Source organism: Hyperolius riggenbachi, chromosome 1, assembly GCF_040937935.1.
Source record: "Hyperolius riggenbachi isolate aHypRig1 chromosome 1, aHypRig1.pri, whole genome shotgun sequence".
In the NCBI taxonomy this organism is placed as follows: domain Eukaryota; kingdom Metazoa; phylum Chordata; class Amphibia; order Anura; family Hyperoliidae; genus Hyperolius; species Hyperolius riggenbachi.
Window position 1 is genome coordinate 575,409,065 of NC_090646.1, and position 1,060,861 is coordinate 576,469,925.

The 1,060,861-nt window shown below is 43.2% G+C and overlaps 3 protein-coding genes across 5 annotated transcripts; 1 reads left to right on the forward strand and 2 right to left on the reverse strand.

The window, feature by feature from the left end:
* Positions 1-53,989: 53,989 nt before the first annotated feature.
* Positions 53,990-210,214, reverse strand: VCAN (versican). Of its 2 annotated transcripts, XM_068247930.1 has the most exons (15): positions 209,930-210,214; positions 194,304-194,379; positions 173,553-173,930; positions 169,208-169,382; positions 167,135-167,262; positions 148,374-148,661; positions 135,140-137,065; positions 105,971-111,427; positions 101,813-101,929; positions 99,901-100,014; positions 92,131-92,289; positions 91,935-92,017; positions 61,326-61,470; positions 59,715-59,897; positions 53,990-56,571 (listed from the first exon to the last, which is right to left on the reverse strand). In XM_068247930.1, the coding sequence occupies exons 1-15, from the start codon at positions 209,933-209,935 to the stop codon at positions 56,441-56,443; spliced, it is 9,366 nt and encodes a 3,121-aa protein (XP_068104031.1). In that variant the 5' UTR covers positions 209,936-210,214; the 3' UTR covers positions 53,990-56,440. The 2 variants fall into 2 exon arrangements, with proteins under 2 accessions (XP_068104031.1, XP_068104035.1); XM_068247934.1 differs by lacking the exon at positions 105,971-111,427 and having other exon boundaries at positions 209,930-210,212.
* Positions 210,215-439,688: 229,474 nt separating this feature from the next.
* XRCC4 (X-ray repair cross complementing 4) lies at positions 439,689-928,309 on the reverse strand. 2 transcript variants are annotated; one of them, XM_068247936.1, is made up of 9 exons: positions 928,084-928,309; positions 859,238-859,297; positions 835,602-835,762; positions 829,974-830,164; positions 657,501-657,667; positions 653,569-653,730; positions 648,124-648,233; positions 582,047-582,197; positions 439,689-440,020 (listed from the first exon to the last, which is right to left on the reverse strand). In XM_068247936.1, exons 3-9 carry the CDS (start codon positions 835,738-835,740, stop codon positions 439,909-439,911), a joined length of 1,032 nt encoding a protein of 343 aa, XP_068104037.1. In that variant the 5' UTR covers positions 835,741-835,762; positions 859,238-859,297; positions 928,084-928,309; the 3' UTR covers positions 439,689-439,908. The 2 variants fall into 2 exon arrangements, with proteins under 2 accessions (XP_068104037.1, XP_068104038.1); XM_068247937.1 differs by lacking the exon at positions 859,238-859,297.
* On the forward strand, positions 928,247-968,226 carry TMEM167A (transmembrane protein 167A). The gene is made up of 4 exons (XM_068247938.1): positions 928,247-928,427; positions 951,264-951,373; positions 961,385-961,419; positions 967,836-968,226. Exons 1-4 carry the CDS (start codon positions 928,425-928,427, stop codon positions 967,904-967,906), a joined length of 219 nt encoding a protein of 72 aa, XP_068104039.1. The 5' UTR covers positions 928,247-928,424; the 3' UTR covers positions 967,907-968,226.
* The last annotated feature ends 92,635 nt before the right edge of the window (positions 968,227-1,060,861 follow it).

Below are 1,060,861 nucleotides of genomic sequence, written 5' to 3' on the forward strand. Positions count from 1 at the left end.
AGCTTGGGTGCAATGCACCTGTAGAGTGAGATTCCCACCGGCAGATGGAGCTGTGGAGTGCAGATGACCACAGCCTCTGCACGGCCACAGATGCCAGAGGAAATTGTACGAGTTGAAGAAATGCAGGGCAAGATAGCCCTTAAAGAGAGAGAAAGCACAGAGACAGAATGTATGTGTGTCCACCAATCTAGTCGCCACCCAGCGACGGTGAACACACAACAACTGAAACTAAGTGGGAACGCAATCGCAAGAGTGGCGATTGCTAACAGTGACACAAGACTGAAAGAGCACAGATATAGAATGTATGTATGTCCACCAATCTAGTCGCCACCCGGCGACGGTGAAACACACAACAGCAGAAACCAAGTATGAATGCAATCGCAAGTGTAGCGATTGCCAACAGTGACACAAGACCAAACTAGACAGAGCACAAGTGTAGAGAAGGAGCACAAAGACAGAATGTATGTGCGTCCACCAATCTAGTCGCCACCCAGCGACAGCGAACACACACCAACGGAAACGAAGTGGGAACGCAATCGCAAGTGTAGCGATTGCCAAGAGTGACACAAGACTGAATCAAACAAAATGCAACAAGAAAGACATGCACAAAACAACGATCAGAACAACAAGGAAAATAACAAACGCTAGCTAAACGCGAACACTGCACTCATTCGCAACAGCAAACGCGTTAAAGACACGATCACCGCGCGTTAGGCACCCAGTGATAAGCGTGCCACCCTAACTAACCAATGAAACACAAACATGAAATAGAGAACGCAAACGCTTGCTAAACGGTTACCTCATCGAGCCTACAGCAAGCGTTCGTACCAGACAAGACAGAGAGATGGGGCTACCAGTAGCAACCGCTGCTCTGGCTAGCACCCCTAAGGCAGAATACAGAAGGATCCACCGCTTCTACCGCTAGAGCAGATGCGATCCAGACGGACAAACAGATGGGGCTACCAGTAGCAACTGCTGCTCTGGTTAGTACCCCTAAAACAGAATACAGAAGGAAGCACTGCCACTACCACTAGGGCCAATGCAATCCAGACAGATGGAGCAGCCAGTAGCAACTGCAGCTCTGGCCTACACTCCCAGACAGACAGAACGATTTCCTGTCGACCGCCGCTGGCGACAAGACAATTGAGACAGACAGACAGAACAAGGCAATACAGATAATAAAACCTGACTACACTAGAAGGGATGCCTAGTGCAGTCCCAAGGAATTACTCTAAGATAATCTAGCAAACAATAGCATGGCTGATACTCCAAGAGAGTTTAGCAGGAACAAACCATCATGACCAGCAAGGAATTCTGGGAGCAAAAGATATTTATACTGCAAGCCATCAAAGGAGGCAGCTAAACAATTTGCATGACAAGTATATGAAAATTCCTCACCAGCAGAGCAACTCTGAAAGTTGCAAAGCGAAGATAGGTCTCTTTTCCAGAGACCTGCAACACTCAGACCTAAAGAATGGTCAAACAGCTGTCTGCCTGTGCAGACAGCTAAGCGGATCATTACAGTATAAAACATTTTTATACCCTCTTCTCACTTCGGTTCACTTTAAATTAACTTGCTTATTTTAGAAATGGCTATGCTAGAGACCATTCTCCTCATTCTCCTGCTGTGTAACTCCATACTCTGCCTATTTGTCTTAAAGTAAACCAGAGCCAAAGCTTAGGTGAAAAAGGAAATACTTAGGAAGCCTCTGGATCCTGTACAGGCTTCCAGGGTCCTACTTGCTCCTGTCTTCACCCCTCGGGACTCTCCAAAAGATTGGAGCTGTGTTTGCATGAGTGCAGCATGGCTGTGGTTGTGCTTGAAGAAAAGCGCGGCCCTGATCAGATTTCCAACAAGCAGGGTCGGACTGGGACACTAAGGGCCCACCAAGGAAGTTTCAGCCTGGGGCCCGCCCCCTTTCCTCCTCCTCCCTCTTCCCCCGATCCCCTCTCCTCCTCCCCCCTCCCCATTTTGGGCTCACATACACATGTACTCTACAAATTTTGCATGATTTTATGGTAGGGAATAGATTGTGAGCACTCCTGAGGACAGTATCCAATAGGGATATGTCTACATGCGGCACCGCAGCAAAAATAAATGAGTGTCACCACACACTGGAAAATGGGAGTGGTCATGATGGGTCATGGGCAGACTTAAAAAAAAAAAACACAAAATAAGTAGCGGTGTTATTCACAGACAGTGGGTCCGACCAGATACATTTTAGACAAAATAATCAAGTAGTTACATGCCTCATGATAATTCATCAAGTAGTCAAATGGCAGCAGATTTCCCCACAAAATGCAATCAAATTGGCGGCAGATATCCCCACAAAATGCAATCAGATTGGCAGCAGATACCCCCACAAAATGCAATCAGATTGGCAGCAGATACCCCCACAAAATGCAATCAGATTGGTGGCAGATATCCCCACAAAATGCAATCAGATTGGTGACAGATATCCCCACAAAACGCAATCAGATTGGTGGCAGATTTCCCCACAAAATGCAAACAGATTGGCGGCAGATTTCCCCACAAAATGCAATTAGATTGGCAGCAGATATCCCCACAAAATGCAATCAGATTGGCAGCAGATACCCCCACAAAATGCAATCAGATTGGTGGCAGATATCCCCACAAAATCCAAATAGATTGGCGGCAGATTTCTCCACAAAATGCAATCAGATTGGAGGCAGATATCCCCACAAAATGCAATCAGATTGGTGACAGATATCCCCACAAAACGCAATCAGATTGGTGGCAGATTTCCCCACAAAATGCAAACAGATTGGCGGCAGATTTCCCCACAAAATGCAATTAGATTGGCAGCAGATATCCCAACAAAATGCAATTAGATTGGCAGCAGATATCCCCACAAAATGCAATCAGATTGGCAGCAGATACCCCCACAAAATGCAATCAGATTGGTGGCAGATTTCCCCACAAAATGCAAACAGATTGGCGGCAGATTTCCCCACAAAATGCAATTAGATTGGCAGCAGATATCCCAACAAAATGCAATTAGATTGGCAGCAGATATCCCCACAAAATGCAATCAGATTGGCAGCAGATACCCCCACAAAATGCAATCAGATTGGTGGCAGATATCCCCACAAAATGCAAATAGATTGGCGGCAGATTTCTCCACAAAATGCAATCAGATTGGCGGCAGATATCCCTACAAAATGCAATCAGATTGGCGGCAGATATCCCCACAAAGGCAGGTCCCCAGTTAGTGGGTGCCCCAATGCTGGAAGGGGGGGGGGCAGTGGGCACAGAGCGGTGGGGAGGGGGGAAGCCTCCCCCCCTCCCTCACCTAGGGCCCCCCCTTCCGCGCTCCCCCCTTCAAAATTGCAGCCAGCAGCGGCAGCAAGCAGGAATCACTTATCGGAATCAGAGAGCTCTGCGTGCCCTTGCTGGTCTGGTCTCCTGCACTGCACTGTCCAATCACGCTTTCACAGGAAGTACTGCGAGAGCGTGATTGGACAGTGCAGTGCAGAATACCATACCAGCGGCACGCAGAGCTATCGATTTGACTCAGTAAGCTATTCTCCGCTGCTGCCGCTGGCTGGCTGCAATTCTGGAGAGGGGAGCATGGAAGTGGGGGCCCTAGGTGAGGGAGGGGGGGAGGCTTCCCACCTCCCCAGCGCTCTGTGCCCAATGTCCACTACCTGCACTGTGCCCCCCTCCTTCTCAGCACTGGGACCCCCAGGAGGCGGGGCGGCCGGGGCCTACCGATGGAAAAATCAGCAGTTTGGTGGCTCAGTCTGAGCCTGCCAATAAGCCCTTGTATGAAATTTTTGGGCGGTCCACATTGTTCCAGAGTACACCGTGGGATGCCTCTATAGGATGCAGGCGCTTCCTTCTTCTTAGATGAGTATCACCTTTTTGACCCAAGCTTCGGCTTGGGTAGACTTTAAAGTGAAACTAAAGGGAATAAAGAGACAAAAATAGATACTTACCTAAGTAGTCGGAAGAACTTATTTGTGCATGCCCAGTCCAGACGTGCTCATACACGGTCATGAGCATGGCCAAGAAAAGAAGAGGTGTGACTCTTGGAAATGGTGGACTCAAAGAGGATCTGGGAAACCTCTGATGCATTCAGAGGCTTCCCACTATTAAGGTAAGTATCCAAATTTTAAGCCTCCCCAACCACAAGTTTGCTTTAACTAGGGGTAAATATTTCCAGCACATTCAATTGCTAAAATAGAATCAGTGATCTATCACCCCGCCAATATATCCAGTTGGTTAGATAACAGCAGTCTAACGTGTATATATAGCTTAAGTGTGTGCCAAATCTTCTAAAGCAGCCTTTCAGTGCAACTGGCTACTGCAGACAGTCAGACATATGAAATGTTGTGCACAGCTTAAAGGATACCTGAGGGGACATGTGACATGATGAGATAGACATGGGTATGTACACTGCAAAGCACACAAATATCAGGTATTTAAGTGGCAGGAAGTGACTACAGTGTCACCCTCACTAACAAGAAATTCCAACTATAAAACACTCTCCTAGCAGAAAATTGCTTCTGAGAGCAGGAAAGAGATAAAAAGGGTCAATAGTTCATAGATTTTAGCTCTGGCATACTTCAATGAATGTGTCATTGAGCAAAAACTATAAAATCATTAAAACTTAAAAAGTAGATTTAAACATAAAATAAAACTGTGGAGTATCTTAAAAAGTTATCTTTGGGAGAAGGAAGATAGATACAATCGTTTATTTCATTTGTTTATTTTTGTCTCGGGTGTTCTTTAATGAGCTATGATAGTGGCCATTGGCCACTTTCTGCTCCAGTGAGTAAGCTGCAAGCTGCAATGTTCTCAAACAGCCTCAGTCTGAGCAAACCCCCTTCCAGTCTGAAAGACCCGGTGTAGTCACACTCAGACAGCCTGAAATGTAACTCTCTCTAAAGGCAGGTTCTGGTCATGTGATCATCATTTCAAGACATTATAATTAGCAGCATAGAGAAGTTCTCAGAACAAACAGTAACACCACAGTGCTTTGCTTGCCAAGGAATTAGAATGTTGTTTTAGATTTTTGCATGGAGATGGGCTTTATAGTATAGGAAGTGATGTTACCTTTAACAAGGGAAAAAGAAAAAAACTAACCCTGCTTCAACATTGGGGGAAAAAGATGACACAGCACCTCCCAAAAAAGCGCAGAGACAACAGGAGCCCAAATGGTATGGTAAATGAAGATGTTTTGTCGAGTAGGTAAAATAGAAATGTGCTCACAAAATGAGGTTGCTCATAAGGGCAGCTAAAAGGGCAGGCAGGGCCAGATTCCCGGGAAAGGCCACAAAGGCCCGGGCCATGGGTGGATGAAGCATAAGGAGGCACCTGGACATAAAAGAGGGGTTACTACATATGAAAGAGGAGGCTGAACATAAGGATCAATGCATTAAAAAGGGAAACTGATGCCCAATGGAGCTGTTCCTGAAAGAAAAGGACTGCAGTACATGGATGATACACATGGAAGAGGGTGCTGCATATTAAATGGTGGGCTCTGCAGCACAAGAAAGAGGAGTCACAACATACTTGGTCTAGGGGGAAAAAGTATGAATCTGGTCTTGAGGTTAGGTGGATATTTTGACCCCTCTACATTCCCGAGATCTTCTTTAGGTGGTCGTTCTCTTGTAAAAAAAATTGATGACACCAGCTCAGAGAGTTGAGACTGGGGGCCACACCCTCACAGGGAGAGAAAACCAAATAATGGGGGAGTAGAGCTACCCAGGTTGATATAAAATTAGGATTAAAACAATAAGATCGATAGTGTTTAGGTGGCTTACCTTAAAACATGACAATAAATGTGAAAAAAAGGGGTTTTAATTTATCTGACGATGGCTATGAATGAATTTTTTTTTTTTTTTTTTACATTTAGTGTCGTCTCTCCCTTTACTTGCACCTAAATGTCTGAAGATGACTAACCAATCAATTTCTTCTTCCTGAGGTAAAGGTCCTGCCCCTTCCTCCCTCCGTATTTCCACTGGCTGCTCAGTCAGTCATGCAAGAGTCACTTAGTTTTCCTCACAGAAAAGGCTGATGTAGGGTTCGATTTACAGCTAAGATGAATGTGAGTCCTTTTGTTTGTACTGATGAATGTTTGTACTTTTAAGGATGAATTTAAAAAAAAAGTCTGAGCTTAGCCATATATAGGAAAACCATTCACAGGAACATTTATTCCATTTATTGCTGAAATGTATCTGATTCAAGCGTACAATATAGAAAGCACTGCGCTCGTGTTTCCTGTGAACTATTGTTCTCTGTAAGTTATAACGTTTGTTTGTGTATTGTATCTGCAACTCAGTTATGTTGCAGGAATAAATTGAATAAGCTTTCTCGTACATGGTTGAGCTCCCAAATGTTTTTTTGATTGTTGGATGCATTCAAAAGTTCAGTAGGTGAATCCCTCATTTATATTGTACACAAAGCTCTTTCCTCTGTACTTAAAGGGAACCTAAATCGGCATAAAAAAAAGTCCTCCTGCTGTCATCATTTTATTGAATTCATTAATATCACATGGTACAGGAACATAGAAAAGTTGATTATTAAACATGGAAAAGTTAAAGTTGATAATTAATAATCAAACAGTTGTTTCATATTCTAGACTTGAATCCCATGCAGAATTAAGGCCATGTGGCACACGAGTACCTAAATGCCATATCCAAAAATCCTCTTGCTTGAGAAGTAGTTTGCGTTTACCTTTACCCACATCCCCCCCCTCCCCCACCCATTGACTCTTGATGATCGTGTGACCCTTTCCAATCCCTGAAACCGAAAGGCTGACATGTCTCCCTTATGAGTTAGCAGGAAATGTCTGAACACACCAGAAAGATCTGATTTGGTCATGGGTAATGCGTTACTATTGGGATTGATTTTATTTAATTAATGCTGTGGACCCACTGCCAGGTTCCACAGCCTGTTCTGCTATCACAACTTCCTTCTGCTACTGCTGTCATAATTTAATGAAGGCTGCAGTCCCACCAGCCACCACCAGGTTCCACTGCCTATTCTGCTACTACGTGATCAAGAAGCGGGTGCCCTGAGCCACTTGTCTTGGGGTGCTCCTGCCAAACTTACATGCAAAAGAGAAGAAGAAGAAGAGATTGTCACGATCAAGAAGTTGGTCCACTCCTGCCAACATTACATGCCAAAGAAAGGAAGAGTTTGTTGCAATCAAGAAGCGGGTGGATTACTGCACTCCTGCCAACATTACATACCAAAAAGAAAAAGAAGAATGGTGATCACGAGCCAGGAGGCTATAGGAAGCCTCTGAAGGATCCAGAGGTTTCCTTCTTCTTAGATAAGTATCTAGTTTTTTGCCTCAGGTTTACTTTCAGACTGTCTTCAGCTCTTCTTCTTTAATTATTAAATTTCTCCCTTGGAGGCACCATAAAAAGTTTCTGCCAACCCTAATGTATTCGTGTTCCTCTACTTCCATACACAGCAGTCCCTCCTCCACTAGTGCTGTCACTGTACTTCCTCTGTACATGAAAATAACTAGCTGTCGTTCCTACCTTAGGCACAGCTTTGTCTATGTGGCATGTGATATAATGGGTTTTGTATGCTGCAGCTCTCTTGTTTCATGTAGTCAAATTAATATTTCTTTTGAAGACTTTGCATTCATCATCCAGTAATGTACTAAATGAAAACAGATATACTAAAGCAGTTATTACAGGTAATAAGACATTGATATTCAATATGTTTGATCATTAGAGTTGGGCCGAACCTCCGATTTTAGGTTCGCGAACCGGGTTCGCGAACTTTCGCGGAACGTTCGGTTTGCGTTAAAGTTCGCGAACCGCAATAGACTTCAATGGGGATGCGAACTTTGAAAAAAAAAAATAATTATGCTGGCCACAAAAGTGATGGAAAAGATGTTTCAAGGGGTCTAACACCTGGAGGGGGGCATGGCGGAGTGGGATACACGCCAAAAGTCCCCGGGAAAAATCTGGATTTGACGCAAAGCAGCGTTTTAAGGGCAGAAATCACATTGAATGCTAAATGACAGGCCTAAAGTGCTTTAAAACATCTTGCATGTGTATACATCAATCAGGTAGTGTAATTAAGGTACTGCTTCGCACTGACACACCAAACTCACCGTGTAACGCACCGCAAACAGCTGTTTGTGTAGTGACGGCAGTGGCGGGTTCACTGAACAGAACAGGTATACAGTGGCGGGTCCACTGAACAGAACAGGTATACAGTGGCGGGTCCACTGAACAGAACAGGTATACAGTGGCGGGTCCACTGAACAGAACAGGTATACAGTGGCGGGTCCACTGAACAGAACAGGTATACAGTGGCGGGTCCACTGAACAGAACAGGTATACAGTGGCGGGTCCACTGAACAGAACAGGTATACAGTGGCGGGTCCATTGAACAGAACAGGTATACAGTGGCGGGTCCACTGAACAGAACAGGTATACAGTGGCGGGTTCACAGAACAGGTATACAGTGGCGGGTCCACTGAACAGAACAGGTATACAGTGGCGGGTTCACTGAACAGGTATACAGTGGCGGGTCCACTGAACAGAACAGGTATACAGTGGCGGGTTCACAGAACAGGTATGCAGTGGCAGGTTCACTGAACACAACAGGTATGCAGTGGCAGGTTCACTGAACACAACAGGTATGCAGTGGCGGGTTCACTGAACAGGTATACAGTGGCGGGTCCACTGAACAGAACAGGTATACAGTGGCGGGTCCACTGAACAGAACAGGTATACAGTGGCGGGTCCACTGAACAGAACAGGTATACAGTGGCGGGTTCACAGAACAGGTATACAGTGGCGGGTCCACTGAACAGAACAGGTATACAGTGGCGGGTTCACAGAACAGGTATGCAGTGGCAGGATCACTGAACAGGTATGCAGTGGCAGGATCACTGAACAGGTATGGAGTGGCAGGATCACAGTACAGGTATGCAGTGGGCTGAGGGCTCACTGAACAGAACAGGTATGCAGTGGCAGGATCACTGAACAGGTATGGAGTGGCAGGATCACAGTACAGGTATGCAGTGGGCTGAGGGCTCACTGAACAGAACAGGTATGCAGTGGCAGGATCACTGAACAGGTATGCAGTGGCAGGATCACTGAACAGGTATGCAGTGGCAGGATCACAGTACAGGTATGCAGTGGGCTGAGGGCTCACTGAACAGAACAGGTATGCAGCCAGGAAGAAGTTAAGCCTAACTAATCTTTCCCTATATGAGAGACTGCAGCAGCTCGCCCTACTCTCACTAATGCAGGCACACGAGTGGCCGTAATGGCCGCCGCTGCCTGCCTTATATAAGGGGGGTGGGGCTCCAGGGGCTAGTGTAGCCTAATTGGCTACACTGGGCCTGCTGACTGTGATGTAGAGGGTCAAAGTTGACCCTCAGTGCATTATGGGGCGAACCGAACTTCTTCCGCAAAAGGTTCGCGTGCAGTACCCGCACGCGAACCACCTACGTTCGCGCGAACCACGTTCGCCGGCGAACCGTTCGGCCCAACTCTATTGATCATACCTTCAATGTTACTTTGAAATGTCTCAACAAAAAGATTATTCAATAAATAAAAAAAGATGTTGCAACAATAAACAGTCTGTTCATGGTAATGGAGAATTATTTCCTACGGCAAATGTACAAAGAGAGACTGCTTTAACCTCCTTGCCGGTTATCCCGAGCTGAGCTCGGGGTAATTCGCGCAGGAGGATTGCTCTGGCCCTGCTGGGCCGAGTTTTGCAATTTTTTTCCTGCACGCAGCTAGCACTTTGCTAGCTGCGTGTGGTACGCGATCGCCACCGCTACCCGCCGTTTCGCCGCTACCCGCCGCGCCAAGCCGCCCCCCCTAGACCCCTGCGCAGAATGGCCAATCAGTGCCAGGCAGCGCTGAGGGGTGGATCGGGATTCCCTCTGACGTCCTGACATCCATGATGTTGGTGACGTCATCCCGCCCCGTCGCCAAGTGCTGCGCTGCCCCCTTGCCGCAGGAATTGGACCGGCAAGGGGGTTAAAGGGAACCCGAGGTGAGAGGCATATGGAGGCTGCCATATTTATTTCCTTGTAAACAATGCCAGTTGCTTGGCAGCCCTGTTGATCTTCTGGCATAAGTATTGTCTGAGTCAAAACCCTAGAACAAGCATATGGTTAATCCAGCAAAACCTCTGTCAGCTGAGTTAGGGTACCTGATCTTCTGCATGGTTGTTCAAGGTCTATTGCTGAATGTATTAGACACACAGGATCAGCAGGACAGCCAGGCAACTGGTATTGTTTAAGGGGAAATAAATACAGCAGCCTCCAATTCCCTCTCACCTCATGTTCCCTTTAAAGGCATCCTGAGGTGAGAGACATATGTAGTGCAATGCTGGGAGGCCTACTCTGAGTCAGCGTGTGTGCTCCAGACTATGTAGCTGGGTAATGGAAGAGGCTCCACAGATGGACACAGGAGTAATGCACAAGGGAGCAAGATTGCTCAGAGCAACTGCAGCTCTGGGCCGCTTATCAGGCTAGATGCTATGTGATACAATACACAACAGACGTAGTCGGTAACAGGCTTGGGTAATACACGATAGATCAGATGGCAGTAATACAGAAGGGCTAGGCAAATTCGTAGTCAAGAGGCAGGCCAGGATCGGAACACAAAACAATATACAATATTACAATAATACAAAACTGACTGACTAGAGCACATATATATCATGCTGATGCACAATATATGAAATGTAGCTCTCAAATAACTCACTAGCTAAAGCACAAGTAATGACAATTAACAAGACAGACAACAGACAGACAGACGGAATGCTCAGCCAATATAGTCGCTGTTTCAGCGACGGCAACATTCACACTGAGATAGACAAGACTAACAGGTAGGAGCATAACTAATGGCAACCGCTGTTATAGTTCGTCCTCAAGAACAAGGCTAGAAGGAATACTACCAGTCACCAACGTGGTGCTGGCAGAATCCAAACTATCAGGATCAGAAGGACTTTATTGACCCCCGCAGGTCAGCAAACGCCCAGCAGACATGAAAATACAGAGCAAGGCATTATACATTTTTACAATAACAACTTTCACAGCATATATAAAAAGGAGAACCGAGAGCCCAATATAGTGTAGTAAGTCAAGGCAATTGGTATGATGAGAAAGAGTAAAATCTATACTCACAAACCAGGGTTACCTCCAGGTAACCACTGTATAAGCAGGTGAGGAGATTAACCTGTCCTCACTCAGGATTAAGAAGTCGCTCTTTATACACGTGAAGAAAAAAGGGGTATCCCCGTCCACCAAGGGTGGATGTATATTGTATTATGAACTGAACAGAGGCGCCAAAAAGAATAAAAACAATATTTAAAATATTTAAAATTGATTAAGAGGCAGTGGTGGACTTACCTCCTTCAAGCAGACACAAGAAAGCTGTGTAATTCAACAAAGGTATATTTATTGGTACACTCCAGGGGTTTAACACAATGCATTTCGCAGGTTTATACCCGCTTCATCAGGCAGTAAGGGTAGGAGTACACAGCAGCAGAATGTCAGAGTCACACCTGGCGCCTTTGTGTGACTCTGACATTCTGCTGCTGTGTACTCCTACCCTTACTGCCTGATGAAGCGGGTATAGACTTGTGCAACGCGTTGTGTTAAACCCCTGGAGTGTACCAATAAATATACCTTTGTTGAATTACACAGCTTTCTTGTGTCTGCTTGAAGGAGGTAAGTCCACCACTGCCTCCTAAGCAATTTTAAATATTTTAAATATTGTTTTTATCCTTTTGGCGCCTCTGTTCAGTTCATAACTTTCACAGCATAGACCCAACGACAACTCAGAGAGCTGAACGCTATGTCGGGCGGGGTCTGAAATGGGAGGCAGACTTTTATGCCAGCATCAGCCAATGGATGCAGGTATGCAAATTCCCACACAGCTGAATGGTAATCATTCAATCCTGAGCTGGCTTGATTACCATTTGCTGAACTGCAGAGTGATTGCAAATGACAATAAGACTCACTGCGAATGCGCAACCGAATGCAAGCAGACAAGTCAGAACTGCCCAGTTGCAGCTCCACTGCAAGTGACAGAACATGCTACAGGAGAGATCCTGACATGTAGCCTGACAAGAATAGCTGCATGTTTGTTTCAGGTGTGTGATTCAGACACTACTTACCAGAAAGATCAGCTGGACTGCCAGGCAACCGGTATTGTTTAAAAATAAATAAATATGGCAGGCTCTATATATTTCTCACCTCAGGTTCCTTTTAAGACAGAAAACAATTGTGTTAATTTGGTGAATCTAAAGCTAGACATATATCACACAACATTTCTTCAATTGATGTTAGTTTTGACGCAGACACTTAGTAAAATGAAAATCAATTACAAAACAGTGTATTCCTAATGCATGGTTGATTAAAAATATTGATTGGGCATGGATTAGGAATGTCCATTGTTGTATGGGCAATCCCTATAGGTGCATGATGGTGGTGATAAAGAAGATGGTGTGAAGGGCTGAAGTAGAAACTGACAGCTTGACATGCAGTAAGTGACATTCACATGGCTCTGAATTGCAGCAGTCAGTACTTAGCTAGTACCAGTAGTGCCACAATCAATATAAGACAAGATTTCTGCTGTAATCTTGCCAGTATCAAATGTTGCAAGTCTTGCTAGGTAAAAGGACAAGCTGATGATCAACATCAGAAAGATATTAATAATTTACTTGATCTGGAATAGAATGATTACTTTTATTACTTTTATTTAGTATTTACATAGCACTGAAATCTTCCTCCATGCTTTATATAGTCTTGTCACTAGCTGTTCAAATCATAGACACCCACCCCCTGTAAAACTTTGATAGGCCCCCCCCCCCCCCCCACTTTTCATAACCCTCCCCTTGCCTTTCCCTGGAGGTCCATCCTACAAAGTTCATAACACAAGTGTGGCCATCAGGAACTTCACCCCCATAACAAGTGTAACCACAAAAACATCTGGAGTATCAGAGAAAGGGAAGGTTAATAGTTGGGGACCTCCCACACGTCTGGGCCCCCTGCAGTTGCAGAGACTGCTCCCCCTAGTTATGCCCCTGTCCATTACGATCTATGGCCAATTTAGGGGAGAACCAATTAACGTATCTGGAATGTGGGAGGAAACCAGAGTGCACAGAAGAAACCCAGGCAGATACGGGGAGAACATACAAACTCCGTGCAGATAGTGCCCTGGCTGGGATGTGAACCAGGAACCTAGGGCTGCAAGGCAAAAGTGCTATACATTTGTATTGTTCCAGTAAAAATTCAGTACAAGAGGTCATACTTCTTTTCAAGGGCTGCAGAGAGTTGGTCAACTGCTGTTTCCTGTTTTTCTAGAAAATCCTCATGACAAATGACTCCTGAACAATATCTGAAATTCTGAAAGTTCTGAAATTTGTCACAGGTGCGACGTCTTTAGTGCAGTCAGCTGCATCACTGCAGAATGTTTATGTTCCCTATGTTCTGAAGCCAGTGAAAAAAATATCTGGCTTCCCAGAATGCTCTGGGAGGAGAATTCCACATCTCTAAATAGCCTAGGTCATGATAGCCCTGCAAGGGCAGGACTGAATACCAATATACAGCAATGTATAGATACAGGAAATGTTCCTGATGTTGAAACCAGGATAATAAACGGAAAAGTTTGTATCCTATAAAATGTACTGCATTCTAATATGTGCCACTATGGTGCCTCTTTAAATGTAGTGGACAGCACGTCTATGGAGTCACAATGTAGGAAACCCCTCCCACTAAGGAGGAGAGGGGACCCCAACGACGAACAGTGGAAGTTTCTTATAATGAGAGGGCCGCATTGTGTGGCGAGCTTAGTTTTTCATTGGTCAATAAGGTCCCATGTGACCCATTCAAGCCAAAGCGAAGCAGGCAACAGGAAAAAGAGCTTCTCAACGCAATGATGTTCCAAGAAAATATACTGTGCATTGGTCTATTGTACATAGACAATTGTTTTATTGAGCTATATGATCACCATTTTTATCCTGTGTAAGTTGATTCTGAACTGCCAGCCAGAAAAGTACAAACCAATCAATCGCCTCTAAAATTGATCATGAGTCTCTTTGTGAACTTTCCTGGCAGAAAAATATCCTGGAGAACTTCTGATCTCCAACCAGCAGTTTAGTATGGTTGTGATCATTCTCAGAGATACATGTGTTGTAAGAAGACCTTTAGGTTATTTTTGGTTGGGATCTAATGACACAAGCTTGGAGCGCTCTGTGCTAGCGTAATTCAGAAAGAATCTGAATAGCGCAAGCGCAGAGCACTCCCGGCGACAGGAGCGTGACCACGAGAGGCGTCCGCGCAGAAGATCCTGACCCGGTCGCGATCTTCTGGAGAGAAGAGCTGAGCCCTGGCTCGGAGCAGAACCACAGCGTGGGACCTAAAAGACTTCTAGGGGCTGGGAGTAAAACATATTGGGTTTTTTTTTTAAATACTGTATGTATCCTTTAAGTAAATCCCCCCAAAACACAAAATAAAGGCATTTAAATTAGTTTTTCTAATCGTTTATCAACTACTAACTTTAAGTTTCCATATAAATTCTCTTATAATCTGCAATCTAAAATAAAACACATTCCAACAGCTGCCCATCACTGACATCTAGTGGTTGATCATCAGAACAGCACATGCAGACTCTGCAGGCTCTGCTCTTAATTTACAAGGTAGATTTTTATGCAGGCATAATTCTGTTGGTCGGATGGCTTAGATATGAAATGGTAGCTATTAGACCTGAAAAGCCATTTTCAGCAAGAATGAGCTAAGGTGATAAAACCCGCTTTTTTGTATTTTTGGAAATCCATTCCACTTTATGACTTTGCATATTTCCCCATAAAAGATACTTTGAAGCATTTCCGTAGCAATGCATATAAATAAAAATACTAATTTTGTATGGGAAAAATGCTTTTATCCCGAGATATTACAATCTTCTTAAACTTCAATTAACACAGTTATGGCGTTCTATATTTTGGGTTCCTCGGATTGTTGAAAGTACTTCTGGAAGGGATAATAGCTCACACTTTCCTTAACAGATTAGCCAAACGTTGTTTTCTGCTGACTGTGCCCAGCTCCAGCCAAAACTTTTTCTAGGTTTGAACTTAGCAGACAAAGGTAAGATCTGCTGTCTGATTTTCTTTCCTTCCTGCTTCTAGTTGCCACAAAAGGGAGTAAACAGAGGCTATCACATCAGCAGGGACACAGACAACAATAAATACTGTTTTTCTAGGATTAAGAAGGGGTACCACATTCAACTCATTTTTATTATTATTTATTTTAAATGATTACAATAATCATTGTTTTATGACTGTATTTTGTTATTTGGATTCACTTTATGGCAAGGAAAAATCCTCATCAGATCACAGCCAATTGTAAGCCAAAGATCTATGACCCTGGTGGGTGCATTTTACTCATGTCCAAGGTACCCGGTAAAAATGGCACCAGAGAAAGCCCCACTAGTGGAATATCAGTAAAATTATTTATATTCTACTACTTAATTACAATAGTTAATTATCGGTTATCCGTACTGATATTTTACTACGGCCTAACCCTTCCTCTACCAATGCCTAGCCCCTGGTGTTGCCTGACATTAAACCTTAATCCTCAAGGAAGGGGGCTCCCATTTTTTAAATTTTAAAAGGGGCACCAACCAATTGTGAAAAATTGTGTATGTAATAATTTGTCCCCAGAAAGCAGTATTAGGTAGTCTTTGACAATCCCCTCCCACACACACACATACTTTGTTTAATAGTATCAGGCAGACTCTATATCCCCTCCTAATCTCCTAGATAGCAGATTTGCTCCACCACCCACAAATCAGCGGTGATAGGTGTCCCCTATTACAATGAATGCAGTGGAGCCTGATGGGCCCGGACTCACCTTTCATGATACAATGAATATGGTGGAGCCTGATAAAGGCCTGGACTCACCTTTCATGACTAGGACCTCTGTTCCTCTTGATCAGCACCAAGGTTTCTTTTCAGGCAAAGAAAAAGTGGTTGCCAATATGCAGTGGGCCCTAAGCATCAGTATGTGCAAACTTGCAGTAAGTGTTAAGGTGCTGTGGGTGCTGCAGTGTAGTGGGTGCTAAGATGCGAAGGTCCAGTTTGTGCTAAGTAGTGCTGAGTGCTGAAGTGCCAAAGTACAGTCTGTGCCAGTTGCAGTGGGTTCCAATGTCTGGTTTGTGCTGAGCTGTAGTGGTGGTGGTGGATGCTAAGTAGTGTTTGGGGTTAATTTGCAGTGAGGGCTAAGCAGTATTGGGTGCTGACTGAGCAGCAGATGGTGCTAAACAGAAGTGAGTGCTAATTGGCAAAGGGTGCCATGTGAGTGCTGAGTACAGGTGAGGAGTGGGTACTGGGTGCATATAGGTGCTGTGGGTAGAACATGAGTAGGTGGTGAGTGCCATGTGGGTTCTGGATGTGCACCATGGGTGGGTACTGGATGCCATATGTGTTCGCATCATGGGTGGGTACTGGGTGCTATGTGGATGCAGGTCATGAAAGGGTATTATGTGCATAATGTCTAGGTACTGGGTACAGACTACGGTTGGGTACTGGGTGTGGGCCATGAAGGTCATTTGGTGCCATGTGAGTTCTGGCTGCTAGGTGCTATATGGGAGCTAGTTGCTAGGCATGAGTTACTAAATCCCATGTGGGGGGTGAGTGCTGGCTATAGGGGGAACTTGGTGACATGTAAGTACTGGGTGCCATTTGTGTACTGGTTATGGGGGTACAATGGGTGTTATTGGTTGTCATGTCAGTGTTGAGTGAAGATTCTTGATGCCATATGGGTTCTGGGTGTGGGTACAGGATGTCATGTGGGTACTACCTATAGGTGGGTATTGGTTGTCATGTGGGTGTTGAGTGCAAGTATTCCATGAGGATTCTGGTTGCAGGTGATAGATGTCATGTGGGTGCTAGGTGTGGGTACTGGGTGCCAAGTGGAGGCTGGGTGCAGAGAAAACCACCTGGTGCCATTTGGGTGCTTGATGCAAGTACTGGGTGCCAGGTACTGAGTGCCACATGGGTGCAAATACTGGCTATGGGTGGGAAATGGGTGTTTGGGTGTCATGTGGGTGTTGAGTGCAAGTATTTAAGTATTCAGTGCCATGATGGGTGTGGGTACTGGTTATCATGTTAGTGCTGGGTGCAGATAGAAGGTGCCATGTGGAGGCTGAGTGCAGGTGTATGTACTGGATGCCACATCAGGGCTAGGTGCGGGTACTGGTTATCAAGGGAAAGGTCATTGTTGATGCTGGGGAGGGAGAGCTAAGTGTTTGTGCTGGAGGAGGCGAGAGATGTCACAGTCCTAAAGGGGTGCTCACAAGCTGGGCCATAGTAGGATTCCTTCTGAGGCTGCCTCTCAACACCAAAGTGTCCTGCTGGTGGGCAGAGCTTCCCGTGATAAGTGGGTATGGCTTATCATGACTGGGGCAAAGCTTCTTTTGTGTGGCTGAAGGGGCACGTTAATTGGAAATTTAAAAAAGGGCCATGCCTGGGCACCCAGAGCCCCCTCTCTGGATGTGTCTGCAGAGCAGGAGCCCTTATTACTTGGTTCCAGCACCGTGATCTAAACTAATTCGGCAGACTTTGCCAATCCCTGCTGACATTCACCTCTTACTCTGCCCACCAGAAGCCACTCTGTTGTGTGATGTGCATTATCCCTTCTCCCCTTGCAGGCAGGTGGCGCGTCTATACAGCATAAGGCCCCAAATTGTCACGCAAGGGGTTGAGGGACAGATCCTCTTTAAGATAAACTTGTACTTAATGCATAGTTCTCATAAGGGTGACACTATGGGCTTGATTCACAAAGCCGTGCAAACTGTTTAGCACGGGTGTGCTAAACAGTTAGCACACGAAGTGCCGTTTGCGGACTTTTGCACGCGCAAAGTGCCAAGATTCGCGCAATCGTGGAAATTTTCATGCGCAATTTGCCGCAAATTGCATGTGCAATAATCCGCAACCTCGCGCAAAAGTCCGCGAGCGGTACTTCACGTGCTAACTGTTTAGCACACCCGTGCTAAACAGTTTGCACGGCTTTGTGAATCAAGCCCTATGAGGCACACTGTTAAACTGTACTATCGCCCACTTGAGCCATAGGGAAACATGGACATTACCTTGCACATTCAGTTGTAACTGACAGCAGCTGATATATAGCTGACAGCAACTGGTATGTTTCAGTTCTGATAAAATACTATCAGAACTGGAAGGGATCACTGTAAGAAAATGGTGAGCTTCTGAGAGGAACTAACGGTGGGGTTAGTATGTAATATTCATTTGCAGCTATGTCATGTGTTTATTTTAAATAATTTTACTCAGTTCAGGTTCCCTTTAAGGTATCCTGAGTAGGGTTGATGTTCAAACTCGGGTCACCATTAACTTCTGGGCTTTTCCTACCCCAAAAATGGTGATATTCGCCGAGATTATTCTGCTTTTTTTCTGATTTAGAGATGGCCCGAACGGTTCGCCGGCGAACGGTTCCAGGCGAACTTCCAGGGGAACACAATCGTGGAGAACCGCAAACTTTACCGGAAGTTCGATTCGCCACCATAGTGCACCATTAGGGTAAACTTTGACCTTCTACATCACAGTCAGCAGGCACATTGTAGCCAATCAGGCTACACTCCCTCCTGGAGCCACTCCCTCCCTTATAAAAGGCAGGCAGCGCTGGACATTTTACTCACTCGTGTGCCTGCAGTAAATAGAGAAGGGACAGCTGCTGCAGACTCTAGCACCCCACAACAGCTCTTTTGAGAGCTAATCTTGTTCTTGTGATCTATTTTTTTTTCTGTGTGTCCCACTGACACTTGTGTTGCATAGACAGCCTTGATAATCCATACTTTGTGTGCTACTGCCAGGCCCAGCACATTCAGTGACTACCTGTGTGTGTGATAGGTGCACATTACCATCACTGCATATACCTACCTGTTGTTCACTGTGCACCCACCCACCCACCTACGTGAGCTGAGCGCACGCAGTGTCACTGTGCCTGTCCGCTACCTGTCTGTGTGTGACAGGTGCACATTGTAATACCCATTACTGCATATACCTGCCTACCTACCTGTGGTTCACAGTGCACCTACTTACCTACGTGAGTTGAGCACATGCAGTGTCACTGTGCCTGTCCGCTACCTGTCTGTGTGGGACAGGTGCACATTGTAATACCCATCACTGCATATACCTACCTGTTGTGTTCAGTGCACCCACCTCATCACTGCATATACCTACCTGTTGTGTTCAGTGCACCCACCTCATCACTGCATATACCTACCTGTTGTGTTCAGTGCACCCACATACCTACGTGAGTGCACGCAGTGTGATATACCACTCCGTGCATATCTGTTAACTGCACCTGTGTGACTGCACATTGTATTAGTCAAGTCAGTGCATACCTTTCACTTCATCCCCCCCGATATGGAAAAAAATTGACAAAACAGGTAGAGGTAGAGGCAGAGCCAGAGGAAGGCCACCTGGCAGGTATGTGCGAGGTCATGGTGATGTGATTTCGTGCGGCCCTTTACCAAAGTACAGTGCTCAGAAGAAGGCACATCCCATCAACTCCCAAGATTGTCAGGACGTTGTTGACTAACACAGACCACCTCATCTTCCGCAGCCACCAGCGCAACTCCAAGTACCACATCCAATACATTTGACAGTTTGCAGGAGTTATTTGGTGGGAAAATCACTGATGCACAGCTATTATTGTTACAACCAGATGAAGGCGCTAAGCAAGTTACACCACCTTATATGTCTAAGTTAAGCGACAATATGGATGTAATGAGTGCGGAGGGGGATGATGAAGTACCTGCTGTTGGTGCAGTTTTGGAGCTGTCTGAGGCAATCAAAGCTGGGCAGGATGATTATGATGATGACGATGATACGGATCCCTCGTATGTTCCCAATAGAGGAGATGAACTGGGGGACAGTTCAGGGGGGAGTCAGAGAGGAGTTGGAGGAGATGAGTTCCTGAAAGAAGCAGGGGGAGCTCGTCATCAGAAACAGCTGGTGGTAGTGTCCGGCGGCATATATCGCCACCTATGGACAGCCAGTCAACATGTCCTTCAACGTCAGCTGCTGATGCCACCATAGTGCCATCACCCCAGGGGAGCTCAGCGGTTTGGACATTTTTTAGTGTGTCTGCCTCAGATCGGAGCAATGCCAGTTGTTTTCTCTGCCTTCAAAAATTGAGCCATGGAAAGGCCAACACCCACATACGGACAAGAGCCTTACGAAGGCAAATGGAGAAAAGGCACAAACTGCAATGGGAAGAGCACCTGAGCAAAAGCAGCACACAAAAGAAAAGCCACCCTCCTTCTCCTCTTCCTCCTTCAGGTGCAGCATCTTCAGCCGCTTTCTCCCTTGCACCTTCACAATCACAGCCACCCTCCTCCACTCCGCCTCTGCCCTTGAGCAGTTCCTGCTCCTCTGCCCACAGCAGCCAGATGTCTGTGAAAAAAATCTTTGAGTGGAAGAAGCCAATTTCTGCCAGTCACTCCCTTGCCCGGGGTCTGACAGCTGGCTTGGTGGAAGTGTTACCATACCAGCTGGTGGACTCTGAGGCCTTCCATAAATTTCTGGCCATTGGGACACCACAGTGGAAGATACCAGGCCGCAATTATTTCTCTAAAAAGGCGATACCCAAACTTTACCGTGAAGTGGAGAGGCAAGTGGTGTCATCTCTGGCACACAGCATTGGGTCAAGGCTCCACCTGACTACTGATGCCTGGTCTGCCAAGCACGGTCAGGGCCGCTACATTACACAGCCCATTGAGTCAAGCTGGTGACCGATGGCAAGCAGGGAGTACGTGGCTGTGCAGCGGACCAACTTGTGACACCTCCACGGCTTGCAGGCAAGCCTCCTGCAACCTCCTCTCCTTCTCCTCCTGCTACATCCTTTTTGCTATCATCCTCCTCCTCCTAGGCTGAATGGCAGTTCAACTCTACTGGTGCTACGATCTCCTCTCCAGCTACACAGCTCCATCTCCCCAGGGCCTATTCTGCATGCCAGGTGTCACGCCATCTTAGACATGTCTTGCCTCAAAGCGGAGAGTCACACTGGACCAGCTCTCCTGGCTGCTCTTATCAGTGGCTGACCCCGCACCAGCTGGAGATCGGCAACGTGGTGTGTGACACCGGCAGCAATCTCATTTCTGCGTTGAATTTGGGAAAGCTGACACATGTACCCTGCATGGCACATGTGCTGAATCTAGGCATTCAAAGATTTGTGTCAAAGTACCCAGGCTTAGAGGATGTCCTGAAGCAGGCCAGGAAGTTGTGTGGGCATTTCAGGTGGTCTTACATGGCCATGGCACGCTTTTTGGACATTCAGAGGAGAAACAACTTGCCAGTGAGACGCTTGATATGTGATAGCCTGACTCGCTGCAATTCGACCCTGGTCATGTTCTCTCGCCTGCTAGAACAGGAGAAAGCCATCACCCAGTACCTGTACAATTACAGTAAAAGGACACAATCTGGGGAGATGGGGATGTTCTGGCCCAACAACTGGACACTGATGCGAAATGCATGCAGGCTCATGTGGCTGTTTGAGGAGGTGACCAACCTGTTAAAGAGAACCCGAGGTGGCTTTGTATAACGTTAGTGGGGCACAGAGGCTGGTTGGGCACACTAACACCAGCCTCTGTTGCCCCATGGTGTGTGTCAAAGACCCCCCTGCTCGCCGCTATACCCCCGCAATGCTGGCGACACGCAGCGTGTCGCCAGCACAATGTTTACCCTAGCGCTGTCTGTCAGCGCCGCTCCGCCGCCTCCTCCGCATCGCCGCTACCCGCCCTCGTCCCTTCCCTCACGCTGATTGGAGGGAAGGGACGAGGGCGGGTAGCGGCGATGCGGAGGAGGCGGGGGAGCGGCGCTGACAGACAGCGCTAGGGTAAACATTGTGCTGGCGACGCTCTGCGTGTCGCCAGCACTGCGGGGGTATAGCGGCGAGCAGGGGGGTCTTTGACACACACCATGGGGCAACAGAGGCTGGTGTTAGTGTGCCCAACCAGCCTCTGTGCCCCACTAACGTTATACAAAGCCACCTCGGGTTCTCTTTAAGTCGCAGTGAAGGCATCATCAGCGACTTGATCCCGTATGCTTACTTCCTGAAGCGTGCCATGCGTAGAGTGGTGGATCAAGCTGTGGAGAAGCGTGAAGAGGAACAGTTATGGGAGGAACAGTTGTGGGAGCAATTTTCAACAGAACCAGATGTTTCCTCAACACCTGTGGCAGCACAGAGGGGGGAGGAGGAGGAAGAGTCATGTGGGGAAAAGGAGTCAGACTCGGATGATGAGGAAGGTGTTTCTTTGGAGGAGAAGGAGGCAGCGGCAGAAGAACAACCGCAGCATGTGTCTCAGGGGGCTTGTGCTGCTCAACATTCCCGTGGTATTGTTCATGGCTGGGGGGAGGAGGAGGACTTACCTGATGTCATTGAGGAAGAGCAAGAGGAGATGGATAGTATGTCTAGATCCAACTTTGTGCAGATGGCATCTTTCATGCTGTCCAGCCTGTTGAGGGACCCCCGTATAAAAAAACTCAAGGGTAATGTGCTGTACTGGGTGGCCACGCTACTAGACCCTCAGTATAGGCACAAAGTGGCGGACATGTTACCAACTCACCTGAAGGCAGAAAGGATGCAGCACTTGCAGAACAAGCTGGCAACTATGCTTTACAAAGCGTTTAAGGGTGATGTCACAGCACAACGCAATAAAGGTACCACTGCCAGTAATCCTTCTACCATGTCCACGCATTCAAGGACAGGGCGCTCCAGCGATCTCATGGTGATGTCGGACATGCGGACATTCTTTAGTCCAACACCTCTACTTAGCGCTTCTGGATCCACCCTCCACCAACGCCTGGACTGGTAGTTAGCCGACTGTCATTCGGCTACCTCAGCCTAGTGACCATATGGGCTGGAAAGCCACCATCACCTGCACTCTCGTCATGGTGCGCACCAGTCCAGCATGGCCGTCACTACACAAACAGCTGTTTGCAGTCACTGCATACCTTTCACTGCATCTTTGACTGCACATTGTATTATACCTGGCAGTCAGTACATACCTTTCACTTGAATGAATGGCAGACTTGCCCTCCATAACAGATTCTCGTTAATGGATTTAAAGTTGATTCATCTCATATACAGCAGAGCCTCGAAAGTGCTCCTGTATTGTTATTTTTGGTCACTACTTCGGGACGTGCATGCCATGCCTGCTGCCTTCCTTGGATGTGTGGTAGCCGTTCCTGCTCCTTTGCCCACAGTGTGCCTGCTGCCTTCCTTGGATGTGTGGTGGTAACCGGGTCTTAGGCTCCCACTCTGGACCGGAATCGAACCAGGATTCCCCGGCCATTACCAGTAATAACTCAAAATGGCAAACTTGCCCTCCATAAAAGATTCTCTTTGCAGGTACTGAACAGCAAGCAAAACAAATATTTAAAAAAATAGATGTAAGCTTTAACAATGGTAGAGAAAGAACCATCGAAAGTTGATAAGGCAGTCAGACATTACCTAATACCACTGAGAAAGAGCAATCTCGCCATGGTGCGCACCAGTCCAGCACGGCCGTCACTATGCAAACAGCTGTTTGCGGAGTGTTACACAGTGTGTTTGGTGTGTCAGTGTGAAGCAGTACTCTAATTACACTACCTGATTGATGTATACACATGCAAGATGTTTTAAAGCACTTTAGGCCTGCATTTTAGCATTCAATGTGATTTCTGCCCTTAAAACGCTGCTTTGCGTCACATCCAGATTTTTCCCGGGGACTTTTGGCATCTATCTCACTCCACCATGCCCCCCTCCAGGTGTTAGACCTCTTGAAACATCTTTTCCATCACTTTTGTGGCCAGCATAAATGTTTCTAGTTTTCAAAGTTCACCTCCCCATTGAAGTCTTCGCGAAAGCGAATCGAACTTTTGGCGAAGGTTCAAAATTCGAAGGCTTGGGCCATCTCTAATAACAATAGCATAAAATAACAATGGAAATAACTCTTAAAGGCAGGCGATACTTCACAGTAATAATATTTCCAAATATTAAAATTCTAAACTGGTCACTGAAAAAAATGTGTTGGAAACACATTGCTTTCTAAAACTGGTGAACTACTATGCCCTTAGTATCCTGCTGCTACTCTCTTTAAATGATCAGTTTCTGCTTTTTCGTTTTCCATTCTGTGGTAATTATTGGTACTTTTTTGTTTGGCCATGTGTTTTGTTTTCCTTACATGGCATTAAGATAAATGAACTTGGAGCGGGTGAAAGAGCCCCAGACTTGAGTGTAATGTAGGCATTTTGTTATCATTTTTATGCAGCCGTATTGTAGGCAGGCAGACACTGTAATCTCATAAATCAGAGCTTCATAGACTCCTTTATGTATTCATCTGTGCGGCTTTTAGAATACAGCATACAGACAGCTACAGCAATTACATATCAATCAGCTCTGAGCTGGCTGCACTCATCTCTGATGAAATATGTAAATACACTTCAATACCTATTATAACTAAAACTTAACCAGAACTTCCAACAAAAAATGCAGAAGTTAGCTGGCACAAAATATGTAATAAAGACTGAAAAATAATAAGTCAATTCAGGGAAAAAATATATAATGACAAGTAGCAAATTGTCATGATAAACAGTGAAGATACCAACTGTTCATAAGGTTTCTCTATAGTCTGAATAGCTAAAATTGAGAACTGATTGGAGAGCTGCAAAACGCTGATCTCTGTATTGGGATGTATAGATATATAGATCAGAGCTGTTTTTAAGCACAGGCTGATTAGCTCTGTGGCTAAAGTGACAACCAAAAGGCGAGGATGCTCTTAAAAACTGACGCCACAGTTGACTAAGCTCATCTCCTGTCTTTAGTAATGATTCAGTGCGTTTTTTACTGGTATCACCATGGTGATGAGGCATTTACTATTAACTAAGCAATTTACCTCTGGCAAATCATAAAATAAGCATTCTGTCCTTCAGTTAAGGAGTGATTTCTAAAGTTAAGGTTGATGTATGGTGATAAGTTTTCACCTGCCTTCTTATCACTTGAATGATCTTAGTGAATTGTTGCCTTGAACCTTGTCTCCTGTGGCATGTCGTCTTTTAGCTGTAAAAGGCGGAGCTCAGTAGGCTGGGTGTCCTGTGGCACTGCAAGCCAAGCTAATCAGCAGCAGCCTGAGGTAGCTGATGTCATCCATACAGTAGAGATTAGAACTGTGGAACAAGTAGAATACTGTGAGACTTAAGGCCCCCTTTACACTTAATCAGTTAGTACGCATTTTTTTTTCTTCTCCATAGCAGTGCATTGTAAAAAATATTTCAATTGAAATGCATTAAGGGCCTGATTCACAAAGCGGTGCAAACACTTTGCACGCCTGTGAAAAGCCCTTTATCACGCCTAAACTTAGCTTAGGCGTGATCTGAAGCAACTCGCGCAAAGTTTTGCGCGCGCAATCGCACAGAGCCCATTAAGCCCTATGGGACTTTGCGCGGGCGCCTTCGCGCGATCAGCAGCACAAAGTGGTGATACCTCTGCTAGTGCAAAGGTTATCACGCCTAAACTCTTTTAGGCGTGATAACTGAGTTATCACCGCTTTGTGAATCAGGCCCTAAGTGTGAAAGGTGCCATAGGAAAACATGGGCATTACTTTGAAAATCAGTTGTTCTTTCAGTTATAACTGAGAACAACTGATAAAGTGTAAACGGGGCCTTACTGCTCGTTCCCCATTCTCAAACTCTTTAAAGGGGCACTATAGAGAAAAATTGTAAAATTTAAAATATGTGCAAACCTAGACGTATGTTTTTTCCAGAGTAAAATGAGCCATACATTACTTTTCTCCTTTGTTGCTGTCACTTACAGTAGGTAGTAGAAATCTGACAGAAGCAACAGATTTTGGGCTAGTCCATCTCTTAATGCCATGACCCGAACGAACCAGCAAGAGAAAACAGGCCTGGCCTTACCGCCAAGAGGGCAAGATGGCGCCGGCTCATCAGCTACGCAGCCTTTGAAGCACGATGCTAAAGCCTCTACAGTGGCGGCTAAGCTGGAGAAATACGCTCATAAAGATTGAAGGTAGGAGGGGGAGAGTGTGGAGAAGGGGGCACCTGCCAGGGAGTGGAATACTCCTATAGCGGAGGAGAATGATAAAGGCATTGTTAACAAAGCCTGGGAGTCAGATGCAGACTCTGAGACGCTATGTACACAGTCAGGGCCTGCTATGGGCATTGACTCTCAGATGTTCACAGTGCAAGCTGAACCCTCGCTTAGTGAAATCCTTACGGCCGTACAATCCTGTAATACCGCTATCTCTTTACTAGCACAGCAAACAGTTAAGACAAGATATGTCAAAAATGAGTTAAAGAACCTCTGCCTTGGAGAAGCGAGTGAGTGAAGCAGAAGATACGCTAGGCCCTGCTGTAAGAGACTTGAAAAGAGTTATTGTGCACTCCATTTCCAATACAGATAAATCTGATGATATTGAGAATCACTTGCGGAGAAATAATGTACGTATAGTGGGCCTTCCTGAAAAACTGAAAAAGCTGATGTTGCATGCTTTATGGAAACTTGGCTCGTAGAAGTGTTTGGGCCAGATATTTTTTGAAAGCTTTTTGCAGTGGAGCGTGCCCACCGTGTTCCCACTCGTCCCCCTCCCCCTGGTGCTACACCTAGACCGATGTTGTTAAACTACTGCACTACAGGAATAGAGAAATTATCCTGCGTCAGGCCAGACTAAAGGGAAATATCACTGTTGGCAACTACAAAATATCGTTTTGTCCGGATTTTTCCACAGAGGTCCAGAAGCGACGTGCTAAATTCTATGAGGTCAAGAAACAACTGCAAGCTCTTAAAATAGCATATGCAATGATGTACCCGGCAAAATTGAAAATTATAGTGAATGATGAATCCCACTTTTTCTCCACTCCTAAAGAAGCCGTGTCTTGTCTGGATGATAATGAGAAAGCAGCAAAACTCTATGAAGGACTGAACTTTACTAGGCCATTGAGTAGGACTACTGTGGTCATGTCAGGTTCCTGAACTTAGTATGATCCCAACTTCTACTGTTTTGGATGTCACGGATGCTTGTTCCTCTACATGTTAAGGTCCCACTCTGGGACCTGATCTGTTGGCCCAGCCGCCTGGTGACGACTGGTCTGGGAGCAGTGATTACAGCTTTACCTTCTTTACTTATTGCACTACTTCATACCAGTTCTTGTGATTTGCCTTCTGGCTGTCAGAGGGCAAGGTGTTCTGGTTTAGAGCTAAAGCTCATTAAACTCAAAACTTATTTGGGACTTGCTGGGATAGGTGGGAAGATTGGGGAGAGGGAAATTTATGTTGATACTGTTTGGTTCATGCAGTTATGTACAAATCTATGTGTGCAGTGCACCTCATTTCAAGTGTATAGCAGTCTTTTTCAGGATTTTCAGATGTCATATTACTCTGTTATTGCCATTTTCTATAAATATTATATATGTCGAATAATCATTTATGTGTATTAGGATGGAATGTGAGAGGGCTTTCAGATAAGATTAAGCATCAGTCGGTACTAGACTTCTTGCGGAAGCAAGGTACTGCAGTGTATTGTCTTCAGGAAAACCATCTTACTACTCAAACTCTGCATTTGCTTAATAGGAAGTGGCTCCCTCATGCATTTAATTCTACACATACAGTACCTCTTACTCCAGAGGGGTGTCCCTTCTAATTCATGCAAAAGTCTTATTTAAAGAGACACTGAAGCGGAAAAAAAATTATGATATAATGAATTGGTTGTGTAGTAGAGCTAAGAAATAAAGCATTAGGAGCAGAGACATAAGTCTAATATTTGTTTCCAGTACAGGAAGAGTTAAGAAACTCCAGTTGTTATCTATGCAAATAGCTATTGAGCTCTGTGAGTTTGAAAGTCGCAGAGAGCTCTGTCTTCTGATTAGGTTATCTCAGCTGTATTGTGCTTTTCTTTTGCAGAATAGTTCAGGACAGGTCAAAAATATACTGCCTATTCAGCAAAAACTTTTATAATGCTGAGTAGTGTGTAAACTGCAAGTATTAGAGAATGATGCAATGTTATAAAAAAAAAAAGCTGTATAACTGAAAAAAAAAATATGATAATATTTTTTTTGCTACCAATGCTCTAGTAATTACCCCTACTACATAACCAATTCATTATATCATAATTTTTTTTTTCGCTTCAGTGTCTCTTTAAACTTATAACATTGATAAAGGATGTAGATGGTAGATTTGTTATTGTTCATGGATTGTTTAATGCCTTGGAATATATTATTGCTGCGGTGTATCTTCCTCCCTCCTCTCCTTCTAATCTGAAACCTCTAATAGAATATCTTCATGACAAAATGCATATTCCTATGATGTGGATAGGAGATTTTAATATGTTATTAGATCCTCTTTTATATAGATTTCTTGAGCGGGGGCAAATGTGTCATATGGATACTATTTTTACAAGACTGGGTGCTTCTAAGACTCCATTAATGTGTTATCAATACTCTCAATTGGTTCATGCTATAAATCGTCAGAGAGCCGATGTGGATCTCAGTTTATCTCCTTCTCCTATATTCAATATGATTAGTCAAACTACGTCTAGAAGTGGATTTATCTCTTATAGTTATGCCTTTTTATTAGCACTTTTTCTTAAAAAATATGCATTGAAATGCTTAGAGGGGTGACAACAAGATTTGAGTGATATGACAGGGGAGGAATGGGAGAATATATTTCAGACTGTACCTTTAATCTCTACCAATGCTGCACAAAAATTATCTCAACTTTCTATAATTCATAGGAGCTGCTTAACTCCCAAAAAATTACACAGTATGGGCTTGAGGGAAGATCCCTTATGTGCTACCTGCATGGAGACCATGGGGACCTTCTGCACATGTTATAGAAATGTCCAAAATTGCATAGGTACATTGGGGAAGTATTTGACACTTTAGACACTGTCACTTGCTCTGCCATTCCAAGAACAACTAAAACATGTGGTTTTGGTCTATTGGCTGGTCTGAATATGGAAGAACATATGCAATTAATGGTACAACGGGCGTTGTTCCAAGCTAAAAAGTTAATACTTCTGATGTGGAAACAACCACTCCCTCCCAAGGCTACTGATTGGTTATTACATATGAATAATTATCTGAAAATGGAAAAATTAATATATGTTAATTATAAATTAAATCATATAAATTAATATATGTTTACAGAGGTGCTCTTCAAAAATTTGAGAAAGTATGGGCTCCATGGTTAGATACCCCTGGTCTTGCTGATTATGATCTGGTAAAAGATAGAATATTTGGAAATTTAAATTCAATCTGAGCTCTATATAGTTTGTGACTATTACTATATTGTCTTTAACAATACCTCTCATCTTCCACAGTGATAATTGAAGCTGAAGCTATATACTTTGTTGGATTTAATAATTGATGTTAGAATATCTTACAGACTGTTGGAAAAGTTAGGAGGCGCACTGCTACACTGCATATTTTGTCATATGTTCCTTTTTGTTGAATAAACACTGATTTAAAAGGAAAAAAAAGACAAATTATGGTCTGATTTCATGCAATGCTACCTGACTCTACCTGACTTTCTTTAGCTATCAGAAACTATATAATTTTCTTAGGCCACTTGATATGTGCCAAAGTCAGGAAGGAACATTCCTATCATAAAAACTCCACAGAGATAGTATCAGATTTGAACAGGAGATGCAAGTGCTGAAAGGTGGGAATGCCATTCACTATTCCACTATGCTATCCACTACGCCTGTTATCTCTGGATACAGACTGTAGCTAATGTGACAACATTTACATTTTGACAGTTAACATGTCAATCAATTAGGCACAGTTTAAACATTAGAACATAACTCTGTTATGTCAGTACAAAGAGTACTTCACAGGTCCCGGGCTATTTTGTTTCTCACGCTGCGGCATCAACCTTCACAGAGGCAAAGGACATGCTGTGACTTGTGAGGCAGAAAAGGCAGCTGGGCTTTGCCACTTCTCCTTCCTCACAGGTGATATATATATATATATATATATATAGAGAGAGAGAGAGAGAGAGAGAGAGAGAGAGAGAGAGAGAGAGAGAGAGAGAGAGAGAGAGAGAGATTCACACACACATACAAAATAAGACATCCTATATCTGAATGTATTAAATAATGAAATTTTCTTACTAAATACTTGGCTCTTTACTAGGGGTGCTCATTCGGATTTTGTGGAGTTGAAATTTCCGGATTTCTTTCGGATCGAAAATCCAAATTTCGATCGGAAATCGGAAAACGAAACTCGGAAATTGGATTTCTGCAGATATACTGCATTAATGCAATTTAGTAATTTTAGCCCAATCACTGAAGTCGGAAGCAATGGACCAATCAAAGAATGCAGAAACAACTCAGAAGTATGTGGCCAATCAGAGAATGCAAAAAAATGACCAAAAACACTACTCGGAAATCGGAAATCCAAACTCGGAAATCCGATTTCTGTGAAAATACTGCATAACCACAACTCAGTAATTTTAGCCCAATCACTGAAGTCGGAAGCATTGGCCCAATTAGAGAATGCAGAGTCAACTCGGAAGTATTTGGCCAATCAGAGAGTGCAAAATATAACTAAATAACCAGTACTCAGAAATCTGAACTCGGAAATCAGAAACGGATCAGAAATCCGCAGAATCAGTAATTGGCATTAGCGTAAATCAAAATATTTGCTGAATCGAAAATCAACATTTCCGACCATACCTACTCTTTACATAGTTGAATGTACTGACAAAAAAATCACATGAGATTAATCAATGGAAATCAAATTTGTCAACCCATGGAAGTCTGGATTTGGAGTCACACTCAAAATGAAAGTAGAAAAAAACACTACAGACTGATCCAACTTTGATGTAATGTCCTAAAACAAGTCAAATGAGGCTCAGTAGTATGCGTGGCCTCCACGTGCCTGTATGATCTCCCTACAATGCCTCGGCATGCTCCTGATGAGGTTTGCGGATGGTCTCCTGAGGGATCTCCTCCCAGAACTGGACTAAAGCATCCAACAACTCCTGGTCAGTATGTGGTGCAACATGGCATTGGTGGATGGAGAGAGACATGATATACCAGATGTGCTCAATTGGATTCAGGTCTGGTGTTTGGGCGGGCCAGTCCATAGCATCAGTGCCTTCATTTTGCAGGAACTGCTGACACATTCTAGCCACATGAGGTCTAACATTGTCATGCATTAGGAGGAACCGAGGACCAACCACACCTGCATATGGTCTCACAAGGGGTCTGGGAATCTCATCTCGGTAACTAATGGCAGTCAGGCTACCTCTTGCGAGCACATGGAGGGCTGTGCAGACCCCCAAAGAAATGCCACTCCACACCATTACTGATCCACTGCAAAACTGGTCATGCTGCAGGATGTTGCAGACAACAGAACGTCCTGTCTGTAAAATATAAGCTCTAGTTTATTGGCTAATTTAAAAGAAGAATAGTAAGCTTTCAGCTTGTAAGCCTTCTTCAGACTCTATTCATGTTGACTGACAATGTTAGAACATACAATCAGGAGGTAGAGAGTTTCTTTTGCAAATATAAGTGTCAACCAGATAAATTAATTACAAGGGATCTTGCAAGGATTGTGAGGTATTTATGGCAATTAGATAAGATTAACCTTAACCACATCTCTCCCCCCCCCCCCAAGCTGATTTTTAAATCCCCACAGACACCTAACCTTAACTGCCTGCCGACTGCGTCACGTAGATGGGCATGGCCCATGGACCGCCTAACGCTGATCGGCGTAGGGTCCTTGGGGCTCGCAGTGCAGGATATTGCGCGCAGGCTGCGCACGCATCTCCTGTTCATGGGTGGAGCTGAGCTCTGCCTTCAGTCTCCGAGCGACAATCGACGCTCGGGAGACTGTTAGACCGCGAAACCGCCATCTAACTACATTGTACAGCGCTGCGATCTGCAGCAGCGCTGTACTGGGGATAGCCGTGTGACACGGCTGTCCACCTGGGTCACTAGAGAGCAATTGGCTCTCATATGTAGAAGCCTATGACAGCCGATCACCATGATTGGCCGGCTGCCGGGTGGGAGGGAGGGAAAAGAAATTATACAAAAATGTCAATATTTATTAAAAAAGAAATAAGAAAAATATTTACAAAAAAATAAAAATAAACACAGGTGGAGCGATCAGACCCCACCAACAAAGAGCTCTGTTGGTGGGGAGCAAAGGAGGGGGGGAATCACTTGTGTGCTTTGTTGTGCTTGGCACTGCAGTGGCCAATTAAAAAAAATGGCCTGGTCACTAGGGGGGTTTAACACCGCGGTCCTCAAGAGGTTAATAGCACCAGCACCACTACCACTAACTTGCTGCAAAAATGGTAAATATCAGGCACCTCAAAAATGGTAAATATTGGATGCGTGGAAAATGGTAAATATCAGGTGCCACCAAAGAGTCCATACAAATATTGTTTATAGCAGGTACCCAAATTTCCTAATATAAACTATATTTGTATGGGCGCCTATAGCAGCACCCAAACTTCTGAGGCTGTCCAGAACCCAAATGCTAAAAGGCTGTCGACAAGGCCTTATTTTGATGTCTAATGCATGCGCAGCCCGAGTAGGTCCGTACTAGTGTTGGGCGAACAGTGTTCGCCACTGTTCGGGTTCTGCAGAACATCACCCTGTTCGGGTGATGTTCGAGTTCGGCCGAACACCTGATGGTGCTCGGCCAAACCGTTCGGCCGCACGGCCGAACTAAGAGCGCATGGCCGAACGTTCCCTGAACGTTCGGCTAGCGCTGTGATTGGCCGAACGGGTCACGTGGTTCGGACCCGAACGCACTCTGATTGGCCGAACGGTCACGTGGTTCGGGTAAATAAATACCCGAACCACGTCATATCTCCGCCATTTGTCTGTGGGTTTAGCTTTGGGTATGCAGGCAGGGTAGTTCGCTCTCCAGCCACGCTAGCCAGAGTCCCCCCCAGTCATTGTGTGTCGCTGCTGGGAACAGTAGTACACCGCTCGCTCAGCCACACTATATATAGCATTGTTTACTGCCACTGTGTACCTCGCTCAGCCACACTATATATAGCATTGTGTTTACTGCCACTCTGTGTACACGGCTCAGCCAGACTATATAGCATTGTGTGTACTGCCACTGTGTACCTCGCTCAGCCACGCTATATATAGCATTGTGTTTACTGCCACTCTGTGTACACGGCTCAGCCACACTATATAGCATTGTGTGTACTGCCACTGTGTACCTCGCTCAGCCACGCTATATATAGCATTGTGTTTACTGCCACTCTGTGTACACCTCTCAGCCAGACTATATAGCATTGTGTGTACTGCCACTCTGTGTACACGGCTCAGCCAGACTATATAGCATTGTGTGTACTGCCACTCTGTGTACACCGCTCAGCCAGACTATATAGCATTGTGTGTACTGCCACTCTGTGTACACGGCTCAGCCAGACTATATAGCATTGTGTGTACTGCCACTCTGTGTACACCGCTCAGCCAGACTATATAGCATTGTTTACTGCCACTCTGTGTACACGGCTCAGCCAGACTATATAGCATTGTTTACTGCCACTCTGTGTACACCGCTCAGCCAGACTATATAGCATTGTGTGTACTGCCACTCTGTGTACACCGCTCAGCCAGACTATATAGCATTGCGTACTCTGCCAGTCAGTGTGTATATTGCTGGGATCAGTAATACTCCACTCACCGCCAACCACTATATGAGCTCACCATGAGTTCCTCAGAGACCTCCGCTGTGAGCAGCACTCCCAACAACAGCAACAGCCAACGCCCCACGCAAGCTATAACATCCACCCCAGCAGCCAGTGGTCAGCAGCAGCCCTCCCCGGAGGAGAACGTTGTGTCCATCGGTCCGTCGCCAGAGCGATTAATGAGGGCTGCCATTGAGGAGATGATGGGGCCTGATGTGGAGGAGGAGGTCTGGCTCAGGCCAGCATCCCAAGTTAATGTTGAGGACGATGAGGGGTCTGTGTCTGGGGATGTTGGGGTGGCAGAGGTGGTGGGTGGGTCAGACTCAGGAGAAGAGTTGTATGATGAGAATGATGATCGGGACCATCTGTATGTGCCTCAGAGTCCGACCCCGGAAAACATGTTGTATCGTGTGTTTAGGTACTAAAATCTGCGTTCCCACTTCCCAGTACTGCCCGCAGTGCCCGGGTCCACAGATCCATATAATTTTTTGGGCAGCACTATCAAACTGTGGTACTATGAGTGAGTTGCCATGGTCCTTCTGTGCTGCCTGTCACACTCACCGTCTGTCTGCAGATGGATTGTTCAACACAGCTACGCCATCTGACATGTAGTCCTGGACCTTGACCATCTTCTCCAGGCGATTGGTGTTGGAGGACGTGGAACTGCCCGATTGCTGTTCTGTGGGCTGCTGCATGGGTGTCAGAAAATGTTCCCACTCCAAGGACACTGCCAATACCATTCCCTTTTCGGCACTAGCAGCAGCTTGTGTTCTTTGCTGCCCTCCTGGTCCTCCTGGGTTTGCTGAAGTCAGTCTGTCGGCGTACAACTGGCTAGAGAAGGAGGAGGATGTCAATCTCCTCTCTAAAGTCTCCATCCTCAAGGGCCTGCTGGAATTGTTCCATTTTTGACCTGTCTGACACTTTCTTCAATCAGTTTTTTAACATTGTGTTTGTATAAACTGTTGTCCAGATTCCAGAATAATGAATAATAATGAATAGTGAATAATGCGCGGGCCGCGTTCAATGCAGTCTAGCATGAATTGAGCCATGTGTACCAGAGAGTCCTGCCAGACTCCTCTGTCTTCATGTTCTTCTGAGCGTTGTGATTGTTGTGATGCACCATATTCGTCACCAGCATCACTTTCTTCCTCTTCTGCTGTCCATTCCCGCTAAATTGTGGAAGTCCAACGTGCACCGCTCTGTCCCTCGGCAGTGGGGGCATCCAATTCCTGCTCCAACTCCAGCTGTTCCTCGTCCTGTTCTTTGTCATAGCTGGGATGGGACCAGCGTTTCCTGAGGCAGGTTGCCTGATGTTGGTTGGTATCATCACGCTGATCGTTTTCATCTTCAGAATCCCCCACTTGCATCATGCCAGCGGTTTCCATCTTCAACATTGATTTCTTCAGTAAACACAGCAGTGGTATTGTAATGCTGACTGTAGAGTTGTCACTGCTCAGTCACGCAACGTGGATTGCTCAAAATTTTGGAGGACTTGGCAGAGATCCAACATGGTGGCCCAATCAGATCCACAGAAGCTTGGTAGCTAGCTGCTGGAATGCGCCTCGGCACTGCGCAAAAGCGTGCTAGCATGTGCAGCGTAGAGTTCCAGCGCGTAGGGAGGGACATCACCCAGCGAGCGATGGTGCGCTAGATTAAAGTGCTCCTGCATCTCTTGGTGAGTCCTTCAGAAGCGGTACTGGACTTTTAACAATGTTTTTTTTTTTTTCCTTCAACAGAAGATCTGCCACGTTGGAGTGAGGAGGACGCCGCCGACCCCGACACCAAGCTGAACCCCGGCGAACTCCAAGCAGAGGATCTTCAGGAACCCTCAAGGCTTTGAGCAAGCTGAGGAGGATCAGCAGTCCCGACGAGACCTCTCCTCATATGCGACTGAGTGCAGTGGAGCTCCCCAGAACAACCTCTCAGTTGTCACTTTGTCACTGGTCACTTTGTCATTTTGTCACTTGTCACTTTGTCACTTGTCACTTTGTCATTTTGTCACTTTGTCACTTGTCACTTTGTCACTTGTCACTTGTCACTTTGTCATTTTGTCACTTTGTCACTTTTTCACTTTGTCACTTTGTCACTGGTCACTTTGTCACTTTTCACTTGGTCACTTGTCACTTGGTCATGATCTCGGTACACCTCCTGCGATTCAAATTCCTGCACACATTGCTCTGGGATTTGGGTGTGATGAATGATGCATCTAACTGATCTCTTTTAATTGTACCTTGGCTACTACAAGTCCCAGAACCCTAAGAGGCAGGATAGGGAAGTGATGCAGCGCTGTTCAGCGCTGCTGAGGCTTCCCCGTTGTGCGCGGCCGCGCACACTATGAACTGTTAGGTACACCCATTCACCCGCCCATTTAGGTTCCTTTATTTAATCTGCCGAGGACGCCATTTGATCCTTAAGCCCTGTGGAAGCCGCTGTATTCGGATAGCGGCGAATCGCGACGGCGGTGTTTGGACGCCATGTCCCTCCTTCTCCACTAACCTTCTTTGTGGTAAGCTCCAGCGGTACATCCTTGGTTGGAGAGTTTCATCCCTCTGCACCACACACTTTATATTCCGCACTGTTTCACTGGCGGTTTGTACGCCAGCCTTTTTTGCACATTGCACTTTATTTCTATTCCAGTTTCACACACTTTCTATACTCTACGACCAGTCCTTCTTGCACACTGCACTTACGTTCATTCTGTTTTCACACATTGTCTGTATCTGACCTTGGTTCACCTATATCTATTGCACTTTAGCACTTTTGTACAACATGTATTGCTGGTTGATACTACTTATGTACAGATCTTGGTTTGATTTGTCACAATTGTCATTTTTGTGAGGCAGGGGAAGCGTAAAATGTTTATTGTTTCCCACTGCTCATTCAATATTGTTTTGTGGAGTTATTTATTGGAGACTAATATATAATTGTAACATATGTACATGGCGTTTAATATGTGTTTTTAGGTGTTTTTAATTCATTTGTGAATAAAGATCATTATTATTGATACACGGTTTGGAGTGGTGCGGTGATTTAGGGAACTACTGTTCTTGTTTATTGTTGATGCATCTAACTGGCCACCGGAGGCAATTAAGGCCTTCAAAACATTGAAAGCAGCTTTCTGTTCCGCCCCCATTTTGCGTCATGTTGAGTTGTTGACGTCATGTTCATCCTCGGCCTCGCCTTGCATTTCAGTGCGAGGTGCATTTTCCACAGGAAAAGGTTGTGAATCCGGGCACAACATTTGTGGCTGTTCCATTGACCTTTCACAGGTAGAAGATTGTGGGGGTGGGAATAGCTCCTCCGAATAGCCCATTGTGTCCTGAAAACTACTCATTGCATTGCTTTGCGCACACATTTTTTTGTCCTCATGCAAGGCCTGAGTTGCACCTGAAAGCGTGGCCTTCTCCTCCTGCGCCTCCTCCTGTTCCATCACGTTTGCTGCTGCTGGGTTAGCATTGACGCCCGGTCCCTGTTTATTGAACCTCTTATCTTTATTACATTTATGACTGCATGGCGGTAAAAAGCATGCTATCCGCACGCTTCTTGTCCTCATGCAAGGCCTGGGTTGTTGTGTCTCAAAAAGCATGGCCTTCTCCTCCTGCGCCTGCTCCTGTTCCATCACGTGTGCTGCTGCTGCTGGGTTAGCGTTACCGGTCCCTTTTCCTGGAACCTCTTCTCTGTATTACATTTATGACTGCATGGCGACAAAAAGCATGTTACCTGTGCAAAGAAACATGACATTTTCCACATTTAAAAGACAGTTTTTCCTTTGAAACTTTACAATCAATTTTCTCAAAAACTATAAGCTCTTTTTCAAATATTATTTTTCCTCTTGTACCCACTCCCAAGGTGCACATACCCTGCTAATTTGGGGTATGTAGCATGTAAGGAAGCTTTACAAAGCACGAAAGTTCGGGTCCCCATTGACTTCCATTATGTTCGGAGTTTGGCGCGAACACCCGAACATCGCGGCGATGTTCGGCGAACGTTCGCGAACCCGAACATCTAGCTGTTCGCCCAACACTAGTCCATACTACTGCGCTTGTGTGAGCCGGGTCTTAGCACTGAATCAGCCTGATGAAGGAGAACAGGGGAGGCATCTGGAGGAGCCAGAGGCTTCAATCTCCTTCGGTAAGGATCATACTTTTTTTTTTCTAAAAGGACAACTGAAGCGAGAGTAATATGGAGACTGCTATATTTATTTCCTTTTAAGCAATACCAGTTGCCTGGCTGTCCTGCTGTTCCTCTTCCTCTAAAACTTTCAACCATAGACCCTGAACAAGCATGTGCAGATCAGGTTTTTCTGACATTATTGTCAGATCTGACAATAATTTCGTAATTAATTTTGTATGTTTAGCGTAATTGTGTGCCGAATTTAGCAGTTAATAGCAAAGCCCCCATATATGCTATTGCTACCAAAATTGCAACATAAGTTAAGGAGAAGGGTATAAGTCAAAAAATAGTTTTTCAAAAAGAAAATCGATTTGAAAAAATTCAACGAAAAATGTTTTTTTAAACTGTAATTTTTCTGAGTTTAAAAAACATGTTTCCTTTGCATGTTTAAATTTACGTGAAATTACAAATGGCTTTAAAAAATGAATTGAATTTACAAATCGTAATTAAGTATAGGCATAATTGCAATAATCGTAATTAGCTGATTAGGATCATCACTGCTAAATACTAATCAATTCCGCTGAAGCTAGGCTGTTTCAGAGCAGGCATGCCCCAGTATGGGATTTTTAGCTCAGAGTCCCGAGCATGAGAAAAATTAGCAAATTCTGAACATTGTTATCATAACCATAAATGAGGAGCAGGCAATTGCAAGATCACATCATGTATCTTCCCCTTTTTCATTTTTCTCTCCTCAGTTATCCGTATTTATTTTTTATCCTTCTTCTGCTTAAAAAAAATATTGCATGGTTTTGTCGATTTTCCATTCAGTATCAATGATAAAGGTACTCTTGTTAAAGTCTCCTGATTATAAATTTTAAATATCTGATTTTCATAAAATGTTACTACTTCCCTTTTTTACAACATAAAATTTCTTATCTGCGTTTCTTCACCCCGGCAAATAAAACACTGTAAAAGTATGACATATTAAACACATTTTGTCCTCGGGGCCTGGGCATCCAAGTGTTTAGCAATGGAGAACAAAACAATATTTTATCCCATTTCAGTCGCATCTCTTCAGCACGGTTATAAATGCCGAGCTCTTTCAAGGTTGCTGAGCAACAGTCCATTGGCATTTAAGCATATTTATATGACTGGAGGATCACACGCTAATAAATTGAAGAGGGCCCCAAATCATTTTGTGCAAAATTTCATTGCCGTTCCATTTGTCATTGCACATTAACAACTTGTTACGCACACCAATGGCAATATCTACAGCCTTGCTATTTCACAGTGGAATGAAATTAAATAAAATAGACTGCATTTTACCATAATTAATTAAGTTATTTATTGTGCTTCACACTAAGAAAAATGTTTAAAGTCCAAGTATATTTTTTTTTCCAGCTTTGCCCACAAGTGCATAATTTCTCCTTCAAAAGACCCTTGTTTAAACTCACAAGATCCCTGAAGTCCAGTGATGATGTGGGACACAAGTCCTGGTCCCTGTTGTCTCCAACTTGTGGTCTTCAAGTTAACGCAGAATAGATGGGAGAGGGCAGAGAAACAAACTTCCACAGCCTTACTTTACAAAAATGAATGTGAAGAGACCCCATCCAGTGGGAAATTACCCCCCCCCCTCCCCCCGTAAGTTGTGGAAAATTGTTTCCCACTGGATTGGGTCCCCCCATATCCATTTATTAATAAAGACTGTGGCAGTTTTCTCCTGTGGCCACCGTCACCTCTTTTTCTTGTACATGTTCTGTAGCAATAAGTGGATGCATGGACGAAACACTGTCTTTCAATTTCCCTGTGGGCAGTTGATGATGAGTGCTGGTTTGCAATTCTTGTGAAGTATGAAAAGGCCAATGCGTCATAGCCATGGCCGCATTTAGGCCAAGGCCACCTAGGCCATGGCCTAGGGCACCACAGAAGCAAGGGCACCAAAGTAGCAGGCTGAACTCATGCAGCATTTGCAAACTTGCAAATGCTGCAATGCAGGGAGATCAGGCGAGCGCCTGACGGTGGTACTCTGCTGCTAGCTACCTCTGCAGCAGCTACCTTGCTCTCTGTGCACGTTTGCATTGTGGCCAGCAGCTATGGACTTGGGCAGCATTGGAGATGGAAAGGAATAGGAAGCTTCTGCACTGGAGTCAAGTGGAGAAATGAGTGACAAGAATGGCTGCTGTAGTGTGAAGGTGAGCCGGCTACCTATACTGAAGGGGGGTGGGAAAAGGAGGGATTAAAGAGGAACTCCAGTGAAAATAATGTAATAAAAAAAGTGCTTAATTTTTACTATAATTATGTATAAATGATTTAGGCAGTGTTTGCTCATTGTAAAATCTTTCCTCTCCCAGATTCACATTCTGACATGTATTACATGGTGACATTTTTACTGTGGGCAGGTTATGTAGCTGTTTCTAGCTGTTCTGGCCTAGCAGACAGTTGTAAACAGCCATTTCCTGTCTGTGAACATTGTTACATTGTGGCAGTTTGCCCAGAGTACCGTACGGTACCAGAGCCTCTTGTGGGAGGGGTTTCAGCACAAAATCAGTCATACAGCGCCCCCTGATGGTCTGTTTGTGAAAATCATTATATTTCTCATGTAAAAGGGGGTATCAGCTACTGATTGGGATAAAGTTAAATTCTTGGTCGGAGTTTCTCTTTAAGGGAGTCATCTGGCTACCTATACTGAAGGGGGGCAGCTGGTGACAGCGGCCTTGGGCAGTGAAGAGTACAAATCCGGCCCTGGTCATGGCAGCAACCAATCCTTTTCACAGTGACCTCTGGGAGGGAGTACGCTGGTCTCACCACAACCCCTCTTTTTGTTGCTTATTAAAGGAGATACACTGCTGTTAGAAGTATGAGGTGGGGGGACTGTGGGAGGAGGCAATGGGAAAACACCAATTGTGCCTGAAGTGGGTTCTATGTGTTTCAGGCTCCAAGGCTGTCTTGCCAGATGGAGAGGTTACGAGAGTTAAAAAACAAAAATATAAAAAGTCCTGGAAATGGTCTTTAGGTAGAAACATGACATTTTTTTTATCTTTTTAGGTAGCTTTACTTGCACATGTTTCTGGTATAAGCAGAAGAGAGTGACACTATTGTGGCAGCAAATAATGGCTCATATGCAATTCACTTTTCCAGTTTTCTCCAAGTTGATATTTTAACACCTTGTCAATGAAATGACTTTTAAACCCCCAGCAATCAACAAAATGCATAACATAATTTTTACAGTAACTTTTCTACTACTTTCGGTACTTTTTTCAATTGTGAACTGCTGAAAAAGTTACTTTAAATAGAAGATGAACATTTATCACCTGGGAGAAAACACAGGTGAAAAAGTGAATTGCATATGGGCCGATGGCCCATATGCAATTCACTTTTTCACCTGAGTTATCTCCTAGGAGATCATTTTCATCTTCTTTTCAAACTACATTTTCTGCTTTTTACAATTGAAAAAGTACCTAAACGTTGATGAAAAAGTGTTATCAAATTTATTTTGCATATTTTCTTGCTTGCTGGTGGCATAAAAGGCATTTTATGACAAGGTGTGAAAATACCACCTAGGAGAAAACTCAGGAGAAAAAGTGAATTGCATATGGACCAATATCTCTAAAGTAACATCAATTGTTTCTTGGCTGAAAATCCAGTCTCCCAGGGTCTGGCTGAGCATCATGTTAGCATTGTGGTATGCCAATGTCAGCTGCCGAGGAAAGAAGAAACTCCACTTTGCACTGGCAAAACAACATGTTTCATCTGTGCCATTTGTGTAGACTCTGTTCTGTATTGTCTATGGGCTCATTGGCCAATGGCTGGCCAACTAGTGCTTCACGGGTTACCAGCTGAAGTTGTGTGTCATTCTTACAAAGATTGCTTTTCAACCCAGCACCTGAAGGACTAAACAAATGAAACACTAGAATATGGGATATTCAAAATATTCCTAATTTGTGTTCCCATAAAAACTTTTTTTAGTAAACTAATTACTCAAACTAATGAAAAAAATCAAAACAATCATGAAATCCTGAAAAATAACTAATGTATATTACTTTACATACAGTATAATATTAATCTTTTAGATCCCTGTATACACATGTAAAGGCATCGGTTTGTTATTGCAAAACGCGTGTGTTAATAGTGACAGTGAAGCATACTTTCATTGACTGTATGGTTACAGCAGTTATACAAAAAGAATGCTGACCGGAAGACACCTACTCTTAGTTCTGACATCTCATCCTACTTCCAATCAATAAATATTGTCTCCTATATTTTAGAATTAGCAAAAATTAATTTCACAGTGTAGATCATAGATGCTTACTAGACTTCCCTACTTCCATGGAGCTCCAACAATCAATCATCCTTGAGCTGTTGAAGTTTATACAGTACGTAAGGTTCTTAAATATTTTGACAGATAGGGGTATTCTGGGGTCCAACTAATGCGTGTGGGATGCACGGGAACTAGACTTAAGCATTACTATTTAAGTAAGTTAGCTTTCAGTTAAATTAGTGTTTTCCTTTTTTTGGTGCTGTTGACAACTACATTACTACAACAAGTGCTTAGTTACTTTTACCAAATGCTATGTTCTTATATAATTATACATACAGCGTTTTGATTGTATTTTTCCTCCTAGCAAGATCTTGGTTGAGGTGAAGCAACGTCTTGTATTGGCTTGGCCAGAAGAGCATGTAATTTGAGTTATGATAAGATCTTGATGTCATTGGGAAGCAGGAAAAAAGGGCGCCGGCGGCTAGTGGATGAAAATGGTGCCGCCATAAACTCTAATGCAATTATCGTTAATACAGCGGAAAAAAAGCAGAAAACAGTGTGCCTAATAAATATCGTTAACAGCATTAGAACATTAAAGTTTTTTGAAGTATGTTATCATTTTAGAAGCTTGCAACATTTTAGTTTTTGTCATATTATTTTGTTTGTATGTACAGATGTTACGTTATCAAAGATATTATCATTTCTATGTGTAAAAGGGTGTTTCTACAGGGGGAGTGGTTAGGGTTAGACACCACGCAGGGGGCAGTTAGGGTTAGGCAACACTGGGGGGGCGGGTAGTTATGGTTAGGCACCACCAGAGGGGTGGTTAGGGTTAGGCACCACTGGGGGGTTAGGGTTAGGCACCATCGGGGGGGTGGTTAGGGTTAGGCACCATCGGGGGTGGTTAGGGTTAGGCACCATAGGGGGTTGGTTAGGGTTAGGCACCACCAAAGGAGTGGTTAGTTTTAGGCAACACCAGGGGAGGGTTCTGTGAGAGAATAGGGTTGGGTAAGCTGTATTGTTGAATTACGTTATGATTTTTAATGTTAATATATTTTCTCCCGTCTGTTTTAAATCTGTATTTATAGTTAACCAATTTCGTTACCGATGTTTATTGTTATTGAGATTTCGTTATCCACCGGCGCCATTTTTTTAACCAGCCGGCCCAATTTTTCCTGGTGCCCTTTTTTCATGCACACTGTCATTGACCCTTATTTGACTGGTGTCATTCCTGTACACAGTTTTGTATAAGACATGTTGTACCACTCATTGCTGTACTCTTCATTGTTCCTAATATAAATAAAAACTTCAAGTTAAAAAAAGAAAGAAAGAAATGCTGACTGCATTGCCTGCCGATAGCTCCAGAAAGGAGTTACAAAAAAATCTATAAGAGCTACAATATGTAACTGTGGAAAATAGCAATCTGATCTTCCCAGTACAGTACAAATAATTATTAGCAACACGCGCTAGACACTTTAATTAGGAAGAAATTTTAAGTTTCTTTCCTGCACTTTAGATAGTTATGTACCTTAAATTGTTCCTCGTTGTGTCAGACTTTTTATGCATATAGTTAAAATAAATGAGGCACTCATCTGACACTTTCATGCTGTAATATGCTTTTATAATAGTTCTTGAAAATGCCTGCAGTTGTTTTAACTTAAATATCTCAAACTTTTCCAACACTGCAGAAACTAAAACAGTTAAAAAGTTTTGGTGCTTCCAAAAGTGAACCAGTCGCATCAGAAACATGACTGAACTGTCAGTTCCTCTGAGCCAAAAGGACTCTGGGGTTCTCAGTAATAAACATCAAGATAGTTTTTAGGCACCTGTAGAAGACCTGGATGAAAGCAGTTAATTGGGGTGCTCGTTTTTTAATCACTATGTAATTAAGAGGACTTAGGGATCAGGTTTCTCCATCCCGATGGGTAAGTAGAATGGGAGTTAGAAAGGTCAGGAGAGGCTAGGGCTGTTGGAGATAAGGGTAATATATGGACAGCATTAGGGTGAGGGTAGGGTTGAGGTGTGTATATACCTTAAATAAATGTTGCCCATAAGAATCAAACTTGATCCTTAGGGGGACACTGTAGGCATCAATCACTATACAGACCAATCATTAAGGTATATCCAAGTGGCATTTACTGTTTCTATAGAGAAGTGATGACAAGGCAGTGTACGATGGAGAAGCTTCTGGTGGATGGGGTAAGAGTGAGAACAATGGCTTGCTCGTCAGTGTGACGTGACCTCATGCAACACCTGTACACACACTAGATTCTCAGCTGAGACAGACACATACAGTCAATTTCCACATAGCTTATCTATGAGACTTTTGGCCAAGATTATAATTTAGGGTTAACAACACTTTGGTAAATAGTGCACTGCTAAGCAACATTGTAAAGGTGAGGCTTAAGGTTAGACTCTGATGAAGATGTTTCAGCAGGTTAAGGTTAGGAGCAAGGGTCAGATTAGGGCTATCAGAAAAGAAGAAGTAGCACCCAGCATATATGTATGCATGAGCTGCTGACAGAAAGATAAGTGTACTACTGCCAGCTGTTTGTGTGACAGAGCCATAAGAATGGGAGCTGTGAAACGTAGGTTAGGCAGACAATAGAATAATTATTTTTTCAATAATTACAGAAAATATTAAGGTAATATAAATGCAGAGGTGGCCTCAAAGAGTGCACTGGGAGGAGATGGGCTGAGTCAGGAGACCTGCTTCGTGCTGGGGAAGGAACTCCAATTCTGCTGGCATTAAGGAGCTGCTAAATGCAGCCTGTCAGAGGTCACATACAGTACGTACCGGTACATTTAATATATTTATTGCAAAAAGCACTGCTATGCAATGTGGACAACTTTGTGCATTCAACTGCTAATTAAGGAAAATGTATCATAAAATGCACTAATAATAGCAGGATAAACCAGGGAATTAATCTGTTTTATATTTTATGAGGTTGCTTTATGAGGATGATTAAAATAACTTTTATATCTGCGAACTCGACTATCCATTCAACCATGGAATGCTCCCCATTTCTGGTAACTTTGCTTACAACATTCTAATTTTACAGTTACAATTCGAGGTAAGCAATCCAAGTTTAATACGTTTGTAAACACAGCCTGCTAATTTAGGTGTGGCGTTAATGAAAAATAAAAAAAACCAGATAATTTACTATTTAATTGCAGTAGAAGAATATCCGTAAATTTGCCGATATGCTACAACCTGATTGGTATAGTGAAATATCAGCAATATTTGCCGATATTTTACTATAACATAAACTTCCCCCCAGGCAACTAATAATCTCGCTTCTGGTCAACTAATAACCCTGCCGCAACTAATAATAACCCTCCTCCCGGGCAACTAATAACCCTCCCTCCAGGCAACTAATAACCTCCCCCAGTCAAATAATAACCCCCCACAGCTAATAACCCTCCCCCAAGGCAACTAATAACTCTCCCTCCAGGCAACTAATAACCTTTCACATCTGAGGAAGTCTGTGACAAAACGTGTCAAGTGATTGGGTGTGTACGCTTGTGTGCGCAACCACACCCACCGTGCTTGCCTCTGCTCTCCCCCTCTCCCTCAATTGCTGATGCGCTCAAGGATTGTCCCTGCCACAAGCAGTAACCACCTACAGCTCACCCAAAGCCAGGAGAGGTTGCTGCTTGAACTTTGACAGGCAAAACGAGGCAACTGAGTCACTGCTAACTTCTTGCCGTCTTCTGATTATAGGCCCATCTGGCTTGGGAACACATGAGTGGATGTGCAATTATGCACTATTGGGATAAAGGTTACTTCATATGTCAGTAATGAGGGCGTAACAGTGTTTCACCGAGAGGCGTGCTATTTTGTGACACAAACACATGCCGGACTAATTGGTTCTGCAGGACTAGTTTTGGGCCTAAAGAATATTCATATTTATGTTGAATACACCAGTTCTTATATATTGAAGTGCACTCCTAAGGACAAGGACTGTTTACGGAAATGGCTATTCTTCATCTTGCTGCTGATTAGCATTGTTTTAAGTGGTTTTATGGAAGTTTTTCATAGAGTGGAATTTTGTTATATGCTAATAAAAATTGTATTTCCTTTGATGACCCTAGTCTCCCTAGTTTTTTAGCTATACTGGCCCATATGCAACTCATTTTTTTACCTAGGTGATATTTTTAAATTTGTCAATAAAATGCATTTTAAGCCATCAGAAAGCATGAAAATGCTCAAAATCATTTTGATAGTACTTTTTCATTTACTTTTTGGTATTTTTTTAGTTGAAAAGTGCTGGAAAGTTATTTTAATTTGAAGATTAACTCCTAGGAGAAAAGTCAGATGAAAAAGTGAATTGCATATGGCAATGTATTGTATTTGATGTAATATAACCTCCCCAGGTCAACTAATAGCCCCCCACAACTAATAACCCCCCACAACTAATATCCCTCCCCCAGGCGACTAATACCCTCGCCGCAACTAATAAGCCTCTCCCCAGGAAACTAATAATCCGTTTAACAACTAATAACCCCCCACGGCCAAACATACATGGCCATATGCTAAATAGCAGACGTCCATTTGTCGCTGTGCTATTATTAGCTGCTCTGATCCAAGTGCACTTTTAGACAGGTTTGCTATTTCTATCAGTCCCTTTGGTGTTGACCTTTCCTGTTTTCTCTGTTCAGTCTTTGGTTGAACACCGCATCAATTGCTGTTTACATCCTGGTTGTTCTCACTGTATTTGGTCTACAGTATCTATTCAGGAATTTCACAAAGATATATAACAATGTTATACTTAGAAACGATACAGGAATTGAAGGCGGGTAAAGCATCGAAATGCGTAGTGCAGGGCCTCAGCATGGAGAGTGACAGCACAAAGCATACAGATGACAACTGCTTACACATTTCACTCACCCACCATTCTGGCCTCTCAAAGATACTGAGGAAGTTTCTAATTCCAAAGACACCGATCATGTAAATGTTTGCTGTTCAGGTCCGTATGATTAAACCAGCTGTAGGTTGGGGACGCTGGGTTAGAGATATTAGGATAGGGTAAAACATCTTTTCATTATGCACCAGCATGGCTCTTTAAATAGTTTTTTTCTTAGAAGAAACATTCTTCTCCTTCAAGCAGACAAGCCGGGAACCTGCAGTTCATGTCACTGGCACAGCAATTAGATATGTTGCCATGGAAACGTTTGATAGCTAGTGAGTAGTATTAGAAAACTTGGAAATTTGAGAACTAATAATGTGTTTTCTTTTTTGCCTTTTGGAGACAGATTGCAAGCTATTCACAGAGTTATTTATAGGAGCTTGAGAGTTTATGTTGTTGGCAGTGCATTGCATAGAGACAGCAAGACTTATCTTCCAATACATCATGCATGTCAAACTAATGCACACACTATACACATGCCTTACTAAGTATGTAAGAAGGTGAAATCCTCATAATCAAGGCAGCATATGTGGCAGCCTGGTAAGTGGTCTATGGGATAGCGTCCCTGAATTGATTAGTAGCGGAGATATATGGTGCTGGGGCGATCTAGAGCAGAGGCACAAGGGGAGGGGAAAAAGGGAGGAGTTTGGCAGAGATGGTCAAAAAACTCAAATAATCTAAACTTGCATTCAAATTTCAGGAACATTTTATGCAGTGTGAAACTGGACCAATCAAAATCAACAGGAAGCTATTTTGATCGGTCCAATTTCATCCTGTATCCAATTTATTATTATTATTTAGTATGTTTATAGCGCCAACGTCTTCTGCAGCGCTGTACAGAGTATATTGCTGCACACATTTTTGTGTTGTTTAATTGTATCAGAAATTGCTTCTGTATTTCCATTAGCAGATGGCTATGAATTAAAAAAAAAAAAGACCAAGATGGAATCTTGCACTTGTTTTCTTCCTCTTACTGTATGAACAGTTAGCTGCAATTGTTGCTCTATTTCCACACCTGCACAAACTGTTCCAGTCTTTGTGGACAGTGGAGTAGCTGTTTTTTTCAAGTTAAATATGCAAGGTAAGCAATCTGACATCCCATGCACCATTAATCCTAGCTATTTGTAGAATGGAGTTAAAAGGATTATGTTTTTCTTAACAAAAGTTTCCCCTCAGCTATGTTCCATTCTTTTATGATGCTTAAAATAACAAATATTTAAGAGCAGGTAATTCTGGTGTTTCTTAAAATATAACTACACTGACATTTGTTTGATTTTAGACACTATAATATATAATAAGAGTGTTTTTATAAATAAAACAAGTGGCAATACATCTGCTGTTTCACAATGTCCTTTCACAATTGTTAAACTTAATTTTATGCAGTCCCCACATTGTAACATATTCAGATTTTGTTTTATTCTAAATCCTTTTCTACAGTGTTTTTATTCTTTAAATGGTTTGGTCCAGACGAGGTCTAGATTTTCCATGGGAAAAAAAACAGGGAAGACAATGCCTGACAGAGTAATGACAATAAGGAGAAAGAAAGCAGATTTTTGCCAGTCTTTTTTGGTTAATACATAGAAGTAGATTAGTTTACATTTAGGAGGTGCACAACCCCCATCCTGCAAGACCCCCCCTCCTCGCCCCAACCCTATCCCCCATGGCTAAACCCCTGACTGCAGCCAGTAATGATTGGTCATTCTATAAGCAATCTTCACTGTGGTCTTATGTGGCAATTATTGCCCTCCAAAGGCTGAGAATTATAAAGAAAGCCAGGCTAGCTTATCATAAAGTCTGATAATGACAGACTTAAGTAAATTAGTAATTAATAATCATTGGTTTTCCTGCTGGTAAATCATTATTTTAAAAAAATCAAATTCGATTCATAATATTTTGAGATGTTACACATGCAAAAGAAATGCAAGTTTGAGGCCTTTCTACTTCTACTATAACTCTAGAAATATACAGTATTTACAGGTGAGGAGAAAATAGGGGAAAAATGAATTCCTAAAATAGCATTCCTAATCACATTTATTTTAATTGCCTTGTACAATTTTATGCTGTAATTTATTTTCTTAAAGATATTTGAAGTGAAATAAAAAAATAAACAGAAACTTATCAAAGTAGAGGGAAGACTCTGGGTCCTAATGAGCCTTCCCGTTCCTCTCCTTGTCCCCTCGTTCCAGCACTGGCTCCACCATTCAAATCTCCGACTGCGGCAGGCTTCGGAAGTCTTCAGGAACCCGAGTACTCCTGAAGACTGGCGGCTCCGTAGTGCGCATGCGGGAGTGCATGAGAGAGTGTGCTTGCAAACGCGCAGTAAAGATTGGCCCATCTTCAGGAGCACTCGGGCTCCCAAAGACTTCTGAAGCCTCCAGAGAGCAGTCTCCAACCCATTAGTTGGAGAATGCTAAAAGGGGAGACAGCACTGGAACCAGAGACTTCCCTCTCCTTAGGTATGTATCTGTTTGTTTTCAAAATATAATTAATTTATTTAAAGAGAAACCATAACAAAGGATTGAACTTCATCCCAATCAGTAGCTGATACCCCCTTTCCCATGAAAAATATTTTCCTTTTCTCAAATGGATCATCAGGGGGCTTTGTATGGCTGATATTGTGGTGAAACTGACATCACACTGTGGGAGCCTTGTTGCATTGTGGGAAATGACAGCTGTTTCCAACTGCCAAAACTGCATCATCTCTTTCCACAGACATCACCTGACAGCAGTAAAAATGTCGCCATGTGATAAATGTCAGAATGTAAATCAGGGAAAGGAAAGATTTTACAATGGGCTTTGCCACATTGACTACATCATTTATAAATAATTATTGTAAAAATTAAGCACTTTTTTCATTATGTTTATTTTCACTGGAGATCCAAGTCTGAAGTAAATTAGAAAACAAACAAACAGATATTTACCTTAATGCTGAATACACACCATGCGTTTCCGCGTCGAATGCGTCCGTCGATACGCGTCGATTCAATTATTTCCAAGCATTTCCGAACGCATTTCGATGATTTTTAGGTCGATTGCCATGTAAAGTATGGCAAATCGACCTAACGATCCATCGAAGCTTGAATCGGACATGTCGGAAATAATCGAATCGATGCGTATCGACGGACGCATCGAACGCGGAAACGCATGGTGTGTATCCAGCATAAGAGAGTGAAGGCTCTGGTTTTCAGCACTGGCTACCCCTTAAAGAAAACCTGAACTGAAAATTAAAAGTCAAAATAAGCGTATACAAGTCATACTTACCTTCCATGTAGTCTAGTACTAAAGTAGATGAAAGCGGCTGGGCACATCCAGTAAAAAAAGACCTTTATTGCAAATGATTAAAAACTGATATGAGGCTTCAAAGGCTGCAGGTGCCAGGAGAGAGAGGGACAAGCAGAAAAGAACAGTCGACAGCTGTTTCGCACTCAGACAAAAGAGCGCTTCCTCAGGACATGTGAGCCCCCCAAGAGTCACCCCTTAAATACTATACTCACGGTAAGCAGCAGCCGAGGGAGGAGGACGCCATATCGGACACACCTACCATCACCGCAAGGAGTCCTTCCTGAACGCCACCTGCGTTCCAGAGAGCGGAAGAGGCGGAGCAGAAGTGGTTTAATACCCAACCTAAAGGACCAATAGCGAGCGCATACAATGCGCTCTGTACGCTATGGCTGCACGGGCTGGAAGACCCCGCCCCTACCCCCGACGTAATGCAGGCAAAAGTTGGAGGTATGCCCCCTGCCTGCTCTCAAGTGTGGGGAGAGCGGACCTCGGAGGTCCGCCTCCCCACATCAAAAAGAGAGCCACGGCATCCCCCGCAGCCAAATAGACTCAGATACAAAAACTGACAGCGATGGCTGTCTATGGGCAAAAAAGCAGTGGGGGCAAAAAAATGCACAAGGACACAATAGTGCGGGAGAATGGCAAAACAGACCCCAACGGGCTTAGCCCGCACAAACAATACCTGGCCCCAGGAAAGGTACCACAGATAGGTGATGCTGCAGACGGCCTCCCCCTCCTCAGCGCCGACCCTAAACGTAAAAATAGGGGATAAGAAAGAGGAGATAAATAAAGTATATAACAATACAAAGTGAAATTATTTAAAAAAGAGAATAAACAACCATAGCAGCTACAAGAATACTGATAAATCATTGCGTTCATTTAATCCCATAGGGCCAGTTGCCTCAAAGTAAGAGATCCAGAAGCTTTCCCTGCGTAGCAACTTTTTAACCCAATCACCACCCCTAGTGTCTTTTTCCACTACCTCCAATCCAAAATCCCAGTCGCTTTCATCTACTTTAGTACTTGGCTTGTTGAACCTACTCTGGGTCTGGAGCACTCCGGAGTGACCAAGTGTGGTGGCCCAGTGCACCTCTTTTCTTCATACTGTGGACCTTCCATGTAGTCTACTCCTCAGTGTCTTTCTCCTGTTCCGCGTCCTGTTTGTTCACTGTGATCAAGGGAATTTTTCGTCCTCCATTTTGAAAATGGCCGTTACCCATAACAGCTTTCTGGTAAGCACACAGTTAAACTGTAACATCGCCCACTTGACCCATAGGAAAACATGGACATTACCTGGTACATCAGTTTTCCTCTCAGCTATAACTGACAGCAACTGATATTTTACTGACAGCAACTGATATATTTCAGATCTGACAAAATATTGTCAGAACTGGAAGGGATTATTGTCAGAAGAAAATGGTGAGCTTCTGAGAGGAACTGATGGCAAGGTAACTATGTAATGTTCATTTTAAGTTACCTCATGTGTTTATTTTAAATATTTTTACTCAGTACAGGTTCTCTTTAAGCATTCTCCAACCGATGGGTTAGAGACTGCTCTTTGCCACAGGCTTCAGAAGACATCAGAAGCCTGTGTGCTCCTTAAGACGGGCCGCATGTGTGAGCACACTCTCTTGCATACTCGCACATGTGCAGTACGGAGCCTCCAGTTTTTGGGAGCATTTGGGCTCCCAAAGGTAAAGGTAAATTTAAAATGGAAGATTGAACTCAATTGTACAAAATTGTGATTATTTCCTATTTACTTTACCAATTTGTCATTGATTCTATAATAGATCTTGAGAAAGGGATGTGCAATGTAGTCCACTCTGTTCTTGTCAATTAGTGTAAAGAGAAAATAAAAAGGTGCTAACTGTTTTTTACATAGGAACTCTAGAGACAAAACAACAGTATAAACTACAAAACAAAAATGAGTAAAAGGCGGTGTATAATGTAGCTTCTATGGTGCTCCTCCCACACAACCCCACAACAGCTGTGTGACCAGAACATCTATTACTGCGCAAACAACTACCATACTTTGGGCAAGTACTGCTGTCCAACAAATGCCCCCCCCCTTCTTTTTTCACATACTCTTTACTGTTTTGGGGGTGGGGGGTTGTTTTGCTTTTTTCAAAGATGGGATAGCTGAGAACGCCGTGTGCAAATACTGTTGTGGGAACCAACATACACAGTGGAAAAATAAAATGTTTTATATACAGTACATGCACTATGGAAAGGCAGCAGTTTGGACCCGGTGCAGCTTTGCAGCCTTGAGTGTCTAGAAGGGAAAGAACTAGGAAGGATGTCAGTTACCGCTCCAAAAAGCATACTATGTACTGCCAGTTAGTAAAAAAAAAATTGATTCTAAAATGTATGTTTACTTTTAAATACATTTACATGAAAATAAACCAGCAGTGTTACTAATTTATTCTTGTGATTATCAAAAAATAACCTCTCTAACCCCTGCAGAATCTTCGATGCATGTCCCTGATTGCAGCAAGAAAGAGGTGTGGCTAAGCAGGTGAATGCGTTTTATACTTATATAATTTTATATATATGTATATATATATATATATATATATATATATATATATATATATATATTATTATTATTTTTTTTTTTAACAAAGCATGCTATAACCATATTGTATTATATACATTTTACACCGTTGTTTGACAGTTACTTGGTGCATGAAGGCAGCCAAGAATGTAGCCTTCAGGTTTGCTGTAAGGTATTTCATAGATTTCATAGACACTGAAGTGAAAATCAAGTGATGAAAATCAAGTGATGAAATAACCCCATAGTGCTACATAGGACTTTCCTGGAATCCCACTGTTTTATTTTGTATTTAAAGATCTATCTTTAAACCATCTTTGACTCAGGCATACAAGGGTCATTGTTTAATGTTATTCAACTTTCATACAGAAAAATCTTGAACTTTTCAACTTATTTTTTGTTCCCTGCTGCTCTCTAAATACTTATCGGGGACAGTTACACTATATTCCAACTGCATAGAAACTGTCATTTAGAACCTTGAATTCTTGACCCTTAAAGTGAGGAAAAAAAGGAACACAACCTTGTTCCAAGTAGGATGGGATCGTGTAAAAGAGCTGTGGATGGGCACACCTCTGTTAGGATCGTGTGTCTGATATTGTCTGATATTGTGACCTAGGCAGGTATCACTTCACAAAGTATTCCTCCAACAAATCAGCACACCTTATTCGTTGGGAACACGCTCTTTATTGAGCCATCAGTATCCACAAGAAAGTAGCCGACAATTGTTTCGGGGGCCTTGCATAGTCCCCCTTTATCAAGGCGTCAACCACACGCCTTGATAAAGGTGGACCCTGCGAGGACCCCCAAAACAATTGTCAGCTACTTTCTTGTGGATACAGATGGCTCAATAAAGAGCGTATTCCCATTAAATTTGGTGTGCTGATATATTGGAGGAATATTAAGTAGGATAAGGACTGTACCTTTTCGTATTATGTCACTTTAGTTACCCTTTAAGTACTGAGGAGCTTAGATGCCTCCCTCTACCAAGCAGCTGCAGGACACTTGTGCATTTTAGAGTTTATTTGTTTTTCCTACAATTACACATTTTTCTATTTAGAAAAATTCCAAAAATTTAGAATAAATAAAAACACTATAAACCATACACTAGCAAACAAAACAAAGTTTCTTTGGTGAAAGAAAAGCAGATATAAAAGTTACAAAGATTTAGACTTTCATTCACAAATACCCAAAAGTTCACATTATATACTATACATGTAATAATATAAATACAGAAAAAAAGTTATTATGTGCATTGTAATAGTAGAAAAACATACAGGTCAACACTGTGGTGCATTGCTGTCAAGTACAAAGAATGATAACACAAGGTGCAGCAGTCATAGGAATGCATCAGTCACACAAGAGCTTTATATAATAACGTGATGAAAAATATGGATGTGCAGTTGTCCATAACACCCAAATTAGTCTAGATGTGATTAGTTTGGTATGCCCAGGTTCAAGGCAGGTGCTTTGTGATTGGTTGTTACTGCACTCTTCCCATTCTGTTATTAAATAAGGCCCAATAAGTTTTTCAGACTGTTGGTTGAGAAGCCATATTACATATATTTCACTTTTTTTTGGAATGGCTTTCTTCCAGCCACGATCACACTAAACCGTATTTAACTCAGTTGCCTAATTACAACAAGTTATTTGGTCTTCTGAACAGGAGCAGCTTTGAGATGTTCACAGTGCCCACTAGCAGTGAAAAAGAGTATTACAATATTTCACTGCAAACTGTATTGGTTAAATAATACACTTGCAAGACATCGTATACATTTGACTTAAAATCGGAACTGTAACTTTGAAGCATACACACAAATTTATGTTTTATAGAAATGTTTATTTATTTATTTTTATCTGTTACATTCGTTCATTTGCTCAATAATTTCCACATTATTTTTCTTGGATGAAATCATGTGAACATTACAGACATGATATTTGAGGCAATAAATGTGTTGCCTGGTTCTCCTCTTTTCAAGCTTAAAACGTGCCTAAACACAAAAAGGGCAGCCTTTTAATGGAAAAAAAATGTCTGGCTGTGCCATAGGTTCCTTTTAAATCTATAGCTTAAATTCATATGGGAATTGGTTCAAATTAAAAATGGCTGTCCAATTTGTGGTATACTTTTAAATTAGAAAGGAGATACGTTAAACTGGAAAACATTGAAGAATTTTTTGTTAGGTCACCGAATAACGATTAGGATTAAATTATTATATATGCGATAGTTTTTTAATGGTACTACCCAGATATAAAAAAAAATGGTTACTCCACATTTGTTTGAACAACTATCCTGAATCTCTTTTACTTGTAAACTTTAAAATTTAAAATGAATCCCCCACTTGTTCCTAAAACAAGAGATGACATACTGATGTTTTAAATTGTGGTCGCCAAGGAAACACACAACATGGTGTAGGTATGGCTTCCTACATTTATCTCTGTATGCTTCACAGCTGCCGCATATATCAATAAACATTCATTTTATTTTAAAAAAAAACCTAGAAAATGATTATATACAAAATTATTTTCTTTTTTATTTTATTTTATTTTTTTACAAAAAAAAATTGTAAAATGCACCTTCAAGATACACCAACTAGTGTGCTGAATACACAGAAGAAGGCTCCTCTACTTGTGAAAGCTGGTAGGAGACCTTGTAGAAGACCTTTTTCATAACGCAAAATCAAAACTGACTCAGTTTGTGTTCCCAACATTGCATCTATTTGTGCAGCAGTAATGACAGAATTTTAAAAACTTGCATCAAAAAAATGATGCAACTTTATACATATTATGATGCAAAAATGGTGCATCTATGTCAGGTCTGACTTTGCATCAATGACCTTTTTTTTAAAAAAAAATTTCTCCATGGATTAGATTAGCAGTAATAAAGTCTAAAAAACAAAACAAAACAAAAAAAAGCTACAGACTTACACAATGAAAATTCATCCGGCAAGTTCTTTGTATTAAAGTGGTCATGGATGAATATTAACATTATTTTATTGCAGTCAACAAAGAATTCTTGATCCCGTAAGTGTGGAATTTTTTTTCTCCCTTAGAACCTATAATTTTCTTTTTCCACAACTCAAAAAATTAGATTATATGGCACAGATGTCTTCATGATGTACCTCTCACAAATCTCATCATCTGGCACTAATTTTTTTTTCGCCATGTTTTCAATTTTCTCCAGCCTTAGTGAAGTATTATTTGCATAATTAGTTATTTAGCCTTTGCGCCATAGAGCAGTTATTATTAAATATGCCTGACTTTAGTTTGACTACTTAAATTTTATATACATGATTAGAAAACATATTTAAATCATCTTATTTACAAATATCTCCCAAGCTAGGATCAAGCTGTTTAAATATTAATGTAAGCTTGCATTAATACAAAAATTTGTTCGCATTGATGACACAAACTAACTGTTCTAGTTGGCTGGAAATTATTTTATATGCAGGTTTATTTCCCTCTAATTAACACTTGAAAATTCGTTCTTGTTTTTCTTGGTTGTCTTTAGCCATTGTCCAGTCCCAGATCAGATCAGACAGATAATATTTCTTAGAAGTCTAGTGAAAGGCACTGTATTGTAGTAGGACTTTGGCAGTTATGATGTCCATTAATGATAAAGCTGGGGCATTCAGCGTGGTGACTCTTGCCAGCTCCTCCTCCAGTTATGGTGATGTTTGGGTACATGCAGTGGAGCCCTCATCTCAGGTGGGCTAAATTTGTAGTAATATTTTTTGGAATAAGTCCTTTGGTAGGCAGAAGCTGAAAGTATAAAATAAATGAATATTAACTGTCATACAATATATACTGTGCAGAATTAGCAACATTTATTTCAGAGATTACATGTAAACGTGTGATTAAATATTATGTTGATAAACATTGATAATAAAAACAATCTTGGTGTAAAAGTTAAAGCCAAATACCACATTTGTTACTTTTGAATACAATACAGTAATTTTTGAAATACAACAACGTTGATCAGATGGTTAATCTTGCACCTGGACTTCAAAGCCTCGTACACACGTACAAGGACTGTTGCCTGGAAGGAACAAGGACTTGACCCTTCAAACACCAGTGCAAGGCCACAGATGTACAGATGTGTTATTAGCCTCTAGGCTATCCAGGAATGATTTTACTATGAAGAGTTGAGGTACGCCAACAGAGTGGCACAGAGCAGGCGGATGAGTAAAAGAACAATGCCATTGTCCCGCACTTGGCAAAATCAATCCCGTATGGGGCTCACTGGTCACTGGCCAACACAACAAGGGAAATCAGGTGCAACTGTACAAATGTTACACGCATCCCTAGGTGGTCTTTATTGGCTCTCTCAGCTGAATTTAATGTTGTATGTGTCTGTAGCTTTATTTGAACCTAGTACGTCAAAAGGTTAAGAAGTGTGGAACAGCAATATCATGACAGATATAAATATTCTTTTAGTTGTACTGAAAAGTAAATTGTATTCCTTTTTCAGTATTCTGTATAAGAAATGAGAAAAAGCTAATAAAAGTAAGGCAGACACCAATAAAATCTAAAAGAAGCTGTCAAAGTGGCTCCAAACAGGACATTTTTGTTGCTCAAACAGGAAAATTTCAGCCTGTTTTGTAAAACTTTGGGAACCGTAGATCATCAAATGATCAATGACTTACAAAAATTAAAGTGGCCACGTTGGATGTTTTCTCACAAATATATTGTAACCACTGCATTTTTAAGGAAATGCTAGACAATTCTAAACTGAGTCGCACAATTAATTGCTGCATTATTGCAAAATAACCTGGTATAGATTTGCTTAAACAGTGACAGTATTCATTGTTTCAGCACTATATAGTCTGAGCTTTTGATAACATCTTTTCTATGATAGTTCAGGCCAGCAGGCTGCTGGCTTACAGTCCGCGGAATAAAGTAAGCTGGTCATCTTAACGCCAGTCCATACTGACAAAAATGTCTTGCCTGAGATTCGGTTGTATTTATCATGATATAACATTTAGGGTTGTCTCTAGCCTTTTTTTCACCTCAGACAGGAAGTCCTGTGCCACCACACTACCCCCCCCCCCCCAAAAAAAACCAGACACTTACCACACACTCTGCCTTTACACACTGTTCTGGGGGAGCGCAGGTGGGGGATGAGGACAGATAGTGGCACAATGGGAAACAGGGAGGCACAAATGGGGACAGAAGGAGGCAAAGTGGGACAGAGGGAGGCACGGGTGACAGATTAGGCACAAAGGGGGACATAAAGAGGCACAAAAGGGGACAGAAGGAGGCCAAAAGGGGGACAGAGTGATGCACAGAGGGGAAAGGCAGCACAAGGAGACAGAAAGAGGCACAAGGGCCAGAAAGAGTTGCAAAGGGGGACTGAAGGATGAAGAAACGGTGACAGAAGGAGGCATAGACAGAGACAGAAAGAGACACAGAGGGGGACAGAAGGAGGCACAAAGAAGGACAAAAGGAAGCACAAAGTAGGGCAAAATGAGGCACAAAGGGGGACAAAAAGAGGCACAGGGGGACAAAAGGAGGTGCAAAGGAGAGCAGAAGGAGGCACAAAGGGGACAGAAAGGGCACATGGAGACTGAAGGAAGCACAAAGGGAAACAGAAGGAGGCACCAAGGGAGACAGAAGGAGGCACAAAGGGGGACAGAAGGAGGCACAAAAGGGGGGGTAGAGGGATGCTTGGGGGAAGAGGCAGCACAAGGTGACAGAAAGAGGCACAGGGGGACAAAAAGAGTCACAGGGGCCAGTAGGAGTTGCAAAGTGGGACAGAAGGAGGCACAGGGGGGCTGAAGTAAGCACAAAAGGAGACAGAAGGATGAACCGGGGGACAAAAGGAGGCACAATGGGGGACAGAAGGAGGCACAGAGGGGGTGCAGCAGGAGGCACAAAGGGGGACAGAAGGATGCACAGGAGGAAGAGGCAGCACAAAAGGACAGAAAATGGCACAGGAGAGGAAAGGAGGACAAAAAGGAGGAACAAAGAGGGGCGAAGGGGGCACAAATGGGAATAGAAGGAAGAGCTGGGGGACAAAAGGAGGCACAATGGAGGGCAGAAGGAAGCACAGGAGGACAGAAGGAGGCACAAAGGGGGGCAGAAGGAGGCACAAAGGGGGACAGAACGATACACAGGGGGGAAGAGGCATCAAAAAAGGACAGAAAGAGGCACAGGGGGGCAAAAGGAGGCACATGGGGGACAGAAGGAGGCACCGCCACCTGCTATTTATTGGGCACCTCAGGCACCTATGGCAGAAGTCCAACTTTGGCAGCACCTCAGGCGCCCAAATTTCTTGCCTTGATAAGGCGAAGATGAAGATTATAATAATTTAACCACAAACTTTTTTTTTTGCATAAAAAGATACAGTTGAAACTCAAAAAATTGAATATCATGCAAAAGTCCATTTATTTTAGTAATTCAACTTAAAAGGAGAAACTAATTTATGAAATAGGAACTCTTCGCAGGTGTTTTTGAGTAATTAGCTGATTAGAGTCTTGACCCTGGAATATTGAACGGATTCACAATGTTCTAATGGGCTAAGGTTTTGATTTTGTGGTTCTTATAAGCTGTAAGCCATAATCATCACAATTATAACAAATAAAGGCTTGAAATATCTTACTTTGCATGCAACGAATGAGTCTATTTATATACCGGTATTAGTTTCACCTTTTAAGTTGAATTACTGAAATGACGTTTGCACAATATTCAAATTTTTCTAGTTTCACCTGTATTCTCTGAAAAAAAAAATCAAAAAGATGGCTATGAAATAACATAATGGAAATGGTTACAAGTTTTGTTGTCATTTTTCAGTAAATTGATTCTGCTTTTTGGACAGATCCTTACGCTAGGATTTTTTTTATTTATTTAAGCACATTTCTAATGAAGGTTTCCTAGGTTCAATTTGAAAAGAGGGTGATACTTACATTGCATGCATGTGACCTTAGGAATGTCCCACCTTCCATCACCTCGGCATCGTATAGTTGGCATATGTCGCTGGATGAAGCCGTCTTTGCAGTGATAACGGACCATGGTATTGACTTCATACCGTGGTTTTGACTTGCCAAATGTTCTTGCATTTTCTACCGAAGGTGGCTGACCACAGGCAACTTAAAAAGGCAGAAAATAATATATCATATGTTAATAATTCAACAATCATTTTTGAAGAGTAAACTACAATCATGCAAAATTGATTTAGCTGTCATCTCTCTAATGTTGAGCACGGGCTAATAAATATGTCTTTATTTATGTTTTACTGTATGACTTTTATGCACAGGAAAAAAAAAATGGATTCTTTAACCTCCTGAGCGGTATGCCCGACACTGTTTTGGGCACGCCGCTTGCTGACCTCAGGAGTCCCCCAGTATAAATCTAATACATTGCATGCCTGCAAAAGGTTTAGCTAGCACTAGGCTAAGCCCCCCCCCCCCCGATCATCCGTGATCCTGCCACCTATACATTACCCAGATCGGCGCAGCCTCCCCGCACAGCTCCGGTCTTCTCTATGGGGAGGATTGTGGCTGCACATGGTGACGATCGGTGATGTCATGACGTCATGTACGATCCTCCCCATAGAGAAGACCAGAGCTGTACGATCGCTGGATCCAGGCTGGGTAATGTATAGGCGGCTGGATCGGGGGTGTTCGGGGGTGCTGGCCACCTATACTAACTAGCCCAGTGCTAGCTAAACCTTTTGCAGGTATGCAATTATTCGACTTACGCGGGGGAACTCTGAGGCTGCAGAACCTCCTGAGCGGCGTAACGCTTAGGAGGTTAAGCAATTCCACCTGCCCCTACCCTATGGATATACTATCATGCACTATACATTATCATGCAATCAAAACTACAAATAGTTTATGGGCACCGATAAAAAAGTCAGAGGGTGGAGAAACACAAAAAAGTTAATGGTGAATACACAAGTACCCACTGGGCCCTTTCTGCTCCAGGACACCATAGCAGCTGCTATTGACCCTTACTACTACTTATGCCTGGTACATACCATGCAATTTCCCATCAGATAGAAGGGTTGAATATCTGTTTTCCACTGGTTTTTCTGATTGATTTTGTATAGAAGTGATTGGAAAATGGATCAGAAAAATGTTCGGAAATCAGTTCAGACCTGTTGGAAGTTATCTAATCAATCCATCTATCTGACGGGAAATCGCATGGTGTGTACAAGGCATAACACAGTCTAGGAGGTAGGAGGAACTCCACTTTTACTAAATATCTCATCTGGCTGTGTTTACATCCTCCTTTTGTAAATAAAGCTGTGTTTTCCGCCACCAGTGTGATCTAATGAGAAAAAGTTACAGAGCTTCAATGATAAAGTAGCACTTAAAGCTGGGCAACTCTCAGTGTTTTCACTAGTTTTGGAAACACTGGGTACGGATCACACAATCACTATTTTACAGTACAAAACCAAAATACAATGTTGTGGTGGGAATGGAGAAAAGATTCTAGTGCAAAAATAATGTTGAAAACTATCCATACACTTAAAGTGTTTTCTTGAAGTTTAAAAGCAATCAGTAAGCACATACCTGTTCCTTTCTTGCAGGTGTATGTGAGATGATAATTGCATGGGACGTCATTCCACTGGCCATTCTCATGCCAAATGATGACAACACAGTCTTCACCAGCAGAAAAGAAGCTGTCCGGTTGGTTTGGTCTCCAGTTTTCATATTGCTAAAACAAGAACAAAAACATGTAGTTTACTAATTATTTATATTATAATATATTATTATATATTATATTTACTGATTAGTTATATTATATTATTATATGAACTTACTTAACGCACACCTTAACTGAGAGGGATATGGAGGCTGACATATTTATTTCCTTTTAAGCAATGCTGATTGCCTCACTGTCCTGCTGAGCCTCTAACACTACTATTTTTAGCCATAGACCCTGAACAAGCATGCAGATCAGGTGTTTCTGCCTGAAGTCTGACTGGATAAGCTGCATGCTTGTTTAAGGTGTGTGATTCAGACACTGTTGCAGCCAAAGAGATCAGCAGAACTGCCAAGCTACTAGTATTGTTTAAAAGGAAATAAATATGGCAGCCTCCATATCACTCTCAGTTCAGGTGTTCTTTAAAGAGACGCTGAAGCAAATACAAATTATGATATCATGAATTGGTTGTGTAATACGGATAATTACTAGAACATTAGAAGCAAAGAAAATATTTTTATATTTTTATTTTCAGTTATATAGTGTTTTTTATAACATTGCATCATTCTTTAATATTTGCAGTTTACACACTACTCAACATTCTAAATGATGTTGCAGAGCAGGCAAATGAACTTTTGACCTTTCCTCTGGAGAAGAAAAAAACAATACAATGCCTGACAGTTGAGATAACAAGCTTCAGAAGACAGAACTCTCTGCGACTTTGAAAGTCATGGAGCTCAATGGCTTTTTTGCATCGATAACCACTGGAGTTTCTTAACTCGTCCTGTACTGGAAACAATATTAGACTCATATATCTGCTGCTAATGTTTTATTTCTTAGCTGTAGTACACATACAAATCATTATATCATAATTTTTTTTTCGCTTCAGTGTCTTTAACCTACCTGGCGGTACGCAGTTTCATAGGCTGCATCCACGGGAGGATTTTTTTTAAATAAAATGTAATTTAAATGCTTTAGCTAGCACTTTGCTAGCTAACTATGCCTCCCAAGCCCCGCCGCACCTCTCTGATCCCCCGATCGCTGCCGGCAATATTTACCCCTCCGCGATCCCGCAAGAGCCGCAGCTTCACTCATCACCATGGCATCGACATCATGACGTCATGCGCAGTCCTGATCCTCCCCATAGCGAAGCCTGGAACTGATTGGGAGGCTGCGCTATCACAGGGGTACGTATAATGGCGGCGATCGGGGGGATCGGGGGAGAGCGAAGGCACTTGGAGGGCATGGTTAGCTAGCGAAGTGCTAGCTTAACCATATAATTCACATTTTATTTTAAAAAATCCTCCGGGGGCCATGTGATCCTCTCCGGCGCCTAGCCCGAACGTAGGTCGGGCTTACCGCCAGGGAGGTTAAGAAAGAGCAAAGTTTAATACAATAAGCAAATGCAAACCAGTAAAATCTGATGTAATTTCCCATTGCTTGCTAATATGTATAACATTTTTAAAGTACATTTTACATATTTATGATTACAATATTCTTAGATGTTGCCCCTTACTTAAAATTTCGATGGCAACGTTTATTTGAGTATGTGAACTGTGCAAAAGGTCCATTGGTATTCATCATTATTAAGTAAAAATACTTTATATTTACTTTCCAGCTCAGGTTTTACTTATATGGTTAAGAATTAGCAAGCTCTGAACTCTTCATGTTTTTCCAGCATGTCTGTGAGTGACATTTTATTACCTCACATGTAATTACATCATCAAACACCTTTATCTTGACTTAACGGCTTTGGTTTTTCTCAAGGTTAATGCCAAAAAGCTTTAAGAACAAGTTTGGTTTCTATTCTGTATTTTTTATCTTCTCTTAGCAGCTTGGCAGAATCCCAAATGTGATACTTAGCCACGATCTCCAAGATAATTACACAAGAACTGTATATGATTTAACTTTTTTTCCTTTTTTTTTAGTCTCAAGACTTAATGATGCACACATTCAGAAATACAGTTTACATGACAAAAATAAATACGCAATAATGTTAAAAAATATTAAAGAAAAACAAATAGTTTATTTTGGGTTATTCCAACGGTCAAAAAAAGGCAGGCATTCACCCTACAAGCGCTGATTTCATAATAAAATAAAACCTTGAGTTTTCTAAAAAAAAATGTTTTAGAAATTATCCATATTTTTTTCAAGTTATGTCCATTGCATCTTGTCAAGACAGTGTGCTTTTGAGCTCTCTATCCTTTAAGTCCTCATGTCTAGGGGAAGACAGCCGCTGATTTCCTAGGCTATATATTCTATTCAAAAACACTAGGGATCCAAATGCAATAGCATGATTATGATATGGGAATCTCTTGTGAAAAAAAAAAGTTAATCATCTATCAGGTTAATGAAGAAAATGCTGTGCAATTGACATATAAATGATAATAATAATAGTTCATAAAGCGACAGCATTTTCCACGGCACTCTACAGAGTAAGAAACTAACACAGGGTACATAATAATACATACAGACAATGGTATACACAATATGCAATAAAATGTCACACTCTCAGTCAGCTTTTTGAGACAACAAAAAACCCCTCCCCCCTTCATTTTTTTTCCTTGCTGTGATGCAGCTTGTGACTTACGACTTAGTAAATAGATGAATATAGGATAGTCTTAGGACTATTTTGGAAGGAACAAAATATGCTGTGGGCAGGAACCCATACAAGCACAGGTGGGACAAAAAGTGCCAAGCAAATACTGTCCTGGGGCAGATTTGACCTGGGTACCACAGCTCTGTACGTCTAAAGCTATGTACTCACATCATGATTTTCATGATGATTTTCCTGACAGCCGATGATTTTGTGAGTGCTGAGCGGTTGTTTCGCGAGCGTCATGCCGCAAAAACAACCGTCATGATGGATCAGATCGATAAGATCCCTGACAACTCCCGTGCAACGTACCGCAATCGCCTTAAGTCTGGTTCACTCCTGGTGTGTAGCGTCACGTGACGGCGTGCATACCCGGTGGCATGAAGAGGCGTGACTGACGACCGTCATCAAGGGGACATCGCAGGACTCATCGGGTGGTGAGTATGCAGCTTTAGAGTGCTATCCATTATGCCAACACATAAACTGCACTGATATGGGTGTGGCTACTGGAATTAGGAGGAGTGGCTTAAACTGACATTATTTTTTCCTATTTGAAAAAGTTGACAAACATCCACTGCAGATCTCCTAGAATCACTTCTGCCCATTGCAGTGTTAAGTGTTTTGTGTTTTAGGAAATTACTAACTCCAACAGTATTGTAAAATCAGCCAAAAATGTTCTTCAAAAGAGCACCATTTATCATAATAAATTCTCTAGCTCAGAACTGTGGCTTAGGGAAATCTTCTTGACGCAGCATTTTTGGTTTGAGGCATGAAGTTATTTGCGTTTCTTAAATGTCAAGGCAGTCACTCCGTTCCAAAAAAAAAAAGGGCAAAAAAAGTATATTTCATCAAATAGCAGAAAATGTAATATTGAGCTGTGCAGCTCTATTCTTTTTTTATCCAGTGTGTTCAAGATTAAATGGAAGCCTTTGCATTTATTGTTAGAGATTAGATGTCAGGTGGCTAAAGGCATTGATCGGAATTCTGGGTGAGCTCCAGAAATGGTTACATTTGATCATGTTTGCCCTTGAAACTACTTTACAGTATTGGACACAGTGGTATATGCGCTCCTTATCGGGCAAACAATAAACAATATCAAATGTGCATAGGTTTCCAATGATACTATAAAAATCACAAATGCTAGCTGGATGGATCGCTATACAACTGGGTGAGTATTGACACCCTAAATAAATGTAATTGAAAGGTACAGCGCTCTCACACCAGCCACATATAGTCCAAAATAGCCTTCCCAGTTCCTTATGGCAGTTCTCAACAGTTCACTATAATGTCCAATGGCCTTAGCCTTCCTTCACAGTAGTAGGTATCACGCTCACCAGATGTAATGGCTGACAAGCTACAATCAGCATAAACAGCATGTATCAGATGTCATCTGACGCTCCCCTCTCAGAATTCCTCTTATGCGTACCTCAGAGCAAACAAACACATGGCATAGCGTAATACTGTTTAGATGGTAAATAGGCACACCTCCACCTGTGACAGTGATCACCCGTGTATTAAAGCAAGTCACCATACACCCAGTGTGTATGAATGATATAGTTGCGGGCTCACCAGATTCGAATGCTGATCATGTGTAGGACCAGCTAACAGCGCTTTAGTGAACAATCAGCCTCCCAAGTCCTGCAGAGTCTTCTTCCTTAAAAGACTCAAAGCGGAATCGCAATAGTGTAATATCATTTATTAAAAGATTAAAAGACAAGTAGTGCACTCACATTTTATAATCCAATCATGCGCATGTAATAAAAGTTCCTGTGGATGTCCTCCTAGATGCCAGACTCGTGTCTCCACACAGCGTCACGAGGCCACGCCCTACCGGTTTCGTCATATGACTCATCAGGGACTCAGCCCCTGATGAGTCAAAATCCATTTAAAAAAAATCCTTTAAATAGAAGCATTTTATTGATGTGCTTAAAACAAACATTTTGTACTGGGGGATTTACCATTTAAAGAAAAATTCCAAATACATTAAAAAATACACTCTTTAGTTAATGTTTGTGTTCATTTAAATGTCATGAAGTACTAGTTGCTATTGGTCCGCCTCAGATGCAATTGAAATCAGGCTTACAAAGGGTGTGGCTATTATCTGAGATGACTGGTGCTAAAGGGAAGCCACTTAGGCAACGCTTACAAGTAACCAAAAGCAGAAATAGGGTGTGTTAAAAAATTCTAACTTTGAAATGTTTTCCTACAAATGTTATGTGCATGAGTTAAGATATACAATTCAGGGGGCAATTGATCCACCGATCTACTGTGCTTTGTCCAGATGTCAACCAGGCAGCATAAAAAAATGTGAAAACAGATAACCAAGACAGCCCGCAGGTCTTCTCTTTCAGAAAACCTATTTTATTAATCTAAATTGGTCAAAAATATAAATGGTCATGATGTCTGTCCCCTGTGTGCGGAGACATGGCAGCCAAGCATAAGGCTTCCTAAAACAGGACCAAGTTATTTTACTGTACAAGGTCTTGGCTAGAGATAGGTGCAGGTGTTCAATAACGTTATTTAGTGATCCAGCATGCAGTATTTCTAAACAAGCAATGAACAAGCACATTTATTTTTGCATTTTCCCCACCCAGTTGTGCACTATCCTTTCATCGTTCTTCCCCTCCTCTTTCAACAGTTCACTCAACTTGCTACAACCAAAAAGTACATCTGTACAACACTTATGCCCAAACTGTCACCCTAACAATCCTTGATTGTTGAAAGCAAGCATTATGGTGTGCGTGCTGCACTTTTTGAAGAGCAGAGTACTATACACAGGAGAGCAGACAGCATGACTGATCAGAAGAGAGGAGCTTAGGTAGACGTTGGTAGTAAGGGGCACAAGCTGCAGGTCAGACCATGCTGCAGTCAGATATTAGCACAGTTTTCAGCTGGCTGGATGAGAAAGAGGACAACTTTCACAGTGTCAGAAATAGCAAATGCACTTTTACTAATAAATATTAACAGATTTGTTGAAAAAATACATAATTCCATCAAGTTCAACCAGAAAAAAACAAACAAACAAGTAAACACTTCAATTTCAGTAGTAGTAGTAGTAGTAGTGGTATACTTGTTTCCACTACATCATCCCTTTAAGCTGCTAGGTAAGCAGGCATTCTCTCAACTGGCATTTGCAATTGTAATTCCAGGGTAATTAATATTAAAATGATTTACCCCAGGAACTAATATGAGCAGGGGCATAACTACAGAGGAGCAGCCCTGCGACCGCAGAAGGGCCCAGAGCTGTAACTGGACCCCAACAACTTCTTTGTGCCCTCTGATTGGCATGTCCATCCTTCAGGTCAGGTGTTTTTGTGGCTTGTGAGTGTAAAGATTATGATGCTCACACTTGTTTTATGATCCTTGCAAGATGGGCACCCATGATTTATATGACCCTGAATGTGAGGAACGAGTCAGATAATATCTGCTTCCATTACATCCTACGTCACATCGGATTCTCTTCTGTGAAAATACTGCCATTTTTGGAGTACAAAATACTGTAATTACTTCGAGTGGTGCCGACCCATCTACAGTTATCAGAATGGAATACCCCTTTGGACACTGGGGATGGGGTCTAGGCACGCCGTCTGTCTATACGGAGGGCTCCTTCTACTACTGCTTGTGGAGTACAAAGCAGGACTGGAAACCTTTCACAAGCTTTTTTTTCTTGAATATAAAATTAAATGTATGTTAAAGGTAAAGTTAGAAAAAATATGTTCTAGCTCATTATCCAATCTCATTGGCATTCCCTGCTAATGTATGTAGAATATAACTGCCACTTGTAGCAGAGACAAAAGCCAATTCATCTAATTATATTGTATATTAAAGTGGTAATCAAGTGGGTTTAAAACCCGACAATCTTTAATGCAAACTGTTGCTGAAGCTTTTAATGTCTTGATAAAAGCCTGTTACATTTTAAAGGCTGGAATGAATTGCATGCTATCACTAATATAATGGACTTAAAAAAGTAATGAAAATTTTTGTTTGATGTTTGAATGTAAGCAGTGCAGAAACTCCAGTAGCATTTCTTTACATGCAAAAAAATAAATAGACAAAATGATCCTAAAGCACTCTCTTTGTAATGAATGCTGCCACCTTGTGGTCATAATGCTGAAGTTCTGAATATTACAAACACCAACTACGGCAGCAGTGCAGCAGAGAGGCAGCGCTGACACTGTTGAACCAGAACTATTTTTGTTTGATCTTTTTATCATGTTACTCAACATTTATCACTTGTCAGCTATTTTTCATGTTGGTAATATGCAAAGGGAAGCAAAAGGGTAATGGGCTTATTGAACAGAATGTTTTTAAATTATGGATGGGGATCAGATAATGAGAGTGTTTTACAGCAGTCCTGGGAACCTGTCATTTAAAATATACAGTCAAAAAGTGGGGACATTTATTTTAAATGAATTCAATTACTGTACATCCTTCCTGTAGCCAATAAACGGACGCAAGCACTTATGCTTTACAGTAAAGGTTGCAATGGATGCATAAAGCGCAAAGGTGTAGCAAGGCAAGCACTCTGGAGATGCTGAAGTCATTGATTATAGAGGAATGGATTATAGACGTCCTACACACTTAATGAAGCAGAGAAAACTGTGCAAATGGATTACACTGAAAATTACCATAAAGGACAGCTAAAGCATACATTTTTTACATTCTGCTATCACTATAACCTTTACTAAAATAGCAGTAGAATAAAATTCTTCAAGTAAAACTCCAATATTGCTGAAAGAAGGCACTCTCTTCATTTCAGCTCTGTACAAAACTTTATCAGAATCAGAATTCATTTTGTGGGCCAAATAAGTTTGCAGTTAAAAGTGCAGTTGTCTATGTGATTGTCATGCTTCAGCCCATACACTCACTCCATGCACATTCATTCTTACACGTTATACAACTGTTAGAAATTGATCAGAAGTTTAATGTTGTGACTTGTGGGGCTCAAAAGATCCCAGCAGTGTGACTTTAAGGGTGACAATGTGTCACTAAGGGCCCTTTTACACTTATTGCGTTGGTATGCGTTAGTACACGTTGATACACACAGTTTTTTTTTTCTCCATAGCAGTGCAGTATGAAAAACTTTCAGTTAAAACATGTATAGAGGGAACTAAGCTATAGGAAAACATGGACATTATTTTGAAAATCAGTTGTCTTTCAGTTATAACTGAGAGCAACTAATAAAGTTTAAAAGGGCTCCTATTACTCTCAGTTATAACTAAAAGACAACTGATTTTTTAAAGTAATGTCCATGTTTCCCTATGGCTTAGCTCACACTATACGCGTTTCAACTGAAACACATACTAATGCATTAAAGGGGCACTGCAGCGAAAGACTAGTCCAAAACCTGTCACTTCCATCAGATTTCCACTACCTACTGTAAGTGACAGCAACATAGGAGAAAAGTAATTTATGGCTCATTTTACTCTGGAAAAAAATGTACTTCTTATTTGTATATGTTTGCACATATTTTAATTTTTACAGTTTTTCGCTGTAGTGCCCCTTTAAGTGGGAAAGGGTCCTAAGAGTAAGAATATGTTGTATACAGCCTTACCATCCTCCCTGCATTGCTTGTTTTTGAAAAATGAGGCTGTAAGAATTTGTTCATCTCTTTTTTATTCTCCTCCTGCACTTCTGGTGCAGGAGGAGAATCCTCCTGGTGCAGGACTATAGCTACAGCCCCGCCTATGCACATAACCCTAGTCTAGCTCTACACTGGAGGATTGGCTAGCTTATAACCAATCATGTGAGTGGAAAGATGAAGACCTACCTCATCCGCTTTACATACATAAAACCAGAGTTGGATGGTGGACAAGTGTGGCTTCATGGGACACTGCCATGCCACCTTCCCATCCACATGATTATAAGCCAACCTGTGCTCTAATGCAGAGCTGTGTATAGTTGTATTTGCAGTCAAACTCCGCTACCTGAAAGTCCTCACTGCAAGGGGCCCCCGGACCTCTCCATGGTGCTTGTTTTAACAAATGAGCACAGTAGCAAGATTAATAAGGCTGTGTATATTACAGCTTTTCCCTTAGTGACTGCTGTGTCAGGTTTAATGCAGGAGCCCATATGCAATTACCTTTTTTTCCTGAGTTTTCTCCTAGGCGATAGTTTCAAAGTTGTCAATACAATCCCATTTAAACCATCAGCAAGCAAAAAAAATACTAAAAATAATTTTGATAGTACTTTTTCACCTAATTTTTGGTACTTTTTCTATTGTAAAGTCCTGAAAAGTTATTCTAAATCAAAGATGAAAAATAATCGCCAAGGACAAAACTCAGGAGAAAAAGTCAATTTTATATGGACCAGAGTCTCTTTAAGAAATAAAATCTCCCCCAATAAACAGTGCTGTTTGTAGCTCCAAATATAACAATTAATAATTTGGTCTCACTCTCTAGAGCTGAAATGGCTGTAAATGTGCAAATGAGCTGCTCTTCTGAACCAATCACAAAGAATCCTTTGTTCTGCACAGTCTGCACAGCCACCCACAGAAATCACAGCTTTGTGACTAAAAATAGCACACCTGGATACCACATCACCGCACACAAACAACTTGTTAGTTCTCCTGTTTAACAAGATCAGCCGAATCTGTAAACATCTAACTAATGTGACAGTCGGGGTGACAGGTGAGGACAGCTGCTATGCAGTGCGACATTACTCGAGGTAAACTCCAAGTTGTCAGGGAAATGAGCAACTGGCTTCTTTGCCAGTCACCAATAAAAGTGTTCAAACCAGAGAAGAGACACCATTTATGAGGATTTTCCTTTTGTGTACACAACTCTCTTGTGGGCATTGAGATCATTTAGAGGGTTATATAAATAGTCCGCTGGCCTTGGTTATATTTGAGAAGCCATATAAGGTAAATGCTGTTCAGTAAGAGACGCGAGTCTATAAACATCTGTTTTACACATTCAAAAGGAACAAAAATGCTGGCTAAAGCAAAAATAAAATATTATAAAACTTGCGTGAAAACATGGAGTTAAATTTGACTAGTTGCATTGAAGGAAATGTGGTTAAAAAAAAAAAAAAGTATTTTTACATTTATTTTAAACCTACAGCAGATGACTTTTTCCCTTCCACAGCCACATATATTTGGAAAAAGTCTCTTCCGCTCTCAGACTCACTCCTTATAAATTAGTTTCACCTTTTCTTGATTTGCTGAGAAGGTGTAACATTACTATGAGCAGGACCTGCTTTTTCCAGGAGGATTTTATACAAATACCGGCAGCGTTCCAAAGGTACTGAAATGCACAGTTACCATGTGATGCCACGCAAGCCATCCAAGGGTCACACAACTGATTATTATTATTATTAAGTATTTATATAGCGCCGACATATTACGCAGCGCTGTACAGTCTATATATATATTGTCACTAACTGTCCCACAAAGGAGCTCACAATCTAATCCCTACCATTGCCATATGTCTATATTATGTAGTGTAAGTACTGTAGTCTAGGGTAAATTTTTAGGGGGAGCCAATTAACTTATCCGTATGTTTTTGGAATGTGGGAGGAAACCGGAGTGCCCGGAGGAAACCCACACAGACACGGAGAGAACATACAAACTCTTTGCAGATAGTGCCCTGGCTGGGATTCGAACCAGGGACCCAGTGCTGCAAGGCGAGAGAGCTAACCACTACGCCACCGTGCTGCCCACCTAAAATGCACCTAAAGACTGGAGGACACTGGAGAAACTGTCATCCAGCAAAACTGAACTTCAATTAAAAAAAAAAATTCTGCTGTTAGGTAGCAAATGTTTATATCTTCCTCGTCTTGGAAATGGCAGACTATAGTGAGAATTGCTTAACCTCCTTGCCGGTTATCCCGAACTCAGTTCGGGGTAACCTGCGCAGGAGGATTGCTCAGGCCCCGCTGGGCCGATTTGCATATTTTATTTTTGTTACAAGCAGCTAGCACTTTGCTAGCTGCTTGTAACTTCCGATCGCCGCCGCTCGCCGCCGATCCGCCGCGCCCAGCCCCCCCCCCGCCCCAGACCCCTGCGCTGCCTGGCCAATCAGTGCCAGGCAGCGTTGAGGGGCGGATCGGGATTCCCTATGACGTCCCGACGTCCATGACGTCGGTGACGTCATCCCGCCCCGTCGCCATGGCGACCGGGGAAGCCCTGCAGGAAATCCCGTTCTGAACGGGATTTCCTGCTTACTCTGATCGCCGAAGGCGATCGGAGTGGGTGGGGGGATGCCGCCGCTCAGCGGTTATCATGTAGCGAGCCCTCGGCTTGCTACATGATTTAAAAAAAAAAAGTCTGAAATTCCAGAAGTGAACCGGAGGCGGGGCCAGAGCATCGGTGAGTGGCTGCGTGGGCACAGGATGCCTGCGGGGGACCATTAGAAGCCCCGGGTAACTTCAACTCATTTTACCCTGACCCCCCTACAGTATCCCTGTAACCTCTTGAGGACTGCAGGGCTAAACCCCCCTAGTGACCAGGCCATTTTTAGTAAAATTGGCCACTGCAGCTTTAAGGCCAAGCTGCAGGGCCGCACAACACAGCACACAAGGGGTTTTCCCCTCCCTCCTTTTCTCCCCACCAACAGAGCTCTCTGTCGGTGGGGTCTGATCGCTCCCCCCATGTTTATTTTTTTTATAATAAATATTTTTGTTTGTGTTTTCAAAAAAAAAAACCTGTTTCTTTAAAACCCTTCCCTCCCTCCCTCCCCACAGCCAGCCAATTATGGCGATCGGCTGTCATAGGCTTCTGCCTATGAGAGGCGATCGCTCTCTTCTCTTGTCCCCCGTGTGACACGGCTGTCCCCAGTGCAGCGCTGCTGCTGATCGCAGCACTGCACAGTGTAAATAGACTGCGATCACGCCGTCTAACATTCTCCCGAGCGGCAACAGCCGCTCGGAGACTGAAGGCAGGGCGGAGCTCCGCCCCCCCCAAGCAGGAGGCGCGATCTCCTGCACTAGCTGGCCCCAGGACTTTACGCCAATCGGCGTTAGGCGGTCCTGGGGCTGCCGCCGTGGCCACACCCATCGGCGTGACACGGTCAGAAAGAGGTTAAAGAGGAACTGTCACCAAAAATTTAAAACACATTCAAATAAGAAGTACATTTCTCCCAGAGTAAAATGAGCCATCAATGACTTTTCTCCTATGTTGCTGTCACTTACAGTAGGCAGTTGAAATCTGACATTACCGACAGGTTTTGAGTTAGTCCATCTCTTCATAGGGGATTTTCAGCATGGACTTAATTCTTTATAAATACATTCCCTGAAAAAGATTTATACAATGATGCTGGCCAGCCTCCCTGCTCACCGTACACTTTTTTGACAGTTGGACGGAGCAACTGCCATTCACTAAGTGCTTTTAAAAATAAAGAAAACCCTAAGAACCCCCGATGAGAAGATGGGCTAGTCCAAAATCTGTCAGTAATGTCAGATTTCTACTACTTACTGTAAGTGACAGCAACATAGGAGAAAAGTAATTTATGGCTCATTTAACTCCGGAAGAAATGTACTTCTTATTTGTATATGTTAACATGTATTTTACATACTAAGATTTTCGCGACAGAGGTCCTTTAAAGAGGAACTGTAACCAAGGACTGAACGTCATCCCATTCAGTAGCTGTCTGATACCCGTTTTCCCATGAGAAATCTTTAATTTTCTCAAACAGATCATCTGGGGGCTCGTATGGCTTATATTGTGGTGAAACCCCTCCCACAGTGTGATGTCAGCGAAAAAAAGTAAGTAGTTAAAATCTGACAGCACTGACAGATTTTAGACCAATCCATCTCTTCATGGGGGATTCTCAGTGTTTTCTTTGATTTCAAAAGCATTTCCTGAATGGAAGTTGCTAAGTCTAACTGCCATAATAGTGTGCAAGTAATTAGGGAGGCTGGCTGGTGTCTTACCATTTTGGCAATTAAACTGCCATTCATGAAATGCTTTTGGAAACAAAGGAAACCCTGAGAATCCCCCATGAGGAGATGGACTTGTCCAAAACCTGTCAGTTCTGTTACATTTTAACGGCTTACTTTTTTTCGCTGGAGTGGTCCTTTGAAGGACCACCACAGCATTAACAGTAAGCAGTTATAATCCAGCAGAACCGACAGGTTTTGGACTAATCCATCTCCTCATGGGGGATTTTTTTTTCCAAAGCATTACCTGAAGTGCAGATTATTGCCAAGATAGTAAGATACCAGCCAGCCTCCCTACTCACTTGCACACTATTTTGGCAGTTAGACTTAGTAACTGATGTACAGAAATGCTTTTAAAAACAAAGAAAACCCTGAGAGCCTCCATGAGGAGATGGACTAGTCCAAAACCGGTTGGCTCTGCCAGATTTTAACTGCTTATGTTTTCACTGTAGTGGTACTTTAATTGAAAAGCCAAATAATATAATATTTGTGCCTGTGGTATGGCTTAAAGGAATACTATCGATGTATGCATTTATTTTTAAATGCTGTATGTTGTAGCACACATTAGGGCAAGTACTAGGAGCAATTTGATTCCTCACACAGCTGTTCCTCTCAGCTGTAAAAATCCTCCATCAGTTTTGGCGTCAGTGTTGAATACAAAATGTATCTAATACTGACTGCTCACAGAGGGCTAGACCATGTCTCTGCAAAGGGGAGATGCTATCAACTCCTCAGTTTATAGTTTAATTATCACCTTGCTGAAAGAATCTTGTTGATATGGTGGTAAGGGGTTAAAGATTCTAGCAATGTGTGTTTATTATCTTTGCTTCTCTTTACTGATAAAGATACTAATAATGCTAATTGTAGACAGTGGTCTGCCCCTCTCAGCAGCTTGTAAAGTGGATGCAGCCTGGAGTAAATCGCCTCAAGCAGGCAGCCAGTCTGAGTGTAAACACAGACTCCTGGTATAGCTAGTTATATTCCAGCAATATTCCAGCTCATTTAGTTACCTGTTACCACCTCAGATCAGCCTATTTTCCTCATGTCTGCTGCATGCTGTGAGTGACACAGTGAAATATATTTGTGAGCTGTGTGACAGAGTAACCAAGCAGCTCAGGGTGACCCAAACTACTATGAGCTGTGTGAGAAATTAATTTTTAAGCAGGGATAGTGAGAGAGACCTGGGTGAATAAATAAAGTGCCCCTAGCACTAGTGGTAATGTGTACACTAATATAGAGTATTAAAAAAAAAAGTTGTTTCAATCGATAGTACTCCTTTAAGTAATGGTCAGAAATCTCCATGCTGAAGCAAATGCTTCACCAGCATTATACTATAATTATATTGTATTACAATTGCATGAAATGACATTATAATACAATAGCTATACTAGCATTCAGCATTCGGTGTCCTAAAGTTACTGGCTGTGTTTCAGTATTCATTCTCACTATGAATTTTTCATCTTTATTCGTATTAGAAGTTCTTTCTTTGACACTTCGGTGTTTTGCTACTGTCAGAACGATGTGCTTGTTTCCAGTGGCGTAGCTAAGGAGCGGTGGGCCCCGATGCAAGTTTTACAATGGGGCCCCGTCCCAAGCACTCTATACGCAACAATTGATACGGCGCACCACAACCTGCCAAGGGCAACTACAGTGTCAGAGGTGCAAGAAAAGGATGGGAAACAGTTTGTTAAGGATTACCACTATTCAAAGTATCTATTGAAGTTATTATTATGAGCACAGGACCAATAGAGAGCTAATACTGTAGTTGAGGGAGGGCCCTTCGGGGCCCCTCTGGCCCAAGGGCCCCGATGCGGTCGCTACCTCTGCAACCCCTATTGCTACGCCCCTGCTTGTTTCTAAAATTATAAGCGATGCTGATTTTTTACCAGTTTTCATAGTGAACTGATTAGAAGGCGCCTTTTTATTTTGCTGTGACAAAAATCTAGCATCTTCAGGATTATCAGTGCTAATATTTCTATTTGTTGGTTTTGAAGTTTCTACTTTATGTATTCTTCCTGTTAGGGCCTGTTCAGACTATCTGCGTATGAAGAATGCGTTTAAAATCAAAGAAACGCAAGTTGAAAAACGCATGCGTCTTTCTTGCATTCGAATGCGTATTCTATTGCGTTTTGCACACACACGTGACCCAGGGGAAAAAAAAGAATTATGAGAACCGCAGAGGAAAACAGACGCTAAAAACGCAATAGTACGCGTTTTTGATACGCGTCCATAGACTTTCATTGCGTCCGTTTGTATGCGTGACGCACAGAACTGCGTGCAGCAATGCGGATGAGAAACTTATGCGTCTCATACGCATACATGTGAACTAGCCCATTCAAAAGCATTAGGAGCCGTTTCTATGCGTTTTTGGTACCCAGACAAGTTCCCTGAAAACGTCTAGGAACGCGCATAGTCTGAACAGGCCCTAAATCCTTACTTTCAAAGCTTCCTTCAAATAAAAAAACAGAATGTAACTAGGTAGTGGTGGTACAAGCATGCCAATTAGTGATTACACTTGTTCTGTCACTTGTAACACCGCCAGAGTGTTAAAAACTGAATACGTAAGGTGCCACCAAATCTATCTATAGTGCTCTGCAGACAGTGCTTAGGAAAACAGAGGGGTCGCATAAACTACTGCATTTACTATACTCATTTATTTTATCTTTTAGGCTTCTCTCCACCTGGTTATTTTGGCATGGAGACAAAAATGGATGTTCAGAGGAATCACAAGCCTCTTTATTGATGAAATGTTTATGTGAAGAACAAATAATCCCCCTGACATACACATTTGCTCTAACCAGGGAAATTTGTCAAATTTAAAGTGAAACCGTAACCAAGAATTGAACTTCATCCCAATCAGTAGCTGATACCCCCTTTCCCATGAGAAATGTTTTCATTTTCACAAATGGATCATAAGGGGGCTCTGTATGGTTATATTGTGGTGAAACCCCTCCCACAGTGTGATGTCAGGACCATAGTTCTGACATCACACTGTGGGAGCCTTGGTACATTGTGGGAAATAACAGCTGTTTACAGCTCTGTTTACAACTGCCAAAAAATGCAAGCAGCATCTCCTTCCACTGACATCACCTGCCAGCAGTAAAAATGTCACCATGTGATAAATGTCAGAATGTAAATCAGGGAGAGGAAAGATTTTACAATGGGCAAACACTGACTAAACCATCTATTCGTAATTATTGTAAAAATGAAGCACTTTCTTTTACTAAATTTTTACACTGGCGTTTCTTTTTAATGACAAATGGTTTTACAGGCTTTGGTTGGCTTGATTTCTTTCTCTTTCTGGGTGGGGAAGGAATTTGCAGCAGCATGTGTTTGCCAGTGACAAACTTCCATCCCAGAATGCCGAGTATGACCTCTGACCTGAATTCAGCTGGCCAATAGAGGTGGAATTCACTGTGGCTACCATGTTTGCAAAGCCATGTTCCCGTCAAGTCACTTGGGTCAGAGGTCATGTTGGGCATTATGGGATTAAAGTTCACCACTGGCTAAAAGGCAAATTCTATCTCTGTTGCTGGGTCAGTATAAATTTGCAAGTTAGAAGAATTTCTTGTTAATCACTGCTAGACTGTATATTGCAATGACAGCTGTACATATAAATAAAGTAATTATAATAATAGAATACTTCTTCCAGTGATGTACATTTACTCACATCTAGGTTATTCTATAATGTTTTTTATATCTTGAAATTGCAATGCAGATGATGCTACAAGGAAAGCATCATCGTTTTTTTCATAGTAAATATAAGATAAAATAAATGCAAAGTATAAACAGTGCTTTTCTATATTTTACATTGAATTATTTGCTGTTAGCAATCAGCATTTATTTTCCTTGTCCTGGATTACGCAGAGCTTTTATAGTGGAATAATCTAATTTCACCACATGGTGGCACTGTTTCATAATGTCCTATTATATTTATAACTAGACAGCCTATTATTCGGAATTTATTTTTGAATGCTCGGGTACTTTTTTTAGATGTTTATTTTCTGCAATATCTGATCCTAAAATAACAGGTCGCTGACTGAGCTCCAACAACCATCCAAACAAAATCATCCTAAACTGGTGAAAAGCACCCAGCTTTTGAATATTATATTTTTGAGCTTATTAATTAACATGAATGTTTGCCTAAAACAATAATGAATGTAATTTGAGTAGTTTCTTTCAGCACTTTATATATGGACTAGACATCAGCCCCGTCACGATAACGGGCACTAGCACAATCCCATGCTGTCAGTCGTAGGGCCACATCCATATGCATGTGGCCCCAGCCAAGTTCGGGTCCATACGTGTGCGTGGTAACAGTGTCCAAATCTGAGACACACTACTGCAGGGAGTTTGCATGTTCTCTCTGTGTTTACATGCGTTTCCTGTAAACGTGCCATTAGACAAGAGATTAGTGGATATGGAATGAAATATGAGCTCAACTTATTAGTTAAGGCGGTACAAAATGAAAAAGAATATGTTGTATCCATGCACTGGATAATGGGTAAAGTTAAATAAAAATGTTGTTGTACCATTGGTTATCTGCTATTCCCTGTATTTTCCTGCACAAATTACTGAAAAATAATCAGTAAAGCTATTATTCCTGTGTTTGTATGAAAACAGCTGTTTGTTGCAGTGATTCTACTCCTCCCATTGTCATTTGATTGCAATGGAAACAGAGGTGCCAGCAGAGTAAAAATTGATCATAGGTAAAAACAGATAAAAGTTGGGGGCAAGGGTGGACTTACCGCCCCAAAACCAAACACAACCACTATGTATGGTTTAAACAAGATTTAATTTGTACTCCAGAACAAATGCAACGCGTTTCGCGGGTCTCTAGCCTGCTTCCTCAAGCAATAATACAGGTGGGAGTAACTCAGAAGTTGTGTAGCCATGTACAGGGCCTCTGTGTCCATTGCAATTATTGTTATCCACCTGGTGGATGGGTGAACACCCCTTCTTTCCTTTTACAGAGAGCAACTTTTTAGCCTGAGTGGGGACAGGCCTAATATCCCCGTAAGTGTTTTAAGTTGTTTCCTAAACCCGGCAACCCATTCTTGTGAGTATATTTCTATTTGCTACTACCTTGGCATTGCTTTATCATCAATAATACACTATTGGGGGCTCTCAATTGTGTTTTTCCTTTCTTTTACATTGTCATTTGATAGCCGTGTGAACCAAAAATTGGCATCTTCCATAAGGATTCAGCATAGTCAGCAGCAGGACTGTGCCGAGGCAGAGGCGAGAGAGGCTCCAGCCTCAGGGAGCAGTGTAGGAGGGGGCACACAACTAACTCAGCTATCATTCCTCTATTGTGTTTGAAGCAGAGAGAAATAAGAAAATGGGATATGTGGCAGAGCAAGCCAGATAACTAGAGATTAAGGTATTGGGGACCCTGGGACACCTCTTAGGCCCGGTTCACATTAGCGGTTTTGTAAAAACCGCACCGGATGTCCGGACCGCACCGTATCCGGACCGGACCTGATCCGTACGGTTCCTATCCGGATCCGGTCCGGATCCGGTCCGGTTGCATCTGGTTTCCGTGCGGTGTGAACACGGTTGCGGTCCGGATCCGGTTTCTTAAGGGGATAACAACCTGTAAATACCTGGGGTCTGGGAGGTCAGCAGAAGGGTCTGGGGTCATTGTTGGAGACAGGTGGACGTCTGGAGACCATCCGTGGATACAGAGACTGCAGTTGGGACCATGGATCCAGGCATTTTTTACTCGTAAACCTGGGAATTCTCTCTGTTGTTCGCCTCCTTCAGACATATCAGACATGTTGCTGGCAAAAAGAGCTCCAGCATGAAATCGCTGCTGCCCCACTCTTCGCTGGGCCCATGTGGTCCCCATCCAAAATGCATAGGAAGTGGGGTAGAACGTCCGGTTTTTGTAGCCAGTGTGTTGTGCGCTCTCCGGCTCTCATTGCTTTGTATTGGCCGGATGGTGCAGTCCGGCTCCGCTCCGGATACGGCTGCCGGAGGAGCCGGACCAAAAAATAGCGCATGTTGGAACGGACGCCGGAGTCCGGATCCGGCCCGGATCCGGTCCGGCTCCGGTCCGGCAGAACGGACGCATGTGAACGGACGCATAGGCTTTCATTGCCATGCCGTGCGTCCGTTCCGTCCGTTCTGAAAGCGGTCCGGCTCCGGCACGGCGATTCCGGATGGCCACCGCTAATGGGAACCGGGCCTAAGTCTGATAGCAATCAGTGTGTGATGGCTGGGGTGGGTGGGATGGAAGGGCCGACTTTGGTGTCTCAGCCTTGGGTGCTGGAGGACCTTGTTCAGTCTCTGGCCAGCAGGGCATTAGTAGTTAAAGTAAACCCAAGGCAACCCTAAGGTGAAAAAACTAGATACTAAATACTGGCTGCCCATGACCTCATGGAGACGAGCCTGACTACCTAGGAGTCTCCGGCACATCATGGCAGCGCTCCTCTCCATGCATGAGCGCAGCAGTGCTGTACATGCATGAGCAGCTTGCTGGGTAGGCTTGGCCGTACTCTCACAGGCGCACTACAGTCATGCTTGTGTATAAAGAGGAGTGTGTTCAGGATCAGAAATCTGATTAACTCTAGTTGGATTTCTTTTGTGGGTCCCCCAGCAGCAATGTTGAGGGCCAGGAAGACATGGGAAGCCTCTGCAGGATCTAGAGGCTTCCCCTTTCTTAGGTAAGTATCTATTTTTTATATATATATATTTTGTTTGTCTCGGGAAAACTTTAACAGTCATTTTTAGTAATCATGGGAAATGTTGTACTGTGTCCAAAATGGACGGATGGTGTAAACGACAGCATCAATCCCTCCCAATAGTCGTGCTTCTAGGATAGTGCAGCAGAGCTATAATGATTGAATTATTGGCAGCACGGTGGCATAGTGGTTAGCACTCTCGCCTTGCAGTGCTGGCTCCCCAGTTAAAATCCCAGGTCAACATCTGCAAGGAGTTTGTATGTTCTCCCCATGTCTGTGCGGATTTCCTCTGAGCACTCCGGTTTCCTCCCACATCCCAAAACCATACAGATACGTTTATTGGCTTCCCCCTAAATTGTCCCTAGACTATGCACTGCACGATACATACATAGACATAGGACTATGCTAGGGACTAGATTGTGAGCCCCTCTGAGGGACAGTTAGTGACAAGACAATATATATTCTGTACAGAGCAGTATGCAGGAACTATATAAATAATAAATAAATAAATTATTGGGAGATTCAAAAGTATTTAAAGGTGTATGTGATCTTCATTTTTTTAAAGTTTAAAGTAAAACTAGTTAGGAATGTGTATGGAGAATTTTCTAGGACACTAGAGTTCCTCTTTAAGACCTACTGGAATAAGAGTCACCGGGAGAATTGAATATTTTCTCTAGTTGTAATGAGCTGGGTTTGTTTCGGTAAATTGTGATGAGGTTGCCATGAGCAGCTAATCATCGCCCTCCACACTTCCTTCCTATAGGAATTCTTTGAGCTACAGACAATGTGGTATGGGACAGAAACCAGCCACTCTGATAGGAGGCTAATCTCACGCTATGGCAGTGACTTCACAGCTGTACAAAGTGGCAATTATCAGATACATTCTTCCAAGTAATGTGAATAGTACTTTGTGTGACCTCCGAATGATATATATACAGTATGTATTATATTGACAATGTGGATGGAGCAAACTCCCATGAACAAGGGACCAGACCAGTGTCACCAGGTACCAAGTAGACACAAAAATTCAAGAAGTAGCTTTCCTTGATCAAAAAACTAAGAAGCTTCCCAGGATCTCCAGCAGTGCCCTATGGCTTAACAGCTTAATGAAAGGCTCCATCGCCGGAAACTGTGTGCTGTCCCTGGACACAGCCACAATTTTTAATATGTTTCAATAAACAGCATTTTAATTACTCTTGGTGGTGGATACCTACGCTGCTTCATATATATTATATTGGTTCAATTGTATTGAAGGGGAACATCAGCCTAAACAAACATACTGTCATTAAGTTGAATTAGTTATGTTAATTAAAATAGATAGGTAATATAATATCTTACCCACCCTGTTTTAAAAGAACAGGCAAATCTTTGTGATTTCAAGGGGGCAGCCATCTTTTTGGTTGAAAGGGGGTGACAGGGAGCATGAGACACAGTTCCAACTGTTCGGTGTCCTGATCACCCCTCCCAGCTGCGTGCACTAGGCTTCAAATCTCAAATTCAAAATTAAACAACAAAAAAAATTGCACCAAAACAGCAGAACGAGAACAACATCAGAAATCTCATTATGCTTTGCACAGCATCAGGGGAAAAAAGTGCCCAGGCAGTTTTCTTCTGTGCAGCTAAAAATTAGGCTTGGGTAAGAAAAACAAAGTTCTGATGCTGTGAAACTGTTAAAGAAACACCAAGCCTTTTCAGCGCTGCTGAGTAGATTTTTAGTCTGGAGGTTCGCTTTAAGCAAGCACATGTACGTGTGTACCACTTTCGGACCACGATAATCGAAATCGACGCCCTGTTTGTGGCTGCATATTCCTGCCAGGGCGTCGATTTCAATTACCCCGCCGAGTGGCCCCGCCTCTTTCACAGCTCCCATTGAACTCTCCCTCATCGCAGGTCTCTTGCTCTGCCGTCGCTATGACAGCAAAGCTCTAAGAGATGGTCAGGAGCCGATTTCATTGGCTCCTAACCCCATGATCACTGTGAGCCAATCCCATTGGCTCACGTTGATGACATGGTCAGGAGCCAATGAAATCAGCTCTTGACTGGCTCACAGAGCTCTGCAGCCATAGAGATGGAAGAGCAAGGGGCATGCGGCGATAGGTGAGCTGCGTGCCCAGCGAGAGTGGTGGGTCAGTGCGGCGATTCGTCGGTAAGTCCCGTTTTTTGTACCAGCAGTTTCTGGTCCTCAGGGGGCCAGAGACTGCTGGTACGCAAGTGGTTAAAAAGTGCACATGGTCCCAAAACTAACCAAAGAGGAGTGAAAGCTGTGCCATGGTATTCCTGAAAGTTTATTTAAAAAAAAAATTCTGCCTAACATTCTATACTGAATTGTTGTGTGCAGTGTGATATCTTCAATGTATCACTACTTCCTTTTGTTGATTTCCTTATTAGCCAATGCTAAATGCTTTTGTGCTACCAAGCAGAAAAGCTTTTGACATTGATACCCATTGTTCCGATGTCACATCGGATTTTGAACACTTAGGGGGATAGAGAACCGAGAACACAAACTAAGCTCAAAGGTACATGCAGCATCTTGAAAAAAAACAATTCTACGTATCGCTCACAAAATTGCAGGCAATCACTGGTAAGTGCATTGAAATGAACAATTCTATTCATCTCAATGCAAGATGCAGTGCAATTATGTGCATCTGAAACGGCCTTAAAAGTAGTCCTGAAGCATTATAAAATAAAGTTAGATACATACCTCAGTAAAGAGAAGCTCTGCATAGTCCAGAGGTTTTCTGTATCCGTACACTCCACCGTCCAGCAAAGGGGCCCTAAATGTCCTCTGGTCACACACCCAGCCATGAATGAGTACATCTCGATGGGATAAGACAGATAAGGCACGTAAGGCATGCCCATTAGGAGGTAGAGCTCAAGCATGGAGGAAAAATATGTGCACGAGCGACTTTATTCTACCAAGGTAGGAGGAGGATGGAGGAAACCTCTTGAGGATCCAAGGTAGATTTGCATTTATGCCTGAGCAAACCTCACAGAATTCACCAGATGAGAAAAAACCATGTCGTTTTACTTACCTGGGGCTTCCTCCAGCCACTACAAGTCACATCTGTCCCTTGCCTCAGTTCCGGTCTTTTCCAGTCTTCGCTGGTAGCCTCTAAAGATCGCCGACCCCCGCATGGGTCGGCTTATACTGTGCATGTGGGAGCATGTGGGAGCACCCACGTGTGAACGTGCCCACATCATAGGGAGCATGGGCAGAAGATGCTGACCCATCAGGGGGTTGTTATCTTTAGAGGCTTCAGAGCCTTTAAAGTGAACCTCCAGGCTAAAAATCTACTCAGCAGCACTGAAAAGGCTTGGTGTTTCTTTAACAGTTTCACAGCATCAGAAGAACTTTGTTTTTCTTACCAAAGCCTAATTTTTAGCTGCACAGAAGCTCAGCTCCGACCTATCGAAGAACACTGCCCGGGCATTTTTCCCCTGATGCTGTGCAAAGCATGATGGGATTTCTGATGTTTTTGTTCTCGTTGCCTAGCAGCTGGGAGAAGTGATCAGGACATAGGACAGTTGGAACTGTGACTCGTGCTGCCTGAAACCTCTTTTCAACCAAAAAGATGGCTGTCAAGGGGCATCACAATCACAAACATTTGCCTGTTATTTTCAAACAGGGCGGGTAAGAGATTATATTAACTCTATTTTAATTAACATAACTAATGTAACTTAATGACAGTATGTTTGTTTAGGCTGAAGTTCCTCTTTAAGTATTTATTAGAGACTATTGAAGCAAACTAAATTAGAGTAAAATGAACATGCTTCATGTCATCTGACCTTAGAACAGTTCACTGCAGCCCTCTATGGCCTAAATTCACAGGTTATTTACACAGGGATTAGACTTAATATAGTCAATCAGATATAACAAATTTAGAGTTTTAGAAAAAGTTAAACAAGATCAAGTAATCCAAATTCCATTCAGCTTCAGTTGCAGGCTGGGAAATGGGACTGGCTGCCAGGGACATAAAAGAATAATTACCATATTCAATAGTGGTGCATCATGGAAGTTTTTCCTTGCTCACATAATACTTGAATACTTGCAAATACCTTCTGTTTTAATAAGGCAAATGCATAGTTACTATAGCTGTTTTGATAAGGGGGCACTTAGGTTGCTTACTTTTTGTCTCTTACAAAATCCTAGTAGTTCTAGCTCAGCTTGAACTTACAGAATACGCTGAAAAGGGGAATGAATGAGTTAACAACTCGTGTTCTGCTAAATGTGCCGAGCGACTAGTTTCATTTGCTGCGGACCCTTGCGGATTTGAGGGCAGGCAGATGTCACGCCACTTACAATTCTCAGAGACGCAACATCCTATCTATGAACTTTCATCAGCCTGTAATGCTGATGGTACTAGCATAATGTTCTGATTAGCTTTTCCTTCTCAGCGTAGATGGAGTCGAAGAAAAATGACAAAATGTAATGCGATCCCAGTCAGCCACTAACAAGGTCTATTATTTACAATATATACAAACATTTCCCTTAGAGCTTTGACGACATAGCCAGTGCTGTTGAGGCAAATATGGGGTCTCATGGAAATGGCCTTTATGTTCCAGTATGGAAAACCTTCAGAAATAATGATGTCATGTAGCTGAGCTCAGCCTGCATGTTGAGTACATACAAGCTGACAGATGCTTCAGCCAAGGAAAAGAGGCGGTTCCTGCTTTCTGGCAAAACACGCAGAAAAAAAACTTTAAAGAACCTGTTCCATTAAATGAGATGCAGTCGAAACATTTAACCCTACTGAATACAACAAAAGAGAAACAACCACCTTTGTTGTAAAGTAGTCAAGAAAGTCTCCAAATGTACCATTTTGCAACGTAAGTTCGATTTTTGTTCAACAATAAAATAAAACAATACAAACAAAACAACTAAGTCTAGGGGAGGATTTTGATTGGCCCAATTCCAAGCTGCATACACGTTGCATTAAATTTGCATACAAGCCAGCAATACTAGCATATCGCCAAGCTACCCAGCTGTCACTCAAATAGCTACCATCAGATTCTGGAGTCAAAGACAGTAGGTTTAACATTGCATCATGCAGGCGTGGAGCTAGGGGGGGTCGGGGTAGGACAAGTGCCCCGGGGCGCCTGGTCCCCGAGGGCGCCCTCAGCCTGGCTGAGCTGCGGGGTTTTTTTTTTTTTTGCGGCGGAGGGGAGGGGAGCAGCGCAGAGAAGAGGGAGAGCTGTGCGGACGGTGGGGAAGGGGGGCCATATCCCCCCTCCTTCCCTCACCTTAGGTGCTCTCTCTCTCCCTCGCTGTCCCCTCCAATGTCCGGGTGGCTGGCCTGGCAGCGGCAGGCGGAACTCACCTCCGTCTCGCTCCAGCGCCGGCCAGAAGTTCGAGTGCGCAGCCGCTGCTCTGGTCTGGACCAGACCAGAGTAGTGGCAGATCCATCCGGCGCTGCGACGAGACGGAGGTAAGTTCCGCCCGCCGCTGCCAGCCTGAGCCACCCGGACATTGGAGGGGACAGCGAGGAAGGGAGAGCAGCTCTTCTCTGCGCTGCTCCCCTCCTGCTAGGGAGGGGGACACCTGACCTGGCTACCTACTCTGGGCACATATACCCCTGGCTACATATACTGGACATATATCCCTGGCTACCTACTCTGGGCACATATACCCCTGGCTACCTACTCTGGGCACATATACCCCTGCCTACATATACTGGGCATATACCCCTGGCTACCTACTCTGGGCACATATACCCCTGGCTACCTACTCTGGGCACATATACCCCTGGCTACCTACTCTGGGCACATATACCCCTGGCTACCTACTCTGGGCACATATACCCCTGGCTACCTACTCTGGGCACATATACCCCTGCCTACATATACTGGGCATATACCCCTGGCTACCTACTCTGGGCACATATACCCCTGGCTACCTACTCTGGGCACATATACCCCTGGCTACCTACTCTGGGCACATATACCCCTGGCTACCTACTCTTGGCACATATACCCCTGCCTACATATACTGGGCATATACCCCTGGCTACCTACTCTGGGCACATATACCCCTGGCTACCTACTCTGGGCACATATACCCCTGGCTACCTACTCTGGGCACATATACCCCTGGCTACCTACTCTGGGCACATATACCCCTGCCTACATATACTGGGCATATACTCCTGGCTACCTACTCTGGGCACATATACCCCTGGCTACCTACTCTGGGCACATATACCCCTGGCTACCTACTCTGGGCACATATACCCCTGCCTACATATACTGGGCACATATACCCCTAACTACATATACTGGGTACATATACCCCTGGCTACATATACTGGGCATTTATACCCCTGGCTACATATACTGGGCACATATACCTCTGGCTACATATACTGGGGACACATACCCCTGCCTACATATACTGGGCACATATACCCCTGGCTACCTGTTCTGTGGACATCTCTACCCCTGGCTACCTGTTCTGGGGACATCTATACTGCTGGCCACCTATTCTGGGGACACCTATAGACCTGGGGCTACCTATTTTTGGGCAAGCATTGCTGTCAGATTGAGTGTATTTTGGGGAACTGCTGCCAGGTGAGAGGTGTCTACCATATTAAGGGGACATTCTGCCTATTTATGTGAAATGCTGTCTATTTATGTGCCTCATGACTGCTGAATTTGTCTTGCTGGGGGCCTCATGATTACTGAATTTGTCTTGTTGGGGGCCTCATGATTTGTTGGGGGCCTCAAGATCGCTGAATTTGTCTTGTTAGGGGCCTCATGATTGCTGAATTTGTCTTGTTAGGGGCCTCATGATTGCTGAATTTGTCTTGTTGGGGGCCTCAGGATTGCTAAATTTGTCTTTTTGGGGGCCTCATGTTTGCTCATGATTGCGGAATTTGTCTTGATGGGGGTGGGGGGCTCATGATTGCTGAATTTGTCTTGGAACATGCTGGAAGGTACATACTGAGGGAGGGTGGGTGAGCGTGAGCCTGCTAACCTCCATGTACAGTTGAAGGGGCGTGACCAAATGTGGAGTACCCATAACCACGCCCACATTTGGTCACGACCCTTCACCTTAGGGGGCGCATTAATAGTCTTTGTCCCCGGGCGCTGAAAACCCTAGCTACGCCTCTGGCATCATGGGAAATAAAGCAAAAGGTGGCCTGTTTGCTTTAAAGTGTATCTGAACACACACACACAACAATGCCAAGCATATAATTCAAATGTGCTTCAGCCTACATTTTGTTATTTTAAATAACTTAGAATTAAAACTGTTTCATTCCACTTGTTTAAATCAAACATCCAGCATTAATTATGATAATAAAACACTAAATGGTAAAAGTAGCTATAGTAATAATAATAATAATCATATTAAAAAAGACCAGCTACCTCTTAATGTTCTTAGCAGCCACCATCTCAGGTATCTCGCTATGGCTGGAAAGAGTCATCTGTTATGTAGCGTTGTTGAGTAAACTCAGCTCTAGCTAGGCAAGTAATTAAACTGAACTATTTCCAAACCTCAGAGTTTGGTTTCTAAGTGAGCCTGACACAATGGCATCTTGCCTTTGCATAGTGTATGGAGAAAATGCTGAGCTGTGAGGAGGCCCTCAGATGCTGCAATGCCTTTCCTTCAGCCAGATAGTGTACCCTGGCACAGCCTCCTCTCCATTCCTGTAAAATTTATGGACGATTAAATACGGGGATCTGCTGTTTATGGAAAAGTGGCACTTGGCTCGGAGAGGATGTAACCTTGCAGGAGATTAAGTGATCTCACTGACCAATTTTATGACAGGCCTCTTGGGGATATCCAGCTGAGACATTGTCTGTTACTGTAGAGCTGTTATTTACCCATATTAAGCAATGTGCCTTGGAAGTAAAAAGTTGTTTGATAAATGCAGTGAATTATAAGTTGAGAAAACTCTGGCCATGTATATAAAGTTGCCTGACACAAGTACTGTATGTATTATCCTTAGTAACCAATTATCCTCAAATATAAGTTGACCTCCTGTTTTAGTTGACTCCAAAATTTGACCCTCTTAAGCTAGAATTTTTTATTGACTCAAGTATAAGTCTAACCAGCAAAGTTAGTGACTGCACTTGGGGACTAGGAGAAATTAACAGCTGCGCTTGGGGATCAGGAGGGGTTAATGGCTGCACTGCATACAGTATTGCAGCCATTAACTTTTCCTGTCCCTTAAGTGCAGCCAATAATGCCTCCAGGCCCATAAGTGCAGCAATTATTCAATTGCCTTCCTTTATCAACAAAGTATCACTTACCACAGGGTAAATTGCTGCAAATGGAAGTTTCAACATTAGTACACACATTACTCAGTGTGCTCAGTGTTTCCTGTGACTCGTGTATAAGTCGACCCCTATACTTTTATTCAGTGAGTCAGACCTACATTTCTAGACTATATAGACACATATATATATATATATATATATATATATATATATATATATATATATATACATATATACTTATAGTACATCTGTACTTTGCTTTTCTAACTTGAACAAACAATATGAAATGAATATTCTGACTCCTGGTTTCATACTATGGAATCGATCAAAAACAGATTTATTGCTTCTGTCCATTGTTCACAGTTATTAGAACAGAAGCCCATGACAAGTCTTCCTATTAGGACCAGGCAATGGGCAGGTCACACTGAATAGTAATACACTAGTTGGCATACAAATGCTTGTTGTGAAATTAGGCTTGAAAGATGACCAACACACAATACAATTTTATCATAGGTTCCCGTAAAACTACCCTGATTTTTTAAAAACCTTGATGGTTATTTTAACCTGTACACTACAAGAACCAAGATTCTTAACACTGACCTTTTACATAAAATAACTGTTCCCCACTAGCTCTAAGTCCCACTCACACTATATATTAGCCTACTCACCTTAGGCCATACTCTTGCTATACACTCTAAAATTATTCCCCCATTCCCCATTCCCTTCCCTGCAAGGTCCACCAATTCTGTATACACCTCCAAGGTTCCAATTCACAAAGCTTGGCAAGTTGTGGTTGTCCATTCGCCGGGACTGCTTACAGATGGTGTGTAGCTCCTGGTGCCTCTGCTCACCTTCATTCTCCTGATCTGCCCTATTGTCCAACCAGAACAACTCTAGTATCAGTACCTGATCCCCTACTGTGTCCCTTATACTGAGAGCTCACGTGTTTCTCCAGGAGAGCAGATCGTCTCTGGGGGACTCAGTGGGTGAGAGGGGGATCAGGAACTAAAACGATGGATGCTTGAATAGGGGGCTGGATATGAAATAGGGAAGGAGGGAGGATATGCAAGGGCCACCAGAAACTGTACAATCTCTGCAAGTGGAGCTGGAGAATATACTCTCTCTAAGATATAATACATTGTTCTCAGTGACCTGGTGGCATGAGTGTACTTATGCACATATCACCGAGTCACTCAGAACAGGCGGCCAACAGGGATAAAAATAAAAGCACACAGACTGATGTGCACTGGACAGGTGCATTTGCTCTCCTGCCAGATATGCTGAAAGAATTTGCCAGTTAAAGTGAACCTCCAGACTAAAAATCTACTCAGCAGCACTGAAAAGGCTTAGTATTTTTCTAACAGTTTCACAGCATCAGAACTTTGTTTTTCTTACCCAAACCTCAGTTTTAGCTGCACAGAAGAAAACTGCCTGGGCACTTATTTCCCCTGATGCTGTGCAAAGCATGATGGGATTTCTGATGTTGTTGTCCTCGTTCTGCTGTTTTGGCGCACTTTTTTTTATTTTTTATTTTGAATTTGAGATTTGAAGCCTGTCGCGCAGAGCTGGGAGGGGTGATCAGGACACATGACAGTTGGAACTGTGTCTCATGCTCCCTATCACCTCCTTTCAACCCAAAAATTGTTTGCGCTCTATGAAAAAGATGGCTGCCCCCATGAAATCACAAACATTTGCCTGTTCTTTTAAAACAGGGTGGGTAAGAGATTATATTACCTATCTATTTTCATTAACATAACTAATGTAACTTAATGACAGTATGTTTGTTTAGGCTGAAGTTCCTCTTTAAAGAGGACCCGAGGCGGGGTTCTAACAACGAAATCCCCATACAGAGGCTGGGTCTGCCTATAGAGCCCAGCCTCTGTTGCTAGTCAGATTCCCCCTAAGTCACCCCCCGCGCTCAGCTAGACCCCATTAATCACAGCCGCGCTGTGCGGCTGTGTTTACCTCTCCTCTGTCAGTCTCGGCTGCTCCCCCACCTCCTGCATCGCTCTGGTCCCCGCCCGCGTCCCTTCCCTCCAATCAGTGGCAAGGGAAGGGACGTGGGCAGGGACCGGAGCGATGCAGGAGGTGGGGGAGCGGCGAGACTGGCATTAGAGAGGTAAACACAGCCCGCTGCGACACGCTGCGTGTCGACATCGCGGCTGTGAATAATGGGGTCTCGCTGAGCGCAGGGGGGGCTTAGGGGGAATCTGACTAGCAACAGAGGCTGGGCTCTATAGGCAGAACCAGTCTCTGTATGGGGATTACGTTCTCAGAACCCCACCTCGGGTTCTCTTTAGGGTAAGTATTTAACTTGAAAGCCTCATCTACATGGTACAATTTTCCATCAGATCGACCAGTGATCTTTTAAGAAATTGCATCAAGTGTAGACGTCCATATTGTTTCTGATAAATTTAGCGATAGAGTTTGCATTGACAAGTACCCAAAATCTATTGAAAAACCGGTTGGAAATTATCTAATAGATCTGTCGATCTGATGGAAAATTGTACCGTGTAGATGAGGCTTTAGACCCCCCTGTCCTGTATCATTGAGACATAGCCTGGCATGATAGCCTCTGTCTTTTACACTTTACTTAAAGGGATACTGTAGGGGGGTCAGGGGAAAATTAGTTGAAGTTACCCGGAGCTTCTAATGTTCCCCCACAGACATCCTGTGCCCGCGCAGCCACTCCCCAATGCTCCAGCCCCACCTCTGGTTCACTTCTGGAATTTCAGACTTTAAAGTCTGAAAACCACTGCGCCTGCGTTGCCGTGTCTTCACTCCCGCTGATGGCACCAGGAGTGTACTGCGCGGGCCCAGTATGGTCTGTGCCTGCACCGTGCGCTCCCGGTGACATCAGGGGAAGCGAGGACACGGCAACGCAGGCGCAGTGGTTTTCAGACTTTAAAGTCTGAAATTCCAGAAGTGAGCCGGAGGCGGGGCCGGAGTATCGGTGAGTTGCTGCACCGGCACAGGATGCCTGCGGGGGACCATTAGAAGCCCTGGGTAACTTCAACTCATTTTCGCCCGACCCCCCTACAGTATCCCTTTAAAATCACAACACTAATCCCTAATTGATGTAATTAATTATGTTGGCTTACCAGTGTGCTCCCATCAGTCCAGCGGAAATCATGTTCAAACATCTTATCATTCAGACCAATCCACTGGTAATCGTGACCCAGGCCTTTTCAGAGAGAGAGAAACAGGACTTTAACACAGTTTTAAAATGATCATGCAAGACCAAAAATAGCATGAAACATCATGGAGACATAGTAGAGAAAGTAAATGGAAACTCACGGTTGACGAAGCCCTGTTCTTCCTGTGACAAGATGCTGGTGAGGTGACCTCCCTGCACACGGCACTCCCTCTCAGCTGCATCCCAAGTGCGTCGGTGGGCAAAGTATTTGTAGCAGTGTCCTTGGAATTTGTGCCAGCCGTAATCACAGATCTCTGTGTCTGCATGGAGATTAGATTAATTATATGGAGCACCAGATTTATTTTTTTCAGCGAATAAAGAGGCTATAGTCTTCATTAGCACCATAAATGGTTGCATCTGCCTCATGATTTATGTGTTAATTCGTCAAAGGACTGTAGCAGATGCATGACAATTAGCTTTGACTTCTAAATGAGTCTTCACAGTTTTGTTTCTCAGAACTCCAACTCTAGCTACAGTGAAAGCACCAGGCGTATAATTCAATGCCGCATTCTATGCATACACAAGTTCATTCTAATTTAAGAACCAGATATTGATAAGAGTGTCCCCTAATCTGGTTTATATATTATCTCACATCCAAGCTGTCAAAAAGCTTGTTGGCAGCGCAAGGCAGTCTATTTAAGAGCAATGACTTATATCTTTTATACTCACACGCAAGCAATACGCAAAAAACACAGCTTCTTGTACCCGCCAACGGCTCAGAATAAAGTATTTTCTGCCTATGTGCATTTCCCTTCTTAATCTTAAATTAATTGAGGCCTAAGCAGTACAGTTTTGCCATGGAAGCACATAAATATGCAGTGCCCATCTGCCTTAAAGGGATACTGTAGGGGGGTCAGGGGAAAATGAGTTGAACTTACCCGGGGCTTCTAACGGTCCCCCGCAGACATCCTGTGTTGGCGCAGCCACTCACCGATGCTCCGGCCCCGCCTCCGGTTCACTTCTGGAATTTCAGACTTTAAAGTCTGAAAACCACTGCGCCTGCGTTGCCATGTCCTCGATCCCGCTGATGTCATCAAGATCGCACAGCGCAGGCCTAGTATGGTCTGTGTCTGCGCAGTACACTCCTGGTGACAGCAGCGGGAGTGAGGACATGGCAACGCAGGCGCAGTGGTTTTCTGACTTTAAAGTCAGAAATTCCAGAAGTGAACTGGAGGCGGGGCCGGAGCATCGGTGAGTGGCTGCGCGGGCACAGGATGTCTGCGGGGGACCATTAGAAGCCCCGGGTAAGTTCAGCTCATTTTCCCCCAACCTCCCTACAGTATCCCTTTAATATGCTCAGATGGTAGAGTGTGAAAAATTATGCACCACTGCACGTTTTTTATTTAATAAATAATAACACTAGATTAACCTTGTTGTGACCATGACTGGTTGTGGCTCATTGACAAAGGGTTACATTTCATAACTCTAAATTGTCACAGTAGCTTTCTACACCACCATAGGAACGGCTCCATAACCAAGAAAAATATTAATGAACAGCATTTGGAAAATGCACATGAGAAAATAATATTGATTTTGGAATGAGTTGCTAGATAAATGCTTTATATAAAAAAACACAGGGAATGCATAAAAGGTATAAAATGAACATTATGGATTTAGCTTTAAGAGAAGTAATATAAAAGTAGTTAAGTTTTACCCTCCTGGCACAGACAAGTACCAAAAGCAGTAAAGTTTACCCTCCTGGCACGGATAATACCCAAAAGCAGTGAAGTTTAACCCTCCTGGCTAGTATTAATAACAAAAACGGTAATGTTTTACCCTCCGGGCACAGATGAATACCCTATTATTTAACTGCATTACTTTACATATCTCAGCTACATGTGAAACTGGACCACACATGGGTAGCTTATCATAGATCTTATTTCTTCAGATTCGCCTCTGCTAATAACTGACACATGACAAACCCTTTCATTTTCCTTTTTCGTGTATTCCTGGCAATTAACTAACTTAAAGTTTTTTTGGCCCCAGAAAAAAAAGATAGTCAGATAAACAATCAAACAGTTGTGTCAGAATGCAAAAAAGTAAAACCTTTAATGTGACATGATAACAATGGCGTACAAGATTCAATTCTTATGTCAGCCCCTTCTTGTAGAGTCTAAACAGGGAAGAGGGAATTATTGTCAGAGTGTCTAAGTGGAAACTGTATCAGTGTATATGACATTTTATTTAAAAATGTTTTTGGATTATTTATAGAATTTCAGATTCTCATCTCTTTTATGAATTTATTATTTTTGAAAAATTTAAATTTTAAATGTTCAGTACAAGGTTGAGCCCTGATGCTCAAATGAAAGGTACATGGGTTTTCAATAATGAGGTAAAGCTACAATTTCTTGCTTAGGGGCGGTTCTTAACCAGACAGAGCCACAAGGACCAGCATTCTAGTCTTTGAACCTAATGGACCAGTAAGTCCATGCTGTTAACTAACCAATAGTGATGAACAAACATTCTCCAAACATGCAAACTTCCACCAGCCAGGAAGGAAAATAATGGAGCATCATGCCAGCGGCTGCCAATCATTCATCCGACACCTGGTTAATTAATCAACCTGGGCTTGTGGAAGTATGAGTTTGCCAGTCTCTTTTGCAGGGAGTTCCATCTGCTGATTTAGATGCTAAATTAGCTGTATTATTTTGTAAAATTTATTTATTTTCCAGCTTCAAATATACTACTATATTGCTACTATATTGCTTCCTACGCCAGATTCTTAATAACTCCACATTTCGGGGTAACTTATAAAAACTGAGGAAAAGTGGCGATGAGTTTTTAAACAACCAATTAAAAGCATTGTTTTCATCATTTGCCAATCTTCCATCTTCAGGTATTGCCTTTTGCTGTTTAAGGGCTCTTTTCCACTAGTAATCACCTAATGCAAACCCAAACGCAAGCATTTGCAATTGTTTCATCAATTGTGATTGTGATTGCGATTATGCTTTAACGTTTAAACATTAAGGCACAATCGTACTTAAAATCGCAACTAAAGGCGATTGCACTTCACAAAAAAAGGTATTGGCGAAAAATGGAAAAAACTTTCCGTGATTCCTATTTTAAAGTAGTAACCCTAGCGGTTCCAAAATCGCTAGCTTTTTGGGATTTGAGTCAAATCGCTCAGAGGATAAGAAGAGCCCTAACTGATGATTGCCCTGTGGCATTGCTAGAATCTACAGTAACACAACACTAAAGAAAATATGACATTTGTGTAAATACAAAGAGATGTTTAATATTTTACCTATTAGATCATGAGAGAAGGTTATGGGCGTGAGCGTCTTGTAGTGTCTTAAAGCACATATTGTTATATGTGAAAGACAGAGCTCGACAAACTGCAAGTAATAAAACTTAATCTGAGCATTAACCCACACCCATCCTGTGGTACGACATGGTACATGATCAATCTGCTTGGCAGTTCTTTAAGTCCAACAACTTTAGGACTGATGCGGCAAAATGTAGTCTCCTGCCAGACGAGTGTGTCTACATTGCTAATACGGTTTTATTTTGTCTGGCAGAATGGAAATTTGGCTAGGGTTCATTTTCTCAGTTCCCAAACCACTGCAGAGCCCTAAGCTAAGGGAAAAATAAAATCCAGACGCAAGGAACCAAAAATCTGTTACTGACTGATAAAATGGGAAACCTTTAACCAGTTATGGAAGCAGTTCCAGTGGTATTTGCTGTCTTGTTTTACTAAGAGCCCTGGAAAAGTGCATGTATTATTTTGTTCTCCATTATATTTTGGTGGTATTGTCTGAACTATACATATAATGTTCAGTAAGGTTCTGCTACGGAGAAAGTGAAATCATTTGTATTTTTTCTGCCAGCCTCTTGAAAGAATAATTCATCTCAAACTCCACTTAATCAGTTATGAAAGATTTATGATCCCGCAATCTCATTCATTCATGTACCATTATTTTGGGGTGCCAAAGACTGAAGCAGGAGGGGTACAGTACACAGAAGAGGCCGACCTCAGCTGACCCTTACTGAAATCATTAGAGTGGAGATCTCCAGGGCTGGATTTCTGCAAAGACCAAAAAGGCCCGGGCCTTGGACAGCAGCTGGCCAAGGGCGGCTGGACATGAAAGAGGGATTGCTTGCTGCATATGGAAGATAAGGCTGCTAATAGAATATGGAAGTTCCAAATAAGTAGCAACATATGGACAGAGGAAGCTTCTGCTCAAGGGATCTGTATATAACTAAGGGGCTGCTGTACATGAAGGTTCAACAGAAGAAGGAGCTGCACAAGGTTTATGAGGAGGGTGATGCACATGGAAGGGAAGCCACAAGAAAGTTGGTCTAGGGGCAGGGAAACTATAACTACTGGCCTTGGAAACCTCTGTGGAATTAAGTTGCTTTGCTTAATCCTCCCCCCCCCCCCCCCCAAAAAAAGGACATAAATAAATAAAAGAAATGAATGCTAAAACCAAGAAGAAATTTTACTCTGAAAGACTCTACATTGGTATTAGTACTACTAAGCAATGGATAGATAGTAAGAAGCCAGAAGCATTTCTGAGTGGTGACTAAGTGGTTGTCACTATCCTCTTTCTGCACTAGAGTCCAACATTTGACACTGTATGGAGTTTGTATGTCCTCCCTTTGTTAGTTTTCTGGGCACTCTGGTTTCCTCCCAAACTACATAAACATACTGGTAAATTAATTGTCCTGCCCTCCCTCTACTGGCCTAAGATTATAATAGAAAAATGTGACTACAAGCCAAGTACTAGTCCTCAAACCATGGCATCTAACCAAATGCAGCTTTTCATGTATCTTGTGGCCGAGCACTAGCGTCCTACTACCACCTTAAGTGAAGCGCTATGTGGACAGCCATATTACCAAGTGCTATGTACCCATATTAACCACATCCTCTCTAACTGCTTTGGCCTTGAGCAGCAGGTCATTGAATTAGCTGAACTTTATGGCCTGGAAGACAAGTCTTCACCTAGGCATGTCATACTCTGGCCTCTGACCATTGCAAAATCCTAGAATTAGTCACATAAGGTAGAGCCAGCCTTCCATTTGCTTTGAAATTGCATTTCATCTGACTCAAAGAGGCTAAGGAGAGCCCCAGTTTACAGTAAGTGACTGTGGACCAGTAGAAAGGCTGCATAGTTTGCAGCATTACCACCAGTTTACCAGTCAACAATCCACTACAAGAAAAAGAAAGTACTTGAAGTGAAATAAAGAAGTTTGTTCTTTACAGAAAAGCTGCTTAGCTGAACACTGAACAGGACTGCACACTAGGGATGGTCGGAAATGCTGATTTTTGATTCACACAAAATTCCTACGTCCACAAATGCCAATTACCAATACTGCAACATTCCAATGGCTTTCCGATTCTGATTTCCGCAGAGTTCGATTTTTGCCATTTTTGTTAATAATGTTAGGTAATTTAAATTAAATTAATTTAAAGTAAAATCTGTTATATTGGCCAAATACTTCAGAGTTGGAAGTATTGGGCCAGTCAGAGAATGCAGAATTTTTCCATGGAAATCGGATTTCTGCAGTAATTTTAGACCAATCACAAGATTCCGATACTACCAAGTTTTCTGAGTCTTATGATTAGTTTAAAATGTCTGTGGTTTTCCGATTTCAGAGGTAAAGTTTTGCACTCTCTGATTGGTCCAATGCTACCGAGTATTTCAGAGTCAAATCTGATTTCCATGGAAAATGTCTACATTCTCTGATTGGTCCAGTGCTTCTGAGTTCTGTGATTGGCCAAAAATGTCCAAGTTGCAGTAATGCTGCATTCTGACGGATTTTCGATGTCCAAGTGTTAATTTCCAATTACTGCTGCTTGGAACACTCTGAATTCCGACTGAATTTTCCATCCATCCCTACTGCACAGAGATAGCAAGGCACAAGAACTGCATTATGAAATGCGCTACGGAATGGACACAGGGTTAAGCACCAGACTCTCCTGGGTACAAGCGCTGAAGTCATGTAACAGAGGGAGAGAAAAGCAGATGTTATGCAGAAAACAATCTCTGAATGCAAGCTTTAACACTAAAAGGAATTCTGCAGCACAAAGTGGCGTTAATAAACGGATGAAATAGATATTTGTGATAGATATACAAAGGATAATCCTTTGCGAGCCAAAACAGATGTGGCACTTCTCTGGAAGCAAAGATTGCTCACTGCGGCCTGAAATTTAGATCCTTGTATTTCACCTTTAGGCTGCTATTGGCCAAGCTAATTACACCATGGGCTTGATTCACAAAGCCGTGCTAACTGTTAGCACGCTGGTGAAAAGCCCATTATTACACCTAAACTCAGTTCAGGCGTGATAAAATAAACTCGTGCGCAAAGTTTTGCGCATAAAGGTTTACGCGCGCAAAGTTTACACGCGCAATGCCAATAAACCCTATGCGATGTTTCGCGTGCACCCATCACCACCACGACCATCACACACCCACACACACACCCATGCACAGAGAGGAAGAATGGAGGACAAGTGGGTTACACCCTACTGTGGGAACTACAAAAGTATTGGCTAAGGAATACGCTACAGGGGACACTGAAACACTGGAACACAATACAAAAGACCATGGGAGGCTGGAATACCTTATGGGGTCATTGGAATAAGCTGTACTGCACATTTCACGCTGCCTGAAACAGAATTTTATTCATTCAGAGGGTGCTATATTGGTGCTAAATAATGGCAGAATGCCAGCGGTGCTAATGTACACGTGTACAATGGCTCTGGTGCCTGATCTTAATCCAGTTGTTGACTTGGAGGGATTATTATTTTGAATTTACTACTAACTCTTATTCTAGGGTAGTTTCTTAAGAGGGAGACAGTTATCGTACGGTATCGGTATCTCGTATCGGTATCTCATATGATCGGTATGCTTTTGGGATGTTTAGGGAAAACAGAGTGCCCAGAGGAATCCTATGCAAACATGGTAAGAACATACAAACTACATAAGGTACTGTCCGGAGGTCCCAGGAATCAAACCTGGGACCCCAACACTGTAAGCCAAAAGTGCAAACGACTTAGCTACTGTGCTGCAATGTCTAATATTACTAATACTTGTCTTCTTCCTGCTGTTATCTGCAATTTATTAAAAGTCATTACGAGCATTCTATGTACCTACAATAAGACACCTGCTTGCCTGAGTTTACATACATCTGCTACAGAGAGCACAGTAGAGCTATGTCATATGCCCACTCATAGAAAATAGCCTGATTAATTGAGAAGCAAAGCACCATAAACACAACACCATAATGAGTGAAGGACAGCCAAAGGACTTTAGAAGAACACAGCAATCAATTATTCTGGGATAGATTAACACACCACAAGTAAGTCCCATCACCACCAAACCAGCAAGTGTCTATTATTCTCACTATTGCATGAAGGTCCCGTTGGCTGTCCCCCTTGCTGCTGTTTGGTTTTATCTGTATAAGGTATAACAAAATGCTGACTTATAATAGATGCTCACAAATTAACTATAAGTAAATATCTATCAATACTATAATGTCTGATGGACTATATTTTACTAGGGATGGCAATGCTTAGGACAACTCATGTGATCAGTTTGATCAGCTGATCGATTTGTAAGGCTCTGATTTGCTGGTCATGATCATGCGTTAAACCAGGAAGTCATCACAGTAAATCAGAACCTTCAAAATCAAAATCTATCAGCTGATCAAACTGATCACATGCTTCTCCATGAGTTCTCCTAAGCATTGCCATCACTATATTTTACATCATCTGGTGATTCCACTGCAGCCCAGAGCCCACTTCTATCAAATATAAGTAACACATAAGCTCTCTGTAGTTGAGTTGGTCACTAGATGAGAAAGGACACAGTACTGGTTTATCGCATTTATTTATTTGTGTTCTTTATGTTTTACAGTTTGTCCCTTACCTTGTTCACAGAGTGCCCCGCCGTAGCTGGGTAGACACATACACATGAACGAGTCTATGCCGTCCACACATGCAGCTCCATTGCGACAAGGATTGGATTGGCATTCATCAATATCTATTCAAAAGAAGATGAGCTAGGATTACAGTAGTGAAAAGAAAACAGGCAATGCCCTTGCTTCTCTATGTGATTTGTTTGTACACTATTTATCTCCACATTACCGTGGAGTATTCAATATGGCATTTTCTAAAGGCGCAGTTAGGAGACGTTCAAAGTCTTATCATTCACAATAATGAATCAGAATTAATCTATGAACTCTTGAGGCCTGAATAAACTGTGCAACTTGTAATCATAATTGGTGCATATGAAACTCACTGGGGTAAATGGAATTGCCAGATCCAATAGTGAACAGGAAGATATATACCAAAATAGTTGAGAACATTTTCAGTTGCTCTATGATTTAATGTTTTCATCTAGTTGAGGCCTATTTAAATGGACCACTGTCACAAAAATGCAGTATAAATTAATTTTATCCTATGTTTTTGTCTCTTACAGTAAGTAGTAAATAGTCTGACAGGATTTGAACTAGTCCATCTCCTTATGGGGGATTCTCAGAGTTTTCCTTATTTATTTAGTTGTAAACTGAAGTTCAAGCTGTTGGAGGATGAAGATGGATCCGTGTGTTGCCTGGCACACTGATCTTCCACAAGGACCCGCACACTCAAAAAATCTTCTGAAATTACAAACTTCCTTTATCAGAAAAATATTTCTTCAGAATCCAATATATTAAAATCATGACAGATGTGCACATTTCTTGGCTTGAAGATGGGCTTCGCACCCGAAACAACTCTAGGCCTCTGGTCTAATTGCTTGGTCTAGGCTGGTGTCTGTCGCCATAAATTTGGGAACATATAATGTTGTGATTTTGTGTCTACCCACAAGCTACAGCATTTGATGGTTATCTGATTGCTGGAATGTTCCTTGGATTTGTCACGATTTTAATATATTGTATTCTGAAGATTTTTTTTATTATAAAGAGAAAATTTGTAATTTCAGAAGAATTTTTGAGTGTGCTGGTCCTTGTGGAAATATTTAAGGTGTGTCCGGCGTGGTGCTCTGGCGGACTAACCTTGCATCTCATTAAACTGTGGGGGAATGTGGCCTGGAAACCACATTCCATTATATCAATTGCTTGGCACACTGATTCCATTTATTAGAGCTACTTGAGAATACTGCAGTCTGCAGCTGTGACAGTTTGGTGTCAGATGTCCTCACCAGGTACTTTAATCGTGATTTATCTAAGACTACTACTTCAGTTCCTATATTGGACTTTGGAAACATTTGAACTCAGGGTTTAAATAGAATGGCTACAATAAAATGTTGTCTTCAATGGAACTCCCTACCTCCACCCATTAGGGCAACCCCCTCCTTCAACACCTTCAAGAAGGCCCTCAAAACTCACCTTTTCACTCTGGCCTACTATCCCTCACAAGTGCTCTAAACCCACAGCTGAACTCAGGTCCCCTACCTCTTGTGTCCCTACCTCTCCCTCTAGATTGTAAGCCTTTGGGCAGGGTCCTACTCCTTTTGTGTCCTACCTGATCATGCACCTCCATTACTGTGCATTCATGCTATGCATTTGAGTGAACCTAAATTGCCTAATCTCCATGCTCCATCCAAAGACTGACTAAGCATTACCTTGTACTCATACTGTGCTGCATGATCTGGTCTTTCTTGTATTCCTGTATTGTCATATTGCTGTATGTAACCCCTAAATTAATGTCCAGCGCTGCGTAATATGTTGGCGCTTTATAAATACAATAAATAATAATAATAATGGCTTTCTGCATTTTGAACATCTCCATTGGTTCTTGCACTTGTAATTTATTAGGACTGTAGGAGCACTCCAACGTACCAATTTCGCATAGTTCCCCACTGAAGCCCGGCAGACATGTGCACACGTATGAAGAAGTACCACGAGCATAACATGTTCCTCCTTGTTGACATGGATTTACCCTACAGGGATCTTGAGCTGCAACAAACAATAAAAAAGTTGAACAATATGTATATTAAAAAAAAATCAAGAATGCGTGCATGTAGTAAGTTACAAAGGCAATGTTTTCTAAGCAAAGGGGTTAATTCATAAAACTCCATAAACAAAACACGCATTGCACACATAGCGCAACTCAACTTATGTACACAATGTGCACTGGTTGTACATCGCATTATGCTTTTTGCACTAGCTGCGCTATGTGCAAAATGCGTGTTATGTTGCTGGCATTAATACCAGTAAAATTGCCACGGTCTGCACATGACAATATTATTGGGATTTTGTGAATCAACACCAAAGGTTCCAGTTTACAGGTTTACTTTCTAACAAATATTTATTTGGCCACATTACAAGCTGCAAAGTGCAATTTGGCTTAAAAAAAACAACAACACATAAAACAAAAAAACAGGTAAGTGTATAGAATTGCTTTTCCCAAAAGGAACACTATAGGACAGCAGGTAGATATATGCAAATCAATGTTTTGCCTCGCTGAGCCAAGAAATATGTCAAGAGCAAAATTATAGGTCCTTAACTTTTTCTCCTGAGTTTTCTCCACTAGATACTTTTTAATCTTTCTAAAAAAAAAAAACCTTTCAGCACTTGTAAAAGAACTAAAAAGTAGGTAGAAAAGAATGATCAAACTTATGTTGAGTATTTTCTTGCAGGCTGAGAGCTTTAAAGGTAATTTATCAGTAAAGTTTGAAAATATCTTGTTGGAGAAATGTTAATAGGCCATAGGACCATATCCCCTATTAGCTTTTCTCCAAGGAGATCATTTTTCATCTTATCTAAAACATTACATTTCAGCACTTTACAATTAAAAAAGTACTAAAAAAGTAGGTTAAAAGGTAATATCTAACTTATTTTGAGTAATTTCTTGGTGAGAGCTTTAAAAGTATTTTATTGATAAAGTTTGAAAAAATCTCCTCGGAGAAAGCTCAGGAGAAACGTTAAGGGCCTGTTTTCACTGGAACGGTTCCCGCTCCGAATCCGCAGAGTTTCCCCGCACACAAATCGCACGGGGAAACTCTGCCATAGGAAACTATGGTGCCGCCGGCCGCAGGGCCGGCCCGCCCATGAGGCGGGGTGAAACGTTTGCCTCAGGCGGCACTTCTGGGGGGGCGGCACCCGCCCGTCCATGTGTGTGGGGGGCCGCCCGAGCTGGAGGGGATAGCGGGCAGGAAGGGGGTATTGGGCCTAGCGGCGGGGAGGGGGGTCGGACCCCCCCTCCCTCGCCTGGGTCCCCCGTCCTACGCTCCCCTTCAGCTTTAAAAAGTTCCGTGCTGGCTGCACCTATTTGTAAGAGGCCACGGGCGGGAATTACTCACCTCTTCCTCGTTCCAGGCCAGCGTGCGCTCCACTGACGTCACTTCCTGCTACGCCGCAGGAAGTGACGTCAGTGGAGCGCACGCTGGCCTGGAACGAGGAAGAGGTGAGTAATTGCTGCCCGTTGCCTCTTACACATAGCTGCAGCCAGCGACGTCACTTTTAAAGCTTTTGGGGAGCGGAGGATGGGGGACCCAGGCGAGGGAGGGGGGGGTCCGACCCCCCTCCCTGCCGCTAGGCCCAATACCCCCTTCCTGCCCGCTATCCCCTCCAGCTTGGGCGGCCCCCCACACCCACGGCTTGGGGGGGGGGGGCGGCGGCGAAAATTGCCTCAGGCGGCAAAAAGTCTAGGGCCGGGCCTGGCCGGCCGAATTGCTTGCGCTAGCGATTCAGCTGACACTGCCCACAGTTTTCGCGCGGGAGGCTGCAAATCCCATAGCCTTGCATGGCACGGCTTCTGGGATTCGCCTGCGATCCCGCACACCCGGAAGTGCCACTGCGCGTCTCATTCACACGTGTGGCACAAGTGGAAACCGGCCCTAACAGTTTACTACTTTTTCAGCAGTGCTGAGAAGTTATTTTTTAGATAAATTGAAAATTATCTCCTGGGAGAAAACTCAAGAGAAAAAGTTAATTGGATAAGGGCCATTAAGTCTAGTGTGTAATACATTTCAACATTGGGTAATGCCTTTCAATCAGGCAAGGGAAGCATAGCCTCCTCCCCTTGCACCTTTCTCCCAGTGTTGCGGAAAAGTTATCTTTTCCTAACCTCCATGTATTCCTCAAGAAAGACGTGAGGAAAATCGTATGGACAGAAACTGTGATGGAGTCTGGAATTGTAAAAACACCCTCTTTCAAGGGATGCATTTGTATCACTTATTTCTTCACACAAAACGCCACAAGTGAAAAACAAAAACAAAAAAAATCCTTTGTGGCTGGGTAGTGTACCGGTGTGGCTGGATACTGCACTGGGCTCTGCCTCTGAAACAGGAGACCAGGGTTGGACTCTCGACTCTTCCTGTTCTATAAGCCAGCACCTATTCTGTAGGAGACCTTGGGCAAGACTTTTTAACACTAATACTGCCTATAGAGCATGCCCTGGTGGCTGCAGCTCTGGCAATTTCAGTCCACTAGGAGAAAAGCTCAATATAAATGTGCTGTGTCTTGTCTTGTCTTTGTGAAAAGAACACATGATAGGAAAAAAAAGTCCTGATTTGCATATTTCCACCCAACTATCCTGAATCGATTTTTATTACAGGGGTAAACAATTCTACACAATTATCTTCTTCTTTAGAGAGGCAAAATTGTACTTTGAAATGTCTGAGGTGATGATAGGACACTGACCAATCCACCTTTCACACATAAGCACACCAAGGGCTTCCACATCTTGTAGCAAAATGCAAATGGTTATAGAACCCATACAAGACAAACACTCCTTGTGTTATTCCTTATTCATCTTCAATGCTGAAAGCAGCATCTAAATCATCTATTTCTGTCTACAGGACTCAGGGCAGTAAAATGTAATGTTATATTTAAATTCTAGTAAGCATTTTAAATATTGCAGGGATGTCAAACTGGTCCTTCAAGGGCCGAGGTCCTCACACATTTTTGACACAGATCAAATTAATTGATGGGTCTGAATCAGGAAAGGTGTGGTACATCAGATAGAACACATTCCTCTCTTTCTCAGTCCATTCTAAACACTGGCATGGATCTGGCCCTCCAGGCCTGGAGTTCGACACCTTTGAAATATTGTCTGTAGAAGATGGAAGCCTTGACACAAATAAGAAAATGTAGCCTAACGAGGGAAGATGATGTGTCTATCTACTATAAATTGTTCATATATCTAGAATTCCAATATACATGGGCCCATATGCAATTAACTTTTTCTCCTGATTTTTCTTCTAGGAGCTAATTTTTCATCTTCAATTTAGTATAACTTAATTCAGCAATTTGCTATTAAAAAACTACCAAAAATTAGGTGGAAACGTACAAATCAAAACTATTTGAAGTATTTTCTTACTTGCTGGTGATTTAAAAATAATTTTATTGATATGTTTAAAAATATCAGTGATCACATTTGAGAAAACTCATGAAAAAAAGTTGATTGCATATGGGCCATGAAGAGAAAGAACATCAGTTGCTCCATTTTACCTCAATATTTTTCATAAGTTAAAAAATATATTTGCCACATTCAAACATCAGTTAAAGAAGCCAGGACACAAATGCACACAAAAAAAATCTCTCAGATTAATGTATTGCAGATGCATATACATATCATGTAACGAGCAGGCATGAATAACACTAACAGTGATAAATTAGAAAAAGAAAACAGATCTGGACTACAGTAATCAACAACATCTTCAAGAGCATAACAATAAAAAACAAACAAACAAACAGGAGAAAAAAAACATAAAAATCAACATACACATGCATATCATGCAAATGGATATATATATATATATATATATATATATATATATATATATATATATATATATATATATATATATATATATATATATATATATATATACATATATATATATACACATATATATATATATATATATATATATATATATATATATATATATATATATATATATATATATATATATATATATATATTTCACACACACACATATACACACATGTAGTCATACAGTGATCGTGGCATGCAGACTTGTGTCTTACTTGTTATTTGCAGTTCATCAACGTTATTACTAGTGGAGATCTGGATATCAAGGTCTGGCAGTGGTGTTATGCCCCTGGCATACTTTTCTTCTTCATCCATTGTTGTCTCAACAGCATAGGATGGAATACTTGCTGCCTCTTGTAAAGATGGCTGTGGTTCTACATGATCTTCAACTGGCTCTTCTGGTATTTCAGGCTGAGAAGCATCTGTAACGTCTGGTTCTTCTGGCATTTTCTCCACACTCGGACTGTCCGTAGCAATAATGAGCTGTGAAGGAATCTCTGTAGCAATTTCCTCAGAGTCTTTCTCAGTTGCCACATCTTCAGTACTCAATGGAGTTTGTTCAGTAACAGAAACGTCTTTATCTGTGTGGTCCAATCGACTGTCCGTTGCATCAGTGCTTGTTGGCTTGTAAGTGGCAGTAACACCAGCAACAACTTCCATTCCTGAAACATGGTCAGTCTCAGAGCCAGCAGAAGGTAAAGTACTTGGAATAATCTTTCCTGTGTAGTCAGATGCACCATTGACAAGAATAACAGTTACAGGAGCTTTAGGCTCTTCTGTGACTGCTGTAGGATCCACATGCTCTTCTGGTTCAAAACCTGTCTCAGAACCTTCTGGTGTCAATGTTTGTGGCAGGATTGATGAGTCAATAATAGTTTCTGTTTCTTCAGGTGAAGGTTTTTCTGTGAATATATCAGCTGGAGGCTTCTCAGTAGATGGTAACAGAGACTCAGTCTTCTCTGTGACAAGCTTTTCCTGTGATGTTGCAGTTTCAAAAGGTGTAAGACTGGAGTCTTCCTTAGTAGGAAAACTTCCAGTAGGTGAAAGCTTATCTTCCACATCAGCTACTATAACTGTTGATGTAAGATACAGTTCTGTTTTTTTTACTTCTTGACCTACAATAGACTCATCTACACCTAAACTTCTTGGTGTATATGGTATACTAACAACTTCAGGCAATTCACTTGCTGTTGAGTCAGTAGCCACTACATCACCTGAATCTTTGCTATCAGTTACAGGAATACGTGCTGATGCTGTCTGGTCAGTTATCTTTTCTTCATCATCTCTTGGAGTACTTGCAATGGGTTGGCTGGTTGACACAATATCTTCTTGTGTAACAGAAGAACTTGTTTGAAATTCTAGCAATGAAGGTTCTTTGCTGGTCTTAGGAAAAGCATCTACTCCAGAATCATCTCCTGATGCTTCAAGTATTTCAAGAAAAGCTGTTGTAAGACCTGTAGTGGTTTCAGTAATTCCAAGGGGTGAGATAGTAGTTAAGAGAGTAGTTACTTCTGCTGATACTTTACTAGAAATGTCCTTTTCAGTAACAATTTTTTCATCATCAAGGCTTTTGGGAGTTGGTTCTGTAAAAACTTCACTTTGCTGTGATGTTTCCTCTCCAACAACAAGAAAGGGTTCTTGTGTCTTTGGAATAATTGTGGAAAATTCAGCATCTGTTTTAACTAACACTGTTTCTGGAAGTTTAGTAATAAGGGTGTCATCATCGTCCCCAGAACTCTCCCCTGAAAATAAATCTTTAGTATCAAGGGTGTCGTCTCCCCCAGAACTTTCCCCTGAAAATATATCTGTAGTATCTTGAACTACTGTGACTTGAGATGTACTTGTAGTTTCAATGAGAGGGCTGTCTTGTTCTCCAAGGCTTGGCTTTCCAGTGGAGATTTGTTGATGTGCTTGTGAAATAATGTGTGCCGCTTGTGTTGTTAATACAGCATCTGCACTTACTGTTTTGATACTCTCTGTAGTGTGTATATAAATCTCAGCAGTATCTTCTTCCTTGGTAGGAACAGGAAAAAATAAATCCCCATATCCTTCCTCTGTTGTCAAACCTTTTTCAGTCTCAGGGGTTGATTTGAGTTCCAATGCTGCTTCTGGTGTCAATGGTGCAGGCTTTTCTGTAATTTCTGTGCTTAATTTATCATCCAGACTGAATTCCGTAGGTATGATCATAGGAATAATGACTTCACTTATGGTATCGTTAGGTTGAACCCAGATGCTACTTATAGTGCTTTCTTCCAGAACTTCTAAACTAGGTGTTTTACTCGTACCAATGATGTAGTCATGTTCATCTACGATACTTATGGGTAAAGCTGTTACCACCTTTGTTTCCAAAGCTTGTTCTTTAACCGTTGTTACTTCATCTATCAACAACTGAGATGTACTAATGTTGAATCTAACTTCGGTCTGCAGAGTTACAGATACTACAACAGATTCTGTGATTGGCTTATCTTCCTCCCCAGAACCTTGATCAGTAAATGGCAAATCTGAGCTGATCAGTCGATGTGCTTCTATTTCAGGTAGGGTTGTTATGTTTTCATCAGTTTGTAAAATTTGTTCAGAATCTCCAGTGACAATCTGGCTTAACTCTGTTGTGCCAGCACTTGAAGCATAACTAACTGTTGTGATTTCATCAGATTTCGTACCTGATGGCAATGCAGATGAAATACTTTCCTCATCTCCAGAGCCTGGTTCAGCAAACAGTAATTCACTCTCTGTGAGTTTTTGAGGCACAGGCTCTGTGGTGAACTGATAGAAGATACCTGGTTCCTTCGATGTGACATCATCTACTTTAATATCTAAGTTTGATGTTTGTTCTTGTACTGTGCCTGGAGACTCTGTGACAGTGTCTTCAGATTCTTTTGTTTCGGTGCTAAGAATAGGAGTAGTCAGCAAAAATTCATTGTCTCCCTTGTCACCAGAGCCTTCATCAACCAGTGATTGCAGAGTACTTTTATCCTTTTTTAAATCCAGTGCAGTTGTTTGAGTCTCCACACTTTGAAGAGGTTCTTTATCTGAAGACACTGTGATGGTGTATACTCCTGATGGTACCACAATTTTTCTCAGAGAAGGTGTAAAAAGTTCTTCCTGCTCACCAGAACCTTGTTCGCTTAATGGAGAACTAGTGCTGACTTTCAATTCTTCTTTTACTGTTTCTGTTTCCAAGTGCAGTGCTGGTTCTTCAGTTGGTAAGATTCCTCCAACACTTTCAGTGGTTTCTACAAATGTCATCTCAGTTTCAAGTTTTGTTGAAGGTGTTGCAAATAATTCATCCTGATCTCCTGAACCTTGCTCTGTAAAAAGAGTATCACTAAGAGTTGATGGTTGAGGAATAATCTTTGTTACTGGTGTTTCTTTTGTATCCAGGACTTCAGGGCTAGATGTTTTAGGCTCACCCGTGCTTCCAGGTATAAGATTTTCTGTGTCAGGCTCTAGTTCAACATCTGATGTTTTTTCCAAGTCTGGCAAAACTGTAGTAGCATATAAATATTTCTTGTCAGTGAAGGATTCTGGAGTACTAAGATCAAGTGCTGTGGACAAATCGTCCTGATCACCTGAGCCTATCTCAGCAATTGGAAATATAGTGCTTACTTTAGATTTTACAGTTGCAGTGGATGCTGGCAGTGGTGGACTAGTAGCTTCATCAATCTTGGAAGCATCTGTTTCAAACAGGAGACTCTTAGCAGTGCTTGTACCAGCTTCAGTTACAGACTTGCTGATACTGGAAATATCTTCTTTTTCCTCTGGTGAAAGTACTGGAGAAGGTGTTGTAAATAAATGGGGTATAACTGACTCACTCTTAACTAGTTCGGATGTAACCACCATGTCATCTCCAGAACCCTCATCTAGGGATTGGGAAGTGCTAATTTGCTCAGTTTCCGGTAAGGAAGAAGTTCTTTGGTCAACAGATGAAACATCTGCTGCAGATGTGCTAAATACTGCAATATCTTCTGAACTTTTTGAAGTAAGTTGGTCATCACCTGATCCAAAGAAGAGATATGCTTTATCTTTTTCAGTTGGTGTTGGTGATGTATATTCAGAAGGTACAGAAACTGGTGAAGATGGTGTTACTGAAACACTTGGTTCATGTATAGATTCTTGCTTTGTTTCTTCTTTAGGCAACTCAGATCTAATGCCTGATGGTGGTATACGAGTTGTAATAAAAGAATCAGTGACAGTGCCTTCCTGATCACCGGAACCTAGATCGTCAGCACTTGGTTCAACTATGGTACTTTTTTGGACATAAGATTCTGTAACAGATTCTGTACTCAAGATGTGTACTTGTTCTGTGGCGTCTTTTTCTTCCTTTGTGCTAAATGCGGTAAGAGTTGTTGGCTTTATTGTAGCAGCAGCCTTGATGGACTCAGTTTGGATCTCTGCTAGTTTGTCTTTAGATGTTGGTTCTGATGCTGGTTCTCCCAAATCACCTGAACCTTCTTCTGGATGCTGAGGAATTACAGAAACTGGAAGTTTTGTTGAAACTTCAGGTAATAATTGTGCCTTGGAGCTTGTTTCTTCCACTTTCAATGATTCTGTTACCAAATCAGTCGGCACTGTAGACGTCTTAAGGGTGGATAGTACTTCAACACTATCATCTATAGCTGAGCCTTCTGCCTCAACATCCAGTTGCAGCTTTCCCGGTTCTTCGGTTGATTCACTAAAAGTAGTGCTTTCTACATCTTCTTCGAGGACTGAAGTACTAGATGGAGAAGGCAAGTCTTTTGTTTCTGGACTCTCTGTAGATACAATAGCAGAAACATCAACAACAGTTGGGATTAAAGGTGTACTGCTTTCTTTAAAAACTTGTGCAGTAGATATTATGCTAATAATGGGCTCAGTTTCTGACTCAGCAGAACCTTCCTCAGGCAAATATGAGATTGAGGTTTCCAGAAGCTTCAGAGGACCTGCGGTGGTAATTCCACCCTCCACTTTGGATGTGGACTCTAATGAAATATCCTCTGTTAGGGGTATTTTTGTTGTGGGTACAATTGGTAATCTGCTTGCATCTTGTGTAACTGAGTCATGTGTGACTTCGGCAGGAACTGATGCTAGAGCATCTGTTATTACTGCATCTGTTTTTGAACTCTCAGTGGTTTGTACTTCACTAACTTCACTACTTGTTACTGCAACTTCAGATTCTGTGTCACCAGAAGCTTCCACTGTAAATAAAGGAACATCATCTTTCAATGGTGCAGAACTGGACTGAGATAGGATTTCAGGCTCTTGTGTTGTGAACTCTTCTGTCAGTAAAGATGCTTGTGGAGTAGATAGTTCTTTTGCTGGTTGCTCGGTGTCACCACTCGCTTCGGGTTCTTGTGATTCTACTGGAGTATGATCTGGAGCAACTGTTGACGGCACACTTGGTTCAAGAGCCTCACTGGTCTCAGCAACTGATGCATTCATTGATGGTGTGGCACTTTCAATTAAGCCCCTTTGTGCCTCTTCAGCTCTGGAATCTTTTGGCTCTGGAGTAATTTCTTGTTTTCCATTAACAAATTTTAGAGATGGAGAAGTGGGAGTAGCGGTACTGTTGTCGCATTCAGTTTCCTCCTCCGACGAAGAGAATGGAATATCGGGCAAAACTTCTATCAGTAAACTTTGGTCGTCTATAGAGGCATTGCTTAAACGCAATATTTGCAGCAGTGGGTCCACAGGGCCTGATGAAAAACAGATAATGATGTTTAGCTTGTGATGTGTTAATGTTTCATTGTGCATGATTGCAATATAGACAATGAAGTATAATTTTAGTTCATGTAGTTAATAAACAATTTTTTTGACATGATATGATTATGAAGGACAAACACAATGGAGAAAAGCAGACAGAAGTATCAAATGACAGTGAGAAGTTTCCTGCAACCAATAAGACAAATGGTTTAAAGGCTAGTGTTAGGGTTGATGCACACATCCTATTCTGATTGGTCAATGATTGGCCAATTTGACCACTTTCTTCCATAATGATGGCCAACAGATTTTGAATGTTACGAACAGACTGTGTAGATAAAGATCCCATACTACATATAGGTGGTAAAATGCATCAGTCATTGGCCAATCTAAATTGGATGTGTGTACCAGGATTTACATTCATCCACTTCCTGTTTATCGTCAAAGACAACTGAAGCGAGAGCGATATTCAGACACACATACATTTTGTTACTTTTAAATAATACCTGTTGCCTGGCAACCCTGCTGATCTATTTGGCTGCAGAAGTGATGGTTAATACCAGAAACAAGCATGCAGCTAATGTTGTCAGATCTGACAATAATGTCAGAAACACTTGATATAGCATATTCTTGTTCAGGGTCTAGGGCTAAAAGTATTAGAGGCATAGGATCTGCATGACAACCAGGCAACTGGTATTGTTTCAAAAGAAATAACTAGCCTCCATATCCCTCTCTCATCAGTTGACCTTTAAATGGAATTATCAGGAGTGTTCTTCTCGATGATAAAATAGTATACTGAACATTATTTCACTATAAAGCTACATTAAGTTGATTTTATTTATTTATTAATTGCTGTAGTGCATGTAAAAATATGTGGCACATCAATACCAACCTGCACATAACCTTCCTCACACTCAGATTTACAGGACTACTCATGAGCTTCTTCCCTCCTCTGAACTCTCTCCCACAGCACATTTGCCACTCTCTGATTCTTAAAACTTTAAGTACACCTTTAAAACTCATTTCTTTGAAGAGACACTGAAGCGAAAAAAAAAATTACGATATAATGATTTGTATGTGTAGTACAGCTAAGAAATAAAACATTAGGAGCAGAGACATACGTCTAATATTGTTTCCAGTACAGGAAGAATTAAGAAACTCCAGTTGTTATCTATGCAAAAGAGCCATTGAGCTCCACGACTTTCAAAGTCGCAGAGAGCTCTGTCTTCTGAAGCTTATTATCTCAAGTGTCTTGGTTTGTTTTTTTCTGCAGAGGACAGGTCAAAAGTTCACTAGCCTGCTCTGTAAAATCATTTAGAATGCTGAGTAGTGTGTAAACTGAAAATATTAGAGAATGATGCAATGTTATTTAAAAAAAACTATATAACTGAAAGTAAAAATATGAGAATATTTTTTTTTTTTTTGCTACTAACGTTCTAGTAATTATCCGTACTACACAACCAATTCATTATATCATAATTTTTTTCACTTCAGTGTCTCATTAAAGCAAGGATATCATTTAGCCAAAGGTAATCCTTTCAGCCAGTGACTAAGCTATGAGCTGCTACAGAATGTAACTCAAGAACTCACTGCACCACAATATACAGTTTACTCAGTACCTTACCTTTTGTTTCCACCCTAACTTTGTAGACTGAAAGTTTGCAAGGACAGAGCCTTCTTTCCATTTGTTTCTTGTAAGCACTACATATTTTGTTAAGGTACCTATCATAGTTACTGTCACTTTTGTGTTGTACACCACCTTTGTACATTGCACCCATGTTTCCTATTTCTTTTGTACAGCAATATGGAAGATGATGGCACCTTATAAATCATTTATAATATTTAACAAAACTGTATGGCAATACTTGCATGGACAGCCAGCTTTGTAGTCAGGCCCGGATTTACATCACAGGAGCCTATAGGCACAGATGTCTTGGCATCCTAGACTTCGCCTTCCATGAACCTAAAAACACCCGCAGAACTGGACCGCAAGTGTGCTGGCTGGCCCACCTGTCATTCCAATCTTACTTCCCCTGCCTGTCATAGGTAGCTACAGCTGTCTCTTAGTATTAGGTAGTAAGAGCTAGCCTCAGTATTAAGTAGCTAGAGGTGTTCCTAAGTATTATATAGCTAGAAGTGCCACTAAATGAAGGGAGATATGGTCAGTGGAATACCGAGACCCAGATAAGTAACATGCTCTGTTCGTGACTCTGCATGGGTAAGGCAGGAGGTAGGCACTTGGGGAGGGGAGTGAGCCATCTTTCTATCATCAGGCGCCTGTAGGCACGTGCCTACAGTGCCTTTTGGTAAATCCAGCCCTGTTTGTAGTGTTGATTATTGCTAATATTACTTTTTATTATTACTGATTTTTTTTTTAATCACTGTAGCATCTCTTAAAATTTTTACTTTCTTAACTGCTTATTTTTTTATGTTTACACTAAAGCTTCGTACAGATTCTAGATGGTTCGGGCCTTCCTCTGCAGAGAATCTAGCATGTGTACAGTGGCCCCGATGTGTCAGTAAGAGATCTGGCCTACCAGATCATCTTGTCCAAGCGCATCCCGAGAATAAAACGCTCCTCCTTACCCCTCCCATTCCATACCGCTCAGTCACAATCCACATTGACTCCTCCCCCCTTAGAAATGCAGACTAGTGATGAATCTCTACAGCACTTAACCTTGAATTGTTACTCGAGGGACTGAGTCCAGATACCTGTAGGCGACTATCCTTATACATGTAGATGAGGCACCATCCATGTCTCAACCTGCAATTAGCTTGAGAAAGTCACTTCTCTATCATGTCCTTACTTTAAGCCCCATCTACACGATACGATTCTTTGTGCATTCGATTATGATTCTATTTACGATCCGATTAAATCAGACATGTCCGATCGGGATTCCATTCGATTCAATTCGACTTGCCATTGTTTTGGAATGGCAAATCGAATTGAATCGAATAGAATCACGATCGGACATGTCGGATTTAATCGGATCGTAAATAGAATCGTAATCGATCGCACAAAGAATCGTATCGCGTAGATTGGGCTTTATACCAGTACTTTTTAGCACAAAAATAGGTCCAGAATAGTTGCAAAAGACCTCCCTAACTCATAGGGGAAAATTCAAACCCAGTGCACCCCTAAAAGCACTTAAAATGCCCCTAATCTCACCCTCCACGTTGAATGGTTTTTACTATGCTGTCGTTTTATATTTTTGCTAAAGCTTTTTTTATTTTTTTCAAAGATTTTGGCATAAAAACGCCATCAATCTGCTTGACCATATTGAAGAGGGTAAATGTAACAGAATAAGATTTATTAACCCAAAACATGAACAAGAATAAGTACATCCTTTTTTCCCTTAACAGCTTACTTAGGAAAAATAATCAGTAGAATATAACTTAGTGGGTGGGCAGCCGGGTAATTGTTTTTTAGTTTTTTTAAACTAATCCACTAGAATTACTAGTCACTAACAAGGCACCCCATTTTCAGGATGTTTCTCAGCTATAATCTTCCCACGTAAGCATACGCAACTCTCAGCAGTTTACTGGCTTGGAGAAGAAGAAAAAAACACCTGTGTCAGTAGATATAACACGTTCAGACATCTGTTTTCCATAGGGGTTTTATAACCTAGGAAGCAGCTTATTTAATAGATGTTTAAATGACCAGCAGAGGCTAGACCTATCTTATGTAATGGGAATTCACATTCAAAGGATCATCTTACCAACTGTTAAGAGGCTTCTCATTTGAACCTACGGAATATCTAATTATACAACACACAACTGTCAGTCTTCTCAAGGAGATGGCTTTAGGACAATAGGACCTGATGCTTCATGGCACGTATGCTGTATGCAACTCCTTTCATGACACTGTAATTAGTACTCAGCCCTACCTAAGAGGAAACTAAAGTGGAATCCCAACAACATCACAAGTAGGTAAATCCACATAACATCAAAAGTTAATTAAACCCCAGGAACAAGCATAAAGACCGCTAATGAAGACTAAAGGTGGCAGTTGATCGATCATCCAATTCGATAATTATTATACAATCAGCAGGGCCAGATTTACCAGGAGGCACTGTAGGCACAAGCCTACAGGCGTCTGATGATGGAAAGGCAGCTCATTCTCCTCCCCTAGTGCCTCCCTCCCTCCTTCACTATGCAGAGTCCTGTGCCCAGTGTGAATGAGAGTTTACTCACCCTGCTCTCCACATTCCACTGACCAGATCTCCCTCTGGTCGGGGGCACCTCTAGATACTTAATAATAAGGGTACCTCTTGCTACCTAATCCTAAGCGGCACCTGTAGCTACCTATGACAGGTGTGTAAGAGAGAAGTGACAGCTGGGACAGCCAGCACACTTGCAGTGCAGTTTGGTGGGGTTTGTAGGTTCATTGAGGGCAAAGTCTATGGTGCCAGGAAATCTGTGCCTATAGGCTCCTGTGATATAAATCCGGGCCTGACAATCAGATGAAAATTGGTGCTGCCACAAATATGCCCGATCAATGATGCAACCAATATCCCGAGTGACGAAACCCTCAGCCACTGTCCCTCCCAAATGTTATATGTACCCCCCCCCCCCCCCCCCCCGATGCTCATGTATTAAAATACTTTATACTTAACTCGTCACACTGCCCGCTAGTGTTTGCTTTACTTCCACATTCGGATTCAATGTGACTACCAGCATATAGCATGTGGCAGTGGCGAAACGAAGGAGCTATGGGCCCCGATGCGAGTTTTACATGACCCCTCCCCCCAGCACTTTATACAAAACAATTGATATGGCGTACCAAAACCTGCCAAGGACAACCACAGTGTCAGAGGTGCAAGAAATGGATGGGGAATACTGTAGCTTGTTAATGATTATCATCCAAAGCATTTATAGAAATGATCATTACAAGTACAGGACCAATAAAGAGCTAATACTGCAGTTGAGGGATGGCCCTACTGACCCAAGGGCCCCGGTGCAGTCTAGGCCTCTGCTTCCCTTACTGCTACACCACTGGCATGTGGGGCGCATCTCTTTAGAGTCAGTGGTGTGACAATATGGGATACAGAGGCTGTGACTGCACTGTGGCTCATAAACAAGAGAGGACCCACATAGAGCCCTTTGAAGTCTATCTGTCCTGCCTTCAATTCAACTAGAAAAAAAAATTGATTGTAGTAAAAAAAAAAAAATGGATGATGGCCTTCTGGTTAAAAATAAGTTCTCCTAAAACAAAACAATTAAACCAGCACTAATGCATAGATCAATATTCACCAAGCTATTCACCAAGTACAAGGAGCAGAAGTGTTTCTGAGCTGTTTATCCATTAACCTGTAGACCAGAGGCATAACAAGTAGCAGAAGTAATTGCATTCAGTGCCTTGCAGCCAGTCCAAAAACTTGGGAGGTGTCTGGAAAATACAAAGAACAGGAGAACTGGCACCACAATTTAATGTGTGGCTGTGTGTGCATCTTGGTTTAGGTCCTTCTGTTTAAAAGTGTATTCATTTATGATATGCTACTAAAATACACTTTAAAGAGGAACTGTAGTGAAAATGACATAATGAATAAAACTGCTTATTTTTATAATTTTCGTTTATAGATTATTTTAGTCAGTGTTTGTCCATTGTAAAATCTTTCCTCTCCCTGATTTACATTCTGAAACTGCTTGATTGGCAGTTGGAAAAAGCTGTTATTTCCCACAATGCAATGAGGTTTACAGACAGCAAACTGTCAAGACCATGGTCATGACATCACACTGTGGGAGGAGTTTCACCACAATTTCAGCCATACAGACCCCCCGATGATCTATTCAAGAAAAGGTAAAGATTTCTCATGGGAGAGGAGGTATCAGCTACTGATTGGGATAAAGTTCAATTTTGGGTGAAAGTTCCTCTTTAAAGAGAACCTGTACTGAGTAAAAATATTTAAAATAAACACATGAGGTAACTTCAAATGAACATTACAGAGTTACCTTGCCATCAGTTCCTCTCAGAAGCTCAGTATTTTCTTCTGACAATAATCCCATCCAGTTCTGACAATATTTTGTCAGATCTGAAATATATCAGTTGCTGTCAGTAAAATATCAGTTGCTGTCAGTTATAGCTGAGAGGAAAACGGATGTACCAGGTAATGTTCATGTTTCCCTATGGCTCAAGTGGGCGATGTTACAGTTTAACTGTGTGCTGACCAGAAAGCTGTTATGGGGTAATGGCTATTTTCAAAATGGAGGACGGAAAATTCCCTTGATCATAGTGAACAAATAGGACGCGGGACAGGAGAAAGACACTGAGGAGTAGACTACACAGGAAGTAAGTATGACTTGTGTATGCTTATTTTGACTTTTATTTTCAGTACAGGTTTTCTTTAAGGATGTTGCTGGTATACCTGTTTTTTGTATGTGCCAGATAAATAATCTGACTGCAAACAAGAAAATCAAGGACAACCATTCCGACTTCTCTACAATAAGTATGATTTTCTTTTTCTTTTTTTCTATACATAAATACAAATTTACACTAAGCTGCAAAACTAAAAATTCTACCCTTGAGCAGAAACGAGCCCAAGACTGACATTCCCATTCAGAACATTACACAGCATGGAACAGCCAACAGCTTCACTATACTAGTTTTGCCTGAAAAGAGATTACCCAAAACAGCTTATACTATTACCCAACATACTCCGTAAATCAGCATAATAGTCAGTGCTCAAGTCCAACATAAAAGTTTGTACTTGAGAATCTCCACTCTCCAGCTTTTTGTAAGACAGCAATCTCGAATGTATACAAGGACCAGAACAAAAAAGATCTCATTAAAGCATCTGCAGTGTGTGATGAAGTCCTTGGTGGATAAATAGGTAGTTATATCAGATAAATTACAATTGTGGATGACACCAAGGGCCGAATTCAGTTGCAATTACTGCTAATATTAGGGGGCTACCAACAGTCTAACTCATGCTAATGGTTATTCATACAAGTCCATTGTAAAAAAAAATAATCCCAATGTGAAAGGTATTTTGTGAGCCTAAAGCCAGAACACATTTGTTTCTGATAAATGAAGGTCTTTTTTATTAGTCTGGTTTTCTGCTTGAGTCAATTAGTATATTTACAGTCCTTCTTAATCATGTAAAATCAGGTAAAATCAGGAAAACGTTTTTCACCTGTTCCCTATAGATGAAAAAGACAGTTTACTCATATCACGGTTGGGATTTTGTTAATTAATTCTATTTAAATTATTTTTTAATAAAAAAAAACAACAAAACATTTTATTACACAGTAAATGCCCGTGTCCCGCAAGGCTTTTTAACCCCTTCTAGGACATGCAAGCTGGTATTGTCCAGGACAGTTGAGCAAGCAAATTTGAGGTATGGGAGGATGTGTCTAGGAGGAGTTAGGAGTGATACTTTGTGAGGGAGCTTATGGTGGAATCTGAAAGACATGCCAATAAGGAGCCCCCCTAATATCCTCACCCTGCCAGGCAAATGGGTATACATGCTTATTAGTAGCTCTTACCCACTGTCATTAATAGCTAACAGTGAAAAACACAACATGGGCACTTTATTAAGGAAAAAATAATAATTTGTGTGCACAATCACAATCAATATCTCATAGCCTATCCTAGCTATTCCAATTGTTGTTATCTTCAGGGCCCTCCTTAATTGAAGGCCACTAGGTGTTTGTCTCATCTGGTGCATACCACTGCAGCACTAAAATGATGTGGATCACTTGCAATGCATCTCTGAGCCTCTAACTAGGGCTTCCTGTTGTTTCTCCAATCTGATTGTCCATACAAATAATAATAAATAGGATCTGATAAGGCCTGCAAACACTACAATGAAATGCTTAGTTTTGTGATTCGTGTTTTGTACTATTCCAGTTCTGTCCAATCTTCAGCTATGTATATTGTTTGGTTGATTTCAAATACACATGACATGTTATGTGTTGATGGTCACCACCACATCTAATGGTTATACAACCAACAAAGCAGTTTTTTTATTATTATCGGGAAGCGTGGTGGCGTAGTGGTTAGCGCTCTTGCCTTGCAGCACTGGGTCCATGGTTTGAACCCCAGCCAGGGCACTATCTGCAAGGTGTTTGTATGTTCTCCCCCTGTCTGTGTGGGTTTCCTCCAGGCACTCCAGTTCCCTCTAATATTCCAAAAAAATTCAGATAAGTTAATTGGTTTCCCCTAAATTAGCCCTAGACTACAATACATACACTAAACTATACATAAAGACATATGACTATGGTAGGGACTAGATTGTAAGCCCCTCCGAGGAACAAGACAATATGCTCTGTACAGTGCTGTGGAAGATGTCGGTGCAATATAAATACTAAATAATAATAATAATTTCTTGGTCATATCTGATCAGTCTGTAAAACTCACTCTGATCCCTGGCTAATTCCATCAGTTTGATCAGATCATTTGTTGATCAGGAGTAAATACCGCTTTGCGTGTGCTGGTCCTTGCAGTTTATACTCCCCCACATTGTTCCCATGAGGCAGACTGTAAAATGTCCACCATGATCAAGTCTTATGAGAAACTTTATAGTAATAGAACATACTGAAAGACTATACTGTCATATATTTGATGCAATGGAACATCTGCACTTGGTCTCTCGCTGACAGAAAAATATCATCTGTTCAGAAAAGATCGGGTTCCAATTTCGGCACTACCACAGATTTGGGTGTGGTACAACACCACTGAGATAAAACAGAAGGTAATAGGTATAATCCACCCTTCCGTTTTAGGTAGCTGACTCATTGGTGGCTTCTTGGTTGGCTTTAACTCATCATGTGGCTCCTATTATCAAGGCCAAAGGTGACCACAACATGCATTTCAGAAAACGTGCTCTAATTTTCTGGCCTCTGAGCACATATATATACAAATAAACAGTTAAGAACCTCATCAAAGTGAGTTTTCTGGAAGGACACTAGTAAATATACTGTATTGTTTCAACAGTACTAGCTCTACAACAATCAAAAAGTATGTCTTCTTCCACTAAAATCTCTTGCTTCTAGCACACATAGGCCATGATGATGACTACACAGTTGATGAGAAGTATAAACAGAACCGACAATGACTTGTAAATAGTCAGTGTCTTTCTATAAACCATTTAACTCAAAGCAAACAGCAGTCAATCCTTTTGGAGTACAGCTCCTGATTTCAAAGAAACATTCACATCTGTATTTCCCATCCTCCAGGCTATAGACTGGGACGTGTACTAATTGCCTTTGTGATGCTCATCACAGAGTCCTCACCTGGGCTTAAATATTAGACAAGGCATCTCAAGCATGAAATCCACTAGCAAAGCCATGGGAAAGTAAGATGAAATGCCACAAGGTTTACTCACGCAGAGACCTGACCCTGGTGTGATTTTCTGTACGCCTCTGTCTATTATTATTATTATTACCGTATTTAGTATTTATAGAAACCAACGTATTCTGCAGCGTTGTACAGAGTATATTGGCTGTCACTTAACTGTCCCTCAGAGGGGCTCAAAATATAATCTCTACCACAGTCATATGTCTATGTATATATCATGTAGTTTACGTATCGTAATCTAGGGCCAATTTTTGTGGGGAAACCAAAAAACTTCTCTGTATGTTTTTGGGATATGGAAGGAAATTGGAGTTCCCAGAGGAAACCTACGCAGACACGGAGAGAACATACAAACTTCTTACAGATAATGTCTTGGTTGGGACGGCAAGGCGAGAGTGCTAACCACTACCCCACCATACTGCCCATGTACTTTACATCATTGAGATCTATAGTAGACCATATCTCCCTAATATTGATTGTCTGCCCCCTTCTATTAAATTACACTACTGCATATTCGATCAGATTTCAGCAGACATATGATCTAATATTGATTGTATCCATGCCACAACTAGCTCAACACAGCACAAGGTTGTGAGAAGTGAATAGGGTCATTATTGTTTCCCCAAAGTTTCTGTAAAAAAATCACATTTTTGTACAGATGATGATTTTTTAAAAAGATGTGGGCATGAGAAAACACATTTTGGCCAAATGTATTGAAGTTGATGTGCAAGAGGAATCTCTTTCTACTATCTTTTTTGATGCTTATAGCCAGGAGAAAACACAACTACAAGAAAATTCTCATTTTTATATTTCAAGTACTCAAAAATTAATAGTACAAGGCAGAAACAGCAGTGAGACTGGCACTAAAGGAGACTGGAGAACAGCAGCTGGACCCTGGTTTGTAGCAGTACGTGCTCTAGGTCTCATACACGATAGTATCTCCCATAGAACAAACAGCAGACCTGGCACCGATTTGCAAATAATCCAAGAGTTCCTTTTAATCCAGCAGATACATGCAAAATATTAGGAGCATTAGGCCGACCACTTTTCTGCTCCTAATGTTTTGCATGTATCTGCTGGATTAAAAGGAACTCTTGGATTATTTGCAAATCGGTGCCAGGTCTGCTGTTTGTTCTATGGGAGACTCAAAAATGAAGATTTATATGCAAACGTTACTTGGCAAAAATTTAACCTTATTACTTGCTACAAGGCCACTGATCACCATACCAGCTTAGGACCCAATCCATATGCTCCAAACACATGTATCGTATTTTTCGGACCATAAGACGCCTTTGTCTCCTCCAAAAGTGGTGGGAAATCAGTGCTTTTTATGGTCTGAATACTACTTTTGGACTGGCGCAAGAGTGTCCCCCCAGATCGCTATTGCAGCTGCAAAATCCTCCCCACCACCTCCTAATCTCCACATCACCAGATGTCATGTGTTCCAATCCAGGCCAGGAGGAGGACTCCTGGATTGGCATCCTGGCCCTGCATTTGATGGCAATTGGCGGAGATGGCGGGACTTCTAGGTCCCAGCCGCTGAGCTATCGCAGCCAGCAGTAATTAAAACATTAAATAAATATGTCCATTCCCTTTAAGGAGGAAATTGCCATACTTAGAAACTCAATCAGAGAAAGCTCCTGAACTCCTCTTAAAAAGAGGTCCTCAAACATGTCCTTGAGCCCTACCAACAGTGCATTCTGTGGATTTACTCTCCAGAACAAGTGTGGGCAGTGGTGGCTCCAGATTCAATTTTTGGAGGGGCACAAAGGGGGTACAATGGCTGGCTAGTAGGGTCCATTTGGGTGATCAAAATCAATGTTTGTATGAAGAGCTTTAGATATTTTTTTTTTGCCTAACTCAGGTGATAAAATTAAGACTAACAAGCTCAGCAATGATACAATGATAGAAACCAAATGTTACCATTACAAGCAGAACTCAAAGGCTTTTGCGCAAAGCAGGTTGTCCAAGTGATAGTGCTATTATTAAAGAGAACCTGAACTGAAAATAAAAAGTCAAAATAACCATACACCGGTCATATTTACCTCCCATATAGTCTACTCCTCCATCTCTTTCTCCTCTCCTGCATCCCATTTGTCCACTGTGATCAATGAAATTCTCCATCCTCCATTTTAAAAATGGCCCTTACCCCATAACAGCTTCCTGGTCAGCACACTGTTAAACTGTGATATCACCCACTTGAGCCATAGGGAAACATGGACATTACCGTGCACATTCAGTTGTAACTGACAGCTGCTGATATATAACTGACAGCTACTTATATATTTCAGTTCTGACAAAATAAAACAGAAAGCTTTCAGGTTGTGTAAGTCTTCTTCAGACTATATTCCTGTTTACTGACAATGTTAGAACATACAATCAGGAGGTAAAGATAATTTTTTTGCAAACATAAGTATCATCCAGATACATTAATTACAAGAGTACTTGTAAAGATTGTGTGTATGGGGGGGGGAGGGGCAGTGCCCCAGCGTGCCCCAGTGTAGCACCGCCCACGAGAGTGGGTCAAACATTGATTCTAGATGGTGCCTTAAAACATGGTCTATCTGGAGTAGTTGAGGACCAGAGCTAACAACACTGCCAAGCAGTATTTTACTCTGTCAATACCTCAGCAAGATGTCGCTCACAGTGATGTTTGAAGGGAACCTGAACCAAATAAAATTATTTAACATAAACACATGATGTACTTGAAAATGAATATTACATACTTACCTCGCCATCAGTTCCTCTCAGAAGCTCACCATTATTTTCTTACATCAATCCCTTTCAGTTCTGACAATATTTTGTCAGAACTGAAATATATCAGTTGCTGTCAGTTATATATCAGCTGCTGTCAGTTATTACTAAAAGGACAACCAATGTGCAAGGTAATGTCCATGTTTCCATATGGTTCAAGGGGGAGATGTTACAGTTTAACAGTGTGCTGACCAGGAAGCAGTTATTGGGTAATGGACATTTTCAGAATGGAGGACAGAGAATTCCATTGATCACAGTGGACAAACAGGACGCAGGAGAGGAGAAGGAGATAGAGTAGTAGACCAAACGAAAGGTAAGTATGACCCACGTATGTTTATTTTGACTTTTAATTTTCAGTTCAGGTTTGCTTTAACAAACTCACCTATAGCACCTTGGGCCTTGGAACCAGTTCAGGTATATTGAACAACCATTGCATTTTACAGGGTTAAAGTTGCCTGAATAACAAATCTCAGCAGTATTCACACGTGTTCCGAACTAAGGGGACGGCAGACGCCTGTTATGTAACACAGCGCTGTGCACTACGTTGCTTTGCTGTTAAACTGACAGTTTCACTGAAATCTTCACGAATGTAAGCCATGCATTAATCTCTAGAGGTCAGCAGTTTAGGAACACAGATACTTAACACTGTAATTTATAGAAGAGCCCAAAATTTATTGCAAATCGTTAGTGCAATAGTGACTCTAAAGTCTAAATGACTTCTGCAGGGTGTACAAGGAACTAAAGAATACTTCAAGTGTGTAATCATAGTGTCAAACACTGAGCTATCTCCTTGGTAACAAACAAAAGACTGGAAGAACTGTGTATGTTTCCTAAGAACTGTAAGCTATATAGCAGCAACGCATCTTTGTATCTAAGGAAGCCTACAAAGGAAGTTAAAATATGGGAACCCGTCTAAATGAAACCCCTAAATTGTGAATAGCTGTAGCTGAGCTCATAAAAAGAAGGATTCAGTTTGTTAAGCAATCTAAGTACTGCAGAAGGGGAGAACAGAAAAAGAGACTATTCAGTCCAAACAGTTTTATGAAAGTTTTCTTCTAAGCCGTAAATCCAATGCAGTGTCCTTGTGAAAACTATTCTTTTGTAACTCTGTAAAATCAAGCGGTGACAAGTTGCTAAATACCCATTAAATGCCAGGAATATGTGAAGTATGCCTTTAACAACACTTCTCTTTATGAAAAAAAATCCTCTTGTATACCTTAACACTTGTTTAGCAGATTTACTTGCTGCATGGTTAGTAAAAGTAACAACAAAGAGACATCCCAAGAGATTATTCGAGAGTTGAGGCTAGAAAGGGTTCTGCTGCAAGACTTGCTTTGGTTGACTAAAATTGATTGCAACTGTCTTCTGTCTTGGTTGACTATATCTGGTGTGTCACATTTGCTCTTTTTGAGTTCTTCCACTCAAGTGAGGTAACCCTGTCAGCTAGGCATATATTTATACATGCGGCTGGACGATGTGGTTGGGTTACATCACATAAGTCTGGAATTTCAAGTAAGCCCTAGAAAAGCATATTTGTATTTCCTTCCACCACTGATGTCAGGGTTGGTTCACATGAAATCCACTGCAAGACTGCTTTCCAAAGTGGGTGGCAGCAAAGCAACGGACATGGTTTCTTAAGGTCCTGTCCACAAAGTCCATTCTCAAAGAATCTGGGATTGTCTGTTGCGCTGATGCCACAGACGATTTTGACTGCAGGATTTTTATGGACTGTCTATATGTTACCATAAATCTGATATGTGACAAACATCCATTGAAAATGGCTTGTAGATCATCTTAAAGAGGAACTCCAGTGAAAACATTGTAATAAAAAAGTTCTTCATTTTTACAATAATTATGTATAAATGATTTAGTCAGTGTTTGTACATTGTAAAATCTTTTAAATCCCTGATTTACATTCTGAAATTTATTACATGGTGACATTTTTACTGTTGGCAGGTGATGTAGCTGCTGCATGCTTTTTTTGGCAGTTGGAAACAGCTGTAAACAGCTATTTCCCACAATGCAACAAGGTTCACAGACAGGAAACTGCCAGAAGTACCACGGTACTCAGAGCTTCTTGTGGGAGGGGTTTCACCACAATATCAGCCATACAGCGCCCGCTGATGGTCTGTTTGTGAAAAGGAATAGATTTCTCATGTAAAAGGGGTATCAGCTACTGATTGGGATGAAGTTCAATTCTTGGTCGGAGTTTCTCTTTAAGGGACCACCAGAGCAGATTCAAAATATCAATACTAGACTAGTATCAGCTAAAGTATGAATCCACCCTAACCCGGCATCATCCTACAGATTAGATAAACTGACCTCCCACCCTGCTTGCAAGCCCCTCCACTGCCTATGCAGACAGAAATAAGGTTGTGAGAACCCACTCACTCACCAGGTCTCTTCTTGGTCACTAACAGCTCCTATGCTGTGGTCATGGCTGGCATAACTCCATCAAGGAATGGTGTTTTTACTTATTTTCTCAGACCTGAAGTAGTCAGCCCTTTAAAAGCAGGATGTCACATGTGGGTTTGATATGGCTGTGTAAAATTTAAAGTTATAGGCTTGCTATACACCAGTGGTTCAGGATACTTGCTTGGCTCACCAAGGGGGAAAAGGAGTAATTGGCATATTTACTAGCAGTGCATTGTGGGTGACTACAAATGTTCACTTATAGCTGAATAATTGCAGATTTCCTTTTGTTTTAAAAAAGCAAATTATACCAATACAGTGGGCGGCATTGCAGGAAGTGACAACAGTGGAACGCACGCTGGAACACGGAAGAGGTGAGGCATCCCTGCCCGCTGCCTCTTACTAATAGTGATGGTGGCTGCTACTGTGCTTAAGCAGGAGGGGGAGCGCACATGGGGGACCCAGGTGACGGAGGGAGGGGGGGTTCCTGCTGAGCTTAAGCTGGAGGGGAGTGCACATGGGGGACCCAGGTGAGGGGGGTTCCTGCTGAGCTTAAGCTGGAGGGGGAGCACACATGGGGACCCAGTTGAGGGGGGGTCCGACCCCCCTCCCCACCCCTGTGCCCAATACCCCCTTCCTGCCCTCTACCCCTTATGCGGCGTATGCTACGCCGCCGGTCGGCTAGTTACCAATATTCTACTATCTGTATTATCCAGCACCCAAATTCTTGTGCATCTCTTTAGGATATACGCAGCTGAAGATAAATACCTAATTCAGTGGATAAGAGAGATCTTGTAGTTTTTGTACTCTGATGAAGCGAGTATAGCCCATGAAACAACTGTTGGACCGCACGCACCACAGTGTCTATCTTTTGTGAGGATGCAATAAACATGCTTATGGTTTATCCCTTGTTCTGGTGCCCAAAATCGTTCAAGCTTATCTTTTGATATTCCATACCTAATGCTGCTATCTGAGAGCATTCGTTTTAATGTTGCTGAGAGGAATCTACCTATACTATCTGAGTGGGGGCTACTTAAATGCTACTATCTGGGGACAATCACGGGTGGCTACCAAATACTGTTATTTGAATTTCATAAATGGCTATCTAATGCTGGGCATACACGGGTCGATCCGGCGGGATCGACTCCCGCCGCGTGCCCGCTCGTCTGCGCGGATCGATTCCTGCTCCTCGTCCCCGCCGGCGGGATCGAGCGGGGAATCTATCCATCAGGTCATGTGACATGTCGGATATTATCAATCGAGCCATCAGGCTCGATTGATAAGCCTGCGTTAACTGCCGTGTATGCCCAGCATAATACTTACATTTAGGGAAATAATAGCTTATATTGATATCTGAGGACCCACATGCCTATCTGGAGTGCATAGCTACTTAACCAGTGTATCTGGGGGCACCTAGCTTCCTAATTCTGTTATATTCTTTTAGCTGGGAGAATATGACTACTTAATTAATTTATTGGGGGACACATGGCCATGTTATTATATATAAAGCGGATTATTGAGCTGCTGTATCCTTTAATGTTGTTATTATGCAGCTTAAAGGATGTCCGAGCTAAAAAAAAAAAAGAGTTGTATTGAGTACATACATCATATCCTCCCCGCACAGAGTTTCTATGTTCTCCCAGTGTATGTGTGGGTTTCCTCCATGCATTCCTCCCACATCCCAAAAACATAAAGATAAGTTAATTTGCTTTTCCCTAAATTGGCCTTAGACTATGATACTTACATAAGACGTGACTATGACTATGGTAGGGATTAGATTGTGAGCACCTCTGAGGGACAATTAAGTGTTAAGACAATATACCGTACTCAGTACAGCATTTATTTTTCCGTTTTCTCCCTACAAGCTTAGCTAAAGTCAGACTTTGAACACATAACTCATACTTATCAGTAGGTGACTCAGTCATTAGCTTTAGCTTTCCCAGACTATAAGCAGATGTTTCCTTGATAGTATAAGCAACCTACTTGGAGCTTCCCAGCTGGTTGGAGGTACAAGATCTAACATGCTTGGTGACTGTTGCAGTCTCAGTACTACGGGGAGCTGGAGAATTAACAATTCTTACATTACACATTAGAAATGGCATCTCAGGATTTGTGTTGCCTACACAGAAAGATGGAACTTGGGAATTATAGGTGACTTCAGAAACTAAGCTAAATATACATTAGAGATATGGTATATATCAAATGTCTTATTAACCAAAGATTGTATAATATTCCATAGCCACTCCTGTAATTCAGGCAGCCTAGTACTACAGAAAAGGCAATGTAAGTAGCTCTATGCCCTGCAGCTGCGCAGCATTACATAGGCATTGGCAATAACCAACTGACAAGCTCATCATTCTGCTCTCCTCTCCTGTAAGTTCACACTGTTAGATTTGTGGTATTATAAAATGCTAAACCAATGCAGGTATATGTGTGTATGTTTGTGTGTATAACTCCACAAAGGATTAAATAAAACTTATATAGAGAAAGAATCCATGGTTAAGGGCTTCACCTACAATGTAGGAGCTGGCATCCAGCCAGTATGGAGTCCTTGGAAAAAATTGGAATCACATGCAGTGTGCAGGGGGCCTTAATGAGACCATGTGATTTAAAATAAAAATAAAAACACTGTAGGCCAGAGTTGCCCCCAGTCTATATTTTTAAAACAGGCATACGTTGTAGGACATCCAGGAAAGGGAAGTCTGCGCTCATTCCAAGCCCAACCCTCCTTTTAAGGTGTATATGCAAAAAGGGCGCCTGGAAATTTGGGCACCCAGAAATAGCTCATAGTAGAATATCGGTAAATTTGCAGTAAAATTACGATAGTAAAATATTTATAAACAAAACAGCATGGCACACAATGCACTCTATTCTACATATAGTTGCTGAAGAAATTCACTACTCTGAGTTCTGTGTTTATTCAAGCAGATCAAAGTGCCTTATTAGTTCTAATCAGCAACTATGAATATACTGTAGTAGAGCTCTGCCTTGGCAGCTCTCCATAAAGTAAACACTGAGGCTTAACCCTTTCCGTACTCCCTTAAAAAGTGAAATGAAGTAAAACTTTAAGGTTTTTTAGGATTTCCATAAATTGTAATGAAGTTTTTTTCCATAAAGGTTATCATTCTGAGGCTAATAGTTTACATCAGAGAGGAAGTTCTGAGTTTAGTTCCACTTTAAATCCCAGCTCCAGGCACAAATGTTTCCCTAGTTCTCTCCCGTAAATCAGTATCAAAGCTTATAGTTACTTGTGAATAATCTACTTGCTTTGCCACTTCCTGCCCCACAGACATCCACAGCTGTAAGCTGCAGACTACTTGCCACCCCACAGACATCCACAGCTGCAGGCTGCAGACTACTTGCCACTTCCTGCCCCACAGACATCCACAGCTGTAGGCTGCAGACTACTTGCCACTTCCTGCCCCACAGACATCCACAGCTGTAGGCTGCAGACTTCTTGCCACTTCCTGCCCCACAGACATACACAGCTGTAGGCTGCAGACTACTTGCCACTTCCTGTCCCACAGACATCCACAGCTGAAGGCTGCAGACTACATGCCACATTCTGCCCCACAAACATACACAGCTGTAGTCTGAAGACTTCTTGCCACTTCCTGCCCCACAGACATCCACAGCTGTAGGCTGCAGACTACATGCTACTTTCTGCCCCACAAACATCCACAGCTGTAGGCTGCAGACTACTTGCCACTTCCTGTCCCACAGACATCCACAGCTGTAGGCTGCAGACTTCTTGCCACTTCCTGCCCCACAGACATCCACAGCTGTAGGCTGCAGACTACTTGCCACTTCCTGCCCCACAGACATCCACAGCTGTAGGCTGCAGACTTCTTGCCACTTCCTGCCCCACAGACATCCACAGCTGTAGGCTGCAGACTACTTGCCACTTCCTGTCCCACAGACATCCACAGCTGTAGGCTGCAGACTACTTGCCACTTCCTGCCCCACAGACATCCAAAAGCTGTAGGCTGCAGACTTCTTGCCACTTCCTGCCCCACAGACATCCACAGCTGTAGGCTGCAGACTACTTGCCACTTCCTGCCCCACAGACATCCACAGCTGTAGGCTGCAGACTTCTTGCCACTTCCTGCCCCACAGACATCCACAGTTGTAGGCTGCAGACTACTTGCCACTTCCTGCCCCACAGACATCCACAGCTGCAGGCTGCAGACTTCTTGCCACTTCCTGCCCCACAGACATCCACAGCTGTAGGCTGCAGACTTCTTGAGAGTTCAGTCTGTGCCACATCCATTTGTAGTTTTAACAGTTGAATAATGCAAGTCAAGTAGCAGTCTTACCCAGAGCCTGCTGTTAACCCCTACAGCGCTACTGCTTCTGTACACATGATCACATTTTTAAAAAAAAACAGTATTTTTAGCTGCAGGAGCCCTTGTGGGCTCAGAAAGGTTAACATTTGATCAAGCTTCTCATTATGCTGTCAGGTGGTGTATTTAGAAATGGGGCTAGAGTTAGGCTTCATATTCTCAATACACCTTTTATGATACTTTCTCACTTAATTCACTATAAATGTCTGATTAATTTGTACTGTAATCTGTAAAACTACTTTTGCAACAGCAGAGAACGTTGTAGTAGGCAGTTTCTTTTTATAATGAGTTTCTACACCTGTGCTTAAACTGTTCCTGCCACCCTGGAAAAAGTGTGTCATTTATTTTGCTTCTTATTAATGCACCTGCACCCACAGCCGATCCCCTTCCCCCAAACTTGTATGTTCTGGCTGTAAATGTACACATCAAAAAAACGTCATTAATAAGGACCAGAAGCAGCGGGCAGGCACTCGCTTTGTTCAGAAGTGTTCTCTCCCACTTGCTTAAGAAACTGTTGGCCTTTTACATTAATAAACATGAATAACATCTGATCTCAACTAATGCTGAAGCCACACAACCACATAAGATGAATCTGTCTAATTAATACAAGAGGAAATTGTTAAATTAAAGGGATACTGTAGGAGGGTCAGGGGAAAATGAGTTGAACTTACCCGGGGCTTCTAACGGTCCCCCGCAGACATCCTGTGTTGGCGCAGCCACTCACCGATGCTCCGGCCCCGCCTCCGGTTCAATTCTGGAATTTCAGACTTTAAAGTCTGAAAACCACTGCGACTGCGTTATCGTGTCCTCGATCCTGCTGATGTCATCAAGAGAGCACAGCGCAGGCCCAGTATGGTCTGTGTCTGCACAGTACACTCCTGGTGACATCAGCGGGAGCGAGGACACGGGCGTGCAGGCGCAGTGGTTTTCTGACGTTAAAGTCAGAAATTCCAGAAGTGAACTGGAGGCGGGGCCGGAGCATCGGTGAGTGGCTGCGCGGGCACAGGATGTCTGCGGGGGACCATTAGAAGCACCGGGTAAGTTCAGCTCATTTTCCCCCGACCCCCTTGCAGTATCCCTTTAAGTGCTCTCGGAATTACTAAATAAAACCATTTTAGTGCTTGAAGTCTCTTGCAAAGGCAGAGTCAATTGTTATTATTATTATTATTATTTATCCATCATCTTCTGTGGCACTGTACAATATAAGAAACAAATATGGGTGCATATTAATACTGATGTGGTAATGGTAATAAACAACATAATTGTTACAATGCCTAAACCTACGAACACACCCTGGATTAAACTGGGCCGTGGGGTCTGGTAAAGACTAGAGATGGTTGGAAATGATGATTTCCGATTTCGAGGAAATTCCAATTTCTGATAATGCTGATTACCAATTCTGCAGATTTCCAATTTTTTGAGTTCCGATTTCTGAGGAGTCTTTTTTTTGTCAGTTTTTGCATCCTCTGATTGGCCAAATACTTCCGAGCTGCCTCAAAAGCATTGGACCAATCAGGGAATGCAGAATTTTAACGTGGTAATCAGAATACCACGGATATTTTAGGCAAATCGCAAGACTCGGGAATACTTAGTAGTATCCGAGTTTTGTGTGAATCTAAAATTACCACAGAATTCAGATTTTTACATAACTATTCTGCAATCTTTGATTGGTCCAATGCTTCAGAGTTCTGCAACTGGGCTAAAATCATGGAGTTGGGTTACATTGGATTTCCGGGAAAATCCGTCTCAGTTTCCAAACGGAAATGCGGAAATTTCAATTCCGCAGAATCCGAATGAGCATCCCTAGTCAAGACCGCCTCGTCCAGCAATCTAGACTGAATCCAGCGTGTGAACAGCAGCCGCCCGATGTCTCCTAAATATCGCATCTGACGATGTGTCTGTACAGCATCAGGTCCGAAACTGTCACCCATTGGAAAGAGCTCTGATGAGCCAAAGCATCTATTCGTCTGTATTAAGTTGTGTACACACTATGGGCCATATCCTATTCAAGGTGATAAGTAGCTTGCAGATGCGAGCTACTTATCACCTTGCCATCGCGCGAGGATTACCGGCAAATCCTATTGCCCATTTCCTTCGCGCGATGGCCGATCGTTAGGGAGCATTACTCAGGCGAAAGCCTGAGCGATGCTCCCTGTTACCGAGCGATGGGGAGTGAGGTTTACGCTGTGGTGCTGTCCATCAGCACCACGGCCTCACTCCCCACACATGCGCACTCGTCCGCCGAACATCGCCGACATCTTCCGCCGCAGCATCTGGGGGTCTCCTTTAATAAGGAGACCCCCAGAGCTCCCCGTCGGGTCGCCGCACAGTTTAGAAGCCAGCGCGCAGCTCTGCCGGGCTCCTCTGTCATACGTACCGCCGCCGATCACCCGCCGCCTCTCGCCGCAAAATCCGTCACGTAATTACAGTGTATCTAACACTGTAATTACTGTGCGCATAGAAGGAGCCCGGGCAAAGCATCTTTGAATCTGCAGCCGGGCTCCCCATTGGTCTGCTGTCTGAACCAATAAAATGGCTCACACAGCGGACCAATGGGGAGCCCGGCTGCAGATTCAAAGATGCTTTGCCCGGGCTCCTTCTATGCGCACAGTAATTACAGTGTTAGATACACTGTAAATACATGACGGATTTTGCGGCGAGAGGCGGCGGGTGATCGGCGGCGGTACGTATGACAGAGGAGCCCGGCAGAGCTGCGCGCTGGCTTCTAAACTGTGCGGCGACCCGACGGGGAGCTCTGGGGGTCTCCTTATTAAAGGAGACCCCCAGATGCTGCGGCGACGACGTGCGTTAGCTAGTTTAGACCTGCTTTTTGCAGGTCTAAGCTAACGCTCATGTCTGCCGGGAAGCATCGCTTCCCGGAGACATGATAAGGGTAATTGGATTCCGTGTTAAGAACTCGCTGGGCGATTATATCGCCCAAGCGAGTTCTTTTCCGCCTGGGGGGGTCTAAAGTTTAATTAGATTAGGCGATGCCCCCATCGCCTAAGTTAAGAACTCGCCAGTGCTTAGCGCTGGCGAGTTCAGCAATAGAATATGGCCCTATGGCCCATATCAAATTAACTTTTTCTCCTGAGTTATCTCCTAGGATATCATTTTCATATTCTCTTTAAAATAGCTTTTAAGCATTTTACAATTGAAAAAAGTACCTAAAAGTAGGTAGAAAGAGTACTATCAAAATTATTTTAAGTATTTTCTTGCTTGTTGGTGGCTTAAAAGGCATTTTATAACAAGGTGTGGAGCTTGGAAAAAACTCAGGAGAAAAAGTGAATTGCATATGGGACTATGGGCTTGATTCATTAAGCTGCACTGTTAAGCAGCACACCTTAATGTGAAGGAGTGGCCGCTAATGTATGCCTTACATAGCAGCGCTTCTTTAGGCGCGTGCCTTCCTTAGATAGGAGCGTGCCTTCCTTAGGAGCGTGCCTTACTTAGGGCTTACTAAACATACTCACATAATTTACTTAACATAGTTACTATATATTGAAAGGCACGCTCCTATCTAAGGAAGGCACGCTCCTATTTAAGTAAGGCACACTCCTAAGGAAGGCACACTCCTAAGGAAGGCACGCTCCATACATAGCAGCGAGCACTGCTATGTAAGGCATGCATTAGCGGCCGCTCCTTCACATTAAGGTGCACTGCTTTAGCAGTGCAGCTTAATGAATCAAGCCCTATGTCTAAAAAAAACCATACAGCAATCACAGGAAACCACAGGAGAAAGGGTACTAACTTTTTTTTAAATAGTTCAGTACCAGACAGCTTTACAAACTATCAAGAAAGGTACACAGTAAGTTATGGTTCTTTGCTCATCTATCTTTAAACACATATTTGGCCGCTATTCAAGTTTTCTCCTAGGTGATATTTTTCCACATTGGCTATCATACATAAAGCATTTCCGCATGCGGAAATGCTTAATACCGGTGACTTTACCGACCACTCTGCAAAATCCCCATTCATAAAGGCTATTTCCGCATGAAAAGCTGACAGAGCGATACATTTCCGCCTTGTGCGGAGTTTTTCTAGATTTATCTAGAAAAAGTTACAAACACGTCCATTCATAAAGATTAGAGCAAGCGGTATGCAGAAGGAAAATACCGCTTGCTCGACAGTAGCGATAGGCGGGTGGAATACGTGTAAATGAATGGGACGGACCTCCCAAGCAGCATCAGACAGAGGAGCGCACGGAGGGAATCGGGCAGCTTTTATCTTTCCGCATGTCTTCCGCCACGCTACCGCCAGCTTCCTCCAGAAAACCTCCGCACTTCTACCGCAACAGGCAACTTCTTTATGAATGACCACCCAGAAGTCTTAAGTACCGGTTGCGGAGAAGAACGGTGTTTTCCCGCACTACCGATTGCACCTTTGTGAATGATAGCCATTGTCCATAAAATCCCTTGAAAGCCAAGCAAGAAAATACTCAAAATACTTTTGATAGTATCTAAAAATAAGACATACCAAACTTATTTTGAATGTTTTCTTCCAAGATGGGTGCTTGAAAGGTATTTTACTAAAAAGGTTTGAAAGTATCTCTTTGGAGAAGACTCAAGACAAAAGTGAATAGGATACTGGCTAATGTGAGGGAAGATCTATTGCACGATGCACGTCAGCTAGTGGAAACTGGTCCTAAAAGCGGACACCAATAAAAGCCTGTTTTAACAATTTTCCAATTTTCATATATGTGAACATTTGGTTGGAAGAGCTGTGAATATGGATTCTTTGCCTATAAACTTAACCATGTAACAACATAGTATAAATCTCATTCCTCTAATATAATGGATGCTGAACGACTCGTGCTCATCTTGCCTTTTACAATACAAAAAAAAATCCTACATATTTTCATAAAAATATACTGTAGATAATAACGAAAGAATGGAACAATGTACCTGTTTCATTGTCTGGAAGGTGGACAAGGATGACATTGATATGTTGAGGTATTTGACTGCTCTCATCAGATGACTGTATTGGAGATGAACCAGTGGAGTCACATGGGGGCTCCTTTGTTTGCTCTGCACTCCCACTTGTTAAATATTCTGAATCAATGTCCGCTTCTGTCTTCTTACTCGTTAGATCAGTTTCAGTTGTAGCTCTCACTGTAGCAGTAGATTCGCCAATCACTATTGTATCTTTAGTTGCCTCCTCATCAGGCTCTCTGTCAATCAAAACTGGTTTTTGAGTGCTAGATGGCATAGGCAATGTTGTAGGGACTGCTGCAGTCTCTTTTAGTACAACAGTTACATCAGTTGCCTCAATGCTTGGAAGTTTCTCGGTCACCACAGATGATACAACGTCTTCTGCAGATCCTTCAGCAGTATCATCAGGTTGAGTTGGGACTTCAGCAGGAATTTCTGCTGAAGGAAGAGGAGGTGTGTCTTCAGTCTCTGTTGGTCTTTCAGTTTCTGGTTGTACATCTATGATATCCTTTTCAGTTTCAGTGTCCACTACTGCGGAAGTCAAGTGGATGGGTGTAGTTTCCTCTTTAGAGGTTTCAATTTCATCAGGGGTCTTGGTGGGAATTTCACTAATTGGCCTGTGTGAGCTTACTGTAGTTGCAATATCCTCAGGAACTGTAGTTTCACCTTCTGGGGATTTTTCAAAAGGTGTTTGTGTAATTGGTTTCTCTGGTTCCGACACTTTAGTCTGAATGTCTTCTTCAACCATTCCTGAACCTTCGGTTTTCTCATCTGGGTAAAGAGTGCTTGTCAAAGCCGCTTCAGTCACAGAATCTATCAGTTGCAAGGGTGGTTTTTCTGTTTCATCCTCAACATCAACTGATGTTTCTGGCTCATCTGGCTTGGAAGTAGAAGTTGCCGCAATTAATAATGGAGATTCTGTTTCTGCAGGGAGGCTAGTTATCGGGTCTTGCTTCTGGACAGACACAACTGTTTCAGTTTCTCTTTCAGATGTCAATGGTGATTCTTGTTCAGGTTTGCTGGTAGTATCTAAAGGTTCCTTTGGCAATATGACCTCTTCATCAGTGTCTTCCTTCTCTTTGTGAGCAGAGGTAGCTGTTTCAAATGCTGCTGTGGTTTCATCAAGGGCAGGAGGTGTGCTGGTGTCTAACTCTTTGAACACCGTAAACACATCAAGCTTGGACTGTACACTTGAAGCTTCTGGTTCTTGTGGGGTCAGAGATTCCCTAGTTGTTGCACTAGCCTGCTCATAGCTTATTCCTGCAACACTGTCAACATCAGAGCTGTCAGGAACCTCTGGCGCTAACGTAGAACTAACAAAGTCTGTAACTTGAGCAATATGATGTGGAATAATAACCGTTGGGATACTTTCTGCACTTTTGGCTTCCATAGTTTCTTGTAAAGGCGGAGAGCTTAGATCTTTTGCTACGGGAGAATGTGTCGATATTTCTGGTGTTTCTCCATGGACAGTATGATCAGGTGCTTCTTGACTATCTTTCTCATCAGTTGCTTCTGGGATCTGAGAAGGTGCTAGTGTGTCTGGAGGAAGAGAAACGTCTCCTTCAGTAGTCTTTGAAGTTGAAGCTGCAACTTCTTCTTGCTGATATGCAGCCTGCTCTGTTTTGGTAGCCTGAGGGATGACCGTGGTTTGTATTTCTACTAATAATGCTGGAGGTCTTTCAGTAGACACGGATGGCTGGCTTTGAACATCCTCCACAGCACTGGTTTGTACGGTAGGTTGCATCTCAGTTTTCTTTGTATCTGGTGATGCTGTAGGTACAATTGGCTTGGGAGTCACCCTCACTGGCTGTACCTCTATTTTTCTTAGTATGCTTTGCGTAATGGCTTCTGTAGGTAATATCAGCTTGACAGAAACAGATTCAGTAATATTCTTTTTATCTGTAAAGGCAAAACATAAAATTTAATTAAAATTAGGCTAAATTGTGCTGTTTATTGTGCATTATTTTCCAGTCCATTTAAATATACAGTACTCCTAACCTATTACAATAAATGTGAAATAAAGTTGGTTTTTATTATGTAGTCTCGCTAGCTTGTAAAGGCTTCATGCCAAAATATTACTTAAAAATATACAATATTCAATGGTTTCCTTATTCTCAAGACGTATTGCCAAACAGTTATACTTTTATACTGCATTTCTTAGTTTTAAATAGTAATTTCCTGTTCTTGTAAACTGTCTCGAATCATGTGGTAAATACCTGTGGCCCTTATAGATAGATTTATTTTGCTTTTACATTTATCTATGCTGGGTTGTTTTCACAACATATCATAAATTAGTTGTACCATAAATGTTGTGGATGTTATTTCAGGTTCCAGCTTAACATACAAGTCACTAGAAGCATGTTACGCAAGAAAATACTTATCTGGTATACAGACAACCAAAACGCAATAATATTTTATAAAAGAAGCTTTGAAAAGACATTGAAACAGAAGCAACATATATGTATTGGTTATGAAATATATCAAAATTCTTGTCAGGACTCAACAGCAGACCAACAGTGACAAAATAGGTCAAGGTAAGTAAATAGGTAAGTAAAGGTGTGTACACGTGCACTATAACTGTTGCTGATGGGGATCAAGACTCAATCCATAGGGTCAACAGTTCTAGGCATAAACTCATACAGACGCATCCCTTGGCCGCAGCCAAGCAATGTATATTGTTACTATGTGAAGGAAGGACGGCGATGCAGGGCACAATGGAGCAGCAACCAATGTACTCAACCACCGCTGTCGCCAAAAGTTCCAGCATGTTGGATCTTTAGGCGACCTCACACCTTAGATTCTCACATGAAATGGCCCCAATAGCTAGCATGTTTAAAAATCTTTAGTTCTCTCTACACAGGCAGATAATATGGTCATACAGTGTACACACTGTAGTCAATAAAAGATTTTAACCACTTTATCCACCACTACAGTATAGCTATGAGGACGTAGATATACTTCTTGTAGCTGAAGCACAGCTGTGCACAGTTGGGCATTGCTCCTTTGCACGCCTCCAGCATTATCTCATGCAGCACTAATTGATGAAAGGAAATAAATGTTCCCTGAGCCAATAAGCGATTTTTACCAGTGAAAATATTTCTATTTTCTTAGTTCAAAATGAAAAATACACACTGTGGCATTATTTCAGGATCAAATATCCTCACCATAAATTTTGACAGGAAAATAATCTAAGTTTTGTGATAAATGGTAGAAATAGCCAAACAAAATTTGTGTTTTTTATCCAAAGTAGTGCTTCTTATTTTTAAACTGGAATTGATAATATGAGAAATAATGTGTTTTTTTTCTATTTTTCCTCCATCTTTTTCCCATTAAAATGCACAAAATAGTTTGTGAGAAAAAATGCCATACAATCAAAGCATATATATATATATATATATATATATATATATATATATATATATATATATATATATATATATATGTATGTATATATAATTTAATTTAGGTGTCATAAGTATGGATAAAGTTACTGCTTATTAGATAAGGACATAGCTAAAATGTCAAAACTGCTCTGGTTCATAAAGAAATAAGGTCTGGATGTGAAGTGATTAAAGGAAATGTAAGGGGAAAATTAAAATGTCATTACATTTCTGAGCATTCAAAGAAAGAGATTTCTCCAACAGCTCCCCCTGTTGGAGAAATCTCAGTTCTCCCATCTCCTATGTTGTTTAGATGTGCCTCTCAGAAACAAAGAAGTACTGCACCCTTACCACACACACACATTGAGACTTTGTTCACATCTAAAATTGAAATCGCTGATGGCTGCGTTAGCAATTTTGAGAGTGTTTTTTTTCCCCACCCGGCGCTTACCTGCGTGCTATGATTTTGTGTAAGGCACTTTTGCAGAGCGATTTCTTTTTTCACTTTCTGACGCAAATCAGGAAGTGAACTCCTTGACCCGGAAAAGAATGAATACAATTTATTTATTCTTAAAAGCGTGAACACAATCGCCACACAAATCAATTTTGTGAGCGTTTTGCAGTTTACCAAAACTTTCCATTGTAGCAAAATCGCCCTAATGGTGCCCATACACAATACAATAAAAACGTTCAATTTTCCTGTTTATTCGATCCTAATGGTCGAATCGAATGAAAGTTGAATTTTTTTTTTCGATCAAGAAATTCGAACGATTACCCCGTTTTTCCGAGAAAAATCTGATCGGACAAGCTGGAAAAATCTTTATATTCGATCTAACTGAATAATCGAACTAAATTATCTAAAATGAAAAATTGTACCATGTATGGCCACCATGAAAATGGTACAGGCAGCACTTTGCTGAGCGGTCAGAAACAAACCGCTCAGATGCGAACATTCTCATAGGGAATCATTGCACAAGCGCTTTTAGGACGATTTTAAAAATCGTCGGCGCTTAAAAAAAAACGCAAAATGCCTTAGGTGTGAACAAGCCCTTAAACCCATTTTGGCTGGCAAAATCATCATTATTATTTTTGGTTTTATACCTGCAAGCACACAAGTGCATGTAAATAAACTGTGGAAGACTGAGAGATGATTCCAGCATGCAGCCAATATATTGTTATAGCTTGCTTAAACCTGCACTGCTTATCATTCTGCACCTTCTCAGTCAGAACGTTCCTGCTGACATCCAGATGTTTGTGATGTCATTCCAAGATTACAAAACTGTAAACTATGAGGGCGCGCCACCATCCATAAATGTTCCAAGAAGAAACCTCCTTCAATTTATCACAGCGAAAGGTCAGCTATAAGGAAAACCCAACATTTCAATGTCGGATCTTCTACAATAACAACACGTTTCGATAATTCAGATCAGGAATGACACCTGCTTCAATAATTCAAGTAAAAACAGAAAGTTTAGAGGCTGCCCAGCAGTAATTTATTTTCCAATGATCTTGGTTGGGATAGATACTTTAATACTGGGAGGGACACTTAGAAGATTTGGTTCAAATTATATTCAGGTGTCTAAAGAAGAGTAGATCATTGAGTAGATCATTGGCCATATGCTACTTGTAGGCATACCTCATAGGTTGCAGATAAGTGACCACCACATGTTATTTGTAGGCATACCTCATAGGCTGCAGATAAGTGGCCATATGTTACTTGTAGGCATACCTCATAGGTTACAGATAAGTGGCCATATGTTACTTGTAGGCACATCTCATAGGCCGCAGATAAGTGGCCATATGTTACTTGTAGGCATACCTCATAGGCTGCAGATAAGTGTCCATATGTTACTTGTAGTTATACCTCATAGGCTGCACATAAGTGGCCATATGTTACTTGTAGGTAGTGTTGGGCGAACAGTGTTCGCCACTGTTCGGGTTCTGCAGAACATCACCCTGTTCGGGTGATGTTTTCGGCCGAACACCTGACGGTGCTCGGCCAAATCGTTCGGCCACATGGCCGAACTAAGAGCGCATGGCCGAACGTTCCCCGAACGTTCGGCTAGCGCTGTGATTGGCCGAACGGGTCACGTGGTTCGGGCCCGAACGCGCTCTGATTGGCCGAACGGTCACGTGGTTCGGGTAAATAAATATCCGAACCACGTCATATCTCCTCCATTTGTCTGTGGGTTTAGCTTTGGGTAGGCAGGCAGCGTAGTTCGCTCTCCAGCCACGCTAGCCAGGGCCCCCCCAGTCATTGTGTGTCGCTGCTGGGAACAGTAGTACACCGCTCGCTCAGCCACACTATATATAGCATTGTTTACTACCACTGTGTACCTCGCTCAGCCACGCTATATATAGCATTGTGTTTTCTGACACTCTGTGTACACGGCTTAGCCTGGCTATATAGCATTGTGTGTACTGCCACTGTGCACCTCGCTCAGCCACGCTATATATAGCATTGTGTTTTCTGACACTCTGTGTACACGGCTTAGCCTGACTATATAGCATTGTGTGTACTGCCACTGTGTACCTCGCTCAGCCACGCTATATATAGCATTGTGTTTACTGCCACTCTGTGTACACGGCTCAGCCAGACTATATAGCATTGTGTGTACTGCCACTGTGCACCTCGCTCAGCCACGCTATATATAGCATTGTGTTTTCTGACACTCTGTGTACACGGCTTAGCCTGACTATATAGCATTGTGTGTACTGCCACTGTGCACCTCGCTCAGCCACGCTATATATAGCATTGTGTTTACTGCCACTCTGTGTACACCGCTCAGCCAGACTATATACCATTGTTTACTGACACTCTGTGTACACCGCTCAGCCAGACTATATACCATTGTTTACTGACACTCTGTGTACACGGCTCAGCCTGACTATATAGCATTGTGTGTACTGCCACTGTGTACCTCGCTCAGCCACGCTATATATAGCATTGTGTTTACTGCCACTCTGTGTACACGGCTCAGCCAGACTATATAGCATTGTGTGTACTGCCACTGTGCACCTCGCTCAGCCACGCTATATATAGCATTGTGTTTTCTGACACTCTGTGTACACGGCTTAGCCTGACTATATAGCATTGTGTGTACTGCCACTGTGCACCTCGCTCAGCCACGCTATATATAGCATTGTGTTTACTGCCACTCTGTGTACACCGCTCAGCCAGACTATATACCATTGTTTACTGACACTCTGTGTACACCGCTCAGCCAGACTATATACCATTGTTTACTGACACTCTGTGTACACGGCTCAGCCTGACTATATAGCATTGTGTGTACTGCCACTGTGTACCTCGCTCAGCCACGCTATATATAGCATTGTTTACTGACACTCTGTGTACACGGCTCAGCCAGACTATATAGCATTGTGTGTACTTCCACTCTGTGTACACCGCTCAGCCAGACTATATAGCATTGTGTGTACTGCCACTGTGTACCTCGCTCAGCCACGCTATATATAGCATTGTTTACTGACACTCTGTGTACACGGCTCAGCCAGACTATATAGCATTCTGTGTACTGCCACTCTGTGTACACGGCTCAGCCAGACTATATAGCATTGTGTGTACTGCCACTCTGTGTACACCGCTCAGCCAGACTATATAGCATTGTGTGTACTGCCACTCTGTGTACACGGCTCAGCCAGACTATATAGCATTGTGTGTACTGCCACTCTGTGTACACCGCTCAGCCAGACTATATAGCATTGCGTACTCTGCCAGTCAGTGTGTATATTGCTGGGATCAGTAATACTCCACTCACCGCCAACCACTATATGAGCTCACCATGAGTTCCTCAGAGACCTCCGCTGTGAGCAGCACTCCCAACAACAGCAACAGCCAACGCCCCACGCAAGCTATAACATCCACCCCAGCAGCCAGTGGTCAGCAGCAGCCCTCTCCGGAGGAGAATGTTGTGTCCATCGGTCCGTCGCCAGAACGATTAATGAGGGCTGCCATTGAGGAGATGATGGGGCCTGATGTGGAGGAGGAGGTCGGGCTCAGGCCAGCATCCCAAGTTAATGTTGAGGACGATGAGGGGTCTGTGTCTGGGGATGTTGGGGTGGCAGAGGTGGTGGGTGGGTCAGACTCAGGAGAAGAGTTGTATGATGAGGATGATGATCGGGACCATCTGTATGTGCCTCAGAGTCCGACCCCGGAAAACATGTTGTATCGTGTGTTTAGGTACTAAAATCTGCGTTCTCACTTCCCAGTACTGCCCGCAGTGCCCGGGTCCACGGATCCATATAATTTTTTGGGCAGCACTATCAAACTGTGGTACTATGAGTGAGTTGCCATGGTCCTTCTGTGCTGCCTGTCACACTCACCGTCTGTCTGCAGATGGATTGTTCAACACAGCTACGCCATCTGACATGTAGTCCTGGACCTTGACCATCTTCTCTAGGTGATTGGTGTTGGAGGACGTGGAACTGCCCGATTGCTGTTCTGTGGGCTGCTGCATGGGTGTCAGAAAATGTTCCCACTCCAAGGACACTGCCAATACCATTCCCTTTTGGGCACTAGCAGCAGCTTGTGTTCTTTGCTGCCCTCCTGGTCCTCCTGGGTTTGCTGAAGTCAGTCTGTCGGCGTACAACTGGCTAGAGAAGGAGGAGGATGTCAATCTCCTCTCTAAAGTCTCCATCCTCAAGGGCCTGCTGGAATTGTTCCATTTTTGACCTGTCTGACACTTTCTTCAATCAGTTTTTTAACATTGTGTTTGTATAAACTGGGTATAAACCCAGTAATTGGTGTTGTCCAGATTCCAGAATAATGAATAATAATGAATAGTGAATAATGCGCGGGCCGCGTTCAATGCAGTCTAGCATGAATTGAGCCATGTGTGCCAGAGAGTCCTGCCAGACTCCTCTATCTTCATGTTCTTGTAAGCGTTGTGATTGTTGTGATGCACCATATTCGTCACCAGCATCACTTTCTTCCTCTTCTGCTGTCCTTTCCCGCTAAATTGTGGAAGTCCAACGTGCACCGCTCTGTCCCTCGGCAGTGGGGGCATCCAATTCCTGCTCCAACTCCAGCTGTTCCTCGTCCTGTTCTTTGTCATAGCTGGGACCAGCGTTTCCTGAGGCAGGTTGCCTGATGTTGGTATCATCACGCTGATCGTTTTCATCTTCAGAATCCCCCACTTGCATCATGCCAGCGGTTTCCATCTTCAACATTGATTTCTTCAGTAAACACAGCAGTGGTATTGTAATGCTGACTGTAGAGTTGTCACTGCTCAGTCACGCAACGTGGATTGCTCAAAATTTTGGAGGACTTGGCAGAGATCCAACATGGTGGCCCAATCAGATCCACAGAAGCTTGGTAGCTACTAGCTGCTGGAATGCGCCTCGGCACTGCGCAAAAGCGTGCTAGCATGTGCAGCGTAGAATTCCAGCGCGTAGGCAGGGACATCACCCAGCGAGCGATGGTGCGCTAGATTGAAGCGCTCCTGCATCTCTTGGTGAGTCCTTCAGAAGCGGTACTGGACTTTTAACAATGTTTTTTTTTTTTCCTTCAACAGAAGATCTGCCACGTTGGAGTGAGGAGGACGCCGCCGACCCCGACACCAAGCTGAACCCCGGCGAACTCCAAGCAGAGGATCTTCAGGAACCCTCAAGGCTTTGAGCAAGCTGAGGAGGATCAGCAGTCCCGACGAGACCTCTCCTCATATGCGACTGAGTGCAGTGGAGCTCCCCAGAACAACCTCTCAGTTGTCACTTTGTCACTGGTCACTTTGTCACTTTGTCACTTTGTCATTTTGTCACTTTGTCAGTTGTCACTTTGTCACTGGTCACTTTGTCACTTGTCACTTTGTCATTTTGTCACTTGTCACTTTGTCACTTGTCACTTCTCACTTTGTCACTTGTCACTTTGTCATTTTGTCACTTGTCACTTTGTCACTTGTCACTTCTCACTTTGTCACTTGTCACTTTGTCATTTTGTCACTTGTCACTTTGTCACTTGTCACTTTGTCATTTTGTCACTTTGTCATTTTGTCACTGGTCACTTTGTCACCTGTCACTTGGTCACTTGTCCAGATGATCTCGGTACACCTCCTGAGATTCAAATTCCTGCACACATTGCTCTGGGATTTGGGTGTGATGAATGATGCATCTAACTGGCCACCGGAGGCAATTAAGGCCTTCAAAACATTGAAAGCAGCTTTCTGTTCCGCCCCCATTTTGCGTCATGTTGAGTTGTTGACGTCATGTTCATCCTCGGCCTGGCCTTGCATTTCAGTGCGAGGTGCATTTTCCACAGAAAAAGGTTGTGAATCCGGGCACAACATTTGTGGCTGTTCCATTGACCTTTCACAGGTAGAAGATTGTGGGGGTGGGAATAGCTCCTCCGAATAGCCCATTGTGTCCTGAAAACTACTCATTGCATTGCTTTGCGCACACATTTTTTTGTCCTCATGCAAGGCCTGAGTTGCACCTGAAAGCGTGGCCTTCTCCTCCTGCGCCTCCTCCTGTTCCATCACGTCTGCTGCTGCTGGGTTAGCGTTGACGCCCGGTCCCTGTTTATTGAACCTCTTATCTTTATTACATTTATGACTGCATGGCGGTAAAAAGCATGCTATCCGCACGCTTCTTGTCCTCATGCAAGGCCTGGGTTGTTGTGTCTCAAAAAGCATGGCCTTCTCCTCCTGCGCCTGCTCCTGTTCCATCACGTGTGCTGCTGCTGCTGGGTTACCGTTACCGGTCCCTTTTCCTGGAACCTCTTCTCTGTATTACATTTATGACTGCATGGCGACAAAAAGCATGTTACCTGTGCAAAGAAACATGACATTTTCCACATTTAAAAGACAGTTTTTCCTTTGAAACTTTACAATCAATTTTCTCAAAAACTATAAGCTCTTTTTCAAATATTTTTTTTCCTCTTGTACCCACTCCCAAGGTGCACATACCCTGCTAATTTGGGGTATGTAGCATGTAAGGAAGCTTTACAAAGCACGAAAGTTCAGGTGCCCATTGACTTCCATTATGTTCGGAGTTCGGCGCGAACACCCGAACATCGCGGCGATGTTCGGCGAACGTTCGCGAACCCGAACATCTAGGTGTTCGCCCAACACTACTTGTAGGCATACCTCATAGGCTGCAGATAAGTGGCCATATGTTACTTGTAGGCATACCTCATAGGTTACAGATAAGTGGCCATATGTTACTTGTAGGCATACCTCATAGGCTGCACATAAGTGGCCATATGTTACTTGTAGGCATACCTCATAGGTTACAGATAAGTGGCCATATGTTACTTGTAGGCACATCTAATAGGCCGCAGATAAGTGGCCATATGTTACTTGTAGTCATACCTAGGCATTATAAAATAAATTCTTAGGCCACTTTAATTTAGATATTTTGAATTATTCCTTGTTGAAGAATTGATGAAGTATATTATATTTAAATATATATTCACAATAGAATATGGGTATGCAAATTTAAGGTCATAATTTCACTGATAGTCAAGAGATGATTTAAAGGCTTAACATTATGAATAGGCAAGGAAAAAAGTTGCTATTAGAGATAGGATATTATCAGTAAAAAAGCATTGTGAACTGTGGTTTCAAACTGTATTGGCAGGGATTTGGGGAGGGGCGGAATTATGATGAGTATCAAGCAGGGCCGTGCCGAGGCAGGAGCGAGAGAGGCTCCAGCTTCAGAGCGCAGTGTAGGAGGGGCACACAACTCACTTAGCTATCATTCCCTTTTATGTTTGAAGCAGAGAGAAATAAGAAATGGGATACATGGCAGTGCCTGCAAACCAGATAGCTAAAGATTAAGTTATTGGGGGGTTTGGGGGCTTTGGGGTGCCTCTTAGGCTAATAGCAATCAGTGTGTGAGGGCTGGGCAGGGAGGGATGGAGGGGCGCACTTTGGTGTCTCCACCTTGGGTTCTGGAGGATCTTGTCCCGGCTCTGGTATCAAGCACGAGAATGGATAATAATGATGTGTAGTCAGGGTGGTTTACCAAGGAACATTACCGAAAGATAATAGTAGGGGAAAAAAATCTATAAAGTTAGGAGAGTCCATAAAACTTCTAATTTCCATTAAAAATAAAACCCCTTCCACTTCCTGTTAATCCCTGTTTTAGCGTAAATGCTAGTTTAGGCATAAGTGTTATTTCTGCTAAAAGGATGACCAGATGGAAATCTACCAATCATCCCTACTCAACACTAGTTCTCACACTTCCAGTGTAACATAACAAAAAGGTACATAGTTTCCCTACAGGTTCATCATTTTCAGGATGCTTTTCTATTCAGATTTCTGAAACCATAAGGACTGCTCTAACTACAGGACTTAGCAAATGAACAAAAATCAAGAAGTTCCATAAAAAGGGCATGCATTTGTTACTAGTCTAATATTATAGCTGAACCAAATTTCAAACGTAAATATTAAAGGCATTTATTTAGTCGTCAAGGGAGGAGTGGAAGGCTTTTACTGTTAAACAGCTGCAGAAGGTGACATCATTCCTCTTTGTTAACATCTGGTTCACAGGCCTTAACTAAACCTAGTGTAAATGATAGCACAATAGCACTTTTTTTCCAGATAGTGAACTCTTAACATTAAAATACAGAGATCATATTAGTTTTGAAGTAGGTTATTTTTAAATGCTGATTATTTACACGTTTTGTAAATCAATGTGCTCAGTAACAACATTCAGACTTACAAGATGGTTGAGGATCAAAGAATATCCAATCAAGGGTGAAGAGATACAAGGTCAGGATTAGAACCACAACCAGTGCAAATAAGGATACAGGCTTTGATCCTACATGTTGCCAACATGTGCTCTGCTTTCATACTGACCAACATTAAAAGATCTAACATCTAATTCTTCATTTTACCACAATAGGGAAGGACTGGCATACACCTCTACAGGTGGCTGGATATGCAGGTGTGGCCACAATCTGGGCAATGCAGCAGTCCAAATTTGGACTCACCAGGGAAAGTGCCCTGGAGACAGTTTCAATGGGTAAAATAATAGAGGTTGGTTAAGGAATATAACTCACCAGCCCGCTTTTGTTTGAGCAGAGGGTGACCATCAGACCATCAGATGCAACTGACCTTCAGAATCCTGATTTAAAAGTCTAACAAGATTCTTGGGTTTAGGAGTTGTGCTTCCCCACTCTAACTTAAAATAAAAGTGTACTATGCCAGGGAAATGCCTAATAAGGAAAAAGGGGGAATTATTTTAAAGCAGAGAGGCCATAGGGGCAGATAATGTCTTCTGATGATCATACAACAATTAAACACAATCAAACAGAGTTTCCAAATAAGTGGATAAGTCAAGAGCATCTTTCCAATAATGAATCAGTGACCCATGGCAAACATAGGCTAGGCACTAGTCTGCCCCATCTGGGTCAAATGCAGATGTAAGTAAATTGATTTATTACCTCTCATTAAAGCTTATGTGATATTTAAAATTGGGGTAATTTCTTAAGTCAAAAATGCCTTTGACCAACCCCCCCCCCCCCCCCTCCCTCCCCAGCACCACCACCACTAGATTATCCATGGATTTCTGTAATGGTGCCCATACATGGTACACTTTTTCATTTTGTTTTAATTAGATACTTTAGTTCGATTATTCCGTTAGATCGAATATACAGATTTTTCCAACATTGCCGATCAGAGTTTCATTGAAAAAACGGGATAATTGTTTGTTTTCCTTGATAGAAAAAATGATTGTTTTTGACTTTCATTCGATTCGATCATTTTGGTCAAATGAACAGGAAAATCATGTATGGGCACCATAAGGTTTCCAAGAAATGGGTTATAAGTGCAAATAAAAACAAAAACAGATTAGATATATGTACTTACTTTGAATACAGTAGGCAGTATACTTCTCCTTTTGCTGAGGAAAGTACGTCTGATTGCTGAAGCGATATTTAGTCCTCACCCCAAGAAGTCCCCCGCCACACTGGGGTCGTGCCAAGGACACAGGATAGCGCACACTACCGTCTGAGAGCCATCCATAGTCACACTGGTCAAAGCCCTGTCTCCAAGCAGAATACAAGTCTCCTACGGTCGCCAAGGCAGAATTCTTTTTCTCGCATTCTACTTTGGCTTCCTCAAATGTCACCTTTTTGGGAAGATGGAATAGGTCACCTGAAAAAGGAGAGCTTGAGAATTAGTGGGTCTGGAACAAGAATGCAGAAAAAAAAAACACAGGTAGGGTAACCATAATAATAAAATACACCGCTGCAGGTGTCATGTCATATCATAGTGAGGATTGCTAAAAGGCCATCATCACGCATAAGCCTGTGATACAGTGATGACAGTTACATGACTGTTATGTCAGTAACCTTATTGCAATCCTCACTGTGGTATGCCATGGCACAGCTGAGAGTTGGAAACTGCTGCCACCAAATATCATAATCTGAGAAGGGGCTTACCCCATAATGTTACATAATATTAAAAGTGATCCAAACTAAAACTAACCACATACATTATGCTGTACATATTCTATGGTACAAGCAAATTACTATGTCTTATAATACAAATGTATGAGAAACTGTAAAATTCACGTGTGGTTTGCGAATTTTCAAAATCAGGTTCACCACACATCCAATGAAAGTCAACGGAGAATCACACTATTTCTAAAATTGACATTTTTCCTGTTTGCGTTTTCGAATGCTTGAAAAAAGCTTACTTCTTGCAGCATACATTTGCACATGGCATACAAATTCCCCATGATTTTCATTAGCCATTCTGAAAATACGCATGTGAAAATATGTATACGAGTGCACATTTTAATGTGAAAAAATGTCCACAATGATATGTTTAAACCCTGCCTAGGCAGTGCGGTCTATTAACAGTCTGCACAGATTTTAATGTAAAAAATATTCCAAGTTAGTTATGGAATCACTGGTGCAATATTATAATATGTACATTGCACTTAAAAGTGCTCAACAAGCAAGACAAAATCTAACAAATGTTTTTGTATAGTTTTTTCCCTTTTACTTGCTATGTTGCACATGAGTCACAGGAGTTTTAATCACTGACTAAGCTATTGCTCTAAAACATGTCTGAAACCCCTGGCCAACCACATCAACACCAACAAAGACATGTTGTATATCTGAGGCATTCTCTAAATTAAGTGCTGGTAGTTGAGAGTGGTGCACTGATCTGTGAACATCGGCTACACCTTCATATTGTGGACTGACAAAAGGGAGCAATGTTTGAAGCAAGCACTGCGGTGATCAAAAAAGCTGTTCCAACTATTCTCCAGACTTATTTTATTAACAGAAAGCAATGTGGCTTGGCATACTAAAAAGCCATCCTATATGCTGTCTTCTAGCCATTTTGTCACTCCAGGCGAGAAAATCTCTGTAGACTCCCCACCCCTGTGGCCCCCCCACCCATGAAAATAATCGTAATGCAGCAGCATTTCACCAGAAAATAATTGTAATGCGGCAATATTTCCACAGAAAATAATCGTAATGCGGCAGTGTTTCACCGGAAAATACATGTAAATGCGGCAGCGTTTCAACAGAAAATACTCAATGTGGGCAGCGTGTCACCAGTAAATACACATAATGTAAGGCTGCAGAAGTGAGCTTACGGGCTGCAGTGAGTGAACTGGCGCGGCATCTATTAGACGCCGCAAGCCTGTTCACCACCAGGGAACACATCATCTGGTGGGGGGTGACTGCGGTCCTCCCTCGCACAGCACTGGCACAAGGTCAGAAGGAGGCACAAAGGGGGACAGAAAGAGGCACAGGGAGACAGAAGGAGGCAGATGGGGACAGAAAAAGCCACTGGGAGAGAGCAGAAGGCACAAAAGGCCTCAATGGGACAGAAGAAGGCGTGGGGACAGAGGTGGAACATGGAGACAGAAGGAGGCACGCAGGGAGACAGAATGAGGCATAGGGGGACAGAAGGAGGCAGAGTGGGATTGAAGGAGGAACAGGGGTGCAGAGGACAAATAAAGGCAAAGGGGACATAAGGAGGCAGAGGGGAACTGAAGGAGGCACATGAAGACAGAAGATCAAAGGAGGCACAAAGGGAGACTGAAGGTCAAACATGGGGTCAGACATGGCACAAGGGACTGAAGGAGGCACAAGGAAACAGAAAGAGGCACAAAAGAGACAGAAGAGGGCACAAAGGGGGAAAGAAGGATGCACAAGGCACAGAGGTGGCAGCTGCTTGCAACTTACACTAAGTAGATGCAGCAGAAGCAAGTAATAGAACATCCACAGGGACGAGGATTAGTCCAGGATGGGGCTTAATTTGGGGAGGGGCTTAATTTTGCAACATGGTTCCCCCCAGAACCAATGGTACTCCAGGCAATAGCCTGTATTGCCTATGCCTAGAGGTGCCCCTGGCTGTCCTACTTGTAAAGAATACTTTACATCACTCTCGTTTGTCTATTCCTGGCTTTTCTAAGGGCTGTTGTACACCAAGAGTGCTTTAAAAAAAAAAAAAACACACTTTGAAAAGTGCTTTGCTAATGTGTCTGTATGGGATGGATCGCACCAGAGTGATGTGATTTTTTTCCCAAACGCAAACTCAGGTCCTGAAGCATTTCCGAGGCTCTCTGTCCTCAGGAGTGCCCCAGGATGAATTAATTTGCTGCAATGGCTGCAAAACCTTTAGCTAGCACCAAGCTAGCTAGTGCAAGTGTCTGGCACCCCCCGCCTTCCCCCCCGATCTCCCCGTTTATACATTACCCAGCTTGGATCCAGCGATCGTGCAGCCTCCCTGCACAGCTCTGGTCTCTATGGGGAGGATCGGGTTTGCGTATGACGTCATGATGTCGGCGATGGCATGACATCATATGCGAATCTCCCCATATTGAAGACCGGAGCTGTCCGTGGAGGCTGCACCGATCACTGGAGCCAGGCTGGGTAATGTATAAACTGGCTGGATCAGGGGATCGGGTGGTGCCAGACACTTGTACTAGCTAGCCTAGTGCTAGCTAAAGGTTTTGCAACCATTACAGCAAATTAATTCATCATGGGGCACAAAGTAACAAAACCTCCTGAGCGGCGTAACGCTCCGGAGGTTAATGTTTAGGAAAGTGAAAAATCGCTCTAAAAAGCGCCAGAACAGAGCGATTTTCCAAGCTTTTTTTTTTTTTTTTACAAAAGCTGTTTACTTCCAGATCTACTGTACAAAAATTTAAAATTGCTACACCAAAACGTTCCAAAAATCACTAGGCATAACTAGTCGCTAGGAGCATGCCTAGAATCCCTTAGTAAAATCTCTTCTAGAAAAACGCTTAGCGTTTGCGATTACGCCAGCACCTTTAGGTGTGCACCAGCCCTAAGAAGCATATTGGACCCAATCCAATTCACCTATTCTCCTGAGTTTTTTCCAAGGTGATATGTTCACACCTTATTAATAAAATCATTTTGACAGCACTTTTTCACCTACTTTTTGGTACTTTTTAAGTTGCAGAGTGCTGAAAGGTCACTTTAAACTCAGGGTGAATAATATCACCTAAGAGAAAACTTAGGAGAAAAAGTTAGTTGGATCGGGTCGCTTAACAGTGTTTCAGATTAAATTAAAGAACTTATTGAGATCAAATATTTGCTAAGGATACCCAGCGCCTATCACTGAACTGGTGGAAGCTCAAGTTCATTTTTATATTGATGTCATCACCATCTTCCCACCACCACCAGCTGCCATTCAGTAATGAAGATTGACCTATCCATGAGTTGCTTTTAAACAAGAATATGGAGAATCCTTTACAACTGTGGCCCTATTATAATTGTATGGTTACACCACTGCAATGTGCCATAATGCCATCAGCTCCCATTTTGTAATTTCTCCATATGATGGGATATCATTTCATTGCTGTAACAATGCAATATGTGACATGATGAGATAAATATGTGTATGTACAGTACAAAACATATTAATAACCAGGCTGTTTTACTTGCTTTATTTTGCTGCCTGAAAGAGTTAATTTTTAGACATGGAAGTGACAGCTTCTGTCTTGTTGGTACCTTGTTGGGAATATAGTAAACATCACTGATAAGCAAATTACAGCCATAAAAGCTTTCCTGGCAGAATACAACTTCTCAGGGCAGGGAGAGATACAATACATGAACTATTGACTATTTCCTAACTCTGGGACACTTAATAGGCTGCCACCGATTAGAGACAGTAAAACATTCAACCTAATTTGTAAATGTTTAAATATAAAAGAAAACCCTGGGATAGTTAAAAAAAATATCATGTTTAGTAATAGGAGGATAAATATAATTGTTTATTTCATCAGTTTATTTTCACCTCAGGTTCACATTATAGTTCCTCTTTAAAGGACTACTGTAGGGGGCTAGGGGGGAAAAGAAGTTGAACTTACCTCGGGCTTCTAATGGTCCCCCGCAGACGTCCTGTGCCTGTGCAGCCAGTTTCCGCTGCCCCGGTCTCCGCTGCTGGTTCACTTCCAGAATTTGCAACTTTAAAATCATAAACCCATTGCACGTCAACGCTCCCACTGATGTCACCGGGAGCAGCCTGCGCAGTCGCTCCTGGTAACGTCAGCGGGAGCCAGGACGCAGGAGCAGTGGGTTTTTTACTAGTTGCAAATTCCTAAAGTGAACGGGCGGTGGGTACCTGAGCATTGTTGACTGGCTGCGGGAGCACAGGACATCTGAAGGACCATTAGAAGCCTGAGGTAATTTCAACTCTTTTCCCCCCAGCTCCCTACAGTAGTCCTTTAGGTGTCTTTTAATAGCATAATTTGGGGATCCACACTCGTCAGAGAACAGTGGGTGGGCAGGGGGAGTCTGTTCTCTGAGACGGACTCACTTGGCAGGTCAGGAAAATCCCATTTAAAGGATATTAAACCATTATACACTCCACACCTCTGCTTTAGCAATGATTTTTTTAAGTGACCCTCCTAACTGTAATAAATTGACAGTTAGAGCTAACTGTCATCACGTCTACACTTGTGGTTAAATAGACAAGGAAAATATGACATCAAAATGTGCTTTTAGGAAGCAGAGCTGCAGCCCCGATTTCCTCATATGAACCACATACACATGTGTTGTGGTTACACTTCTGTGTGGAACTGAAGCATGCCATGACTATGATCTCATCTCATGCCTCAAGAGAAGACTATAGCAGCTTGTACTTAAGTCCTGTCTTGTCATATTATATAGCACTGCTCTTTGGAAACACCCAGGGGCCAAGAATACAAACTTACGTCTCTAAGTTACTCTAACGCAAGCATGTAAAAAAAAAAAGTGATATTGGTAAATTATGACTTCCTGAGAAGTCATAGTTTACCCTAGGAGAAGGGGAGGAGCAAATCTTCAAATGTTTTTCTAGCTGGATCGCTGAGTAACTCAGCAAAATCAGCAAGGCACAATAAAGCTTAGAACACATATGCGATGCAACCTCACATTGTAACTCTGTCATTCCAGTGCGGAGAATGGAAACCATGACAGTGTTTATGTTACAGACAATAATGCAGTGTGTGTTAAACTTGGCAGCCTTCTCCATCCAGGCTGAAGTCAGCAGAGAGAGAGAGTGCCCAAAGAATTGACAGGATTTTCCTGTGCTGCCTATATGCATGTTAGTATTGAAAGAAAAACACCTGACTATTTAAGGTTTGGGTTTTTTATGGCTGTTAAATACCACAGACTAGACTTATGAGCCAGGTTCTCGGCTCCAGACAAAGGCTGATTCAAAATCATCTCTGGAAAGCACTAGACGCTGTCTTATTAGCCTGTTCTTCAAAAGTCTGTCAAACCTTAAGCTTCTGGCGTTAAACCCCCGCTTTCATGTCTCCTTATTAAAATTATCCCACCTGTTTAGGTTGCCTTTCTGTTTATCCCAAAGCATATAGGCACGGATTGTGTGGTGCCAGGAGAGTATTAGCTAGACAGTTTGCAAATTGAAGTCATGTTAAATGCCCTGCAGTTTATAGATTCGCTATATGTTTTAGGCAGCATACATTTTCCGTTACTGAAATTCACAGGCAAGGTTTTCGAGGCCAGTAGGAGAGGTTACAGCTTTCAGTGCTGAAAAATTGTAATATGTCCCTCTACTATTTATGTTAAAGTGGACCTGAACTCTTGCACAGAACAGAAGGAAAGGAAAGAGAAATTGTTTATATTTAGAGAGTTCTCTAGTTCTCTCGAATTCCCCCTCATTCGTGACTAATCGCAAGCTGTAATTTGATCTCTTAGCTGTGTCAGCTGGCTGCCATGGCAGAACAGCTAACTGGTAAACACAGGATGTTAACAATATGTCTTCTTCCATGAAAGCAGGAGGTAGACACACTGCAGATTTATTGCAGGATTTGTCTCAGCTATAAGCGCTTTTCTGAGCGCTTTTTAGCCATCAGCGTTTTCTGAGAACTTTTTTAAAAAAAACGCTCCCATTGACTTACAATAAAATTGACTTACATTAAAATCGGTATTTGAGTTGAGGAGAACGTTTGTGGGGTTTCTCTCGGCATATTACAACCTCCTACAGCCAGAAGGCAAGGCTGTTATATCGCTGGAGCCGCCAGTATAGCGCATTGGTTATGGTGAATTAGGTAATTTATGCACAGATTATGCATATTTGTCAATTTACACATATGTGTACCAAAGGGGACATGTGACATGATGAGATAGACATGTGTTCCATTTTTTCTTTTTCACATTCAGGTGTGCAATTGACAGTTTCTCCTCATTTGAGACTTGGTTGGACTACAGTGTAACCCTCGCGGATAAGAAATTACAGCAATAACACTCTTGCCTGGAAGGGAACAGCTTCAGAGTGCAGGGGGGATAGATTAAAAAAGGTCAATAGTTCATATATTTTAACTCTGGAACGCAAGTCTGAGTCACTGAGCATAGACAGTAAGGCCTAGTGCACACCAGAGCGGTTCTGCTGCGATTTGCGATCCGCTTGCGGGTGCGGATCCGCTAGGGTAATGTATTTCAATGGGCTGGTGCACACCAGAGCGGAAGGCGTTTTGCAGAAACGCATACTCCCGGGCTGCTGCAGATTTTGGATTGCGGATGCGTTTCTGCCTCAATGTTAAGTATAGGAAAAACGCAAACCGCTCTGAAAAACGGCACTCCAGAGCGGTTTGCCAGGCGTTTTTTTGTTGCAGTAGCTGTTCAGTAACAGCTTTACTGTAACAATACATGAAATCTACTACACCAAAAACGCTTCACAAAACCGCAAAATGCTAGCTGAAACGCTGCAGAAAAAGAAGAAAAAGCGTTTCAAAATCTGCTAGCATTTTGCGGATCTGCTAGCGGTTTTTGGTGTGCATCAGGCCATAAACATGAAATCTTAAATAAAATTTTTGAATATAAAATAAAAACGTTAGATTCTAAAAAAAGTGGTACCGTAATTTTTAGAAGTAGGAAAATAGGTACAATTGTTTATCTCAGTTTATTTTCACCTCTGGATCACTTTAAAGCAAACTTGTAATTTTCCAGAGGCTTCCCATGTCCTGCTGCAGATCTCCACCACTGCCCAAGACCCTCTGAAAGTTCATGATCACACTGCGCAGGCGCACTGAAGGCCCATTCCTGCTAGTGCCCAGTGGAAAAAGCCATACACTAACAGCTACATGCTACTGCACGGGCATGGGCGTCATGTGCCTGTGCAGTGTGGTTACGCTCGTAAACAGACAGCAACACAACCTCTCCGAGAACCTCTTGTCAAAAGAGGTGCGGGCAGAGGAGTTCTAGTGCTGGAACAGAGAGCTGGAGGGGGATGCAGGAAGCCACTGGATTATCCTAAGGAAAGTACCTGCCTTGGGCACTTTTTTCCATACAGGCAATTTTTTCTCATTACGATTACATCTTTTTGAATTCTGAGATAAAACAGGTGTTAATGGCACCAAAGAGGTTTAAAAGGAACCAGAGACGAAGCACCCTCATGTATTTTACCATATATATGTATGTATGTATGTATGTATGCAGATGACACCCAGATCTACCTCCACACCCCTGACATATCCACCACTACCATGGACAAGGTCTCCTCCTGCCTATCCGCCATCTCCTCCTGGATGTCCGCTAGGTTCCTGAAACTAAATCTAGACAAAACGGAATTTATGATCTTCCCACCCCGGCCATCCACGAACCTCCCAGATGTGCATGTCACTGTTAACCACACTACCATTCGCCCTACCTCTCAAGCCCGCTGTCTGGGTGTCACCCTGGACTCCGCACTCTTCTTCACTTCCCACATCCAAAACCTCACAAAGTCCTGCAACTTCCACCTTCGTAACATCTGTAAGATTCGCCCTTTCCTGACCTCTGCCACCACCAAACTCCTCATCCATGCCCTCATAATTTCCCGCCTTGACTATTGCAATGCCCTGCTGTCTGGTCTCCCTATGACCCGAACAGCCCCACTGCAGTCCATCATGAATGCGGCAGCCAGAATTATCCACTGCTCCCATCGCTCCACCACGGCAGATCCCCTCCTAGAATCCCTCCAATGGCTTCCTATCCAGTCCAGAATCAGATTCAAGATACTGTGTCTGACCTACAGATCTGTCCACAAAACCTGTCCAACCTACATTTCCGATCTTACTCAGAGGTACACACCTAGCCGCTCACTCCGCTCTTCCAATGAACTTCGCCTAACCGCCCCCCCCCCCGCATCACCCAGTCCCATGCACGCCTCCAGGACTTCTCAAGAGCTGCTCCAACACTATGGAACTCCCTACCTCCACCCATTAGGGCAGCCCCCTCCTTCAACATCTTCAAGAAAGCCCTCAAAACTCACCTTTTCACTCTGGCCTACTACCCCTCACAAGTGCTCTAAACCTACAGCTGAACTCTGGTCCCCTACCATTCGTGTCCTTACCTCTCCCTCTAGATTGTAAGCCTTTGGGCAGGGTCCTCCTCCTTTTGTGTCCTACCTGATCTGGCACCTCCATTACTGTGAACCCATGCTATGCATCTGAGTGAACATAACTTGCCTAATCTCCATGCTTCATCCAGTGACTGACTAAGCATTACCTTGTACTAATACTGTGCTGTGTGATCTGGTTTTCTTGTATTCCTGTATTGTCATATTGCTGTATGTCACCCCTAAATATTGTCTGTAACCTAAATTAATGTTCAGCGCTGCGTAATATGTTGGCGCTTTATAAATACAATAAATAAATAAATATATCAGCGGGAACATTATAGAAAACACCTACCTTGTTATCTGTTTCATTCTGCACTGCACAGCTTGTTTCTAATCAGCTCTGATAAAATCCCCGACTGAGCATTCCGTCTGGCTTTGCTCAGGAATATTTATAGCTGAGTCTGTGTTCTCTCATGCCTTTTCAAGCCCAAGCCTGCCCCCTGCTGGCTCTGCTCAGGAATCATTATAGCTGAGTCATTATAGCAAAGCCAGACTGAATGCTCAGTCAGGGATTTTATCAGGTCTGATAAGAAATAAGCTGTGCAGTGCAGAATGAAACAGAAAGCATGGTAGGTGTTTTCTCTAATGTTACCACTGATCTATATGGTAAAATACATGAGGGTGCTTCGTCTCGGGTTCACTTTAAGCTCCATAGCATTAGGACCATCATATTATCTCCAAGAAAAAAACTAACTCTAGGAAGCTACTAAAGGGCTTTTATACTTAAGTGTTATAATTTACTAGTAGCATCAGCAGCTCACTGAACACTAGTGATGATCATAATCTTCTAATTACGATTACACTAAATTGTGCATTCATTTTTGCAATCATGGCCATATGTCATTACGATTTGGATATTCAATTGATTTCCTGTAATCCATTTGAAATTCAGAGGCGTATCTAGAGGGGTGCAGGCATGGCTTGTGCCATGGGCGCCACAGCACCATGGGCGCCATGGCTGCCTCCTCCTCCCTCATGCTTCACCACCTACTACTGCGGGATGTCTCTCAGGCATTTGTACCTGCTCTTATACTGGAGGACATCACTCACTACCTATACTGGGGGGGTCTACTTCTACTGGGAGACACCTGCCAAATCTATACTGAGGGAGTTACCTATACTGTGGGGAACCTCTATTTACCTATACTGAGGGACTACTTATACTGGGTGGATACCTCTTACCATGTATGCTAAAGAAGGCTACTTATACTGGGGGAGACATCTCTAACTATGTATTCTGGGAGGGCAACGTAAACATGGGTCTACTTATACTGGGTGAACTACCTTTGGCTACCTATACTAGGGTGCTACCTCTGGTGGTTACTTTTACTTGGGAGTTAACTCTAGCAACCTATACTGGGGAGACTTGTATCATTGCAAGAAGAGAAGCTGTTATTATGGGACAAGGTGGTCTGATGGGTGGAGGGGGGCGCAATTTCAGTGTTTGCCATAGGCGCTATGTCACCCAGATACGCCCCTGTTGAAATTTCACATAATTTTCACCTAATTTTGGGCCAGTTTTAGCGGTTAATATCAAAGCCCCCATACATGCTGTCATCACCAAAATTCCTAGCTATGTTAAGGGGAATAGTGGTAACAAGTCAAAAAATGTTAGTAGCAGTTTTAGTGACGATAGCATGTATGTGAGCTTTGCTATTAAGGCCCGGTTCACATCATTTTTTGTGGAGCCAGCTATACGGATTCACCATCAGGATCATTTAAAAACTGTCTGTTTTCTATTCGTTCCTATGTAGCTGCAAAACCCTTTCGTTTCCATTCCGCTAAGCTAAAAGGTCTGGAAAATTGGTTCCTGCAGCATTTCTTTTGTCCGTTCAGTGGAACGGATCACGGAACCGGATGACCGGACGACCGGTTCCATTGGCAAATGCAGATGTGAACCAGACCTTACCCCTAAAATCGGTGCAAAATTAAGAAAAAGTGCAAAGTTACAGTTCCTGATTACAGTTTCAAACAAAATTAATTAGGATTTTCCCAAAATTTTGCATTTTGATTTTGCATCATGATTGTGAAATATGATAATGTGAAATCTGTGCTCATCTTTATCGAACACCCTTAGCCATTCCCAGCAGTGTTCATCCATCTGGGAGGTACAGGTTGTATTCCAGTATAATGGGGAAGGCCCAGAATTTTTTCTTGCAAAGCCACCCTAGAATGAACCTGAAGTGTACCTTATATGGGGCCTACATATTTTTACAATAAACATACGGTAATAAATAATAGATTCTGGTGGCCGTTGCAGATGAGTTTTATTTTGTGCAGTGGAGATTAGCCACAGGCAGCACTATCAGTACTAAGCATTTTAGATTCCAAATTAATGCTGCCCTTATCCTCATCATTATTATGAAAATCCTCAAATGTGAAAAAAACTGTCACCGTCTTTGAAAACAGGGACATGTGACAGCCCGAGATTACTTCCATGAGAAAAGCAGATTTATTTTTACATGAGGAACCTTTCAGTAAGAGCTATTAAAAAACCATATAACATATCCAGCTTTTAAGTGTCAAATGTAATATAAACTTTCATTTTTCCCTGCTAGGCTTTCCAGGCGTCGGTTATTTGTATTGTGGATTTCAGTTGGAGTTCAGTTCTAAAACCTTACTTGACCCCCATTTAAGTTTAAAAATACCTACATGTAGAAAAAGTGCATTGGCAATTTGTGCCAAATGTCCATTTATCTTCCATGAAATTACTGAAATCTCTCCATCCTGCTCAACAGGTTAGGATAAACACTGTAGCATTACCCCCCACGCTTCTTCACTCCAAAAGCACCTACAAGGTCATTACACAATGGAGTGTAAATATTACACTTGCATTTATAGTTCCGTGTATGGTGGAGAATGGAGGCGCACCATGGTCTGTGGTCTGTGGTTTGCCTTCTGCAATGGAGCAATAAATACTAGCATTGGGCACTAGGGATGATCAATGAGATGCAAATATTTCCGAGTTTATGCAAATTTTTATCCTAATGTATGCAGTTTGAAAATGGACCAATCAATATAAACCCAGGTTGAAACTTATTGGTCCATTTTGAAGCTGCATATATTAGCATAAAAATTTGCATCAACTCGGAAATATTTGCACCTCAACACGAATTTCGCATAACTGTCATTTTGCACCCTAATTCTCAACTGTGATGCAAAATCGTAGTGCATAATTTGGAGAAAAATCGTAATTAATTTTGCATAATTGTGTGCCAACTAGCAAAGCAAATTGCTAATTTATAAATAAATTTAAATTTATAAATAGCAACAACAAATTTTTTGCGGGTACTAGCAAACCAAACTCTGCATATATGATAAGGGAAACTAGTCAAAACAAGAATTTTTCAAAAAGACCTTGTAGTTTTTGAGAAAAATTATGCTTAGCCTAGACTCTTTATTTTGCAGAATTCTCCCCCCTCCCCCCAGAGCATTCTGGGAAACCAGACATTATTTTAACAGGCTTTAGAGCTCTCAGTAAATGCACATTCAATTTTTGTATTTTATTTTTTTAGTTTTTGGTTAGAGTTGTCAAATTTATTTACAAACCAGATTATTTATGTTTTATGACCATTTTATTATAAATAAGGCAAAACTTTTTTTTACTGTGGATAAAATGGGTAAGGATTAAAACATCTGTTTTGTGCTACTGCCTGTGTACCAGGACATTTTCTGATAAATTCCTTCCCCATAGAGTCAAGAAGGATGCAATTATTATAATTTATAGAGCGCCAACATATTCTGTGGCGCTGTACAAAGTAAGAAATGAACATGAGGTACATAATAATCCAGACAAATGGTATACACCAATATACAATTACATATGTGTAATGGGAACTCCAAGTTGTAACCTGAAAAGGCAACCAGTTATAAAATTAATTTATACTAGCTGGATGCCCAGCGTTGCCCAGGTATGTATTTGGCTAGTGTTAGCTCTGCCCACTTTTCCTAAACCTAACACACAATTACTTAATGACCATGTATGTGAGCTTTGCGGTCTTTGGCATCAATAATTTGCAATGAAATAAAATTAATCTGATTGGATGTGGCTCCATCCCTTTTCTGAATTTGAACCCCAATCACCCAATGGCCAACTGTACCAGGTACAGGTGATTAACAGTGCAAGAAAGGCAGCAATTAAATATTCCCCTTAAAAACCAAGAGGTGGATTTTGGTTGGCTTTTATAGGCTCCACCCACTTTTCTGAATATTAATCCCAGTCACCCAGTGACCAACTGTGCAAAGTTTGAGAACCCTACCATTAACAGTGTAAGAATGGCTGCAGTTTACATTTGCGCAATGGAATTTGTATTTTTCTCCACCCACTTATTTCCTAACATTGTTCAGATATGTATTTGGCTGGTGTTGGCTCCGCCTACTACTTCTAACCCTAACACACAATTACTCAATAACCAAGTTTGTGAGCTTTGCGGTCTTTGGCATCAATAATTTGCATTGAGATTAAACAAATCTGATTGGCTGTTTGTGGCTCCACCCCTTTGTCTGAATTTGAACTCCAGTCACCCAATGACCAACTGTACCAGGTTTAAGGCTTGTGCCATTAACAGTGCAAGAATGGCAGCAATTACATATTCCCCTTGAAAATCAATAGGTGAATTTTGATTGGCTTTTGTAGGCTCCACCCACTTCTCTGAATATTAATCCCAGTCACCCAGTGACCTATTGTGCAAAGTTTGAGAACCCTACCATTAAAAGTGTAAGAATTGCTGCAGTTTACATTTTTTCAGTGAAATTTGCATTTGTCTCCGCCTACTGATGACCCGGCATTGCCCGATTATGTATTTTGCAGGTGCTGGCTGCGCCCACTTTTCCTAACCCTAACACCCAATTAATCAATTACTCAATGACCAAGTTTGTGAGCATATTGGCTGTGTGTGGCTCCACCCTGTTTTATGAATGTAAACCCCTGTCACGCAATGATCAACTGTGCCAGGTTTGAGGCTTGTGCCATTAACAGTGCAAGAATGGCAGCAATGAAATATTCCCCTGAAAAATCAATAGGTAATTTTTGATTGCCTTTTGTAGGCTCCACCCACTTTTCTGAATATTAACCCCAGTTACCCAGTAACCAACTGTGCAAAGTTTGAGAACCCTACCATTAACAGTGTAAGAATGGCTGCAGTTTACATTTTCCCAGTAAAATTTGTATTTGTCTCCGCCCACTTATGACTCTGCATTGCCCGCTTTTGTATTTGGCTGGTGTTGGCTGTGCCCACTTTTCTAACCCTAACGCACAATTAATCAATTACTCAATTACCAAGTTTGTGAGCTTTGCAGTGTTTGGCATCAATAATTTGCATTGGAATGAAACAAATCAAATTGGCTGTTTGTGGCTCCACCCCCTTTCTGAAATTGAACCCCAGTCACCCAATGATCAACTGTACCAGGTTTGAGGCTTGTGCCATTAACAGTGCAAGAATGGCAGCAATGTAAATTTTCCCCTTGAAAATCAATAGGTTAATTTTGATTGGCTTTTGTAGACTCCACCCACTTTTCTGAATATATGTCCCAGTCACCTAGTAACCAAAAGTTTGAGAACCCTACCATTAACAGTGTAAGAATGGCTGCTGTTTTCATTTTTCCAGTAAAATTTTTATTTGTCTTCGCCCACTTATTACCCGGCGTTGCCCGCTTATGTATTTGGCTGGTGTTGGCTGTGCCTACTTTTCTAACCCTAACACACAATTAATCAATTACCAAGTTTGTGATCTTTGCGGTGTTTGGCATCAATAATTTGTATTGAGATGAAACAAATCTAATTGGCTGTTTGTGGCTCCACCCCCTTTCTGAAATTGAACCCTAGTCACCCAATGATCAACTGTACCAGGTTTGAGGCTTGTGCCATTAACAGTGCAAGAATGGCAGCAATGTAAATATTCCCCTTGAAAATCAATAGGTGAATTTTGATTGGCTTTTATAGACTCCACCCACCTTTCTGAATATTAATCCCAGTCACCCAATGACCAACTGTGCGAAGTTTGAGAACCCTACCATTAACAGTGTAAGAATGGCTGCAGTTTACATTTTCCAGTGAAATTTGTATTTGTCTCCGCCCCCTTTTTGGTTATGGGAATAAAAAGTATCCTATACTTTATTCCAGGTAATGTACTATGTGTGTGCCAAATTTCATTCAAATCCGTTCAGCCATTTTTGCGTGATCGAGTAACAAACATGCAAACATCCGAACTTTCCCAATTATTATATTAGTAGGATGATATAATATAATAAAATGAAATTCTTTCTCCTGTTGGACTCAAAGCTCTTCAGTAGCTAAGGAGAGCTGCAGACCAAACTGGATTACCCAAAAGCATATTAGATAGATGCCTAGGGCCTGGCAGGAGACTAAGGGCCTGGTTGACACTCGCCCTCAACAAATCTTACAAAAAAAAAACTAGGTGGCCCTTGAGGGTGAGCCCAAAGTTGATAATTGCATTTTATCATAATCCATTTCTGGCTGCAGGCCCTTAGGGCATTGCTTAGTAGGCCACCTTGGTAGGCATTTTAAGCATTAGGAAGTCTTTCCCAAGAGCTCGGTACTGGTTGTGTATTGATAAGGCAAGTTATTCTCTGGGGAACCATTGCAATTTTCATTATTTCTACTACAGTCTCAACTGTCACACTACAGTAAGGAAATTAAATTTCCCCAACAAAGACACCAACAGCGAAAAAAAAAAAAAACAACAACATACCCTAGGTTTTAACAAGACCTGCTCAATGAGATGCTAATTTTCAATATTGATGCTAATTTTGTTGCAGTCGGTATGCGGCCTGGTACAGGGCCATCAGCAATTGCATTTGGTTGGCTCACACAGCAATATTTGCATGAGTTCACAACATTGGCTTCTCAATGATGAGCTCCGGTTCTAGCCTTCCCTGCAGTATTCAAAACATTTTTTAAATTGTTTTGGTATCTGAAACCACAACTCAACTTACGTCTACCAAAAGGGCCATTTTATAGAGGCAAATAAAAAAAACTACAGCTACGGCAGCAGGTTTGTTTTCAAGGTGTTTCTTCCATAATTCCTGGGTTTTATCAAGAGCAGGAACTGTATTTATGTATTCCAGCAGCAGCACAAGCTGCTGGCACATGAAATGCAAGAGAACCTTATAAATTACAGTGGTGCTCTATGTGTGAGTGGCTAGACTTCAATCCACTGAGCACTGTAAACACCAGTGAGACCCTTGGCACCACATGGAGAGGTTCTGTACAAACAGGGAACTACCACTTAAAATGCTCACTAAATCCATACATGTGCCTGAGAGCTCCCTGATCCCTTTCCAAGCATGACATAGCTAAAGCAGGAAATTCCCTGAAAAAAATCGCTAAACGTAAAGGATAAGCCACCCCAAATAAAGAAATAACAACTTAAAGAAATACGTACGTTAAGTTGTTATCGTTTGATAAAACAATACCATTAGATTAGGAGTGAGGAAATGCTTTTTGTACAGAGTAAACTAATTTGTTTCATGGAAGCAGAACCATTCTCATTCCCAGAAATATCAATATTGCAACAGGCATATGACAAACTTCTCATCACATCTATAGGATTGCAGAGCTGGAAGTGACACAATGCCTAGGCAGTTGCACAGGAAGCAAAGAATTGTGCCTACCAGGAATACTTAAGGTGGCCATACAGCACTCGATGTGCCACCAGATCGACCATTAGATAGATTCCTCCCTGATTGAATATGATCAGACAGGGATCTATTGCCTGGCCACACAACAAAGACAGATTTCCAATAGATTTTAGCACGTCCTAACGCTGCGACCTGCTGGATTACTCCCCCCCCCAATGGTACTTCCCCCCCCCCCCCTGTGTCCATGCTCAGTATTAAAGGCTCATGTGTCCACCGGCGCCACTCCTGGCATCCTCTAGTGCCCTCGCGAGTGCCTGTACCATGTGACTTTGCGCATGTAGTGACACCAGACACTGGAGGAGGCCAGGACACTGAGCACAGGCATAGAGAGGGACTTAGACAATATCGGGTGGCGATATTGAACGCTGTTACTGTCACGCAATCAGTTGAGCCCTTGCGACCAAGATTTTCTACCATTCCCAATAGATCCATTTGAAAAAAATCCCAATTCTAAATTATTTAACAAATGAAATCTGATTGGCTGCTCTAAGCAATCAATTTAACTTTGCTCCAGTTTTCACTACATCTGTCTTCATAAATGGATCTCTTTGGCCTAGTTCCCAGTGCTCAGTTGCGTTGCAGAATAATACTGCATGTTAACTCAATGCCCATACAATTCTATGGGGCTGTTCAGAGTACCGCATTGTAACTAATCACGTTATTATAACTTGCTGCACGCAAACTTTGCATTTAAGTCTATATCCAGTCTCCACTGCAGTTCACACACATTTTAACAATGGGCAGGTTATGGAACCCGTAAGTAAATGCAAAAGTTAAAGAGCAGTGGTGTAGTGATCACCAAAGCAGTCATAGAGACTGCTATGGGGCCCATAGCCACGGGGGCCTGGTGTGCAGTGATGTTATTGGGTGCCACACAGTGGCATAGCTAAGGAGCTCTGGGCCCCAGTGCAAGTTTTACATGCCCCCCCCCCCCCAAGCACTCTATACATAACAATTAATATGGCCCACTAAAACCTGCCAAGGACAACCACAGTGTCAGAGGTGCAAGAAGGGGATGGAGAACAGTGTGTTAATGATTACTACCATTGAAAACATCTATAGAAGTGATTATTATAAGCACAGTACCGATAAAGAGCTAAAATTGCAGTTAAGGGAGGGTCCTACAAGGTCCCTCTGGCCCAAGGGCCCTGATGCGGTCGCGACCTCTGCAACTCCTATTGCTACGCCACTGGGTCCACAGTATGCCTTGTGGAGTCCTCTCCATGGAATGCAGAGCAGTGGCAGTGGGAATGCTATAGAGGGCACTGTGCACATAGAGATGGCATGCATGGAGAATGTACAGTATATTGTCAGTGGAGCTGAGTAACTTGTCTATAATGTTACCGCTAGTATGCATCCCAGTGGAGAGGGAGGGGGTACATATGTCTACCTACACTAGGGCCCTCCTTTTTTGGGGGGGAGGGAGGCAACTAAAAATTTGTTATGGGGCCCCATGATCTCTAAGCTAGGCACCTGGTACAGAGGTTCCACACACTGTTGCTGAATCTCTCCAGATGTGACACAATCAGACAACGATGACACTACAAAAAAAAAACAACAACCTGATGGAGCGTCTAAACACTATGCTACTAAAACTAAATGAAATATAAATAAGTTCTGCATTGAGTTCCATTTTAAAACTCCAAGGAGCAAAGTTAGAAACCACTATTTATGACTTATATAGCACAGGGGAAGGCACTGGTTCTTTCATTGTACGTGTTCATTATATTACCAAAACCACATCAGCTGGCAGCAGAAGAGATCTAATTATCTGGAGAGGAAACAGTGGCAACATCTACCTACAGTAAATACTATTAGTTAATACGTTCTTAAATGAAGCTATCAGATCTAACAGCTAACCCCTCTCCCCATCACACAGATCTTCTATATAAAGCAGCAAACCTAAATAGTCTTTTCTAACCTTTCTACCTCCACACAGTCAGTTTTCATAGAAACCTCACTGACCACATAACTATAGGGTTGGGTCAGCTGTTGTTTTCTGCTTAACATAAGTGTAAAGCAGTTGGAGCAGTGTTTCTTGACCTTCATGCTACTTTAGTCGGAATATAAGGCACACAGCTTTGGATTCTCACCGTTCAGTTCATCCACGAAACAATATACGTCATATTTCTCGTCTTCTGGGCGTCTCCCGTATGTTCTGATTCCTTCTTTGCCCTTCTTGTCACCGTAACAGGCAGCTCTTGGATTGCGGATTGGGTATCTAAAAACACAACAACAGTTAGTCCATCAAAACCAATTACTGAACAAGGCAAATTCTAATACCAATCAGGTTACAAACAGTGTATAAAGGCACAGTGGTGGACTCGATACCCCCTTCAGAAAAGGATTACTGTGTTATCTCGGGCCTGAGGCGAGATAACACTTTTTGCCCTCCACTGATGGTCACCTTGCTTATTTAGTTAGATTTTGTGGGGGCTTGCATCCACCAGGCCCCTAGATTCTCTCCAAGCCCTAGGCAGCTGCCTAGGTTAGCCTTGTGGATGATTCAGCTTTGATCCCCTTCAACAGACAAAGGTTCTCGGAAGATGCACTATAGCTCTTGTCCTCTATTCTCCGGATTCAGCCAGTGGGCAAATCTATTAGGTGTGACCATATGACCCAAAAAATATGAACAACTATAGATGCTGGACTACATTTCCCAGCACCCTTACAGTTACAGTAGGGTCCATATGGGCTGTATGTGAGAAGGGGAGTGGCTTGTTTTGCTAGCACATAGTCCAAGCGCATGGTGAGCTGTGGATGAATCTTGTGCATTTAGTGTATCATTTTCATGCATATTCTTATTGCATATGATAGCATAATTTACATATACAAAGGCATATTTAGAGGTTAAAAATAGATTATGCAAAGACTGCGACCACATGGAGGCTCCTGGCCGAGAGGTGCCTACCAGAGCCCTCCTTCAACCACTGAAAACTCCTCGTTGGTGCTATTCTGAGACTGATAACCTCTTTATATGCTTTGAATAGTGGTAATCATTCACAAACTGTAGCAGTCCCATCGCTTAAACTTCTCTGGCACTGAGGCTGTCCTTGGCAGGTTTCATGTGTTATATATAAAGTACTAAAGTACTGTTATATATAAAGTACTTGAGGGCAAAGCAGGTGATTAGGGTATGTGGCAAGGCAGACGTCTGATTGACGCTAATGGCAAATATCAGTAATCAGGCATCCTAGCAGTGAGTTTGGTGCCTGATTCTGGAGTAGTAACCAATCGGCTACATAACTAGCCGATCGGTTACTACATAGGTTTGTATTAGAGTAGCCTTGTTTTAGGCACTCGGAGGAGGAATTTGTTTCATGCATTAGGTAGAAGGACTAGTTGTTAGAAGCTGGGGTAGGATTTAATTGAGAATGAGCGCTGGTTTGTCTGTAGTGGGGGGCTCATTTTAGGCACTAGGAGGAGGAAATTATTTCAGGCATTGGGTAGGGGGGTTCGTTGTAGGCACTAGGGGGAGGGTTTAAAGTGGATCCAAGATAAACTTTTACTCATTGCATAATTGTGTTCCTTTCATATAGTTTATAGGGCATTTCTCAAGCTAAACACTTTTTTTGTTTTGTTTTAATACTCTATAAACTAACCAAGCCTCGCCCACAGCTCCTTTTATGCCTTGGCACTGTAGCAAGTGCTTATAGGAGCTCAGTCTGGGCAGGAGGAGGAGGAGGTTACTAGCCATTGATTTCAGAGGCAGAGGGGAGGAGGGAGGAGGAGAGGGGACTGAATTTACACACAGGCAAGCTGATAGCATCTCCAGCCCTCAGCCTGTGACAATGTGACAAACAGAACATGGCTGCCCTCATTGTATCACAGGAATAAATAATCATAAACCTTTGAAGCTGTTTGCAGCTAGATATGCTGTGTAAACTATCTAAACTTTAGATAAGATATATAGACAAGTTACTTGTTATAGTTAGTTTTTCATCTCGGATCCGCTTTAAGTGAGAATGGGTGCCAAGTTTGTATATAGTAAACTATTAGTAATTAAAATTACTGATGTTCTTACTATCGTCAACTCTTGTGTGCCCAACCCATGCAGTGGCAGAGCTGTATGTACAACCTGCGGGGGCATGGGAGGGGGGCATTAAAACTCCCATTGGGACCTGTAACTCCACAGTATATTTATTGATGAATGCTAGGATATTTACCTAACAGTTTGGTCTGCAAGCCATCCAGCATCACACTGCTCAAATCCATCCTCATAGGCAGCTCTGAGCTGCGCTGGGCTGGCAATGAGAGCGCCATTCTCTATGCAGGCCTTCTGAGCATCTTCAAAGTTCAGGATGTACTTGTCTACAGAGGCACGATAGTGGAAGACAACACCTACAACATAAGAAAAACGACATTAATACAGAGATATATCGGTCACATTTGGGCAGAGTGACAACTTCTATTAGAAAGACAGCTATTCAAGCCATTGAGGTCTATTATCAGTTGACATTTACATAAAGAAGTCATCATAGATTAAGTAGGGCATACATGCATCAATTTTCTGGATAGATTCCCAGCAGATTCGATTCTGTGTGTGGTAGGAATTGATCACAATCAGAGTCTGTTTAGAAAGTGATTAGTGGGTTTGCCGCATCAGGGTAAATTGATGCGTGTATGGGCACTTTAAGTTTTAAAGAACCTTGGCCTTTATATGGGGGGGGGGGGGGTCTAGAGGAGAATCTCACACTATAAAATATATTAAGCCATACTAAACCAGCTAAGTACACATTTCAGATGGTTGTTAATGATGCAAAACACAATTGAGCAACAATCCAAGGTGATTAACCTATAAGCATTCTGCAGGATAAGCATGCATCATTTTTCCAAGAAAGATGGGGGGGGGGGGGGGCTAATGATGGTTAGTAAGTTAGACCACCAACTGTGGAAAATTCAATAGCAGCGCACTTCAAAAATATTTCTTTATGATTACTATAGCCCAGGCAGGGTCTATTTCAGATGTTACAGGGACATATGATCATTGCCTTATTTACTCAGTTACACTCTAACAGTTAAAATAAATGTGCTCCATCTGTTTACATTACTCAGACATTCATCAATGTAAATATTTACCAGACAGGTTATAACATTTGTTCTATAGACGGCTGTAGTTTACTTAGATATGGTTAAGAGTGAATAATTGTACAAATAGGTACACAGGTGGTTTAGATATTAATTAAAGACTAATTTAAGGTACAATTTTAATACATTTTAAAAAAGCTTTATTTTAAATTATTTATGTATTAAACTTTATGGTAAACAAAAAATGCAGTTTTAAAAAACAGACAAAAAAAATCCCTAGTGTATAGCAAGCACCCAAGGAGGGGATGTGGGATGTGCTATGACTCCTAGTGTCTCTGCACACTCAGACACTCCAGAACGTCTTCCACAGTTGAGTCAGCACCATCCGAAGTGTATATAAAGCTCTTTTATTGGTTTAAAAGCAGCATGATCATCATCTGTCCAGCAGCTTCTTTATATACACTTCTGATGGTGCTGACTCAACTGTGGGAAAAAAAAAGTCCTCGCTGCACCAATTCTTAGCTCCCCACTTTCTACTCAGCGTTCACCAGCTGCCTGTTCACTTGCAACAACTGTCCCACACCACTCAGTCTGAAACCATCCTTCGTGATAGGCTGCCAGTCAGCAGGAGGTGTGTCTTCAGCTGAGCTCATAAAGCAATCACTCTCCTCCTTGCATGTCCATTTGACTGCACCAGAAGTGGTTCAGATTAACTAGGTTAACTAAGTTGACAGTCAGCTGTTGGTCTCTGACGCAATCAATTGGTGACGCACATATTTTTTTTATTTTTTTTAAAAACACAATTTTTTTAAACAAAACATTGTATCCATATTTACTTTAAAATGTGTTCTTTTAACTGAATGAGAAGAAAAAAAGGGCCTTAATTGAGACTTTAATGAAACACAGAAGTCAATTTCTGAATTAATACTCTTAGGCCACATACACACATCAGACCATAGTCTTTTGAAAATGAAAGATCACAGACCAATTTTACCCCCTTCCATGTAGTATGAGAGCCATACCTTCACAGTCTTTTCTATGGAGCTGAACTCCCATCAGAAAAAAATCTTTGCAAGATGCTGCACACACAGATGCTGTACAGACACAAAAGATCAGTATCTGCAAAAGATACAGTGGTGTGAAAAACTATTTGCCCCCTCCCTGAATTCTTATTCTTTTGCATGTTTGTCACACTTAAATGTTTCTGCTCATCAAAAAACGTTAACTATTAGTCAAAGAAACATAATTGAACACAAAATGCAGTTTTAAATTATGTTTTTTATTATTTAGTGAGAAAAAAAACTCCAAATCTACATGGCCCTGTGTGAAAAAGAAATTGCCCCCTGAACCTAATAACTGGTTGGGCCACCCTTAGCAGCAGTAATTGCAATCAAGCGTTTGCGATAACTTGCAAGGAGCCTTTTACAGCGCTCTGGAGGAATTTTGGCCCACTCATCTTTGCAGAATTGTTGTAATTCAGCTTTATCTGAGGGTTTTCTAGCATGAACCGCCTTTTTAAGGTCATGCCACAACATCTCAATAGGATTCAGGTCAGGACTTTGACTAGGCCACTCCAAAGTCTTCATTTTGTTTTTCTTCAGCCATTCAGAGGTGGATTTGCTGGTGTGTTTTGGGTCATTGTCCCTCTGCAGCACCCAAGATTGCTTCAGCTTGAGTTGACGAACAGATGGCCGGACATTCTCCTTCAGGATTTTTTGGTAGACAGTAGAATTCATGGTTCCATCTATCACAGCAAGCCTTCCAGGTCCTGAAGCAGCAAAACAACCCCAGACCATCACACTACCGCCACCATATTTTACTGTTGGTATGATGTTCTTTTGCTGAAATGCTGTGTTACTTCTACGCCAGATGTAACGGGACTCGCACCTTCCAAAAAGTTCAACTTATGTCTCGTCGGTCCATAAGGTATTTTCCCAAAAGTCTTGGCAATCATTGAGATGTTTTTTAGCAAAATTGAGACGAGCCTTACTGTTCTTTTTGCTTAAAAGTGGTTTGAGCCTTGGATATCTGCCATGCAGGCCGTTTTTGCCCAGTGTCTTTCTTATGGTGGAGTCGTGAACACTGACCTTAATTGAGGCAAGTGAGGCCTGCAGTTCTTTAGATGTTGTCCTGGGGTCTTTTGTGGCCTCTCGGATGAGTTTTCTCTGCGCTCTTGGGGTAATTTTGGTCGGCCAGCCACTCCTGGGGAGGTTCATCACTGTTCCATGTTTTTGCCATTTGTGGATAATGGCTCTCACTGTGGTTCGCTGGAGTCCCAAAGCTTTAGAATTGGCTTTATAACCTTTACCATACTGATAGATCTCAATTACAGTACTTTTGTTCTCATTTGTTCCTGAATTTCTTTGGATCTTGGCATGATGTCTAGCTTTTGAGGTGCTTTTGGTCTACTTCTCTGTGTCAGATAGCTCCTATTTAAGTGATTTCTTGATTGAAACAGGTGTGGCAGTAATCAGGCCTGGGGGTGACTACAGAAATTGAACTCAGGTGTGATAAACCACAGTTAAGTTATTTTTTAACAAGGGGGGCAATCACTTTTTCACACAGGGCCATGTAGATTTGGAGGTTTTTTTCTCACTAAATAATAAAAACCATCATTTAAAACTGCATTTTGTGTTCAATTATGTTATCTTTGACTAATAGTTAATGGTGTTTGATGAGCAGAAACATTTAAGTGTGACAAACATGCAAAAGAATAAGAAATCAGGAAGGGGGCAAATAGTTTTTCACACCACTGTATGTTCCTGCCAAAGATCCGTTCCTGAAAATTGCATTCATAGTCTATATAGATCTGCAGATCATCATACACACCTTGTTTAATTGACATTTATCTGCAGATCAGACAATCATCTGCAGATCTGAAAATCCATCCTGGTGGATCTGATCTGCAGATGAATGTCTGTTAAACAAGGTGTGTATGATGATCTGCAGATCTCAGACTATCATTGCAATTTGCAGGAATGGATTTTTGGCAGGAACAGATCTTTTACAGATACTGATCTTTTGTGTCTGTACAGCATCTTTGTGTGCAGCATCTTGCAAAGGTTTCTGTCTGATGGGGAGTTCAGCTCCATAGAATAGACTGTGTAGGTATGGCTCTCATACTCCATGGAAGGGGGCAAAACTGGTCTGTGATCTTTCATTTTCCAAAGACTATGGTCTGATGTGTGTATGAGCCTTTAGGGCCTGATCCAATTAAATGTTTCGCCTATGTTTTCTCCTAGGAGATAATTTTTCTTCTTCTGTTTAATATAACTTTTTAGCACTCTGTAATTGAAAAACTGCGAAAAGGTACCGTAGGTGAAAAAGTACTGTCAAAATTACTGTTAAAAGGCATTTTATTGATAAGATGTGAAAATATCACCTAGGAGAAAACTTGGATAAAAAGTCAGTTGGAATCGGGCTGAGCTATCCATGCAAATATTCAATAAATGGAGAAGTTTTATATATGGTAGGAAATCTCACCTGAAACATCCAGAGAAATAGTGTCCTGAGTATCTTCAATGCCAAAGAGGACTTCACATCTGTAAACACCAGCATCACTGGCACGGAGCTTGACCATTGTAAGGGATGCATCACCAATGTCTTCTGGGTGGCTGGGCACAGACACTCTGCCCCTGTAGTTCTGGCCAATTTTGATGCCACCGCTTTGGGCAACTAGAACTGTAGTTTCCTTAGGATCCTTTCCATCTCGGCCTTTCTCAATTTTTGTCCATTTTATCCTCAGAAATTCGTTGGTAATGTTGTAGCTTGGCGGTAACGTAGGTATTGTGGAGAAGAAGCATGGTAGCGTCACTCTTCCTGACAAGCTTCCCTTGACTGGTGGGCTCTTTTCTAATTTAACTAAAGAAAACAAAAGGAAAATGAATATATGAATATCGTACTTGTTACAGCACACTTTTAGAGCACTTAGCAGAACTCACGGAGAAGCCTGTGATCCCTTTGATGGTCACTTCATGGTTATGCCCATGAGCGTAAGCAGCCAATCAAAGCCTAACAAATCTATTCAATGTAACATACACCTTGCGTACACCTTGCGTTCTGCCACATACAAACAGCATTACTCTTCACATAAACATGTTCTGAAGGTTTAAAATGATTGAATTTCGCATAAATTATCCAGCATCTGATCACACCATGCAAACAACTGCATGACAGGAACGATGATAACCAATCAGCCACCATAACATTCTATTTATGGTTATAGCTAAGCAACATGTACAAAAAAGGCAAGAATTTGAGGCAATATAAAGCAACAAATAGTAAGAAACTAGTTTTCTGTCTGATGTATTAGGGGAAGAATATAAATGGGAGCCATGTGCTGCAATCTAAAGAAATCAGATATCAGAATTTAGCATCTGATCATAGTCAGAACATTGCCAACTCCAGTCTGAGAAGTTGCTATGGCTTATAACACACCATTACCCTTTGCACTGTGTAATTAAGGAATTCCTTACAAATCTGTCAGTTTTTAGGCCGTAGGGAGTGCATACGAAAGCCAAAATTGTCATGTCTGGGCTCTCCGTCCCTGGAAAAAATTGTGATTTTAGAACGTTCAAATGGCCAACACATACAGAGGCAACCCATCCAAGTTTTCTTAGTCAATTCCCTTACTAGCCTGTAAAATTATCAGACTGACATAACTGTTTCCCACCTTTGTACCGCTTCTGAAAAACGAGCCCTACCAACCACACATAGTCACCCGGTGGACAAACACGAAGTAGCAGACACAGAAACCATATTTGGCTTCATACTAAGCGTCTTAAATTACCGCTGGTATGTACACATATAAAAACCCTTTATGCTGTGTTTATATAAAGTACGCGCTTCTATTTTTTTTACAACCTAGCTTCAACAAATTACATCACATCACATTTGTCTGGAATGTATAGGAAGTAAGGAAGCGCTGCCAAGTGATTTGGATAATGGTTTAACTACTCTGCTCTGTGTAAATGCCTGAGACAATAATCCTTATTGTCATCTCCCGAAATCTTTTTTTAAATGATTTCCTATGTAGCCCCGGGACCTGGATAAGTCCTCAAGGAGAACAAGCAAATATTCTATCCTCCTCCAGCTTAAACTTGTGTCTACAAGGCTCACTATTAGGATCTGCAACTGGATCCAGATGCAAAGCTGCTATCCTTAGGCGAACTCTGCACAGAATTTATGTCATATTTCCATACTTCAGACAGACTATGGTCTCGGCAGTGATGGGCTCTTTGCTGCACTTCTTGATGGATATGAAAACTACAGAATGTCTGAGACGATTCTGTTCCATGGTCCTTAGAGAAACATGAAAGCTTCCATTTGTGAGGTCTTCCTGATAAAGATAAGAGTCATGTGGGATTGATACCTACATAGATTATTATTAAATGTAGTAGTGTTAGCAGTGGCAGTGGAGTATTTGGGATTAGCTCAAATACCTATTTGGTGGTCAAATGTAGAAGACAAGACACATGATCAGTAATGATTGTCTCCCTGATTTACGACAAATTAAATAGTGTATGACCTGCTTATCTTTGTGCTCAACCTCAATACTTTCTCCCATTACCTATTCCTGTCTTAACTGACAGTCTGACCTACCATTAAATAAATCCAGCCTTGTAACTTTCCTTAATAAACCTACCATAGTCTTAAACTATTCCAATACTAACCTAGGTCATAACACTAGCCCCCTTCCTCCCTCTCCCATTCCCTACCTTTCCCCTTCCACAGCTGTAATGTGTAACTTTTTTGAGCTCCTGAACCTAGCAAGCTGTTGATTGGAGCTTGCATCACTTACTTGATCAGTGCCATAAATGAATATATTTATTTATGTTGTGTTTGTAGAAGTTGAACGACTCTACATTCTTAAAACGCCATAGCGCATGACGAAAAGTCTTTATTCCCCAAATAGTTGCTGAGGAAATTCACTGCTCTGTGTTTTGTGTTTGATTAGCCAGATCAAAGGATTTAATTAGTTCTTATCAGGTGTGCATGAAAAAAAGTTGGAGCATGGCAATCTGGGTGCCCAATTTTAGCTAGTAGAATCTTGGTAAAATTTACCATTATACTATGTTTTTAAAGTGTAAATTACTGTAGTAAAATCTTGGTGAATGATACTGATATTTTACTACTTAAACTAACTTAACCTAACACTATTCTCACACAAACCCTGCCTTATTGATGCCTACGACCGTGTAGCGAGTACAGTGGCGTAGCAATGGAACAAGTTTTACACTGCCCCCCAAGCGCTCTATACATAACAATTAATATGGCGCACCAAAACCTGCCAGGGACGACCACAGTGTCAGAGGTGCAAGAAGGGGATGGGGTACAGTTTGTAAATGATAATTACTAATCAAAGCATCTATAGAAGTGATTATTACCGGCATAGGACAATAAAGAGCTAATACTGTGGTTGAGGCTGGGCCCTTCGGGGCTCCTCTGGCCCAAGGGCCCCGATGCGGTTGCTACCTCTGCACCCCCTATTGCTATGCCACTAAGCAAGTGCCAAAATTTCCTACTTCCTTTATCAGTAGCTGTGAAAATAGACTGCAGAGAAGCTCTGCTGCTAGTGTCTCCCCATACAGTAAACACTTAGGCTTAAAAAGACACTGAAGTCTATTTTTTAACTTATTTTCTCGAAGTCCTCTTCAGCATTAAATTCGAGACAGAATGATTATAGCCCTGGGACTAAAGCACGTGAACAAGTGCCACACCGGCGCGAAACGGCTGTTGCGCCGTCCCTACACCCTCTGGTCACACCCCCGCATCCGTCCTGAATCGGATTCTGGAACAGGTCACATCCATCCACAATGCATTATCCTTGTTGTTAAGTTGGACTATGTGTATATACGCTTGCTGAAGAAATAAATGTTCATGTGAGTTGAGAAGCTGTGCACGGGCTGTCCAGTTTGTACTGTATAGCAAAGAAATAGCCCAGCAAAGTTCCTAGGCTTGCAGATCTACCTTCCGGGTAGAGGCAGAGCTGTACGCAGTAGCTCTGCCTCCTCTCCAGTCAATCTCTGCTGATCTACGCCTCTCCCCACCCCTCTCAGTCTTCTTTCACTGGGAGGGGTGGGGATGGGCGGCGATCAATGGAGAATGCCTGGATAAGAGGCAGAGCAAAGTTCTGCCTTCCCCAAGCAGCAAAATCTGCGACCTGCAAAGTCGTGGAACTTTGCAGGTCTATTTCTGGGCCATAATAACTTGTTCTGCCTGGGGAATGTGGCAGATCTGCTTAGAATGTAATACTGAACAGGACTTCAGAAGAAAATAAGGTAAAAAATGAGACTTCAAAGTCTCTTTAACTCTTTCAGTGTTCCTAAGAAAGTGAAAACAAGTTAAAAACTTCAGTTTTGTTTTTTTTAGGATTTCCATAAATTGTAATGAAGAAATTTATTTTCCATAAAAGTTGTCATGCTGTAGCTAATCTTTTAGAGCATAGAAGTTCTGAGTTTAGCTCCAGTGCTCTTCCTAGCTGTCATTTCAGCCCGTGTCATCTGACTTATGTTTGTAAATGTTTGTAAATGACAAAGACAAATGACTAAACACTGAACCCACAGAATCCAAAGCTTTGTACTGCCCAGAAGGTTCAGAACTGTGTCAAAACCTAAACGGAACCATCTGATTTTCATTCTGCAATGCAATTAATGATGTAACATCTTTCATAAAAAAAAAAAAAAAACAAGACAAGGCGGAGAGATTCACTAGCAAAACCCACAATTTTATGTTCATATTACAACTCTGTTCTGCCATGGCTTCAGCCTCAAAGAGGATAAAACAATAACGTTTCCACAACAAACGCTACACATATTTCATGTGATGACTATAATGACTATTCTTATTCCTTAATAATTAAGTCAGTCTCCTGGTTTCCTAGCCTTTAAAGAAAGCACCAATCTCAGCAGATGTATAAACAGAACACTGATGTAGACCACAAGCATTAATAATGCCCTGAACTATGATATTTAAATACAATTGGTTATTTCTGCAGCATGTTTTATTCAGCTGTTATCTATATACCAGTGTGAGGCAGCCAAAGCATGCTAATTTTCTCTCCTAATTAGATTCCCACTGTGGCATTTTGTTTACACCATTCATATTTTCCATATTTGCAAGAAGCAGTGATGAGAAAAAAGTGTTTAGCCTTTATTTATATTCATTATTTCTATAGCACTGACGTGATTTCGCACTTTATGCAGAAGTATTGCGTCTGCACAGAACACTCCAGGCCAGTGAGCACAATTGTGAGTGGTGCGGCCGCGTACTTGCGCAGGAGCAGAAAATGCTGACCTGGCGAGGTCGGCATCTGACACGGAAGGGATCCAAAAGCACCAGAGCTGTGATGAGGTTGAAGGAAGCCCCAGGTAAGTAGATCCTGTTTTTTTTTTTTACCTCACACCTGTCCTGTAAATCAGTCCCAAGACCCAAAGGAGCTTACACTCTAATGTCCCATAAGGTACCAATAGATATGACAGAAAGCGACCTATTTTGGAGTATGTCAATACATTTACCTCAACTGAGTCCACCCCTGGTAGAGGGGTGATAACTCCCTTTTTTCCGATCTACAGAGAGTGACATCTTAATCCTTAATCCTGGAGGTAACCCCGGCTTGTGAATATAATTCTACTTACTTACAATAATCCATTTGCCAGAACTTGCTACACTATATTGGACTCGGTATCCCTTCTGTACATCGCTCTACAATAGACATGACAGTTTGGTTTGCAAAGATGTGCCATTTTAGGGATGAGCTTGACATGGAAGAGATAGAGGCGCTAAAAGAGGGGGGTAAGATGATAGGGTTAAGAGCTATTTGGAGAGACCGGTCATTTGCAGGTGAAGAATTAAAAGAAAGATGAAAGCAAGGGGGGGAAATGGAATCTTAGTGGGCTGTTGTAAAAATGAAGTTGAATGGGAATGAAGGAAGCCCGACTATCGGGGAGAAAGGCATCCTGGTAAGCATGTGTCATTGTTTGCGTGACAATGAATGGAAGTTGGAGTTGGATGTATTAGTATTATGCTTATTACTAATAAGCATTTTTCTTTCCTGAAATAAAGATTGACTTCAATAAAGGCAAATGTCTGTTTCCATAGCATTTTAGTAAGGAGTCTTTTCGTCTATTTCAGCCCCTTACACAGTCCTAGGAGTTCTAGTCCATCATGGGCAATATGTAATGCTTTATTTTTCAATGAATGGATATAAAGTATGAATGAACGTTGTGGATAACAGCGCAGAATCACTTCCAGTGTCTGTGGCTGCAGTTTTGTAGATTGCCCTCTGTCTATAGGCACATATATGATATACATCAGTATGGTGCAGCTTTACACAGCTGGACTTGTATTTAATCCACTCTCCCTCTAATTCCAGTAAGTGCTGTAATTATGAAAGCATACTCTTACATGCTAAGAAAGGAAAAGCCTTCATCCTATTCTTTATTCTACCTTGACTTTCTGACATCGTCTAAGCGTGTATTAACAGCAGGAAAGGAAGGCCATAGTACTGGTCACTTCATTTAATCAGATCCAATCTGTTATTAATCATTTCAGCCTGCAGGGATTTTTCACCTTATGCATCAGAGCAATTTTCACCTCCCATTCGCTAATAACTTTATCACTACTTATCACAATTTATTGATCTATATATTGATTTATTGATCTGTGTCTTGCACCGGATTTCACGGCTGGAAGGGGCAGAGCATCAATATCCTGGTTTCAGGGGTGGAGCCAAGCACAAACAAAAGGTGGTCCTGCTAGAGGAGGGGGCCTGACACAAAAAATAGTCCGGGCAAGTGAGTGCAGCCTGGGTGCCACATCCGGCCTGCGAGTCGCCAGTTGGACAGTCCTGAATATGATCATTGAGTTACATGTACTCTATGGGATTTGGGTCATTCAAGCTCTCCATTTAACTGGTAATTAAGCTGAATACAAATTAATAGCAGAGCATTGCTCCACTCACTGTGCTGAAGTGATGCATTGCTTTCCAGCTACATGGATGTTATCATCTAACATGGCAGAAGGCAATGCTATTGGAGTTTTAGGTTCCTTTTGACCCGTTATGAAAAAATAGAAGGAAGCTAAACTGATTGTTGGCTTTGGCTGTCAATATTTTGCACTGATGTGCTAACAGTCCTATAAAAATCATCACCGATTTCTACCACCGTCTTTAATTTGTGTGGTTCACATAAAATACTGCCCCGTCCCCTGTTAAAGTGTCCTTAGTACGCCATATTGTATCACACGTAGGCAAGCCCATTTCTGATATCTTGACACAACAGTGACATGACACAGGTAATAAAATCACTGATATTGATGGATGCTATTATATAGGCAGGGCATCTCGGTGCACATTGTGTGCCATGTAGCGGCTGAGTTTGGCGTTGCTATAGCAGCCATGATATAGTTTGTGGTCCATGCACGGGTAATTCGGGGATCCAGCGAATTACTCCTCCCTCTGAGTTGTTACGATTCGTGGTAGGAATAGTAATTAATGCTGCCCGGAATTTCACCGGCGGCATTTGGCTCACCCTGTGCCAAAGTGACCGGGCGGCAAAGTGCCATGTACGCGTTATTATGACTCACAGATTATTAATAGAATGTAAATTCCCTTGGTTTACTCATTATTACAATTAATAAACATTTATATAGCACTCATGTCTTCCACAGTGCTTTGATTATATAATCATGTCTCTAACTGTCCCTCAGAGGAGCTCCCATTCCCCGCCATAATCATACATCCTTATCATTAACTAAGACCAATTTTGGGTGAACCTAATGACCTTACCTATATGTTTTTGGGATGTGAAAGGAAACACTTGTGCCCAGAGGAAACCCACACAGACACAGCGAGAACATACCAACCCCATGAAGATGTTATCCTGACCCAGATTTGAACCTGCACTGCGAGAAATCCATCCACTCCACCAACATGCATTCGCAATTACGGTAACCGATGGTGTAATGATTGAGCATTCAGATTTTAGCTTTTTCGCTCAATACTTTGTAATCAAACTCAGACATTAACCTTGAAAATCCCAACTTTCAGCACAGAGGAGAAACCACAAAAAGAGGCATTTGTTTTCTATTATTATCATTAGCAATCTGCAGAGCCGGCCCCTGTAATTTAACTATCCACACTGATTACTTAAGCAAAACGAAACAGGTTTAAGGCAACAGAAACAAGTTTTAGGTCTCGTTTTTATGTTAGAAGCACTCTGGCAACAAAAGCCTGCTATTGTTAGATAAAGCTGATGAAATACTAAATTCTTTTTAAATGAGAGGGTTGGGTTATTTTTCCCCTTACAAACCCAGCTTATAAATCACTTTTCAGTCTGTTAGGGAGCCTGTTAGAATTTCCCAGGCATTAATGGCTCTAACTGGCAAAGCAGAGGTCTTAATAGAACTTCCCTAGAGACGGCAAATAGCTGTTGTTAGGGGCTTGCCATAGCTGGAGTTATTTCCATAAAAAGCCACATATGGCTCTGTGATATCTACGTGGAGTGGATCAAGTAAGCACAAAAGGCTTCATTAAGTGCTTAATGGTGTCATTCCATAATCACAGTATCGCACATTGACAACAGGGAAATAGCTGTCAAACTGTCACTTCATTGAATAACATTAACCCAGTCAAAACACTCCAGCACAATCAACATCTAGCATGTTAACAGCAACACATGCTGCACTGTAGCATAGGAGGTATCGCTTTACTGAGGGCGGATAAAACAATTATGTTGTCATTGCCAAGGGACACTTTACCCTGATGTTATTGCTATGAACGTTTCCTTACAGTAACTGACAGATATTTTTAATGCGGTTGCAAACAAACACATTCCGGTAACCATTAATAATGTAGTCTATTTGACAGAAATGTCCAAAGGTAAACTAAGAATTAACCCCGTAACCTGCAGGGTTTTCCGGATCACTCCATTATAGAGTAAACCAAGGTGGGTAAAGTTCAAGCTTTAACAACCTAGGTCCTAGCCTAATTCCTGCCACAAGTTATATTTTATTCCAGTCCTGAAGGAAAATGAAATAGGATAGAAGGTGTTGGGGTTGTTACTGCTGTCTGTGTCTTCAGTGTGGAAAATATTCCTAACTTCCTCCACTTTGATGTTATTTTACAGAAGTCTAGGAAGAGTCCTTGGGTTGGGTGTTGAATAAAAATGGCAATTCAGTTCATACCTCTTCTTTTTTTTACTTATTTTCAAATTATATCTGCTGAAAATGTTCTAAAGGTTACATTAGGTGACTTGGCGGGTGATCGACAATCCGATTTGATGATTATAATTGAGTCGGATGAAAATCGGTGCCACCAAGAGCATGCCTGAACAACTCATTTCAGGCCAGAATTGGTCGCATGTATTGATCGACATGCTGCAAAATCTCAGCCATTGCCACAAAAACACTAAAAGGCTGGTTTTCAAAATGTTCAAAGCAGATGAAAAGTTGGCATAATAGTAATACTTAACAATGAGTCTTACTAACTGATATAGAAAACACATGCAAATTTGATTGCCTATCACTGCCCAATTTTACCACCAGTCCTACCATAATTGCCCCAGGTCTCCACGTGACTTGTGCTCCCTGGGCAGTTTTCAGCAGCATAGCAACTCACCTGTCCCAGTGGGGACACTGCTCCATTAGTCCATGCGCTCTCATCTTCATCCTTGCCTGGCTTCATCATCTCAGTGACCTGCCACATATCATTGCATAGTAACATGCGCAGGGTCGCTGAGAAGAGGTGCCCCTGGAAGCGAGGATGACGATGAGAGCGCACAGACAAATGGGGCAGCACGCCCGCAGGAGCAGGTGAGTTGCTATGTTAAAGTGGGGGGGAGATCTGGGGAGGCAGGCTCAGGGGCCCTGGTGGTTGAAATTGCTGCGGTAGGAGGGGGAGAATCAGGAGATGTAGACTACAATGGGCATATGACTATGGTAGGAACAGATTGTGAGCCCCTCCGAGGGACAGTTAAGTGTCAAGACAATATGCTCTGTACAGCGCTGCAGAAGATGTCAGCGCTATGTGAATACTAAATAATGATATTAACAATAATAAAATATATAATAAATCTAAGTGGAACTTGAAGCTGAACATATGTACGATTCGATGGTGAATGTATTAAAAGTATCAGTGAAACTTGGAGTTGCAGATCCAGGCTCTCACATATGAGCGGCATATTAAAGATGCTGATTGCTAATTATCAGACATAGTCTTTCCTGACAACCAACAAAATGATCGATTAGCCACAATGAAATAGCGCCATGTTGAATAATCAAATGCAAAGTATAAGGTGAATGTTTCTTGAACAAATTCACATCACTGATATCAAAAGCATTACATACAAAGCAATGTATTGCACTATAGATATGGAAAGTTAGAATGCACATAAACATGGATCCTTTCAAAATATAATAGATAATAATGTTTTTCATGTAATAAAGGCCACTCCAGGGTAAAAATAACTTAGCCCAGCCAGTCCTGTGATGTGCACAGCCCACCTACTTAGCCGAGCCAAGTCAGTGACATCACTATGGTCCACTGCAGCAGAGTAACACTGTTCAGCCTGCTGATTTAACAATAACTGAACACTGAAAATAATTCTAATAACAATTCTAACATTTGTATAGGACTTTCTCTTGTCGGACTCAAATCTCTTGGGTGGTGCAGTCACTCAGTAGGCCACCCTGCAGTGTTAGGGAGTCTTGCCCAAGAACTCCTAACTGTATAGGTAATGGCTGACTGAATAGGAAGAGCCAGGATTCCTATGTCAGAGGCAGTGCCCTTAAAGAGGAACTTTAACCCAGGATTGAACTTCATTCCAATCAGTAGCTGATACCCCCTTTCCCATGAGAAATCTTCTGTATATCTTCTTGAAAAGAACTTATGTAAGTATGTATCATGTATGTATGTATGTATGTATGGCTGATATAGTGGTGAAACCCCTCCCGCAGTGTGATGTCATGACCATGGCCCTGACAGTTTGCTGTCTGTGAACCTTGTTGCATTGTGGGAAATAATTTTTCCAACTGCCAAGTTAGCAATATCTCACTCTGTGCATAGCACGCTTTAAGGTAGCAACGGTCACGCTACTGGAGTACTGCGAGTCATGCTGCTAGCGTATCTCGCAGTAGCCGTAATATTTCCTATGCTTCATGAATCAACCCCAAGGAGAGATAAATCATGAATTAAAGGTGACATCATTTATGTGATATGTTTTGTAAATCAATCCCAATAACTGGTGATGCCCATGGCAACCCATCAATATCTAGTATTCACTTTCCTTTAGCAGCAAAGCCAATGCAACCAAAGATCTGCCTGTGAGCTCAGAGTAAGACTCCCACCTTTTTTATTTCCTCCGGCTGCCTCTATAAATTAGCCTCTGTATTTCTCCAGACTAGCAACCGGCAGCGCCGGCCTGCGATGCCTCATGCCTGCCTGTAAATTCTGCTTCACTCTACTGCGGTCATGGCTAACATGTCCAGCTAATCTCTGCTCCTTTTAATCAAAAAAATCTTTTTCATGCTCATATTTATAGCTCCGTGAAAATAAGAAACAACTCCAGTAATGTGTTCTTTCTGGAAATCATTCAATTTCCCCAGCTAAACACACAGCAGTTCACTATTTTGGAATAATTGAGAATTGAATTTTCACACTTCGGAATGTAACAATTTGTCATTTGCAGTTTGGGAGAGAGAGTACATCCAACAGGAACAGCACTGGGCTTTGCCTATGGAGGCAATAAATAGTGGCGAAACAAAAGCCCCACTGTTTTCACCAGATGGATTGTGGCGAAAGCTACGATACTGTAAGGAGGAGGATGTTAAACAGGCATTAGGTGCTGAGGGATCAATTACTTGATGTAGACTCCATATAAATCACTGAAAAGCAAGCTAATTGAAATTCCATCTACGCACTTCGTCTTAACTTTATGGCCATTAACTAGGCCCAAAAAAGACACAGCCTAAAATGCTACTGTGAGGATTAACCGGGCCGCTACTTATATTCCACTATTAAAGTTCAGAGCCATTTGAAACCTTTAGGTTAAAGTAAGGAAAGATGTTGGCTGGGACGATGTATTTATTCGTTTGATTACTTTGCAAAACTTAACAGTTTAGGCAAAGCCTGGCTGCATTGAGACTCCAACTAACTTTGCCAAACTTTTGGGTGTGGGTGGTCTGTTAATGGTACAATCGGTTCCATAGCTAACGCAGCCGAGGAAATATATATATATATTATTCCTGTCTGCCCAGAAGTGACAGAAAGTCTTGTTGGTTAATTATTGCTCAATTTACTTTGATTATTATTAATGTCTTTTATAGCACTGTCATCTCCTTTAGAATAGTGCTGTACAAATGATATACAGTACAAACACCGCTGCATAATACATAGAGATTAATAACTAGCTCAGATGCTTGTTTAATAATACAACAAGAGGAAACAACAGGGAGGGAGATCTGCCCTTACTGTTCGTAGTTAAAATAGATAAGGGAATGACAACCAATAAAGATGCATACACAAGCACTATGAGTGATGAATTATTCCCTCTGGCTGCAGTTCAGGGATAAGTGCTATACAGAGCCTTGCAACGTATCCTGTTACTATGGAGGGGGAGGAGGGATGAAAGCGGGTTGCACTATGGAGAAGCTTCTGTTGGGTGGGAAAACGGCAAGGAGGAGACACTGGATCTCTTTGTGACCCATCAGGGGTCAAAAAGGGGTACTCACACTTAGTGTTGAGCCGAAATTTTCGAAATTTCGCGTTATTATAATTACGCATGCGAAATTTGTTATTACGATGCGAAATTATGGTAGCGTAATTGCCATTAAAATCGTAATTGAAAATACCGTAAGCGTAATCTTCAATGCGTAATTTCGCGTTTCGTTCATAACGTAATTTTGCGTTAAACCATAACGTAATTTCGCGTTAAACCATAACGTAATACCGCATTTCTTCGTAATTTCACAAATTTCGTAATTACTTGTTAGCTATAAAAAATTATTTGTTCGCATTAGCCAATCAGAAGCGAATCAGCGGTAGTCAGACGAACGCTAACAAATGTTCGCATATGAACGCTTTTTCGCGTTAAATAATGTAAAAACTAAGCATGCGCAGTTCAAGGGTGTAAACTACGCTTGCAAACGTTTGCATGCAAGGCAAACGTAATTTCGCGATACCCACCGTAACGCGAAAACTACGCAAAAATTAATGCTTACAGTAATATGAACTATCGCGAAATTACGTTATGTAACTACGCTTACAAACGGTTGCATGCAAGGCAAACGTAATTTCGCGATACCCACTGTAATGCGAAAATTCCGCGAAAATTCCGCTTATGCGGAATTTCGCGATATCCTTCTTCATTACGATTATGTACTTACGCCCATAATCGTAATTACACTAATTACGCGAAATTTCGCGAAATCGTAATTAAGTCATTACGCTCATCTCTACTCACACTAGGTTCCTCACAGAGACTGCCCCAACCGGCCACCTCCGCTAATAACACTTTACTGTGTGCACCTGCCGTAAAGTGAACCACGCACCATTTTATAGCACTCATTGCATCTCAATAGCACATTAAAAATGCATGCTGACAATATGGTTCATCAGTAAAAAAAAACTTACATTTTATCTCTTCTTTTTACATTTAGAAGTTTAGCAGAGGCTTTTATTACCCTACTTCTGAGGCCTGCCCGACTGCAGAAATTTCAGGCAAATAAGGACTGATGTAATTATTTTATTGCACACATTAGCAGGGTGCATCAAAAGCTTTCATCAGCAGGGGGCATGGAGAGATAGTACACTGTGCTTTAAACAGTTTAGAGAAGTCACATATGCTATCTTCACAACTTCCCCTGGATGAATAAATGCAGTTAGAAGGGGAGGGAGGGGACATGGCAGCTCCTATAGCTATTAGAAACCAGGGGAAACTGAAGAGAAACTTTATGGCAGGGGGCAGATTTTATATGAGGTATCCATGAGCTCTTTTGATGGGGGACTGGTAAGGGACTGAAGGGAATTTACTGCAAGAAGTGTTTTTTTTAATCGGGTGTTTGGTGGTTTCAAGAAGTAGCAAATGTGATATGGAAGAGAACTTTAGAGAAGGAGAGCTCATCTTATTGTCTACATGAGTATCAGGGCAACATTTCCACTATCGCGAATTCGCATGCGTTTTTCGCATGCAAATTCGCATAGCAATACAAGTGAATGGGACTGTTTCCACTTGTCAGGATTCCTTTGCGTTTTTCTGTGCAGAAAAAATTCGCATGACAGAGCCATCAGAATTTGCATACTGCATACCGCTATGCGAATCGCATACAATGTATTTAATAGGAAATTCGCATGAGGTTTGGGTATGCGAATTTTCATGCGAATTCGCGTAGAAACAATGGAAAAGCACACCAGCACTGCCATGGTTAAATTCGCATACATCGTCATCCATGCGAATTTCGCATCCGCATGCGAATTTTTACCGCGGCGATTCGCACCGCACATGTGGAAATGCAGCCTCAGACATGCTCATTCCAGTGAAGAACAAGAGAAGATCATGTACAGAGCTGAGGCTGCAGTAAAGATGGAACTTGTAAATAAGTAAGGAAATGTAAAAAAAAAAAAAAAAAGAACAACAACGGAGAAAGCTACTGAGAGTTCCCTGGATTGCTAGAAGATCTAACCAGTCAATACGTAAAGCAAATGTGTAAGAAAAAGAAAACCCTCTGGGGGATACTTACCTCGGGAGAAGGAAATCTCTGGATGCTAATAAGGCTGCCCCCATCCTCCTCCTTCCTGGAAATCCAGTGATTGACCAAAAACTCCGGAACAGCGGTGCAGCGATAGTTACCTACCTCGATCCAGCAAAGGCGCAGTAGCAGCTTCCCGTTCAAGCTTCAGCGGAAATAGCCAAGCGCGATCGGGTCCTCTGTACTGTGTAGTAAAGCAGACCTGATCGGGCTTGGCTATTTCCGCCTGAGCCGATCGGAAAGCCACTACTGCTGACCACTGGAGCCGGGGAAGGTAAATATTACCACACCTGTGCAGTGCTTGTTGGCGCTTGTTGGGGGAATCTGCAGGGGAGCCAGCGCTGGATCACCCAGGCTAAAGAGGATGGGGGAATCCTTACTGTGATCCTGAGGCTACCCCCTCCCAAGGTAAGTACCCCATAGGGGCTGTTTTTTTTCACGTTAAAGAAATAAGGGCAGAGTGTTCACTAGAAGGACTGATACCACTATTAAAGGACAACCGAAGTGACATGTGACATGATGGGAGAGACGTGGGTATGTACAGTGCCAAGCACACAAATAACTGTGCTGTATTCCTTTTTTTCTTTCTCTGCCTGAAAGAGTTAAATATCAGGTATGTAAGTGGCTGACTCAGTCCTGACTCAGACAGGAAGTGACTACAGTGTGACCCTCACTGATAAAAAAATTTCCCTTTTTATCTCTTTCTTGCTCTCAGAAGCCATTCTCTGCTAGTAAAGTGTTTTATAGTTGGAATTTCTTATCAGTAAGGGTCACACTGTACATACACATGTCTATCTCATCATGTTACATGTCACTTTGGGTATCAAAATACTTTGATCACATAATGAGAAGACCGAATTGTTTGGAGAAATCCTTGATGCTTGGAAAAACTGAGGGTAAAAGAAGGAGAGGACAACATGTGTATCCAACCTGCCTCAAAGAAAAGATTAGTAACCTCGATCTGTGCTTCATTGTCCTTTGCTACCTCTCTTGGCAACTTGGCAAGTGTGATACAAGGCTCACACTTGTGATACAAGGCTCAAACTCTTATTTTGAAAAGTCAACAAATAAGTAATTAGCATGCAGGAAAGGCACCTTTTAAAATGAGATGTGCTCCAATGACCCAAGCACGTTCATACACTAGCACTGCTTTCGTGTCAAAATTACCTATCTGTGATTTCTTCTTTGTCCGAATTGAGTGAACAAAGGAAGACATTCATGATCAGAGTGTGAGGATGAAAACCATCCTTCACTAATGACTGTTGGGATAATGACACCTGCCACAAATGAAGTGGACTAGGAAATCCAGGGCCATAAAACAGCTGCATTGTTTTCAACTGATAACAACTGAGAGATAAGACCCTCTTGATAGAAAACAGGCAGATCTTGCTTGACAAACTCAAGGAGGGGTGACTGTTAGCACAGCTTAGATCCACATATTTACAGTCACTACAGTGTCTTCGGACAAGGACTAATCCTAATGCTATGAAAACCAATAATCTCTGTGCTCTGTATTTAATACTGAAAAGTTCACTAAATAGACCAAACAAGGTTTATCACGTCACATTGCTTAATTGAAGCCATACTAAACTAAAATTACACTAAAATCCAAAGAATATGCCTCTTGGGGACAGTTAATCAGGCTAGATGTCAAAGTTCAGACACATCTGTCATGAGATCAGTTGTTTTGATTGACAGGTTGAGTGAAGATTAGTAGACGCCCTCAAGGACTAGATATGTTTAAGTTACAGCCTAGACATTTGCTCAATTTCCTTTATTATTACTAAAATAGTGCCCTTTTTTGTGACACTGAACAAAGTAAGTGTTATACAGATAACACTAAAACTAAAAGGTTTCAGTGATGAAGGCATATGGGCTCGATTCACAAAGCGGTGCTAACTCAGTTAGAGACTTTAGGCGTGATAACCATTGCACCACGCTGGTGAAAAGCCAGTTTAGGTATGATAAGTTTAGGCGTGATAAGTTTAGATAAGTTTAGATCACACGCAAAGTCCCGCACGCAAAGCAGCGCCATTAAACTCTATGCAAATTGCACCAGACTTTGCTAGCGCAAAACTTTTGATCAGCTGTGCACTGCGGTGCTAACCCAGTTGGTGCTTAAACTTATCACGCCTAAACCTATCACACCTAAACTTATCACGCCTAAACTTATCACACAAAGGTGTTCTGTAGGTGATATGGTGAATAGCTACCAACAGGATCTGTTATGAGCTCTGACTGGGGCAATGACGATGGGGGGTTTTATTGTACATTTGTAAATATGTGATTTAGGTTGTCATAGGACTACTGTAGATATGTATAGCACACTTTCTGAGGAAGCTACTTAGGTGAAACATGAGCATGTAAACGTTTGTACAGCACCTGCACTATTTTGTTTGTCCTGAACCCACCAGTCCTTTTTGTGATTGTGTAAGGTGATAGCTTACCCCAGGTGATGTGCCAGCTTTGATCTCATAACAAATCCTGTTGGTAGCTATTCACCATATCACCTACAGAACACCTTTGTGTATATTGTTAGTGTGGGATAGCTACACCTCTTTCCAGTTTAACATTCTGGAATAGAGGGGGATCAGCAAAGACCCTCACACTACCAACAATTCTCTCACTTGAGATATACACAAGAGAACCTTCCAGACCTGTGGAGGTGTTTCTCTCTTCTTATAGATTATTTATCAATAAAAATTATCATGTTTTTATAAATGTACTGATAGGGCCATGTCCTTCTGGACCCTAGTGATGATTAAGTTTCCCTGGTACACTTTTTCTTTCGGCTAGTGCTTGCTAAACTTATCACACCTAAACTTATCACACCTAAACTTATCATGCCTAAACTGAGTTTAGGCGTGATAAAGGGCTTTTCACCAGCGTGCTAACTGTTAGCACCGCTTTGTGAATCAGGCCCAATGTGTGACGCACAAATGTATGACAAAAAAAATTTCAGTGATTTATGTAATCATACTAAAGTTAATGTATGTAGTGTAACTATGAGCCTGCAAGACATATTCAAGAACACTAACCAACTATCAATGTTTACTAGGAGCAAGATCACCTGGAAGAACGCACATGGCATGGGGGGTTGATGGTTGATCCCCCCTTTGGTCAAACCACCATAGCGGTGGTTTTACAAGGGGATGACAGCCCAACCACCAGCTCTATTGTTGTGTCCCACCCCCAGCTCTGTGGCTGCAGCCTAGTTGAGCAAGATTCCTCCTCTCCTCAAGAAAAAAAATGAGGTACTGCTAATGTTGTGTCATAGCTATTTATTTATTTATTTAACAAAAACAGTTAACAAACAAAACAAGTTATGAACTACAAAAGTTGCTATTGGTAGTCCCAGAAATGACCATAAGACAGCAACAGGATATACATCATTAAGGAGGAACTCCACAAAGCTGTATATTGAATGCTTTGACTTCCCCACGTTGCCCTAGATTAGAAGCTACAAAAAATGGCCCCTCCACTCCACTGTAAAAATGTCCCTCTTTTTTTTTTTTTTACAGCATATTTCTTTAACATTTAATGTCCTTTCAAATTATTTTTTTTCCATTTGGCAGCTTTAGTTGCTCTCTAGAGACCAGAACACTCTACCAGATTTTTTTTCTTATCACTTCAATAGTGTTTGGACTCTCTATCTTCCAAATCCTGGATATTTTGACCTGTTCAGCTAAACTGTAGTCTAACTGAACAGAGGCCTTTTCAAGCTATGCTAGAATTGGACAAATAACCAACATAAACACTCTCTGTATTTCCCGAGAAACTGATACAGCGCTTTCTCTCTTTCATTCTCTCTCTTATGGTTAATTAAGATTTAATTCCTAACCACATTCCCATTATCCCAATCTCTGTTGCCTTTTATAAAACGTGTGTTTTGTTTCTCTTGAACTGAACTACAGACACTTTTTTGGAACAACCATCCCATTAATATCCTCTGTGAACTGTTTTTTTCTAACCTATTTCTCTGTTATTCTCCAGTTATTGAACAGATTTGAATTCTGCTTTTGGCACGCTGAATAGCGGTCACCATCCAATAATGGATACATTACTGTAGTTCTTTCAACAGATGTGGTTAAAGTGCTGTGTTAAGTCTCTTTAATGGGACCTTTGCATATTATTAAATTACAGAATTGGTTCCGTCATGCATAAGTGAATTAGAGTTACAAATAAGAGAGTGATTGTTATTTCTTACCTACTTTTATGTATAATAAATAATGTTATTTTTTCTGAACTAATATAAACATAGCAAGGAAAATAAAACAAGAAATGGGTATATGTTACGTATAATATTTTTAAACTGATAACTCGTCATACCCGGTACCTCATACCTTTGTGTGCTCCTCCCCCTTGCCCACCTCATCCACTCATCTTAAGAGGAGGAAATAGGAGGGTGATAGAAGGGAGCAACACAGAAAGCCTGCCTCTTCCTGTCTGAAAATTTGTCTTTACCCATAGTCGACTATTTCAAGGCGTGATTATCGGGACTGGGAGAACGAGGAGAGAAACGGACAATGCACGTAAGTATGTGGACTCAGCATGAACATTACTCCGTGCTTACCTTAGGTAGCTTTACCAAGGGTCAGGCATCCTTAAATTTACCAAAAATATGATTATACATATAAAAAACAAAAACCTCTAATAGGAGCTATGCTTAATCCCGTGACCTGCTGTGTGTTTAATGAAGGGTAATAAAATATGAAGCCCTTAACATTAGAATTACATTTCTGCTACCTTTTACTCAATCAGTTTGTTCCCTCAGATGATAACTAGCCACCTGGCAGGAACTTGAAACATTTCTGTAATTGGCAGCTTCCAGCCTTGGAATAGTTTACTAATTGTACCTTTTTTATAGAATAATAATTCTTTAATCTTGTTCCAATTGTCACACTGGATCATAATTACTGTATAAGCCATACTAAAAGTACAAAGGATTCTGGGAGAACATGTTTAAAATCCAGAAGCCCGGTGGTGACCTATGTGTTTTTCAACTATAACCTAAAGATTCTACAGCTATTCATCATTTGATATATCCTAGAAACAAGGGATCAGAAAAGTTGTGGGCTGTAGTGCCAGTATGTTTATATCTGGAGAAAAACACAAATAAGCACATTTAAAAGGTAAAAGGCTGTGCTTCAATAAGGAACATGATACCAACTTTCAGACATGAGTAGGAAAGTCGAAAATTAGGTATTCAAACAAGCCATTCTCTAAGCTTAATTAATGTATATATTGAGTGATAAGCTGTGGGCTGAACTTCCTGCTTCTCCTTCACATTAATCTGAGGGGAAGACGTGACCGTGTTATTGACAGGAATGGGTAGATCTTAAGAGAAAAAAATGTCTTGCAGGAAGGGAAAAGGGTTACATGGTAAAAATGCTATACCAAAATGACGTGAATGCCGTCCCTCTCTGTCTACACTTGTCTGACTGCTGTCCCTCTCCACCTACACTTACTGTGAATGCTGCCTCTCTCTTCCTACCACTAGTGTGAATATTGTTATTGTTCACCTATCACTCATGGGAATGCTGTTACTCTCCACCTATAACTTATGGGAATGCTGTTCCTCTCCACCTTTCACATACATGAATGCTGTTCCCTCCACAAAACACTTGTGTAAATGCTGTCTCTCCGCCTACCACTTCCCCATCGCAATGTCCTCCCTCAATTTTTTCCCTGTCTATTCACTATGTCCTACACTGGAGACCTCAGACTTAAAGTGTACCCGAGGCGACATGTGACTTCATGAGATAAACAGGTGTATGTAGAGGGCAAAACATATTAATATCCAAGCTGTCTTACTTGTCTTATTTTGCTGCCTGAAAGAGTTAATTTTCGAGCATGGAAGCGACTGCTTCTGTGTTGTCGGTACCTTGTCAGGAATATAGTAAACCTCACTGATAACCAAATTACAGCCATGTCACCAAATTATTTTCACCTCAGGCTCACGTTAATGTATTATTCAAATATGAAATGGGTGGTCCAATCAGCTGTCCGGGGTGTATCTAACAATAGAAGGCAATGTAGGTGGCACTGGCCCTGTTATACTCATTGGTCCAACAATTAATAACTACAGGGAGATTTCTGCAAAAAAAAACTAAAAACGAAAGCACCGTATGTATTTGTGAATAAAATACATGTACAGGCATTTTGGCCTCCTCTGTACTATTTATGTGAGAGGTGTAAGTATTCTATATTATAGTGTTCTTTTAGAGTGGCTTAAAGTTCTAATCTCCTGAAGAAGGTTAATGATTTCATTATGAGGCCCCCATCGCACTTAGTTACAGCCCTGTTACATGAAATGTGATCATGGAAATCTGGCATAGTCACTATGCAAAATGTCAAAAAATGACAAAAATCCTATGAGGTAAGCTGCAAAATAACAAAAAGTGAATAATAACAAACAGCATAATAGTTTCCATTTAAAATGCATCACAGCGTAATTGTTTATATTATCATTTCAATGAATAGAACTCTTACCTGCACGGAATGCGTTTGAAAGGTGGAATGCTGAGCATATCCAAAATATATATTTTATATCTAACAACATATTGACCTAAGGGAAAAAAAAGAAAAACAAAATACGGGTTAGCAAGTAAAAAGCTCATCATAGCATCAAGCTACAAACAGTTATGTTGTTGGATTAAAGTTGGCATTTTCTTGCCCAATGACTGGTCAGCGGGAGTCTCAGGGTTCTCTGACAGTCAGCTGCTCTGGCCAACTCCCTGTGATGATGTCAGAGAGATGGGAATGAGCTCAGCGAGAGGGAGGACGCCTGGGAACCTGCTGTTCTGTACACTGACAGTAAACAGATGTCAGGAAGGGAAACACCTTGAAGAAATCCATGCTTTAAGTATAAGTCTGAGCAACAAGCTGGCTTTTATTAAAAGGTCTGGACGGTGGTCACGACAGGTTTACTCACGTCACAGACTGAAATAATTACATGAATCATGGGGGCTCAGTCTTATCACATAAAGGTAAAGCTGAACCGAAGGCGAGCATGAAAACTCACACTATATAATAAGAGTTACAGATTACCCAGCAAGCTCATGGTGAACCAGAATTCCCAGGAGTGTGTAAGGGGCTACAAAGGACCAAAAAGCCCTCTTACTAAAATGCTATGTAAAACAAAAGTTCTTAAAACAGAAGGTATTTGTGATCATTTAGTTTGGAGTGAATATATGATGTCTCCCACAATGCTTCACTGCTGAATAGGCAAATCATCCTTTGTTGCCCATGTAAGCTAAACACACCTCCGATCTGCTGAAATGCAATTATGTGTCAGCTTGGGTATAGGTAATCTGTAACTTTGGGTCCTTCAAGTCCTACCCCATAAAGCCATTTAATCCATGCCATGCACTGATGAGTATCAACCAGTGCGAAACAGTCTGTATGCACGTTGTATTATTGTGGCTTTCTACAATTAACAAGCTGACACATCATTGCATTCCAGTGGGTCTGGAGGTGTGGCTAGCTTTCATGGACAACAAAGGATGATTTGCATATTCAGCAGTAAAGCATGATGGGAGACATCATATGCTCACTACATAATAAAGAACAGTTCAATAAAGAGTATTCAAATGTATTTAACTCTGGCTTTATCAGAACAACATTTTTTAAATAAGTTAGCAGACTGATTACACGGATGTTCAGCTTTCAGTAGACTTGTTCTCCTCCCAAAGGATGGTATTTTGACTCCTTTTTGCAAATACTAAACTGATAAGATAGCATTTCTCCGACTTAAAGGGAATCTGCAATATGTGTGTGTAGTACAGCTAATAAATAAAACATTAGCAGCAGAGATCTGATATTGTTTCCAGTACAGGAAGAGTTAAGAAACTCTAGTTGTTATCTAAGCAAAAGAGCTTATCTGAGCTCCATGACTTTCAAAGTCGCAGAGAGCTCTGTCTTCTGAAGCTTATTATCTCAAGTGTCTGTCACTGTATTTTGTTTTCTTCACAGCTCAAAAGTTCACTGGCCTGCTCTGTGAAATCTTTTAGAATGCTGAGTGTATTGTGTAAACTGCAAGTATCAGAGTATGATGCAATGTTATAAAAAAAACTATATAACTTAAAATAAAAAAGGAGACTATTTTCTTTGCTACTAATGTTCTAGTAATTAACCGTACTACACAACCAGTTCAATATATCATAATATTTTTTTCGCTTCAGTGTCACTTTAAAGTGTACCTGAAATGAACTACATCTCAGGTTTTATACTTACCTGGGGCTTCCTCCAGTCCCCTTAAGGCCGCTTGGTCCCTCACTGTCTCCCTGGGCCGCTTCTGTCCCCCGCAAGATGGCCCAGTACTGTTGCCAAATTGAGCTTCGTCATGCACCCGTGGCCAAGAGCATGCACAGGCGCAGAACAAACACACAGCAGGCCACGGGAGCATGATGAGGAAGAGCACGAAGGCCTGCTACACATGTACAAGGCACGTCGCCCCGTGGAGATCGGGACTCAATCCCTTGCACAACATTGCAGGGAGGAAGCTGTACAGAGGCGCTGTAAGCGACATGACATGCTCTGCTGCTATGTGTGTGAGTGTGTGCGTGGGGGGGGGGGGGGTTGGGCCGAAAGAGCAGCAGCCAAGGTGAGTGGGGAGTACAATGCCCTCGGCCGAATCAATCTGCCGGGCTGATTGTTGGCCATTGGCCAATGCGTTGGGTGGCATTGGGGGCTGGTGTAGTCATGCTGGATTCTCAGTAGGGGCGGTCATTATGATCTGCCCTGGCCGTGCTTCATCTATCGTATGTATCTGACCTTCATGTAAATCACATAACTGAGAAATACCTCCTGCTTACAATGGTAAAAGCATGCCATTCTTATTAAAGAGAAACCGCAACCAGTAGCTGATCCCCCCTTTCCCATGCTAAATCTTTTCCTTTTCTCAAACGGATCATCAGAGGGCTCTGTATGGCTGATATTGTGGTGAAACCCCTCCCACAGTGTGATCTCAGGACAATGGTGCTGACATCACACTGTGGGAGCCTTGTTGCATTGTGGGAAATAACAGCTGTTTCCAACTGCCAAAAAAGAAAGCAGCATCTCCTTCCACTGACATCACCTACCAGCAGTAAAAATGTCACCATGTGATAAATATCAGAATGTCAATCAGGGAGAGGAAAGATTTTACAATGGGCAAACACTCACTAAATCATTTATACATAATTATTGTAAAAATGAAACACTTTTTTATTACATTATTTTCACTGAAGTTCCTTATTAAAAGATGTACCCCATGCAGTCTACCTGGAATAAACATTCAACAGGTATAAGAGTTGCCTTTTAAAGGTTATTAGCTGAAGAAGTTTTAAAGGGAACCTGAAGTGAAAGTCATATGGAGGCTGACATATTTATTTCCTTTCAAACACGGCCTGGCTGTCCTGGTGACCTTCTTCAATCAATGCTTTTAGCCATAGACACCGAACAAGCTCTGACTCAAGTCTGACGACATTTGCTGCATGCATGTTTCAGGTGTGTAATACTGACACTACTGCAGCCAGAAACATCAGCAGGACTGCCACGCAACTGGTATTGTTTAAAATGAAAAAAAACATGGCAGCCTCCATAGGTCTCTCGCCTTGGGTTCCTTTTAAATACACTTTCTAGTGTTCTGACTTTATGAATTCATTTGAATGAGTTGAAGCCAATACACGTTAGAACTTACTTGTATCCCACTGTGCTTAACTTGCTTTTACTTGCTTTACTTCTACACATTTCTCCCATCGCCAACCTCCCACACTTTGTTTTAGACTATAGTTTGATATATGATCTAAGTTCCAAATCCATAATCTGCATAAACAGTTGTGGGTGGAGGCATGCATTGTTTTGAACTATTTACAGAAAACATCCAGCACACAGATCTAAGGATTTTTCTCATTTTTCTGTATTTAAGTCACTTTCAGCTCCAACTGAAATGTATAACTGCAAACAGACTAAAAGGGCACGCTGTCAAGACATCATAAATTGTGCCACACACTCTGCCCATTTAAGGAAAAATAATTCCTAACTTAGAAAAACAAAAGTCAACAAAGGGTATTGTGCTTGAATTTTCATATGTGAGCAATACACTAAAGCACATTCAAATCTACCCTGATCAATGTAGCACAATTCACCATAAACCTACCAGATACAGAGCAAAGAAAAAAGCAGCTGTGGTGTAGATTGTAGAGGAGAACTGGCAGATTGCCTTAAATCACTTTCTAGCTGTGGCTTACAATACTGTACAGTGCATATCCATTTCATTGCATTAAACAAGCACTTCATCTCCAGAGCCATCCTAGTTATTATCCATTTTATAGCGACCCAGACACTAGACAGAGCACACAGAAGAGTAGGCTGTTTGCACATGGACTTTATGTGTATAAGTATGATGAGCGCAGTATGTTCATTACCGATGATCACACTTGCAAGAACAATGCATTATAAAAATCAGAGGTTAATGCTAGCAGGGGATGTCAATATGCAGTCATAATACCACAAGATGTACACTAAGCTTATGGAGATGCTTATGTTACATTCAGCCATCATGGATGGGCCATTGTTCCTTTCAGTAATGCTCTGAATGGAGACCAAACCAGTGTTTTATGATATCTTGAATAACTCTAAATGCAGACATTGATTAGATGTGTTCAATTGATTAGACAGATATTTGATAAAATTGTACAACAGAAAAGGCATACATTTTAACAGAGGCAGTTGGTACCGTAATTTGGGGTACCGGATCAGGCCGATAGTCAACATATTGGTTATGTTACCAATATTCTACTACTATCTTCCCTAACCTATGCCTCACACTAATCCTTCACCACACTAACCCTTCCCTACCTGCACCTAACACTAAGCCCCCCCATGCCTAACACTAACTGATAACAAGCGCCATTCTGCAGGCAGGAGGTTTAACTAGCCTGTACCTGAACCCATGTTGGCAGATTACTCACCCCCACCACTACTTCCAATGGTATCTGGAGTTCTGCTATATGATGGCTGAACCCCTTGCCAGGGCCGTTTCTTGGGCAGGGCGGGCAGGGTGACCGCCCTGGGCACAGACCAGCAAGTAGAAGGGGGCACAGGCAGAAGTAGATAACCGCTAGGGAGCTGGTGACGCACAGTGCAGCCAAATGAAAGAGAAAAGAAGATTACCAGCGCAATCACCTTTGTTGACTCCTCCTGCACGTGATGACACCTGATGTCCTGTAGTGGTACTGCAGGCTGTCAGTGTGCGGCGTCGATGGAGGAGTCGGCTTTCCGGGCTCTCTTTGCCTATGTGTATTCCTGGTCCCTGCTTTCTCCTGGATGAGCGGCTGGTCACTAGTAAGTAGGCAGATCTACTTGTGACCTGTGGCTGTGTGACTGTCCCTAAAGATTATGGGTTCGCGAGACCATGGGGATGGGGGGAAGGGAGAGCAATTTTTACACCCTCGCCCTGGGTGCAATTTAGCCTAGAAACTGCCCTGCCCCTTGCACTACTTGGATGGCGGAAATCATTTGTGTAGAACCTCTTCCTTTTCACCTGCCTTTCCAATATCCTCAGGCAATCAAAGGGCAGTGTACCCTTCTGAAGCACATCTGAGCATAGGTCAATGAACCCTGAAAGAATGTGGGTATATGGTCCATTCCAAATCCAACTGTTACTGGCAGAAGCTGAAGGAGCTCAGGCTAGATACCCATAGTCACAGTCATATTAAACCACTGCTTATACTGGCCTAGGAATGGTGTATGGATATGCCTCTGCTTGAAACTGAGCATTGCACTAGCTTGTTCCCTCAACAAATAATACCCATTCATCCTTTTGTTTAAAAACTAGCTCTAATAAAAGTGGGTCATTAACGCTGTTAGAGATGCCAGAGGAAAGCCTAGCACAGGTGTGACAATCTATTAGAAGAGAAAAAGTTACTGTGTTCTTCTGCTAGTAGATCCTCTATCAGCATTTGACGTCACCCCTGTGTTGGCAATGGAGGAAAATCACCTCACCAGAGTTCCAGAGCGTCTATCCCACTCCACCCAAAATAAGGAAAGTTGTTTTGGCTGTTATTGCTCGATGCTTGAAAAGGGCAGCTAACAATAACAAACAACAATTAGAACAAGAATTAATCATGTGGGAGAGGCACCTGATTTTTTTTTTTTTCAGATTTTAGCGCAGGTTACAAAGTTCTAACCTAGGCTAGAGGACTGGGCATAGGTACAAATCTATCCAAATCAATCCCAAAGTTGATTAAGGGAGTTTCTTATAGCAATCAGGTTGATACACGAACAAAACAGTGTATAAAAGCAAAGTTGTGGAGAAAACACCTGCTCACAGGGCCGGTGCTACCATAGGGGCAAACTGGGAATTGACCCAGAACCCCTGAGTGCTGCCATCCCCCTCCACTCCCCCCAGCTCCAGCACAATCTGGAGGCCCACACTGATTACTATTCCCCTTCCGAGTTGTAGCAACTTGTGGGGACACATAATTCGGGCACCGGCTATTGCCTGGCGGCTCAATTACTCTTTTTTGTTACTAATTTGTGCAGCATCCGGCTGATACGCCAGGCGCCCAAATCAGACACGCAGCGTTACCACCGAAACGGTCGGCACAGCGCTGCACCAAGCTGGTTTGCATCCCATATCTCCCCATATCTCCCCCTGACTTGTGCTCCCCAGGACCTCTAGCAACTCACCTGTCCCCGCGAGCCCGCTGCTCCATTAGTCCATGCACTCTCGTCTTCATCGTCACCTGGCCACATCTTCTCAGTGACCTGGCACATGTCATTGTGTAGTAACATGTACCGGTTCACTGAGAAAAGGCCCCTGCGAAGATCAAGATGAGAGCACATGGACTAATGGAGCAGCGTACCTGCCGAGACAAGTGAGTTGCCACACTAATGAAAATTTTGCAGGGGCCCCAGGGAGCACAAGAGATTTGGGGGTGGATCTGGGAGCTGCCACCTTATCGGGGGCCCCGGAGGTGAAGTTGCAGCAGGGTGGGAAGTATCGGTGTACCTAGAAGTGGCCCTGCCTGTCCATGACTGGAATGCACTTGACCAGTGGCGTAGCTAAGGAGCAGTGGGCCCCGATGCAAGTTTTACAATGGGGCCCCCCAAGCACTCTATACATAACAATTGATCCGGCGCACCAAAACCTGCCAATGGCAACTACAGTGTCAGAGGTGCAAGAAGGGGATGGGGAACAGTTTGTTAAGGATTACCACTATTCAAAGTATCTATAGAAGTGATTATTATCAGTACAGGACCAATAGAGAGCTAATGCTGTGGTTGAGGGAGGGCCCTTCGGGGCCCCTCTGGCCCAAGGGCCCCGATGCGGTCGCTACCTCTGCACCCCCTATTGCTACGCCCCTGCACTTGACAGGGCATTGCAGCTTGCTTCCTGTAACCTGTATATCTAACTGGGAGAGGGTCAATTACGAGTGACCATGTCACGTCCAAAGTAGAAAAATGAATATAGGCCACACTGTATTTCCCAGCATTTCAGTAGACAACATGTGATGAAGGTAGTGGCAGAGGGCAGTAACAGAAACAGTGACAAGGGTGGAACATGGAAACTGTATGCACATTTGTTTCTTTAGCTGTACAGTTCACCTTCCACCTCACCCATATTCAGTTTTATGTGCCATATATTGTGTCAATCACAACGCTGGCGTAGCTTGTTACAGACTTGTAATTTGCCGAAAGTGAAGTTTCAAGACCCCAGTTTCTGAATACAAGCCTGCATCAGTATCAGTATGGATAGGTGTAGAGCTGCAGGCAAAGACAGCTATAAAACAGACTTTTACATTTTAAAATATGTTTTAAAATGCAGTGCAATGCAACAGTAATACTTATAATTTACTTACAGCATATGATCTGACGGTTTAATAACCAACATTTTTAGTTTAGTTGGAAGATATTAAAAGTTGTGTTACTTTACATTGCTTAAAGGGAACCTTAACTGAACGGGGGGTAAAGAGTTTCACTTACCTGGGGCTATAACCAGCCCCCTGCAGCAGTCCTGTGCCCTCGGCGCCGCTCTGGAATCCTCTGGTCCCCCGCTGTCACTTAGTTTCGTTTTTGACGACTCACCAGTCGCCGGCCGCCATGCGTATTATTGGACGCATTCACCAACGCAATTAGCGCTATTGCGGACCGCAACGCATCCAAAAGTACGCGTTGCCGCATATCTACGCGTGCGGAATGCGGAAACTAAGTGACAGCGGGGGACCAGAGGATTCCAGAGCGGCGCCGAGGGCACAGGACTGCTGCAGGGGGCTGGTAATAGCCCCAGGTAAGTGAAACTCTTTACCCCCCGTTCAGTTAAGGTTCCCTTTAAGTACCCATGTTGGTGAGATTCCCACACTTCCTTTTCTCCAGCCTAGGTTGGAACCAAGTAACCACTATTGGAATTCCAAACAATAAGATAGGAGATGATGTTTACTTTATTGGGCCATGCTTTTTCTTATGGTGGCATAGTGAAGCAGCACTGGGTCCTAAGTTTATATCTGATCCAGAACACTATCTCCATGGGGTTTGTATGTTCTCCTTGTGGTTGCATCTGATTTCCTCCCACATCCCAAAACAAACAGATAAGATATCTGACTATCCGCAAATTTTCATTTGAATGGAAAACAGTGTTGTGGCGCCGGTGGGGAGACCTCAGGAAGCTGGATCAGTCACCTGGCGGAAGCGCCCTGGCAAAACAGGATGATCAGGGATGGATTTCTGCAAAGGCCACAAAGGCTTGTGTCTTGGGCGGCAGCTGGTCAAGGGGCGGCTGCTGCATATGAAATAAGAGGATGCAAATGGAATACAGAGGTTGCAAATATGAAGCAACACATAGAAATAGGGACCTTCTACCCAAGGGATCAGCATATTACTGAAGGGGGCTGCTGTATATGAAGATTAGACATGGAAGAAGGGGTTGCACATGGATTAGAAAGGGGCTGCACGTGGATTAGGAATGGGCTGCACATGGAAGGGGAGCCACACAAAAATTGTGTGTCAAATTAATAAAAATCTATTACAAACTAGAACTGGAATGATTTTTGAGTGCTATATCCACTGGTATTATCTATTATTTTATTAAGTATTGGAGTGGGAGAGTGGGGGATGATAGGGGCCAGGCCCAGTCTGCCCATGATGCCAAGTGAGGCAACTTCCTCAGGCGGTAGAAGTCTGGGGGCAGCACCAGGCAGAAACAGGAAGTGAAGAGAGTGCCTGGCTATCCTATACTGGGGGCAACTTTACCTGGCTAACCTATACTGGGAGCAACTGTAACTGACTACCTACCTATACTGAGGGTGGTTTTTTTTTTTGGGGGGGGGGGGCTCACCTCAGCTAAAACGTGCTAATTGTGGGGTGCTGTGCAATCATTCCAATTCGGGGGGGGGGGGGGGGATTGTCGCTACCTCAAAAGTTTGCCTCAGGCAACAAAAAGTCTTGAAACAGCCCTCATAGGGGCCAATGAACACATAACATTCACGTGGCTTTTTACCGCATCGCGTGGTACAAGGATAGTGGTGGCCGCAAGCTGATCAATTTTGTTTTATCACTTTTCTGAATAAAATTGATCTGTATTGATTGCTGAAATACAGTACTACTATTGATACTTTTCCTGTAGGGAAATATTGATCAAGTACCCAATCAAGTCTAACTTGACAAGCTGCATTACTCATTTTCACCTGCAGGGGGCAATGCAGGTGGAAACATAAATTGCCTTTTCTTACTTGGTACCGTACATAGAAAGAGCAATGACTTTCTTGCTGACACTCTGAAATTCTCACTAGAGCTCCCATTTACTAAAAGTCTAAAATAATATATCTTTTAAATGGAAAACACGCCATAAAATAATAAAGAAAATGGTGCCTTGTGCACAGTTCACCAATTTGTCCCTAGGGCAAATAAAGTCCTCGGTATACACCCCATAAATAATTTAAACACCACTGACCCCGATGTATCGCTGACCCTTCCAGCCCAGTGGAAGAATACATTGTAACTCTTTGAAGTCAGAATAAATTTAGTGTTTTTTTTAAACACAGTGTCCTGTGAAGAAACTTTAATTGACAGCTATGTGATTGTGGGGAGCATGACATCACTAGGCCTATGGTGCTGCTTCAGTGACCCAGTCTAATCCTTACCTCTCCATGCACTGCTCTGATCTCGGCCTCTGTGAAGTTACCATACACCCCTCCCCTCTCCTACACTAACAATATGCAGTTGTCAAGTAATGCCATTTCCTGGAAGTGGGTGGTGTTAGCTTTGAATTGTGCAGGCATTTCTTTTTATTATCATGATTTCCATCTTGCATCCAGTGACTGGGAATGCACAAAGGTAGCAGTCTGCAAAGGAGTTATGGGCTTAGTAGAGTCAATTATAACATCTCAACTGGAAAATGTAAAGAACTATCATGCTTGGAAGAGTGGTAAAGCGGTGCTTCCTGAAGGCCTCAGCAGAGTCCTAATGTAAATCTACAAAACTCTGGTCTTCCCAACCCAATCAACTGTAACTTGTTTACTCTGGCCTTGTCCTTTGAACAAAATGTTATGTTTAGACAGAGAATGTGTTGTTTCATAAGTCATTAGAATACCCAAGCAGCTCGGGGTGACTATAAACTAGTAGTTTTGGGTCACCCCGAGCTGCTTGGGTATTCTGTTGATCTGGTCCAAGCCTTGTCCCAAAGAGCCATATCAATCCTTCCATGCACTGAGAAGGACCAACAAAAATCAGTGTGATGAGAAGTATGTAATAAAAGAGGCGTGTTCCTGGATCCATGAATATGGATTGGTTAAAAGGGATGTTTACCCAGTGAGCACTTCAAACGACACGGCAAACATAGCTTAATGGCTGCTCAATCAAATGAATGGGCACCAGCAGTACTGTTTACCACTGTTTACGCAATTGATGTGTTTTGATCCCTACTCTTTTTGATGTTTGAGGCGACCCTGAAAGTTTACGTCCCCGCTCCTGTGTCTGAAAAACTATGATCATTGCTAAAAGCCGCTGAAAGCCACTAAATGCTTTTCTGCATGTTTGCTGAGTAGCATTTAACCAAGATGAAGCCAAAACCTTGGGTAAACAGGTCTGTTCAGTTTGACAGCTGACAGTGGTTGTCCTGGTTGTTGACCGCTAGGGATCCACATAACTGAGATGAATGGGAGAAAGGGGCGTAGCAATAGGGGGTGCAGCGGTACCCATCGCATCGGGGCCCTTGGGCCAGAGGGGCCCCGGAGGGCCCTTCTTCAACTACAGTATTAGCTCTTTATTGGTCCTGAACTGGTAATAATCACTTCTATAGATACTTTGAATAGTAGTGATTACTAACAAACAGTTCCCTATCCCCTTCTTGCTCCTCTGACACTGTGGTTGTCCTTGGCAGGTTTTGGTGTGCCGTATCAATTGTTATGTATAGAGTGCTTGGGGGACCCCATTGTAAAACTTGCATCGGGGCCCACAGCTCCTTAGCTACGTCACTGAGGGGAGAGTCGATCTTTCGTCGTTTACCATCGATTGCTCAAGCGCCGTGGTAGATCAGGTTTTCCTGGATGCTGCATGCATCTTCTGGAGTTTGTGGCATTCTGGGCTACACTATATCCTCCTAGGGCGCTAAACGTGACAACCAACCATGTCAGGCTCTGTTCCCATTTGAGCTGATAATGGACATTTTTTGTCCATTCTACTCTCATTGCAAAGTCATTCATACTTGTCACTGTGCAACTGATCCGTTTGATCCATTGCAGTAAGAGGGCCGCACTTCTGTGCAGTCCGCGATAATCCTGGGCAGGCGGATGCGTTCACCAGATAGCCTATGGGGGTAACGCATCTGTCCCGGGCTCCAGCTGGGCCACAGCGGACCATTGGAGCGAACACTACACTGTCCGCTCCTGCTGGCAGCGCGTGGTCCGGCATGAGTGGTAACCGAGCCTTAAACGATTTTCTGTGTCATAGTAGAAATGCATTTGGCTGTGACAAATGAGGTGCCAGGAGCAGTCCGTGTGAACCGTCCCTTACAATACGCGTGAGAGGCATAGGGCGCCACGGAGTCAACGTAAATGCAGCACCCCCTTGTACATGATGACCAAGATGGCACCCACGTAGGTTGGCTCGGTCACATGGCTCCCTATGCCATGTGTACCACAAATAATTCTGATTACAGCTCTTGCTGTACATGGCGAAATAAAACTGATTCTGATACATGTCCCTGCATATCCATTGCATTTACACACATTAGTCCAGTTACCTGAAAATGCCACCAAATGCAGAAGAAACGCTTGCAAACCACCCGGGCAAAGCTACAGAAATGTGCACAAGCCCTGTATGCATTTCCCTAGGAGCTATACAACCCATAGAGGCCAGCAGGTTTGTGCAGGGAAATAAACATGATCAGTATATATACAGTATATCCCTGCAGTCCACGTGGCGAGCGATAGAATGGGTATTCCCTGGACATTGTGCAGCCCCCTCCCTCCTCTCTGTGCAGTCACCGCCCTAGCTTCATGCAGACAGCTGGCTTTTGTTATGTGAGACTCATCTGGGACTGAATCTTTCTCGGAGGTGAAATCAGATCCAAGCCCCTCCATTCACAGGACTCCTCCGCTCTGTCGCCTTACCATTCATCCCTCCACACTGCACACTTCGGTGACTCTCTCTCTATAGCAGCACCCCCGTTTCTTGCCTAGCGCCAACTAAACAAGTTGCTGTCAATCCAAACTGTACTACAATCATCCCATCCCAGTGATAATCTGCAACCAGATGCTGGCTGACAATACATCGTTTCAGCATCCCCTATGGACTTTTTGACAGCCATACCTATGCCAATGCCAGACACAATGTGCCCCTGCTGAATGCAGCTGGCACAGGCATAACAGGTAAATGCAATCCATTAGCCCAGATGCAGTTCCAACAATGACCACATTTATAATCTACAATCACATGCAAGCGAACACACCACAGGTTAACTCTTGATAGAAAATCTTTTGTGTTGCTTTTGCATGGCATACCTATGCCAGCCCAGACACGATATGCCCTTGCAGGCTACAGCTGGGAGAGATAAACAGGTAAAGGTCATGAATCCTATCCAAGATGTCATTAATTATCTCAGCATGTTTTCTGTTTTCCTCTCTCTAGCCTTTTTAGACCATGACTGGCAGCAGCAGCTGAAGTGGTAATAGGTGTCAGTCAATCAGTAAAACAAACTGTTTATTGCCAGCGTGCTATTTAAAAAAAGATGTTGTGTCTAGCTAGTTAGCCAAATCTGTTTCCACCATGTATGATTAAAGGGAAATCCTGCTCTTTTCACCAATCAATAACCGAGCTGGTAGACTTTGCACAGAGAGGATTAGCTAGGAGGTGACTGATGCTCTGCAAGCAGCAGAATGACACAAAAGGGGGTGTGTGAAAACCTCGTGGACGAGAAGCTTTGCAGTAAAGATGCTGCAGGAAGCAATGCCTCAAACCTCCAGCAGATGGCGCCGGCGCCCGCTCCAGAATACAGCGCATTCCTAGACATCCCAGCAGAAGCAGCAGCATCCGAAGCACCAGCAGGAACAATACCAGCCTGCGACCCCCATAAAACACATCAGCCCCGCTATAGCTGTATGATTATCCGCAGAGTGGACACAGTAGCTTCAAGGCTGACCTATCCATGCCACAAACTAAGCTTCTGACTTTCTTTGTTACAGATTTTTTAGGAGCTTGCCTGCTGGAGTCCATTTCCAACCACATAAAGTCGCTACTCTGTGTAGCTGGTACCCCAGAATGGACGGACGTGACTTTACACACAGCCATCAAAATGCAACAATACAGTGTCACATCTGAGAGGTCAATATTGCCTCTAAGGATAGAAATAGTTCCCACAGCATGGCCAGCCTGAGAGGGGGAGCAACAGGAGACATGCACTCATTAACTTGTAACAAGAGCTGAGCCTGTACTACGTGCCATTTACACAGCAGCCCGGGAGCCAAGGGTTAACTAGGAAACCTGAGCCTAGCATGTAATACAGAGCACCGCTGCTGCTAATTCATTTCTGTGTGTGCCCATTCTCTCCTTCTCTGTGCCCAGCTGCCCATTCTCTCCTTCTCTGTGCTCATTCTCTCCTTCTCTGTGCCCATTCCCTCCTTCTCTGTGCCCAGCTGCCCATTCTCTCCTTCTCTGTGCCCATTCTCTCCTTCTCTGTGCCCAGCTGCCCATTCTCTCCTTCTCTGTGCCCTCTCTCTCAGTCTCTCTGCCCATTCTCTTTCTCTGTGCCCATTCTCTCCTTCTCTGTGCCCTCTTTGTCCTTCCCTGTGCCCATTCTCTCTTTCTCTGAACCCAGCTGCCCATTCTCTCCTTCTCTGTGCCCATTCTCTGTGCACTCTCTCTCAGTCTCTGTACCCATTCTCTGTGCACTCTCTCTCAGTCTCTCTGCCCATTCTCTTTCTCTGTACCCATTCTTTCCTTCTCTGTGCCCATTCTCTGTGCACTCTCTCTCAGTCTCTGTACCCATTCTCTCCTTCTCTGTCCCCATTCTCTGTGCACTCTCTCTCAGTCTCTGTACCCATTCTCTGTGCACTCTCTCTCAGTCTCTCTGCCCATTCTCTTTCTCTGTACCCATTCTTTCCTTCTCTGTGCCCATTCTCTGTGCACTCTCTCTCAGTCTCTGTACCCATTCTCTCCTTCTCTGTCCCCATTCTCTGTGCACTCTCTCTCAGTCTCTGTACCCATTCTCTGTGCACTCTCTCTCAGTCTCTCTGCCCATTCTCTTTCTCTGTACCCATTCTTTCCTTCTCTGTGCCCATTCTCTGTGCACTCTCTCTCAGTCTCTGTACCCATTCTCTCCTTCTCTGTGCCCATTCTCTGTGCACTCTCTCACTCAGTCTCTGTACCCATTCTCTCCTTCTCTGTGCCCATTCTCTGTGCACTCTCTCTCAGTCTCTGTGCCCATTCTCTGTGCACTCTCTCTCAGTCTCTGTACCCATTCTCTCCTTCTCTGTGCCCATTCTCTGTGCACTCTCTCACTCAGTCTCTGTACCCATTCTCTCCTTCTCTGTGCCCATTCTCTCATTCTCTGTATCCATTCGCTGTGCCCTCTCTCTCCTTCTCTGTGCACTCTCTCTTCTTCTCTGTGCCCATTCTCTGTGCAAATTATCTCTTTTTCTGTGCTCATTTTCTCATTCTCTGTGCCCATACTACTCTCCCCCCCCCCCCCCCCCTTCTCTCTCTCTCTCTCTCTCTCTCCCCATTCTCTCATTCTCTGTGCCCATGCTCTCTCTGTGCCCATTTTCTCATGCTCTGTGCCCATCCTCTCTTTCTTTGTGCCCATTGTCTACCTATAGAAAAACTAAGTTCATTGAATGGGAAATATGTTGGCAGTATATGTAAAAAATTATTGTATTTTGCTGTGGGCGGGGGTGTTTTGGTTGGAGTAACAAGTATTATAAACTGTTTAATATTTTCTTTTTTACTGCATTTAGTAGTACACGTTTACGTGTATTATAAACTTTAGATAGTAAGCTGCCAAGAGCAGGGCTCTCTCCGCCCTTTGTGTTTTGGAATTTGTTATACAGTTTGTTCATCTCGTTACATTTGTCACTGTGTAATTACCATTGTACCAATTGTATAGCATGTGCCAGTGTCTATATTTTATGTGTGTGACATCTGTATTATTATGTTGGCACACTATCAGTGATAATAATAAACTGGTAGAGTGTAGATTCGATCTGAAGGTCCATGTGCTGTGCTTTGCTGAAACCCCCCAGCCCGAGACCCCCTCCGTGCTTCTCAGCGTTGCCTTGGACAAAAGCAATCTCTCTGCAGCTCTGCAGAGTGGGGCACACGCTTTCTAGGAATAGTAGAGCTCTGCTGCTGCTGCTGCTGCTATGAGATGTCACCAGGCTGCCCTGCCAGTCAGTGGGCATCTCTCATCATCACACCTATCAAGTGATCTCTCTGCACATCTTTTCCCTTTGTGCTGCAGAACAATACGCCTCTGCTCAGAGCAAAAGTTCAGCCACCAGGTGATACACACTCTTTCTAGGAATTAGGTTAAACAAAAAACCCTCCCAAACAGTTACTGATCATCTTAGAGGAATAAACTGAATGAATCTGTGGGTCTCCCTTGTGACAAAAGAGACAAAGGACACAGTAAAACGTGTTACCTGCATAGGTGACTTATTAGATTCTTAGCTGCATCAAGTCCAGTGTTACACAGTGATGTATTCCAGGGGTGCCTCTATGGAAGGATGTTGGAATAAGTATATCCTGAGGTCAGATGTGGAGAAAGATGTTCTTTAGATGTTCTTCTTCTTATCAGCCTATAGGTTTTCCCGTTGGACAAGGGCAGCTGATAGACCTCTCTCTCTCCAGCGTGTGTCTGTAATGAGTCCTTGTGAAAGAAGAACCAGAGTCTGTTTGGCTGCAAGTTCAAATGCGGGATATGACACCCCTCATGATTATATCATTATACCGTCAGCAAAGTGAGAAGGAGGGGCGGCCAATGCAAGAGGAGGGCTAACTCACCCTCCCTCACTCACTCCAAGGAGTCACAGATCCCAACTACAGCCCCAGCCTCCCACCTTATGCATGCAGCCCATCCTACAGCATGTTACACTTCTCTCACTGCATCCAGCCAGACAGGACAGTGCAGACTCTGCTACATCCCAACACTGCTCTCACTGCATCCAGCCAGGGAGGACAGTGCAGACTCTGCTACATCCCTACACTGCTCTCACTGCACCTAGCCAGACAGGACAGTGCAGACTCTGCTACATCCCAATTACAGCCCCAGCCTCCCACCTTATGCATGCAACCCATTCTACAGCATGTTACACTTCTCTCACTGCATCCAGCCAGGGAGGACAGTGCAGACTCTGCTACATCCCTACACTGCTCTCACTGCATCCAGCCAGGGAGGACAGTGCAGACTCTGCTACATCCCTGCACTGCTCTCACTGCATCCAGCCAGGGAGGACAGTGCAGACTCTCTGCTACATCCCAGCTCTGCTATCACTGCATCCAGCCAGAGAGGACAGTGCAGGCTCTGCTACATCCCAACACTGCTCTCACTGCATCAAACGGGGCTGCCTAATACACAGGGAGGACAGTGCAGACTGCTACATCCCAACACTCCTCTCACTGCATCCAGCCAGAGAGGACAGTGCAGACTCTGCTACATCCCAACACTCCTCTCACTGAATCCAGCCAGAGAGGACAGTGCAGGCTGCTAAATCCCAATGCTCCTCTCACTGCATCCAGCCAAAGAGGACAGTGCAGACTCTGCTACATCCCAACAACAGCCCCAGCCTCCCACCTTATGCATGCAGCCCACCCTACAGCATGGTCTTTCGCTGCTAGAAAGAACAGAGCAGACTGCTGCATCCCAACACTGCTCTCACTGCATCCAACTGGAATGCCTTGCCTAATACTCAGGAAGGACAGTGCAGACTGCTGTATCCAGCCAGAGACGACACTGCAGAATGGACTGCTACATACCAACACTTCCCTCACTGCATTCAGCCAGAGAGGACAGTACAGACTGCTAAAGTACATCCCAACTCTCATGTCACTGCATCCAACTGGGCTGCCTAATGCACAGGGAGGATAGTGCAGACTCTGCAACACCCCAACACTGCTCTCACTGCATCTATCTGGGATGTTTAATATACAGAGAGGACAGTGCAGACTGCTACATCCCAACACTGCTCTCACTGCATCCAACTAGGCTGCCTAATACTCAGGGAGGACCGTGCAGATTGTAACATCCCAATTACAACCCCAGCCTCCCACTCATAATACAGCATGTTACACTTCTCTTACAGTATCCAACTGGGCTGGCTATTGGCTAACCACAGGGAGGACGGTGCAGACTGGAACTGGCAGCACTGTCATCAGTACACAGTGTTGTGTAACTTCTCTGAAGCACATATTCCGATTTAGATATAAGAAACATGGTATATGCCCTGTTTTTCTTTCTTTTTTTAATTAACATTTTTTTTAATGAATAATATACTCTAATGTGATGCAGGGATTGTTTAAAGGCAAGTAAACAATATACTTGCCTTTAAACAATTCCCACATCACATTAGAGTAACTTTCTCTTTCAAAGTAACTTAGAATGCCCCCCATTCTTTCTTAACTGTCTATCTTACCCATATAATCTATCTGTGTAGTCAGTATCTGTCTCTGTACATGCCAGGCACAGTTTATATGTACAGCCCAGTTTGTGACTGTTCTGTCTGTCTATGAGATACACCTAAACCGGTGTTGCCAACGCATCCCTTTAAATATGGACACTTATGAATTATATGTAAAGAGAAGAATAGAGAGCCAAAATATAGTGTAGTAGGTTTGGGAAAATTAAAGAAGAGTACAATGATATACTCACAAACATGTGTTACCTCCAGGTAACCCCTATATAAGCAGGTGAGGAGATTAGCCTGTCCTCACTCAGGAATAAGAAGTCGCTCTCTGTGGATAGGAAAAAGATGGGGTATCCCCCTCCACCAAGGGTGGATATTCAATATGACGAGAACAGAGGCGCCAAAAGAATAAAAACAGTACTTAAAAGGTTTAAAAAATGCTTAGGAGGCAGTGGTGGACTTACCTCCTGCAAGCAGGCACAACAAGCTGTGTATTTGGAACAAAATAAATTTATTGGTACACTCCGGGGGGTAGTCTCACTTATGAATTATACATGTCTTGTAGCTAGTTAGAGACAGTTCAGGCACTGATTATATATGAGAAGCCCCAGAATCTGTATAACTTAGATGTGTCAGTATTTAAAGGGATGAGTTGGCAACCCTGACCTAAACTCATTTTCCCCCAGTGAGCCTCTACACAAGAGCAGCCCTTTAATCAGTACAGGTTCTTGTTTCTATGTTATTCTATAATGTAGCGTGGTGAAAGCGCAGGCAGATGTGTGTAACACTACTACTAGCTGGCTTATCAGTGTCTGCTGTCTGTGTTTCCCAATACACATCCCATTTTTTTTTTCCTTTCTTTTTTGGGAGATCACTCAGACTGCTGCTGAAATCCATGTACGCCTATTGCCCTATTTGGGAGAGCCTCTCTATCATCTTGTGTTGGATGGTCCAAGAATACGCCCAAGACACTGCGGTGTGTGGCCAACACACTACGTCCCCCCACATCCCTTTTGGCCTAGATTTTTTTCCTTGTATTCTGCAATGGACATTGCTGTACATCTGGTGATTAGAGGTCCTGGCAGGGATCCTTTCTTAGCAGTTACATATTGGCTGAATGGGAGAAGATCACAAGCAGGCTTCCTATTGGAAGATAGTGCTGGGGAACGAATGGCCTCCCATGATGTCACCATTGTCTTAGCTGGCTTTGGTGGCTGGCTGCATGGCACCTCCTGCTAGAAACACCAAGGAATCAGGATGGCTTTCCCTGTGCTGCACCTAATGTGTTTTTAATGAAATATGAGTCTTTTCAGCTGTCACCTAGATAAGTCCATGCGCCTGTAGTAAGAGAAAAGAGGAGTTTTGTGTGTCCACAAAGAGAAGACTGGGAAGGGAGCCAGACTTGTCCTGTAATCTCCTTGGATTCATTCATGAGAGACAGTCAGGCTCTGCTAGATGAAGCCAGGGGAACTGACTGCAGAGGATGTCTCTCCTGTGATTGGCTGCAAACTTTTCTTTTTTTTCTTTTTTTTTTTTTTTTTTTGCATATTGTCTCTTTTTCCTTCCCATAGCATGTGCCTTTGGTTAAGGCTGGAATCACTCGTGGGGAAATCACAGGCGTTTTGTCGCAATGTGAAAATGCAAGTAATGCTTTCCTAAGGGACTCCTGCGTTTTTAAGAGCCATCTGCAATTCAGCATAGCATTTAAAGTGAACCCGAGGTGAGAGTAATATAGAGCCTGCCATATTCATTTCCTTTTAATCAATAGCAGTGGCCTGTCTGATCTGTTTGGCTGCAGTAGTGGCTGAATAACACCAGAAACAAGCATGCATCTAATCTTGTCAGATCTGACAATATTGTCAGAAACACCTGATCTGCTGTATGCTTGTTCAGGGGCTATGGCTGAAAGTATTAGAGGCAGAGGATCAGGAGGACAGCAAGGCAACTGGTATTGCTTAAAAGGAAATAAATATGGCAGCCTCCATATAACTCTCACCTCAGGTTCACTTTAAAGAAAGATACAACCTGCATTATTTTTCTGCACAAGATGTGTAATTCCTCATTGACATTCTCTGGCTACCATTAGGGCCCGTTTCCACTTGAGCAAAATACGCAGCGTTTCCCCGCATCCAAGTTGCACGGGGAAACGCTGCCTATTCCGGCAATAGCTTGCTGTCAGAATTACATGCCGGTGTGATTATGGATGGCTTGGGCCAGTTTTTCATTTCATGCATTCGAATCCCTTTAGCCGATAGCGATTCGGCCGAGGCCTTAGCCGCGTGCCACATCCGATTTGGAAATGGACGCGACTCCCTAGTGGAAATAAGCCTTAAAGGAAGCATCAAGGTAATTGTGCCTCCCCATTAAATATACTTACCTGGGGCTTCCTCCAGCCCCTTGCAGCTGACATGTCCCACGCTGCAGCTGCCGGACCTGGGTCCCCGCCCGTGCAGAGGTCGACCTCAAGGTCGTCCTTACTACACCTACATGAAGAGCCGCTGTCAATCAAGCCCACATTGTCCGCAGTGTACTGCACAGGTGCAGAACTACTGCAGTATGCCACGGACAACATGTACTTGATTGACAGCGGTGCTCGTGCAGGCGCAGTAGAGAAGGTCGTCCTCTGCACCGGTGGGGACTCCGGGCCAACGGCTGCAGGCAGAGCTGTCAACGAGGGACATGTCAGCTGCAAGGGGCTGGAGGAAGCCCCGGGTAAGTATATCATGGGGAGGCACGATTTCCCTGATGCTTCCTTTAAAACAAACCACCTGCCTTCAGCCACAGACAAACACACATATGCGAAAAAACGCTGGCATGGAATCATCTGCGGACCCAGCAGATACAAATGTGATCCTTACTTAACTCCCTTCACACTTCGCTTTAAATATCCCCCAGAGCTAGTTGTGTATTCACACCTGTTGGAGTGAAAACACTGTAAACAAATGCAATGAATTTAGTGGGGCTTGTTAACAGGCAGGCTTGCACAGGCTAATGCTCATCCCAAGCCATAAAACGCTCAGTGCCTTGTCACAGCCCTGTACAAGGATGATTCAGGTACAAAAGGTTAAACAAGCAATGCTAGTCACATATACATGGAGGTAAACAGGCCTGGAATGCCTTGTGGTCTTTTCTCCCCTTCATGGCAATCAATGCGGTGGACACACAGAGTGGGCCTGAGTCACATATAGGCTAGCCAGATGTTCACCTACAGATTCTTAATATGGCTATACACTACCAGCCTTACATGAGGCAGAAGCAGCCATCAGTCTTCTAGCTGGCATATGCTGTCAGATGGATGCTAGAATATTTCCCTGGCAGCAAAACAAATGAGGAATGTGGATCATTTTACCACCTTACATCACTCTAGTTCAATCAGATTCAGAACTGATACTTTCTTCTTAAAGGGATCCTGAGCAGTACAAAAAAAAGGAAATTGGGACTTAACTGGGGCTTCCTCCAGCCCCCCCCCCCCCCCCCCAATAGCCCGGGAGGTCGCCCAGCATCCTCCTTGTCTCCCTGGTCCCGCTGGCTGCTCCGGTAATCCGGCAACTCTGGCTGATGTTGTACATGCGCTCCCCCAGCGTGGACTCGTCGTCTCATCACGCTGGTCGCTGTAAGTGTCCTGCACATGCGTGGTTCTCTAAAGATTGAACCGCGCATGTGCAAGACGCATAAGGCGACCGGCGGGATGACGCGATGGGGGCACGCATAGGTGACTTCAGCCAAAGTTGCCGGCTTACCGGAGCGGCCAGCGGGACCAGGAAAGGGACAAGGAGGATGCTGGGGGACCTCCCGGGCTATGGGGAGCTGGAGGAAGCCCCAGGTAAGTCCCGATTTCCCTTTTTTTTTATTAGGGACAATAAAGGGATGATTTGCATATTCAGCAGTGATGCATTGTGGAAGACCTCAGAGCTCACTCCAACCTGAATAACCGCAAATACCTTCTGTTTTAAGAAGGCAGATTACTGTTTTCCATAGCATTTTAGTAAGGAGGCTTTTTGGTCCTTTTTAACCCCTTACACATGCCTAGGAGTTCTGGTTGACCATGAGCTTGCTGGGCAATCTGTAGCTCTATGTAAGGTTGTAATTAGCACTTAAATAAAACCAGAGATGTCGCTTTACAAAGATTTTTTGCGCCACTCGCCGTCCTCACTTTGTCCTCTGTTCGTCCGCCATCAGCCCCGGTAACTGGCTCGGTCGGCTCCAGTCTGCGCATGTGCAGAAGACCCCGGCTGACATCACTGTGTCAGATACCACGGCTGATTGCAGCTAAATGGAGGACCACAGGAGAACAGCGAGGGACTAGTTCGTGCTTATGGGGCCGGAGGAAGCACCGGGTAAGTAAAGTAACTTTGTTATGCGACCAGGGCAGGATTTAAGGCAAGGCCACTGGCCACATAGGCCATGGCCTAGGGCACCACAGGATCAAGGGAGGGTGGGTAGGAAGCTACATTAGGGGGGAAGAGTCACTTGGCTACCTATACTGGAGGGAGGTCATCAGGCTATCTATACGGAAGGGGGGGGGGTCATCTGGCTTCTTATACTAGCTGGAATGGGTCATCAGGCTACCTGTACTGGAGGGGTCATCTGGCTACTCAAGGGGGCGGAAGCCTCTACCTAGGTAAGAATCAGTTTTTTGTTTTTTATTTCACCTTTGGTTCACTTTAACTCAACTGCCCATAGTTGTCTCTGACTGTATTAACATGACATTATTATTACAATTTACATAGTAGCAGCATCCTCAGTGGCACAGTACAGGGTACAATACAGACAATGATGAGGACCATGAAAATACACACAGTAGTTCATGCACACACTGTACAAACATCCAGTAAAGTACAAAAACATATAGATAGGTAAAAGTTTGGTATCATAATATCCAGCAATACAGGTACATGTTCATTTAAGGGGAATCTGAAGTGAGAATTATACTTATGATATGATTTGTATATACAGTGCTGCTGGGAAATAGAACATTAGCAGCACAGATATCGTTTCCAGTACAGGAAGAGTTAAGAAACTTCAGATGTTATCTATGCAAAAGCGCTTATCTGAGTTCCACTACCAATTTGATCACCTGTTTTCTGGAGCACTTATACATGAGAGAAACAGCCAGAGACAGATTTACATAACATTTTTACTCCTGGGAAGTTGAAAGGGTCATTAGCTTAGTTGAAAGATTGTGGCTTGTAATTGCAAATATTAGAGAATTATGCAATGTTATAAAAAAAAAGCTATATATCTAAAAATTTAAATATGAGACTATTTTCTTAGCTACTAATGTTCTTTTAATTATCAGTACTACACATACAAATAATTACATCATAAGTTTTTTTTTTTCACTTTAGTGTTATTTTAAGAGATAAGTACCACAGAGAGGAGAAACACTGAGGGTAGGAACACAATAGGCAGAATCACATATGCGATTCTGCCTAGTGCATTCCTACCCTCAGGGTAATATTACAGCTTGTCAGTAATGGAACTCATTCATATGGGATGTTATCTTACATCATATCAGATTAGATCCCTGCCCAGTGCAATGTAGTCCTTTCCTGGGTGTGTCCACATCCTTCAAATAGGTGCATACACTAGATTTTAATCAGCTTGACCCCATTGAAGGTGTTGTTAGTGATCTATGATGTTGTTCCTGTTGTAGTACCTTGAGGGGACATCACATTCATCCATCCCCTCTCCCCTCAGAACAAGTTACTAAGCAGGTTATTACCATCTGAAGAATGACTGTAGAACATTGTCCAGGCATTGATTACTAAAAGCACATGTGTAGCTTTCATCAGGACAAATGTGCAGATAAAGAGTATATGATCTGATTCACATAAATGAATCTAATACTTTTACAAACAGCTTGGGCAGCAGTGGATGGTCTGTAGGAAGCAAGGAAATTCTAAAGAACTAGCTAACCTAAGCCCATTTAAAAACGGGCTCTAGGTCTGTCACCGCATGACACTGCACCCGCACCCCACCACGTGCGCACCCATCGCGCGCGCATGCGCCCCCCCCCCCATTGGCCCCGTCCGCCCCGTGAAGCCGCACGTCCCTCCCCCTCAGTGTCTCTGCGCACATGCACAGTTCGTTATGAGCAGGGACACACACACAGGGATACACACGGACGCAGAGACACTTGGATTTTATTATATAGAATAGTAAAGAATTCATGTACCAACCAGCATGGGGTAAATCTACAAACTAATTATAAGAGAGAAGCGCTTTTAAACTCGTACTCACCTTTCGACTACCATTGTGTGAAACAAATGATGAACGATGGATCGGCTGAGAATCGTAAAAAAAAAAACATTCCAACAATAATAAAAGCCTGTGATTATCGTCTATGTAGATTGATGCAGATTGATTCAGATGATTATAGATGTTAGGGCTGTGCCAAGTCACCGAGCACTTTTCGATCCGTTTTTCATTTTTTTTTAAATGTTCCCATTGACTTGTATTAAAATTGCAGGCAAAATTGCAGAGATCACAAATTTTTCAAAAATTAGCAACGCCGGCTATTTTGTCACGATTTTACTGCAATTTTAATGCAAGTCAATGGGATCATTTTTTTTAAAAAAGGAAAGTGGATTAAAACGTGCTTCCCTCAGTCATTCATACTGAACCATAAGGGCTTGTTTCCACTATTGCGGTGCGGAATCGCCTGGATTCCACCGCTGATGAAATCGCATGCGGATGCGATTCCGCATGCGTTTTTTGCCACGAATTCGCATAGGTGAGGGTATATTTAACCATGTCACTGCCTGTGTGAATTTACATTGGTACCTATGTGAAATCGCATGCGAATTCACGGCAAAAAACGCATGGGGAAAACGCATGCGATTTCCCTATTAAATACATTGTGTGCGATTCGCCTGCATTCCACACGCAGGCGAATTCTGAGGGCTCTCCCGTGCAGAAAAATCCCGCACAGAACAACGCACAGCAAAACTGACAAGTGGAAACAGGCCCATCCATTTGTATTGGCTGTGCGAATCTGCATGCGGACAACGCATGCGGATTGGCGATTGTGGAAACGGGCCCTCCCAAATGATTACTCCATTCAAACTATTCACATTTGGCAAATTTTGTACCTCCAGGTCTTCGTTTTCACGTTTCATCTAATGATACGATCCGCGGACCATTGTTGTGCCGTCGTTGAATTCACCCATGTTCCAGCGTCGTTCATTCATCACAAACTGTTGGGGATCGCTCATTTTTTAACAATAGTTATCAAGCATGTGTCCAGAGCTTAAAGCCACAGGTAGTGTGGGGGCTGTCAGACTATATGTGTGGTGGATCAGTATTTCCAACAGTAATAGGGATTGATTTGGTGACTACTGCGCATAATTATGTGGTATGTATGTACCCTAGTCCTCTTAATGTGGCTCAAATTAGTGGAAACAGTTTGGCTCTGCTCTAAATAGTAATGAGCAGAGCTACTGATCCCCAATAATGTAAAGACACTTTCTCTGATGCTGAACTGTTTTTTATTTTCAGTTTCATTCCTCAAAACTGAGCTGAAGTAATACAGACTAATCCCATATGAGTATTTAATCACAGAGAGATCAGCTTGTTCTTCTATTAGAGCAGTGTTTCCCAACCCATGTCACGCGACACATTTATGCGTCACGGCAGCATCGGGTATGTATCGCCGCTCGCTGCCCTGCTCTGTCTCCCCTCCTGCTTTTCTGCCTCCGCTCCGCCTGTTTCTGCCTCAGTCCGCCGCCGATGTAGACAGATGCAGACATCGATGGCTATTTTTTCGTAGCCTTGATCTAACTATTAGTGAAGAGGAGGCAGAATGGAGCGCTGAAGAGTTAAGTCAGCGCTGGAACCGGGAAGCTGGTGAGTGAGCCGCTGCCAGCACATGCTCTTATAGCTGGCTACCTATACGGGGGGGCACCTACACCTGGCTGCCTATACTGAGGACACCTACACAGGACTACCTATACTGAAAGCCCCTACTAACTACCTATACTGGAGGCACCAATGCTTGGCTACCTATACTGAGGGCACCTACACCTGACTTCCTATACTGGGGGCACCTATGCCTGGCTACCTATGGGGGAGACCTACACCTGACTTCCTATACTGGGGGCACCTATGCCTGGCTACCTATGGGGGAGACCTACACCTGACTTCCTATACTGGGGCACCTATGCTTGGCTACCTATACTGAGGGCACCTACACCTGACTTCCTATACTGGGGGCACCTATGCCTGGCTACCTATGGGGGAGACCTACACCTGACTTCCTATACTGGGGGCACCTATGCTTGGCTACCTATACTGAGGGCACCTACACCTGACTTCCTATACCGGAGGCAACTATACCTGGCTTCCTACCTACCTATACTGAGTCTGAGGGAGTTTTTTTGGGGCGGGCGGCGCACCATGGCTATAACGTGGGCTGCAAATTGTCAATGCTGTGCGATCATTCAAAATTGTGGGGGAGCCCTAACTGTCCCACTGAGTTTGTTGTACTTAAAAAAAAGCATTCCTAGGGAGATCCTGTGCCTTATTAATAAGGTTGCTTTATATAAAATAATGCACACACTATTGCTTTCAAGTGCCACTCTAGAAGCCTCATTGTGGACATGACTAGATACTGTAAGTGGTCCACCATCCGGCCATGGTTGAGCCGCTGTTGTGATGCCTTGTGGTTCAGGGCCCGTTTCCACTGGTGCGGTTTCCGCGCCGAATCCGCAGAGTTTCCCCGCAGGCAAATCGCACAGGGAAACTCTGCCATAGGGATCAATAGCGCCGCCGGACAAATTGCGTGCGCTAGTGATTCGGCGGGCATCTCCATCCGAAATGGTGCCGGAGGCTGCGAATCCCATAGCCGTGCATGGCATGGCTGATGGGATTCGTCTACGTCCCCGCAGACCCGGAAGTGCAGATGCGTGTGGCTCAAGTGGAAACGGGCCCTTACACCTCATTCACCCTAAATAAATTGGTTTACATTTTACCATGATGCAGAAATGCATTAGAACTGACAGCCCATGTTAATCACTGGACTTCTTCATATTACTATTATTATGCATTTATATGGCACTGCCATCTTCACCAGCGCATCACAGAGTGTATATAGTCTAGTCATTAACTGTTCCTCAGAAGAGCTCACATTCTAATCCATACCATAGTCACAGTCTAATGCAGTCCACCATAGTCTACAGCCAATTTCTACGTAAATTTGTCTGAGGACTGACGACATTTTGAGCCATGAGTGATTGTTTCCATGATCTAGGGGTGTGGGTTTGATTACGCAAACGACATTTGGCGACACGCGGCGATAACGACCGTCACAGCGTATCCGATCTTCAAGATCCCTGATAACTCCACGCAAAGTACCACAATCGCTTAACTTCCCATTCGCACCAGTCATGTGCATCGCATGGCGTCACAGATGGATCGGGGAATGCTCGTCGTCGGGGGATGTCACTGGGATCCATATTCCTGGGTTGTCAGGTATGTATTCAGCTTAAAGGAAACTGGAGTTGATATACAGAAAACGTTTTATACAGCCCCATGCGCACAAATCGATCCCACGCCGCAGTCCTCATTCTTCCCGCAGTTCCGATAACGGGTCCCGTCACTTCAGCCAGTTGGGGCCAGTCTACGCAAGAGAAGTGCGCCCTCTACGTATCCCTCCAGTGGCTGCTGGAGAGATATGCAAAGAGTGCACTTCTCTTACATCAGACTGGCTCCGACTGATGGAAGTGACGGGACCGGCCGGGTATCGGAGCTGCGGGAAGACTGAGGATGGCGGTGTGGGATCGATCCGTGCGTATGGGGCTGGAGGAAGCCCAAGGTATGTATAAAACGTTTTCTTTATATCAGTTCTGGTACACTTTAAGACTTTGAAATGTCGGAGGAAACTAGACAAGATCCATATGAAAATCGGTTCGATTTAATTAATCTGATCGGATTGGCTAGAAGATTTTTGTCCATTAATGGTCCCAAACGATCATTTCTGATCGTTCATACAAAGAATCATTCGTAAAGGATTATTCGCCAAATTGTATCGTTAGTGGCCACCTTTATACATACAGTGTCCAATATAGCAGAATTTGTAGAGGTGTAAGACCTATACTTACAAATTTGTGTATATATTTATAGCTTTTTTTTTTTCTTAAGAACTTTTCTCTGGTAGGTTTACTGCTACTCCTTAAGTAATGGAGCGCATCATATGGGAAAGCTACCATTTCCTTTCCATTAATTCAGGAAGAGAAAGCAGGTAAAATGCCACAGTGAGTGGAGCCAGCCTCTATTATTCTGCTTTACGGGTCCCCAAATGAAACTTTTCTTCTGCTTGACTTTAAAAGGCTGTAAAGATGTCAGCCCTGATGCCATTGACAGATGTCAGATACTGGACAAGTGGGTCTTATAAAAACAGCTACCTCCCATGTGGAGCCCTAGTGACCAACTGGTTTCCCACAGCCCTCTTGTTTGGGAATACAAGCCAGACCACCAGCTTCACTGGGTCTCCCACTCTCTCCTCTGGACAACAATGGAAAATGCCTGCCCCAAAAATAGCCAGTCGCACCAGTGAGAGGCGATGCTAAAATTAGAGGTGATGACGTCACAGGCTATGTGCTGCCTGATGCACAGTATAGCCTTGTACTCCATCACAGTATAGGTCTGCGACATGTCCCTAGCATAGTATAATAGATTCTGTAGATCAGTGTTCCCCAACCCTGTCCTCAAGTCATGTTTTGTATAAATCCACAGAGGTAGATAATCAGCTCTGCTGAGACACTAATTACCCCACCTGTGCATATTTGTGGTTTTCTGCAAAACATGCATTGTTGGTGGGCCTTGAGGACAGGGTTGGGGAACTCTGCGTAGATTGTAAGCTCGCAAGGGCAGGGCGCTCTCGCCTTTTGTGTCTTGGAATATGTTATACATTTTATTCATCATGTTACTTTTGTCACTGTAATTATCATGTCTGTATTTTGTATCGATTCTGTATTTTGTACCAACTGTGTATTTTGTATATTGGTGTATATCATTGTCTGTATCATTATGTACCCCATGTTTGTTTCTTACTTTGTGCAGCGCCATGGAATATGTAGGCGCTTTATAAATTATTAATATTTCGTATTTATATAGCGCCAACATCTATATTGTCTTGTTACTAACTGTCCCTCGGAGGCGCTCACAACCTAATCCCTACCATAGCCATATGTCTATGTATGTATCGTGTAGTGTATGTATCGTAGTCTAGGGCCAATTTAGGGCAAAGTCAATTAACTTATTTGTCTGTTCTTGGGATGTGGGAGGAAACCACGGGGCCGGAGGAAACCCACACAGACACATGGAGAACATACAAACTCCTTGCAGATGTTGGCCTGGCTGGGATTCGAACTGTGGACGCATCGCTGCAAGGCGAGAGTGCTAAACACTATGCTACAGTGTTGCCCCATCAATAAATAATAATAGAAATAATACAGGTCTGATCAGGAATATCATTTCCTAAAAAGAACAATGTGAATGTTGCTTGCATTGCTGAGTATCCAGGCATCCTACATCTAGCTGCTGCACACACGGTTTATTTGCTGCTGTACTCACCCTTTATTTCCCACAGGGGGATGACTTTGGCTGTCTTATCTTTGATTTCCACCGATCGATGCGGTACAAGGCTTCAATCAATGTTTTTTGTGCTGCAGGGTAATAGGATACAATAGCAGGGAAGGAAGCATGCACACACCTATGCCCCTGAATTCTGCCTCATCACCAATATCCCTGTGTGACAACAAGGGCACAAGAAGCACAAAGAAAGCACAGACACAGCACATACAGGCGTTTTATAAATGGCACACTGTTTATTTAAACCCCTAGCACAGCAAGTTATCTACACTTCACTTCCAAAGGCATTCTTATGTCCCTCTCTGCTGCTGTTACACACAGCAGATCAGGTAGTGGTGGCGCAGCTAGATATTGCAGCATACAGTGCTTGTGTGTCAATATAGTTTGAATTAACATACTTCCATGCCTATTCCTCAGTAGTACATTTCTGCCCTGGAGAAAAAAATGCTTAGGTGTGCTGAAATGAATGGGAGGACAAAAGATTTGCTGTAGGTTAGATGAAACAGCAGAATGTTATTAAAAGTGGTATTCATTTTCTGTTGAGAAGTGCCTGTGTGGCTCTTGATAATCAGCATAGTAGTAGATATTCAATGACACATCTGTGAGGCCGGCTCTTGTATGCAGCATGTGAACACAAGGAAGCAGTAGAGATCTAGGAAGAGGAACAGAGAACTTCTGCTCCATTGTGAAACAGCTGAGAGGCTACTTGGCTCTCACTTCACTGTACATTGCAATTAACTGTACATATCCCGCTGTCTGCTGAGTCTCATGTACAAAATCTGACTGTGCTGGATGGCACGTCCCTCTGTTTCACAGCAAGAGAGCAAGGACGACTCTTGCAAAATAATAGTTAAAATTTAAAATACAAGTGTGCACATACTTATCACAAGTGGATTTCTCCCTGTGTAACAGGCAATATAAATTACTTTCCTCCTATTTTGCTGTCACTTACGGTAGGTAGCAGCAATCTGGCATATTTTGGACTAGTCAACTCCTCATGGGTGAATTTCAGTATAGTATTACCTTTTTTGGCACTCTGTGAAAAGGATCTATACAATGATGCTAACCATCTTCCCTACTCGCTTGCGTACTGTTTTGGCAGTTGGACTGAGCAACTGTCACTCAGTAAGTGCTTTTGAAAATAAAGAAAACTCTGAGAATCCCTCATGAGGAGTTGGACTAGTCCAAAACCTGTCAGATTTTTACATGTCTACTGTAAGTGAAAGCAACACAGGAAAAGAGTAATTTATAGTGCATTTTGCTTGTGAACAAATCTACCTTTTATACATATGCATTTTAGAGTATAGAAGTCTAACTTATACTCTAGAGCAGTGTTTCTCAACATTTTATTGGTATGTACACTTTTTAAAACCCTGTACTCACCAAGTACCCCCTAGCATAGTAAACATTATAACAAGTTCCCCTTGACAAATGTATATTTAATTGTAGTACATGATAATTAGTTCTAAACAATTTCCATGCATGTAGTATTGCTTTTAATTAGCTAAAACACTAAGTTGGTGTTGTTTAAATAAGATAAATAATTTTCCAAAACTCTAAATTAGTTATTCTTTGTTAAAGTGACTCCGAGCTCATCAAAAAAATGAAAGTTGTACTCACCTGGGGCTTTCTCCAGCCCAGTGCTGGTCGGGAGGTCCCACGCTCCTCTCCTGGCTCCTCTCCTTCTCCCCGCTCCGGAATGGCTGACAGGCCGCAGCCCGGCCGACACTCTCCCGAGTGTCGGGCTGCTCCTTCCGCATATGACGCGGATTACGTCACACGCCGGCTGCCTCGCGTCATCACGGCGGCCGGCGCGAAAGTACTGCGCATGCGCGCTTTAATCGCGCATGCGCAGTACTTTCACGCCGGCCGCCGTGATGATGCGAGGCGGCCGGCGTGTGACGTAATCCGCATCATATGCGGAAGGAGCAGCCCGACACTCGGGAGAGTGTCGCCCGGGCTGCGACCTGTCAGCCATTCCGGAGCGGGGAGAAGGAGAGGAGCCAGGACGCCGGCATGGGACCTCCCGACCAGCACTGGGCTGGAGAAAGCCCCTGGTGAGTACAACTTTTATTTTTTAGATGAGCTCGGAGTCCCTTTAAGTATATCAAGCCCGAGTACCCCCTGGAACCACCAGAAGTACCCCCTGGTGTATGCGTACCACACGTTGAGAAACTAGGCTCTAGAATACCCAAGCAGCTCAGGGTGACCCAGAACCACAAGGAGAGTATAGGGGACTAAAAGAGACCAAAAAGCCCTCCTACTAAAAAGAAACGCGCAGTGTAATTTGCCTTCTTAAAACAGTAGTAGTATTCAATAATTCAGCTGTTAGGGCTTGTTCACACTATGGGCTTGATTCACTAGACTGTGATAACTCAAATATCACACCTTATCAAAGATATCCCACCTTATCAAGCCGCTGCGGGTTCGTAGCGTTTGCTATGCTACTCTAATAAGGCGTCTTAACTTTGAGAAGTTGTGTACCATTTTCTCAGCGCTTTGGCTCAATGGAAGGTATGAGGAAACTGCTAAGCCCTTGGGTCAAAGATTTCACTTCTTGACTGACGTCAGGAAGTGAAAATCTCAATCGCTCTTCAAAAGCACTTACAAAAGCGCTTACACAAAATCGCCCAACGCTCAGAAAACTCTGGGAATCGCTTGAAAAAAATTACGCACAAAAAAACACTCAGCGCTTGTAATCGCGCTTGCGATTTATAATGTGAACATAGCCCAAGTGTTGCTTAGCTTACTTAAAGCTGAATTATCGCACATACCTCCCGTTCTGTACTCTGATGTGGCAAGGCATTCAGCTGGAGTCTTGAAGGGTTAATGTGTAAAAATGTCTATTCCTGCCCATTTCCCTCTCTTCCTCCACTCATCCTTTGTTGTCTGTTAATCTCCCAGTTCCACTATTCCCCACACACCCTTAGCTGAGGGTTTTGTCCTCCCTGCCTCCCCTGTTACATCAAGTCATCCATTCACATCAATCACACAACTGTTGTATCTCCTCGGAGCGAATTGCTTTCTATTAGCTGCTGCTACCACTGCAAATGACAATGGCAGTCCAGAGGAGAAAGGTCGGCCATCATCTATGCCTTTAATTGTTAAAACTTGATCATTTTACTATGAGAACAACATATGACATTTAGGAAAAGCCAGTTCTGAAAAGGAGCTGTCATTGTGACATATAAGGATGATCATTGTTTATGTGTGAGGTAACATTATGCATTATTCTCTCTCTCTCTCTCTCTCCTGTTTTTGTGTGGCAATAGACAACGATCTGTATTACCTGTTTGTTGCACAAAATACAACTCTGACAACACCATCTTCACTATAGAATTTGGATCAATAGGTTCAGTATAATCTTTTTTGATCTATCTTTGAGTATATGTTTATATAGTGCTGAGGAGTTTTACAGAGAATGGGACAATACAAGTCACAACCTGCCCCTCAGTGGGGTGGACAATCTAATGACCATACCACAGCTGGGTCAATCTGGGGGCAATCCAATTAACTTAGCAGCATGCTTTAGGGAAAAATCTACACAAACCCAGGGAGAACTTTTAAGCAACACACAGAGAGTGTCCTGGATTCAATTTAAACCTGAGCTAAGTGGAATCGTCAATGAGGTGCAAATCGAGTTCATGCAGTATTATGCAAACGTATGCAGAATGAAAATGGACCAATCATATCACGTCAAGGTGGACCCAGAGGCATAGCTATAGGGGATGCAGAGGCAGCGACTGAATTGGAAGTCCTGGACCACAGAGGCCCAGTGGAGGCCCACCTTCAACAGCTTTTTTTAGCTTTTTATTAGTGCTACTGCTAAGCTGGCAATGATCACCTTTATTTGTGCTTTGATTAGTTGTAACCATTAATAGACGGCTCTCCTTCCCAGCCTACACCTTTCTGACAGTCAGGCTTGCTCCATATCAATTGTTATGTATAGAGAGCTTGGGGGGGGCCCAATGTAAAACTCACACTGGGGCTCAGAACTCCTAACCTACGCTACTGGGTGGACCCGAAGCAAAAATGGGAATAAAAAATAGTCCAGAGGCTTCCCCGATCGACTTACACTTCACCCTTTCAGCGCTGGGTCCCCCTAAGCATAGTCAACAAAACTTGTTGAATATGCTTTTTGTGGCTGCGCTCCTATTTGTGTACAAGCTTTGCTACATGCTCAGTAGAACGAAGCAGCTCATGCATGACTTTTTCCCTCCGTGTACACGCGTCATTCTGCTGGACATGCTTGGAACCTACTTGCGGATTTCAAGTATAGAGAAGTTTGTACTCAGATGGGAACATGACCATAAGAAGAAGAGGATTCTGAGCAGCAACAGCGGGCCAGAGGTGGATCTGTAAAGCTTCTCTAGACCATCCTATTAAGTATCCAATTTTTAACCCTTTCCCCACTAGGGAACTACATGGGGGTTAACTTAACCATGTCGTCACCTATAGCCAATGGGCTCCACATCACATTCACTTCCGATCCACATCACTCCCATGCTTCCTCCTTCAAACCCGGAAGGATGAAACATGAGAGTGACATAGCATGCAAGTAAACCTGGCATGGAGCACATGGGGTATAGGAGGAGACATGGGCAAGATAATCCCCCTCTATCATGGCCAGCAAGTTGTACTTGTAATTTTAATTATGAGCGGTGGAGCTACTTGTAGCTCAACTCTTTCCCCACTACAGGTTTGTTTTTCTAAAGTGTACAGATACTTGACTAAGAACAAGGAAGCCTCTGGATCCTGGCCCCCACCATTTCCCCGCTTGGACCCATGAAAGAAATCCAACAAGAACTTGTTGGATTTCTGATCATGACCCTGCTCCTCTCCATGCACAAAAGCAGCTGTGCTGCATGGCTCCACAGTGAAGCATGGCCATGATCATGTATGAAGAGGAGCGCAGTTGCGATCTTCAGAAGTGTCCCAGGCAGGTGGTCTGGAGGAGGACGTGGGGAGCCTCTTCTTAGGTAAGTTTCTTTTTTTTTACCGTAGGATTGCCTCGGGTTCACTTAGTTCCCCATATTACTGTTACCAGTATTTCAAGCTGTCATTAATAAAAGAAGTAAATATTATTCCTAACTTGTTGACATTAAACAATGGAAGACACCCAACGGAGTGTGCGTCTTCTTCAGAACTTGCTGGGTAGACTGTGGCAATGATCAGCTAAGTCTAATCTCTGCATGATTATTAAGTCTAGGGAAGGCACAGCAGTGCCAGAGCACCAGTGAGATCTAAGGAACTAGCATGATTCAGCTTGCTTGCAGTCAAGCGTATCTGCCACATTCGTTTCAGCTACAGTTCATATTTAAGTCATTAGAGATTTTTAACCATTTTATCATGTTTTCAAGTTATATAACTATTTTTCTGGATTTTTATATTGAATCCTCCACATGCCTCATCTTCACTTGCTGGCATTATCTTTGCTCACTGAGTGGCCATATCCTTTGCTACCCCAGCTGCACCAAACACAAAGGAAAGTCCCCAACTAGTAACTAGCAATTAAAGACACCTCCTGCTTGGAGAGGAGAATGCTTGGAGAAGTACAGGGATATTTACCATATTGGCCTGCTGCCCATTCCTTTATCTTCTACTCAGGGGTAATTACACAATGCTTTTCAGTTGTATACAGGTGGTCTAAAGATGGCCACAGGTCTCAGAATGCAGTCAGATGTGTAACACAATAAAACTGCCCTCAGGCTACACTATTTTCTGTTAATGCATATGAAGAGAGAAGAAGGATCAGTGCACAGACACCTCTTAATGCCAGCTAATGTCACTGGAGATAGCAGAGATTAATGGAGATATGGCCAGTATTTCTTCTCCTAAATTAGTGTTGGTCTTCATCTACCCATGTACTAAAGATTGTCTTTTAGCACAAAGATGCAACTGTTATCTTAAGGTGTACCCGAGGCAATATGTAACATAATGAGATAAACGTGTGTGTACAGTACAAAACATATTAATAATCATTAATCAAGGCTGTTTTACTGGTTTTATTTTGCTGCCTGAAAGAGTTCATTTCTAGGCAAGGAAGCGACTGCTTCTGTCTTGTCAGTAGCTTGTCAGGATTTAGTAAACATCACTGATAAGCAAATTACAGCCATAAAAGGTTTCCTGACAGAATACAACTTCTGAGAGCAGTGGGCTCTAGCAAAAGGTCAATAGTTCATGTATTTTAACTCTGGGACACATGCTACATACACACTTGAGATAAAAGTCTTTAGAAAAGGCAAGATCACAGACCAATTTTACCCCCTTCCATGTAGTATGAGAGCCATACTCTACACAGTCTATTCTATTGAGCTGGAACTCCCCATCAGATAAAAATCTTTGCAAGCTGCTGCACACAAAGATGCTGTACACACGCAACAGATCAGTATCTGCAAAAGATCAGTTCCTGCAAAAGATCAGTTCCTGCAAAATGCATTCATAGTCTATGATTCATGCAGCTCTCATACACACCTTGTTTAACGGACAATCATCTGCAGATCAGATAAACCAGTATAGATCTTCAAATCTGCAGATGATTGTCTGATCTGTAGAGGTTTGTCCGTTAAACAAGGTGTGTATGAGATCTGCAGATATCATAAGACTATGAATGCATTTTGCAGGAACAGATCTTTTACAGATACTGATCCATTGCATGTGTACAGCATCTTTGTGTGCAGCGTCTAGAAATGATTTCTGTCTGATGGGGAGTTCAGCTCCATAGAATAGCCTGTGTAGAGTATGGCTCTCATACTACATGGTAGGGGGTAAAATTGGTCTGTGATCTTGCCTTTTCTAAAGACCTTTATCTCAAGTGTGTACGTAGCATTAATAGGCTGCACTGATTAGAGACAGGAAAGCTTTTAAATTACTTTGTAAATGTTTAAATATAAAAGAAAACCCTGGGATACTTTAAAAAGTCATAATTAGAAGTAGGATGATAAATACAATTGTTTATCTCATCAGTTTATTCTCAGCTCGGGTTCACTTTAAGTTTACAATCACAGTGGGCGTTGTGTTGCTTTCCCTGTAAAGGTGACCATACCTCTGTTAGATTTGTTGTGTGATCCATCGTCCAATAATTCGAATCAAATGAAAATTGGTTCCGCTAAAACCATTCCCGATCAACGATGTGACCAATTTTGGTGGCCCGTATCGATCAGACATGCTGTAAAATCTCGGGCCAACATGCTCGATCGGGTGCGTGGTAGAAACAGTGAGTAAAAATTGCGAACGAAGAACTTAACGGGAACACCCGGCCGCTGTCCCTCCTAATGAACATGTACCCCACGTGCTCCTGCATCAATACTGTACCTGTCCCGGGTCCGCAGCTGTGTGAGGAGTCCAGACACAGTGGTGGGCTCTGGGTAGGTAAAGTATTAGTGCAGGGGCACCGAGGGGGGGGGGGGAGTGTTACATGTACATTGGGGGGACATCGGTCGGGGGCAACCAGGCAGCGTCACATGGTCGATTGCCAAAAGATTTCATGCTGAAATTATTCTCGAATCGGCCTGCGGTTTTCACGGCCAACAGATCTCACTCCAATCAGATTCCATCAGATAGGGATCTGTCTATTGGTTAATCTGTCGAATAAAATCGCTAGATGTATGGTTACCCAAAGAGCAGGAATGCAATGGAATGCAAAAGTCACACCACACATTGTACAAGTGTTGCGTTGCATACAGTGAAGCATACAGTCAATGAAAAGCATGCTTCACCGTCAGGCACGTTTTGCATGTAGTGCATTGGGAAGCCGCATGACTTTAGCTCGCACTGCATCAGTGTCGCATAGATCATTCCTCACTGTGTACCTACCCCTAAATCCTTTTCTACCTTAATGCCCTGTACAAACCTGCAGCACTGATCATGCAAAATAATCATTCTGGATAGCTTCTGGCAGGCTTTTTCTGTACAAACATGCTGCTTGGCTATGTTCTGTCCTACGGGGAGAGAGGGGGGACAATGAGTGGGAGCAAGTACAGCTTAAAGTAACTGTCAGGCTCAGGACTTTACGGCTGCGCTCGTGCATGAAGAGGGATATGGTCATGATCAGAAATCTGAGACGCTTTTGTTGGATTTTTTTAGGGGGTCTGCATGCAGCAACGGTGGGGGCCACCAGGAGGCTTTCCTCTGCTTAGGTAAGTATACAGTTTTTTTCAATTTATTGGCCTTGGGTGCACTTTAAATATGTAAATCATTATTAGATGTTGTTTCTATACTGCGCATTATTAATACATACATTAGCTACCTGCATCACTGCATGTTCCTGCTGTACTGGTCTACACCATTCTATCTACTATGGCATACTGTAAATCATACTGTTTACATTGCTGCAATAAATATACAGTTAGGCCCGGTTCACATTAGCGGCTGCTATCCGGAATCGCCGTGCCGGAGCCGTGCCGGAGCCGGACCGCATGCGGACCGGACGAAACGGACGCACGGCATAGCAATGAAAGTCTATGCGACCGTTCACATGCGTCCGTTTCGTCCGGACCGGAGCCGGACCGGATCCGGACTCCGGCGTCCGTTCCAACATGCGCTATTTTTTGGTCCGGCTGGTCCGGCTGACGTATCCGGACCGGAGCCGGAATGTTGCATCCGGCCAATGGAAACCAATGAGAACCGGAGAGCGCACAACACACTGGCTATAAAAACCGGATGTTGTACCACACTTCCTATGCTGACTCTATGGTATGGTGGCCATTTTGGATGAGAACCACATGGCACCAGCGTTCACAGAGTGGAGCAGCAGTGACTTCAGTTCATGCTGGAGCTCTTTGGCAGCAATATGGAGCAGGATCTGTCTGATAGCGAGGGGGTGAGGCCCTACACATCAGAAGACCTCATCCTACAGGTGCAGCAGGTACCAGCCCTGTGGGACAAGGGGGATGCGGACCACAGCAACATCAAAAAATGCAGAGGCCTGTGGAAAAAAATTGCCAAGCTGTATGTGGAGGACTTTGAGCACTTGAGCAAGAGACAGCAAGGCACAGAGGGTATGTTGACTAGAAGTTTTTGGGGGGGGCTTGTGGTTTAAGCTTGTGATGTATTCCACTTTTGCTATGGATTTGTGTCACCCACGTGTTGCCCACCCACCCGTGGCCCACCCACCTGTTCCCCACCCACCTGTACCCCACCTGTGATGTATCCCACCCACCTGTACCCCACCTGTGATGTACCCCACCTGTGCTGTATCCCACCCACCTGTGATGTATCCCACCCACCTGTACCCCACCTGTGATGTATCCCACCCACCTGTACCCCACCTGTGATGTATCCCACCCACCTGTACCCCACCTGTGATGTATCCCACCTGTGATGTATCCCACCCACCAGTACCCCACCTGTGATGTATCCCACCCACCTGTACCCCACCTGTGATGTATCCCACCTGTGATGTATCCCACCCACCTGTGATGTATCCCACCCACCTGCGATGTACCCCACCTGTGCACATAAAACATACACAATGACCAATTATTATACATCAATTTATTGTAAAAAATTAATACATTTAAAATCACTCAAAAACTTGAAACTCCAAAATAAACACATTTCAACAAAACATATTAAAAACCAAACATTCACCCTCGTCCTGGTGGTGTGGTAAAATAAAGTCTCAGTTGGTCCCTGTTCCGCAGTGACACTACCCTTGGCCTGGTTGCATACCTCCGCAGGGGCATTAGTGGAAGCACATTCGGGGGTTCCGGAGTCTCTCTTTCCTCCTGCCGCACAAAGTTGTGGAGGATGCATGCTGCCTTCACCACGACAACTGCGTTGCCCGGTTTCAGCAGCATGGGCGTGTGGAACACCCTCCACTTTGACACCAGGATCCCAAATGTGCACTCCACCATTCTCCTTGCACGGCTCAACCGAGCATTGAAGTGTAGCTGGCTGGCATCAAGTCCCCTGTCTAGGTACGGACGCATTACATGGTCGGACAGGGCGAAGGCCTCGTCCCCCACAAACACATAGGGGTAGGCCGGTGCCCTTGTCCCAGGCCAGGGTCTGTCACGGGGGAGACGCAGTCTGCCTTCCTCCATCAGCCGGCAAAGGGTCGTACGCTGGAAAATTCCAGAGTCATTGGAACTACCGTACGACCCCACATCCACGTACACAAACTTGTAGTCCGCATCTGCCACTGCCATTAGAACAATGCTGAAGTATTTTTTATAGTTGAAATAATGGCTGCCACTCCCCACGGGTTTCTGAATCCGGATGTGTTTCCCATCCAGTGCGCCAACACAATTAGGAAACTTGCACTCGGTCCAGAAGCCCTGGGCGATCTCCTCCCATTTCGTGGTGTCCGGCACAGGCATGTATCTGGCCCTCAGTCGCGTCCAAAGGATCCTCGAAGTCCTCACGACGATGCCTGCCACCGTGCTCTTCCCAATACGAAATGTGACATGTAGCGATGTATATGTTTGTCCAGTTGCGATGTACCTACAAGAGAAATAATCGAAATCAATTTTTCATGTCGTTACAGGAGAAAGGTTCAAGACAAGGTGGCGCAATATACGGGATGCATACGTGAAATGGCTACGGAAGAAAAAACTTGCCGAACGAAGTGGCAGTGGCGGGGGAAGGCGACAAAAAGACTACCAATTTGCCAAGCAATTGTCTTTCATCAATGCAAGCCTGGAACCTAGACTGTAAGTACCACTACTGTGGGCAGGAACTGAGAGCTCATTTACCATGACTTCGGCCATGTATTGCTATGGCCTCAATTCCCATGGCTAGCGAACTTTTCTCACAAGCTTTATCAAATGTTGGGTAGAAACGGTTGATAAAGTGATTGCTAGTGTTTGCTAGCTCTGTGAATTGACGCCACATGCTGTTTGGCACACCAATAAATATTGTTTTTATCTACAGGACTGAAGACAATTTGGAGCAAGAGGAACCGACCCAGGAGGCACGGTTCAGCAGTGAGGAGAGCTTGGTGGATGATGACGTCGCCGATGTAACCTATTGCCCCGAGGAGAGGAGTAGGAGGAGGGAGTCCTTAATCCCAACTCTCTCCTTTGATGATGACTTGGCAGAAGAGAGCTTGGATGTTGAGGTTGCAGGACCGAGTGTGGAAGAAGCTGAACCTCCACAATCGACCGCTATGGAAGCTCCAGGGGAACAAGAACAAAGTGAGGAGCACCGAGAGACTGCAGCACAACCAGCGCGCAGGGCAACCCCGACACAGGCCAGAGGACGGGAAGATGCTGCCACACCACCAGTGAGGACCACCACACCAGTGAGGCATCGAGGTACCCTCCCCCCAACAAGGAGAGAGACAGAGTCCGAGATGTCCGGGGCTGTCTCCGGACTTCTCGGGATTCTTCAGAGCCACCAAACTCTCATAACCCGGCAGTTGCAAGATGAGGACAGGGGCCATATCATGGAGCAGTACAAGTCCCACATCACTTCACTGCAATGTGAGCTCGACGCTGTACATGGGCACTACAGGGACGAGCTTAAAATGATGCATGAGATGCACAGAGGAGAAATCGACCAACTGCGTGCGCAGCATCATCAGTCGGTGGGCCAGCTGCAGAACATGATGCAGCAAATGCATCAACAAAGCAAGGAACTACTGAAATTGCAGGCACACCCGTGTTTTCACACTGTGATGTCTCTAATACCATATCTGGAAAAGGTGCCTTCCCAAAACCTGATGGCGTGCCATTCCAATTTGCTGGAGGTGATTAAACAGCACATGGACATGCCATTATTGCAACCACCAATTTTTAGACCCCCACAACCAACAGCGGTGCCCACCTGGCAATCATCACAGATGTACACCGGCTACAGAGGCAGTCAATATGGGCCACCGCTGTCAGGGTCCAGCTCATCCACGACCAGCACCCAAGAGAGTCCAGATTTCCAGGCAGCAACTCCCACCTTTTCGAGTAGTGGTGCCGATACAATTTGAAAAAAAAAGTCAAATTGTTCCTGGACATGCTCCTCTGAATACCTCCGATCCTCGGAGGAAGGATACCATCACAGGGCTTTTTAACTTTTGGTTTTGCTGGACTTGAACTTTAGGGCCTGGTGTCCCCGAAAGACACTACCTGGGTCACAACCTTGTGCCTGTTGCACTGCACCTGTAGTCCTGCACCTGTGCCTTTGATTCCTCTTGTTCCTTACTTTGTTGATCCTAATCACTTGCACAAGACCCTTGGAGCCATGGGTGAAGGACACCTTCACTGGTCGGTGAGAGGCCTAGCCTTTTCACTGACCTGTGTCCTTCATCCATGGCTCAGAGGGTCCTGTGCCAGTGGTTAGGTTTTAGAAGCACTAATAATTTAGGGCCTGGTGTCCCCGAAAGACACTACCTGGGTCACAACCTTGTGCCTGTTGCACTGCACCTGTAGTCCTGCTCCTCTGCCATCGGTTCCTCTTGCTCCTCACTTTGTTCTTGTTCCTAACCACTTGCACAAGACCCTTTGAACCATGGATGAAGGACACCTTGACTGGTCGGTGAGAGGCCTAGCCTTTTCACTGACCTGTGTCCTTCATCCATGGCTCAGAGGGTCCTGTGCCAGTGGTTAGGTTTTTAAAGCACTTCAATTTTAGGGCCTGGTGTCCCCGAAAGACACTACCTGGGTCACAACCTTGTGCCTGTTGCACTGCACCTGTAGTCCTGCTCCTCTGCCATCGGTTCCTCTTGCTCCTCACTTTGTTCTTGTTCCTAACCACTTGCACAAGACCCTTGGAGCCATGGATGAAGGACACCTTGACTGGTCGGTGAGAGGCCTAGCCTTTTCACTGACCTGTGTCCTTCATCCATGGCTCAGAGGGTCATGTGCCAGTGGTTAGGTTTTTGAAGCACTTCAATTTTAGGGCCTGGTGTCCCCGAAAGACACTACCTTGGTCACAACCTTGTGCCTGTTGCACTGCACCTGTAGTCATGCACCTCTGCCATCGGTTCCTCTTGCTCCTCACTTTTTTCTTGTTCCTAACCACTTGCACAAGACCCTTGAAACCATGGATGAAGGACACCTACACTGGTCGGTGAGAGGCCTAGCCTTTTCACTGACCTGTGTCCTTCATCCATGGCTCAGAGGGTCATGTGCCAGTGGTTAGGTTTTTAAAGCACTTCAATTTTAGGGCCTGGTGTCCCCGAAAGACACTACCTGGGTCACAACCTTGTGCCTGTTGCACTGCACCTGTAGTCATGCACCTCTGCCATCGGTTCCTCTTGCTCCTCACTTTGTTCTTGTTCCTAACCACTTGCACAAGACCCTTTGAACCATGGATGAAGGACACCTTGACTGGTCGGTGAGAGGCCTAGCCTTTTCACTGACCTGTGTCCTTCACCCATGGCTCAGAGGGTCCTGTGCCAGTGGTTAGGTTTTTAAAGCACTTCAATTTTAGGGCCTGGTGTCCCCGAAAGACACTACCTGGGTCACAACCTTGTGCCTGTTGCACTGCACCTGTAGTCATGCTCCTCTGCCATCGGTTCCTCTTGCTCCTCACTTTGTTCTTGTTCCTAACCACTTGCACAAGACCCTTGGAGCCATGGATGAAGGACACCTTGACTGGTCGGTGAGAGGCCTAGCCTTTTCACTGACCTGTGTCCTTCATCCATGGCTCAGAGGGTCATGTGCCAGTGGTTAGGTTTTTGAAGCACTTCAATTTTAGGGCCTGGTGTCCCCGAAAGACACTACCTGGGTCACAACCTTGTGCCTGTTGCACTGCACCTGTAGTCATGCACCTCTGCCATCGGTTCCTCTTGCTCCTCACTTTTTTCTTGTTCCTAACCACTTGCACAAGACCCTTGAAACCATGGATGAAGGACACCTACACTGGTCGGTGAGAGGCCTAGCCTTTTCACTGACCTGTGTCCTTCATCCATGGCTCAGAGGGTCCTGTGCCAGTGGTTAGGTTTTTGAAGCACTTCAATTTATTAGGGCCTGGTGTCCCCGAAAGACACTTGGGCAGCTATGCCCTACAACTCTTCCAGCACAAAGTTGGTGGTTGGTGTTCCTTAAAACTGACCGGGCTATACCATAGATATGTTATTTTTTTGTCTTCCATGTTGGAAGAATGTTTCCATGTTGGAAAGTGGTTGTTTTTGCAATAAAAAAATTTGTTTTTACATACCTCAGTGTGATGAGTAGTTGTTCTTGTGGTGTGACTGCTCTCCTGAACGTGGTATCCTTCTTCCTAAGGTCATCCTTCACCATCTCCAAAAGGGTATCAAACCTGTCAGGAGATGGAAAGGAAGAAGCTGTAAAGTATGTTGTGGGACAAGGTGTTGGGTGGAGGATGGGGGAGGTGTGTTTACAGAGGTTTGGGAGTGTTGTGGAGGGTGGGGGTGTACTGTATAGCTAGGTATACAGGGGTGTGGGGGTCAGGGTGGTGTGTTTAGCTAGGTATACAGGGATGAGGTGTTGTGGGGGTGAGGGTGGGGTGTTTAGGAATGGTGGGGGTTGGTGTATTTAGGCCTATATACTTACAGGGGAATAGACATCCGAGTGTAGCTGTAGAACTTCTGTGGGTGTCGTCTGAGGTCCCGGTAGAGGGCCTGGAACTCTCCCTTCCTCTGCCTCCTGGCTAGTAGAGGGTGCACCCACCATCTCCTGCGAGGAGCACGCCTTCTCCCCACATAGTAGTAGGTAAACAACAGGAAGGAGAGAATTCCCAGGTAATAAGCGTAAAAAATGACTGGATCCATGGTCCCAACTGCTGTCTCTGTATCCAAGGATGGTCTCCACACGTCCAGCTGTCTCCAACAATGACCCCAGAGCTTCTGCTGACCTCCCAGAACCCCAGGTATTTATACAGGTTGTTATCTCTTTAAGAATCCGGACCGGAACCGTGTTCATACCGCACGGAAACCGTATGCAACCGGACCGGATCCGGACCGGATCCGGACAGGAACCGTACGGTTCAGGTCCGATCCGGCTCCGGTGCGGTCCGGACATCCGGTGCGGTTTTTGCAAAACCGCAAGTGTGAACGGGGCCTTAGGCTGTAGACACACTATGGGCTCTTTTCCACTGGGAGCGATTTGCTTCAAATCGCAAAATGCGAGCGATTTTTAAATTGCTACGGTTGCTACTTTAACATAGAGATTGTGAAAAGTATTTTCCGCTATCACGATTCGATTTTCTGTAAATTGCAATCGCTTTTTAGAGCGATTTTAACTGGGACTGTGCTTTACGTTAAAAAATAAATGCAAAATCGCAATCGCATAACTAAATCGCTGAAAAATCGCAATTCCTTGCGTTTGTATTTTCCTTTTGCGATTGCTAGTGGAAAAGAGCCCTAAGATCGCTTTATGAGAGCGTTTCTGACCCTCAGCACTTTCTGAGCATTTTAAAAAAAAAACATTCCCAATGACTTACATTAAAATCGCAGTAAAATTGCAGCAATCAACATTTTTTACAAAATCACGATCGCAGGAATTTTACGGCAAATTTTACACAATTTTAGTGCAAGTCAATGCGAGCAGTTTTTAAAAAATGCTCAGAAATCGCTGAGGGTCAGAAAAGCTTCAGAAAGCGCTCATAGTGTGTCTAAAGCCTAATCATAACCTTTTTTTAACAAATATAAGTGGACTTGGTCACTAGGGGCGCTGTTTCATAAGAAATCTGCTAGTAGGTGTGTAGTAGGTTTCCCCTGAAAACTGTTACATTCACTAATTATAGTCCACTGGACTGTTCCGACTGACTCATTTGATTAGTTACAATTCTCCACAGAACAAAGCCAGAATCGTAATGATAGGAAGGGTTTTTCCGCTGAAATATCTGACATGAGTCATCCCTTCCAGAAAAGAAGAGTGTGTAGGGTCAGACTTTCATTTTTTCTCAGCATTGAGAAGCGCTCCACAATGCAATGCTTATTTCACAATCAGTCACATTCCTGTGAGCTTTCTCTTGTCTCTTTCCAGATCTATTGAAGCGGCTCAGAAATGACATATTGATACAAAGTCCAGATTTTTGAATTGGGTTGTAACTTTGTAGTTCCATGTTTTGCATTAATCATTAGTCTGTCCATAGACAGGCAGATATTTTGCAGAGGACAATGGGTGGAGCGGAAACATCTGCACATACTCATTGTATCCCGTACTGCCTATCTTCTCACTCATTCATGCATTAGCTAAATACTCACCACCCAACAGAGGAAGATGGATCCAGCGACGTCCCCATGACGATGGCCATTCCACGATCCATCTTCCGGCCGGCGGGTACCCACGACGTCACAGGACAGGGGCGAATGGTAAGTCAAGTGATCACGGAAATGATCGCTTGACACTCAAAAAGTCGTCGGTCATCGGAAAAATCTTCAGGAAAAGCACATGGTGGGTACAGGCCTTTATCTATATATATAAAATCGGATGTATGTGTGTGTGTATGTATGTGTGTGTATGTATGTATGTGCCGCGATCACGCGAAAACGCCTTGACCGATTTGAACGAAACTTGGTATACAGATCTCTTACTACCTGGGATGAAATGTTTTGGGGGTCTTGCGTCCCCCCTGCACACCTGGGCGGAGCTAAAAACAGCCAATCAGATTCCACCCAATCAAGTGAATGGAAAAAATGGAAAAGGCTTTCATTCTCACAGTAATTGAGCCAGAGTCCCCACACTTGGCACAGTTGGTCACTTGGTGACAGAGGTTGCAAATCCAGGAAAAGTGGGCGGAGCATAAAACAGCCAATGAAATTTCAGACATTAATTTTAAATGGAAAAAATGTAAACTGTAGCCATTCTTAAACTGTTAATCGCAGGGTTCTCAAACTTGCCATAGTTGGTCACTGGGTGAATGAGATTATTATTTAGGGAAGTGGGTGGAGCCTACAACAGCCAATCAAAAGTCACCTATTGATTTTCAAGGGGAATATTTTAATTGCTGCTATTCTTACACTTTGAATGGCAGAGGCTTCAAACCTGCTACATTTGGGTGACTGGGGTCCAAATTCACTAAAGGGGCGGGGCCACAAACAGCCAATCAGACTTTCTTGGTGGATAAACTGCTTCCATTCACGCATTTTTGATGCCAGGAACCTGAAACCTCACTAATTTGGTCATTGAGTGACTGTGGGTCAAGGTTACAAAACGTGGGTGGAGCCAAAAATAAAGTTCACTAGGAAAATATAAACTGCAGCCATTCTTACACTGTTACTTGCCGGGTTCTCAAACTTTGCACAGTTGGTCACTGGGTGAATGGGATGAATAGTCAAGAGAGTGGGTGGAGCCTGCAACAGCCAATTAAAATTCACCTGTTGATTTTCAAAGGGAATATTTACATTGCTGCCATTCTTACACTGTTAATAGCAGATGCTTCAAACCTGGTACTGTTAGTCACTGGGTGACTGGGGTTCAAATTCGGAAAAGGCCACAAACAGCCAATCAGATTTGTTTAATTTCAATAGGAATATACAAATAATTGATACCAAAAGCCCAAAGCTCATAAACTTGGTCCTTGAGTGACTGTATGTTAAGGTTAGAAAAAGTGGGCGGAGCCAACAACTACATTTTATTCCAGGGCAAAATATAAATTGCAGCCATTCTTATACTGTTAATGGCAGGGTTTCCAAACTAGACACAGTGGGCCACTGGGTGACTGGGATTAATATTCAGAAATGTCGGTGGAGCCGACAACAGCCAATCAAATTTCACCTATTGATTTTCAAGAGGAATATTTACATTGCTACCATTCTTACACTGTTAATGGCAGAGGCCTCTTAGTTGATAGGTGACTGGGGTCCAAATTCACTAAAGAGGGCGGAGCCACAAACAGCTAATCAGATTTGTTAGATTGATTTCAGCCATTCTGCTATTGGCAGGGTTCTCAAATTTGACACAGTTGGTCAACGGATGAATGGGATTAATATTCAGGAAAGTGGGTGGAACCTACAACAGCCAATCAAAATTCACCTATTGATTTTTAAGGGAAATATTGAAACTGCTGCCACTCTTACACTAATAATGGCAGAAGCCTCAAACCAGCTACAGTCGGTCATGAAGTGGCTGGGGTTCAAATCCACTAAAGGGGTGGAGCCACAAACAGCCAATCAGATTACTTTACTGGATAAACTGCTTCCATTCACACAATTTTGATGGCAGAAACCCAAAAGCTTAAAACTTGGTCACTGGGATTTTCTGGGATTAATATTCAAAAAAGTGGGTGGAGCCTAAAAAGAAAATCAAAATTCACCTGTTGATTTTCAAGGGTAATATTTAAATTGCTGCCATTCTTGCACTGTTAATGGCACAAGCCTCAAACCTGGTACAGTTGGTCATTGGGTCACTGGGGTTTAAATTCAGAAAAGGGGTGGAGCTACAAACAGCCAATCAGATGTTTTTCATCTCACTGGTAAATTACAAATTATTGATGCCAAGGACCCCAGAGCTCACAAACGTGGTCATTGAGTGACTGTGTGTCAAGGTTACAAAAAGTGGGCAGAGCCAAAAACAAATTTCACTAGGAAAATATAAACTGCAGCCATTCTTACACTGTTAATGGCAAGGGTTCTCAAACTTTGCCCAGATGGTCACTGGGTGACTGAGATTAATATTATGGGAAGTGGGTGGAGCCTATAATAGCCAATCAAAATTCATCTGTTGATTTTCAAGGGGAATATTTAAATTACTTCCATTTTTGCTCTATTAATAGCAGATGCCTCAAACCTGCTACAGTTGGTCATTGGGTGACTGGGGTTCAAATGCCGGAGAGGGGCAGAGCCACAAACAGCCAATCTGATTTGTTTAATTTCTATGGGAATATACAAATTAGTGATGACAAAGACACACAAACTTGGTCATTGAGTATTTGTGTGTTAGAAAAGGTGTCCGGAGCTAACACCAGCAAAATACATACCCGGGCAACGCTGATTCATCAGCTATTATTCATAAAAGTGGATAGAGACTACAAAAGCCAATCAAAATTAATCTATTGATTTTCAAGGGAAGTAGTTCATTACTGCCATTCTTGCACTGTTAATAGCACAAGCCCCAAACTGGGTACAGTTATTTATTGGGTGACTGGGGTTCAAATGCAGAAAAGGGGTGGAGACACAAACAGACCATCAGATTTGTTTCATTTCAATGCAAATTATTGATGCCAAAGACCGCAAAGCTCACAAATTTGGTCACTGAGTAATTAAGTAATTGTCTGTAACTATTATAAAAAGTGGGCATAGCCAACACCAGCCAAATACATACCCAGGCAATGCTGGGTCATCAGTGGGCGGAGACAAATAGAAATTTCACTGGGAAAATGTAAACTACAGCCATTCTTACACTGTTAACAGTAGGGTTCTCAAACTTTGCACAGTTGGTCACTGGGTGACTGGGATTAATATTCATAAAAGAGGGTGGAGCCTACAAAAGCCAATCCAAATTCATGTATTGCTTTTCAAGGGGAATATTCAATTGCTGCCATTATTGCACTGTTAAGGACACAAGTTTAAAACCTGGTACAGTTGGTCATTTGGTGACTGGGGTTCAAAATCAGAAAAGAGGGTGGAGCCATAGCCAAAAGATTTTTTTCATTTCAATGCAAATTATTGATGCCAAACAATGCAAAGCTCAGAAACTAGGTCATTGAGTCATTGTGTGTTAGGGTTAGAAAAGTGGGCGGAGCCAACACCAGTCAAATACATACCCGGGCAACGCCGGGCAATCAGCTAGTTACAAATAATATTGGAACAATCCCTATGTGATAATATCCCAGATGCACAAAACATATTAGTTATCCCACATGATCTGTTTCTCAACTAAATTAAATTACAATCAATCATCAATAAAGTCGCTAAAACACGCTTGGCGATCCTTTTCATCACTTCATTTACATTAGGGTTCTTTGTGTACATATAATAATGGCTCCTGTCAAAAAGGGGACCAGGTAGAAACAACATTCAACTCATCGTTGAGTAAAATAAGTTCCAGGATATGCCATGCCATTGTGGAGCGATGGGAGGAGTGGATAATTCTGGCTGCTGCATTCGGGATGGACTGCAGTAGGGCAATTCGGGTCTTGGAGAAACCAGACAGAAGGGCCTTGCAATAGTCAAGGCAGGAAATTATGAGGGCATGGATGAGAAGTTTGGTGGTGGTAGAGGTCAGGAATCGTGCAGATGTTACGGAGGTGGAAGTTACAGGACTTTGTGAGGTTTTGAATGTGGGGAGTGAAGGAGAGTGCGGAGTCCAGGGTGACACCTAGACAGCGGGCTTGAGAGGTAGGGCGAAAATTTAACTTTTTATATATATATATAAGATAAAAGGAACCCAGAGCTCAGGCTAAAACCGCAATTTGGACTTACCTAGGGCTTCTTCCAACCCCCCGTGCCCTGCAAGATCCCCTGGCATCCTCCTTGCTCCTCTCCCAGTCCCACTGTTGGCTCCATTAATCTGCGACTTAGGAAGAGAAGTTGAAGACGCGCTGGCCGGCATGAGAGCCCTGCATATGTGTGGTTCAGTCTTAAGAACCCGCGCATGCACAGGACTCTCACACTGGCTGACGTGATGACACGTAGCGTGCGCGGCGGGGGCACACGGGTGACTTCAGGCTGAAGACCGTTACATGGAGTTACCAGCAGAACTGGAAGAGGAGCCAGGAGGATGCCGAGGGACCTCGCAGGCTACAGGGGGTTGGAGGAAGCCCCAGGTAAGTCAAAATTGCGGTTTTACCCTGAGCTCAAGGTACCTTTAAGTGAGCTTTATGAAAAATGATCATTTGTAACATGGGGAGAATCGCAAAAGCTGCTTCTTGTGGTGCAAAAAATAGAAATGTAAATGATTTTTTTCTGAGAAAGCACAGGGAACAGTCTTAGAAACAATTATACAGCGTTAGGAATGATTATTTGTTAAATAATGGTTTTTGCAATCGATAAAGTTGGTATGGAAATGAAAGGTAATTTTAAGTGATATAGCTGTTTCATATTTCGGTATCATCCTCTTTATAGAGTTTGCGCCAAGAAAAAAAATTGGATTGATGTGAATGGGGCACCCTTTTTATAGGCGCCATTTTTAGTTTACACATGGTTGAATTTGACCTGATCTCTTGGTTGGTGTTTGTTTTACAATAGATTGTGCCGTGGAAAGGCCCTCATACCAGAAATCATTGTTTGGCTGCACTGTCCAGGCCAGGAAGAGTGGCGTTTTTTTTATTCCAGTGAAAACCTCCATCCAGTGAAAGATTTTAATGAACCTGAAAGAAAAAGAGTTCCCCCAATGAGTACTTACCTCAGTAGAGGAAAGCCTGTGGATAATCTTCAGGGTTCACGCTCACCTCCACCAATCCAGTGCTGGGACCCTCAGAACCTCTTTGACAGGCCCTAGGCTTTTACCACCAAGGATTCCATGCTACTGCGCAGGCTACAGTCGTCCTGGGCCTGCACAGTGCGGCCGCTCTAGTTCACAGGTAGAAGTGCAGCTGGATCCCAGCGCTTGATCAGTGGTCAGAAGGAGGATGCAAGAAGCCTATGGAGGATCCACAGGCTTGCCTCTACTGTGGTAATGATCTATTTTTTGTGCTTTTATTAATTACAGATTTACTTTAATCAAACTAATGTCACCTTCTAGTCATTAAAGTGTATCTGTAACTGTAAATTTGCATTTATTAGCAATGCACAAAACATTGCACATCTGTACTTTTCACAACAAATACTCAATTTCCTGTTGAGATGACAGTGCAATCTAACTGGAGAGTCAACTGTCCAAGCTCTTCCCCTTCCCATCATCACACACAGACGATATTCAGAAAAGAGCTGGAATGGGCAAAAGTCAGTCATTCCCTGTGAATACAAATCACCTAACCACACATACATTTGAGATAAAGGCACCCCTGTACACCAAGAAGGCAGAAATGTGCAGCCATATGAGATGTAAAAAACAGACAATCACCACAGCAACCATTTCTTTGATTATAATTGAACAGGCAGGTACTTCGCAAAACAATTAGGCAGCATGTTACCCCAAAACACAGAATTCCCCCAAAAACATAATCAGGTAGAGTTGTGCATGCAATCAACATAACTAGGCAGCATTTCCACCTGTAAAACAATTATGCAAAGTTTTCCCCCTACAAAAAAACAAAAAAGATAGAAAAAAAGAAAAAAAAAAACAATTAAAAAGCCTATTGCCTCAAACATAATTAGGCAGCATCTCACATAAATAAACAGAGTAACCCCTAAACATAATTACTCAGGGTCCCCCCAAAATCATAATTAAGCAGATTGTGAACTTACCAAACATGAATAGGCATAACCCCTAAATCCTCAAACATAATGAGGTGGATTTTATCCCAAAAACTCCTAAAATAAATAAGCAGTGTTGTATCCTCCCTCCTGCAAAATCCTCCAGAACATAGAGTTTTTCCCCTTGCTTAAATCCCAAAAACAATTAGTCAGCGTTTTGCCTAAATAATCAAACAAAGGCAGTGTGCCCCAAAAATTCCTGGTGTCACTGGGCACCTGTAAATAGGGATGGAAAGAATACTCATGTGCAGCCTGGCTCCTTACTGTAGTCTTGAGCCAAGTGATGATGATAGTTACAATGCTGGAAATGTGCTGCTGCCAACACTCTTTTAGCTTTGCCTTGGTACCTTGATTTGGGGCTTTGATACTATTCCTCATCGATCAGCTATTCCTAAATGATGTCATTCTCCATCTTAATGCATAACCCCGACCTTCCTCAATGTAAACTATTTCCTTAATTTTAATTCCTTCCAAATGCCTAACCATGATGACATGACTCCCAACTTACCTCCTTTCCTAACACCTAACCTTAATTTTCCCTCCTAATCTACAGTGTTTGCAAACGACTAACCCTAAGTATTGAACCTGACTTTCCCCTTCCCTATCCCCTAGCACTAACCCTCCCTAAATAATGCCTAGCCTTAAACTTTATCCATTGATGATACGTACCCTCTGACATCTTTCTACTGTATAGCCCACTACTGACTATTCAGTTTTGGTGATTAAATGAGGCGCCTGTGCTCAGCCATAGCAGCTATTAGATATCAAAGTACAAGTGACTCATTCAGTTAGTAAAACCAACATCCAACACGTAAGTGGTGATGCCCAAAACGAGTCCCTCAACACCTGCAAGCTGCAGTTTTGCATTGGTCTCTATGTTGGGTCTAAATTTTAAAGGGGCACTATGGTGAAAAATGTATTATTCTGATCTCCCTGCTAACATATAGATACTAGGGAAGACATAAGTTTTCAAGCAGAGCTTTCTATATTAAAGCCTCCTGAAAGTGCTAATTTACATCATGTAACAGCCTTTTCCCTGTCAGTAACCAGCATTGCCAATGTGGTAGTCCCCTACCAACTGTTTGCTCTAACTGCCAAGGTTCTCCTCTCTCTCACATACCTTTGGTGATGGAACAATAAAGCACAGATCCTGAATTGCAGTGTGTAGACCTTTCCTATGAATATTTGATTTCCCTCTATAAGCTGTACATCAGAAAAGGGCTGATCACAACTTCTGTTCTGATGCATTTTTTCAGTGTTTACAAAAACATTGGGAAGCAAATTGGCAAAGTTTATTTAACCACTTCTGTACCAGCAAGCAAGCAAAGAATGGCGCCTCCTGACGAATCACCGCTCATACCCACCAGCATGCAGTGGGAATTATTGAAATCTATGCCCTGTCAGTAATAACAACATCAAAACAGGGCATAGATTTCAATCATCAAGGTCCAGAAGTGGTTAATGCAGAATTGCTGACCACCTCTATAGTTCTAATGGCTTTCTCTGGCCGGACAGGAAAAAGAAATATGTATCCTCACATGCTTGCTTGCTGTTCTCTTCTGTATCCAAATCTAAAAGATGCAACAGTTTTGGCTGTACTTATTCTCTCCCAGAATTCCACAGTACAGCATCATTGGCACACATGTGTCGGTCTGTATTTCCCCTAAACTCCCTGACAGAATGTTGCATAATGCAGGCCTTGAGAAGAATTATTTGGAAATACATAATTTACATGGAAATCCCTAAGAGTTTAAATAGTCTATGAGAAAAATATTTGTACTCAGAATTTTTGCAATACTAAACAGTACTACAAAACTGAACAACTGACTATTCTGTGACAGGTAACTATAGAACACGCGAATGCTACGGGCTAGTAAAAAAGGGCGCACAGAGATAGTGGACAAAAAGGGCGCCGCCATAGACTGCAATGCAAAATATCGGCTATTCGGCGCCCGACAGGAAAAAAGGGCGGCCGAGAAATAGCGGTTACAGGGATCGTGTTAACAAAAGTTTTTGTTTACAAAATAAGGTTTATAACAACTATCGTTTACAAGTTCGTTTTGAGTTTGTGTTATACTTATTTTTTCGGTTTTAAATTTCGCTTATATCAGTTTTAACTTATTTTTTAGTTTTAAAATTTCGCTTACAAAAGTATAACAACTACATTTTCTTTTACACTTCTTTGATCATTTAAAAATTTGTTTTCATATGTATAATGCTTAAATACCGTTTTCAACCTTATTGTATTAGAAATACATCGCTTTTGGTATTAACTTTGTTTTTACACTTATAATGCGTTGATTATAGTTACTAAAATATCGCTTTTAATATTACTGTTATTTTAAGATTTCTAATGCGTACATGATTGTAGGGCTATCTGTTGTATATATATATACTTTTCTCTATTTATAATATTAATGTATACATGATTTTAAGGCTATTTTAAGGCTATTTATTCTATTACAAATATATAAATTATTTTATTCAAGTTATTTGTAGAGAAGATAAATTATTTTATTCATGTTATTTGTAGAGAAGTATTTTAAGGATTAAATATATTATTGTTTATATGTGTTTAGGGTGTTTGTGCGGTGGGGATGGTTAGGTGTAGGCATTACCAGGGGAGTCTAGGGGTTAGGGATAGGTACAGGGAGGGTTAGGTATAGTTACAGTATAATATACGCAACCAGGGGGTGGTTAGGGTTAGGCACCACTAGGGGGGTGCTTAGGTTTAGGCACCACCAGGGGGGTTTTAGGGTTAGGCACCCCCAGGGGGGTCTTAGGGTTAGGCACTACCAGGGGGGTGGTTAGGGTTAGGCACCACCAGGGGGGTCTTAGGGTTAGGCACCACCATGGGGGTCTTAGGGTTAGGCACCACCAGGGGGGTCTTAGGGTTAGGCCCCACCAGCGGGGGGTCTTAGGGTTAGGCACCACCAGGGGGGGTCTTAGGGTTAGGCACCACCAGGGGAGTCTTAGGGTTAGGCACCACCAGGGGGGGTCTTAGGGTTAGGCACCACCAGGGGGGTCTTAGGGTTAGGCACCACCAGGGGGGTCTTAGGGTTAGGCACCACCAGGGGGGTCTAGGGGTTAGGGATAGGTACAGGGAGGGCTCTGTGTGAGAGTAAGGTTAAGTATAGTTACAGCACAATATATGTAATATATACAATTTATTAAATTATGTATATTTAAACAAAGAGGGGGTCTAGGGGTTAGGGATAGGGAGAGATCTGTGTGAGCCTACAGTTAGGTATAATTACAGTAAAATATCTACCATTGCATTGCTATGCTTAATACAAGTGTAAATATCGTTTTTGTTATAGACGCAATTTGACGTTTTTTTCAGAATTCGTTTGTTGTTATAGACGGTATTTTGCCATTTCATTTCCGTTTATTTAACCTATTTAGCACTAAATTTTCGTTTACAACCTCTTAAAAGAAAAATATGGTTTTGCATTAAAACTTACAATTTCGGCTATACCCTGCGCCCTTTTTTCCAGGCGCCCTTTTTTGATACACGCCTAATGCTACCTTGCTTTGCTCTGCATGGGCAGTTAGGCTCAATTCACACTATACCAAGACCCGGCCAGAGCAGATTTATACTGCACAGATGTGCTGTACTGCTCTGAGATCTGTTGTAGGGTACCCTGTTACTCCAGAGAGCAGATGAGTACCATTCATCAGATGCAGTACCCTGTTCAGTAAACTTGGACCACTTGGGTTTTCCCAACAAACAAAAAACATACATGTCACAAAGGAAATTATGTCAACCAGCCATTTTCCACCCATCCCTCTAGAGTCCACTGTCCATTCTGTCCTAGTACCGACCAGTAGTAAATGGCATAGCAATAGGGGTTGCAGAGGTCTCGACCACATCGGGGCTAGAGGGCCCTTCCTCAACTGCAGTGCTAGCACTTTATTGGTCATGTGCTTGTAATAATCACTTCTATAGATGCTTTGCCTTTGAATAGTAGTAATCATTAACAAATTGTTCCCCATCCCCTTTTTGCACCTCTGACCCTGTTGTTGTCATTGGCAAGTTTAGGTGTGCCGCATCAATTGTATGTGTACAGTCCTTGGGATGAGGGGGCAATGTAAAATTCGCACTGGGTCCCATAGCTCCTTAGCTACACCATTGCCAGTAGACTTAGTGTGAATCAAGCCAAATAGTTAGACTGTAGACAATGCTTGTAAAAGAATATGGTCATGCTGCAAGTATTTTACTAAACTGGGGGCAATAGTTTGTGGACATTCCAGTCCTGGGGGCAATACTTAAAGACATAACAAGACCAGGGGCTAAATTGAGGGATGCATGGCAATACTCAGAGGACATCGCAATAGTTCGGGCAATACCTGTGTCAAATGGCAATGCCAAGGGCATTGTTTAGGGGCATGGAAAAACTAGAGCAAAACTGGAGCCATACTTGGTGGTATGGCAATACTGGGCAGACATGGCATGACTAGTGGTGAGAGTTGGCACTTACTTGCTTTGGCGGAACACAATAATAGTTATAGGGAGAATATAATACTTGGTTCATAGGTAGGCTAATATTTGAGACCACAAATTTTGCAAAAGCTCAAAAGTTAGGGCTTTGACTTATACTTGAGGTCATTTTTATTTTGCGTATATATGAGAGAGATGAGTATGTCTCTGTCATATATAATCAAAATAACGTTACATTGGACTGCATACATGTCATGTTATAAAACAGTAATGCCCTCGTGAGTGTTAAACGGGGTGCTTTGTACAGGCCTATATTGCCAAAAAAACAGAGCAATCCCCAAGTATCGAAATGGAACCTAAATGCTTGCAGGTGTTGCACGCAGTCAGTCTGACGTTCGCACCTGGCTTTGTGTATAATAAATTCTGTTAGAATACTTAGTACACAGAATACATATGAATAATGTAGAATCACGCCATCTTTTTTCTATACACACTGTGTGAGCTCCTATTGCAATTACCTTGAGATTTGTGATGTTGGTGAATATCCCAAATTTAATTTGGCGACAAGCAGAGATAAATCATTTAAAATAAAACTCACACAAGGAGTAAAATGCAAATATAATGCTTGCATCTTGAATCTCAGAGAAGAATTGTTTCCAGCTGATGTGTGTGACATGCATCTGAATGAAACATTTGTCTGCAAATTTGTTTCCTGTGTACATATAATAAATGTGAAACAAGAAGAGAAAAGGCTGGCATTTTCCTCAGAGGTTCCGAAAGTACAAAGATGGGAACTGAAATCAGGTACTCATTAAACAGATGGTCAAGTCTTTCCATTGTGGAGATGACAATGAGTTACAAGGAACTTTCAAAAGTTCAAACAGGGGGTGGGGATGCACTAAGTTACTAAAGGGCAAGTGAAGTGAAATGTAGTGATCAATTAAGTGAATTTGTGTTCCAGTCATCCACCTAGGAGAAGTAAAAAAAAAATATGCATGTTAAATTATATACAAGATTATGGCATATAAATCATATCATTCGATGTAGAGTTGTTTTCTGATAGGAAGGGATTGTCCAGCCAGGATGACAAATCAGTTTCCATTATGAGTAACTAGGGTTGTTTAGAAATGGGAGAGGCTGGAGCTCAGTGCACATGAGAGCTCCTAGGTAAGGGGTGTGTGGCTCCGACCTTGGAAAAAAGGTTGCAGGAGCCCTTTCAGAAAAAGCATATTGCAGGTTTTTTTGCGGCAGAAGGGAGTTAAAGAGAACCTGAAGGGAGTTTTTTAAATCTTTATAGGACACAGAGGCATGTTCTGTGCATAATGACATACCTCTGCTCTGTGTCCTGCTGCTGCTGCCGCCAGTCCTCCTCCTCCCCATCTGTTGTCCCCTGTGATAAATATCTACTTGTCGCTAGCCTTCTGTCTTCTAGCTCTCCCCACCGCACCCCGCCTTACTCCAATCGGAAGCTAAGCCGCGACCCAGGAAGTACTGGAACTTGGAGGAAGCTAGCAGTGGCGGGGAGAGCGGCATGTAATGGGGAAGGCGGAGGAGGACACTGATTGACATTTGCAGGTAAACAGAAGGCTAGCGACAAGCAGATTATCGTTAGCCTTGCTCTATTTATCAGGGGGGACAGCAGAGTGAGGGGGACATGCGGCAGCAGCAGTAAGACACAGAGGCATGTCATTGTGCACAGAAAATGCCTCTGTTTTCTATTAAGATTATTTTTAAAAAATGCCTCAGGTGCTCTTTAAGATTTGGGGGTAGGTTTAGGCACCCCTGGGGGTTAGGAACCAAGGAGAGTCTTAGGGTTAGGCACCACCAAGGGGGGGTGGGGGGGGTCTTAGGGTTAGGCACCCCTGGGGGTTAAGGTTAGGCACCAAGGAGAGTCTTAGGGTTAGGCACCACCAAGGGGGGGGGGGGGGAGTTAGGGTTAGGCATCAGTAGATGGAGGGTTTTGTGTGAGAATGGGAATTATGGGAATCCGGCAGTAGAATATCGCTAATTGTTGTGATATTCTGCTAGCGGCAATCCCCTGTGCCCTTTTTTGCATGCGCCTTTTTTCATGTATGCGTATGGCTTTGATCTTTTGAAATGCTGTATGCTGTAATAAATCAGAGCTACCTCTTGTAACTTAAAGGACAACTGAGGTGAGGAGAATATGGAGGCTGCCTTTTAAACAATATCAGTTGCCTGGCAGCCCAGTGTCAGTTGCCTGCAGTAGTGTCTGAATCACACCAGAAACAAGCATGCAGTTAATCTGGTCAATACTGTCAGATACACCTGATCTGCTGCATGCTTTTTCAGGGACTATGGCTAAAAGTATTAGAGGCAGAGGATCAGCAGGGTTGCCAAGCAACTGGTATTGCTTCAAATGAAATAAATGTGTCAGCCTCCATAGCCCTCTTGCTACAGTTGTCCTTTATAGGACCATTATCTTGAAAAATTATAAATTTGAAAATACATAAACACAGGGGCGTCGCTAGCCCTATTTTGGGGGGGCACGTGCCCCCAATCTATCCTGGGGTGCCACGGATCTCCGCCCGGCCCCCTCTGGCAGCGGCTCCCTCCAGCCGCCGCCGCGTCACTCAGACCTCAGGATCAGGCGGCGAGCTGGCGACCAATCGTGCGGGCGCTAGGACCCAGCGCCCGCACTGATATGCGGAAGTGACATCACTTCCGCATATCGAGCGGGTGCGTCCGGCACCCGCTCTTACTGGTCGGGTCGCCGCTGATCCTGAGGTCTGCTACGAGGTAAGGGGGGCGGCGGCTGGAGGGGGCCTGTCACTCACTCACTCCCTAAAGGGGCTCCCTGGCACTCACGCACTTCCTAAAGGGGCTCCCTGGCACTCGCTCACTCCCTAGGGGGCCTCCCTGTCACTCACTCACTCACTCCCTAAAGGGGCTCCCTGGCACTCACTCACTTCCTAAAGGGGCTCCCTGGCACTCACTCACTCCCTAGGGGGCCTCCCTGTCACTCACTCCCTAAAGGGGCTCCCTGGCACTCACTCACTTCCTAAAGGGGCTCCCTGGCACTCACTCACTCCCTAGGGGGCCTCCCTGTCACTCACTCACTCCCTAAAGGGGCTCCCTGGCACTCACTCCCTAAAGGGGCTCGCTGGCACTCACTCACTCCCTAAAGGGGCTCCCTGGCACTCACTCACTCCCTAAAGGGGCTCCCTGGCACTCACTCACTCACTCCCTAAAGGGGCTCCCTGGCACTCACTCACTCCCTAAAGGGGCTCCCTGGCACTCACTCACTTCCTAAAGGGGCTCCCTGGCACTCACTCACTCCCTAAAGGGGCTCCCTGGCACTCACTCACTCCCTAAAGGGGCTCCCTGGCACTCACTCACTGCCTGAAGGGGCTCCCTGGCACTCACTCACTCCCTAAAGGGGCTTCCTGGCACTCACTCACTCCCTAAAGGGGCTCCCTGGCACTCACTCACTCTCTAAAGGGGCTCCCTGGCACTCACTCACTCCCTAAAGGGCCTCCCTGTCACTCACTCACTCCCTAAAGGGCCTCCCTGTCACTCACTCCCTAAAGGGGCTCCCTGGCACTCACTCACTCCCTAAAGGGGCTCCCTGGCACTCACTCCCTAAAGGGGCTCCCTGGCACTCACTCACTCCCTAAAGGGCCTCCCTGTCACTCACTCACTCACTCACTCACTCCCTAAAGGGGCTCCTTGGCACTCACTCACTGCCTAAAGGGGCTCCCTGTCACTCACTCACTGCCTAAAGGGCTCCCTGTCACTCACTCACTGCCTGAAGGGGCTCCCTGGCACTCACTCACTACCTAAAGGCCTCCCTGTCACTCACTCACTGCCTGAAGGGACTCCCTGGCACTCACTCACTGCCTGAAGGGGCTCCCTGGCACTCACTCACTGCCTGAAGGGGCTCCCTGGCACTCACTCACTGCCTGAAGGGGCTCCCTGGCACTCACTTACTGCCTGAAGGGGCTCCCTGGCACTCACTCACTGCCTGAAGGGGCTCCCTGGCACTCACTCACTGCCTGAAGGGGCTCCCTGGCACTCACTGCCTGAAGGGGCTCCCTGGCACTCACTCACTGCCTAAAGGGGCTCCCTGGCACTCACTCACTGCCTAAAGGGGCTCCCTGGCACTCACTCACTGCCTAAAGGGGCTCCCTGGCACTCACTAACTGCCTAAAGGGGCTCCCTGGCACTCACTCACTGCCTGAAGGGGCTCACTGGCACTCACTCACTGCCTGAAGGGGCTCCCTGGCACTCACTCACTACCTAAAGGGGCTCCCTGGCACTCACTCACTGCCTGAAGGGGCTCCCTGGCACTCACTCACTGCCTGAAGGGGCTCCCTGGCACTCACTCACTGCCTAAAGGGGCTCCCTGGCACTCACTCACTGCCTGAAGGGGCTCCCTGGCACTCAGTCACTGCCTAAAGGGGCTCCCTGGCACTCACTCACTGCCTGAAGAGGCTCCCTGGCACTCACTCACTGCCTGAAGGGGCTCCCTAGCACTCACTCACTGCCTGAAGGGGCTCCCTGGCACTCACTCACTACCTAAAGGGGCTCCCTGGCACTCACTCACTACCTAAAGGGGCTCCCTGTCACTCACTATCGGGGTCCCTGTCACTCACTACCTAACTGGAGGCGTCTGTCACTCACTAGCTAACCTGGGGGTCCCTGTCACTCACTACCTAACTTGGGGGGCTACCATATTAAGGGGGCATTCTGCCTATTTATGTGAAATGTTGTCTATTTATGTGCCTCATGACTGCTAAATTTGTCTTGTTGGGGGCCTCATGATTTGTTGGGGGCCTCATGATTGCTGAATTTGTCTTGTTGGGGGCCTCATGATTTGTTGGGGGCCTCATGATTGCTGAATTTGTCTTGTTGGGGGTCACATGATTGCTAACTGCGAGACTATGGGAAAAGCTGAATCCTTATCATATGAGACAATAGCATTAAACCTACTTTTTTAGCTTTTAAAACAGAAAATAAAACTGGGAGGTTCTAAAAAATTGAATACATTTTTCAGGAGTAGGATGGATGAAATTGTTTATCTTCACAGTTTATTTTCAACTTGGATTTTCCATAATGTTCATGTATGAGTTAAAACGTTTGTACAGTATTTAGTTTAAATTGCGGTTGCCACTTTGCGATAGATAAGTGACTTTTGGGTTGCAGTTTGGGCACTCGGCCTCCAAAAGGTTCGCCACCACTGTCATAATCTAATGTCCCACCATTGCTAGGTTCATGTAAATTTGTCTCCACCCGGCCGTTACCACACCTATATTCTGGTCCATGGCCCACCCATTTTTCGGTGCGGCACGATAAGCACGCCACACAACGTGATCCTCATATTTTTGGCACGCTAGCTGCAGTGTGCTGAATTCTGCTGCCTACAGTATGTACAGTATACGCTGTTCTCTAGTGCCTGCACTGTGTGCTGATTTACCTCCAGTGTGTACAGTGTAAGGTGTTACTCTGTGCCTTTACTGATTGTAAACCAGCTATATTGTATGCTGATCCCTGCTACTTTCAGTATGTACAGTATTAGCTGTAAAGCCTGGTACACACATACAATTTTGATTAGCCAATTTTAGCTCTGTTCATAAAATTCATTGTCTGTTGGCCCACTTACTGCACGGGGGTGGTAAAATTGGGGGTCAGTGATTGACCAATCAAAATTGTATGTGCGTATACATCTTTGATCTATGCCTATACTGATTGTAAATTATCCAAATAAAGGACAGGGGGCTCCATCCAATATTTCGATGGGCAGGCCCGTTATCTGTAGCTTACACCGCTGCTAAGTTCATGTACATTTGGCCCCACCCATGGCCACGCCCACTCACCGCATGGCCACGCACATTGCGCGCGCCGCATATACCTCCCCGCCTGGTGCCCACAGGTGCCCCCGATCTCCAAGGACCCTAGAAACGCCCCTGCATAAACACATGAAGTACAACTCTCTCAGATTAAGATGCACTATAAATTACTTTTCTACCACGTTCCTAATCAGTAAATTATCATGCATTGTGCTGCGAGCAACCATGTAGAATGGCTGTAGAAGAAGCTAAAGTAAGGTACCTGAAACAAAGCAGTTAGTTACAGTGTTATGACCATTGCATCTGGGCAATACCATTGACTGCAATGTTAATTCTCGGCTATGGGGCACTGGGGTGATCAGCAAACGGTGACAGGTCAATGTGCCGGTATCGGAGGAGATCCTGAGTGTTAGGTGTAGCAGTATGAAGGCTAGTGTTAGGAATACCAGTAGTAAATGTAGTATTAGGTAGAGAATAGGAGGATGAGAAATAGGAGTATTAGTGTTAAAGGATAGCATAGGTTAGGTTAGATTAGGTTAGGGTAAGGCCACAGTTGGAGTTTGCCACAGGCTATATGTGCTAGATCAGGGGTAGGGAACCTTGCCTCTCCAACTGTGATAAAACTACAAATCCCAGCATGCATTGCAATTAATCATGGCTGTGGCTGTCAGACTCCTGCAATGCATTGTGGGACTTGTAGTTCCTTAACAGCTGGAGAGCTAAGGTTCCCTACCCCTGTGCTAGATGGTATAATATCGAGAAAGTAATATTATTGGTATAAGTACTACTGGGATTAGCTCACGCCAACCTAATTTGCGTACATAATAAAGGCTTGCATCTAAAATTAAGTTTTGCAAAAATGACTGCAATGTATAGATCTGGACTAAGGGGTCTATTTGTTATTACAAATTTGTAAGCTCACTCTTTGGATTCCTTGTAAAAGTAACCATGCACTATTCAACTGCATTTGTGCGTGAAATGTACAGTATAAGCTCATCTACATTAAGAAAAAAATACTTGCCTTTAAGCTCTGTACATTGTCACAATTAATAACAATCCTCATTTCAGCTTGTTTACCTTATTGTTCTTTTCTTTATGTGCATATGGCACACAGAGTTCCTAACAGATACTGTCAGATGGGTGTGTGACAGCCTTTTTCTAATGGCCCATACTCACGAGGGACTTTTGTCGCCTCAACACGCGGCGCGCGCGTGTTGCGGCGACAGGTCGCCCGTGAGTATGGGCCGTCGCACACGCGCGCACCCCGAACTGTCGCCCGCCGCTCTTGTCGCCATGCGATTGAAAGTTTCAATCGCATGGCAACAGTCGCCGCCGCACCTCCGCCGCAACTGTCGCTAGTCCGCGTGAGTACGCGGACTAGCGACAGCAACCTCCATTGAGGTGAATGAAGCTTCCGGCGGGGGGAGGAGGAACGTCGGCGACAGCTTCCGTCTCGCCGCTGGTCCCTCTTCCGCGTGTGTACGCGGAGGGACCTGGAGAGAAGCTGTCGCCGGCCTGTCGCTAGCACGCTCACGTGTGCTGGCGACAGGCCACTTCTGCAGCCCGTGAGTACGGGCCATTACTCTGGTTTAAAAATGCGTGAAGCTAATAATGTATGCACCAAGAATAGAATTACTAGTTTGTACACCAAACAGTGTATCCTCCTCCTCATTTGTTTAGCCGACTCTGACTCTTCGTTATCACATGTACTTTTGTCAGTCACAGCTTCTTTCAGCTGTTTCATTGGCATGTTCATAGCTTCATATATGCTCTCTATCCATTTTAGCCTCTGTCATCCTCTTCTTCCTTTGCCCCCAATTTTTCCAAGCATCAAGGATTTCTCCAAAGAAATGGGTCTTCTCAATATGTGACCAAAGTATTTAAGTTTTATTCACTAGCTGACTGCTCCACGCCAATTGGCGTGAATGTGGCGGCAACCCCAGGACCGCTCCACGCCGATTGGCGTGAACAGCCTTCTATGGGGCTAGCAGGAGATCTGGCGTGCATCTCGGCTTAGAAGGCGGAGCGGAGACTGTTAGACGCCATCTAATTAGGCTGTACAGCGCTGCAATCTAAGGCAGCGCTGTACTGGGGACAGCTGTGTGACACGGCTGTCCCCCTGGGACACAGGCAAGCGATTGGCTGTCATAGGCTTCAGCTGGTTGGCTGGGGGGTGGGAGGTATTTAAAAAAAATAATAATAAATAAGTACTAGAATTTATTAAAACATAAAGCACATAAATATTTATTTTAAAAAAAATAAACACTGGCAGAGCGATCAGACCCCACCAACAGAGCACCAACAGAAAGCTCTGTTGGTGGGGAGAAAGGGGGGGGTTCATTTGTGTGCTGAGTTTTGCGGCCCTGCAGCGAGGCCTTAAAGCTGCAGTGGCCAATTTGACAAAAAATGGCTTGATATTTAGGGGGGTTTAACACTGCGGTCCTCAAGTGGTTAATAGCAATATCAACCCTTCTAGTGAACACTCTGGCCTTATTTCTATAAGTATTGACTGGTTAGATCTTCTGGCAGTCCAGGGAACTCTCAGTAGCTGTTTCCAAAACCACAATTCATACATTTTTCTATGCATGGCCCTTCTTATACTCCAACTTTCACAACCATATGTTACACTATCCTGAACTTTGTTGGTAAAGTGACAATCTCTATCCATTAGTATCTTGTCCAAATTGGTCATAGCTTTCCCTCCCAAGTATAAGGTGTCCTCTTAGGCCCCGTTCACACTTGCAGTTCGAGTCCGCAAGTGTCCGGGGGTCCGGGTCCGGGGGCCGCAAAGAGACCGTACGGGGTCTCTGCGGTGGCTACAAGATGCCATCTGCGGTGGCTACAAGATGCCACCAGTTGCGGATCTGGAATGTATCAGTTCCGGCTACAATAAAGTAGCCAGAACTAGATACATTGCAGTGCCAGAAAGGCACCGCAAGCATGGGGGATACCGGCGTATAGTCCGGGGCCCCCAAGTGGCATAGGACCGGGGCTGGAAGCATCCGGTCCTATTGCCAGTGTGATGAGAAACATCCGTTTCCCATTGCACAGCATGGCCGCATGTTCGGGTCAGGATCCGGCCCGGGGTCCGCAGCCGCACCGGGACAGACTGAAAAAATGGAGCAATGAAGCATGTTGGAAACAAGCCGGATCGTCCCGGAGCTGCGTTCCCGGATCGGATCCGGACGGTCGCACGAGTGTGAATGGATAACAATGTATCCATTCACCATCCGCTGTGTACGGAGCGTTCCGAGGCCGGGAAAGCCTGGACCTGGAACGCTAATGTGAACCGGGCCTTCATCTAATGGCTGCAGTCACCATTTACATCTTCAATCCCAGGAAGATTAAATCTGTTACAACTTATACTTTTTCCCCATCTATTTGTAGATTTATTGAAGCAAATGATATGGGGGGAGCGATCAGACCCCACCAACAGAGAGCTCTGTTGATGGGGAGAAAAGGGGGGGGGGAATCACTTGTGTGCAGAGTTGTGTGGCCCTGCAGCTTGGCCTTAAAGCTGCAGTGGCCAATTAAACTGAAATTAGCCTAGTCACTAGGGGGGGGGTTTAACACCATGGTCCTCAAGAGGTTAAGGACAGAGGAGTTGTACTTTAATGCCACTGCCTATTGCCTTTATCTGCTTCAGGACCATAGGCTTACACCCCCCTAGTGACCAGGCTATTTTTTACAATTCAGGCCACTGCTGCTTTAAGGGCTCGCTGCAGGGCCATACAACTCAGCACACAAGGGATCCCCCCCCCCCCCTCTCCTTTTCTGCCCACCAAAAGAGCTTTCTGTTGCTGGGCTCTGATCACTGCTGCCCTGTTTGTTTATTTATTTTTGTATTTCTTTGTTTTTATAAATTTGTCTATTATTCCCTAGCCCTCCCCTCCCCCCACCAGCCAATCACCGGTCGCTCCTGATCCTCTGTAGGGGACAGCCGAGAGACACGGCTGTCCCCAGTACAGCGCTACCGTAGATCACAGCGCTGTACACTGTAAATAGAAGGCCATCTAGCAATGTGTCCTAGCGGCGATCACTGCTGGGAGACTGCGCGCATCGGCGCGCGATACCCTGCAGTCTCCGCCCCCAGGTCTTTACACCAATTGGCGTTAAGTGGTCCGAAGTTAAGGCGGGCAAAGAAGAATTGAACATGTGACATTATACTGGTCAATCTCATCTCTAGAGATGTGCCATGATATGCTACTTATTTCAACCGTATTTTATTTAAAGGTATGCAGCTTGAAATTTGACTAATCAGAGTCATAAGCTACTGCATTTGATTTGTTCCATTCCAAATGGCATACATTTGCATATTTAACATAACATTTGCATCAACTCGTTTAGCACATAGTTTGATCATCTCTAATTCACAAAGCTCTTTCTACTTATAGTACCAGACAAAATTCTAAAATTACAGCTACTGTACAAGTAAAAGACTCCTGTATTATAAATCTAAAAAAAAAAAATACAGACGTACCACATACACATTCCCCCTTTATTTACTGTAACATTGTACTTATAAAAGCACTAATGTGCACATAATTGGCAAATATCACAAACCACACTGGAAAATCTTAAATCATATTTCAAACCTCTGTGCAGCTTGTCGCTGTGTACGCTGTGTAGGATGAAAGATGGAGATATAACATTTTACAGAATGAATGGCAGAGCGGGATATGGTAAACTATTTCTGTGTAACTATGGTGATAAAACAATGAAGCATTGATACCATGCGAGTTATTAATAGAGGATATTAAGGAAAGTTACTTAAGCCTCAATTGCACTTGCAACAAACAGGGCTTTTATGTGAGCTCAGCAAACTAAGCCCAAATAAATACTGCAGCATTATTTAGATCAATATAATACACAAGGGACTTAAACTAAAGCTTTGTAAGAATCATAACACATCAGAGCAGCAACTGCAGATGCAGTTTAGATATAAGACCAGTCCTGTTGGAGCTGATTTTGGCTGTTGCAGGGCAGTGAAGTGATGTGCTTGCCTAATGCATACAAGCATACATTGAATTTTAAAACCCCACTTTCATAGAGAAATGCAAAGAAAAGAGTCTCATATTTTTAATTTCAATTATATAGCTTTTTTTTTTATAACATTGCATCTTTGCAGTTTACAAACCACACTATGCATTTTAAACTATAAAACAGAACAGAGCTAATGACCTTTTGAATTTTCCTGCAGTAATACCTTATCTCAACCTGTTTCTCATTATTTCTTTGATGGATAAGTGCTTCGGGAAACAGGACTGTCTTTGACCCAAGTTGGGGTGGAAGAGGTCAGAGAAGCTCATTTGCATAGATAACAACTGAAGTTTAACTCTTCCTGTACTGGAAAACAATATGAAACTCTTTTCTTTGTTACTAATGTTCTATTTCTTAGCTGTACTCCACATACAATTTCATTATTTCATACATTTATTTTTGTTTCAGGTTTGCCTCAAAAATATTTTTACCTGCTTACCTTGTTTAAGTGCATAAAAATGCACAGCGACTCTACAGTAAACGAAGCAAAGGTGCCCATTAACGGTACAATTTTTTCATCACATATGATCTTTCAACACAATTTTTATGATCAAAGTAATCGGATGGTAATTTCGATTGTTCCCATAATTTGGTTGATTGAGGCATTCTCTTTTTTGATTTGATCGGAAAATTCAACATTTTAATCAATACAATTTTCTGATCCAATTGGCTATAGAACCATTTTACCATTTTGCCACACATTGTGCATTTTCTTGTACAATGCAATCGAAAAAATTATGTTTAAAGATTGCATCTGATGAAAAAACCTGTACTATTAATGGGCACCTTAACAGAGACTGTAAAGGTTCATACACATGTACAACTTCACACCACCGTGCTGCCCAATATGGCTATGATAGGCATTCGTTTATGAGGGTCAGCCAGTGACATGACTTTATACTCTGTAGAAGCAGTGCAGAAGATGTCACGTCTATATAAATACTCAATAATAATAATAATAGAAACAGTCAATGAAATGCATCAGCAGAAGTTACGGGACACTATTGTACTCAGGGGTGCTGCTAAGGTTTTGTGTCCCCCCCCCACCAGTCTAGGCCCTTTTCTCCCGTCATAACAAGTCAAAGGTAGCCAAAGGTGTCCCCCCAACAACAAACAAACTGCAAACCTACCCCCCCCCCCCCCCCAGTGTAGGTAGTAAAAGTGTCCCCCAGTATAGACAGTCAAGGTGTTCCCCCAGTATACCCCCCGAGTATAGGTAGCCAGAGGTGTCCTCCGCATAGGGTATTGGTGTCAGTGGGGGTGTGTAGCTTCCTGCTGCCTCCCTATCCCCAACAGATCAGTGGCAACTGGAAGAGAGGACAGCCCACAGTACCTGTGCGGCACACTTGTAATGCAAGAAGCAATTACTGTATTTTTTGGACTATAAGACTCACTTTTCCTCTCCCAAAAGAGGAGAACAAAAGTCACTGCGTCTTATAGTCCAAATGCAAGGAGTTCCTGACTTGTAAATGCCTGCCAATACAAACCTGCAGAAAAAGTGGGATCAGCGCATCACCAGGCCGCCTCTGAATGGCCTCAGCTCAGAGATGCGCTGAGCCCCCCCCAGGAACTGCAAACGCACCTTGAACCCAAACAGAGGCTCTGCATATACACCAAAGAAAAACTAACAAGTGGGAGCAGCTGACCAGAATTAAATCAAACATAGCAAAGAAATGAACAGCGCTACTTAAAAACAGATGAATGCTTACCTGCAAAAAAGTGCAGACCCCACTCATGGGATACAAATACACAATGAGCACACATACAACCTGTCTACCACTTGGAGGATGTTAGTTTCCACTAACAGCTTGCAATGCAATTTGTTAGGTACTCGTCCCTCCCACTGTCGAAGAAGTCTTTCCTCCATGGGAGGGGACCTAACACTAACTAAAACCTACCTATGCATATGCATAGCCTGGGCGCGCTACCAGTAAAATTAAGAATTGCGCAGAAAAAGTGGGATCAGCGCATCACCAGGCCGCCTCTGAATGGCCTCAGCTCAGAGATGCGCTGAGCCCCCCCAGGAACTGCAAACGCACCTTGAACCCAAACAGAGGCTCTGCATATACACCAAAGAAAAACTAACAAGTGGGAGCAGCTGACCAGAATTAATTCAAACATAGCAAAGAAATGAACAGCGCTACTTAAAAACAGATGAATGCTTACCTGCAAAAAAGTGCAGACCCCACTCATGGGATACAAATACACAATGAGCACACATACAACCTGTCTACCACTTGGAGGATGTTAGTTTCCACTAACAGCTTGCAATGCATCTGTTTTTAAGTAGCGCTGTTCATTTCTTTGCTATGTTTGATTTAATTCTGGTCAGCTGCTCCCACTTGTTAGTTTTTCTTTGGTGTATATGCAGAGCCTCTGTTTGGGTTCAAGGTGCGTTTTGCAGTTCCTGGGGGGGGCTCAGCGCATCTCTGAGCTGAGGCCATTCAGAGGCGGCCTGGTGATGTGCTGATCCCACTTTTTCTGCGCAATTCTTAATTTTACTGGTAGCGTGCCCAGGCTATGCATATGCATAGGTAGGTTTTAGTTAGTGTTTAGGTCCCCTCCCATGGAGGAAAGACTTCTTCGACAGTGGGAGGGACGAGTACCTAACAAATTGCATTGCAAGCTGTTAGTGGAAACTAACATCCTCCAAGTGGTAGACAGGTTGTATGTGTGCTCATTGTGTATTTGTATCCCATGAGTGGGGTCTGCACTTTTTTGCAGGTAAGCATTCATCTGTTTTTAAGTAGCGCTGTTCATTTCTTTGCTAAATACAAACCTCCAGCCCGTTGTGATGTCGGGGACTCCCTGTACTGGGCCCATGCAGAGGAGGACACAAGGGGAGAAACGGAGGACACAGGGGAACACAAAGGGACATAGAGGAGGACAGAGGCGGACACATAGGGGACAGACGAGGACACAAGGTAGACAGAAGAAGACACGGAAACACAAGAGATGCAAGGTGTCATGAGGTACAAAGGGGGCCTAATCCACAAGATGTCCCTTCACCATAGATGCACCAGGTTTAGTATATATTTTTCCCCTGGTTTTTGTCCTTTAAACCTAGGTGCGTCTTATGGTCAGGAGCGTCTTATAGTCCGAAAAATACGGTACCTCATTCCCTCATCGGAAGTGTACTCTGTAGTCACTGCGCTGCTCCCGCCTTTGTGCATGTTGCCACTGATCTGAGCTCTGTGTGTGAGTGACGGGAGAGGCAGCAGTGGTCATACAAGTCACTGACAGAGCGGCTCTGGCAGCATGAGAGGCCCCTGTTGTGTGTGAGGCCCCAAGCTGCTCTTTGCTTTCCCTGGGCCTAGCTGTACCCCTGATTGTGCTGACATATACTGTCATACTTCTTCTACAATGCTGAGTAAAACCATTCGCTGGTTTGTAGGAAGGGCAAATAATGGAAAGTATAACAATGTGTTCTGCAGTGTTATAGGAGTATAAGCCCTCAGCTGCGTAGATCACTGTTTCTCATAGGCAATGGGTGTGGTGGTTTCACAGAGACGGCTCTCAGGGCTGGAGAATGTCAGGTGATAGTAGCCTGCAGAGAGTCTGTGCTGTACGGTGCACAATGACAGGTCATCACCCTGTCTGCTCACAGTTTACTGAGACTGACAGACAAGAGCTTATTTTATTTCCTAATCTGTTTTTACTGTATTACTGCAATCTTTAAACAATACAGCTTGTGGTCTGTAAAACCTATGTCCTAATTCCAATCCTGAGGAACAGTCGCTGTGAGCTCACCTTCTCTCATAATGATGACAGCATGCTGCCATGTGTTTCCTCACAGCAGTTTATTTTTATGATTATATTTCGGCAAAAATGAGAGTATTGCTTCCGAAATAAGAATTTCCAACATCAGCTGCAAAAGCACAGTGGAGCTTAGGCTTATGTGGGTTTTCAGATGAAGCAGGTAAAAAGGGCACAAGCTACGGCTATTGCAGCTCCCAGTGTGGAATTTTTTACTCCAATTACTACCGTTTTCCCCCCCTTCTGTTGCAAATCACAATTGCAAATGTGCCGCAATCGTGCCATATAGCAGTCGCATCTCACAAAAATTCCAGTGGAATCACCATAGCGGAAAAAGAGAGAAAAGCGATCACGTAGAAGCATGATTACGGTTATGCTTCTTAATGGGAAAGGGATTTTACACACCTTCAATTTTGGTTGACCAATCACTGACCAATTCTACTACCTCCATGTACTGTAGTATGAGGGTTTACCTACACATCTGCTCATAGCATTCAATATCTGTTGACCGTCATACTACATGAAGGTGGTAAAACTGATCAGTGATTGGCCAATCAGCTTGAAAGTGTGTACCAAGCTTTTCTCTGCAGATCATAAAGCAGAGAATCAGACAAGATAAGAGACAAGGCACAAAACATTTATATCATGCTTTTCTTCAGGCGGACCCAAAGCGCTTCAAGGCTGCAGCCACCTGCTTTGGTCCTGGTGCATAATCCAGCTCTGTATCCTTCGTCATTTTCATCATGGCATGCTGGTACATTTCAGCTAGCATTGCACAAGTCACACTGCATAAATGTGAAGTCAACCGATCAAAATACAGAATATATTAAAATTAAATGTTTAAAAACTGAGAAATGAGCAGCAAAAAACACATGGGTGTGCCTTGTTTTTTGCTTTTATAACCAACCAATTACATTTGTAGAAAGCTTGCCCACCTATCCCTTATCTGATACAGCATTAGAGAAAGTGGAGTTACATTTTAATATTTCAGGCATGATTTCCCCAGAGATTTTGACATTTATTATAAATTAATTTGCTGTAAGCAAAAAGTGTTAGAACTCTCCCAGATGATCATCAGTATGTCCACCTCTCGGAGAGGCTTGGTACACATGTTGTGGGAGAATAGAATTCTGTGATAGGCAAACATTGCTAGTACAATAAAATGAACGTCTGGCCTCAGACATAACTGAATCCAGACAATTTTAACAGCTTACTCATTCCTGTTATACGCAGTCCACTTCATTAAGTGAGATTTTCCTGCCAAGCATCACTCAGTTGTGCCTTGATCTGGTATAGGTGGGGTTTTGGAACAGCGGAGATATAGTGTTAACCTTTGTGGAACTGCTGGCTGTACTGAGAACTCAGCAATCAATGAACTGTATGAGTAAATGAACACTTAATTATAACTAGGACTCTGTTTATAAAAAAGGCACTTGTTCATTTAAATTTTGGCAGGCATATTAGAAAAATAAAAAAAAATGTGCACATCATTTATGTAAGGAGCAGTGGGGTTGTCGATATATCAATCATTAGTAGAGACAACGTAACACCTTGGTCAAACTTCAAAGAAATTGATGAAGAAGTCACATCAAGCATCCTCCTTCACGTCCGCCTAACTACCTGTGACCTGGATCCTGGCCCAACACAGTTCATGTTGAACTGCCCCGACCTGTTCGTACCGGTATTCCTCAAAATTGTTAACTGTTCCTTACAATCAGGGATATTTCCTGCTTTACTGAAGGAAGCAATCATCAGGCCTCTCCTCAAAAAACCCTCCCTGGACCCAGATGCAATGACCAGCTACAGACCTGTCTCTAACCTCCCCTTTCTGGGCAAGCTAATTGAAAAAGCTGTATACCTCCAGCTAGAAGCCAGAATCCTACAAAATAACAGTTATGACCCATTCCAGTCTGGCTTCAGGAAACACCACAGCACTGAAACTGCCCTCATCCAAATATGCAACCACCTGCTCATGGCAAGAGACAGAGGAGAGTGCTTGATCCTCATACTGCTAGACCTTTCTGCAGCCTTTGACACAGTTGACCATGACATCTTGATAAACAGGCTACAGGAATACTGCGGCATTGATGGCATAGTACTTCAGTGGTGCCAATCCTTCTTGAGTGGCAGAACCCACAAAGTGTCTATGGGGCCCTTCCTGTCCACCCCTGTAACACTTAAGTATGGGGTGCCCCAGGGCTCAATCCTCTCTCCCCTGCTTTTCACGATTTACATGCTACCGTTGGGAAAACTAATCCAAAAACATGGCCTGACATACCACTGCTATGCAGACGACACCCAACTATATCTTTCCTTCAAGCCTGGTGTGACAGACCCAACTCTAACTATAAACGCCTGCTTACGTGAACTACAGCAATGGATGAATGACAACTGGCTGAAACTAAATGCAGACAAAACTGAAGTCCTTCTGATTGGAGGGCAGGGCATGATAACAAAACAACTTAACTTGCAGTCTTCACCACTGGGAATAGGAGGCACGGATCTACGCAGCTCTGATCATGTGCGTAGCCTGGGAGTTCTAATTGATGGGGATTTAAACTTCAGAACTCAAATCTCTGCTGTGGTGAAATCATCCTATTTTCACCTGAAGAACATTGCAAAAATCAAGCACCTCATACCCCCAGAAGATCTGCCAACCTTAGTCCACGCCTTCATCACATCCCGACTGGACTACTGCAATGCTCTCTACACTGGCCTTCCAAAAAAGGTCTTGTACCGCCTACAGCTGATACAGAATACTGCTGCCAGACTGCTAACCAACCAACCCCGTCACTGCCACATAACGCCAGTCCTGCATTCCCTTCACTGGCTACCTATAGAATGGAGGGTCCTATTCAAGATCGGCCTACTGACATTTAAATACCTGAATAATCTAGGCCCTGGATACATGAAAGATATGTTACAGCTGCGTAGCAATCCCCGCATTCTCAGATCCACAGGTTCTAATAATCTAGTCATACCCAGAGTCCACTTGGAAACTTTTGGTCCCAGAGCCTTCTGTCATGCTGCCCCAACGTTTTGGAACTCTTTACCTCAACAGATCAGGACAGCCCCATCCCTGGACATGTTTAAATCCAGACTGAAAACCCACCTGTTCAGTCTGGCATTTGCAGAAATATAACTTTTGTTGTGTGAATACTTCATCCTACTAATTACTGAATCTGAGAGAGCCTAAGCGCTTTGAGTCCTGTGGGAGAAAAGCGCTATAGAAATGTTATTGTATTGTATTGTATAAGTAATCAATATCACTGACTTGCACTTAAAGGGATACTTAAAGGAGTTATCAGAGAAATTACTTAAAATGAGGTTTACTCACCTGGGGCTTTCTGCAGCCCCTTGCAGCAGACTGTCCCACGCTGACCACTCTGCTCCCTGCCACTGTCCCAGTGTCACCGCTCGGTATTAAGGCAACTTTATCGATTAAAAATTTTTTTAATATGCATGTCATGAGGGCATATTATTATAAACTAGCTGGTCGCCCGGCGTTGCCCGGGTATGTAATTGGCTAGTGTTAGCTCTGTCCACTTTTTCTTATCCTAACACACAATTACTCAATGATGACCTAGTTTGTGAGCTTTGCGGTCTTTGGCGTCAATAATGGGCATTGAAATGAAATAATTCTAATTGGCTGTGGCTCCACTCCTTTGAAAATCAATAGGTGAATTTTGATTAACTTTTGTAGGCTCCACCCACTTTTCTGAATATTAATCCCAGTCACTCAGTGACCAACTGTGCAAAGTTTAAGAACCTTGCCATTGACAGACAGTGTTAGAATGGATGCAGTTTACATTCTGGCAGTTATATTTGTATTTTTCTCCACCCACTGATGTCTTAATGTTTCCCGGGTATGTATTTGGCTGCTGTTGGCTGTGGCCACTTTTTCTAACCCTAACACACAATTGTCAATAGTCAATGACCAAGTTTGTGAGATTTGTGGTCTTTGGCATGAATCATTTTCATTGAAATGAAACACATCTGATTCGCTGTTTGTGGCCCCACCCCTTTTCTAAATATTTAACCCCAGTCACCCAATGATCAACTGTACCAGGTTTGAGGTTTGTGCCATTAACAGTGCAAAAATGGCAGCAATTAAATATTTGCCTTGAAAATCAATAGGTGAATTGTGATTGGTTTTTGTAGGCTCCACCCACTTTTCTGAATATTAACCAGTTCGCATTCAGTCGTTTTTCGCTTCATGCATCCGAACAATGTTCACCTCCCATTCATTAGCCTATAACTTTATTACTACTTATCACAATGAACTGATCTATATCTTGTTTTTTCCGCCACCAATTAGGCTTTCTTTGGGGGGTACATTTTACTAAGAGCCACTTTACTGTAAATGCATTTTAAAAGGAAGAATAAGAAGAAAACGGAAACAAATCATTATTTCTCACTTTTCGGCAATTATAGTTTTAAAATAATACATGCCTCCATAATTAAAACCCACGTATTGTATATGCCCATTTGTCCCGTTTATTACACCATTTAAATTATGTCCCTATCACAATGTATGGCGACAATATTTTATTTGGAAATAAAAGTGCATTTTTTCCGTTTTGCATTCATCACTATTTACAAGCTTATAATAAAAAAAAAAAAAGAAATATTTCAATCTGACATAGATATTTAAAAAGTTTAGACCCTTAGGTAAATATTTGTGTTTTTTGTTTTTTTTAATTGTAATGTTTTTTTTTTTTTTTAATTAAACATTTTATGTGGGTATTTTTGGGAGGGTGGGATTGAAATTGTATTTTTTTTGTAAATATATGTGTATTTTTATTTTTATTTAACCTTAAGATGTAGTTTACTTTTTGGCCACAAGATGGCAGCCATGAGTTGTTTACAGTGACGTCACTCTAAGCGTACCACGTACGCTTAGAGCGACATAGGAAGCAGAAAAAGCGTAGCTTCCGAGAGAAGCTGTCGCTTTTTCTGCGGGGGAGAGGAATCAGTGATCGGGCACCGTTGCCCGATTCACTGATTCACTGGCTAACAAACCGCCGGCCGGGAGCGCGCGTGCACGCGCGCGATCGGCCGCGTGGACGCGCAGGAGCGCACATGGCTTCCTGGACGTGAGTTTCACGTCCAGGAATGTCAAATAGTTAATCCCAGTCACCCAGTGACCAACTGTGCAAAGTTTTAGAACCCTACAATTAATAGTGTAAGAATGGCTGCAGTTTACATTTTCCCAGTGAAATTTGTGTTTGTCTCTGCCCACTGAAGACTCAGCATTGCCCAGGTATGTATTTGCCTAGCCATACACAAATCAGTTGATCAACTTCCAATTAGATCAACTTGTTTAATAAACACTATTGTCAATGGATCCAAAAGAAATGGACTGCAATACCATACCTTGCAATTGATATGTGTGATTCTATAATGAAGGAATGAGAAAAGCATAGGGCTGGAAATGGATGTGCATAAGCATATGCAATGCTCTATAAATGCAATCAAAAAGGAACCAGATGAAAAATCTAAACAATCCATCAGATGCTTGTGTAATAGTGTGTGTAAGAGAAATGTTTGGACCTGACCAGTGATGCTCGGATACCCCTTTTTATCATTCGAGTTTGGTCGAATTCGAATAGTAAATTATTCGAATTCGGTCGAATATTCGAGTCGAATATTTTTTACTATTCGATTCGACATCATTATTCATTATTCGAGCTGACTATTCGAATTGGCCTTAAATAGCTTCCAACACTTGTTTTGAGGGTGAATGATGCAAGAAACATCTTTTTTTCCAAGTAACAACAGCAAGTGATTATGTGGGGATGTTCCTTTAAAAAAAAAAAAAGGTGGAAAGAGAAGAGAAGTTGTGTCCAAAATTCTGTTCAGTAGTGTATATACTTCTTCTTCTTCTTCTTCTTCTTCTTCTTCTTCTTTATCTTCTATATCTTCTTCTTCTTCTTCTTCTATATCTTCTTCTTCTTCTTCTTCTTCTATATCTTCTTCTTCTTCTTCTTCTTCTTCTTCTTCTTCTTCTTCTTCTTCTTCTTCTTCTTCTTCTTCTTCTTCTTCTTCTTCTTCATCTTCTTCTTCTTCATCATCTTCTTCATCTTCATCTTCTTCATCATCTTCTTCTTCATCATCTTCTTCTTCTTCTTCTTCTTCATCTTCTTCATCATCTTCTTCTTCATCATCTTCTTCTTCTTCTTCATCTTCTTCTTCTATATTTTCTTTTTCTATATCTTCTTTTTCTATATCCTCTTCTTATTATTATTATTTTTCTATTTCGTCTTCTTCTTTTTTTATATCTTCTTCTTCTTCTCCTTCTTCTTCTTCTTTTTCTATATCTTCTTCTTCTTCTATATCGTCTTCTTCTTCTTCACTTATTTCTCTTTTATATATTTTTTTTTTAAAGAAATGCAGCTATTTTTGAGCGTAATAAATAGCTGGTGGCGCACGCATGTTGGAAGCGCCATTGTATGTGCTCCCTGGCAGTGGAAACACACAGACAGCAGGAGGTAAATTCAGCAGCAGCAGCAGGAGGAGGAGGATGATTGTGTGGCAGCAGGCAGTCAATGAGGCAGGCAGCGAGACATAATAGGCTGTGTGGTACCTAGCGATGGTACCAGGCCGTAAATACACAGCATGAGGTTCCAGACAGCGGTCGTGAAGCCCACATCATGTCCAATACACAACTGGGACAACACAGTTTTCAACCCGGACACCTCTAAAAATAATATCACAAAGTATTAATAAAAAGTATATATATATTTTTTTGTTTTTTTAAAGAAATGCAGCTATTTTTGAGCATAACAAATAGCTGGTGGCGCATGGTGGAAGCGCCATTGTATGTGCTCCCTGGCAGTGGAAACACACAGACAGCAGGAGGTAAATTCAGCAGCAGGAGGAGGAGGATGAGTGTGTGGCAGCAGGCAGTCAATGAGGCAGGCAGCGTGACATAATAGCCCTGGTACCTAGCGGTGATACCAGGGCTGTAAATAAACACAACAGGAGGTCCCAGACAGCGGTCGTGCAGCCCACATCGTGTCCAATACACAACTGGGACAACACAGTTTTCAACCCGGGCACCTCAGAAAAATTAAACCTTTTTTTTTTTTTTAAATGGTTTTTTTGTTTTGTTTTCACAGTAAATTACACAGATATAGCTATTGTTTGACGTAATAGCTGGTGGCAGAGTGGCAGCAGAAGGTAATTCTGTGTACCCTGGCAGTGGGAAACACAGACAGACAGCAGCAGCAGCAGGAGGAATGGAGGAGTAATGAGAGTAGCTATTGTTGGACGTAATAGCTGGTGGCAGAGTGGCAGCAGAAGGTAATTCTGTGTACCCTGGCAGTGGGAAACACAGACAGACAGCAGCAGCAGCAGGAGGAATGGAGGAGTAATGAGAGTAGCTATTGTTTGACGTAATAGCTGGTGGCAGAGTGGCAGCAGAAGGTAAATCTGTGTACCCTGGCAGTGGGAAACACAGACAGGCAGCAGCAGCAGCAGGAGGAATGGAGGAGTAGTGTGAGTGTGGCAGCAGGTAGGTAGGCAGCGTGACATAATAGCACTGGTACCTAGCGTTGATACCAGGGCTTTAAATAAATACAACAGGAGGTCCCAGACAGCGGTCGTGCAGCCCACATCGTGTCCAATACACAACTGGGACAACACAGTTTTCAACCCGGGCACCTCAGAAAAATTAAAAAAAATTTTTTTTTAATGGTTTACTTTTTTTTTACAGCAAATTACACAGATATAGCTATTGTTTGACGTAATAGCTGGTGGCAGAGTGGCAGCAGAAGGTAAAATCTGTGTACCCTGGCAGTGGGAAACACAGACAGGCAGCAGCAGCAGCAGGAGGAATGGAGGAGTAGTGTGAGTGTGGCAGCAGGTAGGTAGGCAGCGTGACATAATAGCCCTGGTACCTAGCGTTGATACCAGGGCTTTAAATAAATACAACAGGAGGTCCCAGACAGCGGTCGTGCAGCCCACATCGTGTCCAATACACAACTGGGACAACACAGTTTTCAACCCGGGCACCTCAAAAAAATTAAAAATTGTTTTGTTTTTTTTTAATGGTTTACTTTTTTTTTTTTACAGCAAATTACACAGATATAGCTATTGTTTGATGTAATAGCTGGTGGCAGAGTGGCAGCAGAAGGTAAATCTGTGTACCCTGGCAGTGGGAAACACAGACAGACAGCAGAAGGGCAGTACACAGCAGCCCACTGTAGATGTAAAATGTGTGGCTGCAGGCGACGGAATAGTCAAAGTGAACCAGGCTGGCTTAGTGAGCAGGAGCCAGGAGGTGGTAAAGGGTGGTAAGGCACATTAACGATGGTTCTTCCGGCAGCCAGTTTATGTCCCCCTCTCGCCGACAACATGGGCCAGGAACTCGCCTTCCACCCACGCCTGGTTCATCTTGAGAAACGTCAGTCTGTCCACAGACTTGTGAGACAGACGTGAGCGTTTCTCGGTGACCACGCCACCAGCTGCACTGAAGCAGCGCTCGGACAGCACGCTGGAAGGGGGGCAGGACAGCACTTCCAGGGCGTACTGCGCCAGCTCGCTCCAGATCTCCAGGCGCTTGACCCAATACTGCATGGGATCAACAGGGGCATCGCTGTCAAGCCCGCTGTAGGACCCCATGTAGTCAGCCACCATGCGGGTCAGGCGCTGGCTGTGACCGGAGGAGGATGCTGCTGCATGCACCTCCTCTCTAGTCACTGCTGCCGGAGCCTCTACAGTCCTGTAGAGCTCGTTGCTGAGAGACAGCAGGTCTGTGGGGCGCTTGCTGCTGGATGCAGGCACCTGCTGCTGCCTCTGTGCTGGCTGGACAGTGGGGGTGGAAGGCTGGGGGAAGGCTTCCTCCAAGCGCTCAACAAGGGCCTGCTGCAAGCTCCTTATTTGTTGTGCTGGGTCTCCTCCTGCAGGCGGCAGGAACTGGCTCAACTTCCCCTTGAGGCGTGGGTCCAACATCATGCTGATCCAGATGTCCTCCCTCTGCTTCATCTGGATCACCCTGGGGTCCTTGCGCAGGCACGTCAGCATGTGCGCTGCCATTGGGAAGAGGCGGGCCACGTGTGCTGGCACATCGACGGCAGTGCTGTCCTCATCCTCCTCCTCTGCCGCCTCATCCTCTCTCCACCCCCGCACCAATTTAGCTGCGCTGTGCTGATCCCCCTCATCAGCAGCAAGGTCAGGGACCTCCACCAAGTCCTCCTCCTCCTCCCCCTCAGAGGTGGACTGTGCAGCTGCTTGCCGCTCCTGCTGGTCCAAGGCTGCCGCTCCCTGTCCCAGCAAAGCATCGAGGGCCCTGTTCAGCAGACAAACCAGGGGCACCCACTCGCAGACCATAGCATGGTCCCTGCTCACCATGTTAGTGGCCTGCAGAAAGGGAGCCAGCACTAAGTACACCTGCTGCATGTGCCTCCAGTCATCATCGGGGACGATGGACGGGATGTTGCTGGTCTTGTCCCTTCTCTGAGCGGCGGAAACAGTGGCCAGGACAAGGTACTGGTTGACAGCGTGCTTCTGTTCAACCAGACGCTCCAACATCGTCAGGGTGGAGTTCCAGCGAGTTGGAACGTCAAGGATCAGCCGATGGCGTGGCAGCTCCAGCTCCTTTTGCACGTCTTCCAGGCTCGCACAGGCTGCAGCCGAGCGCCGGAAGTGACGCACAACGTTCCTTGCCGTTTCCAGCAGTTCGCCCATCCCCTGGTAGGTGCGCAAGAACTTCTGCACCACCAGGTTCAGCACGTGGGCAAGACAGGGGATGTGGGTCAGGTTTCCCCTGTCAATTGCGGCAACCAGATTGGCCCCATTGTCGGCCACCACCTCTCCGACTCTGAGGCCTCTGGGGGTCAGCCAAATCCTCTCCTGCTCCTGGAGTTTGGCCAACACATGGGTTGCCGTCAGTTTGGTCTTCCCAAGGCTGACCAACTGCAGCAGCGCTTGGCAGTGGCGGGCCTTCACGCTGCTGCTGAGGCGGGGGGTTTGGCCAGGTGTGCCGGAGGATGGCAGAGGATCGGAGGAACCTGCTGCAGTTCCCCTGACCCTGCGGGGTGGCACCACCCACTGTGTTGCTGCTGCTGCTGTGCCCGCTGCTGCTCTCCCATCCTCACCCCCTTCCACCAAGCTGACCCAGTGGACAGTGAAGGACAGGTAGCGGCCTGTCCCGAAGCGGCTACTCCAGGAGTCCATGGTGACGTGGACCCTTTCACCAACCGCGTGCTCCAGCCCTCGCTCCACATTGACCATCACAAAGCGGTGCAGTGCAGGAATGGCCTTGCGGGCAAAGTAGTGTCTGCTGGGGAGCTGCCAGTCTGGGGCTGCACAAGCAAGCAGCGCACGCATGTCGCTCCCCTCCTGCACGAGCGTGTACGGCAGGAGTTGGGAGCACATGGCCCGTGCCAGCAAGCCGTTCAGCTGACGCACGCGACGGCTGCTGGGAGGCAGAGCCCTAACCACCCCCTGGAAGGACTCGCTCAAAAGGCTCTGGCGTGGCCTTTTGCTAGCACGGGAATCAGCGGACACAGCAGAAGAGGCCACTGAGGACTGGCTGCCAGAACAGGCCTCAGTGTCGGCGGCAGGAGTTGCAGAGGGGGGAGGAGCAGTGCGTTTCCGCACTCCTGCTGGTGCTGCTGGAGGAGCAGGAGGGCGGGTGGCTGCTGTTGCTGCTGCTGCTGCTGAAGGCTGTGCAGTGATGGGTGTGGTGCCACTGCCAGCACCAGATGCCTTCAGCCTCTGGAACTCCTCATGCTGGTGGAAATGTTTAGCAGCAAGGTGGTTGATGAGCGAGCTGGTGCTGAACTTTAAGGGGTCTGCACCTCGGCTCAACTTCCGCTGACAGTGGTTGCAAGTGGCGTACTTGCTGTACACTGTGGGCATTGTGAAAAATTGCCAGATTGGTGACAAGAACAACCCCCTACGGCCTGGAGCCGCTGCTGCCTGTCTCCCTGTGGTGGTTGGGGGGGGGGGGGGGGGCTTGGGTGCGGCTGGTGGTGGTACTGGCAGATGCTGCTGCTGCTGCTGCTGCTGAGCCTGAGACACCAGCAGGCTGTGGGACCTGCCTACTGCTGCCAATGCTTGCAATGATGCGCCTCCTTGCAAGGCCCACAAGCGCATCCTCCTCCTCAGAGCTGCTGACGACGACATCCCCAGGAGCTGGTGGCACCCAGTCTTTGTCTGTCACCGTGTCATTATCATCCTCCCCCTCCTGAAACATGTCCTGCTGGGATGATGACCCCCCAAACTCCTCTCCTGATGCATGGATGGGCTGCTTGACTGTCACCACAGTCTTGCTGTCCAATCCCTCCTCCCCCAAAGTGCCCATCAGCATCTCCTCCTCAAAATCGCCAACAACAGCAGACAATTTTCTCATGATGCCTGGGGTCAAAAGACTGCTGAATGACAGATTGCCAAGTGACGGTGAACTGGCCTCCTCCCCAGGCCCTGCTAGGCGGCTGCTGCGAACAGGGGTGGTGGTGGTGGTGAGGGTGGAGGCCTCGGATGCAGAGCTGATGGCAGGCTGCTCTTCCTCCGTCATCAGTTGCACCACAGTGGCTGCATCCTTTTCCTCAATGGGACGTTTCCGACCCGGCTGGAGGAAAATAGGAGCAGGTACTACACGCTGCTGCTGCTGCTGTGTCTCTGCAGCGTGAGTTGCAGATGCTCCTGCTGGGCGGCGCCCAAGGCGTCCACGGCCAGTGGCTAGAGGCGGAATGTTAGCCACTGACGCAGCTGCTGCTGCTGTGGAACTGTGCATGGTGGCGCGGCCGTGGCTTGCCACAATGCTGCTCCCTCTCCTCCTGATTCCCTTGCTGCCCTTCCCCTTGCCCAAACCGCGCTGGCTGCCACTTCCAGACATCTTTGATGTTTTGGGCGTAAACAAAAACGTTTTTTAAAAGGGCGGGTGAAAAAGTGGGGTACTTTAATGGAGTGGGTTGGTGGGTGAGGTGACACTAATCACTAAGTGATTAGATCGCTAAGTGATTACTAGTACAGTACTAATACAAGTGAGTGTGTCCCCTAGTACACTAACTAGAAAATACAATAATCAGTAGTAATCAGATTCAGTAGAAGGAAATAGAGTGTGTGTAGTACACTACAGACAGTGCACGCACACACACACGCAGGAGCTAGCCTATGAACAGTGACTGAGTGTCCCTAGTACAGTAAGTAGTAACAGTAAGTACAACTAGAAATTACAATAATAAGTAGTAATCAGAAGGAAATAGAGTGTGTGTACTGTACAGACAGTGCACGCACGCACACACGCAGGAGCTAGCCTATGAACAGTGACTAAGTGTCCCTAGTACAGTAAGTAGTAACAGTAAGTACAACTAAAAATTACAATAATCAGTAGTAATCAGAAGGAAATAGAGTGTGTGTACTGTACAGACAGTGCACGCACACACGCAGGAGCTATGAACGAACAAACAGTGACAGTGAGTGTCCTAGTACAGTTACAGTATACTACAAAATACAATCACTCAGTAGTAAAGGACAGCAGAAACACTAGTATAGATGAGAAATAAACTAACAGAGGACAGGAGGACAGCTGTGCCCACACAGGCAAGGCCCTGAGGCCTAAAGCTGTGTAAGCTTGCCTGCAGCAGCTGGCTGTCTCTATGTAACACACAAGCTACTAACTAAAATACAATGTCTATCTAACTAACAACAATATAGGTGTATATAGGAGGTGTATGTGAGCAAAAACGCTAGGTGATTGACCACAATAAAGCTCTTGCTAAGCCAAAGCACAAAGGAGCAGATCTCTCTCTGTACAAAGTCAGGCAAGGACGGAAAAACTTAAAATGGCGGCCGCTATTTATAGGGTAGGGGCTGGCCAGGGTCCCCCTCTGTGATTGGATGCCGTCAGAGGGCCTGGGAGCCCTCTGATTGGCTCTAAGGACATCAATCTGGGCTATGACGCTATTCGAGCTCGGTATTCGAGCTCGAATAGCGCTGTTTGCTCGAATAGCGCGAATAGTGAATGGGCTATTCGAATTAACTCGAATAGCCCATTCGAATAGCTGCAGCTATTCAAGCTCGGTATTCGAGCTCGAATAGCTGAAAAAGAGCTCGAATATTCGAGCTACTCGAATATTCGAGCTCTGCTGAGCACCACTGGACCTGACCAATTAAGGTTCTTTTTTTTATATTCTATAATTGCTATTGATCACGTTTGGTTGATGCGGTACAAAGATTTAGGACTGATTTGTAGACAATTGTGAGGGTAGGATCGGGAATGGCAGGCAGAGGTGGGACAAGGTCCTCCAGCACCCAAGGCTGAGACACCAAAGTGCGCCCCTCCATCCCTCCACCCCAGCCGTCACACACTGATTGCTATTAAACTAAGAGGTGCCACAGGGCCCACAACCTCCCCAACACCTTAATATCTAGTTATCTGGCTTGCAGTCACTGCCATGTATCCCCTTTTCTTATTTCTTTCTGCTTCAAACACAATTATGAATGACAGCTGAATGAATTGTGCGCCCCCTCCTACACTGCGCCCTGAGGCTGGAGCCTCTCCAGCCTATGCCTCGGCCCGGCCCTGATGGCAGGCACTTGGTAGTCAGTGCACTGACTGGGTGTAGACAGGGCCAGATTTACTATAAGACACTGTAGGCACGTGCCTACAGGTGCCTGATGATGGAAAGGCAGCTCACACCCCTTCCCCAGTGCCTCTCTTCTTCCTGCCCTATGGAGAGCGTAAATGAGAGGTTACACACCCTGCTCTCAGCATTCCTTTTAGGGCCACCACTAGCTACACTAAAGCGAAAAAAAATATATGATATAATGAATTGGTTGTGTACTATGAATAATTACTAGAAGTTTAGCAGCAAAGAAAATATTCTCATATTTTTATTTTCAGGTATATAGTGTTTTTTCTAACATTGCATCATTCTATAATATGTGCAGATTACACAACACTCAGCATTCAAAATTATTCTTTCAGAGCAGTCTGTGAACTAATGACCTCTCCTCTGGAAGAGAAAAAGTAAATAGTTCAATAACACTTGAGATAATAAAAGTCAGATAACAGCCCTCTCCAGGACTTTGAAAGTTGCAGAGCTTAATTGCTTTTTTTGCATAGAGATAACAACTGGAGTTTCTTAACTCTTCCTATACTGGAAACAGTTAGACTGATGTATCTGATCTTAATGTTTTATTTCTTAGCTGTACTACTCATACAAATCATAATATCATAATTTTTTTTCGCTTCAGTGTCTCTTTAATACTGAGGGTACCTCTGGCTACCTAATGCTAAAGGACACCTGTATCTATGATAAGCAAGGGAGGTAAGGGAGAAGTGACAGTTGGGCCAGCCAGTGCATTTGTTCTGGTGCAATTCAGTGCGGGTTTGTAGGTTGATGAAGTGTGAAGTATAGAGTGTCGGGGCATCTGTGCCTATAGGCTCCTGTGATTTAAATCTGGGCCTGGGTGTAGGAGAGTGGTAGTAGTACTGATACCTAACATGGACATCTATTAGACATCTGCTGATCCCCGGCCCAAATGACCTGATCCAACTTATGGACATCAGACAATCTCAGCTTCAGTCCCTGATGGCAACCCCTCACTGGGCAATTGCATTTTATATTGTAAAAGCTTGGAATATTAAATCAGTATGAACACCTTGTGTTATGGGACAGTGTTATTCCGTCTGACCTAGTCTTCCATAGCAGGGACATAAGTGACTGAGGACTGAAGATAATTTTGTTTGGCTGTTCTCTGCTGTGACTGTTCTGCAAGAAACAGCTCCATTGTTTTTCACATTCTAACAAACTTAAGCCATTTTTTAATTGTATTCTTGCAAGGCTAGGATCATCCACCTTGTTTTGGTTAGATATGTGAAGAATCCACCAATACTCAGACTCTGTGATAATTGTATTTGAATGTGACTATTGTCCTAGTTGGGCCATAGTGAAGGTGTCTACAATGAGCCAGTACAGGGATATAAAACCTAATCAGTTTTGGTCTGAATCTCAACACAATACTTAATTTGTTACAGAGTTTCTATTTTCTTGTGTGGGTTTTCTCTGTGTGGTCTGGTTTCCTCCCACACCCCCAAAGCATTTGGCAAGGCCATATATTGGGCTTAGAGCTTAGACTGTGGTTGGGACATTAGATTACAGCACAGTGAGTGATGTGAATTGTTCAGTGTACTTTCTAAACTGCTGCCTAAAATGCTGGTACCAAATAAGTAGATTAAATAATAACCCGCTGTTTCTGAGCTGCCAATTAGTATCTAAACTGATACAGATACAGTACATGACAGAATTTGAAAAAAGGTAGGATGTGTGGGGGGTGAAGCAGATCTAAACCAGTGAAAAAAAGCAAAAACAGAAGGATCTTATACATTACTCGATTTTCCATCAAGATATTGAGCAATCGACTTTATTGGTCAATCGAAAATGAATCAACTGCAAGATTCTAGTGATTAATCTTCACTAGTCGAACTGAACAATGTTGTGCCTTCATATTCTGAAACCGCAAATCGTACGCAGTAGCCAATCCTTTTCAATCAACGATATTTTCCATCCTGCGCAATCGAGTAAATTTGTTGATTTGGCCAAATATGGGGCATTTTCCTTAGATAGAGCAAAAATTTAACATAATCAGTTCTCTGCCGAGCTGATAAAATAATCAGATCAAATGGTCGATTGAACAAGAAAATCTAGCAATCTATGGGTGGGCACCTTCAAGTGAACCTGAACCGGTTATAATGATTTAAAATAAACATATGATGTACTTGCAAATGAATATTACATACTTACCACGTTTTCAGTTCCTCTCAGAAGCTCACTACTTTCTTCTTTCAACAATTCATTCCATTTCAGACAAGATTTTTTCAGAACTGAAATTCTGCTGTCAGTTATAACTGAAAGGACAACTGATGAGCAAGGTAATGTCCATGTTTCCCTATGTCTCAATATTACAGTTTAACAGTGTGCTGACTAGGAAGCTGTTATGGGGTAATTGCCATTTTCACAATGGAGGATGGAGAATTCCATTGATCACAGTGGACAAACAGGTCGCAGGAGAGGAGAAAGAGATAATTGAGTAGACTGCACAGGAGGTAAGATAGCAAGTAATGGGTAGTGCTTACAGGCTGCAAGTGAAGTGAAATCTACATAGAGGTGCACAGCCCCTTGAGGCTAAAAACACACTTTAAATACAAATCAAATGCAAATTATGTGCTGAACACTATTCTAAGGATTTTAATGCAAACTGAAGCCCATGGAGGCAGCTACGGTAGCCTAAAGTATACTTACATTGTTTGTACAGCAGAATGAACTGGCAGCGCTTCCAAATAGACGCTGCACCTTTGCTGCACAGGAGGTAAGTATGACGTCCGTATGTTTATTTTGACTTTTAATTTTCATTTCTTGTTTGCTTTAACTCTGTCCTGTGTAAATGTTACCACCCAGCTCTATGAAATGAGCAGGAATTGAATATAGACATGAGGTGTTCCAAACTGTCAGTTACAGCGCTGCTAACTGCTTTCTTTCCCACTTAAAGGGATGCGGTAAATGTGGTAATTGATTTTTGAAGAGATTTGAACAGTTCCTCCTTCTACAACAATATTTAGGTTTTCAGTCAGGCCGCAGCAATAGTAACAATCGAGGTAATAGCTGGTATGGGCCGGACTCTCTTGGCATAGATCGTTTAGAGAAAAGACTATGGGACGGTATATTCCCAGCCTCTATGTTACTGAGGCACTAAGTATCTCATAACAGACCAGAGTAGGTGGTCCCGCCTATTTATTTTTATTTCTGGTCTACAATATAGGAAGAAAAAATGATGAAGGAAAATAGTAAAGTGCTCTTTGTTACATGATACAGGGAACTACAGTCATTAAGAAAAGATATAATAGGTGGAGGAAGGAGGGAGAGGCCATTATGAAAACATTATTTGCTGCATATAGGCAGATAGAATGCTTGAGGAGGCCTGAGAAACGGGCAGAGAAGTGGCTGTTGGCAGGACTGGGGAAAGGGCAGGAAATGAGAACAAGTTTTGTTAAAACATTATCATATAAAGCAAAGTTCCAGCATGGGATATTGACACTGCTCGTTCCTCCTGGGAATATAATTTTTACACTGGATCTTTCCTATCTAGCATCCAGGGCAATTTATAAGTGTTTATTAAACTTAAAGAGACACTGAAGCAAAAAAAAAAAAATTATGATATAATGATTTGGTTGTGTAGTACAGATAATTCCTAGAACATTAGTAGCAAAGAAAATATTCTCATATTTTTATTTTCAGTTATATAGTGTTTTTTATAACATTGCATTCACTAATATTTGCAGTTTACACACTACTCAGTATTCTAAATGATTTTACAGAGGAGGCAAGTGAACTATTGACCTGTCCTCTGCAGAAGAAAAAACAATACAGTGACTGACAGTTGAGATAACAAGCTTCAGAAGACAGAGCTCTCTGCGATTTTGAAAGTCGTGGCGCTCAGTGGCTCTTTTGCATAGATAACAACTGGAGTTTCTTAACGCTTCCTGTACAGGAAACAATATTAGACTTATGTCTCTGCTCCTAATGTTTTATTTCTTAGCTGCACTACACATGCAAATCATCATATCATAATTTTCTATTTCGCTTCAGTGTCCCTTTAAAGAGGAACTGTAACAAAGGATTGAACTTCATTCCAATCAGTAGCTGATCCCCTCTTTCCCAAAATAAATCTTTACCTTTTCTCAAATAGTTCATCGGGGGGGGGTGGGGGGGGCGGAATAGCTAATATTGTGGTGAAACCCATCCCACAGTGTGAAGTCATGGCCAAGGTCCTGACAGTTTGCTGTCTGTGAACCTTGTTGCACTGTGGGAAATAACGGCTTTTTCCATCTGCCAACCAATAAATATCTCCCTCCAGTGTGGAGAGCACTTAGAGGACCCCAGAAGAGTGTGAACACTGTTTAGAGGACCCCTGGAGGACCCCAGTGTCGACATTGCGAATCCAGATGCTGACAGCCCCCTGGCTCCCTACTTCCGCAAGTATCAAGGAGAGATTTTAAAGGGCTTCACTTTTAAGGGGATCCTCTATGTTCGAAGACCAAGGAAGGGAGGTGACTGGGATAAAATCTGCTGCAAAAATGAAACATGTTGGATTTTCCCCTTGGGCACTGTGGCACACAGAGGCATCAATGTGGAATGCAGTTTTGCTCCCTTTCTGGAATAGTGAAGTTATCCTGCAAATCTATGCGTTCTGCCATGATGGGGATTTGCTTCTCCCATATGATTCTGCTGCATCTGTTTTATGCTATGTACCTGTCATGAGCATCACAATATTATGTTGCATATGCAGTTACATGTGGAAGGAGGAATATGATGAAACAGAACTCCTCCAATAAAACTGTATGATGATCCTGTAATGTAATTGCACGCTGTGGTTGGGTCATGAGCAGGGTTATCACAGGGCGAGTTCTTGTGTAGGCAACCTTGTAACACTCCAGTGTTTTGCTGTTTGGACTTGCCTCTGCATAGGCCTGCATGGAGGATTTCCTTCTGGCGCTGAAGGGTTAAGCTGCCTTTGTGGCGAGTATAAGAGGCGTGTGGCCGCACCTCCCTGATTATGCACACTGATACACGCAGGCCTTGAAAAAGCCTGGCGTACTCCAGGCGAAACATGTGAGCAGAAGCTTGATGGGGCCCACCACATGGTACCCTAAGAGGTGGGGTTGAGCACTCCGACCACAGTTTGAAATACTCAGGAGTGGAGCTCTGGGGTGTCCTTGTGCCTCCTATTGCTCAAAGGCTGTTGATGGCGATTGTGAGTACCTGAAGATTGCTGTGACCAATGGACAGATGATTAATTGCTATGTAGAGTGGTGAGATCGATCCATGGTTTACAACAACCTCCCTGTCCTGTTTATTGTCAAGCTGGTCCACCTTTTTGCCACAGGATAGGGACCACAATATCCTCAGTCATGCCAGATCTGGTTAGTATGATGAGAGTGTGGTGTGGCTGGTGTTGTATGTGCATGGCCGGTCCCATTTCCTCATGTGCAATTAGTGGTGTTTGGTAGTAGCTCACACTATGTGTACCATTAGTGGCCTTTGCTTATAATCAGGTGGGAGGCACTATTCCAATTACTAGTGAGCGCAACCCTTCTTTTTTGCCTATGAGTTACATATGACTTGTTTGGTTTGCAGTTCGGAACATTTCCTTGATCTTTTAAGTATACTGTGAAGTACTCTGTGACCACCAGACTTTTTTGCCAGTGGTGACCTAGCCAGGTCTTAAAGTAGTTGTGGGTCAGCAGAGATGATTCACGCTCAGCGCGGTAGCGTAAGCAACACCAAATTTGAAAAATAAAACCTCGTTGGGGACTTTATTGCTCTGTGGTGAGGTGACAGAGCCCTAGGGTGCTGTGAAATACAGCATTGGAGCTCAGAAATTGCTCCACAAGGCACCCAGAAGCAGCAGCAGAAGTCTGTGAATCCAGCTAGGGATTTGTGTCGGTTAGCTAAGACTGACGGTTGGCTGAGTTCCGAATAACTGGGGCACTGCTGTATGAGTGCTAAGTTTAGAGAAAGGGGTCATTTTTGTATAAAAAAGAAAACAGCCAGGGGCCTCCCCTTAACGCCTGTCAAAGAAGAGTCCCTTCCCCCATATTGGTGTACATGGTCCCACTAGTTCTAGTTGCAGATAGGGCTATGATTAGCTATGGCCCGAATGGTGTTCGCCAGTGAATTTCAGTGGTTCTTTATGGCGGTTCGATTCGCCTCCTATATATTAGGGTCAACTTTGACCCTCTACATCACAGTCAGCAGGCACATTGTAGCCAATCAGGCTACACTCACTCCTGGAGCCACTCCCCCCTTATAAAAGGCAGGCAGCGTCAGGCATTGGACTCACTCGTGTGCCACTGCCTGCATTAATTAGAGAAGGGAAAGCTGCTGCAGACTCTCATAGGGAAAGCTTAGTTATTCTCTTGTAGGCTTGTTAGCGTGCTCCTTGCTGATTCTTATTGCTAAAAAAGCACTTGCCCTCCATAACAGATTCTCGTTACAGGTACTGAACAGCCAGCAGAAAATGTAAAAAAAAAATAGTAAGCTTTAACAATGGTAGAGAAAGAACCATCGAAAGTTGATAAGGCAGTCAGACATTACCTGATATCACTGAGGAAGAGCAATCTCGCCATGGTGCGCACCAGTCCAGCACGGCTGTCACAACACAAACAGCTGTTTGCGGTGCGTTTCACAGTGAGTTTGGTGTGTCAGTGTGAAGCAGTACTCTAATTACACTCCATGAGTGATGTATACACACGCAAGATGTTTTAAAGCACTTTAGGCCTGCAATTTAGCATTCAATGTGATTTCTGCCCTTAAAACGCTGCTTTGCGCCCAATTCAGATTTTTCCCTGGGACTTTTGGCTTCTATCCCACTCCTCCATGCAAAAACTCAGATGTTAGACCCCTTGAAACATCTTTTCCATCACATTTGTGGCCAGCATACAGTAAGTGTTTCTATTTTTCAAAGTTCGCCTCCCTATTGAAGTCTATTGCAGTTCACGGAAGTTCGTGCGAACCAAACTTTTGCGGACGTTCGCGCGCGAACCGAAAATCGGAGGCTCGGGCCATCTCTAATTACCAGTAGGGCAACACCCACCACTTCTGTGCTGCTTCTCAGAGATGAACTCTTTGTAGTAAGCACTGGAGCAGAATCTGCAGAATCTCATCACCAGTTCCTGTCTTGTCCATCCCTGCTCTGTGTGTAATAAAGTATTTACCCTTCTCACACCTTACAAAGTGTTATAAACAAAAAAAATAAAAATAAAAGAGCTGCAAGGAATAATTTGTAATCCCAAGCAAAGCAAGTTGATGACTTGTGACTTGTGTACGTGTGACTTCTACAAATACACTGGGATGATGTGAGATGAGCTAAATACAGTGCTGAGTCTGACCATTGATCTTTCTTAGAAGGGGGTAGACTGTGTCAGCTGTAGAGATGGAACCAACATTTCGTCTGACCCTCTGATGAACTGTTCGTTGTCTGCAGCTACTTCCAGGTCGGCGAGGTCTTTAAGTAATGTGCAGACGATGGCCGGCAGTGCATATCCTTGATCATGCACTTACAGCCGGGAGCACTCTGCGCAAGCACACGACGTTGTCGTACGTACGTCAACGTTGTGCGCATGCACAGTGCTCACCCTAATGGCGGCGCACGATCAAGCATGCATTATTCATTCAATCTGTAGTCGGCTGATCTGTTTCATACTGGGTAAAGAACCTCCATTGTACTGGCAATAAGATGCTACTGGATGCAGCCTGTCAGAATCCAGACAGTTACTTTCAACCTTTCAACCTACTTACTTCAAAAAGTACAGACATGCAATTTACATAACTTTGTGCTAATTAATGCACATTTACTGTCACGCTCATTAAAAAATGGGAGGCTGAAGCTGGCCTTTTAATTGTGAACAGACCTCTGCAGCACTGATCTCTGTTTATAGCAGTTTCATTACAAAATTGGAATTTCCCTTGGACTTCTACTTTTCCGATGTACCCGGCCTAGATTGCCAAGGAAGAAAGTTTTAAAGGCCTGAAACGCTCTTTAGCAGAGTCAGATTCAATTTAAATGATCTATTGTCCTTTAATTTCAAACCTAAATGTGAGCACCTCTGGTTCACTGGCAACATTAAATGTCCCTGCTGTCCATGTGTCATCAGCATGCAGGGCAACACATATTTTTCTCATTTCCATATCTCGGTTTACAATACACAACATTTCCAATGGCTTGCTTTAATAAGAAGCAGACAGCAGCAGTGACGTACTGTATCGCCATTCGGATAATAAAACAGCTCCAGGCCGCTCAGGGTCCTGAAGAGGTGATGGTGAGATAACTGCTCAGCTGGTCTGCAAATGCAAAATGGGTGCAGACAGCTGGATGACAGGCATGTCCTTTCACTACGCTAAATGAAACAACAGCTATCTGGATCACTCTTTAATTTTCAACTTCCTCGTACGATGCGGATCATTACCGTAATGTCTCTGCTGTGTGCGGTGACCCAGCAAAGCACTTATTTTATGATGTCAGAGTGCAACCTAGAGAACTAAATATACCAAAATAATAAACAACAAAAAATGCCCAAGTCATCTGTAAAGATATGGCAAGGGCTTTAGCAGGCTTTTTCCATTTCTGCATTGATCTGTAGATGCTGAGCCTGATTTACTAAGCTGGACACATGCAGAGTGTTGCAATCCTTTGGTGTAATGTGTAGCTATATCCACAATAGCTGGGCAGGATGCCACGTACATTACAGGACACCCGAAGCGAAAATAAACGAATAAAATAAACGGTTGTATCTATCTTCCTTCTCCTAAAAATGACTTTTTAAGATATTCCACAGTTTCATTTTATGTTTAAATCTACTTTTTAAGTTTTAACTGTTTTACTGATTTTTCTCAATGACACATTCATTGAAGTATGCCAGAGCTAACATTTATGAACTATTGTCCCTTTTTATCTCTTTCCTGATAATGACATCTTGCCTCTAAAGTTATTTAATGTTTTAGAAATGTCCTAAAATGTTAAATAACCTTAGAAACAAGATGGTATCAACAGGGCCGGATTTAAGCTAAGGCCACCTAGGCCATGGCCTAGGACACCACAGGAGCAAGGGCACCAAAGCAGCAGGCTAAACTTATGCAACATTTGCAAGCTTGCAAATGCTGCAATGCAGGGAGATCAGGCAGGCAAGCGCCTGACTACGGTACTTTGCTGCCAGCGGCCTGTGCAGCGGCCGCCTTGCTCTCTGTGCACGTTTGCATTGTGGCGGATGCTATGGACTTGGGCAGCATTGGAGACAGAGGGGAAGAGGAAGCTTAGGCACTGGAGACAAGCCGAGAATTGAGTGACACTGATGGCTGCTGCGGTGTGAAGGCGAGCTGGCTACCTATACTGAAAGGGGGGAGGAGTCATCTGGCTACCTATACTGGAGGGGGGGGAGTCAACAGGTTACCTATACTAGAGGGAAGGGGGGAGGGCCACCTATACTGAAGGAGGGCAGCTGTTGACAGCAGCCTTGGGGCGGTAAAGAGTACAAATCCATCCCTGGTTATCAACTGTATCTGCATTAAGGATGGAAAAGCCCATTTCCAATTCCGCGGAGATTCCATTTTCAGCTAATGCTATTTTCTAATTTTCCATTTTTCCAATTTACGATTTTCCAATTTTACGATTTTCAAACAGTATTTTATTAGTAATTTTTTCACCAGAGAATGCAAAAAAAAAATTAAATCGGAAAAACGTAAAGTCTTGTGATTGGTCTAAAATTATCCCAGTGATCCAATTCTTGCTGAAAAATTCTGCATTCGCTGATTGGTTCAATGCTTCCTAGTTCTTTGACTGGGCTTAAATTACCAGCGGTAAATCGGATTTCCATTGAATTCTAATTTCCGTTTTCCAAATTCAGATTGAAAATTCATATTTCTGATCAGAAATGTGGAAATTTTAATTCTGCAGAATCCGAATGAGCATCCATAATCTGCATACATTGCCTGGTCCTGGCGATCACATCTCCTCAACTTCCTGGTTAGTTTGCTGGAATCCTGCAGCCAGCCAATCACCATGGGAGGACTCCTGCAAACTAACTAGGAAGTGGAGGAGATGCAATAGCCCGGGGCCATGTAATGTATCACTTCACCCCTGCCTGCTCTCATACTGAATCCTCACTCTACCTATGCCTAACCCTAAGACCCCCCCGGAGCCTAACCATAACCATTCCACCCCAGCTGCCGAACCCTAACCAGTCCACCCCCGCTGCTTAACCCTAACCATTGCACCCCATGCCTAACCCTAACCCCCTGCCTAACTGAACATACTCCCTGCCACCATAGGCGGAAATATTAAAAAGACACAATTAGCGGCATAGAGGTTAAATTATGGTGCCCGATAAATAGGGGGCTCGTGGTGTCTTGGTTTCCTCTCCCCTCCTCTCCAACCCATGGTCTGTCCAGACAGGTGACCAGCACAACTCTGCCTCTATTGTCATGAGAGGTACTGCGTTACTGCCCTGTCCCCAGCATAGTGGGACGCAAACCTACAAGTTTATGCAACAATATTGGATAACCAGAAGCACTTGCAGGTGAGATCTTTCTACTGCTGGCCAGCCCCTGGATACTTCACATGCACTGAGTGCACTCTCTCTCCTATTTGTCTCCCTTTCTACCACAGCCACACATACGGAACTGGAGATGCACCATTACACAAACGTACATCCCTGATCACTCAATCTTACCCATAGGGGTGCCTTTTTCTACAACGCAGTACAAGGCCGGGCACACCCAGTTTTAGAAAGCATTGTGAGCATGCACGCAACCCACAGCACAAAAGTAAATGGTTCTGTGTCCTGACATAGTACCATAGGCAAATTTATCAACACACAATGGGGACATTTTAACATATTCCCGTTAAAAAAAAAAAAATCTCATAATAGTGCAATATAACTTGTATGAGACTGAAGAGAGAGAAAGGGAATAAAAAAGAGGAACAAAAGGAAACTAGATGTAACCACATCTTATGATCATTTTTGGAATTTGAATCCCAATCACCCAATGACTGACTGTCTGTATGTTTGAGGCCTATGCCATTAACAGTAAAAGAATGGCATTTAAATATTCCCCTTTAAAATCAATAGTTGAATTTTGAATGCCTGTTGCAGGCTCCACCCATTTTGCTGAATATTAATCCCAGTCATCCAGCGACCAACTGTGCCAAGTTTGAGAACTGCCATTAACAGTGTAAGAATGGCTGCAATGTAAATTTTCCTATTTAAAAATTTGGTTGTTGTTGGCTCTGCCCACTTTTTGTAACCTTGACACACAGTCACTCAATGAACAAGTTTGTGAGCTTTGGGATCAATAATGTGAGAATGGGAGCAGTTTATCAACCTACAAAGTCTGATAGGGTGTTTGTGGCTCCACCCCCTTTTCTGACTTTGAACCCCAGTCACCCAATGACCGACTGTAGCAAGTTTGAGTCCTTTGCCACTAGCAGTGTAAGAATGCCTGCAGTTTACATTTGCCTGCAGTTTACATTTTCCCATTGAAAATGAATTGCTGAAATTTCATTGGCTGTTTAATTCTCCACCCACTTTCCCACAAAGTGACCAACTGTGCCAACTTTGGGGACTCTGGCTTTATTACTGTGAGAATGGCAGTCTTTTACATTTTTTCCATCTACATGAATTGGTAAAATTGGATTGGCTGTTCGTGGTTCTGCCAAGGTATGTGGGGGAGAAGACCCAGGAAATACTCCTGGGTCGCGGATTGGCTTCCTATTGCAGGAAGCAAACAGAGGCGGAAAGCGGCGGGGGGCGTTAACAAGGGGGCGATGCTGCAAGGCTGGCTGACAGCCTCAAATAAATAAAGCCAGCTAGCGACAAGCAGATTGTCGCTAGGCTGGCGATCTTTTAAGGGGGTGCAGCGCGGCGCAGGGGGGCTGGCAGCAGTGATACAATGACCCGGAGGAATGTCATTGTGCACACCACATGCCTCTGGGTCCTATTAGGATTATAATATGCCACCTCGGGTTCTCTTTAAAGAGAATCTGTATTGTTAAAATCGCACAAAAGTAAACATACCAGTGCGTTAGGGGACATCTCCTATTACCCTCTGTCACAATTTCGCCGCTCCTCGCCGCATTAAAAGTGGTTAAAAACTGTTTTAAAAAGTTTGTTTATAAACAAACAAAATGGCCACCAAAACAGGAAGTAGGTTGATGTACAGTATGTCCACACATAGAAAATACATTCATACCCTTCCTTTTGAATCTCAAGAGATCATTTGTGTGTTTCTTTCCCCCTGCAGCTATCTTCCACTGAAGTGTCAGGCTGTTTCTTCCTGCAGAGTGCAGACAGCTCTGCCTGTATGTAATTCCTCAGTATGTGAAAGCCCAGCCAGCTCAGAGGAGGATTTATCCAGCTTGTAAAAGATAAGAGAGAAGAGAGAAGCTGCACTAATCTAAATAATACACAGGCAGTGTGCAGAGAGGGGCCTGGAGGGGGGAGATGCATCACAGAACCACAACACTGAAGAACTTGGCAGCCTTCCAGACACAGGCTGACAAGTCTGACAAGAGAGAGATAAGTTGATTTATTACAGAGATGGTGATAGTAGAACGTGCTGCAGTAAGCCAGAACACATTAGAATAGCTTTTGGAACTTGTAGGATGATAAAAAACAGGATGCAATTTTTGTTACGGAGTCTCTTTAATGCAGTTTAGTGCATACACCCCCATATGTGAGAGATATATTAGCAGCAACCATGTTATGTGGTGAATGGTGGCAGCACATTTTGAAGGGTACACTATGATTGTAGCTGATATAAGAGGCATATTGTTTGCACTATTATACGGACAAACAGTAATTGCTGCACCTGATGCAGAGTGGGTAAGAGGACTATCTTGTTATATAGGTGCACACAATAGGGGCCATGATCTCAGCACACATACACTGTCACAGGCACAGGGAGAGATTAATACTACACCTGAAATAATTTTCTTAGGAAGGGGTAGCATGGCTACATCAAAAGCATTGCAGGTTGGGAAACATCTGTATTGGTTTTTTTTTTTTTTTTTGGATAATCAAAAAGCGTGTGTGCAGCCTATCCTGTGTGTGCCTCTGTTTCCCCCATTCCTGTCACTCTTCCCCTCTCCTTTCTCTTTCTTTCCCCCACTCTGTTCTTTCCCTCAGACCCACTGACACTCACTCATGTCTCTTCCCCTTTACTGTCGCTTGCTTTCCTCTCTCTACCCCTCCCATTCTCTTCTATCTCTTTCTTCCACTCTCCTGTCTTTGTCTCACCATCTCTCCCACTTTTCTGCCCCCAAAAAAATACAAAATTCAATTCATTCTAAAGACTATTACTGTATGTATTTATATAGCTCTTACAACTTCCGCAGCACTTTACAGAGTACATAGTCATTTCACTGACTGTCCTCAGAGGAGCTCACACTCTAATCCTACCATAGTCATAGTGTAATGTCCTACCATATTATTATGTATTTATATAGCACTGACACCTTCTGCAGTGCTTTACAAGGTTAGGCCTATAACCCACTAAGAGCTCTTTTCTGAACCCTTTGTGATTTGAAAAGCTTTTGCTAATGTAACACTATGCGTGTAATCCCACTGGAGTGATGTGAATTTATAAAAATCCCCCATAGCATTGCATTAGCAAGAGGTCTTTCAAATCACTAGTGCTTAGAAAAGGATTCTAGTGGGTTTGAGCCCTTCTAGTCATGTCACTAACTGTCCTCAGAGGAGCTCACAATCTAATCCTTTCATAGTCTAATGTCCGACCTACCATATTATATAGTGTGTGGCTGAGAAAGACCTTTCAGGAATTCAACCCCCCCTCCCCTTGAAAATCCTGGGTTTTGCCCTGGAGAAAGAAACTATTATATGTATTACAAGGAATTTTAATTTTATGTTTTGTGATCCTAATGGAAGTGGATCAATCAAATCCTGCAAAGCTGGATACATTTGCATTCAGAGTTTGCATAATCCTGCATCAATTCGGAATTATTTGCATCTCGATGACCATCCCTAGTGTCTTGTCATACACTAGCAGATATCTGTCAGATCCATACAACTGACCAGCTGTATAGATGATTACTGGAGTAAATATACAGTGAAGAGAAGTGGAGGTTTGCTGTGATAGTTTCAGGTTGCCATGGCCGGCCTTTGACCTGAGTGACCGGAGCGGTCGCTCAGGAGGCCGGCTTCCAGGGGGCGCACGTAATGTGCATTCAACTGGCCCTGGCCACATTTCTACCTGCTGGCTGCGGGCTCCGGGTCAGTCTGTGGCTGCTGCGAGTGGTTTCTCTGTCCCCTGGTGCCGCTGGGGGTGATGGGGGCGAAAGCTCCAGGAACCTGCTGCTGCCTCTTGCTGAGTCTGTGTGAGCCATGGGTGCCAGTAGCACCGCCCCTCGCTCACAGCGATGTCTGCGCTGCGCACTAATCAGAGAGAGACCTGCTTGTCACTCCTGGCCATCTTCTGTCCCCAGCTACAAGCAGTAAAGTAAGGTTCTCCAACTGCCTCCCGGTTGGGGAAGTTGGGTTGTATATACGCTAAAGGGGGATCTGCTTGTATACTATACACTATTTATCTGCCTAGCTGTATACACTAAAAGGGGGCATCTGTTTATATTTACTAAAAGGGAGGGATCTGCCTATATACACTAAAGGGGGGATCTGCCTATATACACTAAAGGGGCGATCTGCCTATATACACTAAAAGCGGGGGATCTGCCTATATACACTAAAAGGTGCCTATATACACTAAGGGGGGGGGGGCTGCCTATATACACTAAAAGGGGGGGAGGAATCTGCCTATATCTACTAAGGGGGGATCTGCCTATATACACTAAAAGGTGTGGGGGGGGGGGGAATCTGCCTATATACACTAAAGGGGATCTTGCACATGGGCGTGTGTGTGTTTGTACGCGCACGGAGAGGATGAATGGGGGGCACCAAAATCTGGTTATGCTCAGGAGCTGTGAAACCTAAGGCCGGCCCAGCAAGTCGCACTCACAATGGGACGTTATGGTCGCACTTTATAAAGTCTTATAACGCAGCTTAATGCACTGCAATGCTAATCCTATGGGCTGTTCACAGTGTGACATTAAAGTTGCATTAGAAATGTCGCGTTGTGGTAACTCACTGCTTGCAGTGCGTTACCTCTTAACGCAGACATGTTGCGACTTTAACGTCGCATTCGAATGTAACGTCCCACTGTGAATACAACTGAAACAACAGGGATATGGAGGCTGCCATATGTATTTCCTTCTAAACAAAAGCAGTTGCCTGGCTGTGCTGCTGATCCTCTGCCTCTTATAGTTTCAGCCACAGACCCTGTAAAGCATTTGCACATCAGGTATTTCTGACAGTATTTTCAGATCTGACAAGATCAGCTGCATACTTGTTTCTGGCATAGTTCAGACAATACTGCATCCAAACAAGCTACAGGTATTGTTTAAACTGAAATAAATATGGCAGCCTCCATATCACTCTCACCTCGAGTTCACTTTAATCAAGCTGTCATGTCCAGATATTTCCTCTAATGGACAGTTTTGTACTATTACCATTTATTGCACAGCACTTTGGAAGAAGTGTACGCTATATAAATAAACAAATAAATAATAATAATAATAAAAAAGGATTTCAGTGAAAACAGACCAAACACAGTACAGAAAGATAATGGTAAAAAATTATACTTATAGATTTACAAATTATACTTATAGATCATCACATTCAACTGCTCATGTTCGCTACTGCCAAACACAACACTACATAACCTCATGATATCTTAACATCGGACTCACTATGACAGCTGACATCACTCTAAATTCACAATAAACTGTTTATAGTAGTACTTATCTGACAGTGACGACATCTACTGTCCTATTAATCACCTCTTTATCCTCCCCTCTTTTCCCTCCAGGTATCAAGAAATTGTCTCATCACAATACAATGACCTGTAGACATATCATTCCGACCAGCTGTTACCATTAGCTGTGAGTCACACCGCACTCGCCAAACATCACAGCATTTGTCAGGAGAAGAGAAAACTTTGAATAACGTAAAGATACATCTTGTTACATATGGTGTTTCTTAAAGCCACATAATATGTCAAAAGTAAAAATTAACATTTCCTTGAAATGTGTTCACTGCAAAGGAAAATCAGCATCTTTTTCTGCTTCTGGTTTCATCGCTAATCAACGTTCCAGGGTAGCCTCTGAAAGTCTAGAGCTGAAAGTGACAACTTGTGACAAGGTGGCCACTACAGTAGCACTACCTGTCCATACCAATCCTAACTCTCTTGTGGATGATGGTGCTATATCCTAGGGGCTGTGTTTAAGGAGGTCAGACAGTATCATCTGAAATGCAAATATAATGTATAGTACGGATATACCTCAGGTCTGCACCACCTTCCCACGGCTCATTCTATCAGCGTATCATTCTGTCTGTAGTGAAGAAAAAAAAATCCATGTGCCATAATTATAAAGCTGAAACCGCCATGTAATTATTCTCTATGGGGCTCTAAAATTACCATGCGCAAATGTGTGCGGTTGTCCCTCATATTACATAAGGTGTAGAGATGGCTCGAACCTCCGATTTTAGGTTCGCGAACCTCGAATGCGAACTTCTGCAAAAGTTCGGTTCGCACAAACTTTCGTGAACCGCAATAGACTTCCATGGGGAGGCGAACTTTGAAAACTAGAAACATTTATGCTGGCCACAAAAGTGATGGAAAAGATGTTTCAAGGGGTCTAACACCTGGAGGGGGGCATGGCGGAGTGGGATACATGCCAAAAGTCCCAGGGAAAAATCAGGATTTGATGCACAACAGCGTTTTAAGGGCAGAAATCACATTGCATGTTAAATTGGAGGCCTAAAGTGCTTTAAAACATTTTGCATGTGTATACATCAATCAGGGAGTGCAATTAGTGTACTGCTTCACACTGACAGACCAAACTCACTGTGTAACGCACCGCAAACAGCTGTTTCTGTAGTGACGGCCGTGCTGGACTGATGCGCACCATGGCCAGAGTGCAGGCCGTGGCGGTTTTCAAGCCCATATGGTCACTGGACTGAGGTAGCTGAATGACAGAACAACAGTGACTGTCCAGCTGATCAAATTTGGTCTGTCCACAATGAAGCAACGACTATATTATCTTGGGCGTGCCCCCCCCCCCCCCAAACACTCATATAGCCGGCGGTCATTGCTTCATTGTGATACGCAAGCCCCTTCATTACGGCAAGGTAACGATCACAAAGGGGAATTGGCACATGTACATGCCTTTTGTTTTGTTGTTGCAGCTGCAGTGCAGCCAGAAAAATTAGGCAGGCATGTACACGCACCAGAAAAATTATTATAGCGGCCGATGCTAGCAGCGGCCTTAAAAGTTCAGGAATCCGCCTGGAGTCCTGGACCCTGTTGGTGGTGGCGGAGAAGGCAGTCAAGCAGCCTGCAGGCAGAGATGCTGGGGAGCGACTTAGTCTTGGGGCAGGAAGTCACACGGCATGCAGGCAGAGATGCTGTGTGTGGGGACTGACTTCGTCTTCGGGCAGAGAGTAGCCCTCCGAGATCCATACCTCATTCATTTTAATAAAAGTGAGATACTGGACACTTTTTAACTAGATCGATTCAAAGAGAAAAAGGTTGCCGGCACTACAAAGTCTGAAACCGTATCACTGGGAATAAAGAAGGAGATATGTTCTAAAGGCCACCTTGTTATTGTAATAATTACTGCGTGCTCATGACAAATGAATGGAATACACACATTGGATCAGCATCAATAGGAAAAAACAGTTGAGTCAGGCACTGCAGTGATTGCTGTTTTAATGGTGTTTCAGGTTGGAGTAAATCACCATAGTTGTATCAAAAATAGTGACATTTAAAAGGTAGGTACAAAACATCATCATCAATGAAAAATTCGTCAAGTGCAAAATTCGTCAAGTGCAAACATCTTGTGCATTCAAACAGTTGCAAGAGGAGGATGTCCTACCATGTCAAGAGGTGGCGGTGGTGGGTGCAGGGCAAAAACGGTAGCCTAACGGCCGTTTCGCACTGCGGTGTTTCTTCCGAGGCTGATCCACGTTGGATCAGCCTCGGAAGAAGCACCTACCTTTTTTGTACCTACCTTTTAAATGTCACTATTTTTGATACAACTATGGTGATTTACTCCAACCTGAAACACCATTAAAACAGCAATCACTGCAGTGCCTGACTCAACTGTTTTTTCATATTGATGCTGACACTTTTTAACTAAGTGACTTTTCTTCTCAGTGACAATGCCTCCAGCTGCACTGAAGGTCCTTTCTGACAGGACGCTTGATGCAGGGCAAGCCAGAAGTTGGATGGCAAATTGTGACAGCTCTGGCCACAGGTCAAGCCTGCGCACCCAGTAGTCCAGGGGTTCATCGCTGCTCATAGTGTCTACATCCAGATAAGGCCAGGTAGTCAGCAACCTGCTGGTCGAGGCATTGGTGGAAGGTGGATCCAGTAGGGCTAAGACGAGGCGTTGGACTAAAGAATGTCCGCATGTCCAATATCACCATGAGATCGCTGGAGCGTCCTGTCCTTGCCTGAGTGGACATGGGAGAAGGATTACTGGCAGTGGTACCTTTATTCTGTTGTGCTGTGACATCACCCTTAAACGCACTGTAAAGCATAGTTGCCAGCTTGTTCTGCAAGTTCTGCATCCTTTCTGCCTTCAGGTGAGTTGGTAACATCTCCGCCACTTTGTGCTTATACCGGGGGTCTAGTAGCGTGGCCACCCAGTACAGCTCATTCCCCTTGAGAATGGACAGCATGAAAGACGCCATTTGCATAAATTTAGATGCAGGTGTACTATCCATCTCCTCTTGCTCTTCCTCAGTTATGTCAGGTAAGTTCTCCTCCTCCCCCCAGCCACGAAGAATACCACGGGAAAGTTGAGCAGCACAAGCCCCCTGCGACGCCTGCTGCGGTTTTTCTTCTGCCTCCTCCTCAAAAAAAATCCTTCCTCATCATCTGACTCCTCTTCCCCACACGACTCTTCCTCCTCCTCCCCCCTCTGTGCTGCCGCAGGTGTTGAGGAAACATCTGGTTCTGCTAAAAATTGATCCCACAACTCTTCCTCCTGTTCCTGTAACTGCTCCTGTTCATGCTCCTCCACAGCTTGATCCACCACTCTACGCACGGCACGCTCCAGGAAGAAAGCATATGGGATCAAGCCTTCATTGCGACTCACCATGTTTGTGTCACCTCCTCAAACGGCCGCATGAGCCTGCAGGCATTTCGCATTTGTGTTCAGTACTTCGGCCAGAACATCCCCGTTTCCCCAGAACATGTCCTTTCACTGTAGTTGAAGAGATACTGGTTGACGGCTTTCTCCTGTTGTAGCAGGCATTTAAACATCAGGAGTGTTGAATTCCAGCGAGTCGGGCTATCGCAAATCAAGCACCTCACTGGCAAGTTTTTTCTGTGTAACACTGCCTGAAATGCCCACACACCTTTCTAGACTGCTTCAGGACATCCTGTAAGCCTGGGTACTTACACATAAATCTCTGAATTATTAGATTCAGCACATGTGCCATGCAGGGTACATGTGTCAACTTTCCCAAATTCAAAGCCGAAATGAGATTGCTGCCGTTGTCACACACCACGTTGCCAATCTCCAGTTGGTGCGGGGTAAGCCACTGATCCACCTGTTTGTTAAGAGCAGCCAGGAGAGCTGCTCCAGTGTGACATGTCTAAGTTGGCGCAACACCGTCGTACCTGGCATGCAGCATAGGCCCTGGGGAGCTGGGGCTGTGTAGCTGGAGAGGACATTGCAGCACCACTAGAGTTGTATTGCCACTCAGCCAAGGAGGAAGAGGATGTAGCAGGAGGAGTAGGAGGAGAAGGAGAGGAGATGGCAGAAGGCCTGCCTGCAAGCCATGGAGGTGTCAAAACTAGGTCCGCTGCACAGCCACGTACTCCCTGCTTGCCAGCGGTCACCAGGTTGACCCAATGGGCTGTGTAAGTAATGTACCTGCCCTGACCGTGCTTGGCAGACCAGGCATCCGTGGTCAGATGGACCGTTGACCCAACGCTGTGTGCCAGAGATGACACCGCTTGCCTTTCAACTTCACGGTATAGTTTGGGTATCGCCTTTTTTGAGAAATAATTGCGGCCTGGTATCTTCCACTGCGGTGTCCCAATGGCCACAAATGTTTGGAGGCCTCAGAGTCCACCAGCTGGTATGGTAACAGCTGGCGAGCTAACAGTTCTGCCAAGCCAGCTGTGAGACGCCGGGCAAGAGGGTGACTGGCAGACATTGGCTTCTTCCGCTCAAAGATTTCCCTCACGGACACCTGGCTGCTGCTGTGGGCAGAGGAGCAGGAGCCGGTCAAGGTGAGAGGCAGAGTAAGGGAGGTTGGCTGTGATTGTGAAGGTGCAAGGGAGAAAGCGGCTGAAGATGATGCACCTGAAGGAGGAAGAGGAAAAGGAGAGTGGCTTTGCTTTTGTGTGCTGCTTTTGCTCAGGTGGTCTTCCCATTGCAGTTTGTGCCTTTTCTCCATGTGCCTTTGTAAGGAAGTTGTCCCTACGTGGGTGTTGGCCTTTCCACGGCTCAATTTTTGGTGGCAGAGAATACAGATGGCATTGCTCTGATCTTTGGCATACACACTAAAAAATGTCCACACCGCTGAGCCACCCTGGGGTGTGGGCACTATGGTGGCGTCAGCATCTGACGTTGAAGGGCATGTTGGCTGGCTTTCCATAGGTGGCGATACATGGTGCCGGACACTGCCACCAGCTGTTTCTGACAACGAGCTCCCCCTGCTTCTTTCAGGAACTCATCTCCTCCTACTCCTCTCTGACTCCCCCTCTGAACTGTCCCCCTGTTCATCTTCTCTATTGGGAACCCACGTGAGATCCGTATCATCATAATCATCATCATCATAATCATCCTCTCCAGCTTCGCTTGCATCAAACACCTCCAAAACTGCACCAACAGCAGGTACTTCATCATCACCCATCCATGCAGAGTAAAGGCTCGTACACACGTGTGACGGAAGGCTACGACCGGTCCGTCGTCACCTCCCTGTTTGTAATATGAGGGGCATCATTTTTTGTTTGTTAAATCCTGAAGAGGAGAAGCTTCAATGGTTAAATTAGTGCGCAAAAGAAAATCTAGAAAAGTGCAAGATTTGATCTAGTGCAGCTGTATCTCATTCCCTTGCTGGTGTATAGGCTCGTACACACGTGTGACGGAAGGCAACGGCGGGTCCGTCGTCACCTCCCGCTGGGCGGGTTTTCAGCAGACAGTACAGCGTGTGTACAGTCTGTCGGTGGACTGATAAGGCTGTTTCTGAGCGATCTGCCGGGCGGAGGTCCTTTCTCTATCACATGCAATTCATTTAGAGTAAACTTCAGAAAATGGGACATCGGTGCAGCTGATTGATGATGGGGGGAAGGGGGGAATCATCTCCCTTGAATCTCGTTCACACCTTGGATGTTCTTGACCTAGGCAGCTGTTCATGACCACCTCTGCCAAAAATCTAGTATGTGTACAGTGGCCCCCTACCCTCCCGATGCATTCGTGAGAGATCCGGCCTGATGGATCATCTTGGTGGAGTGCAGCCCAACACTATTGTTCTAACCCCCTCACTCCACGTGTCATCCATCTGCCCCCTTCTTTAATAATATAAAGCGTTACTACCCTGTACAGCATCAGCCCTTGAAAGGTCGCCCAAGGGATCAAGAGTACACTACACTAGTACTAAGCTTAGGCTTGGTTCACACTGGCCGTGAAAACCTACCATTCTTTGGAATGGATCTGCAGACAAATGGAATGTGATAATTACCGATCTGGATCACCAACAAAGTGTATGTTGATGGAACCAGTAGAAGCCACTAGGCTGGTGGTCAAATACATTTCGCAAATGTACTCACCTGTCTTCTATCACATTTGGTTCCACCGCCACTCGGACCACAGTGGGGAAAAAGCCCCGGTATTCAGATTGGGGTTCCAGCAGAAGAATATAAGGCTCCCCATTGGATTGCAACAGGCCACTTAGAATGCTCCCTCCCTAGGGAGGATTCTCATTGGTGACTAATTGACCAATGAGAATCCTCCCTGGTGCAGGGAGTATTCCCATTACTCTATTGCAATCCAATGGGGAGCCTTATATGCCTCTGCTGGGGGTCTGATCTGTATATTGGAGAATCCTCCCTGCAGTGCACCCAAGCAACAGTGCCTACAGCAGTGGTGAAACCAAACGTGACAGCAGCAGAATAACCAGATGGGTGGTGACGCGAGCGGAGCAGATGCACAACAGAAGTTAATGTGAACCACGTGAATGGATATGCAACAGATATATTGACGTATCCTCAGCAGATATGTGAATGCACTGTTGCGCATCCAGTACAGTGTGAACCAAAACTTAAAATAAAATGCACAGCCAAACACAAAGCTGGTGACCAAATAAATAGGGACTGAACCAAACTAAGGGTAATCGCAAAGCGTAATCGCAAACGCTCAGCGCTTTTTGAATTGATTTGTTTTAGGCGATTCTAGCCATGTGCCTAGCAATTTTCTGATCATGCCTAGCCGTTTTTGGAGCGTTTTTGGTGTAGCGTTTTTTATTTTTCGTTACAGTAGAGCTGTAACTGAACAGCTTCTGTAACAAAAACGCTTGGAAAACCGCTCTGATCTAGCGCTTTTCAGAGCGATTTTCCACTTTCCAATACTTAAAGGGAACCTAACCTGAGGAGGATATGGATTTTTCCTTTTATAATAATACCAGTTGCCTGACTCTCTTGCTGATCCTTTGTCTCTAATACTTATAGCCACAGCCCCTCAACAGGCATGCAGATCAGGTGCTCTGACTGGAGTCAGACTGGATTAGCTGCATGCTTGTTTCAGGTGTGTGATTCAGCCACTACTGCAGCCAAAGAGGTCAGCAGGACTGACAGACAACTGGTATTGTTTAAAAAGAAACATCCATTTCCCTCTCAGTTCAAGTTCCCTTTAACATTGAGGCTGAATCACCTCAGAAATCAGCAAAAATGTTGCAGGATCCTCGTTTGTGTTTGGGAAAAAGACACATTGCTCTGTTATGCACCATCCCATTCAAAGACATTAGCCAAACACTTTTTAAAGCGCAAATGTTTTTAAAAATGCTCAGAACCACTCTTGGTGTGCACCAGCCCTTAGTGAGACATGCTTCAGTTTTTAAAGCACGGGGTTAAAAAAATGAGACCATCATCTCAAGGTGCTTGCAAAGATAAGTTGGAGTTTAATGCTTAATGCAAATACGTTAAACCTTCTCTATATGTGTTTAATTACTGCTTTAATTACCAAAATATTTGAACTAGTAAACTCCTTTGGTGCTTTACAGCTAAAATAGTCATATTTAAGATTTCCCTATAAAATCTAAAGTAATTATAATTTCGCTATGTATAAACATTCAGAAAAGTCACCATTTTCCAAATCTGTCACAGGTGGGGAGCTCTTGCCGCGAAGGTATTGGAAATATAAAACTGATTAAAGCTAGTGACACCTTCAGAAACGTGAAATGTCACATCTGTGAGTTGTCTGGTCCTTCAGAAAATGAAAGGAGACTGCCTGCCACTAGGGATCATAACCTTACCAAAAACTAAACATTGGGCCACATTAAGGGCTGGTTCACATGGGCAGTAAACGAGAAGTTTTCGCCGGCTGACGAAAGCACTATTTAACCAACTCACCACTGAGAGTTATTTCCCTTTATGGACCAGATCAATTTTCACCTTTCAGCGCTCCTCCCTTTCATTCACCAATAACTTTAGCACTGCTTATCACAACTAAATGAAGATTTCCATCCCTGGAAGCATTTAAGTCCAAACTAAAAAGCCACCCGTTTAGCTTGGCATTTATGATCACCTGACTACTTCCTCTGTAACACAGTCCAGCCTGCAACCCTGTATTGATCTTAGACATATCTCTGCGCTTTGAGTCCTATGGGAGAAAAGTGCTTCACAAATGTTATTGTATTATTATATTGTACCTTAATGTAATTTTTTTATACACTTAGGCCTTAATTCACTAACCGGCGCTAACCCGCTATGCTGTAAATGGTGCCTCGAAAACGGCGCATCGGGTGCATCCTGGAACGGCACATCAATGCGCCGCTTATCGTCACACCGCGCACTATTATCGGCGCTCCGCTGTGCGCGTTTCTGTGCGGGATGTAGCTTTGCGCAGCTGTTAGTGTGCGCAAAGCTACTTATAGGGCACTAAGTGGCTTTTCACTCCGGCGCTATCACTTAGCGCCGGTTAGTGAATCAAGCCCTTAGGCCCCGTTCACACTTGCGGTTTTGTCAAAACCGCACCGGATGTCCGGACCGCACCGTATCCGGACCGGACCTGATCCGTACGGTTCCTATCCGGATCCGGTCCGGATCCGGTCCGTTTGCATCCGGTTTCCGTGCGGTGTGAACACGGTTGCGGTCCGGATCCGGTTTCTTAAGGAGATAACAACCTGTTATTACCTGGGGTCTGGGAGGTCAGCAGAAGGGTCTGGGGTCATTGTTGGAGACAGGTGGACGTGTGGAGACCATCCGTGGATACAGAGACTGCAGTTGGGACCATGGATCCAGGCATTTTTTACTCGTATACCTGGGAATTCTCTGTTGTTCGCCTCCTCGTTATCAGACTAATCAGACATGTTGCTGCCTAGAGCTCCAGCATGAAATCGCTGCTGCCCCACCTGAACGCTGGGCCCATGTGGTCCCCATCCAAAATGCATAGGAAGTGGGGTAGAACGTCCGGTTTTTGTAGCCAGTGTGTTGTGCGCTCTCCGGTTCTCATTGGTTTCCATTGGCCGGATGGTGCAGTCCGGCTCCGCCCCGGATACGGCTGCCGGAGGAGCCGGACCAAAAAATAGCGCATGTTGGAACGGACGCCGGAGTCCGGATCCGGTCCGGATCCGGTCCGGCTCCGGTCCGGCAGAACGGACGCATGTGAACGGACGCATAGGCTTTCATTGCTATTGCCGTGCGTCCGTTCCGTCCGTTCTGCAAGCGATCCGGCTCCGGCACGGCGATTCCGGACGGCCACCGCTAATGTGAACCGGGCCTAAATGTCAAAAACTTTTATATACTTGCAGTAATTTCTTCCTGCATTTGAACGATGTAATCAATAAAATACGACTTAAAAAAAGTGGAAGGTCATGTATATTTGGTGAACGTATCCTTTTACCATGTGGCAGCAAATTACACGTGGCCTATTACACAAACCTATTGATTGCCATCTGAGCGACATATTTTCACTGTTAGTTAAACTGCACAAAACTCTAGTTTATGATATCTAGAGTAGGTGTATTCGTTGTGTTCATTAATGAAACATCTAACCAAATTTATAAAAAAATTCAATATATCAACTCAAACCAACATTTCATGGAAAATGATGACTAAAAATCCATTACAGACTCAGGACGTTTGTCATTGTATGAGGAGCGGAGTCTGCAAATTTGGTGACGTCTTGTGTGAGAAAAGGGCGGATTTGAAAAATGTTTATTAGGGGAGGGGCATTACCAGTCCTTTCATTTAGCTGCAAAAATACCAATAGGCACTTTAGTCAGAAAAGCCTCAGTGGAGTTCTGGGAGGGGTGTCCAAACAGTGTTTTATTTAACAGGAAATTATGGCATATTATGAGGTTTTACGCTACTTGAATAAATTAAAAAAAAAATACTTAAGAAAAATGTGAAATGTTTAAGTCCCTTTCATTGAACTCCAAGTAGGAAGCTGTGTTTTTACTGTTTTAACATAAAGCACAGTGATGTAGCAAATGCACCAGGATCAGAGGGCCCAACAAGAAGCCCTCCTCAAAGGTGTACCAGCTGACCCCACGACTCCTGCGATCAAGAGGGGGCCCAGGGGCTGTGGTAGCCCATTTCCTCTTCTTTCTCCTCACCCACAAGCAGAGTAGTACAGTGGAGTGCTGCGTAAATATATTTAGCTGCTCTTGTAATGTCTCCTCCTTCTCCCATCAGCCATTTGTTCTATGCTGCCCCCTCTAGCTCCCAATTACATGAGTTGCATCATGACCTGGGCATGCAGCAGAGGAGACCTGATGGAAGGGGGAGGAGCTAGCCCTCAGCCTCTAGGGTGCTCCAGGGAGCCTCGTGATGATGCTGGAGGGCCTGGAGGGGTGTTATTATGTCCCTGGCCCTCCTTCAGCCTCTGTATTATTCAGTGGTGATGGGGTAGTAGTAATGATCACCTTTACATGTGTTTTGAACAGTGGTAAAATATCCACTTCCACTGCTTACACCTTTCTGACACTGTAGCTGTCCTTGGTAGGTTTTGGGGCTCCATGTCAATTGCTATGTATAGAGTGCTTGAGGAGGCACAGTGTGAAACTTATAAATTGTATTATATATAAGTATTCAGAGTATTCAGACCTTCCTTATGTCAAAAACTGCTTCCTTGTACTCCTTTTATTTTACCCCCAAAGCTTCACTACAGTGTATACTTCCCCTGCATGGGTGAAAACCAGGCTGTTGCCCCCCAAAACACATTAGTCTATTGGGTAGGTGGTTTCGCGTACGTTAAAAAAGGGCGCCGGGAAAAAAGGGCGCAGGGTTTTAAAAGATAATCATGAATAACGTTTAAAAAAAATTTGTGTTATATTTCGTTTAAAAATAATGTTTTATAAAGTTATAAATCATTAAATAATGTGTATAAAATCGGCAATTTTAAAAACGTTAATCTTCCCTGTTTAAAAATTGAAATTTATAATAACGTTTTATAAAACATTAATAAGAATTTTACTAAAGCTATACCTAACCCTACTCTCACACAGAACCCTCCCTGTACCTATCCCTAACCCCTAGACCCCCCTGTTGGTGCCTAACCCTAAGACCCCCCTGTTGGTGCCTAAACCTAAGACCCCCCTGTTGGTGCCTAAACCTAAGACCCCCCTGTTGGTGCCTAAACCTAAGACCCCCCTGTTGGTGCCTAACCCTAAGACCCCCCTGGTGGTGCCTAACCCTAAGACCCCCCTGTTGGTGCCTAAACCTAAGACCCCCCTGTTGGTGCCTAAACCTAAGACCTCCCTGTTGGTGCCTAAACCTAAGACCCCCCTGTGATAAGCATTAATAACGTTTAAAAAAAATATGGTGCGGTTTTTCGTTTAAAAATGTGAAAAAAAAAATGTAAGTACGGTTTTTCGTTTAAAAGTAATGTTTTAAAAAATATTGTACTGTTTTTCGTTTAAAAATAATGTTTAAAAAATTATAAATCATTAAATAATGTGTAATCATGAGAAACAGTTATAAAACATTAAAAGTCTCCGGGCGCCACTTTTAAAACGTTATTTTTCTCCGGCGCCCTTTTTTCCTGTTGGGCGCCGATTAAACGATATTTATTATGGGAGTGAATGGCGGCGCCCTTTTTGTCCATCTGCCTCATGCGCCCAAATTTCCTGCTTCCGGTGGTTTCACACAGCTAAGGACCAGTAGTTTTCTGAGGTTAGGGGCCCTTCTGTAGATGACTCTAGGTTTCACTGGTAGAATCCTGCCGAGGGTATGATCCTCCAACAGCATTCCTAAGTGTCTGCTTATTACTCTCTCCACCTGCCTCCTTTGACTATTGCATCTGATTATAATTTATAAATGCCATTGATGTTCTTGCATTGTAGGGTCCCCCTTATAATCTCTCAACAAGAGATCCCTATCTATCCTACCTACCTCAATCACTGTTTGCTGAAACCTATCTTCCATGTATCCTTCTTCTAAGTTAGCCAATAAATGGTATCATCCTGATTCAAAACTTCTTGCTTCTTCTATAAAGCGCTTGATTATTGTCTGTGACTGTTAGGCCAAATGCCTAATACAGGAACAAAATGAAAGTTCACAAACGCTCAAACCCCCTTAACCATACCAGTCGGTGCAGGATCTGGTAAGTCAGACCAATCCACAAGTGCAAGCAAGGAAGGATCCGCAGACCAGGCAAGGTCGGTGCAAAAAAGCTGGTTTTCTTTATTAGAAACTCCACATGACAAGGTACAATAAAACTACAGGTGGTTTTATTGTGCCTTGTCATGTGGAGTTTCCAATAAAGAAAACCAGCTTTTTTCACTGACCTTGTTTGGTCTGCGGATCCTTCCTTCCTAATACAGGAAGTTGTGAAGAGGAGAGTAGCTTGGAGTGAAGGAGCCAATACGAGATGTGGCACTAACGACGGTCAGCTCAGGAGACCTGCAGGGTGGAGCCCACTTCCTTGGACTCCAAATGCACTTGTCTTTCAAGCAACACTTTGTAAGTGCAAAATGTTAATTAAAATTCAACCCTCATACTTATGTTGCGCAATGAGAGTGTTTATTGTCACTGACCTGACAAGGGTTAAGATTGCCTTATACAGTAAGTGAAGCATTTTATGAGAGATGTGCAGAAGCAGGAACGTGGATTTGCAGCTGTGTTTACCACAAAGTGATTGAAGTTTGGTAATTGTGTAGTGGAACACAAGCTATTGTCCAACAATTGTGTCTTGTAGTCTGGCATACTCAGTGAGTCCTTTTTCATCAGGGTGTTTTCTGGTGGAGGGTTTTAACATAAGGAAAAGCGCTGTCTGAATACCATATTTCATTTATAAGAAACGCTCAGCTCAGCTCCAGAGGCGCCCCTTATATGGACATTATTTAATCTTCAATTTTAGTGTCTAGGAATTTTGTATGATGTTTTAAATTTATCATTACTGTTTTTAAAGATTTTTATCAGTCTAAAGGTGGCCACTAATAGTCCAATTTCTAGCAAAAAAAATAGTTCGAGCAATCAGAAACTCTGATCGGATTAGTTGTAAATAATCTCCGTTGGTGGACACAATCGATTATGAACGAGTGAAAAAAATGTCGTCCGAATGAATTTTTGTCGAACCAAAATTTGGATTTTCTTTTTGGTTGCGATAGATAGTAAGCAAAGATTGGTTCATTGATGGTGTAGTGAACGATGTATTACAATATTTCACTTCCGATCAGAATTTCTGATCGCTTGAACAATTTTTTTTTGCTAGAAAATCGATCGTTAATGGCCACCTTTATGGTGCCCATACATGGTACCATTTTTTTCATCCAATCTTACCATTTCTATGTAATATAAGGGAACTGCCTAAATTATCCCTTCAGTATATTCACTTAATTTTCTCTTATACTACATAGAAATGGTAAGATTGGATGAAAAACATTGTACCATGTATGGGCACCATTAGACTGGATACTAAGTGTTTGTGACACACATTTCTGTTGTGCTGCATGACCTTAAACCTTTTTGTGTATATTTGATCTCAATATAAGGCTTGCATTGGTGCACCTAGCTTTTTAGCTTTGCCACCAGTAAAACAATCTACAGTATTGTTCAGTGGAAACTACTCTTGTGGGAAGGTCCCTTTCTGGGCATTTTGGTGACCCAGACTAGACCCTTTTTACAACCGTCCATTCGCCATCTTCGGGAAGACCGTACTCTACATTTGTTAGTTTTGTCGACACTAATAACAAAATGATAAGTTATATAGGTTATATACAGACATTCTTTCTCAAAATAAGTCTATACAAGATTCACAAATTATTACCAGATCAGATACACCTCACCAACCCAAACTCACTGAATACACATGTAAAACACCTTCTATAATTGTTATGAGAGTCATGTAGCTGTGTACCAAATAAAAAATACTAGTCATGTACAGCCTGGGTCTTTACATATCCAAATGTTGTCCTGTAGATCTAGAAGAGCTGCAACAATTAATACAGATAACATTCTGAAACAATTACAACTTAATTGGCACATTAATAGCACATTCCACATCATTGTTATCCTGGCCAGGCTCTCCTTTGTTTTGTTAATCAGCATGCCCATTTAGGTGTTACAATGACCTTTATTTAACAAAAAAATAAACCTCCTGGTGGATACTTATCTCAGGAGGGGGAAGCCTCTGGATCCTAACAAGGCTTCCTCCAACCCTCTGTTGCATTGCTTGAAGCCCCAGAACACAGGGAGGGGTGGGGGGATGGGGTAAACATTTTCCTGCCGCAAACCAGCTCATGTGAAGCAGCAGCTTTCCAATTGGAATGCTGCTACTGCACCTGCGCTGGAGCCAGGGAAGGTAAATATTGCAGCCAGCATTCTTGTTGGCAGTGGTTTCAGGGGCTTCCAACACTGGATCCCCGGGGGCTTCCCACGTTCTCCTCTGCTGGAGGCTTTCCAGTCCTGGATTGCTGGAGCTGCCTCCCCACGTCCTCCTCTGTTGCCAGAACGGAGGACGACGTTGGAAGCCTCATTAGGGTACAGAGGCTTCTACCTACTGAGATAAGTATCTCCTGGGGGAGGGGGTAGTTTTTACAGTTTCCATTTAATGGAATTACCAGTTGTCTATAATTATACAATGTACTAATCTCTGTGGTTGCTCCTCTTGCGGTTGTCACCACAGGCACCTGCCTGATTTGTCTATGCCCAAAAAAAACTCTGATTTGGTAAAAAAAAAAATACTGCTTAAAGTGAACCAGAGACGAAGCCCCTTTATGTATTTTAAAAATATATATCAGTGGGAACATTAGAGAAAACACCTACCCTGCTCTCTGTTTCATTCTTCACTGCTCAGCCTGCTTGTTATCAGCCCTGATAAAATCCCTGACTGGACATTCAGTCTGGCTTTGCTCAGGAATCATTATAGCTGAGTCTGTCTTCTCTGATGTCTTTTCAAGCCCAAGCCTGCCCCCTTCTGGCTCTGCTATAATGACTCTGCTATAATGATTCCTGAGCAAAGCCAGACTGAATGCTCAGTCAGGGATTTTATCAGGGCTGATAACAAGCAGGCTGAGCAGTGAAGAATGAAACAGAGAGCAGGGTAGGTGTTTTCTCTAATGTTCCCACTGATATATATAGTAAAATACATGAGGTTGCTTCGTCTCTGGTTCACTTTAAGGGCCTAGGCTTACTGTCACATTGTTAGTGGGCTTCAGCAGCATGCAATCAGACAGCACTGTCTGAGAACACATTTGTACAAGAATAAATCTTGTGCAGAGTGTTCTGCTACATATTAGCTGTGTGTTACCTCATCCCCCGGCATTCTCTCTGGGTTCACACAATATCTGGGTCTTTGGCAACATCTCCCGTGTGCAATATAAAAGAAATAGCTTTAACAACTACACTCTTTGTTCTCTTCAACAACTGACCGTCTGCTTGGAGACCTCATTCCTTCTATAGACCTATTTTTATCATTATAACATCTAAAATCCAGGAACATGGCCAACCAGTTCTTAATCATGAAAAGTACCATTCAAGGAAACCACAACATTTACTCATGTCATGATTCAGCGGAGTCCCACCTAGATATATGGCTGGATACAGAGTGTCTAACTCCCTTATATCGCTGGATCGACCCCAGATTCCCAGACCATGAAGTTATCATGTTGGAATCGGATAAATCCCACCAAAACACTGTGTGATGCTAATGCCTGCCCGATATAATCAGCTGACTCGCTCCTAGGCTTCTAAATCATGGCTAAGGATCACCCAGGAGCTGCTTTGCTGCAATGCTAATGCAGTCTGCCGGTATCACAGTTTTATTTGCTAGTGATGCATAAAATCCTCTGTATGCTCACTCAAACAAGGAAAGAATTTAACAAATGTTTTATGCCTTTTTCCAGCTGTTTAAAATGACCAAACCAATTTTACAATGTGACAGAACTTGTTACATGGGCGCTCCCATCTAAGCTGGAAAAAGCCTGATGACGTGTACTATTTTAGTTTTATACAGCCTTTTTAAAGCAAAAAAAAGTAGATTTGGTTGATTTGTGCTATGCGTTATCCTTTCATTTAAAGGGTTTGCAAAGTTTTGTGCATCTCAAACAACCACCACCAACACCTTAACAAGTCAACCACTCTGCGACCGTCTAACGCAGGATGGCGGCCACAGAGTGGCTCCCTCATTCCTCGATCACGCCAGGGGGTTTGATCTCGCAATTGGTGAGATTTGCAGGGAATGAGCGCTCGCTCTAGTGCGCATACTCTACTGTCAACACAGCGGGGCTCCGTGATCAGCCTGCCGGCCGCGATCAGAGCTGGCAGGCTGAATTTAGCAAAAAAAAAAACATGTGTACAACGCTGCTTTCTAGAGCAGCGCTGTACAGAGGACATCCCTGTCACTTAACTGTCCCTCCCAACAGCTCCCAATCTAATCCCTATCATAGGCTGATGCCTATGTAAGTTTAGTGTAGTGTATGTATCATGGTCTAGGGATAATTTAGGGGGGGGGGGGGATAAAAGAAATAGGGTTTAAAAAAAGATCATCTTTTATAAATAATAATAAAAAAATATATAAAGATTGCAGAAGCAATCAGAGACCACCAAAACAAAGCTATTAGTGGGAAGAAAAGGAGGGAAAATACATTTGGGTGCTAAGTTGTTTGACTGAGCAATAAACTATTAAAGCTGTGAAATGCTGAATTGTAAAAAATTGCCTGGTCACTGGGTGGGTATAAACCGGTGGTCCTCTCAAGAAGTTAAGGAACAATTATTACGAAAAAATTGTAAAAATACATGTAAACACATACAAATAAGAAGTATGTTTCTACCCGAGTACAATGCACTATTAGGCCCTGTTCAAACTGTCAGCGTTTACAGAACGCATAGAAATTCAAAGAAACGCAAGTTGAAAAATGCATGCATTTGTATGCGTTTTTCTTGCGTTCAAATGTGTTTTCTATTGTGTTTTGCACACGCAGGTCACACAGGAAACAGAAAAGAATTATGGGAAACGCAGAGGGAAACGTACGCTAAAAACACAATAGTACGTGTTTTTGATACGCATCTATAGACTTTTATTGCATCCGTTTCTGTGCGCGACGCACAGAACTGCGTGCAGCAATGCGGATGAGAAACGTATGCGTCTCATACGCATACATGTGAACGAGGCTATTAGAAAACATTATTAGCCGTTTCAATGCGCAAAGTCTGCCCATATGTGTTCTGTAAAAAACGGCTAGGAACGCACAGTCTGAACCGGGCCTAAATCACTTTTCTCCTATGTTGCTGTCACTTGCAGTAGTTATTAGAAATCTGATTGACCTGACAGGTTTGTCCATCTCCTAATGGGGCAGTCTCAATATTTCATTTATTCTTTACAAAAGCATTCCCTGGAGAGGATCTATACAAAGATGCAGGCCGTACCACCGAGTACGTATGAAATTGCCGCCGGGAGACTTGGGCGCAGGATACAGCCGATATATGGCTTAACATGCTCCTGCACAAGTCCAGGCGGCGTTAATTACTGTTCCCCCTCCAGGTCCATGTGGTGTAGGGAATTCCCCATGGTAGGGAATTATGCAATTCAGCTTCCAGCTATTGCTGGGGGCCAAATGAAGGTGTTTTAAAAGTAACGTGCATTTTTAAAAGTAACGTGCTAAGCAGTTAGCACGTGAAGTGCCGTTCGCGGACTTTTGCGCGCACAAAGTGCCGCGATTCGCGCGATCGCGGACGGACTTCACGTGCTAACTGTTTAGCACACCCATGCTAAACAGTGTGCACCGCTTTGTGAATCAGGCCCAATGTGTTTTCTCCCTCCCCCTGCCAAACGGACTGAGCAACTGCCGTTCACTAAGTGCTTTTGAAAACCCTGACAATCCCCCTTGAGGAGATGCACTAGTTCAAAACCTGTCGGTTCTGTCAGATTTCTACTACCTACTGTGTGTGACAACAACATAAGAGAAAAGTAATTTATAGCAATTTTTACTCTGGGAGAAATGTATGTTTTATTTATTTGTTTGCATGTATATTAAATTTTTCAAGATAGTGGTCCTTTAAAGTGAACCCGTAAGGAGAAGAAACGTAAAAGTTAGATATTTACCACAGTAGTGGGAAGCCTCTGGGCAGTCCAGATGCTTCCCCCATCCTCTTCAAGCCCCCCATGATCCAGTGCTGGCTGGGATCCTATAATCAATCCAACAAGGGCTTGTTGGATATAGTCTCATGCCACGCACCTGTCCATGCACAAGCATGGCTGCACTGGGCATGCATGAGTACGTTCTGCATCTGCGTAGTAGCCTGAATCTGCTTCTGCACAGCACTTCATCTGTGCATGAGCAGCTTTGTGTTACTGCACAGCTGTGGTCCGTAGTCATGCAGGAACAGTATGGCTGTGCTGCTCATACATGGACAGGAGTACAGCTGTGAAGAGGAAGAGGGTTCCAACCAGCAGCGGTGGGGTCGAGGAGGACATGGGAAGTCTTTAGACTACACAAAAGGGTTTCCTCTACTGAGGTAAGTATCTAGCTTATCCCTTCACTGGCTCCCAATCCCACCTAGATACATGGCTGGATATATCTAGGTGGGAATTAGCTTCAAGATCCTATATTTGACCTACAAAACTATACACAAGATCTGCCCGACCTACATCTCTGACCTGTTCCGCAGATACACACCGGTCCACCCCACTTCAGTCCTTCAACAACCTTCTCCTAACCAATCCAAGAAGCAAAAGAGGTAGTGTGTGACACTTCCCAAAAAATACAATGAAGCTGTGAAGTGAGTATACAACACAGAACAAACCCCAATCGTAGCCCTGCAAAGCTCTGCCTTACTAATGGCAATTGCCACTTAGACGTGTGCTCCGCTTGAAATGGAGGACAAATACACCAGTATGTTTGTTAGAACAAGAAACAAGTCATCACTGTGGTGTAAGACACCTCTTACGTGTCCGTCAGGTGCAGTGTCTGCTATGTTGGAGGTAGGTGTAGGCACGGAACAGTGGAGCGACGCGAAACGGCCGTCACTCCGCCATTCAGTGTCTACACCCACCTCCAGCGTCGCAGACCCTGCACCTGACGGACACTTAAGAGGTGTCTTACACCACAGTGATGTTGTATCAGGAATTGGTTTGAAGTGTCACTGATGCCTGCTGTTACGAAATTTTGGCTGTCACTCTGAGCTATTAAATTTGCAAGACGGAAGGTGCACGCCTAAGACTTGCTTCTTCACTAGAGCTGCCCTCATCTTATGGGATTCTCTCCCACTGCCCATCAGGCTTGCCTTTAACACCTTCAAACAAGCCCTCAAAATTCACCTCTTCAAGGAGGCCTACCCCACCACACCGCTGCCCTTACTCTCTCTGCCAAGAACCTCTTGATGCAGCCCTCTCTTTTCGTGTCCTCCCCCCCCCCCCCCCCCTAGATTGTAAGCCTTTGGCAAGGCCCTCTCTCTACCACTCCAGTATTTGATCTGGCATTGTGTACCTTATTGCTTATTACCTGTATTGTGTTGACAGTCATCCCTGTTATCATTGTCTGTAATCTTATTTATTGTACAGTGCTGCGTAGTTTCTTGGTGCTATATAAATCCAATATATAACAATAACTTTTACTTTTTTACTTCTTACAGGTTTGTTTTAAACAGCTACATCTGCAAAAATAAAAATGTCCAAATCCCTTTCTGCAGACTCCAAAAATGCTGGTTACGTGACCAGTGCCTCCACAGAGGTAAATTGGGTAATTGCCAAGGTCACATTCTCCTTACAGGCCCTCGAGTTAGGAGTTGCAGAGGTCACAGCATCTCTACTGTAAGTACAGTGGTGAAATCTAAGGGCTCTAATCAGTTTAACAAAGCATTTCTTTTTTTTCAGCAAATTTTATGACAGTATTTACAGATTCATTACAATAACAAAGGCAATTATGGAAATCCTGAAGTGCTCCTTTAATGTGGACCTTTCTTTTTTTTTTGCATGGAAGTGTATTTTCTCTACAAAGTATACCATGAAGATCAGGAGAGTCAGAGGGAAGCAGGAAAAAAGGGGTGTCGGCAGCTAGTGGACAAAAAGGGGCACCGCCATTCACTCCCATAATAAATATCGTTTGATTGGTGCCGAACAGGAAAAAAGGTCGCCGGACATTATTAACGTTTACAAACGGCGCCCGGAGATTTTTAATGTTTTATAACTGCGCTTGTGATGATTTATGTTTACAAAATGTGCCAGTAATGAATAACGTTTACAAAAATGCTAAACATATTTATCATATTTAACTAAAACATTGTTTAAAATGTTATCCCTTACTGTTTGTAAAACATTATTATTCACAAAATAAAGCGATCAGTAGTAACATAAATTGCAATATATTTTTTACAGTCACTATTTGTAAAACATTATTATCCACACAACAAAGCGATCAGTAAGGGGGGGTTAGGGTTAGGCACCACCAGGGGGGTCTTAGGGTTAGGAATCACAAGGGGGGGTCTTAGGGTTAGGCACCACCAGGGGAGATTTAGGGTTAGGCACTACCAGGGGGGGGGTCTTAGGGTTAGACACCACCAGGGGAGATTTAGGGTTAGGTACCCCCAGGGGGGTCTTAGGGTTAGGGATAGGTGCAGGGAGGGTTCTGTGTGTGAGTAGGGTTAGGTTTAGTTCTAGTAAAATTCTACTAATACTTACTAATGTTTTACAACAGTTATTACGAACGTAGTTATATTTTTTTATCATCGTTATAAACAATATTTTCAGATTTTATTATAGGAAGAAGCGATAAATGAAGGTTATTCACAATAATATACAATTATAACGATTAAACATATATTATAGTTTTTTAATTAAACGTAATTATAAGTTTCACTTTTGAAACATGGAAGATTATCGTTTTCACAATTTGTGATTTCATACACATTATTTAATGTTTTTTACATTTGTAAAACATTATTTGTAAACGAAATACAACACAATATTTTTATAAACGTTATTACCGCTTATCGTTTACACCCGCGCCCTTTTTTTCCCGACGCCCTTTTTGCATGTACGCAGTCAGATGAAGGTCTAGTATGTGATTTGCATGGTAGGCTGGAAACTAGAACGTGTAGAAGAAAGTTAAGCCTTGTACCTTGGTGAATGAGGCAAGAGTCCCAAAGAGAAGAAAAGGACACAATGCATTTGTTTGATGTTCATTTATCATTTATCAATCCGCCCTGATAGATCACTAAACAGCATACATTGTGCAGCTGTACACACATGCTACAATCAGGGCTGGTTCTAGTAACAGTGGGGGCCCGGCCAAAATTAACCCACAGGCCCCTCCGACACCCCCTGACCCAAAAGCAGTATTAGAGGCCCTTTGTTTCAGCTACATTTCCCCCCATTGCCCCTGAGCCAGCTGCCAGGCCCCTCTGAGGTCAAACCTCCTCCCCAACTTACCTGTCCTCCCAGTGGGCCCTGCAATGTCTTCGGCAGAGTAGCGCCTCACCTCTCCCAGTGGGCGCGCTTCTCTGCCGGTCCGTGGCTCCATGCACTCACTGACTTTATCCACCGTTTGGCTGCATCTTCTCTGTGACCCAAGGCATGTTATTATGTTAAGTTGAATTGCCTGGGTTGCCCATATGGAAGTACCACCCCTGGTTACAATAGAATATTGCGCAGAATGTGCGGAGAAAAGCAGAAGCAATCTTCTTTTTTTCCTTGGAGAAAAATACAAAATGGTACGTGGAAGAACCCAAGAAAAATCCAGATTTTCGTTGGCCCATTGACTTTAATCACATGTGTGGTGGGCATGTTTCCCATATGGGTATAATGGTGGCATGTTCTATGGGTAGTTTTCCGGGGCTGATATACTCAAAGAAGAATAAATATCCACCTTGTGCATCAAGCCATATATCTGACTTTTACTTTTCATTGTGTGCATGCACCTTTAGCTAGGTGATAGTGTAACCACATATATCAAACTAAATTAACCTTCTGCACACCACTACCTTTTAATTAACATATATATATAACATGTATAAAAATGGACCCAAAGACAAGGACAATCGGAGTTACATCTGTTTTGTTTTTATAGCAGAAGTGATCGTACAGTCCATGTCTATTAGGGCACTGTGAAATTTTTATCTATAAAAAGACATGGGCCCATTTGCAATTAACTTTTTTCTCCTGGGTTTTCTCCTAGGTGTTTTTTTCTAAATTGTCAATAAAATGCCTTTTAAGCAACCAGCAAGCAGGGAAATACTCAAAATAATTTTGATAGTACTTTTTCACTTCCTTTTCAGTATTATTTGAATTGCAAAGTGTTGAAAGGTTATTTTAAATAAAACATGTAAAATTATCTCCTAGGTTGAAAAAGTTAATTGCATATGGGCCATGAGATCTGTCATCATCCATAACTTACATTCACAACCTTAGCTCAGCTTTAAAGTGGGATACAACTCTGACATCTATAATAGTGTATAATAAGATGTATGTGTGTGTATGTGTCACGATCACTCCAAAACGGCTTGACCGATTTAAACGAAACTTGGTATACAGATTCCTTACTACCTGGGATGATATGTTCTGGGGGTCTCGCATCCCCCCTGTCCACCTGGGCGCAGCTACAAACAGCAAATCAGATTTCACCCATTCATGTCAATGGAAAAAATGTAAAAAACTGCAATTTTCACAGTAATCAAGCCAGAGTCCCCACACTTGGCACAGTTGGTCACTTGGTGACCGAGGTTACAAATCCAGGAAAAGTGGGCAGAGCATAAAACAGCCAATCAAATTTCAGCCATTTATGGGAAAATGTAAACTACAGCCATTCTTAGACTGTTAATCGCAGGGTTTTCAAACTTGCCACACTTGGTCACTGGGTGAATGAGATTAAGATTCAGGAAAGTGGGTGGAGCCTACAACAGCCAATCAAAATGCACCTATTGATTTTCCAGGGGAATATTTAAACTGCTGCCATTCTTACACTGTTTATAGAAGAAGCTTCAAACAGTCGGTCATTGGGTGACTGGGGTCCAAATTCACTAAAGGGGCGGGGCCAAAAACAGCCAATCAGATTTCTTTGCTTGATAAACTGCTTCCATTCACACATGTTTGATGCCAGGAACCTCAAAGCTCACAAACTTGGTCATTGAGCGACTGTGTGTCAATGTTACAAAAAGTGGGTGGAGCCAAATACCAATTTCACTGGCCAAATATAAACTGCAGCCATTCCTACACTGTTAATGGCAGATTTCTCAAACTTTGCACATGTGGTCACTGGGTGACTGGGATCAATATTCAGGAAAATGGGTGGAGCCTACAACAGCCAAAATCAAAATTCACCTGTTGATTTTCTAGGGGAATATTTAAATTGCTGCCATTCTTACACTGTTAATAGCAGATGCCTCACACCTGGTACAGTTGGTCACTGGGTGACTGGGGTTCAAATTCAGAAAGGGGGTGGAGCGACAAAGAGCCAATCAGATTTGATTAATTTCAATGGGAATATACAAATTATTGATACCAAGGACCTCAAAGCTCGTAAACTTGGTAATTGAGTGACTGTATGTCAAGGTTAGAAAAGTTGGCGGTGCCAACAACTTCATTTTTTACATAGAAAAATATAAACTGCAACCATTCTTACACTGTTAATGGCAGGGTTCTCAAACTTGACACAGTTGGTCACTGGATGACTGGGATTTATATTCAGGAATGTGGGTGGAGCCTACAACAGCCAATCAAAATTCACCTATTGATTTTTCAAGGAGAATATTTACATTGCTGCCATTCTTACACTCAATGACAGATGTATCAAATCTGGTAGTCAGTCACTGGGAGACTGGGGTTTAAATTTTGAAAAGGGGATGGACTACAAACAGCCAATCATATTTGTTTAATTTCAATAGAAAAATGCAAATTATTTATGCCAAGGACCCCAAAGCTCATAAACTTGGTCATTGATTGACTGTATGTCAAGGTTATAAACAGCGAAAAACAACTAACTTTTTACATAGGAAAATATAAACTGCAGCCATTCTTACATTGTTAATGGCAGGGTTCTCAAACTTGACACAGTTAGCCACTGGGTGACTGGGATTAATATTCAGAAAAGTAGGTGGAGCTTACAACAGCCAATCAAAATTCACCGATTGATTTTCAAGGGGAATATTGAAAATGCTGTCATTCTTACACTGTTAATGGCAGAGGCCTCAAACCTGCTACAGTCAGTCATTAAGTGACTGAGGTTCAAATTCACTAAATGGGCGGAGCCACAAACAGCCAGACAGACTTTTTTGCTGGATAAACTGCTTCCATTCACACAATTTTGATGCCAGGAACTCGAAAGCTCACAAACTTGGTCATTCAGTGACTGTGTGTCAAGGTTACAAAAACCGCTTGGAGTCAAAAACAGATTACCCTGAGAAGATGTAAACTGCAGTCCCTCTTCACTGTTAATGGCAGGGTTCTCAAACTTTGCATAGTTGGTTACTGGGTGATTGGGATTTATATTCAGAAAAGTGGGTGGAGCCTAAAAAAGCCAATCAATATTCACCTGTTGATTTTCCCTGGGAATATTAAAATTGCTGCCATTCTTGCACTGTTAATGGCACAAGCCTCAAACCTGGTACAGTTGGTCATTGGATCAATGGGGTTCAAATTCAGTAAAGAGGGCAGAGCCTAAAACAGCCAATCAGATTTGTTTTTATTGACTGTGTGTCCAGGCTTCAAAAAGTGGGCAGAGTCAAAAACAAATTTCAGTGGGAAAATATAAACTGCAGGTCTACTTACACTGTTAATAGCTGGGTTCTCAAACTTTGCCCAGATGGTCACTGGGTGACTGAGATAAATATTCAGGGAGGTGTGTGGAGCCTGTAATAGCCAATAAAAATGCACCTGTTGATTTTCAAGCGGAATTGCTGCCATTTTTACACTGTTAATAGCAGATGCCTCAATCCTGCAATAGTTGGTCATTGGGTGACTTGGGTCCAAACGCTGGAGAGGGGCGGAGTCACAAACCGCCAATCTGATTTATTTAATTTCTATGGTAATATACAAATTATTGATGCCAAAGCTCACAAACTTGGTCATTGAGTGTTTGTATGTTAGGGTTAGAAAAAGTGGGTGGAGCTAACACCAGCCAAATACATACCCGGGCAATGCCGGGTCATCAGCTAGTAACATTCAATAAAAATGTGTTTTCCTACTTTGTATTACTCATGCAGTTATAATATTAGCTATTGTGCACAAGTGATATTGTCTGTCTGACAGTGGCAGGATAGTGTACTGATTAAGGGCTCTGCTTCTGACACAGGAGCCCATGGTTTAAATCTTGGCTGTTCCTGTTCTCATTTAGTCTGTACCTATTCAGTGAGGAGACCTTGGGCAAGACTCCCTAACACTGTTACTGAGTGCACCCTAGTGGCTGCAGCTCTGGTGCTTTGAGTTCACCAGGTGAAAAGCACAATATAAATGTTTTGAGACGTGTCTGTTCTGTCTTGACAAATTACAAAGTCCCAAAGTACAGTTTATCTGCTCTGAAAGCTGCCATTGCATTTTACTGCATAGCTGCTGTATTTATATTTCAATATCTATCTAGTGATCACTTCTCAGCTCTTTCTGCTTCTCAGCTCATTACAGCTCAGTTTCAGCAGCTTGCTAATGCTTACTAAATGTATCTGACAAAGGAATGTAAACAAAAGATAATGATCACCTCTTTGGATGTGGCCAGAAGCTGCCTACTGAAGCAAGAAGCTTTCCCAAGGAAAATCAAAGTGCTGTGTTTATTTGTTTGAATGCTATTCTGCTACAATCTTTTGTTTTTGTAGTAGATTATACGTTGTAAATAATCTTTAACCACTTTACCCCCCCAGTGCTAAATTTCTCCGTCCCTCTGCGCACTGCTTCACCCCCAGGGACGGAGAAAGGCGTACTTGTTTGTTTACTGGCTGGGAGTGGGCGGGGACCTCGCGCGCACACTCCAGCCAGCCAGCACAGCAGGTGACTAATTGGATGTTAGGAACAAGCATTCCTAAATCCAATTAGACGCGCCGATTGCGGACACAATGGGAGACTGCTTCAAACAGAAGCAGTCTCCATTGATAACAATTAAATGTAAACAAATGTGCAGCGCGCGATCGCGCGCCCCCGCGACCCGCGCGCGCACACACCCCCGCTCTGCAGTGCAATGATTGGTTATGGGGACCCCAGTCCCCAATAACCAATCATATCACTGAAAACAATCAATGGAAGCAGCGCTGCAAGGCACAAATAGCGCTGGTGCTTCAGGGGTAAAACCCCTCCGTTGTGAAGTGGTTAATAGCAAAGGGAAATGCAGATGCCCCCGGGCTTGTAGGGGCCCCCAAGGTGTCTCTTCCCCCCGCAGAGTCTTTCGGCAGAGTAGCATCTCACCTGCCCTAGCGGGTGCACTCCTCTTTCGGTCTGTGGCCCCTTTCACTCCTGTCTATATCCACTGATGGCTGCATCTGACCTGCGGCATGTTATTGCGTTATAACTTGTGCCAGATCCCAGAGAGGCCCCCTTGTGAGCATGAAGTTGGGGAGCGCATGGAGCCGTAGATTGACAGAGGAGGGAGCCCACCAGCACAGATAATATGCCCCAGGGAGCACAGTTAAGCTAGGGGATGATTGGGGGGGGGGGGCATGCATCAAAGGGCCACTACTGATGCTTTATTAGTTGGGGGTGTCTATTGGGGGGGCTAATTTTGCCCGTGGGCGCCAATTTTTACTAGAACCAGCCCTGCTCTAAAATATTATACATTCCCTACACAATACATATATAGACATGTGACTATGGGAGGAATTAGATTGTGTGAGCCTCTCTGAGGGACTATATAAATACTAATTAATAAGAATAATATAAAAGAATGTAGCAGTACTTGCAAGCATAAAAATTTAAATATAGTAGTGGGTCAAGTTTTGTCTCCATATCTGCGCTGTTTGGAAACAGGGGGGGCTCTCTCTACGTCTTTACTGTAAAAAAAAAATTGTGAAATCAAATTATTACAATGATATTTTCCACGACTGTGTTTCCTGTACTTATGTTGCAATGCAGTGATTCATTATTGTTTTTCCTTTTACTATAGTATGCATACACTTTTTCTATGACTACATTGACCACATAGCACGGTATCCAAGAGCTACAGTACAAATCATTGACAAATCCTCCAGTGAACAATCCTTGCCACTCCCAGCTGTATGTGATAGGGAGAGACAGTTATAGGTTATTTTTGTCCGGGTATTTTTAAGTGATTTTAATTGACTTTACTTTTTGATATTTTATTTTATATTAATTATGCAGCAAGATACAAAATCTTGTCAAAAGCATATTTACAGTATATTTATTGTTTGGATAGAATTTTAGACAGTATTCTTCGCTTTATCTTTAAAGGGAACCTGAACCGAGTAAAATTATTTAAAATAAACACATGATTTACCTGCAAATCAATATACATACCGTATTTTTCGCCGTATAAGACGCACTTTTTTTTCCCCAAAATGTTGGGGGAAAAGTGGGTGCGTCTTATGCGGCGAAGGTACGGATTTCGGGATGCAGAGGTGCGCAGGGAAGCACTATATACATTACCTGCTCCTGCCGCCGCGCTCCTGGCTCCAATCCTGGCTCCCCGATCCTCTTCTTCCATCTACCGCTGCCCGCTGCTGCCCCCGCCGAACATCGCTGGCCGGTCTTAATTAGCCGCAGGGATACGCTATCAGCACACCACGTGCCGGGGTCACGCATGCCGCCGAACGCTGGCCGGTCCTAATTAGCCGCGCAGGGATACACTATCAGCACACCACGTGCGCCGAGGTCACGCATACGCATGTGTGACCCAGCGCACGCTGATAGCGTATCCCTGCGCGGATAATTAGGACCGGCCAGCGTTGTTCGGCGGCATGCGTGACCCCGGCACGTGGTGTGCTGATAGCGTATCCATGCGGCTAAGACCGGCCAGCGATGTTCGGCGGGGGCAGCAGCGGGCAGCGGTAGATGGAAGAAGAGGATCGGGGAGCCAGGAGCGCGGCGCCAGGAGCAGGTAATGTATGTGTACTCACACTACCTGCACAGGGGGACACCGGCACTTGAGGACACACGGACAACGGGGCCACAGGCACAGGGGACGCTACCACAGGGGGACACTGCCACAACAGGGGGACACTGGCACAACAGGGGGACACTGGCACAACAGGGGGACACTGCCACAACAGGGGGACACTGCCACAGGGGACACTGGCACAATAGGGGACACTGCCACAGGGGACACTGGCACAATAGGGGACACTGCCACAACAGGGGGACACTGCCACAACAGGGGGACACTGCCACAACAGGGGGACACTGCCACAACAGGGGGACGGGGGACACTGGCACAGGGGGCTGCAGGCAGAACAGGGGGACACGGCAGGCAGAACAGGGGGACACAGCAGGCACAGGGGGACACAGCAGGCAGAACAGGGGGACACAGCAGGCACAGGGGGACACAGCAGGCACAGGGGGACACAGCAGGCACAGGGAGACACAGCACAGGGGGACACAGCAGGCACAGGGGGACACAGCACATAACACTGTCCCCATATGTGGTGTAATAGTATGTAATGTAACTGGAAAGGGGGAGGTAAAAAGTCCTTAAGACACCCCTGCATCATAGACACACCTAGGTTTAGTTTTTTCTTTTTTTTCCTGATTTTTGCCCTCTAAATCTGGGTGCGTCTTATATGCCGGAGCGTCTTATACGGCGAAAAATACGGGTACTTACCTCGCTGCCAGTTCCTCTCAGAAGCTCACCATTTTCTTCTTACAATGATTCCTTCCAGTTCTGACAAGATTTTGTCAGGACTGAAATATAGCAGTAGAGTTGGGCCGAACGGTTCGCCTGCGAACGGTTCCATGCGAACTTCAGTGGTTCGCGTTCGCGTCCCGCAGGCGAACCTTTGCGGAAGTTCGGTTCGCTACATAATGCACATGGAGGGTCAACTTTGACCCTCTACATCACAGTCAGCAGGCCCAGTGTAGCCAATTAGGCTACACTAGCCCCTGGAGCCCCACCCCCCCTTATATAAGGCAGGCAGCGGCGGCCATTACGGTCACTCGTGTGCTGCCTGCGTTAGTGAGAGTAGGGCGAGCTGCTGCAGACTGTCTCTCAGGGAAAGATTAGTTAGGCTTAACTTGTTCCTGTCTGGCTGCATACCTGTTCTGTGAACCCACCACTGCATACCTGTGCTGTGAACCCACCACTGCATACCTGTGCTGTGAACCCACCACTGCATACCTGTGCTGTGAACCCACCACTGCATACCTGTGCTGTGAACCCACCACTGCATACCTGTTCAGTGAACCTGCCACTGCATACCTGTTCTGTTCAGTGGACCCGCCACTGTATACCTGTTCATTGAACCCACCACTGCATACCTGTGCTGTGAACCCACCACTGCATACCTGTTCTGTGAACCCACCACTGCATACCTGTGCTGTGAACCCACCACTGCATACCTGTTCAGTGAACCTGCCACTGCATACCTGTTCTGTTCAGTGGACCCGCCACTGTATACCTGTTCATTGAACCCACCACTGCATACCTGTGCTGTGAACCCACCACTGCATACCTGTTCTGTGAACCCACCACTGCATACCTGTGCTGTGAACCCACCACTGCATACCTGTTCAGTGAACCTGCCACTGCATACCTGTTCTGTTCAGTGGACCCGCCACTGTATACCTGTTCATTGAACCCACCACTGCATACCTGTGCTGTGAACCCACCACTGCATACCTGTTCTGTGAACCCACCACTGCATACCTGTTCAGTGAACCCGCCACTGCATACCTGTTCTGTTCAGTGGACCCGCCACTGTATACCTGTTCAGTGAACCCGCCACTGCATACCTGTTCTGTTCAGTGGACCCGCCACTGTATACCTGTTCAGTGAACCCGCCACTGCATATCTGTTGTGTTCAGTGAACCTGCCACTGCATACCTGTTCTGTGAACCCGCCACTGTATACCTGTTCTGTTTAGTGAACCCGCCACTGTATACCTGTTCTGTTTAGTGAACCCGCCACTGCATACCTGTTCTGTTCAGTGGACCCGCCACTGTATACCTGTTCAGTGAACCCGACACTGCATACCTGTTGTGTTCAGTGAACCTGCCACTGCATACCTGTTCTGTGAACCCACCACTGTATACCTGTTCTGTTTAGTGAACCCGCCACTGTATACCTGTTCTGTTTAGTGAACCCGCCACTGCATACCTGTTCTGTTCAGTGGACCCGCCACTGTATACCTGTTCAGTGAACCCGCCACTGCATACCTGTTCTGTTCAGTGGACGTTGCCGTTCAGTGGTCGTTGCCTCATTGTGGTCAGACCAAATTTGATCAGCTGGACAGTCACTGTTCTGTCATTCAGCTACATCAGCCAGGCGACCATATGGGCTGTAAAGCCACCAAAACCTGCACTCTCGCCATGGTGCGCACCAGTCCAGCACGGCCGTCACTACACAAACAGCTGTTTGCGGTGCGTTACACGGTGAGTTTGGTGTGTCAGTGTGAAGCAGTACCTTAATTACACTACCTGATTGATGTATACACATGCAAGATGTTTGAAAGCACTTTAGGCCTGTCATTTAGCATTCAATGTGATTTCTGCCCTTAAAACGCTGCTTTGCGTCAAATCCAGATTTTTCCCCGGGACTTTTGGCATGTATCCCACTCCGCCATGCCCCCCTCCAGGTGTTAGACCCCTTGAAACATCTTTTCCATCACTTTTGTGGCCAGCATAATTATTTTTTTTTTTCAAAGTTCGCATCCCCATTGAAGTCTATTGCGGTTCGCGAACTTTAACGCGAACCGAACCTTCCGCGGAAGTTCGCGAACCAGGTTCGCGAACCTAAAATCGGAGGTTCGGCCCAACTCTATATAGCAGTTGCTGTCAGTTATATATCAGTAACTGTCAGTTATATTCATGTTTCCCTATGGATCACGTGGGCGATATTAGAGTTTAACAGTGTGCTGACCAGGAAGCTGTTATGGGGTAATGGCCATTTTTAAAATAGAGGGCAGAGAATTCCATTGATCACAGTGGACAAGCAGGACGCAGGAGAGGAGAAAGAGATTGATGAGGGGACTCCACAGGAGGTAAGTATGACCTGTGTATGTTTGTTTTCACTTTTAATTTTCAGTTCAGGTTTTACATATTATAAATATCACAGGTTTTTTTTCATTTGAAAATTTTACTTTGGTTTGAACTCTCATTTTGACAGCTTAGCACTCTTGTCCTCTGCTCAAAATATGAATAAAAGAAAGCTGATGCTTAGTGACAAGGTAATGCTCCCATATACTGCCTTGTCACATGGCCATTAACGCTTGGTATTTATGAATTGACTCTGACAATGGGCTCTATTCACAAAACATCTCATAAATGACTTATCATCTATTTGATAAAAAAATAACCTTTCAGCACATTTACAAGCAAAATAATCACTCAAAGTAAATTGTTTCTGATTAACTTCATTTCAATAATGTGTTTCTTTCCTTAATTATATAATATTTTTACTCTTTGGAAGCTCAAAAATGCAACATAGATAAGCTGAAAACAGGTGAAAAAGCTTTGTGGATCATGTTCATCAAGTCCTGAAAATCCGATAGGCATATCCCATAATCCTTTGCAGCAGCAACCTTCTCCAGTAAATCAGAGCAAAGATCTATGTGTGGTTGCAATAATGCACAATGAAGTTTGGCAAGCGTCTATCAGTGTTGCCAACCTTTCACGTTATTTTTTACTGACAAATACCTTAAAATTTACGCGCCAAAAAAATGGGCGTGACCATGCAACAGAATGTGGGCGTGGTCATGGGTGGGGCCAAATATACATGATTTTAATATTGCTGTGAAAGGTCTGCCAGGGAAGTTTGAGCTCTGCCATAGGGTTCCCCCCCTCCTTCCCCCAAAATACATGTTATCTTACAGCATTTCACCAAAAATCCACGTAATCTGTCAGAGGTTCTTCCAAAATACAGATAATATGGCAGTGGTTCCTAAAAATAGATGTAATCTGGCAGCAGTGAAGCGATTCCACCAACATACACATAATCTGGCAGCAGTTCCCCAAAATACATTTAATCTGACAGCAGTGGTTCCCCAAAAATAGGTAGCCCCAGGTCTATATGTGTCCCCAGAATAGGTGGCCAGGGGTATAGATGTCCTCAGAACAGGTAGCCGGGGGGAGAGATGTCCCCAGAACAGGTAGCCAGGGGTATATGTGCCCGGGAAATGTAGGCAGGGGTACAGGGCTGGTTCTAGACTGGCACATATGAGGGAGCAGTCAAATGGGTAGGGGGCAACATGTTCGAGGAAATTTGCGGCGACTAAAGTGGGCATGGCAAGTAAATGCACATAATGAGAGACAGAGTTTCACCAGTAAATGCACATAAGAGACAGCCTTTCACCAGTAAATGCACGTAATGACAGACAGCTTTTCACCAGTAAATGCACATAAGAGACCGCCTTTCACCAGTAAATGCACGTAATGACAGACCGCCTTTCACCAGTAAATGCACGTAATGAGAGACAGCTTTTCACCAGTAAATGCACGTAATGAGACAGCTTTTCACCAGTAAATGCACGTAATGAGAGACAGCTTTTCACCAGTAAATGAACATAAGAGACAACTTTTCACCAGTAAATGCACATAATAAGAGACAGCTTTTCACCAGTAAATGCACATAATAAGAGACAGCTTTGCACCAGTAAATGCACATAATAAGAGACAGCTTTGCACCAGTAAATGCACATAATAAGAGACAGCTTTTCACCAGTAAATGCACATAAGAGACAGCTTTTCACCAGTAAATGCACATAAGAGACAGCTTTTCACCAGTAAATGCACATAATGGCAAACAGCCAGTGTCCTCAGTATATGTAGCCAGCAGATATATGTGCCCAGTATATGTAGCCAGAGGTATATGTCCCCAGTATATGTAGGCAGGGTTATATGTGCCCAGTATATGTAGGCAGGGTTATATGTGCCCAGTATATGTAGCCAAGGTTATATGTGCCCAGTATATGTAGCCAGGGTTATATGTCCCCAGTAGATGTAGCCAGAGGTATATGTGCCCATGGGTAGCCAGGGTTATATGTGCCCAGTAGATGTAGCCAGATGTATATGTGCCCAGTAGATGTAGCCAGGGTTATATGTCCCCAGTAGATGTAGCCAGAGGTATATGTGCCCATGGGTAGCCAGGGTTATATGTGCCCAGTAGATGTAGCCAGGGTTATATGTGCCCAGTAGATGTAGCCAGAGGTATATGTGCCCAGTAGATGTAGCCAGAGGTATATGTGTCCAGTAGATGTAGCCAGGGTTATATGTGCCCAGTAGATGTAGCCAGGGTTATATGTGCCCAGAGATGTAGCCAGGGTTATATGTGCCCAGTAGATGTAGCCAGAGGTATATGTGCCCAGTAGATGTAGCCAGGGTTATATGTGCCCAGTAGATGTAGCCAGGGTTATATGTGCCCAGTAGATGTAGCCAGAGTTATATGTGCCCAGTAGATGTAGCCAGAGGTATATGTGCCCAGTAGATGTAGCCAGGGTTATATGTGCCCAGTAGATGTAGCCAGGGTTATATGTGCCCAGTAGATGTAGCCAGGGTTATATATATGTGCCCAGTAGATGTAGCCAGGGTTATATGTGCGCAATAGATGTAGCCAGGGTTATATGTGCCCAGTAGATGTAGCCAGGGTTATATGTGCCCAGTAGGTGTAGCCAGGGTTATATGTGCCCAGTAGATGTAGCCAGAATGTATATGTGCCCAGTAGATGTAGCCAGATGTATATGTGCCCAGTAGATGTAGCCAGATGTATATGTGCCCAGTAGATGTAGCCAGAGGTATATGTGCCCAGTAGATGTAGCCAGAGGTATATGTGCCCAGTAGATGTAGCCAGAGGTATATATGTGCCCAGTAGATGTAGCCAGAGGTATATGAGCCCAGTAGATGTAGCCAGGGTTATATGTGCCCAGTAGATGTAGCCAGAGGTATATGTGCCCAGTAGATGTAGCCAGGGTTATATGTGCCCAGTAGATGTAGCCAGATGTATATGTGCCCAGTAGATGTAGCCAGATGTATATGTGCCCAGTAGATGTAGCCAGAGGTATATATGTGCCCAGTAGCTGTAGCCAGATGTATATGTGCCCAGTAGATGTAGCCAGATGTATATGTGCCCAGTAGATGTAGCCAGAGGTATATATGTGCCCAGTAGATGTAGCCAGATGTATATGTGCCCAGTAGATGTAGCCAGAGGTATATATGTGCCCAGTAGATGTAGCCAGATGTATATGTGCCCAGTAGATGTAGCCAGGGTTATATGTATGTGAGTGAATGAGTGGCTGGCAGTGGCAGGCGGCAGCGAGCGGAACTTACCTGCGTCTTCTCTCGTCGCCGGCGCGGGATGATCTGCCGCTACTCTGGTCTGGTCCAGACCAGAGCAGCAGAACTTCCGGCGCAGGAGCGAGACGGAAGGTAAGTCCCGCCCGCTGCCAAACGCCACTGCCAGACAGATCAGGAGGGGACAGTCAGCGAGGGAGGGAGAGCACGAAGGTGAGAGAAGGGGGGGGAGATTTCCCCCCTTCTCCACCGCTGCCCACAGCTCTCCCTCCACTGCGCTGCTGTCCTCCTGCAACAGAGCGGGCGGCCAATAGGCCGCCCTTTTACGGACGCTGCTGAATTCCTTACGGAATTCACGGGCAGCGTAATTTGTATAAAAAATTACGGGCTGCCCGTAAATTTACGGGCGGTTGGCAACACTGGCGTCTATAGGCTCATACACACATCTGATTTTCGCAAGCGACCCGCTTGGCGGATCGCTCAAGTCCAGTCTTATCAGCTGAATGACAGACTGTACACACGCCTGATTTGACGTCCGAACAACCGGTCGTTTGGACGTCCAAACGACGAGTCATTTGCGAAAATCAGATGTGTGTATGGGCCTTATGTCCTGTAATCATTAAGAGGTTAAAGATAAAAAGAGGACAAATATATTAACAATAGAGAAGGCTCGAGCCTCCGATTTTAGGTTCGCTAACCTCGAACGCGAACTTCCGCAAAAGTTCGGGTTCGCGCGAACTTCACGAACCGCAATAGACTTCAATGGGGAGGCGAACTTTGAAAATTACAAACATTTATGCTGGCCACAAAAGTGATGGAAAAGATGTTTCAAGGGGTCTAACACCTAAAGGGGGGCATGGCGGAGTGGGATACATGCCAAAAGTCCCGGGGAAAAATCTGGATTTTACACACAGCAGGATTTAAGGGCAGAAATAACATTTTATTGCTAAATTGGAGGCCTAAAGTGCTTTAAAACATCTTGCATGAGTATACATCAATCAGGTAGTGTAATTAGTGTACTGCTTTACACTGACAGAGTAAACTCACTGTGTAACACACCGTAAACAGCTATTTGTGTAGTGACAGCTGTGCTGGACTGGTGCACACCATGGCGAGAGTGCAGGCGATAGCGGTTTTCAAGCCCATATGGTCGGGCTGAGGTAGCTGAATGACAGAACAACAGTGACTGAGTGTCCAGCTGATCGAATTTGGTTTGTCCACAATGAAGCAACGACCTTATTATCTATCTTCGTGGGTCAGGTGTGCCCCCCAACCCCAACACACTCATTTAGCCGGTCATTGCTTCATTGTGACACACAAGCCCCTTCACCACAGCAAGGTAGCGATCACGAAAGGGAATTGACACATGTACATGCCTTTTGGTTTGTTGTTGCAGCCGCAGTGCAGCCAGAAAAATTAGGCAAGCATGTACATGCACCAGAAAAATTATTATAGCAGCCACTGCTAGCAGCCGCCTTAAAAATTCAGGAAGCCACCTGGAGTCCTGGACCCTGTTGATGGTGGCGGAGAAGGCAGTCAAGTGGCCTGCAGGCAGAGATGCTGTGTGGGGACTGACTTAGTCTTGGGGCAGGCAGTCACACAGCGTGCAGGCAGAGATGCTGTGTGTGGGGACTGACTTTGTCTTCAGGCAGGCCTGACCATGCTTTGCAGACCAGGCATCCGTGGTCAGATGGACCCCTGACCCAACGCTGTGTGCCAGAGATGACAGCACTTGCCTTTCACCACACGGTACAGTTTGGCCTTTTTTGAGAAATAATTGCGTGATGGTATCTTACACTGCGGTGTGAGGCTTTGCTTTTGTGTGCTGCTTTTCCTCAGGTGGTCATCCCATTGCAGTTTGTGCTTTGTAATCATGTGCCTTCATAAGGTAGTTTTCCCTACGCGGGTGTTGGTCTTTCCGCAGCTCAATTTTCGGTGGCAGAGAGTACAGATGGCTTTGCTCTCATCTGAGGCAGACACACAAAAAATGTCCACACTGCTGAGCCCTGGGATGATGGCACTTTAGTGATGGCTGCCGACGAAGTGTTAAGTGGGGTGCCAGAATCAGAGCAGGAGGAGGAAGATATGTCATGCTTCCGTGCGGAAGCTGAGGAAGATGAGGTGTTCTGTGTTAAATAGTCAACTACGTCCTGACAATATTGTGGGTTGACGGCACGTGCCTTCTTCTGAACACTGTACTTTGGTCAAGGGCCACACAAAATAATGACAGCGTGACCTCAAACAGACCTGCCAGGTGGCCTGCCTCTGCCTCTTGTTTTGTCCATGTTGGGGGGGATGAAGTGAAAGGTATGCACTGACTTGACTAATACAATGTGCGGTTACACAGATGCAGTGAACAGGTTGCAGTGACTGCTGGTACAACAATGTGCGGTTACACAGGTGCAGTTAAGAGGTATGCACGGACTGGTATATAAAACAGCGTGTGGTCACACAGGTGCCCTGAACAGGTATGCAGTGACTGGTATATAATATAAAACTGCGTGCAGTCATGTAGGTGCACTGAACAGGTATGCAGTGACTGGTATCAATACAATGTGCAGCTGTCACACACACAGGTACCGTGAACAGGTGCAGTGACTGGTATATAACACTATGTGCTTCTGTCACGCAGGTGTAGTAAACATGAACAGGTATGCAGTGATTGGTATTACAAATGTGCAGCTGTCACACACACAGGTACCGTGAACAGATGCAGTGACTGGTATATAACACTGCGTGCTTCTGTCACGCAGGTGCAGTAAACATGAACAGGTATGCAGTGATTGGCATTACAAATGAGCAGCTGCCTGTCACACACCTGCAGTGAAAAGGTAGGCACTGAATGTGCTGGGCCTGGCAGTGGCACAGTAGAAATTAGCAAGGGGCCAAGGGCCAGCTACGACTGACTAACAGGGCTGTATATGCAAGTGTCAGTGGGACACACAAAAAAAAGTAGATCACAAGAACAACATTAGCTCTCAAAAGAGCTGTTGAGGAGTGTTTTTTAGCAATAAGTATCAGCAAGGAGCAAGCTAACAAGCCTAACAAGAGCCTAACTAAGCTTTCCTATGTCTACAGGAGGTTCCTCTCCCTTCTCTAATTACTGCAGCCACATGAGTAAGGGAAATGGCCAACGCTGCCTGCCTTTTATGGTGGGGGGGGGCTCCAGGAGGGAATGTAGCCTAATTGGCTACCATGTGTCTGCTGATTGTGATGTAGAGGGTCAAAGTTGAGCCTAATGATGTAGTATAGGGGGCGGGTCGAACTTGCATACAGTTCGCGGTTGGACGAGAAACACCAAAGTTCACGCATATCGGCTTGCAGTCGAACCATTCGGGCCATCTCTAATTAACAATACTGATGACTACAAAATGGAGGCATATTTCATTTTTAAAGAGGGCTGCTTCATTATATCACACTAGAGCTGAATACTATAAATGTTTCTAATTTACAGTACAGTAAATCTATTAAAAATGTTTGCATCTTCAACAAAATAAACTCTCTAATTAGTACTGTAACTAATGCCTGGACATTTGTTGGAGAGACAACAAAAAAAAGAGATTGCTTAATTATCAGATGTAGGCTTTAATTTACATTTTCTCCTGTTTTCTACTAGGTGATATGTTCACACTTTGTCATTAAAAAGCCTTTTAAGCTACCAGAAAGTAAGAAAATACTTACAATGATTTTGACAGTATTTTTCTATCTACTTTTTGGATCTTTTTGCAATTTGATAGTGCTGAAAAGTTATTTTAAACAGATTAAAAAATTATCTCCCAGGAGAAAACTTAGAAGAAAAAGTAAATTGAATAAATGTCACAATGTCTTGTATTCATGCCTGATGGTCTCAGCTGAAGTGTCCAGTTGGGGCTGCCATACACTTGCATTGCTGCATAGTCCATGCAGTAGTAGTCACGAATCATGCGTCAACGCACTGCAGATTTTGTGGTGGCCTAGCATCTATTTAGTTCCACTGCATTGTGTCGCACCACAGACAATGAGAATAGTCTCACTGAGACTAATGGCCATTGCGATGGGTGAACGGCGGAGGAGCGGACCACAGCACAGATCGAGGCGGTGACTGTGAAAGGAGCCTCAAGGTAAAATTAGAGAGCATGACTGTGGGAGTAATCCTGAAGATGAGGTATTGGTAGAGAGAGGTCAGGCACTAAGGTTGCCCATGTTTCTAAAAAGAAACATTTTGATGATGTATTTGGCATTGCGAAATGTTCATCTTACGTTATATGACAGGGCGTACCAAAAAAACAGGAAGCTGACAAGAGAAGTCCTCTTGATGTCAGCGCATGACTGAGCACTGCTGACTGAAGTTCATGAATGGAATGTCATTTTTTTTACTACTACTACTGGAAAAAAGCCCTATCAGTACAGAAATAATATTATTATTTATTTCCCAGTAGAAGTGTGTTTAAAGTGTGTTTAAAGGACCACTATTGCGAAAAAAAAAGTAAGCAGTTAAAATCTGACAGAACCAACAGGTTTTGGGCCAGTCCATCACCTCATGGGGGATACTCATGGTTTTCTTTGTTTTCAACAGCATTTTCTGAACAGCAGTTGCAAAGTCTAACTGACAAAATAGTGTGCAAGTGAGTAGGGAGGCTGGCTGGTATTGCTGAAAGAAAAAGCAGACTTTGGCACTCCACCGTAGATCTTCTTTTATTAGAACCACACAGCACAGGTACAGAAGAAAGCCCCTCTCTCAGGAAATGCTGTTGAAAACAAAGAAAACCCTGAGAATCCACCATGAAGAGATGGACTGGCCCAAAACCTGTCGGTTCGGTCAGATTTTACCTGCCTTCTTTTTTCATGATAGTGGTCCTTCAATATGTTTCCCCTACTACACACTTCGGAGTGTTTATGTAACTTTTTAAAAAATCTTGAATCCTCTTTGCAGGTAGGTGTTTGTGTGTGTTAACTGATAACCCATGCTAATACTTACTGTTTTTGTGGCTTCACCACCAAACACAAAGCATCCAAGCATTGAGAGCTAAGTGCACTTAGGCTATATGATGGTCATTGGCCAGCAACCAAATTAAGAACCCTCTTGTGGCTGATATATGCCAGTACCAGCTCCCATACCATCGCATTATCACTGCATTGATTGTAGGCACAATGAACAGAGATTCAGAGCAAGAACAATGATTTTCTTGCAGCTAACCAGCCCATCCATAGCAAGCTGTGATGTACCATCTGTTCTACCACCTTTCCCTCATGGCCATTTATGTTTTTCAGCTGTTTGTGCTACAATAGCTCTAGCCACTGCGTCCCAGGTGACACTCCAAAGGCGTGCCATTTTGGTGATGCTCTGCCTCTGACCCAGTCATCCAGCTGTCACATGTCCGCAGAAGTAGATCCCAATGTCCCACCCAATATCAATTCAAAATTCAAATACAAAATTAAACATGTCACTATGGTAATTGTGTTACTATTACATGCAACTAGATCTCCAACATCCCCCTAAAATACAAATAGAAAGGGACTTTCAAGGTGAAACGCCTATGAAGAAGTAATTAACAAACATATAACAATAATTGTCTATTTAATCCAAAGGTTTGTATACATGTTTAATAACTTGCTGGTCAATCATTAGGCCAATAAATCAGGGAAGGGGCTGCAGCAGCGATCATGACAGTACCCCCCCCCCCCCCCCCCCTTAAAAGCGGATTCCAGACGCTTTTCAAAACTGAAATATCCAACAAAACAGTCTGACTGATAATTCATGATGACCAGGACAGCCCGGCAAGACCAAATTCCAGAATCAGTCCCCACAAGACTGGACCTATCAGAACCAGAACCTACAGAACCTTGCCCATCAGTACTACAAGCCCCAGTGTGACACCCATCAGAACCATGATTTCCAGAAGAAAGCCCTCCGAAACTCCCTGAGCGATACCCACCGCCTTCCAGGAACCGTTCAAAAACGCCAAAGCCTTTGCAATGCCCACCGGGACTGTCTTTACCAATACAAAACCCACTGTTGAACCAGTCCAAGGCACCAGGACAAGTTTCCTCAGAGATTTCCCAGAACACCTTGAAGCTCCAAAGAGATCCCCATAGGTCAGAACGCCCCTTAGGCTCACATGGAGAACTATCAAGAACCCCTATGGAACCTAGGGCAATTCCCGAGTCAGGGCCACAAGGACAAACATCAAGATCAGGGCTTTCAGGGACCAGAACCATCTCTGGGCATGCAGGCAGACTGGCAACATCAGAACATGTTCCCACTAAGGAAGCATCAGAGCACGCTAACACCTTAGACACACTTGGGCATTCTGGCACACAAAGAACATCTGGGCACACTGGCACAAGAGAAACCTCTGGGCACGTCAAGGAACTGTGAGCCTCAGGGTCAGCCAAGACAGGACCAAAACCAGGACCGGCCAAAAAAAAATCATCATGACTAGACTTCGCAACTACTGGACTTTCACACAAGAATGCAGGATCAGACTTAGATGTCGCTGATTCCAGCAAAGTCAGTAACAAATCAGATTCAGGGGCACTAACAAGACAGGACAAATCTTCTGATGTATGCACTGAACCAGATAGGGACTCCACAACTACCTCTGGACTGGACAGAGACTCATCTAATACACTGGATTGGAGCTCATGAGGGGCTGCAGAACAAGTCAGTATTGCAGCAGCCCCCACTGGACTAGGCAAAACTGAGGAATTCCCTGGACAGGAAGGGGACTCTGGAACCTCTGCCACAGCGGCCAGAGAACCAGAATCTTTCAGGATACAGGGCTGGGTTTCAGGAACACTCATCAGACCGGACTGAAATTCTGATATTTCTATTATTTTGACCAGAGAATCAGAATTATCCATGTTACAGGGCAAGACTTCTGAAACATTCAGAGGACAGGGCTGGAGTTCCTCGGCTGTTACAACACTGGAGAGGGACTCAACAATATTGGTTAAATCAGACTGTGTACAGGGCAAGGTATCTAACACACTTGCTGACGAGGACAATATTTCAATGGCTTCTGCTTCGCTGGGCAGAAATTCATCAAGTTTTATTAGAGCAGACTGTAATTCCAAAACAGCTGCTAAACAAGTGAATATTACTGCAACACCAACTGAGGTAAGCAGTGCCTCAGACTCCTCTGCTAGAGGGTTTGAAGTATCCAAAGTACTGGGTGAAGCATAAGACTCTGCGACCACAGCTTCACTGGACAGGATCACTGAACAGTCCATATTGCAGGGCAAAACCATGGAAGCACCTGCTGGACAGCATAATGATTCTGTGACCTGAGTTTCATTGGAGAGATCTACTGCACAATTCATGGTACAGGGCAAATTTACTGGAACATTTTCTGAACACGGTAATAATTCTGCGATTTCGGATTTACATAGCAGACGCTCTGAGTTATTCACGAAACTAGAGTGAGGTGTAGAAACAGGAAGATCAAAACACAATGTTTGCGCATCTGAATCAACATTCAATTGGAAAATTGGAAAATTCAGATGCTGGGGTTCTGAGGTTTCTGGACAGGATTGCTGGGACTCGGAAACTGATGTAGTGCATCTATTGGCATCTGCTGGATCAGACAGGAGTTGAACTTTATCAACACAGGTAATTTCTGCAGAAGTGTTTGCAGAGACAGGCAAGATTTTTCTGGTGTCTGTTTCACTGAACAAAGACTCATGAGTACTGGCTAGGCTGGACTCAGAAGTCAACAGGACCTCTGGATTCTCTGCTGAGAAATGTGTGCAGGGCAAAGTTAAGAAAGTATCAGTGGCTTCTGTTTTACTGGGAAGTAACACTGAGTTATCCATGGTACAGGGTGGAGATACAGGAACATTCACAAGACATGGCAGGGACTCAGTAACTGGAGAAGTGGGACAGTCTCCAATTGACAGTGTGTCTTCCCTGGTATCAACTGATTGAATCGCATAAAAATCGTCCAAAATCATTTTCCACACATCGATCAATGGAGCCACAAAGTCATACCCACACACACCAGTTTTTATTAGGTTATAGGCAGACTTAATGCATGCATTCAATACTAATTCACTTTTTGCACTGTAAAATTGACAAAATGAACTTGAATCATTCTTCCATTCATAGACCAGGGTTCCATCTCTCCTTTCTTAAATGGAGGATTCCATGCATACTTAACAGGCTGATCACAGTTTGCAAATGTGGTTGTGGCAGAAACATGTATTGGGTTATTTAGCAGGCGATTGGCAGATTTCTTATTCCTAAGAATCTCCAATACCTGTAGCAAGTGTTGGACTGTAGTGTATGCAAATTTTCCTTGCTGCACGAATAGATTGATTTGTTCAATACTCTGTAATATATCCTCATAATCATACTCAGATAATTCTTTTAAACAAAAATCTTTATTTTCCCTAGCCAGTGATGAAAGTTCATTAGTAGTTTCATAAGTCCATTTAACTCCCCTGAAAGACAATTGCATTTCATTATCTGTTAATGGCAGAATCTCATTGCAGGTCTGATGCGCAGTTGCTAAAGATAACGATTCTGCAGATTGGACACGTTTCTTAGAACGTTTGCGTTTTGCCTTAGACCCTGCTGTTTTTGGTGATTTATTCAAAGCTGCAGGAAAATTATCAGTAACACTCTCTGCTTGCTGATCATTTTTGCAAGCAATTGAAGGAGCAGCTGATTGGCCTGCTGCCAGGAGTTCATTAAGAGGAAAAGGCAATGGATCTATGCGCAACCAATTGTGAATTACAAAAGCTATAAATTGCAAAGGACTTTGTCTAAACTGAGTGTGATCTAAGACATCGATTGCCCAATCAAAAAGTTTGCCCTTAAAAAGAGCACAAACGATCCAATCAGACCAGGTAGAAATTGCAGAAGCCCGAAAGTCGGGATTGGCCAGAACTTTAACCAATTCTGATATAAATTTGTCTGTAACTTCAGGACCAAGCTTTTCAAATTTTTTAAAGGAGCAGGACCCCTGACAAACAGTGTCATAATTTCTGGAAATCCCCCCCACAATAGGGATTGGTAATGGGGCTATCATAATGTTAGGCTTGGAGGTGTATTCTCCACGGTCAGCACGTGATGCATAAGCTGACGTGAAGGAGGTACACACACCAGCACAAGGAATCAGGATATCCCCAGTTTAGTGGAGGAGAGGACTGACTCCAATAGGAGATTGTGGCGCACAGAGCCGGTGCAGATCCGAACAGCCACAAACAATACTTTCGTGATAATGTCTCAGCGCAAAGTAGCGCTGAGCGCATAAACCAGAACTGAGGAGATCAGGGCAGGTAGACAGAATGAACGCTTGCTAAACTAGCCACTACTTAGTGACAGCAAGCGTCCACAACAAGACAGACTGGAATGAGGCAGCCAATGCGTTTGCAGCGATGGCGTGCCTCACAAAGACAGGACAGGATAGTCAGGAAATAGCAGGATCAAGGTAGATGAACGTAACACAGACAAAAATACAATAAGTATGTTTTCCTAGCGTATTACAATTACAGCTATCAATGAAACTATTTGTAACGTCTGACTAACATATGTATATATCGGCAAGGAACCGATATATGACATAAGCAGGAACACTGACTAGCACTGGAGCAATACAGGGAACAGGACTCAGAAGGATTCGCTATCTCTTCGCAGAGATGAACGCAATCCACAAACGGTAACAGGACAGGATTCAGAAGGATTCGTTATCTCCTCGCAGAGATGAACGCAATCCACAAACAGGACCAGGAGCAGGATACTAACTCAGCACGGGTGATCACGATACGCGCAAACTACCAAAACGTGCTGGAAAACTGACTAACTGAACACAGGATATAAACAGTTCGTGTACGTATATATCAGCGTCACTGATGTATCAACGTAACACGAATACAAGGAAAATAATAAACGTGCTGGTATGCATATACATTGGCAATGAACCAATATATGATGCAAGACCAGCAAAGTATCTTTAGAACAAGAACACAGTCTGGGGTTGAAGCAACAGCAAGACTAGCTACACTGAAACTATGATAGCCCGAGGAAACCCTGCAGGAAGCAGATCTTTATACTGAGGTCATCCAATGGGAGCAGACATGCAGATTCCCACACAGGTGAATGATAATCAGTCACAAGCTGACAGCAGGGAAAGGCAGACAAAGCTATGCAGCTTGCATGGATCAGAACTGCCTGAGCAGCAGCACTACTACTGCCAGCAATACCTGCTGCAGCAGCGATCATGACACCGCACGCACGCACGCGCAGACGTGCGGGGACGCGGCGGGGGTCGATCCTGCGGCTAATCGGCCGCCGGATCGACCCGTGTATTCCCAGCATAACAGTTAGTCTTTTATTCATGTGTTAAAGCTAATCTGTAGTGATAAAAAAGTGAGATACTTACCTATAGAGAGGGAAGGCTCGGGATCCTATTGAGCCTTCTTTGTCCCCTCTCAGTGTTCTTGTACCCCTGATGTCCCCCTGGGAAATTACGCCACCTCTGGGAGCACTCAGGGACATGAGTGCTCCCGAAAACGGGCAGCTCCATGCTATGCAGGCGCTACCACTCGCACAGTACAGAGCTGCCCATCTTCAGGAGCACTTGGGGACACGAGTACTTCCGAAGCCTTCTGAGGGTCTCTGAGGGCATAATAGACCTGTTGGTCAAATACATGCAATGGGGGTGACAGTGCTGGAATGAGGGGACCGAGAGGGGCCAGGGAAGGCTCAATACTACTTGTTCTCATGATATAAAGTCTGTCATTTTAACCACTTCCCCTGCCCCGGAATGAGTATCTACATCACTGCACAATCCCTCTACAGCTCTCAGGGATGTAGATACTCGTCCCTTGAGGCCTGGGCAGTCCCGCTCGCTCCCACACTTGCTCTCATGCTCGTTCTCAACATTGATCGTTAGAGGGGAGATCAATGCATTCCCATTCATTGATTGAAGTCATTCACAAAAACTGAAAGTAACACGTCCAAGTAGTACTTCCTGTTCGCATACTAATAGTATGCACAGGAAAGTAATGCACAAGGACATCTTGTGGCCAAATAGTAAAATTACACCTGCATACATTTTTTTTTTATAAAAAGACCTATACATACATTTAAAATTAAGCCCCCACATCCTTACCTCCCACACTCTTCCATAGTTACCCAAATAAAACTTTTGTATAAAAAAAAAATCACAGTTACTTTAGGGACTGAACATTTTTCATATGTATGTCAAGAGGGTATATAACTGTTATTTTTTAAATAATGGGCTTGTATTTAGTGATGGACGTATAACTGAAAAAAATGCACCTTTATTTCCAAATAAAATATTGGCGCCATACATTATACTAAGAAAATATTTTAAATGTTGCAATAACTGGGACAAATGGGCAAATACAATTTTAAAACTATAATGGGCAAAAACTAAGAAATAATGATTTTTTTCCATTTTTTTCTTATATATGAAAATGCAGTTAGAATAAAATAATTACGAACAAAAAGTACCACCCAAAGAAAGCCTAATTGTTGCCAAAAAACAATGTATAGATAATTTCAGTGTGATAAGTACTGATAAAGTTATTGTCAGATAAATGGAAACAGCACTGAAAGGTGAAAATTGCTCTGGTATTTAATGGGAAAACTCCTTGGAGGTGAAGTGGTTAACCTCCTTGGCGGTTATCCCGAGCTAGGGTCGGGGCGGAAAACCGCAGCTAAGAGAGGTGATCCTGACCTCTGCTTGGAGTGGCCGCCGGAGGCTGAATGCAGAGCAATGCGCGCAGCGGGAGCGTTTCTACATACCTCCCGGGGATCCCGATGACGGCTGGCATTCTTCTTTCTCTCCTCCGGGGCTCTGCTTCCTGCTGGTGAGATCGCCGTCTGTCGTCATGTTTTAAATTTTTTCCAGGTTTTAGGGTTTGAAAGGGTGCAAAAAATTGCACCGCTTTTAGACCCTAAAATCTGGAAAGAATCAGGACGCCAAGGGGGTTAATCCAAGATTAAATGCATTGTATGTTTATATACAGGCTGATTATGTCTTGATATATTTACCCGTTTAAAGTCCCATTTTCAGTGACCTCGTTTTGTATCACTTTAAAAAAAAAAGTCTTTGCATCCCTTACACTGTCCTTTGGAATGACAATCAAATGATCTCCAGGGACTGATAATAAATACTATGTACAGCTCCTATGAGGAACATAAAATAATCCTGACATCTTAAATGACTATCTACACATACTTTGAATAATATATGTGCCTGACGTTCAGCCATAAATATGTAAATAGACAACAGTTGTGAGAGACAAGCACATTATGCAAATATACTAAACAATCAAGTGTCATTTTGCCTATATAGAAGAAAGATGATCTTACATCCCCTTTCTAAATGTCCCTTAGCTTGACACAGATTAGATGACAGTTTGCAAAGGTGGCACAATGTCAACATGCTAACATCATCTTAGCGGTATTTAGTGCATAACATTGCATATTCCTATAAATAAGAGGGAGGATAGCATAGCAATCTTCCGCTGTGTTACTGCAAATTTGTTTCACCTGAAGTATCATCACAGACAGCATGTGTAGTCTGTGCGCAAATTGTGTTTTCAAACAAACAAACAAAAAAATATAGATATAGATATATACAGTATATATACATTATATATATATATATATATATATATATATATATATATATATATATATATATATATATATATATGACTTTATGTTCATACAGCAATGTAGTGATATTACAAATCGATAAACATAGACAATAGTGATTGACTTACCATTTTTCCGCCAAATGCAAATTATGTAATGCTTAAAGCCGGGTTACCTTGCCATCAGTTCCTCTCAGAAGCTCACCATTTTCTTGTATTAACAATTGCCTCTAGTTTTGACTAGATTTAGTCAGACTTGTCTCTCAGTAAATTGAAAGCCTTAAAAAGACACTAAAGTGATTTTTTTTATGATATAATGATGTGTATGTGTAGTACAGCTAAGAAATAAAACATTAGGAGCAGAGATATAAGTTTATTATTGTTTCCAGTACAGGAAGAGTTAAGAAACTCCAGTTGTTATCTATGCAAATAAGCCATTGAACTCCACCACTTTCAAAGTGGCAGAGAGCTCTGTGTTCTGCAGGTTGTTATCTCAACTGTCAGTCACTACATTTTCTTCCGCACAGGACAGGTCAAAAGTTCACAGCCTGCTCTGTAAAAAACATTTAGAATGCTAAGTAGTGTGTAAACTGCAAATATTGGAGAATTATGCATTGTTATTAAAAACACTATATAACTAAAAATAAAAATATGAGAATATTTTCTTTGCTTCTAATATTCTAGTAATTATCTGTACTACACAACTAATTCATTATATCATAATTGTTTTTTCGCTTCAGTGTCTCTTTAAGACCCTTTTCCACTATTTCAGTTGCTGTCAGTTATAACTGAAAGGACAATTGATGTGCAAGGTAATGTCCATATTTTCCAATGGGTCAAGCGATATTAATGATTAATGGAGTGCTGACGTGGAAGCTGTTATGGGGTCATCACCATTTTTAAAATAGAGGACAGATAATTCTATTGATCACAGTGGACAAACAGGACGTGGGAGAGGAGAAAGAGATTGATAAGCAGACCACATGGGAGGTAAGTATGACATGTGTATGTTTAGCGTGACTTTTACTTTTCAGTTCAGGTTTGCTTTAAAGAGGCGTACAAGTGAAAACCGCCCTGGTGGAAAGCACAGGTTTGCCATACCAAGTTCCTCATGCCATGTGTTTACAGGCTGAAACCGCTGGCATGAGTGCCATGCTAGCTCTGCCTGGTGGGCCACAGCTGTTTTTTTCATTAGTCTGTCTTTTGCGAGGACTTATTATGACCATTGCCTTTCAGCTCTGAGTCACATAAGTAATCATCTTCTGGGTGGTCTTTTACAACTCTTTTTATATATTGTTTTCTACTGAGCATTGAAAAGAAGAGAAAGAAGTGTGTGCTCATGCCAGGTATCACCTGACCTATATACTGGTTGCCAAAATGTCCATTGACAAATTAAAGGGCACAGCATATATGCATATTGCATCTGCTTGCCAGATTGTGCAAGGTCTTAACCTAACTCATTGCTGTTCCCTGCAGGAGATGGCCCACGCAAAATACTTTGCATCTCAATTGGGGAGCCGCGTGTAGGCCTCCCATGGCATACGTACTATCGCACCGCTGGTGAGCTGGGCGTAGGGTGAGCCGAATGACTGCTCACCCTGCTGCTCAAATCCCCGGCACACAACTGACTACAGCAATTGCTTGTTTTGGAGCAAACAGGTGAATACACAACATTTCCAGCATCGGCCTTCCTCAGGTGTGCGGCCTGAAATGTTGTGTATTCACCTGTTCTGCGCGTCTCTTTATTTTCTTTCCTTTGGATACTGAGCAGGAGTCTGGCACAGGGCTGTGGAGACGGAGCTGGAGTCGGAGTCGAGCAGTTGGAGAAATTTTGGGTACCCGGAGTTGGAGTTGGAGTCGATGATTTTGTTAACTGAGGAGTCGGAGTCGGGTGATTTTTGTACAAAATCCAAAATCCACAGCCCTGTTAAGTATTAGACTAAGGAGTCAGAGTCGAGGAGTTGGAGCCATTTCGAGTACCCGGAGTCGGAGTCAGATTCGGTAGTTTCATAAACTGAGGAGTCGGAGTCGGATGATTTTGTACAAAATCCACAGCCCTGTTAAGTATTAGACTAAGGAGTCAGAGTCGAGGAGTCGGAGCCATTTCGAGTACCCGGAGTCGGAGTCAGAGTCAGTAGTTTCATAAACTGAGGAGTCGGAGTCTGAAGATTTTTGTACCAACTCCACAGCCCTGGTCTGGCACCAGCAACATGGTACTGAGTTTAACCCATTCGCGTTCCGTCGTTTTCACTTGAGCAATGTTCACCTCCCATTCATTAGCCTATAACTTTATCACTACTTATCACAATGAACTGATCTATATCTTGTTTTTTCCGCCACCAATTAGGCTTTCTTTGGGGGGTACATTTTGCTAAGAGCCACTTTACCGTAAATGCATTTTAACAGGAAGAATAAGAAAAAACGGAAAAAAAATCATTATTTCTCAGTTTTCAGCCATTATAGTTTTAAAATAATACATGCCTCCATAATTAAAACTCACGTTTTGTATTTACCCATATGTCCTGGTTATTACACCGTTAAAATTATGTCCCTATCACAATGTATGGCGACAATACTTTATTTGGAAATAAAGGTGCATTTTTTCTGTTTTGCATCTATCACTACTTACAAGTTTAAAATAAAAAAAATATAGAAATATTTCATCTTTACATTGATATTTAAAAAGTTTAGACCCTTAGGTAAATATCTACATGTTTTTTTTATTGTAATGTTTTTTGTTTTTTTTTATATTAAACATTTTATTTGGGTATTTTTGGGAGGGTGGGATGTAAACCATATTTTTTTTAATGTAATTGTGTGTTGATTTAAATGTTTTTTACTTTTTGTGGTAGTTTTACTTTTTGGCCACAAGATGGCGGCCATGAGTTTGTTTACATGACGTCACTCTAAGCGTAACACACGCTTAGAGTGATGCATCGGGGAGGGAACAGCCAGAAAAGGCACAGCTTCCGAGAGAAGTTGTCGCTTTTTCAGCGGGGGAGAGGAATCAGTGATCGGGCACCGTAGCCCGATTCACTGATTGCCTGGCTAAAGAACCGCGGGCCAGGAGCGCGCGTGCATGCGCGCGATCGGCCGCGGGAGCGCGCGGTACCGCGCATGGTTCCTGGACGTAGTTTCTACGTCCAGGAACCAAAATAGGTTAAGGACTAGCAGAGTGTGGTAGGTGAGCTTTGCAGGAGAAAAGTAGAAACTGTCTGGTTTAAAGTGAACCAAGCACCATTTTTAGCACCCAGGGCATCTCAATAGCACATTAAATATGCATGCCAACAATGTGGCTCATTAGTTAAAAAATTTAATTTGATCTCTTCTTTTTACATTTAAAGGTTTAGCAGAGGGTTATATTACCCTACTCCCATGGCCTGCCAGACTGCAGAAGTTTCAGGCAAATAAGGACTGGTGTAATTATTTTATTGCACACATTAGCAGAGAGTACATACTGCTTTCATCAGCAGGGGGGGGGGGGGTGGATGGATGGCACAAAATGCTTCAAAGGGTTTACAGAAGTCACAGATAATATCTTCCTCCCCTGGATAAATATCGGGCAGCTAGAAGGGGAGGGGGGGACATGGCAGCTTCTATAGCTATTAGATACCAGAAAAAAAAGTTGTGCTTGGGACTCTTTAAAATGGTGGGTAAAAATATGAACATGGAATGCAAACAATGTGTAATAGGTCTGTGTCTGTTAATTCATTTATGATCTCCTACAAATTTAGAAGAAATGTATTATAACTTTATTGAAGGGAAACAAAACTTTTTCATCTGTGTCTTTACTTTTTATCTTCGTTTGTATACTTCCTCCTTGTGATGTCAAGAAAAGGATCCTTGCTTTGCTTTTGCCATCCTCAGATTGATTACAATTGTTCTTCTATAGACATTGTTAGTACTGAGTGCTCCTATTTGTGTGACCAGTTTGCATTTGCATTATAAACAACTAACTTCTGTGTACAGTCTGCTCCATTACACCAGTAAAGTGTGGAGCATTCAAAGTCCCTAAAATAAAAGCCAGCACTGAGTAGGTTTACAAATATTTGCCAATAGTGAGCCTTTTAATTCTTGGCTTCAACTGTGAGTTCAAGCCTCCCTTCCTTCCCTTTCTGTGAGGCTGCAGTGCAGTCGGGCTTTCCTTTTATACTTCTTTAATTGTCTGCAGGTGTTTGTCATTAATTAAGAAGCACCTGCACTCCTTTGGAACCGTTGGCCTATAGCTAACAGTGGGACATCTGCCCACTCCACCCTGTGATTAATACATTCTTACCAGTGTGTCACAGTGACTGGCCTGGCAAACCTTACACATGGAACGAAGATTGTGAAACTGCAGTACAGTTCAGTTCCATCATCACTACAAATATTAATCGTTACAGTACTTGCAGCTCTGCTAAACATGTGTCTGGGTCATTTAAGTCATATTTTAGTTATAGCCACATGTACATTCATAACTGACACAATAAGAACGGTCTGTATATAATGTTAGCCTGTATTCTGGAAGTGAATGCCTATACCATACCTGGATACAATCTGTTTTCAGACATCTATTCTTGGTGCTGGTAGGATGCCTAGAGTTGGAAATGGAAGAATTTGAAGGGTTTTTTTTTAGTTGAGTTTGGAGCCAGTTACCATCTTTAGTATTTGAGCAGTTACAAGCACTACAGTACTGCCTATTTATAAATGAGTCAAAAACTCACCTGGAGATTGGGGGCACTGCTTATAGGAAGGATAAGTTAGATGCTTTGCTTCTGTAAACCCTTTAGCAGCCAATTTATTTAGAGGCTTCTGTCATGAATAACATGGAAGTCGAGACGATTAGCGATTCTGTATCGTTCCGCAAAGCAGAGCAAAATGACATTTTTTCTTTTCAGGAAGTATGTTTGTTGATCAGTGAAGGCATGGTTGTTTTAATTAACTGTTCAAAAGAATTCCTTGCTGGCCAGGGACACAGAGGTGCGAAACCCTAGCCAGAATCCTGGTGTAATATGTCAAAGGTTGTTCTAGCTGGTCACACTCAGCTGCTAATTGAGCACCAAAAGTTCCTTTTATCACAGGAAAGACTAAAGCTGGCCATACACTGGCCCGATTTGCCGCCGTTCGACAGCAGATTCGATCACTGGGAACGAATCTGCTGCCAATCGTTCGCGCTAAACGCACCCGCTGATCCAATTTCCTCCCGACACAGTGTACGATGGGATGCGGTGTGGTGCGGGATGCTGGGATGCGGTGGAGCGCGGAGAAGAGGACCCGGAGCCAGCTTCAGGTAATGTATACGGGGGGGGGGGGGGACAGGCGGCAGGAGCAGTTCAACAGATTGTGATCGGTTTCAGGCTGAAATCGATTCACAATCTGTTTGCAGTAAAGGCAGCCATACGATCCCTCTCTGATCAGAGTTGATCAGATAGGGATCTGTCAGTTGGTCGATCTAATGGCAAATCGTCCAGTGTATGGGCTGGATTCAGTAAACGGTGCTAACCTACTTAGCACGCCTAAAGACTTTAGGCGTGTTAACCAGGGTGCTAAGTAGGTTAGCACTGTTTCTAAAATCAGATCGCGCGCAAAGACATGCGCGCAAAACTTTGCGCATGCACAGCGCGGTGCGCGCGGAATGCATAGATGTGAATGGGCACTTCGCATGCACTGCGCTGTGCGCTCGCAAAACTTTGAGCGCGAATATTTGCGCGCGATCGGATTTTAACACGCCCAAACTGAGTTAAGATGTAATAATGGCCTTTTCAGAAGCGTGCTAACAGTTTGCTTACTGAATCGAGCCCTATGGCTACCTTAAGGCAAACTTCCCCAGCGGGAGGCCAGCCTAAGTGGCTCCGATTAGGAATAGATTTAAATGCATGTGGTTTATGATTTTGGTCTGTTAAATGAAAACCGTGTATAGCACAGCTATGAAATTAATATAGTCTTATTCGTTAAAATCTGCCCAATGTGCTGATATAAAATTCATAACCATAACCCGTCCGGTTATTGGGGCATGACCCTTCTCGGAGACAGGACAGCCTAATGCACTCATGCAAGATGTCATATTATATCGGTATTTTATGACAATTATGAATCTGCTATCCACTTACATATGACATGTATAGTTTACGAGTTACAGTGTTTTACAATTTAAGCTCAAAATCCTCCTAGGAGGAATTGGACGGTCATTGGTGGGTAATTCAGAGGGGGCAGGCGTTGCCACAACCCCAAACCAGCTTCATCAAAAGCACATTGCCAGCAGGCGAACTTTAGTCCTCCAAAACCCATCTTCACGAGAGCCTGCTGCTGCTAACCAGAGGACCATGTGGTTAGCAGCCATCTTGGAACTGTAACATCTGCTTGGATTACAAAATATACCTAAAGGCCTATGATTCTGAAACTAAGTACTTTGCATTTCTTTTCCCAGAAGGAAATATCCCCACAGAGACTGCATTTCGGCTAAGTAAACCTTTCACAAGTATTCCCTTTTATTTTAAGCTTTGTGTGTATATGTTAATTAGTGTATGTAAATGTGTGTAATGCATTTTTGTTATTAAAACGTTTAAAAATCGTTTTACGGTTATGACCTGTTCCTGAACATACACAATCGTACTTACTCCTCCGAAAATGTTACCTTGTGTTCTAGAGTATCTTGTATTTACAACCCGTATGCTTGAATCGGGCACAAATAGACAGATCTGGCGCCGATCCCTGCATACAGCTAAGGGTTAACTTACAGTGTTCGTAGTGTGCTAATATATTTACAGTCATGTACTGACTCACATGTGGTAGCAAGTCTTTGAATTGTACATGTGTGGTGAATCCTTTGGAGTCAGGACACTCCTCTCGGCTAGTCGGTTCATAGATTGCGAATCCACATATGGGCATCTATGCGCAAAGTGACAGTGAGACCGAGTTTCTGACTCTAAGCGATTGACCCGATCAAGGACCGGCCCGTGCGGTCTATGACAGCTTCCATGTGCTCCAGGCCAATTTATTTCAGCACTTTTTTATTTCTTCTTTGTTACATTTGTCTTGCTTCTAATTAGTACTGCTGTAATGTGTATTAACCACTTGCCGACCGCACGCTTATACCGTGCGTCGGCAAAGTGGCAGCTGCAGGACCAGCGACGCAGTACTGCGTCGCCAGCTGCAGGCTGATTAATCAGGAAGCAGCCGCTCGTGCGAGCGGCTGCTTCCTGTCAATTCACGGCGGGGGGCTCCGTGAATAGCCTGCGGGCCGCCGATGGCGGCTCGCAGGCTAAATGTAAACACAAGCGGAAATAATCCGCTTTGTTTACATTTGTACGGCGCTGCTGCGCAGCAGCGCCGTAAGGCAGATCTACGATCCCCGGCCAATCAGCGGCCGGGGATCGCCGCCATGTGACAGGGGACGTCCTGTCACTGGCTGCACAGGACGGATAGCGTCCTGTGCAGCCCAGATCTCCCGGGGGAGCAGGTAGGAGAGGGAGGGGGGAGAATGTCGCCGCGGGGGGGGCTTTGAGGTGCCCCCCCCCCGCAACATGCCTGCAGGTAGGAGCGATCAGACCCCCCCTGCACATCATCCCCCTAGTGGGGAAAAAAGGGGGGCGATCTGATCGCTCTGTGTGGCCGCGGATCTGTGCTGGGGGCTGCAGAGCCCACCCAGCACAGATCCAAACAAACAGCGCTGGTCCTTAAGGGGGGGTAAAGGGTGGGTCCTCAAGTAGTTAATGGCCACTTGTCACTAGGGGCGGAGTGTGAGGCAATAACAGAGGACGCCTGCTTTCAATTTCTCTATTTTCTGCTAGTAGAAAGAGATCAAAGCATTCCAAAAATTACAGCACAACGAGTTCTGTCGACTGAGGTCAAAAGCAGTGCACATATCTCAAACCAGATAATGCTATTGAAGCTGCTAATGGGCTAAGAAGACACAATTGTAATCATCATAACTGTTTAAGTAGGTTCTTGGCTCTTTTGGCTATTTGCAGAACATTAACGGTCCTTAACTGAGTAGAATACATAGAAGAAAAAATATTTTTAGAATCTCAAACTAATGATACGAGAGGCATCATGCTGCCTGCCTGAAACGGTACCACCTAGGGCCATGGCCTCGGTGGCCTATCCCCAAATCCTGCACTGCTATTTAGCATTTCCACTAACTATAATAAGGACTTGTTTGCAGGGTGAAAGACAAGTGAGGGTGTTTCCCATAGTCGGTGGCAGCTACATTTTTTCGTCATGGAAAAAGTTAAGAGTAATCGCTGCTTGTAGAGAACGCCTCTCTTTTCCTACACTTTAACACAACATTTAACAGAAATGATTAGACCTCCGCCTCACTGTCAGTACTTGTAAATTGACTGTTTTTGGAGAGATTTTGTTGATATATAAGCATTTTTAAACTGAGCCTGAGGGACTTTGGACTAAGTACAGTCATGATCCAGACTGTAGACCGACATCAGTGAAGGATAAATAGCACCCAGAATCCCGTACTCTGCCGAGTGACTGGATTTCATTTCCAATCTAAGTTAGCCTAGATTTAAGTCACGGTTGCGCTCAAGTTCATTCAGCCAAGCCTAGATTTTCCATGTCTGCCTCCAAGGCTTCTGTCCATGGTTTGGCATAACATAGCACAGCATAATCTTAATGAGTACATTGTGGAGGCGAGTGAGGAGATGGAAGATATGGCAGAAGTTTGAAATACATTAACGGATTTAGCAAACCACAGGCGGAAGCTAATTCTGGAAGCAAGCTTTGCTGGGATACAAGGTCATGTGGTACAGCTGCAGGTCAAGGAAAAGTGGATTATGGGACACCAAAGACAATAAGGGAATTCAAATGCATCTCTATTCATCATAGAATGACCTGGGTCCATTTTATTAGCAATGGATTAGTATCATATAAAAATAAATAATTGGCAGAAAAAAGTCATGACTAAAATTTGATACTTTGAAACTGGGACTATTGAGCTGTAATGCTAGTCTAGACATGTCTAAATATGTGATCATTTTAGGCTTTCCCTCTCAGTGCACAGCACATTACGGCAGAGTAACTGTCAATATATTTCTGGCAGAGTTCTGACTGTACAGCAGATCCTGAACTATACAGTACTTGTTGGTAGTGAGTTGCAGATCTTCTATGTTGCAACAAGTAAAGTGTGTTGTGCCTAGTGTAGTATCCATAGTAACCAAGCGCAAACCACCTTGTACAGAAAATAATTCTGACTATTTCCTATGAGTTTTTACTGCTTGTTGTGCAGTGTATTGGTGGTAGTAGCAGTTGTTCTTACTACTGTTTTCCACTACCAGCATTTTATTATCCATATCCGCATTTGGATTATAAAACGCAAGGACACCTGGTGTACAATGGAAATAGCGAGGTTTAGATGTGATTGCGATGTTTTTCCCGGGTTGTGTAATTTGAACGTTTGTGCTTCTGTACCTGGAATCCAGATTAAATTGCTAAGCACAATCCCAGAAAAAAACGCATTATGAAATCGCACTGTGTTTTCCTTTTGCAAATTGCAGTGATAAACAGCCCCTATCACAATTGTGAAGAAAATGACAGTAGATCAGGAAAGAGACTTTGAGATATTTCTTACTCTTATGCCTGATGCACACCATGCAATTTCCCGTCGAATAGATTATTTCCGGCAGATCCGATTGATCTTCTGATTGATTTTCTCATCACTTCTATACAAAATCAATCAGCAAAAATGATCAGAATTCATATTGGACCTGTTGGAAATAATTGTTTGGACCCATGTATCTGTTGGGAAATTGCATGGTATGTTCCAGGCATTATATACTTTATCCAGAGAGAGATAAACGGTAAGTCTGCTTCCAATGTCTAGCATCTGTTGCAGTATACTGAATGTCCAATCATGTTCAAAACATTATCTGAAGAACCCCTTGATACAGATATATTCAGTAGTGTAGTAGAGCACTGTGATTATTTCTAAATGAGTTCCAAGTGTTTACTATTGATTTTAATTAGCTAGAATACTAATTTGGTGTTATCTGTTATACCTAATTAACTATATCAAGCTTGAGTACCACCTGGACCCATCAGAAGTACCCTCTGGGCTATGCGAACCATATGTTGAAAACCTAAGTATTAAAATCAGGGCTGCATTTGTATCTGTCACCACCCAAGGCCCATTGTCCCCAGCAGTGTGCCGAGCACAGTGGGGTGGCCAGGGACCACAAACGTGGGCCAAAGTAGCAGGTGCCACCAGGGCTAGGCCGAGGCAGAGGCGAGAGAGGCTCCAGCCTCAGGGGGCGCAGTGTAGGATGGGGCACACAACTCACTCAGCGATCATTCCCCTATTGTGTTTGAAGCAGAGAGGAATAAGAAAAGGGGACAATGGCAGTGACTGCAAGCCAGATAACTAGAGATGAAGGTGTTGGGGGCCCTGGGGCACCTCTTAGTCTAATAGCAATCAGTGTTTGACGGCTGGAGAGGGAGGGATGGAGGAGCGCACGTTGGTGTCTCAGTCTTGGGTGCTGGAGGACCTTTTCCCGGCTCTGGGTGCCACTTCACTGCCTGTGCGCCCTTTTTACTCTGGTGCCCTAGGCCTTGGCTCAGTGACCTACCCCCAAATCCAGCCCTGATTAAAATATGCCTAGAAAAAGTCTTTAAACAATTAATGCAAAGATTATTCATATAAAGAAGATCATGCTGCATTTACTATTAACATAATGTAAAGGATAGTGAGATCTCTGTATTTTGTATTATTTTTTATGTTTTTAAGTCCAAAGTTTATAGTTTTTGTCTATGATTCACTGCCAGCAAGTTAAGGTTTTACTGATAATGATGACAAATGGTGAGGTCATCATCTGTTTGCCTAATAGGTAACATTTGCCCAGTAACAAATCGCTTACGTTTTCACTCTTGCTTTTCACTTCCTCTTTTGAATTGCTGATGTATGTCACATGATCTGGCTGAAGACGTCACACAGCATACTCAGCCCATCTGGGAGACATCAAGACCTATCTTGTTACACAACACAGTAAGATGATGCTAATGATAGTTGTATTCTTGTCTCTTTGTAACAAAGATCAAAATTATTATTATTTTTAATTTTTTATGCTGTATGCTGACCTTTTCTGTAGCGCTTTATAATTCATAAAAAAGGATGCAACTAACTGTCCAGTGGTGTAACTACACATCAGGAAGCCACCTCCCTGCAACATTTTGATGCCCAGCCCTTTATGTTCACACCTCTTCCCTTGCCTCCCCTTGGCGCCCTTCACGGTCTTGGGGCCCATCTCACAAGGGCCATAAAACAAGTGTGGCACCCATAGCAAGTGTAGCCACAAAAACACCTGATCTGAAGTATAGGTCTTGTATCGGAAAAAGGGACTGTTAGTAGTTGGTGCCCCCCCCCCCCCCCCCCCCCACAGCTCTGGGCCCAACTGTGATCGCAGGGGTTTCTCCCCTCTACTTACTCCTGTGTAACTGTCCTTCAGAAGTGCTCACAATCCAATCCCTGCCATAGATATGTGCTAATGTTCCTACAAAGTCTGCACACCCAGTTTGGGGAGAAACCAGTCCGTTTGCTTTTGGAATCTGGGCAGAAACCAGAGGGCCCAGAGAAAAGCCACACAAACTTCCCATCTCTATTCTCGGCAGATAGTGTCCTCTCCAAAATACCTAAAACGGAAAAGTGAAAATTCTAGTCAATAAATGTAAATGAAAGCCGTATTCAGTAGCCAGACATCTTTTTCACAATTCTCTGACATGTTGATCAGAATTTAGGCATCGAGAGGGAATGTTTGGTTAAATACAGCTAAATGAAGAGCTCAGAAGTAAAAGAGTTCCTTAGGTGCTTCTGGCCTATAAGCGAAGTCTAACATGCAATACTGTCATTTAAGAACCTGAAACAAAAATGATCTCTCTTTAGGTAGGATGACACCATCTGTGAATACAGTTACAGCCAGTACCAAATATCCGGCACTGCCAGGGATCGTTTGATGCAGAATACATGTGCTACCGATTACTTGAGCAACCGACTAAAATAGCACAAATCAGACAAGTGAAGTAATCGTCTGCCCATATAGTTATTACAGCGACCATGATTTTACCCCATAGCAAATTTACTAAATGCCAATATGTTCCCAAAAAAGCACATCTGTAATGCCCCCCCCCCCCTTTTTTTTATTACAAGCACAGCTACGGTAATAATTTCTCCCCATCCGTCCCCATGACAGGTGCAGCTATGATATGCCTTCAAAACAAAAGCAAATATAATGCCTCCCCTATTACAAGGCACTCCATAAAAAGTACAACCACTGTAATGTCCACCCCTCTCTCCCCCTTCCCCTAAAAGGTCTCACCAAGTTTCTTTATTACTCTCCCCTAAAATGCCACTGTTCTCCCTCTTTTGATATAGTATTTATTAATGGGTGGGGTTTATGGCACCATAGGGTCTATAGACTTCTGAGCTGTAAATTGAGTGCTGAGATAAGTAAACAAGTGTAAAATGAGAAAAGCAAACAAATTAATAAAAAGTCTATACCAAGGATGACAACCCGTTTTACTGTCTAAAGAAGTGTTAAAGTAGCCACCTTAAAAGCCTATAACAATTAAGAACATGGGGAATGCTTTGAGAGATTAACTAGAAAACTAAGGAATGTCCAAACACACTGAACAGAATCAAGAAGTGGAAGAGATCGAATGACATCTGCCCATTATAGGATGCCACTGAATCACTTCTCTAAAAGCAATTCAAGTAAGGGAGCCCTCAGAGCTCTGAGAGGACTGGGAAGACTCTCTAGGATCAGCCTTACCTCTCCATAGGTGACCATCAAACTTTTTTTTTATTTACTAGATTTGCTTTAAAGGGACTCCGAGCAGTGCAGAAACTATGGAAAGATGCATATCATTTTAAAGCTCTCTTTCTCCTCTTTCCAATGATATATAAACCGCCGCCCTACGCCTTTTAGTTTTCGCTATTTTCGCGATTGAAATTGCCGTGGCCAAGATTTCCATCGCGAAAATAAAGATAACTAAAAGGCGTAGAGCGACGATTTAGGTGTCGCCAGAAAGAGGAGAAAGAGAGCTTTAAAATGATATCCATCTTTCCATAGTTACTTGTATTACACAGGACGACACTTTCCCCAGTGTCAGCAGCTCCATTCAGCAGAAAAAGTCGCCCTGTGTAATACAATGTAAATATGGAAAGATGGATATCATTTTAAAGCTCTTCCTCTTTCCTCTTTCTGGTGACACCTAAATCGTCGCCCTACGCCTTTTAGTTTTCTTTATTTTCGTGATTGAAATCGCGGCCGTGGCAATTTCAATCACGAAAATAGCGAAAACTAAAAGGCGTAGGGCGGCGGTTTATATATCATTGGAAAGAGGAGAAAGAGAGCTTTAAAATGATATGCATCTTTCCATAGTTTCTGCACTGCTCGGAGTCCCTTTAAATGCATAGACAACTATCCCTATGCTTAGTCTTTAAGTTGTCTCTGATGCACCATCATGCTTATGCACATAACTTCCTATGATGTTATAGAATTAAAGTTGCCAAATAAGTTGTCTAATTTGAACACAAATGACAGCTTGTACTTTATTTACAGAACCTGAAAGTTGCTGTAGGTCACATGCCTCCTGAAAAACGCAACAAACTCTTCTGAGCAATTCTGAGTCCAGCCAAGTTGTATCTTGTTTAACTACCATGAGCCTTCTGTTTCCAAGCATTCCAAACCATTACTGTGACCTTGACCCATTTCCTGGGAACCCTGGTACTGTTTTCAGTTGATAGCCCTTCCTGGAAATGCAGTTATCTATTCTCATCTTCAGGAACATCTGTGGTGACAGAAACGTGTAATCCTCCATTTCTGATACCTACTTATGAAAAAAGCTGCTAAGCAAAATGATTTAGGTGTTTCAGAACCTTATAGGCCAGACTGGAAGTCCATCTTACCCCCGATCTTTCTACAATGAAAAAATATATGACTGGTCCTGTATGGTTGCTTTAAACATTGGGATTGGGTCTAGCTGGACGCTGCCCATTACCTCTCTTTGGATACTGGCTCCAGCTGTGCTAAAATGTTTACTGCAAGACCTATAGATTAGTGATCAGTAGAGACTGGAATTATAAGAAGCTGAATCAGAACTAGTTCACTGGTAAGTTGAATTTAAAGTGACTGTTGCTTCTTCCAGCCCCCTGCAGTTTATCAGGTACCTCGGTGTCCTCCTGGTCTGCTCAGTTGTTCCTCTGTCCCTCAAACTAAAGTCAGCAACTGATCCCAGATGTGGGCTACTGTGCATACCCGGGCTGGCCCCACTCCTCTTCAATCCCGCTCCCAATGATTACTTTTGTATATTGTAATGAGGGGTTAGACCCTCTTTTGGATTTCATGGTGTTCTGTGCCCCAATCTGTGCAGAAAGGAAGCATGAAAATCTCACTTAGGGCAGTTTCACACCAAGAGTGCCTTTAAAGAGTTTTTCTGATCACCAGCGCTTTTCAGCGTTTAAAAAGCACCTGGACAATAAAATCCTGCAGGCTATTTTACGCCAGGCAGTGTGTTTTTTTTTAACTAAAATCGCAGGAGTGGTGCATGGAGCATTTTTGGAGTGATTGGCAATTCTGTAACCTTCATAGAAAAACAAAAGCGCTGTGGAAATCACTTCAAAATCACTTGTAAAAAATCGCTATAAATTGACTCCAAAATTGCTAAGCCTGGCACTTTTTGGTCTACTCATACCCATCTCGTGATTATGTGGACTAGACGGATTAAGCAGATGACGCTTTGCGATGCATGGCAATAACGACCGCCATGGTGCATCAGATCTTTAAGATCCCTGACGACTCCCACACACAGTGCCGTAATTGTTCAAACTCTTGTTCGCATCTGTCGCATGTTCCTGCAGGCATGAAGATGGATCGGTGAATGCTTGTCGGGGGACGCCGCTGTGATCCATCTACCTGCGTCTTCAGGTGAGTATGCAACTTTAGAACACACCTTCAAAGTTTTTGCTGCCTTCCTTCATTTTCTCTCCCCTGGAAGAGAACCAGTTTTCACATCAAAGAGGCAAAGTTCCATGGAGACTCCATAGCCAGGAGGAATGGGAATATCTCCCCCCCCCCCCCCCACCACAAACATAAACATACACACACTAAAGATCCCTCTCTCTACCTTCCATGCTATTCAAAGATAAAATACTAATGTTTTTATTAACTGGGCTTTGATCACTTCATCTCTGGTGGGCATTCTCTGTTTGCATTATACAGCATGTGCAGAACATCTGTAGCCACTACACCACCACAAACATGATTTCTCTGCTGTCTGCTGTTTAATCTATAGCAGTTATTCTTGTAAGCAAGTATACGAAGCTGCATTAGGGGTTTCTGCTATCTATAAGTCTGTGTAGTTAACTCAAAACTGGGCCTGTATTTGAATACTTTTAGAGGCTGCAGATGTTTATGCGATATTGCTTGATGCCGGCAGTGGCTTCAGTTTCATAAAACAACTGCATTGATCCAAAATTAAACTGAAAAGAATAGTCAGTACATTGCAATCTTTTTCAGCTAATTAATTGTATGTGTAGTAGTGTTAAATAGAACTGTTCTGGTGTCCCATAGTCTTATCTTCATTCATTTGAAATTTTGACTGTATGTGCACAGCAGCCATAACAGTGTGACGTAAAATGTGGTTCAATCAGCTCCCAACAAATACGGAGACAAGGAGAAGCAGAACAGGGTGTAGAGCTTGTTTCCCAAGGCTTAAAGGGGCCACACCACAGGAGATGGGCGGAGTTTGGGAGTTCGCCACAGCATGGTTTTTACTCAGGACAGTGCTCCAGGCGACAACTTGGAATGTCTGTCCTTTGAAAAGGCCATTGATAAATACTGAAGTGTGACTTGAGGAAGTTAGTTTTCATCACGTGAAACGTGTTTTTATTTCAGTCAAATTATTACTAATTAATATTGTAAAAAATATTGCAATTGTAATCATTAAGTTACATTCAGTAAAGTTCCACTTCATTTAACCCTTTCGGGACTGCCGGCCTAACCCCCGTTAAGGAGCAGGCGTTTTTGCTGAAAGGGGGGGTGGGGCACTTTTGGGGGGTTAGGGCAGCCAGATCCCTGTAGGATCTTGCTGGGCTGTGTCCCCCTGTATGGCCAGGTGTCCCCCGTTCAGCAGCGGCTTTTACTCACCTTCCAGGCTTCAGCGATGTGCTGCAGCGGACCCCTCTGCTCCGGCCGGCATCTCTGCTCCTACTGCCGCTCAGTTCAGGGTCGCGGCTTGATGATGTCATCAAGACAGAACATGGCGCTGATGTCAGAAGGAGCAGAGATGCTGGCAAGAGCAGTGGGGAGCGCCGATTGTCGCAGGAACGGCAGGGAGGTGAGTGGATCCTCTTCTTTCCTCCCTACCGCCGCAGCTGTCAAACTGATCACTACGATCCGCCGGCGATCGTAGTGATCACGTGATCAGCAGCCATACGCGATGGCTGCTGATCACTAAGGGGAGATGTCAGCTATCATATGACAGCTTAATCTCCCCTCTCCAGAGCGCACAATCGCGTCGGGACGGTTCGTTAGCACGGACATTAAATCAACATTCAGTCAGGGCGGCAGCACCACCTGCTGGATGTAGATTCAACCTATGTCGGTCCCCAAAAGGTTAAAGAAAGCATCTGAGGTAGACAAAAAAAATGAGAGCTACCTACCCGGGGCTTCCTCCAGCCCCTGGCAGCCGATATGTCCCTCCCCGCAGTTCCGGAGTCCCGGGATCCCCTCCGTTTCAGATGCCACTGTCTGCGCGAGCGCCGCTGTCAATCACTCTCATGTTGTCTGGAGTGTTCTACGCAGGCAGTGAGGGACATAACTTTGGATCCTATGCACACCTCCTCCACCTTTCAAGACCGACCTTCGACCTGGGTGCCGGTGCTCTGCTCCTGCAGGTACACCACTCCTGCCAAACCGTGAACTTTTTGAACAAATGGAGACGGCACACAAAAGGCTTCAGTAGATAGACTGTATTAACAGCATACAGAGGCGCACGACATGTTTCGGGTGGAGACCTTCCTCAGGTGTGCCACACCCTTCATCAGCAACACTTCAATGTGGTAGGGGTATTAAAGTGATGCTGATGAAGGGTGTGGCACACCTGAGGAAGGGCTCTGCTCGAAACATGTCATGTGCCTCTGTATGCTGTTAATACAGTCTATCTACTGAAGCCTTTTGTGTGCCGTCTCCATTTGTTCAATAAGCGAGGGACTTAACAGTTGCCAGGGGCCGGAGGAAGCCCCGGGTAAGTAGCTCTAATTTTATTGTCTACCTCGGATGTTTCCTTTAACATTGCCGTGAAACTATAAGAAAATGAACAATAAAGTTGAATTTTCTTGCATAAGCCAGTCTGTGACTGGTTCTCTTTAAGGATAATGAAATGTCTGGTAATAAGAAGCTGGAGGTGGAGACTGGCTTGTCCCCAGTGAAATGTGCGGCTGGACAGAGGCGGCTTTGTGACTGTAACACACAGGATGTACCAGCTGCTTTTCTTATCGCACGCCTTCTGAATAAATTCAATACACTTTTTGTAATTCACATAAGTTGGGTCACTGTTTCCTTTCCATTTCTTGTGAATGTGATTAGATTAGAAATGAGTGCCTAATATTATTCTTGAATATAGTGTGAATTGTGGCTTTATTAATTTTGGGGGTGATTGGGAGGGCAGACTGGCAGCTTTATGACTGGGAAGAGGGCTTCATTAGGCTGGCTGGCACATGCCGAGATCAGTAGCCCTCACACTTCACAATCCAGTGAGCGCTGACACGGCTGCAAAATGAATGACTTGATGGACTTTTAAGGCTCTCACTGACTGTAGAAATCACTGATTAGGAAAAGAAAAACACATTTTCCAGCACAAAGTCACCGCGGTAATGCAGACTAAACACCTACTAATAAATCATACGTATCTACATTCAGATATGGGAGTGAAAGTGAAACGCCACTACACCATATTTTGGCAGTCTGAACTTTTGTTAAAGCTACACCATCACTCCTAACTCAAAATTCAACAGCAACACTAAACTAAAACGTTGCCAAAAGTCCACATTTATGACATGTCCCATCTCAGGTCAGGACTTCTCGCTGGCTGGATTGGGGTTCTTTTAGAACAAAGGCTTGTGAGCTTGTGATTCACATTGCTTCATGGAATAACCGCCCCTGTTTGGGCCTATCTGAGGGAAGGATGCTGCAGTTATCCTTTTTCTCTATTGTGGGTAGCAGCAGGGCCGGATTTGTACTTCTTACCGCCCAAGGCCGACTATTACCAGCCGCCCCAACCGAAACCGTATCCTACCACCTCTCTCCACACACATCCATCCAAAAATGTTTGGGCCGATGATGTCCACTATTGGGGCTAGTGCCGAGGTCTCCATGGCAACTTGAAGTGAATCAATCATGTCACACAGGGGAACTAGTCAATCAAGCGATCTACAGGTGATGGGCGTGGTGGGAGCCTTCCACCACACACACATAGTCAAAAGTGGCTCACAATTGGACATTGTGTGGGGTCAGCAACACGTAAAAGTGAGTCCTGTACCCACTGCTGTCTCCAGGGTAACAGCGCTGGCCAATCAATAATTAAGAAATGGGTACTGTGAGAGGCTGCCTTCTGTATTCTGTAATATTTGCTGGTGTGGCCCCTGGTCCTTTCATCCCCCACATCAAGTACGTGAGAACCGGCCTTCTGTAACTGCCTGGAGCTGCTGCTATGTCATTGGACAAGGTCTGGCTTTTTGCTAGTCACACACTGTTCACAAACATTTGGTTAACGGACTGCAGCTGCCTGTAGCACAGCACAGGCAAATGCCAGCTGGTACTAATAGTGCAGTTATCCTGACCACTTTCATTTGTTTGGACACTTGCAAATAATGCCCTGCAAATAATGCCCACTGTCTGCAGGCCGCCCCTTGTTTATCTGGTGCCCTAGGCCATGGCCTATGTGGCCTTGCCAGAAATCCGGCCATGGGTAGCAGTGAAGGTTTATCATCACTCAAGAAGTGGCCAAGCCCTAAGTACAGCCCTAGTCTCATCCCTTACCTCGTCGTGATCGCTGCTCAACGCGCATGCTCCCGCATGCGTTCACGTTGCCGCCTGTTAATAGACTGATCAGTGAATAGGAATGCATGTTCCCATTCACTGATCAAACTGCCTGTGATTATTGATCACCAGCATCAATGAGATGTCTGTGGTCATTGATAAAATGAAAGTGAAAGCACACACACACTACTTCCTGTGTACTGTTCACAGTACACGGGAATAAACCGAGGGGGGGCATCTAGTGGCCAAATAGTAAAAATACATCTTAATACAAGAAATTAAATAAAAATAAATACATCCCTAATTAAATGTAACCCCTTACCTTCTCCACTGTCCCATAGTTATACAAAATAAAACATTTGTATATTTATGAAAAAAAAATAACATTTAAAAAAATACACAAATAGTTACCCTAGGGACTGAACTTTTTTTAATATGTATGTCATAAAGGTTTATTACTGTTATTTTTATAAATAAGGGCTCGTAATCTCTGACGGATACAAAACTGAAAAAATACACCGTTATTTCTAAATAAAGATTTGTCGCCATACATTGTACTAGGGACATATTTTAAACATTGTAATTACTGGAACAAATGGGCAAATAAAATTTGTGGTTTTATACACAGTAGTACATTATGTTTTAAAGCAGAATATAACCCAGCATTTCAACTTTGCTCTAAAACATTATTTACAGCATATTATATGCAACCAGCATTTTTTTTTTACTAGACCGGCATTGGAAGGGTTACACACAGAGCTTTAAAGTCCCGTGGAGAGAAATGCAGACGCATCCGAAGTTTAGATAGATACATTTAAGTAAACACAATGTAACAAGTGAGGGATGTTACACACTCTCTGGCTGTCCTCCAGCTCCTGCACAGTCAGAGAGTGTGTCAAAATCACCACTTGTTACATTGAGTTTACTTAAATGTATCTATCTAAACTTTGGATGCATCTGCATTTCTCTCCACGGAACTTTAAAGCTCTGTGTGTAACCCTTCCAATGCTGGTCTAGTAAAAAAATAATGTTTTAGAGCAAAGTTGAAATGCAGGGTTATATTCCTCTTTAACCCTCCTGGCGGTCTATTAAAAACTGCCAAGGGGCAGCGCAGCAGTTTATTTATTTATTTATTTTTTAATCATGTAGTGAGCCTAGGGCTCACTACATGACAGCCGCTGTGCAGCGGCATCCCCCCACCCTCTTCGATCGCCTCCGGCGATCAAGCCAGTCCGGAAATCCCGTTCTGAACAAGATTTCCATTAGGGCTTCCCCCGTCGGTGACGTCAAAGGGAGTCCCGATTCACCCCTCATCGCTGCCTGGCTCTGATAGGCCAGGCAGCGCATGGGGTCTGGGGGGGGGGCGGCGCGGCAAGCGGCGGCTAATCGGCGCGGAGTGGCGGCGATCGGAGTGCACACGCAGCTAGCAAACTGCTAGCTGCGTGTTGCAAAAAACAATTATGCAAATCGCCCCAGCAGGGCCTGAGAAATCCTCCTGCGCGGCTTACCGGGGTTACCGCCAGGAGGGTTAAACTATAATGGTCAAAATCTAAGAAATAATGATTTTTGTTTTCCTATTTTTTCTTATTATTCCTGTTAAAATGCATTTAGAATACAATAATTCTTAGCAAAACATACCACCCAAAAGAAAGCCTAACTGGTGGTGAAAAAAAACAAGATACAGATAATTTTTTTAAGTAGTGATAAAGTTATTGGTGCAATTCTGGCCATATGACACTGCATGCGGGACAAGGGGATAAAGAGTCCAGAGAATTGGGTGGCTATGTAATTTTTAAAACTTTTATTGTAAGAAAAAAATAAATTTAAAATAATAGCAAGATGAAGTAATGTGTGGCACTAAAGACAGCTCCTCGCTAAAGACCCTATTACACTTAATGCGTCGGTATGCCGGTATGCCATAGTATGCATTGCAGGGTTTTTTTCAGTGCAGTGTGAAAAAGCTTCAGTTTTTCAGCATAAAGTGTGAAAGAGGCCATAAGGAAACATGGACATTGGACTGCACATCAGTTGTCCTTTCAGTTACAACTGACAGCAACTGATTAAGGCCTCATTCCAACTATATGCGCTGCCGTACACATTTCAGCAGCGCATACAACGTGCAACATGCAAGAACGGTAGAAGGGCACAGACAGCCCTACTTCTGTTCCCATCATATGCGGGATGCGCTATCGCACTGCTTCGTGCATTTTTCAGAAATCGCAGCGCTGACCCATTCACTGTAATGAATGGGATCAGCAGCACAGCGCATAGCAGCTGATCATACACGGTGCATTCTGATCACACAACCATCTGCGCTAATTGATGTGAACGAGGCCGAAAGGGACCCTGAGCAGTAGCCCAGGGTATGCATTTAAGCATACCCATGTGGAATTAGTTATGCCCATACACTCACACGTGAGGCAGAGGGGAGTGGAACAGAGGAGGAAGCATCCAGGAAGCCTGCGCATGCACAGAGATGGCCCGCAGTCTTCCTGTTCCGGCGGTCACAGTGCGACTTTTGACAGAGACACTGCTGTAATGCCTTTTGAAATTGAAGAAGCGGGAGGCAGAGAGCTTGAAACGGCCAGGGTGAGTTTATGGGCATAACTAATTATACGTGGCTATGCTTAAAGGGACTCCGAGCAGTGCCTGTGGGTGTGCCTTTAAGCATACCCACAACTAATTAATTATATCCTCACACCTACCCGCGATTTCAAGCTCGAAAATAAGGAAAACTAAAAGGCGTAAGGTGTCGGTTTATATATCATTGGAAAGAGGAGAAAGAGAGCTTCAAAATGGTATGCATCTTTCCATAGTTACTGCACTGCTCGGAGTCCCTTTAAATGCATACCTAGGGCTACTGCTCAGGGTTCCTTTAAGTGTAAAAGGACCCTAAGAATCTCACTCAGAAATTACCTGGCATTTGACTGATTTGCGTGGATATTTGTTTTCCATGCTGTGAGAAACTAACCACACAGAGATATCGGGAGCAGGATGCTGGGCAACTGAATCACATCTAAAGTCATATCAGGGAGATAGACTCATATGAAGCAAGTCTTGGAGTTATATCAGGCCCTGTAGGGTGTCTTGTCATTTACGCACTGTAGCCGCACACAGAATTTCGTTAGCGAATCAGCATCCTTATTATAGATTGAAAGCAAGCTGGTTCATTCCAGCAGACCTTTTCCCAGCTCTTGGAAACTGAGAGGTGGAGGGGACTGCTAACATTTTTGTCACAAGATCCATTTCAGAATAATGAGTATACGTTTGTGTAAGCATAAAATCTGTAACGCCAATATAGCAGAATGTCTAGGAATTTTATAGCTTATTTTATAGATCTTTATGAAAGCTTGGCTGCAATTCTGGAGCTTATGTAAAGCCTGGGTAGGCGGTGCACTCTGGGAAATCAAACTCTGCGGGCCTATCAAAGTGCCTTCTAATATTATCAATACCTGGCTTACAAGAGGAAATGAGATCTGTCCAGACGGGCCGCCGCAGCCCTAGACTCAGAAGTGAGAATAAGGGAGGCTGGATGGTGACTGGATGTGTTCCTCACTACTTGTAATTTCCTTGACAAGGAATGGGATTTTCCCACATGGGGTTCCCTGGACCTCAACGAGTGTAAATATTTTCTTTTATTTCTAAGAAGGAAACTGAAGCTCTTTATTGTCAAACAGACCTCAGGGAATAGTTTTTTTTCACTCACAGATGTCTCCTAATGTTTATCTTTGTCAGTCTCTTAAGTAAACAGTGTTTTTGTTGTTTGCGCTAAATGCTCTTATTTACAATGACCTGCCTCTTTGCTTTTCCCTGTGACAAGGAAGCCAGTCACAGAAAAGTAGTGTGTGCAGAGGATGCCTGATAAGGCATAGTTGTGACATGAGGCAGAAATGCAGCAGTAGCCGGAGCCACTTTCTGCAGTGTCATGATAGAAATATTAAAGCGCACCTGAACTCAGAACTTCCTCTCCGCTCTAAAAGATAAGCAACATCATAATAACCTTTAAAGAAAAACCTTTCTTTGTTACAGCTGATACAAATCCTGCAAAATATCTACAGTGTTTCTACTCCCTATTTTCATGGAAGAAGACATAGGCCTCAATTCACTAAGCTTTATCAAACACTTCGAATCTTTCTCAAACACTTCGACTTCGAAACACATTGAATGTTTGATAATTTACCTCATGAGTAAAATCTAATTTTGAATTCACTAAGGAGTTATAGATTTATTGAACGTTTTAACGATAAAACATTCAATAAATCTATAACATGTTAGTGAATTCAAAATTAGATTTTACTCATGAGGTAAATTATCAAACATTTGATAAAGTGTTTGATAAAGCTTAGTGAATTGAGGCCATAGTATAAACATCATGTGCTTTCAAATTAGCTTATCTGTCGTGGCAGTCAGCTGACACAGCTGAGAGATCAAATTACAGTTGTGAATAGTGACATACAGGGTGCATTTCTCTCTGTTTTCCTTCTGTCCTGTGCAAGAGTTCAGGTTCACTTTAAAAGATCACTAGCACACCAAAATATAGTACACACATGTAAGATGTGCATTTGACCCACAGTAAATGCACTATAAATTACCTTCTTCCTATGTCGCTCTCAGGTATGGCTATACTGGGGACACATATAGCTAACTACCTATAGCTGGCGGGTGGCTACCTATACTGTTTCCTTGCTATATACTACTTATACTGGGGAAACTATACTAGCTACCTATACTGGTGCAACTATACTACCTATACTGGGGGCAACTATATCAGCTACCTAATACTGGGGGCAACTATACTAGCTACCTATACTGGTGCTACTATACTACCTATACTGGGGGCAACTATATCAGCTACCTAATACTGGGGGCAACTATACTAGCTACCTATACTGGTGCAACTATACTACCTATACTGGGGGCAACTATATCAGCTACCTAATACTGGGGGCAACTATACTAGCTACCTATACTGGTGCTACTATACTACCTATACTGGGGGCAACTATACCAGCTACCTAATACTGGGGGCAACTATACTAGCTACCTATACTGGGGTAACTATACTACCTATACTGGGGAAACTATACTAGATACCTATACTGGTGCAACTATACTACCTATACTGGGGGTAACTATATCAACTACCTAATACTGGGGGCAACTATTCTAGCTACCTATACTGGTGCTACTATACTATCTATACTGGGGCAACTATACCAGCTACCTAATACTGGGGGCAACTATACTAGCTACCTATACTGGGGTAACTATACTACCTATACTGGGGAAACTATACTAGCTACCTATACTGGTGCAACTATACTACCTATACTGGGGGCAACTATATCAGCTACCTAATACTGGGGGCAACTATACTAGCTACCTATACTGGTGCTACTATACTATCTATACTGGGGCAACTATACCAGCTACCTAATACTGGGGGCAACTATACTAGCTACCTATACTGGGGTAACTATACTACCTATACTGGTGCAACTATACTACCTATACTGGGGAAACTATACTAGCTACCTATACTGGTGCAACTATACTACCTATACTGGGGGCAACTATATCAGCTACCTAATACTGGGGGCAACTATACTAGCTACCTATACTGGTGCTACTATACTATCTATACTGGGGCAACTATACCAGCTACCTAATACTGGGGGCAACTATACTAGCTACCTATACTGGTGCAACTATACTACCTATACTGGTGCAACTATACTATCTATACTGGGGAAACTATACTAGCTAACTAATACTGGGGGCAACTATACTAGCTACCTATACTGGGGTAACTATACTACCTATACTGGTGCAACTATACTATCTATACTGGGGCAACTATACTAGCTACCTATACTGGGGTAACTATACTACCTATACTGGTGCAACTATACTACCTATACTGGGGAAACTATACTAGCTACCTATACTGGTGCAACTATACTACCTATACTGGGGGCAACTATATCAGCTACCTAATACTGGGGGCAACTATACTAGCTACTTATACTGGTGCTACTATACTATCTATACTGGGGCAACTATACCAGCTACCTAATACTGGGGGCAACTATACTAGCTACCTATACTGGTGCTACTATACTATCTATACTGGGGCAACTATACCAGCTACCTAATACTGGGGGCAACTATACTAGCTACCTATACTGGGGTAACTATACTACCTATACTGGGGCAACTATACTACCTATACTGGGGAAACTATACTAGCTACCTATACTGGTGCAACTATACTACCTATACTTTAGGCAACTATACCAGCTACCTAATACTGGGGGCAACTATACTAGCTACCTATAATGGGGTAACTATACTACCTATACTGGTGCAACTATACTACCTATACTGGGGAAACTATACTAGCTACCTATACTGGTGCAACTATACTACCTATACTGGGGGCAACTATATCAGCTACCTAATACTGGGGGCAACTATACTAGCTACCTATACTGGTGCTACTATACTATCTATACTGGGGCAACTATACCAGCTACCTAATACTGGGGGCAACTATACTAGCTACCTATACTGGGGTAACTATACTACCTATACTGGTGTAACTATACTACCTATACTGGGGAAACTATACTAGCTACCTAATACTGGGGTAACTATACTACCTATACTGGGTGCAAATATACTGCCTATACTGGAGGCAACTATACTATCTACCTAAACTGGGGCAACTATACTACCTATACTGGGACAACTATACTAACTACCTATACAGGGGGCAACAATATTGGCTACTTATACTGGGGGCAACTATACTAGCTACCTATACTGGGGCAACTATACTGACTATCTATACAGGGGGCAACAATGTTGGCTACTTATACTGGGGGCAACTATACTGGCTACCTATACTGGGGGGCAACTATACCTGGTTACTCTAAAACCTGTTAGTGGAGAGAAACATTTATACTCACCTTTTTGGTAGCACCCTGGCTCATATATTATTGATTGCTGTCTTGTCAACTTGCTTAAAGGGGCTTTTGGAGGGGTTACAAAATGGCCGTGAGATATTGCTAAATACAATGAGTAGAATATCAGTTATTTTACCAATATTCTACTATTGGCCTATCTCATATTCTATTCTCACACTAACCTTCCCTGCATCCTATTTTCACACTAACCTAATCTACATCTTTTCCTAACACTAACCTCCCCCATCAATGCCTAACACAAACCTCCCCTCCCGTATTGGAAGCGGAGCTCCGAAACAACTTTTAAACCATTCTCACAAAGGAGCCTTCCCGCTGAGGTGCAAATTTGCTGTTTTCCCCACAGATGCATTTGGGGATCACTGCTGGAATGGCTGTTTTAATAAGAAGCGGACATTGCTTTACAGGAGCATTACAGCATATTACTAATATGTCATCAACATTTCACTTGTACCTAGAAGGTTGTCTGCACTCCGGCGGCAGTGAGAGCTTACCGTGGTTTAGGTGTGTAGCGCAGCTAACATGATGTGTGTAGGACACTTTCATGTGCCTGTCTCTGCAGCAGATTCATGTTCCGTTAATCTAGGTATAAGGGCCCAGTACTGTCACATGCAAGGCCTTTCATGTCTCTGTCAGTCCTGTAAAAGCTGGATTAATCATTTCCTTAAAATGAATGTATTTACATCCATTCATTGTATCCATGGTACCTAACAAGTCAGATTTTATCATCCTAACGCCACCGGACAGCCTTGTCAGATAAGAAAAGGAAGTCAGAGATTGTTTCCCACTCATAATACATAAGAACATCCCGCTGGACATCATTACTTTGGAAGACACTTAATAATGTAATCCAAAACCAAGAATTCTATCCAAAGTCTTTCAGGTTTTGACAATTCCATTTCACATCTGTAACAAGAAGAGAGTAGAGAGGCCAATAGGCAAGTCTATGAAACAAGCTGAATCCTCTGTATGAAACAGATCGGGGTTCTTGAGCTATTTAGCAATGCATATGTAAGGAATATGAGAAAATAATATCTTGTGGAAAAAAGTAAATTACTGCAATTTTTATAATACAAATTATAACTATAGCAACTGGAGCAGCAAACTCATATTACAACTTCAACTTTGAATAGGTGATAACAACCTTTGTCATAAAACATATTATTAATATTGCCATATTAGTTCCACATTACTATACTGGTATGCACTGCAGCTGCAGGGGTCCCAGTCCTCTACTTGTACATGGCTGGGATATGCAGCCAGAGAGAAGGTCAATTAGAGGGTCGAGGGGGAGGTGACAGATGTAGAAACTGTTCTGTTCACTTCTAGTGGGGATAGGTAATCATATAATAATCAAATACTGGAATGAGTTTTAGTGCAACACTGATTCCCAGTCAAAAGACTATTTATCTTCCCATATATCTTCAGTATGTTGAACATTAAATCCTAAAGGTCTCCATACACTGTTAGATCAGGTAAACAATCAGTATACCCTTGATAATAAATATATACCTACTTACTAACTCGTACAACACAATATTAGATCAACTGCAAGCAGGAATACATTATAACATGGATCACATTGCACATAATCTTGATCTGTCATAAGAATGATTAGAGGACAAGATGTCTCATTGGACAATACTTCTCTTTGTTGTATGTGTGTACAAGATTTTATTTTACACGACTTTGGTGTTTGACATATTTAGAATATTTTCATCTTTTACAATCAAACAGAACCTTTTTTACCTGCAAAGCTAGAATGAAAGTGAGTTTGGACTTTTATAATTTCAGAAAGTTGCAGGGTCTGCTTCATCCCACAAAACTGACCTTGTGTTTCTTTTTATAGTGCACCAAGATGTCCATGGCTGAAATGACTGAGTAATTCAAATTTCAAAATTATGTTAAGACAACATTATGCCAGAACACATTGCACACAGTGCTATCGCTAAAAGACAATTGTCCATTAGGTAGCAGTTGTCTCATGCCATTCACTGTCAGCAGAAGTAACTTCTAAGATAAAGCTTGTTAACCACTACTTAATAGATGCATAATACTTTATTTTAACCACTTGAGGACCCACCCTTTACCCCCCCTTAAGGACCAGCGTTATGTTTTGTGATCTGTGCTGGGTGGGCTCTGCAGCCCCCAGCACAGATCAGGTTTCATGCAGAGCGATCAGATCGCCCCCCTTTTTTCCCCCCTATGGGGATGGTGTGCAGGGGGGGTCTGATCGCTCTGGTGGGCAGGCTTGTTGCGGGGGGGGGGGGGGCACCTCAAAGCCTCCCTCCGCGGCGAAATTCCCCCCTCCCTCTCCTACCTGCTCATCCCCGGTGATCGGGGCTGCACAGGACGCTATCCGTCCTGTGCAGCCAGTGACAGGACGTCCCCTGTCACATGGCGGCGATCCCCGGCCGCTGATTGGCCGGGGATCGCCGATCTGCCTTACGGCGCTGCTGCGCAGCAGCGCCATACAATGTAAACAAAGCGGATTATTTCCGCTTGTGTTTACATTTAGCCTGCGAGCCGCCATTGGCGGCCCGCAGGCTATTCACGGAGCCCCCCGCCGTGAATTGACAGGAAGCAGTCGCTCGCGCGAGCGGCTGCTTCCTGATTAATCAGCCTGCAACTGGCGACGCAGTACTGCGTCGCTGGTCCTGCAGCTGCCACTTTGCCGACGCACAGTATAAGCGTGCGGTCGGCAAGTGGTTAAATTTATATCATAAATACTTATGTGATAGATTATAATCACCAAACCACAAACAGTTGTATACAAAAATGACATTATTGCCCCAACAAATCCCCATCATTAACCACTTCCCAACTGAGGGGTTTTACCCCTTGAGCACCAGAGCAATTTTCACCTTTCAGCGCTCCTTCCATTCATTCGTCTATAACTTTATAATTACTTATCACAATGAAATGAACTATATCTTGTTTTTTTCGCCACCAATTAGGCTTTCTTTAGGTGGGACAGAATTAATTTATTCTAAATGTGTTTTAATGGGAAAATAGGAAAACATTTGGGAAAAAATGTATTATTTTTCAGGTTTCGGCCTTTATAGTTTTTAAATAATGCATGCTACTGTAATTAAAACCCATGAAATGGGTTTTGGGCAGCACGGTGGCGTAGAGGTTAGCTCACTCGCCTTGCAGCGCTGGGTCCCCGGTTCGAATCCCAGCCAGGGCACTATCTGCAAAGAGTTTGTATGTTCTCTCCGTGTCTGCGTGGGTTTCCTCCGGGCACTCCGGTTTCCTCCCACATTCCAAAAAACATACAGATAAGTTAATTGGCTCCCTCTAAAAAAAAAATTGGCCCTAGACTACAGTACTTCCACTACATAATATTGACATATGGCAATGGTAGGGATTAGATTGTGAGCTCCTTTGAGGGACAGTTAGTGACAAGATATATATATACACTGTACAGCGCTGTGTAATATGTCGGCGCTATATAAATACTAAATAATAATAATAATAATAATGAAATGTATTTGCCCATTTGTCCCGGTTATAAAACCATTTAAATTATGTCCCTATCACAATGTTTGGCGCCAATATTTTAATTGGAAATAAAGGTGCATTTTTTTCTGTTTTGCGTCCATCCCTAATTACAAGCCCATAGTTTATAAAGTAACAGTGTTATACCCTCTTGACATAAATATTTAAAAATTTCAGTCCCTAAGGTAACTATTTATATATATTTATTTTAATTGTAATTTTCTTTTTTTTTTAATTACAAAAAAAAAAAAATTGGGGAGTGTGGGAGGTAAGGAGTTAATTTTTTGTGTAAAACTAATTTATTTGTATGTGAAAAATGCTTTAGGGTGTAGTTTTACTATTTGGCCACAAGATGGCAACAGTAACTTTTTGTTTAATGCTACCTGCAAGCAGGAAGTACTAGGAGGCTGGGAAAGTTTTATTTTTTCACAATGATCGCGCTGCTTATTGGAGAAGCAGCGGATCATTGCGGGGCTTAGATCAACGAACGGTAATGGATTTTCCCGTTCATTGATCTCCGGGCGAGCGGCCAGCGGCGTGTTTACAAGCGGGAGTGCGCGCTAGAGCAAGCGGGAGCGCGGAAAGTATGGATTTCTCCGTCCCTGGTGGTGAAAGGATGGAAAGAGGGACGGAGAAATTCGTACGCGTCGGGGTAAAGTGGTTAATATGCACCTATGGTTGTATGTGTGATTCTGGACCACACATAATCTAAGTAACAAAGTCAAAAGCATACTCCTTATTTGCAAATTCAATATATGTCATGGAATGGTCCCAAAAGAAAGCTTAATGCAATAATGTATGATGTTTTTATTTGTCTACAACTTTTGTTTGGTTTGGTGATTATAATATGCCACCTAAGTAATTATGTTTTTAAATAAAGTATTATGTGTCTATTAAGTAGTGGGATAGAAACTTAATTTTAGGTGGTTCTTTTGAAAATTATAGTTTGTTGTATGTCATGTACTGCAGTGGTCCTCATCCTTTTCAGCACATAATAATTCCAGTATTTGTATAGCACTTTTCTCCTGTCGGACTCAAAGAGGACTCAGTAGGCAGTACTGAGTCCTTTCCTCCTGTCGGACTGAGGAGGCTGTAGTAGTGTTAGGGAGTTTCGCCCGAGAACTACTTACTGAATAGGTGCTGGCTTACTGAATTAGGAAGAGCCGAGATTTGAACCCAGGTCTCCATTACACTATCCAGCCGTTACTCATGCACCCCTTTTGCGGGTCATCCCTGTATCTATTTACCGCCCATGTTTTTCATATCTAAAACATACTTAGACATAGTTTGACCAAGAAATACACATAATTTGCAGCATCCCCCCCACACACACACATATACACACACAAAATCACTTAATTTGGCAGAGTTTTCCTCAAATTACACAAAATGAAGCAGCATTTCCCCACAAAATACACATAACGTGGCAACACCCCCCCCCCCCCCCCAAAAAAAACAACAAACCCAAATCATGCTGTTTCCTCCAAAATATACAAAATGAGGCAGCATTTCCCCCAACATAAACATTATTAAGCAGTGTCTACTCACAAAATACACAGTTAGGCTTTGTTCACATCTAAAAACGAAATCGCTGACACCAGCGATTTTCAATTTTTTTGTGCGTCCAGCCACCCCCCCCCCCCCCCCCCTCCTGGCACTCCAATGATTTTGTGCAAAGAACTTTTGTAAGCACTTTTGCGGAGTGATTCCGTTTTTTCACTTCCTGACGTTAGTCAGGAAGTGAACTCTTTGACCCGGAAAAGAATAAATACAATGCATTTATTCTTAAAAATGTAAACGCAATCGCTGCATAAAGCGATTTTGTGAGCCTTTATCACTCTTCCAATACCTTCCATTAGATCAAAATCACCCCAAAAATGGTACAGGAACTTCTTTGCGGAGCACAAAGCAGACGAAACGCGCTGATATGAACCTTCTCATAGAGATTCATTGCACAAGGGTTTTGTGGGCGATTTTGAAAATCGCCTGCGATGGAAAAAAGGCCGAAAATGCCCTCAGTGTGACTGAGCCCTTAGGCAGCATTTCCCTCAAAATGCACAAAACTAGGCAGTGCTTCCCTCAAAATACACATAATTAGGCAGCGTTTCCCCAAAATACTTTTAATTAGTCAGTGTTTCCCCACAAAATACACATAATGTAGCAGCATCTCCCCACAAAAAATAATTAGGCATTGCTCCCCTTAAGAAACACATTAGGCAGTATTCCCCTTTAAACTGTTTTCTCTGTCCCCCCCAGTTAGTGCCTCCTAATATCCCTGGCATCAGTGGTGGCCCATAAAAATACACTCCTCAGCAGATAATTCTTAACAATGCCTAAATCAATTGTTCCACTCCTTACTATTATTGGCAGTATCCGCTGCATTGCTTCCTGTGACATTACCAGAGCTAAAGAACAAGATCTTACCTACAATCCTTTAAGCATAAACAGCCTTATTAATGTTGATTTTTTTATATACAAGGAGCCTGAAAAGGGATCCCTACCTCTCCACCTGATCTCCGATATTGCAACTGTTAGCAGTCATATGGACTTAAAATAACTCTACTGCACCATTGTGGGGTTCAGAAGGTGTCAGAAATAATCATCAATCCTCCATTTGTGGTTTCATTTATTTGGCAGCAGCTAGAAGTTGCCAATCATGTTTCCCCTTTCCAAGAAAAAGGATTTGTAGAGGTACCATAATGGACAATGACATATGCCAAGACCTACATGGATTCCTACACATGAGTGATGGGCTGCTGGCTCCTGAATGATTACACTGATAAGGCTGAATGCATCTTTGTCTTATAATCCATGTGAACACCCAAGGGAGCAATGGAAATGTAAAACATTTTTTTTTCAGCAACATCTGTTTTAGTGATCTGTTCTTGGTGCTCAGCATATATGACCTGCTGACATACCCACATGGCTGTTTATCCAAGTATTCTTTAGAAATCTCCCAGTAGCAAAATAAACACATAGAACTGATTCTTTCCACAAACACCATCATGGTTCTTTTGCAGGGCTGTCCTGGGCTGTTCTGAATCATCAGTCAACGCTTGACCAATTATCTTGTCATACCAAAAACAAATTATTAGGTGATAATATTTTGAAGTTTGCCTTATTGTGTTGTATGTTCAATGAAGCTTTCACTGGAATGATCATCGCATAAGTAAAAGCACTACAATCTAGCAACACCTTGCTTAACTGTGACACCCTGGCCGAAAGCAGATGGGTTGATGCTAAGCAATGGAATTAACATGGCAATCTGACTCTAAAATAAATTGTTTCATTTAAAGAAGAACATTAACGAAAAGGGGAAAAATAAAGTAATACGTTGCAAGTGAGAAGTAAAAAAATAGAAGAGGGATCAAGAGATGATTGATATTTGCCATGTAATTTCTCCATATGGTTTGATCCACAATCAGCCTGCACATAATCATCTTGACTACTGGCAGACAGGAGAAAAACAGACAGCACCTACTGCCATAATCTATAAACACACCCCCTAACAATTCAATAGGCTAAAAGTTTGTTTTTTATAGATATACATATGCGCAGGGGGAGATACTGGTTGGCAGTTGGAAACAGCAGTTATTTCCCACAATGCAACAAGGCTCACAGACATCACACTGTAGGAGGGGTGTCACTGCAATATCAGCCATAAAGACTCCTCTGATGATCTATTTGAGAAAAGGTAAAGATTTCTCATGGGTAAAGGGGTATCAGCTACTGATCGGAATAAAGTTCCATCCTTGGTTACAGTTCCTCTTTAAAATATATAACCATTTCCAATGGGGGTTTTAATTTTATAGTTCCTACCTGTTACCAACAAATTTTGGACCAGTCCTTCTCCTTATGTGGATTCTAAAAGTTTCCTATATCCTTTTAAAAGCAGTCCCTGGCAAGGATCTGTAGATGGATGTTGGATGGCCAGCATCCTCTCTCTTAACCTGTTCTGGTAGTTAGATTAAGCAACTGACATTTTTACATACATTTGGGGCCAGTATCTTTAGATTCTGTTTGGGAAATTGGTCTCACAAGATCCCTGGTCTGTTCTTTTACACTTTCCAATAGAAGGTCTTACCAAGCAACAGAGAAATTTGACGAGTTTTGTTTTTATGGCAGCCAGAAATCAAAGAGATCAGCAGGAGAGCCAAATCAGCCTCCAAACCCCTCTCACTTCAGGTTTCCTTTAAGTCTTCTCTTGACCAATGCAGGTCCCTTAAAGAGAACCTAAACTGAGAGGGATATGGATGTTTCCTTTTAAACAATACCAGTCACCTGGCAGTCCTGCTGATCTCTTTAGCTGCAGTAGAGGCTGAATCGCACACCTGAAACAAGCATGCAGCTAATCTAGTCTGACTTCAGTCAGAGCACCTGATCTGCATGCTTGTTGAGGGGCTGTGGCTATAAGTATTAGAGACACAGGATCAGCAGGAGAGTTTTAAAAGGAAAAATCCACATCCTTCTCAGTTTAGGTTTCCTTTAATTCTTTCCCTTCTATTCTGATACCAAACTGATAGGAATTACAGTTGCAGTGTATATTGATTTATGTTTCAGGGTTCTGTCACAGTCAGAGCTGGGAAAAGGTCCTCCAGCACCCAAGGGTCCTCCAGCACCGCCCCCCCCCCCCCTTCCCTGAAAAAACTTAATCTTTAGTTATCTGGCTTGCAGTCACTGCCATGTATCCCCTTTTCTTATTTCTCTCTGCTTCAAACACAATAGGGGATTGATAGCTGTGTGCCCCCTCCTACTCTGTGCCGTGAGGCTGGAGCCTTTCTTGCCTCTGCCTCAGCCCGACCCTGGTCACAGTCATCATTGGCCATTTTTAAACTGTTCAAAGTGAGAAGGGTTTACTTGTAGGGAATTTCATTTGTTTAGCTAAATAATCTTTTAACTGTTGTAACAGATATATATTACTTCTTAGCAAAATTTGCTAACTGGGGTCATAAAAAGGGATTCTTCAAGACAGCAGAGCCATCAGAAAAATGCTTTGGTCCCATGCAGAGTCTCCTTACTCTACTCTACAACTGTCAGTTCAGAGCCTTGAGCCTTGTGCCTTTGCAGAGGTACTGGTTTTGAATGAAGGGGGTGGCAGAGGCACCAAGGAAGAATAACAGCGCATGTATATGTATGCCAGCTGTGAGCAGCGTGCAGAGTAAGCCGAATGACAGCTCATCCTGCTGCCGCTCAAATCCCCGGCTGCCTAAAATATTATTCCCCCTTCGAGTCGTCGCAACTCGGGGGAGATGTAATTTGTGAATCCTGAATTACCCTTCCGCGCCCGGTGCAATATAACATTACTGCTGAGAGCCGTGCTCCAAAACCACCTGCTTCGGAATTAAATACCTTAAAATCAATTAGAAGGTAGCTTACCTTAAAGGACAACTAAAGGGAGAGGTATATGTCCTGCTGATCCTCTGCCTCTAATACTTTTAGCCATATACCCTGAACAAGCATGCAGCAGATCAGGTGTTTCTGGCATTATTGTCAGGTCTGACAAGATTAGCTGCATGCTTGTTTCTCGTGTTATTCAGACACTACTGCAGTTAAACAGACCAGCAGGGCTGCCTGGCAACTGGTATTGTTTAAAAGGAAATAAATATGGCAGCCTCCATAGACCTCTCAATTCAGGTTCCCTTTAAGGATGACACAGTAATTGGAAAAAAGAAAACGTTATGTGCACTATGGCAGCACATTTTATAAGTACCTGAGACCTGCTTCTTCAGGAAAATATTGCTCCTTACATTATTAAAATTTGACATAACAGTGTACCATATAAGCTATAAATAAAACAATATGTGTCTATTTTTAGGTTAGGTTAAAAAAAAAATCAGTATATCTTTAGAGGTGTCTACATAGTTTCAGCTATTTACATTTAAACTAGGAAATTACTGCATGGGCTTGTACACAAGAGCTAATATTTAACCCTAAGGCCCCATTCACACTTAGAAATGCAAAACGCCGGAGATTTTGCAGGAGTGATTTTTCAGCGATTTCACGCGGAAAAATCACTGAACACTGCTGCGATTTTGCCGCGATCGCGTTTAGCGCTTCTATAGCACTAAAACGCAATCGCCGGGAAATCGCCTGAAAATGGTGCAGGCAACGCGTTTGCGTTTCACGGTTTTGCCCTTTTTTGGGCGATTTGCGGCGATTAGCGCAAATCGCCCAAGTAAGAATGGGCCCATAGGGTTTCATTACGCTATCGATTTTAAAAAGCGCTAGCATTTGAGCGTTTTGCCGAAATCGCTGCAAACCGCTCTAGTGTGAATGGGGCCTTAATCGACAAGCGGTCTGAACAAAAAATGGTCACATTATCTGCTTGCCAAAAGTGAATTCTGCTGCGGACTGACTAAAAATTAATGATTAACATCATTTTTTTGTAGTTATGTAATAATCAGATGTGCTTGTAAGCAGTCCAGTAAGCAGTCAGTTCCACACATTGGACATAACGTTAGGAAATTGATCATAATGATTAATTATTTGAAAGACTTGCTTGTACTGGCTTGTGTGTACACAACCTTAATCTGTACTGTGCTCTGAAGATGTCCTTTGGTCCATGCTGATGGTTATCAGCTATGTTTGAATTTCCCTAATTATTATTTCACAAAAAATATGGTTTTAAAAGTCTCCCTGATTGCTCTCCCACTCCAAGGACATGAACTTTATTTTCTGGTTGAACTCGATGGACCTGTCTTTTTTCACAACAGGAGAAAATGGCAGCACTTCCAAATGCAGGCTGCACCCGAATTGACCAGCTGCATAGATGTGCAGAGCCCGAAACACGGCAGATTACACAATTTGCATTCAAAACAGATGCAGAAAATGGAGGACGTTAGCTTCCAAAAACAGTTTGCAAGCAGATTGTTCAGTACTAGACTCTTTTACGACATTGACGTGCCCTCACGGAAGACACCTAACCACTAACTAAAAATTAAAACAGTGTAAACCTGGGGCTGCCTGCTAGCCATACATTTGTCTTTTTTCAACCCAAATAACTATATAACTATGTTACATACACCCATGGACACTCCAGGCATGCACACTCAAGGCAATCTCTGAGGAAATATTTCTCTCATTAATCATACAGTGTGTGCACATTCAAGGACCATCTAGTGCCTGAAAGCTGAATACTCACCTAATAATGCAGGAATATGGATCACAGTAACGTACCTCGATGACGAGCGCACACAGGAGTTCAAACGACCGCGGTACATTGCCCGGGAGTCATCAGAGATCATCAAGATCCGATTCCTGTGCGGGTCGTGATCGCCGTGAATCGCCAAACATTGTACTCACGGCGCGTGATCGCAGAAATGATCACTCATCGCTCAAAAATTTACCAGTTACCAGAAAATCATTGGAAAAATTGCGTATTGGGTAAAGGCCTGCCAATACTTCAAGAGTTCTTATGAATACAATTATTTGACTTATTTTGCCTTTTTATAGGCTGTAAATGTAGACAATACGAGCTGGCATATTATAATACAATTCCTAGTTTTATTTTACGTCTTTGAATAAAGAAGATTGTGGAAAAACTGAGATAATTAATCTAAATGCCCCACTTTCTGGTCTGGGACTCATTTGCGGAAGCACTTTGATGTCGGAGGAGGAAAAGCTTGCAAACATGTGGCTGCCATGCCTGGAAACTCCGCACAGGTAAACACTCAACACTGCAAGGAAAGAGATTTAAACAAATTCTTGGAAAGAAAAGAAGAGATACGCATTGATTTCAAAGATTTAAAGTCCTTTCGGCATTAATAAAATGGCACGTTAAAAGTACCATTAGAGAATAATCCAACACCACACAACCTCGTTCTCAAGGGGGCATTTAAACCTGATACCCCACGGCTGTCTTCTGCTTTCTTCTTTCTCTCTTTTTTTTGTTTTAAAGCCTTTCACAAAAAGCTGGTAGCAACACCACAGGGTCTTATGGATTAGCGTTTCACTAAATGCTCTAAAAATTTACTGCAGCTGTCAACAAACTGTAACATTTTCTATTAATCCAGAGACTACCTATGGCAAACCATCAGCTTTTAAACAGAAAAATTCCAAGAAGTCTGTTTTATGTTTTACAATAATTTTAACCACACTTAATAGCTGAACTTCTGTCATTTATAGTCTATAACCTCTATGTAGATCTCCAGGAGAATCATTTCATTAGTGTACAGGAGGTAAGAATATTTTATTTAAAAGAAAAAAATAAATAAACTTGAAATCACACTCGTATCAACAATGCAATATATTTATATTATTGATTTTATCTTACTTTACTAATAGGACAGAGGGGAAAATGCCATTCGTTTTAGAAGAACTGGGACAGTAAATCAAAAACCTGAAGTTAAATACCACCAGATTTTATTTAAAAATAAAGGACATGTTAAAGCCCCAAATTCTACTTTAAGAGATGATACACATTTATTTAATCAATTATGTTTAATTTCCTCATACTTTTACAATGTAAATATTGAGTTTATTATGGTTCTCTGGAGTTGAAGGCCATTGAAGAAGCGCCTATTTAAAAGAGGTGTGTGGTAAATAGGGTGCCAGTGTTGCCCTTATTTGAATATCGTGAATGATCTTGAAATAACTGGTTCGAATCAAGAATTTGCAAGCTGCTATTGCCGTCGTAACACAAACCTTACCCTACCCTATCCTCTTTCACTTACACCCCTATCTATGCCTCACACTAACCTTTTCCCTACCTACTCCTAACACTAACTAACCTCCTGTCCACCTATGCCTAACACTAACCTCCCCCCCCCCCCATCTACTCTTAACACTCACTTTTTTCTCTTTATATGCCTAACACTAACCCTCCTTACCTACTCTTTATACTAATCTTGTACCTTCTTACGTCTAACACTAGACTCCCTCATACCTACTCCTAAAACTATACCTAAGCTGAATAGCTGATACAATCCTGTCAAAGCCATTAACAATAGTCAAATACACATATAACGATCCCGTTACCCATCTGTTTGCACACTGCAAGTTCCAGAGTTTGGTGTTTGCATGATAGCCAGAGTTTGGCTATATGACAGTCGAACTCCGGCAACCCAGCGCACAATTTAAGTATTAGGCACTCCCAGTTGGGCCATAATACAGATAGGCTCCGTAGCCAATGGGAACAGGACCTAGGGGGGGGGAATAGAAGGAGAGGTGTGGGAGGAGGCAGTGGCTAGGGGTGCATCAGTTCTGATCTCGTCCAGGGACAGATTAATCCAGCTGAAATATCTCCACAGGGTATACTATACGCCGGTTAGGCTACACAAAATCAATGCAGCACACTCGAACTTATGCACTAAATGTCACTCGACAGAGGGAAGCTTCATGCATATGTTTTGGTCATGCCCAGCACTGGCCAGGTATTGGGACCAAATAGAAAAAACAATTAGCAATGTGATAGATTCCCCATTCAAATTCGACACCAAAATGGTGATGCTGGGTATATTTGTTAAAGGCAGCTACAGCAAATTCAAAATAGCAATGATTTACACATTATGTCATATAGCTAGGAAAGTAATTCTAGCTCATTGGAACCAGTCTGTTATGCCTACCAAGACTGAATGGATAAACATGGTTAACAAAATGCTACCATTATGCAAGTTGACTTATAAAAGTAGGAACTGTCCCACTAAATTTGACAACATCTGGTCGGGATGGTGTGACAGATATTGCAGGAAAGTGCTGACTGACGTTTAGAACACAGCTAACAGGCTAGAAATACTAATATAATTCTACAGATCCGGATGAGGTGCAGCAGGAAATACAACAAACAACATAAATACTTGCATACAAAACTTGTGCCGAGGCTCTGCGGAATATCCTTATGTGATAATTAATGAGGAATCTATGGTGTGGCTGTGGCTGCGGACGGGATCTGGTGGGAGGGGGGTACATGCACTACAATACACAGGGCGATAGGCCTTGATGGTCTCTCCTGACCACCACAATCAGGAATTAGTGTAATTAAGACTTAACTCTAGAAGTTATACAGGCAAGCTCTTTTTATTCTGATTCAATAATCATTCGCAACATCCAGCAATGGAATGAGACTCCAGATAATGATGACAGTCACATGTAATGATATGGTGAGATGATTTTTCTTCTTCTTCTCTTCTTCTTCTTCACGACTTTTCTCGTTTAAGAATCTATCCTCTTCTTTCTCTCGACTTCCTACCAATGATGTAATGACCCATTGTTCAGTTATGGTAGATAAGTTGGACCCCTTGGGTCCTATAGTATGTTATGTTATGTTGTAACCAAAAAAAGGAAATTTTCAATAAAAATGTACCTCAGTGTTCTCCCCAGAATTTTTTTCCAGCTGGGTGGCATGAAATAGTAGCCGGGTGGCATGAAAAAGTAGCCGGGTGGGTTGAGATGAAAATGCAGGGCAACTCTGCTTACAGCATAGGAAGTGGTGAGGAGGTGAGCCGATGACAGCCGGGTGGTCACCAAATCTAGCCGGGTGGAGCACCCGGCTAAAAGAGCCTGGGGAGAACACTGTACCTGTTAAAAAAAAAAAAGTATTAGGCACTCCGTAGCCACAAATGTATATTAACCACTTTGTATCCATTCCTTGTTTTGCTCTTATGGACCACAGCTGTTTTGACGATTTAGCTATGTCCCTGTATAATCAGCAATAACTTTATCCCTACTCACTACACCTAAATGATCTATATATCATTTTTTTTTTCAAGACAAATTAGGCTTTCAATAGGGGGTATTTTGTCTAAAGAAATTTAAAGAAATTTTTTGTTTTCTAGGCATTTTCATGGGAAAAAGAGGAAAAAAATGCATTATTTCTCAGTCTTTACCAATTCCAGTTTAAAAATAAAAAGTGCCGCTGTGATAAAAAACCATGCCGCCAGTTTTATAGTATAGTATAGTCAGATGTGTCCTGAGTAGCATCCCATCCCCCCCCCCCCCCCCAGTATAGCCAAATGTGTCCCCATTCCAATATCAGTCCCCCAGTATAGTCAAATGTGCCCCTTGTATGTGCTGTCATCCAGTATAGATAGACAGTAGCACCCCCAGGATTGGCACCCCTCATTACAGTCAGATGTGTCCCCAGAATAAAATGGTCCCCCATTATAATCAGATGTGCCCCCAGGATTAGTGCCCCCTCATTATAGCCAGCTGTGCCCCAGTATTAGGATACCCCCCCCCCAGGTTAACCAGATGTGCCCCATACTCAGATTCACCCCCCCTTACCATGATGCCTGCCAGTTGTTTAACCCCCCCATAACCCCCAGATAACAGCCCCCCCTCCCAATCAGGCAGCCCCCTCCATGCACAGATCATATAATAAATTCAGAAGCAAGCAGCCTCTCTCACCTTACCTTGTTCCTGTGATGAACCTGCAGCCCGAGCCTTCGATCCTCGCTCTGAACTCAGTCACGTAATGCCGGTTACTAGGGTCCCGGCTTGATGACGTCATGAAGCCGGGACCCTGATATTCGGCATTACGCGACTGAGTTCACAATGGGGATCAGAGGCTCGGGCTGCAGGTTCATCACAGGAACGAGGTAAGGTGAGAGAACCTGCAGCCCGAGCCTTCGATCCTCGCTCTGAACTCAGTCGCGTAATGCCGGTTACTAGGGTCCCGGCTTGATGACGTCATGAAGCCGGGACCCTGATATTCGGCATTACGCGACTGAGTTCACAATGGGGATCAGAGGCTCGGGCTGCAGGTTCATCACAGGAACGAGGTAAGGTGAGAGAGGCAGCTTGCTGCTCAATTTATTAGCCGATCTGCGCACCGAGGGGAGAGATGAAGGATCACCGCTGTTTGCTACAGCGGTGATCATTCATCCGCGTGGACGTCGTTAATTGGCTACAAGGGAACATGTCCACTTTCACCAATTTGTATTGCAGCTGACATTTACCCACTGCTCTGTGTGTTATGTAATCTACATGCAATCTGCATTGCAAGTATTCCAATATAATCATAAATGTTTCTGCTGTGATGAATCTTATCAACCTGGCTCTATTCTGGTAGAGTGCCGGGGAGTAGGAAGAGTGTTATCTGCCCTCCCACATTCTTGCTCCTCACTGATTGATTGGCTGAGGGCAGTTCAGTGTGACAAGAAACAGAGAAGGGAAATATACTTCCCCCCTCTACAGAAGCTGCTAAAATATGATCTATGCTGTGCTCACATGTTTACAAAGCCAGCTAGATATGACAGTGCAGGTTCTAGGAGAAAAAAAGGAGTAAGGGAGGAAATCACATTAGGATTGGGCAGTAAAGATGAAAAATGCCTAGAAACAGTTTTCTCGTTATTTACGATACGCACCTCAAGTGAAAATTTCCCCTCTGCTCCAGTGGATTAGCCACAGGACTATAACAACAAAGTTTTTGTATGAGTGTTGGGGAGGATTTTGTCCTGGGATATTTATCATTTGGTTTTTATTTCAAATTAATATTGCAAAGCCCCTGAAATGGTATTAAGGGAAAAGGATGGGTACGGACACACACTCACAGTCTTGCCTTTTTTCACCACCTAGGCTGCATGATTAGACAAGGGTCTAGTTGGAATACTAAGGGGAACTTTTAAAACTTTCACCCACTGCCTTGGAAAAAAGACCCTATTATGGAATGAAGTATGGTAATGTTAAAAACTACCACAATTCACCCCTTGTTGCATTGTTTTTAAACTATAAAGCACTTTGGGTAACAATTCCAAGCTCAATGTCTTTAAATTATTTCAAATAAGGAAATCAAAAAGGCCACCCCACCTTCGGGTCAAAAAGTAGAATTTTTTTTAAAAGATTTTTTTTTATTAGAATCAAGTTTCAATTAATGTCCGCAACCCTTGCACATGTAAATACATACCAAGCGTGCTAGGGCTCAAAATATATAATATAAAGGGAAAAAGAAAGCCCATACATACAGCACCACTGGAGAAGGTACAAAAAAAGTTTATTCCAATATACTGACATATAATAATAATAATTGACACAATGAGAATCAAGGATCAAGTAAAACCAATTAAAATGCGACCAAAATCAATATCCTGCTGGAATAATATCACATACTACAGTATTATACATAATAGCATCATGTTGCATCAATCTGTAAATAGGCAATAGATATATGAATAGACCAGCAAAGTGGGCTTCTGAATAAAAGCCCAACAATGCTTGAACCCGGGTTCAGTAATGTTAGTGCAAAAATAGTGCAAAGTAGCAAAATAGAAAATTAATGCATGAGTGTACAAGAGTGTATATATATATATAAATATAATATATCAAAAATGTGCAAATGGCTGCTAGCAACAACTAGATAGGAGCAGCCTATAGAGCAAAGTGCATAGATGGGAATAGTCAGAGTGCAAAACAATAGGAGATACTTATGCCCCGGTACAGCTGGTATGATGCAAGCAGGAGAAGAAATCGGCACCCCTCAGGACAGCCCCGCTAGCTCCGCGGGCGTAACCCCGCTTTGAAGGAGAGAGGACACCGCAATGAATGCACGCCGAGCCGGCGTTTAAATGAGGAAGAGGAAGGAGGGCGTGCACATGCGAGCCGGCGATGCGTCACCCGGATGTGACGACATCGCCGGCTACGAGGAGACAGGAAGGAGGAAGGAGGAACTGCAAACCAAGGTGGAGCGCAACAGTAGATACCCGGAAGCCCAGGCTGAAAATAGAACAGGGAGGAGACACAAATAGAGGCAGCCCCAAACCAGAGAACCAGAAAAGCAGAGCCACAAAGCCCAAACTTATCAGCAAGTTATCAATATGGAGATATATACATAAATAAACATGTGTATAGATGCATATACAAATACAAAATATAACATACATACAAATATACAAATATAACACATTAAAGCAAAAGGATATTACAACTATGCCTATAACATCATACACAATATCCCATGTCCACAAGTTGAAACCATCAATCTACAAACGCTCATAATCCTTAAAGGGGCAGCAAAGTTAAGACCTAAAGAGAACCAAAGGCACTCAAGAAGCTGCAATATATGTATATCCAGGTTCAACATCGTGTGTAAACCGACGCACATCGGCCGCAACGAGAACTCTGGCTGTGTCTTCTTGAAAGTCCCACTTCCAGAAAAAAGCAACAATATAAATGTCCAAGGGTCCCAATACGCACATGGAGCGACGCAAAACGACCGCAATGTGGAAATCCGGTATATGTCCAGATCCAGTTGTAAAAACAAACAAATATCCAAGACCAGAGGTCCATAGTAGAGGGTCCACAAAAGGGGAGTCCACATATGGTTACAAGAGGTTATACATACAAGCATATTCAATCTGTATAAAGAAGCATAGAGATAATTAAAAAATTGGAAAACATCTATACAAATAAATATCACAAAGCAATATCACAAAGCAAAATATTTCAAAGCAAAAAATATTTTTGAAACCTCATTAGAGTGTTTACCCCAAATAACCAGTCCAATCAATTTCCTCATTAATGCCCCGAGGGGCCATGCTATCCAATTGGTAAATCCATCTCGCTTCTCTTTTTAAGAGATTTTTAACTAGATCCCCACCTCTTAGGCCCAATCTTATCTGTTCAATGCCAGTAACACGAAGCCCCATGGGCGATCCCCCATGTACATACAGAAAATGCGAGGCCACTGATGTCAAAGGCTGACTATTTGCTGCATCACGTGCTGCTAGCCTAATCTTAGATAAATGCTGTTGTATCCTAACCTTGAACATATTCTTCGTTTGGCCCACATATATTTTTCCACAAGGACATGACAATGCATATATCACTCCTCTACTTTTACAATTAATGTAGCCCTGTATCTTGTATTGTTTGGTTCTACCCACATCAAAAATGAACTGTTGTGGCCTCATGTACTGGCATATATTGCACTCACCACAAGGATAACTGCCTCTTAAAGGGCCCCTACATCTCTTTTTTCCATCAATAAAATAGCTCGAACAAAGTTTGTCCTTGAGACTTGGACATCTCTTGGCGGTGATAGAAGCCTGAGGTGTGATGAATTTAGCAATGGTGGAATCTGAAAGTAGAACTGGCCAAGACTTGTTGAGGATACGATATAAGTCCCTCCATTGATTATTATATGTAGTGCTAAGCCTTACCAATTGGTTGGTTACTCTGGGAGCTTGATGAAGAAGGCTTGTTCTTTCGGTGGACTTGGCCCTCTGATAAGCACCAGATATCACTTTTTTGGGGTATCTCCTATCCCTAAACCGTTCAGTTAGGCCCCGTGCCTGTGTGAAAAAATCATCCTGATTAGAACAAATACGGCGTATACGAAGAAACTGCCCCACTGGTATGTTGTTACGTAAAGGTTTAGTGTGTGCACTACCATAGTGCAACAAGGAATTTACCGAAGTCGGCTTGCGGAAAAGGTCCGTATTCAAGTGACCATCCGCATCAATCTTAATTTTGATGTCCAAAAAGTCAATATCTGTGGAGGAAACATGGCCCGTTAGATGAATGTTCATATCATTGTTGTTAAGTACTTTAAGGAATTCCTGATATTCTTCCCCAGAGCCCCCCCATAACATAAATACGTCATCAATAAAGCGATGCCAACCTAAAATAAATGGTTGAAACTTCTCCATAGCTGGACCAAACACCACTTCCCGCTCCCAAAAGCCCAGAAAGAGATTGGCTATGGAAGGGGCGCACTTCGCGCCCATCGCCACGCCGCAGACCTGTTTGTAAAAGCAGCCGTTAAATAAAAAATAATTATGACTTAACGCAAAATCAGCTAGACACAACAATAGTCCTTTAAGTTCACTCTGTTGGTTCCCTTCCATGCTCAAGAAGTAAGCCATGGATTTTAATGCCCATGCATGTGTAATGTTTGTGTACAGGGATTCTACATCAAAAGACACTAGTAGAGTGCCCGGCAAAACTGTCAGGCCCTCAAGTGTCTTCAAAAGGTCTGAGCTGTCCCGCAAGTATGAGTCTAAGCTGATGACATGTTTTTGTAAGAAAAAATCAATAAATTCACAGATGGGGGCAGTAAGTCCCCCAATCCCCGCTACAATAGGTCTACCTGGAGGACATGTGGCATTTTTGTGGACCTTTGGTAATAAATAAAAAGTGGGTATTATTGGATGCTTGACCATAAGGAACTCCAATTCTTTCTTGGAAATAGTACCTGTATTATAGGCTCGTGTCAATATATCATCCAGCAACGCTTTATAATAATCCGTCGGGTTTCCAGGTAAGGGCACATAGTGGTTGTTGTTTCTCAGTAATCTGTATGCTTCCTGTAAGTACATCTCTTTCGGCCATAAAACAACATTGCCACCCTTGTCAGCTTCCTTAATTAAAAAAGAGTCATTGTTAGATAGATCTCTGATGGCTTGTTGTTCCTCCCTACTCAAATTTTGGCCCTGTTGTCGAACAATGGGTAATCGTTCCACTTCCTTGCAAACTGATTCAAAGAAAAACTTAATCTGAGGGCATGAGCCAAAGGGGATAATTTGTTTAGATTTAGGTCTGAAAATACTTGATCGATCACTCACCGATTCCTCTTGCTGATTTTCTTGCAGTAATGCCATTAGATCCTCAAAGACATGCCTGTCCGAAGATTCCATAAACGGCAGGGCCCCTGTGCCACCATCAAAATATTTCTTAAATGTCAATTTTCTGCAAAAAAGATAAACATCTTTGAGGAGTTCAAATTTATCCAGACCTTTCATAGGTGAAAACGTGAGACCCCTTGCTAAAACTTCCTGCTCAGCCCCAGTTAGCTGGTGACTAGTGAGATTAATTACTTTTAGTCCATGTGTTGCTGCTCCCTCATTCTCTTGACCCGTGGAGTGTGTGGGTCCCTGAGATGTCTCATTCTTGTGTCTCCTACCACCCCTCCTTGTTCGTTTTTTGCGTCTGCATCGCTGTCTGATAAAAAATCACTTGTTGAGATGGTATCATTAGCCTGTGGACCTCTGGGATGTTGTTCATAATTAATGGGTCGGGGGGCTTCCCCATTGGGTCTATTGGGTCTGGGACGTCTCCTGCGCCTCCTCCCATTTCCCCTATGTCTCCACCTATAGGCTGCTCCATTATCATAATCCTGGCGGTCCCTGGTCAACTTTTTCTTTTTACCATCGATGATAAATTTTTCAAAATTATCCATATCTGACTTGAGCTGTTTAAGAAATGGTTTAACAACAGCATTTCTATCAAGGGCCAAAAGGTAGACCTCAAGCCTCTGAATCTCCGTCTTCTTCTTAATCATCAATTTCTCATCATGTTCAATCAGCATGTCTATAATGATGACAGAGCATTTGGCTAAACCGGTCTCCCATGTGGTCCTATAATCATCCTCCACCTCCCATGCTGGAAAAATCTGGACCCTCAGCCCCCTTGGATAGATCTTTTCTTCCTTATACTGTTTGAGACTATGGACATTCCACCACAGTCTCAAATAGGCCTTATTGAGGTCCTTAAAGGCTCTACATAATTGTTTAGCCTCATCAGGTACACTGCCTCCCCCACCTAGGCCCGCCCCGGAAAATGCAGACTCAAACCTTCTACTCCATCCTGTCTCCAAATCATCCAGAAAGCCCTCCATATTGAATCTCAAAGTGTCAAAGATAAATGTGGATCAAATCAAAAGATCCACTAAATGAAAATAAATAGTAATAATGAGCAGTGACAAAAATACACACTACTCCTACAATAGAACTAGCAAGGTGCAGGACTGAGAAGGTGGTAAAAAGAGACCACCTTGAGCGTGCAAAATACAATTAATGTCCGCAACCCTTGCACATGTAAATACATACCAAGCGTGCTAGGGCTCAAAATATATAATATAAAGGGAAAAAGAAAGCCCATACATACAGCACCACTGGAGAAGGTACAAAAAAAGTTTATTCCAATATACTGACATATAATAATAATAATTGACACAATGAGAATCAAGGATCAAGTAAAACCAATTAAAATGCGACCAAAATCAATATCCTGCTGGAATAATATCACATACTACAGTATTATACATAATAGCATCATGTTGCATCAATCTGTAAATAGGCAATAGATATATGAATAGACCAGCAAAGTGGGCTTCTGAATAAAAGCCCAACAATGCTTGAACCCGGGTTCAGTAATGTTAGTGCAAAAATAGTGCAAAGTAGCAAAATAGAAAATTAATGCATGAGTGTACAAGAGTGTATATATATATATATATATAAATATAATATATCAAAAATGTGCAAATGGCTGCTAGCAACAACTAGATAGGAGCAGCCTATAGAGCAAAGTGCATAGATGGGAATAGTCAGAGTGCAAAACAATAGGAGATACTTATGCCCCGGTACAGCTGGTATGATGCAAGCAGGAGAAGAAATCGGCACCCCTCAGGACTCCTCATTTAAACGCCGGCTCGGCGTGCATTCATTGCGGTGTCCTCTCTCCTTCAAAGCGGGGTTACGCCCGCGAAGCTAGCGGGGCTGTCCTGAGGGGTGCCGATTTCTTCTCCTGCTTGCATCATACCAGCTGTACCGGGGCATAAGTATCTCCTATTGTTTTGCACTCTGACTATTCCCATCTATGCACTTTGCTCTATAGGCTGCTCCTATCTAGTTGTTGCTAGCAGCCATTTGCACATTTTTGATATATTATATTTATATATATATATATACACTCTTGTACACTCATGCATTAATTTTCTATTTTGCTACTTTGCACTATTTTTGCACTAACATTACTGAACCCGGGTTCAAGCATTGTTGGGCTTTTATTCAGAAGCCCACTTTGCTGGTCTATTCATATATCTATTGCCTATTTACAGATTGATGCAACATGATGCTATTATGTATAATACTGTAGTATGTGATATTATTCCAGCAGGATATTGATTTTGGTCGCATTTTAATTGGTTTTACTTGATCCTTGATTCTCATTGTGTCAATTATTATTATTATATGTCAGTATATTGGAATAAACTTTTTTTGTACCTTCTCCAGTGGTGCTGTATGTATGGGCTTTCTTTTTCCCTTTATATTAGAATCAAGTTTGACACAAAACAGGAGCATTAGATTTTAATTTTGCCCTGTTGAAATGTAATGATCATCTCTAATGAGGAAAAGAAGACTCTTGAGTTAGAAAAAACTTCGATTGGACTGACACTAGTAGCCAAGAAACTTCAGCTGCTGTCTGCAAAGGCCATACAAGCAATAGATACCGTATTTACTGTAATATATATATATATATACATATATATATATATATATATATATATACTGTATATATAAATATATATATATATATATATATATATATATATATATATATATATAAAACCCGTTCAGTCTACAGGTGTTTTCACCTCAGGCACGGATGCATTTTTCCCCCGTTAGTGATCCTCCCATTCATTCGCCATTAACTTTATCACCACTCAGCATATGTAGATGATCTATATCTTGTTTTTTTCGCCACAGCTTCAGCTTTTTGTGGGTGATACTTGTTTTCAGTAATTACTTTATTTTCTGTGCATTTTATAGACGAACACAAAAGAAAAAAAAATACATTATTTCTCCAATTTCATCACCTATAGTTTTAAAATAAGCAATGCTACTATAAAAAAAAAACACCAATTTTATTTAAAAGAGATTATTATGATTTTTTGAATTACAAATTTGTGGTGTGTGTAATTTAACTTTTTGCCACTAGATGGCAATAAAAACACTTCCTGGATTACCAGGAAGTGTTTAATTTCTTTTTTACTTTCATTCACATACTTTATTATGAATGGACATGGCCCCTGATCGGGGTCATGCCCATTCATTACAGGAACTATGATTGTTTTGGGGAAGCCTTGCTTCCCTTCCCCAACTGCCGACATGGAAATACCACTGAATACGAGCGGCGGTCACACGCGCATGCACACGCACCTGCCACTTAAACACTGGATGCGGATATGTGTCCAGTTAGACTTGAGCAGTGCCTATCTGGACGAGTATAGTTGTCCAGATAGGCTGAAGTGGATACAACTTCTTCAGGAACATGGCCTGGACACATACCTTTTTCATTCAGTGTGCCCATGTGTCATTGCAATGATTGATGTCTTTTTTTTTAAATGTATACAAGATTTCGCACATGCTTCACCCCTCCTCTGGAATGATTTGCCACAACACATCCATCGCTACCCAACCTTTGATATCTTTAAATGTGCCCTCAAAACTCACTTTTTCCGTAAAGCATACGCTCCACCTTAGGCCAGTTCACCTTTTGACCACTGACCAAGTTGTACTTCCTACCAAATAACCTAAAACACACTGCCTCTAGTTATGAATAATGAATAATACCCCACCTCTTGTCCCCCCCCCCCCCCCATTCCTTTAGATTGTAAGCTCACAAGGGCAGGGCTCTCTCACCATGTTGTGTTTTGGATTTTGTTACATATTTATTTATATTAATTCTGACACTGTTCTTACAAATGTTGTACTTTGTACCGGTCAGTATTTTGTAAACAGTGGCCCCCTTGAAGTTTTCCACATTTTGTCATATTACTGCCACAAACATGAATCAATTTTATGCAAGAAATAGCAAGCGCTCAGTCCATACATCCAGGGATCAACTTGTCTCCACAGTTCCCTCCTGGGCACAGATACACCTCAAAAATGAACACAAAACACAATAATAGTGCAGACTGTTATACAGGATACACACCCCCTCTGGTGTAAAACACAATGCAGGCGTACACTACTTGTGAAGGTTGGGGGAGCGAGGACCACCACCACCAGTTAGATACAGGCTCTCCCCTCCACTCTAATGTCCTCCCTGCTCACCGTCAAAACAAATGGCAGTAGGTGTAATGGGGTCGTACAGCCTTTAATCCAGCCTTCTTATTCACAAGCAGCGTCTCTCGTAATCCTCCTCGCAGCTGTAAGCCACGCCTCGCAGCTGTAAGCCACGCCCCGTGGCTTACAGCTGCGAGGAGGATTACGAGAGACGCCGGATACGCTGAGAGCCTATAATGAGCCGAGCCGTGGTCCTGGAATGGGAGATCGGTAGTATGCTTGTGACATGCTTTTAAAGTTTTTATATGATGTACGCGCAATACTTTTATTGGAGTCATTAAATGTATGGTTTTGCACATTGCAAATTTGTCTGTGCTTTGCTCTGAGGCTGCATATGAGATAAGGACACAGAATAGATGTCTGCTTGTGAATAAGAAGGCTGGATTAAAGGCTGTACGACCCCATTAGACCTACTGCCATTTGTTTTGACGGTGAGCAGGGAGGACATTAGAGTGGAGGGGAGAGCCTGTATCTAGCTGGTGGTGGTGGTCCTCGTTCCCCAAACCTTCACAAGTAGTGTACGCCTGCATTGTGTTTTACACCAGAGGGGGTGTGTATCCTGTATAACAGTCTGCACTATTATTGTGTTTTGTGTTCATTTTTGAGGTGTATCTGTGCCCAGGAGGGAACTGTGGAGACAAGTTGATCCCTGGATGTATGGACTGAGCGCTTGCTATTTCTTGCATAAACTCTTACAACAGGATTGGTAACTGTATACTAGCGCGCACCACCTAATTGGAACTGTGTTTGATCCCTAGCGCTGTAATACCGTGTGTATAACTTTATGAATCAATTTTATTGGAATTCCACATGAAAGACCAATACAAAGTGGTGTACACGTGAGAAGTGGAACGCAAATCATACATGATTCCAAACATGTTTTACAAATAAATAACTGCAAAGTGGGGTGTGCGTAATTATTCAGCCCCCTTTGGTCTGAGTGCAGTCAGTTGCCCATAGAAATTGCCTAATGATGAAATCGGCACATGAGCCGTGAGATTATAGATGAAATGAGTCTAACCCGTCCTGATCCATAAAAGGGCAGTGGGGAAATCTTCCAGGGGGCCGCTCGATCTCACCCGCCCTGGTCGGCGGCAAGGTGAGAGAGACTTGATGGCTTGGCTGCGTCGGGCTGGTTAGCCCGGCTCCCCTAGAGGGCAGAGGTGAGGTGTAGGGTGATGCGACCTGCCAGTGGTCAGGCTTCCGTCCTTTCATGCGGTGCAAGCAACCGCGTAGCTCCAACGCGCCTCCTTCCCCTCTAATGCGTGATGTCACAGGCTGAAGTTTCGGGAGGAACGCCCCCCTTTCTCAAAGATAGGCTCTAGCTTTGAGAAAGGGGGGCGTTCCTCCTGAAACGTCAGCAGTGGCTGCACCTGTGACGTAACGCATCAGAGGGGAAGGAGGCGCGTTGGAGCTACGCGGTTGCTTGCACCGCACGGAAGGACCGAAGCCTGACCACTGGCAGGTCGCATCACCCTACACCACCTCCGCCCTCTAGGGGAGCCGGGCTAACCAGCCCGATGCAGCCAAGCCATCAAGTCTCTCTCACCTTGCTGCCGGCCGGGGTGGGTGGGATCGAGCGGCTCCCTGGACGATTGCCCCACTGCCCTTTTATGGATCAGGACGGGTGAGACTCATTTCATCTATAATCTTACGGCTCATGTGCCGATTTCATCATTAAGATATTACCAATACGATACATTATCCACGGTATACCTTGATCAACATCAGCAATATTTCTAATTGTCACATGGACACTATTCCCTGGACCTTCATCCACTAAGTTACTTTGAATACCCACCTTCCAGGAGGGACACATTTGCTACTATTTTATTGCCAATTTCTAGCAATCCAATTGTGCAATATACATTTTTAATACCTATGAATTTTATTGACATTTTAGCTACTTGAGGGAGTTAATATTCCCTTATCAGCCTCAGGTTGATTTTTATCATCAATCAATTAAAGACTTTTTAATTTTATCAGCGCAGTCTGTTGGATATATATATTTTTTTTGCTTTAAACACAAGGAATTGGGATCCCTCAACAGTACTAGCAGCTCTTGGTGCAGGCGCAACGCTACTTGACTATAAGATCTGAAAACTGCTGTTCACAAACGCTGTCCATCTAATCTGACTGAGCTGGAGCTGTTTTGCAAAGAAGAATGGGCAAGGATTTCAGTCTCTAGATGTGCAAAGCTGGTAGAGACATACCCTAAAAGTCTGGCAGTTGTAATTGCAGCAAAAGGTGGTTCTACAAAGGATTGACTCAGCGGGCTGAATAATTACACACACCCCACTTTGCAGTTATTTTTTTTTTTAAATGTTTGGAACCATATATGATTTTCATTCCACTTCTCACATGTACACCACTTTGTATTGGTCTTTCACACGGAATTCCAATAAGATTGATTCATGTTTGTGGCAGTAATGTGACAAAATGTGGAAAACTTCAAGGGGGCCGAATACTTTTGCAAACCACTGTATTTGTGTATATCATTGTCGGTATTATTTTGTACCCCATGTTTGTTTTTTATTTTGTACAGCACAGTGGAATATGTTGGCGCTTTGTAAATAAATAGTAATAATAATAGAGAAACTTAGTGAAATAGCTAGGATGGTTTTCTTCTTTAATACTGCCCCAACTTCTACAATCATACAAGGAGCCTGGGTGACCAGTAAAGAAGAAATGATTATGAAGCCTCCCCTTCTTGCACCAGACCAGGCCAACTCACATGCCTTTTAAAGAACGCCTGAAGTGTGAGCAATATTCAGGCTGCCATATGTATTTCCTTTTAAAAAATGCAAACTGTCTGGCTGTCCTGCTGATCCTCTGCCTCTAATACTTTTAGCTATAGTTACATAGTTACATAGTTATTTTGGTTGAAAAAAGACATACGTCCATCAAGTTTAACCAGTACAAAGTACAACTCCAGCCCGTCCCCCACATACCCCTGTTGATTCAGAGGAAGGCGAAAAAAAACCCACAAGGCATGGTCCAATTAGCCCCAAAAGGGAAAAATTCCTTCCTGACTCCAGATGGCAATCAGATAAAATCCCTGGATCAACATCATTAGGCATAACCTAGTAATTGTAGCCATGGATGTCTTTCAACGCAAGGAAAGCATCTAAGCCCCCTTTAAATGCAGGTATAGAGTTTGCCATAACGACTTCCTGTGGCAATGCATTCCACATCTTAATCACTCTTACTGTAAAGAACCCTTTCCTAAATAAATGGCTAAAACGTTTTTCCTCCATGCGCAGATCATGTCCTCTAGTCCTTTGAGAAGGCCTAGGGACAAAAAGCTCATCCGCCAAGCTATTATATTGCCCTCTGATGTATTTATACATGTTAATTAGATCCCCTCTAAGGCGTCTTTTCTCTAGACTAAATAAACCCAGTTTATCTAACCTTTCTTGGTAAGCGAGACCTTCCATCCCACGTATCAATTTTGTAGCTCGTCTCTGCACCTGCTCTAAAACTGCAATATCTTTTTTGTAATGTGGTGCCCAGAACTGAATTCCATATTCCAGATGTGGCCTTACTAGAGAGTTAAACAGGGGCAATATTGTGCTAGCATCTCGAGTTTTTATTTCCCTTTTAATGCATCCCAAAATTTTGTTCGCTTTAGCTGCAGCGGCTTGGCATTGAGTACGATTATTTAACTTGTTGTCGATGAGTACTCCTAAGTCCTTCTCCAAGTTTGATGTCCCCAACTGTATCCCATTTATTTTGTATGGTGCTAGACCATTGGTACGACCAAAATGCATGACTTTACATTTGTCAACATTGAACTTCATCTGCCATGTATGTGCCCATATAGCCATCCTATCCAGATCCTGTTGCAATATGACACTATCTTCCTGAGAGTTGATGATTCTGCACAATTTTGTATCATCTGCAAAAATAGCAACATTGCTCACTACTGCATCTACTAGGTCATTAATAAATAAATTGAAGAGCACTGGACCCAGTACAGACCCCTGTGGGACCCCACTGCTAACAGTCTCCCATTTTGAGTACGATCCATTGACCACAACTCTTTGTTTTCTGTCCATTAGCCAGTTCCCTATCCATGCACACAAACTCTTCCCCAGCCCTTGCATCCTCAACTTTTGCACCAGACTTCTGTGGGGAACAGTGTCGAAGGCCTTTGCAAAGTCCAAGTATATCACATCTACAGCATTCCCAATATCCATATTAGCATTCACTACCTCATAAAAGCTGAGCATGTTAGTCAAACAGGACCTGTCTTTAGTAAACCCATGTTGATGCTGAGAAATAAGATTATTTTCTACTATGAAGTCATGTATAGTATCTCTTAGTAACCCCTCAAATAGTTTGCATACAACTGATGTTAAGCTTACAGGTCTATGATTTCCTGGATCAGATTTTTTGCCCTTCTTAAATAATGGGAAAACGTGGGCTGTACGCCAATCCACTGGGACTCTGCCAGTTGCAAGAGAGTCACAAAAGATAAGATAAAGGGGCTTAGCTATAACTGAACTTAATTCCCTTAGGACCCGAGGATGCATGCCATCCGGGCCAGGTGCCTTGTCTATTTTTAATTTATTTAGTCTTGCCTTTACTTCTTCCTGCGTTAAGTATTTAATATTACAGTTAGAAGATTGAGACTCTTCTGCCTCTGTAATTTGCAACAGTGCTGTTTCCTTTGTGAAGACAGAAGCAAAGAAAGCATTTAATAACTCTGCCTTACCTTGGTCATCCACCATTGAGTTCCCACCCTCATCCTTTAGGAGTCCTATACAGTCAACCTTTCTTTTTTTAGAGTTGATGTACTTGTAAAACTTTTTTGGGTTAGATTTGAACAAGCATGCAGATCAGATGTTTCTGACTAAAGGTTGACAAGATTAACTGCATGCTTGTTTCAGGTGGGTGCAGAGCCGGATCCTGACTCTTTGCCGCCTGAGGCAAACTTGTGAGGATCTCGCCCTCCCCCCCATAGGTAGTATAATTGCCCCCAGTATAGGTAGCCGGAGGGGGGAGCAGCAGGCACGATGGGGGTTGGATCCCTGCTCCCCATCCAGCTGTTTGCACAATATTTAATTAGTCAGGCAGCAGGAGAAGCAAGGACTCACCTACTTCCTTGATCTCACATCACTTCCTGCAATGCCGGAAGTGTCCGTGTTCAGTACAGAGAGCGGCATTGCAGGAAGTGACGCGAGCGGTGGAATGCAGTGCTCGATCAAGGAAGTAGGTGAGTCATTACTTCCCTCACTGCCTAATTAAATATTGCACAAATAGCTGGAGGGGGAGCCCCAGGTGAGCAAGGGGCGGTCTGACCCCTCTCCCCACCTCTGTGCCCACTGCTCCCCCTTCCTGGCTGCTACTCCCTCCAGTTTGGCACCCCCCACCCATGGCCAGGCGAGCGCTGACTCCCCACTTCCGCCACCTGAGGAACCTGCCTCACCCCGCCTCATGGGCGGCCCGGGATCATACATTACTGGTGCCAGAAAGATCAGCAGGGCTGCCGGACAACTGGTATTATTAAAAAGGAAATAAATGTGGCAGCCTCCAATGTCCCTCTTACTTTAACCCCTTGCAAAGAAAGGACAGTTTCCTTCTTTAACTTGCAAAGAACTCAGTCAGCTAATTCCTTTTGTTGTATACTATTATATAACCCCCTTCCCCTAATGTTTAATTACCTGAGGCTTCATCCAGTCCTCTGTAGATCCTCAGCTCCCTTGCGGTCTTCCCAGTTGTGCTGCTGTCAGACCCCTAAAGTTCATGACTCATCTCTGTCGCAGACTACTGTGCATGTGCAGTCCCGGTTGTGCGCACACCCTATTCACACTCCCATGGCTGGGCGCATTCTGCACATGCTCAGTTAATTAAGACTTGTAACTGTGCTTGCACAGACCTCTCCCTGCCATGGGAGAGCGCTGGAGGAGGCGCATGTGCAAAGGCCTGCAACCTAGCTGGATCACGGACCTAACAGGAGCACAACGGATCAGACCGGAAAAACATCGAGGGAGCAGATGGACTACAGGGGGGTGGAGGAAGACCCAGGTAAGTAATAATTATTTTCTCCCTTTGGTTAAAGTTTACTTTAAGGAGACACATTGTTGAATGTTTTATGCCCAGAGCTGGACATCTATTGGGTCAAGTGTTTCTTTCAGTGAATTCTTCATTTCTTTCTTTACCATCACTAATATCTGTTACATGCTTACTATCATTTGTAACAGGAAACATAAGTACTTTGTATATAGGTTTCATGAGTCATTGTTAAACTGTGTTAGAAATATAAATGACTGGTATAGCAGCAGCCTAAGAAATTCTTAATTCTTGGTAAAATGATAACAGGATCGGAGCTTCCTGACAGTTAGCGGCCGCCTGGCAACCTTTGAAGCATGATAAATGGCTCTGGTGTCCAGTAAAAGTGAAGGGTTTTAGGAAAGGGCACATCTGATTTGACTTTCCAGCCTTTCCTGCAGATGGTAGATACGGCTGATTTGCTGTACAGCAATTTACAGAGTCACGACTTGGAATCTGGATTCACTAAACTCTCCTCTGCCCCTAAGGAAGAGTGGCCGTTCCAGAGGGATGACTTGTAAACCTTCCAGCCTCTGAGCTGGCATCTCTCATGCAGGGGGCTCTAGATGACGACATCTCTCAAAATATTGCTGCAAGGATTTGGAAATCCCATTAGCTACTTCCCCAATTACTGCCTGTTTGGTAATTATCACGATAATTACAATAATGCTGATGATGATAACAATAAACAAATAATGAGTACCCTTCCAGGGTAACTGTACTTTCATAAAATAAAACTTTAGAAATGAATCCCAGATGACTATTTCACATATATTGCATTATTCATTCAGCCATATGCAGAAATGTGAAAACAGTAAAATCCCAGTAGTTAACAGGGACAAATTAGGTAATCAGTAGAGGAATATATTTGTTGTATTCCCCAGATTACCTAGCGATGGAAGGCGATCTCTCGGCTTCTCCCTGTGCCCAACGAAACTGCACCAGAGAAATATGTAGGCACCTAAACTGGGGAGGGGGCTGCCTAATACTGGAGGTACAACGGGCCACCTATACTGGGGGGAGGCTCATCGGATACCCAAACTGGGCATACGTATATGTGAGCTGGGCACAGGGTGATCCAAATGACACTCACAGCTAGAGATGTCGCGAACGGTTCGCCTGCTAATGGTTCCAGGCGAACTTTGGGGGTTCGCGTATGCCTGCATCAGGCGAACTTTTGCGGAAGTTCGATTTCGCCCCATAATGCTCTATTGAGCAAAACTTTGAGCCTCCATATCACTGTCAGCAGACACATTATTGCCAAACACACTGGTCTCACTGCTGTAAGCCCGCCCACCCTCCCTCCCTCCCTCCTCCAAGCAAGGTCCTTATACCATTTGACTCAGTTGTCTGCCTACACTAATTAGTTATGGGACAGCTGCTACAGAGATTTTAATTAGCCTCTTGTGGGTCTCCTCCCTCCTCCCACCCTTCTACCATCTGCCAGGGAATTATCCTATTTCAAAAACCAGTATACATCATACCATGGCTGGGAATCGAACCCAGATCTCACTGTGTAGTGGGCAAGCACACTAACCACGGTACCACTACAGTAGTAACTGAAGCTGGCCTAAAATTTTGAATCTCAGCTCTGTCTGTTCAGTAAGCCAGCACCTATTCAGTAGGAGACCTAAGGTAAGTCTTCCTAACACTGCTACTGCCTATAGAGCATGCCCTAGTGGCTGCAGCTCTGGTGCTTTGAGTCCGTCAGGAGAAAAGTGTGATATAAATGTTATTTGTCTTGTCTACTTTTTCTCTTGTATTGAGCATAAATGGTAAATTTTAGGCCAGCTTCAGTTACCACTGTAGTGGTACAGTGGTTAGTGTGCTTGCCCACCACACAGTGAGACCCAGGTTCAAATCCCAGCCAATGTGAGTTGGCTTTTATCCTACAAATCCTTAAAGAGAACCTAAACGGAGAAGGATATTGATTTTTCCTTTTAAAATAATACCAGTTGCCTGAATCGCCTGCTGATCCTGTGTCTCTAATACTTTTAGCCACAGCCCCTGAACAAGCATGCAGATCAGGTGCTCTGACTGAAGTCAGACTGGATTAGCTGCATGCTTGTTTCAGGGTGTGATTCAGCCACTATTGCAGTCACAAAGATCAGCTGGACTGCCAGGCAACTGGTATTGTTTACAGGAAACATCCATATCACTCTCAGTTAAGGTTCCCTTTAAGCAACCTAATGTTTCTATTGCATTGAGCATAAATGGTAAATTTTAGGCCAGCTTCAGTTACCACTGTAGTGGTACAGTGGTTAGTGTGCTTGCCCACCACACAGTGAGACCGAGGTTCAAATCCCATCCAATGTGAGTTGGCTTTTATGCTACAAATCCTTAAAGGGAACCTAAACGGAGAAGGATATGGATTTTTCCTTTTAAAATAATACCAGTTGCCTGAATCGCCTACTGATCCTGTGTCTCTAATACTTTTAGCCACAGCCCCTGAACAAGCATGCAGATCAGGTGCTCTGACTGAAGTCAGACTGGATTAGCTGCATGCTTGTTTCAGGGTGTGATTCAGCCACTATTGCAGTCACAAAGATCAACTGGACTGCCAGGCAACTGGTATTGTTTACAGGAAACATCCATATCACTCTCAGTTAAGGTTCCTTTTAAGCAACCTAATGTTTCTATTGCATTGAGCATAAATGGTAAATTTTAGGCCAGCTTCAGTTACTACTGTAGTGGTACCGTGGTTAGTGTGCTTGCCCACCACACAGTGAGATCCGGGTTCGATTCCCAGCCATGGTATGATGTATACTGGTTTTTGAAATAGGATAATTCTCTGGCAGATGAGACCCTCCTCCCTCCGGTAGGAGGGAGGAGGGAATAGGTAGAAGGGTAGAAGGGAGGCGGGAGGAGACCCACAAGAGGCTAATTAAAATCTCTGTAGCAGAGTGTGTAGCAGCTGTCCCATAACTAATTAGTGTAGGCAGACAACTGAGTCAAATGGTATAAGGACCTTGCTTGGAGGAGGGAGGAGGGAGGGCGGGTCCTCCAGCAGTGATGTGTATTTCACTCAATCAGGTGTGCCTCCAGGTATTAGAGCTCTTGAAACATGTTTTCTATCATTTTTCCAGCCGGTAGAATTTTCAAAGTTCTCCTCCCCATTGAAGTCTATTGCGGTTCGCGAACTTTTTCGTGAACCGAACCTTTTGCGGAGGTTCGCGAACCTAAAATCGGAGGTTCGCGACATCTCTACTCACAGCCTATGCTGATTTTAGGATTATACAGCAAGTCATCTGTGGTGACAACAGCTTCAAAGGCTGGAGAAGGAAGTCAATATTAGAGTGTAATGCCCTTAAAAACACTATGTACTGTACATGGGCAGCTTAGCAGTAGGGATGGACAATGAGTTGAGGCGGCATTTTGCTTATTTTTTATGCAAACGGTGCAGCTTTTACCATGAACCAATAAAATCCTGCTAAAGTAAAATTTGATTGGTGCATTTTCAAGCTGCATACATTTGCATACAAAATATGCGTAATCCTGCACCCACTCGAAATTCTTTGTATCTCATTGACCATGAATACTTAGAGGGAACCTAAACTGAGAAGGATATGGATTTTTTCCTTTTAAAATAATACCAGTTGCATGACTCTCCTGCTGATCCTGTGTCTCTAAGGGCCCATTTCCACTACAGCGAATTCGCATGCATTTGTCGCATGCGAATTTGCTTAATCAATACAAATGTATGGGGCTGTTTCCACTTGTTAGGAAAATAAAGCGTTTTTGTCCGCATTAAAAATCCGCATGGCAGAGCCATCAGAATTCGCCTGCCGCATACATTCGCATGCGATCCACATGCAATGCATTTAATAGGGAAATTGTGCTCGTTTTTTTCTCTGTTTTTCTATGCGATTCGCATGTGATTTCGTGTGAAAAAACGCATACAATAAAGTTTTTTTTTTTCTTGAGTAATTCCTGTTTCCTGTTTTTACTTTATTGAAAAACGTTTTGGAGACACCAAGCATGGAGTTTAGCACAGAGGCTCTGGTGGCCAAAGTTCAGGAAAACTCTTTCCTCTATGATAAAGGGGATCCCAGATATAAAGATCTGGCACTGGCTAGGAGAACCTGGCATGACATAACATCACAATTCGTGGAAGATTGGGATGATTTATCTGCCAAAGATAAGCGTAAAGAAGGTGAGTGTAGTGTGTGAAGGGGTGTGTTATGTTGTGTGTTGTGTTGCATGCACTGTATCTGTGGCATAGCTGTAGTTGTGGCAGAGGAATGGAGTGCAGTGGGCCCGTGGGGTCATAGGGGCAACGTAGGGTAATTGGTAGCATTAACTAATCAGTGCTGTATTGTAGTGTGGATTCATCAGCACTTGCATATGCTGGTAATACTCATGTGTTGACCTGTTTAATTGTTGGAGGTAATTTTTGGAGGTAATTTTTTTTTTTGGGGGGGGGAGGGGGGGGGGTTGTGTGTGTTGGAGGTTAATTATGGGCATGTGGAAGGGTCAGCAGGGAGCACACTTACATAGTCGCATGCAGGAAATTTTTAGTATTTGAAAATTAAATGTTGTACTTTTGTTTTTTCCTTGTAGTTGAGAATATTATGAATAAGTGGCGGTCTGTACGAGACACATTTAACCTGCTGGACGTTCTGAACGGATCTGAGCGGGGAGAAACAAATCGGGTGAAAAAAAGCCTCCCGCAGCCGATTTGTTTTTAATATCATGTAGCTAGCCTAGCGCTAGCTACATGATTCTCCCCGTTCAGCTCCTTCCCTCCCACCCTTCTGATCGCCGCCGGCGATCACGGCCATAAGGAAAAACGGGATTTCCTTGAGGGCTTCCCCCGTCGCCATGGCGATGAACGGAGTGACGTCATCGTCGTCATGGACGTCGTGACGTCACTGGGACTCCCGATCCACCCCAAAGTGCAGCCTGGCGGCGATTGGTCAGGCTGCGCATGGGGTCTGCGGGGGAGAGGCCCTCTTTCGCCTCGGGTAGCGGCGGATCAGCGGCGAGCGGGTAGGACACGCAGCAAGCAAAGTGCTTGCTTCGTGTTTTTCGAAAAAAAAAATATTCAAATCGGCCCAGCGGGGCCTGAGCGGTGCCCTCTAGCGTCTAGAACGCTTGGGAGGTTAAAAAGCACCTGAAAAAAATGAAGACATTGGAAAGGAGTGGGAGTGCAAGTGTACCTATGCCAACGTACAAACACTTTGAATTGCTTTCCTTTCTCAAGCGGATTTATGAACCCTGAAGGTACTTATTGCGAACGCCTAATTTTGATTTACAATGTTGTTTTGGGCAGGAATATAGCAATCAAGTCTGGTACGAATCCACCTGCAGGTTGAATGTAACTTGGAAAAGGGTAGGGGTGGGTGGTGTTGTGTAGTCCTCCAGGGCCTTTATTATGACCAGAAAGGGGCACAGCATAGGAAAGGGGGATCATCATGCACAAACTGCACAGCGTATGTGCACACGACTTACAAAATGTGCATACCATCATTGGTTCCTCCGGTAACCATTACAGATCTGTTGGGCCATGGCACACGTTTGCAGAACTGGTGAGTAATTTCTATGTATGGGTGTGTTTACAGACTAATTACTGTACTTTTGATGTGTCTTATAGGACTGAAGACAGTTTCATGGAGAAGCCTACACATGAGGAAGACTCTCAGAGCTCTGTGGTATCTCCTGCAATGAGTGGTGAATTGTATGAGGGAACGTCTGAGATGCCGTCACCACAGCAAAGCAAAAGCTCAACTGTTTCACAGTTGACCTACAGACAAACTAGACCTAAACAGAGGAGAAAGGCTAGTGAAGTGGAAGCTGATTCCCAACAGCAAATGCAGTCCACATACACTGACAATTTGAACTACTTAGAAAGTAATCGCGAATGACAACGTGCAATGGAGAATAACCCCTCTTACACAATGCTAATGTCGGTATTACCATATGTTGAGAAAATTAACCCCAAACACCACACAGCTTTTCATACAGCTCTTATTCAACTGGCTGAACAATGTATACAGAAAGGAGATGGGACTGCACAGCCTCCCTCAGATTCACAGAGTTATGTTTCACATACGATAGCCCTACCGCAGTTTTGGAGACCATCCACAGAATGTCCTAGTTCAGTCCCTCAAAATCAACAACAGATTTCCGCACGAGTACAGCATGACAGGGCTCCCAACTATCCATATGCAGGTGATGGTCAGCACATGTACAATGTTTAATCAGGGCAGTATGTGGAGACAAGAACCTACCATACTTTAGAAGGTCATCGTGATGTGTCTGGACAAGGTAGAGCAGACACATCCATGACCCGCTACCTATTTGATTACGATGCAACTGAGTAGTGAAATGGGCAACAGAGTTGCGCCACTCTTCCCCTGATGTGAATAGTTAAAGGGACACTTAAGTCAAACAAAAAAAAATGAGTTTTACTCACCTAGGGCTTCCAATAGCCCCCTGCAGCTGTCCGGTGCCCTCGCCGCCTCCCTCCGATCCTCCTGGCCACGCCGGAAGCCACTTCCTGTTTCGGTGACAGGAGCTGACAGGCTGGGGACACGAGTGATTCTTCGCGTTCCTGGCCACATTAGCACCCTCTATGCTGCTATATGGTATATGATATATGCTATAGCAGCATAGATGGCGCTATTGTGGCTGGGAACGCGAAGAATCACTTGCGTCCCCAGCCTGTCAGCTCCTGTCACCGAAACAGGAAGTGGCTGCCGGCGGGGCCAGGAGGATCGGAGGGAGACGGCGAGGGCACTGGACAGCTGCAGGGGGCTATTGGAAGCCCTAGGTGAGTAAAACTCATTTTTTTTGTTTGACTTAAGTGTCCCTTTAATGTAGGCAGACTAGTATCTCTTACATTTTCCCACTTACGTATGTTGAGGATTGTGGCAAATATTTTGTAAGCAGCTGGAGGGGTTGAGTATATTTTTCCTCTTTTACTAAGTTGTACATAGGGGATGAGGATGGTGGTGTGCCTTGCACTTTTTCAAGAAGGGGTTGATGACATACAACCTCTGCCAATGGTTTAAGTTGTTTAACAGCTGTTTTTTTGCACTTTTTCAAAATGTTTTGTGTGTTCCTTATCACATTGTTGGCATTGTCGTTGTTTTGTTCTAAAGGTAGCACTTTACCGTGTTCACATGTGTGTATGTTGCTGTTCAACCACAAAATACATGGAAGAACCATTCCAAAGTGAGAGCATTTGTTCTGTTTGTTGTCTGTTTATTACTTATAGTGTTCTTAAGTTTTCAAATTTTCAGGTGGTGTTGTCCCCAGTAAGGTAAGTAGCAGAGGTCTCTGCTGTAAGAATGATGGGACCCCCAGGACATACACTCTGCTGTACAGTAAACTTATGTGAGCCGGTCAGGAGGAGGTGTCATTGGCCTTTCATTTCACTTTCATTTGTACACACGGTGAGGAGGCAAATATTTTCCAAGTAGGGACTGTTTACACTACATACAGATTTGATGCATAATGGATGCTGACCAACTGACTCCAGTGCATGGAAAACTGGCCCCTAGGCATTCATTGGAGTCCTTTGTTCTGCATCCGTTCTGCATGCAATGTGTGTGTAGTGGAAACCGGCTATGAAGCTGACATGACTTGGGATCAATATAAACCATGAGGTTTTGTAACGGATTGCGGAGAAATCGCCGCACGTTCTGGCAGTGAGGCGGCGGAATCCGCGCACAGAGCGGCGGTTTCCCCGCAGCAACATGCTTCTGGTTTGTCTGGACCTAGTAGTGCACACAGATGGAGAGCTACGCGCGCGCCGCAAGACAGGCTCTTTATGCCAATAGGAGAAGGGTCAGCTGCTCGAGGCGTTCAGCTTATCCCAGCTCAGCAGGTGATTGGTTGATGGGAGCTGGGCGGCGCTGTGGAGCACTTTACTATATATATCTCTTGCTGTTCAGTTGCTGGTTGTCTGGCGCCCACCCTTTGGGTGCTCAGTCCTCCTGCAGGGGTCCCCTGCTCCTCAGAGGGGGGCCCTGCTGCAAAACCAGGCGGGGACTCTCCCTCCTGGAGCCCTTGACTGCAGTAGAGTCTTTCTCTACTTATTGGACCACCTGCTACCCCGGTGGTTCAATTCCTACTGTTACACCAAACACTTACACGCTTCAGGTGTCTAGAGGTTAGTACTATATCTGTATTATTGGTGATTCTGCAGATCATCCATAATCAGGTATAGATCTGTATTCTTGGTGATACTGCAGATCACCAATAATCAAATTCTCTCTGGTTGCTGACACCTATCGTTACAGGTTTATTATCAAACGTTTGCTAAAGTGTTTCATAAAGCTTAATGAATTGAGGCCCAGGTCATATGCACAACAACAGCAGGTATACAGTGGCCACCTGCACAACTTATAATTCACCACTTTTGTTACCAGAGCAAAACATGTGTGCAGTATGCACATTACCAACTGCAGGTCATCTGTCATAAGGGTTGTCTAGACAAAGTAACAAAGATAAACACTTTGTTTAACATAATTTTACTCACTGACAGTAACACTACACCTGTACAGGCCTGTTCTCTAAGTATTCTGCCAAGACATCTCTATTTCGAATGGCCTCATTGGTGTGTCGCCCTCCAGACCACGAAATGCCACATAGTGGTTGAACATGTTGACTAACCTCTTCCACAACTGGAATGCCTTCCTGTTTGATTATAAAGTTGTGCAAAATACACGTTGCTTTCACAACTGCAACAGCAGTGTCAACATGCAGGTTCATTGGCGTGCACCCTCCACTTGTTGGCCAAAACTGCATTCCACCATTATTCACGCCTGAGTCAGTTGCAGATTAAAGTAGCGGTTCCTGGCATCCAATGTTTTGAAAGAGTAGTCCCTACTCCCGCATTAGGTGCTAGGACAGAGCAAATGCCTCATCTCCAACAAAAGTGTAAGGGAACGCTGGAGCCTAGGTCTCAGGCCATGGAGCAGGGGCTGGAAGGTCCAGCATTCCATTCTCCAATCTACAAAATAGGTGCTATTGCGAAATATTTGGGAGTCACTAGCACTCCCAAATGCCCCAACGTCAATGTAGAGAAATTTGTATTCGGCGTCTGCCACCGCCATGAGTACAACTGAAAAAAACTTTTTATAATTAAACAACTGTGTACCAGTACATGCAGGCATGACTATGTGGATATGCTTGCCGTCCACAGCCCCTATGCAGTTTGGAAACCGACATTTCCTCCAGAATTTAGCTGCTATGTCTTTCCAGTGTTGGCAATCCGGAATGGGCATGTGAAGCTTCCTCCACAACAAGAGACAGGTCTCTCACACAATCCGAGAGATAGTGGTCCTTTCCAATCGAAAATTAAAATGCAAGGATGCATACGACTGCCCGGTAGCCAGAAACCTGGAAGATATAGCTATATTAGACATGTAAATTGCATTCATGTTACACATTATGTTTGTGTGGTGTCTGTTGCATCGGCTATCATGCAATACAACAGACACCACACAAACACATAGTTATACAGACATAGTTTTTGGTAATATTACTGTGCACAATGTTACACCACTGTACCGTCATACTGCTACAGAACGGCCACCCTATCTACTATGTCTTGAAACACATTACAACACTATCACTATCACTATCACTACCACTATCTCACAACACAGTATCTCACAAAGTTCTGAGCCCAACAACTGCAGCAGGTAATCAAAACTGCAACCAAACACACAAACACGCAATAAATGCAACAACTATTCCATGGCATCATTTAATTACAAAGTGGAGCATTTTCAAAATAAACATTAAAACTACACAATACTTACGATGCTGTTGTCATACGGGTGTACTCAAAGAACTTCACCGGGTGACTGCGAAGATCCTCATAAAGGACACTAAACTGGCCTTTCAGAGGCCTCTCCACAACCGAAGGATGCATCCAGAACTGATGACGTCTGCGAGGCACAATCCTCCTCCGCCTCATACTTGCCATAGTCATCAGCATGTTGCTTAACATGCTGAGCAGCAACACCTCCTCAAAATAATCAAAAAACATTTTGTTCGCACCACACCACTACAATACAACCTTCTCTCTCGCCTTCTCAAAACCCACAAGCCATAACAGGAAGGTAGTTCATTTATGCAAATTTCCACAAAAAAACAACTTCCTGCAGTGACAACTTCCTCTTTCTTAGCCCTGACCATCTAAGGTCGTTACAAGGTTAATTTTCACATATGCGAATTCGCGTTGAAATTCGCATACAAACGCAGCTGCATGCGAATTCGCATGTGTGATATTCGCATGTGTGATATTCGCTGCAAAGTCGCAACGTACAAGTGGAAACGGGCCCTAATACTTTTAGCCACAGCCCCTCAACAGATCAGGTGCTCTGACTGAAGTCAGACTGGATTAGCTGCATGCTTGTTTCAGGTGTGAAATTTAGCCACTACTACAGCCAAAGAGATCAGCAGGACTGCCAAGCAACTGGTAAAAGGAAACACCTATATCCTTCTGGTTGGGTTCACATGACATAGCGTGAAAAAGTAGTGTTTTAGGATGGTGCGTTTGCATTTTGCTATTGCGTTTTTACCGGGTTTTTGGTGTGTTTGCGTTTTTTTAATGCAGATGCGTTTTTCATGCGTTTTGTGTGCATTTTAATGCATTTGCAGTTCGCTAATGGAAAACGCATATGCGCTTTGTATGCATTTTTTTTTAATGTATGCAAATCACTAGGAAGACAACAGGAAGCGGAAACATCACAGATTTTTACTTTTTAATGAAAAACGCATTAAAAAACACACATGAAAACGCAATGCATATGCGTTACCATCAAGGGCGTAGGGCCCGTGGTCGCAGCGGTCGCCTTGGCGACCGGGCCCGGCTCCTGAGGAGGCGGGGGAGGGGCCCGGGGGGCCCATCTCCGTTTGGAGGGCCATGCGGCCCGTGCGCGCTGGTAGGGGGGAGCCGCAGCCGCGGGGAGGGCAGCCTGACCTCTCCCTCCCTTCCTCTCCCCGGGGCCCCCCCCTCAGATGCAGAGTGAGCGGCTCACGGAAGCGCTGTAGGCAGAACTCACCTCCCTGCGTTCCACTCGCCGCTGATCTCCTCTCTGGCTGGCTCTGCATAGATGCTGTTACACACGCAGCTTCCGGCTAAACAGGAAGCTGCGTGTGTAACAGCATCTATGCAGAGCCAGCCAGAGAGGAGATCAGCGGCGATTGGAACCAGGGACGGAGGTGAATTCTGCCTACAGCGCTTCCGTGAGCCGCTCACTCTGCATCTGAGGGGGGGGGGGCCGGGGAGAGGAAGGGAGGGAGAGGTCGGGCTGCCCTCCCCGCGGCTGCGGCCCCCTCCCTCCATTATGGGGACGGGGCACCTACCTAATCTATCCTGGGGGGGCAGCTACCTAATCTATCCTGGGGGGGCAGCTACCTAATCTAACCTAATCCTGGGGGGCAGCTACCTAATCTATCCTTGGGGGCACCTACCTAATCTATCATGGGGGCACCTACCTAATCTAACCTATACTGGGGGGCACCTACCTAATCTATCCTGGGGGGCAGCTACCTAATCTATCCTGGGGGGCAGCTACCTAATCTAACCTAATCCTGGGGGGCAGCTACCTAATCTATCCTGGGGGGCAGCTACCTAATCTATCCTGGGGGGCAGCTACCTAATCTCACCTAATCCTGGGGGGCACCTACCTAATCTAACCTATACTGGGGGGCACCTACCTAATCTATCCTGGGGGCAGCTACCTAATCTATCCTGGGGGGCAGCTACCTACTACCTAATCTATCCTGGGGAGCAGCTACCTAATCTAACCTAATCCTGGGGGGCAGCTACCTAATCTATCCTGGGGGGCAGCTACCTAATCTATCCTGGGGGGCAGCTACCTAATCTATCCTGGGGGGCAGCTACCTAATCTATCCTGGGGGGCACCTACCTAATCTAACCTATACTGGGGGGCAGCTACCTAATCTAACCTATACTGGGGGGCACCTACCTAATCTATCCTGGGGGCAGCTACCTAATTTATCCTGGGGGGCAGCTACCTAATCTATCCTGGGGGGCAGCTACCTAATCTAACCTATACTGGGGGGCACCTACCTAATCTAACCTATACTGGGGGGCACCTACCTAATCTATCCTGGGGGCAGCTACCTAATCTATCCTGGGGGGCAGCTACCTACTACCTAATCTATCCTGGGGGGGCAGCTACCTAATCTAACCTAATCCTGGGGGGCAGCTACCTAATCTATCCTGGGGGGGAAGCTACCTAATCTATCCTGGGGGGCAGCTACCTAATCTAACCTATACTGGGGGGCACCTACCTAATCTATCCTGGGGGCAGCTACCTAATCTATCCTGGGGGGCAGCTACCTAATCTAACCTATACTGGGGGGCACCTACCTAATCTAACCTATACTGGGGGGCACCGACCTAATCTAATTTATACTGGGGGGCACCTACCTATCTAACCTATACTGGGGGCACCTACCTATCTAACCTATACTGGGGGCACTTACTTATCTAACCTGTATTGGGGGCACCTAGCTAGCCTATACAGGTGGCAACTAAACTGGCTACCTATATTGGAGGCACCTACCTAACTAACCTATACTGGGGGCACCTACCTATCTAACCTACGCTGGGGGCAACTATTCTGGCTACCTATATTAGAGGCACCCACCTAGCTAACCTGTACTGGGGGCACCTATCTATCTAACTTATACCGGCGGCGCCTGCCTATCTCACCTACACCGGGGGCAACTATACTGGCTTACCTATGCCTGGCTACCTATACTGGGGGGACCTATAGCTGGCTATAGGGATTTTGATATGTGTGTGCGTCCGTCGGGTGTTGCCGGGGGGGGGCACATCCAGATTCCGCATCGGGGCCCAGAGGTTTGTAGCTACGCCACTGGTTACCATAGACTTTCATTATGTGAGTTTTGGCAGCCAGCCAGCATATTATGCAACACTACCAGCGTCTGCAGAATGCTTACTGTAAATTGCAAGTGCAACGCTAGTACTTCTGCATCCCATAGACTAACATTGCTGCATAAAACCCAGTGTTTCCCTCTCCGCAAGCACTTCTGCCATGTGTGCACCCGGGCTCTTAGTTAGGGTTCCTTTTAAGAGCACATTGAAATCAACTTAATTCCTGGTGACAAAACTAATCTATTTTAAAGAGAACTGGAGCAGGCATTGGGATAATGGGATATTAAAAAACATAAAAACAGACTACCTGATCCGGGGGGAAAGTCGGATCAGGTGTGCAGCTCTATGTGCTTTCAAACTGTGACTGTTCTGGTGTGCTTTGCCGGAGCTATCTGGCTCTGCCTCTACTAGTCCATTTATTGAACTTATTGTGGGCTTTGTGCATTGCTGAGGACAATTACAATTACCCTGTCAACTATCTATGAATATTACTATACGGCTGTTGTGTGTTAAATTGTGTTTGGACTTGTGAGGTTTGGTTGTTCGCATGGTGGGATGGCCACCCCATGTGCTTTTCATATTTATTGAATTACTAGCTGGTGGCCCGGCGTTGCCCGGGTATGTATTTGGCCGGTTTTAGCTGCACCCACTTTTCCTAACCCTAACACACAATTATTCAATTACTTAATGACCAAGTTTGTGAGCTTTGCGGTCTTTGGCATCAATAATTTGCATTGAAATAAAATAAATCAGATTGGCTGTGGCTCCACCCCTTTTCTGAATTTGAACCCCAATCACCCAATGGCCAACTGTACCAGGTACAGGTGCAAGAATAGCAGCAATTAAATATTCCCTTTGAAAATCAATAGGTGGATTTAAATTGGCTTTTGAAGGCTCCACCCACTTTTCTGAATATTATTCCCAGTCACCCAGTGACCAACTGTGCAAAGTTTGAGAACCCTACCATTAACAGTGTAAGAATGGCTGCAGTTTACATTTTCCCAATAAAATTTGTATTTTTCTCCGCCCACTGATGACCCAACATTGCTCGGGTATGTATTTGGCTGGTGTTGGCTCCGCCCACTTTTTCTAACCCTAACACACAATTACTCAATGACCAAGTTTGTGAGCTTTGTGGTCTTTGGCATCAATAATTTGCATTAAAATGAAACAAATCTGATTGGCTGTTTGTGGCTCCACCCCTATTTCTGAATTTGAACCCCAGTCACCCAATGACTAACTGTACCATGTTTAAGGCTTGTGCCATTAACAGTGCAAGAATGGCAGCAATTACATATTCCCCTTGAAAATCAATTGGTGAATTTTGATTGGCTTTTGTAGGCTCCACCCACTTTTCTGAATAATAATCTCAGTCACCAAGTGACCAACTGTGCAAAGTTTGAGAACCCTACCATTAACAGTGTAAGAATGGCTGCAGTTTACATTTTCCCAATAAAATTTGTATTTTTCTCCGCCCACTGATGACCCAACATTGCTCGGGTATGTATTTGGCTGGTGTTGGCTCCGCCCACTTTTTCTAACCCTAACACACAATTACTCAATGACCAAGTTTGTGAGCTTTGTGGTCTTTGGCATCAATAATTTGCATTAAAATGAAACAAATCTGATTGGCTGTTTGTGGCTCCACCCCTATTTCTGAATTTGAACCCCAGTCACCCAATGACTAACTGTACTATGTTTAAGGCTTGTGCCATTAACAGTAAGGTTTGAGAACCCTACCATAAACAGTGTAAGAATGGCTGCAGTTTACATTTTATCAGTGAAATTTCTATTTGTCTTCGTCCACTGATGACCCGGCATTGTCCGATGTATTTGGCTGGTGTTGGCTGCGCCCACTTTTCCTAACCCTAACACACAATTAATCAATGACTAAATGACCAAGTGTGTGAGCTTTGCGGTCTTTGGCATCAATAACTTGCATTGAAATGAAACAAATCAGATTGGCTGTTTGTGGCTCCACCACCTTTTATCAATTTGAACCCCAGTCACCCATTGACCAACTGTATCAGGTTTGAGGCTTGTGCCATTAGCAGTGCAAGAATGGCAGCAATGAAATTTTCCACACAAAAAAAAATCACATGGTAATTTTTGATTGGCTTTTGTAGGCTCCACCCACTTTTCTGAATATTAATCCCAGTCACCCAGTAACCAATTGTGCAAAGTTTGAGATCCTACCATTAACAGTGTAAGAATGGCTGTTGTTTACATTTTTCCAGTAAAATTTGTATTTGTCTCCATCCACTTATGACTTCGAGTTGCCCGATTATGTATTTGGCTGGTGCTGGCTGTGCCCACTTTCCTAACCCTAACACACAATTAATCAATTACTCAATTACCAAGTTTGTGAGCTTTGCGGTGATTGGCATCAATAATTTGCATTGGAATGAAACAAATCTGATTGGCTGTTTGTGGCTTCATCCCCTTTCTCAATTTGAACCCCAGTCACCCAATGATTGGGCTTGTGCCATTAACAGTGCAAGAATGGCAGCAATGTAAATATTCCCCTTGAAAATCAATAGGTGAATTTTGATTGGCTTTTATAGTCTCCACTCACTTTTCTGAATATTAATCCCAGTCACCCAGCCAACTGTGCAAAGTTTGAGAACCCTACCTTAAAGAGAAACTCCGACCAATAATTAAACTTTATCCCAATTAGTAGCTGATACCCCCTTTTACATGAGAAATCTATTCCTTTTCACAAACAGACCATCAGGGGGCGCTGTATGGCTGATATTGTGGTGAAACCCCTCCTACAAGAAACAAGAAAAGTACATACTCTTGGCAGTTTCCTGTCTGTGAACCTTGCTGCATTGTGGGAAATAGCTGTTACAGCTGTTCCCAACTGCCAAAACAGCAAGCCGCAGCTACATCACATGCCAGCAGTAAAAATGTCACCATGTGATAAATGTCGGAATGTAAATCAGGGATTTAAAAGATTTTACAATGGGCAAACACTGAGTAAATCATTTATACATAATTATTGTAAAAATGAAGCACTTTTTTTATTACATAATTTTCACTGGAGTTCCTCTTTAACGGTGTAAGAATGGCTGCAGTTTACATTTTCCCAGTGAAATTTGTATTTGTATCCGCCTACTTTTTGGTTATGGGAATAAAAAGTATCCTATATTTTATTCCAGGTAATATACTATATGTGTGCCAAATTTCAATCAAATTCTTTAAGTCATTTTTTTGCGTGATCGAGTAACAAACATCCAAATTTACAAACACCTGAACTTTCCCATTTATAATATTAGTAGGATTATTCATGTGAATTAGCTGTAACTGCATACTTTCCTATATTCTCGTGTTGGATAACTGAAATGAGAGGCTGCCATATTTATTTCCTTTTAAACAATACCAGTTGCCTGGCAGTCCTGCTCATCTGTTTGGCTACAGTAGTATCTAAATAGCACCAGAAATAAGCATGCAGCTAATCTGTCAGATTTGACATTAATCTCAGAATCATCTGATCTTCTGCATGCTTGTTAAGGGTCTATGGCTGTATGAGATGCAGAGGATCAGCAGAACAGCCAGGCAACTGGTATTGCTTAAAAGGAAATAAATATAGCAGCCTCCATATCATTCTCACTTCAGTTGTCCTTTAATGTTTGGCATGTATGTCCTACCATAGCTTTTCGCTGCCATCAGTCGGTCGATTTCATAGTTACCTGGGCTGGAAAAGCATGTGGCCATCAAGTGCAACCTCTTGAACTTCTCTACTTTACTTAAAGGATTTCTCTTTCTCTTAAATGAGTTAGGTTAGCTTGACCTTCATATAACTGCTAGATTAAAGAATAAGAACAATTTTTAAGTCGCTCTCAAGCAAAGTAATTATTTGCATTCATTCTGCAGGTGCTTGTTAGGTGTGTGTGTTATTTCAGCACCAATACACCAATGCCCGGTAAACAGGGAACAGGATGTTTAGGTTGTTTTTGCTACCCCAGCAGCAGCATGGTAAAATCTGAGCCTCCCCACCCCCCACTGACCTAACTCTTACATCTTCCCTCACCTGATTAAACAATGATGAAGGGCCCTTTTCCACTACCAGCTTCTTGCCATCTGACCTTGTTCACTAGTGGACCGCAAGATGCTAGGTACTGGTAAACTGTGGTTTATTGCAATCCATTAGTACAATCCATTTGCAACATGAGTTTTTTGCACCAGTGCAATTATCCTGCAGAGTTGTCTATGCGATTCTGCGCCTATACTTTGGATATGAGCACAGGAGAATCACATAAAGATTGTACCGCTACATTATTTTCTCCATGAGTTCCCGCTCATTTTTTCCCGGCGCAAATCGCAAACTAAATGCACCCGATTGCAGCAGAATTGTGGTACACGATGTTAGGAAGAAAAGCCACCGTGTTTCCAAGTGGTAATATTTGTATAAGGAGTTCAGCGCTACACCACACAAACTGGATTCCTATACAGGATCTTCTCAAAAAATTAGCATATTGTGATAAAGTTCACTATTTTCTGTAACGTACTGATAATTATTAGACTTTCATATATTTTAGATTAAAATACACACAACTGAAGTAGTTCAAGCCTTTTATTGTTTTAATATTGATGATTTTGGCACACAGCTCATGAAAACTCAAATTTCCTATCTTCCAAAAATTAGCACATTTCATCCAATCAATAAAAGAAAAGTGTTTTTAAAACAAAAAAGTCAACCTTCAAATAATTATGTTTAGTTATGCACTCAAGACTTGGTTGGGAATCCTTTTGCAGAAATGACTGCTTCAATGCAGCGTGGCATGGAGGTAATCAGCCTGTAGCTCAGGTGTTATGGAGGCCCAGGATGCTTTGATATCGGCCTTAAGCTCATCCAGAGTGTTGGGTCTTGCGTCTCTCAACTTTCTCTTCACAATATCCCACAGATTCTCTATGGGGTTCAGGTCAGGAGAGTTGGCAGGCCAATTGAGCACAGTAATACCATGGTCAGTAAACCATTTACCAGTGGTTTTGACACTGTGAGCAAGTGCCAGGTCATGCTGAAAAATGAAATCTTCATCTCCATAAAGCTTTTCAGCAGGTGGAAGCATGAACCCACTTTTGAACCAGAAACAGCGGCAGAAGCGCCTGACCTAGGCTACAGAGAAGCAGCACTGGACTGTTGCTCAGTGGTCCAAAGTACTTTTTTCGGATGAAAGCAACTTTTGCATGTCATTCGGAAATCAAGGTGCCAGAGTCTGGAGGAAGACTGGGGAGAGGGAAATGCCAAAATGCCTGAAGTCCAGTGTCAAGTACCCACAGTCAGTGATGGTCTGGGGTGCCATGTCAGCTGCTGGTGTTGGTCCACTGTGTTTTATCAAGGGCAGGGTCAATGCAGCTAGCTATCAGGAGATTTTGGAGCACTTCATGCTTCCATCTGCTGAAAAGCTTTGTGGAGATGAAGATTTCATTTTTCAGCACGACCTGGAACCTGCTCACAGTGCCAAAACCACTGGTAAATGGTTTAATGACCATGGTATTACTGTGCTCAATTGGCCTGCCAACTCTCCTGACCTAAACCCCATAGAGAATCTGTGGGATATTGTGAAGAGAAAGTTGAGAGACGCAAGACCCAACACTCTGGATGAGCTTAAGGCCGCTATCGAAGCATCCTGGGCCTCCATAACACCTGAGCAGTGCCACAAGCTGATTGCCTCCATGCCACGCCGCATTGAAGCAGTCATTTCTGCAAAAGGATTCCCGACCAAGTATTGAGTGCATAACTGAACATAATTATTTGAAGGTTGACTTTTTTGTTTTAAAAACACTTTTCTTTTATTGGTCGGATGAAATATGCTAATTTTTTGAGATAGGAAATTTGGGTTTTCCTGAGCTGTATGCCAAAATCATCAATATTAAAACAATAGAAGGCTTGAACTACTTCAGTTGTGTGTATTTGAATCTAAAATATATGAAAGTCTAATGTTTATCAGTACATTACAGAAAATAATGAACTTTAACACAATATGCTAATTTTTTGAGAAGATCCTGTATAGTCCAAAAAGTTGGAGCAGCCCCTTTACATACACAAAAAAAAGGTGGCGCTGCGCAACTTTGTCTATATGCGTGACATCCACATAAAGAGACAATAAATGTTAAGTCCGCATCTGCAGAGGGGTCATGATATAACAACTTCTGTTCTTCCTATATCTTCCACCAGCACCCGGTAAACAGACACTCACCAGATAATAAGACCTCCTTAGGACTATCAGCGCTTTGGGACACTTTGGGCCGTCCCCCACCACACTGATCTGCTGTATGTCACCACCAGATGCCGAATCCCCTTTATCTTCCCCTTCACATTAAATGCCGATCTCCATACAGATGTTACCTCAAAGCAAACGCCTCATATAGTGTAAAAACAATGACATTTATTTGTATATAAAAAAATTTGCACTTACAAATTCCTTTCTTTAAAAGACAGCACAGAGTTTTTAGGTACAGGCTTTCCCCCGTTCTGTTGGGCCCCGGCTGGCACTTGTAGTCCCTCTACTGCAGGGGTAGGGGCAGGGGTAGGGAACCTATGGTTAGGAAGCCAGATGAGGCTCTTTTGATGGCTACATCTGTCTTACAGACAAATCAGTATGGGTTTATTCACTAAGCTACACTGCTCAAGCAGCACAGCTAGTGTGGCAGCGCAAGTAAAATTTTCAAAGTAGTGCACGCTACTGCTACCCTACCCCAAAACTAACAGCTGCTCCAATTGTTCCACTCTGGACCCTATCAGGTCCAGTGACTTTGTAGGACGAGATCCCCGCACTTTGATTAGCCCAATAGGTTGCCTGTCACTTGACAGGCAGCCTATTGGGCCAAAGTGCGGAGATCTCTTCCTACAAAGTGAATCAACCCCCAAGTCAGCTAGCTTATTGTACAAGCTGTTAGTTGGTATTTCTCCTGTCTGGCTCTTGGGGAAATTGCTGATGTTGCTGAAACCCAAGAGAAGCTGAAGACATGTCTGACACTTCCGTGGGGATCGGGGATCAACTGTGTACACATCATCATGGTAACAGGAATGTGAGCCCTCTGCTGGGCATGCGCACTGTCCCAGTGTCACGGACGGTTGCGGGGACGCAGGCGCATCCTGGAACCGCCCGTGAAGAAAAGAACGATCGCACTCGATTCCTGCATCGATTGCGCCTCAGATCAATAGAACCAAGATTTGACGTGTAGTATCCCTATGCCTAGGAACAGCTGGGGGATCTGTCTTAGCTGAAGTGACAGCCTGGGGGGGAGGTGTTAATTAGCTTGGACATATTCCCTGTGGAAGGCACACTTCCCCTTTTGGTTCTGGGAACCAGGTGACACTTAGCTGATCTCATGGAGATGTTAATTAACCAAAGGATGCCTAGGTACAGCCAGGCAGGCTACGAATCCACGGGAGGTCTTGACACTTTGCTCCCTAGTAAAGATCAAAGGAAAGTCAGCTGTTAGCAGCTAGAACACCTCCTGAATTAACCTGAGGCTCATGGCATAATCCATAACTTCCCAGATCTGTAATATTTCTGGGGTTCCTGAGATGGCAGCTTCACCAAACGTGGGGGAAGTGTAGCATGAGCCCCGGGGCTGGTTCTGAGGAAGTTTCAGAACATTCTGAGGTAAGGACTGCCAGTTAGGCAGTTTGAAAATGCCCTGATGATACCACAGGGGTCCCACCCCTCATGTCTGGTATCAGGGCGCTGGGTAAATCGAGACAGACCTGAAAATGTTAATAAATCTGCCCTGACCTGTACGGTTCTGTGAGATAGAGCCCATATATGGGTAGATATGATTTCTAGCCCCCAGGATAAGGGGAGGGCTCATCTCATCTTCTAAGGGGGTGTATGGCTCCCCGCCCTCACTCCCTCCTACTGAAGCAGGGGCATAAGAATGGCTGAGGACCCAAACTCAGTGTCCTCCACACTGAAACATCTTGAATTCATCAGATGCCAGCTTGAGGATATGCTGGCATCCACCTGGTCTGAACTCTGAACTTTGATTGAAATCCAGAACTGATTTTTCCCACAAAAAGGACATCTTTCCAGGAACTAAGTATTTTTCTCCCTTCTTTTATTTTTCATACTGGCTATTACTGTTTTAATAATTGTTGATTTTAATAATTGTCTGTATATATTAATTATTTATATTGCGTGAATAAACGACTTTCTCCAAGTCATTCACTGTCTGCTACCCTGCTTATCAGCACACACAGAACTGATCCCGGGTCTCTGAAGATACGCTACTGTATGTTTGTTGTTGGCTAGACAGAATATCGTGTGTTTAACCGTTTTATTCGCAGGATTAGTCAGTTAATGGGCTCCACGGTCCCATGGTAACCACGGTGGTGGCAGTACCCTGAACCAGTGGGTGAAGTTGTAATCACCCGTGTCTCACAGGCTCCCTTCTGAGTTGTCTGCGGCTAATTCTTAACGGTTCCTGCGCATTGAATGCGACCAGAGTTCGCACGATCTGTGCGCTGGCACCGTTTAGAAGGCTAAGTGCGGTCAGCCACAGGGGCTCCTGTGACATTGGTGGCAGTGGTGGGATCTGTGTTGTGCTGAAAGTATCTGCGATAGCGCTAGCACTATCGAGAAACAAACTAATTCGTTGGTGTAGCTGGAAGGCAATATATTTTTTATATATACAGAGAGACTGTGTAGCCAGTACCCCTCCCCAAAAGTTTTATTTTATTTGGCGTGGAAATGTCCGGGAACTACAAGAAAATGTGCCTGGCGGAACTGCAAAATCTTTGCCAAGAGAGAGGCATTGATGTCGGCCGCAAGAAACAAGGGGACCTGGTAACGGAATTGTTTCAATGGGATACCCAGCAACTGCAGGAGCTGGATGTGTCTGCTGAGGTAGACGCTGACCCATCTGACTCAAGGCAAGGGGAACCAGAGACTGAGACTCCTGACCGTACAGAGGTTGTGCATCCTGAGGGCCCTGCATCAACAGTTACGCAGGAGAATGTCAGTGTGGACCCCAATCCCAGAGTTTCTGAAAGTACTCGCCTGGAACCGGCCAGTACTGGACTGTCCGTTTGTACTGATCCGCTAATGCAGCAGGCATTACAAAAGCTGATGGACACTGACCTGGACAAGTACCTGCAGTACATGCGTGAGGAGCGCCAATCTGCAGAAGCGCGGACAGAACGCCACGCGGAGAGGGATGCCGCTGAGCGGGAACGCCAACGACAGCATGAGCTAAACATGGCAAAAGTGCAACAGGCCAGCCGGAGTTCACCGCCCAGCCTCCCTGCTGAAGGAGCTGCACCACCCGTAAGTGCAAAATTTAAATTTGCTAATATTGAGAAAGACACAGACATTGACTTGTTTTTGCGGTCTTTTGAAAAAGCATGCCGTCAGTATCGTCTGTCCCAAGACCAGTGGGCCAGACATCTGACACCTTTGCTGCGCTACAAAGCGCTTGATGCCTTCGCAGAATTGCCTGCGGAGAAGGATAATGATTATGCTGCTATAAAAGACGCTATCATTACTAAGTACCAGCTGACGCCAGAAGCCTATCGGAAAAAGTTCAGGGCCTGGCAGAAAAAGCCTTCGGATTCGTACCGAGATGTGGCCAGCAGCTTGCTCACCACACTCCGCCAGTGGACACTAGGCCTCACCAAAGGGTCTTATGATGTCCTGGAGGACTTGATAGTCCTGGAACAATTTCTGAACATTTGCCCTGCTGATGTACGCCAGTTTGTGCTAGAACGCAGGCCGGCTTCAGCCACTGTCGCTGCAGACCTTGCTGAGACTTTTGCAACTACCCGGGTGGCTGATACTCGCAGAACTGTCCCCTCCAGCTGGAGAGGAGGTCAGCCCAATACTCTGGCAGACTCTCCTGCCCCTGTGAGCCGTCCGCCACAGAGGCCACCCAGCGCAGCTGCTGCACCCAGGCCTGCAGCGCCTGGAGAGGTCACCTGTCACTACTGCCGCCAGCCCGGACACATGAAATTCGACTGCCCGGAGCGGAGACAGACACCACCAGCACCTGGATCATCTGCAGCACCCGCACCTCACCCACAGCAGAGGCAGCCCGCCAGCGAACCACAGCCTGGATCATCAGATTTTGTCCTGTTTGCCCGCGGAAAGGAAATCCGCGACCGAACCGACCAGCAGCAACTTGTTATAGTGAACGGCAAAGTTGTCACCGGATTTCGAGACACCGGAGCTGACATCACGTTAGTTCACTCACACCTTGTGCCAAAGGAGAGCATCAGCTCCAGCCGATCCCTTGCCCTTACTGGAGTAGAGGGCACCCTTTTTCACATAGCCCACGCGACAGTGAAGCTGGATTGGGGATTAGGGATCCGCGAAAGGGTTGTTGGGGTTATGAAGGATCTCCCAGTCCCTGTGTTGCTGGGGACTGATTTGGGCAAGCTTGTGTCCTACTATGAACCTGCCACGACCGCCTTGTCGCTCACGGAAGGAGACGGACTCTCCACCCACCACCAGGTACTTTATACACTTGGGGGAGCACCAGGGGGAGGCGGGTTGAATGTGCCCAGTTCAAGGGTACCAGGTTCAATAGTGCCTGCTTCAAAGGCACCTGAGTTTGATGTACAGACTGTCTGTTGTGATGATGCTGTAGCTGTACCTGAGTTTACTGTACAACCTGTCTGTAATGAAAAAATGTCTATACCTGTCAATGTCATTACTGCATGCAATGATGATTTGAGTAATGTCCGTCTGTGCCATTCTGACAGTGTACCTGTGCTAGCAGTACCGCGCAGCTGCACTGCTCAGAACCCGAGCTCAGAACAGGTGGAGGGGGTTCCGGCCTCCTCCCCCTCCTCTGACCGCAGGGATGAGACCTTTCAGCCGCTGGCCTCGTGTGACATGAGCCAGTTGGCTGAAACTGACAGCGCCATATTCTCAGCCGCACTACAAAGTGACCCAAGCCTGGAGGTGCTCAGGCAGCAAGCCGCTGAGCCCCTCGCAGACGGGGCCGCTTTCAAGGTGTACTGGGAAGGTGGGAGACTGTACAGTGAGTCTGTACAGCCCCCTACAGGTAGATCCCACGCGAATACCAAGTGGCTTGTGGTCCCGAGTGCGTTCAGGGGACATGTGCTGAAATCCGCACATGGTAATCCTCTGACAGGGCACTCGGGTGTCCGCAAGACACTCGCCGGTATTCGGAACCAGTTTTATTGGCCCCGGATGAACAGGGATGTAGCAAACTACTGCGGGGCATGTGCCGTCTGTCAGGAGCTGGGAAGGTCCAGGGATTCCCGCGGGGTTCCCTTAGGTCCACAGCCACTCAGCAGGGGAACCCTGCGTGGGCTGGCTGTTGACCTAACCAACCCACTGCCCGTTGTCAGCAGTCCCGGCAGACACCACGTCCGACTGCAGTGGCGCAAACGCCCTGTCCAGAACGGTCCATGTTGGGTCAACCCTGAGGGTAGCAGACCGCGACCGGTCCAGGGGAACCGAGCCACAGGCTCCAATAGGTTTTCCCGCCGTACCGGCAACTCGAGGCCCGTCAGCCAGGTTAGCGGCGCCGCCACACATCGTGCGGATGAGTGGCTAAGCCGCGGACAAGGGGGAGGGCTGTCACGGACGGTTGCGGGGACGCAGGCGCGTCCTGGAACCGCCCGTGAAGAAAAGAACGATCGCACTCGATTCCTGCATCGATTGCGCCTCAGATCAATAGAACCAAGATTTGACGTGTAGTATCCCTATGCCTAGGAATAGCTGGGGGATCTGTCTTAGCTGAAGTGACAGCCTGGGGGGGAGGTGTTAATTAGCTTGGACATATTCCCTGTGGAAGGCACAATTCCCCTTTTGGTTCTGGGAACCAGGTGACACTTAGCTGATCTCATGGAGATGTTAATTAACCAAAGGATGCCTAGGTACAGCCAGGCAGGCTACGAATCCACGGGAGGTCTTGACACTTTGCTCCCTAGTAAAGATCAAAGGAAAGTCAGCTGTTAGCAGCTAGAACACCTCCTGAATTAACCTGAGGCTCATGGCATAATCCATAACTTCCCAGATCTGTAATATTTCTGGGGTTCCAGAGATGGCAGCTTCACCAAACGTGGGGGAAGTGTAGCATGAGCCCCGGTGCTGGTTCTGAGGAAGTTTCAGAACATTCTGAGGTAAGGACTTCCAGTTAGGCAGTTTGAAAATGCCCTGATGATACCACAGGGGTCCCACCCCTCATGTCTGGTATCAGGGCGCTGGGTAAATCGAGACAGACCTGAAAATGTTAATAAATCTGCCCTGACCTGTACGGTTCTGTGAGATAGAGCCCATATATGGGTAGATATGATTTCTAGCCCCCAGGATAAGGGGAGGGCTCATCTCATCTTCTAAGGGGGTGTATGGCTCCCCGCCCTCACTCCCTCCTACTGAAGCAGGGGCATAAGAATGGCTGAGGACCCAAACTCAGTGTCCTCCACACTGAAACATCTTGAATTCATCAGATGCCAGCTTGAGGATATGCTGGCATCCACCTGGTCTGAACTCTGAACTTTGATTGAAATCCAGAACTGATTTTTCCCACAAAAAGGACATCTTTCCAGGAACTAAGTATTTTTCTCCCTTCTTTTATTTTTCATACTGGCTATTACTGTTTTAATAATTGTTGATTTTAATAATTGTCTGTATATATTAATTATTTATATTGCGTGAATAAACGACTTTCTCCAAGTCATTCACTGTCTGCTACCCTGCTTATCAGCACACACAGAACTGATCCCGGGTCTCTGAAGATACGCTACTGTTTGTTTGTTGTTGGCTAGACAGAATATCGTGTGTTTAACCGTTTTATTCGCAGGATTAGTCAGTTAATGGGCTCCACGGTCCCATGGTAACCGCGGTGGTGGCAGTACCCTGAACCAGTGGGTGAAGTTGTAATCACCCGTGTCTCACAGGCTCCCTTCTGAGTTGTCTGCGGCTAATTCTTAACGGTTCCTGCGCATTGACTGCGACCAGAGTTCGCACGATCTGTGCGCTGGCACCGTTTAGAAGGCTAAGTGCGGTCAGCCACAGGGGCTCCTGTGACACCCAGTTTGAAACCTATTGTATGGCTCTCAGGGAAAAACATTTTATATGTGCAGTTTATGGCTCTCTCAGACGAAAAGGTTCCTGACCCCTGATCTACTGTATCCGAAATGGCGTGCACTACCACTATCTCCACAGCTTAGGACGCCGCTCTGGCCTCGTGGTTTAGCTGTTTCCGCATCAGTAGCCCCGCCTAGGGGTGGATGTCACTCATATAGACAAAGTTGCACAGCACCACCTTCTTTTTGTGTTTTCAAGTGGGCAGGAGCCCTAAGGCTACTTTCACTCTGGGGCATTGGGGTGCATTGTGCTGGACAATATAATCACATTGCTAATAACTATAGTGTAATGGTATGTTCACATCGTCATGATGGCTGTGCAAAAGAATTCATTAAAATAACGCGAGGCATGCTGCGCGCTATAACGGAACGTGTGTGTTAACAGCTTCAGTAAAGCATACTTTTCATGTACTCTATGCTTTACTGTGGGACGCATTGCACGCATAACATGTACCTATTTTCCTATCGACTGCAAGCCTGTTTTTACAGGGTACACAACGTCCCAATGTGAAAGGAGCCCTATAGCAAGCCTGATCTAAGCCTTTTCACTTTATGACATCTCTGCCATGGTCTACATTTCTACATAATATTGTTTTACTACCGTACACTGCCATCTATCCCAGCTGGCCAGAGTTACAGAGTATATAGTCTATGTAACATAGGAGCTGCTAACTTGCTTTCTGCAAACTCTGAAAGTGACATTCTCTGGATCTGACACAGATTTCCTGGCTCAATGCAGGTAATCTCTGCCCCTGAGCATCTCTGAGACAACACAGTAAGGAAGCAGCTGTGGTGCGTACATGCATTAAAGACGTGAGGAAAAATGGATGCTAGGTAATATCAATAGTAGGATATCAGTAACTATACTGATAGCCTACTACTCCTCTGTACCCTATTTTTAACACTAACCCTCCCCTACCTATACCTAACGTCAGGCCCCAATTTACATCACAGGAGCATATAGGCACATATGTCCTGGCACCCTAGACTTCACCGTTCATGAACCTGTACCCCCCCCCCACCTAACTGCACCACAAGTTTGCTGGCTGGCCCCCCGAACGCTTGTGCAATGAATGTCTATGAGAAGGTTCATATCAGAAAAACACACGATTGGTTCACACGATGGCCAGGGGCCCCGGACCTCTCTCACTGGCCGGGGCCCCAAGGCCAACATGTGATACCTGGAGGGGAGTGCAGGTGGGCCTGGACCTCTCACACCCAGGCTCTGGACCTCTCACATCCAGAAAACCCACCAACACTGCCTCCATACTGAATGCTAAATTCAACACACACAAGCAATAGAACACAGCAGTACATGCATCCAGCTACATTTGAGCAGTACAGCAGTACATGCATCCAGCTACAGGTTCATATCAGCGCAGGTCGTATGCTGGGCGGACAGCAAAGCGGTGCGCGGACCATTTCCGGTGCGATTTCGCCTCAATGGAAGTTGTACCAGAAACGCAAGACGCTCACAAAATTGCTTTGTGCAGCGATTGCGTTTGCGTTTTTAAGAATAAATACATTGTATTTATTCTTTTCCCGATCAAAGAGTTCACTTCCTGACTAATGTCAGGAAGTGAAAAACCGCAAGCGCTCAACAAAACCACTTAGAAAACCAAAAAAAACAAAAACAAAAAAACAGTGCGCAGGTATTCGCCGGGAATCGAAAAAAAAAACCTGCCACAAAACCCGCCCAACGTGGACGGCTACGCAAACGGAACGCAATGTGAACGAGCCCTGACTCTGTTCTCACTCCACTGGCTGCATGCTTGTTGCAGGTGTATGACTCAAAAACAACTTCAGTGTCAAAAGCTTACCTTAGTGGTTCTTTTTCACTGCACATTGTGCTGTGATGTGATTGCTATTTTCCCCTAAATACACAATTTTCTGTACATTGCAGTGTAATTTTTAGTGCAATGGGTTTTGCCGAGATGTGCAATTGTGTTTGTGATTTTCCAATGACTTTTTCAAGTGGCACGCGCATTACTACAGTACCATTAACATGAAGCTTGGTGTGAAGGTGACAGCTGTTGGTTTGATGTTCCGGAAAATAATTAAATATAAAATGGTCATCAGTCTAGAGCTCCATGCAAGATTTTGCCTCATGCAGTGGGGATAAGCATGAGAAATATAAGAGATCAGTCCACAACTACACAAGAGAAGCTTGTTAAAGTTTTGAAAACAGTTGTGACTACAGTCACAAAGAACAACTTTGGTAACACACTACAAAGTAATGGATTGAAATCTTACATTGCCTGCAATGTACAGTGGGATGCAAACGTTTGGGCAACCTTGTTAATCTTCGTGATTTTCCTGTATAAATCGTTGGTTGTTACCATAAAAAAGTCAGTTAAATATATCATATAGGAGACACACACAGTGATATTTGAGAAGTGACATGAAGTTTATTGGATTTACAGAAAGTGTGCAATAATTGTTTAACCAAAATTAGGCATAAATTTGGGGACTGTTGACATTTTATTGATTCCAAAATCTTTAGAACGAATTATTGGATCTTAAATTGGCTTGGTAAGCTCAGAGATCCCTGACCTACATACACAGGTGAATCCAATTATGAGAAATAGTATTTAAGGGGGTAAATTGTAAGTTTCCCTCCTCTTTTAATTTTCTCTGAAGATTAGCAACATGGGGGTCTCAAAACAACTTTCAAATGACCTGAAGACAAAGATTTTCACCATCATGGTTTAGGGGAAGGATACAGAAAGCTTTCTTAGAGACTTCAGCTTTCTGTTTCCACAGTTAGGAACATATTGAGGTAATGGAAGACCACAGGCTCATTTCAAGTTAAGGCTCGAAGTGGCAGACCAAGAAAAATCTTGGATAAATAGAAGCGACTAATGGTGAGAACAGTCAGAGTCAACCCACAGACCAGCACCAAAGACCTACAACATCATCTTGCTGCAGATGGAGTCACTGTGCATCGTTCAACCATTCGGCGCACTTTACACAAGGAGATGCTGTATGTGAGAGTGATGAAGAGGAAGCCTTTTCTCCGCCCACAGCACAAACAGAGCTGCTTGAGTTATGCTAAAGCACATTTGGACAAGCCAGCTTCATTTTGGAATAAGGTTCTGTGGACTGATGAAACTAAAATTGAGTTATTTGGGCATAACAAGGGGCGTTATGCATGGAGCAAAAACAACACAGCATTCCAAGAAAAACACCTGCTACCTACAGTAAAATATGGTGGTGGTTCCATCATGCTGAGGGGCTGTGTGGCCAGTGCAGGGACTGGGAATCTTGTCAAGGTTGAGGGAGGCATGGATTCTACTCAGTATCAGCAGATTCTGGAAACCAATGTCCAGGAATCAGTGACAGAGCTGAAGCTGTGCCAGGGCTGGATCTTTCAACAAGACAACGACCCTAAACACTGCTCAAAATCCACTAAGGCATTCATGCAGTGGAACAAGTACAACGCTCTGGAATGGCCATCTCAGTCCCCAGACCTGAATATAATTGAAAATCTGTGGTGTGAGTTAAAGAAAGCTGTCCATGTTCGGAAGCCATCAAACCTGAATGAACTAGAGATGTTTTGTGAAGAGGAATGGTCCAAAATACCTTCAACCAGAATCCAGACTCTCATTGGAACCTACAGGAAGCATTTAGAGGCTGTCATTTCTGCAAAAGGGGGATCTACTAAATATTGATTTCTTTTCTAATTGGTGGTGCCCAAATTTATGCACCTGCCTAATTTTGTTTAAACAATTATTGCACACTTACTGTAAATCCAATAAACTTCATTTAACTTTCAAATATCACTGTGTGTGTCTTCTATATGATATATTTAACTGCCTTTTTTTATCGTAACAACCAACGATTTATATAGGAAAATCATGACGATTAACAAGGTTGCCCAAAGTTTCGCATCCCACTGTACACCTGTTTGAGAAGGTACATGTAAAGACCTGTCTTATGTTTGCCTGTAAAAACTTAAATTTTTCTGAGTTGGCTTGGGAGAAGGTGCTGTGGTCAAATGACACCAAAGTCAAGCTTTTTTTGTCATTATCTCTAAGTGCTGCATTTGAAGGAAGAGAAATACTGAATATGACCCATAGAACACCAGTCCCATAGTTAAGCATGGAGGTGGAAACATTTTGCTTTGGGATGGTTTTTCTGCTAAGGGTACAGGAAAACTTCACCACTTCTGGGGCCAATAGATGGGACAATGTACTATAAAATCTTGGATGAAAACCTCCTTCCCTCAACCAGAACACTAAAAATGGGTTGTGGATTGGTCTAACATTACAATGACCCAAGCTTATCAAGGTCATGGGGTGGTCAAGGTCCGGATCTCTATGCTATAGAAAATCTATGGAGGGGGAAGTGACAGCCAAGAAACCTAAAGGATTTAGAGAATATTTTTTATAAAAAGGAGTGGGGCAATATCCCTTCTGAGATGTGCGCAAACCTGTTGACCAACTACAAGAAATGTGTTACCGTTTTTCCTCGCCAGCATGGGTTTCTTCACCAACTATTAAGACATGTTTTGTTTGGGAATAAGTACAGATTTCACTTAATGACATACAGATCAATTTATAACTTTTAAAGCAAATCTGTAGTGAGGGAAAAAAAAAGTCAGAAACTTATCTGTGGAGAGGGAAGGCTCTGGATCCTATTGAGCCCTCCCTGTCCCCTCTCAGTTTTATCATTCCCCGCTATCCCCTGGTGAACTTACGCCACCTCTGGGAGCCCTCAGAAGGTTTCGGGAGCAATCACTCATGTCCTTCAAGTGCTCCTGAAGATGGATGACTCTGTACTGTGAATGCACTTGCACATGCGCAGCACGGATCCTCCGGTCTTTGAGAGCACTTGGGGTTACAAGTGCTTTCAAAGCCTTCCAAGGGCTCACAGAGGTGTATTTGATCAGTTGGTCGATTAGTTGTAACAGGGGGTGACAGCGCTGGAACAAGGGGACCGAGAGAGGACAGTTTAGAATAAATAGGACCCAGAGCTCTATCTTCAGTTTTACTTTAAAGAGGAACTTCGGCCTATACAAACATACTGTCATTAAGTTACATTAGTTATGTTAATTTAAATAGATAGATAATATAATCTCTTACCCACCCTGTTTTAATAGAACAGGCAAATGTTTGTGATTTCATGAGGGCAGCCATCTTTTTGGTTGAAAGGAGGTGACAGGGAGAATGAGACACAGTTTCAACTGTCCTGCGTCCTGATCACCCCTCCCAGTTGCTAAGCAACGAGAACAACAACATCAGAAATCCCATCATGCTATGCACAGGAAAAATGCCCAGGCAGTTTTCTTTGATGGGGCTGAGCTTAACTTCTGTGCAGCTAAAAATCAGGCATGGGTAAGAAAAACAAAGTTCTGGTGCTATGAAACTTTTTTTCTTGAATTTTTGGTTGACATTCTGTCTTTCTTCATTAACTAAGGCCCTGTTCATATTACCAAACGCAGATGGCCGTGTGATCAGAACGCAACGCGTATGAACGCACGCCATCTGCATTTGCATGCGCTGCGTGGCTGATACTCTGTAGTGAATGGGTCAGCCGCACGTTTTGGGAAAAAATGCGTGCAGCATGCATTTGCAGACCGCACTGGTCCGGAACGCATGCAGTGTGAACATCAGACAGTGCAGTCTATGCACTTCTGATGTCGTGCGTGTCTGCCTTCTGCCCGCATTGCCGAAATCCGGACGGCAACTCGTGCAGTGTGTGAACGGGGCCTTAAACGACCATAAACCTTAAAAACTTTTCATTTCTTTGAATGTGGAGTATTTTAAAAATTTAGCTGGGGATCAAACAATTATTTTTCCACAGTAACAAAGAAAAAAAGCTATAGTGCTACAATGTGTCAGATTACTTGCACTGAAATGCTTGCACCAAAATGTCCAGGCTGAATATAAACTGACCAGCTACCAGCGTGAGCACTTCATTCACAAAACCAGAGCAAACACCAGCCCTGCGACATCCAAATAAATATACAGTGAGGATGTTTATTGTCAGACGTGTGCGCCCAAAATCTGAGAAATGCTCTCTCAGGATAAAGGTCACCGTGTGCACTGCAGAAAATATATTCATACATAAACATTTATGCACCTCTAGACAACCTCCTAACTCACAGCAAGTGCTTCAGACAAGGCTTTTATCAATCAACTCTAAGACCCAACTGGAAAGTTAACCTGTAAAGCTAATAAATAATCACTATGTCCATAAAGGAACTTGACATACAGGAATACACTTCGTATTCTGTCCATCACGTTGAACATGAATAATATATTGAAGCTGTCTTACAAGCAGTGTATTGTCTGCATCTTTAGTAGTGTGAAAAGTACCGGGAAAAGAACAAATGTGCGGCTTTTAATCATTAATCTTAAAAAGTAAGCAAGCACTTCCAACAGTGAAAATTGATTGAGAGCAACAGTCCCTTACAATTAAAGTGTGTCTCCAGTCATAGAAATAGCACAAAAAATCCATTAAAAAAAAGAAATGAGCTAAAATCTAAAATTTAATTTTGATTTGTTTTCCATGTGGCAGGACTTAGACATAATAGCCTAATAGTATTAGAAATTGTTTCCCTTAATTATCAGTGCACAAATTGTTGTATGTATGTTCAATCTCCTCCAGGCTGACCCCGATTCTTCTTTTCCTTGAAGCAAGTCCCAAATCTGCATTTCCAGAATAACCTGTTATTTGTGAGACTCTTTAGGGCCCGTTCAGATCAGAAATGCAGATGGCCATGCGTGCGGAACGCGTGCGGACCGCAACGCGTACGAACGCATGGCCATCCGCGTTTGTGTGCGTTGCGTGGCTGATCCCATCACTGAAAAGTGAATGGGACAGCCACGCGTTTTTGCAAAATCTGCGTGCAGCATGCGTTCCCGGACCGCACAGGTCCGGAACGCATGCAGTGTGAACATCAGACATTGCACTCTATGCAATGTCTGATGTCGTGCGTTTTGGCCACCTGCACGCGTTTCCAAAACGTGGCTGGAAACGCGTGCAGTGTGAACGGGCCCTTTAGTCCTTAACTGTAGTGGGGAGAAAACAAATCTCCCAATAAACAAACCCAGGAAAGGAACTAAATACGTCAATCAAAGCCTTTAGCTGCCAGTTAGGCCCCGTTCACACTGCACGCGTTTCCAGCCGCGTTTTGGAAACGCGCGCAGGTGGCCGACACGCACAACATCAGACAGTGCATAGAGTGCACTGTCTGATGTTCATACTGCATGCGTTCCGGGCCTGTGCGTTCCGGGAACGCATGCTGCACGCATTTTTAGCAAAAATGCGTAGCTGTCCCATTCACTTTTCAGTGATGGGATCAGCCACGCAACGCACACAAACGCGGATGGCGTGCGTTCGCATGCGTTGCGTTCTGCACGCATGGCCATCCGCGTTTGTGATGTGAACGGGGCTTTAAAGCCGATCCGAGATGAAAAACTAACTATAACAACTAACTTGTCTATACATCTTATCTAAAAAGTTTAGATAGTTTACACAGCAAATCTAGCTGCAAACAGCTTCAACAGTTTATGATTGATTATTCCCGTGATACAATGAGAGCAGCCATGATCTGTTTGTAAACATTACACACAGGCAAGCTGATCTGCATCTCAAGCACTCAGCCTGTGAAAACCTAATTCCCCCTCCTCCCTCCTTCCCTCTGCCTCTGAAATCTCTGGCTAGTAACACCTTCCCATCCTCCTGCCCAGACTGAGCTCCCATAAGCCCTTGCTACTGTCTGAAAATGCCAAGGCACTCTGAAAAGCTGTGGGCGAGGCTTGTTTAGTTTATAGGGAATTAGAGTATTAAAACAAAAACAAAAAAGTATTTGGATTGAGGAATGCCCAATAAACTATACGAAAGGAACACAATTATGCAATGAGTAAAAGTTTATCTCGGATCCACTTTAAACTAACTAGTTGCCAGCTAATTGATTGATACCGCCCATATGCTGTAAGATGTCCTCAAGTGTATTCCTCTTGCATTAAAGCGAACCCGAGGTAAGCGTTATATGGAGGCAGCAATATTTATTACCTTGTAAGCAATACCAGTCGCCTTGTTATCCTGCTGATCCTCTGTCTCTAATAATTTCAGCCATAGACGCTGATCAAGCATGCAGCAGGTCAGGCGTTTCTGACATTATTGTCAGATATGACAAGATTAGCTGCATGCTTGTTTATGGTGTGCGATTCAGACACTACTGCAGCCAAATAGTTCAGCGGAGCTGCCAGACAACTGGTATTGTTTAAAAGGAAAGAAGTATGTCATCCTCCATATTATTCTCACCTCGGGTTCACTTTAAATCCAAAGACATAGCAAAAGAAGTTATTTGAGTAGAACAAAATGTCTTTGCAAGCTTTCAAAACTTTAAAGAGAATCTGTACTGTAAAATTCTTACAATAAAAAGCATACCATTCTATTCATTATGTTCTCCTGGGCCCCTCTGTGCTGTTTCTGCCACTCCCTGCTGCAATCCTGGCTTGTAATCACCATTTTTCTGCAGTGTTCACAAACAAAAGACATAGCAAGTAATAGGCTGAGAGTAGCTCAGTGTGTGAGTCATACAGAGTGTGCAGAGGGTGTGTATAGCTTCTATCCAATCACAAGCAGCACAGCACATTTCAGCCTGACTGCCTGCGCTCAACAGACCCGACAGAGGAGAGAAGATTAGATCATATAACAGAGATAACACAGCCACTGTGCAACTAGGAAAGGCAGCAGTAAGACAGAGCACATTAGAACAGCTATAGGAACTTATAGGATAGAAGAAATAAGGCTCAAAATTTTGTTACAGAGTCTCTTTAATGTTTGTTCTTCAGGCATGATACAGAACTGGATCAGAACTGTACATAGTGGTTTCTCACATGTAAAAACATATACATATGATTTTCTGGTTGTACACAGCAACTTGATTGATTGATGCAGCCATTAGGACCAGGCATCCTTTTTACATTTCAAAGCAAGTGGGACTTTATTGAACTGAATTGTATCTAGTTTCAGGTTGCTGTATACCTCCAGAAATTCATAAATATAAGTTTGTGCATGTAAGAAACAGCATTGCATGGTTCTGATCCTGTATCATGCCTGAAGAAGAAACAAAGTTTTGAAAACTTGCAAGGAAATCTTGCACATTTGGTCATTAACTACTTAATGCCCCTCCATTGACGGGTTAAAACGGGCGTGCACATGCTCCTGTCTATGTGTGCTCACACAAGCACAGACACATTTTGTCAGAAGGGATCAGATTTGTCCTAATTAGTGCACAAATAGACACGTATAAAAATCCATTTTGCCTTAAGTGGTTAAAGATATTACTCAAATAACTTTTGTTGTTATGTCTTTGGAATTCCTCTATTACTGAACCTTAGTCCAACTGTTTATAGACTTAAACCTTACCACTCGTATGTCTCGCATAGCGGGACATCACGAATTTCCCGTTCCTGACGTATGTCCCGCTATGTGGGACATTATTTCAGCGGCGGTTTGCAGGGACATCTGGCCCCCAGCAAAGCCCGATCTCTGTCCCCATGTTTAGTGGGCATGTAAGACTACATGCCCACACAGGTGGTACCCCCCCCCCCCCCCCCCCTAAACTGGAAGTGCGCGATCAGCGCTGGAAGGAAGTGGCAGAATCAATTCTGCATTTTTGTTCCTGATTGTTGCTGCTTCTCTGCAGGGTGTTTTTTGCAGATTCCTGGCAGATTACTTCTTTCACAATCCTTGCTGATCCCTTGCAGGTTTTTTCTTGCAGATCCCTTGCAGGTTCTTTCTTGCAGATTCCTGGCAGATCCCTTGCAGGTTCTTTCTTGCAGATCCCTTCCAGGTTATTTATTGAAGATTCCTTGCAGATTCCTTACAGAGCGGAGCAAAGGCATCCTCTGCAGCAGGTAAAAGAAAAATGACAGCGGCTGAGGTGGCACAGTGGATTATGGAGGACAGCAGCACAGAATCTGACGTGCAGGATTCTGGTGATGACAGTGACTATACTGTCACTGATGATTATTACTACAGTGATGAAACTGATATTGACGAGGCTGATGAAGGTGGGGAAGCTGCTGAAAGTGGGGAGGCTGCTGAAAGTGGGGAGGGTGATGGTGATCACAAAAAATGGGCAAACTTCTCTCCTACCAGTGACTGCTTACTGCATAATTTTCCCCTTTACTGTGTGTAATGCAGGGGTACAACTGCCTGCAGCTAATGTTCCAGAAACTGTCAGTGGGTTTTTTGAGCTTTTCTTTACACCGGCCCTATTACAAGAAATTATTAATGAAACAAATTATTATACAATACAAAATACAATATAATAACAGTTCTATAGCGCTTTTCTCCCATGGGACTCAAAGCGCTTAGGCTCTCTCAGATTCAGTAGTTGGTAGTAGGATGAAGTATTCACACAACAAAAGTTATATTTCTCCAAATGCCAAACTAAATAGGTGGGTTTTCAGTCTGGATTTAAACACGTCCAGGGATGGAGCTGTCCTGATCTGTTGAGGTAAGGAGTTCCAAAACCTAGGAGAAGCATTACAGAAGGCTCTGGGACCAAAAGTTTCCAAGTGGACTCTGGGTATGACTAGATTATTAGAACCTGTGGATCTGAGAATGCGGGGATTGCTATGCAGCTGCAACATTTCTTTCATGTATCAAGGGCCCAGATTATTCAGTGATTTAAAAGTCAGTAGGCCGATCTTGAATAGGACCCTCTATTCTATAGGTAGCCAGTGAAGGGAGTGCAGGACTGGCGTTATGTGGCAGTGACGGGGTTGGTTGGTTAGCAGTCTGGCAGTAGAATTGTGTATCAGCTGTAGGCGGTACAAGTCCTTTTTTGGAAGGCCAGTGTAGAGAGCATTACAGTAGTACAGTCGGGATGTGATGAAGGCATGAACTAAGGTTGGTAGATCTTCTGGGGGGATGAGGTGCTTGATTTTTGTGATGTTCTTAAGGTGAAAATAGGATGATTTCACCACAGCAGAGATGTGAGTTCTGAAGTTTAAATCCCCATCAATTAGAACTCCCAGCCTACGCACATGATCAGAGCTGTGTAGATCCGTACCTCCTATTCCCAGTGGTGAAGACTGCAAGTTAGGTTGTTTTGTTGTCATGTGCTGCCCTCCAATCAGAAAGACTTCAGTTTTGTCTGCATTTAGTTTCAGCCAGTTGTCACTCATTCATTGCTGTAGTTCACGTAAGCAGGCGTTTATAGTTAGAGTTGGGTCTGTCACACCAGGCTTGAAGGAGAGATAAAGTTGGGTGTTGTCCGCATATGTCAGGCCATGTTTTTGGATTCGTTTTCCAAGCGGTAACATGTAAATTGTGAAAAGCAGAGGAGAAAGGATTGAGCCCTGGGGCACCCCATACTTAAAGAGAGCAAGAGAGGATTAAAAAAAAAGCTTTTATACATACCTGGGGCTTCCTCCAGCCCCATACGCACGGATCGCTCCCACGCCGCCGTTCTCCGCTGCCTGGATCCGCCGGTACCGGGTCCCATCATTACCGCCAGTCGGCCAGCGGACGCGGCCAATTCTCCGCATCACGGGGGCTCCCTCCATACACTTACGCTTGCGGCTGCCTACTGCGCAGCCGCATGCGTAGGGGTATGGAGGGAGCCCCTGTGATGTGGACAATTGGCCGTGTCCACCGGAAGTGACGGGACCCGGTAACTGCGATAGAGGAAGCGGAGGATGCCGGCGTGGGAGCGATCCAGGCTTATGGGGCTGGAAGAAGCCCCAGGTATGTATAAAAGCCTTTTTCTATTTTTACATTGTATTCCTCTCTGGTTCCCTTTAAGTGGTACAGAGGTGGACAGGAAGGGCCCCATAGACACTTTTTGGGTTCTGCCACTCAAGAAGGATTGGAACCACTGAAGAACTATGCCATCAATGCCGCAGTATTCCTGTAGCCTGTCTATCAAGATGTCATGATCAACTGTATCAAAGGCTGCAGAGAGGTGTAGCAGTATGTGGATGGAGCACTCTCCTCTGTCTCTTGCCATGAGCAGGTGGTTGCATATTTGGATGAGGGCAGTTTCAGTGCTGTAATGTTTCCTGAAACCAGACTGGAATGGGTCATAATGTTTTGTAGGATTTTTGCTTCTAGCTGGAGGTATACAGCTTTTTCAATTAGCTTACCCAGAAAGAGAAGGTTAGAGACAGGTCTGTAGCTGGTCATTGCATCTGGGTCCAGGGAGAGTTTTTTGAGTAGAGGCCTGATCATTGCTTCCTTCTGTAAAGCAGAAAATATCCCTGATTGTGAGGAACAGTTCACAATTTTGAGGAATACCGGTACAAACAGGTCAGGGCAGTTCAACATGAACTGTGTTGGGTCAGGATGTAGGTCACAGGTAGTTTGACGGAGGTGAAGGAGGATGCTTGATGTGACTTCTTCATCAATTTCTTTGAAGTTTGACCAAGGTGTTACGTTACCTCTGCTAACGGTCTTCGGCTCTATATTAGGCTCAGATGCTGTAAGTTGGATAGTGGACCTTATAGCGGAGACTTTGTCTGAGAAGAATTATGCAAAAAGGAAGTTTGAAAATAAACCTCCTTCACCCAGATCCATCTGGAGGAGCTGGACTGATGTTACTATGCAGGAAATAAAGGCATACTTTGGAGTAATTCTTAGGATGGCACTGCAAGAAATGGGATCTATCCAGGATTTTTTCTCAACTCGGTGGATCAATTACACCCCCTTTTTTGGAGATATTTTTCTCGTGAGCGATTTAGACAGATTCATTGGATGCTACATGTTTCTCCACCCCTCAGTGGTCATGAAGGCCCTCAAACTAGGGGTTGGAAAGTCAGGAACTTGACACAGCATATGAAAGAAAGATGCAAAAGTCTGTTTGTACCCCATAGGAATGTAGTAATTGATGAAAGCACAATTAGTTTCAAAGGAAGATCAAAGTACAAGATGTACAATCCTCAGAAACCAAGCAAGTGGGGGCTACGAGTGTTTTCTATAGCTGATTGTGAGACTGGATACATCTTTGCGTTTGAACCGTACTATGGATCTGCAACTACGGAAAGCTTGCCATGGCCAGACTTGCCATTTTCAGCTCGCATTGTCCTTCATCTTTGTACAAATCTGAAACAAGCCACTCCTGGACATGGATACCATTTATTTACAGATCGATTGTATACCAGTCACATATTGGCACAAGAGTTACTAATATAAAAAAATCACATAACTGGAACGGTCATGCCCAATCATAAAGGTCTACCAAGTGAAATAAAAAAATTGAAACTGAAGAGTTGTGAAGTTCGTGCTTGGAAACTTGACAGTGAAGAGGTGGTATTGGCATGGAAGGATAAGTGTATTATACACATGCTTAGCACTTTCTACCCTGCTACTACAACGACACAGCAGAGAAGAATGAAAGGTACAGTGACTGAGAATGTTGAGAAGCCCACAGCAGTCGTAGAATATACTAAACACATGGGAGCGTTTGACCGATTTGATCATTATACCAGTAGTTACTTTTTCAACAGGAAGTCACTGAAGTGGTGGAGGAAGACCTTTTTTTGGTTGTTGAAGCTTGACAGTAGTGAATAGCTTCATAATTTACAACCAGTTGCATCCACATGAACCAAAGAATCATATCAGCTACCACAAGAAACAAGAGCTAATTCTTGAGTTGGTTCGCGAACAACGAGCCTCTAGGCCTCAGCGGAGATATGGCCACCCTTCTTCATTGGACATGGAGGAGCGTCTAAATGGTATCCAGCATTTTATTGCTAAATTGCCCAATTGAAACACCAAAGATTGCACAGTGTGCAGTGACAGGAAGAAACCAGGTGGCAGGCGAAAAACCACCTATTATTGCGAAACTTGCTCACGCAGGCCAGGACTACACCCAGGAAATTGCTTTAAAGTGTACCATATTTTGGCCAACTTCTCTGCTACCATCTAATAGAAGACAGCAAACTGTCCAAATAAGGTATGAAATCAAACGTTATGTGTTCTTTAAGATAAGATATACCATGTTACTGTGTTACGTTCCATGTAAGAATGGGAGAGAGAGTAAGAGGGAGAGTGCATTTCTGTAAGAAAAAACTCAGAGTAGAAACGACTCCCTTTAGGAAAAAACTCAGAGTGGAAAGGGTTAAGGTGGCCACACACCATACAATGTTTAAATATTTTTTCAATTCAAGAATTTCAATATATTTTTCTGACTGATTGTAACAATTAAAAAATCTGACCAATGTACCACACACCTATGTTCAATTTTTGCCCCAGTCATCTGAAGTGATGCTTAAATGGACCCTGAGCAGTGCCTAAAAATTAAAATCTGCACTTACCTGGGATTCCTCGAGCCCCCCATAGCCTGTGAGGTCCCTCGGCGTCCTCTGGGCCCCCTCTGTGGGCCCACTGGCGGCTCAGTTAAGCTGGCAACTTCATGTGCCCATCCGAGCACCTGACACTATCACGCGCCCATCGCAGTAAGACTCCTGCGCGGTTCAGTCTTTTGAAAAATGCGCATGCGCAGGAGGCTTACAGCGATGGGCACGTGATAGTGTCAGGTGTGCGAACAGGCCGCGCAAGTGCAGAAGCTCTTGACATCAGCCAAAGTCGACAGCTTAACCACCTAAGGACCAGGGGCTTAAACCCCCTAGTGACCAGGCTATTATTTACTAATTAGGCCACTGCAGCTTTAAGGGGTCGCTGCAGGGCCGTACAACTCAGCACGCAAGTGATTCTCCGCCTCTTTTCTGCCCAACAGAGCTTTCTGTTGGTGGGCTGTGATCGCTATCCCAGTGTTTATTTATTTTTTAAGAAATACTTATTTCTTTATTTTTACAATAAATGAGTCTATAAATGAGAGCTCCGTCATTCAAGCGGAGATGCACATGCACTGGTGCGCACAATCTCCTGCAAAACATGCGCCTAGGACTGCACGCCAATTGGCATTAGGCGGTCCTGGGGCTGCCGCCGCGTCCACGCCGACTGGCATGGAGCAAACTTTAGGTAATTAATGGAGCCACCAGCGGGACCACAGAGGGGACCCAAAGGACGCTGAGGAACCTCACGGGCTATGGGGGCTGGAGGAAGCCCCCAGGTAAATGCCGATTTTAATTTCTAGGACATGATGTAATAATATTGAGAAACACTGTCGCAAAATACAAACAGGAATCTAGTTGAAATGATGTTCATCATTGCGTATTTTAAATGACGTGCCAAGTCATTCTACTTTTATTGGCTTTATTTTTTTTCAACAAGGTGACGGTTCCAAACAAATCTAAAAAATGTTATCAAAGTTATTTAGCTAAAAAAAGAAAAATGGTACTTCAAACTATGCAGCACCCAGACCTCAATCCCACTGAATTTCTGTGGAATGTGGAAGATAAAGAACTAGGCAAATCCTGCAAAAACCTTCACCATGGGAGCAAGTGTAAGTTGCCTGGCCAAAAAAAATCCAATTGCAAGTATACTAAAACGGAGGCTCTGTGCTTTCAGCCACGCATAGACACCCTGGCTTCCCAAAATACCACCCAGACCTCTGTGAGTGCCGCCCGCACTGGCCAGCCTTCATCTCTGATCATGAAGCGCAGAGCCTCCGAGGCAGCGCCTAAACTCTGCCGATTCCAGCACTCCAGCCAAGATGGCACCAAAACTTATTGCACTCCGGAGGGCATATTTGCAGGGATGTCAAACCCGTCCTACGAGGGCTGAGGTCCTCACACATTTTTGACATAGCTCAAATTAATTGATGGGTCTGAATCAGAAAAGGTGTGATCCATCAGGTAGAATACATTCCTCTCTTTCTCAGTCCATCCTAAACACTGGCATGGATCTGGCCCTCCAGGCCTGGCGTTCAACACCTGTGGCATATTGGAAGATGTGACCTCCTAGCCTCCACCAGAGCCTAACCCTCTAGACCAGCTCCTCAAAGGGGTCACTGCCTGTCAGGCCAGCCTGGCGGCCATCACCGTCAAGCTGGAAGAAACTATACTAAAAACTCGCCTATATCAATGCCAAGCAGATGGAAAGCTGCAATTCAGGCAATAGAAGAATATAATGTCTCATGAATTAAATAAATATTTGCTTATTATTAAATAAATATTTGGCTTATTTTCTTGGTTCGTTTATAAAACAAATTAAATAACTGAAATATAAATTGCTCTTGCCCTAATATGTGGCACACTTCTGTATATTGTCTTGAATGTCAATATACTTTTGCCATCTTGGCAATGCTTGAGGTCTGCATTAGTTAATGTTTATATGTAGAATATAATATAGACATTTTGGCATGGCTGCTGTGACCAGGATCATTCAAAAAAGCAGTTGGAGTCCAAAATCATACATTCATTTCTTACTTTTTAGCCAAAAATTGTCATTTATGCAGAGCCAAGTCTAACTTATTTTTTTCCTTGCACTTCCTCTGAAACATTAGATGCATTGAAAAAAAAACTATGAGAAAGAAAATCAACAACTGTTATACATTTATTTAATCTTTATTTACGATAGCAAAATTTGAAATCAACAGTGGAAAAAAATCTAAAATATATGTAAATATTTAAAATCACTAGAAAAAGAATAACGAAAATAGACCCTGTCCATGAATCAAGTGCTCTATTTGTGAAAACATTATACATTTATCACAAAATAATTGCTGCAGACCTGTTTATTTAAGAAGTGGTGGATTAGAAGTTTAGCTAAATGTCACCGAAAAGGTCATCTGGATCTGGAGTGCTTTTTGAAGTTGGTAAGGGTGGATTTTCTGATGAAGGATTTTTGCCAGTTGTCTTTGATGGAGCTGCATTAGATCTGCAACAACAAGGAGTATAAAACACTGTTAACACTGTTGTTTTTTAGCATAAGCTGTACCATTATGAGTTAGGAGGTTATTATCATTATATTATTCTTTATTTATAATGGCTCAATATACACTACAGTACTTAATAGAAAGTATAGATTACAACCATTATGGTTAATTTCCTCTAGATGCGGTTTTCTGCATTTCTGCATATGAAACAATGCATTAGATCTATCAGCTCAACAGAGAGTTAATCAATGAACTGTTAAAGGGAACTAAGCACCCTTTCTTTCATGGGAATTTCTTCTGTCATAGAAGCTGCCATGTTCCCTTCTCCCCTTCTCACAGTCCTTATTTATAGAAGTCAGAGATGCTCTCTAGACACATTCACTCTAGATAATATCTTTGAAGAAACTGTCCTAATTACCCACCCCTTCTATTGATGAAAAGGTATGGTTTACTTCTTCATGAGGACTACAATTTAACAATTAGCTTCCTGAAATCTCTGCGGCCCGGGGATGGACGGGCAGGCTAATAAATCTACTTTATGTAAAACAAAAGGGGAAATGGAGTTTATTTTATCCATTTAAGCCCGAGGGGTTGTTTATTTTTTGCATCTAAGCAACTTTCACCTTCCATTAATTTTCCAATAATTTTATCACTACTCCTCACAATGAATTGGTCTATATCTTGTTTTTTCCGCCACCAATTAAGCTTTCTTTGGGTGATACATTTTGCTAAGAATTATTTTATTCTAAATCAATTTTAACATGAATATTAAGAAAGAAATGGAAAAAATCATTATTTCTCAGTTTTTGGCCATTATAGTTTGAAATTAATACATGCTACCATAATTAAAACCCATGTATTTTATTTTCCCATTTGTCCCGCTTATTACACCATTTAAATGATGTCCCAATCACAATGTATGGCGCCGATATTTTATTTGGAAATAAAGGTGCATGTTTTCAATTTGCGTCCATCACACAAGCCCATAATTTTAAAAATTAGATTAATATACACCTTTGACATGCATATTTAAAAAGTTCAGACCCTTAGGTAACTATTTATGTTTTTTTTTATTGTAATTTTTTTTGTATTAAAAATTGTATGTGGGTAATTTTTGGTGTGGGAGGTATGCAGCAGTTTAATTTATGGGTAAGGGATCTGTAAGACACTTGTCCCCATTTATGAAAATAGCTATAATATGTCATTTGTTGAGGCCAGAAGCCATAGTAAAAAAATCTGACTTCCAGCCCAGCTAATTGAATCAATGTGGATCTTTTGAAAATCAATGCAGAATTTGGTAAACTGACATTTGCGTTCTATCCAAATCAAAACAAAAACTTCACAAAAGAATCAATGATTTTAACCACTTGCCGACCGCCTACTTCATATTGGCGGCGGCAAAGTGGCAGCCCCAGGACCACGTAACGCAGATTGGTGTCATGTCCTGGGGCACTCTCTGGCCGGGGATCGCGCGCTGGGATGCGCGCGCATCCGCCGGCAATAGGCTCCGCCCACCCGCGACGTCCACCCGCCGGCCAATCAGAAGCGCCGGCGGGTTGTTAACCCGACGATCGCCGGATAGGAAGCGTATTATACGCTTTGTAATGTTTACAAAGTGTATTATACAGGCTGCCTCCTGCCCTGGTGGTCCCAGTGTCCGAGGGACCACCAGGGCAGGCTGCAGCCACCCTAGTCTGCACCCAAACACACTGATCTTCCCCCCCCTGCCCCCTGATCGCCCACAGTACCCCTCAGACCCCCCCCTGCCCACCCCCCAGACCACCGTTTGCACACAATCACCCCCCTAATCACCCATCAATCACTCCCTGTCACTATCTGTCAACGCTATTTTTTTTTTAGTCCCTAAACTGCCCCCTGCTCCCTCCTGATCACCCCCCCCACCCCTCAGATTCTCCCCAGACCCCCCCAGACCCTCCCCCCCCCCCTGTGTACTGTATGCATCTATCCCCCCTGATCACCTGTCAATCACCTGTCAATCACCTGTCAATCACCCGTCAATCACCCCCTGTCACTGCCACCCATCAATCAGCCCCTAACCTGCCCCTTGCGGGCAATCTGATCACCCACCCACACCAATAGATCGCCCGCAGATCCGACATCAGATCACCTCCCAAATCCATTGTTTACATCTATTCTCTCCTCTAAACACCCACTAATTACCCATCAATCACCCATCAATCACCCCCTATCACCACCTGTCACTTTTACCCATCAGATTAGACCCTTGCGGGCACCCAATCACCCGCCCACACGCTCACATTGCCCTCAAACCCCCCCTTATCGATTCGCCAGTGCATTATTTACATCCGTTCTTCCCTGTAATAACCCACTGATCACCTGTCAATCACCCCCTGTCACTGCCACCCATCAATCACCCCCTGTCACTGCCACCCATCAATCACCCCCTGTCACTGCCACCCATCAATCAGCCCCTAACCTGCCCCTTGCGGGCAATCTGATCACCCACCCACACCAATAGATCGCCCGCAGATCCGACATCAGATCACCTCCCAAGTGCAGTGTTTACATCTCTTCTCTCCTCTAAACACCCACTAATTACCCATCAATCACCCCCTATCACCACCTGTCACTGTTACCCATCAGATTAGACCCTAATCTGCCCCTTGCGGGCACCCAATCACCCGCCCACACGCTCAGATTGCCCTCAGACCCCCGCCTTATCAATTCGCCAGTGCAATATTTACATCTGTTATTCCCTGTAATAACCCACTGATCACCTGTCAATCACCCATCAATCACCCATCAATCACCCCCTGTCACTGCCACCAATCAATCACCCCCTGTCACTGCCACCCATCAATCAGCCCCTAACCTGCCCCTTGCGGGCAATCTGATCACCCACCCACACCAATAGATCGCCCGCAGATCTGACATCAGATCACCTCCCAAGTGCAGTGTTTACATCTCTTTTCTCCTCTAAACACCCACTAATTACCCATCAATCACCCCCTATCACCACCTGTCACTGTTACCCATCAGATTAGACCCTAATCTGCCCCTTGTGGGCACCCAATCACCCGCCCACACCTCAGAACGCCCTCAGACCCCAGCCCTGATCACCTCGCTAGTGCATTGCTTGCATCTATTTCCCCCCTCTAATCACACCTTGAGACACCCATAAATCACCTCCTGTCACCCCCTAGCACACCTACCCATCAGATCAGGCCCTAATTTGCCCCGTGTGGGCTCCTGATCACTCGGCCAAACCCTCAGATCCCCCTCAGACCCCCTTCCGATCACCTCCCCAGTGCATTGATTGCATCTATTTTCCCCTCTAACCGCCCCCTGAGACACCCATCAATCACCTCCTGTCACCCCCCTAGCACTCCTATCCATCAGATCAGGCCCAATACATCCTGTCATCTAAGAGGCCACCCTGCTTATGACCGTTTCCACAAAATTTGCCCCCTCATAGACCACCTGTCATCAAAATTTGCAGATGCTTATACCCCTGAACAGTCATTTTGAGAAATTTGGTTTCCAGACTACTCACAGTTTTGGGCCCGTAAAATGCCAGGGCAGTATAGAAACCCCACAAGTGACCCCATTTTAGAAAGAAGACACCCCAAGGTATTCTGTTAGGTGTATGATGAGTTCATAGAAGATTTTATTTTTTTGTCAAAAGTTAGCGGAAATTGGATTTTTATTGTTTTTTTCACAAAGTGTCATTTTTCACTAACTTGTGACAAAAAATAAAATCTTCTATGAACTCACCATACCCCTAACGGAATACCTTGGGGTGTCTTCTTTCTAAAATGGGGTCACTTGTGGGGTTCCTATACTGCCCTGGCATTTTAGGGGCCCTAAACCGTGGGGAGTAGTCTAGAAAACAAATGCCTCAAAATGACCTGTGAATAGGACGTTGGGCCCCTTAGCGCACCTAGGCTGCAAAAAAGTGTCACACATGTAGTATCGCCATACTCAGGAGAAGTAGTATAATGTGTTTTGTGGTATATTTTTACACATACCCATGCTGGGTGGGAGAAATCTCTCTGTAAATGGACAATTGTGTGTAAAAAAAAATCAAAAATGTGTCATTTACAGAGATATTTCTCCCACCCAGCATGGTTATATGTAAAAATACACCCCAAAACACATTATACTACTTCTTCTGAGTACGGCGATACCACGTGTGACACTTTTTTGCAGCCTAACTGTGCTAAGGGGCCCAAAGTCCAATGAGTACCTTTAGGATTTCACAGGTCATTTTGAGACATTTGGGTTCAAGACTACTCCTCACGGTTTAGGGCCCCTAAAATGCCAGGGCAGTATTGGAACCCCACAAATGACCCCATTCTAGAAAGAAGACACCCCAAGGTATTCTGTTAGGTGTATGATGAGTTCATAGAAGATTTTATTTTTTGTCAAAAGTTAGCGGAAATTGGATTTTTATTGTTTTTTTCACAAAGTGTCATTTTTCACTAACTTGTGACAAAAAAATAAAATCTTCTATGAACTCACCATACCCCTAACGGAATACCTTGGGGTGTCTTCTTTCTAAAATGGGGTCACTTGTGGGGTTCCTATACTGCCCTGGCATTTAGGGGCCCTAAACCGTGAGGAGTAGTCTAGAATCCAAATGCCTCAAAATGACCTGTGAATAGGACGTTAGGCCCCTTAGCGCACCTAGGTTGCAAAAAAGTGTCACACATGTGGTATCGCCGTACTCATAAGAAGTAGTATAATGTGTTTTGGGGTGTATTTTTATACATACCCATGCTGGGTGGGAGAAATCTCTCTGTAAATGGACAATTGTGTGTAAAACAAATCAAATAATTGTCATTTACAGAGATATTTCTCCCACCTAGCATCTGTATGTGTAAAAATACACCCCAAAACACATTATACTACTTCTCCTGAGTACGGCGGTACCACATGTGTGGCACTTTTTTGCACCCTAAGTGCGCTAAGGGGCCCAAAGTCCAATGAGTACCTTTAGGATTTCACAGGTCATTTTGCGACATTTGGTTTCAAGACTACTCCTCACGGTTTAGGGCCCCTAAAATGCCAGGGCAGTATAGGAACCCCACAAATGACCCCATTTTAGAAAGAAGACACCCCAAGGTATTCCGTTAGGAGTATGGTGAGTTCATAGAAGATTTTATTTTTGTCACAAGTTAGCGGAAAATGACACTTTGTGAATAAAAACAATTAAAATCAATTTCCGCTAACTTGTGACAAAAAAAAAAATCTTCTATGAACTCACCATACTCCTAATGGAATACCTTGGGGTGTCTTCTTTCTAAAATGGGGTAATTTGTGGGATTCCTATACTGTCCTGGCATTTTAGGGGCCCTAAACCGTGAGGAGCAGTCTTGAAACAAAATTTCTCAAAATGACCTGTGAAATCCTAAAGGTACTCATTGGACTTTGGGCCCCTTAGCGCAGTTAGGGTGCAAAAAAGTGCCACACATGTGGTATCGCCGTACTCAGGAGAAGTAGTATAATGTGTTTTGGGGTGTATTTTTCCACATACCCATGCTGAGTGGGAGAAATATCTCTATAAATTGACAATTGTGTGTAAAAAAAATAAAAAAATTGTCATTTACGGAGATATTTCTCCCACCCAGCATGGGTATGTGTAAAAATAAACCCCAAAACACATTATACTACTTCTCCTGAGTATGGCAATACCACATGTGTGGCACTTTTTTACAGCCTAACTGCGCTAAGGGGCCCAAAGTCCAATAAGCATCTTTAGGCTTTACAGGGGTGCTTACAATTAGGCACCCCCCAAAATGCCAGGACAGTGAACACACCCCACAAATGACCCCATTTTGGAAAGTAGACACTTCAAGGTATTCAGAGAGGAGCATAGTGAGTCCGTGGCAGATTTCATTTTTTTTTTGTCGCAAGTTAGAAGAAATGGAAACTTTTTTTTTTTTTCTGTCACAAAGTGTCATTTTCCGCTAACTTGTGACAAAAAATAAAATCTTCAATGAACTCACCATGCCTCTCACTGAATACTTTGGGATGTCTTCTTTCCAAAATGGGGTAATTTGGGGGGTATTTGTACTATCCTGGAATTTTAGCCCCTCATGAAACCTGACAGGTGCACAGAAAAGTCAGAGATGCTTGAAAATGGGAAAATTCACTTTTTGCACCATAGTTTGTAAACGCTATAACTTTTACCCAATCCAATAAATATACACTGAATGTTTTTTTTTTTATCAAAGACATGTAGCAGAATAACTTTCGCGCTCAAATGTATAGGAAATTTTACTTTATTTGAAAAATATCAGCACAGAAAGTTAAAAAAGTCATTTTTTGACAAAATTCATGTCTTTTTTGATGAATATAATAAAAAGTAAAACTCGCAGCAGCAATCAAATAGCACCAAAAGAAAGCTGTATTAGTGACAAGAAAAGGAGGTAAAATTCATTTAGGTGGTAGGTTGTATGACTGAGCAATAAACCGTGAAAGCTGCAGTGGTCCGAATGGAAAAAAAGGCTCTGGTCCTTAAGGGGTTTTATGACTGCAGTCCTTAAGTGGTTAACATTTCTGACTTGTCCACACTAATGCTGGGAATACACCATGGGCTCGATTCACAAAGCGGTGCTAGCCCAGTTAGAGACTTTAGGCGTGATAACCATTGCACCATGCTGGTGAAAAGCCAGTTTAGGCGTGATAAGTTTAGGTATGATAAGTTTAGGTGTGATAAGTTTAAATAAGTTTAGATCGTGCGCAAAGTCCCGCACGCAAAGCAGCGCCATTAAACTCTATGCGAAGTGCACCAGACTTTGCTAGCGCAAAACTTTTGATCAGCTGTGCACTGCGGTCCTAACCCAGTTGGTGCTTAAAGTTATCACGCCTAAACGTATCACACCTAAACTTATCATGCCTAAACTGAGTTTAGGCATGATAAAGGGCTTTTCACCAGCGTGCCAACTGTTAGCACCGCTTTGTGAATCAGACCCCATGTGTTTTTACCCCCGATAGATGGGTTTGATAGATCATTTCTGACATGTCCGATATTCTTTCTGAAGTGAATAAAAAAAGATAAGATAAACAAGCGGAAGATAAGAGAATTGAGCGCAGAATCGAGCGAAGAATGGAGCAGAAAAACCGATTGGGTGGAGAATCGAGCATAAAAACGTTTCGTGTGTACCCAGCATTACCGCTATTTACCGGTAAAGAGTAGATTACTATTATCTATTTATGCCTAATAGGGAATGCAGAAAATAATACCAGAGTTGTCCAGAATGTATGCCACAGTTGTCCATGATACTGTCCATGAGTGTACTATCTGTATTTATTGACTCAACTTTTACACATAGGGTATATGAGTAAGTAGTCTTAGGAAATCCCCTGAAAGTAGAGTTTAAAGAGACACTGAAGCGAAAAAAAAAATATGATATAGTGAATTGGTTGTGTACTATGAATAATTACTAGAAGATTAGCAGCAAAGAAAATATTCTCATACTTTTATTTTCAGGTATATAGTGTTTTTTCTAACATTGCATCATTCTATAATATGTGCACATTACACAACACTCAGCATTCAAAATGAGTCTTTCAGAGCAGTCTGTGAAGTAATGACCTCTCCTCTAGCAGAGGAAAAGTAAATAGTCCAGGAACAGTTGAGATAATAAAAGTCAGATAACAGCCCTCTCCACGACTAACTTAATCGGAGAGCTTAATGGCTTGTTTGCATAGAGATAACAACTGGAGTTTCTCAACTCTTCCTGTACTGGAAACAATTACACTGATGTATCTGATCTTAATGTTTTATTTCTTAGCTGTGCTACACATACAAATCATAATATCATCATTTTTTTTTTTCGCTTCAGTGTATCTTTAAAGGGATGATCATGAACAATCAGTGGCGTAGCAAGAGATCATGGAGCCCCATAGCTTTCATGGGGCTCTCTGATGTAGCCACTCTTAAGCAATGCCACCTGCCCCTGTCCTATGGATATAAGTTACCTGGACTATTTTCATTCTCATGCAATCAACACCACCCATAGTTCATGGGCACTGTGCCAAAGCAGAGGGTGGAGAAACACAAGAAAGTTAATGGTGAATATATTAAGTACCACCAGGGCCCCATAGCAGCTGCTATGGCTATTGCTACGCCTCTGTGAACAATTATCTCTAACATCAAAAAGTGTGTACTGTGCTTTAATGCAGTGAGGTAGATATGATGTCTAAGAATGAGTAAGCACAGTTTCCTGAGAACTGAAACTGTAACCGCTCGTGTCCAAGGAAGAGACCACCCCAGAAAGTGTTAATTTACCTGGATGATGTCCTCTTGCTGCGGCATTCCATGCTGCGTTCCATCCATTAGACACTTCCTGCTTCATAGCTGGAGCCTCTGCTGTGTAACAGGAAGTGTCAGCAGGATGAAGTGCAGTGACAAGAGGACATCATCTAGGTAGATTAACCCTCTCTATGGTGGCTTTCTCCTCAGACCCAAGTAGGTACAGTTTCACTTCTTGAAAAATTACAATTAATTTAGTGATCTGGTTCATCTGGACTAGTACTTCAACTCAATTCCGCACTCAAAGGGAAGGAACAATAGCCTTTTAAAGTGGACCCAAATTAAAAATACAAGATTTCAGAAATAAAATCTATTTTCTAAATTATAATAATAAATAGCAGCCTTTTTTTCAGCTGCATGATGACAAATATAAAATATTTAACATTTATTGGAGGAACCCCTCCCTTCCTTTCATATTGCTGGGACAGAATCCGGCAAACTGGTGGAGTAGAAGGTGTCCGGCAAAGGAGGAATTGCTAATGGCTGCCACCTGTAGAACCCTAGTTATGAAAAGAGAAGGGTGAAACGCATGCACTGAAATGCTCATAGGCTTGAAGGAGTGTTTATTTATCTTTGTATGTGTCAGAGTGGTGCAACTAAATATTTTGAATTAAAAAAATGTTTGGTTTGGGTCTGCTTTAAGTGTATTATGAAGTCAGAGCTACAGTATGTAAAACGTTACACCCTACCATGAGCTGTAATATTGCTGTACAGTGCAATCCGTTAGCTACAGTTAGGGCTCGTTTCCACTAGCGCGTAAACCGGGCCGAATCCGCAGAGTTTCCCCGCAGGCAAGTCACACGTGGAAACTCTGCCATAGGAAACAATGGCGCCGCTGGCTGAATTGTTTACCTTAGCGATTTGGCCGACATTGCCATCAGTTTCCGTGCGGGAGGCTGTGAATCATGGGATTTGTCAGCGTTCCTGCAGAGGAGGAAGTGCCGCGGCGCGTCTCCCAGCCGCGCGCGGCACTAGTGGAAACGGGCCCGTAAGTGTAGTAACGTGCAGTGCACTGGTTTCTTTTTGAAGAATGATAAATAAAAATATGGTCATTACAAATGTACCTTCAAAAATAATTAATGGAAAACTTAGCATGAAACAATATAAATGGTAAAGAGTCAGAGTAGAACAAAGCGGCCAGCGTTCGCTAGCGGCACTCTACGCAGATACTAAAAGATAAAATGAAAATGATAAATCACAGAGCACTTAAAAGCTCAAATAGGTTTTGGCACTCGTATGCTTGTAATCTGCTTTTAATCATCTCCTTGGCCAATTTGGAACAAGTTTCTGGAAGCAGCCTGAGATCTATCTCTTGGAGACAAGCAGCTTACCAAAACAAGCAGAAAATCTGGCTGCTGTAAGTATATGTTTAGACATATCTCCCTAAATACAAGCACAGGTCTTTTCATAGCACTGGGCCTATTCACCACTCAGAACAATGACACCAATAAAACATGAAAATGATGTCTGAGTATTCCGGCCTATTATTAAAGTTCACAGGCATTAAATGCACAAGCTGGGGCTTTTCATCTGTGTGGTGGGGCTATATCACGGCTTAATTCACTTACTCGCTGCCAAAATAAGACTATTTGTACTTGTGTACAAAAGAGGAATGCAGGTTATACCAAACTACAAAAGAGCCCATTTTGTTATGCTACGTACATATTGAGAACGACGAACAAACTTTTAATTGATGAAAGAACGACCTAAGTAAAGTTAGTTTTTAAATGTGTGTAACGATCTGATCGTTAGAACGAACGTTACATCACATAAAGCAACTATTGCGCTTGCGCATAAAAATGAGAAGTTTCATGGAGAAATAGCGAATTGCGCATGTCAAGCCTAGTAGGAACGACCGTTTCCAACGATGTACTACTTTTGCAAGCGATCGTCGTTGGTAAAAATCCGCCAAGCTAGATCGTTCGTTTTTAACGATCTAGCTCGTCTGTCGTTAGACTTAATGATCGTTGGTTGCTTTTTTCGGGGAACGATCGTTTCAAACGACTATAGTCGCATGTGTGTACGCACCTTAACACATAAGTGTCACATCAAAATTATGGCTTTGCCATAATAATAAAATAATAAAAAAATGATGGCTTTGAATGCCTTCATCTCTATATATAGTATCAATCCTACTTATAACCATTCAGTGTTCCCTTTTTATTCGCTTTTTTCAATTGTCAATGATAATAAAAAACAGCACTTTATCTGCACAGTCAGAGAAGTCGACCTGCAGTAGCAACTCTCCTGAAAAGTAAATAGAAGCCAAAATGCTTGTATTTGGCTGAAAAAAACACTCCTGATCACAGGATGGTGTTTAAAAGTTCACAAAGTGATTATTTATCTGTGTGGGAGGTGCATAAAGCAGTGTCAGGAACCGGCCCGCGGCACGCCTGCGTATACGGTTCCCGACTGCGGGTTTGACCAGATTAAGCGGGGAACAGCCTTATTTAAGCTACAAACAAGGCTGGAACCCCTCAAACACTTCCCACTGCCACCACTAGCGTTGCTAGACACGTCCCCTCAGCTGTCGAGGGCTAAACACGCAATCTGCGTTTTCGTATTTGGATCAGCTTTGCGCTTAGGCCGAATACGAGAACGCCACGCACCCACACACACAGTACAGTTGTACAGTAACACAGCACAATCAGACAATGATTTGTAATGCAAGTTACACTGTCGTGCAGCAAAACCACTAACAGTCGTTCCGAATGATACTGTTAGACTTCCCACTCGGCTGTCGAGCGCAGAAGTGCCCCATACACACAATGCAATTACAATTTCATATGGTAGTGTTGCTCAAGCAAACAATTAGGCACGGACTTATACACAGCTACACTGCAGTCTCCTCTAGGCTATGAGTGTTAGTTTAGTATGGCAGAAGTCAAGCTTATTAAATAATAATTTAATATTCCAGAAAAACATGGAACAATGCAGAACAGAATATATAGAAAAGATTACAAAAAACAAAGTAAAAAAGTTACAAACTTAACAGTTACAAAGATACACACAAAAGCGGTTTTGCTTACCAAAATAAACAGGGATCCAGATAGAAGAATCTTGGACTTTTGTGGACGGACACAGTTCTGGCTTTGACCAGGAGTCCACTAGCTTGGGCCAGGAGACTGGCTGCCACTACCGTCAGAAGAGAACTGATTTGAGGTAGCTGTCCCCTGGTTTTTATAGTGAAATATTCGCCTCGAGGCTGTACGCCTGTGTGGACGGGGGGGGGGGGGGGGGGACCTAGATTTAATTACATCCTCAGTCATAATTGGATTTCCAGAGATCTAACATCCACATACATGAAAAGATTTCCCTAGTCCAAGTTACAGGTGACAACCCCATTGTTGACAGTATTTCCTAGCTGATCAAAGATAAGGATATAGTGTGCACCTCCACCAATGATTCAATTTCCACAGGTAGAAAATGGTATCAAAAGGACTTCACCCCTTCAATAATTTCCAGTAGGCTGTGAAATACATTTCAAACATTCAGGTGTCAGCTTCCCCCTGCCCCCAAGACTCTAGCAGGCTTGCCTTGTATAATGGGACAATGGCTGACACCAGACTCAAAAGCCATGCCGACCAGCCTATTCTTCCTCAACTGGCAGCTAATTAGCAGTCCACACAGTTTCCCCTGCTGGACAATGGGGCAGAGGTAATGGACACCTACATACAGAATTACATTAGACTTCAGTTTACTCTGGCCAGGTGACCAATTACTCCCAAGCACAATACACATCTGAGGTTTTACCCAGTAGACAGAAACAGGACAGAAATATGTTCTGTTATTATCATTAACAGCATCAGCACCCCAATATATCACCACAAGCAGGTTTTACCCACACTGGCATGGCAGCTGTTTACAGTTTAGACTTTTAATTTTCAGCTCTTAAATTGAAAATAAGAATATGAGACTCCAGGAAAGTTCTGTTTTTCATTAATACTACTACACATACAATCAATTATCTCATAAGTTTATTTTTTTTCAGGTTTGCAAGAGCTATATGGGGACAGTCACTAGTGTAGTAGATGATCTATTGTAGGGATGTTGTACTCCAGTCCTCATGGGCCGAGGTCTAGGGCTGTGAAGTCGATACAAAAATTATCTGACTCCATCAGTTTATGATTCCCCTAACTCCAACTCCTTTATTTGCACATATCCATCTTGTTAGCCTCCTTGCCGGTTATCCCGAGCTCAGCTCGGGGTAACCTGCGCAGGAGGATATCTCAGGCCCCGCTGGGCCGATTTGCATAATTGTTTTTTGTTACAAGCAGCTAGCACTTTGCTAGCTGCTTGTAACTTCCGATCGCCGCCGCTCGCCGCCGATCCGCCGCGCCGAGTCGCTCCCCCCCGCCCCAGAGCCCTGCGCTGCCTGGCCAATCAGTGCCAGGCAGCGTTGAGGGGCGGATCGGGATTCCCTATGACGTCCCGACGTCCATGACGTCGGTGACGTCATCCCGCCCCGTCGCCATGGCGACCGGGGAAGCCCTGCAGGAAATCCCGTTCTCAACGGGATTCCCTGCATACTCTGATCGCCGAAGGCGATCGGAGTGGGTGGGGGGGTGCCGCCGCTTAGCGGCTATCATGTAGCGAGCCCTTGGCTCGCTACATGATTTAAAAAAAAAAAAATTAAAAAAATGTGCGGTGCTGCCTCCTTGCCGGATTTTTTAGACCGGCAAGGAGGTTAAATTGAAAATATGTAACATAAAAGGCATTTCATCAAAACTTAGGAATTTTAAAGCTATATTAAGATGACATCTGCTTTTGGGAACAAAAAAGCACCTGGCCAGGAAGCTGATGCTCCACCATGTCAGCATGTCACCGCCAATGTGAAAGCCCCAGCATGTCGTCTGTATAAGCTGGTTCACCGGAGCCCCATATCAGGTAAGTTCCTGCGTGCAGCCCTGCCACCTTGCAGAAAAAGGCCTCTACCTTTTCTATAACTGATATAGAAAAGGCCATAGCTATTTTCTGCAAGGGGGCAGATCTATACATCAGAACCCAGCTTATACAGGGTTCCAGTAAATCTTATTAAACAGACAATTTCTCATTCCATACTTAACACTGGCATGGATATGGCCCTCGATGACAGTCAAGTTACAATTGAATCGTAGGAATGCATTCATACTGAGGGCGTTTCCGATTTTGTAAAAAGACAAATTGTCCAATATAGTGAAAATCGCAAAACAGAAAAAGCATTTGAGATTGCTTTTCCAATTTTTTCGGTTTTCTATAGAACCCCTTACTCCCTCCTCTTTTTGAAGACCTGTAGGGGTAATGAACACATTTTTTCACTAAAAAGCAACCTAAAAAAGATTGTCTGAAGATTGCATAAACCCAAATCTTTCATAGGAGCAGCCTGTCACTGAAAATCATAAATCTCTGGCCGCTGTCATCCTTCCATTTGTAGTGGGATGGTCCTAAGGTTACATAACCCCAAAACTTCCATAGTAATAGCCTGACACTGGAAAGCAGAAAGCTGTGACTACCTTTCTACTTCCATTTATAGCGTGAGGTTTTATGCCAAAGGTCTGAGGTAATAGGTCACATTGTGTTTTTCTTTTCGGTTTCCTTCTTCCAACGGTAGTGCAGAAAGCAGGTGAAAGCCAATACTAAACTGCTTAGCAGTAGCCAAATCGCCTGTATTTAATTTTTTATAGGTTTAGTTAGGCTTTGCCAATAAGTGGAAATATGCCTAACAAACTGTTCACAAAATACAAGATTTTTTTTCTTTCAGTTTAATTTTTGATTGGCATGGGAAACGTGGATATTCTGAATGTAAATGACATGCTGTGGTATGTAGTACAACAACAACAAACAAAACATAAATCAGAAGAGTTTGGAGACCACAAGTAAATCCAGTATAGAACATAGCTCTTAATCAGATCCTAAAAACTGAAGGAAGACAGTCTGGCCTGACCAATGTTTCTCAGCCTTCATAAGGGCAGCTTCCCCAGTGGTAAAACAGATTGAAGATATTTTTCTATGACCACAAATTAAAAATACAACATTGTATGAAAATGGAATACCATGGTATGGAGACACCTGAAGTATGATGGGAGTAATTCTAAACAGTAGAATTTTACAGATGTACAGACAACGCTGATCCTACAGATGTACAGTATAGAAGGAACAGTATGTTCCAATATAGGTAAAAAGGCTGGGATCCACCCCTAGGATGTTTACTTCTTGAGAAGAGGGTCCAGGCTCCAGGTGTCGGTGGCCATGTGTGACCACTATGCTGTGGTATGTGTTCACTGGACACTTTAAGTGACAGTGTATCCGCTGAAAAGGTAAGGCTGGGCGTAGTATGGGATGTGGTGGTAATTATTATTTTCAGTTCCTATATCCAAGACATAAAACACCAGGGATGCAGGTGTAAAGTCTGGAGCGACCATGCTCTCATTTACTTATAATTAAAATGACTTTGCAGTTGTGTAAAACAGAAATGTTACCATATTCAGACATACTTTATTTCCATTTGCAATGTATAATTTATTTCTTTTGGCTGATTTAGGTATTGAATATTTTCTTGAATATGTAATGGATAAACCATTAAAAAGCACTCTGAGGATATGGCTGAAATAAATACATGGACTGTGTTACCTGTTGAAGGGTTTGGGAGTTTGCTCAGTGGTCACCCAGAGAGCAGGTATGTAACAGAGGAGGCCACAAGGCTGAAGCAGGAAGTAATGGCTGGTTCACACAGACGATTGGCGGGCATTTACCACCAGCATCTGGGACTCACTCCCATTCAAGTGAATAGGAGCATTTGTATCGGGGCTTTTACCGGCATTCTGTTCCCGATTTTCCCCGTTGTTTCAGGTGAACCTGGACGCTATATGCGGCATCCAGGGTCAATTATCACCATCTCTTCGTGTCCACCTGCGGGCATGAAAAACAATGACGCGATGGGAAGATGCCAAAAGCCCACGAAAGCCCCCGAACAAGACGCTGCTGAAAGGGACAATGCTGGAAACTGGGCAGAAGCCAGTGTGAACTGGCCCCAAGCATGTCACATGATGATTTTTGTAGTGTAGCAGAGCTGTGTAAATCCCAACACTGGCTGGAAGAAGTAGCAAGTCTTCTGGCAGATATATTGATGCATGTGTATCACCCACCTATATTATACAGGATAATTAGGAAATTGCTATAAAGCCTCATAGCATATGAAGACTTGTCTAAAACATCCTAATTATATTTAGTGGCATTAGTTCTTGTTCATTTACCAATAAAATGCAACTGCAATTTGACAATAATAATTATCAGATGAGCAGCAAATCCAAAGCAATCAATTAGAGATGACAACACTACTGACATTGGTTGATTTTAGTTGCTGCACATCATGCTGTATACACATGTTCAGTCACAGCCAGACAAATCCCCAGAGACAGCCAGGCAGTGAACCTAAAATATATGAGGCTACGACCTACTCTTTGACTCTTTTTTTTTTTTTTGCAACCAAAGCATGTACAGTACTACATTCTGAATGACCAGAAAGTGACAATGAATAGTAATAATAAAGCATGACTTATACTCAATAAAAGTCTCCATAATTCTAAAACAAAAGTGCAAAATAGAACAGTCTAACAGTGCCGCAAAACAGCTGAAGGTCGAATACCAGCAATTAGAATATTGTGCAAAAGTCCATTTATTTCAGTAATTCAAATTAAAAGGTGAAGCTAATATATGAAATTGACTTATTACATGCAAAGCAAGATATTTCAAGCCTTTATTTGTTATCATTTTGATGATTATGGCTTACAGGTTATGAAAACCCCCAAAATCAAAATCTCAGACCATTAGAATATTGTGAAAGTGTTCAATGTTCTAGGCTCAAATCGTCAGACTCTAATCAGCTAATTAATTCAATGCTATTTCATATATTAGTTTCACCTTTTAAAGTGGATCCGAGATAAACTTTTACTCATTACATAATTGTGTCCCTTTCCTATAGTTTATAGGGCATTCCTCAAGCCAAATACTTTTTTGTTTTTGTTTTAATACTTTAATTCCCTATAAACTAAACAAGCCTCGCTCACAGGTTTTTAGAGAGCTTTGGCAGTAGCAAGGGCTCATGGGAGCTCAGTCTGGGCAGGAGGAGGAGTTACTAGCCATTGATTTCAGAGGCAGAGGGGAGGAGGGAGAAGGAGAGGGGACTGAATTTACACACAAGAAAGCTGATAGCATCTTCAGCCCTTAGCCTGTGACAATATGACAAAAAGAACATGGCTGCCCTCATTGTATTACAGGAATAAATAATCATACACTTTTTAATCTTTTGCAGCTAGATATGCTGTGTAAACTATCTAAACTTTAGATAAGATATATAGATAAGTCACTTGTTATAGTTAGTTTTTCATCTCGGATCCGCTTTAAGTTTAATTACTGCAATAAATGGACTATTGACAATATCATAATTTTCTGAATTTCATCTGTATATGTGATAAGGTGGCCACACACGATACTTTTTTTATTGATTGTAACAGTGGAAAAATCTGACCAATGTATCGCAGACTTGTTAAATGTTTCCCCAATTATTAAAGAAATTATTGAAAACTCTGAAAAACATTGCTTGGATCTAGAAATCAAGAAAATAAGAATATGTCCTACACTATTCAATTTTCAGAAGCATTGTTCAGAATTTTCCCCTGGGCCGTTTAAAAAATATTTAAAATATGGGAAATTCTATTGCTCTATGCAACCAATTGCTTTTATAAAAAAAACAAAAAAAAAAACAGGCAAATCAAACAGGGAGCAAGGCACTACTGCATGTACAACTGCCATAAAGAAATGGGTATATGCAACAAGTCGCTGGGCCATTGGAGGACAGAGCTGTTTACTTATAGGTTGCAGTCATTTTCTACCAGGAGGCATGTGGGATTCCACAGTAGAGTTGTTTTGAGAACCCTTCTCATGTCATTCATGAAAAGATAAAAAAAAAACTTTTTTAAAGTTGAAAGACTACAAATTCATTTTATGTTTTTTCTTATTTTTGGGGGATGTGCTGATTTGGAGAGGGCTGTCCATTTCACACTAAATGTACTGCTATTGTTCATGATTTGTTTTATATGTAAATGTTATCGTATTTTGCAAATACATGTACAGTATACAAAACACAACAGTGATAACCCCCCAGGTTCAAGATGGTGAACACTACCCCCATACACCACATTATGGAAGTCTACCCATTTACACCCCATGTTGTTGCATTTTTTTGCTACTTTTGCCATAAATGCCTTTAAAGAGACTCCGTAACAAAAATTACATCCTGTTTTTTATCATCCTACAAGTTCCAAAAGCTATTCTAATGTGTTCTGGCTTACTGCAGCACGTTCTACTATCACCATCTCTGTAATAAATCAACTTATCTCTCTCTTGTCAGACTTGTCAGCCTGTGTCTGGAAGGCTGCCAAGTTCTTCAGTGTTGTGGTTCTGTGATGCATCTCCCCTTTCCTGGCCCCTCTATGCACACTCCCTGTGTATAATGATCTCTTGAGATACAAAAGGAATGCTGTATACAGCCTGCTTGTGTATGGATGTATTTTCTATGTGTGGACATACTGTACATCAACCTACTTCCTGTTTTGGTGGCCATTTTGTTTGTTTATAAACAAACTTTTTAAAACTGTTTTTAACCACTTTTAATGCGGCGAGGAGCGGCGAAATTGTGTCAGAGGGTAATAGGAGATGTCCCCTAACGCACTGGTATGTTTACTTTTGTGTGATTTTAACAATACAGATTCTCTTTAATGAGATCTATGTTATCATGCACAAGCTCGATCCATTCTACAACAATCAGATGGTTTTCCTCTTTTCAGTGAATAATTTTTAGTTTTTTTGTTTAAGCAGTTAATGACCTAAACAAAAGTTCAGGTCTGAGTTCAGGTCCGCTTTAAGATGTTACAGTTAGGGATTTGACAAGGTGAAAGGTCAAATAAGCATGAAGGATTAGCCATGTTGGGCCTACGTTTAGGCAAAGTAACAGGTTAGAGATATCAGCAACTTAGGTTAGGGTTAGACATAGGTCAGATAAGCTATAGGCTGGAGGTTACTGATAGAGAACTATGCACCTAGATTCTAAAACACCAAAATGTAAAGGTCTAAAACGAGCACACTGCCCTAATTCACGAGAGTCCTTTCCTTTATGACATTCATTGGTAGGACTGGAAAAAAAAAAGATGGCTTGAAGAATGTCCATCCTCAAAGCAGACACTACACAGACATAGTTTTACCAGGGTCGTAGCAACAGGGGTTGCAGAGGTTGTGACCACATCGGGGCCCTTGGGCCAGAGGGGCCCCGAAGGGCCCTCCCTCCACTACAGTATTAGCTCTCTATTGGACCTGTGTTCATAATAACCACTTAGATACTTTGAATAGTAGTAACCATTAACAAACTGCTCTCCATGCCCTTCTTGCACCTCTGACACTGTAGTTGTCATTGGCAGGTTTTGGTGCGCCGTATTAATTGTTATGTATAGAGTGCTTGGGGGGGGGGGGGGGGGCATTGTAAAACTTGCATCAGGGCCCACAGCTCCGCCACTGAGTTTTACATAAACTGTCAGATATTTCGTCACATTGCGAGGTTCAGAATCTGTCACTGGTGTCATAGGGCCCAGAGTTCATATATTTACAGGTAACTGGTGGTATTCATAATGCATGGCAAATGCTGCTATGACCTTCCATTCATGACTAAGGTCTTGTGCTAGCAAGATCCATTATCATGCACAGGAATGCCCCTATCAATGCACACAGCACACATTTATACGCTCGCAAACCGAAATCATTAGAAATAAGCCACCCAGAAAAACATGCAAGTCCTAAATAAACCTATTGTCCAACTTCTGAGAACTCAACAAATCAGAATTCGCTCGGCGGATTGAAACGGTATGCAATCACAGCTATATGTCTGAAGCCTAAATGGCATATGTGAGTTTGACAAATGAGGCAGAACGTATGAAATGTTTAGTCTCTCAAACATTTTCTTGTTAAAAAAAAAAAAAGAAATGAAAAGGGAAAAACCGACCACAAGTTAATGGAAATCTGCTAAAGTCCAGCAAAAAAAAAGGTGAGTGACATAATTTTCTCCTTCAACTCCCTCTCGAGAACAAGGATACTGTATGCGACATTGGCTTGTTTTGCCACCTGGTTTAAAGGACACGAAATGATGGAACTGCAAAACACGGACAAGGGTTCCAGTAAGATGCTGGTGGAATAGAACAGAGCCATCAGCATGGACAATGCCAGAGTCCATCATTGTCTCTGAGCAAACAGAAGTGGTCGGTACTCAGTAGAAGGAAAATCATAATTGGGTAAATTGTAAGTAACAACACATTCACTTAGTGGAAAGTATGAGCTGTTTCGGGACATGCTCTGTCTTAGGGTTCAAAAGAAACATATGTCTGAACAGGCTTACTGGGAAAGAGAGCGAGCGGGTGCCTGAAGTTCCAGCTGTACTACCAGCTTTATTAGGTGAGTGCAGATGTCAATCACAATTCAGCAACCACTGTACACATTGAAACCAGATGCTGCTAATGTAAAATAACCCAGGGTGTTATACAGATGAATCACTGAAAACGTAATTACACTTCAGACTTTGCTATTAGTAAAACAGGACAAGTTACTCAAAGTCCATCTGTTTTCAGCCTCCGGGATACAACTTTAAAAAAAGTTAACAATAGCGAGAATCCCAACTCAGAAATTTGTCCTGCATGAAATACTTTTTTTAATCAAATAGGCAAATACAGGAAGTGCAGAGTAACAGGCCCTGTTATGTGCAATGGAGTCTGCTAATGAATCAGAGTTGTGGAGTAACCCGTATTATCTTGTGATCCCACTTGATGAGTACATTCAGTAGTATGATATGAGGTCAGTCTTTACGTATAAGTAAGGCAGTTCTGTCTTAAAGAAACGGACAAGTAAAATAATGACGGAGTTCCGCATTAGGCAAGCAGTCCTTCGACTGCTGTGCAAGATTGCTACATAGTCCTAGCATAAAAGCTGGTTTGGTTTTGAAATTAGGCTGATCTTCCTCATTTCAGGACATATTACTCATTTGTACTGCTGTATATGTTCATTAATTTAATCTCTGGAAACACATCCTTCCTGTATTGCTGGTTTACATCATTGCATCCCTTTCTGGACTGTATTTCTGATTTGGGTTAAGCAAAGTAAACAGCCTCAGTAATGCTTCATTGTGATAAGCTTGTCTGGTTTTGTCTGCAAGAGTATGGTCAGCATACTGCATCCATACACAAATGTAGGATATACTGTAGTTCTTGCTAGTCAAATGGACAAAGCAGACTTTAATCAATATCTTGTCAATTTGTTGATTTTGGTTACATGCTGCAGTAGTTAATAACGTGCAGTAAATAAGTAAACCTGTGGTGATGTTTAGGGTATATCTCTATTGCTTGTGTAAGAAGCTAGCTATGGAGTCATTGCTTTGGGCACCAGTGCTTGGCTAGAACATATCTGATGCTGGCAGAGGGTTTACTAGCGAATAGTTATTTAATTCACAAAGGTTTTGTTTGGACAACAGCTTTCAGGTATTATGTAGGGGGGCGATGCTTTCACTTGGTTCTGCAGATTAAGAAGAACAAAAGTAAGAATCAGTGACAGTTGTCTTTCAGGCTAAGACATTATTTAGGACTAGCAGACCTAAGCGCGTTACAATAACGGGCTCTAGGCCTCCCTCACAACACCCCTCCCGTCACCGCTGCATGTCAGCACGCATGAAGCCGCGCTCCCCGCCGCGCGCACACATGCCCACGCTCTCCTGCACCCGTCCTCCTCCTGTCCCATGCCACACATGCGTAGTTGCACAAAGGCACAGACACAGGGACTGGAGAGGACGCAGGGACATAGGGGGTTTATTATATAGGATGGTTAGTCCTAGCTGATAGTATGGAGGATATTATCTTAACATATGAGGATCAGAAAGGTAAATGAATAAAATTGCTTATTGTTTACAATATTAATTTATAGATTATTATTTCAGTGTTTGCGCATTGTAAAATCTTTCCTCTCCCTGATTTACATTCTGAAATGTATCACTGGTGGCGACATCTTTAGTTCTGCCAGGTGATCTGTACGGAATGTTTGTTTACTGAGAGTGAGTTCTATGCACAGAGGGAGATAGTGGTTGCTTGGTAGTTGTAAAAAGCCGTTATTTCCCACAATGCAACGAGGTTCACTCCACAGCAAACTGTTAGGACAATGGTCATGACATCACACTGTGGGAGGGGTTTCACCACAATATTAGCCATACAGACCCTGCTGATGTTCTATTCGAGAAAACATGAAGATTTCTCGTGGGAAAGGGGGTATCAGCTACTGATTGGAATGAAGTTCAATTCTGGGTTATAGTTCCTTTTTAAACACAGACATCGGGTAGAGGTTGGTATTATCGCAGAAAATTATAGTTAGGTGTCATAAAAGCATTACAGTTAAAAAGTGAGTGGGGGTCTGTTAATGTATGGCATCAGAAAGGGGTTAACATTGGGGGAGGGTTAGAGTTAGCTATTGGGAATGGGTAAATGCCCAGACACACCTTTCTTAGTTTTAGGGAGTTAATTTTGGGCAATAGCATTTGCCTATTTTATAGTAAAAGCAGTCACTATTAAATTTTCCACCCTTAGTGTTTGGATTCTGTCATAATTTGGTAAATGTATTCATCATTTGGTTAGGGTTTGAGGGTTGGGTAGTGGTTTTTGTATTTATCCATTAAGGTCAGCCATTAGAAAGGGGATTTTGTCAATAAAGTGCAGACGTTAGACTTCAGGAAGATTTTAATGTTGCAGGTAAGGTTAGGGTGGGCATTAGATAGGGGATTTTCCTAACAAGGTTTGGTGATCTACAGGCTATAAGTGACAGCAACAGTGCACTCCGGCAGCGGCCGAGTATTAGCAATCACTTTGCCAATACTCAGTCCCAACACTGGAAGTAACTAATGGCAAACCTATCAGTAGATACAGTAATGAAGGGGTCCAGAAGTGAGTCGCCACCTACTGAAAATAATGTAATTAAGCTCTTAGGGCCTGTCTCCATGCATCAGTTTTTCTGCATGAGTTGTTTGACAGTTTTGCATTGCTGTCAATACTGGTTAGCATTGGTTGCAGTTGTCCTGTGCTGAAAATGCATGGCAAAACTGACTAGTGGAGACCGGCCCTTAGGAAAACACAGCTCTTTATTTAAAAAATTCGGAAGAACCTAGTGATGAACGTAATCAGGTAATTATGATTACGCAAATCTTCGCGTAAATTTTCGCAATTTCGCCTATACGTAATTACAATTTGTACATTCAAATGATTTTGCATAGTCATTCGTAATTACGCATAAAATTTCGTGTAATTTTGTGCCGACTTTGGCAGTAAATAGCAAAGCCCCCATACATGCTTTTGCTACCGAAATTGCTACATATGTTAAGGAGAATAGTGGGTACGAGTCAAAATTTTTTTTTTCAAAAAGACCTTGTAGATTTTGAGAAAATTGATTTTAAAAATGCAAAGAAAAAATGTTTTTTAAACTGAAAAATGACTGTTTAAATAATATTTTTCTTTGCATATTTAAAATCTATTTTCTCAAAAAAGGTCTTTTTGAAAAATTATTTTTTTGACTATTCTATCACTATTCTTCATAACATATGTAGCAATTTTGGTAGCAATTGCATGTATGGGGGCTTTGCACACAATTATGTGAAATTTCGCGGAAATTATGTGAAAAATTATGCGAAATTATGAAATATTACTATTACTTACGAAATTAATTACGATTTTCCCTGAAATTTCGCTATTACGATTATGATGCGTAATTGCAAATTCTGATGCAAAATTTTGGCCCACCACTAAAAGAACCAGTTAAAAGGACTGCTTGGCCTGAAGAAAGGCTCTTACTTGCCCGAAACAGAGCTATGTTTTGTAATATGTAATTTGTAATATGTAATTGACCACGATTGCCTGACATCTTGCAGCCTATCCGATCAATACATGCGTTTGATTTTTGTCCGGAATTGGTCGCATCGTCAATCGGGCATACTCTTGGTGGCACCGATATAATTATCGAATCGCATGGTCAATCGAGGGCCAAGTCAAGAGATGTATGGCCACACATGACAGGCCCCATTTTAGTCTGTGCAATACAGCAATAAGTATAAGAGAACACCGAGACCTATGCACTGTATGACATGAAATTGTATTGCACTCTATAACAAGATAAGCTGCTACATCCATTCTTTTAATGGACACTAGCTTTTAAAATATACCAGGTCTATGAACATCTGCACAAGTGTGAAAGTCTACAGGGGCCAAGTAATTAAAATGGTTTTAAATGTTCAGTGTGTGGACAACTTTTCTCAGCTTGGTTCTCCTTGATCAGAGCCCTTGCTTGGCTAAGCTAAATGTATTCTGACATCACTTGAGCCATGAAGTGTTCTGTTTTGTCTCGAAGCCGGGAAAATTCAACCACAATTGATTCAGTAATTCATTCGTTAGCATTCAGAGCTGGCTTTGTGAGTCTGAATAAAAACAGTGTTAATATAATCAGATCACATGTACAGTTTTCTCCGCAAGACAAATATATGTAGTTGAGTGGGAAACGGAAAAGCCAAAATCCGTTGTGAGACACAAAACAGATCAGTGATTCAAGACTTCAGAACAGGGTAGTTTTCTAGTTTTACCAATAACCAGGTACATACACACGCATGCATGAAATAAAGGCGCCTGGAAAAAAGGGCGCTGGGGATTGCCGCTAGTAGAATATTGCTTTAGTTAGCGATATTCTACTGCTGGATTCCATAGTAAAATATCGCTAATGTTTACCGATATCTAACTATAGCTAAACCTAACCCTACTCTCACACAGAACCCTCCCCTGATGGTGCCTAACCCTAAGAACCCCCCCTGGTGGTGCCTAACTCTAAGACCCACCGGTGGTTATTAAGACCCCCTGGTGGTGCTTAACCCTAATTACTTCCCCAGTGTCTAACCCTAACCCCCCCCCCCCCCGTGATACCTAAACCTTTCCTCCCTCCCAAACCTTAACCTTACCCCTCTAAAGCAAAGACGAAATATGTGGCTAACATTGTAAATTTGGGCACATGATATTTGCACTGTTTGCTGATAGTTGGGCTCCTCCCATTGCCCAAATGTAGCATGTTAGCCGCAGTGTAAAAGCCATGAATTTTCAGCAAAACTAGTACATTTTGGCACCTACAGGCGCCTGATATTTGGCACTACCATATGCCCAAATTTCCGTTTTCTGCCACTTATCGCGGCCTTTAGCATAGGCACCTATGGCGACACCTTTTTTTTCCATAAAGGCTCTTGTGCCTTTTTTACCTGATTCGCATACACACCCAGTTTACAGAATATGCTGCTTTAGAGTCGATTTACACAACTGGATTGATTCACAAAACATATCTTATATATTATCTACCTTAACTCGTGATTTATCTATCCTTATCTACCTTAACTCGTGATTTATCTATCCTTATCTACCTTAATGTAGTACTACCATCTGGCAAAATACACAATAAAAACTTATTTTCCTATTCGTTGTTGCTTATACAGTTATCCTATTTGCTTTTGTCCCAAAGTAATATCATCTGTGTAAAATAAAAGTTCCCCAGAGCACAGAGCAGCATTGTTAAGTGTTGCCATTGAATGGCTAGTATATACAGTATATCAAGCTCAAATAACCTGGATATCCAAAATTTTGCACAGAAGGGACGGAGTCAGCAGGACACTTGAAGACAGTTCTGAGTGGGGCTAAACTGTGGCCATTACTACTATTTGTATTATTTTTTTAGTATTTGTATAGCGCTAACATCTTCCACAGCTTTTACAGAGTATATATTCACGTCACTAACTGTCCCTCAGAGGAGGTCACAATCTTATCCCTACCATAGTCATATGTCTTTCACAGTCTAGGGCCAATTTAGAGGGAAGCCAATTAACTTATCTTTATGATTTTGGAAAATAGGAGGAAACTGGAGTGCCTGAAGGAAACTCACGCAGACACAGGGAGAACATATAAACTGTGCAGATAATGGCCTGTTGCTGAAAGGCAAGAGTGCTAACCACTATGCCACCGCGCTGACCTTGATCTCATATTTTTTTTACTTTACATTTTTTAAAGCTAACTTAATGACCACAGCAGGCTATATCATACCTATCTAATATTTTCAATTAGAAATCCCTGTGAACCATCTCAGGATGCAGCATGTTACTGCAGCATGGGGAGAATTTAAATTAATCCCTACAGTGCATGGTAATGACCAGTACAATGCATGCAAATACATGTCATGTGTAATTTTTATGTTCAACATGATGAAAGCGTATCCAAACCCTCATCATAAGTAAACTGGTTAGTCAGTCCAGAAAGTGTGATGAGTCAGGAATATCCTTAAATGACCACTATTGTGAAAAAAATTAAATTGTAAAGTACATAAAAACACATACCGGTAAATAAAAAGTACTGTATATTCTGGCTTATATGACGACTGGGCGTATAAGACGACCCCCCCCCCCACATTTTCCAGTTAAAGTATAGAGTTTGGGATATACTCGCCGTATAAGACTACCCCTTTTCCAATGCACACCAAATAAAAAATTAAAAAAACATCATACACTAGTGCTATGTATGAACAGATACTGGTGCTGTACTGTATGTGGTACCCAGTATATAACAGTATATAGGCGATTGACTGGTTGAGTTGGTTAACTTTCCCTCTCCCTAAGCGGATTGGTCAGCTCTCCTTGTCTACCTGTTTATCAGAGCGGTATGGAAGCATAGATTGTGCTGTGCCCATACAACACGCCTCTTTCATCCTTCTGGCCCACCCTTGTATCCTATTTACCTCGTTCTCTGCCTCTCACATTTGAGAGGCGCTGCTTACCTACAATCCTCGGCAGTGAGATCTGAAAGTCCATAACAGGATAGGGCATATCACCCGGCATCAATGACACCCGGCTTATAAGATGATCCCCAAATTTTCAGATTATTTTCAAGAGTTAACAAGTAGTCTTATACGCCAGAATATACAGTACTTTTTTCCCCCAGAGTAAAATGTGCTATTACTTTTCTCCTATGTTGCAATCACTTACAGTAGGTAGTAGAAATCTGGCAGGTTTTGGACTAGCCCATCTTCTCATGGGGGGATTCTCAGAGTTTTTTCTTTTATTTTCAAAAGCACTTATTGAACAACAACCTGCATCTTTTGTATAGATTCTTTCCAGGGAATGCTTCTGTAAAGAATAAATTAAATACTGAGAATCCCCCATAAAAAGATGGACTAGTCAAAAACCTGTCAGTTCTGTCATATTTCTGCTAACTACTGTAAGGATCCCACAACGCGGTGGGAGAGTCTAGTAAGGAACACTCTGCATGCAAACTGTTCTTAGAAGCCAACATCCTCCATTTTGTTGCATCTGTTTTGAATGAAAGTTGCGTAACCTGTAGGCTCTGCACATCCATGCAGATGGTCACTCAGATGCAGTCTGCCTTGTGAAGCGCTGCCACCTCCTCCTGCTGTATGGAAAAGTACGTTTACATATGGCTAGCTGCCTCCATGTGCTGTTTCAGTTTGCATTCCATTTTAGGCCTCTTGCACACTGCACGCGATTCCGATTCAGATTCCGCTTTTTAATTAGTTTTTACATCCGATTCAGATTCCGATTTGCAGTGTGCATGGAGCAAACTGCAAATCGGAATCTGAATCGGATGTAAAAACTGATTAAAAAGCGGAATCTGAATCGGAATCACTTGCAGTGTGCAAGAGGTCTTAATCTGAGTTTAGGGTTTAGTGCATAGTTTGCAACTGTTTTGAATACAAGGTGTGTATTTAGCCTTTAGTGGAGTCTGCACACCTCTGTTGGTAGTCATTTCAGGTTCAGCCTGATTAGGAGCGCTGCCAATTTCTACATATTCCCCCCAAAATGTGTAAACCATTATATGGCCAGCTGCCTCCAGGTTCACACTATGTTTTTTGTTAATTAGTGGTTAGGGCCTCTTGCATGAGAATCCCTCAACGCGGTAGAAGAGTCTAGTAAGGATCACTCTGCATGCAAACTGTTCTTGGAAGCCAGAATCCTCCATTTTGTTGCATCTGTTTTGAATGCAAGTTGTGTAACCCGCCTATATTTAGGCTCTGCACATCCATGCAGTTAGTCATTAAGATGTAGCCTATCCTGTGAAGCGCTGCCACCTCCTCCTGCTATAACTACTGTAAGTGACAACAACATAAGAGAAAAGTAATTTATAGCTCATTTTACTCTGAAAGAAACATATGTCTTAATTGTATGGATTTACACGTATTTCAAATTTTACAATTTTTCACAATAGTGGTCCTTTAACAACACTGCAGTTTTGATCTTTTATGCAGAAATCCTCTGCATTTTAAAATGTGACCAAAGATCAACAGCTAGTGATACCATATGCAACTGTATGACTGCCCCACAGTGCTGCTTCCTGTAACCCCTCCAAGGGAACTGCCTGGCTGGTTCGCCACATTTGCTGCCACGTGTGCAGGGGAGACCCAGCTGGTACCTGGAAGAGCTGGAGCCTGGAGAAGCCACTTGTCCTAGGCTGAGAGAAGGCTGAGCTTCCATGCAGCACCAATGAGCCACAATCTGATGCAGGCTGGTAAAAAAGGTCGGGCCCTCCTGGACAGGGTGGAGCCTCAGAACTTCAATTTCACGTGTCACTTTTCACAGATGCATGAGTTCAAATGATGGACAGTACAGGCAGCTGGAAAATAGCTCATTTTTTACGGACCATCCATCAAAATACGTACAGTTGGCAGCCCTGTTTTGCATTGTGTGAAAACGAACACAATTTAAACAAGTGTGAGCTCCTAAGCACCCACTAATGATACAATCTTGATTGTTCCATCTTACCAAATCTATGTAGAAGGAAGATAAACCAATTGAATTAGACTTTGAATGGATACTTTAGGTAGTCTTTCATGTTACATAGAAGTGGTAAAATTAGTAGGGCATATATTTAAAAAAGCCGCAAGCTACTTTAGGCGCGACGCTAAATAACAATATAGGAATATCAGTAAATAACAATTTAAGTGCAACGTTAAGTAACAAAAACGATAAGTAACAATTTAATTGCGGTATTACATTATCAGTAAATTTACTGATAATGTTAAACTGAACTATAACCTAACGTCGCCCTACTCTCACACAGAACAGAACCCTCCCCTGGTGGTGCCTAACCCTAAGACCGCTCTGGTGGTGCCTAACACTAAGACCCCCCTGGTGGTACCTAACCCTCAGACCCCCCTCGCAGTGCCTAACCTTAACACCCTCTGATCCCCGCTAACAATAATACAATAAATTTCAATTTATTACAGCCGCCCGCTAAACAGCATAACGGATTTCTATATTACGATAAATAACAATTGCGCCCACATATATCGATAAATAACAATTGCGTCCACATATATCGATAAATAACAATTGCGTCCATTTTTGGCCGCAACTTTTTCAACTGCTCCTTTATTAGGCACCTTAAGTGGGCTTAAAATGGGCCCCAGATCAGATTATTCAATAAGCCATTTAAGAAATGATTGCAAACTTTAATCATTATAATATATAATTATAAAAGAATATCATTATAATATGCAGCAAGATGTAATGATGTATAACCAAGTGTATAGAATCCTTCCCATTCCTTATAAGTGGCCCTGGTAGGACATTTCTTCTCTACACCAATGAATGATGGATAAAGAGCTTCCATCTGATTGATGTAGTTTAATATTTATTGCACAAGAAGTGTATCCCTCTGCTGCTCTACTGATCTATCACAACTGATCCAACGTTATTCCCATGCTGCGCTTGCTCATAAGACAGCTATGCGACAAGCTGAAATCCTTTCTTGTTCTCATGAGAAAGGGGAAGTATACAGACACAAGGAAATAAGAAACATGCACACAAAATAAAGGAAAATGGGAGCACTGTTAATGCAGACCTGAACTCAGGACTTTCTCCTTTAAATTCAATCCTTGGTTAAAGTCCCTCTTTAAGCTCCATTTCAACTTAACATGAATCCTAGATGAATCCCGGACATGAGCGCACACAAAAGTTGCATTATACGGAACAGTGTATTTAAAATCATTGGGCTGTTTCAGCCCAATATGGCAAATCGCACGCATGTTCTCCTCCATTGTGGAAAGCTGCATCGGAACCTGGAATGCCTGCCCCTATTGGAAGCGAGCCCTTACTGGCTCTAAAACTGTTATCAGGATGTAAAAGCAAATTTCAAAAAGGTAAGCCAAGATAATAACACGAAGCAGGCAGCGGCTCTAACAATTTCTCTTTCTATTCGAAAAAAAACATGTGGCTTAAACAGAACCTGAACTGAAAATAAAAAGTCAGAATAACCATACACCGGTCATACTTACCTCCTGTGTAGTCTACTCCTCAATCTCTTTCTCCTTTCCTGCGCCCTGTTTGTCCACTGTGATCATTAGTGGAGAAAAGCAGTCGGCACCGTCTTCATATGCTCTTTAAGATTTATTCAGCTGCAGTCATATTAAATACAACGTTTCGGAGCGCAGCTCCTTTATCAAGTAATGACCGTCTGACAACAATAACAACACGAAGTGTCTCTTATATACCCATAAATCCATAGGCATGTTCCAATCCCACCCCTGGACTAGAAAAGAACCTATCGCCGCTCTTGTCATAGAGCGGACGTGATGGGGAACACATGAAACGTTGTATTTAATATGACTGAAGCTGAATAAATCTTAAAGAGCATATGAAGACGGTGCCAACTGCTTTTCTCCACTAGTGACGGGATTGGTTATCCTCACAGCCAGGCTCGTCATCTTTACTTGTCGGGGTGCATAACTACATCTGAGTCCACTGTGATCATTGAAATTTTCCATCCTCCATTTTAAAAATGCCCATTGCCCCATAACAGCTTCCTGGTTAGCACACTGTTCAACTGTAATATCGCCCACTAGAGGCACAGGGAAACATGGACATTACCTTGCACATTCAGTTGTAACTGACAGCTGCTGATATACAGTATAACAGCAACTGGTATTTTTTAGTTCTGACAAAATAGTGTCAGAACTGGAAGGAATCACTGTAAAAAGAAAATGGTTAGCTTCTGAGAGGAGCTGGTGATGAGATTAGTATGTAATATTAATTTGCAGCTACATCATGTGTTTATTTTAAATAATTTTACTCGCTTCAGGTTCCCTTTAAGTCCTGATGTAGCTGATATCGTTACCATGTACTGCATGAAAAAACACAGGCATTATACAATAGGTATTTATAGTGGATAAAGCCTCTGAAGGGCACACAAGCCACCATCACAGCCACAGTGAATGCCACGGAGCCCAAAACATCAGCCGTGGCCACTTTCAATATTTTGACCTTCCGTCTCCCCCCCCTCCCCAACAATGTGTGGCTTGCTCCTGGGGCTCTCTACATTGGGTCTCCCACCACAGCTGTCTCCCCCTACCCTTGCAGTGACAACGGAGCTCACTTATCTGGGCCTGAATATGTACAGTGCGAAAATTCTGCTTCGGAGCCAGGGGCGTAACTAAAGAGGAGCAGCCACTGCGACAGCAGGGGGGCCCAGAGCGGTAAGGGGGTCCCAATTACTACTTCCCTCCCTCTTATATAGGGGTCCATCCTTCAGATCAGATGTTTTTGTGGCTACACTTGTTATTGGTGCAAAGCTTATGATGTCACACTTGTTTTATGACCCTTGCAAGATGGACCCAAAGGCTGTGAGGGTCAACAAGGACAGGCAAGGGAAAAAGTATACACTTTGGGGGGCCCATCACAGTTTTCGCTGGTGGGCCCCAAAATTTGTAGTTACGTTCCTGTTTGGAGCCCTATAATGTATAGATCCACCCTGGCTTGTGTGGACTCAATAACAGACTGGTTCTGATTGATCCACACAGATAGATACCAGAACTGCCAGAAAGGCCTGTGATCAGTGGGAGTCTATTAATAGGTTTGCCTATCATGCTTCCCTATTACAGTCCAGCCAATACCTTAATGATTTCCTTTGTCATCTTCTTAAAAGGAATACGCCGAAGGTTATCACACGGCTATGATCTGCTTTATAGCACAGACAACACTCTTTTTAGTCGCTTACAAAAGACATTTTCCATCCTTTGTTTAATTCCAAATCCAACTTAATAGAAACAGACAAACATCTGTGAGCAGTACAAAATGCCTAGACAAATTGATAATGTGATAGAAAACAGGACTTGTCCTAAGTGAAAACCGATCCATTGTGTCCACACTGGATGAGAAAAAGTGGCCATCCAGTACCTTTACAGTATATCTGCAATTTAAGTATAACTTCGGATTCAATTGTAAAGCACCATTAGCATAGTAGAAAGAATGGCCAAATGATATGTTTCTTGTGGTAATCATAGTTTAAGCAGCTGTTTTACAAATGTGGGCAGGGCTTCAATTTCATGCAGCATAACAATACTGTTAAAGTGAACCTCCGGACTAAAAATCGACTCAGCAGCACTGAAAAGGCTTGGTGTTTCTTTAACAGTTTCACAGCATCAGAACTTTGTTTCTCTTATGCAAGCCTCATTTTTAGCTGCACAGAAAAAAAACGAAAAAATGACAGTATGTTTGTTTAGGCTGAAGTTCCCCTTTAAGAATGGGTGGACATGTTGGGCTTGATTCACTAACCGGCGCTAAGCTGGTTAGTGAGCCCTATCACTTAGTGGGCGCAAACCATGGCACTAAGTAGTTTGTGCCCACACATCACTCTTAGTCCCGCTCACTGCGCGCACAGCGTGGATGCGCCTGTATTACTGCGCAGTGCGATGATAATGTCGCACCCGCTGCCCCTTAAACGATAAAGGCGCATCAGGTGCCCCTGAAACGTCGCACCAATGCGCTCTAGTGTGAAGAAAATTACTGGTCAAGGGGTTCTTTACATCAGTGTAAATTTCCCATGTCCCATTAAAACAACTTAAAGGACTTACGAGGTCAAAATACGAAATTTTGATGATTAACTGTTTCATATTTGATTCCACGGGCGAGTTCCTCAGTGCCCTCCGTTTAAATGCGCCGCAAAAGTATCCTTTTTATTTCCCCCATGCTACAATCCGACCCCACTGTACGGGTCGTCTCCTATTCCCCACGCAAGATGGCCGCTGCTAAGACTCGCTGCTGCGCAGTACGCATGGCGGAGAGTGCGGCTGCGCAACTCTCCACCCTTGCTTAGCCGCGTACTCACTGACAGCGTCCTCCTAGTGTGTCAGCGGACGCGCTCACATCTCTGCTAGTAGTGCATGTGAGGCCGCGCCCCCCCGCACGGACGCTGACACAACTAGGAGGACGCTGTCAGCGAGTACGCGGCTGGGCAAGGGCAGAGAGTTGCGCAGCCGCACTCTCCGCCATGCGTACTGCCCAGCCGCGGGTCTTAGCAGCAGCCATCTTGCGTGGGGAATAGGAGACGACCCGTACAGTGGGGTCGGGTCGTAGCATGGGGAAAATAAAAAGGATATTTTTGCGGCGCATTTGAACGAAGGGCACTGAGGAACTCGCCCGTGGAATCAAACATGAAACAGGTAATCATCAAAATTTTGTATTTTGACCTCGTAAGTCCTTTAAATAGACACTGTAATAAAATAAAACAAAACAAAACATTTGGAGGATACATACCTTAGGAGGGGGGCCTCTGGATCCTAATGAGGCTTCTCCCATCCTGTTCCAAGCTCATCAGCTGTAGTGCAGGTGCGGTAGCTCCTGCAATATTTACCTTCCCTGGCTCCAGCGCAGTCGCGGCTTTCTGTTTGGACTCAGAGACAGAAATAGTGCAAGCCACCTGCGCAGAGGAGCGGACCGGATGCAGCTAATCTAAAAAAATATGAGAGGTGTACTCACTTTTGTAAGATACTCTATAAATGTGTATGCCTATACATGTATTTTACATTTTACAGAGAGTCATGTGATCTTTACATCCTCTCATCCTAGGCCGACAAAGTCCAGGACTGAATCTGGTGGATTCCCTATCCATTAGGGGACGAGTCATTGCATGGTTGGGAGGAAGAACAGAAGAGTGATCATGTGACTGTCCTCTTCTTGGAGAATACAAAGTATTCAGTGAGTGCATTTTAACTTTGCACTATCCATTAGCTGCAGCATTCAAGCAGAGTGGCTGGGGCCACCTTTGGAAACATTACTGAATACATGTAATTCAACCTTGATTTAATCTATGATAAAAAAAAAAGTAAAACACATAGAACTACAGGTAATCCTTTAGATCTGCATTTTTACATTTTAGCCAATTAAAATTTAGACAATTCTGATTCCAAAGTCCCAATCTTCAGAGATAAAAAAAAGTAGGTGTGTAAAATGTTGGCTACCGCTAAATAATAAAAATGATTTTCAGTCTTGAGAGCAGAACAAATACGGTACATCTGCATTAGTATGCCCACGCCATTGGGTTTAACCAGCTGTTAATGCTTTTCTCCCTTTTGCAACCATACATCATGCCTGACTCTCAGGACGGAACATTAAAGGATATTGCCACATTTTATGGCGATCCTGCTGCAACCTTACAACAGCCTCCCCATAAAGGTTTAGGACAGCAAATAAGAAGCACATGATCCTGAATCAGTCCATTTATCTATTTATTATCACAGGCCTCATATTTTTCATTTTACTACAGCGAGTTTATGATTTCTTTTTATTGTCCTTTATAGTGGGGTCAATTATTTATTTTGAAAGCTGCCAACTAAAGTGGTGCACTGGGCCCCAGGCACAGTAATAGGGACGTAAGAAGCTCCACTGCTGTTTCAAGCTAGCTCTGTTTACAAGTGAATATTCAGATTAAAGTGGTATGAAACTCAGCATTTCCTCTGTGCTTTAAAATATTTTTTACATAATAAAATCTACTATCACAACAACAACAACAAAATTGTAGCAGAACAGCATTCAAACCATTAAACACGGCACTTTGTTCTTCAGTTCAAAGCTTCTGGCCTCATCCGAAGAGGTAATAGCATTATCTTTTGTTTACATTTTTGAAAGATACATTTAGTAAACATTAAAAAAGTGCTGAAAACTGAGCTCTCTCTGCTTTTAGTATATGTGCAACAAAGAAGTGATCATTAGAAGGATTTTAATATATAAAGGGACTCAGAGACAACAGACAGCCCAGCTCTGATACTTACCCAGGGCTTCCTCCTGCCTCATAAACACTTTGAAGTCCAACGCGGTTCTCCTGCGGTCTGCCGTTCAGCCGCAGTGAGCTCCGTTACCGGGCTCAGTGACGTCATCCAGGTCTACTACACATGCTGTGCGGGAGGTCTGCACATGCGCAGTAGACCCTGACTGGCATTGACTGAGCCCGGTAAAGGAGCTCAGCACGGCTGAACGGTAGACCGCGGGAGGACGGCGTGGACTTAGACTTGATTATGGGGCGGGAGGAAGCCGCCAGTAAGTATCAGAACTGGGCCGTCTGTCGTCTCTGAGTCTCTTAAATGCAGTAGCTATGCAGTGGCAGCTTTCAGAGCGGATACACTGTACTTTGGGAATTTGTAGACAGACAATATTACTTGAGCACAAAACAAATATGATAACTGTATGGGTAATAAAAATAAGGAAAACATATTTTTATTGAATGTTATAATGTTATATCAGAGTGTGATCTGATACTGGTGATACGTTAACTACAAAGAAGAAACATTAATTTCCTTGTGTCAAAAATGACTTCAAGCTTCTAATGAATTACTAGCAGCTGCCAACATGTCCTTGACATTGCTGGCTAAATAATGTAGTCGTTCTTTCTGCACCACTGTATATACCAAGTACGGTGTACGGGAAAACAGAAGTGTGAACTGGAAATTAAGTGTTTGTTAGTATAACTTGTGTTTTTTTAGTGATAAGGAAATACAGCCATTGTGAGGCCAATAACATTTTTGTGAAAATTGCTAAGTCTTCATATATTCTCCCAAAAATATGTGTTTGGAAAAATTGATATTTGATGTACATTTGGATATATTCTTGTGAAAAAAGGTTTAAAAAAAAAACCTTCAGAAATATTTTACGAATATTCTTGATTAATATTTTGATTGAAACCAATGTACGATCCCTACTGTGAACATTTGGAATTATTATTGTTCGCCTGAAACTTTTCAACAGTTACTTGTTTATAAGCTTGTTTTACAGTTGTTTTTTTAATCAATAAAAACCATTGACAACAATATTTTGATTTAAATATTCCTCAGGAATGCACTGGTTTTTAATAGATTTTTATTTGATTCAATATTTATTTTAAAGTAATATTTTATCTATTAAAAATATTGTACAGTGTAGGCTTCACTTAGGCCTCTTGCACACTGCATGGAATTCAGATTCAGATTCCGCTTTTTAATCAGTTTTTCCCCCTGATTCAGATTCAGATTTGCAGTGTGCAAGGAGCAAACTGCAAATCTGAATCTGAATCGGAAGTAAAAACAGATTAAAAAGCGGAATCTGAATCTGAATTTCTTGCAGTGTGCAAGAGGCCTTCAAGCATTTCTGAGATGATAGAAGTACAAGCATTTATACTTACCTGGGGCTTCCCTCCAGCCCTCTATAAGCTATGGACTCCCTCGCCATCCTCCTGGGCCGCTCCATTCCACCACAGTCTTGTCCGCTGAAGTCCCCAACTGACTGCGCATGTGCGGTCCCAGCCACACCCCCCAATCGCAGTCCCATAGACAGGAGCGTTCTGCACATGTGCAGTTCGCTAAGACTGTAACTGCAGGTGCAAAATACTCCCGGCCACGGGAGGACAGCAAGAGAGCCAATGGCCAACATGATGCCAGAGAAAGTCCCAAGTATGTATAAATACTTGTACTTTAATCATCTCAGGTTTCCATTAAGGTTCTCTTACACTAAATCAGTTGCTGTCAGTAATAACTGAATGGACAACTGATGCGCAAGATAATTCCATGTTTCCCCATGGCTCAGTTTCATATTATACATGTCTTAACTGAAAGCTTTCTTCCAATGTACTGCTATGATAAAGAGAGGCCTTAAAGGGAAGATCCGCGCTGGAAATATAAAACAAACTGCACTTACCTAGGGCTTCTTCCAGCTCCTGGCAGTCGATCTGTGCCTCATAGCAGCTCCTGCGTCTCCCGGTGTCCAGCGGTGAAGAAGCCGACCTCGCCAGGTCGGCTTCCGGGTCGGCTTCCAGTGCGGTCCACGGCTCGAGTCACATGGTGTACGTGACAACATCTGGCCGACCCGGAAGCCGACCTGGCGAGGTCGGCTTCTTCACCGCTGGACACGGGAGACGCAGGAGCTGCTACGAGGGCACAGATCGACTGCCGGGAGCTGGAAGAAGGCCCAGGTAAGTGCAGTTTGTTTTATATTTCCAGCGCGGATCTTCCCTTTAATGTTCATACAGTTTTTAAACAATCACTATACAGATATGATACAGTATTCGGCTCCCAGCAGAACACCATGTTCAGCTTTAGAAATGGGTTGTCTGTGTCTGCAACAATGTACAATAATGATGATCAAGTTATTTATCCCAGTAGCCTTAATTTAGCTATAATGCCCCTTTAAGGATTCCATCACTATCATCAGAAAGATGATAGTGATGATAGTAGATAAACTAGCACCCAGTACAGATCTCTACTGTGTTTGTTAGTCTTGTACTGTCATTACACTGTTATGTTACAACACTGCTCAGCAGGGTCTCTCTGTTCTGCCAGATGAGTATATCTAACCAGGGATTTTCACGTACAAGCAATTACACAAGTATAATTGGGTGCAATGACAGGCCAGTAAATGACTAACATCCTAACAATTACACCATTTCTAAGAATGAAGGTTTTTTTACCCCTCTTTTACATCAGCATCTGAAGACTCTTGTGCTAATCATCTTCCTGCTGATACCAAAGAGCCGGACCAACAGCATGGATTCAGCCTTCTCCTCTCAATGCAGGAATCTGGTAACAAATATGTCATTCCGAGCATTGTGAATTAGAAAATTATTAATGGAAAAAGAAAAAAACTATGACATTCCAGGTGAGATTACTACACTGCATTCTTGTAAAAACCAGATGGTTGTTTTATGTCTCAGGTGACCTCAGGACGGCCTGTTACATTCCCCTACATACTGTCCCCACAGGTAGAAAGGAAGGCTCCTCCTCTCAAGAATTCCTATTTATATGATTGTCTGGTTTGTTTTTTACAAATCACTGATGCAATTATCTATCAATAACGTTACGCTGCTATTGTGTACTTCACTTGCTTAGGTTTTCTTTGTTCTCGAAGTGCATGAACAGGAGCAAGAGATAGAGCCCAACTAACCAACTGAACAATGCTATTAGCAACAGTAATAGCAATCAGGTTATATAAGTAAATACAAACTTGGATGGTGTTATAAAAAGAGATGTCACCTGTCAGCTAATGTTCATATGGTCAATGCCATGGTTTTTCGAGTAATGTATGGTTGGGAGAGTTAGACCAAAAGGAAGGCTGAGCACTAAAGAGTCAACGCCTTTGAATTGTGGTGCTGCAGAAGACATTTGAGAGTTCCTTGGACTGCAGGAAGATCCTACCAGTCAATCCTTAAAGGGACTCCGAGCAGTGATTAAAAACAAAATCTGAACTTTCCTGGGACTTTCTCCAGCCCACCGTAGGTCGGGAGGTTCCTCGGCGTCCTTCTGGCTCCTCTCCCGGTACCTGCGCAGAAATGGCACCCGATGACAACGGGACCGAGTGTCGGACTCCCTCTTCCTGAAAGTTGACGTTAGCCGTCATCACACCGGCCGGCGTGACAGTACTGCGCATGTGCGGTTTAATCGTGCATGCGCAGTACTGTCACGCCGGCCGGCGTGATGACGCCAGCAGGATTCTGCATGATAATAAGAAAACTCTTTAATCCTACTTAATAGCATCATTTAATGTGAATTTCTAGAGCTGCACTACAGTTAAGAAAAGTGCTTAATAGCACTTCTATGCAGCTTGTGCAGCGCAGGCTAGACATGATTCGTGAAGTGCTCCTCCCCCCTGCTGTCAGGTGTCCTGTGAAGCTGTTCTGTGTTTAACCCTTCCAGTGCTGGGCAATGATCCTCTTTTTCAGCTCTAATACATTTATATTATATATTTACTTACATTACATCTTGTTGGTTAACCTAAAATAATGTACCTTAAATAATATATTTATGCTATTATACCTTCTCTTTTCTATATCAATACAGCAAATGTACTGGTCACCTCAGTAACAGCAATTTCCCACACACACAGCCTTGTCTGAAAATCCTAACTCCTCCTATTTCAAGGAGTTATCAAATACCCCCCCCCCCCATCCACCCACACTTTACTTACCACAGGTTGGTGGCTGCGTGGGACATGCCGGCTGCAAGGGGCTGGCGGAAGCCCCAGGTAAGTAGAGCGGCGGGGAGGGAGGGTTTTTTTGTTGATAACTCCTCTAAGAACAGTTTAAGAAGGAATCTGTGCTATCTAGTGATTTATTGATATGTCTGAGGCCTGGAACCCACTAGGAGCGCTTGTCTGAGCGCTTTGCGATTTGAAAAGCTCTTGCTAATGTAATGCTATGGGTGTGATCCCACTTGAGTGATGTGATTTTATAAAAAAATCCCCCATAGCATTGCATTATTAGCAAGAGCTTTTTCAAATCACCAGCACTTAGAAAAGGCAACTAGTGGGTTTGAGCCCTGAGACAGTTCTGCACGGATTTCTAAAAACCTACCAATATTTTGTCTCAGACACTCTTGATAAATGTCCCCTACTGCCTTAGGTCGTATAAAAACTGAAAGTGGAAAATATTAGTTATGTGGCATTTCAGAGTTTTTATGTTTTAGAAGCAGAAGTACAGCATAACAAACACTACATTGGAGACAATATAAATGGTAGGGAACACTTTCATAATAATACAAATAAATACTGTGGTTATTTTCACTTGCAGTTTTGAAAATTATCTAAATGATCAAAAGTATATTTTGGAATCATAAGATTTAGCTTTGACTGTTTAAAGAAGGCCATTTTGCAATTGAAATTGATCGCTATTTCTCTATCTTGTTAAATCTCATAACATTTCATTGCAAACAAATGTGTTTTCGTTTACACAGTTATGTCTTGCAAAACGTAACAGTCACACCAGTGATTCAGATAGTCAATATACAGTTTAGAAAACCCCTGAGATATGTTTAACAAGATTTCACACATGGCACACTCTAGGAGCTGTAATGGGAGCCATTACATTATACTGCAGAGCAGAAGCAAGGTACCATACGTGCATTAAAAGCAATGAACTTCCAAGAACCTCACGCGCGGTAAGAGAGTGTCATTATGTTCAGTTTGATTTTAGGGAACGTTACGAATAGTTCATTTTTATGGCTAAATCAATCTACGCAGCAGCGAATGCAGTAGATGCTTGTTCTACAGACAGGCAGACATTTTGTCTTAGCTTTTCCTACATAAAACAGTAAAAGAGTAAAATTATGATAAAAAAGTAAAAAATATTTTTGAGGTAATCATGTAAGACTAACCCGCAGATACTAGTTTTATACAAATTACAGGTACATGTCATGAATGCCACCTTCGCTTTCCACCTCACAAAACCTAAATTATACAGCAGGGTAATGTACGATAGCTGAGTATTGCCGTTTATTCTTTTGTGATTTAGGATTGCCTTCATTAAATACAGTATTTTTGTATCCATAAAGTGAATGTGACTGATATAGCCAAATGGCAGCCTTCATAATAATATCACTACACAATTTCTTTAAAGGATATGTGTACTTAATGTGTACTTATGTGAAAACACATACTTACCTGAAAAGAGGGACGCCTCTGGGCTTCCCATACCGTTCTCTGATCTCATATTGCCGAACGTGGACCACCCGAAGAATTATGACAAGGGCTGGTTGGACTGGACACCGGGGCCTGCATGAGTATAGTTGCGCCTGTGCAGTAAGCCAGAGCCTCTCTGAGTGCAGTCACAATGTGCAGCAGGATCCAGAGGCTTTCCTCTGCTTAGGTAAGTATTTGCTTTTTTGATGCCTTGGGTTCTCTTTAAACATGCTTACGATAAATCCACCCTAAAGTGCCCATTGATTGAAAGATAATTATTAATATTATTGCTGATTTATATAGTGCCTTCATACTCTATGATCCCTATTGATTTTGCTTTGCTAAGAAATTTGAGATGTAATCTGTATGTCAGTGAAGACAGGCATTATGTTTCCTCTTCCTGCATGAGTAATCAGTTGCACAAAGCAGGAGGTTGTTATTTACATATGCACTAATTGAATGACTGGCAGCAACATGAACTGTCCCAAACTTGGCAGACTGTAAGGATCATAGTGGAGGGGCTGGGTGATTAAATGCTCAGAGTCCAGGTATACACAGATTACTTATCCAGCAACAACAGGGCACTCACTACCTATACTAATTAAAAAGCCAACAAAATAACATGAAAAGAAATCTAAAGACGATAAACCGTGCCAGGTAAAATAATTACATACATTTATGCGTACAGAGCATCCCGGTACTTGTGATTTATAGGTGGTGTACTGGGAGTGTGAAATTGTTTCTTACATTACCTCCTTGTACAACAATGAGCAGATTTATAGATACTTTTTCTACAGATTGAGTTTGACTGCACTTTGGTACTGGCCACTTTATTCCTTAGGACCTGTTTCCACTACTGCAAATTCATATAATTTCCCTGCATGCGAATTTGCATGGGAAAACGCATGCAAATCCCTCTAGCCATGTATGGCACAGCTAAAGGGACTCAGATGAGTGTCGCATGACAGCTGTGCTGGCACCCTGTCTCTAAAGACCTATGGTTATTGGTTGAACTAGATGTATGTTTGTCTTTTTTTTCAGCCCAACTAACTAGGTAACTATGAAATACAGCACTTTGGCACTTAGCACTTTTTTTTAATGTTTTTCCAGTGTTTGACCTGGTTATTATTAGGGTCATAGAACGCACTTAATGTTATCTTTTCATCCGCCTTGGTTACATATTTATTTGTTCTGTGTAGACTGCACATTTACCCTTTCTAACCTTCTGGAATGATGCAAAATCAATACATCAAATGTACTGTATTTATTATTTAATACATACATGACTGTATATACTGAGTGTGCATGCATGGCTGCCAGTGGCACTAGGACACCAGTATTTATTGGTGATGTGACACAGGACAGAAGCAGCCACATGAATTCTGAGGTGTTCCGAGACATACTGTATGCTCAAATCCAGCTAAATGCATTCTGATTGGGTGGCATTTAATGATAAAGATGGACAATGACCCAAAATATACAGCCAAAGCAACCCAGGCGTTTATTAAAGCAAAGAAGGGGGAAATTATAGAACGGCCAAGTCAGTTACCTGGTCTTCACCCAACTGAGCATGCATTTCACTTGCTGAAGACTACACTTTAAACAGAAAGGCCCTCAAACATACAGCAACTGAAAGCCACTGCAGTAAAGGCCTGGCAGAGAGGAAACCCAGCATCTGGTAATGTCCATGAGTTCAAGACTTCAGGCTGTCATTGCCAGCAAAGGGTTTTCAACCTAGTATTAAAAATGAACATTTTATTTCCAGCTATTTCATTTGTCCAATTACTTTTGAGCCCCTGAAATAAAGGGAGTGTGAACAAAAATGCTTAAGTTGCCTCACGTTTTTATGTAATCATTTTGTTCATCCCACTGAATTAAAGCTCAAAGTCTGAACTTCAACAGCATCTGAGTTATGTCATTTACACTTCATAGGCCTAATTTCAATAAGCAGTTTAGACTAGTCTACTGATGGTTTTTAGTCTACTGATGGTTTGGTAGAATGTTTTAGACCTGTTTTTAGACCTGGTCTAAAACATTCGGTAATCAGGTCGGTAAAGCAGGGGAAATGATCGAAAGATGCAATTCACAAAGGCAAACGAGTAATCATGCCCACTTTTTCTGACAGAGATTAGACCAGCTGATTTCTGCCGGTAAAGTAATTCTGTGAGGTATTTTAGGCGTGAGGATGGAACCTTTTTGAATTAATTATGCAGGAGTTTAATTGTATCCAGAGGAGAGTTCATCAGAGGAGAAGGATGTCAGTCATAGCTACTAGTTTGTGAATTGCATCTTTCGAACATTTCCCCTGCTTTACCGACCTTATTACCGAATGTTTTAGACTAGGTCTAAAAACAGTTTTAAAACATTCGGTAATTATAAGTGAATTCCCTCTTGATGCAACTGATTGACACCAAACCATCAGTAGACTAAAAAACATCAGTAGGCTAGTCTAAACTGCTTAGTGAATTGAGGCCATTGTGGTAATGGACAGAACCAAAAGAGGAGACTCTATGAGTGGCCGCTGATATTTGAATGGTGAGTGCTTTGCTGCCATTGGTTCTTCTCTTAACTTCAACAGTTCCCCAGTTTGTTAATTAATATGAACTTAGACTGTCCTAGCTTGACAAAAAAGGAACATATTGCTCCGAAACGTTGTGTATATTATGGCAGTCTGATTAATTAAACAATGTAAAAGAGCATTAGATGGGGTTGGCTTCATCTTTACTATTAGGGAAACGCACTATAAATTACTTTTTACTTGGGATGCCATCATTTACAGAAGGTACTAAAAGCTGACAGATTTTGGACTAGTCCTCATGACAGTTTCTCATTATTACCTTTATTCTTTACAAAAGCACTCCTTGAAAGGGATCTATTAAAAGGTGTCAACCAGCAACACTACTCGATTGCACACTATTTTGGAATAGCTCCCAAATGTCCCTTTTATGGAGGGACAGTCCCTCGTTGGGGTCCCTCTTTCCCTCTCATTGTTCCTCTTTCAGGACTCATGTACAGATCTATGTAAATATATGTATTTTCTACTGAAATTTGTTTTTAAATTGATATATTTCTTATTTTAAAATATTAATAAGAAGGAAAACAAACCAGGATAGAAAGGATTAATGTGGTTTGCATTATAAAATAACTTATTTTTCTTATGAAATCTTTATGGCATGTGCAATTAGGGTTTGCCAGGGGCATGATTACGGGTGTGGCATGGGCGTGGCTTAAGTGCTCCTCTTTCTTATCTCAGAAAGTTAGGAGGTATGTTTTGGCAGTGAAACTGAGCAACTTCCATTTAGTAAGTGCTTTTGTAAATAAAAAACAAAATGAAAATCCCATGAGGAGATGGACTAGTCCAAATCCAGTCATATTTCCACTACTGACTGTAAGTGACAACGACCTAGGGAAAAAGTAATTCATAGTGCATATTATTCTAGTAAAAACTAACATTTTATATGTATGTATTTCATATATATATTTTTTTTTTTTTAAAGAATGACACTTTTACGGGTTAATTCTCTTCTATAAAGCATGAAAAAGACTACATATAATATTAAACTGTGTTTGTAACAAGTCTTCAACTGATGAAATATGCCATCTGCTCCAGGTCTATACCCACTGTGAGAATGAGGCCTTCTGGGACCCGCCACCATTCCTTCTGATTTTCAAGACATCTTCAAGGTCGAATCTAAGGTCATCTATAATAGTATTGGTTCTCTTTTAAATATGCATTTATGACATTCATACAAGTCGAGAGGGGAATGCCTGAGAAGTGTTAGCAAGAAAAAAAAATCATTTTAATGCATCCCTCAGGTTCAAATGTTAAATGCTTGAAATGATACCTCAGGAGCTACATAACAATTTATTATGAGAGAATGTCTTTTACAAGAGTATAAAGGAATTTGCTGCTGCTATTTTCTTAAGTTTACTACAGTACATAAAATATATGATTCAAATACATTTGAATAGGGCTTCGGTATTAACTACATTAGCCAATCACGTCGCCAGGGTAACATTCAATTTAATACTTCACAGAGCCCTTTTTAAAGTAATGACTTGAGACTGTATGCTTTATTTAAAGTAAAAGATGCACTTATGGCAACCATACAATCCATAATGTAATCCAAATGTGTATTCATTTAAAATACATTAAATGTATATTCATTTACAGTTAGCAACATTCCTTGTAGTTGCCGCTTGTAATCCCCATCATCAGGGGCGTAACCAGGGTTGTATTTGTACCCTTTACCGCCCCAGGCCACTGTCAGCAGCTGCCCTCTTTCAGTATAGGCAGCCAGATCAGATGACCCTTTCCCAACCCTCCCCCAACCTCCAGTATGGGTAGCCAGATAACCCTTGCCTCCCCCTCCTCCAGTTTAGATAACCTGATGACCCCTCCCCCTCTTTCCTCTAGTATAAAAAGCCAGATGACCCTCCCTCCCCAGTATAGCCTGCTGCCCACCCGCCCTTGATCATGTGGTGCCCTAGGCCATGGCCTATGGGGCCCTGGCTTAAATCCAGCCCTGGGCATAATTACAAATCATACGGCCCCCCAGCAAAACTTTGATGGGGCCCCCAGTGTTCATACCCTTTGCCTTCCCTACACTTGGTGACCCTCCCAGCTGGGGGTGGGGCATCTTTTAAAGGTCATAAATCAAGTGTGGCCACCATGATCTTCACACCCGTAACAAAACTCCAGATCTGAATGATGGACCCCTTTATTGGAGGAGAGGAAAGGTAGTAGTTAGGCCCCCCTATCAGCTCTGGGGGCCCCCCTACGGTTGCAGGGACTGCTCCCCTGCAGTTACACCTCTGCCCATCATAGCAGTCCACATACCAAGAGAAAGGGGAAGAGAGATTGATGTATGATAATGTGGGTGGTGTCAATCTGCCTGGCCTCAATCCTGCCAAAGCTTCCGAAGAAAGTAGTGTGTAAGCATGCACTGCCTTATGCCTTTGGCTGGGGAGGGTGCACACATGCACAGTGCAGCTCAGGCCCTATGTGCACATGCAGTGTTGGCATCTGCGTGAGCTGCACATGGACATTTGTGCTAAAACAGCTGTCTGTTGCCTAAAACAGGCATCCCCTTTATAATTGTAAGAGCTGATGCCTCTGTCTGCTTGGTGGTAGTGCTTGACCCAGAGTGATTATTACCAGTAATGATTCTGCTTGGCTTATTGTTTTGACCAGGCTTGTCTGATTATTCCTTATCGGATCCCCCTATTTGACCTGGCCTGTCACTGACTTCCCTGCATGCTACCCGCCATGATCCTGACTTGTTACCCATTAACGATTGTTTGCTGCCCACACAGACTTTGGTTTCTATTCCCTTATTGAACCTAGTCCACCTGCCTCAGCTTTGACCTCAACTGATCTCCACCTGCCCAGACTCAGATTGTGACCGGATTCTGCTTTTGCTTTGCCCACTGTTAGGGTATTCCTTGGAAGCTCTGGTGGTGAAAAAACATGTAGTCACTGAGGGCTTTTTCACACTACACAAAGCGTGCATAAACACGATGTTGTGCATGCATTCCCAATACACGGCACACAGTCAGGGTCTATTTTAGAGCAATCATCAGTGGCTCCAACACAACATATATAACACGATATCTAGAGTGTCCTGCGATAAAGAGTTTCATGGCGCTTGACATCGCAACATGCAGGAACACTTTCTGTTTTGTGAAAAGTAACATGAGAGTCAATACATTTTCATGTCAGCATGCGTGTTGCACATAATGTGCAGTGCGTCATAACTGACATTACTGCACGTAGTGTGAATGAGCCCTCAGGCCTCTTTTCCACGAGCAGCTGAAGGCAGTGAATTCATGGCCTGTAAGCTGCTCCCATTTACTGGCCAAGTGTGGTTTCCAGGCCGCAATCCCCCACAGCATAAACTGAGGTGCAAGGTCAGTCCGCCAGAGCACCAGGTTGGACACCACAAGAACCAGCACATTTGGGGATGTCTTTCAAAACTCATAAAAATCTTTATTACAAAATCTTCAACATCATAAACATTAAAATACGTGAGCCATCACAGGGACAATCCAGCAATATGATAACTGCCAAAGACGATCAATGTCCATTAAAAGCCTAGTCCCCAAGCAGACGGAGTATTTATAGCAGTCGGGTAGACAAAGGTCACCATCATATAGAAAGTCCAAACATCACGGCGCCAGACACCGGCCAAGAGCTGTTTCGGGCGTACAGCCCGTCTTCAAGCCAAGTAAAGTGCACAACAAACACATAAATAACATTCTGCTTAAATACCCAAGAGCACCGATCACAAAAGAGAAACAATTTAAAACATCCAATTTTAAACTGTTCGCCGCTCGCTTTCATGTCACACACGTACATTTTTACAATACACGTCCATGCAATTCCAACATCGGCCACAGGAAGTGAGTGCTAGAGAGTCTCACTTCCTGCTTGGATTGTAGCCAGAAGGGAGATAACCGTGCATTGCTGAGGTAATCTCTGAAGGCTGTTTTTGACATTACGGTGGGATGTGACTGCACAGCAACAAAATCACTGGTTTCTATGTGAAACCGGCCTTAGACTTCATTCTCTTGGCTACCGTCAACTCAGTGGGACAGTCATCAGGCTGACTCTCAGCCAAACTAAGCGGTGGAAAGGGGCATGGCTATGATAGCATATTTGAAAACTAAACTGTGGAAGTCAAAGCAACATAAAGGAAAAGGACAAAAATCCAATAAAATTATATTTGCGAATAGAGTACATATACAATATATTTCATTTACTACTATGAACTCTATCAAAAGTTGAATGCTATCATAAATTCACAACAGTGCCCTCATAACAGATTACTATAACTAGACTAGACAAGACACAGAACATTTATATCACACTTTTCTCCTGGTGGACCCAAAGCGCCAGAGCAGCAGCCAATAGGGCACGCTTAGTAGGCAGTAGTAGTGTTAGGAAGTGTTGCCCAAGGTCTCCTTACTGAATAGGTGCTGGCTTACTGAACAAAAAGAGCCGAGATTCGAAACCCTGGTTTCCTGTTTCAGAGGCAGAGCCCTTAACCAATATACTATCCAGCCGCTGCACTGACACACTTTAAAAATTATAGCCACAGGAATATAACAAAAGCAATGTTTACCACTTAGGTGGAATCTGGCATGCAAAAAAAAACAAATCAGTGAAATTTGCAAGCGTTTTAATTAGCCATTTCTTCCAATTATGTCCTGTACATTTTATGCAAATACTAATTAGCAAATTAGCGTATGCATGCCCATGCTATAACTTTCTACAAAAGTACAAATTTGCCCTGTTATTATCATTCCTTTCATTGACACCTTAAACACAACATAATTTAAGTAGGGAAGAATGCATGCTACATTGTAATTACTTCCTAAGTGAGCAAATTCCACCCCAAATGCCTCCTGTGTCTTTCTGTTTTTCTCTTGGCCAATAGGATCATTCCCTAAACATATGTTCCTACATGTCACACTAGAAAAACTCCCTTACTTTCATCTGGTATTTGTTAGTAATAAAAACATGTCATTAAGTTAATTTTCTGTGAATGATGTTCATGATTGACCTGGTCCATGGGAAAATACTTCAATGAGATAGTTACTGAGTAGATCTGAAACGCATTGTATTTGGAATGTATTCCAATACATGAAAGGTTTCAAGGTGATGTATTCATTTCTAGTGTGAAATGAAATATGCATCGCTTTCAAGAAAAAGGTGATGGCCACGACAACTTCACACAGGCCCAAAATGACACAGATCTAAATGTTGGTCATGTCCACCAGAATTCTTGGAGAAACCAGGGCTGTGGCGTCGGAGTCGAGGAGTTGGAGCAAATTTGGGTACCCGGAGTCAGTGATATCACAAACTGAGGAGTCGGAGTCGGATGATTTTGTACAAAATCCACAGCCCTGGTAAATATTAGACTAAGGAGTCGGAGTCAAGGAGTCGGAGCCATTTTGGGTACCCGGAGTCGGAGTTGGAGTCAGAGTCGGTGGTTTCATAAACTGAGGAGTCGGAGTTGGAAGATTTTTGTACCGACTCCACAGCCCTGGGAGAAACATGATCAGTTTGAACAGATAAGATTTGTAAAGCTCTGATTTGCTGTGATCACTTCATGTTTTAGCACATGATCGTGACTAGAACTTTTACAAATCTATCACCTGACCAAACAGATCACACATGCTTCGTAACCTACAACTTATGGTGTGTACACACTTGAAAGATTAATGAAAGATCTTAGACCAATTTTACCCCCTTCCATGTAGTATGAGAGCCATACTCTACACAGTCTGTTCTATTGAGCTTAACTCCCCATCAGATAAAAATCTTTGCAAGATGCTGCACACAAAGATGCTGCACACATTCAAAAGATCAGTATCTGCAAAAGATCTGTTCCTGCAAAAGATCAGTTCCTGCATATTGCATTCATAGTTTATGATATCTGCAGATCCTCATACACACCTTGTTTAACAGACATTCATCTGCATATCTGACAATCATCTGCAGATCTGAATATCCATCCTGGTGGATCTGATCTGCAGATTAATGTCTGTTAAACAAGGTGTGTATGAGGATCTGCAGATATCATAGACTTTGAATGCATTTTGCAGGGACGGATCTTTTGCAGATACTGATCTTTTGAATATGTACAGCATATTTGTGTGCAGCATCTTGCAAAGATTTGTATCTGATGGGGGAGTTCAGCTCAATAGAATAGTCTGTGTAGAGTATGGCTCTCGTACTACATGGAAGGGGGTAAAATTGGTCTGATATCTTTCATTAATCTTTCAAGTGTGTACACACCATTAGGATGCACAGCCACAATTAAAAGTTGTGCCACCCGCTTATATCCTGAAGGGAGCCAGGTCTGACAATGATTACCATTAAATCTGAACCTGGTCACAGACAGTACAACTGTCACAATAGTGTGTGAGGGTGTAGGCAGGCGTATGTCAAAAAAAGGGCACCCAGAGATGTGGGCGCACAGTAATCCCGATAGTATGAGGGCGCATCCTATGAATAGTCACACAGTGTGACCAGGATTAAATCCTCTGGGTCCTTTCTTCTTTGTCACACTGCCAGTTCTAATACAAGAAGAGAAAGAAAAGAGCAAATTATGTTTTTTATATTATCCTGAGGTATTACCCCTTTGAAGAGGCGGACCCTGGATGGCGGACTGCTAGTGAGCAAGTGCTAAACTTGGTGTGCTGTCTGTGAGCCGGGGCAGCCTGTGGGCAAGGTGAGCAGACCGTAGGACACAGTGACGGGGGGTGACCCTGTGTATTTTTCCCTCACGAGGAACCTATCCTAGGGTGGCGGTCCCTGGACAGTCCTGAAATACAGACTATGCTATGATTTGCTCTTTTTTCTTATATTATCTGAGGATTGGAGCTGGCTTTGTGACAGAGAAGAGGATCCAGAGAATTTAATCCTAGTCAATGTCCGGGAACAATTATAGGAAGCTCCATCGTACAAACTGATTGTTCTGACTGTCTGTAGACTGCAAAGTAAAAGGAACCAACTTTAAAAAAGAAAAGAACAACACAATATCTGAAGTCCTACGGTCAATGATCCATCCTAGATTGTAGCACCGCCCGTAAGTGAAATGATAAAGGCACTAGGTAAATGCCGGAAACAAAGAGGAAATTGTCGCTTGTTTAAGATCTTTCAATTGCTCTCAAGCTAAGGCAAATAAAGCATTACAGTGTATCCTTTTTATTCTTACTGTCTGAGCCATTAAAATAGCATCGCTGTTTATCTTTTGCTTGCTCACAAAGCCTCGGCTGTTGTTTGAAGAGGGTTCCAGCTAACAACTTTGTGGCAATATAACAAAACACTGTTTTATTTCACAGATGTGGCATCCACAATGAGTGCAGGAGGGAGCACCTTGGTCTGACATTTTCTATGCTAGCGAGTCATGTATGCACTTCATTATACCCTGACAGGGCCTCCATGTTTGCGAGAAGGTAAACACATGAGCCATTACCATTTCCTTAACCATTTCATCCTGTTAGCTCCTACATCAATTGCAGACTTCACCTTTGTACTTGAAGGTTTTCAGGCCGAGCCATGAATAAAAGGATTACACGGCTTTCAGAAAATGCCCTGATTAGTAAACTGCGGGTCACTTTCATGTAGCGTGTACAATGTATTGGTGCTGTCATGCAGGGTGAAATAGCCGCTGATCAGCAGAGAAAGTGGATCTAGCCTTCCGAAAATTGCCGTGCAATCGACAATGACCTGCTCTTCCAATGCCGAACATGAAAGTCAAGCAAATGGGAGACAGTAAGAGCTATTTGCTAGGGAAACATCTACAGAACAGTACGAGTCTGTGGTTTCTGAGCACGTAATTACTAGCCGGACCACCAGCTGCACTCATATTTTAGCTGACCACATCAGCTCATCTCCATTCATCTCACCATTCCAAATGTTATACATTCAGGGTATGTTCATTACTATCAAATTCTTCCCTGAACAGTAAGGCTATTCTTCAAGGATATCTAAACTTATGTGGAGTAAAAAAAACAACCCCATCCTGGTCTAGGTACTATATGCATTTGAAGGATTTCGGTAAACAATATTGCATATGCTTACCCGTATGTGTTTGTCTGGAGCAAGACGTGGGAAAGCTACTGTGTGACAAAGGTGACCTGACTGAGGCACCTAAAAGAAAGTAGCAGAGGAGCGTCTGCAAAAATGTTCAAGTCTTTGTGAATTGTGCAACCACAGAGCATTCCCAGCCATGGAAGTGTGATCGCAAGAGGAGTGCAGCTCGCCAGCACATGTGCAGAAGTACAGGACCCAGCTGGTGTTGGCAATCCTACGAAGGGGAAAGCAACACACTGGAGGACAGTGGAACTTCCTCGCTGGACCATGTAGATTTCTAGGGGCTTGAAGAAGCCCTTAGGTGAATGAAGCTCAACTTTATGATATTGCCTCAGATACCTTTTAAGCCAGGGGTGTCCACACTTTTTCTGCTTGTGAGCTACTTCAAAAAATTAGCAAGTCAAAATGATCTACCTATGTGCAATTTTAGGAGCACAATTGTATACACAGAATGGAAAATGTAGTGCGGTCAGGATCTACCATGAAGTCCTTTTGATCTACTGGTAGATCACGATCCACCTAATGGGCACCCCTGCTTTAAGTAGTATGAGCTCACCATCACAAATTTAAGTACGCTGCCCAGAAACAGCTAAGTGGGCCCTTGCACCCTCCCAGATACATCTCTGATCTGTGAGCGGGACAATGCTTTCAGGAGGCGGGCATGAAGCACAGGAGCCAACTGCAGCCCCAAAGTCCGGCGCCTGGAACATCCAGCGGCCCGCCTGGGACATCCAATTGTCTCCCTGGGTCATTGGCCGAGACATATTTGTGCCTAGAATGGGGGACCCTAATTCTGGGACATGTTCCAGATAAACTGGGGCATCTGGTCACTGTACCTGAAGGCCTATTTCCACTGTTTCACATGCGATTTGTACGGTTGGGGACATACATATTTAATTGGCATTTGAAAAATGGCATGCGTTTTTATGTACGTTTTGAATTCAAATTTTTGCATTCAATTTTTAATCTCCATAGCAACATGACATCATTGAGACTACACAGGTAAAAGGTAGATGGAAAAATTGATGTTTTTTTTTGCATCAAAAACACATAAATTTACATTCGCATGTGGGATCATTGACTTTCATTATATGCGGAACAATGCGTGGAGCGACAATCTACAGCAAGCAGTCCAATTTTTTTTCCCGCACTTAGTGGAAATGGGTCTTAACTAATCCCTTTATTTCTAATTCTCCCTCCTAACATGTAATCTCCCACCTGTGGTTCTCCTTTCTGAAACCTAGCCCATAGGCTCATACACACGTCGGATTATCGCAAACGACCCGTCGTTTGGATGTTTGAACGTCCGGTCGTTTGGACGTGAAATCTGGCGTGTGTACGGTCTGTCGTTCAGCTGATAAGACTGGACTTGAACGATCCACCAAGCGGATCGCTCAAGTCCAGTCTTATCAGCTGAACGACAGACTGTACACACGCCTGATTTCACGTCCAAATGACCGGACGTTCAAACGTCCAAACGACGGGTTGTTTGCGAAAATCCAACGTGCGTATGTACCTTATGTCTTTACAGTGTACAAGTAGAATTCATTTCCTCATACACTATCTCCTAATCCTTCTAATTTATGACTAACCAAACAATACTCACTAATCATTGTATTCACTACCTATATGTTGACTATATCATAGCCATATGGTGGTGACAAACTGAAGCATTCTGCATATGATGACCTAGCACTTCGTATCAGCATATGATGGCTTAAATTCCTGCACCAAAATAAAACACTCTACCGCTGGTAAACTGGTGTGCACTATCTTTTATATGGAATGTAATAACAGGGGCGTTTCTAGGGTCCTTGGAGATCGGGGGCACCTGTGGGCACCAGGAGGGGAGGTATATGCGGCGCGCGCCACGCACCGCAGCAAAAAATGGGCGTGGCCATGAGGTGAGTGGGCATGGCCATGGGTGGGTCCAAATGTACATGAAATTAGCAGCGGTGTAAGCTACAGATAACGGGCCTGCCCATCGAAATATTGGATGGAGCCCCCTGTCCTTTATTTAGATCATTTACAATCAGTATAGGCATAGATCAAAGATGTATACGCACATACAATTTTGATTGGTCAATCACTGACCCCCAATTTTACCACCCCCGTGCAGTAAGTGGGCCAACAGACTATGGCCTCAATTCACTAAGATCATGCTGGAGATAATAAGGCAAGAGAAAACTTACCTCCACATAGTGAGAGAGTTATCTTATCTCTTCATTCCTTACGTTACCTCTTCTGTAGTTAATTTACCACCTCTGTAGTTAATTTACCTCCTCTGTAGTTAATTTACCTCCTCTGTAGTTATTTTCAAATGCAGTTAATAAACAGCCTGTCTTTAACTCTGGAGTTATTTTAAGGATTGAAGAGTTAACTTAAAGACAGAAGAGTTAACATTAGGTTTGCCTGAGGTAAAATGTTTCCTGAATACTACATGCCTTATCACCATGGTAACAACCATAGAAGAGTTATTAAAGACAGGAGATAAGCTTAGTGAATTGAGGCCAATGAATTTTATGAACAGAGCTAAAATTGGCTAATCAAAATTGTATGTGTGTACCAGGCTTTACAGCTAATACTGTACATACTGAAAGTAACAGGGATCAGCATACAATATAGCTGGTTTACAACCAGTAAAGGCACAGAGTAACACCTTACACTGTACACACTGGAGGTAAATCAGCACACAGTGCAGGCACTAGAGAACAGCGTATACTGTACATACTGTAGGCAGCAGAATTCAGCACACTGCAGCTAGCGTGCCAAAAATATGAGGATCACGTTGTGCGGCGTGCTTATCGCGCCGCACCGAAAAATGGGTGGGCCATGGACCAGAATATAGGTGTGGTAACAGGTGGAGACAAATTTACATGAACCTAGCAATGGTGGGACATTAGATTATGACAGTGGTGGCGAACCTTTTGGAGGCCGAGTGCCCAAACTGCACCCCAAAAATCACTTATCTATCACAAAGTGGAAACAGCAATTTAAACTAAATACTGTACAAACTTTTTAACTCATACATGAACATTATGGAAAATCCAAGTTGAAAATAAACTGTGAAGATAAAAGATTCATCCATCCTACTCCTGAAAAATGTATTCAATTTTTTAGAACCTCCCAGTTTTATTTTCTGATGCTATTGTCTCATATGATAAGGATTCAGCTTTTCCCATAGTCTCGCAGTTAGCAATCATGTGACCCCCAACAAGACAAATTCAGCAATTATGAGGCCCCCAACAAATCATGAGGCCCCCAACAAGACAAATTCAGCAATCATGAGGCCTCCAACAAATCATAAGGCCTCCAACAAGACAAATTCAGCAATCATGAGGCCTCCAACAAATCATGAGGCCCACAACAAGACAAATTCAGCAATCTTGAGGCCCCCAACAAATCATAAGGCTCCCAACAAGACAAATTCAGCAGTCATGAGGCACATAAATAGACAGCATTTCACATAAATAGGCAGAATGCTCCCTTAATATGGTAGCCCCCCAAGTTAGGTAGTGAGTGACAGGGACCCCCAGGTTAGCTAGTGAGTGACAGGCGTCTCCAGTTAGGTAGTGAGTGACAGGGACCCCGATAGTGAGTGACAGGGAGCCCCTTTAGGTAGTGAGTGAGTGCCAGGGAGCCCCTTTAGGTAGTGAGTGAGTGCCAGGGAGCCCCTTCAGGCAGTGAGTGAGTGCCAGGGAGCCCCTTCAGGCAGTGAGTGAGTGCCAGGGAGCCCCTTCAGGCAGTGAGTGAGTGCCAGGGAGCCCCTTCAGGCAGTGAGTGAGTGCCAGGGAGCCCCTTTAGGCAGTGAGTGAGTGACAGGGAGCCCCTTTAGGCAGTGAGTGCCAGGGAGCCCCTTTAGGCAGTGAGTGAGTGCCAGGGAGCCGCTTTAGGCAGTGAGTGAGTGACAGAGAGCCCCTTTAGGCAGTGAGTGAGTGACAGGGAGCCCCTTTAGGTAGTGAGTGAGTGCCAGGGAGCCCCTTTAGGAAGTGAGTGCCAGGGAGCCCCTTCAGGCAGTGAGTGAGTGCCAGGGAGCCCCTTTAGGCAGTGAGTGAGTGCCAGGGAGCCCCTTTAGGCAGTGAGTGAGTGAAAGGGAGCCCCTTTAGGTAGTGAGTGAGTGACAGGGAGCCCCTTTAGGCAGTGAGTGACAGGGAGCCCCTTTAGGTAGCGAGTGAGTGACAGGGAGCCCCTTTAGGCAGTGAGTGAGTGCCAGGGAGCCCCTTTAGGCAGTGAGTGAGTGCCAGGGAGCCCATTAGGAAGTGAGTGAGTGACAGGGAGCCGACGCCGCTCCCCCCCTTACCTCGCAGTCAGCAGACCTCAGGATCAGCGGCGACCCGACCAGTAGTATGAGCGGGCGCCAGACGCACCCGCTCTATATGCGGAAGTGATGTCACTTCCGCATATCAGTGTGGGCGCTGGGTCCTAGCGCCCGCACAATTGGTCGCTGCCTGATCGAGGTCTGAGTGACGCGGCGGTGGCTGGAGGGAGCCGCTGACAGAGGGGGTGAGCGGCGGCTGGGCGGAGATCCGTGGCACCCCAGAACAGATTGGGGGCACGTGCCCCCCCAAAATAGGGCTAGCGACGCCCCTGTGTAATAATCATCCTTTGCTGAATAAACGGATCCCTGGAAAATGGTTTCATCCATTAAATTGAAAAATTATTTTCTACTGACCTACAGGGAGGATTCTCCGTACTTAATAGTCAGAATCATCCCCAATATAATACAGAACAAAGGTTGTCACTTTCTCCCTTTAATTTTTTTTTCAAACTCTTTTTATTGTTTTCCAAATTGCAGTGACAAGTCAAATATGTCCACAGTTCACACAAATGACATCATATCTTTGCCATAGTTGACATATCCAAATTATTAGAATTAAACACAGTCTAACATCCCCTGAACCCATATTACCCCTCCCCTTTTTTGTCTCTCTGCATTGGGAAGGCCTGACAGCCCTTTTGTAACCAGCACTTTTACCAGCAATCCCAAATGCCTGTTCTTAGCTCAGGGGCTGACCTCTCAATGTTCCCTTTTCAGAGGGCACCAGAAGCTTAAAGTGGCCATACATCAGGTGACTTGGCGGCAGATCAACCATCCGATTTGATTATTAATATCGAACTGGATGAAAATCGGTGCAGCCAAGTGCATGCCCGACCAATAAGGTGACCAATTTGTGGATGAAAATTGGTTGCATTGTCGATCGCGGATGCTGCAAGATGTTGGGCCAACTTGCTCGATCGGGTGCGCGGCGGGACCGCCATGCAATTTTGTGATGATCGATGAACGCGGCAAAACCCCCGTCACTGTCCCCCTAATGATAAATTTAGTCCCCCCCCCCCTCCCGGGTGCCCAGTGCAAGATATACATTACCCACCGGCAGCCTCTGCTTTTCCATCCACTGCTCTGGGCGCAATCTGCTTTCCATACACGTGCGCCCCATGTGATTTCCTAGTAAGGGCACGCGTGTGATGTCACTTGCTAGGAATCCACGTGGGCTGCGCGTGTATGCAGAGGAAGAAGCCTAAAAGCAGCGGAGGGACAAGCAGAGGCCGCGGACAGGTATTGCACTGGGCACTGGGGGGAGGGGACACAACGTTTATCATTAGGGGACAGCGTTGGGGCGGCGAGGCAGATGGATGCGGCATCACAAGGCCAATACCATAACGATCTCAGCATGAAATTGATTGGAAATCGGCCTGTGGTGTATGGGCAGCTGACAGATCTCTCTCTTATCAGATTCGATAGATGTATGGCTACCATTAGTCTACTTTTCTGGTTTTCACCTCTAGATTGCCTAGAGTTCCACTTAATTGTTCAATGCCATACCTTGTCGTAAGTTCAATGTTGGCCATCAGTGCCTGTCTCTCCTGTTCTGACACATGCTTTTGCCTTTCATCTTAAAACACATCTTAGAAAAAAAGGAACGTACGATTCGCAATAAAAATTAGAGGTCATTATTTATCAAGGCATTGAAAAAATTGCAGAGCAACTGGCTAGTCTGGAGTGGAGAGGAGCCAAAATTGTCACCTCTTCAAAATTATGCAGATAGCATTACCAGGGACAAAACGCTCACACTTTGGGATATACAGTATCCATTAAATTTTGGTAAAATTTCAGCATGCTGGCAGTGCAAACAAATTTCACAGAGTGTTAAGCAATCTACTTTTATGTAGTTTGTGTAAGGCTAGGTTCACAGAGGTGAGATGCATAACGCACGAGTTATAATGCATGATAATGACTGTGAACTGCAATGGAGACTGGACACAGACTTCCATGCAAAGCCTGCATGCAGCAAGTTAGAATAATGTGATCAGTTACAAAGCAGTACTGTGAACAGGCCCATAGAATGGTATGGGTAGTGAGTCGATATGCAGAACTATTATGTAATGCAACTGAGCACTGTGAACAGGGCCTAACTCGTGTTTTATGCACAACATGTGCAAAGCTTGTATAATGTGTCTTATGCTATGTATGCTGCACACATTACACAAGTAATGTTTGTGTTGTGTATAACACAAGCTACACAAACTGTGTAATGTGGGTTACATAGTTTGTGTAATGCCTGGCAACATTTATGTAGATTTTACCAATATACTTCTTTTACTCTTGTTACAATATTAAAGTGTACCCGAAGTGATAAAATACATATTAAAACTTTCTACCTAATAAAACTGTTATTGATTCACAAAAGTAAACTTTTACTTACTTGCTGTATTGCTGTATACTTGTTTATCTATATACTTGTTTGCGTCTTTCCAATGTTGCCCTTGAAGTTGCATAAAATTGCTTCTGTTTGTATGTATGTATATGTATGAATTTTACACAAATTAATTCCTTGTGTCCTTTAAATGAAGCAGGTGCAATATGCCCTGATTTATTTTGATGACTGATCTGCATGAGCTTCCGGGGTGGGGTCAGAACTCCCCATGAGATGGTCTGCAGGACTACTGTGGTGCTGTATTTTGGATCAGTGCAGATTGTGAAAACCAAAAAGCAATTCAACACATAATCAAGGGAAATGAAAGGAAGTTGGAAACACACAGATGGAGATTTTCCCTGCTACACACATGCAGAATTATCACTGGTGACTGTGTGGTTGCACTCTGATGTCCTTTCCTACATCTTTCCACAGCCCTGGGTGGAGTTGTACAATTAAAAAGGGTGCCACAGTAATTTGGGCACTGGAGAAAGCCTGGAAGTTCCTCTAAGTGGTGCAGAACAAGGTATGAACTACAAAAGGCGCAAGGTCGGAACTGCGTCTGCGCAGTGAAAAAAAGCTCTTGTGAACAAGAACTTTGCTTTCACTGTGCCGAAATGACTCAGAAGTTTGCGTGCACAGATCTAGATCACTCGATGCTTTGGGAAAAAGTTTGTTAAACTGAACATCCTGTTGAAGAAGATGAAGACCAGTGACGGGGGAACCTGATGACAACGAGCAGTGGCAGCAGAGTCTGTAAAAGGTAATCTAGACCACCATGGGCTTTATTTAACAGTTTTAATACAGTTCAGGGGTACTTTAACTGTCGCAGAATGGCTCCCCCAGGACCGCCTAATGCCGATTGGCATTAAGAGCGGTGGGCGGAGATTAGCGAGATAATCATTTACCATCTTTCCACTGTCTCCCTTTAGATATTGGATCAGATCCCATGATGGTTGGCCAAAGCTTCTCCTCAACAGAGATCTGATGACCTATTATCCATCTCCCATTTGCTCACTACAATGCAAAGCTATGGAGCCTCATTCTCCAGCTGGCCCCGCCTGCGGCCAGTACCCGCACTCCCACTAGCCCAGCTGACTACAGAAAAGCCTTTCTTGATCAATGTTCGATCAACAAGATAACTAAATGTTTATAAATGACTCCTTTTAAATGGATTTCCATTACATTTGATTGTTTTTATGGCATCTAATCTTTGCATAACACATTCTCACCTTTGACCAGACATCCATGAGTTGTCCTGTGTCAAGATAAGAATTGTTTGCGTTGGAATGCAGACATCAAACCAACAAACGCTGGTTCCGGTAACACCTTTAATGACCAGCTGTACATGGCGTATTGCTCCACAACTAACAGCGGATCATACTTCACTTACTTAAAGGACAGCTGAAATGAGAAGACTATGGAGGCTGCCATGTTTATTTTGTTTTAAACAATACCAGATGCTTGGCAGCCCTGCTGATCTATTTGGCTGCAGTAGTGTCTAAATAACACCAGAAACAAGCATGCAGATAATCTTGTCAGATCTGACAATAATGTTAGAAACACCTGATCTGCACATGCTTGTCTATGTCAGGGCCTACGGCTAATAGTATTAGAGGCAGAGGATCAGCAGGATTGCCAGGCAACCGGTATTGCTTAAAAGGAAATAAATATGGCAGCCTCCATATATCTCTCGTTACAGTTGTCCTTTAATTGTGTTGGATGTTCTTGACCAATATAATGTGTTTTCTTTTGGGATTTTCTGGCAGAGGGAACATCTTCTGTCCCCCTATCCTCTATAGGGAAGCATGCCCTAGCACTGCATTACCAGCGTACATATCGGAATTCACATATCCCATTTTTATGATAAATAGGAAAGGTCAGCATCACTATACATTAGATATATTAGATAAACTGGGCTTATTTAGTCTAGAGAAAAGACGCCTTAGAGGAGATCTAATTAACATGTATAAATACATCAGAGAGCAATATAAAAACTTGGTGGATGAGCTTTTTGTCCCTAGGCCTTCTCAAAGGACTAGAGGACATGATCTGCGCATGGCGGAAAAACGTTTTAGCCATTTATTTAGGAAAGGGTTCTTTACAGTATGAGTGATTAAGATGTGGACTACATTGCCACAGGAAGTAGTCATGGGAAATTCTATACCTGCATTTAAAGGGGGCTTAGATGCTTTCCTTGCGTTGAAAGACATCCATGGCTACAATTACTAGGTAATGCCCAGTGGTGTTGATCCAGGGATTTTATCTGATTGCCATCTGGAGTCAGGAAGGAATTTTTTCTCTTTTGGGACTAATTGGACCATGCCTTGTAAGGGTTTTTAACCTTCCTCTGGATCAACAGGGATATGTGAGGGAGCAGGCTGGAGTTGTACTTTGTTCTCTGGTTGAACTCGATGGACGTATGTCTTTTTTCAACCCGAATAACTATGTAACTATGCATGAATTCATACACATAAAAATATTGCGCTTCGAGCTCAAGGTCCCAGATTGAAATGCATTAAGGCTCAGAGTCCGTTCAGTCCAAGGCCACAAGGAGCAAACACCACAGAGAAACAAATAAAAACTTCATAGGGTAGTACTGTAAAACTTCAATATTCCCTTCACTACATCCATGTGGATACTTCTCCCATAGATCACAATAACACCACGTCAGTGACAGGCACCTCCCACTTAGCCCGCACTCACCCCAGGGTCCTCTACAGCAAGAGGTATGTGTATCGCTTTGGGGAGGGTATATTCCACAGCAAAGTATGTCTCCCAGTATCCAATCCTCAGCACATGGATAGATTGAATGAAGCCAGATCACCATCCATCCATACTAGGACTCAAAGGGAGTATATATAGTGAAGTATTGTTTATTAAAAACATTCAAATCAAGAATCACACTCACAAATTTCCAGAAGTTACAAGCATGTCATGTGAGGTGTTCCCGGGACACCACATCAGCCTCTGTCAATTTAAAAGATGCCAACTCGCGTCGCCATTCACCCTGTCACCATGTACTGCCGTAGGGTCCGCCCTACGCGTTTTGTCTCGAAAGACTCATCAGGGGCTATGCATGTACAACTGTTATGAGAACCAAGTGGTCCAGTGACATGATGCTGAATGGACAGATTTCTCCTATCTGTTGTTCTTCGACAGAGATAAGTGCTGCTATACACAGACAAATGTCTGTAGTCATATAAATGTAAAAGTTAATTTTTGTCCATATTTCTAACATTCTGCAATCTGAAACCTTACATTACTCAGTAATTCCATCTTAGCTGTACCAAATCAACCATGTTTCGGGTAGAAGCCATTTATCCTCCCTGACCGAAGCCTACGCAGTGGAAGAGGAGTCGTATCTCAAGACCGTGACACTTCCAGATAAAAAACTACCGCTCTTCCGCTGACTGCAGAGAATGTTCGATGAGAAGCAGAGGCTAAAATGCAATACTTCCCTTTTCCAATACTGTGCTTCCAATATCTTACTCGGAGCATATCTCAGTTTGTCAAGACGCAGACTTCCTAAAAATATCAATATTCTGCAAATGCCTTACAAAGGGAGATTCCAGTTTAGTTTATCGGCACCATAACTCACATAGGGGAACCTACAAAGGAGACCTTAAAGAGGAACTGTAGTGAAAATAACATAATGAATAAAATCGCCTATTTTTTACAATAGTCACTTCTAAATTATTTAGTCAATGTTTGCTAGGTATAAAATGTTTCCTCTCTCTGATTTTTATTCTGAAATGTATCACTGGGGGCGACATCTTTAGTGTCAGGTGATTGCTTGGCAGTTGGAAAAAGCTGTTATTTTCCATAATGCAATGTCATTCCCAGACAGCAAAACTGTCAGGACCATGGTTATGACATCACACTGTGGGGGCAGTTTCACCACAATATCAGCCATACAGATCCCCTGATGATCTATTGAAGAAAAGTAATAGATTTCTCATGGGAAAGGGGGTATCAGCTACTGATAGGGAAGAAGTTCAGTCACAAGTGTGTCTTTAGATGCAGGATTGCAGCATGCCCTTATAATGTACAACTCCCATAAAACACACACATGCTGAGGTATTGATGTTGTTTTTTAATTGATGGAACAGCCTACAATGAATTAAGTCTACTTTTGCGCTAGGGCATTGTGGTGTGATGCTTCAGCCAATATAATCGCATTGTTAATGCTATGCAATCATATTGTAATGGTACGTTCACATTGGAGCACTGCAGTGCGATAGAATTTGTCTGCATAATGCGATTACAGTGAAGAATACTTTTATTTGACTGCATGCTTCATTGGAAATGGTGCATCACATTCTGTGCCTAATGCACAATGCGACTTTTTCCCTACATTGTGAACCTGATCTTACAGGAAACCCAATGCCCCAGTATGAACCTTAAAGGGAACCCGAGGCAAGTAAAATTATTTAAAATAAACACACGACGTAGCTGCAAAGGAATATTACATACTAACCTCACTGTCAGTTCCTCTCAGAAGGTCTCCATTTTCTTCTTACAGTGATCCCTTCCAGTTCTGACAATATTTTGTCAGAACTGAAATATACCAGCAGCTGTCAGTTACAACTTAATGTGCAAGGTAATGTCCATGTTTCCATATGGCTCAAGTGGGTAATATTAGCAATGGCCATTTTTAAAATAGAGGACAGAGAATTCCATTGATCACAGTGGACAAATGGGACGCAGGAGAGGAGAAAGAGATTGAGGAGTAGACTACACAGGAGGTAAGTATGGCCTGTGTATGGTTATTTTGATTTTTTATTTTCAGTTCAGGTTCTCTTTACGGTGGCCAAACACGATACAATAAAATGATCCGATTTTACGGCAATTCGATAAATATCATCGGATCTCATGAAAAAGCTAAAGCTTTTTTTTCATTAGACTGAAAAATCCGATCGTATTTCCCGTTTTTCTTTTTTTATTATTATTATTTTTATCGATCCAGAATACTGGAAATTTTTCTTAAATTTTTATAAAAACTGTATGGTGTGTGTTAGATTGTCAAATTATTAATATACACAAACTAGCAATTTTCTCAGAGTTTCCAATCATTTTGATCATAACTGGGGAAAAAATTGAACATAGGTGTGTGGTACATTGGTCACATTTTTGAAATGTTACAATCAGTCAGAAAAACTGATAGCAATTCTTAAATTTAACTTGTATGGTGTGTGGTCACCTTTACCTAAGGCTTTACATTTTTTTCTCAATCACAGTCAACAAATGATATAATGTATATCAGTGTTACAAAAACATTTTGTAATGTAATACTATATTTAAAATGACCTTTCCATTTTAGTCTGCAGTTGCTATAATGTTCTATTTCTCATGATTTGTATTATTAATTAACCTCCCTGCCGTTATGATTATTTGCTGCGCACGGCTGCAGGAGGGTTTTGTTTTGCTATATATATATATATATATATATATATATATATATATTTTTTTAGCATGTATCTAGCCTAGCGCTAGCTACATGCTTTCCCCCTCCCTTCGCTATCCCACCCACCCCTCCGATCCCCGCCAGCGCAAATACCCAACAGGAAATCCCGTTCTAAAGGAAATCGGACTGACATCATCGACGTCATAGGGAGTCCTGATGCACCCCATAGCGCATCCTGGCGGTGATTGGCCAGGCTGCGCGAGGGGTCTGCGGAGGGGGGGCCCTCTTTCGCGTCGGGTAGTGGTGGATCGGCGGCGATCGGAACAAACACGCAGCTACTAAATTGCTAGCTGCGTGTTTAACCACTTAAATCTATCTGGACGGGTATATCCGTCCAGATAGACTGTGCCACTGCCGCAGGAACGCGATCACGTGCGCTCCTGCTGCCTGCCGTTAGTTCCCTGATCAGTGAATGGGAATGTAATTCCCATTCACCGATCTAAGTTCATCGCAGAAAATCAGAGAGTGTGGTATTTCTGCCCAAAAAAAGTTTCCCGTGTTCTTTATTGGTTCACCATGAGCTTGCTGGTTAGTCTGTACCTCTCGGTGGTACAAGCCCTACTCCATAGAGCCAAATTAATCCATGCCATGCACTGATGAGGATCAAACAATCCAAAACAGTCGGTATGCATGTTGGATTATTATGGCTCTGTACAAATTAACAAGCTGACACATCATTGCATTCCAGCGGTTCTGGAGGTGTGTTTGGCTTCTAAGGGTAACAATGGTTAATTTGCATATATTCAGCAGTGATGCACTGGGAGACATTTAAGCTCATTCCAACCTGAATTATCGCAAATTCTTCCTGTTTTAAGAAATCAAACTTTTGTTTTTCTAAGCTTGTAAATAGTGATGGACGCAAACTGAAAAAATGCACCTTTATTCCTAAATAAAATATTGCCACCATAAATTGTGATAGGGACATAATTTAAATGGTGTAATAACCGGGACAAATGGGCAAATAAAATACATGAGTTTTAATTACGGTAGCATGTATTCATTTTAAACTATAATGGCCAAAAACTGAGAAATAATGAATTTTTTCCACTTCTTTCTTAATCTTCCTGTTAAAATGGATTTAGAAAAAAATAATTCTTAGCAAAATGTACCACTCAAAGAAAGCCTAATTAGTGGCGGAAAAAACAAGATATAGATCAATTATTTTTGATAAGTAGCGATAAAGTTATTGGCGAATGAATGGGAGGTGAACGTTGCTCGGATGCATACGATTTTCAACGCTGTAGGCTGAAGTGGTTAAGAAAATTTAAACAATTATGCAAAGTGGCCCAGCAGGGCCAGAGCAATCCTCGGCGGCGGCATAGCCCGAGCTCAGGTCGGGATAACCGCCAAGGAGGTTAAAGGACATCAGAGGTGAAAATAAAAGGATGAGAAAAACAATTGTATCTATCCACCTTCTCCTAAAAATGACTTTTTTTTAGAAATCCCACAGTTTTATTTTATATTTAAATCTAGTTTTTAAGTTTTTACTGTTTCATTGTCTCTGCTCAATGACACCTTCTCTGAAGTATGCCAGAGCTCAAATCTATGAATTATTGACCCTTTTTATATCTTTCTTGCTCTCAGAAGCCATTTACTGACAGGAGAGTATTTTAACCAGTTCGGCCTATCCGTCCAGATAGGCACTGCTGCTTCTGCCGCATGGTGCGCGCGCACCCGCCGCTAGCCCCCCCGATCAGTGAATGGGAATATAATTCCCATTCACCGATCTAATTTCCCTGCAGAAAAAACGACGCTTTCTAGTGAGAGAGCGCGGTATTTCTGCCCCCCCAGGAAACTTCTCCATGAACTTTAGTTCCTGGATGTGAGATTGTTCGCATCCAGGACTTTTTTTTACTATGGCCATCTTGTGGCCAAATAGTAAACTGCACCCATATACACTTTTAATAAAACAATTCTATTATTTTACATTTAAAATTAGGAGTTTCCCTCCCACACCAAAAAATACTCACATACATATTTTATTTAAAAAAAATAAAAAAAAAATACAATAAAAAAACAACAACAACATAAATAGTTACCCAAGGGTCTGAACTTTTTAAATATGCATGTTAAGAGAGTATGTTATTATATTATTTAAAATTATTAGCTTATAAATAGTAATGGACACAAATTGAAAAAATGCACCTTTATTTCTAAATGAAATATCGGCACCATAAATTGTGATAGGGACATCGTTTAAACGGTGTAATAACCGGGACAGATGGGCAAATAAAATACATGAGTTTTAATTACGGTAGCTTATATTAATTTCAAACTATAATGGCCAAAAACTGAGAAATAATGATTTTTTTTAATTTCTTCCTTAATCTTCCTGTTAAAATGGATTTAGACAAAAATAATTCTTAGCAAAATGTAGCACCCAAAGAAAGCCTAATTAGTGGCGGAAAAAACAAGATCTAGATCAATTCATTGTGATAAGTAGCAATAAAGTTATAGGCGAATGAATGGGAGGTGAACGTTGCTCGGATGCATGAGATTTTCGGCACTGCGGTGCTGAATCGGTTATAATTACTTATCAGTGAGGGTTATGCCATAGTCTGATCCAGTCCAACCCGGGCCCAACCCATACAGAAACTGTCACTTGCATACCTGATATTTAACTCTTTCAGGCAGAGAAAGAAAAAAGGTACACAGCATAGTTATGTGTGCTTGGCACTGTATATCCACATATCTATCTCATCATGTCACATGTCACCTCGGTTGTCCTTCATGGCCTTACCCAAAAGATCACACAAATTAGGAAATAAAACGTCAGTAGTCTTAGTATCTTTATGTTAACTGCAGTGATATGTTCTGTACACAGGGAAGAAGTGTTCACATCTGTGGCAATGCCATATTTCCTGCACACACCAATCACTCCATTTCACTGCCTGCCAGAAAGCTATTCCAGTGCATTACTTGGTCCGTTCCAGAGGACAAATAGGTAAGACTGTAATACAGCTTGTATGCTCAGTACTGTAGGTAGAACTGATCTGGTTGGGGTTGTTTTTTGTTAGTGAAAGAGGCGTTACACTTTGAAAATGACCACTGAGCTGAAGGGAGTGATTTATATTCCTTAACAGCTCCTGAATGCCTTGCACTGTATCTTGTATGCTGTAATTCCTCCAACATGCTAAAGCTGCACATCTACAGTGCAATGACATTACATTCTTCCATTTTCCTCTAAGAAGTGGGAAGGATTGATCCTGCCTCAATGAGATGTTCTAATAACTTTGATAGTGTCTATAATCAATTATACACACTTTAAACAAGTGGGGTCACCTGTTATTTCCACTTTCCAATGGACTGGGTTGGCTTTTCCATCTAATGCTTGCCATACACAGGTGGGTAACATATGCAAGACTGGATTTATACTTTATGTGCCTCTAGGCCAAGTATTTTGTGGCTCCCCTGTCTTGTGCAGCAGTGCCCCTCCCATTCCATGTGCAGCCCCTCCTTCCTTGTGAATCACGCATTTACTGTAGCCCCTCTCTTTTATGAACAGCTCCCTTGGGCATCAATTTACCTTTTGTCATGTGTTGCTACTGATTTGCAGCCTCCTCATCCCTATGTAGCGACTCCTAATTTCAGGTGGCCTCTTGGCTGCTGCCGACAAAGGCCTAGGCCAATCAAACGACTTGTCGGGAGCAGACTTTTGGCAGGAAGCTCATATTGAACTTTCAACAACATAAACCACAAAACATTTGTAAAACACTCTTCTCCCTCTCAAGCACATGAGCTTGTCTCAGATCAGTACAAAAAAAAGTGATGTGTACAGGGGAAAAAGTTTTGTTCATAAATACCAGCCTAAACAGGTGGCTTTGCAGTTTTGATTTTAACATGTCCAGGGTTGGAGCTGTTTTAAGTTTGGTAAGGCATTCCACAGGGTAGGGGCAGCATGGCAGAAAGCTCTTGCTCCAAAGGTTTTTAGTTGGACTCTGGGGGTGATCAAGTTATTGGATCCTTTTTATCTGAGGTTGTGGGTGGTGTGACACAGTTGCAACAAATCCTACAGGTATCCGGGGCCTAGGTCCTGTAGGGACTTGAATGTTAGCATTGCAATTTTGAAGAGGATTTTCCATTATATAGGTAGCCAGTATAGCGAGCAAAGGATTGGTGTTATGTGGTAACAGTGGGGTTGGCTTGGTAACAGCCTTGCGGCAGCATTCTGTACTGGCTGCAGGCGGTGTAGGTCTTTATTTGGCAGGCCTGCAAATTACAATGCCTGTAACATAAAAAAAATTACAAAAACTGCTTGAAATTTTGAATAGCTTCCCTTACAAAATGTTAAACTTTTATGGAGGTTTCAGTGATAACAAGGAAAATAAGAAAATGTGTCCTCAGAAGACGGTGCTTTCCTTAAAATGTAGCGTTCTCGAAAAAAAAAACCCTCTGTACTGATTGCCTTTTAGTTCAGATAAGCAGGCTATACATTTTCAGATGATTTGTTGAATCCCAGAGATACACTTTGCATCTGTCAGTATATGATTTAAAGGTGAGATGAACATAATCTTTATGGGTATGGATAAGGGTTGGTGCCTCGCTAATCTCTGTCAGTATAGCTTAGCACAGGAATTACCTATATCTTCAAAAAGAGATACCAAAAAAAAGCCACTTTAACTCTAAAATATGCCACTGGCCATATGCATCTACATTTTATGCTGCTATCCTGCTTCAGGTAAAATGGGAGTCTCGGTATTGTTAAACTGTCCTTGCTAGATCATTACATATTAACAAAGCAACCTAATGCTGGGAATTCACGGTTCGTTTTTTACGTGATTAGATGATTCGATAGATAATTTTTGACATGTCCGATCTCCCTTTCCATTCTGTTGCCGCTCGATTTCTGATAGTATTGAATGGAAACAAATAAGAAAAATGAGAGGAAGGTAAGAGAATAGACTGCAGAACCAAGAGGCAAACACGATTGAGAGCAGAAATGCACAGCAGAAACGAACCGTGTATTCCCAGCATTAAAGGTGTTTTTATTTCTTACAAGGTCAAAGCAATGCTTTTTCTGCACTTATTCAGTAGACCAGTGAAAAGTATCACATGACCCAACCTCTCTATAAAGCCCACAAAGGTAAGGCCATTAGGGCTCTTTCACACCAGAGCCCTTTTTCAGCGTTTTAACACAAAGTCTATACTTTGCATTAACCAAGGTAAAATAAAAGTCCGTAGACTTTCATTTTACCTTTCACACCCGACGCTGCGTTTCGATACGACGCACCTGGGAGCTTTTTCTCATCGGGAATCAGCATTTTCCCGTCAGGTTAATTAATTACTACCTCCGCTACTCAGTCGCACCGCAGATTCCCGACGACAGCCGCAGGCTAGTCAACACGTGCAGGAGAACGGCTCCTGCAAGCGTTGGCTAATGTGAAAGAGCCCTTAGCCATGACAAGCCAGAGAGTTCTAAAAGGACCAATACTCTCGGAAATACATTTTTATTGCTGTGACCACATGTGCTTGTTTATATCATGTATTTTCTAGTTGAACTGGGAAAAATGGATGAAACTATGGAAGAAATGATTATCTGGGACGCCTACCAATTATTAAGTTACTGATTTCCAGGTAACGCTGCCAGATGAACTTTCTGGGCTTCACAAAGCTCAGAGGATTTCAAATTATTAAATGTAATGCAAATTACTGTCGTTTAGTACTTTCAGCAACTGTAGGGGTTTCCCAATTCCCACTGTCATTTAATATCTCTTAATTGGGTAAATTGGTTAAATTAATAGCTATACTTGGAACCTTTTTTACATATAATTTTATGTGTTTCACCCTTAAAGTGAACCTGAACTGAGTAAAATTATTTAAAATAAACACACCTGTACCTGTAAAAGAATATTACATACTTACCTCCCTCACCATTACATACTTACCTCCCTCACCATTTTCTTCTTGCAACAATTCCTTCCATTTCTGACAAGATTTTGTCAGAATTGAAATATATCAGTTGCAGTCAAATATATCTCAGTTGCTGTCAGTTATAACTGAAAGGACAACCGCTATTCAAGGTAATGTCCATGTTTTCCTATGGCTCAAGTGGGCGTTATTACAGTTTAACACTGTGCTGACCAGGCAGGAAGCTCTTATGGGGTAATGGCCATTTTCAAAATGGAGGATGGAGAATGCCATTGATCACAGTGGATAAACAGGACATAGGAGAGGAGAAAGAGATTGATGAGTAGACTACATGGGAAATAAGTATGACGTGTTTTTTTGTTGTTTTTTTTTTTACTTTTAATTTTTAGTTCAGGTTTGCTTTAATTGTAACATTTGTGGTGTATTAAGCCAATGTCACATTTGTTGAAGAGATTCAGCTAAAAGACACCCAACTGTCCAAAAACAAAAACCTCCTGATGGGGCTTACAAGCCCCAAAATATACTGCTTATATTTGTGTTTGCTCCTCTGCAGCCATTTTGTTTTAGTGCAAGGTAGCATCATTCACCTGGTGGTATACACAATGCACCCTCCATACAGAACATAAATTTAAAAAATCCCAATATTAACCGTCAATACGCCTACAAGGAACACTTACATTTCTCTGTAAGCAAAATTTCCTGTGAAAGGTTTGTTACTAATAAAATTAACTGTTTCGCAGCAGTACATCTTGTGATATGAAAGTAAAGGGGCCCATACACTGGTCGATTTCAACCATTGATTGATCGATTCTATAGAAATCGATTCTTTAAAATCAGCCAATCGATCGATTTGCAATCAATTTGGATCAATTTGATGTATCTGACAGAATGGAAAATCTAGTTTGATTTGCTGCTGGCAGCGCTGCATTGGATCTAATGGTGCAATAATGCGTTTAGATCAATTTTCTTTCTGAAATCTATTGGAAATCTGTTCCTAGTGTGTGGTACACATCAGATAGATTCCTGTCAGATTCGACTTGACAGGCATCTGACAGAAATCTATCTGATGGTCGAATCTTCTGCAAATCTATAAGTGTATAGCCACCTTAAATTCAAATTTTTTTTTAATTCAAAATATTTAGTTGCACCATTATGACACATACAAAGATAAATAAACACTCCTTCAAGCCTATGAGCATTTCAGTGCATGCTTTTCACCCTCTTTTCATTACTAGGGTTATACAGGTGGCAGCCATTAGCAATTCCTCCTTTGCCGGACACCTCCTACTCCACCAGTCTGCCGGATTCTGTCCCGGCAATATGAAAGGAAGGGAGGGGTTCCTCCAATAAATGTTAAATATTTTATATTTGTCATCATGCAGCTGAAAAAAAGGCTGCTATTTATTATTATAAGTTAGAAAATGGATTTTATTTCTGAAATCTTGTGTCTTTAATTTAAGTCCACTTTAAATAAAACTCTTGTTCACACCTGGTTATCATCCCATTTATTGAAAGACTGAAAATTTATTGAAAGATTGAAATTTGACTCACTTGCATTTGCTACACACAGATATTAATGGATTGTACACATGACCAGATATCATAAATTCTGTTTCATTTGTTTACAGGATAACTGAGGTGAAAGGGATATGGAGGCTGCCATGTTTATTTCCTTTTAAACAGTAACAGTTGCCTGGCAGTCTTGCTGATCATTGGCTGCAGTAGTGTCTGAATCACACACCTTAAACAGGCATGCAGGTAATCTTGATCGTGATCTGCATCCTAGTTCAGGGTTTATGGCTAAAAGTATTGGAAGCAATGGATCAACAGGGCAGCCAGGAAATGTGCATTGTATGAAAGGAAATAAATATGGCAGCCACCATATCCTTCTCACTTCAGTTGTCCTTTAAGTTGGATTTTTTTTTTCATCTACTGTACTTTTAAAACTTTTTTTGAAATAAGCTTATGTGTAGGGTCACATTCAAATATAAATATACATTTTTTTGCAGAGTTCACAAGCTTACGAGTACCATTGTATATATATCACAGGTGTTGAACTCCAGTCCCCGATGGCCATGTCCATGCCAGTGTTTAAGATGGACTGAGGAATGGGCGAATGTGTTCTACTTGATAAACCCCACCTTTCCTATCAATTAATTTGAGGTTTGCCAAAAATGTGTGAGGACCTCGGCCCTCGAGGACTTTAAACTGACATCCATGGTATATATTATTTGTAACATTGTTATCTTTATTACAGCGTAGCATGTTAAGGGCAGCAACGTGAGACTGCCTGCGTTTGGAGGTCTGGTGACATATAATATGGATAGGAATCATAAAGGGACAATGCACAATAGGATATAGGTTCCTGCTCTAGTGAGCTTACAATCTGGGAGTTGGGCCAACAAATATTAAATAAGGTAAAGAGGAACTATAGCTGTGGGTTGGAGTGAGTCCTTTTAATGCAAGTGCAGAAAGAAGCTAAAAGGAGTCAATATCCAAAGAGTAACCGGGGCTTAAAGAGTATGCTTGAAGAATTTAAAAGGCAAGCCATAAGATATATGGCACAGAAAAGGCATCCACAGAGGCGTGAAGCTGGTGAGAAGTCTTGAATATGAGAATGTGAGGTCCAGGTCTAAGACAGAGGGCAGAATTTTTGTGTGCAGACACGGCGCTGTGGTTGCAAAGATACATGAGCTGGACAGATTGTAAGGGGATTTGGGAGTAACAGTTACAGGTTTGATTAGGGTTCTAAGGTTAAAGAGGTAGGTAAAGAGTTAATGTTAGGCCTGTATGATGGTCCAAAATAAAGTATAACTACCATGCAACAGGCTTTAGATCATACATGACAAACTCCGTCCCGTGGGCCAAATCTGGCCCTCAGAGCCATTAAAGAGGAACTCCAGTGAACATTTTAGTGTTAGCAGGTGATGTAGATGCTGCATGGTTTTTGGCAGTTGGAAACAGCTGTAACAGCTATTTTCCACAATGCAACAAGGTTCACAGACAGGAAACTGCCCAAAAAAGTACAAACTTTTCTTGTGGGAGGGGTTTCTTGTGGGAGGGGGTTCACCACAATATCAGTCATACAGCGCCCCCTGATGGTCTGTTTGTGAAAAGGAATAGATTTCTCATGTAAAAGGGGGTTTTTAGCTACTGATTGGGATAAAGTTAATTTTTTGGTCGGAGTATCTCTTTAAATTGTGCCCCCAAGTGGTTTCCCCACTTTGTATTATATTTGGCCCACTCTAGACCACCAGGAATGCTATACTGGAGGTGAAGCCTTAGATCACCAGGGAACCCATTTGGGAGGAGGGAGGGGGATAGCACTAGACATCAGGGAACTATATGGTGAGATATGGGGCCACTAGACAACAGGGAACTGTATAGGGGAGGGAGGACCACTAGATATCAGGGAACTGTATAGGGTAGGGAGAAGGGCCGCTAGACACCGGGGAACAGTATAGGGGAGGGAGGGGCCACTAGACACCAGGGAACTGTGTAGGGGAGGTAGGAGGCCACTAGACACCGGGGAACTGTATAAGAGAGGGAGGGGGCTACTAGACACTGGGGTACTCTATAGTGGATGGAGGACCAATAGACACCAGGGAAGTGTATAGGGGTTGGAGGGAGGCCATTAGACACCAGGGAACTTTATAAAGGAGGGAGGTGGCCAGTAGACATTGAGGTTGGCCCGTGACTAGGTCGCAGTATACAATTTCGGCCCACTTTGTATTTGAGTTTGACACCCCTGCTTTAGATGTTATTGGGAATTATTTATAGCAATTACTGGCATTTCCGTACTTAAAGTAATATCTACTCTGAAGAAATATGCAAGAAAAAGAAGCATATCTTCCTTCTGCTTAAATATATTTGCCTAGAATCTGCTTCTGTTTAAATCTATTTGCTATTAGGATTTTGTATGATTGCGGTTTTCAGTCCAGTTATACGTAATTTTTAAGTTTTGTCTTGTTTTTATTCTTCTAACCATATGTTGGAAGAATACATGGAACAGATGCAAGTGCTTAGAAACATTAAAGCCACAAGACTGTTTCAAGTGTTATTATACATAAATGTGACTGCTAAATTAGTCTGATGAAAACAATTGACATTTTTATCTTTGTGGGGTATCTGAAAATGACCTCTCTGAAAAATTATATCAGGGATACGATTTCAGTGCACCTAGAGCTTTGAAGGCACATTAGCTGAAATTTGGTGTAACGAGAATCATCTGGTAAATAGCTTGGCTGAGGTCACATGGCCGGTGCCCTATAATAAGCTTGCATTCACATTACCTTCCATCCTAAGGCCTGGATGTAATAATATCATAACAGACTTGGGTTGGAAACACTAGGTAAGCTGGCTTCACTATTATGTGGTTTTCTCTCAATTATCTGGACAAAAAGGAGTATTAATTGAATCAGATATGTATTTCTATTAAAAAAACATGACAATGCTCATGGATTGTAAAAGTCTGCATACCTCCCAAAAGAAAAACTTAGCAGATACAGTAAATTACATAAATACTTTTATATTAAAGGACAACTGCAGTGAGAGGGATATGGAGGCTGCCATATTTATTTCCTTTTAAGCAATACCAGTTGCAATACCAGTTGCCTGGCTGTCCTGCTGATCATCTGCCTCTAATACTAAGTCATATTAATCATTAATTAGTCATTAATATATTAAGTCATAGACCTTAAACAAGCATTTGCAGATGTTTCTGATAGTATTAGCAGATTTGACAAGATTAGCGGCATGCTTGTTCCTGGTGTTATTCAGACACCACAGCAGCCAAATAGATCAGCAGGGCTGCCAGGCAACTAGTATTGTTTAAAAGGAAATACATATGGCAGCCTCCATATTCTTTTCACTTCAGTTGTCCTTTAACCACTTCACCCCAAAGGGGTTGTTACCCTAACGGACAAGAGCGATTTTCACCTTTCAGTGCTCATCCCTTTCATTTGCCAATAGCTTAATCACTACTAATCACAATGAAATGATCTATATCTTGTTTTTTTCACCTCCCATTAGGCTTTTTGGGGTTGATATTTGTTTTCAGTAATTACTTTATTTTCTATGCATTTTAAAGGGAAAAACAAGGAAAAATTAAAAAATACACTATTTCTCCAATTTCATTCACTATAGTTTTAATATAAACACTGCTACTGTACATAAAACCCACACATTTTATCTGCCTACTTGTGCTGGTTATCACAAGATTTGAATTATGTCCCTAGTACTCATAAGCTTGTGAACTCTTCAAAAAAATATATTTTTATTTAAATGTGACCCTAAACATAAGGCAATTTCCCAAAAAGTCTTTAAGGTAGATGAAGTCCTCTTGCTAGTAGTAATCCACTATGACAGAGAACAAGTTCACCTCTTTGCATATCAAACAAGTAAATACAAAAGTCAGACAACAATACCATCTAACGTCTCTTCATAGTTTAAATGTATCAGTGTATTCCCAAAATAATACACATTTCGGCAGAGGAAGCCCTTTCTGAGGTCATAATCTGCATGGAGATGGGAGGTGTGAGAATGATATGCATTGTAAAACATACTATCACAGCTGTGTGGACATTTCAGCATATGTGGCATAAAGCCAACAAAAAAAGATAATTGTGTGAGGCAGAATTGTGAAAATACTAAAGTTTGGAAAGTTTCTTCACACTGACAGCTCATAGCTAAACCCTGTCTGGGGAGAGCTTATCCAATATACACTCAGAAATGAATGATTACATAAGGTAAAAGCAGGATCTTCCAAAAAGTACAGGCAGACCCCTTTGTGTATGAAAAGCTTGATTACATTTGTACTGGCTAAGATTGTATTTTAAATGGCCAAAAAAAAAAGGTTTGGACTTGTTTAATGAATGTTTATAGCAAAAACAGAGTGAATGATTCTAATATAAAAAGATAAGAAGCTTGTCCATGTGTCTCTATAGGGATAACTAAACCTTTCACATCTTTTCCTGTACTACTGAGTCATACTGTGCAATGTCCTTACATTGCTCACATTTAATATGTACATGATGCGCAAACAGCAATACAATGGATAAACTCCATTTATTACTACACTGTGATAAAGCATTTCACAGGTACTTTCCCACTTCTTCAGGTTAATGCAAGTGTTCAGAAGCAAAGCGTAAAACTTCTCAGAGTGCACAGCAGGTCATCACAGTGTAATAATATATGGACACTTTCCACCACCAATAATGGCATATCAGCAACGTAAGATTCTTGAAGCTCTTTTAAATTGTTTTCAGATTTATTTATTTTTTTGCTGCATCACCTTAAAATATAGTTCTCACCACTGGGAGGTGTTAGTAAAATGAGTTTTCACCATTGGAGAGTGACCCAGACAGAGACAACTATTTTCTATTTTTTTTTTATTTAATAAGCTGTGCAACTTAAAAATCCTGTGCGCACGCTACGCGAGGTAGTGCTAAGTAGCGTGCGCTGCTAACTTCCGAGCGCTCCTTTGAAAGTACTGTCGCTTCTTTAATCCCACCTTGAGCCCCATTGGGTCCAGTGACTTTGTAGGACGTGATCCCCACACTATGGTTGGCCCAATAGGCTGTCTGTCACGTGAAAGCCTATTGGGCCAATCAAAGTGCGGGGATTAAAGGAGCGTGTGGAAGTTAGCATTGCACGCTACGCAGGACTACCGTGCAGGGCCGGGCCAAGGCAGAGGCTGAAGAGGCTCCAGCCTCAGGGCGCAGTGTAGGAGGGGGCGCATAATTCATTCAGCTGTCATTCCCAATTGTGTTTGAAGCACAAAGAAATAAGAAAAGGGCATACATAGCAGTGACTGCAAGCCAGATAACTAGAGATTAAGGTGTTGGGGATGTTGGGGGCCCTGGGGCGCCTCTTAGTCTAATAGCAATTAGTGTGTGATGGCTGGGGTGGGAGGGATGGAGGGGCGCACTTTGCTGTCTCAGCCTTGGGTGGTGAAGGACCTTGTCCCGGCTCTGCTACCGTGCATAGTGACTTTTAACTCGCGCTACTCAATTTAAGTTGTGCTGCTTTGGCAGTGCGGCTTAGTGAATCAACCTCTTGGTTCTCTACTTTAAAAATGTGTTTAAAAATGCTTTAGTTGCCACATTTTTATGCATTCTTTTTGTTCACCCCACTGAAGTAAAGCTGAAAGTCTGCACTTCAACTGCATCTGAGTTGTTCCATTTAAAAATCATTGTGGTAATGGACAGAACCAAAATTAGAAAAAAAGTTGTCTCTGTACAAATATTTAGGGACCTACAGTAACTACATCCTCTGGAGGTTACCTCACACCCAAGTGAAGATAGATTATCACACGTGCTATCAAGCCCGGGTTTATCTCAGAGGAGCCTATAGGCACAGATGTCCTGGCACCTTAGACTTTGTCCTCCATGAACCTACAAACCTCTGATGAACTGCATCACAAGTGTGCTGGCTGTCCCAGCTGTTACTTCTCCCTCATTTCCCTTGCCCGTCATAGGTAGCTATAGGTGCCCCCAAGTATTAGGTAGCCAGAAGTACCCTCAATATTAAGTAGCTAGAGGAGCCCCCAAGTATTAGGTAGCTAGAGGAACCTCAGTATTATGTAGCTAAAGGTGCCTCTGACTGAAGGAGGGATCTCTTCAGTGGAGTGTTGAGAGCAGGGTGAGTTACTCTCATCAGGAGTCTGCATAGGGAAGTAGGGAGGGAGGCGCGCAGGGAGGGGAGTGAGCCGCCTTTTCATTATCAGGCGCCTGTAGGCACATGCCTACAGTGCCTTATGGTAAATCCGGCCCTGCGTGCTATACAGTGGTTGCCAAGCTTGCAACCCAGGTTTGTGAGCAACTTTCCTTCTTTACTTATATCCAACCTATTGTTGCTACTTACTTCACTATATGGGGCTCCGGGTTTCTCTTTGTTTTTATATTCTGAAAGGCATGAAGGCTGTTCAGGATCCCCTTGAGTCCTAGCAATCATACTGCTCCCCAGCTGTGCTTTGCTCAGTGAATAACCCAATGCTTCAGTGCTACTGCAAGGTATCAGTGCATACCATTGTTCTGCGCTGTCTATTAATGGATGCAGTTCAACAGTAGAACAAAATATTAATTTAGTCTACTTTCTTAAAGGGGCACTAAGCAGGAAAAATTGTAAAATGTAAAATGTGTGCAAACACATACACATAAGAAGTACTTTTTTTTCCCAGAGTACAATGAGCCATAAATTACTTCTCTCCTATGTTGCTGTCACTTAGAGTAGGTAGTAGAAATCTGACAGAAGTGACTGGTTTTGGACTAGTCCAACTCTTCATGGGGGGATTCTCGGGGATTAGTGAATGGCAATTGCTCTGTCCAACTGCCAGAAAACTGTGTAGCAAGCTGGGAAGCTGGCCAGCATCATTGCCTAAATCCATTTTAGGGAATATCTTTGAAATCCTTTTTAGGGAATATCTTTATAAAGAATAAAAGCCTTGCTGAACATCCCCTGTGAAGAGATGGACTAGGTCAAAACCTGTCAAATCTGTCAGATTTCTACTACCTACTGTAAGTGACAGCAACATTTATTTATGTTTGCACATACTTTAAATTTTACAATTTTTAGCCATAGTGCCCCTCAGGGCTGGGCCCAGGCAGAGGCAAGAGAGGCTCCAGCCTCAGGACGCAGTGTAGGAGGGGGCGCACAACTCACTCAGCTATCATTTAACTATTGTGTTTACAGTACAGAGAAATAAGAACAGGGGATACATGGCAGTGACTGCAAGCCAGATAACTAGAGATTAAGGTGTTTAGGGGGTTGGGTCCCTGGGGCGCCTCCTAGTCAAATAGTTATCAGTGTGTGATGGCTGGGGTGGGAGGGATGGAGGGGTGCACTTTGGTGTCTCAGCCTTGGGTGCTGGAGGACCTTGTCCCGGCTCTGGTGCCCCTTTAAAGATTAACTAAATACACAATTTAATTAAATGAACATTATAATATACAGTATCTATGGAGGGTAAATGATGTGATTGTCAGTCCACTATCAGCTGCTCCATTTACATTCAGTAATTCCCAATATGTTGCAGTATAGGGCCAATCGGGACAATGTACACAGATGAAAGACTGTAACTTTCCACCTTTTCAACGGTGGCGTAGTGGTTAGCACTCTCACCTTGCAGTGCCCGGTTTGAATCCAAGCCAGGGAACTATCTGCAAGGAGTTTGTATGTTCTTCCCATGTGGGTTTCATCTGGGCACTCCAGTTTCTTCCCACATCCCAAAAACATACAGATCGGTTCATTGGCTTCCCCCTAAATTGGCCCTAAACTATGGGCATGGGCATATGACTATGGTAGGGATTAGACTGTGAGCCTCTCTGAGGGACAGTTACTGATAAGACTATATATACTCTGTACAGTGCTTTGGAAGATTTTGGCACTATATAAATACAAAATAATAATAATATAGTCTATGTTCTGGTTCACCATAAGCTTGCTGGGTATTCTGTATTTCTGGGTGTTTCAAGTCCTACCCCATAGAGCAAGGGTCAAGTGACAGGCAGCCTATTGGGCCTATTCAAATTCCGGGAATCTCGTCCTACAAAGTCACTGGACCTGACAGGGTCCAGAGTGGGACAATTGGAGCAGCTGTTAGTTTTGGGGGGAGCGTGAGTAAGTTAGTAGTGCAGCTACAGCAGTAGAGTGCACTACTCTGAAAATGTTACTTGCGGTGCCACACTAAGCTGCGCTGCTTGAGCAGTGTAGCTTAGTGAATAAGCCCCTACTGATTTGCCTGTGAGCCAGATGTAGCAATCAAAAGAACCACAACTGGCTCCTGAGCCATAGGTTCCCTACCCTGCCATAGAGCCATATTAATCCGTGCAATGCACTGATGAGGATCAACCAATCCGAAACAGTCTGTATGCATGTTGGATTAGTGTGGCTCTGTAATATTAACAAGCTAACACATCATTACATTCTAGCGGTTCTGGAGGTGTGGTTAGCTTACAGGGACAAAAAAGGATGATTTGCATATTCAGCAGTGAAGCATTGTGGGAGACATCATATGCTCACCGCAATCTGAATTATCACAAATTCCTTCTGTTTTAAGAAGACAAAGTTTTGTTTTCACATTAAATGGCGTCTTTCACAGTACTAGTTTGTAGGAAACTTTAGTCTCTGCTTTTAAGAGATATATTGGCTGCATTTGATACATGACTTGTCTGTGAAAGACAGAAAAACTTTGCAGTTGATACAGCTGTAAACTATGTATCTGAAAGTGTTTGATTAAGATGAACAACGGCCCATAAATAAAATCAGCTCATCAGGGTGTTTATGTGTTTCCAATACCTGATCTCTTCACAAGACGCCCAAGCTTCAGTCAGGGCAGGAATCAGCATGAGAACGATAACTGTCTGCTGGGTGTTATGTACCTTCCAGCCGCAGCTGTTACACAGAGGCAACTCATCCAGCTTTGATTTAGATACAGTAAGTCTTGCGGTCTGGAGAGGAAGACTACTTCAAAGGTTATGGATTTTATGAACGACAATAAATCTGTATCCCTAATGATGTGCCCAGTGGAACGTGTATATAGTCCATAAATACTGATTTAAGATTGCATCCAGAGTAAAATGTGGTTAAACTCACATACAGCAATATTGTGTAATTTATATGTGACAAGCTGCAGAAATATGGACCGTTCAGATGCATGTCTGACAAAGTGGAAACCCTGAAAAGATCTGAAGTATGCAGGGCCGGATCCAAACTTTTTGCTGCCTGAAGCATATGTGATGATGCGCGCTTCCCCTCCCCAGGAATATATATACTGTAGGTAGCCCCTATTGTCAGGGCCGGATTTACTATAAGGCACTGTAGGCACGTGCGTACAGGCGCCTGATGATGGAAAAGGCGGCTCACTTCCCTTCCCTAGTGTCTCCCTCCCTCCTTTCCTATGCTGAGTCCTTAAGATGGTGATAGGTTATTTCTGGCTACCTAATGCTAAGAGACGCCTGAAGCTACCTAAGTAAGGGAGAAGTGACAGCTGGGTTAGCCAGCACACTTGCGGTGCTGTTCGGTGGAGGTTTGTAGGTTTATGGAGGGCGGAGTCTAGGGTCCAGGAAATCTGTGCCTATAGGCTCCTCTGATGTAAATCCGGGCCTGCCGATTGTGAGAAGCAGGCGGCTCACTGGCCGCCCAAAGTGCCCCTTTCTCTCTCTCTCTCCCATCCACCATTCATAGCGGCGGCAGCTCCCCCCCTCCGCAGCGGCACTGATGAGAGGACGCTCACTCACCAGCTCCATGTGTTCCAGCGCTGACGTCACTCTTCAGTACTTAAACACATTTCTGAATGCACCCAATGTGAACAAGGCCGTACGCATGGGAAACTGATCCTGTGAGGTAATCACCACACACATTCTAAGTCCCTAAGCCTAATATATGCCAACTTGGGCTCTCTCGTCTTGCAGCACTGGGTGTCCAGTTCCAGTCCCAGCCAGGGCACTGTTTGCATGGAGTTTGTATGTTGCCCTGTGTTTACGTGGGGTTTCTCCATGCGCTCTGGTTTTCTAACACATTTCAAAACCATACAGGTAAGTTTATTGGCCTCACCATGTATTGGCGCTTGACGTATGACTATCGTGGGGATTCGATTGTGAGCCCCTCTAAGGAGGGACAGCAAGCAACAAAACTATATACTCTGTTAAAGCAGTGTCAGCACTAAATATACACTACTGGGGAATAGCGCTTTACAAATGTGTTGTTGTTCTACTACTGGGAACTGTGTATTAGATAGCAAATAGCCATTTGTGATGTTAGAGAAAAGTTAGGATGGGGAGAGAGGGAAGGGCGCGGGGGGGGGGGGGGGGGGGGGTTCAAGAGAACAGAGGAAAATAAAAGATTAAGGAACATAAAAATGTTAATAAAACGTCTTTCATAATGTCAAACCATGAGTGGCACAAATCCACATGATTATTGTGCTTACATTTATCCATTGTTTATCTTTGCTTCACATGTGCTAATAATAACACACATGACCTGTTATAAACATAGGAACATGTATTTAAATAAAAGAGTTTCAAAGGCCCTCTCTGCTTGTCTCACATGTCTGGTTCCCAACATGCCTTGAATGATCTTGTAAGCCACAGACATGTGATAGACCAATTATATACAGTGGTGTGAAAAACTATTTGCCCCCTTCCTGATTTCTTATTCTTTTGCATGTTTGTCACACTTAAATGTTTCCGCTCATCAAAAACCGTTAACTATTAGTCAAAGATAACATAATTGAACACAAAATGCAGTTTTAAAGAGAATCTGTATTGTTAAAATCACACAAAAGTAAACATACCAGTGCGTTAGGGGACATCTCCTATTACCCTCTGACACAATTTCGCCGCTCCCCGCTGCATTAAAAGTAGTCAAAAACAGTTTTAAAAAGTTTGTTTGTAAACAAACAAAATGGCCACCAAAACAGGAAGTAGGTTGATGTACAGCATGTCCACACATAGAAAATACACCCATACACAAGCAAGCTGTATACAGCCTTCCTTTTGAATCTCAAGAGATCATTTGTGTGTTTCTTTCCCCCTGCAGCTCACTGAAGAGTTACAAGCTGATTGTTTGTTTACTCTTGCAGACAGCTCTGCCCGGTTGTCTGTAATTCTGCAGTATGTGACTCATCAGTATGTGAACAGAGGATTTATCCAGATAAGAGAGAAGAGAAATGCTGGCTAATGTAAATAACACACACACACACAGGGGAGTGTGCATAGAGGGGGGCATGCATAGCAGATCACACTGAAAAGTTGGCAGCCTTTCAGACACAGGACGACAAGTCTGACAGGGGAAAGATAAGCTGATTTATTACAGAGATGGTGATAGTATAAAGTGCTGCAGTAAGCCAGAGAACATTATAATAGGTTTAGGAACCTGCAGGATGGAAGAAAACACAATGACATTTTTGTTACAGAGTCCCTTTAAATGATGGTTTTTATTATTTAGTGAGAAAACAAAACTCAAAACCTACATGGCCCTGTGTGAAAAAGAAATTGCCCCCTGAACCTAATAACTGGTTGGGCCACCCTTAGCAGCAATAACTGCAATCAAGCGTTTGCGATAACTTGCAAGGAGTCTTTTAAAGTGCTCTGGAGGAATTTTGGCCCACTCATCTTCGCAGAATTGTTGTAATTCAGCTTTATTTAAGGGTTTTCTAGCATGAACTGCATTTTTAAGGTCATGCCACAACATCTCAATAGGATTCAAGTCAGGACTTTGACTAGGCCACTCCAAAGTCTTCATTTTGTTTTTCTTCAGCCATTCAGAGGTGGATTTGCTGGTGTGTTTGGGGTCATTGTCCTGCTGCAGCACCCAAGATCGCTTCAGCTTGAGTTGACGAACAGATGGCCGGACATTCTCCTTCAGGATTTTTTGGTAGACAGTAGAATTCATGGTTCTATCCATCACAGCAAGCCTTCCAGGTCCTGAAGCAGCAAAACAACCCCAGACCATCACACTACCACCACCATATTTTACTGTTGGTATGATGTTCTATTGCTGAAATGCTGTGTTACTTCTATGCCAGATGTAACGGGACACGCACCTTCCAAAAAGTTCAACTTTTTTCTCGTCGGTCCACAAGGTATTTTCCCAAAAGTATTGGCTATCATTGAGATGTTTTTTAGCAAAATTGAGACGAGCCTTAATGTTCTTTTTGCTTAAAAGTGGTTTGCGCCTTGGATATCTGCCATGCAGGCTGTTTTTGCCCAGTCTCTTTCTTATGGTGGAGTCGTGAACACTGACCTTAATTGAGGCAAGTGAGGCCTGCAGTTCTTTAGATGTTGTCCTGGGGTCTTTTGTGGCCTCTCGGATGAGTTTTCTCTGTGCTCTTGGGGTAATTTTGGTCGGCCGGCCACTCCTGGGAAGGTTCATCACTGTTCCATGTTTTTGCCATTTGTGGATAATAGCTCTCACTGTGGTTCGCTGGAGTCCCAAAGCTTTAGAAATGGCTTTATATCCTTTACCTTACTGATAGATCTCAATTACAGTACTTTTGTTCTCATTTGTTCCTGAATTTCTTAGGATCTTGGCATGATGTCTAGCTTTTGAGGTGCTTTTGGTCTACTTCTCTGTGTCAGATAGCTCCTATTTAAGTGATTTCTTGATTGAAATGTGGTGTGGCAGTAATCAGGCCTTGGGGTGACTACAGAAATTGAACTCAGGTGTAATAAACCACAGTTAAGTTATTTTTTAACCTGCTGAGCGGTCTGGACGAGCTCAGCTCGTCCAACACCGCCAGAGGCTGCCGCTCAGGCCCTGCTGGGCCGATTTTAACCAAATAAAAAGCAGCACACGCAGCCGGCACTTTGCCAGCCGCGTGTGCTGCCTGATCGCCGCTGCAGCGCGGCGATCCGCCGCGTGCAGCGGCGAAAGAGGGTCCCCCCAGCCGCCCGAGCCCAGCGTAGCCGGAACAAACAGTTCCGGCCAGCGCTAAGGGCTGGATCGGAGGCGGCTGACGTCAGGACGTCGGCTGACGTCCATGACGTCACTCCGCTCGTCGCCATGGCGACGAGGGAAGCGAAACACGGAGGGCCGCTCATTGCGGCCTTCCGTGTTATCTCTTGCCGCCGGAGGCGATCGGAAGATCGCCTCCGGAGCGCCCTCTAGTGGGCTTTCATGCAGCCAACTTTCAGTTGGCTGCATGAAATAGTTTTTTTTTTATTTAAAAAAAACCCTCCCGCAGCCACCCTGGCGATTTAATCAGAACGCCAGGGTGGTTAACAAGGGGGGCAACCACTTTTTCACTCTGGGCCATGTAGATTTGGAGTTTTTTTTCTCACTAAATAATAAAAACCATCATTTAAAATTGCATTTTGTGTTCAATTATGTTATATTTGACTAATAGTTAACGGTTTTTGATGAGCAGAAACATTTAAGTGGGAGCAACATGCAAAAGAATAATAAATCAGGAAGGGGGCAAATAGTTTTTCACACCACTGTATGTACAATATCATTATCAAATAATGATCTTGAAGTAAGAACGTGGACTTGCAACAACTGCAGTCATATCTTAGGCTGCCAGTTCCAAACCTGGTATGATAATCAAAAAAGGACTATTGCAGGCCAGAAGTGACCCTCACTGCTGTCACATACAAGAGTGAGCTTTCACGTAGATTGATACTATAGATGGGCCAGTACTTGGGCAGGTCAGTTATTAGAATTTCCCTCACCTATAGGACCTTATTCTGTTAATGCAGCCCATAGAGGTGGCAACAGTAACACTTATGGTATTACCAGATGGTTCTCAAGTGTAAGGGCCCGTTTCCACTTGTGCGGTGGGAATCGCCGCTGTAAAAATTTGCATGCGGTTGTATGCGAATTTTCCTGTGAATTCGCATGGATGACGATGTATGCGAATTTAACCATGGCAGTGCCTGTGTGCTTTTCCATTGATTCCAAGCGAATTCGCATGAAAATTTGCATACCAAAACCGCATGCAAATTCCCTATTACATACATTGTATACGAATCGCATAGCGGTATGCGGTATGAGAATTCTGATGGCTCTGCCGTGCAGATTTTTTCTGCACAGAAAAACGCTCAGAAATCCTGACAAGTGGAAACAGTCCCATCCACTTTTATTGTCTATGCAAATCTGCATGCAGGAAACGGATGCAGATTCGTCCTGGTGGAAATGGGTCCTAAGAGATGAATGTTTGATTTGTAAGGGTTAGGGAAGGGAGCAGATGGAGTTAGTTTGACTTGAAAAATATTGGGGATATGAAATAATGGGGATGTGAAAGTCTTGGGTTAGTTATGACTTTGGTTGACTTATGGTTAGGATGACTGTAAAGTATTCCAATGCTGTGTGTTTATTTGTCTGTGTTTGCATTATATTAACCCATCTGCAACACTGGGAAGTTTATTGATGATGCTGTAGGGATCCTGTCAAGATCTCAGGGGTATATTTGGCAGGGTTAGGCCACAGGTTCAGCATGCTATCTGCAGGCACCCAAGATCCAGAATAATCAGTTACTGTTTGCTGTATGGGCTGCTTGTAAGAGTTGCCACTGACACGGACTGGAAAGATGAAAAGCTAAGGAAATCCACCTGCTGGCCAAGCAGCAGAAGCCCTGTGTTATCACTCCTAATAGGAACCTGTAGAAAGTCTTCACTGTGAGCAGCAACACCTGATTACTGCTGCTTGGCCAGCAAGTGGATTTCCTCAGCCTTTCCACCTCCCAATCCAACACTGGTTGCCACCAGCTGTCATCTGGGATGGACATTGTGGTCAGAAAGCAGAAAGAGAAAAAGCTTCCTCCTGCTCCCCTCTCTCCTCTACCCTTTCTCAAGGAAGACACCTGAGTGCTGAGACCTTGGTCCAATTATTCTTCCTTCTCTACTACAGGCACCTTTTCCTTCTCCTCCACCACGTTCTCCTGCGACCAAAGGGTGACATGAGTGTTAATGCAGTACGACGCTCTATTACCTTAGGTGTATGGTCATGTTGAATGTGCACCAAAGTTTTTAATTCATTCTTTTCTTTTTTTGTCTACACAAAGCTACTCTTGTAACTGTTTTTATGCAACCTTTCTTTAAAATCATATTTAAAATATATTCTAGGTCTCACAAGTACAAAAACACAGTAGCAGAGCTATGTACATGGCCCAATGGTTTTCCACAGCCCTAGTAATGTTTTATGTCTCTCATGTTGGAAGAAAACTGGTCCAATTGGTGTATTTCATTTTCATACTGTGATTGAAAAAAAGAATTTTTCTTTTTTTACTGGAAATACGTCTGTTTCATAATGTCAAGTCAAATGCAGTCATAGGAATATAGAACATGGGCAACTCCCTAGCAAACAACACATTTCTAACTAGGACACTACACAAATGCTTTAACATCATACAGGGAGTGCAGAATTATTAGGCAAATGAGTATTTTGACCACATCATCCTCTTTATGCATGTTGTCTTACTCCAAGCTGTATAGGCTCGAAAGCCTACTACCAATTAAGCATATTAGGTGATGTGCCTCTCTGTAATGAGAAGGGGTGTGGTCTAATGACATCAACACCCTATATCAGGTGTGCATAATTATTAGGCAACCTTCTTTCCTTTGGCAAAATGGGTCAAAAGAAGGACTTGACAGGCTCAGAAAAGTCAAAAAAAGTGAGATATCTTGCAGAGGGATGCAGCACTCTTAAAAATACACGCTTCTGAAGCGTGATCATCGAACAATCAAGCGTTTCATTCAAAATAGTCAACAGGGTCGCAAGAAGCATGTGGAAAAACCAAGGCGCAAAATAACTGCCCATGAACTGAGAAAAGTCAACCGTGCAGCTGCCAAGATGCCACTTGCCACCAGTTTGGCCATATTTCAGAGCTGCAACATCACTGGAGTGCCCAAAAGCACAAGATGTGCAATACTCAGAGACATGTCCAAGGTAAGAAAGGATGAAAGACGACCACCACTGAACAAGACACACAAGCTAAAATGTCAAGACTGGGCCAAGAAATATCTCAAGATTGATTTTTCTAAGGTTTTTTGGACTGATGAAATGAGAGTTAGTCTTGTTGGGCCAGATGGATGGGCCCATGGCTGGATTGGTAAAGGGAAGAGAGCTTCAGTCCGACTCAGACGCCAGCAAGGTGGAGGTGGAGTACTGGTTTGGGCTGGTATCATCAAAGATGAGCTTCTGGGGCCTTTTCGCGTTGAGGATGGAGTCAAGCTCAACTCCCAGTCCTACTGCCAGTTTCTGGAAGACACCTTCTTCAAGCAGTGGTACAGGAAGAAGTCTGCATCCTTCAAGAAAAACATGATTTTCATGCAGGACAATGCTCCATCACACGTGTCCAAGTACTCCACAGCGTAGCTGGCAAGAAAGGATGTAAAAGAAGAAAAACTAATGACATGGCCTCCTTGTTCACCAGATCTGAACCCCATTGAGAACCTGTGGTCCATCATAAAATGTGAGATTTACAAAGAGGGAAAACAGTACACCTATCTGAACAGTGTCTGGGAGGCTGTGGTTGCTGCTGCACGCAATGTTGATGGTGAACAGATCAAAACACTGACATAATCCATGGATGGCAGGCTTTTGAGTGTCCTTGCAAAGAAAGGTGGCTATATTGGTCACTGATTTGTTTTTGTTTTGTTTTTGAATGTCAGAAATGTATATTTGTGAATGTTGAGATGCTATATTGGTTTCACTAGTATAAATAAATAATTGAAATGGGTATATATTTGTTTTATGTTAAGTTGCCTAATAATTATGCACAGTATTAGTCACTTACACACACAGATATCCCCCTAAAATAGCTAAAACTAAAAACAAACTAAAAACTACTTTCAAAAATATTCAGCTTTGATATTAAAGCGGAATATAACCCTGCATTTCAACTTTGCTCTAAAACATTATTTACAGTATATTATATGCAACCAGCATTTTTTTTTTACTAGACCAGCATTGGAAGGGTTACACACAGCTTTAAAGTTCCTGGAGATTTCTGCAGACGCATCGGAAGCTGACAAAGATACATTTTGTTTACATAAATGTATCTAAGTGTTGAATGTGACTCACTCACTCAGGAGCTGGAGGACAGCCAAAGAGTGTGTAACATTTCTCAATAGATACACATAACTAAATAGAATGTAACAATCTGAACTTCTGCATATCTCTCCCGGAACCTTAAACCTCTGTGTTTAACCCTTCCAATGCTGGTCTAGTAAAAAAAAAAATATGCTTTTTGCATATAATATGCTGTAAATAATGTTTTAGAGCAAAGTTGAAATGCAGGGTTATATTCCGCTTTAATGAGTTTTTTTGGGTTCATTGAGAACATGGTTGTTGTTCAATAATAAAATGATTCCGCAAAAATACAACTTGCCTAATAATTCTGCACTCCCTGTATATGGGGGGATACTAGGACAGTTGATTGCTCTGTCTGTAGCAATTGAAAGATTATATCGAATTTCTATCCTTAAAGAGACACTTAAGCGAAAAATAAAAATATGATATAATGATTTGTATGTGTAGTACAGCTAAGAAATATTAGAAAATGATGCAATGTTATGAAAAACACGATATAACTGAAAATAAAAAATATGAGAATATTTTCTTTGCTACTAATCTTCTAGTAATTATCCGTACTACACAACCAATTCCTTATATCATAATTTTTTTTCGCTTCAGTATCTCTTTAAGCTTAGTATATGGATGAGGCCACAAGCGTTGGGCGGGATGCAATATCATATTGCCTTGATAATGTGGCTGTGCTGTGCAGAGATCTGCAGCATAGCATATCAAAAGCCACGGTCAGTTCCATGGAAATGAGTAAGGAATTGTGCATGCGCTGTGCTCTGTTCATTGTGTGGCACAGTGCTGTGCACATTTGGAAACTGCAGATCAATAACCTCACCCCTTGATCATTTGTCAGCTATTTAAAGAGGAACTCTAGTGAAAATAGTGGAATGAATAAAATAGCTTATTTTTAACACTATTGCTTTATCCATGATTTAGTCAGTGTTTACCCATTGTAAAATTTTTCCTCTCCCTTATTTACACTTTGAAATTTATCTCACGTGGCTTCATCTCTAGTACTGGCAGGCGTTTGTTTCAAAGAAATATGAAGCCAGTATAAACGAAATCGGGTTTCCTAGAATGCTCTGGGGGTGAGAATTCCACATACTATGCAGGAACGTTATAAATCAATAATAATACCTAATTAGCATAGGCTAAGCATCACTGGGAGGCGGGTTTACATAAATTATACACTTCTCTGTTTTGATTTGCCTCTGCTTCCTGCCTATATTCCTGTCGAGCTGAAATTTGCATTTGCACTAAAATTTAGCTCATCATTAGATCATAGGATAGGAACAAGCTGGTGAAACTTTACTTTTATATTATTTTCCGAGTGACAAGCTGGTGAACTTTCCTTTAATATTATTTACCGAGTGCATATTCAGGTGATTGGTAATGCTTATTGTATGCATGATGGCCAGATACCACACGCCAGTCATTTCCTTAAAACAAATGGAATATATATCCATAAACATATTAACACAATCATTTTTATTTTAACCCCCCTCCCCCCCCCCCAAGCCACACCGGTAGTGAGCGAGGCACAGTTTAATATTACAAAATCTGAATAACTACGCCAGTTGTACTTCAAAACCGTCAACTTTCAAATGCTGAGCAGTAAGGGGTAGGATCCAGAGCTTTCGATCAGTTGTGCCTTTAAGCACAGTCATGAATCAAAGCTACAGCCTCTTCCTGAGAAAAGAGAGCACATCACGAAAATTTACAGCAGAAGGTTCAGGGGGGTGCCGAGACCAAAATATGTTTCAGATGTGGCCAAAAATTACAGGCAAGACAAGTCAACGACAAGCAGCTGCTTCTACTGGAGGTGTACCCAGGGTCACTTCAATATACGTTGCCTTAAGGACAAAACAATCTTGTATTCACGTACGCTTTAATAAGCAAGAAAGACCAGAGGTTTCACTCTGAAGGGAATTTGAATAGGAAAGTGTGATGGTGCCTACACAAGCTAAGGAATATAAATTCTCATTAAAATCAAAAAAGATTCTGCACTTGAACGCTCTTATCTACGCTTCTGTTAATCACTTCTAAAAAGAAAGACTCTTGGGATCTCTTGGCATAAAGGTGAATTATTGTGACAATTAAATTTGGATACCAGCTAGGGCTAAGTGAGAATGTAATGGTACCAAAGGTAATAAAATAATACTCATCTAAATGCTGAAAAAATATGATAGTTAAAAGCTCCGTATGATGAAAACCTGTAAAATCTAAAATACACAGTTACATATACATTGCATGTTTATTCCAGTGTAAATTGTACTGTAAATGACATTTTTCCTATGTAGGTGTCACTGAACCTTTTAACAGCCATGCATGAGTTGTCTCGATTGAGAGCTCGATTGAGACAACTTGTGCCAGGGCAGCAAGGGCTGCCTAAACTCGGCTACTTAGCAGAGGAAGAGGGGTGGTAAAAGAGACTCTCTCATCACTGAATGGTGCTGTAACGCTGACACTGTCCCCTGGATCCGGATGTCATATCATGTGATCAGAACCTAGAAGACATGTCGGTGTAACATCGCTGCTGCGGTGGAGGAAGAAGAAGCTGATCAAGCCGTCTGGACATGTAACTATAACAGCTTTAGGAAGAGGCTTTGTGGGGGGGATACACAGTTAATGTTAGGCGTCGGGGGGTCTGTGTGAGAGTAGGGTTAGGTTTAGCTGTACTAGAATATCAGTAATATTTACCAATTTCTACTATTGAAAGTTAACCCCGTAAACATTCTACTATTGGCAACTTCTCTGTGCCCAGGTTTCCCTGACACCCATTTTTCGCGTACACCAATTTGTGACTTAACTTATTAACTTTTCTTCAAGGAGATATTTCCCTCCCCCCCCCCCCCCCCCCGCAAGAAAGTACTCAAAAAAGGTTTGAAATTACTTATCTAATTTGTGAATTTGTGGCACTTTTTAAATTGAGTGCTAAAATACTTTTTTAGATGAGATGAAAAAATATCTCCTGGGAGAAAAAGTTAATTGGATAGGAGTCGATGGACCTGATTCGCTCCGGTAAAACGTCTGTGTGCAGAGAGTGCTCAGCAATATACTCGTTACTAGGGCTGGGGTGGGTGGGCACGGTCAGTAAACCCATTAGTGTCACGCGCGTTACTATGGTAATGAACATTACGTTACCATAGCAATGCACGGGTTACAGCAGTAACACACTTGCCATTGATGGACTAACAGGAGGCACAGTAGAGGGAAGGGGGAACAGAGAACAATGCAAAGAGGACATAGAGGCATGTCACTGGGCAAGGAACATGCCTCTGTGTCCCATTAGTAATATAACATCTGCCTCGGTTAAACTTTAAATTGTAACTACTGGTCTGCAAGAGCCAAGCAGTTTGTTTTACATTTATTAATTTTTAACATAGACTACCTGGTAAAGTTATGTAGAAACGGAGACATCAGAATTTTTGAAATGGTCCAAATAAAACAAAAAGAAAGCGCTCTACCTAAAGCACCGTAGTAAAGTAAAGCAATAAGTAAAATAAGTAAAGTCTTTTTAAAACAAAAAACAATTCAGGTTATCAGGTTATAGATTATAAAACATTAACTAAATATAGGTACAGACTAACCAGCAAGCTCATGGTGACCCAGAACTCACTGGAGTGTGTAAGGGGCTACAATGGTCCTAAAAGCCCCCTTACTAAAATGCTATGGGAAAAAAAGTTTGCTTTCTTAAAACAGAAAGAAATTTGCGATAATTCAGGTTGGTGTCAGCTCCGAGATGTCTCCCAGTGCATCACTGCTAAATATATGCAAATTAACCATTGTTGCCCTTAGAAGCTAAACACACCTCCAGAACTGCTGGGATGCACTGATGTGTCACCTTGTTAATTTGTACAGAGCCATAATAATCCAACATGCATACAGACTGTTTCAGATTGGTTGATCCTCATCAATGCATGGTATGGATTAATTTGGCTCTATGGAGTAGGGCTTGTAACACCGAGAGGTACAGACTAACCAGCAAGCTCATGGTGACCCAGAACTCATTGGAGTGTGTAAGGGACTACAATGGTCCTAAAAGCCCCCTTACTAAAATGTTAAGAAAAACAAAAGTTTGCTTTCTTAAAACAGAAAGAATTTGCGATAATTCAGGTTGGAGTGAGCTTGGCTTGAGATGTCTCCCAGTGCATCACTGCTGAATATATGCAAACTAACCATTTTTGCCCTTAGAAGCTAAACACACCTCTAGAACTGCTGGAATGCAATGAGTATTTACGAAATATGTAATGTTTCTCTTCTCATAATGCCCAGCACCAGCAACCAAGACTAATGTCCTTGCACGATAGTCATGAATTATGTCTGGTCTGCCCAAGAGATGCATATGACAAATCTAGCTACCTACAGGACTGACAATACATAAAGACACTGGAAATTATCTGAACACATCTGTAGATGCAGGCAGCATCACCAATTAGCCCATCTTTCACAGGTGAGCAGCTGAAACAAAGAGGTCTAGTAATATGGTAATTAGTTGACCTCTTAAAGCCCTAATTCACAGCTCTGCAGTGCACCATGGCTGGTCCAAAACGGCCCTAAAGCTGCTTTATTATCATCCAACAGCATACAGGGAGGTTCAGGGAAGACAACACATGTTATAGCTTCATTCACAACAAAAGAAAACTCACATTTTGATCATATTTGGTAGGCTTCACTCAGTAGGGGATAAAGGATTGAATTTTATTAGCAAGCTGCACATTTCCTGTGATGTCAAGTTATCTCTTTGTCCCCCACTCCACACACTGTAAATAAACACGGTTAGACATGTCTTCTCAGAATGTACATATGTTTTGGTGCACATCATACTTCAGTGAGTTTCTGTGGATTTTTTAAGTGGAAAACATATAGAGAGAGATTCAGATCAGACGTCTGTAATGTGGATCAGAAGAATATGATGGCTTGTTTAGATTAGATTGCAACTAATGATTGTCAAGTACAGGGAATCTAGTTTACAATACAATAGGTCATTGACTGTATGTCATTACATGAAAGACATTTAGAGCGTATTACTGTCTAATGTGTAATGAAAAAGCCATAAATATGGCACTGAATACAGTACCAAAGCTCCAGAGTTAAAGGGAACCTAAACCCAATGAGGAAAAATGATGTTCACTTACCTGGGGCTTTTAGCAGCCCCTGCAGCCATCCTGTGCCCTCGGTGTCTCTCCTGGATCCTCTAGTCCCCCGCCGGCAGCTAGTTTAGTTTTTGCTGGCTTGGAGTCCGCGGGCCGCCACGCATATCATTACACGTGTTACCGCAGTAACAGGACGCTATAGTGGGTGTCAACGTGTACAAAGATACATGTTGACACCCGCTATAGTGCCCTGTTACCTTGGTAACGCGTTCAATGATACGCGTGGCGGCCCGCCGACTCCGAGCCAGCAAAAATGAAACTAGCTGCCGGCGGGGGACTAGAGGATTCAGGAGAGACACCGAGGGCACAGGATGGCTGCAGGGGGCTGCTAAAAGCTCCAGGTAAGGGAAACTAATTTTTCCTCGGTGGGTTTAGGTACCCTTTAAAATAAACACATGACGTAGCTGCGAATAAATATAACATACTAACCTCACCGTCAGTTCCTCTCAGAAGCTCACCATTTTCTTCTTACAGTGATCCCTTCCAGTTCTGACAATATTTTGTCAGAACTGAAATATACAAGTAGCTGTTAGTTATATATCAGCAGCTGTCAGTTACAACTGAATGTGCAAGGTAATGTCCATGTTTCCCTATGGCTCAAGTGGGTGATATTACAGTTCAACAGTGTGCTGACCAGGAAGCAGTTATGGGGTAATGGCCATTTTTAAAATGGAGGACAGAGCTTTTCTTAGCCAAGTTCTGATAATCCCCGTCCAGACCATTGAGTAGTATTAGCGATTATGATCGTCTGCAGCCGGCAGTGCACACACTGAACTGAAAAATGCCCCTCTTCTTACTCATTGCCAATGTCTGTGAGCTCCAGCTATGTTCAGTTTGATGTAGTCCAATTATGACTCGCAAAGAAAATATATTTAGAATAAATCCATAATAGATAAAAAAAACTTGATAAAACCTTAAGTTGCAAATGAGAAAACAGTGTGAGATAAGACACTACAGATCTACAGAAATCCTGACTTCCCTCTAGCAGTAACAGCCACTGGTAACAAGGGGAGCAGACACTGCCAGTCGCTGGGGTTTATGGTACCTGGAAGACTCAGTTGGCATCATAAAGATAAGTCTTCTAATTAACTTTTATTCTGCTTCCAAACAGAGTAGTTTGCAATTGGCAAGTGTACGGTTTATTTTTTTTAATTTTTTTTAAGTATCTTCTCCTGTAGCTGAAAGAAAAATCTCATCTACTCTAATTAGTACATTGTAGGGTGGTCATTTTCTCTTTTTACTGCATAATTATGGTAGCCCTAAAGGGACATTTTGCTTTAGAGTAACAAAGGAGATAAACTCTAACTGGGGAAACTAAACTGCCATTACCAGATATTACACATTAAAGAAAACCTGAACTGAAAATTAAAAGGCAAAATAAACAAACAAGTCATACTTGCCTCCCATGTAGTCTACCTCTTAATCTCTTTCTCCTCTGTTGCGTGCTGTTTGTCCACTGTGATCAAGGGAATTCTCCGTCCTCCATTTTGAAAAGAGCCATTACCCCATAACAGCTTCCTGGTCAGCACACTGCTAAACTAACATCACCCACTTGAGCCATAGGGATACATGGCACATCAGTTGTCCTCTCACCTATAACTGACAGCAACTGATATATTTCAGTTCTGACAAAATGTTGTCAGAACTCAACTGGAAGGGACCTTTGTTAGAAGAAAATGGTGAGCTTCTGAGAGGAACTGGTGGCAAGGTAACTATGTAATGTTCATTTGAAGGTACCTCATATGTTTATTTAAAACAAATTTCTCAGTTCAGGTTCTCTTTAAGGTCCATGTGATGAATTTAGAGAAGTACTTTTTCTGTTTTTTTGTTATTTAATAAAGATATCCAGGCATGTTGAAATGACTTCTAAGCCTTGCAAATATTAAATTATATTATTTCATCATTTGTAAGTGCCCTTTTAATTTTATATTCTGTTAGCGATTAGTAATTCTAGCCACTACAACATAATAATTATAAAAAAACATTTTCAAATTAACAACTGCAGCTGTAATTGCATCTTATTAGGTAAATAAAAGTATAGAATAAACGCATGATATAATGCATTGTATGTGAAGGACAGCTAAGAAACAGAACATTAGTAGCAAAGAAAAGTGTCTCATTGTTTTTCCAGTACAGGAAGAGTTAAAAAAAACTGTTGTTATCTATGCAAAAGAACTTCTCTGAGCTCTCCGACCCAGCTTGGGTCAAATAATGCACATGTGACTGCAATGGCTGAGAAAAGCAAAGAGGCCTATACCCTGGCACAAATGGCGTGCAACAAACAGGTCATATTATTTGATCTCATAGATGACTTGGAGAATCGCTCATGCAGAAACAACCTACGGGTTATTGGGCTTCCGGAGTCAGTTAAGGCCGCGGATTTAGCAGAGATCTGTGCTATGGAGATCCCTAAGGCTCTGGATCTGAATGTCATCTTTAAGGTTGAACGAGCACACCACATTGGGCAGCTAAGTCCGGAAAGAAAGTCTCCTAGACCTGTGATTGTAAGGTATTTTTATTATTCTGAAAAAATGTCCCTTCTCAGCGCTTACCGCACTTCCCGAACGAAAGTTCTAGAAGTACAAGGCCATAAACTGTTACGGTTTGCTGATTATTCTGCAGAAGTTAACATGGCCAGAAAGGGATTACATCCAGTGTGTCAGCTTTTAGTAAAGTGTAAAATGTGCTTCTTTCTGAACTATCCAGAGACCTTGTATATACAGTATATGTTGATGAAGGAAAGCCTGCTTCATTTACTTCTCCTCATGATGCGGAAGCTCATGTGCGTTCATTTGCACTTGGTAGTCCAAGATCACAGGCATCTGTTGTTTTGACACAACAGGAACGACCAAATCTGGATCAATCGACATCGCCGAAATCGGGAGAACCTCCTTCGAGCCAAAATTGTGCTACATGGGAAGACTAATCTTTGTTAGCCTCTGCCCTCTCTGGGGGAAATGCCGCTATAATGTGAAGCAATGTTTTTTTCTCTTAAAGGGAACCAGAGATGTTCCCTAGCTAAAAAAATGAAAAATAAGTTATACATACCTGGGGCTTCCTCCAGCCCCATACGCACTGATCTATCCCACGCCGCCATCCAGCGCTGCCCGCAGCTACAAAAATGGGCTCCCGTCGCTGACATCAATGGAGCCAGCTATGCAAGAGAAGTGCGCCCTCTACGTATCTCTCCATACACTGCTGCAGAGATACGCAAAGAGTGCACCTCTGCTACGCTTAGACTGGCTCCGACTGACAGATCAGTGCGGAGCCGGTTCTCGTAGCTGCGGATGGCGGCGTGGGATCGATCAGCGCGTATGGGGCTGGAGGAAGCCCCAGGTATGTATAAAATCTTTATTATTTTCAGCTCTGGTTCGCTTTAACGGGGACTCTCAGTTCTCTTTTTGTTATTTTTCCCATGATCTTCATTTCCAAGTATACTCGAGGAGTTATTTTTGTCTTATTATCTGCTGCATGCGTTTGATATATCACATTTATATGGGGTATTTTGTTGCGGGAGGGGATCTTCGGGGAAGCTCAGCAGGTACCGGGGTTATACCCCTTAACTGAATGTTGACCAGGAAATTATGTGAAATTGCATTATTGTTCTGCACTATACTCCTTATCATATTGAGTAATGAAACTCTTTCAGAAAAAAAAGGAGGTCAATAAGAGATGTAGGTGTATTAGTGAAGGAAAATGGTGATGCACTCTATCTATGGCACATATTTGGGTGCCTAGATGGATTGTATGACTCTTTCTCATTAGAATATTTTCTACAATGGTTTCAGGCTTATGTTAAGTGTTTTTTAGAGTCTGCTCTCCCTCTGGTATGTGTGATTTCCCTCCCCCCGCCTCTAGTTTTGGAGTTCCCTGCCTCCAATCTTACTCTGCGGGTGACGTGGTGCTGCTGGGACACCCGTTGCCGGATTCACAATTTGTTTAATTTTTCAAGTTGTTCACATCTTGAAAAACTATTTCAACCACCATGAAAATTGTCACTTGGAACGTGAAGGGCCTGAGAACTTCCCAAAAAAACATACACAGGTACTACGTCACTTAGATAAAATGAAGGTTGACTTGGCAATCCTCCAGGAGTCTCATTTGCAAAGGGAGGATCTAAATCTAATGCGAAATTTTGGGTCGGTCAAGTGATAGGTGCACCATTGGAGGGACAAAGGGCGGGTGTACTTATTTACCTTTCCTGGCTCCAGCGGGGGCGCTGTTGCGGTAAACCGTACAGAGATAGGCGGAAATACCCGATCTCTGTTGGGTCTGCTCTACTACACAGGCGCAGGAGAATTGCACCTGCGCAGTAGAGCGGGCCGACAGCGATCAGGTATTTTCGCCTATCTCCGAGCGGAGAGCTGAAACTGCGCCTTGCGCCTGCGCTGGAGCTGGGGAGGTAAATATTTACATGCGCACTGTTCGGAGGGGCACAGCGAGACCGGCGTGGGACACAGGAGGACGGGGGAAGCCTAGATCGGATCCGGAGGTGAGTACCCCCCAGGGGAACTTTTTGTAGTTACAGGTTTTAAGGCATATGGGTTCTCTGGTAATTTTTTGACCTATATTCAATTTATGTATGCTCACCCTGTGGCTTGTATTTCTATTTCAGGGGGCCTGGGTTTCACCTTTTCTCTGGGGAGGGACACGAGACAGGGTTGTCCTTTATCGCCATTATTATTTATTGTAGCTTTGGAGCCCCTGTCACGTGCCCTTGCCCTTTCGGATATTTTTGAGGGACTGCGGATTGGAACCTAGGGTCCTTCGATCTTCCTTGTTTGCGAATGATATCATCTTGTACATGGCTAATCCAATCAGAGACCTATCAGCGGTCATTCATCACATTAATTAATTTGGTAAGGTGTCGCGTCTGGTTATCAACTATCTTAAGAGTGAACTTTTATTTTTGGATCAAAAGGGAGCTTTGGGAATGGGGTCTAACTGTCCAATTAGAATAGCCTCCTCTTTTATAACTTAATTAGGGATCAGGATTCCGAGGGAAGTCAGTCAGTTGTATAACCTGAATTTCTCTCCAAGTATTGCTCATATAATTAAGGAACTGCAAGATTGGGGATCTCTTCCAATCTCACTAATTGGAAGAATTCATTTGATTAAAATGATGAGCTGTGCACGGTTATTATATCCTATTCAAACCCTACCCCTTCTAATAAAGCATATTGACAAACGTTTATAAACTGCATTTATTAACTTTATATATAATTTTAAGAAACACTGTATTGCCTTGGCCAAGCTAAAACTTCCATTGGGGCATTTGGGCCTTAATCTTCCCGAAATTTGTCTATATAATCTAGCTGCTATTTTTAGGCATATCAGAGATTGGCTGGGCAACACCTCTTTCGTAACCCATACTAAACTACATGAAGAACTGGGGATATTACATACTAAAGTAGGAGCTTTACCATTTTATATCAAGCAAAACATAATGAAAAGAGACATTGCTATTTGTTAGAGAGAAGTGAGGAAAAAACTGGGTTTATGGGGTCATCTTTCTCCTAGAATGCCATTTTTGGCTAATCCAGGTTTTTGCCCAGGTCTTTTACATGCGGGCTATAGGAAATGGGCGGATCGGGGAATAGTGCAGTTACAGGAGTTCTTTAATTCAAATCATTCACTCCTTTCTGTCAATGAGTTGAAGGTAAAGTTTAAATTGCCAGAAACACAATTTTTTCTACAACCCATTAAAGACGTATGTTACCCATATTGTGGGCAGAGGGGGAAATTTAGCTTCTAATAAAATATTTGAGGACGTATTAAACAACCCTCAAGAGCACTGCTCCTTATCATGGATCTATGCGATTATCAGGGAATCAGATAAGGTTTTAAGAAAACATACAATCCATTTGAGGAAGTGGGCTGGGAAATTATTAATTCCTATGGAGGAATTCGAAGTGATTCGAAATAGTTGGTTGGCTGTCAGGAAGGCTATTCCAAGTGAAAACTGGAGAGAAATGTTCTTTAAAATAATTCATAGGGCCTATATCCCGATTAAAGGTCCGTGTATTCATGGAGAGGAAAATAGGCAAACATCATCTCTGTGCCCTAAGTGTAAATGTGATCTTCCAAATTTGAATCATTTTTTTGGGGACTGGAAGGAGATAAAATCAGCGTGGGAGGAGTCATTAAGGGAAATGAACAAGGTTACTGGGAATAAACGTGATCTGGATCTTATGCTATGTCTATCCCATGCTCTAGATCTCCCAAAAAAAAAAAAAAAAAGGATGCCCCCCTTATTATTAAGTTTGAACATCTATTACTTCTAGCCACTCAAAAAAGCAATAATGACACATTGGATACGGCCAGACCCTCCTCCGAGGTCTCTGATACTTGATTTAGTGAACCAGCTAATGCAAATGGAACAGCTAAATTTAGAAAAGGATGCTAAGAATAAAACTGCCACATTTTTTAAAACTTGGTGTAGCTACCGTATGTGGAAAAAGTCTTTACAGACGACCAGATTTTTCATCTGATGAAGGCCTTTGAAAATACAATATGGTATTTGACTGGTAAAATTGTGGGCACCTTGGGGAGATTGGAGATTTGAGTATGATATTTCAGGTTGAGATGTGGGGTGGGGACTCTGTGGGGTGGGGGGATTCCTGATTCATGGGGAGGGATGAGCAGAATGTAGATCATGAGTTGGTTGGATAGTTTGTGTTTCCCTTAATGTTACTAGGAAGATAACCCTTGTTTGTTTAAATATATGATTTTGAAGCCTCTGATAATGCCTGTGTTGAGATTCTTGAATATTATAAATGGGTGATGTAGGTTTTGGGTGGAATTGACGGATTCTACCTTTTACACATGTGACCATTTTTCTCATTTGTCGTATTCATGATATGACAAAGACTCAACAACAAGTGGTATTCTGTTAACATATGTTTTTATTGTTATCCAAGATATGTATACATAATACGATTGATATGCACATGGATTGTATATTCAATCTTTATTATGCTTGTCAATTTTTCTTTATGCGCATTAATAAAAATTATTTTGAAAAAAATAAAAACAGCAACTGTGACAGAATGATCCAATGTTATTGAAAACGCTATATAACTGAAAATAAAACTATACGACTCTTTTCTTTGCTACTAATGTTCTATTCCTTATCCATACTACACATATGATTCATTATATCATAATTCTTTTGTTTTGTTTTTTTCACTTAAGGTTTGCTTTAAGTTTTGAATTTACGCTTTTATTATGGCAGTAGCTGATAGGCTGGTTATTGATGTGTCTGCACAGGAAAGCAGTCTATGTTACATACAACACAGTCTGTACCTTTCACAAGTCTCTGATGTGTGCCAGGTAGATGATTACTAGCTCTTTCCTTGCAAGTAATGATACAAGGGGGAAAATTCTAGGCACACGTCTCAAAGATGATTGCAGTGTCTACGAATAGCATATCATGTCAAACTGCAGCACACAGCTGAGAAACCACAAAGAGCAATGAGTAATTCCTGGACTGTGTATCATCTACATTATCTCTACACTGTGTAAATACTAAGTAATGACCGCAAGGAGAAGAATGTGATAGACTTGGATTTCATAGCCCATTTTCCCAAAGATAATTAATGACACAATCCATAAACAGGTGTCTCCTGGGAGACGTAACGATGAATCTCACTAAGCCAACTAGGTCAAAGAGAAAACCACCCGATTTCCAGGAACAGTTACCAAAGTAACGCCCCCCCCCCCCCCCCAAAGAAAAAAGAAACACACACACTCTTAGGGTTTCTGTTTAAAGGGATACTGTAGGGGGGTCGGGGGAAAATGAGTTGAACTTACCCAGGGCTTCTAATGGTCCCCCGCAGACATCCTGTGCCTGCACAGCCACTCACCGATGCTCCGGCCCCGCCTCCGGTTCACTTCTGGAATTTCAGACTTTAAAGTCAGAAAACCACTGCGTCTGCGTTGCCATGTCCTCGATCCCGCTGATGTCACCAGGAGCGTACTGCTCAGACACAAACCATACTGGACCTGCACAGTATGCCCCTGGTGACATCAGCGGGATCGAGGACATGGCAACGCAGGCGCAGTGGTTTTCAGACTTTAAAGTCTGAAATTCCAGAAGTGAACCGAAGGCAGGGCTGGAGCATCGGTGAGTGGCTGCGCGGGCACAGGATGTCTGCGGGGGACCATTAGAAGCCCTAGGTAAGTTCAACTCATTTTCCCCCGACCCCCTACAGTATCCCTTTAACAATAAGGTCCAAAAACATTTACAAACTAATTAAAAATGATTAAGTGGCAGGTATATAGGGTCAAAAGGAAAAAGAGAGAAAACTTTCTCTGCTTTGTTTGCACAGAAATTACTTACTGCAATTACAAGACAATTTGATAATTTGTTGCGAAAAGGGCAATGTTATCAATAAGCTTCAGTGAACTGTAAATATGTCTTTAAGTGACATAATACCGGTCTATTTATGTTCTGTATTTGTTTTTTGCTATGTTTAATGTGTCAGAGCAAAAATGCTATTTTTGTTTTCGTACCGCTGTTAAGCTAGCTACAGGTTTGTAAAGCTATATACAAAAAAAAGACTATTTATATATTTATTTTTATTTATTGAAAAAAAAAAGCTGAGAGATACACTGCTGTGCTCCATCACAAAGCCCAGATACAAAATAGTCGATCGCCCGCGGGTAGGGAGTGCGTCGCTAGCGGCGTTCAAGTGCCCTGACGACCGACGCAATACAGCTGGAATACATTACCTGCTCCGCCGGCGCGACTCCCCAGGTCTCCGCTGTCTTCTTCTCCGCGCTGGTCTCCAGGTCCGGCAGGCTTAACTTCTTCTTGTCCCGGCAGGAAGTTTAAACAGTAGAGGGCACACTACTGTTTAAACTTCCCCCAGACAGGAAGAAGTGAAGCCTGCCAGACCCGGAGACCAGACCAGAGCGGAGAAGAAGACAACGGAGACCGGGGGGAATCGCGCCGGCCGGAGCAGGTAATGTATTCGGGGGGAGGGGGGGAGCGGCGGCAGCACCACCACCACCACAGAATGTGAACGGTTTCAGGCTGAAATCGATTCACAATCTGTTTGCAGTAAAGGCAGCCATACGATCCCTCTCTGATCAGATTCGATCAAAGAGGGATCTATCTGTTGGTCGAATCTGATGGCAAATCGACCAGTGTATGGCTACCTTAACGGAGGTCAAATCACTAGTCAGAGCCACCAAAATACTTGCAGAAAGATTTTAAAGCCAATTAGCACCAAGCTTGTAGATTGAGAACAATGCAGTTTACAATGTCTCAGCATTTTGCTAGAGATATAAAGTTTTGCCAAATAAAAACATGAAATGGTGCCTAAATAATATGTACAGAAAGAACCTAACACACCTTGATTAATACCCATGCTGCAGTTACCTCATACTTACCATTACAGTAAAAATTATTCTTGGGGCTCCCTCAGCAGCATGATGTCATTGCCCAAAATGAACCTGAACCCAAGTAAAATTATTTAAAATAAACACATGATGTACTTGCAAATTCATTTTACATAACATAATTTTTGTAATATAGGACACATTTTTTCTCCCCAAAAAGTGGGGAAAAAAAGTAACTGTGTCTTATATTCCAAATACAGGGAGTCCCTGACTTAAAGTGAACCTTAAGCCCCCCCCCCCCAAAAAGAGTTTTACTCACCTGGGGCTTCCAATAGCCCCCTGCAGCTGTCCGGTGCCCTTGCCGTGTCCCTCCGATCCTCCTGTCCCCGCCGGCGGCCACTTCCGGTTTCGCCGTCAGGACCCGACAGGTTGGGAACGCAAGTGATTATTCGCGTTTCCAGCCACAATAGCTCCCTCTATGCTGCTATAGCAGCATAGAGGGAGCTATTGTGGCTGGGAACGGGAAGAATCACTCGCGTTCCCAGCCTGTCGGGTCCTGACGGCAAAACCGGAAGTGGCCGCCGGCGGGGACAGGAGGATCGGAGGGACACGGCAAGGGCACCAGAAAGCTGCAGGGGGCTATTGGAAGCCCCAGGTGAGTAAAACTCTTTTTGTTGGGCTTAACCACCTTAGCGGTATGGACGAGCTCAGCTCGTCCATTACCGCCAGAGGGTGCCGTTCAGGCCCTGCTGGGCCGATTTTGATGAAATAAAAAGCAGCACACGCAGCCGGCACTTTGCCAGCCGCGTGTGCTGCCTGATCGCCGCCGCGAGCAGCGGCGAAAGAGGGTCCCCCCAGCTGCCCGAGCCCTGCGCAGCCGGAACAAATAGTTCCGGCCAGCGCTAAGGGCTGGATCAGAGGTGGCTGACGTCAGGACGTCGGCTGACGTCCCTCCGCTCGTCGCCATGGCGACGAGGAAAGCCAAACAAGGAAGGCTGCTCATTGCAGCCTTCCTTGTCACTTCTGCTTGCCGGAGGCGATCGGAAGAACGCCTCCGGAGCGCCCTCTAGTGGGCTTTCATGCAGCCAACTTTAAGTTGGCTGCATGAAATAGTTTCTTTTTTTAATTTAAAAAAAACCCTCCCGCAGCCGTCCTGGCGATCTCAATAGAATGCCAGGGTGGTTAAGGATCGCTTTAATGCCCATTGATACTAACTGCCAACCTGCTGCAATGTCGGAGACTCCCTGTACTGTGTTCTCATTTGTCCCAGTGTCCTTCTCTGCTCGGTGCAGTGTAATTAACAGCGGGCCGATCTCTCACCTGATCTGAGGTGCCCCTGGTGGCTTCTGCCCTCCCTCACTATTCTGCTTCTTGATCACATCATACATGCACTTCACACTAGAGGAACAGTGAAGGAGAGGAGAGGTCTCTGATCGCCACAGGTGTCCTCGGATCAGGTTAAAGTCCCAATCGGCTTCTGCTTCTATTAACTCTGCATGGGGGGGGGGGGGAGCGGAGGACACAGCGGGACACAGGGAGACAACAGCGATGACACAGGGCAAACTAGGACACAGGGCGACAAACTAAGACTCGGGGACAAAAATGAGGGCACATGGGGACAAACGAGGACAAGGGGACAAATTGGAGGACACAGGGGGACAAAAACAATGACGCAGGGGACAAAAAAGGACACCGGTAAAAAAAAAGGAGGACATGGGAAAAAAAGAAGGAGCCAAACCTACAAACAGGATGGAGGTAAACCTTTTAAACCAGCCTTATTTCTGGTTTCTAAATTTGCATGTGCAAGCCCTGTAGCCTCCCTGGCGGTAAGCCCGACCTGAGCACGGGCTGTGATTACCATGTGCGTAGCGGTAAGCCTGTGCTCAGGTCAGGCTGTCAGAAATCCGCTGCCTGCTCTACTGAACTGGGTCCCGCGCGCGATCAGCACTGCCAGCGGGACCCAGGCCTCGACCCCCCCGAATCTTTTTTTTTACTTTTTCGACCACCGGGATCCCCAAGTCCCCTCTATTCTTACGGGGACCCGGTGGCCAATCAGTGCACGGCGGCGAGGGCTTCGTGACATCACATGGCGGGGGCGGGGCTAATTTTTAAAGTGGACCTGAAGATGTTAAGGTCCAAAACAATTGTAAAAGAAAGAAGTGATCGCCCTGTCTATTGAAGTTTTCCACATTTTGTCCCATTACTGCCACAAACATGCATCAATTTTATTGGAATTCCACGTGAAAGACCAATACAAAGTGCTATACACGTGAGAAGTGGATCGAAAATCATACATGATTCCAAACATTTTTTACAAATAAATAACTGCAAAGTGGGGTGTGCATAATTATTCAGCCCCCTGAGTCAATACTTTGTAGAACCACCTTTTGCTGCAATTACAGCTGCCAGTCTTTTAGGGTGTGTCTCTACCAGCTTTGCACATCTAGAGACTGAAATCCTTGCCCATTATTCTTTGCAAAACAGCTCCAGCTCAGTTAGATTAGATGGACAGCGTTTGTGAACAGCAGTTTTCAGATCTTGCCACAGATTCTCGATTGGATTTAGAGCTGGACTTTGACTGGGCCATTCTAACACATGGATATGTTTTGTTTTAAACCATTCCATTGTTGCCCTGGCTTTATGTTTAGGGTCATTGTCCTGCTGGAAGGTGAACCTCTGCCCCAGTCTCAAGTCTTTTGCAGTCTCCAAGAGGTTTTCTTCCAAGTTTGCCCTGTATTTGGCTCCATCCATCTTCCCATCAACTCTGACCATCTTCCCTGTCCCTGCGGAAGAGATGCACCTCCCGAGCATGATGCTGCCATCACCATATTTCACAGTGGGGATGGTGTGTTCAGAGTGATGTGCAGTGTTAGTTTTCTGCCACACATAGCGTTTTGCATTTTGGCCAAAAAGTTCCATTTTGGTCTCATCTGACCAGAGCACCTTCTTCCACATGGTTGCTGTGTCCCCCACATGGCTTGTGGCAAACTGCAAACTGGACTTCTGATGCTTTCTGTTAACAATGCCTTTCTTCTTGCCACTCTTCCATAAAGGCCAACTTTGTACAGTGCATGACTAATAGTTGTCCTATGGACAGAGTCTCCCACCTGAGCTGTAGATCTCTGCAGCTCATCCAGAGTCACCATGGGCCTCTTGACTTCATTTCTGATCAGTGCTCTCCTTGTTCGTCCTGTGAGTATAGGTGGATGGCCTTGTCTTGGTAGGTTTACAGTTGTGCCCCACTCCTTCTATTTCTGAATGATCGCTTGAACAGTGCTCCTTGGGATGTTCATGGCTTTGGAAATCTTTTTGTGGCCTAAGCCTGCTTTAAATTACTCAATAACTTGATCCCTGACCTGTCTTGGACCTGTCTTGTGTGTTCTTTGGACTTCACGGTGTTATTGCTCCCAATATTCTCTTAGAAGTCCAACCTCTGAGGCCGTCACAGAGCAGCTGTATTTGTACTGACATTAGATTACACACAGGTGCACTCTATTTAGTCATTAACACTGATCAGACAATGACTATGGGCAACTGACTGCACTCAGACCAAAAGGGGCCGAATAATTATGCACACACCACTTTGCAGTTATTGAATTGTAAAAAAAAATTTGGAATCATGTATGATTTTCGTTCAACTTCTCACATGTGTGTTGGTCTTTCATGTGGAATTCCAAAAAAATGGATTCATGTTTGTGGCAGTAATATGACAAAATGTGGAAAACTTCAAGGGGGCCGAATATTTTTGCAACCCACTGTATATATATATATATATATATATATATATATATATATATATATTTATATTTATATATATTTATATATATATATATATATATATACTGTATATACACACATGTGCATGCATGTATATACATGCATATGCATGAATGTATATACATGCATACATACATACATACATACATACATACATACATACATACATGTTCCTACATGTATATGTGTGTGTGTATATATATATATATATATATATATATATATATATATATATATATATATATATATATATACTTATAATTTATGCATAAATAATAGTCCATTGGTTCGTAAACGTTTCCAGGGGAGACATAGGTTTCATTTCTGTAATATTACAATTTGTTCAATGGTCAGAAACCAGTGTGTAAAAATATACGAGAAAGAGGAAATATTATTTCACAATACTGTACAGCTTACTAGTGATGAACAAGATAAGATATATTTCACTTTCACCTAAAATGAAATGCACTGAAGTCAAAGGGGGAGCAAAATCTGTTTCCAAAATAAGGACCAAAGTCTTAAGACTCCATAAAATGGTCCATGGATGAATACAGCTATCTGGAGCCTAGAAGCTTGCTCCCTTAATGCTAATATCTAGGCACAAGTATAATTTTAATCACAAGACTAGGATTACTTCAGATGTTTTCTAAACCTAAAAAAAGAGTGCTAATGGGTAATCAAAGCTGCAAGTTTCTTTGGATACATTTCTATGACTTTGTCACACTTTGCCACTGGGATTTTTGCCCAGTCTTCAAAGAAAAACTGCTCCAGCTCCTTCATGTTCGATGTTTTTTTTTTTGTGAACAGCAATCTTCAAGTCTAACCACATATCCTCTATTGAATTGAAGTCTGGACTTTGACTAGGCCATTCAAACACATTTAAATGTTTCCCGCCAAGTCTATAGATGTATGGCCTTAATACTTTTAGCCATAGACACTGACCAAGCATGCAGATCAGATGCTCTGACTCAAGTCTGACTAGATTAGACACATGATTGTTTCAGGGGTTTGCCTCAGACACTGCCAGATGATCAACAGGATTTCCAGGCAACTGATACTGTTTAAAGAGACTCTGTAACAACATTTTCAGCCTTATTTCTTCTATCCTAAAAGTTCCTATACCTGTTCTAATGTGGTCTGTCTCACTGCAGCCTTTCCTAGTTGCACAGTGGCTGTATTATCTCTGTTATATAATCTAATCTTCTCTTCTCTGACGGCTTTATCAAGCTCAGGCACTCAGGCTGGAATGTGCTGTTCTTCTTGTGATAGGATAGAAGCTATACACACCATCTCCACGCCCCCTGCAGGCTCTGTGCGAGTCACAGACTGAGGTCCTCTCAGCCTATCACAAGCTAGTTAGAGGCCATGTCTTTTGTTTGTAAACACTGCCTAAAACTGGCAATTACAAGCCAGGATTGCAGCAGGGAGTGGCAGAAACAGCACAGAGGGGCCCAGGAGAACATAATGAATAGTTTGGTATGCTTTTTATTGTAAGAATTTTAGCGTACAGATTCTCTTTAAATGGACATAAATATAGCAGCCTCCATCATATTCTTCTCACCTCAAGTTCATTTTAAGTATCTAGATGTCCAGTTACTTTTTAATTTGGCTGATCTGGATGATGGGCAATTTTTTTAATCACTTCACAACTGAGGGGTTTTACCCCTGAAACGCCAGAGCAATTTTTACCTTTCAGCGCTCCTTCCATTCATTCATCTATAACTTTATTCTTACTTATCGCAATGAAATGAACTATATCTTGTTTTTTTCAGCACCAATTAGGCTTTCTTTAGGTGGGACATTATGCCAAGAATTATTTTTATTCTAAATGTGTTTTAATGGGAAAATAGGAAAAAATGTGGGAAAAAAATTATTATGTTTCAGTTTTCGGCCATTATAGTTTTTAAATAATGCATGCTACTGTAATTAAAACCCATGAAATTTATTTGCCCCTTTGTCCCTGTTATAAAATCGTTTAAAATATGTCCCTATCACAATGTTTGGCCCCAATATTTTATTTGGAAGTAAAGGTGTCTTTTTTCAGTTTTGCATCCATCCCTAATTACAAGCCCATAGTTTATAAAGTAACAGTGTTATACTCTCTTGACATAAATATTTAAAAAGTTCAGTCCCTAAGGTAACTATTTATGGGTTTTTTTTAATTGTAATTTTTTTTTTTAATTACAAAAAAAAAAAAAATTGGGGAGTGTGGGAGGTAATGAGTTAATTTATTGTGTTAAACTAATGTATGTGTATGTGAAAAATGCTTTAGGGTGTAGTTTTACTATTTGGCCACAAGATGGCCACAGTGATTTTTTGTTCATGCGACCTGCAAGCGTCCGGAAGACAGCGGCGGTAGTGCGGGAGGTGCGGATATCTCCGTCCCTGGGGTTGAAAGGATGGAAAAAGGGACGGAGAGATCCGCAGCAGTGGGGCTAATGTGGTTAAACGAAATAAGTTACGATGTGTTTTATTCACATAGGTTTAATTTTTGTGATATTACATTTTGTTCAATTGTCAGAAAGCAGTGTGTAAAAATATGCTTCAATTGTTAAGAAAGAGGAAATATTATTTCACAATACTGTACAGCTTACTAGTGATGAACAAGACCAGATATATTTCACTTTCACCTAAAATGAAATGCACTGAAGTCAAAGGGGGAAGCAAACTTTGTTTCCGAAAAAAGCACCAAAGTCTTAAGACTCCATAAAATGGTCCATGAATGAATCCAGCTATTTGGAGCCCAGAAGCTTGCTCCCTTAATGCCAATATCTAGACCAAAGTATAATTTTAAATAGAACTGACAATGACAAAGTAATGAATGGAAAAATGTAAGTATAGGTTTTGAAATACAGTACAACACTAACAGGCCAGAAGTGTTGAACAATCAGAACTTTTTCTTACAAGACTAGAATTACTTCAGATATTTTTTGAGCCTCTGATTGGTCGCTTTGAATAAATGTTTGCCACATTTTGCGACTGAAATTTTTGCCCATTCCTTAAGGCAAAACTGCTCCAGCTGCTTCATGTTCGATGGTTTTCGCTTGTGAACAGCAATCTTCAAGTCTAACTACAGTTCTTCTATTGAATTGAAGTCTGCACTTTGACTAGGCCATTCCAAAATATTTGGTTCCCCTTAAACCACTCAAGTGTTGCTTTAGCAGTGTGCTTTGGGTCATTGTGCTGCTAAAAGGAGAACCTCCGTCCCAGTCCCAAACCACTGGGAGTCTGACACAGGTTTTGCTCAAGAATATCCCTGTATTTAGCATCATCCACCTTTCTCTTTACTCAGACCAGTATTCCCAGTCCCTGCTGCTGAAAAACATCCCCATAGCATGAAGCTGCCACCACGTTTCACTGTAGTGATGGTATTCTTAAGGTGGCCACTAATGATACAATTTTTAGCGAAAAATAGTTAGAGCGATCAGAAATTCTGATCGGAAGTGAAATCGTTCACTACACAATCAACGAACCAATCTTTGCTTCCTATCTATTACTACCAACAAGAAAATCCAAATTTTGGTCAGACAAAAATTCAATCGGACGATTGTTTTCATAATCGTTCATAATCGATTATGTCCATCAACTGAAATTATTTACAACCAATCCGATCAGAATTTCTGATCGCTCGAATGATTTTTCGCTAGAAATTGTACCGTTAGTGGCCACCTTTAGGATGGGATGATGATTGGTGGCCAAAAACTTAAAGGACAACTGTAGCAAGAAGGATATGGAGGCTGCCATATTTTTTTCCTTTTAAGCAATACCAGTTGCCTGGCTACCCTGCTGATCCTGCTGCTAATACTTTTAGCCATAGATCCTGAGCAAGCATGCAGCAGATCAGGCGTTTCTGATATTATTGTCAGATCTGACTAGATTAGCTGCATGCTTGTTTCTGGTGTTATTCAAACACTAATGCAGCCAAATAGATCAGCAGGGCTGCCAGGAAACCAATATTGGTTAGAAGGAAATAAATATAGCAGCCTTCATATTCTTCTCACTTCATTTGTCCTTTAAATTTTAGTCGCAACTGACCAAAGTGTCTTCCTTCAAACATTAGGGGAGATGCCTGCATGCCTTTTGGCAAACTCAAAATGTGCTTTCGTATTTTTAACGCTAAGTAATTGCTTTTTTTTTTCTGGCCACTCTTCCATAAAGCCCAGCTCTCTGGAGCGTATGGTTTATCATGGCCTTATGGACAGATACTCCAGTCTCTAGTGTGGAACTGTGCATCTCCTGCAGGGTTACCTTTGGTCTCTATGTTGCATGTCTGATAATTTTTTCATAACCTAACCCTGACTTCACAAGAACTTTGTCCCTGACTTGGAGAGCTCCATGGTCTTCATGGTGTGATGCCTCTTGCTTAGTGGTGTCAAAGCTTCTGGGGCATTTCTGAATATCTGTGTTAATACAGACAGATCATGTACACTTAGATTGCACACAGGTGAACTTTATTTCACTGATTATGTGACTTTTGAAAGTAATTAGTTGCACAGGGACTTTTTAGGGGTTCCATTGCAGTGAGGGTGAATGCATATGCACCAGCCAATTTTCAATTTACATTTTTTTTTCAATATTCATTTTTAACTTAGACTATTTTGTATAGATCCATCACATAAAAAACAAGATTAAGAAGCATTGAGTGAAAGATGGAGGGAATTCCACCTCTTGTTTATATGGAAGGCCTTTATATGGAAGGCCAAATAGGACTTTAACATTAAATATATGACCCCTCCGTCCCATTACCAACCCTCATGCCCCAAATGTGGAAAACTAGATGCTAACTTAATGCACTGTATAAGGGACTGTCCACTGATTGCGATGTCCTGGGGGGGGGGGGGGGGGTCTCTTATCTCCTGTTCCACCTGTTCCAAAAGTTGTATGCCATCTTATTTCTCTTTCATTACTTGGAGAACTCTCAGGGAAGTTCATCCTCTAGTGATATGACAAGACAAGACACAGACAATTTATATTGTACATTTCTCCTGGCTCAAACTCAAAGTGCCAGAGCTGCAGCCACTAGGGTGCGCTCTATAGGAAGTAGCAGTGTTACAGAGTCTTGCCCAAGGTCTCCTCACTGAACAGGTACTGATAAAATCACATATTGCAATATTTGACATTTACTGTAATTATTTCAGCAGCAAGGAAGGCGATTTTTAACAGTTGGATTTATCCCACAGTGCCTAATATTTTGGATCTGCATGACGATTGGGTTGGTGGTGAGTACATTTACAAAGCACTGTATTATTAAAAAAAAAAACAGTATTATGCCAACTTACAGAAATATGGCACTGCTCATAGTATACTCCCTTTTATGTTTATATGAATACTAGTGAAAAGGTCGCCCGTTAAAAAATGGGCGCTAGGTCACAGCCGCTACCCACCGCAATGCGCGCACATACGCGTCCAGCTTGCTCGTTCCCCACCACTGTCTGAAGTATATGCACACAAGGAGCTGCTTGCTTGGCAGTTGGAAAAAGCTGTTATTTCCCACAATGCAATGAGAACCTCTGTGAACCACACACAGCAAACTGTCAGATCCGACCCTGTGTCCTAACTGCCCTGGCTGCGCACATGCTCAGTACAAAAAAGCCAGGGACACACAACCAGTCAGTTGATGACGCAGGGAAACTTGCATTTTATTGTATAGGATTGGCACAGCATATGTTTGGTGTAAACTCATCTGGGTGACATCTGTACGGAGAAGAATGGATCAGCCATGCATGTGTTTTGACAACTAGCAGGGGACATATTAGGATTCATGTGCTTACAAATCACAGATAAGAAGAGAAAGCAAAAGCCGTGAGTGTGACATAAACGTTATACAGCAGCCGAGGAACAGTGATTCAATCACAGGAGTCAGGGTTAAGTTTCACCCAAGTAAACTCTTACTGGAAATAATTATTTCATGCTTCAGACTATAAAACTTGCCTGCGATGCCAAGCTGGATTCCAAGATAAATGTGTTACCTGAACTGCCATATATTCAGCAGGCTTTTCTCTAAAACAGGAGAGGTTCAAAGAAATAAAACAAATGAAATCATCTGCTCAAGGTAGCATGGTGTGTGGAAACGCCATAAAAAAAACAAGGATGAAACTCGAATATTGTGCAAAAGTCCAATTATTTCAGTAATTCAACTTCAAAGTTGAAGATAATATATGAAATAGACTCATTACATGCACAGGGAGACATTGAAAGCTTTTATTTGTTATAATTGTGATTATTATGGCTTACAGCTTATGAAAACCCCAAAATCAAAATCTCAGCCATCACCCACGCACCCACATATACGCTGGCAACCACATGGAGCGCATGTATGTGGAAAGACACCGACAGGTAAAGTATGCACTCGCGGGGCACCGGGGAGAAAGCGCCGGGGGTTCCGTCATGCTTGTCCAGATATCACATGCCGTTACAGCTGTGCTCACGATCCAACATGTCGGCCAACATTTTGCAATGAAATTGGTCGCATCGTTGATCAGACATGCTCTTGGCGGCACCAATTTTCATCCGATTATAATAATCAAATCAGATGGTTGATTGGCCACCAAGTCGCCTGATGTATGGCCACCTTAAGTAAAGAGTTAGATATCTATTATATATGCCATTGCTTTTTACTTTTATAGCTCTGTTATCCAAACAATTTAAAGAGAAACTCCGACCAAGAATTGAACTTAATCCCAATCAGTAGCTGATACCCCCTTTCACATGAGAAATCTATTCCTTTTCACAAACAGACCATCAGGGGGCGCTGTATGATTGATATTGTGGTGAAACCCCTCCCGCAAGAAGCACTGAGTACCGAGGTACTTCTGGCAGTTTCCTGTCTGTGAACCCTGTTGTCTTGTGGGAAATAGCTGTTTACAGCTGTTTCCAACTGCCAAAACAGCATACAGCAGCTACATCATTTGCCAGCAGTAAAAATGTCACCATGTGATAAATGTCAGAATGTAAATAAGGGATTTTAAATCTTTTACAATGGGCAAACACTGACTAAATCATTTATACATAATTATTGTAAAAATGAAGCACTTTTTTATTACATTATTTTCACTGGAGTTCCTCTTTAAGACATGTTTGCCAAGGATGACCCTTAAATACTACTTTTACATCTTCTGCTAAATGCAAAACTTTGCAAATGAATAACAAAGTAAAACACACAACCTAGGTCACCATTGGTGAAATATGCTCCATAGGGCTTGGTGTGTAAAACTACAGTAAATATTACTTGGACTAATTCCAACAAAGTACAAAGTACCGTGTGTTGCACAATTAGCATGACCCGAAGTACACGTGTAATGCAAGTTAATCGAGTAACCTAACGCACATTACCATAGCAACGCTCATCTTACCCATGTACCGGGGGTCACATTTGTGTAATGCGCAGTACTCTGACATTAGTATTGGTAATATTCCCATGTGCAGGGAGTACTGTAGGTTTATGCATCAGGCCCATAGTCGCATAAGTTAAATCGTTAACCTGAGATAAACAGAGATTATCTGTGTTTCACAAAGAGGTTTGAATTGTTTGTAGTGGAAATTGAGGCATAACACCCCCCCCCCCCCCCAACCGCTATAAAGACAAAAGCATACTTCCAAGTAACTCTGTGAAAAGGTGACTGAAAAGCACAACTCAAGGGATAGATTGAAGCATACTTTCAGCTCAACTAATATCTCTTGAAGTACAGCTAAAATGATTGTAAGAATGGAAAGAGGAATATGACCACCCAGCTCCCAGCACACGAGCATTTAGCTCAACAACTGATTTAGGACGAATCAAATGGGACAACAGTCCTGTGATCAAGGCCAGTGAACAACGGTGTTAGGTATGTACCCAAACATGAGGAGATGGACTAGTCCAGAACCTGTCAAGGATTGTAAGCAATGTAGGAAAAAAGTTATCAATACTGCATTTTACCCTGTGATAAATTTACATTGTATATGTATCCATACACATATATCTTACACATTTTCACGATAGATGTCTTTTTAGATTAGTTTCAAATTACTGATTGGATAAAAAAAAAGTTGAGTACTCTAGTCTATGTGATATTTTTATTATTTTTAACAAAAATTATTATGGGATTTTTTTGTTAGTTATAAAATTTTCATGAGTACATGTAAAAACAGAATTCCATAGTCCATACAGAACTATTTTTGATACAATGGGCTTGATTCACAAAGCGGTGCTAACCTAGTTAGCACGCCTAAAGACTTTTGGGCGTGATAAGCATTTCACTAAGTAGGTTAGCACGGCTTTGAGGGAAAAACTCGCGCGCAAAGTCCGGTGCGTGTGAAACGTCGCATTGGGTTTAATGGCATTGCGCGCGTAAAACTTTACGCACAAAACTTTGCGTGCGAGTTTATTTTATCACGCCTAAACTGAGTTTAGGCGTGATAATGGTGCTGCTGCCGGTGTGTGGGGTCCTCTGCCACCTCGTTACATCAGTGTTAATGGACAATTTAAAAGCCGGTCCACACGTTTTCCACCCCTGTCCACGAACGTAGGGATTAGATGCTTTGTCCAGGCAGTTGAAGGGGATATTGCTAAACTGGATGTAGCCAATGACGGTAGATCTGAGTTGGCTGGCACTGATTGTGAGGCTTTCGATTTTCTGGTTTCTCGTACTGACTGGTTTATTAAACCCTCCGATAAGGGGGGGAACGTTGTGGTTATGACTGCTCGCGATTATAGGGCCATGTGTCTGGACCTCCTGGGCCAGCGGGGATGTTATGAGAGGGTCTCGGCGTCAAGGGTGGATCGTTGCCAGGGTGAGCTTTTTGACCTCATTGAGAATGCCCGCTGCACGGGTTTGATTGATGAGGAGGTGGCAGCCTTTCTAAAGGTCAATGACCCCATTTTACCTACTTTTTATGCGCTACCAAAAGTGCATAAACGTTTGCACAAACCCCCGGGACGCCCGATTATTTCGGGAAGAGGCTCCCTGACAGAGAAAATAAGTGTCTATGTGGACAAACACCTACAGTCACACGTTCAGGGGTTGCCCTCATATATAAAAGACACTACACATTTATTGCGGGTTTTGGATGATATTATTGTTCCATCGGGCACCATTTTGGTGTCCCTTGACGTAGAGTCCCTGTATTCCTGCATCCCCCATGGCCTCGGGGTCCAGGCGGTGGCCAACTTTTTGGGCGAGCTGGGAGTGTAGGATGCTGCGCACAATGGTTTCATTTTGGACCTGTTAAAGTTTTTGTTAATTAACAATGTTTTTACTTTTGACGGTGACCGATACCTCCAGGTGCAGGGTGCGGCGATGGGTACGACATGTGCCCCGTCGTATGCAAACCTGTACCTGGGTGACTGGGAGAGACTCATTTTCTCCGACGATAGTCTGTCGGGGTACCTGGGCCACGTGATATCGTGGCTCAGGTACATTGACGATATTTTGATCCTATGGACTGGTACATCTGCACAAGTGACGGACTTTGTCTCCCAACTTAATCGTAATAATAAGAACCTTAAATTTACATCGGAGGTTCAATTGCGATCAATCGCATTTCTCGATATCCGTATCTCAATTGAACAGGGTGGACGGCTGTCCACGACTCTTCATCGTAAGGCAACAGCGAGTAATGCGTTGCTTCGTGCGGATAGTTTTCATCCTACGCACACCATTAGAGGCATACCAGTTGGCCAATATTTAAGAGCACGTCGGAACTGTTCGGGAGATGAGTCTTTCCTTACTGAAGCAGATGACCTACGGCGGAGGTTTAAGTCCAGAGGTTATGGTGATAGTTATCTACGTAAGGCATTTAATCGTGCTTGGAAGAGCAAACGAGCTGACCTCCTTCGACCACATAGAAGGGTTGCTGAGGGGGCATCACCCGCACCATTGCGTTTTTTTACTAGATATTGTGTGCAGCATCCTGCACTTAAGGGTATCCTCAGAAAACATTGGTACCTGTTACAGAACGATCCCGTGGTTGGTCCTTTGGTGCCAGCATCTTCTAACTTTACGTTCCGGGAGGGCTAGATCCCTAAGGGACGCGTTTGTTCGAAGTCACTTTACCGGTGTTACCCCAAAAAAACACTGCATTACCATGGGGATTTACACCTGTGGGGGCTGTGATTATTGTCAGTATGTGCAGGTTGGCAGGGTTGTGCCCATGCCTTGCGGCAGGAGGATTACGCTATCCCACTTTTTTAACTGCAAAACGAAATTAGTGGTATATATTTTATTATGCCACTGTGGCGCTTTCTACGTTGGTAAGACGAAGCGTCCACTTAGAGCAGTGTTTCTCAACATTTTATTGGCATGTACCCCTTTTACAACCCTGTACTCAGCAAGTACCCCCAGCATAGTAAACATTATCACAAGTACCCCTTGGCAAAAATATATTTAATCGTAGTACATTATAATTGGTTCTAAAGCATTTCCAAGCATTTACTATTGCTTTTAATTAGCTAAAATACTAATTTGTTGTTGTTTAAATAAGATTTATAATTTTCTAAATCTCTAAATTTCTAATTCTTGGTTAAGTATATCAAGCCCAAGTACCCCCTGGAACCATTGGAAGTACCCCCTGGGGTACGCGTACCACACGTTGAGAACCTAGGACTTAGAGAACGCATGTCTGAGCACATTAAGAGTATTGAAAATCGGGACGCGGGTTCTCCTGTCGCAAGGCATTTTGGGTCGGAACATAGCGGCAGTACAAGGGGTGTTAAATTTATGGCCCTTGATCGGATACACCCCACAATCAGAGGCGGCAATCCTGATAGACTCCTTCTGCGATGTTCCCGTTGGATCTATAATCTACAGGCCTGCTCAACACCAGGTTTAAATGAGCAGATCAGCTATGCTCATTTTTTGCCTATTTAGATCCTGATTTGCGCATAGTATGTGCATCTCTTTGTGCTGGCTTGAGTGCGTGATCTCTGTCGCATGCGATGGCATGGTGTCTTGCTGCAACAATCCTCTTCCCCCACTTGTTAGCCCTTTGCCCCTTTGCATGGTGTCCCTCACACTGGGACAGTTGCTTCTGGGCCTCTCTGCCATATAAGTTTACCTGATGCACTATCGGGTTCCAGCTTTTTGTATTTTCATGGGCTATTATCTTTTGCGATCAATTTATCTGTGATTATTTAATGTAAATTATAATATTGTATGACCGTCATTAGCATGACGGAGACTAGTTGATTGTTGTGTGTGTGTGCGTTCGCGGTGAGCCGGTGCATTTAGGCGGTTGTGGTGACGCACTAGCTGTGCTCTCCACGCAGGGCCCTTCTTTAGTATTTGTTTTGGTCTGGTTTTTGGCTCCTCTGAGCATGCTAGCTATAGGTGTTGTCAGCTTTGGTGCCCATATGTTATATACATTGGGACCTTCCTTTCCCCCCCCCCCTTTTTTCCATCTATATTTATCCTTTTGGTATGACTGACCCTGCGTGGCTAATATATATATATATGCACCTGGGCACAGCAATTGCTTTTTGCAGCGTTACGTTCGCCGCTGCTCCGCCGCCTGCATTGGCTCCCTCTCTCTACGATCGAACATACCACACCCTTGATGTCATGAGTGGATGGAGAAAGAGGTGTGTCTGTGTGATGTCTTAGATAAGTACTGTTGGAACCAACGTGTTGGCAACCACGCCCCCTTGAGAAAGCCGGAAGCCAGCGAAACGTCGGGGGAGCCGCACGTTTCCTGCATGGGACGCCACTCCGTCCCGATCTCCATCTAGCCAGTGACCACTGGTCTGTCCGAGGGCCACCTGGCCATGCATGCTGCCCGGGTGAGCTGACTACACTGCTTGGACTTTTAAGTACAGCCGCACTCCCCATATTACAGGAAGCACATGAGGATCACACACATCCGGCTGTCATCAGGAGCTTGTTACACTGCCAGGTTGAGACGAATTGCCAGTCTGCTTACAGTGGGCTTCCATGGATCTGGTGAGCTAAGCCTGGCTTGACACTTATCACGCTGTCTGTGTGCTGCGCTGTGCTGCGCATTTACAGTGTGAATCATTGCTGATTGGTGCTTGCTATATGTGCTATATGTGCTCACGCTGCAGCTGTCTAAGCATCACGGTCTGCTGTGACATTATGACTGTCCTTATCAGCCTGTGCACTCATGCCAGTTTTTACTTTACTCTGATGACAACAAATTTACAAGAGCTTTGATCTCATAAGAACTGATGCTTTCTCTTCAATGCTGACGCTCATTGGATCATTAACTCTAGCTGTAGAGGTAGATGCCGGCGTACGTATGTGACTGCATGTGGACTGCCTGGATGGATGAATTGTGACGGGGTGGCCATCCCATGTGCTTTTAATGTCTTTAGCATTTTCCTCAATAAATTTTGATATGATTATTTGGAATATTATTGTATTGATGAGTGTTTATTGATAGTTTATTGATCTTCCTGGGTAGTTTATGTCCTGCTTTTCCCATGATCACTGCCACTTTATAGATTATTAGGCGTGATAATGGGCTTTTCACCAGCGTGCTAACAGTTAGTACAGCTTTGTGAATCAAGCCCAATGTGTGAGCTACCAGCATGACACGGGCTACAGTAAACTGACCACATAGGGGACACAGGAACAACCAATCATTACACTGACCACATAGGGGTATACAGGCAGGTGACATGGGAACAGCCAATCATTACACTGACCACATAGGGGTATACAGGCAGGTGACATGGGAACAGCCAATCATTACACTGACCATATAGGGGTATACAGGCAGGTGACATGGGAACAGCCAATCATTACACTGACCACATAGGGATATACAGGCAGGTGACATGGGAACAGCCAATCATTACACTGACCACATAGGGGTATACAGGCAGGTGACATGGGAACAGCCAATCATTACACTGACCACATAGGGGTATACAAGCAGGTGACATGGGAACAGCCAATCATTACACTGACCACATAGGGGTATACAAGCAGGTGACATGGGAACAGCCAATCATTACACTGACCACATAGGGGTATACAAGGAGGTGACATGGGAACAGCCAATCATTACACTGACCACATAGGGGTATACAGGCAGGTGACATGGGAACAGCCAATCATTACACTGACCACATAGGGGTATACAGGCAGGTGACATGGGAACAGCCAATCATTACACTGACCACATAGGGGTATACAGGCAGGTGACATGAGAACAGCCAATCATTACACTGACCACATAGGGGTATACAGGCAGGTGACATGGGAACAGCCAATCATTACACTGACCACATAGGGGTATACAGGCAGGTGACATGGGAACAGCCAATCATTACACTGACCACATAGGGGTATACAAGCAGGTGACATGGGAACAGCCAATCATTACACTGACCACATAGGGGTATACAGGCAGGTGACATGGGAACAGCCAATCATTACACTGACCACATAGGGGTATACAGGCAGGTGACATGGGAACAGCCAATCATTACACTGACCACATAGGGGTATACAGGCAGGTGACATGGGAACAGCCAATCATTACACTGACCACATAGGGGTATACAGGCAGGTGACATGGGAACAGCCAATCATTACACTGACCACATAGGGGTATACAGGCAGGTGACATGGGAACAGCCAATCATTACACTGACCACATAGGGGTATACAGGCAGGTGACATGGGAACAGCCAATCATTACACTGACCACATAGGGGTATACAGGCAGGTGACATGGGAACAGCCAATCATTACACTGACCACATAGGGGTATACAGGCAGGTGACATGGGAACAGCCAATCATTACACTGACCACATAGGGGTATACAGGCAGGTGATATGGGAACAGCCAATCATTACACTGACCACATAGGGGTATACAGGCAGGTGACATGGGAACAGCCAATCATTACACTGACCACATAGGGGTATACAGGCAGGTGACATGGGAACAGCCAATCATTACACTGACCACATAGGGGTATACAGGCAGGTGACATGGGAACAGCCAATCATTACACTGACCACATAGGGGTATACAGGCAGGTGACATGGGAATAGCCAATCATTACACTGACCACATAGGGGTATACAGGCAGGTGACATGAGAACAGCCAATCATTACACTGACCACATAGGGGTATACAAGCAGGTGACATGGGAACAGCCAATCATTACAATGACCACATAGGGGTATACAAGCAGGTGACATGGGAACAGCCAATCATTACAATGACCACATAGGGCTGGCAAAGGAACAGCCATTGGCCTCAATTCACTAAGATCATGCTGGAGATAATAAGGCAAGAGAAAACTTACCTCCACATAAGAGATAGTTATCTTATCTCTTCATTCCTTAAGTTACCTCCTCTGTAGTTATTTTACCTCCTCTGTAGTTAATTTACCTCCTCTGTAGTTATTTTCACATGCAGTTAATAAACATCCTGTCTTTAACTCTGGAGTTATTTTAAGGATTGAAGAGTTAACATAAAGACAGAAGAGTTAACTTTAGGTTTGCCTGAGGTAAAAGGTTTCCTGAATACTACATGCCTTATCACCATGGTAACAACTCTAGAAGAGTTATTAAAGACAGGAGATAAGCTTAGTGAATTGAGGCCAATGTCTGTTCCTGCGTCCCGCTATGTGGTCAGTGTAGCTACAGTCATTTTATATATGAATATTGATTGGAAAAGGTTTGAATCTGGATTAAACTGCATTGCAAGAATGCAAGTAACAGTCTAATCATTGCCTGGAAGGTAGATAATGTAGCAGGATATTTTTTGAAGCAAAATGCTTTCTTCCAAACATCACTGCACAACAAAAAGCTCAAATTGCTAAACTGCTTATTTATGGCTCTACTTTGTGCTAGATAGTTATAGGGACAATGAAGTTGAAAAAACAAAAAACTTTATGATATAATAAATAATATGTGAATTACAGATAATTAATAGAACATTAGTAGCAAAGAAAAGAGTCTCATATTTTTATTTTCAGTTATATAGCTTTTTTTTTTTTAATAACATTGCATCATTCTGTTATTTTTGTAATTTACAAACCACACTGTATTTTAAAGAAAACCTGTAACAAGAAAAAGTTCCCCTGGGGGGGTACTCACCTCGAAAGGATCCGGAGGCTTCCCCCGTCCTCCTGTGTCCCACGGCGGTCTCACTGTGCCCCTCCAAACAGCGGGGGTGTAAATATTTACCTTCCCGGCTCCAGCGCAGGCGCAGCATCGGCTTTCTGCTCGGAGATAGGCGGAAATAGCCGATCGCTGTCGGGCCGCTCTACTGCGCAGGCCGCAACAGCGCCACCCGCTGGAGCCGGGAAGGTAAAGAAATCTAGTTTGTCAGGCTTGTCGAGCCAGGATTGTCAGAGACTTCGGGGGAGCCAGTGCTGGATTGCCTGCAGCTACAGGAAAGGGGGAAGCCTCATTGGGACCCTGAGGCTTCCTCCTCCCGAGGTGAGTACTCCCCAGGGGACTTTTTTCAGTACAGGGTCTCTTTAAACTATGAAACAGAGCAGAGTTAATAGCCCTTTGAACTCTTCTGCAGTAAAACCTTATCCAAAGCTGTCTCTCACTGTTTCTTTGATGTATAAGTGACTCAGAAAAAAGAACTGTATTGGACCCAAAGTGAGTCGAAGAGCTGAGAGAAGCTCTTTTGCATAGATAACAACTGAAGTTTCTTAATGTGAGACTCATATCTGTGCTGCTAATGTTCTATTTCCTAGCTGTACCACACATACAATTCAGTATCTTATAAGTTTATTTTCACTTCAGATTCCCTTTAAGGCCTTCGTCTGCTGATTGTGTAGAGAAAAAAACAAATATCATGCATCTTCATGCATTGTGGAGTTTGTGTCTTTAGAGAAAGTTATGGCTTGGTGATCTTGCTCCTATTGCGCACCACCCAGGACACAAGGAAAAGTTCATCTGTTAACACAACTCTCAACCTCTGCTCTTTGGCCAATTGAAATTTTGAGAGCACCCTATAAATCACTTGGAGAGGACAGCTGATTGCAGCATTGGCTTGCTGCTTGGGTCAATGTTTGACATAATGCACAGTCTACCTTTCAGTATGGATTACAGACTAGTCCTTGTGGGAAAGCCTGTGTTTATGTGTATTGTTTCAGCACAAGATGTCATGCAGAACAATGGCACATACGTACTTGTTCAGAATTACTGCGTCCATAAACAAAACAGATAAATAAATTGATTTTGTTGGCTGAGCTGAAAATGGACTTTTAACCATGGGAATTCATTGTCTGACAACTAATGCAGCTTTCTCTTCAGCAACTATTTAAGACTCATTTATCATTTTTACCTGACAACTTTCCCTCAAAGATGAATACATCGTTCCAGCTAAAAGAAAAATGGACTAAAACAGTAAGCTGAGATGACAGAGTTACAAGAGCTCTTCCCATTGTATAACATGAGCTCTTCCCATTGTATAACTGGATGCAAAATGAATAGTGCCAATACAGATTACTTACAACAATGTACAGTGGGCAGATATAGGTCAGATATTCAGGTGAAACTTGAAAAATTACAATATAGAGCAAAAATCAATGTATTTCAGTAATTCACTTTAAAATGTGAAAGTAATATATGATATGGGAACCCTTTGCAGGTGTTTTGGATTAAATAGCAGAGTAGAGTCGGACACTTTGAGCCGAGAATATGAAACATTTTCACAATATTCTAATGGTCTGAGATTTTGATTTTGGGGTTTTCATAAGCTGTAAGCCATAATCACCAACATTATAACCCAACACTGCAGGGTGGCCTCTTGAGCGCATCCCAGTGGCTGCAGCTCTTGAGCGCTTTGAGTCCGACAGGAGAAAAGCGCTATACAAATGTTCAAAATATTATTATTATTATTATAACAAATAAAAGATTGAAATATCTCACTTTGCATGTAATGCGTTTATTATTACGTATTGCATATATAAGGCATATGCACAAATGTTTAGTAAAGATGCCGTGTGCCCTCTGCAATTCGCGCAACCTACCGTATTTTTCTGACTATAAGACACACTTTTTCTCCCTCAAAAGTGGGGGGAAAAGTAGGGTGCATCTTATATTGCGAATACTACAAGCAATGACCGCCCCCCGTGCTAGTGATACTCGCCCCCATCCCAACTGCTGCTGGTAGTACAAGCCTGTCCACGCTGGTGGTCCTGCCGCTGCTAGCATGCCCCCATCCATGCCCGCTGTCCCCTCTGCTGCTGGTAGTACAAGCCTGTCCACGCTGGTGCCCCCCCCCCCGCTGCTAGTGCTAGCTGCTGCAGGTAATACAAGCCTGTCCACGCTGGTGGTCCTGCTGCTGCTAGCATGCCCCCATCCATGCCCGCTGTCCCCTCTGCTGCTGGTAATACAAGCCTGTCCACACTGGTGGTCTCCCCGCTGCTAGTGCTAGCATGCCCCCATCCAAGCCCGCTGCCCCGCTGCTGCTGGTAATACAAGCCTGTCCACGCTGGTGGTCCCCCCACTGCTAGCATGCCCCCATCCAAGCCCGCTGCCCCGCTGCTGCTGGTAATACAAGCCTGTCCACGCTGGTGGTCCCGCCGCTGCTAGCATGCCCCCATCCATGCCCGCTGTCCCCTCTGCTGCTGGTAATACAAGCCTGTCCACACTGGTGGTCTCCCCGCTGCTAGTGCTAGCATGCCCCCATCCAAGCCCGCTGCCCCGCTGCTGCTGGTAATACAAGCCTGTCCACGCTGGTGGTCCCGCCGCTGCTAGCATGCCCCCATCCATGCCTGCTGTCCCCTCTGCTGCTGGTAATACAAGCCTGTCCACGCAGGTGGTCTCCCCGCTGCTAGTGCTAGCATGCCCCCATCCATGCCCGCTGCCCCGCTGCTGCTGGTAATACAAGCCTGTCCACGCTAGTGGTCCCCCCGCTGCTAGTGCTAGCATGCCCCCATCCATGCCCGCTGCCCCGCTGCTGCTGGTAATACAAGCCTGTCCACGCTAGTGGTCCCCCCGCTGCTAGTGCTAGCATGCCCCCATCCATGCCCGCTTTCCCCGCTGCTGCAGGTAATACAAGCCTGTCCACGCTGGTGGTCCTGCCGCTGCTAGCATGCCCCCATCCATGCCCGCTGTCCCCTCTGCTGCTGGTAATACAAGCCTGTTCACGCTGGTGGTCCCCCCATTACTAGCATGCCCCCATCCATGCCCGCTGTCCCTGCTGCTGCTGGTAATTCAAGCCTGTTCATGCTGGTGGTCTCCCCGCTGCTAGTGCTAGCATGCCCCCATCCATGCCCGCTGTCCCGCTGCTGCTGGTAATACAAGCCTGTTCACGCTGGTGGTCCCCCCATTGCTAGCATGCCCCCATCCATGCCCGCTGTCCCTGCTGCTGCTGGTAATTCAAGCCTGTTCATGCTGGTGGTCCCCCCACTGCTAGCATGCCCCCATCCATGCCCGCTGTCCCCGCTGCTGCTGGTAATACAAGCCTGTTCACGCTGGTGGTCCCCCACTGCTAGCATGCCCCCATCCATGCCAGCTGTCCCCGCTGCTGCTGGTAATACAAGCCTGTTCACGCTGGTGGTCCCCCCGCTGCTAGTATGCCCCCATCCATGCCCGCGGTTCCTGCTGCTGCTGGTAATACAAGTCTGTCCACGCTGGTGGTCCCGCCGCTGCTAGCATGCCCCCATCCATGCCCGCTGTCCCCGCTGCTGCTGGTAATACAAGCCTGTTCACGCTGGTGGTCCCCCCGCTGCTAGTATGCCCCCATCCATGCCCGCGGTTCCCGCTGCTGCTGGTAATACAAGTCTGTCCACGCTGGTGGTCCCGCCGCTGCTAGCATGCCCCCATCCATGCCGGTGGTTCCCGCTGCTGCTGGTAATACAAGTCTGTCCACGCTGGTGGTCCCGCCGCTGCTGGCATGCTAGCAATATGAGCCTGTCCATGCCTAGGTCAAAAAAGTGTTCAGTACCTCACCTTTATCAAAATGAATGAGGCATGGATCTCAGAGGGCTACTGCCTGCCCGAAGACTAAGTCATTCCCCACACAGCATCTCTGCCTACCTGCCTGCCGGCCACTGCTGCCTGCCCCACTTTAGGCCTCCAATTTAGGAATGCAATGTGATTTCTGCCTTTTAGGGATTAGAACCCTGCTGTGCGTCAAATCCGTAATTTTCCCGGGGACTTTTGGCATGTATCCCACTTTGCCATGCCCCCCTCCAGGTGTTAGACCCCTTGAAACATCTTTTCCATCACTTTTGTGGGACAGAAACAGTGTTTGTAGTTTTTCAAGTTCGCCTGCCCGTTCGCCGGTTCCTGAACTTTTCGCCGGTTCCTGAACTTTTTTGCAAGGTCGCATTCGCGGTTCACGAACCGAAAATCGAAGGTTCGAGCCAACTCTAATGATATATACAATGCACAATACATACATAGACATATGACTATGGTATGGATTACATTGTGAGCCCCTCTGAGGGATGGTTAAGTGACGAGACAATATACTCTGTGCAGCGCTGCATAAGATGATGGTGCTTTATAAGTACTACTTAACTATAGAGAGCAAAGCTCACATTTCCTAAGTAACATGGGTCTCGCTAATTGTGCAATACATGCTACATTGACAAAGTAAGAAGCTATAAAATGACTGTGGGCTCTCTGTGCATGGCTGTTTTATCCAACTTTTGTACAAATGCCCCAATGACTGTTAAGAGTAAGAATGACCTGTATACAGAAGCTGGTCGTCCTCCCTTCTGGCCACACATTATTTTGCAGTTGTCGGATTTTTACTACCTTCTTTAAGTGACAGCAATATTGGAAAACAAGTAGTGTATAGTGTATAGAGTATTGTACTCTGGGCCAAATGTACATCTTATATGTAAGTGTTTTAAATTTAACAATTTTTTTTTTTTGCAGTGGTGGTCCTTTTATAACCCCCCTACACTGCGATTTTTGAAGAACAAGAGTGTAGAGAGATACCCAGACTCTTCATTACCCTGTATTTTCTGGTACGATAGTGTAAATGTGTCCCCTGGCTGGCTGCCTGACCAAACACAAGTTTCCCACAGGAGCAGAGGTTAGTTTATAGTATGGGTGGAAAGGAGGCGTGGCAATGCCCCTACTTGTTCAGTTGACTTGAATGTAGCATAGCATCAAAGTCAGATTGGCGGGTGGGGCATGACATAGTTAGGCAAGTTCATGCAACCTATTTCTAATGCAGAGCTGGCATATGGTCAGGTTGGCTGCAGAGGGTAAGGCAAATCTCCTCAAGAGTGAGAGAAACAATGACAAAAAAAACCTCTTTCATAGGCCGTGGAAGAGTTAAAATTCCTAACTAATTTTTACTGTGGTCTTCCTTCATTTCCTATCCTATTACCAGCTTTCAGATTAAAAAACAAAGCTCAAAGTAGTCCCATGGCCAAGATGTGAGACAAAATTTTTCCAGTTAGGACAAACGACAGTAAAAATAGCATCAAAAACAAAAACGTTTCTCACCCATTTCCACATCTACTAAACTAAAATACTACGTTTCCTGGATTTGGTATTTAATAAAGTCATACACTGACAACAGAGCTCTGCTACACAACTTCTCCACCAACAGTGGCAAGAAGATGAACTATAAGGATACACAAACAGTGTTTCTTGATGACATTTGTGATTCCCAACAAACTTCTAGAAGGAGCACATCTAGAAATTAATTAGTTAGAAACACGATTCATCTTTAAATAATTTGCAGACTACCTACAGTCTGCTGGCAGATTTTGCCACGTTAGCATTTAACTCACAAAGCAGTAACTTATCATACAATGTGTGTACACTGGAGAAGGCGCAAGTCTTCGTACAATCTAAAAAATGCCAGCGTCAGCGAAAAATGAAAAACTCTCAGCAGTAGCCAAACGCTGAAAAATCAGAGGGAGATTATGTTCTGTGAAAGGAATTACAGGATGAGGTCTGCAGGGCTGAGATCTGGCCACAAGAATATTTACTCAAACATCTCTGTGGTTAGGAAATGGGCTAATACAACTCTGAAACGTTGAGAGCTGTCTTGTTTAATCTTTCATCGTTCCGTGAACTCTCAGCCCAAAATTACAGCCATAACGATTTGATTCTTCCACACTTGGATGCTTATAAATGCTTTCAAATATTGTTGGGAAACATCTGGGCAACTAACGAGCATCGGCCTGGCAGATGGGCTTCAAAAGGAATGATGACAAGTGTGACAAGCTGCCTGATTGAGGGCTCATGGAACATGACAGTTTGTGAAGCCCACCTGAGATGACCCTGAATGGCCAAAGCAGTGCAAAGGGGACAGATAATGCAGTGGTAATGTAATAAAAAAAAAAATAAGAAGGCTGGTGAGGTTCAGACTTGACATTTAATCCATGAAGCGAGCAGAAGAAAAGCACAACTTTGTGAAAACTTGAAATGGATATAGGATATCCTTAGCTGACTTGCTTTTCTCCTAATATCAACAAGTGCGCTTGTGATAATCTACTTACAATGGCTCTGATTGCGTTGTCAAATGATAACAATGCATTAACGGTTCTCTACCACCTGGCTGTCTCTATTTCTTTCATGTGTCAAGATGTCTTAACAGGAAAACATACAAAGCTATTACTTGAGTACTTCCTGCAATGTCAAGTGCTGTAGGCTTCCTGCCACTTGAAGTACTGCAACTTCATGTCATTGCTCAGGCTCATATTGCACATAGCAAAGTAAACAATGGACATAAGAATGTGATCATATACCTATTCTTTACAGCTTGCCCAGCAGAGCATGAACATGCTAGGTCCATTCAAACTATGTGTAGATACAATATAACAAAAGGTGAAACATGCAAATATGTTAATTATTTATTCAACGCAAATACCTACAAGATGGACCTGTCCGGGACACAGGGGGACACAGGAGGACCCATGGGGGGGAGGGGCATACAGTACACATGGGAGAGACAGGAAAACAGGACACATGGGGAGACATGGTGCACACAGGCGGAGACATGGTGCACAGAGGACAGATGGGGCACACAGCAGGAGACATAAGGTACACAGGAGGAAACATGGAAGATACAGGAGGTCATCATTTGGGGGATAACATGCACAAGATGCTCCTGGAATATGGACATGCCAGGTTTAGTATATATTTTCCCCTCTTAACCGGAGTGCGTCTTATATCCCGGAGCGTCTTATACGTCGGAAAATACGGTAATTGAGCTTTAAATATTGTTGGTGGAGCGAACCCCTTTTTACTTCAATTTCATACAAATAAAATCTTTAGGGCCTGTACACACTGCTGCGCTTGCGTTGCGTTTTTAAAAACGCATGCGTTTTTAAAAACGCAAGGTCTTTTGAAAAAGAATGAAAATCGTGATGACTTGTACACACTGGTGCGATGCGTTTTTAAAAAAACGCAAACGCAGTGCCTGCTGCGCTTTTTTAAGCACAGCGCATGAAAAACGCATTAAAAACGCATGCGCTTGCGTTTTTGCCTGCGTTTTTCAGAAGTCAGTATCCCAGAAGACTCTGCAATCTCCTGATTCCTGTTGAAATGTAAACTAGAAAAAAAAACAAAGGATTCTTTAGCCAATCAGCAATTACAAGAAAAACGCAAACGCACAAAAAACACAGGCAAAAGCGCATGCGTTTTTAAAACTACAGGCACTTTAAAAACGCATGCGCTTGCGTTTTTGCCTGCGTTTTTCAGTGTGTACAGGCCCTTAAATGTACAGCTTAAGATATGTACACACACTATTATTATGCGTACACGGCAGTACGCCGGCCGGAATTTTGGCGCAGGGTGAGGTAAATGATGGCTCCCCCTGCTTCTGCACAAATTCCGGACGGTCATAATTACTATTCCCCCTCTGAGTTGTAGAAACTTGGAGGGAGAAGAAATTCGGGGTCCAGCGATCGCAGATCCCCAATTTACCTGAACAAGGGGGAACGGACCATAGCATTCCTGCTATAGCTGCGCCGAGATCAGGTGCTACGCAGTGTGTTGAGAAGTCCTGCCTCAATAATTATCGCCTATAGAAATAATTGATCCTAAGGGTAACAGTTTTGGTCATGGGCTCATATAGGCATATGCCTCAGCTACAGCTGAGCAATGTGTGCTATGGAGAGGGGAGGCGGGACAATGGCGCTGCACACGGTGGAGAGGCTTTTAGCGGATGGGGCTAGGAAGGAAGCCCTGCATTTGGCTACTACTGTTACTCAAAGAGGAACTGTAGTGAAAATAATATAATGCATAAAATTGCTTATTTGTTTTACAATATTCACTTTCACAATTATTTAGTCAGTGTTTGCCCACATTTAAAATCTTTCCTCTCCCCGCTTTACAATCTGCAATGTATCACTGGTGGTGACATCTTTAGTCCTGCCAGGTGATCCGTATGGAATGTTCGTTTACTGAGAGTTCTATGCACAGAGGGAGATATTGCTTGCTTGGCAGTTGGAAAAAGTCTTTATTTCCCACAATGCAACAAGGTTTACAGACAGCAAACTGTCAGGACCATGGTCATGACATCACACTGTGGGAGGGCTTTCAACACAATATCAGCCATACAGACTCCCCTGATGATCTATTCAAGAAAAGGTACAGATTTCTCATGGGGAAGGTGGTATCAGCTACTGATTTGGGATGAAGTTCAATACTGGGTTAAAGCTCTGGCGTGCTGGAATGACCTCCTCAGGTAAATTTAGTCTAGCTTACATATTACCCTTTGTAATTGACTTAAAACACAGTCACTTTGCACAACAGTTATATCAACATTCTACAGCCTCATGCAATAAATCCACTACCATGAATGGGGCAAAACGCTTAGCTGAAGGCCTCAGTGATGATCTACAGAACAAAGGAAAGGGAGAAGTTTACCCTCACAACAGCCTGTTCTCATCATGTGGAATTTGAGAATATCAACAATCAGCACAGATATTTCCCAGGTTTACAAGGCAGCCATAAAACCAGCAAGGGGTTGTGTACCTTCTGAGGGAAAGAGGTGTGCAAACAACAGTGTTGTTAAATGAAACAAAAGCAGCCCACCTCCATATGTCTTTGTGCAGTTTATAAAATACCTCCTCACAAATGCAGATATTGTTCTCTTTTCAAGAGATAAGGAGCTTGATGTACTGCAGCTCTTCACACAGAGGGTTTCAAATCCCAACACCAACTGATCATTTGTTTACAGTGATAGTGAGGTTACACCTATGGTGAAGTGCAAGCTCAAATGAAAGAGAGAGAGCAGATTGAAGGGAACATGCCAATAGGGATGCTTATTAAGGTCCGTACACACGCTGGACTTTAGGCAACGACGGGTCCGTCGTTGCCTCCCGCTGGGTGGGCGTGCCAGCGACAGTCCGGCGTGTGTACGCTCTGTCGTCAGACTGATACGGCTGTTTCTGAGCGATCCGCCCGGCGGATCGCTCAGGAACAGCCGTATCAGTCTGACGACAGAGCGTACACACGCCGGACTGTCGCTGGCACGCCCACCCAGCGGGAGGCAACGACGGACCCGTCGTTGCCTAAAGTCCGGCGTGTGTACGGACCTTTAGTTCTATTGAGGGAGAAGAGTACTCACTAAATTTATAAGAAAACTCTTATGCGTCTTAAGAAGTACCACATTTTAAAAGTGTAATAAAATCTATACATTTAGCCTTTTTAAAGGACACCTGAACCAAGTAAAATTATTTAAAATAAACACATGATGCACCTGCAACTGAATATTACATACTAACCTCACCGCCAATTTCTCTCAGAAGATCACCATTTTCTTCTTACTGTGATCCCTTCCAGTTCTGACAAGATTTTGTCAGAACTTAAGCCCTGCCATTTATAAAATGGAGGATGGAGAATTCCACTGATCACAGTGGATTAACAGAATGTGGGAGAGGATAAATAAATTTAGGAGTAGACTAGGAGGTAGGAGGTAAGTATGACATGTTTATTATGAATTTTAATTTTCAGTATAAGTTTGCTTTACGGTATAAAGTGTTAACCGTTAAAAATACAATAGAAAATGAAAGTGAACACCATATAAAATAATTCTTCTTTAAACTTTATGAAGTGCAGTGGAACCTCGGAACCTGAGGTGAGAGTGATATGGAGGCTGGCATATTTATTTCCATTTAAACAATACCAGTTGCTTGGCAGTCCCGTCAATCTTTCTGGCATCAGTCATGTCTGAATCAAACACTTGTAACAAGCATGTTCTAATGTAATGCCCAGACTTTAGTCAGGGCAACAGATCTGCAGGCTTGTTTAGCCCATTCGCGTTCCGTCGTTTTCACTTGAGAAATGTTCACCTCCCATTCATTAGCCTATAACTTTATCACTACTTATCACAATGAACTGATCTATATCTTGTTTTTTCCGCCACCAATTAGGTTTTCTTTGGGGGGTACATTTTGCTAAGAGCCACTTTACTGTAAATGCATTTTAACAGGAAGAATAAGAAAAAAACGGAAAAAATCATTATTTCTCAGTTTTCAGCCATTATAGTTTTAAAATAATACATGCCTCCATAATTAAAACTCGCGTATTGTATTTGCCCATATGTCCCGGTTATTGCACCGTTAAAATTATGTCCCTATCACAATGTATGGCGACAATATTTTATTTGGAAATAAAGGTGCATTTTTTCCGTTTTGCATTTATCACTATTTACAAGTTTAAAATAAAAAAAATATAGAAATATTTCATCTTTACATTGATATTTAAAAAGTTTAGACCCTTAGGTAAATATTTACATGTTTTTTTTTATTATTGTAATGTTTTTTGTTTTTTTATATTAAACATTTTATTTGGGTATTTTTGGGAGGGTGGGATGTAAACTATAGTTTTATAATGTAATTGTGTGTTGTTTTTAATTTTTTTTACTTTTAGTTGTAGTTTTACTTTTTGGCCACAAGATGGCGGCCATGAGTTTGTTTACATGACTTTACTCTAAGCGTAACACACGCTTAGAGTGACGCAGGGGGGAGGCAACGGCCAGAAAAAACACAGCTTCCGAGAGAAGCTGTCGCTTTTTCAGTGGGGGAGAGGAATCAGTGATCAGGCACCATGGCCCGATACATTGATTCCGTGGCTACCGAATCCGCGGCCGGGAGTGCGCGTGCACGCGCGTGATCGGCCGCGGGAGCGCGCGGTAGCGGTTGGTCGGGTGCGCGGCGGTACGGCAGCCGAATTGCGAATGAGCGACGAACCCCCCCCCCCCCCCCGCTGCCGCCGCAAGGTATGAATGTATGCAGTGTGTATGCATTTATACATTACCTGTCCGGTGTCGGCCTCCTCGCGGTTTCCGTCCATCTCTTCGGGTTCCGCATACACGCGGCGCGCATAGCGTCTGACTTCAGACGCTATGCGCCGCCGGCGTGTATGCGGCTGCGTGGAGGCCAACACCATGCAGGTAATGTATAAATGCATACACACTGCATACATTTATACATTTTGGGGACAGTGGCGGGGCGGGGGCGGGGTGGCCTCAGCCGATTCCCTGATGATTTCACAACAAAACAAACAAACACAGAACACTTATATAGCGCTTTTCTCCTGGCGGACTCAAAGCGCCAGAGCTGCAGCCACTAGAACGCGCTTTATAGGCAGTAACAGTGTTAGGGAGGCTTGCCCAAGGTCTCCTACTGAATAGGTGCTGGCTTACTGAACAGGCAGAGCCGAGATTTGAACCCTGGTCTCCTGTGTCAGAGGCAGAGCCCTTAACCATTACACTATCCAGCTGAAATCGGATGGGAATCGGCCTGTAGTGTATGCGCAGATTCGATTAGAGACAAATTTATCTCCAATCATATTTGATTAGAGATACATTTGTCTCTTGGTCGAATCTGCCCATAATCTTCTAATGTATGGGCACCTTTAGAGGATCACCAAGACACCCAGGCAGTGTGCATTGTTTAAACAGAAATAAATATGGCAGCCTCCATATCTTTCTCACTTCAGATGTTCTTTAAAATTCAATGCATACAGCGCAATTCCTGTTATAGCCAAAAGAATGGCTTGTCCCAGCGTCATCAGGTTAGGACATTTTTCCACACCGTTCTAAATGTGTTCTTTTGTGTGTTGTGTTCCATGTTGTTCAAGCTGGAAAAAAGGGGCAAGATACTAAAATATTTCTACCCAGATGTCAAATATTTTTTTTTGACAATGAAACAAATGTAACTATTGAAACAAATTGAACTATATATGCTGTACAAATTCATTTGGTGCTGGTTACACCTCTATTTGCTATTTTACTGGCTATCATGACTTATCATGGGCACTGGGAACGTGGCATGTGCTAAACCATAGGTGCTGACTGAGATCTCCAAGTAATTACAAAGAAAGATGAACACATTTTATTATTATTTAGTATCTATATAGCACCGACTTCTTACACAGCACTGTACAGAGTATATATAGTTTTGTCACTAGGGCCCGTTTCCACTACGGCGATTTCGCCGCCGATTCTGCAGAGTTTCCCCGCACATGATTCGCACGGGGAAACTCTGCCATAGGGGATGACGGCGCCGCTGCGGAATCGCTCGCGGGAGCGATTCGCCCAGAATACCCCGCAGTTTTCGCTGCCGAGGCTGCGAATCCCATAGCCGTGCATGGCACGGCTCATGGGATTCGCCTGCGATCCCGCCCACTCGCTCAGTGCGGCGTGCGTCTGCGAGACGCACGCCGCACAAGTGGAAACGAGCCCTAACTGTCCCTCAGAGGGGCTTACAATCTAGTCACTAATGTAGGCTTATGTCTATGTATGTATCATGTAGTGTATGTATCCTAGTCTAGGACCAATTTACAGGGAGGGCAATTAACTTATCTGTATGTTTTTGGGAGGTAGGAGGAAGCCAGAGTTCCCAGAGAAAACCAACACAGACATGGGGACAATATACAAACTCAGTGCAGATAATGCCCTGGCTGGGATACAAACCAGGGACCCAGCGCTGCAAGGCGAGAGCGCTAACCACCACGCCCACTGTGCTGCTAGATATAGCAAGGAGAGAGACAGGTTTGTCATCTGAAGCCATGGAGGTGTGGCCCTGGTGCTTGAGGGCGTACACCACATCCACCACATCCATGGCAGTGACCGTCTTTATGTACAGGAAACATATGAAAGCAAGTGTAGTCTTGCTAAGCAAATGGACAGTTTTGAACCTCAGTCAATTTACATTTTTGACAAAGAATTGCAATAAACAGGAAAAGGGACAAAGTAGACCCAGACAACCTGACATGTTTGATGTAGTAAGTACCAAATCAAACTATAAGACATAGTTGACCCCTACACGTCTAAAGCATTTTAGCTGAAAGGGTTTTATCTTTTGGACAGAACAGGAAAAGATTTGAACTTCTCAAGGTAGATCTACACAATCAAGTTCTTAATAAATCGTCTGTGAAGCTAAACAAACCACACAAGCTCCAAATGATAATAAGGTCCCATCAGGGTCACCATCAGGAGCATGCAGAAATGACATGGGAAGCCAAGGTTCACTTCACTTTACTTTGTGCACCACCACGGAATTGGTTTATAAACCATGCTTTATAAAATGTATGCTTTATAAATCAATAATAATAAGTCTATATTTGGCGAGGTAAATGTGCACAAACAGGAGTATTGCTGCATGGAGATGTCTAATCATTCTGATCCTCATGGAGGAATCAGATCTTTACTATAAAGTAAGAATATTTCAAATGAGTATCACTATGTAAAAGTGTGTGTACCCTTTTTTTTTAAATTGCTGTATGATATCTGCATCTACCCCACAAATAGCATAAAAATGTCTGATGCCATAGCTAAGAGAGGATGCTACACTTGGGAATGGCTTCAGTAATGGTCAACAGAAGAAACATTGATAAAACTGGCACGCTGATAAAATGTGGCAGTCTCATTACTGGGCATAAAAAGGAATCAATCTGTGCCAGGCAATTTCCTGTTTATGGTATGGATCCTGACTTCTGTTTTGTCACTATTCAATATTGTAGCCAGTGTTTGACACTAAAGCAGGCCATACACTGGCTCGATTCGCGGCCGTTTCGACAGCAGATTCGATCCTGGGATCGAATCTGCTGCCAATCGTTCGCGGTAAATGCAGCCGCCGATCCGATTTCCTCCCGAAATCGGATCGGTCCGTCGATCGCGCCGTGCGGGAAATTACCCTCGATCGCCCGCGGGTAAAGTGCGCGTCGCTAGCGGCGGCCGATCCGATCAAGTATACATTACCGGAGGCTGGCTCCCGGGCGTCTTCTCCGCGCTGCACGGCTCTGTTCCGGCTCCATCCATCCCGGCGCTTCCTGTGTCACTGCAGTGACCAGGAAGTTCAAATAGAGGGCGCTCTATTTGAACTTCCTGGTCACGGAGTAACACAGGAAGCGTCGGGATGGAGCCGGAACAGAGCCGTGCAATGCGGAGAAGATGCCCGGGAGCCAGCATCAGGTAATGTATACGGGGGGACGGGACAGGCGGCAGGAGCAGCTCAGCAGATGGTGAATCGGTTTCATGCTAAAATCGATTCACAATCTGTTTGCAGTAAAGGCAGCCATACGATCCCTCTCTGATCAGATTCGATCAGATAGGGATCTGTCAGCTGGTCGATCTAATGGCACATCGACCAGTGTATGGCCACCTTAAGGGATGTGGGGAAACAAATCTGTAAGAAAAAACTGCTTCAAAAAACAACAATAGAACATGCAGCTTTTTTACTGATCCTTGTCCAACATCAGTGATCACAGACGCTTCATATAGAGCACAACAGTATGAAATCTTGACGTTCGGCCAGTAGGTACTTAAAGAGAAACCGTAACCAAGAATTGAACTTCATCCCAATCAGTAGATTATACCCCCTTTCCCATGAGAAATCTATTCCTTTTCTCAAACAGCTCATCAGGGGGCTCTGTATGGCTCCCACAGTGTGATATCAGCGCCTCACAGCTCTGAGGTCCTGACATCACACTGTGAGAGCCCTGTTGCATTGTGGGAAAGAACAGCTGTTTCCACCTGCCAAAAAAGCAAGCAGCATCTCCTGCGCAGTACAACGTGGGCTTGATTGACAGCGCCGGTTCACGCAGGCGCAGTAAGGACGACCTCGGGGTTGGTCTCGGGAGCCCGGGACGGCGGAGAGCGGAGCGGTCAGCGTGGGAGAGTCGGCTGCAAGGGGCTGGAGAAAGCCCCAGGTGAGTAAAGCTTTTTTTTTTTTATTTGCCTGATGATTCCTTTAAGTAAGAGTACACCTATGCCCATACACAGCTCATAGGGGTATCATTGTTGGCCTTTAAAAGAGGAATGTAACTAAAAGATTACAATGCTTGTATTTCACAAAATTCATTTACAAATGATTTAGTCAATGGTTGCCCATTTGTAAAATCTTTCCTCACCTTACTTTGCATTCTGACATTTAAAAGTACATTTTTTTTTCCTCTAGTGTGCTTGCAACAGGCAGGTAATTAGCTAGGGGGAGGGATTAGCTGTAACACAGGTGATATATTAAACAGGAAGTGTAGGCCAAAGCCTTAATCTTGGTGGTGGGCTGTTTCACTTCACTTCTGGGAATTGTGAGCTCTGATTATATTATATTGCTGTTGTTTGTAAATTTGTGTTTTGCTGCTTTGATATCTGGTGGGCTTGTGCATTGCAGTTCATCAGATATCTAGCCGCAAGTGTTAGTTTTAAAAGTTTTTAAAAGTACATTTTTTTTCCTCTTTTTCCAGGCAGGTAATTAGCTAGGGGAGGGATTAGCTGTAACAGGAGGTATTTGGTCAGCTTCAGGACTCAGTACTGAGCTTGCTCAGTCTGTGGCTTGCTCACTAAGTGGCTTCGACACAAGTGGCATAGGCGTTAAAAACAGGCGTTACAACACAGGCACAAAGAGAGAGGTGAGAGGAAGCAGGTAAAACAAAATAAAAAAAAAAATTGAAACAATATTGCGGTTCTTTGCATTGGTTAGGATGTGCTAACACGTTGTGGTGTAGTCTTTAAGTTTTGAGGACTCCGCCCCAGCTTTACTCACTCCCCCTCCTCCACCCCAACCTTACTCACTCCCCCTCCACCCCTCCCCCTCTTCCACCCCAGCTGCACTCACTCCCGAACTTCACTCCCTCTCCCTTTTCAACTTTTACCGCCACAGTTTACTTTAAATAAAATTTCCCCACACAATAGTCATCATGTTGGACTATGCTGTACAGTGTACATCCTGTGACATGTATGCATGCCTTGATCAGCGGATTGAGGGTGTTTACTGTTGCCCTGGGTGTGTGCGTGTTGCTCAGTTAGAGGCGGAAGTCGCAGAGCTAAATAAGCATCTCGCAACACTGAGACGCATACACAACATGGAGATGAGCTTGGATCTCACGATCCAGACACTGGATGGAATCGGTGAAGATGAGGTGGGTGGAGTAAAGCCTGAGCAAGAAGCAGTGGTAGCCGCTAGTTAGGTCACAGTTAGAAGGGGTAGGGGAAAAAGTGACAGGGAGGCTAGTCCCGAGTTGTCCCTCACTAATAAGTATGCTTGTTTGCGTAATATTGGGGAGGATGATTCTGGAGTAGCAATGCTGCAGCAGGATGTGCTCCTTAGCAACCAAGGGGCAGACTGCTGTAACGAGAAAGGGAATAGGAGTGCAGCTAAGGCTAGACAGGTACTGGTGGTAGGGGATTCAATTATTAGGCGCACAGATAGGGTAATCTGTCGAAGAAACCGTGAATGCCGTACAGTCTGTTGCCTCCCGGGTGCTCGGGTTCGGCATGTAGCGGAAAGAATTGACAGATTATTGGGTGGGGCTGGGGAAGACCCAGCTGTCATGGTACACATTGGCACCAATGACAAAGTTAGTGGGAGATGGAAGGTCCTCAAAAATGATTTTCAGGTACTTGGAGATAAACTTAAAGCAAGGACCTCCAAGGTGGTGTTCTCTGAAATACTGCCAGTGCCACGCGCTACATCTGAGAGACAGAGGGAGCTTAGGGAGTTAAATAAGTGGCTGAGAAATTGGTGTAGGAAGGAAGGGTTTGGGTTCCTGGAGAACTGGGCAGACTTTGCAGTCGGCTACAGGTTCTACAGCAGGGATGGGCTGCACCTTAATGGGGAGGGTGCAGCTGCATTGGGGGAGAAGATGGCTAAACGGTTGGAGGAGATTTTAAACTAGGATCTGGGGGGAGGCGGGAGGATAAGGTCTCAATATGTAGACAAGATAAGGTAAAAAGACAGTGGGAGCCTAACATTATGGGGGGTGGAGAGGGGGGTGGAGACAGTGTAAAGATTAAGGAGGTTGGTAAAACTTCAAGTAGCCCATTTCGTGTAAACAAAATTGGTAAATGTGTTGGTAAAAATATAAAGTGCATGGTAACCAATGCTCGGAGCCTTGCAAATAAAATAGACGAACTAGAGTTCATTCTGAATGACAAAGGCTATGACATTGTGGGAATAACCGAGACATGGATGGATGAAAGCCATGACTGGATAGCTAATTTAAAAGGATACAATGTGTTTAGGAGGGATAGAACAGGGAAAAAAGGTGGAGGGGTTTGTCTCTTTGTTAAGAATTCTTTTACAGCTGTCCTCAACGATGAGATGGAGGAAGATTGCGAAGATGTGGAGTCCGTTTGGGTAAATATTCATGGTGGAAATAAAAGTTGCCAATTGCTTATTGGGGTATGCTACAGACCACCTCTTATTAATGAAGCTGCAGAACTGCGATTACTACAGCAGATTGAAAAAGCTGCAAGTAAAAACGAGGTCATAATTATGGGCGACTTCAACTTTCCAGACATTGACTGGGGTATTGAGGCTACCCATTCTGGTAAAAGCAGCAGATTTCTGGCAGCACTACAGGACAATTACTTGACTCAAATGGTAACGGAACCAACTAGGGGGAATGCGTTACTGGATCTGATCATTTCTAATAGACCAGATAATGTATCAAATGTGCAGGTTCAAGAACATTTGGGAAATAGTGATCACAACATGATAACGTTTGATCTGGTGACTGATAGGCCACGGGGCAGCGGGACCACTAAAACTATGAATTTTAGAAAAGCAAAGTTCAATCAAATTAGGCAGGCACTAAGTTTGGTGAACTGGGATAATGTACTACAAGGGGACGACACTGAAGGGAAATGGCAAGCTTTTAAACGTATTCTCAATCAATATTGTAGTATGTATATCCCATATGGAAACAAAATGTCTAGGAATAAAAAAAGGCCTCTATGGATGAATAGAAAGGTTAGGGATAAAATGAAGAGGAAAAAGAATGCCTATAAGGTCCTAAAACAGGAGGGGACTGAGGCTGCACTAAGCAATTATAAGGAGTGCAATAAAAATTGTAAAAAAGAAATTAGGCTGGCAAAGATCGAAGCTGAAAATCAAATCGCTAGGGATATCAAATCTAACCCAAAAAAGTTTTACAAGTACATCAACTCTAAAAAAAGAAAGGTTGACTGTATAGGAATCCTAAAGGATGAGGGTGGGAACTCAATGGTGGACGACCAAGGTAAGGCAGAGTTATTAAATGCTTTCTTTGCTTCTGTCTTCACAAAGGAAACAGCACTGTTGCAAATTACAGAGGCAGAAGAGTCTCAATCTTCTAACTGTAATATTAAATACTTAACGCAGGAAGAAGTAAAGGCAAGACTAAATAAATTAAAAATAGACAAGGCACCTGGCCCGGATGGCATGCATCCTCGGGTCCTAAGAGAATTAAGTTCAGTTATAGCTAAGCCCCTTTATCTTATCTTTTGTGACTCTCTTGCAACTAGCAGAGTCCCAGTGGATTGGCGTACAGCCCACGTTTTCCCATTATTTAAAGAGACTCCGTAACAAAAATTGCATCCTGTTTTTTATCATCCTACAAGTTCCAAAAGCTATTCTAATGTGTTCTGGCTTACTGCAACACTTTGTACTATCACAGTCTCTGTAATAAATCAATGTATCTTTCCCTTGTCAGACTTGTCAGCCTGTGTCTGGAAGGCTGCCAAGTTCTTCAGTGTTGTGGTTCTGCTATGAACTCCCCCCTCAGGGGGGAAAGAAACACACAAATGATCTCTTGAGATTCAAAAGGAAGGCTGTATACAGCCTGCTTGTGTATGGATGTATTTTCTATGTGTGGACATACTGTACATCAACCTACTTCCTGTTTTGGTGGCCATTTTGTTTGTTTATAAACAAACTTTTTAAAGCTGTTTTTAACCACTTTTAATGCGGCGGGGAGCGGCGAAATTGTGACAGAGGGGAATAGGAGATGTCCCCTAACGCACTGGTATGTTTACTTTTGTGCGATTTTAACAATACAGATTCTCTTTAAGAAGGGCAAAAAATCTGATCCAGGAAATTATAGACCTGTAAGCTTAACATCAGTTGTATGCAAACTATTTGAGGGGTTACTAAGAGATACTATACATGACTTCATAGTAGAAAATAATCTTATTTCTCAGCATCAACATGGGTTTACTAAAGACAGGTCCTGTTTGAGTAACATGCTCAGCTTTTATGAGGTAGTGAATGCTAATATGGATATTGGGAATGCTGTAGATGTGATATACTTGGACTTTGCAAAGGCCTTCGACACTGTTCCCCACAGAAGTCTGGTGCAAAAGTTGAGGATGCAAGGACTGGGGAAGAGTTTGTGTGCATGGATAGGGAACTGGCTAATGGACAGAAAACAAAGAGTTGTGGTCAATGGATCGTACTCAAAATGGGAGACTGTTAGCAGTGGGGTCCCACAGGGGTCTGTACTGGGTCAAGTGCTCTTCAATTTATTTATTAATGACCTAGTAGATGCAGTAGTGAGCAATGTTGCTATTTTTGCAGATGATACAAAATTGTGCAGAATCATCAACTCTCAGGAAGATAGTGTCATATTGCAACAGGATCTGGATAGGATGGCTATATGGGCACATACATGGCAGATGAAATTCAATGTTGACAAATGTAAAGTCATGCATTTTGGTCGTACCAATGGTCTAGCACCATACAAAATAAATGGGATACAGTTGGGAACATCAAACTTGGAGAAGGACTTAGGAGTACTCATCGACAACAAGTTAAATAATCGTACTCAATGCCAAGCCGCTGCAGCTAAAGCGAACAAAATTTTGGGATGCATTAAAAGGGAAATAAAAACTCGAGATGCTAGCATAATATTGCCCCTGTTTAACTCTCTAGTAAGGCCACATCTGGAATATGGAATTCAGTTCTGGGCACCACATTACAAAAAAGATATTGCAGTTTTAGAGCAGGTGCAGAGACGAGCTACAAAATTGATACATGGGATGGAAGGTCTCGCTTACCAAGAAAGGTTAGATAAACTGGGTTTATTTAGTCTAGAGAAAAGACGCCTTAGAGGAGATCTAATTAACATGTATAAATACATTAGAGGGCAATATAATAGCTTGGCGGATGAGCTTTTTGTCCCTAGGCCTTCTCAAAGGACTAGAGGACATGAGCAGCGCATGGAGGAAAAACGTTTTAGCCATTTATTTAGGAAAGGGTTCTTTACAGTAAGAGTGGTTAAGATGTGGAATGCATTGCCACAGGAAGTCGTTATGGCAAACTCTATACCTGCATTTAAAGGGGGCTTAGATGCTTTCCTTGCGTTGAAAGACATCCATGGCTACAATTACTAGGTTATGCCTAATGATGTTGATCCAGGGATTTTATCTGATTGCCATCTGGAGTCAGGAAGGAATTTTTCCCATTTGGGGCTAATTGGACCATGCCTGGTGGGGTTTTTTTCGCCTTCCTCTGGATCAACAGGGGTATGTGGGGGACGGGCTGGAGTTGTACTTTGTACTGGTTGAACTCGATGGACGTATGTCTTTTTTCAGCCAAAATAACTATGTAACTATGTAACTATGTAACTATAACAGGTGGCAATATTGTGACTGCTGGCAAGGAGCAAATATCCAAATATCTATTTGTTGTGTATCCTGAAGTAAGCAAAAGCAACACCTGGTCTCCCAGAATGCACTGGGAAGAAAAGCCTGCCTAACTAAATAACCTAGGTTAAACATCACTGGGAGGGCAAGGTTTCATACCAATATACAGCAGTATGTATGTACAGGAAGGGTTTCTGACGCTGAAAATAGGGCAAATAGGGCAGCACGGTGGCGCAGTGGTTAGCGCTCTGGCCTTGCAGCGCTGGGTCACTGGTTCGAATCTCAGCCAGGGCACTATCTGCAAGGAGTTTGTATGTTCTCCCTGTGTCTGAGTGGGTTTCCTCCGGGCACTTTGGTTTTCTCCCACATCCCAAAAACATACAGATAAGTTAATGGGCTCCCCCCCCCTAAATTGGCCCTAGACTACAATACATACACTACATGATATAGACATATGACTATGGTAGGGACTAGATTGTGAGCTCCTTGAGGGACAGTTCATGACAAGACAATATATACTGTACAGCGCTGCGTAAGATGTTGGCGCTATATATAACTACTAAATAATAATAATAAGTAATATGAAATTGGGTATCTTGAATAACGTAATGTCTTCTACTTTATGCTGTTATGAATTAATGACAAGTGGAAACGTCTTCAGATCACGCCTTTCTTATTTACAATCACAAGTTTTACAATTAGGATAATGTACCTTTCCTGATGCTCAGGCTGAGATGTGTTCTCCTTTAGTCCCGTGTATGGAATTTTCTGCCCTCGCTGTCTCCGCTTTCTGCTCGGAGCGATATCTGGAGAGTCGTCAGGAGTCTGTACAAGAGATCGGCGTCTGGATACTGGAGGTGGAGCTGCAACAATAATCCACAGCGGATAAATGAATCTGTATCAACTTGTAGTTCCAGATTTTCCAAAAACATATTATACAGATTTGTACAGAGCAATTTTAGCCTCCATCCCCTCCCCAATATTAGTAGAATGTTCCCAGCAATGCCATTTATTAACGTAGTAGACTGAAAATGCAGCCTTCTGAAACATTATAGGACTTTCATGAGAAATAATCTAAAACGTCATACTCACTATATAAACACTGCATACTGTAATGCAAAGAAACAAGAATTGTATCTTCCTGACACACAAAAGTCATAACGATACACACTCCGCAAGGGTTTGGAGAAACTGACAAATGGATTTGAAATGGGTGATAAGGAAAATGATATTAGAACGTGTTTCTTGTTTCATTCAGTGTAGTTTGCCTTCTTAAAACAGAGGGTATTTACAATAATTCAGCTTAAAGTGAGCAACTGTGCTTTCCCATAATGCATTACTCCTGAATATGCAAATGATCTCTATATGCCCCTGAAGCCAGGCTCACATCCAGAACCGCTGGTGTATAGCAAGACTATAGCTTATAAATGTGTGGCTATGTAAAATGTGTAAGCTATAGACTTTAGGCCTGCTATATACCAGCGGTTCTGGCTGTGTGCTTGGCTTCAGGGGCATAAAGAGATAATTTGCATCTGAGCTTTGTTGAATTATCTCAAATAGCTTCTGTTTTAAAGAGAAACTACAACCTAGAATTGAACTTTATCCCAATCAGTAGCTGATATCCCCTTTTACATGAGAAATATAATGCTTTTCACAAACAGACCATCAGGGGGCGCTATATGACTGATTTTGTGCTGAAACCCCTCCCACAAGAAGCTCTGAGTACCGCCGTGGTACTTTTGGCAGTTTGTTACAATGTAACAAGGTTCACAGACAGGAAATAGCTGTTTACAGCTGTCTCTAACAGCCAAAACAGCTAGGAGCAGCTACATATCCTGCCCACAGTAAAAATGTCACCATGTAATAAATGTCAGAATGTAAATCGGGGAGAGGAAAGATTTTACAATGAGCAAACACTGACTAAATCATTTATACATAATTATGGTAAAAAATGAAGCACTTTTTTTTTACTACATTATTTTCACTGGAGTTCCTCTTTAATAAGGCAAATTACACTTTTTAGTAGTAGGGCTTTTCTGTCTCTTTTAGTCCCCTATACTTTGCTAGTGGTTCTGGGTCACCCCGAGCTGCTTGGGTATCATTATTATTGATTTATAAAGCGTCAGCATATTCCGTGGTGCTGAAGGGTATTCTGTTTGTTGTTTCATGTAAGACTATTTACCCTCAAGTTTATATTATGTATCATCAAGAAACATATTTCCATTTTTATCTATTATGATAACAAAAATTGGTATCAATTAACATCCCGCTTGGACTGAGTGAAGAAAGTGGAGCACTCAGAGGCCACCCACCAAATCACAGAGAGCGAATGCTGAAAGGTTCCTGGCCAGATCTGAAACTAGGATAGCAATGCAACTGGCAGTGCTGTCTTAATGCATTAGTGTAACCATACAAAGATCTCATTGCTAAGGGCTTGTGCACACACTTAAATTGTAATACAATGCAGGTGGCCGTATGTTTTACAGAAATGCACGTTACCTGTGCTGCTCTTCATTGTAGCACTGACCCCAATCGAGGACAATGAATGGGACAGGGTGTTGTGCAGCACATAAGTGTGCCCCTCAGACAGTGCTGTCTGTACATTGTCTGATGTGCCTGTATATTATTATTATTATTATTGATTTAAAAAGCGCCAACATATTCCAACATATCATTAAGACTCCACGCAAAGTACCTCAATCTGTTACTTCCCTTTTGCGCCAGTCGTGTAGTCACGCGATGTTGCGAGCAGGAAGAGGCGTCACTTAACCTCCGTGGCCAAGAGGACCCGTCGGGTGGTGAGTACGTAGCTTAGGAGTCTTGTTAATAGGTTTTGCAAAGTTTTTCAACTACAACCTCCTAAAATAACCTTTTCCACAATTAGGTAAAGTGGGTAATACTAATGCAACTATTGCACTGCAGGAGTACCAACTGTAGTATATGGCCAAAATGAAAGTTAGCATTTACACTACCCACTGAAAACACCACAACACTTATTTAGCTGTATATACACACCACTGGAGTCATGATCAACTACTGCAGTGGGTGACACATTCTCCCAGTGGGCAAATTCCCACTGACCAAGAACAGAAATAAAGGGCATCAAATCCAATAGCTGCCAATCAATTAGCTTGCAGTGAATTAATTAATTTGCGATTATTCAGGTTGGAGTGAGCATATGAGGTCTCCCACAATGCATCACTGCTGAATAGGCAAATCTGGAGGTGTTATTACCTTTCAGAGACAACCAGGGCCGGATTTAGGCCAAGGCCCCCTAGGCCATGGCCTAGGGCACCACAGGAGCAAGGGCACCAAAGCAGCAGGCTAAACTGGTGAAGCATTTGCAGTCTTGCAAATGCTGCAATGCAGGGAGATCAGGTGAGCACCTGACTGCAGTACTGTGCTGCTAGCTGTCTGTGCAGCAGCCATCATGCTCTCTGTGCACGTTTGCATTGTGGCCGGCGGCTATGGACTTGGGCAGCTTTGTAGACAGAAAGGAAGAGAAAGCTTCAGCACTGGAGACGAGTTGAGAAATGAGTGACACTGATGGCTGCTGAAGTGTGAAGGCAAGCTGGCTACCTATACTGAAAGGGGGATGGGAAAAGGAGGGATTAAGGGAGTAATCTGGCTAACTATACTGGAGGGAAAGGGGGGGAGGGGTCATCTGGCTACCTATACTGGAGGGTAGATACAGTTCAAGAGAGAAGTCGGCACACCATCAGTTCAATTGTGGGTGCTTGACGAAATGACATGGGCATGTCACAGCAGTACATCCAAATAGCAAGAATCGTCAGCACACCAATCTTCAACGCACATATTAATTTATTGTGCCAGTTTCCACACGGTACACCAACAATTGTTTCGGGGGCCACACAGGGTCCCCCTTTATCAAGGCATGTGGTTACATGTGGTAATGTGGTAACCACATGCCTTGATAAAGGGGGACCCAGTGTGACCCCCGAAACAATTGTTGGTGTATCGTGTGGAAACTGGCACAATAAATTAATATGTGCGTTGAAGATTGGTGTGCTGACCATTCTTGCTACTTGGATGTACTGGAGGGTAGGGTGATCTCGCTACCTATACTGAAGGGGTCAGCTGGTGACAGTTGCCTTGGGCGGTAAAGAGTACAAATCCAGCCCTGGAGACAACAAATTGATGATTTGCATATTCAGCAGTGATGTATTGTGGGAGACCTTATATGCTCACTCCAGTCTGAATAATTGCAATTGCCTTCTGTTTTAAAGGGACACTATCGATTAACATGTTTTTTTTTTCAATTGAGATATGAAAATGTTTGAGAAGTGCTGCTAAGTGCTGGTGTATACATTTCACTGCTTATCTGTTTGATTACTGTTATCTAATTCCTTTCACATTTTCCTGAAGGCAGTCTGCTGAAATTCTGACAGCAAACTTTAAGCCATGAGGGGAGGGGGGATTCCCTCAGGCCTTGTTCACATTGCATTCGGCTAGAGTGTCTGTCTGCAGTGGGCTTTTTTCCCACGTTTTTTAAAAAAAAGTTTTCCGTCAATTTTCTGCGCGTTCGCTCGTTTTTGTGGGCATTTTTGTAAACGTTTTTGCAGAGCGCTTCCGTCTTTTGATCCGGGAAAAAAAATCTGAAAACAATCAATACAATGTATTTAAAAAAAAAACGCTCATGCAATCGCTTGTCAAAGTGATTTTGTAAGCCTTTTGCCTATACCTTCCATTGAGGCAAATCACCTCAAAAATGGCCCAAGCACCGCTTCTCTAAGCGGATCGCAAACAAACCGCTCAGATATAAACTCTCTCATAGAGAATCATTGCACAAGCGTTTTCAAACAGGGCGATTTTGAAATATCGGCCGCGCTTCAATTTTTACAAAAACACCTATAATGTGAACAAGGTCTCACAATGTATCTGTTAACTCTGTGTGCAGAGAGCTCAGTCAGAGACAGGCAGAGCTTTCTCTCACAGAGAGCAGAGGAAATGTATCTTATGTGCAACATAAACATTTGTAATACTGTAGTGTGTGAAACCTGATACCCGTTTTCAAATAATCTTGTTTTTAATTCTCCCTCAGTAATGGTTCCTCACTGTATTAATTTGAACTGATGTACTTATTTTATAGTCCTTATCAGTCCAGGTAAGACAGCTAATGTAATAAGTCGAGGTCCCAAAACCTCACCAACCATTTGTGCCCCTGTGACCCCCATCAGTTATTGGCTAAACAAACACACAGAATGTTGTATGTGTTGCAGCATCATCTTTCATTGTCTCAGTGTTTATCTTTCTATGCTATGAACATGTTGTGCTTTCTTGAAAATTTATCGGGAACCTTAAGTTATTTTCTTTTAAAAAATGCGATTGCCTCACTGTCCTGCTGATCCTGTGTCTCTGATACTTTTAACCATAGACTCTGAACAAGCACACAGTAGATCAGGTGCTCTGACTCAAGTCTGACTGGATTACTCACATGCTTGTTTCAAGGACTTGGACACTACTGATGCATGAAAAATTAACAGGACAGCCAGGCAATTAATATTGTTTTAAAGGAAACAAATATGGCAGCCCCCCAGATCAATCTCACTTTAAGTTAGTTTTTAGTCAAACTAAAATAATAATAATAAAAAAACAACAACAAACTGTGATGTGTTTATAGCCACACAATGTGCTTCTGCTTCCAGGATACCTGGAATCCCCCCCCCCCCCAAAAAAAAAAAGGTATCCATGCAGTCACTTTAAAGCAGATCTGAACTCAGAATGTCCTTTCTGCTCTAAAAGATACACAACAGCATAATAATCTTTAAAGAGACTCTGCAGTCTCAAGAAAAACATATTTTTATTTAAAAAATGTGTTTAATATGCTAGCTCTACCTAAACCGCCGTATTCCCGCGGCTGTAATCTAACTAAATCCCTCCTAACTCCCCGGGCACACTGCGGGGAGCGCTTCAGTGAGAGGCAGAGCTATGAGCCGCAGCTCTGCCTCACACTAGTCTGTCAGCCCGGATCGCCGCCTCTCCTCCGCCCCTCAGTCTTTCTTCACTGAGAGGGGCGGGGGAGAGGCGGAGATAAGCAGATGATAGATGCAAATGGAGGCAGAGCTGCGGCTCATAGCTCTGCCTCCAACTGCAGCAAAATCCATTACCAAGAAAGTCGTGGATTTTGCAGGGGAGAAGGAGGTGGGAGTTAGGGGGGATTTAGATAGATTTCCGCGGTGGGGATGCAGAAGTCTAGGTAGGGCTAGCATGTTAAACACATTTTTTAAATAAAAAGATGATTTTCTTGAGACTTCTGTGTCTCTTTAAACAAAAAAACATTTCTTTGTAACAGCTGATACAAATCCTAAAATAAATCTGCGCTGTTTCTACTTCCTGATTCATGGAAGCAGACATATTGTTTACAGCCTGTACTTTCAAATGGCCTTATCTGCTTAACTGCCATAGGCAGTCATGTGATACAGGGGAAGGATCAAATTACAATTAGTGTTTAGACACAAATGAAGGGGAATTAGACAGGCTAAACTCTCTAAATACATACAGAGTGCATTTCTCTGTTTTCCTGTTGTCCAGTGTAAGAGTTCAAGTCCACTTTAAGAGACACGTTCAGCTTGTTTCACTAACTGGTAATGTGCTTGTCAAGAAATTCAGCACAAATTATTTTAACAAGTGCGCTACACACGCTCCTGTCAGCCTAGTGTGTGCTCTTACATTACGTGCGATACTTTGAAGTGCCTTGTGAAGTGTTTTTAGAGCCACCACAATACTTCATTAACTTAGTAGTGACTGCGCTAGTAAAGTAACGCGGTCTTGCTACAAACACATTGCGTGCCACTTTAAAGGATCACGCGTAAATTAACCATTTAGGCCACGCAGACGTGAGTTTCACGTCTGCAGCGGCAGCAGCTAGAGCCACAGGGACGCAATAGTCACATCCCTGCAGTTAGGGTGGTCTACAGGCGATTGTGCGGGCAGATGCCCACCATCGCACTGTTGGGGGGATTGGCTGCAGGGGACAAATCCGAGCATGTCTGCCAAGAATAAACACCGTTTTTCTTCAAAAACAGTGTTTATTCTTTACATACAGCCGCTGCGCTTTCTCCCGCCGCTGATATCCAGCGCCGATCGCTAAATTTATGAATGGAAACAATGTTTCCATTCATAATCTCCCCGCCGCCACTGTGATCGAAAGCTTCCGATGGAAGCCTATATCACTTCCTCTAGTTACAATGTAATGATACATTGTATCCTATTAGCGTACAAAGTGCGCTAATAAGATTTTTGCTGAGCAGGGACACCTTGTGGCCAAATAGTAAAATACACCTACTGACTTTAGGGGAAAAAAATAATAATATCTATGACAAGAGGGCATATAATTATTAAATATTGGGATACAAATTAGTGATGGATGTAAAACAGAAAAAATGCACCTTTATTTCCAAATAAAATATTGTCACCATACATTGTTCTAGGGATATAATTTTAACGTTGCAATAAACGGGACAAATGGCCACATAAAATGTGTGGATTTTAATTATGGTAGATTGAACTATTTTAAAGAGAACCCGAGGTGGGTTTGAAGAATATTATCTGCATACAGAGGCTGGATCTGCCTATACAGCCCAGCCTCTGTTGCTATCCCAAACCCCCCTAAAGTCCCCCTGCACTCTGCAATCCCTCATAAATCACAGCCACGCTGCTGACAAACAGCTTGTCAGAGCTGGCTGTGTTTATCTCTATAGTGTCAGTCTACTGCTCTCCCCGCCTCCTGCAGAACTCCAGTCCCCGCCTGCATCCCTTCCCTCCCTGCTGATTGGAGGGAAGGGACGGGAGCAGGGACCGGAGCTATGCAGGAGGCGGGGGAGCAGCTGAGACTGACACTACAGATGTAAACACAGCCTCACAGCACAGCTGTGATTTATGAGGGATTGCAGAGTGCAGGGGGACCTTAGTGGGGTTTGGGATAGCAACAGAGGCTGGGCTGTATAGGCAGATCCAGCCTCTGTATGCAGATAACATTCTTTAAACACACCTCGGGTTCTCTTTAACCACTTCGGGACCACAGTCTTTTCGCCCCTTAAGGACCGGCCACTTTTTTTCCATTCAGACCACTGCAGCTTTCACGGTTTATTGCTCGCTCATACAACCTACCACCTAAATGAATTTTGGCTCCTTTTCTTGTCACTAATAAAGCTTTCTTTTGGTGCGATTTGATTGCTCCTGCGATTTTTACTTTTTATTATATTCAGCAAAAAAGACATGAATTTTGGCAAAAAAATGATTTTTTTAACTTTCTGTGCTGACATTTTTCAAATAAAGTAAAATTTCTGTATACATGCAGCGCGAAAAATGTGGACAAACATGTTTTTGATAAAAAAAAAAACATTCAGTGTATATTTATTGGTTTGGGTAAAAGTTATAGCGTTTACAAACTATGGTGCAAAAAGTGAATTTTCCCATTTTCAAGCATCTATGACTTTTCTGACCCCCTGTCATGTTTCATGAGGGGCTAGAATTCCAGGATAGTATAAATACCCCCCAAATGACCCCATTTTGGAAAGAAGACATCCCAAAGTATTCACTGAGAGGCATAGTGAGTTCATAGAAGATATTATTTTTTGTCACAAGTAAGCGGAAAATGACACTTTGTGACAAAAAAAAAAAAAAAAAAAAAAGTTTCCATTTCTGCTAACTTGCGACAAAAAAAAATGAAATCTGCCACGGACTCACTATGCTCCTCTCTGAATACCTTGAAGTGTCTACTTTCCAAAATGGGGTCATTTGTGGGGTGTGTTTACTGTCCTGACATTTTGGGGGGTGCTAAATTGTAAGCACCCCTGTAAAGCCTAAAGGTGCTCATTGGACTTTGGACCCCTTAGCGCAGTTAGGCTGCAAAAAAGTGCCACACATGTGGTATTGCCATACTCAGTAGAAGTACTATAATGTGTTTTGGGGTGTATTTTTACACATACCCATGCTGGGTGGGAGAAATATCTCTGTAAATGACAATGTTTTCACTTTTTTTACACACAATTGTCCATTTACAGAGTTATTTCTCCCACCCAGCATGGGTATGTGTAAAAATACACCCCAAAACACATTATACTACTTCTCCCGAGTACGGCGATACCACATGTGTGGCACTTTTTTGCACCCTAACTGCGCTAAAGGGCCCAAAGTCCAATGAGTACCTTTAGGATTTCACAGGTCATTTTGCGGAATTTGATTTCCAGACTACTCCTCACGGTTTAGGGCCCCTAAAATGCCAGGGCAGTATAGGAACCCCACAAATGACCCCATTTTAGAAAGAAGACACCCCAAGGTATTCCGTTAGGAGTATGGTGAGTTCATAGAAGATTTTATTTTTTGTCAAAAGTTAGCGGAAAATTGATTTTTATTGTTTTTTTCACAAAGTGTCATTTTCCACTAACTTGTGCCAAAAAATAAAATCTTCTATGAACTTACCATACTCCTAACGGAATACCTTGGGGTGTCTTCTTTCTAAAATGGGGTCATTTGTGGGGTTCCTATACTGCCCTGGCATTTTAGGGGCCCTAAACCGTGAGGAGTAGTCTGGAAATCAAATTCCGCAAAATGACCTGTGAAATCCTAAAGATACTCATTGGACTTTGGGCCCTTTAGCGCAGTTAGGGTGCAAAAAAGTGCCACACATGTGGTATCGCCGTACTCGGGAGAAGTAGTACAATGTTTTTTGGGGTGTATTTTTACACATACCCATGCTGGGTGGGAGAAATAACTCTGTAAATGGACAATTGTGTGTAAAAAAATCTAAAGATTGTCATTTACAGAGGTATTTCTCCCACCCAGCATGGGTATGTGTAAAAATACAACCCAAAACACATTATACTACTTCTCCCGAGTACGGCAATACCACATGTGTGGCACTTTTTTGCACCCTAACTGCGCTAAAGGGCCCAAAGTCCAATGAGTACCTTTAGGATTTCACAGGTCATTTTGCGGAATTTGATTTCCAGACTACTCCTCACGGTTTAGGGCCCCTAAAATGCCAGGGCAGTATAGGAACCCCACAAATGACCCCATTTTAGAAAGAAGACACCCCAAGGTATTCCGTTAGGAGTATGGTGAGTTCATAGAAGATTTTATTTTTTGGCACAAGTTAGTGGAAAATGACACTTTGTGGAAAAAAACAATAAAAATCAATTTTCCGCTAACTTTTGACAAAAAATAAAATCTTCTATGAACTTACCATACTCCTAACGGAATACCTTGGGGTGTCTTCTTTCTAAAATGGGGTCATTTGTGGGGTTCCTATACTGCCCTGGCATTTTAGGGGCCCTAAACCGTAAGGAGTAGTCTGGAAATCAAATTCCGCAAAATGACCTGTGAAATCCTAAAGATACTCATTGGACTTTGGGCCCTTTAGCGCAGTTAGGGTGCAAAAAAGTGCCACACATGTGGTATCGCCGTACTCGGGAGAAGTAGTACAATGTGTTTTGGGGTGTATTTTTACACATACCCATGCTGGGTGGGAGAAATAACTCTGTAAATGGACAATTGTGTGTAAAAAAATCAAAAGATTGTCATTTACAGAGGTATTTCTCCCACCCAGCATGGGTATGTGTAAAAATACACCCCAAAACACATTATACTACTTCTCCCGAGTTCGGCGATACCACATGTGTGGCACTTTTTTGCACCCTAACTGCGCTAAAGGGCCCAAAGTCCAATGAGTACCTTTAGGATTTCACAGGTCATTTTGCGGAATTTGATTTCCAGACTACTCCTCACGGTTTAGGGCCCCTAAAATGCCAGGGCAGTATAGGAACCCCACAAATGACCCCATTTTAGAAAGAAGACACCCCAAGGTATTCCGTTAGGAGTATGGTGAGTTCATAGAAGATTTTATTTTTTGTCACAAGTTAGTGGAAAATGACACTTTGTGAAAAAAACAATAAAAAACAATTTTCCGCTAACTTTTGACAAAAAATAAAATCTTCTGTGAACTTACCATACTCCTAACGGAATACCTTGGGGTGTCTTCTTTCTAAAATGGGGTCATTTGTGGGGTTCCTATACTGCCCTGGCATTTTAGGGGCCCTAAACCGTAAGGAGTAGTCTGGAAATCAAATTCCGCAAAATGACCTGTGAAATCCTAAAGATACTCATTGGACTTTGGGCCCTTTAGCGCAGTTAGGGTGCAAAAAAGTGCCACACATGTGGTATCGCCGTACTCGGGAGAAGTAGTACAATGTGTTTTGGGGTGTATTTTTACACATACCCATGCTGGGTGGGAGAAATAACTCTGTAAATGGACAATTGTGTGTAAAAAAATCAAAAGATTGTCATTTACAGAGGTATTTCTCCCACCCAGCATGGGTATGTGTAAAAATACACCCCAAAACACATTATACTACTTCTCCCGAGTTCGGCAATACCACATGTGTGGCACTTTTTTGCACCCTAACTGCGCTAAAGGGCCCAAAGTCCAATGAGTACCTTTAGGATTTCACAGGTCATTTTGCGGAATTTGATTTCCAGACTACTCCTCACGGTTTAGGGCCCCTAAAATGCCAGGGCAGTATAGGAACCCCACAAATGACCCCATTTTAGAAAGAAGACACCCCAAGGTATTCCGTTAGGAGTATGGTGAGTTCATAGAAGATTTTATTTTTTGTCACAAGTTAGTGGAAAATGACACTTTGTGAAAAAAACAATAAAAATCAATTTTCCGCTAACTTTTGACAAAAAATAAAATCTTCTGTGAACTTACCATACTCCTAACGGAATACCTTGGGGTGTCTTCTTTCTAAAATGGGGTCATTTGTGGGGTTCCTATACTGCCCTGGCATTTTAGGGGCCCTAAACCGTAAGGAGTAGTCTGGAAATCAAATTCCGCAAAATGACCTGTGAAATCCTAAAGATACTCATTGGACTTTGGGCCCTTTAGCGCAGTTAGGGTGCAAAAAAGTGCCACACATGTGGTATCGCCGTACTCGGGAGAAGTAGTACAATGTGTTTTGGGGTGTATTTTTACACATACCCATGCTGGGTGGGAGAAATAACTCTGTAAATGGACAATTGTGTGTAAAAAAATCAAAAGATTGTCATTTACAGAGGTATTTCTCCCACCCAGCATGGGTATGTTTAAAAATACACCCCAAACCACATTATACTACTTCTCCCGAGTTCGGCAATACCACATGTGTGGCACTTTTTTGCACCCTAACTGCGCTAAGGGGCCCAGAGTCCAATGAGTACCTTTAGGCTGCTTGCACACCAAGACGTTACAGGCGCACGTTAGTGCGCCTGTAACGCTCCCCCAACGCACAGCAATGTAACACAAGTGGGCTGTTCACACAGCCCACGTTGCGTTACATGTAACGCTGCACGTTCTGTGCAAAGTGCAGCATGCTACGGCGTTGGAGCGGCTATAGCCGCGTTAGACTGTTTGCACATGCGCAGTGGGGGGCGGAGGAGGCGGGGAGAGCCAGCTACAGTAGCCGCGCACATGGCTACTTAATATTCACTGCACTGGCGGGCGCTGATTGGCCGGCGGGACCACGTGATGCGGAGTGTCTCGCTCCGCATCACGTGGTCCCGCTGGCCAATCAGCGCCACTCTGGGAGATATTATGGGCATCGAGCAGCCTAACGCGGCTCACTCTACCGTCGGCTTTTGCAGCACCATACGTTGTGTTAGGTGCACGTTATGCGACCTTAACGTGCCACCTAACACAACGTCTTGGTGTGCAAGAAGCCTTAGGCTTTACAGGGGTGCTCAAAATTTAGCACCCCGCCCACTTGCCAGGACAGTTAACAAACCCCACAAATGACCCCATTTTGGAAAGAATACACGCTAAGGTATTCCATGAGGGCCATGGTGAGTTCATAGAAAATTTTATTTTTTGTCACAAGTTAGCGGAAAATGACATTTTGTGAAAAAAAACAAAAAACCACAATTTCTGCTAACTTGTGACAAAAAATAAAACATTCTATGAACTCACCATGCACCTCACGGAATACTTTGGGGTGTCCTCTTTCCAAAATGGCATCATTCGTGGGGTCTGTCCTGGCATTTTAGGGTCTCTGCAATCATTACATGTATGGCCAGTATTAGGAGTTTCTGCTATACTCCTTATATTGGGCATAAGGGTAATGCACTGTGGGCTGAAAGGAAAAATGAACGTCAAACAATCAATCAATGTGGATGAAAAAATATCTGCCAAAAAATTTGAAAAAAAAAAAAGAGAGGAGGAAGGCGTCTGCCAGGACATAGGAGCTGCCGCCCCAAAAATCCAAACCCACCAGCTCGTATGCCCTGGCAAACCTGATTTATCCATTCACACCGATCGATGTGGATGAACAAATCATTGCCAGAGTTCTTTTTTGATACAAAGTGTTTGCCAAAGCATATGAATCCCCAACACCACTCCTCGGCCCATATGCCTCGGCAAACGTATCTTTTTGACTGCGGAGGAGAAATCTCGTCCTGCAGCGCTGCATGCACCGACTTGTGTGTAAGCTGACAGACGCGCAATGTTCTGTCAGGATGCACCATCAGTGCTGCAGCTGATTGGTCAGTCTGGATAGAAAAAAAGAGAGAAGAAAAAAAGACAAAACAATACAAAAAGGAGGGGAAGGCGTCTGCCAGGACATAGGAGCTGCCGCCCCAAAAATCCAAACCCACCAGCTCGTATGCCCTGGCAAACCTGATTTATCCATTCACACCGACCGATGTGGATGAACAAATCATTGCCAGAGTTCTTTTTTGATACAAAGTGTTTGCCAAAGCATATGAATCCCCAACACCACTCCTCGGCCCATATGCCTCGGCAAACGTATCTTTTTGACTGCGGAGGAGAAATCTCGTCCTGCAGCGCTGCATGCACCGACTTGTGTGTAAGCTGACAGACGCGCAATGTTCTGTCAGGATGCACCATCAGTACTGCAGCTGGTTAGTCGTTCGCTCGGTCCACCTGGAAGGTTATTGGATGGAAAAAGAGAAAAAAAAATACAAAAAAACCCAAAAAACAAGCAAGCAGCAAAGCAATTACTTCATTAACATTAATAACCTTTGAACTTTTTTACTTAAAAACTTAACATTGCAAACCAAACATTAACTTCTTTGCTTACCTGTTTTTTGTTTTTTTTTGTTTTTTTTAACTTACCTCCCGAGGACAAACCTCTCCTCCCCCATGGAACAATGTGCGAAGTGCAAATCGCACAGAGTTGTGGCGAAATACATTACGCAATTTGTCCCAAGTGAAAGGAGAGGTTTCTGGCAGCCCTGTGTATTAGGGTCCCTGGAAACCCGATGTTTGGTTTCACACTGCATATTGACATATCCGGTGGGTCGAGCCCGCCGCACCGTATCGTCCAAAACAGACCTTCAGACAATACCACAAGAGTAGCATTCGGCCTAGTAATGGACTGCGTCGCCATAGACTAACATGACTTCCGGGCCGATCGATATTGCCACAGAAGCCACGCAGTAACGTAGGCATGCACTAGCGTTAAGTCAAGCACTTCCGGCGTAGGGGGGGACCGCAAAGTGTGACTTTTGCTAGGCATTTTGCCCCAACGCATCGCAGCAGTGTGAAATAGCACTGAGAGACCCTTGTGTGCCTACCGCTGTGTGTGGAGTTCCCTACTCTCTAATAGTGTACCTGCTCGTGGTACCTCTCAAAACACTCCCCTAGGCATAGGCCAGGCTGGTCAGGACAGGTGGGACAATAAACGGTGGTGTCACGCCTTATTCCAGCCCTGCTGCAGACACGACAGCGTTTTCTTCGGATTCGTTGACCTGGGGTAGTCGGAATTGGATAGGCGTAATGCCTTCCATGCAGCCGGCTAGTTGCATCTTGGGGTTGGGCCACGGCACCTCCTGGATACAGGAGTTCCATCATGATCTGTTTATTAAATTGAATAAACGATCCAGTTCTCCCAGCCTTACTGTAGAGAACAAAGCTGTTGTAAATTGCCAATTGAATGAGGTAAAAAGACACTTTTTTATACCAGCGTCTTGTTTTTCGGGAAACTAAATAGGGCGCTAACCTCTGGTCATTGAAGTCCACCCCTCCCATGTTAGTATTATACTCGTGGGCGACAAGGGGTTTTTCAATGACCTCAGTTCGCCGTTGAATTTCAACTGTCGTGTCTGCGTGAATGGTGGACAGGAAGTAAACCTCCCTCTTGTCCTTCCATTTCACCGCGAGCAGGTCGTCAGCACACAAGGCGGCCCTCTGCCCCCGCTTAAGTCTGGTGGTAATGAGCCGTTGGGGGAAGCCCCGGCGACTAGGCCGCACGGTGCCACAGCATCGGATTTTTTCTATTTTTAAGTGCTGAAAGAGGGCCACACTTGTGTAATAATTGTCCACAAAAAGATGGTACCCCTTCTGGAACAAGGGTGACACCAAGTCCCACACAACCTTTCCACTGCTCCCCAGGTAGTCAGGGCATCCGACCGGCTCCAATTTGGAGTCTTTTCCCTCATAGACCCTAAAATAAGATGTATAGCCTGTGGCCCTTTCACAGAGCTTATACAGTTTCACCCCATACCGGGCGCGCTTGTTTGGGATGTACTGTTTGATGCGAAGGCGCCCGGTAAAGCGTATAAGGGACTCGTCTACGCAGATGTCCTGGTCAGGGGTATAAGCATCTGCAAATCTGGATGACAGGTGGTCTATGAGGGGTCGAATTTTGTGGAGCCGGTCAAAATCAGGGTGGTCACTTCGATGACAGGTTTCGTTGTCATTGAAGTGCAGGAAGCGCAGGATGTTCTCAAATCGTGTCCTGGACATGGCAGCAGAGTACAGGGGAACATGATGTGCTGGGTCCGTAGACCAATAAGACCGCAACACATTCTGCTTTACTAGTCCCGTGTGAAGGAGAAGGCCCAAAAAAATTTTCATTTCGGAAACTTGGACTGGTTTCCACCGAAAAGGCTGGGCAAGGAACTTTTCCGGATTGGCGGTTATATATTGTGTGGCCTTACGGTTGGTCTCTGCCACAATTAAGTCCAAGAGATCCTGGGTGAAGAACAGATAGAAAAAGTCTAGGGCCGATCCTAGATTATCTGTCTCCACCTGGACTCCAGACTGGGCGGTGAAAGGGGGAAGTACGGGTGCGGCGGAATCAGGGGATTGCCAATTTGGGTTTGCCAGCACCTCTGGTAAATTAGGGGTAGTACGGGCCCGTCTTCTTGGTGGCTGCGACTGGGATCTTACTGCACGTGCCACCGAACCAGTTTCAACTTCCATGCTGGTGCTCGCCACTTCACCAGGGTCTACGGAAGTACTGGTTCTAGGTCCAGGAGATGTTGTGCTGCTGGTGCCTGCCCCACCATGAAATCTCAGACCAGCACGAACACCACTCTGCTGCCCTTGAGGCTGATCCTGCGCCACCTGCGGTCCAACAACATGGGGTGTGGTACGCCTGGCTTTAGCCGGGACCTCAACCTCATCATCACTATCGGTCAGTGAGCCACTGCTCAATTCAGGTTCAAACTCTGACCCGGAAGATTCATCAAATGAGGCGTCCCAATCGTCCTCATCCGACTGGGCCATGTACCTGAGAACCTCATCATCGGAATACCCCTTTCTTGCCATGGTGGGCTGCTAAATTTAGGGGGTATTCCTCTGAGACTACCCAGAAAAAAAGAGCACCTACCTAGCAAAAGGGAGTATTTGAGAGGTAGAAAGCTGTGGTCACTGAGTTTTGATAAAAAAATAAATCAAAACTGAGGTTTACAGTGCCACAGCTATTGTACAGTGTTTTTTGCAGTGATCAGAAAAAAAATTCTGTCACTGCGGTGGGGCGGGCTGAACGCAAGTGCAGGCGAACGATCAGGCCTGATCGGGCAAACACTGCGTTTTTTTTGTGGATCCTAGTGACCCTAATAGATCTGACTGCGATCAGTAATGATCACTTACAGATACTATATAGTACCAATGTTGATTAGCGACAGTGATGACGCTAATTAGTGACTGTGGTGCAGTGGGCTGAGCACTAACTGACACTTACAAAGGGGCCTAGCTAACTGGCCTAACTGCTAACACTAGTGATACTAAAAAAGTGACAGTTTTCACTGATCACTGTTTTTAGATCACTAGGATAGTGACAGGGGGGTGGTGGTGAGTGGGGAATCAGAGGCAATCAGAAACAATCACAGGACAATCAAAGGCAATCGCAGGCCAATCACAGGGCACTCAATTCACGGGACAATCAAAGGCAATCACGGGACAATCAAAGCCAATCACAGGCCAATCAAACCAATCACGGCACAATCAAAGCCAATCACGGGACAATCAAAGCCAATCACAGGCCAATCACAGGCCGATCACGGGACAAAGCCGATCACGGGACAATCAAAGCCAATCACAGGCCAATCAAAGCCAATCACAGGCCAATCAAAGCCAATCACAGGCCAATCACGGGACAATCACGGGACAATCACGGGACAATCAAATACAATTACAGCACAATCAAATTGAATGTCAGCACAATGAAATTGAATGTCAGCACAATCAAATGCAATTACAGCACAATCAAATACAATGCACTGGGAAGGTGATTGGGGGGGGGGGAGGGGGGGGGGTCTGAGGGCGATCAGAGGGTGTGGGGGGTTGACTAGGTGTCCGCACGGGGCAGACTGGGTCCTGATCTGGTGGGTGGCAGACACAGGGGGTGACGATAGGAGATCAGTGAGGGATTACAGGGGAGAATAGATGTAAACAATGCACTGGGGAGGTTATCAGCAGGGGGGGGGGCTGAGGGCAATCTGAGGGTCTGGGTGGGTGATCAGGTGCCCCCAAGGGACAGTTTAGGGTCTGCGCTGATGGGTGGTGGTGACAAGGGGTGATAGACAGGTGATAGATGGGTGATAGACAGGTGATCAGTGGGTAAGGCAGCTATATAGCTGTATACAGCATACAGGGGGGTGGTCTGGGAGGGGGGTCTGGGGGGGATCTGAGGGTAGGGGGGGTGATCAGGGGACCCTAGGGGGCAGTTAGGGACCTAACCTAGAGGATAGCGTCCCTAGATAGTGACAGGGAGTGATTGATGGGTTTTTAGGTGGGTGGTGGGGTGCAGATACTGGTGTGCTGGGGTGGTCAGGGGGGGTTCTGAGGGCTGGGGTGGGCGATCGGGGGGTCTGTGTGGGGCAAAGTGTGATTTTTTTAGCACTTAGCTAATGGCTGCCGTCCTCTCTGATGGTCGCACGACGAGTGACCATCAGCGGAGGAGGCAGCCAGTATAATACACTTTGTTACCATAACAAAGTGTATTATACACTCTGATTGGCCGGATCGCGGAGGTTTGAAACCCGCCGGCGCTGCTGATTGGCCGGCGGGTTTCCGAGTAGGGTGGGCGGAGCCTATTGCCGGCGGCGATCGCGTCATTGATGACGCGATCGCCGCACAGCCGCCGCTGATGCCGCCCCCGCCGATGGGCGTATTGCGGTCGTTTGGGACCGGTCTTTGCCGCCGCCCATCGGCTGGGGGCGGTCGTTAAGTGGTTAAAACTACTGAAAACTGAAAAATAATGAATTGTTTCCATTTTTTTCTTATTATTCCCATCATAATGCATTTAGAATAAAATAATGTACCACCCAAAGAAAGCCTAATTGGTGGCAGAAAAAACAAAGTATAGATCATTTTGTTGTGATAAGTAGTGATAAAGTTATTGGGGAATTAATAGGAGGAGCACTGAAATGTGAAAATTCCTCTCGTCCATAAGGTGAAAAATACCCGTGGGCTGAAATGGTTAAAGGGACTCCGAGCAGTAACTATAATCAAAATCTGAACTTACCTGGGGCTTTCTCCAGCCCACCGTAGGTTGGGAGGTCCCTCGGCGTCCATCCGGCTCCTCTCCCAGACCTTGGTCAGAAATGGCTCCCCGGCGGCTCCCGGCGACACTGGGCCCGAGTGTCGGGCTCCTTCTTCCTGAAAGATGACGTAAGCTGTCACCACACAGGGCGCTTTGCGTCATCACGGCGGCCGGCGTGACAGTACTGAGCATGCACGGTTTAATCACGCATGCGTAGTACTGTCATGCCGGCTGTCGTGATGACGCGCGGCGGCCGGCGTGGTGACAACTGACGTCATCTTTCAGGAAGAAGAAGCCCGACACTCGGGCCCAGTGTTGCCAGGAGCCGCCAGGGAGCCATTTCTGACCAAGGTCTGGGAGAAGAGCCGGATGGACGCCGAGGGACCCCCCGACCTACGGTGGGTTGGAGAAAGCCCCAGGTAAGTTCAGATTTTGATTGTAGTTACTGCTCGGAGTCCCTTTAAAGAGAACCAGAGTTGGTTCTTGGGGGGGGGGGGGGGGGGGGCAGATGGGACACAGAGGCATGTTCTCTGCCTTATGACATGCCTCTGTGTCCCCACACCGCCACTCTCTGCCCCCCACTGCCACACTATAGCCCCCCAAGATTAGCAACAATATTTGCTGCTATATAGAGGGTAAACATTGAGGAGAGGAATTCCCTGTTCAAAACGCCCACCAGGAGCATTCCTACAGGGTCTCCAGAGCTGCCATTGGGCAGCTCTCTCTCCTAGCCACACCTCCTGCCGATCCCCCGCCTCCCTGCACGCTGGTGAGAGACACACAGTCCCTTCTTGCACCGCCGTGACCCAGAGATCACGAAAGTTAAAGTGGGCCGTTGCGGCCCACAGGAGCGGTGGAGTGCAACAGTTTTAGCCTACTTTTTTATTTTATAAGCCCGCCTCGGGCTCTCTTTAAGAGCACCCACTACGGCTGTCCTGTCAGTGTTGAGTGCGCTCTTAGGTTACGCATGATCCTTTGAAGTGCCGTGCAATGTGTTTGCAGCACGACTCATGATGACAGGGCATCACCATTTAGTGAATCAAGCTGATTTATAGCTATGGGAAAGAGTGGGAACATTCTGTGAATATGACGTGATGGTCATATTCCCAGCAGTGGCTGGATAGTGTACTGGTTAACGGCCTTGACACAGGAAACCTGGGAGCGAATCTCAGCTCTTTAGACTTGTTCACATTGCGTTCTGTTGGGCGTTTTTTTTTACGCAATTTTTTTTTTGCAATTCCTGGCACTTGGGTGGGCGGTGCATTTTTGTTAAAAGCGCTTTTCGAAGAGCATTTTTTTAACTCACTCCCTTACTTAAGTCAGGAAGTGAACTTTTTGACTCTGGAAAAGGATAAATACAATGTATTTATTCTTAAAAACGCAAACGCAATCGAATCGCCCTGAAAATGGTGCATGCAGCGCTTTTGTCAGCGGCAAGCAAATGGAACGCCCCAATGAGAACTATCTCATTGGAAAGCATAGTGTAAACGCTTTTAGGGCGATTTTTACAAATCATCTGTGTTTAAAAATTCCAAAAAACGCCTCTAGTGTGAACGAGTCCTTCCTGTTCAGTTTGCCAGCTCCTGTTTAGTAAGGAGACCGTGGGCAAGACTCACTAACACTTCTACTGCCTAGTGAGTGGGACCTAGTGGCTGAAGCTCTGGTGCTTTGAGTCTGCCAGGATAAAAGTGAGAATGTTCTGTGTCTTGTCTTCTGCAAAAGGAACAGATTTTGTGGGACTGAATAGCAGCTCCAGTCCCAATGAATATGTTGAGAATAGATTTTCCACATAAGGAGTTAACTTAGAACCAAGAAGTGATCTTTCAAGTTCACAAGCATACCACTCTCCCTCACTCAATGAATGTCAGCTTGTCCAGTGTAATCTCCCATCCTTTCAGATAAGGACATTTTTGCAGCAGACATATAGATTTCTTGGGTGCTTTGATAAGTACTGAGATGAACCAAGAACAAGGGGAATGGAACTGTTGGGATCTGTTGACATGTATATCAGGACTGCAAAGAGAAAGCTCTGCTATGCAATAACTATGCCTGAAAGAGACCTCACATGAGCCCTCATGTAAATGTCTGGATTATATCTCACAACAATTAAACTCATCCACAGTAGTGACTGATGAGTACAGTAAGATGAAAGGATTCAGCTCAATGAATATGCTGGGAAATCGCTGCCACCTCCTTGTCCTTTTATCTGCTTTCTCATTTCCTCTAGTGTACACTGTCTCTTCCTCCTCTCACCCTCCTGTTACTAAACAGTGTGGAAAGCACTTCAGAACAGTGCAGAAAAAGTCCACATGACAGAGTGAGCTTCATACAGAGATATGTCTCCCCAAAACTGCAGAGGCCCAGTTTTGAATTGTGCAAACGTAAACGGTTGTTCATAGGCGTTTTATTTCACTGCACAGATGCAGCTTGAAACTTGCACAGTTCATAATTGCTCTGGGCTGCTGGGAGGAACAGGGATGAGCAACAGATTAAAAACTGACGTGTGTGCGGGGGGTTAAACGTACCCTTCTTTAACCCGCCCCATGGCGTGTCACATGACTACAAACACTTCCTCCTTCCAGGTTGAAGGAGGAAGTGTTTGTAGTCACATTGCGTGGCTTGGAACGCTGTGTGGGAGGCGCCGTGGGACGGGTTAAAGAAGACGCCTGCTGGGTAAGTTTAACCCCCTGCACACAACCACTCAAGTGCAATAATTAGGAGGATAAAATCCGAATGAAAACCCATTTGGATTTCATCCGTTTTTAGTCCGTCGCACATCCCTTGGGAGGAACACCGGGAGAAAAGAGGACCTGGGCAGAGAACAGAACAGAGGAGACTCTGCCCCTGTTACGTGCCCCACCTACTTTCCTATATTCATTTTCAGTGACCATATTGCAAAACTACAATGTAATTTGGTGAATATATTTTCCAAACTGAAAATAGCATTTTCAATGCCAACACTGATCCAGCTGTCTTTTCCACATGTCTCTAGCCAGGGCAGGCCATAACAAATAACCTACCACAGTATAGATCATCTTAAAGGTGCGTACACACATGCGACTATAGTCGTTTGTAACGATCGTTCCCCGATCTTTACCAACGACGATCGTTACAAAAAACGAACCACCGACTATTAAGGCAAACGACGAACGAGCCAAATCGCTACAAAAGAAAGTTCTGTCTCGGCGGATTTTTTCCAACGACGATCGTTTGCAAAAGTAGTACATCGTTGGAAACGATCGTTCGTACTAGGCTTGACATGCGCATTTCGCTATTTCTCCATGAAACTTCTCATTTTTATGCGCAAGCGCAATAGTTGCTTTACGTGATGTAACGTTCGTTCTAACGATCAGATCGTTACACACATTTTAAAACTAACTTTACTTAGGTCGTTCTTTCATCAATTAAAAGTTCGTTCGTCGTTCTCAACGAACGATCGTTGTCGCATGTGTGTACGTAGCATAAGAAGTAAACAACTAGAACCGCCACATCTACAGGCCAGATGTATGAGCACCACAGCAGTAGTTTACTGATATTTTGTCAACCTCATCTATATGCCAAACTAATAGGTCTACAAATCAAAAGCCTGCAACAACTGCAGATTCACTTTGCTGGTTCATCTATGTATTCATATTTTACTGAACATTCACAAAACAGTGGTAAAAAATGATTCACTATGAAAGAGCAACAGGAGAAGAGAATCTGAGGTCGCATTCACAGTGAGACGTTGCGTTGAAATGCGACGTTAAAGTCACAACGCAGCATTACAACGCAACAAAGAGGTGGTGACGCACATTAACACTGCCTTACTGTTGCATGCAGTAAGTACAGTAAAGCATACAGGCAATGACAAGTATGCTTTCCTGTACTCGGTAACGTGTGCGTTTAGAGGTAACGCACTGCAAGCAGTGCTTTACCATAATGCTACACGTTACAATGCGACGCTAACGTCGCACTGTGAACAGCTCATAGGATTAGCATTGCAGTGCGGTAAGCAAAGTCCCACTGTGAATGCAACCTTAAAGTGAACCAGAGCTAATGGAAGGAAAAGCTGTTATACATACCTAGAGCTTCCTCCAGCCCCATATGCGCTGATTGATCCCACGCCGCCATCCACCGCTGCCCGCATCTAGGAGAACCGGCTCCCATCAGTGACGTCATGGGAGACGCGCTACGCAGGAGAAGTGCGCCCTCTACGTATCTCTCCATACACTGCTGCAGAGAAACGCAAAGAGCGCACCTCTGCTACGCTAGACTGGCTCCGACTGGCGGCAGAACGGGGTCACGGTTCTCATAGATGCGGGCAGCAGTGGATGGCGGCGTGGGAGCGATCCGTGCGTATGGGGCTGGAGGAAGCCCCAGTTATGTATAACAGCTTTTCCTTCCATTAGCTCTGGTTCGCTTTAAGCAAAAAATTAACTTATGAGATTTATGTGTAGTACAGCTATGAAATATTGTATTATAAATATTGTTTTTAGTACAGGAAGAGTTAAGAAACTTCACTTGTTATCTATGCAAAAGAGCTTATCTGAGCTCTCCGACCCAACTTGGGTCGGCTACGGTACTGTTTTCTGAAGCACTTATACATAAAAGGAACAGTGAGGGGCAGTTTCAGATAAAATTTTACTGCAGGGAAGTTCAAAAGGTCATTAGCTCTGCTCTGTTTCATAGTTTAAAATGCAGAGTGTTGTTTGTAAACTGCAAATATTAGAGAATGATGCAATGATATAAAAACAAGCTATATAACTGAAAATAAAAATATGAGATTCTTTTCTTTGCTACTAATGTTCTATTAATTATGCATACTACACACACAAGTCATTATATCATACGTTTCTTTTGCTTTAGTGTCACTTTAAATATGTTATACAGGTAAGCAAACAAAAACACCATTCCTGAAACCCAGCACATAAGCAGTTTACTGTACATTGATTGCAGAGGCAGCAGAATCACCACCACGTATGTTTTGAACACTAGACAGAAGTAAACAAATCGTGATTAGCACTGCACACTCTATTGACTTACACACTGTTGATGTTTTGTAATATGTTATGGTTGAGAGTTCGCTGGGCAAGCAAAGAATGGGCCACTCACAACATAAGCAAAGCAGTTATTGTGTAAATCAAGTTGATGTGTTTGAGACAACACAGCGACTTAGACTGAAAGGCAATCATGATGTTTCGCCTGTAAGCGGTTTATTCAGTAGAGTGCCTTAATTGAAAACCTAGTGCTAAACTACGACTGAAGGAAAAAGCCCTTATTTTCTGCAAAGACTGTAGTGCCAGGGTGCAGGAGAAGATTCCCGTGGTTTATTCAAGGCCGAAGCTTGACGTACCAATCGTGGTTATATAATATGTTGTTAGTGAGCTAAGAGAATGTGTTTGATTTCCATGGATTCGGGCTGTTAATTGGTAACAGCTGCTGCTTCTGTAATTTATTGATCCCATTTGCTTGATTAATGGCATACACATATAACGTGTGAAGCTAAGAAAAAATATGATTTCTGAAATTACATCTTTCACCTAAATGTTAAAAAAATGGAATGTAAAAGTAAATCAATAAAGAGACTGACGACAAGTTACTAACTCGCTGAAACTTTGCGAAGTCCAACATGTGAAAGAAGCAGAACAAAATTTGGTCCATGTTCTCGTATGAATGGATGATCTCTTGACCTCTGCATTTAGGACTTTCTGGTTCAGTCTGAGAAAAGCAGAGCGCATTGCTTGGAGATAAAAGATTAAAACAACCTAAAATGGGACAACAACACTGCCACTATTGTCAAGAAAGCACAACAGAGAATGTACCATCTACGGCAGCTGAAAAAGTTTGGCCTACCTCAAAATCTAATGGTGCAGTTCTACACTGCAATCATCGAATCCACCATAACATCATCTATGACTGTATGGTTCGGCTCCTGCTCAGCATTAAAAAAGGGGAGGCTGCAGCGCATCATCCGAACAGCGGAAAGGATAATTGGCTGTAGCTTACCTTCCCTGCAGGATCTTTACGCTAGCAGGTGCAGAAAGAGAGCGACCAAAATTGCCTCTGACCCCTCTCACCCTGCTCACTCCATCTTCCAGCGCATGCCTGCTACAAAAACCTCTAGACACAGGAACAGCTATTTCCTCAAGCGGCAGCCATACTTAATGCTGAACCACGTTAGAGCTGCTAGGACTGGAAAGTAATCAGCACAGAACTGTAAATGAACAATTCTCATATTGCTTACTGCCACTATACTCACATACTGTCCTCGACTTGTAATATACACACTGTCTGTTCTTGTATTGTTTTTGTTTGTGTTTGTTAAGCAACTGCCAAGACAAATTCCTTGTAGGTGCAAACTTACTTGGCGAAAATAAGTTGATTCTAATTCTGAAAGAACTACGGTTCTAGTCATGGTCATCTACAAGGCCTAGGTTCTCAGTAAGAATTATGTATAGCCAGAGGGTACTTATGTTGTGTTCAGGAGATACTTCAGCTTGTTATTGTGGTAAAACATAATAATGGCACTAATTAAAAAAGGCGTAAATATAAACCAAATATATAGTTTGTAAAAGGGTGCCGCGTATATATAAACCAACTATATCACTTATTATCTTTAACTTTCATTTCCATACCAACCTTATATATTACAAAAACCCTTTACTTAAAGGGCACCTGAAGTGAGTAAAATTATTTAAAATAAACACATGACGTAGCTGCAAATGAATATTACATACTAACCTCACTGTCAGTTTCTCTCAGAAGCCCACCATTTTCTTCTTACAATGATCCCCTCCAGTCCTGACAATGTTTTGTTAGAACTGAAATATACCAGTTGCTGTCAGTTATATATCAGGAGCTGTCAGTTACAACTGAATGTGCAAGGTAATGTCCATGTTTCCCTATGGCTCAAGTGAGTGATTTTACAGTTTAACAGTGTGCCGAACAGGAAGCTGTAATGGGGTAATGGCCATTTTTAAAATGGAAAACTGAGAATTCCATAGATCACTGTGGACAAATGGGACACAGGAGAGGAGAAAGAGATTGAGGAGTAGACTACGCAGGAGGTAACTATGACCTGTGTATGGTTATTTTGACTTTTTATTTTCAGTCCGGGTTCTCTTTAACAAATAACTGTTTCTAAAACTGCTCCCTATGCTTTCTCAGAAAAAAATAATAATTTACATTTCAACTTTTTGCACCACAATGATCAGCTTTCGTGATTCTCACTTATGTTACAAATTATTGTTTTTCCACAAACTTACTTAAAGTGAACCAGAGACGAAGCACCCTCATGTATTTTACCATATATATCAGTGGGAACATCAGAGAAAACACCTACCCTGCTCTCTGCTTCATTCTTCACTGCTCAGCTTGCTTGTTAACAGCCCTGATAAAATCCCCGACTGAGCATTCAGTCTGGCTATGCTCAGGACTCATTATAGCTGAGTCATTATAGCAGAACCAGAAGGGGGCAGGCTTGGGCTTGAAAAGACATCATAGAAGACAGACTCAGCTATAATGATTTCTGAGCAAAGCCAGACTGAATGCTCAGTCGAGGATTTTATCAGGGCTGATAACAAGCAGGCTGAGCAGTGAAGGATAAAACAGAGAGCAGGGTAGGTGTTTTATGTAATGTTCCCACTGATATATATCGTAAAATACATGAGGGTGCTTCGTGTCTGGTTCACTTTAAACTTATAGTGTATTGGTTAAGGGCTCTGCCTCTGACACAGGAGACTTGTGTTCAAATCTCGTCTCTTCCCAATTCAGTAAGGAGTTTGGTGGGCAAGACTCCCTAACATTGCTATTTCCTATTGAGTGCGCTCTAGTGGCTGCTTCACAAGCGTTTTGCGTCCAACAGGAGAAAAACAATGTACAAAAACTGGAATTCTTCTTCTTCATAATATTATTATTATTATTGTTATAATAATATAAAAACACTGGTTTACTCATCCCTGCTTGCATTTGCATTATCAGTCCAGAGGAATTAGTTCATCTATCCACTTGAGGGCTTGCAAAGGAAAGCATCTAGATAGAAACATCCCATTTATTTTAAATGGAAAAGTCCAAGGATTATTTGCACACCATTTTGTAATGCTGAAGTGTTTTAATCTTCACATCATAAGTCTACACAATAATTCAATAACAATAATTATTGTGTTGACTTATGCCATGAAAATTAAAATACTTCAACAATACAAAACAGTGTGGAAACCATCCTTGGACTTTTCTACTACTGTGCAGGTGTGGCTTGACACCCAGGTTATTACGGTAAGGTGTGCCCCTCCAGACCCACCACTACAATTGATTTTAAATGGGCTGTCAGTCCTAATGCGATTGTTGTGTGTGGAAAAACGCACATGAATGAGACTAGTGGAAATTCAGCCTTACAAAACCAGCATTCACAGACCAGCACCATGCCACAGCAGCAAGCCCAATAAGCATCTCATGATTAGCAGTGAAGTGCAGGGCTCCTTCATGGCCAGCGATCCCGATTCTATGGACTACTTAACCTACCGGAATACCATGCAAGACACTGAATGGCCTCATCTAGCCTAGCAAATGGATTACTGTCATATCTGCAAAACAGATTTGTTTTTCTTTTTGACAAGCATTTATGTTTGCGATAATTCAGGTTACTGTGTTGTACTGGTCCAAGCCCTATCCCACAGAGCCATATCAATCCCTGCCATGCACTGAGGAGGATCAGAAGTCTGAAACAGGCTATCTGCATGATGGGTTGTTGTAAAATTTTCAAGCTATAGGCTTACTAGACACCAGCGGTTCTGGATGTAAGCCTTCAGGGGCATAAAGAGATAATTTGAATATTCAGCAGTGGTGCATTGTGGGTAACCACGGCTGCTCGCATAAAGCTAAATTATCACTAATACCTTCTGTTTTAAGATGGCAAATTACACTGAGCATTGCTTTTTAGTAGTGCTCTTTTGTAGGAGGGATTTTCTGTCTCTTTTAGTCCCCAATATTTTCCTACTGATTTTGGTCACCCTGAGCTGCTTGGGCATTCTGATACAAAAACAGAGTAGCAGCTTATGTTGTACTTGTTGGGTTTAACATGCTAGTATCTAAAAACAGTATTACAGTCAAAATGTACTCTCTGCATCAATTATTAGCCACTCTATTATAAGTTTTTAGTAGAAGCAGTAGAATACTGTACCATGTTAGCCATCAGTAAAAGCAGGAAGTTTTAAATCAGAAAGATACCATTATTTGGCCAACTTTAAAAGAGATCTTTTAATGCTAAAGTTCTTTTAAAGTTAGCCAATAAATAGTATCATCCTAATACAAAACTTCCTGCGAGCTTTAAGTACAAACCCTTAAAAATAAAAGTGCCTGTAGTGCACTCTCCAGGCTGGTGAGAGAGTGTGGTCTTTTTTCTAACTGCAGGATATACAATTTAAATGTATAGCAGAGAGAGCTTAGGTGTGCAACCTAATTTTTTTAATTCATTTATTTATTTTATTATTATTATTTTTTTTTTGGGGGGGGGGGATTTTAATTTGCACACAGGTTACATTTCTTTGGGTAAAATGCAGGTAGGATAACTATATGGGCAAAAATAAGTCCAGGATCTGTTAACTTGATGGATAACTCGATTATTAATAGTGATTGTCACTACGGGTAGCTATGAGTACGTAGCTACTCGTGATCAAAATTTAAATTAGATACCGCTGGCTGTGGCAGAGGGGGGGGGGGGGGTTTACTTATCTATGCAGCTACCTATGGACGATGCTTTAAAATCGCGGTCCATGTAACACCACTACTTCCTCCTTCCAGGTTTGAAGGAGGAAGTAGTGGAGTTACATGGACTACATCAGCTGTAGGTGGCATAGGTAAGTTAACACCCCTCTGCTGCGGGCAGCGCTAATTTAAATTTCAATTACAAGTAGCTATATATTCGTAGTTACTATCACTAATTATTAATATAAGCAGCGTGTTGGCTAATAAACCTTGAGCTGACAGCGGCATAGCGGAGTGACTATACAGCAGCCTCTGAGTTAGCCGGCTTCCAGGTTTTAGCTATATATTTAACAGCACTTGAAGTGACAGCATAAGAAGCTTACTGAAGTTGCTCTTGAGCTCCCCATCAAGTGATAAATGGGATATGCATTTACAGTTCTCTGAAAACACAGTCAGACGGCTCTCACCCGGCACAGCTGGGGATGGCTTTTTAATAAGCCCTAGTATCTCGTGTTTGGAGTAACCTGAGATATCTGGAGAAATGTAACACTCAGGATGCTTGGGGTAAAGCTATAAAAGTGTCAAAATAAACCTGGGCTATCAGAAAGGAAAATGAACAGTGTTTTATGTGTATTTAAACAACAATTTATCCTGTGCTTCCTCTCCTAGACATAACTTAGCTGTAAATCCAGGTCCCTCTCTGCTTATAATGGGATGTAATAGGCTCCCCTATTATTCGGTGCCCACACTGCGGTTTTCTTTACCTCTCTGTAACTGATGACACAATTGAGGTTTCCATCATAAAATTACAAAATGTTTTTATTGCAGATTTATGTTGCATGTGTTGTTCCACTCACATAAATCAGGGTAAAAGGTCGTTATGTTACCAAGAAGCCTTGAGAATGATGCAGTAACTTTGGGAAACCAATCAGTTTGACTTTTACAACTTTTATATACAGTAGGTTACTTCATTCAATATTACTCTCTCTCTCTCTCTGAATAGTTCCGATTTTTGCATCGGAATTCTGCTGTTCCGAGTAAAATCACGAAAATCAAAAATTACTCTCTTTGGAGAACTGCGTTCCATTCTGGCGGTGCAAAAATTGTCTTCAGAAACAAGAATTTTCAGCAAACATAACATTATTTTTTTATCTTTTTAGACTTCTACTACACAGATTTGGTAAAATTGTGCAATCAAGATTGTACCATTGATGCTGTGTCTGCATGTCACACAGCATTCCCAATGTTTGCACAGTCAAACAACACTCTCTAAGTAGGGGAATATTGAAGGATGAGTCAAACGTACTTAAGCAGTAGTTTTCACTATGGTGGTTTTTGACTTTGAAGATAGTTTTAGGAGCCAGTAACATTGGCAGGCTATGGAGTTGGGCGAGTCTCAGGAGTAATGCCAAGGACAGTGTTATGCTAGGTAACATAGTGCAATTTTCTGACAGATCTACTGTCAGATCGACTATTTCCAACATGCCAGATTTGATTTCCGATCAATTTTTCGATCGATTTTCTACAGAAGTGAATGGAAAATCGATCAGAAAATCGAAATCAGATCGGACATGTTGGAAATTGTCAATCTGACAGCAAATCTAGCATTAGGCACCCTTTAAAACAAGCCTTTAAAAGAAGACTTTTTAAACCTGAGTCCTACAATGAATATAACTCTTGAATTTTAAGTTGTTGCTTTATCTCACCCATCCATATTGTCCACAAACTAATGAAATGATTGTTTTGATGAGTTAAAGTGCTGTTAGGGCTGGTTCAGACGGACGTCTGCGTGGCGTCGCATTTGGGGGCATTGCGGCGGCTGCGCGGTCAGGCTTTCAATAACCTTTGCGTCGCGTTCCGATGCGGTCGCATTTTTTCTTCCCCTAGGGGAACATTAGCCATCGCGGTTGGCCACCCCCTGTAAGCTACATGTCGCTTCCAGGGGCAGCTCGAACGCTAGCGAAAATCGGAACCCAAACGCCGCGTTCGCGTAAACGTGCGCAAAAGCTCGGTGTAAACGCTCGCATTCACTTGAATGGGAGCGTTTACCGCGACGTTCCGAACGCTTGCGGTAAATGCTCCGCAAGCGTCCGTCTGAACCAGCCCTAACTTGTCTGTCATTGGTAGGAAGAGGTGGGCCTGAGTTCCCATTCACAAGCCAAGGCATAAAAACATTGGATCTGAGCGCACACAGGAAGGAATTCCATGTATAACAAAGGTGGCTGAAGGCAGCAGGGGATAGCCACACTTCAGGAAAACTATTTTTAAAAGTCCAGGAACCCAAAAAGTCTAGCTGATAAGATTAACATTGTGCTTAACATAAGCGTTAAAGCGGACCCAAACCAAACATTTTTTTTAATTCAAAATATTTAGTTGTACCACTCTGACACATACAAAGATAAATAACCACTCCTTCAAGCCTATGAGCATTTCAGTGCATGCTTTTCACCCTTCTCTTTTCATAACTAGGGTTATACAGGTGGCAGCCATTACTTCTGAGCTCAGTAGGAGGTTTTAGATCATAGGTGTATTTGTCATCAGCTACCCTTCCTCACAGGGGAGTCGTCTATGTGAAATCTCACACAAGCTGAGATCACCTCCCCTGTGACATCATCAGTAACAGCCTGTGTTTTGTTCTCCTCCACCAGTCTGCCGGATTCTGTCCCGGCAATATGAAAGGAAGGGGGGGGTTCCTCCAATAAATGTAAAATATTTTATATTTGTCATCATGCAGCTGAAAAAATGCTGCTATTTACCAATATAAGTTAGAAAATAGATTTTATTTCTGAAATCCCCTGTGACATCATCAGTAACAGCCTGTGTTTTGTTCTCCTCCACCAGTCTGCCGGATTCTGTCCCGGCAATATGAAAGGAAGGGAGGGGTTCCTCCAATAAATGTAAAATATTTTATATTTGTCATCATGCAGCTGAAAAAATGCTGCTATTTACTAATATAAGTTAGAAAATAGATTTTATTTCTGAAATCTTGTATTTTTAATTTGGGTCCACTTTAAGTGCTATGAGTTTAAAAGAAACCAGTAGGGGGAAAAAAAGAGCCCAGTTTGGATACTTACCTCTGAAGACGTAAGCCTCTGGATTCTCCAGAGATTTCCCTTGTCCTCCTCCACCAGCCCACCAGCCCATTCCACCTCTGTCTCCTTGTGAAAACCGCCGACAAAAGGTTTGTCAATGGTTCGCACATGTGCATTAGCCACCCACCCTCTCGGGCTTTGGTGAAAAAAAGTTGAGCCCGATTGGGTCCATGCTACTGTCCAAACATAAGCCGGATAGGAATCTGCCTTTTCCGCTGAAGTCCATACTGGTCCGTGCTACTGTGCAGGTGCAAAGCAGTGATCCTAAAGAGGACACATCACTGGGATAGTGAGGCAGAGGGAAACATGGAAACCTCTGGAGGATCTGAAGGTTTACTTTAAAGTGTTAGTACAAATACATAAGAATGTTTTAAAGGTCTTAAAAGGAAGTCTGATAAGTAATATACTTGAATTATTGATGATAGTCCTTTGTTAAATAATACAAGCATTTAAGGACTGTCAGCTAAAGAAAAAAATACATTTAATTCCCCCACACCATTTAGGCCCAGACATGACAGCAGAAAGTACTGAACAATTGTTTTAAATGCTTGCAAATTAGCTATGGGAACACATTTTGAAAATACAGTATGACAAAGTAAAACAAAGCTTCTATTAGAAATAATTAGGGGCAGTATTTGGCTAACTCACGAGGAAGAAAGAATGCTGAGATGCCAACATTACTGTTCAATCTGTCAAGATACTATAAATAATAAACTATGGAAAAGCACTTTAGTGGATAATAGGTTTCAGATAACTGAAATACAACTTCTTAGCTTTCACCGGCTGTATAATTGGGGCCTCTATCTCTGACCCATGTCAGAGCATGCTCTACCCCTGCATAATGCGCCCATTGTTACGCTGTAAGTCAGGTAATGTCTTCTGCAGCCCTATGCACATTCCTCCATGCTCATATCACACGACTGCTCATAGAAGGACCTGCATGATTGTGGGGAGAACGTACACACAACTTGCCTATTTCACTGCAAACTTAGGATAATCTCAGTTATTTCTGGATCAGCACTGGACTGCTCCTTAAAGTGGACCTAAAGTCAGAACTTCTTATCTCCTCTAAAGATAAGCCACAGCATAATAACCTTCTAAGAAAAATATTCATTTGTTACAACTTAAGGAAATCCTAAAAATAACCCTGAAGTGTTAACGTCCTGGACATTCCCGGGAGCACAGAAAGGGTTAACATTCAGTGTTTACATACTATCACAGAACCTCAGCTCATAGCCCTGATTACCACTTGCTGATAAGGGCTAATTAGACAGCCTGCTCTCTGTAAACACACACTGAGTGGATTTCTTAAAGCGGAATATAACACTGCATTTCAACTTTGCTCTAAAACATTATTTACAGTATATTATATGCAACCAGCATTTTTTTTTTTACTAGACCAGCATTGAAAGGGTTACACAGGGCTTTAAAGTTCCTGGAGATTTCTGCAGACGCATCCGAAGCTGAAATAGATACATTTTGTTTACATAAATGTATCTAAGTGTTGAATGTGACTCACTCTCTCTCACTGAGAAGGAGCTTGGAGGACAGCCAAAAAGTGTGTGTCATTTATCAATAGATACATTCAACTAAATAGAATGTATCTATCTGAACTTCTGCATATCTCTCCACTCTCTGTGTTTAACCCTTCCAATGCTGGTCTAGTAAAAAAAAATGCTTTTTGCATATAATATGCTGTAAATAATATTTTAGAGCAAAGTTGAAATGCAGGGTTATATTCCGCTTTAAGGTGGCCATACATCCACTTATTTTGCGGGCGATCAACCATCAAATTGGATGAAACAAGGATGTCTGATCAATGATTCAACCAATTTCAAGCTGAAATTAGTCAAACGTATCGATCGGACATGCTGGGAAATCTCGGGCCAACGTGGCTTCCGTATACAACATTGGCGTATGTGTGACGTCACATACATGACACGCGAGACATAAATGTGGAGGTAAAGAAAGTGGACTTGTGGCAGCGGATAGGTGAAATATTTTAATGCATGGGCACCAGGCGGATGTATATAGTATTTGGGGGGAGGTGGCAAGGCTGTGTCGCGCAGCCGATTCCCAAAAAGATTTTTAATGCTAAGAGCGATCGGAAATTGGCCTGCGGTGTATGGGCAGCCAACAGATCTCTTTCTGATCAGATTTGATCAAAGAGAGAGCTGTCTATTTGTCAACTGGTAGCAACTGTATGTGTTTTATATGTGCAAGAGTATGGGGCTGCTTTACGTTTTATTAATGAATGTTTTAGTGCCGTATAATCCCAAAGGAAAATGAAAGTATTGGGACATGCAAACTAAATAAATAAATAAATACAAATTCCACTGGTGATGCTAGCATATTTACCTACACAAACATCTACTTTGCCCATGGAAACAGTACTACTCAATATCACAAGAATAACTCATTTTAGTGGTGTCAAAAATATCTAAACATAATTGTAAACAATCTAAAAACATTTCAAACATTCACACCTCTCAGATGACCAATTAAAGATCATAAATCATTTATCATGCATTAATATTGCCTAAGGGTCCAGAAATCATGTATGCCAATAAATAGTACTCTGTGCTCAATCCTGTGCAACTGAATGTACGTGAGTTCAGGTTCAGAATGTGCAAATAAAGTAATATGTGCTAAATGATAATTAATTGGCCAACTGAGAGGGGCCCATTGCTTTTAAATTGCTTAGAAATCATGTTTAGATGATGTTTGATGTCAATAAAATTAGTTTTTCGTGAGAAATTGAGTAGTGCTGTTTCCATGGGCAACATTCCCGTTCATGTTGGTAAATTTCATATTGATCGCCCAGAGCGCACACTGCATTAATAAGTGCGGTGAAAACTTTTATTTAGTGATGCTAGCATGCCTACGGTATAGTTCATAAAATACTGTTTCTGTTATTTATATCCTAGCGCAGCCAATGCGACTTAAACTGAACCTCCAGACTTATGGCCTATACTCACGGGCTACAATTGTCGCTGCAACCACGTGGCGCACGCGTGTTGCGGCGACAGGTCGCCCGTGAGTATGGCGCGTGCGCACCCCGAACCGTCGCTCGTCGCTGCTGTCGCCAGGCGATTGGCGCGGTCAATCGCCTGGCGACAGTTGCCGCCGCAACTTCGCCGCAACTGTCGCTAGTCCGCGTGTGTATGCGGACTAGCGACAGCAACCTCTATTGAGAACACAGAGCTTCTGGCGGGGGGAGGAGGAACGTCGGCGACAGCTTCCGTCGCACCGCTGATCTCTCTTCCGCATGTGTACGTGGAGGGACGTGGCAACGAGCTGTCGCCGAACTGTCGCGCACACGCTAGCGACAGTGAAGAAAAGTTGCCCGTGAGTATGGGCCATAAAAATCTACTCAGCAGCACTGAAAAGGCTTGGTGTTTCTTTAAAGGAATACTATCGATTCACATGATTTTTTCAATTGACACAGGAATTGTTTGGGAAGTGCTGCTAAGTACTGGTGTATACATTTTAGTAGCAACTTCTTTGTTTACTGTTAGCAAAATACATTCAAAGTTTACTGACGCCAAAACTGACGGCTGACTGAGCCATGAGGAGAGGGGAAATTCCCCTCACACTTGATCAGTTAACTCTATGTGTAGCTCTGTGTGTGACAGAGAGAGACAGGACACAGGAGCTGCAGCTATTGGGAGCTCTGTTTCTGACTGAAGTGTCTGAAGAGAGCAGAGGAAATGTAACTAATTGTCACAGCTTTTTCATATTGTTTTTGCTTTTAGAGTTTGATATGTTTGATATTTGCTTTCTGTAGTCTGATATGCAACTCTGGCTGTGCATTGAAGCAGACACCCCTTCTGCAATTGATTTGTCCCAATATAGCTAAATCCTACCCTCAATAAATTACAGCTTTTGCCTCTGATATTTAACATGAAAAGTAGGAAAATGTTTACACAGCGACTTAGACATTATTTGTACGTTGTCATTTTAGAACACTTTGGTATCTATAGTATTCCTTTAACAGTTTCACAGCATCAGAACTTTGTTTTCCTTACCCAAGCCTCATTATTAGCTGCACAGAAGAAAACTGCCCAGACATTTTTCCCCTGATGCTGTGCAAAGCATGATGGGATTTCTGATGTTGTTGTTGTTCTCGTTCTGCTGTTTTGGTTCCATTTTTTTTTTAATTTTTAATTTGAGATTTGAATCCTAGCGCACAGCTGGGAGGAGTGATTAGGACACAGGACGGTTGTGTCTCATGCTCCCTGTCACCTCCTTTCAACATTATCCGTAAATTTACCAATAATGTAATGTCACAATTAAATTGTTATTTACCATGTTTGTTATCGTTTTTATTATTCAATGTTGCACTTAAATTGTTATTTACCAATATTGCTAGTAATAGCGTTATTTAACCTTAGCGTTAATCCCGAGTCAGGCTCGGGACGGAAAGCCGCAGAACAGGGTAGTAATCCCATTCCTGGGTGAGTTTCATGCAGGAGCTGCTGCAGACCACTCTGAGGTATGTTTTTATTCTTGTTTTTAGGGTCTAAAAGCTTGTGAAAAAATGTTATGGCTTTTAGACCTTGAAACTGGAAATAACCATAACGCCAGAAAGGTTAAAATAGCGCCTAAATTAGCTTGTGACTTTTTCAAATGTATACTGAGACAAGAGATGCAAATGATACAGCTTCCTATGTGCTTTATAAGAAAGGTGTGTCTCTGGAAGCATGCAGGCACCTGAGTGAAATAAAGGCATGAGAAGAAACAGCACAAACCTTGAGAGTCACAGGCCAAGAAGCAGGATAAATTGAGGGATTAGACAAATGTGATTGACGTAAGCACATAACAAGGTAAAGCAATGCCTATGCCAAGCAAAAATTACCTCCCTCGGACATCCATGCGTAAACTTCATCACAATATAAAGAAAAACTGTACTATGTAGAAAAGTGTAACGATTGCGGAATAATCTCCTCGGTCAGCGCACAGCAAGTGCGCTGACACAGAGAAGATCTCCTACAAACGTTCAAACAAAATGAGTTAAGTACCCAGTACATGCAAATGCATTGGTAGAGAGGAATTCCAACCAGCAGATGGAGCTGTGGCGTACTGAGGAATATAACCTCTGTACAACCACAGATGCCAGATAGAGGTTGTACGATTTTAACAACACTGGGAAATAGAAACAAGGAAGTACATAGAAAGCAAGAACAGAGATAGACTGTATGAATGTCTACCAATCTAGTCGCCACCCCGCGACGGTAGACATAGCACGTCAAAGCAGACCAGAGTAGGAAAGCTAATCGCGAGAGAAGCGATTGCTATCAGCAACACAAGACTGAGTAAAGACAGAGCATGACTTGAGTAAGAAAGACACAGCAAAGAACCACAATCTGAACATCAAAGAAAACAACAAACGAACTAGCTAAACGCGGTCCCCGCACGATATGCGCAACAGAGACAAAGCCTGTTAACAGTACGGCCACCGCACGATAAGCGTAACAGTGACAAAACGTACCAACCCTAACTAACACATGAACACAAACAATGAAGACAGACAAATAACACAAATGCTTGCTAATCGGTTCCCTCACCCTAGACAACAGCAAACGTTCGTGCTGGACAAGACAGACTAAAGGAGCAACCAGTAGCAACCGCACCTAAGGTTATACTCCAAGAGTTAGACAAAAGAGATCCACCGTCTCTACCGCTAGGGCGAATGCGATCTAGGAACGAGACCAAACGATTCACTGTCAGCCACCACAGGCGACAGTACAATCGCAAGGACAAGACAAGACAGCACAGGAATAAAAAGTACAAATAATACAGAGCCTGACTGCACTACAGGGAATGCAAGATGCACTCTCCAATAATTAACTACACTAGAATATTCGCAACAAAGTACAAAAGAGGCTGAGGCTCCAAGGTAAGTCTCCCTAATCAGAAACTATGTCGAGCAAGAAATTCTGAGGGGAAATGACATTTATACTAGAAACCTTCAAAGGAAGCAGATAGGAAAATTGCATGACAAGTGGATGCAAATCACCACTGCAGCAAGCTGCAAGCTGACAAAAGGTCTCCTTTCCAGAGACCTGCAGAATGCAACCCTGGAAATGACAAAAAACTGCCTGCTTGCGCAGGCCAACATAGCAGATCCTTACAAAAAGTACATTTAACCCACTTCACCCCAAAGGGGTTTTTACCCTAACGGACAAGATCGATTTTCACCTTTCAGTGCTCATCCCTTTCATTTGCCAATAGCTTAATCACTACTAATCAAAATGAAAAGATCTATATCTTTTTTTTTCACCACCAATTAGGCTTTTTGAGGTTGATAATTGCTTTTTTAGTAATTACTTTATTTTCTATGCATTTTAAAGGGAAAAACAGGGGGGAAAAATGAAAAAATACACTATTTCTCCAATTTCATCCCCTATAGTTTTAATATAAACACTGCTACTGTACATAAAACCCACACATTTTATCTGCCTATTTGTCCTGGTTATCACAAGATTTGAATTATGTCCTAGTACAAAGTATGGTGAAAATATAGTATTTAGAAATAAAGATGTATTTTTTTCTAGGTTGTGTTTTTTGTTTTACTGATCTCATGTGCACACTCACGGGAAACGCATGTGCACGCGCAGGAACGCACTGCACGAGCGGGAGCGTGCACGCGCACAGCGGCAGCAGCACCGTTCAACTTATAAAAACGTCCTGGAGCCGTTAAGAGGCTCCAGCAGCCCGTTTTAATACGCCTGCTTGTCCTTAAAGGAAACCTGAAATGAGTAAAATTATTTAAAATAAACACATGATGTAGCTGCAAATGAATATTACATACTTACCTTGCCGTCAGTTCCTCTCAGATGTTTACCATTTTCTTCTTACAATAATCCCTTCCAGTTCTGACAAGATTTAGTCAGAACTGAAATATACCAGTTGCTGTCAGTTATATATCAGCAGCTGTCAGTTACAACTGAATGTGCAAGGTAATGTCCATGTTTTCCTTTGGCTCAAGTGGGTGATATTACAGTTTAACAGTGTGCTGACCAGGAAGCTGGTATGTGGTAATGGCCATTTTCAAAATGGAAGACAGAGAATTCCATCGATCACAGTGGACAAATAAGTCGCAGGAGAGGAGAAAGAGATTGTTGACCAGACTACATGGGAGGTAAGTATGACCTGTGTATGTTTATTTTGACTTTTTATTTTCAGTTCAGGTTCTTTTTAAGCAATAACAGTTAATAACTGTAACTTACACATGCTGTTAATTAGATAAAAGCACTGTAGCCAATGAGTGTCCAGCTTCTGCGCCATCATATAAACACACAAACAGGTGCTCTGTTACACATGTGCCTGCTAGATGGGAGACCCAGCCACCATTGTACCCTATGAAAGATAAATCAATCATGAGTAGACTCAGAAACAGTATAACATCTGCTTGCGTGTAGTGATGGTTAAGAGTGCCAACCACTAAGCCATCGTGCTACCCACGTGCTGTGTGTGTGTGTGTGTTTGGTGGTGTGTGTGTGTGTGTGTGTGTGTGTGTGTGTGTGTGTGTGTGTGTGTATATATACAGTACATATAGAGAGAGAGACAGGAGTAGTAGTAACACTTAAGTGTTTCTACATTCCTGAATTAAATGTATATTGGTTATATTGCTGAATATAAAAGACTGATCATGTGTACAGTTGTGATGTCTGATGATGCCTCATTTGTAGGAGCATGATCCATATTGTTATAGTGCTCTGATCTTCTGTTGAGCTGTACAATATAATTACAAGACAACGGGGGTGTAACATAAGTACGGCAATTATCAAAGCTAAAATAAATATACAGCAGGTGCAAGAAACAATAGGGAAGAGAGTCTTGCCCGTGTGAGCTTGAATGATAAAGTGATGGGGGTGAATAAACAGAGGTGGGGTGTAGTAACGGACTGTAGGTTCCACATTCTGTTGGACAGTGGTCAAGGTGTATAACCTTTCCTGAAAAGGTGAGTTGTAAGGCATTGTTTAAATGATTCAATAGTTAGAGAGCAATTGTGTTATGGGAGGGAGTTCCTGACGAGGGGAGAGGCTCGTAAGAAGTCCTATATATGTAAAGGTGAGGAGGTGACTCTAGTGGAGGATAGAAGTAAGTTATGGGGCTAGGGTGGTGGTACTAAATATAGGGAGGAGAAAGGCTTCCAATAGATTTAGGTAAACAATAGAAGTTTGAACTGGATCTGTTGGATAGCCAGTGGAGGGATTGGCAGTGAGTAGCAGCACTTGTGGAGTGAAAAAAACACTTCCACCAAAAACAGTGGTAAAAAGAAGACCATCCATTTCAATCAAGACCAATGGCAAATGGATAAAACACGTGGAAACGTTATAACAAGTCGCTATCAGAGAAAACCATACATTCGAATAAAATGAGCAATGAGGCCAAAAGTAACATAAATTCTCTCATACCGTCAAACATCTTAGACTTTCAAAAGCTCTTAACAGGTTACACAAGTAATATTAACCGTAATAAAGACAGTCTAGGGAGTCTTGATAATGTGTTAACCTGAAAGCTAAAGTGTAACAGATGTGAATTGTTTGCTCTAGCACATGTAAAACTTTATATTTAACATTGGGGATACGATCTGGAACTTCTGAATGAAATCTCTCTATCTAAGAATATGTTTGTGAATCCAATTATGCAAAGTCCAAACATGTGTTTTAAATGACATTCTATATGTTCGCGAGCCCCGTCATAAATACAGCGCCCGAGACGTATGCATAGAAGACACCTAAACGGAATCTCATGTATGGCTTAAAGGGATGAACCAGTTTGGGTGCAGGGATTATCATCTAGAGCTGGCGCTTGTTAACTCCCTTTTTATTATGTAATTCACACTGTAAATGACGTATCGGTTTGGAGTCATAAAGCTTGTTTATAGCATGGACAGCACGACCTATTTCCCGGATAACACAAACCACAGGTTTACAAGGAACAGCCATGCAGAACTGATTAACCGACTTTGAGGTTCCTTTTTTTAATTACAGGATCCTCTTGTTAAATCGTTCAACTCAAGCTCAAGGTTCTCGAATGTTTGATGGCTAAAAGGGACATGTGTATGTTTATTGTGGAGTTAAAAAGGTCAAAAGTAGTAAATGAGTAATTATCAGAAGCTACAGGATTAAGGAGTTAAACTAAAAAAGAAACAATGTGGATACTAAAGTGAACATGTGTCCAATTTGGAGTAAAATAAAGTCCCAACTCAAAAACTAGCCCGCCCCTTCAGTAAGCTGTTCCCTTTAATCCACTACCACTAGATCAAGGGTGCCAAATTCGGCCCGCACAGTAATTATATTTGGCTCGCGAGGGTAAACGGGAGTTTGTATTGCAGCAGGCCTGGCACCCACCATACTCCACCCCCCCATGTCCCACAATGCAGCCTGTGATCATCCTGTGCTTCCCCCAGAGGATAGATGGACATTGTTAGAACACCTAGGTGGTGAGAGAAGCACAACTACTGCTACTCTGCAATTACTGGGGCTGAGGGGCACTAGACCACCAAGGATGCTTTATAAGAAGGGAAGGGGCAGAAAGTCTAGACCACCAGGGCAGCCATATGGTAAAGGGAGAGGGGCACTAGACACCAGGTAACTGTACAAGGGAAGGAAAGGACCAACAGACAACAGAAAACTGTAAAGGGGAGGGAGGGGGTCACAGTAGACACCAGGGAATGGAGGCGGACCACTAGAGACAAGGGAAATGTAAAAGGGAAGGAGGTGGCCACAAGACATCAAGGCTGGCACAACATTTATTCCTATTACCTATTTTGGCCCACTGTGTATTTAAGTTTGACACCCTGCAGTAGACCTTTGCCAGCATCACATGACTTGAGGGAGTGACAGGTTTACTACAACAAAAAACAATAAAGAGTGGCGCTGGAGTGGTCTGTACCATGAAGTTATTTGTTTATTATTTATTCAATAAAAGGGAGAATTCCGTTGTTTTGCATTCATCATAATATAATACAATCCTTATAACAATTATGCCCATGCACATACACCTACACTCCAACAGTGTTGGAGTGTAGGTGTATGTGCATGGACATAATTGTTTGATATTGCTTTCGTGTGAAGGGGAAAAGGGGGATATTCCCAATCCTAAGAGTTTGGCAGCAGGGTGCCAAACTGTCATAATTAGTGGAACAGACAGGCAGCGCCCTTCAGAACTTTGGATAGGTTTACTATAACAACAGACCAATATTCTGGGTTGGAAGAGACAGAATACAGTTTCAGTTTCTCACCTTTGGCTTCAAATATCCAACTATGTATTCTTGAACATTTCTATATGTATTTTGTTATTCTCTTAAATACGACTGGATAGTTCAACTGATGGCAGGCAAAGTGAATCTCTTTTTATAGCATCATGGATTGTCAATTGTACTATACATGTGATTTATTGCACTTCTTGCAAACGGAATAGTTTCAAAACCCAGAAGTTTTAGCCTAAATCTAACACACATACACACGTACATAAACATACCGGATCATGTCAGAATACAGTCAGAGTTACTGATATTACAGTTTTACTCTTAATACATCATTATTATTTTTGTGAAGCAGCATCATGTTCCATAGTGCTGTACAAAGTGGAATATGAGCAACATAATTATAAGCACAATAGGGATAAAGAGGCGTCCAGATGTGAATAAAACAATTATAAAAACAATAATAAAAACAAAAAAGGTGAGGTGGCTTACCTCAATGATGACAAAGCAAAGTCGCCTAATGCTGGCTGTTTCTTGTTTGGCATTTTTATGGGCCCGAGGAAGCGGACTGTGACCCATGTTGTCTGAGCTAAATAAATTTGTTTTTGTCTTATAAGACTGTCATCATTGAGGTAAGCTACCTCACCTTTTTTGTTTGTATTATTTTTAGTTCAGTTGTATTCAAATCTGGGTGCCTCTTTATCCATATTGTGCTTTTGTAACCCTCACCCCGCCAAAGTTTGGGGGGGTTCCTCTCTGGCCTCACACCGCGTGAGAGTCAGTCAGTCTTTCCTACCAAGGAGAGGGACCGCACCTAGTCCAGTTTGGACACCCCGAGTGAAGTCGGATTTTTTGTTTACACCTGCTACGATTGTCTACACCTGCCCCTATTGCAACCTAACTTTGTGAGTAGCATCTTTTGTCAATTATTTCTACTCATTTACTACTAACATAATACGCTATCTGGGCTCCCGTTGCCTCTGGATCTTTTTTCCTAAAGGGTGTCAAGACACCCCACCTTCCTACACAATTATAAGAAGTTTATAAGCAGCTGTGCATTAGAAGTCACATGCAAACACTCACAGAAATGTTTATTTCTTTTTTAAAGAAATCTAAGCTCTGTTTACTTTACTTTAAATAGTCTTAGTTGTGAGTTCAAATAACTGCATTCACAGAAATGTTAATCCACCAGCAAGGGTCACAAACTTTGTCACTTAATAGAGAACTTTGCATAAATATTGTAGTGAGGTCTTTTTCCATTATCAGCATTTTGTGATCCGATTCTGATCTTTAGCATACTATGTTTAAGAGGGCGCTAATTAAAGAAATAACACTATAGGCAAAGTAGATGGTAGCAGCAACAGAAAGCTGTAACAAACATTATAGGAGAGAAAGCCTTACATTTTTTCTGTATACTGCATTTTCCCCATTTATTTGTATATACACTTACAAAAATAAATTCACCTTTGATCCTGGCCACAATTCACTAAGATCATGCTAGTGATAATAAGGCATGTGAAAACTTATCACTGCTCATCGACTGGTATTTTAAGAGTTAATTCACTTAAGAAGCTTGCCTTATTAACATGTAGTGATACCCTTTCACAGTGAGAGTGTTGTCTTAACACACAGTCCTTAAGTTATCACCTTTATAGTTATTCTTATATGCAGTACGTAGGAAGAGGTGGAGCTTGTGCACAGAGGATGTAGCTCCACTCCTCCAGCTGCCAGGATGACTACAGCTAGCCTGTGTAGGACAGCCAGGGAAGGAGCGAAGGAGAGGCTGTGGCTGTCTGTGTGTGGTTCTGTATCTGTGTGTAGATGTGTGGCTGTGTGCTTGGTGTCTCTATTTACTTCCCTCTCTATGTGCCTGCTGTGTATATTTCTCTCTATACAGGGTCCCCTTCTGCATAAACTAGGAAAAAATAAAGCAGCCTGCTCAGAATGCTTCACTTTATATTGCAGTCTGTAGTAACACTCTACTTAAAGAGGATCTGTCAGCCTGTCTCAGAAAAAAACATATATAAGTAAACAAATACTTGCTCTACTTACATAACATATGTAAGCATTTTCCATTTTGACTGTGTCTATCTTGAAGCCAATCCTGACCTCATTTACTCCCTTAATCTGTCAGTGTATGCATTACCTGCCCTCCTCCCAGTCTTCAGACACTCCCACACAGTTCTGTAGTAAGAAGTTCATTGTCATAAATCATCACTGTGTAACTCTGCAGAGCTGGTTTATTTGTATGGATTGGATTTCAGAAGCTGCTGCTGGGTTGAGTCATTTTCTCAGCTTCCCAGTATGAGAAATATTGGCCAATCAGAGAAGAACAGAGGTGTGAGAGGGGAAAATGGAAGGAAAATTAGGGGAGGAAAGCAAAGAAGAAGAAAAAAAAAACAGCATGCCCTGCAACTTCCTTTGTTCGGCAGATGTACCAAGTAAGTGCCAGAGGACCTAAAGAATGATGTCTACGGAGAAGAAAAGTTAGAGTGGTTTTTAACTTTTGGATTGACTGGTTAGCATCCTTATTATTTGTTTACTCAAATACTCAAAATAATCTTGATACAAATTTTTCACCAACTTTTAGGTACTTTTTCAATTGTTAAATGGATAAAAGTTATTTTAAGGAGAATATGAAAATTATCTCCTAGGAAATAACTCAGGAGAAAAAGTTACTTGCATATGGGCCCCTGTGTTTAACTTTAGAATTTCGCTGTTAGAAATCACTGCTTAAAGAGAATCTGTATTGTTAAAATCGCACAAAAGTAAACATACCAGTGCGTTAGGGGACATCTCCTATTACCCTCTGTCACAATTTCGCCGCTCCTCGCCGCATTAAAGGTGGTTAAAAACAGTTTTAAAAAGTTTGTTTATAAACAAACAAAATGGCCACCAAAACAGGAAGTAGGTTGATGTACAGTATGTCCACACATAGAAAATACATTCATACACAAGCAGGCTGTATACAGCCTTCCTTTTGAATCTCAAGAGATCATTTGTGTGTTTCTTTCCCTCTGCAGCTATCATCCACTGAAGTGTCAGGCTGTTTCTTCCTGCAGAGTGCAGACAGCTCTGCCTGTATGTAATTCCTCAGTATGTGAAAGCCCAGCCAGCTCAGAGGAGGATTTATCCAGCTTGTAAAAGATAAGAGAGAAGCTGTCCTAATCTAAATAATACACAGGCAGTGTGCATAGAGTGGCCTGGAAGGGGGAGTTCATAGCAGAACCACAACACTGAAGAACTTGGCAGTCTTCCAGACACAGGCTGACAAGTCTGACAAGAGAGAGATAAGTTGATTTATTACAGAGATGGTGATAGTAGAACGTGCTGCAGTAAGCCAGAACACATTAGAATAGCTTTTGGAACTTGTAGGATGATAAAAAACAGGATGCAATTTTTGTTACGGAGTCTCTTTAACTTAAAGACAGAATCCTTATTTTAAGGTTTGTCTGAGGTAACTTGCTTAGTGAATACTAAATGCCTTATCCCCATGGTGATAACAGTAAAAACAGCACATAATCGTTATTAAAGACAGGAAATTAGCTTAGTGAATTGTGGCCCTTATTTACCTTGCAAGCACAGCATTGGCCTCAATTCACCAAGCAGTTTAGACTAGTCTACTGATGGTTTTTAGTCTACTAATGGTTTGGTGTAAATCAGTTGCATCAAAAGTAAATTGACTAATAATTGCCAAATGTTTTAGACCTGTTTTTAGACCTGGTCTAAAACGTTCAGTAATTAGGTCGGTAAAGCAGGGGAAATAATCAAAAGATACAATTCACAAACGAGTAGCTATGACTGACAGAAATCAGCTGATCTAATCTCTGTCAGAAAAAGTGGGCGTGGTTATTTCTTGTTTGCCTTTGTGAATTGCATCTAATTACCAAATGTTTTAGACCAGGTCTAAAACATTACACCAAACCATCAGTAGACTAAAAAACATCAGTAGACTAGTCTTATCTGCTTAGTGAATTGAGGCCAATAAGGATTCCTAGACTTATAAACTGTCATTTCTGTCACATGGAAATAGAAACAACATCAGTTCCATCATGTATCCTACATGTTGTGTGGTCATCTGTTCTCCATTGGTCATTACTCTGCTGCACAAGGGATGGGAATTGTCAAAAACTGAGAGGCCTTTCCAGAAAAACAGCTTGAGATGATCATGAAAGGGAGAGGTTGCTGTAATGAAGGAATGCAGAAAGCTGGACACTGATGTAAACAGCATTTGTTTGTATGTCTGTATGTTGAATGGAAGCCTTGACAGTACATAGGAAGGTCACATGAATGGACACGAACTGTCTCGCTTGAGCATATTTTTGTCACTTTGATCTCTACTTTAAAGCACAACCCTAGAATGGAAATTCATTTAGTCTTGGATATTGGGGTTTATTTTGGTGTTTTAATTCTGTCTGGGGAAATGCTTAGTCAATTAAAGGATACCTCAACCGGAAAAAAATTATAGCTGCAGTGTGTTGGGGGTTAAAATTACATACCTCTCGTCCTCCTGCCCCCCACCCCTCCGTCTGCCGCCGTTAGTCTAATATTCATGCCGGTGTCCCGGCGACTTGTTTGACCTATGACCCGGACATACTGCGCCCTGTGTGCGCAGTATGTCCTCCCGTTCACTTCTGGCCAGCGCATAGCGATCGGCTCAGAAGCACGCTGATTCCTCTGCCTCCCCTGGGCTGCGTGTGCGTTCCAATACACCAAGCGTCACATGATTAGCATTGGCTGTTGTCATAGAGACGTGAGTCACCTGACGCATGGAGGAACCGGTGGAGCTGCCCAGAGAAGTGAGTTTGCTGATGCACTCCTGTGCACGCAGTGCCGACCCTGCATCACGGGGACCCGCTGTGGGTCCCCATGAGGCAATCAACATCACAGCCTTACACTACGGGCGCCCGGGCCCCCCCTGGCTATGGGCCCCATAGCAGATGCGTTGTTGCTATGGTGATCCCTACGCCAGTGGTGCTGTGTCATTAATTACCATAACCATTTATTGTCCGGCATCAGCTTCTGCAAACTAAAACTAAATTAAAAATAGACTTTAACATGTCCAGCTTTCATTTTAATTGGCTAACTAGAAAGGTCCATGAGAATAGAACATAAGCCATTTGTTTTAAATTCTGCAGCCAAGTTCTGTAAGTGAGGTAAGAATATACATACTGTATATTTACGAGAACAGTGAGGTCGTTTTTTTTTTTACATTTTAATACAGAAGAGACCAACCTCGGCGTCGCTTTAACCCCATGAAGTTAAAAACATCATCACTGAGAAATGACTCGCCTGAAAATAAAGACAACGCTTTGTTGGAAGCTGGAGTTATTATCCTGCCGCACTGTCAAAAATATTTCACTAACTTTGAACTGCAGTCATAAAAATTGTTATACGATTAGCTTTGAGAAGTAATTTACTTCATCAGAATTAGTCCTGAATTGTAACCTATGGACATTGAATTATAAAGAGAGAGTTCTGTCAATTAATGTGAGAATGAGTATAAACGGTCATCAATACGAGTTCCCACATGAGAATATAAAGAGACAGTCTTATCACTTAAGAGACTCTGAAGCAAACAAAAATTGCTATTTTTACCTCGTAGAGTTCGCTTTAGTAGTCTCCGTAGAGGTAAACCGCCGCATCCACGAGCCAAAACGAGGGCTTTAGACCCCCCAAATCTCGGGGCAAAATCCCACGACTTTCTTGGTCGTGGATTTTGGTTGCCCGGGGAGGCAGAGGTTTGAGCTGTAGCTCTGCCTCTACTGACGTCAATCGCCATGCGGATCTCCGCCTCTCCCCGCCCCTCACTGTGAAGGAAGACTGAGAGGGAAGGGGAGAGGGTGAGATCCGTGTCGATTGACATCAGTAGAGGCAGAGCTACAGCAGAAAGCTCTGCCTCTTTCAGGAAGCGTCAGCCGGGTTGTCCCCCAGGGATTTGGGGGGTCTAAAGCCCTCCTTTTGGCTCGGGGATGGTATAGTATAGTAGTTGTGGTGATAAAATGATCTGTAAATACCTATACAATCATGGTCACGCCTCTGCTGTCTGTCCCCTGTTCCCCATAGCACTATGGGAGAAGCATCACCTCCCATATGAACACAGTACCCAACTGTGGGTACTGAACTCTGCTGCTCGACTCATTCATCTCTTCTCTCGCTCTTCCTCTGCTGACCCTCTCTGTCAAGCTCTTCACTGGCTACCAGTTAATGAGAGGATTCAGTTCAAACTCTTAACCCTAACCTACAAAGCTCTCCACAATCTCTCTCCCCTGTACATCTCCTCACTAGTCTCCAGATACCAACCCAACCACAATCTAAGATCTGCACACGAGCTTCATCTATCCTCTTCTACAATTACCTCCTCACATTCACGTCACGTGTACAAGACTTCTCATGTGCCTCACCCCTCCTCTGGAATGCCCTTTCACAACACATCCGCCATTCTCCCACCTTTGAAATCTTTAAACGCTCCTTTAAAACCCACCTTTTCCGACAAGCATATTCTCTAGCTTAGGCCATGCACCCACTAAATAACCTAATTGCGCACTGCCTGTACATATACTGTATACATCCCCACCTCTTGTTTCCACCCCATTCCTTTAGAGTGTAAGCTCACAAGGGCAGGGCTCTCATCCTTTTGTGTCATGGAATGTTATTAATTTAATTGCTTGCACACTGTTAGACATTTATACATTTTACTCATCATGTTAAATCAAATTGTTATCAGAAGTGCTGTATCTTGCATCAGTGTTCATATTTGATGTATATCATTGTCTGTATCATTATGTATCCCTTGTTTGTTTTCTTACATTGTACAGCGCCATGGAATATGTTGGCGCTTTATAAATAAATAATAATAACCCCCCATGCAGCAATACACATCACAACTTAGCAGTGCAGACTGAAGAGGTTCAAGCAGTGGCATACATGAAATGTCAAGAAATTTTAATTCACAAAAGATTAAAGTATTCGGTAAATCAAGTAAATGTGTTCAGTATTGACCCCCAGCTCTGACCTGCTGGTAACTCACAATCTCCATGCTGTAACATTGACAGATGTAGCAGACAGCCAATAGGGAGGAACCAGAAAGCTAATAGGGAGTGCCACACAGCCCCATTGGATCCAATACTCTGGGGGGCGGGACTTCAGAATGGCAGAGCAGGAGAAGGAGACATTTAAAAAAGGCTTTTCTGTATCCCTTTTAGATGTGCATATCCATATACTGGTAAACAGAAGAGCTCCCTCTAGTGGCTGCAGCACATCTAAAGGGATGCTAGACAAGCGCTGGACAGAAAAACCCCTAACTCATGCACACCACTGGTGGGAAGACTCGCAGCTTTCTGCCTGACCTGTGTAACGATTGTGGAATTCTCTCCGTGATCAGCGCACAAGACGTGCGCTGACACTGCGGAAATCCTCCACAATCGTATAATTTGAGGGAACCCAGCAAAAAGGTGCAATGCACCTGTAGAGGGAAATTCCTGTCGACAGGTGGAGCTGTGGAGTGCAGAGGAACAGCTCCTCTGCCCTGCCACAGACGCCAGACAGGAATTGCAAGAAGGGAAGAAACGCAGGGCAAGATAGCCCTGAAAGAGAGAGATCAAAGCGACAGAGGGTATGTGTGTTCACCAAACTAGTCGCCACCCTGCGACGATGAACACACAACCAGGAAGATAAAGTGAGAAGGCAATCGCCAGAGATAGCGATTGCTAACAGCGACACAAGACCGAATAAGCACAGATGAGGAATGTATGTATGTCCACCAATCTAGCCGCCAACCTGCGACGGTGGACACACAACAGAGGAAACCAAGTGAGAACGCAATCGCAAGAGAAGCGATTGCGAAAGAGAATGAGCACAGGGACAGAATGTATGTATGTGCCCCAATCTAGTCGCCAACCCGCGACGGTGCACACACAACAGCAGATATGAAGTAGGAACGCAATCGCGAGAGAGGCGATTGCCAGAGGTGACACAAGGCTACAGCAAGGCAGAGCACGAGAGTAGAAAAGGCACAGCAAATCATACAATGAGAAGATAAGGAAAATAACAAACGCTAACTAAATGCGAACACCGCACTCATTCGCAACAGCGAACGCGTTTTCCGCGCGGCCTCCGCGTGATAAGAACAACAGAGACAAGCACGCCTAACTAACCACTGACAGACAAACATGAAACAGAGGACGCGAGCGCTTGCTTAACGGTTACCTCACCGAGCCTCCAGCAAGCGTTCTTAGCAGACAAGACAGATACACGAAAACAGGAATAAGTGAGAGATACGATCCACTGCTCTTTCCGCCAGAGCGAGTGCGATCCAAGTATAGAAACAGAGCGGGCTGGATCCACTGATCTTTCCGCCAGAGCAAGTGCGATCCAAGTAAGACAGATCAGATGAGATAGCTGGTAGCAACCGCTGCTCCAGCTATACTCCAAGAACAAAGATCAGAACGACTTCCTGTCGACCACCGCTGGGACAGGACAATCGCAACAGACAAACAAAACAGATATGCAATCCTAACTGCACTAGGGAACCTGCCTAGTGCAGTCCCAGGAATTACTCTAGGCTAATCTTCAAACAATGAGCAAGGCTGACACTCCAGGAGTGTTTCACAGGACAAACCCTTATGACCAGCCCAGGTCTGTGATATCACATGGTATTTATAGTACAAACCTCCAGAGGATGTGGCTAGGAAATTTGCATGACCAACGTATGTAAATTCCTCAGCAGCAGCAAGCTGCAACACTGACAAAAGGTCTCTCTTCCAGAGACCTGCAGAATGCAGACCTGAACAGTGGTCAAAAAGCTGCCTGCCTGCGCAGGCAGCCGAGCGGATCCTCACAGTACCCCCCCCCCCTCTAGGGTCGGATTCCAGACGAGCCTCTAACCTGATATTTGCAAAATTCTAACTGAAGACTGAAGGTCAGGACAGCCCGACAAGGCCCAATTCCTGAGTCAGCCCACCCGAAACCGACCTCATCGGAAGGAGAAGCCACCGAAACATGCCCATCAGTACCACAAGTCTCAGTGTAACACCCATCAGGACTGTGAATGCCAGAGAAGAAGCCATCGACACCCACCGAGCCATGCCCACCATCTTCCAGGGACCGTCCAAAAATACCAAACCTGCCACAATACCCATTCGAAGTGTCCCTTTCCACAAAGCACCCACTGCTGATCTCATCCAAAGTACCAGGAAATATTTCTCCCAGGATCTCCCAGAACACTTTGAAGCTCCGCAGAGATCCCAGGAGGGCAGAACGATCACCAGGCTCACACGGAGAACTATCAAGAACCCCTATGGAACCAATGACAATTCCGGATTCAGAATTACCATGACAAGCATCAAGACCAGGGCCTTCAGGGACCACCTCTGGGCATTCAGGCAGGCAACATCAGAACAGGTTTCCACCGAGGAAGCATCTGAGCAGGCTAGCAACCGAGACACACTTGGGCTTTCCAGGTCACAGAACACATCGGGGTACACTAGCCCAAGGGGAACCTCAGGACACGTCGAGGAACTGCCAACCTCAGAGTCCGTTACGAAAAGACCAAAACCAGAACCGGGCAGAGAATCATCACGAGCAGTGGTCTCAAGCACTGGACTTTCAAAAGAAGGCTTGGACTCAAACCTAGAAATCTCTGTGACAATAATATCATCATTGACTACATATAAGTGAAGCTCCACAAGAGCTGCAAAGGTAGTCAGCACAACAGCAATGCCTACTGAAGTGGGCAACACCTCAGAAGGACTTGGGGGGCAGGAAACATCTCCTACAAGTTCTGCACCCTTTGAGGGGAACTCGGAGGTCTCCAGGACATCAGGCAAGACCTCAGGAACATCATTTTCCAAGTTTTCTAAGAAGGATTCTGAACTATCCATGTTACAGGGCAAAACTGGAACTTTATTTTGTGGACAGGGCAGATGTCCCAGGGAAGGTTCCACCATAAACTGAGACTGAATTTCATCATCATGAGCGGAATGTACAGGAATATTTACTGGAACATACACTGACTCCCTAACTTTAATCTCACTGCACCCAGAATTCTGCGTAGCAGTCAAACTAGCTTGCAACTCCAAAACTGCAGAAAAACAGGTGAGTATAGTAGCAATACCTAGACAAGCCTCTAGGGACACTGCAGGAGACTCTAAACAAGGCCATATTAACTCATCCAGAGTACAGGGTGCAGAATCAGCATTTTCCTCAGAACAAGAAAGGGACTCAGAAATGTCAGTGCGAGTGGAAATCATGTTTTCATTCATGGTACAGGGCAGGTTCAGAGAAAGCTTCTCTGGGCAAAGCAAAGAAGCTTCAGCATCAGATTCGCAAAACCGAAGCGCTGTCTCACTCTTAGATTCGGCTAACAATGTCAAATGCGAGGAGTCAGAACGCAAAACTTGCGAATCAAAAATCGTTTTAGGTTGTGAAACTGACGCTTCCATAGCGCAAACCTCCGCGATCTGCGGGGCAAACTGTAAGGCTTCAGGACAGAAGCACTGGAGCAACTGTCACCAGGCAACGGGCCCTTACAGGTGTGAACAGGGTGAGACAAAGACGCATTTGCAGTAGAAAAAGCGGCAACATCAGGAAAAACTTAATTAGACATATTAATTTTACTTTTGATGCTGCATAATTTAGGAATTTTCCCCATAGCAGGATCACAGATGGAAGATCTTTAAGATCTGTCTCTAAATGACAAGGGGTTCCACACATCCTTGAGAAAACTGACACATTCATGCTGATCACAACCTGCAGGAACATCCGAGAAACAGGCATTAGATCGCATAGATTCAAACTGCACACAGTCAGGAGAGAATCTTTCAGGATTCGTACAGGAATCAACCACAGTGGTACACCCATTCATTTCAGATCGCACAATGTCAAGACTCACATGCTTTACCCCAGAAAGGCAGGAACAATCATCCGACAACGATGACTCTTTATTGGAATCAATTGATTGGTGTGTGTGCAACTCATCCAAAATCGTCTGCCATACATAAATCACCAGATCCACATCACCCTCGTCACATTCATCGGAATCAATCAAAAGGTACATAGAATCGAGACAATCATTCAAGACATCTTCGCTTTTTGCGATGTAAAAATCGCAAAAGGCTTTCCAATCAAAATCAAATTCCTCCATCAAGGCCCCAATGTCCCATGAGGCAAATGGAGGTGCAAACAAGCCAGTATCAAGATAATCTCCATATGGGTGGAGATCAGGAACAAGAACAGATTTTTTAACTGCTTTAATATAGTGTGCGATCCTACCTATAATAGGATCCACATAAGCTTTGGATTGGGGCAAAAAACTCGGAGACTGAGCAACATCATTGTAAACATCATTAGGGAGTGTTTTATTCAGATGCTTGCGATTTTTAATTTTTCCCTTTTTAGCCACTTTGCATGTCTGTTTAAATGCAAGAAACGTATCCAGGCAGTTCACTTACATCTGCTTAGAAGCTAAAGTGGCAAGAGAAACATTGAATTGATTATCATACTGAATGGTTTTGCACATTTCAGACTTGACAGAAATAACCTCTTTATTTGTGGTTGCTATGGGCAACGAATCTTTTGGCTGACAAGCCGAATCAGCAGATTGGCCTGCAAGCACCAACTCATTAACATATGGTAATGACAGAGAAATGTTGCATAACCTAATCTGATCAGCATCATGCACTGCAGGAAAAAACTCATAGAAATAACTTGGCATGCAAGTTCCAAGCTTACGAGAAAACACATGAGCCAGAAATCTGCGAGGGTTATGTCTCAGATTCTTGTGTCTGGCATACTCATCAGCCCACACGAACAGATCCCCTTGGAAAAGATTGTAAGCAATCTGACCACTCCAAGTGGAAATATTGGTGGCCTGAAATTCAGGATTTGCCAAGAATCTGGAACATTCTGATATGAACTCATCTCTGGTTTCAGAGTCCAGTATCTTAAACCTCTTAAAGATACAGGACCCATATTTGACCAAATCGTACAAATCGGAAATTCCCTCTACACTGGGAATTTCGGTTTGGCTGGTCATACTGTAACGATTGTGGAATTCTCTCCGTGATCAGCGCACAAGATGTGCGCTGACACTGCGGAAATCCTCCACAAGCGTATAATTTGAGGGAACCCAGCAAAAAGGTGCAATGCACCTGTAGAGGGAAATTCCTGTCGGCAGGTGGAGCTGTGGAGTGCAGAGGAACAGCTCCTCTGCCCTGCCACAGGCGCCAGACAGGAATTGCACGAAGGGAAGAAACGCAGGGCAAGATAGCCCTGAAAGAGAGAGATCAAAGCGACAGAGGGTATGTGTGTCCACCAATCTAGTCGCCACCCTGCGACGATGAACACACAACCAGGAAGATAAAGTGAGAATGCAATCGCCAGAGATGGCGATTGCTAACAGCGACACAAGACCGAATAAGCACAGATGAGGAATGTATGTATGTCCACCAATCTAGCCGCCAACCTGCGACGGTGGACACACAACAGAGGAAACCAAGTGAGAATGCAATCGCAAGAGAAGCGATTGCGAAAGAGAGTGAGCTCAGGGACAGAATGTATCTATGTGCCCCAATCTAGTCGCCAACCCGCGATGGTGCACACACAACAGCAGATATGAAGTAGGAATGCAATCGCGAGAGAGGCGATTGCCAGAGGTGACACAAGGCTACAGCAAGGCAGAGCACGAGAGTAGAAAAGGCACAGCAAATCATACAATAAGAAGATAAGGAAAATAACAAACGCTAACTAAATGCGAACACCGCACTCATTCGCAACAGCGAACGCGTTTTCCGCGCGGCCTCCGCGTGATAAGAACAACAGAGACAAGCACGCCTAACTAACCACCGACAGACAAACATGAAACAGAGGACGCGAGGGCTTGCTTAATGGTTACCTCACCGAGCCTCCAGCAAGCGTTCGTAGCAGACAAGACAGATACACGAAAACAGGAATAAGTGAGAGATACGATCCACTGCTCTTTCCGCCAGAGCAAGTGCGATCCAAGTAAGACAGATCAGATGAGATAGCTGGTAGCAACTGCTGCTCCAGCTATACTCCAAGAACAAAGATCAGAACGACTTCCTGTCGACCACCGCTGGGACAGGACAATCGCAATAGACAAACAAAACAGATATGCAATCCTAACTGCACTAGGGAACCTGCCTAGTGCAGTCCCAGGAATTACTCTAGGCTAATCTTCAAACAATGAGCAAGGCTGACACTCCAGGAGTGTTTCACAGGACAAACCCTTATGACCAGTCCAGGTCTGTGATATCACATGGTATTTATAGTACAAACCTCCAGAGGATGTGGCTAGGAAATTTGCATGACCAACGTATGCAAATTCCTCAGCAGCAGCAAGCTGCAACACTGACAAAAGGTCTCTCTTCCAGAGACCTGCAGAATGCAGACCTGAACAGTGGTCAAAAAGCTGCCTGCCTGCTGGCAGCCGAGTGGATCCTCACAACCTGCTCCACAGTTAGTAAGACTTAGCAAGCAGGGTTTAATCATTTGAAGCATGTTTTCTTTTGCGGTATATTTATTATTACTTATTATTTTTACTGAACTTCTACCGCATGCAGTGAAATCTCAGTGAATTTGGGAAAAAACTGTAAAATACAGTTGGCAACACCGATTTATATTCTAGGTCCACATGACAGCGCAACGGAAAGTGGTTAGCGTTGATTGCCTAAAAAAGTAATAACTAATACGACTCTGTAAAATGTAAAATTCAAAAAATTCAAAAGTCAAAAATTGAAAAGAGAAAATGCAAGTTTTCTGATCGTCACAAGAAGTACCCATCATTTGGGTCCTCCTTTATGACTGTCTGTGGTCTCCTTTTTAGCCGAACCCATCTGGTCACCCTAAGCAAGGATATACTTTCAAAGACTACTTAGAGGGAACTCGTGGTAATTTCAGTTGAATAAAGTACACTGTACTGGATTCTACCCAATGATAGTGCTTATGCTAAAAAAAGATTTCCACTAAAAGTTAATCACTGATGTTTTCAGATGTATATAAAAAAAACATCCTATTCATGTCCTATAAACTTAAAAACATAAGGGTCACAATATGATTATTCACAGAGCAGTGTGTGACAAAGCAAAGATTGCAGCTGTGTGATGTGTTGCCTTAGTGAACCCAATAGAAAAGCACCACTTTTCAACACTTGAACACTTTCCCATCAGTACAGGGCGTGTGAATAATATATGACATCACATAAGCAGAATGAAAAGTCACACATTACCCAATAGCCAGTACTAAAACATATAGAACAGTAATAAGACTGGACAATAAGCCATGCGCCTTCATAACATATTACAGCGTGAGCCGCTGGAAAAACTAAGCACATGTCCAACACAAAACTAGAAAATACATCCCATGGAATAATAAATAATAGATTCAGGAGTATTCAAACCCAGCAGCGTAGCAAGAGAGGATGCAGAGGTTGTGACCGCACCAAGGCCCATGGACCAGAGGGGCCCACTAGGGGGAATAAGGAAATTTGGCCGCCTGGAGTTCATGGACTATCTGGGCGGTCCATAGGCACTAATGCAAAATATTGGCTATTGAGCAGCAAAGAAGAAATGTGGGCGCCAGGCCCGTCCTAACATTTTTTTTTTTCGTTTTTAGAATGAGTGTTTTGATAAATATCATTTTGAAATTTGGTTTGAGAATTATAATATCCTTGAACTTTATTATCTTAGAAATGTATTGATTTTTTGTATTTACGTTATTTACAGTGGAGAAAGGGGGTTTTAGGGGTAGGCATCAATAAGGGGGATTTAGGGTTAGGCACCACCAGCGAGGTCATAGGGTTAGGCACCACCAGGGGGATCTTAGGGTTAGGCACCACCAGAGGGGGGTCTTAGGGTTAGGCACCACCAGAGGGGGTCTTAGGGTTAGGCACCACCAGAGGGGGTCTTAGGATTAGGCACCACCAGAGGGGCTTATTAGGGTTAGGCACCACCAGGGGGATCTTAGGGTTAGGCACCACCAGAGGGGGTCTTAGGGTTAGGCACCACCAGAGGGGGTCTTAGGGTTAGGCACCACCAGAGGGAGGTCTTAGGATTAGGCACCACCAGAGGGGCTTATTAGGGTTAGGCACCACTAGGGGGATTCTTAGGGTTAGGCACCACCAGGGGGGGGTGTTAGGGTTAGGCACCACCAGGGAGGTCTTAGGGTTAGGCACCACCACAAGGGAGTCTTAGGGTTAGGCACTACCAGTGGGGAGTCTAAGGGTTAGGCGCCACCAGTGGGGGTCTTAGGGTTAGGCACCACTGGGGGAGGGGTCTTAGGGTTAGGCACCACTGGGGGTCTTCGGGTTAGGCGCCACCAGGAGGGGTCTTAGGGTTAGGCACCACCGGGGGGAGGGGTCTTAGGGTTAGGCACTACCAGAAGGGAGTCTTAGGGTTAGGCACCACCAGTGGGGGGTCTAAGGGTTAGGCGCCACCAGTGGGGGTCTTAGGGTTAGGCACCACTGGGGGGAGGCCTCTTAGGGTTAGGCACCACAGGGGTCTTAGGGTTAGGCACCACCGGGGGGAGGGGTCTTAGGGTTAGGCACCACCAGAAGGGAGTCTTAGGGTTAGGCACCACCAGTGGGGGGGGGTCTTCGGGTTGGGCACCACCGGGGGGGTCTTAGGGTTAGGCATCGGTAGAGGGAGGGTTTTGTGTGAGAGTAGGTTTGGTTGTAGTAAAATATCAGTAATATTTACCAATGTTTTACTATGTTTATTATGTTTTGATCATTACTATTGTAGACAGAGCCGGGACAAGGTCCTCCAGCACCCAAGGCTGAGACACCAAAGTGCGCCCCTCCATCCCTCCCACCCCAGCCATCCCACACTGATTGCTATTAGACTAAGAGGCCCCCATGGGCCCACAACCTCCCCAACACCTTAATATCTAGTTATCTGGCTTGCAGTCACTGCCATGTATCCCCTTTTCTTATTTCTTTCTGCTTCAAACACAATTAGGAATGACAGCTGAATGAATTCTGCGCCCCCTCCTACACTGCGCCCTGAGGCTGGAGCCTCTCCAGCCTATGCCTCGGCCCGGCCCTGATTGTAGCACCAATAAAGAGCTAATGCTGCAGCTAAGGAAGGGCTCCAGGAGGGCCCTCTCTGGTCTAGGGGTGACCCTCCAATCACAAGCTCTGCATCCCCTTTTGTTATGCCACTGTCACAGGAGAAGAGGCACCAGAGAATAGAAACATCCAAGGCTGCCTGTGCTAGCTGTCCACAATATAATTTGCCCTGCTTAATGCTGGGAATACACGGTTCGTTTCTGCCGTGCGTTTTGGCTCGCAATCGTTTTTGTTGCTTGATTCTGCAATCGATTCTCTTATCTTCTGCTCGTTTTTCTTATCTTTTTCCATTCACTTCTATCAGAAATCGAGCGGCAAGAGAATCGAAAGGGAGATCGGATATGTCGGAAATTATCTATCGAACCATCTAATGACCTAGAAAACGAACCGTGTATTCCCAGCATTAAACTTTTGTTCCATAAACATCTTATCACTACACAGACTAGCAGCTATCTAGGAAAATCTCCTATATAAAAGCACATCTCCAGCATTCTACCCATGCTGAGCAAAGTAATGCATTGCCTTCATTAACATAAACCACTTAACAGAGCCACCTAGCATATCATTTGTTTCAAGCATTCTTCCGAAATCAATTAACATATCACCATGCCTCCTGTCTGAACAAAGGCACTAATCAGCATCCAAGTTCTAATGATGCAAGCTGTTGAATATCTTGATAAATGGTAAATTTTGAGCTACAGTTGTACCCAATCCTTATGCTGGATACACACGGTGCGCTCGCGCACTCGATTTTCCCGTCGATTCGTTTATTTCCAACATGTCCGATTTGGATTTCGATGGATCGTTAGGTCAATTCGGCAAACTTTGCATGCGAATCGACCTAACGATCCATCGAAATCCAAATCGGACATGTTGGAAATAAACAAATCGACGGGAATCGACGGGAAAATCGAGTGCGCGAACGCACCGTGTGTATCCAGCATAACTGTGATCTTGTCATTCATTGCTGAAAATGTATATGGGTGTATGTGTGTATACAGGAGTTATCCTAAATACGTGTACCCACCTCTTGACTTTATGGTGCCCCTTGGGGATCAGTACCCCTTCCCCCAAGGCTACATCCATTCCCGACAAGCAAAATTGCTGGCTGGCCTGTACAGATGTGTGTCAGCTATGGGGGGGGGGGGTGGGTGGGAGGGGGGGGATGGAGAGAAGTGCAGACAATGCAATCAGCCATTGCAGAGGTGAGTTGATCCAGCAGGCGGATCGCTCGTGGGTTGGAGTGTGGTGGCCTCTATACACACGTCTATCTGCTGAGGTGGTCGTTATCAGCCGCCGTAGTCAGGTGTGTACGGGCCTTCAGGTGGTTACTATCACGCTTGGTTCTAAACGTATACACAGAAGTATAGATATGACGTAGTCAAAACGGAAGCTAAGGTCAAACACGTGAGATCAGGTGGCTGAGGTACAAAGGCTGAGACAAAAGGCTAGGTCAATAACAGGCTAGGGTCATACACGGGAGATCAGATGACAGGGGTACAAGGGACTAGGCAAGAGAATTGTCAGTAAAGTTAAGGTCAAATCTAAAGTCAGTCAGGCAGTCGCATTAATATACAGTAACGGAGTAATGAAGTCAAATTGAAATACAATAATAAGTTTATCACTGAGTGACAAAATGTCCAGCAGACCAGCGTACTGATTGCTATCACGGGAAATGAGTGAATGAGAGACAAGGGTTTAAATACTCTTAGAGCCTGCCCCAGGCCGGCCCCAACCCACAGCAACCAATCACAGCAGGCTCTAATCAAAGTGTCAGCTGACAGCGTGTCAGCTGACACTAAACCCTCCGACGTCTCAGTGTGTAGGACGAGCGTCTGCCGGTAGACGCCCGCCTACTGATGTCACCAGGGATTCCCCGAGCGTCCTGGTTACCATGGACACCGGGGACGGGGCAGGAGGAAGTGCGTCGCCCTAAAGAGGACATGCTGGGATGCACGCGTGAGGTTGCAGAGGATGGAACATTGCGGGAGCCAGCAGGTGAGTTCCTTACATTTACATAATAATAATAATATTTTTAAAGCACTTTTCTCCCTAAGGACTCAAAGCACTGAGACCCTGCATTCTGCAGTTTTAAAGGCTCTGGAAAAGTAATGGGTTTTTAGCCTTTTCATTAATAAGTTTTGCTAGATCATGGAGGGAGAATAGATTTTACGTTGAGGGGATTAACATTGGAGGAAGGTTCTAGGGCAGGGATGTTGAACTTAAGTCCTCAAGGGCCAAAGTCTTCACACATTTTTGGCACAGCTCAAATTAATTGAGGAGTATACATCTGGAAAAGTGTGGTTAATTAAGTAGAACGCATTTCCAAATTTCTCAGACCATCTTAAACCCTGGCATGGATATGGCCCTCACGGACTGGAGTTTGACACTTGAAATTTAGCGCCCGCTTGCCCCCCCCCCTAGATCCGTCCCTGTTAGTATGTTATGTTGTAGGGGTTTATGTTTGAAGGTTGCTTGGGCATGAAGGAAATAGTGTTTTAGGTTGGCAATACAGCTGAGGTGGCAAAGGAAACTATCAGCCGTTTGCTGAGCAACACACAGCTCTGGTGTTTATCATGCCTAGGTGTCACATGAAGCATTTTGGTATTTGAGGCCTGTTTTCATCTAGCTAGCTAACAACTAAGCTGGTGTGGTGCTGGCTGGTCCATAAGATCCACTGGGCAAGCAGAGATCATTCAAGCACTATCCTGCTTCTCATCCCACAAGGCGATTCTTGATGTGGTTTACTGCTAGCTAAGCCTGAAACAATTAACAAGGGGGTTCCTGGGTGGAGGAACCAGGATTGCTGGCATTTGCATATTTCATTACCTTATGGTGCTGGCTTCGACTTATTCAGCTTTCCATTTTAAGTTTTTTATATATACAGTATATACTTGTGTTCAAGGCCATAAAAAAGGTAATAAATAATTTAGGCTAGAATGTGATGTTTACACAACAAGTTCCCATGACCTTGATGAGAAGAAGGTAATCTGTTAAATTTCTAGAAAGCCAGAATATTCACCCACTTGCAAAACTTGGTACAAAATACAAACTGTTATCTTAGAATAAGATGACCTGTAAAGAGGAACAAGTGAACCATAAATTAATAAACCCTTTGTAAGATCCAGTGGCCGCTCATGGCGGCAAAACACCGACACCCACGCTGAGGCGCAAGCCTCTGGGTCTCGGTCTGTCTCTGATGTCACTGGAGCGCATTGCACTTGGCTCCCATTGGATAAGCGGCGGACGCGCTCTCACTACACGCTCCGCAGCTGTAAACATTAATCACGTGTGTGCATTGTGTGACAGCATCTCTGCTGACACGCTCTCTTTTGATTGGTTGCTTTGGATACCTTTACTTTCTGATTGGTTAGTCCTAGTATAAATGAAACGTGAGCCCCCTCTGTCATCGCCCATGATAGCCTATGCTGGGCTTGTTGCTGAGATTGCGCTCACACCAAGTTGCCTGTCTTGCTGCCGACTCGCGTCTGTCTCTTGACTAAGCTTCTTTCAGATTGCCTTATCGTTGCCGACCTTTGCCTGTTCCTGACTACGCTTCTCTATTGGATTACCCATTGCCGGCTCAGCAGGTACCTGGATTCCCCTGACTGCCGCCTGGATCGACCCCTGCTTGTTAAAAGACTTCCATGAACTCTACCTGGACTGACTCTGGCCTTTTTGACCACGCTTCTGTCTAGTGATTATACTTCAGTCACAGCCTGCTATCTTACCATCATCTGGATTGCCTCAGCCTATAGGCCTCAGGTGACTATTAATACTGTGTTGCATTGCTCATTGCTGTGTTTGGTGATCTCTGCATGTCAGTTTGTATACTTCATCTGCCTGCAGGGTGTTGTAGTTTGTATTAGGCAGGAGTTCCGCAGGCGTTAGAGCTGGGCTATAGCTCAGTCATATGGGCATACAGCCTGACTCATAGCAGGTGACCAGACAAGCCTGACACCCTTGTACATCTGTTACATGCCTCAGACTTATGAACTAAAAGCTATTGCGCTCCAATCCAGGGTAAACCACATTTGCCTAATGTCTTTGTGAATTATTCGTTCAACTCTAAACTCAAGGTGTTCATATAACCCAATATGAGTCCTTATGCTAATCATCTAATTATCTGGCAGCGCTCGGGGTGTACACCAGAACGAAAAAGCCTATTGCACCTGGCATCACATATAAAAAACAAGTTAAAGATTTAAAATTTCATGTTGGAGACATCTTTTTACAAAGATTTCATACAGAAGTCATGAATAGGTATAGCAGAGTCTGAAACCCCAGCCTTATCATTAACAGTTTGAGCCAAATCCAAATCCAAAATGCTATATTGGCAGGACCAAATACATTTAGCATTGCCAAAGCAAAACAAAACATTAACATTGGGGGGGGGGGGGGGGATTGTGGGAGTAAGGGGACAATATAGGTATACAGCCCATAGGAGTGTGGAGGATGTAAGGGATGGTATGAGGGGTGAGATATATAGTCCATAAGGGAGGGGGGTATTGATATACAGTCCATAGGGGAGGGTTAGTATGGGGTTATACAGTCCATGTGGTATCATGTTCCTCTCAGTTGGTGGCAGGCAGTGATAGGGCTCACTAACCCATTAGCAGCTTCAAAGGAATTATCTTGTGCACTGCTTTAGATCTCAGCCGGCAGAACTGCTGTACATTTTTGGAATGCTTTGATGGCTCTCTGCTAGCAGAATATATAGAAACTGAAAGCAGAAGTGCTCTGTTATTGTCTCACACTGCCCCCTAGTGACAAATAGCCATAAATACACATTGCAGCAGTACTAATTACTAGCAAGGAAATGTAATAAATAAGATATATGCTTAAAAAAATGTGCTAAAATAAATTGGCGTGGAGCACTTGCAAGCCTCTAAATAAATTGGCTGCTAAAGGGTTGAAACTGCCGTATTTCATCACACATGTAAATCAATCCCCTGCTGATGTAAGGGCATGAAGCTGTTACCTAATCAGAACTACACTGCACTTTGTCTACCATACAGCGACAAGGCACTGAAACTGTATTTCAAAAACGAGAGCATGTCTGAACTACAGCAGTGAGAAAAGGTGTGAATGGAAAGGGTGATTCAAGTATTATGATGTCACGCTATCAGAGCACTCAAAGAACAAAAATAACTCTTTCCATTGGTCAGCACTAGATCATCAGTTGAGTACAGGTGCCTGTTTACAGGCTGACCTGCCTCGGAAAGGTTTAAAACATTGCTGTTGTTTTCTGGACAAGTTACACAAATTCTTTCCAGCATAGATAAGTTGTAGTAAAAGGTTGAAGAGGAAGCAGGTGTAGAGCTATATTTATATCTCTCATCGATCTTCACAACTCTGAGGTGACTTCTCACCCTCCTTTTCCTGCTACGCTGCAGGACTGACATTGCACGAGGCATATTCCACATCCCCTTGCTCTGGCTGCATCAGCATTTGCAATGCTCAAATCATGTTTTCAGACATACAACACATTCTGCACATTTTTCTTGGTATACATTACCAGGAAAACATGAATAGGAAGAAGAGAATAGATTGTTCATACTGTATGTTTCCAGTATCATGACTAACCTGATTATTGACAGAAATGGGGAGGGGAGATAAATAATCAACTGTAAAGTCATTTTTATTTTTCATATTTTTTGACAACTACAAGAAAAAGAAGGCAAAAACCTGCATAAAACTACTTCTATTTAAAAAGGAGTGTAAGCTTCAAAGTCTACCTTCTATGAAGTACGGGCAAAGCTGATAAGAGCAGGAAATGTTATTTCACCCTGATTCCCAACAGCTGCAAAAAGCAGCAGGATTTAGCTACTCAATAATTGTCAATATCTCCTATACTGATTATATCTTTTAATAATATGTTGTATTTGTGACAGTTCCAAAGCAACCTGGGGACTGCCAGGGGAGGACTGGGACCTTTTGGCCTGGAGGGAAAACACAAACTACAGTCCGGGTTTCATGGCAGCCTCAGCCTAAATGACGTCACATGCGCCCCACGTGCTATATACTGGTAGTCACATGGTCATGCCAATGCAGAAATACAGCAAGGATACTAGAGGGACAGCATGACAGGTAAAGTATAAATGCACAGGCACCGTGGGGTACATAATAGATTTTGAGGGAAAATGCCGGGGTTTCCATTGCGTACATAGTTTAATATTATTGCACTTAACGAATACATTGGCCCGAGATTTCCCAGCATCTCAAATTGATACATTCAACTACTTTCCACCCAAAATAAGTCAAATTGTTGATTGGGCATGCTTGTGGCGGCACAGATTTTCATCCGATTGGATAGTTATCGAAGCAGTTGGTGGATCGGCCAGCCTTAAATCATTAAAGGAGAGGCAGCCTGGGGGGGAAATCTCCCCCCTTCCCCCCTGGCCAGTCCTCCCCTGGGGACTGCCCAAAAGTATTTTGCTTCTTCTTTAATGTATCTGTTGTTACAGATTGTCCAGCAGGCTCATGGCGCACCAAAACTACTAGGAATGTGTAAGGGGCTGAAAGAGACCAAAAAGCCCTCTTACTAAAATTATTATTATTATTTATTAGATTTATATAGCGCCAACATATTACGCAGCGCTGTACAATAAATAAGGTTACAGACAACGATAACAGGGGTGACAGAACAATACAGGTAATAGACAATAGATACAACAATACAGGTAATAGCAAAAAGATACACAACACAATGCAGATAGTAGTACAATGCCAGATCATAAACTGGAGTGGTAGTGGTAACAAGTTCCAAATTCTGGGTAAAGGGCACACAGTCAAGTATGATACACAAGGGGAGAGGGCCCTGCCAAAGGCTTACAATCTAGAGGGAGGGGCTGGTGACACAAAAGGAGGGGGTGCAGCAAGAAGTTATTAGCAGAAAGGATTAATGCTATGCAAACCAGAAGTTTGTCTTCTTAAAACAAAATGTATTATTCAGGGTGGAGTGAGCATATGATGTCTCCCACAATACATCACTGTTGAATATGCAAATTATCTCTTTGTTGTGCATGATCGCTGAACACACCTCCAGAACCGCTGGAATGCAATGATGTGTCAGCTTGTTAAAGAGACTCTGAAGCGAGAATAAATCTCGCTTCAGAGCTCATAGTTAGCAGGGGCATGTGTGCCCCTGCTAAACCGACGCTATCCCGCGGCTAAACGGGGGTCCCTTCACCCCCAAACCCACCCCCGCATACCTTGGTCGCAAACTTGGTCGTGATTTATTTCTTCCTGGAGGCAGGGCTAACGGCTGCAGCCCTGCCTCCAGTCGCGTCTATCAGTGGCGCATCGCCGCCTCTCCCCCGCCCCTCTCAGTGAAGGAAGACTGAGAGGGGCAGGGGAGAGGCGGAGATACGCGCTGACAGACGCGCGTGGGGCAGGGCTGCGGCGGTTAGCCCTGCCTCTATGCGGAAGAGGGGATGCGCTGCACGGAGGGGGATTTTGGGAGTGAAGGGACCCCCGTTTAGCGGCGCGATAGCGGCGGTTTAGCAGGGGCACACATGCCCCTGCTATCTATGAGGTCTGAAGCAAAATTTATTCTCGCTTCAGACTCTCTTTAATTGTACAGAGCCACACTAATCCAACATGCATACAGACTGTTTCGGATTGGTTGATCCTCATCAGTGCAGGGCATGGATTAATATGGTATGGCTCTATGGGGTAGGACTTGAAACACCCAGAGTAACAGTCCAGACCTAAGCTGGTTAGTTCTAACAATCCTGGTATACCAGTTTTCTGTCCTGGCTCTTGTCTGCTCTGTTCTGAGAATCCTGACAGCCCTGTTAACATTTATTCAGGAACACTCTCTAAGCCTTTACAGTAATGAAGAGAGCCAATTTAGATATATTTATGGTGTGTTGTCTGATGAATGTGGAGAATAATTAGGGTCAATTAATAACAAGTACTTGTAATTGCACGAAGTGATCATTATCACTAAGAGTTTAGACTGGCTTACAAACCTCTGTGCCATGAAGACATTCCTTTTTTCTCACTGTGATCATTGCTTAATCCTGTCAGCTAAAGGTGCCCATAGACAGTGCAATATTTAGCAAATGTTTTTATTTCCGATAATCTCATTAAGATCAAAAGAAAGGATCTTATTTAATCTCCAGATATCATCCATCCTGGAACCTTTGCTCCTCATAAGAGACCATCTTGTTATCCAGCTTGATTACCCCCTCTCACTCTCCAATCCAAGACTTTTCACGAGTGTCACCTCTCCTTTGGAACTCTCTACCATAACCTATCAGTCATACCCCGAGCCTGGAAATTTTCAAACGTACCCTCAAGACACACCTATTCAGACAAGCTTGTAGTTTGCCTTAGCTAGAATATAAATCTCATTGCTTCATCTGCTAATCCCTTTGTGTACTCCCCCAGTGTCTCCACCCCACTACTCTGTAGACTGTGAGCTTGCAACAGCAGGGACCGCCCCCTTTTGTTCCCTGTTTCTGCACAATTTATCAAATGAACATCTATCAGTATTGGTGATGTTACTCAAAATACACATCAGCAGTATGTATCGGTACTTGTGTCACTGGTTGTCCTGATTGTACTGTATGTTGAACTGCTCATGCATCAATGCTCCCCATTGTTTTGTGTTTCCCACAGCACTACAGAATGTTGTCGCTCTCTAAATAATAATAATCAATTCAGAGCATTAAAGTATCCAGCTTGAGATCATATCTGTGAAAAATCCACTGCGCCCATCGACCATTTCTTTAACAGAACAATTACTTATGCAATCGTACAGGATCGATAGGGCCCACCAGCATTTTTGTTTTCATACAATAAGATCTGAATAATCTTCCAATAATATTCCAGTTGAAATGTATCTATAAGCTAGGTAGACAATGTTTTAGCATAGATAAAATACACTTATACCATTACTAAAACTCTTTTCCATACCAGTCTCCTTTGTAACTTGTGAACTTTTACTTTCGTCATCAGTTGAACCACTGTAGTCATCAGTCTTTAGTTCACTGACAGGGACAGTATCAAAAGGAACAGAGCTGTGGCTGTATTGAGAATAAAGTACAGAGGGAAAAAAGTTATAATTTGGTATCGTAATAAACTGTGGTTATTAAATGCAGCAGCTTACTGTATTGTTCGGACTATAAGACGCACTTAGGTTTAGAGGGCAAAAACCAGGAAAAAAAAATACTAAACCTGGTGCATCCATGGCCCAGGAGTGTATTATAGACCGTTCCCCCCAAGATGCATCTTTCTAAGTTACACTTCCCAGCTACACTAACCCCTGCTGCCCCCACCAACTATACTATATTACATCACACTTCACTAACCCCTGATACCTTCCCCTCCTCCCCCGTCAGCTACATTGCACTATACTACACAAACTCCTGCTCCCCACTCCCCAACTACACTAACCACTACAATGGCATTTCACATCTCACCAGCCTGGATGACATCTTCACAAAGTAGCCACGTCCGGTGTGGGTATCCAGGCTGTAAATTAATCTAATGATATCTGCAGTGCAGAGACAGCAGCAGCAGCACAATCCAAAGTCCTTCTGAGCGGCATAGCAGCAGCCGCTGTGTAACATGGCAGTACAGTACTTGTCCTGGGCGGGCCCCCTCTCAGCGCATTAGCCTTGTGTCAGCGCGATTTAAAGTCCTTGCGAGCGCCATAGCAGCAGCCGTAGTGAAGAATGGCATTAAAGTACTCGTCCTGGCCGGGCCCCTCCCGGCAGCGATATACGTCTTCGGCCGCTATAACAACAGTGTCCACACAGGCGATGTACATCGCTGCCGAGATTGCACTGACAAGAGGATCACAGCCACGCGCAGCACCCACGGACTTCACAGCGGCTGCTGCTATGCCGTTCACAAGGACTTTGGATGGTGCTTATACAAGGCTACTGCACGGAGAGGGGCCCGGCCAGGACGAGTACTTTAATGCCATTCTTCACTACAGCTGCTGCTATGGCACTCACAAGGACTTTAAATTGTGCTGACACAAGGCTAATGCGCTGAGAGGGGGCCTGGAGAGGACAAGTACTGTACTGCCATGTTACACAGCGGCTGCTGCTATTGCTATGCCGCTCAGAAGGACTTTGGATCATGCTGCTGCTTCTTTCTCCCCACTGTGGACGTCATTATATTAATTTACATCACAAAAGAAACAAGCACCAGATCGGTAAGCTGGCACATTCAGACTATAAGACGCATCCACTTTTTCTCCCCACTTTTGGGGGACAAAAAGTGTGTCTTATAGTTCGAAAAATACGGTATATCATATTAAAGGACATTATGCAGTTTATCCTTTACATCAATTTTTAATACAATTTATAATTTTTTTAATTGTGAATGTAGAACTACAAAAAAAATGCAGGTCTATTTATTTTTCTTTTTATCAACATGAATATTCATACATTTTTCCTTTCCCTCTTTTACACATTTGTGACTAGTTCAATACAGGAACAGTGCTGTAAAAGACGGTAGTTGCCCCTTCTTTTACTTTAAAATGTTGCGCTACAGCTAAGGCAAAAGCGCTAATCACTTACCCAAAAAGTCACAAATGGATATCCATTTTTTTTGTATTGTAATTAATGTAAAGAAGAATATTGATTTTATTTTTCTATAATTGCCAAAATTAGAACAGTTTAACACGAACGCTAATGAAAATAACATAGTGAATAATATTGCTTATTTTTAAAAAATATTAATTCATAGATTATTTTATCAGTGTTTGGCCATTGTAAAATATTTCCTCTTTCTGATTTACATTCTGAAATGTATCACTAGTGGTGACATCTGCAGTTCTGCAGGTGATCTGTATGGAATATTTGTTACGAAGAGTTCTATGTACAGAGAGACATATTGCTTGCTTGGCAGATGGAAAAATATGTTATTTCCCACAATGCAATGAGGTTCACAGACAGCAAACTGTCAGGACCCTGGTCATGATATCACACTGTGGGAGGGTTTTCACCACAATATCAGCCGCACAGACCCCTCTGATGATCTATTTGAGAAAAGGTAAAGATTTCTTATAGGAAAGGGGGGATCAGCTACTGACTGGGATGTTAAATGCTTGGTTTAAGTTCCTCTTTAATCACTTGAGGACCACAGTGGTAAACCCCCCTAAAGACCAGACTGTTATTTTCATAATTGGCCAATGCAGCTTTACGGCCAAGCTGCAGGGCCGCACAACACAGCACACGAGTGATTCCCTCCCCCTTTTCTCCCCACCAACAGAGCTCTCTGTTGGGGTCTAATCTCCCCCCCGTGTTTATTATTATTATTTTTTACTATCTTTTTATTTATTTAAAACCCTCCCTCCCCCCAGCCAGCCAATCATACCGATCAGCTCTCTTAGGCTTCACCCTATGAGAGCCGATTGCTCTCTTGTCCCCCAGGGGGACAGCCGTGTCACACGGTTAGCCCCAGTGCAGCGGTGCTGCTGATCGCAGCGCTGTACATGTAAATAGACGGCGATCACGCCGTCTAACAGTCTCCAGGAGACTGAAGACGGGGCGGAGCTCCACCCCCCGAGAAGGAGATGCGCGTGCACCCTGCGCTCGATCTCCTTCAGTAGCCGGCTCCAGGACCTGACGCCAATTGGCGTTAGGCGGTCCTGCAGCTGCTGCTGTGGCCACGCCCGTTGGCGTGGATCGATCTTAGAGAAGTTAAGGTTTCCAGATGTAACTGTGAATGGTTTCTGAAGCTGTGAAATATACAAATATGTTAACTTTAGGAGCTTTAACCAAGGATTGAACTTCATCCAATAATTACAATATGTGATTTAAGCAAAGTATAAAAAAGGAAGAAAATCCATCTTATGATTATAAAATGACTACAGGATTCCTAGGTCATCCATTGTGGACTCAACACTGGACACTGTGCTCAGTCATTGACTAATGCCTGGTATACACAATGAGATTTTCTGGCAGATCGATTATTTCCAACATGTCCGATCTGATTTCTGATCAATTTTCCTTTAATTGCTATGGAAAATCGATCGGAAATCATATCGGGCATGTTGGAAATAATCGATCTGGTAGTAAATCTGCCAGAAAATCTCATTGTGATTGATTCATTAAGCTGCACTGTTAAGCAGCACACCTTAATGTTAAGGAGCGGCCGCTAATGCATGCCTTACATAGCAGTGCTCGCTGCTATGTAAGGAGCATGCCTTCCTTAGGAGCGTACCTTACTTAGATAGGAGCGTGCCTTTCTATACATAGTTACTATGTATAGGAAAGCACACTCCTGTGTAAGGAAGGCACGTGAGCACTGCTATGTTAGGCATGCATTAGCGGCCGCTCCTTCACACTAAGGTGCCCTGCTTTAGCAATGCAGCCTAAAGTGGACCCAAATTAAAAATACAAGATTTCAGAAATAAAATCTATTTTCTAAATTATAATAATAAATAGCAGCCTTTTTTCAGCTGCATGATGACAAATATAAAATATTTTACATTTATTGGAGGAACCCCTCCCTTCCTTTCAAATTGCCGGCATTTTTCCGGCAAACTGGTGGAGTAGCTGGTGTCCGGCAATGGAGGAATTGCTAATGGCTGCCCCCAGTATAACCCTAGCTATGAAAAGAGAAGGGTGAAAAGCATGCACTGAAATGATCATAGGTTTGAAGGAGTGTTTATTTATCTTTGTATGTGTCAGAGTGGTGCAACTAAATATTTTATCTTATGCCAGGCAGGCATAAGATAGCTACAAACCAGTTCACGGAGAAGACTAATCACTGGACCAGAGCACCGGCTGATTTGGTGTAATCCCAGCTTGCAATGGACCACCCATTACTGAAGAGACAAGATAAACAATGAGTATATACTCGCATGCAAGCCGAATTTTTGACCCCCAAAAAAGTGGCCCAAAAGTGGGGGTCTCGGCTTGCGTGCGAGTCAATCTGCCAGCCTGCCATGCTTGCGTCTGGTCTTACCTGTTTCTGCGCCCCCGAGTGACTAGACAAGCAGAGCGGGGATGATGGAGTGTTGCAGCCTGCCTTTGAATGGCACGCTGCCCTATATCTGCCCTATAAGCACGCCGCAACGTCTATCAGCGGGCAGCGGTGCAGGAGAGCATTACCGGTAGTTTAATTCAGGCCGGCGGAGGAGCACTCCTCCAATCAGGATAGCTGAGAGAGAGGGGCGGAGCACTCCTCCAATCAGGATAGCTGAGAGAGAGGGGCGGAGCACTCCTCCAATCAGGATAGCTGAGAGAGAGGGACGGAGCACTCCTCCAATGAAGGCACAGGAGAGAGAGCGTTCTCTCAGCTCTGCCTCCTGCCTTTTGATTGGAGGAGCGCTCCTTCAGCTCTGCCCCCTGCTTCTTGATTGGAGGAGCGTTCCTTCCCTCTCTCTCAGCTATCTTGATTGGAGGAGTGCTTCTTCGCCGGATTAAATTAAAGTACCGGTAATGCTCTCCTGCACCGCAGCCCGCTGAAAGACATTATGTTCATCAGCCAATAAAGCGGATGCGGCTGGAGGAACAAATGTGGAGGGGCTCGAGGCAGCTGATCCTCTATAGGGCAGAATTACGAACCTCGTCATGCACAAGCTGGCTGCAATACTGCGATGCTCCATCACCCCTCCATCATCCGGTCACTCAGTCAAAGGGCGGGGCAGAGCTGAAAGTGGACATGAACACTTGCACAGGACCGAAGGAAAACATAAGGAAATGCACACTAAGGTATTTACAGAGTTTAGCCTGCCTAATGTCCACTCATTAGTGTCTAACCACAAGTAGTAATTTGATCTCTCACCTGTGCCAGCTGACTGACATGGCAGATAAGCCCATGTAAAAGGCACAGGATGTTAACAATGTCTTCTTCCATGAAAGCAGGAAGTAGAAACACTGCAGATTTATTGCAGGATTTGTATGAGCTGTTTTTTCTTTAAAGTTTACCCTATTATGTTGTTGCATATGTTTTAGAGCTGAGATGAAGTTCTGAGTTCAGATCAGCTTGCTGCAGCTTCTGAATGGCTGGATTATTCATCCATCTATCACAGTGAATGCCCATTGGCTGGGCAATGCACGTAGGCAGGAGAACTGTACTGTGTGAGCACTGTGAGGCTCAGGCTGGCCTGTGTGCAATGTAATTTAATTCAATTGGCACTTACTTTGTTTATTGAAACTTAGGAGCCACTGCATTTCCTACCCTCGGCTTATATGCGAGTCAATGATTTTTTCCTGATTTCTGAGGTAAAAGTTGGAGGGTCAGCTTATATGCGGGTCGGCTTATATGCGAGTATATACATAACCTTTTTCCACCTAGTCAAGGTAATACATTTTTACCCAGGGCACTGTGGCATTCTGATTATACATTTGTCCAGATAACTAAAGGATAATATGTACAAAAACCATTGACGCATACCTTACTTCCTGCACCTTCTGTGTTTCCTGTGCCTTCTGCTCAGACTGTGATAGCTTTTCTTTGAGACTCCTTATCTTTGCTTTCTTTTCATTGAGCACGAGGGTAAATCGAGTATATAGATCCTGTTCCAGCTGCTCCTTGCCACTCACAAACTTCTCAAGCCTAAGAACAAAATTCTGCTTAGTTTTATTTGTTTAAGGAACTTGAAGGATACCCGTATTGTAAATGAAGAGTGTTCTTTGGCGCTTCTTCCAGCCCCCAAAGTCTTGTAAGTCCCTCACTGTCCTCCTGGTTATCTTACTTGATCCACTGTGTGATCCGGTAAAATCCGCAACTTAGCTAAGATCCACACTTGCGCATGTGCTCCTCCTTGATCACATTATGCGCATGTGCAGGTAATTAAGACTCATAACAGCGCATGCGTAGAGTAGTCCTGGAGATGGCGGCGCGATCAAGGAAGTGCGATTGCGGCTTAGCCGGGGACTTAACTGGGCTGCACAATTGATCAAAGAAGAGAACCAGGAGGACAATGAAGGATTTACAAGACTACGGACGATAGAAGAAGCTCCCGGTAAGTAAAAGAACACTCTTTTATTTATGATCGTAGGAGAGAAGAAATGGAGGTCGGCACTGCAAGCAATTTGGTTTTTTCTTAGATTCTTGGTGCATCAGCATAAAATATAACCGTGCAAGCCTGTGCAACGATACAAGAATGGGTGCACATACCGGTCCTGGTGGGCAGTTAGTGGGCTGGTGGGTGCAGGGCACAAGTCCCTGACAGCCGTTTTGCATTGATAGCGCTTCTATGGAGGCTAGCCTGCGTAGAAGCGCTACCAGCGCAAAACGGCTATCAGGCACTTGTGCCCTGCACCCATCACCCCACTGACTGCCCACCAGGACCGGTATGTGCACCAATTCTTGTATCGTTGCACAGGCTTCCACTGCTATATTTTACGCTGATGCACCAAGAATCTAAGAATAAACCAAATTGCTTGCAGTGCCGACCTTCATTTCTTCTCTCCATTGTTGATACCTCATGGACACAATGATGTTAAGCAGGATTGAACTTCCTAAACTTACATTTAAAAAATGACTGTTAGGTACATAAAATACCATTTGAAAGGATTCCGTGTGCAAAAATGATTCCTTTCAATGTGGAGCAATATACATTTGTATTGCACTGCTAATCGGCAATTCTAGAAGCTCTCTGCCTAGTCTCTTCACTTTGCTCCCCCCCCCCCCTCTTCTCCCCCCCCTCTTCTAAAGTGACTCAGCTGTTGCCACATTGACATGTCTATTCAGCAAAATAGGGAGGAGAAGCAAAGTAAAGAGATCAGGGAGAAAGCTTATCTTAGCCAGGAATTACTACATTTTCCCATCTCTGTATTGAAAGTAAACATTTTTTACACACAGGAAATGTTTTCAAATATTCTTTTATATACCTAAGAGCAGGTACTTAAAGAGACTCAGAGATGAAAAACTAGGAACAATCGATACTTACCCGGGTCTTCCTCCAGCCCCATAGACACGTGTGAGTCCCTCTCCATCCTCCCAAGGTCTGCCATTCAGCCGCAATCAGCCCCGGTAACTGGCTCGGTCAGGATCAGTCTGGGTCTTCTGCACATGCGCGGATTTATTGCGCACGTGCAGTAGACCCAGACTGACGCAACTAAGCCAGTTACCGGGGCTGATCGCGGCAGAACTGCAGACTGCGTGAGGATGGCGAGGGACTCGCACGTGTTTATGGGGCTGAAGGAAGCCCCGGGTAAGTATAGATTCTTCCTAGTTTTTCATCTCTGAGTCTCTTTAAATTTAAGGTAACCGTCAAGATTTGGAATAAGCCAACTTTACAACATTTCACCGTGACAAATGTATTTTTTGCCCTCAGTTTATTTTAATTTGTATTTTTGCATGATTTTTGTCAGCGATGCAATATATGAGATCCAGGCAGAAATCCACAGGTCAGGTTTGCTGTCCCAATTGATTTTTTTTTCTGACAAAGAGCACAAAAACTTGAGTTAGTGGCCATAATTTCATGGTATTTGTCCTTTTCCCTGTCAGTGTTCATTACTCTGCACTCCCCAAACTTTACCAAATGTTCATAGCACTCTCTGAGTGTATATCCCATTGACTCATATGAAGGTATCAGACTGAGCAGTGACATCCCTGGCTGTAGCACGAAACGGTCGGTTGCTCGCCATTTCAGAACTCTTGCTTTGTGCGCTAGGAACAGGACCAATTTAATTAGTATTCTTTGATTATATCTGATCCTATCATCCAGTTATAAATAACGCTGAGATAGTCAATGCTGACATCAGCCAGCTGAGATTTTTGCATTAAGTTGCCCTTTAAACCGATAAATAAATGAGCATGCCTTTTACATGTATGTAATTCAGCAAGCCTCCTGGGGTCCTCTTACAGTGTTTGCTTATGGAGATTACAGGTTTATTCCTGTTATAATGATAAGAGCAGAGATAGCATATTGAAAAATTAATGAAACCCTCCCAGCATCAATGAAAAAGGACTCTCTGTAGGATAGCAGCACTTCACTGAAATATGCAGAAGACAGAAGAAAATGTCATGAATGAGCAATGATCAGCATGTAGAGTGCAAGGAATCAGAACGTGCCTTTCACTGGTCAAATCATTATTATTTATTGTACTTATAAAGTGCCAACATAAACAAGGACCATGCCTTGTAAGGGTTTTTCGCCTTCCTCTGGATCAACAGGGATATGTGAGAGAGCAGGCTGGAGTTGTACTTTGTTGTACTTTGTTTTCTGGTCGATGGACGTATGTCTTTTTTCAACCCAAATAACCATGTAGCTATATATTATGCAGCCCTGGACAATAAATACATACGATACAAAGGATGACAGATGTAACAAGGTTATACATCACAGGATAAAGCTACACAAGGCAAACAGGGAACAAGATATATGATCATGCAATTTTGGGCTAGTAGGTAGGTCCAGTACTACAAGTACAAGGTAGTCATAGGCCAGTTTGGTCTTAAGAGCCATTCAATTTGCCCTCAAGTGGTTTCCCCACTTTGCATAATGTTTGGCCCACTGTAGACAACCAGGGATGCTATACTGGAGGTGAATCCCTAGATCACCAGGAAAGCCATGCAGGGAAGAGGGGGAAAGCACTAGACCCCAGAGAAGAGTAAAGCGGAAGAAAGGGGGCCACTAGACACCAGGGAACTGCATGGGGAGGGAAGAGGGCCACTGAAAACCAGGCAACTGTATAGGAGAGGGGGGATCCCTAAACACCACATAACTATATAGGGGAGGGATGGAGAACCACTAGACAACACGGAACTGTATAGGGGAGGGAGGGGGCCATTAGACACCAGGGAATTTTAGTAGGGAGGAAGGGGGGTAGCACTAGACATTGAGGTTGGCCCCAAACCTGGTCCCAGTTTTCTGGTTTGCCCAACATAGCGTTTGAGTTTGACACCCCTGATCTAAGGGAAGAGGAAGTGGACACACTAGGGTAGGGCTGTGGAATAAATATTCAGTAGAGCGTTACTGTGTGGAAGGGAGTGGGTAGGCCATCTTAAAGAGGTGGGTTTTGAGGGGTGGCCTGAATATGTTGAAGGAGGGAGAAAGTCTGAAGGGCGGTGGAAGGGAGTTCCAAAGCGTGGGACGGCTCTTCAGAAATCCTGCAGGCCCACATTTGAGTGGGAAATACGTGGTGAAGTTAGGTGAAGGTTGTTGGAGGACTGGAGGGGACGACCTGATATATACCTGTGAACAAGCTCCGAGATTTAAGTAGGGCAGGTAAGTGTCATCTATTGGCTACTGTAGGACACTACAATTGATGTCTGCACTGCCTGAGGAACTGACATAGTACAAAGCCACCATGGTTATTACACTCCTATATATTAGTAAGTATACACAGATAAGAATATTTAAAAAAAATCCTTACTGTTTATTCATGTCATCCCAGTCACAGCGCAGCCTTTCATTTTCCGTCTGCAGATGTTCATTTCTGCTGTGTAGTTCCGTGGCTCTGTCTAGGCAATGGTTAATTAACTCTTTGATGATTTCAGCCGGGTCTGCGGCATTCTTGAGTTGGATGGATCCAAGCTTAAACTGTAAGAGGCGTGAAAAATTGAATGAATGAAAAAAAATCTATATATATTAGACAGACACAGAACATTTATATCATGCTTTTCCTCCTGGTGGACTCAAAGCGCTAGAGCTGCAGCCACTATAGGCCGCAGCAGTGTTAGGGAGCGTTCGTTTGACCAAGGTCTCCTTACTGAATGGGTGCTGGCTTACTGAACAGGTCGCCTGTGTCAGAGGCAAAGCCCTTAACCAGTACACTGTCCATACACTGCTTTTTAGGTTGGTATTTAGTTTTTTCAGTTTAAGGGATTGCCATCTTTCTCTGTCTCTTCTCCTAGTCGTTAGGGATGAGCACAAAGTCACATAATCATAATTTCACATTGTAATTTGCAATTACATTGCAAAATTGTAATGCAAAATTTTGGGAAAAAATTCTTAATTTTGTTTGTAACCATAATCAGGAACTGTAGTTTTGCACCGACTTTAGTGGTTAATAAAAGCATGCTATCATCACCAATCATGCTACGTAGGTTAAGGAGAATATCAATAATGCAAAATTACAAATGGATTACATGAAATCAATTGAATTTTCAAATTGTAATAATGCATGGCCATAATTGCTGAAATTGTACCCCACATTTTGTGTAATCCTAATTACTGATCAATTAAGATCATCACTAATAGTTGTGTCTAAACGATTTGGCTTTATGCTGCCCTTCCGGAAAAATATGTTCCCATTTATTACTCCTGAAACGCTGATCAATGCCATAGTTCTGTCTCTACCCAGGGGCTTTATTTGATACCTTCATGTAGTAGTGTGATGCCATTTCCTTACAGTGAAATATTGACTGGATAATGCTTAAAGAGAAACCATAACACATGATTGAACTTCATCCCACTCAGTAGCTGATCCCCCCTTTCCCATGAGAAATATTTTCCTTTTTACAAACGGATCATCAGGGGGCTCTGTATGGCTGATATTATGGTAAAACACCTCCCACAGTGTGATGTCAGGACCATGGTGCTGGCATCACACTGTGGAAGTTGGATTGTGGGAAATAACAGCTGTTTCCAACTGCCAAAAAACAAGCAGCAGCTACTTCCACTGACATCACCTGCCAGCAGTAAAAATGTGACCATATGATAAATGTCAGAATGTACTGTAAATTAGGGAAAGGAAAGATTTTACATTGGGCAAACACTGTCTAAATCATTTATACATAATATTTGTAAAAATTAAGCACTTTAGTTCATTACACTATTTTCACTGGCGTTCCTCTTGAAAGGGAACATGTAGTGAGTAAAATTATTTACAATAAACACATGATGTAGCTGCAAATTAATATTACATACTAACCTTACCGCCCGTTCCTCCCAGAAGCTCACCATTTTCTTCTTACAGTGATACCTTCCAGTTCTGACAATATTTTGTCAGAACTGAAATATACCAGTTGCTGTCAGTTATAGATCAGCAGCTGTCAGTTACAACTGAATGTGCAAGGTAATGTCCATGTTTCCCTAAGGCTCAAGTGGGTGATCTTACAGTTTAACAGTATGCTGACCAGGAAGCGGTTATGGGGTAATGGGCATTTTTAAAATGGAGGACGGAGAATTCCATTGATCAAAGTGGACAAATGGGACACAACAGAGGATAAAGAGATTGAGTAGTAGACTACACAGGAGGTAAGTATGACCCGTGTATGGTTATTTTGACTTTTTATTTTCAGTTTAGGTTTTCTTTAAGTTCCCTGCTTGTCAATCATTGGAGGAGATTTTAGAACATTTCAGAAAGGTAGTCAGGCAACTGACCACACAACTTTGTATTTTTCTGTTTCAATAATGCTTATTAAACAACATGGTCATAACAGATATATAAAGGTACATTAAAGCTAGGTAACATATTTGCAAATATATTCTGTAAAAAGAGAACATAGTTACAATTTAACAATCATTAATTCAGCTAATTTAGTACAAGTGTTGTGTATCAAGTTGTTCTCAATAATATTGGTAGGTACCAGCATTCAACTTTGTAATCTATGCTTTCAATATATTTTGGTAAGAAGTTTCATTGAACGATGTTATATCAAGATATCATTATGGAGTAATATGTAACATTTAACCAAAACATTAAAAAATAATAACCTTGATAACTAGTCTAACAATGTTGGTCGTGGTAATATTATGACCATAGTGCCACCTATTCTAATGTATAGAATAATAGCGGAAATGTGCTATTTTTGTTATTAACCTCCTGAGCGTTCTGGACGAGCTGAGCTCGTCCAGAGACGCTGGAGGGTGTCGCTCAGGCCCTGCTGGGCCGATTTACTCCAAATAAAAAGGAGCACACGCAGCCGGCACTTTGCCAGCCGCGTGTGCTACCTGATCGCCGCCACAGCGTGGCGATGCGCCGCGTGCAGCGGAGAAAGAGGGTCCCCCCAGCCGCCCGAGTCCAGCGCAGCCGGACCAAACAGTTCCGGTCAGCGCTAAGGGCTGGATCGGAGGCGGCTGACGTCAGGACGTCGGCTGACGTCCATGACGTCACTCCGCTCGTCGCCATGGAAAGCAAAACTTCTGATCGCCGTAGCGCCCTCTAGTGGGCTTTCATGCAGCCAACTTTTAGTTGGCTGCATGAAATAGTTTTTTTTTAATTAAAATAAAACCGTCCGGTCGCCAGCCTGGTGATCTTAATAGAACGCCAGGCAGGTTAATAGTTGCTCTTAACCAGGTTGTTGTTTAAGAATCTGATTGGGGTGGGGAAGTCGGACATAAAGTAACTGTCGGGCATAAAGTAAAAAATCAATTCTTTATTTTTATCTGGTAAATAAGTAATAAGGATGTAAAAAATTACTCTTATTTTTCTTCTCCATAAAACATTCCCCAATTTCCATGGCTCTTATTTGTTACGTTTGCCGCACAAAGAAAGTTGCAGGGCATGCTAGGTTTTATTTTTTTTCTTCTTTACTTTCCCCTCAGACTTAACTAATGCAGCCTGATTGGCTGAAACCTCCTTCTCTCCTGTTTTCCCCTCCCACACCTCTGTTCCTCTCTGATTGGCCAATATTTATCAATGCACTTTCTACTGCAGACCTGGGTGGGAGTGTCTGAAGACTGGGGGGGGGGGGGGGGGCAATGATATACAGACAGAATAAGGAAGGAAATTATGTCAGGATTGGCTTCAGGATAGACACAGACAATATGGAATATAGATTTTCGGGTTTTTTTTACTAACTATGGGAAAATCACTAAAATCAAAATGTGGATAGTACAATACATATGTTACGTAAGTAGAGCAAGTATTTATCTACTTATATATGTGTTTTTTTCTGAGGTAGTATGGCTGACAGCTCCACTTTAAGGATAAAATGTAGGGTGTAATCTTGAAAGGTATCATGTAGCGAGGATCACTTTTTTGATTGGACAAAAGCTTGCCAACCTGCACACGTTTGATTGAATGGATGTCTATGAACCAGCGGTTCTGGATGTATGCTTGCTTTACAGGTCCTAAAGGAATGATTTCCAGATTACACCCGCTATCCTAAAGTAATTTTGCACGTTTGTCATATTTTAAGATGGCAGAGATGTACTTTTCCTTGCTTTTTAGTAGGTAGCTTTTAAGTTCACTTAGGCAAAACGGCTCAGGAAAATTGTGCCGCCATAGGCTATATAATAATGTAATGAATTACCACTATAGCGGTGCCTGGACGTCATCAAAAGACAGAGCCAAAATTACTTTAAAAAAAGTGTAATTTGACCGTCAGTAATAGCTGGTGGCGGCCTGGAGGGGGAATAGTAATTAACGCAGCAATTGGGGATGCAGAGGTTGCGATTGCACCAGGGCCCCTGGACCAGAAGGCCCAACGTGGGGTCCCCCTCCAGTCGCTTTACTAGAGCTGTAGTAGTAATGACCACCTGTATATGTGCTTTGGACAGTGGTAATCATTCACAGACCATTCTTTTTCCTCTGCTTTGTTTTTAGAAAGCTGATTTTAGTGGTCTGTATATGATTATTATCAGGGTCGGATTTCTGGAAAGGCCACAAAGGCCCGGGCCTTGAGCGGCTGCAGCCTAACGGGGCACCTGGACATAAATGAGGGGTTGCTACATATGAAAAAAAGAGGCTGAAAATGGGGAGCAACACATAAAAAATGGAAACTGATGCAAGTTCATGGAAGAGAGGGGCTGCAATACATGGATGATATAAATGGAAGTGGGGGCTGCGCATGTAATGGGAGGGGCGCTGCTGTACATGAAAGCGGAGTCACAATATACTTGGCCTAGGGGCCCAAAAAGTATAAATCCAACCTTGATTGTTATACATACAGCCCCAGGTAGGGGACCCAGAGTAAAGTTTGCACTGGAGCCTATAGCACTGTAGCTACGCCACTGACGGGCACCTTAATAATTCTGTCTCCCCAGTCCTTGTATAGATCCATATCATTCTATACCGAGCAGTGGAGACAAAACAACCTGAAACAGCTGTCTACAAGTTGGATTACATCACAGTTTTACATAGACAACCAGAAAAGGATTGAGAAGAAATGGGGCTCTAGGCAAGATAGCAGTTTTTGCCCACCACGGCTGATGGTCACCTAGCTTTTTGATTAAGATTTGGTAAAGGCTAGCATGCTCCAGGCCCCTCTCCAGGCCCTAGGCAATGGCCTAGGTTGGCTTAGTGCAGTGATCTGTAAACTTGGCTCTCCAGCTGTTAACGAACTACAAGTCCCACAATGCATTAGTCTTTATGAATCATGACTGTGGCTGTCAGACTCCTGCAATACATTGTGGGACTTGCAGTTCCTTAACAGCTGGAGAGCCAAGTTTGCAGATCACTGGCTTAGTGGATTATCCGTCTCTGTACACAACACTATGCACAATACAAGGCTATGGGCTCGATTCACAAAGCGGTGCTAACCCAGTTAGAGACTTTAGGTGTGATAACCATTGCACCACGCTGGTGAAAAGCCAGTTTAGGCGTGATAAGTTTAGATAAGTTTAGATCGCGCGCAAAGTCCCGCACGCAAAGCAGCGCCATTAAACTCTATGCGAAGAGCACCAGACTTTGCTAGCGCAAAACCTTTGATCAGCTGTGCACTGCTGTGCTAACCCAGTTGGTGCTTAAACTTATCATGCCTAAACTTATCATGCCTAAACTTATCATGCCTAAACTTATCACACCTAAACTTATCACACCTAAACTTATCATGCCTAAACTGAGTTTAGGCGTGATAAAGGGCTTTTCACCAGCGTGCTAACTGTTAGCACCGCTTTGTGAATCAGGCCCTATGTGTAAGTACTGCTGGTGGCCATTTGACAGACCTGACATGAAAAATATAGCTAGTGTTGGGGTTTATGTTAGCCTGTAGTTCACCTTTACCAGTATTAACTAAAAAAATGTCTACTCCGCTCTGTCAAAATGAAGAATAAAAAAAACAAAACTATATCCTGGAAACCTAAGAAAAATATTTAAATGCAATCTGACAGTTGTAGGCTATTATAGTAGGTATTTTATAGCAGCATTTCTGATCTACAAGTACATGCCTCTTGCTGTCCCATTAATCCCTCAGCATCCCATGTGTAACATGATTTTAAAGACAATCTTCTAGTTTCTCAGTAACACAGTCAAGCATGTCATACTTCTAAAACCCTCCATATTTCACTGTAAGTCCTTCTTAATGTGATATCAACTTATCCCCTCAGTCTCAGACTAGAGGCGTCCAACATACAGGATTAATACAAGGATAAGGATAATAATATAATGTTTGATGTGTCCTTGGTTGCTCAATTACATACCGTAGTTCATCACATTCCTGCTATTTTCTCATATTTATTCTGCTTGAATGCCATAGTATATATATCATGCAGAGATCAGTCTTACACAGTCTGCTCAGAATACTAAAGCAATATTCCTAGATACGCATGAAAAAGAAAGCCTCTTTTCATCGTTAAATCTTACCATACATTTGCTGTGTAATTTGTAAAAATAAACTATTCCTAAAATATTTTATAACATTTTCTTGCAATTGTTTAAAAAAGAATCGAAAATGTATTTCTTATATCCATAGAAACAGATTGTGAACAAGGCTTCGTAGAATGAAGCAGTTCTTGAGGGAGATTCTCATTGGTCAAATCAGAGAACCAATGGAAGACCTGGTAGCATATTCAAAGATGCTTTTTTCCAGGGTTCACTTCTTTGTGCTATTGCTGCAACGTCAATTGTTGTCAATGCACCCAACGGACCCCAAGCCTGGCTTCGCCCATGTAAAATAAGTAACCCCCAGGCTGTGAAGAGTGTTGCAGGCTCAGCTGTCTTCCCACGTGCCTCCTTCTGTGTCTCGCATCTTTTTCCATTGTCGCCAGGGGCACCTGTACTTTGTGACTACCGTCGGCACCCCTGTTGCCTATGGAGAAAGACATGGGACACAGAAGGAGGTGGGCCTGCAACACTCTGCACAGCCTGGGGGCTACACATAGATAACAATAACAACAAATAACTATAATAGTTTTATAGAGCTTTTCTCCCTGGGGTCTCAAAGCGGTGTGACCTGTGTTATGCAGGGCTTCTAATGGTCCCCGCAAACGTCCTGTGTCCGCGCAGCCACTCACCGATGCTCCAGTCCCCGCCTCCAGTCCACTTCTGGAATTTCCAACTTTAAAGTCGGAAAACCACTGCGCCGTGTCCTTGCTTCCGCTGACATTACCAGAAGCGTACTGCGCAGGCATAGACTGTACTGGGCCTGCGCAATACATTCCTGGTGACGTCAGCGGGAGCGAAGATGCAGCTGCGCAGTGGTTTTCTGACTGTAAAGTCGCAAATTCTAGAAGTAAACTGGAGCATCGGTGAGTGGCTCAGGATGTCTGCAGGGGACCATTAGAAGCCCTAGGTAAGTTCAACTCTTTATACCCCTACCCCCCTACAGTAGTCCTTTAAGTGTATCCTGGGAATAACCAGATTCATCTTATTGGCAGAGCGTAGGGTGCGTGGAGGGGCATAAAGTTCCAATAGATCCGCTGTGTATTTGGGTCCCATGTGGTTTAGAGCCTTGAATGTCAGCAGGCAGATCTTAACCAATGAAGATCTTTCAGTACTGGGGAGATGTGTGAGCTTCGGGGGGCATTGGCTAGGAGTCTGGCTGCAGCATTCTGTACTAGTTGTAAGGGGCACAGAACTTTATCCGGGCATCCGACGAACAGGGCATTGCAGTACTCCAGATGGGAGGATACAAATGCATGAACCAGGGCAGGTAGGTCTTCAACTGGGATAAGGTGTTTGATTCTTGCTATATTTCTCAGAAGGAAGAAGGAAGACTTGACGACAGCTGATACCTGCTGTCTGAGTGTTAGGTTTCCATCCAGGATCACCCCAAGGTTTCGCACAGAGTCTTTATACTGTACGGTATCTCCTCTAATTGCTAGTTTGAAGTGGGGAGAGTTTGGGACTTTATCCATCAGGTGTGGCCCGTCTACCACCATCACCTCTGTTTTGTCAGAGTTCAGCATCAAACAGCTGGTGTTCATTCAATTTTTTAATTCCGCTAGATTCAAGCACTTTATTGTCATAATGAAATTACTTGATGGATACTGATGGGTCTTGAGTGCCAGACTTGAAGGACAGATATTGTTGTGTGTCCTGTGCGCAAAAATGGTATCCTAGGCCATAGTTCTGGACTATTTTGCCCGCTGGGAGCATGTAGACTGCAAAGAGTAATGGAGATAGCACAGAACCCTGTGGAACTCCATAGGCAAGTGGCACTGTGTTAGAGTAGTGTGAGCCCAGACATACTTGCTGTGTCCTGCCAGATAGGAAGGACTGCAACCGGCTAACAACAGCACCCTTTAGGCCACAGTAATTCTTCAATCGCTGGATGAGGGAGTCCTAGGGAAGGCTGAGGCGGTGCCACAGATTTCCAATAGATTTCATGCTGAAATCTATTGGTAATCTGTGAGAAGATGTGTGGCAGCAATAGTGCCCTCTCTGCTCACATTCAATCAGAGGGGAATCTATCTGAACATTGATAAAACAAGAATGACAGAGGCGCCAACAAGTATAAAATAGTTAAAACCCGCTTAAAAGGAGGGGTGCAGGTGGACACACCACTCAGGTAAAAATAGACCAGCCAATAAGCCGTTAATTAATAACAGTAAAATTTATTGGGGATTCTCCAAAAAATGTGCAACGCGTTTCACGGGCAAAGCTCCCGCTTCATCAGGCAATCAAATAGGAGAAACACCGTAGTGGATCTATTTCTGGATCAAGCGCCTCAATAGGAGGCGCTTGATCCAGAAATAGATCCACTACGGTGTTTCTCCTATTTGATTGCCTGATGAAGCGGGAGCTTTGCCCGTGAAACGCGTTGCGCATTTTTTGGAGAATCCCCAATAAATTTTACTGTTATTAATTAACGGCTTATTGGCTGGTCTATTTTTACCTGAGTAGTGTGTCCACCTGCACCCCTCCTTTTAAGCGGGTTTTAACTATTTTATACTTGTTGGCGCCTCTGTCATTCTTGTTTTATCACTGAATAGTCCACCCCAGGTGGAGGGGGTTTCCCCCATTTTTCTGTCTACAGAGAGCGACAATTTTAAACACCTGAGTGGGGTCAGGTTCTAATCGTCCCCACCTGCAGTTACAGTGGTTGCCTTGGAGGTAACCCAGACTTGTGAGTACATCCATCATTTACTTTCATTTTGTCTCCATCTGATTGTTGACATACTACACCATATTGGGCTCTCGGTCTCTGTGTGTTTTCTCTTTTTAAGCTATCTGAACATTGATTCAGTTGCCCCATCTGCCAATATATGGGAACCTTTAGACAATGGTAGGAACATTACAGCATGACTATGGTGGGGATTGGTTTGTGAGCTCCTCTGAGGGACAGTCAGTGACAGGACTATGTACTCTGTAAAGTGCTGCAGAAGTATTATGTAAATACAGTGGGTTGCAAAAGTATTCGACCCCCGTGAAGTTTTCCACATTTTGTCACATTACTGCCACAAACATGCATCAATTTTATTGGAATTCCACGTGAAAGACCAATACAAAGTGGTGTACATGTAAGGAGTGGATCGAAAATCATACATCATTCCAAACTTTTTTTACAAATAAATAACTGCAAAGTGGAGGGTGCGTAATTATTTGGCCCCCTGAGTCAATCCTTTGTAGAACCACCTTTTGCTGCAATTACAGCTGCCAGTCTTTTAGGGTATGTCTCTACCAGCTTTGCACATCTAGAGACTGAAATCCTTGCCCATTCTTCTTTGCAAAATAGCTCCAGCTCAGTCAGATTAGATGGACAGCGTTTGTGGACAGCAGTTTTCAGATCTTGCCACAGATTCTCGATTGGATTTAGATCTGGACTTTGACTGGGCCATTCTAACACATAGATATGTTTTGTTTTAAACCATTCCATTGTTGCCCTGGCTTTATGTTTAGGGTCACTGTCCTGCTGGAAGGCGAACCTCCGCCCCAGTCTCAAGTCTTTTGCAGTCTCCAAGAGGTTTTCTTCCAAGTTTGCCCTGTATTTGGCTCCATCCATCTTCCCATCAACTCTGACCAGCTTCCCTGTCCCTGCTGAAGAGATGCACCCCTCGAGCATGATGCTGCCACCACCATATTTGACAATGGGGATGGTGTGTTCAGAGTGATGTGCAGTGTTAGTTTTCTGCCACACATAGCGTTTTGCATTTTGGCCAAAAAGTTCCATTTTGGTCTCATCTGACCAGAGCACCTTCTTCCACACGGTTCCTGTGTCCCCCACATGGCTTGTGGCAAACTGCAAACGGGACTTCTTATGCTTTCTGTTAACAATGTCTTACTTCTTGCCACTCTTCCATAAATGCCAACTTTGTACAGTGCATGACTAATAGTTGTCCTATGGGCAGAGTCTCCCACCTGAGCTGTAGATCTCTGCAGCTCATCCAGAGTCACCATGGGCCTCTTGACTGCATTTCTGATCAGCGCTCTCCTTGTTCGGCCTGTGAGTTTAGGTGGATGGCCTTGTCTTGGTAGGTTTACAGTTGTGCCATACTCCTTCCATTTCTGAATGATCGCTTGAACAGTGCTCCTTGGGATGTTCAAGGCTTTGGAAATCTTTTTGTAGCCTAAGCCTGCTTTAAATTTCTCAATAACTTGATCCCTGACCTGTCTTGGACCTGTCTTGTGTGTTCTTTGGACTTCACGGTGTTGTTGCTCCCAATATCATCTTAGACAACCTCTGAGGCCGTCACAGAGCAGCTGTATTTGTACTGACATTAGATTACACACATGTGCACTCTATTTAGTCATTAGCACTCATCAGGCAATGTCTATAGGCAACTGACTGCACTCAGATCAAAGGGGGACGAATAATTATGCACACACCACTTTGCAGTTATTTATTTGTAAAAAATGTTTGGAATCATGTATGATTTTCGTTCCCCTTGTCACGTGTACACCACTTTGTGTTGGTCTTTCATGTGGAATTCCAATAAAATTGATTCATGTTTGTGGCAGTAATGTGACAAAATGTGGAAAACTTCAAGGGGGCCAAATACTTTTGCAACCCACTGTAATAGTAATCATAGTGATCAGAGCAATGTGAAAGCATTGAATAATAAAAATAATATGTATAATAACAATAAGAAATCTGATTTCAAGTCCAAGGAGTACCAGGAGTCTAAAGTCACAGCTGGGGTTTTTTTTCTTTCGACATTGAAATATTTAAGGCCCCTTGCACATATAGCGCATCACAGTACTCTCTCCCGCCACAATAGCCTTGATCTCAATGAGACTGGCCACAGCACCTTCGATGTGACACGATGAGAGGCAAGTAGAACGGGCAACGCAGAAGCTGCATCGGGTTGCGGAGCAGTGCCGCGCAGCGCATGACTCCCTGCAAGTCAATGGCACTGCAAACAATATTTGCAGATTGTTGTGACACGCGCAGATGGGGGAATTTCCGCTGCATACTTCCTGTCAGGCGGGGCCAGGCAGATTTCCCTGTGGGCGCAGTCTGCAGCAAGGAACAATCTGCCTGCAGGCTCCTCTGGTGCGGGCAAATCGAACCGCACCATGAGGTTGTTTCATAAAAGTGCAGTAATATTGCCACATATACACAGCTAGTGCTAATACTACAATACTACTACTACAAATTGTGCAGTAATATCCCCATAGTGTACGCATGTAACTGCCGCACATGTCCGCTACGGACTGTTACTCCGTGCTTTGCAGTATTACTGTGAGCTGTGCAGGCGCGGTAATATTAGTGCACTTTCATGAATCAACCCCCATGTGTGCAACTGTCCTAAAATGCATAATATTCGGCAGCCAACAATATAAAAGTCTATCAATGAAGCATGTGTAAAACATATATCTGTGCAGAATGTGTGGTAAAGGCACCGCAGTGCCCTGTTACAGCAGTGCGCTTCTTCTCTCCTCTATAACTCCTGAGGGTGGCACTGCACTGTCTTATCCTTCATTCCCCTGCTGTAACAAGGATGACCGTTGGTGTGAAGGAAATCATTTTTCAACACCCGCATGGCACACTCATTGGAGATGGATAAAAAAATTCATGCCACACGCTGGCTTCAGACAAATTAGCTGTGTAAATACACAAGGACAGATAAGTGGCCGCTCCTAATCTCTTAAATTAAGTGAAAGATTAAATGCTTAATAGGACAGGACATGTGTGATTTGTGAATGAGTGAGAGCTGCTAGTGACATGTGCTCTCTCTGGTGATTGTGTGGTCACATGACTTGCTCTATGCAGACTGGCAGGACTCAGGCATCAGATCTGCAGTCATCTCATCAGCAGGCTGGATTGTCACTTTACAGCACAGACCTGCTATACAGGAATATAGGAGAGGATGCCAATTGTTTCAGTGTTTTCATATCAAGGGTTGGAGATTAAAGATATTTTGCTACTGTATATGTCAGTCCCTAGTGAGATGCAATCATTGTTTTAAAAAACAAATAATTTCAGTAAAATGAGTGCTCCCAGAAAACACAATAAGGCTCAGAGCGGTTTAATCCACCAGGCAACCTAGGCAGGTGCTTGGGGCCTAGTGGGTGTCAGTGGGTCCACCTGCCTCCTCCTTTAACCTCCAATCTCCACTTAAGCTTACCAAAAGAATCAAAAGGGGGCCCCAACTCTTCTACTTTGCCTAGGGTCCCATTACATCTAGATCCATCTCTGGTAAGGCTGCTTTCTCACGCGGTAATCTCACCCCACCGCAGTGGCTATTAGTCTCTATAAGGCAGCCCATAGTGTGACGCAATGCCACAAAAGTGCTTTGATTGATGCAGATTCTGAAGCGTTTGCCGAGCAGTGCCGCACGACACACGATTGCATTGGAGTTAATGGCAACACAACAATCTTTATAAATTGTTGCGTTAGCTGTGAGGCACACATGCGCACAGCGGTGAAGTTGTGCGATGCACTTCCTGTCTGGAAGTGTGCAAGTGACATCTGACATCATTTGCGTACACGTTTGGGGGGCGGGGGCATGCAGATCTGTCAGCCCAATCTGTGCAAGGTCAAATCTGCATGCAATGGTGTACCGCACTGTGCTTTGGTAGGCCGGGGCCCTTCTGCCGTATGCAAATGGCATTGCACCATGGGCTTGATTCACTAAACCGTGATAACTCATATCACGTCCGTTTTCGCGTTCATTTTCGCGTTTAAGTGCGAGCGCGAATTTTCACGTGAAAACAGTTAAGGCGATTGCACGCGAAAATTAGCGATTGCACGCAAAAATACACATGGAAACGGCCGTGATATGAGTTATCACGGTTTAGTGAATCAAGCCCCATGTGTGCAACCAGCCTTAAAGGGAACCTGAACTGAGTAAAATTATTTAAAATAAACACATGATGTACCTGCAACTGAATATTACATCTTTTCCTCGCTGTCAGATCCTCTCAAAAACTCAACATTTTCTTCTCACAACGATTCCTTCCAGTTCTAACAAGATTTTGTCAGAACTGAAATATATCAGTTGCTGTCAGTTATATATCAGATTCTGTCAGGTATTATCCATGTTTTCCTATGGCTCACATGGGCGATATTACAGTTTAACAGTGTGCTGACCAGGACGCTGTTATAGGGTAATGGCCATTTTCAAAATGGAGGACGGAGAGATCCATTGATCATAGTAGACAAGCAGGATGCAGTAGAGGAGAAAGAGATTGATGAGTAGACTACACAGGAGGTAAGTATAACGGTGTATGTTTATTTTCTCGTTTATATTTTCAGTTCAAGTTTGCTTTAAAGAGACTCTGTAACAACATTTTCAGCCTTATTTCTTCTATCCTATAAGTCCCTATACCTGTTCTAATGTGCTCTGTCTTACTGCAGCCTTTCCTAGTTGCACAGTGGCTGTATTATCTCTGTTATATAATCTAATCTTTCCTTTGTCAGCTTTGTCGGCTCAGGCAGAAAGGTGCTGCTCTGCTGTGATAGGTAGAAGTTATACACACCCTCTTCACGCCCCCTCCAGGCTCTGTGTGAGTCACAGACTGAGCTTCTCTCAGTCTATCACATGCTGGTTAGCAGCCATGTTTTTTGTTTGTAAACACTGCCTAAAACTGGCAATTACAAGCCAGGATTGCAGCAGGAAGTGGCAGAAAGAGCAAAGAGGGCCCAGGAGAACATAATGAATAGAATAGTATGCTTTTTATTGTAAGAATTTTAAAGTACAGATTCTCTATAAGGTTCGCCTGCAATAGTGCAGCTCCTTTTTACAAGAGTTTCCTCAGGCCCAGTGCACACTGGGCGGATCCGCCGGCCGCATCCGCCTGAAAATCCGCATGGCTAATGTATCTCTATGGGCTGGTGCACACCAGCGGTTTGAGGTTTTTAGCAAGCCGCAAACGTGCCTTTTGCTGCACGTTTGCGGTTTGCTTAAAACCTCAAACCGCCGGTGTGCACCAGCCCATAGAGATACATTAGCCACGCGGATGCTGAGGCGGATGCGGCCGGCGGATCGCATCAAGATCCGCCTGGTGTGCACTGGGACTAAACTCTATCATCCGCACCCAAAACCGCTAGCGGTTTGTGGATCTGCTAGCGGTTTTGGTGTGCACTGGGCCTTACAGCTAATGTGGGGATTGACTGATGACATCATGATTCTCTGCTCAACAAAACAATCCCACCAGGAGTTTGTCCATACCAGAATTATGGAGTCTGAGGCAGTGTACACATACAGAATGATTGTCGATTTGATCCACAGAAGACCGATAGGGGCAAATGTTGTACAGACGTGTCGCTTGGCTACAGACTAGCAGTACATTCTGTTGCATTGGAAAAGGGAGGAATGAGAAGGACACAGTACACAACAGAGCAGCTTCTGCCGTACAAGGTAAGAAGGGGAACAACAAACTCAGCTGAGTCGATCTGGCACTGACGTGGGATAAAGGGGAAAGAGGAGCTCAGAGAAGATAAAAATGCGTTAAAAAACAAATAAAATGTAAAAAGTGAGGTGGCTTACCTCAATGAAGACAAATGCACGTATTAATAGAATTTTATTGCACTCGCAACGCGTTTCGTAGGTGCATACCCACTTCCTCAGGCCAAATAGCAGTGCCTAATAGTGCTTGTAGCCACAAAAATGCGCCTCGCTGGCACTGATGTGTCAGGGTCACGGCTACTGAAAATGCGCTGTCCTGGCTGCACACCTCCTCCATCACACTCCCATAGTTGGGAGCGTTCTGCACATGAACAGTTACAAGTTTGATGATTGAGGCAGTGAACGGCGAGAACAGCGCATGCACTGTAGCCCTCAGCATGCACTTTAGCCAGGTTGCTGCCTTTAACAGGTCTGACAGTGGAATACCGGAGAGGACTGGTGGACCTAGCAGACTATGTGGAGCTGGTAGAAGCCCCAGGTGAAAGCCACATTTTTCCTTCATCTCAGAATTCTGCGTGTGGAAAAAAAAACATGCAGCAGTTTTTGTACACCGCGAGCTCTTCTCATTTCATTACCTATTGTGCCAAACAGCACACAAAAGAGACAAGATCGTAGGGTGTGCAGGAAAATGACTTGCACATTGCTTGCACGCTGCAAGGCGTGCTGAACCCTCCGTAACCCTAAGCAGCAAACCTAAGTAATACTCCAGTTTTGTTATTTTTATTAAAACATAGGCATAATTTACCAAACTAAAAATTACTCAGAGTAATATCCTCAGTAAAAAAAACTGAGCATTTACTTTTTGTTTTTGGTTCTGCAATTAAAACCTAAATATTTAGAAGTAAAAAAAAAAAACGCTCATCTGTAACAATGAGGCATGTTGGCATGTCCATAAAGAAATCCGGAGCAGCTTACTCAAAATCATCTGATTGCAGCAGTACATGGCACTCATGGTGTTCCCAGATAAGAACATCTTGTGCAGAGGGAAACACAATCATGTCCACGTACAATAGATACAATAACTGAGGAAAGAGTTCAAGCTAAGCCACCCTTTTCAGTGATGTTGCATAACCAACAGAGGCGAGCGATAGGAATGAATAGGATGAAATATGAATAATAAATGAATACAGACTGACTTATATTCAGAAGTGCTGTCTGTTTTGCAAGTATCAGTATACTGTGAAGGGATGAAGAATGTCCTCTTGGATCAGTTAGAAGAAAGCTTCTCCTCAACTGTCTCTGTACTTTTTTTATGCACCCTTATTTTTCATCTCAAAAGCCTGCAGGCCCTTCACTAAAGCCCCGCCCTTCCCACTTCAGACAACCCCAATCATTGGAAAACAGTTTAGTCGTCACAGTTCAAACCCAACCTTCTTCCCTGCACTCTGATGGCTGAGTGGTGTGATTTACCTCAGCCACGTATAAATGGTAGATGAAGATAAATGGACATGGTCTTAAAAATGGGCCTGGTTGCACACTTCTTTTTAGCTTGCTTTGTTTCTATTCCATGTTCCCCCTTTACAGGGACTTTAATTCATAGCTTACTTTTTACGGATGAGATCTCTTCAAGCAAGTTTTCAATCCCCTCCCCTTTCTGTATCTATTGACACATGGTCCAGTGTTCTCTACTAAATTGTAATTCAACAAAGAACATACAGTAGTAGGAGACCTCAACTGTGGCTTCCCCAAGAGAGAAAACACCATAAGTGATCCTAGGCTTAGTTTAATGGATCAGCTCTTCACACAAAATATTAATTATACTAATGAGTTTTGGGAGAGGTTTCCACTTGGCTCTCTACAGTTTTAATACTTCAGATTCAAAATAATGCCAGGTCCTGTCATAAAATATATTTGGCAGTTTTACTTAAAGGACCACTATTGCGAAGAATTGTTAAATTGTTAAATTTAAAATACCTGGAAACACATGCAAATAAGAAGTTTGTTTCTTCCAGAGATATGAGCTATAAATTACTTTTCTCCTATATTTCTGTCACCTATAGTAGGTAGTAGAAATTTGACACAACTGACATGTTTTGGACTAGTCCATCTCTTTATGGGGAGATTCTCAGTATTTAGTTTATTTACCACTCCCTGGAAAGGATCTACACAACGATGCAGGCCGGCCTCCCTACCTGATTGCACACTATTGAACAGTTAGATTGAACAACTGTTGTTTATTAAGTGCTTTTGAAAATAAAGAAAATCCTGAGAATCCTTTATGAGGAGAAGGGCTAGTCCAAAACTTGTCAGATTTGTCATATCTTTACTACCTACTGTAAGCGACAGCAACATAGGAGACAATTAATTTATAGCATATTTTACTCTGGAAGAAATACACTTCTTATTAGTTTGTTTTCATGTATTTTTAAAAATTTTACATTGGTCCTTTAATACCATAAATACACAAAACAGCATCTACAAGAGAAAGGATCACGCATCTCTATTAAAGGACACATAAAAAATCTACAGCAATGTAATGATTGATTTACATTTGTATCCAAGCACAACTCCGTCTGCCTTATTGTGAACTGTTCAGGCCATTAAGAGAGAAGCAACGTATTAAAGAAGCAGATCGCAAACCCTATGGGAAAGTGAACTCATCTAATCTTTTCCAAGAAAACATGTGGGGGGCTGGATTCTTGGAAATGGGATACCCAGAGTTGTATTAAAAGTTATTATCAATGGTCTGAATTGACCTGAACTTCTGCTTTTCAGTCTGCTACACAGAAAAAAAACATCTCAAAAACCAAGAAACTTACACTATGCTAAAGCTGAACATCTTATTACATTCAGCAGCAGCTCCCTATCACTCAGCACATTCCTTTGACTGATCAAAACACAAAAGAATGAAATAGCTAAAAACAAAACGTACTGAATAAACCAGATACCACTCAGATGCCAGCCAGTTTTAGAATCCAGTGTATAACACTCGCAAACAGATGCGTGTTAAGCTCACAAGGATAACAAAGGGATAATTTGCATATTCAGCAGTGATGCATTGTGGGAGACATCATGTGCTCACTTCAACCTGAATAATCCCAAATACCTTCCGTTTCAAAAAGGCAAACTTTTGTTTTGCATACCGTTTTAGTAAAAGTTCTGGTTCACTGTATACGCCCCCCACCCCATGTAAAACCGGCCTTAGGGGTCAATTCATAAAAGGCTTTGCGGTAAAAAAAAAAATCTAGTCGGGAGAATACTGCATTCGGTATTTTAGACTTTTGTGTGCTAATTCATAAAAATGTTCACAGCTGTGATAGAAGTGCGGTGTTTTACTAAAGTAAACTGTCGGTAATGAGAAGAGTTTTGTTACATTCTTGCTCTTCGTGCATAGACAGCATTAAGAGGCATCCCCAACTTCCCATTAGATGTACATGTTTTGTTATACTGCCTCTGTTTGCCCTGAATCTGCACTGAATCTGTCTATTAGTCTTTCTTAACAATTTATTGAATTGCCACAGCTTAGAAGAACTTCAAGAAACTTTACACATGCCAGGCTTTGTGATGTGAAATACACATCTTAAAAGCAGGAACACAAGAGGTTAAACACACAGCCTAAGGTATTCACAGGAAGCCTTGTCTGTTCCACACTCCCTACTGCTGCATGGGGAGATCTGACTGTTTCTCCATTAATTTTGCTCTTATCACTCTCTTATCACCTCTTCAAAGCAGGTGGTATTCTTTCTGTCATTACCACCTGCTCTTATCTTTATGAATTGACAATTACTGACATGTGTTGGAGGTGTTTCCCGCACAAGTTGGTAATTTACTGCACTGCTCGAGAATTTTAGCTTTTCATGCGGTAACTGCTTTTATGAATTGACATTTTGCTAAGTGCTTGGTAAAGTCAGCTGTTTTCAGCATTACTGCATGCGGTAATGCTTTATGAATTAACCCCTAATTATCTGTTAGTCGAGAAATCTCTCGTTACCTCTGTGATTAATTCTCTTAGGATAAGGTTTTTTTTACACTGCACAACAGAACAAACAGCTGAATTGTTACACATTGTAGGACTCCAATGTGCATGGCCAGCCAAAAAAGCTCACATTAAGTACATCACCCAGTTCTGTCCAAACTAATATTATATAAATAAAAATAAGCTGTGGTCTATACAAGCAGCAGGCGATGCTAGTGTGACGTACGTGGCTCCCTCTCCCGGCAGACAGCGTGTTCATTTTCCATGTTTTTCACTAGAAATGGTAAAAGCTAATCCTCTTATTGGCAGATAGGAAGGTGTCCACCCTTTGGCTGATGACGGCATGCTGGCCTCTTTAAGATGGAATACTGCGTACAGCATGAGACTGTTGGACAGTTGTTATAGATCTTTCCATAAATTCTCAACATGCGGTGTGTGTACGTTAAAAAGGAACTGTTGTAAAAACAACAATGAATAAAATTGCTTATTTTTTACTATATTCATTTATAGATTATTTAGTCAGTGTTTGCCCATATGCTGAATCCGGGTTTATTCAGATACCCACCAAATTGGAGTATATACACACCTTTGCCAACATTTTTGGTGTGATTTTGATACAGAATGACTATATCTGTGTGTGTGTGTGTGTGTGTGTGTGTGTGTGTGTGTGTGTGTGTGTGTGTGTGTGTGTGTGTGTGTGTGTATATATGTATATATGTATATATATATATATATATATTTCTCATACGAGCATGATTGTTTGCAGCAGAGTGGTTTAGGACCATGTGGTCTGTTTTGTTTTTATCCTTTTTGAACTTTCATAAGTGTCATTATATAATATGTGATTTTGGAATAAAGATGTTTATATATTTTATTTGAGTGGTGCGGCCCATATGGGTCTTCTTTTTCTGTTCCTCAGTGTTTGCCCATAGTAACATTTTTCCTCACCCTGAATAACATTCTGAATTTATCACAGGTTGCCACATTTTTAGTTCTGTAAGGTACATCTCTGAAGAATGTTTGTTTACTTGTTCTAAAGCCAGTACTAATAATATATGGTCTCCCATATTGCTTTTTGGAGGAAAATAACACATATCTAAACCGCCTAGGTTAAGCATTACTGGGAGGAAGGAGTTACGTACCAATATACAGCAATAAATTATAACACGTGTTTCTGATGCTGAAACCAGGAAAATTACTGTAAAAGTAGGTATCCTAAATATTTTTTTTAAATATGTATGTTATGAGAGTATATTACTGGTATTTCAGTACATAAGGTCTTGCAATTGACTGGACAAAAGAGAAAAAAAAAAAACAGAAAAAATATACCTTTACTTCCAAATATTATTTTCCCTCCATACATTGTACTAGGAGCATAATTTAAATGTTGTGATAGCCGGGACTAATGGGCAAATACAATGGGTGGGTTTTATTTATTGTAGCATTTCTTAATTTAAAACTATAGAGGGTGGAATTAGAGAAATAGTGTATTTTTTTATTTTGTTTTCTTGTTTTTACCTATAAAATGCATAGAAAATAAAGTAATTACTGAAAACAAGTATCACCCGCAAAAAGCCTAATTTGTGGCAAACACACCCCCAAGATATAGATCATTGACGTGTAAGAAGCAGTGATAAAGTTATGGCTAAATCAATGGAAGGCGCACTGACCGGTGAAAATAGCTTTGGCAAAATGGCCTGTACGTTGAAGTGGTTAAAGGACACCTCAACTGAGAGGGATCAGGAGGCTGCCATAATTATTTCCTTATACACAATATCAGTTGCCCATCTGCCCTGTTGATCTCTTTGGCTGCAGTAGTATCTGGATCACACATTTGAAACAAGCATGCAGCTTGCAACTAAAGTTTGACTAGATTGAAGGGATTAAACTCAGACATATTATATTTTTAAGGGTTTTCCTACTTTTTATCATACAGGTATTATTATTGTCCATTTACAAATTACAAGTTCCCAAAGTACAGTTTATCTGCTCTGAAAGCGGTTGTTGCATTTTACTACATAGCTGCTATACAGTATTTATTTATTATAATATATCCAGTGATCACGTCTTAGCTCTCTCTGCTTCTACTATGTGTGCAGCTCAGTTTCAGCACTGCCATGGATGCATACTAATTGTAGCTAAGAAAGGAATGTAAACAAAAGTTAATGTTATCACCTCTTTGGATGCGCCAGGAAGCTCTCCACTGAAGAAGAAAGTGCTGAGTTTAACTGTTTGAGTGCTGTTCTACTAACAATTTTTTGTGCTAGTATGTATTATGCTGCAATTAATCTTTAAGAGCAAAGAAGAAATGCTGAGTTTCATACCATTTTAAGTTGGACTTCAGTCACAAACATCTGATTTGCATGCTTGTTCTGGGGCAGGACAGTCAAGAAACGGCACAGTTTAAAAGGCAATAAATATAGGAGCCTCCATATCCCTCTCAGTTCAGGTGTTTAACCACTTTACCCCCGCGCGTACGTATTTCTCCGCCCCTTTTTCCATCCTTTAACAACCAGGGACGGAGAAATACGTACTTTCCGCGTTCCCGACGCTGTCCGCGCTCCCGCTCGTAAACACGCCGCCCGCCGCTAGTAAACACGCCGCCGCCCGCTCGCCCGGAGATCAATGAACGGGAAAATCCATTCCCGTTCATTGATCTAAGCCCCACAATGATCCGCTGCTCTCCTATGGGCAGCGCGATCATTGTGAGAAAAAAACTCACGTGTCCAGCCTCCTTATACTTCCTCCAAGCTTCCGGAAGGAAGCTTGGAGGTCGCATTAAAACAAAAAGTTACTGTGGCCATCTTGTGGCCAAATAGTAAACTTCACCCTACACATTTTTCACATACAAATAAATGACTTTTACACATAAAATTAACTCATTACCTCCCACACTCCCCATTTTTTTTTTTTGTAATTAAAAAAAAATTAAAAAATTTACAATTAAAAAAAATACATAAATAGTTACCTTAGGGACTGAACTTTTTAAATATTTATGTCAAGAGGGTATAACACTGTTACTTTATAAACTATGGGCTTGTAATTAGGGATGGACGCAAAAATGAAAAAAATGCACCTTTATTTCCAAATAAAATATTGGTTAGTCAGCTTAGTCAGAGTCAGGCAGCTGCCAGCGAGAGCTTTCTCACACAGGGTTAACAGATGTATTGTGAGGGAATCCCCCTCCCCTCATGGTTCACTGGTCTGTCAGTTTTGGTGTCAGTAAAGTGTGAAAGGAATTTGATAACTGTAAACAAAGAGATAAGGATTCAAATGTACACACTAGTACTTAGCAGCACTTCCCAAACACCTATCTCAATTGAAAAAAAAAATGTTAATCAATAGAGTTCCTTTAAGTGGTCCTAGTATGATGTGTGGGGTACTCCTTAAAACAAACACACATATCACAGGGTACTTCAGAAGATGTGATCCAGTGGTAGTGGCTCTTTCATAAAGTACTGCATGTAATAATGTTGAGAAACACCGTCCTATAGGACAAGGTATTGTCATTCACACAATGTTCTTGATTGCTAAAAACGCTTTAGTGAACGACCATCTGTATTCCCAGCATGTCTTGTGAAATATGTAAGTTATTCAATCAAAATGTAAGAGACACTCACAGCTACGAAAGCTGCTATAATCTCTTTGGAGACATTCTGACAAATAGCAAAGCTGGCTTGGCTCCTGAAAGGATGGGAATTTGTCAAGCTCTCCTTGAGATTTTCTGGCAAAACAAAAAATTACAGTGGTACCGTTAGCCTGTCTGATTCAATCACTATGCTGGAATATTAAAGTGAAGGTGTAGCCCAACATGGGGAAATTTACTGCCAGGTCATATACAGAAGATTGGATTTCTATGCATAAACATTAGGGAACCTGACAGAACTGCAGAGAGCTCCACATCCACAATGGAAGTGAAACTTCAGAACACATTTAACCTTTCGTCTTCTCTAGGCAAAACTCCCTGTAACAATAACAACTACAATGGAGTTTTGTTCAGGATCTACTTATGAGTATTCCAGTTTTGGATGCCAGATTACAAAGAGATTAAATATGAGCTGGATAAACTGTATGGCCGGCCTTGCTGGTGACGCCCGTTGACCTTCCCGGTGAGGCACGAAAAGCCTGGTAACATATTTACCCGTAATTATTAGTCCATTAATAGCGCGGATATGCTAGAGTGGCAGAAAAAGTTTTAATCCACTTATTTGTGACCCTGCTTTATTCGGCTATGCATCACCAGGTCTGACAGCTAGCAGCCCGACCCTGGATTAAGCTGTGAGGTGTTGGACAATTGCAGTGTACAACTTACTGCCGCTCAGAAGCAGGCAGACCAAGCTATACTCATTCCCCCAGGAACATTAGGCAGAGTGAGTTGAGGGATGTGCTGAAGGGGGTGTGACTTATTTGAATAGTATATATTAAAGGACCACTATAGTGAAAAGGTGTAAAATGTAAAATACATATTTATAAGAAGTACATTTTTTCACAGAATAAAATGCACTATAAATTATTTTTCTCCCATGCTGCTGATGTTTACAGTAGGCAGTACAAATCTGACAGGTTTTGGACTAGTCCATCTCCTCACAGGGGATTCTCGGTACTTCCTTTATCCTGTAGAAAAGCACTCTATGGAATGGAACTATAGAGGGCCTGAGCCCACTGAGGCAGTTGTGTCCGCTTTTCAGTTACACATCGATGTTACAGATGCTGAAAAGCAGACAGAAGTGGACAGTGGGCTCAAGCCCTTAAAGAGAACCTAAACTGAAATTAAAAAGTTAAAATAAACATACACAGGTCATACTTGCCTCCCATGTAGTCTGCTCATCAATCTCTCTCTTCTCCTGTATCCTGTTTGTCCACTGTGATCAATGGAATGCTCTGTCCTCCATTTTGAAAATGGCCATTACCCAATAACAGCTTCCTGGTCAGCACACTGTTAAACTGTTATATCGCCCCCTTGATCCATAGGGAAACATGGACATTACCTTGCACATTCAGTTGTAACTGACAGCAGCTGATATAGAACTGACAGCAACTGGTATATTTCAGTTCTGACAAAATCTTGTCAGAACTGGAAGGGATCACTGTAAGAAGAAAATGGTGAGCTTCTGAGAGGAACTGACAGTGAGGTAAGTATGTAATATTCATTTGCAGCTACATCATGTGTTTATTTTAAATAATTTTACTTAGTTCAGGTTCCCTTTAAAGAGAACCTGTACTGAGTAAAATTATTTAAAATAAACACATGATGTAGCTGCAAATGAATATTACATACTTACCTCACTGTCAGTTCCTCTCAGAAGCTCACCATTTTCTTCTTACAGTGATCCCTTCCAGTTCTGACAAGTTTTTGGCAGAACTGAAATATATCATTTGCTGTCAGTTACAGCTGAGAGGACAAATGATGTGTCCATGTTTCCCTATGGCTCAAGTGGGCGATATTACAGTTTAACGGTGTGCTGACCAGGAAGCTGGTATGGGGTAATAGCCATTTTCAAAATGGAGGACGGAGAATTTCATTGATCACAGTGGACAAACAGGACGCAGGAGAGGAAAAAGAGATTGAGGAGTAGACTACACAGGAGGTAAGTATGACATGTGTATGTTTGTTTTCACTTTTAATTTTAGTTCAGGTTTTCTTTAGGGATGGTGGCCAGCCTCCCTACTCGCTGCATGCTCTTTTGGCATATGGACTAAGCAACTGTCGTTCAAGTGCTTTTGGTAAAAAAATGAATAAACAGACTTCCCTATAAGGAGATTAGTTTAAAACTTGTCAGATTTTTACTGCATACTGTAAGTGACAGCAACATAGGAAAAAACATGTATAGTGCATTTTATTCTGGGACAAACTAACACCTTATACAGATGCACATACATATTTTTTCAATGTTATAATTTTTTGTGATAGCGCTCCTATAATATTCTGGTGACACTACAGGCACTCCTTCCCTATTGGTAGTAAGGCTGAATAGCATGCAGTCTTACTATCTTGTCAGCAATGGCTGTTGTCACAGTGAGTTTTGGTGTTTGGATGACCTTCCTGATTCAGAAGCACAGACACACCCACTCCTGCCCTGGCCACACCCTATTTTACCCACTCCTGGTGACATCTTTGTGTAGATCCTGAGGTCAGTGATACGGCCAGGCAGATGTCAGGTACACAGAGGGGAGAAAGACAGACAAATCTGTTAAACTCTAATCTAAGTATGGTGATCCATCGAGGATCAGTGGAGCCCAATTTGCGGATAGCAGCCAGTGCTGCTCAGGTAGTAAGGCTGCGTACTATACAGCTTTACACTAGGTCCATAATGCACTGTAAATCGGACCATGTTATACAACATAGCACAATGAATAAATGGATGCAGGGGGGCCCAGAGCTGCAGGTGCTCTACTACTATCCTTCCCTTCCTCTGATACAGCGGGCTATACTTTAGATCAGGTGTTTTGTGGCTACATTTGTTATGGGTGTGATGATCACTTGTTTTTTGACTCTTGTGAGATGGGCCCCAAGGCCATAAAGAGCACTATGGGCAGGCAACGGAAGAGGTGTGAACATTGGAGGGTTCCATCAAATAGTCCTTGGGGGGCCCTATGAATAGTAGTTATGCCACTGAATAGATAGGCCAATGGTCCTATGTTAACTATAGGTTTAATTAATACAAGTCCCTTTTCAATGTATCCGTTTCTCTGTTGTGGTAGCTGAATGCAGACTTTTCCAGACACCAGACTTTTCTAGACACCACATGGAAAAAGGAATTGTCCGAAAAAAGCAAAAATTTGAAAAGTAGCCGGTATAAGTCAGAGTTCTGCTTTATGCAGTTGTCTAGGTGACAGATTCTCTTCAGCTGATTAAAGTGAACTCCTTCTGGGAAATGGAAGCATTCCCAGCAACACCAGTAATGAAAATTGCTGCAAATTATTATTATTCTTTTTTTCATTTGTTAAAATACATCAAGCAGCCTCGGAGCTGGTCTTCAGCAAACCAGTGGTGGGTTAAACAAACAAACAATCCCCGTGCCTCAGAGCGGTCCTGACATTCAGCTAGTCACACAGTGAAACTATTATTCTAACAGATTTTAGTCTGGAAAACATTAAGATTTCTTAGTTCCTTAATCAGACAGAGAAGTGCTCTTGCCTCTTTTTTCTTTTTTTTAATTCTGAGCCACCATTATCTCAGGGGAAATTGTGCAAGAGTAGCCATGACGCTCATAGGTGTGGCATGGAACCTCTGTAACTGAGTGTTACATTGTCATGGAAATACAGGAGCACTACTGGCTTATACTATTTACCGGCAAAACGGGGAAGGCAAGACAACAGTTGTTGCCAAGAACAGCAGAATTGTGTACTGGCAGGAGGGCCTGTCAAGTGTAACTGCAGACAAGCAGCTTGGTTAATGAACTCTTGCTTTATGTCAAGTCAACTGACCTTCATTTATTACAAACAAACAGCAAAGTTAGAAAAATCCCTGGTGTGTCAGGATGGTTTTCAGGGTGATCACCAATAGCATTTTGAACGTATGAAATAAGTATGGTATGTTTTGCTAAATAGTTAAAAAGAAATACAAGGCAAAGTGCAATGAATGCATTTACATGCTTGTGTGTTCAATTAATTTACCGTACTCTCCAACAACAAAGCTTAGTAAACACCCCAAAATAGCTGTTGTGGAACTGCACCCAGGGCTGCGCTGAGGCACAGGATCAATGACCTGGGTGTTACGCCCTGGTTAGTCCCCCACTTGTTTCCCCAGGTGATGAGCACAGGCGTGTTCTGGCACGCGTTCATCAGATGCTGCAGTGAATGTTTGTTTACTGAGCGTTCTATGCACAGAGGGAGATATTGCTTGCTTGGCAGTTGGAAAAAGCTGTTATTTCCCACAATGCAACAAAGTTCACAGACAGCAAACTGTCAGGACCATGGTCATGACATCACACTGTGGGAGGTGGTTTTACCACAATTTTAGCCATACAGGCCCCCTTGATTATCTATTCGAGAGAAAGTAAAAATTTCTCGTGGAAAAGAGGGTATCAGCTACTGATTGGGATGAAGTTCAATCCTGGGTTATAGTTCACATTTTTCACATTCACATCTATCTGCTAATTGGTTGGTGGTAGAAAGGACACAACTATAATGTAGTTAGGGGACAATTGGTTAACGGACCACTATTGCATAAACTTTTTTTTTTTCTTTTACACACAATACAAGTGATCCCCATTTACAACCATGTGGGGAAAAGTTAGCCCTGCTCAGCAGGTTTCTCATCAATCACCTTCACATTTTTCCGGTCCTTTCAGTAAACTAAGATCCTGCAACAGGTCTGTGCCAAAATGATCTATACAAATATACAGTACATTAGACATAAACTATAAGATGATTATAATAGATTAGATTGTAGATTAGATAAAAAATAATCCATTGAGTCGACTGAAAATCTATGAAAATTTTGTACATTACCGGCTGCTATCTGGTGGATATATTGATCAGGAATACTAGAACTTTACTCAAGCTTTGATTGGTAGGAGCAGGGCTGTGGATTCGGAGTTGAGGAGTCGGAGCAATTTTTGGGTACCTGGAGTCGGTAGTTTCATAAACTGAGGAGTTGGAGATGGAGTCGGATGACTTTTGTACCAATTCCATGGCTCTAATAGGGCTGTGTAGTTGGAGCAATGTTTGGGTACCTGGAATTGGAGTCTGAGGTTTCATAAACTGGGGAGTCGGGGTTGGATAATTTTTGCACCAATTCCATAGCCCTGATAGGGCTGCGGAGTAGGTTTTGGAGTCTCGGAGACTGAGCAATTTTAGGGTACCTGGCAGGGACGTTGCTAGCCCCAAAGATCAGTGGCACGTGCCCCGGATCTATTTTGGGGTGCCCTGGATGTCCCACAGGCAGAGTCAGCTGTTGTGCCTCAAAGGCGGGCATGCTGGGAGCTGTGGTGCATCATTTAGGGGTATGCTGGGTGCTGTGGTGCCTCTATGTGGGCATACTGGGTGCTATGGTGCCATGCTGGGTGATGTGATGCCTTTATGGGAGCATGCAGGGAGCTGTGGTTCTTTTATGGGGGCATGCTGGGAGTTGTGGTTTCTCAATGGGAGGCCCTTGGGAGCATGATTTAAGAGGGACCACTAGAAGGTCAGGGAATACTATGGGGGGACTGCCAGACAACCTGGCAGCAGCAGCAAGCCAGACCAGCCAGCACAGAAGTTCGGTAACGCTGCCCATTTATGTGATTTGCTGCATTTTTTTTCATGTAAATTTGGCTCCACCCATGACCAAACCCACATTCTGGTGCATGACCACGCCCATTTTCTAGCTGGAGTGCCCAAAAGTGCCCCTGATCTCTTAGGATCCTAGCAACGCCCCTGGTACCTGAAGTCAGTGGTTTCATAAACTGAGGAGTTGGAGTCGGATGATTTTTGTATCGGCTCCACAGCCCTGGGCAGGAGTCCAGTAGTTGGGATGGTAGGGGAGGTACATGAACCTCAGCATTGTATGGCATCAGGCAGTGCAAAACTAATGCCAATTCCATCAACATTAGATCAGATTTCTGCTTACCTCCAATCCTATATATAGTATATTTGTGCATGGTGGAAGATGAGGCAAATGTTTGGTATCAGGAACATGTTGGCCATTTACCTGATCTACTACATTTATAATGTAGGACAAGCTTTATAGCAAGAGCTGAGCAGTATCTGGTGCTTACACTGTGGCTGCCAATCCAACCAGATGCTTCATGTGTGTGACTCGTAAACAGAAGCTGCCCCATGCTTGCCATGTAGGACAGAGAAGCACAGGATATCTGATACTCATTATTTTTTGGTTTAGGCAATTAATTTGAAAAGGGAAATAGAATATTTCAAATATTTGTCATACAATTCAATAAAACAAGCAGTTGTGAAAGACTAATATGTTTGGTGTTATAATACCCACAGTCTAATTAAAAGCAAAGCGTAGATGTTTCAAAATAAAGAGCAGCTGAATTTCCTAAATGTAACTAATTAATGCATTTACCTACATTCCAAGATTTTTTACAAGCTCACAAATGATGTGTTTGTGTGTGCCTCCTTATAGGTAACCTGAGGGGGAAGGATATGGAGGCTGACATATTTATTTCATTTTAGGCCTCTAACACTTTTAGCCATAGACTATAAACAAGCATGCAGAACAAATGTTTCTGACAAAATTACCTGCATGCTTGTTTCAGCTTTGTAAACCAAACCCTACTGAAGCCAAAGAGATCAGCAGGACTGTCAGGCAACTGGTATTCGTTAAAATAAAATAAATATGGCAGCCTCCATATACCTCTCAGTTCCAGTTCCCTTTAAACTTACAAGCACCACTTGGCCAGGGATCTCACACTTTATCAAACTTTTCTGGACAGTTACAATTTAAGTACATTGCATAGTTACATAGGTAGTTTGGCTGAAAAAAAAAGACATGCTACATCTAGTCCAACCAAAAAAAAAAAGTTAAATAAATGAAAATCTACCATCCTGAACCTGCACATATCATAGTTGAAGCAGGGTAAGGCAAAAAACCTTACAAGGCCTAAAAAAGGGAAAAATTCCTCCCCGACTACAGATGGCAGTCAGATAAATCTAGGGTTGCCAGGTCGGCTGATGGAGAAAACCGGACAGGGGGTGGAGTTAGGGGCGGAGTCAGAAGCACACTTTTATGTAGAGTGGGGCTAAGCAATGGGCTTTTTAAAAAAAAAAATTATAGTATTTATATCGCACTGACATCTTCTGCAGCACATTACAGAGTACATAGTCATGTCACTAACAGTCCTCACCAGTAGTACTGGTCCAGTGCACATAAGAGACAGTTTTTCACCAGTAACTGCACATAAGAGACAGCTTTTCACCAGTAAATGCACATTATAAGAGACACCTTTTCGCCAGTAAATGCACATAATAAGAGACAGCTTTTCCCCAGTAAATGCACAAGAGACAGCTTTTCACCAGTAAATGCACATAATAAGACACAGCTTTTCACCAGTAAATGCACATAATAAGAGACAGCTTTTCACCAGTAAATGCACAAAAGAGACAGCTTTTCACCACTAAATGCACATAATGACAAACAGCCAGTGTTCCCAGTATATGTAGCCAGGGATATATGTGCCCAGTATATGTAGCCAGGGGGTATATGTGCCCGGAATAGGTAGCCAGGGGCTATATGTGCCCAGAATAGGTTAGGTAGCCAGGTGCCCCCCGCCCCCCCCCCCCCCCCCCGCAGGAGGAGAACAGTGCAGCAGAGAGAGAGCTGGGAGCAGCGGTGGAGAAGGGGGGCAATCCCCCCCCCCTTCCCTCACCTTAGGGTGCTCTCTCTCCTCCTGCGCTGTGGGGGGGGGGCTCTAAACCGGACAACTTAATTGTCCGGTTTAGCATGCCTTTTTGCACCGGACACAGCGCACAAAAACCGGACTGTCCGGTGTAAAACCGGACACCTGGCAACCCTAGATAAATCCCTGGATCAACTCTTCTGGGAATTACCTAATAATTATAGCCGTGGATGCCCTTCAATGCAAGTAAATCATCCAAGCCTCCTTAAAGAGAAACTCCAACCTAGAATTGAACTTTATCCCAATCAGTAGCTGATACCCCCTTTTACATGAGAAATAGAATGCTTTTCACAAACAGACCATCAGGGGGCGCTGTATGACTGATTTTGTGCTGAAACCCCTGCCGCGGTACTCTTGGCAAACTGCCACAATGTAACAAGGTTCACAGACAGGAATTAGCTGTTTACAGCTGTCTCTAACAGCCAAAACAGCTAGGAGCAGCTACATAACCTGCCCACAGTAAAAATGTCACCATGTAATAAATGTCAGAATGTAAATCGGGGAGAGGAAATATTTTACAATGAGCAAACACTGACTAAATCATTTACACATAATTATGGTAAAAAATGAAGCACTTTTTTTACTACATTATTTTCACTGGAGTTCCTCTTTAAGTGCAGATATACTGTAGTTTGCCATAACTACCGATACTTTCTGGGTTAAGGTATTCCAGATTTTAACCACTCTCACTGTAAAGGACCCCTTTCAAAATAGATGGCAAAAACCTTTTTCCTCTATATGCAGATCATGTCCCCTTGTCTGTTGTACAACCCTAGGGACAAAAAGCTAATCTACCAAGCTTTTGTATTGCCCTATGATGTATTTATACATGTTAATCATGTCACCTCTCAATTGCCTTTTTTTCCAAGCTAAATAAGCCCAGTTTGTCCAACCTTTCTTGGTACGTGTGCTCTTCCATCCCTCTGATTAATTTATTTCCCTGTCTTTGTACCCATTCTAGAAGGTCAATGTCCTTTCTATAGTGTGGTGCCCAAAACTGTATTCCATACTCCAGATGTGGCCTCACAGGTGAGTTACACAGAAGGAGTAGTATACTAGTCTCTCAAGATATCATTTCCCCTTTATGCATCCCAGAATTGTATTTGCTTTAGTTACCGCTGCTTGGCATTGTATACGATTACCTAACTTGTTATTAACCAGTATTCTTAAAGAAAACCTGAACTGAACATTAAAAGTCAAAATAAACATACACAAGTCATACTTACCTTCCATGTAGTCTACTCCTCAGTGTCTTTCTCCTCTCCCGCATGCTGTTTGTTCACTGTGATCAAGGGAATTTTCCGTCCTCCATTTTGAAAATGGCAATTACCCATAACAGCTTTCTGGTCAGCACACAGTTAAACTGTAACATCGCCCACTTGAGCCATAGGGAAACATGGACACATCAGTTCTCCTCTCAGCTATAACTGACAGCAACTGATATTTTACTGACGGCAACTGATATATTTCAGATCTGACAAAATATTGTCAGAACTGGAAGGGATCATTGTCAGAAGAAAATGGTGAGCTTCTGAGAGGAACTGATGGCAAGGTAACTATGTAATGTCCATTTGAAGTTACCTCATGTGTTTATTTTAAATATTTTTACTCAGTACAGGTTCTCTTTAAGTCCTTCTCCAAGTCTGATGTTCCCAGCTGTATTTTATATGATGATCTACCATTGGTAAGTCCAAGGTTCATGACTTTTCATTTATCAACATTACATTTCCTCTGCCATGTGCCGTCCCATATGGCCATGTTGTCAAGGTCCTGTTGTAATATGTCACTATTACATCATTTTGTATCATCTGCAAAAATGGCTACATTACTCTGTATACCATCTACTAAATCATTAATACATTTGTTAATCTATATATTTAAATAACATTGTTGATAATTCCCTAAAGTCAACAGAAGGGCATTTATCACTCTTACATACCCTGCGTATTTCCTTGCAAGCATAGTGGCAAAGCTTGCAAAGAAATACTGCACAGTTAGACTCGCCCCAACCTTTAATCGATTCAAATGAACCCTCATGACACTGGTTTTCATGCTTGCCTACCCCCCCCCCCCCTCCATCCTCCGTTCTGCCATAATACGTTCTACGGAGCACCCTCTCAACAGACGCACCTATTGTGTCTTTTTTGTTATGACTTCAATGCCTCTCTTAAAAGCCTCACGAGGTGGTATGGTAAAGCCATCTTTACTTACCCGGGGCTTCTTCCAACCCCTAGAAGTCTTCTGGGTCCCTCGCCGCAGCTCCGGTGTCCACTGCCCACAAAGCTTGCCAACACATTGGGGGTAGGCATTTGTGCGCACGCTCAGACGCACACTCATGTCACTGGACTGCACAGCAGTCTGTCCAGGCGCAATATGCACCTGATGACGCAGGCACATTTGCGCACTGCCACCTGCTCATGCAAAAAAAGCACCGACCTGCTGATGGGTGATGTAGCTTTGCAGGTGGCCAGCGGGACAATAGGGAGCACCAGAGTTGCATCGAGGGACCCAGAAGACTTCTAGGGGCTGGAAAAAAGCCCCAGGTAAGTAAAGATGACTTTATTATTTTGCCTCAGGAGTCCTTTAAAGTGCATAAAGTAATGTGCATAGTTTTGCCTAGCAATATTCCAAACCTATAATGACAGAAGCAAAGGCAACATGTTCCAGTTCCTGGAGCATTGTAGGATGTGTGACTACAGCTTGCAAGTATGAAAGTCTTTCTGTTTTCCAACTATTGTCCCAGAAACAATGAAATCTTCACAGACAAAATCCTGAATCAGCATTAATTACCGCCCAGTCAGAAGGCAGGAACAGATTCCAGTCCAATAACTGGGATTACTACCTTCAAGCCCACCCAGTAAGGCAGATACTTCCAGGAACGCAGCAGGAGTGTAACCCCCTAAGGAGACTCCGTGTGAGCTACCTTCACATGGAAACAACTACTTCAGTATGTCAGAGAGACAGTGGGGGAGCTGCACAGTGCACAGCATATGAATCCTACTTCCCTGCTTTTTTGGGTAGTGTCCTGAGATTTCCTGCTGAACCATGTTAGCAAATAGCTATGAAAATAACCTGTCATCAAGGTCTGTTTACCTCTTTGTTATACAGCATCTGAAGACTTATTACAAAAAGTGGTTTCCACAACTTTATCATCTTTATGAAATACACATTGTGATACCATATGTTGTCAGTGATAGTAGAAGAAGGGTATCCAGATGTCCATCTGCAACGCCTTTCTAGTCATGGATTATGCCTATACCTGTCCTTTTCTCCCAGAGGTGTACATTGCTAAACACCGCCAAGTTGTGGCTGCCCCATGTCTTCAGCACAGTAATATAGTAGCAGGCCTAATTATAATGTCAATTTACAATGTCTGACATTGGCCTTCTCCAGTGGGAATGAAGGTGAAAGGACACAAGAGGGAGAGCACTGGTGGACAGGTGTCTGCGCTCCACTGGGGGGACTCTTCCAGGGCCCTGAGGGAGCACTAAGCAGATGTGAGGAGACCTGGGGGAAGTGGTGGTCAGCTGACCAGCTGACCATCATTGTACCGACAATACCCTGCCCCCTTTTCAAGCAACATTTTTCCATCCAAGGTGATCAATTATTTTGATCAATTCTGGAAGGAAATTATGAGTGGGCAACCATGTTGGTGCATCGATCTCCAGCAGATTCGATCTCAGTGACCGAATCTGTCAGGAACATTAGGTATGAGTGCCTTTACTAGTGTTGTGACACATCATTCTAAAGCTATAGGAGAAGCAGTACTGAACTCACAGTGATGTGAAAGTTATGGTCAGGATTCTTCGATGGTAAATAAATTGCTAGCTGGATCTTAATCCAGCTCTGTATCACGCCTGAAAAAGAAACTTAAAGTTTTGAAAGCTTGCAGAGAAATCTTGTACAGTTAGTCATAGTATTACCTAAACAACTTTTGTTGTTATATTTTCAGCCTAATTACACAAATTCAGCAAACACTTTAGAGGTCCATTTAGCCTCTATCGTCTGTGAGGACCTACTAAAGATCTGTACGTTCCTTAGATTAAACTCAACCGTAGCGGCTACTAAAGACCGCCTTGGGCAAGAATCTAGTGTGTGTATGGGGGGCCTGATACATCAGCAAGAGATCTGGCAAGCCGGACCATCTTGCCCGAATGCAGCCTGACTCCATTCTTCTTTCCCGCACTTCACCCCCATCCATGGTACTTGCTGGTTAGGGACATGTCTGTACAGCTTCAGTTACAAACTGTCGCCTGAGAGATCAAGTCAAGTGACAGCAGACTTGTGTGTACCCATCTTAACAGTGACATTATCCTGAGGCCCCCTTATGAGTGAAACATAAATACTGATAAGTGGAGTTCCCCCTTAACAGACCAGTTATTTAGAACTTCCTCTCTTCTCTTAGAAAAAGAACAGAGATCCCCTTATCTCCAATAACTTTAGTCTAACAACTCAGATGAGCCCAAGCAGCATGGGTGTTTAGGTGGGATACCACTAAAGGGTGGAAAGGAAAAATTCACATCTGTTTAAATAACTTATAAGACATTTTTGTCTTTTCATTATACATAATATTTAAATTCCTTGCGTGGGATAAACACACAAAAAAAAAAAACTCAGAAAAGCATTCAAGCATATCGGAAATATTCAAAGAGGAAATATGTTATAGTAGCATTTGCATACATACAACATTCCAATATATGCTGAAGGACTAATGTATATCCCAGATTTTATCAGTGGTTAATAGTCTCTAGAACCATATGCTAAGATGGTGCATGATAATGAAGCTAAATGGCCGGTATAAACAGTACTTTGTAATCTATATTAAAGGTTGTCATTCAGCAATTAATACAGTGGTAGGACTATTCTATTATGTTTATAGAATGAGACTAAAGGGGCCATACACTGGCCGATAGCTGCTAGACAAGCCCTTAAGATAGAGAGGAATGTATTTATGAAACCCTGAAACATGCTGCACATAGATTGATAATTGATTTAATCATGAAATTGAAGCTCTATAGAGCTATCGCAGTGGGGTTGCAGAGGTTTCGACTGCATCGAGGCCCTTGGGCCAGAGGAGCCCTCCCTCAACTATAGTATTAGCTCTCTACTGGTCCTGTGCTCATAATAATCACTTCTATAGATACTTTGAATAGTAGTAATCATTAACAAGCTGTTCCTATTCCCCTTCTTGCACCTCTGACACTGTAGTTGCCATTGGCAGGTTTTTGGTGCGCCGTATCAATTGTTATGTATTGAGTGCTTGGGGGGCCCCATTGTAAAACTTGAATTGGGGTCCACAGCTCCTTAGCTACGCCACTGCCTCCAGGTCTCCCTCCTTGTAACAGTGTTCCCCTGGCCCCTGCAGAGTGATTGTAGCGGAGAAGACCCACCTGTTCACTGGCATACTCCCTCCTGTGTCCTTCACGCCTTTATCCCCACCAAGGGGACGTAGTCATGTAAAATGCCGCCAGGTTACAGAGAACAGGCAGCCAGCAGGAATGAAGGTGGAAGGACACAGGAGGGAGCGCGGTGGCAGACAGGTGCGTGCACTCCACTGTGAGCATTCTGCAGGGGCCCCGAGGGAACACTAATACATGGGGGGGGGGAGCGAGAGGTCATGTAGCCATCAATGTACCGCAACTAACCTGCCCCTTTCAAGCAAGATTTTTCCATCCAGGGCAATCAATAATGTTAATCGATTTGAGTTGTAACTCAAATTAAATTACGATTGGGTTTATCAATCTAGAGCATATTCGATCATAGTGATCAAATAGATTAGTGTATGGGCACCTTTACTAGTGTCATGATAGATTATTTTAAAGCTAAAGGAGCAGCAATATTGACCTCACACTGATATGAAAGGTGTGGCCAGGTTTCTTTAACGGTAAATAAATTGCTAGCTGTAACCTAAACATCACTGGAATTACTTACAACATGGTACAGTGGTCAGTGATGTCCACAAGAGTCACTGACAATTCAGAAGGCAATGGTGAAAACAAAACTAAAAGCTTATTTTGCAATGCCCTCTATACAGACCTTCCAAATAAAGACCTGTACCTCCTGTAGCTAGAACAGAATGCCGCTGCAAGGCTGTTAACAATCCAACCCCGCAATTGCCACATAACACCGATCCTTTTGCTCACTCTACTCACTACCCAAAAAATGAAGAATGCTCTTCAAAACTGGGCAACTAATATTCAAGTCTCTACATAGTTTAGGCCCTGGATACCAGAAGGGCTTGTTGCAACTGCATCACATCTCCCTCAACTAAAGATCAGATCGTCAGGATGAAAAATCCTGGTCACACTCAGCGTTCACCTCAAAATTCTGGAACCAGAGCCTTCTGTCATGGTGCCCCTACCCTTTGGAACTCCTTACCACACCCAATCAAGGCAGCTGCAACCCTGGAAATGTGTAGAAATAAAGAAAAAGAAAAGAGAAAGAGCCTAGGGGGTGCGCACGCCAGAAAAGAATATTTGAATACACGTTGTAAGCGTTAGCATCCAGACAACTTGATCTTTCAGGACACTTGTGATCCACTTGATAGCCATAAAGCCAGAAAGTCTAGCATTAATGTAACGATTGTGGAATTTTCTCCGTGATCAGCGCACAAGACGTGCGCTGACACTGCAGAAATCCTCCACAAGCGTATAATTTGAGGGCACCCAGCAGAAGGTGCAATGCACCTGTAGAGGGAAATTCCTGTCGGCAGGTGGAGCTGTGGAGTGCAGAGGAACAGCTCCTTTGCCCTGCCACAGACGCAAGACAGGAATTGCACGAAGGGAAGAAACGCAGGGCAAGATAGCCCTGAAAGAGAGAGATCAAAGCGACAGAGGGTATGTGTGTCCACCAATCTAGTCGCCACCCTGCGACGATGAACACACAACCAGGAAGATAAGGTGAGAAGGCAATCGCCGGAGATGGCGGTTGCTAACAGCGACACAAGACTGAATAAGCACAGATGAGGAATGTATGTATGTCCACCAATCTAGCCGCCAACCTGCGACGGTCTCCGCGTGATAAGCACAACAGAGACAAGCACGCCTAACTAACCACCGACAGACAAACATGAAACGGAGGACGCGAGCGCTTGCTTAACGGTTACCTCACCGAGCCTCCAGCAAGCGTTCGTAGCAGACAAGACAGATACACGAAAACAGGAATAAGTGAGAGGCACGATCCACTGCTCTTTCCACCAGAGCGAGTGCGATCCAAGTATAGAAACAGAGCGAGCTGGATCCACTGCTCTTTCCGCCAGAGCAAGTGCGATCCAAGTACAGCAAGAGCGTTGCAGACCAGAAGGATCCACAGCACTAGCGCAAGAGGCTAGTGCGATCCAGGAAGACAGAACAGAAGGGGCTACCAGTAACAACCACTGTTCCGGTTAGCACCCAGACACACAGAACGATTTCCTGTCGACCACCGCTGGGACAGGACAATCGCAACAGACAAACAAACAGATATGCAATCCTAACTGCACTAGGGAACCTGCCTAGTGCAGTCCCAGGAATTACTCTAAGCTAATCTTTAAACAATGAGCAAGGCTGACACTCCAGGAGTGTTTCACAGGACAAACCCTTATGACCAGTGATGTACTGTGGAATCACATGGTATATATAGAGCAAGCCTACAAAGGATGTGGCTAGGCAATTTGCATGACAAACGTATGCAAATTCCTCAGCAGCAGCAAGCTGCAAAACTGACAAAAGGTCTCTCTTCCAGAGACCTGCAGAATGCAGACCTGAACAGTGGTCAAAAAGCTGCCTGCCTGCGCAGGCAGCTGAGCGGATCATTACAGTTAACCTCAAGGACATTTGAGGGAGTCTTTTGCCAATTTTTTGCTGTAGTCATTTTTGTGGACAAAAAATTGTCAATTTAGTTTGATCCTTCGCGAGGACATTTATCTTTTCACAAAAAAGAGCTATCCAAGGGTCTTTAGGAATGACTACATGGAAAACTGATTGTAAAAGGCCAAAGGTTCTAGTCCATGTCTTAATAAGGCGCTGATATGTCCACCAGGTATGATACATATTTTCCTCACCCCCAATAGCCTCTGAAGCTTCTGGAATCTGTCAAGTTTGTTAATTTAGAAATCCTGGAGGGGACAAGATACCATCTGGTTCATAACCTTATAGGCAGATTCCAGGGCAAAAATGTTAGAAGAACACTGAAGTTTTGATGTTTTAACTATGTCTGTATTTAATCAGCAATTATTTTGGGACAAACTAGACTTTCATTTGGAAGTATCTTGTCCCAAGAATAATTTCATGTTCTATACTTTTTAAAGCAAAAAAACCTCCAAAAACTGAAAAATACATAATTTTTGAAATGTTTTGAAAAATACATTTCACCCATTATAGTTTTAACCACTTGAGGACTCAGCCTTTACCCCCCCTTAAGGACCAGCGTGTTTGTTTATGATCTGTACTGGGTGGGCTCTGCAGCCCCCAGCACAGATCAGGTTGCAGGCAGAGCGTTCAGATCACCCCCCTTTTTCCCCCCTATGGGGATGATGTGCAGGGGGGGTCTGATCGCTTCAGCCTGCCTGGGTGTTGCGGGGGGCAACTTAAAGCCCCCCTCCGCGGCGAAATTCCCCCCCCCCTCCCTCTCACCCCTGATGATCGGGGCTGCACAGGACGCTATCCGTCCTGTGCAGCCTGTGACAGGCTGTCCTCTGTCACGTGGCGGCGATCCCCGGCCGCTGATTGGCCGGGGATCGCCGATCTGCCTTACGGCGCTGCTGTAGCAGCAGCGCCGTTCAATGTAAACAAAGGAGACAAACGTCTCCTGCGTTTATATTTAGTCTGCGAGCCGTGATCAGCAGGCTATTCCCGGAGACCCGCTCCGTGATCTAACAGGAAGCGGCCGCTCGCGCGAGCGGCCTTTCCTGATTAATTAGGGAGGCACCTGGCGACGCAGATGTGCGTCGCTGGTCCTCCAGCTACCACTTTGCCGCCGCATGGTGTGAGTGTGCGGTCGGCAAGTGGTTAAAATAAAAAGTGCTTATGTAGATAAGAAAAAACACAAACTGTATTTGGTTATTTCTGCATGGTGATGATATTTGATACTGAAATAAAGGTGGGTTTTTAGCTACAGTGTGTATTTTTCACCTAGAACTGAGGGAAAAAAAACCCTATTTTAAATGTAAAAATTAGAGAGAAAACATTTCCCTGGTGGACTAGTGGTAGTGGTGGGTGTATACAAGGAGCTCCTTTTGCTGCTGTTGGGTGTATACAAGGAGCTTCTATTGCCGCTGGTGGGTGTAAACTAGGAACTCCTATTGCCTGTGGTGGGTGTATACTAGCAGCTCCTATTGCCAGTGGTGGATGTATACTAGGAGAAGCTGGTGGTGGGTGTATACTAGGAGCTTCTATTGCCGCTGGTGGGTGTAAACTAGGAACTCCTATTGCCTGTGGTGGGTGTATACTAGCAGCTCCTATTGCCAGTGGTGGATGTATACTAGGAGATCCTATTGCTGGTGGGGGATGTATACTAGGAGCTCCTATTGCTGGTGGTGGATGTATACTAGGAGCTCCTATTGCAGGTGGTGGGTGTATACTACGTGCTACTATTGCTGGTGGTGGGTGTATACTAGGAGCTCCTATTGCAGGTGGTGGGTGTATACTACGTGCTACTATTGCTGGTGGTGGGTGTATACTAGGAGCTCCTATTGCCGGTGGTGGATGTATACTAGGAGATCCTATTGCTGGTGGTGGGTGTATACTAGGAGCTCCTATTGCTGGTGGTGGGTGTATACTAGGAGCTCCTATTGCTGGTGGTGGGTGTATACTAGCAGCTCCTGTTGCCAGTGGTGGATGTATACTAGGAGATCCTATTGCAGGTGGTGGGTGTATACTACGTGCTCCTATTGCCGGTGGTGAGTGTATACTAGGAGCTCCTATTGCCGGTGGTGGGTGTAAACTAGGAGCTCCTATTGCTGGCGGTGGGTGTATACTAGGAGCTCCTATTGCCGCTGGTGGGTGTATACTAGGAGCGCCTATTGCTGGTGGTGTGTGTATACTAGGAGCTCCTATTGCCGGTGGTGGGTGTATACTAGGAGCTCCTATTGCCGGTAGTGGGTGTATACTAGTAGCTCCTATTGCCGGTGGTGGGTGTATACTAGGAGCTCCTATTGCCGGTGGTGGGTGTATACTAGGAGCTCCTATTGCTGGTGGTGGGTGTATACTAGGAGCTCCTATTGCTGGTGGTGGGTGTATACTAGGAGCTCCTATTGCTGGCGGTGGGTGTATACTAGGAGCTCCTATTGCCGCTGGTGGGTGTATACTAGGAGCGCCTATTGCTGGTGGTGTGTGTATACTAGGAGCTCCTATTGCCGGTGGTGTGTGTATACTAGGATCTCCTATTGCTGCTGGTGGGTGTATACTAGGAGCTTCTTTTGCTGGTGGTGTGTGTATACTAGGAGCTCCTATTGCCGGTGGTGGGTGTATACTAGTAGCTCCTATTGCCGGTGGTGGGTGTATACTAGGAACTCCTATTGCCGGTGGTGGGTGTATACTAGGAGCTCCTATTGCTGGTGGTGGGTGTATACTAGGAGCTCCTATTGCTGGTGGTGGGTGTATACTAGGAGCTCCTATTGCTGGTGGTGGGTGTATACTAGGAGCTCCTATTGCCGGTGGTGTGTGTATACAAGGAGCTCCTACACAAAGCAATGTATCTGATGTTGATTTGCTACTCTAAATATCAAGGACCTGCCCAGACTTTTATTGTGATTTAATAATCGGAATAATTTGAACACTTGTATAGTGCTTTTCTCTGTCGGACTCAAAGCGCTCAAGAGCTGCAGCCACTGGGGCGTGCTCAAGAGGCCACCCTGCAGTGTTAGGGAGTCTTGTATTGAACGCGCTACTAAATAGGTAATGTCCCTAGCCAGGATTTGAACCCTGGTCTCCCATGTCAAAGGTGGTGCCCTTAACCAGTACACTATCCAGCCATTTAAACTGTGATTCCAATTTTACATGCGATTCCAATTTTTTTTTATGTGATGAAAAAAAAAAAATCGCAAATCGTAATCACAAGTAGGAAATCGGAATTGCGATTTGCAGCGTAAAAGAAGACCTAATAAGTTTGACTTTCAGTCAAATACATGTAAAAAGCAACTTAAAGTGTGATTACTCCAAACGCAAACTGTGTTTAAAGGGGAACTTCAGCCTAAACAAACATACTGTCATTAAGTTACATTAGTTATGTTAATTAGAATAGATAGGTAATATAATTTTTTACCCACCCTGTTTTAAAAGAACAGGCAAATGTTTGTGATTCATGGGGGCAGCCATCTTTTTGGTTAAAAGGAGGTGACAAGGAGCAGGAGACACAGTTCCAACTGTCCTGTGTCCTGATCACCCCTCCTAGCTGCACACGCTAGGCTTCAAATGTCAAATTCAAAATGTATTAAAAAAAAATTTGCACCAAAACAGCAGAACGAGAGCTACAACATCAGAAATCCCATCATGCTTTGCACAGCATCAGGAGAAAAAAGCCCGGGCAGTTTTCTTCTGTGCAGCTAAAAATGAGACTTGGATAAGAGAAACAAAGTTCTGATGCTGTGAAACTGTTAAAGAAACACCAGGCCTTTTCAGTGCTGCCGAGTCGATTTTTAGTCCGGAGGTTCACTTTAATAAGAAAAATGTAACAGCTCTTATCAAACTGCTTTTATATGATATATGCACTGCTTGCTCTGGCAAACCGTTCACCATGCGTGCTTTATGCAAGTAAAAACTTGGAAAACATCTATCTCTGCATATTTAACTCAAAGTATTATCTATACAGTGAAGCATTCCCCCTTTCCTCTATACAGCGTAAGCGTGTTGAGGGTTAAAGAGAATTGTTAACCAAGATTTTTCTTTTTTTTCTTCTTTTCTCTGCTTGGAAATGAAGCTGTATGCCCATGTGAATAAGCATGAGATAATGCCTAGACTGAGGAAAAATACAAGTTTTACCAAAATGTGCACTACAAACCATTTTCCAGAATGAGTAATAGCACGGATTTAATGTGAACAAACCATGGACTGTTTGCTAGCATTCGCTCTACTGTTCTTCAGGCTGCTAAGAGACTCCACCTTGTCAAGCCGTTAATTACATAAGTTTCGTACAAAAAAAAAAATGTGAACTTGCCCCACTTTTAATGTCATGTAAGCCATGCAGTCATGTACTGACATTTATTTGTCTTGTAAAACGTTTAGCTGCCAGGCTTTCACAGTGAGCACTAAACCTAAAGTCATCTATAATAAGTGTTCAGGCCACAGAATGTGTCACTGCTTGGACCGTGGCAGTGACAGCCGAGAGCCGTAGAGATGTACAGGAAAACTGTACGAACTGCTGGAAGTGAAAATTCCTCCTCTGATTATGACAAATCTTTAGAGCAAACCTGAAGCAAAAAAAAAAAAAAAAAAAAACCCCTTATGATCTAATGAATTGTATTTGTAGTATCAATATTTTTATTTTTTTAGTTATATAGCTATCTCTCTGTCTCTCTGTCTCTCTCTCTCTCTCTCTCTCTCTCTATATATATATATATATATATATAAATAAATATATATATATATATATATATATATATATATAAAACAGTGCATCATTTTGTCACATTTGCAGTTTGAAAACCACACTGTTTTTTAACTAGTTAACCACTCCCAGCCCTTTTCCACTAGCAATCGCTAGCGTTCACGCTGAACGCTAGCGATTGCTGAATCGAAAAAGCTAAAAATTTACCGGCGATTTCCCGACGTTTCCGGCCGCGATTTTGCTATGCTATGCACTGCATAGCAAAATCGCGTCAAAAGTCGCTCCGCAGCGCGATCGCGATCAAGTAAAATACGAATCGCGGTAGTGGAAATTACCTACCGCGATTCCTATGTTAAAAAGCAAACCGTAGCGATTTTAAAATCACTAGCGGTTTGCGGTTTTGCGATTAAGCAGTCGCAAACGCCCTAGTGGAAAAGGGCCCTAAGGGTTTTTTCACCTTAAAGAGACAGTGAAGCGGAAAAAGAATAATATCATTAATTGGTTGTGTACTATGAATAATTACTAGAAGATTAGCAGCAAAGAAAATGTTCTCATATTTTTATTTTCAGGTATATAGTGTTTTTTCTAACATTGCATCATTCACTAATATGTGCAGATTACACATCACTCAGCATTCAAAAATGATTCTTTCAGAGCAGTCTGTGAACTAATGACCTCTCCTCTGCCAGAGAAAAAGAAAACAGTTGAGATAATAAAAGTCAGATAACAGCCCTCTCCATGACTTTCAAAGTCATAGAGCTTAAAGAGACTCTGTAACATTCAAAAGATCCCCTGGGGGGTACTCACCTCGGGTGGGGGAAGCCTCCGGATCCTAATGAGGCTTCCCACGCCGTCCTCTGTCCCACGGGGGTCTCTCCGCAGCCCTCCGAACAGCCGGCGACTGTGCCGACTGTCATTTCAATATTTACCTTTGCTGGCTCCAGCGGGGGCGCTGTGGCGGCTTTCCATTCCGAACTACACGGAAATACCCGATCTCATTCGGGTCCGCTCTACTGCGCAGGCGCAGGAAACTTGCGCCTGCGCAGTAGAGCGGACCCGACGGCGATCGGGTATTTCCGTGTAGTTCGGAGCCGACAGCCGTCAGAGCGCCTGCGCAGGAGCCAGGAAGGTAAATATTGACGTCACCGGTGCCCGGACTCCACGGAGGGCTGCAGCGAGACCCCTGACGGATGGAGGACGGCGTGGGAAGCCTCATTAGGATCCGGAGGCTTCCCCCACCCGAGGTGAGTACCCCCCAGGGGATCTTTTTATGTTACAGTTCCTCTTTAATGGCTTTATTGCATAGAGATAATAACTGGAGTTTCTTAACTCTTCCTGTACTGGAAACAATTAGACTGATGTATCTGATCTTAATGTTTTAATTCTTAGCTGTACTACTCATACAAATCATAATATCATAATTTTTTTTCCGCTTCAGTGTCTCTTTAAGGACTAGAGCAATTTTCACCTTTCAGCACTCCTCCCTTTCATTCACCATTAACTTAATCACTACTTATCCCACCAAAATGATCTATATCTTGTTTTTTCGCCACCAGTGTGAGAGAATTCTAACATGCAATTGTCTGCACTATACAGTGGTTTGCAAAAGTATTCAGTTCCCTTGACGGTTTCCACATTTTGTAACATTACTGCCACAAACATGAATCAAATTTATTGGAATTCCACATGAAAGACCAATACAAAGTGGTGTACACGTGAGAAGTGGAACTAAAATCATACATGATTCCAAACATTGTTTTTACAAATAAATAACTGCAAAGTGGGGTGTGTGTAATTATTCAGCCCCCTTTGGTCTGAATGCAGTCAGTTGCCCATAAGCATTGTCTGATGAGTGCTAATGACTAAATAGAGTGCACCTGTGTGTAATCTAATGTCAGTACAAATACAGCTGCTCTGTGACAGCCTTAGAGGTTGTCTAAGAGAATATTGGGAGCAACAACACCATGAAGTCCAAAGAACACACCAGACAGGTCAGGGATAAAGTTATTGAGAAATTTAAAGCAGGCTTAGGCTACGAAAAGATTTCCAAAGCCTTGAACATCCCACGGAGCACTGTTCAAGCGATCATTCAGAAATGGAAGGAGTATGGCACAACTGTAAACCTACCAAGACAAGGTCGTCCACATAAACTCACAGGCCAAACAAGGAGAGCGCTGATCAGAAATGCAGTCAAGAGGCCCATGGTGACTCTGGACGAGCTGCAGAGATCTACAGCTCAGGTGGGAGACTCTGTCCATAGGACAACTATTAGTCATGCACTGTACAAAGTTGGCCTTTATGGAAGAGTGGCAAGAAGAAAGCCATTGTTAACAGAAAAGCATAAGAAGTCCCGTTTGCAGTTTGCCACAAGCCATGTGGGGACACAGCAAACATGTGGAAGAAGGTGCTCTGGTCAGATGAGACCAAAATGGAACTTTTTGGCCAAAATGCAAAACGCTATGTGTGGCGGAAAACTAACACTGCACATCACTCTGAACACACCATCCCCACTGTCAAATATGGTGGTGGCAGCACCATGCTCTGGGGGTGCTTCTCTTCAGCAGGGACAGGGAAGCTGGTCAAAGTTGATGGGAAGATGGATGGAGCCAAATACACGGCAATCTTGGAAGAAAACCTCTTGGAGTCTGCAAAAGACTTGAGACTGGGACGGAGCTTCACCTTCCAGCAGGACAACGACCCTCAACATAAAGCCAGGGCAACAATGGAATGGTTTTAAAACAAAACATATCCATGTGTTAGAATGGCCCAGTCAAAGTCCAGATCTAAATCCAATTGAGAATCTGTGGCAAGATCTGAAAACTGCTGTTCACAAATGCTGTCCATCTAATCTGACTGAGCTGGAGCTGTTTAGTAAGGATTTCAGTCTCTAGATGTGCAAAGCTGGTAGAAACATTTCCTAAAGACTGGCGGCTGTAATTGCAGCAAAAGCTGGTTCTACAAAGTATTGACTCAGGGGGCTGAATAATTACGCACACCCCACTTTGCAGCTATTTTTTTTTTGCAATGTTTGGAATCATGCATGATTTTTGTTCCACTTCTCACGTGTACACCACTTTATATTGGTCTTTCACGTGGAATTCCAATAAAATTGATTCATGTTTTTGGCAGCAATATGACAAAATGTGGAAAACATCAAGGGGCCGAATACTTTTGCAAACCCCTGTAATGAGGAGAAGCTACACTAACAAATAAAAGTCACTAACCCAAGATCAATAAGATGTCAGCTGTGGTAATCAGCAGTCAGCTGACTGAACACCAGCTAGTGGCTTTCATTTGCTGGTGCAGCTTCCCCTGATCAGATGAGCAGAGATTTGAATGTAAGCCAAATTCTCTGCTCAGCCCTAAAGAGTACGCTGTCCCATCAAGTGTACAATATCTGGTCAAGCAGTGTATTGCTCAGGAAAATGTATGTGGTGTGTGTGCTTAACACTGTAGAGTGCACATCTGTCACTGCAAAGTTATCTGTACAATATCAGGCTGGCAATTGTGAGACATTCTCTGCACCTGTTCATTCACTTAGCTAAGCAATGTAAAACAGTGTTATGGAATGCATCTTCCAGAACAGCTTTGGAGTAACTAAATAAATAAATGAATACACTAAAATTTCTGTCCTTCAGCTTTTTTTCTATTCTGAGCTGCAGTGAGAGGACCACTTCCCACACAGGATGCAGTAGAGTAATGACTTCTTTTCACAAAGTGTTTACATGTCTTCACTTCCATTACATATCCCAAACCAAGGGAAGGGGATAGCTAATCTACATTCAGAGTAGTCACTGAAGTCATCACATCATTTCCTTATGCTCCTATTGACACCTGTGTAAGCTGAACTGCTTGTTCATGGCACAGCTATGGCCCACAATTATGCAGCAGACATGTAACACTGTCACATTTAATAGAGCTTGCAAGCGCAAGGTGGTTTTTATGCTGTGAATGCAGGAACATAAATATTCAATTTGTCTCACATGATTTCAACTACAGTCAACATCATGTGGGATAAAGCAGGAGGCGGGGCCGAGACTAATCAAACACTTACAAATAAGGCTATTAAGACAGCATTTGTATTTTGCTGATTGGCAAAACTCTCACTTCCTATCTTATCCTATGGCAGGGAACCCACTAGCAGTGGAAAACGCCAGTGATTTTGCCACTAATGAAAGTCTATGGGCCACATGTAAAAACGCATATATGTGCGTTTTACATTGTGGGTATTTGTAAATGGAGACTCAGAGGAATAAGCTTTTACATGTGTTTTTGATTTTTTTTTTAATATGTTGCTGTATTTTATTGCATTCATTAACCTGCTGGGCGTTTCGATTATGCGCAGCCGCACGGCTGCGCATAGTTTTTAATACCTAATTTTTTTTTTAAATCATGTAGCTAGCCTAGCGCTAGCTACATGATACCCCCCTCCCTGCCGTATCCCTCCCACCCCTCTGATCGCCGCCGGCGCCTATGCCCGTCAGAAAATCCCGTTCTGAACGGGATTTCCTTGAGGGCTTCCCCCGTCGCCATGGCGACGAGCGGAGTGACATCATCAACGTTGTGACATCACAGAAACTCCCGATCCACCCCAAAGCGCAGCCTGGCGGCGATTGGCCAGGCTGCGCACGGGGTCTGCCGGAGGGGCCCTCTTTCACGTCGGGTAGCGGCGGATCGGCGGCGAGCGGGGGCGATCGTGTAGGACACACAGCAAGCAAAGTGCTTGCTGCGTGTTTTTAAAAAAAAAAAAAATATTAAAGTCGGCCCAGCAGGGCCTGAGCGGTGGCCTCCGGCGTCTCTGGACGAGCCTAGCTCGTCCAGAACGCTAGGGAGGTTAAGTAAATTTAAAAAAAAAAATGCTAACGCGAAGCGCACCAAAAATGCAGCAAGAACCGAAAAACACACAGTGCAGAAAACGCATGGTTTTTGCCACTACACAAGCGTTTTATGTTCTCTAATTAGATATAAGAGATACTGCATAAAAGAAGAAGAGGTGTGTGCTAGAACCGAGCAAGCACCTTTCTTGCTTAGGGCATAGGAGGCCACACACGGCACCCTGTTTAGATGCCCCCGTTTAGACCCCGTTTTGTGTGGTATCGTTTAGGCCATGCATATTCTAGCAAGATGAAAATTGCAGATGCTGTCCCTTTAAATGTTGTCAATAGGCATTTCTGCGGCCATTATAAGGTAGGTGCTTGCTTGGTCCGAGCGCCAACTTCTTTTTCTTTTATGCAGTAATCATGAGAGATACAATTGCAGAGAAATTCTCATAAAGGCCTAGTGCACACCAAAAACCGCTAGCAGATCCGCAAAATGCTAGCAGATTTTGAAACGCTTTTTCTTCTTTTTCTGTAGCGTTTCAGCTAGCATTTTGTGGTTTTGTGAAGCGTTTTTGGTGTAGTAGATTTCATGTATTGTTACAGTAAAGCTGTTACTGAACAGCTACTGTAACAAAAACCGCCTGGCAAACCGCTCTGAAGTGCCGTTTTTCAGAGCGGTTTGCGTTTTTCCTATACTTAACATTGAGGCAGAAACGCATCCGCAATCCAAAATCTGCAGCAGCCCGGGAGTATGCGTTTCTGGTGCACGCTCTGGTGTGCACCAGCCCATTGAAATACATTACCCAAGCGTATCCGCAGCCGCAAGCGGATCGCAAACTGCAGCAGAACCGCTCTGGTGTGCACTAGGCCTTACAGCCCCCGATTCTCAACCCTTATAGTGGAAAGAATAAAAAGGTAACAGAGGTTAGTTCTATATACAAGGAAGTAGGCTGCCTACTCCTATTCTTTTCCATTTTTTGACATAAACAGGATATACTAAAATATGTTTTTTATTTCAATTTTAATATGGCATCAGTCTATTACACAGCCCTTCACAGAGTACCATTACAATATACTCTTGCCATCAAAGGTGCACTATCTAGTGCCTCTGGCTGTATACATGATTCTGCCAATCACTGTTGGGCTATGAACAGAATTCAGCTACTGTCTGGGAATCATTGTTCCAGATATACAGCAATTCCCATAGAGGACTTAACCCTCAGCGGATGTTATATCCATTGTTACCTGAGTTAAAGAGGAACCATATTGAAATATAGTATAGTCACTGCCCTCTTCTGAGAACGTCTTGATGCACCCCCCCCCCCCCCCCCTTTCATATAGCCACCCCTCCCTCTAGATTGTAGGCCTTTTGGTAGGGCCCTCTCTCCTTGTTTATCATACTTGATTGTACACTCTGCCCACAACATAACGTGAACTTGTATTAGTGGGACTACCACTCCAGTGTATGATCTGGCATTGTATCACTACCAGTATTGTGTTGTGTACCTTATTGCTTATTACCTGTATTGTTATATCTATTGTCTATTACCTGTATTGTGCTGTCGGTCACCGCTGCTATCATTGTCTGTAATACTATGTATTGTACAGTGCTGCGTAATATGTTAGCGCTATATAAATCCAATAAATGATATAGGATTGGGACTGTACATACACACGTTTATTTCATCATGTTACACGTCACTTTAGTGTGCCCAAAAAGTGTAACTTTGTTTTAGTACTTAAGTCATTTTTTCACTTTTTGTTTTTTCTTTCGCTTGAAAGAGTAGATAAATCAGTGTTTTATTTTTTTAGCTGGGGAAGTTCACTGTAGTGACCGTCCTTCTGAAAACTAATTATAGGCCATAAAACATTTGTGTGACTGTGAAAACAATTATTATAGCTGGACAGTGATCACAAGTTCAGTAGGTGATCATTTCTCTCTGTGGAGATGAAAGAACAGAAGTAATGAATGTGTGATGCTAAATATAGCTCAGACCCTTAAACCCAAACTAAGATTATGTGACCCTGGGAATCTTCTATTTAGGATTAATTTAATAGAAACAATTACTTATTTCAAGTTAATTTTTACTCCATGTTTGCTTTAACGTACGCCACAGAGTTTCCTGAATGTTACCCAGAATTCCATGGTCCATTCTTTTCCCTCCCCACTGTAAATCATAGCCAAACGTAAAAGTTAACAAAGGAAACAAACTAGCAATAATAGATGTGAATGTGAATCTAAAGGTGAATTTCTATGACTTGTGACTTGCTGCAATTAGAAATTATGGATGAAAGAGTGGGAGTCAGACAGGAGGAGAGGAGGTGCTCATACAGTAATTTGTGTCTTCAGGATATACTACATGCTATATGTAATAGCAATAGGCTGTTTGATGTCAGCCTAGTCACATGGAAAGCAAACGTCTTATTTATGTAACTGGAATTACACTTTAAAGCAAACTTGAACAAAAAAGAATTGTTTTTGAAGAAGCAAAGATGTCAGTGCATCCTTATGCTGGGAATACACGGTTCGTTTTGAACCGTGTAATCGAGCCGCTGATGGTGGCTCGATTGATCATTTCCGACCTGTCCGATACCCCGCCATATCGATTCCCCGCTCGATACCGCGGGCAGGACAATAGTAAAAAATGAAAAGTAGATAAGAAGCCGTCCGCGGGGAGGAGCGGGAATCGATCCGGGCACCTGCGAGGACGCGCCGGAATCTATCGAGCGGCTCGATACACGGTTGTGATGAATAGCGGAAAAGCCGCCGCATGTTCTGACAGTAAGGCGGCTGATTCCGCGTCTGATGCGGCGGTTTGTCCGCGTCAGCATGCGTCTGGGTTATCTGGAACTAATGGTGCACATGCGAAGGATGGCGTGGGGGCCGCCGCATGTTCCGACGGTAAGGCGGCGGATTCCGCGTCCAGTACGGCGGTTTCCCCGCAGCAACATGTGCCTGGGCTGTCTGGACCTAGTAGTGCACACAGATGGAGAGCTACGCGCGCGCGCGCGTGCTGCAAGACAAGCTCTTTATACTAGTAGGAGGAAGATCAGCTGATCAGGGCGGTCAGCTGATTCCTGCTCAGTCAGTGATTGGTTGATGGAGCTGGGCGGCACTGTGGGGCGCTTTACTATATATATCTCCTGCTGTTCAGTTGCTGGTTGTCTGGCTTGCGAATGCCTATGTGTTAGCACTCAGACCTTAGTCAGATCCTTCAGTGTGGTGGAACCAGGAGGACCTGAGAATCCACACCTAGCCAGTTACTTTATATCATCTGTGTTATTCTCTAGCATAGTTCCAGGGTGTTGAGATCACGGCCCTCACACCCCAGACTAGGAATACTGTATATCATCTGTGTTATTCTCTAGCATAGTTCCAGGGTGTTGAGATCACGGCCCTCACACCCCAGACTAGGAATACTGTATATCATCTGTGTTTTTCTCTAGCATAGTTACAGGGTGTTGAGATCACAGCCCTCACATCCCAGACTAGGAATACTGTATATCATCTGTGTTATTCTCTAGCATAGTTCCAGGGTGTTGAGATCACGGCCCTCACACCCCAGACTAGGAATACTGTATATCATCTGTGTTATTCTCTAGCATAGTTCCAGGGTGTTGAGATCACGGACCTCACACCTCAGACTAGGCCTTGTTCTGATATCTGTTATGACCTGTAGCTTACTTGACTATTCTTCTGATCTCTGATTTGGTACCTTGCATTTCTGGTACACTGTTGCTGACCCGGCCTGTCTGACCTTCCGGCTGTCACCCCCCTTCAGGGTGGCCAGCCTCACCACAGGGGTCCCCTGCTCTACAGAGGGGACACTGCTCCTTATCAGTCAGGGACTCCCTCTCCAGGTGTCCTTGACTGCAGTAGAGTCTTCTCTACTTATTGGACCACCTGCTATCCCGGTGGTTCAAAGGTTACTGTTGCACCAAAACACTTACACACTCAGGTGTCTAGAGGTTAGACATATTTGATTATTGGCGATTCTGCAGATCCCCAATAATCAGGTATATCTGTATTCTTGGGGATACTGCAGATCGCCAAGAATCAGATTCTCTCTCTGGTTGCTGACACCTATTGTTACAACGGTTCAAAACGAACTGTGTATTCCCAGCATAAGATCTGTTATATCTGGTTCATTCCAGTCCCAACAAAAAGAATGTGTTTAGACTATTCAGCATTCTGGTGTTATCAGGATTGTTTGCTCAGCCAAATAAAAGGGTTTTATTTGAATCCACATGCCTAACTTATATACATGAAAAAGTGGTCTGTTAACCCTTCCAATGCAAAAAAAAAAGTACAAAAAGTACTAAGTACGGTAGGTTTAGTATTATAGTACATGATTATTTGATCATGTCACATGTTAGTTTGGGTGCCCTTTAAAGAGTATGAAAAAAAGGGCCTGTCATTCCAGGCTATGGCTTAATGATGCAGGACCAAAGGAGTCTCAGGTTAAATATTTACCTTATCCGTTGTAATTCATTCATACAGGTGATCGTTTCCTCCCCCCCCCCCCCTCACAAACACAGCCAAGGCAGCTCTAGCCACCCTCATCTGCATTGCTGTGGCCCGCCCCCCGCTTAGCAGCCGCAGCTTAGTTGGTGGCTGCCAAGCTAGGCGCAGGTCGCGGCAATGCAGGGGGTTGGTGTCCGAAGTCTTTCTGCAAACTTCGGAAATATGGCCGCGACTGCAGGGGGAGCGGAGCATCAACTGAATACGAACAGCGGATCAGGTAAGTAATTAGCCCCTAAACCAATCTTGAACCATTAACGTGGAGCCTGTTATGAAAGGCTCTGTCATTTATACTGGAGGTAGTCTTTAAATAGCCTTCAAAACTAGTTTTATTTTTTTTCCTGAAAAATGCCAGAACGAGTTATCATCACATGACCTGACTACAGACTCTCACGGTAATGTCCATCACATTCTATATGGCTGGCTGCTTTACTTGCTGAGTTTCCTACAATAGCTGATTGCTGTGATTGAAGAAATATGTTTTCAGTATCCTCACAGACACAAAAGGGGCGCCGATGCAGAATGTTATACTCAGATTTATATAGAAACAGTTATTCATGAGTCTGCTTCAAAATTCAAAAAAGGGGGAATTAGGCTGATATGACTCGCTTTCTGACTTGGGTGCCAAGTGTTGACATTGACTTGTTGCCAACCTCAACTTGAAGTAAATTATAGCTCTTCAATGCATGCTCATGTTCTGTCTCTACAATAATGCATTTCATCTCACATAGCAATGGAAACATAGAATGCTGCCATTTAACAACATTGTTCTGCCGAGGGTGAGTGGTGTAGATTATTTAAATGCTAACATTAATCATGAAAGCATAGACATATGATCACCATTCTCAATGCAAAGTGAATGGGATTGTGTATCTTTCCATGCTGCAATGCTACAGAGTCCATTAAATGTCTCTCCAGCAGCAGAACCTGAGTGTGATTTACATGTAAGCAGGACAGGAATGAAGCTAGCTGGGAAAATCGTGCCGAATATACGGCCAGCAGTCTCACTGAATATCCATTACAGATGAAATAACGGTGGCTAAAAAGCTAAACGAGTGGCTGCTACAGTCCCACAATGTTTCATAGGTATTTGTGAATACAGATCAAAGGGTTTGATTCACAAAGATTCGGTGCCACAGCAGTGCAGCTTAATGAGTGCAGAGAGTGTTATAATGGCCTGTGCATGCTATGGAGCGATAGAGTGCGAAGTGATTAGGTATTGTAACGTGCGCTTCATTAGTCGAGCACTCCGCTGAACCTGCCTGGAGCTCGGCAACTCCAGTAGCTTCAAAGTACGAGATTCCTGCTTTTTGATTGGCACTGTAGGCTGCCTGTCAAGTGTGTAAAGGGCGCTTCGTTAAGAGTAACAAAGCGCCCTTTACAATAGCTAATCACAGCGTAATTTCACTGCACACTCTATGGCTGCATAGTGTGCACAGGCAATTATAACACTTTCTGCACTCACTTGTGAATCAAGCCCAAAGAGTGCTTAACAGACACAGACCAGAGTGCTAAACAGTGTGGTGTTATATCAAAATTGTTTCTTTCCCAGCAATGTTTATTAAAGCATCTATCTATCTATCAGATAGTATCCCTTTTCCATCAGCGTGATTTGTTTTTTTCACAAACTCAATCGTATGCCTGCTCGATTTTTGATGCCTCTGCGCTCATTCCTATCGGATCACTACACAAACACGGCACGTTGCATGATCACAAATGCAGTGTGAATGCACTTGCAATCGTACTTGCAAGTAGAAAAGCAGCCTGGGGGTTATTGGTTGGGGTTACCTGCCAATTAGGAGGGTTAGTGTTAGGGGACAGGGGTAGTGGGTGGTAGTGGCTGGTTAGTATTAAATGTTAGGGTTGGAGGGGGGGTTAGGTTAGGTATAAGCTTTAAGAATAAGTTAGGTTGTCATTGGGGGAGTATATAGCATCAGTCCAAGTGCACATCAGTGTGCAAAAAATACTTCAAGTAAAGCGCCAAAGTGGCTCAGAATATTGCATGAGACACTGGGGCCCTGATGACCCAAGGAACCCCTGTATAGAGCCAGTATTGACCAGTCTAACAGTCGTCACATATACAGGGTGAGTTTGTTCACAAAAGGGTGCCCTGGTGGTGGATTGTACACCTCACACTGACATACTGAAGTGGTGCAGAAACTGCATAGTAGGAGAGAGACTTGTTGCTATATAGTAACGTGGGGGGGGGGGGGCAGTGGAGGCGGCATAACAAGGCAGATCATGTTGAAATCGATTGGGAATTGGTTTGTGGTGTATGAGCAGCCAACAGATATCTTTCTCTGATCAGATTAGACCAGAGAGAGATCTGTCTCTTAGTCAATCTGCCCGTCATTGTTAGATGTATGGGCACCTTATCACAGGGCTTAATGATTGCATCAACTGCTAGAATCTGTCATTTGCTAATCCCAGCTTCTGCCAATTCAATGGATACTACTCTAGAGTGTATTAAAGTGCCACACACAGATTGGTGATATTAAAATATTAAACTTGGCTATCTACAAAACCTGATTGGCATGGGAGTAAATTCCATAATAAACATTCCATCATCTGCTGTGAAGTGAAGATTTGTCTACGGAGGTTAAACAGCTGACACTGAATAGGTCGTCATCTGTATCCTGAGCGATGGTAATGTACAGATATAGCTTATGATGGTTAATAACATGGGCCTTTGTTCACGGGGCACTAAGTAGCAGTTGCCTGACTTTAACTAAAACAAATCCTGCAGCATCTACTATGCAGAGGGCCTTTAATTGCAAACAGCCAACAGATGGGATCCATTTTGCTGCCCTCGTTCAGCCATTGATGAGGAAGGCAGAAATGACCCGATGAATGGTGTACGAGGGAGCATGTCCAGGGAAGTTTTATTCTCAGCTGCCTAAAAATATGAAAATAAACCAGCATTTAAAGAAGAAACTAAACAGAAAACACAACATGACCCCAGTGCGTTCACAGAAAACTGTTCTGTGAAAGGGCAGTACTATCTGTTATACAGTCCCCAGAAACTTGTCTGTGGCCCCTCCCCCTAATTATGTCACAGCCAAGCACCAGCTTAAGCAAGTGAAAACGATTAGCTCCCATTATTCACTACCTTACAGGTATCCTGTTTTGTCAAACAGCACAACTTAGTGGAGGGGGAGGGGCATGGACAACATTTCCCAGAGTTTCTGATCTGGAAATTAGTACATGGTCCAGTGTTAGTCATAAGAGAAAATCCAGAGGCATAACAACTGAAGTAGTTTAGGTTATCTACCTATCTATCTATCTATCTATCACCTCCCATCAGATAGATTATTAAGGTGAACGGGCTTCATCGGTACCCTCTTGTGTTGGGTTTTAGGTTTCCATCATTTGTTGGAAAATAAGTCAACTTACCATGTACTTACTTTATTAATCATATTATGTAAATGGAATCATGAAGCGAAGTACCTTTTTATTATTATTATTTTTTTTTTTTTATGGGGGGGGGGGGGGGGGTAGTGTCAATTATGTAAAAAAGAATATATGCTACCATTCATCCATCATTCTCGATCTTTCACATTATCTCATTCACAGCCAGTGTCAGGATTGCTCCCGATCCCCCACATTCAACACCACTCACAATTTAAGCTCATCGCCCTCTACCATCTAGTAAAGCAGTAGTTGTGAAACCAGCTATCTTCATTAGCCCATTGACAATTTTTAACAGCCGTTAAGTCACTGGAAACCATTCTGCAACCTCCTTTTACTTAATCTTCTGCGTCCCTCTCAACAATCCAGTAGAACTACTGTACCAGTCCCCCTTGTCTTTGGGTGATCACACTATCCTAAGATGTTTTTGGAGGTGGAGCCCTCTTCTCCCTCTGTATCCTCATAATCATTTCCTTAATTTAGCTCCCCCGACATCGAACTCCTACTGATTAACTGCAGACCTCAGTACTCTCCCAGGGAATTCAACTCCTATGTCCTGGCGGGAGTCTACATCCCCCCGGATGCTGACACCAGCAATGCACTGTGCACACTCAGCGATGCCATCTCAAGGTGGGAGACATCCCTCCCAGACTCCCTCTTCATCATCCTGGGAGATTTCAATAGGGCAAACCTACGCCAAGAGCCGCCCCGCTACAAACAACACATCACTTGCCCCACCAGGAACCAAAACACACTGGACCACTGTTACACGGTCCTCAAAGACGCGTACAAGGCCATTAGCCGAGCTGCCTTAGGCAGCTCGGATCACCACCTAATCCACATGATCCCCACCTACAGAAGACACCTCGAAACCACAAAGCCGCTAGTCAAGTCTGTGAAGAAGTGGACAGAGGAGGCGAAGGGGCAACTTCAGGCCTGCTTCGACAGCACCGATTGGTCAGACCTGGAAGCTCCCTGCCTGGAGGAATGGTCAGAGAATGTCACCTCCTACATTAGATTCTGCAAGGAGACATGCATCCCAGCGACAACCGTCAAGGTCTTCCCGAACAACAAGCCCTGGTTCAACGGAAGGCTACGCAGGCTCCGGAGAGAAAAAGAGGAAGCCCATAAATCTGGAACACCGGAGAGTTTCAGGGAGGCCAGAAACACCTTGAAAAGAGAGTTGAAGGTGGCAAGGAGAGTCTACTCTGACAAGCTGAGTCGCAACCTCCAGTCCAACAATGTCTGGGAGGTCTGGAAAGGCCTAAGGGCAGCCACCAACTTCAAGCCCCCCTCTCAACACATACTTCCGAGCACTGCACTAGCAGATGATCTCAACAAATTCTATTGCAGGTTCGAGGCCCAATCCACTCAAACGACCACACCCTCACCCATGCATCCATCCACCCCCCCCCCCCCTCTCCTCCACACGCTGGTCATACTCCCCCAACACAGGTAACAGTCCAGGAGGCCGATGTGCTACGGCACCTCCGGAAGCTAAACACTAGGAAGGCCTCAGGTCCGGATGGTATATCCCCATCCTGTCTAAAAACATGTGCGGGCCAGTTAGCCCCGGTCCTTACTTCCATCTTTAACAGATCCCTGGAGCTGGGCAAAGTTCCCTCCTGCCTCAAAAAAGCCGTCATCATCCCGGTCCCCAAGAAGCCAGGAGTCACGGACCTTAACAACTTCAGACCAGTCGCCCTAACCCCGATTATCATGAAAACCTTCGAGAGACTGGTTCTCTCCTACCTGAAGCTTCACACTGCCACCCTGTTGGATCCTCTACAATTTGCGTATAGGGCAAACCGGTCTGTGGAAGACGCCATTAATATCTGCCTCGCACATATCACTGAACACCTGGATAAACCGAAGACCTACGCTAGGATCCTCCTCCTGGACTTCAGTTCCGCGTTCAACACCATCTGCCCAAACATTCTGCACGACGACCTGGAACGGCTCGGTGTTGACCCAACTCTTTGCACCTGGATCAAGGACTTCCTTACGAACAGGACACAGCTAGTGAGACTCGGAGACTGCTCCTCCAGTGTAAGAACCACAAACACAGGTGCCCCGCAAGGGTGTGTACTGTCACCAATGCTTTTCTCCCTGTATACAAACAGCTGCACCTCCTTCGCGGACACCGTCAAGGTCATCAAGTTTGCGGATGATACCACCATCGTAGGACTCATTGGTGATAAAGCGGAGCTGGAATATCACAGCGAGATCGAGCGGATTCTCAGATGGTGCTCTGACAACAAACTTGTACTAAACACAGCAAAAACGGTGGAACTGATAGTGGACTTCAGAAGGAACGCCCCACCACCCAGCCCGGTCATCATTGACGGTACCGAAGTCACCAGGGTACATAGCGCACGGCTCCTAGGCACCACCATCACGGAGAACTTGAGATGGGACGGAAATACCTCTACAACCCAAAAGAAGGCCCAGCAGAGACTGTTCTTCCTGAGGCAACTGAGGAAGTTTGGAATGCCCAGGGAGCTACTGACCAGTTTTTATACGGCGACCATTGAATCTGTCCTTTGCTCCTCCATCATTGTCTGGTACTCGGGGGCAAATGCAGAAGACAAGCTCAAACTCCAGAGAGTCATCAATGTGGCTGAGAAGATCATTGTGTCGCCCCTGCCACCCTTGGACCTTCTACACACATCCAGAATGAGGTCCAGAGCAAATAGAATCATACTCGACCCCTCCCACCCTGGCAATCACTTCTTCAGTCCCCTCCGCTCGGGACGCCGCTATAGGTCCATCTACACCAAAACCACCAGGCGTAGGAACACATTCTTCCCGCAAGCGATCACTCTCCTTAACTCAGACCCTCTCCCCAATGCCATCTCCTAAGCCCCCTCAGCACCTCGGGGCACTAGAGTACGAACGCGCGCCCATAGGCCGACATGTTCATCTTTGCATAATATGGGACAACCGCTCTATGTGTCATTTACTCTGTCTTATAAATTTATAAATTGTACTATGTGTAGTGTACTCGCACTGTTTGTCACTTGCCAATATGCCTTGTGTCCACAAATAATTCCGGGTGCGGCGCCTGTCGCACTTGGCAAATAAAGTCATTCTGATTCTGATTCTGATTTAGGGATAGAGAGAGTAATTTCCCTTCCAGTTACTGATAATAATCTTTCTAGCAATTAGAGCCCGTATCTCAACCAAAAATGGGGGGCTCCCTCCTCTCCCACTCCCAATATTGCCAAATTTAAGTCCAGATTAAGTTCCAAATTAAACTAATTCTTGTTTTTTCAAGCTACTAACATAATTTTGTAGCGGCAAGACCTCAAAGAATATAGCTCTGTCCCTGTCAGTGGCGTTGCTAGCCCCAAAGATCAGTGGCATGTGCCCCGGATCTATTCTGTGGAGCCCCGGATGTCCCCCAGGCAGAGTCAGCTGTTGTGCCTCAATGGAGGCATGCTAGGAGTTGTGATGCATGAGTCAGGGGGTATGCTGGGTGCTGTGGTGCCTCTATGTGGGCATACTGGCTGCTGTGGTGCCATGCTGGGTGCTGTGATGCCTTTTGGGAGGGCATGCAGGGAACTGTGGTTCTTCTATGGGAGCATGCTGGGAGTTGTGGTGCCGCAATGGGAGGCTCGTGGGAGCATGAGAGGGGGTCCACCAGAAGGTCAGGGAATGCTATGGGGGAACTGCCAGAAAACGGCAGGCTAGCCCACCCAGCAGAAAGCCAGAATAGCCAGCACAGAAGCCAGGTAACTGCCTAGTTATTTATGTGATACGCTGCATTTTTTCTGTATTAAAGGAGAGGGGGCTTCATCCAACATTTTGCTGGGCAGGCCTATTTAGACTGCTGTTAAGTTCATGCAAACTTGGCTCCACTCACAACCACACCCACATTCTGGTGCATGGCCACACCCATTTTCAGGCTGGAGTGCCCAAAAAATCCATGGATCTCTTAGGATCTTAGCAACGCCCCTGGTCCATGTTATGTAGCAAGCTAGAAATTCCCATTTCTCTATTACCCATTAAGTGAAATTGTGAAAGTGAGCTGCAGTGGGGACCAGAGATGCTGTCGGCACAGGACAGCTGCAGGGGGCTGATAGAAGCCCCAGTTAGGTGAAATGTTTTTTGTTTTTTTTTAGATATCTTCATGTCCGCTTTAAGTTTTGCAAGAGGAGACAAGACTGTATCATTTAAAGAGGATCTGTAACGTCAAAAGATCCCCTGGGGGGTACTCACCTCGGGTGGGGGAAGCCTCCGGATCCTAATGAGGCTTCCCACGCCGTCCTCCGTCCCTCAGGGGTCTCGCTGCAGCCCTCCGTGAAAGATGACGTCAATATTTACCTTCCCGGCTCCTGCGCAGGCGCTCTGACGGCTGTCGGCTCCGAACTACACGGAAATACCCGATCGCCGTCGGGTCTGCTCTACTGTGCAGGCGCAAGTTTCCGGCGCCTGCGCAGTAGAGCGGACCCGACTGAGATCGGGTATTTCCGTGTAGTTCGGAGCCGAAAGCAGCCACAGCGCCCCCGCTGGAGCCAGCAAAGGTAAATATTGAACTGACAGTCGGGTCTGTTGCCGGCTGTTCGGAGGGCTGCAGCGAGACCCCCGTGGGACAGAGGATGGCGTGGGAAGCCTCATTAGGATCCGGAGGCTTCCCCCACCCGAGGTGAGTACCCCCCAGGGGATGTTTTTGAGGTTACAGAGTCTCTTTAAGGCAATAAATATATATAATGTAATCTGAGGCTTATGTCAATTTCATTTTCAAGGACTGTGTTTGGAGAACTCTACAAATATTGTGTTGCCTATTATTATTGATTTATATAGTGCCAACATCTTCCTTGGCACTGTACAACAGAATACAAATTAATAATTAAATTCTAATAGGTTAAAGTATAGGACAGATAGGAGAGAGAAAGGTAAATTGTGTATCATGGTAAGGTGATGGCCAGTGGTGGACAGTGGCCAAAGCATCCTAAGTGAGATAGTGTGCTTGCCTAAAGAGATGAGTTTTTATTTTTTTAGGTTTGGTGGGTGTAGAGGGAGGGAGACCCAGAGGTGGGGTCATATCCATAAACTAACGGTCATAACCATACACTAACTTTTCCATACAGTGTAAAGTGATTTAGAGCATTGCATGAGTATCGAATGTCCTCCTTTCACAAAATGCTTTACTGTATAGATGACATTGCTACAGGAAGTGATTCTTACAGTTCATCTCAGGCTCTTCTGCAAGTCACAGTTAAAGGGATAAACCTCAAACTGGTTCCAAATATATTCATTTAAAATTTTTATCTTGACTATAGTCATTCGAGACAATTTTGTTTAGTTATACTTAATGATGCAAACAGGTAAATATATAATATTAACTAATAATGCATCATATGGGATTCCATCAGATGGAATGCAACCACCGAAGGATAATTTATGCATATGAAGAGGTCACATTACCTGACAATGCTGACTAATAATAGATACAGCCAAATAATGGAATAGTTTCTGTCAGTGTACACAAGAGGCTGCTGCACATACATTCAGTAAGGATGTGGAAATCTGCACATATGCTGGTTACTGCATCTTATTGGGTATCTGATTCACAACAACTTCCAATGGTTCATCTCCCCATGGCTGATCACATAAGCTTATAAGCTCAGGTTCTGCAACGTAAGAGCTGTCTAAAGTTCTGGTAAACAACCAAGAAAATCATGACGCTTAACAAAGTGTGTGTGTGTGTGTGTGTGTGCGTGCGTGCGTGCGTGTGTGCGTGCGTTTAGAGTTCCAAGGACGCCAAGGCAATTTTGCTATCTTTTCTGGTATCTTGACTGTAGAGCCTCTAGGCTTGCTTGAAGATCCAATGGAAGATTAGCTGTAAATTAATTGTTTCCTTGATTCAGATGTTCACCAAAATTGTAGCTAGTAAGTTTCCTTTTGTTTTGATGAGAAATCTTTCTTAAATTATTCACAAACATTAATGCAAAGCTGATCCGTGAACCATGAAAAAAAATGAGATTCAACAGATGTCAAAGGCACTAAATACTGAAAATTTAGCACACCAAGTCCAAAGAAGAATGGCAACCAAGAATGCAACCTGATGTTGTGAAAACTGAAAAAAAAATGACTGCATCATGTGTGAATTATTTGTAAAACACAAAAGATTTAAAAATAATGCAAAACATGACATGAAGTGTAGTTTCCCTTTAAAACAAAATATGACAGCCTTCTGCTTTAGGATGAAAAAGAAATGTGTCATGTGAAATAAAGGGGCCAGTTTGTGGGAGATAATTAAATGCAAATCTGTGCTAATTAGTACCCATAGCACAACTGCATCTGGTGACCAGATAGAGTGCAGAGCGCATGTGGTGATCAATAGCAGAGACCACTCTGCTGAGTGGCAAGTACAGAAAACATGACTCATTATACAGCGGAGGACAGAAAAATGGCTCACCATGATAAACAATAACACAGTTCATTCTGGTTATACATATACAAAGCAATGGCAGCATTACAATGAGACACTAAAGTGGAACTCCATACATAAAAATGAAAGCCTTTGAAGACAAACTATGTATGCTCCTTTCCCTAGGAGGGAGCATTGGAATTGAAGAATAAGACCTAGTCTACTACTGCAACCACAAAAACCATGGACATGAAGTGCAAAGAAAGTGAAGGAAGAAAGAAAAAGATGAAAGGAATAGGGCAATGTGCACAAGTGTACAGGTTTCCCTGTCAATCACTGATCACCATACTGCTTTGGCTGTAGTCAGGCCACGCTACTTATTGAAAAACTAACCAGAGTCCATGCACTGTCACATCCCTTTTTTTATTTTATTTTTATGGTGCATGTAAAACATTTAAAAAAAATTAAATATAGTGAATAAAAAAAAACAAAAAACAAGGGAAGTGTAACGGCCGTTTCCACTTGTGAGGTGCTAATCCGTTGCGGAAAACGAATTTGAATGCGGATGCGAATTTTACGGTAAATTTGGGTTAGTTTTGCGAGTTTTACCATGTCAGTGCCTGTGTGCTTTTACATTGTTTTTAGGCAAAAACGTATGCGCATTTGCATGGAAAATTCGCATAGCGAAAATACATGCGAATTTCCTATTAATTACTTTGCTTGCGAATGGCACACCGCACTCTGGTTCTGCTGTGCAGATTTTTCCTACACAGCAAACCGCACAGATTTCTTGACAAGTGGAAACAGGCCCATTTACTATCATTGCTTAATGCGAATCTGCATGCAGAAAACACATGCAGATTCGCTATAGTGGAAACGGGCCCTAAGTAAATTTTATTACCTATTTTAATAACTATTATTTTTTTTTTTTACATAGGAGTCCTTTTTAGTTTCTAGTAGTACAGTGTAGACAATCTACTGAACAAGGTGGACCGTTTGACTAAAGTTCCGCTGTAAACCCATCTGTAAACAAATATTTATTGAAATAAATCACTTATTAAAATCTAGAACCTAAATCTAGAAGTCTGAAGGGGCATAGATATACTGTCACAGCAGAGCCCACAAGCAGTCTAAGTTGGCCTTTTTGTAGTAATGCCAGCAATTTGTGCTAGTTGGTTGAGACTGCTGGTTAGTCGAGTACTGGATAACCTGGACTCTACTGTAAATGTGTGTGTTATAATAGCATCATTATATTTTTGCATTGAATTCACTTATGTTCTTCCGATTGTAGACATATTTAGCCAGTACATAAAATGAATGAAATGAGCTTGTGTGAGCTGGGTTGTTACTGCTCGGTTGTATGAGTGTGTTGGAAATGTTAACCTACATAAAAACAATGCACCTCTGTCACCTGGCTCAATGACCTATTTATTTTCCTTAACCATTTGTTCCTTTTTCAAATCCCTCAAGTGTGTTACTTAGCCCTGATATTCCTTTAACGTATAATCACCGGGGATCCTTTGTACTGTGTTTATTTATGGTTCCTGCATTATGCCATGCTTCCTCTAAACTCCCCCCAAGCTGCCAATTTAGCAAGCTGGCTGACCTTTCACTGGGGTGGTCCTGGCCTCATCTGCAAGAGTTAAACAATTACATGTATCAAACAACATTTATTTACAGTACACAATTTTTGGGTTAACAGTTGAAAATGCTGCTCTTGAAGCACAACATTAAGTGACCTAAGCTTTACCGGAACATTCACTCTAACTTTCCAACTACAAACTTTCTCCAATGAAACACGTAGACATCTGGGCACGCTGCAGCAGTGTTCTAGGCACAAAGTCACGTAAGGAAGAAAGAGCTGAAGCCAGCTAGGATTTCATACAATATTGTATAAGGAGAGGACAGACCATATTTGGACAGAGCAGTACAGCCTAAACACTTGTCATTTGGATCACTAAGTTCTTAATCATACAAGGCAGCCAATTTACATATCTAATCACATGAATGACTTCACCTTACTTATTATTCACCTTAAATACAAGAACAGATAATTCATGAGATCAAACAGATAAGGGACCTTATTCAGTTAATTTTTCTCTCTCTTTTCGTAGACTGTATGTTTTCACAACTCCCTTTTAAAAAGTGTAACCGAGACGAACCTCAGGTTAAAAAGTCAAATACTTACCTAAGAGGGAAGCCTCTGGATCCTGTAGAGGCTTCTAAAGCTGTTCTCCGGACCTCTGTTGCCGCTCATGGACCAGGGTTGCAGCGGTATACCACGGTTTGACTGTGCATGGTAATCATACCATGCATAATCGCGTTTTACTGGTATTAGGGGGCGGGGCGAGAGCGGCGCATCGGCGGGGGGAGAACGGCCGCACCGACGGGAGAAGAGCGGACACATCGGTGTGGAGCGAACGGCCGCATCGGCGGGCAGAACCTACTCACCTTCCTTCAGCCACACGCTGCTACAATCTACTTCCTTCCAGGCATCGTCATGTTGTAACAGTGCCCCCTGTGATGACAGAGCCGCATGTCATCATGGGGGGGGGCGCTGTTATTAAAGTGACGACGCCTGGGAGGAACAAGATAGACGGGATGTGTGACCGACTGGAGGATGGAAGGAAGGCGAGTAGGTGCTGCCTGCTCTCCACTGCCGCTGCACTGGGGACACTTATACCTATACTGGGGCAACTATACTAGCAATATATACTGGGAGGCACCTGTACCTATATTGGGGCAACTATACTAGCCATCTATATTGGGAGGCACGTGTACCTATACTGGGGGGCAACTATACTAGCCATCTATACGGGGAGGCACCTGTACCTATAATGGGGGGCAACTATACTGGGAAGCACCTGTACCTATACTGGGGCAACTATACTAGCAATATATACTAGGAGGCACCTATACCTATAATGGGGCAACTATACTAGCAATATATACTGGGAGGGACCTGTACCTATACTGGGGCAACTATACGAGCTATCTATACTGGGAGGCACCTGTACTTATACTGGGGCAACTATACTAGTCATCTATACTGGGAAGCACCTGTAACTATACTGGGGCAACTATACTAGCTATCTATGCTGGGAGGCACCTACAGGGAGTGCAGAATTATTAGGCAAATGAGTATTTTGACCACATCATCCTCTTTATGCATGTTGTCTTACTCCAAGCTGTATAGACTCGAAAGCCTACTACCAATTAAGCATATTAGGTGATGTGCATCTCTGTAATGAGAAGGGGTGTGGTCTAATGACATCAACACCCTATATCAGGTGTGCATAATTATTAGGCAACTTCCTTTCCTTTGGCAAAATGGGTCAAAAGAAGGACTTGACAGGCTCAGAAAAGTCAAAAATAGTGAGATATCTTGCAAAGGGATGTAGCACTCTTAAAATTGCAAAGCTTCTGAAGCGTGATCATCGAACAATCAAGCGTTTCATTCAAAATAGTCAACAGGGTCGCAAGAAGCGTGTGGAAAAACCAAGGCGCAAAATAACTGCCTATGAACTGAGAAAAGTCAAGCGTGCAGCTGCCAAGATGCCACCAGTTTGGCCATATTTCAGAGCTGCAACATCACTGGAGTGCCCAAAAGCACAAGGTGTGCAATACTCAGAGACATTGCCAAGGTAAGAAAGGCTGAAAGACGACCACCACTGAACAAGACACACAAGCTGAAATGTCAAGACTGGGCCAAGAAATATCTCAAGACTGATTTTTCTAAGGTTTTATGGACTGATGAAATGAGAGTGAGTCTTGATGGGCCAGATGGATGGGCCCGTGGCTGGATTGGTAAAGGGCAGAGAGCTCCAGTCCGATTCAGACGCCAGCAAGGTGGAGGTGAAGTACTGGTTTGGGCTGGTATCATCAAAGATGAGCTTGTGGGGCCTTTTCGGGTTGAGGATGGAGTCAAGCTCAACTCCCAGTCCTACTGCCAGTTTCTGGAAGACACCTTCTTCAAGCAGTGGTACAGGAAGAAGTCTGCATCCTTCAAGAAAAACATGATTTTCATGCAGGACAATGCTCCATCACACGCGTCCAAGTACTCCACAGCGTGGCTGGCAAGAAGAAAAACTAATGACATGGCCTCCTTGTTCACCTGATCTGAACCCCATTGAGAACCTGTGGTCCATCATAAAATGTGAGATTTACAAGGAGGCAAAACAGTACACCTCTCTGAACAGTGTCTGGGAGGCTGTGGTTGCTGCTGCACGCAATGTTGATGGTGAACAGATCAAAACACTGACAGAATCCATGGATGGCAGGCTTTTGAGTGTCCTTGCAAAGAAAGGTGGCTATATTGGTCACTGATTTGTTTTTGCTTTGTTTTGTTTTTGAATGTCAGAAATGTATATTTGTGAATGTTGAGATGTTATATTGGTTTCACTGGTAAAAATAAATAATTGAAATGGGTATATATTTGTTTTTTGTTAAGTTGCCTAATAATTATGCACAGTAATAGTCACCTGCACACACAGATATCCCCCTAAAATAGCTAAAACTAAAAACAAACTAAAAACTACTTTCAAAAATATTTGATATTAATGAGTTTTTTGGGTTCATTGAAAACATGGCTGTTGTTCAATAATACAATTATTCCTCAAAAATACAACTTGCCTAATAATTCTCCACTCCCTGTACACTAGCTAACTACACTGGAGGCACCAATACCAACTTTCCAGACATTGACTGGAGTATTGAGGCTACCCATTCTGGTAAAAGCAGCAGATTTCTGGCAGCACTACAGGACAATTACTTGACTCAAATGGTAACTGAACCAACTAGGGGGAATGCGTTACTGGATCTGATCATTTCTAATAGACCAGATAATGTATCAAATGTGCAGGTTCAAGAACATTTGGGAAATAGTGATCACAACATGATAACGTTTGAGCTGGTGACTGATAGGCCACGGGGCAGCGGGACCACTAAAACTATGAACTTTAGAAAAGCAAAGTTTACTCAAATTAGGCAGGCACTAAGTTTGGTGAACTGGGATAATATACTACAAGGGGAAGACACTGAAGGGAAATGGCAAGCTTTTAAACTTATACTCAATCAATACTGTAGTATGTATATCCCATATGGAAACAAAATGTCTAGGAATAAAAAAAGGCCTCTATGGATGAATAGAAAGGTTAAAGATAAAATGAAGAGGAAAAAGAATGCCTATAAGGTCTTAAAACAGGAGGGGACAGAGGCTGCACTAAGCAATTATAAGGAGAGCAATACAAATTGTAAAAAAGAAATTAGGCAGGCAAAGATTGAAGCTGAAAAACAAATCGCTAAGGATATCAAATCTAACCCAAAAAAGTTTTACAAGTACATTAACTCTAAAAAAAGAAAGGTTGACTGTATAGGACTCCTAAAGGATGAGGATGGGAACTCAATGGTGGATGACCAAGGTAAGGCAGAGTTATTAAATGCTTTCTTTGCTTCTGTCTTCACAAAAGAAACAGCACTGTTGCAAACTACAGAGGCGGAAGAGTCTCAATCTTCTAACTGTAATATTAAATACTTAACGCAGGAAGAAGTGAAGGCAAGACTAAATAAATTAAAAATAGACAAGGCACCTGGCCCGGATGGCATGCATCCTCGGGTCCTAAGGGAATTAAGTTCAGTTATAGATAAACCCCTTTATCTTATCTTTTGTGACTCTCTTGCAACTGGCAGAGTCCCAGTGGATTGGCGTACAGCCCACATTTTCCCATTATTTAAGAAGGGCAAAAAATCTGATCCAGGAAATTATAGACCTGTAAGTTTAACATCAGTTGTATGCAAACTATTTGAGGGGTTACTAAGAGATACTATACATGACTTCATAGTAGAAAATAATCTTATTTCTCAGCAACAACATGGGTTTACTAAAGACAGGTCCTGTTTGACTAACATGCTCAGCTTTTATGAGATAGTGAATGCTAATATGGATATTGGGAATGCTGTAGATGTGATATACTTGGACTTTGCAAAGGCCTTCGACACTGTTCCCCACAAAAGTCTGGTGCAAAAGTTGAGGATGCAAGGACTGGGGAAGAGTCTGTGTTCATGGATAGGGAACTGGCTAATGGACAGAAAACAAAGAGTTGTGGTCAATGGATCATACTCAAAATGGGAGACTGTTAGCAGTGGGGTCCCACAGGGGTCTGTTCTGGGTCCAGTGCTCTTCAATTTATTTATTAATGACCTAGTAGATGCAGTAGTGAGCAATGTTGCTATTTTTGCAGATGATACAAAATTGTGCAGAATCATTAACTCTCAGGAAGATAGTGTCATATTGCAACAGGATCTGGATAGGATGGCTATATGGGCACATACATGGCAGATGAAATTCAATGTTGACAAATGTAAGGTCATGCATTTTGGACGTACTAATGGCTAATGGTCTAGCACCATACAAAATAAATGGGATACAGTTGGGGACATCAAACTTGGAGAAGGACTTAGGAGTACTCATTGACAACAAGTTAAATAATCGTACTCAATGCCAAGCAGCTGCAGCTAAAGCTAATAAAATTTTGGGATGCATTAAAAGGGAAATAAAAACTCGAGATGCTAGCATAATATTGCCCCTGTTTAACTCTCTAGTAAGGCCACATCTGGAATATGGAATTCAGTTCTGGGCACCACATTACAAAAAAGATATTGCAGTTTTAGAGCAGGTGCAGAGACGAGCAACAAAATTGATGCGTGGGATGGAAGGTCTCACTTATCGAGAAAGGTTAGATAAACTGGGTTTATTTAGTCTAGAGAAAAGACGCCTTAGAGGGGATCTAATTAACATGTACAAATACATCAGAGGGCAATATAATACCTTGGCGGATGAGCTTTTTGTCCCTAGGCCTTCTCAAAGGACTAGAGGACATGATCTGCGCATGGAGGAAAAATGTTTTAGCCATTTATTTAGGAAAGGGTTCTTTACAGTAAGAGTGATTAAGATGTGGAATGCATTGCCACAGGAAGTCGTTATGGCAAACTCTATACCTGCATTTAAAGGGGGCTTAGATGCTTTCCTTGCGTTGAAAGACATCCATGGCTACAATTACTAGGTAATGCCTAATGATGTTGACCCAGGGATTTTATCTGATTGCCATCTGGAGTCGGGAAGGAATTTTTCCCTTTAGGGGCTAATTGGACCATGCCTTGTAAGGGTTTTTTCGCCTTCCTCTGGATCAACAGGGATATGTGAGGGAGCAGGCTGGTGTTGTACTTTATACTGGTTGAACTCGATGGACGTATGTCTTTTTTCAACCAAAATAACTATGTAACTATGTAACTATACTGGGGGAACTATACTAGCTACCTACACTGGAGGCACCTATAACTATACAGGGGACAACTATATCTACCTATACTGCGGCAACTATATTGGCTACCTATACTAAATGCCCCTACATTGCTAACCTATCCTGGGGTCAACTATACTGGCTACCAGTACGGGAGGTACCTATCTGGCTTACCTAGACTGGGGACAGTAATAGCTGGCCAGTTTGGGTATTGGACGGCCAGATCCCATAGTTTTTGGGTCCTGGCTGTAACACACATTAACTTTAAAAAATCAGATACTTACCTTAAGAGAGGGAAGTCTCAGGAACCTATTGAGGCTTCCCTCGCTTCTCCGTTGTCCCCAGTCGAGCGTGCCCCCCCCCCCCCCAAAGACCAAAAGATTAGCAACAAGGCAATAATTTGTGTAATACCGCGGTATTTGTCAAATTTCATACCGTTCCAACCCACCGTGAACCCACTAAAAAATCAGACAAGGGCTTGTCGGTTTGAAGATCTGGGCCACGCTCCTCTTCAGGCATGAGCACAGCCGTACTGCACCTGCATGTGTGCAAATGCACCTATGCAGTAAGCCAGAGCCACTTGTGCATGAGCAGCTTCATGCTACTACACAAGCCTGCCAGATCTCATGCCTGAAGAGGAGCACAGCTTGAGTTCTTCAGAGGGCCTTGGTGAGTGGCAGCAGCTGCAAGGAGGATACGGGAAGCCACTACAGCATCTAGAGGCTTCCCTCCTTTTCAGTAAGTTTATATTTTTTTACCAAGGGTTGCCTCAGGTTCCCTTATATTACTATTACTTTTTTGACCTACTTTTTAGTACTTTTTTAATTACTTGGTGCTGAAAAGATGTAAACTAATCTCCAGGGAAAAAAAGATAATTAGATTGAATTAGGGTCTTGAATGACTAAATTGCAGAAAAATTGCTGTGCATTAATAGAGCATGGCAATTTTACCAGTATTTACATATGTGACACAGTCAACTCATATTTTCATAAGTGGCATAGCGCATTGCACAACTAGCGCAACTTGCGCTATGTAGGAAATGCGTATTGCTACTATAATGTACACGTACAGTATATAGTACCAAAGTGCACATTACCTATATAAAGCAAGGTGCACAATGCACACCATGCCACTTGCATAAATATTGGTAAAACTGCCATGTGCTGTCGCTGTCTGGGCATAGTAATTTTACCAGCCTTTAGGGCTGGTTCACACTGCAAGAGCTTTTTCTAAGCACTTGTGGTTTTAAAAAGCTCTTGCAAATGTGATGTGTGTGTTCTCACTTGAGCAATGTGATTTTATAAAAATCAACCTGTAACGATCGGTGTCAGCACGCAGAGAGAATCTGATTCTTGGCGATCTGCAGTACCACCAACAATACAGATATACGCCTGATTATCGATGATCTGCAGAATCAGCGATAATACAGATTTATTGCTAACCTCTGGACACCAGAATAGTGAGAGTGTTTGGTGCAACAGTAACAACTCTGAGTAGAGACCACCAGAGGAGCTGGGGGCCTAAGACTCCTGAGGAATTCACCCCTGACTGTGGGTGATATTCCTGTAGCCTGTGGTCCCCTGGGCGAGGGACCGAGGCTGGGTTGCAGGAAGCCCTGCAGCTAATATGAAAGGTATTGCCCTGGACTGGGCTAATGTAATACAGTAATAGCACAATCCTAGTCTGGGTGTGAGGTCCGTAGTCACAACACCCTGGAACTAGTCTGGAGCATAACATAAATGATAATACAATTCCCTAGTCTTGGGTGTGAGGTCCGTGATCGTCAACACCCTGGAACTAGTCTGGAATATAACATAAATGATAATATAATTCCCTAGTCTTGGGTGTGAGGTCCGTGATCGTCAACACCCTGGAACTAGTGTGGAATATAACACAAAGACAATACAGTTCCCTAGTCTTGGGTGTGAGGGCCTTGATCTCAACACCCTGGAACTATGCTAGAGAATACACAGAAGATACACAGTATTCCTAGTCTGGGGTGTGAGGGCCTTGATCTCAACACCCTGGAACTGGTCTAACAAATAAACAGTACAAGGGGTAATCTGGCTCAGTGTGAATTCCCAAGTCCTCCTGGTTCAAACACACTGTAAGGATCTGACTATGGTCTGAATGCTTCCACAAAGTGTTTGCAATGGCAGACAACCAGCAACTGACAAGCAAGCAGAATATATAGTAGCTAAACACTGCTGCCCCGCCCGAGCCACTCATGAGTCCAGCAGGAATCAGCTGATCGTCCTGATCAGCTGACACTTCCCCTGCTGGTATAAAGGTCCTGACTTATGGCCCGCGCGTGCGTAGCTCTTCATCCATCTATGTGGACTAACAGACCCAGCCACTCCAAAGGCACGCTGCTGCGTACAAACTGCCACCTTGGACGCGGAAACAGCCGCTTTGCTATTAGAACATGCAGCGGCTTTTCCGCGTTCTGCCACACTACCAGACGCGTGCCTACGCGTGCCAACCGCCACGTTGGACGCGGAATCAGCCGCCTTGCTTTCAACAGACGCGGCGGCTTTTCCGCGTTTTCTCACACAACCATAACACTGCATTAGAAAGAGCTTTTCAAATCATTAGTGCTTAAGAAGTGCTGGTAGTGTGAACCAGCCCTTAGTGAATTGCCAAGGAGAGATAGAGCTCGAGTTTAGACATATGAGGACAGGTACATCATGAGATAAACCGATATGGGGCCTGATGCTGAAAGGCCGGTAACCGTAGCAATGTGCATTATCCCAGAAAGCAAAATGAAATACAGTTTACAGGCCAATTTTCAACCTGCATACAATTAGCACAAAATCTGCATGCAAGGCTGACAATCTCTACTTCTGATCAGCTTAGCATGCAGGGATTAAAAGGCCTGTTGGCCTGAATAGCAAGGGATGTGGAGTCAGTACAAAAATCGTTCGACTCTAACTCCGATCCTCAGTTTATGAAACCACTGACTTCAACTCCAACTCCGACTCCAGGTACCCAAAATTGCTCCGACTCTGACACCTTGACTTCTGACTACTACAGCCCTTGCATGGCTATGGAGTGGGTACAAAAATCATCCTACTCCAACTTTGACTCCTCAGTTTATGAAACCACCGACTCCAGTTACGCAAAAATTGCTTTGACTCCTCGACTCTGACTTCACAGCCCTGCTGAATAGTGCCAATGGCTAAGGTAAGTGTTTATATTTATGACAATTTTAGTCTGAAAATTGCCAATAGCCAAGGTAAGTGTTCACATTTATGGCCATGTTTTTGTGTTGTTTAACTAACATTACACTTTGATTTTTCTTGAAAGTGTTCAGGTCTAAGCAACAGAACCTTATAACTTCGATGTTTCCCATTATGGACGGCTGGATCGGCCTCCTGTGTTATGTCAGTCGGCACAGTAAAAGTCACTCCATTTGTAAACCATACAATTGTTCTCATTACTCAGTTATGTCTGGAGCTGTACTATATTGTTGACATTCATATTACACAGTTTTGATCTGTCATGTGATGTACTGGCAAGTAACACGGCTTCACACCAGCGGGGCTGGCAAGGCCTGCAGATAACAACGTCATGCTCAAAGGAATGTATGACTCCCAGTCAACGTCATTTTACAGTACAATGCTATCTACTGTCTAGTTTCCCCAGTAATGAGCATGTTTATATGAACACACTGATGTGCACTTCTCAATACTTCACAAGGACTTTGTGTTCACATCTCCAGTTTTTCCTTTATGCAAATACCAAGCCTGGTATGTATTCAATTAACTGCACATCAGTGTGCTAGTCTTCCCATGCAAGACGTGTCCAGCACAACAGAGCAAGGAAAACACAGGTCATCTTGAGTATAGGGACCTATTGTGTGATGTCCACTTTAATTAATAACTTCTGAAAGTGTAATTCTAGTTTTCCTGAGCAGCTCAGCAGTCTCGGGGCCCTGAGAAATTTACAACGTCCTCTAACAGGTTAGCAACCTTTAGAAACAGATATCAACATGAGGGTTTTGCCTTCTAAGAGGAGCACAGCAGGATGTCCTCAACATCTACTACAAAGTTTCATTTTGCAGAAAGAATCCTGGAGAGCTTGCTGTAAGTATTTTACCACTTGTCTGTGGCTTACTGATTCTGTATACACTGCATTTAGGAGATGTATAAATCTTTGCACAGACGCTAAACATTGCTTGGCTGGGACGGTCATATGTTATCATCTCAGGCAGCACTGTCCATGCACTGTCCGATGTCCTCGCATATCGCCCGTTTTACTTGTTGCTGTAATCTACACAACGTTGTCTAAGCCATAAACAAACAATGCGGAATGAGTGCTGCAGTTTGGCACCTACTATACAAAAAACTTCACCGTGCCTGTGCATTGCTTATATCTTATGATGCCCATACATGGTACAATTTTTTCATTTTTTTGGATTAGATAATTTCGTTTGTTTATTCTGTTGGATCAAATATAAAGATTTTTCCAAAATGTCCAATTGGACTTTTATTAAAAAAAAAAAAAAAATCCAAACAACGGGATAATAGTTTGTTTTTATTGTTTGAAAAAAAGATTATTTTTTACTTTCATTCAATTTCGATCATATTGGTCAAATAAAAGGGAAAATCAAATGTTTTGTTGTACTGTGTATGGGCACCCTAACACTAAGAAATTAAATGATTACCGATGATCGTTCAAGACAACAGGAATTAACACTCTGTACAAGCTTTAAAGGATAAGTGGAGTGAGAGGGATATGGAGGCTACCATACTTGTTTCCTTTTCAGCCATAGACCCTGAACAAGCATGTAGATCAGATGACTGGATTATTTGCATGCCTGTTTGGGTCCTGCACTCCAGCTTACTAGACCAGGCACAGTAACATGTTCATGTTACTGTAGCTTCGCATGACGGGCAGATGGCACTCAGCCCTGTCAATTATATGCTCATTTGAGATATTGGCTCGATATCCATCCAGTGACCAACTTTGGTCTAGGAGAAGACCGCAACTGCGGCAAGGGACACAGACACTTCAAGGGGCTGGAAGAAGCCCCAGGGAAGTAAAAAAGCACATGCTTTATGATTTCACCTTGCAACTCCTTTAGTTGCTTACCTGCAAGGTACTGGTATTTGGCAAATTGTATTTATAAGCTGTTTTTATCCAATAGAATTTGGCAAATACCAGTTACAGTCATCCATGGAGGTAAACCACTTACCTCCTTTTTAGAGTCTTTTACACTGAATATTATGATCAGCATTGCAAACACGATGCAATGCGGTCACAATCTTCTTTATTAATACTGAGGATGTTTGCTACCGTGATTTTCAACAGGAGTTATTAGAGGCCAAGCGCAAATGCAGGAAAAATGCAGCCCATTTTGGGTTGGCCAAAAATCAAAAGTACTGGTGGAAAAAGGGCACCATGATTACCATGTTAACTGCAGCATCCTTGCAATCAGCAAATCGCGCAATCCTAAAAACTGGAATTGAAACATGGAGAATGTAAAAGAGCCCTAAAACTGTTTTAAAATATTTTATTTATTTGTATGTGGTCTGGTGTTAGTCATGAAGAGAATCCGAAGACATCAGAACAAAAGTTGTTTAACCATTTTGGGAGAGGACAGTTCTGGTCCAAGGACCATAGCTGTCCTTTCCCTATTGTGCACTGTGATTACTGTGATTGGTTCACAGTAATCACAGAGTCAAGAGCCAATAAAATTGTCACCTGACCAAGATACGGAAGCTCTGCTGTCACTGTGACAACAGAAAGCAGTACAGTGGCATGAACGGCAAATACAGAGTGGGTATGTGGCGGTGAATAGTTGAATCTACGTCCTGTCAGAGCCGCACAGCCACCAGCAGGACGTAGATTTCAACTACATCGGTCCTGAAAAAGTTAAGCAATACTTTCAATGACTAACTGTACAAGATTTCTTTTCAAGCTTTCTAAACTTTACGTTTCTTTTTCAGGCATGATACAGAACTGGATCAGAACCATACCACCGTTTTGTATCATGCCTGGAGAAAAAACTTAAAGTTTTGAAAGCTTGTAAAGAAATCTTGTAAAGTTAGTCATTAAAGGTATTACTTAAACAACTTTTGTTATGTCTTTAAATATTTTACCTGTTTTTTGAGTGTCTCCTATCCCATTATTGTTAGTTGCCTCTGTTGGAAAGTGGAGGTTTTATGCTATAATTTTTAATGTGAACGTAAATTATAAGAAGCCAAGATCAGCAGCACCACTCTTGAAGAAATATCTCTTTATTCAGACACATAATTAAAATCACATGCCAAAAAGGCTTCTGGAATTGGCAACTCTTGGGCATCAGGGTCAGATCAGCTTTAGCACACTCTTATCTCCATTGGAGTGCTTGGTCTAACACTGTGTGAACCTAAATTATAATTAATTTCAGAGATGCTTCAAATAAAGTGCCAATTGTAATATGTAAGGAGGCTCCCTAGTTACATTTTTATTTTTTAAATTTTAGAGATGCGTCCACCACCATTCTCGAGGACCCCCACAAACAAAGTGGGGAGAGATTTTCCCCACATGAGTATTTGCTTTATTGAGCAACACTGTTTTGTGAGTATCCCTCTTTACCTTGTTACCCATATACCAATCTAATGTTTAAAATACTACACTATATTGGCCTCCTGGTCTCCATGTGCTTTACTCATAGAGTATCTTGATGAATGTCCTGGCTCCATCTCAGTGACCACATCCAATGGGATGCCAAGGCAAGCTCTACCTCTAAGTGTAGTTGCGGGCAGATTGTACAGTGGTGTGAAAAACGATTTGCCCCCTTCCTGATTTCTTATTCTTTTGCATGTTTGTCACACTTAAATGTTTCTGCTCATCAAAAACCGTTAACTATTAGTCAAAGATAACATAATTGAACACAAAATGCAGTTGTAAATGATGGTTTTTATTATTTAGTGAGAAAAATAGCTCAAAACCTACATGGCCCTGTGTGAAAAAGAAATTGCCCCCTGAACCTAATAACTGGTTGGGCCACCCTTAGCAGCAATAACTGCAATCAAGCGTTTGCAATAACTTGCAACGAGTCTTTTACAGCGCTCTGGATGAATTTTGCCCCACTCATCTTTGCAGAATTGTTGTAATTCAGCTTTATTTGAGGGTTTTCTAGCATGAACCGCCTTTTAAAGGTCATGCCACAACATCTCAATAGGATTCAGGTCAGGACTTTGACTAGGCCACTCCAAAGTCTTCATTTTGTTTTTCTTCAGCCATTCAGAGGTGGATTTGCTGGTGTGTTTTGGGTCATTGTCCTGCTGCAGCACCCAAGATCGCTTCAGCTTGAGTTGACAAACAGATGGCCGGACATTCTCCTTCAGGATTTTTTGGTAGACAGTAGAATTCATGGTTCCATCTATCACAGCAAGCCTTCCAGGTCCTGAAGCAGCAAAACAACCCCAGACCCTCACACTACCACCACCATATTTTACTGTTGGTATGATGTTCTTTTGCTGAAATGCTGTGTTACTTCTACGTCAGATGTAACGGGACACGCACCTTTCAAAAAGTTCAACTTTTGTCTTGTCGGTCCACAAGGTATTTTCCCAAAAGTCTTGCCAATCATTGAGATTTTTTTTTAGCAAAATTGAGACGAGCCTTAATGTTCTTTTTGCTTAAAAGTGGTTTGCGCCTTGGATATCTGCCATGCAGACCGTTTTTGCCCAGTCTCTTTTTTATGGTGGAGTCATGAACAATGACCTTAATTGAGGCAAGTGAGGCCTGCAGTTCTTTAGATGTTGTCCTGGAGTCTTTTGTGGCCTCTCGGATGAGTTTTCTCTGCGCTCTTGGGGTAATTTTGGTCGGCCAGCCACTCCTGGGGAAGGTTCATCACTGTTCCATGTTTTTGCCATTTGTGGATAATGGCTCTCACTGTGGTTCGCTGGAGTCCCAAAGCTTTAGAAATGGCTTTATAACCTTTACCAGACTGATAGATCTCAATTACAGTACTTTGTTCTCATTTGTTCCTGAATTTCTTTGGATCTTGGCATGATGTCTAGCTTTTGAGGTGCTTTTGGTCTACTTCTCTGTGTCAGATAGCTCCTATTTAAGTGATTTCTTGATTGAAACAGGTGTGGCAGTAATCAGGCCTGGGGGTGACTACAGAAATTGAACTCAGGTGTGATAAACCACAGTTAAGTTATTTTTTAACAAGGGGGGCAATTACTTCTTCACACAGGGCCATGTAGATTTGGAGTTTTTTTTTCTCACTAAATAATAAAAACCATCATTTAAAACTGCATTTTGTGTTCAATTATGTTATCTTTGACTAATAGTTAACGGTTTTTGATGAGCAGAAACATTTAAGTGTGACAAACATGCAAAAGAATAAGAAATCAGGAAGGGGGCAAATAGTTTTTCACACCACTGTATATGATAATTCCAAAAGTCTAATGTTTTGGAATTACAGTTTGTGTGTCAAGGAAAGCAGCAATGCTATGGTAGACACAAAACTATCTCCTAACAGCTAGTGCGCCCAGCGGCTCTATTTTATTAGATGTATTTTTCTTTCTTTCTCAGTAGAGATTTAGACGTTAGGAGACTTTTCTGCTCATCTTTAACACTCCACAGTGGTACAATGCCCCTTGCAAGGAGAGAAGAGTAAATACAACACCTCCATGGTTATAATCCAAAGACCTTTTGTTGTGAAATCTATCTTCCAACTACTGCTCCTAGTTACAGTGTATTTAAATAGCTGTCTTGGGTCCAAAGTCATTTTCAAGCTTAGGCAAACTAGGCAAATACCTACTGGTGCCACCTGCTGGAGACAGCACCACAATTCATGCTATGCACTCAGCTACAGATCCATTAAAATCAGTACAAGGAAAATAGCAAAAGTGGGGTAGTTGCTAAGAGCAGATAACCAGAATCCTTGATGTAGGCATCGGCTCCACTTATAAACCAGTTCTGCACCATTTTTCCTTTTTTGCCTGCACTGTTATTGATACATTAGCCCCGCATTCTTTATGGAAATCTTATGCACAACCAATAGTTGCATGCATTTAGGCACAGGACATTCAATTATTAGCAGCTAAATAGGAAAGCCTGATTAGAATAACCATGACAGCCTGATTAGCACAGCAATGGCATGGCAGGTGATATTAATGTACTAATTAAGCTTGTGATTGTTTTAAAATAGATGTGCTCTTTATTGATTGTGGCAACGCTTTTGTATCCCAAGGCAACATTTAGCAGAGAAGTAGAGCAGAATTACCTGTCAAGTATCCTTTTTTCATTTTTATTTATTTTCTCCCATGTACAGTTTCTGTGCTAGGGTGGAAAGCTGAATTGCATACTTCCTGGTCTCAATGCTCAAAGCAGTTGCTCAAAAAAGCTGTTAAACAACAAATGCATTGTCAGGAATTTAAAATAAGAAAGCTAAATGTATTGTTAGGTGTCAGATTACAAGAACAAGAACTGAACTTACTAGCAATGAAACCAGGCAGGGCATAGACAGTCTCTGTAGGGTCCTTCTAACTTCAGACAAGGCAGAAGTTTCAGCAGCCCCACCTGAGTTATTTTGTGTACGATAACTTAGGGTAGGGTTGCTGCAGCCAGCTATACCCGGGCTGCTTCCCACACAATCAATACAGAGTGGCACAACGTTTGATACTTACCTGAACCAGACACAGGGTAGGCTCTCTTCTTCCACCACCAAGTGGTGCTGTAATGCTGACAAAATCCTCTGGGTACCGTGTGATCGGGACCTGAAGGGGGATGTCAGCATTACATCGCTGTTCCGTGGTGGAAGTGAAGAGCCAATCCTACATCTGGATCAGGTAAGTATCAAGCACTTCCTGTTATGCTCTTCATTAGGCTGCAGGAGGCACAGAAGAATGTGGCGCCAAAGCACATGTAATCAAAAGCAAAGAAAAAGAACGGAAAAAGGTTAAAAAGAAAATGCTATTGAATAACAGGATATCATCTGTCCCTGGAAGGTTAGACTTTGTATAGATTCAGATAACTACAAATAAAAGACTTATGTCGTTTGGTATACAAGTTACAAGATTCTCAATCAACAGGAAGGAGAATCAATACATTCGATCAAATCTTATCTTCAACTTCACATGACATTTAGCAGAGTTCAATCAATCGTAGGAGAGAAACTGATCAGGAGCCTTAAAAATTAAAACATAGTATCAGAAATTACAGATCTTAACTACGCTCTTTACTCTCCATCCACAACTAATGGAAAGATGCTCCGCTATCCCTCAACCTCCTCCTAATACCCTTCCTTCAAGCCGGCCACAATGTTCTTTCTCACTCCAGTCCAGGTTTCTGTTTTCTGGACCCTGCTTGGGAAGGCTACCTCCCCCGGCAACACCTCACTCCATTGCACAGCAAAACACTAAGGGGAGTATGTATGGCAGAGGTCCCACCCCAACTCTCATAATGCATCCTAGAAACCCCCATGCCGTAGCTACACCACTGTTCTTTTGTACAAATGGGAGGGAGAATTAGGGGCTTTGACAATCAATACTTTAAATGTGGTGCAGTAGAAATGGTATAGGTATGTTTATTTGAAGGGGGTGGGTAAGGATGTGGCAAAGATTAACAGATTCTGATTTTTTTCCCAGTGATCAGATTTTTAACAGTGCAGTATGATGCACTAGTGAGAATATAGACTATTAGCTGTGTGCTCAGGTGAAAAAGAACTCCTGAAAATGAATGTCCCAAGGCTGCCATTGCAATATAGTCTTATTCTCTGTGGCGTCAAGTGCTGGCGATATGCCTTCTGGGAGAGAAGCCACGACAAAGTAGCTGCTTACCACACCTACCAGTCAAGATACAGGATGGGGTGTGGTCAAGCTGTCACACAGCTCCCTCCTGTTAGAATCAATGAAGAGGGTGTTTCTGATTGGTGAATGAGTTGTTCTGGCTGGCAGGGGGAGGTTCAAGAGATGCCTTCTGGGAGAGAAGCCATGACAAAGCAGCTGCTTACCACGCCTACCAGTCAACATGCAGGAAGGGGTGTGGTCAAGCTGTCACACAGTTGCCTCCTGTTAATGAAGTGGGTGTTCCTGATTGAGGGGTGAGTCATTCTGGCTGGCAATGGGAGGTTCAAGTGAGTCAGCCAAACAAGGTGCAGCCGTGATCACAAAACAAATTTGGTTGTACAGAGATTTTGAAACTGCAGCCCTCATGTGAAGAGATTTTGTTTTACTATTTAAAGGCATTAATTACTAAGGTTACTGCTGTTCAATGCCCTAGTCCAATGATACTTCAAGAGTTCCCAAAGCACGGTGCTTGAGGGTAATATTTGATTCTTCTCTCTCATTTACTCCTCACATTAACTCCCTAACCAGCTCCTGCCATTTCCAACTGAAAAACATAGCACGTATCCGACCTTTTCTCTCCCATGACACAACCAAAATGTTAGTACATGCTCTTATTATATCTCGATTGGACTATTGCAATATATTGCTGGGTGGACTTCCAACTAACTGACTAACACCGCTCAATTCTGTACTGAACTCTGCTGCTCGACTCATTCATCTCTCCTCTTGCTCTTCCTCTGCTGACCCTCTCTGTCAAGCTCTTCACTGGCTACCAATTAATGAGAGGATTCAGTTCAAACTCTTAACCCTAACCTACAAAGCTCTCCACAATCTCTCTCCCCTGTACATCTCCTCACTAGTCTCCAGATACCAACCCAACCGCAATCTCAGATCTGCACACGAGCTTCTTCTATCCTCTTCTACAATTACCTCCTCACATTCACGTGTACAAGACTTCTCACGTGCCTCACCCCTCCTCTGGAATGCCCTTCCACAACACATTCGCCACTCTTTCACCTTTGAAATTTTTAAACGCTCCCTCAAAACCCACCTTTTCCGACAAGCAATTCTCTAGCTTAGGCCATGCACCCACTAAATAACCTAATTGCGCACTGCCTGTACATATACTGTATACATTACCACCTCTTGTTTCCACCCCATTCCTTTAGATTGTAAGCTCGCAAGGGCAGGGCTCTCCCCCTTTTGTGTCATGGACTGTTATTAATTTAATTGTTTGCACACTGTTAGACATTTATACACTTTAACATCATGTTAAATCAAATTGTAATCAGCAGTGCTGTATTTTGTATCAGTGTTCATATTTGATGTATATCATTGTCTGTATCGTTATGTATCCCTTGTTTGTTTTCTTACATTGTACAGCGCCACGGAATATGTTGGCGCTTTATAAATAAATAATAATAATAATAATAATAATAATAATAATAAGAGTTTGCCTTAATACATGGACTACTAAAAGGTAGAAGCCAGTTCACACATATGCTCTATAATAACTTAATAAAAAGCTCTCTTTAGCTGTATTTATAAACACGGCCATTTCTTGTAATTGTTAAGAGAATGTTCACAGCTGAACAAGCCATACAAGCAGGAAACCATCTCAGAAGGATACACAAGCTGATTTACTGCACGCTACTGCTGTGTGAACTGATTTTATTTACACTAACACATAGCAACATGGAACTTTGCTCCTACAGAACTGTAGAGTCCCATTGCTATAAACAGATGTTTCTGATTTCTCTGCCAGGGTCACCTGTTTACATTAAGTTTCCAGTAAGGATGTCCATAGCTTCAATAAGGCCTGCAGAAAACAAAAGATCTGAAAATACAGTATTATATATCATTTACTTCTCTGCTCTGCGGTGATCATTATTAAGTTACAAAACATATGGTTAGAATCTAGCCAAAAAGCAATACACTGAGACTTAAATTACAACGTGAACACACACCAGACCCGGGCCTGATGAGAGCTGGAACAATGACACATGGGGTTCTTACTGCTCTACCCAAAGGGGGGCATGGAATTAATAGGCTGCACACAACTTATGTCTCCTGTCACTTCACAAGGCACGATGAAACGGGATGACTTCTACGGAATGCTTTATAATATGCTTCATGTAGGTTCTTTTATATTATGTTCTCTTTATGATAGAAGTCTGGGGAAATCTGATGACTGGTAATAAACACAGTTAACCCTATTTACTGTAAAGCTAAACGCCACAATGTCAGAACAATAAATGATCCTGGATACCAACTCCCAATAAAAGCAAACGTTAGCTAAAACTAAACTGATGACATCTGTATCTATAGTGCTACTCCTAAATGGGACTTTTCTAGAATTTAATAGTCACATTTTGTGTTTAAAGTGTACCTGAGATGAGTTAAAGGGAACCTTAACGCTCCAAAAAAAAATGAGTTTCACTTGCCTGGGGCATCTACCAGCCCCCTGCAGTCACCCTGTGCCCTCGCAGTCTCTCATGGCTCCTCCAGTCCCCCGCCGCCAGCTAGTTTTGTTTTTAACAACTCTGAGTCGGCGGGCCGCCACGTGTACCTTTGCACGCATTCCCGCTGGTGCAGGAAGCTATTGCGGACATGAACACATACATTTTTATGCGTTACAGGTGCAACGTGTAAATTTTTACGCATTGCACCTGGAACGTGTAAAAATGTACGTGTTCATGTCCGCGATAGTATTCTGCACCAGCGGGAATGCGTGCAAAGGTACGAGTGGCGGCCCCTCCGACTCAGAGTCGGCAAAAACGAAACTAGCTGTCAGCGGGGGACTGGAGGAGCCATGAGAGACTATTAGGGCACAGGATGGCTGCAGGCAGGGCCGGTTTAAGCAACAATGGGGCCCTAGGGCAAAATAAACCTGACGGGCCCCCCCAACATATACCCCGGAACAAAAATCGGCATTAGGGGACCTTTTTTGCAGCTGGTATAGTCAGGGTGTGAAGTCCCAATTGGTCAGAGCTCCACATTCTGGTTATCCCAGCCTGCATGGGGGACAGGGGGTTAAAAAGTTTCAGAAGGGGGGACCCCACATAATTTTTTTTTTTTTTTAATTCCCACACTCTAAACACAAAAAAAAAAATTGGGAAAATAGGAAAAAATGCCAGGGATCTTCATACAGCCATATTGCGGCTGTATAGCGATCCCTAGCCAAAGCGCTGCGGCTGCGTATAGACCCCCTGGAAACCCCGTCAGGAAATTGATTGCGCTTTCGTTTGATACATGTAAAATGACACTACCGTTAGGTTTGCTACTAAAAGTTACATTTACCGCATTTAAAACTATACTTTTTTCCTTCTAAACTTTAAAATCGATTTTCTCAAAAACTATAAGGTCTTTTTGAAAAATTGTTTTTTCCTCTTATTCCTAATGATCTCCTTAACATATCCTGCAAATTTAGGGTTTCTAGCATTTAAGGTGGATTTGCTATTAACCATTAAATTCGGCAGGTTTTTAAATGTTTTTTTTTCCTTTAAAACTTTAAAATCAATTTTCTCAAAAACTATAAGGCCGATTTGAATTTTTTTTTCCTCTTGTAGCCACTGGGGGCCCCTACAAGCTCTGGGGCCCTGGGGCAGCTGCCTCCTTTGCCTTAATGGTAGCGCCGGCCCTGGCTGCAGGGGGCTGGTAGATGCCCCAGGTAAGTGAAACTCATTTTTTTTTTGCGTTAAACAAAGAAAACAAAGAAATGTACACATACCTTGGGCTTCCTCCAGCCCTCTTCAGGCTGATTGGTCCCTCGCTATCCTCCTCCACCACCTGGATCTTCTGCTATGGTTCCCGGTAATTCCGACAGTCGGCGCAGGCACACTACTGTTTCTGTTGATCATCTCTAACTGACTCATTGAATTTCTTTATTGGGACAATGTCTCTTTCTGCAGTTTGACAGAGATTTTTACTCAGGTCCTTCCCTTGAAAATCTAAATTTATATCATCTAATCATTTCAAGCCTTTATTTTTTTCTGGCTTCATCTTTTCCTTCTCAACCAGAATAATATGTCCATCCAAGAAAGTCAATCCAATATTTCTTTCTGACAGGTACCAAAGGTGTCTCTTGGCCACTTTTCACACACTTTCCTTGACATCTCTATCTGGGTAAGAGTTATTATTTTTATTTAGTATTTATATAGCGCTGACATCTTCCGCAGCCCTTTACAGAGTATATAGCCATGTGATGCACAAATTGTTCCTCAGAGGAGCTCACAATCTAATCCCAACCATAGTCAAATCTATTGCAGTCTAGGGCCAATTTTAGGGGGAAGCCAAGTAACTTATCTGTATGTTTTTGGGATGTGGGAGGAAACTGGAGTACCTGGAGGAAACCCATACAGACAAAGGAAGAATACATACAAACTCCTTGCAGATAGTGATCTGGCTGGGATTCGAACCAGTGACCCAGCTGCAAGGCAAACAGTGTTATCAACTATGCCACTGTATTGCCCCTCTGATTTGATACAGGCCACGAATCACAGGTACAAGCAATGCCCCTACAGTGTACAGCTGTTTCGTGTGTACTACACGCCTCCTCAGGACACGTGGAACTAAATTTCCTTCCCAGAATGCATTGTGTTGTGCGTCAGTCATGAACAGGAAGACCATACGGAGGTCAAACTGCTGTGCATACAAGGCTTGTTGCTATGTCTTTCTTATGGTGTCCATACATGGTACAATAAAAATGTTCGATTTTCCATTTTGTTTTTGACTAAAACGATCGAATCGAATAAAAGTCATAAAGAATTATTTTTTTTTAATCAAGAAAAACAAACGATTATCCTGTTTTTTTTTTCATTAAAAATCCAATTGGACATGTTGGATTAATCTTTATGTTTCGATCTAACAGAATAATCGAAAAAATTGTACCATGTATGGGTACCATTATGAGGACAATTACACAACTTTGAAAAGTAAAACTGATCAGAGCTCAAAAGTTGTATTATACAGTGGGTTGCAAAAGTATTCGGCCCCCTTGAAGTTTTCCACATTTTGTCACATTACTGCCACAAACATGAATCAATTTTATTGGAATTTCACATGAAAGACCAATACAAAGTGGTGCACATGTGAGAAGTGGAAAGAAAATCATACATGATTGCAAACATTTTTTACAAATAAATAACTGCAAAGTGGGGTGTGCGTAATTATTCAGCCCCCTGAGTCAATACTTTGTAGAACCACCTTTTGCTGCAATTACAGCTGCCAGTCTTTTAGGGTATGTCTCTACCAACTTTGCACATCTAGAGACTGAAATCCTTGCCCATTCTTCTTTGCAAAACAGCTCCAGCTCAGGGGCTGAATACTTTTGAAAGCTACTGCATTTAAATCATTGTTTGGAGTCCACTGACTTACAAATGCCTCAAGCCAAAAGCAGACATAGCTCTAGGCTACATTTCAACCACCGCCACTATTTCCGTTGTCCCTGGCCCTACAGACTTAGGCTACACAGTAGCTGAACTCCACCACTACTATTTCCGCTGTTCTCACCACTTCACCACCACTATTTCTGCTCTTCACACCGCTATGGACTTCAGCTACACAATAGGAATCAGGAATTAGGATTCCCGATTCCTATTGTGATTCAGGAATCAGGAAGGAAGGAATCATTTATTTCGCCAAGCATGACTGGGGGTCATGCCCGGAATTGGGTTTGGCACAGTACATATAGCTCAAGAGAAGAACAACAATAGTTAACATAGAACATAGAACAGCAGGAACAGAAAGTTACTCTTATACCCAACAGGAGCAACAGTTAAATTTTGCATTGCAATTTATACACTAGAGCAGCAGTTTACATTGCATGTATATTGCATAACAGTTCCAAAAAGTCAGATAGATGGCCAATCTTCAATTAGATTTGTGCGCTGATGGAAGTATGTGGAGGGAGTTTAGGAGGCTGACGGCTGAGGAAAAGAAAGAGTTCTGTGTCTGGCAGTCCTTGTGGAGATGGCCCGAAGCCTTCGTCCCAGTAGGAGCTGACAGAAGTAGCGGTGCCCCGGGTGAGAGGGATCATTAGCAATCCTCAGCGCCCTCAATCTCAGTCTTTTGTTGTGTAGGAGGGAAAGTGGGAGAGAGGTCTCCCAATGACCCTCTCTGCCGACCTGATGACCCTCTGAAGTGTGAGCCTGTCGCTGGCGGTGGCGCCGGCATACCAGACCAGGATGGATGAGCAGAGGATCGATTCAATGGTAGCAGAGTAGAAACTGGTCAGAATCTTTTGGGTCATGCCAAACTTCCTCAGCTGGCGGAGGAAGTAGTCTCTGCTGGGCTTTCCTTTGGATTGCAGTGCTGTTGGGCCTCCAGCTGAGGTCGCTAGAGATGGTAGTGCCCAGGAGATGGGCATAGGGCACTCTAGCCACCTCCGTACCATCAATGTAGATTAGAGGTGGAGAGGGAGAGGACTTCCTGAAGTCCACAATTAGCTCAACAGTTTTTGCAGTGTTGAGCACCAGCCTGTTCTCTTTGCACCAGTGGGAGATTCTCTCCACCTGTTGACAATAGTCCTGGATATTATCCTTGGTGACGAGACCGACAATGGTGGTGTCGTCAGCGAACTTGAGGACCTTGACTGAGTCTGCCTCAGATCTGCAGTTGTTAGTGTAAAGGGAGAACAGCAGTGGGGACAGAACACAACCTTGAGGAGCACCTGTGTTTGTGGTCATAATTTGCGACTGGGTGTCACCCAACCTGACTACTTGGGTCCTGTTGGGGAGAAAGTCTGAACTCCGTTGCCACTACTGAACTCCTGCACCCAAATTGCTGAACTACAGCCAGAAATGTTAGAGCTTTACAATGGTGCCTACAGTGGTGCCCAATTTTGTGGCTACGAATCTCACCCAATTTACCTTCTTCAAGTACTGAATGCTGGGGCAGAGGTAAGTTTTAGATGTCATGAAGGGATTTACATTAGGGAGACGTTAGCATTTGATGTCATGAAGCGGGTGAGGGACCATTAAGGTATAGTCAATGTAAAGGGAGTAGTACAAAGTACAAAAAGAGCACTAACAAAATCATTGTCACAAAGCCAATCGTAAAATATTGGTAATCACACTATACATTAAGTACAGGGGATAAAACTGTACTGGCACCACAAACTAACATACCTTCCAAAAAGCACTTAACAGGACCAGCCTTGAGACAATAACAGCACTGTAAACAGAGCCGTCTTCTGGCTCACAGAAACACTACTAGCACACGGTTCCAGCACTATACTCTACACCCAGCTATAGCACTAGAAAGGCAAGATTTTTCCGTCAACTGTCATACGTATATTTTTCCTTGAGTTTACTTTGAACAAAGTAAAAAAAGTGAAAGTCAGCATACAGTTTATTTCGAAAACACTGATTACTGAATTATTTAAAATGAATACCAGATCAATAATGCAAACCATTTCACATTCCTGATCTTGCCATGCTTTGTAGTACATTATCTTCATTCAGCCTTGCATGAATGCAGGTTGTCAGTCATCATCATCATCATCTACCACAAGCTGCCCCATTATAGAAACGCCCAGCAATGCCATGGTGAAAACTTGTGTGCCCCTTGTAGTGCTTCCAACCTTCCTGGACACAAGTGAGAGGGAGACGTGTTTGTTGTAGTCTTGCCAGGGGAACTGGATAGTCCTTTTGGGAAAATAAAATACTCTGATGCACAATTCCAACTGAACAATGTCCAAGATGGCTTCTATTGCAGATTAGTGCAGACATTTGTCACATCAACTTGTGAAAGATCCTGACAGTCACCGACAGTCCGCATTTCTGCAGCCAGTATGCAAAGCAACAAGCGACAAGATCCACAGTGCAAATTATTTGCAATATTATTCCAGCTTACTTTTAAAACATTTGACAATAACGATACATTTTAAAATTCAAAAGGTGACCTTCCGGGAACCTTTCAGTAGCTCTTGTTCTTAAAGTGAACCTCCGGACTAAAAATCTACTCAGCAGAACTGAAAAGGCTTGTTGTTTCTTTAACAGTTTCACAGCATCAGAACTTTGTTTTTCTTACCAAAGCATAATTTTAGTTGCATTTTTAGCTAAGCTCCGCCCCATCAAAGTTTACCTTCCCTGCAGAGCCAATACAATAGCAGGTGCAAAAATAGATGGACCAAGATTGCCTCTGACCCCTCTCACTCTGCCCACTACATCTTCCAACTGCCTTTCAGAGAGCTACTGGTTAGTTGTAACAAAACAAAAAAAAAACTTCCAGGCACAGGAACACCTTCTTCCCTTCGGCAGTAACCTTGCTTAACCAGCCGGGCGGTATGGACGAGCTCAGCTCGTCCATCACCGCCGGAGGCTGCCGCTCAGGCCCTGCTGGGCCGATTTTCATCAAATAAAGAGCAGCACACGCAGCCGGCACTTTGCCAGCCGCGTGTGCTGCCCGATCGCCGCGAGCAGCGGCGAAAGAGGGTCCCCCCAGCCGCCTGAGCCCAGCGTAGCCGTAACAAAAAGTTCCAGCCAGCGCTAAGGGCTGGATCGGAGGCGGCTGACGTCAGGACGTCGGCTGACGTCCATGACGTCACTCCGCTCGTCGCTATGGCGACGATGTAAGCAAAACAAGGAAGGCCGCTCATTGCGGCCTTCCTTGTTTATTCTGGGCACCGGAGGCGATCGGAAGAACGCCTCCGGAGCGCCCTCTAGTGGGCTTTCATGCAGCCAACTTTCAGTTGGCTGCATGAAATAGTTTTTTTTTTATTTAAAAAAAACCCTCCCACAGCCACCCTGGCGATCTTAATAGAACGCCAGGGTGGTTAAAGTGGAACAAAACTCATAACTTCCTCATTGCTCTAAAAGATTAGCCACAGCATGATAACCTATAGGGAAAAAAAGCTTTATTACAATTTATGAAAAGCTTTAAAAAAAACCCTGAAGATTTAACTTGGTTTCACTTTCCAGGGAGCACCGAAAGGGTTAATGGTGGAGGTGTAGCTAGGTAGTGTCATATTTTCTATTTATGTATAATGCTGCAGTTACAAAATATTATAAGCGCTCCTAATTGAATTCCTCTGCATATGTAAGCGTACAATGCATCTATGCTAAAATACACAATGCAAATCACTGCTCCAAAGTAAAACTTCGGAAAATTAAGCACCTAAACAAATACTGCATCTTTACACAGTTCCAGCATCCAATATATAAATCAATATTTAGCACCAAATAGTTTAGAAGAGTACATACATCTTCAAAATGAAAGAAAATGATGAGAAAAAAATCAATAAATGAAATCGCCAAAATTTACAAAACTAAATGGATCAAAGGACCTCTGAAGGCCAAATATCACTCAATTCAATCCCAAGGCACAAAACCATCAGCAGTAAAACAAACACATATCTCGAGACACCAGAGGAGGAAGATCAAAAGAAATCAATAAGACAGTCTTATATTATATCCCACCAACCTTTAGTGAAGGGAAAATCCACAGACAGAACTCAGGGCAACATTGGGCTGTCCTCACACTCGCTTTATTGATTTTACCCACCTACCTTCATGAGGAGCATTCTACATTGTGAGATTATCTTATTGATTTCTTTTGAACTGTATCTCCCAGTGAGACTGATTCAAGTTTTGTACCCATATATTAAATTGAACTATATTAAGCCTTTGCACTTTTTTTTATTCTTTTACATTTTTCACAGAGGTCCCTTTTAAGCCTGGTGGATATGTATAAAAATTCAACCAAAAGCTTTCTGTTAGGTGGAGTTGTCCAGTCCAGTAAGGACTTTACTACTGTCATTAATTTCAACATCCACATTTAGAGCATTCAATTCGGCCTATGATCAAACAAGAGTTGGGTTTCCTACAGCTGCTGAGGGAGTTTATCTCTCATAGGATCCAGGTCAGATTTCATAAGTGGGTGTAACACTTAGTTACTGCCCATGAAAGCCAGCGCCGTCTCCTTAATGGCGGCGGGACACTGACTTGGCGAACTTCCGGGTTTGGCGTCCTCTGGTTGCTAGGCACACACACGTGCTGTCTCCTATTCTCTCCGCGGTGGGGGGCATGGCTTAAGCCCTGGCACAACAGTCAGGTAATTTAAACTCTGAGCTCTCATCATTCAAGGCTGCTGCATCGCCACACACACAGCTGCAGCGTATTCCACGCTGTTCCTGATCCTTGCCTGTCTAGCCTGTCAGTATCGCTGCCAGTCCTGACTGTATACCTGCTTGTCAGTATACCTGCCAGTCCTGTCTCACCAGTCAGATCCTTGTCTGTTAGTCAGCTGTTCTGTCGGATCCCTGCCTGCCAAATCCTTAATGGTCACTGCCCATCTGCCCTGTTTGCCAGTCTGGTGTCCGTCCGTCTATACAGCCCAGTCAGTACAGCTTTGCCAGTACTGCCCTGCCTATACGGCCCTGTCAGTGCGGTCGCAGTCTGTGCTCTTCCAGGCCGTCTCACTTATGCTGCGCACTCCAGTACTTCGGTACTTATCCTGCATCCCCTGTCCAGTGTTTCAGCACTTATCCAGCTAATCTCTGTTTAGCCTATTCTGCCTAGCCTGTCTCTTCCTGTCTGCCCAATCCAGTTCACCCCGTCCAGTCCGTCCGTCCTTCCCGTCTAGTCACTCCTGTTCATCCTGTCCAGTCTGTCCTGGTTTTCCCGTCCAGTCTGCCCTATCCAGTCCAAACTGTCCTGTCCAGTTAGTTAGTTTTACCACTTAAGCACCGTAGGCGTACACCCCCCTAGTGACCAGACTATTTTTCACAATTTAGGCCAGTGCAGCTTTAAGGCCTCGCTGCAGAGCTGTACAACTCAGCACACAAGTGATCCCCCTCCCTTTTCTGCCTACCAACAGAGCTTTCTGTTGGTGGGTTGTGATTGCTGCTGGGATGTTTTTTTTTTTTTATAAATATTAGTTTTTTTTAATGAATATAGCTCTTTTTTTTTTTTACTATTTTTATTTCCCTCCCTCCCCAAGCCAGCCAATCACAGCGATCGGCTGTCATAGGCACCAGCCTATGAGAGCCGATCACTCTCGTGCCTCCCAGGGGGGCAGCCGTTTCACATGGATGTCCCCAGTACAGCGCTGCTGCTGATCTCAGCGCTGTACAATGTAAATAGATTGTGGTTTCGACGTTTAACAGTCTCCTACCGCTGACGGGAGACTGATGACGGAGCGTAGCTCCGTCATTCAAGTGGGGAAGTGGGCGCATTGACGCGTGATCTCCTGCAAAACCTCGACCCAGGACTTCACACCAATTGGCATTGAGCGGTCCTGGGGCTGCCGCCGCATCCGCGCCACTTGGCGTGGAACGGTTGTTAAGTAGTTAATCAGTCCTGTCCTTACTCCTTTTCACATCGGCAAGGTACCTCTTCTCTTCTCTCGTCACTGGTGCGGTAGTCCTGGGGGTCATGACCTGTTGAGCACCAGGCAGCAAAGTAGTCCCCCCCTCCTTTAGGGGTGACAGCCCAACATCCCTTGCGTGGTGCGTTGGTGAAGACTCGCTTAGACCCCATGACTTGGGACTGCTCGCACTTGGAACCAGTGACGAGATCAATAGAACACTGACAGCGGGCAGGTGATGAAGAAATATTGTAAAGTTGCTACTTCTAATATCACTTATTCCTGCAAGCTCCTCCCACACAGAAGAGACTCAGTGCCACCCCGCTGCCAAACATTGTCATAGAGAGAGCAGGGCGGTAATCTAGTTCTGCCAGTCCTGACTCCGAGAATAACATTAGCTGGTACAAACATACAGCCTTAGAACAGAGAGTGGCACAAATGTCTGTCAAGGGGAGAGGGCCGCACACCACTACACCATGGCAAAAGGTAACAGTGGGCCATTTTTTTCTTCTTAAACAGTTCTAACCAGCAGGGGGAACAGTTCTGCATGATAATAAGAAAATTCTTAAATCCTACTTAATAAGAATTTCTAGAGCTGCACTACAGTTAAGAAAAGTGAAAATCCATCCCTTAACTGCTGCAGATTAAGAAGTGCTAAATAGCACTTCTTCACACTTGCGCAGTACAGGCTAGACATGATTTGTGAAGTGCTCCTCCGCCCCGTGCTGAATCCTGTGAAGCTGTTCTTTGCTTAACCCTTCCAGTTCTGGGCATTGATGCAATACAGCAGATGTATTGATTGCCTCAGCAATTTTCCCCCACACTGCGAGAACAGTTTAAGAAGGAAACTGCACTATTTGGTGATTTCTTAATATGTCTGAGACAGTTCTGCACGCATTTCTAAAAACCTACCAATATTTTGACTCAGACATTCTTGATAAATGTCCCCGTCTGAGTATCTCAAGACTGTGCTGAACTGGTGAGCACTAACCCCTCTGTGTGCACTTTGTAAAATTGGGATTGGAAGAGCTTAAAGAGACTCCGTAACAAAAATTGCATCCTGTTTTATATCATCCTATAAGTTCCAAAAGCTATTCTAATGTGTTCTGGCTTACTGCAGCACTTCATACTATCACTGTCTCTGTAATAAATCAATGTATCTTTCCCCTGTCAGACTTGTCGGCCTGTGTCTGGAAGGCTGCCAAGTTCTTCAGTGTTGTGGTTCTGCTATGAACTCCCCCCTCTCTGCACACTGCCTGTGTATTATTTAGATAAGCAGCTTCTCTCTTCTTTTACAGGCTGGATAAATCGTCCTCTGAGCTGGCTGGGCTTTCACATACTGAGGAATTACAGACAAAGGCAAAGCTGTCTGCACTCTGCAGGAAGAAAAGAGCAGCCTGAACTTCAGTGCATGAGAACAGGGGGAATAAACACACAAATGATCTCTTGAGATTCAAAAGGAAGGCTGTATACAGCCTGCTTGTGTATGGATGTATTTTCTATGTGTGGACATACTGTACATCAACCTACTTCCTGTTTTGGTGGCCATTTTGTTTGTTTACAAACAAACTTTTTAAAACTGTTTTTAACCACTTTTAATGCGGCAGGGAGCGGCGAAATTGTGACAGAGGGTAATAGGAGATGTCCCCTAACGCACTGGTATGTTTACTTTTGAGCGATTTTAACAATACAGATTCTCTTTAAAGTGAACCTTAACTGACAAAAAAAAGTCTCAAACCGATCGTCCGGTCCACCGCAGGAAGCTATTTTTGTTTTCAGCGGCTGGTCCCGTCGCCCTGACCACCCTGCGCATGCGCAGGTGTACTGCACATATGTAGGCCGGCCACGGAGACAGAAGCGCGATCAAGCTGTCTATGCGCACTGGCCCGGCGGCTGAAAATGAAACTAGTTGCCTACAGGGGACTGGAGGATCAGTTTGAGACTTTGTGGGCACAGGATATCTGCAGGGTAAATTAAACTTTTTTTTTTGTCGGTTAACCCTCCTGGCGGTTAATTTTTTTTGCCAAAATGGCAAAAATCCTTTTTTTTTTAATTTTTTTTTTTTGTGTTTCATGTAAAGCTACCAGAGTGGTAGCTACATGAAACACCACTAGAGGGCGCATGTGTCCCTCTAGTGCGATCGTCGCCGGCATCAATAGCAAACAGGGGAACGCGTATATAACGCGCTCCCCTGTTTGGCTTCTCCTGTCGCCATGGCGACGATCGGAATGACGTCATGGACGTCAGCCGACGTCCTGACGTCAGACACCTCCGATCCAGCCCATAGCGCTGCCCGGAACTCATTGGTCCGGGCAGCGCAGGGCTCTGGCGGGGGGGGGGGCCCTCTTGCGCCGCTGCGTATGGGCGATCGCCGCAGAGCGGCGGCGATCAAGCTGTACGCGCGGCTAGCAAAGTGCTAGCTGCGCGTACAGCATTTTAAATGGAGCAAATCGCTCCATCAGGGGCTGAGATATCTTCCTGCGCGGCATAGCCCGAGCTCAGCTCGGGCTTACCGCCAGGAAGGTTAAGGATCACTTTAAAGTTAGAGATAGGTTGGAGGTTAGGGTTAAGTGCAGGGTTTCTTTTTTTGCAATATAGTGTTGTACCTCAAAGTCAAAATGGAGAATGCTATGTATTGCTTACTATTTTTCAACAAACCTTATACTGAAGCTTCCCTAGTCCTAGAGAACAGCCTATTCAGTAAGGTATGGTTACCTACATAATAGACTTCTGAGCAGGGCCGAATTTACCATAAGGCACTGTAGGCACGTGCTTACATGCACCTGATGATGAAAAGGCAGCTCATTCCCCTCCCCTAGTACCTCCCCCACCTTCCCTATGCTGAGCGTAAATAAGAGGTTACTTACCTGACTCTAGCACACAAGTTACTTAATATACTGAGGGTACCTCTGGCTACCTAATTCTAAGGGACACCTGTAGCTACCTATGATTGGACAAGGCAAGTAATGGAGAAGTGACAACTGGGCCAGCCAGCACACTTGCGGTGCATGGTGGGGGTTTATGGGTCCCTGGGAGGTGAAGTCTATGCTGACCGGACATCTGTGCCTATAGGCTCCTGTGATATAAATCCAGGCCTGCTTCTGAGACAGAATTTAGAGGATTCCCATTAAATCCTGAACTATAGCAGCCATAGAGGTGCTCTGCTTGCTATAACTGAATTGCTGTTGTTCATCCCCTGCTTATGGCCTGAAGAAGTGGGCTGTGCCCGCGAAACGTGTAGCATCTATGGGGTATTTTCAATAAATGTGTATATCTATATATTTACAGTCCTTGGTGTCTGCTTTAACGGAGGCGAGTCCACCACTTCCTCCCAGCAATTTTTAAAAATGTTTTATGTACTTTTATCCTTCTGGCGCCTCTGTTCACCTACCAATATAAAATGAAGTTCTGAAATATTACAACCAAGTACAGTTTTTTGATTTATATATGCTTGATATGGAAATTTTAAAGCATTCCCGTATCCTCAGTTTCTCCTTAAACTTTTGGATTTTGTAACTTCTTGAACCCGGTTCATTCACATCTTTCTAATTTGTTCCGCAACATTAATCCACAGTGGTAAATCCCAGTTCTCAGCCCAGCATCACATTTTATTAATTCCAGGTGAGATTGAGAATGTTCGCTGGGGAGGTCCTCCAGGGGAGGCCCATTCTGTACATTACAAGCTGTGTTTCTGGGTAGGAGTATTAAGACAAGCTGAGTCTCTTTTGTCCTAAAAACATATGGTGACTGTAGATGAAAGGTCCATAGTTCCCGATAGTGATATTCCTCTTTAGTGCAGTTCTTTCTCCAGTGACTCCCCATCTAACTGCTCTCCTCAGGAAACAGAAGTCATCTCAATAAGCAAATAAGCCTTTTTGTATATTCAGCTCATTGGCTGAAATCCCTTATCCTACCTAATAAACCCTAAGTGTCTTTGCGTCCCATGTTCCTGTGTGAGTTTTTTTGCTATGCGCATGTGCAGAGACACTGATGCGCAGCTTGCAGGGGAGGACGGGGCAAGGAGGGGCGGGCACGCGTGCGGTGGGTGCATGCGCGCTGACAGACCTAGAGCCTATTTTTAAATGGGCTTAGGTCGCCTAGTAAAGACATAAATGAACAGCAAACGGTATTGTGGGATACAGAATCTATCTATGAAGGATGGCAACTTCCACTGATAAAAATTAATAAATAATAATGTTAACCCCTTCCAGACATGGCTAGTTGAAATCTATGCCCTGTTTGGGAGCTGTTATCCCTGACACCTACAGCTCAATCGCCCTGCTGTCGGTATGACATCAGAGCTTCATGAGCCAGTCAGAATTACATTGGCACCTGACTCTGTGATCACTGTGAACCAATCTTATTTGGCCGATTGGCTCAAAGAGCTCTACCGTCAAAGTGAGCTTTGCAGTGTGATCTATGCAGTGTGAAACTTGTAAGCAGCGGCAAAGCCAAGCAACTCTCCGCACTCACCAAGATCGCTGTGAAACAGGCAAACACTGAGCACCAAGCTATCAAAAAATACGGTGCCTCCAAGTTTTAGAGTGTCAATTCAAAGCAACAAAGTCCAGCAGAACACGTGGGTACAAGTGAAATATCGCTTGCATTTATTGCACATCAGTGTAAAAACAAGTAGCAGCAATTGCACATAAGTATACAAACTGCTGTACATCACCATGTCGATGATCTTCACATCACAGAAGCCCTCACAAATCCATGCAGTGTGGCATCTTTAGGGCACTTTTTTTGTATCAGTGGTGACTGGACCTTAAAGGACAACTGTAGTGAGAGGTATAGGGAGGCTGCCATATTTATTTCCTTTTAAACAATACCAGTTGCCTGGCAGTACTGCTGATCTATCTGGTTGCAGTAGTGTCTGAATCACACCAGAAACAAGTATGCAGCTAATCTTGTCAGATCTGACAATAATGTCAGAAACACCTGATCTGCTGCATACTTGTTCAGGGACGAAGGCTAAAAGTATTAGAGGCAGAGGATCAGCAGGACAGCCAGGCAACTGGTATTGCTTAAAAGGAAATAAATATGGCAGCCTCCACATACCTCTCGCAACAGTTGTCCTTTAAGGGGCCAGAGACCGATGGTACCGAAGTGGTTAAAGTGGACCCAAATTAAAAATACAAGATTTCTGAAATAAAATCTATTTTCTAAATTATAATAATAAATAGCAGCCTTTTTTCAGCTGCATGATGACAAATATAAAATATTTTACATTTATTGGAGGAACCCCTCCCTTCCTTTCAAATTGCCGGGATTTTTCTGGCAAACTGGTGGAGTAGATGGTGTCCGGCAATGGAGGAATTGCTAATGGCTGCCCCCAGTATAACCCTAGCTATGAAAAGAGAAGGGTGAAAAGCATGCACTGAAATGATCATAGGTTTGAAGGAGTGTTTATTTATCTTTGTATGTATCAGAGTGGTAAAACTAAATATGTTTAACCCATTCGCGTTCCGTCGTTTTCACTTGAGAAATGTTCACCTCCCATTCATTAGCCTATAACTTTATCACTACTTATCACAATGAACTGATCTATATCTTGTTTTTTCCGCCACCAATTAGGCTTTCTTTGAGGGGTACATTTTGCTAAGAGCCACTTTACTGTAAATGCATTTTAACAGGAAGAATAAGAAAAAAATGGAAAAAATTAATTATTTCTCAGTTTTCAGCCATTATAGTTTTAAAATAATACATGCCACCATAATTAAAACTCACGTATTGTATTTGCCCATATGTCCCGGTTATTACACCGTTAAAATTATGTCCCTATCACAATGTATGGCGACAATATTTTATTTGGAAATAAAGGTGCATTTTTCCGTTTTGCATCTATCACTATTTACAGGTTTAAAATAAAAAAAATATAGAAATATTTCATCTTTACATTGATATTTCGCGCATGGTTCCTGGACGTAGAAACTACATCCAGGAACTAAAACACGTTAATTAAAAAAAATGTTTGGTTTGGATCCGCTTTAAGTAATCCTCAGTCTGCATATAAACAATGTCCTCTGTAATTAATCTTCTTAAGGGGCCCATCGATCATGGAATCGATCGATCGGAAATCGATTCTACCAAATCAGCCGATCGATCGATTTGCGGCTAATTTCGATCAATTTCATCTATCTGACAGGATGGAAAGTCTAGGTCGATCTGCCGCTGGCAGCAGATCGATGGCCCATAAAATTGCATTGGATCTAGTGGTCCAATAATGCATTTAGATCGATTTCCAATAGATTCCATCCTGAAATGTATTGGAAATCTGTTCCTAGTGTGTGGCACACATCAGATAGATTCCTGTCAGATCTAACTTGACAGGCATCTGACAGAAATGTATCTGATGGTCGAATCTGCTGCAAATCTATAAGTGTATGGCCGCCTTTACTTAAAGTGCACCTTAGACAATCAACACAAAATGATTTATACTTCTTCCAGCCCCTGTAGTCTGTTGGCACCATCAACGCCCTGCCGGTTCTGTCTTTTCCTCCACTGTCAGCCCCAGTAAAGTCCCTGACTGACACAGTCAGAAACTACTGCGCATACAAGCCTCCTCGATCGCATTCCTATGGCTTGGAGCATTCTGCACCTGCGCAGTTACAAGCCTTAAAGAGACACTGAAGCGAGACTAAATCTCGCTTCAGCTCTCATATATAGCAGGGGCACGTGTGCCCCTGCTAAAACGCCGCTATCCCGCGGCTAAACTGGGGTCCCTTCACCCCCAACCCACCCCCGCAAAAGATGGTCGGAAAGTTGGTCGTAGAAAATCTCTTCCTGGAGGCAGGGCTAACGGCTGCAGCCCTGCCTCCAGTCGCGTCTATCAGACGCGCATCGCCGCCTCTCCCCCGCCCCTCAGTGAAGGAAGACTGAGAGGGGCGGGGGAGAGGCGGAGATACGCGCTGACAGACGCGCGTGGGGCAGGGCTGCGGCGGTCAGCCCTGCCCCAATGCGGAAGCGCTCCCCCGCATTACGGGGGGGGTTGGGGGGACAGGGACCCCCGTTAAGCCGCGGGATAGCGGCGGTTTAGCAGGGGCACTAGTGCCCCTGCTATATATGAGGTCTGAAGCGAGATCTATTCTCGCTTCAGACTCTCTTTAACTAAACATAAAGGTGCAGAACTCTCCCTACAACAGGGGCTCGATAGAGGAGGCACACATTCGGGGCCAGGCATGCACAGTGGTTCACAACCTGGCTGGATCGCAGACTCAACAGCGGCAAAACAGAGGGGACTACAAGGGGTTGGAGGAAGCCACAGGTAAGTATAAAACCTTTTGTTAACCTCCTTAGCGGTAACCCCGTGTGTGACACGGGGTAAGCCGCCGGAGGGTGCCGCTCAGGCCCTGCTGGGCCGATTTAAATAATTTTTTTTTTTGCTGGACGCAGCTAGCACTTTGCTAGCTGCGCCAGCACCCCGATCGCCACCGCCGCGCGCCCAATCGCCGCTATCCGGTGCGGCGTGCGGCCCCCCGCCCCCCCAGACCCCTGCGCTGCCTGGCCAATCAGTGCCAGGCAGCGCCAAGGGGTGGATCGGGTCTCCCAATGACGTCCCGACGTCGCTGACGTCGGTGACGTCATCCCGCCCCGTCGCCATGGCGATGGGGGAAGCCCTCCAGGAAATCCCGTTCTTTGAACGGGATTTCCTGATCGGAGATCGCCGAAGGCGATCGAAGCGGGCGGGGGGATGCCGCTGAGCAGCGGCTATCATGTAGCGAGCCCTGGGCTCGCTACATGATTTAAAAAAAAATTTAAAAAAAAAACTGCTGCGCTGCCCCCTGGCGGTATTTTTCATACCGCCAAGGGGGTTAATTGTCTCAGGTTTACTTTAACGATTCAGTTTGGATGTCTAAAGGTGGCTCTATAATTTTTTATTCATCTTTTTTTTCAAACTAATCAATTTTATTCATAAACAAAAAAAGTTTTAACTGGTTTAAAAAAAAGGGGAATTCTTATTTTGCTTTGAAAAAAAAGAAAAGGAATTTGAGAGGGTGTTGTGGCCTAAAAAATATTGCTCTCTCACCATTGCTCTTTTATCTTCAAGCTATATTAAATCTTACAATTGGTGGTGCCAAGTGTAATGGCCATTGTGACGAGATGTGGTAGAAAAGGGTAATGCAATGAGATGCAACGGGGTAAGTATAACAAGGTCCTTAATGGAATGATCCCACTGCATAAGCTATTGACTATAAGGGCCCTTTTCCACTAGCAGCAATTGCAATGCTGAATCGCAAAATCGCTAGTGATTTTTACATTGCTAAGGTCTGCATCTTAACATAGGAATCGCGGTAGGTAATTTCCACTATTGCGATTCGTTCTTTACTCAAGCGCGATCTCGCCGCGGAGCGATTTTTGCAGCTATATTGCTATGCAGTGCATTGCATAGCAAAATCGCGATCGCAATCGCCGGGAAATTTTGGACTTTGCTGAATCGCAATCACTAGCGTTTAGCGCGAACGCTGGCGATTGCTAGTGGTAAAGGGCCCTAAATGTCTTGTCTGTTGAGCATAAAGAAACATGGAAAGGTTTCTCCATGTGCCCTTCATGTTGACATAGAAGTAAAGTACTCTCACCTTTTTTAGGAACACTGTGGTTAATGTAGAGTCCACTGTGTGAAACTTCACAAAAAAATGAATCTGCTAAACTGGAATAATAAATCCCAATTCCATTGATAGCCTCTGTGAGTTCTATTCTTTGACAGAGGGAAATCTGGAGCTGCAGGTTATGTATGGAAACAGCTTTACACTGATTAGACTGTATCCGTCTCTTAATTATCCATCAGCACTGACCAGTGTCTTCAGATAACCTACTGCCACTATTCAGCCTGACAAAGCGTATATCTCTTGCCCACTTTACCCTGCCATGTCCATGTGAATGATGAGGCAATACATCAGCTTATCAATAGTGGATGTGAAAGGACCATTGGGTTTCCTTCCAGTATCTTGATTGTCTTAAATATGTGATGTGCATTCCCAAGCACATGTACAATGTATTCCCACAAGAGCACTCTCTACCATCTTCTGATGTAAAACCTGTTGTCCTGCTTTCACTAGCCTGCTCTGCACCAATACACAGGCATAATGCGACAGCAGACATATCAGCTCTGCAAAAAACATCAGCATTACTGCTCAGAAGATGTTCTAGCACTACACTGTAACCCATACCCACTAAGTGATTTTTTTTTTTTTTTTTTACAAACGGTGATTTTTTGAGCGATGAGCGATTGTTTCTGCAATCTCACAACGTGGGTACAGATGCGTGATTATGCAAATTACATTTGTCAACGCGTGATAATAACCGTAACAGCAGATCTCATCTTTAAGACCACAGAAAACTCCGCGCAAATAACTGTGATCACTTGACTTGCCATTCGCACCCGTTGTATGATGTTGCATGTACCCGCCGGTAGGAAGGTGGATCGGGGAACGCTGGTTGTTGGGGGACGTCGCTGGGACGTTGGGGGACGTCACTGGGAAGTATTCAGCTTAACAAAGCTACATATATCTTTGGAGGGAGATTGGTGCTTTTACAGTATAGTAAAAGGTAGAATAATATTTTACCTGGAAATTGGTTTTAAAATGTAAAGCCCTAAAGCCCATCTAAGCCTATACTAGAAAAAAAAAAAAAAAAAAAAAAAAAAAAAGGTAAAGGTAAAGGAAACCAGCAGCGCTAGTGCTGACTAGTTCAACATAGCCCTGCATTGTCCTAATAAAGAAATCTGAGCTGACAATGAGAAGCTTTAGGAGTATTGCTCATGTGTATGAGAACTCATAGAGAGGCATGTGATCAGTTGATTTACAACATTCTGATTTGCTGTGCAGGCTTACTGCACATGTCATGACCAGCAAATCAGAGCCTTCAAAAATGTGTCACCTGATCGAACGGATCACTTGCTGTTCCATAGTTTCTGCAACACACAAGCATCATTACAGCATATACAGTAATGGTAAATTACTAATTTACTGAAGTGGGCATTCAGGCTGGTTTCACAGTGGGACGTTAAAGTCCCACGTTACAGCAGCCAGTAACACAGCCTAACTCCCAGCACTGTAAAATCAATGTGCTGTTCACAGTGCACACGTTGCGTTACATAGTAACGCAGCACGTTTAACCAAAGTGCTGCATGCTGTATGTTATAGTGGGCTACGCCACGTTAGACTGTTTGCACATGCTCAGTAATGCTGGAGGAGGAGGTCTTCCCTCCTCCTCCGTGGCCAGCCACATGGCTAATTAATGTTCACTGCACTGTGGTGACTCGTGGTGGGACTGTAGTGTTCATTTGATCCGAATCTTTTTTGTGAGTCGAATCATCCGGATCACCACAATGAAAGATTTGGTTCACAGTGGATGTCTGTCTGGAAGAAACAGGAACATACAGAATGTACAGTGCAGGGAAAGTCCTGTCCTGCTAGTCATTTCACCCAGTCTGCTTCCCTAGTAAAATGATTCAAATGATCCGATTCAAATGATCCGATTCAAATGATCCGAATCCTTAAAAAGATCCGGACTTCCTATCACTAACCTGGAGTGGCTGCTTTGAGAGCTGCATAACGCAGCTCAATCTGACGTCCAACTTCAACACCACCATGCGTTGCGTTAGGGGCACATTATGCGACCATAACGTCCCCTAAAACGCAACGTCTTGGTGGGAAAGTAGCCTTATTTATCGAAAAATCAATTTTCAACTTTTATATTATTTTTAATGCATTTGAATATACAGACATATATGGTTGTTGCTTGTTCATGCTATGGTCTAGGATCCAAACTCAAGGACCAACCCATTTTTATATGGCCCTGCCACCTTCTTCACTAGGGTACAGCGTCACCTCACTTTGTTAGGCAGAGCAGCAGGTTTTTTGGATACATTTTGACAGTACCTTCCTGCAGGGCAGTGATGGTGAATCAGATGCAAATAATTTCCACTTGCATGCAAATGTCATGAAAATTGCAAGTTTCTTGAAACTGCACCAATCATTTTCAGCATAAAGTTAATCTGATTGGTTCAATTTCAATTGCATTGAACATGGAAAATTATTTGGCTCACTTTGGCCATCTGTGCTATAGAGTGGATGTTCTGGATAGAGATCGGACTGCTTGCTTCATATACTCAAGAGTTATCAAGTTATCTTTGCCTATGCAGTTTACCCATAACTTAAAGGACCTCTGTCGCGAAAATCGTAACATTTTAAATACATGTAAACATATACAAATAAGAAGTGGGCAGCATGGTGGCGTAGTGGTTAGCTCTCTCGCCTTGCAGCGCTGGGTCCCTGGTTCGAATCCAGCCAGGGCACTATCTGCAAAGAGTTTGTATGTTCTCTCTGTGTCTGCGTGGGTTTCCTCCGGGCACTCCGTTTTCCTCCCACATTCCAAAAAAACATACGGATAAGTTAATTGGCTCCCGCTAAAAAAAAAATTGGCCCTAGACTACAGTACTTACACTACATAATATAGACATATGGCAATGGTAGGGTTTAGATTGTGAGCTCCTTTGAGGGACAGTTAGTGACAAGATATATATATATATATATATATATATATATATATATATATATATATATATATACTGTACAGCGCTGCGTAATATGTCGGCGCTATATAAATAGTAAATAATAATAATAATATACAAATAAGAAGTAAGTTTCTTCAAGCGTAAAATGAGCCATAAATTACATTTCTCCTATGTTGCTGTCACTTACAGTAAGTAGTAGAAATCTAACATTACCGACAGATTTTGGAGTAACTCATCTTCTCATTGGGGGGGGGGGGGGGGGGGTTCTAAGGGTTTTCTTTATTTTTAAAAGCACATAGTGAATGGCAGTTGCTTTGTCCAACTGACAAAAAAGTGTGCAGTAAGCAGGGGGAATGGCCAGAATCTTTGTATAATATTTCGCAGGGAATGTCTTTATAAAGAATAAAGGCCATGCTGAGAATCCCCTATGGAGAGATGGACTAGCCCAAAACCTGTCGGTAACGTCAGATTTATACTACCTACTGTAAGTGACAGCAACATAGGAGAAAAGTAATTTATGGCTCATTTTACTCTGGAAGAAAGTAACTTCTTATTTGTATGTGTTTTAAATTTTAAGATATTCGCGACAGTTCCTCTTTAAGTTTTCTACATAGTTCCTGCATTCTGGTACACTTTGGCCTCAACTCATAAAGCATTACTGCATTCGATAATGCTGAAAACATCTGACTTTACCGAGTAAATGGCAATTGATAAGGCTGTTACCGCATGAAAAACTAAAATTACAGAGCAGTGAGGTAAATTACTGACCTGTGCGGTAAATACCTCAACACATGTCAGCGAATGTCAGTAAACGTCAATTCAAAAAGACTACAAACCCAAAAATTTACCGGCAGCTCTGGTGTGGCGAAATCAGTGCGGAGACTGTGCGAGACTGTGCGGAAGTCAGCCGTGACTCACACAAGCAGAGAGGGATAAGCTACGACTGACAGGAGCAGAGCAATAGAAACAGCCCCCATCTCCTGCAAGTCCCGATGATAGGTTGCACAAGCTTCTCGGGAGGTTCCAGCTTTTCTACCCCCCTCTCAGCAGAGCAGAGAGAATGGAACAAAAGCGGTTTCCCCTGGAGCCCTTCAGCCGTTAAAGAGGAACTGTAACGACAAAACGGCCCCTGGGGGGTACTCACCTCGGGTGGGGGAAGCCTCAGGATCCTAATGAGGCTTCCCACGCCGTCCTGCGTCCCTTGGGGGTCTCGCTGTAGCCCTCCGTGCAGCGGTGACGCAATATTTACCTTCCTGGCTCCTGCGCAGGCGCTCTGATGCCTCTCGGCGCCGAAGTAGGCGGAAATACCCGATCGCCGTCGGGTCTGCTCTACTGCGCAGGCGCAAGTTTCCGGCGCCTGCGCAGTAGAGCGGACCCGACGGAGATCGGGTATTTCCGTCTATTTCCGTGCCGAAAGTCGCCACAGCGCCCCCGCTGGAGCCAGCAAAGGTAAATATTGAACTGACAGTCGGCACAGTCGCCGGCTGTTCGGAGGGCTGCGGCGAGACCCCCGTGGGACAGAGGACGGCGTGGGAAGCCTCATTAGGATCCGGAGGCTTCCCCCACCCGAGGTGAGTACCCCCCAGGGGAGGTTTTTGTTGTTACAGAGTCTCTTTAAACCATTTAGGTTTTTGTTTAAAGATGCGGAGGAACTAGTGGGGAAATCACTGAAGCATGGCATGTGTAATGTCTCCTGGAAGTTATCCTAAGCTGTAGCAATTAAATAAAATGTTAAGAAAGACTAATAGACAGATTCAGAGCGGGCAGAGGCAGTATAACAAAAGTACATTCTAAAGGGATGTCGGGATGCCTCTTACTATTGTAATGCCCCCACTGCATGGAACAGCATGGAACAACACAGACAGCTCTGCTGTTACCAAACAAGTTTTTGTCCATTAAAGCCGGTAAATTACCGAACTTCTACCGCACCTGTCAATATTTTTATGAATTAACATACAAAAGTCTAAAATACCGAATGTGGTATTTTAAAGTCCAGATTTTATATTGCACTGCCTTTTATGAATTAAGGCCTTTATCTATCTTTAGCCCATCTAAGGGGCTTTAAAGGACAACTGAAAAGAGAGGTATATGGAGGCTGCCATGTTTATTTCCTTTTAAGCAATACCAGTTGCCTGGCAGCCCTGCTGATCCTCTGCCTGCTAATACTATTAGCCATAGCCCCTGAACAAGCATGCAGCAGATCAGGTGTTTCTGACTTTAAAGTCAGATCTGACAAGACTAGCTGCATGCTTGTTTCTGGTGTTATTCAGATACTACTGCAGATAAATAGACCAGCAGGGCTGCCAGGCAACTGGTATTGATTAAAAGGAAATCAATATGGAAGCCTCCGTATACCTCTTACTTCAGTTCCCCTTTAAAGTAAATTAACACAAGACGCAAGCAGTGACCACTCTCAACAGGATTATATTTTCTTATAATTATAACAGATGATGTGATATTATTTTCTTGTAGAGCATGATGTAAGAATGTATTGAGAACACACTGAAGGATAAGATTTAATACCGTGGTATAGTTACGGGATTGGAAAACTTTCCAACTGTAAGTCTGTTTTCCAGATGCTTTTTCTATAACAAACTCCCCTATCAGGAAGCTTCCTGTAGAGAGCCGACATGGGAATAATAAACAGCTCTTATACTAAGTTCTGACATGACTGCTGGATGTACATTCTCACCCTCTCCCTTCTCTATACAGTGGAAGAGGATCAGCCTCTTTTATCATCTTCCCTCTGCTTCTTGTATATCCCAAATCTATATTCCAACCACAGCGAGGAGAGGAAGCAACTGAACACACGGAGGCATGGCAATCTAGGCTTTTTATGAAGCTTGTAAATCAAGCATTTAATAACAGGTTACATAAAATGCATCATCACAAATTTAAAACGAACATGTGAGTTTTGGAAGAGTATTTGTTTTACATTCACAGCCATTTTTAGATCTTAAAGAGGAACTGTAACCAAGGATTGAACTTCTTCCCAATTAAGACACAGACAACATTTTCTCCTGGCAGACTCAAAGCGCCAGAGATGCAGCCACCAGGACGCGCTCTATAGGCAGTAGCAGTTTAAGGGAGTCTTGCCCAAGGATCCGATCTGAATAGTGCAGGCTTACTGAACAGGAAGAGTGGAGATTCGAACCCTGATCTCCTGTGTCAGAGGCACAGCCCTAAAGGAAACCTTAACTCTAAAAACATTCGTTTCACTTCCCTGGGGCATCTACCAGCACCCTGCAGCCATCCTGTGCCCTCCAGTCCCCCGCCGCCAGCTAGTTTCGTTTTTGCTGACTCGGAGTCAGCGGGCCACAATGTGTACCTTTGCACGAATTCCCGCTGGTGCAGGAAGCTATCGCGGACATTAACACGTACATTGTTATGCGTTGCATGTACGTGTTAATGTCCGCGATAGCTTCCTGCACCAGCGGGAATGCGTGCAAAGGTACTTGTGGCGGCCCGCCGACTCTGAGTCAGCAAAAACTAAATTAGCTGGCGGTGGGGGACCGGAGGAGCCGTGAGTGACTGCGAGGGCACATGATAGCTGCATGGGGTAGATGCCCCAGGTAAGTGAAACTCATATTTTATCTTTAGAGATAAGGTTACCTTTAAAGGGGTTCTCCGGTACCTTAAAAGAGCTAAAACTGATACTTACCTGGGGCTTTTATCGTCCCCCTGCAGCTGTAATGTCCCGCGCCGTCCTCCTCCGATGCGCTGTTCCCCCCCGCCGGCATCAGGCTAATTATTCGTATAACTAGACGTGAGCTTACTGCGTAGGCGCAGTAGAAGAAAACGTCGTACTGCGCCTGCGCACTAAGGTCCCACTGACGTGCACGGGAGCGAGCATGTGTTCGGCCACGGCGACGCAGCCGCAGTTCTATTCGTCTAGTTAGAGTGCCACAATGCACTGCAGGAGTCTTACAGCCATAGCTATGATTCATAAAGGCAAATGCATTGTGGGACTTGTAGTTCCTTAACAGCTGGAGAGCCAAGTTTGCAGATCGCTGTCCTAGACTGTTGCCTGTTCGTAAAAATGAATAGGGAATTATGCCACTACTAATGTCTGGTGCAGCTGTTTCAGAGAATTTCCATTGGAAAAGTCAACCACATGACTCCGATAGCTGGGAGAAAGTACAGAGCGGCCAGCAGAGAGAGAGAGAGGTTCTTCCTCTGTCCAGAGCCAACACAGGACTCCTCCCACATCTGTAGCACAAAAAGGATGTGGGCAGGGTCAGCTTTGTGCTCAGAGTGAAATACTTCTGATGATGACTCTCACCTCGGGTTCCCTTTAAGTTGAATTATAATACAATATATTATCTTATTTCATTAAAGAGAACCCGAGGTGTGTTTAAAGAATGTTATCTGCATACAGAGGCGGGATCTGCCTATACAGCACAGCCTCTGTTGCTATCCCAAACCCCACTAAGGTCCCCCTGCACTCTGCAATCCCTCATAAATCACAGCCGTGCTGTGAGGCTGTGTTTACATCTGTAGTGTCAGTCTCAGCTGCTCCCCCGCCTCCTGCATAGCTCCGATCCCTGCCCCTGTCCCTTCCCTCCAATCAGCAGGGAGGGAAGGGATGCAGGCGGGGACTGGAGTTCTGCAGGAGGCGGGGAGAGCAGCAGACTGACACTATAGAGATAAACACAGCCAGCTCTGACAAGCTGTTTGTCAGTAGCGTGGCTGTGATTTATGAGGGATTGCAGAGTGCAGGGGGACCTTAGGGGGGTTTGGGATAGCAACAGAGGCTGGGCTGTATAGGCAGATCCAGCCTCTGTATGCAGATAATATTCTTCAAACCCACCTCGGGTTCTCTGTAAAGAGACACTGAAGCAAGAATAAATCTCGCTTCAGTGCTTATATTCAGCAGGGGCATGTGTGCCCCTGCTAAAACGCTGCTATCCCGCGGCTAAACGGGTGTCCCTTACCTCCCAAATCCCCTACGTGCAGCGGAGGATCTCTTCCGCGTTGAGGCAGGGCTAATGGCCGCAGCCTTGCCTCACGCGCGTCTGTCAGCGCGAATCTCCGCCGCTCCCCCGACCCTCTCCCTCTTCCTTCGCTGAGAGGGGCGGGGGAGAGCCGGCGATGTGCCGCTGATAGACGGCGCTGAGAGGCAGGGCTGCAGCCGTTAACCCTGCCTCAACAGCAGCAAAATCTACGACCAAGTTGGTTGTAGATTTTGCAGGGGGGGATTTGGGGGGTAAGGGACATCAGGACTAGGTTCCAGACAGCGGTCGTGCAGCCCACATTGAGTCCAAAGTCCAACCGCACAACTGGGACATGACAGTTTTCAGCCAAGACACCACTAAAATATTACGCAGCAATTGTGTTTTGGGTTAAATATAGGTGGTATCAGCACAGCAGCAGTGGCCTGTGGCACCCTGGCGGTGGGAGCAGCACAGGCAGCAGGAGCAGGGCAATGCAGCAGCTGCAGGTGTAACGTGTGCCAGGAGCATGCCGGACGTGGCACGTGTACGTGGTAAGTGGCATGTGTACATGGCATGCGTACGTGGCATGTGGCACACGTACGTGGCACGTGTACGTGGCATGTATCGTTGGTACCACGGCTGTAAAAAAATTGTGAACCAGGCGGCCTAGTTAGTAATAGTCAACAATCAGGAGGAGCCAGGAGGTTGTGGTGGTAAAGGGTGGTAAGGCAGCCATAGTGATTCCCAGCCACTTCACGTCCACCTCTTGCCAACAACAGGGAAATACTCTGGCGGCGTTTTTTCCTTGCACGGGAAGCGACGGAGGGAGCAAAGGAGGCCACTGAGACTGGCTGCCTGAACAGGCCTCAGTGTCAGCAGGAGTGGCAGAGGGGGTTCTGGTGCTCTGAGTCTGACCACTGCCAGCGCCAGCTTGCGTCATCCAGATGATGTGGGGTACTTGTACTTTATTAAAATCTGGTTGGACTTTAAAGCAAATCAGCACGGAAGTGACAGGCAGCAGAGTAGAAGACAATAGTGCACGCTAACTGTCTAACTGTCACACTGACACTGCTCAGCACAACAGCACTGCAGTAATCTGTAGTAAGCTAACACAGTAGTACTACTCTAACAACTAACTAGCACTGCAGCACTAACTACACAATAACAGAGTAATCCTATTCCCTAACCTATACTGTAGCTAAGGCTAATAGCAGTCCAGCAGCTGGCCTGGTCTGTGCACAGCACACACAGCCACAGGACCTAATAGCAGCTGCTGTAGGCCTGCAGCAGAGACTGACTGTCACTGAATGAAATCAAGCTAGCTAACTAATAAACAGCAGAACAATAGTGTAGTGAAGGTGTTAATCACTGAAAAGCTTTAGGTTTATCACTGTATGCAGCACTTGCTAGGCCAGCAGCACTGGAGCATGTCTCTCAGTGAGCAGTCACAAGCAAGGACGAGATTTCTCATCATGGCACCCCTCCTTAATATACGGAGGGGCTGGACAGGGTTCCTTTCTGTGATTTGGTGCTAGGGATTAGGCTGGGAGCCCTCTGATTGGCTCAATGAGGTCAAGAGGATCTGGCCAGGGTTCCCTTCTGCGATTGGTTGTTAGGGCTTAGGCTGGGAGCCCTCTGATTGGTTCAATGACGTCATGGACGTCATCTTCTTAGTTACAGTATCCGGATTCGGATATCCGACCGGAAATCCAAATTCCTATCCGGATTCCGCTGCGAATCCGGATACCGCATTCTGGATTTGCCCAGATATTCGGAATCCGGATCCGAGGTCGGATAGCTGAAAAAGTTCGGATTATCTGGGTAGTTCGCATATCAGGAATCCGGATGAGCACCACTGAATACAGTATGCATTAATTCTGAATACAGTAGAGTCCTGACTATCCAGAACTCAACTAACCAGCAGTCTTAGCCAACCAGTACAAATCACCGGCAGTACTTAGTTGTGAAGGGCAACTTCATAGGCTGTTTGTGGGCTCTGTTGTGCTTAAAAGACTTGATTTCACAGCGCCCCCAAGGTTAATATACTTTCAATTAATGCATTTTAACATTAAATACAGAGTTCAAGGTATGTATATATACTGGGGTATAATACTGTATTAGCTAGGCCGAATGTTAACATTGAGTCTCAAGAAATCCGAAAACACTCTTAATCCGGCATCAGCCAATCCCTGTCAGTGCCAGATAACTGATATTCTACTGTAGAATCTCTTTATCCAGAAGACACAGTAGAAATACAGCAATGCAGAGTGAGATGGGCTAGTATACTCCGTAGAGGGGAGTAAGAGGAACAGGGGGAATAATAGAGGAATGGTGAGGGAGGGATCCATAGTTTCCTATTTGAGTAGTAGAGTTGGTATGTGTGGGAGAGCGAATTATGTGATATGTCTCTATAATCTCACCAAAATTTGAATACAGCACCTTAGGTCAGCATTTCTCAAACCTTGTGACTCCCCAATGGTGCATGTTTTTCTGGCAACCTCACCTATACCCAGGTGGGGTAATTAGTGTCTCAGCTACATGGAATCCACCTAGCTGAAACACTAATTAACCCACCTGTGCATAAGTGAGGTTGCCTGCAAAACATTCACCAAGGACAGGTTTGAGAAACCCTGCCTAAGGCCTATAGCTCTGATTTTGTTGTTTTATGGCCTTGGTCCCACATACACTAACATTATCTTTTTTCAAACCATGATGCAACTCTTTTCCGACACAAGAGGGCACCTAGGAAGCCTGGTCTTATCTAGTTGGGTATTACTTCAAACCTAAGTTCTAAATAATAAAAAGAAGCTCTTTATCCAGACACTCCACATCTTCATGTGGGCCTGTAGTCAGTTATGCAGTGCTACATGTAGACATGAACTGAGGTCATACACCGGGTCATCAATCAGCCGCTTTCAAAGAAAAGGAAAATTCAAAGTGTCAGACTATAACCTTATCCACATATGAAGAGTAACAATGAAAGATGAAGCTTAGTCTTCACTGACATGCACTCGATACCTCCTGCAGATCGAAACAAAGTTATATATAAACTACATTCTGTAACTACAGCACAAGCAGATTTATGGTTTTATTTTCTAGTGTCTATACGGCCTAGTGAAAACTATTGAATCAGAATCAGAATCAGAATTTATTTTCGCCAAGTACAACGGTGGATTGTACCCGGAATTGGTTTTGGCGCATACAGGGTCGTCGAGGAAAAAGAAAAAAAACAGGAATAGCATACGGTTACACATAGACATGGGACAAGCATACATAGGACAACATTACAGCTTGTGTGTACAGATAGCAGAGAACAGCATCGCATACAGTTAAGCATGGTACATACATATAAACAATAAAGCAACGATAAAAAGCAAAAACAGAGCATTACAGCATACACATACAGTTAAACGTAATACAACCATAGCAAAAACATACACTAATAGCAGGAACAGAAAAGAGTGGGACTGGAGGAGCAGCCTGAGAGCTGATATGAGCGCTGCCATTTTCGGCACTGGACGCTACACAGCGACACGCTCCCAACAAGACAGGTGCTACCAATTGTCCACGAAAGTAGAGAGAAGGATGTGAAAGCTGAGGGGTATCATGATGGAGGCGGACAGCAGAGTTCACTCGGGCCAGGTTGCCCGAGGAGTAGCGCTCCTGATTTCAAGTCCGCACGGCTGGTAATGAGGATGCAGACACAGTGACACAGTGGGGGCCCCGTGGGGCCAGGGGGCATGCGGTATGCAGCAATAATGCATGCCTTATCCCAAGGTTGAAGGTCTAGTGACAAAGAAGAGGTGGGGATAACAGTATACTGGTCACCTCCGTCCCCCTTATTATGAGGCTAACCAAAAAAGCCAACCACATCCAGGCAAAACAGATCAACTCTGACCCCTTAGCTATTTATTATAAAGCAAAAAAAAAAGCAAGCAAAAGAAATGAATATTTAAAAATTATTTTATTAAAATCCAGCATCCTAGTCTGCGTCTATTTCTGGTGCTGGAATACTTAGGAGGACCCAGCAGAAATCCTCATATGAAGCAGTTTTCCAATTACAGCACAAAGCGTTGTGATTGGCCAAATAGCATGGGCGTAGTTTTACTGCAACTATTGGAAACCTAGCAGTTAGAACGGATCCACACTATAAGCGCTTTTAAGAGTGTTTTGTGATTGATTAGCGCTTTCTGAGTGCTTTTTAAAAATGTATCCTATTCACTTTTATTAAAATCGTGGAAAAAATTGCAGCGATCGCGTACACGGAAAATCGACGGTGATTTTTACTGCAATTTTAATGAAAGCGAATAGGAGAATTTTTTTACAAATGTTAATCAATCACAAGCGCTCAGATAAGCGCTTATAGTGTGAATCCGGCCTTAGAGAGGGTGCATCCACCCAATCAAGTTACCGTATATACTCGAGTATAAGCCGACCCGAGTATAAGCCAACCCCCAACCTTTACCCTAAAACCCAGGGAAATGTCCATCCACACGAAACGAAATTTTTGAAGCCCTGTCCAATTATTTTGACTATAATGCCCCTGACGATACTACCCCTATGAATAATTGGCTAGCTCACAAAGCCTCTATTAGGGGCAAATTAATCCAGATTTCGTCCCGCATTAAAAAACAACGCTCTGAAAATTTTGCACGTTTATCATATAAACTTAGAAGACTGACGCTCCTCAATCAATCTGATCCTTCCAGATATTTATGTAAACTGATAAAAGACACACAACTAGAATTGGATCTTGTACTCTCACGTAAAGTGGAGAAGGCAATGAGATGGACCAAAGCTAAATTCTACCGCCATGCGAATAAAGCAGATACTCTTCTAGCAAATAAATTACGCCAACAGGAAAAAATCAACCATATCTATAAAATTAGGACCCCAGAGGGCAATATTACAGCTGATCCAGCTAAAATACATGAGATTTTTCACTCATATTACTCCCAGCTTTACACCCCCCCTGAGCAGCAAAATCCTAATAAAATAAATGAGTTCCTGGATCATGTCCACCTCCCTACAATTAACTCAGAAGCCTTAGTGTCCCTCAATACCCCTTTCACGGAACTGGAAGTAACTAAAACTATCCAAAAACTTAAACTGCATAAAGCTCCAGGCCCTGACGGCCTATCAGCATTATATTATAAAAAATGTCTCCCACATCTACTCACCCCATTAACCAAGGCCCTCAATTCACTACGTAAATTAAATCATATCCCTCCTGAATTTCTGGCCTCTACCATTACTATTATACCTAAACCTCATAAAGATCCCCTTAATCCAAAACACTACCGCCCCATTTCCCTTTTAAACCTAGACTATAAGATTTTGACAGCCATGCTAGCAGCCCGACTGAATAAACTTCTTCCTCGTTTAGTCTCCAGGGATCAGGTAGGTTTCATTCCATACAGACAGGCCTCCGACAACCTAAGAAGAAACATTAATATTATTGCACACGCCCAGAGGACTAAGACACCTTTAGTATTATTGGCCTTAGACCTTGAAAAGGCCTTTGATACTGTGACATGGCCATACATGTTTGAGGTCTTCAGGAGATTGGGTATACAGGGGAATTTTCTACATTGGCTCACACTACTATATTCCTCACCTCAAGCTACCTTAAAACTTCCAGGCACCTCTTATCAACCTATTAATATCTCTCGGGGCACGAGGCAGGGTTGCCCCCTCTCACCTGCTATTTTTGCGTTAGCAATGGAGCCTCTTGCAGAACACATTAGATTACATCCTGACATCACAGGATATACTATCTCCCCTTTTACAGCAAAACTGAGTCTCTTTGCGGACGATGTCCTCCTCACCCTCACCAACCCTATGATTTCGATCCCCAACCTCCTGAAGACCTTTCGTTCATTTGACATGGTGTCAGGCCTACATCTTAATATTGACAAGTCAGAAATTATGTTCTGCAATTATCCTAAGGATATGGGTAGAATGATGTCCTCAATATTCCGATTTCAATTTCAACCTCACTATATCCAATATTTAGGCGTCAAACTATGCAATGATGTCTCTCAGATGTATAAATGGAACTATAGACCTCTAGTGCAGGAGCTTATGACCCTCCTCTCACAATGGGACTTCCCACATCTTTCCTGGCTCGGAAGAGTAACAGCCATAAAAATGACATGGTTACCAAAATTGACATATTTTTTCAGAGTATTACCCATTCAAGTACAAACCCCAGATCTACAAAAACTGCAAACAGCCTTATTTAAATTTATCTGGAGAGACAAGCGTCCTCGTATTTCTAGTAAAGTCATGTACTGGCACAGGAAGGATGGGGGCCTCTCAGTACCGCACTTGAAACAATATTTCCATGCCTCTCAATTGGCCTCCCTTCCATTTATTTATGCAGGCCCTCACACACCACTGTGGGTATCTCTAGAGAACGTTCTCTTATTCCCAATTTCCTGGAAAGGGGCCCTGTGGGCAAGAACACCTCTTCCAACTAATATAGCTACTAATTCCCCTTTATCAGCTTTCACCCTGACCATTTGGCGTAGATATCACTTTAAATGGAATCTCCAATCCCAACCTTCCCCACGAACAGAATTCCTTCAAAGTCCAGATTTTCTACCTGGCCAAGACCTCCGGGCTTTTCGCTGGTGGCAGATAAATGGCATTATTTCACTTAGAAGCTTAATGACAAGAGGTAAACTCTATACTTTAAACCAATTTATCGCTGAAAAAAATATGCCACCCTTAGAATATTTTCGGGCCTCTCAAATTTTCCATTATTATAAATGTTTAGTATCATCAGCCCAACATATACAGCAATCTTCTTTTGAGAACATTTGCCTACAAGACCCATTGCGTAAAGGAATCTTGTCCTTTTTATACTGTACCTTTAACCAACCACCTCTTGACTACAAATTTCCATATATGTTAAATTGGGAAAAAGATATAGGTACATCTTTAACAAAAGAACAATGGTCACAATGCTTAGATACCCTCTCTAGAGGCAGCTTGCAGGCCTCTAATTTAGAATCTTCACTCAAGCTCCTTCATAGATCATATTTAGACCCGGTACGCTTACACAAAATAGACCCAACCCATCCTCCGCAATGTTTTCGAGGCTGCTCTGCAAATGGGACTACCTTCCATATATGGTGGACATGTCCAAAGGCCACATTATTCTGGTCAAAATTAACCAGGAAAATATCAAGCCTATTTTCTCTCCGTGTAAATAAAGACCCCAAAGTATATTTATTGGGAATGAAACCCCCAAAATTCACTAATTCACAGCATAGACTTCTACAATATATCTTTGTAGCAGCCAAAACTTATATAGCATCCCAATGGTTGCAGCCCTCTTTGTCCATGGCAGTACTGGAACGCAGAATCGACCACATAATGGTGTGTGAAAGGCTTAATGCTCTAATTAGAGATACAATGGATCAATTTACAAATATATGGGAGCCGTGGATAGAGTTTAGAGGTAACCTCACTCTGTCAGCGGTCTTAGAGGCATAGCAAATGTTTACTCTCAACTATACGCATGCTGGAGGCTCAAAACAAGAGCTATAGACATGACAACAATAGTAACCGGTGAACCCAGATAGTGCATCCCTGGTCCCCCCCCCCCCATTATGATATTATCATTCTAAAACCAAACTTTTGTTTACCCCATGATATCATTTACTGTTGTTAAGCTTACACCACTAAATATCACTAAATGCACTGTTTTTCTATGTACTTTTACTTCTTCCAGAAACATCGCTGTTAAATAACCATGTTGTATGTACCTTAAGCAATTCAAGCAGATAATAACTGTAACATTGTGCACTTTTTCTTACGTAGTCACCCCACCCATGTTGGGTGGTGTTGACTCTTTTTGGCTAAACTATGTACCGTTTTTTATTGATCCCATAATAAAGGTTTTTGAAACTAAAACCCAGGGAAATGTGACTGACCCGAGTATAAGCCGGGGGTAGGAAATGTCACAACACCACTCACAGCAGCATAAAATCAGCAGATTGCAATAACTATAACCGTAAAACCACAAACATACTCAGAAGCTGTAAATGGGTTAACTATAAAGGCCAAAACCATGGCAGGTAAACATACACAACTGATCACAGAGACAGTCACCTGAGAACGACAAGTAATTGCAGAAAATACCATGTAAACATTTTACTGAGCACTGCACAGTGTAAAAAACGTCTTCACCTCATGAGCAAGTACAGTATGCCATACTGCATGTAAGTGACATCTGTGTCTCCCAAGAGCCCCCTCCACCATATGCTGGCAGTATTATTGTGAGGCTGAGTGTACCCCGAGTTTCCCCCCCCCATGCATGAAATACAGACATGTCCCCTAAGTGCTCCTGAGTGCACTGCATCTGTGTCCCCTTCGTAATGTGCGGGTGGAATAATGATATGGCTACAATGTATGTAAGTGGCGCTTGCAACTTCCAGTCCCCCTGCCTCAGCGGAGTGATATACGGAGATAAGAAAAGTAGTGCACATTATTCACTCACCGGCCCGCAGTGATGATAATGATGCAGCTAAAACCTATGTGAGCGGTGCTTGCATCTTCTGCTCCCCCCCCCCCGAGTCTCTTCCCCCCCCCGAGTCTCTTCCCCCCTTGTCCGAGCGGAGCGATATGTGGTGGTGCCGGATGAAGAGTAGTGCACATCATTCCCTCACGGTCCATGCCGCCTGCGGGAGTCTCATCTCTATGACGTCATGCATATTTAAAGGCGGCGTAGAGATGAGATTCCGACAGGCGGCATGGACAGGTGAGGGAGAACGCTGTGCACTACTCTTCATAGGGAACCAACTCACATCGCTCCGCTCGGACAAGGGGGGGAAGAGACTCGGAGGGAGCAGAAGATGCAAGCACCACTCAGATACATTGTAGCCACATCATTATCATCACCGTGGACAAGTGAGTGAATGTTGTCATTGCTGTGCACTACTTCTTATTTCTAAAGGCAACACATCTCGCTCTGTACTGGTGCGGGGAAGCGGGCTCGAGGGGGAGTGGAAGTTGCAAGCTGCGCTCACATACATTGTAGCCGCATTGGGAACACAGATGCCCTGCACTCGGAGGCACTTAGGGGGACGCTTACTTCATGCCATGCACACGGGGGCACTCAGCAGACACAGATGTCACACACTCAAGGGGTAGTGACTCGGGTATAAGCCGAGACCCCCACTTTTGGACCACTTTTTTTGGTCCAAAAATCTCGGCTTATACTCGAGTATATACGGTAACTGAATTTCCCTATGAGGTTACTTGCTGGGTCCCCTGAAGTAAACTAGTGCCCTATTTCCTTTGCTGATTTCTGAACGAGGCCTTGCCTTTAAACACTGACGAAACCTCAGAATGAGCATATGTAAAATGTTTTGCTTAAACTTCTCAATAGTGCATTTGCCTAAACCAATGTGATTTCTTGGTGGCAAATTTACTAAAAAAAGATGTGAAGAATAGCTGTGAAGTATAGCTAGGTTTCCTGCTAACATCCATTCATGTACAGGAGATTTTAAAAGAATTGATGGGATGTTGATATAAACAAAGCTGTACATTAGAGCTCTTTGATACACATATCCTTAAAGGATATATGCACCCGCTTTAATGAAAATGCATTTTGCTCAGTTGGTAGATATAGCCCACTTGTCTACAGCCTGGTACACACATCCAATTTTGATTGGTCAATCACTGGCCAGGGAGTGGGAATGTTACTGCCGCCGACACCCGCCAATCCTTGCAGCTCTGAGATAGAGCTTTACATTAATAGTTTTACAAATCATACATTAGGTACTCTTTAAATCCAGAGAAAAGTGCCCTATAGAAATCTATGGTAACTTTACAGTAAATTCATATGTGCAGTCATTTGCCCACATAAACTAAAGCCTTAGGCCTTGTTCAGACTATGCGCGTTGCCGTGCACATTTTGGCAGTGTGCACAGAGTGCGACACGCAAGAACGGTAGAAGGGCATAGACAGGCCTTCTACCGTTCCCATAATATGTGCTGCTCAGTAGTGCGATGTGCTATCGCGCTGCTGCATGCATTTTACGGGTATCGCAGTGCAGATCCCATTCACCGTAGTATATGAGATCTTCAGCGCAGCACATAGTAGCGCAGATGTCGTGCGATCGCACACATTGCGTTACAAACGCACAGCCATCTGCACTAAATTATCTGAACGAGCCATCTGCGCTAAATGATTCACACTTCGTGCGCTTCTGTTCGCTTTTTTTCAGCACATCATTGTTAGGCCTCGTTCACATCATACGCGCTTCCGTGTGGATATGGAAGCGCGTATAATGTGCTGAAACGCAGGAATGGCATAGACTGCCATTCTACCGTTCACATCTACTGCGCTGTACAGCAGTACGATGCGCTGGGAAGCTCTTGCGTACTGCTGCATGCATTTTGCCCGGAAGCGCAGAGCTGATCCCATCACTGTCAATAGATGGGATTAGCAGCGCAGCGGCGCACATGGGGCGCGATCGGATGCGCTGCGTTCGGATCGCACGCCCATCTGCGTTGGTAGATGTGAACGAGGCCTAACAGATACATGTTGCTGAAAAAAAGCGGACAGAAGTGCACTGGGGTCGTTCACATCATACGTGCTTCAGTGCGCATTTGGAAGAGCGCATGACGTGGTGACACATCTACTGTGCTGCGCAGCAGTACGATGTGCTATGATGTGCTTGCGTACTGCTGCCCGCATTTTGCCTGCAAGCACAAAGCTGACCCATCAACTGTCAATGGATGGGATCAGCAGCGCAGCGGGTAGCGGCGCAGATGGCGTGCGATCGTACGCATTGCGTTCTGATCACACAGCCATCTGCGCTGTGTAGATGTGAACAAGGCCTAACACACATGCTAGAGGTACCTTGGCCAGGACATCTCTGCTGAGGACCTAGCATATGTACAGCCTCCCCAATGCATTGCCAAGATACATGCCACATTATCTCAGCTGAGCACATTGTTCTTCTCCTTACCCGTCCTGCCCAAGGTGGCTCCATCGTGCTCCGCCCCACCATCCCGCCTCCACAGCTACAGCCTCACAGCGCATTTGAACAGTACTCAATGCTAAATTGTCAAAGCTTTTCTACTAGCAGTCTTTTGCGATGCAATGCCAATCTCTATCAGATCACAAAAGTCTGGGTACTAAACTATTGGAAACTATGCAAGGATATTTCCATTAGTATTATGCCATTTTTCCTGATTGCAATCATTGTGCCTGCTGCATTTTTTGCGTGCTTGAGCTCAGAGCGCATGAAAATTGCATAGCAAAAGTGCCGCTATACGATTTTGTACGCAATTCAAAATATTTCCCCGCCCATTTTCTCTCCTGTCGGAAATTGCACATGCAATGAAAATCATGGTGAATGGGAGAAACAGGATCGAACTGCATAACGCGTATCGTATTTCTCAGTGGAAAACAGCCTTTCATGACTAACCATACAGAATTTTCTTGCAAGCTTTCAAAAGAAAACCTGTAACGAAAAAAAAAAGGGCCCCTAGGGATTACTTACCTTGGGAGGGGAAGCCTCTTTACCCTAATGAGGCTTCCCCCGTCCTCTCCTGCAGCCTCGATCCAGCGCCGGCAGCCCCCGAAAATCCACCAACAAGCAGGGGCATTTGCGGCTTTTGTTTGGGCTTAGAAATAGCCAAGCCCGATCGGATCCGCTCTACTGTGCAGGCGCAGATCTGATTGGGCTTGGCTACTTTCCCTTGAGCCTGAACGAAAGCCGCAAGTGTGCCTGCATGAGCCTCTCACAGGATTGTTATGGTCCTGGATGGTTCGGGGGGCCCAGCTCAGAATCGAGAGGATGGGGAAAGCCTCATTAGGATTCAGAGGCTTCCCCTTACGGAGGCAAGTATCCCCCAGATTTAATCCACGACTGTACAGTTCTGCTTCAGTTCTGTATCATGCCCAAAGAAGAAAGCGTGTCGGAAACTTGCATGAAAACTATGTGCAGTTAGTCATGAAAGGTATTACTTGAATCAACATTTGCTGGTTTGATGTCAGAAGAAGATGTCACAAGCTAGCCCACCATTGAGCCAAAAGAAAAAATATTTTGAAATGAACCCACCCTTTTAAACAAATCAGCTTTTCTTTATAATTCCCTATATTACTTTTCCAAATGTATAATTAATATATAATTCTCAGAACTAGAACATTTTTATAGTACAGAATAACCACTTAAAAAAATGAAAGCCATGAATGGGAAAGCTCCATCCGGCACTGGAGATGTTCTTATTCAAAGCATCGGAAGATAAAAAACGTGCCTCCACCAGCTGTGCAATGGAGAACATGCTAGTTGTTTTGTAGTTTACCCCACATTAAGCAAACAGCTTGTAGGAAACATGAAAAGTAACCCACTGTGCTGTGTTTTACAAAGTGTGTACGCAACATTCTTCCATAAAATGCACACTGTTAATGCAAACCTCTCCCAGGTGGCAAGGCAAATGGAACACATTAAAGGGATAGAAATCTATAGATTTCCCCTGTATGTTCACAAGAGACTGAGTGACTAATCCGTTCCTCAGCTGAATGTAGACAGATCAACCACTTAGGTCAAATCTGCCTCAACACATGCGATACAAATCACTTTTGATGGATTTCGATTAATAATGGATTATTGATTAAAGATGTGGTGGGACATCATTTCTCAACATTGAATCTGACAAAATCTCCTATGAATGGATAAAAAATGTCATAGAGACTATATCTTAAAGAATACATCTCTCTCCCTTAGGTGATTCTGGCGAAACATAAACCCCTCCTACCATGCCCCGTTTTTTAAATAACTCTACTATAATCCCCCCGAAACAGAATCCTATCTCAGAGCTTTATCCACTTACTGACCAAAACAATATATACATTTGACAGTTTTGTGCCCATCCAATAAGTTTGCCCTACTGTTATGTTATATTATAGTTTTTGCCTTTCATTTTATTGTCTCTACCCTTGAACATCTACCTAGTACTTTAATGTTACAACATTTCTCTAGGAACTAATGCCCTTCTTCCCAAGCCCAGACTTGCCATGTAAATTGGGTAGATAAGATGGACTGCTCTGAAATATATTTTGTGATCTATACTTCTAAAAAAAAAAATTGTGATGGGACATGTTGGAAGATCTCTAAGCTAGCAGAAAGGAGTAATGTAGCACAGCACTCCATTGTGCACTGCAGGGCTTCAACTGAGGCTTCATAGATTTTGCTAAAATTTCACTCAGATTGAGTGTGTAGTATAGAAGGAATCAATCACTAATTCACTGATGTCCGATCAGGGAAGCATTGATTGGCTTGTGATATTGGGTCTTTATGTTCCCTTGTATGCCTAACTTAAAGAGGAACTTCAGCCTAAACAAACATACTGTCATTAAGTTACATTAGTTATGTTAATTAAAATAGATAGGTAATTAAATCTCTTACCCACCCTGTTTTAAAAGAACAGGCAAATGTTTGTGATTTCATGAGGGCAGCCATTTTTTTGTTTGAACGAGGTGACTGGGAGCATGAGACACAATTCCAACTGTCCTGTGTCCTGATCTCCCCATCTAGTTGCTAGTCAAGTAGAACAACATCATCAGAAATCCCATCATGCTTTGCACAGTATCAGGGGGAAAATGCCCGGGCAGTTTTCTTTGATGGGGCGGAACTTAGCTTCTGTGCAGCCAAAAATGAGGCTTTGATAAGAAAAACAAAGTTCGGATACTGTGAAACTGTTAACCCCCTTGGCGGTATGAAAAATACCGCCAGGGGGCAGCGCAGCAGTTTTTTTTAAATTTTTTTTTTTTAAATCATGTAGCGAGCCCAGGGCTCGCTACATGATAGCCGCTGCTCAGCGGCATCCCCCCGCCCGCTTCGATCAGGAAATCCCGTTCAAAGAACGGGATTTCCTGGAGGGCTTCCCCCGTCGCCATGGCGACGGGGCGGGATGACGTCGGGACGTCATTGGGACTCCGGATCCAACCCTCGGCGCTGCCTGGCACTGATTGGCCAGGCAGCGCACGGGGTCTGGGGGGGGGGGGGGGGGCCGCGCGCCGCACCGGATAGCGGCGATCGTGCGTGCGGCGGCGATCGGGGTGCTGGCCCAGCTAGCAAAGTGCTAGCTGCGTCCAGCAAAAAAAAAATTATTTAAATCGGCCCAGCAGGGCCTGAGCGGCACCCTCCGGCGGCTTACCCTGTGTCACACACGGGGTTACCGCTAAGGAGGTTAAAGAAACACTAAGCCTTTTCAGTGCTGCTGCGTAGATTTTTAGTCTGGAGGTTCACTATAACCTCCCTGGCGGTATGCAGATGCGGTGGCTGCGTCCGTAGGAGGGATTCTTTTAAATAAAAGTGTTTTGTTAATGTTAGCTAGCACTAGGCTAGCTAACTGTGGCCCCCCAAGTCCCCCAGCACCTCTCTGAGCCCCCCCCCCCCCGATCGCCGCCGGCAACACTCACCTGTCCGTGATCCCACGAGAGCCGCAGCTTCCCAATTAGCTTCACTTGTCGCTATGGCGACGATCGGACATGACGTCATGTGCAGTTCCGATCCTCCCCATAGCAAAGCCGGGTGCTGATTGGGAGGCTACACCATCGCGGGATCCCTGGGGGGGTTACGTATACCGGCGGCGATCAGGGCAATCGGAGGGGACCGGAGGGACTTGGGGGAAATGGTTAGCTAGCGAAGTGCTAGCTTAACCAAATAAAACCATTTTTTAATTTAAAAAATCCTCCCGGGGCCATGCGATCCCTTGCGGCAGCTAGCCTGACACTGTGTCGGGCTTACCACCAGGGAGGCTAAGAATGAATTCAAAGTGAATGTCTTTTTCCTGGGCTGTTCCATGATACTGAAAAAAGAAATGTGTAAAGTCTACGTCCTCCACAAATGAGGTACCACCAAATCACTAAATTAAAGGAGACTGCCAACCTAATTCTATTTAACAAAACACTTGGATGTCATGCTGATACTGTGCTTCTTATATGTTCATTGACTCCCCAACCAACAGACAAGACTTTGTTTAAAAGGCTGAAAAAAGGTCAATCCACCACTTGTCAGATGCTCCTTTGCCTCAACCGGGCATTTGCAGCACTGAGCAAGGGCAGTTTAGAGGACCCACCACACCGAGCCACAGGTGAATGTGGCTGCCTGGTAAACGCACTGCCTCTCAAGCGTTTATACTGTACTTGTGTGCAGAGCAAGATCGTCCAACAGGCAATCTAGGTATGTATAGGATGGCTATATGGGCACATACATGGCAGATGAAATTCAATGTTGACAAATGTAAGGTCATGCATTTTGGACGTACTAATGGTCTAGCACCATACAAAATAAATGGGATACAGTTGGGGACATCAAACTTGGAGAAGGACTTAGGAGTACTCATTGACAACAAGTTAAATAATCGTACTCAATGCCAAGCAGCTGCAGCTAAAGCTAACAAAATTTTGGGATGCATTAAAAGGGAAATAAAAACTCGAGATGCTAGCATAGTATTGCCCCTGTTTAACTCTCTAGTAAGGCCACATCTGGAATATGGAATTCAGTTCTGGGCACCACATTACAAAAAAGATATTGCAGTTTTAGAGCAGGTGCAGAGACGAGCAACAAAATTGATGCGTGGGATGGAAGGTCTCACTTATCGAGAAAGGTTAGATAAACTGGGTTTATTTAGTCTAGAGAAAAGACGCCTTAGAGGGGATCTAATTAACATGTATAAATACATCAGAGGGCAATAGAATACCTTGGCGGATGAGCTTTTTGTCCCTAGGCCTTCCCAAAGGACTAGAGGACATGATCTGCGCATGGAGGAAAAACGTTTTAGCCATTTATTTAGGAAAGGGTTCTTTACAGTAAGAGTGATTAAGATGTGGAATGCATTGCCACAGGAAGTCGTTATGGCAAACTCTATACCTGCATTTAAAGGGGGCTTAGATGCTTTCCTTGCATTGAAAGACATCCATGGCTACAATTACTAGGTAATGCCTAATGATGTTGATCCAGGGATTTTATCTGATTGCCATCTGGAGTCGGGAAGGAATTTTTCCCTTTAGGGGCTAATTGGACCATGCCTTGTAAGGGTTTTTTCGCCTTCCTCTGGATCAACAGGGATATGTGAGGGAGCAGGCTGGTGTTGTACTTTATACTGGTTGAACCCGATGGACGTATGTCTTTTTTCAACCAAAATAACTATGTACTATGTAACTATGTAAGTGGGTGTCAAGGGGCCAACCAGCCACCTTCTCTGACCTCTCTTCACTTCAGCTTACCAAAAAGACTACAGTGGGGCAACATATCTACTACCTTGCCTGGGGCCCCAGTACAATCTTACCCCACCCTTGGTGGTTTGATTCTTTCCGTATTTTACGGTCTAAAAGTGGTGCAATTATTTTGCATGCTTTTAGACCCTAAAACCTGGGGGAAAAAAATCACACCGCAGAGAGATCTGCAGCAGCCCCAGCTCTCACTCACCTCCCTGGGATCAAGCCCTGCAGATCTCCCTCCGTCCTCCGGGTGGCGCTGCAACCCTATAGTGAGATTGCCGGCTGTCATCATGGCGACAGAAGGCGATCTCACCAGGGGGAAACAGAGCCTTCGAGGAGAGGAAGAAGAATGGCGCCCGACGTCGAGACCTCCTGGTGGCTACCACAAGTTCAACTCGGGATAACCGCTCCTAGATTGTTTTTTACACCCTGAGCTGGACTCGTGATAACCGCTAAGGAGGTTTATCCATCTCTGCGTGTGTAGTTGTAAATGTTACTGGTCGGCTGCATTAATTTGCAGCCGGAAGGCGCTTGGTGAACAATGGTTGGGATGCTGATCTGCCTCACAAGTGTTCCTTGTCCATGACTCCACTAGTGGAATACTTGCTACAAGTGACTCCGCACTGCAAGTACTAAAGGTCCATACATCAACGTGACAAGCAAGAGGTGTGTCCTAAAAGGTATTAAAGATTCCAGCCTTTATATTCCTCTCACTACAGGTGTCCTATAAAAACCAAACCAACCACATTATCAAGTAAGACACAAAGAAACAGCTCACATAAGACTCATTCAAGAGAGTCTTAAAGCATGACCAACCAAATATACACTGCTGCCAAAAATAATTCATACCCCTGGCAAATTTTGACTTAAAAGTGACTTTTATTCAACCAGCAAATAATTTTTTTAATGGGAAATGACATACCTAGGTATCTCGCAAAAGATAATAAGACGCTGTACAAGAGGCATTATTGTGGGAAAAAAACATTGTGGGGAAAAAAACAGAACTGTAGCGGTTAACAAATTAATCAACTTTAAGAGTTACTTTACATTTTTGCGCAAGTTTTTACTTATCAGCGACACAGATGAGATCTGCCTGCATGTTCCACCTTTATATGTAGCAGAATTTATTTGCATTAGTGCACTAGGGAAAGCTTTTCAGCCCTGTGATGCCTTTGTAAATGGATCCCCACATGCAGACATTAGTATTCCTGTGATGATAGACACTACTTCAAATGACAGAGCAAGACACACAATGAGCGCATGTGGCATACATCTAAACTAACAGCATCTATTAGTGCATCACCAGGTAGCCAGCTAAACATTTCAGACCTTGGCTAATCAGGCAGCCTGCCATGTGTAACTTTCCTTTTGTGATCCAAACAACTTGGGAAATCAGCCGAACTTTACATGACCCTCAGTGCTGTCTAAGTCACTTCCATTACTACTGATATCAACTTCTAATTTGCGTTCTAAAGTATGTTTGAAATGTCTGTAGGAAACATGAATTAAAGAATCTTATTGACCGAGTTATCAATCAGCCAGCTATCAGATTGGGTTCTTCTCCACTGGCTTGCACGTCACTCTGTGGGTTCTCATCCCCCCCTCCATAGAAACAGAACGTGTTGTTAGCCTGCAGGCTAGCAACGTGTCTATACAGCCACAGCCCTGCAATGTCACCCGAGGGATTAAGTCTCAATCCCTGCCATCGACACGCTTCGTAAGTGTGTACGAGGCTTCAGATTTTGCAATTTCCCTGGCTTTGGTGTGTAGTTCTACAATATTGATGGGGAATTCTGATAACCTGATGCAGAAGTACTCACTTATACAGGGAGATCCCCTTCTCCGATTTCTTTTTTTTAGTTTTTGGTGGTCTAAAAAATTGATAAGGCACGAGCTCGCATGTGTCCATGACAAAAGAAAAAATATTTACATTTGTTTTTGCCTACGCGCTGTATGCTTACATTTCCACATATTTTTTCTATTTTAACTAATATACATTTTAGCATAAGAAAATACCAAAACATTCTAACATTGCAAGAAAATTTCTGTGCAGACCACAAGAAACAGGAAACCAGGAAACAACCACTGGCCTGTTCACAAAACCGGTGTTATAGTCAACTTTATAAAAGACGGACGTAGTTGACAGGTATGGGCCATTAGTACAACATACTGAAGAGTATATACTGTAACTAACTGCCCTCTGGATGTAAACAACAAAGATGAAATTGTGGGGGTTACAAATGGACATGTCTGCCAGCTGTGAAAAATAAAGCTACAAATACTTGTGAAAAGTCCACGGAAAAAATGAATCTCCTAAAATAAAGCACTGTTTTTGGTTTTTGTTTTAATTTGTAGGCCATCCAATCAGAGCTCTACCTTTATAAGTAAATAGTGCTTCCTTAGGAAATAACAGTTCCTCAAAGTTTAGTTTCACTTTCAACAGTTTAGGATGGCACTGAAGAGGACAGGTAAGAGTATTAGCTTCAGTATAAAGGTTTTCAATTTTTGTGCATTTGATGTATGCCTCTTTGTGTGTGATTTTCTAAACTGACTGCACTGCTCAATTTATGTTCTACTTGCGTTAAGGCCCGTACCGGATCGTTTCTACAATCTCGCGATGTGGGTACAGGCCCACATTTACACGGACAATGTTTGACGATGTGTGGCAATAACGATTATTACAAAAGACCTTTAAGAACCTGACGACTAACGTAAAGTAACGCAAGCATTTTGACCTCCTATTCGCACACGTTGTGTGCCATTGCATGTTCCCGTGGGTAGGATGGTGGATCGGGGAACCTCGTTTGTCAGGAAGCATCAGGTTCCCTGATCCTTCTTCAGGTGAGTGAGTATTCAGCATCAGGTTGGGTTCACAGTGGGAGTTAAGTTACATTCCCTGAAATAGCAACATGTGTTGCATTGCATACAGTGCATTTTGAGGAAATGCAGTGCACTACAATACCGTACACCGTTATACAGCACTGCACATGCCCCACTGTAAACCCATATATTGGGCCCGGACACATGCTTGATATCTGTTGCCCGACAGGGATCGAGACCCCATCCCTCAGGCAACATCACTGGGTCGAGGCTGTACAGACATGAAGTTAGCCTGCAGGCTAACTACGTTTTCCATGGCAATAACGAGGGGCGGTGGGCTGATGAAGTGGCACAGATGTGACAACAAACGGTAGGCAGATGGGAGCCGTGAAAATGAAACTATCTGCCGTCACTCGGCCTAATAAATTTGTTGGTGGATCAATAGCTGTACGCAGGTGGATCTGCTGTGCACACTCTAGATTTTCGACAGAGGCTTTTGTTATCGGCCACCTCAGTCTACTTTAAGTTAATCTAGCCTGTGTATGGGCCTTAAAGTGCACCTGAGACAAAGGTACTAATAAAACTGATACTTACCTGGGGCTTCCTCCAGCCACCTTCAGGGAGCCCACAGCCTGAAGGGGGCTTGAGAAAGCACACGGTAAGTATTAATACTTTTAGTCTCTTCATCTCAGGTTTCCTTTAAGGCAGATGTTTGCAGATTGTGGTAGATGTGCAGACTGACTAGTGCAAACTGTGTGAAAAGTGGGAAATGCAGACAGTGTGGGAAATGCAGACTGTGTGAGAAGTGCGGACTGTGTGAGAAGTGCGGACTGTCTGGGAAGTGCGGACTGTCTGGGAAGTGCGGGCTGTCTGGGAAGTGCGGACTGTCTGGGAAGTGCGGACTGTCTGGGAAGTGCGGACTGTCTGGGAAGTGCGGACTGTCTGGGAAGTGCGGACTGTCTGGGAAGTGCGGACTGTCTGGGAAGTGCGGACTGTCTGGGAAGTGCGGACTGTCTGGGAAGTGCGGACTGTCTGGGAAGTGCGGACTGCCTGGGAAGTGCGGACTGCCTGGAAAGTGCGGACTGCCTGGGAAGTGCGGACTGCCTGGGAAGTGCGGACTGTCTGGGAAGTGCGGACTGTCTGGGAATTGCAGACTGTGTGGGAAGTGCAGACTGTGTGGGAAGTGCAGACTGCCTGACAAGTGCAGCCTGTCTGAGAAGTGTAGACTTTTGGAGTAGTGCAGACTGTGTAAGAAATGCAGACTGTGTAAGAAGTGCGGACTGTGTGAGAAGTGCAGACTTTGTGAGAAGTGCAGACTGTGTGAGAAGTGCAGACTGTCTGAGAAGTGCAGACTGTCTGAGAAGTGCAGACTGTCTGAGAAGTGCAGACTGTCTGAGAAGCGCAGGCTGTCTGAGAAGCGCAGACGGTCTGAGAAGCGCAGACGGTCTGAGAAGCGCAGACGGTCTGAGAAGCGCAGACGGTCTGAGAATCGCAGACGGTATGAGAAGTGCAGACAGTCTGAGAAGTGTAGACTGTTTAGGAAGTGTAGACTGTGTGGGAAGTGCAGACTGTGGGAAGTGCAAACTGTGTGAAAAGTGCAGACTGTGTGAAAAGTGCAGACTGTGTGGGAAGTGTAGACTGTTTGGGAAGTGTAGACTGGGAAGTGTAGACTGGGAAGGGTAGACTGTGTGGGAAGTGCAGACTGTGTGGGAAGTGTAGACTGTGTGGGAAGTGTAGACTGTTTGGGAAGTGCAGACTGTGTGGGAAGTGCAGACTGTGTGGGAAGTGCAGACTGTGTGGGAAGTGCAGTCTGTGTGGGAAGTTAAGACTGTCTGGGAAGTGCAGACTGTCTGGGAAGTGCAAACTGTGTGGAAAGTGCAGACTGTGTGGAAAGTGCAGACTGTGTGGAAAGTGCAGACTGTATGGAAAGTGCAGACTGTATGGAAAGTGCAGACTGTGTGGAAAGTGCAGACTGTATGGAAAGTGCAGACTGTCTGGGAAGTGCAGACTGTCTGGGAAGTGCAAACTGTGTGGAAAGTGCAGACTGTGTGGAAAGTGCAGACTGTGTGGAAAGTGCAGACTGTGTGGAAAGTGCAGACTGTATGGAAAGTGCAGACTGTGTGGGGTGTCTCTACTGGACAGTGCATTTTTAACCATCTGCACATATTATACAGCAGCACATTATTCCATCGTTCTACTGTACATCACCTCTCTTTACCTGAAAAATATATGACAAGCAGACAGTACTTGGCACACTTTTGCCCTCCTGCAATCTCCAGGCTTATCGCTATCAGACCAGTCTGCTGTACGAGATCTGTTTTCAGTGCAATGTGATCTGCACTGGCCAGGTGTCAAAAAGAACAAAAATTAAGAAGACAACTACATTATCAGCCATTATTTTCAATGGGATACACTTTATTAATCTGCCCAGATTTCATTTTCCCATTCTTTTCTTGGAACACAGCCTTGACATAAATCAGGAAGCGTTGTAGCTGAAAACATGATCGCTTGCAGCAGTCCAATTCAGAGTTGGGAAAACACAGCTTATCAGATGATGTACAGTAGACTGCAGCAGACCCACACCGTGCAGAAGGCATCAATTTCAGCCTTCATTCAATTGTGCAGCATTCATTCACTAAGAATAAAGAAACTGCAGACATCAGTACCTCACTGCATGGCTTAGCAAGCAGCCTAGGAGAACACTGCACAACCACCCTTGTACAGCTGGGTATGTATAGTATATGAATATCCTAACTACCCACCATACCTGATGCTTCCCTACTTTTTCACACAGACCTAAGCACTACATTTAGTTGTGCTTTAATAGCACTAGTGACAAAAGCAAGTCCATAAGAGTGTGTATACTACTGTATCACTATGGGCAGTTCACACTTTTTAAAGAAGGGTTCCAGGGTGTGCTATATAAAAGTATTCTCTTAGTGACTAAAATATTTCCCACAAGACAATCTAGAGGCCAATATTCTAGAAGGCAATAACGTCTTCCGCTCAGTTATCATTAATGAATCTTGGAGGGGTTCACACCTCATGATACTCTATTATGCCAGATGTGCTCTTAATATAAAATACAAAGGGGTATAAGGGAGAATGTCCCAAGTGTGGGACACAGAATGCAGATATGGAACACTGTGTGTGGGACTGCCCAGTTATTCAAAATTATTGGGGTAAGGTCATAAGGTTCATATCAAAAATGTGTAAGAAGATGATTGATTGTGATGCTGTTATGTCTTTTTCATTATGTGCGGAGGGAGGCAGAGGGCTCTCGCATTCCAGCCAAGGTATCAGATATTCTACATATTACGCTTGCAGCGGCGAAGAAAGCAATATACAATCTATGGATTTATCCTACATCACCCAATCTCTGGGACCTGAAAGAGGAACTTACTCATGTAATGGGCACTGATTGACTGGAAGCTATTCTGCACAAAGAGCAAGGAACTAAGCGTTTCTTTAGGAGATGGAAACCCTTTATTCTCCAAACTGTTCTAACATCCAAGATGAGAGAGTTTATGTCTCTCTTCCGCCTCACCTCTTGGTACGCCACTGAACAATTAAAAGGCTCCTTGGGGCCCCTTGACCCGCCATCTAAAAAACATGGAGGGAAACAGTCCTTGCCTGTTAACTTGGGACTATCACTTGATTGTTCCACAAACTCCATATCTACTGTTTGAATTTCACTTGTAGGCCGGTTTAGAGACAGGAGAGAGATAATGAGAGCGGGGAGAGGAGGGAGTTGGGAAGGAAAGGGATGAGTGTTTTGGTTTTGTTTTGCTTACAAAATTGTGCATGATGTTATCTAATACAAGCCAAAGGAAATGTTTACTCCACTGGCAGAATGTTATATTTGACTTTAAACTTAACCACTTCGGTACCAGCAGCCTCTGCCCCCTTAAGGACCAGAGGCTGCTGGTACGTTAAAACGCCGCATCCCGACGAATCGCCGCAATAATCCATCGTTCCCGCCGGTCACGCCACTCTGTCCCCACCGCAGGCTGCCCTTTCTGCCATCTCTATGATGGCAGAGCACTGTGCACTGGCCAGGAGCCGCTTTCATTGGCTCCTGACTCTGTCACTCAATGTAAGCCAATGGGATTGGCTTACAGTAATGACAGGGCCAGGAGCCAATGAAAACGGCTCCTGCCTGGCTCACAGTACTCTGCCGTCATAGAGGCGGCAGGGCAGCACATTGCGGCAGGTAGAAATCAGCGAGAGCGGCGGGAACGGGCGGGGACGCACGGTGAATGGGACGTAGAGCTTACGTCCAGTCAGAACCGCAGCGCCACCCGCCCGACGTAGATTTAAACTGCGTCGGTCCGCATTCGGTTAAATTTCTAATAAAAAGTTTTGGGGGGAAAAAAAGTATTCTCTTAGTTATTGCAGTAAATGCAATTTGTAATCAGAATACAAATTTGAGTGTATATTTCCTAGCCAGTTTTCTCTTTCAACGATAGCTGTCTGATGAAGCTATTGTGCCAACATATTTTAAATGGGAGAGGACACTAAAGACTGGGTTACAAGCAGTGATTTTTTTTTCCCCTTTCCCCTGCTGCCTGAATACACATAACCTGTTAACCAACGAACAATTTTTGTGCGACGAGTGATCATTTCCACGATTTTGTGATGTGGGTACGTTTGCGCGATTACATGAACGATGATTTGCGGCGATTACAAGTGTCATGGCAGATCGGATCTTTAAAGATCCCCAACGACTCCAGCGCAATGTGCCATGATCGTTTGAACTCTCATTTGTGCCCATCGAATACCATCGCGGGCTCCCGTGGCGCAAGATGGATAGAGGAACACTCGTTCATTGGATCACGCCGCCGCGGGTTCCCCGATCCATCTTCTGGCGAGTATGTACCTTATGGGTGATTCTCAGTATTAACTTTATTCTTTACAAAACCAGTCTATGGAAAGTATTGATACAAAGATGATAGCCAGCTTCCCTGCCTGTTTGCATGCTGTTTAGGCAGTTGGTCTGAGCAACTGCAGCTTTAATAAATAACTCAGAATCTCCCATGAGGAGATGGACTAATACAAAACCATCAAAATTAGATATTCACTGCCTACTGTAAGAAAAAAAAGTAATGTATAGTGTATTTTACTTTAGGAGAAATGTACATTTATATGTATTTATTTCACATGTAAAAAATGTATCACGCTAGTTGTCCTTTAATTTCATTTATTCTGATCTCCTAGCACAGTAATAGTCTATCACAGCAGGCTGTCTGCAAACTTTGTTTAAATTGCAGTTAAATTTAGCGCACTAAAATGTCAGTAGCTGATCTTGCACTGCCTTACACTGATGATTTTTTTTGCCGCCTTAACATCACTTACACCATAACTAATCATGTAAAAGCTGATCTTTTGCTGCTGTGCCAACATATCCAATTAAGCAAAGCCTGATTTTCTTTACTGTTCTCTGATCTCTGGCCTTAACCCCTAATCTTGCACAATGGACTGTCACAAAATGTTTTTTTATAAGGCAGTTAAATTTTGTGCAGATCAGTTACAGCAGGGTTACTACATCTTAGCCTATCATGTAATAGCTGATCATCTGACACAGTGTCAACCTGGCCTTTTAGGCAAACCAGTTCTTTCTGTGCTATGCCCCCATAATTGATCATTCGACAACAGAAAGTAGCTGGTGCAAAAGCCAATCTTGTGATAAGCCAAAGTTTTATGTTATTCCACTATAACCAATAATTTACACTAGAATGAAGCTGGTGCAGAAGCTGATCTTCTGCTGTGTGTGTTATTTCTTATCCAATCCAGTTCACTTATTCTCCTAAATTTTCTCCTAGGTGAAATCTCACATTATAAATAAAATGTCTTTTAAGCCACCGGCAAGCAAGAAAATACATATAATAATTTTGACAGAGCTTTTTCACCTACTTGTTGCCACTTTTTCAATTGCAGGGTGCTGAAAAGCTATTTTAAACAGAAGATGAACAATTATCTTCTATGAGAAAACTTATGAAAAAAGTGAATTGGATGAGGGCCAATGTCTACCTCAAAAAATCTAACAGTGTATGGCCACCTTAGATGTAGTTAGCAATGGCAGAATACAAGTGAAACTCGAAAAATTAGAATATTGTGCAAAAGTCCATTTAGTTCAGTAATTCAACTTAAAGGGTGAAATTAATATATGAAATAGACTGATTACATGCAAAGCGAGATATTTCAAGCCTTTATTTGTTATCAGTTTGATGATTATGAGCTCATGAAAACCCCCAAATCAAAATCTCAAATTGCCAGACTCTAATCAGCTAAAACACCTGCAAAGGGTTCATATTTCAAATACAGTGGGTTGCAAAAGTATTCGGCCCCCTTGAAGTTTTCCACATTTTGTCACATTACTGCCACAAACATGAATCAATTTGATTCATGTTTGTGGCAGGAAAACTTAAAGGGGGCCGAATAATTTTGCAAGCCACTGTATGAAATAGACTCATTACATGCAAAGCAAGATATTTCAAGCCTTTATTTGTTATCATTTTGATGATTATGAGCTCATGAAAACCCCAAAATCTCAGGCCATTAGAATATTTTAAAAATGTTCAATATTCTTGGCTCAAATTGCCAGACTCAAATCAGCTAAAACACCTGCAAAGGGTTCATATTTCATATATTAGTTACAGCTATTAAGTTGTATTAGTGAAATAAATGGACTTTAGCACAATATTCAAGTTTCACCTGCATGTGCTTCTCACTCTAAGTTTCTTTAATGAGTAGCAAATTATCATTGTATTTCTCAAATGCTACAAGATAAACTACACTAGCGTAGTAAATGCAGTTGTGTACTTTACAAATTCATCTCCTCTGCTAAGATAAAGAAATAAACCAGTGCTGTAAGGACATTGTTTGCTTAGGTGGCAGTAGTTTAGCTGGCAGAGGCTCAATGACCCCTTACAGAGTAGTGTGTGTGGCCTAGTTTGCAGCTGGCCTGACACACTAGCACTTCTGTGTACCCAAGGCACCTAAGCCATTGTTGTTTCAATGTGACACTTTAAAACTAGTGCTCTCCTAATTACCCTAATAGCACTACCTCTTGCCTACAGCTAAACCATTTATAATAAAAGAAAATAGTTTATCTCAAAGGCAGCTTCTATGGGAATAGCAGTTCCCTGGTTCACTGCAAATAAATATTTGTCTTACATTTTGACCTTTCTGTTAATTGAAACAATTTTTATGACTGAATAATTACTAAATAGCTTCATCCTGCCTCTCACTGTGTATTACCAGAAGAATATCAATATGTCTATTGAGGGTCCCCAAAGATGAGACAAATTCAGGATAATTACCAGTAGCATTTTTTTCCTTGCCAAGCTGTTCTGTGAGATCAGAAGTGGCTATTTAAGTGGAGTAGTTCTACTTAAAAACTGGTCTAAACAAAAACATTTCTATAATTTCTTAGCGCTGAACTGCGTAAAACTGTAAACAAAACCAATTCACAATTTGGTCACAGAACATGAAGGTAACAAAATGGAAATTCCCAGAATTAACAAACTCCAAATTACTATTTCTGCCACTTTCACCATTTTGATCCCCCCCTCTTTCCACCCCTGTAGGTAACTTTTACCTACACTTGTTCAATTTTAAGATGTGGGAAATAATCACATCCACCTGGTATTAGTCATTTACCTAAATTGCTCCTGGATGGGTGAGAAGGGTTATTTAAAAAAAAAAATGGCATGGCCCCCTCCTTTTAAAGTGTACCTGAGATAAATAAGCACTCACAGACGGGCAACATGGACTCTCTCTCACCCGGCTACACTACCCTCATGGCGGCTAGCCTCCAATCTACCCCTCCAACACCTCAGCAGCACTCACAGGCAGGCAACATGGATTCTCTCACACCCGGCTACACTACCATCATACCAGCTGGACTCCAATCTAACCATCTGACACCTCAGCAGCACTCACAGGCAGGCAACATGGACTCTCTCACACCCGGCTACACTACCATCATACTAGCTGGACTCCAATCTACCCATCCAACACCTCAGCAGCACTCACAGGTGGGCAACATGGACTCTCTCACACCCGGCTACACTACCATCATGCCGGCTGGACTTCAATCTACCCATCCAGCACCTAAGCAGCACTCACAGGTGGGCAACATGGACTCTCTCACACCCGGCTACACCACCATTATACTAGCTGGACTCCAATCTACCCATCCAACACCTCAGCAGCACTCACAGGTAGGCAACATGGACTCTCTCACACCCGGCTACACTACCATCCTACTAGCTGGACTCCAATCTACCCATCCAACACCTCAGCAGCACTCACAGGTGGGCAACATGGACTCTCTCACATCCGGCTACACTACCATCATGCAGGCTAGCCTCCAATCTACCCCTCCAACACCTCAGCAACATTCACAGGCAGGCAACATGGACTCTCTCACACCCGGCTACACTACCATCATACTAGCTGGACTCCAATCTACCCATCCAGCACCTAAGCAGCACTCACAGGTGGGCAACATGGACTCTCTCACACCCGGCTACACCACCATCATGCCGGCTGGACTCCAATCTACCCATCCAGCACCTCAGCAACACTCACAGGCAGGCAACATGGACTCTCTCACTCCCAGCTACACTACCATCATACTAGCTGGACTCCAATCTACCCATCCAACACCTCAGCAGCACTCACAGGCAGGCAACATGGACTCTCTCACACCTGGCTACACAACCATCATACTAGCTGGACTCCAATCTACCCATCCAACACCTAAACAGCACTCACATGTGGGCAACATGGACTCTCTCACATCCGGCTACACTACCATCATGCCGGCTGGACTCCAATCTACCCATCCAACACCTCAGCCGCACTCACAGGTGGGCAACATGGACTCTCTCACACCTGGCTACACTACCATCAATGATGGCTAGACTCCAATCTACCCATCCAACACCTAAGCAGCACTCACAGGTGGGCAACATGGAATCTCTCACACCTGGCTACACTACGATCATGCCGGCTGGACTCCAATCTACCCATCGAGCACCTAAGCAGAACTCAGAGGCAGGCAACATGGACTCGCTCCCACCCGGCTACACAACCATCTTGCCGGCTGGACTACGTGCCTCCAGTCTACATATCCAGCACTCCAGCAGCACGGCGGGCAACATGGATGCTGTCACGTGGGCTGCCAACCAGTACCATGGTCCTTTCCGGCTCCAGTCAGCAGGCCCAGCATCCACAAACAGCAAGGCCCATCCACTGCAGCTCTCCTTTAGCTACCATCTGCTTGGACTGTCAAGAGTTGGTAGTCTATTTATAACAGGCTCACAGCTTCCAGGGAACTCACCCCAACTTCCTTCAGCCTCCCTGCATTTGACTCTTACTTCACATCCCTTTCTACATATGCTGTAGTCTCTTTCTTAGTGCAACTTAGCATAGCCTATTCTGAAGACAGAGCCTAAGTCCCATGATGGGATTGATTGATTTATGCATGTAATGCAATGCACCACCAATACTTGAACTGAGCTTCATATTTGTGCTTTGCTAAGGTAACAAAGGTTGCTGATAATGTATGCACCACTATTCCTGCTGAAGCCAAATAAATCTCCTTAGCTATTCGAGACGTCTGAGATCTCCCTCCATTGTCTGCTGCTGCAGTGAGAATATCGAGTTACTAAATGCAGTTGGTGCTGAAAAGGTGGTTACCCCTAGAAACCACAAATCACGTTTTAACAGCAATCAGATAAAACTCCTGGATAAATGTTGCTAGGAAATAACTAGTAATTATAGCCACTGATGTCCTTCAATGCAATGAAAGAAATGGTGTGTTTGTTGCGCTCCCCACTTATATAGATCCTAAAAACGATAAAACTGACATAGCGTAATACTGTTGCAAACAATTCTTCATATACAATAGACACCCAGTGATGTGTAAACACTCTGTGAGGAACAACACTCCAAAGTGAGGTCAAGATTCCACAATCAACAATGCAGAGGCTCACCAACTTGTAGCCACATCAGGCACTAGGTGAATCTAACGCAGTGCTCTGCAAACTTGGCTCTCCAGCTGTTAAAGGGAACCTTAACTGGCGAGGAAAAATAAATTCACTTACCTGGGGGCTTTCCCAAGCCTCCTGCAGCCGTCCGGTGCCCGCGCCGGTCCTTCGGTGCCCTCCGGTCTCCCTCCGCCGCTAAGTTTCGTTTTCGGACGACTGCCAGTCGTCCTCGGGCCACTTCCGCATTCCTAGTCGTAAACTGCAGTAAAGCGCGTCCGCATGACGCGTTTGGCGTCATGCACATGACACGTTTGGCGTCATGCGGACACGCTTTACTGCAGTTTACGACGAGGAATGTGGAAGAGGCCCGAGGACGACTGGCAGTCGTCCGAAAACGAAACTTAGCGGCGGAGGGAGACCGGAGGGCACCGAAGGACCGGCGCGGGCACCGGACGGCTGCAGGAGGCTTGGGAAAGCCCCCAGGTAAGTGATTTTATTACCCCGCCGGTTAAGGTTCCCTTTAAGGAACTACAAGTCCCACAATACATTGCAGGAGTCTGAAATCCACAGTCATGATTCATAAAGGCAAATGCATTGTGGGACTTGTAGTTCCTTAACAGCTGGAGAGCCGAGTTTGCAGATCACTGATCTAACATATAAGGTTAATCAGTCCTCAAGCAGCACTGGCAATCAGCAACACAGTATCCAGAGTAAAAGCTTCAAAGACTTTAATCCAACTCAAAATATAAAACAGACATAGAGACCATAGTGTAATGTTTATAGGGCAATGCTCACACTGGATGCAAGGAAAGCATCCAAACCTCTTTTAGATGCAGACATAGAATTTGTCATAACTACTTCCTGTGGTAAAATATTCAACATTTTAACAACTGTTACTGTAAAGAACCCCTTCCTAAATGGATGACAAGACCTTTTCTCCTCTATGTCCCCATGGTAGCTGTTAATCATTTGCACATGGTGTAGCAACTATTTACTGTTCCTGCTCTCCCCAGGAAAGTACTGTTGAAGTACAATGGCCAGGGGATCCATTCTGGGGTCGGCAAAGGCTTCTTATCTTTTGGAGTGGAGATTCTTAAGGTGGCTATACACTTATAGATTTGCAGCAGATTCAACCATCAGATAGATTTCTTTCAAATGCCTGTCAAGTCGAATCTGACAGGAATCTATCTAATGTGTGCCACACTCTAGGAACAGATTTCCAATAGATTTCAGCATAAACTCTATTGGAAATCAATCTAAATGCATTATTGGACCTTTAGATCCAATGCAACTGTATGGGCCATCGAGCTGCTGCCAGCAGCAGATCAACCTAGATTTTCCATCCGGTCAGATAGATCAAATCGATCGAAATCGTCCGCAAATCGATCAATCGGATGATTCTTTAGAATCAATTTCCAAAAGTCAAAATCGATGGATCGCTGTAATCGACCATTGTATGGGCCCCTTTACTGTATAAGTCACACAATAAAATGAACTTTTGTACAAAGACAAGCACAGGGTTTGAGCCGTCTGGGGTGCTGCCCATCCAAAAGAATAATTAGAAATTACTGAAGTTCAGATAGTACAATTAACACATCAGTTCTGGCAGTGATACATAAACAATGATGTACGTGAAAATGGTACCCATATGGAACAGAGCTGCCAGCTGTGTTATGGCAATCAGATTCCCTCTGTACAAAATGGCAGGTCTCTTCTTATGGGCATAATCAACTTTTCATTAATAATTACCGGTACACTGGATTATTTAATCCACGTCTCCCAATGACTAACGGCATAAGCAAAAAAAACAATGTTTCACATGCCTTTAAACCTAGGGTGTATCAACCTATACTGAATAAAGTATGCAGATAGCCCTTGTAATTAATATGATGAGATGTTGCAGCAACATTAATAATCTACTCCGACACGACATCAGGCTACGTGGATCAAAGTGTTGGAGAAAGTTTGACAGTGTGATCCCCTTTAGTACCATGCTGTGCCTCGTAATATTGTTATTACACTGGCATGTGTGCAATGGAGGCGGAGCTACAGGGCGCTGCCTGGCGCCAATCGCCCCCCCCCCCCCCCCTTCACTGATGCTGGGTCACTTCTTTACTGTGGGAGGTGGTAGAGACCCAACTGGATTTCCCCGCATCAGCACTCCCGTGAAAGAGTGAAAAGAAAGAAGGATTGGAAAGGGTTAACCCACACTTCGCATTATCACTTCAAGCTGGCCATACACTGGCCCGATTTGCCGCCGTTTCGACATCAGATTCGATCACTGGGATCGAATCTGCTGCCAATCGTTTGCGCTACACGCCGAATTTCGATCCATTTCTTCCGATCCCGTCGATCGCTCCGTGCGGAAAATTACCGTAGATCGCCCGCGGGTAGGGAGCGCGACGCTAGCGGCGTTCGAGTACCCGACGCAATAGAGCCGCATACATTACCTGCTCCGCCGGCACGACTACCCCCGGTCACCGCTGCTCCGTGTCCGCGCTGGTCTCCGGCATGCTTCAGTTCCTGCTGCCCGGCAGGAAGTTTAAACAGTAGAGGGCGCTCTACTGTTTAAACTTCCTGCCGGGCAGTAAGAAGTAAAGCATGCTGGACCTGGAGACCAGAGCGGAGACGGAGCAGCGGTGACCTGGGGACTGGTGTCGCGCCGGCGGAGCAGGTAATGTATGCGGGCATGCGGGCGGGGGGAGCGGCGGCAGCACCACCACCAGAACAGATTGTGAACGGTTTCAGGCTGAAATCGGTTCACAATCTGTTTGCAGTAAAGGTAGCCATAGGATCCCTCTCTGATCAGATTCGATCAGAGAGGGATCTATCTGTTGGTCGAATCTGATGGCAAATCGGCCAGTGTATGGCCACCATTAACCACTTAAGCCCAACTGGACGAAAATTTTCGTCCAGTTGGGCTGCGTGCACTCCCGCGGGTCGCGCGCGCTGCCGCGGCCCCCCCGTGCGCGCCCCCGCTGCTGGCCGCTAGCCCACCGATCAGTGAAAGGGATTATAAATCCCTTTCGCTTATCGGACCCCCCCGGAGAAAAGCCGACAGCGTCTCTTCAGACGCTGCGGCTTTTCTGAGCTCTGGTCTCCTTTCTTCTGCCTGAGAGCGAGATCGATCGCTCCCAGGACTTTTTGATTCTGGCCATCTTGTGGCCAAATAGCAAATTACACCCAAAACACACTTGATATTAAATAAATATATTTAAATACATTAAAAAACCCCTGTTTACCTCCCACACCAAAAAATACCCACATACAAGTTTAAATTAAAAAAAAAAAATTACAATAATAAAAAAAAACAAAAAAACAAATAGTTACCTAAGGGTCTGAACTTTTTAAATATGCATGTCAAAGGAGTATATCAATATGATTTAATAAATTATGGGCTTCTAAATAGTGATGGACGCAAAACGGAAAAAATGCACCTTTATTTCCAAATAAAATATTGTCGCCATACATTGTGATAGGGACATAATTTTAACGGTGTAATACCCGGGGCATATGGGCAAATACAATACGTGAGTTTTAATTATGGAGGCATGTATTATTTTAAAACTATAATGGCTGAAAACTGAGAAATAATGAATTTTTTTCAGTTTTTTTCTTATTCTTCCTGTTAAAATGCATTTACAGTAAAGTGCCTCTTAGCAAAATGTACCACCCACAGAAAGCCTAATTGGTGGCGGAAAAAACAAGATATAGATCAATTCATAGTGATGAGTAGTGATAAAGTTATTGGCAAATGAATGGGAGGTGAAAGTTGCTCGGATGTAAAAAAAATGTCAACCCTTCGGGCTTAAGTGGTTAAAGTGGACCTAAACCCAAAACGTCCTCTCTGCTCTAAAAGATAAGCAACAACATAATAACCTTTACAGAAAAACATTTCTTTGTTACTGCTTACAGAGCTCCTCTGAGATGCTACAGAGCTGTCACTTCCTGGTTTCATGAAAGCACATAGAGGCTTACCTCCTGTGTTTACATATAGAACTGTGTGCCGTCGTCACAGATCAAATTACAGTGACTCATTACTTCCAGTTAAGGAAGGATTAGACAGGCTCTTCTCTATGAATACAAGCAGGGTGGGTTTCTCTGTGCTTTTCTTCTCTCCTGTGGAAGAGTTTAGGTCGTCTTTTATGTGACGCAGTTAGCTCACAAATCAGTAATTAGAAAAATTATAATTAAAGGCATAGTTTGGCTGAAAAGAGAGAGAGTGAGTAAATGAAATGTATTAGATAAAATTAATGACAAGTGTCTGGAGTCATCACACAAGATGGAACCAGAGATGAACAAATTGGAGGGGTGGAAAGAAGCTAGAGAAGAGCCAAGTAGACATGCATTATATAAGGCCTTTATGGTTATTCTAATATGAAGGCTTTTATGGATATTCTATAATGTTGGAGAAGTTTTTTATGACTATAGAAATAACTGTGCTAATATATTGGCAAGAGCAATACACAGAAGAGAAGTTTAATTTATAGATATGATATTAGAGATAGCTAAGACATTTTGAAATATAAATCTAAAGTAATTGATTATGCTTTCAGATAATATTATTGCAATATATATTATACAAAACTCCCTAGGTCAGATCAAAATAAAGTTATTAAATTCAAAAAGGTGATAAAATATATTCAGAAAAACCAATATGCCTAAGTTACTGAGCACAATAATACCTTAAAAAGGTTATATTTCAGTGGAAGAATATGAGCAAACAATAAAAAAATCCTCTCCAAATAGGAAGACCCTGGGCTCTGAGGGGTTTGGAATAAAATATTATGTTTCCGTTGAATAACAGGGGATCCATTTTCCATGGCTTTCAATAATCTTTGCAAACCTGAAATTACTTTGCCAAAGTCTGCTGTAGAAGTCCAAATCTTCCCAGTTCCCAAGGAGGATTTTGTATATTGGACTTACGCTGTGGTGTATAATTAACTACTTAAGGACCTTAGTGATTGAAATCTACGCCCTGTTTTGATGGCTACCTGGCTGCCAGGGCATAGATTTCAATCCATCCGACGTCGTTCATTCTTGCCCATTTCATCGCTCCAGACGATCTTGCCACTGTCTCCCCGCCGCAGCTCACTTGCTCTGCCGTCTCTATGACGGTAATGACCTGTGAGCAGGTCAGTAGCCGATTTCAGTGGCTTCTGACCCTGTCTATCAATGTAAGCCACTCCCATTGGCTTACATTGATGGGCAGGGTCAGGAGCCAATGAAAGCGGCTCCTGACCAGCTCACAGGAACTCTGCCATCATAGAAACAGGCAGCGGTGACGGTGATTGCAGCGGGTATGTGCGGGGATTCATCTGTATTCGTAGCTATTCCGCCATTTCTGGTACCACCGGTCTCTGGTCCTCAAGGGGGCAGAGACCGATGGTGCTTAAGTGGCCTGACGTACCACTGCTACGCCAATGATACACAGCTATACCTGTCCTTCAAACCTGGTGGAACAGACCCTACTCCAAAAATAAATTCTTGCTTAGCTGAGCTACAGGCATGGATGAATGATAACTGGTTGAAACTGAATCCTGACAAAACTGAGGTCCTTTTTGTCCAAAGCCAGGACTCGCCATCAAAACAACTCTATCCTAAAGCAACACCAATCAGGATTGGGAATTCAGACATAAACAGCTCCAACCTTGTGCACAGCCTTGGCGTACTAATCGATGGAGAATTGAGTTTCATCTGCAGTTAAATCTTCCTACTTTCATCTGAAGAACATTGCAAAGATTAAACATCTGATTCCCCCAGAGGATCTTCCAACCCTAGTTCACGCCTTCATCACATCACGGCTGGACTACTGCAATGCCCTTTATGCTGGCCTCCCCAAAAAAGGACCTGCATCGCCTGCAATTAGTGCAGAATGCTGCTGCCAGATTGCTAACAAACCAGCCTTGCCACTGTCACATTACACCGATCCTTCACTCAATGCACTGGCTACCAGTAGAATGGAGAATACTCTTCAAGACTGCTGACATTCAAATCCCTGCACAATCTGGGCCCTGGATACATGAAGGACTTGATGAAGCTGCACCACACCTCTCACAACCTCAGATCAGAAAGTTCTATAAACTTGGTCACTCCCAGAGTGCACCTCAAAAAATCTGGAGACAGAGCCTTCTGTCATGCTGCCCCTACTCTTTGGAACTCCCTGCCACACCCAGTAAAGACAGCACCATCCCTGGAGCTATTCAAATACAGACTGAAAAGCCACCTGTTTAGCCTGACCTTTCCGGACTAAAATTCTTCCTCTGTACCACGATGGTCTGAGCCATGCTTATGCGCTTTGAGTCCTACAGGAGAAATTCGCTTTACAAATGTTATTTGTTGTTGTTGTTGTTAAAATAACTAATCTGATCAAATATTGCAAACAAAAAAGTAATAGGTTACTATAGCAATATATGCAAACCTAGCCCAACCCCACCTAAGTATGCTAGACTGGCAAGGCACCGATTGGAGCTGGACAGGATGCCACTCAAATCCAATAGACCAAAGGTAAATAAGGTCTGCTCCACAACAAGTTCCAAAAAGTCCTCTTTAGGTCACATAGGAAGTGCTTGTAGGTATCCGGCTTATTTTTACTGTTTCTACAATAAAGAAGACTCTTTGGCACTTATTGTGGAGCAAACTCTATTTATCTTTAATACCTTACTATGCCAGAAAGATCAGCAGGATTCCAGGCAACAGGTATTGTTTAAAAGGATATAAAAATGGAAGCCTCCATAATTCTCTCACTTTAGGTGTCCTTTGATCCAGGGCTGTGGAGTCGGAGTCGTGGAGTCGGAGTAATTTTGGGTGCCTGGAGTCGGGAAAAAATGCACCGACTCCGACTCCTAATGAATTTGTAACTGTAATTAAAATAGAAAATATGATAAAATTTTCTATTTCTCAGATAACAGTCATTAAAAATAATGTATATATACAGTATATATACAGTAATAGCTGTGTTCAGTTCACAAAAATGAAATAAACCAATCAAAATTAGTTACTTGTGCTGCTTCAATAAAGCAGTCCCCGTATTTTTAAAGTCAGATATACATATCTGATTGTGACTGTACAGTATATATGATGTGTACACAGGAATCTCTTATATATACGAAATAACATCTATGCTGTAAGTATAAAGCCTGATGTGTAGCCGTGTCACTAATAGAGATGGTCAATGAGATGGAAATAATTCTGCATTGATGCTGGTTTATGCAAATGTATGCACTCTCTTTGCTCATGAAATCAAATAATGTGATATGTTATTAAAATTTGGTTTGGTGACTATGAATTAAAGGGTACCTGAGGCGAATTAAAAGAAAAGCTTTATACATACCTGGGGCTTCCTCCAGCCCCCTTTAGGCCATTCGGTCCCTCACTGTCCTCCTCCGCCACCTGGATCTTCTGCTATGAGTCCAGGTAATTCAGCCAGTCAGAGCAGTCTGGCTACATGACGCTTCCACAGCCAGGAGCGTTCTGCACCCGCACAATAGTGCTGCGCAGGTGTAGTATGCTCCCGGCGGCAGAGTGTGTGCATGCGCACTACACCAGACTGGTTCAAGTACCTGGACTCATAGCAGAAGATCCAGGTGGCGGAGGAGGACAGCGAGGGACTGATTAGCCTGAAGGGGGCTGGAGAAAGCCCCAGGTATGTATAAAACTTTAATTTCATCTGTCTCAGGTTTACTTTGTTAAACAGTAGTACTATACTCTACATATGCTCTCCCCACAGAGCTGCAGGGAATCCACTGAGAATGTTGTGCACATTGAACACAGAGGCGTAGTCTATCACCCATAAACCTTGTTCAGATTGTACATGAAGAACGTGTAATAGAGGAAGAATCACCTCATCCACCTGCAGAGTACCTGCACATCACTCTTACATGTACCCACAGTTACATTGCCTAGGGCCTGATAGATGTTCTTTGTTCCGGTCTGTACCTTTTACAAGTACTCTTACCAAGGACTAGTTTTAGTCTAAAGGGAATAAATATAGTAGTCTACATATTCTTCTCACTTCAGTTGTCTTGTAAAATTCCGGTGGATTTTTGGACCGACTCCACAGCCCTGCTTTGATCAAGATTCATTCTACCATTGACCTCATGCATGATATAACTTCATATAGGAATAGAGTGGCTAAGCAGTAGCAACAGGTCTTCAACCACTGGGGTGGAATGACATAAGTGAGATTCAAGTCTGAAAACGTGCATTTTAAGGGTTCACTTGAAGGTTACAAGCATTGGAGAATGACTTAAACCGGATCCGAGATGAAAAACTAACTGTAACAAGTAACTTGTCTATATATCTTATCTAAAGTTGAGATAGTTTCCACAGCAAATCTGGCTGCACACAGCTTCAACAGTTTATGATGATTTATTCCTGTGATACAATGAGAGTGGCCATGTTCTGTTTGTCATCATTACACAGGTAATCTGCAACTGCACCTCCAGCCCTCAGCTCACTCCCTCCTCCTCCTCCTCCCCTCTGCCTCTGAAATCACTGGCTAGTAGCCTCCTCCTCCTCCCGCCCAGACTGAGCTCCCATAAGCCCTTGCTATATGGGTCTGAGTGCCTTGGCATTTTGGAGAAGCTGTGGTCGAGGCTTGCTTAATTTATAGGGAATTAGAGTATTAAAACAAAAATAAAAGTTAGAAGACCGAGAGCCCAATATAGTGTAGTATGTATTAGAATAGGGGAGGATGTTATGTGAAACGTAAGTATTATACTTAAAAACCAGGGTTACCGCCAAGGCAACTACTGAAAAGGCAGGTGGGGAGAACAAGCCTGTCCCCACTCAGGATTAAACCGTCGCTCTCTGTGGATAGGAGGAAAATAAGGGTATAACACCCTTCCACCAAGGGTGGACTTCTAGATACGCAGAGTTGTACAGAGGCACCAGTAGGATAAAAGTCAAGAAATCGCTTGGCACCTCTGTGGCACCTCAAGCGATCTCTTGACTCCGTGCTGTGTATCACGCCTGTTATTTATTGCCTGAAGAAGCGGGACTTTGCCTGCGAAACGCGTTGCAACTTTTCTTGGGAGTATATGAATAAATTGCTTACCACTTTAAATCGACAGTACATGTGTCTGTTTTGGGTTGGCTGGTCCACCACCGCAGCCCGAACATTTTAAACTTTTTAGTGACTTTTATCCTACTGGCACCTCTGTACAACTCTGCGTAAAAAGAAAAAAGTATTTGGCTTGAGGAATGCCCTATAAACTATATGTACAGTAAGGAACACATTTATGCAATGTGTAAAAGTTCATCTCGGATCCACTTTAACCACTTGAGGACCATGGTGTTAAACCCTCCTAGTGACCAGGCTATTTTTTATTAAAATGGCCACTGCAGCTTTAAGGCCAAGCTGCAGGGCTGCACAACTCAGCACACAAGTGATTCCCCCCCCTTTTCTCCCCACCAACAGAGCTCTCTGTTGGTGGGGTCTGATCGCTCCATAGTTGTTTATTTTATTTTTTATAAAAAAAAATTTTTAATACATTTTGCTTTTTTTTCTTCTTCAGTCCCTCTCCCTCCCTCCCCATGCCAGCCAATCAGCGCGCTCGGCTGTCATAGGCTTCAGCCGATCACTCCCCGACATGGCTGTCCCCTGTACAGCGCTGCTGCTGATCGCAGTGCTGTAGGGGGTAATTAGAAGGCGGTTTTGCCGTCTAAGTCTCCCGAGCGGCGATCAGGAGATGCACGTGCAGCGTGCGCGATATCCTACTAGCCCCATAGAAGACCGTTCACGCCAAGCGGCGTGGACCGGTCCTGGGGCTGCCGCACTGCTCACGCCAATTGGCGTGGAGCAGTCGGCAAGTAGTTAAAAGACAACAAAACTGAGAGGGATTTGGAGGCTGCCATATGTACCTATTTCCTTTTAAACAATATCTGTTGCCTGGCAGTCCTGCTGATCTTTCATGCATCAGTAATGTCTGAATCATACACTTGAAACAAGCATGCAGCAAATGCGTTTAAACTTCAGTCAAACATCTGATCTGCATGCTTGTTCAGGGTCTATGGCTACAAGTATTAGAGACACAGGATCAACACAACAGCCAAGTATTTTGCATTGTTTAAAAGGAAATAAACAAGGCAGCCACCATCTCCCTCTCAGGTCAGTTGGCTTTAAAGCGGACATGAACTCAGAACTTCCTCTCTGCTCTAAAAGATAAGCAAGCGCATAATGACCTTCAAAGAAAAATATTTCTTTGTTACAGCTGATACAAGTCCTACAATAAACCTGCAGTGTTTCTATGCATGAAAGCAGACATATTGTTAACATCCTGCGCTTTCAAATTAGCTTATCTGCCATGGCAGTCAGCTGATGCAGTGGAGAGATCAAATGACAACTTGTGATTATACACAGATGAGGGGGAATTAGACAGGCTAAACTCTCTAAATACATACAGGGTGCATTTATCTGTGTTTTCCTTCCGTCCTGTGCAAGAGTCCAGTTCCACTTTAATGCAAATTTTCTATCATGTGCATTTAATAAATGGGAAGCTGAGCTAGTGCTTTAGGGAGGTAGAAAAACATGGCAATTTACATCAAAGTGATTAAATAAGGCATTTCAAAATTGAGAGGCTCCCTTTGAAATCAGTTTAGATGTGTACAACTGGACATAAGGACTGATTAGAGTGCGCACTTGAATCATCAGCACTTCCTTCTGCCCTTGACCTTAGCAGGGATAATTATATGGGATGTAGCTTTTGCCATAATGTGTGTTAAGGTCGGGCTATAAACTACTATTTAGAAGAGCTGCAGCTGAATGCTTTTCTAACACACACAACTCATCAAGGCAGAATGATGTATGGTATGCCTGCCAAGCGAAAATCTCAGTGCTAGGATTTACCAGTCCACTAAATTATTATGCGTCTTGCAAGCAGGATTGCCTCTTAAATGTAAGTTTTGGTGTCAAAGCAGTCAGCAATATTTCTCTACAGGATCCAGATGAAGTCTGCATGCAGAGGCGTGTGTGTATAGCTGTCTACACTTTTCAGGAATTTATTGAATATTCCCCACAAGTCTATAAAATGTGAAGATAATTCAAAAGAAGTCAAGCGTCATGCCATCGGTCAGTAATTACAAGTACATCTGGGATGCTTTTACAACCTTGACATGCCCCCTGCACACCAACTGCAGGCATCCTATAAAGCAGTCAGTGTCAGAGGCCCCTGATCCAGCAGCAATAAATTATGTTTCTGAATGGTCTTCTATGGACCATGGCAGGCGGCTATGACAGCGGTTTGTGTCTCTAATCAATATTAGGAATATTGACAGCAATCAAAGAACAAATATAGAGGAAAGGAAATATGAGTGTACTTAGTGGAAGTGTCAGTATCATTTGTTCTCATTAATTTTTAGCATGATGAAAGTTTGCAAGGAGGTCAGGCCTTTAGGGCCCTCTGGGAGAATCCATATGATCAATGTCTAGGCACTAGTTACTTGACCTGCAGCAGAGGAAGGTTTCTAGTGAAATTCAATAATATGTGGCACATGCCTTTTTTATAATGCCTGGCATTGGGGTAATTGCCTGTATCCAAGTTCTACGGATGACACTCCTCAAAGTAACTGGCGAATAATCAGACGTAGAATCAGATGTAGGATATTCAAATTACAGTTGTGAATATTTTACAAAATATATGCATTTTTGTTCCTTTAGTCAAGCTTTAGACAAGCTATTATCATTATTTAGTATTTATATAGCGCTGACATCTTCCGCATCGCTGTACAGAGTACGTTGGCCACAATTCACTAAGCTTATCATCTGTCTTTAATAACGATTTGGAGATGATTTTGGTGTTATCACCAAGGTGATAAATTATGTAGTATTCATTAAGCAATTTAACTCAGTCAAACATTAAAATAAAGATCATCTCTGTAAGTTAAGGAGTGATTCCTAAAGTTAACAACTGAATCCTTAAAGGGAACCTAAACTGAAAAGGATATGGATTTTTCCAGTTCCCTGACTCCCCTGTTTATCCTGTATCGCTAATACTTTTACTTTTAGCCACAGCCCCTCAACAAGCATGCAGATCAGGTGCTCTTACTGAATGTCAAGAACTGGCCCCATGGCAAGCCTGCAGAGACTGTTCCCGACTGGGGGTTTGACTAGATCGAGAGGGGAAGCAGCCTTATTCAAGCTAACACAAGGCTGTCACTCCTCAGTAACACTTCTCACTCTCTGCCACCACTAGTACCTGCTAGACACTTCAACAATTCCCACTCTGTTGTCGAGTGGCCTGCACTCAGTCCAGCGTTTTCGTATTTTGGTCAGCTGCATGCTTAGGCCAAAATACGGGAATGCTGCACGCACAATACAATCACACGGTAGCAAGGCACAATCCCAACAGTACAATCAGGCACTGAACTTGTAACGCAAATTACTCTGCAGTCTCTCTCTAGGCTATGAGCCAGTTAGTACATCAGAAGTCAGGCTTATTAAATAAGTATTTAATATTCCAAAAAGTGAAACAGTGCAGAAAGGAATATATACAAAAGATTTACAAAAACAAGGTAAAAATTACAAAGACACACAACAAGACAGTTTGCTCATAAACAAAATAAAAGCGGGAAAAAACATTACCAGCATACAGATCAGAGCATTGTTTGCGAGGAGCCCGCGGTTCCCGACCAGTAGCCGGGGCACTTCTAGCGTAGCTCCTGGGGAAGTACAAGTTTGGTGTCCGTCAAGCTAATTTCTAAAGGAAGACAAGTAGCCTGGGGCTACTCAATGTTCACATCCAGAATCAATCCAATTTCCCCAGGTTGTGACATCACCGTTCGCAGGGACCACTGTCACATCTTTGCTTTGCTGTAATATGCAAACTTCAAAGGTTTCCTGTACCACTAAGCTACATACTCACGTGGGGACAATTGTCCCCCGTAGCATGCGCGCACGCGAACAGGGAGCGACAGCTGTCCACACGTCTCACCAGAAAGGCAGAGACGCGGCGGAAGCTGTTTGTGAATGGAGCATACCCCCGGCCGGATGCTCCATTCACTTGTGTAGGTCTCCTGTCGCTAGCCCGCGTACTCACGTGGGACTAGCGACAGTTCCGGTGAAGTCACGGCGACAGTTGTAGCCGGCGATTGAACATGTCAATCGCCTGGCGACAGCTCCGACGTCCGACGGTTCGGGGCACGCGCGTTATACACATGGGCGACCTATCGCCGCAACACGCGCGTGCCACGTGGCTGCGGCGACGGCCATACCCCGTCTGTATGGGCCTTTAGACTCTAGACCAATATTCAGAACAACAGGGAGCTTTTTACATGTATAGGCTTCAAAGCAATGCAGCACCTTTTCAGGATGCAGGACAAAGGGGTGGGTCGTTATCTAATTAACTGTTTCCTTGCTGGAGGCTGCAGTGTCCAGAGGAAACTGAATGCAAAGGTAATTTACATTGACATACAGAAAATCAAATTAGCAGCTTCATTCAGCCTGGTGCCCAATTATACCCCAAAGCCAGCTGCCAGACTGGCTTCTTAACATACATACACATCTGAAATAGTACACAGCAGACAGAAAATGAACAAAATGGCTTCTGTATTATATGCAATATCCCAAATGGCTGCTATATTATGACACTGAAGTTAGACTGGATTAGCTGCATGCTTGTTTCAGTTGTGTGATTCAGCCACTACTCCAGCCAAAGGGATTAGCAGGACTGCCAAGAAAATGGTATTGTTTAAAAGAAATCCATATCCCTCTCAGTTAAGGTTACCTTTACATTTATGACTCAATTCTAAACTCAAAGATAGGATTCACAGAGAGGAATGCAAGTGATAACAACTGTAAAGTGTGTGAGGAATTATTACCTGGCCTGAGCTGTCGTTAAGTAAAGTGTGTCTAGAGACTGCAATGTAAAGTGCAGGATTCTGAGCTATCTTCTCCATTTTTTAGTATCATATACAAGAGGGGACTGTGTAAAGAAAGAACGAGAGAGAGAGAGAGAGAGAGAGAGAGAGAGAGAGAGAGAGAGAGAGAGAGAGAGAGAGAACATCACGCTTATGTATATACACACATACAGTCAGAAACATATCTCCACAGACACACATAGACAGACACACAAAGCCTCTCTCTCTTCCTTCCTGGCTGCCATACACAGCACCTTCAGGCTAGCTGTAATCATGCTGGCAGAGGAGACAGCAAGAGGGGCTCCTCCCCTCCCTACTCCTCTACTGCATGTAAAAATAACTAAAGAGGTTATAACTTAAGGACTGGAGTGATAAGATAACACTCTCACTGTGAAAATGTATCACTACATGTTAATAAGGCAAGCTTCTTTAGTGAATTAACACTTAAAATACAGATTGATGTGTGATTATAAGTTTTCACTTGTCTTACTATCATCAGCATGATCTTAGTGAATAGTGGCCAAAGTCTTGTCACGTAACTATCCCTCAGGTAGCAATCTCTGCACGTTTCTGCTCCCCTCCCCCCCCCCCTCCTAAAAAAAAAAAAGTAGCACAGCAATATTTGACTATTTATAATGCATGATTTGCAGGTGTCCTGATATTTGCCCAGGTGGGGTAATTACTAACTTACTTTTTCTCTCAAGGTGATTTCGTTAGTATACAGATAAAACAGTGTACTCCGCAAAGCGGTAAACACAAAATATATGCTGCTCTGGTTCTAAGGTTAACAATTCCCCTAAGAAGCAAAAGTCAGAGCTAGATATTAAAAAATCATTATTCATAAGGCTTTAACCTCCCTTACAAACCCATATATTTGCTGTACCCAACTCTTAATCAGACTCACCAGATGTTTATGACCTCTTGTTCAAAGTTCAAAAGCACTGGTGTGATTTCTCCAGGAACCTCTGAAGGGAATCGTTGCCTTTCAAAAAAAGTTACTTGAGTGCACAAAATGTTAGAGCAAGAAAGATGCATTTATTCTAGTGCATGAACCCTCTTTTATGAAAATTATGTAAGAAATTACCAATGCTAACAAAGTATTATGAAAAAATTGTTGAAACAGAGAATGGACACTAAAGTTAGGAACTATGTGGGCAGCACAGTGGCTAACTCTTCCACCTTCCAGTGCTGGTCCCAGGTTCTAAACTCAATCAGGACACTATCTGCATGGAGTTTGAACATTCTCTCCATGTTTACGTAGATGTCCTCCACTGTATCCCAAAGACATGCTGGTAAGTTAACTGGGTCCTCCCAGCATTGGTTTTAGACTACGTTAGGGATATTAGGCAATGACTTCGCTAGGGATTAGAGTGTGAGCTTCACTGAGGAATAGTTAGTGCCACAACTTGCTCAACCTAATCTGTGAACTGTTGCAAATGATGTCAATCTATATAGATCATTAATAATAATCAATATCAGAAATCTTTATTTCGCCAAGTACAAAGGGGGTTGTACCCGGAATTATTTTTGGCACATACAGGGTCGGTGATGGTACAGTTAATACAATAAAATACAGCAATATATACATAAAGCGTAGGCATATAGACAAGCATAGCGAAGAAGGACCAGAGGGGGCATACCAGTGCTATGTTGAGGGAGCAGCCACAGCGCTCAAACCTCTGCAGCGATTTGGATGCCCCGCAGCAACCCCTGAAAAAAGTATAGTGCAGAGAAGAGAGAGAGCAGGATAGTGTAGGAGAACAAGAGAAGGAAAGAAGGAAGGAGAACAGCAGAAATAAGAGAGAGACAGTCAGAGAATCCCCTGTGGCTGCAGTGGTGGTTCGCTGGCTGGCTGGCAGCTCGGATAACTGCCCTGGCTGGAAGGAGTTAGCCTCCATGCTTGCGGCCGAGTCTGTTGAGGTTGGACCAGTGCGGTTGGTCTTGTAGGCCCTAAGAGACCCCCAGCAGCTTCAGACAAAGGTGAGCGTCCCTGGTAAAAAGAGGAGCAGGCACTCCTGAATGAAGGCAGCGGTGCAATGACCCACGTGCAGCCCATGTGCTGCAGAGGGAGGCAGCTGCAACAGGGATAGAAACAGTTCCTGGGCCTGCAGTCGCAACCACGTGGGTGGTCCCAGTTGTTGCGCCGGTGATGGAGGTGCGGAGGGCAGGGTCTGCTTCCCGTATGGCGGCCAGCCGTTCGGTGGTGGAGTGAGCAGTGAGGCAAGCATCAAGCAGCTGTGGGCCAGCCCGAGAAGCCGCAACACTAACCTCAGGGACCCAGGCGATGGAATGAGACCGCTATACTGAGAGGTGGCATCGGAGGAACAGCGGCTTCTTCCCAGCAGATCGCAGCCTGGTCCCCAGCAGGAGCCCGTAGATCAAGAGCCGTGGCCTGATGAGCTGTCCCCGATCAGCTGGAAGCAGCGGCGGAGGAACAGCTGGGTCTCCCTTCGGGGCAACTGCCTGGTCTCTGGAGGCAGCGTCCGATCTGCTGAGAGCAGCGGCGGAGGAGGAGAGGCACCTTGGTGCGTGGCGTCATGGAAGCAGAAGAGTGGAAAGGGAGCGTGGAGGCAACGTGCAGCAGCAGTAGTGGCCGTGTGGTGCTCGTCTTAGCTCCTGGCTTCCCCAGCCTCCCGAGAAATCGCTGGTAACCTGCGATGCACGAACTCCCGGCCTCCAGCGATGCACACCCGAGGCCTCCACATCCTCCCCCAGGTGGGTGGAGGACATCGGGTGAGTGCAAAATGCAGGATCAGGGGCAAAAAGAGAAAAAAGGCCGGAGCCCTGTGGCCGTGGCGTCCGAATCCGGCGCCATCTTATATGGAGTTACTGAGAGCTTGCCTTGCATGCTTATCACTTGTTATACATAACCACTTTTGAACATCTATTGTTGATAATACATTTTTAATGGAACTGATTTATGTAGTTTTGCTACATCTCCTTTCTTTTAAAGAACACATGAAGTGAGAGAGATATGAAGGATGACAAAATTATTTCCTTTTAAACAGAATCTGTAATTAAAAAAAAACCCTCTGGGGGATACTTACCTCAGGAGGGGGAAGCCTCTGGATCCTAACGAGGCTTCCCCTGTCCTCATCCATCCCCCCGAACTGTGGCGAGGTAAATATTTACCGACCACGATCCTGCGCAGGCGCACTAGTGGCTCCTTGTTCGGGCTAAGACGAAAATAGTCGAACCTGCTTGACCCGCTCTACCGCGCAGGCGCGAGTCCTTTGCACCTGTGCAGCAGAGCGGGTACGATCAAGTTCGGCTATTTCCGCCTTACCCGAATGAAGAGCCGCTACTGCGTCTGCGCTGGATCACGTGAGGTAAATATCCCCCCTTGTAAAGCCAGCTTGTCGAGGAGGTTTCGGGAGAGCCAGCGCAGGATCCACCAGGCTATTGAGGAGGGGGAAGCCTCATTAGGACCCTGAAGCTTCCTTCTCCTGAGGTAAGTATCCCCCCCCCCCCCCCCCCCCGAGTTTTTTTTTTACAAATTACAGAGTCTCTTTAAACATTACTAGTTGTCTGGCTGTCCTGCGGGTCTCTTGGGATTCAGTAGTGTCTGAATCACTCACCTGAAACAAGCCTGGGACTAATCCCGTCACTTCAGTCAGAAACATCTGATCCTCATGCTTGTTCAGGGTCTATGGCTGAAAGTTCTAGAGGCACAGGGTCAGGAGGAAAGCCGTGCAATTTGCATGGTTTAAATGGAAATAAATATGGCAGCCTCCATATCCCTCTTAGTTCAGGTGTGTTTTAACTTCCCCAAAATCTAGGGACATATTCAGAAAATATGTTTATACCCTTTGTAGAATCCTACTGAATGTTCCACTCACTAGGGTTGACCTTGACACAAAAAGTCAAACATTTGTTGAGTCTGTTTAGTGAAGTTCTTAACTTGCTGGTCTTGAGGCACCTATGATTATATCCAAAAAATAAAACCTGTTAGGACTTGAGGACCGTTTTATGCCCAGCTGCTCCCAGGTTATACATTTGCTTGTTTGTTAAAGTGAACGTCCGGACTAAAAATCGACTCAGCAGCACTGAAAAGGCCTTGTGTTTCTTTAACAGTTTCACAGCATCAGAACTTTGTTTTTCTTATCCAAGCCTCATTTTTAGCTGCACAGAAGAAAACTGCCCGGGCTTTTTTCCCCTGATGCTGTGCAAAGCATGATGGGATTTCTGATGTTATTGCTCTCATTCTGCTATTTTGGTGCAATTTTTTTTTCATTTTGAATTTGACATTTAAAGCCTAGCGTGTGCAGCTGGGAGGGGTTATCAGGACACAGGACAGTTGGAACTGTTTCCTGCTCCTTGTCACCTCCTTTCAACCAAAAAGATGGCTGCCCCCATGACAAAGATGGCAGCCCCCATGAATCACAAACATTTGCCTGTTCTTTTAAAACAGGGTGGGTAAAAAAATTATATTACCTATCTATTTTAATTAACATAACTAATGTAACTTAATGACAGTATGTTTGTTTAGGCTGAAGTTCCCCTTTAAGTAGTTAGCAGCTTTGGTCCCTTCCAAAAGGATAGCCTCATCGCGGTGAAAGGGGGCAATACGGAATACTTTACATACAAACTGTTTTGTAAGCTAACATCCTCCATTAATGTTAATTAATGTTAATTTGATGCATTTGTTTTGAATGCAAGATGTATACTTGCCTACAATTAGGCTCTGCACACCTATGCTGGTAGTCATTCAGATGCAGCCTGCTTTAGGAAGCGCTGCCGCCTCTTCCTGCTGGGGTCTTGAGGACATGCGTAATTTGGACAAATGATGCAATGATCTAGTCCCAACTGAAAAGATCTGGCACATTCGATGTCCAAGTTCACCATCAGGTACTAGAAAACATTACTGAATGATCTCCAGGGTAAGAATTATTAAAAATATATTTCTAGATCACAAACAAAGCTGCTCCTTTGTATAACTGAAATCTCACGCAAGTTATGTGGTGTAGCCTGTAAAACATATTTTTACAAACTCTGATGACGGGTTTTTCATTGGAAAAAAAAGAAAGCTGTTGAAATTGTTTCATGGATATGAAATTGTGAAAATACTTTAATCAATGATACAAAATAAACATTCCTTATGAATACAGTCTTAACTGCTAGGAATCAATACATCAGCACTGGTACATACTGAAAACATTCTGACTAGCTTTGAAAATGCAACTCAGACAAGAAATGCACCCATTTATCTATACGATTGTTTAATGAAACAAGCGGACATATTTAGTCTAAATGTATGTGGAATGCAGGAAGGTGCCTCTTCCCCATGGTAAAAACTAAACATAATGTAGCTTGTTTGCTTAAAGCGGACCTGAACTCATAACCTTCTCTTGTTCTAAAAGATAAGCAACAACATACTAACCTTTAAAGAAAAACATTTCTTTGTTACAGCCGATCCAAATCCTGCAATAAATCTGCAGGTTGTCTACTTCCTGCTTTCATGGAAGCAGGCATATTGTTAACATTCTTTGTTTACCACACAGCTGAATGATCAAATGACAACTTTAAGCACAGATGAGGGTGAATTAGACAGGCTAAACTCTCTCATTACATACAGGGTGAATTTCTCCATATTTTCCTTTTGTCCTGTGCAAGAGTTAAAGTGCACTTTAAGGCCCCTTGTACACTGCGTCGCTCTGTGTTACTCTTCCCCGCCGCATGGGCAGCGCAAAGTCTGCAGTGTTGCCACATGAGCCATGCCTACTGCACGGGTTATGTAGTAATGCAAGTCAATGGGCATCACAGTGTACATGACGGGAGCGCAGTGCACACTTTATTTCAATCAATTGTTACATAGCAGTGTTTCAAACGCTTAGCACTTCTTTGATTATTACAATAGATCCTATAACAGAGAGTACATTATGACTCTTACTCCACATCCTTAATCCCTCTGGAATATCTGATCAAAGAAATTCCAATAGCATGTGTGTAGAAGGGCCCATGTTTGGATACAAATACCAGTCACAATAGCTGTGGTTCCGCCCACATAAAAGAATAAATGACATATATAAAAACGTAGTTTCAGAACATTGCGCACATTTAAATGAAGAAAATTACCCTAATTAAAACTGAAGCTCATCCTCCATTAAAGGACATTAGAGGTATACCATATGGGCATAATTCAAACCATGCTCGCTTCCTCAGCATGTTTACAGCTATGTGTTCTATGAGTTGAGAAAGCTGCAGGGTAAATTAATATTAACAAAAGTAAACAAATAACCTAGCTACTCAAGCATCATCATCATCATCATCATCACTCAAGCATCATCATCATCATCACTCAAGCATCATCATCATCATCACTCAAGCAGCAGCATCATCACTCAAGCAGCATCATTATCACTCAAGCATCATCATCATCATCATCACTCAAGCATCATCATCATCATCACTCAAGCAGCATCATCATCATCATCACTCAAGCAGCATCATCATCACTCAAGCATCATCATCATCACTATAAACAACAGGCTTTCGAGTCAAAAAAAATGTCTAAATATGTCACTAAAAATCATAGTACAGATTAAGGTTTCTTAAAAAAAATGTCCAGCAAGGCCTTCCCCAGCCGAAACCTGGGGAATTTTCTCACCTATGAACAAGAGATTAGAACTAGGATTAATAAAGCGGACCTGAACCCAGATCTTACTCTCTGCTCTAAAAGATACGCAACAGCATAATAAACTTTAGAGAAAAACAACTCTTTGTTACAGTTGATATGAATCCTGCAATAAATCTGCAGTGTTTATACTTCCTGCTTTCATGGCAGCAGACACAGGGTTACCATCCTGTGTTTACAAATTAGCAGCTCTGCCAAGGCAGCTGAAATTCCTGAGCTGACACAGCTGACAGATCAAATTATAGCGGTGAATAGTCACAGATGAGGGGGAATTGGAGAGGCTACACCCTCTAAATACATACAGGGTGCATTTCTCTCTGATTTCCTTCTGTTCTGTGCAAGCGTTAAGGTCCACTTTAACACACTTCATGTTAAATGGATCATTACTGTACCCATTAACCTCCCTGGGTACAGTAATGATCCATTTAACCTAATTTTTGATGTAATTTAAACCTAATATTTTTTTTAATCATGTAGCTAGCCTAGCGCTAGCTACATGATACCCCCCTCCCTTACAATTCCCACCCACCCTTCCGATCGCCGCCGGCACCTATGCCCGTCAGGAAATTCTGTTCTGAACTGGATTTCCTTCAGGGCTTTCCCCGTTGCCATGGCGACGATCGGAATTACGTCATCGACATCGTGACGTCATAGGAAGTCCCGATCCACCCCTCTGCGCTGCCTGGCACTGATTGGCCAGGCTGCGCACGGAGGGGCCGTCTTTCGCGTCGGGTAGTGGCGGATCGGCGGCGATCGCAGCAAACTCGCAGCTAGCAAAGTGCAAGCTGAATGTTTGAAAAAAAAAATATTCAAATCGGCCCAGCAGGGCCTGAGCGGTGACCTCCGGCATCTCTGGACGAGCTTAGCTCGTGCAGAACTCTAGGGAGGTTAAAGAGACTCTGAAGCCTAGAAAAAAAATAGGTTTTTACTTTACCTGTTTAACATAATTGCCGCACCTGCATCCCTGCAGCTCAAAACTCCAGAAATCACCCCAAACTCCCTAGGCAAAAATCCATGACTTTCCTGGTCGTGGATTTTGCTGCCCGCAGTGCCCGGGGGAGGCAGAGCTTAGCGCTGCAGCTCTGCCTCCATTCGCGTCAATCCGCGCGTATCTCCGCCTCTCCCCCGCCCCTCTCAGTGAAGGAAGACTGATGGGGCTAGGAGAGGCGGCGATCAGTGCCAATTTATGGGAGTAGAGGCAGAGCTACAGCGCTAAGCTCTGCCTCTACAAGGAAGGAGCCCCGCAATGTACCCCAGGGAGTTTGGGGTGATTTATGGAGTTTTCAGCCGCGGCGCTTTAGGTAGGGCAATTATGTTAAACAGGTTTTTAAAGGAGTTATCAGAGAAAATTAATAAAATAAGTGCTACTTACCGGGGGCTTCCTCCAGCATGTCCCTCGCCGCAGCTCTTCCTGCAGCCATTCGCTGCAGCTCGCTCCCGTTCCCCGGTGATGACGTCAGGCCGACCCCCAGGTTGGCCTGTACTGCGTCTGCGCGAGCGTCGCTGTCAATCATTGCCACGTGGGCCGGAGCGGACTGCGCAGGTGCAGAACTACTGCGCCTGAGCAGTCCGCTCCGGCCCACGTGGCGGGGATTGACAGCGACGCTCGCACAGGCGTAGTACAGACCAATTCATTCACAACAAAGATGTATGAAGATCCGGCACTGCTTCTCGCTTAAAAAGAGCTTTATTGCCAGCGGCTCTTTCAACATGCAAAAAAGTTTCCAACAAGTTTCCAACAAGGTAATTCATGCGTTAGGCGGGCCGTTCTTACCACCATGCCCCACAGCCTTTACTAACCACAACGGGTATGTGCACCTTGCATGTTTTTACCGCATGAATTACCTTGTTGGAAACTTGTTGGAAACTTTTTTGCATGTTGAAAGAGCCGCTGGCAATAAAGCTCTTTTTAAGCGAGAAGCAGTGCCGGATCTTCATACATCTTTGTTGTGAATGAGCTTGATATCTTTGTTTTCTTGATCCTGAGCACGCTGTGCTGTACATGTGCGGATACCTGGTGGAATCAATGCCTCTTTGTTTTGCAAGCTGTGACATATTTTGAGTGCCGCCGTAGTGCCAGTCGCTATACCCTCCATTGTTAGTAGTACAGACCAACCTGGGGGTCGGCCTGACGTCATCACCGGGGAACGGGAGCGAGCTGCGGCGAATGGCTGCGGGGAGAGCTGCGGCGAGGGACATGCTGGAGGAAGCCCCCGGTAAGTAGCACTTATTTTATTCATTTTTCCCTGATAACTCCTTTAAAAGTAAAAACCTGTTTTTTTCTATGCTTCAGAGTCTCTTTAACCACTTGAGGACCTAGGGCTTTCTACCCCTTAAGGACCGGCCACTTTTTTTCCATTCAGACCACTGCAGCTTTCACGGTTTATTGCTCGCTCATACAACCTACCACCTAAATGAATTTTGGCTCCTTTTCTTGTCACTAATAAAGCTTTCTTTTGGTGCTATTTGATTGCTCCTGCGATTTTTACTTTTTATTATATTCATCAAAAAAGACATGAATTTTGGCAAAAAAATGATTTTTTTAACTTTCTGTGCTGACATTTTTCAAATAAAGTAAAATTTCTGTATACATGCCGCGCGAAAAATGTGGACAAACATGTTTTTGATAAAAAAAAAACACCATTCAGTGTATATTTATTGGTTTAGGTAAAAGTTATAGCGTTTACAAACTATGGTGCCAAAAGTGAATTTTCCCATTTTCAAGCATCTCTGACTTTTCTGACCCCCTGTCATGTTTCATGAGGGGCTAGAATTCCAGGATAGTATAAATACCCCCCAAATGACCCCATTTTGGAAAGAAGACATCCCAAAGTATTCACTGAGAGGCATAGTGAGTTCATAGAAGATATTATTTTTTGTCACAAGTAAGCGGAAAATGACACTTTGTGAGGGAAAAAAAAAAAAAAAAAAGTTTCCATTTCTTCTAACTTGCGACAAAAAAAAAATGAAATCTGCCACGGACTCACCATGCCCCTCTCTGAATACCTTGAAGGGTCTACTTTCCAAAATGGGGTCATTTGTGGGGTGTGTTTACTGTCCTGACATTTTGGTGGGTGCTAAATTGTAAGCACCCCTGTAAAGCCTAAAGGTGCTCATTGGACTTTGGACCCCTTAGCGCAGTTAGGCTGCAAAAAAGTGCCACACATGTGGTATTGCCGTACTCAGGAGAAGTAGTATAATGTGTTTTGGGGTGTATTTTTACACATACCCATGCTGGGTGGGAGAAATATCTCTGTAAATGACAATTTGTTAATTTTTATAATACACAATTGTCCATTTACAGAGATCTTTCTCCCACTCAGCATGGGTATGTGTAAAAATACACCACAAAACACATTATACTACTTCTCCTGAGTACGGCGATACCACATGTGTGGCACTTTTTTGCACCCTAACTGCGCTAAAGGGCCCAAAGTCCAATGAGTACCTTTAGGATTTCACAGGTCATTTTGAGAAATTTCGTTTCAAGACTACTCCTCACGGTTTAGGGCCCCTAAAATGCCAGGGCAGTATAGGAACCCCACAAATGACCCCATTTTAGAAAGAAGACACCCCAAGGTATTCCGTTAGGAGTATGGTGAGTTCATAGAAGATTTTATTTTTTGGCAAAAGTTAGCGGAAAATGACACTTTGTGAAAAAACACAATTAAAATCAATTTCCGCTAACTTGTGACAAAAAAATAAAATCTTCTATGAACTCGCCATACTACTAACGGAATACCTTGGGGTGTCTTCTTTCTAAAATGGGGTCATTTGTGGGGTTCCTATACTGCCCTGGCATTTTAGGGGCCCTAAACCGTGAGGAGTAGTCTTGAAACAAAATTTCTCAAAATGACCTGTGAAATCCTAAAGGTACTCATTGGACTTTGGGCCATTTAGCGCAGTTAGGGTGCAAAAAAGTGCCACACATGTGGTATCGCCATACTCGGGAGAAGTAGTACAATGTGTTTTGGGGTGTATTTTTACACATACCCATGCTGGGTGGGAGAAATACCTCTGTAAATGGACAATTGTGTGTAAAAAATCAAAAGATTGTCATTTACAGAGGTATTTCTCCCACCCAGCATGGGTATGTGTAAAAATACACCCCAAAACACATTATACTACTTCTCCCGAGTACGGCGATACCACATGTGTGGCACTTTTTTGCACCCTAACTGCACTAAGGGGCCCAAAGTCCAATGAGTAACTTTAGGATTTCACAGGTCATTTTTGTTTCAAGACTACTCCTCGCGGTTTAGGGCCCCTAAAATGCCAGGGCAGTATAGGAACCCCACTAATGACCCCATTTTAGAAAGAAGACACCCCAAGGTATTCCGTTAGGAGTATGGTGAGTTCATAGAAGTTTTTATTTTTTTGTCACAAGTTAGCGGACATTGATTTTAATAGTTTTTTTTCCACAAAGTGTCATTTTCCGCTAACTTGTGACAAAAAATAAAATCTTCTATGAACTCACCATACTCCGTACGGAATACCTTTGGGTGTCTTCTTTCTAGAATGGGGTCATTTGTGGGGTTCCTATACTGCCCTGGCATTTTAGGGGCCCTAAACCGTGAGGAGTAGTCTTGAAACCAAATGTCGCAAAATGACCTGTGAAATCCTAAAGGTACTCATTGGACTTTGGGCCCCTTAGCGTACTTAGGGTGTAAAAAAGTGCCACACATGTGGTACCGCCGTACTGGCATTTTACAGGCCCAAAACCGTGAGTAGTCTGGAAACCAAATGTCTCAAAATGACTGTTCAGGGGTATAAGCATCTGCAAATTTTGATGACAGGTGGTCTATGAGGGGGCGAATTTTGTGGAACCGGTCATAAGCAGGGTGGCCTTTTAGATGACAGGTTGTATTGGGCCTGATCTGATGGATAGGAGTGCTAGGGGGGGTGACAGGAGGTGATTGATGGGTGTCTCAGGGGGTGGTTTGAGGGGAAAATAGATGCAATCAATGCACTGGGGAGGTGATCGGAAGGGGGTCTGAGGGGGATCTGAGGGTTTGGCCGAGTGATCAGGAGCCCACACGGGGCAAATTGGGGCCTGATCTGATGGGTAGGTGTGCTAGGGGGTGACAGGAGGTGATTGATGGGTGTCTCAAGGTGTGATTAGAGGGGGGAATAGATGCAAGCAATGCACTGGCGAGGTGATCAGGGCTGGGGTCTGAGGGCATTCTGAGGGTGTGGGCGGGTGATTGAGTGCCCTAGGGGCAGATAGGGGTCTAATCTGATAGGTAGCATTGACAGGGGGTGATTGATGGGTAATTAGTGGGTGTTTAGGGTAGAGAATAGATGGAAACACTGCGCTTGGGTGGTGATCTGATGTCGGATCTGCGGGCGATCTATTGGTGTGGGTGGGTGATCAGTTTGCCCGCAAGGGGCAGGTTAGGGGCTGATTGATGGGTGGCAGTGACAGCGGGTGATTGATGGGTGGCAGTGACAGGGGGTGATTGATGGGTGGCAGTGACAGGGGGTGATTGATGGGTGATAGGTGATTGGCAGGTGATTGACAGGTGATCAGTGGGTTATTACAGGGAAGGACAGATGTAAATATTGCACTGGCGAATTGATAAGGGGGGGTCTGAGGGCAATCTGAGCGTGTAGGCGGGTGATTGGGTGCCCGCAAGGGGCAGATTAGGGTCTGATCTGATGGGTAACAGTGACAGGTGGTGATAGGGGGTGATTGATGGGTAATTAGTGGGTGTTTAGAGGAGAGAATAGATGTAAACGCTGCGCTTGGGTGGTGATCTGATGTCGGATCTGCGGGCGATCTATTTGTGTGGGTGGGTGATCAGATTGCCCGCAAGGGGCAGGTTAGGGGCTGATTGATGGGTGGCAGTGACAGCGGGTGATTGATGGGTGGCAGTGACAGGGGGTGATTGATGGGTGATAGGTGATTGGCAGGTGATTGACAGGTGATCAGTGGGTTATTACAGGGAAGGACAGATGTAATTAATGCACTGGCGAATTGATAAGGGGGGGGGTCTGAGGGCAATCTGAGCGTGTGGGCGGGTGATTGGGTGCCCGCAAGGGGCAGATTAGGGTCTGATCTGATAGGTAACAGTGACAGGTGGTGATAGGGGGTGATTGATGGGTGATTGATGGGTAATTAGTGGGTGTTTAGAGAAGATAACAGATGTAAACGATACATTTGGGAGGTAATCTGACGGCGGGTTTGCGGGCGATCTAATGGTGTGGGTGGGTGATCAGATTGCCCGCAAGGGGCAGGTTAGGGGCTGATTGATGGGTGGCAGTGACAGGGGGTGATTGATGGGTGATAGGTGATTGGCAGGTGATTGACAGGTGATCAGTGGGTTATTACACGGAAGAACAGATGTAATTAATGCACTGGTGAATTGATAAGGGGGGGTCAGAGGGCAATCTGAGCGTGTGGGCGGGTGATTGGGTGCCCGCAAGGGGCAGATTAGGGTCTGATCTGGTAGGTAAAAGTGACAGGTGGTGATAGGGGGTGATTGATGGGTGATTGTTGGGTAATTAGTGGGTGTTTAGAGGAGAGAATAGATGTAAACAATGGATTTGGGAGGTGATCTGATGTCGGATCTGCGGGCGATCTATTGGTGTGGGGGGGTGATCAGATTGCCCGCAAGGGGCAGGTTAGGGGCTGATTGATGGGTGGCAGTGACAGGGGGTGATTGATGGGTGATTGACAGGCGATTGACAGGTGATTGACAGGTGATTGACAGGTGATCAGGGGGGATAGATGCATACAGTACATGGGGGGGGGTCTGGGGAGAATCTAAGGGGTGGGGGGGTGATCAGGAGGGAGCAGTGGGCAGGGGGGGGGATAAAAAAAAAATAGCGTTGACAGATAGTGACAGGGAGTGATTGATGGGTGATTAGGGGGGTGATTGGGTGCAAACAAGGGTCTGGGGGGTGGGCAGGGGGGGGGGTCTGATGGGTGCTGTGGGCGATCTGGGGCAGGGGGGGTAAAAAATCAGTGTGCTTGGTGCAGACTAGGGTGGCTGCAGCCTGCCCTGGTGGTCCCTCGGACACTGGGACCACCAGGGCAGGAGGCAGCCTGTATAATACACTTTGTAAACATTACAAAGTGTATTATACACTTTGTATGCGGCGATCGTCGGGTTAACATCCCGCCGGCGCTTCCGTATGGCCGGCGGGATGTTGCGGCGGGAGAGCGGCGCCAGGCGGAGGCGGAGGATCGCGTCACGGATGACGCGATCGCTCCGCCCATGCCCCTACAAGGACCGCCGCCAATTGTCAATACGGCGGTCCTTGCGGGGTGCACTTCCCGGCCGCCAATTGTCAATACGGCGGTCGGGAAGTGGTTAAATAAAACCATACTTGCATTGAAATAGAAAATCGTGTCTTCATTAAAATACCATCAACTATTGTACATCCCTAAATGTCCCCAATAGGTAACTGTAAGTTGCTTAGTCCACTTTACAGGGTCCAATGACAATATCTATGCACCAATGAAGACCGTCCATTAATAGCAGACAGGTACTCACTTTCCAGAAACAGCATCTGCTCACTTTATAAAATGTCACCACTGGGAAACACAGAGGGATTTTAAGTTGGCTACGGCGGCTTTATTGTATAACATGATCCCATGCCCTCTAGCATTTTTCCCCAGCATAGACAGTTTTTTGGAATCCACCTAATACTGCACATTTGCATAGTCATCTAAAGTGCTTTTCCATAATTTTCATATAAAACGTCCAAAACCACTACCAAAACACAAAGATGTGTGAGTGGACTTATCTTTGAGGATCCTAGACCTTCTCTTCTCTTACCCTAAGTGTATCTGTCACTAGAATTCCATCAATTGATAATATCAAAGCTGGTAAGTTTGATAATATAGTGATGGGTCTTAATCCAGTCCAGTTCCTCCTAGTAAGGTTTCATAATACTGAGTCCTTCAGCAGAAGTACATCCTCTATTGATCTCTTCATCTGCAGTCTTGGTTCAGTTGTCCCTGGCTGCATCCTACTCTGAGTGCTGCGAAATAATACTGCTTGTAGAACTAGTGGAATGCCAACTAGAGAGTAAGGAGAACACTAGGTTGGCCAATAATAAAATAAATACCTTTTGAAAGCCAAAACCTTATAGTTCACGTTAACTTGAACAATGTAGAAATGCTACTGCCACTCCATCATTTCTGCTAATTGTTGCTGTCCCGTGATGAACGTGGCCATTATGCATCATAGAGTCGATCCTCAACTGCAATGCATTACTTCACTTTTTGTTAAAAGAGAAAACCTGCACATGCGAATTTTGTCCATCAACTACGAAAATAATCCAAATTTTGGTGCCTCAGGTGGAGGATGGAGGCAGAGACAGTCTATCAACTAACTAGACTCAACATGCATAGTGCTGGACTATTGACGTCCATCCATGACACTGGCATTCCTATACAGGGGAAGGGTCACATGTTTAGAAATTGTTTACCAGAGGTTTTGGGGTTTTTTACAACTTAAATTTACAGGGATTTATTTACAATCATGTTGCCTACTTAGGGGACCCTGAAAACACTGAGGGGTCTCAAAAACTATGGGAGGTGGCAGACACTCCAAGTAAGTAGAAGTCCATTTTTTTGTCCCAGATCAGGTGTGCTTTAAAGAGAACCCAAGGCGGAATTTTAATTTTAAAATCCTAATAGGACCAAGAGGAATGTCATGTGCAAAATGACATGCTTCTGTGTCCTTCTATTGCCAATGCTAGCCCCCCCCCCCCCCCTGAAATATCGCCAGGCTAGCGACAAACTACGTGTCGCTAGCCATTCTGTTTACCTGAGGCTTGTCAATCAGCCTCCTCCGCATTGCCACCTCCATTACAGGCTCCCCCTGCCGCTCCCTGCCTCTGCTAGCTTACTATGAAGCAGGGAGGTGGGATGATACACAGTGCATGTGAGAACGGTTTCTGGTGGGTGGGGTGAGAAGGAAGAACAATGTTCTTGGGGGTCAGTCAGAAATCATTAAAAGATACAGCATTCCAGATCTTTACGCAGCATCAGGAGGCTCCCATACACATGCTAGATTCTCGGCAGACGCGGTCATTATTCACTGGAGACTAAAAGTGAACCTATGTCCAACTCTTAGTGGATAGTGAAGAGGAAGGTGAAATCCGCACAATGTCGGTAGAGTTGAGATATGTAATCAAACACATAGGCTAAAAACCATCACCACATGCTGACATGTTTCGGACGTAACACCGCCCTTAATCAAAGCATAAGTGCAAATGAACAAGGGTGACCCATATATAGAATGGCGCTACACCCAGTAACATATTCTCAAAAGCCCCACCCACAAAGAAGGTGTGTACATAAAAACTGAGGAAATATCCTCAAATCAGTGTGATCAAATACATAAAAACATAATACAAAGGTAGAAAATGTAAATACATATGATTATACACGTACAATATCACGCAGCAATGCAATGCATAAGATAATTATCATAAAGATGTACATATAATTACGTAGAGCAAGTAAACCAAGGACAGTACACCTACACTGGACATAATAAACATCTCCAATATAAATGTCCACAAATACAGGAACAAAAGCCAAGGCAGAGAAACAAGAAAACACAAAGGCCACTTTACAATGTAAGGTCTTGCTATATGGGCATTAACCTGCCTAGCGTTCTGGACGAGCTGAGGTCCTCCAAAGAAAACTTGCTGGAAATGTTCTGGACAAGCTCAGCTCGTCCTTCACTTTCCCCTCTCACGCTGTGATCAGCAGCGCTGCAGCAGCCTCTGCAGGCTGCTGCATGCTTCTCCCTAGGGAATCCCTAGGGAGAGAATGTGCTAGGGCGAGCGGGGGGGGATCCCCCTTCTGTGCGACGGTATTTTGGGCTGGGGGATCCCCCTCTGTTGGCGTGGGGATCTCCCTTTTGTGCGGCGGTATTTTGGGCTAGGGGATCCCCCTCTGTGGGCGGGGGTATCCCCCTTCTATGCGGCGGTCTAAGCCCTTAGAGCAAATAGAACTATTCACCCAGTGGCCCTCTCCAGCGCAACACTTCTTCCTGCATCGCAAAGTCCCGTCACTTTACAGTTACATTACGAGGCTTGGTGACGTCACCGACTCACCCACCGGGACTACACGGATGGTATGAGGAGGGTGACAGCTGTTGGCCCTCAAGGTGGAGTTGCCACTGCAGGGCTTGCGATATGTGCTGGAAACAATGGAAGCCAAAGAAGAATCTCCCTTGAGTGTGAGATCAAGATAATTGACCTCTAAGGGTGACCACTGGAAAGTAAACACAAGGTTCAAGGTATTAGCATTAAGGAGCTCTACAAATTGTAAAGCTTCATCGTGCGTGCCATCCCAGATGACCAGCAAGTCATCGATATATCTGCCATACCACACAATTAGAGTCACTAAACATGTGGAGTTCTTCCCACTAGCCCATATATGTTTGCCAGTGAGGGGGAAAATTTTGCTCCCATAGAAGCTCCACATCGTTGTAAATAAAAATCAGAATCAAAAAGAAAATAATTGTGGGTATAGGCTGGGTCCACACTAGACCCGGTTGCAGGACGGACCCTGCAGTCCGGATCAGGGGAAGTACCCACCGTACTGCAAACTGATGAAAGTGCATCAGTTTTGCATCAGTTTTGTATCAGTTTCCGTTCAGGTTTTTCCCTGACAGAAAACGTCTCTATCATTAGGAAGGAGTGGGAGGATTTTTTGGGCCAATCATAAAGCTCAGGCTATCCGTTTTCACATCCGTTTTTTGCCTGTGAAGCTGGAGGTGCGTTTTCTCATTGCTTTCACTACCCCTGCGTGTATCCGTGGTCCTGATCCGTTGCGTGAAAATGCAGCAGATCCGGACCTTCCGTTCAGGTTTTCAAAACGGATCCCCGCAAACGCAGACGGATCCGTTTTTTACTTGGGTGAGGCTGGCTGCTATTTTAAACATTAGTATCCGGGACTCCGTTTTTCATCAGGTTTGAAAAACGCAGCCACGGATACGTTTCCGGACCTAGTGTGGACCAGCTCTAAGCAGATATTGAACAATTGAAGGTCCGCAGAAAAAGCAGAATATCTGGCCATATGATATTCTAGGGCACCCAAAGCAAGAGTATGAGAAATACATGAGTATAGTGATTTGACATCAAAGGCAATCCAACTATAATTGTCATGCAATTGGAAATGTTGTAAAATACTAAGCACGTGTTTAGTGTCTCGTATGTAACCCGGAAGACGTTGCACCAAGGGCTGTAAATGTTCATCCACCCAGTTTCCCAAGTGTTCCCGCTGGGAGCTGATCCCGGACACAATTGGCCTTCTCTTCAGGGGAAAACCTGGTTTATGAATCTTGGGCAGATGATAAAAGACCGGTACGATGGGAGATGAAACGGCCAGATATTCTGCTAAGCGTTTAGAAATTACTCCTAAGCTCTTACCCAAGGACAGAAGTGAAAACGGGCAATTGCCAAATTCTGTAGTAGGATCACTTCTCAATGGGGAGTAAGTTTCAGGATCTCGAAGTTGCCTCAATGCCTCAGCCCGGTAAACCTCTGTGTCCAACACGACCACTGCTCCTCCCTTGTCAGCAGTTCTAATCACAATTCGTGCATTATCCCTAAGGGAGGAGAGTGCCTGCCTTTCAGCAGAAGAAAGATTACCGTGGAGGCTCGGAGTACTGACTGAGGCAAGCTCAAGTAGTTCTCTTTCAATAATCTCCTGAACAACATCCACAGGAGAACTACAGGCGTCTGTGGGATAGAAAGCTGGATTGCGGATAGAAACAGGCCTGACATCATCTTCAGAAACCAAGGGCACTGACTCTGTAAGCAATTGCTCTAAAGATAAAAGTGACTTGGTGTCCTGGAAGTTCTTTATATCAGGCAAGGCCATATCCTCTTTAACCGCAATATCACCAGCCTCTCCGTCTGTCGCCCGTGAGTCCATGAAATGCTTTCTCAGGAGAATGGACCTGACGAATTTGTTAATGTCCAAAAGTGTGGAAAACACATCAAAATGTGATGTGGGGGCAAAAGAAAGCCCCCGTGAAAGTAAAGTTATTTCAGGGGGAGTCAAATGGTAGCAGAAAGGTTGATAACAGTGTGACTATTGAGTGCTGAAGGTACCAAACCCCGCGCCTTGTGCTTTACACCCCCTCTTCTCGTGCACCTCAACCTTTTTTCTTTCTGTATTTGTTGTACCTCTTGTGATGAGAGGGAGGAAGAGGAAGGGACTGCTGGTTTTTTGGGGGCAGGTCATTGGAAGACATAATTGGAGCAGAATATTTGGCAATACCTGAACCCCCCATAGCTCCATGTAGAGAGACTGCAGAACCATCCGATAGTTCCAACTGAGAGTCGGAAGTTTCAGGTGAACTCAAGGTCACTTTTTTGGAAGGTTTTGTTTGAGGTCGACGAGTGGTAGGTCTTGGTGACCGAAAGGTGGCCTCCCACCGTCCCCACTCATAAACAACATCGCTCTTGTAGTCATTAACATCTCGAAGGTACTTGAAACGTTTGGTGTCGGTGATCAAAGACTCCAATCTCGACACGTTGTCCAAAAGCTTTTTATTTAGTTCATCGTATAGTTGCAACGTGTCAAGTTTGGAAAGAGTCTGTTTGACCTCCAAAACCTGCAGCCTCAAATCAACCAATCATTGTTCCTCATACACAATAATCAATTTCATCAATTTTATTGAACAATCACTTAAAATAGCATTCCTTTCTATGACAAAATTATCCGAATAAATAGTGGTGGGAACCTTCCTAATCCTCAAGCCTTGTGGAATAATTTCGTCTGCAACATATTGTTTGAGGCTGGTAAGGTCCGACCAAACTTTTGTCTCTTTTAACATGAGGTCCTCCAGTTGTATAAATGCAGACTTAAGTGTTGTCTCTGAATTAGTATTAATAGAGGCTCCCAGGTGTCTAGAAAACACGGCTGCAAACTTAGAAGACCGATCCGGATCATCGTCCAGTTCACCAAGTGAAATCAAATAGCTTTTAATAGAATTAGAGTTACGGGGCCCATACACCTAACGATTTTCCCGCCGATATACGGCCGACTCGATCACAGTGATCGAATCGGCTGTGAAATCGCCGAGCACACCGCTGACAGAACGATCGATTTCCATCCGAAATCGATCGTTCCCATCGATCCGTCCATGCGTAAGATTTTTCTCGATCGGCAGCGGGTCGGGAGTGCGTCGATAGCGGCGTTCCAATGCCCGACGACCGACGCAATACAGCGGGTATACATGACCTGTTCCGGCCGGCGCGAGTCCGCTGGTCCCCGCTGTCTTTTTTCCGCGCTGGGTTCCGGACCGGCTGCAGCTACACAGAGCTTCCTGCCCCCGGCAGGAAGTTTAAACAGTAGAGCGCCCTCTACTGTTTAAACTTCCCCTGGGCAGGAAGTTCAGTAGCTGCAGGAACGGTCTGGGGCCCGAAGCGGAGAAGAAGACAGCGGGGACCAGGGGACTCGTGCCGGCCGGAACAGGTAATGTATGCAGGGGGGGGGGGGGGGGGGGCAGCTCCACAGATTGTGATCGGTTTCAGGCTGAAATCGATTCACAATCTGTTTGCAGTAAAGGTGGCCATACAATCCCTCTCTGATCAGATTCGATCAGAGAGGGATCTATCTGTTGGTCGAATCTGATGGCAAATCGACCAGTGTATGGCCACCTTTAGTGAGCGGAGTTCCACCTTACATCAACTCTTAGTGGAATGAAAGGTTTGGTCACAAATTTTGCCTCTAAATCCTCACAGAGCTGCTCCCGCTGGCCATCAAGAGATGAAGACAGCTGACCAGTGGGACCACTTTAGACAGGCAGGAAGAGGCAAGTACAAATTACGACCCTGGTCAGAGTCTCACTCCATGAACAAGCTGGACAACGATTACCTTAAAAGACATCAGCCCAGTTAATTAATTGGTAAACGTCAGAAGCAAAAGGGAAATTCTCAGAACTTTGATGAAAGAGGTTTTTACGCTTTAAAATCATGTTATTAATATAAACTAATTTAAAAAAAAGTATTTCACAGAAGTAAAAACTACTACAAAAAAATGTAAGAAGGAAACATTAAAAACCAAGAACCCTACATAAACCACAAAACAAGCACATTAAATCCCTTCTATATGTTGTAGATATCTCACAACTCCAGAAGTGGTTTAGAGGAGCTAATTGCTCTCTCTGTGTTCTCCATCTTGGAAGAGTGAATATTACACACACACAGTATGCTTTGTGGAATCACAGATGATATATGTTAATAAACCATTGTGGAACATCTCTGTGTCTGAAGTGCTAGAGCCTAAGTAAACACATCTTCATGGGAAACATATGTTACAGCATAAGCAGAACCCCATGCTGGATTTCTTTGTTTTCTGATGCAGGAAATAAACAAATCTAAACAATAAGAAAAGACAGTTCCTCCATTTCCTGTTGATTATTTATACTGGAATCCATGTGAACAAAGCCTTGTTCTAAGGAAAAAGAACCAGGATGAGCTTTTTTTTCTAGAATGATTAGCGGTGGGGTAACGCATAATGTTCTTTGCTTCTGTGACAGACCTCATAATGTAGTATAGCGGAAATTCTGTTTGAGTCTCAAAGAGCGAATAAAAATACAAAGATTTCGTTTTAAACATGAATTACCTCGTGTATAAGCTGACCAGCGTATAAGCCGAGGTACCTACTTTCCCCTCAAAAAACAGAAAAAATTAACTGATTTGCCACTAGATGGCATCATGGATATGAGACAGTACCATGCAGGAAGAATACGGGAACACTGCTTCAGCTCTGACACAAGCCAGTGGGCACAGGGGTCACCACGTGCGGGGGTCTGAGGGGCACGATTGAGACAGGAAACATTGCGGACCACTGCCCCAGCGCTGCTGACATGCCACTCACTCCAGAAGCAGCTGTCACACAGGTACTACAACCCTCAACCCGTTGCAGAGGTCTGAGGGGCACGGATACAGCAGGAAAGCAGCTGAAAAGTGTTCCATACACTCAACTGCCCCTACACTCCACTGCCTGACTCGCGCATAAGCAAGGGGGTAACTTTCAGCACAATTTTTGAGTGCTGACATCAAATGATTTTTGTTCCGACCCCAAAGCTCTGGTGGAGAGGTAGCAACCACCTTGAGTCTCATCTAAAGAGTTCAGGAATGGCTGCGCTCAGACACAGACGTGGATAGCGCTGACATGCCTGGGATTACAAAACACTGCCATTCAGCTCCATTATTGTGCAGCGGATGGTGCTGGGAGGCCAGTAGCGTGTGCAGGTCAGCACCCATGTGTAAAAGGCCATCAACATCCCTAGGTCATATATCAATGGAGATCCTAACTTATTAACTGGAAATGATGTGCTTTAGCAAACAAAGGTCTGCAAACTTCACCCAGATAATATGAAACCATTGCAAGAATTGCAAAAATTATATATATAAAAAAAAAGGTTTATCTGTTTCACTGGTTCAACAAGACATGACCATTTTTGCAGGATCCATTATGACCTTTGATAACCTTTGTCCTGGAGATAGCTTAGTAAGTTCCGCAGCATTGCCTAAAGTGCAAGTCTTCAGTTTGATGTTGTTTTGCCCACGTTTCTCAAAACAAAACCTTACCTCCAAAGTTCTTAATTTTGCTACAAACAATAAATGGCAACAAGATTACTCACCGAAACGTCTTTCAATTTTTTCTCATATGTAAAACAGTAAGTGTTAGGGTCTTCTCCATCTTTCAGAAGATCAAAGCTGTATTTGCCAGGAGGCTGTGTTACAGCAATTAGTGCTTTCTTCAACTCGTCAACATATTTTGGCTTTTCCATTTCCATATCTGCTGCTTCCCTGGACACGTCTTCTGCAGATGCTTAAAGTAAAAAAAAAACAGGCAAAGGGTTTTGGATGTGAGTAAATGAAAACTGATATATTTTCTTATCTTTAAATTGATTGATGAGGAATTAAACTTCAAGAATACAATTTCAGCTATTTTGAAACATTCCTTCTTTCACCTAAGAAATATTGCAAAAATTAAGCACCTCATTCCTTCAGAGGATCTTCCAACTCTAGTTCTCGCCTTCATCACATCACGGCTGGGATTACTGCAATGTCCTCTATGCATGCCTTCCAAAAAAAAAAAAAAGACCTACACTGCCTGGAGCTAGTACAGAATTCTGCCTCAGCTAACAAGCCAACCCCACCATTGCCACATAATACTAATCCTTTGCTCACTACACTGGCTACCCATAATAGGGCATGCTAACATTTCTACACAAATTTCTACACAACCTAGGCCTTGGATACCTGAAGGATTTGTTGTAATTGCATCACACCTCCCACAACCTCAGATCAAAAGGATCCAATAACTTGACCATCCCCAGAGTTCAACTAAAATTTTTCGGAGCCAGAGCTTTCTGTCATGCTGCTCCTACCCTGTGAAATGCCTTGCCAAGCTTAATCAAGACAGCTCCAGTCTTGACACGTTTGAATCAAAACTGAAAAGCCACCGGTTTAGTCTGGCAATTATGATCACATAACTTTTCCCCCTGTACACATCACTATGCATTGCAGTGTTCTCCCCTGGCTCTTTTAGCCGGGTGCTTCACCCGGCTAGTTTTGGTGAGCACCCGGCTGCCATCGGCTCACCACCTCCTCTGTTGTAAGCAGAGATGTGCAGAAAAGCACTGGCCTTCCATTCCATCATCTCGCCCCACCCTGTTATTTTTTCATGCCACCCGGCCACTTTTTCATGCCACCCGGCAGGAAAAAATTTCTGGGGAGAACACTGCATTGATCTGAGACAAGATTATGCGGTTTGGGTTCTATGGGAGAAAAGCGCTTTACAAATGTTTTGTTGTTGTAAATACTGTGGCTATCCCTATTTTCCTATCTTGTCTTATTAGTCATTTTCTGGCTGCATCACTTTCAAATGCCTTTTCACAATACTGGCTCCCCAGTGTAACATAATGTAACATCATTTCAACAACAACAACAACAAATAACATTTGTAAAGCGCTTTTCTCCCGTGGGACTCAAAGCGCATGGCTCCGACCATCGTGGTACAGGGGAAGAATTTTATAAATCTGGAAATGTCAGGCTAAACAGGTGGCTTTTCAGTCTGGATTTGAATAGCTCCAGGGATGGTGCTGTCTTTACTGGGTGTGGTAGGGAGTTCCAAAGAGTAGGGGCAGCATGACAGAAGGCTCTGTCTCCAGATTTTTTGAGGTGCACTCTGGGAGTGACCAAGTTTATAGAACTTGCTGATCTGAGGTTGTGAGAGGTGTGGTGCAGCTTCAGCAAGTCCTTCATGTATCCAGGGCCCAGATTGTGCAGGGATTTGAATGTCAGCAGTCCAATCTTGAAGAGTATTCTCCATTCTACTGGTAGCCAGTGCAGTGAGCGAAGGATCGGTGTAATGTGACAGTGGCGAGGCTGGTTTGTTAGCAATCTGGCAGCAGCATTCTGCACTAATTGCAGGCGACGCAAGTCTTTTTTGGGGAGGCCAGCATAAAGGGCATTGCAGTAGTCCAGCCGTGATGTGATCAATTCACATTTCACATTGAATACAGCAATCCGTTTCCCCGTCAGATAGGAGACACAACAGCAGCAGGATTTTTCTGTCCTGTATGAAGGGTATGAGGTTTGCACACTCACTTGCGTCATACTTTTGTACCTCTGAGGAGTTGCATCCCCGTAACGTAAATAATGATGACTCACAGAGTAAAGCAGAGAGACGGACATCTTCTTATTATGTTTCTACAAAACAAACTTTACCCAGATCCTACTGGTATTCCTTACAATAACATTCCCCTATTTAAACTAAACGAGCATTACCAAAAACTGTGCAAAATAATTTTGTACTTACAGTGAAGGCTTAGTGGGTTCTTAATGAGCACCATGATGAATAAAGACTTGTTTAACAAGATATTTAAAAAAAAATACAAAAACCTTCAACAAAAGATTTTGGCATGAGATTCAAAAACATGATTCTTCACTTCCATGAAGGTTTAATGTATCAGTTTACTAATTACACTGCACTGTGCGCATTCAAGAAGTGTTCCACATTGTTACAGTGACTAGTTAGGAAGCACTCACACATTTGCAGTGTTTTAAAGTGTATAGTGCACAATTCACATGAATACTGCTCCCTCCAAGTGACTCACACATTAAAGCGGACCTGAACTCAGAACTTCCTCTCTGCTCTAAAAGATACGCAACAGAGTAATAACCTTTCAAGAGAACCTGAACTGAAAATAAAAAGTCAAAATAAACATACACAAGTCATACTTACCTCCCATATAGTCTACTCCTCCATCTCTTTCTCCTCTCCTGCGTCCCGTTTGTCCACTGTGATCAATGGCATTTTCCGTCCTCCATTTTAAAAATGGCCATTACACCCAACAGCTTCCTGGTCAGCACACTGTTAAACTTTAATATCACCCACTTGAGCCATAGGTAAACATGGACATTACCTTGCACATGCAGTTGTAACTGACAATTGCTGATACATAACTGACAGCAACTGGTATATTTCAATATATTGTCAGAACTGGAAGGGATCACTGTAAGAAGAAAATGGTGAGCTGCTGAGAGGAGCTGACAGTGAGGTTAGTATGTTATATTCATTCGCAGCTACGTCATGTGTTTATTTTAAATAATTGTACTCGCTTCAAGTTCCCTTTAAGGAAAAAAAATGTGTCTACTCCCGGCTTTCAAGGAGGCAGACATATTGTTAACATCCTGTGTTTACAATTTAGCTGCTTTGCTGAGGCAGCCAGCTGACACAGTTGAGTGATCAAATTACACTTGGGATTAGTCACAGATGAGGGGAAATTAGACAGGCTATACTCTCCAAATACATACAGGGTGCATTTCTCTCTGTGTTCCATCTGTCCTGTGCAAGAGTTCAGGTCCACTTTAATATCTCTACAATATCCTGGGGCAAGCGTTTCTGTGCTGGGCCAATTACTGGGATACCACCAGTGTGTTTAAGTGTTGTGCAAGGAAGTCAGAGTGTCTAAAAGAATCCCATGCAAGCAAACGTAGAACAGAGAACTTCATACAGCCAGTGTTCTGCCTGGGATCCCATCCTGTGATATTGAACTGGAAGGTGAGGATACTAACCACTTCATCCAAGATTGTTGATTCACTTAGGTTAAAGATGAGTGGACACTGGAAATCATACATGGTCAAGAAATCCTGGGCAGGTTTCTTTAAAACAAAAATGTTCCTATTGGCTGGCAAAAGATTGAATCAGTCACCTAGGTCATTTCATAACACTAGGGAGTTCATTAACAGTTAGTAAACTGGTGATTGTGAAATTTCAAGGGAATTAATGCACAATTGGTAAATACTTTTTTTCAATAACTCCAGGCCTTTGTGCATATATTAAAGATACATTTGTGTTGTGGGTGAGTGCATGTGTCATCACAAAGTCAAATTCATACTTGAAGATTGAGCGCTAGATGGTATAATAATGGTAGTAGCTGCCAGAGGTTTCCAATCCACAATAGAATAGACGAATAGATATGTATGATCCTCAGCGCTGCTCATATAACCACAACAGTGTTGCTGCCTGCAGACACCCGATGCTCATAAACAAGATGTGGCCACCCCCAAGGGTAAAACCCACAACACAGGCTCAGTCTCAATTGCAACAGGGGGATTTCACTTTATTAAAATCATATATAAAAACACACAACTTACTTTGCAGGTCTATGCACACTGGACCCTTACTGCACCAAATCGCCTATAAGGTCTCTGCACTGACATCAGTCATGCGCACCTTACATAAGAGAAACCGTTTCTGGCAGTCTTAGGAGTAGACTGTCTCTCCTTCCCGACCAGGTTTCGGCTATACGCTGTCATCAGGGGAGAAGTCAAATTCTCTACACTTTTTCTAATCCTTTTTATATAGTGACTAGACATTAAATATAATAATGGGTGCTAGAACAGTCCCAGGCATACAGTGCTGTCAGCCATAGTGCGTAGTGCGCAGAAGGCTATGACCACACCCATGCAACGACCATGTGCATGTGGCTGCAGCCCTGCACATGTGCACTACGGCTGACACGGACACAGCCAGTGGATGCAGATGCCATGGGACTTTATTATACCCTTTGGGTCCTACAGATGCACTCTGAGGCTCCCTGCACACTGCAAATCCGTTTTCCGATTCCGATTGCGATTCCGATTCTGTTTCCGATTTTCCTTGAATACATTCAACAGAAAAACGGATCAAAAAACGCAGCATGCAGTTAAGATTAAAAATCTGAATCGGAATCGGATGTAAAAACAGATTAAAAAGCGGAATCGGAATCTGAAATGCATGCAGTGTGCAAGAGGCCTGAGTTCTACAGGAGAACAGCAGTACACAAATGTTTCATTGTTGTTGCTCATTGTTGTTATTAGGTAAGATATAAAGTGAGTGATGGATGTAAGTTTATGTCTGCTGATAGCAAACACATTTTGAAAAATTGCATTTATGGTGTACTGCATCTTGTATTTTCCAGTCATTTCTACTATTGCGCACCCCTAGTAAATCAATCCCATTATCCTGGATGAAGTGGTTAGCATTCTGTCCTTGCAGTGCTATTAGTGTCTCAGTTCATATTCTGTTCAGGACACTGGTTTCAGGAATTTTTTAGTGGTCCCACTTGGTCTTTTTTTCCCTGGCAGGCACCGCACTATACATATCATACTTACACAATATTATATTTGTCAGCACTGTTGCCTCACAAAGGAATGAGCTAACATTAGTAAAGCACTTCTGTAGGACTCAGATAGCCCATGACAGCCCATGAGCAGCAAAGGAGAGAAGCGACCCGCTTGAAGAGCACCCACTGTGGTACCCTAGTCACGTGTGTCCTTATAGCTGTTCTTAAGAGAATAACCCGTTTGAATATCTAAGTGTTGGGAGTCTCTTGGTTTTAAATTATCAATATAAAACATGTAGAGGGGAGGCAAGCAAGAACTCACCATATAGAGGCTGACTGTGGCTCTATTACTCCTGACTTTGGCCATATCAATGAATATTTAGAGGAACTAGTAATCTATGTTAATTTAACTTATTTTTATATTTGTGCGGTACACTGGAATGGAAGCTGCGTCTGCGCCTTGCAGTACTAAAGACGGTTTTCAACGTCCCATGAGCTTCAGATTTTTTGGGGGGGCAAACATTAATCATTTGTGAAATATATTTTACTTTTGTTATCTTTGCTGCCATAATGTAATCGAAATTCTGACAGTTAAGGTAACAATCATTTAATATAGAAGGGTACATTTAAGGTATTTTTTTAAATTTTTACCTTTGCCAATCCATGCAGTGTTTCCATTGCAAAGTGTCACAGAAAATCCTTTATCCAAATCTTTCTTCCAGCCAATCTGCAAGAAATATGTCCCTCCTGGGTTAGAGGCAATAGCAATCTTCTGAACCTTTTTCTCCATGGGTGTCTATTAGGAATATTGGCTGCAAAATAAAACAGATTTAAATCAAACTTATATTTATGCACCCTAAGATCTAACTCTTCCCCTCCCAAACTCACTTCCGAGGGTATTCATGGTCAGAGTCGCATGGCCTCACATCTGGTCAGACTTTCTTACATGGCTATAAATTTGGTCAGCAGTAGCATGGAGAGAACCATATCGAATTCTACAAGTACTCTGCACAGTTTTACGCTGAGCATTGGGGTAGCCAATGTTACAGTAAACTAGGCATCTATCTGGACACGCATGTTTCCTGATCTGCACATTTGTAAAGCTGAATATGATGGTATGGCAGAGGCTATAAAGCTGTGAATACACTCATGCATCAGCTCAAGGCAAATGCTTAAGTTTATGAGGTCAAGAAGAGTTGGCCCTATGTAAAGAGAAGAAAGCTGAATTAAGAGATATTCATCCTTTACTTACTGAGATTTTACACAAAAATATATTATTCTCATGAATGTTATGTTCCTCCATTGTAGACTAAACAGGGTTCCCTTGTGAGATACACATGTGTATATGGACTGTATGTATGAAAGATTACTGCTCACATCTCATCTGATCTATAAAGTTACACTGGAGCTCTGGAGTTACCCTCGAGCCTCTGGAATTACTCTGGAGGTAACTTTAGGTCAGCATATGTTTGTTACATTGCAGTTCCACTTTTATCTTGTTCCAAACGGTTTTGTTTGGTTTTTAAAGGCCAAAGACAATGCTGTCCATTGCCTGTGCACAAGGTGTCCACGCTCAACTGTGTTGTATTTCGCAAAAGCGGATATCATAGGTTTATACTGTGATCACAGACCTATGACAGCAACCGTGTATGCCCTTGCGTGTTATGGTTTAGGGCAGGGGTCCTCAAACGTTTTGGGTCGAGGGCCAGGTCAATGTACTTCAGACTGCTGGGGGGCCGGAGTATACATAAAATGATGTAGAAGTCTTTGCGGGCCAGACAGTGAAGCATACCCAGGTAACAACCTGCAGTGGACAGCAGTGTCACCTGATCTGGAATTTGATTGGAAACCAGTGAATTACTGCTTTCTGCCATCCATGTGGATGGGTGGTGCGGACCCACAATATTTAAAGATGTAGCTGACCGCATCTATAAGTGATACAATTTGTGAGTGGGAGGCCGGTAAAAAAGCCTCAGGGGGCCACATTCGGCCCGCGGGCCTTAGTTTGAGGACCACTGGTTCAGGGGGTATAATTGGGTTGGGAAAACACCTGGACTCTAGGACTTTGCGGAGACCAACAGACGTGATGGACTGTGTCGCCAGGCGTTTTCCCTTACAGAGGATTGATGGAGTCCCCTCTTCCTCGGGTGATGCTACAATTGGTGAGAATGTTGATGCTTACTCATAATTACTAACCCTTAAACTATGATTCTGCAAATACCTTCTTAAAGATACATTTACATTTATAATAGAATTATAGAACAATAAATATTATTATTGTTTGAATTATTATTTAGTTTTGCCTATATTTCTTCTTAAAGAGAAACTCCAACCTAGAATTGAACTTTATCCCAATCAGTAGCTGATACCCCCTTTTACATGAGAAAAATAATGCTTTTCACAAACAGACCATCAGGGGGCGCTGTATGACTGATTTTGTGCTGAAACCCCTCCCACAAGAAGCTCTGAGTACCGCGGTACTCTGGGCAAACTGCCACAATGTAACAATGTTCACAGACAGGAATTAGCTGTTTACAGCTGTCTCTAACAGCCAAAACAGCTAGGAGCAGCTACATAACCTGCCCACAGTAAAAATGTCATCATGTAATAAATGTCAGAATGTAAATCGGGGAGAGGAAAGATTTTACAATGAGCAAACACTGACTAAATCATTTATACATAATTATGGTAAAAAATGAAGCACTTTTTTTACTACATTATTTTCACACAGAGTTCCTCTTTAAGCTACTATAAGTAGTGTGAGCTTTGTAGCAGGGTTTAAAAACCCTATGTTTTTGGGCAAAACCCCTTGGTAGCAAAACTTAAAAATGAAGACATGCAGAATTGTGTGTATGAGATTGTGATTCAGTAGACTCCAATTTGCAGGAGTCTGTATGTGTATAACATATTTGACAATTATCTGTGATCATCATAGTTCTTAGTGCATGCTAACTGCAACTGGATTGGATGGCACCATTTGAAACTCCATAATCAAGAATATCACAAGCACTCCAGTTAAGGTAAAAAGTATCTTACTTACGTATTATACCGTCTACCACATTTGATAGCCTGCTATTTAAATTATAGTTACTCCACATTTGAGAAAGCAACAGCCAAATGCCAGCACCCAGTTTATTTACTGTAGGCATAATCTGGGAAGGGTTGCCCAAATTAAACAGCTTCAGTAGCAAAATAAAAAGTACCACCCTGTATGATGAGTTTGGCATGGGCGAAGTAGTCACCTAAACTGTGCTGTTGCCAATATTCAAGTTTACAAAAACTAATAGAAGTGATGCCTTTAAAAAGGAACTTTAACCAAGGATTGAACTTCATCCCAATCAGTAGCTGATACCTCCTTTTCCATGAAAAATCTTTACCTTTTGTCGAATAGATCATCGGAGGGGGGAGGGGGGGGCAGTCTGTGTGTCTGATATTGTGATAAAACCCCTCCCACAGTGTAATGTCATGGTCATGGTCCTGACAGTTTGCTGTTGTCTGTGAACCTCGTTGCATTGTGGGAAATAACAGATTTTTCCATCTGCCAAGCATTCAAGATCTCCCTCTGTGCATAGAACTCTCAGTAACGCACAGTTCTTACAGATCACTTGGCAGGACTAAAGATGTCATCACCTGTGATACCTTTCAGAATGTAAATCAGGGAGAGGAAAGATTTTGCAATGGGCAAACACTGACTAAATAATCTCTAAGTGAATATTGTAAAAATGATGTTATTCTCACTACAGTTCCTCTTTAAGTGTTTAACATTACTGAGCAAAACATGGGCAGTTGGAAATCATTTGACTTAACAATGTGTCCACATTGTGTGCTACTGCATAAGAGATTCAGCCACTGGTGAAGAAAGAAGATGCAGGGATTCCTGTGTGGCCAGCCCCAGAGGATTCAAATGTCTCTAAAAACAGCTCCACTGAGGTATTATATGTCACACAAATAAACAGGGGGCAGACAACACGTCTCCAACACTTGTGCTGGACACATTTCACCTTCTTTTACTATGTTTATGTTACCATAATGTTAGAACAACTGGTCCGCTACTGAAGGTCAACTGGAAAAATCCACACCTTTATATCAATTACTACTGACTATAACTATCTATCTATAATATATATATATATATATATATATATATATATATATATATATATATATATATATATATATATATATATATATATATATATATATATATATATAAATAAAAAGAGATAATTACTATTGATATGATATTATTAATAACTAGTGGACCTAAGCCCGTTTCAAAACGGGCTAGGTCTGTCAGTGCGCTTGCACCCACCACGCAAACACATTTCCAACGCACACGCCCACCCTCGCACGCCCCCGCCTGCCGCGCGTCACTCTCCCTCAATGTCTCTGCGTCCCTGCACATGCGCAATGCGCACGTGGGACACACACAGGGACACGGGACCAGGGCTGTGGAATCGGTACAAAAATCTTCCGACTCCGACTGACTCCTCAGTTTTTAAAACCACGACTCCGACTCCAACTCCCACTCTGGGTACCCAAAATGGCTCCGACTCTGACTCCTCGACTCCAAATCCTTAAATACTTAACAGGGCTGTGGATTTTGTACAAAAATCATCTGACTCCGACTCCCACTCCTCAGTTTATGAAACCACGACTCCGACTCCAACTCCGGGTGCCCAAAAGTGCCACGACTCCGACTCCAACTCCGACTCCACAGCCCTGCACGGGACGCAGAGACAGTAGGGTTTTATTATAGAGGATGGTGATACATGTCATAATAAAACAGAAGGAGAGGTGGATAAACACTTAACTTTGCAGCTAATTTCAAGGTGCCCGTTAACGATACAATATAGATGAAACTAAAAAAAAATAGAATATTGTGTAAAAATGCATTTATTTCAGTAGTTCAATGTAAAAGGTGAAACTAATATATGTAATAGACATTTCCAGCAAAGCAAGCTATTTGAAGCCTTTATTTGTTATAATTTTGATGATTATGGCTTAAAGCTTATGAGAATCGCAAAATCAAAACCTTAGAATATTGTGAAAATGTTCAACATTCAAGGCTCAAAGTGTCAGACTCTAATCAGCTAATTAATCCAAAACACCTGCAAAGGGTTCCTATTTCATTTATTAGTTTCACCTTTTAAGTTGAGTTACTAAAATAAATGCGCTTTTGCACGATATTGTAATTTTTTGAGTTTCAGAAGATTGCTCTAATAGCTGCGCTGTTGAGAATGTCTTCACACATAAACACATATACACACACACATATACAGTATTCGGTAATTTTAATCCATGGCTTTAAAAAAACAACCATCATGAGGTCATATTACCTTCTATTTTCACTTTATTTTCACCTACATTAACTGTATTCTGTTGACCACCTTGGCGGTAACCCCAAGCCAAGTTTAGGGTGACCCCACCCCAGGCCAGGCCCTGGACACTGGCAGCCTGTCATTTTCCAGTCTTCTGAGGCTCTTGATCACCCGAGAACACTGTATGTCAAATGACGACAGACAAGAGTTTCACCATAGGGGTAGAGCGCCACTCGGAGGACAGGAGGAAAATTGCAGCATTAGATTCCGAGGAGGTGAGGAACGTGCAACTGTTCCCATAAATGTTTTGCTTAAAGCATTTTTTCACTTTAGATAGGATCGTGAAACCAACATTCGGATTGATATCATTTTTCAAATCAATCGATGAAAGAATTGTTTCATATTCATTTTCTCTACATATCTGATTGAAAGTTCGCATCTAAGGAAAAATTGTACTGTTATTGGGCAACTTTAATTTAAAAAAAATTGCCAGAGAAAAATTGGTGAAAAAAATTGAAGGTTCGTATTTTTATGATGTTACAGCTAATAGTAGCGTCCTCATCTTATAAAACCTCAAATCTATAAATTCCTCTAAATGAAGTCTGTCAGGATGAGTCACGTTGAGTATCCATGAGGTGATTGCTCAAGTAAAACCACCTCAACAAAGCAGCCATGCAGAGAAAAAAGAAAAAATGATCACAATACAATATGGATTTAACTGCAGCGTTGAAAAGCTTGATCAGGACTGGAACTTACTGCCTGATTTCCCATTGTTCTCTATTATTAGTGTACAGATTGTGAGCGTCTTCACCTATTTTTGTCATACTGATTGCAGCCGTAATTTCACTTCATGTACAATAAAAAAATCCTTACTGTTCCTAAAATAGCAAGTTTTCAGATACCATTTAGTGGATAAGTTTAAAAGATTTAAAGACTAAATTTTTAGTCTTCCAATAGACCTTCTTCAGACTATATAGCCTTTGCCCCAAAGGAAATGGAGTCTGTAGAAGGTCTGTTGGATATCTGAAAACCTAAGGTATGTACACAAAATTGTTTGAGGTGGCAGATAACTGATAATCATGCCTGTGTACAGCTCCCCCCCCCCCTCCCCGACTGCCGCTCCACAAGCAATCCCCCTGGCCTAGCCTCCCCCCCCCCCCCCACCAGCCACATAGTCCTTCCGCCTTTCCGCATAGCAATAGAGCACGTTGTCAGCTATACAGATGACTTCACATCTGTTCAGCCAGGCCCAGCAATGTCGCTCAAGGGAACCGGTCCCGATCCTCAACAGACGATATTGGTCAAAGGTTACTCTTTGAATCTTTTAAAGTTAGCCAACGAATGGTATCAACCTGGTTGAAAACTTGCTGCCGTAACTCTGATCTAACACAGAACAATACCCTACTGTCACTGTTCCTACATAAACAGGAGCAAATTGGGCTGTACTTCATTCCAGAGTGAGTTTTATAAGAGAAGGGATTATTTGCTAAAATGAATCATTTAATAATAATAATAATAATAATAATAAAAGAAGGAAAAGTTAAACTTAAAACAAGTCTTTTGGTCAATAATTACAGTACTTAACCAAATCTACTCTCAAGAATGTGCATAAAAGGAAGTAAAAGTGATTCTATATTACTTTTAATAATTGCTTAAATGTGAAAAACAAAAATTCATATGGGATTTTTTTTTTATCAAAGAAACAAGGTCCTCTGTTTCATAAATTTAAATCAATATCAAAATTCTGTATCTATTATTCATAAACGACTAACCAAATAATACATGCTTTCAGAATAATTAAGATTTAGGTACTTACATCATGTTGTACACTATCAAGAGTATATTTATATGATATTTGTATATGGTAATTTTTTTTTGTTTTGCAAGACCACTACAGTATAGGCTACTTCTGCACATAGAGCATCACGGTATGTTCTCCCACCACTCCCCCATCACAGTGGCCATTAATATCAATGAGACTGGCCACACTACCCACAGTGCGACGGGATGAGGCAGAAGTGCTTACGACAAATCAGTTGACACAGACTCTGCATTAGAGTGTATAGCTCCACAACAATCTATTTAGATTTTTGCGGTGGTGGTGCAGCGCCCACGCAGCTATCAAGAAAAAAAACTGTGATGTACTTCCTGTCTAGCAGGGTGGTGGTGGTGGAGCTATGCATATTACACTGTCAGCGCTGATGCAGTATAAAGTCCAACGTGACATGGTGCAGTGAGATTGTCTTACCCCAGGCTCTCCTGCTGCACCTGGGCCCATATGCAATTACGTTTTTCTCCTGAGTTTTCTCCTAGGAGATAATTTTTCATCTTTGAGTTAGATTAACTTTTTAACATTTTGCGATGGAATAAGGAGCTCAAAGTTGGTGGAAAAGTACTATCAAAATAATTTTGAGTATTTTTTGCTTGCTGGTAATTTTAAAACACATTTGTGAGAAAACGCGGAAGCACCGCCGCAGGGCGGCGGGTTCTGCGTCCAGCGCGGCAGCTGATGCAACTGCTCACTCGTCTTTGTGTCTGCCTGAACGCGGAGGAACTGCCGCATGCGCTGGTGGCATGGCGGCGGATTCCGCGTGCAGCGCAGCGGGCATTTCACACCAAAGTTATGGTATGGCTGGGAGCTGTAGTCCACATAGGTTTAGGTGGACGCACGCGCTGGGAGGAAGAGCTTTATGTCAGTCAGTGGGGGATCAGCTGACCAGGCTGGTCAGCTGACGCCAGAAACGGTTGCCATTGGTCCAGCACTTGGGGGAGGCGCTGGAGAGCGCTGAACTATATATACTGGTGGCTGGGCATTTGCTGGTTGTCTGCCGTTGCGATCACTACGTGGTAGCACTCAGACCTTTTGTCAGTATCTGTATTATTTGCTAGACCAGTTTCCAAGGTGTTGATGACCAAGGAGCTCACACCTTAGTCTAGGAATCCTGTTAACATCTGTGTTATATTCTAGACCAGTTCCGGGGTGTTGATGATCAAGGAGCTCACACCCAAGTCTAGGCATTGTCGATTATTTGTTATGACCTTCTGCTTTCCTGACCACTCTTCTGTTTACTGATTCGGTACTTCGCTATATCTGGTACTCTGTTGCCAAACCATGCTCGTTTTAGGACTACCGAATCAGTCTCCTGTCTATGTACCGTATCTGTCTGTGTGTTGTAGACCTGGCTTGCCCGACCTCGAGAACTATCTTCCCTGTTGGAAGATAGTTCACAGACCTGTCAGTGACACTTCACCTTTGGTGTCACTCACTCTCTGGTCCTTCCCACTCTCAGCCTGGCTCCGCCCCTTGGGGAGCATCAGACCTTTGGAAGGAACCAATCTCCAAACAGTATCTCATACTGCCTAGCACCTTCTATACGGGTGCTCTCCTCAAAGTACTACTGTTGCACCAAACACTCATACTACTCAGGTGTCCAGAGGTTAGAGATATATCTGATTATCGGTGATACTGCAGATCATCAATAATCGGGTATATATCTGTATTCTCGGTGATACTGCAGATCACCGGTAATCAGATCCTCTCTGTGTTACACCGATCGTTACAACATTTTATTGACAAGTTTGAAAATATCACCTAGTAGAAAACTCTGGTGAAAAAGTGAATTACATATGGGCCCATGTATGAAAATATCTGTAATGTTCAACTGAGAGGCCGATATGCAATTGACCTTTTCTCCTGAGTTTTCTCCTAGGTAATATGTACCTTCTTAAGCTCTTTTCTTGGAGAAGACTCGGGAGAAAAAGTTAATTGCATATGGACCAGAGAGTCCAACCTAGAAATGAATTGTTGAGTGGATGAAAACAGGCTATAGTCACTTGGCAAGTGCTTTTTCTGTTTACTATGTAGATTTTCAGGGGTTAGTAAGTAAAGCACTCACCAATGTTAAATGTAGATCTTTTACATTAACTATTTTATATACTGTAAACTTTTATTTTCAAATGGTTTAAGCCTTCAGGCATTGCCAAAATAATAAATTGTCATGCCAACATCTAAATCAACAATGATTCAGGTAATACCTTTAATGACTTACTGTAAATAGCGTATTGCTTTGGGCATGATAAAAAAATGGATGTGAACCATACAAAGGTTTTGTACAATTCTAATCCAGCTGTGTATCATGCCTGAAAAAGAAACTTTAAGTTACAAAAGCTTGCAATAAACTGTGTACAGTTAGTCATTGAAGGCATTGACTGAATTAACATTACTTGGTTAGATCTCAGCATGTTCCATGACTAAAACTGGACCATACTTCACTTGCTTATTAAATAGCCATGTAAGAATCTATGCTCAGTCCGCATCCTCTCACAGTGGGAGGTCTCCTGACTCTGCTTTTGCTTCACCTCATAGAAATGGAAATTCATTATTTGATAAGATGATCTGCATGTTCATGTATGAATCATTTAAGAAAACCTGTAACCAAGAATTGAACTTCATCCCAATCAGTAGCTTATACCCCCTTCCATGATAAATCTTTTCTTTTTCTCAAATATATCTTAAGGGGGCTCTGTACGGCTGATATTGTGGTGAATCCACTCCTACAGTGGTCCTGAGTTTCCTGTCTGTGAACCTCATTGCATTGTGGGAAATAGCTGTTTACTGCTGGGTCTAACTGCCAAAAAAGCAAACAGCATCTCCTTCCACTGACATGAACTGTCAGCAGTAAGATGCCACCATGTGATAAATGTCAGCAAATAAATCAGGGAGAGGAAAAATTGTACGTGGGGCAAATACTGACTAAACCATTTATACATAATTATTGTAAAAATGAAGCACTTTGTATTGCATTGTTTTCACTGGAGTTCCTCTTTAACCACTTGCCGACCGCGCACTCATACCGCGCATCAGCAAAGTGGCAGCTGCAGGACCAGCGACGCAGTTCTGCGTCGCCGGCTGCAGGCTAATTAATCAGGAAGCAGCCGCTCGCGCGAGCGGCTGCTTCCTGTCAATTCACGGCGGGGGGCTCCGTGAATAGCCTGCGGGCCGCCGATCGCGGCTCGCAGGCTAAATGTAAACACAAGCGGAAATAATCCGATTTGTTTACATTGTACGGCGCTGCTGCGCAGCAGCGCCGTAAGGCAGATCGGCGATCCCGGCTAATCAGCGGCCGGGGATCGCCGCCATGTGACAGGGGACGTCCTGTCACAGGCTGCACAGGACGGATAGCATCCTGTGCAGCCCCGATCACCAGGGGGCCAGGTAGGAAAGGGGGAAGCGGAATTTGGCCGCGGAGGGGGGCTTTGAGGTGCCCTCCCCCCCCCCCGCCAGCCACACGCAGGCAGGAGAGATCGGACCCCCCCAGCACATCATCCCCCTAGTGGGGAAAAAAGGGGGGTGATCTGATCTCTCTGCCTGGTGTTTGATCTATGCTGGGGGCTGTAGAGCCCACCCAGCACAGATCACAGAATTCAATGCTGGTCCTTAAGGGGGTGTAAAGGGTGGGTCCTCAAGTGGTTAAAGATTTTCACAATGGGATGTTCTAATATAAATATAGGCCCACTTAAAGTGGTCCGAAAGCCAGCATTTCTACTTTGCTCTAAAAGATTCCTCACAGCTTGAAAGCTACTATCCCAGAATTTATTTTTAGCAGGACATCACTGGAATGGTTAAACAAACCACTTTGTCCTGCTATTCAGCTTCAAATCCGCATCCACACTAGTGATAACAGTATCTTTGTTTGCATTCCAATGTTGTTACAATGTGTGTAAACACAGTGTAACAAGTTAAAAGGAACTCTCTGCGCTTCAGACACACACACAGTCCAGAATAGCTCATTAAAAGATGTTGATATATAATAAAAAGCAGTTTGAATAAAATGCAATGACAGCTATTAGGGCACGATAAACTATACTTTGGAAACTTGTAATTTGTAAACAGACAATATCACATATGCACAAAAGCAATTATGATAATGTATGATAACTATATGAGTAATAAAAAGTAGGAAAACACATCTTTATTGAATGTCATGTCAGAGTTTCAGACCACTTTAAAGAATACCTGTAATCAAAATTTGCTATCTAAACTGACGGCAGCGGCATATGCCTTGAAGATTGACATACCTGTCTGCGTGGTCAGTGTTCTCTTGCAGCCACCGCCGGTCCCCGCATACCACCAGTAATATCTCTGACATTATAGTCATTGACACAGGTCAGAGATATTGACACAGGAAGCCTGCACTGTTACCATACATTTCCACCCTCCTGCTGCCCATCTCCATCCTCTGTCTAATGCCGGCCCACTGAGGTGTATGCAGCCGCAATACATATGAATAAACATATGTATGTATTCGGTGTGACCCCCTGACCTTATGGGTGTCAGTTTTTCAGCTCCTCACCGGCACTTTCATTTTTTTATTTATATTAATATATTGACTTCCAATATGGCCACATGTGGATACTGGAACAAAAATGATGATTTATAAATTAAAAAAAAAAAAACACACACACACACACACACACACACACACACACACACACACAAAAGAGGCAGCAGTGAAGCTGACACCAATAAGATCAGGGGGTCAAACTGAAAACATTCATATGTACAGTATATATTATGTTACAGTTGTCCTTTAAGCCACATACCTTTGTCAGCAGCAGTAACAAGGTAGGATGTAAAGCAATCCTACTCCACTGCTACAGATGAAAAATACAAAGGACTCTTAAATCCACCCTGAGCTCACAACAATACCCTAATTCTCCTTTTACATTTTACTTTTGAAACAGCTGAAAGCTACCTACTCTTGCCATGCAACCTATTTAATGTACAGAGATGTTTTCTGTGATCAAAGGTAGAGCTGAGGAGTTTCTTGATTATCCATAAAGATTAGGAGGGCGATATGTTTTTGAAGATCAGAATCAGGTGTCAGGTGTACGGCAACAGCACTGACAGTAATCCCACTCAGGGAAGAGAGGAAGAGAGATTTATATGATAAGGGAAAGACCTTAAACATGTATCATATGGGCTTATTCAGCTTTGTTGTAATGTTGCATCAACAGATGAAAATGCTCTTAATGTTTAATATCCCAGGTAATTCCCATTTCTATACCGGTATTATTCCACAAAGATAACTACAAACAAGGATTAAAACGTCAGTTTGTAAAATGTGCAGTTGATCATTTCTTGGCAAGTTTTCTTTTTTGCTTTGTATTAAAAGCCATAAAGAAATAATGTATCTATATTCATAATTACATTCGTAAAGATAAGCATTATATATCAATGCCAACATTTACATGTCTACAATATAGATTGCACACCAGGCAGATCCTCAGATTACACATACAGGAACAGTCAGTCCTAACGAACATATTGGAAAAGCAAGTATATAGGATCAAATAATAAGCTTCAGAATATAAATATTAGCCAATGAAGTATAAATGCCTAAAGCTTTTATTGTACTGCAGTAGTGACTTATCATTGTAGGATGAATCATACCCACTGTCGTTTCTTTGCTTCTATTTATTTGTATTCCTTTTCAGATTATTGTACAATGGGTACTATACACTAGGGCGTGTTTTTTGCCAGTTTTGACAACATAACTTCTCTGCATATTTTTTGTCATCTTCTGCATGTTTTCTGTTCCTTTGCTCTTATCACTATACGCTGTACCCAAAGCACCATAACCAGATGCTATAGAGATGGCTTACCCACCCTTAGCTATCTATCTCTGTACTGAGGAGGTGAGAACAGCAGGTTATGCGGAGATAAAAGAAAGTAGCCAGTCAATAGATCACTGTGTGTTCAGAGCAGAACCATCTATATCCATCAGTTTTCTCACAAGGTGACACTACAGGCCAGCAACACACTAACAAATCTGCCTGCCTTTTTCCCAGCTGCTGATTAAGGTTAATTATGGAGCTAATCTTATCTGCAGATAGGAAGAATGTTGCCATTAATTGCTTACCTTCCTATAAATGCCCAGGAAAATAGCCCTATATATACTGTATATTTATTATTACTAGTGGTAGTATTAGTGTAAATATTATTCTATACTGTATAGCACTTTGCAGAGAACACTGATTCGTCCTTTTAACATTGAAAATTGTGATTAGCAGTGCATACACAATGCAATGCTGATTGCGATTTTCAACATTTAAACTGGGATGTTTTTACCAGCGATTTGATGTTGGCTATTGAAAATCCTTATATGGGTTAAAACCAAAGTGCATTGCTGGAAAAGGGACACTGCGAACACCATGTAATCGCGGTGCATTTGTGATCACTAAATAGTTGCAGATCCTGAAAACCCGAAAATGTGATCGCAAACAAAGTCGGTGAAATAGGGCCCTAATCGATCCTTTTTTGATCTTACAATCTAATACCCCTACAGAGTCATAGTCCAATATCTCAATCACAGTAGAGGGCCATTTTAAAGAGAGCCCGAGTTGGGCTCAAAATAAAAAAAAATAAAAAAGTAGGTTACTTGATCCACATGTGAAAAAACGTGCACCTTCCGTCCTTTGATATGCGTGTTTATTTTCAGCAGTGGTATTCCATCACATCGGATCTCTTACATCAGGTTTTCAATAGAGTGACCCATGCTGGACGGTTGTGGTGAAGGAGGTGGGTAGCGAGTGAGGATGGCGGAAAGCTTTCCGCCATCCTCACTCGCTACCCACCTCCTTCACCACAACCGTCCAGCATGGGTCACTCTATTGAAAACCTGATGTAAGAGATCCGATGTGATGGAATACCACTGCTGAAAATAAACACGCATATCAAAGGACGGAAGGTGCACGTTTTTTCTCTTCTATTTATCCATAGATCTATATGCTCTTTCCCTTTCATATATGGAGCACACATCCTCAAAGCGATTGACAGCAAGGATCAAGACGAAGGTGGTGAGAAAATCTTTTGCTTTTATTGCTTCCACTGTACATTTTGAATAAGGGAGTGCCGCACTGTATATTTTTCATTTCTTTATAAAATACTTGATCCACATGGATGAGCGGATCAGGTAGCCGCAAAAAACGCAGCTCCCCGACGCTCCCGTGGGATGCAACGGGCCATTTTCACTTGCGTGACCACTGGGCCACGACGCTGCACTGAGAGACTGTGTGTCTCTCATAGCATGCAGGGAGGCGGGGGGGGCAGCAGGAGGCGCGGCCAAGGCGAGAGAGCTGCCCAATGGCAGCTCAGGAAACCCTGTACCCTATCCCTTCTGATCTACTTCAGCCTCACTTCACGGATCTGGCCCCAGTCCTCACTACCATGTTTAACCTCTCCCTATCCACAGGCACCTTCCTCTCAGACTTCAAGCAGGCCACTGTACTGCCTCTGCTCAAGAAACCCTCCCTCGACCCCTCGCTACCCTCCAACTACCGCCCGATCTCCCTCCTCCCCTTCGCTTCAAAACTCCTTGAGCGTCTGGTTCACAAACGCCTGACCCAGTACCTCAATGCCAACTCACTACTAGACCCACTGCAATCTGGATTTCGGCCTGCCCACTCAACCGAAACGGCTCTCACCAAAGTGGTCAATGACCTTGCCTTAGCTAAAGCTGAAGGTAAATACACCATTCTCCTCCTCCTTGACCTTTCAGCAGCTTTTGATACAGTAGATCATCCCCTACTCCTCCAGTCCCTCCAATCCATGGGCATTCACGATCTCGCCCTGACCTGGCTTTCATCCTACCTCTCCAACCGCTCCCTCACGACCTCCTTCAATGAGTCCTCGTCCACCCCCAACCACCTCTCAGTGGGAGTCCCCCAAGGCTCGGTCCTTGGCCCCCTACTGTTCTCCCTATACACATCCTCCATTGGCAAGGTTATCTCCTCCATGGGTTTTAACTATCATCTGTATGCAGATGACACCCAAATCTATCTCCACACCCCTGACATATCCACCACTACCATGGACAAGGTCTAATCCTGCCTATCTGCCATCTCCTCCTGGATGTCCGCTGGGTTCCTAAAACTAAATCTAGACAAAACGGAATTTATGATCTTCCCACCCCGGTCATCCCTGGACCTCCCAGATGTGCAGGTCACTGTTAACCACACTACTATTCACCCTACCTCTCAAGCCCGCTGTCTGGGTGTCACCCTGGACTCCGCACTCTCCTTCACTCCCCACATCCAAAACCTCACAAAGTCCTGCAACTTCCACCTTCGTAACATCTGTAAGATTCGCCCTTTCCTGACCCCTGCCACCACCAAACTCCTCATCCATGCCCTCATAATTTCCCGCCTCGACTACTGCAATGCTCTTCTGTCTGGACTCCCTAAGACCCGAATAGCCCCACTGCAGTCCATCATGAATGCGGCTGCCAGAATTATCCACTCCTCCCATCGCTCCACCAGGGCGGCTCCCCTCCGTGAATCCCTCCACTGGCTTCCTATCCAGTCCAGAATCAGATTCAAGATATTGTGTCTGACCTACAAATCCATCCACAAAACCTGTCCAACCTACATTTCTGATCTTACTCAGAGATACACACCAAGCCGCTTACGCCGCTCCTCCAATGAACTTCGCCTGACCGTCCCCCGCATCACCCAGTCCCATGCACGCCTCCAAGATTTCTCAAGAGCCGCTCCGACACTATGGAACTCCCTTTCCTTCACCCATTAGGGCAGCCCCCTCCTTCAACACCTTCAAGAAGGCCCTCAAAACTCACCTTTTCACTCTTGCCTACCACCCCTCACAATTGCTCTAAACCCACAGCCGAACTCTGGTCCCCTACCTCTCGTGTCCCTACCTCTCCCTCTAGATTGTAAGCCTTTGGGCAGGGTCCTCACTCCTTTTGTGTCCTACCTGATCATGCACCTCTATTACTGTGCACCCATGCTATGCATTTGAGTGAACCTAACTTGCCTAACTCCATGCTCCCATCCAGTGACTGACTAAGCATTACCTTGTACTCATACTGTGCTGTGTGATCTGGTTTTCTTGTATTCCTGTATTGTCATATTGCTGTTTGTCACCCCTAAATATTGTCTGTAACCTAAATTAATGTCCAGCGCTGCGTAATATGTTGGCGCTTTATAAATACAACAAATAAATAAATAAATAATACGAACGCCCCTGGCGGGCGCTTTAAGCAGGTAATTCCTCTCCCCTTTGTTTACCTCCAAGATAGCGACAAATCTTGTCACTAAACTCGGGGGGGGGGCTATAGTGCGGCGGTTGGGGGACACAGAGCCATGTCATTAGGCAGAGAACATGGCTCTGTGTCCCATCTGCCCCCGAAGATCCACCTCGGGTTTTCTTTAACCACTTAGCCTACAATGTCGAAAATCGTATGCATCCAAGCAACTTTCACCTCCCATTCATTCGCCAATAACTTTATCGCTACTTATCATAATTAATTGATCTATATCTTGTTTTTTTCCGCCACTAATTAGGCTTTCTTTGGGTAGTACATTTTGCTAAGAATTATTTTTTTCTAAATCCATTTTAACAGGAAGATTAAGAAAGAAATGGAAAAAAAATTATTATTTCTCAGTTTTTGGCCATTATAATTTAAAATTATTACATGCTACCGTTATTAAAACCCATGTATTTTATTTGCCCATTTGTCCCGTTTATTACACCATTTAAATTATGTCCCTAGACACAATTTATGGCGCCGATATTTTATTTAGAAATAAAGGTGCATTTTTTCAATTGGCGTCCATCACTATTTACAAGCTTATAATTTTAAAAAATGTAATAAGATACTCTCTTGACATGTAAATTTAAAAAGTTCAGACCCTTAGGGTAACCATTTATGTAGTTTTTTTTTTATTTATTTTTTAATTAAAAAATGTATTTGGGTAATTTTAGTTTGGGAGGTAAACAGCTAATTTTAGACGTAATATAATTTTATTAAGTATTTAAAAAATGTATGTAGGTGCAGTTTACTATTTGGCCACAGTCAAAAAAAGTCCTGGAACGTACGATCACGCTACCAGGAACTATAAGGAGGCTGTAAATTTTTTGGGGGGGCAGAAATACAGTGCTCTCTGATTAGAAAGCGTCGTCTTTTCTGCGGGGGACTTTGATCGCGCCTCACTCAGCAGCACAGTCTATCTGGACGGATAAATCCGCCCAGATAGACTTAAGTGGTTAAGAAGAAGCCAATAAACTGGTCAGTATGATTAAAGGATGTGGGAGGAAACAAAAATGTCCAGAGGAAATCTATGCACACACAGGGAGAACACACAAACTCCATGGTGCATAAACAGGAAGTATAGGCCTCATCAGCTGGTGCTTTAGAAGTAATCCATGCAGGCTCAGAGAAGTGTGCAGGTAGCAAGCAGGCTACAAGTGGCTGCCAGAGCGCTAGCCCGCTGACCACCGCTCATAAGTCTCTCTATAACGAATGCGCCTGCCCACTTTCCACTACAGCCGGATACAGATTACTGCCGGGGTCCACAAAAACAGGTTTACTATAACAGAAGTTCTATTATATCCAGGTTTACTATTTCAGGCGATACTCCCACATACTTATAATAGTGCTTGGCCGGGACCTGGGCATTTAGTTTATTATACCCAAAGTTTTAGTATATCAGAGTTTACTATAACGAGATTATACTGTATGCAATTGAATATGTCATAACAATAACAACATCATCATAGCAGGAGATGGGCAAATTATCACGCTCTTTCTTAACCCCAATATGACCTTATATCTAAACGATAAGGACATTGCTGAATGTTATGTAGGCATTGATCTTCCAGTGACTGGTTCTCTCGTATGCAGGAGAAGCCAGCCTTGATTTCAGAAGACCTTGTGAAGAGCAAAGTTAAGTATGAAGATCACAGCCATAAAATGACAGCAGCGTCATTAGACAGGGAGAGAAGTAAATCACATACAGTAGCAGACAACTGTGGGGTCAAAAGAGCAGTTTACTGTATGCAGGAAAATGAAAGAGTTATACACACAAACATAAAGCAAACACTGTCTCCTAGAGACTTGGGGCACGCATGACCCCAGAAGATGACCTGTCACGTTTGATGGGATTTACGTGGCTGAGAAAACACATAGAGGCTGCAAGTCAGACTAAAAAGTAACACGTCCTTTACAAGCCTAACTGTTCAATCAGCTTATTTCCTTGGCGTTGGAAAAATACCCATATTTACATTACATTCCCAGTGATGCTCAACATAAACAGATTCCCTCAAATCGTGCTACAACATGCAATCAGCTCAGCTTTTATGGAAATGCTATTTACACTCAGCCAAGCTGAAAACTGAATAAAAAGACGGGTATCATTACACAGAGCAACAGGACTTCAACGAGCTTCTGAGGCATCTCTGAACAGTCACAACGCAGAATAACAGGATTTCTCTTGTTTTATTTATTTACAATAATGTGCTGAATACAAACAGGCAAGAAATACTTTCATTTATTTAAGAGCAATCATTTTGTTTTGAGGTCCTACATTGCAATATAGTCTTCTTGTATACGGTAATGCTTAAACGTGATGCTGCAGTGAAGCTCTCATAATCGGGCAGTTTTATCCAGGGCTGTGGAGTCGGGACAAAAATCTTCCGACTCCAACTCCGACTCCTCAGTTTATGAAGTGGCTGAATAGAGTACTGGTTAAGGGCTCTGCCTTTGACATGGGAGACCAGGGTTTGAATCCTGGCTAGGGTCTGTACCTATTCAGTAAGGAGTTCAAGGCAAGACTCCCTAACACTGCAGGGTGGCCTCCTGAGCGCGTCCCAGTGGCTGCAGCTCTTGAGCGATTTGAGTCCGACAGGAGAAAAGCGCTATATAAATGTTCGGATTATTATTATTATCGGATTATTATGAAACCACGACTCTGACTCCAACTCTGACTCCGGGTACCCAAAATGACTCCGACTCCTCGACACCCGACTCCTTAGTCTAATATTTAACAGGGCTGTGGATTTTGTACAAAAATCATCCGACTCCGACTTCCAACTCCGACTCCTCAGTTTATGAAGTCAACGACTTCGACTCCAACTCCGATTCCCCAAAATTGCCCCGACTCCGACTCCACAGCCCTAGTTTTATCAAAGCCAATGCATGGAAGAGTGAAGCAAATGTGTTGAGAAAGTGGAGACGTTGCTCACAGCAGCCAATCAGAATCCTTTATCTCAACATCTGGTCTGATTTTTGAACAAGTTCTGCATTAGTAGGGCAGAAAACTCCCTATGGATACATTGCTTCTGTAGTGCTTTGTAACAGCAGCAGATTTAACACCACTGCAGTAAATTCAGCAATACTGGTACCAGACTTCTGGATGTTTGGGTCAAATAACAGTGGAGACATGTTGGTGAAATAGGTATTTAGAAATGTATAAACCTAAGAAGACTCACAATGAAACATGTACATTTCTTAATTTAAGCAGTCTTTCTACCTTGAGCTTTAACAAAAGTCAGATTTGTGAAACACATACTCTTGTTTACTTTGGGGGAATTTCCTAAGTGAAAGTGTTTACACTACCTAGATGTTGACAAACTGAGACAGTGGAAGATGGTCCTGACTAAAGCACTCTGCAACTATACTCACCCCAACACATTTTTCTCACATACCTTTATAGACCAGACCAGACAAGGCAAAGAAATGTTTGTTCAGAAGAATATGGCTATCAAATAATTTGGCCATGGTATTTTTTGCTTATCTAACCCACTTTTCAAAGATTCATTCAGGTTCTTCCATGTTTATCCAAGCCACAATTTAAATGAATTATATTTAGCAATCTGGTATTGTCATTCTAAACCTCAAAGATCCTTGTCTTGAAATATGTTGTTCTTTTTTAAAACACCTGTGTTCTTTTTGGACTCAATGCACCAAAAACTTTTACATCACAGACAGGCCATTTACCATTTTGCTTCAGAATTTGTTGATCAAGTTTGAATTATTTGCTTCATTAATGATTGCAAAGTGTCCTGACCCTGAAACAGGAAAATGCACCATTACATTTACCTCACTATCCTCCATAGCTAGTTTGAGGTTTCACTGTTGGTATGTAGATTTTTAGGGGTTTTTTTTCACATATTTTTATAAAGTATTCTGGTTTTGCTGCACACTGAACATTGTTTCAGTAGCGTTATGGTGCCATTTTTAGAGCTTTTGTTTACTATTTGTTCATCTCCTTTGAGCACTACAGTAAACTACAGAGTACTTTGAGGTGAAGCACAACACTTCAAAAATGCATCCAATTGGCAAAGAGGATCACTAGAAGCAACCTGCTCTCCCTATAGAACCTCTACAACCACAGGCCATATACAACCAAAAGGGAAGTCAACAAGATTGACCCATTTCACCTTGAATATCTGAAAAACACATTTAACCTCCCTGGTGGTAAGCCCGACCAACGCTCGGGCTAGCCGCCGCAGGGGATCACATAGCCCCGTGAGTGTTTTTTTAAAATAAAAATTGTTGTATTTTGTTAAGCTAGCACTTCGCTAGCTAACCATGTGGTCCAAGTCCCTCCGGTCCCCACCGATCGCCCCCGTTATACGTACCCCCCAGGGATCCCACAATGGCGCAGCCTCCCAATCAGCTCCAGGCTTCGCTATGGGGAGGATCGGGACTGCGCATGACGTCACAACATCGATGACGTCATGTCCGATTGTCACGGTAGTGACGAGTGAAGCTCATTGGTGAAGCTGCGGCTCTCTTGGGATCACGGACGGGTAAATATTGCCGGCGGTGATCGGGGGGGAGGGGGGGGTCAGAGAGGTGCCGGGGGACTTGGGGCACATAGTTAGCTAGCGAAGTGCTAGCTAACAAATAAAAAAAAACACATTTTATTAAAAAAAAATCCCTCCAGCGGACACAGCCACTGAAACTGCGTACCGCCAGGTGGGTTAAATAGAATATAGAACTATCAAAACAGAACGTTCCAGATGAACTGATAGCCTCCTAAAAAATGAACTGCACAAATTCATCCATCACTAACAGTAATGCTGTTACCCTTTGGAATTATATGGATTTCTGCACAAATTGGTCATAAAATGTGATCTGATCTTCATCTAAGTCACAACAATAGACAATCACAGTCTGCTTAAACTAATACCACACAAATAATTAAATGTTTCCATGTTTTATTGAACACATCATGTATATTTACAGTGCAGGTGGAAAAAGTATGTGAACCCTTGGATTTAACCACTTCGCATCCAGACCTTCTTTTCCCTTATGGACTAGAGCAGTTTTGACGCTTTAGCCATGTCCCTATTTAAACAGCCATAACTTTATCCCTACTCACGACACCTAAATGATCTCCCCGTATTTGCTAGCCCCCCATATAGACAGATGCGCCCCCCAGAATAGGGCCCACCATTATAACAAGATGTGTCCCCGGGATCAATGTTCCCCATTGTAGCCAGATGTACCCCCAGGATTAGCGCCCCCTACCCATTATAGCCAAATGTGGGCCCAGTTTTAGGTTATGGCCCCCAGGACCATTAGATGTGCCCCACATTATTAACTCCTCACCCCGTTACCCTGATGGGCCCCAAAATACATTGCAACCCCCCCCCTTTCGGAACACTACCCCCACCCTCCGTTATGGGTAGCCAGATGTGCCCCCCCCCCCTTACTACTCTGCCCCCTCCGTGGCCAGATCAATAAAAAAAATGCCCCTGCAAGCAGAATATCTCACCATACCTGGTTCCTGTGATCATCCTTCAGCCCCAGCTTCCACTCACCGCGCTGCACTCAGCCCTGTGATACCGAACACCGGGTCCCTGCTTGATGACGTCATCAAGCCGGGACCCGGATGTTCGGCATCACAGGGCTGTGTGCTTTAGAATTAATTTTACCTTTGATGATAGTAATCCGTCCAGGCTACATCGCAGCAAAGCAGCCCCAAACCATGATGCCCCCACCACCATCCTTCACAGTTAGGATGAGGTTTTGATGTTGGTGTGCTGTGCCTCTTTTTCTCCACACATAGCGTTGTGTGTTTCTTTCAAACAACTCAACTTTGGTTTCATCTGTCCACAGAACATTTTGCCAGTACTGGTGTGGAACATCCAGGTGCTCTTTTGCAAACTTTAAATGTGCAGCAATGTTTTGTTTTTTGGGGGGACAGCAGTGGCTTCCTCTGTGGTATCCTCCCATGAATTCCATGCAAGAGACTTTTGTAAGTCTTTAACTGACACTCAAGGATTCTTCTTCACCTCATTGAGCATATTGTGCTGTGCTCTTGCAGTCATCTTTACAGGACGGCCAATCCTATGGAGAGTAGCAGCAGTGCTGAACTTTCTCCATTTATAGACAATTTGTCTTCCCGTGGACTGATGAACAGCAAGGCCTTTGAAGATACTTTTATAACCCTTTCCAGCTTTATGCAAGTCAACAATTCTTAATTGTAGGTCTTCTGAGAGTTCTTTAGTGCGAGGCGTCATTCACATCAGGCAATGCTTCTTGGGAAAAGCAAACCCAAAACTGGTGTGTGTGTTTTTTATAGGGCAGGGCAGCTGTAACCAACACCTCCAATCTCATATCATTGATTGTACACCAGCTGGCTGACACCTCACTCCAATTAGCTCTTGGAGGTGTCATTAGTCTAGCGGTTCACATACCTTTTCCACCTGCACTGTGAATGTTTACATGGTGTGTTCAATAAAAACATGGAAACTTAATTATTGGTGTTGTATTAGTTTAAAGTGGTCTGAAAGTCAGCATTTATACTTTGCTCTAAAAGACTAACAGCTTTAAAGCTACTATCCCAGGCATTTGTTTTTAGCAGAACATCAATGAAATGGTTACACAAAGCTCTTTGTCCTGCTATAAAGCTTCAAATCCACATCCAAACTGGAAATAACAGTATTTTCGTTTACATTCCAAGGTTGATACATTTGTCTGTAACAAGTAAAAAACACTTTCTGAGAAGATGTCTCTGCTTCAGGCACATAAACAGCTCAGAACAACTTATTATAAGATTTCAATATACTAATAAAAAGTAGTTGGAATTAGATTAATTAAGGAGAGCGTACCTGTTTGGACTGTTTAACCATATGTTACATGCATATAATAAAACTGAATAAGAGTCCATGGCTGCCTTGAGCAGGGTTCACACTTATTGCGAAAAGGTGAATGCTTTTCTCATGCGTGGTTTCCACATTAAAATTTTAGTTCATATGCAAATTTTCACACATGTATTTTTATTGCAGCTAATGAAAATTTGATGCGTGAATTAATGAACTTTTTTGCACAAATGCGGAAACGCAATCCTAATTTCACGAATTTGAGTAAAAGTGGGGTTCTCTATTGACTTTCAGTAGATGTGCAGCAACTGCATTTCCACACATTTGCATGCAAATTTTTAGAAGTGTGAACCCTGGCTTAGGGCCCATTCACACTTAAGCGCTAGTGGTTTTTAAAGCGTTAGTGCTAGGTTTACCCCATGGCTAATCTCGGCAGTGTTCTCACTGCCGCGATTAGCACCGATCGCGGGCGTTTTGCAGTCAACGTCAATCGCAAACGTGTTACCTGCAGCATTTTTGGAGCAATTCAGAAGCGATCGTGGTACAGTGCTTATAAGCGCTGACCGCAATTGCTCTGAAATTGCAAGAGTGTCCAGTTATTTTTACCGTGCTAATCGCGGTAAAATCACTTGCGTAAAACACTAGCGATAAGCGCTAGCGTTTTGCCATTTTAAGCGTGAATGAGCCCTTAATCCTTCTTGCCTTAACTGTGGCCACAGACACACACATCTTTATACACAAACACACACACCTGCCACTGCAGCTACATTTTCCCTGGATCAAGGTTATACCCCTGCATACAAGCCCATTGGTTCTGACCTCCACTACTGTCTCTTTTCTGGCTGGGATACAGTACCAGTGAGACTTCCATACCCATTGCTCTAGCTGTCAGTTGTAAGACAATCACCTACTGTCTGCCGCACTGGCAGCCACATGCATGCAGGCAGCAGCACTATTACGACTATCAATTAAGGCAATAGATAATGATTTGAGATCTGAGGGTGGAACATGGAAGGCAAGACATGGCACACCTGCCCGGATACATTCAGTCATACCTGTGGTAGCAAGGTGGTATATGTACTTTAGCTGGGTGGCCAAGAGAATGAGCAAAGTGCCTGGAAAAAAAAAAACCATGTTGAGAACACTGATGCTTCCTAATGAAACTAGTAAGAGGAGCTACAAACAAATATCACATCTTCACTTGTGATGTTTAATATTTTAGTGAAAGTAAAAATACTCCAAAAACATTAATGGTATTTAACCTAATAACATATATCATTAAACTAGATAAACCTGATCTCTTTAAAACGGAATATAACCCTGCATTTCAACTTTGCTCTAAAACATTATTTACAGTATATTATATGCAACCAGCATTTTTTTTTACTAGACCAGCATTGGAAGGGTTACACAGAGCTTTAAACTTCCTGGACAGAACTGCAGACGCATCCAAGCTGACATAGATACATTTTGTTTACATAAATGTATCTAAGTGTGGCATGTGACTCACTCTCTCTGACTGAGAAGAAGCTGGAGGACAGCCAAAGAGAGTGTAACATTTATCACTTGATACATTCTATGTAGTTAAATGTATCTATCTGAACTTCTGCATATCTCTCCACGGAACTTTAAACCTCTGTGTTTAACCCTTCCAATGCTGGTCTAGTAAAAAAAAAAAAACCTGGTTGCATATAATATGCTGTAAATAATGTTTTAGAGCAAAGTTGAAATGCAGGGTTATATTCCGCTTTAAGGTCCTTTAAGGATATGCTACAAGACTGCAAACTCAATAGCTGTCATTGATTTAAGAGGCAGTAAATCAGTAATCTGTCACTGCCATGACTTTACTTTATTTCTGTTTATATAGATTACAACTTTAGTTTCAGTCTGTCACCCTGCTTTTCATGTGGCTGGGAAGATACTGGCATTAGCTTGACTGCCTCTTACAAGAGACGCCTGAGCTTCAACCAGTGTCTGTAACTGGTTACACACAGATTCATTAGGCCTTATAAAACTACAAAGCATTTCCTGCTTTGTCATCACCCATCAACCTCTCTGCTTTGCCAAATGTATACAGCACACAATGGACCAGGACATTAGTGAATTTTTATTTTACAGCAGCAGTAATCATTTGGTTCAATTCCATTTACAGATGGTGGTTTTACCAGTGCCAGTTTTTCTTTTTACGAGAAAAAAAAAATGAAATACAATGGAATTATAATTACATATGGTACACAGTTAAGTTACACAGAACCAGAAGGATTTTATATAATGGGTATAAAAGAAATCTAAAAAGTCCTCTAATGAAGGCTCTACAAAATAAATGATTGACTCCCTAAAACAGAAGGTGATTTCAGGTCATCACCTCCAGATCAGTTCCAGAATGTAAGATCGCAATTTATCATTTCAGGACCGTAAGCAAAGCAACTACAAATTATGGGCAATTCCTCCCCCCGAAACTGTGATGGTATGCCCCTTGCGTTGGCATCCCACCACCTTCAGGACCATGAGGCACATCCACCAGGGTTTGTATACTTTCCCAGGTACACTTTACCAGATGTGGACTCCTTGCCCCTCCCTCAAATACTATTATCACCATCAGGACTCCCTGGTCTGGTATGCCAGCTCCTCCGCCAGAAACAGACTCAAAATACAGAGGGCCATCAGATCAGCGGGAAACCCTTCCTACTTCTGTGCCTCATCTACAACTCCAGATTGTGCTCCAGAGCTCTGAGGATTGACAGTGAGCCCTCACAACCAGGCCACCACTCTTGAGCTGGCTCCCATCAGGTCAGGCCATCTCCACCAAGACCTCAAGGCACAAAAACATTTTTTTTCCCCCTCAACTGTCAACCTTCTGAACACTCTGTACGCCCTCTACCCTTAGGGTTTTCACTGTTGCCGACAGATATTATTCACACTGCTGTATTTTGTGTATATTATGTATATTGTGCTAACCTGCTTTGTTTGTAATAGTATTACTCTGCCAAATACTGTGTGTCCTATCTCATACTTTTTTTTCTTAGTCCTGCATGCCAAATCCAATTCAGGGCACGACCCAGTCGCGCTCGGTAAACCGATTTTGAAAACAGGTGCAGCACCCATGACACACCTTCTTCCTTCCCTCCCAGAACAGGTGACCCTTACACCTCCCTCTCCAATAACAAGTGCTCATGAGACCCCTCTTTCCCCTCTCCAAAGCACAGCAATGATGGTCTATTACCTCCTCAAGTCTGTTGTCCATTCCATCCATTCTGACATTCCCAAGTCTTCTCACATGCCGTGACAGCACATGACATGAGTATTAGACTCCAGAGCAGCAGGAAGAACATGAGGCATTGGTTTTACCATACTAGACTTTTCTCTGCACTTATTTTTCAAGCTGATGACAGCTTCACAAGCGGGAACTAGGAGAGACCTGAACAAATTGCAAAGAGAAGCCATACACGAGAAGCCATATACAATAACCAGTTCAGTTCTCATGAGCTTAAAGAAAACAGACCAATCTGAACATTAATATTTGCCTGCCTAAAGTGCCTCTGATCTCTGTCAAGAGTCTATTAGAGACTTTTAGCATTAGCATCACCTTTGACTGTGATTTTAGCAATGCAAATACACAGTGTTGGACTGGGAGCTGGAAAAGCTGAAGAATTCCACTTGCTGACCAAGCAGCAATAATCAGGTGTTGCTGCTGACAGTGAAGACTTGCTGCAGGTTTCTATTGTGAGTTATAACACAGGGTGACTGCTGATTGGCCAGCAGGTGGATTTCCTCAGCTTTTCCACCTCCCAGTCCGACACTGCAAATACAGACACCTGCTAAGTACTCCAAGCAGTGGTCTGGAGTCTCCATGATCTCATCACATTACAAAAGAAAAATTATTTTGGAAACTCCACTTTAGCAATGAGATGCAAGGTTATGCAAATCCATGCAGCTTAAAAACTTCATTTCTTAAAAATAACTTTTACATGCTTTGCAATTGAGAAAGCGCACAAAATAGGTGGAAAAGCTGCTATCCTATCAAAATGATTGTCTTGCTTGCTAGTGGTTTAGGCCCAGGAGCTTCTGTCAAGCTTCTACACCGCCACCATTGAAACTGTCCTCTGTTCGCCCGTACTGGTCTGGTATGCGGGCTCCTCTACCAGCGACATATATAAGCTACACAGGGTCATCTGATCAGTGAAGAGGATCACTAGGAAATCCCTCCCCCACTTGACCTTCTCTACAACTCCAGACTGTGTTCTAGAGCATTGAAGATTGCCAACAACTCTTCACAACCAGGCCAATGCTTCGTCATTCGGCTCCCATCTGGCCGGAGGTTTCTAGCCATCTCCACCAGGACCACAAGGCATAAAAACTCTTTCTTCCCCTCTGCGGTCAACCTCTTGAACTCTATCCAGGACCCCCACCCCCCTCCCTTAAGGTTTGCAGCAATGGGCTGTTGTTCCCGATAGGCTGACTATTAAAACATTGTTTTTAATGTATATTGTTAACACTGCTTTTATTATTTTTGTTTTATTATGGATATTTATTGTGCCAAACCCAGTTCCGGCCATGATCCAGTCGTACCTGGTGAATAAAATGTTTCTGATTCTGATTTAAAAGGCATTTTATTAACAAGGTGTCAAAATATCACCTAGGAGAATACTCATGAGAAATAGTTAATTGAACAGGCACCAGAACCTTTATTGCAAAATCACTTCCTTACACCATGTAAGCATCAAATGATTGCTGTAATGTGTTTGATACAAAGTGCTAGGGACAACCACAGTGATCTGTTATAGTATTTGAGGGGAAATCTGGCACTGGTCCCCTATCTTCTCTTCTGTATCATCTCAAGCTCCACGCTCGCTGTAGAGATCATGACAGTACTTGCCTACAGTAATTCACTCCTTAGTTCTATATCCGCTACTGCTGGAAGCATTCATAAAGTGAATAGATTGATTCCCCTTTTCCCCCCTACAGTATTCCTAATGAATAAAGCTCAATCTGGTTGCTTCATTAGAATAGCACAGTTGGCTCTTTCTACTATGCAGGGTTGGATGCGTTTGACCAGAGAGGTTTTAGAGACACCTGCAGCCGAGGCAGTCAGGAAAAGGGGGGGGGGGGGATAAAGAAGTCATGAAGAAAACTAATTTTTGCAATCAATGAGACTTTGTTATAAGTAGCTGCAGTAATTCTTGCAGCGCTGGCTTCCGCACTCTACCCTGGAGCCATTCAATGGGAGATAGGATATTCTTTGTAAGTTAATTTAAAACATGTTTTGTTTATTCAGAAGACACTGTGTAAGGCAATTGTTCTCATGGCAAACCTCTGTCAATTGCAAATCAGCCAACAGCTGATTTTTTTTTCCCTTGCTTGTAACATGACTTATTTTAGCTTCCATGAGCCAGAAGAAAAGGAAGAGATACCGGAGTCCGTAGATAAAGTCAATCTTCATCTGTGAAAGGCTGAATAAGCTGGTGATTTACACTTAAGAAGTGGGGCTTACGTGCTCCCACCTGCGGGCTGGCGGAGGGTATCAGCTTCTTACATGGAGAAGTGCTGATATGTGAGCTGACCTCTGCTCCCTGCTGAACAAAGCCATGACTCTGCTCATCTCAGCCTGTCAGTTATGTGCAGACATCTGCTATGACAGCTCACTGGACACATTTATTAATATTCCTGGAATAATACCTTATTATATAGCAAGGGAATTGCAGTTCCTTTTTAGAGTAGTTATATTTTGCTATATCATCAGCCATCAAGGAAGCGGCAGCAATTTTCATAAAGCTGCAAAAATGTAGAAGAACCTAAGTTATTCAGATTATCCAGCAACGCATGGCATCTGTGTTGCACTCCATTCATGTCCATTGCAGTGCCACCCCCATTCACTGCGTTATCGTAACCCAGTGCCGCACACTGCATAAGGCCTGGGCCACATTGGCACAAAAAAATGGACTGTTAGAATGCAACGGAAGGGATTTTAAAGAATGCAAATGGATCCAATTTTAACCTATGGATCCATTCACATTGGTCCATTGGAACGGATCCATTCCGCATGATCCGCAAGTTTGGATCTGCACTGATTTTTCCAGCTTGACGGATGCGTTGCATTGAAAGCGCGCTAATGGAACTAATCATCAGAGATGGAAATCTGAGGCATTCTACAGTTTTTACACGGATCAGTTTTCCATCTGTGCCAGTGTAAACTGAGCCTTAGTGATAACGTCTGACAGTGCAGCCTATGCATGTCTGATGTCCTTGCTTATTGCATACTATACACATTGCAGAAATGAAAGGACACCGGAAGTGAGAGGGATATGGAAATTGCCCCATTTATTTCCTATCAAACAATACCAGATGTCTGGCAGCCATGCTGAACTCTGGCTGCAGAAGTATCTTGAATCACACACCTGAAACAAGCATGTGGTTAATCTTGTCAGAAACCTGTGATCTAGATGCTTATTCAGGGTCTAGGGCTAAAAGTATTAGATGCAGAGGATCAGCAGGACAGCCAGCAAACTGGTATTGTTTAAGGGTCAGTCCACACTACGTGCGGCTGCAGTTTGCAATTCGCAGGCCGGGCTCCGGTTTTCAAAAAACAGAACCCAAACGGATCCGTGCTTCCCTTTTGCAGCATACGTTTCCAATCCGTTTACATTTTTAAAAACGGGTCCCCAGCTCTGGCCGCAGGGGAGAGGAGCACCGAGCAGGAGGGGGTAGCAGCCAGGAAGGGGGGCAGCGGGCACAGCGGAGGGGAGGGGGGTCAGACCTTGCGTTCTACTGCTCGCCATGCGACTTCCTGCAATGACGCTCTCTGTACTTCTGTGGGCAGCATTGCAGGAAGTCATGCGGCGACCCCTGGAACAAGGAAGTGAATGAGTTCCCTGCTCACTGCAAGCTGATTGATGATTTCAACGAAACTAGCTGGGGTAGAAGCACATAAGGGGGGACCCAGGTGAGGGGTTCCAGTCTTGGTTCGGGCCAAAACACGGAGCCACGGATACGTTTCTTAAACAAGTGTGAACTGACCCTAAAAGGAAATAAGTATGGCAGCTTCCATATCCCTCTCAGTTCAGATGTACTTCAAGTAGACTTATATGTAAATCTACTTATTGATACCAAAAACACAAACTGATCACAATGAGGTTATGTTTGCATGGCAACATCTTGTCAGATGCTGCTCAAGGGAAAAATCTGTCAGCCAGGAAGGCATTTATTGGCCGGTAATGACTGTTCTCCCCACAACAGTTCACACCAGGTATGTCTCTTTTTACTTCTGCTGAATGAATATGTTTAGTAAGTTTTCCCCAAATGTACTGTATGGATATATCTGTGCCTGACCTCTGACTGCTATCTGTGCACTTTCCACAGGTGCCTTTAAAATGTAAATTCTGTGCCTAGATAGCCACCATCACCATGTTAAAGCAGCAAGGACAGCCATACTATGCCAGGGGGGGAAAAACCACATATACAGTGGGATGCGAAAGTTTGTGAAACCTTGTTAATCATCATGATTTTCCTGTATAAATCGTTGGTTGTTAAGATAAAAAATGTCAGTTAAATATATCATACAGGAGACACACACACAGTGATATTTGAGAAGTGAAATGATGTTTATTGGATTTACAAAAAGTGTGCAATAATTCTTTAAATAAAATTAGGCAGGTGCATAAATGTCATTTTATTGATTCCAAAACCCTTAGAACTAATTATTGGAACTCAAATTGGCTTGATAAGCTCGGTGACCCCTGACCTACACACACAGGTGAATCCAATTATAAGAAAGAGTATTTAAGGGGTCAATTGTAAGTTTCCCTCCTCTTTTAATTTTCTCTGAAGAGTAGCAACATGGGGGTCTCAAAACAACTCTCAAATGACCTGAAGACAAAAATTGTTCACCATCATGGTTTAGGGGAAGGATACAGGAAGCTGTCTCAGAGATTTCACCTGTCTGTTTCCACAGTTAGGAACATATTGAGGAAATGGAAGACCACAAGCGCAGGTTAAGTTAAGACTCGAAGTGGCAGACCAAGAACAATCTCGGATATACAGAAGCAACAAACGATGAGAACAGTCAGAGTCAACCCACAGACCAGCACCAAAGACCTACAACATCATCTTCCTACAGATGGAGTCACTGGACATCGTTCAACTATTCGGCACACTTTACACAAGGAGATGCTGTATGTGAGAGTGATGCAGAGGAAGCCTTTTCTCTGCCCACAGCACAAACAGAGCCGCTTGAGGTATGCTAAAACAAATTTGGACAAGCCAGCTTCATTTTGGAATAAGGTGCTGTGGACTAATGAAACTAAAATTGAGTTATTTGGGCATAACAAGGGGCGTTATGCTTGGAGGAAAAACAACACAGCATTCCAAGAAAACCGCCTGCTACCTACAGAAAAATATGGTGGTGGTTCCATCATGCTGTGGGGCTGTGTGGCCAGTGCAGGTAGTAGGAATCTTGTCAAAGTTGAGGGACACATGTATTTCACTCAGTATCAGCAGATTCTGTAGACCAATGTCCAGGAATCAGTGACAAAGCTGACACTGCGCCGGGGCTGGAACTTTCAACAAGACAAAGAGCCTAAATCCACTAAGGCATTCATGCAGAGAAACAAGTACAACGTTCTGGAATTGCCATCTCAGTTCCCAGACCTGAATATAATTGAAAATCTGTGGTGTGAGTTAAAGAGAGTTGTCCATGCTCAGAAGCCATCAAACCTGAATGAACTAGAGATGTTTTGTAAAGAGGAATGGTCCAAAATACCTTCAACCAGAATACAGACTCTCATTGGAACCTACAGGAAGCGTTTAGAGGCTGTCATTTCTGCAAAAGGAGGTTCTACTACATATTGATTTCATTTATTTTTTTGTGGTGCCCAAATGTATGCATCTGCCTAATTTTGATTAAACAATTATTGCGCACTTTCTGTAAATCCAATAAACTTAATTTCACTTCTCAAATATCACTGTGTGTCTCCTATATGATATATTTAACTGACATTTTTTATTGTAACAAGCAACAATATATACAGGAAAATCATGACGATTAACAAGGTTGCCCAAACTTTCACATCCCACTGTATATAGGTAGACAACTACTTGCTCTACTTACATAACAGATGTACGGTACTGAGCAACTTTTGATTTCAGTGAATTTATATCGTAAATGAAGAGAATTCTGTTCCTGACAGTTACTATTTTATTTTACCTCTGAATGAAGCCAATTCTGATGTAATTTCCTCCCTTACTCTTTTTTTTCCTCCTCCAATCTGCAGTGTTATAGCTAGCTTGCTTTGTAAACACATGAGAGCACAGGATCAAATTTCAGCTGAGCCTGTCACACTGAACTGCTCTCTCAGCCAATCAGTGAGGAGCAGTAATGTGGGAGGGGTGATAACAAGCTTTCTCCTTGGCGATGGCAAGAGAATAGAGCCAGACTGACAGATAAGATTTATTACAGCCGGAAGATTTTGGAATAGATTGGAGTCCTTGCAATGCACGCTAAGATTCCTGGCAGCATAATAGAGATGATCAGTGGGATCTGTATGGCTGATATTGGTGAAACTCCTCCCACAGTGTGATGTCATGACCAAGGTCCTGACAGTTTGCTCTCTGTGAACCTCGTTGCATTGTGGGAAATAACTGCTTTTTCTAACTACCAAGCAAGAAATATCTCCCTCTGTGCATAATACTCTCAGGGCTCAAACCCACTAGGAGCCTTTTCTAAGCACTAGTGATTTGAAAAAGCTCTCGCTAATGCAATGCTATGGGGGATTTTTATAAACTCAAATCGCTCAAGTGGGATCACACCGATAGCATTACATTAGCAAGGGCTTTTCATTTCACAAAGCTCAGAAAAGTGCTCCTAGTGGGTTCCAGGCCAAAGTAGCAAAATATGTCACCACCAGTGATATATTTCTGAAAGTACATCAGGGAGAGGAAAGATTTTACAATGGGCAAACACTGACTAAATAATCTAAAAATGAACATTGAAAAAATAAACAATTGTATTCAGGGATGGGCCGATGCAGAGGCAAGAGAGGCTCCAGCCTCAGGGCGCAGTGCAGGAGGGGCGCACAACTCCCGCAGCTATCATTCCCCTATTGTGTTTGAAGAGGAGATATAAGAAAAGGGGATACAAAGCAGTGACTGCAAGCTAGATAACTGGAGATGAAGGTGTTGGGGGGATTGGGGTCCCCGGGGGGCTTCTTAGTCTAATAGCAATCAGTGTGTGACGGCTGGGGTGGGAGGGATTGAGGGGCGCACTTTGGTGTCTCAGCCTTGGGTGCTGGAGGACCTTGTCCCTGCTCTGATTGTATTCATCATGTTATTTTCACTACAGTTTCTCTTTGATAATAAGATCAGATCAGACACTAACTGCCATTTCATATCCCACATTGTAAGTCATTATACTTGTGAAGTGATCTTACTCTCTGCTATGTATTGAACAACAGAATATACCGTTTGTGTGCATTGGCTTGGTCATTTCACCTTTATGTTCTTTGACAGTGCAGTGACACTATGGCATGTCTTTGTTAGGTCAGTATCTGTATGAGCTGCAGACTTTTGTGTGGTTGCAGCAGTTAGCATCATCTGAAGGAAAAAGCAGGAAGTGGGCTCTGGAATTTGGCATTGGAAACAGACATTTATCAGTGCTCAAGCATCTCACACAATTCATCCAGTGTCTGGAGAGATATGGTATGGGGTGCCAAAACTGAATTGTCTTAAGGAATCATCAGTCTACAGAGATTCCAGTACAGTGCTATCTTTTCATCTAACCAAGACAAGCTTTGCTTCAGGCAAATAGTGATACTTCTGTAATCAGAGTGCCTAAATGTCACATTCTTGTGAGCAACAAGGTTTCAGTAGCCAGAAGTCAGTTCTTCCAGATTAGGTCACATGACCTGCTGAGCTGAAGAGTTAGGCCTACTTTACCACACTGCCAACAAAACCATTCTACTTAGTGGAACGAAACGGAACAGGTCCTCTGCCATTGTTGCTGCCGCCCATTCAGATACCTTGCACGGAAGGAACGCTGGTATGTCAGTCTAAGACCCATCAGGCTCCCATTCATTTGCAATAGACTAATTGGAATTGTCCCTCTCCAGGGAGGATCCAACTCAATGAGTAGTGGACCAATGAAAATCCTCTGTGGTGCTCAGGGAAGATTGCCATTGGTCTTTTGCAGGCCAGTAGAAGCCTGATGGGGCTCTGGGATCGGTATACCAGCTTTTCTAGCATGTAGGGACCAGAATGTAGACAGCAGGTGGACGACAAGAGCGGAGGAGGAACGTATAGGTATAGCGAGTGGGTGGCGATGGAAATAAAACAGAAAACCAGATGAAAAATGGATGCCCAACTGAACAAACTAATCCGTTTAAATGGAAAATGGATCCGTTTTTGTAGGATGTTTTTAATCCGATATAATGTTATCTCAGTCTTAGTAGCAGGTCCCCAAGAAAATGATAGCTTACTGCAATGGAAATCTGCTGCATGAAGTGAATCTTGACCCAATAACTTAACATTGATTTATAAAGAATCAATGATCAATGTGCTAACAGAAACAAGCTCTTCGACTGAGCATCTACAGAGAACTAGGGAAAGTGTTGTGCTAAATTGGGGTTTCAAGTGGTCACAATCAATAAGAACTGTGCACACTCCACAATGCACAGGCAGTATTCAGTCCTAACGAGGAATGGAGAACATATCTGTATTAGCTGCAACTTAAGCTACATGCAGACGCTAGGCTTTTGTTTGTTAGGACGTTGTTAAAGACGATCATTTGTATTTGATGCAAACAAAAATCGAGTCTATTTATAGCTGTCCTATGACGGGGTTAGTGATCTGTCATGATGGGTTGCTATTCAATTCTTCTCGGTATAAAACAACAAGCTGCTTGGCTATAGTGCACTGTATGGCATTCTTTCCAAAAACTGTTGCCTTGACAATCAGTTAAAGGACACCTAAACTGAAAGGGATATGGAGGCTGCCATATCTATTTCCTTTTATGTTGGGAATACACGGTTAGTTTTTGAGCCATTTAGATAGCTCGATAGATAATTCCCGACATGTCCGATCTCCCGCTCGATCGCTTCGCCGCTCGATTTGTGATAGCAGTGAATGGAAAAAGGTAAGAAAAAAACGGGCGAAAGATAAGAGAATTGTCTGCAGAATCGAGCGGCAAAACGATCAAACGGGAGAATCGAGCGGCAAAAACGAGTAGAGTATGTCTAGCTTTAGAGTGCACTGGAACAAAAAGTTTATCTCCTTAAGGACCGCGGTCTTAAACCCCCTTAGTGACCAAGCTATTTTTTACAATTAAGGCAACTGCCGCTTTAAGGGCTCGTTGCAGGGCCGACACAACTCAGCACACAAGTGATTCCTTCCCCCCTCCCCTTTTCTGCCCACCAACAGAGCTTACGGGTTGGTGGGCTATGATAGCTCCCAGGATGTCTATTTTTTTTAATATAATTATTTCTTTCTTTTTTTTTTTATAATAAATTTGCCTATTTTTTTTTTTTTATCCTTCCCTCTCCCCGCCAGCCAATCAGCGCAATCGGCTGTCATAGGCTTCAGCCTATGACAGCGGATTGCTTCACTGCCGCCCAGGGGGACAGTCGTGTTACACGGCTGGCCCCAGTACAGCCGTACATGGAGACTGTTAGTCTATTTAGTTAGTCTATAGTCTATTTACATAGTACAGCGCTATGCGATCGCCGCTGCAAGACTGATGCAGAAGCGGAGCCAATTGGCGTGGAGTGGTCCTGGGGCTGCTGCCGTGTTCACGCCAGCCGGCGTGGAGCGGTCGGCAAGAGGTTAAACTTATCTAAGAAGAGGGAAGTCTCTGGGTTCTATAGAGGCTTCCCATGCCATTCTCCAATCCCCTGTTGCCATGTGTGCCCCATCCCCCTTCCTTCCCGCCGAAGAATTCGGAAAAAGGCCTCGTGGAACTAACAATGGGGCCACGTGGGAAGCCTCTGGGGGATCCAGAGGCTTTCCTCTCCTTAGTATTTGTGTTTTCACCCAAGGTTCACCTTAGGTTTGCCAGATGCCAGATACCAGATGCCTGGCTGTCCTGTTGATCATCTGGCTCTTATGCTAGGTACACATCATGAGGTTTTCTGTCACATTTTCTGTCAGTTCTGTTATTTCCAACATGTCCAATCTGATTTCTGATTTCAGGATGGCCAGACAACTGGTATTGTTTAAAAGGAAATAAATATGTCAGCCACCATATCCCCGCTCACCTCAGGTGTCCTTTAACAATCATTCAGATTGACACAGAGTAATCATGTAGCTTAACCACCTGAGCGGTCTGGACGAGCTCAGCTCGTCCAACACCGCCGGAGGTCGCCGCTCAGGCCCTGCTGGGCCGATTTTTATCAAATAAAGTGCAGCACACGCAGCCGGCACTTTGCCAGCCGCGTGTGCTGCCTGATCGCCGCCGCTCTGCGGCGATTCGCCGCGAGCAGCGGCGAAAGAGGGCCCCCCTAGCCGCCTGAGCCCTGCGCAGCCGGAACAAAAAGTTCCGGCCAGCGCTAAGGGCTGGATCGGAGGCGGCTGACGTCAGGACGTCGGCTGACGTCGATGACGTCACTCCGCTCGTCGCTATGGCGACGATATAAGCAAAACAAGGAAGGCCGCTCATTGCGGCCTTCCTTGTTTATTATGGGCGCCGGAGGCGATCGGAAGATCGCCTCCGGAGCGCCCTCTAGTGGGCTTTCATGCAGCCAACTTTCAGTTGGCTGCATGAAATAGTTTTTTTTTTATTTAAAAAAAACCCTCCCGCAGCCACCCTGGCGATTTAATCAGAACGCCAGGGTGGTTAAAGAGAAACCGTAACCAAGAATTGAACTTCATCCTAATCAGTAGCTGATACCCCCTTTCCAATGAGAAATCTTTTCCTTTTATCAAACGGATCATCAGGGGGCTCTGTTTGGCCGATATTGTGGTGAAACCCCTCCCGCAGTGTGATGTCAGCGTCTCACAGCACTGAGGTACTGACATCACACTGTGGGAGCCTTGTTGCATTGTGGGAAATAACAGCTGTTTACAACTGCCAAAAAAGCAAGCAGCATCTCCTTCCAGTGACATCACCTGCCAGCAGTAAAAATGTCACCATGCGATAAATGTCAGAATGTAAATCAGGGAGAGGAAAGCTTTTACAATGGGTAAACACTGACTAAATCATTTATATATAATTACGGTAAAAATGAAGCATTTTTTTAATTACATTATTTTCACTGGAGTTCCTCTTTAAGGCCCAGTGCACACCAAAACCCGCTAGCAGATCCACAAAATGCTAGCAGATTTTGAAACGCTTTTTGTTATTTTTCTGTAGCATTTCAGCTAGCATTTTGCGGTTTTGGGAAGCGTTTTTGGTGTAGTAGATTTCAGATATTGTTACAGTAAAGCTGTTACTGAACAGCTTCTGTAACAAAAACGCCTGCAAAACCGCTCTAAACTGCCGTTTTTCAGAGCGGTTTGCGTTTTTTCTATACTTAACATTGAGGCAGAAACGCATCCACAATCCAAAAAATGCCTCACCCCGGGAGTATGCGTTTCAGCAAAACGCCTCCCGCTCTGGTGTGACCCACCCCATTGAGATACATTGACCAAGCGTATCCGCAGCCGCAAGCGGCTGCAGATACGCTGAAAAAGCCAGTCGGTGTGCACCAGCCCTGAGTAACATATCCTACACTTGCAGTAGATGATTTTCCAGAGCAGGTTTGTAAACTGTAGAATGCAAACACTTATCATTATAAGAATAACTCTGTTTCAAACTGTGCATCTCTCGCAGCGGGACATATTGCAGATCACTATGTTGCTGTTGGGAAGACCTCACACATACACCATGGACAGGACTCCGATTAGGAGGTATTCTGACAGGTCACTATTCAGCAGAATGACGAGAAATCCCTGCAGACCTCCAGGCCAGAGATAAGAGGATGCTAAGCCCTCCTGAGCATGTGCTAAGTAACCGATAAAAGACACCGCAGAGAAAAAAACAACACATCTATAGATAAGACAAGGAAAAGTACATTTGAACGTAAAACAGACTGACATATAAACATAACATAGGCGATGGCACTCAAAACAAAATGAAAAACTAATTTGGTGATAAAAGTAACGGAATAACAACATAGATGATTGAAACATATCTATATGCATAGGAAGTGAACGATGTCATTTTTAAAACAAGTCTGAATTGTAACCTACGTGTTCAAAATAAACTTATCAAAGCCTAGGATACCTCTAATGCTGCCCATATGTGAATACTGGAACCATACAATAAAATGAGTGATTCAATAAAGCAATCACATCTGTGGAAAATCGACTTGTAAATTTAAGAGCAATCTAGTAAATGGGGTTGGCTTCAGTTCAGTCCGCCATTTTTTTAAACAAACAGACTTGTTTTTAAAGAAATTGAACAATTGCTGTAACTACATTTGTGATTGCTTGAACATCAACATGCCCTGTTGTGAATAGCTCCACGGCCATTTTCTTATAAAACCTTTGCTCCATTACTGATCCTACAGAAAGGTTATTTTGAATGTTCCACCATCAACAGACAAAACATTTTTGAGCAATTATTAGCTCAATCCCCACACCTAAAAAATACAAAGAAATACACATAGAAAACGTGCTATAGGCCATTTTTGGTTCTCAAGCAGTTCAGCCTTCAGTCATTTTTCACCTTATGCATCCAAGGAATTTTCACCTCCAATTCATTCGCCAATAACTTTATCACAACTTATCACATTTAATTGATCAATTTTTTGTTTTTTCAGCCACCAATTAGGCTTTCTTTGGGTGGTACATTTTGCTAAGAATTATTTTTTTCTAAATGCATTTTAATGGGAATATTAAGAAAAAAATAGAAAAAAATGGAAAAAAATTCAGTATTTCTCAGTTTTTCGGCCAGTATAGCTTTAAAGAGACTTTGTAACGAAACTTTCCGCATTATTTCTTCTATCCTATCCTATAAGTTCATATACCTGTTCTAATGTGCTCTGGTTTACTGCAGCCTTTCCTAGTTGCACAGTGGCTGTGTTATCTGTTATAAATCTAATCTTCTTTCCTCTGTCGGCTCTGTCGGGCTCAGGCACTCAGGCTGGAATGTGCAGGTCTGCTTGTGATACGATAGAAGCTATACACACCCTCTCCAGGCCCCCTCTAAGCTCTGTATGACTCACACACTGAGCTACTCCCAGCCTATCACATGCTGTTAGCAGGCATGTCTTTTGTTTGTAAACACTGCCTAAAACTGGCAATTAAAAGCCAGGATTGCAGCAGGAAGTGGCAGAAACAGCACAGAGGGGCCCAGGAGAACATAATGAATAGAATGGTATGCTTTTTATTGTAAGAATTTTAGAGTACAGATTCTCTTTAAAATAATACATCCTACCATAATCAAAACCCACGTATTTGATTTGCCCATTTGTCCTGGTTATTACATTATTTAAATTATGTCCCTATCAAAATGTATGGTGCCAATATTTTATTTGGAAATAAGGGTGCATTCCATGAATCCATCACTATTTACAAGCTTATAATTTAAAAAATATTAGTAATATTCCCTCTTGACATGCATATTAAAACAGTTCAGATCCTTTTTTAAATTGTAATTTTTTATTTTTTTTTAGTGAAATATTTTATTTGGGTATTTTTTGTAGTGTGGGAGGTAAACAGTTAATTTTAAATGTAATTGTTTGTGATTTTATTTTTAAAAAATGTACATAGTTGTAGTTTTACTATTTGGCCACAAGATGGCCTTAGTCAAATGTTTTCTTTTTCTTCCTGTAAGCTCTCACTCTCGCTTCCAGGAAGTATAAGGAGAACGTGAAACTTTTTTTTCTTTAGAAAGATCGCAGCTTTTCATAGAAGCCGTTGGTGTTTCTAACAGGGACTTAGATAAATTAATGGGAACTGCGTTCTCATTGATTGATCTCCGAGCTAGCGGGAGCGTGCAGAATTGCGGCAGCACCCTTTTGGACGTAGCAGATACGTCCAAAAGGCTAAAGTAGTTAAAGAAAACCCGAGGTGAAAATAAACTGATGAGATAAACAATTATATTTATCCTCCTACTCCTAAAAATGACCTTTTTTTAAGTATCCCAGGGTTTTCTTTTTAAATTAAAACATTTAAAAAGTAGGTTGAATGTTTTGCTGCCTTTAATCTGTGGCTGCCTATTAAGTGTCCCAGCCTTAAAATACATAAATTATTGACCTTTTTATCTCTCTACCCTGAGCTCAGAATTTGTATTCTGAAAGGAAAACTTTTTATGGATGTAATTTGCTCATTAGTGATGTTTACTATATTCACAACAAGCTACCGACAATACAGAAGCTGTCAATTCTATGCCTAGAAATTAACTATTTCAGGTAGCAAAATAAAACAAGTAAAACAGCCTGGTTATTAATATATTTTGTACTGTACAATCACATGTTTATCTCATTATGATTCATGTTGCTTTGAGTATACTTTGAGGAACAACAGAAATAAGAGTGATATGAAGGATGCCATATTTATTTCATTTTAAATAATACCAATGGCCTGGCTTCCAAGCATCAGAAGTGTCTGAATTACATACCTGAAACAAGTTTGTAGCCAGAGTCCTGTGTCACTCCTTACTCGATCGGAAAATGCTTGGAAATCGATCGGAAAGCAAATTGGACATGTTGGAAATAATCGATCTGACAGTAAACCGGCCAGAAAATCTCATAGTGTGTACCTAGCATTACTACCAAACTAAAGGCATAAACCAGCAACTTAGCTCTGTGGGTAGATAATTGTAAAACCTCACCCAATCTTAAAAAAAAAAGATGTCAGGGTTCAGTTCAATCTTTATTCATTGGCTCTTCCGCCAATCTAAATTAACAAGAGTCCAAAACCTTTGATATGTCCGCATTCCCAGACCACATTGATAAAGTCGGATAGAGGATATTGGCATCTATTACATGGACCCACAATTGAGAGGTATATCATGGTTAGCTTTGCTTCTATTTTATATTTACCTGATTAGGTAGTGCTAGAATAGATACACTCAGGCAAGGCAGTTTTGGTGACTTAGGTCAGGACAAGGGGTTTATTGAGAGTACATATATTAGTCCAACGTATCTAAATTGGTTGCAATGAACTGCATGCTAGACCTGTAGTTAAACTGTATTATTTCTGCATTGCAATCATCATCTTTGGCAAAAAGAAAGACAAGCATACTATTAATAAAAAACAAAAAACTTAAATCAAAGGTTGATCTTAAACTCATGCATAGGTGTGAAGACTAAAGTAACCATCTTCCCTTTTCCAGAACCTAACCTATACCCCAGTACTGCCTCCATTTCGCTAGGATGATGAAGAGGGCAACTGTGCTCTCCTGTGACCCCTCCCACCCAGGCAGCCGCTACTTCAAGCTTCTCCCATTGGGCCGCCGCTACAGGACTATACCATGCAAAACCACCAGACGGAAGAACACCTTCTTCCCCCAAGCGGTTCGGCTGCTGAACTCCAACCTCCCCCTGTCAGGCCCGCCTTCTGGCGTGCCCTAGCGGGGCCTTCCAGCCAGTTCTCGACGCTGCTGCCTTGGTTCTCGCTGCCCAGGGCAGTATGGGGGGGCCACCATCATCATTATTATTATTGGACTGTTCCTGCACAGCAGGAAGAACACTAACTGACGACCGGGGTCTGTCACAAATGAGGGTCAGACCTATACCATTACTGTAATTACTGTTATTCCAACTGTTTGTGTTGTGCGTCTTGTCTTCCTATACTATGCCCATGCCATGTGTACCACAAATAATTCCGAGTATAGCTCTGCTGTATTTGGCGAAATAAATGATTCTGATTTGTGGACTCTAAGTTTAAAGGGAACCTAAAGTGAGAGGGCTATGAAGGCTGCCATATTTTGTGCCAAATAACCTAAGGCTAAGGCCCAGTGCACATGGTCATTAAACAGCGGCATTCATCACTCAAACAATGTCAATTCAAATGAATGGACAACACTTTTTAGATGTCAGTGTCGGCTTTTTCCATCGCTCGTACACACACCACGATTGATCCAGCCATCTCCCATCATCTTGTTTTGTCCTGGACGCTACACGTAGCATATCAGGATTGGCTAAATGCAGGGCTTCTGTGTCTCCCTACAGGGGTCAAACGTGACCCAAATGCCCAAATGGCGAGAACTGATGCCAAACGGTTTTCTGCTCGCTTGGAAGAAAGCATTTGGCATCAGCTAAATGAGACGTGCCCGAGCGCCCATCTGAACTGGTCCTAAACCTAACTGTATTCCATTAAACAGTCTTTAATAACCTAGCCTAACCAAAATCATACAGTAACACCAATTATATTGCTTCCTACGTACATTTTGCCATTTATAGGGCTTATAAATTAGCATCTTGCAACAGTTCCGAACACATGGTTGAGACCGCCAAGTCCAAAGAAACCCCGTTATGCCAAATGTAACAAACACAAGTCGTGTCCCAGCTGTATGCATGCGCTAGGCGTGTAAATCAGAGCCCTTGTGACTTTTGTGCATTCCTTGCTAAAACAATGGACGCTCAGAACATTTATCGAAGTATGTCACAGTCTTCATAAACAGAGAGAAAAATATTTAACTTGTAGTGACAGGATATCCAGGAACATCTGCTATACCATAATGGGGCACTGTGCTGAAGTAAAATATTTTACTGTCCTTGGCTTTAGTAATTTACGCGAGGCTCCCAGTTTTATGGGTTCAGGAAACATCTTTTGAAGACTGCTTTTTCAGTCCTGTTTAACTGTGAGCAAAATATTTGTATGAAGATAACAGACATAAGCTGACTTGCCATAATCCAATGACAGACTGCAATCACTTGGAAAAGAAAAACCTACCAAAGCCCATTGATTCCTTTTCCGTTAATAACAGTACATTAATCAAAAGACTAGTACTGAAACACCACTTCTTCCTAAGACCAATATAATAGACTCAAGCTGTGCTTCACAGACTGGGCCCTGCCAGTATCTCATACACAGGGATATCCATACCGATCTATATAATATACATCAGTGTGGTTTACAAGTATTGCCATCCCTCTAATGAATTAATCATATGAAGAGCCAAAAAGAAAAGGGGGAGGGATTATTAGCACAATAGTGTCAAGTTACATATAAACCGTAGCTTTTAATTACAATAGTAATAATTGGCCACATATAACAAAGTATAAAATAGTCCTTGTTGCACGTTTATGACAGTCAGTTGCCTAACGCACATTTTGCGGTCTACAGCATGGCCACCTCTTCAGAGGCTTAATACTGTAGGCATGCAGTATGTGAAAAAGGACAAGTAAAATCATAGGTTAGTACAGCCACATCATAGGATGTTAGGGCTGGCGCACACTAAGAGCCATTATGAGCGATTTGAAAAGTGCTTGACTAATGTATTTGAATGGGATGGATCACAACAGAGCGATGTGATTTTCTCCCAAACGCAAACGCGCGTCCTGCAGCATTTCTGCTGATTTCTGAGGCAATTCAGCCTCAATGTTAAGTATAGGAAAGTGTAAAATCGCTCTGAAAAGTGCTAGATAAGAGCAATTTTGCAAGCATTTTTGTTACAGAAGCTGTTCACTTATAGCTCCACTGTAACAAAAAATAAAAAACGCTACACCAAAATGCTCCAAAAATTGCTAGGCATGAATAGAAAATCACTAGGCACATGGCTAGAAAACTCACTTCAAGAAGTGCTGAGCGTTTGTGATTACGGCTGGCCCTTATTCACATTCTTAACGCCCGGTCAGCTCTAATATAATCATTTGGTTCAATAACTAAATAAACACTCAGGTTTAGTGTCAAAAAGGTCAGGCCCCTTTAAATTAAATGGTAGCTCTACACCTAGGCCATTCAGAGTGGTGGAAGTAACACGAGGGACACGCCAATCATTAGGCTGCGGTAGGCCCAAACCACCTCTGCCTATCTATCGGCTATCTATCCCTCTACTTAGGTAAGCATCACACTTTTTCCCCGGCTTCACACATTTGCTTTAAACGTTACTGTGAAAGGCATCGCTTAGAGTGAACGTCATGTCTAGGAGAACTCAAGCAGATGATTTGTTTGATCAGCTGACAGATTTGCAAAGCTCTGATCGGCCATGTTCACATCATGGTTTAGCATATGATCATAACCAGCAAATCGGAGACTTACACATCTATCAAATGAACAAACTGATCACATGCTTCTCCATGAGTTCTCCTAGACATGACCATCACTACTGAGCAGCATCACTTCTATTTCTAATAACGACATTAAGGTATTAAAGTCACTCAGCCAGTTTCTCACCAGCAGTTGTGTCACTGGCGAGGGTATCTCTCGTTTGACATGTTCTCGGTAGAGGACAGGAAACATAGTCCATTCCATCAATCCTCCAAAGCACATCAGATGTTCTGAAACTCCAGCTAAGTTTTATGTGTGCTTTCTTCTTTAATCAACAGAGCATAAGCAACCAATAATTCTACATGTTACTTTCACATAACAACTCAGATGTGTACATAAAGCTGTCAGGGTTCAGTCATTTCATCAAAGCTTTCAAATCTATAAATGTGTAAATATTTTAAATACTGGTAAGCTTTTTGTCCGTTGTGAAGCCCTTGTATGCGGCTCTGAATTAACGACTGCAAACAGTCTATGACACAGTCTTCTCTTGCAGAGTGAACATTATTTGCAGATACCGACATTTGCAAAGAGCGCACAGTATGTCTCACTTCAGTGATCAGCAGTAACAAATTACTTCAGTAGTTAGTAGCAGGGTGGATAATATCACTAAAGCATTAACCACTGCCTCTGTCGAGAATTCAGCGTGTACGCAGCACCCTCTCAGCCAACGATCTGACTGGCGGATCACTATGGCCGACTGTTGGCTGGGAGCATTGTTCTCTCTGCCTCATGCTTGCACCACTCCACCCTCCTGCATAGATACAGGACCCATTGTGAGCCCGCAGGCTAACAAAGCATCTGTTAGCCTCTGCCCCGATGGGCGACATGCTGGATACTACTGAGTTTTCCTGGTTGATTGGCATAAAATTCCTGTGGTATTCCAATTACCGTGGTAATATTCTGCATTCTCTGATTGGTCCAACACTACCAATTCAACTCAGAAGTATTTGGCCAATGAGAGATTGCAAAAAATGACAACAAAAAAAGACTACTAGGAAATTGAAACTCAGAAATCAGGAAATCTGCAGAATTGGTAATCGGCACTGACGAAAATCCAAATTTCCTTGGAAACGGAAATCGGCATTTCCGACCATCCCTAGTGAAAAGGAATTCCATAGGTTAGGAGAAGCATGACAGAAGGCTCTGGTTACAAAGATGGAAGTGAATCATACAATGCACATAAATGAGATGACAGCAGCTGTGTGCATTCTAACACAAGAAAATAGCTGCCAGACCATGACCTAGCCGGGTGGAAGTGGCTGACACAGGAAGCCCCCCCCCCGTTCTGTGAAGACTTCCAATGTTTCATGTTATGCAATAAAGAGATTTTAGTACAGATAGTTTATGGTGGAAAGCCCTACAAGCAGTTTAGTTGAGCTCTAGTCCCATGATACCAACCTGGCATGGAGAGAATCCAACTCTTGCTGCCAAAACCCATTTGAATATTAAAGATAGTATGACTACTGACAACAACTTCATCTGCTGCAAAAATTTGGCATCGAAAAATTAGAATATTGTGCCAAAGTCAATTTCCTTCAGTAATTCAACTTAAAAGGTGAAACTAATATATGGAATAGGAACCCTTTGCAGGCGTTTTGGATTAATTAGCTGATTAGAGTCTGACACTTTGAGCCTAGAATATTGAACATTTTCACAATATTCTAATGGTCTGAGATTTTGATTTTGGGGTTCTCATAAACTGTAAACCATAATCCTCAAAATTATAACAAATAAAGACTTAAAATATCTTGCTTTGAGTCTATTTCATATATTCAGTTCACCTTCTAGGTTGAATTACTGAAATAAATGAACTTTTGCACGATATTCTAATTTTTCTAGTTTCACCTGTATATTGATAAGGATCACCTCTTTGCCGTAAGTGTTTTTTAAAGGACTTCCGACGTCCTCCATGTATCTGGATTATGAAAAGGTATTTAACTTTTTCACATTTGTGGCCTCGGAAGTCCTTTAAACGTAGCAATTATATCATACTGTTCCCCTTCCTCTGATTACACTTTTTTACACCGTGGATAATGAAAATGGGAATTGGTGCCCTAGGACTCTAGTTTGCTGCACATAGAAGGAGCAGCACAAGAAAGGTGGCATAAAAGATGTGAAAGTATAAATCCATCCATGACCAACTGAGTGAGGGCTTCCACACAGAAAGCCATGGTCACCAAGTTTCAGCTGGCCTGCAGTACAAAACCATTAAATGCAGCGGAGTTAGCCGCTCTGAAGCACTCTACAGTACTTTCAGGAGCAACCAAATAAATCCATACAAATATGAGGATTGCATACAAATTCCGTGGAGATAGTGTCCTGGCGGAGACTTTATCCTGGCATTCTAGGACACCAAGGCAAGAGTGCCTGTCACCTAGCCAAGTTTAAAGCAAACCTGTGAGACAGAAAACAGCCCCAATCTACACTGACCAAGGGAGGTAATTAAATCGCGACAATTAAAGCCTCTAATTGCTACTACTAATTTTGATTGGCTCAACTCAAAGTCATTAGAAATGTGACTGTTAAGAGAATTTTTGCATATCACTAGTAAATCCAATACATTAAAAAAAAAGAACGTAGTGAATTAATTTGCAGATTTTCACCTTTTTCTATCTTGTAGATGTAGATGAAGATAATGGTCACAAAAGTGATTTGGCCAACAAGGGGAAATGAGTGGATTTGCTCTCGATCTCTGTGCAGCCTGGTGAATGAGTCGGGATTACTATTCTGTTGTATTTCCATACAGAAAGAAAGTACTGCTGGCAGAGTTGTGAGGAAGCATAGATTGATTTTTTGGGGGCAATTTTAGAAAATCTAATCAGGCTACAAAAAATAAAGGAAAAGTAAATATTTTATAATAATAATAATACCGTATATACTCGAATATAAGCCAACCCGCATATAAGCCGACCCCCAACTTTTCCCTGAAAAAACAGGGAAAAATTATTGACCCCCATATAAGCCGGGGGTAGGAAATGCTGGATTGGTGCAGCCCCCCAGTGTGTCCCAGTATAGCTAGTATAGTGCCCAGTATGGGTAGGTAGTGCCTCAGTATAGCTAGTATAGTGCCCAGTTTAGCTAGTATAGTGCCCAGTATCGCTAGTAAAGTGCCCAGTATAGGTAGGTAGTGTCCAGTATAGCTAGTATAGTGCCCAGTATAGCTAGTATAGTGCCCAGTATAGCCAGTATAGTGCCCAGTATAGCCAGTATAGTGCCCAGTATAGCCAGTATAGTGCCCAGTATAGCTAGTATAGTGCCCAGTATAGCGCCCAGTATGGGTAGGTAGTGCCCAGTTTAGCTAGTATAGTGCCCAGTTTAGCTAGTATAGTGCCCAGTTTAGCTAGTATAGTGCCCCAGTATGGCTAGTAAAGTGCCCAGTTTAGCCAGTATAGTGCCCAGTATAGCGCCCAGTATGGGTAGGTAGTGCCTCAGTATAGCTAGTATAGTGCCCAGTTTAGCTAGTATAGTACCCCAGTATGGCTAGTATAGTGCCCCAGTATGGCTAGTAAAGTGCCCAGTTTAGCCAGTATAGTGCCCAGTTTAGCCAGTATAGTGCCCAGTATAGGTAGGTAGTGCCCCAGTATAGGGGTCCCCCCGCGGCCGCCGCTGCTATTAACTGCTTAGGCAGCGGCCGCTTCCTAATCCGCGTTCCCCTTCTGAAGTTGCAGAGTGTATCACAGCAGCGCGCCCGGCGCTGCTGCTGTGACGATGCAGGGTGCAGGAAAGAGCGCGGCTCCCTATAGCGGCGATCTGTATCGCCGTTATCAGGGGAACCGCTCTTTCCTGCCCCCTGCATCGTCACAGCAGCGCCGGGCGCGCTGCTGTGATACACTCTGCAACTTCAGAAGGGGAATGCGTATTAGGAAGCGGCCGCTGCCTAAGCAGGTAATAGCAGCGGCGGCCGCGGGGGGAGCGGGGAGAGGGGGGGAGCGGGGCGCGGACCACCCACCACCCGACCACTAGACCACCAGGGAAGACTCGCATACGAGCAGACTCCCCAACTTTTGACCCCCTTTTTGGGGGTCAAAAATTCGCCTTGTATGCGAGTATATACGGTAATAATAAGAGACTGCTTTTGTAGACATTATATAAGCTATATTGATGAAAGTGAAGTTATCCATTTAATGTTAACATTTCCTTTATAAAGAGGCAAGTAAACGTACGTCTACCCTGCACAATGGCTCTACACGAATGGCATTTAACGGAGGAGCATAAAATCTGTTAACAGACCAGAAATGCATTATTAGGTGCCAAAAGGTCACACACTACTTTTTAACAGTTATCCGCATTTGTGAAATATGCTCCAGGGTTAATGTGACATAGCATTTCAGGAGGTCAAGGAGCAAGAGAATCTGCTTTTCTGAAATCTTTGACACCGCTGACCTTTTTTTCAGTAGTGAAAGCTCTCTCTAAATGACTTACATTCTACCATTCAACATTAAAAACCTACGGAACTCTGAAAAACATAAAGACCGATGTTCCACTCTACGTCATTACTGGAAAACTGTTCTGTAGGAGACTATATTCTTTAAAGCAAATCCGAACTGAAACATACAAGTCAAAATAAACATACACACATCATGGGCAGCATGGTGGCGTAATGGTTAACACTCTCGCTTGCAGTGCTAGGTCCCTGGTTCGAATCCCAGCCAGGTCAACATCTACAAGGAGTTTGTAAGTTCTCCCCGTGTCTGCGTGGGTTTCCTCCGGCCACTCCGGCTTCCTCCCCATCCCAAAAAACATACAGATAAGTTAATTGGCTTCCCCCTAAATTGGCCCTAGACTATGATACATGCACTACACGATACATAAATAGACATATGACTATGGTAGGGACTAGACTGTGAGCCCCTCTGAGGGACAGTTAGTGACAAGTCAATATACTCTGTACAGCGCTGCGTTATATGTTGGCGCTATATAAATACTTACATAAATAAACACATCATATTTACCTCCCGTGTAGTTGCTTGTCAATCTATCTCCTCTCCAGCATCGTGTTTGTCCACTGTGATCAATGGAATTCTCTATCCTCCATTTTAAAAATGACAATGAGCCCATAACAACTGGACATCCCTCCCTCAACCAGTAATAGTGCTTGAGCCATAGGTAAGCATGGAAATTACCTTGAACATCAGTTGTCCTTTCAGTTATAACTGACAGCAACTGATATAGTGAAAAAAGGGCCTTAAAGGGAACCTGAACTGAGTAAAGAGAAGAAGAGAACACCAAGAGCCCAATATAGTGTAGTATGTATTGGTAATGGAAGATTTATAGAGTAATTCAAAATGTAATACTCACAAACCAGGGTTACCATTAGGCAACCACTGTCAAGGCAGGTGGGGAGATTGTCCTCACCCCACTCAGGATAAAGAAGTCGCTCTCTGTAGTAGAAGAAGGAAGTGGGTACAACCCTCCACCTAGGGTGGACTTAATGTAGCAATAAGATAACAGAGGCGCCAAAAGGATAAAAGGGACTAAATGAGCTTAAAAAACAATTTGGTAATAGAGGAGACAGTGGTAGACTTATCTCCTCCAAACAGAACACACGACTGTAGATTTTCAGTCAAAAAACGTTTATTGGGTACTCCAAAATAAAGTGCAACGCGTTTTGCAGGTTAAACCTGCTTCCTCAGGCAATACAGATAGGAGTAAAAAAGCATCTGCTTGTAACATTAAAGCTGAGCTCCTCTGTGAAAGGCGCTCAGCTTTGACGTTACTAGCAGATGCTTTGCATATTCAGTAGCGGTGCATTGTGGGTAGCCACAGATGTTCACTTAAAGCTGAAAAAATTCATATTTAAAATTTGAAAACTTCATCCACTACCTCAAAATCTAAGGCTCTTTTCACACCAAAAATCACAAAACATCTTTGACTTTTGTTTCTATCTTTAAATATTAGATTGGAACACTGATGGTGTGAAAGAGTCCTAAAAGTGACCATTACAATGTAGAATTGCATCAGCACAAAACCTGGTTCAAGGGTGGTCTGTTGTCATAGCATTATCCCACAATGCATAGCTTCTGAAACTTATATGGGGCATGTCTTAAGGCCCATACACACGTTGGATTTCGGCGAACGACGGGTCATTTGAACGTCCCGTCGTTCCGTCGTTCGCCCGCTAAATCGGGCGTGTGTACAGACTGTTGTTCGCTTGATAAGAGTGAGTTTGAGTGATCCGCCCGGCGGTCTGTACACGCGCCCGATTTAGGGGGCGAACGACAGAACGACGGGACGTTCAAACGACCCGTCGTTCGCGGAAATCCGACGTGTGTATGGGCCTTAAAGGTAGCCATACACTGATTTGCCATCAGATTCGACCAACAGATAGATCCCTCTCTGATCGTATCTGACCAGAGAGGGATCGTATGGCTACCTTACTGCAAACAGATTGTGAACCGATTTCAGCCTGAAACCGTTCACAATCTGTTGTGGTGGTGGTGCTGCCGCCGCTTCCCCCCCCCGCCGCATACATTACCTGCTCCACTGGCGCGACTGCCCCCGGTCACCGCTGCTCCGTTTCCACTCTGGTCTCCAGGTCCGGCATGCTTTACTTCTTCCTGCCCGGCAGGAAGTTTAAACAGTAGAGCGCCCTCTACTGTTTAAACTTCCTGCCGGGCTAGAAGAAGTGAAGCATGCCGGACCCGGAGACCAGACCAGCGCGAGGACGGAGCAGCGGTGACCGGGGGCAGTCGTGCTGGCCGAGCAGGTAATGTATGCAAGCTCTATTGCGTCGGTCGTCGGGTACTCGAACGCCGCTAGCGACGCGCTCCCTACACGCGGGCGATCAACGGTAATTTTCCGCATGGAGCGATCGACGGGATCGGACAAAATGGATCGAAATTCGGCGTGTTGCGGGAACGATGTGACAGCAGATTTGATCCCAGTGATCGAATCTGCTGTCGATCTGGCGGGAATCGGCCTAGTGTATGGCCAGCTTAAGACCAAGTTTGAAGCTCTTAACAGCTCTGCAGACCTAAGCGGTCTCTCAGGTGACAAAATAATGCTGACACCCAGAACCAGCACTGTAGTCTGCATGGATAAAATTATGCTCAAAACATGTTATAGGACTACAAGTCCATAAATATTTTATTTATGAAACATCTAAGTTAAAAAGTTAAAACAAAATCCTTTACATTAACCCAGAAAATATACAAAACTGCACTGACAAGAATGTTTATTTGAACTTCGATATTTTACAAACACAAGGACTAGCTTATGCATTTTATATTACTGTACAAATAGATGTACCTTACACAACAGTCCATTTATCTGCTAGGAAATGTGGGAAACAGATGTGAGAAAAGCTCATTAATGATGTAATACCAACCGAACAGATTAATCCTGTTACTGTTTCATAAAAGTGCCATGAACACATGTGAGGCTGGTAGCACTCCTGGAAACTAAAACCCATATGGAATCCTAGAAAGCGTCTTCTCTGCTCTGCTAACAGTGCTTCTGTAGTTCATACCGGCATTGTTCTACAGCAGTGATTACTATTGTGTGTTGGGTGACAATTAAGTGATGCAGCAGCAAAGAAATTGTTTCTACTAATCCCCCTTGCTACTGACCCAGTTGCTGCCAACAAAGTGTGCCCTATTAGGACAAAACTTCTCAAAAACGGCCACCAGGGTCCACAATCCCAGAGGCTTTTTCTGTTTACTAACTGACAACATCAGTAGCCATTTTGTGAGAGTCTGTGTCCCATAAAAAACAGTGTGTGGCAACTCAAATACCTTGCTTAACCTTCTTGTGACGGCCCAGCCCACAGTAAATCCTACATCCTGTTTATGGTTGTTTAAACATGACAGGATGTAGGATTTACAAACCTGCAGCCGTGAACTCCTGCCTTGAATGAGCACACCAGGGAAAAATATGGGGACCTACTAGACAGCAGGGAAATGTATAGGGGACCCACTAGACACCAACAAAATGTACAGTCCTGGCCAAAAGTTTTGAGACTGTCAAAAATATTGTTTTTCACAAAGTTTGCTGCTAAACTGCTTTTAGATCTTTGTTTCAGTTGTTTATGTGATGTTGTGAAATATAATTATAAGCACGCGTATATCAAAAAAGGGCGCCTGGAAAAAAGGGCGCGGGGTGTAGCCGAAATTAGAAGTTTGAATGCAAAACCGTATTTTTCGTTTAAGAGGTTATAAACGATAATTTAGTCCTAAATACGTTAAATACAACGGAAATGAAATGGCAAAATACCGTCTATAACAGTAAACGAATTCTGAAATGAAACGTCAAATAGCGTCTATAGCAAAAACGATATTTACACTTGTATTAAGCATAGTACTAGAATGGTAGGTTTTACAGGTATTTTACTACAATTATACCTAACTTTAGGGTCACAGATATCTCTCCTTATCCCTATCCCTCACACCTAGACCCCCCTTTGTGTAATTACACATAATGTAATAAATTGTATATATTACATATATTGTACTATAACTATACCTAACCTTACTCTCAAACAGAGCCCTCCCTGTACCTATCCCTAACCCCTAGACCCCCCTGGTGGTGCCTAAACCTAAGACCCCCCTGGTGGTGCCTAAACCTAAGACCCCCCTGGTGGTGCCTAAACCTAAGACTCCCCTGGTGGTGCCTAAACCTAAGACCCCCCTGTTGGTGCCTAAACCTAAGACCCCCCTGTTGGTGCCTAAACCTAAGACCCCCCTGTTGGTGCCTAAACCTAAGACCCCCCTGTTGGTGCCTAAACCTAAGACCCTGTTGGTGGTGCCTAAACCTAAGACCCCCCTGGTGGTGCCTAAACCTAAGACCCCCCTGTTGGTGCCTAAACCTAAGACTCCCCTGGTGGTGCCTAAACCTAAGACCCCCCTGTTGGTGCCTAAACCTAAGACTCCCCTTCTGGTGCCTAAACCTAAGACCCCCCTGTTGGTGCCTAAACCTAAGACTCCCCTGGTGGTGCCTAAACCTAAGACCCCCCTGTTGGTGCCTAAACCTAAGACTCCCCTTCTGGTGCCTAAACCTAAGACCCCCCTGGTGGTGCCTAAACCTAAGACCCCCCTGATGGTACCTGAACCTAAGACCCCCCTGTTGGTGCCTAAACCTAAGACTCCCCTGGTGGTGCCTAAACCTAAGACCCCCTTGTTGGTGCCTAAACCTAAGACTCCCCTTCTGGTGCCTAAACCTAAGACCCCCCTGTTGGTGCCTAAACCTAAGACTCCCCTTCTGGTGCCTAAACCTAAGACCCCCCTGGTGGTGCCTAAAACTAACCACCACCCTGGTCCTAACCCTCCCTGTACCTATCCCTAACCCCTAGACCCCCTAGTAATGCCTAAACCTAACCATCCCCACTGCACAAAACACGCTAAACACATATAAACAATAATATATTTAATCCTTAAAATACTTCACTCCAAATAACATGAATAAAATAATTTATATATTTGTAATAGAATAACTAGCCTTAAAATCACGTAGAAATCTTAAAATAACAGTAATTTGTAATAGAATAACTAGCCTTAAAATCACGTAGAAATCTTAAAATAACAGTAATATTTAAAGCGATATTTTAGTAACTATAATCAACGCATTAGAAGTGTAAAAACAAAGTTAATACCATAAGCAATGTATTTCTAATACAATCAGCTTTAGAAACGTTATTTAAGCATTATACATATGAAAACGAATTTTAAATGATAAAAGAAGTGTAAACGAAATTTTAGTTGTTATAGTTTTATAAGCGCATTTTTAAAATGAAAAAAACTAGTTAAAACCCATATAAGCGAAATTTACAAACGAAAAAATAAGTATAATACAAAGTCTAAACGAACTTGTAAACGATATTTGTTATAAACTTTATCCTGTAAACGAAAACCTTTGTTAACACGATCCCTGTAACCGCTATTTCTCGTGCGCCCTTTTTTCCTGTCGGGCGCCGAATAGCCGATATTTTGCATTGCAGTCTATGGCGGCGCCCTTTTTGTCCACTTTCCCTGTGCGCCCTTTTTTACTAGTTCCATAAGCACTTCATACGTTTCAAAGGCTTTTATTGACAATTACATGAGATTTATGCACAGAATCAGTACTTGCAGTGTTGGCTTTTCTTTTTCAGGACCTCTGCAATTCGACTGGGCATGCTCTCAATCAACTTCTGGGCCAAAGCCTGACTGATAGCAACCCATTCTTTCATAATCACTTCTTTGAGTTTCTCCGAATTAGTTGGTTTTTGTTTGTCCACCCAACTCTTGAGGAATGACCACAAGTTCTCAATGGGATTAAGATCTGGGGAGTTTCCAGGCCATGGACCCAAACATTTTAACGTTTTGGTCCCCGAGCCACACAGGGGCCTTTTCCACCAGCGCAAACTGAATCGCAAAAACGCAAACCGCTAGCGATTTTACAATCGCTACGGTTTGCTTTTTAACATAGGAATCGCGGTAGGTCATTTCCACTACCGCGATTCATTTTTGCCGGGAACGCGAACGCGCGGCGGAGCGATAATTGCCGCGATTTTGCTATGCAGTGCATAGCATAGCAAAATCGCGGCCGCGAACGTCGGGGAATCGCCGGTAATTGCGATATAGCAATCGCTAGCGTTCAGCGTGAACGCTAGCGATTGCTAGTGGAAAAGGGCCCTTAGTTATCTCTTTTGCCTTATGACACGGTGCTCCATCATGCTAGAGAATGCATTGTTCTTCACCAAACTGTTGTTGGATGGTTGGAAGAAGTTGCTGTTGGAGGGTGTTTTGGTACCATTCTTTATTCATGGCTGTGTTTTTTGGCAAAATTGTGAGTGAGCCCACTCTCTTGGATGAGAAGCAACCCCACACATGAATGGTGGCAGGTGTGAGTGCATCTGCACGCACAGTGAGGTGAAGACTTTTGGAAGATGGCCTGGTGTCAAGAAGGGCAGCAAAAAAGCCACTTCTCTCCCAAAAAAACATCAGGGACAAAAAGTATGGTGAATGGACTGCTGAGGACTGGGGCAAAGTCATATTCTCTGATGAAGCCCCTTTCCGATTGTTTGGAGCATCTGAAAAAAGGCTTGACAAGAGAAGAAAAGGTGAGCGCTACCGTCAGTCCTGTGACCATTCATGTGTGGGGTTGCTTCTCATCCAAGGGAGTGGGCTCACTCACAATTTTGCCAAAAAACACAGCCATGAATAAATAATGGTACCAAAACAACCTCCAACAGCAACTTCTTTCAACCATCCAACAACAGTTTGGTGAAGAACAATGCATTTTCCAGCACGATGGAGCACCGTGTCATAAGGCAAACGTTATAACTAAGTGACTTGGGGACCAAAACTTTGAAATTTTGGGACCATGGCCTGGAAACTTCCCAGATCTTAATCCCATTGAGAACTTGTGGTAATTCCTCAAGAGAAGGGTGGACAAACAAAAACGAACTAATTCTGAGAAACTCAAAGAAGTGATTATGAAAGAATGGGTTGCTATCAATCATGATTTGGCCCAGAAGTTGATTGAGAGCATGCCCAGTCCTGAAAAAGAATGGCCAACACTGCAAATACTGTCTCTTTGCATAAATCTCATGCAATCGTCAATAAAAGCCTTTCAAACATATGAAGTGCCTATAATTATATTTCAGTACAGTTCCACTAGACCCCAAAGAATAGTTTAGGGGACCCACATTGCTTTCTTGCTGACTGGTGTGGGTAGAGTAGGGGCCCGTTTGACCTAGAAGGAACTTCAACACTGGAAAAAGGGTTTAGTACAGAATGCTCTTGCATGCAAACCATTTTGGAAGCAAATATCCTCCATTAGTGCAACAAGTGCATTCAAGTTGTTTTTATAATTACTAGAGTTCCAGCTTGTTGTTTAAGTGTTTGAGTGCAGAGGGTTAATTATTGTTTGTAGTGTGATAGACCAAAGCAAAGCCTCCTCCAGGAGGAGAACCAGACATGGACCAAAAGGAGCCCTAGCAGGAGCTTCAAAGAAAATTTGCCAGGGTTCACAGTATAACCGAGCAATGTGAATCCCGGCAAGGAGCTGTGAATGTTAGGCAGCGGTGTAGGGTGAGTAGCAATGTGGCAGGGGATTCCTGGCTTAGCTGCTTGGTGTTCTGTATTGTGAGGGCGGGGACTGACAGGGAGCTCTGGGGGTCTCCTTAGTAAAGGAGATACCCAGATGTGACGGAAGACTTATGCTAGGGACTTAAGATCTGCTTCTATAATAAAGGTGAATACTTAGCCCAGGTTGGTAGGAACGACCAGGGATGATCAAGGAGAACGAGGTAGCTTTGTGAGGTCAGGGTGGACGAGTCCACCGGTATCGCAGGTGTCACCAAATCTAGGTTAACGCTCATGTCTCATGGGAAGCATTGCTATCCGACAGCATGAAAAGGAGAACAACAGAGGGTGTAACTCGCTGAGTGATAAAATTGCCCAAGAAAGTATTTTAACACCCTGTTGGGTGCTAACGACAATTGGATCAGTCAACATCTTTGTCGCCTGATTTTCAGACTCACCGGCAATTAATGCTGGCAAGTTTGCCAATTGGATCGGTCCCTATGTCTTTTGGGATAGATGATGGTTTCATTGTTACAAATTTCTGTGATTTCTGGTACTCATTAGAAGTAGCAGTGAATATAATTATATGGCACGATTCAGACATGTGGGGCTTGATTCACAAAAGGGTGCTAACTTAGCTAGCACGCCTAAAACACCCTTAGCACGCCTAAAGCCCTTTAGGACGCCACATGTTTTACTGTATAATTGATTTACTAATTTAATGATGATATGCTGATCTTTGATGAGAAATATTGTTTGTAGTCATGTTGTACATCACAGGCTCGATTCACAAAAGGGTGCTAACTGAGTTAGCATGCCCAAAGCTTTTACTAACCGCATGCAAAGTGTAGCGCTGCGCAGTACGCATGAAATGTCGCACTAAGTGCGCCTAAAATGTCGCATAGTGTAGGCCTGAACGATTTCAGGATAAAAATGATTTGAGCGATTTCTGTCTGAAATTGCGATTTCGATTCACCATTTCCTTCAAATCAAACTTTGTTCCCACTCTTTGCAGGTTTGTTCCCCTTCTGTCCCCGTCTCTCTTTGTGCCCCTTTTGCCTCTTTATGTCTCTACTGGGTCTCTCTCTTGCCCCCTTTGTGTCTCTGTGCCAGCTCTGTTTCTCTGTCTCTCTCTCTCTCTCTGTCCCCTCTGTGTCTCTTTCTGTGCCCGCTCTGTCTCTGTGCCCATGTGTCTGTGCCTCCTCTGTCCCCCAAGCTACATCAGTTCTGGACATAGCTTCAAGCATGAGTCCAGCGATACCTGTCTATCCACGTCACCTCCTGCAGGCTCTAATGCACAGAATACTTCCTGTATGTCATGGGACATACAGGAACCCGGAGTTTTGCCAAGCACAAGAGCCGGCAGACGGCGATAGAGGACAGACAACGTTTCGACTCGTGCAGAAAGTATGTCCAACGCTGCGAGCCGCACTCACCGGGTCTTTGGAAAAGTTTGAAGCCACTTCTTCAAACTTCCCCCATGTGGAAATGACCTGATCGCGATAATTGCTGCTTTGGCGATTCCAAAATTGTGATCTTGGTGATCACGATTTCGGTTTAATTTCGATTTATCTTTCAGGCCTAGCATAGTGCGTCGCATAGTGCGTCGCAAAACGTTGCTTAGTGCACCGTTTCGGGCACACCCGGTGCAACGTTTCATGTGCACCGCGCAACGCTAAACTTTGCGCGCGATCAGTAAAAGCTTTGGGCGTGCTAACTCAGTTAGCACTATTTTGTGAATCGAGCCCGTGATGTACAACATGACCACAAACAATATTTCTCATCAAAGATCAGCATATCATCATTAAATTAGTAAATCAATTATACAGTAAAACATTGGATTGCAATAACTTGGTTTAAGAGCAAAAACCTTTTAATGAAATTTTGATTTATATGCAGGCAACGTCTTAATACACAAACAAATAATGTATACATGCTTCACTTCATCACAAGCTGATGGTTCTTTTCCAATTGATGCTGCAAGACTGTACTTAATTGCACTTAATCTGAGTGTAGGGAATGTACAAAGTCGCATCTCCTGGCATCCGGCAGGGACATGCGTGTCCCCATAGAGTCGTTCGTAGCAGCAGGGAATCCTGCTGTTCGTTTCTGCAGAGCGGGTGCTGGCAGAAGAAATGTCTGCAGCCTCCCCGCTCTGCTGCCCTGGCGTGACAAACGAATCTCGGGGACATGCGTGTCCCCGCCGGCTGCCCATGTCCCTAATCCAAAAATATGCATATAGTAGCATATAAATACTTAGATCAGTAACTCAATACCTGGAGTCAACCAAAATATGACATTTGGCCACGCTCAGATAAGAGCGGGCACCAGTGTCTGAACTGGGGTTCAGAACCGTGCAAGAAAGTCGTGCATATACTGTAGCAATACGAACAAATACAAAGTACAAGTGCTTAATGCGAATATGAGATGAAAAACTAACTATAACAAGTAACTTGTCTATATATCTTATCTAAAGTTTAGATAGTTTACACAGCATATCTAGCTGCAAACAGCTTCAAAAGTTTATGATTATTTATTCCTGTGATACAATGAGGGCAGCCATGTTCTGTTTGTCACATTGTCACAGGCTGAGGGCTGGAGATGCTATAAGCTTGCCTGTGTGTAAATTCAGTCCCCTCTCCTCCTCTCCTCTGCAATCAATGGCTAGTAACCTCCTCCTTCTCCTGCCCAGACTGAGCTCCCATAAGCCCTTGCTACAGTGCCAAGGCACAAAAGGAGCTGTGGGCAAGGGTTGTTTAGTTTATAGGGAATTAGAGTATTAAAACAAAACAAAAAAAGTATTTGGCTTGAGGAATGCCCTATAAACTATATGAAAGGAACACAATTATGCAATGAGTAAAAGTTTATCTTTGATCCACTTTAACAAAACTGTGAGTAAAGAACAATGAGTAAAGAAATACAAGTGAAATGATTAGTGCAACAAACAAACTTGTAAATAGTATTACCAGTATATACAACTATTTATATAGAAAAGTGCCAGTGCTATCTTATGATGCTTGTAGATGACCACATAGTGGATAATAAAAGTGAATACTTAGCCCAGGTTGGTAGGAACGACCAGGGAGGATCAAGAAGAAAGAGGTATCTGTGTGAGGTCAGGGTGAACTAATCCACCAGTATCGTGGGCGTCACCCCGCTGTTTCAAGAATATGACCCTGTACAAGGCTTCACTCTAATAAATCCTTTAGCTACTAAATATTTTTCTATAAATGTTTTTTGGACTGCAGAATGAATCCCAGTTTCCATTAATCCTTGTGGGGAAATTTGCTTTGATATAAGAGTGGTTTGTATTACAAATTTCTTGAACACATTATGCTCGCAAACCAAGGTTCCACTGTAGTGACCTTTAAAACCCCACGCCACCTTCTGTGACCAGAGAAAGGACAGGCAAACCCCAACCTATTATAACAAAAAGTCAACATTATTAAGAGGCTACTGGAATGACTGGAGATCACCCAGAAGGAGAAGGGTTGATGTGCACCCTGTGTAGTGCAGGTCACTGTGCTGGTAATGGATGTATGGCATTCTTCGGACAGAGCTAATTAGGAGTTAAAATATCTTTTAGTAAAAAAGACAAAAAAGTAATTTCTTTAGAAAGAAGGAAGAAAATGAAAAGCAAAATTTGATTTCCACTCGTTGGCTCTATGTTGTTCACCTATCTGGTCATCTGGTCTTTTTTATGAAGTATTTTGAGAAAGTTGATGAAACTTGAGTTATGAAACAAGTTCAGGCAAACCCATTTTCCTCAACACTACACATAATATTTTGGAAGTCTTTGAAGCACTCAGTGAAACTGTGCTAAATGGGGTCAGTGTTATATTTCTTACAGGAAAAGTGCACTGAATGACTTTGGACGGATCATCCACATTGCTCTCCATTTACAAAAGCCAAGTATATGTTACACGTTTACCAATGAATGTCATGTTTTGGACTTCTGTTGGATCTGCTGATACAAATTTGGTCTTGGCTGTCGTACTGATAGAATTCTGAATACAAAAAGACTCTGAGCCACCTGTTTCTGCCAGAAAGAAATCAGGAGTAAGGACTACAATGTATTTTCTCTACTATGCAATGCTATTATTATTGGCAGTAGAATCAGAGTCTGTCCCCACATCACTCAGCTAGTTGTAATGGATATTCCTAAAACATATACCCCCTTCTGACTGCTAACCCGTACCACACCGTCACCTAACATTAAATCTTTCCTGATGCTTAATCCTAGCCTTCTCCCCCAATATTAAACCCTCTTGACACAGAACGCTAACCTCCCCTCCTTAAGGATAACTCTCCACTTGAAGAAACACCCTAACCTCTCCTACTTAAAGACAGCCATCACGAAAAATGTTAAAACATAAAATACATGTGTATATGTAGAGATAGAAAGTACATTTGTCCCAGAGTAAAAAGCACCATAAACTACTTTTTTTTTTCCTATGTAGTGGTTGTCACAGATGAACCGTGAAGAAGTGCAATCAATCGGTTTTCTGATCGTGATTTACGGTACAATCCACACTGCATGCCTAGGAACAGCAGAGGGCAAAACCTGTGGTCTGGTCTATTCCAGCTGGATACAGCTGCTGTTCTGGAGATTACAATGTTTTTCTTTAATTACTAGGAACAAAAGAATCTTCCTTCAGCAGGCCACTAGCAGCTAGGTGTGAACTCTGGCAGCAACCAGACCAAATGGTCCCTTTCATGGCAGCCAATGCCTAAGCACAGATCCAAACCAGCAGGAGACAAAACACAGAGAGGCCACTATGGCCAGATTTAAAATTACTGTAATGTATGATTTTTGCTGATTTAAGAGATACTGTACTTATGATCCATATGAAAATTATATCATTTGATTGCTAAGGTTTGGCTGAGTATCTTCATATTTCATTTATGAAGCTGGCATAACCAGCGACCCGGTTATTCAATTTCTCAGGAAGGGATTGTCACACACTATGGGCTTGATTCACAAAGCGGTGCTAACCTACTTAGCACGTCTAAAGTCTTTAGACGTGCTAACCAGGGTGCTAAGTAGGTTAGCACCGGATTTCTCAATTGACAAAACCGGTGCTAACCTACTTAGCACCCTGGTTAGCGCGCCTAAAGACTTTAGACGTGCTAAGTAGGTTAGCACCGCTTTGTGAATCAAGCCCTATGCATGTCTGGTATTAATGTGTTCCACATTCTTTGGGGATTGTGAATGTGCAACTAGTATTTGTGTGCAATGAACATGGCCTGAGTGTAACGATAGGTGTCAGCAACCAGAGAGAGAATCTGATTCTTGGCGATCTGCAGTATCCCCAAGAATACAGATATACCTGATTATTGAGGATCTGCAGAATCACCAATAATCAAATATGTCTAACCTCTAGACACCTGAGTGTGTAAGTGTTTTGGTGCAACAGTAATCTTTGGACCACCAGGGTAGCAGGTGGTCCAATAAGTAGAGAAGAATCTACTGCAGTCAAGGACACCTGGAGAGGGAGTCCCTGACTGATAAGGAGCAGTGTCCCCTCTGTGGAGCAGGGGACCCCTGTGGAAAGGCTGGACACCCTGAGGGGGTTGACAGCAAGAAGGTCAGACAGGCCGGGTCGGCAACAGTGTATCAGATATGCAAGGTACCAATTCAGAGATCAGAAGAGTAGTCAGGAAAGCGTAAGGTCATAACAGATATCAACACAAGGCCTAGTCTGGGGCGTGAGGTCCGTGGTCTCGACACCCTGGAACTATGCTAGAGAATAACACAGATGATATACAGTATTCATAGTCTGAGGTGTGAGGTCCGTGGTCTCTACACCCTGGAACTATGCTAGAGAATAACACAGATGATATACAGTATTCATAGTCTGAGGTGTGAGGTCCGTGGTCTCTACACCCTGGACCTATGCTAGAGAATAACACAGATGATATACAGTAACTGGCTAAGTGTGGATTCCCAGGTCCACCTGGTTCCACCACACTGAAGGATCTGACTAAGGTCTGAGTGCTAACACGTGGGCATTCGCAACGCCACACAACAAGCAACTGAACAGCAGGAGATATATATAGTAAAGCGCCCCACAGCGCCGCCCAGCTCCCATCAACCATTCACTGGCTGAGCAGGAATCAGCTGGCCGCCCTGATCAGCTGATCTTCCTCCTATTTGTATAAAGAGCCTGTCTTGCAGAGCGCACGCGCGCGTAGCTCTCCACCTGTGTGCACTACTAGGTCCAGATAACCCAAACGCATGTTGCTGCGGGGAAACCGCTGCACCAGACGCGGAATCAGCCGCCTTGCTGTCAGAACACGCGGCGGCTTTTCCGCTATTCCTCACACTGAGATATGTAAATGTCACATGTCCTGGATTCAGGGTTCTCTCCAAAATAAAAGAACGCCTAAACTCCAGCCCAGGGGCTGCCTCTGAGTCCCGGCCTAAAAGTTGGGTCCTACATAAGGAACAGGCTGAAATTTAATCTCAGTCCTCCATTTTCAACACCACTGAAGCTAGCCAAGGACCGTGTGGCTTCTCGAATTCTGAAACAAAGGAACTTTGAATTCCTTGGATTTCAACTCAAAGGACATACCTCTTCCAAAACTGTAAGTATACATTTTATTTAGTTTTGACCCTTTTGGTTTACCTGTGGCTACTCTCTCTATAATTGTTACTTATAATAATTTTCTGTATATATTAATTATTTATATTACATTTAGAATAAAAGACTTAAGGTCATTTTTCGGCTACATACCTGCTGTAAGCACCGCAGAAATAATCCTAGCCTTTCTGAAGATTCTCTACCTGAAGTATTGAAGTATTGTATTGCTTTTGTTCCATCCAAAGTGTTTTTAACATTTTTTATTTGCAGGTTTAGAATAGTCAGAGCGGGTTTCCCTTTTCCTGGATAAAAGGGATGGTGGCAGCCTGGTAATCAAAATATTGTGTAGTAAAGTGGTTGTGTTGCTCCCATGTTCCCTTCAGATCTGTCTGTTTGTCCAATTTCAGTGGTTTCAGTGCATCGACTGAATCCCCGATATTGGATTGTCTGTGAGTTGAATTAGATTGAGAGGCATTGAGCAGTCTGGCCACTAGGTGGCTTGTTACAGTGGTCACTTACAGTAAGTAGTAAAAATCTTTAACAGGTATCCTAGCAGCTGGACTGCACCACTGCTATCCATGGAATGCTTCTGAAAATAAAGGAAAACCTGAGAATCCCGCACAAGGAGTAGGGCTATTCCAAAACCTGTAAGAAAAGCCAGATATGTATTGCCTGCTGTATGTGACAATGACATAGAAAAAAGTAGTGTATAATGTATTTACTACAGGACAAATGCACATCTTATATGTAAGTGTACTCATTGATCTTACATTTTAAAATTCTTTGCCATAGTTTTCCGTAAAACTCCCTTCCTGATGACTCACTGTAATCCCTCCTTAATGTTATCTTGTTTCTTGGTCAAAACTTGATTTCTCATGTATGACCATAACCTTCAGTGTTGTTAGCCAGTGCTTTGGCTGCACGATGGCTTCATGATAGCCAAGCACTGACATCTAAATCAAACTCCTGTAGCTGAAAATTCTCTTAGCTGAAACTTTGGCCATATCGTAGCCAAATGCAGAGAGCAAACCTCTTAGGCATCTCCAGTCAGGTACATTACGGTTGAATGTAGGTTCCCATTTTCATTCATCCTTAAAGAGGAACTCCAGTGAAAATAGCGTTGTGAACAAAAGTGCTTAATTTTTACAATAATTATGTATAAATGATTTAGTCAGTGTTTGTCCATTGTAAAATCTTTCCTCTCCCTGATTTACATTCTGACATTTATCACATTTTGGAAACAGCTGTTATTTCCCACAATGCAACAAGGCTCCCACAGTGTGAGGCCAGCACTATGGTTGGTCAGGCCCGGATTTACATCACAGGAGCCTGTAGGCACAGATGTCCTGGCACCTTAGACTTCACCCTCTATGAACCTACAAACCCTCACCAAACCACATCGTAAGTGTGCTGGCTATCCTAGCTGTGACTTCTACCTTACTTCCCTTGCCCGCCATAGGTAGCTACAGGTGTCACTTAGCATTAGGTAGCCAGAGGTACCCTCCATATTAAGACTGACGTGAGATCTCGTCAGTGGAATTCTGAAAGCTGGGAGCGTACACTCTCATTACGCTTTGCTCAGGACTCTGCATAGGGAAGGAGGGAGGGAGGCACTAGGGGAGGAGAGTGAGCCACCTTTCCATCATCAGGCACCTGTAGGCACGTGCCTACAGCGCCTTCTAGTAAATCCGGCCCTGACATCACACTGTGGGGAGGGGTTTCACTACAATATTACCCATACAGAGCCCCCTGATGATCCATTTGAGAAAAGGAAAAGATTTCTCATGGGATTACTGATTGGGATGAAGTTCAATCCTTGGTTACAGTTTCTATTTCAGATACTTTTGTTAGCACCCTTTTCTACAGAATCATATTCCTGCCTACAAGTCAAACTGTCAGTAAAAAGAAAGAAAAAAACACAACACTGCCTACGAAAGCACAGCTTGTTCCTAATTTACTGTGTGCATTATGCACCTATTGAATGCATCTGAACTATTGTTATTCTTAACAGTTAGCATTATTTCATGTATTAGAGCGGACATTATTTACTGGGTGTACATAGCCTATTTTATAATACATTATACACACCGTGGCACAATGGGCTGCCAGTACTATTGCTACAGTAACACTTATGTTAACCATGTACCGCGGGAGCATAATGTGCGGTACCATGCTGGCGGCAATAAGGGAAATATAGCCGCGTGCTGCCTGCGCATGGCAATATTACTGGAAGTTAGTACATGAACACCTATAACCCTTATTCAATACACTTTTCTCCTCCGTTTTCTCATAGGTAATATTTTCACACCTTGTCATTAAATTGCATTTCTAAGCCACCAGCAAGCAAGAAAATACTCAGAATAATTTTGACTGTACTTTTTCACTTATGTTATGCAATGTTATCATTTGCAGAGTTCTGAAAGTTAATTTTAATTAGAAGATGACAAATCACCTCCAAGGTCAAACATAGGAAAAAAGTGAAGCAAATAAGGGTCAAGGGGCTTGATTCATCAAGAAATGCTGCTAAAGCAGCAAGGCTTATTGAGCCGTAGTGTGCCCTATGTACACCTTACATAGCAGTGCGTGCTACCATGTAATGAGTGTGCTTTCCTTAGTTACATGCATTGCTTCCTTAGCAATGCGCAAAGCAATGCGCATAACATTAACTGCGGGTGGCCCTGCTTCTGTGAAGTATCGTGGTAGCGATACTTCGCTTGCGGCCGCTACTGTAAGTGAAGTATCGCCCAATCGCAATTATTGTTACGTGCATTGATTGCTAAGGAAGCAATGCGTGTAACGAAGGAAGGCACACTCCTTACATGGCAGCGCACACTGCTATGTAAGGTGTGCATAGGGCGCACTACGGCTCGTTAAGCTGCGCTGCTTGATGAATCAAGCCCAATATGTGTTAATATTCTAGCCTGCAGAAAGAGGACTGTCTGCTATTTAACTTCCAGTTTAGTGCCCACCCCCACCGAAAAGCTATACTGACCCCTGGGCTCCAGTATTCACTGACATGGGAATAGAATTAGACACTAAGTCTGGAGAGAGTTTCCTCCATCACCTTTGTTGCCTTCTGACAGGATATTTTCTGACCACACAGAAGCAGCAAGAGACCTGTGAAGTTGCAGAGAGTTGTTATCCAGTCCTCAAGAGCAGGCATGTTCTGGGTCGCTGCTACTGTTTTGGGAATTGAATTTCCTCTGTAAATCTTCAGGATGATATTTTAGTAATAAGACACTTGCAAAGGGTTCTGAATATAAAGTAGATTTTGCAACTACACTGTCATCTTCTAAATGTGATTGAATTTAGCAGCAGAAAGTGGAAATGTAAAAAATATGTACGCACATATGTTCGGTGGCAGTAAGCATTACTTAATGGATAGGGGTACCTTGTTAGTACTAGTGCTCTTCCTGTGCATGCGTTTTTAAAAACCATAACAGCTTTAACAGCATCCGCTTTTTTCTGATTATTGCAGTATCCTGAATCCTGAATAATCCCCCCAAAAAAGAAAGTCATTCTTTTTAAATTTCTCCTCATGCATCTAGGTGCATACACATGCATAATAAATGGTACCCTTGAAGGTTGTGCATCAATAATTTGGGATATGAGCACTATACCTACAAATACATAATTTGGCTGTAGACGAATGGGGTGTACTGTTGGAGAGGTGTGTGGGGGGGTGGGGGGGAAAGGGGTGGAAGGATAGAGCTGCTTCCATTAGGTGGGATAAGGGCAAAAACATTTGGCAATCTGGTGACCTGGATCACTAAATGATATCAAGAGACACTAGTACCACTTGGTACAATTATCCAACAACATGGCCTGACGTACCACTGCTATGCCGATGACACACAGCTATACCTGTTCTTCAAATCTGGTGGAACAGACAATACCCCAAAAATAAATTATTGCTTAGTTGAGCTACAGGCATGGATGAATGACAACTGGTTGAAACTGTATGGTGACAAAACTGAGGTCCTTGTTGTCCAAAGCCAGCACTTGGCAGAAACACAGCTCTATCCTAAATCAACAACAATCAGGATTGGGAATTCAGACATAAACAGCTCCGACCTTGCGCTCAGACTTGGTGTGAGGAATTGAACTTCAGAAACCAAATTTCGGCTGTAGTCAAATCTTCCTACTTTCATCTGAAGAACATTGCAAAAATTAAACATGTTATTCCCCCAGAGGATTTTCCAACCCTAGTTGATGCCTTTATCACATCACGGCTAGACTACTGCAATGCCCTCTACGTAGGCCTCCCAAACAAGGATCTGTACCGCCTGCAATTAGTACAGAATGCTGCTGCCAGATTGCTAACAAACCGGCCCCTCCACTAGGCCTGAAAGATAAATCGAATTTAAACCAGAATCGCGATCACCAAGATCACAATTTCGGAATCATCAAAGTGGCGATTATTGCGATCACATCATTTCCACATGGGAAAGTTTAAAGAAGTGGCTTCAAACTTCCACAAAGTCCTGACGCGTGTGGCCCGCAACGTTGGACATACCTTCCGCACGAGTCTAACGCTGTCTATTCTCTATTGCCGTCTACCGGCTCTTGTGCTTGGCAAAACTCTGTCATGTGACATACAGGAAGTATTCCGTGCATTAGAGCCTGCAGGAGGCGAAGTGGATAGATGGGCCTCGATGGACTTGTGCTGTAAGCTACAGTATGTCCAGTACTGATGCAGCCTGGGAGACAGAGGAGGCACAGAGAGACACAGTGTGCACATAGACAGAGCAGGCATAGAGAGAGACACAGAGGGGACACAGAGAGAAACCAAATGGGCAAAGAGACACAAAGGGGTCCAGAGAGAGAGAGACCCAGAGGAGGCATAAAGAGGCAAAGGGGGCACAAAGTGAGACAGAGGGGGAACAAACAGGCACAGAGGGGGAACAAAGCTTGAGTTGATCGCTCAATTCAATTTTTTCCTAAAATCGTTCAGGCCTACCCTCCACTGTCACATTACACCGATTCTTCGCTCATTGCACTGGCTAACTGTAAAATGGAGAATACACTTCAAGATTGGACTGTTGACATTGGGCTCTGGATACATGAAGAACTTGCTGAAACTGCACCACACCTCTCCTAACCTCAGATCAGCAGGTTCCATAAACTTGGTCACTCCCAGAGTGCACCTCAAAACCTTTGGAGACAGAGCTTTCTGTCATGCTGCCCCTACCCTTTGGAACTCCCTTCCACACCCAGTAAAGACAGCCCCTTCCCTGCAGTTATTCAAATCCAGACTGAAAAGTAATCTGTTTAGCCTGCAATTGGTTTTATTGTTTGGGACAAGTCCCTAATAAACTTGATATATTTCTTGGATATTTAGTGGTAATATTTACATTATTTTGCCATGGATACTTTTCTCCAGAGTTTGTGATATTGGCAATATGTTTCCATGTCTAGACCTTTGTTGCTGCATACTAGTCCATCTGCAATAGGCCTCAGAGATATGGCGTGTTTGACCTCTAAGTAACACCAGCAGATGAACAACAGATGAGTGCATTGTTCTCATCTTTATATCACCCAATGGAAGCAGCCTTATTATGTGCTTCCCTCCCATCAGTGTCCCTCCTCCACTGACCAATACATGCCACTCCCTTACGCCTGAGCAACGTGTCTGTACGGCGCTCATACCCCACAATGTCACAATTGAGTACAATCATTACAAGCAACAGTAACTGTGTAAGAATAGTCACCTTTAAGATGGCCACTAACGGTCCAATTTTTACCGAAAAATCATTTGAGCAGTTGGATAAAAGCAACTGGAGATAACATGTCATAATACATTGATAATGTCACCATCAACAAACCAAACTGCACTTCCTACTCATCACAGCCAATTATAAAAACTGTTTTTTCGGATCTACAAAATTGCCATTGAACGATCGCATAAGGGAGCCTGTACTGAGTAAAAATATTTAATATAAACACATGAGGTAACTATAAAAGAACATTACATAGTTACCTTGCCACCAGTTCTTCTCAGAAGCTCACCATTTTCTTCTGACAATGATCCCTTCCAGTTCTGACAATATTTTGTCAGAACTGAAGTATATCAGTTGCTGTCAGTTATTTATCAGTTGCTGTCAGTTATAGCTGAGAGGAAGACTGATGTGCCAAGTAATGTCTATGTTTCCCTTTGGCTCAAGTGGGCAATGTTACAGTTTAACAGTGTGCTGACCAGAAAGCTGTTATGGGGTAATGGCCATTTTCAAAATGGAGGACGGAGAATTTCCTTGTTCACAGTGGACAAACAGGAAGCGGGAAAGGAGAAAGAGATTGAGGAGTAGACTACACGGGAGGTAATTATTACTTGTATATGTTTATTTTGACTTTTAATTTTCAGTTCAGGTTTTCTTTAAAAGGGAACTTCAGCCTAAACATACTGTCATTAAGTTACATTAGTTATGTTAATTAAAACAGAGATAGGTAATGTAATCTCTTACCCACCCTGTTTTAAGAGAACAGACAAATGTTTGTGATTTCATGGGGGCAGCCATCTGTTTGGTTGAAAGGAGGAGGAGACACGGTTCCACCTGTCCTGTGTCCTGATCACCTCTCCCAGCTGCGTGCGCTTGGCTTCAAATCTCAAATTCAAAATTAAAAAAAAAAAAATTGCACCAAAACAGCAGAATGAGTACAACATCAGAAATCCCATCATGCTTTGCACAGCATGAGGGGAAAAATACCCGGGCAGTTTTCTTCTGTGCAGCTAAAAATGAGGCTTGGGTAAGAAAAACAAAGTTCTGATGCTGTAAAAATGTTAAAGAAACACCAAGCCTTTCCAGTGCTGCTGAGTCGATTTGGAGGTTTACTTTAAATGATTCTTCACTAAAATAGGGCTGTTAGTGGCCACCTGTACAATGTAATCCGAAATGTCATGTTTTAGTTTATTAATCAATGAATAGGGCAACATAACACTTTATAAATAAGCTCCTGAAAATATAGTAATAAACTGCACCAGATTGCTACTGTAACTGTCATAATAGTAAATTATCCATTTTATTAGAACATCCTGTTATATTTAGGCCGCAAAAATAGACAAACAAAAGGTGTAACATGCTCTTGAAAGTGGCCAAGACTTGTAGAAGTATCAGAACATAAAACCACAGGATATCAAATGTATTCCACTGACACAGGAATGAGCACATGCTGTGCCTAGCCACTAAATGACATAGCAGGAGGCAGCTCTATTCACAAACCTGAGTGGACTCTGGGAAAAGATATACTATACTGATGACATTGATTTCCATATCACCTAGCGGACTGAGGGGAAAGATATACTATACTGATAACATTCATTTTCATATCACCTAATTCTTAGCACATTTTCATTTGTGATTCAGAATACTGGTGATATACTACACAGTTCAGCATTAGAGGACCAAGCAAAGCTTTTGAATTGGAGGCAAATAGTTCCCTCCAGGACAAGTTAATATTGTACAAGGATTTATCCAGTATGCCCTGCAGCACATTTACCTTTTTCTATTGAAAAAAAAACAAAAAAACAGAAGCAGCAACTTGAAAAAAATGTTTTAGGCTGTGGAGCTAGAGTATATTTCATAAAAACAACCTCTGAACACGTAGCTCTGCTGCAAAGCAATATATTTGGAGCCAATAATCACACTATATGTTTCGGGCGTGTGTGACCTTTATCAGGTGTCACATGCCCAAAACATGTAGCGTGGCTTGCTTTAAATATATTGCTTTACAGCAGAAGCCAGTTGTGTGTCGCCTTTCTTATGTTGCTCTGTGTGTTCTGCTTACATAGAGTGGTGTACAAGGAGATTGGAGCTCTAGCGCTGGCTTCACCTACCAATGAGCAGTTGTGTTGACTACGCAGCCCCTACACTTAAAGGAAACCTGAAGTGAAAAAACTCACTTCAGATTTCATACATAGCTTTGTAGAGGGAAGGCTCTGGATACCATAGAGCCTTTCCAGTGCTCAGTCAGTCCCATTGTACCACTGCTGTCCCTGGTTGAAGTTATTTGACCTGCTATGTACTGTTGTGCTCGTCTTTGACACTACTAAGGGATACAAGTAGTTCTGAAGTCTGCTTGAGGAGCACCAGAGACTTAGGAGGGATTAGTTACTTCAACCGGGCATGGCACAGGAACAATTAACCCCCTTGGCGGTATGAAAAATACCGCCAGGGGGCAGCGCAGCAGTTTTTTTTAAATTATTATTTTTTTAAATCATGTAGCGAGCCGAGGGCTCGCTACATGATAGCCGCTGCTCAGCGGCATCCCCCCAGCCCCGCCGATCGCCTCCGGCGATAGGCGATCAGGAAATCCCGTTCAAAGAATGGGATTTCCTGGAGGGCTTCCCCCGTCGCCATGGCGACGGGGCGGAATGACGTCACCGACGTCAGGACGTCATTGGGAGACCCGATCCACCCCTCGGCGCTGCCTGGCACTGATTGGCCAGGCAGCGCTCGGGGTCTGGGGGGGGGGGGCCGCGCGCCGCACCGGATAGCGGCGATCGGGCGCGCGGCGGCGGTGATCGGGGTGCTGGCGCAGCTAGCAAAGTGATAGCTGCGTCCAGCAAAAAAAAAATTAAGTAAATCGGCCCAGCAGGGCCTGAGCAGCACCCTCCGGCGGCTTACCCCGTGTCACACACGGGGTTACCGCTAAGGAGGTTAAAGGGAAGAGGGAATGGAATTTGTTTGGGGGGGAGGGGTTTATGATGGCTACACTTGTTGTGGGGGTTGATTGCATGAGAAGGGCAGAGGAGGCAAAAACTGTTGTGGCCATGCAACTGGGGAAACCACAAGAACGAGGGGGGGGGGGGAGATTTCATGAGGGCAGCCATATTTTTGGTTAAAAGGAGGTGACAGGGAGCATGAGACACAGTTCCAACTGTCCTGTGTCCTGATCACCCCTCCCAGCTGCACACGCTAGGCTTCAAATCTCAAATCCAAAACTAAAAAAAACAAATTTGCGCCAAAACAGCAGAAGGAGAACAACATCAGAAATCCCATCATGCTTTGCACAACATCAGGGGAAAAATGCCCGGCCAGATTTCTTCTGTGCATCTAAAAATGAGGCTTGGGTAAGAAAAACAAAGTTCTAATGCTGTGAAACTTAAAGAAACTCCAAGCCTTTTCAGTGCTGCTGAGCAGATTTTTAGTCTGGAGGTTCACTTTAACTACCAGAAATACCTGATTGATTCTATGGAAGTGTACCCACATACAGGCAAAGCAGTATTACAAAGACTACAAAAGGTTTTTAATAGGTAAGATGAGAATAGATCACAAACAAATACTGTAACTGGAAGGCCCTGCAAATGAAGCTAGATGCACTTCTCAAACTTCCCCAGAAGGTTGAGTAAGATTAGCTGAAGGATTCCTGAATGGCAGATGGAATGCCATATACTTCCTCCATCTAGTAACCTATGCTCTGAAAATGAGCTGCAGTCTGTTACCACAATGTTGTTAACCTGCAGAGGGGTTTTATAGTTCATTTATGCGGGAGAGCATTAGACACACTCACTGCAGTGTTCTCAAGGGCATGCTAAACATCCTTTAACAGCTGCTATCCATCTTTACAACTCAGAGATACTTTACAGCTGCAAAGTCATGGCACGCATTACTTCTAGAAATGTGATTGCCCATTATATATTTCAATGCTGTTTTCTCTTTAAGCCGCTCTTTCATGGTTAAAAAGACCCCATGGTGAGGCCATCTCAGTTACACGGAAGATAGCCATAACTCAGAGTATGGTGCCAACTTAGTGCACAGTAGCAACTAGATCAATGGACTGAGCAAACCTGGTGGCACTCTAGCTATTCAGAGCGTAGAATTATGCAGAATAGAACTAGGACACAAGATGTCAAACGATTTACATTAGAGAAATTGTACTGGAAGAAAATATTTCCTGTAATCAGCACCACTGTCATATCATAAATCATATGCAAATTGATGCAGACCAATAAAGTATTATTCAATGTACAAAAGTTTATTTCATCATAGCCAAAAACTGAATGTTACTTAGACCATAAAAACAATTAAAAAATAACAAGGAACCATTGGCCCATACCACCAAGCAAAGGTTATATAATGAATGAACAATCAGCCACCGCTAGTAAAGCCCCTACAAGAGAGTATGTATATATATATATATATATATATATATATATATATATATATATATATATATATATATATATATATATATACGAACATGTGCTAATAAAAACAATTTTTATAGATAATACAATGATTTAGCAATAATTAAATAATGAAAAAAAGTGAAAAAGTGCAGCATGTGTCCAATAAGTCAGACTCACTCATATAGAGCCAGTATCATACATAAATAGCATACATTGAATGTACCCCAAGGCAATGGCAGTGCCACACTGGGTAAACGATAACCTGCAACGACACCATACAAACCTGTGAAGAATAGTGTGGCCAAATGGCCACTTCATCAGAAGGACCCCAGCACGGTCTTTCTGATGAAGTGGCCATTTGGCCACGCTGTGCATTAGGGCTGTTAAAGGGACTCTGTAACAAAAATGTCATTGTGTTTTCTACCATCCTACAGGTTCCTAAACCTATTATAATGTGCTCTGGCTTACTGCAGCAATTTCAACTATCACCATCTCTGTAATAAATCAGCTTATCTTTCCCCTGTCGGACTTGTCGTGCTGTGTCTGGAAGGCTGCCAACTCTTCATTGTGATCTGCTATGCATGCCCCCTCTATGCACACTCCCGTGTGTGTGTATTTTGTGTGTGTGTGTGTGTGTGTGCGTGTGCGTGTGCGTGTGCGTGTGTGTGTGTGTGTGTGTGTGTGTGTGTTATTTACATTAGCCAGCTTTTCTCTGCTCTCTTATCTTTTACAAGCTGGATAAATCCTCTGTTCACATACTGATGAGTCACATACAGCAGAATTACAGAAAACCGGGCAGAGCTGTCTGCAAGAGGAAACAAACAATCAGCTTGTAACTCTTCAGTGAGCTGCAGGGGGAAAGAAACACACAAATGATCTCTTGAGATTTAAAAGGAAGGCTGTATACAGCCTGATTGTGTATGGATGTATTTTCTATGTGTGGACATACTGTACATCAACCTACTTCCTGTTTTGGTGGCCATTTTGTTTGTTTACAAACAAACTTTTAAAAACTGTTTTTGACTACTTTTAATGCAGCGGGGAGCGGCGAAATTGTGACAGAGGGGAATAGGAGATGTCCCCTAACACACTGGTATGTTTACTTTTGTGTGATTTTAACAATACAGATTCTCTTTAAACCTCATGGACAGTCCTCTCCATTCTATTCTTCACAGGTTTGTATGGTGTTGTTGCAGGTTATCGTTTACCCAGTGTGGCACTGCCATTGCCTTGGGGTATATTCAATGTATGCTATTTATGTATGACACTGGCTCTATATGAGTGAGTCTGGCTTATTGGACACATGCACTTTTTTTCATTATTTAATTATTGTTGATTGTATTATCTATAATAATATAATATAATTATTAGCACATGTATATACAGTATATGGTATATGACCCGGGTCATACTCTTGTAGGGATTTTATGAGCCCTTACTGGAGAGGTTGCTGATTGTTCATTCATTATATAACCATTGCTTGGTGGTCTGGGCCAATGGTATTCTGAATAATACTTTATTGGTCTGGTCTGCATCAATTTGCTTATGATTTATGATATGACAGTAGTGCTGATTACAGGGAATATTTTCTTCCAATACAATTGTTCACTTTGTTTCTCTAGCACACTGTACATAGCCATATAATCTCAAAACGAGTGGTGCGCACCTTCTGTACTACATTGGGATCTCTTACATTAGAGAAATATGACAGACTTCAGTTTCTCACATATAACATTTACAACTATATCAAGCTTTGTATAATGCTATTTACATAGCTGAATCTTCAATTATTGGACAAACATCAATATACATCATAAACTGATCCTGTCACTTTCGTCTGCCATTGAGACTGTGCAAAATGGACTAGTGTTGTTGCATAAAATTGCTAAGAGCTCTCTCAGGCCTATCTATAGGGGCGCTACTTCCTAATTATGCAGTACAATTGCTCTGAGAGCCTGTTCTCTTCAATCCTGCAGTTGCTGGCTGCATCCTCATATGGCTCCCAATGTGTTACCTGATCTGCATCGGGTCACGTGACGCATCAGGAACCGTACAGAGCAGATGCGGCAGAGCAGCTGGGAGGAAGTGAAGTGTAGCTGGGAGGAAGTGAAGAGGACTGCCACACAGAGATTTTGTAGGTAGTTCCTGCTGTGCACTGCTCTGCATTTGATCTGTGGGGTGAGGGGTAGTTAGTGTTACTTTTAGGCCCGGGTGCTTGACTTCTCAAGCAAACAGCAAGAGCACATATTTGGCATCAGGCATCCCTGCCTATGCAGGATTCCAGGGGCTTTACTGATATATACAACTTTACTGTGGAAGATGTCAGCGCTATATAATTATTAAACTAAAAATAGGCAAGTATCCCTGCGTCTGTCCGTGTGTCAGTGCTTTTAAGCACTGCGCATGTGCAGGGACAAGACATAGAGACACTGCTGAGAGGAGGGGGAGGACGGGGCCAGAAGGGGCAGCGGGCATGCGCAGGCGTTGTACGCGCACACCGCAGGTTACTGACAGACCTAACACGTTTTTAAACGGGCTAAGGTCACTAGTTATTAAATAATAATAATCCAGAAAAAAAACATAGAAAACCACCGGAGCTATAACGGTACAAAGAGATAACAGTCCTTTCTTCCTGGAAGAGGCTGACGTCAGTGGGAGCGAGGACCAGGCCGCGCAGGTGCAGTAAGGTACAGTGGATTTGTGACTTTAAAGTCGCAAATTCCGGAAGTTACCGGCAGCAGGGACCGGAGCAATGGCAAGTGGCTGCGTGGGCACAGGTCGTCTGCGGGGGACTATTAGAAGCCCCAGGTAAGTTCAACTCTTTTTCCTACGAGCCCCCCTACAGTACTCCTTTAAGAGCTCAGGGCCCCAATGCAAGTTTTACATTGGGCCCCCTCAAGCAGTTTATAATGTACATAACAATTAAAATGGAGCACCAAATACTGTAAAGTGCAGCTGCAGTGTCAGAGATGTAGGCTGGGGAGGAGAAAAGTCTATTTATGGTTACAACTAGCAATTAAAGCACATATAGAGGTGATTACAACCACTATAGCACCAATAAAGAGATAATAAAGTGGTTGAAGGAGGACCCCTAGTGGGATCCTCTGGTTCTAGGGCCCCGGTGCGGTCGCTACCTCTGCATCCCCTATTGCTACATCTGCTAAAGGAGCTGATCACATACTCCACTGTCCAGCTCCATTTCCACTTAAAGCAATACTATCGATACCCAAGTGTTCTAAAATGACAGTGTGCAAATAATGTCTAAGTAGCTGTGTAAACATTTTCCTACTTTTTATGTTAAATATCAGAGGCAAAAACTGTAATTTATTGAGGGTAGGATTTAGCTATATTAGGACAAATCAATTGCAGAAGGGGTGTCTGCTTCAATGCACAGCCAGAGTTGCATATCAGACTACAGAAAGCAAATATCAAACATATCAAACTCTGAAAGCAAAAACAGTATGGAAAGCTTTGACAATTAGTTACATTTCCTCTCCTCTCTTCAGACACCTCAGTCAGAAACACAGGACACAGGAGCTGCAGCTGTTGGGAGCTCTCTCTCTCTGTCACACACAGAGCTACACATAGAGTTAACTGATCAAGTGTGGGGGGAATTTCCCCTCTCCTCATGGCTCAGTCAGCCGTCAGTTTTGGCGTCAGTAAACTTTGAATGTATTTTGCTAACAGTAAACAAAGAGGTTGCTACAAAAATGTATACACCAGTACTTAGCAGCACTTCCCAAACAATTCCTGTGTCAATTGAAAAAAATATGTGAATCGATAGTATTCCTTTAAATGATTCATCCGTCTGAGACAGACACAGCACCGATGCAAATCTCCCTGCAGTGCAAATGCACGAAGCAGAAGCAGCCTATTAATTTCAATAGGCTGTCATTTCAAATTTGAGAAAAATATTAGAGAAAACGGAGCAAATAGCACCAAATGGAAATAGGCCCTTAGGCTTAACCAATTCCTTTGCTGAGTGCAGAACTTGTTGCAGCAAAATAAATTGCAACTGACTGCACAGAATTATGAGATATGTTAATGTGAACAAAAGAAGAAGACTATCCAGCTCTTTAGAACCTTAGTAAATCAGGACCATTCTCCTTCTGTGACTGAGCACACAGCTTAAAAATGTCCTGAAGCCACCTATGCTGCTCAGACTGACTGCTGAAATCTACATCATCTCTCACCATTGAAGACAATTTATTTTCATGAAGAACGCAGGTATTTTTTCTTCTAATTATCAATTTGTTTGCCAGGAGGTCAAAAATAGTAGCCTATACACAGTACAGACCAACATTTTGGACACACCTCATTCAAAGAGTTTTCTTTATTTTCATGACTATGAACATTGTAGATTCACACTGAAGGCATCCAAACTATGAATTAACACGTGGAAGTAAAGTACATAACCAAAACGTGTGAAACAACTGAAAATATGTCACATTTTAGGTTCTTCAAAGTAGCCACCTTTTGCTTTGATTACTGCTTTGCACACTCTTGGCATTCTCTTGATGAGCTTCAAGAGGTAGTCACCTGAAATGGTTTTCACTTCACAGGTGTGCCCTGTCAGGTTTAATAAGTGGGATATCTTGCCTTATAAATGGGGTTGGGACCATCAGTTGCGTTGTGGAGAAGTCAGGTGGATACACAGCTGATAGTCCTACTGAATAAACTGTTAGAATTTGTATTATGGCAAGAAAGAAGCAGAAAAGTAAAGAAAAACGAGTGTCCATCATTACTTTAAAGCGGTTTAAAACCCTGACATAATTTTCAATAAACACATGTTTACCTACTTTTTATATGTCATACGGTTATCATATTTGCATTTGTGCATAAGTATTATTATTCACTTAGAAGTTATTGGTTTCTAAAAGTACAGTTTTTTGCTTTGTGAGCTGGCTTTGCATTTTATTAATAACTGGTTTTATTTGTTGCTGTTTTGCAGGGGAGACAAGCTTTCAGTGTCTCTGTCTCCAGCAGCTCCTGCTCAGTCAGAGAATGTGTCACATTCCTCACTTGTTATCTTGTGTTTACTTAAATGTATCATCATGTGAAAGTTCGGCTGCGGCAGCATTTCTCTGCACAGAACTTTCAAGCTCTGTGTGTAACCCTTTGAATGCTTGTCTAGTAAAAAAAAAAATGCTGGTTGCATATAATATGCTGTAAATAATGTTTTAGAGCAAAGCTGAAATGCTGGGTTATATTCCACTGTAAGAAATGAAGGTCAGTCAGTCTGAAAAATTGGGAAAACTTTGAAAGTGTCCCCAAGTGCAGTCTCAAAAATCATCTAACTCTACAAAGAAACTGGCTCACATGCGGACCACCCCAGGAAAGGAAGACCAAGAGTCACCTCTGCTGCGGAGCTAAGTTCATCCGAGTCACCAGCCTCAGAAATCGCAGGTTAACAGCAGCTTGGATTAGAGACCAGGTCAATGCCACACAGAGTTCTAGCAGCAGGCACATCTATAGAAAAACTGTTAAGAGGAGACTGTGTGAATCAGGCCTTCATAGTAGAATATCTGCTAGGAAACCACTGCTAAGGACAGGCAACAAGCAGAAGAGACTTGTTTGGGCTAAAGAACACAAGGAATGGACATTAGACCAGTGGAAATCTGTGCTTTGATCTGATGAGTCCAAATTTGAGATTTTTGGTTCCAACCACCGTGTCTTTGTGCAACGCAGAAAAGGTGAACGGATGGTGTCTACATGCCTTGTTGCCTACCGTAAAGCATGGAGGAGGTGGTGTAATGGTGTGGGGGTGCTTTGCTGGTGACACTGTTGGGGATTTATTCAAAATTGAAGGCATACTGAACCAGCATGGCTACCATAGCATCTTGCAGCGGCATGCTATTCCATCCGGTTTGCGTTTAGTTGGACCATCATTTATTTTTCAACAGGACAATGACCCCAAACACACCTCCAGGCTGTGTAAGGGCTATTTGACCAGGAAGGAGAGTGATGGGGTGCTGCACCAGATGACCTGGCCTCCACAGTCACCAGACCTGAACCCAATCGAGAAGGTTTGGGGTGAGCTGGACCGCAGAGTGAAGGCAAAAGGGCCAAAAAGTGCTAAGCATCTCTGGGAACTCCTTCAAGACTGTTGGAAGAGCATTTCAGGTGACTACCTCTTGAAGCTCATCAAGAGAATGCCAAGAGTGTGCAAAGGAGTAATCAAAGCAAAAGGTGGCTACTTTGAAGAACCTAGAATATGACATATTTTCAGTTGTTTCACACTTTTTGGTTATGTACTATACTTCTGTATACTACTGTGTTAATTCATAGTTTGGATGCCTTCAGTGTGAATCTACAATGCTCATAGTCACAAAAATAAAGAAAACTATTTGAATGAGAAGGTGTGTCCAAACTTTTGGTCTGTACTGTATGTGTTATGTGTATTTTGTTATGTGTATTCTATGTGTATTCTGCTTATTTTGCTTTGCGTGTTTATTTTAAAGCGGAATATAACCCAGCATTTCATCTTTGCTCTAAAACATTATTTACAGCATATTATATGCAACCAGCATTTTTTTTTTTACTAGACCAGCATTCGAAGGGTTACACACAGAGCTTGGAAGTTCAGTGCAGTGAAATGTGGCCGCATCCGAAGTTGTAGATTATGTTATCTTGTGTTTACTTAAATGTATCAAGCGAGGAATGTGACGCATTCTCTTACTGTGGAGGAGCAGCTCCACACAGACAGAGAGTCAAAGCATGTCTGCCTTCAATACATAATGAATAAAACCAGTTATTAATAAAATGCAAAGTCAGCTCACAAAGCAAAAAAAATGTACTTTTGGGAACCTATAACTTCCAAATGAATAATAATACTTATGCACGAATGCAAATATGATAACCGCATGGCATATAAAAAGTAGTAAAACATGTTTTTATTGAATATTATGTCATGGTTTTAAACCGCTTTAATGATGAAAATGTGGCACTGTGCATGTTCACTGTTATGGTTTGTTATATTACTCTGTTCTTTATAGTAGGTTTCTAGTTCCTTCTTCCACAATGGCTTCAATTTATTAAAGAGACTCTGTAACAAACTTTTCAGCCTTATTTCTTCTATCCTATAAGTTCCTACACCTGTTCTAATGTGGTCTGGCTTGCTGCAGCCTTTTCTAGTTGTACTGTCTCTGTAATACTGTAAATCTAATCTTTCCTTTGTCAAGCCTTTGTCGAGGCAGAGAGGAATGTACTGCTCTGCTGTGATAGGGGGAAGTTATACACACCTCTTTCACGCCCCCTGCAGGTTCTGTGTGTGTGCTGTGTTTATGAGTCAGACAAGGTCTCTGTTCACAGTCAGCGTCTGCAGGCTCAGGAGCTGTGACCTTGTAAACAACTGTGAGTGCAGAAAGATCAGTTCAGAGCTCAGACAAGCAGCTGCTAAGGCAACAAGTGGTGTAACATTCCAGCAATCAAATCACGTTTGAGAGGAGCCTCTGCAAACATGCACCTGCTCTGATGATGTATTTCCTGTTTGGCGGCCATCTTCATTGTTTACAAAAATAGTTAATAAAACAGTGATTTTATCACCAAGACAGCAGCGGGGAGCAGCGAAAATGTCACAGAGGGGGCTAGGAGAAGACAACAAACAGGCTGGTACATTTATTTATGTAAGATTTTCACAGTACAGATTCTCTTTAAGACCTGTTCGGTAAAAATTAATAGGTCGGTAAAATACAGCATTCGGTATTTTAGACTTTTTTTTTTTCTAAATTCATTAAGATTTTTACTTCTTCCCCGAGCCTCTGTACCCCCAATGTTCTTCATAAGCTGAAACATAATTAACCACTTCACTACTGAGGGGGTTTTCCCCTTCTGTACCTGAGCAATTTTCCCCTTTCAGCACTCCTTCCATGAATTTGCCTATAACTTTATTACTACTTATCACCAGAGTTGTGCTAACGAAAGGACTTGAATTTGTGATGCAAATGAGGCTTAATTGCCTCAGCTGTGCATCTGCGAGAGAGGGGGTTACTTACCCATAAGTCAGTCGTCTTCTGTGTCCCAAACGTCTTGCGGGGCGCGTTGCAAGATTCACTAACGCGCACTTCTGGCTTGAAGGAGAAAGTGTGCAGTAGTGAGTCTTGCAACGTGTCCCATAGGACGTGTGCGACACGTTTGGGACGCATAGAAGACAGACTTATGGGTAAGTAAACCCCTCTCTCTCAGGCCACAGCTGAGGCAATTCAGCCTCATTTGAACCACGAATTCAAGTCCTTCGGGGCTTGTGAGCACAACTCTGTTTGTCACAAATAAACAATCTATATCTTTTTTTTCACCACCAATTAGGCTTTTTTTGAGTGGTACATTTTGCTAAGAATTATTTTATTCTAAATGCAATTTAATAGGAAAAAAATGAAAAACAAATCATAATTTCTCAGTTTTCAGTCATTATAGTTTTAAAATAATACATGCTGCAGTAATTAAAACCCACACATTTTATTTGCCAATTTGTCCTGGGTTATTGCAGCATTTAAAATATTTCCATAGTAGAATGTATGGCAACAATATTTTATTTGGAAGTAAAAGTGCATTTTTTTCAGTTTTGCGTCCATCACTACTTACAAGCACATATTTTCAAAATTAACAGTAATATAACCTCTTGACATACATATAAAAAACGTTCAGTCCCTAAGGTAACTATTTAAGTATTTTTTAATGCAAATTTTTTGAGGGGTAATTCAGAGATTGTTTGCGAGGTAAGGTGTTAATATTAAAGTGTGGGTCTTTTTAATAAAATAAATGTGTGTACAGTAGGTGTAATTTTACTATTTGGCCACAAGATGTCCTTGTGCATTATTTCCTGTTAGTGTACCATAAGTACGCAAACAGAAAGAAATACATGGATTTGTTCCTTCGGAAAGTTCCATTGACCACGGCATCTCATTGATGCTGGCGATTACTGACACAGAGAATTAGGTTAACCTCCTTGGCATTCAGTTTTTGCTAGATTTCTGTGCAAAAAAAGTAATCCAGTTAATTTTCATAACCTTTTTTCCTGTAACTCACGAAAATGTGTCAAGCAAGGTTCTAATATACATTTTGAGTATAATAAAATGTTGAAAGACAGAATCAAATCAAAACTAAATTTCAAAGTTACTCCCCAAAATCGGAAAATTGTATACTCACCTTCCGTAATTTTCCTTTCCTGGATCAAACGATGGCGGCATACCTATGGGTTATGGCTCTGCCCCCTGAACCCGATAGGACAGACTACCTATAAATTCTTTAGACCCGCCCCCTCCAGCCATTCTTGGTGAAGATCAGTCCTCGAATGGACAAGAGGGAGGGATTAGTATGCCGCCATCGTTTGATCCAGGAAAGGAAAATTACGGAAGGTGATTATACAATTTTTCGATTTCCTGGACCAAACATGGCGGCATACCTATGGGATGTAACAAATCACACTTGAGGGAGGGAATGCTGCAAAAGTAACACAAATTTATTTACACAGATAATACAGCTCTTCCAAAATCCACAGAAGACAGGGCAGCAGGAGACCATCCTGCTGCTCTACATACAGATTCTACAGAAACTATAGAAAAACATGCCCAGGAAGCAGCCATGCCCCTGGTAGAATGAACATTGATTTATCTTGGAAGAGGTAACCCCTTAATACTGCAGCACTTCTGAATAGTCTTTACTAGCCATGAAGCAATGGTCCTGGCTGAGTGGCTGTAACTGAAATGCCTTTCCTAGGACCTCTGAAATTAATAAATAGATGGTCGGATGATCTGAAAGAACCTGTAGCTTCTAGATATGATCTGATTGATTGTCCCACATCTAGAGGATGATATTCCCCTTCCGAGAGAAAAGTAGGCAGAGAAAGCTCTTGGTTCAGATGAAACTCAGAAGCAACCTTCGGTATGAAGTGTAACACTGGCCTAACAACTACCCTATCTGGGAAAAACTCCAACAGGTTACAGGAGCAACCCAATGCCTGCAGATCCGAGACTCTCTTCCCTGATGCCATGGCTGTTAGGAAGACTGTCCTAAAAACTAAATTCTCCAAGGAGATTGATTGAAGAGGGAAAAACAGAGGAGAAGATAGAACTTCCAAGACCATTGTGAGGTCCCACTTTGGGAAAAAAGGCTTTCTGGGCAGGCCCATTTTGAAAATCGCCTGCACAAACTGAATTACTAGAGGGTGAATAGCCCATCGATGATTTGTTAAGGCTGTAAGGGCCGAGACCTGCACCTTTATAGCTGCCACACTGAGGCCTTTGTCGACTCCTGACTGAAGAAAATTCAGGATATTCTGGATTTCTGGACACAGACTGTCAAACCCATTTTCCAGAGCATAGGATACAAACTTCTCCCAGATACGATAATAGGTGGAATTCGTAGAAGGCTTCCTTGCTTTCAATAGTGTTTCTACCACCTGGGAGGAGCACCCGAAGTCTGTATACCTTTTCCTCTCAATTTCCAGGCCGCTAAGCTCAGTCCGCTGATTCCTGGATGAAGAAGACTCCCCTGTGATAGCAGATCGTGATTCGGTGGCAACCTGATTGGATCCTCTATACTCAGGAACATCGCCAACGCGAACCAAGGCCTCCTGGGCCAGAAGGGAAGGATAGCTATGATCGTGCATTGCTCCTTGCAAAGCCTCTGCAGAAACCTGGGAATCAGAGGAAACGGTGGAAAGGCATATCCCAGGGAGAAGTCCCACTTCTGAACCAGGTAATCCACTCCAGCTGCTGAAGGGTGATGAAACCAGGAAAAGAACCTGTGCACTTTGTTGTTCCGAGGAGAGGCCCACAGATCTATCTGTGGATTCCCCCACTTCCTGGCAATCTTCTGGAAGATCTTCCTGTCCAGAGACCACTCGTGAGAGCTTGCAAAATCCATGCTTAGGTGATCCGCTAATGTATTCCTCTCTCCTGGCAGATAAGTCGCTGTGAGGTCTGACAAATTCCTCATTGCCCAACTCATTAGATGACCAGTCTCCTGAAGGAGTGACTGACTCCTGGTGCCTCCTTGTCTCCTGATATATGCCACTGCAGTCACATTGTCTATCTTCAATAGCACAGATTTCCCATATATCAGGTGTTGGAGGGCCTTCAAGGCCAAGAAGGCTGCTCTCAGTTCTAGAAGATTCGAGGGCACCCCTTCCTGTACAGTTCTCCATCTGTCTTGTACTTGGACACCATTGCAATGGGCTCCCCAGCCTCCTATACTGGCATCTGTGGTAATTACTACCGGCACTTCTGGCTGAATCGAGCGGCAACTCCTTAGATTCTGCTCCCTGGTCCACCATCTGAGGGAGTTCCTCACCTCGAGAGGAAGATAGAATCTCTGTACCAGACTTGCTCTGTTCCAATGGCGCAAAAAGAAAGTCTGAAGCCCTCTGAGGAACCAGTGTGCCCACCTTACCATCGAAATGGATGATGATAGAGTTCCTATGAGACTCAAACTGTCCCTGGTGGTCAGAAAGGGAACCTGTAGAGCCTTCTGCACTTTTGCTTGAATTGTCATCACCTTTTGAACTGGAAGGCAGACTTGATTCTGGACCGTCCTGAACCTTGCCCCTAAGAAGATCAGATCCAGGGAAGGAGAGAGCTGACTCTTCTTGGTATTCACTAACCAGCCCAGGCGTTGAAGAAGATTGAGCAGGATTCTCTGATGTTGCAACAGTTCCTGTCGATCCTGATGAAGCAATAGGATATCGTCCAGGTAATGGAAAATCCTCAACCCCTGAAGCCTCAGGTATCCAATTGCTGGCAGTAAAACCTTGGTGAAAGTTCTCGGGGCTGTGGAGAGGCCGAATGGCAGACATCGGAATTGATAGGCCCTGCCGTCTACAGAGAATCTGAGGAACTTCTGGAACTCTGTCTTTATGGGAATGTGGAGATAGGCGTCCGACAAATCCACCGTAGACATCCAGTCTCCCATGGTTACCATGGAAATGATGGACTGAAGGGATTCCATCTTGAAATGACTGACCTTTATGTGTCTGTTCACAAACTTTAAATCGAGAATCGGTCTCCAATCTCCTGATGACTTCTTTACCAAGAATAGAGGAGAAAAGATTCCTGACTGACACTTCTTCTTTGACAGTGGAACAATTGCTTCTTCCCTTAATAAGATCTTGACAAAGTTCGTTAGAGCCTGAGATCTTTCCTTGTCCTGTAGTAGCTTTGTGGGCATGAACTTGAAATGTGGAGGCTTCATCTTGAACTTCCAAGAATGACCTGACTTCAGAGTATTTACTACCCAGGGATCTCTGACTATCCCTACCCAAGACTCCCAGTAGAGGCCTAATGTGGCCCCCACCGGGCAATCCTGAGTGAGCGCCCCATCAAAAACGCTTCTTATTTTGTAGAGAGTCGGAGGAAGCCTTTGCCTTCACCCCTCTAATGAAGGTGGACTGAGTTCCCTTCCAGTTTCTATTAAACTGCCCGCCTGGCCTGTAGGTTCTTGCCTGCTGAAATCTGCTATTAGCAGCTCTTCTTGAGGTTTGTTGCCTGAAGGGCCTCTGCTTCCTATTCTGCGGAATCAGGCCCGATTTACCTCCCGTCACCTTTAAAATGGCACTGTCCATCTGAGCGCCAAACAAATGGGAACCATCAAAGGGAATCTTGCACCAGTTCGACTTTGATGCTTGATCAGCTGACCAGGGCTTTAACCATCTTCTGGCGGTGACACTGCACAACATGGATCTTGCTGCCAACCTAATGATATCAATGGCCGCTTCTCCCATGAAACCACCTGTTAACTTTAATTCATCCAGAGCCCTTATAATTTCTTGCTTGTCTGCACCTGCACTGATAGCCGATTCCACGTTATCCACCCACACACGAGTAGCCTTTGCCAGGCAGGTTAAGGCAACCGCTGGCCTGCAAGCCGCACCAGCAGCCAAGAAAACCTTCTTGACGTCTGTATCAATTTTTCTGTCTAAAGGCTCTTTAACCTCCTTGCCGGTTATCCCGAGCTCAGCTTGGGGTAACCTGCGCAGGAGGATTTCTCAGGCGCCGCTATGCAGATTTGCATAATTTTTTTTTCCTACACGCAGCTAGCACTTTGCTAGCTGCGTGTGGTACACGATCGCCGCCGCTACCCGCCGCGCCGAGCCGCCCCCCCCCCCCAGTAGGGCTGAACGATTTATCGATTTAAAACCGAAATCGCCATCACGGAAATGACGATTCCGTGATCGTGAATGCCGCGATTTCTCACGATATTCCTCCCGCCCTCCTGCAGTGTATCAGTTCAGCCAGGCAGAGGCAGGCAGTCCATCTTCCGCTTGTCGCTCCGTGTAAGTAGCGGCGGCTTAGCGGTTCTAACCAGCTCCTTACTCCTTCCTAGTGCCGCCTCCACCTCTGACGTCATCACAGGGCTCAGCCTCTCACTTTCTCCCTCCGCCTAGCGCATCATTGACTGGGCGGGCGGCTGCGGCAGGCTCTCACACTTTCGCTCCGCCCAGTCTGGCACTTCATCAGCTGGGCGGGAGGTAGATTCTGCCCACAGGCTCTCGGTTCTCTCTTCTCCCGCAGACTCTCGTGCTTTCTTGCTCCTAGCCTAGCGCGCCACGGAAGGCCTGTCAGTCAAGAGTTTGGCCAGGCAGTGACAGACAGTACCACTACCAACTACGAGCTACGAGCCAGGCATCTAGGCTAAGATTTATCATGGCTCCGCTCGCCTTAATCTGTATGCCAGGTCGCAGCTCAGTCTCCACGCAGCGCTTACTATCAGCTGCGGAGACGCCAAGCCAGCGTGCAGAGATGCAGAGCAGCTTCCTGGACGCCCCTAAAACCAGGAGCCGTCCAATCAGCGTTCCCGGAGCGAAATCACGTCTCTCGCGAGACTTACGCGCTCCTTGCCGCTATGTCACTTCCCGGAGGGGTCAAGCGGCGCCATTGCACCAAAGGGCAGTCAGCTACCAGAAGCCAAGCCGCTGCACACACACGTGGATGCCATTAAACCCTATTTAAGGGTACAGGACGCCCACAGAGGACGGGAGAGGCTGAACCCGTCCTACATAGGGGAAAAACTCTGAAAAATAAGGAAAGAAAAGTATGTATAAAATAAAACAAAAGAACAAAAAAATAGGTAACCTGTCCATGCGAGGACAGAAAAAAGAATGGCTGGAGGGGGCGGGTCTAAAGAATTTATAGGTAGTCTGTCCTACTGGGTTCAGGGGGCGGAGCCATAACCCATAGGTTTGCTGCCATGTTTGGTCTAGGAAATCTCTGATCATTTACACTTCACAGCTGCAGCTGCTCAACCTGCACTAATACGAATGTAAAGGTGGCCATACATCTAGCGACCAACGATGGGCAGATTCGACCAAGAGACAAATCTCTCTCTGATCGAATCTGATTAGAGAGAGATCTGTCGGCTGCCCATACACCGCAGGTCGATTCCTGATCAATTTCAGCATGAATTCTCTTGTCTCTCGTCCGCGTCCACCACCTTGCCATTGCCCCCTAGTGTTTACATGTACCCCCATGTGTGCATTTATACATTACCTGTACTGTGTCACCCACCATGTGGTGCCGGTCTTCTGAATCCCCCACAGTTAATTGTATTCAATACAAAAAAACTATAATTATTTTTCCCTGGCATCATCTATCAGGGGTACACAGCGAGGGACCAACACACCAATGGTGAGTATAAGTGCCCCAGTATAGGTAGCCAAGTATAGGTGCCCCCAGTATAGTTTAGCCAGCTATAGTTGCCCCAGTACAGGTTAGCCAGCTTTAGGTGCCCACAGTATAGGTAACCAGGTGTAGGTGCTCCAGTATATGTTGCTAGGTATAAATGCCACCAATATAGGTATCCATGTATAGTTTCCCCCCTCTCCCCATATAGGTAGGCAAGTATATGTGCCCCCAATATAGATAGCCAGGTATAGGTGCCACCAATATGGGTATCAAGGTATATGCCCCCCCCCCCCCCCCAGTATATGTAGCCAGGTATATGTGCCACCAATATAGGTATCCAGGTAAAAGTCACCCCAGTATATGTAGTCAGGTATATGTGCAACCAATATAGGTAGCCAGGTATAGACTAGCAAGGTACAGAAGCCCCCCGGTAAAAATAGCTAATTTAGATGTCCCCAGACTAAGTTACCTAGCTATAGCAATCCCCAATAAACGTATCTAACTATAGTAGAGGTGCCCCGCAGCCCCTGAATCCCCCCCCCCCCCCCACGCGAATGACGTCAGTCCTGCAGGAGGTAGACTATTCGTCTCAAACTACTTAAGTGGTTAAACAAAGGTTGACCCAGAAATGCACATTATTAGTAGTATTTTCCACCACAAATGTATTTAAATTGGCAGAGTTTCCCCAAAAATTCACAAAATGAGGTAGGATCCCTACAAAATAAGGTAGCGTTTCAACACAAAATACACATAATTAAGCACATTTTCCACCAAAATACACAAAAAGAGGCAATATTTTCCCCAAAATACACATAATTATGCATTTTTCCCCCAAAATACATACAATGAGGCAGAATTTCCCCAAAATACATGCTTAAGCAGTGCTTCCCCCAAAAGACACATAATTAGGCAGCATTTCCCCACAAAATATGCATAATAAGGCAGCATTTCCCCACATAAAACACATAATTAGGCAGCAACTTCCTCAAATTACACATAATTGGTAACACTTCCATCACAGACAAAGACACATATTTAGGCAGCAGTAGCTCCCCGAAATATACATAATATGGCATTTTTCCCCTTAAAAAACACGAGTCAGCATTTCCCCCATAAAATATATTAGGCAGAGTTCCTCTTTAAACTGGTTTTCTCTTTCCCCTATTTAGTGCCTCATAATATCCCTGTGGACAGTGGTGGCACCTAAAAGTAAAGAACTCACCTGACAGATGACTTCTCTTCTATCCTTCAACGATGCATCTCCAGCACTATGCTGACAGGCAGAGCAGGACTACAGGAAAATGGTGGCTGGAGCCCAGCACTGGAAACACAAATAGACTCCAGTGCTGGGCTTCAGACACCATTTTCCCACAGAACTTCTGCCAAGAGTCCCGCAGCTGAGCCAGATGCTGAGCCTACACACCTGGAAGCGTGATCCGCCATTTTGTCTGTGGCCCTTGGGGGACCCCCTGACAGGTGCCAATGTATCTGCAGGGGTCCGCAGACCCCAGGTTGAGAAACACTGCACTAAGATCTGTTTGGTAAAAAATAGAAGTTAAATCAGCTGTGGAGAAGGTCTCGGCAGCAAGCTATATTCTGCTACAGTGATGTTTGCCCACTTCTGGCTAAAGTTATGATAATTCTTCTGGTACAAGTGGTCTGCCTAAAACATGAGCCATTCCTTTGCAAGTTGCTGCTTCTGCCCTGTGACAGCGTACAAGAAGAATTCCCCGCGCCCCTTTGGATCTGCATGCCACCTCTAGTCCCTCTGATTCTCGACGATTGTGGGCAGGCCACAACACGCTGATTTTAAAAAAAACAAAATGTAAGTGCAATTTTATATTGCGTAGCCTCATTAAAAATGTTAATGCACCAGAGCCATCATCAGCGACCTCTTTTCCCCTAGGTGGCTCGTCTATCGCTGGACGACGAGCCCCAAGATGTCTCATTGTGTCCCGGCCTACACCGGGTCTCCTTATTTCTACAATATATGACATATCCCAGATAGCTGGGCATTGCCCTCTGGGATACACACTACGCCATCTTAAGCATTCCCTGTTTTATTGGTTTTCATTGTGCTATCGTTTGCCATCACACAATATCACCATGTTCTGTTTATTGCAGTTTATGTGATGTACCATTGTCTTTTCTCCCCTTGTTAAAATGAAAAATTTCAATAAAAACTTTGAAACAAAAATGTTAATGCACTATTGGAGCGCTTCTTTTTTGTTTTCTCCATACACCGAAAAAAAAACCTCTGGGGGATACTTACCTCAGGAGGGGGAAGCCTCAGGGTCCCAATGAGGCTTCCCCCTCCTCCGTAGCTTGGGGGAATGCAGCACTGGCTCCCCATGAAAGTCCCTCAACAAAGGCTGACAAGGTTGCGTCTGCGCAAGTAATATTTGCCTACTGCGATCCTGAGCAGGCGCACTAGTGGCTCTTCGTTCGGATAAGGCAGAAATAGCCGAACCTGATCATATCCGATCTACTGTGCAGGTGCAAAGGACTCCCGCCTACGCAGTAGAGTGGATACGATCGGTTCGGCTAGTTTGGCTTTAACCCCAACGAAGAGCCATTAGTGCGCCTGCGCAGGATCGCGGTAGGTAAATATTTACAGTGGGTTGCAAAAGTATTCGGCCCCCTTGAAGTTTTCCACATTTTGTCATATTACTGCCACAAACATGAATCAATTTTATTGGAATTCCACATGAAAGACCAATACAAAGTGGTGTACACGTGAGAAGTGGAACGAAAAATCATACATGATTCCAAACATTTTGTACAAATAAATAACTGCAAAGTGGTGTGTGCATAATTATTCGGCCCCCTTTGATCTGAGTGCAGTCAGTTGCCTATAGACATTGCCTGATGAGTGCTAATGACTAAATAGAGTGCACCTATGTGTAATCTAATGTCAGTACAAATACAGCTGCTCTGTGACGGCCTCAGAGGTTGTCTAAGAGAATATTGGGAGCAACAACACCATGAAGTCCAAAGAACACACCAGACAGGTCAGGGATAAGGTTATTGAGAAATTTAAAGCAGGCTTAGGCTACAAAAAGATTTCCAAAGCCTTGAACATCCCTCAGAGCACTGTTCAAGCGATCATTCAGAAATGGAGGGAGTATGACACAACTGTGAACCTACCAAGACAAGGCCGTCCACCTAAACTCACAGGCCGAACAAGGAGAGCGCTGATCAGCAATGCAGTCAAGAGGCCCATGGTGACTCTGGATGAGCTGCAGAGATCTACAGCTCAGGTGGGAGACTCTGTCCATAGGACAACTATTAGTCATGCACTGTACAAAGTTGGCCTTTATGGAAGAGTGGCAAGAAGAAAGGCATTGTTAACAGAAAGTATAAGAAGTCCCGTTTGCAGTTTGCCACAAGCATGTGGGGGACACAGCAAGTCAGCAACCATGTGGAAGAAGGTGCTCTGGTCAGATGAGACCAAAATGGAACTTTTTGGCCAAAATGTAAAACGCTATGTGTGGCGGAAAACTAACACTGCACATCACTCTCAACACACCATCCCCACTGTCAAATATGGTGGTGGCAGCATCATGCTCGGGGGTGCATCTCCTCAGCAAGGACAGGGAAGCTGGACAGAGTTGATGGGAAGATGGATGGAGCCAAATACATGGCAAACTTGGAAGAAAACCTCTTGGAGACTGCAAAAGACTTGAGACTGGGGCGGAGGTTCACCTTCCAGCAGGACAATGACCCTAAACATAAAGCCAGGGCAACAATGGAATGGTTTAAAACAAAACATATCTATGTGTTGGAATGGCCCAGTCAAAGATCTAAAAAACTGCTGTTCACAAACGCTGTCCATCTAATCTGACTGAGCTGGAGCTGTTTTGCATAGAAGAATGGGCAAGAATTTCAGTCTCTAGATGTGCAAAGCTAGTAGTGACATACCCTAAAAGACTGGCAGCTGTAATTGTAGCAAAAGGTGGTTCTACAAAGTATTGACTCAGGGGGCCGAATAATTACGCACACCCCACTTTGCAGTTATTTATTTGTAAAAAATGTTTGGAATGATGTATGATTTTCAATCCACTTCTCACATGTACACCATTTTGTATTGGTCTTTCACGTGGAATTCCAATAAAATTGATGCATGTTTGTGGTAGTAATGTGACAAAATGTGGAAAACTTCGAGGGGGCCGAATACTTTCGCAAGCCACTGTACCTTGCAGCTGGATTTCCAGGACACCGGAGGACAGGGGAAGCCTCAGTAGGATCCAGAGGCTTCCCCCTCCTGAGATAAGTATCCCCAGAGGAGTTTTTTTCAGTACAAATTTTTTTTAAGGTGCTTACAGTAGGTAATCCAAGTAGTGGTTGCCTCTTCTTAAAATCAGGACACTAATGTACAAATCGCTACATCATAAGGTATTATTAACACATAACAAAGTGGAGAAAACAAACCACCAATCCAATAGCCATGTGCACAACATGCTCCCAAACTGCTAGGTTTCCAATAAGTTGGAGTAAACTACGCCCACACCAGGTTGTGGAGCTCCCATCTCACACCTCTGTTAGGCATTGTTCACATTGCGTTCTGTTTGCGTGGCTGTTAGCGTTGGGCGGTTTTGGACGCATTTTTTTTTTTCGATTCCCGGCGCTTGAGTGGCCGATTCGTTTTTGTGCTACGCGGTTTTCTAACCGTTTTTCCCGAGCGGTTCTTTAATTCACTCCCTGACGCAAGTCAGGAAGTGAACTCTGACCTGGAAAATAATAAATACAATGTATTTATTCTTAAAAACATGAACGCAATCGCTGTACAAAGAGATTTTGTGAGCGTTTTGCGTTTCTCCTATACCTTCCATTGAGGCGGAATTGCCCCGAAAATGGTCCATGCACCGCTAGCTGTACATCGCACAACCCGCGCTGATATGAACTTTCTCACAGACATTCTTTGTCCACGCGGTCAGGAGGCGTTTTTATAAAGCGCACGGGGGCAAAAAGAAGCCAAAACCGCCTGCCGTGTGAACAAGCCCTCCAGAACACTGTAGGATAGCTGTTTTAGCAAGCAAATAAAAGCATGCAAGCACACTTAAATATTTGCACCTGCATTGAATAAAGCTGAACTGTAAGCACAGCTATTTTCTTTCTTTCTTTTTCTATTTCTTGTTTTCATTAAGTTATGAAGCACAGCTATTTTCTTATACTGTACTGTACTCTTATATCCTGCATAGAGTAATTGCAGGACCCTACAGAGAGCTACCTGAGTATTGCTCATCACAATGCAAACTGCATTCTGGGAATTAGTGTCATATCCTAGCTTTAGCTGCAGGATGCTTATCCCCCATATATGAACGCCTTTACTCGTGTCCATTAATAACAGTGTACATCCATACTTTATTCGGAGGGAAATGTTCACAGCTCTCCTACCTCACTGACCCACGTAACTTCTGGCTTCCGCCTTCCACATAAGGGCAGCTGAACTGGCAGCCTGTCTACCTCCCAGCCAATAGGAAATCCAGCAGCGTGACGTCACTGCACATGACAACCGTTCGCAGAGTCTGTCAAACTACAAGCTACCACTGCTGTCTGGTTTGTATACTGTAGTCAAGGGCTTCGGGAAAATGGCGGCCGTGTCTAGTCTGACGAGGATATGTGAGCAAGTATTTGTCAAATCCTCCAGTGAGGAGGACGGGCGGAGGTGACGTAACCCAGCGACGCCCCTGGAAGTGTGATGTGGCTGAGAGTGGAGAGCTGGAACCACTAGAACCATGGTGAGTTGAACGCTGAGTGTGTGTGTCTGCATTTGTTGTGGCAGTAATGTGCTGCCTGTCATGGTGGTGGCAGCGCGTTCTGTCACTCTAAGCTACCTTATCCAGATTCTCATGTTACTTCCACTTACATTGTGCCCATTATAGCCCTCAGCAGTGCAAAGCTCCCTGTACGTAGGCACAATGCCTGGTTCCTAATGCTTTTTGCCTGATGCCTAACTACCTGCCTAATGCCTAACCATAATACTGCTCCTCTAATCCATGCTGCCTGATGTTTTACCATAATGCCTCTTCTCCTGGCTGGCATCTGATCTATCCTCTTTGATGCCCAACCATAATGCCTCTGTGGGGGAAACTACAACTTTTTGTCAGATTATGCAACAAGTTGCAATTATTTATAGGTCCTACTATCAGAAGGTGCAATCTAACCAATTGCATAGCTATTATTACCATAAAATGCAACCCAACCTCTCACTATTTTCACACAGTACCTTTCCACTACTGATCCCTAACCCTGACCTCCCTATGCCTAACCCTGACCGCTGTAGTGAAAATTTTTGCTACCTATCATATTTTGCAACTTGCCATAGAGGACAGTGTATGGCTGTGTAGGCGTGGCTCCTCTCTGTTAACACGCCTGTAATTTTTTGCAACCACAGATCCCATTGAGCTAGAAGGGGGATTGTTCCCTCCAGGGGGGGTTATTAGTTGAGCAAGAGGGGGGATTGTTTCCTCGGGGGGTGGGGGGTTATTAGTTGAGGAAGAGGGGGGGATTGTTCCCTCCAGGGGGGGTTATTAGTTAAGCAACAGGGGGGATTGTTCCCTCCAGGGGGGGTTATTAGTTGAGCAAGAGGGGGGATTGATCCCTGGGGGGGGGGGTTATTAGTTGAGCAAGAGGGGGGATTGTTCCCTCCAGGGGGGGTTATTAGTTGAGCAAGAGGGGAGGGTTCTGTGTGAGAATAGGGTTTGGTTGGGTTGCATTTTCTGATACAGATAGGTTAAAGTCAATGGCTAGGTTGCACTTTCTGATAGCTATACGTATAAATAAGTGCAACCGGTTGCAAAATCTGATAAAGTTGCAAAAAATTTCACCACACCGCCCCCATGCCTTATATCCTGACCGCCCCCATGCCTTATATCCTGACCGCCCCCATGCCTTATATCCTGACCGCCCCCATGCCTTATATCCTGACCGCCCCCATGTCTTATATCCTGACCGCCCCCATGCCTTATATCCTGACCGCCCCCATGCCTAATCCTGACCGCCCCCATGCCTACCCATGCCTTATCCTGACCGCCCCCATGCCTTATCCTGACCGCCCCCATGCCTAACCCTGACCGCCCCCATGCCTAACCCTGACCGTCCCCCTGCCGGTGCCTAACCCTGACCGTCCCCCTGCCGGTGCCTAACCCTGACCGTCCCCCTGCCGGTGCCTAACCCTGACCGTCCCCCTGCCGGTGCCTAACCCTGACCGTCCCCCTGCCGGTGCCTAACCCTTATCACCCACCAGCTGATGCCTAATCTAACCACCCAACTGTCTATCCCTAACCACTCCCTGACCAATGCTAACCGTAACCAAGCCCCTGCCAATGCCTAACCTGAAAACACCCTCCATCAACACCTAACCTTAAAGAGAGCCCAAGGTAGGCACATAAAAATTAAAAAAACAAAAAACTATGGTACCTGATTCAGGGGGCTGGGTGGATCAAGTAGCCACTATCCCATCCACTCTCCGCCGCTCAGTTGGATTGCTTTTCATTGGTAACAATTTTGTGACCTCTGGGGTCACGACGCTGGAAAGATCCGGGGGAAGCTGCCGGCGAGAGTGAGAGCTGCCCTATGGCAGCTGTGGAAAGCCAGCAAGAATGCCCCCGGCGGGCTTTTTGAGCAGGGAATCCCTCTCCTCCTTTTCCCTTGAGATTAGTGACAATTATTGTTGCCAATTTTGGGGTGTTATAGTGGGGGGAGGGGGGTCACAGAGGCAAAATCTGCTGGGTAGCAAAATATTTCACTACACTTCCCCTCCTGGCTGGCATCTAATCCACCATTTGGCAGTGAAGAGAAAAAGGTTGACACTGCTAGTATGAACTTTGTTCATAGATGGTGCAGATTACAATTGTGCACATACCAGACAGGCAGCAATCCAAACAGTGCGAGTAGGTGCAGGGCACAAAAGCCTTACAGCCTTCTCGCACATTATGTGCTTCTATGTATGATGTGTTATGCCCAACCTTAATGCCTTACTTGTGCTTTGGGTCCTACGGGAGGAAAACACTTTACAAATTTTTTTAGTTTGTACTTCCTGGCTGGCATCTATGCCCAACCATAATGCCTCCATTCCTGGCTGGCATCTAAATACCTTAGGAGTGAAAAGCCTGTGGATACTAATGAAACCTTCTTCAACGTTGCTCGCCGGGACCCTCCTGCACATCGGAGCTGCGCTCATATGCTACGAGCATGGCTGTGACTGTGCAGATGTAGGGAGCCGCTGGTGCAGACCGGCTCAAGCTTGCAGTGCAGGTGTAGCTATATTTGTGCAGGCAGGCCATGCGTGGGTTAGGTGTGTGTCCCCAATGAGATTACCAACAGTCGCTTATCGGTAATCTTTGGAGGGTCCATGCTCAGCGACAGGGGCCCGAAGGGTGCTGAGGGAAATGTGACTGGATTAGCTGCATTTTTATCTCAGGTGTGTGAGACAGACACTAATAAAGCCAAAGAAATCAGCAGAGCTGTCAGGTAAATAGTATTGTTAAAGAATACCGCCAGCATAATCTAAAGTACAACTAATCTACCACCTATGACGCACTATGCGCCAATACTGCTGTGCATAGGCAGCGCACGTCAATATTACCATTACTACTGCCAGCAGTTTACCATGGGTTAAGCTATTAGCTACACAGTAACCAAGCAGCTCAGGGTGACTCAAAACCACAAGGAAGGTATAGGGGATGTAATTAGACCGAAAAGCCCTCCTACTACAAAGCATTGCCAAGGGCGCGTTTACATTGCGTTCTGCCCGCGTTCACATTTGGGTTTATGTGTCTCAATTTTTTTTATATTCCCGGCGCTTGGGTGGGCGTTCCGTTTTTTGTGAAAAGCACTTTTCCCAAGCGTTTTTAATTCACTCCCTGACGCAAGTCAGGAAGTGAACTCTTTGACCCGGAAAATAATAAATACAATGCAATCGCTCCACAAAGCAATTTTGTGAGTGTTTAGTGCTTTTCCTATACCTTCCTTTATAGCAAAATCGTCCCAAAAATGGTCCAGGCACCGCTTTGCTGAACGCACAGCGCAGAAACCGTGCTGATATGAACCTTTTCATAGAGATTCATTGCACAAGCGTTTTGCGGCGATTTTGAAAATCGCTTGCGCTCGAAAAAAGGGAAAAAGCACCCCTAGTGTTAATGAGCCCTTAGTGTGGTAAACTACACTTAGTTAAGCTATTAGAGCAACCTGTAGCACATGATTACTGTGAGTGTTACTATGGTCACGTTCATTATGTTTACCATAGTAATGCTCACGTCAACCATGTAACGCAGGTCACGCTAATAGCGTAACCCATGGTAAACAGCTGGCAGTAGTAACAGTAATATTGCCGTGTGCTGCCTGGCCTGTGCACAGCAATATTACCAGCGCATTGTGCATTCGTCCCATAGTCCCCTAATGTAGATCTGGCAGATGAACTGTAATCTAAACCAGCTGTTCACGAGGAAATGATTGGTAAAAGGGTAGGCTGGATCTGAAAAGTGTCAGCCACATTCTTGAGCATCCGGGAGCACATCAGTAAGGGCTGGCTCACACCAGGAGCACCAATGTTTTGAAAAGTGCTTGGCTAATGTAACCCTGAGGGTGTTCCCACAGCAGCATTGTGATTTTGATAAAATCATAAACGTGCTGCATGTAGACATTTTTTTTGGAGCATTAAAAAAAAAATCACTTTGACGAATCTCTCGCTAAGCGCTAGGTATTGCGATTTTTGGTGGAAAATAAGCGTAAGGTCGCAGCCGAAGATGAGCTGCTGAGAGAATGTCTGAGGTAGCATCAGACATGGAAGGATGCTCACAACAGGCGTATCCAAACTTTTTTGGCCAAGGGCCATATCGCCATTCTTGAGATTGCTGGGGGCGGGGTTGAGGCGGGGTGTTGACCTAGCGAAATTAAGCACAATTTTTCCTGACTGCTCCTCGGTACACTATGCGCACTACAAGCAAAACATTTCAAAAGTTAATAAACCATATTCTGTGTGCAGTTAGCAAGTTACCTTTGGTATGCAGGCATAGTGCCAGCAAGTGACTGCTGGCATAGTAGCAGCTGCTGGTGAGTGGCTGTTACTGATGCTGGCGAGTGGCAACCTCTGGCGAGTGGCCGTTTCTGCAGCTAACATAGTGGTGGCTGCTGGCGAGTGGTGGCTGCAAATGAATGGCTGCTACTGCTGCTGGCATAGTGGCAGCTGCCTATCATTGGCTGTACTGCTGCTGACATAGTGGTTGCTGCTGGCAAGTGGCTTTTACTGCTGCCGGCATACTGGCAGCTGCTAATCATTGGCCGATACTGCTGCTGGCATAGTGGCGGCTGCTAATCATTGGCTGTTACTGCTGCTGGCACAGTGGCAACTGCTAATCAGTGACAGTTACTGCTTCTGGCACAGTGGCAGCTGCTAATCAGTGGCAGTTACTGCTGCTGGCATAGTGGGGGGTGTCTATCAGTGGCCGTTGCTGATGCTGGCGAGTTGCTGTTGTTGCTGCCCCTTTTTTTCACATACACAAACACGTGATTTCTAGCATTAAAGGACCACTCCAGCGAAAAAAGAAGGCAGTTAAAATCTGACAGAACCAACAGGTTTTGGGCCAGTCCATCTCCTATTGGTGGAGTCTCAGGGTTTTCTTTGTTTTCAACAGCATTTCTTGAATGGCAGTTTAACTGCTATAATAGTAAGATACCAGCCAGCTTCCCTACTCACTTGTACACAGTTGTCAGACTTAGCAGCTGCCGTTGAAAATAAAGAAAATCCTGAGAATCCCCCATGAGGAGATGGACTAGTCCAAAACCTGTCAGATTTTAACTGCTAACCTTTTCCGCTGCTGTGGTTCTTTAAGAAGAAACAGCGCAATGAATTCCAGTGGGCTGGTACACCTAATGTAAATTTCATGTGTTCAGTGTCTGGAAATCATACACTGTAGAAACATAGCTCAAAGAGAATCTGTATTGTTAAAATCGCACAAAACTAAACATACCAGTGCGTTAGGGGACATCTCCTATTATCCTCTGTCACAATTTCGCCGCTCCTCGCCGCATTAAAAGTGGTTAAAAACAGTTTTAAAAAGTTTGTTTATAAACAAACAAAATGGCCACCAAAACAGGAAGTAGGTTGATGTACAGTATGTCCACACAAAGAAAATACATCCACACACAAGCAGGCTGTATACAGCCTTCCTTTTGAATCTCAAGCGATCATTTGTTTGTTTCTTTCCCCCTGTGCTATCTTACACTGAAGTGTCAAGCTGTTTCTTCCTGCAGAGTGCAGACAGCTCTGCCTGTATGTAATTCCTCAGTATGTGAAAGCCCAGCCAGCTCAGAGGACGATTTATCCAGCTTGTAAAAGATAAGAGAGAAGAGAGAAGCTGCCCTAATCTAAATAATACACAGGCAGTGTGCAGAGAGGGGCCTGGAGGGGGGAGATGCATCACAGAACCACAACACTGAAGAACTTGGCAGCCTTCCAGACACAGGCTGACAAGTCTGACAAGAGAGAGATAAGGTGATTTATTACAGAGATGGTGATAGTAGAACGTGCTGCAGTAAGCCAGAACACATTAGAATAGCTTTTGAAACTTGTAGGATGATAAAAAACAGGATGCAATTTTTGTTACGGAGTCTCTTTAAGACAAAGGTAATATTGATAACAGTTGGAGGCATGATCATTATTTTTCAGGCATCAATTATTGAGTTGTCTGTATGGTTCTTAACTGGTAAAAGAGATCTTTGTGTTCGTGCATAAGCAAGCATATTAGGCTTAGCCAGGCATGGCAAGGTGACCTATATTTCTCAAAGGGAAGAATAGGATGTCATTGAGATTAATGTGCTATGGTTCTCCTGAGCTAAAGAGCAGTAGAAAACATTAATGACTGAAAATATCTGGACTAGATTCTTTTTTTTTTTTTTTTTTTTTTTTTGTAACTCTCACCTGTGTTATATCAGATCACAGTGAGAGTTAAGGTGGCCATTAAAGGGAACCTTAGCTGAGAGGGATATGGATGTTTCCTTTTAAACAATACCAGTTGCTTGTTAGTCCTGCTGATCTCTTTAGCTGAAGTAGTGGCTGAATCACACACCTGAAACAAGCATGTAACTTATCCAGTCTGACTTCAGTCAGAGCCCCTGATCTGCATGCTTGTTCAGGGGCTGTGGCTAAAAGTATTAGAAACACAGGATCAGCAGGAGAGTCAGGAAACTGGTATTATTCTAAAAGGAAAAATCCACATCCTCCTCAGTTTAGGTTCCCTTTAACGATATGATTCTTTGGGTGATCAATTCTCCAAATCAAAAGAAATACAGAGAGCCCAATATAGTGTAGTATGCAAAACAAGGGGTTGGAAATGAAAAGTATATAATGTATATACTCACAAACGTGGGTTAACGCCTAGGTAACCACTGTATAGGCAGGTGAGGAGATTAGACCTGTCCTCACTCAGGATTAAAAGTCGCTCTCTGTAGATAAGGAAAAATGGGGATCAACCCCTCCACCAGTGGTGGATATTGCTAATGTAAGAATGAACAGAGGCGCCAGCAGGATAAAAGGTTTTAAAAGGCTTAAAATCCCTCAGGAGGTGGTGGTGGACTCGCCTTCCCGAAGCAGACAAGATACCGTCAGTTTTTTGACAACAGATTTTGACAAAGGCACTATTCGTGACCTTGAGACTGTACTGTGTACTCCTATCTGTTTATTGCCTGAGGAAGCGGGAACATACCCGTGAAACGCATTGCACTGTTTGTTTTGGAGTATATTAATAAACCTGTTGTCATAAAACTGACGGTATCTTGTCTGCTTCGGGAAGGCGAGTCCACCACCAACTCCTGAGGGATTTTAGGCCTTTTAGAACCTTTTATCCTGCTGGCGCCTCTGTTCACTTTTACATTACAGATTCTCCAAATCAATTGTAATATCGAACAAACCAATCTGTTTTTTTTGTATGGATTCCATTAATCTGATTGAATTGGATAGCAAATTCCCTTCTATTAGTGGGCTTGAACTATCGATATTATACTGGAATCGGAGAGTCATTTGGAAAATAATTGTATCGTTAATGGCCCTCTTAAAGTGTACCTGAAATGACACGTGACATGATAGACAAGTGTACATACAGTGGCAAGCATACAGGCACTTATGCTGTGCTCCTTTGCTTTTTCACTTCCTGAAAGAGTTAACATTCTGGAATGGAACTGACAGCTTTTCTCCATTGGGGACATAGAAGCAGATAACTGGGCTTCTGACTGCAAAGGAAAGAATAAAAGGTCAATAGTTCATGTATTTTCCCAATGGAATGCTTTAGACACTGCAATTGAGCAGATAAAACATTAAAACTGCTTTGTAAATGTTTATACAGAAAATAATGTCTTGATATATCTAAAAAAAATCATTTTTAGGAGTACGAGGACCAATCCAATTGTTTTTCACATTAGCTTATTTTCATCTCTGGTTGTGTGATTGCAGCTGCTTGTACCCGCAATGAGAACTTTTTGTAATAAACCCATGGTAACTTTGCAAATAATATGTAGATGTGGCTATCAAGTTTCTGGTGGTCCTACTTGCCTCCAGAGAAGGCTTGACTACAAACTCTTAGTTTCCACGGTGACAGTGTAATAAAAATAAAGAGAACCTGTCATGAGTTGCCCTAACTGACCACATTCTCAGTTTCCTGTCTGTGATGCACAATTTTTGTCAGAAGTTACATACAGTACCTGCTTTCGTCCAGATTTTTGCTGGTGTTATGCCTCCATTCACATCCCTCTGGTTATGTAAGTGTCGTTTAGTTTAAAAATGGTTATGTGACCTCAACTGATCCTTGTTATCCACCAGTAGCAGTGCAGCTCTTATTTTTAAGATCCCCCCCCCCCTCCTCCCACTCACTAGAGACCCCATCCTATCCACTGACTCCAATGACGGTAAGCTAAAGGGGACTTTGGATATGTAGAATAGGAAAGTCAGTGTGTCTGATCTCCAGGTGTTCCAGGTGAGTTAGTTACATAGTATTGTAGCCTGGTAAATAGCATTTTTGTAGCACGATGTCATCAGTAAGTTCTTCCACATTTCCCTCATGACAGGTTTACTTTAAGCATGAGGTTTTATTACATGCATGTTTACTCTTTATTGGAAGCTAGGAAGGCAGGAAGCAAAGGAAGGATGAGGGGGTAGAACTTGCAAAGAGTGAAAACTCTGCCAGATGTCAGTATAAGGGCTGTCAGCTAACCCTGGGTCAGCCATTGTCTTCTCACTTTGCCTTCAGATTGGCGATGATTGATGAATTTCTGCCTAGAGACGTTCACCTTTAAATATGGGTATTTTCGTAAACAACCCAATTCAGTTTTAGACGTCAGCAAAAGTCCACATATATTTAATGGAAAGTAAATCTAGAGTGTGGTGCTGGTGGCCTTAGTAGCATTTGCCAGCTCTCCGGGACCTCATGCTAACTACTTACATGGTTTATTTTCAACAGGAATTAAACCTTGCAATTTCCCGAAAGAAGTTTTATTTACAGAAACTCCGCTCCCCAGATTTTGTGATATACACTAGCTATTAATGAGCAAATCATTTATTCTTTACTATCTTCAATATCAGTTATTGTGATCTGTTGTTTTTTTTTTACTAAAGCTTCCCTTTGAGCCCCCATAATGTTTACGTGCCATGGTTATGTTGTGTTGTGATTTTTTTTTTTTTTTTTTTTTTTTATCTATCAAGTTATGGTAAAGGATACCTGAAGTGACACTAAGGTGCCCATGTTAACTTACTTAGGACTTCTTACAGCCCCCTGCAATCCTTCAGGCCCCTCGCAGTTGTCCACACTTCTCCGTACAAAACCACTGCCCTGCCGGAAGCTGAATGAGCCAGTCACTGGCTATTGTGCGTGCGTGGCCTCAGCTGCATGCCTCCTCCATTGTGCTTCTGCAGGCGGGAGAATTTGGCGCATGTGCAGTTGCAGTTTTTACTAACTGTGCAAACGCATAATGCTTACCGCCACTGGAGGGCGATCAAGAAGGCGCATAGCTCGGGGGAGGTTTTGGAGGGGACAGCTACTGAACGGATTAGAGCGGGAAGACAAGGGCCCTGGATGACTACAGGAGGCTTGAAGAAGCCCTAGGTGAGTTAAAGTGGACCCAAACCAAACATTTTTTTAATTCAAAATATTTAGTTGCACCACTCTGACACATACAAAGATAAACACTCCTTTAAGCCTATGAGCATTTCAGTGCATGCTTTTCATCCTTCTCTTTTCATAACTAGGTTTATACAGGTGGCAGCCATTACTTCTGAGCTTAGTAGGAGGTTTTAGATCATGGGTGTGTTTGTCATCAGCTACTATCCCTCACATGGGCGTCATCTATGTGAAATCTCACACAAGCTGAGATCACCTCCCCTGTGATATCATCAGTAGCAGCCTGTGTTTTTGTTTTTTAAAAATCCCGGAAAATCCCGGCAATATGAAAGGAAGGGAGGGGTTCCTCCAATAAATGTAAAATATTTTATATTTGTCATTATGCAGCTGAAAAAAAGCTGCTATTTATCATTATAATTTAGAAAATAGGTTTTATTTCTGAAATATTGTATTTTTAATTTGGGTCCACTTTAAAGGGACCTGAAGTGAGAGGGATATAGAGGCTGCCCTATTTATTTCCTTTTAAATAATACCAGTTACCTGGCTGTCCTCTTAAACATGTGTCTCTGATTCTTTTAGCCATATATCCTGAACCGGCATGCAGCAAATCAGGTACTCTGACTTAGCTGACTCAGGTTTACTGGATTAGCCATATGCTTGTTCCGGGGTTTTGAGTCAGCCACTACTTATGCCAGAAGATCAACAGGGCTGTCAGGCAACTGGCATTGTTTACAAGGAAATAAATATGGCAGCCTCCATATCCCTCTCCCCTCGGGTTCACTTTAAACTGGGTACCTAATTGTCACTTTATTTCCTTTAATAGTGATGAACAATGTCTTCAGTTATAACCAAGGCTGTAGAGTTGGCACAAGTTCTTTGACTCTGACTCCTCGGTTTATGGTACCTCTGACTCATCTGCTTTTCATTTAGCAATGCATTTTTCATGTTGCTCGAAAGAGCGCATTATACAAGGCGTTTCAACACTGACAAAGCTAAGCAATTTTTAATCAATGTGGAGATAGTGTCTGCTTTTGTCAACATGCCAGAGTACTACTGAATAGGAAGCTGAACCCTGTAAACCACCCAAGTCATTCTATGCCAGCATTAATGGGGATACATTGTAAGGCCTCCTTTAGAGGGCTGAGCTATGGGCTTGTCGGGCAGTTCAGCCTTCCTCCTGCTAGCCACAGAGCAGTGTGTGGCTGTAATTTAAGGCATCTGAATGGTAGTGTTTGTAACCACATGCATGTTGGACACACCATAGGGTTACCTACTAACAAAAAAACGCCATGCTGTCTCTTATCACTGCCGCGACCGCACTCAGATGTGACTCAGTACAGTGGCTACCTCTCCACTGCCCGTGCTGAATGCTAGCAAGCAGTTGCCTGATGCACAGGAGCAGCTGACAGACAGTCAGTTCCCTCATGAAAGAGGCCTTACCATTTTGTTTTGAAATCTATAGCAAAGCCTGTGTCATTTGGCTTTTTTATTACGTTTTTTGAAAAGTTACAAACGTGAATGAACCCTTAAAGTGAACCAGAGACAAAGCACCCTTGTGTATTTTACCATATATATCAGTGGGAACAATCGAGAAAACCCCTACCCTGCTCTCTGTTTCATTCTTCGCTGCTCAGCCTGCTTGTTATCAGCCCTGATAACATCCCCGACTGAGCATTTAGTCTGGCTTTGCTCAGGAATCATTATAGCAGAGCCAGAAGGGGCAGGCTTGGGCTTGAAAAGACATCAGAGAAGACAGACTCAGCTATAATGATTCCTGAGCAAAGCCAGACTAAATGCTCAGTCGGGGATTTTATCAGGGCTGATAAGAAGCAAGCTGAGCATTGAAGAATGAAGCAGAGAGCAGGGTAGGTGTTTTCTCTAATGTACCCGCTCAAGGCTATGTCTGAAGCATCAACATTCGCCTATAATGAAAAAATGTTACCAGTAATAGGGCAGTGAAGTCTAGGGCTGTGGAGTCAAGGAGTTGGAGCAATTTTGGATACCTGGAGTCGGAGTCGGTGGTTTCACTAACTAAGGAGTCGGATGATTTTTGTATCAACTCCACAGCCCTGGTTCAGTCCGTACAGGGGAGATGGAGGGCAGAGCGAAACTCCAGGTTGTTTGTGTATCTTTTTGCCTAGTACTCAAATGGTTTGCAAAACGTTATGCTAAAGGACAGCTCTGGGTTAGAAGTCTATATGAAGAGTTCTTACAAGTCACCTGAACACCCATTAGGACCTAGGCAGTAGTAAGACAGAGGTGCCTTGCTCTTCTACTGACCACATATGCTATTGCTTTGTTGTTGTTGCCTGATGAAGAGGGATCACACCTGCGAAACGCTTTGTATTGTCCCCTGGAGTATGTAAATAAACTTGTTGTGTTTGACAAACACATAGGAAATAGAGTTATTACATTTTTGTGGATTCTGACTTCAGGTACCCAAAAAGCAGCCCTGGCCATAATCCACCTATTCTGTTGATTATTATGGCTGTCCCAGCCAGACATGTACCGGCTCTGCACTGCTTCCCAGGAAGAGTGACGGACTACTACCTGATTACACAGAGGGGTAGGTGCACACGTAACATAACATGAAAGGCTACGTTTTATGTCATGTGCATATTTTTTTGGTGCGCTTTTGCCTTATTTGTGTTTTGTTTTTTTTGTTTTGTTTTTTTACCGCAGATGCATTTTCAAAGGTTTTAATGCATTTGCGGTTTGCATATTGAAAACGCATATGCGCTTTGTATGCATTTTTCATGCAGTTTACGATTGCGTTTAATGCAAACTAATAGGAAGACAACAGAAAGCAGAAATACTTCACAATTTATTTATTTTTTTAGAAAAACGCATGAAAAACGCATAGCATAGCGTTCCACTGACTTTCATTATGTGTGGTTTTGATTAGTTTTTGCATAATATGCAACAAAACTTGCCTTTTTGAAAACGCACGCATAGAAAATGCATATGCATTTTTTTATAAGCGTTTTTTTCCTGCAGCCTATAGACTTCCATTAGTGGCAAAAACGCTGCGCTTTACACAGCGCTAGCGCTTCTGCCAAGTGTGCACCTAGCCAGACACTTTGTATTGCAGATTTGACAACTAATATATTTTATTGGAAAAAAAAATGTGTAGATCAGTCCAAAAAATCGGAAGCTTTTCTTTAAAGCAGAACTAAACTCAGAACTTCCTCTCTGCTCTAAAAGATTCACAACATCATAATAACATTTAAAGAAAAACATTTCTTTGTAACAGCTGATAGAAATCCTGCAATGAATCTGCAGTGTCTACTCTTACTTTCATGGGAGCAGACAAAGGGTTATCATCCTGTGTTTACAAATTGGCTGCTCTGCCGAGGCAGATGAGATTCCTGAGCTGACACAGTTGAAGAGATCAAATTACAGTGGTGATTAGTCACAGATGAGGGTGAATTTGACAGGATAAACTCTCTAAATACATTCAGGGTGCATTTGTCTGTTTTCCTTTTGTCTTGTTCAAGAGTTCAGGTCCACTTTTAGAGCTGTTTATTGTGGGATTAGCTGTAGCATGGAACATCATTTATCTGCTGATTATGCAGTGTGTTCAGGTTGTTCAGAAGCTCTTTGGACATATAAAGCAGGTTTGGAAAAAAAGATCCTATTTGGCACCGTGCAGTTAGAAATGTTCCTATGTTTACCGGTGTTTCCCTGGCCTACACACCTGTACAATAAGCATGACCAGGACTTCTGTGCTGCTATTTCCTCTGCTTTATGTTTAACTGTGAATTCTTTATTATACAGACAGCAGTAAGGCACTATGAATAGAACCCATTAGCACCGGCTCTAGTGGCATTGATGACAGGATACACTTTGCAACCTGTACAGCTGCTGGATGTCATCTGAAGCTGAATATAACAAAGTGCTAACTTTCCTTTTGTTATTCAGTAAGATGTTTTGACCAGGTCTGGTGACCAAACACACATCTCGCCTGGATTTTATGGTTTCATTTTGACAGAGCAGCAGAATTCCATAGCAGTTCAGTGAACTATGCATGGATCACACGTACAATAACGATGCTTATCACAGTCTGAGAATTGTAAGCTATTTATATGGAAATGTGTGAATTAGAAACTCTGCCATGCCTCGTACACACCTGGGGATTTCTGTCCCCGATCACTTGGGGGATGGCACTGTGCAGATGCTGTACAAATGTGTCGCCAGCCTCCAGACTAGCTACGCATTTATTGCTATAGAGGGGGACCAAGCTGCACAGTTCGGAGCGGACTCCCACAGGCAGGGTAGAAGGGAGAACAGTGCGGTTGTGGATCGCTAAAGACCTCGGGTGGCCGATGTACACACACTGGAGTTACTCCTAATTCACGGTCTTTATTGTCCTCCATTGTTGAATTCATTCTAGCAAGTGTATGTAGCTGCATGCAATGGATCCAATCAGCCTCTTTCTGGATTGGTCATTGTAAGGGAGGGTGCACACTTTTAGAGTGTAGTCAACACGTACGTCATTTTTCCCATACACCGTGTGACTTTATTTCTGTTACAATGCTCGGTTGTAAAATAGCTAATGATTGGAATTGAAATAAAGCACATGGTGTGCAAAAAATGCTGCAATTCCATAAGTATAATTCTCATATGTGGAAATTGCACCAAATGTGAACAAGCCAATGATTTTAAATGGGCTGCACATCACCTGGCTGTCCTGCTGATCCTCTGCCTCCTAATACGTTCAGCCCCAGACCCTGAACAAGCATGCAGATCAGGTGTTTCTGACTGAAGTCTGACTGCATTAGCCTCATCCTTATTTCAGGTGTGTGGTCCACATATTACTGCAGCCAAAGATATCAGCAGGGCAGTCAGGCAACTAGTATTGTTTAAAAGGAAATGACTATGGCAGCCTTCATATCCCCTCAGTTCAAGTCCGTTTCATAATGAATCATCTGAAAACTCATTTTTGGCAGAACATTGTTGCCTATCTGAAAATAAAGAACATCTTCAGTAGAGATTCTGAGACTTTCCTCGTGGAAATAACATCCTGACTTTGCTTGGCTGTGGCAGTTTACCCCAGACCTATTTTAATAAGGATCCAGCAACAAAGACATGACAGAAGGGACCTTGGGGGTCTAGTCTGAGGGTTATTCATTATATAGACTGTTCATTGTTTTCTGTAATTTTTAAGACCCCGCTTACTTCACGACTAACATAGAATCCAGTCTGTCCGTCTATAAATCTGTCAGGAGAATGCCACTTTTGTTTGTACATATTTATGTGATATGCCTTAATATACGTTTAATTTATGAACTTTTTCTATGGTCTCGGGTCAGCAGAATGTTTACAAGGGAAACCTTTTTTCTTAGCTCATGCTGTAAATTTCTTTGGAGGAAAATAAATATAGATGTCTTGTCTTCTAACACCCATGACTGTTTTGATGTGACCTTGTCAGGATAAGAACTGGGGTACTTCCTGATCACAGACAACCACATCTTAAGTGGAAGGAGATTTTATGAGATGAGCAAAGAAGTTGGAAGGAGAGTGACAGAGAGCGAGAGAGGCTCTTAAAAGCATTCTGGAGAGAGATAACATGTGAGGCCTGAGATGTGAATGGGAGACTCAAGAATGTCGTGTAAGATTAGATGCTTGTATCTTATGCTAGACAAGAAAAATCTGTATTGTGGTCTTCCCTCTAAAGGACAGTCAGACAGTTACATTTTCCATACTGAAATCGATCATGTCACATCTGAGGCTGCTGATCAAACTAAATCTTACTAAACATTGCATCTGAAATGAGCATAGTATTAACCAGATGAGGTGCAAATAATTTGGCATCAAAAGTTCATGTGGTAATTAGAGAGGAAAAAGAAATCAATACATTGCAAAGTGAGAAGCTAAAAAATAGGAGAGATCAAGAAATGATTGATATTCGCCATGTAATTTGTTCGTGTTGTTTGATCCATCAGCCTGGGTGTAATCACCTTTACTACTGGCAGATATGAAAAAAACTAGACAGCACCAACTGCCATTATCTATAACCACAACCCCTAACCCCCTACTGGAATTGTCCTCGCTACACTGACAACTTTCTATTTTAACTCTGTGTCCACTTTAATAGTGGACATTGCACACCAGGACCCTCACCTGCTCACTTCACTCGCAGGGCTTCGGGCTAGAACCTCGGGTTTCCAGATGCAGTGGACTCCCCCCTTATTGAGCACCCCGCTACTCAGGAACGATGCATCGCATTGACACGGATGCAAATGAAAGCCAAGAACACTAGTCAGTTCCTGTACAATTGACTGAAACTTTCTAACGTGACTGATCAAGTGTTTTTTAATTATCTGACCCGATATAGATAAAAAATGGAGAGGTCATTTTTGATCAGTCGCTCAGCCAAAATGTGTATTGATTGATTCTTATTCGATGCATAAATTGAACTGAAATCGGAAACTAAGCCGCGACCTGTGAGGTACTTCCTGGGTCGCGGCTTAGCTTCAGATTGGAGGAAGCTCACGGAGGCTGACAGAGGCGGGTGAGCCCAGATAGAATGACAGGCTGGAGATAAATACAAGGCTAACGACAAGGAGGTTGTCACTAGCCTAGCGCTTTTTACAGGGGATGCGGCAGACCCCGGGGGGGGGGGGGGGGGGACTAGATGCGGCAATGCAGAGACACAGAGGCATGTCTTAGCGCACAGGATATGCCTCTGTGTTCTTTAAAGATTTTAAATAGCCGCCTCAAGTTCTCTTGGAGACCAGCGGAACATCAGCACTGGACAGACTACTAGGGGCTTGAAGAAGCCCTAGGTGAGTAAAGCTTTTCTCTCATTTTGTTAGCTCATGTATCCTTTACGCTAAGTAGAATTGCATAAATATTTTTGAATCTAAATATTAAATATTATCTGAATTATTAGTCTGAATATTGTAAGATATTCTAGTCATCATCAGAATCTTTGTTTAGAAGTACAGAAAAGATCATGTCTGAAAACTGGCCAGTCGTGCAGCATCTTAAGTATAATTATCAGTGCCCAGCTTGTTCATATTATTAATGTTCTATGCATGTTGTATGGATTTTGTTTTACTATGGGATACAAATTTGAATTCATTTCCTTGTCAGAGAGGATGAGGTTCCGCTCTCTTTGATATTTTCCATGGTTTTTCCTTGTAAAAGACACATTGGGTTTCAATTTGTCTTGCGTGTAGATGTTCAGCATCACCTTGTCTTCTACCTCTATTGCTTTAAAGATTTACATGTGGTCAGCATTTTATTTTACTACCAACTTCCTCTGCTTTACTATCGGCATAATATAGTTTTACATTAGTGGCACCAGGGGGCCTCTACACTTCGTGTTTCATGGAACCCCCCACTGCAGCACATGTGTCACACCGGCCTGAATACCTGGTCCTTCCTCCGCATATTCAGGAAGGTACTTGCCTTTGTGAATATGTAAATTAATTATGCATAGAGGAAACTCTGAGTGTTCACTGATGACAACCAGAATACACACACACCTTCTTTTTTTGCTCTTTGTGTTGAAAGACACATCGGAGCATGAAGATGGAAGCCAGAAATCTCCATTCTCCTTGATCAGATAAGACACAAGGTTAGGCTTGGGAGAGATGGTTCTGATAGCCAAGCTCTGGTATCCATTGCACTGACAGCTTTCCAAGTGGTGCCTAAGGCAATGTTTATGTTTTGTCTTTAGAGCATATCAAATGGTTAAATTCAATTTCAGGCTTCCAGTGCGGTATACGTGAGGTCAGAGAAAGTCAGAATGAAAGTGATCTGCTTCCCCTAGAGTCCCTCCATCTGAACAGGAACTGCAAGGTATGCTTACAGAAGAGCCATTGCATCTAGTCTGCCTGTGGATGATCGTCACACGCTCTATCTTGTGTTTCTGTAGCTTTGACTTCTGTAATTTTCATCAGAAGGGGAGCCCAGCGCTGTGCTCCTCTAAACTGCCTTGAAAGTTACATGTAGTCACCATTTTTTTTTCATACTGCTTACAGTTTCGTATTCAACCATATAACTTGGCTTCCAGCAGCTATTGGATATCCAACATGGTGGTATTTGATTAACTTAGTGTGTAAAAATGTATTCCAGCTGCTGTGATAGGGGAGCTCCTACTGCTGGCCAAGTTTGTTTGAAAGTACGGTAAATAAACCAATTTTTGGGTCCAGCGATATTTCATTCTGATGGAACATATTTCTTTTATGTATGAATCTATTCCCTGGCACAGTTGTAGTCACATGTGGACTTGTTAAATTGTGGATGAATTTATATTACTTGAAATAAGTAACTAATGCTGTAAAATGGCCTGCTTTCAGTAAATCGTAATAATGTCATGTTGTTTACACCTCCAGATTTTAAAGTGAAACTCCATTTTTATTGAGAAATAAGCAACCACGTCAGTGCAGATCTGTATACTACAGTATGATTAGCAACACACTATTTAAATTGCCTAACTTGCATATTTCTAGAGGAACTTGAACCCAGGATTGAACTTCATCCCAATCAGTAGCCGATACCCCCTTTCCTACAAGAATGATTTACCTTTTCTTGAATAGATCATTAGGGGGGGGAGGGGGGGGGGTGGCTGATAATGTGGTGAAACTCCCTCCACAATGTGATGTCATGACTAAGGCCATTAGTTTGCTGTCTGTGAACTTGTTGCATTGTAGGAAATAATGACTTTTCCAACTGCCAAGCAAGCAGTATCTCCTTCTGTGCATAGAACTCTTAGGAAACGAACACTCCATACAGATCACTTGGCAGAACTAAAGATGTCACCACCAGTGATAAATTTCAGAATGTAAATAAGGGAGAGGAAAGATTTTACAATCGGCAAACACTGACAAATAATAAATACCTGTAAATGAATATTGTAAAAAATAAGCAATTTTATTCATTGTAATTTTCACTACAGCTCCTCTTTAACCACTTCATGACAAAGGACATATATATACGTCCATTGTATTTGTGGCCAATGCACCACCAGTTTTGTTACTAAATGTGGCACATGTGGTATAGTTTTAACCATGAAGAGTTGTAGAATACATTTTGAAGTGTCTTATAGCTTGGACCCCGTCACATAAAAAAAAGGTAGGGACAAACTCAACAAAACATAAAAATTCATTTTCAAAATTATGATCAAACTTGGGAAAGTTGTAAAAAAAACTACAAGAGCCATATGTGGTAACATTTTAACCGTGATAAGTAGTAGAGCACAGTTTAGACACTGTTAGGGTTGAGGCCCATGTCTTGTGTATTCTTTTTAGTCACAAACTCAATCAAATGCAATTCAATTTTCGCATATTCTGTACCAAAATAAAAGACTTGTAAAATGATAACAAAGTTACAGAATATAAAAGAAAAAAAATATATTGTTACCTTAGGAACATGGCTTTTTAAATATGTATGCCATGAGGGTATATTACTATTGTTTTTGCAAATAAGGTCGTAATCATCGCTAGTGTATAATAAAAGTAAAAATTAAAAACAGAAAAGACACTTTTTTTTCCAAATTCAATAATGTCACCATACATTGTGCTAGGAACAATATCTACGGTAAATGTTTTAATAACCAGTATGAATAAGCAAATACAATTTGTGGTTTTAACTTATAGTTAGCACTGTTTATTGTAAAGCTATACTGAATGTAAATTTTTTTCCCTTAATTTCCCCTTAAAATGCATAAAATATAAGGTAATTACTAAACAATTATCACATGCTGAAAGCCTAAAGTCAAATGCTCTACTACGCCACACTGATTGTAATAAAATATGTCAAGGCTGAGAGTGTTGGGCTTATTTCAGACGGGCAACTGCCGGCATTCGGGCACGTCATTTACTGCCGGGATCAATACAGGAGTATTGAGTTTATTTCAATATGTTTGCCCTTGTTTTCCATCAAAAATGTTCATTTAGGCTGCTTATACACAGGGACGTTACAGGCGCACGTTAGTGCAGCCTGTAACGCTCCCCCAACGTACAGCAATGTAACACAAGTGGGCTGTTCACACTGCCCACGTTGCGTTACATGTAACGCTGCACGTTCTTCCGAAAGTGCAGCATGCTACGGCGTTACAGCGGCTTAAGCCGCGTTAGACTGTTTGCACATGCTCAGTCATGTTCGGGAGGAGCGGAGAGCGGCCAGGCCCATGGCTAATTAATATTCACTGCACGTTGTGATGTGCAGTGTTTACTTCCTGGTGCGGCCACTCTGTGCGGCGATTGGCTGGCGGGACCACGTGATGCCGCATGCGTCCAAGAGTACGCATCACGGCATCACGGACACCAGAGTGAGCTGCACAACACGGCTCACTCTGACGTCCACATCGAAGAGCACCAGGCTTTGCGTTAGGTGCACGTTATGCGACCTTAACGTAGCACCTAACGCAACGTCTTGGTGTGCAAGTAGCCTTATTGTACGTAGCGCTCCTTGGCGGTTGAGTTTAGTAGTCCTGTGCCCCCCATGGAACTCAGTAACGATGGGACAACAGGAACTGATGCCAACTGCTTGTTCGCTCTGTTGCAGAAACACGCTACGTATCGGCTCAACAAGAGGCCCTAGAAGCACGTGTGAACCGGCCGCTGGAACTTCCTGCCAGCTTGTATGTGTGCACAAAACAAGCAATAACTGTTGCTGCTTTGTGTAGGTAATTACTTGTGCTGGAAGGGGAAAGGACCTGGGCTATCTATAAGGTGTACTAATTCCAGGCTAGAAAAGTAATTCAACTTTGGCGAAAAAACAGGCTTAAGAATTTATAGTTGTCTGTAAAATTAAAATGGAATGGTAATTTTTTTTTTTTTTTTATAACCTTGAAAAATATTTGGTAGTGATTCATAGAAATTTTTTGCGAAAGTGAAATTATGTTTAAGGCGCCAACATAATTATATTTTTAGGAATCGGTAGGGAACATCAGGACTATAAAATCGTGATGTTGTTTATTCTGAGATGGAGGGCTTTCTTAAAGACACTCATATACTTCTATAGTAGTGGATTCCTATACTGAAAAGAGGAGTGTTTGTTAGAAGTGCTATTGCTATTGCTCTTTTGTACCTTGTAAAAGTTTTTTTCCCCCTTTTCTTAATCCAGCTGTTGAAATCTGACCATATCATACCATGGTCAGAACTTGCAGCTCTGGAATATGCTATCTGCTAACTCTCTCCTTATGAGTCATGCTGTCTGCCCTCTGTGTGCAGAGAAAAGGCAGCTGCTCTGTGTGTTAATAGCTGTCTGTGTGCAGAGAAAAGCAGATGACTACACATACAGCAACTATAGCTCATCAGAAGGGAAATCAAGACGCATCGGGCTGTGACCATAGCATCCAAAGCCTTACAGAGAGAACCATGTGATCACTGTTCATGGAGGGATACAAGTTCACTGCTTAGTTTAATCATATAATAATACAGTATCTGGGAGCTGTTATGTATTCACAGAAAACCCACCCACTGCATTTTGCAGGGAAGATGGTGACTATCCCCTTAGCCATTTATTTTCTCCTCAACCATATCCACACTACATTTATTGGTTTGCCAGTCCAACCATAAATGTTTTGATTGAATGTCAGTCATCTAATATATGTGGGTACCCCAAAATACATCTGCAGCAGTCCTGGTTAGCCAGGACTCAACCAATCAACGGTCAACTAGCAGTAAATGGGTGGGAGAATGCGGGAGTTCCTTTCTAATTATGCAGAGCAGTGCACACTAGGAATGACCGATCCTCTTCACTTCTACAACTGGTGGCTGCTCTGCTGCATCCTCGTACAGCTCCTGATGTGCAACCTGACCCGCATCGGGTTACATGCATGCATCAATGCCATACAGAGAGGATGCAGCAGAACAGCTGGGAACTGCAGGAAGTAAAGGGGACCGGTGCCCTGAGCTCTTGTAAGTTTTTGCTCTGCGTAGGCTCTCCTGAGGTGTTTAGTGTTAAGTGGAGGCCCCCACAACCGGAAATGACATATATCTTGCATCCCCCGCCTGTGCCAGATAACTGGGACTCTACTGTACAAGTATGGCATGCATGCTAAGCAAACCCATATCTTTGTGTGAAGTGAACGTTTAGTGCACAGCTCCTGTAAGGAAATCACTCCAGCAGCATGCAGTTCAAGGCTCTTTAGAAATGTGAAATCCATCAGGTTTTGGGTACTTGCTTGCCTGTTTTTCTTGCTTTTTCTCTGGTCAGTCAGTCAGTCAGTGCTTTGGGCCGACATGTATCAGTAATTGCAGCCAGTCTAAAGCTGAGTACAATAGAAAGATCGGATCGGGGAACTCAGACGACGAATTATCATTTCTCGATCCATCTTTCAACATCACTAAAGATGGGACGTGAACAATGGGACATGAACTATTGCTAAAACAATCCTTCAAATAAAACAATATTTTTGCAAAAGTCCATTGACGTTAATGAAAATTTGAACGAACGTTAGTGAATTGATTCGTCATGATGGTCTTTCAATACGAACGATCGTCGCGGTTCATCGGCCATCTTTAGCCATCGTATTAACAAATTATTATTTTGTTAAATGACAGATGCACAATATCGTGCACAATGAACGATTGTCAGTATTTTGCAGTGAGCACAAGGCTTAATGACTGGCTACTCCAGGTGCCTAAATGGAAAAATCAACTTGCAAATACTAGATAAACATAACAAAACAGTGGATTGTAAATAACATGAACAGGAATTGTGTAATGTGTTTTCATACTGACAGGTATAGTTTCTTGTCCTGTCATTAGGTACTTTTGCTTAAGGCTGTAGAGTGTGTGATTCTTCCCACGTGTACCACTAATTTGATACAATGCTGCTGTTAGCAGTAGAGGAACTTCAAGATCTCAAAACATTTATTTTTTACATGTACTGTATACTAGTTGCTCTTACAACTAGGCCAGACTGTAGTCAGGATAACTGGGGAGAAATGGCAGTGCATTCTAAGAGCAGGCCGCATCTGAATGACTGCCAACAGAGGCGTGCAGAGTACCCTAGAGGCAGCATAAACACCTTGTATTCAAAACAGATGCTATTATGCACTAGAGCCCTAACCTCTAATAGTAACGGAATGCAAATATAAATATCAATTGGGAGCAGCTAGCCATAAGGTAAACTTACATTTTTTTAGACAGCAGGGAGAGGCGGCAACGATTCCCAACGCAGGCTACATCTGAATGACTACCAGCATAGGTGTGCAGAGCCTAGTTATAGGCAGGGTACACATCTTGCATTCAAAACAGATGCAGCAAATTAGCATTAATGGAGGATGTTCGCTTCCAAAACAGTTTGCATGCAAAGTGTTCCGTACTGGACCCTTCCACCGGGATGAGGCCATCCTTTTGGAAGGGACCCTAGCTGCTAACTAACAAACCTCAGTCTAAAAATGTAGTTCAGGATTTCTAGAGTTGGAAGGAGAGGTCTAGCATGGCATTAGCTTGATATAAGAACAAAAGCTCTGATTAATGTACATTTTTGTTTTCTTGGCAGTCTGCCATTTTTAACTTCCAGAGTTTACTGACAGTGATTCTCCTGCTGATATGTACGTGTGCTTATCTACGAGCAATGATGCCCAATCTCCTTGACAAAAATAAAACTGGGTAAGTTACCATTTAATATTAACATTTCTGATCTGTTAATTGATGCTACAAGTCGTATTGTCTGTCTTACCTAATATGGTAAATGCATGTTAAATCTATGCAGAAAATGAATAACCATTGAATTAAGTTGAAGGTGAATATCCTCTCTGTATTCTATTTTACATTATTATGTGTTCTAAGTGCAGCTACTCTATGGTTTGTTCTACATGTTGCTGCATATACAGTAAATGCCATGATGTTTTGTGTCCTGTCACTGGTTTCTGAAGGATTCTGCAGAAAGCATTCCCATGCGTAACGTGTAAAAAATGTTAATTGTTGGATGCAGAATTCAAGGTGAGTCTTTTTTTTCAATTGGTTGATTTTACAGAAACACACTGACATACTGGTTCTTTAAGTGATGTGGACTTCCATACAAATGCTAGATTCTTGCCCAAGGCCACCCTGCTCAAAGTAAATCCAGTGTGTGTACGTAACTTTGCTTTTGATTCCCTTTGTGTTACCTGGAGAAAGAAATCAATTTTTATTTGGCCAAAAAACTTTGCACTTACATGGAATTTCACTTGGCAGTGTCTTAATGGACACAAGCAAAACAATACAAGAACAGACAGTATAGACATAAGTCAAGCACAGTATGTACGTTATAGTGGTAGTATACAGGGTAAGAAGTGTTCTATTTAAGTTCTGTGCAGTCATGCTTTTAAGTCCTAAGAGTTCTAGCGTAGTTCTGCGTTCTGAAGGTAACAACTGTTCCTGTGTCTGGAAGTTTTAGTTGCGACTGACCAGTATCTTATCCCTGAAGGCATAAGCTGGAAGATAGGGTGAGAGGGGCTAGAGCAGGGGTCTCAAACTCAATTTACCTGGGGGCCGCAGGAGGCAAAGTCAGGATGAGGCGGGGCCGCATAAGGAATTTCACAATCGCGGCGTATCGCCGCCTCTGCCCGCCCCTCTCACTCTTCCTTCACAGAGAGGGGCGGGGAAAGGCAGCGATCCGTGCGGCAATTGACGTCAGGAGGGGCAGAGCTGGTGCTGAAAGCTCTGCCCCTTCCAGGAAATGCTGGCAGATTGCCCCCCTGGGCGATTTGGGGGCTCTGTAGCCCTCGTTTAGCGGCGGGGATACGGCGGATTACTTAGGAGCACTGAAGCGAACTATAAGAAAGCTTTTGCCAGCGAGGGCCACAAAATATTGTATCGAGGGCCGCAAATGGCCCGCGGGCCGCGAGTTTGAGACCCCTGGGCTAGAGGCAATCTTGGTTGCTTTCTTTCTGCACCTGCTAGTGTAAAGATCTAGTAGGGAAGGTAAGCTACAGCCAGTTATTCTTTCTGCTGACTGGATGATGTGCTGCAGTATCTCCTTTCCTAGTACTGAGCAAGAGCAGAACCAGACAGTCAATGATGATGTCATGGTGGATTTGATGATTTCAGTGTAGAACTGCCACATTCATTTTTGTAGTAGACCAAACCTTTTCAGCTGCCATAGGTGGTACATCCTCTGTTGCGCTTTCTTGATGATGTTGGCTCTACTTGGGTTACTGTAGATCCATTTATAATTAGGGGGAGTTGCTAGGGGGAGATCTATTATCATCTCCATAATCTTAGGATCATTAACCACTTAACATCTCAGTCGTTTTCAGCTTATGCATCCGAGCAATGTTCACCTCCCATTCATTAGCCTATAACTTTATCACTACTAATCACAATGAACTGATCTATATCTTGTTTTTTCCGCCACCAATTAGGCTTTCTTTGGGGGGTACATTTTGCTAAGAGCCAATTTACTGTAAATGCATTTTAACAGGAAGAATAAGAAAAAAAATGAAAAAATTCATTATTTGTCAGTTTTCGGCCATTATAGTTTTAAAATAATACATGCCTCCATAATTAAAACCCACGTATTGTTATTGCCCATTTGTCACGGTTATTTCACCATTTAAATTATGTCCCTATCGCAATGTATCGCGACAATATTTTATTTGGAAATAAAAGAGCATTTTTTCCGTTTTGCATACATCACTATTTACAAGCTTATAAAAAAAAATAGAGAGAAATATTTCATCTTTACATAGATATTTAAAAAGTTTAGACCCTTAGGTAAATATTTATGTTTTTTTTTTTTTATAGTAATGTTTTTTTTTGTTTTTTTTTATTAAACATTTTATGTGGGCATTTTTGGGAGGGTGGGATATAAAAGTGTTTTATTTGGGGAAATATTGGTGTTGTGTAATGTTTTTGGGTATTTGCTTGTAGTTTTACTTTTTGGCCACAAGATGGCAATCTCGATTTTTTTTACATGACGTCACTCTAAGCGTACAATGTACGCTTAGAGGGACACAGCTTCAGAAAGAGCGAAGCTTCCGAGAGAAGCTGTCGCTTTTTCAGCGGGGGAGAGGAATCAATGATCGGGCTCCCCAGCCCGATACATTGATTCCGTGGCTACCGACTCCGCGGCCGGGAGTGCGCGTGCACGCGCGCGATCGGCCGCGGGAGCGCGCGGGAGCGCGCCTGTCCTCCTTCACGTTTTTATACGTCAAGGAGGACAAAGTGGTTAAAGAGACAATGAAGAGAAAAAAAAATATGATATAATGAATTGGTTGTGTAGTACAGATAATTACTAGAGCATTAGTAGCAGAGAAAATGTTCTCATTTTTATTTTCAGTTATATAGTGTTTTTATAACATTGCATCACTGTCTAATATTTGCAGATTACACACTACTCAGCATTCTAAGGCCTCGTTTCCATCTGTGCGCTTCTATCCGCTTTTCAGCAAAATGTATCAATCTGTAAGATTGATATGCTGATAAAAAGCGGACAGACGCACATTAAGTGGAAATGAGGCCTAAATGATTTTACAGAGCAGGCAAGTGAACTTTTGACCTGTCCTCTGGAGAGAAAAAGAAAACACAGTGACTGACAGTTGAGATACCAAGCTTCAGAAGACAGAGCTCTCTGCGACTTTAAAAGTCGTGGAGCCCAATGTCTCTTTTGCATTGATAACTGGCATTTCTTAACTCGTCCTGTACAGGAAACCATATTAAGCTACATACACATGAGGCACGGATGTCTGCAGTTGCATGGGGACAAGCAACAGTTGAAAGTCTCCAGCAACGACAGTTGTATACAAGCGACGATTGTATACACGCAGCAACGACCTGTCTGCAACATAGCGGAAACTGTTGCTCAGCAACTTCTGTTGCAGGTTCAATGAACTGTCGGACTCACAAGAGTTGCTAGAGACTAGCATACACACGGACCGAACCGACTTGAGACTAGGGACGGTTGCTGCAACAGCTGTTGCCGGGGATTGAACAAGTCAATCGCCTGGAGACAGCTTTGACTAGCAGCAGTTGCTTGCGCACGCCTCATACACATGGAGGACCTGTTGCCGCAACATGCGCGCGCCATGTGTTTCCAGCAACAGTTGTAGCCCGTGTGTATGGGCCTTTAGACTTGTATCTCTGCTCCTAATTTCTTAGCTGTACTACACATACAAATCATTCTGTCATCATTTTGTTTTCCGCTTCAGTGTCTCTTTAAGTTACAGGTTGTTGGTGCTGCACCAGGAGGAAAGCTTGTTCCCCTACTTGCCTGTATGTAGACTCCTCCCCATTTTGTATAAGACCAACTTCTGTTGTGTCATCTGTGAACATCAGAACCTTTACAGTACAGTGAATAAAGCATTGGGGAGAGCACACAGCCCTCGGGTGCTCCTGTGCTGACTGTGAAAGAGCCAGAGGTGTGTTTCCCTAGTCTGCTTATTCATTTGCAGATGAAATTAGGTATGCGTAGTTGGGACAGCTTGCTGTATAGCAGCAGTGGTATTATGGTATTGAATGCAGAACTGAAATCCAGAAATACAATTCTGGTCTAGGTTCCTGGGGAGTCTAGATACTCTAGTAAATAATGCAGATATAGAACTACTGTATAGGGAAATTGCAGAGAGTCCAGCCGGGGATCTGTGATGGATTGCAGATAAGCCAGTTTTTCAAATGCTTTCATGACCAATGATGTAAGGTCATCAGGCATATAGTCAGTTAGATCTAGTTAAAGAGGAACTGTAGTGAAAATAACAGTGAAGAAAATTGCTTATTTTCTACAATATTCATTTTATAGATTAGTCAGTGTTTGCCCATTGTAAAATCTTTCCTCACCTTGATTTACATTCTGAAATGTATCCCTGGTGGTGGCATCTTAAGTCCTGCCAGGTGATATCTGCAGAATGTTCATTTACTGAGAGTTCTATGCTGAGAGAGCGATACTGCTTACCTGGAAGTTGGAAAAAGGGGATTTCCTTCCCTGAAGTGATACACTACGGTTGTTGCTATTTGGACATTTTGGATGCCTTCAGTTTTCAGAAGCCAGCGCTGTTCCATAGGACAGTGTTCCCAAATCCAATGCCTGCCAACAGTGAGGAAACTGCACAGATTCACAGGTGAGGTAATCCGTGTCTTAGCAGAGCTGATTAACTTCCTGTTTGGATTTCCACAAAACGTTCCTGGTTGGTGGACCTTCAGGGCAGGGTTGGGAAACACTGCTTTGGTGTTTCTCACTTCCTTCCTTCATATCGGCCAGTTTTACAGATATTCTCATAATTCCACACTTCTTTTGTTTTAATTTTCAACCATGTAGAAAGGAGTTAGAAACAATTTCTTGGAAATGAAGGACACCAATAAAAACTAACCAGAGATGCCAATTCTCCACAACTCTACAATTTTGTTCCCTTGTTTTGTCTGTTGCTGTCCAATTTCTCCTCTTCCAGTCTGAGAGGGATGTCATGAATATTCTCAGAGACAGGAACAAAGGTCAGCAACACAAACTCAAGTGGTTTGAATCCCTTACCACATTATCCAGAATGGAAAAAGTTTATTCCTGGAATTAAGTAAAATGATAAATTATACAAAATGCCATGTTTGGTATAGATGATTACTATCCTAATGTCTGTGTCACGTTACATTTGTTAAAGGCCATTTTCTTCTTCTTCTTCAATTTTCAAATGAAAAAGACCAGCTGAAGACTACAGATCGGTAATACGGGTCCTCCTGAACCAGACATCAGTTGTTTGATGTGAAGGACTTAACTAACTTAAAATTTCACCGACTAGAGCTCTTACAGTAACACCCCCAGCAGCCATTCTTATGGCTAGAGCCAGAGACCACTGTTGTCTCTTAAATTAGGCATAAATAGAGAATTGTCTACTGGAAATGTGACTTAATTACTGTGCTTGAAGCTAAATGTCATGGAAATGCTCGTAGGGTGCTTGCATACATCAAACTCCAACACTTGTATAGGTTTTTTTTTTGGGGGGTTTTTTTTTTCTCATTTTGGGCCATTTTTGCATGAAGCTGCTTACATGGGGGGTTTACAGGTTTGCAGATGTACAACTCGAATCCTTTAAGTGGAAGCTAAAGCATCTTTCTAGGACTATAAAATGCTCCGGACTATAAGCCTAAACCTGGTGCATCTATAGTACAGGGGCGTCTTATGGACCCTTTCCCTCCCAACCTGTCTGTAAGCTACACTGCCCAGCTGCACTAACCTAACACCTGCTGCCCCCACCATTTACACTACACTACACTAGATGAAGACCTGCTGTCTCCCCCAGTTACACTGCAAAACGCTACACTAACCCATGCTGCACCCACTAGTTACACTGCACTACACTACACTAACCCCTGTTGCATCCACCAGTTACACTACACTAACCCCTGCTGCACCTACCAGCTGCACTGCACTACATTACACTAACCCCTGCTGCACCTACCAGCTGCACTGCACTGCACTACATTACACTACACTAAACCCTGCTGCCCCCAACAGTCACACTGCACTACACTAACCCCTGCTGCCCCCACTAGTTACACTGCACTACATAACATTACATTACACTAACCCTTGCTGCACCCTCTAGTTGCACTGTGATTTACTGCTTCTGGTCTTCTACGTAAAGTGAACCTCCAGACTAAAAATCTACTCAGCAGCACTGAAAAGGCTTGGGTTTTCTTTAATAGTTTGACAGCATCAGAACTTTATTTTTCTTACCCAAGCCTAATTTTTTAGCTGCACATAAGAAAGTTCTGCAGTTTTGGTGCAAACATTTTTTAAATTAAATTTTGAATTTGAGATTTGAAGCATCAGGACACAGGACAGTTGGAGCTCCCTGTCCCCTCCTTTCAGCCAAAAAGATGGCTGCCCCCATGAAATCACAAACATTTGCCTGTTCTTTTAAAACAGGGTGGGTATCTATTTTAATTAACATAACTAATGTAACTTAAAGGGATCCTTAACTGAACGGGGGTTAAAGAGTTTCACTTACCTGGGGCTATTACCAGCCCCCTGCAGCAGTCCTGTGCCCTCGCAGCCCCTCTGGAATCCTCTGGTCCCCCGCTGTCACTTAGTTTCGTTTTTGACGACTCACCAGTCGGCCGGCCGCCATGCGTATTATTGGATGAATTCCCTACTGCAATTAGCGCTGTTGCGGACCGCAACGTGTACAAAAATACGCGTTGCCGCATATCTACGCGTGCGGAATGCGGCAACGCGTAGAAGTTTAGCAGCAAACTTTGTGAAAACTCATATTTTTGACAATCTCAAAACTTTTGGCCAGGACTGTATGAAGAGTTTGTACTATATGTCAGAACATTGAGGACACCCTTAACGATATTGTGGATTTGTGTGGGCTTTTCCTTCCTGAATTGAGATGCCTATTATAGGAATTTCCTTTGGGATTTCCCCTTAAAAGCAAGACACTTGACCTAAAAATCCTCTTTGCTGGGTGAAATTCAGGAAGACATTTCCCTCTAGGGTAGTGATCACCTCTTCCGCAAGGTCAGATGGATCAGGAATTGGAATTCAGCTGATAACATCTACAGAGAATGGCTAGTTGCTCAGTTTGTCTCCTTCAACACTTGACTCCTGCCCCTACCATACCAAATATTCTGCTTTTTAAGGTTTTTCCCACTGTGAGGCTCTTGATACAAGGTATTAAAAAAGCTAACATAAAAAAACTTGCTTCATGATTATAGTTGTATTTAAAGAACATTTTCTTAAACAGTGAAAATCTGTTTACGTTGTGGAGTTGCAGTTATGTTATCACATACATGTCAAACTCTGGCCCACTGGCCTAATCTGGCCCACAGAGCCCTTTATATTTGGCCCACTGTAGACCACCAGAAAAGCTAAATTGCGGGTAAAGCCCTAGATCACCAGGGAAACAATATGGGGGAGCACTACACACCAGAGAACTGTTTAGTAGTGTAAGGAGGGTACCATTAGACACCATAAAACTGTATAGGGGAGGGAGGGGCCACTAGACATCAGGGAATTGTATAAGGTAGAGGGCCCACTAGACACCAGGGAACTATATAGGAGGAGGGAGGGGGCCCATTAGACACAAGAGCACTGTATAGAGGAGGGTGCGGGTAGACACCAGGGAACTGTATGGGGGGGTCACTAGACACCAGGGATCTGTTTAGGTGTGTGATGGGGGACCACTAGACACCAGGGAGCTATATAGGGGAGGGAGGGTGCCACTAAATACCAGGGCCTGGTATTTTTTAACACCTTGTATCAAGAGCCTCACAGTGGGAAAAGTAGTATTTAACTGTATAGCGTAAGAAGGAGGTATTAGACACCAGGGAACTGTATAGGGAGGTAGGAGGGTCATTAGACACCAGGGAACTTTATAAGGGAGAGAGGTAGCCACTGGGCATTGCGGTTGGTCCGTAACTTGTTCCCAGTGTTCAATTACAGCCCACTTTGTATTTGAGTTTGACACACCTGCATTGGCATTAGTGATCATATGGTACTGGGAGGACTCAGCACTGTGCAATTGTGTGATCAGGAATTGTAGCACTTACCTGCTGGCAGCTTTTTGTAACTACTGGGTGAATTCCCTGTACCAAATAGACCTGCATGCAGCTTGGAACTGGATAAATCAGATGGATTAGCTGTCAATAAGGAATGGGAAAATCCCAAGCTGTATGTATAAAATTTGCGTCAACTCGAAAAATAAGCATTTTAGGGATATGTGAGCAAGAGAGGCATCTGAAGATTTGGGATTATCTGAGTTTATGCAAATTTATGTAAATATTTATGCAGCCTGAAAACGGACCAATCAAGTCCTACCCATGTTTAAACTGATTGGTACATTTTGAAGGTGCATATACTTGCATAAACTACATACATTTGCATGAACTCAGAAATATTTGCATCTTATTGATCATCCCTACTGAAAACTAGGGATGATCAATGAGATGCAAATTCTTCCAAAATTATGCACATTTTTATGTAAATGTATGGTGTTTGAAAATGGACCATTCAATTTAAAACCAGGTTTAAATTGGTCAATTTTTAAGCTCTATATATTTGCTTAAAAATTTGCATCAACTCGGAAGAATTTGCATACCTCTGATCATTCCTGCTGAAGACATATCTTCCCTAGTTTCCCTCTCATTTGTGTACTGTCAGATCTCCCACACTATCACTGAGAAGAAAGGAATGCATCAGGTACTAGGATCCTCAATCTGTAAGTTTACAGCAATACATTTTTTGCAATTCTCCTGAGGTTTTTCCTAGGAGACATTAAAGGATACTAGAGCTGACTTAAAGAGGAACTCCAGTGAAAATAATGTAATAAAAAAAGTGCTTCATTTTCACAATAATTATGTATAAATGATTTAGTTAGTGTTTGCCCATTGTAAAATCTTTTAAATCCCTGATTTATATTCTGACATTTACCACATGGTGACATTTTTACTGCTGACAAGTGATGTAGCTGCTGCTTGCTGTTTTGGCAGTTGGAAACAGCTGTAAACAGCTATTTCCCACAATGCAACAGGGTTCACAGACAGGAAACTGTACGTACTCAGAATTTCTTTGTTTGAGGGGTTTCACCACAATATCAGCCACACAGCGCCCCCTGGTGGTCTGTTTGTGAAAAGGAATAGATTTCTCATGTAAAAGGGGGTACCAGCTACTGATTGGGATAAAGTTCAATTCTTGGTCGGAGTTTCTCTTTAAGTAGGAGAAACGGGGCCGCGGGCGCACGCTGTAGGATGTGGGCAGCTGGGCCAGCGGCGGCGCATAATGCCCGACTCCAGGGACCTGCAAGAGGGTGACGGGGGGGGAGGTGCATTAGGACAGCTGCCAGTACATGCATCCAATCCCCAGTACTGGAACTGTACAGATTTGTGTGTGAACACGGCCATAGTAATACATGCAAAACTAACTGGGCTAGAACTGTTCAGATTTGTGTGTGAACACGGCCATAGTAATACATGCAAAACTGACAGGACTGGAACTGTACAGATTTATGTGTGAACACGGCCATAGTAATACATGCAAAACTAACTGGGCTAGAACTGTACAGATTTATGTGTGAACACGGCCGTAGTAATACATGCAAAACTAACTGGGCTAGAACTGTACAGATTTATGTGTGAACACGGCCGTAGTAATGCTGATGCCAACTGTCAAACTGACTGGATACCTTTTTATGTGTGATCCAAGCCTTAGGCATATGTTATCAATAGTATTTAGTGGACTTTTTTTTTTTGCATACTCCTGTTTTAATGAGACTAGCCAGTATGTAGTAGCGTTTTGTGGATTACCTTTTCATATAAACTTAATGAAGAGAGGTGCTTCTTGCCTGCCTTGCTGCTGCTCGGGGGGAGTTCAGTAGAGACACTTACCATGGCACTTTGTAGTGTAAACCTCAACTCACAGGCACTTTCACGGTGCTATTTTACCAGTGCAAATAGAGACAAGTAAAGACAGAGCTGACATCTCGCATACATTTTTGGTAAAGTGCTGTACTAAGAACGAAATATTTGTGTATGTTTTTTTTATCTTCCATGTGGTTCAGGTATGTACCTAATGAATCATTTAAAACGATATTGCTACATTGTTGTAAGACCTGGTTTATGAATGATCTAAGAATGGGTTTCCATTAAATCACTGGTGTCCCTGCTTTTCTTCAGATAGTCTTTGCTTAATCTCCACATTTGTTTTTATTGCAGAGTACTTGGCATATTCTGGAAGTGTGCACGGATTGGTGAGTTTAGTTTTACCTTCTTGATGTAGACAATCACAACTCTCGAGTTTTAACAGTTGCTCATATTTAGTATAGAAATCTGTATAACATTTGTCATCACTACAAAATCCATTTGCTAAAGGACACAAGCACTGATAAGAGAATCTTGGGATCTCTTGCTGCCGCTTCTCATTGATCTTGTCAGCAGTGAATGTGTCACAGTGCAACTGATACCGGCATACTGTATCACCACACTCAATGGCCAATGATGGAGCTGCTACCGACAAAGCATAAGACCAAACAATATTCTTCCAAAGAGAGGTTCAGGCGAACCTCATTGGCTAAAAGGCTTACTTTATAATGAGGCTTCAGAGAACAGAAGGAATGCTGGCACTGCAGCTTTAAAGGAAACCCAAAGTGAGAGGGATATGGAGGATGCCATGTTTATTTCCTTGTAAAGCAGCCCTGTTGCTCTCCTGGCATAAGTAGTGTCTGAGTCAAAACCCTGGAACAAGTATATTGCTAATATGTAAAACCTGAGTCGGCGTTTGAGCTGCGGTTTTCCACCTCGAGTCTAGCTCATGGTTACCGTTAAGGAGGTTAAATGGTGATCCCAGAGCACATTGCCCCCCTCTCCTTGCCCCTTCCACTGGAAGCTGCCCACATGCGCTGCACCATCATCCCTGCATCCTCTATAGAAACAGTTGTATTTGTACAGTACGGTACAGTGATCTGCATATGCTTGTTCGGGGGCTATGGCTAAAAGTATTAGAGACACAGGATCAGCAGGACTGCCAGGCAACTGGTATTTTTTAAAAGGAAATAAATGTCAGCCTCCATATCCCTCTCACCTCAGGTTTCCTTTAAGTGTGGTGTAGCGGAGGGTCAATTCACAAATGCAAACCAGCGCTCTCGGACTATTCACAGCCAGCAGGTCTATGGAGCATGAATAGAGGAGCATAGAAGTTTACTGCTTGAGGTAACAGCCCCCTGTTCTTTAACCACTTGCCGACCGCACACTCATAACGTGCGTCGGCAAAGTGGCAGCTGCAGGACCAGCGACGCAGTACTGCGTCGCCAGCTGCAGCCTAATTAATCAGGAAGCAGCCGCTCGTACGAGCGGCTGCTTCCTGTCAATTCACGGCGGGGGGCTCCGTGAATAGCCTGCGGGCCGCCGATGGCGGCTCGCAGGCTAGATGTAAACACAAGCGGAAATAATCCGCTTTGTTTACATTTGTACGGCGCTGCTGCGCAGCAGCGCCGTAAGGCAGATCGGCGATCCCCGGCCAATCAGCGGCCGGGGATCGCCTCCATGTGACAGGGGACGTCCTGTCACTGGCTGCACAGGACGGATAGCGTCCTGTGCAGCCCAGATCTCCCGGGGGAGCAGGTAGGAGAGGGAGGGGGAGGATTTCGCCGCGGAGGGGGGCTTTGAGGTGCCCCCCCCCCCGCAAAATGCCAGCCAGGAGGAGCGATCAGACCCCCCCTGCACATCATCCCCCTAGTGGGGAAAAAAGGGGGGCGATCTGATCGCTCTGAGTGCCCTTTGATCTGTGCTGGGGGCTGCACAGCCCACCCAGCACAGATCACCTAAAACAGCGCTGGTCCTTAAGGGGGGGTAAAGGGTGGGTCCTCAAGTGGTTAATAGGAGTCCATAATAAAATAAGAATAGAGGTGAGAAAAGTTGGCACTGCTGAGAGCTTGTTTATTCAAACGAGCATAAAAACATAATTGCAGTTAACCCCATGTACCATAGAAAAAGATCTGGGCACCATCTCTCTATAAAATCCTTTTGTTGTTCCAGAAAAATTGCCACTATATTCCTGTGGACAATTCCAGCATAACATGAAAAGTGACATTTCAAACCAGGTGTCCTATACATGTGCTGTGATGGATGGGATCGGGTGACCAGGGGGTAGTGCCGTCCGACTACCCCCTGGTTACCCGATCCATCACAGCACATGTATAGGGCGCCAGGTTTGAAATTTAACTTTTCATGTTATGCTGGAATTGTCCACATGTTCTGTGGTTGGTTAGTAACTGCATAAAGCGGGAGGTAAAATGATGTGCACCTTGCCTGCTTTTGTGTTTTTTTTACCACAGTGACATTGCATTTATTGCATAGAGAGCAAGGAACCTACACATCCAGAAGCATGCTAACTGTATGTTTACAAGGTCAAGAATAGTTCTTCCTGTGTCACAAGAAGCTGAGAGCCATACAAGGCAGCTTTCACAATGTAACCATCAGAGTTCCTGTGCTGTGTCACATGAGAAAAAAACTAAAGCAAATAGGGGGCTTAGTTACAGTTTGTTAAAATATTTGAATTGTACGGAGATGATTTGATTAAAACTTTTTCTCTTTGGAAAAGTGACTAGAATTTAAAAATACTTATTTTTGGCTTCTTTAGCTTAGCTACTAATGCAAACCTGAAGTGAAAATAAACAATTGTGTCTATAGTCCTAATCCTAAATAATAATTCCTGGAATTTTTATGATCATATTTTTTTTTAAAGCTAAAAATCTAAGTTTAATATTTTTTTTATTGTCTCATATGAATGACCAAAGTGTTTGTTGTACAGCTCCCAGACAAATCGTAAACTAGTGACCTTTTGTACCTGTTCCCTGCTGTCTGAAGTGTATGTGCAGTAGTTTTATGACCTGTAATTGTTTATCAGTGAGAGCTGTGCTACAGTCCAACTCAAGTACGACTGCAGAAAAACGGTCATTTACAACACTAGATTCTTAGCCCTTAATATAACAAAGAAAATGGGCTAGTTTTGTTTAGCTCTACACTCTACATGTTTATCTCATCATATCGCTTCAGGTACCTTCACAGGAAGATTCCACTTTTGTTGATCAAAATTTAATGTTTTCAGTTTAGCTTAGTGTATGTAATGGATTAATTGGAGACCTTTTTCAGCTTGATTACTTTGTATTTATGTGCATATAATTGACTTGAAGAAGCAAGGTCAACCTGTGAAATGCATAGTATTCCCTTGTGCAATCTTTTCCATTGTTTGCATATTCACATGTGTATATATTTTTTTTATGCATTTTATTGTTTTGGGCACCTCCTCCCACCAGTTTTTATGCATTGAGGACACCATGGCCCATATGCAATTTACTTTTTCACCTGAGTTTTCTCCTAAGTGATATTTTAAAACTTGTCAATAAAATGCATTTTAAACCGCCAGCAAGCAAAAAAAAATATATATATACTCGAATTTTTGATAGTACTTTCTACCTACTTTTTTAAATACTTTTTCCATTGCAAAGTGCTAAAAAGTTATTTTAAATCAAAGATGAAATTTTTTTCTCCTAGGAGAAAACTCAGGTGTAAAAGTGAATTGCATAAGGGCCCCATGTGTTGTTATTTGAAGCACATGAGCCAACATAGATTGGTCAAACCTGCTGGTCAGGTGGAATGTGGCTTGGTGGCTGGATAGTGTAATGGTTAAGGGCTCCTTTGACATGGCAGACTAGGGTTCTATCCTGGCTACGGTCAGTACCTATTCAGTGAGGAGTGCTTAGGCCAGACTCCCAAACACTGCAGGACACTCTTGAGCGCGTCACAGTGGCTGCAGCTCTTGAGCGCTTTGAGTCCGAAAGGAGAAAGGGCCCGTTTCCACTAGTGCGGTGCGAATCGCTGGGATTCCACCGCTGACAAAATCGCATGCGGATGCGATTCCGCATGCGATTTTTGCCGCGATTTCGCATGCGATTTCGCATAGGCAGGCTATGAGCGATTTTAACCATGTCACTGCCTGGTTCAATTTGCATTAGTTTTCGTGCGAATTCGCACGCGAAATCGCGGCAAAAAACGCATGTGCGTTTTCCCTATTAAATACATAGCCTGCGAATCGCCTGCATTCCTCACGCAGGCGAATTCTGCAGGCCCTACCGTGCAGAAAAATCCTGCACAGAAAAACGCACCAAAAAACTGACAAGTGGAAACAGTCTCATCCACTTGTATTGGTTATGCGAATCCGCATGCAGACAACGCATGCGGATTCGCTCTAGTGGAAACGGGCCCAAAAGCGCTGTACAAATGTTCAGATTATTATTTTCTGACTTTTAAAATGCTACGTATCTAGCCATTGTACTTATCCCCCACTCTTAGTACTTTCCAGCCACTGACACAAAGCAAGTAGGCAAATAAAGTGACCGCTGGATTTTTACCAATATCTGACTTGAATTACTAAAGCCAAAAGCCAATGCATTAAAGGGAACCTAAACTGAGGATATGGATTTTTACGTTTTAAAAAATCTCCTGCTAAACCAGTCTTCAATACTTTTAGCCACAGCCCCTCAACAAGCATGCAGATCAGGTGCTCTGACTGAAGTCAGACAGGATTAGCAGGTGTGTGTAATTCAGCCACTAGTGCAGCCAAAGAGATCAGCAGGACTGCCAGGCAACTGGTATTGTTTAAAAGGAAGCATCCATATCCCTCTCAGTTAGGCCCCATTCACACCTAAAAATACAAAACGCCAGCGATTACCGCTAGCGTTTTGCCAGAGTGATTTTTCCGTAATTAACGTGGAAAAATCACTGGACACTGCAGCGTTTTGGGAGCGATCACGATTAGCGGTGCTATGCATGCTAATCGCGAATTGCCGGCAAAGCGCTGCATCTCACGCGTTTGTGGTTAACGCTAACCGCAAACGTGGCAATGAGAACACTGCCACAGGCTTACATGGGCTAACTGTTTTTAAAAACCGCTAGCATTTTACGCTTGCGGGAAAGTGTGAACGAGCCCTTAAGGCTCCCTTTTGAAATCAATGGGCAGGAGAAAACCCTTTTTTTAAAGAAAGTTCTCATTTGCATCTTGCGAAAATCTATTATTTTTACGAAGGACAGGGGCTATGACTCTTCCTCATCCGGTTCATCCAAAACTTCAAGAAAAAAAAATTAGTTTAAGGGACACTTAAGTCAAACAAAAAAAATGAGTTTTACTCACCTAGGGCTTCCAATAGCCCCCTGCAGCTGTCCGGTGCCCTCGCTGTCTCCCTCTTATCCTCCTAGCCCCGCCAGCAGCCACTTCCTGTTTCGGTGACAGGTGCTGACAGGCTGGGGACGCGAGTGATTCTTCGCATTCCCAGACACATTAGCACCCTCTATGCTGCTATATGATATATGCTATAGCAGCATAGATGGCGCTATTGTGGCCAGGAACGCGAAGAATCACTCGCGTCCCCAGCCTGTCAGCTCCTGTCACCGAAACAGGAAGTGGCTGCCGGCGGGGCCAGGAGGATCGGAGGGAGATGGCGAGGGCACTGGACAGCTGCAGGGGGCTATTGGAAGCCCCAGGTGAGTAAAACTAATTTTTTTGGTTTGACTTAAAGAGGAACTCCAGTGAAAATAATTTAATAAAAAAAAGTGCTTCATTTTTACAATAATTATGTATAAATGATTTAGTCAGTGTTTGCTCATTGTAAAATCTTTCCTCTCCCAGATTCACATTCTGACATGTATTACATGGTGACATTGTTACTGTGGGCAAGTTATGTAGCTGTTTCTAGCTGCTCTGGCTGTTACAGACAGCTTTAAACAGCCATTTCCTGTCTGTGAACATTGTTACATTGTGGCAGTTTGCCCAGAGTACCGCGGTATTCAGAGCCTCTTGTGGGAGGGGTTTCAGCACAAAATTAGTCACACAGCGCCCCCTGATGGTCTGTTTGTGAAAATCATTCTATTTCTCATGTAAAAGAGGGTATCAGCTACTGATTGGGATAAAGTTCAATTCTTGGTTGGAGTTTCTCTTTAAGTGTCCCTTTAAGTTCCAATTTGAATTGCCTAAAATCTTTAAACGGGTTATGAAAAATGTTTTAACTGATAGAAGCCACATTTATTTTAAAGTTCTGAAAATTGCCAAAAACTGCAAACTAGGAACCCTTTAGCTTGTATAAGCAATCATTTGACACACATGATCTATGCATCTGAACTGCTTTTTTCATAAATCTGCACATTCATCTTAATAAAGTTTGGCTGCCAAGTGAAATAAACCTATGAGTAAATATCCCCAAATACAGTTTGGCTTCACACGATACCCACGCTTGTCCAAATTCATCACAGATTGTTCAGTTGCTCGCTAGACATTACAGCAATATACTGTAATGTTTGCTGGTCTGATTGACATGCCGTCTTGGACATCAGTGAAATGCGTACACGCAGTGTATTTCAAGGTGACTTTGGATGCCAAGAACACAGCGGTCTTGGATTGGTTCCACAATTTCTGCAGACTGCAGTAGAGTTATCAATCAAAATACATTAATTTGTGTCATTAGCTGACTTTGCAGTTTAATTTGATTTTCTCTTGCATGAAGAAATGGCTATTTTTTTTTTTTTTTACATATTTATTTTCATTCCTGTCTGGAATATTCTTGACATGCTAGTTTTCTTCTCTTTGCATATGTCATTCCAATGTTTTATTTCCCAGGTGAGCGGAAAAGTCCTTACGTTGCCGTATGTTGCGTGGTGATGGCATTCAGTATACTCTTCATGCAATGATCTTCCAAGGACTTCACACACAGTTTTTGTTTGTTTTTTTGTTTTTGGTGGGACATATTTTCCATTAATGTGTCCAGAAACAAAACCCGGAAGCTCGGGACCAAACGGTCTTAAGGAAAAGAATCTCCAATGATCGGAATTTGGAAGACCTTGTTTTTGATCTTTATATGTTGAAACTCACATTTTTCTTGTGGGGGTAAAAATACTTTTCAGAAAAGCTTAGTAAATTATTTCAGACATTGTGATGACAGTTTTATTACTTAACTGCAGACTAAAATAACAAATAAAAGTAATTTGATAATGTGGTTTTCAAGAGCTTATTGTGTTGTCTGTCATTATTTGGTAGTCTTTGGGCATGATAAAGCTTTTGCAGGTTTATACGAAGGAGAATGTGTGTATGATACTGGTTTTGCTATGATGGATATTGTACATATAGGTACATGGGGCTCCATGCAGTTTGTCGAACCCCCACCCATACCCACCATGTAGTGGCCAGTCATCTCTTTACACCACACACACACACACACACAATGGCAAATAATCTCCTTACCAAGATCCATCCTACTCGCCCTCCCCCTGGCATGTACTGGTGTAGCATTTCCCCTCCCCCCAGCCCCTTCTAGTGGCCAGTCACATAACTCTGCAAACCCGACCTTGCACATGTCATGTCATCAGGAGCCGCAGGATGATGTCAGCATAAAGCGCAGCTCCCGGAAGGAAAAGGAGACCTGATGCATCGTCTAGATCAGGTACTAATCAAAGCGCACCCTGCGTTTCTCTGCCTTTGGGGGCTAGAGGAGGCGGGTTGAGTAAAGTTGGCTGCACTGAGTTATCTCACATGAAATAACTCAAGCGGGGCGGCCAAAAGGTTGATTAGCCATCATGAGACCTATTTAAACAGGACTGGACAACAGCAGAGCATGTCCACTGCTGCATTTTAGTAACTGCAGTAAGTTTCTGGTACTTTAAAGAGTACTTAAAGTGACTTGATGACATAAATGTCTGAAGGTGGCAGCCTCCGTATTCCTCTCACTTAAGGTTCCCTTTAAGCAGAGCTTTGTATGCCACTGATTTTTCTAATTGAGGTTGTCAATTTACTCTCATTCTGCAGGTAAATTGGGACATTTAGAAAGAACTAGTGATGAAGTTTACATTATGTTTTATTCCATCCATGAAGGGGAGCATAGGGTAGTTTGTAATTCTTCTGGTTCTGCACTTTGGTTAGGGGAAGAAGCTACATGACAGATTAAGCAAAAAGCAAAACAGATGAATGGGAGAGCGATTGGAATGAAGGGAGGTGGAGTGGTGTTGCTCAAATTTGGTAGGATTCACAAAGTAGTATGTGATCACTTTGATCAAGCTGATAGATTTGTAATGCTCTTATTTTCTTGTTTAGTATGATTACTCCCTGCTTTAGCATATGATTGTGACCCGCTAATTGGAACTTTACAAAACTGTCACCTGGTCAAAAAATTAGCCTTAAACCCAATCTACACGATGTGATTCTTAGTGCGATTCGATTACGATCCTAATTTACGATCCGATTTAAATCCGACATGTCCGATCGGGATTCGATTCAATTCGATTTTCCATTGCAAAACAATGGCAAATCGAATTGAATCAAATCGAATCCCGATCGGACATGTCGGATTTAATCGAATCGTAAATAGAATCGTAATCGAATCGCAAAAAGAATCGTATCATGTAGATGGGACTTTATATCGATGAGGTGGTGCATGCATACTCATGGCCATTTATTCGCCTGAGGGAGTTGAAGACCACAGGAAGTATGTAGCAGCTCCATGATCCTAGCTCCTGGTAAGGGGGAGTAGACCACACTCCCACTAGACTATAGAAAACAAATGGAGAATTGTAGGCTGGTGCTGACCAAGTTAGCAATGTCCCTGCTGTTTAATATTACTACTTTACATAATAATATAATTACAGGTAGCCCCCGGTTAATTAACTAGATAGGGACTGTGGGTTCGTTCTTAACCTGAATCTGTTCTTAAGTCGGAACATTGGGCCATTTCTGTCCCCTGTGCCCCCCTGTTCCTCCAGTGTCCCCCTCTGTTGTCACATCTGCCCTCTGTACCTGCTTATACAAGTTTAAGAGCCATTTTTCTTTGAATTTTTTAAAATCGATTTTCTCAAAAACTCCAAGTCCAATTTGAAGAATTTTCTTTTTTGACTTGTCCCATGGAAACACACAATCCATGCCGTTCATATCGGCGGGTCGTTCGTAAGTCGGGCGTTCGTAAGTCCGAGACTACCTGTATATAATAGGTCTTTGTTGTAATCAAATTATTTTCTTAAACTGGGACTATGATGGGCAATACACTACACAAACAAAGTACACATGGACTGCTACCTGGCATACATTATGTGGGACCTTTGCAACATCTTATATCAGGGGACTTTGATGATGCAGCACCTGTGTGGTTAAGAACTACCCTGTAGTTTGTTACTGCTTTTGACAGCTAGAGGAGTTTACTATTGCTGTAGAACAGTCCTTTGTGGACTTTTATTAGCCAACTGGGGCAAAAACTGAGGTGTGTTGTGTAACTACCTCTAGTTTGCAAATTTCTTTCCAAAAGCTATTTTATAAAATGCTCCAAGGCTCTGCAAAAACGTTGATTTTGACAGAAAAGAAAGTTGGCACCCCCATCGTTCAAGATTAAAGTGTACCAGAGCTGCAGCTCAGGGCAAAAAGAAAATGCCTAAGAATAGAGAAGCCTCTGGATCCCGTAGAGCAGTGGTCCTCAAACTAAGGCCTGCGGGCCGAATGTGGCACCCTGAGGCTTTTTTTTACCGGCCCCTCACACACAAAATGTGTGTGAGGGGCCGGCTACATCTTTAAATATTGGTGGTCCGCATATAGAATGGCAGTGCTGGCAACACCCATCCACATGGAAGCCAGAAAGCAGTAATTCGCTGCTCACATCAGGTGACACTGCTGTCCAATTGGACTGCAGGTTGTTACCTGGGTATGCTTCACTGTCTGGCCCGCAAAGACATCTACATCATTTTATGTATACTCCGGCCCCCCAGCAGTCTGAAGTATGTTGACCCGGCCCTCAACCCAAAACGTTTGGGGACCCCTGCCGTAGAGGCTTCCCACAGTGTGCTTTGGTCCATCATTGCTGCTCGTGGGCCACCCAAATATTTCCAACTAAGGCTTGTCGGAAATATGACCAGGGCCGTGCTCCTATTTGAGCACGCTGTGCCTGCACAGTAAGCCAGAGCCGCACAAACAGCTTCATACTACTGCGCAGGCATGGTCATGCTTATGGGGATGCAGCAGCACAGCCACGCCCGGGGTTAAAAAGGAGCATTGCCCAGATCTTTCGGGAGGTCCCGGCGAGTGCTGACCAGAGCGAGGAGGACCTGGGAAGCCTCTATAAGATCCAGAGGCTTCCCTCTACTTAGGTAAGTATTTCCTTTTGACCCAAGCTTCAGCTTGGCTTCACTTTACAATCCTATCCGGTAGAGAAGTAAAGAGCCTTGTTCTAAACTAACCTTAATTTTTGCATGCACATTGATAACGCATAGTATTACTCTTCAAGCCAAAATAACAGTGTACATTCTGAGCCAGGTTTCATAGCTCTGTTTTGACTACGATGCTTGTACATGCAAACAGAATTGGTATGTCTTTTGTGTGACTTCTTTTAGAAATTGCAGCATGGTTCCAGGTTCTCCTGGAGTCTACTGACCATCTATTGGCTCCACATCAGCCTGCTGTACTTCTTCCTTAAAATGTGTTTTGAGTTAAATCATCTGTGCTGAGTCTAAGTAAACTAGATCTCTGTATAGATGTGTTTGTATAGAGCAATGTGGTAACATGGGAATAATTTCAACAAAAAGTGTGATTTGTGGTGAAGCATGCTTCCATTCAAATAAGAAGAAAAAAAATCTGGAATAGAATCTCAGCAAGTTCTGTCTTCATCCAACACGAGATTATCTTGTTTATTTCATTTGTCTCATGGGACCTTGGCATGGGGTTTGGTTAGGATTTAAATGTGGAGGATTTGAATACGGGCTTATTAGTCTGGGGCCATGTGGCCTATGGGGTACAGGGGCACTATCCCAAACTGTCTGTGTAAGCTAAACTGGTTGTTCTTGGAGGGTAAAGAAAGACATTTTGTTTACTGCTTAACTTTATTTTGAGTAGTGTACCAGTTAACGTTATTCTATTATAAAATAACACAAGCTTGCTATGACATTTTGCACTTGATCCAATTCACTTTTTCTCCTAAGCTTCCACCTAGTTGATATTTTCACATCTTATCAATAAAATTTATTTTAAGCCACCAGCAGTAAGAAAATAGAATCATTTTGACAGTTCATTTTCACCTACCTTTTTGGTACTTTTTCAGTTGCAGAGTACTGAAACGTTTTGTTTTTGTTTGTTTTTTTAACAGAAGATGAATCTCCTAGGAGAAAACTTAGGAGAAAAAGAGAATTGGATCAGTCCCTTTTTTCTTATTGGAATCAAATGAACCCAAGATGAAAATAACGCATTGGATCTGTCCTCCTCCTCCTAAAAATTCGTGTTTTGGGGTTTTTTTAGATAGCTCATGGTTTTATTTTATGTATAAACATTTACAAAGTAGATTTAATGTTTCATTGTCTCTGCTCAAAGGCAGTGTCTTGAGTCCTAGAGCAAAAAAAAACCTGTACATGTATTATTGACCTTTTTTTTTATATATATATATATATATATATATATATCCCCTGTACTCAGAAGTTGTTATATGCAGGAAAAAAACATTAGGCTGTAACTCCTTTTCTCAGAGAGTGCTACGCTAAGATCCCGACAAGGTACCGATAAAAGAGAAACTGTCACTTGCATACTTGAAGATTAACTCTTTCAGGTAGGAAAAGGAAAAAAAACTGTCACCTAGGGTACATTTATAAAAAAAACTGACTCATGTAAATAAGTTCTATTATGATTTTTGTTTGTTTTTTGTGAAAAGCTCCTGAGGTCTGACTGTGTCACCTACATATTAAGGAATCTACCAAACTAAAGCAAATGGGTCCAAAGTGCTCTGGTTTCCTTGGCTCCCCAAACACCCCATAGTGTCTGCCTCCCACCGGGCCATAACTTTATTAACTTGCAGTGAAGTGGAGAAGACAGTGGGCCTAACAATCAGGATCAGTATTATTACCACAACTTTTTAATTAAAACCTGTTTTATTAACAAAGCTGAAGCGAGTCCATAGTGAAGAGAAAGAACTTGTGTTGATGTTTATAGCTTTCTTGGAGCATTGCATGGATTTTATTGTGTTCATGGTGTAATGGGCTTTATAGACGGGGAACAATGGATGCAATACCTTTCTCAAGGCCTGCGTTAAATGTTATAACCTTTTCCTTTTCATGTACTTAATTAAATGTCAGCCAGTATTTCTACACAGATATTGACCTTTGGCGAAAAATAGCATAATTTGAGTGATTTGCTTGGAGCGGCTTATAGATCAGTTTTGTGTTTTATCTAGTGCATTTGATGTGATTTTATATAATTCAAGAGCAATCCACCACAAATATTTGCTTCTTTCATTATTTTCTAAAAGAAATGTGCAGTGATGTTTACTGAGGAGTGTCTGGTGAACTCTGAGGACCAGAGGTGATTGTGCAGTCCTGGTCTGGAATGATATTGTACAATAAATCGCGGTTTGCCACTCTCACCTGAGTTATAATAGATGATAATCAGAATTGCTGAAATAAGTGCCTGTGGAACTGCATTTGTTGCAAGGGTTGTATTTGCTGGGTTTTTGTTCAGTTAACCCAAATCAACCTGGATTTATCTAAAAAGTTCCAACTTTCGGGTGTGTGTAAATAACGCACTGAGGCCCTTATACAATTCAAGTTTTTTTTTTTTCTCCTAGGAGATAATTTTTCCTCATCTGAATCAAATAACTTTTCAGCATTTGCAATTAAAAAAAGCTGGTGAAAAAGTATTGCCAAAATACCAAGTATTTTCTTGCTGGCTGGTGGCTCAAAAGGCATTTTATGATAAGATGTGAAAATATCAGCAAGGAGACAAACTTGAACTGGATGAAGTGAATTGGATCGCGCCCTAAGAAGTGTACTCTACAGAGAATTACTGAGATTTGGTACTTTTTAGAAGTTTTTTAAGATTTAGTAATCTACATAGATCTAATTAATGGTGCAGTTTTTCACTTTTTTCAATCAGAAATTCAATTGATTTTTCCATTTGGTCAGAGAAAAACGATCGAATATGAAGAAAGCGTTGTTTTATCTAACAGCATTTTCTTATACAACCTACCATACACTATACAATTTCACAATCGCACATATTTTTCAACATGTTCAATCAGGTTGTTATCGAAAAAAACGGAATAATAGATTATCTTCCATTTTCTCACTATTCAATCATTTTCATTGAATAAACAGAAAAAAAAATCCAACTTTTTAATTGTACCGTGTATGGGGACCATAAGATGACCAAAATGCGGCTGTGTTTACCTCACGAATTTCAGTCTCGGCTGCTCCCCGCCTCCTGAATCGCTCTGGTCCCCGCCCGTGTCCCTTCCCTCCAATCAGCGGCAAGGGACGTGGGCGGGGACTGGAGCGATTCAGGAGGCGGGGGAGCGGCAAGACTGGCATTAGTGAGGTAAACACAGCGTGCTGCGACACGCTGCATGTCGCCAGCGCGGCTGTGTTTTATGGGGTCTGACAGCGCGCAGGGGGGGCCTTTGGAGGAAACTAACTAGCAACAGAGGCTGGGCTCTATAGACAGACCCAGCCTCTGTATGCGGATTGCAATGTAAGAACCCCGCCTTTGCTTCTCTTTAAGATACAACCCTGGCCTAAATTAGGAACTCCCTTTACGAATAAATGTGCAAAATGATTATTTCAGTCACTTATAATTTATTAAAGGGGTCATGCATATGACATACAGCTATATAAGTTAATGTGATTTTTAAGCAGCAAACCATTGTTTTGTAAATTCATTACAACACGATTTACTAGTAATAAAGACTATTGTTGCCATCTTTTCAGATGATACAAAATTATGCAGTATAATCAACACTAAGCAGGATAATGACATATTACAAAATTATCTCAACAACATGGCCATTTGGGCAAGCATATGGCAGATGAAATTTAATTTAAATGAAACATTACATTTGAAATTGTTGATAAATGGACATGTCAATGGTAGAGCATCATACTACCTAATAAAACCTCAGGTGTCTGCCTGGTGTGTGCCGCTGTGCAGGCGCAAGGCCATGACACTGCACATGCACAGTATGGCAAAAGGTGCTGTGGACAATCTAGCGCAAGCTAATAAACAGGCCTAATGGCTAGTATAAAATGAATGTCACACAGCTGGGAACATCAGAGTTGAGGAAGGACTCGGCCATACTCATTGATGACGACAATAAATCATAAAATGCTAGTATACTACTCTGTATAATTCACATGTAAGGGTACATATGCAGTATGGGATACAGCTTTGGGCACCACACTATAGGAAGGGCATTGACATTCAGCAGCTAGACATTCTTCCCCACTTTACCAGTAAATACCAATAAGGTTTGGGAGGGAACTGGTCTGTGCTCTCTGGACTGGGAAATCAATTCCAGCCCTCTGTACTTACGTTTTTGTAGATGCCACATAGGTATAAGCACTGGCATTTTCACTCATATCTGAACTGATGCCATCCAATCCAGCTCTCTGGTAACGTTTCACAATCCCTTTCACAGAAAGGAGTATTTTGCATGAACTGAGCTGTTTTGGGTAAAGCTTTAAGGTTACCCCAGGTTACTTTGCACATTTACAGACACCCAGCTTAAGTACACCAGGGACAGCTGCAAAATATCCATCTGTATTCATTCTCTACCTAGGGAATAATATGTCCTCTGGACATGGTAAACACACATGTAATTATTTATACTGACAAATATATATATATATTTGCCTGGAGATGACAAAATCGCACACATTCAGCACAAATTTATTGTTTTGAAACATGGCATAAATAGCATTAGAGATTACCATTTGGTTAAAGTGTGAATTTCAAGTGTACAGCCAACAGCTATTCACATCATCTTGTCTACAACTGTGTCAATTAAAAACATCATATAAAGCCAAGGGCTGCGTAAAATGGAAAGTTTCTACTGATATGTCCAAGAACAGAATATCTGAGCTTAGAGTCACTGGGTTTCAGTGTGTGCCATAAGAATAAAGAAGAGACACTCCACACGTATCACATGCAGAGATGAGAAAAGGACAACTGCACTGAAAAGAATATGGAGGCTGGTATATTTATTTCCTTTTAAACAATACTAGTTGCCTGGCTGTTTTGCAGATCTATTTGGATGCAATAGTGTCTGAATCACACCAGAAACAAGCATGCAGCTAATCTTGTCAGGTCTGACAATAATGTCAGAAACGCCACATCTGCTGTATGCTTGTTCAGGGTCTATGGCTAAAAATATAAGAGGCAGAGGATCAGCTGGACAGCCAGGCAATGTGCATTGTTTAAACGGAAATAAATCTTATGGCCTCCAGATCTCTCTCACTTCAGGTGTATTAATACTGGGGATACCAAATGAAAGCCTGACATACTGCTTTCTTCATGCCTTCTAAAAGAAAACTTAAACTGAAAATGAACTTTTGCTTAAAGGTAACCCAAGGTGAGAGGGATATGGAGGCTGACATATTTATTTTCTTTTAAAAACAATGCAAAGTGCCTGGGGGACCTGCTGATCCTCTTCCTCTAATATTTTAAGCCATAGACTGACTGGAGTCTGACTAGATTAGTTGCTGCAGAAGCATCAGCAGGACTGCCAGGCAACTGGTATTGTTTGACCACTTCCTGCATTATGGATGTTTTATAAACCTCTTATTTTCGTATTTTAATGCTGCTAACACCTGGTTTTTCCAGTAGTAATGTATAGTTGTGAACGTTGGACCATAAAGTAGGGTGAGCACCAATGAATCAATTTATTCAATTTGTGGTGCTGGGGAAGACTTCTGAGAGTCCAATGGACTGCAAGAAGATCCAAACAGTCAATCCTTTAAAGGGGCACTACAGCGAAAACTGAGAAATTTAAAGTATATGCAAACATAGACAAATAAGAAGTACATTTTTTCCAGAGTAAAATGAGCCATAAATTACTTTTCTCCTATGCTGCTGTCACTTACAGTAGGTAGTAGAAATCTGACAGAAGTGGCAGGTTTTGAACTAGTCCATCTCTTCATAGGGGATTCTCAGCAAGGCTTTTATTCTTTATAAAGATATTCCCGAAAAAAGGATTTAAACAATGATACTGGCCAGCCTTCCTGCTCCCTACACAGTTTTTTGGCAGTTGGACGGAGCAACTGCCATTCACTAAGTGCTTTTGAAAATAAATATTTCCCTTAGAATCCCCTATAAAGAGATGGACTAGTCCAAAACCTGTCACTTCTGTCAGATTTCTACTGCCTACTGTAAGTGACAGCAACAAAGGAGAGAAGTAATTTATGGCTCATTTTACTCTGGAAAAAATTTACTTCTTATTTGTATATGTTTGCACATATATAAAATTTTACAGTTTTTCGCTGTAGTGCCCCTTTAAGTGTACCTGAGATGACAAGAAAAATTGTGTATATACCTGGGGCTTCCTCCAGCCCCTTTCCACCTGATCGCTCCCTCGCCGCCATCCTCTGCCACCTGGATCCTCCATAAGGACTCCCGTAAGTTTTGCCAGTTGGCGCATGTGCGGTGCGGCTGCGTGTGCTCTGTCGCCCTTCCGTGGCTGGGAGCGTTCTGCGCCTCCGCAGTAGTACTGTACAGGTGCAAAATGCTCCCAGTTACAGGAGCACAATGGGGCGGGGCCATGCATGTGCAGTAAGCTCCGACTGGCCGAAGGTACAGGAGCCCTTAGGGGGGATCCAGAAGGCGGAGGACGGCTGCGAGAGAGCAATCAGGCTGAAGGAGGCTCGAGGAAGCCCCAGGTATATAATACATTTTTTCTTTATCATCTCAGGTTTTCTGGGCTGTTCATTGGGACGAGCAATGCTGAAGCTGAAATACTTTGGACATAAACATGCCCCATATGTAAGCAACTTTTTCTTCTGAATTTTCTCCTAGGATTTAATTTTTAAGTTAAAATAACTTTTTAGCACGTTGCAATTGAAAAAGTACCAAAAGGTAGGTGAAAAGGTACAATCTAATTTATGTAGAGTATTTTTATGCTTGCAGGTTGATTAAAATGCATTTTATTGACAAATCTGAAAATCTCATCTTGGAGGAAATTCAGGAGAAAAATGTGTTTGCATAGGGCCATTGGGCCCTATGCAATTCACTTTTCTCCTAAGTTTTCCCCTAGAGTTATAGGTTACCCAGAGAGCTCGTTGTGAACCAGAATTCCTAGGAGTATGTAATGGGTTAAAACGGAGCAAAAAGCCCTCTTACTAAAATGCCATGGAAAACAAACATTTCCCTTCTTAAAAAAGATTATTATTATTTCTGATTTATCCTGATTGGAGTGAGCATATGAGGTCTCCCAAAGTGCATCACTGCTAAATATGCAAATTGACCCTTTGTTGTCCCTGGAAGCTAGACACACCTCCAGAACGGCTGGAATACAATGATGAGTCAGGTTGTGAATTGTACAGAGCCGCAAAAATCCAACATGCATACAGACTGTTTCAGACTGGTTGGTTCTCCTCAATACATGGCATGGATTAACCTCCCTGGTGGTATGATTCCTTCCTGATTTTACGGTTCAGGGATTTTACGGTCTAAAAGCGGTACAATTTTTTCTTGTGCTTTTAGACCCTAAAAGCAAGAAATAAAAGGATACCACGAGAGAGCCTGGAGCAGCCCCTGCACTTACTCACCACCCACTAAGGACGTTCCTGCAGACTTTCCAGAGCTGCCATTGGGCAGAGCTCTCTCTCTCCTCCACCACGCCCCCTGCGGCTCCCCCACCTCCCTGCACACTGGGAGAGAGATTCAATCTTTCCTTTCAGCATCATGACCCAGAGGTCACGAAAGTGAAAGTGGGGCTGTGCGGCCCACAGGAGAAGTAGTTTTGGCGGCTACCTGATCCGCATAGCCCCCTGGATCAGGTAGCATAATTTTTTTTTTAATTTTATGAGCCCACCTTGGGCTCTCTTTAAGCCTCATACACACAAAAAGACTTGTGCCTGCAGGGATCAGGAGTCCATTACATACCAATATACAGCAATATAAGCTGATACCAGGATAATTATCGAACAGTAGGTATCCTGAATAATTATTGCATTCTACTATATGCCATTACAATGCCTCTTTATCAACCGCCTGAGCCGAGTTTAATCCTGTGTGTGTGTACATAACGTTACTAGGAAGAACACCTTTTTAACAGTTAAATTCTAAATGTAGAACAGTAAACATCCGGCACTGCCACAAGGCTTAATCTTCAACTGTGTTTAATAAATGTTTGTATGGCAATATCCATCCATTGCAATACGTTTCAGTACTAACACAGTTCACATACCCATTTGTGATTCTCACTGTGGGGCAATGTGGGAGCAGAGGTCTGCCTGTCGACAGTTTCACTTGGTGTAACCTTCTTTCGAGGCTCCGTGCGCATGAATTATCGGAAGAAGCTTACACCAAGCGAAACGGTCGTCAGGCAGACCTCTGCTCCCACATTGCCCCACAGTGAGAATCACAAATGGGTATTGGAACTGTGTTAGTACTGAAACGTATTGCAATGGATGGATATGCCATACAAACATTTATTAAACACAGTTGAAGATTAAGCCTTGTGGCAGTGCCGGATGTTTACTGTTCAAAATTTGGAATATTGCTTGTTTTGTTTTTTCAAATTCCTGAGCACGTTTAAAGGCACATACCCTAGTATCAATACTCCGGAGGTGCCTACCCCAATCACCCAGGCAGTGCAGTGCCGGTCACTTTTCTCTCTAAGGATTTAGTTGTTAAATTCTCCTTTCCTCCATTTTTACTTTGTCCACTTATTCTTTGTACAAACTAAAGGTGGCCACACACCATACAATTAAAATATCCAATTTTTGTACCAGTTCTAAAACTTCAATAAGTGTTCTGTAATTACTGTATTTTCTGGTGTAGAAGACTACTTTTTAACCCTTGAAAATCTTCTGAAAAGTCGGGGGTCGTCTTATACACCGGGGCCCACTGAAGCTGGGTGATAAGCAATGCTGACACGCGATGCACATACGCGACTTGCTGATGTTTAACCCCTTCCCGACCGCCTAATGCCGATAGGTGTCGGGAAGGTGGCACCCCCAGGACTGCCTAACGCCAAAAGGCATCAAGTCATGGGGTGGGATTTTACAGGGGATCACGCGTGCATCCCCTCTTGAGTGGTGGAGTTCCGCTCCGTCATCAGTCTACCAGCACCGTGTCACTCGGCTGTCACCTAGAGAGGCTCCTATCGCGATCTCCTTTCATAGGCTGATGCCTATGAGAAGGTATCGCCCTGATTGGCTGGCGGGGGAGTTATAAAAAAATAAATAAAAAAATAGAGACATTTCTAAAAAAAAACGAAAACAAATTAAAAAGTAAACAAACATGCCAGCAGCGATCAGAGGCCACCAACAGAAAGCTCTGTTGGTGGGCTGAAAAGGGGGGGATTCATTTGTGTGCTCAGTAGTATGGCTCTGTGGCAAAGCTGCAGAGCACTAATTTGTAAAAAAAAATAGCATGGTCACTATGGGGGTGTAAGCCTATGGTCCTCAAGCAGTTAATTACTATGTGCTGGATATTCAGTGGTCACTGCATATGCTGGGGGTGAGGAGCTCACTGCTCACGCTGCAAGGTCTGTGAAACCCAGGGTATGGGATAAAGAGATTGCGCTGTGCCCATAAAACACGCCTCTCCTTTTACCACCTTATCCTTTCACTCAGATCTCACTGCTGAGTACTGCAGTAAAATGGCTCAGGTGCACATGTGCAAGATTTGAGAGGCAGAGAAGGAGGTATATAGGATACAAGGGTGGGCCAGACAGGTGAAAGAGGCATGTTTTATGGGCACAGCACGATCTATTCTTCCATACCGCTCTGATAAACAGGGAGACAGGGAGAGCTGACCAATCCACTTGGAGACAGGTAGAGCTGCCAATCCACTTAGGGAGAGGGAGAGTTGACCAATCCAACTAGTCAATCGCCTGTTTACTGTTATATACTGGGTACCACATACAGTACTGCACCAGTATATGATTTTATTTTTTTTTACTTTTATCTGGTGTGCATTGGAAGAGGGGCTAATCTTATACGAAGAGTATATCCCCAAACTTTATATTTCAACTAAAAAAGTTGGGGAACCGTCTTATACGCCGGAAAATACGGTAGGTACCCAAAACCGTGCATTGTTGTCTAGATATGGCTCAAGTGGCACAGGCAGCTGTAAGCCAGAAACACATTTTTTAAAACCTTTTTATTTGAAAAATAATTTTCCAAATATCAGATGCAAACACATTTCAATATCAAACCAATTTGGGGAAAGGGAAAATGCAAAAGAAACCAACTTATGTTCAATAACAGTATTGACATTTATTTTGTATCATCAAGAAATTTTACATTTCTTAGGCTTCAATTCATCCAAGGCTGTTTGATCAAAGAAAAAGTTGGGAAAATAGTGTATTCTGTGTTTTAGATTTTTTTTTTGCTAATTCATCAATATTTTCACAGGTGCGGTAGAAGTTCAGTAATTTACCGAAACCCATTGATAAAAAAAAAACCTGTGCAGAGACAGCATTACAATAGTAAGAGGCATCCCAACTCCCTTTTAGATGCGCATGTTTGTTGTACTGTCTTTGCTCGCTCTGAATCTATTAATATTTCTTAACATTTTTTTTAATTGCCACAGCTTAGAAGAACTTCCTGGAGACATTTTACATGCCATGCTTAGGTGATTTCCCCACTATCTTCTTCGCATCTTCAAACTGGAGCACTGCCTGGGGCATAGAAAAGCTTGCTCAACCCGAGAAGTCTGTGCAACCTATCAGCGGGACTTGCAGAAGATGGGCTGTTTCTATTGGCTCCCTGCGCCTGTCAATCATGGGGATATCCACAGAAGGCATTCAAAGCTGGTTTCCAACAGAGGAGAGCTGCCAGTGATGATCGAACATGTTACAGTGTTTTACTGCATGCTGTAACCTTCATGAATTGATATTTACTGACGTTTTGAGGAATTTACCTCACTGCTCAGTAATTTCAGCTTATCATGTGGTAACAGCCTTGATCAATTAACATTTTCCTAAGTGCTCGGTAAAGTTAGCTGATTTCAGCATTACCGAATGTGGTAATGCTTGATGAATTGAAGTCTTAGTCTATACACAGTCCCCTACTTTCAAACAACTTGACTTACAATGTTTCAGAGATGCAAACAAAGCTGTCTTTATGTTCAAATTATACAATACTGTTTTTATTCCATATTTTTGTTGTGAAACCTTACAGTCTTGTATAAAATGTTATAAATAGTTTAAAACACTTTAAAGGCACACTGACAACAAACACACAGTTTATATTATATGTCCAAATTCAGAGTTTTTCAAAAGTAAATAATTTATCCATGGAACTCCACTTACAAGCAAATCCAACTTACAAACAATCCCATGGAGCCTGTTTGTAGGTAGGGGACTTCCTGTAAAATTATTTTTTTGCAAACAATTTATAGTTGCTCAAAAAAAAGCTGCCTGAGTTCTAGTACCAGTGTATTAAGTATACAAATGAGAGTAATATTTTGAATATTAATTTAGTGTAAAAAAAAGCAAACAAACAAACCACAAATTAACAAAAAAAAGAAAAAAAATAATCTGATATACTGTATTGCTAAAGTAAGGGAAACATCATTTATGAATATAAAGGTTTGTAGTAAAAACACAGCCTAGTTATTGCTCTTCCTCCACTGCTTGGTCATAAATCTTGCACTCTGTTATTAGAGCTTACAGCGCAATTAAATAAGATGGGAGACCTTCTTATATTACTCCAGTATTATTTGTATTCGTCATAGTTCATGTCCCACTTTATTAAGGAAGGAGTGACCTTCCGCTCCAAGTGTGTATCAATCAACAATCGTGAGAAGTGAATCTGGCCATGCTTTCCAAGCAAGCCGAAATTTTGCTGGGTATCCTTTATGGAGGGTTACAGATTAGTTTGCTAAGACAAGACCTTCTATCGATAAGGCTTTCTTATATTTAATTACATCTAAATCCTTCTACAATTGTTAATATACATCATCGAGGAGACCTTTTATAAAGGGTTTACTCAAGATTCCCATCAAATACTGAATGACTTCCTCCCAGAAGTTGACAGTTGCAGCACAGCTGCAGATTAAAGTGGCAATATACATGATAACCTTTATGGGAAAAAAATATTTGACAATTTATGGGAATCCTGAAAAAAAAATATGAAATTTTACTAGGTTTCACTTTTGCGGGGACCACAGAAAGGGTTAAGCCTCAGTGTTTACTGTATAGAGAGCTGCCTTGGCAGAGCTCTCCTGTAGTCTATTCACAGTTCTGCTGTGAAATAATTCAGGTCCACTTTAAGTATCAAAAGTTTTCGTCTACTGGTCTTTTGCAAAGATAGGGTTGCATTAATTTATTGAACAGTATTATGCCATACAATTTGGTTCAGGTAAGGTAACCCTTACTCCTGGAAAGCTCACACCTTTATGAATTAGCCTTTGTCCAAATGCTTACTCCTTTACGAACAGTTAAAGGGAAAGTGACGCCCTGGTATGTTTGAAATGGATTAAAACCAGTTTAAAATCGGAAAAGGTGAGGTGGCTTACCTCAATAACAAAATTCTTGTATGAACAAAGAATTTTATATAGCACAGGCCAATCGCAGTGCCAATTAGGCCCTGTTTATACTGTCAGCATTTGAAGAACGCATAGAAATGCAAAGAAAACGCAAGTTGAAAAACGTATGCATTTATATGCGTTTTCTATTGCATTCTTGCATGTTCAAAGGAAGTGCGTCACACAGGAAACAATGGGAAACGCAGAGGGAATTGTACGCTAAAAAATGCAGTAGTACGCATTTTTGATACGCATCCATAGACTTTCATTGTGGCCGTTTCTATGCGTGACACACAGAACTGCGTGCAGCAATGCGGATGAGAAACGTATGCGTCTCATACGCATACATGTGAACGAGGCCATTAGAAAACAGTAGCCGTTTCTATGTGCAAAGTCTGCCCGGCTAGGAAAGCACATAGTCTGAACAGGGCCTTAGAAGAAAAACCAATAGCAAAGGGAGAGGCTGATTCACTTTGTAGGACGAGATACACAGGCAACTTATTGGGCCAATCAAAGTGCGGGGATCTCGTTCTACAAAGTCACTGGACCTGGCAGGGTCCAGAGTGGGACCATTGGAACAGCCGTTTGTTTTGGGGTAGCACGAGTAAGTTAGTAGTGCATGCTACAGCAGTAGTGTGCACTACTTTGAAAATGTTACTTGCGCTGCCACACTAAGCTGCGCTGCTTGAGCAGTGTAGCTCAGTGAATCAACCCCTAACTGTGAGCCAGATGTAGCCATCAAAAAAGCCACATCTGGCTTCCGAGCCATAAGTTCCCTAGCCCTGTTCTAGGTGTTATTTTCAAACCTTCTTAACCACCCTGGCGTTCTATTAAGATCGCCAGGGTGGCTGCGGGAGGGTTTTTTTTAATTAAAAAAAAACTATTTCATGCAGCCAACTGAAAGTTGGCTGCATGAAAGCCCACTAGAGGGCGCTCCGGAGGCGTTCTTCTGATCGCCTCCGGCGGCCAAAAGTAACACGGAAGGCCGCAATGAGCGGCCTTCCGTGTTTTGTTTACTTCGTCGCCATGGCGACGAGCGGAGTGACGTCATGGACGTCAGCCGCCTCCGATCCAGCCCTTAGCGCTGGCCGGAACTATTTGTTCCGGCTGCGCAGGGCTCAGGCAGCTGGGGGGACCCTCTTTCGCCGCTACTCGCGGCGGATCGCCGCAGAGCGGCGGCGATCAGGCAGCACACGCGGCTGGCAAAGTGCCGGCTGCGTGTGCTGCACTTTATTTCATTAAAATCGGCCCAGCAGGGCCTGAGCGGCACCCTCTGACGGTAATGGACGAGCTGAGCTCGTCCATACCGCTAAGGTGGTTAATGAAATGCCTTTTAAGCCACCAGCAAGCAAGAAAATCCACTGAATAACTTGTACAGTACCATATATACTCGAGTATAAGCCAACTCCCCCTACCTTTTTTACCTAAAATTTTTTTTAAAAATATGGAAAAATGTTTGACCCGAGTATGAGTTGGGGGTGGCAAAAGCCACAATTACAACACCACTAACAGCCATGGCCGGCCACAACCATATATTAGAAAATCGGCATAAATTCAGCAGATTGCAATAAAGCCAGAACAGAGGCCTACAATGGAGCTGGACATACAAAGAACTCCTTTTGCAAAGTTTAAGTTTTATCTTTATAAAACAAGGAATGCAGAGCCACATAGTCATGTATCTAAAACTTGATATAGGAATGCAAAGATTCTCACCGCTCAGTAGACACTGTCCCTGTATTCCTTTCAAGGCTACAACATAAGATGAGATTAGCTGGGACCTCCCATGGAAATGTCAAGTGTGTGGTCTACCTCAGATGATGCACCACTGTGCATATAGTGGGGGCACTGTGGGGGTTACTCAAAGAGTAGTGATTCGTATAATCTGAGACCCCCTCTTTTGGGGCACTTTTTTTGGACCAAAAATTAGGCTTATACTCGAGTATATTCAGTACTGTTTCATCTACTTTTGATACTTTTTCAATTGCAGAGTGCTGAAATTTTATTTTAAATAAAATATGAAAAATTATCTCTTAGGAGAAAACTGTGCAACGAATAAGGACATTGCGTCATTTGGTTCCCCAGTATCTTAATTAGCATTCACCACTTCATAACGCTGAGTATGTCAGTCAGACTGAGCCTTTCTTTAGTAAACCCCAGATGATTATCTGACATTACTTTTGTTCTGTTCTATATAATTATGTGTACAGTCCCGTAGGATATCTTCAGGCACAAGTTTAAGCCTACTGCTCTATAGTTTAGCAGTTATTTCCCCAGCAATACATGACTTGGGATCTACAAGTTGGTTTTAGAAGCAGAAACACCAAAGGCCAAATTACCAACACTCACAGCATAATGGGGAAAGCAAAGTAGCACCAGAAAAATGTATTTTTTTTTCATTATTGGCTATGTTAAAGCTTTTAACTCTGTTGACCATAACAAGGTGTGGCAATTATTTAGAGAAATGGGAATATTGGCTCAACTTATTTGTCTCCTGAGGAATCTTTATGCAAACAAAGAAGCAACAGAACTGAATATGGAACGATTGACTGGAGATTGGGAAAGGAGTAAGACAGGCTGTATTTTGTCACCTGTCAGCCTAATTTGTATGATGAATATGATAAGGAATGCTAGCTTAGATGAATAAGTTATTGGAATTAAAGTTGTCGTAATAAATATTAATAACCTCAGATATGCAGGTGATAAAACTCTTATGGCTTAACGTAAGGAAGAGTTGAAAAGCCTGTTGATGAAGCTTAAAAGTAAGTTTGCAAAAAGAACGGGTAGCCACCCCTTCCTAAATTTTAGGGACTCAACCCTGTATAGATGCATCAGTATGTTGTTGCCTAGCAATGCATCTGTACAACACTGGGGTCCCCAAACTGTGCGCCCCACTTATCGCATGCAATTGCTACAGACGAGCAGGCTAGCGATAATAGGATGCTATATGCCCAATTAATGATGAAATATGGCATGTATGGTATTGTTCTAACTGGGACAAGCCAAATAATGTATTTGGGGGTGTGTTAGAACTATGGCATTTGTTATGTGAAAATTAAGAAGGGTAAAACATGAAAAAAATGTGTAATTTTTGCATTTATGCCTAATTTTCCCCCGATAAAATGCATGTAAAATTAATCAACAATCCAAATTAGGGTCCGCACAAAAACAGGTTTAAAGGGACCAGAATTTTCAATTGTTCCATGGTGTAATCAAACAGGCATACAGTATGATCGGTGTGACGGTCATATGCCTATTTTGATTGCACCATGGGACAAAACTTCTGGTTCCTTTAAACCTACAGTATTTGTGGACTCTATTTTGGACTGTTAGATTTATTATGCTATTAGGTCCTGCACCAACAAGTCCCTGGCTGAAGGAGTGTGATCCTTTGGAACTTCAGTACGTATGTTTGTAAAATATATATGTATCACATTCGTAAGTAATGTTATTGCTGTATCAATAAATGCAAGGAGTTTTGAATCAGGATGATGCAATTTATTGGCTGCCTTAGAGATGAATAAACAGTAAGCTTTCGGCTAATAATAAGCCTTCGTTGGATTTGGAACCAATCTTCCTGATTCAAAACTCCTTGCTTTTACTGATGGCTAACATGGTATAACACTCTACTGCTTCTACTATGCTGTATCAATAGTGATGCAGCCGAAAAGCCAAAATTCTCAGGAATCTTAAGGGGGTAAAAACACTGGAAGCTGAAGTGGTTAAGAAGAGTAATAGATGGTACTGTGAAGTGCAATGACATTTTTTTAGGAATAGGAGATGACCATACAAGGAAAGCAACCTGTCTCATAATGCTGTGTAAAATTACTATTTAACAATGTGCCTACTGAAAGTGTAAGCATATAATTCATACTGGTATATAGACAATGGGTCATAGCAGGGACATTCACCTACATGTACACATATTTTCAATGCCAGGATACTTTGAATATGGTGCCTTTAGTCTTTAGAAGACTTAAGAAGAATTGAAGAATATCTCTCAAGACTCTTCTTCACAGGTGCTGTATTTTAGTATAGATTCTGCAAACAATGCCTGAGCCCTAAGACTACACAATGAACACACACACACGTCATAATTTGTCCTACTCCTACACATTCTTTATGACACATTCTTGATTCAGAATGATGCAATTTATTGGCTTTACTGTTCCACCGTTAACCCGGCACCTAAATTACCAAGAACCTATTACTGATCCTCCGTTGCTCCTGGTAACCCACTGCCCAACTTTCTCCCAAGCGCGTGGCTATATTATAGCCGAGTGCTTATTACTGATCCTCTAATGCTCCTCCAATAATTTACCCCCCGCCTCTCAGTTATAATGTAGCCATGCAACTAATACCGCTCTGCCACCATTAGGCCAATAGCCAGCATTTGCCTATAATTCCGAAATTACACAATGGCCACCACTATAGCAATGCCCAATTTACTGTGGGGCCCAATTTAACTGATTTGCATACATTATGAAATCAGGCAGTCATCATTAAATCTATTTTGTAAAGCTGTAGGAACTGATTATTGTAATTTTGCCCAAATAGAAATCTGGTTTACTTCATAAACAGGAGACTAAACATAGTTTTTAAATCAAGAGGCAAACAGCTAAAACTTGCCCAGCTGCCATTTCCACATTAAGTCAAAGTGTAGAAGAACTGAGCCAACTATGTGAGCTCTCCCTGCCTCGGGTGAAGTACGCTTCTCCTGAACAAGCTACTGATGTCACGACTCCGCATGGAAACTGTTTCTGATCATTTCATTCTTACATTTCTATTACATCAGAACTACTGAAAGGTTCCGTCTGCAGTAGAATGATTTATCGCACAGCCTCCATCCACAGTAATGAAGTTTCATCTAAGAGCATGGGCAAGGCTCTGAGCAATGTGTTGAGGTGGGGTACACTGCAGTTCCTGTTATTTCAAAGGGTCCAACAAAGCACCAGAATAGAATCATATAGCAAATAGAACTTCCCATACTGGACTGGAATGCATTGTTGCACAAGGCACAGTCTCAACTGTTTATTTTGCTTCCATCATAGCATTTTGTCTAAGCTGTATACCATGAACTAATGCAGGATGACTAACCCAATGTAAGCAGGTTTTAGCATTTAAATGGACTTGAAGGAAAATGTACTGTACAAAGACAGTTTGCAAGAAAAATATATATTCATCTTGTTTTTGTTTTTTAATTTGGAAGATTGTTTTCCGCCATTTAAATGGTGTCTTTAAACTCATTCTTCATACAAGTAAAAGGAAACCTGTAATGAGAAAGTTATTTTCTTTCTGTATTCGGATAAAACGCATTATGTTTAGGGCCAATGGCATAGCTAGGGTATTTGACACCAGGTGCTGATTATTTATAGATGCCCCCCCCCTCAAACAATTTTTTTGTGGGGATGGGGGAGTTTAAAGGGGTTGGTGTGCTATTAGTACCCGCATGCGACATCCCCAATGATCTAGTGGTACCCTCCCATGTGACCTCTCTGGTGGTAGTCTGGTAGTACCTCCCTGTCCCCATATAGCTTGGTCTGGGGTCTAGTGGGAGAAGGGGGGCTGACATGATTCCTTCCACCATCTACACGGGCCCCACTCAGAGTAAGGCACAGTGATGCAGCTTGAGAGTGAATGTCACCTGGTCCCGATGCATCAATGCTCCTTGGCAGCCGGCTGCTCTCTGCCCACTCAAACTCTGCATGCCACATGACATGCAGGAAACGGGTAGAAGAGTGACCGAACAGCTGCCAAGGACCATAGACACATTGAGATCAGGTGGTGTTCACTCACAAGCCTCATTGCTGTGCCCTACTCTGCAAGGGGACACAGGAGAAAGATCCTCAGTCACTTCCTCCCAGGTGTCACCCACTCCATGGTGGCACCCATATTCTATTTAAACGGATCAGTTTGATACGTTTGGCATCAGTTTATCATCTGGTTTTCCTGCTCTGTTTACATCCCAGTATACCTGTCACTGTCACATTTGGTTCCTCTGCCGCTGCTGGCATGACCACTTGGTTTCACTGCACAGGATAAGAGCAGGTATACCGCTATACAGATTGGAGCCTCAGCAGGAGCATTAAGGCTCCCCATTGGATTGAAACAAACCAGTGGGCATCCTCCCTCAAACCAGGGAGCATTCACATTGGTCTGTTTCAAAATCCAATGGGATGCTTATGATGGATCTCGGATCTGTATATCGGTGCTTCTTCCATGCAGTGGACCGAGTAGCAGAGCCAGCAGCAGCAGAGGAACTGAATGTGACCATTGCAGGTAAGTAAAGATGGGTGAAAGGTATGTGGTCACCGGCCTAGTGAGAACGGATTGTCATTGATTCTGCTGGCATCTGCTTCATCAAGCTTAGCTGGAAAAGTTGTTCATGCTTGCGTTCTTCTCATCACAACGGACCAAATGGATATGTTCCGAATGGACTACCCTGAACGGATTCCATTGCTTTGCTAAACTGAACTTTTTCTATGGCAGTGTGAACAAGGCTTTAGTCAGGCTTATCTTTACATGGATTTTAATAATCCAAGTTTAAGCAGACTTAATATAACAGCTGTACAAAACATTTATTTATATTTCCTTTATTTTTTGTATTCTGCATTTGGCATTATAAAGCTTTATTCACATCTAAAATGGAAATCGATGACGCCAGCTTTTTTATTTTTTTTTTTTGCACTTTTTTTTAGCACCTCCCGGCACTCACCTGCGCACTGTGTTTTTGGGCAGGTGTTTTGTAAGCGCTTTTTTATGGGTGTTATGTAATTTTTAGCTAGTTGTTGGCCAGATTTAAAGAGCCCCTTACCTAAACACTTAACATTTAAATAGTCACAGAACAAAAAGCGCGAACGCAATCGCAGCATGATGCGATTTCGTGAGCATTTTGCGCTTTTCCTATACCTTCCATTGTAGCAAAATCGCCCTGAAAATGGTGCAGGCAGCGCTTTGGTCAGCTGAAAGCAGACGAAACATGCTGATGTGAACAGTCTCATTAGGAATCATTGCACAAGTGATTTTGAGGCGATTTTCAAAATCGCCAGCGCAGAAAAAAATAGTGAAAACGCCCTAGATGTGAACAAGCCCCAAAGGAAGATAGCTCTGATTGCGTCATGTCATTTTTCTTTATTAAGATGATCCCTTAATTTCCAATGCTGGCCAATGTTTTTGTCATTCATACTTTCCTTGTATGCTGGCTGTGAATGTGATGCGCACAGTGGTATCGTGGTGGAGATTACTAAACAAGCTGTTGGGTTTCATTTCACAAATAAAGCAGATGAATCCTTTCCATACTGTGTAGCATATTCTACATAAGGAAAATCCTTGTTTCTTGTGAATCTCTTGACTGCACATTGCAATGTTTAAAATAGAACTCGTTATCTGAAATTCACATTTTCTTTTTGTTGTGCTGGGTGTCGCATAAAAACTGTCAGTCTCTGCTTGAAAGCTACTGAACTGCGTCTTTGAAGCACCCACTGCCTCCTGTTTAGAGTTGCTGTAAACAGTGATCCTCCAACGCCACCATATTAGGATGTACAGTATAAGTAATTAGAGGATAGAAGGTATATTCTTGCCCTTATCCTATTAACCCTAATCTCCTACTCCCCCTGACCGACTTGTGACTGCTTGAACTGCTGCTGCTCCCAACCCTTGCTGTTGTCCAAACCTCAACCTCTTGGGCCATTTCACACTACCCAATGCCTCTCCAGGGCCTGATACTTACTGTGCCACTGATCTTGCCTCTGGGTCTCCTCCAATTTTCTGGCTTGTCCATCTTCGTACAAGCAGACTGCCACAGAGGATACACATCTTTAGGCATATCCACCATCTAGTGGCAACATAAGGAACAGTCTCAGTTCCCTCTTTTTTGTCCTAGCTGCATAGATATGAGCTATTCTATTGAAGGGTTCTCAGTTCACTTCCACAATGCCTAGGTAACAGCTGTACCTAGCTCCAAGGTTAGACAAGGTTCCAGCTCATTCCTGACTCCACTCATGTTGGTAGTCTAGTTTGTCGTCTGATTATCTGCCAACCGCTGCCTGACGACAGCCTGTCTACTGTTTCTGTTTGCCATCTACCTTGACCTCAAGCCTCTTCTCTGTTAGTCCTTCTGCTGGCTGTTTCTGTGCTATGCCCTTGGTCCTGCGAGCATTAGTTGCCTCTCTGATCATGCCAACCAGGAGCGTAAGATAGAGGGCCCATCTCACTCTGGATTGTGATGGCCGTACATTAACCTAAATCTATTGCTTACCTCTACTCAATTGCTAGCCATAGCCTTACCCTTGTACATAAACTTAACACTTTGCCGCCCAAATACTAAACCTCACCTACCACCTAAGCCTAATTCTTTAAATGTCATTTAAACCTAAATCATCTTATGATCTTCTATTAATATTAACCTGACCCAATAGTTTTGCCTAACCAATAAAAATCTTATGCTAACACTCGCCTTGCACAAACACTGACTTAAAGGACAACTGAAGTGAGAGTGATATGGAGGCTGCAATATTTATTTCCTTTTAACCAATACCAGTTGCCTGACAGCCCTGCTGACCTATTTGGCTGCAATAGTGTCTGAATCACACCAGAAACCAGCATGAAGCGAATCCAGGCAGATCTGACAAAACTGTCAGAAACACCCGATCTGCTGCAGGCTTGTTCAGGGACTATGGCTAAAGGTATTAGAGGCAGAGGATCAGCAGGACAGCCAGGCAACTGGTATTGCTTACAGGAAATAAATATGGCAGCCTTCATACCCCTCTCATTTCAGTTGTCTTTTAAAGCCTGGAACTAAAGCTTTCTAAACTTAACCATCCTTGCCTTTCCTAGCTCCTGATACTAATAGTACTTGCCCATCATTACAGAAATCCCATAGAATTACTTTACATGTACATTGCACTTAGTTTAACAGTGCTGAAATGAACTGTTTCTTCTTATAGAGCCTATTAGTAATGATTATGGATGTTGGGATCAGTGCCATCAGAGGACAACCCATTCTTTTCAAACATTTTTTTAATAACAATTAGCTAAATACCCCTATTGACATGGTATTGGGGTGCACCCTGCTACAGTTGGCTGCAATGCTCACCGCTGTCAGAAAGAATAACAAATACGAGGCAGCCCAGCCTATAGCAAAGCTGCAGTAGTAACAGTGGGACTGATTCAATAACATTGCAGTAAGCTGTGTTACCTTGCATACATACAGGATCTTCTCAAAAAATTAGCATATTGTGATAAAGTTCATTATTTTCTGTAATGTATGTACTGATAAACATTAGACTTTCATATATTTTAGATTCAAATACATACAACTGAAGTAGTTCAAGCCTTTTATTGTTTTAATATTGATGATTTTGACATACAGCTCATGAAAACCCAAATTTCCTATCTCAAAAAATTAGCATATTTCATTCGACCAATAAAAGAAAAGTGTTTTTAAAACAAAAAAAGTCAACCTTCAAATAATGATGTTCAGTTATGCACTCAGTACTTGGTCGGGAATCCTTTTGCAGAAATGACTGCTTCAACGCGGTGTGGCATGGAGGCAATCAGCCTGTGGCTCTGCTCAGGTGTTATGGAGGCCCAGGATGCTTCGATAGCGGCCTTAAGCTCATCCAGAGTGTTGGGTCTTGCATCTCTCAACTTTCTCTTCACAATATCCCACAGATTCTCTATGGGGTTCAGGTCAGGAGAGTTGGCAGGCCAATTGAGCACAGTAATACCATGGTCAGTAAACCATTTACCAGTGGTTTTGGCACTGTGAGCAGGTGCCAGGTCGTGCTGAAAAATGAAATCTTCATCTCCATAAAGCTTTTCAGCAGATGGAAGCATGAACCCACTTTTGAACCAGAAACAGCGGAAGAAGCGCCTGACCTGGGCTACAGAGAAGCAGCACTGGACTGTTGCTTAGTGGTCCAAAGTACTTTTTTCGGATGAAAGCAACTTGTGCATGTCATTCGGAAATCAAGGTGCCAGAGTCTGGAGGAAGACTGGGGAGAGGGAAATGCCAAAATGCCTGAAGTCCAGTGTCAAGTACCCACAGTCAGTGATGGTCTGGTGTGCCATGTCAGCTGCTGGTGTTGGTCCACTGTGTTTTATCAAGGGCAGGGTCAATGCAGCTAGCTATCAGGAGATTTTGGAGCACTTCATGCTTCCATCTGCTGAAAAGCTTTGTGGAGATGAAGATTTTATTTTTCAGCACGACCTGGCACCTGCTCAAAGTGCCAAAACCACTGGTATATGGTTTACTGACCATGGTATTACTGTGCTCAATTGGCCTGCCAACTCTCCTGACCTGAACATCATAGAGAATCTGTGGGATATTGTGAAGAGAAAGTTGAGAAACGCAAGACCCAACCCTCTGGATGAGCTTAAGGCCGCTATCGAAGCATCCTGGGCCTCCATAACACCTGAGCAGTGCCACGGGCTGATTGCCTCCATGCCACGCAGCATTGAAGCAGTCATTTCTGCAAAAGGATTCCCGACCAAGTATTGAGTGCATAACTGAACATAATTATTTGAAGGTTGACTTTTTTTTTGTTTAAAAACACTTTTCTTTTATTGGTCGGATGAAATATGCTAATTTTTTGAGATAGGAAATTAGGGTTTTCATGAGCTGTATGCCAAAATCATCAATATTAAAACATTAAAAGGCTTGAACTACTTCAGTTGTGTGTATTTGAATCTAAACTATATGAAAGTCTAATGTTTATCAGTACATTACAGAAAATAATGAACTTTATCACAATATGCTAATTTTTTGAGAAGATCCTGTACTATGGATGGGTACTGTTGCGTACTCCATTCTTAATTCAAGAAACAAACTTTAGATTTACTCACTGTATTTGCTCAGTGACTGCAGAATATATTCAGGTCCATGTAAATGTGAAAAAAAAAATCTTGCTCCTCCCAGAGCTATACCGATCCCATCCCCTAGCTATAAAATCTGGTAATGAGCAGTGGAAAATCCTGCAAGCATGGAGGTCCCCCTAATTCTTATATCAGGATCTAGGCGGGGCAACAAAACCTCCCCATCTTTGCAAGCACTGAACCTATTGCTGGTGGGCACAGGAGCTGTTTGGATACCCCTGAGCCCAGTGGTGTGCCTGGTTATAAGGGGTGAGGGTTTATGGCGATGTCTGATCACATCAAAATTTAAGAGATGATTTGCATATTTAGTAGTGATGCGCTGTGGGGCACCTCAGAGCTCACGCCAACCTGAGTAATTGCAAATACCTTCTGTTTTAAGAAGGGAAACTTCTTTTTTTAGTAGAACGAGTACTGTATTTACCTTTTGTTTAACTCATTTTGTCACGTCATTTCAGGTACACTTTAAGCCATGTATTGCAGGCAGCTGAAAAATTTTCATGAATAATTTAGTAATTAGTAATATAGAATGCATTCATTTCTGCAGACACTATGCAAGTGTACTTAACCACTTTGAGGGTTTTTCCCCCTTGTGGACCAGAGCAAGTTTCACCTGTCAGCGCTCCTCCCTTTCTTTCGCCAATAACTTAATTACTACTAATCACAGCGTAATGATCTATATCTTGTTTTTCTCGACACCAATTAGGCTTTCTTTGGGAGGTACAGTATGCCAAGAATTATTTTATCCTAAATGCATTTTAACATGAATAATAAGAAAAAATTGAAAAAACTCTATTTTTCAGGTTTTGGCCATTATAGTGTTAAAAAAACGTTCTACTGTAGATAAAAGCCACACATTTTATTTGCCTGTTTGTCCCGATTATTGCAACATTTAAAAAATGTCCCTAGTACAATGTATGGCACCAATATTTTATTTGGAAATAAAGGTGCATTTTTTCAGTTTTGCGTCCATCATTAATTACAAGCCCATAAATTAAAAATTAATAGTAATATAGTGCCTTGACATACATTTTTAAAAAGTTTAGTCCCTAAGATAACTACTTATATATATTTTTTTATGTAAAAAATGTTTCCCCCCGTATATATATAAAAAAAAAAAAAAGTTTGGGTACTATGGGAGGAGGGTGTGGGAGGGAATTAGTTAATTATAAAAGTGAGTGTAGGGATTTTTATTAAACAAAAATGAATTTTGGTGTAATATACTATTTGACCACAAGATTTCCTCAGTCATTATTTCCGAAGTGATGCGTAGCAGTGTAACAACAGGAAGATACAATGAATGCCGACGTCTCGTAGACGCTGGTATTCATTGAACCGGGGACTTAGATTTAGGAATGGGACCTGCGGTCCCATTCATTAACTTCCCCTCTAAGCAGTGGTAACGGCGGTGCGCGCACGTGGGCGAACGGGAGCGAGCGTCAGCTGCACGCCGCTGCAGATGTGTATTCACGGCCCTGGTGCATCCTGTTAAGTTTGCAGGGCCGTGAATATACTGCACAGCGTGCAACAAGTAGTTAAAGGGCATTCTAACCAAAACTGTCAAATTTTAAATTCCATACAGTATGTATGCACTGTAAATGACTTTATTTCAATGTAGCTGTCCCTTAAGTAATTATTTTTTATCTGGTTGCTGTTACCTTTTACTAACAGGTTTTGGACCACTCCTTGTCATGGAAACATAAAGGTTGCCTTTATTCTTTGAAAAGCACTCCTGGCAAGGATCTCTATAAAATATATCAAATGGCCAGCCTTTATTCTCACACACTATTCTGGCAGTTGGACTGAGAAACTGCCTTTCAGTACAGAAAATAAATAATACCGTAAGAATTCCCCTATGAGGAGATGAACTAGTCCAAAACCTGTCAGATGAATCATATTTTTACTAACTACTGTGACAGCAACATAAGAAAAAAGTAATTATGGTGCATTTTACTCTGGGAGAAATGTACATCTAATACGTATGTGTAAACATAGATTTTAAATTCTACAAGTTTTCACAATAGTGGTCATTTAAGGATAGCTATAGTTCATGAAAACTTGGACTCCCTTTTCGAATGGGGGACCTATAGGGGTATCAATGAGAAAATGACGCTAAAAATTGAAATTAGCAAGAGGTATGTAACTGTTACAAAATAAGCCCAACTGTTTTTTGACTTTATTGTTAGGTCAGGTTCACTTTAAATAATGATTTAGTCCAGAAACTCAGTAGTTTTCCTATATCTGCAGACTCTGACACATCCATCCAAACAATTGCTGAATTATTTATATAAAGACTCCACGGCTTTCTCTGGTCTCTCTTTTTACTCCTTTCCAAACGGAGTCTTTTTGTTATTGTTAGTGTCTTCCTAGGCTTTCCCCTTCTGTAAGCACCGCACCCATCAATTCATAAACTGAGACGCTCTCAAGCATCCCTTGTGATTTTGAAAAGTTTCTGCTTGTTTACTGTTAGCTGTTTATGACCAGCTGATCGAGCTGGAGAAGTCAGTTCCTGTAACCTTGTCATATTGCATCTGACACGAGACAGATTTTGTGACATACTTGCCGCTGCTCCACCCAAACACTTCATGTTGTTTTCCTCAGTCTGAGCACTAGGCTATGGTTCTCTCACAGTGAGCTCAGCTATTCATTTCCATTTACAGCTCAATGACGGCTCAGCTTTGTTGAGTAGTTCTATTCTTCACTCAGGCTGTGTGGTATTTTAGGAGTTTCCAAAACTCCAAAGATTGCTGCTGGCATTTTTTTTTTTTTTGCCTTATAACTAAAGATGCATTTTGCACATTGTCCCGCTGAGCTGAATTTAAAATGGTGGGTAGTTGACAGCATGGAGTACATTTTCAATTTCTTTAAAATCAAAATGCAGCAGTGAGAACATCCTCAGGGGGTGTCACTGCTTTAGTGCTGGCGATTGGCAAATTGAGCACAAGCGCTCATAGTGTGAACCAGCCCTTATGCAGATGCATGGCAGTGTTTGTAATCACGTGTGCCCATGTTGACACAGAGTGCATTTAGTGCATGGTAGAAAAACACCACATGTTAAGAGCCATAAAGGCCCGGGTCTTGGGCGCTGAAGCTTGCTGGTGTGGCTGCACATGCAAGAGGAGTGGCTACAAATGAAATATGAGGCTGCAAATGGGAGCAATACAAGGAAGAGGGAAGCTGCTGCTCAAGGAAAGTTTTAAATGAAAGACGGGGCTGAACATGGATTAGGGATTGGGTGCGGCACAAGAAATTTGGCATAAGGGTGGCAAATGTATAAATATGGTCTTGACAAGCATGGGATGGGGGACACCCCACCACCTGCTCCATTGCTTGCAGTGCAAGCACCCAGCAGATCTTTGAGATCAGCGGACAAGCTGTAAATGCACTGTGAAAATCACTTTGAAAAATAGAAATCGCTGATATAGGAATGGCCGTCTCAGTTGCCAGACCTGAATATAATTGAAAATCTGCAGTGTGAGTTAAAGGGAACCAGAGATGAACGTTTCACACAAAATAAACATATCAGTCGATAGCTTGTAAAGAATAAATGCTCTACCTGATAATTTCGCCGCTCTGGTGTGACTTTTTGAGTGTTTTTTGTCCCTTCTGCTTCCAGGTTATGAGCTGTTCTGGATGTGCTGTCTAGGCTCTATGAAACTATAGACAAGCAGAGCTGCTGCCTTTCATCTGTGTGCTTTCACTATTCTGGTATGCTGTGTGGCTGCCTGTAGGAAGTGTCTCTCATAAGAATGAAACTGCATAGATAATAATGATGACTGAGCCACACTTGTCTGTTGTTTCAGAGCTTCTTTCTCAGCAGAGCAGCCCCTCCCATGTCATCAGAGCTTTGGGTATGCAAAGCAGGAAAGCTGAGCCAGCAGGGGGCGAGCTTCAAAAGACTTCACAGAAGACTGACTCAGCTATGATTTCAGGTCAAACCTAGACTGAATGCTCAGTCAGGGATTCTCATCAGAGCTGGTAACAGGCAGATTAAGCAGAGATGGATGAAACTAAAAGCAGGGTAGGTGTTTACTGTCATGTTCCCACTGATAAATGTAGTAGAATACATGAGGGTGCTTCGTCTCTGGTTCTCTTTAAAGAGTGCAGTCCAGGAAGCATTTAGAGGCTGTAATTTCTGTAAAAGGAGGATCTACTAAATATTGATTTCATTTCTTTTTTTGCAGTGCCCAAATGTATGCATCTGCCTTATTTTGTTTAAAAAACTTATTGCACTCTTTCTGTAAATCCAATAAACTTAATTTCACTTCTGAAATGTCACTGTGTGTGTCTCCTATATGATATATTTAACAGACCTTTTTTATTGTAACAATCAACGATTTTATACAGGAAATTAACAAGGTTGCCCAAACTTTCGCATCCCACTGTATATACCTCAGGAATTATTATTATTATCATTGTTGAATATTTATATACCCTAGTGCTTATATATCCTGCAGTGCTTTTCAGGCCTTTAATGGCAGTTCTCTACTTACAAATGACTCGAGTTACAATGTTTTAGAGACACAAACAAGGTTGTCTTCATGTACAAAATATACAATACTGTTTTTTATTAAATATTTTTGTTGTTTAATGCTACAGTTATTATGTAGCATGATTTGTACTATATGTCCAAATCCAGAGGTATCTGAAAGTAAATAATGTATCCTCGTTTCACCATGTTTAACACAGGACTCGACAAACAAATTCAACTTACAAATAATCTACCTAAACAGAACCTATTAGTAAGTAGAGGACCACCTGTATAGTCTTGACTGTAACTGTCCCTCAGAGGAGCTCACAATGTAATCCCTACCATAGTCATATGTCCATTGTAGCCTGAGGAAGCCAATGTAGACATGGAGAGAACATACAACCTCTGTGCAGATAGCTTACTGGCTGTGATTTGAACTGGGGACTCAGCGCTGTAAGGTGAGATGCTTACGTTTTTTGAATTATAGTTTATGCATAAAAATAACATCTTATCAAGTGCTATTAGTTACAGAAGAAGTAGGGTATTTTTTGAAAGAAAAAAAAAACTCTTAGAAGACAATGGTAAGGAATGTGTTCATGACAAGGAGTCCGTCAAGTAAGCTGATGCACCACAGGGAGTGGGCGGTGTACTTGTTTAAAATTCTTAAGCAGGCCATACACTGGCTCAATTCGCGGCCGTTTCGACAGCAGATTCGATCCTGGGATCGAATCTGCTGCCAATCGTTTGCGGTAAACACAGCCGCCGATCCGATTTCCTCCCGAAATCGGATCTGTCCGTCGACTGCGCCGTGCGGGAAATTACCCTCGATCGCCCGCGGGTAAAGTGCGTGTCGCTAGCGGCGGCCGATCCAATCAAGTATACATTACCTGAGGCTGGCTCCCGGGCGTCTTCTCCGCGCTGCACGGCTCTGTTCCGGCTCCATCCATCCCGGCGCTTCCTGTGTCACTGCAGTGACCAGGAAGTTCAAATAGAGGGCGCTCTATTTGAACTTCCTGGTCACGGAGTAACACAGGAAGCGCCGGGATGGAGCCGGAACAGAGCCGTGCAATGCGGAGAAGATGCCCGGGAGCCAGCATCAGGTAATGTATACGGGGGGGGGGGGGGGGGGGGGACAGGCGGCAGGAGCAGCTCAGCAGATGGTGAATCGGTTTCAGGCTGAAATCGATTCACAATCTGTTTGCAGTAAAGGCAGCCATACGATCCCTCTCTGATCAGATTCGATCAGATAGGGATCTGTCAGCTGGTCGATCTAATGGCACATCGACCAGTGTATTGCCACCTTTAAGGTGTAAAATTCTGAAGAGCTCTGAGTGAGCTGTAATTGTGAACTTGCACTGTGGTTTCTTTTAGTTCCAGGTGGTCATTAACATCTGCATGAGGCATGATTTAGAAATGGATTCCACAGATTCATAGTTTGCATAATTTCAGACCCTGATGCTGTAAACCTCTTTAGCTCCCTTACCATCTGTTTTACCTATTTATTTATTTATACTTCAGGAATTTGCTGACTTCACTTTACCTCATAATTCATTTGCTTTGCTGCCACCTCTGTGTTCTCTGCTGCTAAGAGCCTCATGTCAGCTTGCTTGTGGACAGCCAAATCATGTACTGATGTTTAGCCTAGGCTATGATGTCACAAAGCCTTTTCCTCCCAATGCACTCTGGGAGACCAGAGCCCTTATTCAAATAATTTTTCTCCCGAGTTTTCTCCCAGGAGATGTTTTCACTCCTTATTAATAAAATACATAAGTCTATTTTATTTTTACCTACATACTAGTACTTCTGCTTCATAAGAACTCAAAAGCAACTTTGTAGAGAAGATGAAAAAATATCTCCTGGGAGAAAATTATGAATAAAAGTTAACTGTATATGGGCCCAGGTGTTATTTATTTGCTCACTTTGAAACAAACAGTGATGCACTTTGCCAGGAGTAAAGATGCTGTCACCTGTGATACATTTCAGAATGCAAATCATAATGAGGAAACCATTTACAATTGGCAAACATAAATAATTTATAAATGAATATTGTAAATATAAGCAAATCATTAAGTTTCATACAGTAAAGTTCATCTTTTTGTGGCAGATGTACTAAGTGCCAGGCAGCACACGGCAATATTACCGTTACTATCCAGCAGTGTATCAGCGTGTCTGAAGAGGTCTGTACCCATCAGCAGCAGCTATGGAAGTGGCTCTTTGTTAGGAGGAAGAAACTTTAGCTCCTACCTAACAAAACACCCCTCCCTCACTGTTGAGGCGAGAGTGCTATCCACTACTGCACAGTGCTGCCCTCCTGATATTCACCCAGCTTATGCAGGTGTGGAAAACAAACAACATTTGCAGGAAGTGAAAACTAAGCTAGGCTCACTGTACTTTAGGTATAGCAATGCTTAGGAGAACTCATATAGAAGCATGTGATCAGTTTGATCAGCTAATACATTTGTAAGTTTCTGATTTGCTGTGATGACTTCCTGGTTTAACACATGATCATGACCAGCAAATCAGAGCCTTACAAATCTATCAGCTGATCAAACTGATCACATGCTTCTCCATGAGTTCTCCTAAGCATTCCCATCCCTGATGTACTTAAAACTAGTGTGATACAGTGTACACATTTTTAGAAAATAAATGTAGCATTAGCTTACTTCTTTTATTATTATTTGTATTTATATAGCTCTGATTCTTCTGCAGCAATTTACAGAGTATATATAGTCTTGTTACTAACTGTCCTTCAGAAGACTTCACAATCTAATCCCTACCATACAGTAGTCATATGTCCATCGTAGTCTAGGGCCAATTTTAGGGGAAGCCAATTGACTTATCTATATGCTTTTGGGATGTGGGAGGAAACTGGAGTGCCCAGAGAAAACCCACGCAGACACATGGAGAACATAAAAGGTGAGAGTGCTACGCCCCCATTACTTCATAACTGCATGCAGGTTCAAATACAAAAATAATGTTTAATAATATTAAAAAACAATCTGTGCAGCACTGATACATGTTTATCGTACATTTCTAGCAAGGTTGGAATTTCCTTTTAAAGGTTTTTAAAGAGTAGGATCCTGGTTTGATATAAAAAATGAATATTTTGGCATTTTGCACACAAAGCTGTCGTATGGTACATTTAAATCAGCACTTTGAGTTGGGACTTACCATTTAATGCAAGTAACTCATCAGAGATTAAATCCCATTGCAATAAACCTTTCTAATGAACTCAGCCTCCTAAGGCAGACATGATAGATTATTTTAAGGTTTGGTTCATTAGAAAATTATATTACACTTGGAACTTCGGCTCAGTTACTCACTTTTAGAGTTGACATTTTAATAGAAAAGGCTGCATGTATTTTACTGAAAGCCAAAAAGGTCGTAAGGAAAAAAAGACAGCGACAGTAGCAGACAAATGAGGATTTTCCACTTTTGTAGATTTTTGCTATTTTACTTCAGAGTGTATTACAATTGTTGTGAGGTCCATTAATCCAGGTTCATGCGGTCACTATCAATGACCAACAATCAATGAAAACCTTCCCAACTCTGACATAGACAGCATTAACAGCATTTGTTTCAGTATGGAAAAGGGTAGTGACTTCTTAACCTCTTTGCGGTAATCCAGAGTCAGGCTTGGGCCAGAAATCCACAGCTCAGAGCGGTAATCCCAAGCTTGATCCATAGGAGGTGTATAATGTGCACGGCTGCCACAGATCTATGTAGAGGTATGATTTTTAGGGTATAAAAGCATGTGAAAAAATTGCTGGAAATAACCATAATGCCAGGGAGGTTAAAATGCACCTCCGGTGTAAATAAAATAACAAGTAACAGAGCAGTATGAACAGTAAGCGGCAAGAGTGATTGAAATGTATTCCCTGGCAAGGATAACAGCTCCCAAAGAGGCTGTAGATTTCAATCACTGCCATATCTGGATTCTGGAAGAGCTTAAATAAAGGATTCAATTCTTAACTTAAGTATTGAATCCTTTACTTAAGGATTCTTTGAAGTAAGTTGCTAAGTAAATACTACATTATTTATCACCAAAGTAATAGCAGGAAAAATTACTCAGAATCCTTGTTAAAGACGGAAAAAAGCTTAGTCAGATGTGCCCATACTCTGGAGAAATACCAATATTTCTCAGAGTATTGAAGCGGTAAGTATCAGTTTCAGGAGGAAGTCCCTCCCGTTTGACCTCTCAAGCCACCCTATTTGTTATTTATTGTGCTTGATGGTTTAATTAAGCAACAGGAAAGTTCAAAACCTCAGCTCACTTTACTCTGTTTCATTTTCATCCGTTCCAGTCTATTACAAATGTAGACATTTAGATTGTATACATTTTATTATCATACTCTCCATTTATGCTGTGAGTTTAAATGGAAAACTTTAAGCAACCTAACCAATTATATAAGTTTTTTTTTTTCCAGAAAACAGGAATTGCTCTAGTCAGAATGTCGGAGTGTCAGAATAAGAACCCTGTATACTTTTAATATTTTTCTTGTCTAAAGCATATGGGTCATACAAAGTTGTGGTTTATTTAACATTTAACCCCTGCGTCTTCAAAGGAACCCAACTGCAACCACTGTGTAATGTATTGAAACAGATAACAAACTGCAGGCCCAAACTTTGACTTTAGCGGAAATGTTGCCCAATTTTTTTTTTACTTAAATGTGATCTTCTGGGAGCAGATTTACACACTGGCTGTGCTAAGTATTAGCCTTTATCTATGATCTGCACTCCTGATTTGTTGTGCAATGGGAGCTTTACTGACAGAGGGCCCCTTAAGTGTTTACATATTGGTAATTCTGAAACATAGCCGCATTGTCTGCACTGAACAGTGCCAACATATTCCAGAATCAGAAAAGTCAGAACTCTTGAATATCTTTCTCATAAGAATCCTAGACTTGATATTCCCATAGGAAATCGCATTGCATTTACGTCCAGAGCCAACACAAAATGGGAAACAGATTTTGTCTCACCGCAGCAATGGACACACAAGAAGAGAAAAACATTTTCCTCTTAAAGGTAGATTCTGTAATTGTCACTGAAATTCTGATCTACGGTGCAAAATGTAATATTATGGTCTGTAAAGCGACTTAACAGTCCATTGCTTCAAAATCAGCAAACATTAACATATATTTTAATGTTGGTTTAATTTCTACATTATTTATGACTTGTAGGTTGCACATTTACTACTAGTATATATCTTTTGTTCAAAACAATACAAAGTTCATATGTAAACAGTTTACAATGCAAAAATGGCCGTAAATAAGCAAATCCCCATTCCTGCTATTTTTTTCCCCCCATCGAATCCCTCTCTTCCCCCTAATACTGCACCTCAAGCCCACCAACCCCCAAAACTCCCACATTCATCTCTAGGGGTACTCAACTTTATGGTTATGAGTCCCTAAAGCCACTCAGAGCCACTTGAGCTATTTTTGCCACTGTCCTGACCCCGAGTCCTTAGCGCTAGTCCCACACTGTAGTGCTCTGTGCTCACCTACTACATCTCTCAAGAAACCATGGCTATCAACATCTGATGTCACTGGTGAGACTCCATGTCTGCAACAGGAACGTCTACCCTCATTTTGGCAATGATTGGAGGGGGTCAGAGTGACAAGCACCACATGGTCCACCAGAATTAACTGTGGGATGCCAGGTCACTGTGATAGTTGTCTATCTGCAGAAGATTACATAGGATCCTGTATTAAAGAGACTCTGTAACAAAATGTTCAGCCTTATTTCTTCTATCCTATAAGTTCCTATACCTGTTCTAATGTGGTCTGTCTTACTGCAGCCTTTCCTAGTTGCACAGTGGCTGTATTATCTCTGTTATATAATCTAATCTTCTTTCCTTTGTCAGCTTTGTCGGCTCAGGCTGGAATGTGCTGCTCTGCTTGTGATAGGGAGAAGCTATACACACCCTCTCCGCGCCCTCTGCAGGCTCTGTATGAGTCACAGACTGAGCTTCTCTCAGCCTATCACATGCTGTTTGTAAACACTGCCTAAAACTGCCAATTACAAGCCTGGATTGCAGAAGGGAGTGGCAGAAACCGCACAGGGGGGCCCAGGAGAACATAATGAATAGAATAGTATGCTTTTTATTGTAAGAATTTTAGAGTACAGATTTTAAGTATAAGGTGGGTGGGGATTGGGGAAGAGCAGTGACCACCATCGTAGTGTTAGTGGGAGCAGCAATAGAAGTTACTATATTTTATAAACTATTTTTTCTCTGAACTAAATAGTAAACAAGCTCTGTGTTTTGTTTTTTTTTCTCTTTTTTAGAATCAAGGAAAATAGTATTTATATTAAGATGTATGCACAGGGTATGTAAAAACTTTCATCCTGCAAAGGTAAAAAGAGACTCCTTTCTGCCACACAAAACTTTATCAAACTAGGAGGTGGAGCTAAAAAAAAAAATCAAAAATTGTATATGTATTTTTCATAAACTGTGTGCACAATTACTAAGCAAGTCAGTATTCAGCCACAGTCACACCCATATCCATCCTTTTCCCTCCCATAACATCTGGCATGCAGGAGTGTCCACCAGCGACAAATATATACTCCATAGAATAATTAACGCTGCAGAAAAGATCATAGGATCGCCCTGCCAACTTTGGATCTCCTCCACATTGCCAGAATGAAGGCAAGGGTCACCAGGATCACACACGACCCTTCCCATCTAGGCAGTGGCTTCTTCAAACTCCTCACGTTAGGAAGACGTTTCAGAGCCATCCCCTCTAGAACCACCAGGCTCAGGAGCACGTTCTTCCCTCAGGCTGTCCTCCTACTGTACTCTAGCCCCCCACCACCACCACCACCACCATGTTGCAGCACTCTTGTTTTTTGGGAAGCATCACTTTACCTGATGCCCACCTCAAACTTCTAGCACTCCTGTGTGGAACTTTGCCCCACTCCCTAGCTGTTAGTAGTCTTGTTTGTCCACTCAGCTATGAATGCTTGCTTTCGGGAACTGTATTATGTACATTTCTCATATTGACAATGCCATGCCATACCTGTCTTTGCACTACTGTCTTTATACACTGTCTTTGCACTACTGCCATTGCCATGTGTACCACATTCAATTCCGAGTATGTCATACTTGGGAATAAAGTCGATTCTGATTCTGACCTTATCTTTATCTCTATGCACTTTTTCCAACTTAAAACCATATACATGTAAATTCTGAGTGTATGTTGTCATTTTCAAATGTTATGTAATTTATAAATATGTATAATATTGTTATATAAATAATATAAATATTTATATATTTATAAATAAAGGTAGTGGAAACTTGCAAGGAGTTTGCTTCTTACATTAAAATGTATAGAATTATTAGGTAGCTTCTTTGACTCAGGTAAAATAGGCAAAAAAGAAATTAAACAGACCTGAAAAGGTGGAAAAAAAGTAACACACTTAAATAAAACAATGACATAGTTATAGATTATAGAAGGTCTGGGGTGTCTGCATCACATTTATACATGGGACATACATAGATATATTGAAACATTGCCACTTGAAGACCATTTGTTCTTAAAATTAGGTTCTGCAATTCTTGAGTTATACATTCTCTCTAAACTTATAGCATGTCATATCTGGGTTTTCCCTGTAGTTTTATGGTTTTACAAATATTGAGTGCTTTGCAAAATATTCACCTGCTTGGCTTTGTACCTATTTTGTTACATTCCAACCTGTAATTTTAATGTTTCTTAATCTTATTTTTTATGTGATGGATCTACACAAAATAGTTAAGTTGATGAAGTGAAATGAGAAAAATATATCTAAAAATGAATTTTAAAAAATGATAAACTGAAAATTGGCGAGTGCCTTTGCCATGAAGCCCCTAAAAAGTTCTGGTGCAACCAATTACATTCCGATCTAATAATTAGTGAAATTAAGTCCACCTGTGTGCAATCTAAATGTACATGATCTGTCAGTATAAATACACATTTTCAGAAACGCCCCAGAAGCTTCAACACTGCTAAGCTAGAGGCATCACACCAAGAAGACCAATGAGCTCTCCGAACAAGTCAGGGACAAAGTTGTTGTAAAGTACAAGTCAGGGTTGAGTTATAAAGAAAATATCCAAAGCTTTAAATATCTCCTAGCACACCATCAAATCCATCATCTTCCAATGGAAAGAACATGGTATCACAACAAACCTGCCAAAAGAGGGCTGTCCACCAAAACTCACAAACTAGGCAAGGATGGCATTAATCAGACGAGCAGCATAGAGACCAAAGGATTTGCAGAGTTAAACACCAGAGACTGGAGTATCTGTCCATAGGACTTCAATAAGTCGTAAACTTCATAGAGCTGGGCTTTATGGAAAAGTTCTCAGCGTTAAAATAAGAAGATACATTTTGAGCTTGCCAAATGGTATGTGGGCAACTCACCTAATGTTTGAAGAAAGATGCTCTGGTCAGATGAGACTAAATTTAACTTTTTGGCCACCAAGGAAAATACTATGTCTGGCACAAAGCCAGCACATCTCATCACTCCAAGAACACCATTGCTACAGTGGTACAGTGAAACATGGTGCTGGCAGCATCATGCTATTGGGATGTTTTTCAGCAGCAGGGACTGGGAAACTGGTCTGAGTCAAGGGAAAGATGGTTGTTGCTAAATACAGGGATATTTGTGAGCAAAACCTGTCAGTCTGCCAGTGATTTGAGAATGGGACAGAGGTTCACCTTCCATTAGGACAATTACCCGAAGAATACAGCTAAAGCAACTCTTCAGTGGTTTAATGGGAAACATTTAACTGTCTTGGAATGGCCTAGTCAAAGTCCAAAGTCTTTGAAAAGCACAGAGAAGCCAGTAGTTGCTGCTTCACAAAAAATAATTGTAAACAGTTTTGTTCACAATTGTGACAACTTCGGTGGATGGAAGGTCCATGGCAGTCATTGAAAAGAAGAAAGATTACATTGGCCCCTGAATATTTTTGAAAAGTCATGCTCTTTCTAACTTCTTATACCGTATGTCACTTTATGTTTCTTATTTCTTTTACTTACTGTGTACACCTCCGGATAAATGTATACTTTTATGTTGTGAGTGAAGATTCGGCTTCTGTGCAGAGTGTGCATTGGAAATATGTATTGAAAAGATGCTTCTAGCTTTAGCTGTTTTCTGGCTCCCACAGCAGTCTATGCTACTGACCGGTAACTTTAAACTCCCTGTGAAAACTCTGTGGCTCAGTACATTAAATCTCTTGCCGGGAGTTCAAAGCCAGGAAAGGTAACTACATTTTTAGTCTCTCTTCAGATGGAAACTCTGCTAAATGAGGGCTCACCCTGCTGCCAATTCCTGGTGGCGTTAAATACTATTCCCCCTCCGAGAACGCGTTTTACAGTCATAACTGCTTCCTCAGGCCAATTTTCATGCCTTTAGCAGCTTTTCTCCTGCTAAAGGCTTACAAAATTGACCTGAGGAAGCAGTTTTGACTGTGAAATGCGTTGTCTATATATTGCACAATAGTTTTTTTGTTTTTTTTTTTAAACTGCGGAGTTCTTTATCTACTTCTGGAAGGTAGGACTACTTTTTTTCCCTTACCTCAGTGGTATGTTAATAGATTGTTTTTATATAACCTAGTTTGTCCTTAGTATTTCTCATACATATAAAGGAAGTTATTTTGTGTAGGGCGCCTCCTATCCTATAGAGTTTATTATTATTATTATTATTATTATTGATTTATAAAGCGCCAAAATATTCCGTGGCGCTGTACAAAGTAAAAAACAAACATGGGGTACATAATAATACAGACAATGGTGTACACCAATATACAAGATACATAATTATTGACAAAATACAAAGAATGATACAAAATACAAATTATAGAATTGGCAATGACAGTGATAAAATTAACATGATGAATAAAATGTATAATGGTTACCAAGACACAAAAGGCGGAGAGAGCCCTGCCCTTGCGAGCTTACAATCTAGAGTTTGTACTATTTATCCCTAACCAGGGGACACATCCTCAGGAAATCCCTAAGGACATTTTTTTTGGAGCTGGAACCACCTCTACACCTGAACTATGATTAAGGACCAGAAGGTCCGAAACATGTCAGCTGCATAATGTCATGGATTGTTGGATACGTCCATTAATAAAGGAGTCTCATTTGGACCAGTGCAATACTTTCCTGTTTTCTGTTTTGCTGGAGTTTTGCAAACCTGGGTCTAGCATGGTCCAGAGACTGTGCCGGCTGAAGCGGTATCCACCATCTTTGTACCCACCTCTACACCTTCACAAGGCCAAGTGGGGACGGACAGTACTTTTTCACATGCGCTTCGGAGTGGTTGCCTCTTAGCAACCTAGTCTTGTGAGTATATCTGTATTATCTAGTAATGCCACTTCTGCAACCTGATGGTACTACACCAGATTGGGCTCCTGGTGTCCTTTTGTGTTTTTCCCCCACAAAGCACGAACCTGTACCTAATACATTTTACAAAGCCACATCAATCCAACATGCTTAAAGCCTGTTTTGGACTTTTTGTTCCTCTACCGTGCATGGCATGGATTGATATGGCTCTATGGGATAGGGCATCAATCAATACCATGCATACCATACCATGCACATGTTGTATTACTGTGGCTCTGTAATGTTCATTAGCTATAGGCTCACTATACACCAGCGGTTCAGGATGTACAGCCTGGATTTTGGGGGCATAAAGAGATGATTTGCATATTCAGGGATGATGCATCATGGGAAACCACAGTTGCTCACTTACAGCTGAATGATCATAAATACCTTCTGTTTTAAGAAAACAAATTTCTGTTTTTGATAGAGGATTTTTTTTGTCCTCTCTTTTAGCCTTTATACCTTCCTGGTGGTGCTGGGTTACCATGAGCTGTTTGCGTATTCCATTTGTCTAAAATGTTTTCTTTTTTTTACTGTTAAACACGGTAAATAAATGAAAAAAGTGGCCATCCATGCTTATTAACTGCTACTTTTATGATCAACTCTGCATACAACAGCATTGTACCTGCCAAAAGTGTCAAATGTGTTTAGACCTAACTGTGTTGCGTTGTTTAAAATGTAATTTTTGAATTTACCTACTATATAGGAATGTTGTCTTGATTGTTAAAGCCCGCAGAATGAAATCAATCAGAAAGTCATTTGTTGCCTTTGCTTTTCTTCTCCGCAAACAGGAAGTGATTATTTAGAAAATAGGATAATTAATCAGCAGTTACAGGAAACGTTAATTATAATGGAATATGAAGATATATGAGCTTAAGAAAATATTTCTCTGTCGTTGGTTGGAACAATAATAGCTTCTACAAAAGGCTGAGACCATATGTGTGTCCATAGGGAAGGGGGGTCCTGTGCGAGAGAAAGAGGCAAGGCCTCAGTAATTTACAAAATATGGGTGGCAGTCATGTGTGGAGAAGTGATTTATATGCTTATTTATTTATGAATGAGTGGAGCATATTAAACGTGATTCATCAAACTCCCATACTGCTTAAGGGAGTCATTAAAAATATTTTAAAATGTCACAAACTCTAGGGGGGCTTCTTTTGCCTGGTAATGCAACCTCAGCAGATATGTTATTTAAGGAGTCATTTTCCCACTAACAGAGAGTCGGCAAATATGTTACATGTCTGGGAATCTACAGAAGAATAACTTCAAACTTAATTCAGCGCAAATGTAACCTTATTACTGATCAAGTCAAGAAGTTTACAGAGAAAATACAGTTTATTTTTTTTAAGGATTTAAAAGACTATGGGCTTGATTCACTAAAACAAATAGCATGCCTTATCAGAGTTAACACGCCTTATCAACGTTAACATGCCTTATCAGAGTTGACACACCTTATCAGACTAGCATAGCGAGCGCTACGAACTTATGCCTGCTAATTGGCAATGACAAGAGCTCCACTCGTCCTGCCCTGAGCCCCTGCGGGTCCAGTCACTTTAAAGGACATTATCCCCGCACTTTGATTGGCCCAATAGGCTGCTGGTCACTTGACAGGAAACTTGACAGGCAGCCTATTGGACCAATCAAAGTGCGGGGATAATGTGCTTTAAAGTGATTTGACCTGCAGGGACTCAGTGCAGGACGAGTGGAGCTCTCATCATTGTCAATTAGCAGGCATACGTTCGTAGTGCTTGCTGTGCTACTCTAATAAGGCGTGTTAACGTTGATACGATGTGTTAACTCTGATAAGGCATGCTATTTGTCTCAAGCCCTATATCTGAGAATGTTACACAACTCACGCAAATGTGTTAGACATTGTATAATGACATTTAGTAGAATGTAATATATTATTCAGAAGACCCATTTTACATGAACTATCCTAGTTTCAGCATCAGAAACACTTCCTATATCTATATTAACCCCGCCCTCAAAGTGATGCTTAGCCTAGGCTCTGATGCCATGCAGCCTTCTGCCCCAGAGCACTCTGGGAGACAAGGTTTTGTTTCTGCTCTTTTCACAGCGAACAAACATTCCACCTTGCCAGCAGTAAAGATGTCACCATTTGTGACAAATGTACAAATGTAAATCAGGATGAAGAAAACTTTTACAATCGGCAAACAATGACTAAATAATTCATAAAGTAACAACGTAAAAAAAAAACAATTTTATTCATTCATTTATGTTCATTATTGGAAATACTTAGTTACTAGTGATGAGCACAAATTTTGCATAATCGTAATTTTGCATCGTAATTTGCAATTACAATGCAAAATCGTCATGCGAAATTTCAGGGAAAATCGGAATAAGTGTGGTTTGTAAACGTAATCAGGAACTGTAATTGTGCAATTTCTTGTAATTTTAGATAATTTTGTGCTGACTTTAGCAGTTAATAGCAAAGCTATTATTTATTATAAATGCTATTGTAACCAAAATTGCTATGTATGTGTAACGATGGGTGTCAACACGCAGAGAGAATCTGATTACTGGTGATCTGCAGAATCACCCGCAATGCAGATATACACCAGATTATGGATGATCTGCAGTATCACCAATAATCCGGGTATGTCTAACCTCTGGACACCAGTATAATGTGAGTGTTTGGTGTAACAGTACAACTCTGAGCATACACCACCAGGGACCCCGGTGGCCTGAGTGACTTGAGGAATACTCCCCTGACTGTGGGGAATATTCCTGTAGCCTGAGGACTCCCTAGAAGAGGGACCCAGGCTGGGTTGCAGGAAGCCCTGCTGCTAATATGAACAGACTTGCCCTAACTAGGTGTGAGGGCCTGTTCTCTATGCCCTGGAACCGGGCTAAGGCATAACATAGAACTGACACAGTAGCCTAGTCTTGGGTGTGAGGTCCGTAGTCACAACACCCTGGAACTGGTCTAAAGCATAACATAGAACTGACACAGTATCCTAGTCTTGGGTGTGAGGTCCGTAGTCACAACACCCTGGAACTGGTCTAAAGCATAACATAGAACTGACACAGTATCCTAGTCTTGGGTGTGAGGTCCGTAGTCACAACACCCTGGAACTGGTCTAAAGCATAACATAGAACTGACACAGTATCCTAGTCTTGGGTGTGAGGTCCGTAGTAGTAATGGGCGAACAGTGTTCGCCACTGTTCGGGTTCTGCAGAACATCACCCTGTTCGGGTGATGTTCGAGTTCGGCCGAACACCTAATGGTGTTCGGCCAAACTGTTCGGGTTCGCCCGAACTGCTCAATGGTCGGCCGAACAGGGCCTCTGTTCGGCCGAACAGGGCCCTGTTCGGCCGAATACGGCCCCCCTATGGGGTCGCAGGCATAAGGGGGGAGCATGCCTCGATCGCGGGGTACGGGGTCGGAAAATCCCCCCACCCCCTCCACTAGCACTCTCCCCTCTGCCCGCTTCCCCATAAAAAAAGTTTAATGCAAGTTAAATAGTACCGGTGGCTGGCAGTGGAGTGAGGAGGAGGAGTCCGAGTAGGAGAGTGACGCGTTGAGGCCGGGCAGCGGGCGGTTCAGCGGTAGTACCCTTGTGGTACTTCCGCCCTTTCTCTGACCTCACGTCCTCTACGTGATGACGCATACGAGGGTACGCGTGACGCGTACCCTAGTATGCAGAGGACGTGAGGTCAGAGAAAGGGCGGAAGTACCACAACGGTACTACCGCTGAACCGCCCGCTGCCCGGCCTCAACGCGCCACTCTCCTACTCGGACTCCTCCTCCTCACTCCACTGCCAGCCACCGGTACTATTTAACTTGCATTAAACTTTTTTTATGGGGAAGCGGGCAGAGGGGGGAGCGCTAGCGGAGGGGATGGGGGTAATTTCCGACCCCCCCCCCTGCGATCGGGGCATGCTCCCCCCTTATTCCTGCGACCCCATAGGGCCCCCAAAATGGGCATGTTCGGGGGTCCCATTGACTTCCATTGAGTTTGGGGTTCGGGCCGAACATGCCGAACATCTGGCCCATGTTCGGCCTGTTCGGCCCGAACCCGAACATCCAGGTGTTCGCCCAACACTAGTCCGTAGTCACAACACCCTGGAACTGGTCTAAAGCATAACATATAACTGACACAGTATCCTAGTCTTGGGTGTGAGGTCCGTAGTCACAACACCCTGGAACTGGTCTAAAGCATAACAGTAAAGCCACAAGAGTAATCTAGCTCAGTGTGAATCCCCAGGTCCACCTGGCTCTTAACACACTGTAGGATCTGACTGTGGTCTGTGTGCCAACACATAAGCATTCGCAACGGCAGACCACGTGAGACTTAATGACAAGCAGCTATATAGTGCAGCGCATATCAGCGCCGCCCAGTCCCCTTCAGCCAACCACCGTTCGTTCTGTGATCAGCTGACCAGTAGAGTCAACTGACCCCTTTCTGCTTCCCATAAAGCTTCTGCCCCTCGGCGTGCGCGCGTATTCCTCAGCCTATGTGCACAGGAAGGCTGAACCACATCAGACACATGTCGCCGCGCAGAAACTGCCGGGCTGAACGCAGAACTAGCCGCCGCGCCGTCAGAGCACGCGGCGGCTTTTCCGCAATCCTTAACAGTATGCTAAGGAAAATAGTGGGAATAGTAGGGAAAAAAAATCTTTGCACTTTTAAATTCAATTTTCTTAAAAAAAACTACAAGGTCTTTTTGACTTGTTCCTACTATCCTCCTTAACATACAGCATTTAAGGGGGCTTTGCTACTAACTATTAACGTCGCCAAGAAATTACGCAAAAATTACATGAAAATTACACAAAATTATGAAGGGACTATACGAGATTAATTGGATGTCCAAATCATAATTGTGTACAGCTGTAATTGTGAAAATGTATGCAAAATTTCTGGTGATCATAATTAGCTGATCACTATTAAATACTGGCATGACAAATGAGTAATTTAAACTTTCTTACGAAATAGTAAAGTTACTGCTAGGACCAATAGAAATAGTCGCTGACCTCTAAAAAGTCAGGCAAATTATAAAAAATGTCCTTGCACATTAGTTAATCTAAACAACTTCATTACACTGCATAATAATTCACTCTGCTACCCCAGTACAGCGAGCCTTTACATACGCCCCTTTAGATACAGGAGACACTCATTAACAAAGCAGATGGTTTTGGCCCAGGGCACTCAGTGCCAGGCACCGAAACCAGGCGCCCTATAGCAGCAATGTAATGCTGCACGGGGCGCCTAAGGGTAATTTGGGGCTCCGGCGGTTTTTGGCTCCACTGCCTTCTATAGGGCTGTTCTAAGTGTGTCAGTTACCTGTCCAGTCAAGATGGCTGGTACGTACAGATGTTAGCAGGCGTCCTGGTGCATCTCACTGGGCTTCCATGCGTGGGCACCCACATGCCTTATGTGCCTTATGTGTGGTGGCATAATTGCTGGCACTGTAAAGTGCTGCTGTGAACGTTGCACACATGCACACATGAATGGGCATCTGTTTGTAAATGCTCTCCCGTTTGGGACTTTTTTGGCTGGACAAAACCACATAGGTGATATGTATGTCATTATATGTAATGTACTGAATGTGCTTGTTTATATGCAATTTTGCACTTTATTTAATTCACCCCTCATGAAGCCCCACTTTAGGGTGCAAAACATATAGAGTCACTTTAATCATGTAATTAATTTAGACTGTGAGTCAGCAACCACCCAAACGGGCTCTAGTAGGGTATACACCATGTTTAATACAGGGGCTAGGGCTACCTCAATCTTTGTTTGTCTTTAGCATACAGCAGTCAGTTATGTTTTGCAGTTTTTCGTTCAGTGTATGGCACTTTAGTTAAGGGATCCCTCCTCTGTTGTACCTAAGACGCCCCACATTTTTTTTTTTACATACCTAGTGCTTCCTCCAACCCCCTTCATCCTGATTGATCACTTGCTGTCTTCCCACGCCGTATGGATCCTCCGCTAGGCAGCTCAGTAAGTCCGTTACTCTGCTACATTCGGGGCAGATGCAGTCCGCCTGCGCATGCTCCCCCGTCGCGCTCCCAGGGACAGGAGCACAATGGAGCACACACATACGCAGTATCCCCCCGACAATCAGAGTTACTGCGTCTTTCGATGTTTTTTTTGTTTTTTTGTTACATCAAATGTTCCTAAACTTTTTGGGTACTTCACTAAACCTGACCATAATATGCATCTATACATGGCTAGAATATCCTAATGGCAGGAGCAAAAAAAAAAAAAAAGCATAGTATACTAGTATACATAGGGTAGAGATTATTTGTCATGGGCTTTTGTTTTTAATTGCAGCACATACTTGGTTAGAGTAGACCATTTAATTGTATAAATGACTCTGGAACTTCCCTGGATACTGGTAGCCTGGCATTTTGGGAATACCTTCATGCAGAAGTCATCAGCCAAGTGGTTTATAGATACCAATCGAGGCAGGGCTTTCTGTCGCCCTCTGCGCACCACGTAGCGCTGAAGCTTGGCGCGGCTATAGCAGTAATGCTATAGTCTGCGCTCCATGCACGGATAATTGGGGGATCCAGCGATTGCCAGACCCCGAATTACTTCTCCCTCCGAGTTGCTACGACTCTGTGGGGGAATAGTAATTAATGGAGCCCGGAATTTGTGCTTCAGCAGGGTGAAAAGTAACTTGGCTCACCCTGTGCCGAGGTGCCATGTATAGTATGCCTCACCAATGGTCACTCAGAAATCAATGAATCCTACATCTACTTCATTACCACAGCCCCCAAAAAGCAAGACTACATGTACAGGGGGGTTGGGATGGTTGGGGACATGTAATTAGGGGGCCAGCTACTGTAGCTCTTAAATCTGACAGAACCGGCAGGTTTTGGACTAGTCCATTTTCTCATGGGCGATTCTCAGGTTTGTTTTTTTCCTCAAAGCATTTCCTGAATGGCAGCTGCTAAGTCGAACTGCCAAAATAGTGTGCAAGTGAGTAGGGAGGCTGGCTGTTATCTTACTACTATTTTTGCAGTTAGACTTAGCAACTGCTGTTCAAGAAATGATTTGACAACAAAGAAAACTCTGAGAATCTCCCATGAGGAGATGGACTAGTCCAAATCCTGTTGCTTCTGTCAGATTTTAACAGCTTACTTTTTTCGCTTTAGTGTTCCTTTCAGAAGGGTTTGAGTATCCCTTTAAGCATATTGCATTAGACTGTATGAAAAGCGTATTTTCTAGAATGCTAGAAAATAAAGTATATACAGCATAAGGATTAATACGCTCCGTGACACCTAAGGAAATTATACAGTAAAATTTTTTTTTTTTTAAAAAGATGGAAAACTTCTTTACTGGAGAGAAGACATAAAAGCGGGCTTGGCCACATTTTTCAGTGGATATAAGCAACATTTTTTCCTGTGGTTTTCATAAAATCACTAGTGCACAAAGCGGATCTTATGTACAGCGAATGGCTTTTGCACATTTAACAAACAAATCCGCTGGGGAAGAAGAGGGAACTGCCGTGAGTCAGCAGGAAAAAATGTGAGAAGGTAATAAACACCCACAGTTTTCATCAGGTCTGGTCGCTGCCAGCTGGACACCAGGCAAGCTTGTAAAGAAGATCGGAACCCTGGTATGAAGATTATTGGCCATTACATTAAAAACAAAACAAATGGTAAACAGCAAATTGTATAACTGTTGATACATACTTGAAATGTTTGTATCGCTAAGCAGTCTGATATTCCAGGAACAAAACTGGAAGTAAAACTCTTTGTTTGGATTAGTTGTAAACTTCAGACACCTTTTCCATGTTCTGCATAAATGTACTGAAAGCCCTGAACTGGTGAGTGTTTGGAAAAATTGACAGCAGAGCATGAAATAATAACGACGAAAAAATGAGTTGTTTGTTTGTACTGATGAATGTAATCTGCTATTTACAATTCCGAAAAAAATTTGCGTAAATTTTCACAATTACGGTCATACGTAATTACGAATTGGACGCTCAACTGATTTTGTGTAATCCATACATAAACCCATACAGACTATCGTCACCAAAATTGCTACGTACATGAAGGAGTTTTTGAAAAAAAAATGATTTTGAAAATGCAAAGGAAAACTGTTTTTTAAACTCAGAAAATCAACAGTTTTTCCTTTGCATTTTTTTTTACTTTTTGAAAAAATCTTCTTTTGCATTGTTCACACCCTTCTCCTTAAAGAGACTCTGAAGCGAGAATAAATCTCGCTTCAGAGCTCATAGTTAGCAGGGGCATGTGTGCCCCTGCTAAACCGCCGCAATAGCGCCGCTAAACGGGGTCCCTTGACCCCCAAACCCCCCACTGCGACACTTAGTCGCAGACTTGGTCGCTCCTGGAGGCAGGGCTAACGGCTGCAGCCCTGCCTCCAGTCGCGTCTGTCAGCGGCGCATCGCCGCCTCTCCCCCGCCCCTCTCAGTGAAGGAAGACTGAGAGGGGCGGGGGAGAGGCGGAGATACGCGCTGACAGACGCGCGTGGGGCAGGGCTGTGGCGGTTAGCCCTGCCCCAACCAGGAAGCGCTCCCCCGCATTACGGAGGGGATTTGGGGGATCAGGGACCCCCGTTAAGCCGCAGGATAGCGGCGGTTTAGCAGGGGCACACATGCCCCTGCTAACTCTGAGGTCTTAAGCGAGATTTATTCTCGTTTCAGACTCTCTTTAACGGATGCCCGAGGTGACATGTGACATGATGAGATAGACATGGGTATGTACAGTGCCTAGCACACAAATAACTATGCTGTGTTCCTTTTTTTCTTTATCTGTCTGAAAGAGTTAAATATCAGGTATGTAAGTGGCTGACTCAGTCCTGACTCAGACAGGAAGTGACTACAGTGTGACCCTCAATGATAAGAAATTCAAACTATAAACAACTTTCCTAGCAGAAAATGGCTACTGAGAGCAGGAAAGAGATAAAAAGGGTCAATAGTTCATAGATTTTTAGCTCTGGCATACTTCAATGAATGTGTCATTGAGCAAAAACAATAAAACAGTTAAATTTAAAAAGTAGATTTAAACATAAAATAAAACTGTGGAATATCCTAAGTCATTTTTAGGAGAAGGAAGATAGATACAATTGTTTATTTCATTAGTTTATTTTTGCCTCAGGTGTCCTTTAATATACATAGTTATTTTGGTGATGATAGAATGTATGGGGGCTTTGCTATCAACCACTAAGGTCAGCACAAAATTATGCAAAATTGTGAAATTACAGTTCCTGATATACAATTACAAATTAATTACTGTTTTACCCAAAATTTCGCATTACAATTTTGCATTGCAATTGCAAATTACAATGCGAAATTACGATCATGCGAAATTTGTGCTCATCACTAGTTTATCCATAGGATCTTCTATTATTGCCTAGCGCCAGCAAGCAGGTAAAGTCCAGATTCTTTACTGTTACAGCACATATGAAGACTAGTTTTATTGTAATGCACAGCAATTAACAAGAAATACCAGGGATCTAAAGAGATTCACCCAAACCGATTTCAGCATACTGTAACCTAGCACATGTGTTATCCCGTAGAGCCACAGCTTACGGCACCAGTGGTGGGCTCACGAGTCCGTAAGTACTCAAATTCGTGATTTAAATGAGGCTTAATTGCCTCAGGTGTGCGGCTGGGATAGAGGGGGTTACTTACCCATAAGTCTGCTGTCTTGTATGAATATGCGTTTCAACCGTCTTGCACACGTCAGACTTCAAGCCGGAAGAAGGAAGTGCGCGTCCAATAGGACGCGTGCAAGACGTTTGAAATGCATAGAAGACAGCGGACTTATGGGTAAGTAACCCCCTCTCTCCCAGCCACACACCTGAGGCAACTAAGCCTTATTTAAATCACAAATTCGAGTCCTTATGGACTTGTGAGCCCATACCTATACAGCACATCTCATTCATTAAACCATGGGAGTTAAAGAGACTCCGTAACAAAAATTGCATCCTGTTTTTTATCATCCTACAAGTTCCAAAAGCTATTCTAATGTGTTCTGGCTTACTGCAGCACGTTCTACTATCACCATCTCTGTAATAAATCAACTTATCTCTCTCTTGTCAGACTTGTCAACCTGTGTCTGGAAGGCTGCCAAGTTCTTCAGTGTTGTGGTTCTGTGATGCATCTCCCCCCTCCTGGCCCCTTTTTGCACACTGCTGTGTGTTATTTAGATTAGTGCAGCTCCTCTCTGCTCTATTATCTTTTACAAGCTGGATAAATCCTCCTCTGAGCTGGCTGGGCTTTCACATACTGAGGAATTACATACAGGCAGAGCTGTCTGCACTCTGCAGGAAGAAACAGCCTGACACTTCAGTGGAAGATAGCTGCAGGGGGAAAGAAACACACAAATGATCTCTTGAGATTCAAAAGCAAGGGTGTATACAGCCTGCTTGTGTATGGATGTATTTTCTATGTGTGGACAGTCCGACATACTGTACATCAACCTACTTCCTGTTTTGGTGGCCATTTTGTTTGTTTATAAACAAACTTTTGAAAACTGTTTTTAACCACTTTTAATGCGGCGAGGAGCGGCGAAATTGTGACAGAGGGTAATAGGAGATGTCCCCTAATGCACTGGTATGTTTACTTTTGTGCGATTTTAGCAATACAGATTCTCTTTAAGGGTCGGTTCACATGGGCAACTGTCAGCGGTGCTTTTAGCAAAGAGAAAAAAAGTTTGGTATCGGTTCCTGTCATTCTGTAGTCGCATCGTGTTTTGAGCCCCTGGGGGAACAGAAAATTGCTGAATGCAGCCACAACACAACAAGCAGCATAAAGGGAATTTTAATAGACTGCGACATTTGGGCAGTCTCTGGCAAACTACACTAAACACATTGGGAAGAACCCTCCCATTCATCTAAGTGCAGGATGTGGTCGATCCTTGCAGCAAACAACTCGCATGGCCGCTGGCAGTCACCCGGGTGAACCACCCCTTAGCTCCTGTGAGAGGTGGTGCATTATGATTAAATACTTATTTGTTAAGTGCTGCCACCAGCCAAATGTACTTGCTCAGCTGCAGCAGCCGAGGAGTTGTACATCTCCATCCTCCAGCTATGGAAGCTAGTAATGAGTGGAGAAATCCCCCGACCGTAGGGGCTCCCTCTGCTCTATTCAGAAATTCCTATACCTGACAGTAGCAGGATAGGGTGCCTTTCAAGGTGCTGTGACATTACATCCTCCTGCTTTTGGGCACAGGAAGTCTTCAGACATTTCCTGTCCCCATGGGAGGCTTAGTAAAAAGGGGATGTTTTCTGTTGATTTGCCAACAATTGGAGTGATCACATAAGCATTCCCACTCTAAATAATGTTCTTCTGAGACATATGGCCAAAGTGTGCAAAAATTAGAATCAATTAAGACAGTTTGTTGTATTATTTTATAGTAACTTGCTAGAATACTTTGAGGTTCATCTGTCTTGATCTGTCCCTTGATTGCTGCTTGGCTGCTGTCTGGTTGATTGGAGTCTTCTATCTATGTTGCTATCCATCTTGCTTGAAGAGTCTCTGGAAGAAGGTCCATCCTCTCTCTGCTCTTATACAAAGAGTAACTTCCTGCTGCAATTTCCATGTCACTTTACAGACTTGGTCAGGGCTTGTGCTGACGGCAGGCATTCACTTACAACACACAGCAGAGCTAAAGCTTATTTGAATGTCCTGCTATGGTTGACATAACCAGGTATGTCCCCCCACTGCAAGCCCCAGCTGAATTTATAAATAGAGGTGTGGCCAGCAGCAGGAAGTTGGTTGATCTGAATAAGATGAAGATGATGAACCTCCTTCCAGAGACTCTTCATGCAAGCTGACAAGAATTACATTCAACATAGGCTGAAGCCTGCAAGCAATGAGACATAAGCCAGACTGCAATCAATCAGCAGATGACAATGTGGATACCAGGGATGAACCCAAACAAAAATATTATCTAGTAAGTTACAAATTTAAAAATAATACAACCAACTCTCTTTATTCACTTGAGTTTCATGAGACCATTGATCATTCACTTGAGTTTCATGGAGAGTTTCATATTAAGTTCAGCACCATGGAGAGCAACTGCCTCCTGTGCTGGCAGTGAGGTGGTAAGTGTTCATTATTAAGCAACACCTGACTTTAAATTTGAGAGGCTTTACCTGCTGCCATTTACAAGTCAAACATCTCTTTTCCTTGGGGTGTAGTTGTAAGCAGTGAGAGGGCTTGAGCTGCTACCCATCAGTGTCCAAGGAGCCCTCTGGGTACGATAGCTCCCAAATCACAGAGCAAACATATTTACACAATTTAAATAACAGTCAATATAAGTTAGGAGGGAGCACAAGTCAGCTTGCTCATGCCAACACGTAATTGCATTATTATGTGGAACCAATGTCTCTTTGTAGAATAGAAGAGATAGTGTAGTCGGTTTCAGCCCTTGCTACTTCTGGTACTGCAGATGTTGTTGCACAGCCTTTGCTTTTAAAGTTTCCAAGAGACTATCCATGCAGCCATTTATAAGCCAGGTGCTGCTTGTAGGGGCGTAACTAGAAATCACTGGCCCCCCTGCACATGGTGCATGGTGGTCATGAAGGGATGGACATGGTCAGAAAAAATGCTCAGGTAGCCCGTGGCATTTAAACGATGCCCAATTGGCACTAAGGGGCCTAAAGGGTGTTAACAAAACATCCCCACACCATTACACCACCACCACCAGCCTGCACAGTGGTAACAAGGCATGATGGATCCATGTTCTCATTCTGTTTACGCCTAATTCTGACTCTATCGAGACTCATCAGACCAGGCAACATTTTTCCAGTCTTCAACTGTCCAATTTTGGTGAGCTCATGTAAAATGTAGCCTCTTTTTCCTATTTGTAGTGGAGATGAGTGGTATCTAGTGGGGTTTTCTGCTGTTGTAGCCAATCCGCCTCAAGGTTGTGCGTGTTGTGGCTTCACAAATGCTTTGCTGCATACCTCAGTTGTAACGAGTGGTTATTTCAGTGAACGTTGTTCTTCTATCAGCTTGAATCAGTTGGCCCATTCTCCTCTGACCTCTAGCATCAACAAGGCATTTTTGCCCACAGGACTGCCGCATACTGGATGTTATTCCCTTTACACACTATTCTTTGTAAACCCTAGAAATGGTTGTGCATGAAAATCCTAGTAACTTAGCAGATTGTGAAATACTGAAACTGGCCCATCTTGCACCAACAACCATGCCACGCTCAAAATTGCTTAAATCACCTTTCTTTCCCATTCTGACATTCAGTTTGGAGTTCAGGAGATTGTCTTGACCAGGACCGCACCCCTAAAATGCATTGAAGCAACTGCCATGTGATTGATTGATTGGTTGATTGATTAGATAATTGCATTAATGAGAAATTGAACAGGTGTTCCTAATAATCCTTTAGGTGAGTGTAAATACATAATAATAATAATATGGCAGGACATTAGACTGTGACTATGGTAGGATTAGATTGTGAGCTCCTCTGAGGACAGTCAGTGACATGGCTATGTACTCTGTAAAGTGCTGCAGGTGATGTCAGTACTACATAAATACATAATAATAATAATAATAATAACAGTAGTAATAATAATATGGTAAAACATTAGACTATGACTGTGGTATGATTAGATTGTGAGCTCCTCTGAGAACAGTCAGTGACATGACTATGTACACTGTAAAGTGTTGCAAAAGATGTCAGTGCTGTATAAATACATAATTATAATATGGTAGAACATTAGACAATGACTGTGGTAGGATTAGATTGTGAACTCCTCTGAGGACAGTCAGTGACATAACTATGTACTCTGTAAAGTGCTGCAGTGCTATTAAATACATTGGAAGAAGTTTACAGATAGGGTGGACAGGAAATGAAAGAGAGAATGGATAGAGAAAGCAACATAACGGAGTTGACAGGAAAAGTGAGACAGGACAAGAGGGCATGGAGATGGTAAGAAGGATGGTGTGAGAGCTAGTCTAGAGGGAGAGAAGAGAGAGGGTGGGCAGTGCAATGGTACATCTATTATGTCAGCTGTAGTTGTATTACAAGTATATGCCATATGTACAAGTCCATTTGCACACCATAATCATTCTGCCTTTACAACTCCCCCCCCCCCCCCCAAACATACCACAAAGTACACAGAAATGATGCTTGCACCGTTAGTGTTTCCAATTGTCTCCCCCAAACATTGCCTTGCCCCTCTGAGTGCAGAAGTGCAAGGCAGACAGAAGACCTGTACTGCAGAGCAGCAGCCTGTCAGTGCACTCACAAATGCCTGACATTCCTGACGCTGCCAGCAGAGTCTGTTCTACACAAAAGGAAGGGCTTCAGTATGATTAACTTACACATGACATGCACAGTGTAAATATACTAATTGTGATCAATGCATAGTTGAAAAAACACTCTGGGCTCAATTACCAACCCATCCCCTATTCTCCCTTCCCTCTGAGCAGAGCTGGCAGTGCAGAAGCTCTTTTATATTTACCACTCGGTGCTTGCTCTGTTTTCTTCCTCCCCGGCAGGTCTGCTCGGCACTAAATTTCTCCCTACTACCATGATGCCAAGGGGAGGGGCGAAGAGCCGAGCAGACCTGGTGATGGCAGTAGAAAAGAGAGCGTGCGCGGAGAGGAAAAATTGAAAGAGCCGCTGAACTGCCAGCAAGAAACAGTCAGAAGAGCCTCCCCGGTTTGGGACCTCCCTACTCGCTACCTGTTATCTGCAATCTCACCCTGCTCTAGAGCTGGAGAAAGAGCAGAGGCTCCACCATGATTGCTGCCTGCTTCGAGTGCAGTGCCGAGATCTTTCATCTGTGGCTAGCAATCAATGCAGGGCAGTTTGCAGACAGACTGGGTCTGGCAGCAGAATGTCTTTCCTGGGTACTGTCAGGAAGTAGTGGAGGAGGATGCAGGGGAGGCTGCAGTGGGCGCCCAGGTGGGCAGCATGAAAAGCGTGGTCATGTGCTTTGATGTTGATTACTCTAATCTGCACTGCAAACTCTTTAATGCCCATCAGCAATCTTAAATAATGGTGAAATTCTGGCGCTCTAGGCCATGGCCTATGTGGCCTTGCCAGAAATCCAGGCATGGTAGATTTGGCTAAAAATATCTGTTAAATATAATGTAAAAGATCTGATGTACAGGAGGAGTTTGTTCTTGAAAGTGATGTATTCGTAATCATATTTCTGATTCTTCAACATTTCATGTTCTGGGTGATGCCCTTATTAATTTGCACACGAGGCAAGGTGCATTTTACTCCAAGACAAACTTACATCTTATATGTCTGTATTTTATAATTTACAATGTTTCACAATAGTGGTCCTTTAATAGAAATTGTCCACTTCAATACACTGACACTAGGGGGTCTGAAAGTTGAAACTGCGATGCTGATTCCTCCCTTTAGCATAGTGAAAGAATGGCATCTGCACCACTAGTGATGAAATATGTGTACATGTCTTCTGGTCTGGTCTGTAATTTTCCTGTTCTTTATCTGTAATGCGTCTTTTTTTCATCTGTATTTCGACTACTTTGCTTGGAGGATGCTGAGCCTGCCATGTGTTCTTGTTGATTTGCTGTTACTATCTGAGCAGTAATTTACATATTTTCATTTTTTTACTGGGCTTCCAGTATGTCCCATTGGTTGTGCAGACAACTTGGCAGAGTTTTGAAACATGCCCTGTGTCCTCTAAGTACTGAAATGGGGTTATATGACCCAGAATTCTTTGCAGTCATCACATGATATAACTCTCCAATCCTGTGATGGAACAGGAACCACAACTGGAACATTATTTTTTTAAAAGCTCTGAGAGATGATTCTTTGAAGCGCTCCCTCCTTGTTTGTATCTTAAAGGGAAGGTTCATGGTCCCTAAAAAAAAAAATGCTAATCCACTTACCTGGGGCTTCCTCCAGCCCGTGGCAGGCAGGTCGTGCCCTCGGCGCCGCTCTGCGGGCTCCCGGTTTCCTCCGGTGGTGCAGTTCGGTGGCGTAGTTCTGAGCCTGCGCAGTACAGCCCGGAGGACGTCCGATGATGTCAGCGCACCTGCGTGAGGCGCATTTTGGAGCGCAGAAGAGCCCGACCTGGCAGCCGGCCTGGCCAGGTCGGTGCGCCACCGGAGGAAACCAGGAGCCTGCGGAGCGGCGCTGAGGGCACGTCCTGCCTGCCACGGGCTGGAGGAAGCCCCAGGTAAGTGGATTAGCATTTTTTTTTAGGGACCGTAAACCTTCCCTTTAAAGAGGAGCTGTTAGGTATAAGGTCTCAGAGAAAATAAACACATATATCAGTAGCTAAATATTGGCTGTACTTACATTACATATGCATTTCACTGTCCACGTTTGGATTTCACAGAATTTTTATATAGTATATGCAGAGAATGATGCTCCTGACAGCCCATGGCAGGTTCCATGTTTGTGAAGCCAAATGTGTCGTCATGTCCTGCCTGCTTCCCTATTCACAGAGGAGCTCGTACAGAATAACACAGTGTGCAGTGAATATTAATGAGCCATGTGGCTAGGAACAATAGCGGACTCCTGCAGAGTACTCTTCCCGGAGATTTATCTGTGCTGTGGCTGGACTGAGTTAGAAGCTGCTGAAACTTGATCCCGTCTTCTCCTTAGCAGCCGAGGGGAGGGCCCCAGAATGCTTTGCAGTATGGAATGCGGCTTGCGTCTTCCTTAGGAGCTTAGCTTTGCTGATAAGCACACATTAAATGTAAGAGAGATTTTTATCTTTAGTAATGTCTTTTTGGCTTCTGTCTAAACTGTTTAACACAGGAGAATAGAGGTTTAAATTAGCTTCTGCAGCCTGACAGTTACTCTTTAAAGGAATACTTAAGTCAAAAAAAAAAATGACATTTACTCACCTGGGGCATCCCTCAGCACCCCGAAGCTGGATGGTGCCCTCGCAGCCCCGCTCCGATCGTCCTGTCCCCGCCGGCGGCTACTTCCGGTTCGGCGACAGCCGCCGACAGGCTGGGAACGCGGCTGATTTTCCGCGTTCCCAGCCGCTGCTATCACTCTCTATGCTGCTATTGCGTCTATATAGACGCTATAGCAGCATAGAGAGTGATAGCAGCGGCTGGGAACGCGGAAAATCAGCCGCGTTCCCAGCCTGTCGGCGGCTGTCGCCGAACCGGAAGTAGCCGCCGGCGGGGACAGGATGATCGGAGCGGGGCTGCGAGGGCACCATCCAGCTTCGGGGTGCTGAGGGATACCCCAGGTGAGTAAATGTCATTTTTTTTTTTTGACTTAAGTATTCCTTTAAGTAGCATGAAGAAATGTTAAATCATCTGTGAGGTTTTTATTTTTGTATGCAAAATGATTCTGCTGACCGTCTGTCCCATTGAAAGGCTCACCAAGAACAAGAGGTGATGGTAACCTTCTCCAAAAGGGGACATTGAAAACAAAATCCCGAACAGATGTTTCAACCCTTCCCAACTATGTTCACAACTAAAATTATTTGGTTAATAAGCCCCCCAAAAATGTGTCAAGTGTAATCATTCAAACTAGTGAACTAGAAGTCTCAATGGCCTGAATTCACTAAGCAGTTTAGACTAGTCTACAGATGGTTTTTAGTCTACTGATGGATTGGTGTAATGTTTTAGACCTGTTTTTAGACCGAGTCTAACATTCAGTAATTACACAATTCACAAAGGCAAACAAAGATTAACCACGCCCACTTTTTCTGACAGCGATTAGACCAGCTGATTTCTTGTCTGTAAAGTAATTCTGTGAGGTATTTTAGATGTGAGAATTGAACCTTTTGAAGTAATTATGCAGGAGGTTTAATTGTATGCAGAGAAGAGCTCATCAAAGGAGACCGATGTCAGTCATAGCTACTTGTTTGTGAATTGCATCTTTTGATCATTTCCCCTGCTTTACTCACCTAATTACCAAATGGTTTAGACCTAGTCTAAAAACAGGTCTAAAACATTTAGTAATAGTGAATTCCCCTTTGATGCAACTGACCAAATCATCAGTAGACTAAAAACCATCAGTACACTAGTCTAAACTGCTTAGTGAATGGAGGCCATTATATTGCTCTTCAAAGATTAAAGCTGAAAGTATTAAACACATATACCACGCCTATATCAGTATGCAGCATTCTATGTATACAGATAACAAGTAGCTTGAAACCTTGCAAATAGCCTAATGATTTATTTATGACCTCATGATTACTGTATCATAAACACTGAATGCAAAGTGTCCTGGTGAATATTGACTCATATTGTTTATATCCTAAAACTAATAAAAATTTGATGAATTATGCAAACTCTATAAAATAGAACATAAATAAGATGCTTATGTTTTCACTATGCCATTCTAAGAAAACACTTATGCAGGTATTTCATTAATTCATAAATTTGTTTCAGAAAATCAAGTGTAAAATGTAGAAGCAGAATGGTGATTGCACTTTCAGCACTGAAGCTGTGACTGAAGCTAAAAATAGGAAATGAAGCTTAAAAATAACTCTAATGTGGGGCAGCAAAAATGTACCATATCCTATCATAGATTAATTAAAAAAAAAAACACAAATGAATAATAGGTGAAATGAAGACACCCATGCACTGAATTACCAGTATAAATTAGGAACACTAAAACACAAACTCAAACAAAACAGAATATTCTGAAAGCAATAATGTTAATTAGTGCAACTTATAGATATTGGCCTCAATTCACTAAGATCATGCTGGAGATAATAAGGCAAGAGAAAACTTACCTCCATATAAGAGAGAGTTATCTTATCTCTTCATTCCTTAAGTTACCTCCTCTGTAGTTAAGTTACCTCCTCTGTAGTTATTTTACCTCCTCTGTAGTTAATTTACCTCCTCTGTAGTTATTTTCACATGCAGTTAATAAACAGCCTGTCTTTAACTCTGGAGTTATTTTAAGGATTGAAGAGTTAACTTAAAGACAGAAGAGTTAACTTTAGGTTTGCCTGAGGTAAAATGTTTCCTGAATACTACATGCCTTATCACCATGGTAACAACTCTAGAAGAGTTATTAAAGACAGGAGATAAGCTTAGTGAATTGAGGCCATTATCTTTGGAAATAACCGTTTTATTATTATTATTATTTTTTTATTATTATTTATATAGCATCTTCTGTAGCATTCTGTATACACTATAACATCTTCTGTAATGCTGTACATAGTACAAAAGCAATGTTGGGGAGCATAGATACATGAAAAGTTCAAAACATCCAGCAATACATATACAAATACATAAATAGTTGATGTGTGATTTCAGACACCACCAATACTGGTACGTGTTCATATGAAAACTTGCAAATGTCCAAGTGTGGTCTCCAGGCCGCAATCCCCCACAGCATAAACTGAGGTGCAAGGTCAGTCCGCCAGAACACCAGGTCGGACACCCAGTATAAAGTCCACAAGGACCAGCACACTCTGGGTTTCTTCCAAAACTCATAGAAATCTTTATTTCAAAATCTTCAACATCATAAACATTAAAATACGTGAGCCATCACAGGGACAATCCAGCAATACGATAACCGCCAAAGACTGTCAATTTCCATCAAAAGCCTAGTCCCCAAGCAGATGGAGTATTTATAGCAGTTGGGTAGACAAAGGTCACCATCATATGGAAAGTCCAAACATCACGGCGACAGACACCGGCCAAGAGCTGTTTCGGGCGTACAGCCCGTCTTCAAGCCAAGTAAAGTGCACGATACTGTTTCTTGAGAGATTAGCTTCAAGTTGGAGATAGACAGCAGTTTCCCCAGAAAGTTCTGCCAACTAAAATCTCTGACTTGTAATTAGTTGTAGGAATAGTGATTCTGTGTCATTGGGTTATAAGTATTTGTGTAAGAGTGTGCAAAGGGTTAACTGATTTTGTGCCTGCAGACATACAGTACAGTATATGCCCACCTGCCAGGAAGTCAGCAATGGCATGTCCTAGCATCAGCATTAGAAAGCAGTACATATGGTCCTCGTCCAAAAAAGCTAGTGTTAGGGAACCATGTCCTGCCACTTTCTGCCTGCTGGCGACTGTATTGATTTTGACTGCCCTGGACTTACACTGTCAAACCAGCAGGTGGCTGCATCCTTATTCTTGTTGCAGTGGATTTCCACTGTTCACCATTAGGTGGCTCTATCCTGATTTTGGCTGCCCTGGATTTCTGCTGTTCACCGGCAAGTGGCCCTGTCCTGTCTGGAAACAGCCCTTGTGTTACTCTTGCTTTCCTCTTGGCGGTGTATATTGTGCTGGCTTTCTGGCATAATCATGCAGCAAGTGTGGCCTGTCTGTTTAAGAGCCTTGCAAGAACAGTGCCAGAATGTTGTGCAGTGTAACCTTTCTAGACAACCCTAAATATGTTTCTTGATTTGTACCTGTACCTTCTGACCTTTTGCTAAACCCGGTATTCTGTCCTGTCTTTGCTTCTTGCCTGCTTCCTTTGAACTGTGCTTGGTTGTATATGTATCAATTAATATATATTTCTTGTGTAAATATTTAGTTAAGATAGATGGATGGATGGATGGATAGATTCACTGGTGTTTGTCATTGTATTATGGTCTCCTTGTAAAGCAGGGTGATTGGCAATAAACACTATTGCACCCAGGGCCGGATTTACCATAAGGCACTGTATGCTTGTGCCTATGGTTGCCTGATGATGGAAAGGCGGCTCCCTCCCCAAGCTCCCTCTATACCTATGCAAAGTCACAAGTGGAGTGTAAATGAGAGATTATTTACCCGAGTCTCAGCATTACACCAATGAGATCTCCCTTAAGTCGGGGGCACTTCAACTACTTAATACTGAGGGTACTTCTGGTTATCTAATACTAAGGGACACCTGTAGCTACCTATGATGGGCAAGGGAAGTAAGGAAGAAGTGACAGCTGGTCCAGCCAGCATACTTAGTGTGTGGATCGTGGGGGTTTGTAGGTTCATGGAGGGTGATGTCTAGGCTGCCAGGACATCTGTGCCTATAGGCTGTGATGTAAATCCAGGCCTGATTGCACCATATTTCTGGTCTCAGTCTTAGTATTTGCAGCACACTGTGGTCCTCCCCTGGTCCTCTGTTCAGTTTGTAACAGCTAAGGAGAGTGGCTGGATACGGTTCTGGTTAAGGGTTCTGCCTCTGACACAGGAGACCAGGGTTCCAATCTCAGCTCTCCATGTTAAGTAAGCCAGTACCTATTCATTAGGATACCTTGGGCAAGACTCCCTAACACTGCTCCTGCCTATAGAGCACACCTTAGTGGCTGCAGCCTGCAGCTCTGGTGCTTTGAGCCTACCAGGAGAAAAGCGTGATATAAATGTTCTGTGTCTTGTCTTCTTCTACTACATCTACTACTTATCATGCTGTGTAAATTACCAGTCTTGGGAAAGTATGCAAAACAGCTATTCTAATTTTTCTCTGACCACCATGATCTGCATACTTTTTCTCTATGTTAAAGGCGAAAGAAAACAGCACCCAGGATGCCAAGATGGCTGCCTTTGTAGGTGGCGACTTCCCAACCTTTTCTATCCCATTAACACCAAAAAGTTTTGGCTGCGACCCTATTTTTAAACAAAGTCAGATGGATGTATTTTCAGTACAATGTCCACATTGACTCAGCCTGTTGCAAGGCTTTTCTCTTTAACACTATAGAGCACCTGTCTGATCTCATTGTGTAAACTGCTCCCTACAAGCTGGCACTGTGTAAATATAATTGTACAATGTAATGAATTCAATTAGATGGAAATGATTGATACTGTTGGAAGCTGACAGGTATATATTGCTTTGTAATGGATATCGGAGCGGACCAACAGTCTCCAAAACTGTGGAAATAATATGCTTACTTTAGTCTGGAAGCCTCTTATCTGATCAATGCGCGGAGATTTCAGAAAGCGGCGTATTATATACAATGACTTCACCGAAAAGAGCTGTCATTAGTCTCGACTTGCAGATGTATAATGAATATACCTTTGACAGCCACTTAAAAAGGGGATAATTGGAAGCATTTACTGTAAGATAAACCAGAGTTTGGTTGCAGGGTGTTTCTTGCAAGCCTCGGGTCAGTACAGAATCGTTTACTTTTTTGTCACTTGTATTCAGTGAAGCCATTTCTATAAGCAGTGCTCCTGTCTGTTTCTCTGCTTTAAAGTGAACATGAGATGAAAATAAACTGATGAGATAAACAATTGTATTAATCCACCTATCCTAAACATGAATTTTGTAGATATTTCATGGTTTTATTTTATATTTAACAAATTGAGGACCACAGTGGTAAACCCCCCTAAAGACCAGGCTGCTGTTTTCATAATTGGCCACTGCAGCTTTAAGGCCAAGCTGCAGGGCCGCACAACACAGCACACGAGTGACCCCCCACCCCCTTTTCTCCCCACCAACAGAGCTCTCTGTTGGTGGGGTCTGATCGCCCTCTTAGAGTAGTTAAACATTTACAAAGTAGATTGAATGTTTTGTCGTCTTTGCTCAGTGGCAGCCTATTAAGAGTCCCTGAGCGAAAATACATGAACTATTGACCTTTTCCTATCTACCTCTGCTCTCAGAAGTTGTATTCTGCCAAGAAAACTTTTATGGCTTTGGCTTTGCTTATCAGTGATGTTTACTATATTCCCAATGAGGTACAGACAAGACAGAAGCTGTCACATTCATGTTTAAAAATTAACTCTTTCAGGCAGTATAATAAAGCAAGTAAAACAGCCTGGTTATTAACCCATCTTGCACTCTACATACACATGTTTATCTCATCATGTCACCTATTGCCTCGGGTACACTTTAAAGAGGAACATTGCTGTATATATCTTAACGAATAAAATGGCTAATTTTTTACAATATTTATTTATAAAGGATCCAGTCAGTGTTTGCCAATTGTACAAACTCTACCTCACCCCTTGTTTACTTTCTTAAATGTATCAGAGATGCTGACATCTTTACTGGTGGCAAAGTGAATCGCCATGAGATTTTTTCTCCCCCCTCTATGAAGTGAGCAGGAACATCACAAGATCTCCCAGAGTGCTCTGGGGCAGAAGGCTGCATGACAACATAGCCTAGGCTAAACATCACTAGTAGGATGGGGTAACGTGCCAATATACTGTACAGCAATATATAAATATAGGAAGCATATCTGATGTTGAAACCAAGATAATTAAAGTAAATCTCAAATTAGAAAGAAAAAAAAACCAGATAACGTATTTTTAGCATGTAAGACACACTTTTGTCCCCAAAAAATGGGAAGAAAAATTCACTGCATCTTATATGCCAAATACAGGGAGTCCCCGACCTTCCAACGCTCGCCGATATGAACCACTGACCCACTGCGATGTTAGGGAGTGGGACTCCCTGTATTGTCCCCATGCCTCCTCCGTTCCCCCCGCCCCATGTCTCCTCCACTCCCCGTGCATAAATGTAAGTATCAACAGTATGTAAGTTCACCTAATCCATCAGAGCCTGTGGTGATCAGAGACCTTTCCTCTCCTTCACTGCTCCCCTAGTACCTACTTTTGCTGATGACACGATTAACAGAAGCCAGCACTTATCTTCTTATTACCAGTATTCCCAAGTACTTTTTTAAGTCTGATCTTCCCAGATGTGTCCCATTTTGGTGATATGGTGCTACGCCATTGGCCCATCCATGATTCATGACATTACATTTTTTAACATTAAATTTCATCTGCCATGTACTTGCCCCTTTAGCTGTGCTATCAGGATTCTTGCGTAGTATGTCAGTAGGTTTATGTTGTTTGTTTACTGATCCGCCATTACATATAAATTATGTAACATGACAGCTGTATATATGCTAGATTCTCAATGTGCAATCCGACCTCTAACAACAACAATGAATGACCACGCTCTTTTCCCCAGACTATGATAAGATGTTGGTCAGTTTTACTTTCAGGTGTGTATTGGGCCTTGTCACACAAGAGACGTACAGTAGTTGCTGCTACTGATAGTCACAGCTACTAAGATGCCAAGCATTTGCTACTAATGTTACTCAATGCCACTAGTAAGTAGGTAAGTAACTATGAAATCAGAGCAACTGGTTTCTGCACTACAGTTGTTAGCAGCTGCACTGGATAAAATCAATAGCAGCTGCTTAGCATTTTATTAGCTGCAACCAGTAGCGGCAAAGAAGTCTGTTGTGCAATATGGCTGTAGCCCTGCAGCACTTTCTCAGAGCTCTGAGGATCCAGCTCAGTCATTATACCATATATATATATTGGTTTGTGCTGCTCACCCCTTGGTAATTTATATATATATATATATATATATATATATATATATATATATATATATATACTGTGTACATATACCATATATTTATACAGTATGTACAGTACAGTACACACACACACACACACACACACACATATATATATATGTATATATATATATATATATATATATATATATATATATATATATATATATATATATATATATATATGAATCTGGAGCATACATTAAATTAACAAATTGCTTTAAAGTGTACTCAAAGTGAAGCAAGGCTAAAAAATTGGTACTCGCTTAAGAAGAGGCAGCCCTCTGGCTCCTCCGGGCCCCACTGTTGCCATGCACAGATTCCTGAAAGAAATCCGACAAGAGCTTGTCAGATTTCTGATTGCGACCATGCTCCTCTTCATGCATGAGCATGACTGTGCTGCACTCATGCGCGAGTATGACTGTGCCTGCACACTAAGCCGAAACCACTCATGCGCAAGCAACTTACTGCGCAGGTGCAACAGTATTCTTGCAGCTAGGTGCAACACAACCGTGCTTGTGCATGAAGAGGGGTGCAGTTTTGATCTTCAGGAAGATGCCATGCAACCGTAGTGGTGGTCAAGGAGGACATGGTAAGCCTCTGGAGGATCTACAGGCTTCCCTCTTCTTAAGTATCTATTTATTTGCCTGATTTTTGACTTGTGTTCTCTTAAAAATGTACCTGAAGTTTGTCCTTAAAAATGTAAATAGAGGTAAAGATGCCATCTTCCTCTGTGAGTCTGTGACTGCATTTTATGTTTTCCCAAATTAAGCTAAGTTGAGCTATGGTTCTACTGTCACCACTAGGGATGATCACAGATATGCAAATTGTTCCAAGTTGATGCAAATGCATACAAATTTTATGCAAATGTGTGCAGCTTGAAAATGGACCAATCAATTTAAACCTAGGTTTAAATTGATTGGTCCATTTTCAAACTGAACACATTTGCATAACAATTTGCATAATTTCAGAACAATTTTCATCTCATTGATCATCCCTAGTCACCACTTTAAGAGCACCATAATTATAAAGGCACAATTTGCTTATTGTTCTTCCTGACTTTAATCACCTACCGTAATCCCAATCTAGAGTCTGTGGCTGCAACCAGAGGTGAGCATTGGCAAATCAAAATATCAAGAATTGGTCATTGCTAAAATTGTCATGGAGGACATACAGTAAGTATACGGTAGATATATAGGTGTGTATTTAAATTTGCCTTTTAATTACGCCATTGCCATTTTAATTATGTTTTCCTGGAGAGGAGATGAGCTTTAATAGTTGACTTTAGCGGTTTCCCCTTTGAATTAGTTATCACAAATGCTTCTCAGCCTGGATTGGGCGTTGTTGTCTCGGGTTCTTCCCAGTCATCTTTCTGTACAGCTGTTGACATTAGAAAGTTAACCAGACGAGATAAATCACGGCTTTATAGTTTAGTCTGGTCATGGGTGGACTTCAGAATGTGCCTTGAAGTGTTTCCGGCAGAAATGTAATATTAATATGTAATCTCAATCTCCTCCTCAAAGAATCTCCTGACCCTGTTGTCTGGTTTAACATGATCCTTAAATTAGTCAATCTAACCTCTGCTGAAGGAGCAAAGCTCCCATAGGTGCTCCCTGGGCTTCCGTATTGCTGCTAATTAATGATTAACTTCTGATGGAGGTGCTCCTTTCATGGTAGGGTTGGGTCCTAAATGAATGTGTTAAAATGTTACAGCTCTTTCATAAAAGTTAGCCTTTGTTAATCACTCCTTAGTCTTGCTTTCCCTAAGTCAGACAGTAACAGATGTCTGCCATAATAAATCTCAAAAAGTAAAACAAAACTGCATTGTTTAAACATATACTGTCACTAAATAAGCAAATAAGCATGATTTATCTTGTGTTTCCAAACCATCTGGGTTCTTTATGAAGAAAAAGTGCATCTTATGTTCAGATGAGGTTTAATGACATAAATACGGCTGCATGTAGATTGGATTGTTTACGAATCCTTCTTTTTTATTCTTGCACTCTAATTTCAGTAAATGTTTATTTTAAACTTTAGTTGAAGTTGTTCAATTTATACTCTTGATGGTCTGAATGCTCACATGTTTACAATCCGTGCCACTGTGCCAGCCCAGGCTGTACAATGAACTGTTTGTTGTCCCAATGCAGACAGGAATGGTATTGCCATTACCTCCACCATGGCTTTATATGCTGCCACAGGTTGCTGAGAAGTAGCTGAAGATGGTAGATGAAAGACCTCAGTGACAATTGTTGTGCCTTACGAACACCTTCCTTCATAGGAGAGCACACTCCACCAGTTAAATGTTCTTGTGGAGGGGGGTACTTAATTAGCCACTTCGAAAATTCCAGACTGATTGCTAAAGTGAACAGTTACACCCTGAGACTTGGTATACCTAGACGCCATTTACTGTCTGTCTTGGAGACTTGCTATTAGTGCAAGGGAGTACCAGGTTGGTGAAACAAAAACTCCTTTAATGTCTTTTAACTTCTGTTTTATCTATGTTTTAGCATGATTTAGAAACAATATTTTTGTAAAAATTCAATACAAATATTTACTATTGAAAATAAAAAACAATGTTTTTGTAATACTGCAATTTAGAACATACCGTAGTTATGTGCCTATATTCACGCGTATGAGCACTTACATTCATAGCAGCTTTATAGCTTCATGCATGGCTTAAAGGAATACTATCAATACCCAAGTGTTCTAAAGTGACAATGTACAAATAATGTCTAAGTAGCTGTGTAAACTTTTCCCTACTTTTCATGTTAAATATCAGAGGCAAAAGCTGTGATTTATTGAGTGTAGGATTTAGCTATATTGGGACAAATCAATTGCAGAATGGGTGTCTGCTTCAATGCACAGCCAGAGTTGCATATCAGACTACAGAGTATTTTTCTCTGAAAGCAAAAACAGTATGAAAAGCTGTGACAATTACAAACGTTCATAACAAGTTTCATCTGCTCTCTTCAGACACTTCAGTCAGAAACACAGGACACAGAAGCTGTTGGGAGCTTTCTCTCTCTCACACACAGAGTTATACACAGGGTTAACTGATCAAGTGTGAGGGGAATTTCCCCTCCCCTCATGGTTCATTCTGCCATCAGTTTTGGCGTCAGTAAAGTATTTTGATAACAGTAAACAAAGAGGTTGCTAGTGAAATGTATACACCAGTACTTAGCAGCACTTCCCAAACAATTCCTATCTCAAATGAAAAAAATATGTAAATCGATAGTGTTCCTTTAAAGCAGTGTTTCTCTAACCTGTCCTCGTGAATCCCCAACAGTGCATGTTTTGTAGATAACCTCACCTGTGCACAGGTGGGGTAATTAGTGTCTCAGCTAGGTGGATTCCATGCAGATGAGACACTAATTACCCCACCTGTGCATAGGTGAGGTTGCCTGCAAAAAATGCACCATTGGGGAGTCACAAGGACAGGTTTGAGAAACATTGGCTTAAAGGAGTACTGTAGGGGGGTCGGGGGAAAAAAAGTAGAACTTACCTGGGGCTTTTAATGGTCCCTGCAGACGTCCTGTACCCGCGCTGCCACTCACCGATGCTCCAGTCCCCGCCTCTGGTTCAATTCTGGAATTGACGGCTCTCACCGCTGCCACTAAACTCAGAGGCGCCGTTAAATACTACTCCTCCTCCGAGTTGTCGCAACTCGGAGGAAGATGTAATTCGTGGTCTGGCAGCCACCAGAGCATTGCTGCTGTGACGGCACCCAGTTTCGGCACTCGGCTCTAAGAGCAGCGCGCGCCAAAGTCAGCTAAAATAGTATAAGGTAACATATGTGCCCTTTAAATGGCAAATTTCCCATCTATACTCTCATTTCTCCATCTTTTTGGTTTTATTTATAGATCTGAGTAACTAAATGTGCAATTTAACTAATAACAGTGTGAATACTTTCAGGGACATAACTAGAAATCACTGGGCCCCCCCTATGAAACATTGGATGGTGCCTTCCCTGCTTTCTGCACAGGTAAACTGAGAACTGATGTTATTTAGTTGGCTAGTGCACACTTGAATGTGTTTTCCCCATGCAGCTATAAAACAGACAGCAGTGAAGCATTTTCTCTATCATAACTTCTGCGATAAATGTGCATGTTTTCTCACATACAGACGCACGTAGTGTGCAGAAAATGCATTCAGAAAAACTCACACAGAAAACTGACAGATGAGTGTGCTCCCAGCCTCAGCTTCTTATTACACTGACTCTGTCCTCCTCAGATGGAGCAGAACTGGCTGCCTGCTGCACACTGAATGGGGATGGTCTACAAATCTTTGTCAACAAAATTTTGTATGATTCCTTATCATGACATCATGGGCAGTCCCGATCCTCCCCATAGAGAATACCAGAGCTGTTTGGGGAGGTTGTAGTGATCGCAGGATAGAGGCTTGGTGAGTAAGAGCGGCTGGATCGGGGGTGGGGGCAACCTATACTAGCTAGCCTATTGCTGGCTAACATTTCATGGAGCCCCTACACATACCAAATGTATACTGGGGGACACCTGTGCATTGTAAAACCTCCTGAACTTCATCCCAATCAGTAGCTGATACCCCTTTTCTCAAATAGATGATCAGAGACGTTTGTATGGCTGATATTGTGGTGAGACCCCTCCCACAGTGTGATGTCAGGACCTAGGTCCTAACTTCATACTGTGGGATCCTTGTTGCATTGTGGGAAATAACGGATGTTTCCAACTGCCAAGCAACCAGTATCTCCCTATGTGCAGATGTATATTAATAAGAAAACAACCTTTTAGCCTATCACATTGTTAGTGGGTGTGGTCATAGATAATGGCAGTTGGTGCTGTCTGTTTTGTCATGTCTGCCAGTAGTAAAGATGATTATGTGCAGGACAATTGTGGATCAAACAATATGAACAAATTACATGGCGAAAGCAATCATTTCTTGATCTCTCTTCTATTTTTCACTTCTCACTTTGCAATGTATTGATTTATGTTTTTCTCCTTTTCACTGAAGTTCCTCTTTAAATGCTGTGGAAGGTTTTCCTCATTTCCATGCACAATAGTCAGAACGTATGACATAGCTACTGCTGAATAAGCAAGTGGTGGAGGGAGGACTGCATGCAAGATTGAATTACCTGGACTTTGGAGATCCCGTTTAAAGCGGCACACACTAAGCATATCCTCTGGATGCACGGTATAATATTAGAACAAATGTGACTGTTCTATGGAATACATTATGTGTCTGCTCAAGAAATGTACATTAGCAGAGCTCCCTGCAAGCTCCTGCTCAACGTGTCATTGATCATCTGGCTAAACAAACATCCTGCATGCTGCATGTGGCCAAACAAAATGGCCCTGAGGGATGCTGTAAAAACCTGGTCTCTGCATCCCTTCATGTGAAGATGACGAGTGTCTGTGTTACACAATGCACAGAATCCATAAGAGAGCGCAAATGGGAAATATACTGTAGCCTCATATTCCCTTTGAAACACTGAACTGTACAGCAACAGTACTATTAAAAATGATGGATATCAATACCAAGAAACATACATTATACATTAGTTGTTTATGAAGTTTAACTGTATGTCAGATACCATCAATCAGTAACATAGCAATCAAAATAAATGACTTTGTTATTTATTACAAATGAATACAAAATACAGGAGTCTGCTGTATTAAACAGCTGCAAGAAATAGAACGTCTTGTGCTACTCCTTTAGCAATATTATTATTTGTCATTATAGTTTATTTGCTTTAGTTATTTTTACTTACACAGACCCATCCCACATAAAGGAGGAGTATAACTAGGGGTAAGGAGTCACCGGTGGTAAGGATCAGCCATGTTGGTACTGTATCTGAGGATGCGGGCAATAGACCCATGAAACGTGTTGTCTTCACGCCAATAAAGTCGCTTCTACCTATCCTGATCGAGTAATTGGAGGTAGTGAACCAGGTGTATTTTAACCCTTCCCATCATCCTATGCACCTTTTTATCTCTTACTTACAGTATTCAAGTTTCTAGTTGGTACCCACCACAGATGGTAGTAGAATGACCAATCTGTCCCCAAGGAAAATCCCGGAATGGGGATGGACAATTCTCCATATGTCAAATTTATGGTTGCTTGTGGCAATTTAGGTATGTATCATTTAGGGGCTCCTATTCCTGTGTTCTCTTCTTCTTTTAAATAAGTGCAATCCAGTTGCATTTCCCTACAACCATCATCTACCAGAGCCAGTACAGTATCAAAATCGGGTAACATGTTTTCCTACCTTCCCTCCTTTCTCATTTTATTGCTTGAGCAGCCAATGTTCCTCCATCGTTGATGGTGGCTTACCAGTACGATCCAGACTCGGAAAGCTCAGCAGCATGTAGGGCACAGGTAGTTTGCTGGGATGGTTGGCAGAGCAGTGGTTCTGAATTCTAGTGCTCCTGTCATAGTCTAAAGATATATATATGATTTGATGTGAATGGTGGCAGAAAGCTGCAACCGAAATGCCAAACAATCATTCACCTATAGGATTGTGCAACGATGCAGGGTGTGGATGGCAGGTGCCATAGACTTTGTGGACACATTTAAAGCAAAATTGAACTCCTATCTGCTCTAAAAGATAAGCAACATCATAATAACCTTTAAAGAAAAACATTTCTTTGTTGCAACTGATGCAAATCCTGCAATACATCTGCAGTGTGTCTATTTCCTGCTTTCATGGAAGCAGCCATAGGGTTAACTTCCTGTGTTTACAAATTAGCTGCTTTGCTGAGACAGCTAGCTGACACAGCTGAGAGATCAAATTACACTTGTGATTAGTAACAGATGAGGGGGAATTAGACAGGCTAAACTCTCTAAATACATACAGGGTGCATTTCTCTAGGTTTTCCTTTTGTCCGGTGCAAGAGTTCAGGCCCAGGTTCTGTAAGCATGGCACTCTACCACTGTGTATAATTAAAAGAAGATTGCTCCACTAGTGGGCATTTCTGTTTATACAGCCGCTTGTACAGTGATCTCCCTAATAGCTTTTGATGCTTTCTCTATGTTTGTCCAATCTATCAGGATTTAAATGATTTAAGCAGAGATATTACATGACATTATCTTAACATCTCTGCTAATCACCTCTAAACTCTGCACTAGAGTGACAGAAAACACAGCAATAAATCTGTAGTGCTAAACAAGAGAATTATTCTCTGCAATCCAATGCTAATCCCCTTTAAATCTTAAACACTTACAATTACATGCTAAAAAGACTATGCGACAACTCTGTCACACTGACTCAAGGGAAGGGAGCAGATGCAGTAGTCACAGTTCCCCATCAGCTAGTATTCTCTATACATAAAGGCTGCAATTTTCAACAAGTTTCTTTTAACCTCCTTAAAGGACTTACGAGGCCAGATTTGTAAAAAGTACATAAAAAAAGTTAGATACCTGTGCGTGTTTGCAAGGCACGGAGGACGCCGTCCGCGCCCTCCGTGCCGTTCCGCCTGGTCCCCACTGCTTAATATGCCCCCGAACGACCCCCGACCGCACGGCCCGGGTCGGGCTCTCTAGCCTTCACAAAGATGGCGGCCGGTGCTGGCCGCGGCTGCGCAGTCCGCATAGCCGCGAGTGCGGCTGCGCAGCTCTAAGGCCAACTCCCCGATCCACGCTACTGTTACGTCGATCGGGGGGTTGGCCTTAGAGCTGCGCAGCCGCACTCGTGGCTATGCGGATTGCGCAGCCGCGGCCAGCTCCGGCGGCCATCTTGGTACAGGCTGGGGAGCACGACCCGGGCTGCGCGGTCGGGGACCGTTCGGGGGCATATTAAGCAGCGGGGACCAGGCGGAACGGCACGGAGGGTGCGGACGGCGTCCTCCGTGCCTTGCAAACACGCACAGGTATCTAACTTTTTTTTATGTTTTTTTGCAAATCTGGCCTCGTAAGTCCTTTAACGGTATGATTCTGTCCAGATTATTGTGTCTAAAGCCTCATACTTACCGGATGATACTTGCGGCGATGTTACCCGACGTCAGGCAACATCGTTTGGTGTAGTCACATGATGTTGCAAGCAGGAAGAGGCATCGCTTAATCACCATCATCGAGGGGACGTCGCTGGACCCGATGGGCAGTGAGTACGTAGCTTAAGAGCGATACAATGTTTTATCTGGAAAGAATCAGACTGCTAAGTATAGGCAGCCAGAGGGCCCCTCCAGTCTAGGTAGCAAGAGAGTGACCCCTGAGTGTAGGTAGCCAGAGTTCACCTCCCTAGCGTAGGGTTTATGTAGCCAAAGAGTGACCCCAGTACAGGTAACAAGAGATACTATGGGTAGCTAGAGAGTGCCCCCCTCCCCCAGTATAGATAGTAGCCAGAGAGGCCCCCAAGTATAGATAGGCAGAGCGTGCCCCCCCATCCCAGTTAAAGGTAGCAGGACAATGCCCCCCCCCTCCAGTGTAAGTCGCCAGAAAGTGCTCTCCCAGGTAGCCAGAGAGCCCTCACCAGTGCAGGTAGCCAGAGAGCCCTCACCAGTGCTGGTAGACAGATAATGCTCTTTCACCCCCTTGCTCGCCAGAAGAGGAGAAGATGGGCTGCTGCGACTGGCTTATGGGGAGGTGATTGATACTAGAGCTCAGCTACAAACTCTGCACAAAGCCCCCCTAGTGGTCTCCACAAGTGTAACTTCGGTTTACTGCTATTTGCAGTGAAAAGTAACCCAAAGCTACGCACGGGAACACCTCCAAGGGGGGGTTCAAGTGTACCTGAGGCGACATGATGTGATATACATGTGTATGTACAGCTCAAAACTAGAGATGGCCCGAACGGTTCGCCGGCGAATGGTTCCAGGCGAACTTCCAGGGTTCGCGATCGCGGAGAACCGCAAACTTTTTCCGAAGTTCAGTTTGCCCCCATAGTGCATCATGAGGGTCAACTTTGACCCTCTACATCACAGTCAGCAGGCACATTGTAGCCAATCAGGCCACACTTCCTCCTGGAACCACTCCCCCCTTATAAAAGGCAGGCAGTGTCAGGCATTGGACTCACTCGTGTGCCTGCAGTAATTAGAGAAGGGATAGCTGCTGCAGACTCTCGTAGGGAAAGCTTAGTCAGCCTCTTGTAGGCTTGTTAGCTTGCTCCTGGCTGATTCTTATTGCTAAAAAAGCACCCCTCAACAGTTCTTTTGAGAGCTAATCTCGTTCTTGTGATCTATTTTTTTTTGTGTGTGTGTGTGTCCCACTGACACTTGTGTTGCATAGACAGCCTTGGTAATTCCTACTGTGTGTGCCACTGCCTGCCAGGCCCAGCACATTCAGTGACTACCTGTGTGTGACAGATGCACATTGTAATACCCATCACTGCATATACCTACTACCTGTTGTTCACTTCAGTGCACCCACCTACCTACGGAAGCGCACGCAGTGTCACTGAGCCTGTCCAGTACCTGTCTGTGTGTGACAGGTGCACATTGTAATACCCATCACTGCATATACCTACCTGTTGTTCACTACAGTGCACCCACCTACCTACGTGAGCGCACGCAGTGTCACTGTGCCTGTCTGGTACCTGTCGGTGTGTGACAGGTGCACATTGTAATACCCATCACTGCATATACCTACCTGAAAGTCACTGTTGTTCTATCATTGAGCTACCACAGCCCGGCGACCATATGGGTTTGAAAACCGCCACGGCCTGCACTCTGGTCATGGTGCGCACCAGTCCAGCACAACCGTCACTACACAAACAGCTGTTTGTGGTGCGTTACACAGTGAGTTTGGTGTGTCAGTGTGAAGCAGTACTCTAATTACACTCCCTGATTGATGTATACACATGCAAGATGTTTTAAAGCACTTTAGGCCTGCAATTTAGCATTCAATGTGATTTCTGCCCTTAAAACGCTGCTTTGCGTCAAATCCAGATTTTTCCCCGGGACTTTTGGCATCTATCTCACTCCGCCATGTCCCCCTCCAGGTGTTAGACCCCTTGAAACATCTTTTCCATCACTTTTCTGGGCAGCATAAGTGTTTCTAGTTTTCAAACTTCGCCTCCCTATTGAAGTCTATTGCGGTTCGCGAAAGTTCGCGCAAACCGAATTTTTGGGGAAGTTCGCGAACCCAGTTCGCGAACCGAAAATCGGAGGTTCGGGCCATCTCTACTCAAAACATATTAATAACCAGGCTGTTTTACTTGGTTTATTTTGCTGCCTGAAAGAGTTCATTTCAGGCATAGAAGTGACTGCTTCTGTCTTGTCGGTACCTTGTCAGGAATATAGTAAACATCACTGATAATCAAAAACAGCCATAAAAGTTTTCCTGACAAAATACAACTTCTGAGAGCAGGGTGGGATACATAAAGGTAAATAGTTCATGTATTTTCATTTAGGGACACTTAATAGGCTGCAACTGGCCAAAGACACCAAAACATTTAATCCACTTTGTAAATGTTTAAATATAAAACAAAACCATAGGGTATCTAATGAAAAATCCTTTTTAGGAGTAGGAGGATAAAAACTATTGTTTTTCTCACCTTTTTATTTTCACCTCGGATTCACTTTAAGTTTCTCTCAGTCTACCTTATTCGTTTAGTTAATGATTTTGGCTTTCTATAAAAAATGGAACAACATGAAGAGCTGAGCATGCCTTTTTGAGCAGTGTCTGATCTAATGTAAGATGCAGCTGTTGGAAATTCAGCTGTTTTAAGTGAAAATGAAAAAAGAAAAGTTGAAATGAATTACCGTGGACCTTGCACTGACCCATTGCACTGCATTTCCTCCTAAACTTTCTATAGTTTCTACGTCTTTTATGTCTCTGACTTCCTCTCTGTATCACTGGAGGGGACGTGGCCTTTGAAGTCTAAGATTGTTTCCATAAACTACAGTGAAGACTAATTTTTATGATAGATGCGAGTCATAATGAGTAATATGCAGCCTGTGGCCATTGATTAATCTCTGAACTTTAACACTTTCCAAGGAGCGCGAGTTCTTGGAAATGTCCTTTATTAGAAAGGAACAAGATGCTTCTCATCTGGGACTTAAATGAGCCAAGGAAACGGTTAACAGAGATGAAAAATACCATTCAAAATTACTTTTCAAAGATAACTACTTATTAATCAATCAGATCATTAACTATATTAGGCGTTTGCTTTAATACAACTGAGAATTTATTACGGTAATGAATGAGATAAATGGAAGAAACATTCACAGAAAGCATTAAATGGATGTATCCCCCAAGTTATATTATATTGCAATTAAGGCTCAAACATGTTTTCCCTCACTTATAAGCTGCCTTGAAAGATTCATTCAATCTGCTTTTTTTTTTGCTCTTGAAAAGTTACTGGCCCATACGCAATTCACTTTTTTTCTCCTGAGTTTTCTCCTCTGTGATATTTTCACACCTAGTCAATAAAATGCCCTTTAACTGCCTAACGACTGCTCAATGCCAATTGGCGTGAGCAGCGTGGCAGCCCCAGGATTACTTCACACCAATTGGCGTGAGCAGCATGGCAGCCCCAGGATTACTTCACACCAATTGGCGTGAGCAGCATGGCAGCCCCAGGATTACTCCACACCAATTGGCGTGAGCAGCGTGGCAACCTCAGGATTACTCCCCACCAATTGGCGTGAGCAGCACGGCCGCCCCAGGATTACTTCACACCAATTCGCATGAGCAGCGTGGCAGCCCCAAGATTACTACACACCAATTGGCGTGAGCAGCGCGGCAGCCCCAGGATTACTCCACACCAATTGGCATGAGCAGCGTGGACGCCCCAGGAACACTCCACACCAATTGGCGTGAGCAGCGCGGCCGCCCCCGGAACATTCCACACCAATTGGCGTGAAGTGCTTGGGGCGGAGATTGCAGGGGATCACGCATGCCGATGCACGCTCATCCCCGCTTGAATGACAGAGCTCCCCTCCGTCATCAGCCTCCCACCGGCTGATGTGTGACACGGCTGTCCCCTGGGAGGCAGAAAAGTGATCCATTGTCATAGGCTGAAGCCTATGACAGCCAATCACGCTGATTGGCTGACGGGGGGAGGGATACAAAATGTTAAAAAAAAATATATGCTATTTTATTTAAAAAATAAAGATATAAATATTTATAAAAATTATAAAAAAATAAAATACAATAAACATTCTGGGAGCAATCATAGCCCACCAACAGAAAGCTCTGTTGGTGGGCAGAAAAGGGGAGGGGGGAATCACTTGTGTGCTGAATTGTACAGCCCTGCAGCGAGGCTTTAAAGGGAACCCGAGGTGGGGTTCTAACAATGCTATCCGCTGTGTTTACCTATGTACTGTCAGTCTCGGCGCCCCCCCCCCCGCCTCCTACATAGCTCTGGTCTCCACCCACGTCCCTTCCCTCCCCGCTGATTGGGACTGGAGCTATGCAGGAGGTGGGGGAGCGCCGAGACAGCGCAGCTGTGATTTATAGGGGATAGCAGAGCGCAGGGGGAGGGGGGCTTAGGGGGGATCTGGATAGCAACAGAGGCTGGGCTGTATAGGCAGACCCAGCCTCTGTATGCGGATAGCATTGTCAGAACCCCACTTCGGGTTCTCTTTAAAGCTGCAGTGGCCTAATGAGCAAAAAATGGCCTGTTCACTAGGGGGTTTAAAGCAGATCCGAGATGAAAATGTAACTATAACAAGTAACTTGTCTATATATCTTATCTAAACTTTAGATAGTTTACACAGCAAATCTAGCTGCAAACAGCTTCAACAATTTATGATTATTTATTACTGTGATACAATGAGGGCAGCCATGTTCTGTTTGTCACAGGCTGAGGGCTGGAGATGCTATCAGCTTGCCTGTGTGTGAATTCAGTCCCCACTCCTCCTCCCTCCTCCCCTCTGCCTTTGAAATCAATGGCTAGTAACCTCCTCCTCCTCCTACCCAGACTGAGCTCCCATAAGCCCTTGCTACAGTGCCAAGGCACAAAAGGAACCGTGGGCAAGGCTTGTTTAGTTTATAGTGAATTATAGTATTACAACAAAACAAAAAAAGTATTTGGCTTGAGGAATGCCCTATAAACTATATGAAAGGAAAACAATTATGCAATGAGTAAAAGTTTATCTCGGATCCATTTTAAGACTGCTGTCCTCAAGATGTTAAACCACCAACAAGTGAGAAAATATACAAAATAATTTTGATATTACTTTTCACTCACTTTTTTGTAAGTTTTTCAATTGTAAGGTGCTGAAAAGTTATTATAAACAGAATAAGTTGAAAAATTATCTCCAAGGAAAAAAATCCAAAGAAAAAGTTAATTGCATATGGGCCACTGTGTATTGGACTTGGTCCAAAGGCATTTCCCTATTGGGAGGAAGTGGGAGGGGTCCAGTGATTGATTTGTGCTGTGCAAGTGTGAGGAAACGCGGAAAAGCAGCCGCCTCTTCTCTGCGTGAGGCGGCTGTTTCCATGAGGGGTTGGGCGAAACGCGGAGAAACCGCCGCGTCTGACGCGGCGGTTAGCGCGCATGGCCCTGTTGCGGACATTTTGGCCCAGCGCGGGGAGGCCGCCGCCTGTGCTGATGGCGGTGCGACCAACCCCGCGCATGGGTCAGCGGAGACATTGCAAGACAGTGCTGGTGTGGCTGGGACTGATAGTCCACCAAGGTTCAGAATGACGCGTGTGTGCGCGGAAAGGCAGAGCTTATATGGCAGCCAGAAAAGGGTCAGCTGACCAAGCTGGACAGCTGACAATTCTATTCCCTCTCATTGGTCCAGCACTTAGGGGAGGTGCTGGAGAGTGTCTGTGTATATATACTGCTGGCTGTTCAGTTGCTGGTTGTCTGGCATTGCGATCACTATGTGGTAGCACTCAGATCCTGTCCGTTCTGTGACATTAGCTGTAATTATTTAGACAGTTTCCTAGGTGTTGACGGCTAAGGATCTCACACCTTATACTAGGAATTGTGATTATCTGTTATGACCTTTTGCTTGCCTGACTATTCTTCTGAACTCTGATCCTGTACCTTGCTATTCTGATACGCTGTTGCCGAACCCCCGCTAGCCCTTAGACTCTGCATCTGCCTCCTGATTCTATACCTCGATATATCTGATACCCTGTTGCCGAACCCTGCTTGTCTGTTTTCTCTGCATCTGTCTCCTGATTTTGTACCTGATCTGTCTGTGTGTTAACGACCTGGCTTGCCCGACCTCGAGAATTGACCTTACTGTTAGAGGCAGTTCCCAGATCTGTTAGTGACACTACCTCTTTGGTGTCACTCACGCTCTGTCCTTCCCACGCTCAGCCTGACTCCTCCCTCGGGAGAGTCTAGGCCTTGGGAAGGAATCTGTACTTGCGCAGTACTCCATACTGCCCTGTACCTGCTCTTGAGGCACAGTCCTTAAAACATTACTGTTGCACCTATCACACGTACTCTGCTCAGGTGTCCAGAGGTTATCTAGTATATCGGATTATCGGTGATACTGCAGATCATCAATAACCGGGTATATATCTGGATTCCCAGTGATTCTGCAGATCACAGGTAATCAGATCCTCTCTGTGTTACACCGATCGTTACAGTAAGTAATTTTAAATGTATCAGTTACGTTAAGTATAGACGTGCAATGCCTAGGGCTTCGTACATTGCACAAGTAATGCACTTTTACTAACATAGACTATAAAAATCGGAGGCTTTACTTGTTTTTTTTTTTTTATTACTGTTATTTATTTATGCAGTCTCACAATTTCAAACTGTTATTGATTAACTTTAATTCAGTAAGTAATCAAAACCTTGGTGTATCACTTCTTACTGGGTTACTCACATAGTAATAATGCATGACTGCAGGGTGGAGAATCTTGCCACCTAATTTCCTATCATGCAAATATAAGGGAATCCGAGCTGGCTTAAGCTGGACACATACAGTGCAAACGTCAATCTGACTAATGACTGAAACACCTCATGGAATAGCAGTCAGTGGAACACACTGGAGCCTTAGATTTTCGTCGGATATACGGTGAAACCCAATCAAACTGCACAGCATGATTTTGTATTGCTTAATGTAGAACATAACCAGCACTCTGTCACCTGATGCACACAGGATTGTTTTCACTGTTTTCTAATGTACTTTGGATTCATTGGATGCTCAAATTCATTATCAGCTGATTTAAAAAAATGTGGGCGCCACATGGGAATTACGGCTAAAGCAGTGCTCAGAAGGTATTTGAGCGCTAGCAAACGACAGGGCCCAAATTACAGAAAATACAGTGAGCGTAATTCACCCGCCAGCAATAGCGATTCTCTCCAAGGTGGCCTGGAGAGGGAATAGTAATTAACTCCGCTGGGAAATTTGCTATAGCAGAGTGAGCCATTTTTCAGCTTCATCCTGCGCCCAAATTTCCCGATGCCCTTTGTACAAGTATCCGCCCCAGGCACCTTTCATCCTGCAGAGAGCTATAACATCATCACTGTTGCCTAGAGCTGCTCCAGCAGTCCTAGCTCCCAGCATAGACTAATGTTGGATTATCTCTGCGCATGCATGCTGGGACCTGCGGGATCGAGGCAGAAGATTCCATTAGAATGACAAGTGTCTAGGAGGGGAAGTATTCTCACTACACTACATTGCTGTGATTGGCAAGAAAGACAAGGCAGTGTTGTACTTAAAGCACTAGCTCTGCTGCCTATTCTTCATTCTCTTCCTTTAGGTGGGCTTTAATGTTACCAAAGATTTGCTTTGGCTAGAATTCAGAATTTATTTTAGGCTTGGGTTTATATGGGCTGATTATCTGTATAAAGTCCTTCTTTAATGGGAAAAGTCACAGTAGCTCCTATATATCTCACACTTATTGACTAAAGCTGCCCATAGACGGAGATGACAGCTGCCTGACCTGCCCTTTTACAGCCTGATGGAGTGATGCATGTCTTTGGTGCTGCAGACGACTGCCAGATGTTTTCAGGGAGAATGAGTGATTGGATACAACATGAGGAAGATCTCTGGATCGCTCACACATTGCTAGCATGACTGCTTGTTTTGTAATCAATAACAGCTGAATACTAAGCAGGTGGTGATAAGCAGAACTTATCAGCAGAGCGAAATGCAAGCCTATAGGGCCTGTATCAAAGCCTTTCTGTTGGCTTCGGATCCTCTAGCAATGAGAGGGTACAGTGAGGTATATATATATATATATATATATATATATATATATATATATATATATATATTAAACTCCCTGTCGCTGAATCCTCCTGTGTCCCTGCATTGTGCCTGGCATGCATGGGTGGCACACGGAGGGACTTCAGAGAGCATATATGATTAACAAGAGAGCAGACTTGCCTGGAGTCCGTCCAGTGCCTCTCTTGGGGCAGTGTTTAGGTAGATACCAGTCATCTTAAACTGGTTGCTGCAACATTCATGCCTGCCTTCGTTAACACAAATAGAAAGTGGCAGTCTGCTCAGACCAATTTACAACTTATACTGTATATCATATTTTTTGGCATATAAGACCATCCGGACTATAAGACGCACCTAGGTCTAGATGACAAAAACCAGCGGAAAAAAATATATACTGAACCTGGGACATCTTGTAGATGTTCTCCCCCAATTATTGTGTCCCCCTTGTACCTCATGTCCTCCTGTGTCCCCAATGTGTCCCCCATGTGTCCTCCTGTATCCACCATGTGTCCTCCTGCATCCCCATTCGGTGCCCCATGTGTGCCCTTCTGTCTCCCATGTGTCTCCTTCTGTCCTCTTGTCTCCTCTGCTCCTCCTGAATAAATGCAAGCAGCATGGCTCACCTAATCCAATGGAGCCCACAGCGATCAGAGACCTGGCCTCTCCCTCACTTCTCCCCTAGTGCCGGTTTCTGTTGATGACAGAATCAACAGAAGCTGGTCTAGGGGAACAATAAGAGGGAGGAGAGGTCTCTGATTGGTGCAGGCCCCGTTGGATTGGGCGAGCCGCGCTGCCGTTGCTTACATGTGGAGAGGAATGGAGGAGGACACAAGGGGGGAGTGGAAGAGACACAGGGACAGTACAGAGAGTACCCAACATCATGGCGGGTCGGCGGTTCCTATTGGCATGCGTTCGTAAGTTGGGGACTCCATGTATTTGCGATATAAGACGCAGTAACTTTTTCTCCCTAATTTGGGGTATAAAAAGTGTGTCTTATATGCCAAAAAATATGGTAGGTGGAGCATACAGGTGCAGTCCCTTATGGATTAAGATGTCTTCTCTCCAACTACCTATAGCAGATACCGCAGGGAGCATGGCAAAGCTGTGTGGGTTTGTAGAGGTTCTACTACTGGACCATAAATGAACTGTGTTTCAAATGGGTGTTAGTTGCACATTGTTGTGGTGTATGTGGCAGTTTTAAATGATACAAATGGTCTTTCACTGAAGCTCAGCAAAGACTGTGATGGTGGCCCATATTTGAGCTGGCTGTGTTTGAGGAATTGACTAGGGATGATCAATGAGATGGAAATCATTTCTCTTAGCATTCAAATTTCAGGTAAATCATATGCAGCTTGAAATTGGACCAAACAGAATCACTTTTTGCCAATTTTTATTGGTTCAAGTTGACGCTGCACTACATTTACATGAGATTTGAATGCAGGAGAAATGATTTGAATCTCACTGATCATCCCTATGTTTGCTTACTGTACTGTACATCTGTAGGGCTGTTATTATTCCTGGCCAGTTCTATGGAACGACATGAGGTACATGGCATATTGTGACCACTCCTGTAGGACGGATAGGACTTCCTCCCCATGCTGACACCACCCAGGGAGATATGTAAAGTTTGGAACAGATTGCAGTACGGCTGAGTCATGAAAAGCATCTGCTTGCTCCAGGGATGTAGGAGATCACTTAGACTTGTGTAGAAATAATGTTCCCATTTTTGAGGTTTACATTTTTTTTTTATATAGGCAGGAGGCAGGCAGAGATCTCACAAGGTCATAAAAATGAAGAATAAAGAAAATGACACTTTCTAGGCAGAAAAACCATGCATATCAATGCAAAGTACTGCACAGGATACACCCCAAAGCTAAACAAAACATTAATTACTAAACTATTTACTGTTCTTACCTCTGTTATCATGGCAACAGACATAGGAATCATGAAGAGCATGCTGGAAACATGTAAATGTCCCTGATTGACTTATTAAGACTTACTTAACTGATGCCACAGAAAGTTAATGCTATTGCCCCACTGTTCTTTGCAGCCACTACTTGTTTCATTTAAAATATTATCCAAGGTGCTGTGAGCAACCTGCTCTAGTTTTTATAAATCCCATTGTCTTTAAAGTAAATGTCAACTGAAATAAAAGAAAAGATCCTTACCTAAGGACATACGTAAAGACCACTATCGCGGAAAAAATAGTCAGTTAAAATCTGACATAACCGACAGGTTTTGGGCCAGTTCATCTCCTCTTGGGGGATTCTCAGGGTTTTCTTAGTTTTCAACACCATTTCCTGAACAGTAGTTGCAGAGTCTAACTGACAAAATAGTGTGCACGTGAGTAGGGGGGCTGGCTGGTATCTTACTATTTTGGCAGTTAAACTGCTGTTCAGGAAATGCTGTTGAAAACAAAGAAAACCCTGAGAATCCCCCATAAGTAGATGGACTGGCCCAAAACCTGTCGGTTATGTTAGATTTTAGCTGCCTCCTTTTTTTGTGATAGTGGTCCTTTAAGGATTTAAGCTTGCCATGGCACATCTTGGTACTGGTAGATCTTGGTGCAGAGCCCCTGGCACAACCTTTATTCTTATTGAGCACTAGAGGGCTCTAGGAGTAATCACTGAAGAATGTGTCAATGCATTGCCTTTTAATAATCCTTTAGTCAGCATCTCAAGTATGCGTAACGCTTGCTTTTGTCAGTGGATCAGGTTGGTGGGCGGCCCTCGATCAGCACACGTACACGCTTGCTGTCTGGACAATCACATGATCTCAGCTCCTTCCTCTTTTCCTGACACTTGGGTGCTCTGAGCCGAGATAATTCAGTGACCAGAATACCTCCATTAGTGCAAAATATCTGCCTAGTCATCTGGTGGGATATATTTCCAATGTCTAGCTGGAAGCTGACGGCAATTCAACTTTTCCCAAGCTGTGCTATTAATAACAGACATTTCAGTGTTGTCCCATAAGTCTTCTAGAAGCCATCATATCAAAACATATTCATCATGGTTTCATTTTGAAGTGCCCAAAGGCAAATATTTAATTCACTGATGTTACTGAGAGGAAGTGTATCCCATAGGGGACAAAAAGAACATAAACCGTACATGAATTTACAGCTTTCTTTTACAGTTTAGGAATAGACAAACACACAACAATACACATTATGTGTCGTGTATAACAGTCGTCCAAATGCTTTGAGAAATATGTAATGTCTTTGTTGCTATGGATTAGAGGAAACATTAGCAATAATATACAAATATAAAAAACGCACGGACACATCCGTACTGCCATTCAGAAGAAATATATATGCTATTTATTCAAATGACAGAGTTCATAAACTTTGGCTGATGCACTCAGAGCAGTGCCATTTATGCACTAAGAGTAAGTGTAGAGCTCACATCTACATTACTGTGTTTATGTCTTATTATCTTGTGTTATAACAACACTATACCATAAGGTTTTTTTTTTTGTCTTTGGTGTACATTGCAGGGCCGGACCACCCAACTACTGGCTATGTCTGCCTGCAGAGGTGCACACATAGGAGTTGTGTAAGTTTTGTATACATGATTTATTCTCTGCGGACAGTGTCTCCATATGTTAAGCCACCAAAGGAAACAAAGAGTAAACAGGGTAAAATAGTTTAGGTGCTTATCTAGAGAGAATTATGCAAGTTCTCCAGAATCGATCTAAATGTAGATCAACTGAATAGCAAAAGGAAGCGGATGTAAGAGAAGGAACGGAGAAGAATCTGAATATATATATATATATATATATATATATATATATATATACATATGTATATATATATATATATATATGTATATATATATATATATATATATATATATATATATATATATATATATATATATATATATATATATAATTTATTTTTTTTGCATACATTTCTGGGTAATGGAGAACATTTAAAAAGAATTTCTCTCTTCATCAACACCTACTGCTAAACCTCAAATTACTTTACAGCCATGATTATAAAAGACATACAAAGCTTTGCTTGGGTGAGCTTTAAAATACCTCTTTCACAAAAATCTTAAAATGTAAAATATATGTAAACATATACAAATAAGAAGTACATTTCTTCCAGAGTAAAATGAGCCATAAATTACTTTTCTCCTATGTTGCTGTCACTTACAGTAGGTGGTAGAAATCTGACAGAACTGACAGGTTTTGGACTAGCCCATCTCCTCATGGGGGGGGGGGGGGTTCGCATGGATTTCTTTATTTTCAAAATGCACTTAGTGAATGGCAGTTGCTCCATCCAACTGCCACAAAAGTGTATGGTGAGCAGCAGGGAGGCTGGCCAGGATCCTTGTATAAATCTTTTTTCAGGGAGTGTCTTTATAAAGAATAAAGGCCATTTTCTGAGAATCCCCTATGGAGAGATAGACTAGCCCAAAACCTATTGGTACTATAATTGACAGCAACATAGGAGAGAAGTAATTTATGGCTCATTTTCCTCAGGAAGAAACTTACCGTATTTTCCGCCATATAAGACGCACTTTTTCTCCCCAAAAAATGGGGAGAAAAAGTCCCTGCGTCTTATACGGCAAAGGCAGGGAATCCCCAACTTGCGAACGCCCGCCGCTATAAACCGCCGCCCCGCCGCCATTGGGGATTCCCTGCCTGTGTGGGCAATCACTGTGCCTGGCTCCCCCGCGTGCCTTAGCGTTTCCCCTCTATTTACCTCCTGCCCCCCTCCATGTGCGCATCTCCCCCCCCCCCCGTGTCTCCGATGTGCCCGATGTAAATATTTCCCCCCTCCGGGTCTGCAGCTACAGCGGCTTACCTAATACATGCCGCCGCGAAGTCTGCAGACAGCCGGCTACTCCATATGTTTCCTCTACTGCGCGGCCTGTACTGATTGCGTCATCAGTAGCCGCGCAGTAGAGGAAACATATGGAGTAGCCGGCTGTCTGCAGACTTCGCGGCGGCATGTATTAGGTAAGCCGCTGCAGCTGCAGACCCGGAGGGGGGAAATATTTACATCGGGCACATCGGAGACACGGGGGGGGGGGGAACGGGGAGATGCGCACATGGAGGGGGGCAGGAGGTAAATAGAGGGGAAACGCTAAGGCACGCGGGGGAGCCAGGCACAGTGATTGCCCACACAGGGGGGAAGGATTTACAGCGGGCATATCTGAGACGCTGGGGGCGGGTTGAAATGCGCACATGGAGGGAGGAAAATAGAGGGGAAAAGCTGAGGCATGCGGGGAGGCAGTCAAAGAATGACACGTGGGGGAGCCAGGACACAGGAGGACACATGGAGCCAGTCAGGACACATGGAGCCAGTCAGGACACATGGAGCCAGCCAGGACACATGGAGCCAGCCAGGACACATGGAGACAGGACACAGGAGGACACATGGAGACAGGACACAGGAGGACACATGGAGCCAGCCAGGACACAGGAGGACACATGGAGCCAGCCAGGACACAGGAGGACACATGGAGCCAGGACACAGGAGGACACATGTGGAAGACAGGACACATGGGGAGAAGGGGCACACAGGACACATGGGGGAGAGGACACAGGAGGACACATGTGGGAGATGGCACACAGAAGGACAGATGGGGCACACAGGTGGAGAGATAAGGTACACGGGAGGACACAACATGTACAAAGACGCTCCTGGAATATAGACGCACCAGATTTAATATATATATTTTTTCCCAGGTTTTTGCCCTCTAAACTTGGGTGCGTCTTATATTCCGGAGCGTCTTATACGGCGCGAAATACGGGTACTTCTTATTTTTATGTGTTTTAAATTTTAAGATTTTGGCGACAGTTCCTCTTTAAATCCTTTGTTTTCACTGCCCTTCAGAGTGAAGTGTAACAACATTTAGAATGTCACAACCCCAAAGCCATGAAGATCCCAGAAGGAAAGCACAGCCTAGGGCACCACCTCTCTTCTTGTATATTAGATCAGGCAAAGAAGGGCTTCTTATCTTACACTAATCAATTCCGTTAACATATATGTGGTGTAGGCTGCATCTTAAATCAATTCAAATGTTCACCTCTAAGATGAAGGCTATAGTGTAAATTCTCTCTCCCCTCCCCCCTTATCTTATGGATTTAAATGATCCAATTAATTGATGTTGCTGCAAGACAGGTGCTGACCTGCTGGCAAATGTTCCCCGGTGAGTAGAATGGTTCTTACTGGGAATATTAACTTCAGGCTTGCTCCCGGCACACTCTTCCATCTACAGACACGGCTTCTGAATATAATCAGGTCCTCAGAGACGCGCCCTAGAGTGAGACTGCACAAACCTGTAATGACTTGTTTTACCACTACCCGCTACAAACACAATAAATGTATTGAATTGAAGTTATATACATAAACTGGGGCATAAAGTTTTAGTGTATTATTCATAACACATTAATTCTGTAATGTACATTTTATATTCTGCTTTGTTAGATTGGACACAAAGTTGGGAGGCCCCAAGCAAAATGTCAGCTTTTGATGATTACAAAATCACTGCACGGTTTAGAGAATGCCATCAAGTTTTAGTGAAATAGACTCGAGAAGCCAGAAAGCTCTGCATTGGATTACTGGAAACTATGGCCATGCCTTCCTAAAACAGAACATATGCGCATGTCTTCACTGTCATCACAAAACCAAAGAGCAAGACTTCATTTAAGGATATTGAGGATATGAAGCATCCAAAACAGCTGCTGTGTAGCAGAGATACAAACATGCAGAGCTTGCCCACACCTACGTCAGGCAGTCTGAACCTCATCAGTGAAAGACATGGATTCTCATATCTTTGTTGGTTGGGTATTGGGAGTACAGAAGAATGACAAAGTCATTAGGCAGCTTAGGGAAGAGGAGCTTAAAGGACCTCTGTTGCGAAAATCTTAAAATGTAAAATATATGTAAACATATACAATTAAGAAGTACGTTTCTTTCAGTGTAAAATGAGCCATAAATTACTTTTCTCCTGGGGCGTAACTAGACTTAATAGGGCCCCACTGCAAAAATGATAGCATGGGGCCCTCTTGGTCCCCAAACACCTTGAGGGTCACGTGATCGGGAGCCAGCGAATGACACAAGAGAGTGTTACAGATGCTCCTGCTACTTGCTACTCTGCATTGCAAGAAGAGGTAGCAGGGAGGTTTTTTTTGCTAATTGGCTGCAGTTACGGTTGGGGAGAGGGAGGAGGAGTGGCCCCCAAAGCCTCCGGGTCCTCCTGCGATGGCAGGGGTCGCAGGGGTGATTGTTACGCCCATGAGTAGGTATTAGAAATCTGACAGAACTGACAGGTTTTAGACTAGCCCATCACCTCATGGGGGATTCACATGGATTTCTATATTTTCAAAATGCAGTTAGTGAATGGCAGTTGCTCCATCCAACTGCCAAAAAAGTGTACGGTATAAATCTTTTTCGGGGAGTGTCTTTATAAAGAATAAAGGCCATGCTGAGAATCCCCTATGGAAAGATGGACTAGCCCAAAACCTGTTGCTTCTGTCAGATTTCCACTTCTTACTGTAAGTGACAGCAACATAGGAGAGAAGTCATTTATGGCGCATTTTACTCAGGAAGGACCATACTTTTTATTTGCATGTGTTTTAAATTTTAAGAATTTCGCGACAGTTCTTCTTTAAGACTAACTTAAAAAGACTCTGAAGTCTCTAAAAAACGTTTTTTTATTTCAATAATCTGTTTAATAGCTTAGCCGTAACTAAACCGCGGCATCTCCACAGCTATAAACTCTAAATCCCCCCTAACGCGCCCTCCCTCTCCCCTGCAAAATCCACGACTTTCTTGATCATGGATTTTGCTGCCCTCTAGTCTTCCATGTGAGGCAGGGCTATGAGCTGCAGCCCTGCCTCACACGCGTCTGCCAGCGGTGGATCTCCGCCTCTGCCCCGCCCCTCTCAGTCTTCCTTCGCTGAGAGGGGTGGGAGAGAGGCAGAGATACGCGCTGACAGACGCATGTGAGGCAGGACTGCAGCTCATAGCCCTGCCTCAGACGGAAGCGCTCCCCGTAGTGAGCTGCGGGGAATTTGGGGGTATCTAGATAGTTTACAGCCGTGGGGATGCAGCGGATTAGTTAGGACTAAGCTATTACACACATTACTGAGAACAAAAAGACTTCAGAGTCTCTTTAAAAGCTTTTTTTTTTTAAGGGTGATGAATTATTGTGGCAGTTTTTTTTTAAATAGCTCATTAGTAACTCTCCGCTTTAGTCTGTAATACATCACCCCCCCCCCTCCCCCCAAATAAGAAATTGAAGTGACATATCCTTATCCTCATGCAGGTTGAGCTCTATTGTCAGATTTGACTCTGCCAGCCTGCCCATGTCAATGACATAGCAAAGCTTTTTTTGTTTTGTTTTTTTTGCAAGAGGTGTGTAGTGCACCTTAAGATGATCACTAGCTATAGATAGACAGACAGACAGACAGACAGATACAGTAGATACGTAGATATTTTATAGAAGGTGTTTCAAGAGACACATCTAAAAATGGAATTCCACTGGCCCAATGCAAAAAATCCCTGAGAGTTTTCTACTCAAACAGATACGTTATTACAAATGTTAAGAAGTATATCTCCCTGCCTGAAAAGTTTAATTTGCATAGTTAAAGGGTACCTGAAGTGACATGTGACATTTGATAAATGTTTGTGTACAATCCTTATCCTAAATATGTACATATGGGACCGCTCAACCTAACGAGCTCCAAAGCTGCAGCAACAGATAAAGTCACATACTGCAACACATACTCCAACATCAAAGAAATATCTGCAAATTCCAGAGAACAGTATGAGTAGGCTTGTAACTTTATCAGACAGAAGGAGGTAAAAGACACTCCCAATTCTACATGGAAATAAACAATGTGCCTTTCTTCTCGCTGTGTTAAAAATCAAGTATGCTAACTGTGATTTTCTCTGCAGCTGTAACTCTCACTGATAAGTAGTTACAGGTTGTAAAACTCTGTATGGCTGAGGAAAACAGATAAAAAACAGGGAACAAATACTGTAAGTTCAAGATTTGACTGTATGGGAGCTCAATAAACATTATCATTCACCTGAGGCAGTCGAAACTTTAAACTTTCAGTTTCTTTAACCTTGTAATATAAAATAGGACTATGGGATTCTGGGAAAAAAAAAATATTTAGGATTAGGACTAGAGATACATTTATTTATCTGATCAGTTTATTTTCCTTTCAGGATTTATTTAACAGTTCTGGAACCAGTGGGAAACATGCAAATGTTACTGAAACTTGGTTGAACTCTATGGGTTATGACCTACAGGCGACTTTCTCCTGCTAATGAGCAATCCTAGCTGCCAGCACACCCTGTATCACTGGCATTTGTAGTGATGTTGGCATGCTAATCAAAGTCATCTATTATCGATAAAGTGAAAAACAGCTTGATTGCCAGGAGGGGTTTAATTAGAGCAGACCATTGACATCAGCGCTGTGTTGGCTATCGAGTCATCCATGTGTTATATCCTTATATCTACTTTTTCTTTCTCTTGCTTGATGTTGGTAACTCTGTAAATGTAAGGTATATCTGTGCTACACACCAGAATATCTGTAGGAAATGAAATAATTTCAGTGGTGCCACCTACTGTCTCTAAATGAGGGATAAACCTTTTTTTGCTCCTGCAATGGAATTGATAGTGTAAATATCCTTTGTTGTAAACTCATACGGCTATACTTCACAGTGTTTAATACTTAATGACCATCAGGCTCCCTGTGTACTCCAACATGCCGCTGGTGCTGATCCTGGTAGAAAAATGTAAATTACAACAATGCCCCTAGGAAAATACTTTCCCTGTAAAATGTATAAATAAACTCAGCAAGGAATATTTCCTCTATTTTCCATGAAATAAGTCATGTATATCCCTGAAGAAGCCCACAATGGCATCATTCAGGAAATTTTAACATGGTAAACTGGATCCTGGGATAATTTGCTGGATGCAGCAGTCATGGCTCAATTCTGCTGATAAGTTTAATGCAATTTTTTCAAAAGCATATTTTCAAAATTGTGAAGGTAACTCTGATATATGTAGTGATGGTGTTAAAGTGTGTCATGTAATACATATACGCATGTGTCAATGGATGGAGAGTGAAATGACAAGCTCTCTGAAACCAAACAGCACCTGGCATCTATTAAAGGTCTCTCTAAGCAATGGCTAGGGGTGAGCAAGAACGAGGCAAGGGATAGTTAGAGGTCTAGCGAGAATTTACTCGAACTTCAGCTTGACGGTTTCAATAGCAATGGAGCTGGCTTTAGCGGTAACAGAAAAGCCCCCATACAGTATGTGCCACAATCACTAGATTTCAGAATCAGAATCAGAATCATCTTTATTATCGCCAAGCACACCAAGTGGTGCTCCCGGAATTGCTTGTGGTTCACATGGAATATAACATATAACAACACATGGCAGACATAGCAAAGGCAAGCAGGACATACATACATACAAATACATTTAGAGCATCTCAGTCTTAAATAGAGTCCTGGGGGGGGGGGGGGGGGGGGGCAGTGATTGCTGCTGTGATAGTCCGCGTATCAGTCAGAGTTTACAGCTGAGAGGAAGGGATGCCTGGGGCTGGAGTGTCCCCGGGATGTAGGCCGGGGGGGGGGGGGGGGGGAGTTTTTTGTTCAGTGAGTTTAGCAGGAGGACTACTTGGGGAAGAAGGTGTTCATGCACCTAGTGGTCTTGGCAGGGATGGATCTGAGACGGCGTCCCAGTGGAAGGGTCTCAAAGTATCGTCTGCCCGGGTGGGAGGGGTCGAGTAAGATCTTGGAGGCCCTTGTCTTCATTCTCGTGGAGTAGAGGAGATCTAGCGAGGGCAGGCGGGCGCCAATGATCTTTTCTGCTCTTTTTATCACTCTGTGGAGTTTGAATTTGTCTTTGGCGGTTGCTCCTGCGTACCAGACGATGATGGAGCAGCAGAGGATGGATTTGATGGTTGCAGAGTAAAAGCTGGTAAACAGATCCCATGACATTCTGAATTTTTTCAGTTGGCGTAGGAAGAAAAGCCGCTGCTGAGCTTTCTTCTGGGTTCTGGTGGTGTTCTGCCCCCATTTGAGGTCGCTTGTTAGGGTTGAGCCTAGGAACCGTACGCTTTGGACTCGGGAGACCTCGGACCCGTCGATGAACACAGGTAGTGGGGCCGGAGGAAGTTTCCGGAAGTCCATGATAAGTTCCACGGTCTTTGCTGTATTGAGAACAAGATTGTTGTCCTTGCACCAGTTACAGATCCTCGCAACTTCGTTTCGGTAAGC

Excerpts from the sequence above, each read along its gene's own strand:
- VCAN (XM_068247930.1), bottom strand. Across the intron at positions 148,662-167,134 it reads TTTCGTGGATGAACTGAACG|GTGACCTATTCCATCTTCCC; the intron begins GTGAGAATCCAA and ends CTCCTTTTTCAG. Across the intron at positions 61,471-91,934 it reads GGACTGATGGGAGCACACTG|CAATATGAAAACTGGAGACC; the intron begins GTAAGCCAACAT and ends TTCTTGTTTTAG.
- XRCC4 (XM_068247937.1), bottom strand. The coding sequence starts at position 835,740 with ATGGAGAAAAAGGTTCAGAAGATTGCTATTGCCTCTAACCCAGGAGGG. Across the intron at positions 830,165-835,601 it reads CACTGCATGGATTGGCAAAG|CATCTGCAGAAGACGTGTCC; the intron begins GTAAAAATTTAA and ends TTTTACTTTAAG. Across the intron at positions 653,731-657,500 it reads TGGGATGACATGAATAAACA|GCTTGAGAAGTTTGTGAGTG; the intron begins GTAAGGATTTTT and ends TTTTGTTCTTAG.
- TMEM167A (XM_068247938.1), top strand. Across the intron at positions 951,374-961,384 it reads CTTGACAAAAATAAAACTGG|AGTACTTGGCATATTCTGGA; the intron begins GTAAGTTACCAT and ends TTTTTATTGCAG. Across the intron at positions 961,420-967,835 it reads CTGGAAGTGTGCACGGATTG|GTGAGCGGAAAAGTCCTTAC; the intron begins GTGAGTTTAGTT and ends TTTATTTCCCAG.